Genomic DNA, 815,000 nt, shown 5'->3' with positions numbered 1-815,000 from the left:
TTCACAGATTCTTGATCGACCTGTGCAAGCTTATATTGGAGGGGTTTACTTAAGACCGGCATTGGAAAACTTGTGTGTTACTTCAGAGGTTACAATGTGATTGTATATCTGGATTTTTCCAAAGCATTTGATCCGTTGCCACATGAAAGATTGGTGCATAAAATGAGAAGGATGGGGCTGGGGGAGAATGTGGGCAAGTGGCTCAGTGATAGGAAACAGGGTGGCTGGGTGACTTATTAGTGGGGACCACAGGGGTCAGTCTTGGGTCCTGTCCTATTTAATATATTCATTAATGACCTTGTAGAGGGGTTGAATAGCAAAGTGGAAATCTTTGAAGATGATACAAAACTCTGTAAAGTGGTAAACACAATAGAGGACAGAGCACTGTATATAGTAGATAACACAATAGAGGACCGTGCATTGTGTATAGAAGATAATAGGGGATGTCCCAATACTAGTATACTAGACTCGTTTAATGCCCCCGATACTATGGCAGATACCTGCTGCTGCCCCCGTTCTCCCTTCTGCATAATGGCGTTTGAAGGAGGAGCATGTGACATACACGTCACTCAACCTCCCTCCCCTGAGCCCAGCGTAACGCTACGGAGGAAGCAGAGTGACGTATATGTCACATGCTCCTCCATAGGACGCCATGATGCAGACGGGAGAACGGGGCAGTGGAGCGGCAGCACCCGACAGAGGACAGCCGCAGGTGAGCTGTCTGCAAGGAGGGGGCTGCTACTAATGTCTACAGGGGGACCTGCTGTCTACAGGGGGGGCTGCTGCTGTATAAATGGGGGCCCGCTGTCTAAAGGGGGGCTGCTGCTAATGTCTGCAAGGGGATACTACCTAATATTAAAGACAATCTTACAGCAGAGTCACCTGCACTAACTTGATAGGTAGATAGTGCAGGTGACCCGGTTTCTACCGCTGCTCACCATGGGGGACATGTATCAATGTTGGTGTAGGTAGAAGTCTTTTTTAGATCATTTTGGTTGGTCTAAATTTGGTGCAATTGCACTACACCTCACAGGAAAAGTGGACACGGATTTTGTTCTATTGCTTTGAGGCTCGGATTCCATTGATGTTTTCTGTCCACCAGCAAAAATGCCAGAAAAAACTGTCCCAGTTTTTTCTTGCATTTTTGCTGGTGTGTGGAAACAAATTTTTTTTTACCCTGTGGTGATTTTTTTTTTTTACTGCTGTCAGGTACCGCTCTGTGGTTCAGATGCAGAGCGCCCGGTCCACAGAGTGTAAGGAGTTAATGAGTGATATATAGTATATACAGGGTGCAGAGCATCACTACTTACCTCCGCCAGCTGTATAGTATATAGGGGTGCATTGTGTACCCGTGTATACTATACAGGAGCTCAGCAAGGAAAGCGTTAACCCAAGTTGCTGCTGAGCAGTTCTGGGTTAAGTCTTTGTGTGCTATCCTGTATATACACCCGTCTATAGCTGACTGTATATACAGGATACAGTAGGCAGACGTCAACAATTGGAGGCTCCCTGTTACACTGCAGTATGGGCGCACTCCCCAGGGGAGAGCAACAAAAATGTAATAACCTTTTTTTTTTCTTTTCTTCTTATTTCCAATATGTAGTAGTGGAAGAGTCTTGTAGACAGAATCCATTACTAAGCCAGGGCTTAGTGTTAGCCACAAACCAGCTAGTGCTAACCCCCAATTATTACCCCAGTACCCACCGCCCCAGGGGTGCCGGGAAGAGCCAGAGCCAACAGGCCCGGAGCGTTAAAAATGGCGCTCATGGGCCTAGGCAGTAACAAGCTGGTGTTATTTAGGCTGAGGAGGGGCAGTAACAATGGTCCTCGCCCACCCTGGTAACGTCAGGCTATTACTGCTTGGTTGGTATCCGGCTGATACTGAAAATATGGGGAACCCTATGTGTTTTTTTTTTAATTAAAAACAAAACAAAACCGCATAGGGTTCCCAGTATTTTAATTCTCAGCCAGATACCAACCAAGCAGCAACAGCCTGACGTTACCAGGGTGGGCGAGGACCATTGTTATTGGCCCTCCCCAGCCTAAATAACGCCAGCCTGTTACCACCTAGGCCCAGGAGCGCCATTTTTTTACGCTCCAGGCCTGTTTGTTCCGGCTCTTCCTGGCACCCCTGTGGCGGTGGGTACCGGGGTAATAATTGGGGGTTAGTGCTAGCTGTTTTTGGTGCTAACACTAAGCCCTGGCTTAGTAATGGATTCCGCCTACAAGATGGCTTCCACTACTAAGCCTGAAAATTCAATTAATAAAAAACACGACACATTGAAATGAGAATAAAAGAAAAACACGAAAAAAAAATGTTGCGCTCTCCCCTGGGGAGAGCACACATAATGCAGTGTGTTCCTAAACAGGGAGCCTCCAATTATTGCTAAACTACAACTCCCATCATGGGGGGGTTGTAGTTTAACAATAGCTGGAGTCACCCTGTTTGGGAACACACTGCCAGAAAGGCTCTGGGGGAGATTTATCAAAACTTGTGTAGAGAAAGAGTGGTGCAGTTACCCATAGTGACCAATCAGATTGCTTCTTTCATGTTTCAGAGGCCATTTAAAAAAATGAAAGAAGCACTCTGGTTGCTATGGGCAACTGCACCACTCTTCTTCTACACAGGTTTTGATAAATCTCCCCCTCTGTTCCCATTATATAAAACACATAATGAGAACAGAGCCATACTTACCACCCTGGCTTCAGGCCTGGACTGTGTAGCTCCGACCCCCTAATGATGTCATCATTAGGGGGCGGAGTAAGTAAAGGTCGCAGGGGGTCTCAGGAATGAGACCCAGTGCGATCTGTCCCTTGGACTACTACTCCCATCATGGGACATTGTGTCCCATGATGGGAGTAGTTGTCGTACCGCAGTGCTGAGGGATGGCTTTTGCACATCACCTGGCTGTGGGACTCTATTGGGACTGTTAGGACTACTACTGCCATCATGGACAGACTCCGTCCATGATGGGAGTTGTATTCCTCAAGCTGAGGTGCAGATTTCAGCAGGTCATTATATATTTTATATCTGTAGATGAGAAGTTGAATTAAAGTAAATTAACCAACTGTTTCCTATTACACCACAGAACATTTAGATCAGTGTTTCCCAAACAGGGTGCCTCCAGGTGTTGCAAAACTACAACTTCCAGCATGCCTGGACAGCCAAAGGCTGTCCAGGCATGCTGGGAGTTGTAGTTTTGCAACATCTAGAGGCACCTTGGTTGGAAAACTCTGATTTAGATTGTATGCTCATATGTCAGTACATCATATTTCATATCAGAGCACTACAATGTCATAGAACAATATATATCCATAACATTAAATACTGCCATACACATTAAATCCGATGTATTAGGTGGAAAGTGTTTTGTCCTGTCTTCAGCTGTAACGTGTGGCAAAGGCAGACAAGGTGACACATGTATTCATGAGGGTGTCCTCCTATTGCTGAATATAAATGCACAACACAGCAGAAGTAATAGAATATATAGACATAGAGAAGGGATGTGTGGGAGGCTGGTACAGTACAGTGTCATGCCCTTACCCTGCTGGTGCAGAAGACTGGTCTGTAGGTCTCCTCAGCTGGCAGGCTGATGAACTGTTGCATGGACAGCATGCTGAGCTCACATCCCCGCACTTTTCTACTGAATCTCCACCTTCTCCTCCCCACTCAGGGATCTCTACTGTCCCTCCACGTGCTGAGGATGAAGGGTCCTCCACTGCGCTGCCGCTGGCTTCTGTATACAGCTGTCATAATTCATAATCCCCGCCGGAACACAGGAGCTCTGATTGGTGAATAGTTATTAAGCAATCAGAGCTCCCGTGTCCCGGCAGCGGGGATTATGAATTATGTGTATACAGGAGCCCGCGGCAGCGCAGTGGAGCCGCATGTACTGCCAGCCTATTAAGTTAATAAATGCGGATCGCAGCGGGTCTCTAGAGATTGAACTGCTGCGATCTGCACCTCAGCCCCAGGACTACAACTCCCATCATGGACTGAGTCTGTCCATGATGGGAGTAGTAGTCATAACAGTCCCAATAGAGTCTTGCAGCCGGGGGATGTGCAAGAGCCATCCCTCAGCGCTGCGGTACTACAACTACTCCCATCATGGGACATACTCAGTCCCATGATGGGAGTAGCTATAGTATTGCAGTGCTAAGGGCTGGCTCCTGCATCGTCCAGTGTCCGACACTTTTCTACGTGTCCTTGCTACCACTCGTAGATTTTAGTTGATTTTTGAAAAAAAAAAAAAAAATAAAATACAATTGCGCTAAAAATCTTTTTTTTTTGCGCAAATGATACATACCAGTCCACTGGATTAAGTTGTCTACGGTACACCAAACAGGTGACAACTTTAGAAAATCATCCGCAAAAAAAAAACTCAGCTCAAATGCAAAAAAAAGCGCAATTGCGCAAAATCTGTAGACATGAAAAGTAGTCTAAAGGCAATGATACATGTCCCCCCATGTGTATATCGGTCTCACCGCCAATGCAAATTTCCTTGTTGTGCCCAATGGAAAAGAGAGGAATCTTGGCTCATACTACAGCAGCCGCCTCCATTGTACACAACAAGGACCCACATATCAGCACGGTAAGCAGTGTCAGAAACGGGTCACCCTGGGGGCAAATTCCCTTTAATTCTAGTACTCGCCGATACAAAGTACGAGTACTCATATTTTAAAGTATCTGTACTAGTACTCTGTCTTAAAAAAAATGGTATCGGGACATCCCTAGAAGATAACACTATAGAGGACAGTGCACTGTTAAAATATATCTGAATAGGTTTGAGGTTTGGGCTGGGAAGTGGCAGATGAGGTTCAACACTGATAAATGTAAGGTAATTCACATGGGGAGGAAAAATCCGGGCTGGGATTATGTATTAAATGGGAGAACACTTGGGACGGCTGTTGTGGAAAAGGACTTGGGAGTCTTAGTTAACCGTAAATTTAGCTGTAGTGACCAGAGTCGGGCAGCTTCTGCCAAGGCAAATAAAATCAAGGGGGCATTCAACAAGGAAATAATTCTACCGCTGTACAAATCACTAGTCAGATCTATTTATACCCAGGACTGTATTTATAACAAGGGGCATCCTCTACGTCTAGTGGAAAGAAGGTTTCTACACCAGCGCAGACGGGGGTTCTTTACTGTAAGAGCAGGGAGATTGTGGAATTCTCTCCCGGAGGAGGTAGTCATGGTGAACTCTGTAAAAGAATTTAAAAAGGGGTCTGAATGGATTTTTGGAGAATAATAACATTACAGGTTATGGATTCTAGATCTATAGGGACAGAAAGTTGATCCAGGGATTTATTCTGATGACCTATTTGAAGCCAGGAAGGAATTTTTACTTCTAGTATGAGGGTTCTTTGCCTTCCTATGGATCAACTCAGTAGGGACTCATTAGGGTTATAGGTTGAACTATGTAACTATGTTACTAGTGATCGGTATTTAGCATATTCTTCTTCAAATTACACAAGATCCCAGTGAAATGAGATCACTCTACCTTCTTGTTTACCTCACCTAAAACATAAACTTTTATTTGATATTTTATATATATATATATATATATATATATATATATACAAAAAAATGCTAGCACAAAAACTTTTTAAAATACTGTAGCTGAAGGGCTGAATAGTGTATACCTTAATGGTGCTTATAACTGTAAGCTGTATTGCACAACCCTATTGGCCTCTTCTATTGTCTTAGCAAATTGGTAGCAGCAGTCCACCAGCCTGCTTATGGTACTCCAATGACACTAGACGTGTTTTGCTTCGCCGAGCGTTTTCATAGGTCTGGGCTAATGGCCAGGGGTATGTTTTGTATTCTTTAGTATATTCTGCAGCACTGCACAGGAGACTGACACATCACAGTTCCGCTAAAGGCACGGCCGACACTTCTCCAGCCTATGAAGCTAACATAAGGATTTATCTATTCGTGTGCATTCGTTTTTGACTTCCACATGGCCCAGTAAAGCTACGTTCACACAGGCAGTGTCCACATGGAAAATGCGTCATTGCCTCAACAGTGGAGCCCTGGCAGAACATGCCAGCGCTATGACTGCTCGGAAATCACTCTCTCATAATCTGCAATGCATTTTCGTGCAGACTCCGCAGAAAGAATAGACATTTCCACCGCAAAATATCTGCTGCAAAAATACACCAACTCGATCTCCAGTGTCAGCTAAGTGCACTCTTTACTATCTAAGTTTTAAAAACGTTTACATCTCCAAGCATGGAATATTACCGCTGTGTGTATTTTGTCCTTCATTTCCTGCCACAATCATATTGGCAGAGGATACAGCGATCTTCCAAAGAGTAAGGGGGATTCAAAAAAGCACTGGACAGGCTTCAACTGGTGAGTTCATTGAAAAAGACTTTATTACCCACAATGGAACATGTTTTGCAGTAACAAACCGCTTCCTCAGGCATTTTAGGATAGGGTGGGGATACTGCATATATATGGCCACCCTTTCCAATTTCCAATCCAAAAAAAAATCCAGAGGATGTTGATAACTATTTATTGTATAGTCATACAGACCTGACGAAGGAGGGAGCCCCTCCGAAACGCGTTGTCCATCCAACACTGATTCTTTTTATGACTATACAATAAAACGTTATCACCATCCTCTGCACCATCTCCGATTGCTAATTTCACCCTGCCGGTGTAGCGCTGCAGCGCCGAAATTGTTACCCACGGGAAGGTTTAGGAGACCCTTGCCGGGATTCCTACCTCCCACTCCCGCTACAGGATAAAGATAATCTTGACTTCTTAAGGCAGAACGGTTCCTAAAAAAGAGATATTAATGCAATAGGAGCAAGAATACACAGCAGCACTAAGATCAACACAAACATTACACCTTTGGATACCTGCTCTATGGTGAGGAGGGAACATACAGCAGTGAGGCCAGGGAACGGTGAACAGTTCAGCAGGAATTTGGCGCCAGAACATCAGTGTAAAACATCTTATATCTCAGGAAGAGCATGAAATCCTGTTACCATTGCTGCGGTGCAGAATGTGTCATAAAAGGTGGACCAGTGACAGAATACACAGAATCGCCCATATGATGGTAGAAGCCGCTGGTGATCACATCAGCCGGGTGTTTGATGCACATTCCGGGCTCGGATCGCCTTTCAAAGTAAATATGACTGGCATTCCCGACGCAGCACTGGAAGAATTGATCATTTTCCCCTACACATGCATTTTCCATTTGCATATTTCTAAATTTTCCACTTGCGGTTTTGTGGTGGAAGTAGCCGGGAATGGAAAAAAAACTTTTTCCTCTTAACCACCTCATTGGTGTTATGGGCTGGGGGAAGTGCGCCATTTGATATTGCTGGGTGATTCCACTTCTGTCCCGCAGGTGAACGGGACTCATAGCTAATAGCACAATTTAATGTGATAAGTACAGGAACCAGATCATCATAGTAAAAGCAGGAAAAGTGTAAAAACCCAATAGACTGTCTGTCAGGTAGAATAGAGATAAAGTCATGATGGTGACAAGATACAGAAACTCTACAAAACACAACTCCAAATGGATCATGACATCAGGGATATTGGGGGACATGTATCAATGTTGGTGTGAGGGAGTAGAGATTTTACCCGTTTAGTCTATTTTCTACACAGTTTCGCAAAATGTACCAAAATGGTGCACAGGACTTGATAAAATCTGCGCAATTATAGAAACCAGTGGGCCGCAGAGCGAGGTTTAAGTTTTTGGCTCTGGCATCTGACACATTCGTAGGTGTCCTATTAGGTGGTGTAGGTTAGCAGGAAAAAAAATGTAAATAAAACACTTCTAAATTGAATTTGAACAAATTATAAATACAGCTTCACTGCAAAAAGTGGTGTATGGTACACCAAACAGTAGACGACTACCAGACATTGTGCTAAAAAATGCAATTGCGCATAATTTGCAGGGACATTTGGTGTAAAAGCCAATGATGAATGTCCCCCATTGTTCCTATATACAAACACTACACAGAGCTCTGTAAATTAAACCCAAAACAAGTATTGAAGACTAAAGAAGAAGAGTGAAACTCAACTTGAGGCTTCTATGTAACCAAACACCTGTGAAATGAATGTAACAGAGTGCAGCTCTGGAGTATAATACAGGATATAACTCAGGATCAGTACAGGATAAGTAATGTAATGTATGTACACAGTGACCAGCAGAATAGTGAGTGCAGCTCTGGAGTATAATACAGGATATAACTCAGGATCAGTACAGGATAAGTAATGTAATGTATGTACACAGTGACCTCACCAGCAGAATAGTGAGTGCAGCTCTGGAGTATAATACAGGATATAACTCAGGATCAGTACAGGATAAGTAATGTAATGTATATACACAGTGATCTCACCAGCAGAATAGTGAGTACAGCTCTGGAGTATAATACAGGATATAATTCAGGATCAGTACAGGATAAGTAATGTAATGTATGTACACAGTGATCTCACCAGCAGAATAGTGAGTGCAGCTCTGGAGTATAATACAGGATATAACTCAGGATCAGTACAGGATAAGTAATGTAATGTATGTACACAGTGACCTCACCAGCAGAATAGTGAGTGCAGCTCTGGAGTATAATACAGGATATAACTCAGGATCAGTACAGGATAAGTAATGTAATGTATGTACACAGTGATCTCACCAGCAGAATAGTGAGTACAGCTCTGGAGTATAATACAGGATATAATTCAGGATCAGTACAGGATAAGTAATGTAATGTATGTACACAGTGACCTCACCAGCAGAATAGTGAGTGCAGCTCTGGAGTATAATACAGGATATAACTCAGGATCAGTACAGGATAAGTAATGTAATGTATGTACACAGTGATCTCACCAGCAGAATAGTGAGTACAGCTCTGGAGTATAATACAGGATATAACTCAGGATCAGTACAGGATAAGTAATGTAATGTATGTACACAGTGACCCCACCAGCAGAATAGTAAGTGCAGCGCTGGAGTATAATACAGGATATAACTCAGGATCAGTACAGGATAAGTAATGTATGTACACAGTGACCTCACCAGCAGAATAGTGAGTACAGCTCTGGAGTATAATACAGGATATAAATCTAGATTTTCCTAGCTTGTGACGGAAAATATTAGTTATATGAAGACAGGAGGCGAGTATCTTATGCATTAATCTTCCTTTATTAATGCCCATAGCAGAAATTCAAAACTCTTTTGATGAATTTTTACTAAAACTTTAAAGAACCACTTAAAACTACAACTCCCAGCAGTCCATAGGGTGTATTGACCAATCCCTGGTCAGGATGCTTGGTATATAAAGGACTGCTTCCATCGTCTCCTCCTCTTTCTTGATGCGAAAGTCGTAGCCGTAACTTGAACCTGGAATCACGGTAGAACCCAAACCGATTCCATAAGACCTTGAATCACCGGCCGAAACCATGTCCCAACGGGGACACCATAACGAGTAGGAAAATTTCCGGAACACCTCAGCCTCCGACATGTAGGGCGCCGTCTTCAGTATCCTGAGAAGAAAAGGAATATCATGACAGGGTTGGGTCGGGTGGGAAGATACTCGCCTCCTGTCTTCATATAACTAATATTTTCCGTCACAAGCTAGGAAAATCTAGATTTATATATCAGACAGGAGGCTCATATCTTATGCAAGTTCAAAGCTAGACATAAGAATGACACAAAATGATATAAATACATGACAGAAAAGTTACAAAATTGACATAGATATGTGTTCCTCCGGTCTAAAATAAAAGTGACGGAAGGTGTCCTCTGAGGACCAATCCGCTGCCAATAATAGGTCTGCCAGGGAACCTCCCGCGGTGACCACTTTAGTAGCCATCGCACCTCTGGTCGAGTGGGCCCCGAACAGGGAAACGTCAATCCCTGCCATATCCATGGCAGAGCGTACCCACCGTGCTAGAGTGGCTGAAGTCACCGGTTGGTGAGGGCGCACGTAAGAGATGAGGAGTTGGGAGGATTCCGAGGAACGTAGCAAAGCAGTCTGAGACTCATATGATTGAAGACAGCGGACCACGCACAAGCGTGGATGTGCGGGAAAAGAAGGATAGAAAACAGAATGAAGTCCGGTTTTTGTCCTACGTACGACAGAGAATTTAACTCCTAATGGCGAGAATTGTCGCCTGGAGATGTCTAAAGCCCGAACGTCCGATACGCGTTTGATGGAGATCAAACAGAGAAGCACCGTAAGCTTGAAGGACAGCAATTTCAGAGAAAGTGCGTCATTGTCCTCCCATGCCGAAAACATGGATAGAACTTTAGATACGTCCCAGGTGGCTTGATACTTGGGGCGAGGAGGACGTTTAAATTTAACGCCTCTCAGGAGGCGACATACCAAGGGGTGTTTGCCTACTGGTAGGGAATCCACTGGGGTGTGATAAGCAGAGATTGCAGATCGGTACACATTGATAGAACTATAAGATTTCCCGGATTCAAAAGAATCCGCCAAATAGTTGGCCACTACAGACACAGGTGCCTGAACGGGATCAACTTGCCGTTGATCACACCAACGTACCCAGAGTCTCCAGGCTGATCGATATGCCGATCTAGTCCCGGGGGCCCAGGCCAAGGCAAGGAGGTCCCTAGCTGATCTTGAAAGGTCTTTATCCGTGTCTGGCACCCCGAAACCAACCATGCGAGGAGATGCAGGGTGTGGTCTGTGATCAGAGGATGAAGATCCCCTGTCGGATTGGACAGGAGATGAGGGAGCTGAGGGAGCAGTCTGGGAAAATCCACAGTCATCCCCAGAAGAAGGGGAAACCATGGCTGTGTCGGCCACCAGGGAGTGATCACCACTACCAACGCCTTCAGGTTCGTCACCTGTAAAAGCAACCTGAGGATCATTGAGAACGGTGGGAATGCATAGTGCGTCCCCCGGGGCCATATGTGGCGGAAGGCGTCTACCGCGTAGGCTTCTGGATCCGGCCTCCAGCTGTAAAAACGGGGCAGTTGATGATTGAGTCGGGAGGCGAACAGGTCCATAGAGAGAGGACCCCACAGGCGGCAAATGGACTGAAAAACTAATCGGTCCAGCCGCCAATCGCTGGAATCTGTCAGGTAGCGTGAGTTCCAGTCCGCCACTATATTGGAAATCCCCGGAATGTATTCCGCTATCGGGACAATGTTGCGGGCAAGGCAAAAATGCCAAAGCTCTCTCGCGAGGTCTGCAAGTACTCTGGACCTGGGACCTCCCAATCGATTGACATATTGGACCGCAGACATATTGTCCATGCGCAACAATACACAGCAATTGGATACTCGAGGTAGAAGGCTCCTGATGGCAAAAAATGCTGCCAGAAGCTCCAGCGCATTGATGTGCAGCAGAGACTCCTCTGCGGACCATGTCCCTCCTGTTGAAGAGAGACCGCATCGAGCACCCCAACCGTGACGGCTCGCATCCGACTCCAAAATGAAGTCTGGAGTGGGATTGAAGATGGTCTTGCCGTTCCATTCGACGGCATGACGTAACCACCACCGAAGTTCCACTACGGTTTCCGGACATAGGGGAACTTCGTCCGCGTAACGGAGCCCTTGTCGCAAATGTAGCGACTTGAGCCTCTGAAGGGCCCGATAATGGAGAGGGGCGGGAAATATGGCCTGTATGGAGGCTGATAAAAGTCCGACCAGGCGTGCTAGCACACGTAACGACACTCGTCGTTTGTGTAACACGGCCCTGATTTCCTTGCGGATGGTGGTCAGCTTGGCTTTGGGTAATTTGAGGACAGCATGATCGGTGTCCACCAAGAATCCCAAAAATTCCATCTCCCGAGCTGGGACGAGAACTGACTTCTCGTGATTGATGATGAACCCTAAGTGTTGTAACAATTGAACCGTCCAGCCAGCATGTTCCTCCGCTTGAGGTTTGGAACGAGCCATGATGAGCAGGTCGTCTAGATATATAATCAATCTCACTCCCCTGCTCCTTAGGGCTGCCACCACCGGTTTCAGAAGTTTGGTGAAACACCATGGGGCGGACGAGAGACCGAAGGGTAGGCAAGTAAATTGCCACATTCTGGCCCTCCACAGGAAACGTAGAAAGTGTTGGGAAGCCTGATGTACGGGAACCGTGAGATATGCGTCCTTCAGATCTACCTTCACCAACCAGTCTCCCGGTTGTAGAAGGTCTCGTAGAAGGTGGATGCCTTCCATCTTGAAATGTCGATAAACGACATGTTGATTGAGATTTCGCAAGTTTATGACGGGGCGATAACCTCCCCCTTTCTTTTTGACCAGAAAGAGGTTGCTGAGGAACCCCGGGGAAAGGGGGTCCACCTCCATCACCGCTTGTTTGGACAGAAGGTCCTGTAATTCGTTGTCTATAAGAGCAACCTTTAGTTCGGAGAACCGGATGGGGTGTGGAATTGAAGTTAAGTCTGGTAGGGAACAGAATTCTATCTGATACCCTGCCACTGTCCGGAGTATCCATGCGTCTGCAGTAATTGCTGACCATGCGTGGATAAAATGTTGCAGTCTGCCCCCTACGGGAGTGGGAAAAGAACTCAGGTGTGTTGTACTCACCGGTAGTATGCCTGGAGCGGGGGTAGCCTCTTCCTCCACGTCCTCTCCAAGGACGTCCACGGGGTGGAAAGAAGGGTGAAGATTGTGCGACTGGCACAGGGTAGGGTTGTGGAGCCTGGTTGTACTGAGGAGCTGGGGCTCTGTTGTACGGTCTAGTATTGTAGTTGCGGCCGGCAGATCGGCTCCTGCTTCTGCCGGCCGTTGTGAAAACCTTAGCCGAACTCGATTTCTTAAGGGATGTTTGGGCTTTGTCAAGGCTGGTATACAGCCCGACCATCTTATTGATGTCTTTAATAAGGGTATCTCCGAAGAGAAGGCCCTCGGCAGCGGGTCCGGGTTCAGTCTCCGCTAAGTGAGAGAGTTGTGGGTCAAGTCTCATCAAGATGGATCGTCGACGTTCAGTCGCACAAGTGGTGTTTGCACACCCGAGCAAACATACTGCTCTTTGGGCCCAACCTCTAAGTTGCAGCAGATCGATCGGTTGATCGGTTGCCGCCGCCTGTTCTGATAGATTGAGGATCATGGTGACAGGACCGAAGAGGTCCAAGATTCGATCCTGGATGGTCCTGAAGGACCTCTCGATACCCTTCTTGGAATATTTTCCATGTTTAGTGAGGTATCGTAAGAGTATGGGATCAATTTCGGGCGTCAGCACCACCTTCTTGGGTATGCATGGTCGGGGGCATTCCGCCTTTAACTTGTTGCGGTTAGCCTTATCCACTGACCTACGAGCCCAATGTTCAATATATTGGGACACTTCAGGGGTAGGAGCCCAGTCTCCAGAGCGTGGATGGGTTATAGCCTCTGGGTCAAAGAAAGGCTCTCCACGAGAGTCTAACACGATGTCACCCTGGGGTACAGGGTTAGCGTCCTCAGGGATCGCCATATGCCCACTATCCTCAATTGCATCGTCAGACTCATTGGCATCAGCCACTTCGGATTCTGCGGAGGATTCTTCATCTGTAGAATCTACAAATGAATCCGGTTTGGTCCGTCTAGCGGATCGTTGCCCCTGCTTACGCAACTCCCCGGGGCCCAGGGGTCTATTAGAGTCTGGAGGCAAAGTGGGTCGGCAGGCCGGTTCGGGAACTGCCTGGTGCATACAATTTACTTCCCCTGCCGGGGAGTCGGATACCATGATGGTATGATTGCGTTTTTGAGACGCTTTACCCTTTTTATAGGGTGGTTCGCCACTGCATGAGGGTTTTTGAGAAGTATGTGCAGGATGCTGCGAACTTTTGGGGGGTAGGACAGAGGACATCGCTGCTTGCACTGATTTATTTATCAGATCTTGGATCTGGGCAGCAGTCAGGTAAAGGGGTGCATCCAAGGAAGGATCCTCTCCCCTGGGGGAACTGGTAGTATTGTCATCTGCCATAATGTTAGTCAGTATGGGGTATGTGAATGTACCCAGGGACTGTAGCAGTTAGAGACTACAAGGGCTTTATAGAGGTAAGCTGGGGCAGTAGGGGTAATAGGGAATAAATTCCCAGTAAATACCGACAATGTACAGCAACAACCAGTCCAGGCTCCGTCCCTCACGCCGATCTCACTGAACTGGAGATTGCGATGCAGGGAGGAGTGTTGAAAAATCGCAGAGCGGCGAAATCTCGCGAGATTACCGCTCACTGTGCACAGATAGGGCGAGCTAACTGGTTAAGACACGCCTACCTCCCCTCCGCGCGGAGCGAGCGCGAAAAGGAGGAAGAAGAAGAAGATAGGTAAATAAAAAGGTGCCGAAGATGGCGCTGAAGAAGGAGAGATTTGACTTGTGACAGGCGCCGCACAGGGGCGGCGTATGCCGCTGACAGGAAAAAGAAAAACCCCGAAGTGGGTGTAAAAGGGCGCAGTATAAGCGAGTCAGAGTATAGAAATAATAGATTATATAATCGCAAATATAATGAATAGAATGTAATAAAAAATGGAATGAAAAGAATGAAAAACACAGGGCAACAGGGAGGACTGTATTATAGAATACAGACCTATACTTGAAATGCCCAGACAGTCAAACAACATTGATAATACTTATCTGAAGTTCTGCTATGAGCAGAAAGAAAGAGGAGGAGACGATGGAAGCAGTCCTTTATATACCAAGCATCCTGACCAGGGATTGGTCAATACACCCTATGGACTGCTGGGAGTTGTAGTTTTAAGTGGTTCTTTAAAGTTTTAGTAAAAATTCATCAAAAGAGTTTTGAATTTCTGCTATGGGCATTAATAAAGGAAGATTAATGCATAAGATATGAGCCTCCTGTCTGATATATAACTCAGGATCAGTACAGGATAAGTAATGTAATGTATGTACACAGTGACCCCACCAGCAGAATAGTGAGTACAGCTCTGGAGTATAATACAGGATATAACTCAGGATCAGTACAGGATAAGTAATGTAATGTATGTACACAGTGACCTCACCAGCAGAATAGTGAGTACCGCTCTGGAGTATAATACAGGATATAACTCAGGATCAGTACAGGATAAGTAATGTAATGTATGTACACAGTGACCCCACCAGCAGAATAGTGAGTACAGCTCTGGAGTATAATACAGGATATAACTCAGGATCAGTACAGGATCAGTAATGTAATGTATGTACACAGTGACCTCACCAGCAGAATAGTGAGTACAGCTCTGGAGTATAATACAGGATATAACTCAGGATCAGTACAGGATAAGTAATGTAATGTATGTACACAGTGACCTCACCAGCAGAATAGTGAGTGTAGCTCTGGAGTATAATACAGAATATAACTCAGGATCAGTACAGGATAAGTAATGTAATGTATGTACACAGTGACCTCACCAGCAAAATAGTGAGTACAGCTCTGGAGTATAATACAGAATATAACTCAGGATCAGTACAGGATAAGTAATGTAATATATTTCACTGTACTATGCATAGACCTGCTATAAACATGTATTTGTATGAGCCCCTATTATATCCAATGATAGAAATGTCTTCCTTTCTGTCAATTATAAGTGCCTACTGGATAAGATACAACTAATGAAAATGCCTTTCCTAGGAGAGGGTGTGTGCCCTCCTGTAATACTGTAAGGATTATCTCTAATGATTGTTCTTGACATGCCATTTCCAACAAGAATGGGTATGACCTGTAAGGCATAGGGCGGGCATTGTATTTTCTCAGTTTGGAATGTGTAAATAGTGCCAAGTCATGACAGAAGGACTGGCACAAAGCCTATACATTACCAATGGACCCACAAACCATACTACTGATCCAGGTACAACATTTATGGAGTTTACCCAGGACTTACTGCAAAAGAGAGGGGGGAGGTAGTCAATGTGGTTCAGTATAATACATTCTCCTTATCATCTGGGCAGGGCGATGGGTGCCCACAAAGTGCCAACTGTCTCCCAGCCGGAAAAAAAGAATGTTTTGTTTGGCAGAGTTACTTGGGCTGAAATTAAATATAATCTTGTCTTTTATCACTTTCCATGCAAATGCCACAAGTCTATTTATTAACCCCTTAGGGACTCTGCCCTTTTTTGCAATTCTGACCACTCTCACTTTATACATTAATAACTCTGATGCTTTTACTGTTTATTCTGATTCCGAGACAATTTTTTGTGACATATTCTACTTTAACATAGTGGAAATTTTTCGGCGTTACTTGCATCCTTTCTTGGTGAAAAATCCCAAAATGTAATGAAAATGTTGAAAATTTAGCATTTTTCTATCTTTGAAGCTCTCTGCTTGTAAGGAAAATGGATATTCCAAATAAATGATATATTGATTCCCAAATACAATATGTCTACTTTATATCGGCATCAGAAAGTTGACATGTTTTTACTTTGTGATGACAGTAGAGGGCTTCAAAGTATATCAGCAATTTTCTATGAAAATTTCAAAATCTGAATGTTTCTGGGACAAGTTAAAGGGGTACTCCGGTGGAAAACATTTTTTTTTTTTTATCAACTGGGGCCAGAAAGTTAAACAGATTTGTAAATGACTTCTAATAAAAAATATTAATCCTTCCAGTACTTAGTAGCTGCTGAATACTAGAGGATTTTTTTTTCTTTTTGGAACACAGAGCTCTCTGCTGACATCACGAGCACAGTGCTCTCTGCTGACATCTCTGTCTATTTTAGGAACTGTCCAGAGTAGGAGAAAATCCCCTTAGCAAACATATGCTGATCTGGACAGTTCCAAAAATGGACAGAGATGTCAGCAGAGAGCTCTGTGTTCCAAAAAGAAACAAACAGCAGCTAATAAGTATGGGAAGGATTAAGATTTAACAGAAGTAATTTACAAATCTGGCACCAGTTGATTTAAAAAAAAAAAAAGTTTTCCAGCGGATTACCCCTTTAAGTTTGAAGTGGATTTGAGGGGCCTTTCTGTGAGAAATACCCCATAAATGACCCCATTATAGAAACTATACCCCTCAAAGTATTCAAAATGACATTCAGAAAGTTTGTTAACCCTTTAGGTGTTTCACAAGAATAGCAGCAAAGTGGAGGAGAAAAATCTAAATCTGCATTTTTTACACTAACATGTTCTTGTAGACCCATTTTTTTTTTCATTTTTAAAAGTGGTAAATGGAGAAAAAGCCCCCCAAAATTTGTAACCTAATTTCTGTCGAGTATGGAAATACCTCATATGTTGACATAAAGTGCTCTGTGGGCTCACAACATGACTCAAGAGGGAAAGAGCAACTGTGAGATTTTTTAAAACAAAATTTTGCTGTCATGTTTTTTGGGGGGCCTGTTGCATTTAGGAAGCCTCCATGGTGCCAGAACAGCAAAATAACCCCACATGGCATACTATTTTGGAAACTACACCCCTCAAGTAACGTAACAAGGGGTATAGTGAGCCTTAACACCCCACAGGTGTTTTAAGACTTTGCATTGAAGTTTCACGTGAAAATTGAAAATTTTATTTTTAATACTAAAATTATGGTGTTGCCCCAATTTTTTTTACAAGGGGTAATAGAGAAAATGGACCCCAAAATTTGAAGCCCAATTTCTCCTGATTAAGAAAACACCCCATATGTGGATGTTAAGTGCTCTGCTGGCACACTACAGGTCTCATAGCAGATTGGAGCCTTTGGAGACAGAATTACATTTACAAACCTCCCATGGTGCCAGAACAACAGGAACCCCATTTTGGAAACTACACCCCTCACAGAATTTAATAAGGGGTGCAGTGAGTATTTACACCCCACTGGCATTTGACAGATCTTTGAAACAGTGGGCTGTTCAAATGAAAAACCTCCAGGTGTTGCAAAACTACAACTCCCAGCATGCCCTTTGGCTGTCCGTGCATGCTGTGGGTTGCAGTTATGCAACAGCTGGAGGCACACTGGTTGCAAAACACTTAGTTAGGTAACAAACTCTCAGTGTTACGCAACCAGTGTGCCTTCAGCTGTTGCAAAAACTACAAACCCCCAGCATACACCGACAGCTGAAAAGCATGCTGGGACTTATAGTTATGCAACAGCTGAAAGCATACTACTACAACTTCCAGCATGCCCTTTGGCTGTAAATGCATGCTGGGTATTGTAGTTATGCAACAGCTGGAGGCACACTGGTTGCAAAACACTGAGTTTGTTACTTAACTCAGTGTTTCTCAACCCATGTGCCTCCATCTGTTGCAAAACTACAACCTCCAGCATGCATGGTCTGTCAGTGCATGCTGGTAGTTATAGTTTTGCAACAGCCGGAGGCACACGGGTTGGGAAACACGGAGTTAGGAAACAGACAATGTTTCCAAACCAGTGTGCCTCAAGTTGTTGCAAAACTACAGCTCCCAGCATGCCCAGACAGCCGAAGGGCATGTTGGGAGTTGTAGTTATGTAACAACTGGAGAACAGTTTGGAGACCACTGTGCAGTGGTGTCCAAACTGTAGCCCTCCAGATATTGCAAAACTACAACGCCAAGCATGCTCAGATTGCCCAGGCATGCTGGGAGTTGTAGTTCGGCAACATCTGAATGGCCACAAAAGGTACAGAACTACAACTATATATCTATATATACAAAGTGGGGATCAAAAATGTGGGCACCCAGGTAAAAAATTGTATTAATGTTCATAAAGAAGCCAAGGAAAGATGGAAAAATCTCCAAAAGGCATCAGATTACAGATTAGACATTCTCATAATATGTCGCCAAAAGTTACATTTTATTTCCATCATTTACACTTTCAAAATAACAGAAAACAAAAAATTGCGTCTGCAAAAGTTTGTGCACCCTGCAGAGTTAATATCTTGTACGGCCCCCTTTGGCAAGTATCACAGCTTGTAAACGCTTTTTGTAGCCAGCCAAGAGTTTTTCAATTCTTGTTTGAGGTATCTTTGCCCATTCTTCCTTACAAAAGTCTTCCAGTTCTTTGAGATTTCTGGGCTGTCTGTCACACACTGCTCTTTTAAGGTCTATCCATAGATTTTCAATTATGTTGAGGTCAGGAGATTGCGAAGGCCATGGCAAAACCTTCAGTTTACGCCTCTTGATGTAATCCCCCGTGGATTTCGAGGTGTGTTTAGGATCATTATCCATTTGTAGAAGCCATCCTCTCTTTAACTTCAGCTTTTTTACAGATGGCATCAAGTTAGAATCCAAAATTTGCTGAAATTTTATTGAATCCATTTTTCCTTCTACTCGTGAGATTTTCCCTGTGCCACTGGCTGCAATACAACCCCAAATCATGATTGATCCACCCCCATGCTTAACAGTTGGACAGAGGTTCTTTACATTAAATTCTGTTCCCCTTCTTCTCCAAACATACCTTTGCTCATTTTGGCCAAAAAGTTAAATTTTAACCTCATCGGTCCACAGAACTTGTTTCCATATTTCTATATGTTCATTTGCAAAGTTCAAACGCTGATTTTTGTGGTGAGGACGTAGAAGAGGTTTTCTTCTGATGACTCTTCCATGAAGACCATATTTATACAAGTATCTCTTTATAGTGGAATAGTGTATCGCAACTCCAGTGTCTGCCAGATCTTTCTGGAGGGATTGTGCAGTCAAACTTGGGTTTTGACTAGTTTCTCTCACAATCCTGAGAGCTGTTCTGTCTGATCTTTTTCTTAGTCTTCCAGATCTTGCTTTAACTTCCACTGTTCCTGATGACTGCCATTTCTTAATTACATTTCGAACAGAGGATATTGACATCTGAAAACATTTTGCTATCTTCTTATAGCCTTCTCCAGCTTTGTGAGCGTCAACTATTTTCAGTTTCAGATTTCTAGACAACTACTTAGAAGAACCCATGGTGTTGATTGTTGGGGCAAGGTCAGATGAGTCTGGGCATTTAAAACCTCTGAGATTGACATTACCTCATCATCCCAGATGATGATTGGGAACAATCCATAACACTGGCAGGTCTCAGCTTTTGCAAAGGGGGCAGTGCATGCTATAAATTCTGCAGGGTGCCCAAACTTTTGCAGACGCCATTTTTTGGTTTTCTGTTATTATGAAAGTGTAAATGAAGGAAATATAATGTAACTTTTGTTGACATATTATGAGAATGTCTAATCTGTAATTTGATGCCTTTTGGAGATTTATTCCATCTTTCCTTGGCAATATTATGCACATTAATACAAATTTTTACCTGGGGTGCCCAAACTTTTGATCCCCACTGTATGTGTATATATGTCAATTGTCAGTTTGTTTCTTGAACAGAAAAAAATTGTGTATGTCACTTTTTTCCCCCCACTAAAATCAATGGGGATTAAACTGTCATAACTTTTTATGTTGTGCATTTTGGCAAAACATTAACCTTTCTAATATACTTCATAAAAATCTCCTCCTTTTTATAGAAACCATGGCTTAGAGAAAAAAAAAAGACCACTGGGGTCCCCATACCAGCATGACAATGGAGAGGAGGGGGTTTGCAGAGCAGCCTGTATGATTGTATGACCCAACACAGAATACAGACTCAGTGCTAGCATCGGACACATCCCTTTCAGAACAGTGGATGTCAGAATGAGTGAGCAGTAGAACATAGGAATTAGTTAGCCTAATACAGAAGCTAGTCACATACAAATACATGTAAAGAATCTGCATGCCATACTGAGTAACATATACAAACCTTTTTTTTTTGTTTGTTTTTTTGACAAGACAAGTATGCATTAGACATATCAGTTCATTTCTGTTTCTCTGATGCCTAAATAGAACAGAAAAACAGATCAGGCAGAGATGCTAATGCAGGTGTAAACCCGCTAAGAGGTTAAGATCAGGACTTTGACGAAAGAGTTCAAGGTCAGTGGATAAGAGTTATTTCTTTGTATGTTGATAGAGAAGAACCAAGGACATGGCCTTGAGTGACACCAACATTGGGGGGAGGCAGAAGAAGAAGCGACTCCTTGTCTTATCTCTTACGTCTCACCTTCCCATGTAGTGACGTGTTCTGGTATTGAATCTGTCCTAAGAATATCAGGAACAACTAATTCTTTCATGGTTTTTAAACACTTCCTAAAAGTGGTAAATATATGGATCACATTTAGGAAATTGTTACTATATAAAAATCACAATTATCATATTTGCTCTTCATCACCTAATGGACATTTTCCTACACATGCAAAACCAACAAAGGCAGTGAAAAGAACATTGACTGATGTCAAGACCCGATCAACACACAGTGTGACCAATCCAACATTTATACAGTCATCTTAAGAGAAGATAATCCCTACAGGTAAACCTGAATAAAATACCATTCAGGAGGCTCAAATAGCACAGTGACCACATGGAGAAGGTGAGAAGATCAGTTAAACCACCATCATACAGTAATATCATTCTTAAAGTTCAACTGAAACACTGCAAAAAAGAATAATCTTAAGTGGGGTGGTAGGGGTTGTAAAATACAATGCATTGAGAAAGTTTTCAGACCATTTCACTTATTTTCAAATTGAAGAAAAATGTATCTTTGGACCCATTTCTCTGGAGTCACCTGGAGGAAACCAGGCACTGCCCATCACCTGCGCAGTACCATCCCTACAGTGATCATGATGGGGGCAGCATCATGTATAGAGGAAACCAGGCACTGCCCATCACCTGCCCAATACCATCCCTACAGTGATCATGGTGGGGGCAGCATCATGTCTGGAGGAAACCAGGCACTGCCCATCACCTGCCCAATACCATCCCTACAGTGATCATGATGGGGGCAGCATTATGTCTGGGGGAAACCAGGCACTGCCCATCACCTGCCCAATACCATCCCTACAGTGATCATGGTGGGGGCAGCATCATGTCTGGGGGAAACCAGGCACTGCCCATCACCTGCCCAATACCATCCCTACAGTGATCATGATGGGGGCAGCATCATGTATAGAGGAAACCAGGTACTGCCCATCACCTGCCCAATACCATCCCTACAGTGATCATGGTGGGGGCAGCATCATGTCTGGAGGAAACCAGGTACTGCCCATCACCTGCCCAATACCATCCCTACAGTGATCATGGTGGGGGCAGCATCATGTCTGGAGGAAACCAGGTACTGTCCATCACCTGCCCAATACCATTCCTACAGTGATCATGGTGGGGGCAGCATCATGTCTGGAGGAAACCAGGTACTGCCCATCACCTGCCCAATACCATCCCTACAGTGATCATGATGGGGGCAGCATCATGTATAGAGGAAACCAGGTACTGCCCATCACCTGCCCAATACCATCCCTACAGTGATCATGGTGGGGGCAGCATCATGTCTGGAGGAAACCAGGTACTGCCCATCACCTGCCCAATACCATCCCTACAGTGATCATGGTGGGGACAGCATCATGTCTGGAGGAAACCAGGCACTGCCCATCCCCTGCCCAATACCATCCCTACAGTGATCATGGTGGGGGAAGCATCATGTCTGGAGGAAACCAGGCACTGCCCATCCCCTGCCCAATACCATCCCTACAGTGATCATGGTGGGGGCAGCATCATGTCTGGAGGAAACCAGGTACTGCCCATCACCTGCCCAATACCATCCCTACAGTGATCATGGTGGGGGCATCATCATGTATAGAGGAAACCAGGCACTGCCCATCACCTGCCCAATACCATCCCTACAGTGATCATGGTGGGGGCAGCATCATGTCTGGAGGAAACCAGGCACTGCCCCTCCCCTGCCCAATACCATCCCTACAGTGATCATGGTGGGGGGCAGCATCATGTCTGGGGGAAACCAGGCACTGCCCATCACCTGCCCAATACCATCCCTACAGTGATCATGGTGGGGGCAGCCTCATGTCTGGGGGAAACCAGGCACTGCCCAATACCATCCCTACAGTGACCATGGTGGGGGCACCCTCATGTCTGGGGGAAACCAGGCACTGCCCATCACCTGCCCAATACCATCCCTACGGTGGTAAGATAAAGGTTCACCTTTCAATAAGACAATGAGTGAGACTTATTAATTTGACCATTTGTCCATATTAACCAATCAGATCGCTTCTTTCATTTTTCAGAGACCTTTTTAAAAAAAAAAATGAAAGAAAGAAAGAAACAATCTTAATGGTTGCTATGGGCAACTACTCAACTTTTCCTCTACATGGGTTTTGATAAAACTCCCCCATTGGAAATTTATCAAAACCCATGCAGAGGAAAAGTTGACAAAGCCAAGACAACACAGGAGTGGTTTAGGACAATTCTGTTAATGTTCTTGAGTGGTCCAGTGAACCCAATTAAACATCTCTGAAGAGACCCGACAATGGCTTCCACCGACTGTTGTCATCCAACCGGGCAGAGTTTAAGAGGATCTACAGAGAAGAATGTCAGAAAATATACAAATCCTGGTGTGCAAACCTTGTGGCCCCATCCAAGAAAGCTAGAGGCTGTAATCGCTGAGTAAAGTGTCTGAATACTTTCCTTCTCAATAAATTAGTATAGATTTTTAACATTCTGCGGTCACTTTGTCATTATGGGAAAGTGAGGGCAGAATGATGGGGGAAACCCCAAGGAGCAACAGAGGAAAATGTGACAGAAGTAAAAAAAAAGGTCTGAAGGCTTTCTGAATGTATTAGTTCTGCAGAGAATAGGCTGGGTAACCATTCGCTGATGACACATTCTGAAACGGACAATTTAACATGTTAAAATCTGGGTTACAACTAAGTAACGATATGTTCTGAGACTGGAAAATGCTGAACAACTTGACTGAAGTGAACAATTAAGCCGAAATTCATTCAAACTCTCCTGCAGTATAATGAGCTTACCTTGCAGCAGCAGTAAAGTGACAACTGGTTTGCGGCTATTTAGGAGCTCTAGGCCACAGTGCTGACTTCTTCCAGAACTACAATATTTTGTATTAAATATTTAATTATATAGTACTGACAAAATAAAAAAAAAGACATAAAAACCAAGAACAAAGAAGACACATCTATAAGGCTAAGAACATAGTTCTCCATGAATACTGAACAAAAAAACTCTGTTCTGACAGTGTCCCTTTAAACTGTACCTGTTGTCAACAAAAACTTTTTATATAATGTAGACAATACCATTATAAGTATATTTGTAATATACATTTGTTAAAAATTGTGCATATTTTTAGGTGAAAAAAATGCTGTCCCTGCAGCTATTGCCTGTGCGTCTCTGTGAGGAGTCCAAATACAGGAAGTGAGGTTAGGACAAGCAGGGCTCTGTGCAGACTCCTGGCTTGTCAATCCTCCTGATGTATGGGCCAGGAGCATGTTATAGAGCAGTGCTCTCCAACCTGCGGACCTCCAGATTAATGCTGGGCGGTATGACCAAATATGTGTATCACGGTATCTTTGTAACTTAAGGCGGTTCCACGGTATTTCCCCCCCCCAAAAAAAAATCATGTGACCCGTGAGCGATGTTCTGCTTCCCCCCCCAAAAAATCATGTTTCCCCCCCCCCCCAAATCATGTGACCCGCCACCGCTGTTCTGCTCCCCCCCCCCCCCAATTAATTATCAGCCCAGCGGGGTACTACTCACATATGTCAAGCACTGCCCTCTTCCTCTTTGTTGGGGGCCGCTGGCGCTGGAACTCATTGTACGCCAGTGGTCTCCAACCTGCGGACCTCCAAATGTTGCAAAACTACAACTCCCAGCATGCCCGGACAGTCAACCAACCTGCGGACCTCCAGATGTTGCAAAACTACAACTCCCAGCATGCCCAGACAGCCGTTGGCTGTCCGGGCATGCTAGGAGTTGTAGTTTTGCAACATCTGGAGGTCCGCAGGTTGAAGACCACTGTTATAGAGCATCAGTGCACACTGTCCTGCTTCTTCGTCATCATCATCCTCACCATAAGGTGTCACAATTATAAATGTTGCACACCCTAACAAGCAAGTACCATTCATATTGTCAATGTAGTTGCTCAATAATTCCTTGGACATTACTTTTAAATGTTGGTAATATCCAACAAAATGTAGTGTTCCGGCATCATGTCGATTTTGATGTCCAATATGCTGGAGATTTTCCTCATTCATTTTAATGTGGAAATCAAAGGCCACAATAAATTTGCAGTTTTTTATTTTTTATTTTTATTAATTTGTACAATTTGGTGCAGAAATTCTCCGTGTGACCCCATATAAGCCTAACTCATTGCTATCAAGAAAATGTGTGTAACTTTTTATGTATTTTCAGAAAATAATGCATTTTCACTGACAACACATGAAAACACACAGTCTATCTAAAAGGAGAAGCATTTTTTTTTTTTTTTTGTGATGAATCTTTATTTACAGGAGGCTTGAGAGCATCCAGCCCGGGGCGACAGGACGGAGATGGAAAGCAGATGGGAGCGAGGACACTTGTGATGAGATCATCCAACATGGAACTATCACACTCTCCAACACACATTTGTTTGGCTGGCTCTGATATTACATTCAGTTCTTCTTATAGTGACGGCTCTTAGGGTGAAGAGTGTTTACTCCGCACAGCGGGAAAACTGCTTCATCAGCTAAATAAAGAGATCTCCTCATCTGCATTCAGCTCAATGCTGCCGGCCGCTTGTGTGCAAATATAGAACATTTGCGCAGCTTGGGAGAACAGCTTGTGTTTGTCGACCCCGGCACCTCATGTATCTCTACTCAAGACTGATTTCTCCCTGATCTCTATGATTCCTTGCAATACTTCCTCAGGCAGCTGTGGGATGTGCTATATACTAGATGTGTATCTTGTGTTCTCTCTTCTGCTATATTTGACCGTACGGTGCGCTCTATGCCAGGAGGACGGAAAGAACTGAACAAAAAAAAAGGGGGTTATATACGAGCGCTACTGCTGATAGGGAAAAGGAGAAAGGATTCAGGACGCCACTGTAGCACAGGACAGTTTATTTGAGATTCAAAGCAATAGGACAACGCGTTTCGGCACTAGCATGTGCCTTCCTCAGGTCCACAAAACAGTTAATGCACGCCACCTAAGCACAACACAGGCTACAGGACAACAGACATTAACTGTTTTGTGGACCTGAGGAAGGCACATGCTAGTGCCGAAACGCGTTGTCCTATTGCTTTGAATCTCAAATAAACTGTCCTGTGCTACAGTGGCGTCCTGAATCCTTTCTCCTTTTCCCTATCAGCAGTAGCGCTCGTATATAACCCCCTTTTTTTTGTTCAGTTCTTTCAGTCTTCACTATTTCCGTACCCGTTGTGATCACGGATAGGGGTTTCGAGCTGCACAACTGCCCCGACTGCCCCCTCTTCACCCTCCCTCAAGGTGATGTGCGGTTGTCGTTGATAACCTCAGCGTGACACCACATCCCTTTGGGTGCATTGGTCCTCCGCCGTCCTATACACGAGAGAGCGCCCCCACCTTTTTGCATTTCCTTCTTACGCCTATGCCAGGAGGATGTCTCGTCGACAGTGAGAAAAGCTGCAGCTGCATCTCCCTCCTCCCCATTAATACCAGGGCTGTGGAGTTCGGATGCCCAACTTCATCATAAATGCCCCAACTTTACCATTCAGCTAACTGAATTCATAGGGGACAAACTGATAGAACATAACAGACTTACATGATTCAAATTTCTAAACTTTCCTAAATTCTTAAAGGGGTATTCCAGGCAAAAACTTTTTTTTTATATATATCAACTGGCTCCGGAAAGTTAAACAGATTTGTAAATTACTTCTATAAAAAAATCTTAATCCTTCCAATAGTTATTAGCTTCTGAAGTTGAGTTGCTGTTTTCTTTCTAACTGCTCTCTGATGACTCACGTCCCAGGAGCTGTGCAGTTCCTATGGGGATATTTTCCCATCATGCACAACTCCCGTGACGTGACATCATCATTGAGCAGTTAGACAGAAAACTTCAGAAGCTAATAACTATTGGAAGGATTAAGATTTTTTTAATAGAAGTAATTTACAAATCTGTTTAACTTTCCGGAGCCAGTTGATATATATATATATATATATATATATATATATATATATATATATAAGTTTTTGCCTGGAATACCCCTTTAACTGTTTTGTTGCTGGCATTGTGTGACTTCTATTTTGAAACATGACATGCTGTGGTAAACTTCACTTTCTTTGATTTACTGTACAAAAACTTTTCTAAATGCCCATAAAAGTAAAAAAGCACATAAGAAATCTATTATATAATATTATTAGTACTTTAGTTTCTAATGCAGGAGTTAGAGTCTGTACACTTCTACGCCAAACTAAGACTCTCAGTGCTCTCTCTATCACCCACACACCCCATATCAGTGCTCTCTCTATCACCCACACACCCCATATCAGTGTTCTCTCTATCACCCACACACCCCATATCAGTGTTCTCTCTATCACCCACACACCCCATATCAGTGTTCTCTCTATCACCCACACACCCCATATCAGTGCTCTCTCTATCACCCACACACCCCATATCAGTGCTCTCTCTATCACCCACACACCCCATATCAGTGTTCTCTCTATCACCCACACACCCCATATCAGTGCTCTCTCTATCACCCACACACCCCATATCAGTGCTCTCTCTATCACCCACACACCCCATATCAGTGCTCTCTCTATCACCCACACACCCCATATCAGTGCTCTCTCTATCACCCACACACCCCATCTCAGTGTTTTCTCTATCACCCACACACCCCATCTCTGTGCTCTCTCTATCACCCACACACCCCATCTCAGTGTTCTCTCTATCACCCACACACCCCATCTCTGTGCTCTCTCTCTCTCTTACACGCACACTAAGGACATATTGACAAAACCTGTGTAATTTGATACAGTAATAAAAATCAAATTTTTTCCTCACCTGTTTCATAGCTCAATTGTGTTGCTTTGAAAATGTGAGGTTTTGATTTCGCTTACACTTTTTCCTATTTAGCGACAAAATGTGACATTTCTGTTCCAATTTAAAATGGTAATCACATGTAACGCGACTGTGAGAGAATATCCTAATATTCTTCAGAGACCTCATACAGGTTTATGGCTCAAGATATTAGAAACATTTAATTAGCCGTCCCTGTTGCAACATTTATGGAAAATAAATTTGAAGCGGTAACGAAACTCAGCATTAACTTCTGCCAGTGTAAACTGCAAAAACAAGCATGTTTAGGCTCCCCTGAAGAAGTCATCTGTAACTTCAGAATCCCAATCCAATAATGATGTGAGAACACACAAGCTAGAAAGAGCAAAAATAATAAAGAAATCCCATAAAATACAATATTCACATGCTGAAAAATGTATTCACACATTGGCCCTGATTTACTATTGTGAACCCGACCTGTTTTGTCAGGTTGTGGCCAAATTCTAGTGCATTGTGCCACAAATTGTGTCTGCACCAGAATTTTAAAAACCTGACCAACTCTCCATTTTACTTTTTTTAAAACTGAAAAAGGGGCGTGACTGCTGACAAGGGGTGGGTTCCTGACATTTTCGAAAACCCCCAAAATATTTACTAATATTTCCACAGAAAATGTGGTGGATTTGAGCTCTGGAAATCCCCACAGCTCAGAGCACGTGTAAAAAAAAGCAAAAAACCTACAAAACTACACTCTTCTCAATCAGGGCCATTGTGTATTATAAACAGTACTTTCATGGTACTACTGTGTTTTTGTTGTGATTTCAAAATGTTACAAATTGTGGTAAAACACTGTTTCGATCTTGGTAATCTGCTGTAAAGATGCAGCAAAATACACACAGTACCGCAAAGCCAAACAAGCCTCTAGTTCGGCCACATCAGATAACACCTGATGGTATGTCCGGACCGCACTTAAAAAATAAATAAATAAATAAATAAATAAATATATATATATGTATATATGTATATTATTTGTAATTCTAGTTGTAACCACGACTAATTCTGACACCACTCCCACATTCGGGGGAGAGGAAAGGACAGAAGAGTCCGGAGGAGAAGACAGAAGAGTCCGGAGGAGAAGACAGAAGAGTCCGGAGGAGAAGACAGAAGAGTCCGGAGGAGAAGACAGAAGAGTCCGGAGGAGAAGACAGAAGAGTCCGGAGGAGAAGACAGAAGAGTCCGGAGGAGAAGACAGAAGAGTCCGGAGGAGAAGACAGAAGAGTCCGGAGGAGAAGACAGGGCTGGGGTGTGTTAGGCATAGCTGTTGACTAATCTAAAGTGTATGGGGTCAGCCGTAAAGGGATTTTCCAGAACATTTACATAGATAGGCTACCCGCAGGACATCATCAATGTCTGATTGGCTAGGTGCAGCGGTTCCTGCATATACACACTGGTTAGTGCCAGAAACAGATGTCAACTCAATGTGCAGCTTAGCTCCCACCACTACAGATACAGAGCTGTCTTCTTCTAGCCCCATTTACTGGAGACACAGCTCTGCCAAACAACTGATCTGCAGGAGTGCTGAGTGCCCGATAGCAAAGCACACAATGCCTCTGTTAAATTTACACAACATAACTGATGCTCTTCTTTTTTTCATGTCCTCAGCTGTTTTTTTTTTATCATTATCAATCATTTTAACCCCTTAGGGACTCAGCCTTTTTTTGTAACACTATTTCTTCTGAGTATATAAATACCCCATATGTGGACATGAAGTGCTCTGCTCTCTTTTTAAAGCCCCTCCCCCAATAAAGTTTTAAATCACCCCTTTTCCCCATATTAAAAAAAAAACAATTTGAGATTTTTTAAAAGCAGTACAATAATAGAAATGTATGTAACCATGGGTATCATTTTAATCGTATTGACCCAGAGAATAAAGAAAACATGTAAAGCGTACAGCGTGAAAACGAAACCCCCCAAGTTAGCAAAATTATTATTTTCGTTTAAATTACACAAAAACGTTTTTTTTTTTTTGTGGGGGGGGGGGGGGGGGGGGGGTTTACCATACATTTTAGGGTAAAATGAGTAATGTCAAAAATAAAATTGGATGTATCCTTAAAGGAGTAGTCCAGTGGTGACTCAGTGGTTTACAACTTATCCCCTATCTTAAGGATAGGGGATAAGTTGCAGATCGTGGGGGGTCCGACCCCTGGGGCCCCCCGCGATCTCCTGTACGGAGTCCCGACAGTCCGCGGGAAGGGGGCGTGTCGACCGACGCACGAAGCGGCGGCCGACACGCCCCCTCAATACAACTCTATGGCAGAGCCGAAGCGCTGCCTTCGGCAATCTCCGGCTCTGCCATTGAGATGTATTGAGGGGGCGTGTCGGTCGGACCCCCCGCGATCTCAAACTTATCCCCTATCCTTAGGATAGGGGATAAGTTTTTCACCGCTGGACTACCCCTTTAAAGGGGTATTCCAGGCCAAAACTTTTTTTTTATATACCAACTGGCTCCGGAAAGTTAAACAGATTTGCAAATTACTTAGATAAAAAAATCTTAATCTTTGCAATAGTTATTAGCTTCTGAAGTTGAGTTCTTTTTTTCTGTCTAACTGCTTTCTGATGACTCACGTCTTGGGAGCTGTGCAGTTCCTATGGGGATCTTCTCCCATCATGCACAGCTCCCGGGACGTGACATGATCATTTAGCAGTTAGACAGAAAACTTCAGAAGCTAATAACTATTGGAAGGATTAAGATTTTTTAATAGAAGTAATTTACAAATCTGTTTAACTTTCCGGAGCCAGTTGATATATAAAAAAAAGTTTTTGCCTGGAATACCCCTTTAAGGTGAAAATGGACTGAGTCCTTAAGGGGTTAATGAAAATTTGTCAAACATCTGTGGGGTGTTAAGGCTCACAATACCCTTTGGTAAGTTCCATGAGGGGTGTATTTTTTATGTCAGAATTGTTGCCACCTCTGTGCAAATCACCAATTTAGGTCTCAAATGTAAATGGTGCATGAGCTCTGCTGTGCGTCTGCAGATCACTTTACACCCACATATGGGGTAATTCTGTAGAAATTGCGTTACAAATTTTGGCGGTAATTTTTTCCTTTTACCTCTTGTGAAAATGAAAAGTATGCGACAACACCAGCATGTTAGTGAATAAAAAAAAATTCTTTTTTTACACTAACATACTGGTGTAGACCCCAACTTTTCCATTTCATAGGGGATAAAAGGATAAAAAGTCCCCCAAAATTTGTAACATAATTTCTCCCGGGTATGGAAATACCCCATATGTGGCCCTAAACTGTTGCCTTGAAATACGACAGGGCTCTGAATTGAGAGAGTGTCATGGGCATTTGAGGCCTAAATTAGGGGTTTGCACAGGGGCGGACCCGGATGCAAGCATTACAGATGCCTCCACCACCACAAATACCCTACAGCAGTGTTTACCCTGCCTCCAGCTGTTGCAAAACTCCCAGCATGCCTGGACAGTTAATGGCTGTCCAGCAATGGTGGGTGTTGTTTTACAACAGCTGGAGGCTCTTTTTTGGAAACACTGCGGTGCAAGGCATTTTAAAATTTTATGGGGGGGTACTGTGTAGGGGTATCTGTATATGTAGTGTTTTACCCTTTATTTTGTGTAGTGTATTTTACTGTAGTGTTTTTAGGGTACATTCAAACGGGCGGGGGTTCACTGTGAGTTTCCCGCTGGGAGTTTGAGCTGCAGAAAATTTGCTGCAGCTCAAACTTGCAGCCGATAAAAATATCTGTAAACCCCCACCCATGTGAATGTACCCTGTACATTCACGTGGGGCGAGGGGGCAGGTGAACAAACCTCTCCAGCTGTTTCAAAACTACAACTCTCAGCATGGACTGACAGACCGTGAATGCTGGGAGTTGTAGTTTTGCCACAGCTGGAGGAGCAGTGATTAGGAAACACCGAGTTAGGTAACAGACAAACTCCGTTCTTCCCCACCAGTGTGCCTCAAGCTGTTACAAAACTACAACTCCCAGCATGCACGGTCTGTGTTCTGTTACCTAATTGTGTTTCCTCACCAGTGTACCTCCAGCTGTGGAAAAACTGCAACTCCCAGCATGCACTGACAAACCGTGCATGCTGGGAGTTGTAGTTATGCAACAGCTGGAGGCACGCAACTACAACTCCCAGCATGCAGAGACAGCAATTTGCTGTTTGTGCAAGCTGGGAGTTGTAGTTATGCAACATCTGGAAAGCCACAATTTAGAGACCACTGCACACTGATCTCCAAACTGTGGCCCTCCAGATGTTGCAAAACTACAAATCCAAGCTTGCCCAGAAAGCCATTTGCTGTCTGCTTATGCTGGGACTTGTAGTTTTGCAAGATCTGAAGGGCCACAGCTTAGAGACTCTAAACTGTGGTCCTCCAGGCCACTAACCCAGATCGCAGGGGGACTAAACTTTAACCCCACCCCTCTTCTGCGATTGGTCGGTCACTTCTGACCGATCAATCGCAGGGATAGGAGTGCCACCTCCCTCCTATCCTTTCAGAGGGACCCGGGCTGTGTCAGACAGCCCCAATACCCCTTATTTTCCGGGTCAACAGAGACCCGTATGACCCGGAACTGCTGGTCTGAATTGGGGGGGGGGGGGGGGGTCCTCAGTAGAGATGAGCGAAGTTGCAGTAATTCGATTCGTCACGAACTTCTCGGCTCGGCAGTTGCTGACTCTAGCCTGCATAAATTAGTTCAGTTTTCAGGTGCTCCGGTGGCTGGAAAAGGTGGATACAGTCCTAAGAGACAGTCTCCAGCCACCGGAGCACCTGAAAACTGAACTAATTTAAGCAGGATAAATTCATCAACTGCCGAGTCGAGAAGTTCGTGATGAATCGAATCACTGTACCTCAGGACCCCCCTCGGCAATGTCACGAGATGCCTGCTGGATGATTTCAGCATCCAAACCTGGCGAGCGGCAGGGACCGGAAATGCTCCGGGCATGCAGGTACGCCCTGAATCCTTAAGGATCGGGCATGCAGGGCGTATACAAAGGCCCTGTGTCCCCAAGAGGCTAACCTATGAAGCATTAAGAAAATGTATTATTGGGCACATGATACATACTTTGTATAGTATGTCTATAAATGACATTTACCACCATACATATATATCAATAGGATATATCAAAAGGGAATGTGTCACCATTTTATTTAATTTTTTATAAATATATTCTATTAAGATAAAGCATTTAATTTGTGTATTTAGTTTTAGGCCAATGTAGTTTTAATGTTATTTATTAATAAAGTGTGCGCTGGGGGCAGCCATTAATGTAGCCTATTTGTGGTGTGTCACTTCACAACACCTACAAAGTTGCTTTATGGCAGGCATAGGGCATAAGAAAGTTAAGACAGAGTGCTTACTGCACATGTGCATAGCACAGGCTAGAGGAAATAAAAGGGGGAGCCAACACCATTTTCATGAAGTCCCGGAGGAGCAGTGACCTATCAAGAGACATCTAGTCTGTTCTTTAACACTCTTCAGACACCAACAAAATGGTGATAGTGGAATTGAAAAAACAACAACGCCCCCGCCAACCCCCCCCCCCCCCCCCCCCCCCCCGTCTCCTTTTGCACGTAGACATAGGAGGAAGGTAGACGGGCAAAGTCTACTTTGCAGCAGCCAGACAAGTTGCTTGCTGTCACCAGATTCCTCATGTTAGCTCCCTCTGCTGGTCAAAAGTGGTAGATAAGACGAGTTATTACATTTTTCATATTTTGTGACAAGTAAAACATTTTTTTAATATTTCCCCCAAAAATATAAAAATATATATATTTAACTAAAAAATACTAAAAATAAAAAAAAACTCTACAAAACAATTATCCCATTTGGTGACATTCCCTTTAAAGCTCAGTGTCTCATAAAACAGGCAAGGTATACACCTCCTAAGTGCTGTCCCAACATGAATGGGAAGAGAAAAAGTGAAGGGGATGTGCCCACTATTTCTTTAAACCGTTGCAACCGTTCATTTAAACAAGTGGTTTCACCATTTTAAGGCCAAATATCCTCTTGGTCTCTTTCCTCAAAATTTTCGTTTTAAGATCTCCTTACCTTTAATTTGGTTTGATCACTTCAATAAATTGAAATTTAGGGTCTTGATATTTCCCTCATGTCTTTTCCAAATATGCCTCGCAATTGAAGTGTCACGTCTATGGTGTATGTTGCCTAAATGTTCTTCTATTTGCCTCCTTAGGTTTCTCTTCGTCTTCCCTACGTAGCTCACAGGGCATGTGCATTCACAAAGATACACAACTCCTGTAGTTTTTCGGATCACAAAGCCTCAGTATATACCTTGCTTGTTGCATCACTATGAAAGGTTTTGTTTTTATCAATGAAAGTACAAGCTGTACAGTTGTCCCTGTGTCTGAAAGTTCCAGTAATTTTTCTATTAAGCCACAAGTCCTCCAGTATCACTGATAGTGGCTATGTACTAGTCTGTCTCTCAGTGACCTTCATTTACAGAAGAACATCCTAGAGGTGTAGGCCAGTCTTCAGAACATTCCAATGATGGCCAAGAATGTCCTTGACATGCTCAGACCTCTCATTAAAAGTCCCAATGAAGCGACCTTGTTTTTTGCTGTTTTCTGGTGTTTTTACCTTTGGTGTGAGGTTGTAACAGAACAGAATTACTGAGGCATATCTATATGCATTTCTCAATAAATTATGAGCATATCCCCTATCACTGAACAGCTCTCAGCTCATTCGCTTGAGTTATAAACTCCACTGTACTAGAACAATTGCGCCTAATGCACAAATATAGAAATAGAAAGATCATCCAGCTCTCCACCGCCGCCTCAGTGCACGGACTCGTGCGGACACCACGAGGACGAACAATAGAAAAGTAGAACAATGTCCAGCACAAAGCACGATGCAAGATGGAAATTTATTGTAGATACACACAGCAAACAGCAACACGGATCATGGAGTAAAGTGACGCGTTTCAGCAACCTTAGTCGCCTTAGTCATACTAAGGCGACTAAGGTTGCTGAAACGCGTCACTTTACTCCATGATCCGTGTTGCTGTTTGCTGTGTGTATCTACAATAAATTTCCATCTTGCATCGTGCTTTGTGCTGGACATTGTTCTACTTTTCTAATGCACAAATATTGTCTGTGGTGTCCCAGTATAGGATATGGTCCCGTATGGTCCTTCTGTTCCATGAGGTTAAGTCCCTGTCTGTCCCCGGGGCTCTCTTGCAGTATCTCCCCCTGTATATATAGGTTTCCTATAAAAGGGTTTTCACATAATGAGTAAAGGACCTTTATTGTTAGTCACATGATTATGTTTAAGTCACATGTTTAACCCCTTAAGGACGCAGGACGTAAATGTACGTCCTGGTGAGGTGGTACTTAACGCACCAGGACGTACATTTACGTCCTAAGCATAACCGCGGGCATCGGAGCGATGCCCGTGTCATGCGCGGCTGATCCCGGCTGCTAATCGCAGCCAGGGACCCGCCGGCAATGGCCGACGCCCGCGATCTCGCGGGCGTCCGCCATTAACCCCTCAGGTGCCGGGATCAATACAGATCCCGGCATCTGCGGGAGTTCGCAATTAAAATGAACGATCGGATCGCCCGCAGCGCTGCTGCGGGGATCCGATCATTCATAACGCCGCACGGAGGTCCCCTCACCTTCCTCCGTGCGGCTCCCGGCGTCTCCTGCTCTGGTCTGTGATCGAGCAGACCAGAGCAGGAGATGACCGATAATACTGATCTGTTCTATGTCCTATACATAGAACAGATCAGTATTAGCAATCATGGTATTGCTATGAATAGTCCCCTATGGGGACTATTCAAGTGTAAAAAAAAATGTAAAAAAATGTAAAAGTAAAAAAAAAGTGAAAAATCCCCTCCCCCAATAAAAAAGTAAAACGTCCGTTTTTTCCTATTTTACCCCCAAAAAGCGTAAAAAACATTTTTTATAGACATATTTGGTATCGCCGCGTGCGTAAATGTCCGAACTATTAAAATAAAATGTTAATGATCCCGTACGGTGAACGGCGTGAACGAAAAAAATTTTAAAAAGTCCAAAATTCCTACTTTTTTAATACATTTTATTAAAAAAAAAATTTATAAAAAATTTATTAAAAGTTTTTTATATACAAATGTGGTATCAAAAAAAAGTACAGATCATGGCGCATAAAATGAGCCCCCATACCGCCGCTTATACTGAAAAATAAAAAAGTTATAGGTCATCAAAATAAAGGGATTATAAACGTACTAATTTGGTTAAAAAGTTTGTGATTTTTTTTAAGCGCAACAATAATATAAAAGTATATAATAATGGGTATCATTTTAATCGTATTGACCCTCAGAATAAAGAACACATGTCATTTTTACCAGAAATTGTACGGCGTGAAAACAAAACCTTCCAAAATTAGCAAAATTGCGTTTTTCGTTTTAATTTCCCCACAAAAATAGTGTTTTTTGGTTGCGCCATACATTTTATGATATAATGAGTGATGTCATTACAAAGGACAACTGGTCACGCAAAAAATAAGCCCTCATACTAGTCTGTGGATGAAAATATAAAAGAGTTATGATTTTTAGAAGGCGAGGAGGAAAAAATGAAAACGTAAAAATTAAATTGTCTGAGTCCTTAAGGCCAAAATGGGCTGAGTCCTTAAGGGGTTAAAGGGGTACTCCGGTGAAAAACTTTTTTTTTTTTAAATCAACTGGTGTCAGAAAGTTAAACAGATTTGTAAATTACTTCTATAAAAAAAATCTTAATCCTTCCTGTACTTTTTAGCTGCTGAATACTACATTGGAAATTCTTTTCCGTTTGAAACACAGAGCTCTCTGCTGACATCATGACCACGGTGCTCTCTGTTGACAACTCTGTCCATTTTAGGAACTGTCCAGAGTAAAAGGAAATCCCCATAGCAAACATATGCTGTTCTGGACAGTTCATAAAATGGACAGAAATGTCAGCAGAGAGCACTGTGGTCATGATGTCAGCAGAGAGCTGTGTTTCAAAAAGAAAGGAATTTCGGCTGTAGTATTCAGCAGCTAATAAATACAGGGAGGATTAAGATTTTTTAATAGAAGTAATTTACAAATCTGTTTAACTTTCTGGCACCAGTTGATTTAAAAAAAAATTATAATAATAAAAGTTTTCACCGAGTACCCCTTTAACCCCTTAAGGACTCAGGGTTTTTCAGTTTTTGCTCTTTCGTTTTTTCCTCCTTACCTTTTAAAAATAATAACCCTCTCAATTTTGCACCTAAAAATCCATATGATGGCTTATTTTTGGCATCACCAGTTCTACTTTGTAATGATATCAGTCATTTTACCCAAAAATTCACGGTGAAACGGAAAAAAAAATCATTGTGCGACAAAATTGAAGAAAAAACGCCATTTTGTAACTTTTGGGGGCTTCCGTTTCTACGCAGTGCATATTTCGGTAAAAATGACCCCGCATCATTATTCTGTAGGTCCATACGATTAAAATGATCCCCTACTTATATAGGTTTGATTATATCATAACTACATGCAGGAAAATGTATACGTTTAAAAATGTCATCTTCTGACCTCTATAACTTTTTTATTTTTCCACGTAGAGGGCGGTATGAGGGCTCATTCTTTGCGCCGTGATCTGATGATCTGATGACATAGCTGACCCATTCCCCAAGATGAGCACATCATCTATGACGCGGCCCCAGCACAAAACTAGGGTGTCCTTTGTCTATCTTCATCACCAAAGACAACATTATCCTCCCAGGAGCCAGCTGGCATAGGTGGAGGCACACAAGCTCCCCATAGATATGCCCCCGGGCAGGTGGTAGAATTTGCTCCTGAACAGGAAACCGTTATGATGTCATACATAATGCATGAGTCTGATGAAAAAATACTGTGGTCTTTGCACTGTGTACGGCAAGAACATAAAATGTACTTCACTGCCCTCTGGCCCCATTCTTGGGTTATGCTGCTGTAGAGGGCTTCAACATTGACCGATGCAAGAAGTGTGTGTGTACACTCTTCAATCATGATACCCTCCATTTTTTACTGCAAATCCGATGCAAGAAGTGTGTGTGTACACTCTTCAATCATGATACCCTCCATTTTTTACTGCAAATCCGATGCAAGAAGTGTGTGTGTACACTCTTCAATCATGATACCCTCCATTTTTTACTGCAAATCTGAGGTATTTCATATGTAAAACTGTAAAGCAGTTAACAAAACCTCTGAGGGCCTTAACATAAAATCCAAAATTTAAGGTCAGAGATGATACCCCTGACACAATTAGCAACAACCCTAAGCTTCTTATGCACCTTTGGTAAGGCATAAAATGTGGCAACCTGAGGAAGTAGAGATTAAAATGGGTCTTTCTATCTATGAGTCCAGGGTCTCAACTAATAAAGATTCAAGTTCACAGAGATAAAAAGAAGTTGGATCACTGGAGGGGGGGCGATAGCAAATCCACTCCTGTGTTTTGACAGTTTTAAACACATAAAATTCTCAAAATCAAGGATAACCAGGTTCCCCCTTATCTGCTGGCTTAAGAATGATTGTGGTCTCCGTGTCATGTGACCATTATGCCCGTTGTTCTAAAGTTGAGAGGTTATTTTCATAGTGGAGCTTTTCTCTTTCTAGAACCTCCAACTCATCTTCCAGCAGTTTTTGGAAGATATTTTTAGATGGTGATTTAACAGGTAGAGGCATGCTCTAACTTCCAGGTTTTACATTGGTGAGTGGTCCAATCCCTTAAATAACAGACCTAACAACACAGATTAGCAAGTAGACGGACATCATCCAATTCCTCTCTTGGTATCCCCAGTTGTTTATTCTCTTTTTGTACAGAAAAGTGTTTGTGCCATTTTAGCGCTGGCCGTATCATGAGGAAAGGCCATCAAATATAAAAGTCCTGGAAAATCCCTTTAAAATTTATTTTGTCATCATCACCTGTAATATTTTTTCACGAGCATTGAGTATCAGGGTGCAGATCTGTAATGTACACACTTGTCTTGTCCGTTTACTTTAAAGGTTGTTAACTGTGTATACAGGACCTGGCTATTGGCTCCCGTGACTCAGGTGTCTGCTCATTTACACAATCTCAGGACAGAGAAGCCTCCACAATAGCAGTGCATTCCTCAGTAATGACGGGGTATTCAGCAATGTTTACAAGCTGGTATTACTATGCCTGGACAAGCACTGTACACATATGGGTGCCCCCAGAGTCCCTGCAGCTTATGCCGCGAGGCATATCTACCCAACATGGCTGATCTCCTGGGTTCTAGTAATGGACAGCCAGTCAGAACAATTTTGGTGGCAGCTCGCACTACTGTGAGGGCACTGTGATGTTATAAGGGGTGCAATTGTTTTTTTAATTAATAAACTCAATTTATTATAAAAAAAAATCATAACATAATTGAGAACATATAAGACATGGTACACAGATATGATAATGCAAACTTCACATTGAAGGTGACATAAGAAATGTAAAACAATATTTCACAAGTATAACAATGAACAAAGAAAATGCCTCCAAGAATGAAGAAAAATATTCCACGTGCAACTGCTAAAAAGAAATATACTTTATTAGGCAATACTAACCATCCATTAGAAGATCCTCGGGGGGGGGGGGGGGGGGGAACATAATCTTATAAACCTATTAGGGGAGCAATTAGTTCTGTATTTAAAGACCAGGTATTCATATGACATAGCAGCATTTGGAGGTGACTTCAATTTGGATACCCTGAGGACCCTTTCATTGGATGGAAATGGTCTTCTGTGCTATGAAAAGGGATTTCTCTCAAGAAGATCAGCTTGTGAAGTAGCAAATTGTACGGCAAAAGGATCTATGCATCAGGCGCTGTCCTTTGTTCAAGCAGAAATAAAGTGATGCCCAAAGCAGAATATCGTTGAAGTACCAGTAGGCACTATGTTTATTTGAAGTAAAGGACCAACAACGCGTTTCGGAGGTACGGTCCTCCTTCCTCAGACTAGCGTACAAAGTATTACACAAAGAGCATATTTATAGAACAAAATGGGTGCCAGGTTATAGGTGGGTGGAGTTACACTGCCCCATACAACTCATAACTAGTCCCAGAAAAATAGTAAAAAGACAATTTCAAATAAAAGCATAAAAGTCTTTTTATTAATTTTCTGGGGCTAGTTATGAGTTGTATGGGGAAGTGTAAGTCCACCCACCTATAACCTGGTGCCCATTTTGTTCTATGAATATGCTGTTTGTGTAATACTATGTATGCCAATCTGAGGAAGGAGGACTGTACCTCCGAATTCCGTCATTGGTCCTTTACTTTAGTGTCAAACAGATCAAGTTTATTAAAAAGGGTCAGTTAGCAGTACAAAAACATGGGTTATTATTGGGATGCAACCCGAGTGTAGAAAATGCAAACAATATGAACAATAGAATAACTAGTCGTGAATTGGAGCAGTACAGTGGCCTTGACAAGAATACGAGTACTGTACACCAAGTAATAGGTTATGATATAGACAAGGAATATCGAATCTCCGGGCAATATGACGAAGAGAACCAAGGAGACCATATCTTGTTAAAATTATCCAACGTATCAGTGCGCATAGCATTGATCCTTTCAAAAAACATAATTTGAAAGAGACAAAAGGTAGGGAGAAAAGGACAGCGAGATAAAAAGCACAGAGCGAAGGATAGCAAAAATTGAGGTCCAAAAGGATCTGACCACGTCACATGTCCACCATGTGTGGAGCATAGTACCCATGGGATTGCAGCCCCTGAAACAGGTCGGAGGGGAAGAAGGAAACATAGAATGAAGGCGGGTCGGTACATAGTAGGACCTATGTAGGATTTTCAGTGAGGTCTCGGTAAGGGACACCTGCAGCTCCAACTACTCAAAGTGTCGCAACAATCCTGGCACACCTCTAGGGGCATTTCAATCTGCAAGTCTGCTTCCCACTGTCTCATAAACGCCAGCTTGGTGTCGGGCAGGGGTGAATTCAAAAGACTGCATATGATAGCTAATATCCCCCTCCTAGAAGGTGAGTATAAAAGAAGGCGTTCAAATCTAGTCAGCTGGGGAATGACATGTGTAGGAAAGAGGGAGTGTAGGTAGGAGAATATCTGACAGATGCGAAGGTGTTCTGAGAGCGGAGGTAGGTATTGTGACCTGAATTCAGTCAGGGTTAGAAGTCTGCCGCGTTGGTGAAATTTATTTACAATAAGGAGTGACCACCATGAAAAGTTCGACATGTCTAGACCAGGAGAAAAGAAAGGATTGCGAAGAAAAGGGAGCATAGGAGAAGGACAAGACTGGAGAGAGAATTGGAAACGGACCAACCGCCAGAGCGACAGGGAATGTAGCGTAAAAAGAGCAGAGTAGGGGACATATTTGGCCACCGAGGGGACCGACCATAGCAGAGAAGAGAAAGAGTGTGGGGAAATGAGTGAAGATTCCAGGCCAACCCACAGCAGGACCTCTCCCTCCGCCATGAACCAGGCCAGTTGGCTCAATCTAGCAGCGTAATAGTATTTCAGGAAGTTAGGAACCGACAATCCTCATAGCCGCTTATGATAATACATTACATTTCGCGCTATTCTCGGGCTCCTAGACTTCCAGATAAATCTGAAAATGTCAGATTGGAGTGTCTTGATGTCCGCTGTTGAGACCGGAACAGGCAGGGTGCGAAACAGATATAACAATCTGGGCAAAACTACCATCTTAAGTGCATGCAACCTGCCTATCCAAGACAAGTACGGGAGATCCCAAGAGCGGAGATCCTGTCTGATCGCCCGAAACAGTTGAGGGTAGTTAGCGCCATACAGGGAGGCAATTGCAGGGGTAAGACGCACACCAAGGTAAGGAAGGGTTGTGGTGGGGGGGAGGAAAATTAGAATTAAGGGAGATGAGTTTTTGTGTGTGAGAAGGTGTGTTGAGGTATAGAGACTCCGATTTAGAGGGATTAATCTTCAGGCCGGAAAGGGCAGTAAAGTCAGATAAAACAGAAAATAGATCAGGCAGGGAAGAAAAAGGGTGAGAAAGCGTTAGCAAGAGATCATCGGCAAAAAGGTTATTGGTCCTTTACTTTAACTTAGCATAACGCCTACTGGTACTTCAATGATATTCTGCTTTGGACATCACTTTATTTCTACTGGAACAAAGAACAGCGCCTGATGCATAGGTCCTTTTGCCGTACTATTTGCTTCTTCAGACGGGACTGGGGCCTTTCGGGCTTTGCATTTCTTCTCCAGGAAAATATTGGTACCCCTATCCAGGGGTGATAAGTGCTTATTATCTGTTAGGCCAGCATTAGTCCCCCTACCTCTCCACTTTGTGTCTTAGGTAATACACGAGGCGCAGTACCCTGTTTTTTCCATTTTATTTTTAAGGTACAGCTTGTGAAGTGACCTATGTGACAGTGCTGTCCACAGAATCCTGTAATTGACCTGATCCCCATATACATCACACAATTTACTTATCCAATGCTGGATCCGAAATTGGGGATCCAATGCAGAGAAGAAGCTGGGGGGAGAGGGATCATACCAGATAGGCAGCATAACATCCGTGAACAGTAAAAGTCCTTTATCAGTTGTCAAGACCCAAGAGGCTGGAGCACTGGTTTTTACAGAAGTAGCATGTATTACATCACTCTTCAACCACTCCAGACAATAACAGAATTACAGAATAACCTACTTAAAATCAATACCTGAAAGAAAGAAACCAAAGATGGAAATGCATTTACATTCATTATGAAGTAAGGCTGCTAGTAAATGGCAGACTTATGTGAGGCCATAAACACACTCACACAACATTGCTTCTTCCACTTTGGGAATCATGAACATGGGCAAACTTTAGTGCAGCACCAGCTGCAGATCCATTTATGTGGGCATTCATTACCACCCTAATATTACTGAAACGTGAACTATTCTGGCCCTGTTCCTTTTCCAAAAAGCAGTAACCTACTGATGAAATACCTCACCCAGACTGGCCAAACTACATTACATTACTAATGATACACAAGCCGACCATTGCATCATAATTGCAGATAAAAGGGCACACGCCCCGGATTTCATTAGCTCTTGCATCACGTACAAATGCAATACAAATGATTCAATCCACATTGTATGGCTAGCGCTGCATTAATAGACAATTGTAGACTGGTCCTTGAGTTGTTTCTTTGAGCAGCGGCAAGTCGCCAGCACTAGTGGCCGTGGCTAAATGAAGTTTCCGTTTGCATAGTAATACATACACATCAAATTACTCCATTATGGTCAAAATCATATTTAAAAAAAAAAAAAAAAACACAAGTTTGGGATTTTTTTTTGTGAGGAAACAAAACTGGAACTTTATGGATCTATGGATTAGCAGTCTATCTAGAAGAGGAAGAATGAAGCGTACACTGAAGAGAACATCTTGAATACAATAAAGCATGGTGGAGGCCTAAGGATGGAGGCTCTGGAAAGTAAGATGGGTTCAATCGAGTATCAGGAAATCATAGGAGAAAACATCATTCCATTTGTGAGGAAGCTGAAGTTTGGGCATCATCAAACCTTCCAACAGGATAATGATACAAGTAAACCTCAAGGGTAACCAAGGCTAGGTCGACAAGTTTCAGATATTTTTTTAAATAAGAGGAAATTTTCAATATTGTCCTTAACCAGAGAAGAGCCTAGAAATTAAAGGAGACATCTCTAAATGTTAAACTAAAAAATACAACTAGAAGTTTCCTCACCATTTTTGTCAGTCCCGAGGCGGGGCACTATAGCGATGGTCTCAAGTGATTCATTGCCTCCCATTATGATTTCTATGTGGTCTGCATGGAGGCTGCATCATTGTGGAGTAGTAGATGTTCTGCTCTGATCACTATTGTGCTGTCCATGCTGGATTGTTCTGCTGCAGGGTCTCGTGGAAAGATACCTGTGGAACTATAAAATGCACGTGTGGTAATATAATCATATCTTTTTGTTATATATAGTGGGTAAAATAAGTTTTGAACACGTCACCATTTTTCTCACTAAGTATATTTCCAGTTGCTATTGACATAAAATATTCCCAAGATGTTGGTAACAACTATGGATGTCCCAATACCATTTTTGAAGATCAAGTACGAGGACCGATACTTGTTTTTAAGTACTCACCGATAATTACCCATACTTTTAAAAAATTACATGACAGTCTTTTTATGGGAAAAAAGGGGGTGTTTTTAGTTTTTATTAGCGGAAAGGCTTTTTAATAAATAAATAAATATATATATATATATATATATACACACACATAATAAATGTAAAAGTAAATCCCCCAGAAAGCTATCCCCTATAGGAAAACCTCATATAAGCTATGTAGTTAGTAGGTAGCCCCTCTATTAGCTTGGTAATTAGTCTCCATAATAGTCTGTTGGTAGTAGAGGAAAAGAGTGGTCCCAAAAGGAAGCTGCTCCAGCAGTTTCCAGGGAGGAAAAATACGGATGATGTCTGTGGCGCCTTGAGAGTATATTGTAGTCAAATAAGTATCCCGGAATTATGGGGTTACTTATTTATTCAATAAAAATGGCAAACCATACATTAAAACAAAATATATGGAATATAAAATCAAAGAAAGAAGAAGATAGCAACGTATATCGCAGGGTGACCCCCACTTCGTGATACTAGCCTGAGGAAGCGGGGGTCACCCTGCGATATACGTTGCTATCTTCTTCTTTCTTTGATTTTATATTCCATATATTTTGTTTTAATGTATGGTTTGCCATTTTTATTGAATAAATAAGTAACCCCATAATTCCGGGATACCAATTTGACTACAATAAACTCTCAAGGCGCCACAGACATCATCCGTATTTTTCCTCCCTGGAAACTGCTGGAGCAGCTTCCTTTTGGGTCCACTCTTTTCCATTGCCTTAACCAACACAGCAGTTGTTCGGGTCTGGCTGCCAGAGGATCTTTGGAGAATTGCCACACTCCTTCCATGCGCTAAACAGTGTTTTGCCTGCAGCACAACACAAATAGGTGAGATACCATTCACCTATACCAGCTGATATCAAATTTCTACCACTTCCATATGTTATTTATATACACAAAAGAATATGTGTGTGATTGCCGATTGATCCAAACAAAAGCTCAAATTTCCACGTATATTCAATTCTGATCTGTTATTTTTCATATTTATTTTTATTTTTATTATTATAATTTTTTCTTATTTTTTCTTTTCTGTTTTTTGTTCCATGCTTTTGGCTTGACCATCATTTACGGCACTTAGATAGCGCCTTTATGCTTTCTGTTCCAATCTTTTTTCTATATATATCCTGTTGGTAGTAAAGGTAGTAGATAGCCCCCCACATTAGGTAAGCAGCAAAAGTCCCCCACATTAGGTTGGCAACAAATGTCCCCCCACATTAGGTAGGCAGAAGATGTCCCCCATAGTAGGCAGCAGCTTCCCCATAGAAGGCAACATCTTCCCCATAGAAGGCAACAGCTTCCCCATAGTAGGCAACAGCTTCCCCATAGTAGTTAACAGCTTCCCCATAGTAGTTAACAGCTTCCCCATAGTAGGCAACAGCTTCCCCATAGTAGGCAACAGCTTCCCCATAGTAGGCAACAGCTTCCCCATAGTAGGCAACAGCTTCCCCATAGTAGTTAACAGCTTCCCCATAGTAGTTAACAGCTTCCCCATAGTAGGCAACAGCTTCCCCATAGTAGGCAACAGCTTTCCCATAGTAGGCAACAGCTTCCCCATAGTAGGCAACAGCTTCCCCATAGTAGTTAACAGCTTCCCCATAGTAGTTAACAGCTTCCCCATAGTAGGCAACAGCTTCCCCATAGTAGGCAACAGCTTTCCCATAGTAGGCAACAGCTTTCCCATAGTAGTTAACAGCTTTCCCATAGTAGTTAACAGCTTCCCCATAGTAGGCAACAGCTTCCCCATAGTAGGCAACAGCTTCCCCATAGTAGGCAACAGCTTCCCCATAGTAGTTAACAGCTTCCCCATAGTAGGCAACAGCTTTCCCATAGTAGGCAACAGCTTCCCCATAGTAGTTAACAGCTTCCCCATAGTAGGCAACAGCTTTCCCATAGTAGGCAACAGCTTCCCCATAGTAGGCAACAGCTTTCCCATAGTAGTTAACAGCTTTCCCATAGTAGTTAACAGCTTCCCCATAGTAGGCAACAGCTTCCCAATAGTAGGCAACAGCTTCCCCATAGTAGGCAACAGCTTCCCCATAGTAGGCAACAGCTTCCCCATAGTAGGCAACAGCTTCCCCATAGTAGGCAACAGCTTCCCCATAGAAGGCAACAGCTTCCCCATAGTAGTTAACAGCTTCCCCATAGTAGGCAACAGCTTCCCCATAGAAGGCAACAGCTTTCCCATAGTAGGCAACAGCTTCCCCATAGTAGGCAACAGCTCCCCCATAGTAGGCAACAGCTTCCCCATAGTAGGCAACAGCTTCCCCATAGTAGGCAACAGCTTCCCCATAGTAGGCAACAGCTTCCCCATAGTAGTTAACAGCTCCCCCATAGTAGGCAACAGCTTCCCCATAGTAGTTAACAGCTCCCCCATAGTAGGCAACAGCTTCCCCATAGTTGGCAACAACTTCCCCATAGTAGGCAACAGCTTCCCCATAGTAGGCAACAGCTTCCCCATAGTAGGCAACAGCTTCCCCATAGTAGGCAACAGCTTCCCCATAGTAGGCAACAGCTTCCCCATAGTAGGCAACAGCTTCCCCATAGTAGTTAACAGCTTCCCCATAGTAGACAACAGCTCCCCAATAGTAGACAACAGTTATTGACAGGGTGAGGAGCGAATGGCTCTTCACCCTGTCAAACTTCCCACCGAGCGACATATTTACCTGTATGCGCCTCATTAGGAGGCATTTACAGTTAAATGCGGGAAACGTGGATGCCGTTATGGGACGTCGGGACATCATCTCAAAAGCGGGAAGATCCCATCAGATCCGGGACGGTTAGGAACAATGTGGGACCCCTGTCTGCAGGTATCAGATTAGGTATTGAGGACATTTGCACGAGAACAAGCACTCATGCAAATGTCCAGTATCAGTATCGGGACAGTCCTGGTAACAAACAATGTAATCCATACATACAATCGAAAGCCGGTAATTACTCACTGGTAATTGTGTTTCCCTGAGCCATGACAGCACCAACAGAGAGGGACTCTGCCCCTAAGGACAGGAAATCTAGAGTATAAAAGGCAGGTCCCTCCTCCCCAGCCTCAGTGAATTTCCGAGACTAGAAGGGCCTACCTTTGGATAGTATACAAAAATATACATAATAGTACAAAAATAGGAAGACGATAATAAGGGTGAACCCCATACCAGTACAAATGTATATATGGAATGACGTAGGGGTACCACATGAACCCAAACTGATACAAATATTCATCCAGCATTGACTAATCAAAATGGAATAAAGTGCCCAGGATGTGCTAATTAGAACATAACTTTTAATAGTATGATTAAAAGGATTATAGAATAGTGTCCAAGTGAAGTATTATTAAATATTGCTCGATCAATAATTATGGTTTCAAATCATCCAGGCCTCTGGACGGCCCAAAGAGTCCCAGATGAATGGTCACCCAGGATATCGTGAATTGATATACCTGTGGTGAAAATAGAAAAGATGAAACACCACCAACGCGTTTCTGCTGGCTGTTTAGTAGTCAGCGTCCTCAGGGGGTATACAGAATATATAATGGCTTTGACCGAGGTAGAAAATGCCCTAATTACTGCTAAAAGGTAAATCAACAAAAGCATATAGCAATCAATAACAGGTACAACAGTGGCTCTGCATTATATACATGGCATGATTTAATAGTGACCAGGGTGCCTGAAAGTAAAAATTCTGTCCCTATAACACCTGCAAGAAAAGGGATATACATGCATATACAAGATGGTGATTATGGGATGTACTCAAGCTTTCCCTAGAGGTCACAAATGCCGGTAGTGATCAAGCAGACCAAGATGTTAACGTCCACCTGAAAAGAAAACAGAAACCACTATTCAGCAAACTTGGACCTGCAATAGAAAAGACAGTACTATATGAACATATAGTCTGCCCATTACTCACGATTAGATGATCTGCTAGTGTTTGCAGACGCAGTCCCGCTGTCAGTCGGGAGCCGGAGTTTACCGGCCGCGCTCCCCTTGTGCAGGGAGTCTAGGCGTCTGACGTCACATCCGTCAGCTGGTCGCCTTATATACAGAGCGTAGTGCACCACCCCCTGTGACGCATACAGGGGGCGTGCGCACGGAAGGTAAACAATCCCATGCCACGCTGTCAAAAACACTTAGGCAGACGCCGATGCTGTGAACAGGTAAATAAACTGATACATAAAAGGTAAGTAGATGGAAAGAATCCGAGTCATGGATACTATGCAACTATGGCTGGGCTTACACATTATGGCCAAGATGTGAGAGACCGATTATTCTAGACCGATATAAATTGAAGAAGGGGATTGTGTGACCTCCTCTAAGGCGCCCAGGACACACTATCAATAAGCTATGGCGCTATCCGTATGGGAGGACCACAATATGGGATAAAAGTTATAGATTCGAGTTACAGACCAATAATGGAATGCAAATTATAGGACTATATATACTCCACTATGTTAATGAATACAGCGGAGTGTCCATGATATGTATATTCATGGAGTGTTGTGTATGATGTATCGTTTCTCCTTTATAAAAAGGAAGGAGGGGAGGAGGAAAGATAACAGGGGAGAGGGGGTGAGAGGAGCGTGGAGGCCGCATCCAGACCGCGATGCACCAACTTGGAGTCAGGTGCCCGATTACCGAAGTGACACCAGGTTAGTGTTATAACATTATAGCATTGTAAAGGGAGGGGATTTCCCTAAGCATTACATGGGAAGGGGTGGGGACAATGGTGGGGCCCTAGTTATTCTATCTGTCCCTGGAGTACCCTACATAGTGGTCCCTATGCCTAGGCGGGTTGGCCGCCCAAAAACCTTTTTTTACCTTTTAGCAGCAATTAGGGCATTTTCTACCTCGGTCAAAGCTATTATATATTCTGTATACCCCCTGAGGACGCTGACTACTAAACAGCCAGCAGAAACGCGTTGGTGGTGTTTCATAATTTCTATTTTCACCACAGGTATATCAATTCACAATATCCTGGGTGACCATTCATCTGGGACTCTTTGGGCTGTCCAGAGGTCTGGATGATTTGAAACCATAATTATTGATCAAGCAATATTTAATAATACTTCACTTGGACACTATTCTAAAATCCTTTTAATCGTACTATTAAAAGTTATGTTCTAATTAGCACATCCTGGGCACTTTATCCCATTTTGATGAACCCAATACCAGTGCAGAAAAAACACTAAAATAAGTCTTTCGAAACATAGGGTAAGAATGCCCCGGTGTTGTCATGGCTCGGGGAAACACAATTACCGGTGAGTAATTAGCAGCTTTCCCTTTTGCCAGGACAGCACCAACTGAGAGAAATAACAGTGACAACACCTAGGGTGGGACTACGGCCTACCTGGCCCACATCCACCCTGCAGTGCTTGAAAAAGGGAAGTGGAGACGACCAGGTGGCCGAAGTGCAAATCTGGTCTATGGAAGCTCCTCTTCTCTTGGCCCAAGAGGAGGCCACTTATCTAGTGGAATAAGCCCTAAGACCTGAAGGAGGGGAAACTCCAGAAGCTACATAATCTAGATATATAGTTTAACTTAGCAATAGAGCTCCTGCTAGCTTGCTTCCCTTTATTTGGGCCAGAAAACTGAATAAATAAGGCAGAGGAATTCCTAAAGGACCTAGTTCTCTTTAGATATTCTAGAATGCACCTCCTCACATCTAAGTTATGGAAAAGTTTTTCTTTTACATTAGAAGGGTCAGAACAGAAGGATGGCAAAACAATATTCTGTGAGACGTGGAATTTGGACACTATTTTTGGTAAGTAAGCAGGATCAGGGTAAAAGATTATTCTGTCATCTAGTATTTTAATATAGGGCTCTACAATTGAAAGGGCCAACAGGTCTCCTTGCAAATGTTATTGCTACTAGCAAAGCAGATTTAAGCACTAGATTTCTGAGAAGTATAGCATCTAGGGGATGAAAGGGATCAGACATAAAGGCGTTTAACACTAGGGAGAGATCCCAAGAAGGTGGCCTAGGAAAATCCCAAATGGTATTTTTTTTTTTCTTTTTAACTGCCCTAAAAAACCTAATGACCTAGGGGTGATCTGCTATCTTTTTGTCAAAAAGAGCTCCTAAAGCCAAGACCTGGACTTTAAGGGCGGCCAATTTAAGACCCTTATCCAACCCCTAGCTGTATTGGGGGGGGGGGGGGGGGGGAATACATAGGCTATGTTCCAGTCCCACCTGAGAGCTAAGGCATCCACCGCCCAAGGCCTTTCTGTTGGATCTAGGGAGCAAAAAGTTCTTACTTGGCGGTTTTATCTTGTGGCAAATAAGTCCACCTGTGGAACTCCTCATAGCTGTGTAATCTTTTGGAAGATGTCCCTTTAGGTGTACTGCTGTTAGAGGTAAAAGATGTTCTTCTGCTAAGGAAAATATTTGAGTAGCAATAGACATAAGATTTTTGCTTTTTGTAGAGCCCAGGCGATTTAATACTGCAACTACTGAGGAGTTGTCTGACAGTATTTTGACATTTCCTTTAAACAGACAAGGCCAGGCCTGATCTAGATTTTTTTTTTAACAGCCCGTAACTCTTTGCAATTTGAAGAAAGGGAAGACTCTTCCTTTCCCCATTTTCCCTCAAAGTTTGTGTCCACAATGTGAGCCCCTCCAGCCATAGGGACTGGCATCTGTAGTTAGGAGAACTAGATCCTGTCTTCATCACTCCAGACCCTTTGAAATATTTGTGGTATCTAACCACCATGGGAGAGAGGTTAGGACAGTGTCTGACAATTTTACTGGACTGTCCAGATCTGAGGCAGACCTGTCCCAGGCTGCCAGAACTTCCCACTGAAGCTTTCTTGAATGGAATTGTGCCCAACGGACTGCTTGGATGGTGGCTGTGTATAGATCTAGTAAAGACATTAGCCAGCATGTATTATTGTAGGTGTAAGTAAAGCATTTTCTACACTTTTTGTGTGTGCTGATAATGTGTAGGAGCACCAAATTTATTAACTGGTCACAGAGCATTTGATACATTTTGTGCATTTTGATACATTTTCTGAAATTTCTCTCGAGATACACCAAAAAGCTAAGCTAAGTATGGGCTGGTGAAGTTTTAGAGCGTTTTCAGTGGCTTTGCGCCTTTTCACAAAAAAGCGGGTTCATAAAACCCTTCCATATCATGTGTATTGCCAAAATCAGTGGATTGCAAATCAAAATCAGCAGAAATGTGTAAACCAAAAGGCGCAAAAAAGGCGCAAATAAACCCTGCTTGCACCTTTTCTAGACACAAAAAACAGTCTAAAGACAATGATGTCGCCCATTGTCTTTCTTATTGGAATTGTTTGCAACCTCAACACCTCTCTGGTTAGGTCTTGTAATTTTGGGATCTTTTACTGAGGAAAACAGTCACTTCACAGAATCACTGGACATAGAGACAGGCACAGATACCGGGGCTGCGACCGCACCTGGTTGAGGTACTTGTGCAATTTGAAAGCCTCACTGATCTCCTTTTTAATCATATCCTGCATGGACTTTAAGGAGGAGGATCTCTTTGCTGCCATTATGTTAGCTGTACAGGCTTGACAGACTACTCATAATTAGGAGGCATCATCCCCTTACAAGAACTACGCTCCTTACATTTAGATTTTTTTTAATTTTTTTAGAGATTTTTTAGGCACATCATCTCCCTAAAAACAGACTACAATTAGAAACCCCAAAATTGAAAGAATACACTCAGGTATCCTGGAACTTTTGCAGGTACCATGGACGGGATCTTTGCTGAGACCTCTGCTGAGTCCCGCTTGGGGTCCTCGTTGGAGTTCATGATGATCTTCTCCTTAGGAAAAACCGCTGCACACCCTGGGGGACAGGCTGGCTGACTCCTGCTGTGTAGGACGATGCAAGTGCAGAACGCCACCTAAATACTATCAGGCCGTCCTCCGCACAGATCCGGGCATCTGACGTCATTTCAGCCACGTCGGACATCTTCTCCGGGCTCCCTACTGCTGCGTCAGGCTTCCCGGCCTGTGCGCATCATCACTTCCGGTGCACCGCCCCCCGGCGTCCTACGTCACTTCCAGCCTCCTTCAGAACGGCTGTAGCAACGTGGAAGAGGGACACCACAGCTCAGGGAAGATTCTGGACCGCACAGCGCGACCACCGGCAGCCGGAGGACAGTACCAACTTCTGCCCGCAATCAGCTAAAGGAGCGTTCACAGAGCTTCTGCCATCCAGGTAAACAGGAGCTGTCAGGGAGGTCTTCCCCAGACTAGGGGAGCCTACAAGGAAATTAAACCCTTGTAGGCTCCCCTAGTCTACTACAGGGTCTAGCTCTATTCCCTCAGCCTTCAGTTATCCAACTGGGGCAGGAACTCCTGCCCCACTAGGCTTTCCAAGGACAGGGAACCAGTGGCTGAGGGGCTGGGGAGGAGGGACCTGTCTTTTATTCTCTAGGTGGAGTCCCTTTCTTAGTTGGTGCTGTCATGGCTAAAGGGAAACATACTATTAAAACATAAGATCAGATATTATCTTCAGTTCTTTCCATAGATTGCCAATGAGATATAAGTCAGGTGATCAGATGAGCCATTTTAGCAGCTTTATTTTCTTTCTTTAAAACCATCTGAGAGTCATGCTGGCAGAGTGCTTTACTTACGGTTTCTCCACACCTGGTCCCTGGCTCTTGGACATCTCTTCGGATTATTCTTCTCACCTGGATGAGGCGAATTTATGGAGAAATAATAGTCTTTCCACTTCCATATTATGGCCCCAACAGTGCTCACTGGAGCATTCAGAAGCTTAGAAATGCCACTGTAGCCAACGCCATTGTTATGTTTTACAACAATTGAGTTGTGAAGGTCTAAAGACAGCTCTTTACCCATCATGAGATGTGACTAGTTGTATTGACGAGGGGCTGGGTTACTTTTTAATTAATGATAGATTTCAGCCGTTATCTAGGATTTTCAGGCCCTTTTGCACCTCCCTTTCTTCATGTGTCGAATACATTTTCCGTGTCATTTCATATTTTTACACACAACTTATTTTCTAATCTTAAAAGATTGGTAAATCGGCAGAAGCAGCTCTTAAGGGGACAATTGTATGTTGATAAACATAAACGCCATTCACCGCTATATTACTATGTTGGAAGGTTACTGAAATGCCAATATTTCTATTCCTGTGTACAATTAGAAGTTTTAATAAAGAGTTTTACCTGCTTTTATCTGTGTATAAATATAGATCGATCTTTCAGTGCTTCTTTAAGTCCTGGGTGCAGGCGGCATAACGTTCATAACTCCAAGCAAGTAGTCCATGCAGCTGCTAGGGAGATCTGCCCCGGCCGGCAGCGTCTCTACCTGCACGCTGCAATAGTGAAAGGAGCTGAGGCTGCTTTCACACTATAAAATTCATCCATTAAAAGATCAGTTATAAACGTCCGTTAGAAAAGCTTTGAAAACGGAAGATAAACGTCTGTTACAAAATCCAATTCAAGTCTATGGGATTTTTTGATTATCCGTTATGACCCATCACGAATAACGGACGTTAATTGTAACGGAAAGAAAAGACAGTACATGCACTAATTTTTCTTCTGTCAAGAAGAAACGGGTAAATTAATGGCCCTTATTTTTAACATTGAAGTCTATGGCAAACGGATGAGTCTTTATGTCATCCATTTGCACCTGGTTTATAATATCTGTTATTACTTCTGAGCTCAGAAGAGGTGACATCCGCAGACTCCTGCAGCGCTGAAGGATTACTACTCCCATCATGGAACAGACTTGTTTCCATGATGGGAGTAGTAGTTCTCTGACTGCGGGAGTCTGCCAGTGGCTGGGGAGGCTACATTAGTGTTTGTACTACAACCCCCATCATGGAACAGACTGTGTTCCATGATGGGGGTTGTAGTACAGGGACTGAGGGATTGATCGCACCAGGTCTAACTTCTCAGACCTGATGCGATTAGAAGATATTAAACAGGGGAGCGGGCAGAATGCTGCGCTCCCCTGCGATGTACGATGTATTTACTTTTTTATTCCCCGCCGGGAGCCCCGAATGGCCAATATTGAGGAGCCATTCAGGGTTCCAGGTGAGGTTTTCAAATAGAAGCGCTGTGGTGGGGAAAGATACATAGAATCGCTGGGGGGGGGTATATATCTTGCTGCCCCCCCCCCCCCGGAGCGCTATCATAAGCATATGGCTATATGTCTGACCCCTGCAGCGCATCTATATCCAGATGCTGCTGCAGCGCTATGAATGACAAGTATTATTTCAGCAGCACATCGCGCCGGCCAGATGCTCTGCTGTAGAATACTTTTCATTCATAGCGCTGCCGGGGGCTGATGATAGCGCTGTTGGGGGGAACATATATAAATGAGCTGCAGGGGGAACATATATAAATGCGCTGCGGAGGGAACATATATAAATGCGCTGTGGGGGAACATATATAAGTGCGCTGCGGGGGAACATATATAAGTGCGCTGCGGGGGGAACATATATAAATGCGCTGCAGGGGAAACATATAAATGCGCTGCGGGGGCTAGATATATCTTCCCGTAGTTGGTCGGTGCTTGGGTTTCAAGTGACTGCCACAGCCTATAAGCAGTATGGTGTGACACTCCATACTACTGAGTACAAAGCAACACCACCGAGGCCGCTGATTGGCTGCAATCGCCATCTGTCGCAGTGCATAAATATTAGGCAGTACTGGACTGGACTTGTAAGTCCAAGAAGCAACTGCTACGTTCTATTAGTGAGCACTGTGGGTGAAGTAACTTTTGTATTTTATAAAAAGTGGCCATGTCTCCTTATCTCTATTAAGAAGTTAAACTACTTAAAGCATTTACAAAAACGCACCTAGTTGTCAAGTGTGAATTGCTTCTTCTGTTGACTGCGACATTGTAACAATAACCTGGACTACAATGATATTTGCCACTTGTTTGAAGCAGAGGGGCTTCATGGCATTTATAAGCACAGAACAATATGCAGAACAGCATTTAGTGTCCAGTACTGTTCACTCTTAAAAGCTTGTTGTGTCTCTAGAGTCATTATTAAATGTGGCAATGACAGAAAAAAACACAGTCCTAGGGAGTTGTAGAGCACAGCAGGATATATAACTTTACACTACAAAAAATAAGTGAATGCAGAAAATATTAGTATAAGTGCCACCCGTGTCCAGTTAATCATCCCAGATCAAGCAAGAATGGCAGACATGTTGAGCAAGTGAGAAAGAGGTCATCCAAGATTAACTGGCTGCTCGCTTTCATGTCTTCTCTCTGTGAGAACCCCCCATAGGGATGGCTTGTCTTCTGGCTCCATGCAAACCCTATAGCTGACATGCCTGCTATCACTGCCAGCCTAGTAGGTCATGCCTAGTCGGTCCCATGCTGGTCCCGGAGAATATTTATTAAGTGTCAGCCTCAAAGTCAAGTCAATCAATGCCTCTACAACAAGTCCTTGTTATACTAAAGAGGTTTTTGTATTCAAAACACACAAACACCGGACATAAACACTTGCTGGCCAGCGTCTAGGATGGAGACCACTTGTTTATGCTGTTTAGAAGCCAAAATGTATTCTATGTATCAGCAGGTACACGTGATCCTGGAGCTCTAGAGGTAATGGTGGCAAATGTATAATAGAAACTAAAATTACAACAATGTTTATTATGAGGAAGAGTACAGTCACATATTTATATGTGCTACAAGACTCAATTAAACCGTACAGGAAAATATCTCCCAGGAAGAATCTATGTATAATACGGTAAACACTTTCCTTTACTTATCACATACTGAGCCGGACCCTCAACTCTGCACCATAAATACCCAGAGCAAAAGTAAACATTCTCTAGGTTCATCTGTACTCATGTACATGACTCACATGTGACAACGCCCGTCACCTCTGATCATAATTGTACTGTTTATTTATAGATATAACCTCCATAAAACGTTGAGTCACCTCGTAAATACATTACACTGCTTATCCTGTACTGATCCTGAGTTATATCCTGTATTATACCCCAGAGCTGTACTCAATATTCTGCTGGTGAGGTCACTGTGTACATACATTACATTACTTATCCTGTACTGATCCTGAGTTATATCCTGTATTATACTCCAGAGCTGTACTCACTATTCTGCTGGTGAGATCACTGTGTACATACATTATATTACTTATCCTGTACTGATCCTGAGTTATATCCTGTATTATCCTCCAGAGCTGTACTCACTATTCTGCTGGTGAGGTCACTGTGTACATACATTACATTACTTATCCTGTACTGATCCTGAGTTATATCCTGTATTATACCCCAGAGCTGTACTCACTATTCTGCTGGTGAGATCACTGTGTACATACATTACAATACTTATCCTGTACTGATCCTGAGTTATATCCTGTATTATACTCCATAGTTGTACTCACTATTCTGCTGGTGAGGTCACTGTGTACATACATTACATTACTTATCCTGTACTGATCCTGAGTTATATCCTGTATTATACTCCAGAGCTGTACTCACTATTCTGCTGGTGCGGTCACTGTGTATATACATTACATTACTTATCCTGTACTGATCCTGAGTTATATCCTGTATTATACTCCAGAGCTGTACTCACTATTCTGCTGGTGCGGTCACTGTGTATATACATTACATTACTTATCCTGTACTGATCCTGAGTTATATCCTGTATTATACTCCATAGTTGTACTCACTATTCTGCTGGTGCGGTCACCGTGTACATACAATGTCTGTTTTCTGTGGGCTTCTGACATGTCATAGGACTATACTTCCCATCCAGTAAAAATACTTCAGCTGTGGTAATGAATATGAGAAATAAAATAACTATTGGGGCAGGGAGGCATTCTTGACTTTGTTATGGAGCTCCATGAATTCTTGTTACATTTTAGCAAATGCATCATATCACAGTATAGGAAACAAGACTTTTGTCAAATGTATGGTTTCTCTCTATGGAGAGTTAAGGAGATAGCTGCTCTCTACTATCTAGAATAGGGCTGTGCAGGGATTGCTATAGCTGGGCTATGCTCCTTTAGTAAAGTCAGGGATCCTCACAGACAGACTACTACCAACACCACTGCTATGGTTGTTTATAAACTTAGTGGAAACCAGACAAATACAGCGCAGGGAGAGTTGAGGTGGTGTCTGGATGTGCTGGCGCTCAGACGCTACCTCCACATGCTGCACTACTCAGAACATTGTAAATAGTCGTACATAATTGAAAGCAGGGAATGAATCAAAGACTCCTGACAGCGAACGCTCACAAAAAGTACAATCCTGTTATCATAACAGTATGTCTCTGTTTACTACTAAAGATTTTCTGGGAACAAATATTGGCTCCTCTTTTGCTATACTTTTAAAAAGCCCAGAGACTCCCACACACCATGTGAAGATGGACAGAAAAGTCAACAATAGTAAAACATGCTGAGATTTAAAGTACAATCAAATCCCTGGAGACCATGGCAGAAAATAACAACAACCAAAAAATACTAAAACTAAAGAAAAATATTTTTTCCATCAGATCACGAGACGTACACATGGTTGCACAATAACAGATCATTATAGTTTAAAAATAATTTTAATAAACTATAAAATAACCGGAAAGGAAATGAAGTAACGCAAATGGAGCACAACTCTGCTACGTCCCAATTGCGTAATGTCCTGGCCTATGTGTATAAGTAATATGTTGCACTTCATTGTAAGTTTTCTGCATTTAGGGGGACGGTAGCTTTAACCTGACCCACTTTACATTTATTCCCAGGGGACCCTTTGGCACGCCAAACTGTGACCTTAAAACACCTTCTCTAGGAAATGCTCCAGATCCCATTAGGAGATAATACTGAGAAGAAATAAACAATTTATGAATTGCCAACCTGCCCCTTTCCTCCCTTGTACAACAAGTTAGTCTACAGCAGCCATGCCAAGGTGTTCTGGATGTGGAGCCGTCTTCCAAACACAATAGCTCATGGTGAAACCCTTGTGTAGGAAAGGAGGGGTGGAGGCAGCTGCTGTCTGCTGGAGATGTGGGAAAGAGGCAATTAGGCACGGATAATTGAGCCGGGATAACAGGCGGCAGACTAGGCCACTCTGTGTGGAGTAGGTTATAATCATCCAGCCAGATATACTGCTCCAAAATGTGGTCCATGTCCAAACCTCTATAGAACCTGACCACAATCCCATTGGCCCTAACTAATGTGATCTCTATCCAACTGCTAAATGTCTGATTTTACTATTCACACGGGTCCCAGGCGCCATGTTTTACAAGTTATAATGGACTTCCCTGTCCATTTAACAACAGCTGTCTCTTAGTGATGTCAGACAAATTGTAGTCAGTGATTGGAATACACTTCCCTCCCAATACACCAATGTATCATTAACGCTTATGAAAAAACATTGTTCTAAGTGAAGTTTAATCCTCCACGTGAAATATTCCTGGACAGACGTGAGAGGAGGATCAGTAAGGAGATAACATATTACACAATATTGCGCTGCGACAACAGTCTCCACCAAAATGAAGTGAACTTCTGTTAGTAAAAGGGCTATTCTAGAGCCTCTACCATTTTGGCCGGGTAAAAACATCAGTTCATTGGAGATCAAGGCACAAACTGATCCTGACGGATGTATAAATCCTTTAGATGTCATCAGACCTTTTCACTTTTTTCTACTACAATAGTCTTAGAGCCAGATAGTAAAATGGTACAAAATGCATTTTCCTATCTGATGTCTGGACCAGTCCAGTATCCCCCAATTATATGCCAAATGTCATAAATGATCCCATTGAGGACAATGGGATCACTTCAAGTATTAGTTTTCCTCTGGCATTTTAGTACCAAGGCAGAGAAAAAGTGAGCCAGGTAGCCGTACAGGAGGAGACAGGGCCTTACTGAATGATGGGAAAATTAAACACTTCAAAGCTATCCATGTCATAATCAGTGTTATCTATAACCCACCTATGTATTTATCATCAGGGACTTTCAGCTTAGAAAACCAGAGAATTCAATATTGGTTAAAATTATGGAACTTTCCTATTCATATTTGCTATTACGAGAATACTCAAAGTATATTCAGGAACCTGCCAGCCATATTATCTAGCTTCTTTTAGGAGATACAATATAACCTTACATAAAACACCTACACAAAATCTCATTGCAAAGTCCAGACATAACAAGTAAGGGCCCTACTACATGGGGCGATCATCAGCCAGTGATCAACCAATGAATGTACAAATGTTCATTTGGCAGCTGATCATGTGGTTTTGACAGGTTTATAACGGGTGGTTTGTCAGCTGTATATCACCCTGAGAAATAGTGCATGATCGACCAGAAAATTACAGAAGTAAAAGACTGCATAAATGATTCATTGATTATATGTGTGACCCTGCCCGCCTGATACAGAACCATTTAATAGGCTCAGTAAATGAGGAGATCGATCTGTCTGATCCAGAAGGGATCCACTGTACAAGCTCTAATCGATGGCTTGTTTTTTCCTGAGAAGTAGACATCACCTGACCATTGCAGCCATTCACTGACTGAAGCAGTAAAGTTTCATCCTAATTGGCTGGTGTCATCCGCTTCTCGAAAGTTACCGGGCCATTGACTGGACCTTGTGATGGGGATCATCCCTGGATCAGACTAGTGAGCATAGATTGTTTTAATTTTTCTTACTTATTTGAAATGTTTCCTTAAGGTTTATGACAAAAGCATAGCGAAACTCCATATGCAATGCACACTAGGACCTGGTGCAGATCCTGTAAGAAAAAAAATAAAAATCATAAAATGACAATAAGAATAAAGCCAAGGCAAATTGTGAAATGGCTGATACCATATTGTTATAGGTACCACATAGATACCACAATAGGTAACTACGCATAAAAAAAATTATGCTGACAAAAAGGCACTTGTATGGCCAAGTTAGGAAGGACAGCCTTTTTATTTATAAATTTTTTAAAGTGAGGATGGACAGTAGAATACCAGAATAGTGAGTAATCAGACCTGTAAGGCGGCAGGATGGAGAAAGGTAAACATCTGTGACAGGCTAACCGCTAATCACTAACATATACCGATCACCAATAGAATTCTATCCAAGGATGCCACGTGGAGGTATAACACTATACTTCACTCTTCAAGGCTAAATGGTAACGCTGTTTCATCAGGCATTGATGCATTATGGGTAATAAATCCTTTTAGCCTTGAAGAGTCCCAGCACCTTGCTTTATCCTGACATTCTATTGGAGGTGTGTGTTGGATTGCTCTCCCAGTGTCCTCACCTTGTAGGCCACATCCCTTTCCGACATCATACCGACAAACCATGCCCCCTTTGTAACCCCCCCCCCCCCCCCCTTTATAATAGTGTGCAAGGTGTGAGGAAGGATGAGAGAGAGAGAAAAAGGAGTAGTGGGCAGAGTAGGACGGTGCATAATAAGGGGGACTATGTAATTACATCCCACACCATTTGGAGTACTTTTTCTTTTTGGGTTCCCGGATAACCACTTCAAGAGTTGATTGCGACATCATACCATTGTATAGATTGCGACCCCCCCCCCCCAATAAGCCAAAGAACATTCAGCTCTCATAAAAGTATATCTATCACTAGTACTACCATTGGGCATCTATAATATGATCTGACAAATATTACTAATGGGAATGTTTATTTCAAGTATGCAGTCCAGCAAAGAGTCAAAGAAGGGGACAACTGGGTAGTGTTATTGCACACAATGCCACTTTCTGGGCACCAACAGGAGCTTCCATGCTTTTTGGAGAATTTAGTTGGTATAGATGAAGCTGCAAGTAAGAAATAGCGACAGCTCTCCTTTAAAAATCTGACCTAAAAAGTCCCATCCTGTGTCAATAATTACAACTCAAGTCAACCTGCGGGAAATGATTTCACACCAACAAGCTCGTTCTACTAAAGTACTACAACTCATTAAACTCTTCAACTTTGCCATTTATGCCTATGAAAGATCCCAAGCTTATGAATTTGCCTGAGGTAACACACCTGTCATAAGAACATGGTGAAGTGGTCACTGAGTTACAGATTAGTGTCTCTCAAGTCCCTTCTCTGAATAAGCCGCCTAGCCAGGGTGAAAAGGTGAATTGAAATTTCATTGATTCTCAGAGGTTTCAGACTGCACTTGTCACACAAAGCCTGCCAGCTCTAGACAGATCCAAAGCAAGCCAAGAGTTGTTGTGCCCAGGGCGAGCTGGCATGGCAGGAAGAAACTAAAGTCTGACGTGCTTAGAGCGGGGAGGTTCCAGCTGCACGCAAGAGAAAAATGTTGGCTTTCCCCAGCTCTTGAATACTTTGTATTCTTAGAAATTGGAAAAGGACAATTGAGCCAGTACCATTACGTAACATTATGTTTTTGCACTTGTTAACCAGCACTGATGTAAGAAATGTCCATGGGAATGAGAGCTGAACAGAATCTCAGGGATGTACGTTCTGTGCATTGTATGATAAGGGCACGGTGTATTCTGTGCTTTGTCCATAGTATTGTGTTATGCACATTCAGCCTCTGAACACACAGTTGCTTCATCCATCTCCAGCTGATTCTAAAAGCATCCGGAAAACAAGATGGAAATCAGGCAGCTCTATAAAGCATCATATAGCTTTGTCTTATTATGTGTTCCTTTAAGTGTGGGGGGAGCTTATCCATTTAGTTCTAACTGCACAATGCGGCTTGGTTGGTGAGAAACTATAAGGCTAGAAAAACTACAACTTTGTTCAGTATTGGAAGGAAAACCGAACTGTTCCTGCACTGTGTAGTAGTAATATGCTTTTTTTTTTTTTTTTGATCCAATAAACGAATATTTAAGCCCAAAACATATACTTATCTCCCTCATTTTGTACTGCCCTGTCACTGCCATCATAGTGTTAGTCTCCACTGCGCTGCACGTGTCGTATAGGCACAAGGACCTGCCCCCTCAACCAATTAGTGGATAAGATGGGACAATTGTGCAGTTGCTGATTAGCTGAGCAGGTAGGTCCCTGTGCCAGCACCGACACAGGTAAGTGCAGCTCAGCCGGGAGCCACACCTTGATGGTGAGAGAGTTAAGTAGGTTTTATTTTTTGTTTTGTTTTTTAACAGGACCCTGGGCTTGAATTTAAAAAAAAATGTCATTTGGGATACCCCTTTAAGACTGTAGCATTTACACAGTATCATCAAAACTAAAACCAAACTGATATTCTTGTTTTACTCCATAGACCAGGCTTAGGGTGGGTTCACACTACGTTTTCTCCCATACGGGAGCGCATACGGCAGGGGGAGCTAAAACCTCGCGCTCCCGTATGTCACCGTATGCGCTCCCGTATGTCATTCATTTCAATGGGCCGGCCGGAGTGAAACGTTCGGTCCGGTCGGCTCATTTTTGCGCCGTATGCGCTTTTACAACTGGACCTAAAACTGTTGTCAACCACGGTTTTAGGTCCGGTTGTAAAAGCGCATACGGCGCAAAAATGAGCCGACCGGACCGAACGTTTCACTCCGGCCGGCCCATTGAAATGAATGACATACGGGAGCGCATACGGGAGCGCGAGGTTTTAGCTTCCCCCTGCCGAATGCGCTCCCGTATGGGAGAAAACGTAGTGTGAACCCAGCCTTAGACTGATCCTAAAAGCCAAGCGGCATTGAACCACTAAAAACAAATAAAGACGCTCAACAACTAAACCAAAGACAAAGGCCTTCATTTACTGTTGCAAACCCGACATGTTTTGTTGGGTTATGCGCCAGATTCTGTGGCATTGCGCCAGACATTCTGTCTGTGCCAGATTTATTTTGCACCAGAATTTGAGCCAGAATTGAAAAAACCCAGACTAACTAACCATTTTGCTAACAAAACCCCAAAAAGAGGCGTGGTCACCGGAAAAGGGGGCGTGGTCTCAGAAAAGGGGAGTGTTCCCGACAGACATTTTCACAAAAACCCAACATATTTACTAAGGTTTCCACATAAAATGTGGCGTATATGAGCTGAGGAAAACCAGACAGATCAGAGCAGGAGTTAAAAAAAAAGCAAAGTGTAGGGAAAGTGGAAAATGTAGGAAACCTTAGTAAATATCGTGGAAAATAAATTGTAGGGAATTAAAACCCACAAAGAAACCTACACAACACTCTTAGTAAATAAGGGCCAAAGTGTATGGAGAGTTTTGCATAGGATTGTTTTAATTTGTAACAGGAGATTAAAGGGGTACTCCGGTGAAAACCTTTTTTCTTTTAAATCAACTGGTGGCAGAAAGTTTAACATATTTGTAAATTACTTCTATTAAAAAATCTTAATCCTTCAAGTACTTATTAGCTGCTGAATGCTACAGAGGAAATTCCTTTCTTTTTGGAACACTGATGACATCACGAGCACAGTGCTCTCTGCTGACATCTCTGTCCATTTTAGCAACCATGCATAGCAGATGTATGCTAAGGGCAGCTCAGTGGTGTCTCAGTGGTTAGCACTGCTGCCTTGCAGTGCTGGGGCCTTGGGTTCAAATCCCACTAAGGACAACAATAAATAAAGTATTATTATTATAATGACGTCAGCAGAGAGAACTGTGGTCGTGATGTCATCAGAGAGCATTCCAAAAAGAAAAGAATTTCCTCTGTAGTATTCAGCAGCTAATAAGTACAGGAAGGATTAAGATTTTTTAATAGAAGTAATTTACAAATATGTTTAACTTTCTGCCACCAGTTGATTTAAAAGAAAAAAGGTTTTCACCGGAGTACCCCTTTAATTATATGGACAAACATATTGGACTCTTTCATACTCTAACTACAGAAGCTTTTAGGACATCCCAGAGCTACAGTTAGGCTGGGTTCACACTACGTTTTTGCCATACTGTTTTCAATCCGTTTTTCTAAAGAAAACCGTATGGCAAAAAAACGGATGGAACAGTATGGAAAAAAGTAAAGCGTATGCGTTTTTTAAACAGTATACTGTTTTTAAAAGTGCATACAGTTCCTTCAGTTTTTATAAAAAAAAAAAAAACATACTTTTTGAAAATTTTGTCCATTTTTAATGGGAGGGGTCTTGGGTGGGGACTTTAGGATTCAAATGCGCATTTGCAAAGTAAAAACGTATATCTTTTTCACGTATGGAACCGTATATATGTGCGTTTCCCATTGACGTCCATGTTAAAAAAAACGTATGCGGTTGAAGTACGGTTTTTAAACCGGAGACAAAATCGTGGTCAACCACAGTTTTGACTCCGGTTTAAAAACCGTACTGCTACCGCATACGTTTTTTTTTTTAACATGGACATCAATGGGAACCGCACATGTATACGGTTCCATACGGGAAAAAGGTATACGTTTTTACTTTGCACATGCGCATTTGAATCCTAAAGTCCCCACCCAAGACCCCTCCTATTAAAAATGGACAAAATTTTCAAAAACGTATGGTTTTTTTTAAAATAAAAACTGATGGAACTGTATGCACTTTTAAAAACAGTATACTGTTTAAAACCGCATACAGTTTACTTTTTCCCATACTGTTCCATCCGTTTTTTTGCCATACCGTTTTCTTTAGAAAAACGGATTGAAAACAGTATGGCAAAAACGTAGTGTGAACCCAGCCTTAGGCTGGGTTCACACTACGTTTTTCAACTAAGGTTCCCGCATACGTTTTCTATCAAAAACCGTATGGAAAAAAAACGGATGGAACAGTATGGGGAAAAAGTAAACCGTATGGGTTTTTAAACAGTATACTGTTTTTAAAAGTGCATACTGTTCCGTCCGTTTTTGTAGAAAAAAAACCCATACGTTTTTGAAAATTTTGTCCATTTTTAATGGGAGGGGTCTTGGGTGGGGACTTTAGGATTCAAATGCGCATGTGCAAAGTAAAAACGTATACGTTTTTCCCGTATGGAACCGTATACATGTGCGTTTCACATTGACGTCCATGTTAAAAAAACGTATGCGGTTGCAGTACGGTTTTTAAACCGGAGACAAAATCGTGGTCAACCACGGTTTTGACTCCGGTTTAAAAACCGTACTGCAACTGCATACGTTTTTTTAACATGGACGTCAATGGGAAACGCACATGTATACGGTTCCATACGGAAAAAACGTATACGTTTTTACTTTGCACATGCGCATTTGAATCCTTAAGTCCCCACCCAAGACCCCTCCCATTAAAAATGGACAAAAATTTCAAAAACGTATGGGTTTTTTTTCTACAAAAACGGACGGAACAGTACGCACTTTTAAAAACAGTATACTGTTTAAAAACCCATACGGTTTACTTTTTCCCATACTGTTCCATCCGTTTTTTTCCTCATACGGTTTTTGATAGAAAACGTATGCGGGAACCGTAGTTGAAAAACGTAGTGTGAACCCAGCCTTACTGAGTCAGAAGGGCATCTGCAACTGTTCTGCACTATGCGCCTCTGCACAGATCCCTCTAGTATATGAAATTGTCCTGCAGACAATGACAAGTTGCACATAGCAACCGATCAGTTTGCTTCCTATATTTTTTAGAGGTCTTCAAATAAAAAAAATAAAAAAAAAAAAAGAAATTAAGAAGCAATTGGTCAGCTTTTTCTCTGCACTGGTTTTCATTAATCTCATCACATTATATTCGGTCCTACTCTGAACAGCCAATCCTACCACATCCCTTAGGTGTCTGTGGGATTTATATTTAGGGACTGTGCCAGGGGTGTTAGGGACCCGCCACTTACAGGTGGTCTAGTTCTAAGTTGCTCCAGATTTACACTAAAAATTTTCCACAGAAAGCTCGCTTGATTTCATGCTGCAATCCGAGGTCACAGGTCAAATTTCTCTACAGGAAGCATCCAATTGTGAATGGGCAGATGTCTCTAATATGGTGGCCATTCGCTATACTGTATATATCGGATAATATATTTGGCCTCAGAGCTTGCTGACTTGCTAGATTACTGCAGGTCTATTTGTATTCTGTGTCTGATGATGGATAAAGATGAAGGCTTCAGCCAACCAAAAACAACATTTTCACCTATAAGATGTGCTCCTTTTTGTTTTGTGAGCCTTGTAGGTAGTGCAATTGTCCAAAATGTAATATTTTCCAGATACTGAGCAATTTTCCCCATGAATGGTGGGAATTATTGACTTTACGATCATCCAAAAATAAGTGCATGTAGGGCAAGTAAAGTAAATGCTATGATACCAGCGCTTACCACTAATGGCTGAGAAAGATTTTTAAGACATGCAGGATAAGGGGAGATTTATCAAAACCTGTCCAGAGGAAAAGTTGCTGAGCTGCCCATAGCAACCAATCAGATCGCTTCTTTCATTTTTCAGAGAACTTTTCAGAAATGAAAGAGGCGATCTGATTGGTTGCTATGGGCAGCTCAGCAACTTTTCCTCTGGAGGGGTTTTGATTAATCTCCCCTTAAGTGTTTCTACTGATGGTGCAGATTTTCAATATCATGACTGTTTGGACAGACTGATTATGGTTAACGATCATGTAAGTAATCAGGTATTAATGAGAATTGTTACAGCTTCACTAATTTACCAGAACATTTAAACTGCCAAAACAATGTGTAGCCTTCCCTTGTGCCACCAAATTAGCTCTGACCCATCGACGCCTGGTATCCACAAGACCTGTGAAGGAGTCCTGTGGTATCTGACATCAGAAGTGAAGCCTCCATGGATAGAAGTGAAGCCTCCATGGATAGAAGTGAAGCCTCCATGGATAGAAGTGAAGCCTCCATGGATAGAAGTGAAGCCTCCATGGATAGAAGTGAAGCCTCCATGGATAGAAGTGAAGCCTCCATGGATAGAAGTGAAGCCTCCATGGATAGAAGTGAAGCCTCCATGGATAGAAGTGAAGCCTCCATGGATAGAAGTGAAGCCTCCATGGATAGAAGTGAAGCCTCCATGGATAGAAGTGAAGCCTCCATGGATAGAAGTGAAGCCTCCATGGATAGAAGTGAAGCCTCCATGGATAGAAGTGAAGCCTCCATGGATTAGGATTGTTTCTCCAGCACATCCCACAATTGCTAGACTGGACTGAGATCTGGAGATTCTGGAGGCTGACTCACCACCTTGACCTCTCTTTTCTGTTGTTCTGTGGCATTATCCAGCTGAAAAATTACCACTTGCATTAGGTACGTTCCGCTGCCATGAACGGGGAGACTTGGTCTGTACAATGTTTGGGTAGGTGGTACAAGTCACAGTAACAAACAAATGATAGCAGAACATTTCCCATTACACTGTCCACATCAGTTTATCTCCTTTCTATAGTGAATCCTGTTGATATATATTTTTTCCCAGGTAACTCATGCACATGCCCCCGGCCATCCACATGATTCACATTGCTCCTGTTCTGATGCCCACTTGCCCATTATGGACATCTTTGGTGCTGGACAGCAGTCAACCAGTCTGTGGTTAAATAGCCCCATACACAGCAAACTGTAATGCTTTGTGTGTTCTGACACCTTTCTATCATAACCAGCAAAATCTAACCAGTTGGCTTTCATTTCCCACACACACAACCCTGTTGGCAAATCAACAGTTGTTCTAATTTGGAGGACTTTTGGTAAGTTATTAATATAGCATACTGGGAATACCCCACGAGAACAAACATAACATCCTAAAGCTTGCCCATTCCCACATGCTCTTCCTCGAAAAAAGTCGAAAGGAGTGGCTGTAACTTAATTCCAGGCTTCCACAGTGAGATTACAGCCACAGAATGGGTTGTTCATCATGGCTAAACCACACCGCGATTATTGAACCAACCCTTCATGGTCACACAGTTTTGCAGTGGTAATTAATAGTTGACCAACATCAGTGCTATGACTGCGCTTTTATTTTTATTTATTTTACTGAGGGCCATTTGGAAATTTATAAAATCATTCACGGGCCAATCATTGCGTGTGGGCAAAACAAGAACACACCCACACGCCATGTCCAATAGCTGAATGATGTGACAGATGTTGCAGTGACATCATGTATCTATTGGATTCAAACAGCGGGAAAAAAAAAGACATGGTCGCGCATCTACAACATGCACAATCCTCAGCTTCTCAGAAAAATGTATTAAAACTAACAGATAGTTCGTATACTTGATGATCATGAAGTGTAAGCCCTCTAGCCACATTCCGGCCACCTGTAAGTAGTGGGCCCCTAACGTCCCTAGCATAAAATGGCGCTGCACTGAGCAGCCACCACCACCGCCGCAACACAAGTGCCCACTGGCAGAGCAGCCCCAATACATCCAGACCAGACCCTGGGCTGCGCCTCCCCACAGACACGGCAGCAATGGACGCCACACACCGCAGCACCAGTGTGAACAGGTGACAAAGCTCACTTACCATTTGCTCCCAGTCAAAGACTGGGAGACAGCCAGAAAGAATAGGGCCCTCTACAGCTTCCCGACAATTTATCGAGGCCTGGGCTGAGGAGCAGAGTGCTGACCAAGAAAAAAACAAAAAAAGAGGGGGATAGAAAACACAATGTGAACTCAAATAGAGAAAAAACAGACATGGTCGCACATCTACAATATGTACAATGACCTAAGGCTTCTTAACAAAATTTGATCAACTAACAGGTCGCTAATATACTTGATGATCATGAAGTTCAAGCCAGCTAGACACGTCACGGCCACCTGTAAGTAGCGAGTCCTTAACATCCCTAGCATAAATTGGTGCCGCACTAAGTGGCCACCACCACTGCCGCAACACTAGCCTACAGGGGAACAACCTACTGGCAGAGCAGCCTCAATGCAGCCCGGCCAGACTCTGGGCCATGCCTCCCCACAGACATGGTGTCTGACTGGAAGCACATGGTAAGTGAGCTTTGTCACCTGTTCATACTGGAGCTGGGCTGTGTGGCATCCATTGGTGTCACGGTGCCGTGCTTGTGGGGAGGTACGGCCCAGGGTCTGGTCGGGTGGCATCGGGGCTGCTATGCCAGTGGGTCGTTTCCCCTGTGGGCACTGGTGTTGCGGCTGTGGTGGTCGCTGCTAAGTGCAATCCCATTTTCTGCTAGGGCCCTACTTACAGGAGGCCATGACGTGGCTAGAAAGCTTGCACTGAAGTTTGCAGACTGAAGCTAGTGTCCCTGGGCACTGCTAGCACTGCAGGCCACAACTAGGGCTGTGAGGTGAGGAGGGATGTAAAGTTCACAGCCCTGGTTTTGGCCGGCAGTCTAAATGCTTACCTGGGGCTGTGACGTGCGGAGGCCACAAGCATTAATACTGCTCCAGTGCCCCGCTAGCCGCAAATAATCTTGTCGCGGGCCGAAGACAAATGCCGCATAGATGAGACAAACTGATTCACATTATATTTGGTGAGATGAGTACCTTAGACTTCATTTGGGCTTTGACCACTAACTCAATTTGCTAGATTTCCCAGATGAACAGGCAAATAGCCCCTGATGATTTCCCCTGCATAATGAAATGCATTGTGAGATATACAGGGATGCACAATGCACAGTTCATTTTTTATGGGAATTCTATGGACAAGGGAAATCTTTCTTGGGAATGTATGGCAAAATACTTTTAACCTTGGAGTATCATGGCACATAAGCAAAGCATTCTGGTAAAATTTCCATCTATAAATATGGAAATACAGTAAACATCAATTTAAGTGAATGCAATAGTAGTTTACCTGTGAAATGATCTGGCCAGTAACAACCATTTTAAAAACTGCTAAAATCAGGGAAGTCACTGGGATATTTGGCTGCAGCATGGAAAGATCCCAGCCTTACCCTCAGAGCATAGCACAGGTAACCAAGTCTATATATAACATACCTTTCTTGTAATTTAAAAGCCTTTACATTGAAAAAACTGCAACTTTTACAATTTATATAAATGTGAATATAATTTTTTTTTTTATCTTATTTTCTCCTTGTGTAACACGAGCCAACATGCCTACAGATTGCAGTTTTGCCACAAGGCAGAGTGTGCCGGACCTTAGAGCGTTTTTTCCTTTATGAAAAGCAGATACCAGGTGTTCCTGATCAGCTCATTCTGAGCTTAGAGAGAAATGCACATTTCAATGATATTTCAACAGACCTAGAGCAAAAACAAAAGATTTGGCAAGCAACAAACAAAAGGGGAATGTGTTTAAGAACAGGCTTTAATGCATGCTTAAGTCATGTACATTTCACATTAATAAATATTAATGTGCCACAATCTACTTAAGAGCAGCAGATTTGTAACAGGTGGGGCACAATACTCAGAAAACAAGAATCTGAAATCTTAAAAAAAAAAAAAAAAAAAAAAAAAGGGATCTTGTTCTCATACAAAGCATTTGGCTAATCAGCTGTGCATGTTCTTACCCATAATCTGTGCGGCAAGGGCACACAATCTCTCTGCTTTCAGGATAAGACATTTACTAAACAACCACGTATATTCCAACTTCAGGGGGCTCTGATGCAAGTAATGCATGTACCAAAGTTTAGGCCGGGGATACCTGCTGCAAGGTCATGTCACGAAGATACAGTGGGGATGAAAAGTTTGGGCACCCCAGGTAAAAATTTGTATTAATGTGCATAAAGAAGCCAAGAAAAGATGGAAAAATCTCCAAAAGGCATCAAATTACAGATTAGACATTCTCATAATATGTCACCAAAAGTTACATTTTATTTCCATCATTTACACTTTCAAAATAACAGAAAACAAAAAAATGGCGTCTGCAAAAGTTTGGGCACCCTGCAGAGTTAATATCTTGTACTGCCCCCTTTGGCAAGTTTTACAGCTTGTAAACGCTTTTTGTAGCAGCCAAGAGTCTGACAATTCTTGTTTGCGGTATCTTTGCCCATTCTTCCTTACAAAAGTCTTTCAGTTCTTTGAGATTTCTGGGCTGTCTGTCACGCACTGCTCTTCTAAGGTCTATCCATAGATTTTCAATTATGTTGAGGTCAGGAGATTGTGAAGGCCATGGCAAAACCTTCAGTTTACGCCTCGATGTAATCCCCCGTGGATTTCGAGGTATGTTTAGGATCATTATCCATTTGTAGAAGCCATCCTCTCTTTAACTTCAGCTTTTTCACTGATGGCATCAAGTTAGCATCCAAAATTTGCTGAAATTTTATTGAATCCATTTTTCCTTCTACTCGTGAGATGTTCCCTGTGCCACTGGCTGCAATACAACCCCAAAGCATGATTGATCCACCCCCGTGCTTAACAGGTGGACAGAGGTTCTTTTCATTAAATTCTGTTCCCCCTTCTTCTCCAAACGTACCTTTTCTCATTCCGGCCAAAAAGTTCAATTTTAACCTCATCGGTCCACAGAACTTGTTTCAAAAATGCATCAGGCTTGTCTATATGTTCATTTGCAAAGTTCAAACGCGGATTTTTGTGGTGAGGACGTAGAAGAGGTTTTCTTCTGATGACTCTTCCATGAAGACCATATTTGTACAAGTATCTCTTTATAGTGTAATAGTGTACCACAACTCCAGTGTCTGCCAGATCTTTCTGGAGGGATTGTGCAGTCAAACGTGGGTTTTGAATGTTTTTTCTCACAAGCCTGCAAGCTGTTCTGTCTGATATTTTTCTTAGTCTTCCAGATCTTGCTTTAACTTCCACTGTTCCTGATGACTGCCATTTCTTAATTACATTCCGAACAGAGGATATTGACATCCGAAAATGTTTTCTATCTTCTTATAGCCTTCTCCAGCTTTGTGAGTGTCAACTATTTTCAGATTTCTAGACAACTGCTTAGAAGAACCCATGGTGCTGATTGTTGGGGCAAGGTCAGATGAGTCTGGGCATTTAAAACCTTTGAGATTGACATCACCGGGTCTTCCCAGATGATGATTGAGAACAATCCATAACACTGGCAGGTCTCAGCTTTGCAAAGGGGGCAGTGCATGCTATAAATTCTGCAGGGTGCACAAACTTTTGTAGACGCAATATTTTTGTTTTCTGTTATTTTGAAAGTGTAAATGATGGAAATAAAATGTAACTTTTGTTGACATAATAGGAATGTCTAATCTGTAATGTCATGCCTTTTGGAGATTTTTCCATCTTTCCTTGGCTTATTTATGCACATTAATACAAATTTTACCTGGGGTGCCCAAACTTTTGATCCCCACTGTAGCTATATAAGGGATCTGTAAGTTCTTGTAAACACTACTTCTGAAAATCTATTTGCCCATGCCAAGATCTGTACTAAGTTCTATGAAACAGTCCTATTGCTATTTCTTTAAGTCTATGTGACAATTACTGAGATATTTTGTCTTTTGCAGGATTTTTTCAAGGAAAGGGTAAAGTTCCATATAGATGCAAAATATGGTGGCATGCCAAACTGTATTATGGCCTGGCTGCAATTGATTTAACTTTGATTATGAAGCACAAATTACAGTAACAAGAAAGAGCTCAGAGAGTATAAATGCATGTTGCATTAAGATTCTTCAAGTTTTCTGGGACAGACAACAGGTAGCTTTTTATTTTAGAGCCAATACATAATGGATTATAGAAGAAAATATCTGGTCTGAAAAAAAAAAAAAAACAGCTTTAATAATTTACCCAAATCTATTTTTCACATAGTCTGAGCTTAGGAGCAGTAAGAGGTGAAGATAAAACATTCACCTTCAGGAAAATGAAGAATACAGAAGACTTGTTCATGTCTCTTTGGATTACAATATATCTAAGAACAGGATCATAAAAGGGACAGGACAATGGTGATGCTGGGATTGATTCTTTTCCTACCTTTAATATTCCTTTTATGAAGGATGAAAAGTTTACAGAAGAGAAATTTCTACAAGATGGATAACTTTGTATAGCAATCCTTAAAGGGGTATTCCAGGCCAAAACTTTTTTATATATATCAACTGACTCCGGAAAGTTAAACAGATTCGTAAATTACTTCTATTAAAAAATCTTAATCCTTCCAATAGTTATTAGCTTCTGAAGTTGAGTTGCTGTCTTCTGTCTAACTGCTTTCTGATGACTCACGTCCCGGGAGCTGTCCAGCTCCTACGGGGATATTCTCCCATCATGCACAGCTCCCGGGATGTGACATCATCATTGAGCAGTTAGACAGAAAACCGTATACGGTTAAAAAACACACAGTTTAAAAATGAGGTCCAGTTGCATCGGTTTTTTAAGAAAAAAAATACGTATATGTTTTTAACTTTTCACTCCATTATGAATTAAGTTTCACTTGTTTGATTGAAATTCCAAGAAAAATAACTGCAAAGTCAAAAACTGTATGGTGAAAACCAGATGGAACCGTACGCACATACGGTTTAATACGGTTTTTCACCCGGATCAAAAACTGTGGTAGACTACGGTATTGGGTACGGGAAAAAAACTGATTAAACCATAAAGGATGCAAAACGGACACAACCTGATGCATCTTTTGGCGCACGGTTTTCAATGGAGAGTCTATGCATATGGTTTTCAATACGGTTCCATATGGTTTTCACATTGAAAACGTATACAGGAACTGTATTGCAAAAAGATGGTGTGAATGCACCCTTACTGTTCCAAATACCCTCACAATTAGCTTGAAGAAAAACCTGCACCGAAGAAAAACAAAATGTTCCTACATGGGATGTCAAATAGCTTTAAAACACTGTGTATGGCATCTATACTATTCCTTTGTGTAAAGAAGCAGGATTATGGAGAATTCTCTGCCGCAGATGACGTTAACCATCATCGGGTATCAGTCAAATGTCTCAGGAGAACTTGCAAACCTCATAAAAATCCCTGGATCTTCTCAGTAACATTACACAGATCAAGGAACAAAAAGCAGCACTTTGTGTGTGGGCAAAAAACAAATGTCCTTAATGGATTTCAACGTAAAGTCAAATTTAGGCTTCTAGTCAGCAGCCAGAGGTACCGGATACATGAATAATCAGATGTGTGTGGTATCTGTCATGTTAGGGTTGTCATTACTTACTATGTATCAGTCTCCTGTTTCTTTCAGTCAGTAGAGCCAAGTCCACACATGGTGAACCTGCGACAAATAATGAAACCTGCAGTGAAAAACCATGAAAAACCTACAACAGAGGGGCTACTACTTAGACGTGGTCTAAGATTGCAGGGGGTGCTCAACCCCAAATGCGGATGTGAATTTATGCTGGGGCCAGATCGTGCACTTGTGGTCCGTTGCTATGAGCGATCCCCAGCATACAAATGCATACAATGGAGAATGCCTGAAAATGACCACAAGTACCACAATGGCATCCCTCACTAGATGAATAGCTGTGGACGTGAAACATATACAGGGTGGGCCATTTATATGGATACACCTTAATAAAATGGGAATGGTTGGTGATATTAACTTCCTGTTTGTGGCACATTAGTATATGTGAGGGGGGAAACTTTTCAAGATGGGTGGTGACCATGGCGGCCATTTTGAAGTCGGCCATTTTGAATCCAACTTTTGTTTTTTTCAATAGGAAGAGGGTCATGTGACACATCAAACTTATTAGGAATTTCACAAGAAAAACAATGATATGCTTGGTTTTACCGTAACTTTATTCTTTCATGAGTTATTTATAAAATGTGTTCAATGTGCTGCCCATTGTTTTGGATTGTCAATGCAACCCTCTTCTCCCACTCTTCACACACTGATAGCAACACCGCAGGAGAAATGCTAGCACAGGCTTCCAGTATCTGTATACACTGCTATATACTACTATATACACCGCAGGAGAAATGCCAGCACAGGCTTCCAGTATCTGTATACACTGCTATATACTACTATATACACTGCAGGAGAAATGCTAGCACAGGCTTCAGTATCCGTATACACTGCTATATACTACTATATACACCGCAGGAGAAATGCTAGCACAGGCTTCCAGTATCTGTATACACTGCTATATACTACTATATACACCGCAGGAGAAATGCTAGCACAGGCTTCCAGTATCCGTATACACTGCTATATACTACTATATACACCGCAGGAGAAATGCTAGCACAGGTCTCCAGTATCGGTATACACTGCTATATACTACTATATACACCGCAGGAGAAATGCCAGCACAGGCTTCCAGTATCCGTAAACACTGCTATATACTACTATATACACCGCAGGAGAAATGCTAGCACAGGCTTCCAGTATCCGTATACAATGCTATATACTACTATATACACCGCAGGAGAAATGCCAGCACAGGCTTCCAGTATCCGTATACACTGCTATATACTACTATATACACCGCAGGAGAAATGCTAGCACAGGCTTCCAGTATCCATATACAATGCTATATACTACTATATACACCGCAGGAGAAATGCCAGCACAGGCTTCCAGTATCCGTATACACTGCTATATACTACTATATACACCGCAGGAGAAATGCTAGCACAGGCTTCCAGTATCCGTATACAATGCTATATACTACTATATACACCGCAGGAGAAATGCTAGCACAGGCTTCCAGTATCCATATACAATGCTATATACTACTATATACACCGCAGGAGAAATGCCAGCACAGGCTTCCAGTATCCGTATACACTGCTATATACTACTATATACACCGCAGGAGAAATGCTAGCACAGGCTTCCAGTATCCGTATACAATGCTATATACTACTATATACACCGCAGGAGAAATGCCAGCACAGGCTTCCAGTATCCGTATACACTGCTATATACTACTATATACACTATATACTACTATTCCCATTTTATAAAGGTGTATCCATAGAAATGGCGCACCCTGTAGAATACAACACTACAGGAATATGGGTGCACTACTGTGGGGGATGTAACAATGACGTTGACTAACCCTCAAAACTGATGTTAAATTGAGACATTAGCCAGTATATCCTTATATGAAGGACATACCTGAGCCCGCACACCAACGCCAAGGTTTCTCAAGTGGCACGGGACCTAACACTACCTACCTGTGCATGATAAGCAAAACCAAGGGCCAATGGGCAATTACAGCAGCATTAGGCCACACATACAATGGGAGGAGGGAGGAAGGCTATGAGCCCCACCCAAGTTGGCCGATATGTTGCTGGCCTTACAGTTGAACCTTAATGCTACAAAAAAAGAGCAACATTTCAGATCTCAAAAATTAATGTGTGAAAATGTTGGCAAATGTGTATATGGGGGCAGATTTATCATTGCCTTGCTGACATTTTATTGGCAAAATTTAGCACAATAAGTTTTTGCGTTAACATTTTGCACAATTTTGGCAAAAGTGACTGTGAGATCCAGTGCTTTCTTCTTGACTATGCAGAGAACGACATTAATAAACTGTGTCTTTTTTAAAAAGGCGCAAAAATAAATTGCAACGTTCCAAAAAAAAAAAAAAAAATGCAAATTCATATCACCTCTGCCTTTTGCCTTAAAAAAGTGGCATCGCACAGCAAGCTCTGAGGTAACTTTTAATTTGTGCAAAACTTTAGTTTGTGTGCCGTTTAGATAAATTTGGCGCAAATCTGTCAAAAACACAGCAAAAAAAAAAAAAGGCTGTAAAGTGGCTGCACACACACATATTGCTAAATCTCTCCAAAGTGTGTAGAATCTCACCTACCTACCTGATACTAAGACCAGCTGCAGATATTACCTGCACAACTGTGTTGTTAAAAACCATAACAAATCTGCACCATGTGTGAAGTTATCGTAATAATTCTGTAGATTTTCAGCAATTTGGCATCTGCTGTAAACATGTATTACCCCCAGTTCTGCAAAGGAGATCAATAACTAACCACACACTAACCTGCCACATTGACAGCGTGATCTCATTTTCCTCCCCATGACATCACTATACAACCACACCTGCCACATAAACTGTGTGATCTCACTGTCCTCCCCATGACATCACTATACAACCACACCTGCCACATAAACTGTGTGATCTCACTGTCCTCCCCATGACATCACTATACAACCACACACTGACCTGCCATAAACTGTGTGATCTCACTGTCCTCCCCATGACATCACTATACAACCACACACTGACCTGCCATAAACTGTGTGATCTCACTGTCCTCCCCATGACATCACTATACAACCACACCTGCCACATAAACTGTGTGATCTCACTGTCCTCCCCATGACATCACTATACAACCACACCTGCCACATAAACTGTGTGATCTCACTGTCCTTCCCATGACATCACTATACAACCACACACTGACCTGCCATAAACTGTGTGATCTCACTGTCCTCCCCATGACATCACTATACAACCACACACTGACCTGCCACATGAACTGTGTGATCTCACTGTCCTCCCCATGACATCACTATACAACCACACACTGACCTGCCATAAACTGTGTGATCTCACTGTCCTCCCCATGACATCACTATACAACCACACACTGACCTGCCACATGAACTGTGTGATCTCACTGTCCTCCCCATGACATCACTATACAACCACACACAGACCTGCCACATAAACTGTGTGATCTCACTGTCCTCCCCATGACATCACTATACAACCACACACTGACCTGGCACAAACTGTGTGATCTCACTGTCCTCCCCATGACATCACTATACAACCACACACTGACCTGCCACATGAACTGTGTAACCTCACTGTCCTCCCCATGACATCACTATACAACCATACACAGACCTGCCACATGAACTGTGTGATCTCACTGTCCTCCCCATGACATCACTATACAACCACACACTGACCTGCCATAAACTGTGTGATCTCACTGTCCTCCCCATGACATCACTATACAACCACACACTGACCTGCCATAAACTGTGTGATCTCACTGTCCTCCCCATGACATCACTATACAACCACACACTGACCTGGCACAAACTGTGTGATCTCACTGTCCTCCCCATGACATCACTATACAACCACACACTGACCTGGCGCAAACTGTGTGATCTCACTGTCCTCCCCATGACATCACTATACAACCACACACAGACCTGCCACATAAACTGTGTGATCTCACTGTCCTCCCCATGACATCACTATACAACCACACACTGACCTGCCATAAACTGTGTGATCTCACTGTCCTCCCCATGACATCACTATACAACCACACACTGACCTGCCACATGAACTGTGTGATCTTTATGTGAAAAACGTTATTTTTTATAACAACTTACTCCAGAAAGTTAAACAGATTTGTAAATTACTTCTATAAAAAATCTTAATCTTTCCAATAATTATCAGCTGCTGAAGTTGAGTTGTTCTTTTCTTTCTGGCAACAGTGCTCTCTGCTGACATCTCTGCCTGTCTCGGGGCCTGCACAGAGTAGAAGAGGTTTGCTATGGGGATTTGCTCCTACTCTGGACAGTTCCCGAGACAGGTGTCATCAGAGAGCACTTAGAAAAGAACAGCTCAACTTCAGCAGCTTATAAGTACTGAAAGGATGAAGATTTTTTAACACAAGTCATTAAAAAATCTATTTAACTTTCTGGAGCCAGTTGATATATATAAAAAAAAGTGTTTTCCTGGTTAACCCCTTTAACTTGTAGCTTCTGGACCCAGATGTAAAATCTGCAAGAGGGCCCCATGTGCCACTTATAATATTGGGCTCTTATAGGGCAGATGAGCATTTTCCTGTGACATCACCAATCATATATTAACCCCGGTGCAGAGACCATGTGACCTGTTCTCACTCCATGATACACTGCCTCACTCCATAACCTGAGTGACCTCACTAGCCTCAACCAGTGATATCATCCAATCATAGCTATATAGACAATAGGTGAATTGTGCAAAATGTTAGCGACTTTTGCGCATACATTCTCTTTGAATGGGTAGTGTGGCTGAATTCAAAAGAGCTTTAAATTTTGTGGTGGTAGAAGATTTATCGCGAGAACAATTAAAAAATGTCACAAATTTTTGTGCAATATCACTTCAGCCCACACAGTCTATTGAAAAGTGTCTTGAGTCTCTTGTGCCTGGGCTGCAAAAAAAAAAAATAAACTTTAAAGGAGAACTGTAGTGCAATATAACTTATCCCCTATCCGAAGGATAGGGGGTAAGTTATAGATCACGGGGGTCCGACCGCTGGGGCCCCCCGCGATCTCCTGTACAGGGCCGCTGCAGCCTGCTGGAAGGGGGCGTTCCATCCCCACATGATGCGGTGGCCGACACGCCCATATCCTATAGAGATACATGGAGGGGGCGTGTCTGCCGTGGCTTCCAGCTGGGGACGACATGGCGTTTTCTGCAGACTGCCGCATACAGGAGATTGCGGGGGGGCCCCAGTGGTCGGACCCCCCATGATCTATAACTTATTCCGTATCATTCGAAAAGGGGATAAGTTATATTGCACTACAGTTCTCCTTTAACTAACCTTCCTCTGTTCCCCCCGGAGCGCCGCTACAGCTGTTAAGTCCTCCAATCCGGTCTTATTCTGCACATAAGGATTGTCACACTGCTCTCAGCCTATCACATAGCTATTTGGCTATTCCTGTAGGATGTGCACCTTTTTGATACATTTGGGGGAAGTACACATGATACGTACAGGAAAATGTAGGGAAAAAATAACTTTATTTCAACAAACAATGATAAATTCCAGCATTAGTGCTTTAAATTCACATCTAATATGGTCCTTAAACCCTTAAAGAGTACCTGTCATGATCTTGTTAAATGTCATAATCCTCCCAGTTCACTGCCAGGATCAACAGCTAATGCTGATCATCACTGACTGGGCTGACTGTAGCATCTTAAATGGGGGGGGGGGAACTAATGTTGGTTAGCTCAGGAAGCTGAGGGAATGGGCAGAGGACTCTTACCTGGCTTCCTTCTATCTGATAGGCACTCCAACACTGCAGGAAGCCTGAGCAGCCTGTAGTAATGGAGCACTGATAACACTGATCAATGATGTGCTATGGCAATGCTGGAAAAAATAAGCAGAGGGAGGAGGTACGGCCCTGGAGCAGAACAGACCCCTGGGCCCCACCTCTCCCACTGTGAGCCTGTGACCTGGAGGAATTATAAAGCAGTTATTTTTAAGTATACAGAAGCCTAATTTATCTATACAGGTATGTAGGCTTGTGAAGACCTAGTGCCCTGTGTGTGCAGCTTCACATGCCCATCCGAGTTAACAGTTTCTCTATAAAACAAGCTCTACATAAAAAGGGTATCGTTGTAGTCGTATGGACCTACAGAATAAAGATAACATGTCATGTCATTTAAACTGAAAAGTCCACTTTGTAGAACCAGAAGCCCAAAAATTCATAAAATGGTGATTTTTTTTGTTTGTTTGATTAATGTCATTACAGTGACCCCCTGACCTACGATGGCCCCGACATACGATCATTTCAGCATACGATCACTCTCAGAGGCCATCGCATGTCGAAGGCAGCATCAACATACGATGCTTTTGTATGTCGGGGCCATCTCATAAACTGCTTTCCGGCAGCGCTGACTGCTTCAGCTGCCGCCGGATAGCCGATTACGGTGCCCCGTGTGGTCCGATGACGATCACTTACCTGTCTTCGGGGCTCTGGCGCGTCCTCTTCGGGATCCCCTGCATCGTCGGCGCTCTCCATCGTCGTCATCGCGTCGCTGCGCACGACGTCCTGTCATCCAATAGGTGTGGCGTGCGTAACGACGTGATGGTGGCAACGGAGAGCGAGGATGTCGGGGAAGCAGAGGCCTTGTCGGAGCGTCGGGGACACCTCGGGGACGCGGCGACAGCGATGGAAGGCGACATCCAGGGCAGCAGTGACGGTCCGGAGCAGCAGGGACAGGTGAGTACAACTTCCTATACCAGTGGTCTTCAACCTGTGGACCTCCAGCCGTTGGCTGTCCGGGCATGCTGGGTGTTGTAGTTTTACAACATCTGGAGGTCCGAAGGTTGTAGACCACTGTGCTATACTTTACATTGCACGGATCCCTCAACATACGATGGTTCCAACAAACGATGGTCCATTTGGAACGGATTACCATCGTATGTTGATGAACCACTGTACAAAGTGCAAAAAACAAGTCCTCATATGAATCTGTAGGTGGAAAAATGAACGCTCTATGGCTATAAGGAAGGCAAGGACAAAAAAATAAATAAAATGCAAAAAAAATTAAAAAATAACGCAGCACACTTTTGGGGTTAAGTAGTATTCCATTACTCAAGCTGTAACACGAGGACAGAGTAATACATGTGCAATTGTGATATACTCAGCTTGGAACAAGGGATTTCAGAGAAAAGCTTCTGATTAGCTGAAATCAGATTGCACAAAATGACACCAGTCTTTATTGGCCAAGTTAAACCTGTACACCACAAAGACATTAACATGCAAATGCAATAAAATTTAAAACATACATATTTATCTATTAACGTCTGTAAGAGCTCATAGTTAATCCAGCCAGCTGCTCTCTATACCCTTCCAAACATAACAGAAAATGATCTCCGCAGAACCCACTGTGCATCAAGTAATGAAGGATGAAAAGGCAAACGCCATGAACTGTACCCTGCTCCAAGACGACTGAACCCAGAACTCTCAGGATTACAGCTCAACTACAATATATGGTTTATACATACATACAGGTTATACGTACATACAGTTTATACATACAGTTGTGGTGGCCCTGTACAGGAGGTGTTGCCCCGTGCTCCTGCTGTCCTGTCAGGCAGCCTCCTTCAGTGTCTCCAAAGCCCCCTGCACTTGTTTCCCCAATGTAAATATGTTTTTCCATGTAAAGTGTTATAAAATGTAATGTTGCTTTATGGTAAGCTTTATACCATGTGATATGTCATGTGATTGATACCCAGGAGGTACCAGTGACCAGGTGATCCCAAGAGTGACCTATGGGCTCCTTTCCCTGGGTGGAGCTAGCTTCTTTTTTTGAGCTCTGTTCTTCTGCTGCATGCTGAGGTCCAGTGCAGTCGTCTCAGTGGCTGTGTCCAGAGCACTGGAGGCCTAAAGTCCGGCAGCCACAAGTTGGTCATCAGTAAGTCAAGTCGTCTTATTGTCAGTCACCATCTCTGTCAAGTCAAGTTCATCTGTAGTCAAGTCATCTGCACTAAAGTCAGTCTAACTACTGCAAGTCCAATAAAGCCTGCGAGGTCCCCCTGTGTCACTGGTCACCTCCCTGGGATATTTGGCAGGGGCAATGAAGACACCGACGCCAGACTATATCACCTGTCTTGCCTCAGTAAAGCTGCCTTTATCCTTAATCTGGCGCCGGTGTCTTCATTGCCCCTGCCTAACCCAGGATCAATTACCTTCAGGTGGTTAAGGCTAAACCACGCCCTGGCATCACGACAAGAAGGGGTTAATACCATCTGCCCCTTGGGCCATAACATCTGCCCTGCATCTACCCTGCACCTCACACCCAGACGCCACAGCTTTTGGCATCATGAACAGGATACCGGCGTGAGCCTTATGCCCCAAGTCCTCCCCCCTAGTCTGTACTGTGTCCAATATTGTCTGCAAAAACCGCTTGCCGATGCAATTTAAATCTGCGCCAAAAAGTGTACGGGACTTTGTCTATGAAAAGTGTTTTACCCGAGGCGCTTGTGAAATAGAGGGGGAGGTGAAGAAAAGTTTGTTGCCTGCTATTTGGAACAGTATGGAAGTCGTGAAAACCATGTGCAAGATCAGATCAGAAACTATGTTATGTTGCCAAGAATTGCCTGTACCTGCAAGGGTTAAAGATGTGTCGGAGAAGCACGCGAAAATGTCCTGCGCTGGTCAGTGCCCCGCCCTTGGGCGTGGAAGCCATGTTGTTTTATCGATGCCGAATGGAAGTGTGAAGATCCGCCCCTTGTTCCCGGATGAGCGGAAGTCAGCGATGCACCACTGACACACTTCCGGCCGACGGCCATTTTCCCGAAGTCTTGCATAAAAGGAGCAGCGCTGCCAGAACCTCTGTTTGCCAGAAGTCAGAAAGAGGAGTAGCATGGCAGAACAGGCAAGTACACGTGCAGAGAGTTCCAAGATGGCGCCGGAGGCCCGGAAAGTTGCCACAGGGAAAATGTTTCAGGAGCTGGCAGATCGTCTACAGAGCATCTCCATTGGGGCTGAAGAAGCCTGCTACCATGTCCCGCTGCCAGAGGACGATGGAGACTGGCCACGCCTGTCTGGGAATGCCAGCATCTTATAGTACATCATCACTGGTGAGGCTGTCCCCTCACCACCGGACCTGGGGGTCCTAGGCCGAAATTCACGCAGAGGAGTCAGAAGTGAGTACCCCAGCTGAGGCCACGTTCTCTACCCCTGATTCTACTCCTAGCCCAGAGCAAACCCCCCCAGGCCAGAAGTCTGTCCCCCATCCCCAGGTACCTAAGTGGTTGTTTGGCGATGAGCCCGGACTGATCCGATACATTAGGGAACACCTTCTTCCCCTGCCAGAAAAATCCCATCCCTCAGTCCCAGTCCGAGAGGGCCAGAAGAGAGGCCCAGGTGGCCGAGATTGTAGAGAGACTGAGGGCACAGAGTGGAGATATGGGCCGAAGCTGCTGCCATAGGAGGTGCGACAGGCGCAGCAACAGGACACTAAAGCATTAGAGGCCCTGTACATCAGAAAATTGGAACATCCCCGAGAGGGAGAGCCACCCCTGGAACGCCATCGCGCTACGGTGGTGAAATACGACAGTGCGGGGGTTTGGCACCCTCACGGACTGTCGTCACGGAGGGAACATCCTGGTCAATCGTCAGGCAGTGCAGAGAGACTATCTTCCCCCGTCCATGCATTCTCTAGAGAGCAGGGAGATCGTGGAGTATACTCCTCTACAGAGCTTGAAAGGAGAATGGCCGGCTGCGGTGAACCGTCCGAAGAATCCAACCCAGATTCCGTTTGCCTGCTTCCCCTCGGACGACTGGGACACCGATCCCTTTGGGTTGCTGCCACCTAAAGTCAGAGGTACCGTCTAGGAGGAAGAGGTCTACATGCCCAAAGTCATGGCACCAAAGTTATCTACCACAGTTGTCTGCGAATGTGCCCAGGCCTACTCCTGTGGTCGAGGAGGCTAACCAGCGGGCATGAACTGAAGTGCCTCGGCCTACTCCCACAGGGGAGGTTTGGCCGGCCCAACAGGCACAAAACGTTGTTCCCCCAGTGGCGCAAGATGCTGCGGTTCAAATGGTGGTTACCATCAGCCCCACCATTACAGAGTCCACCTTGTCACGGGTGAATTGGAACACTCGCGTGAGCCTTATGGAGGGGGCACAGTCCTGTGGACCCCGTTACATGTCCTAGCCTCGTAAGCAGTCCGACCGGCGAGGCTGGGATGGCAGGTTCTCAAGTTGGGTAAGTGTACCTGTGATAATTCTATAGTATTAATAGAATTCTATACTATAGATCATTAACTTTCTTTGTGAAGTACTTTTGTTCTCTACAGGTTAGGCAATGTTTAAGAAAAGTGCCTGATTATCTTGTCAAGAAGTTTATTTTAAACCAATTGCGTAAGTGTATGTGCCTGGCTTCTAGCAGTGATTCCACTGCCAGAACTTTTGGTGTCACGAACAGGATACGGATGTGCGCCTTATGCCACAAGTCCTCCCCTCTAGTTTGTACTGTGTTAAATATTGTCTGCAAAAACCGCATGCCGATGCAATTTAAGTCTGCGCCAAAAAGTGTACGGAACTTTCTCTATGAAATGTGTTTTACCCGAGGCGCTAGTGAAATAGAGAGGGAGGTGAAGAAAAGTTTGTTGCCTGCTATTTGGAACAGTATGGAAGTCGTGAAAACCATGTGCAAGATCAGATCCGAAACAATGTTATGTTGCCAAGTCCCTGGACAGCGTCCCACCCCTGGGCATGGAAACCATATTGTTGTATCGATGCCAAATGGAACTGTGAAGTCCGCGCTGCACCACTGACACACTTCCAGCCGGCGGCCATTTTCCCGAAGTCAAGTCAAGTTCATCTGTAGTCATTGTGGCCTGACTTACATCAGTCTAACTACTGCAAGTCCCAGCAAGCCTGCGAGGTCCCCGTGTCACTGGTCACCTCCCTGGGACATTTGGCTGTACTGCAAAAACTATGCAAAAACTATGACTAAGAGCGCATTCAGCGCTTGAAACGCGTTACTTGTATCCTCCTTGTCTTATGGATTAAAATCTTTTTATCTGCACGAGCTGGATCCATCTCTCTTTGTTCCTCTGATCAGCTGGTGCCGTCCAGCACCTGGATCCGTGCTCTGCTGTCCGAGGCGGGGTGAGCTGGTCTTCATCTTACCTACTGCAAAAACTATACCACCTGTCTTGCCTCAGTAAAGCTGCCGTTATCCTTAATCTGGCGTTGGTGTCTTCATTGCCCCTGTCTAACCCAGGATCAGCAGTATTACCTTCGGGTGGTTCAGGCTACGACCAACGCCCTAGCATCACGACAAGAAGGGGTTAATACCATCTGCCCCTTGGGCCATAACATCTGCCCTGCATCTGCCCTGCACCTCACACCCCAACGCCACACAGGTTATACATACAGTTTATACATACATAAAGTTCATACATACATACAGTTTATACATATAGGTTATGCATACTAGGGATCTTGCCGATAAGCCGATAATGCCCCGCCCCCCGCACCGCCCCCACCGCGACCACCACCCCCTCGACCCGCCGCACCGCACCCCCGACCCACCGCACCGCGTCTCACCCCCCACCGTGATGCTAGGCGGTATACCGGTATGGATTTTTGCCCATACCGCTATACCGGTCGGGCCCCTCCCCCACCCTCCGAATAAAAAAATTAAACTTACCCGTAATGGGGGTGGTCAGGGCCATCCATCCTTCCTTCCTTCCTTCCTGTAGTGTCCGGGGGCGTTCCGGGTGAAGAGTGAACCGGTCCGGGCTGTCCTTCTTCTCCCACGGTCTTCTTCTCCACTCCGGGCAGGCTCCGGCCTAGTACGCTGCATAGACGCCGCTACCCCGTGACGTCAGGTGCGTCGCTGCGCACGGGCGTCACTGCGCAGCGGCGTCCATGCAGTGTACTAGGCCGGAGCCTGCCCGGAGTGGAGAAGATGACTGCCGGAGAAGGACAGCCCGGACCGGACCACCCTCCACCCGGAACGCCCCCGGACACTACATGAACGATGGAGGGATGGCCCGGACCACCCTGACAGGTAGGGGAGAGAAGCGGGTGGTGGCGGCGGCGGCCTATGGCCCCGCAAAAGCCACTGCAGATCATTGATTTAAAGCGCCTGCTTTAAATCAATGATCTGCAGCGGTGTCGCAGGGGGTTAAATAGCCGATAACTTATACCGGAATATCGGTATAAGTTATCGGCTATCGGCCCTAACCTGCACCGATTATCGTATCGGCCCTAAAAAAAACGATATCGGTCGATCCCTAATGCATACATACAGTTTATACATACAGGTTATACATACATACAGTTTATTCATACAGGTTATAAATCCATACAGTTTATAGATCCAGTCATGGCCGTAAATGTTGGCACCCTCAAATTTTTCAAAAACATTAAGTATTTCTCACAGAAAAGGATTGCAGTAACATGTTCTGCTATACACATGTTTATTCCCTTTGTGTGTATTGGAACTAAACCAAAAAAGGAGGAAAAAAAGCAAATTAGACATAATGTCACCAAACTCCAAAAATGGGCTGGACAAAATTATTGGCACTCTTGACTTAATATTTGGTTGCACACTCTTTGGAAAAAATTACTGAAATCAGTGGCTTCCTATAACCATCAATAAGCTTCTTACACCTCTCAGCCGGAATGTTGGACCACTCTTCCTTTGCAAACTGCTCCCGGTCTCTTATTGGACGGCGCCTTTTCCCAACAGTAATTATAAGATCTCTCCACAGGTGATCAATGGGATTTAGATCTGGACTCATTGCTGACACTTCAGAACTCTCCAGCGCTTTGTTGTCATCCATTTCTGGGTGCGTTTTGATGTATGTTTGGGGTCATTGTGCTGCTGGAAGACCCAAGATCTCGGACTCAAACCCATCTTTCTGACACTGGGTTATACAGTGCGACCCAAAATCCATTGGTAATCCTCAGATTTCATGATGTCTTGTACACATTCAAGGCCCCCAGTGCCAGAGGCAGCAAAACAACCCAAAACATCACTGACCTCCACCATATTTCACTGTAGGTACTCTGTTCTTTTTTTGTAGGCCTCATTCCGTTTTCGGTAAACAATAGAATGATGCGCTTTACCAAAAAGATCTATCTTGGTCTCATCTGTCCACAAGACGTTTTCCCAGAAGGATTTTGGCTTATTCAAGTTCATTTTGATAAAATGTAGTCTTTCTTTTTATGTCTCTGTGTCAGCAGTGGGGTCCTCCTGGGTCTCCTCCATAGTGGGGTCCTCCTGGGTCTCCTCCATAGTGGGGTCCTCCTGGGTCTCCTCCATAGCGTTTCATTTCATTTAAATGTGGACGGATAGTTCAAGCTGACACTGATGCTCCCTGAACCTGCAGGACAGCTTGAATATCTTTGGAACTTGTTTGCGCCCAGGGGGATTAGTTACAGTGCCATGGGTTGTAAACTTCTTGATAATGTTGCGCACTGTGGATAAAGGCAAATCTTGATCTCTGGAGATGGACTTGTAACCTTGAGATTGTTGATATTTTTCCACAATTTTGGTTCTGTTGTCCATGCTTAGTGTGAAACACACACAGACACAATCCAAAGACTAAGTGAACTTCTCTCCTTTTTATCTGCTTTCAGGTGTGATTTTTATATTGCCCACACCTGTTATTTGCCCCAGGTGAGTATAAAGGAACATCACATGTTTGAAACAATCTTATTTTTCCACAATTTTGAAAGGGTGCCAATAATTTTGTCCAGCCCATTTTTGGAGTTTGGTGACATTATGTCCAATTTGCTTTTTTTCCTCCTTTTTTTTGGTTTAGTTCCAATACACACAAAGGGAATAAACATGTGTATAGCAAAACATGTGTTACTGCAATCCTTTCCTGTGAGAAATACTTAATTTTCTAGAAAAATTTCAGGAGTGCCAATATTTACAGCCATGACTGAATGTTTAAAATCCCCTTATTTTGACCACCTATAACTTTCTCATGTTTTCGTATACAGGGCTGTGTGAGGGCTCATTATTTGCGCCGTGATCTGTAGTTTTTATCAGTTACACAATTGTTTATATGTGATATATTAATAGTTTGTATTAAAGTGTACCTGTTGTCAATCAAAACTTTTTCTATAATGTGGATTATACAATAATATGTATATTTGTAAAATACATTGGTTAAAAAATATGTATATTTATGGGTAAAAAAAAATGCTGTTCCTGCAGCTATTGCCTGTGAGGAGTCCAAATACAGGAAGTGAGGACCGGACAAGCAGGGCTCTGTGCAGGCTCCTGGCTTGTCAATCATCCTCATGTATGAGCCTGTAGCATGTTACAGAACCTCACTGCACCTGCTTGTCATCAGTGTACAGAGCCCTGCTTGTCCTCAGTGTACAGAGCCCTGCTTGTCCCCAGTGTACAGAGCCCTACTTGTCTTCAGTGTACAGAGCCCTGCTTGTCCTCAGTGTACAGAGCCCCGCTTGTCCCCAGTGTACAGAGCCCCGCTTGTCCTCAGTGTACAGAGCCCCGCTTGTCCTCAGTGTACAGAGCCCCGCTTGTCCTCAGTGTACAGAGCCCCACTTGTCCTCAGTGTACAGAGCCCCGCTTGTCCTCAGTGTACAGAGCCCCACTTGTCCTCAGTGTACAGAGCCCCGCTTGTCCCCAGTGTACAGAGCCCCGCTTGTCCTCAGTGTACAGAGCCCCGCTTGTCCTCAGTGTACAGAGCCCCGCTTGTCCTCAGTGTACAGAGCCCCGCTTGTCCTCAGTGTACAGAGCCCTGCTTGTCCTCAGTGTACAGAGCCCCGCTTGTCCTCAGTGTACAGAGCCCAGCTTGTCCTCAGTGTACAGAGCCCAGCTTGTCCTCAGTGTACAGAACCCTGCTTGTCCTCAGTGTACAGAGCCCCGCTTGTCCTCAGTGTACAGAGCCCTGCTTGTCCACCCTCACTTCCTGTGTTTGGACTTCTCATAGAGACACACAGGCAATAGCTGCAGGGACAAAAATATGCATATTTTTTAACCAATGTATATAAAAAAATATACATATAATGGTATTATCTATGTGTTATAAAAAGTTTTTGTTGCTGACAGGTACACTACTTTTTTTTAGTATGATGCGAGTATGATGTGACAAAAGCAGTAATTTTTGACTTTTTTTTATGTTTACTGCATTCAACATATGGGCTCATTATTATATTTTGATAGCTTGGACATCGTGCACTCGGCGATCAAATATGTAAAATTTTTTTTTTAAACATTTTTTGGGTTAAATGGGAAAAAGGGGCCATTTAATTCTTCATTGAGTGAGGGGCTTTTTCACATTTTTTTTTTTTTTACTCACTGCTGACTATTTTGTTCACTCTTTAGATTGCAGATACTGATCAAGCATGACGTCAAAAGGGGGCATGGCCATGAAGTCACATCCCCGTCCCAGAGGCAGCGCCCAGCACAGAATGCCAGGGCTGCACCGATATCGTGGGGGTCCCCAGCGGCGGGACCCCTGCGAACATCCAAAGGATAGGGGATAAGATGTATAAACCCGGAATACCCCTTTACCTAGTAAATGTACGGCAGAATGAAACTGACCAGGAAAGGTTCCAGGATCTTCTCATGTATAGAAGAAAGAGGAGACTGAGGGATATAAAAGAAACTTTTATATACATAAAGGGAATCAACTTGGTAAAAGGAAGAGCAGAGATTTATATAGAAGAAAAACTCCCATAAGAGGTCATAGTGTTACATTAGAGGGAGAAAGTTTCTGCAGTAATATCAGAAAGTATTACTTTACTGAGAGAGTAGTGGATGCTGAAACCTTATTGATTGTGCCCTAGTCTGCTGTGAACTGAGATGTTCTGCAGATGCTCTGAGCAGAGAACTGGCAGGACTGCTGTGGGAGTTGAGTAGACAGGGTGGGACTGCTGTGCATTCTTAGAGATGTAGTGCTCAGCACTCACGACTGTACTTTTATGTCTTGTCTTATCAAATGTCGGAGTACCCATTCAAAGAGTTGCTATCAAAGTTGCCACACTACTACAGATATGTGAGAAACCTTAGCCACCGTCAGCTCACCAAGCAAGTATTAATATATACTGTACGCTAAGGAGTTTGAGGCTATAAGTGATAAAAAGGGGTCGCTGATACGTTTTAAAACATACATTTATGGATGAAGCTTTAAGCTTCTCAAGCATCACCAGCTGTGCCCTCGTCTAAGCTGCACAGACCCTCTAAAAGGCGAAATATAGAGCACGCTGGAGCTAAAAGATGGTGTATAAATACTAGACTTTATTATTATACCGTTAGGACAATGCTCTCCAGCTCAAAATGTATGAGTCAACTCCAAAGTAAACAAAGAGCACAAATTACTAAACAGCTATAAAAAGCACAAGCAACCTTCCAAAGCTCAGCTCCACATGACAGTAGTAAGACTGGGCCAAAAAGGTTGAGCCGGGATGGATGGAGTCATGCGCCTGCTCAGGATCACAAAGAGGGAGAAATGAATGCATAGCACAGGAGCCCCTGCGTCCCAGGTGCCGCCGCTCCAGAAACATGGACACAACATCAGGCTGATTTACAGAGTCCGTCATTTATTTTATACGGTTGGGAACATGGCCAACAACACATGTGAAAACACACTCCAGCACAGTAACCCCTTCACCATTTAGACCCCTAGAGGGAGGGCTGGGAGTCCACACACACAGACGCGTCAAATAAAAATGCTCTTCATTTCTCAAGCTTTGTTTATTAACTTTGCAGAACTGTTTGACAGGCGAGTTACTCTTTTGGAAATGTTTAGAAAACACAATAATACCAGATGCAACAAAGAACATTTATAAACCGCAGTGCAGAAGACAGCACATTGTAGAGAGCCGGACCCACGTGCCTCAGCCCTGTACAATTCCTTGGCCTCTCTCCATTCAAGGGGTTGTTTTGGCATGTATGATAATTTGTGTGTTGATAGAGGGTGTCTGGTCTGGATAGGAATGGTATGCAGTGCTGCTGGCTATGTGGGTCCTGCTGGTTCAGGATGCTCCTAATGGCAATAATCAACATCTATAGCTCTAGTACACTGTACATCAACCTGTGGTTTTCCAATTGTTGCAAAATTACAACTCAAAACAGGCCCTAAAAGCTGCAGTATGCACCGTCACCTGATGTAGAAAAACTTACTGGCCCCCTTGGCACTAATGGAGGATGAGGGGGGGGGGAAAAAAAACACAAATTATCCTTAACCCCGTTATAAAGCCTTGTGTGAATAATTAGAGTAGAGGGGCAGCTAGTCGTGACTAGGAGATACCTTGTCTTCAAAGACACAAAGCAAAAGGATTATCCTTCATGCTTTAGGTAATATAACAGCAACGTTTCTAAAAACCCTGAGTGGGAGCAGAAGAAAGGCGACAGGCCCAGGAGGCATGTGTACGAATGTGACCTGCTGATGGAAAGACTTTTGTCCAATTTATATATATATAGTCCTTTGATATTCTATCCGAAATGTATGTATCCCGTGAAGGGGTTAATGAGATATAGCATAATGCAACTTATTTATAAAGGAAAATGAGGCATTTTTAGAATAGCACGCAGGGAAACCATTTACTATTTCACCTTCTAATGTCTACTAGTTTGTTTGGGGCACCTGCTATGCAACTGTCTTACAGCTGATGTATTACTCTGGATCAGCTGGTCATGACTGTTCCACACAGGGCTTACTGATTGGTTAGCCTCTCTTAATATGCCTAGGAATAGAGAGGGCGCAACCTAGCGCATTACCACTTAAAAATACAAGGGTGAACAGAGGTAAATCCAATGCTCACCCAGGATGTTACACTCGCCAAGTGTAACAATGGAAAATGGCTTGTGTGAAAGTATGCCGGCAGCCGCTCCACCTCAGGACAGATAGTCAAAAAGCCAAGAAGCCTCCAGGGGAGCGGCAGACATCAACAGGCGCTGGACACACTCGTGGGGTAGAATACACTTTAATCACCCATCATGCAACGCGTTTCACAGATTATCTGCTTCATCAGGCATTGCCTGATGAAGCAGATAATCTGTGAAACGCGTTGCATGATGGGTGATTAAAGTGTATTCTACCCCACGAGTGTGTCCAGCGCCTGTTGATGTCTGCCGCTCCCCTGGAGGCTTCTTGGCTTTTTGTTAAACTATGCCTGACATCTGCAGTATGGTGCGGTTTATAGCATTAAGATTAGTCCCTCTTATTGCTCTTATGCCTTGTTCTAGCCAAGTTCAGTTCCTAGTCCAGTCAGTTCTTGGTCCATTCTTGGAAAGCCTTTGTATTTGTACCTTGTAGTTGATTCTCCCAGTTTTATCTTGCTGCATTTGTTTTCTAGCTTAATACTGCTTAACCTTGGTTATATTCTCTGTGTCCTAGTGTCTTTCTGTTGGTGTTAGGGTCAGTTTTGCAAATTATGAGGTTTTCATTTGGTAATTTTCTCTGAGCACGAGTACTGGATGCAACAGTTAGGACCTGCAAAAAAGCTGACTTTCGTAGGTAAGGTCAACCCATCTCGTGACCAGCCGCATTGTTACAATCACACATTTTGTGCCAATATTAAGCACCATTAATACTCCCCTCTTATGGTAAATATACATTGTATACATAGTTTCTCACCACATGTAGATACATCCAAGCCTCAGCAGGACCTTGCAAAAGCATGTGGGATTCTTCAACCACAGTGGCAGCAGTGAGTAGGATCAGCATTGTAAAACATACAGGCATACAGATATATATACACATTATTTAAGGAATACAATACCAGTGATTGAGGAGTGGGGTCTGAGGGATTTACTTGAGAACTTAAATTAGATTTACTAGTGAATAGACAAGCACTGTAGTCAGCGACAAAGGCAGTAGAATATAATAACTTAATCACACAGCAAAACTAAATAGTTTGAAGTGCAAAATGCAGATTATTTTGCCAGCCCACAAGAGGTCGCTGCTGATAGGTATGGAGAGGATTAGACTAGAATCCTAAAGGCAAAACCTTCATTTGGGAAGCAACTGAAATCTACAGAAGCAAAAAGCTTATAGGGAAGACACAGACGTGTGTGCAAAAACGCTGCGCTGAAAACGTAATGGCATTTCTGATCCAAGTGTCATCTGGTGTACGCTATGGCAATTGGTCATCCTTATGCCAGATCCACTGGGAATCAACTTAAAGGGGCTGTCCAGGATAAGAAAAATACAGCTGTCTGATTCTATAAACAGCAGCACAACTGTCCACATTGTCTGTCCTTGTAACTCTACTGCATCAAAGTTAACAGAGCTAAATTGCAACGCCATATACAACCACTAGACTGGACAGGTAAGGAGCGTTTTTGGAAGAAAACAACCATGAAAAGCATAAGACTATGAAGAGGTCCTTCAACTTACAATGGACTTAGCTAAAAATATTTTTGATGGACCTTTGTAATTTAAAACCATACTTAAAATACAATGCTATGGACTGTCCAGAACTGCAGTATGTGTTAAAGGGGTACTCCAGTGGAATTTTTTTATTTTTTTAAATCAACTGGTGCCAGAAAGTTAAACAGATTTGTAAATTACTTTGATAAAAAAAAATCTTAATCCTTCCCATACTTATTAGCTGCTGAATACTACAGTAAAAAAAAGTTTCTTTTTGGAACACAGAGCTCTCTGCTAACAACACAACCACAGTGCTCTCTGCTGAAATATCTGTCCATTTTAAGAACTGTCCAGAGTAGGAGAAAATCCCCATAGCAAACATATGCTGCTCTGAACAGTTCCTAAAATGGACAGAGAGGTCAGCAGAGAGCACTGTGTTCCAGAAATTCAAGAATTTCCTCTTTAGTATTCAGCAGCTAATAAGTACTGAAAGGATTAAGATTTTTTAATAGAAGTAATTTACAAATCTGTTTAACTTTCTGGCACTGGTTCATAAAAAATAGTTTTCCACCGGAGTACCCCTTTAATGGCTGAAGTAACTGACCAACCAGAATAGGCATTTCACTGGTAAAAACAAAAACAAAAAAAAAAACGGTAATTACTCAAGTGCACGACGCTTCCCAGCAGCTCAATCATGCTGATTGGGACTAACGCGATAAAATCACGATGTCCCGATCCACTAGGATGCGAGCGGAGGCCCCCTTACCTTGCTCGGTCGCGTCTGATCAGCGTTTGATTGCTCCAAGACTGAGCTACAGGCTTGAGCAATCAAGCCCCTATTACGCTGATCCATCCCTAATCCTTCCATAATAAAAGTTTGAATCACCCCCCTTTTCCCATTAAAAAAACTGTATAAATAAAAATAAACATGTGGTATTGCCGCATGCGTAAATGTCCGAACTCTAAAAAATATATTGTTAATTAAACCGCACGATGTATGGCGTATGCGCAAACAATTCCAAAGTCCAAAATAGTGTATTTTTGGTCACTTTTAGAGATGAGCGAACTTACAGTAAATTCGATTCGTCACGAACTTCTCGGCTCGGCAGTTGATGACTTTTCCTGCGTAAATTAGTTCAGCTTTCAGGTGCTCCGGTGGGCTGGAAAAGGTGGATACAGTTCTAGGAAAGAGTCTCCTTGGACTGTATCCACCTTTTCCAGCCCACGGGAGCACCTGAAAACGGAACTAATCTATGCAGGATAAGTCATCAACTGCCGAGCCGAGAAGTTCGCGACGAATCGAATTTACTGCAAGTTCGTTCATCTCTAGTCACTTTTTATATCATAAAAAAAATGAATAAAAAGCGATCATACCGGCCCGTACACAGAAAAATAAAAAAGTTATAGGGGTCAGAATATGACAATTTTAAACGCGTAAATTTTCCTACATGTAGTTATGATTTTTTTCAGAAGTACGAAAAAAATCAAACTTATATAAGTAGGGGATCATTTTAACTGTATGGAACTACAGAAAAAATGCACTGTGTAGAAACGAAAGACCCCAAAAGTTACAAAATAAAATTTTTTCTTCAATTTTGTCGCACAATTAATTTTTTTTCTGTTTCGCCATGGATTTCTTGGTAAAATTACTAATGTAACTGCAAAGTAGAATTGGTGGCGCAAAAAATAAGCCATGATATGGAATTTGATGTGCAAAATTGAAAGCGTTATGATTTTTAGAAAGTGATGAGGAAAAAATGAAAATGCAAAAACGGAAAAAAGCCGAGTCCTTAAGGGGTTAAGGGACACCTAGCATGGGCAGCTCCATTTTACTTTTTTGGGACACTCTGTGCAATGTGCAGGACCCTGAAGTAGCTTCAGTCCTCTACATAGACAGTGATTTACAGCCTCCAGTGGCTCTTTCTTTTATATGGAAATACTTGCTTTTTCTGTATTAGTTATCTTATTTTTCTTTAATCCTCACTTTTTCATACTTATGGTCTCTACATACAAAGGTTTTAACATACAAAGGTCTTCCTGGAACCAAAGCTGTCGTTACCAAAAACGTTTTATATAATGTAGAAAATAACATTATCTGTATATTTGTAATATACATTGACAAAATACAGGGTGTGTGGATGGGACCAACAGGGCTCTGTGCAGGCTCCAGGCTTGTCCATCATCCTGCTGTGTGAGCCGCACTTCCTGTATTTGGACTCCTCACAGAGACAGACAACAACTGCAGGGACAAAATATAGACTTTTTTAACCATATGTATATTACACATATACATATAATGTTATTTTCTACAATATATAAAAAGTTTTTGCTAATGACAGGTTCACTTTTATATTATAACTTGAGGGACCACTCTATGTTATCCTATATTACTTTGCTTTAACTTGCCTTTATAGGATTTGATAGGGTGCTGCAGCCATGTGGTCAGTTGCAAATTTCCAGGAAGGGCTGCACTGAGGCTGTAGGTGTCTGAGGAGGAGATGGGCATCGATTGCAAGTTACATTTTTTCCCACTGAGTCTATTCTGGCTGAATGGAGGGGCAGGTGCCACTGAAAACACTAGGACTGTCCTACTACTACAGTACAGCATGCTTTTGTCATACAATTAACGCTGGCGGGCCTTCATTCGGCAATTTATCAATGAGAGGATGTCAAACCATGTTAATTGTAATACCTAAAACCACCAGGGGGCACCCAAAACAAACCTGCACCCAGGCATCCATAACCCTAGGCTATTCTTAAAAAAAAACCAGACAACCAGAGGCTATACCTCTAACAACAAAGAGCGATTGAAATTTTAGTTTGATAGCGGTGCTGAAGCAGGACAGTATCTAGTCATTGCCTATTTCTAAATCTATATATTAGCAAAGTTTACAATCTGTACCACAAAACACGTTGAGACTACAGGACAGACCTAGGACTCTCTCTAAACCAATAAATCCTGTTTTTATTAGATGGTCTAACACACACAGACTGTGTTTTTTGTTATAATCACTAGAAGATCCTCTATAATTCCCTTGATCATTGTAGTAGGTAGTGGGATGAGGTTAGGGTTATTTTCATAATATAATGGACACAGATAAGCCTAATAATAGCTGGGGTGGGAGATTACTTTCTACCAACCACCCAAAATGGTAATTGTCAAAGATGTGTTACTTCAGTCACAGTGCACTTCTTGGTTACACTTTTTGTAAGCCCGGTATTAATCGGCCTCAGCACATGTGCTAACTTGGGACCAACATGAAAATCTGGATGAAAAGGACTCACTACCAAACCTGTATTTCATCCTATAAAAATGAATGCCCAATAACGGGACTTACCAAATTCCCAATAAAGCTAAGTCTTGCCAGGGATTTTACAGGGGTACTCCGGTGAAAAACTATTTTTTTTTTAATTACTAGTGTCAACAAGTTAAACAGATTTGTAAATTCGTTCTATTTAAAATCAAAAAATTACTTCTATTTAAAATCTTTTATTGAAATCCTTCCAGTACTTATCAGCTGCTGTATGCTCCACAGGGAGTTCTTTTCTTTTTAAATTTATTTCCAGTCTGACCACAGTGCTCTCTGCTGACACCTCTGTCCATGTCAGGAACCGTCCACAGTAGGATGGGTTTGCTATGGGGATTTGTTCCTACCCTGGACAGCTCCTGAAAGAGGTGTCAGCAGAGAGCACTGTGGTCAGACTGGAAAGAAATTCAAAAAGAAAAGAACTTCCTCTGAAAAATACAGCAGCTAATAAGTACTGGATGGATTAAGATTTTAATTTTCTGGCACCAGTTGATTTAAAAAAAATATGGTTTTCCACTGGAGTACCCCTTTAACTATTTCCAGGATGAAATTTATGAACTTGCTGAAAAATTGAGTTTCCACATACGACAGGCACCTTGGGAAAATCTAGTGGATCTCACACTGGACAGTGTAAAAGCCTCCACTGATCCATGGGCAGGGATAAGGAGCAGCTATTCAGAAATGATGGTTAAGGAGTCGTGTTATCTTATTCTTTTCAGATTTCACCATCTATGTCCCTGAATATTTGAGGCAGAATACAACTACCGTATATACTCGAGTATAAGCAGCTTATACTAGAGTGAACTCTCCGCTCTCAGTGGTCTTCAACCTGCAGACCTCCAGATGTTTCAAACCTACAACTCCCAGCAACCCCGGGCAGCCATCGGCTGTCCGGGCTTGCTGAGAGTTGTAGTTTTGAAACCTCTGGAGGGCCGCAGGTTGAAGACCACTGCGGCCTTCGACATCATCCAGGCCCCCCACCCCCTTTAGTTTTGTACTCACCTCCGCTCGGTGGGACGTTTGGGTGCGCTGGTCCGGTGCTGCAGGACTGTCTGGTGGGGAGGTCGCCCGGAGGGATAGTCGTTCCGGGCTGTCCATCTTCACCGGTGGGGGGGGGGGGGGGGGGGGGGCCTGTTCTGCGCGCTTCGGGCCCGGCCCCGGAATAGTCACGTTGCCTTGATGACGCACAAGGACGTTCATTAGCAACGTCCCTCTGCGTCGTCGTCAAGGCAACGCCTCTATTCCGGGACCGAAGCACGGAGAAGAGGCCCCCCCGGTGAAGATGGACAGCCCGGAACAACTATCCCACCAGACGACCTCCCCACCGGACAGTCCTGCAGCACTGGACCAGCGCACCCTAACGTCCCGCCGAGCGGAGGTGAGAACAAAACTAAAGGGGGTGGGGGGTCTGGATGATGTCGAAGGCCGCAGTGGTCTTCAACCTGCGGACCTCCAGAGGTTTCAAAACTGCCCGGGCTTGCTGGGAGTTGTAGTTTTGAAACATCTGGAGGTCTGCAGGTTGAAGACCACTGTATCAGACATTGACAAGCGGTGATGATGAAGGGGGGGGGGGGCTGATGACGTGGTGATGATGACAAGGGGATGATGAAGGGGGGTGTGGGATGATGACAAGGGGATGATGAAAAGGGGGATGATGAAGGGGGGGGTGTGGGATGATGAAGGGGGGGGGGATGATGAAGGGGGGTGTGTGGGATGATGACAGGGGGATGATGAAGGGGGGGGTGGGATGATGACAAGGGGATGATGAAGGGGGGGGTGGGATGATGACAGGGGGATGATGAAGGGGGGGTGTGGGATGACGACAAGGGAATGATGACAGGCGGTGATGAAGGGGGGGGCTGATGACGTGGTGATGATGACAAGGGGATGATGAAGGGGGGTGTGGGATGACAGGGGGATGATGAAGGGGGGGTGTGGGATGACAGGGGGAAGATGAAGGGGGGGTGTGGGATGATGACAGGGGGATGATGAAGGGGGGGTGTGGGATGACAGGGGGATGATGAAGGGGGGGTGTGGGATGACAGGGGGAAGATGAAGGGGGGGTGTGGGATGATGACAGGGGGATGATGAAGGGGGGGTGTGGGATGATGACAGGGGGATGATGAAGGTGGGGTGTGGGATGATGACAAGGGGATGATGACAGGTGGTGATGTATTTCCCACCCTAGGCTTATAATCAAGTCAATAACTTTTCCTGGGATTTTGGGGTGAAATTAGGGGCCTCGGCTTATATTCGAGTATATACAGTAAAATAACATTTCTTTATTTTCAATTATAGAATTTAAAAAATCATCTGTCCCTGGAATGAATTAACAAAATCTATTTACAAAAGCCAACATGACATCTGGGCCGGTGGAGCCATTAGGATGCCTGCAAATGTTCTTATATAGAGGAATGAAAAGTGAGAAGGGAAAAACCTTTTATGGAGCTGCCGGTGATAATGCTGGAAATTTCCATCTACAGAAGTTTGACCTTATGAACTTTATGGTTTTGGGCAAAAGATTTTTGCTGAGGTTCAATTCTGCCAGGAGCCTTTAAGAGCAAAAGAAAAATGAACAAAGATATCATTATCACCCAATTACAAGATGATCACCGGGGGGATGCAGCCGGGATTTGTCCAAGATCACACAGAGCGATAGAGAAACCCGCAAATCTGTGCACCCGAATGATTGTTTGTCTAACAGGGCAGACAGGGTCAGTTTAGTAACCTATCTCCTGCACTACCTCGCCGCACTAAAAACTTTACATGTACTTTTAACCGCAGGCTGAGTTTACTCTTTTTATAACCTAATCTTAAAGAGGCTGCCAAGGATCGTGTTCGAGAATAAAAACAGACGTCCGTGCATCTCAGGCAAGTTAAAAGGCAGAACATCTGCCACACTAAATCTTTCAGGATGTGGAACTAGCCAGAAAAAAAAATTCATTTATTCAAAAACTAAGAGAGGGGAGGATTTATAACCCCTATGAGAGGTGAGGCGCGGTGGGAGTTTCATATCACAGCCTTCATATAGTACAGGTGCAGGGGTAATAGACCACAGACACAATGTGACAAGGCAGATGCACAACAACTGTGATACTAGTGAACACTGTTCAATGTGCCCATTGCTTCTTATCCAGATCTGCATCCTTGGGGAGACTGTCAAGCTGGAATGGGGAGTCTTTTAGGGCAGCAAATCCTCCCTGGGGAAAAAAAGAATGCAAATTAGTTCTTCTCCAGAAGGAAAAGAGCCGTCTCTCTAGTGTCACCTACTGGAGGTAGCTTCACAGTAAGTCAATGTTTGACCTTATCAGCCACACAAGAACTTCCAACAAAAGGAAGAGGGCCGAGCTTTAGACAGCTGTACAGAGCTATGTGCTGGTTGTCATACACTGCTCAGAAAAGGGGACACTTAACCAACACAATGTGACTCCAAGTCAATGACACTGGTGTGAAATCCCTCTGTCCACTCAGGAAGAACACTGATTGACAATCAATTTCACATGGAACAGACAACAGGTGGAAATTATAGGCAACTAGCAAGACACCCCAAATAAAGGAGTGGTTCTGCAGGTGGTGACCACAGACCACTTCTCAGTTCCTATGCTTCCTGGCTGATGTTTTGGTCACTTTTGAATGCTGGCGGTGCTTTCCCTCTAGTGGTAGCATGAGACTGAGTCTACAACCCACACAAAAGGCTCAGGTAGCACAGCTCATCCAGGATGGCACATCAATGCGAGCTGTCAGTAATGGTGTGGGGTGGTATTTCTTTGGGGATCGCACAACCCTCCATGTGCTTGCCAGAGGTAGCCTGACTGCCATTAGGTACCGAGATGAGATCCTCTGACCCCTTGTGAGACCATATGCCGATGCGGTTGGGTTCCTCCTAATACAAGACAATGCTAGACCTCATGTGTCTGGAGTGTGTCAGCAGTTCCTACAAGAGGAAGGCATTGATGCTATGGACTGGCCGCCCGTTCCCCTGAATCCGATTGAGCACATCTGGAACGTCTCGCTCCATCCACCACAGACTGTCCAGGAGTTGGCGGATGCTTTAGTCCAGGTCTGGGAGGACATCCCTCAGGAGACCATCCTCCACCTCATCAGGAGCATGCCCAGGCGTTGTCGGGAGGTCATACGGGCACGTGGAGGCCACACACACTACTGAGCCTCATTGGGACTTGTATTAAGGACATTACATAAAGTTGGATCAGCCTGTAGTGGGGTTTTCCACTGTGATTTTGAGTGTGACTCCATATCCAAACCTCCATGGGTTAATAATTTCCATTGATAATTTTTGGTGATTTTGTTGTCAGCGAATTCAACTATGTAAAGAGGAAAGTATTTCATACGATTAGTTCATTCAGCAATGTCTGGTCTATGCCATCTTAGCAGTCTTATTAAGAGGACACATTACCTTCGTAGAACACAGGTCTCCCTCTCAGCCAGCAAGCACCCTGCATTGTACTGATTAGGGGTAAGAACCCAGAACCAGCTGTTTACACATTGGTCCTTTTCCTTTTGGAAGACATTCTGGTTGGGTTCATTACCACTAGTCGTGTTTACTTGGGCTAGTAAGGGGTCAAGCACCTACTTACAGGAAAGCTATCTCTTTAACCCCATAAGGACACAGCCTAATTTGGCCTTGAGGACACAGGAAATTTTTATTTTTGTGCTGTTTTTATTTTCCTCCTCGTCTAGGAGACCACACAATTTTTCCATTTACAGACCCATATGGAGGGCTTTTTTTTTTTTTTTTTTTTTTTACACATGACCAACTGTTTTTTGTAAGGACGCCTTTAATTTCACTGTGAAATGTACTGTGCAACAATAAAAAAAAAAAAATTTGGGCAGAAAGTTGAAAAGAATACAGCAACAATTTTATAACTTTTTTGGGGGGCAGTGGAGGTTGGGAGGAGTTTTTACGCTGTACACTTTATGGTCCCTTTATGCTGTGGGTCACTGATGCTGCCCAAATTTACATGCTTTACTATTATTGTACGGCTTATAAAAATTGCATGGCTTAAAAAAATGTAAAAAAAACTTATATGGAAAAAAAAGTATGTTTAACCTGTTCAGGACGCAGGGCGTGTGCATACGCCCTGCATCCCGAGTCCTTAAGGACGTATGGATACGCCCGACCGGACCAGGATGCCTGCTGAAATAATCATTCTGAGACCCCCCCATGTCGGCGATCGGAGAAAATTGCATGTCTGAATTGATTTTCTACTATTCCAGGCTGATCGGGTCTCCCAGGCTGACAGCCCCGATCATCCTGAGGGATAGGAGCAAAGGCAGTTGAAGATGGGGGGGGTTGCCATGGAAAACCCCTGCTCTGCCCACCTTTGGATGTCGGGCAGAACGGGGGGAGAAGATGGCGGCCGGTACCTGTGAAGATGCCGTGGGGACCGCCGATCGTCGGTGACATCAGCGGAGATCAGCGGCGCAGGTAGGGAGGCGACGGTGTGGAGCATCAAGGGAGGTGGCAGTAAAGCGATCTTTACTGCTGCCTTCCTAGTGGAAGCCAAACTGTAACTCCCAGCATGCCCAGACAGCCAAAGTAGTTTTGCAACATCTGGAGGGTCACAGTTTGGAGACGACTATTGCAATGGTGACCAAACGGTAGCCCTCTAGATGTTGCAAAACTACAACTCTCAGCATGCTGAGACTGCCCAGGCATGCTGGGAGTTGTAGTTCTGTCACATCTGTCCCTTCAGATTTTACAATTTTCATGAAAATTTTGAAAATTCCTCCAATACTTTGAAGCCCTCTAATTTTTTCAAAAAGTAAAAATATGTCCATTTTATGATGCCAACATAAAGTAGACATATTTTATTTGTGAATCAATATAAAATTTATTTGGAATATCTATTTTCTTTACAAGCAGAGAGTTTCAAAGTTAGAAAAATGTAAAATTTTCTAAATTTTCATGAAATTTGGGGATTTTTCACCAAGAAAGGATGCAAGTAACGACGAAAATTTACCACTAAAATAAAGTAGAATATGTTACGAATAAACAATCTCAGAATCAGAATAATCGTTAAAAGCATCAGTTATTAATGCTTAAAGTGACAGTGGTCAGAAGTGCAAAAAATGGCTTTGTCCTTAAGGTGAAAATGAGCTGCGTCCTTAAGGGGTTAAAGATGTCCTCTTTCTGTCCCACTATAACTTTTTTTATTCTTGTACACCAGGCTGTATGAGGGCTCATTTTTGCACCCTGATCTGCAACTTGTATTGGTTCCACTTTTGCATATACTTTCATGGCCGTAAATGTTGGCACCCCTGAAATTTTTCAAGAAAATGAAGGATTTCTCACAGGAAAGGATTGCAGTAACACATGTTTTGCTATACACATTTATTCCCTTTGTGTGTATTGGAACTAAACCTAAAAAAGGGAGGGGTAAAAAAAAAAAAGGAAATTAGACATCATGTCACCAAACTCAGAAAATGGACTGGACAAAATTATTGGCATCCTTTCAAAATTGTGGAAAAATAAGACTGTTTTAAAGGAGCATCACATGCTTGAACTCACCTGGGGCAAGTAACAGGTGTGGGCAATATAAAAATCACACCTGAAAGCAGATAAAAAGGAGAGAAGTTCACTTCTTCTTTGCATTGTGTGTCTGTGTGTGCCACACTAAGCATGGACAACAGAAAGAGGAGAAAAGAACTGTCTGAGGACTTGAGAACCAAATTTTGTGGAAAAATATCAACAATCTCCAGGTTACAAGTCCATCTCCAGAGATCTAGATTTGTCTTTTGTCCACAGAGTGCAACATTATCATGAAGTTTGCAACCCATGGCACTGTAGCTAATCTCCTTGAGCGTGGACAGAAGAGAAATTTTTAAAAAGGTGTCAACGCAGGATAGTCCGGATGGTGGATAAGCAGCCCCAAACAAGTTCCAAAGATATTCAAGCTGTCCTGCATGCTCAGAGAGCATCAGTGTCAGTGCAAACTATTCGACGACACCCTTAACTTAATATTTGGTTGCACACCCTTTGGATAAAAAATAACTGAAATCAGTTGCTTCCTATAACCATCAATAAGCTTCTTACACCTCTCAGCCGGAATGTTGGCCCACTCTTCCTTTGCAAACTGCTCCAGGCCTCTCTTATTGGAAGGCGCCTTTTCCCAACAGCAATTTTAAGATCTCTCCACAGGTGTTCAATACGATTTTGATCTGGACTCATTGCTGCCACTGTTTTCGGTAAACAGTAGAATGATGCGCTTTACCAAAAAGCTCTATCTTGGTCTCATCTGTCCACAATTTCTCCAAGCAACAAGGCGGGATGAACAGGAGCGCTCAGACCAGGTACTAGGGTGAAAAGATTTATTTCTCACAATGCAACACAGCGTTTCACGGTGACCCGCTTCCTGAGGATGCGGGTCACCGTGAAACGCTGCGTTGCATTGTGGGAAATAAATCTTTTCACCCTAGTACCTGGGCGCTCCTGTTCATCCCGCCTTGTTGCTTGGAGAAATTGGTTTTATTTGGATTTTATCGGCATGGAGTAGCTGCCGAGACCGCCCTGTATTGCAGCTTTATCCATGGTTGTACTTGGATGTAGTACAACCTCCTTTGGTAAGCGCAATTCACACAGTGCATTACCTATTTTATCCCTTGGTGTCCCCACTACGGAGCGCATCCTTGTTCTCCTTCATTTCAGTCATCTGTCAAGACATTTCCAAAGAAGGATTTTGGTTACTTAAGTTCATTTTGGCAAATGTAGTGTTGCTTTTTTAGGTCTCTGTGTCAGCAGTGGGGTCCTCCTGGGTCTCCTGCCATAGCGTTTCATTTCATTTAAATGTCGACAAATAGTTTGCACTGACACTGATGCTCCCTGAGCCTGCAGGACAGCTTGAATATCTTTGGAACTTGCTTGGGGCTGCTTATCCACCATCCGGAATATCCTGCGTTGACACCTTTTAAAAAAATTTCTCTTCTGTCCACGCCCAATGAGATTAGCTACAGTGCCATGGGTTGTAAACTTCTTGATAATGTTGCGCACTGTGGACAAAGGCAAATCTAGATCTCTGGAGATGGACTTGTAACCTTGAGATTGTTGATATTTTTCCACAAATTTTGTTTCTCAAGTCCTCAGACCGTTCTTTTCTCTCCTGTTGTCCATGCTTAGTAAGGCACACACAGACACACAATGCAAAGACTAAGTGAACTTCTCTCCTTTTTATCTGCTTTCAGGTGTGATTTTTATATTGCCCCCACCTGTTATGTAAGTTTAAAGGAGCATCACATGCTTGAAACAATCTTATTTTTCCACAATTTTGAAAAGATGCCAATCATTTTATCCAGTCCATTTTTGGAGTTTGGTGACATTATGTCCAATTTGCTTTTTTTCCTCTTTTTTTGTGTGTTTTTGTTCCAATACACACAAAGGGAATAAACATGTGTATTGCAAAACATGTGTTACTGCAATCCTTTTCTGTGAGAAATACTTCATTTTCTTGAAAAATTTCAGTGGTGCCAACATTTACAGCCATGACTGTATGTAACTATTTGACTGCTTTTTATTTCATTTTTCTGTGATGTGACCAAAAATCAGCAATTTCGTATTTTTTTGTTTATGTCGTACACCATATGGGATCATTAACATATTTTAATAGTTCGGTATGTGGCCCTATCAAATATGTTTGTTTGGTTTTTTTATAAGTAAAATGAGGAAAAAAAGGGTCCATTGGCTTGTTAACTTTTGTTTTTTTTTTTAACCCTTTTTATTACAAAAAAACCCCCAAACAAACCAACCTTTGGCACCCATCAATTGTGCTGGGGGGTGGCCCGATGAGTCCCCCTAAGCCCCGAAGATACTTTAGATGCCGTGATGGCAGACATTTGCATGAGGTCCTGGCTTCAATCACCTAACGTTAATTACCAGGGCACAGTGAAGTATATGTACATCCATGGTTCTCTAGTGGGTTAAAGCAATTTGTGATAAGTCCATCCAAATTTTTTTGTTTCTATCTTTTTTTAGCTTCCGGTGCTCTGAATTAAAAAGTTGATTCAACTTTTTTGCTTTCTAGTACCCAAAATATAGAGATTTTACTTTTTAACAATGTGAACTCTTCACTGTGTAGTCAGATGGGTAGTAACTTTATAGCAAAATGTGTTGTAAATTAAAAGCGTCATAATCACAACCCCCCAACACCTAAACACATTCCCCTAACATTCACAACCCATTTTGCTATTAAGTTCCTTCCCATCTGAGAATTCAGTATATAGTGCAGATAATCAACCAACCAAATAGTAAGGAGGGGGTAGAAGGTAGCGAAAAATAAACACACTGTTAGGAATCAGGAAACCCAAAGCTACAAGTTGTCTGTGAAGGGGTATTTCTATCTCCAACATTTATGGTATATTCAGACAAAATATGCCATGTCTAAAAGATGTAAATCTCACCCCAGGAACCTGAACCTACCTTGAGAAGGTGTCTATTTTAAAAGTTGTAAAAGTCCACTAATGTTGCCATGCTGTTTTACTCAATTTACCTAACTCCCACAGATGTTATTTGGAGTTGTGTGCAGTGTAGGCAACATAAACCGGGATCTGATCTGGCTCCGCACGTCACTGAGTACGGTACATCCAACAACTTAAAATGTCCAGAAAACCAAACAAGCTACAATCTATGGCACCTCCAAGCGGGTCCGCCTTCAGCTCCCACGGTGAACCTCATTCATTCCAAACTTGGGGGTTGGACACAGTGTTAAGTACCTAAACCATGTATACCCTGAAATGGGATTTGTGTCTTGCCAAAGATTAAAAGATTTTCAAATTCCTCATAACACTATGTTTAGGTTCTTTCAGCTTAGACTCACATCAGCCTCTTAGTTTGGGTTCCTTACTCCAAAGGTCGCATGAAATCCTCTAGAAGGAGTCTATATGCTGGTAGTCCACACAATTTTATTTTATGTGTGTCCAATTATATAAAGAAAGCTCTCGTGTGCAAGGTCAGTTACATGGTAGAAATACATGTGCAGTCAGGCAGTGGGCTTCAGACTGGCTTCACAATGTTAATGAGCTTAGGCTCGAAACGCGTCTGTGTTTCACTTCTGCTTTTATTGAATGACATGTAACTTTCCATTTTTTCGGAAAACCATTTTTAATATGCATTAAACATTAAGTTTTTTATTTTTTGTATTTTTCTCTGGGAGCTGGATCTTTCCTTTTTCACATGTCTTCACAATGTTATGGCAGACTTGGTGGGCCTCAGCTATGAAGCAGTCACAACGTAAAAGAAACCTCTCTGAGGTCCATTTTCTTAGTTTCAGCAGTAACAGTAGCTAATATCTGTCTACCCTCTCCAGGCTCTAGTTTCAGAACAAATTCATTCAATTGTATATTTAGCACTGTACAAGTGTATGCAGAATCAAAGTGATCGCTACTGGGCCTTGAAGTTAAAGATTTTCTATGGCATGGAAATCTGGTAAAGTTACATAAATTTTCTCCTTCTGTGTCCAGCACCTGCTGGAGATGTGACTGTGCACATTTGGTGGGAGTGTACGGATGTCTAGATATCAGACATTATATTGGAGATATAAGACAAATTAACCGTAGATTGTGGAAATCCCAAGATTCCCCTACCTGTAGAAGTTCTTAATCACATAATATGAATAGAGGATTGTGCCTCTGCATAATGTGCCTAAATCAGATGACGATAACTCTCAATTTACATTTGGTCTTCATGATGGCAGTTCCCTCTTCCTCCAGCTCTGCCCTCCTGGAAGCCCACAGGGTAACCTTTATGACCTGTGTGTTTCATTTTGTTGATTCTTCCTCAGAACTTTCTTATGCTCCATTAGCTGTGGAGGTACCCTACTCTTTTCATTCTTAGTTCTAGTTCTTGTGTCTCTGTTTGGGTCCCAGGGTCATTTGGACCCACACTGGCTATGCATACTTGCTTTTCTTGTATTTATTTCTACCATTGTGAACCTAAAGAATTCACGTGACTGTCCATACAATTTTCTTGTTGGTTGTATTATTACCATAGGTAAGTGGAGGTCAATGCTGTAAGAGAACCTTAAAGGATAAATCTCATGCTAGAAAACTTATCCCCTATCCGAAGAAGTTTTAGATTGAGGGGGTCCGAGCACTGGGGCTCCCCGCGATCTCCTGTATGGAGCCCCTGTGCTTTAGCACAGGAGTGCGTCAGGACCCCCACCCGAAGCGGAGGCCGCTTACGCCCCCTCCATACAGTTCTATGGGAGAGCCAAAGATTGCTGAACGGCTCTCCCATCGCTTGGACCCTTTCGGATAGGGGATACATTTTCTAGCATGAGACTTATCCTTTAAATTTATACAAGATGCTTTAGGACTGAACTGAATAATGGACTTGGGACGTGATATCTGTGGGAAAACACAACAAAGCACGGAGCTCTGATATTTATTTCTTGCTTATTACTTTAGCTTAGCATAGTAACTTTTGGCATGAAAGGTCATGTGCTTGCCTTCACAGGATATTCTAGGTCTACTCCAATGGAAGTTGTTCTGGTGGCACTATCTTAATTGATCAGGTATTATTGGGTGGCAATAGCCAGATGCATAATATTTATTTAAAAAAAATAAAAAAAGCCAAAATTACAGGAAACTTCTCAAATTTAAATTTTACTAATCCATGTGAAAGAAAACAATCCTTAGGGTTCATAAGTTACAGCATGAATTGTAGCAAGGTGTACTCAAGAAGTTCCCAGTGCTGACCCATCATTTTTGTTGTGTAAACTCCACCAAGTAGGGATCGACCGATTATCGGTTTGGCCGATATTATCGCCCGTTATTCACGATTTTGGACATTATCGGTATCGGCAATTACCTTGCCGATAATCCGATAATGCCCCGCCCCGCACCCCCCGGCCAGAGACCGTCGCTGCCTCATTGCATCCCCCATCCCCGGTTTTATAATTACCTGTTCCGTGGCCCGCGCTACTTCTGGCTCCTGCGGCGTCCTGCGTTACACTGTGTGCTGTGCAATGACGAGTGACGTCCTCAACGCGACGTCACCGTCAGTGTGCTCAGTGACAGCTCAGGACACCGCTGGAGCCAGAAGTAGCGCGGACCCGGGGAACAGGTAATTATAAAATCGGGGATGGGGGAGGCAATGGGGCAGCGGCGGTGGTTGGACTAATGACCGGCAGGGGGAGAGAAGCGGGCGGCCTCTGGCCAGAGGATAGGCGGGGGGGGGGGGGGTTGGGGCAGCGTCGGTGGTTGGACTCAGGAGGTCCCCAGGACAGGCAGGGTAAGAGAAGCGGGTGGCGGCGGCAGTGCTGAAATAGCCTTGATAACTTATACCGGAATATCGGTATACGTTATCGCTATCGGCCTTAAAGTCCACAGATTATTGGCCCTAAAAAATCGATATCGGTCGATCCCTACCACCAAGGATGGCTTTAAAGAGTCTCTTCCCACATTCAATGTCTGTCAAACACGGTTCTAGTGTTTGCCACACTGTTCCAGACTCTAATATAACAGCACAAACTCTGGCCTGTATAGCTGGAATGTAGAAAGGCACGCCATAACATATACGAAGAGCATTCAAGACAAAAGAAGCCAATTAGTCATGAATAATGTATATCAATTCGCCCGGCTAAAGTGGCTATTGCTTTCACGCTACTTTCCCTGCTTTTGTTAAAGACAAGCATAGCACAACAATGCGACCGTTCAGGACTCCAGTAATAACATTACTTATGGACCTGCCCTTTATCTGTGTCGAATAATTCTTTGTAAACTTCATATGGAATCAACCCCTGATGTCAGTAACAGAGCATCCTGATACTACTGGATGATCTTAGTCATGACTTTTATCTTTGACAGGAGTATGAAAAAGTAGTAATGCTGCATAACTGGGTGTTATACCTCGGCATCTTATTATAGACTCCTGTTACATGCAGTAAAAGTACACTGCACTTATTCTCGGAAGTTCACCCACTCATACTATACATTTACATAAATTTCTTCTTGGCATGCATTTATATATTGTGTAATGTCTCGCTCAAGGTGATGCCACCTCAGTCTGTTGTTTTATCTTTGAATATGCTGATCTTGAAGTATAATAAAGATTACACTTTTTATATTTAGCACATTAATGGTTGTTGGTGGCAACTAAAGGCATTCTATTTGTAACTCCTGCACCCTAAAGAGGGACTGGAGCCTGGTTGCCAACATGTCCAGAAATGGCTGCTGGAACATAACTTTCAGATATTTTTTATTGACTTCTACGTCTCATTGCCTGGCTAAGGAATAAAAACAATAAAAATTTGTTTGTGGAGGAATCTTTCCAATTCTCAATAGACAACACTTTATCTTTACACTGGAGGAGACAAAATGATAGGCAAAAACAAATGTGTGTGTCTTATTCCTGATCTCACACTCTCAGGTGCCACAGACATCAATGCAGGTTCACTGTATCTTCAATCAACAGGTTACCTATTACAATCTAGATTCTGGTGTGATTTCTTTTGATACAGAACAAAACCAAGGCACCTTCTGAAAAAAAAGCAGGGGATTTCTGCTGATAGTACTTTATGTAAAGTGAGGGGCAGGGAATATGCAGGAAGGATTGGATTAGTGATCAGCCTGTGCTCCAGCTGTGTTACCCGTGGAGTGGAGCACACGATACAGTTGGCAGGTATACGAGTGTTCAAGGTGCACAGTTCAGGAGTTCTGACGGACACATAGATAAATCTCTTCAGGCTCTGGTCATCAGGTAGTAGCATGCCAGACTGCCTGAGAAGTTGTGAGAAGCTAGGAGATGGATGAAGGGAGGAGTTAGTTTTATCCTCTCCTTTAATAACAAAGTCCCGCCCTGCAAAGTTTTTTTGAGCGGCTCTATTCCTATTCAGAGCATCCCCAGCCAAACTAATGCCCTCTCCTACCCTGACGTCAAAGAACAGATCACAGGCAAGATTAGGGTTTTTCATTTCTCTTATTGCAGCAATTAGCCTGGGACTGTATAAAAAGGGCTACACAGAAAGGGGAGGGAGCCAGAGGGGAAATCTGGGGACAAAAAGAGATAGCTGAGAGACACAGAGACAGAGAGAGAGGCAGAGGGAGCCAGAGGTAGTGGGGGAGAAAGAGCACTTCAGATTATTCCGGCTGGAGGAAAAAAAAACCTGGTCCTTCAAACTTCCCAAACTTTTTTTTAATTCACAAGCAATGACAGGGACCAGCTGAAGTTAAGCAGCAGCTGCCTGACGCTCCTCTGTAAGTACAGCAGTAGTGCAGACACCTGTTTAGCACAGTACAACTTCCCAGTTGCAACCAATTTCATTCATAGTAAAAGACAACAATTACAAAGGATCATCAGTGAAGGCTCTTATCCTGTCTGCACCAGCTGAATGAAGAAAGCAACTAGACAGGGGCATCTTTGAGGGCAGAGGTAGTAGGCACCAGGCTGGTGGTAGCGATGGGTCTGCTGAGTGTAGACCTGCTGATCACTCTGCAGATCCTGCCCGGGTTTGTGTCTAACTGTCTGTTCTTGGCTCTGTACGACTCTGTTGTGTTGGTAAAACACGTGCTCCTGCAACTCAACCGCTCCAAATCCAGCCAGAGTCAATGGCGCCGGATGCTCACCCCAGAAGGTCTGCGCTGTGTTTGGAACAGCTTCCTATTGGATGCCTACAAGCAGGTATGACTGCCGCCACTTTTAAAGGCAACGTTCATTTACAGCTAACCCCAGGTTTTCGTCTGTGAGTTTTGAGCTGGTGTATAGAGAATGTCAGGAGACTTCATGTCTGGAACATGTAGTTATTGATTAATAATTATGAGAGATAATTTATAGACGGGTTTGTTTTGAAAGTTTTTATTGTTATGTTGTTCATACTGATTTACAAGAAGAGATAGTTTCACAGTTTAGTGACCTGAGAGCTTTAGGATGATCTAATCGAAAGGTAAATGTTTTGAGTTTTTTATGCACATTAATCCTTCTCCTGGGACAATGTTGCCACAACCATGTGAACCTATTGCCCTGGTATGAATCTGTAGGGATTGTACATTCCTCAGGCTATTAAGCGTAACATGCAGATCATTGCGCCTCTGGGAATGTGCTGTTTATATAATATAACAGATGATGTTACCCTATAACCATACCAGAGCTCAAAGGCTTCTTATCTCTTTTTTCGGTGCCTGAGCTCGGTCAGTTCTGTACACTTTCTGCTGATCTGTTCATGGCTCCCGCTGTCATGTAAACCTCAGCAGAGGCAGCACCATGTGGGTCTAGTGTTTCTAAACACTAAAGACAATGAGCTGCACTGCAATCGCTGGAAAGTGTTGCTGAAGTCTTGACTTGGGAAATGCACACAGTGTGAGCAGTACAAAGCAGCTGGGGCCACGTTTTGGCACTCGTCAAACGTGTCGTTCACAGGTTAAAAGGATTTTCTGCATAATAAGTAGCTAGAAAAATGAGCAATTCTTAGATATTCCATTGTGGGAGCTAATACTACTTATTAAGAGGTGCTGAAAATTGTACTGATAACCGCTTCTTGCTGGATCCTGGTGTTAATCTTGAAGGTTAAAGGTCTAGGGAGTTGTGAGCTGATATCAACAATAATCCTTTTGCCTATATCACCTGTAGCTGGCACCAGGGGCATAAAGTCTCAATACTGCCCTCTGCTGGTAGCACACATGCTTGGCCAATCATTCCTGAAAAGACTGGAGCATTATACAAGGAATTTCATTGCCCCAGAACATGTCTGTCCTATTATAATTATAATAATAGAGCAGCAGCAGGACGGTTCCTAGACGACTGGTGAATCTCATGGTGCAGACAAGTAACTGCATTACAGGAAGGTAAACGTATGCAGGATACTAATCTAACACCCTTTAAGACAGGATTAGACAACCTCCAGGAGTAAATTCGCTGGTGGGGTCTCATTTTTGGTCTTGTTTGTTTATTATGAACTTTTATGTAACATCATACTGGCTACTATAGTTAGTTTGCTCCTTGAGCTAGTGAATGACAAATACAGAAAGATCAGTGAAAAACAATAAACTCATGTCGAATAGACAATAAAGCAGCCTGTGTGTATAATACAAGTTATATAGAGCAGCAAGCCTATATAATGCTGGTGATATAAAGCAGCCAGTGTGTATAATACAAGTTATATAGAGAAGCAAGTCTATATAATGCTGGTGATATAAAGCAGCCGATGTGTATAATGCAAGTGATATGCAGCAGCAAGTCTGTATAATGCAGGTAATGGTATAAAGCAGCGGTCTATATAATAATGTTTATATAGAGCAGCCGGTCTGTATAATGCAGGAAATATTATAAAAAGAAGGTGATCTAGAGCAGCCGGTCTGTATAATGCAGGAAATATTATAAAAAGAAGGTGATCTAGAGCAGCCAGTCTGTGTAATGCAGGTAATATTATAAAAAGAAGGTGATCTAGAGCAGCCAGTCTGTGTAATGCAGGTAATATTATAAAAAGAAGGTGATCTAGAGAAGCCAGTCTGTATAATGCAGGTAATATTATAAAAAGAAGGTGATCTAGAGCAGCCGGTCTGTATAATGCAGGTAATATTATAAAAAGAAGGTGATCTAGAGAAGCCAGTCTGTATAATGCAGGTAATATTATAAAAAGAAGGTGATCTAGAGCAGCCAGTCTGTGTAATGCAGGTAATATTATAAAAAGAAGGTGATCTAGAGAAGCCAGTCTGTGTAATGCAGGTAATGGTATAAAGCAGCGGTCTATATAATAATGTTTATATAGAGCATCCGGTCTGTATAATGCAGGAAATATTATAAAAAGAAGGTGATCTAGAGCAGCCAGTCTGTGTAATGCAGGTAATATTATAAAAAGAAGGTGATCTAGAGCAGCCGGTCTGTATAATGCAGGTAATATTATAAAAAGAAGGTGATCTAGAGCCGCCAGTCTGTATAATGCAGGTAATATTATAAAAAGAAGGTGATCTAGAGCAGCCGGTCTGTATAATGCAGGTAATATTATAAAAAGAAGGTGTTCTAGAGCAGCCAGTCTGTGTAATGCAGGTAATATTATAAAAAGAAGGTGATCTAGAGCAGCCAGTCTGTGTAATGCAGGTAATATTATAAAAAGAAGGTGATCTAGAGCAGCCAGTCTGTGTAATGCAGGTAATATTATAAAAAGAAGGTGATCTAGAGAAGCCAGTCTGTGTAATGCAGGTAATATTATAAAAAGAAGGTGATCTAGAGCCGCCAGTCTGTATAATGCAGGTAATATTATAAAAAGAAGGTGATCTAGAGCAGCCGGTCTGTATAATGCAGGTAATATTATAAAAAGAAGGTGATCTAGAGAAGCCAGTCTGTATAATGCAGGTAATATTATAAAAAAGAAGGTGATCTAGAGCAGCCAGTCTGTATAATGCAGGTAATATTATAAAAAGGAGATCTAGAGCAGCCGGTCTGTATAATGCAGGTAATATTATAAAAAGAAGGTGATCTAGAGCAGCCGGTCTGTGTAATGCAGGTAATATTATAAAAAGAAGGTGATCTAGAGCAGCCAGTCTGTATAATGCAGGTAATATTATAAAAAGAAGGTGATCTAGAGCAGCCGGTCTGTGTAATGCAGGTAATATTATAAAAAGAAGGTGATCTAGAGCAGCCAGTCTGTATAATGCAGGTAATATTATAAAAAGAAGGTGATCTAGAGCAGCCAGTCTGTGTAATGCAGGTAATATTATAAAAAGAAGGTGATCTAGAGCAGCCAGTCTGTATAATGCAGGTAATATTATAAAAAGAAGGTGATCTAGAGAAGCCAGTCTGTGTAATGCAGGTAATATTATAAAAAGAAGGTGATCTAGAGCAGCCAGTCTGTATAATGCAGGTAATATTATAAAAAGAAGGTGATCTAGAGCAGCCAGTCTGTGTAATGCAGGTCATATATGATACAAAGCCTCTGGGAACACCATTGGCCACTTGTTATTCCTTCATTTCCCACCCCTGCAACATATTTGTTGAATATTTAGGTTGACCGTTACATCAGTAATCATCTCTACATGTCTCTGGTGCATACTGTAAAGTTCTCAGGAAAGTTCCCTTTTATACCGTCGGACTTCTGGCGTCCGTCTCTCCGAGTCCTATCGCGCAGCTGAGCTGTACAACGTGTGCCAAAGAGGCTTTATTAGACTGCATGCCTCTCACTGGCACACACACAGCTCATTCAATCAGAGACCATGCGCAGAGTGTCCGGTGAAACACCACGGAGGTGGAGGATTAATATTGCAAACTGATCTGGCATAAAACACATGCCAACGTCATAGGTCTCCAACCCATGCTGCGATGCCACGCGTGGGAGGCTTGCGTTGTTATGTAGAGCTGTTGAGCGCACCTACTGGTAGAAAAAGACGGTGCAGCTTTTAGTTATTTTCCTTGAGTAACCTGGAAGAGGAAGGATAAATAGATAATGCATTTTACCACGCCAAGTCTAATGCTTGCCACTCTGGAATCTGTGATTTCTATATTATTTTTTTCTTGTAGTTTACTTTAAATTTTTTTTACCACATTATTGCTGAATAAGGGAAAATAACATATGACCATAACTTGGTGCAAATGCAATGGGTGGAGGTGCAAGTTTTTTTCTCCCCCTTTAAGTTCATTTTTCTCGTGTTCTCCAGTAATCTCTTGGCATTCATTAACGGGTGAGATCCAGAGTTTTCTCCAGGGAATGACTAAAACCATGGTGAACCAGCCAGCTGTACAAGAGTTTCCCTTGGGCAGATCCGTCTGCTTTGCATTATTGCTGAATGTGTGTGCAAAGCAAAAAAAAAAAAAAAGCCCAAGACTTCTATGCAAAAAAAAAAAAAAAAAAGAAGGCTAAATGCCCGGCTGATAAAGAGAACATGTGGCTCGGTGTCTAAGCTTGGGAACACACTGTTACCAGAGAGCTGTTTTGAGTTTGGTTTCCGTTCTGTTATAGATGCAAAGGAACCAGCAGCTTGGCACTTGTAGAACATATTTATAAATCTCAGAGAAATTATACAGGTGTTTTTCTGGTACAGAGGAAATATTTCCAGTTCATTCTGTGGTCTCTGAACAAACACCAGTAGCTCCAGGTTATGATCACCACTCCAGTTTAGACTTTCTTGGTCGCTGCCTGGAAATTTAGATTGCCAACAGTATGGAATATACATTAATCAACTAAAGGAAAAAAAAGATATATAAAAAGGCACAAGACTTCTAGGCACCCAGCGAGTCAACACTGACGACACGGAAGACACGAACAAAGGGTCATCCAAGACTGGGACGAGAAGCATAAATGACTTAAAAGCTGCTGAAGTCAATGAGAAGAAACCTCAGCTCTCTGGCAGTACAAGACTGGTTACTGTACAGGGCTGTGAAACTTGGAGCGCTACTTGAAAGAAAGAAAACTTTTGGCTTCACTTCTCTATGCCTCAAAGTCAATTGTCTTTTAAGTGAAAGAACAGCAGTTATGGAAAAAGTTTAGTCAGCCTATTTTCTCTTAAAGAAACACATACCACCATTAATTTGGTTCACGATCTCCCAGCTGACAATGGTATAAATGGCAGAGCTGTTGGGATCCACTAAAATTGTAACAACTGGAGTTTAGAGGAGAAAAAAAAAAAAAAAATTTTCTCAGGCAGACTATCGCACATAGACCACATTCAGGTCAATGAGATCCGTCAGGACCCAGTGGATTCTTTTGTGCTCTGACCCGTTGGGGTTGTCCAGCACATAAAAACCAAAAAAAAAATGAAGGGACCCAGAGCGGAATAAAGCACAACGGCAATGTAAACATAGCCTTAGATCAATAAAAATGGATGAGTATAAAATATTTTCCACTACCTATTCCAATTTGCTGTTCACATTCACATTATGCATAAATCAGACCAGTCAATGAGTGATAAATTCTTTCATATTTGTCTCTGCCTATTAGAATCCTGCAAAAAAATTAATAAATACAAAAGTATGATCCAAGCCTTCCCAGTTCAATTATTACAAAGTAGGCGTTATTACACATTTGCTGCAGTTGCAAAGCAATGATCAATAGGACATTAATTGCAGGAAGAAATTTAAAAACTGACGAGAAGAGGGTCTGCCGTATAATACTAAGTGGTGTCCTAGACGTTAAGCCAAATACAATCACAGGGATGTGGAATTCCTATTGCCCGACACCCGGGACATGCAGTTCCAGGCGCCGGGCAGGTGAATTTTTCCAGCCCTTAGCCCGGCTTCGGGCAAGCAGGGCCAGACCTGACAAGCATGGCGGCACTCAGCAGTCTGTATGGAGCGGGCTCCCGGCTCCTGCCCGCTCCATACATTGCAGCCCCCGGCTGTTCTCAGTAGCCGGGGGCAGCCACTGATAGCCAGCATGCGGCGATCGCCGCGGCTGGCTATTAACTCTTTAGATCGCCGCTGTCAAAGGCATCTAAAGGGACATGTGAATGTTCCCTGGTGGGCCAGTGGGGTGGATCACCCCCAGCAGCGTGATCGCGGGTGGGGGGCGGATTGGGGGGAATGGGATCCACTATTAAGGAAGCTGGAGGGCTTGACTCTGCTTCCCTGGTGTCTGTGACTCGGTCATTGATAGAGCCTAGTTCAGCCAGGCTCTATCAATGGATCGCATAGCGCACAGATCAATAATAGAACTCTTTTGATCTGTATGAGGAATCTAATGATTCCTCCTAAAAGTCTAATAAAGTGTTAAAAAAGAAGAAAAAAAGTTTTAATAAAAGTTTAAAAGACACACATTAACCCCTTCCATGTTAAAAGTTCAAATCGCCCCCTTTTCCTATATGAAAACATGTAAACATAATAAAAATAAACATATTTAGTATCACTGCGTGGGTAATTGTACAAACTATTAAAATATAACATTATGTATCCCATACGGTAAATGACGTAAATGTAAAAAAAATAATAATAATACCAAACCACAGAATTGCAATTTTTATAAACTCCCAGGAAAAAAGCAATTAAAAAGTCCGATCAATACCAAAATGTTACCGATACAAAAAACAGGTTATGTCGCATGGTATGCGGGGGGAAAGAAACATTAATAAATAAAGCTACATGGGTAAAAAATGGCAATTAAAAAATGTAGAAAAAGTTCTGAATTTTTTTTAAATTATTAAAATAGGACGGAAACTATGCAAATCTGGTATTGCTGCAATCAGGTCGGTCTAAAGTATCAAAAGCAACATGTTTGCTCAACCACAAGGCTTTTTTGTAGAATGTTATTGAAAAATTAAAAGGTATCATTATAGTAGGTAGTTATGGCTATTATAAGGTGAGGAGGAAACAATTAGTGTAAGAGAGAAAATTGGTCCGGACAAGTGGATCGTCATGAGGGACAAGTAGAATTTGCTCTGTTTTAGTCCCGTGGACAAGTAGTTTATAAAATTTCCACACCCCTGAATCAGGATACAGGAAAACATTGCATAAGCAGGAAAAAATGAGCATGAAATGGTGAGTGCCAATGGCTTTGGTGTTTACGATACCGTAAAATTTTAAGTGCTTTTCTCACAAAAGTTTTCCAAAGCCCGTGTGAAGCGTGAGAACAGAGCGTCGCTCACAAGCCAAGAAAGAAGAGTCAGATGGAAATGGTTTGGCCATGCTCTGAGGTCAGAAAGCGAGCAGCTGATGACTGAGTCACACTGGACAGAGCTGGGAGTTCATCCATTAACCCAGGACCTGGGGAGCTGTTACATCAGTCAAACCCTCAAAAGAGTGGGAAAGAGAACTAAAAAGAGTCATCATCCAAGAAAAAAAAAAAAAAAAAAAACAACCGAGCGTCTGCACTTTCCATGTAGACCTGTGACCAATGATAATCAAACAAGGAAATAAAATAAAGATAAATGACTGGGTTTGTAGTCCTGCTGCCATACGTTGAACCTGCTCTGCAAAGGACATAGCTTATACTAAGGTCATGTGAGAAACATAAACATAACAATAGGAAAGCACAGAACAAATCAATGACGCTCTTCAAAAAGATAGATCTGACTGTATAACAACAGATGGGTAAAACAGATGTCTACACGGATGCACTGTAAATAAATGCAGCCTGTTGGACTTCAGATAAAGACACATGCTGAACAGGCCAGAAACAGCAACAACTCTACAGTGTGGTCCAGGGTTCAAACCACAGGACTGAGGACTCACACACACATGTACATTCATCATACATATTCTTTATATGTAAACATGACTATTCTTGCCATGACTACCCACAAGTTTTTGTAAATTCAATTGCCTCCCAGAAGTGAATTTTTCCACTTCAGACCTTGCAACCATTTAAAAAAGTTGATTTCCCTATAAAACTCATTACTAACAAAGTAATTCTACAACTTCTAGCAAATAAGGCCCTTAGTTTATATATATAGTTACAACTGGAGGAGCTTGGTTGTATGTAGAGGTTACCACAATATGGATAATGGGGGAGATTTATCAAAACCTGTCCAGAGGAAACGTTGCCCAGTTGCCCATAGCAACCTATCAGATCGCTTCTTTCATTTTTCACAGGCATTGTTAAAAATGAAAGAAGCGATCTGATTGGTTGCTATGGGCAACTAGGCAACCTTTTCTTTGCACAGGTTTTGATAAATCTCCCCCAATGTACCTTGGAACTGATCTAGAAGACCATCGTACCTCCTCCAACTCTTTTGAAGATAATATAAGACAAAACACATTTTTCAAGATCCAGTAAGGATTAACACTGACACTTTGGGTCCAACAGCTGCCCTCAAAGATAAAATAACAGCCCAGAAATGTCGGATATAAGTGACCAACTCTACCATAAAGGCCAGACTTTGTTTCCAGATGACGCTATCTGACAACGCTCTTATCCAAAATGCTCAGTTCATTGGACCTTGAGCTGAGAATCAAGAAATTGAGGCCTATCCGAGGTGGCAAGCCCTGCCTCCATGCTTATTATTAAAGAGGTATCCAGGCAAAATTAAAAAAATTATGTTGCTGGCCATACTTATCTGGGTGTGAGAAACCAGCCATACTTACCTTGGTCCTCTGCTGTTCACTGTTTCTTCTGGATTGGAGAGTTGGAGCAGGACCTAAGGTTACTGGCTGAGTGGGAAGCTCCTGTTCTGACTCCAACTCGGAAGCCAGAAAAAACAGTGCACAGCGGGGAACAAGTATGGCTTGATTGTCCTTTTTTTATTTTATTTAACATAATGCGCAGCAACATAATTTTTGTTTTATTTTTATAGAAATGTGCCTGTGTGGGGGACTTGAGATTAAGAGCAGGGGTAGAATCCCACCACATGCTTCAGACAAGTAACTGGCATCTGTACTAGTTGAAGAGTGACAGAAAATCGACATACAAGTTACGTTCAAATGTTAGAATTTCCATACAGAATTCCGCAGCTTGAAATTCCACTGCAGCAGAGTCCTGTTGAATCAAATGGGATTCTGATTTGCTGTGCACACGGCAGAATTTCTGTGCCAGAGGTTTCCTCCATGGAATTTCCAACTTCGATGTCTGCAGAAAGAATGAACCTGTTCATTCTTTCTGCGGACTCCACACGGAATGCACAGGCCTGTAATTCCAGCGCCCGCAGTCACCGGAGTGTCCACATGAAAGTTTCCGTGCAGACATTCAGAGGTCTGTTACTATGCAGAATGTTACTATGTTGATCCCTGATAAAATTTCTAGCTTGTTATTAGGTCACCCCCTCATTTGTGGTTTTCTCAAACTAAATAAGGCTAATTTAGATAACCCTTCTGGGTGCTGTAGTCCACCCATTCATTTTGCTACTCTGGTTACCTGGTTGAACCCACTTCAGCCCTATTACTTTTTCTTGTGTCCATAATATGTCCATTGTTTATACCAGTGATGTGTAAAGTGGTAGAAACAACATACTCATCTATGCCCCTTATTATGATCATATTGGTTTTGTCATCAGATGTGTCACCTATGTCCGATACTGGTTGTTAGTTAAGTTTACAGTCAACTATAATTCTTAAATACTCTTTCATGTCAGTGTTATCCGGTGTTTACCCCTTTAGTGTGTAATTCCAGCATAGATTTTCCCTTCCCATGTGCTCTACATTTATCAGTGGTGCCTTCATCTCCTCCACCGTCTGACCTTGTGCTGGAACGGGGAGAAGCCAGGTGCACAGGCATATTTAAGGGGCTTGTCTTCCTTACTAATGATGTGAATTTATTAGCAGATATTTCTGGCTTGATTTCAGTAATAAATATTAACCTATTGTGTGACAGAAGCTTTTCTGTCACTATAAGCCCTTGCACCCATTCTCATATCACAGGCTGGAAACCTAATCTCATGTGGGATGGAATATAATTCTCTACAGTACATTACATCTTTCTTTAGGTTTAGTAGGTGGTAATGAAGTATGTCCAGCAGCTCCAGTTCCAATGTCACAAAGCATAGCTCAGTTTTTGAACCAAATTTCACACGTTACATCCACATATAACCACCTCACTACTTACATTGCATTGCTCTTGCGCTACATCATGTCTAGATTCAGTCACACTCAGAGCTGCATTCTGAATTCTGCTGGTTAACAGTTTCAAATGACTACCGTATTTTTCGCCGTATAAGACGCACGTTTTCTTCCCCAAAACTGGGGGGGGGGAATGGGGGAGTTGTTGCGTCTTATACGGCGAATACACACCTATCGCTGCGGTCCCTGCGGCCATCAACGGCCTGGGACCCGCAGCTAATACAGGACATCACCGATCGCGGTGATGCCATGTATTAACCCTTTAGACGCGGCGATCAAAGCTGACCGCCGCGTCTGAAGCGAAAGTGACACTAACCGGGCTGTTCGTGACCGCCAGGGTGAAATCGCGGCGTCCTGAACAGCTTACACGACACCGGGAGGGACCTTACCTGCCTCCTCGGTGTCTGCTCCGTGCCGGGATCACCTGCATGGCCGGCGATCTCCTTCGACGTCATCACGTCGTCGCGCACGCCGTCCCGTCATCCAATAGGAACGGCGTGCCTAGCGACGTGATGACGGCGATGGAGAGTGTGGATCCCGGGGAAGAAGACGTCCGGAGCGTCGGGGACACCACGGGGACGCAGCGACAGCGATGGAGCGACATCCAGGGCAGCAGTGACGGGTCCGGAGCGGCGGGGACACTTGAGTATTACCTCCTATACCAGTGGTCTTCAACCTGCGGACCTCCAGATGTTGCAAAACTACAACTCCCAGCATGCCCGGACAGCCGTTGGCTGTCCGGGCATGCTGGGAGTTGTAGTTTTGCAACATCTGGAGGTCCGCAGGTTGAAGATCACTGTTGGGTTCAGAATCTTTTTTTTCTAGATTTTGCACCTTTAAAATTGGGTGCGTCTTATAGGGCGAAAAATACGGTATATATATTTTATAGATTTCAAGCTCTCTGCTAAGCTGTGAAAATACTTTTGTTCAAAAGTGAAAACTTTGTTTTTCTGTAAATATTGTGTAATATCACTGCAGGCTATGCTTTCTATGACCCATGGCCTTTCTCTTCTAGTTGCTGGGAACATAAAGTAGATAGCCATTGTTAACAGTTATCAAACCATCTGTTAGTCTCATACTTACCTAGGTTTCAAAGAAATACAATGACTTGAAGGCTATATAACTTCATAAAGACCTGCATATTTTCACGCTTTGCCATAGAATTCACTAAGAGGTGATGTTTTAACAAGGTCATACATATTTGATAAATGTTGGTAAAACATATGTACTCCATATTGGTAATTAAAGTTGTTGACATTCGCCAAACAAGATCAAAGGCCCAAAGTGAAGGGTGTACAATGTGTCTAGGGACGTTCTCCAAATGTTGTTTGTCCCCTTAAGGACCAGGCCCATTTTGGCCTTAAGGACCAGACCAATCTTATTTTTGCATTTTCGTTTTTTCCTCCTCGCCTTCTAAAAATCATAACTCTCTTCTATTTCCATCCACAGACCCATGTGAGGGCTTGTTTTTTGCGTCACCAATTGTACTTTGTAACTACATCACTTATTTTACCACAAAATGTACGGCGCAACCAAACAAATATTATTTATGTGGGAAAATTTAAAAGAAAACCACAATTTAGCAAATTTTGGAAGGTTTCAGTTTTCAGTATTATCGGTGATCTTCTGCTCTGATCTGCTCGATCTCCGACCAGAGCAGAAGACCCGGGAGACAGCCGGAGCCAGGTGAGGGGACCTTCGGCTGCCATGCTGGATGATCAGATCCCCGCGGCAGCACAGCGGGCGACCCCATCATCCATTCAAAGTACCGCACTGCCGCAGATGCCATAATCTGTATTGATCACGGCATCTGAGGGGTTAACGGCGGACATCCACGTGATCGCGGATGTCCACCGTTACCGGCGGGTCCCTGGCTGATGATAGCAGCCGGAACCTGCCGTGCATGATGCGAGCACCGGTCCAGTGCTTGCGGTCATGGCGGCACGTAAATGTACGTCATGGTGTGTTAAGTACCACGGCACCATGACGTACATTTACGTCCATTGTCGTTAAGGGGTTAAAACAAAAATACTAAATTGGAAAAGAGAAAGAGAAAGGGGAGCTCCCTTGTGTAGATTCCTGACTGGTTTGAAACCACACCACCACACCTATGTGGTATACTCACCTTCTAGAGTTGCGCTATAAATAGGCACAAAGCTACGGTAGGCGTAATCAAAAATCAAGCTGCTGCACTCTGCCCCAATCCAATGACATACAGAAGTAGAGAAATATAGCGAATATATGAGGTAGGGATAAGACTCCTTTGGAAGGCACTGCTGCATAACCAGTATATACATGACCACAGGACAAATTGACTTTATACGTAACAACGCATTTTGGATCAGTCATGTGCCTTCATCAGGTACACCAGAATAAAAAGGCTACATTTCCTCAGCACTTGAAAGCAGAGAAAACTTTAGTTGGTTGTCAGCAGCTGTAGACAACATAAAGCTCTGTGGACCTGAGGAAGGCACGAACCTGTGCCGAAACTTGTTGCCCCGTTGTTACGTTTAAATGATTTTGATTTGTCCTGTACAACATCTGTGGTCATGTATATAAAAATTATGCAGCAGCGCCTCCCAAGACCCTCTTTACCTTGTATATTTGTTCCAAACAAAGATCATGCCTAGATAAAATATTTTTTTTTCATCCGAATATAGGCTGACTTTTTTATACGTTAAAAGGTCTGACATCATTAAATTGACAACATTAAATTTCACTTGTATAATGTTCACTATGGCTGCAATAATTTACTTTCATCATCTTTAATTTAAAGAGTATAGGCACATTCTAAAAAGGAATTAAAATAACCTAAAAGCTACAAATCAGCAAATAGAACAGCAAAAAAGATTAAAGCTCAACCCTTAACCCCTTAAAGTGGTACTACCGTGGGTACTTTATTATTATTTTTTTTAAATCAACTGGTGCCAGAAAGTTTAATAGATTTGTAAATTACTTCTATTAAAAAATCTTAATGCTGCCAGTATTTATTAGCGGCTGTATACTAAAGAGGAAATATTTATCTTTTTGGATTTCTCTTATGTCACGACCACAGTGCTCTCTGCTGACCTCTGCTGTTCATTTTAGGAACTGTTCAGAGCAGGAGAAAATCCACATAGCAAACATATGCTGCTCTGGACAGTTCCTAAACTGGACAGCAGAGGTCAGCAGAGAGCACTGTGGTCGTGACATAAGAGAAATCCAAAAAGATAAACATTTCCTCTGTAGTATACAGCCCCTAACAAGTACTGGAAGGATTAAGATTTTTTTAATAGAAGTAATTTACAAATCTGTTTAACTTTCAGACACCAGTTGATAAAAAAAAAAGAAAGTTTTCCACGGTAATACCCCTTTAAGGACTCAGCCCATTTTCACCTTTAAGGGGGTACTCTGCCCCTATACATCTTATCTCCTATCCAAAGAATAGGGGATAAGATGTCTTATCGCCGGACCCCCGGGATCTCCGCTGCCGCACCCCTCTGTTATTACTGCACAATGCATAATGACGGGCGATACAGGGGCCGGAGCATCTTGACGTCACGTCTCCGACCCCTCAGCCGTCCCTTAATGCAAGTCTATGGGAGGGGTCGTGACGAATACCACGCCCACTCCCATAGACTTGTATTGAGGGTCGGGCCTTGACATCACGGAGGGGGGGGGGGGGGCGGAGCCGTGATGTTACGATGCTCTGACCCCTGTATTGCTCGTAATTACGCAAGAGCGAGTTTGCTCTGTGCAGTAATGACAGAGAGGATCTGCAGCCGAGGTCTCGGGGGTCCCCACCAGCGGGACCCCCGCAATCAGACATCTTATCCCGTATCCTTTGGATAGGAGATAAGATGTCTAGGGGCAGAGTATCCCTTTAAGGACTCAAATCAATTTTCATTTTTGCACTTTAGTTTTTTCCTCTAAGTTTTTTCCTCCAATTTTCAATTTTGCACCTACAGAGCCACATAAGGGTTTATTTTTGCGGTAACAATTGCACTTTGTAATGACATTACTTATTTTATAACAATCTGTGGCGAAACAAAAAAAATTATTTGTAGGATGAAATAAAATGAAAACGCCATTTTGCAACCTTTGGGGGCTTGTTTCTATGCAGTACACTTTTCATTAAAAAAATTACACCTTATCTTTGTTCTGTAGGTCCATACGGTCACAAGGATACCCAATTTATATAGGTTCTATTTTATTTAAACTTAAATCCTAAATACATGCACCAAAATTAGTATGTTTAAAATTGTCATCTTCTGACCCCTATAACTTTTTTATTCTTCCCGCATACGGGGCTATATGAGGGCTAATTTTTTTTGCGCCGTGGTCTATAGTTTTTATCAGTAACATTTTTGTTTTCATGGGACTTTTTGATAGTTTTTTATTAATATTTTTATGGTATATGAGGTGACCAAAAATGCAGTTTTGAACTTTGGTAATTTTTTACGTGTATGCCACTGACTGTGCGGTTTAGCTAGCCTTATATTTTAATAGTTCGGACATTTACGCACACGATTATTTTTATTACATTATATGATTAAAAAATGGGAAAAGGGGGGGTGATTTAAACTTTTAATAGGGAAGCGGTTAATTAACTTTTATTCACTTTTTTTTTAGCCCCCATAGGGGGCTACAACATGGAATTCTGATTGCATATATCGATCAATGCTATGCCATAGCATAGCACTGATCAGTGTTCTCGGCACTCAGCTGTTCTAGCCTGCTGAGCAGGCTTGGAGCAGCAGATCGCCGATCGGATGACGAGGAGGCAGGTGAGGACCCTCCTGTCGTCCAGTAAGCTGATCGGGACATCGCAATTATGTCGCGATAGTCCCAATCAGCTCCGCTGAGCTGCCGGGATGCTTTTGGTTTAGTTTTAGCCGCCGCAATCAACTTTGATCGCGTTAAGGGTTAAGGCCGGGCATCGGCCCGATCGGCTGTGCCCGGCATTAACCCTTGGTCCTGGCTGCTGATAGCAGTCAGGACCCACGGGGGTTTAAAGCGGTCTCTGGTCGCGAGAACGGTTAAAAAGGTTTTTCGGCCCTTGGACATCTTATCCCCTGTCCAAAGGATAGGGGATAAGATGTCTGATGGCGGGGGTCCCGCCACTGGGGACCCTGCAATCTCTCCTGCAGTACCCCTGTTTCTCAGCTGCAGAGCGAGTATCACTCTGTGGCTGATGACGGGCAATGCAGGAAACGGACTGTCGTGATGTTATGGCTCCGCCCCCTTGTGACGTCACGCCTCACCCTCTCAATGCAAATCTATGAGAGGAGGTGTTCCCTGCATCACCGGTCATCAGCCACAGAGGGATCCTTGCTCTGTACAGATGAGAAACAGGGGTGCTGCAGGAGAGATCTCGGAGGTCCCCAGCAGCGGGAACCCCGCAATCAGACATCTTATCCCCTATCCTAGCGGATAAAATGTCTAGAGGTAGAGTACCCCTTTAAACCCCGTTAAGGGGACCAGGGCGTACAGGTATGCCGAGTTCTTAAGGATTTGGGGACGGGGGAGAGGGCGTTCGTGTACGCCCTGTGTCCCCAAAGTGTTAAACAGTATAAATATTCAGTGGAATAGAAAAATGTAGACGTATACATAGTTCTCTGTACCTACCACCTACTTAACACGTGCCCTGTCATATCTGTGATCCTTATTGTCTATCTGCAAGTGGGAACAAGAATTGTAAAATATTAATAAACTCATCAGCAGTTTCAACAAATCTGACCCCAGCCGTGATATACAGAAGAGCTGGTGCCAAGTACAAGAAACACATTATCTACAGCTAATAATAAAATCCTGAAGGACATATAAAAACTGCTTTACTACCAGTGCAAACTCTATAATATTGCGTCACAACCAGGTGAGACCCTAATGTCTGTTATACAATCAGCCTGCAGCCCACTAACATGCATACTAAAAGTAAAGCAAGAGGATAAACATTTCTCACATCTCACCAGGTAGTGGTCACAAATAGAAGAAAACAGACCATTCATAATGGCACAGACCTCTCTTTAGTCCGTGTTCACATTTCTCAAGTGCTCTACCTTTGATAGGTGCATCAGCATACTGACAGAATAGGCTGTCAACACAGAGTCATGACTTTGTTCGGTTCACATCTGACTATACACTTTTCTTTTTTCTTTGTGGAACTTAAAGGGGTACTCCAACCCGAAGACATCTTACCCCCCTATCCAAAGGATAGGGGATAAGATGCCTGACCGCGGGCGTCCCGCGCTGCGAGCTCACAAACTGCCAGGTGCCGACCACGGGGCCGGAGTATTGTGACGTCCCGACTCCGCCCCACGTGTGACGTCAGCTCAAAGAGGTGGGTGCTGAATGCAAGATTGCGGGGGTCTCCAGCGGTCAGATATCTTATCCCCTATCCTTTGGATAAGAGGTCTTAGGGCCGGAGTACCCCTGTAAAAGCAATGTACCCTGCAAATTACAGTATACACTTGGAAATAGACCGAATGTAGGCACAAACAAACTATGTTCAGTCCACTGGAATGAATGGGACTGATGTATACAATGAACATATGGCAAATGTAAATGTACCCTTACATATATTTCATCTAATAGACACCTTCTTTGAATAGTGCCCATGGGTGCTACAACACACCCAGCAATTTTCTTTATGGTGTTTGCTTTCAAGCCAAGGAGATTCTTTACTTGGCATAAAGAATGTACCTTGCAGGAGACTGTGCACTATATATATATATTATATATATAAGATGGCTGTGCACTATTTAAGAAGTGGTGAAACATGTTGAGAGATGGCAGTATGATGATTGCAGAGTTTCACCACCAAAACAGTAAATGCAAATGAAGTATGTTTTGTATTAACCATACATTTTATTAATTCTTCTCACTTCTCTCACCCTATAGGTAAAGTTAGGTGAAGATGCACCAAACTCCAATGTCATCCAAGTATCCAGCAAGAAAACAAGTAGCACATCAGTCAAACAAGGGACACCATGTAGCCTTCTTGACTTTGCCAGCTCTGAGCGCCCTCTGGTTGTCAATTTTGGTTCAGCAACCTGACCCCCCTTCATAACCCAGCTGCCAGCCTTCAGCAAGATGGTGGAGGAGTTTTCTAATGTAGCCGACTTCCTTTTGGTTTACATTGATGAGGCTCATCCCTCAGACGGCTGGGCTGCTCCTGGAGTGGGCTCCTACGAAGTAAAGAAACACAAAAACCAAGAAGACCGATGTGCTGCAGCTAACAAACTCCGGGAGAATTACTCCCTCCCCCCACAGTGCCAGGTGGTGGCAGACTGCATGGACAATAATGCCAACACTGCCTACGGTGTTTCCTTTGAAAGGGTGTGCATCGTACAAAGACAAAAAATTGTATACCTTGGGGGAAAAGGACCTTTCTTTTATAACCTCCAAGAAGTGCGGAAGTGGCTGGAACAGACATTTGGAAAGAGAGTGTGAACTGATAAAATGACATGGCTGGGCTCAGAGAAATCACTCCTGAGGACACACCAGTGTACAGTTGTCGTGGAACATTTGTTGACACTATGATATGGACATTTGACTTTGGAAATGAACACATGAAAACAACCGAACTACAAAAGTTCACTGCAAAAAAGTCCCAATCCAGATGTGTGATGCTATCCTCAATGTGACCCGAATCTTTGGCAGACCTCAAACCGCTGTTCCCTCTCCTCTACAACAATACACAGCAGTATAGGCAGAACATAGGAAGGCAGGGGTGTGGTAAAAGCTGCACAGTCAAGGAGCTCACAAGAAAATTAAAAGCAAGAAGGGAAAGTCAGAAATCAAACAAACCCCACATCTGACAGCTGTTGTAGAGCCCAGTGGCCTTTCCTTGTTCCTGGAAACATTTCTGCAAAGAAGTGACATCAAGGAAAGAGGGAGAAGCAGCACAACACCTCCTAGTATTTATTACTGAAAATCCAATGTTTCACTCATCAGGTTTAGCTAATTTTTGTCTTTTTTAACATAATTTATTGTGTTATCACAAGTCTGCGGTATCCACAAATGACACAGTTACCTCAACAAGGGGACAGCTGCATCAAAACTGATGTAACCTGCTCTCCCAGGAGCAATGATCTGCACGCTCCACACTGGTAGGAATTTTTTTTCGTTCACGGATGGTGGGAGTCTCAATAACTTAACGCATGGAACCCTTAGGTATACAACCATAAATATGCCTCCTATGTCCTCTGATCCCCACAAGATGACATTTCCGGCACCAATTACACACCAGCTTTAGGCGACATTCTGACAGGTGATGTTGAGAATAAACACTAATGCTACACTAATGGTCTGGGATGGTCCTGAGGGCTTGCACGGCACAAGGGGCTGAGAGGATCTCAAGGGCCCCGGCTCATATATGTAAAATCACGTCAGACGACAATACAGAAGCTAACATTAAAAGGGCTCCAGTTCTGTACTGTATCAACGGTTAGGCTACAATGCCAAAAGCAACTAATATATATCCACCTCTGTAAGCTTTCATTTATACGCCATTTAAACTCCATAGACGCTTTACAGTAACTGACCCCATAGAGCATTTTATTAAAAAGTAGGGACGATCTTTTCTTGTGGTGTTATTGCCACGGCTGGATGTGCCATTGTGAGGGACATCTAGAGATTCTTGAAAAAGACCCTGGATTGTTTGTGCAAATCATCAGATGTAGAACGACTGCTCAGATCCAAATCCAGCTGAAGATTAAAGTCTCCAGGTTGTCTTAACAAACAACAAGAATAAGTAGATGTGCTACCCAAATTACACGGACACTAAAGTCACAGCTCACAGAGTCGGTCACTCGTGTACTACAATATAATAGTTATTCCTTTATTTATATAGCTCTAACATATTCCACAGAGCTGTACAGAGCGTCACCAATTACAGTGGTCCCTCAACATATGATGGTAATCCGTTCCAAATGGACCATCGTTTGTTGCAACCATCGCATGTTGAGGGATCCGTGCAATGTAAAGTATAGGACAGTGGTCTACAACCTGCGGACCTCCAGATGTTGCAAAAGTACAACACCCAGCATGCTCGGACAGCCAACGGCTGTCCGGGCATGCTGGGTGTTGTAGTTTTGCAACATCTGGAGGTCCACAGGTTGAAGACCACTGGTATTGGAGGTTATACTCACGTGTCCCCGCCGCTCCGGAACGTCACCGCTGCAATGGATGTCGCCCTCCATCGCTGTCGCCGCGTCCCCGACGCTCCGGCAAAGCCTCTGCTTCCCCGGCATCCGCGCTCTGCATCGCCATCACGTCGCTACGCACGCCGCTCCTATTGGATGACGGGACGGCGTGCGCAGCGACGTGAGGACGTTGATGGAGAGCGCCGACGATGCAGGGGATCCCGAAGAGGACGCGCCGGAGCCCCGAGGACAGGTAAGTGATCGTCAGCGGACCACACGGGGCACCGTAAACGGCTATCCGGTGGCAGCTGAAGCAGTCTGCGCTGTCAGATAGCAGTTTATGCGATGGCCCCGACATACAAAAGCATCGTATGTTGATGCTGCCTTCAACATGCGATTGCCTCAGAGTGATCGTATGCTGAAATGATCGTATGTCGGGGGCATCGTAGATCGAGGGGTCACTGTAGTAGACCAGAAAAAGTTCTAAAACTAGCAATATGGTCAAAGTGAATTTAAAATAAATTATAGCCCTAGCCCCCCCCCCATTATGACAAACAGATTTAAAAAGCTCATCCCTGCCATTAAGAACATTAGGAGCATAGAAGGGTTGTAATACTAAAACGTAAGATCAGAGGATGTAATGGAATTCTCAGCTCACCCTCCAGGGCCCCAGGCGCACGGACTGTGCGAGGCAGCACCACTTAGCAAAACAAAAAAACTTGATGTCCAGCGCCAAGGTTCGGGCAAAACAGATTCTTTAATGCTTAAAATGCCATAGCAGGGGTCATAAGGTGACGCGTTTCAGGTGCATTAGCACCCTTAATCGTACATAAAATAAAACCACATTTGTCTATAACCATGTCATTTCCTCTATATATACCTAGACAAATGTGGTTTTATTTTATGTACGATTAAGGGTGCTAACGCACCTGAAACGCGTCACCTTATTACCCCTGCTATGGCATTTTAGGCATTAAAGAATCTGTTTTGCACGAACCTTGGCGCTGGACATCAAGTTTTTTTGTAAAACGTAAGATGGATGATAAATGGGATTTCACTACATTTTTCTTAAATATAGAGAACTAAAGTAAATCATAGAGCAATGAGCATCTAAAGGGGGTCCATTAACTCCCTCAAGTCATTAAGATGCCGAGGGAAGTATCGGAGTATTATCATAAATACCTCAGCCATTCATGCGGCCACTGAAAGGGTAGGAAAAAGGCTGCCAATGAGCAAACCGTGACCGATCAGAGACGGGAGTGACCTCACATGTATACGTGCCAGGCACTCAACTCCAGGCTGTGCACATTTTCCTGCAGAACCCAGTCCTCCTTTTGCAGGGACCCCCCGTAAGGCTTTCCTGCTCATCATTCCAGATTACAGAACATGAAGGTGTGAATGTTATACGGGACTGATAACAGCGCCATGCTGCCTCATTCTATGTGACTACTGCAGATCATTGTAACTTGTGCATTTACTGTACAAGAACCTCAGTGTATACAGTTTCCATCCAGGGATATAGCTTCTGTGTTTTTTTGTTGTTTTGTGCTGCCTCTTCAGCCTGGCGACACCAGCAGTTTCTGACATACCGTACTATATATATATATATATATATATATATATATATGTTCTGTATTGTCTTAATGCAGCATATCTAACATGTCAGCGCTTTATTCACAAATCTGACTGCTCCACTATTTCATCTCTTCAAACCAATACAGCAGGGATTTCATTCCTTGCCCACGGGTAGACAGTGGGGTCGCCAGCGAAAAAACATAGAAACCTAGTTTTATTTGTGCGGGACTGGAAGAAATCAATTCTACTTTGTGAAATCGAGGAGCATGCTCGCATGATGTATTTTGTTTCTTACAATTTTATAAAACTTCTAGATGTCACTTGAACCTGTTATGCTGTGATTACCAAAAGTGTCTTGATACTTAGCAAAGAGTTTAGGCTGCGGCCTCCAGCAGAGGTGAAGTCAGCGCCAACACAGCACTCATATGTTTTCCTCACGTTCAGGCTGACGTTTACCTATTTGACCTATGTGCATTTTATATCTTTTTTTATAATTATCCAATTTAATAGAAAACTTTTCTACTTTGCTCCTTATCTTCTATTTTATATAAGGCACCAGCAAACGGCCATTGGCAAGCAGGGGCCATGACACTGGCTTCATTGCACAGATCTCCTCCTCTGCCAGCCTAGATGTTACCATAAACGTATACAGGGAAATGGAATATGAATGATGAGCCAAATGTGACCCGAGAGGTGAGGAGACTCACTGGTGGGGGTGGCTATGATGTGGGTATGAAGGGAACCATTGAAAGAGACAAGCTCTCTGTTGGTGCCTGGATGGAGTCACATCATTGCTGCACTCGGCAGATGCCTTCATACTCACCTCCAGATTGGGTGGCTTCTTCACTCATGTTCTCCACAATTGCCATAAAGACTACCAGAACCCACACTCTTCACAGTATGGTGCTTAAACAAGTATCAGTTAGCCAATGTTTTACTTGTATTTTAATAAAAAAAGAATTGTGAAAAGCAGATTGGTTGTGTTTAATTTGCACATTTACAATACACAGAGATGTCTACCTCAAGGAGCTACCTGTAAAGAAGACGACTTTACAGGTCAACCAAGAAGCTGAAGTTTTAAATTACAGATCTGCACCCTCAAAAGAAAAGAAAAAAAAGATGCAGTAGATGAGGTGCAGTTCTTTCAAAAACATTCACAGTTTTGCTTCAGATCCTCAGCTAGAATCTAAAAAGATTCATTTAAAACTGCAAAATTGTAGCAAGTTGGGTTAAGAGCACATGTTTTCTTGCCATATAGCACTCAGCAGGTAGTGCACCTCAACTACTACGTCTGAATACACCATTCGTGTTGGAGGTGTCCTAAATCTTCCTAACAAAGGTGAATTCTATAATTACACCACAATCTCTAAACAAGCTCCTTAAAACTAGTGAGCCTGGCTTTAAACAATGCATCATTTTCCCCTTGATTGTACATTTAGATATTTTACCATGCACCTGAAAACACAAAAACATGAAAAAAATATATATATATATACACCAAGTGAACCCAGACTAAAGAACACTGACAAATTGTGGGGTTGATTTATTAACCTTCAGTGATCCCTTAAAGGAATACTGTCAGCCAGTTCACCCACACTAAACCCAATACACTGGGTGAACAGGAGTCCATACAGGGGTCACTTACTTTTTTCATCCACTGGCTGCCAAGTTATGCCCCCGTAAAGTTCCTTTCTTTGGTCTATGACTCTCGCTTTCAAGGCGGGGCCCCTGCCGGCTGCCTGCCTCCCGCACTGAAGTTTCTAAGCCCGCCCCTATTGTTTGCATATTCATTATCTTCAACTCCACACCCTAGTGATGCGGAGTCGCATGTCTCCTGAGCGCAGCGCTCCGTCTACAGAGAATATGCGCATGAAGATTTTACCCAGCTGCTGGATGCTGTGAATGGAACTGACGCACGCGCAGAGCGAGAATAGTACGCAGAGCTCTCTCAGGATGGAAGAGCTGGGTAAAATCTTTATGCGCATGCGCTCTGCAGACAGAGTGCTGCGCTCAGGAGACATGTGACTCCACGTCATTAGGACGTGGAGTTGTGCAAACAACGGGGACAGGCTTAGAAACTTCAGTGGGGGCCCCACTCATAGACTGAAGAAAGGAATCTTACAGGGGCATAACTCAACGGCCAGTGGACGAAAAAAAGTAAGTGACCCCTGTATGGAACTCCTATTCACACACGGTTTAGTGTGGGTGAACTGGCTGACAGTTTTCCTTTAAGATACAATGGCCTCAGGTTACAATAGGTGAATACATACATTGCTGTTCCACGGTCCATTGTAACTTGAAACCAAATTCAACATACAATGTCAGAAACAGATTGGAACCTTGGCTCGTGTGAATGGCTGAAAGATCCGGCCAGTTCTAATGGGCATTTCACTGCTAAAACCCCAGCATTATTGAAGTGAATCAATGATTTTCTGTCTAGTAGCGCCTCCCTACAGAATAATGTGGTACTGTACTGCTCATTATCTGCACCAGGACTAGGTGAAGGTGGCTCCATATAGTATCTCCGGTACACTGTATGTACTGTACAGAACCTGAAGAGGCTCTTGCCCACTATGTATAAAGTCATGCGAAGCATTAGAGATCTCTATAAAGGACTTGCTTTATCTGTATTAGTTATCTCGTCATCCCTCTTTAATTCTCATTTTTCTTATTTTTTTGGATGACATTTTGGAGACTTTGGAATCAATTAGCAATTTTTTACAGAGTTACGTTCTCAAAATTCTATAGACGTCCCAAAATCAATTAACTGGTTGCCGACACAGGACGAGCCGGCTCATTCTAATCAGCAGGTACTTGGACAATTAAAGCTAAATTGTCACAGCATGTAAACACGCTGTGACAGTGAAGTGATATAGACAGCTGATCATCTCAGACATCGGTCACGGGACTCCCTGCGGCTGCCCCCGCCCCCCATCGCTGTGATTGGTCACTCAATCCAGATTGACCAATCACAGCAAAGACAGTTGAAAAAAAAACTGCCTTGCACCGCTCCAGTCTGTGAGGATATCAGAGCTGTGTAAGCTCTGGTACAGTAAGACATCACACATATCCCCAAAGACCACTATAACCCCCCATACCCATCCTAGTGATCCTGTCTTTGTAACATTAGTTGTCTTAGACAGCTGATTGTCCCCATGCAGTGATTTCTGCAAACTGTGGGCCTCCTTAAGTTGCTGAACTACAACTCCCAGCATGTCCAGAAAGCTGTTGGCTGTCAGAACATGCTGGGATTTGTAGTTATGCAACATCCAAGACCACTGGTTTAAGTGACACATTTTTTGTACTGCTGTGGTGGTCTAAGTCAGTGGTCTCCAAAGTGCGGCCCTCCAGATGTTGCAAAACTACAAATCCCAGCATGCCCGAACAGCCAACAGCTGGACACCACTGACCTGCGATCCATCAGTGCTTACTTCTGCCTGCTCCCATCTTTTTTGCGATGCAGGTTTTTTTTTTTCCACAGTTTTTGGGGCCATTTGCAGTCTGTGCCACCAGGGACTGTTCTGCGCTGTGTGGCCGGACCGTACCCCATGTGCAGATTGCTCTGGTTGCTGTTTTCCTAGGGGTGTTTGTAGTCTGAGCACACAGTGCAGAACAGTCACAGGTGGCACAGACCACAAATGCCCACAAAAGTGCAAAAAAAAAAAAGCCTACATCCCCAAAAAGTGCTGATCAACTAAACCACTGATCAGCAATCAGGGCAATCTGCACACACAGTATGTCTGGCCACACAGCGCAAAACGCCATTTTGTAAATTTTGGGGGCTTCCGTTTCTACGTAGTACATTTTTCGGTAAAAATGACACCTTATCTTTATTCTGTAGGTCCATACAATTAAAATGATCCCCTACTTATATAGGTTTGATTTTGTCGCACTTCTGTAAAAAATCATAACTACATGCAGGAAAATGTATACGTTTAAAATTGTCATCTTCTTACCCCTATAACTTTTTTTATTTTTCCGTGTATGGGGCGGTATGAGGGCTCATTTTTTGCGCCGTGATCTGAAGTTTTTAGCGGTACCATTTTTGTATTGATTGGACTTTTTGATCGCTTTTTATTCATTTTTTCATGATATAAAAAGTGACCAAAAATACGTTATTTTGGAATTTGATTTTTTTTTTGCGCGTACGCCATTGACCGTGCGATTTAATTAATGATAAATTTTTATAGTTCAGACATTTACGCACGCGGCGATACCATATATGTTTATATTTATTTACATGGTTTTTTTTTTTTATGGGAAAAGGGGGGTGATTTGAACTTTTATTAACCCCTTAAGGACCAAGGACGTATGAGCACGTCCTTGGTCCCGCTCCCGTGATATAACGCGGGTTCCCACGGTGACCCCGCATCATATCACGGCGGGCCCGGCGTCATAGTGAAGCCGGGACCCGGCGCTAATAGCGTGCGGCACTGATCGCGGTGCCGCGCGCTATTAACCCTTTAGCCTCGCGCTCAAAGCTGAGCCACGCGGCTAAAGGTGAAAGTAAAAAGTGCCGGTTAGCTCAGGGAGCTGTTTGGGATCGCCGCGGTGAAATCACGGCATCCCGAACAGCTGTACTACAAGAGGAAGGTCTCTTACCTTCCTTCCTGCAGTCCGATCGCCGATTGAATGCTCAAGCCTGGATCTCAGGGTTGAAGCAATCAATCGCCGAAAACACTGATCACTGCATCCCTATGGAGATGCATTGAACAGTGTTAAAGAGCAGTAAATGCAATGTTATAGCCCCCTATGGGGGCTATAATATTGGAAAAGAAAAGTGCAAAAAAATCATTAACCCTTTGAATTATCCCTTCCCCTAATAAAAGTTTGAATCACCCGGCATTTCGAATTATTATAAAAAGAACAGTGTAAATAAAAACAAAAATAAACATGTGGTATCACCGCGTGCGGAAATGTCCGAATTAAAAAAATATATACCGCTAATTAAACTGCACGGTCAACTGCGTACGCGCAAAAATATTCCAAAGTCCAAAATAGCGTATTTTTGGTCTTTTTTTATATCATGAAAAGATGAATAAACAGCGATCAAAAAGTCAGATCAATACAAAAACTTCAGATCACAGCGCAAAAAATGGGGCCCTGAACACAGAAAAAAAGTTATAGGGGTCAGAAGATGACAATTTTAAACGTATAAATTTTCCTGCATGTAGTTATGATTTATTTCTGAAGTAATACAAAATCAAACCTATATAAGTAGGGGATCATTTTAATCGTATGGACCTAGAGAATAAAGATAAGTTGTCTTTTTTACTGAAAAATGTACTACGTAGAAACGGAAGCCCCCAAAAGTTTCAAAACGGCTGTATTTTTTCAATTTTGTCAAACAATTATTTTTTTCCCGTTTCGCCGTAGATTTTTGGGTAAAATGACTGATATCATCACAAAGTAAAATTGGTGGCGCAAAAAATAAGCCATAATACAGATTTTTAGGTGCAAAATTTTAAGAGTTATGATTTTTTAAAGGTAAGGAGGAAAAAACGAAAGAGCAAAAACCGAAAAACGCCCGATCCTTAAGGGGTTAAGGAAAGGGTTAAATCACATGTATTAACTTTTTTTTTTGCAGTGTTATAGCTCCCATAGGGACCTATAACACTGCATACACTGATCTTATACCCTGTTCACAGCAAAGCCATAGCTTTGCAGTGATCAGGGTTATCGGTGGTCGATTGCTCAAGCCTGAATCTCAGACTTGGAGCAATCAATCGCCGAGGGGACACGCCGGAGGCAGGTAAAGGGACCTCCGCTCGTGTCCCAGCTGATCGGGACACCGCATTTTCACTGCGTTGGTCTCGATCAGCCCCGCTGAGCAGCCGGGCAGCTTTCACTTTCGGTTTAGACGCGACATTCAACTTTGAACGCTGCGTCTAAAGGGACCGACCAGATATGACGCGGGGTCACCGCGTGACCCCACGTTATATCGAGGGGGCCGGCCAAGGACGTAAATATGCGTCCTTGGTCGTTAAGGGGTAGCTCCCACCATTTTTTTTTGTCCCTGCCTATTGCCCCTTTCTCCCTAACCCCCTCTCTGCTTTTAATATTTTTTTTACTACAGTGACCCCCCGACCTACGATGGCCCCGACATATGATCAAATCGACATACGATGGCCTCTCAGAGGCCATCGCATGTCGATGTCAGCATCGACATACGATGCTTTTTTATGTCGGGGCCATCGCATCAAGTGCTATCCGGCAGCGCAAAATGCTTAAGCTGCTGCCGGATAGCAACTTAATGTTCCCCGTGTGGTGCGGTAAGTATTACTTACCCCTCCACGATGCTCCGGGGTGCCCTCCGGGTCCAGCGCTGGTCCTCCGGTGTCTTCTCGGCCCTCTCCGATGACGTCAATACGCTGCTGCGCACGTCATCCAATAGGAATGGCGTACACAGTGGCATAATGACGTCGCTACGCAGGCCCAGTAAGGCCTTGCGGAAGACAGCGGAGGACCGGAGAAGACAGCGGAGGACCGGAGAAGACCAGGAGAGCCCAGCGGAGGCCCGGGGTCACCATCGCGAGCGGCGGGGTAAGGCGAGTACAGCTTCCTATACTTTACATTGCCCAAATCCCTCAACATACAATGGATTCGACAAATGATGGCTCGTTTGGAACGAATTACCATCATATGTTGAGGGACCACTGTATATAAAAAATGCCTTTTTGTCTGCCTGGTAGTGTGCTCACCACCAGGCACACTTCCCCAGCAGGCACGACGTCACTGATGGCTGCTGGGGGGGGGGGGCGACTTACGCCCTTAGATCATCTACACAGGATGCCTCCAGTTGTTTCACCACTACAACTCCCAGCTTTCTCTGACATCTATCTGCTATCAGGGCATGCTGGGAGTTGTAGTGGTAAAACAGCTGGATGCACCCTGTGCAGCTCAGCCCCCCCCCTCCCCTCTGTGCATACTTCTCCCTGTGAAGCGAGGTCTAGTGATAAATCCCCTAGATTACTAATGAATTAATCATTGACAATCTGATGATCATTCCAGTACAATGCCCAGCAGCTGCTGAAAAGCGTCTGGATGCTAATTTTAGGTCTGTGCAGCCATCACAGGCCCCGTCACACACCTGCATACACCTCTTCAGCTGTCTATACTATGAAGAATTAGCCAACAGCACAGCTGAGGCCGCAGCCCAGGCCAACAACTCACAACATTCTGAAAGATCTTATCACACTAATCTGACTTTCATCCAGAACCTGCCTTTCATTTCTGGACTAGGAAAACCCCACTAGCAAACGTGATGAGTGAGCGATGTAGAACAGGTTTTCATGTACAGTGATGGAAATTCATTATATACAAGTCACATTGGATGTTCTAAAAACACACAAAGAAACTGGGGGTTGGGGAAAATGTATATTAGTCTGTGTTAGGCTTCGTTTCCACTTCCGTTTTTGAGCCAAGCTGTTAAATATAACAGGTCTGACCATGGAGAGAGAGTTATTGTTGTTTGTATGAAAAAAATACATTTATTGCAATCTTCTTGACATCATGGCAGAGAGTACATAAAACAAGAAATCTTCATGGAAAGGCAGTACTTAGCATAAGTAAATAATGTCGGAGGGTTATGTTGGCATGTCCATACATCTTGTCTCACCAGCTGGGATTTCTTCCTAAGTACTTCATCCAGTGTGCTGGATCCATCTTGAAATGTCCTTTTAAGATGGCCGCCTCTGCTAGCTTCCTCTAGCCGTCATCCTCCTTGTGCTGGAGGGCTTTACAGGACGTCCTTGGAGGCCCTCGTCCGTTACTTTCTACTATTCATGACTTTCTCTGGAGCAATCTATGCTCAAATGATGGGTGTGTCAATCATGATTGAAGGTGTGCCCTTTATAAATGTGGGCGTGTTTATCCTCATTGATCATGTGTCTACTATCCATAAATATACAAATCTGGTTTATTAAAAAGTATCTCTCTCCTCCTAGTGGGTTGGCTGAATATATATATTTAACTTGCGGGTGTATACATTATGTCATGGCTACATTGTTATCTGATTGGATACTACTAACCATCCACATATGGCCTTGTTCTTCCCCACACTACATGCATACTTGAAATAGAAAGGCAATATATCACAGATTCCATATATATATATATATATATATATATATATATATATATATATATATATATTTTTATACTGTGATATTCTGGAAACAGCTGCTGGTAAGCTTGTTATTTCAAAACGTGGAATAACTTTGATATATGCCGTATAAGACGCACTTTTTCTTCCCCAAAATACAGCGAATACATGCCTATCGCGGCGGTCCCTGCGGCCATCAACGGCCCGGCCCCGCGGCTAATACAGGACATCACCGATCGCGGTAATGCCCTGTATTAACACTTCAGACACGGCGATCAAAGCTGACCGCCGTGTCTGAAGAGAAAGCGACACTAACCCGGCTGCTCAGTCGGGCTGTTAGGGACCGCCGCGGGGAAATAGCGGCGTCCCGAACAGCTTATAGGACCTTACCTGCCTCCTCGGTGTCTGCTCCGTTCCGGGATCCCCTGCTTAGCCGGCGCTCTCCTTCGACATCATCACGTCGTCGCGCACAGCACACCGTCCCGGCATGCGTAGCGACGTGATGACGGCGACGGAGAGTCGAGGACGCCGTTTGCTGTCCGGGCATGCTGGGAGTTGTAGTTTTGCAACATCTGGAGGTCCGCAGGTTGAAGACCACTGTTGGGTTCAGAATCTTTATTTTTTTAGATTTTGCACCTATAAATTGGGGTCTTATACGCCGGTGCGTCCTATAGGGCGAAAAACACGGTACATACATTATATATATTCAATGATATCGTATATTGAAAATGACATACTTTGTATCCCCAGCAGGAAGGAGAAGTATAGACCATTCCTTTATATCTATTGTTCCTTTTGAATATACTTCTGGCTTTGACTAAAAAATTAATAAATAAAATAAAAAAACTGCAGTGAAAGAAATCCCAAAAAACTGCCAAGTGGAAATGCAGCCTAAATCAAGTTATTTTACCAGCCTTGGCCTGGGCATGCATCGCGTACTATCCCTAGAGAAGAACTCCGGTACTGTTAATCTTATCCGCTATTCACGGGGGGGCAACCACTGTGTTCTGAAGATTTTTGTTCAGAATACTGTCTCTTACCCCCCCACCCCCACGCATTGTCTATGGGAGAGACCGAGATACAACAACAAAAAGCTATGTCACACTACATTAAAGGTAAGACCAATCATAAATTCCCACCCCCCTATAAGGATCTACAGTAACATCACCGGTCAGAGAATTCAAGACATACGTCACAGGTTATCACTCTGTTCACAAAAGAGGCAAAAGCCGCTACTGTACCTGAGTATTACAGGTATAAAAACATGAGTAAGGTTAAATAATGTTGTGGCAAATCTTTCAGCAGATTCATCATATTAAAGGGGTGTTCCAGGATTTTTTTTTTCTTAAGCCTTTGAGCCCAAAAGTTATAATACTGTGCAATACGCTTCATAGACTTCAGTAAATCCCTTTCAACCTACTATCCACAACTTCCCGGAGACCATGTGACCTATTACACATTTATTGTCTCTGGCCGCATTGAATGCTGGGAAAGTTCAAAGACAACAGTAAAATAAAAAGACTTGTACTACAGCACTTACAGGTGTGCGTCCCTGGCATGAAAATGGGACAAAGCAGTGCATAGAGGTAATAGAAGCGTATTACATACAGTATGTATAAAGAACCGAACATAGTCACTGGTTCACTCAATGGGCCTGCTGTCAGTACATCATGGTATACTTCTCTGATGTACTGGGGAAACATCACCTTATGAACATAGTCAAAGGTTGTTATATAATATACAGAAGAACCATTACCTTGTCCGTATATAAACAGATTTAAAGGGGGTACTCTGGGGAACTAAAACCATAGCCCATCCTTTCCCTCTCACCAATCTATTTATTTGTATAAATATTATTCATTAGCTATATAGAGAAGTTTCCTTCTTTCAGCTGTCACTTACATGCAGGGAGTGAGAGAAAGACATCATTATAAGATCCACCTTGTCTTTGTGCAAAGCCTTCACTGGGAACAGCCCCCACTCTCCTGCAAGACAACCACCACATGATTTCTGTCTTGTCTAGGAGTCTAGCTTCACAGCCACACCTACTCTCCCTGTGTGAGGATCTTGCTTGGAGAGAAACAGCCCAGCGTTTCCTCAGCACATGACGCTGCTCTTTGCCTGCTGTAGTTCTAATCACTGACTGCTGCCATTAAGAGCATAGCATGATTTATTGCTGAGGGGAAGGATAGTTTGAAATAAAAGACATGTACAGTGTGTGCTGCTCACTGTGTTTAAAACAACACAGCATGCACACAGATCTAAAAGCAATTGGCTGGCAGCCATTACACAGAGCCGCACTGACTGCTGGGAGTTGTAGTCTGGGCTGCAAGCAAGGAAAAAAGATATTCAGGAAACAACAGGGATCACAGGAGCTGGCAAAATCACAAGGATTACTACAGGGGACACAGAACAGGTATTGTGGTGGCTTTAGGGCTTTCTTATTCTTCTTCACTTCCTAGGAGCACCCCTTTAACCCCTTAAGGACTATTTTTACGGTTTCGTTTTTTCCTCCTCGCTAGAGATGAGCGAACTTACAGTAAATTCAATTCGTCACGAACTTCTCGGCTCGGCAGTTGATGACTTTTCCTGCATAAATTAGTTCAGCTTTCAGGTGCTCCGGTGGGCTGGAAAAAGTGGATACAGTCCTAGGAGACTCTTTCCTAGGAATGTATCCACCTTTTCCAGCCCACCGGAGCACCTGAAGGCTGAACTAATTTACGCAGGATAAGCCATCAACTGCCGAGCCGAGAAGTTTGTGACGAATCGAATTTACTGTAAGTTCACTCATCTCTACTCCTCACCATCAAAAAAAATCATAACTCTTGTTTTTGCGCAACCAGTTGTCCGTTGTAATGCCATCACTCACTTTACCATAAAATGTATGGCGCAACCTATAAAATATTATTTGTGTGGGGAAATTAAAAAGAAAACCGCAACTTTGCAAATTTTGGAAGGTTTCTTTTTCATGCCGTACAATTTACGGTAAAAATTACGTGTTTTGTTCTTTGGGTCAATACGATTAAAATGATACCCATGATAACATACTTTTCTATTAAAGGGGTATTCCAGGAAAAAAAAATTATATATCAACTGGCTCCAGAAAGTTAAACAGATTTGTAAATTACTTCTATAAAAAAATCTTAATCCTTCCAGTACTTATGAGCTTCTGAAGTTAAGGTTGTTCTTTTCTGTCTAAGTACATCTCTGATGACACGTGTCTTGGGAACCGCCCAGTTCAGAAGAGGTTTGCTATGGGGATTTGCTTCTAAACTGGGCGGTTCCCGAGACACGTGTCATCAGAGATGTACTCAGACAGAAAAAAACAACCTAACTTCAGAAGCTCATAAGTACTGAAAGGATTAAGATTTTTTTAATAGAAGTAATTTACAAATCTGTTTAACTTTCTGGAGCCAGTTGATACTCAAAAAAAAGTTTTTTTCCTGGATAACCCCTTTAATGCTGCGCTTAAAAAAAATTGCAAACTGTTTAACCAAATTAGTACGTTTAAAATCCCATTTGAAGACCTATAACTTTTTCATTTTTCCGTATAAGCGGCGGTATGAGGGCTCATTTTTTGCGCCGTGCTTTTATTGATACCATATTTGCTTATATAAAACTTTTAATACTTTTTTATACATTTTGGGGGGAATAAAATGTTATAGAAAAGCAGCTATTTTGGACTTTTTTTTTTTTACGTTCACGCTGTTCACCGTACGGTATTATTAACATTTTATATTTAATAGTTGGGATATTTAAGCACGTGGCGTTATCAAATATGCATATAAAATATATATATATATATATATTTATTTTTTATACTTTTTGGGGGTGAAATAGGGAAAATGGGACAATTTAAGTTTTTATTGGGGGAGGGGTTTTTTCACTTTTTTTTTTTTTTTAACACACTTTAATAGTCCCCATAGGGGACTATTTATAGCAATCATTCGATTGCTATTACTGTTCAGTCCTATGTATAGGACATAGCACTGATCAGTATTATCGGTCATTTTCTGCTCTGGTCTGCTCGATCGCAGACCAGAGCAGAAGACCCGTGGAAGGCAGCAGAGGCAGGTGAGGGGACCTCCGGATCGCCACGCGGCAGCGCTGCGGGTGATCCGATCAACCATTTCAGTGACCGTGATGCTGCAGATGCCGTGATCTGTATTGATCACGGCATCTGAGGGGTTAATGGCGGACATACGTGCAATCGCGGATGTCCGCCATTACGGGCGAGTCCCTGGCTGCTGCTAGCAGCTCGGGACCTGCCGCGCATGACACGAGCATCGCTCCGATGCTCGCGGTTATGCATAGGACATAAATGTACGTCCTGGTGCGTTAAGTACCAGCTCACCAGGTCATACATGTATGTCCTGCGTCGTTAAGGGGTTAAGCCAATAACCACTCTGTACACTGCAGTGCATGTAGTGCCAACATCCTGAAAAACAGAATAGAAAGTCCCCCTTGATACAGGGAAACAGAGCTGGCTCAGTCTACTGCACACACCTGATGCTCATTACACCCAGTCTGCTTTCGGAGGAGCGTCCTCTAGGGAAAGGAATTTCCTGGGCTCCTGATGAGAGACCTGAAGTAACAAAAAGTCCTACATGCTGGAAAGCAATTAAAAGAACTCTGCTATTGTTCACAGATTCCATAGTCCGAGATAGGGCCACGCTTTGAGGAGAAATCCACTGACTGATCTGCTGCGCTCCTCTTTGATTCTCCTAATTAAGAAGATTTAGGTTGAAATGTTGGATGAAGGGATTAGACCACCAAGAAGCACAAAGGCAGTGCCTGCAACACTACAGTGTAAAGCCGGGTCTGTAAAGCTGGAGAACAATGAAAAAACAGAAGGAACCAGGTGGAGGACTGCAGAACATAACCTGTAGGGGCCCTTTTCTTATTTCTTTACAGACATTTATTGGGACTTAAATGTTTTTATAATTACCCATATATTTCATAATTAAGATTTGCCCAAAGTCCCTGCATTCTGCAGGTCATGTGACTTAAGCAGCGCATGTTGTGTACTTTACGGCATACAGCGTCATGGTGGATGTGTTGGTTACATACAAATGAAATGCAGTATACTGTACCCATGTTCCAGAACTCCACAGACAATATAGCAAGAAGAATGTATATTACAACAAAAAGAAATAGGATAGCATGTTTGGTGACTGCATCAAACTATTTTTCCAGAATTGGTTATATAAAGAAAAACATTTTTCAGTGCATTTTTGGGTAAACATGTTAATAGGTTTATTGCATATCACAGTGTAAAAAGTAAAAAAAAAAACACAAAAAAAAAAAAAAGCACACATCATAATGATTTACAGTCTGACTATTAGCCTCAAAACAGACAATTTTTGAAAACCAATGCTTAAACACCACACTTACCACAAGGGTTTTTTAGGGGGTCAAAAAACATGGCAGCCAGATGTTAGCTAAGAGTCATGAGGGGAATTTGAAACATACACCAATACTCACAGCAAGTACAAGCAGACACACAGGGATCTGCAAGTCAGTAGTAAGCTGAGCACGCAATTTACTCTGACATTGTGGCCGCTTCCGTGCTCCCTGAGCTAGGCCGAGAGCGGACACGTTGTCTGAGAGTAAATTGCGCATGCGTGCAGTTTACCACAGACTTGCAGATCCCGGTCCATGTGTGTATACGAGCAGACACACCGGACACATGGGTACAGCAGGGATGATAATTGGCGCATCTGCAACATATTTCACTTGTGACCCTACCCTTTAGTGGTATTTTTAGGCCCACTGGCAGTTTTTCAAAATCGCAATAAGCTGATGGTACGCCTTTTCTTGAAAAAAACAAATGTGTTTTTTCTCCTATAGGTTATGTTCACACGGCAGAATATTTGCAGAAGGCCTGAGGAAGTGCCATAATGGCAGGAGGCGGCTGTCGTCTTACGACGCCCCTGCTCTGTCTGCACACATCCCACTAACTCATGTGTCATGAATAAAGGAACAAGCCCCAGATTGGTCAGTGTCTTGTGGTTCTTTTTAAAAAAAACATTTATGAAGTGATGATAGGTGAGTAACGCCGATATCTGTGAGCACAAGTCGTGGTTTCTGAGAGAAGCTGGTGTCTGAATGCGATTTTATACCTATCCGATTAATTGCAGCAGTGCCAGGTGGATTCTACTTTTGTGTGTGTCTATTAAGGCCGATCTGAAAGGACAGGAACGTCGACTACTGTAATATCAACCAGATGGAGCCCAGCCACAACCAATTTACACTGAAAGCGTACCTGTCATATCACAAAAAAATATACTTCTATATATGTTACACACCAGGTCATGCAGATTCTTTACATGTCTGTTTTATGTGTCTAGCTTCTGTATTTGGATCAAAAATCACTCTGTTCTGCTGCTCGTGCGTTCTGACATCCACTGCTCAGGAAGGGACGTGTCAGAGGCAAGCAGTGAGCCCGCCCTCACTCACCATGCATTCACTTCCTCCTGAAGTCTGGTGTGTCTGCTAGGTTAATGTTTTGACAAGATGTACAACATATAAAAAGTTTTTTATTCTTAGTGGTCTTTTTTATAAGCCATGATTTCTATAAAAAGGAGAGAACATTCTTACAAAGAATATAAGAAAGGTTAATGTTTTGCCAAGATGTACAACATACAAAATGTTTTTGATTCTGACAGTGCCAGTTTTTGATATTTTCCCCTGCAGCTCACCTAGAGACAGAACTGTGTATTGTTCTTCTTTAAAAATTGCATTTTCAGTATTTGAATTGTATTCCAGGTGAGATTGGGGAACTTGTAAACATTCTCAAGTATCGTTCATAAAAGGTCTAAACGTTATAGAGTGAATACCAGGTTATAAGCAGATTAGTTATTATAAGGGTACACAAAGGATCTGCTGCATATTTTTGTTTTTTTTCCATGCCTTCCCATCTCTAACCCTGTCCAGTGCATAGTTTCAGAAAATGGACAGAATGTAGTCTAGGACTAGTTCATTCCATTATAGTCAGTCAGACTTTACATGCTTCATGCTTTAAGAGGGTGCCAAGAGGTAGCCAATGTAGAGCCCAGCGGAAGTCCAAAAAAAAAATAAAAAAAGAGTGAATGCAGCCGTAGAAGAAATTTTATTTCTAAATTGCCATCAGTGGTTGTAATTAGAGAATTTGTAGCTGAAAGCACAGTTATCCCTAATTTCTACCTTCTAATTTCTACCTTATGTTACTACTTTCCCTTCTCATTTCCTATATATATTCAGCAACATAGGGAGTCCATTATACAGGTGTGGGTATAAATGGCGCACAATGTGGTGGTGCTAATCGTGATAGTCCAATGCAATTGGTAGATCAACTTGTAAATAGAAGACAATTGCACTCAACAATCTTCATTTATGTGCTTTATTTCTTCAGAATGAGGGGTACAGTTTGCGGGTGCAGGAGTGAGCGACATGTGTTTCACGCTATTCAGCGCATCGTCTGGCCAGGCGATGCACTGAATAGCGTGAAACACGTGTCGCTCACTCCTGCACCCGCAAACTGTACCCCTCATTCTGAAGAAATAAAGCACATAAACGAAGATTGGTGAGTACAATTGTATTCTATTCCATTTACAAGTATTCTAATTTCTAACTAATCTATGCATACAACAAAACAGACCATCTGTCACTGTTCAGAAGAAGCAGACAGTTGGATCTGGCCATGATCATATGTACAAGTGTCCGGTGTCTCTCTGTGGTGCTAAAGCGCAGACCAACTTGAAATACATTTAGGAAGATAATGCCTTGGTACCAAGGCCTGATGAAGTGTCGGTAGGCACAAACCCACGTTTGCCTTTCCTTACACCCCTGTCGTCTCTGTATCCAAGTGTCCTGATGTTGTGAGTATTTGTCAATAAAGAAATAAGAAGCTTCTACTAGTGAGTGCGGCATTTTCTTCCTGTATGTATTACTTACCTATGCAGCAGCCGCACTATCTAGCCCCAGAGGTGAACAGAGCCAAGATGGACACCCTTTAGGGTATCTTATCATTCATCATCTCCTGCTCCCCAATGAGAGACAATGATCTGTTGGTAAGAAAACAAGATAAAAAGGTTAGGTGTTTTTCTGATAAAACTTTTGACATGTCACAGAGACATGTCAAAGGTTTTTGATTAGTTTGGTCTGCAGACCACTTCCGATCTATAACAGGGGTTGCAAGTATGTAGTTATGCACTTCATTCCCTATTTCAATCTCAATGCATGGTACAAGCATCACAGCATAACCGCATGTGCCTCGTTTATAGTTTGGTGGAGTCTAAATACTCAGACTCTACTAAAGTAAACTTTTGAATTGTCTCTGCAACATGTCACAAGCTTTTCTTCTAATAACAAGGACACTTTAAAACACAGGTTGCTTTCTGTGTTAAAGGGTACCTCTCATCAAAAAAACTTTTGATATATTATAGATTAATGTATGCAGAATAACTTTACAATTGCATGTTATTAAAAAATATCCTTCTTTCTATTTAATTTTTCACTTTGAAGAAATGACCACTAGGGGTCTCCCTACCAGTCCTGGCAGCAAGCATTTCAGACTCATGCTGGAGTCCTAAACACTACGAGCTGCCAGTCTGTTTTGTTCACAAAGGAGAGAACACTCAGAGCTGCCAGCCTGCTTTGTTCACAGCCTGTTTGGCTGTGAACAAAGCAGGCTGGCAGCTCTGAGTGTTTAGGACTCCAGCATGAGTCAGAAATGCTTGCTGACAGGACTGATCGGGAAAAATACAATAGAAAGAAACATATTTTTCATTAACATCCTATTGGAAAGTTATTCAACATTCATTAATCTAAAATATATCAAAAGTTTATTTGATGAGAGGTACCCTTTAAAAAAAAATGCAGAGTTTGCATGAAGTTTGTTAACATGTTTTGTGATTGTTTATTACAATAAATGCTTTGATTTATTGTGTTATCTATGTGATGACAGGATTGGGACCCTTCAAGCGCACCCACAAATATTAGGGAAAGTGGTTTATACCAAGTTTGTTAAAATGTTGTCTCATGTATTGTACTGTAATTTGCTGTGCATTATTCCTGCAAAAATATGCATGTGAAAAATATATCAAATCTGTCTGAATTCAAGCTTTAGTTGGGAGTTAAATATAGGGGAGAGTAATCAAAACTTGTGAAGAAGAAATTATTTTTCATTGAAAAATAAAAAAAAGCGATCTGATTGGTTAATATGGGCAACCTTTCCTCGGCACAGGTTTTGATAAATCTCCACGATTGAGTGTACAGTGTGAGAGCTATATCTACGGATACCATGAGACACCACCCCCTACATACATCATTGCATTGCTGTTCTTATGTGGAGCTTTCCTCAAGGGAAGATTTATCACACAAAATTTCAAAGAGGAAATTCTGGGTGGACTTCACGTGGAGCAGTCTCCTATTGATTTTAATGGGACTCTGCTATACGGAAATTAAACAGGCAGAAAGAAAGAACATGTTGTCACATTTGTTCAGTTGGGCTTTCTTTCCAACACTTATTTCCACAATTATATTCTGTATGAAAGCGTAGAGTCAGAGAGTGTGCAAGCAGATATGAGCTCAGAATAACTCCAAGCAGAAATTCTGCAGTAAGAGCAGGACCCTATAGTAAGAGTTTTATTGTTGCCCAAAACAACCAACCAATCAGAGCTCAGCTTTTCTCATATTGCTCTAGTAAAATCAAAGCCCCTTATTGGTTGCTCTGGGTAACAAAGAGAATTATACTAAATGACTAAGGGTTATAAGTTCTCACTTCTGTTCTAGATGACAATGGAAGTGTCGGGACTCCCACTGATCAGTAACTAATGGATCATACAATCTTTGTAGCATTAAACAGAACCTGTCATCAAACCATATTTTCTAAACTAACTCAGATTATATTCCCAACTACTCCCAACACCCATCCTGCCCTTAAAAAAACTTTCTGAGCTTTAACTCCTTAACCCCTTAAGGACTCAGGGTTTTTCAGTTTTTGCATTTTCGTTTTTTCCTCCTTACCTTTTAAAAATCATAACCATTTCAATTTTCCACCTAAAAATCCATATTATGGCTTATTTTTTGCGTCGCCAATTCTACTTTGCAGTGACAATAGTCATTTTACCCAAAAATGCATGGCGAAACGGAAAAAAAAATCATTGTGCGACAAAATCGAAGAAAAAACGCCATTTTGTAACTTTTGGGGGCTTCCGTTTCTACGCAGTGCATATTTCGGTAAAAATTACACCTTATCATTATTCTGTAGGTCCATATGATTAAAATGATCCCCTACTTATATAGGTTGGATATTGTCGCACTTCTGGAAAAAATCATAACTACATGCAGGAAAATTTATGCATTTAAAAATGTCATCTTCTGACCCCTATAACTTTTTATTTTTCCACGTACTGGGCGGTATGAGGACTCATTTTTTGCGGACTTTTTGATCACTTTTTATTCATTTTTTTAATGGTATAAAGTGACCAAAAAGACGCTTTTTTTTTACTTTGGAATTTTTTTGCGCGTACGCCATTGACCGTGCGGTTTAATTAATTATATATTTTTTATAGTTCGGACATTTACGCACGCGGCGATACCACATGTTTATTTTATTTTTTTTTTACACTGTTTTATTTTTTTTATGGGAAAAGGGGGGTGATTCAAACTTTTATTAGGGAAGGGGTTAAATGACCTTTATTAACACTTAAAAAATTTTTTTTTTGCAGTGTTATAGGTCCCATAGGGACCTATAACACTGCACACACTGATCTCTTACACTGATCATTATTATCCAATAGGGACCTATAACACTGCACACACTGATCTCTTACACTGATCATTATTATCCAATAGGGACCTATAACACTGCACACACTGATCTTCTACACAGATCACTGGTATGTATTAACACGCCTGTGATCAGTGTTATCGGCGCTTGACTGCTCCTGCCTGGATCTCAGGCACGGAGCAGTCATTCGCCGATCGGACACCGAGGAGGCAGGTAAGGGCCCTCCTGGTGTCCTGTAAGCTGTTCGGGACGCCGCGATTTCACCGCGGTCCCGAACAGCCCGACTGAGCCGGGTCACTTTCACAGCGGCGGTCAGCTTTGACCGCCGCTTCTAAAGGGTTAATACCGCACATCGCCGCGATCGGCGATGTGTGGTATTAGCCGCGGGTCCCGGCCTTGATGAGTGCCGGGACCGACGCGATATGATACGGGATCTCGGCGCGATCCCGCTTCATATCGCTGGAGCCGGCGCAGGACGTAAATATACGTCCTGCGTCGTTAAGGGGTTAAGGATACATGACGTACTGGAACGACATGTGTCCGCTCCCGATCTATAACGTGGGGACCCGTGGCTAATCGTGCGGGGCAGTGATCGCGGTGCCACGCGCTATTAACCCTTTAGACGCGGCGTTCAAAGGTGAATGCCGCATCTAAAGTGAAAATATGCCGGTTAACTCAGTGGGCTCTTCGGGGAAATAGCGGCATCCCGAACAGCTTACAGGACAGCAGGAGGGTCCCTACCTGCCTCCTCGCTGTCCGATTGCCGAATGACTGCTCAGTGCCTGAGATCCAGGCATGAGCAGTCAAGCGGCAGAATCATCGATCACTGATTTCCTATGAGAAACCAGTGATCAATGATAAAGATCAGTGTGTGCAGTGTTATAGGTCCCTATGGGAGCTATAACACTGCAAAAAAAAAAAAAAAAAGTGAGAAAAAAAGAAGATCATTTAACCCCTTCCTTATTAAAAGTTTAAATCACCCCCCTTTTCCCGGTTTGAGGTCCGGTCCAAAACTGGATACGGGTCAAAACTGAGCTGACCGGAGTCACCGTTTGACTCCGGTCGGCTACGGGCGGCTCATTAAAGTAAATGGACTTACGGGCTAATTCGGCTGGGGTACGGGAGCGCCCGGTTTGCCCCTCCCCCCGCCGGATCCAGTGCCCGTATGTACAAAACGAGATGTGAATGCAGTCTTACCCAGCAGTCGCAACGTCACTTGAGACTGCGAGAGCTGTGCCGCGGCATGCCCTGCACGCACTTCCTGAGTTTGGTCTCCTACCAGGCCGGTAGGAGACCAAACTAACTGTTTGACTTGCGGCAGGGAACAGAACAGAGCCACCTAATGGCCGTTTTTTCAATCACATTAAGGGTGCGTTCCCACAGGGCGTATACGCAGCGTATTTGACGCTGCGCAAAATGTATGGCAGCAGCGGGAAATACGCTGCGTATCCCTTGCTCACTACACACACAGGGCTTTCCGGCGGCAGCCCTATGTGTGTAGTGAGTTTTGAGGCGGGGCCGTGTGCCGGCGTATCTGTGACGCGCGGCTCCGCCTCCAAAACTCACTACACACATAGGGCTGCCGCCGGAAAGCCCTGTGTGTATAGTGAGCAAGGGATACGCAGCGTATTTCCCGCTGCTGCCATACATTTTGCGCAGCGTCAAATACGCTGCGTATACGCCCTGTGGGAACGCACCCTAAAAACATATAAAAAAGGTTGAGAATTTTACCAGCAAGTAATTAGCAAAGTGTCTTATAATTACATAAGAAACATTATATAAAAAGTTTCGTTTGGTGACAGGACCTCTTTAACCCCTTAAGAACCAGGCCCATTTTGGCCTTAAGGACCAAACCAATAAAATTTTTGCATTTTCGTTTTTTCCTCCTCACCTTCTAAAAATCATAACTCTTATATTTCCATCTAGGGATCGACCGATATCGGTTTTTTTAGGGCCGATACCGATAATCGGTGGAGGTTAGGGCCGATATACCGGAATATCGGTATAAGTTATCAGCTAAGTTATCAGCTATTTATCCCCCCTCGACACCGCTGCAGAGCATTGATTTAAAGCGGGCGCTTTAAATCAATGCAATGCAGTGGCTTTTGCGGTGCCATACGCCGCCGCCGCCGCCACCCGCTTCTCTCCCCCTACCTGTCAGGGTGGTCCAAGCCATCCATCCTTCCTTCCTGTAGTGTCCAGGGGCGTTCCGGGTGGAGGGTGAACCGGTCCGACTGTTCTTCTCCGGCGGTCATCTTCTCCACTCCGGGCAGGCTCCGGCCTAGTACGCTGCATAGACGCCGCTGCGCAGTGACGCCCGTGCGCAACGACGCACCTGACGTCACGGCGTAGCGGCGTCTATGCAGCGTACTAGGCCGGAGCCTGCCCGGAGTGGAGAAGAAGACCGCGGGAGAAGAAGGACAGCCCGGACCGGTTCACTCTTCACCCGGACCGCCCCCGGACACTAAAGGAAGGATGGATGGCCCGGACCACCCCCATTACGGGTAAGTTTAATCTTTTTTTATTGACTCCGAGGGTGGGGGAGGGGCCCGACCGGTATAGCGGTATGGGCAAAAATCCATACCGGTATACCGCCCAGCACTACGGTAGGGGGGGGGGGTGGGTCGGGGGGGGGCGGGGCATTATCGGCAAGGTAATTGCCGATACCGATAATCCCCAAAATCGTGATTATCGGCCGATAATATCGGCCATACCGATAATCGGTCGATCCCTAATTCCATCCACAGACCCATGTGAGGGCTTGTTTTTTGCATCACCAATTGTACTTTGTAATACCATCACTTATTTTACCATAAATGTACAGCGCCAAACAAATATTATTATGTGGGAAAATTGAAAAGAAAACTGTAATTTAGCAAATTTTGGAAGGTTTTGTTTTCACACAGTACACTTTCCAGTGAATATGACATGTTTTCTTTATTCTGTGGGTCAATACGATTAAAATGATCCCCATGTGATATGCTTTTCAATAATTGTACCGCTTAAAAAAAAAATCTCAAAGCATTTAAAAAAAATTTGTATGTTTGAAATTGCCCTATTTTGACCACCTATAACTTTCTAATTTTTCTGTATATGGGGCGGTATGAGGGCTCATTTTTGCGCCATGATCTGTAGTTTTTATCAGTCTCACTTTTGCTTAGGTTTTACTTTGTATTCATTTTTTTGGGAATAAAATGTGACAAAAAAAGCAGCAATTTTGGATTTTTTTTTTACATTTACGCCGTTCACCGTACGGGAAGATTAATAATATATTTTAATAGTTCAGAATTTAACGCGTGCGGCAATACCAAATATGTTACGCTTTTTTGGGGGGTAAAATGGGAAAAACGGACGTTTTACTTTTTTATTGGGGGTGGGGATTTTTCAAATTGTTCCCTTTTTTTTATTTTTTTTTAACACTTTATGTCCCCATAGGGGAATATTCATTGCAATCAGTTGATTGCTAATACTGTTCAGTGCTATGTATAGGACACAGCACCGCTCCGTATTATCGATCATCTTCTGCTCTGGTCTGCTCGATCTCAGACCAGAGAAGACCGCCCCGGGAGACGGCCGGAGCCAGGTGAGGGGACCTCTGGCCGCCATACTGGATGACCGAATCACTGTAGGTGATGCGATCATCCATTCAGCACCGCACTGCCGCAGATGCCGTGATCTGTATTGATCACGGCATTTAAGGGGTTAATGGCGGACATCCGAGCGACCACGGATGTCCGTCATTACCGGCGGGTCCCTAGCGATCATGGTGGCGCATAAATGTTCGTCATTGTGCGCTAAGTACCACGTCACCATGACGTACATTTACGTCCATTGTCGTTAAGGAGTTAATGAAGTACTGTGGTGCAGAAACATATATCCCTTTCCAAAGGATAAGCTGGGGACCCCCCCCCCCCCCCCCGATCTCCTGAATGGCACCCCAGCTCTCCCCAGGAAGGGAATGTGTCGGCCACCGCACAAAGCGCTGGCTGACACATCCCCATCATGTTCTGTATGGGAGAGGTGGAAATACAGAGTTTGGGTATCTCCTGCTCTCCCATAGAGATACATAGAGGAGGCGTGTCGGCCCCCACTTCGTGTGTTGATTGACACTTTTCCTTCCTGGGGAGACCTGAGGTGCCATTCAGGACCCCCGCAATCTGACACTAATTCCCTATCCTTTGGATAGGGGATAAGTTTTACTGCACCACAATACTCCTTTAACCCCTTCAGATATGTGGACCTGTATTTGAACACAACCTTGGCACCTGCTGCATTGTTACCAAAATGTACAATGCAATGTTAATATTTCCAATGGAAATGTTCTCAGAAATGAAAGCAATGTTCCAAGAAGCAGCAGATCTAGACTCCGCACCACAGGGGAGCACAGCTATTGTAAAATGTCACCCACCCCATTTTAGTTTGATGTAGTTTGTGGGGGAGGTTTACTTGTTAGTTAGTGACATTATATAAAAACTTAAGGCCAAAGACAATTACAGTTTTCTTCTCCCTTTAGGATATTCTTCGTATTTCATCAGTTGGCAGTCGTACAAGCATTCTGCTTCATCTTTTTAATTACTCCATACACAGAAAGCCAAACGTAATTGTGGCTATAAAGCGGTTTATGGCAATGTGTGGAACATCTTGGGGCAAGAATGGAGCTGTAATCCAGATGTGCCTGCTGACTAAGTTACACAACAGCTACCTGCCTCCTGCATTCATCTTCCAGACTATTCTGCCTGGGCGTGAAGAAGCAAGAACTACAGACTGAGACCCAATAAACAGGAACCATACAACCCCTAACCAGACAGACATGGAGACTCCAGAAAACCAATGTAAGGCTGGGTTCACACTACGTTTTCTCCCATACGGGAGCGCATACGGCAGGGGGGAGCTAAAACCTAGCGCTCCCGTGTGTCATTCATTTCAATGGGCCGGCCGGAGTGAAACGTTCGGTCGGCTCATTTTTGCGCCGTATGCGCTTTTACAACCGGACCTAAAACCGTGGTTGACCACAGTTTTAGGTCCGGTTGTAAAAGCGCATACGGCGCAAAAATGAGCCGACCGAACGTTTCACTCCGGTCGGCTCATTGAAATGAATGACATACGGGAGCGCATACGAAGGCATACAGGAGCGCTAGGTTTTAGCTCCCCCCTGCCGTATGCGCTCCCGTATGGGAGAAAACGTAGTGTGAACCCACCCTTACTGCTAACAACTGCAGAATTTTGTTAATAGCTGTTATTGCTACATTTATCTCTTTTCCCACTATAAAGTAACATAGAACTAGTCTATAGGGATCGACCGATTATCGGTATGGCCAATATTATCGGCCGATAATCACGATTTTGGGCATTATCGGTATCGGCAATTACCTTGCCGATAATGTCCCGCAAATGTCCCGAGGGGGGAAAAATAGCCGATAACTTATACCGATATTCCGGTATAAGTTATCGGCTATCGGCCCTAACCTCCACCGATTATCGGTATAGGACCTAAAAAAACGATATCGGTCGATCCCTAGCAATATAACTGCAGTATTTTATCCGGTAGTTATATCCGGTATTATACTCCAGAGCTGTACTCACTATTCTGCTGGTGAGATCACTGTATATATACATTACATTACTTATCCTGTACTGATCCTGAGTTATATCCTGTTTTATACCCCAGAGCTGTACTCACTATTCTGCTGGTGAGGTCACTGTGTACATACATTACATTACTTATCCTGTACTGATCCTGAGTTATACTCCAGAGCTGTGCTCACTATTCTGCTGGTGAGGTCACTGTGTACATACATTACATTACTTATCCTGTACTGATCCTGAGTTATATCCTGTATTATACTCCAGAGCTGTACTCGCTATTCTGCTGGTGAGGTCACTGTGTACATACATTACTTATCCTGTACTGATCCTGAGTTATATCCTGTATTATACTCCAGAGCTGTACTCACTATTCTGCTGGTGAGGTCACTGTGTACATACATTACATTACTTATCCTGTACTGATCCTGAGTTATATCCTGTATTATACTCCAGAGCTGTACTCACTATTCTGCTGGTGAGGTCACTGTGTACATACATTACTTATCCTGAATTATATCCTGTATTATACTCTAGAGCTGCACTCACTAGTCTGCTGGTTGCTACTGCAGACAGTTTTTATACATAAGATAGATAATTTGGCACATATTATAGCCATACACTCTTGCCTCTACAATTCTTAGCGATCCGAGGAGTTAGCTTTGGACATGGGGGGGGGGCACGTGGCACATGTACAGCACACATACAATGGACACATGGCACACACACAATGGACACCCGGCACACATACAATGGACACATGGCGCACACACATAGTACATACAGCACACATACAATGGACACATGGCGTAAATACAGCACACACACTGGACTCACACACACACTGCACACACTGGACACACACAACGGACGAAGGACGAAGCACGGACACACACACACACACAACGGACGAAGCACGGACACACACACAACGGACGAAGCACGGACACACACACACACACACACACAACGGACGAAGCACGGACGGACACACACACACACACACAACGGACGAAGCACGGACACACACACACAACGGACGAAGCACAGACACACACACACACACACAACGGACGAAGCACAGACACACACACACACGCAACGGACGAAGCACGGACACACACACACACAACGGACGAAGCACGGACACACACACACACAAACGGACGAAGCACGGACACACACACAAACGGACAACGGACGAAGCACGGACACACACACACACACAACGGACGAAGCACGGACACACACACACACAACGGACGAAGCACGGACACACACACACACAACGGACGAAGCACGGACACACACACACACACACAACGGACGAAGCACGGACACACACACACACACAACGGACGAAGCACGGACACACACACACACACAACGGACGAAGCACGGACACACACACACACAACGGACGAAGCACGGACACACACACAACGGACGAAGCACGGACACACACACACACAACGGACGAAGCACGGACACACACACACAACGGACGAAGCACGGACACAGCCAGCCACTGGACACAGCCAGCCACTGGACACACACAGCCACTGGACACACACAGCCACTGGACACACACAGCCACTGGACACAGCCAGCCACTGGACACAGCCAGCCACTGGACACACACAGCCACTGGACACAGCCAGCCACTGGACACACACAGCCACTGGACACACACAGCCACTGGACACACACAGCCACTGGACACACACAGCCACTGGACACAGCACGGACACACACAGCCACTGGACACACAGCACGGACACACACAGCCACTGGACACACAGCACGGACACACACAGCCACTGGACACACAGCACGGACACACACAGCCACTGGACACACAGCACACATACAGCCACTGGACACACAGCACACACACACACACTGGACACATAAAGCCACTGGACACACAGCACACATGCAATGGACACACAGCACACATACAGCCACTGGACACAGCACACACACACTGGACACAGCACACACACACTGGACACAGCACACACACACACACTGGACACAGCACACACACACACTGGACACAGCACACACACACTGGACACACAGCACACACACACACTGGACACACACAATGGACACAGAGCACACACACACTGGACACACAGCACACACTGGACACAGCACACATACAGTGGACACACAGCACACATACAGTGGACACACACACACAGCACACACGCACTGGACACACAGCACACACACACTGGACACAGAGCACACACACACTGGACACAGAGCACACACACACTGGACACACAGCACACACACACTGGACACACACAGCACACACACACTGGACACACACTGGACACACACAGCACACACACACTGGACACACACAATGGACACAGAGCACACACACACTGGACACACAGCACACACTGGACACAGCACACATACAGTGGACACACAGCACACATACAGTGGACACACACACACAGCACACATACACTGGACACACAGCACACACACACTGGACACAGAGCACACACACACTGGACACAGAGCACACACACACTGGACACACAGCACACACACACTGGACACACACAGCACACACACACTGGACACACACACTGGACACACACACTGGACACACACACTGGACACACACACTGGACACACACACTGGACACACACAGCACACACACACAGCACACACACACTGGACACACACAGCACACACACACTGGACACACACAGCACACACACACTGGACACACACAGCACACACACACTGGACACACACAGCACACACACACACTGGACACACACTGGACACACACAGCACACACACACTGGACACACACAGCACACACACACTGGACACACAGCACACACACAGCACACACACACACTGGACACACACAGCACACACACACTGGACACACACAGCACACACACTGGACACACACAGCACACACACACTGGACACACACAGCACACACACACTGGACACACACAGCACACACACACTGGACACACACAGCACACACACACTGGACACACACAGCACACACACACACTGGACACACACAGCACACACACACACTGGACACACACAGCACACACACACTGGACACACACAGCACACACACACTGGACACACACAGCACACACACACTGGACACACACACACTGGACACACACAGCACACACACACAGCACACACACACTGGACACACACAGCACACACACACTGGACACACACAGCACACACACACACTGGACACACACAGCACACACACACTGGACACACACAGCACACACACACACTGGACACACACAGCGCACACACACACTGGACACACACACTGGACACACACTGGACACACACACTGGACACACACACTGGACACACACACTGGACACACACAGCACACACACACTGGACACACACTGGACACACTGGACACACACAGCACACACACACACACACACAGCACACACACACAGCACACACACAGCACACACACACTGGACACACACAGCACACACACACTGGACACACACACTGGACACACACACTGGACACACACTGGACACACACAGCACACACACACTGGACACACACAGCACACACACACTGGACACACACAGCACACACACACTGGACACACAGCACACACACACTGGACACACACAGCACACACACACTGGACGCACACACACACTGGACACAGCACACACACACTGGACACACAGCACACACACACTGGACACACAGCACACATACACTGGACACACAGCACACATACACTGGACACACAGCACACATACACTGGACACACAGCACACATACACTGGACACACATACACTGGACACAGCACACATACAATGGACACACAGCACACATACAATGGACACACAGCACACATACACTGGACACACACAGCACACATACACTGGACACACACAGCACACATACACTGGACACACACAGCACACATACACTGGACACACATACACTGGACACACAGCACACATACACTGGACACACAGCACACATACACTGGACACACATACACTGGACACAGCACACATACAATGGACACACAGCACACATACACTGGACACACAGCACACATACACTGGACACACATACACTGGACACAGCACACATACAATGGACACACAGCACACATACACTGGACACACAGCACACATACACTGGACACACACAGCACACATACAATGGACACACACAGCACACATACAATGGACACACACAGCACACACACACACTGGACACACACACAGCACACACACACTGGACACACAGCACACATACACTGGACACACAGCACACATACACTGGACACACAGCACACATACACTGGACACACAGCACACATACACTGGACACACTACACTGGACACACAGCACACACTACACTGGACACACAGCACACACTACACTGGACACACAGCACACATACACTGGACACACAGCACACATACACTGGACACACAGCACACATACACTGGACACACAGCACACATACACTGGACACACAGCACACATACACTGGACACACATACACTGGACACACAGCACACATACACTGGACACACATACACTGGACACACATACACTGGACACACACAGCACACATACAATGGACACACATACACTGGACACACAGCACACATACACTGGACACACATACACTGGACACACAGCACACATACACTGGACACACATACACTGGACACACACAGCACACATACACTGGACACACATACACTGGACACACACAGCACACATACACTGGACACACAGCACACATACACTGGACACACAGCACACATACACTGGACACACAGCACACATACACTGGACACACAGCACACATACACTGGACACACACACAGCACACATACACTGGACACACATACACTGGACACACAGCACACATACAATGGACACACAGCACACATACACTGGACACACACAGCACACATACAATGGACACACAGCACACATACACTGGACACACACAGCACACACACTGGACACATACAATGGACACACAGCACACATACAATGGACACACAGCACACATACAATGGACACACAGCACACATACAATGGACACACAGCACACATACACTGGACACACACAGCACACATACACTGGACACACACAGCACACATACACTGGACACACACAGCACACATACACTGGACACACACAGCACACATACACTGGACACACACAACACACATACACTGGACACACACAGCACACATACACTGGACACACACAGCACACATACACTGGACACACAGCACACATACACTGGACACACAGCACACATACACTGGACACACATACACTGGACACAGCACACATACACTGGACACACAGCACACATACACTGGACACACAGCACACATACACTGGACACACAGCACACATACACTGGACACACACAGCACACTGGACACACAGCACACATACAATGGACACACACAGCACACACACACACACAGCACACACACACTGGACACACAGCACACACACACTGGACACACAGCACACATACACTGGACACACAGCACACATACACTGGACACACAACACACATACACTGGACACACAGCACACATACACTGGACACAGCACACATACACTGGACACACAGCACACATACACTGGACACACTACACTGGACACACAGCACACAAACACTGGACACACAGCACACATACACTGGACACACAGCACACATACACTGGACACACAGCACACATACACTGGACACACACAGCACACATACACTGGACACACACAGCACACATACACTGGACACACACAGCACACATACACTGGACACACACAGCACACATACACTGGACACACACAGCACACATACACTGGACACACACAGCACACATACACTGGACACACAGCACACATACACTGGACACACTACACTGGACACACAGCACACATACACTGGACACACATACACTGGACACACAGCACACATACACTGGACACACATACACTGGACACACACAGCACACATACACTGGACACACATACACTGGACACACAGCACACATACACTGGACACACAGCACACATACACTGGACACACAGCACACATACACTGGACACACAGCACACATACACTGGACACACACAGCACACATACACTGGACACACACAGCACACATACACTGGACACAGCACACATACACTGGACACACAGCACACATACACTGGACACACAGCACACATACACTGGACACACAGCACACATACACTGGACACACTACACTGGACACACAGCACACATACACTGGACACACAGCACACATACACTGGACACACAGCACACATACACTGGACACACATACACTGGACACACAGCACACATACACTGGACACACACAGCACACATACACTGGACACACATACACTGGACACACAGCACACATACACTGGACACACATACACTGGACACACACAGCACACATACACTGGACACACAGCACACACACTGGACACACAGCACACATACACTGGACACACAGCACACATACACTGGACACACAGCACACATACACTGGACACACACACAGCACACATACACTGGACACACACACAGCACACATACACTGGACACACATACACTGGACACAGCACACATACAATGGACACACACAGCACACATACAATGGACACACACAGCACACATACACTGGACACACAGCACACATACAATGGACACACAGCACACATACACTGGACACACACACAGCACACATACACTGGACACACACACAGCACACATACACTGGACACACATACACTGGACACAGCACACATACAATGGACACACACAGCACACATACAATGGACACACACAGCACACATACACTGGACACACAGCACACATACAATGGACACACAGCACACATACACTGGACACAGCACACATACACTGGACACACAGCACACATACACTGGACACACAGCACACATACACTGGACACACAGCACACATACACTGGACACACAGCACACATACAATGGACACACACAGCACACATACACTGGACACACACAGCACACATACACTGGACACACAGCACACATACACTGGACACACAGCACACATACACTGGACACACAGCACACATACACTGGACACACACAGCACACATACACTGGACACACACACAGCACACATACACTGGACACACACAGCACACATACACTGGACACACACAGCACACATACACTGGACACACAGCACACATACACTGGACACACATACACTGGACACACAGCACACATACACTGGACACACACAGCACACATACACTGGACACACATACACTGGACACACAGCACACATACACTGGACACACATACACTGGACACACACAGCACACATACACTGGACACACAGCACACACACTGGACACACAGCACACATACACTGGACACACAGCACACATACACTGGACACACACACAGCACACATACACTGGACACACACACAGCACACATACACTGGACACACATACACTGGACACAGCACACATACAATGGACACACACAGCACACATACAATGGACACACACAGCACACATACACTGGACACACAGCACACATACAATGGACACACAGCACACATACACTGGACACAGCACACATACACTGGACACACAGCACACATACACTGGACACACAGCACACATACACTGGACACACAGCACACATACACTGGACACACAGCACACATACAATGGACACACACAGCACACATACACTGGACACACACAGCACACATACACTGGACACACAGCACACATACACTGGACACACAGCACACATACACTGGACACACAGCACACATACACTGGACACACACACAACACACATACACTGGACACACAGCACACATACAATATATACTGACAGCAAGCAGACATATTAAAGGAGGAGAAGCTGTTGTGACACCGAGGACATTGCTCCCTCCGTTCATGGCGGATTATAGGGTGCACTATAGCGGTCCCGTTACCTGAGAGGAGAGCGGTCATTATACAGTAATAGACTCCTCCCGCCATCTTCTCCTCACGATGTGACCGTCTGCTCTTCCCGCCACTTCCCCCTCACAGCCGGCTTCCCGCGCGGAGCGTGACGTCACAGCCCCGGCGACTCATTCCTGTCACCGAGACGGCGGGAAAACCTCCTGTGGTGAGTCCGCGGGCAGCCTGGGACCTGTGGTTCTCCTCCTTGTATTTGTCACCTGAGGAGCTGTGTGTGCGGATTATTGGGGGTTATCTGGCGCCGGGTCCTGTCAGGAGATTGTTTCTCTCCATTCCCTGTATACAGTCCTTCATGACAAGGAGATTTTTAGGATTTCTTGCAGCTCAGGACATTGTATGGAAAACATTAATCTGTGACATCTGACATTGTATCTTCTGTAGGCGCAGTGTTCACACTGCGGATTGGCGCAGCAGTACGTAATCGCTGTTTTCTATAAGGTTCACCTCTCGCACGCTTCTTAATAAATGGCGGCACAATTATATTTAATGTCTGTTTTTTGTGCACTTTCCCAGTTATAATGAAGAAATAAAAGTGCAAATGAATGAGATGAAAAGTCCTGGCGATGGCCGGTGAAAATGTGTGTGTTTTAGGGCATGAAAGATAAAATCATATGAAAATGGCGAAGTGTGAACACCGTCCTGCACGCCATGTTACGTGCATCTGAACCCATCGACAGGATCGCCGAACCGCCTGCTGGCGTATCCCATTAAATCTAATGTGCCCTAAGGGTCTATTCACACAGTGGAATGCCCCTCAATTTATAGCCCATAGACTTCTACGGGATTGCGCACTCCCATTCACACGCTTGCGGAATTTCAGAATTGTGAATGGGAGTGCGGAATCCCTTAGAAGTCTATGGGCTATTATTTTAGGGGGAATTCCACCATGTGAATAGACACTAAGGCTATGTGGACATTCCCCCGACAGTGGAGTGCTGACAGAACATGCCGGCATTAGGACTGCTTGGAAATGCGCCATCTTGTAGACTGCAATGCATTTCTGTGAGAACTCTGCAGAAACAGTAGTCAAGTCTGTTCTTTCTGCGGACTCCGGATCAGGATTTCAACGGTAGAAACTTCTGTCACAGAAATTCCACCATGTGCACCGTGCAGCAGAATCCCAATGAAATCAATGGGACTCTGCTGCAGCGGAATGTCCATGCAGAATTTCACATGGAAATTCCATTATGTGAACGTGGCCTCAGGCCGTGTGCACATCACGTTTAGTGCCTCTGCACAGATACAATTTCTGAAGCTCAGTCAGGCTGCCATCGTGTCTGCGCATGAACACGTTCACTCCTATGTCCGGCATGGACCTTATCGCAGTTTGCTAGTGACATTTATGCTCAGGTCATTTTCCCAGCACATCTGACATGTTTTTCATCCGAAGTTGGAAGTGTTCCGAAAATCACCCAACATAGTCAATGCAATCAGGATCGTGACAGCCATAGTATGCATCCATGCTCAGATACGTTTGTAGATGATTAAAGCTAAAGATACCGTATCTCTTCACAGGGGCACTAATCGGAATGTGAACGCGGCCCAAGCCATAAGGTTTACAGAAGTAGATTTGACAACATACGCTCTGGGAATTCTCCTTGTGAATACAACAAGCATAGCCAATGGGTAAGCTAAATATTGTCCTAACGGAAGCTATAAGAGCGTTCTATGGGCTTCCGGCAGGGGACATGTGTCGACGTAACTTTTCTTAGGCCAACCCTGGATGTCGTTTTTTTGTCTTCCTTTAAAGAATGTTATTGTATGCTAAAATGTAGCCGTACACGCTATGGCGTACAGTCAGCTTTTTATAGCATACAGCAGCATCTGTTAACGCATCCATTTTTTCCTATGATACCTATAGATTTAATGGACAGGAATAATGCAGTGTGAGCCTAGGCTAATTTATGTTATTGTAATAATAACCACTTTTTTTGTTTTGGTTTCGTGGCACTTTTTTTTTCACGCAAAAATATCAACTTTTTGTGCCAATTTTAACCTCTTCAGGACGCATGGTGTAAGCTGGTGAGCTGCCTAGCAACATCTGGAGGGCTACAGTTTGGAGACCACTATACAGTGGTCTCTAAACTTTAGCCCTCCAGATGCTTCAAAACTACAACTCCCAGCATGCCCAGACAGCTGTTTGGGCATGCTGGGATTTGTAGTTTTGCAACAGCTGGAGGACTACAGTTTGGAGATCACTGTGCAGTGATCTCTAAACTGTGGCCCTCTAGATCTTGCAAAACTACAACTCCCAGCATGCCCACACAGCAGTTTGCTGTCTGTGCATGCTGGGATTTGTAGTTTTGCAACATCTGGAGGGCCACAGTTTGGAGATCACCGTGCAGTGGTTTCTAAACCGTGGCCCTCTAAATCTTGCAATACTACAACTCCCAGCATGCACGAACAGCAAGCGGCTGTCTCGCCATGCTGAGAGTTGTAGTTGCGTACCTCCAACTGTTGCATAACTACATCTCCCAGCATGCCCTTCGGCGATCAGTACATGCTGGGAGTTGTCGTTTTGCAACAGCTGGAGGCTCACTGGTTGGAAATAGTTAGGTAACAACCTAACTGAAGGTTTTCCAACCAGTGTGCCTCCAGCTGTTGCAAAAGTACAACTCCCAGCATGCATGCTGGGAGTTGTAGTTTTGCAACAGTTGGAGGTTTGCCCTCCCCCTATGTGAATGTACAGGATACATTCACACAGGCGGGTTTACAGTGTGTTTCCTGCTTTAAGTTTGAGCTGCGCAACTTTTCCGCCGCAGCGCAAACTCCTAGCGGAAAACTCGCCATAAACCCGCCCGTGTAAATGTACCCAAAAGACGCTACACTACTACTGCACTATACATAATAAAGGGTAAAACACTACATATACACCCCCCTTACACTGTTGCCCCCAATAAAAATGAAAAACGTATCGTACGGCAGTGTTTCTAAAACGGAGCCTTCAGCTGTTGCAAAACAACTCCCAGCATGCTGGGAGTTTAGCAACAGCTGGAGGCACCCTGTTTGGGGATCACTGGTGTAGAATACCCCTGTGTCAACCCCTATACGCATGGCGCTCTTTCACTTCAGAGCCCTGTCGTATTTCAAGGAAACCGTTTAGGGCCACATATGGGGTATTTCTGTACTCGGGAGCAATTGCGTTACAAATTTGGGGGCTTTTACCCCTTATGAAAAGGAAAAGTTGGGATCTACACCAGCTTGTTAGTGTAAAAAAACTGAAAAATTTTACACTAACCTGCTGGTGTTTTCCCCATACTTTTTATTTTCACAAGAGGTAAAAGGAAAAAAAAGACCCCCAAAATTTGTAACACAATTTCTCCTGAGTACGGAAATACCCCATATGTGGGCGTAAAATGCTCTGCGGACGCACAACAAGGCTCAGGAACCTACACCCCTGACGGAATGTAACAAGGGGTATAGTGAGCCTTAACACCCCACAGGTGTTAGACGAATTTTTGTTAAAGTTGGATGGGAAAATGAAAAAGACATTTTTTTAACTAAAATGCTGGTGTTACCCTACATTTTTCATTTTCACAAGGGAAAATAGGAAAAAGCCCCCCCAAACTTTGTAACCCCATTTCTTCTGAGAAAGAACATACACCATATGTGGATGTAAAGTGCTCTGCGGGCGAACTACAATGCTCAGAAGAGAGGAGGCGCCATTGGGCTTTTGGAGAGAAAATTTGTCCGGAATTGAAGGTCACGTGGGTTAACAACGCCCCCATAGTGCCAGAACAATTGACCCCCCACTTTGGAAACTACACCCCTCACGTAATGTAATAAGGGGTGCAGTGAGCATTTACACCCCACACGTGACTGACAGATATTTGGAACAGTGGTCTGTGAAAATGAAAAATGTTATTTTTCATTTGCATAGCCCACTGTTCCAAACATATGTCAAATACCAGTCGGGTGTTCAATGCGTACTGCACCCCTTATTAAATTCTGTGAGGGGTAGTAGTTTCCAAAATGGGGGGGGGGGTCCACTGTTCTGGCACCACTGGAGGCTTTGTAAACACACATTTACCTCTTGTAAAATTAGGGGAAAACCCAGCATTTTAGTGAAAATTTTTTTTTATTTTTTTTCATTTACACATCCAATTTTAACAAAAAGTCGTCAAACCCCTGTGGGGTGTTCAGGCTTACTGTACCCCTTGTTACGTTCCTTGAGGGGTGTAGTTTGCAAAATAGTATGCCATGTGGGGTTTTTATTGCTGTTCTGGCACCAGACATGCCCCCCAAAAACCATTTCAGCAAAATTTGCTTTCCTAAAGCCAAATGTGACCCCTTCTCTACTGAGCATTGTAGGTCGCCTGCAGAGTATTTTACATCCTAACATGGGGTATTTCCATACTCAGATGAGATGGGGTTACAAATTCTGGGGGGCATTTTCTCCCATTACCCTTTGTAAAAATGATAAATTTGGGGGGGGAAACTGCACTTTAGTGAAATTTTATTTTTTTATCATTTACACATCCGAATTTAACGAAAAGTCGTCAAACACCTGTAGGGTGTTAAGGCTTACTGGACCCCTTGTTACGTGCCATGAGGGGTGTAGTTTCCAAAATAGTATGCCATGTGTTTTTTTTTGTTTGTTTGTTTGCTGTTCTGGCACAATAGGGGCTTCCTAAATGCAACTTGGCCCCCCCAAAAACCATTTCAGCAAAATTCACTCTACTGTGCCCGCTGAACACTTCATACATATATGAGGCATCTCCTTACTCGAGAGAAATTGGGCTACAAATTTTGAGGGGGATTTTTCTCCAATTACCCCTTGTAAAAATTCAAAAACTGGGTCTAGAAGAACATGCGCGTGTAAAAAAATGAAGATTTTTAATTTTCTCCTTCACTTTGCTGCTATTCCTGTAAAACACCTAAAGGGTTAACAAACTTTTTGAATTTGAATACTTTTCAATACATTTTGAATACTTTGAGGGGTGCAGTTTCTATAATGGGGTCATTTATGGGGTATTTTTAATATAAAGACCCTTCAAATCCACCTCAAAACTGAACTGGTCCCTGAAAAATTCAGTTTTTGAAAATTTTGTGAAAAATTTGAAAATTGCTGCTGAACTTTGAGGCCCTCTGATGTCTTCCAAAAGTAAAAACATGTAAACTTTATGATCCAACATAAAATAGACATATCGTATATGTGAATCAATGAGGAGCATATATATATAAAAGGGAACAGAGAAAACAGAGGAGGCGCTCTCTAAGTGTAGTACTTTCCCACTCAATAAAAATTTAATAAAAGATGCATTTACCATATTTATCGGGGTATACCACGCACCGGCCTATAACACGCACCCTCATTTTACCAAGGATATTTGGGTAAAAAAAGTTTTTTCCCCAAATATCCTTGGTAAAATGAGGGTGCGTGTGTGTGCATGTGTATACCCCGATACACTGTTTCTGACCCCCGTCGCTGCCAACGCATTTCGCAAGGATCCCCTGACCTGACGAAGCAAGGGGATCCTGGTGAAACGCGTTGTCTCTGCATTTTACCAGTGTTTGTATTTTAAACCAATAATCCTGCTTGGTTTTATCACCTCTGCCTCTGTGCATACATGACAGACAGCCTCCTGCAAGCGCCGCTGTGCGATCCTCTTCAGAGAAAGGTTTATACCCACCAATACATGTAAATGTGAATCAATATAACATTTATTTGGAATGTCTATTTTCCTTACAAGCAGAGCGCTTCAAAGTAAATTTTTCATGACATTTTGGAATTTTTCACCAAGAAATGATGAAAGTATCAACGAAAATTTACCACTATGTTAAAGTAGAATATGTCACGAAATAACAATCTCGGAATCAAATTCATAAGTAAAAACATCTAAGAGTTATTAATGCTTAAAGTGTCAGTGGTCAGATGTGTAAAAAATGCTCTGGTCCTTAAGGGGTTAAATACCCAAAAATTCTCATTTTTGCTGTGTTTTTATGCACATTTGCTTTAAAATGGTGTGTTATACTGTTATTTGCATAATCAATGTAAAATTGTGCAATTTTACAGTCATTTCTGAAAATATTTTAAAAACGTGACAGTACTGTGACAGTATCATAGGGGCCAATTCACACTACAGCATAAATAAGCAGAATTCTGCTGCATGAAGCTAACATTGTAGTCAATGGGATTATGTCTGACCTGTTCACCCTACAGAAATTCCGGACTCTGCCAAAAGAATGTTCATTCTGCATTGGCATCTATGGGGTTGGTGTATGTCCATGCGGTCTAGCCCCATATCATTTTAGTTGCGCCTGGACAGATATCCCGTAGTGTAATTGGGTCCCAATAGAATTTTGCAATGTCAAGTTTAGAAATATGGATAACAAGAATTAAAAATCATCATTTTTAACTTAAAAGAAAAAAAAAACCTTACACCAGAATTTTCATGTAAAGCTTTTGAAAAAGTCTCCTAAATCAACACGCCCACTTCTCAAAAACCTGAGCGCATTGTGCACACTTTTGTTCTTTTTGGTGTAAACTTCTTTGAAAATGTAGTCAGATTGTTTTGCGCAATCATTTTGTGGGTGCACTGCAGAGATTTACATCCATGAAAATGTGGGGATGAAATACGGTCTTCACCATGGGGGAGATTTATCAAAACCTGTGTAGAGGAAAAGTTGATCAATTGCCCATAGCAACCAATCAGATCGATTCTTTCATTTTTTAAAGGGCCTCTGAAGAAGTGATCTGATTGGTTGCTATGGGCAACTGGTTATCTTTTCCTTCACCTATGTGGCTGAATACGCAGCCGTGGTCCAGTTACATACGCAGGACATTTTCCCTGCACCTGTGTCCGGTGATAAATGAGAGGCGTCTTCTGTCATCATTACCAGGAAACGTTTCATCTGATCGGCTGATAGCAATGCCTGAACTTGTAGAAAGAGAAGAGAAATTCCTGTCACCGAGCGCCTGCAGACTTGTCTCCTTCAGACTTGTCTCCTCCATTCTTATCACATCTTCACCTATAGAACATATTACAGATGTATGACTTATGTAATATTCAGGAACATTTATCCCGTATTAAGATCAGTCTTATCACCGCTTGAAATACCTTTTTGTGGTTGATCACAGATGCAGAATTGGTCTATTTGATATATTGGATTCATGTTTTGTATGTCCTCTCACACTTCCTTGCTCTGCATCTTTACCGTATCTTGATAATAGCTATAGTGTTGTTCATCCTGAGCTTTATGGTTCTTGCGTAGAGTAAATCGCTGTGAAGATTACTCAGAAAAAGCAGGACACGTGCTGCTGTTTGTCATCTCCTAGTCATATTTTATCCCATAAAACACCTGTATCTCCACTCTGGACAAATAAGTTTTGGGTTTTTTTTGTTTATTTTTTTACATTTGGAGTATATTCACACATGGCATATTATAGTCATTAGTCTTATTCACCTGAATGTGACTTGCAGAAATCTGTGTACGTACTGCAGACACATTCCTGTTAAGAACAGATTCCATAAGGGTGCGTTCACACGCTAGTAGTTAGCAACGAGTTTCCAGCTGCGGGAAACCTACTGCGAGTTACGCTACCATTGATTTAAATGTTTTTATCATTGAAGAAATAGAAAGCGGCAACTCACCAGGATTAGCAGGATAAAATCTTCAATACTTTATTTCTTTCATGTTAAAATCTGTAACATGGCAGCGTGGAGGGGAGAGGAGGAACAAGTATGCAAGGACAGCTGTAGTTACTTTGCGCGCATCATGTGCTTTGTGAGGCTCGTCCCAGAATTCTGAGCGGTGGGTGAAATACCCTCCTTCTCAGGTGAGTCCAGCTAGAAACTGGACTGGCATAGTTACTGGATTAAATAGGTTAGATAATGAAATAATCCAAGAAATAGCGAAAAGGAAACCATTGATCACTTTCAAGAAAAGTAAAAGTATACAAAACCTTCTTGTAAGAAGTCCTCTCCCAAAAATTTATAATGAATCCTGGTTGACAAAATTAACACCGACAGGAAACTACAAATATGGGTCTTTTAATTATTGCAATTATATACAACAAGTAAAAACAATAAACATTGGTGGAGAAACAATAGTAAAAAATGAATTCATTAATTGTAGAACAAAATACGTTATCTACTGCATAATGTGTATTCATAAAAAAAATCTATAAAGGATCCACCATTCGTCCTATGCACATTAGATTACGAGAGCACATATATTCCATAAATCCGGACAAGAAGCGCTCCGTCTGATCAAGCACATAAAAGAAGTCCATCAAGAAAACACCAATGACTTAAAAATCACCGGCATACAAAAAGTGAATAGTGCTCCACAAGGAATCGACAAAGAAACCATGCTACGTCGGCTAGAAGCTAAATGGATGATTCGAACGCGAGCCCTAGGGGCCCTAGGACTGAACGACAAGAACGATCTTAGCGTTTTCATAAGATAACTTCACATGAACTTCTTTACATCATTTACACATATTTTTTCTGCATATTTTTTTTCGTATAACTGTTTATTTAAAGAATTTTGTATTTTAATACAGAAGAAAAATACGACATGTGTACAGTGAGCATGAGTACATTGCAATATATAAAGCAAAATTTGCAACGTTATATATATAAAGGAGAAACACTGTAGAGATGAAGTAGGAGGAGAGAAAGGGAAAGAAAGTAAAGTTCAAAAAGAAATAATGGTGAAATAAATTAAAATAAATAAAAGAGAGAATATAAAATAGAGAATCTCGCATGGCCATGGCACATCAGTGGTTATTCAGAGAATCATCATAATCCTCCCAAAGCCTCCATATCTTCTGAAAGACATGGAGTTTATTATTTAGTACTGCTGAAAGACGTTCCATCCTATACACCTCTTTAATTTTTTCCAACAGGGCTCGAGTCGGCGGGGATTCGGGAGATTTCCACCAACCGGCTATGAGACATTTAGATGCATTTCTGCATATTTTTATATATTTTTTCATGTCTATGTTTTTACCATTTTTAACCCATGAATTCCAGTATTTCCCTTCCCTCTAGCTGGACTCACCTGAGAAGGAGAGTATTTCACCCACCGCTCAGAATTCTGGGACGAGCCTCACAAAGCACATGATGCACGCGAATTAGCTACAGCCGTCCTTCCATACTTGTTCCTCCTCTCCCCTCCACGCTGCCATGTTACAGATTTTAACATGAAAGAAATAAAGTATTGAAGTTATCCTGCTAATCCTGATGAGTTGCCGCTTTCTATTTCTTCAATTGATAAAAGTGTATACCGGATCCTAGGCTTTTCCCAAGGACCCTTGTACTCTCAATAGCAGAGCACCGCCAAGAAGCAAATAATCATTAGCCTCTAGACACGTATCATATTACCGTTATCTATATTCACAAGTAGTAGCCGACTCCACACCTTCTTCATATGTATTAAATTGATATAAATGGGTCCGCGGACAGTCCGCAAATCTTACACTATTGCAGACTGTCTGTGGACCCATTCAAATCAATGGTACCATAACTCGCAGCAGGTTTCCCGCAGCGTTAAACCCGCTGCTAGTAATAGCGTGTGAACACACACTAAGGTTTCAGCAACAAATCTGCTTTTTCATTGAAATTTCAAAGTGATCTGCGGGCACATAACATAGCCCGGGAGTGAGAGCACACCATGTACATTTGAGGCCTAAACTAGTAATTTGCTCAGGGGTGGTTGATAGTTGCACCCATAAACACACAAAAAAAAAACACCCACAAATAGGGATGCACTGAAAGGGAAATTTTGGACTGAAACCGAAAATTTAGGCTGTGTTTGGCCGAAAACGAATGGCCTCACCCACTTTTTTCAATACGTTTTTGTAAAATTGTATTATCAGATTTTTTTAGTTACTGATCTACTGTGCTTGAAGGTGACACTGGAACACACATGGGGTGGATATAGAAGGTACAGGCCGGGCTTGGAGCCACAGCACTGCCACTTACATTGTCTCCAGGACACACTATAGGGGTACACACCTATCTGATTGGTTGCTCTGGGCAACTACTAAATTTTTCCTCAGCAGGTTCTGGTAAATCTCCCCCTTATATCTTAAAAAAAAAAAATCTGTATGCTTTTTAAAATGTTCTCTTCTGACCCCTATAACTTTCTTATTTTGCATAGGGGCAAATTTTTTCTGCTACATTAAGTGAACAAAAGTGAACAAAAATCCAAAGGATAGCGGATAAGATGCCTGATTGTGGGGGTCCCGCCACTGGGAAACCCCGCAATCTTTCATGCAGCACGCCGCTATCATCAGCTTCCGGAGCGAACATCGCTCCGGGTCTGATGAATCATGGGGCTGGAGTATCGTGACGTCACGGCTCCGCCCCCGTGGGACATCACTTTCCGCCCCCTCAATGCAAGCCTATGGGAGGGAGCGTGGCGCCTGTCACGCCTCCTCCTATAGGCTTGCATTGGGGGGGCGGAGTGTGACGACGATACTCCCGCCCTGTGATCATGATTTATCAGACCGAGAGCGATGTTCGCTCCGGAGGCTGATGATAGCGGGGTGCTGCATGAAACGGGACCCCCGCGATCAGGCATCTTATCCTTTGGATAGGGGATAAGATGTCTTAGGGCCGGAGTACCCGTTTAAGTCCACTTCGTCGCTGCTACTTCACTGTTGATTTTCCAAATTCTGTACAGAAAATATGTCACATACAGTATGACCCTACCTCTAAAGTTGTAAGGCGGGCTACACAACGACTTTTGTCACATAATGTCACGCATACAGTTAGTAAATTATGTTGCGTGTGACATGCATCTTATCATGACTGTCATGTGACGGAAGGAGAGTTGATTGTTTAACTTGTCCATTACAAGCCCTTTATATGTAGCTCAAAACTGTAAGATACTTGACTTACAAAATAGGTTTTCTATAAGAAAACTGAGGAATTGGTGATCTTTTGGCATAAGCTGATGGTAACCACGATGTGGTTTGGACTGATGGAGTCTCATCCATGAAGATGTCCTCGCACATCCTGGACTTATCATTTTCTATTTGTATTATTAGTAAGCTTCCAGGAGAGAAAATGTTAATGAATCTTATCTATGATTGTCACGGCTGGAAATACTCAGCGCCGCCACCTCCGTGACCACAGAGAACAGGTGTGAGGGCCCATCTGTCCTCAGTATAAAGTGAAGCCAGAATATTAGGAAATTACTTAAAGAACTATTGGAGAGGGGGAGATATTCATTGCATGTGTAAATCAAGTTATTTTTCTCACCATTAGCCTGTGCATATGTCATATGTACTTTCATCAAATTTATCAAAAAGGTGCATGTTATTAGATCTAAATAAAGTTTCAAAATTTGGTCTGGGCTTCATGAAACTTTTTAAATTGTTGCTTACCATATTTTTCACCGTAAAAGATGCACTTTTTCTTTTTGAGGGGGGGGAGTTGGTGCGTCTTATATACACGCCTATCGCGGAGGTCCCTGCAGCCATCAACGGCCGGGACCCGCGGCTAATACAGGACATCACCTATCACAGTGATGCCCTGTATTAACCCTTCAGATGTGGCGATCAAAGCTAACCGCCGTGTCTGAAGCGAAAGTGACACTAACCCGGCTGCTCAGTCGGGCTGTTCGGGACCGCCGCGGCGTCCTGAACAGCTTACAGGACACCGGGAGGGACCGGCGCGTTTTCCTTCGACATCATCACGTTGTCACGCACGCCGTCCCGTCAGCCAATAGGAGCGGCGTGATGACGGCGACGGAGAGCGTCGATCCCGGGGAAGAAAACATCCGGAGCGTCGGGGACACCACGGGGACGCGGCGACTGCGATGGAGCGACATCCAGGGCAGCGGTGATGAGCTGTGACGGGTCTGGAGCGGTGGGGACACGTGAGTATTACCTCCTATACCGGTGGTCTTCAACCTGCGGACCTCCAGATGTTGCAAAGTACAACTCCCAGCATGCTGGGAGTTGTAGTTTTCAACATCTGGAGGTCCGCAGGTTGAAGATCACTGTTGGGTTCAGAATCTTTTTTTTCTAGATTTTGCACCTTTAAAATTGGGTGCGTCTTATATGCCGGTGCGTCCTATAGGGTGAAAAATACGGTATGTTAAATCAGCTACCACTGCAAAAGTCAAAGCATGATCAACCTGATCTATATTAGGTTTGCTAAAATTACTTTAGTGGTGTAAAAGCAAAATGTTGGCGCAAATTGCAGTTTGCACAAAAATATGCAACAAGTGAGCCGCTGCTTCCTGGAGAATGCCTTTAGAGTACACAATGACGTACAGTTACGTCATGAACATAAAGAGCCACAGGGCAGATCCCAGCTCAAACTGTACTGATGTATATTTTAAAATAAATATTCATATTTATTTTTTTTTTACCACTATCCTTCTCTACGTTTTGTCTTACTCCATCAATATCTACCAATATATTACTCCACCAATTTAAGCTATCACAACACATGTAGAAGGACTGCCTTTTCCGTTTGTAGGCTATACAAGTCGAGCCATGTCGGGACTTAAAAATGTTTAAAAAAAAACAGAAAGCCCTTCCCCCAATGAAAAAATCAAATCACCCCCTTTTTCCCATTTTACGAATAAAAAAATATTTTAAAAATTATATATGCATCTTTATTTTAATTTATTATAAAATATTTGATATTGCGGCATCGGAAATGGCTAAAAAAAAGTTAAATAATCTTAATAATCACGTACAGTGAATGGAGAAAAATATAAATGCAAAGAATTTTCTTTCATTTTTTTAAAGTATTAACAGTAAAGCATGTAAACAGCCATATACCATTGTTCTTGTTTTGACCCACAGAATAAAGAGAATACTGTGTAATACAGTTCTATTACCTCCTTGTCCCGTTTTCTTGCACATGACCAGAGTATTTTATTTTATTTAAAACACTTTAAAGGTCCAAGCTTTTGTTTTATATCTTTATACAATTACGTATACCTCACAGTGAACCAAACTAGAGGACAGTATTTCATTTCATGTCTGAACACAGTGCTCTCTGCTGACACCTCTGTCCATGTCAGGAACTGTCCAGAGCAGGAGATGTTTCCTATGGGGATTTGCTCCTACTCTGGACAGTTCCTGACACAGACAGAGGTGTCAGCAGAGAGCACTGTGTTCAGACATGAAATGGAACTACACAACTTCCTCTGTAGTATACTGCAGCTGATAAGTACTGGAAGGATTAAGATTTTTGTGATAGAAGTCATTTACAAGTCTGTAGAACTTTCTGGAGCCAATGGTATGAAAAATATTGTTTTCCATCGGAGTATCCCTTTAACCTCTTCAGGACATAGGGCGTATGGATACGCCCTGAATCCCGAGTCCTTAAGGACCGAGGGCGTATCCATACGCCCGTGGGAATTCCGGCCCCCACCGATAGCCGGTTGGGGACCGGAGCCGGATGCCTGCTGAAATCGTTCAGCAGGCATCCCGGCATATCGCCCAGGGGGGTCATTATGCCCCCCCATGTTGGCGATCGCCGCAGATCGCTGGACAATTCAGTCCAGCGATCTGCGGCGATTCCGGGTCAATCGGGTCTCCAGTGACCCGATGACCCGGAATTACTGGCTGTTCGGGGCCGTCAGAGACGGCCCCGAACAGCCAGAGCCTGCAGGGGTGAGGTGGCACTGGTGCCACCTCACGATCGCCCTGATTCGTCGGCCGGATTACCGGCCGACCAATCAGGGCGCCTGCTGCGGGTGTCACTTCCGCACCCGCTCCACCCCTCTTCTGGAGGACGTGAGCGGGTGCGGGAAGACGACCCCCGGTGCTGGGGACCCCGATCCCCGGCGCCCCTGTTGGGATCGGGGCCCCAGGAGCAGCTGCGGCGGCGGAGACGACGAGGGACTGACCTGTGCGGCTGGATCGTTGGAGGTGAGGGACAGCCTCCTGCTGTTGCTTAGCAACAGCTCCCAGCATGCAACAAGGGCATGCTGGGAGCTGTAGTTATGCAACAGCAGGAGGCAGACCACCACAACTCCCAGCATTCCCTTATGGGCATGCTGGGACTTATGGTTTTGCAACAGCTGGAGGCACATTCTTTCTATGGAAAAGTGTACCTTCAGCTGTTGTCTAACTACAACTCCCAGCTTGCACAAACAGCTAAAGTGCATGCTGGGAGTTGTAGTGGTGCATCTGCTGGTTGCATAACTACAACTCCCAGCATGCCCGTTGGCTGTCGGTGACTGCTGAGAGTTGTAGTTTTGCAACAGCTGAAGGCACACTGGTTGTGAAACTCAGAGGTTTTTTTTTACCTAACTCAGTGTTTCACGACCGGTGTGCCTCCAGCTGTTGCAAACTACAACTCTCAGCAGTCACCGTACACCATGCACCGTACATGCTGGGAGTTGTAGTTTTGCAACAGCTGGAGGCACACTGGTTGTGAAACACTGAGTTAGGTCACAAACTCAGTGATACATAACCAGTGTGCCTACAGTTGTTGCAAAACTGCAACTCTCAGCAGTCACCGACAGCCAACGGGCATGCTGGGAGTTGTAGTTATGCAACAGCTGGATGTCCCCCCCCAATGTGAACGTACAGGGTACACTCACATGGGCGGAGGATTACAGTAAGTATCTGACTGCAAATTTGAGCTGCCGCAAACTTTCTGCTGCAGCTCAAATTGCCAGCGAGAAACTACTGTGAACCCCCGCCCGTGCGACTGTACCCTAAAAACACTACACTACACTAACACAAAAAATTAAATAAAAAGTAAAAAACACTACATATACACATACCCCTACACAGCCCCCCTCCCCTCCCCAATAAAAATGAAAAACGTCTGGTACGCCACTGTTTCCAGAACGGAGCCTCCAGCTGTTGCAAAACAACTCCCAGTATTGTCGGACAGCCGTTGACTGTCCAGGCATGCTGGGAGTTTTGCAACAGCTGGAGGCACCCTGTTTGGGAATCACTGGCGTAGAATACCCCTATGTCTACCCCTATGCAATCCCTAATTTAGGCCTCAAATGCGCATGGCGCTCTCACTTTGGAGCCCTGTCGTATTTCAAGGCAACAGTTTAGGGTCACATATGGGGTATCGCCGTACTCGGGAGAATTTGTGTTACAAATTTTGGGGGGTATTTTCTGCTTTTACCCTTTTTAAAAATGTAAAATTTTTGGCAAAACAAGCATTTTAGGTAAAAAAAAAAAAATTTTTTTTACATATGCAAAAGTCGTGAAACACCTGTGGGGTATAAAGGTTCACTTAACCCCTTGTTACGTTCCCCGAGGGGTCTAGTTTCCAAAATGGTATGCCATGTGTTTTTTTTTTGCTATCCTGGCACCATAGGGGCTTCCTAAATGCGGCATGCCCCCAGAGCAAAATTTGCGTTCAAAAAGCCAAATGTGACTCCTTCTCTTCTGAGACCTGTAGTGCGCCAGCAGAGCACTTTTCACCCCCATATGGGGTGTTTTCTGAATCGGGAGAAATTGGGCTTCAAATTTTTAGGGGTATTTTCTGCTATTACCCTTTTTAAAAATAATTTTTTTTGGAAAACAAGCATTTTAGGTAAAATTTTTTATTTTTTTTTTACATTTGCAAAAGTCGTGAAACACCTGTGGGGTATTAAGGTTCACTTTATCCCATGTTACATTCCCCGAGGGGTCTAGTTTCCAAAATGGTATGCCATGTGGTTTTTTTTTGCTGTTCTGGCACCATAAGGGCTTCCTAAAGGTAACATGCCCCCCAAAAACCATTTCAGAAAAACGTACTCTCCAAAATCCCCTTGTCGCTCCTTCCCTTCTGAGCCCTCTACTGCGCCCGCCGAACACTTTACATAGACATATGAGGTATCTGCTTACTCGAGAGAAATTGGGCTACAAATACAAGTAAAAATTTTGTCCTTTTACCCCTTGTAAAAATTCTAAAATTGGGTCTACAAGAACATGTGAGTGTAAAAAATGAAGATTGTGAATTTTCTCCTTCACTTTGCTGCTATTCGTGTGAAACACCTAAAGGGTTAAAACGCTGACTGAATGTCATTTTGAATATTTTGGGGGGTGTAGTTTTTATAATGGGGTCATTTATGTGGTATTTCTAATATGAAGACCCTTCAAATCCACTTCAAACCTGAACTGGTCCCTGAAAAATACTGAGTTTGAAAATTTTGTGAAAAATCGGAAAATTGCTGCTGACCGTTGAAGCCCTCTGGTGTCTTCCAAAAGTAAAAACACGTCAATTTTATGATGCAAACATAAAGTAGACATATTGTATATGTGAACCAAAAAAAATGTATTCGTAATATCCATTTTCCTTACAAGCAGAAAGCTTCAAAGTTAGAAAAATGCAAAATTTTCAAATTTTTCATCAAATTTACGGATTTTTCACCAAGAAAGGATGCAAGTATCGACAAAAATTTACCACTATGTTAAAGTAGAATATGTCACGAAAAAACAATCTCGGAATCAGAATGATAACTAAAAGCATTCCAGAGTTATTAATGTTTAAAGTGACAGTGGTCAGATGTGCAAAAAACGCTCCGGTCCTTAAGGCCAAAATGGGCTCCGTCCTGAAGGGGTTAAAGGGTACCTCTCATCAAAAAAACTTTTGATATATTATAGATTAATGTATGCAGAATAACTTTACAATTGCATGTTATTAAAAAATATGCTTCTTTCTATTTAATTTTCCACTTTGAAGAAATGACCACTAGGGGTCTCCCTAGCAGTCCTGGCAGCAAGCATTCAGACTCATGCTGGAGTCCTAAACACTACGAGCTGCCAGTCTGCTTTGTTCACAAAGGAGAACACTCAGAGCTGCCAGCCTGCTTTGTTCACAGCCCGTTTGGCTGTGAACAAAGCAGGCTGGCAGCTCTGAGTGTTTAGGACTCCAGCATGAGTCAGAAATGCTTGCTGACAGGACTGATCGGGAAAAATACAATAGAAAGAAACATATTTTTCATTAACATCCTATTGGAAAGTTATTCAACATTCATTCATCTAAAATATATCAAAAGTTTATTTGATGAGAGGTACCCTTTAATCTTATTTGCAATGTATAGGGCAATAGATACTGCAGGATGACATTAAACTGTGTTTGTTTTTGTGTCTATGTAACATATCTATCTCCTTTTTTAATATTTTTGTCTGATTTCCTACAGGAAGGTAAAGAGTAAATTTTTTGTAAAGTGTTAGGTTTTGCGCGCATGTTTTGGAACAAATCCAGCAAAAACAAAAAGATACCTTGCTGGATGTTGGGGGGGAAAAAAAACATGGTGTGAAAAGAACCCGACAGTAGCCATAAATCTATTCAGGATGGATTTCTGGTTGCAGCAAGTAGCTTTTATCTTACATTTCCTTTTATTAGATTGTGAGTTTCTGGGGTCAGGCATAATGGGAGTGATATCCTGTGTGTGTATTGGGAGACTGCTTCTGTGTGACATTTAGTGGAAGGTGATGGAGATAACAATGTGTACAGAGCTCTGCTAACTGTATAGGTAGATGTCTCTGCTGGACTGTTCTGAACTTACGTACCGTATATACTCGAGTATAAGCCGAGTTTTTCAGCATGATTTTTCATGCTGAAAACGCCCCCTTTGGCTTATACTCGGGTGAACTCTCCGCCTGTCAATCCCTTCATCAGTGGTCTTCAACCTGTGGACCATCGGCTGTCCAGGCATGCTGGGTGTTGTAGTTTTGAAACCTCTGGAGGTCCGCAGGTTGAAGACCACTGCGGCCTTCGTCATCATTCAGCCCCCCCCCCCCCCTCTCCGTTTGTTTTGTACTCACCTCCCTTCGGCGGGAAGTTAGGGTGAGCTAGTCCGGGCCATCTATGCTGCAGGGACCGTCCGGTGGGGATTGTTAGTCGTTGTGGGCTGTCCATTTTCACCGGGGGGGCCTCTTCTTCGGGCCCGGTGTGTGATGTTGCCTTGATGATGACGCACAGGGACGTTCATGTGCAACATCCCTGTGCGTCGTCGTCAAGGCAACGTCGCTAGTCCGGGCCCGAAGCGTGGAGAAGAGGCCCCCCTGGTGAAAATGGACAGCCCGCAACGACTAATCCTCCCCACTGGATGGTCCCTGCAGCATAGATGGCCTGGACCAGCTCACCCTTCCTTCCCACCGAGGGGAGGTGAGTACAAAACAAAAGGAGGGGGGGGGGGCTGGATGATGACGAAGGCTGCAGTGGTCTTCAACCTGTGGACCTCCAGAGGTTTCAAAACTACAACACCCTGCATGCCCGGACAGCTGATGGCTGTCCTGGCATGCTGGAAGTTGTAGTTTTGAAACCTCTGGAGGTCCGCAGGTTGAGGACCACTGATGAAGGGATTGACAGGCGGTGATGATGAAGCGAGGGGATGATGACGGGGGTCTGGATGATGACATGGCGGGATGATGTATTTCCCACCCTAGGCTTATAGTCTAGTCAATAACTTTTCCTGGGTTTTTAGGGTAAAATTAAGGGCCTCAGCTTATATTCGGGTCGGCTTATACTTGAGTATATACGGTAGGTATCTGGCATCTTTCTTTGTATTGCACCTAAGTTTTCATAGCTCTCTGTGGATTCTGGTCTCTCTGTCCGATCAGTGTTTTTATAGCTTTATATGTAGGTTTGTGCCTTTATTGTGATGCAGTTCTCTGGAGCCAGTTTAAGTCTAGCTGTTCATATTCCTTACTCTATTGTGCAGTATGATCTGAGGGAGATGCTTTACAGATCAGAGACTCGGGACGATGGATTTGCCCTCACGTTTAGAGGCGGAGGTCGTATTTTCTTTCTTTGACTGAAATGCAGCGATTTTTTTTTGTGTTTTAGATAATACGGAGAAGCCATATTTCTTTCCCCCCCCCCCCCCCCCTTCTTCTCCACCTGACACACATGTAATGAAGGTGTCTGGGTGATTTAAGCCTCTTTCCGAATCTCAGCCGACCTCATCCAACTCTGCTCACTGTTGTGTTTGTGCTGGTGTGGGCTCAGGTAAATAGATAAGGAAAAGCCATTACCAAGCTCGTTTGGTGTGGGTCATTACCCACAATGCCCGCTGCTGCTATTTGATCATGCTCGCTCTATTAAAGTGTCATTATGTTGCATTCACCACTCAGTGATGTGTGAGCAGTAAATTAGGAGGTTGGCAGCCTGATAGTAACTCCTCATGTTGCCACCTCCTGCACATCACCTCCTCGCTGCCTTCACCCATTGCTTGCCAGAGAGGTGCATCTTCGGGTATAGCACACACTTTATGCTCTTAACTGAGAAAGACCACTGTAGGCCTCTGGCCAATTGTTTTTTTTCTCACAGGTAGCGAAGAGTAACTGCCCTGTAGTCTCCACTCGAGATGAGCGAACTTACAGTAAATTCGATTCGTCACGAACGTCTCGGCTCGGCAGTTGATGACTTTTCCTGCATAAATTAGTTCAGCTTTCAGGGTTGATGACTTTTCCTGCACAAATTAGTTCAGCTTTCAGGTGCTCCATTGGGCTGGAAAAGGTGGATACAGTCCTAGGAAAGAGTCTCCTAGGACTGTATCCACCTTTTCCAGCCCACGGGAGCACCTGAAAGCTGAACTAATTTATGCAGGATAAGGCATCAACTGCCGAGCCGAGAAGTTCATGACAAATCGAATTTACTGTAAGTTCGCTCATCTCTAGTCTCCACCACAAGTGACCTCCTGGTTGGTGCAGCAGCCCAATACATGTTCCCTGTGTGACGGTATGATATGCCAGTATGACTTGTGTCGTGATGCTGTATGGCTAATGTAATGAAGAACTACACAGAACTCAAATCTCTACACCAAAAAAATCCTCACTACCAAAGGAACAGAACAACGAACACCCCACGGACATTGCCTTCAATATCAAGCCTTTAAGCGACTTTGAAAAAATGAAAAACCTATTTTTCGAACTAGAAAGACTATCTGCTGAGGAAACGCAGCATCAACTGGTTAGCTCCTTTCTCAAAATATACCTAAAAGAAAAAATGATGCCAAGGGGTTGAAGATTAAGACCCTCCCCCTCGTTTAAAGATGACCAAAGCTTTTGCAATGACTGGGAAAAGGCTTTGGAAACTTGTACATGCACGCTCTTAAACTTGCTACTAAATAAGAGGGACAAAACTGTGGACATGATCTCTGATAAAATTGATTCATGTATTTTTGCCCTTTCCCCCTTCCAACACAGAGCGGAGTATGGGGAATGGCACTCGGCCTATCTCGTGAAAACTCACAAACTGGAACAGGACATCATGGAGAAAAAAACTGAATAAATTAAAAAGGGATCGGCTGGATTATCACACTAATAATGTCAAATTTTGGTTAAACAAAAACAAAGCCAATAACACCAGGCACCCCAATAGCAACACCTACAGGAGAGATCCACCTAAACATAACACTCAGGTACAAACACCCAAACCCTACAGCCATAACCAACGCCGTGGTACTTCCATCACATTCAAATCCTCTAAAACAGCTTCCCGTAACACTCCAAGCAGTCACACCACAGTTCAGGCACACACCAGCCGAAATACCCATCACCTTCAGATAGCTTCCAGTAACCACAAACCCATCTACACACCAAATGATAATACCCCCATCCTCAAACCCAAGATCCAGACTACACAGCCAACCATACATCCTCCCCGTTCTACCTTGCCACCTTCCAGGCAAACTGCTCACACTAATAACCATCACCCAGAATCCTCTGCTAATCATTTTCTTTCCTTTGGACCACCACCAGTTCCACCCACGAATTCTCCCTCCACGGCCCAACCCATCATCCGTAATAACACCCCACCACAAGAACTCCTCGAGTTTGTTAAACTTCTTCCAACCCACACCTCCCCCAGAAGCCAGATTCAATTCCTCATCCCACTCCTCCTTTGAAGATTCTCTACTAACCATCCATCTGGAATCTTCCACCACGGAAGAACACACACCCAATCATCTGTTCTTTACCCCCGGAGGCGTTTATCCAGAATCTGCCATACTCCCTCCAACTACAGAATCATCCCGCTCTGATCACTCACTTCTCCATAATGCAAAGTTTTTTTTAGACCTGCCCTCGAACGTGGCACAACATCCCATGCTCCCTCCTCTAATGGAAACACAGACAATGGAAACTATACACATCGCTCCCTATCTCAGCCTAAAATGAAAAACATGCGAAGTAGGGGAGGAAAGAGGAAGAAAGGAAAAGAGGCGAAACCAAAACCCAATGGCCTAGATACGGTCAAACTTTTCAACCTCTCTTCCTATGTTTTAACAGACATAGAAACCAAACTCCTACAGAGAGGCCTCTCGTTCTGTCCTATGTCCAGCGCTGATAGCTTTGGTCTTTTTTTGGATCTCAATAGATACTTTAGAAAACTCACGGTTTAAAGATTTTTTAATATGAAAGACTCTGAGGAAGCACAACCCTCACGTGAAACGGAAAATCCAACAAGTCTCCATCCACCAACCGTGCACACAGATCTAAAACCTAAATCTAATTTCTATCCTTTAAACGCTAAGGGAAACTTCATAGATACTTTTTCAAGTCTAGTCTCTCATGACCTAGAGGCACTTACCAAATCCAGGTATAACAACAATCTTTCAAAAAATGAAATCAAGGCCATGAAGTCCCTAGCGGAAAACCGAGACATAGTAATTCTCCCTGCGGATAAAGGAGGCGGAATTGTTATTCTTAACCGCACTGATTACATCACAGAAGCCACTCGCCTCCTATCTAACAGCAATTTCTACAAAATAATGCCAAAAAACCCTACAATACAGTATGTACAAGACCTAAAAAATCTAACCGCAGAAACCCCCCCTGGACGGCCGATTGTTTCTGGCATAAACTCAGTATCATCTAATCTCTCCCATTATCTGGATAAAATGTTACAAAAATATGTTTTAAACCTCAAATCCCATCTTAAGTACACAACAGATTTTATTAACTCGATTTTAAAGTCTTTTACAATGGACATCACGTCCCTTTACACTGTCATCAACCATGATCAGGGCATTGATGCAGTGGCACATTTTCTACAGAAAGATCCCAGCCTGCCACAAGCACAACGTGACTTTATTCTTAAGGGTCTTAGATATATAATAACCCACAACTATTTTGAGTTTCAGGGGCGTATATATTCTCAACACACAGGGACCGCTATGGGCTCTAAAGTAGCACCAAGCTTTGCTAATTTATTTGTCGGACTGTTTGAAGAATATTTTATATACCCTCGTTTACGTATACAAACGTTTTATAGATGATATATTTTTTATATGGCAAGGACCGCAGGATCTTTTAGAAGAGTTTTTAACTTCTATTAATCTGAATTCCTTTGGTTTACATTTCACCCAGACTGTTTTTACTAACCATGCTAAGTTTCTAGATGTCATAGTTTTTATTGATGGCAATGGTTCCCTTAATACTAAAACTTTCTTCAAGAAAGTAGACAGCAACAGTTACCTGGATTTTTCTAGTGCCCATTATAAAAAATGGCTAACCAATGTACCCTTTGCCCAATTTAAATGCATACGACGGAATTGCACCAAACCAGCTGATTTTAATGAACAAAGCAACATTTTAAAAACCCATTTTCAAGCAAAAAAAATACCCTCATACACTGGTTGAATCCGCGTTTGAGAGAGCCCAAAACCTATCCCAGTTAGATTGCTTGAATAAATCGAAACCCGAAGACGCCAATTCAGAAACCTGGTCCCTAAACTTCATCACTACTTTAAATTAAAAAAATAGGCGGATTAAGAAAATTCTACGTAAGCGCTGGAATATACTTCTGAGAGATCCCTTCCTACACGGAGTTCTCCCACCGAAGCCTTGTATAACATTCCGGAGAGGGAGAACTCTGCGCAACATTATTGCTCCAAGCAGGCTCAGATCCTCCAAAAACGATGGAAGCATGTTCCTATCTACATATGGATCATACAAATGTTCCCTTCCCAGATTCAAATGCTGCACGAATATTGTTAACAAATGTAAGAACTTCTTATCCAAAAACACACAGGAAACATTCCAGATCAAATCCTTTATTAACTGTTCATCACAATATATTATATATTTACTTGAATGCCCATGCGGCCTCCAATATGTGGGCAGAACAACAAGATGTCTGAGAGAATGTATTAATAAGCATCGGTGCAACACATCCAATGGCTTCTTATTACACAGCGTATCAAGACACCTCACTAAGCACCACAATCAGGATTTTGGGTGCATACGCCTGGTCCCCATCGAATTTGTACCCAAAGACGATCCTCAAAGATTTAATACACTACGAAAACGGGAAAATTTTTGGATCTACAAGCTTCAAACATTGGTACCATTAGGTTTAAATTAAATGATTGAGTGTAACTTTTAAACCTTCATACGTAATCCTAGCTTGTTTAAGCCCTTTTATGGAGACTTCGTGGACATCAGTGAGTACCCCAATACGGGGTGATATTCACTTTTACTAATACTATCTGGTGAGCACCCACCTATATGACCTGTGGGTTTCCCTCACAATATCTGTCTCTCTATATACAAAGGGTAATACGCAAGGCGCCGTTTTTGTTTTTTTTCTTTCTTTTCTCATACACCAAGAAAAGGACGTTCCATTTTCATTTAGCAGATAAAAACTACAAAGGCAGCCCTATGTGTAATTAAAAAAACTCATCAACATCCAATCCTAAAGGGTAATTATCAACAAACATTTCCATCATTATAGCAATGATGAGGCAGTGAGACTATGGTTGTTCTCTACCAACATGATGCTGTGAAGACTCAATATAAAGGGTACTGGATACTTTTCTTGAAAAAATATAATATTACAAAATTTGGGAAATGATTTTTGGAGTCTGAAAGGATATTTTTATTCTCCCTGAGAAGAGCGCCACATTGAGTTATATAGTCAAAGACGTACATAAAGTGCATCGACTGGCAAGAACAACGCTCACCTGGGTGGATCCTATCAAAATGCATCAATCCCTCTCTGGGGAGAACACAATAGGTTATAGGTATGAGTTCCATGCAGTTGTGGGTCACTGATGTCAACCCTTACTGACTACTAACGGGGGTCTGAACATGTGCCAAGAAAAACATTTTTGCCAACAATATTATCCCAAATAGCGCAATAATAGAACCGTTGCAAATCCAAAAAAACTGATGTATTGAGTTCTATATGTAGTGGACTCAATCTTTTGTTTTTTGTTTTACTGCCTCTGCAGTTTTTTAGCCAAAGTCATTAGTGGATCCAGCTGAAATGAAAAGCATAAGTCCTTCCAATATATTTATCATTTCATTTGAATACACTTCTGGCTTTGCTTCAAATATAACAGTTTAAAAAAAAAAAAAAACTGTGTGGAAACCCAGCCTTAGTGCACGTTCACACAGGCGGATTACCTGTGGAATTTCCGCAGCGGATTTTGCTACCATTGACTTAAATGGGACCGAAGAAATCTGCTGACCCATTAAAGTCAAAGGTAGCAAAATCCGCTGCAGATTTTCCGCAGCAGATACGCTATGGAAATTCCGCATATCTGATGCAGATTTTGCTGCCCATTGAAGTAAATCTACAGCAGATCCGCATAAGAAAATATACATGTGTGAACGCACCCTTCAGGGTGCTCTTACAGGAGTGTAAGCCAGCATGATGGATAGCGCTTGTTATTTACTGATAATTGTTGACTGCACCTGAACTTGCTGTTGTTTCATGATAAAAAGCCAACCACGCTACTGAATGCTCATGTAAGACCGTCCCTACAACCACGCTACTGAATGCTCATGTAAGGCGTCCCTACAACCACGCTACTGAATGCTCATGTAAGACGTCCCTACAACCACGCTACTGAATGCTCATGTAAGACGTCCCTACAACCACGCTACTGAATGCTCATGTAAAACCGTCCCTACAACCACGCTACTGAATGCTCATGTAAAACCGTCTCTACAACCACGCTACTGAATGCTCACGTAAGGCGTCCCTACAACCACGCTACTGAATGCTCACGTAAGACGTCCCTACAACCACGCTACTGAATGCTCATGTAAGACGTCCCTACAACCACGCTACTGAATGCTCATGTAAGACGTCCCTACAACCACGCTACTGAATGCTCATGTAAGACGTCCCTACAACCACGCTACTGAATGCTCATGTAAGACGTCCCTACAACCACGCTACTGAATGCTCATGTAAGACCGTCCCTACAACCACGCTACTGAATGCTCATGTAAGACGTCCCTACAACCACGCTACTGAATGCTCATGTAAGACGTCCCTACAACCACGCTACTGAATGCTCATGTAAGACGTCCCTACAACCACACTACTGAATGCTCATGTAAGACGTCCCTACAACCACACTACTGAATGCTCATGTAAGACGTCCCTACAACCACACTACTGAATGCTCATGTAAGACCGTCCCTACAACCACGGTACTGATAACCCATATTAACAGTCGCATACAGTCTCATGATGCTGGTAGAGATCAGACCTGTGGTAATCAGGCTGTGATATATGCTCTGTAATATAGGCACAGAAATAAACCTATATTACTGTAAACATCACTGTAGTATTAAAATCTACAAGGACAGAAATAATTTCCATATTGTTCCAGCACTGACTACATTGATATGTAATTTTCATTTAATTGAATACGCAAATGTGTTTATTTCACAGGTTCTATGCATGGCAACGGCAATCTCTCTTCTCCTTTCTATGCTGATGTGTGGTAAGTCACTTATATGTTTACCTAATTGTACTTGAAGCTTTTATGTATTTATAAAGACCTTGATTACTTTATAATTGACTCATGTTAAATGTGGCTTCCTATAAATGTATAAATCAGTGTCATGGGAACAAATGTTGTATAGTAACATTTCACACACTATAACATGGGTTTCACTGACTGCATACCAGAGAAAGGAACCATATATACTCGAGTATAAGCCGACCAGAATATAAGCCGAGGCCCCTAATTTCACCCCAAAAACCCAGGAAAAATTATTGACTCGGCTATAAGCCTAGGGTGGGAAATATATCATCCCGCCATGTCCTCATCCAGACCCTCGTCATCATCCAGACCCCCGTCATCATCCACCCCCCCTTCATCATCAATCCATTCATCAGTGGTCTTGATGACGAAGGCCGTAGTGGTCTTCAACCTGCGGACCTCCAAAGGTTTCAAAACTACAACTCCCAGCATGCCCGGACAGCCGATGGATGTCCGGGCATGCTGGGAGTTGTAGTTTTGCAAAATCTGGAGGTCCGCAGGTTGGAGACCACTGAGAAGGGATTGACAGGCGGAGAGTTCACTCGAGTATAAGCCGAGGGGGGGCGTTTTCAGCATGAAAAATCGTGCTGAAAAACTTGGCTTATACTCGAGTATATATGGTAAGTGTGGCAAACAAACAGCCACAAAACTGCAAACAAAAAGGGATTAAGCTAAATATTAACCTAAAAAATGTAAAATATGGTTTAAAGAGATCTATGGATACTACGTAGAATTGTTTCAACTTATGCCTGGCTGCGGTCAAAAAGGCAAACAAGATCATGGGATACATCCAGTAAAAGGCAATACATTATCATAGTAAACTGCAAGATTTATATTTTTTACCACCAAATATATGCTTCACGCAAGGATTAACCTGACAGATTGTATTTCTGTATATCATTTATCCATCCAGTTTGGAAAATAGGTTAATGGGGTATGTGAAGACGACAGGTACTTCCCGGAGTCCCTGTTGTGCCATGCATCATTTGTTAGCAGTAAAATATAATGATGATCTTCCTGCAGATCTCACTGGTCTAGGCTGAAGATTTACAGATTGTATGCTATTTTTATAGTGTGTACCATTATTATGAACCAAGAGGAATGGACTCGGGGATTGACAGCTAAAAGATGGATAGATAGGAGCGAAAGTTTGGTCTGTTTGTTACTTTGGTGATGGGTTCATCATTTTCTGGTGCCAGTTTTGGTGACTTTTTTTCACCCTCCCCAAAACAAGGATTGCATTTGGAACATCAGAAAAATGTAAGGACTTTGTACTTTTCCACTATCTCGGATTCAGTTTTGGGAAATAATTAAATTAACTCCTTAAAGGGGTACTCCGGTGGAAAACTTTTTTATTAGAAGTAATTTACAAATCTGTTTAACTTTCTGGCACCAGTTGATTAAAAAAAAAAAATGTTTTCCACCTGAGTACCCCTTTAAGGACTTAGCCCATTTTGGCTTTGAGGACACAGGAAATGTTTACTTTTGCGTTTTTGCTTTTTCCTAAGAGCCATAACTTAAATGTGCTGACAACAAAATCACACAAAAATTATCAATAGAAATCAAATTTATCAACCCATGGAGGTCTGGATATGGAGTCACACTCAAAATCACAGTGGAAAACCCCACTACAGGCTGATCCAACTTTATGCAATGTCCTTAATACAAGTCCCAATGAGGCTCAGTAGAGTGTGTGGCCTCCACGTGCCCGTATGACCTCCCTACAACGCCTGGGCATGCTCCTGATGAGGTGGAGGATGGTCTCCCAGACCTGGACTACAACATCCCCAACTCCTGGACATTTTGTGGTGCAACGTGGCGTTGGTGGATGGAGCGAGACATGATGTCCCAGATGTGCTCAATGGGATTCAAGTCTGGGGAATGGGCGGGCCAGTCCATAGCATCAATGCCTTGCTCTTGCAGGAACTGCTCACACACTCCAGCTACATGAGGTCTAGCATTGTCTTGCATTAGGAGGAACCCAGGGTCAACCGCACCAGCATATGGTCTCACAAGGGGTCTGAAGATCTCATCTCGGTACCTAATGACAGTCAGGCTACCTCTGGCAAGCACATGGAGGGCTGTACGGCCCCCCCAAAGAAATGCCACCCCACACTATTACTGACCCACCGCCAAACTGGTCATGCTGGAGGATGTTGCAGGCAGCAGAACATTCTCCACGGCGTCTCCAGACTCTGTCACTTGCTCAGTGTGATCCTGCTTTCATCTGTGAAGAGCACAGGGCACCAGTGGCGAATTTGCCAATCTTGGTGTTCTGTGGTGAATGCCAAATGTCCTGCACGGTGTTGGGCCATAATCACAACCCCCACCTGTGGACATCAGGCCCTCATATCACCCTCATGGAGTCTGTTTCTGACCGTTTGAGTGGACACATGCACATTTGTGGCCTGCTGGAGGTCATTTTGCAGGGCTCGGGCAGTGATCCTCCTTGCACAAAGGCGAAGGTAGCGGTCCTGCTGCTAGGTTGTTGCCCTCCTACGGCCTCCTCCACGTCTCCTGATGTACTGACCTGTCTCCTGGTAGAGCCTCCATGCTCTGGACACTATGCTGACAGACACAGCAAACCTTCTTGCCACAGCTCGCGTTGATGTGAAACATCAGGCAGGAAGCATGGGAACTGAGAAGTGGTCTGTGGTCACCACATGAAGAACCACTCCTTTATTGGGGGTGTCTTGCTAATTGTCTATAATTTTCACCTGTTGTCTGTTCCATTTGCACAACAGCATGTGAAATTGATTGTCAATCAGTGTTGCTTCCTGAGTGGGCAGTGGGATTTCACAGAAGTGTCATTGCCTTGGAGTTACATTGTGTTGTTTAAAGGGGTCCTCCGATGGAAAACATTTTTTTTTTTTTTTAAATCAACTGGTGCCAGAAAGTTGAACAAATTTGTAAATTACTTCTATTAAAAAATCATTAACCTTCCAGTACTTATTAGCAGCTGAATGCTACAGAGAAAATTCTTTTATTTTTTTATTTATTTTTTGTCTTGTCCACAGTGCTCTCTGCTGACATTTGATGCCCGTATCAGGAACTGTACAGAGCAGGAGAAAATCCCCATGGCAAACCTATGCTGCCCTGGACAGTTCCGAACACGGACAAAGGTGTCAGCAGAGAGCACTGTGGACAAAAAAGAAATTAAAAAAGAATAGAATTTCCTCTGTAGCATACAGCTGCTTATAAGTGAAAGGATCAAGATTTTTAAATAGAAGTAATTTACAAATATGTTTAACTTTCTGGCACTAGTTCATTTAAAAACAAAATTCCACCGGAGTACCCCTTTAAGTGTTCCCTTTATTTTTTTGAGCAGTGTATATTTCTGGGCTTTAGTATTTTTTCCCATTAACACCGTTCACAACACAAGATCACTTACGTAATATTTTATTAGATCGGACATTTCTGCACATGGCGATACCATGTATGTTGATTTCTTTTACACTTCTTTAACCACTTAAGGACCTAGGGAGTATGGATACGCCTTGACGTCCTGGTACTTAAGGACCCAGGACGTATCCATACGCCCGTGGGAATTTCGGTCCCCGCCGGGCGGGGACCGCACTGGGATGCCTGCTGATATCGTTCAGCAGGCATCCCGCGCAAATGCCCAGGGGGGTCATCAGACCCCCCCATGTCGGCGATCGCAGCAGATCGTTGGCGATCTGCCGCGATTCGGGTCATACGGGTCACGTGTGACCCGCTGACGCGAAGATACAAGGTGATCGGGGGTGTACAATACACCCCCTATCACCCACTGTATCTATGGGGAGGTGGCGATTTCGTCACCCCCCCAGGAGCGCTGATATTGGCTGGACGATGGTCCAGCCAATAGCAGCCTGCGTGGGTGGGGTTAACTGCATCTTCTTGCAGCTCTGCCCATTAGCTGAGTTCAGTCAGCGGGCAAAGCTGCTCGAATGTGCCAGCTTGACCCGGGCGCTGCATTTGCCCCCCCCCATTTTTTAATGGGCCACAGCGTTTTATTTTTGTTCATATAACGGTGTGTGATTTCTAATCACACACATCGTTATATATAGTATACACCAAGCACACACACTACATACATCACCGCCACCCCCGCCCCGCCACCGTAGAAAAAGGCGATGGCTCACCGGGCATTTTCGGTAGCGGAGGCATACGCTTTTCTAGGCTCAGACTCCGAATCTGTCAGTGAGGATGATGAAGATCCAACATTCCTGTGTTCTTCATCGTCATCCTCATCATCTAGTAGTGATGATGAGACTCCTGCTCGGCGGCGGAGACGCCACCAGGCGAGGCCACGCACCCACCATGAAAGTGCCCCAGTGGCTGGAACTAGTGCGAGTGGTGATGCCGCTCGTACTAGGAGTCCGACCCTCCAGGCGATTTTACCGGAGCCCCCTTCCGGTGAACCTGTCTGGAGGCCCCCAGAGGGTTATCGGCCACAGATTCCGGAGTTTGTTGGCGACTCCGGAATCCGGTTTGACATGGCTCGGTTCACTGAATTTGACTTTTTCAGTTATTTTTTCAGTGACAGCCTGGTCAATCACCTAGTGGAGCAGACGAATCTGTACGCCAGGCAGTTCATCGCCCACCACCCTAATTCTTTTTTGGACAGGTCCAATGAATGGTACGCCGTCAGTGCAGCCGAAATGAGCACATTTTGGGGCCTCGTGCTGCACATGGGCCTGGTCAAAAAGCCAAGTGTCAGGCAGTACTGGAGCGGGGACGTCCTATACCAGACCCAGCTGTACAGTATGGACATGGCACGGAAGCGGATCGAGGCCATTCGGAAATGCCTGCATTATGCAGATAATGCGGCATGTCCACCCCGAAGTGATCCCACCTATGACCGGCTTTACAAAGTGAGGCCGGTCATCGATCACTTTGGGGCCAAATTTTTGGAGGCTTATGTACCGCTTAGGGACCTCTCGGTAGATAAGTCTCTCATCAGTTTTAAGGGGAGACTCCTCTTCCGCCAGTATATTCCCTCGAAGCGGGCGCAATATGGGGTGAAGCTATATAAACTTTGTGAGAGTACCTCTGGGTACACTCTCAAGTTTAGGGTGTATGAGGGACGAGATTCCCGTATTGAACCCCCAGATTGTTCCACCACTCTGGGTGTTAGCGGGAAAATCGTTTGGGACCTTATGTACCCATTGCTGGATAAGGGTTACCACGTGTACGTGGACAACTTTTATACCAGCATTCCTCTCTTCACATCCCTTGCTGCCAGATCGACGTCCGCTTGTGGGACCGTGCGGAAGAATCAGAGAGGCCTCCCTCTAAATTTTGTTCAGACACCTATGCCCAAGGGTGAGCCCCGTGCCCTCACCCATGAAAACCTGTTGCTGGTCAAGTATAAGGATAAGAGGGATGTCCTTATGCTGACCACTATTCATAGTAACGGCAGCTCACCTGTCCCTGTGCGAGGTAGCACAACAACTGTCCTCAAGCCTGATTGTATTCTGGACTACAATCGGCATATGGGGGGAGTTGCTCTTTCTGATCAAATCCTGAAGCCATATAACGCCATGCGGAAAACACGTGTATGGTACAAGAAAGTTGCGGTCTACTTGGTACAGGTTGCCATGTACAACTCTTTTGTACTGTACCAGAAAGCTGGCAACACAGGCACATACCTTCAGTTCCAAGAAGAAGTCCTAAAGGTCCTGATCTTTGCTGACCGCGAAAGAGCAGTCCGGACTTCCCAAGGAACTGAAGTTATAGGTGTCAGGATAGTCCCAGGCTAACACTTTCCAGGTGAGGTCCCCCACACTGGAAAGAAGGGACGATCCCAGAAAAAATGCAGAGTGTGTAACAGGAGGGGGATTCGGAAGGATACAACCTATCAATGTGACACTTGCCCTGATCATCCGGGCCTCTGCATTAAAAACTGCTTCAGTGAGTATCACACTTCTATGCAGTACTACATTTTCCCTTTTCATTTTAATTTTCCATAATTTGACCCCAATGTACCAAGTCCAGAGTACATTCCAAGTTTTAACCCCATAAAACCACTAAATTGCCCAAAAAACTCTCATAAAAAAAAAACAACTGATAAGACCTCTGGGGGTACTTTTTTTCTCTGGGTCATGGGTCACTGAGTCACTATCATCTGGGAATTTTTATGTTGCCTCAAATGCGCAGCGCTCTCTCTCCACCTGAGTGGGTGCGCATTTGAGGCAACAGGTTAGGGACGGCCACACGCATCACATTCCCAGAATGATGATTCAGAGCATTGGGTTTGGGGTGGGCATATTTTTTAGTTTTGGCTATGCTCTGGGTCATCATTCTGGGAACATAACCTGTTTTATCCTTTTATGTCCCACTGTACCCCTTGTTAGTTATTAGTGTACCCCATATAATGCCCCTTGAGGGGGAGTCCCACTGTTCTGGCTCCATAGGCAGAAGCTCAAGGCCCCTGACTGCCCTCCTGTTCCTCCGTGACCAGTGTACACCCGGAGATCCGTTCTACGCCCAGATATGAGGTATGTCCTTTTTCCAAAGAAATGTATTTACAAATTAAATTTTTTTTTGCTTTTCTGGCAGTAAATGCGACATCCCCCCCCCCCCCCCCATTTCAGCAAAATTTGCAAATGTGACTCCTTCTCTTCTGAGCATTGTAACGCTCCTGCAGTGCATTTGACGTCCACTTATGGGGTACCTCCATACTCAGAAGAGATGGGGTTACAAATTTTGGGGGGGAGTTTTCTGCTATTAACCCTTGCAAAAATGTGGAATTTGGGGGGGAAACACACATTTTAGTGAAACTTTTTTTTCTTTTTTTTTCTTTTTTTTTTTTTACATATGCAAAAGTGCTGAAACCCCTGTGGGGTATTCAGGCTCACTTTATTCCTTGTTACGTTCCTCAAGGGGTCTAGTTTCCAAAATGGTATGCCATGTGTTTTTTTTTTTTTTTTTTGCTGTCCTGGCACCATAGGGGCTTCCTAAATGTGACATGCTCCCCGAGCAAAATTTGCTCTCAAAAAGCCAAATATGACTCCTCTTCTGAGCATTGTAGTTCGCCCGTAGTGCACTTCAGGTCAACTTATGGGGTACCTCCATACTCAGAAGAGATGGGGTTACAAATTTTGGGGGGGTATTTTCTGCTATTAACCCTTGCAAAAATGTGAAATTTGGGGGGAAACACACATTTTAGTGAAAATGTTTTTTCTTTTTTTTACATATGCAAAAGTCGTGAAACCCCTGTGGGGTATTAAGGCTCACTTTATTCCTTTTTACGTTCCTCAAGGGGTCTAGTTTCCAGAATGGTATGCCATGTGTTTTTTTTTGCTGTTCTGGCACCATAATGCGACATGCTCCCCGAGCAAAATTTGCTCTCAAAAAGCTAAATATGACTCCTTCTCTTCTGAGCATTGTAGTTCGCCCGTAGTGCACTTCAGGTCAACTTATGGGGTACCTCCATACTCAGAAAAGATGGGGTTACAAATTTGGGGGGGATTTTCTCCTATTACTCCTTCTAAAAATAAAAAATTTGGGGGAAAACTAGCGTTTTAGAGAAAAAATAATAATTTACACATCCAACTTTAACGTAAAGTCTTCAAACACCTGTGGGTTGTTAAGGCTCACTGGACCCCTTGTTACGTTCCTTGAGGGGTGTAGTTTCCAAAATAGTATGCCATGTGTTTTGTTTTTTTTGCTGCCCTGGCACCATAGGGGCTTCCTAAATGTGACATGCCCCCCAAAAACCATTTCAGAAAAACTCGCTCTCCAAAATCCCACTGTCGCTCCTTCCCTTATGAGCTCTCTACTGCGCCCGCCGAACACTTTACATACACATATGAGGTATTTCCTTACTCGAGAGAATTTGGGTTACACATTTTAAGAAAATTTCTCTCTTTTTACCCCTTGTAAAAATGCAAAAACTGGGTTTACAAGAACATGCGAGTGTAAAAAATGAAGAATTTGAATTTTCTCCTTCAACTTGCTGCTATTCCTGTGAAACACCAAAAGGGTTAATAAACCTTTTGAATGTCATTTTGAATACTTTGAGTGGTGCAGTTTTTATAATGGGGTAATTTATGGGGTATTTCTAATAAGAAGGCCCCTCAAATCCACTTCAAAACCTAACTGGTCCCTGAAAAAATCTGATTTTTAAAATTTTGTGGAAAATTGCTGCTGAACTTTGAAGCCCTCTGATGTCTTTCAAATGTAAAAACTTGTCAACTTTATGATGCAAACATAAAGTAGACTTATTGTATATGTGAATCAATGTATCATTTATTTGGAATATTCATTTTCCTTATAGGCAGAGAGCTTCAAAGTAAAAAAAAAAAAAAAAAGTATCGACAAAATTTTACCGCTAACATAAAGTAGAATATGTCACGAAAAAACTATCTCGGAATCAGAATGAAAGGTAAAAGCATCCCAGAGTTATTAATGCTTGAAGTGACAGTGGTCAGATGTTAAAAAAAATGGCTGAGTCCTTAAGGTATATTTGGGCTGGGTCCTTAAGGGTTTAAACCCCTCAGGGGACTATATATTGCAATTTTTAATTCAACCTTTAATGCATAGGCATAGCACTGATCAGTGTTATCTGCAATCTACTTCCGCCATCTTGACTTCTCTGGTCCGCCATCTAGGCAGACCAGAGAAGACGACCCCATGATGATGACAGGAGGCAGATAAGGAGACCGCCATCTTGGCTGATCTGATCCCTGCGGTCACGTCGTGAGAGATCAGGTCATCCACTAGTAGTAGATCAGTATAGATCAGTATTGATCACTGCATCTGAGGGGTTAATGGTGGACCCAAGGTCTATGATGCTAGTGCAGCTCCTGCATTGGCTTCATAGCTGAGACGGGATGCAGGACGTACCTGTACGCCCTGTGTCCTCTAGGGGTTAAAAAAGAATAATGCAAAATGGAGTTTGTGAACAAGGTCATATGTAAGCAAGAGTCCCGTGAACTGTTCAATGATCTTCATGCATATCATTACATTATGAATTATACAGATCAGGTCTGTACTCATTTTATGGTGGTTCTGTGATGTGTTCATAATATAGGTGAAAGAGCTGAAAGTCATTCGAACCCTCGTGGGAAGCCCTCCAGATGTCCTGTAGATTATTCCAATCTTACACACACACATGAGCAGAGAAGTCCACCTGTTTATCTATCGTCAGGATATATAGCCCCATGGTCCCTGAGCGGCACCCATACATGACAAGTCTCCCCTCCGTCCTCGCCCTATAAATCATATGTAATTAAATATGCCCTCCCAATTCCCAGTAAATCTGGAGACCTGGCTCCAAGCCTGAATTGAAATGGATTAAGAAGGTTGTAAAATTATGTCCTGTAACCCTTTCCTTCCCGCGGATCATTCTGAACATAAGTGTGATCTATGATGTGTGAGGGGGGGGGGGGAGGTTGGGGAGAAATTGCAATCTGCTGCCTTTGGGGATGTTAAGTGGGAGGGGAGGATGAAGCCGGATCATGTTAATGTTAGACAAAACTGCCTTCTTATCACTTTATTTCTACTCCAGGCTGAGGTTTATTTACTTTATTTAAAGTTATTATCTGTCATGGCTGCACTGCTATTTATGCTCCATTAAAGTCTGGAATGTAGACGACTCATAAAATCATCCGGGTTAATCTCCAGAACCTTTTACATGTAGCTCTGACTTCTCTGCTGTTGTGCAGGAGAAGCGGAGACCTTCCAACTATCTCATAGGAAGGCACAGAACCCATGTAAGGCTGCATTCACACTTGTCAGTTTTATTGATCAATAGTTGGACATAAGCGACAGACGATGGATTCCACCAGAAGCCTGAACATGTGTTAATCGTCCGCTGGTATCAAATTCCTCATAGGAGTTTTCAAAGGAACTTCTGATGTGTGGACAGAGAAGCAAAATTACATTAAAATCAATGGGAGCTTGGCAATGGGAGTCGAAATTCTGCACAGAAATGCCATATTGGGAACGAGCACTTTTTTAATCTAGGCATGCGTTTTTGTTTTTTGTTTTTTTTTCATCGTATTTATTTTAGAAACATTTTCCATTATACACATGACAGACAACATAATCAATGCCGTAAAAGCAGAAAATGTAGGACAAGCACGCTAACATATGGATATTGAAGAAACAATGGAACATGGTGCACATCCTGTAAAAGAGGTCAAACAATACAAAACAATCCAAACCAGAGCTTATTTTTTATGACTTTCCTTGTATCATCTTGGTCACTTTTTGGCCATCCATGTTGACTGCTTCTGAATCCTGAAGTGAGAAATTTTATTTGCAGCTGAAGTGCTATTTAGTTGGGGATCAGAGCAGGTCTGTGCAGGAATGTCCACACATCTGCTAAAAAAATAGTAAAATAGCTGAAACATTTACAGAAATATTTAGTAGAGGCGTAAGAGGTTAATTTACATCTCATTTATGAGCAATAAGGCCTTTCAATGAATTGTCCAGGAATATAAAAACAGTTTCTTCCAAAAACAGACGTGAGGACAGATGTGGTGCTGTCTTTAATCCTGGATAACCCCCGAGCCCCATCTCCCCACTGAACTTACCAGTTGCATCTTCTCCCCTAAGCTCTCTGGCCTCCACCTTCGGAGACGCACTTGTGGTAAATAAGAGTGGGACATAAATGAAAAAAAAGTGCCATGGGAAGATTTTCCCTTTTGGTTATGGCTAGTGGAAGACCTTACCAAAGACACTGTGATATATAATATTTACATTTCGGGACCATTGAGCTAATGAAGGATTACCTCCTTGTGATACATTGGTGATACTGTGTGCCAGACTGGCGCCAATAATATAAACTGTATCTGTTTTATCCACACAAACTGTGCACAGAGGTTTCAATGCAAAAAAAAAAAAAAAAAGTCCTGTAATATATAACACCGGTATGGGCCAGTGTACTGGTAATAGATGTAGTATCTCAGAAAAAACACCCGAGGATTGAAACTATTTCCTGTGCCTCAGGATTAGGAGTATTGACTTTGGAGGGGGGTCAGCCATTGCTCAGACCGGAAGCTAAATAAACATTTATCTTCTGGGTTCCATAAAGAAAAATGAGGCCAGTGTCACCAAAATCCATGTGTGTGAGAAGCAGGGGGGCTGGCGGGAAGCCAAGGCAAATCCTGACCCCCATTTATAATACAAGATGCTGGCTCCTCACGCTCTGGAGCTTTCCATTCTACCCCCCTTGTGTCACCGCAATGATTTTGCTGATCCATCAGAAGCCATCGCTTGACTGTAGCCCCCCACATGACATTGCATATCCCCGAAGTGATGGGGAAATCTTAATGAAAAGCAGAATGTTCTTTAGATCACGTACCTGACGCCATGCCTTGCAGGGTACAAGTTAACTCTATCCCTGATTTGTCCCTTTCTGTGGACTGAATGCTCTCTGTGTGTCACGGACCCAGGCTCTTGTGGTTCTCCATGTATTCGGTGTCAGGCAGCGATTGATTACACTGTCCACTACATGGAGAAATATCGTGTTCTGTCAGTGATGACTAATGCTCAATGTGTTCTGGAGGAGTAACGTGATGTTCTTTCTGAAGAAATACAAAGGTGCAAGTAGAAAAGTGGGGCTCCAGCAGCCTCTGGGGCCAAGCCAGCTACACAGAATATAGAATAAACTGTTCTGCACAGATTAAAATGTCCCCTCAGAGCAGAATTCACTGCTTTCCTGCCTTGTAGCCCTTAATGGAGTTTATGGGTTTAGGTAAGAGAAAGCTTATTCATAGTATCATGGAAAGTTTATTAACTTGGGGGAAATAAAAAACTATGTGGAGGAAAAGGTAAGTAGTCACTCATAACAACCAATCCGATCTCTTCTTTTATTTTTCAGAAGAAAAAATCAAAGCAAATCAAGCGTGTGATTGGTTGCTATGGGCAACTGGGCAACTTTTCCTCTGCACGGGTTTTGATAAATCACCTTGTTAGTTGTACAGGACTCTTGATCTGAACCATAAATGAATCCTTTCAATAGCAACAAGCAAAGATCTTCTAAACAGTAATTAAAATGCTAAGGAGGGGAATTATTAATTTAGCAATGCTTTCACCAGAAAACTAGTGTAAAAAAGATTGCAGTGATTTTGCTGTAGAATCTACACAAAAGCTTTTGATAAATTCTTCACAAAGTCTTTTAGTAAGTGGTAGAACTTATCATGATAATGTCAATAACCTTCATTTATGGCCCCTTTATGGTCTTAATTTTCTACACCTGCAGACTCTTTATAGTGACACGGGTACGGTTGCATGCGCGGGGCTTTTGTTGCATTGTCTCCAATTAATCCCACTTCTCTTGATCTGCCATTCTTTATGTTTCAGGATCAGGTTTCCTGTGCACAGGTATTCCCTTCAAAGCTATGGTTGGGGGATTGTGAAGGAGTATAAATTGTCCCCTTTGCTGTACATATCCTGGGGGCAGGAGACATGCAATCATTGTTCTTGGTGCAGACACTCTGATGGTGAGTTTCCTTTCAGTTCTTGTTGGATATATGAGCTATCAAACAACAACAAAAAACGTGGTCTCAAAAGGCTGGAGGTGCTCAACCCCAAATGCGGTTGTGCATTTAGACTGGGGGAGCAGATCCTGCCCTTGTAGTCCGTTGCTAAGGGCGATCCCCAGCATAAAAATGCATACAATGGAGGATGCCTGCAGTGGACTACAAGTGCCACAATAGAATCCTACACCAGATAAACAGTGTGGATGTGTAACAATTAGAATAATACAATACAGAAATGTAGGTGCACTACTGTGGTAGATGTATACAATGACATTGGCTAACCCTCAACACTGATGTTAAAATTGAGACATTCGCCAGTGTATCCTTATATTAAGGACACACCAGAGCCCGCACACCATTTTCTGTATTGGATATATGAGCTAGCAGACTGAGCTATACTTATAATAATAGTATAATAGAAGTGATGGAGCCACCTCTACATTGTGAGTAGTTCAGGTGACTTGATGCATGTAGCATAGTGACGTGCAGCACAGGAATAGGACTTCCCTTCCTACAGGTCCACATCACAGAGATTGAATCTGCATTGTGTGAGTATACACCAAGGAAAATGAAATGCCAGGTGAAATACAGCGAGATAAGGTAAAGTCCACAGTACAGGTCACCTATCTAACTCAGGAAGAAGTACAGGTCACCTGTCTAACACAGGAAGAAGTACAGTGCCGTCTACAAAAAAATCTAAATTGACAATTGACCAGGTCCAGATGGCATTCAGCCCCGTGTTCTAAAGGAATTAAATAATGAATAGAAAGACCCCTATTTAATATTCAGGGACTCTATAGTAACAGGGACTGTTCCCCAGGTCTGGCGCATGGCAAATGTGGTGCCAGTATTTAAAAAGGGGTCAAAAGGTGACCCTGGGAATTATTGGCCTGTTAATTTAACCTCCGTTGTATGTAAATTGTTTGAGGGTTTTTTAAGAGATGCTATTTTGGAGTATCTTAATAAAAATGTACGATTCCATATCAGCATGGATTTATGAGGGATCGGTCCTATCAAACTAACCTGATCAGCTTTTATGAGGAGGTGAGCTCCAGTCTGAACCAGGGGCAATTGCTGGATGTCTTATATGCCCGGGATCTCGGCTGCAGCACACCGCTATCATTACTGCACAGAGCAAACTCGCTCTGTGCGTAATGACAGGCAATACAGGGGTCGGAGCATCGTGACATCACGGCCCGTCCCCTTAATACAAGTCTATGGGAGGGGGCCTGGTGGCAGTCACGCCCCCTCCCATAGACTTGCATTAAGGGGGCAGGTCGTGACATCACAAAGGGGTGACGTCACGATGCTCTGGCCCCTGTATCGCCTGTCATTACGCACAGAACGAATTTGCTCTGTGCAGTAAGGACAGCGGGGTGCTGCAGCCAAGATCCTGGGGGTCCCCATGCAAGTCTATGTCTATGGGAGGGGGCGTGATTGCCGTCATGTGGAGGCGGGGTCATCACATCACGATCCTCTGGCCCCTTCATCGCCAGTCATCAGGCACATAGCGAAGCTCACTCTGTCCACCAGATCACAGGGGTGTTGCAGGAGAGATCACGGGGTTCCCAGCAGTAGGACCCCCGCCATCAGACATCTTATCCCCTATCCTTTGGATAGTGGATAAGATGTCTTGGGGCGGAGTACACCTTTAAGAGGTTAAAGAGTATGTTTGATGAGCTTGATACATTTTTAAATTCTCCCAATTCACTCCCCCCCCCCCATCATGATAAACCACCTGCCTTTATTTATTTATTTATTTTTAGTTTTCTACCTCGATATTGTTCTGTATTTTCTGCTCAGTCTTGCTGAGCTCCACAGACTGGGAAGGTGCGTTCCCCAGCAGGCGTGACATCATCTGAAGCCCTGTTGGGGAGAACTTCCTCCCTCATTGCACACACCCCTCAGCACTGAACTCTACAATATGTCAGCTTTGCCCAGCAGCTTGCAAAGGGAGCAGAAATATTCAGCACAATAGTCAGCACAATGCACTGAAGGTATCATGACTCTGTAGTCTAGCTCAGCTCAAAGGGAAAGGGAGATGAAATATTTAGCTATTGGGATGTCTCGCTCTTGCAAATAGGTGCGGTTGCAGTATAGAGGCAAGGAAGCAGTATTTTCCAAGTCAAAGTTCAGTGTTTTATTCACACTTGTCACACAGCAAACAGTCTTTAAATGCAGAACAATGGAAAATGTAACCAAAGTCCACCTGTATTCCTTAGGTGTTTGTTCACACCTCAGACCATGCCATGCGGCATCAAGCAAGTCTTTTCCAGGCCTCCAGGCAGGCTGATCACCAGCTTCCAACCTTGAAGCAAACACAGGGAAGAACTCCACTCTCAGCTCTCTCTGGCAGTGTGAGCTGCAACTAGCAAATCCCCCTCAGCTGGTAAAACAGGTTGCCTTTATAGCCAACAAAAAGGCAGCCTGGATTGTGGGGAATGACCCCCACCCTGCACTTGGTCATTCCCAGTAAGAGCAGTCCCGGATTGGCCTTCCAGCCATACTACGGCCATAGTGTCAGTCTGCATCGCAGCACAGACACTGAATGAATACCGGCTCTTACTTCACCAAAGCCAGGAGCCTTGGTGACACACATCGCCCATCAACCACGATACCTTTCACCTTATCACAATATATACACTCTATACTCTGTGCTGAGCTGAGGTCTCATCTGCATTTTCTGACTGTCTGTGCCAGGCTGCAGCAAGAGACAATCTGCAGACAGGACCAGAAGGAGGACCCCTGATGGCCAAACTTTTAGGGATTAAATGAACACATAAAGTTACAAAATTTTATTAAGAGGTATATTAGAAAAGTAATTCAAATGGGCTAATCTATAATATAGTCATTTTCATTACTAATGAGAGGTACCATTTAAAGCTGCTAAGCAGTACGGTACCTCTCTTTTGCAGTGTGGGGTCAGCCCTCTATGATCCTTTCCCTTTAAACTGTCTGGTACTTGGTGGCTTTGAGCAGTAATGAGCCCGGGCTCCTGATCATTATTCGGCCCCGTTGTTCTGCACAGACTTACTAAAGATCTGGCACTATTAATTTGACTACTGTTTGTGCAGAGCCCTGACCTTGAATCATTGCCCCATCCTCTGGCTAAATGATGCATTACATAACATTGGACGTCAGGGCGCTTTGTTAGCTTAATCAGTTGGTTGTGTATTGTGCCGCACAATGCCCCTGTTCCTGCTCTTGAGGGGACGGCTGCCAGCAGGCGCTTAATCTGAGGGGCACGGAGCTGGGAACATGCTCTGCTTGTTTCTCCAAAGGACTTGTATCCTAACGCATTTCAAAAGATGACCAGGGGCTGACCTGTAAGTGCTTAACCCCACCTGAACACAGGAAATCATGCTGCTTCTTGAAAGGTGTCCATGACAGTAAGTGCATCCCAGAATAAAGGATTACCAGCTACACGTACAGACCTGCAGATATCATGTTCAGCAAAGTTCAGAGCTTGGCAAAGCTCAAGCCATGTATTGTATAGATGAATCTATGAGACACTAAATGCTTATCTCTAGGATTAGTAGTCTAAACAAAGAGTCAGATCATCGGACTGTGTACTCAGATGTACAGTGACCCCTCGACCTACGATGGCCCCGACATGCGATCATTTCAACATGCGATGGCCTCTCAGAGGCAGCATCAACATACGATGCTCTTTTATGTCGGGGCCATCGCATAAACGGCTATCCAGCAGCGCTGACTGCTTCAGCTGCCGCTGGATAGCCGTTTACGGTGCCCCGTGAGCTCCGGTGATCACTCACCTGTCCTCGGGGCTCCGGCGCGTCCTCTTCGGGTTCCTCTGCATCGTCGGCGCTCTCCATCGACGTCATAACATCGCTGCGCATGCCATCCCGTCATCCAATAGGAGCGGCGTGCGTAGCGACGTGATGGTGGCGACGGAGAGCGCGGTTGCCGTGGAAGCAGAGGCCTTGCCGGAGCGTCGGGGACGCGGCGACAGCGATGGACTGCGACATCCCGGGCAGCGGTGACGAGCGGTGACGGTCCGGAGCGGCGGGGACAAGTGAGTACAACTTTCTCTAACAGTGGTCTACAACCTGCGGACCTCCAGATGTTGCAAAACTACAACACCCAGCATGCCCGGACAGCCAACGGGTGTCCGGGCATGCTGGGTGTTGTAGTTTTGCAACATCTGGTGGTCCGCAGGTTGTAGACCACTGTCCTATACTTTACATTGCACGGATCCCTCAACATACGATGGTTTTAACAAACGATGGTCCATTTGGAACGGATTCCCATCGTATGTTGAGGGACCACTGTACTGGTGTGTTCTGTTCACTATACTGCTCAACATGAGCCTATCTGCTTGCTGTCAAGACCAGGCAGAGAAATGCCCACTGTTGTGTATTGGTTTGGCTACAAGAAGTGACAGCTGTATTCTGGCTGCTGTTGCCATTATCTCTTCCAACTGTACGGTATAGGCCCTGTTCACACCTTTGTCATAATTTCTGTTTCTCTGCTTTGTCATCGAATCACAACAAAAATCATTTCTCATTGTGTGTCTTTATAAAGTGTGTTTTAAAGTCATATATTTTTGCTTATGTTTTGATCATCAAATTACATGGGGGGTTGATAAATTTAGCGCATGTAAGCAAAAACAGTATATCCCTTCAGAACACCACTTTGTATGAATCCTTCTCTGCAACTTTTTACCACATTTGCACAACTGCAACTTTTTCCTAACATGCTCTCCACAGCCAGTTTTGTAAGCCAGATCTGGACTGGTGTAGATTTGCGACAAACTTGTGACTTCTTAAAGAAAAGTCACACTTTATAAATCAGCAACCACTGCTAAGTGAAAAACCAAAAGTGTGTACCAAAGTCATGGTAGTCAAAATCACTTTAGCAAAAAGTTTCTAAAATTTTGGGCAACAGAGACATTTCTGCGACTTTTTTACACTTAAAAAAAGGCTGTTGATAAATCCCCCACAGTGCCTACAGACTGTATTAAAGGGGTATTCCGGTTTTAGACATTTTATCCCCGGAAGTTTTCAGGACTGGAGACGTGATGTACTGCCACGCCCCCCTCATGACGTTACGTCACCCTCCCTCCCTTCATTTCTATGGGGGGGGGGGGTATAACAGCGTAACTCTCTATCTCACACACATACACACTCCTTAGATCTGACATTAGTGGATTTTGATTGTCTAATGTCCCAGTACAGGTACATGGTCCTATACTACCTGTAGGCCCTGTCAAGTTGAGTCCCTCAGTGACCTGGGGGCTCCCCTGCAGGGTCTCCCTTTATTTTTTCCCTGTTGTTTGATAAGGTGTGTGTATCACTTTAATGCATAGACAGGATCCCTATGTCTAGATAGTATACAGGTCCTGTGGGAGGTCTCAAGGACCTGTGAGTAAGCCTGTCACATGTTATGTTATGTAGTTTTATGATTTCTTGTCACATGTACTCCCAGAGAGCCCCAGCTTTAACCTATGACCCACAGCTTGACCAATGGGCTTTAGTCCAGCCCCCCACTATATAAAGGGGTGGCCATCTTTAATTAGCTCTCTTGGATCCTACCATCTGATCTGAGATCAAGTCTTTGCTGAAGAAGCTACCAGAGATCTCAGGACAAGTGATCAGCATCTGGAGGCCACAAAAGCTACAAGTCTCTCCAGTAAGTCTGCAAGTTTATCTTTGCTGTCACTACATCCAGTCAAGTCCTGCACATAGTCGAGTCAAGTCCTGCACATAGTCGAGTCAAGTCCTGCACATAGTCGAGTCAAGTCCTGCACATAGTCGAGTCAAGTCCTGCACATAGTCAAGTCCAGTCTAATTACAAGTCAAAGTCAAGTTTATTACAAGTATATTGGTCCAGCAAACTGCGAGGTCCTCTGGGTACTTCCCACCTCTCTGGGAAATCTGGCCTTAGCTGTGAAGATAATTACACTTGTCTTCTAGTAAAGCCTCCGTTAAACCATAACTGGTTGTGGACTCTTTATTCACTACTAGCCCCTGGGATAGCGGAGAATCTGGGTGTGTGATGTTCCGGAACCCGAAAACCACACTAGCGTCATGAACACAGAGGGGTTAATACCATGCGACCCCCGGGGTTAATAACATCAGATGCCACCACTCACACTGCAGTCCCGCCATTCACCCGGTGGCTCACCACAATTGATGCTGCCACCATCATAAACAAGTATATACAAGGTAGAATGGAAATCTGGAAAACACAAAACATATTGGTCTTGTTTTTGGATATTGACCTTGCCATCTCCTACTGGTCATCTTATTCCACATTACATCATATTACAGCTGCAGTATAAAGGCCATATTACTGCCGCAAGTCCCAGCCGGAATGCAAGCCTGAGGACCTGAACTGACAGCTGTCATTGGGCATTACATGCAGCTACTTTAATGGTGCAAGGATCCCCAACCCCTGGCTTTCTAGCTGCTGTAAAGCTACAACTACCATCAGGCTGGGATTTGTAGTTTTGCGACAGGTTGGCGAACACTAGTAAAAGGTCTGTAGGTACAATCAGGTAGCTGTCAGTGATGAGGATCCCCACAATTACGGGTGCTGTGGAATTAAAAGAAACCAATAAGATTAGAGGGTCTTTGCATTTTTATAAGATATCTTCTGCCTCTTCTCCCATTGCTTTGGCACATTTCCAGCCTCTTTAATGACCTGCATGTTACAATTTCCAATACAGCGACAGATATGCTTTAGTCTGAGCTGTTCATTAATGAATAAGATTAGATTACATTAATATCATTACAGGACACTGTCATTATACATCTCTCTGATTACAGCAAATGTATAGATTAGAATTGGCCGCCCCCTTGTGGTCGCTGTTGAGAACTTTAAAACTTAAAAATTAAAGCTTTCATGTTCTGCTTGCGAGGGTCATGTTCATGTGAATGAAATGTACTGAACTCCGCTTCTTGACTGTACTTGTTTTTTCTTTCACAGATTATACCCTAAATCAGTGGTCTTCAACCTGCGGACCTCCAGATGTTGCAAAACTACAACTCCCAGCATGCCCGGACAGCCAACGGGATCCTCATACACCACTGGGCAATGACATCTCCACGATCCCATCAAGGTGCTGGCCTCAGCTTTGGCTTTTCCAAAGGGGTCTTTTTCCAGTAGGCTGGGTTCACACCACGTTTTGTACTTACGGTTCCCGTATACGGCTGGGAGGAGGGGGGGTGACCGCGTTTTTCCCTACGGCCGGGAAACCACATACGGCCGAAAACGCAGCCGACCGGAGGCTGCGGTTCACTCCGGTCGGCTCATAGACATGCATTAAATACGGTTCCCCTATACGGCTGAGTGCGGGCGCCGCGATTAAGCCCCACCCCCCTCCTCCCAGCCGTATATGGGAACCGTGAGTACAAAACGTGGTGTGAACCCATCCTAACAGCCATCACCACATCAAAAGGTGATCTCCTGCACCCAGTCCATCTATCCCAGATATGAAGTGTCCACAGAGTTAATTTACCTTGATTGGATTAGCATGTGTATACAAATTCTATCATCTTCTTCTGTCTCTGGCCAGGCATTTGTGTATTGATTCCCCTCACCAGGGCAGAAAAATATTACGTAATATCTATAGATAAATAAGCTCAATTCTTTTGCATAGAATATGTAAAAATTTTGAATATTTAATAAAATGATGCATCATTATAGTAAGTGATATTTGGGAATAGACAAACTGTCCCTTCCCATGACCTTCTCTGTCTTGTATAATATAGTAGGAGTATAGAGAGTTCATACGCGGAGCCGGGACAGTGCACACGCATAGACCTCTGCACAGTCTTAGGCATTTTCCATTCTCTTGTGTGAGGGTCTATCTTACACCTTCATTACTGCGCCTCCAATCTTGTGCTCCTTATCTATGGCTGGCAGCCTGCTGATGAGCAGAGTTATCACACACACTGCTGCTGACTTATCTCTCCCCGAGATAGAGCAAACTTAGATTCTCCAAAACCGCCATCCCCAGCAAGAAATGAGATGTGTGACACATCCTGGCCCGCTCTACCTACCACACTCTAATCTAGTCTCTAGTGCAGTGGTCTTCAACCTGCGGACCTCCAGAAGTTGCAAAACTACAACTCCAGCATGCCCGGACAGCCGTTGGCTGTCCGGGCATGCTGGGAGTTGCAGTTTTGCAACATCTGGAGGTCCGCAGGTTGAACACCACTGCTCTAGTGCCATCTGCATTGATGCAGTGATTGGGCTTTTATTCTGATATTAAGAAGCAAAATACTGCATTATATGTTGTTGTTTTTTTCAGCTTCTTTAGGGGCTGCAGCAAATATTAAAGGAGAACTACGGGATTGAAAAATGTATCCCCTCTCCTAAGGATAGGGGATAAGTTTCAGATCGCGGGGGGTCCGACCTCTGGGGCCCCCCCCCCCCCCCCCCCCCCCCCCCCCGCGATCTCCCGTACGGGGCCCCGTCTCTTTGGTTAGAGAGGGCGTGTTGACCACCACACGAAGCAGCGGCCGACACGCCCCCTCCATACACTGCTATGGGAGAGCCGGAAATTGCCAAAGGCAGCGCTTCGGCTCTCCCATAGCAGTAAATGGAGGACGCGTGTCAGCCGCCGCCTCGTGCGGTGGTCGACACGCGCTCTCTATGCAGAGAGCCGCGGCCCCGTACAGGAGATCGTGGGGGGGCCCAGTGGTCGGACCCCCCACGATCTGAAACTTATCCCCTATCCTTAGGATAGGGGATAAAATGTTCAATCCTGTAGTTCTCCTTTAATAAGCAATTTGCTACTAGATGTTTGTTTGGCGGCGTAAATAGCATAATGTACAGTGGGGCAAAAAAGTATTTAGTCAGCGACAAATTGTGCAAGTTCTCCCCCTTATAAAGATGAGGCTGTAATGTTCATCATAGATTATAACCTCAACTATGAGACATAATGAGAAAAAATCCATAAAATCACCTTGTCTGATTATTAAAGAATTTATTTGCGAATTATGGTGGAAAATAAGTATTTGGTCACCTACAAACAAGTAAGATTTCTGGCTCCCACAGACCTGTAACTTCTTCTTTAAGTCTAGTCTGCCCAATAATCTGAATCCTATCAATAGTCCCTGGCCCTATTTTATATGAAGGATAGCCTTATGCTTCTCCCATGCATGTTTAAACTCCTTCACTGTATTTGCAGCGACCACTTCTGCAGGAAGGCTATTCCATGCATCCACTACTCTCTCAGTAAAGTAATACTTCCTGATATTACTGCAGAAACCTTTGCCCCTCTAATTTAAAACTATGTCCTCTTGTGGTAGTTTTTCTTCTTTTAAATATGCTCTCCTCCTTTACCGTGTTGATTCCCTTTATGTATTTAAAAATCTCTATCATCTCCCCTCTGTCTCTTCTTTCTTCCAAGCTATACATGTTAAGGTTCTTTAACCTTTCCTAGTAAGTTTTATCCTGCAATCCATGTACTAGTTTAGTAGCTCTTCTCTGAACTCTCTACAATATGAACTCTTTCTAGAGTTACCTGTATTAATGGCTCCTGTTTGAACTCATCAAAATAAAAAAACACCTGTCCACAACCTCAAACAGTCACATTCCAAACTCCACTGTGGCCAAGACCAAAGAGCTGTCGAAGGACACCAGAAACAAAATTGTAGACCTGTACCAGGCTGGGAATACTGAATCTGCAATAGGCAGGAAGCTTGGTGTGAAGAAATCAACTGTGGGAGCAATTATTAGAAAATGGAAGACATACAAGACCACTGATAATCTCCCTCGATCTGGGGCTCCACGCAAGATCTCACCCCATGGTGTCAAAATGATCACAAGAACGGTGAGAAAAAATCCCAGAACCAAACACGGGGTCCTAGTGAATAACCTGCAGAGAGCTGGGACCAAAGTAATAAAGGCTACCATCAGTAACACACTACACCGCCAGGGACTCAAATCATGCAGTGCCAGACGTGTCCCCCCTGCTTAAGCCAGTACATGTCCGGGCCCATCTGAAGTTTGCTAGAGAGCATTTGGATGATCCAGAAGAGTTTTGGATGAATGTCATATTGTCAGATGAAACCAAAGTAGAACTTTTTGGTTAAAAACTCAACTCGTCCTGTTTGGAGGAGGAGGAATGCTGAGTTGCTTTCAAAGAACAACATACCTACTGTGAAGCATGGGGGTGGAAACCTTATGCTTTAGGTCTGGTTTTCTGCTAAGGGACCAGGACAACTGATCCATGTAAAGAAAAGAATAAATGGGCCATGTATCGTGAGATTTTACTGAAAACCTTCCATCAGCAAGAGCATAGAAGATGAAACCTGGCTGGGTATTACAGCATGACAATGATCCCAAACACACCGCCCGGGCAACGAAGGTTTGGCTTCATAAGAAGCATTTCAAGGTCCTGGAGTGGCCTAGCTAGTCTCCAGATCTACCCCATAGAAAACTTTTGGAGGGAGTTGAAAGTCCATGTTGCCCAAAACATCACTGCTCTAGAGGAGATCTGCATGTAGGAAGGGGCCAAAATGCCAGCAACAGTGTGTGAGAACCTTGTGAAGAGAAAGAAAACGAAAAAGAAAACGTGTGACCTCTGTCATTACCAACAAAGTGTATAGAGTAAAGTATTGAGATGAACTTTTCTTATTGACCAAATACTTATTTTCCACCATAATTTGCAAATAAATTCTTTAATAATCAGACAATGTGATTTTATGGATTTTTTCTCATTCTGTCTCATAGTTGAGGTTATAACCTATGATGAAAAGTACAGGCCTGTCTCATCTTAAGTGGGAGAACTTGCACTAATTTGCCCCACTCTGTGTGTGTGTGTGTGTGTGTGTGTATATATATATATATATATATATATATATATATATTATATAATATATAAAAAAAAATCTCATTATGCTGCTACTCATGTATATTTTTGGCCACAATTTCCAATTTCTCTCTTTAGCGCTTCCAATGTGGCTTAACTGTAAGTTTCCTTCTGAGTTCCAAAATACAGTTTTTAGTTTTCTTCTTAATAGTCTATTCACACCTACAGTATTCTGCGCAGATTTGATGCGCAGGATTTTCTGCTGCAGATTTCAATGTAAACAGAATGACTGAACAAAGCTTGAAATCCTGCACATCAAATCTGCGCAGAATACTGTACGTGTGCCCTAAAAGTGTCTATATGCCCTGTTAGGCTGGGTTCACACTAAGTAAGCTCCAGAAGGAAAAATTCTGCCCTGAGGTTCCAAATGCACCCAGCGCCAACTGAATCAATTGGACGTTCTCATAGATGACAATCTTTTCGGTGCAAATTTCTAAAGAATGAGCAAGCATATTCTTTTGGTGGCGGAATTTCAGTGGCGGAATATCCACAGCTAAAACCACGTTCTGTGCATCAAAATCCCATTGCCAGCAATACGATTCTGCTGCATCAGACTTTCCGAATAAAATTCTTAAGTGGAATTCTGGGCGGAAATTCTGTAGTGTGAATATAGCCTTAGACATTGTAGATGGCGAGTCCCCTTTTTGGATCTCTCTCTTTGACCCAGATGTGGGCGGACATTCTGCAAATAGTATGTTCTGCTTCTGCTATGACTGCTCGGAAATGTAGCGTCTTTTTAGACTGCAGTGCGTTTCCAAGCAAATTTCGCAGAAAGAATAATCATTCTTTAGGCGGAGAGCGGAATCAAAATTTCTGTAGCAGAAACATCTCCCTTGGAAATTCAGCCTTGTGCACGATGCAGCAGAGCCGCTTTGAAAACAGTGGGACTCTACTGCAACAAAATTTCCAAATGGAAGTTTTCCAGCGGTTTCTGCTCGGATATATCGTTGTTTGAACATTTCCTGAAAAGCTCTATTTCTGTGCATTGTGTCCTTTCTGAATGATCCCTGAAGACTGGAATTACACCATGTTTGAGCCATTTACCGGTGGTTTGGGTTTATAACATGAAGTGTACTACAGCGAATTCTTTGGTTTTTATGAAGCTACTATTTGCTAAAGTTGTGTTTACGCTTTTGTTTCTGTTCTTCTTTTTTTTTTTTTAATGGTCCTGGGAAGCAAAAACGATCATGTTTTGTGCTCTTTTAAAAAAAATGAAAAAACCTGTAATTCTCCATAGTTTTGTTAAATGGGGTAACATGCAAACATTTTATAATATAATAATAAAGCAACAATATGAGATAATCATTATTTAGTTTGTGGGTACATGAATATGGTGTAAAGTGTCTGCATTTTTTTTAAGCATCCATTTTCAGGGGAAAAGAAAAGTTGCTGCTGTAGGAAAAACAAGTGATGTCAATCCAGGAATGTTGTATGACAATGGTAAATCGCCATCCACATGTTTCAGTCGCTTGTCTGGAGTAGTGTGGCAGCAGTACAGCATCGTGTGGCGATATTCCTGCTGTGTTCAGATGAGCCCTCTGTGTCTCGATGCAAACGTATTGATTTCCTGTTTGTCTATATTTTCATCACAGTTTTGTTCATTGATTTTTGTGCAGGTGATTAATACTAATGCACTAATTGCAGAATCCCAAGGTGAAAGCTTTACGATGTAGCCCTGATGTTCCTTAGTGCTGTACCTCTCTACCTCAGACTGAGTGTGCTGTACGTGTGCATCATGTGCTGCTCTGTTGTGAGGTAACTACAAGGATTGTAAAATCATTGGGGGACATTTCCTAATCTAGTCTATTCTGGGCATGCTTATAGACCAGCGGATGTGGTAGTCTCCTGTCTATAGGTCTCACAGCCCTTGATAAATTCTGTGCTCAGACTTCAGGGTCTGCAGCATAAACTGCATTTAGACCTGCTCCAACATGGTCTGACATTTCAGCGTATTTTGGGCAGATGCGACTCGTCGCACAAAAGTCGCACTTGATAAATTCAGCACCAATGCATTTTCCAATGCATTTCCGTCTAAAATAGACTTGCATGCATCATGTTCTAAAAATCCTCTACAGCAAAAGTCGCACATATTTAGACTGCGACTTTCTGTGCGACAAATTTAGACAGGAAAAACCAGTCTAAATCCTTTGATAAATCTCCCCCATTGTGTGTGTAAATAGATAATTTAAGGCTCCTTTCACACTATGAAAAGGACCCGTTGTATAATACCCGTTATAAAATCGCGGGAGATCGCAGGGAAAAATGGCCATTAGAAAAGCCCTAACTTACATTAGTAAATCCCATTATAGTCTATGGGATTGTTCTAATACACGTTTTAACCCGTTCTCGCCCGTCATTCATAACGCACATTATTTTGGGATGGGAGATAGTAGCGGGAGAAATAGTGCGTGCACTGGAACTCTATACTGTACGCCAGTTGTCTCCAACCTGCGGATCTCCAGCTGTTGCAAAACTACAACTCCCAGCATGCGGGCAGTTGGAGGTCCACAAGTTTGAGACCACTGCTGTATGCTGTATCCCTATGCCCAAGCTGATAAAGAAAATAAACTTTAACTTACCTACGTCTGCCTCACGCTGGGGATAGGAACGTCGGACAGCCGTCAGCCTATCACCGGCAGGAGCGATGTCCCGCCCCGGCCAGTGATAGGTTAAACGCACTGTCATGTAAGAAGCCGGCGGGACATCGCTGTGGCCGGTGATAGGCTGAAGGCTCTGTGACTTCCCATCCCCAGGAAGCAGCAAGAACAGCGGAGGGACCATGAGGCCGGATCCTTAGCAACGGGGGAACGGAGGACGAAGGTAAGTTAAAGTTTGTTTTGCAGCCCACCCCGATAATCCAGCTAGGGCTTATTTTCGGGGTAGGGTGTATTTTCGGGGAAACACGATTGATGGCTGTGAGAAGTGATTTCCTCATACAGGACTGTGACAGTCATCAGTGTAAACAACAGGGGCCACACAGCAGTAGCTAGTGCAGGACACTGAGATCATAGGCCAGGTTCACACTATGGGAATTGCGGGCGTATACTGCATGTAGAGGCCTCCTCCGGGATCGGCGTTCAGTGTCCACACAGACATTAAGCCCTGTCCCATTTTCTGCAGCGCAGCCCCACATTTTTTTTCTGGTGGATTCGGCTCCTGAAATTTTGACTTGTGGACTAATCAGCGGAATCCTATTGAAATCAAGCGGAATTTCTGTAGTGTGGCAGACAAATGACAGATAAGATGATTTAGATGTGCACATTGGCCCTTTAATAATCTGGACAGGGGCTGCACATGCACACTATAGGCAGTGCCAGGGGCAGATATACAGCAGCAGAGCACAGACAAGGTGTCATGGAATAAAGGTAACCTGGCTGCTGTACATGCTGGGAGCAGTAGTACGCTGGTGAGAATGGACCACTGGTGTTACACATAACCTAACCGAAAAGTGTTTCCTATATGTTACCCTCCTCAGGACCCTTTGTATATTTTAGGAGGGCAGTATGTAGTCAGATCGTGGCAGTGGATAAATGCAACGGTGGATTTAGGATACAAACGGACAATAGAAGAGATTGATAGATAAAGAGGTAAGCTGCATAGTCGGCTGCCATGCTGGAGGATGCAGACTGTGCCGGTCGTCTTTACTGCAGTGTCCCACGCTCCAGGGCTATTAAATGTCAGTAAAGAAACACTACTGCAATCTCTCTCTTATTAGAAGCCATATATTACTATGTGGTCTGTGTGTGACATACTGTAGTACACAGCGCTGCTGCTGCTACTAAAAAAAAAAAAAAGGCCCCACATTTTTCTACCTGAATAATGCATTAGTGCAACACAATGGTGGATACTTATCAGTGTAGTGACACAAGTAATAACTCCAGATCTACTACCTTTTCTGATAACTCCAAAAACGGTTAATGGGCTTCATGTGACTTTACTGTTTTCTGATACAACCTGGCATCACAGTTGCAACAGATTTACTAAAATAAATAAAGTGTGAATTTAGATGCTCTAGTTTAGATTAGGGATCGACCAATTATCGGTTTGGCCGATATTATTGGCCGATATTCACGATTTTGGGCGGTATCGGTATCGGCAACTACCTTGCCCATAATCCGATAATGCCCCGCACCGCCCCCACCACACCGCAGATGTAGAGTGGACCCCGGGCCCCGGGAACAGGTAATTCGGGGATGGGGGAGGCAATGGGGGCAGCTCGGTGCGGAGGGGGGGGGGGGGGGGGGGGGCGTTGACCTGGACGGTGGCGGTGATAGGACTCAGGAGGACCCCAGACAGGCAGGGGGAGAGAAGCGGGTGGCAGCGGCGGCCAATGGCACTGCAAAAAATAGCCGATATTATCGGTATAAGTTATCGGCTATCTGCCCTAACCTCCACAGATTATCGGTTTCGGCCCTAAAAAAACCATATCGGTCGATCCCTAATTTAGATCAACTATTAGTTGACAACATACCAGAATTCTAGTGGGTTTGCAATTGCAAATGTGCCCTATTGCCTGATAGAATTCACTGTATGACTGGATGCACACTTCTAAGCCCCGAATGGAAGGATGGGTTCTCGGAAAACCCATTCACCTGCATGTTGACCTTCATGCAGAAATGTAATTCTGGCCAGAAATTCTTTAGTGTTATCCCGGCCTAATTGTAAAATGGTGTACTGATAAGGAAGTATAAGCAGATGTGCCCCATTGTGTTCATTTGTGTCACCTGTGCTGATAACAAGGGTTGGGGGCATTTCCTGCAGGCCTGACAGGGTACTGTGCTGTATATACCAACCATGGACACCACCATAGTCATGGATCTTCAGACAATATTTGATCCCGTTTGTGGGACCTTTCATACCTTGTATACGTAGAGCTTGATGCCAGTCTTTGTGGGCAGTAAATGACTGTAATGGAAGCTGTTTACACAAGCAGGAATGGTGTTGGCTGCCACCACATTACGATGCACGACTCCTCTCTGATTAATTGCAGCGCACACAATTAGGCACTATAAAAGGAGTTTGTCAACATCTCTAAAACTTTCCGCTTAATCAAGCCAAAGCTCATTTAATGATCGTCCTCTTTGTGGCAAACAAGGAGTAACAGCGCTTTTAGCGAGGGGAATGGAAGGAGAGAGGAATTGCTTAATCAGACCGACTCACGCAAGCCTCGGCCCAGAGATTATTGAATTCCTGGCCTCTGTAGAATTTTAATGAAGCCGCGTACAGTTCAGAATCCGAGTCCTCTGTCAATATGGCTCAATAAGTTGTCCAGCCCTGTAATAAGGTGCAAAGGGTGTTATCTGTCTGGAAGACACAGCTTGTTGGAGGGAGCAGAGGTTGTTTTGGGCACCTTAGGGTGGAAAGACTTGGTGATAAAGCAGATTGAGTCCTTGGTGGAGGTGAACCTGTGAAATGGTTTGGGGGCCACAACCCTTCTGTCTTTATTATGATGAGTTATTGTATTCATTAAGTTTTTAAGAAGCAGAACATGAATGAAGAAACCTTCCTAGCAGAATAGAAATCTTTTTTCATTACTTTATTAGGGATTACCATATAACACATTATATGTGCATTATGTGGAGCTGCAGATTTTAAATATACATCTAGGAGAAATACATGTAGTTAAGCTTGTTACACTTTAGAAAGCTAATGCCTGAATGACCTCTCTTCTGATATCCCCATACATATGCATGCTGAGTGGAGGGAAGTAAGCCCCTACCAGACTGATGTGACGGTGGCTTTCAGGCTATTGAAGTTCAGCATACCCGATCCCTCTTTCCCTCCACATTGGCCTTTAAAGAAGAGTGAGAAGGCTGCCATACAAATTAAATGGGCTGGTTCGACTGACCTTATTCTTATGTATGTGGCTAGCATTAGGGTCTGCACAACACATAATCCTATAACAATGTTACCATTCTGAATATACAATACTTTGTTACTAATCATATCCTTAGTGTATCTAGCACTAAAGTAAATGTACAATATACATGACAATTTTTTATATGGATCTGGATCACCGGCCATATTGGTTGTGCCATACGAGTTAGCTTCTGAAATGTTATTTGCAGTGTCCCAGCGACCATGTCTTAGCTATAGTATATGTGAAGTAGTGTGAATGAGAAAGACCGGCCTAAATTGTGTATCAGATCAGTGATTTTTTTGGGTCACATGATATGCTCCCCAGCTAAGGTTCTATGCAGAAGTTTTCAATAAGGCTGTGGGAGGGCTAGACAAAAAAAGTTCTGGAGGCATTGTTTTTTTTGCTTTCATTTTGCTTATGTGCTACATATTTATCATACTATCACAGGGGGTTTATAAATTTGGAGCACATAAGCAAAACAAAAAAGTTGCAGCTGAGACTTTTGTGAGACTCTTTTGCGACTTTTTAAATTTGCTCATGTAGGGGAGTTTTGTGCTCCAGGTCATACCTGGAGAAGACTTGCAACTTTATTTTTTTGCCTACGTTTGACTTTCGCACATTATAAGTACCATTGCAAAGTGAGAACTGAAATATTTTTGAGGTAAGGCTGTTTGTAAATTTTTGCTTACCCACAAAAGTCGTACAAAAAAGTGCGTAGGTGCACGTGCAACTGTGCACTACAGTATGATCTTCAAAATGCTTCTACCATTTACTCTAAGTGACAACTGAACCTCCAGCATCATCTCTGTAAGTAAACAGCAAATCAGGCTGGTCACTATTCCAAGAACGCACTCATAGACAGTGACCCCTCGACCTACGATGGCCCCGACATACCATAATTTGAACATGCGATGGCCTCTCGGAGGCCATCGCATGTTGAAAGCAGCATGAACATACAATGCTTTTTTATGTCGGGGCCATCGCATAAACGGCTATCCGGCAGTGCTGACTTCTTCAGCTGCCGCCAGATAGCCGTTTACGGTGCCCCGTGTGGTCCGGTGATAGTCACTCACCTGTCCTCGGGGCTCCGGCGCGTCCTCTTCGGGATCCTATGCATTGTTGCTGCTCTCCATCGACGTCATCACGTCATCCAATTGGAGCGGCGTGCGTAGCAACGTGACGGAGAGCGCGGATGCCGGGGAAGCAGAGGCCTTGTCGGAGCGTCGGAGACACCCCGGGGACGCGGCGACAGCGATGGACGGCGACATCCCGGGCAGCGGTGACGAGCGGTGACGGTCCGGAGCAGCGGGGACAGGTAAGTACAACTTCCTCTAACAGTGGTCTACAACCTGCTGACCTCCAGATGTTGCAAAACTACAACACCCAGCATGCCCGGACAGCCGTTGGCGGTCCGGGCATGCAGGGTGTTGTAGTTTTGCAACATCTGGAGGTCCGCAGGTTGTAGACCACTGTCCTATACTTTACATTGCACGGATCCCTCAACATACGATTGGTTTCAACAAACGATGGTCCGTTTGGAACGGATTACCATCGTATGTTGAGGGACCACTGTAATTGAGGTGAAAATCCTCTTTTAGGCTGTATTCACACCATATTGTGTATTCTGGTGCATCATGTTGCCATTGACTTGTGTTGTACAGAACACAGGATCCATCTAGATGTTGTTAAACAGGAGAAAGACGTGGAGCCTGCATAATTCTTATGCCCTATTGCAGCTTTATCTGTAAATTTGACAGAAAAAAAAAGATTCAAAACTTGATGTAAACAGGACCGCTGTTGCCCCAGGCAGAATATTCAGCTCAGTAACACTTATCACTTTGATCTGTATTAATGTCACTAAATGGTTTTACTTGGTCTTTAAAATGTGCCATGTGAAATCCTACAACTAGACAGATGTCTCCCTGAGCTGCAGCATAAAGGAGCCAGAATTACAGATGAAGATGAGAGTCAGCATTATCCCGAGCTTCATCTCCTAGACTCACAGAGCAAGCACCATTTTTATGAATAGTAGATAAAATTGGATTTTGTGTGAAACGGGGTGTGAGGGACTAAGAACTGAACTTGAGCTTTAGGATTTTACTTCACAGAACTTATTTTTCTCATGTCAAGTTACATAGTTACACAGCTGTAACTGGTTTTGTACTGGCTAGATGGCAGTGCAGAGTTAATGGGATCACCCGTGTTCATATCACTGTATGTTTCTGATATCTATGGATTAGGTCGTGTACAAAAATAAAATTAAATAAAAAAAAAAATCTAAGAACTTTAAATCATCCAAACTCAACATTTATTTCATATTTAAATTTTTTTTTAAAAGATCAGAAAGGCCCACTTACAATGTAAGTAGGTGTCTTACACAAACTAAGGGTGTCACAACTCATGTTAACAAATCTGCGATACTTATGGCATTAAGATTGCAGAATAATAACCGGATGTATGTTAGAGACTAAAAATTGTGCACCCCCTATAAAGCAATTGCTGTTGCATCAGAAAATGTCCCAATGCACTTTTGCCCAAAATGTTAAATAATTGTAGGATTACAGTCTTACAAAACAATAAATATACAAAACAAAATTTACATAATTGTGCCCCCCCCCCCCCCCCCCCCCCAGTGCTGTGGAGTCGGTGTCGGACGAAATTTTGGGTACCTGGAATCGGAGGCGGCATACAATTTAGATTGGAATAAAAAATAAAAGAAAGCAAGTTTGAATGTCCCAATTCACAAAAAGTTATAATTAATGACTTCTCTACTGTAAGAATAAAGACTAATGCATGCAGTACCTCACGTAACCGCAAAACGAACTCGTTAAGTGACCGTGAAGAAGCTTTTCATGTGCTTCACTATATGGCATGCAACGCACAATTAGGAGCGGCAATACTTATACTTTCCATAGTTTTGTGTTCTGCTGTTACAGGGAACCCATGGGTAACCTAGCCTCTCACTGATAAGGAATTAAATAAATCAGTTTTTTTTGCAGGACTAGAGACACTTGTATAAGTGAAGGGAATGGAGGGTCAATAGTTCAAGACTGAAGCTGTAAACTACAGTGATCCCCCGACTTATGATGGCCCCGACATATGATCATTTAAACATATGATGGCCTCTCAGACCCCATCGTATGTTGAAGGCAGCCTCGACATATGATGCTGCTGTGTGTCGGGGCCATCGTACAAACAGCTATCTGACAGCGCTGACAACTTCAGCAAATGACAGATAGTTGTATAATGTGCCCCGTTCTGCCGCCTGTTACTCACATGCTGTCCTGCTAACTCACGCAGGCTTCCACTGTGAGCTCCGTGTAAGCCCCGCCCAGTGCAGTCATAGCCAATAGCCTGCAGCATCTTGCTGCAGGCATCCAATGAGCTGCTCCCCTTCCTTTCCTATAGAGCTGTAGTCGGCAGGATGGTAATGGAGGACATTCTGTCCCCCCTGAAGGTATTTAAAGAACTGTACAGTACTGTATGAGATGTCACACATCACATACAATACATAGACACACTATACACCCCATACATCAATGTTTCCCTATCAGTGTGCCTCCAGCTGTTGCAAAACAACAACTCCCAGTATTGCCGGACAGCCGTTGACTGTCCAAGCATGCTGGGAGTTTTGCAACAGCTGGAGGCACCCTGTTTGGGAATCACTGGTGTAGAATACCCCTATGTCCACCCCAATGCAAATCCCTAATTCAGGCCTCAAATGCGCATGGCGCTCTCACTTCGGAGCCCTGTCGTATTTCAAGGCAACAGTTTAGGGCCACATATGGGGTATCGCCATACTCGGGAGAAATTGCCTTACAAATTTTGGGGGGCTTTTTCTCCTTTCACCCCTTATGAAAAGGTGAAATTGGGGTCTACACCAGCATGTTAGTGTAAAAAAAAAAAATTTTTTACACTAACATGCTGGTGTTGCCCTATACTTTTCATTTTGACAAGAGGTAAAAGGGAAAAAAGCCCCCCACAATTTGTAATGCAACTTCTCCCGACTAAGGAGATACCCCATATGTGGGCGCAAAGTGCTCTGGGGGCGCACAACAAGGCTCAGAAGGGAGAGTGCACCATGTACATTTGAGGTGATTTGCACAGGGGTGGCTGATTGTTACAGCGGTTTTGACAAACGCAAAAAAAAAAAAAAAAAAAAAACACATGTGACCCCATTTCGGAAACTACACCCCTCACGGAATTTAATGAGGGGTGCAGTGAGAATTTACACCCCACTGGTGTCTGACAGATCTTTGGAACAGTGGGCTGCGCAAATTAAAAATTTTGTACAGCCCACTGTTCCAAAGATCTGACAGACACCAGTGGGGGGTAAATGCTCACTGTACCCCTTGTTACGTTCCTCAAGGGGTCTAGTTTCCAAAATGGTATGCCATGTGGGGGTTATTTTGCTGTCCTGGCACCATAGGGGCTTCCTAAATGCGACATGCCCCGGAGAAAAATTTGCTCTCAAAAAGCCAAATATGACTCCTTCTCTTCTGAGCATTGTAGTTCGCCCATAGTGCACTTCATGTCAACTTATGGGGTACCTCCATACTCAGAAGAGATGGGGTTACAAATTTTGGGGGCTATTTTCTGCTATTAACCCTTGCAAAAATGTGAAATTTGGGGGGAAGCACACATTTTATTGACATTCTTTTTTTAAATTTTTACATATGCAAAAGTCGTGAAACACCTGTGGGGTATTAAGGCTCACTTTATTCCTTGTTACGTTCCTCAAGGGGTCTAGATTCCAAAAAAGTATGCCATGTGTTTTTTTTTTTCCTGTTCTGGCACCATAGGGGCTTCCTAAATGCAACATGCCCCCCAAAAACCATTTCAGAAAAACGTACGCTCCAAAATCCCCTTGTCGCTCCTTCCCTTCTGAGCCCTCTACTGTGCCCGCCGAACACTTTACATAGACATATGAGGTATGTGCTTAGTCGAGAGAAATTGGGCTACAAATAGAAGTATACATTTTCTCCTTTTACCCCTTGTAAAAATTCAAAAATTGGGTCTACATGAACATGCGAGTGTAAAAATGGAAATTGTGAATTTTCTCCTTCACTTTGCTGCTATTCCTGTGAAACACCTAAAGGGTTAAAATGCTGACTGAATGTCATTTTGAATATTTTGGGGGTGCAGTTTTTATAATGGGGTCATTTGTGGGGTATTTCTAAGATGAAGACCCTTCAAATCCACTTCAAACCTGAACTGGTCCCTGAAAAATTGTGATTTTGGAAATTTTGTGAAAAATTGAAAAATTGCTGCTGAACTTTGAAGCCCTCTGATGTCTTCCAAAAGTAAAAACTCGTCAATTTTATGATGCAAATATATAAAGTAGACATATTGCATATGTGAATAAAATAAAATTATATTTTGAATATCCATTTTCATTACAAGCAGAGAGCTCCAAAGTTAGAAAAATGCTAAATTTTCAAATTTTTCATCAAATTTTGGGATTTTTCACCAAGAAAGGATGCAAGTTACCAAAAAATGTTACCACTAAGTTAAGGTAGAAGATGTCACGAAAAAACTATCTCGGAATCAGAATGATAACTAAAAGCATTCCAGAGTTATTAATGTTTAAAGTGACAGTGGTCAGATGTGCAAAAAATGGCTGGGTCCTAAGGTGTAAAATGGCTGGGTCCTCAAGGGGTTAAGCGTCTTCCCTCTGGATCCATAAGTGTTAAAATATAGCAACATAATTATAAGGAAGTAGTAATACATTGTGAAGCCGGATCGTCTCTCCAAGGATGAATTGTGTGAAGTAGAAGAAAAAGGTGCAGGTATCAAATCCCCACTACCCAGCTAATGTGTTTTTATCATTTTGTAATGAATTGTAAGGGGTTAATAAAGTTGTATATAAGGGTGGGGATTTTGAAGGAAGGCAGAGGTCTTGAATAAGCGCTATTGTTAGCCAGAAACAGCCGTTGGCCAGCCTGTATATTGACCTGACGGTGGAATAAATCGTCTGGACACTGTATATTCGTGAGTGCCATCTCTGCTTTGCTATTCTTTTTGGAAATTGTTGATTCCTGGATTAAGCACCACGGTGAAACAGTGAAGCCGGGATTGAAGGTGTGGAGCTGCGGGCTATGTTCACATTGCACTAAGTTCACATTGTACTAAGGGACTATTAATATTAAAAGCACTCGATTGCTATTACTGTTCTGTTCTATGCACTGACATAGCATTGATCAGTAATATCAGTTATCCACTTGTACAGCCTGCCAGGAGGCAGACAATACGAGAAAATTGTAGCACAGAGCAGATAAGGGGACCTCTGGCCACCATTCTCTCTCATCGGACCACCTGTGAGCATGGCAACTACATTAGATGTTGTGATCAGTATTGATCACAGCATCTAAAGGGTTAATGGTAGGCATCAGGGGGATTCTGCTGAGGCCTGCTGTCTAAAAACCTATCGCAGCTTCTGCACTCACTTTATACATTGTACATGCCACAGTACCATGCAGCCAAGGGCGTACATATAAGCCCCCGCCCGAGTCCACTAGGGGTTAAGCCAGGATCCAATAGGATAACTGTAAGTATTACAATAAATGATGAAAGAATGCCTGATGTATGTACTTGGTGGGTCACCAAGAATGACGAGGCATGACTTCTGTATGTATGTTTAAAAATGTTTGGATCTTGATAGCCCAAATCCTATTCACTCTCCCTGTAAATTCCCTTATATTATGATTCATTTGTAAATGGTTCTCATTAAATATTACTTAGTGACCCATTTGGATTGCAAGGAAATCAGATTGGCCACACACTGTGATAATGCAGAAGCAACTGGACCAAAAAGGAACAATAAGAGTAAAGTGCAGGCATCTGGGTAAATAAACTTATTTGAAGAGCAGATGGGCATATTGTATAGATTACTGCAGTCCTAGTGTTATCACAATATATGAATATTGATCATGTGCTACCTAGGAAAAAGGTGTGTGTTGCATTACACTGATTGACAATTGAATAGTTGTTGTTATGCAGTAAAGCCCTAGTAAGTGTAGACGGCAGCTGTTCTCCAGTAAAGGGAACTTCATTGCCAAGTCTGTCAGAAGGACGGGAGCTGAGCAGAGAAATAAAATACATGTTTGATCTGTTTTCTCCGCTCAAAACTCCCCTAAAATACCGGACACCCTAAGGACCCCATTCAAGGCAAAATGATTAGTTGGTACCTAATGGGGTCAGTTGTGCTCCGACCCATGTAGTAAAAAAAAAAAAAAATAACCCTGACCCTGGACCATGCAGCAATACAATCATGTCAGTTCTCATCTGGAATATTTATCTTAGCTTTGTACTGATACATTTTGGTACAGAACCTCTCTGCATGGTAGCGGAAAGAATAATTGTGCAGCCAAAAATGTGACTGTCCTAAAATATTATTTGACAAATTATAATCCAACTATTTGTCGTGCCCTTAAATAGTACCTGTCATCAAACCATATTTTCTAAACCAACTCAGATTATATTCCCAACTACTCCTTCAAAAAGCTGTATAACATCCCTTTCTCCTTGCTCACATTGTGTGAGCTCCTGGAAGGAGAAAGTGGGTGTTCCCCAACAGGCGCAATGTCACTGAAGCCTGTGAGAGCTGTGCCTCGCCATGCCCAGCACGCTCTTCCTGAGTTTGGACTTCTGCAAGGCCGGGTGGAGACCAAATTATCTGTTTGGGAACAGAACAGAGCCACCTAGTGGCTGTTTTTTCAATCACATTAAAAACATATAAAGGAATTTTAACAGCAAGTGAATAGCAAAGTGTCTTATAATAACATAAGGAACAATATATTAAAAGTTTAGTTTGGTGACAGGTACTCTTTAAAGACCTAAAAAGGTAGATGAGGGTAATTGCAGGTCAGCACCAGGTATAGCTCTGCATATTCCACTTTTTTATGTGTGGATAAGTATAATTTCATCACTGAAGAATTTACGCCTATAAACTGTACTATGATTATATAGAGCCCTGTTGGATGTCTAATCCTTGAGCAACTTCTACACTGTATACGATCTACAGATCAACAGAATGAGACTGCAGTGGCTAGATTAAGCAGTCAGATCTTTCATCCACCAGACATTCATATGTTCTTTATGTGGACCAGAGATTAAGTTAGATCCCTCATAAACCAAACTTTAAAGGAGAACTACGGGATTGAACATTTTATCCCCTATCCTAAGGATAGGGGGTAAGTTTCAGATCGCCAGGGGTCCGACCGCTGGGGCCCCCCACGATCTCCTGTACGGGGCCCCGGCTCTCTGCATAGAGAGCGCGTGTCGACCACCGCACGAGGCGGCGGCTGACACGCGCCCTCCATTTACTGCTATGGGAGAGCCAAAGCGCTGCCTTTGGCAATTTCCTGCTCTCCCATAGCAGTGTATGGAGGGGGCGTGTCGGCCGTGCGGTGGTCAACATGCCCTCTCTAACCAGAGAGCCAGGGCCCCGTACGGGAGATCGCGGGGGACCCCAGCGGTCGGACCCCCCGCGATCTGAAACTTATCCCCTATCCTTAAGATAGGGGATACATTTTTCAATCCCGTAGTTCTCCTTTAACATATCCTAGACAAGCAGTGGTGCAGGCTTCAGCCCTACTGCATCAATAAAAAAGAAGAATTTCTGCATGTCATGTACACTTGGATTTTTGCTATTTTTTATGCAGTTCTGTTCTAAAGCTGCTTCTATGTAAAGACAGGCAAAAAAAAAAAAAAAACATGAGGGAGGGCCTGGTCATGCCACCTACTAAAGTAGGTGTGTGTGAAATTACATTGAGAGATTGTACATTTCTGATGTAGCTATAGTGACATATGTTTCCACTTCATTACTTCCAGTGATCTCCTGATTAAGACCTTGGTCAGGCGCTGGCTCCATTCTCTTCACACACAGATCGGTCTCTTGTTCTCTCGGTTCACTTATCTTCTTCTGTCCTATGAACACCGAGACCCTGATCACTTCTGTCCACCAACGTCCAGCTGTTTACATTATAATGCGGAGCGAGAAGCAGGAGATGAGATAATAAAGAAAAGCGTAGAGTCTGAGAACACAAGGCAAGAGGACGACCAGAGACTAACAAGTGACAGATTGAATCCGAGTGATATTTCTAGCTTGATGTGCCCCAACGGTTCTGTTCACTCATCTTAAAATAAGATATTGTAGAATGTGTCCCAGAAAAGCTGTGATCGCGCTTCTCATAGGCAAATCTGTTAATTAATGAGAAACAAAAATATTTCCAAGTGCCAAGAAGACTTTTCCCAGTTACTTAAAGGCGAAGGAGACCGGATTCAAGGCAATTCGGCTTTAGCAGAGAAGAGCACAAGCCTCACAGAGAATCATCTAAGCCTTGAGCTACACAGGGAAATCAAAGCATAAAAGCGTGATTTTCATATTAATCTATAAATGAGAAAAATAGGTACTGCTTATTGAAATCATTGATAAATCCTATCAAGTAGTCATTAAAGAGAGACAGCAACAGCTTTACTTTAGTGCTTTTCCAAGTGACTCCATTCCAACAGTCAGAAGTTTTTTTTTTTTTAGTAGGGCATTTAGGAGAAATCTGTGTGTAGCAATGACGGTGAATTGGCATACTATAGAAAATAAAACTGTTCATGAATCACTCTTTACATGAATCCATTAGCTCTTATGGGCAACAATCACATTTTATCAACTGTTCAATTGTCTCATATTGATGCGTGAAAGGATAAAGTTCATGGTGGCCCTGTATGCTTATTCCGTGCATGCACCCGAAGGGAAAGTTTGTGAAACTCTTGCAGACTCTCCATGTGTGATCCTTAACGGCACATGTATGGGAAAAGTACACATGGCCACCATTGAGAGACAATCCCAGTTTGTCAATCATATGCAGGAGATGGATTGACGTGACGTCATTGGGAAGAGGCATTGCACACGCCTCCTTGACACACTTGTTCGATGGAAATTATTATTACTTTTTTTTTAAAGTACATAAAATAAGCACTTCTATTAAGAAAGGTATTTCAGGGCTGGTGCAACCATGAGGCAACTTAGGCAGCTGCCTTAGGGCACTGAGGGGGAGGTGGTGGAAAAATCCACAGCCACTGACAGAGAATCCTGGTCAGAGGCCCTGCCTCATTAAAGGGGTGCTTGGTAAAATTAGGAAAAATAAAAATGCCCCAAAGCCATCACAATACCTATTCTGTGTCCCTCATTCTGTGTCACCTGTAGTTACCCTTGTTGTCTCCTAAGTATTCCTTTTTCTTGCTTGCAGTCCAGACTACAACTCTCAGCAGTCAGTGCAGCTCTGTGTAATGGCTGCCAGCCAATTGCTCTTACTATTTGTGTGCATGCTGTGTTGTTGTCAGCAGCACACAAGTCTTTTCTTTCAAACTATCCTTCCCCCCAGCAATAAATCATGATATTCTCTGATTGGCAGCAGTCAGTGATTAGATCTACAGCATAAAAAGAGCAGCGTTATATGCTGAAGAGACAGCAAGATCCTCAAACAGGGAGGAGAGGGGGAGGGGAGCTGTGGCTGTAAAGCCAGAAATCATGTGCTGGTTGTCTTGCAGGAGGGTGGGGGCTGCTCTCATTGAGGGCTTTGCAGAAAGACTAGGTGGATCTGAGAATTACGTCTTTCTCTCACTCCCTGTATGTAAGTGACAGCTGAAAACTGCTCTATATAGCTAATAAATGATATTTAGACAAATACATAGGTTGGTGAGAGGGTAAAGATGGGTTATAGGTTTAGTTCCCTAGAGTACCCCTTTTAAGTAAAATAACTTGTAATCAGTACTGAGAACTGATATCCCTGCTCCTGTACTGTAGCACCACAGAGCAGCACTTATTATGCAAGATGCACACAATGACATCACCTAATGGTGTGCACCCTGTGGCACAAGATTTGTGCTGCACCAAGGACTGGAGATGAAGAGGGCCTGGTGCTGTACTGAATGTAAGTGCACACCTCCTGGGACAAAGCTAATGCAGAGTGGAGGGAGTGCAGAGCGCTATATTAAAGTAATGTGGCTGACCCTAATAAACCACCACATTTCCTGGAGATTTGAGTCCCAATAGCACACCAGGGAGCAGCCTTTATCTTTATGCAAACAATGTATGATCAGTGAAAGTGAGCAGGCATAAAACCATAAATATGTGTTTTAATTATAAAAATGCTTTCCTATTCTTAGGAATAATGCATGCTCCCTGGTGCTCTGTTGGCTCTACTTTTTATGGTTCACCTATTTGGGGGGGGGGGGGGGAGGATTCCCTACCTATCGATCTACTGGGGGATTTCTTACCTGGGGCACAAAAATGCACATTCTCCTGGCATATACATGTTAACTTCTGTTAGTTTTTGAAATTATGCTAAGAAGCAAGTGCTTCTGTTTCTCTATTTTTGTATAACTTCCTATATTCTGATGTTGCTGTTTGATCAGTTATTGTTCTAGTAGGTATGGGGACCCCTAGAGGTGGGATTTTTGGGTGCCGTTTTCTATATACATTTTTTTTTTTTATATTTAATATAGAAAACCACCATATCACAAAAGGTCACCACTGCCGCTCACTAGATATTTCCTCTCTTTTTAACCTTTCTCTGTAAACTCTATGGATGATTACATGTGAAAATCCCAGTAGATTAGCAGTGTGTGAAATACTCAGACCATCTCGCCTGGTACCAACAACCATTCCACGTTCAAACTCTCTTAAAGGGGTACTCTGCCTCGAGACATGTTATCTACTATCCAAAGGATAGGGCATAACATGTCTGATCGTGGGGATCTGGCAGCTGGGACCCTCTAGTGATCTCCGGCCTGGCGCTGCAGCGTTCATGAACACAGAAGCCTGGTCTATGGGAGGGGGTGTGACTAACCGTCACGCCCCCTCCCATAGACATGAATGGAGGTTGCGTGGCGAGATGTCACCAAACACAGAAGCCCCATGCTACCATGTTTGCAGCGCCGGACCAGAGATTGCGGGGTCCTGAGGCTGGACCCCCTTTGATCTGACGTGCTATCCCCTATCCTTTGGATAGGAGATAACATTTATAGGGTCAGAGTGCCCCTTTAAATACCCTTTCTTCACCATTCTGATATATAGTCATGACCGTAAATGTTTGCACCCCTGAAATTTTTCTAGAAAATTTAAGTATTTCTCACAGAAAAGGATTGCAGTAACACATGTTTTGCTATACACATGTTTATTCCCTTTGTTTGTATTGGAACTAAACCAAAAAAAAGGGAGAAAAAAAAGCTACTTTGACATAATGTCACCTAACTCCAAAAATGGTCTGGACAAATTTATTGGCAACCTTTCAAAATTGTGCAAAAATAAGATTGTTTCAAGCATGTGATGCTCCTTTATACTCACCTGGGGCAAGTAACAGGTGTGGGCAATATAAAAATCACACCTGAAAGCAGATAATAAAGAGAGTAGTTCACTTAGTCTTTGCATTGTGTGTCTGTGTGTGCCACACTAAGCATGGACAACAGAAAGAAGAGAACTGTCTGAGGACTTGAGAACCAAAATTGTGGAAAAATATCAACAATCTCAAGGTTACAAATCCATCTCCAGAGATCTAGATTTGCCTTTGTCCACAGTGCGCAACATTATCAAGAAGTTTGCAACCCATGGCACTGTAGCTAATCTCCCGGGACGGAGAAGAAAAATTGACGAAAGGTGTCAAAGCAGGATAGTCCGGATGGTGGATAAGCAGCCCCAAACAAGTTCCAAAGATATTCAAGCTGTCCTGCAGGCTCAGGGAGCATCAGTGTCAGCGCAAACTATTCATCGACATTTAAATGAAATGAAACTCTATGGCAGGAGACCCAGGAGGACCCCACTGCTGACACAGAGACATAAAAAAGCAAGACTACATTTTGCCAAAATGAACTTGAGTAACCAAAATCCTTCTGGGAAAACGTCTTGTGGACAGATGAGACCAAGATAGAGCTTTTTGGTAAAGCAAATCATTCTACTGTTTACCGAAAACGGAATGAGGCATACAAAGAAAAGAGCACAGTACCTACAGTGAAATATGGTAGAGGGTCAATTATGTTTTTGGGTTGTTTTACTGCCTCTGGCACTGGGTGCCTTTAAATGTGTACAAGGCATCATGAAATCTGAGGATTACCAACGGATTTTGGGTCGCACTGTACAGCCCAGAAAGCTGGGTTTACGTCTGATATCTTGGGTCTTCCAGCAGGACAATGACCCCAAACATCCATCAAAAAGCCCCCAGAAATGGATGGCAACAAAGCGCTGGAGAGTTCTGAAGGGGCAGCAATGAGTCCAGATCTAAATCCCATTGAACACCTGTAGAGATAAGAGAGACCTGGAGCAGTTTGCAAAGGAAGAGTGGTCCAACATTCCGGCTGAGAGGTGTAAGAAGCTTATTGATGGTTATAGTAAGCGATTGATTTCAGTAATTTTTTCCAAAGGGCGTGCAACCAAATATTAAGTTAAGGGTGCCAATAATTATGTCCAGCCCATTTTTGGAGTTTGGTGACATTATGTCCAATTTGCTTTTTTTCCTCCCTTTTTGGTTTAGTTCCAATACACACAAAGGGAATAAACATGTGTATAGCAAAACATGTGTTACACCAATCCTTTTCTGTGAGAAATACTTCATTTTCTAGAAAAATTTCAGGGGTGCCAATATTTACGACCATGACTGTGTGTGTGTGTGTGTGTATATATATATATATATATATATATATATATATATATATATATATATCCAGAGCTTGAGACAAATCTACAGGGATAAGTACTCACTGAGCAGTTTCTGGTAGAATGCAGTAAGAAGCTTATTTCTTTAACGCCTCAAGGACGAAGGGTGTACAGGTATGCTCCTGCATCCTGGTACTTAAGGACCGAGGGCGTACCTGCACGCCCTGGTCACGTTACTGGGGTTTGAAGTGTGCTCACGAGTTGCTATGAGCAGCCAGGACCCGCGGTTTATGCCGGGCATTGCCGATCGGGCCAATGCCTGGCATTAACCCTTTTGACGCTGCGATCAAAGTTGATCACAGCATCTAAAGTGCAGGGTTAATGGTGCCGGTGAACTCAGGGCAGCTGATCACCGGTCTAGATCAGCTGAGTGGACGGCAGGAGGTCCAATCGGTGCTCTGTGAGGCTCTGTCCAGCTATGGCAGGCTAGAGCAGCAGAGCACCGATAACACTGATCAATGCTATGCTATCTCATAGCATTGACAAGTGTATGCAATCAAAAGATTGCATGTTATAGTTCCCTATGGGGAAGAAAAAAAGTGTGTAAAAAAAAAAAGTTTATAAAAGGGAATTAACCCCTTCCCTAATAAAATACTGAATCACCCTCATTTTCAATTTTTTTGAATTAAAAAATAAACATGATCATATGTGGTACCACCGTGTGCATAAATGTCCAAACTATAAAAATATGAGGTTTGTTAAACCACACGGTCGATGGGGTACACTTAAAAAACACCAAAAACTGTGCATTTTTGATCACTTCATATACCACAAAAAAAGTGAATAAAAAAGCAATCGAAAAGACTTATCAAAATAAGAAATGGTACCGATAAAAACGACAGATCACTGCGCAAAAAATGACCCCTCATATATACCCGTATGTGGAAAAATAAAAAAGTTGTAGGCGTCAGAAGATGACAATTTAAAAAAATTCCAATTTTGGTGCATGCAGTTATAATTTTTAAAAAGTAGTAAAATTAAATAAAATCTACATAAATTGGGTATCCTTGTAACCGTAAGGATTTACAGAATAAAGATAAGTTGTAATTTTTACCAAAAAAGTACACTGCGTAGAAACGGAAGCCCCTGAAAGTTACAAGAGCCATCCTATGGATATTTAGGTGCAAGATTGAAAGAATTATGATTTTTTGAAGGTAAGGAGGAAAAAACAAAAGTGCAAAAAAAGAGTCCTTAAGGGGTTAATAATACCTAACAGACAAACAATAGGGGAGAACTCAAAAGGGAAGTCCAAGGGATCTGTCAGAAACTGCAGTACCTCTCCAGAAGGGTTCCACACAAGGGCATCTCCACATAGCATGTAGAAGAAAGCCCATGTCCACATTACATCGGAAACAGGAATCCAAAGAGGAGACCCCAAACCGACACAACCGAACCGGAGTGTAGTATAGACGGAGGATGAGCCGTACCAGAATAAGCAGATCCCTAGCACTAACCACTATAGGGTGATATGTTTTAGTAACTTCCCGCCATCGATCCTACGTTAAATCAGGGATATCATCCGCCCACTTTAGAAAAGCTAACTCAAACAGATCTGGACCCGCCAATTGTAATAATGCATTTGCCTGAGTCAGAGGTTTTGTGAGGTCTTGCAACCACAGGCCTATCCTCTCTAGCCAGATATGCCATAAACCTGCCATTCGTATCCCCATACTCAAACAAGGTTGCCTCCCTATCCACATTATCTTTTGAAACTTCTCCTTCTGATGGATCAAGAGAGCCCTTTTGGCAGTCAACCATTTACGTTCAGTATCAGGGGAAGGGTCTCTTATCACCTCCGCTTCCAGAACTCCACAATTTCTACCTGCAATGCCCTCTCCCTAGCCGAATATGCCGCCTCTGTCCAGCAACCCCTGCCATAAAGGCCTCTCGAACATGTGCCTTGTAAGCATCCCATTGCACTAATTTGTCAGGGTGGGACTTATTGTGTTCCCAGAAACAATTATGTGCGTCTAGCAATGAAGCCATTACCACCTCCTCCCGCAGCCAGCCGGGGGGCATCCCCCAGACTTTGGAAGAGTGACAAGGGCCTAAACCCAAGGAAAGAATAAGCTGAGTGGTCAGAGATCCCCCTAGTGGTGTACAAGACATCTCTTACCAGAGGTAGAAGATCAGACTAGGCAAATGCCAGATCTGTCCTGGAGAATGATTTATGCACTGCCAAGTAGAAGGAGAATAACTGGTCAGACGGATGTTTCCAGAGCCAAACCTCAGTAAGGGACAGCGCTGCACTCCAGTTATTAAGACCAGGAGAGCCAGAATCCGTTGCACCAGTACGATAGACACTTGGATCTGGGACCGCATTGAAGTCACCTATTAGGAGAACAGGCAGAGAAGCAAATGTTAACAATTTAGACATAATACATTCCAAGACCTCAATATGAAATGGAGGGGAGACATATACAGACACCAAAAGAAAACTAAAGGTATGCATGGAACACTGAACAATCACAAATCTACCAAAATGATCACAAGCCACCTGGTCAATTACCAGGGGAAGGGATTTGGTAACCAAAATAGAGATACCCCTCGCAGAGGAATAATAAGTGGAATGGTAACCCCTCGCTATCCATGCCCTCTTCAGAGCAAGTATTTTCTGACCAGTTAGGCGAGTTTCCTGTAAGCAAATCAGGTGATGGGACTGCTTTTAAAAAAAAGTCCAGACACAAAGCCTGTTTAAATTTAGAATTAAGACCTCTAACATTCCAACCACAATTTTAAGGTACCCCATTATCTATACCTGAAAAAAACAGTCGGCAGAAGAAGCACAACAAAACTGAGAACACCCTCTCCTTGCTAAAAAGGCAGAGAAGTGATAAAAACAAACCTGGGCCAGAACACTGCCACCTGAGAGACTCCGGGAATATACAGCAGGCATACCACAGAAAAAACGAAAGACCAGACACAAAAACAGAAAAACGAACACAGAAACAAATGTAGTGCATAACAAATGCATCCCCCAAAAAACCCTGTCTAACACTATAAACTCGTGTAGACCTAGACCCTGAAACACTGATCTAACAGAGGTAGCAAGAGCAGTCCTAGCGACCCAAACAATCCCACGCCCTCCCACCAACCCACCCCAACTAACAAATAGACCCGGGCCAACTCACTAGGGACCCCATAAGATGTGCAGGGGGAGGGGTAGATTTCCATGGCAGAAGTCCAGAACAGGGACTTAGGTACTAGCCTAACCCCTTACACGAACATACTACTCAGTAAAGCATAGAAGAGTCTAGCAGTAACAGTTAATCAGGAACTCAGTTTGGAGGAGCCGCATCCACCCACTGCAGAGACTCAGGCGGGGAAGTGAAGAATCAGGCACTTGTCCCATCCACCACCCTAAGGCGAGCTGGAAACAGCATGGCGTAAGGGTTTCCCTTGGTACGCAGTTGGAAACGAACTTCGGTGAACTGGGTCTACTGTTTGCCTAGTTCCACGGAGAAGTCCGGATAAAAGGCTAACCCTACTGCCATTGAAGCGCACTTCACCTTTGATATTCACAGCTCTCAGGATAGCATCTCTGTCTCTGTAGTGAAGAAGCCTCGCCAGGAACGGTCTAGGAGGGGCCACCGGGGGGCGCCCTCTCCACCGTAAAGTAGGGTGAGGAGGAATCCGGTGGAAATATTTCTTTCAGCCAAGTCTCCAGAAAGGCTACAGGATCCGAGCCCTCCGCTTTTTCAGGAAAAGAAGAGAGAGGGTGCTCCGTAGCGCATTACCACTTGATGATACACGGGTGAACTAGGATATGGATAATGCTCACCCAGGAGGTTACACTCGCCAAGTGTAACCATGGAAAGTAGCGTGTAGTAGTGTATGCCGGCATCCGATCCACCTAAGAAAATCTGCACAAAACCTAGGAGCCTCCAAGGGAGCGGCGGATGTCAAAAGGCGCTGGACATACTCGTAGGGTAGAAACACTTTAATCACCCATCATGCAACGCGTTTCACAGATTATTTGCTTCATCAGGCATCTATCAGGCTTTTTCAGGAAGGCCCACCAGGCGAATGTTGTTGCGCCTGAGCCTATCTTCAAGATCATCAGCTCTATCCAGTACAGTCTTCATTTGTTGTTGCATGGAGGTTAGCTGTTCAGGAATAGGTTGTAGCGTATCCTCCACAGTGGAGACCTGGCGTTCCACCTCCCTGGTGCGTTCCTGAAGGATCACAAATTCCTGTCTGAGTTCATCAACTTTAGAAACCATCATGGTTTGACAAGAGGTAACTGCCGCCAACAACTGCATAAACTTCTGATCCGCAGAGTCCGCCGGACAAGAGGAATGATGAGGAGAGCAGCATCTCTCAGAGCCAGGAGAGCCGGAGAACATAGGAGGTGAAGGAACAGGAGACAATCCCTCCGCAGCATCCACGGACCTGGCAAAATGACTGACAGCCTTAACGGCCTGCGCCGATACCTTAGAAGCCAGCGGGCTAGGCGCACAGGAATCACGTCTAACATGGTCACCGGCAGGTGGAGGGCCCTCATCTTAGGAAGCCTCATCTTCTGTAGATTGTCTAGAAGCCTCAGCCGCATGCTTTTATTTCTTGTTGCGCCCTTTCAGACCCCCATATTCATCAACAGTATAAGCACCACAAAGTCCAGCAACCAGTAATGCAGAGCCAACAGGGGTGACTCCTGGGTATCACAGAGCCACAGCAGATCCTCTGGAGAATGAGATACAAGTTGGGAAAACTGCACAGGGGCTCAGGAAGAGCTAGGAGAACGAGGCAGCACAGAGCCCACCATAGCGCAGTCCAACAGCAGCACCTGGGCACTCGCACACTCACAAGAGGGGGAGAGGGGAGACAACAGATCCCTTCAATATAGAGCCAGGAGGAAGGACCCAGGCCCCGCAGGATGAATCTTATGGAATGGAGGAGATCACCCTTCACCCCCTGGCAAAGGGAGAGTCCAGAAGGCCAGTAGATGTCCACAGGGATCGCAGGGGTTAATGCTGACACACCCTGCTCCCTCTACAGCACCGCAGCACACTGCTCAGGCCGGCTCTTCCCGAGTCTCCAGGGCAACCTGAAAGCCCGCCCACGAAAGACCCCACATTGGTGGATAATAGTTGTCTTTTAGGTAGACTCTATGACCACCCCACCAGCAGCCCTCCACTCACCCACCGCTCGAGGCTTCTCATCCCAGGACCGCAACAGCTCACAGCCTCCCCACCAGCAGCTCCGGAAGTCCTCAGCCCACTGCAGCGCCAACACTGCTCCAGTTCCGGCGCTCTTCGCTCCCTCATCGCTGGCGTCCATATGCTGAGGGATCAGTAGAGTCTACACAACTCCCCCAGCAGCAAAAGGTGAGTCGGAACCTGGTCAGCATGAGTTAATCAGGAGAAACAGAGCTGGGTCAGTGGGAGCACAGCAGTGTGCGACTGCTCAGCTCTCCATTCTGGCATGCCCCCTATCCTGTTTTTGAACTGGACTTAAAACCGCAGTCTGGTTCAAAAACAGGATGGAAAATGAGACGACCGGAGACACTTTCTGACTGCTCATTGAAATCAATGGGGAAGAGCATGAGGTGGTTTAGAAAATCTCCCACCCTATCCGGCTGCCAGATTTGCAATCCTAGATGTAAATGCACCCTTACTGGAGTTATACTTTACAACCAAATTGTGACTTTTTTTCATCATGCGATATGTACTTTGATGTCACTTTTTTAAATATTCAATACATAACCATAAACAATTCATTTAGGCACTCATATTAGCTTTAATAGTTGAGTATCTGTGCCCATCACCCAAACTTGTTACCAAACTAAAATGTCCAGCTGAGCAATGAATAAATACATATCTGAAACAAAAATTCGAAAAGGGAGCATGGCATAAAAGGGGCGTGGTCTTTTCACTTTAATTTCAGTATACATTCTACACTTTCACAAAAGTAACACCACTCGATACCTTTCACCTTTAATGTAACACTATGTCCTCACTATGTCCTATGTGACATCACTTTTGGACGCAGCTCCCTGGTGGGATTATCAAGGGTGCGGTTATAAGCCCTATTAAATGTAAATAAATTTGTGCCCACGAACCACAGCGTACAATGTGAAAATCCGTAGCAGAAGTCGGTGGGTACGCCTGGAGTTTCTGACAGATCTTCTGCATTTATTTCTTATGTGTTTGCAATAAAGAATTCCATTTGTGAACTGCTCATACTGTACATGAATGAGTCATTAGAAAATGAGCTGTTGTTCACTTAGTTTTTATGTTAGACTTTTGATTTAAAATTATTTAGTGTTATTTTTCTAATTTTCCATTTTTATCTTGCAGTTTCCATTCTGACCTAGGCCCAATAAGAAGCTTAGACTTATGTGTTCTTTCCCAGCTTTCTCCTCCTTACGATCACCGGTGTCACCAATATATAGCTAACAGAGGTACACACGTTAGCTGTTGCTTACAGATCAGCCTCCTCTTCCCTCTAGAATGACCTCTGTAAAGGTCCCTGAGCATGGCTAGAAATCTTTCCCATTCATTTCAGTAGAACAGCTTCAGTCTATTGTCGCCATTGTTCATAGGGCTTGCCATAAAGCATCTCTCTAAATGCTGTTAAAAACAGCTCAGGCAAGATGGCCGTTCACATAATAATAAAAGAAGAAAAAATAGAAACAGATTAGGAGGGAAAAAAAAGTTTCAATATCGGTCTAATCAGTAAAAAATTAAGACTTGAAAGGGACTGAATAACTATCCTGGGGCCATATTCCCCAATGTGTGGATGTTCTCTCTTGTATTATTAGTCAGTATAGAATAAGGAGCTTTCACTGAGCATGGTTTTCCAGCTTTCTGCAATAAAATTAAGCGGAGGCGATAAATAAGTCATATTGGGTTCATGTCTGTAATATGAGAATTTGCTTCTATTGTCCGTAGGCTGAGCGGCAATGATGTGAGACCCGGCTCTGATGTACAGTTGTTGTGAGGCTGTCACCGTGTGCCCTGTATGAGCTTGTAAGGCAAACGCTTCCCGCTCTTCTAAGAGAGATTGGTTTGTTGTCCCAATGCCTCCCCCGTGTCTGTCTTGGCTACATAAAGCATAGCTTTGCATCAGGCAGCTGTAAGAAGCATTAGAGGAGCTATTCATGCACAAAATGAGCTGACCAACATGAAAGATATAATTACAGTCTTCACAGCTCCGTCACAGTCTGTGGATAAACTTGTAAGAATGTTCCCTGAGAAATCTTGTCTGTGCACCCTGCAGATTCCCTGCGTCAGCCCGTGGATATCTCATTGGACGTTGCTGAAAAGATTAACCCATGCAGACTCACATACGTGTACATGTATTTATTTTAATTTTTTTACTATAGACAAGTTGGAGCAATAGACATAAATTAGTTGGCAAATGTAGACATTTGCTTTAAAGGAAGCGTAATGATTAAAAAAATCATATTGTTAAATCAAGTTTTAGTGTACAGCATATTTTTTTCAATTATTGCTGATGTGTCATTTTTTTTTATTTTCCACATCGCTGTGTATAATACATCAATAACATACATACATACCATCCTGTTATCCTGCACTTTTCCCTCAGAAAATCTTGAAGGAAATCTGCCATTAGTTTACCTGCACTAACCTGTCAGTACAGAGCGGTAGTGCAGGTGATATCATCACTGCTGTTTCTTTGCTGGGTCCTGCTGCTAGCAAACAGCAGCGGTGACGTCGCTAAGCTCCATCCATGCTCCAAATCTTCCCCTGATTGAAAGATATGGAACCGGAGCAGTGAACGGGACCAGCTAAGTATCGTTGTCATCAGTGTCACCTGCACAACCTTTCTGTACCGACAGGTTAATGCAGGTCAAACTGATGGCAGATTTCCTTTAATAAGTGGCATGTCTTGTTCTGTAAAGATCACTTTTGAGCAGTCATCTCCTAATCATAGCAGGATAACACTGAAAGGTGACGCTTTTGTATAGAGAATAGGATTTACCATTCACAATACATGATTGTCACTGCTTACATTCCCCCTTCCTGCACCATGACCTCTGCACTCCTCACAGAGCGTGCCCACAACACTCTCATATAGAAGTTGATGGTCATGGTTTACCTCCTTCCCTCCTTTCTCACTGACCACTGCACATATCACTGGGCATGCTTAAAAATCTCAATTATAGAAAAGTTGTAATGGTCAAATCTCATCTCTTCCCCCTCCCTTAGCACTGACCTCTGCAGAGGTCACAGGGTATGCCTACTACACTCTCCCATAGAGTTATCTCCAGACTTTTGTTTACAAGAACAATACAATACAAGATGGCCGCTCCTATTATCCAAGATGTTCACAAACATTTGTGTTAAATGTTCACAAAACTGCTGTGTAAAGTCCCCCTCGGTCCTTGGCAAAATAGTTTACATCAGGGTTATATATCTGTAAATCATCTCATGCTGGGATTGCTTTACAAGCCCAAAATCTACTTTACACTGTAATATAAAGTGCACCACAGAGAGCTCCATATAATCGTTACACCACGGAGAGCTATGTATTCACCACTGAGTGCTCCATTTAATCCTTTACACCCCAGAGAGGTCCATATAATCCTTTACACCCCAGAGAGGTCCATATAATCCTTTACACCCCAGAGAGGTCCATATAATCCTTTACACCCCAGAGTGCTCCATATAATCCTTTACACCCCAGAGAGGTCCATATAATCCTTTACACCCCAGAGAGGTCCATATAATCCTTTACACCCCAGAGAGGTCCATATAATCCTTTACACCCCAGAGAGGTCCATATAATCCTTTACACCCCAGAGAGGTCCATATAATCCTTTACACCCCAGAGAGGTCCATATAATCCTTTACACCCCAGAGAGGTCCATTTAATCCTTTACACCCCAGAGAGGTCCATATAATCCTTTACACCCCAGAGAGGTCCATATAATCCTTTACACCCCAGAGAGGTCCATATAATCCTTTACACCCCAGAGTGCTCCATATAATCCTTTACACCCCAGAGAGGTCCATATAATCCTTTACACCCCAGAGAGGTCCATATAATCCTTTACACCCCAGAGAGGTCCATATAATCCTTTACACCCCAGAGAGGTCCATATAATCCTTTACACCCCAGAGAGGTCCATATAATCCTTTACACCCCAGAGAGGTCCATATAATCCTTTACACCCCAGAGAGGTCCATATAATCCTTTACACCCCAGAGTGCTCCATATAACCCTTTACACCCCAGAGAGGTCCATATAATCCTTTACACCCCAGAGAGGTCCATATAATCCTTTACACCCCAGAGAGGTCCATATAATCCTTTACACCCCAGAGAGGTCCATATAATCCTTTACACCCCAGAGAGGTCCATATAATCCTTTACACCCCAGAGAGGTCCATATAATCCTTTACACCCCAGAGAGGTCCATATAATCCTTTACACCCCAGAGAGGTCCATATAATCCTTTACACCCCAGAGTGCTCCATATAATCCTTTACACCCCAGAGAGGTCCATATAATCCTTTACACCCCAGAGAGGTCCATATAATCCTTTACACCCCAGAGAGGTCCATATAATCCTTTACACCCCAGAGAGGTCCATATAATCCTTTACACCCCAGAGTGCTCCATATAATCCTTTACACCCCAGAGAGGTCCATATAATCCTTTACACCCCAGAGAGGTCCATATAATCCTTTACACCCCAGAGAGGTCCATATAATCCTTTACACCCCAGAGAGGTCCATATAATCCTTTACACCCCAGAGAGGTCCATATAATCCTTTACACCCCAGAGTGCTCCATATAACCCTTTACACCCCAGAGAGGTCCATATAATCCTTTACACCCCAGAGAGGTCCATATAATCCTTTACACCCCAGAGAGGTCCATATAATCCTTTACACCCCAGAGAGGTCCATATAATCCTTTACACCCCAGAGAGGTCCATATAATCCTTTACACCCCAGAGAGGTCCATATAATCCTTTACACCCCAGAGAGGTCCATATAATCCTTTACACCCCAGAGAGGTCCATATAATCCTTTACACCCCAGAGAGGTCCATATAATCCTTTACACCCCAGAGAGGTCCATATAATCCTTTACACCCCAGAGAGGTCCATATAATCATTTACACCCCAGAGAGGTCCATATAATCCTTTACACCCCAGAGAGTTCAATATTTACCCCGGGGAGTTATGTATAATCGTTACATCCAGTAGAGTTCCATATTCACCATGAAGAGCTCTGTATAATCATTATACCCCAGAGAGCTCTGTACTCACCATAGAGAGCTCTGTATAATTGTTACACTCCGGAGAGCTCTGTATAATTGTTACATCTTAAGGAAGTTCTGTATTCACCCCCAAGAGTTCTGTGTTCACCACAGAGAGCTCTGTATTCACACCAGAGAGCTCTGTATTCACCCCAGAGAGCTCTGTATAATTGTTACATCCCAGAGAGCTCCATATTCACCATGGAGAGCTCTGTCGTGATCACAATTAGCTCCATATACACTACAGAGAGCTCCAATCCATGTTATTTCCCATTTCCTTCACAGTTTATTTTAACTAATGAGTGATTTTTTTTGTTTGTTTTTGTTCAAGCTTCTTATAGTTTATATGGTAACATATTGCTTCCTTCATAGTGTTATTACAGTGTCACAGCAATTTTACTGGAGGTTTCATGGTACATTGTTAATTTTGCAAAATGGATGGGTGATACAGCGTCAGTATTAACACATTTTACAACTCTAAGCTCTGCACTATTATTATCATCACACAGCTTAACCTTCACATGTTAACTGTGAGCCACGTGTGACTTGATATCTTTAGCATCTCTTTATGCAGCCATTATGTGTTTAGCTCAGTAGGGTAGCATCAGCCATTGTGTTTGTGCTGCTTGTCTCCTTTATGTGATGCCATGCGCATATGTAGAGCCATCCCATAGGTTACCATGGCCTCAGGCTACATTACTTACCATAGCCTTTCCTGGGCCATTGTAAGTTAAACCACATTCAACATACAGCGTGTGTTGTCTGCTTCACTACGAACAATATTCCTGTTTCATTTTACCCTAATATTTGAAAATAGTCTATATCCAGCAAGAAATGGAGCTCACAGAGTATGCGGTATTGGAGTGTACCTAGAGTGTGTGAAGTTTGTGCAAATACATGATATTAAAGATCCTGATCCTTGCTGCCTCTTGTCTCTATGCAAATCACAGTATAAATCTCATTGTCCTAATTAACGTTTTTGCTCTGATCTCTGTGTAACAGGTCCTGGGAGGGCTCTAGTGAACCTGCTACTATAGATGGAGAACAGATCGCTGTGATACATCACTTAGAACAGTGCAAATCTTCAGTGAAGAAAAGATAGAATGGTTGCACTCACCGTGGCCGATAAAACTTCAAAATTTTAAGGACGCACTTAAAGGGGTACTCCGCCCCTAGACATCTTATCCCCTATCCAAAGGATAGGAGATAAGATGTCAGATTGCCGCGGTGCCGCTGCTGGGGATCCCCGCTGCGGCACTGCACTATCATTACAGCACAGAGCGAGTTCGCTCTGCACGTAATGACGGGCAATACAGGGGCCGGAGCATCGTTACGTCAAGGCTCCGCCCCTCGTGACGTCACGCCCGCCCCTTTCAATACAAGTCTATGGGAGGGGGCGCGGCGGTCGTAACGCCCCCTGCCATAGACTTGCATTAAGGGGACGGGCCATGATGTCACGAGGGGCGGAGCCATGACGTCACGCGGCTCCGTCCCCTGTATCGCCCGTCATCACGCACAGAGCGAACTCGCTCTGTGCTGTAATGATAGCAGGGTGCCGCAGCGGGGATCCCGGGGATCCCCAGCAGCGGCACCGCGGCGATCTGACATCTTATCCCCTATCCTTTGGATAGTGGATAAGATGTCTAGGGGCGGAGTACCCCTTTAAGCACCAGGGGCGTAACTGGAATTTTGGTCCCCGCCACGTGCCGGGCAAAACTACAACTCCCAGCATGCCCAAACAGCTGTCTTGGCATGCTGGGAGTTGTAGTTGCATACCTCCAGCTGTTGCATAACTACATCTCCCAGCATTCCCTTCGGTGATCAGTACATGCTGGGAGTTGTAGTTTTGCAACAGCTGGAGGCACGCTGGTTGGAAAATACTGAGTTAGGTAACAGAACCTAACTGAAGGTTTTCCAACCAGTGTGCCTCCAGCTGTTTCAAAACTACAACTCCCAGCATGCGCTGTTTCAAAACTACAACTGTAAGTGCATGCTGAGAGTTGTAGTTTTGCAACAGCTGGAGGTTTGCCCCCCATGTGAATATACAGGGTACAGGATACATTTACATGGGCGGGTTTACAGTGACTTTCCTGACTCAAGTTTGAGCTGCAGCAAATTTTTCGCCGCAGTGCAAACTCCTAGCGGGAAAATGAAAAACATATCGTACAGCAGTTTTTCCAATACGAAGCCTCCAGCTGTTGCAAAACAACAACTCCCAGCATTTCCGGACAGCCACTGACTGTCCAGGCATGCTGGGAGTTTAGCAACAGCTGGAGGCGCCCTGTTTGGGAATCACTGGTGTAGAATACCCCTATGTCGACCCCTATGCAATCCCTAATTTAGTCCTCAAATGCGCATGGCGCTCTCTCACTTTGGAGCCCTGAACTATTTCAAGAAAACAGTTTTAGGGCCACATATGAGGTATCTCCGTACTCGGGAGCACTACAAATTTTGGGGGGCTTTTTCTCCTTTTACCCCTTATGAAAGGTAAAGTTGGGGGCTACACCAGCCTGTTGTAGTTCGCCCGCAGAGCACTTTACATGCACACATTTTTTTTTATTTATTTACACATCCGACTTTAACAAAAACTTCTCAAGCACCTGTTGGGTATTAAGGCTCACTGTACCCCTTGTTACATTCCTTGAGGGGTGTAGTTTCCAAAATGGTATGCCATGTGTTTTTTTTTTTTTGCTGTTCTGGTACCATAGGGGCTTCCTAAATGGGACATGTCCCCCAAAACCCATTTCAGCAATATTTGCTTTCCAAATGAAATGATGCAAGTATCGGCAAAAAAGTGTACCACTATGTTAAAGTAGAATATGTCACGAAAAAACAATCTCGGAATCAAATTCAAAAGTAAAAGCATTCCAGAGTTATTAATGCTTAAAGTGACAGTGGTCAGATGTGCAAAAAACACTCTGGTCCTTAATATGAAAATGGGCTTGGTCCTTAACCCCTTAACGACCACGGACGTAAAGGTACGTCCTGGTTTGGCGGTACTTCGCGCATCGGGACGTACATTTACGTTCGGTGTATGACCGCGAGCATCGGAGCGGTGCTCGCATAATACACAGCAGGTTCCGGGGACTCGCCGTTAATGGCCGTCGATATCCGCGATTGCGCGGATGTCCGCCATTAACCACTCAGATGCTGTGATCAGTACAGATCACAGCATCTACGGCAGTGCACATGTTAAAATAGATGATCGGATCGCCCGCAGCGCTGCCACCTGCCTCCGTCGGTCTCCCGGCGTCTCCTTCTCTGGTCTGAGATCGAGTAGACCAGAGCAGAATATGCACTGAACAGTATTAGCAATCAAATGATTGCTATAGATAGTCCCCTATGGGGGCATAAAAAGTTGAAAAAAAAAGTTGAAAAATGTAAAAATAAAAAGTAAAAAAAAAAGGTAGAAATCCCCTCCCCCAATAAAAATGAAAATTGTCAGTTTTTCCCATTTTACCCCCAAAAAGGGTAATTTTTTAAAATAAACATATTTGGTATCGCCGCGTGCATAAATGTCCGAAATATCAAAATATACTGTTAATGATGCCGTACCATGAACCGTGTAAACGTAAAAAATAAAAATGCTGCTTTTTGTCACATTTTATTCCCAAAAATTATCTAAAAGTTTTATATATGCAAATGTGGTATCGATAAAAAATGAGCCCTCATAGCGCCCTATATACAGAAAAATGAAAAAGTTATAGGTGGTCAAAATAGGGCAATTTTAGATTACTGATTTTGTACAAAAAGTTTTAGATTTTTTTTAAGCGGGACAAAAATATAAAAGTATCTAGCCATGGGTATCATTTAAATTGTATTTACCCACAGCATAAAGAGCACGTGTCATTTTTACCGTAAAGTGTGAAAACTAAACCCTCCAAAATGTGCAAAATTGTGGTTTTCATTTAAATTTCCTCCCTAAAGAGAATATATATTTTTTGGTTTGCCGTACATTTTATGCTAAAATGAGAGGTTTCATTACAAAGTACAGTTGGTCACGCAAAAAACAAGCCCTTATATGGGTCTGTAGATGGAAGTATAAAAGAGTTATGGATTTTAGAATGCGAGGAGGAAACGCAAAAATAAAATTGGCCTGGTCCTTAAGATTAAAATGGGCTTGGTCCTTAAGGGGTTAATTAGACTTCATTAAAGTGCGCCTGTTGTTAACAAAAACTTTTAATATAATGTAGATAATACTATTTTATGTATATTTGTAATATACATTGGTTAAAAATGTGTATATTTTTGGGTGAAAAAATGCTGTTTCTGCAGCTATTGCCTGTGTGTCTCTATGAGGAGTCCAAATACCGGAAGTGAGGGCAGGACAAGCAGTGCTCTGTGCAGACTCCTGGCTTGTCAATCATCCTGATGTTTGAGCCTGCAGCGTGTTACAGAGCATCAGTGCCTGCTTGTCCTCAGTGTATAGAGCCCCACTTGTCATCAGTGTACAGAGCCCCGCTTATCCTCAGGGTACAGAGCCCTGCTGGTTCTCAGTGCACAGAGTCCTGCTTGTCCTCAGTGTACAGAGCCCCGCTTGTCATCAGTGTACAGAGCCCCGCTTATCCTCAGGGTACAGAGCCCCGCTTTTCATCAGTGTACAGAGCACCGCTTGTCCTCAGTGAACGGAGCCCTGCTTTTCATCAGTGTACAGAGCCCCGCTTGTCCTCAGTGTACAGAGCCCTGCTTGTCATCAGTGTACAGGGCCCCGCTTGTCCTCAGTGTACAGAGCCCCGCTTGTCCTCAGTGTACAGAGCCCCGCTTGTCCTCAGTGTACAGAGCCCCGCTTGTCCTCAGTGTACAGAGCCCTGCTTGTTTTCACTGTACAGAGCCCCACTTGTCCTTAGTGTACAGAGCCCCTTTTGTCCTCAGTGTACAGGGCCCTGCTTGTCCTCAGTGTACAGAGCCCTGCTTGTTTTCAGTGTACAGAACCCTGCTTGTCCCCAGTGTACAGAGCCCCGCTTGTCCTCAGTGTACAGAGCCCTGCTTGTCCTCAGTGTACAGAGCCCTGCTTGTCCTCAGTGTACAGAGCCCCGCTTATCCTCAGTGTACAGAGCCCTGCTTGTTTTCAGTGTACAGAACCCTGCTTGTCCCCAGTGTACAGAGCCCCGCTTGTCCTCAGTGTACAGAGCCCCGCTTGTCCTCAGTGTACAGAGCCCTGCTTGTCCTCAGTGTACAGAGCCCTGCTTGTCCTCAGTGAACAGAGCCCCGCTTGTCCTCAGTGTACAGAGCCCCGCTTGTCCTCAGTGTACAGAGCCCCGCTTGTCCTCAGTGTACAGAGCCCCGCTTGTCCTCAGTGTACAGAGCCCTGCTTGTCCTCAGTGTACAGAGCCCTGCTTGTCCTCAGTGTACAGAGCCCTGCTTGTCCTCAGTGTACAGAGCCCTGCTTGTCCTCAGTGTACAGAGCCCTGCTTGTCCTCAGTGTACAGAGCCCTGCTTGTCCTCAGTGTACAGAGCCCTGCTTGTCCTCAGTGTACAGAGCCCCGCTTGTCCTCAGTGTACAGAGCCCCGCTTGTCCTCAGTGTACAGAGCCCTGCTTGTCCTCAGTGTACAGAGCCCCGCTTGCCCCCGTGTACAGAGCCCCGCTTGTCCTTAGTGTACAGAGCCCCGTTTGTCCTCAGTATACAGGGCCCTGCTTGTTTTCAGTGTACAGAGCCCTGCTTGTCCTCAGTGTACAGAGCCCTGCTTGTTTTCAGTGTACAGAGTCCCGCTTGTCCTCAGTGTACAGAGCCCTGCTTGTTTTCAGTGTACAGAACCCTGCTTATCCCCAGTGTACAGAGCCCCGCTTGTCCTCAGTGTACAGAGCCCTGCTTGTCCTCAGTGTACAGAGCCCTGCTTGTCCTCAGTGTACAGAGCCCTGCTTGTCCTCAGTGTACAGAGCCCTGCTTGTCCTCAGTGTACAGAGCCCTGCTTGTCCTCAGTGTACAGAGCCCTGCTTGTCCTCAGTGTACAGAGCCCTGCTTGTCCTCAGTGTACAGAGCCCCGCTTGTCCTCAGTGTACAGAGCCCCGCTAGTCCTCAGTGTACAGAGCCCCGCTTGTCCTCAGTGTACAGAGCCCCGCTTATTCCTCAGTGTACAGAGCCCCGCTTGTCCTCAGTGTACAGAGCCCTGCTTGTCCTCCAACACTTCCTGTATTTTGACTCCTCACAGAGACACACAGACAGTAGCTGTAGGGACAAAAATATACACATTTTTTTAACCAATGTTTATTAAAAAATATACTTATAGTATTATCTATATTATACAAAAAGTTTTTGTTAACAACAGGTACACTTTGAAATCCATATACCCCAGTGCTAGGAGGGGAGAGAGATTCCGTGGTCAGCGCTAGGCTGAATGACTGGTGGAGAGGCAAAGTCCATTTTGCGGTCCACCCGCTTTCTCTGAGACTGTCCAGTGTCATCCTAAGGCGCTTCTGCTCTTGGTGATATCATCCAGATCGCTAGTCATTAAAAACAATAATGCAGGGACCTTACTGGACTAGTGTCCTAAACTGGAGTGTGGCTGATACCTAATCCAGACAGATTAAATGAAAGCATTGAGTTATGATCATTCAGGCTGAGCTAACCCAGGGCTCCGCTTCAAACAATCCACAGGCAGCCAATCCTGTCAATCAAATCCACTCTCGATCCCAAATGCAGTGCTCCTGTTTCATTACTACGGGCAGTTCTAATATGTTCAGTCATACGGGAGGCTCCAACTCGACAACAAATAAACTGTTTTACCTTAATTTTGCAACCCCCAAGGTTGAGCAGACACATTTTTTTTGTGTGGTTACAGTATGAAAAATGCGCACATGGATAATTTCCTGTTGATTCACATCCAGACAGCCAGGTTATTTTTTGTTCCTTTTGTGGGTGTATCAACTCACAAATGATTACTGAGAATGCAGCTTTTCCTAAAGGATATCACTAAGAACAGTGTTTCCTAACCAGTGTGCCTCCATCTGTTGCAAAACTACAACTCCCAGCATGCCCAGACATGAGAGAGAGGCACGCTGGTTGGGAAACACTGACTTAGAAACAATATTGAGGCAGGATACTTACCAAACTAATAAAGCCTGACTGGAGGTTTCTGCTTTAATAAAGTCCGTACAACTTATTTGAGGCATCACATATAAAGGCTCTGATGCCGCTGTGATGAATCTGCAGTGTAAGACAGGCCCTATAGACTTATAATGGCGTTCATAGGGAACTAGTGACACATCATATTGTATTATTCTTGGTGTAGCCTCTGAATGAAGGTCTTAAAAGTCTTAGCTGTAGATGTGTGAATATAACTTCAATGTACTCGATTATGGAATTGTATTTGCAGGGTTTGTTTCAAGCACAAATGTCAGATACAATGAGAGTGGCTGGGTACATGTATCGGTACCATGTGAGAATGCTTCATAGTAAAGACAAAAAAGAGAAAAAGGCACATGCGCCCTTAGTGCGGTACTGTGATGTATTGGGCAATTGCAATTAAAGTTACACTTACCAAGTGGTGTTGCACTAAGAACACAACACCATGTAGCGTATTAATCAGTGATGATCTGTCAGCAGCCTCGATCCTCCTGCCAGGTCCTTGCTTGCTTGCTCACCGGTACAAACAATGAAAAGCCAGAAAAGTGGATAAAAAAGGATCTTCCCCAGGCACATAGACAGTGTTGAATCAGAATGAGAAGGTATCAAAGTTCATGACATAACAGTTTATTGGGCACAACGCGTTTCTTGCCCATAACGGGCACTTCATCAGGCAAATGTGCATATACAGACAGCAAACGAACAGATATTTAAATAAATGGTCCTTACGTAAGTTTAGAAGGTCACGTTAATTAAGCTATTCAAGGTGAGTTCCGGCACCAGAACTAGCAAGTTTTACAAACAAACATATTGTGGATGAATGTCCTATATACAATTATAAACACAAGAGCAGATGTTAAAATATAGAAATAACTGTGTAGTGCCCACAGAGTCTATGAAGCCGGTGAGTGAGCGTGTTGGAAGTTCCGTTCCTCAGCGCTAGAGTGTAGCAGTTTTTATGAATGAACAGCGCTATGCAGACTGTGGCGAGGCTAGTGATTGGCGGGGTAGATTGTGTACTGGATTGTGGACCTGATCGTAGTATAATTAGTTATTTGCTATATATTATGCGCCGTAATTGAAATGTAATTGGTAGTTTGACATTATTATATAATGGGCTCCTTTTGGTAGATGCAAAGATGCATAAAAAGGAGTTTGCTGTCTGTATATGCACATCTGCCTGATGAAGTGTCCATTACGGGCAAGAAACGCGTTGCTTGTTGTGCCCAATAAACCGTTATGTCATGAACTTTGATACCTTCTCATTCTGATTCAACACTGTCTATGCGCCTGGGGAAGATCCATTCTGACGCTTCATAGTAAGGATTACACAGACGGGACATTGTAATACAAAGCTTCAATCTAGCCAAGTAAATTTCAAGATGTGTTTTTACTCAACTTGAAACCAGTATCATTTAGATATGATGTACGTGAAGGACGTATTTGAAAGCAGCTTTTTCCAAATGCCTTACTTTTAATGTTTATTTTTATTTAAAAAAAATGTTAACTGTATTAAAAGCTCATTTTTTTCTGTACAGGAATTTCTTGGAAAAGTTTCTTGATCTGTTTAATTAACGAATCACACTAATGCAATAATTCTCACAGTAAATCACCTTCAGTACCGCACGCTCTTCACTCGGCTGGATGCTTTTTCTGCACAGTGTTTAAGATTTGCTATTAGGTAGGAACCGCAGGGTATCTAGGTGCCACAGGGCCATCTCTTCTCGCCTAAAAGGTGTCAGCATTCTTTTTATCTTTTACTTCACATCTGCTTTGCCAGATCTTGATTTCTCAACATCACCGACTATCAGGTTTACTGCTTCTCATGAATATTGTATTAGTATAAACTCGTTGCTGTATGAAAGATCCTTATCCTATCTCTTTGGCTGTCAGGGTATGATGGGGGTAGTAGTTTTGCAACTGCTGTAGAGTCATGGGTTGGGGATCATTGCTGTACAAGTTAAGAAAGGAATCTTGGCTGGAAGTAGTTAAACAGTAAGGCCTCCCATGTTCTCGCTTTTTATGCCGGGGCAACGCTGATCTTGTTCCAATTAATTGAATGCCTGTACAGAAAGTGTTTTGCTGTCCCCAGCTAAAGTATTTGAATAAATAAAGCACATTAGAAGTGTCTCTCCTAATCGTCCCCGACGTTTACACTGCGGGATGCAAATTGTTCTGTACCAGTAAGTCTGCGGCTGCAATCATGATTTTCATTTATGTTCTAGTGTGAAGGTGGCAGAGCCTCTAAAACTGCATTATTATAAACCTGTCTGTCAGTGTAAACCTATATCAGCATAAATAGTTCTCCATCCTTTGATGGTAGCTTTTCTGGCCTCAGGCAAGGTTGGGTGTATATGGAACAGATTCTGTAATAATCCAGTTATATCAGATCTGGTAATAATCTCTCTATCACCACAGTCACTGAAAAGTTGGCCATGCTCTTTAGACTTGTGGCAGCCAAAATCCTCCTATTTTTACAGGATGTGCCAACCATCTAAGGCCCCTTTGTGGCCCGTCGGAAAATGGCCTTTAGGCTTTTTTTTTTTTTCTTTTTTATGCCTTTAATGTCCTTTATCCGGACAGGGCACAATGGGCAACAACGGGGCTCACAAGATCCCATTTACTATTATGGGGTCCATCGTATGCCGTTGTTTTTTAACAGGAGAAAACGACGTTGCATGATGTATTTTTTTCTCCCGCTATTCTTCCCGATTTCCCTGACGGGTGTTGCACTGGCATGTTCAAATGGCAGTATGAAAGAAACCTAAAATAGTGTTTCCAATACAGGGAGCATCCAGCTGTTGCAAAGCTACAACTCCTAGCATGCCTGGACAGCCCTTGACTGTCCATTCATGCTGGGGGTTATAGTTTTGCAACATCTGGAGACTACCTACTCAGGAATAACTGATGCAACATGTATAGTGGCTCTACCCCTGATGACAAATGTTGTATAGAGAAGGATCGGGCATCTTGAATTTTAACTGTATGATCCTTTTGTTTAAAGGGAGATGAGCTGCCACTGTAAGAGTCTGGCAGTAGCTTATCCCCCCACCCCCACCTGCCCTCTCAGAATAAAAAGAAAGGGACAGTCAAGCATTCGTTTGGGGGAATCAGACAAGATATATCTGTCTTCTACAGTGGGGATCAAAAGTTTTGTCACCCCAGGTAAAAATTTGTATTAATGTGCATAAAGAAGCCAAGGAAAGATGGAAAAATCTCCAAAAGGCATCAAATTACAGATTCTTATTATAATTCTTATAATATGTCAACAAAAGTTAGATTTTATTTCCATCATTTACACTTTCAAAATAACAGAAAACAAAAAAATGGCGTCTGCATAAGTTTGAGCACCCTGCATAGTTAATATCTTGTACTGCCCCCTTTGGCAAGTATCACAGCTTGTAAACACTTTTTGTAGCCAGCCAAGAGTCTTTCAATTCTTGTTTGAGGTATCTTTGCCCATTCTTCCTTACAAAAGTCTTCCAGTTCTTTGAGATTTCTGGGCTGTCTGTCACGCACTGCTCTTCTAAGGTCTCAATTATGTTGAGGTCAGGAGATTGTGAAGGCCATGGCAAAACCTTCAGTTTACGCCTGTTGATGTAAACCCCTGTGGATTTCGAGGTGTGTTTAGGATCATTAACCATTTGTAGAAGCCATCCTCTCTTTAACTTCAGCTTTTTCACAGATGGCATCAAGTTAGCATCCAAAATTTGCTGAAATTTTATTTAATCCGTTTTTCCTTCTACTCGTGAGATGTTCCCTGTGCCACTGGCAGCAATACAACCCCAAAGCATGATTGATCCACCCCCATGCTTAACAGTTGGACAGAGATTCTTTTCATTAAATTCTCCAAACGTACCTTTGCTCATTCCGGCCAAAAAGTTAAATTTTAACCTCATCGGTCCACAGAACTTGCATCAAAATGCATCAGGCTTGTCTATATGTTCATTTGCAAAGTTCAAATGCTGATTTTTGTGGTGAGGACGTAGAAGAGGTTTTCTTCTGATGACTCTTCCATGAAGACCATATTTGTACAAGTATCTCTTTATAGTGGAATAGTGTATCGCAACTCCAGTGTCTACCCGATCTTTCTGGAGGGATTGTGCAGTCAAACGTGGGTTTTGAATTGTTTTTCTCACAATCCTGCGAGCTGTTCTGTCTGATATTTTCTTGGTCTTCCAGATCTTGCTTTAACTTCCACTGTTCCTGACTGCGATTTCTTAATTACATTCCGAACAGAGGATATTGACATCTGAAAACGTTTTGCTATCTTCTTATAGCCTTCTTCAGCTTTGTGAGCGTCAACTATTTTCAGTTTCAGATTTCTAGACAACTGCTTAGAAGAACCCCTGGTGCTGATTGTTGGGGCAAGGTCAAATGAGTCTGGGCATTTAAAACCTTTGAGATTGACATCACCTGGTCTTGCCAGATGATGATTGGGAACAATCCATAACACTGGCAGGTCTCAGCTTTGCAAAGGGGGCAGTGCATGCTATAAATTCTGCAGGGGGCCCAAATTTTTTGCAGACGCCATTTTTTTGTTTTCTGTTATTATGAAAGTGTAAATGATGGAAATAAAATGTAACTTTTGTTGACATTATAAGAATGTCTAATCTGTAATTTGGTGCCTTTTGGAGGTTTTTCCATCTTTCCTTGGCCTCTTTATGCACATTAATAAAATGTTTTACCTGGAGTGCCCACACTTTTGATCCCCACTGTATGTGACTAACTTTAGAGCATGTTCGTATGTTTTTTAATTCAAACCCAGGAATTGATTTAAGAGGAAAATATGTTTTTTCTCTATACATAGTCTTCATGCCTGATTTGTTCTTGGCTTTGGCATTAAAAAACACTTGAACTGTTCATGCTTCCCATGGCCGTTTCCACATATAAACGCTCCCTGATGTGCCATTTGATCCAAGCAGCCAAGACAATTATCCCCAGGCACTGGCGTTCCCCGGACGTCCCCACTGTAGGCAAATGGGTCGCTGAAGTGGCCCTGACCCAACGTATGGAAGAACTCCTAGCCGTCACTCTGTCCGACCTAACTCGTTATACCTCCACCTGGTTAACCTGGACAAGTTTCTGTTCCTCAGATGCATACTGCTCAATCTCGTGACTTTCCCTTGCTGACTTCTGTGGTGTCTCCATCTTTTTTCTCCTCCTCCTTTTGTCTGACATTCTAGCCATTTCCCTGCTCCCTCACCTTTCCTTCTCTTCCCTCCGCCTCTCTGTGTCCTCCCTTTGCCCCCCCCCTCCCCTCGTTGTTTGTCTTGTCTACTGCCCACCCGTATTGGTCCAATGTGCATAGTCCTCTCACCTGTGTACTTTATTCTTCTTGTATCGCCTCCCCATTGGCTCGACTGGGCCTCCCCTTCTCCTGCCACTACCTTCCTCTGGGGCACATGTCTTTACCCCTCAGTCCCTACTCCTTTTCTTTGTGCCCCCCCCCCCCCTGGCTCCTAACCCTTGTTCTCCGGTTTGATGATTTACGCGCTGTTTCTGTTTGAGCATTGTAATGGTTGTTGAGACCTAACGGGTCGCTTTGTTCTCGCCACTCTCTTCATTTGGAATTCTCTTTGTATCGATTTCTACTGTTTATTTAATAAAAACCTTTTTGAATTGGAAAAAACACTTGAACATGGGAGCGCTATACTCTAACAGGTCCTGTCATACTAAAAAAAAAAAAATAGGGACCGAAATACGACATTTCTGTGCAAAATTCTGCGTATAAAACAAATAAAATGTTGTAAAGTTGCACAGGGTATGATAAGTCTGGTGTATTTTTAGACACTCAGGTCTATGACCAGGTTCACACTAACGAAGCTCTGGATGGAAAACTTCAGTCTGGAGCTTCCGAGTGTGACCAGCGCCATAGACGACAATGTCTGTGGACAAAGAATGGACAAGTCTACTGTAATGGGAATCTGCTGCAATGGAATTTCCTGTGAACCAGGCCTAAGTGTAAATAAATCTGTGTAATGTTGTTTCCCCAGTATGTGTTATATTAGATTGTGTGCTCCTCGGGACAGAAAGATCAAACATCTGAGAATTCCAATCCGATTTAAGGAGGGATGACATCCAACTTGCTAAAATGACATCATGGTGACCCATGTCTTTGTAGCTCCACATTTCAAGGCCATGTTTACATGGCGTCATTTACTGTCCATAGACTTTAATGAGATTCTGCTGTTCCATTCACACAGCAAAATTTACTCAGCGACAATTCCATTGAACACAACGGGGCTTGAATTCTGGCAGAATTCTGTGTTTAGAGACCCCCCCACCCCCCTGGTGATTATAATCTAAGGCTTCTTTAAAGAAAAATTGAGCAAATGACCATTGCATGCAGTTTGTGCTGACCAATAAAATCAGATGTCTGTGAGCAAGACATCTGATTTTAAGGAACCTCTGTAAGGGTACGTTCACGCAGGCGGATAACCTGTGGAATTTGCTACCATTGACTTCAATGGGTCAGCAGAATATAGAGGCAGATTTGCAGATTTTCCTTCGGACCCATTGAAGTCAATGGTAGCAAAATCCGCTGCGGATTTTCCACAGTAAATACGCTGAGGGAATTCCCCAGGTAATCCGCCCGTTTGAACGTACCCTAAGTCTTTGGTTCAGCAGGAGCTCATAATGTGCTAGCTGCTTCAGAACCTCTTTAACATGAAGCTCTCCCTTTCTGTTAAAGAGCATGGTGCTGCATCATTCTTGTATTAGGTCATGTTTAAATTATGGAATTTCCGAGCGGAATTCTGTTCCTGAATTCTGCTCATAAACTCCAGTGCAGCAGCCTTCCATTTTGGATGAAATTCTACTGCACCATTCACACTGCAGAATTTTCATGGCAGAGAATTCCAGACTCGGCACTCGTGGAAAGAATGACCATGCTCATTATATCTTGTCAATGAAGTACACGGTTAACACCATCAAAGGTGACACCATGTGTCCACTTGGTCCTAGCGCTAAAGGATTTTTGTGGTGCCAATACAGACAGAATGTCTGCCCGTAGATTTTGTAGTGTGAATGTATTCTGTGCTCGGCTATCGCAGAGTATAATGCTCATGTGTTGTGCTGTTCTTTTGCCGCAGTTATCTAAAATAGTGGTGAATACTGTTATGCAGCATTTTATGAAACACTAGTAAAAAACGAACCTGAAATTAATGTTCTACTACCACAACATGTAAACACATGTTATACAGATGCAGCCTGCATCCATATTATAGTTATGTAGTTTATAAACATAAAACCCTACTGTGTTGATCCAGAGGAAGGAAAAAAACAAACAAAAATGAAACTGATGTCAATTGCCCCATGACAGAGGGAAAATACCTTCCTGACTCCAAACATGGCACCAGAATAAATCTCTCCATAGTTTCACTGCTCTTACAGTAAATAATCTATGTCTTTGATGATGGTAAAACCTTCTTTCCTCTAGACGTAGAGGATGCCCTCTTGTCATATTTACCAGCCTAGGTAAAAAAAAGTTCTAAGGCTAGAAACACATATTACAGATAAAAAATGTGCCAGCTGCAAAAGTGGATCTAGCTGTATGAGGGAAGTATACCAGCTGGATCCACTTCTGCCTTTGGCACATTTACTTCTGCATATCTAGGTAGGTTCCCAGCCTAAGGCTGGGTTTACACAACAGAATTTCTGCACTGAATTCTGCATGAATTTAAAGCCTATTCACTTCAATAAAATTCCAGCCCATATCACTTATTCCCTATTCCAGTGATTGGACCCTTCACCATCTGAAGAATGGGGTTCTGAGTCGACAATTGGAGTGGTGTTGGGTGGTATGCGTACTAGGGATCGACCGATTATCGGTTTGGCCGATATTATCGGCCGATATTCACTATTTTTGACGTTATCGGTATCGGCAATTACCTTGCCGATAATCCGATAATGTAACGCCCCCCACCGCACGTCGCCACCGCACCGCACGCCGCCCCCATTGCCTCCCCTATCCCCGGTTTTATAATTACCTGTTCCCAGGGTCTGGGGCCCACGCTACTTCTGGCTCCTGCTGCGTCCTGCGTTACGCTGTGCGCTGCGCAGCGCAGTGATGTCCTCAACGTGACGTCACCGTCAGTGCGCACAGTGACAGCTCAGGGCGGGAGCCAGAAGTAACGCGGACCCCGGGAACAGGTAATTATAAAACCGGGGATAGGGGAGGCAATGGGGCAGCGGCGGTGCGGGGGTAGGGGGGGATGACTGGGGGCAGCGGCGGTGGTTGGGAGGACCCCCGGACAGGCAGGGGGAGAGAAGCGGGTCTCGGCGGTGGTCTCTGATTCAGCAAAAGCCGCTGCAGTTCATTGATTTAAGGCGCCCGCTTTAAATCAATGATCTGCAGCAGCTTCTTGGGGATGGAGAAATAGCCGATAACTTATACCGGAATATCGGTATAAGTTATCGGCTATCGGCCTGAAAGGCCACAGATTATCGGTATCAGCCCTAAAAAAAATGATATCGGTCGATCCCTAATACCACTATTACTCTTATTGTCTATGGAAGCACTAGAGTCAAGTAGAACACTCCACTAACTCTGGAAATCCTATGATTGGAGTGGCAATGTTTACATGCTACCATGTATCCATTCTTACAGCATAGTTTAGGCCCTATTCTCCAGATTGTGGTCTGACCCCATGATCATACATTTATCCCCTACCTTTGAACATAGATAGGTGTATAGTATTCTAGACTGGAATACACTATTAAAATTTACCCAAACACATGTTAGTCCTGGCTCCCCTAGGTGCTCTAGACTGATAGCACCGGCCCTGGCTCTGCATGCCTGAAGCAGTGCTAAATGCTTGAAGAATTTACCTGTACGGCACCCGGAATTGCATGTCCCGGGCTTAGGGTGATATGATTTCCATGACCCTGGAATATTTCTCCACATTATTATTTTTGAAGCTGGAGATTGAGGTGGTACATTGATGGAGGGGGTACATTGATGGAGGGGTACATTGATGGAGGGGTACATTGATGGAGTGGGTACATTGATGGAGGGGTACATTGATGGAGGGGTACATTGATGGAGGCGGTACATTGATGGAGTTGGTACACTGATGGAGGCGGTACATTGATGGAGGCGGTACATTGATGGAGGCGGTACATTGATGGAGGCGGTACATTGATGGAGGGGCACATTGATGGAGTGGGTACATTGATGGAGTGGGTACATTGATGGAGTGGTTACATTGATAGAGGGGTACATTGATGGAGTGGTTACATTAATAGAGGGGTACATTGATGGAGTGGGTACATTGATGGAGTGGGTACATTGATGGAGTGGGTACATTGATGGAGTGGGCACATTGATGGAGTGGGCACATTGATGGAGTGGGCACATTGATGGAGTGGGTACATTGATGGAGTGGGTACATTGATGGAGGCGGTACATTGATGGAGGGGGCACATTGATGGAGGGGGCACATTGATGGAGTGGGCACATTGATGGAGTGGGCGCATTGATGGAGTGGGTGCATTGATGGAGTGGGTACATTGATTGAGTGGGCACATTGATGGAGTGGGTACATTGATGGAGTGGGTACATTGATTGAGTGGGCACATTGATGGAGTGGGTACATTGATGGAGTGGGTACATTGAGTGGGCACATTGATGGAGGGATACATTGATGCAGTGGGTACATTGATGGAGGGATACATTGATGAAGTGGGCACATTGATGGAGTGGGCACATTGATGGAGTGGGTACATTGATTGAGTGGGCACATTGATGGAGTGGGCACATTGATGGAGTGGGTACATTGATTGAGTGGGCACATTGATGGAGTGGGCACATTGATGGAGTGGGCACATTGATGGAGTGGGCACATTGATTGAGTGGGCACATTGAGTGGGCACATTGATGGAGTGGGCACATTGATGGAGTGGGCACATTGATGGAGTGGGCACATTGATGGAGTGGGTACATTGATGGAGTGGGCACATTGATGGAGTGGGCACATTGATGGAGTGGGTACATTGAGTGGGCACATTGATGGAGTGGGCACATTGATGGAGTGGGCACATTGATGGAGTGGGTACATTGATGGAGTGGGTACATTGATGGAGTGGGTAGTAAAAACAGCAGCAGCCCCCTCTGTGTAGTAAACGCAGCTGCCCCCTTTAGGTAGTAAATGCAGCAGAAGCCCCCTTTAGGTAGCAAAAAATATCAGCAGCCCCCATTATGTAGGGAAAACAGCAGCAACCCATTTTAGGTAGTAAAAATAACAGCAGCCCCCTTTAGTTATTAGAAAAAAAAAAAAAAAACAAGAGGTCTTCTTCGTATTCTGCAGCATGCTCTCTTCTATCTCCTCCTCCAGTCTGTGCTCCATGATGACGTCACTCATGCACCGGTGTGCAGGCCATTTGCGGCTGTCTGCATATTCTGGTGGCAACATTTTTTTGCTGCCAACTTTCTTTTCTTTTCTTTTTTTTTTTTGCACCAAAATTGCAGAGTTTGGCACCAAAGTCTACAATTTTGGTGTCAAATTTTGAATCACGGAAAATTCTGGTGGATGCATCTCACATATTCCATCATTGCTAGTGCTCATACAAGTGATAACTGTAAATAAAAGTTGTCCAGGGGTTAAATGTGAGTGCAGATGCAGAGACCATGAAAAAAAAAAGATTATTATTTTTATTAACATTTTCCAATAATAATAATTTTTTCAATAATTGATTTAATAACACTTTTTTACACAAAAGAGCAAAAAAAAAAAAAAACTACAACCGTTTCTGATTTCTACTCTAGCAAAGAGCTGGTGTGAAAGTTTTAATGTAAAATAGACTCTTCACCCCTTAAAGGGGTACTCCGCTGCTCAGCATTTGGAATGCTGGAGCCTGCACCGGGAGCTTTTGACATCATAGACATCACGCCCCACCCCCGCAATGCAAGTCTATGGGAGGGGGCGTGACGGAAAACTAGTTGATTTGGAAAAAAAATTGTGATAAATCTGGGCCTGTGTCATTAAAGGGGTTCTCCAGTGGAAAACAGACTGTCTACAGTAGAGCTATTTTCCCACATTTATTTGGGAGGTGGGTTTGACTAGCGTGCATCTTATTTATCAAGAAGGTGCAGCAGGATGATGAATTTTGCGCAGCTTTGCTGTGGTGGGAAAAGCTCTACCACATACACTTTATCTAGACGCTTGTGAGGGAGGGAGGTAGACACTGTCCCGGGTCCTGAATTTGGCAGGTTCGGTGTTTTTACTTTCACAGAGCTGCCGGGACATTTTTACTTGCATTTTAGACCCAATCAAATTTTATTGCGGTGTCTAAGGGGTTAAAGCCAGGCATCACCGTGATCGGTGATGTCTGGTATTAGAGATGGGTTCTGGTGGCAGATAGGACCACCCAGCTATGACCCGTGTTCAGCTCCTGAGCACGTGACAGAAGGGGAGTGAAACGCTGTCGTCTACAAGAGGTCAAAGGTTGAATTGTGGAAGGTAGAAGTGATTCTCACTCCTACTGGCAGGGGGTTTAGCTTTGCGCCTAAAAAAGTACCTTTCCGCACAAAATAGCGACTTTTAGCAAAAGTCGCAAATAATAAATATGTGACCACTGCACAGTCAAAAAGAAATAGTTCTACAGGTAGGCAAAAAGAGGGAAACTGTCTATATCAAAAGACGCATAAAAGTCACTAAATATGCTGCTTGCGCCTGAACTGCGCCAAAACATAGACAAAAAAAAAATGCTCTAAAAGCAATTATAAATCTCCCCCACAGTGCGTACAGGTACACCCTTGTACCGCTCCCAAACTATGACGAGTCCGGCATTAACCCTTTAGACACCACAATCAAAGTTGATTGCTGTGTCTAAAATGACATAACTCTACTGCCAGTTAGACCAGGGAGCAGATTAGGACACTCACAGTGAAACCGCGGTGTCCTGATCAACTAATAGGTCGGTGGGAGGGCCCTTACCTGCCTCTTTGCCATCCAATCAGCGCTCCAATGCTGCAGGAAGATGTAAACATATCTATGTGGTGTTGCCCCCTGCGTAAATGTCCAAACTTTTAAAATATAACCTTAATGAAATCACTACAAAACACAGTAACTTAATGATAACTAAGCCAAAAATGTATTGTCATACCATTCTATAGAACAGTTTCCCAACCAGGGTGCCTCCAGCTGTTGTAAAACTATAACTCCCAGCATGCCTGGACAGCCTCTGACTGTCTGGGCATGCTGGGAGTTGTTGTTTTGCAACAAATGGAGACAACCTGGTTTGGAAACACTGGTATTGAAGCCTCCTTCTGCCAACCGGTTGCATTACGGCCACTATTTTTTTAATAGTGCTGCGAGGCCTGCTCCAGTGCAAGGCCTTAGGCAGCCGCCTAACTCGCCTGATGGGAGAGCCGCCTCTGTGTACCTAATGTGTGGGATTGTAATGAATGACTGCCGCACAGTGTACCAATGCTAGATTCGACTTCTTTTTACTATTGAACACCTTCCCCAAGCTTCTGTTGTACTCGTTCCCTATTTGTGAATAAGCAGATTATAATAGTCAGTGCTCGAGGTTTTTCAGGGGGTCATTCATGAATTGTGAGCTCTGGGGGTACTGGGCACAATTGCAGCCTGTACATAGCTGTGAGTCTGTAGCTGCCTTAGACGTTAGTGCTGATTCAAGCAGGATCCGAGCATTGTAACATCTCCTGCCGTCTTATCCTTGAAAAACATCCTAATCCTCAGGATGTCTCTGGAACTCGGAGATAACTCTTCAGCTGAATGAAAATGTTCCTAGTTCAATATCATATTTACTTCAAATTTTCTTCCTTTCTGTCCCGAAGGAAGAAAAAAAATCCACAGATTTGGTCAAAGAAAAATATATATTTTACTTTGACAAATCTCTGGTTGCATATAAATGAGAATCTGTAATGAGGCTTTTCAACACCCATATTATATCAGACAAGTCTACAGCGGACAGATTAATCCTCGCAAAAATATCCAGTCTACATCACACAGGATCCAGCGATACAATTATTTCAGATAAAACAGCCATGAAATAATGAGGAGTTCTCAGCCGCCTTATAATGCTGGTGCTCGGTGTCCACAGGTCAGAGGGTTCTCTCACCTGCACAGAATCCCTCATCTTCATTAGTTCTTCTTCAGATACCGCCATTGGCTAAGGTCCTCGCGCTGGGTCATGAGGATTTTCTTGCTGTCGATGTGTTTTGGTCTAGAGAACGGACAAGTGATGTGCTGCTTATCAGTTAATGGCAGTGGCTCCTATAAGCCGCCATACACAGGACAAGAAGGGGACGGTGACAATCCTGTGCGGGGACTCGGCCTTATCTCTGGGGAGGAGAACATTGCAGAAACCTCCTGGTTATGGTGAAAAATATGTGCTGAGGAAGAGACATTACATTGGGATGGAGCTAAATGACTCTACCACAGATATTGCTGGTGCATGTAGTGATCACTGTTTTCATTACATGTTATTTATTTGCTGATGGACACAAGATCCATTAAGATTTTCTGTCCATGTCCGATTCTGATAATGACTAAGCTTCCTGATTCATTATAGGCTGGGTTCACAATGTGATTGTGCCAGACATTTTAGTGTGTACATACTCTAGGATACTAATAAAATGGAATAATGTAGTAGTCAATGCAATACCATCCAATGGGTTCCTTCAAATTAAATGGTCTATACAATACCATCCAATGGGTTCCTTCAAATTAAATGGTCTATACAATACCATCCAATAGGTTCCTTCAAATTAAATGGTCTATACAATATCATTCAATGGGTTCCTTCAAATTAAATGATCTATACAATACCATCCAATGGGTTCCTTCAAATTAAATGGTCTATACAATACCATCCAATGGGTTCCTTCAAATTAAATGGTCTATACAATACTATCCAATGGGTTCCTTCAAATTAAATTTTCAATTTTCAAATTAAATAAAAAATTTTTTACACTAACAGACTGGTGTAGACCCGATCTTTACATTTTGATAAGGGGTAAAAGGATAAAAAGCCCCACAAAATTGGTAACACAATTTCTCCCGAGTACAGAAATACCCCATATGTTGCCCTAAACTGTTTCCTTGAAATACCACAGGGCTCCGAAGTGAGAGAGCACCATACGTATTTGAGGCCTAAATTAGGGATTTGCATAGGGGTGGACTCGAATGCAAGCGTTACAATTGGTTATGCTATCAAAAATATTCTACCCCGTGATTCCCAAACACAGGGCCTCAGCTGTTGCTAAACTCCCAGCAAGCCTGGATAGTCAGTGGCTGTCCGGAAATGCTGGGAGTTGTTGTTTTGCAACAGCTGGAGTTGCTCCGTTTTGGAAACACTGCCGTTTTTCATTATTATTTGGTGCGGGGGGAGACAGTTTACGTGTGTATATGTAGTGTTTTACCCTTTATTATGTGTAGTGTAGTGTTCTTAGGATACATTCACGCAGGCGGGGGTTTATGGTGAGTTTCCCGCTAGGAGTTTGAGCTGCGGCTGAAAATTTGCCGCAACTCAAATTTGAAGCAGGAAACTCACTGTAAACCCACCCGTATGAATGTACCCTGTAAGTCAGGTTCTGTTACCCAACTCAGTATTTTCCAACCAGTGTGCCTCAAGCTGTTGCAAAACTACAACTCCCAGCATGTACTGATCGCCAAAGGGCATGCTGGGAGATGTAGTTATGCAACAGCTGGAGGCCGTTTGCTGTTCACGCATGCTGGTAGTTGTAGTTTTGCAAGATTTAGAGAGCCACGGTTTAGAGACCACCGCACAGTGATCTCCAAACTATGGCCCTCCAGATGTTGCAAGACTGCAAATCCCAGCATGCGCAAGCAGCTGTCTGGGCATGCTGGGAGTTGTAGTTTTGCAACATCTGGAGGGTTACAGTTTAGAGAAAACTGTATAGTCTCAGGACCCCCCAGACGTTGTCACGGGATGCCTGATGAATGATTTCAGCAGGCATCCCGATCCGATCCAAACTCGGTGAGAGGCGGGGACCGAAATTCCCATGGGCGTACCTGTACGACCTGGATCCTAAAGGTTACGCCCTGCGTCCCCAAGTGGTTAAAGAATCTGTGTGCAGATGGGAGAAACTTCCAGAAGGTCCAAAACCATCACTGCAACCTCCACAATCTGGGCTTCATAGCAGAGTGGTCAGATAGAAACCACCTCAGTAGGAGACAAATGAAAGCCAAATGAAGTTTACAGATAAGTATCAAATGATCAGACTGTGAGGAACAATATTGAAGTTTGTGGCCTCAATTATGTGCATCATGTCTGGAGAAAACCAGGCACTGCCCATAACCTGCCCAATACCATCCCTACAGTGATCATGGTGGGGGGCAGCATCATGTCTGGAGGAAACCAGGCACTGCCCATAACCTGCCCAATACCATCCCTACAGTGATAATGGTGGGGGCAGCATCATGTCTGGAGGAAACCAGGCACTGCCCATCACCTGCCCAATACCATCCCTACAGTGATCATGGTGGGGGCAGCATCATGTCTGGAGGAAACCAGGCACTGCCCATCACCTGCCCAATACCATCCCTACAGTGATCATGGTGGGGACAGCATCATGTCTGGGGGAAACCAAGCACTGTCCTTCACCTGCCCAATACAATCCTTACAGTGATCATGGTGGGGGCAGCATCATGTCTGGAGGAAACCAGGCACTGCCCATCACCTGCCTAATACCATCCCTACAGTGATCATGGTGGGGGCAGCATCATGTCTGGGGAAACCAGGCACTGCCCATCACCTGCCCAATTCCATCCCTACAGTGATCATGGTGGGGGCAGCATCATGTATAGAGGAAACCAGGCACTGCCCATCACCTGCCCAATACCATCCCTACAGTGATCATGGTGGGGGCAGCATCATGTATAGAGGAAACCAGGCACTGCCCATCACCTGCCCAATACCATCTCTACAGTGATCATGGTGGGGGCAGCATCATGTCTGGAGGAAACCAGGCACTGCCCATCACCTGCCCAATACCATCCCTACAGTGATCATGGTGGGGACAGCATCATGTCTGGGGGAAACCAAGCACTGCCCATCACCTGCCCAATACAATCCCGACAGTGATCATGGTGGGGGGAGCATCATGTCTGGAGGAAACCAGGCACTGCCCATCACCTGCCCAATACCATCCCTACAGTGATCATGGGGGGGGGGCAGCATCATGTCTGGGGAAACCAGGCACTGCCCATCACCTGCCCAATTCCATCCCTACAGTGATCATGGTGGGGGCAGCATCATGTATAGAGGAAACCAGGCACTGCCCATCACCTGCCCAATACCATCCCTACAGTGATCATGGTGGGGGCAGCATCATGTCTGGAGGAAACCAGGCACTGCCCATCACCTGCCCAATACCATCCCTACAGTGATCATGGTGGGGGCAGCATCATGTCTGGGGGAAACCAGGCACTGCCCATCGCCTGCTCAATACCATCCCTACAGTGATCATGGTGGGGACAGCATCATGTCTGGAGGAAACCAGGCACTACCCATCACCTTCCCAATACCATCCCTACAGTGATCATGGTGGGGGCAGCATCATGTCTAGATGAAACCAGAGACTGCCCATCACCTGCCCAATACCATCCCTACAGTGATCATGGTGGGGACAGCATCATGTCTGGGGGAAACCAGGCACTGCCCATCACTTGCCCAATACCATCCCTACAGTGATCATGTGGGGGCAGCATCATGTCTGGAGGAAACCAGAGACTGCCCATCACCTGCCCAATACCATCCCTACAGTGATCATGGTGGGGGCAGCATCATGTCTGGAGGAGACCAGGCACTGCCCATCACTTGCCCAATACCATCCCTACAGTGATCATGGTGGGGGCAGCATCATGTCTGGGGGAAACCAGGCACTGCCCATCACTTGCCCAATACCCTCCCTACAGTGATCATGGTGGGGGCAGCATCATGTCTGGGGGAAACCAGGCACTGCCCATCACCTGCCCAATACCATCCCTACAGTGATCATGGTGGGGGCAGCATCATGTCTGGAGGAAACCAGAGACTGCCCATAACCTGCCCAATAAAATCCCTACAGTGATCATGGTGGGGGCAGCATCATGTCTGGAGGAAACCAGGCACTGCCCATCACCTGCCCAATTCCATCCCTACAGTGATCATGGTGCGGGCAGCATCATGTATAGAGGAAACCAGGCACTGCCCATCACCTGCCCAATACCATCCCTACAGTGATCATGGTGGGGGCAGCATCATGTATAGAGGAAACCAGGCACTGCCCATCACCTGCCCAATACCATCTCTACAGTGATCATGGTGGGGGCAGCATCATGTCTGGAGGAAACCAGGCACTGCCCATCACCTGCCCAATACCATCCCTACAGTGATCATGGTGGGGACAGCATCATGTCTGGGGGAAACCAAGCACTGCCCATCACCTGCCCAATACAATCCCGACAGTGATCATGGTGGGGGGAACATCATGTCTGGAGGAAACCAGGCACTGCCCATCACCTGCCCAATACCATCCCTACAGTGATCATGGTGCTGGCAGCATCATGTATAGAGGAAACCAGGTACTGCCCATCACCTGCCCAATACCATCCCTACAGTGATCATGGTGGGGGCAGCATCATGTCTGGGGGAAACCAGGCACTGCCCATCCCCTGCCCAATACCATCCCTACAGTGATCATGGTGGGGGCAGCATCATGTATAGAGGAAACCAGGCACTGCCCATCACCTGCCCAATACCATCCCTACAGTGATCATGGTGGGGGCAGCATCATGTCTGGGGACAACCAGGCACTGCCCATCACCTGCCCAATACCATCCCTACAGTGATCATGGTGGGGGCAGCATCATGTCTGTAGGAAACCAGGTACTGCCCATCACCTGCCCAATACCATCCCTACAGTGATCATGGTGGGGGCAGCATCATGTCTGGGGGAAACCAGGCACTGCCCATCACCTGCCCAATACCATCCCTACAGTGATCATGGTGGGGGCAGCATCATGTCTGGGGAAACCAGGCACTGCCCATCACCTGCCCAATACCATCCCTACAGTGATCATGGTGGGGGCAGCATCATGTCTGGGGAAACCAGGCACTGCCCATCACCTGCCCAATTCCATCCCTACAGTGATCATGGTGGGGGCAGCATCATGTATAGAGGAAACCAGGCACTGCCCATCACCTGCCCAATACCATCCCTACAGTGATCATGGTGGGGGCAGCATCATGTCTGGAGGAAACCAGGCACTGCCCATCACCTGCCCAATACCATCCCTACAGTGATCATGGTGGGGGCAGCATCATGTCTGGGGGAAACCAGGCACTGCCCAATACCATCCCTACAGTGATCATGGTGGGGGCAGCATCATGTCTGGGGAAACCAGGCACTGCCCATCACCTGCCCAATACCATCCCTACAGTGATCATGGTGGGGGCAGCATCATGTCTGGGGGAAACCAGGCACTGCCCATCACCTGCCCAATTCCATCCCTACAGTGATCATGGTGGGGGCAGCATCATGTATAGAGGAAACCAGGCACTGCCCATCACCTGCCCAATACCATCCCTACAGTGATCATGGTGGGGGCAGCATCATGTCTGGAGGAAACCAGGCACTGCCCATCACCTGCCAAATACCATCCCTACAGTGATCATGGTGGGGGCAGCATCATGTCTGGGGACAACCAGGCACTGCCCATCACTTGCCCAATACCATCCCTACAGTGATCATGGTGGGGGCAGCATCATGTATAGAGGAAACCAGGCACTGCCCATCACCTGCCCAATACCATCCCTACAGTGATCAAGGTGGGGACAGCATCATGTCTGGGGACTACCAGGCACTGCCCATCACTTGCCCAATACCATCCCTACAGTGATCATGGTGGGGACAGCATCATGTCTGGGGGAAACCAAGCACTGCCCATCACCTGCCCAATACCATCCCTACAGTGATCATGGTGGGGACAGCATCATGTCTGGGGACAACCAGGCACTGCCCATCACTTGCCCAATACCATCCCTACAGCGATCAGGGTGGGGGCAGCATCATGTATAGAGGAAACCAGGCACTGCCCATCACCTGCCCAATACCATCCCTACAGTGATCATGGTGGGGGCAGCATCATGTCTGGGGAAATCAGGCAGTGCCCATCACCTGCCCAATACCATCCCTACAGTGATCATGGTGGGGGCAGCATCATGTCTGGGGGAAACCAGGCACTACCCATCACCTGCCCAATACCATCCCTACAGTGATCATGGTGGGGGCAGCATCATGTATAGAGGAAACCAGGTACTGCCCATAACCTGCCCAATACGATCCCTACAGTGATCATGCTGTGAGGACAGGAGACTGGTCAGGGTCTAGGGAAAGCTGAATGGAGCAAAGCACAGAGATATTCTTAATGAAAACCTGATCCAGAGCTCTGGACCTCAGACTGACCTGAAGCTTTTCCTTCCAACAAGACAATGACCGTAAGCACACAGCCAAAACAACACAGGAGTCTTAGGGACAACTCATTGAATGTCTTTGAGTGGCCCAGCCAGACCTCAAACCCAAATGGAACATCTCTGGAGAGACCTGAAAAACCTGCCAAAGGGGCTTTACCTATCTTCTGAGTAAAGGGTATGAATACTTAGGTCACTGAAAGATTATATTTTTTCCTTTTTTAATAAATGAGTAAATATCTGTAATATTATGTTGTTACTTTGTCATTATGGGTAATTAAAGGCAGAATGATGGGAAACACAAGGAGCAACAGAACAAGATGTGACAGAAGTGACTGGGGTGAAGACTATCTGAATACATTGTATATAGTGACCGGGGGTGAAGACTTTCTGGATACATTGTATATAGTGACCGGGGGTGAAGATTTTCTGAATACATTGTATATAGTGACCGGGGGTGAAGACTATCTGAATACATTGTATATAGTGACGGGGGTGAAGACTATCTGAATACATTGTATATAGTGACCGGGGGTGAAGACTTTCTGGATACATTGTATATAGTGACCGGGGGTGAAGACTATCTGAATACATTGTATATAGTGACCGGGGGTGAAGACTTTCCGGATACATTGTATATAGTGACCGGGGGTGAAGACTATCTGAATACATTGTATATAGTGACCGGGGGTGAAGACTTTCTGGATACATTGTATATAGTGACCGGGGGTGAAGACTTTCTGGATACATTGTATATAGTGACCGGGGGTGAAGACTTTCTGGATACATTGTATATAGTGACCAGGGGTGAAGACTTTCTGGATACATTGTATATAGTGACCGGGGGTGAAGACTTTCTGAATACATTGTATATAGTGACCGGGGGTGAAGACTTTCTGTATACATTGTATATAGTGACCGGGGGTGAAGACTTTCTGGATACATTGTATATAGTGACTGGGGATGAAGACTTTCTGGATACATTGTATATAGTGACTGGGGATGAAGACTTTCTGGATACATTGTATATAGTGACTGGGGATGAAGACTTTCTGGATACATTGTATATAGTGACTGGGGATGAAGACTTTCTGAATACATTGTATATAGTGATGGGGGGGGTGAGGACTTTCTGGATACATTGTATATAGTGATCGGGGGTGAAGACTTTCTGGATACATTGTATATAGTGACCGGGGGGTGAAGACTATCTAAATACATTGTATATAGTGACCGGGGGGGTGAAGACTTTCTGAATACATTGTATATAGTGACCGGGGGTGAAGACTTTCTGAATACATTGTATATATTGACCGGGGGTGAAGACTTTCTGGAGACATTGTATATAGTGACCGGGGGTGAAGACTTTCTGGATACATTGTATATAGTGACCGGGGGTGAAGACTTTCTGGATACATTGTATATAGTGACCGGGGGTGAAGACTTTCTGGATACATTGTATATAGTGACCGGGGGTGAAGACTTTCTGGATACATTGTATATAGTGACCGGGGGTGAAGACTTTTTGGATACATTGGACCTGATTTACTAAGAGTGTTGTGTAGGTTTCTTTGTGGGTTTTAATTCTCTACAATTGTTTTCCACGATATTTACTTAGGTTTCCTACATTTTTCCCTTTTCCCTACATTTTCCTTTTTTTACACATGTCCCGATCTGTCGGGTTTTTCCTCGGCTCATATACACCACATTTTCTGTGGAAACCTTAGTAAATATTAGGGATCGACCGATATTGATTTTTTAGGGCCGATAGCCGATAACTTATACCGATATTCCGGTATAAGTTATCGGCTATTTCACCACTCCCCCCCCCCCCCCCCCAGAAGCCGCTAAAGATCAATGATTTAAAGCGGTCGCTTTAAATCAATGAACTGCAGCGGCTTTTTCGGGGCCAGAGACTGCCGCCCGCTTCTTCTCTCCCCACTGCCGCTGCCCCATTGCCTCCCCCATCCCCTGCTTTATAATTACCTGTTCCCGGGATCCGTGCTACCACCGTCGCTGCCCCCCCCCTCCGCCCAGAGACCACCGCCGTTAGCCTCTCTCCCCCTGCCCGTGCTGAGTTTAACCACTGCCGCTGCCTCATCCCCGGTTTTATAATTACCTGTTCCCGGGGTCCGCGCTTCTTCTGGATCCCGTCCTGAGCTGCCACTTTGTGCACTGACGGTGACGTTGCGTTGAGGACGTCATTCGTCATTGCGCAGCACAGAGCGTAACACAGGACAGCGCAGGACACTGCAGGAGCCACAAGTAGCGCGGACCCCAGGCCCCGGGAACAGGTAATTAGAAAACCGGGGATGGGGGAGGCAATCGGGCGGCGGCGGTGTGGTGCGGGGGGGCGGGGCATTATCCGCAGGGTAATTGCTGATACCGATAATGCCCAAAATCGTGATTATCGGCCAAACCGTTAATCGGTCGATCCCTAGTAAATATGTTGAAAATGTAGGAAACACTCCCCTTTTCCTAACGACCACGCCCCTTTTTTCGGGTTTTCTTAGTAAAATGGAGAATTAGTCTGTTTTTTTCAATTCTGGTGCAAATTCTGGCGCAGACAGAATTTCTGACGCAATGCACCAGTATCTGGCGCACAACCCGACGAAACATGTTGGGTTTGTAATAGTAAATGAGGGTCTTTGTATATGATATTTGTCTGGTTATCTCACAGCACTAGAAGAACAGTCTGAAACCTTTTATTTTACTGTTTAGTTTTATTTTTCAGATAAGATTAAAAAAAAAAAAAAAAAAAGTAAAAGAATTTTGATAAAGAAAATCTTTACACGTACACAGCAATGACATTACGATCCATTTAAAAAGTAAAAGCGCACGCACACAAGTCCCTTTATTGGTCTCTTCATTCTCTTTTTTTAGAAGTGACAAAGAAAAAGAAAAGAAAACATTTCTTGGATTGGAGTTTGGCAAATAACTACGTTTCTGAAATGCCACAATGAACAAGAGACTCTGCGGATCGTTCAGATCTCTACTGTGGCAGAAAAAACAGAGGGAAAGGAACATTCCAAGATGTGCAGACGCCTCGCAGGGCGCTGATCCTGGGGCAGGTAGGTGAGGCTATACACTCACTATATATACACTGTGCTGTACAATCACTCTCTTACTAATTTGCTTGATGAAAAGGCTCATGGTCTTTACGGAGCAGATGACTCTTTATTACTGGATGCTCTTGGGTGAATAGTTAGCTGGGAAAACTCAGCAAACACAGAGCTACATTGGTGACGGCCAACACTGAATGATGAGACAGATTCCAGCCTTTCATAAAGCATATTAGCAGCACATCCCCACATGATAGCCCCACCACCAGGAGGAGACGTCACTGTGCACCATAAGGAACATGTTGTTGAGCTTTTCCAGATGCAGAGGATGAGACAAACTGAGAAGGTCTCTGTAGAATGTGACTGGATGGGTAGAAAGATATTTCAACAACTTCAGAACGCTATAGAAAGTCTGATGTCTCTATAGAAAGTCTGATGTCAGTATAGAGAGCCTGATGTCACTATAGAGAGCCTGATGTCACTATAGAAAGTCTGATGTCACTATAGAGAAAGCCTGATGTCACTATAGAAAGTCTGATGTCACTATAGAGAAAGCCTGATGTCACTATAGAAAGCCTGATGTCACTATAGAGAAAGCCTGATGTCACTATAGAGAAAGCCTGATGTCACTATAGAGAAAGCCTGATGTCACTATAGAAAGTCTTACGTCACTATAGAAAGTCTGATGTCACTATAGAAAGCCTGATGTCACTATAGAAAGTCTGATGTCACTATAGAGAGCCTGATGTCACTATAGAGAAAGCCTGATGTCACTATAGAAAGTCTGATGTCACTATAGAAAGTCTTACGTCACTATAGAAAGCCTGATGTCACTATAGAAAGCCTGATGTCACTATAGAAAGTATTACGTCACTATAGAAAGCCTGATGTCACTATAGAAAGTCTGATGTCACTATAGAAAGCCTGATGTCACTATAGAAAGTCTGATGTCACTATAGAAAGTCTTACGTCACTATAGAAAGCCTGATGTCACTATAGAAAGTCTTACGTCACTATAGAAAGCCTGATGTCACTATAGAAAGTCTTACGTCACTATAGAAAGCCTGATGTCACTATAGAAAGCCTGATGTCACTATAGAAAGTCTTACGTCACTATAGAAAGTCTGATGTCACTATAGAAAGCCTGATGTCACTATAGAAAGCCTGATGTCACTATAGAAAGTCTTACGTCACTATAGAAAGTCTTACGTCACTATAGAAAGTCTTACGTCACTATAGAAAGCCTGATGTCACTATAGAAAGTCTTACATCACTATAGAAAGCCTGATGTCACTATAGAAAGTCTGAAGTCACTATAGAGAGTCTGATGTCACTATAGAAAGTCTGATGTCACTATAGAAAGCCTGATGTCACTATAGAAAGCCTGATGTCACTATAGAAAGTCTGATGTCACTATAGAAAGTCTGAAGTCACTATAGAGTCTGATGTCACTATAGAAAGTCTGATGTCACTATAGAGAGTCTGAAGTCACTATAGAGAGTCTGAAGTCACTATAGAAAGCCTGATGTCACTATAGAGAAAGCCTGATGTCACTATAGAAAGCCTGATGTCACTATAGAAAGTCTGATGTCACTATAGAGAAAGCCTGATGTCACTATAGAAAGTCTTACGTCACTATAGAAAGCCTGATGTCACTATAGAAAGTCTTACGTCACTATAGAAAGCCTGATGTCACTACAGAAAGCCTGATGTCACTATAGAAAGTCTGAAGTCACTATAGAAAGTCTGATGTCACTATAGAGAGCCTGATGTCACTATAGAAAGTCTTACATCACTATAGAAAGTCTGATGTCACTATAGAAAGTCTGATGTCACTATAGAAAGTCTGATGTCACTATAGAAAGTCTGATGTCACTATAGAAAGTCTGAAGTCACTATAGAGAGTCTGATGTCACTATAGAAGATCTGATGTCACTATAGAAAGTCTGATGTCACTATAGAAAGCCTGATGTCACTATAGAAAGTCTGATGTCACTATAGAAAGTCTGAAGTCACTATAGAGAGTCTGATGTCACTATAGAAGATCTGATGTCACTATAGAAAGTCTGATGTCACTATAGAAAGTCTTACGTCACTATAGAAAGTCTGATGTCACTATAGAAAGTCTGAAGTCACTATAGAAAGTCTGAAGTCACTAAGAACCTATCGAAGATAAAGAATGTAGAGTTCTTTTCAGATAGCTACATCCTACATCTTTGCCTTAAAAATATAGGGAGAGATTTATCAAAACCCGTCCAGAGGAAAAGTTGCTGAGTTGCCCATAGCAACCAATCAGATCGCTTCTTTCATTTTTGAAAAGGCCTCTGGAAAATGAAAGAAGCGATCTGATTGGTTGTTATGGACAACTCAGCAACTTTTCCTCTGGACGGGTTTTGATTAATCTCCCTCCATAGATTTGTGTAAAGTTATAGAACTTCTCTGTTGTTTAGTCTCCCAATATGTCTTCATATCAAATCTTATGTAAATGCAGCTTTGCTCGTTGCTGATTTGTGTTTATCTTGGGCTCATCTAACGAACGTCTCCAGTACTGGACTACAGCCTAGAAAAGGTGATACCTAAAGGCTGAGGCTACGAACAACGGCCGACATTTATCATTGTCTTTAGACTGTTTTTTGTGTCTAGAAAAGGCACAAAAAAAAGTGCAAGCAGAGTTTCTTTGGGCCTTTTGGTTTACACATTTCTGCTGAATTTGATTTGAAATCCACTGATTCTGGCAATGCACACGATATGGAAGGGTTTTATGAACTGCGCCTTTTTGTGAAAAGGCGCAAAAAAGGCGCAAAGTCACTGAAAAGTCTCTAAAACGACACCAGCCCAGACTTAGCTTTTTGGTGTAGGTGGAGAGAAATTTCAGAAACTGTGACCTGAACAAAATTTATCATATGCTCTGTGACCATTTCATAAATATGGTGCTCCTACACATCAGAGCACACAGAAAAAAGGTGTAGAAAATGCTTCACTTACACCTACAATGATAAATGCTTCACTTACACCTACAATGATAAATGCTTCACTTACACCTACAATGATAAATGCTTCACTTACACCTACAATGATAAATGCTTCACTTACACCTACAATGATAAATGCTTCACTTACAACTACAATGATAAATGCTTCACTTACACCTACAATGATAAATGCCGGCCAACGTCTTAGCATCGTGACCTTCCAATGCCATCTGCATCAAGTATATCAGTTACATAGATGTGGGAGACCACTGGGATTGGAGCTGTCATGCAGCAGTCTATGTAGGCCAGTGACCCAGTACCTAAACTCAATCCCCTATTCCTGTGTGTTGTTTAGTTTTGTTGGCAGTGACATCTGGGTGCTGAAAGAAGCGAAGTGCTGTAAAGCCATCGGTACTCATGACTATTGGCCAAATACTTGTCAAGTGTATCCTAGAACTAGTGTGTGTTGATGCTGAAGTGTACGTTTAACATATACACAAGGAAGTTTTACGGTGTATACATTTATTTATATTATTCCTCAATGGATACTCACGTCATTATGGATACCGCCACAATTTTTCTTTTTACATGGCATCCATCGCAGACATCCTTTGACTCAAAAGCTTTTCCCACTGCATATATTAAACGTTCACACTATAGAGAGATATGTCTGGCACCTTTTACCTCCGGGGGGGATAGCCTATACCAGCCAGGGGAAGTTAGGTTTTTATAATACACAATAAATCCTCACGAAACCTGTTGACATCCATCTACTGGGTATGGCCATTTCAGCATGGCCCTATTATATTCGGCATGCTGGATATGCTTGCCATTCTTTAGGGTCTTAGCTTTCCTATTCTTTAGTAATAATAATCTACTACATCTGTCCTGACCCCCTCCCTCAGTGGGATCGGTTGGGCTTCCATTTTTACTGAAGCCAGTGTGAACAGTTGTTAGGCACTGTACTTTAGTAGAACTTCTGTGTATATGGGTAAGAAAAATCTGCCAGAGAGCATCCACTATTTTATGTTACACCATAAATCTCATTGCAGCTGTTCAGGTAGACACGTTGTCTATTCTCAGCTCATTGACCTTCACTACAGCAGTGCCCGGCCCTGGCTACATGAATGGTTCTTTCTAAAGCACTTGGTTTCGTTCAGCCGCCCTGTTACTAGTTATAATTCTCATGTGCAGTCAGCCCCATGTGTAGCAGATTCTCCATCCACAGAACATATGTAAGGCGGTGATATTACGGATGTCTCATCGCTCGGCTCATGAGCCCTTGCACTGCTCCTTATATATGCACAGTGCACTGTATACAGAAACAGAATCAAAGCAGAAAAGCAAAAATACACAATACAAAATAGAAATAATCTGTTGTGTTTTTACATGTGTGCTATTAACCCCTTCACCTCCACTACAAGTTCTAATTATGGACATGTGGTGAGCTATGACAAGGCCCCCTAAGAAATGGTTTGTGCTTACAAAGAGTTGATTGAGTTATGGCCCAATAACCAAACATCAGGTCATTGGCGTCACCTCATAGTGACCAGTGTGAATGGACGGCTTGTAGAAACGCTCTGTAGTCCTGGGCAGGGGGGAACAAGTCCTAGTTTTACACAAACATCAAAGGGTACATTCACATGAGCGGATCCCAAGCTGCGGATGCACCGCTGAAGGACTGCTGTATACTCCCTTTACAGGTGCCTCCTCGGAGCGGCAATATGCTGCTACAAGCAGACACACTGAAGCGATGTGCGAGTCGCTGCTCATTCACTGTGTACTCGCACACATCGCGGCCGCTCCCCTGCTCTATGAGCTAGGTCGAGAGCTACCGCGTTATGCGAGTATACTGCGCATGCGCATGGCAACTCGCACATCGCAGTGTGTCTGCTCATAGTGGTGGATTGCCGCTCCGAGCAGGCACCTGTAAAGGCAGCATACAGCGGTCTATCAGCAGCGGATCCGCAACGTAATACACGCTGGGGAGCCGCTCATGTGAACGTACCCTAAAACTTAGTTCCCTTCCTGAAGGACACAGAGCTCTTCTGGTGCTAAACAGCTGGGGGGGGGGGGGGGGGGGGTTGAGTAGTCTTTAGGTGAAAGGGTTAATATAGTAGCTTGTCATTAACCCCCTACAGAACAGGCAGAGTTAAGGGATTTAAGGTGCGGTCACTTTTTTTTTTTAATACAAAAGGCACAAATTCTGTGTAGTGAAACATTTAGCAGCAGTGTCCTGGTTATACAGCAAAATCTAGGAACAAAACACTTGCCAGGAGGCTGTATGATTAAATCTGCAGTGTTGTCTCTTGGTCAGTGATCGTCCTCCCCTATTTATCGTTGTGGATAAAGTGCATCTGAGTTAAACAAAGCTTTTCTTACATTCTATAGAGCATGCGCAGGGCCTGCATCTACCTGAACCTACCCCTTCTATCTACTATAGTGTGAGGCCATACTGCACCGCTATCAGTCCTACTATATGATACATCTACTCTCTTATCTATGATTGCCTCTAACATGCTTCTTTACCAAGTGACTGAATGAGAAACAACTTATAAGATTTGGGATCATTAATTTTATTTATTATTTTTTGGCCCTTAATGGACAATAAACAGGAGCGCACCTTTACCTGCAGGGCAGCTGGCACTGAGGGGGTTAATGACAACGTCTTTCTATACATCACAGATTTCCTGTACCAATAAACAAATAGCAGTCATTTCAATAAATATCATCTCTGCATATTTATATATGTATATATATAGATTCTACTTGTAATAAAACTCATTGTATTCTCTGTTAAATTCCTCTGTGAATGTTGTGTTCATTTCTCATGTGTCTCGAGTCCTTAAGCAAAGGCCGACTGGGCAGGGTCCGAACTCCGATCGCCTTCTACCAACACCTCAACTTTAGTTTTATCCATGTCGCACATTTTGGCTTTTTACAACCTTTTGTTTTGTCACATGTTCAATTTGACAAATTCTTTTCAGCTCCGAACCAGTTCTATGTTTGTGTGTTTTTGTTTTTTTTAAATTGAAACTTTATTTTTATTTTTTGCATGCATTGCAGGAAGTCACAAAACCAGAATGCAAAGAAAAAGTCTCGGATACTTCTTCCTTTGTAGAAGGATGTTTTTTTGTAGTTTTTTTTTTGTTTTGTCTCCAATATATTTGATTCCCGTTTCAGGCTCGTTTTCAATTGTTGATGTTTGGCTGCAAGAACATAAGGACAGAGGCTTCCTCGCCCCTTTCTCACAGGCAGATTTGGCCTTGTGACGGTATTTTGTGTATCTACAAACACTGGCCAGATCTCACAACAGACCCAAGCCCTCACCAGTCCTCTCCCTACAATAGTTTTTCTTATTATTTAAACATCCTGCAAACAATATGTTCTATGGACACCACAACCTGATATGAAAGAGAACACACAATGACTGTATATGGCATCAGTCTTAATCCGCAGACACTCGGCACAGGCACTCAGCGCACGCATCAGCTATTGTACATGGACTCTACAGTTCCTTGGCTGTACATGGCTACATCTGGCCATGTGGTATATATCATTAAGATGGGAGAGCATTGAGAAATAAAAAAACAAAATAAAACAAATTGAGGAAAATGAAAAACCTCCCAAAAACAATAACTGAAGAAAAAAAAAATATATATATACGGTTCAGAGTCTTTGACTTTTTTTTTTGTTTTCTTTTTTATCTTGCTTGAATATTTTAAGGCTCTCTGAGTTGTGATGTGATGGATCCCAGAGGCTCCTCTGACCTGGATCCACACATATAGAGAAGAGAGCCCTAGAACTGGTCAGCTGGAGTTCACATAACTTTCATGTTTGAGTGTATACAGATATATATAGGTTTATATAGTTTCTTTCTGTTGTTTTTGCCATTCAGGGCAAACAGAATAGTAAGTGTGCTTTATATTACAGTTGAGCAGAAAGTTAGCCGTGTCCAGCCTGGACAGAACAGTAACAGCTCTCTCGGTCATACACCTGCCTCAGGCACAAGGCAGCTGCCGTTCCAGAACTCACTGTCAGGACGTTGCTGCTACGGTCCTTGGTGTTTATGCTACTATACATCAATAGCAATGTATGTTTGCCTTTGCTGATGGAGTTTTTTTTGTTAGTTCACATCTGTGTTTGCTTTGATTACATATATTATTTAACGTTATTTTACACATAATACTCCTTGTCCTTATTTTTCTGCTTCTTGTGGCCGCCCTTAGAGCTGTGCTGCTTCTCCTTCACTAGGGCCCCATTGCTCTGAGCGGAGTTGCTGATGTAATTCCTTGTCTCATCAACCTGGTAGGAGCCCTCGTCCCTGTTTCTGTACTTGTACATGGCATACAGGAGGATCAGGATGCATAGAGCAGCGGCTGCCACAATACCAACGACCATCCCTGTGGTGCTGCTGGACTCCCGGACCACCTCGGAAGGCCCCGGGACCCGTCTGCTTCCCGGCATCGTAGGGTTTGCTGTGGGCACATTACGGAACATGGGGGATGTTATTAGCGGACTCCTGAGCTTTGTGCTGTCTAGCTCGTAGGCAGTGGGCAACGGTAGCAACACTATATCTGGCTGGGGTTTGAGCTCATGGATATTCATTTTGCCAGCTGGCACCATGGGTACCATCCCAGATGCAGACGTGGAGCGTATCAGCTCAGGGGGCAAACTTGTGGTAGAAGTCCTACCAGGTTCGAAGGCTTTGTTAGGTCTAAAGTCCTTTGATCCCCATTTGGGCGCTTGTGATTTGAAGCCACCATCGAAGAATGATGTGGAAAAGCTTTTATCTGTTACCAAGGAGAGGGTGGTGTAAAAATCTTCATCATCGGTAGGGGGCAGGTTAGAGTCAAAGGTTTCCCCTGAGCCATACCCCGATATCACCAAGCCATCATCATCACAACCTTCGCTGCCTTGGTCCGACAAGCAAGGTAACCCCGCCTCAGGGGTCACAGACAGGGAATCTTTGGTGGTCTCAATTATGGTGAGAAGTGGTTGGAAGGTAGGGGAGAGGGTGATGGAGGGTGCACGTGTAGCTATTGAAGGGGTATCTAAGGGATCCTCTACTAGGAAGGGTATAACTAATTCACCTCCTGTAAAAAGAAAACAGAGAAAAGCAGAAAAGGAACATAATTAATACCAAATCTACAGTACAGAAAAGCATGCAAAGGTGACATGAGCTATCCTCAGCTGCCTCCTACGTAATGGTGAATGTACACACCTACTGCTCATCATTGCCGAGGAGAGGCCTTAATCTACGGGAGCTAATAAGTTCTGTTCTTAAATAATGGATGTTAGATCTGTCTTGTGACCACATAATATTGTGCATGTTCAGTCCACACATGAAAGGTATGTTCAGATTAAGGTTTCCAGAGAAAATTGAAAACAAATGTTTTTGTCTCTATCAGACTGACATTGCTATAGTGTTCATAGTCTCATCACTTATTGTAGTCACCGCCTGTAAATGCAGTTTGGTTGTTAGAACTGGTTATCAGTGGTGTGACTACGTATGGTAAAGAGGCCAGCTGAGGGCAAGGCAGTCCTTGAATTTCATGTTGCTATACTAATTCTTGGTGAATCTCTCTAGGGGTAGGGTCACACTATGTTATTGCTTCTGTTAGTGTGATTCGTTGGCATCCCCAGGTATACTATGGACCCTATTGCTTTCTAGTGACTCCATTCCTGACATATGCGCTATTTCAAAAGGGTAGCGCCTCACGAGTATGTTAAAAAAAAGCACATATGTCCTGAATAGAGTCACTAGGTGACTCTGGCCACAGAAATCAATGGGCTCCACGGCTCCTGTTAACAGTATTTGTTAGCATCCCATTTGCGGCAGGATGCCAACGGATCCGACTAACTGGAGCACTGGTGTAGTGTGAACCTACAGTAACATGGGAACTTCTTATATCCATATTTCACAGTTTCTGCACTTTGAGCTCCCATGGCCTCTCCATCAACACATGCCTAAAGCTTATCTTCAGCGAATCTAAGGAATTCTAATGTGTAATGAGTAATGGAAACAGAATCCTATACATTTATACCATACAATAGAAAATAATTGTGAAAGGACCCAATCCCCACCCCAACAAATCCCAAAACTATAACTTTAACAGAAAGAAAAAAAATCACAGCAAATGCAAGTAAATAAGATGTCTGAATCACAGAAACCAGGGAAAGAAACAAAAAGTTTGAAAAACAGATGTATTGTAAGAAACTGAAAAGAAGGCGAAATAAAGAGCCCAAACCAAAGAGTAAAAAAATGAGAACCAAAAAATACCACGGACAAAAAATGGAAGAATTAGAAGTTATAAAATACGTTACTTTGTAGTCGACTTACATCCACATATTGCCCGCATGTTTTTTGGCATGTAAAAAAAATTTACAGAACAGAGTTGTATAAGAATGTCAGAGATACATTCTTGTCACTAGGTTTGTTTTCTTTCCATTTTACCAAAAATAATTGCAGTATTAGTGAAACGATTGATAATCTGGAGCTGTCACTTTAGTTACAATAAATGACACAGGTAAAAGGTGACAAACACAGAACTCACAGCACAAAACACAAAGAAAGTTCCTGCAGCGGAAAATAATCACACACGGCTTCTGTCGTCTGTGGCTGTTCTCAGCTCTATTTTACTACATCTTCGTAGTGTGAATAGAAATTATAGAAAAAGAAATTGAGAGGAAATCAAATCAGACCTAATAAAGTTTTTAGAATTTTGCTTTTTTTTTTTTTCTTCTTTATTATAACCAATTTAATGCTGGGGAATGGCCGCTTCATTATGATCTGTTTGTTGCTATACAAGTCAAAGCAAATAAGAAAGCTTGTACTAAATGTTTTTATGATTGTTCACTATTTTGGAAAAAAAAGATAACGCCTAATGGATGGGATAAAAGTAGGTACTTGGGGGGGGGGGAGGTTGGGTTTGAAAAAGAAGGGAGGTCAAATCTATGAGGAGACTAGACATTTGATGAAAATGAGTAGGCCGAAGGTGTGAGTCAGGTGCCATGTCCATGATAAGGCGTTACGTAGTGATCTAGCAGCTTTTGAACTTCTGGCTGTAAGGAAGGGACAGGCAATATACAGAACAGAAAAAAAACAAACAAAAAAAACAAACAAAATGAACATTGGCATGCCCATCTAGGAAAAGAAAAAGCAAAACTCTAAACACTGACAGATATTACAAACCCTAAACTGCAACTTGTCCGACATGCAAATCTCCTTCACCTTCATCACCCACCCAGAATGAATCAAATCCACATCAAACAGTAGCAAGAAAAATCAGACAGCATTATCTTCTTTAAAAATAAAAAATAAAAAACAACCCTCAAAAAGTTTTTTTTTCTTCTACTAAAAAAAAATTAGAAGTGGAAAAAAAAAATGATAGTGAGATTACAACATGAAGAGCAGAGCAAAGTTAAGTCACAACAGACGGGGCCCGAGTCCAAGACGTTTGTCTGCAGACGGAACAATTTTAGCTGCAGGGGAGTGAAATCTCCGATCAGTAATCATGGGGTCAGCGAATTCAGTTCACATAGTGACGTCTACAAGTCAAGTCACCGCTAATGTCCAAAGCCGGACACAGACCTCAATGTGGCAAATATAAGCAGCTAAAGTTGTTCCTTTTTATAAAATGCATTAGAAAAAATGGCAGCGTAGTTGGCGGCTCATTTAAATGCAGGGAAGAGGGAGAATTTTGGAAACAAACCAAGCATCAAATATAGGACATAATATTGGAAAATTACACTGACAAAACCACACAAAAGGGCAAAAAAACATTCTTATCCCACAGGGGAGAGGAGGCGTCCGGCCTCTGATGTCAGAACATAAGGAATGCTTGACACCGTTTTCCAGTGGATGCACACACAGACGGCTCATCGGAGGTTGCTGTCATTTGCTCTAGTTCAGATTAGTAATGGGCGACAAGCTGCCGGTGCTGTGGACGCTGTCACTATGTAACACTGCAGGGTGATCTCAGCTCCACGTGGCAGGGAATGCGCTTTGTGTCGCACCTGACGCTGACGTCTGTTTGTGCATGACAAGTAAACAGGAAAAACTAAAGAAAATTGGTTTCAATTGACAGTGGGTCAGTTCTTGGCTGCAGGATGTTGATGCATGCTTAAAGTTGCATTTAGGGAAAGTATACAAGAAAGAACAACTAAAATCCCAGCAAGCGTAGGGAGGTTTGGGTAAGGGGTGCAGCAAAGTAAGACTGGGTAGGGATGACTGAACGCAGCATTGACCAGACAATTGCTAGATGGTTTACATGTAACAACACTTGTTATTTCTCAGCATGATTATCTCCAGCGCTGAGCCGTGGGTGTGAGTGACATCAGATCATAACTGCAGCGTACACCTCTGACAGCTCATCTAATGCTGCGTAATCCTATAATCCTGCGGAACACAGCACAGTACTGGTGATAATCTGCTGCATCTACAAGCTCCATTCCACCACCTACCCCGAGCCCTCACCAGTGACACCGCACATCATCCAATTGGCAGCAAATTCCATGGCCCATGATTAAAGCACAGACACTGCCGGGGGTAGTGGGGAGCAACAACTAATGGGGGGCGAATACAGTAAAATCAACTTCTCGCCTTATCTGTAACCACTGATCAGAGGAATAGGAGGCATTGGCTCCATTTACATACCATGCATTGTCCGTGTACTGTACTTTAAAGGGGTTGTGCAGGGAAAAGCAACTTATCCCCTGTCCACAGGATAGGATATAAGTGTCTGACCGCGGGGGGGTCCTACTGCTGGGACCCCCCCCCCCCCCTCCCCGTGATCTACTGAATGCGCCCGGCTCTCTCAGCGGAGCACCTGTTGGGGATGGCACGTGGACTATTCATTTCTATGTGAAGACTATAGTACAACCCTCGGTTCTCACCCATAGAGAATGACTGGAGAGCGTGCAGACCCCAGCACCCGCTCCTGTCAGAGAGCCAAGGCCCCCCCGGTGTTCAGACACTTATCCCCTATCCTGTGGATACGTTACTTTTCGTAGGGGTGCTGTATGTGAACACTGACCCTGGTCCCAGAGAGTTGTATATGACGCAGTCCCCCGGTAGAGTATACTAGTCCATCAATCCACAGAGAGTGGCTGCATCCTTCGGTGGCGTCAATAGAAAAATAACTCTTTATCCCTTCATAGCATAGGGCAACATTTTAACCCGTGTGGGACTGTATCTAGCAATGGACCCACAATAGTGATAAAACATTGTACTGTGCAATAGAGGAATAAAGGGGGTTTTCCCTCCTCTGGAAACTATTATTTACTTTGGATTGATGGACTAGTCTGCCAACCAGGGTTATTGGTAAATTGTTCATTCGTTCCATTGCAAATGTATTTAATTAATTGGGAAGTGCTGTGTGGGAAGCTTTATATTGTACATAAAGTGTCAGGTGTTATTCCTGGATGTAAACTCAACAAGTGGCAAACAGGCACAAATATGGCAACTAACCCCTAATAAAACGTAACTTTTGTTGTGCTTATTAAAATGACGTGGGTTAAAAAAGACCTATATTGTGACGGTATAATATAATGGTATGACGTACTGTGACAATGTGGATGTATATTGGGTATAAATTACATCCAATATATTTGTCATCCATATTGTGAATCGTTAGCCCAAGGCTACAGTCCAGAGGCTATAAACCGTGACAACACTGATATTTTAAAAGATAACAGACACTGCCCCCTGACTAGTTTCACACTCAATGAGCTTCATCAGAGGTACAGGCTAGTCATCCACATTGCCGCAGTACGTCATACCATTTATTATACCGTGACAATATTGTACATTTATTATACCGTGAAAGCTTTAAAGCCACATGAGATGTGCACAGCTGATTCTGAGGTGTTTTAGCCTATGTGAGTATCCTGTATAGTACATGTCTGTATACTGTATACCATGTATCCTGTATCTACATGCGCGTTATGTTCCAGGGATCATTTACCTAGCAATAAGTCAAATGCTGCTTTCATTCACTGGAGTTAGGGATCAGCCATGGCTCAACAATTGTTTTAGGTTAGAAAAAGACCAAATCACTTAGCTTTTTCTATCCACAATCTCAAAGAGGAAGAAACTCCTTAGTGACCATCTGCCCCTATAGAAGATTCCACAACTTGGGGACAGCACATGAGCTGTAATCGCTCCCCCTGACCTCCAATTCAGCCTCATTCCTGGACCAGCTTTGGGGCTTTTCTAAAAAATCTCTACACTGCAACCCTTAGATCAACGGAGGCATCTTCATCCAGAGATGTCGCCTCAGGCCTCTCTGCTGCAATCTGGGTCACTGATTAATCTCAAACAAGTAGATGCCCAGTGCATTTAGTATTTTAAGGTGTACTTCCAACACTAAGTCCAATTCCCAGAAACAAACATGGTACAGAGTGTAGCGCTTCAACTGCAGAACCAAGAGCACAGTGTTCACACCAGAAGGCAATGTCATCACTAAACCCAGATTCGAGATGCTTGAAGAAATACGTGCTGACCGCCTTCCCCTGCTAGCTCCATTGCTGCTCCCCGCCTCAGTATCTATGTTTGCACATGGAAAACTGTTGAATAAAGACCCACCGAGCCTACAAACAACAGCACAGTCATCACTGCATCAACATTCAGCAGAAAAGGGGCCCACCGCACCTACACACACCAGCCGGTGATCAGTGCACCAACATTCACAGGTCCTGGGCCCACCGCACCTACACACACCAGCCGGAGATCAGTGCACCAACATTCACAGGTCCTGGGCCCACTGCACCTACACACACCAGCCGGAGATCAGTGCATCAACATTCACAGGTCCTGGGCCCACTGCACCTACACACACCAGCCGGTGATCAGTGCATCAACATTCAGCAGAAAAGGGGCCCACCGCACCTACACACACCAGCCGGTGATCAGTGCACCAACATTCACAGGTCCTGGGCCCACCGCACCTACACACACCAGCCGGAGATCAGTGCTTCAACAATCACAGGTCCTGAGCCCACCGCACCTACACACACCAGCTGGAGATCAGTGCACCAACATTCACAGGTCCTGAGCCCACCGCACCTACACACACCAGCCGGTGATCAGTGCACCAACATTCACAGGTCCTGGGCCCACCGCACCTACACACACCAGCCGGAGATCAGTGCACCAACATTCACAGGTCCTGAGCCCACCGCACCTACACACACCAGCCGGTGATCAGTGCATCAACATTCACAGGTCCTGGGCCCACCGCACCTACACACACCAGCCGGAGATCAGTGCTTCAACAATCACAGGTCCTGAGCCCACCGCACCTACACACACCAGCCGGAGATCAGTGCACCAACATTCACAGGTCTTGAGCCCACCGCACCTACACACACCAGCCGGAGATCAGTGCACCAACATTCACAGGTCTTGGGCCCCCCGCACCTACACACACCAGCTGGAGATCAGTGCACCAACATTCACAGGTCCTGAGCCCACCGCACCTACACACACCAGCCGGAGATCAGTGCACCAACATTCACAGGTCCTGGGCCCACTGCACCTACACACACCAGCCGGAGATCAGTGCACCAACATTCACAGGTCTTGGGCCCCCCGCACCTACACACACCAGCTGGAGATCAGTGCACCAACATTCACAGGTCTTGGGCCCCCCGCACCTACACACACCAGCTGGAGATCAGTGCACCAACATTCACAGGTCCTGGGCCCACCGCACCTACACACACCAGCTGGAGATCAGTGCACCAACATTCACAGGTCCTGGGCCCACCGCACCTACACACACCAGCCGGAGATCAGTGCACCAACATTCACAGGTCCTGGGCCCACCGCACCTACACACACCAGCCGGTGATCAGTGCATCAACATTCACAGGTCCTGGGCCCACTGCACCTACACACACCAGCCGGAGATCAGTGCTTCAACAATCACAGGTCCTGAGCCCACCGCACCTACACACACCAGCCGGAGATCAGTGCATCAACATTCACAGGTCCTGGGCCCACTGCACCTACACACACCAGCCGGAGATCAGTGCTTCAACATTCACAGGTCCTGGGCCCACTGCACCTACACACACCAGCCGGAGATCAGTGCTTCAACATTCACAGGTCCTGGGCCCACCGCACCTACACACACCAGCCGGAGATCAGTGCACCAACATTCACAGGTCTTGGGCCCCCCGCACCTACACACACTAGCTGGAGATCAGTGCACCAACATTCACAGGTCTTGGGCCCCCCGCACCTACACACACCAGCTGGAGATCAGTGCACCAACATTCACAGGTCCTGGGCCCACCGCACCTACACACACCAGCTGGAGATCAGTGCACCAACATTCACAGGTCCTGGGACCACCGCACCTACACACACCAGCCGGAGATCAGTGCACCAACATTCACAGGTCCTGGGCCCACCGCACCTACACACACCAGCCGGAGATCAGTGCACCAACATTCACAGGTCCTGAGCCCACCGCACCTACACACACCAGCTGGAGATCAGTGCACCAACATTCACAGGTCTTGGGCCCCCCGCACCTACACACACTAGCTGGAGATCAGTGCACCAACATTCACAGGTCTTGGGCCCCCCGCACCTACACACACCAGCTGGAGATCAGTGCACCAACATTCACAGGTCCTGGGCCCACCGCACCTACACACACCAGCTGGAGATCAGTGCACCAACATTCACAGGTCCTGGGACCACCGCACCTACACACACCAGCCGGAGATCAGTGCACCAACATTCACAGGTCCTGGGCCCACTGCACCTACACACACCAGCCGGAGATCAGTGCACCAACATTCACAGGTCCTGGGCCCACTGCACCTACACACACCAGCTGGAGATCAGTGCACCAACATTCACAGGTCCTGAGCCCACCGCACCTACACACACCAGCCGGAGATCAGTGCACCAACATTCACAGGTCCTGGGCCCACTGCACCTACACACACCAGCCGGAGATCAGTGCTTCAACAATCACAGGTCCTGAGCCCACCGCACCTACACACACCAGCCGGAGATCAGTGCACCAACATTCACAGGTCCTGGGCCCACCGCACCTACACACACCAGCCAGTGATTAGTGCACCAACATTCACAGGTCCTGGGCCCACTGCACCTACACACACCAGCCGGAGATCAGTGCACCAACATTCACAGGTCCTGGGCCCACCGCACCTACACACACCAGCCGGAGATCAGTGCACCAACATTCACAGGTCCTGAGCCCACCGCACCTACACACACCAGCCGGAGATCAGTGCTTCAACAATCACAGGTCCTGAGCCCACCGCACCTACACACACCAGCCGGAGATCAGTGCACCAACATTCACAGGTCTTGGGCCCCCCGCACCTACACACACCAGCTGGAGATCAGTGCACCAACATTCACAGGTCCTGGGCCCACCGCACCTACACACACCAGCCGGAGATCAGTGCATCAACATTCACAGGTCCTGAGCCCACCGCACCTACACACACCAGCCGGAGATCAGTGCATCAACATTCACAGGTCCTGAGCCCACCGCACCTACACACACCAGCCGGAGATCAGTGCACCAACATTCACAGGTCCTGAGCCCACCGCACCTACACACACCAGCTGGAGATCAGTGCACCAACATTCACAGGTCCTGGGCCCCCCGCACCTACACACACCAGCTGGAGATCAGTGCACCAACATTCACAGGTCTTGGGCCCCCCGCACCTACACACACCAGCTGGAGATCAGTGCACCAACATTCACAGGTCCTGGGACCACCGCACCTACACACACCAGCCGGAGATCAGTGCACCAACATTCACAGGTCCTGGGCCCACCGCACCTACACACACCAGCTGGAGATCAGTGCACCAACATTCACAGGTCCTGGGCCCACCGCACCTACACACACCAGCCGGAGATCAGTGCACCAACATTCACAGGTCCTGGGCCCACCGCACCTACACACACCAGCTGGAGATCAGTGCACCAACATTCACAGGTCCTGGGCCACACAACAATTCACACATTCAGGCACAATGGCACAGTGACCACTGAATACACAACCAGACACAATGGAGCAGTTATCACCACTCTAATTCAGGGACAGCACTACACCCTATAATATCCACAGCCCAATAACTATGCCTTCTAATATCTTAGAATTTTTACTTAGAAATTTACTTAGGGTCCCTTTAAAGATAACGTCATCAGCTTTATGCTGCCCAAACCGGGTCCCACCAGCTGCTCTCTGCCTTGCAAGCACTGAGCGCCATCACACATGTAAGGAGAGATGCATTACTCTTAAGCACTTGCATGGCATAGAACAGCTGCCAAGATGGGCCCGTCATAGGGTGTCTAAATTGCGCTCCCTGCATCAGTTTTATTATGCTGTTTGTGGTTTGGGCAGCACAAAACTGGATAGGTTGCCTTTAAGGAGAAAATCTGTAAATATACTAAAGGCGAAGCGATGCCCACCGGTATCACACAGCTCTGAATAGATAAATAAAATATTTACATCAAAGGCACAAGAGACTGTATGTGACCAAATGAAATGTAGTGAAAGCTCTGAGGCCACATTCCTGACTATTGTTACTAAAATCTAAAAAGAAAAATAAGCTTTGGTTGGAATAATTATACTGATTCCTAATGAGAAGAATCTACAAGAGCTTTGATATAGTTGTTGTCTGGAAAGAATGCATATTTAATAGCTGTGCCGACCCACTCAGGACAGAGAGAGACTGAGACTTCAGAAAGAAGAAAGGCCGGCGACGGTGGCTTTAGTCGAAGGCTTGAAAAGCCTAATTAACTTGTGCGCGGAGCCCCGAATCTGGGCCACAACAAATGAAAGGATTTGCAGCAGTTTGAAGTCAACGTGAACTTTCTTTATGAGCAGCGTCTTCCTCCTCCTCTCCGTTTCATTAAAAAAATTACATCTCAATTAGCAGAACGGTCTTGGAGCTGCCGTATGAATATCTCCCCTCCTTATTTTTAGCGGCGCAGACTCGGGAATCACTCGCGTTCCCATTTAACACTCTGTGCCACTTTAATCTTCAAACAGCTGCATGTTGAAGGCAGATGTGCTGCAGGCTTAAGATTCTTCACACTGGGTTTTACAGGCTGCTGAAGTAAAATTGAAGCAATTTCTGAATGTTCCGGCCCGTCTTCCTTTTAATGGAGCGGTCTGGACGTGATGATTGTGTTGGTGCTCGTCCCATGTGAAGATTAGGGAGCTGCACACCACCATGTTTACTAGTGCCCTGGAATCTGTATTCTTATTTATGAGACTCTTGTACTTGCTGACGTGGCCAGGAGGATTGTTGGAATTGTGAGCCATAATCCAAGGGCATTTTACTGCAATCAGTTGTAGATCAAGTGACTCTAGATCCTAAAATCATTAAAGTATTGAACACCTCTTCACTGCAATAGTTGTATCTTTTCTACAAAATATACCAAAACTCTTGGTAAAAGGAGTACTCCACTACTTTACATCATATCTGCTAAACCCCCAGCGATTTCAAGAATGGGACCCGGTCTCTTGCTGTGCATGAAGCGGCATGGCTTGTCTATGGGAGGGTCAGGATGGAGTGTGTGCTGACAGGCCGCTCCGTGCACAGGGAGAGACGGTGCCCCGGTTTATGCTGAAATGTCTGCACAACTCCTAGTAAGTAGGTGCCATTGCCCATAGTAACCAATCAGATGGCTTCTTTCATGTTTTAGTGGCCTTTAAAAACAAAAACAAAAAACTGGTTGCTATGGGCAACTGCCCCATTGTTCCCCTACACAGGTTTTGATAAATCTCCCTCCATATTTTCAAATGATAAAGAGGAAATGTGAAATGGTTCAGTGACTTCCACAGCTTCGTCCTCTCTCGTCTTCAGGCTGGTTAAATTCTTCTTTTCTGTCTTGAAATCTCTTTTGTGTTTCTGAAGCCACAAGCTCTCTCTGATGTGGACGAGCAAAGCTAAATAATGTCTTTTCAAATTAGCCCTCAGTATGAGCACTGATGATGTCACCGATACTGATGGCCTCAGTATGAGCACTGATGATGTCACCGATACTGATGGCCTCAGTATGAGCACTGATGATGTCACCGATACTGATGGCCTCAGTATGAGCACTGATGATGTCACCGATACTGATGGCCTCAGTATGAGCACTAATGATGTCACTGATACTGATGGCCTTAGTATGAGCACTGATGATGTCACCGATACTGATGGCCTCAGTATGAGCACTGATGAGGTCACCGATACTGATGGCCTTAGTATGAGCACTGATGATGTCACCGATACTGATGGCCTCAGTATGAGCACTGATGATGTCACCGATACTGATGGCCTCAGTATGAGCACTAATGATGTCACTGATACTGATGGCCTTAGTATGAGCACTGATGATGTCACCGATACTGATGGCCTCAGTATGAGCACTGATGATGTCACCGATACTGATGGCCTCAGTATGAGCACTGATGATGTCACTGATACTGATGGCCTCAGTATGAGCACTAATGATGTCACTGATACTGATGGCCTTAGTATGAGCACTGATGATGTCACCGATACTGATGGCCTCAGTATGAGCACTGATGATGTCACCGATACTGATGGCCTCAGTATGAGCACTGATGATGTCACCGATACTGATGGCCTCAGTATGAGCACTGATGATGTCACCGATACTGATGGCCTCAGTATGAGCACTAATGATGTCACTGATACTGATGGCCTTAGTATGAGCACTGATGATGTCACCGATACTGATGGCCTCAGTATGAGCACTGATGATGTCACCGATACTGATGGCCTCAGTATGAGCACTAATGATGTCACCGATACTGATGGCCTCAGTATGAGCACTGATGATGTCACCGATACTGATGGCCTCAGTATGAGCACTGATGATGTCACCGATACTGATGGCCTCAGTATGAGCACTGATGATGTCACCGATACTGATGGCCTCAGTATGAGCTCTGATGATGTCACCGATACTGATGGCCTCAGTATGAGCTCTGATGATGTCACCGATACTGATGGCCTCAGTATGAGCTCTGATGATCACTTTATGTTAGTGATAAATTTTCGTCGATACTTGCTACATTTCAAAAATTGCAAAATATCAGGAAAAATTTGAAAATGTTGCATTTTTCTAACTTTGAAGCTCTCTGCTTGTAAGGAAAATAGACATTCCAAATAAATGATATTTTGATTCACATATACAATATGTCTACTTTATATTGGCATCAGAAAGTTGACATGTTTTTACTTTTGTAGGTATATCGATTTGAACCCAGCTCTCTTCCTCCAACACCATGCGCACAGACTGGTGTGGGCAGCGCCAAGGAGATGCAGTACAAGAAGTGGGATGTCCAGCGCAAAATAGGTCCAACGTAGAAAATGTATTGATTAAAAACCCTTAGTACATGGATACAGCAAACACGGGGTGACGCGTTTCGGCTCAAAAGGTGAGCCTAAGTCACACTATATGACTAAGGCTCACCTTTCGAGCCGAAACGCATCACCTGTGTTTGCTGTATCCATGTACTAAGGGTTTTTAATCAATACATTTTCTACGTTGGACCTATTTTGCTGGACATTGCACTTCATGTTTTTACTTTTGGAAGACATCAGAGGGTTTCAAAATTCAGCAGCAATTTTCCAATTTTTCAGGGACCAGTTCAGATTTTAAGTGAATTTGATGGTCTTTATGGTAGAAATCCCCTACAATGGACCTCATTATGAAAACTGTACCCCTCAACGTATTCAAAATGACATTCAGAAAGTTTGTTAACCCTTTAGATGTTTCATAGGAATAGCAGCAAAGTGAAGGAGAAAATTGAAAATCAAAATTTTTTTTACACTAACATGTTATTGTAGCCCCATTTTTTCATTTTTACAAGGGGTAAAAGGTGAAAATACCCTACGCCAGTGTTTCCCAAACAGTGTGCCTCCAGCTGTAGCAAAACTCCAAGCATGCCAGGACAGTCAATGGCTGTCCAGCAATGCTGGGAGTTGTTGTTTTGCAACAGCTGGAGGCTCCGTTTAGGAAACACTGCCATACAAGACCTTATTTATTGGGGGAACAGTGTAAGGGTGTGCATATGTAGTGTTTAACCCTTTATTATGTGTTAGTGTAGTGTTTTTAGGGTACATTCACACAGGCGGGGTTTACAGCGAACAAATTTCCCACCGGGAGTTGAGCTGCGGCCACTGTGTAGTGGTCTCCAAACTGTGGCCCTCCAGATGTTGCAAAACAACAACTTCAAGCATGCCCAGACAGTCCAGACATGCTGCGAGTTGTAGTTCTGTAACATCTGGCCCTTTAGATGTTGCAGAACTACACCGCACAGCATCCCTGGCTGTCTGGGCATGCTGGGAACTGTAGCTTTGCAACATCTGGAGGGCTAGAGTTTGGAGACCACAGTATAGTGGTCTCCAAACACGGCTTCTTCCGATGTTGAAAAACTACAACTCCCAGCATGCCCAGACATGCTGGGAGTTGTAGTCCTGCAACATCTAAAGGGCCAGATGTTACAGAACTACAATTCCCAGTATGTCTGGAATGTCTGGGCATGCTGAGAGTTGTAGTTGTGCAACATCTGGAGGATCACAGTTTGGAGACCACTACACAGTGGTCTTCAAACTGTGGCCCTCCAGATGTTTCAAAACTACAACTCCCAGCATGCCCAGGCAGCCTTTGTCTGTCTGGGCATGCTGGGAGTTGTAGTTTTGCCACTTTGAGAAGGCGACAGTGAAGATCACTTACCATAGATCTTCACTGCAGCCTCCTCCAACATCTGTGCCGCCGCCCGCCATCCATCCATGTTGCCCGGTAATCGGATTGTTCCCCCCTCGTCCCACTTCTTCCCCTCCGCTCTGCCCGGACTTCGATCGGTGGGGTGGGCAGATCGGGAGAAATGAACTTTCACCCCTCTGCCCCCCAACTGCCATTGGTTGGTCAGTCCTGATCAACCAATGGCAGGGGATAGGAGGTGGTGGCACCCCTACCACCTCACTCCTATCCTTCAGAGTGTTCGGGGCTGTCACTGTCCGATCACGCTTACTTTCCAGACGATCGGGTTACCAAAGACCCAATCAGCCTGGAAAAAACGTGATTCGTCGTTCAGAATTGACCAGCCAATCATGGCGATCGCCGACAAGGGGGGGTCTCAGGACTCCCTTGGGCGATGTTACGGGATGCTTACTGAATGATTTCAGCTGGCATCCCGTTCCGATCACCGCCCAGCGAGGGGTTCCGATCACCGCCCAGAGAGGGGTTCCGATCACCGCCCAGCGAGGGGTTCCGATCACCGCCCAGCGAGGGGTTCCAATCACCGCCCAGCGAGGGGTTACGATCTCCGCCCAGCGACGGGGTTCCGATCACCGCCCAGCGAGGGGTTCCGATCACCGCCCAGCGAGGGGTTCCGATCACCGCCCAGCGAGGGGTTCCGATCACCGCCCAGCGAGGGGTTCCGATCACCGCCCTGCGTGGGGTTCCGATCACCGCCCAGCGAGGGGTTCCGATCACCGCCCAGCGAGGGGTTCCGATCACCGCCCAGCGAGGGGTTCCGATCACCGCCCAGCGAGGGGTTCCGATCACCGCCCAGCGAGGGGTTCCGATCACCGCCCAGCGAGGGGTTCCGATCACCGCCCAGCGTGGGGTTCCGATCACCGCCCAGCGAGGGGTTCCGATCACCGCCCAGCGAGGGGTTCCGATCACCGCCCAGCGTGGGGTTCCGATCACCGCCCAGCGAGGGGTTCCGATCACCGCCCAGCGTGGGGTTCCGATCACCGCCCAGCGAGGGGTTCCGATCACCGCCCAGCGAGGGGTTCCGATCACCGCCCAGCGATGGCCTCCGTCCCCAACAGGTTAAGCAGACTTTGTTTTTTACAGAAGATGATGTATTTGTATCTTCTACAGATACTTAGTTCCACAAAATTATTCACTCAACAACTAAACCACCGGCCTTAAATATGAGGAACACTGTGCAGCCATTGGACTCTGTAGCTGAAGCGCTTTCTGAACGTGTCCTGTAACCAACACAACCATCTGGAAGGATGTCCCCGGCTTACCGCTCCTTCCAGGTCCATAGATTTAGCTATAGCAATTACAAAAGGCTGGGGACATTATGATCCCATGATCTCCTGAAAGCCTGATGTATAGTGACCTCGGCACTATATGTAGCACTATACTGCCCTATAACATCAGTGATCCCTTTGTGGAGTCTTCTAACATGGGGAGTAATGAAAGAATACAACGGGAGTATGGATCTTCTGAGCAGAGCATAGAAGAATAGACGGCAAGTCACAAAAAAGCAGCTTTATACCAAATCTAATGCAGCAAACAACACGAGACACATGCAGAATAACAAAGCATGCAGTGGTCATAACCTCTGCGGGGCCTGCAGCACATCGCACCTGACTGGGCTGCAGGACCCACACAAAGTTATTGGTATGTCACACATCTACTGTATCACTGGACACATATATAAAAAGGAGGCACGCAAAGAGGCAAGAAAATTCCCTGTCATGCCATCTAAGTAAGGGGCAGCTGTGAGGTATAAATAGTCCTGGAGCCTTCATACCACAGGATAGCCTCATACCTGAGCTCATAGCAACTAAACACATCGGAATCCTACAACATATCAACACTTGAGGCTTAGACGCTGAACGTGTCTTGTGCAGCCATAGTTCAGGCTGATGGGGAAAATCAAACGACATCTCCATCCAACGCCATCATACGGAGGGTCCAACAAATGACTACTCAACTGGAATCAGCGCTTTCCATAACTATATCACCTAAGGGCCCTTTGAATATTTTTACCTCAGATTAACTACATACAAGTAGATCGACAATGGCCGAGAATGAATGTTCGCTAGATGGCCAGCACTTTCATTATGCCATGGGAATACGTGCGGCCGGCAAATGGTTCATTTTGAGGGAGATTTATCAAAACCTGTGCAGAGGAAGTGCGCAACCAATCAGATTGCTTCTTTCATTTTTGAAGAGACCTGTGAAAAAGGAAAGAAGCAATCTGATTTTTTGCCCAGGGGAAACTGCACCGCTCTTCCTGTACACAAGTTTTGATAAATCTCCCCCTTTGTGTCTGTGTAAATGATAAAGACCACGAATGGTTAAGGGTTAATGTTAAGTCGGCTGATAAGGAGTACATGGAAAAGGGCCCTAAATCTGGATAACAGCCACCAACACACATTAGATTCTCACGGACCCATACACATAAGAACAAACTTGGCCTAAACCTGACAATTTCATGGGACCAGCTGGTTACCATATATAAGAATAGATGATTGGTAAGAAATGACTGGACATTTAAGATTTCAATACCTCAAGGGAAAGAAGCTGCTGCTAGGGGAACAGAGAGGCCTAAAAATAAAGGACTCCCCTTTGGGAACAAATGTATGCTCGGCCAAGCTGAGCAGGTGTATTGAAATGAATAGCAGTCAGTTCAGACTTTCTGTTGCAATAACGGATGACATCCATGTTTACAGGGTTAGATGTTTGATATATACAAATGAGGGCCCTTCCATTCACTAATCCCCACGGCATGGGCACAATTTTGTTGCCTCTGTTCAGAAATATGATGTACAGTAAAAGGTTAAAATAGAAGAAAAAGCAAATTAAAGGGTATTAACAAGCACAAAATGACAAAACACCTGGTGACATCCACAGATACAATAAGATAGGAAAGTAGGCCACATTTACCCACATAAAGTCATGCCCTACAATATGAAGTGGAATTTTGTAAATATATACAAATTCTGTATATATTTCATACATACAGGTAAGTAGTTACCTATATACAAGGACAAGAAACTATATACCGTACGTTGTGGTATTGACAGGGATTTATTAGACAGAAAAGTTAGCACGGGTTCATCCTGCCATTCACAGCATGCTCTGTAGACCCCAGAGAACCGAGGATATTAACCCGCTCACCTCTGCTACCTTACAATGTTGCAGGCCACTCTGTAATATTCTAGGGCTGACTGTCTAATTCCTGGGGAGTTTTATCCGTTAATGATGTAAGAAGACAATGTATCAACCCTTGTATATACAGTGAGTCGGGTTATAGGTTAAGCTCCCAAGGAACTATGACAGCACAAAATACATAGAAATACAGTAACTAGTGGGTCAGTAGGACTTCCTCAAACGGAGAAGCTCGATGGACTTTATCATAGATGTGGCAGAACACACATCTTTTACAGTACAAGCATTTACATTGATTTGACATTTGTGGCCTTATTTCAAGCTTTAAAGAGACACTAAACTTGAAAAGGATTGAAAATAAAGGCAAAATGGCCCATCTGTATGCAGCAGAAATCACAGATAAAGAGAAACCATTTCCTGGTAATACCCTCCATGTCCGCTTCGATTAAGGTGGGGCGCTGGATGGGACTCCTCAGTGGTTGTGGACAGAGCCTTTTATTTAGCATTTTACACTTTGGCTAATAGGATGATCTTGACACTCGGAGGGTATTACCTTAAACATTTAGTGTCTCTTTAATGCTTGGTCCCCGTGTTCTTTGTGGAGAGGTATGGTGGAATAAGTGTAGAATTGTGCATGCTGCCTTATGACAAGCTTTTTGGGTATCCGTAGTCACAGTAATGAGCCCCCATCCTGGACTGGATCACTTGGAGAGGCCCACTTAGGTTTCTGAAAGTCCCATAGGAAAGGCAAAGCAAAGGCGGCTGCTGTTATAGACGAGAGCTTGAGGTATGGTTGGTGCTCTAGAGATATTTGGGATGGGGACGTAAGGCAGAGCGGCTGGCAACATATGAGCAGCGAGAGAGGAGCAGCACAAAGCTTCTGACTAAACACTACCGCCAGCCGTGTATTCAAGACTTTAGACATTTGTTTAGTGAGGTGTTTTTTTTTTTTTTTTTTTTTTTTTAGTAAGAAGAAAAAAAAATGATAAAACCTTTCCTATACACATGATCCAGCATTTTGTTTCTTGGATTTCAGCCTATCTCCAGAAAAGACGGATGGTGTCTGCTTTGTGTCCATATAGAACTCTTCAACCGAATCCCTCACAACACTCAGTAATAAGTCAAGGAAGAAATAAATCTGCCTGGATCAATGGCTCTACCGATCATTGCAGCATCTAAGCCAGAATGCAAATGCCAGGTTTACACCGAGCCCGAGGCTTCCTCCACCATCCCACTAGAGGAGCCTTCTTCTGCACTCACGGGTTAGTCAGTTTTCATCTACTTATAATATAAGCTGCTATAAAAACACAGCGGGCTCCTGACTACATGCAAAAAAATTACAAGAATTAGCAAGCAGAAAGTACACTGACCTGACGTACCTGTGCCAGTATCACATTCTGCCGCATCTTCATCATCACTGCCGATAGAACATTCTGCTGACGACACAATGTCATCCGTGGGCTGTGGAAAAGAAGAGACCGGCAACATTAGCTAGAAAAAGTCATTTCCGACCGAGCCAGGATCTATAGGTCAATAAAAAAACACCAACACCTCCTACAGGGCGCCGCCGATAGTACAGAACAGGATAAAGTGATGGTAAAATCCTGTTTTATTTGTGCATGTACAATGTATAGCACATAGTATAACACATAGTAAAGGACACTCCTAAAGTATCCTATGAACCAATCACATGACTGGAACTGACAAAGAATAAAAGAGAACACATTAAAAAAAATTATCTTACAAATACCATGATAAAAATGAATAAACTAATAATACAATAGTCATACATTATAAAAATCACATATAATATTAGAAAATAGAAAAAATTATATAGGACAAACCATCCCAGGCCTCTCCTGGCCCAGTAAATAGGATCAGTAGCGCCATCGATAAATGTGAAAGTATTTCTTGTAGTAACATTATTGGAAGATGGCGCTGCCAGGCACATGGTGAGAGTAAGTGCTAGGCATTAGTGCCAATCCTCCTCACCAGCCGTGACAATTATTCTGACAGAAAGAAGATTCTGGAATGTTTAGCACTGTGTACTAGACAATAATAATTCCCTTCCTCCATCCTTGATTTCACATGAGGCAAATTTGTGTTCAAATAGATAATGGGGACACTGGCGATGTGGCTGCTGCGGAACCTCCATATAAATGTGTCAAACATCAAGTCTCCAATGTTTTATTCAGGGATTAACATGCAAACGCACCTATACACCAAAATCTTTATCAGTTCTAAAATATACAAAGTAGACCCTTATATTTACCATTGTGGTGCAATAACTTCCATTCAGAAATTGACTTGGTTTTTAAAAATAAAACACAAATTAACATAATCCAAACAGAAATCTCAAATCTACAATATTTCATTCCCTATTGTTAATCATTACGGCTTCATCCGGTCTCCATAATATTTCCTTATTTCTTCTCCTTGCCTCACATATATTTTTATTGATGATTGTGGTCAATCTTGTTGATCTTGGTCATAATGGAAGACATTTGCAACATCTTCCACCCCAGTGACAAAACTACCAGAACCCCTGGGGGTATCTATGTGGTAGCGGCTGAAGGAGATGATAATTGGACACAGCTCCTACCCAGCCATACTTGCTGCCTTTACATCAATCTTTATCTACTGCCACCTCTCCCGCTTCTGCCCTCAGCTGCTGCCACCTCTCCCACTTCTGCCCTCAGCTGCTGCCACCTCTCCCGCTTCTGCCCTCAGCTGCTGCCACCTCTCCCCCTTCTGCCCTCAGCTGCTGCCACCTCTACCGCTTCTGCCCTCAGCTGCTGCCACCTCTCCCACTTCTGCCCTCAGCTGCTGCCACCTCTCCCGCTTCTGCCCTCAGCTGCTGCCACCTCTCCCACTTCTGCCCTCAGCTGCTGCCACCTCTCCCGCTTCTGCCCTCAGCTGCTGCCACCTCTCCCCCTTCTGCCCTCAGCTGCTGCCACCTCTCCCGCTTCTGCCCTCAGCTGCTGCCACCTCTCCCGCTTCTACCCTCAGCTGCTGCCACCTCTCCCGCTTCTACCCTCAGCTGCTGCCACCTCTCCCGCTTCTACCCTCAGCTGCTGCCACCTCTCCCCCTTCTGCCCTCAGCTGCTGCCACCTCTCCCGCTTCTGCCCTCAGCTGCTGCCACCTCTCCCGCTTCTGCCCTCAGCTGCTGCCACCTCTCCCGCTTCTACCCTCAGCTGCTGCCACCTCTCCCGCTTCTACCCTCAGCTGCTGCCACATCTCCCGCTTCTACCCTCAGTTGCTGCCACCTCTCCCGCTTCTGCCCTCAGCTGCTGCCACGTCTCCCGCTTCTGCCCTCAGCTGCTGCCATCTCTCTCTCTTCTGCCCTCACCATCTCTCCCCCTTATGCCCTCAGCTGCTGCCATCTCTCCCCCTTCTGCCCTTAGGTGCTGCCATCTCCTCCCTCTTCTGCCCTTAGCTGCTGCCATCTCTTTCCCTTCTGCCCTCAGCTGCTGTCATCTCTCCCCCTTCTGCCCTCAGCTGCTACCATCTCTCCCTTCTGCCCTTAGGTGCTGCCATCTCCTCCCCCTATGCCCTCAGCTGCTGCCATTTCTTCCACCCTTAGCTGCTGCCATCTCTCCCTTCTGCCCTTAGGTGCTGCCATCTTCTCCCCCTATACCCTCAGCTGCTGCCATCTCTTCCACCCTTAGCTGCTGCCATCTCTCTTTTCTGCCCTTAGGTGCTGCCATCTTCTCCCCCTATACCCTCAGCTGCTGCCATTTCTTCCACCCTTAGCTGCTGCCATCTCTCTTTTCTGCCCTTAGGTGCTGCCATCTTCTCCCCCTATACCCTCAGCTGCTGCCATCTCTTCCACTCTCAGCTGCTGCCATCTCTCCCCCTTCTGCGCTTAGGTGCTGCCATCTCCTCCCCCTTCTGCCCTTAGCTGCTGCCATCTCTTTCCCTTCTGCCCTCAGCTGCTGCCATCTCTCCCCCTTCTGCCCTTAGGTGCTGCCATCTCTCCCCCCTTCTGCCCTTAGCTGCTGCCATCTCTCTCCCTTCTGCCCTTAGCTGCTGCCATCTCTCTCCCTTCTGCCCTCAGCTGCTGCCATCTCTCCCCCCTTCTGCCCTTAGCTGCTGCCATCTCTCCCCCTTCTTCCCTCAGCTGCTGCCATCTCTCCCCCCTTCTGCCCTCAGCTGCTGCCATCTCTCCCCCTTCTGCCCTCAGCTGCTGCCATCTCTCCCCCTTCTGCCCTCAGCTGCTGCCATCTCTCCCCCTTCTGCCCTCAGCTGCTGCCATCTCTCCCTTCTGCCCTTAGCTGCTGCCATCTCTCCCCCTTCTGCCCTTAGGTGCTGCCATCTCTCCCGCTACTGCCCTTAGGTGCTGCCATCTGTCCCCCTTCTGCCCTTAGGTGCTGCCATCTCTGCCGCTACTGCCCTTAGGTGCTGCCATCTCTCCCTTCTGCCCTCAGCTGCTGCCATCTCTCCCCCTTCTGCCCTTAGGTGCTGCCATCTCCTCCCCCTATGCCCTCAGCTTCTGCCATTTCTCCCACTTTTGCCATCTTTTCTGTTTTTTTTTAGCGGCTGCCACCTCTCCCATTTCTGCCCTCAGTTGCTGCCATCTCTCCTACATCTGCTTTTAGCCGCTGCCATCTGAGAGGCAAAGGGACAGCTGGTAATTCATAGCCAACGCTGAGTCGACACACGGAGTAGTAAAGGGCTCTATTCCCACCTGCCTCCTAAGTACGCCATCTCTGCAGCGCTGAAGTGCGCCTTTTCTTGTAGGACAAGCACAGTCACCCTGAAGGTAATCGCTTTACATAAATGTGCTTTAACAAGGGCGGCTGCAATTACGACTTTAGTCATTCCTTGTAATGTAAGAAGAAAAACATCTCTTTTAATATTCACATTATGGCATTAAACAGCTCCTCTGGCCTTGCTGTGATTAGTATGCATTCACGGCTAATTCCCCATAAGAATATCACAGCAATGCCCACATGTAGCAGGGTCGCATTATAGCCAGGCACATAGCAAGCCACAAGCTGCGTTAATCAGTCGCCTGCTGCAATAAACCAGTCACATATAGTGTTAATCAATCATTCCCTGCAATAACCCACCAAGCAAAGATTTAACCTGTTGAATTCAGCAACCTCCAGCCATGTACAATTTATTACTAATCGTGTCCTTGACAGCCTCACAGGTTATTAGTTACATGGCACCGCTGTACATGGTGGACTGTACCACTGTCCACATTTATCCATCACAGGGGCTGTTCATCCACTGGAAATTGCTAGCGATCCGATTTTATAATACATTTGTAAGCTGAATATAATTGTGCAGGAGTTAAATACATATAACCATTTTTAAGTATTTCTTCTTAGGAGATAATATCTGAAAATGAAGGATCCCTGGCCTCTTCTGTGCCTAAAGGATGAGGCCAGGAAGCCGGAAAACGGCGAACCAATAGTTTTATGCTGCTGGTGTACCTATCGCTGGCTTTAGCACCTTCAGCTATGCTGTTTCTTTAACTCCTAGAGGAATGTAAATGTTGTAGCTTGCGGTTCTCCACTGTGTAGGTTACTCTCATTAAGAAACTTCACCAACAAACCATAGTCGAGGTCACGATTAAGCACGCTGCGAGGTGTAAAACGGCCCGTCGGCCATCTGCATCCTAGACCATCTATGGCTCAATAGAAAGAACTTTAACTGTAACTGTGGCCAGTGCCATCTTCTATTCTACCAAATGACAGTAAATCTCATTAAAGTCAATAGGAATTAGGCAAATTGTGTACAACGGCTGGATTGTCTGTTCTCGCCGTGCAAACCACCTCCAGCAGTTGCAAACGGGCCAGAGCAAAGGAGCCTTGATTTCAAGATACGTGCAGGTCTCAGATTTGGCAACTGCATCTAGGGGACATTTACAGCGAATCCTACGGTTAAGCCATAACTGTGCCTATGGGAATACCCCTTTAATGGCCATCACTTGATGTAACATGTTAACTGTATTTAGCTGTCAAACTCTTCCATATATGTATAAACGATCCTCTTTCTGCTCCATTCTGAGGTCTATGCACACAGTCTACATTCACACTATGGAATTTCCAAGTAGAATGCCGCTTGGAAATTCTGATGCAGCGGCCTCTTTATTTTCAATGATATTGTGCACTGAGGAATGTTCATTCTTTCCGCGAACATCCATGCAGCCCGCATTGCCTTTAGTGGTGACAGTGTATGTCCGTGTGGTCCTAGTGCCGAAGGATACATAGTATGAATGTAGCCTTAGTAATCTGAGGCACAATCTGTGTGGACCCTGCCTGGAATCAAAGTCCAGTTGAGATCAATGGGAAGTAGCTAGAACTAGCTAGACTAGATATTTTACCTCGACTAACTTTTTTCTGAACTCATTGACAAGTAGTCAGTAAAAACAAGTTCCAGCTGTGACACATCCCGACGAAGAGATGAATCGTTTGAAGTTACTACGATTCAACTTATTAAGACAGCTTGTCAAGAAGTTTATTATCGTATATTATTTGCATATTTGTCGAGACCTTTTGAATTTTGATATATTTGTCTTGCTCTCTTTGTATACGTTTATACAACTCTGCTATAACGAGAAGTGTTCATCTTGTTACTTTTTTCTATATTTGTTAAAATGCCAATAAAATTCTTCTTGAAAAGAGATCAATGGGACGTTCTGAGAAGGATTTCATTTCTGCTCTAGTAATTGACGTGTCAGTTTACATACCCTAAGACATGTCTGTATCTCTGGTATATATGACTGACATGGAGAACAACAATGAGACAACATGAAGGAAGTGACCGAAGACGAGAGGTGACAAGACAAGAATCAAAACCTCCAGGCCTATAGGATACAACACTGGACACTGGTGACCAGGGCCCAGAATAAGCCCTTAATGTCTCCTGTATACATTGCTGTTTCAGGCTGCTCGGATAGGATGGCGGCTGCCGATGTTGCCTTTAACAGTCTTCACTATGATCCACAAACAGATTAGTCAGCCCTCACTGAAATACTCTGTGCTGCTTAAGTGCCAGTTCCATTGTCTATGTAACTGTGACCGATCTTATTATAAGGTGATGATTCTTGCCCTATATAAGAAGGTGCAGAAATATTCTGGTGCATATAAGATTTCTGAGCTCACTACATGTCTTTGTGACAAAGGTGTCAGATGTGAATTCTAGCAAATAGTATATGAAATGGGTAATAAACAGAACATCCTGGTGTAGATCAGCCCGATTTCCTGTAAGTTCTCATTTTTATTCAGGTGATGGATGTATAAATAGGTGGAGGAAGTGAATTAAAAGCCTTTACTGAACCCACCATCCGGCCATCATGATCTTGTGTAATGAGTGATGGCTTCTACAATATCACATCTGGTACACTGCGCCACATTCCCAGCGGACACAGCCGCGGACACTGGCAAATGGCACAGCGAGCACTGACCGTAAACAACAGCAGAAAGCCACAAAATGTAATTGGTCTATCAGACCATCCTGTCATAGCGGCGATCAGTCCAGAGCCATCCTACAACAATATCGTGCACGCAATACCAGTGTGCTGTGTCATCTGAATATAACAGCCAGGTATTGCCAGAAGTAGATTGTTTCATGTGAAGATTATCCTGATTTGGGGGTCACTTGTACTTCTTAAAGCGCTAGATATTTAATAGATCAGAACATAGATGCACAAGATGAATTGAGTGAAAAGGACACAGAGTAAAGAATTCCTGCATGGTAGAGACTTTATATCAGTCAGGATGATGGAAAGGCTCCCGCTGCCTGCCGTACCCAGGACAGCGCCTATCATCAGATGCCGTGTTATGTTACATTATCTACTCAAGGCACCAAGTCCCCATTGTGACTAGAAATTACTAAAAATTAGGATTGTATGAGATTCACTCCTAATGGTCTCATCCGCTTTCTGCCCGACACGAAAGGCCAGGAGCCAATGTTTATCTGCACTAGAGTGGGGCACAAAAAGGCAGCCCCCGCCCTCGATGGAGTTTTATTCACCGCTGACAGTTATTACAGGCAATGTGATGTACGGTCTGCAATAGAGCAGCTAATATACTTATCCTGAGGACGGAGCTTCTCAAACCTCTGTCACAGACAACACATAAAACAGCAGCGCAAAATTAACCCTTCACACAACAACGGAAGCCTCCCACAATAGGACTGAATATATAAAGCTGTAGTTATGACAACAGGAAAGAAGGAACTTTACCGCTGATGGTAAAGACAAGTGCTGGAAGCTTTTATCTATGTGGATCAATTACGAACATCAAACGATGGAGAATTCAAGAAAAACAACAGACTACAACATGACGAGAGGCCTAGAAGAGATCTTCATACTTCTGGGAGCAAAGAGTGCAAGTGTCCAGACTGTGGTCGCACAAAGATAGAAGAAGTGTCAACCACAAGAGACAAGAGGATCCATTAGACAAAGCTTCCACCAGGAGCTTCCACCTGTATCTGGATGTCTGATGAGCAATTGTTATTGGAAATTACAATTAATTGGTTGGAATGAAAATTCCAATGTTATCATTCTTAATGTTATAAAATTCAGAGCTGTGACCGATTGAAGTATGGGTCAGACTGGACCTTATGCTCATAGACAGGTTATAGACCCAAGATATCCTCCTAATTACAATAGGTCAGATGCCTCCACGTGTCATCCTGCATTGTTTTCTGTCACTTCACAGGAATCAATAGTCGTAAACCTTACATTAGGTACTAAACCTTTCCATATTAAGACAACCGTGAAACAAATCTAAAGATTAAAATGTTCTATTATGCCATTTAGCCGCATCACAGCAGCACATAGTTATGTATCTTGCAGTAGGTTAGAGTTAAGTAGCCAGGATAGCTGGGGAATTAGCTCCTTTATGAGGGACTCATAATGTGTCCTGGGTGCTGGCAGAAGGAGCCATCCCTCATTTTAATGCTCACTGCGAGCAGTCGGGAACTTATCTGCAGCCCTCCTGAAAGTGAGAGATAAATCTGCCCCTTCCAGGTCTGGCAAAGTCGTTGTGTCAGACGGTGATTTGTGTCCTGCCAGCGCTGACTTACGTCTTCTTTAATGCACTCTCTCACCATTCACTCCTTCATTAAGTTTTATCCTCCTTAGGTTTTTTATAGGGAATACACAAAGGAGGCCGAATTAGCTATAACTCTGAGTATGCAGGGATGAGCGGCCATTAATGATGGCACCACACAGCCAATGTACAGTCCTATGGGAAGAAGTAATGGGACTGCAGTACTAATCTTAGCTTCATTTATGATAACCTTAGACACTTTCCACTAAGCCTGCCCCATTATAAGAATTCCCTATATGTTCTGGTGTGTTGTGGGATGTTCATGACTATGGCTAAATGGGATATGACGGTGGATGTGTCTAGGAACAAGGATATTATTACACAAGCAAATGTGAGTGCCGATCACCTGATGGCTTCTTATATTACATGGATTATTATATGCGCAGTGTGAACAATCACTTTTTTATGCTTTTTATATCGTTCAAACAGGATATGCGACAGGACAAGAAAATTAGGCAAAATCCTTTGTGTCCTGTTTAAGGACAGGATCCAGATAGAGGCAAGAGGATGGGCATCCTGTTTTAGGCACTTTTTTTGTATCTTAGTGTGAACAGGGACAAATTTACATTCAGCTTATGTAATAGCGTCTCTTCTCTTAGAATCTATAAGATGGTGTCAGTATCTCAGCTGACTGTGTTATTGTCCAGCATTAGTCTAAGCCATTCTATAAAAACAAACGCTGCAGTCACATGTTAAATGGGAGTCAACAGGAAAATGTAAAATGCCAGATCCACGGGGCGGTAATAGATCTGGTGGTTTCTTTTACATAAGAATTTTATGACCTTGTAATAATTAAAATAATTTAAAAAAAAGCAGAGGATAATAACCCCCCCCCCCCCCAAAAAAAAAAACAACTATTGCTGCCTTATTGCAGCATATTTATAGGAAAAGTTCTATATGGATCATGTTAGTAAAACAAAAGGACAATTGTTTAAGCTGGATCATGACGGCCTGTGGCAGCCTGTTTGTATGTGCTGTATCCATTAGGCTGAGTTTCCACTTGTTTTTTTTTCTGGCAGTTTTTGTGCCAAAGCCAGAAATGTATTCAAAAGGAATAAGACATTTAAAGGAAGGACTTACACTTCTCCTCCCTTATGGATCCACTTCTGACTTTGGCTCAAAAACTGCAGTGGCAGATATCCAAAAACTGCCAGAAAAAAACCCAAGTGGAACCTTCGCCATTTATATGGACATGTTCAGGACTATTCCCAAGGTGCTGCTCATCATTACCATATCCCGATGCACACAATGATCGCACAGTTTCTTCACTCTTCCTTTGATGGGAGAGCCTTCTTATAACAACACTAATCCCCAGCAGCATCCATCACTGGCGAGCGGGATGGAGGGGACGTTGTGTACTAAACATTGGATAAGAATAGAGAACTGATAACTTGTCATCCCCTGTATTTATGCAGCTGTGATCTAGAACAACAGTTCTCTGCAGATTATAACTACTGCCAGAGCAATGAAGGTCACCTCTGCAGCAGCCAGGACAGAGCGTGCCATCCCCCGCGCTCCGCCGCTGCTGCACGTATACCCCACAATGTACACTCAAATGGAAAGTGATGGAGATTCTACATTAATATGGGGGGGGGGGGGGGGTTACTATTAAACCTGATTCAATAAACATTCACTATTTGGTGAAGATTCCATAAAGACACAAACAGATGCATCTGAACCATAGAGAACGGTCACAAGTCAAAATGTCACCAAATGGAATCCTAGTGATCCAAGTTCATCCAGAGACTTGTGCCGTGTGAACCAAAGTTAAAGTCAATGTCAGCTTCGAGTTATGTTTTAACTGCGGACAACGGTATAAGGAGACACGTGAGGGGGAGATATCAAACCAAAGAGTGGTGCAGTTGCCCATAGCAACAAGCCAGATTGTTTCTTCACTTTAAAATAAAATAAAAAAAGCTGATTGGTTGCTATGGGCTCTTTCTCTACACACATTTTGATAAGTCTCCCCATGGTGGTGGTCAGCTGTTTCTAAAGTTGTATGAACAGCACAGGAACGAGATTTGGAAACAAGGTTTGGCTTCCATGTGTCAATCAGGGATAGGAGGCGATCCAGTCCTCAGCACTTCAGGGGCTTGGGGACACCAAAGAATAGAAGCATTACTTGTTATGTTATGGAAGCATAGACAGGTATATGTAAGGTACCACGTGTCTCCCAACAGCGTCAGCAGCTGACACATTCCTTTATAAGGTTTGAAGTCATCTGGTTCTGCAGCATCTGCCATAACCCAGGGACAAAACTGACCACACACCTCAAAAAAGAGTCTGTGATAAGAAATATGGCTGAGCAGATGGACACCTCAATGATGGCAAGACACCTTTTAGCTAGAGACAATCACTTTTCATAAGAAGGAAAAAAAGATTTAAGGATGAAGAAAAATGAGCAGGTACATGAGTCGTTATCATTACCGGCCCCATCATCTGAAGAGGAGACATAATGGAGACTTACAGAAGACCCAGTCTCTACTCTCAGATGTCTGCAGCAGAATCGGCCTCCTCCCCCAGGAACGTGACTTTCCCCAGAGAATTGTCAAATGGTGAGAAGTGGGAATTCTAGTATTGACCTATTCATGTGCATTACAACAGGAAACTACTGCACAATGTGAATAAGCCCCAGCGGAGAGGCTGCTGTGCCCTGATCCGGGGCTTTAATGCAGCGACAGCCAAGACCCGCAATTCATCTAATAAACGTCAGTGTTCACACAATTAAATGTCCACATTCTGGAGAGGAAATATCAACAGGCGACACAACAGGAGAGTATAAGGGAATAATTACTCAGCGACCCACAAACCTGTTAAAGGCGTTATTTATCTTCACATAAACGTGTAACTCACCAATAAAAGCTAAAGCTGAGAAGCAATTTAATGCGCTCTTGACCTGTGTAATGCGGCTGCTCCGGAGCCGCTTATTATTCTCCTGTTTGTGGACGTCTCCTCAGACAAGACTTGTAATTAAGAGGTTATTTCTGAAGAGAGATTTTCTGCTCAGTCCCAGTCACTTGTGCTTCGTGTCACCTTGTGAAGTCACATTCGGTCTAGTGTGTGCAGATCGGAGCAGACACGGGCTCACGGTGGGGTGGGGAGGGAGTCAACAAAACTCTGCTAGGTAAAAGCATGAACCCGGCGCTGCGCTACAGTCATCCCACAGACAAAAGACCTCAATTTATAGAACTTCTAATAAACTCAAATCAATGCAACCTCAAATATCTGGCCTCAAATATCTGGCCTCAAATATCTGGCCTCAAATATCTGGCCTTGTAAGAACCAATCACAATGCAGTTTCTCTCTCTCTACAGCAGATCCAAGACCACAGCACCATCTCAAACTATTAATGCCATCATCTGCTTTTACACTGTGGGGTGTATGAAGATATCAAGCTTATCCATTGCTGCTGTCACATTCTATATGTCTAAGCTGTATGTATATGTGTGTGTATATATATATATATATATAGAGAGAGAGAGAGAGAGAGAGAGAGAGAGAGAGAGAGAGAGAGAGAGAGCAGCTGTATGCTACAGAGGAAATTCTTTTCTTTTCTAATTTCTTTTTTGTCTTGTCCTCAGTGCTCTCTGCTGAGAAAATCCCCATAGCAAACCTCTCCTGCTCTGGATAGTTCCTGATATGGACAGTGGTGTCAGCAGAGAGCACTGTGGACAAGACAAAAAAGAAATTCAAAAAGAAAAACATTTCCTCTGTAGCATACAGTTGCTAAAAAGTGCTGGAAGGTTAAATATTTTTTAATAGAAGTGATTTACAAATCTGTTTAACTTTCTGGCACCAGTTGATTAAAAAAAATAATAATGTTTTGTGCCGGAGTACCCCTTTAAGTCAACAGACACAGAATGAGAATGGACGGCCCTGTCTAACAGCATGAATGTAATCCTGTCATCTCTAGAAAAAGCTGTGTGGGAATAACCTGCACTGCACACGTCCGTCTGATGCTTCTATTGATTACAGAATGTGAAGGAACAGATATTGTCCATGATATTTCCAACTATTCACAGACATTGAGGTTTTACCCCCCATATTGGTGGGTGTCCGCGCTGGACAGATGGCAGAGCACATATAATCTGCAGCATCGGCCATCATGACTGCCTCAATAATTGTCTCCTGACAGAGACGCCTTTTATTGAATCTTGCAGTGGGAAACATGGCCACTATAAGTCCATTATGGTCTCTTATGCCCAGGCTTCTTGAATGCCGAGAGGGACTGGCGGAGAGCGTTGAGCTACAGCGCAGGGTATAAATCTGACTTTTAATTGAATAAGAGTAATTATGGTAGAGCCGGCGCACAGAGCAGTCACAGGTGGTGCGCGATGTACTGTGAATGTAAGTCCGCTCCAGACCGTACAGTCTAATGGGTGACGGAGTAACAGAGCGCTCTACAGGAGCAGCCAAAGTGTATTACAAAGACCGCTAAATATCCCTCCACTACACAGCGCTCTGTAGGGTCTGCTAAATATCCCTCCACTACACAGCGCTCTGTAGGGTCTGCTAAATATCCCTCCACTACACAGCGCTCTGTAGGGTCTGCTAAATATCCCTCCACTACACAGCGCTCTGTAGGGTCCGCTAAATATCCCTCCACTACACAGCGCTCTGTAGGGTCCGCCAAATATCCCTCCACTACACAGCACTCTGTAGGGTCCGCTAAATATCCCTCCACTACACAGCACTCTGTAGGGTCCGCCAAATATCCCTCCACTACACAGCACTCTGTAGGGTCCGCCAAATATCCCTCCACTACACAGCGCTCTGTAGGGTCCGCTAAATATCCCTCCACTACACAGCGCTCTGTAGGATCCGCTAAATATCCCTCCACTACACAGCACTCTGTAGGGTCCGCTAAATATCCCTCCACTACACAGCGCTCTGTAGGGTCCGCTAAATATCCCTCCACTACACAGCGCTCTGTAGGATCCGCTAAATATCCCTCCACTACACAGCACTCTGTAGGGTCCGCTAAATATCCCTCCACTACACAGCACTCTGTAGGGTCCGCTAAATATCCCTCCACTACACAGCGCTCTGTAGGGTCCGCCAAATATCCCTCCACTACACAGCACTCTGTAGGGTCCGCTAAATATCCCTCCACTACACAGCGCTCTGTAGGGTCCGCTAAATATCCCTCCACTACACAGCGCTCTGTAGGATCCGCTAAATATCCCTCCACTACACAGCACTCTGTAGGGTCCGCTAAATATCCCTCCACTACACAGCGCTCTGTAGGGTCCGCTAAATATCCCTCCACTACACAGCGCTCTGTAGGATCCGCTAAATATCCCTCCACTACACAGCACTCTGTAGGGTCCGCTAAATATCCCTCCACTACACAGCACTCTGTAGGGTCCGCTAAATATCCCTCCACTACACAGCGCTCTGTAGGGTCCGCCAAATATCCCTCCACTACACAGCACTCTGTAGGGTCCGCTAAATATCCCTCCACTACACAGCGCTCTGTAGGGTCCGCTAAATATCCCTCCACTACACAGCACTCTGTAGGGTCCGCTAAATATCCCTCCACTACACAGCACTCTGTAGGATCCTCTAAATATCCCTCCACTACACAGTGCTCAGTAGGGTCCGCCAAATATCCCTCCACTACACAGCGCTCTGTAGGGTCCGCGAAATATCCCTCCACTACACAGCGCTCTGTAGGGTCCGCCAAATATCCCTCCACTACACAGCACTCTGTAGGGTCCGCTAAATATCCCTCCACTACACAGCGCTCTGTAGGGTCCGCTAAATATCCCCCCACTACACAGCGCTCTGTAGGATCCGCTAAATATCCCTCCACTACACAGCGCTCTGTAGGGTCCGCCAAATATCCCTCCACTACACAGCGCTCTTTAGGGTCCGCCAAATATCCCTCTACTACACAGCGCTCTGTAGGGTCCGCCAAATATCCCTCCACTACACAGCGCTCTGTAGGATCCGCTAAATATCCCTCCACTACACAGCGCTCTGTAGGGTCCGCCAAATATCCCTCCACTACACAGCGCTCTTTAGGGTCCGCCAAATATCCCCCCACTACACAGCGCTCTGTAGGGTCCGCTAAATATCCCTCCACTACACAGCGCTCTGTAGGGTCCGCTAAATATCCCTCCACTACACAGCGCTCTTTAGGGTCCGCCAAATATCCCTCCACTACACAGCGCTCTGTAGGATCCGCTAAATATCCCTCCACTACACAGCGCTCTGTAGGATCCGCTAAATATCCCTCCACTACACAGCACTCTGTAGGGTCCGCTAAATATCCCTCCACTACACAGCGCTCTGTAGGGTCCGCTAAATATCCCTCCACTACACAGCACTCTGTAGGGTCCGCTAAATATCCCTCCACTACACAGCGCTCTGTAGGGTCCGCTAAATATCCCTCCACTACACAGCACTCTGTAGGGTCCGCTAAATATCCCTCCACTACACAGCGCTCTGTAGGGTCCGCTAAATATCCCTCCACTACACAGCGCTCTGTAGGGTCCGCTAAATATCCCTCCACTACACAGCGCTCTGTAGGGTCCGCCAAATATCCCTCCACTACACAGCACTCTGTAGGGTCCGCTAAATATCCCTCCACTACACAGCGCTCTGTAGGGTCCGCTAAATATCCCCCCACTACACAGCGCTCTGTAGGATCCGCTAAATATCCCTCCACTACACAGCGCTCTGTAGGGTCCGCCAAAGGACCAGCTAAATATATTTCCAATATACAGTTCTCTGCAGACCCGCTAAATATACCTGCAATGTACAGTGCTCAGACGCTGTATTGTACGGCAGAGGTGAAGTTGTATTGTACGGCAGAGCTGACGCTGTATTGTACGGCAGAGCTGACGCTGTATTGTACGGCAGAGCTGAAGTTGTATTGTACGGCAGAGGTGACGCTGTATTGTACGGCAGAGCTGAAGTTGTATTGTACGGCAGAGCTGAAGTTGTATTGTACGGCAGAGCTGACGCTGTATTGTACGGCAGAGTTGAAGTTGTATTGTACGGCAGAGCTGACGCTGTATTGTACGGCAGAGCCGACGCTGTATTGTACGGCAGAGCCGACGCTGTATTGTACGGCAGAGCCGACGCTGTATTGTACGGCAGAGCCGACGCTGTATTGTACGGCAGAGCTGACGCTGTATTGTACGGCAGAGCCGACGCTGTATTGTACGGCAGAGCTGAAGTTGTATTGTACGGCAGAGCTGACGCTGTATTGTACGGCAGAGGTGACGCTGTATTGTACGGCAGAGCCGACGCTGTATTGTACGGCAGAGCCGACGCTGTATTGTACGGCAGAGCCGACGCTGTATTGTACGGCAGAGTTGAAGTTGTATTGTACGGCAGAGTTGAAGTTGTATTGTACGGCAGAGCTGACGCTGTATTGTACGGCAGAGCTGACACTGTATTGTACGGCAGAGCTGACGCTGTATTGTACGGCAGAGCTGACGCTGTATTGTACGGCAGAGCTGAAGTTGTATTGTACGGCAGAGCCGACGCTGTATTGTACGGCAGAGTTGAAGTTGTATTGTACGGCAGAGCTGACGCTGTATTGTACGGCAGAGCTGACACTGTATTGTACGGCAGAGCTGACGCTGTATTGTACGGCAGAGCCGACGCTGTATTGTACGGCAGAGCCGACGCTGTATTGTACGGCAGAGCCGACGCTGTATTGTACGGCAGAGGTGATGCTGTATTGTACGGCAGAGCCGACGCTGTATTGTACGGCAGAGTTGAAGTTGTATTGTACGGCAGAGCTGACGCTGTATTGTACGGCAGAGCTGACGCTGTATTGTACGGCAGAGCCGACGCTGTATTGTACGGCAGAGCCGACGCTGTATTGTACGGCAGAGCCGACGCTGTATTGTACGGCAGAGCCGACGCTGTATTGTACGGCAGAGGTGACGCTGTATTGTACGGCAGAGCCGACGCTGTATTGTACGGCAGAGCTGAAGTTGTATTGTACGGCAGAGCTGACGCTGTATTGTACGGCAGAGGTGACGCTGTATTGTACGGCAGAGCCGACGCTGTATTGTACGGCAGAGCCGACGCTGTATTGTACGGCAGAGCTGACGCTGTATTGTACGGCAGAGTTGAAGTTGTATTGTACGGCAGAGTTGAAGTTGTATTGTACGGCAGAGCTGACGCTGTATTGTACGGCAGAGCCGACGCTGTATTGTACGGCAGAGCTGACGCTGTATTGTACGGCAGAGCTGAAGTTGTATTGTACGGCAGAGTTGAAGTTGTATTGTACGGCAGAGCTGACGCTGTATTGTACGGCAGAGCTGACGCTGTATTGTACGGCAGAGCTGACGCTGTATTGTACGGCAGAGCTGACACTGTATTGTACGGCAGAGCTGACGCTGTATTGTACGGCAGAGCTGAAGTTGTATTGTACGGCAGAGCCGACGCTGTATTGTACGGCAGAGCTGACGGTGTATTGTACGGCAGAGTTGAAGTTGTATTGTACGGCAGAGCTGACGCTGTATTGTACGGCAGAGCTGACGCTGTATTGTACGGCAGAGCCGACGCTGTATTGTACGGCAGAGCTGACGCTGTATTGTACGGCAGAGCTGACACTGTATTGTACGGCAGAGCTGACGCTGTATTGTACGGCAGAGCTGAAGTTGTATTGTACGGCAGAGCCGACGCTGTATTGTACGGCAGAGCTGACGGTGTATTGTACGGCAGAGTTGAAGTTGTATTGTACGGCAGAGCTGACGCTGTATTGTACGGCAGAGGTGACGCTGTATTGTACGGCAGAGCCGACGCTGTATTGTACGGCAGAGCCGACGCTGTATTGTACGGCAGAGCCGACGCTGTATTGTACGGCAGAGTTGAAGTTGTATTGTACGGCAGAGCTGACGCTGTATTGTACGGCAGAGCTGAAGTTGTATTGTACGGCAGAGTTGAAGTTGTATTGTACGGCAGAGCCGACGCTGTATTGTACGGCAGAGCTGACGCTGTATTGTACGGCAGAGTTGAAGTTGTATTGTACGGCAGAGCTGACGCTGTATTGTACGGCAGAGCTGAAGTTGTATTGTACGGCAGAGGTGACGCTGTATTGTACGGCAGAGCTGAAGTTGTATTGTACGGCAGAGCTGAAGTTGTATTGTACGGCAGAGCTGACGCTGTATTGTACGGCAGAGTTGAAGTTGTATTGTACGGCAGAGCTGACGCTGTATTGTACGGCAGAGCCGACGCTGTATTGTACGGCAGAGCCGACGCTGTATTGTACGGCAGAGCCGACGCTGTATTGTACGGCAGAGCCGACGCTGTATTGTACGGCAGAGCTGACGCTGTATTGTACGGCAGAGCCGACGCTGTATTGTACGGCAGAGCTGAAGTTGTATTGTACGGCAGAGCTGACGCTGTATTGTACGGCAGAGGTGACGCTGTATTGTACGGCAGAGCCGACGCTGTATTGTACGGCAGAGCCGACGCTGTATTGTACGGCAGAGTTGAAGTTGTATTGTACGGCAGAGTTGAAGTTGTATTGTACGGCAGAGCTGACGCTGTATTGTACGGCAGAGCTGACACTGTATTGTACGGCAGAGCTGACGCTGTATTGTACGGCAGAGCTGAAGTTGTATTGTACGGCAGAGCCGACGCTGTATTGTACGGCAGAGTTGAAGTTGTATTGTACGGCAGAGCTGACACTGTATTGTACGGCAGAGCTGACGCTGTATTGTACGGCAGAGCCGACGCTGTATTGTACGGCAGAGCCGACGCTGTATTGTACGGCAGAGCCGACGCTGTATTGTACGGCAGAGGTGATGCTGTATTGTACGGCAGAGCCGACGCTGTATTGTACGGCAGAGTTGAAGTTGTATTGTACGGCAGAGTTGAAGTTGTATTGTACGGCAGAGCTGACGCTGTATTGTACGGCAGAGCTGACGCTGTATTGTACGGCAGAGCCGACGCTGTATTGTACGGCAGAGCCGACGCTGTATTGTACGGCAGAGCCGACGCTGTATTGTACGGCAGAGCCGACGCTGTATTGTACGGCAGAGGTGACGCTGTATTGTACGGCAGAGCCGACGCTGTATTGTACGGCAGAGCTGAAGTTGTATTGTACGGCAGAGCTGACGCTGTATTGTACGGCAGAGGTGACGCTGTATTGTACGGCAGAGCCGACGCTGTATTGTACGGCAGAGCCGACGCTGTATTGTACGGCAGAGCTGACGCTGTATTGTACGGCAGAGTTGAAGTTGTATTGTACGGCAGAGTTGAAGTTGTATTGTACGGCAGAGCTGACGCTGTATTGTACGGCAGAGCTGACACTGTATTGTACGGCAGAGCTGACGCTGTATTGTACGGCAGAGCTGAAGTTGTATTGTACGGCAGAGCCGACGCTGTATTGTACGGCAGAGCTGACGGTGTATTGTACGGCAGAGTTGAAGTTGTATTGTACGGCAGAGCTGACGCTGTATTGTACGGCAGAGCCGACGCTGTATTGTACGGCAGAGCCGACGCTGTATTGTACGGCAGAGCTGACGCTGTATTGTACGGCAGAGCTGACGCTGTATTGTACGGCAGAGGTGACGCTGTATTGTACGGCAGAGCCGACGCTGTATTGTACGGCAGAGCCGACGCTGTATTGTACGGCAGAGCCGACGCTGTATTGTACGGCAGAGTTGAAGTTGTATTGTACGGCAGAGCTGACGCTGTATTGTACGGCAGAGCTGAAGTTGTATTGTACGGCAGAGTTGAAGTTGTATTGTACGGCAGAGCTGACGCTGTATTGTACGGCAGAGTTGAAGTTGTATTGTACGGCAGAGCTGACGCTGTATTGTACGGCAGAGCTGACGCTGTATTGTACGGCAGAGTTGAAGTTGTATTGTACGGCAGAGCTGACGGTGTATTGTACGGCAGAGTTGAAGTTGTATTGTACGGCAGAGCTGACGCTGTATTGTACGGCAGAGCTGACGCTGTATTGTACGGCAGAGCTGACGCTGTATTGTACGGCAGAGCGGACGCTGTATTGTACGGCAGAGCCGACGCTGTATTGTACGGCAGAGCCGACGCTGTATTGTACGGCAGAGCCGACGCTGTATTGTACGGCAGAGCTGACGCTGTATTGTACGGCAGAGCTGACGCTGTATTGTACGGCAGAGCTGACGCTGTATTGTACGGCAGAGCCGACGCTGTATTGTACGGCAGAGCCGACGCTGTATTGTACGGCAGAGCCGACGCTGTATTGTACGGCAGAGCCGACGCTGTATTGTACGGCAGAGCTGACACTGTATTGTACGGCAGAGCTGACGCTCTATTGTACGGCAGAGCTGACGCTGTATTGTACGGCAGAGCCGACGCTGTATTGTACGGCAGAGCCGACGCTGTATTGTACGGCAGAGCCGACGCTGTATTGTACGGCAGAGCTGACGCTGTATTGTACGGCAGAGCTGACGCTGTATTGTACGGCAGAGCCGACGCTGTATTGTACGGCAGAGCCGACGCTGTATTGTACGGCAGAGCTGACGCTGTATTGTACGGCAGAGCTGACGCTGTATTGTACGGCAGAGCTGACTTAAATGCAATGATTTAGATGCAGTTATTGCTGCACACCCTTTGCCACTCACAGATATGTGATATGGATCATTTTCCTTAATAAATAACAGTCTTTATATTTTGACTCATTTGTTTGATTTGGTTCTATTGATCTATTTTTAGGACATATGTGACAATCTGATGTAGTTTTAATATGGCAGACCCCCAAATCAATAGAACTTCATAGTTATCATTTTACGTGCAATAAGATGCAGAATAAACAAGGCTCCATCTCCCGTCATCTTAACCCAGGCCATGGAGCTGGCAGTACATAGGTGGAATGTTCTACTGATACAAGAGCAATCCCCATCCATCCGACGTATACACCTGTACAAACATTCTGTAATATTGCTTTAGGGGGACAGGCAGATATGTTCTGGTAAACATCTGGATGGTTTGATAATATTGACTAGACTTGCTCGGTGCTTTGCTACTAATCATCATAAAATATATTTTAAAAGTTTTGTTTCCTTACAACAAAAATAAATTTTAACTTATTGGCCGACCGTATACACGTGGATCCATCAAGAAAACAAATCTTACTTAACATACACCTTAAAAGGGGTATTCCGTCCTTAGACATCTTATCCCCTATCACAGGGGTCCGGTCTTGGGAGCAGCGCTCATCACAGAATGCGAGGGTCCCCTGCAGCGGGACACCTGCAATCAGACATCTTATGCCCTATCCTTGGGATAGGAGATAACATGTTGGATAGGGGATAACATGTCTAAGGCTGGAATACCCCTTTAAATGGGCGCTGTCAGATACGAAAACCTTTGCTATGTTGCAAATCATGTATAACCAATAGGTTTTGCAATTGCTTTCATTAGAAAATTTTCAACATTTCATACTGAAAAAGCCAGTCAAACAACTGCCCCCCGCCTGCTTGGACACATACTAGTCCTGCTGTGTCCATGCATCATCACCTATGTCATGGACACTTCCTTGATTGACAGCTGTGAGCGCAGGGCTCCTCCCACTGTCAGCTTGTGTCCAGCTACTGTCAGTGAGGACAAGATGGGAGTTGTAGTTTTCCTAATGCTAGGGGAGATGTGAGCAGACAGCATACTGAGGGAGGGGGCGGAGACCTGCACAGTGAGGCCACGCCCCCTCCCTTTGAGAGGAATTCAGACTAGTGAGCTAAATTAAAAGTGTAATAAAAAATAAATAAAGGTGCTAGACACATAAAAATTAGATGTACATGGTCAGGATTAGGTACTGAGTGATATATAAAAACAAATTTTTTTTGTTAGATCTGATGGGTACGCTTTAGCTGTATAGTCCAAACATGGTGTAACAAAGGCCTACGGCACAAGAGGAACGTACCACTGATCCTGGAGAAGAGCGGTTCTTTCTCGTTGTTGTAGTGGCCAAGGTTGTGGTGGTCTCCATGATGGTTGTAGACAATTCAGGAGGCATGGAAGTGGTAGGCGTTGTTCCAAGGATTGAGGGGACCTCTCCCACCAGCCTTACACTTCCACTGATGTTGATATGAGGGTTGTGTTCAGCAGCCATATTGAGAACTTTCAGGCCGTTGTAGTAGATACCAGAAAGCTGTCCTTGGAATGGCCTTCCCCTGTCCTTTCCACCAATGGTTATCTGTGCTTGTGTATTAAAGATGGTCAGGGGTCGCCCTATAAAGAAACGCAGTAAAGGAAACATCACAAAATCTTAAATCACAGTAACACCACAACATATAGAACCTTCTGGAATACATAAGAGTCTGGTAATTGATGACTGAGGTCTGTCTGCACAGCTGGACCACAAAGCCTGGGGAGAAAATGTTATCAGCTTCTCGTCTCATTGCTGAATAAAAGTAAATGGTATTAACAAGTAATGACGAAAAATCACCAAAAGCATCTTAGCAGATCTCACCAATAAATACATGTATTACAGTCACTCAGGAGTCGTCTAGTTGTGCTCAGTCTAAAAGAGTTTGTGTTATCAACTAGTTCTATGTCAGATTACAGAAATGTTATGTAATCTAATTCACGTTTATTAAAACTAATTCAGATCATGATCAATGGCCGCTATGTGTTCTGGCTACACAGATAAGTGTCACTGGGGCCGTCCGCATTAATCCAAGGAATGACACTGGGATACTTAGCTGTGATAGCGGACACGGCCGCAGTCAGTCCACTCTGGTCCTCTAAATTATTGACCCCCAGTAATCATGTCACTGACATTAGTCCACCTCGATTCTGTCAAGAGGCTAGAAGTCATTTACTCTGTCCCTGTGTCTATAAACCTGATAAGAGGGAAGCCAAGATTCATTAACAGGTCGTGCATCACACAGACACCAATCAATAACTTCCATTGACCTCCGTGTCCCTGGCTCCTCTACAGACCGCGGCTTGTTTGTTATTTTTTCGCCTTCCTCTTCCTACTGTTAATGTTAAGCAATTTGGCAGATAGAAAAGGGATAAAACTGCATAAGAAAACAAGAGCACAGAATCAAATAACAAATGAAGGAGAGTAACCGGCACATCAGACTCCTGCTCACGGTAGAGGCCGAGACATAGAAGAACATGGAGCTTCACTCATTTGTCAGTGAATTAGGAAAAAAATACTGGACAAGAGGAAACCTCACAGAGGATCAACTGCTGCATTGTCCTCTACGATTTACTATATTTACATATGGTCTGGTTTTTTTTTGCCTGGAAAACAATGTTTTGCTTTCTAAACGCATTTGACAATTACTTAACTGGCTTAGACCTTAACGTTCCGAGCTCCTGTCACAGAGCTGCTTCTGCCGCGGTCCTTGATAGAAATGGATTATAGTATAACTAACTGCAGGATTAGCCACCTAGAACTTACGAGACCGCTCTTCACTTAAGGTGAAAACTTGGTGGTTGCTGCTTTAAAAACCCAAGGACAGATAATGTTATTGGTACCTTTTGCAACGCCAGTTCCCACTCTCTTGAACTCAGGATTCAGAAGTCTTGTGCCATCTTCCATTCCTGAGATACTGAGCCCTGAAAAACAGGGACCTCGGTTTGGATAAAAAAAAAAAAGTCTGCAGGCAGTTTCCAGAGAAACCTCAGCAGCCAAATTGAAAATGAAAAAAATATCAGCCATCCTCCTACCACGAGCAATGTTAGGAAAAATGCAGAGGTTCTGGGAAATGTAGATGCAGTGCAGATGAGATCGCTGCTTTATATGAACAGCATCGTATGTACCAGCTGAGGATTACTAGAAAGTGATCAACACAGAGACTGCATTAAGCCAATAGGAAAAAGCCTGTGGCTGAAGGCAGTAAAGATGGCCACTGATTGGCCGCCAGGTTGGTTCACAACATTAATCCCAGTTTCACAGCTGGATTGTGGGACAGTCGATGAGATGGAAGAGACAACAAAGTGTCTTCTCTACAAATAAGGTTTAATCAGAGATCTGGAGACAATGCTAAGAAATGGCGGCTTCAGGGCACAAAACGTGTTATGGCTGAGATGCGGCCACGTCGTATTCCCAACCAGAATTGCTCCAGTGTTTGTTTTTTGTAACATGATGGACAGCGTGGCCAAGTCTAAGCCTCCACATATCCATTCTGTAATAATAGATTGGACTACTATCCAGCGCCAGCCATTTCTACCCATAGGTGGGAGGAGGACAGTGCCAACAACTGTTTGTGGGTGACATAACATTCAGGCAATGAGCTTCCTCGGAGTGGATTGAGTGACATGAGACCGGATTAGAAACAGCTTTAACTTCAGGCAGCTCAGGGTCACAATTACTAGTGTTTATTTGATGCAGACTATTTTCCATCATTTTCTGACCTGGATTTTAGCCATAAACTGTGACCTGGAGAAGAACATGAAGTCAGAGCCGATCTTTCCTCTGCAAGCTCATGCAAAGTGACTTGGAAAGACAGGAAAAGAAGGCGTTGAAAGCGCAGGATTACAGGACTCCCTGTTGTTAGACATTTCTAGGGACAGGTTTGTGACATTACGTATCAGTTATATTCTCTAAATGTGTCTGATATCTGTGTCCTCGGCTGACCCTTGACCCTGCTCCTAACATCTGCCCTGTCATTCAGGATTCTGGACAGAATAGGTGGTGTTCATGTGAACCTACCCAAAGACAGACAGACATAAAGGATCATACAGTGCGTTACAATGTTACAAACTATATTGTGCGAGATTACACAACGCCTTTTACAGCTGTCTTTTCAGAAAATATTCCCTCAAATAACTGAACACGACAGTAATGAAGGAAGCCGCTTCTGTTGAGTGGGTGTATGAATGGAGGATCCAGTGCTCATAGAGATCATGCATCAACCACCATGGGAATGGGCATCAGGCAGGAACATGCACATGCCCGGGTGACAGCCCCATCACCATAATCCAGGATTAACTGTTAAGGGGACAGCGCACTAAAGAAATTCAGGCTGCTACAGGCTCAGGGTTACCGTCTGTCAGATATTTTCCCTTCTTGGTTATAATACAGGCTGTGTAAATTATAAGCTTGTTTAGTGGATGAAGTCAGGCTTATTCCTCACTCTATTCAGTAGTTTACCTCTGGCTAATATACAGAGGATACATCCGGACTCTGTTAGTGTCTGAGCCTGTGGAGCAGAAAGTACACAGCATTCCACCATGAGCATGCAGCACTAGGGATCATGCAGGGTCAGAGCCAAGTTAGTTACCTTTGTCTTGCTGGCCGTCGTCTGGGTTCCGAGGCAACTTATAGGACAGTTTCGGTTTTTGGTGTAGCTCAGTATTGCCTTAAGGTTTAAAAGACAGTGTTATTAGGGTTTAGAGTCCGCTACACAGGTGGGTCAACAATTGTGAAGACCTTTGGCTTCAGAGATCAAGAACTTCTCATCACTATAAGTGATTCTGGCATTTAGTGTGGCCTGTCCATCTCCAGTCCCACCACGAGCGGTCAGGTGACATCACTAAAGTGTCCAATTATTGGCGGTCTTTGTGACTGCTACACAATAGGAGGTTTCCCAGTGTATTTTTAGATCATACGTCTGTTTTATTAAATTGTCGCACAGACTTAAATAGAATTACGTGCACCTCTACAACTATACAAAAAGTCTGACATTATTTCTAGAGATAAGTTACAGTGATTCGATTCGTCATGAACTTCTCAGCTTGGCGGTTGATGACTTTATCCTGCATAAATGAGTTCATCTTTCCAGTGCTCCGGTGGCTGGAGACTTTCCTAGGACTGTATCCACCGGAGAACCGCAACCGCTGAGCCGAGAAGTTCATGACGAATCGAATTACTGGAAGTTCGCTCATCTCTAATTATTTCCTATATGAGTCTGCTCTGGATTGGAGTCAATTTCCCATAATTTTACCTAATGAAATTGTCACAATTCATAGATTGGTTTTCAGCTGTTGACTATGGTTTATCCTTTAGGTGACACCAAAGAACGTGCTGGACCTTGATGAACTGACCCCCTCCCAAGGTTTTTACATCAATACATTATATAATATTTATGTCTTTCTATTAGGTCACAGTCTGGTTGTTTGTAGACTCCATGTAAACTGCTCCAGGAACCAGGGCTGAATAACAAGCAGTGGTTGGAAATCCACAAAGGAAGCAACAAAATGGCGCAGTAAATCCGACAATTAAACTAGAAAATCATCATTCATACCGCAAGGATATTATTTCACAAATGAGCTAAAGAAAGTCAAATAAAACTTCAAATTCCTGCAGACAAACCCCAGACAGCAGCACAGTGTGCGCCAAATGTAGGGTCAGGCCGCTACTGTATATACAATCAGTTGTATTCCACAAGCCAGCATTAACTTCCCGACCGGAGCTGAAATCTCCAGGGGATCCCCCCCCCCCCACCGGTCACCTTTTACAGACAAGAAAAACACAAGGGTAATGTCTGCCAGCGGCTGGAGGAGAGGGCGGGGGAGCTGGACTGACGCCTTGGCTCCCATAGGAATCTCAGGAAACTGATGCTGTGACAGATGGATGGAACTCACTGTCAAAGTCACTTACAAGAAAAGCGGCTAAAAGCCCCGGATTATTGTTGTGGAGGAGGCTCCGTGTCACCCGCAAAGTGTCTGCATCCTCATCTAATTGTACAAGCTCTCTGCTATTACACAAGTCCATGCTGAGCTCGGCAAAATAATGCACAGCGACAGGTTAAGTGGGAACAAGGAGTTTACATGTCAGACGGCTCCGTACAACAAATGCACATCAGGATACCAGCCGCAGGTCAAAGGAAAAGAGGCCCAATCACATCACTTCTTTCACTTTTAACAAGGCTTCTGCAAAATGAAAGAAGCGATCTGATTGGTTGCTATAGGCAACTTTTCCTAAATCTCCCCAACACCTTATAATGCTCTAGTGCAGTGATCTCCAACAGGCTGACCTTGAGATGTTGCAAAACTACAACTCCCAGCATGCCCAGACAGCCGTTGGCTGTCCGGGCATGCTGGGTGTTGTAGTTTTGCAACATCTGGAGGTCCGCAGGTTGGAGACCACTGCTCTAGACCTTTATTAAGTGATAACTGCTGCTTCTTGTCCTGATCACTTTTTTTATTCTGTAATATTATCTTCAAGCAACTATTTTATTTTTAATATAAAAGTTTAAATTAAAGGGGTATTCCAGGATCTTTTTTATCTATCTATCTATCTATCTATATATATATATCAACTGGCTCCAGAAAGTTAAACAGATTTGTAAATGACTTCTATTAAAAAAATCTTAATCCTTCCAATAATTATCAGCTGATGAAGTTGAGTTGTTCCTTTCTGTCTGGCAACAGTGCTCTCTGCTGACATCTCTGCTTGTCTCGGGAACTGCACCGAGTAGAAGAGGTTTGCTATGAGGATTTGCTTCTACTCCGGACAGTTCCCAAGACAGGTATCATCAGAGAGCACTTAGACAGAAAAGAACAACTCAACTTCAGCAGCTCATAAGTACTGAAAGGATTAAGATTTTTTAATAGAAGTAATTTACAAATCTGTTTAACTTTCTGGAGCCAGTTGATACATAAAAAACATTTTTTTCCTGGATAATCCCTTTAATTTTATATATGCACAAGTTCCATAATGAGATAGATCCTCTCTATACTAGTTACTGACATTTATTGACATGTAGCAAAACATTAAAGGGGTACTCCTGTGGAAAACCTTTTTTTTTTTTTTTTTTTTTTTAAATCATCTGGTGCCAGAAAGTTAAACAGATTTGTAAATTACTTCTATTAAAAAATCTTAATCCTTCCAGTACTTTTTAGGGGCTGTATACTAAAGAGAAATCCAAAAACGAAATGCATTTCCTGTGATGTCACAACCACAGTGCTCTCTGCTGACCTCTGCTGTCCATTTTAGGAACTGTCCAGATCAGCATATGTTTGCTATAGGGATTTTCTCCTGCTCTGGACAGTTCCTAAAATGGACAGCAGAGGTCAGCAAATGCACCAAATGCTTTCCCACCTGCGCTTAACAGACCTCAATTTAGGACTAAAAAGGTCCCTAAAAATCCGACCTTTCTGACTGTAGGGAAAATGATCATTTAAACATTTCCTGAGCTCTGTGTGAGGAGAAATGTGCAGATATTCTATGTACTCCCTGGAATATCACCCTCAGTCTCTCCTCACCCTCAGTCTCTCCTCCCCCTCAGTCTCTCCTCACCCTCAGTCTCTCCTCACCCTCAGTCTCTCCTCACCCTCAGTCTCTCCTCAACCTCAGTCTCTCCTCAACCTCAGTCTCTCCTCACCCTCAGTCTCTCCTCACCCTCAGTCTCTCCTCACCCTCAGTCTCTCCTCACCCTCAGTCTCTCCTCACCCTCAGTCTCTCCTCACCCTCAGTCTCTCCTCACCCTCAGTCTCTCCTCACCCTCAGTCTCTCCTCACCCTCAGTCTCTCCTCACCCTCAGTCTCTCCTCACCCTCAGTCTCTCCTCACCCTCAGTCTCTCCTCACCCTCAAGGTGAAAGGGTTTAATCTCTGTGTTACGTGTCTTTGTATTCAGTTTGTCAGATCACAGGCAGGAGAAGGATGATCAGTGAGATGGGGAAGAGATGGCAGCAGTGGGCGGTAGACCTGGAGATATTGATATAGGACATGCAGGGTGCGGGGTTTGCCCCACACATGGCGGCTTACAGGGCGACGAGCTGAACGATCACAACTAATAAGCCGCATGTCCTAATCAATATGAAACCGATTAGATGCAACCAGTCCAGGTCCTTCCTGGCATCTGTCCACAATCCGTCTATGAAGATAGAAACCTGGAATCTCAGAAGCAGCATGGTGGTCCGGCTTTGTTCCTATCCATTATTAAGGGTCCACACTTCAATCTATATATTCTGCCTGGGCATGCGGGGACCCAAAGGAAACTAACAGCCTTATACCCAGCACTGGATTCATGTACAGTCATCCCTCAACTTACAATGGTCTCAGCATACAATGGTCTCAGCATATAATGGTCTCAGCATACAATGGTCTCAGCATACAATGGTCTCAGCATACAATATTCTCAGCATACAATGGTTTCAGCATACAATATTCTCAACATACAATATTCTCAGAATACAATATTCTCAGTATACAAGTCTCAGCATACAATATTCTCAGCATACAATATTCTCAGCATACAATGGTCTCAGCATACAATGGTCTCAGCATACAATATTCTCAGCATACAATGGTCTCAGCATACAATATTCTCAGCATACAATATTCTCAGCATACAATATTCTCAGCATACAATGGTCTCAGCATACAATATTCTCAGCATACAATATTCTCAGCATACAATATTCTCAGCATACAATGATCTTTTCTGGTCTTTTCTGGACCATTGTAAGTATAAACCAGACAAAACATACAATGTACAGACAGTCCAGATCTGTGATACCTGTCAATGGCTGAAAGAACCGACCAATCAGAATGGACATTTTACTGGTAAAACCCCTGTATTACTGAAGTGTATGCACTGACTGGTGTCTGGTAGCGCCCCCTACAGTACAGGGAGGTATTACATGTTCTGTACTCTTTACCTGTATTACTGAAGTGTATGCACTGACTGGTGTCTGGTAGCGCCCCCTACAGTACAGGGAGGTATTACATGTTCTGTACTCTTTACCTGTATTACTGAAGTGTATGCACTGACTGGTGTCTGGTAGCGCCCCCTACAGTACAGGGAGGTATTACATGTTCTGTACTCTTTACCTGTATTACTGAAGTGTATGCACTGACTGGTGTCTGGTAGCACTCCCTACAGTACAGGGAGGTATTACATGTTCTGTACTCTTTACCTGTTTTACTGAAGTGTATGCAATGACTGGTGTCTTGGAGCTCCCCCTACAGTACAGGGAGGTATTACATGTTCTGTATTCTTTACCTGTATTACTGAAGTGTATGCACTGACTGGTGTCTGGTAGCGCCCCCTACAGTACAGGGAGGTATTACATGTTCTGTACTCTTTACCTGTATTACTGAAGTGTATGCACTGACTGGTGTCTGGTAGCGCCCCCCTACAGTACAGGGAGGTATTACATGTTCTGTATTCTTTACCTGTATTACTGAAGTGTATGCACTGACTGGTGTCTGGTAGCGCCCCCTACACTACAAGGAGGTATTACATGTTCTGTACTCTTTACCTGTATTACTGAAGTGTATGCACTGACTGGTGTCTTGGAGCTCCCCCTACAGTACAGGGAGGTATTACATGTTCTGTATTCTTTACCTGTATTACTGAAGTGTATGCACTGACTGGTGTCTGGTAGCGCCCCCTACACTACAAGGAGGTATTACATGTTCTGTACTCTTTACCTGTATTACTGAAGTGTATGCACTGACTGGTGTCTGGTAGCGCCCCCTACAGTACAGGGAGGTATTACATGTTCTGTACTCTTTTCCTGTATTACTGAAGTGCATGCACTGAGTGGTGTTTGGTAGTGCCCCCTATAGAACAGGGAGGTATTACATGTTCTGTACTCTTTACCTGTATTACTGAAGTGTATGCACTGACTGGTGTCTGGTAGCGCCCCCTACAGTACAGAGAGGTATTACATATTTTGTACTCTTTACCTGTATTACTGAAGTGTATGCACTGACTGGTGTCTGGTAGCACCCTCTACAGTACAGGCAGGTATTACATGTTCTGTACTCTTTACCTGTATTACTGAAGTGTATGCACTGACTGGTGTCTGGTAGCGCCCCCTACAGTACAGGGAGGTATTACATGTTCTGTACTCTTTACCTGTATTACTGAAGTGTATGCACTGACTGGTGTCTGGTAGCACCCCCTATAGTACAGGGAGGTATTACATGTTCTGTACTCTTTACCTGTATTACTGAAGTATATGCACTGACTGGTGTCTGGTAGCGCCCCCTACAGTACAGAGAGGTATTACATGTTCTGTACTCTTTACCTGTATTACTGAAGTGTATGTACTGATTGGTAGCCCCCCCTACAGTACAGGGTGGTATGACATGTTCTATACTCTTTTCCTGTATTACTGAAGTGTATGTACTAACTGGTGTCTGGTAGCGCCCCCTACACTACAAGGAGGTATTACATGTTCTGTACTCTTTACCTGTATTACTGAAGTGTATGCACTGACTGGTGTCTGGTAACGTCCCCTACAGTACAGAGAGGTATTACATGTTCTGTACTCTTTACCTGTATTACTGAAGTGTATGTACTGACTGGTAGCCCCCCCCCCCCCCCTACAGTACAGGGAGGTATTACATGTTCTGTACTCTTTACCTGTATTACTGAAGTGTATGCACTGACTTGTTTCTGGTAGCCCCCCCCCCCCCCCCCACAGTACAGGGTGGTATTACATGTTCTATAGTCTTTACCTGTATTACTGAAGTGTATGCACTGACTGGTGTCTGGTAGCGCCCCCTACAGTACAGGGAGGTATTACATGTTCTGTACTCTTTACCTGTATTACTGAAGTGTATGTACTGACTGGTAGCGCTCCCTACAGTACAGGGTGGTATTACATGTTCTATACTCTTTACCTGTATTACTGAAGTGTATGCACTGACTGGTGTCTGGTAGTGCCCCCTACAGTACAGGGAGGTATTACATGTTCTGTACTCTTTACCTGTATTACTGAAGTGTATGTACTGACTGGTGTCTGGTAGCGCCCCCTACAGTACAGGGAGGTATTCCATGTTCTGTAGTCTTTACCTGTACAAGGGTTAGCTGCTCCTTTGGACACCAGGTGAGGGCGGCTCCATGTTACTTTTTTAGGACACTGTGTACTGTACAGGACCCTGAAGAAGCTCCTGTCCTCTACATAGACAGTGATTACAGCTCCCAGCAGATATTTATTACTTTTATATGTAAGGATTTGCTTTATCTGTATTAGTGATCTACTTATTTTTCTTTAATCCTCAAGTTTTCCTATTTTTGGATGACATTTTGGGGCTTCAGAACCAATTACCAGGTTTCAACATACAATTGTTTCAACATACAATGGTCGTCCTGGAACCAATTAATATTGTAACTTGAGGGATCACTGTATATAGACAACCAGTATCCCAGCAATAGAATGCAATCCTAATGTCATCTTCTTCACTGAATTCTTCCACAATAATAACAGGGGTAATACAGGCTTTACTTACCCGTAATATAGCAGGAATCTATCTGACGCTAGGAATTTTACCGATAAGGGGCTTACTGGCAATAAAAATACAGGTGCATGCTAGAATATGAATAAATAGGTGTCCAGTGGTCCCTGTCCCTCCTGCCATTATCTGTCCACAAACTCTGAAGGACGACATGAAATTCCTGCTCTGCCTACGAGTGTGTACACCAGACGAGCACCCATCCATGAAGCACCCTCTGCACAGCCATCTCACCAGTACGCCAACCACATCGTAGACAGTTTAGGAAAAGATATGTCCATTCTTAGGAAGCCCTTCTGGTTCTCAAACTCACTGCTCATTGACCCAACCCTGTCTGGGGTTCACAGGCTTCTCCACTAGACAGTGTTATAGGACGTATATGTGTAGTGTGGATACCTCCTGGGTAGTATTCGTTGACGGGCCGGCTATCCACTTGTAGAGTTGCATTGCCTCCATTCCGAGTATACTTCACCACATGGTAATTGCCATCATTCACAGGGTTACTGTCTTCACGTATAGATATATCCATTAACCCAATGTTAAAGGTCACTCCAACCTTCCCCTGTTCCTGAATAGAAAAAAAAATACAGAAGATATCAGAAAGAGAAGAAGACAAGATGGGCATGTTTCCTCTACCAGGTCTAAATTGTGTTGTATCAGCCACAAGCAGCAGTGTGTGAATATGTCCCATATAGAGACTTCATGGTGCTCGCCTCCTATCAGCAAAAGCACAGTCTCCTTTATTAAACCAAGTGGTTAAGGATTATGAGTCCCTCAGCTGAGGCCCAACCTCACAGAGCAAAAACCTGAATACATTTTATTCCAATTGAGCATAAATGTTAGAGTTTCATCCTCAGCTGCGGCGCCGGTTACTGCTGCTCAGGGACCAATCTAGTAACACTTGCAGATAAGATTCAGTAGACATCTGGGATCTGGCGCACACAGGCAGACTACACCATGGATCACATGAATGCAAATATGACCCATCGTCTGAGCCTTCCCATCAAAGAAAAGACAAGTTGTGAAGCTGCCATCTGGAGCAAACCTCCGCTGCCAAATCAGGGCTGGTGCAAGGATTTTTGCCACCCTAGGCAAAGCTAATTATGCCTCCCCCTTGACTCCGCCCAGTGGCCCACCCTTTGACACGCCCCAACTTACTTATGGGGTGACACACTGTAACAAACCTCCTCCTCATGTTGCTGGCTGAGCGAGTGGTTTGGATGCTGGTTGTCTAACTTTCTTGCAGCAGGTGGAGCAGTGCCCCCAACAAGAAGGGGCTCTCAGCGGTCTATTTTCTCAGCCGGCCCTGAGCCAAACCTTCTTGTGGTGCCCTGCACATCCAAACCACATAGGATGGCACAGCCCAACATGTGCCCTGCACCTTCACCCCATTCCATGCTATACCGTCTATCCCATCCACTCCACCCTAGTATGGTTACCTTAGGGGGGCTATACACATTAGATCAGTGGTCTTTGTCTGTGGATTTCCAGTTGTTGCAAAACTACAACTCCCAGCATACCCATACAACTGTTGGCTGAACAGCTGGAGAGCCACATGTAGGGGAGCACAGCATTGCATGTCTGAAGCGTTGATTCCTTTCTGTGGCCCCAGCCGTCCATCTCATGTGTATGGCTGCGGCTTATTCTCCTCTCTCTAATGTGAAGACAAACACATCTTCATTTAGCACCGATTTAAGGTATAGAGACACCTAAAGACTCTAGCTTCATCCTTCATCTACCAACTTACTTCTGAATGCTTAGAAATTCATGAAGAGACCCTCACGCGGGTCATCTGCACAAGCTGCCAGCTCTTTACACAGGAGAAACATTCTGGTGCCAGGAGATCACTTGTTCTGATGTCCATTACACTGCCCAGGCCCAAATCCTACAGTACACCAATCCGGGACTGCACCGGGACTATGTCCTACTGAGCGGATCAGTATCTTAGGATTTTAAGCTATAATACAATTCTTTGGTAAAATGTAACTGGAAGAAGCTGTAAGTGATTGTGCGTAGCCTGGGATGGAGGTGGACACATCACATTCTAGAGGGGAACCAGACCTATCACCTTGGCCGCTGTGCATGAAAGAGCAGGAAATATACCTCAGACATTAGAGGTGGATTACAGATCATTATGTGAAATTTGTCAGCCCTGTGATCAGTGCGCATCAAGCCACCCACGCTCTACACATCAGTCATCGAGGAGAATGCAATCTGCAAGAGGCTTTTAATGCTCGTCCCTATCCATATGCTCTAGAGTGCCGAGATAGACAAACTAGAAAACCCACGGATACTTCCGAGGAGCAGGGGCCATAATGATTATATAGAAAAAAAATGAGGGAGGCAGAGAATGCAATGGAGGATAAAGGGGAATTATTCTGGAAATATTTTGGTTATCAAGCATAGGAGTATGTTTTGTGACTGTCACATGGGGGGGGGGGGGGTAAAGCTTAAAGGGGTATTCCGGGCAAAAACATCTTATCCCCTATGGAAAGGATAGGGGATAAGATGTCTGATCGCGGGGGGCCCACTGTTGGGACCCCACAATCTCCCTGCAGCAGTATGCATTCTATGTTGGAGGGGGCGTGGTGTGACGTCACGTCCCTTTCGATAGGGGATAAGATGTTTATGCCCGGAATACCCCTTTAAAGTGATTCCCATTCTGCGGCTATGACCTCACCTGTGGAAGACGTTTCTAAGAACACTGAAAAAATCATAGTTAATATGGTTAAAAAAAAAAGACATGCGTCGATCACGTTCAACCAAGGAAATAAGCATTAATGTTAAATTGTTCTAGGAATGTATCTAACCCTGTAGTGAATGTAGCTAACCCTGTTTTGAAGCCCTCATCTGATCCTGCTGTGACCAGTTCCTGAGGTAGACTATTCCATAAATTCACAGTTCTCATGGTAAAGAAGGCGTCTCGTTCATTGAGACTAAACCTCTTCTTCTCCAGACGGAGCGAGTGCCCCCTCGTCCTTTAAGGGGGTTTAACCTGGAACAGTTTTTACCCATATTTTTTTTGTATGAGTCATTTATATACTTATATACGTTGACCATATCCCCCTTAAAGGGGAACTCTATTGCTGGTTAATTTTTGAGCCAATAATACCTTGTGTTATGATGAGCAGCAATATCCTGTGCTTTTTGATGGCGTCGCTATCTATTTTTTGCCAAACTTACCTCATGTTTGGTCCAGAAGTTCTGTAGTATCACTGACTCCGCTTTGCTGGTGACAACAATTTTTTTTTCCCGTTTGCGGCCATGTTGTGTTCATGAGTTAGCTCCACGGAACACCCCTTGTTGAATATTCTTGCAGGTTTAAATTGCTCCTCCTTCTAGCGTTGCGTCCATCTCCTGTCTCTCTCTTCCTTGCCTGCTTAGTGCGCATTGCTGCGTTCGTTTGTCCATGTCAGCGCTGACGTTCGGTCAATGCACACCAGAAAAGTGCAGACTAGAGCGCCAGCAAGTTTGACTGACAGGACCAGACAAAAGGGCAGTGACGTCCCAAGAGAGAAACACAAGGGCGGATCATGGGCGGCACGAATGAATATAATGAGCATAAGAGGCCAGGATTACAAAGTAGTTCAGCCAATAGGAAAGAAAGGAAGTCATGACGGGAATCAAAACCACTGCGCGACACAAAGGAGCAGCACAAGAGAAGTGGGGACAACGCAGTCCACAACGGGATGTAATGGTAAACCAAATGACAAAAGGAGAATGGGGAAATACAAAACAGTTAACCAGCGGAGTACCCCTTTAAACGTCTCTTCTTAAGACTAAACAAAAGTAATTCTTCTAATCTTTCCTCATAGTTAAGATGTTCCAGCCCCTTATCAGTTTAGTCGCGCGTCTCTGCACCCTTTCCACCTCCACAGTGTCCTTTTTATGAACTGGTGCCCAAAACTGAACAGCATATTCCAGGTGAGGCCGTACCAATGCCAGCGCTACACTGCACACAGGATCATCTCCAGTAACTCTGCATACTATTCAAGAAGTTTGCATTGTACGTTTTGGACCTGAGGAAGGCACTTTGTATATGCAGAAACGCGTTGTCCGCTTTTTTGCAAAATAAATAAGCTTGTCATGTTACTTACGCAAGCAGCACCTCTATTTCCACAGCCTCCCTCTGTATCCACAGCCGCCCCTCTATATCCACAGCCTCCCCTCTATATCCACAGCCGCCCCTCTATATCCACAGCCGCCCCTCTATATCCACAGTCGCCCCTCTATATCCACAGCCGCCCCTCTATATCCACAGCCCCTCCTCTATATCCACAGCCGCCCCTCTATATCCACAGCTGCCCCTCTATATCCCCAGCCGCCCCTCTATTTCCACAGCCCCCCTCTATATCCACAGCCCCCTCTAAATCCACAGCTGCCCCTCTATATACACAGCCGCCCCTCTATATCCACAGCCGCCCCTCTATATACACAGCTGCCCCTCTATATCCACAGCCGCCCCTCTATATCCACACCCCCCACCTATATCCACACACCCCCACTCTATTTCAACAGCCCCCCTCTATATACACAGCCCCCCTCTATATACACAGCCCCCCTCTATATGCAAAGCCCCCCCTCTATATCCACAGCCCCCCCTCTATATCCACAGCCCCCCCCTCTATATCCACAGCCCCCCCCCTCTATATCTACAGCCGGCTCTCTATATCCAAAGCCTCCCCTCTATATCCACAGCCGCCCCCCTCTATATACAACCCCCCTCTATTGACACAGTCATCCTTCTGTCAAGGCTTCTGTTCACATCTTAATAAAAGCAAATTAGATTGGTTTGACAACTTCTATCCTTAGTAAACCCCTGCTGGCTATCACTTATATACTATTATCCCCTATATATTCCTGTATGTAGTCCCTTATCAGTCCTTCAAACAATTTTTCCACAATGCACGTAAAGCTTACCGGTCTATTATCACCTGGGGAAGACCTAGACCTTACGCCAGTCCCTCAGCACAATACCAGGCAACAGAGAATCTCTAAATATCATGAACAAGGGGACAGAAATGACTGAACTTAGTAAGAGAAATCTTTTTCCATTAGGACAGTAACAGGATTGTACGGATTTGACACGACCCCAGTAACGAGGCTGAGATTAGTGGTTTAGTGTTACATACTGTAGTGACACTGGAGTCCTATTTTGTTAAAACTGGATAATCCACCATACTGGTTGTCACTCTTTGACTGTAACTTTCTAAGTGACAATATGGAGGGGATCCTTCTGTTACATCTTTATAAATGGCCGCCATAACTAAATAAGAAATGTTGACTTTTCTAAGTAAACAACTAATTAGGACATGTTGGCGGTGGCTCTCACTGCTAAATGACTGATCTGTGGCCATCTCCTGGTTTTGGCTGCTGATTTTTCTTAGATTGTTTCCTGATGTTCTCTGTAAGAAGTTACTAAACATCCGCTGATAATGGAAGTCACAGGCTCTAACAGAGAGAAGCAGCATAAAAAGAGCGTGATGATAGGCAGCTAAATTGAGCCAGGCCAGGGACTAGAGGGCGACTCATTGAGCGGAGTGCCGCACCGACCTGCGCTCACAGAACCGGCAGCAACCATCTATGCGGAGGCCTTCTGCCTTGTATCAATCAATCCTCAGCCCTTGTATAGTGTCTGGCACTAATCCATTTCTTATTAAACACATAAGCACTGGCAGGACCACAGTGCAGCTCGCTCTTTATCACTGACAGCTCAGTCACTAACAGAAGCTCGTCCCAGATCATGATGAATCTGCCGGTAATTAGCCACTTTTAAATTAATCAATTTCAATTTCAAAAGACTGCAACAGGGGAAATCACTGATTCTGCACAGAGACCCCCAGAGCAATTGTCATAGGGACGAGTACGGATGATATGATGGCTGCCCAGGTCACTGCCACCAAGTGTGTGCGCAGGGATCGTCCCTACATACAGACGCGCGGACAGTCCTAGACCTAAAGATGGCCCCACAAATCAATAGCAGTGGCGGGGTGATAAATTCCCTCATGGCTGTGGAGCATCTTGACAAATAGCCCTATGTAGTATTGACAGGTTATGAGTGGATGAATCCTGGAAGGCTGAAGGAGTCTACACAACAATAACTCTCCTTTTTCATTTTTATCACAGTAATGGCAGAATTATTACAGAACGTCTTCACAGTGAATCTTCAGCATCCTCACCTTGGTGCCCTCTCCACAGTACTCCACCCCAGGTAGTAAGGCACTGTCCCACACACACAGAGACACAGGATAATTGTCCCATACAGTCCTGTGTAATAAGGCCAGCGATTAGCCAACGAATGGCCAAATGCTAATTTGTTGGCTATTCACTTTTCGAAAGGTTAAACATCCACTGTTCAATGGCTGCACGTCTCACTGCGTAATAGGGCCGACGAATGATGAAAGCGAAGGGCTGCATGAATGACCCAGCAATGGTGTGTGCTTCCCGCACGATAATACAGGCTCTTAAACACTGTAATAGGACCCTTAAACTCTGGAAATAATTGTCTTTGTGAAAAATACATGTTTTTGCAGCCTCCGAACTGGCTACAAACTCAGACAGTAATAAATGCACCAGAATTCGGACTCGGCAGTGAAGAAAGCATGCATACATGCCATGCATTACATTGTGTTTAAGACACTTAACGCCTTGTCGGAGAAGAAGACGTAGCATGAAATACAACATCAGGCACCAAACCCAATAGTGCACGGATCTGTGCCTGTACAGTAGAACAGAAGAACGATGATCCAGCTCTTGAAATACGAAAAAGCTTTATTGAAGATCACTGGACACAGGTACAACCGACCATACCATGAGACGCGTTTCGAGCGCATGCGCTCGAAACGCATCTGATGGTATGGTTGGTTTTACCTGTGTCCAGTGATCTTCAATAAAGCTTTTTCGGATTTCAAGTGCTGGATCATCGTTCTTCTGTTCACCAAACCCAATAGGTAGTAAGAAGTAAGGCAAGAGTGTCTTAGGACAGATTTATCACACAGTACGAGCCACTCTTATAAACCCAGGCCATCTTCTGACTGACAGGTCCATGGTTACGCAGCCACAATTTATCTAAACTTTTCCCATGTGTGCTGAAGGGTTAGTCGATACAACATTACAACTCCATGATAGTTGATTGATGCTGAACGTACAGAAAGTGTTCAAGCCTATGGGTTATGATCTTAAAACCTGGAGGCCAACACCATGTATGTGACCACAGCTGCACACCAAGAAAGATCTGTCTCTATAGACACTGTTACTAGATGTTTTCACCGACCTTGCACCCAGGATACCCCACACTATCATATCATAAGCCATCACCATCCTTAGTGGCCCCAGGACGGTGTTGCCTGCAGCATCCTATCAGATTTCACTTTTCATTTCATCCAAAACATCTGTTAAAAACTAATGGTGTCTGGGACACAGCATGTTCCTCCCAACCAAAGGGGGCAGCACTGGATCTGACACTAATTAAAAATATCATTTATCTGCACAAATCTTTGCTGACTAAATCCTGTTACCTGCCATAGGAAGCTTTTACTGTGTCCCCAATGTTCACTTTCAGGTCTGCATCACATGTGAAAACATAACAGCTCCATCTACAGTTTATCAGGAGACACTGCACCCACCTTACATTATAGCCAAATGATACGGACAATGTGCCCTCAATGGTATCAATATTAGGAATAAACCCTGATCGTATAACATGAGGTTCGGTGCAGTGTGCCCCCCACCTGCCCCATCTCACCATTGCAGGATTAATTATTCACTATGTGTTTCCATGTCTTCATGCGGTGGAGCCAGCAGCAGCCTCACATCCTCCCCAATGCACAAATCTATTTTGGGTTTGTCTGTCAGCCGACCTTGTGCTATAATATCATTGTCTGCACAGGGCTCAATATCCACAGGTTCTAATAAGCCCAGAAGGAAATGAAATGGAGAACAGATACCAAGTACTGCAGGGACTAAAGAGGGGAGACAGGTCCTCGTCATCCACAGCCTCCTCCTCACGGCTCATATATTCACCTGGAGGATATAGGTTTCAGGGTTCCCTCTACAGCATTGCTCCCCACCACTACCTGATGGTCAGGATTCACACCAGTTTATTAGGTTTACTCATTAGTTTTAGTATTGGGCCAGATGGGGACTGATCAGAGTGGTGTAAAAGCTCTGCAGAATATTTTGGTGATATGTAAAGAATTACTATCTTGGTGTAAATCAATTTATAGTTCATTTATATTATTTTATTTATTTATTTGTGTCTTCATACATGACACTTTATATAAGAGTGACAGGCAATATCATAGAATGTCAGGCGACCTACTAGATGATGACTCTCCCATGACTTAATAGGCAGATGCTTGTGGCAGACCTGGGGGTACTTTGTTAGGCCCCTAAATATTATAGCAACCCATCTGTGCCCCACAAATGTGTCAAGCACTCTAGTTGCCATGTTCAATAGTAACTGTAACGTTCAAAGGGGTTAAATGGCCAGAATCAGAGATTTCTGTTAATCTTCACCAAGTCCCTGCTGTTGACCATATAGGTACAACTTGTGTGTCCATACTATAACTGTGATGTACATCCATATCATGGGGCATTAAGTGCTGACGGTATGAACAGAGGCAGGTAATAGCAAGTATTGCACCACGATCCCCAAAGACAGGAGAGATGACTACTGTTACCCTAAGGCTATGTACACGCCACGTATTCTTTGGTAAAGCCACCGTGGAATACACAGCAGAAATATGAGGCTTCCTCAGATATCTGACATGGATTGGGAGTACACATCAGCATACACCATGTGAACACAGACTTTAGGAGGCGCTGGTTTTCTTTTAGGCCATGAAATAACACAGAAGGGTCGGGGCTAATGATTCCAGGTGGAATAAAAATACCGGTGGGAGATTTTCCACACAGCCATGATGTGGACCGAGCATCTCGGTGTCATCAAATCAGCTGCCAAAGAGGAAAATACCTACATAGAGTCAAGAGATTCCACCACTGAGAGGTAAAGTGATTCACTGGAACCGATCTGCTCCACTTTTCCTCTGCTCAGGTTTTGATAAATCTCCCCCAATCCAACAACATAAGGTCTGTGCATGTGTCCTGGCCGTGGAGGGAGCCATTCCAAGTCTCATTGATGAATGAACTTCTGCATCCCGTAAAGGTAATAACAGGCTGAGTGGTGTGTCCACTCCTTCCCCTCCAGATTCATTTCTTCCACCCCGGAACATTACCTTCCATCCCTCTGCCGGACCTCCAAACATTTTTTGGAATTCCATTACATTAACACAAACAGTTGCACAACTATAATTTAATAGAATCTAAAGTGGCATGTAATCATTCATAATAATCCATTTGCTGGATCCAGGTGGTCCCCACGTAGTAGTGCCATAATACTGTAACACCATCACACCACTGCACACACACCAACATCTGCCCATATTATTGGACTATTATGAGACAAATACCTTACAAATCTCCATTTCTAAACAAGGTAGCGCAACCCACAAGCAAATAAAGGCCCGCAGAAGAGCTTCCCCTTCTCCAGCTTCTGTAAAAATCAATTTTAGTCTGTTACAAACTCTGCGAGCCTTTGAAGTTGAGCAGGGGCATGCGAGCCGCGTCTGAGCGCGGGGATGGAGCTGCTGTCTAGATGCCAATTATCCTGGAGGGCTGAGGAGTCAGCGTGGCACGGGGGGTCATACAGGCACACACCGATTCAAAGAGCTTCTCTCTGTTTAATGGAAATACCTTTCTGAAGGGAATCTACAGCAGAACGGCTTCAATTCAATTATCAGCTCAGGGCAGAGCGAGACAGAAAACACAGAAGGCAAAAGAAACAGAATATGGGAACATGAGCAAGGTAGAAGAAGTGATGGGAAATGAGAAATGGAATAATACAAGGCGTAAAACATAAGGGTGGATGCTGACAGAAGACTCTCTAGACTGGTGGACAATACAAGACCAGATGGTAGTTGGAGGACACCAATCCTAACATCCATAGAAAGCAGTCCAGGAGTGTGGCAACAAAGATGGTGATCCCATAGTCACCCTCACCTCATCTCCAGGTCCCTCCATACTAATCTCTTAGTCAACCCCACATTGCCACAAAAACCTTTACCTCATCTCCAGGTTCTGCCATCACAAGCTGGGCAAAGGCCAGGTAACCTATGTGCCTAGAACTGCAAAAATGTCTAGCATGTAATGTAAAGCATATCCATTGTGACTCCTACAGAAGACTCTCTAGACTGGTGGACAACAGAAGACCAGATGGTAGTAGGAGGACACCAATCCTAACAACCTAGCATGTATTGTAAAGAATATCCATTGTGACTACTACAGAAGACTCTCTAGACTGGTGGACAACAGAAGACAAGATGGTAGTAGGAGGACACCAATCCTAACAACCAGAGAAAGCAGTCCAGGAGCCAGCAGCACTCTACAGCACCGCTGGCTCCTGGACTGCTTTCTCTGGTTGTTAAGATTGGTGTCCTCCTACTACCATCTGGTCTTCTGTTGTCCACCAGTCTAGAGAGTCTTCTGTAGTAGTCACAATGGATATTCTTTACATTACATGCTAGACATTTTTGCAGATCTAGGCACATAGGTTACCTGGTCTTTGGACTTTGCCCAGCTTGTGGTGGCAGAACCTGGAGATGAGGTAAAGGTTTTTGTGGCAATCTGGGGTTGAGTAAGAGATTGGTATGGAGGGACCTGGAGATGAGGTGAGGGTGACTATGGGATCACCGAGAGATGAGGTGGGGGTTACTATGGGATCACTGAGAGATGAGGTGGGGGGCTGACTATGGGATTACCTAGAGATGAGGTGGGGGGTGACTATGGGATCACAGAGAGATGAGGTGGGGGGTGACTATGGGATCACCTAGAGATGAGGTGGGGGGTGACTATGGGATCACAGAGAGATGAGGTGGGGGGGGGGGTGACTATGGGATCACCTAGAGATGAGGTGGGGGGTGACTATGGGATCACCTAGAGATGAGGTGGGGGTGACTATGGGATCACAGAGAGATGAGGTGGGGGGTGACTATGGGATCACCTAGAGATGAGGTGGGGGGTGACTATGGGATCACAGAGAGATGAGGTGGGGGTGACTATGGGATCACAGAGAGATGAGGTGGGGGGGTGACTATGGGATCACAGAGAGATGAGGTGGGGGGTGACTATGGGATCACCTAGAGATGAGGTGGGGGGTGACTATGGGATCACCTAGAGATGAAGTGGGGGGTGACTATGGGATCACCTAGAGATGAGGTGGTGGGTGACTATGGGATCACCTAGAGATTGGGCGAGGGTGACTATGGGATCACTTGGAGATGAGGTGGGGGGTGACTATGGGATCACCTAGAGATGAAGTGGTGGGTGACTATGGGATCACAGAGAGATGAGGTGGGGGTGACTATGGGATCACCTAGAGATGAAGTGGGGGGGTGACTATGGGATCACCTAGAGATGAGGTGGTGGGTGACTATGGGATCACCTAGAGATTGGGCGAGGGTGACTATGGGATAACTTGGAGATGAGGTGGGGGTGACTATGGGATCACCTAGAGATGAGGTGGTGGGTGACTATGGGATCACAGAGAGATGAGGTGGGGGGTGACTATGGGATCACCTAGAGATTGGGCGAGGGTGACTATGGGATAACTTGGAGATGAGGTGGGGGTGACTATGGGATCACCTAGAGATGAGGTGGTGGGTGACTATGGGATCACAGAGAGATGAGGTGGGGGGTGACTATGGGATCACCTAGAGATTGGGCGAGGGTGACTATGGGATCACTTGGAGATGAGGTGGGGGGTGACTATGAGGGGACCTGAAGATGAGAACCTGGAGATGAGGTGGTGCGGCTATGGAAGAATATTCAGTTGGATGGAATATATCACATTGCCTGATGCTGCTATGCGTATACATAAGATCTGGCATTTCATCCCCCATTTAATATTTATATCCAGATTATTACAGATATATGTTTGTTTGTTTTTTAGGGATTTAGGGGATTTTCTGTCCTTGTCTAATGAAATAATATTTTTGAATAATTTAGTGTATAGTATTATGGCTGAGGGAGAACCCCGCATGCTCCTTACCACCTTGACTCTACCTAAAGCAGGTACACGGAAGGGAAAGCGGCCCTCGCCTGCAGTCACGACTACATTCCCTTCTTGTATGGAGAACGCTGCTTGCTGATAGGGGACTGACCCGCACATTGGGGGACACACTCTTCGCCTTCTAGTTAAACAATCTGTTGCTGATTGCCTGGCACACGCACTCCGGGCCGCCGCTGGTCTGTGTCTTACCGCTTAAGGACTGGCGTGTTCTGCTCAAACAAATTACACCCTTTCAGTCCCTCGGCAGGGGAAGCGGGGGAGTGATTGAAGATTATAAGGAGCACCAAGTCCTGGACTACACAAAACAGGTTTAACTGTATCACTGCCACTACACTAAGGGCCAACAGCCACTGCCCGGGCACTGAGACAATGTTCTGTGCCATTTATGCTGATTTTTCTGAGTTGCTGCTTACAGACATTTCATTGTGACTTTTGCTTTAGAAGCTTTGTGTAAAATTGCGTAGCTGTGCCGTAGTCTGGTTATCGTTTGCGGTAGTCGTGAATTTATCATGTGGGTTTTGTGGCACAATTTGCAGCATATTTACACCAGCCCAGACCTGGCTTACAAAACTGTCTGTGCACGAAATTTCTACAAAGTGGAGCACTGAGGTGTCATTTCCAAAAAATGTGTACTGGCACCATATTTATCACATGCCATGTGACCATTTGATAAATTTGGCGCATTTACACATTACTATCACACAAATTAAAGGTGTAGAAAAATCATTCACCTACACCAACAATGATACATCCCCCCCAACACCAATAATGATACATCCCCCCCACCAACAATGATACAACCCCCCACCACCAATAATGATACATCCCATCCCAACACCAATAATGATACATCCCCCCCACCAACAATGATACAACCCCCCACCACCAACAATGATACAACCCCCCCACCACCAACAATGATACAACCCCCCCCACCACCAACAATGATACAACCCCCCCCACCACCACCAACAATGATACAACCTCCCCACCACCAATAATGATACATCCCCTCCCAACACCAATAATGATACATCCCCCCCACCAACAATGATAGAACCCCCCACCACCAACAATGATACAACCCCCCACCACCAACAATGATACAACCCCCCCCCCCACCAATAATGATACATCCCCTCCCAACACCAATAATGATACATCCCCCCCCACCAACAATGATACAACCCCCCAACACCAATAATGATACAACCCCCCCCACCACCAACAATGATACAACCCCCCCACCACCAATAATGATACAACCCCCCCACCACCAACAATGATACAACCCCCCCACCACCAACAATGATACAACCCCCCCAACACCAATAATGATACATCCCCCCCACCAACAATGATACAACCCCCCACCAACAATGATACAAACCCCCACCAACAATGATACAAACCCCCCACCACCAACAATGATACAAACCCCCCACCACCAACAATGATACAACCTCCCCACCACCAACAATGATACAACCCCCCACCACCAACAATGATACAACCCCCCACCACCAACAATGATACAACCCCCCCACCAACAATGATACAACCCCCCCACTTTCAATAATGATACAACCCCCCCACCGCCAACAATGATACAACCCCCCCAACACCAATAATGATACATCCCCCCACCAACAATGATACAACCCCCCAACACCAACAATGATACAACCCCCTCACACCAACAATGATACAACCCCCTCACACCAACAATGATACAACCCCCCCACACCAACAATGATACATACCCCCCACACCAACAATGATACATACCCCCAACCACCAACAATGATACATAAGCCCCCACACCAACAATGATACATACCCCCCCCCCACACCAACAATGATACATACCCCCAACCACCAACAATGATACATAAGCCCCCACACGAACAATGATACATACCCCCCCACACCAACAATAATACATACCCCTCACACCAACAATAATACATACCTCCCCACCAACAATGATACATACCCCCCACACCAACAATGATACATACCCCCCACACCAACAATGATACAACCCCCCACACACACCAACAATTATACACCCCCCCCACACACACCAACAATGATACACACACCAACAATGATACACACACCTCCACACACCAACAACGATACACCCCCCCCACAACAATGTTACATCCCCCCATGATGTTTCCTTGGATGCTGCATGCAAACTTAAACCAGTGGGTGCCCAATTTATATCAGGCACCATGTGTGGGGGAAACCAATTGTCTGAGGGAACAGTGAAGAATGGTCAGGGTTGAGGGAAAGCTGAATGGAGAAAAGTACTAGATATTCTAAATGAAAACCTGATCCAGAGCGCTCTGCCTCAAACTGAGTCAAAGGTTCACCTTCCAACAAGACAATGATCGTAAGCACAAAGGCAAGACAACACAGGAGCAGCTTAGGGACAACGATGTCCTTGAGTGGCCCAGCCAGAGCCCGAACCCAATGGAACATCTCTGGGGAGACCTGAATATGGCTTCTCCGATGGTCCCATCCAACTTGACAGAGTTGAGAGGATCTGCAGAGAAGAATGACAGAAATTCCCCAAATCCAGGTGTGTAAAGGGTATGAATACTTATGTCACTGCAAGATTATAGTTTTTCCTTTTCAATAAATGAGTAAAGATTTGGAACAGTCTCTGGTCACTTTGTCATTATGGGGAATCGAGGGTAGAAAGATGGGAATGCAAGGAGCAACAGAACAAAATGTGACAGAAATGACCGGGGGTGAAGACTTTCTGAATACATTGTATATAGTGACCGGGGGGTGAAGACTTTCTGAATACATTGTATATAGTGACCGGGGGGGTGAAGACTTTCTGGATACATTGTATATAGTGACTGGGGATGAAGACTTTATGGATACATTGTATATAGTGACCGGGGGTGAAGACTTTCTGCCTGGATACATTGTATATAGTGACCGGGGGTGAAAACTTTCTGGATACATTGTATATAGTGACCTTGGATGAAGACTTTCTGGATATATTGTATATAGTGACCGGGGGTGAAGACTTTCTGGATACATTGTATATAGTGACCGGGGGTGAAGACTTTCTGTATACATTGTATATAATGATCGGGAGTGAAGACTTTCTGGATACACTGTATATAGTGACCGAGGGTGAAGACTTTCTGGATACATTGTATATAGTTACCGGGGGTGAAGACTTTCTGGATACATTGTATATAGTGACTGGGGATGAAGACTTTCTGCATACATTGTATATAGTGACCGGGGGTGAAGACTTTCTGGATACATTGTATATAGTGACTGGGGGTGAAGACTTTCTGGTTACATTGTATATAGTGACCGGGGGTGAAGACTTTCTGGATACATTGTATATAGTGACTGGGGATGAAGACTTTCTGCATACACTGTATATAGTGACCGGGGATGAAGACTTTCTGCATACATTGTATATAGTGACCGGGGGTGAAGACTTTTTGGATACATTGTATATAGTGACTGGGGATGAAGACTTTCTGGATACATTGTATATAGTGACCGAGGGTGAAGACTTTCTGGATACATTGTATATAGTTACCAGGGGTGAAGACTTTCTGGATACATTGTATATAGTGACCGGGGGTGAAGACTTTCTGAATACATTGTATATAGTGAACGGGGGTGAAGACTTTCTGCATATACTGTATATAGTGACCGAGGATGAAGACTTTCTGAATACATTGTATATAGTGACTGGGGGGTGAAGACTTTCTGGATACATTGTATATAGTGACTGGGGGGTGAAGACTTTCTGGATACATTGTATATAGTGACTGGGGGGTGAAGACTTTCTGGATACATTGTATATAGTGACCGGGGGTGAAGACTTTCTGAGTGTATTGTAGGCTGGAAATCCTGACACCCACAGCTAATCCCACCACTATACCGAGTCCACATTAGTGATGGTAAAATATCACAGAATTAAGTATCATTACAATACAAGCTATCCCTACAGGGCGATACATAATTCACATTTCCTGAGCTGCGGGGGACGTGGCACAATGCTCTGCAGACTTTTTGTTAACTCGTAAGGGATAATATTTGGTGAATTGGACTCTCTTGATGCCAGAAAGGAATCAAGCCAGAAGCGGCTGGAAGGCAAATCTAGAGAAAAACTCATTATCAGACAGAAAAAACACATTAATTCCTTCAGCTCGCAGCAATGCAAAGTGACAGAAAATCTACAAAGCAGATAGAAGAAACAATAGAAGGCAGGAGGACGAGCGGATGGACCGTGGCGAGGAGACAAGAAAGCAGGAGGAGGACGAGCGGATGGACCGTGGCGAGGAGACAAGGAGGCAGGAGGATGACGAGGGAATAGACCGCAGCGAGGAGACAAGAAGGCAGGAGGAGGACGAGCGGATGGACCGCGGCGAGGAGGCAGGAGGACGACGAGGGAATAGACCGCAGCGAGGAGACAAGAAGGCAGGAGGAGGACGAGCGGATGGACCGCGGCGAGGAGACAAGAAAGCAGGAGGAGGACGAGCGGATGGACCGCGGCGAGGAGACAAGAAAGCAGGAGGAGGACGAGTGGATGGACCGCAGCGAGGAGACAAGAAGGCAGGAGGAGGACGAGCGGATGGACCGCGGCGAGGAGGCAGGAGGACGACGAGGGAATAGACCGCAGCGAGGAGACAAGAAGGCAGGAGGAGGACGAGCGGATGGACCGCGGCGAGGAGGCAGGAGGACGACGAGGGAATAGACCGCAGCGAGGAGACAAGAAGGCAGGAGGAGGACGAGCGGATGGACCGCGGCGAGGAGACAAGAAGGCAGGAGGACGACAAGGGAATGGACCGCAGCGAGGAGACAAGAAGGCAGGAGGACGAGCGGATGGACCGCGGCGAGGAGACAAGAAGGCAGGAGGACGACAAGGGAATGAACCGCAGCGAGAAGACAAGGAGGCAGGAGGAGGACGAGCGGATGGACCGCGGCGAGGAGACAAGAAGGCAGGAGGACGACAAGGGAATGGACCGCAGCGAGAAGACAAGGAGGCAGGAGGAGGACGAGCGGATGGACCGCGGCGAGGAGACAAGAAGGCAGGAGGACGAGCGGATGGACAGCTGCAAGGAGACAAGAAGGCAGGAGGAGGACGAGTGGATGGACCGCGGCGAGGAGACAAGAAGGCAGGAGGAGGACGAGGGAATGGACCGTAGCGAGGAGACAAGGAGGCAGGAGGAGGACGAGTGGATGGACTGTGGCGAGGAGACAAGAAGGCAGGAGGAGGACGAGCGGATGGACCGCGGCGAAGAGACAAGAAGGCAGGAGGAGGACGAGGGGATGGACCGCGGCGAGGAGACAAGAAGGCAGGAGGAGGACGAGCGGATGAACCGCAGCGAGGAGACAAGAAGGCAGGAGGAGGAAGAGAGGATGGACTGCGGCGAGGAGACAAGAAGGCAGGAGGAGGACGAGCGGATGGACCGCGGCGAGGAGACAAGAAGGCAGGAGGAGGACGAGGGGATGGACCGCGGCGAGGAGACAAGAGGGCAGGAGGAGTAAAAACGGATGGACCGCGGCGAGGAGACAAGAAGGCAGGAGGAGGACGAGCGGATGGACCGCGGCGAGGAGACAAGAAGGCAGGAGGAGGATGGACCACGGCGAGGAGACAAGAAGGCAGGAGGAGGACGAGCGAATGGACCTCGGCAAGCAGACAAGAAGGCAGGAGGACGACGAGCGGATGAACCACGGTGAGGAGACAAGAAGGCAGGAGGACGACGAGCGGATGGAGCGGCAAGGAGACAAGAAGGCAGGAGGAGGACGAGTGGATGGACCGCGGCGAGGAGACAAGGCGAGGAGCAGACCAGCGGCAAGGAGACAAGAAGGCAGGAGGAGGACGAGCGGATGGACAGGGAGAGGAGACAAGGCTGCCCATCAGTCCCATGGATTATCCTCACACAAAGGGTTAACAGGCTGTGATGGGAGCAGAGGCCCCTGGAGGTATTGATACCACACACGACCAACACAAACTGCTGAATGTCTCACTGCCCAACATAGTCCAGATCTAGAACATGTAGTGATAACCCCACACGGGGCCAGCAAGAGCCACGAGACGCACGACCAGACATAAGGGGGGTGGGGGGGTCAGTCATCATGGGAGATTCTTATATGTGAGGAGAAATTCTGAACCACCACCCTAGGATAAGGAAGAAAAAGAATGGAGGAGGGGACACACTGAATGAAATGGGGAGATCTGGGGGGGGACGGAGAAGTCACCACCTGCACATTACAGGATAGTCCCCCAATCCTCACCCCATCTTATGTCTGTCGCTCCAAGCAACATCTGCACCAGCTCCGGGGCCGACAGCAGATTCCCCTCCCGCCATAGAGAGGTTTGGAGGGATGGCGGCCCCGTCCCCCGGAGCAGAGTGAATCAGGCGGGAAAGGTTGCTGCGTCCCACAGGCTTGGAACAGATGCTTTCCTGTGTATAAATCATACAGAGCACAGAAGGCTCATAATTAGAGAATGCATAATGAGACATAAATTACCAGCAGACAAAGACACGAAACACCAACTCTGCGCATACTGTGAGGACACCGGCGATCTGTATACAGTGGGGAAAAAAAGTATTTAGTCAGCCCCCTATTGTACCTGTTCTCCCCCTTATAAAGATAAGGCTGTAATTATCATTATAGGTTATAACCTCAACTATGAGACAGAATGAGAAAAATCCATAAATCACATTGTCTGATTATTAACGAATTTATTTACAAATTATGGTGGAAAATAAGTATTTGGTCACCTACAAACAAGTAAGATTTCTGCCTCTCACAGACCTGTAACTTCTTCTTTAACCCCTTGGGGACGAAGCCCATTATGACCTTAAGGACCAGAGCTTTTTTTGCACATCTGACCACTGTCACTTTAAGCATTAATAACTCTGATTCTTTAACTTTTTATTCTGTTTCAGAGATTGTTTTTTGTGACATATTCTACTTTATGTTAGTGGTAAATTTTCGTTGATACTTTGTTGATACCAAAATTTCATGAAAATTTTGAACATTTTGCATTTTTCTAACTTTGAAGCTCTCTGCTTGTAAGGAAAATGGGCATTCCAAATAAATTGTATATTGATTCACATTTACAATATGTCTCATAAAAGATAACATGTTTTTTTCCTTTTTGAAGATATCAGAGGCTTCAAAGTTTAGCAGCAATTTTCTAATTTTTCATGAAAATTTCAAAATCTGAATTTTTCAGGGACCAGTTCAGTTTTGAAGTGAATTTGAGGGTCTTTATGTAAGAAATACCCCATAATGGACCCCATTATGAAAACTGCACCCCTCAACGTATTCAAAATGACATTCAGAAAGTTTGTTAACCCTTTATGTGTTTCTCAGGAATAGCATAAAGCATATAGCAAAATCTGTAACCCCATTTCCCTCTAGTAAAGAAATTCCTCATAGTCGGATGTAAAGTGCTCTGTGAGTGCACTAGAGGGCTCAGAAGGGAAAGAGCGACAATGGGATTTTGGAGGGCGAATTTTGCTGAACTGGTTTTTGGGGGGGCATATGGTGCCAGAACAGGAAAAAAACTGGTGATTGACGAACTTTTGTTAAAGTTGGATGTGAAAATGAAAAATCAGATTTTTTCCCCCTAAAATGCTGATGTTACCCCAAATTTTTCATTTTCACAAGGGGTAATAGGTGAAAATGTCCCCCAAAATGTGTAACCTAATTTCTCTCCAGTAAGGAAATACCTCATATGTGGATGTAAAGTGCTCTGTGGGTGCACTAGAGGGCTCAGAAGAGAAGGAGTCACATTTGGCTTTTGGAAAGCGAATTTTGCTGAAATGGTTTTTGGGGGGCATGTCGCATTTAGGAAGCTCCTATGGTGCCAAAACGGCAAAAAAAACTAAAACAAAACACATGGCATACTATTTGGGAAATTACACCCATCAAGGAACGCAACAAGGGTTACAATGAACCTTAACACCCCACAGGTAATTGACAAATGTTTACTAAAGTTGGATGTGAAAATGAAAAATTTTATTTTTTTATACTGAAACGCTGGTGTTACCTTACATTTTTCATTTTTACTAGGGGTAATAGGAGAAAAGCCCCCCAAAATGTATGTATGGAAATACCCCATATGTGGATGCAAAGTGCTCTGCGGGTGCCCTACAATGCTCAGAAGAGAAGGAGCACCATTGAGCTTTTGGAGAGAGAATTTGGTTGGAACGGAAGTTGGGGGCCATGTGCGTTTACAAAGCCCCCGTGCTGCCAGAACAGTGGACCCCCCCATGTGACCCCATTTTGGAAACTACACCCCTTACGGAATGTAATAAGGGGTGCAGTGAGCATTTACACCCCACAGGTGTCTGACAGATCCTTGGAACAGTGGTCCGTGCAAATGAAAAATTACATTAGTTTCCAAAATGGGATCACATGTGGGGGGGGGGGGGGGGGGTGTCACAGTTCTAGCACCATGGGGGCTTTGTAAACACAGCCTTCAATTCCAGCCAAATTATCTCTCCTAAAGCCCAATGGCGCTCCTTCTCTTCTGAGCATTGTAGTGCGCCCCAGAGCATTTTACATCCACATATGGGGTATTTCCATACTCAGATGAAATGGTGTTACAAATTTTGGGGGCTTTTTTCTATTACCCCTTGTGAATATGAAAACTTTGGGGTAACACCAGCCTTTTAGTGAAACAATAAATAAATAAATTTCATTTTCATGTCCAACTTTAATGAAAATTTGTCAAACAAGTGTGGGGTGTAAAGGTTCACTATACCCCTTGTTGCATTCCGTGAGGGGTGCAGATTAAAAAATGGGGTCACGTGGATTATTTTTTTTGTGTTTATGTCAGAACCGCTGTAACCTGCAGCCACCCCTGTGCAAATCACCAGTTTAGGCCTAAAATGTACATAGTGTGCTCTTACTCCTGAGCCCTGTAGTGCGCCCGCAGAGCACTTTACATCCACATATGGGGTATTTCCGAACTGGGGGTCTTTTTATTTTATTTATTCATTTTTTTACTTTTACCTCTTGTGAAAATGAAAAGTATGGGGAAACACCAGCATGTTAGTGTAAAAAAAAAAAATGTTTACACTTACATGCTGGTGTGGACCCCAACTTTACCTTTTCACAAGGGGTAAAAGGAGAAAAAGACATCCAAAATTTGTAGCACAATTTCTCCCGAGTACGGAAATACTCCATATGTAGCCCTAAACTGTTGCCTTGAAATACGACAGGGCTCCGAAGTGAGAGCGCGCCATGCGCATTTGAGGCCTAAATTAGAGATCTTCATAGAGGCGGACCCGGATGCAAACATAGCACTTGCCTCTGCCACCAAAAAATACCCTACGGCAGTATATCCCAAACAGTGTGCCTCCAGCTGTTGCAAAACTCTCAGCATGCCTGGACAGTCAATTGCTGTCTGGCAATGGTGGGAGTTGTTGTTTTGCAATAGCTGGAGGCTTCATTGAGGAAACAGTGCTGTACAAGACCTTTTTCAATGTATTGGGGAGGGGGGTTGTGGGGAACTGTGTAAGGGGTATGTGTATATGTAGTGTTTTACTCTTATTTTTATGTTAGTCAAGTGTAGTGTTTTTAGGGTACATTCGCACTGGCGTGGGTTTACAGCGAGTTTCCCACTGGGAGTTTGAGCTGTGGCAGGAAATTTGCTGCAGTATAAACTTGCAGCTGGAAACCCACTGTAAACCCCCGCCCGTGTGATTGTACCCTATACATTCACATGGGGGGGTGGCAAACATCCAGCTGTTGCAAGACTACTAGGGTCTGTTACCTAACTCAGTGTTTCCACACCAGTGTACCTCCAGCGGTTGCAAAACTACAACTCCCAGCATGCATTGTCTGTCAGTGCATGCTGGGGGTTGTAGTTTAGCAACAGTTGGAGACACAAGTGTTGGGAAACACTGGGTTAGGTAACAGACCCTGACATCAGTGTGTCTCCAGCTGTTGGAAAACTACAACTCCCAGTATGCACTGACAGCTGAAAGGCATGCTGGGAGTTGTAGGTATGCAACAGCTGGAGGGGCACAGTTTGGAGACCACTGTGTAGTGGTCTCCAAACTGTGGCCCTACAGATGTTTCAAAACTACAAATCCCAGCATGCCCAGACTGTCCAAGCATGCTGTGAGTTGTAGTTCGCCAACATCTTAAATGCCACATGTTGCAGAACCACAATGCCCAGCATGACTGGACAGTCTGGGCATGCTGAGAATTGTAGTTTTGCAGCATCTGGAGGGCCACAGTTTGGAGACCACAGTATAGTGGTCTCCAAACTGTGGCCCTTCAGATGTTGCAAAACTACAATTCCTAGCATGCCCAGATTGTCCAGGCATGCTGGAACTTGTAGTTCGGCAACATCTAAAGGGCCAGATGTTGCCGAACTACAACTCCCAGCATGACTGGACTGTCTGGGCATGCTGAGAGTTGTAGCTTTGCAAGATCTGGAGGGTAACAGTTTGTAGCCTTCCAGATGTTGCAAAACTACAACCCCCAGCATGCTGGGAGTTGTAGTTTTGAAACTTCTAGGGGGCCACAGTTGAAGATCACTAACCTCAATCTTCAGTCCCTGTCGCCACCGGTCACATCCGCCACTGCCGCTGGTCACGCTCACCGCCACTGCCACCACCGGGTCCGGGCCATCACCAAGGTAACACCGCTCTGCCCGGACTTCCAGGGACGGGCAGAGCGGGGGATCATGATGTTTGACTACCCACCCCCTCCTGCCATTGGTTGATCAGTCCTGACTGACCAATGGCAGGGGATAGGAGGAGGTGGCACCCCTGCCACCTCGCTCCTATCTTTCAGGATGGTTGGGGCTGACAGCTCCAATCATCCTTATTTTCCGGGCAATCAGGTCACTCGATCAGCTGGAAAAAGCTGTGATTCTCCGGTCAGAATTGACCGGCGAATCACAGAGATCGCCGACAAGGGGGGAGGGTTCTCAGGACCCCCCTAGGCGAAGTCCCGGGATGGCTGCTGATAGATATCAGCAGTCATCCCGTTCCAATCCCCGCCCTGTGCTCGGCGGCAAACGGAATTCCCATGGGTGTACAGGTACGCCCTTAGTCCCCAACAGGTTAAGAGTCTCCTCTGTCCTCCACTCGTTATCTGTATTAATGGCTCCTGTTTGAACTTGTTATCAGTATAAAAGACACCTGTCCACAACCTCAGTCACACTCCAAACTCCACTATGGCCAAGACCAAAGAGCTGGCGAAGGACACCAGAAACAAAATTGTAGACCTGCACCAGGTTGGGAAGAGTGAATCTGCCATAGGCAAGCAGCTTGGTGTGAAGAAATCAACTGTGGGAGCAATTATTAGAAAATGGAAGACATACAAGACCACTGATAATCTCACTCCATCTGGGGCTCCACCCAAGATCTCACCCCGTGGTGTCAAAATGATCACAAGAACTGTGAGCAAAAATCTCAGAACCACACGGGGGACCTAGTGAAGGACCTGCAGAGAGCTGGGACCAAAGTAACAAAGGCTACCATCAGTAACACACTACACTGCCAGGGACTCAAATCATGCAGTGCCAGACGTGTCCCCCTGCTTAAACCAGTACATGTCCGGGCTTGTCTGAAGTTTGCTAGAGAGCATTTGGATGATCCAGAAGAGGATTGGGAGAATGTCATATGGTCAGATGAAACCAAAGTAGAACTTTTTAGTAAAAACTCAACTTGTTGTGTTGGGAGGAAAAAGAATGCCGAGTTGCATCCACAGAACACCATATCTACTGTGAAGCATGGGCATGGAAACATCATGTTTTGGGGATTTCTTTCTGCTAAGGGACCAGGAAGACTGATCCGTGTAAAGGAAAGAATGAATGGGGCCATGTATCGTGAGATTTTGAGTGAAAACCTCCTTCCATCAGCAAGGGCATTGAAGATGAAACGTGGCTGGGTGTTTCAGCATGACAATGATCCCAAACACACCGCCCGCACACACCGCAATGAAGGAGTGGCTTTGTAAGAAATATTTCAAGGTCCTGGAGTGGCCTAGCCAGTCTCCAGATCTCAACCCCATAGAAAACCTTTGTTTTTGTGAAAGTCCGTGTTGCCCAGCGACAGCCCCAAAACATCACTGCTCTAGAGGAGATCTGCATGGAGGAATGGGCCAAAATACCAGCAAAGTAACAAAGTATTGAGATGAACTTTTGTTATTGACCAAATACTTATTTTCCACCATAATTTGCAAATACATTCTTTAATAATCAGACAATGTGATTTATGGATTTTTTTCTCATTCTGTCTCTCATAGTTGAGGTTATAACCTATGATGGAAATTACAGTCTTTCATCTTTTTATATGGGAGAACTTGTACAATTGCTGGCTGACTAAATACCTTTTTGCCCCACTGTTACTGGGACAGTGGCAACACCTACAGAACACATGTACAACCCCCATCTCATCTATTACCCTTCTCTACAGCTGAAACTAAAAAGTAGCCGTGACTCCGGCAAACGCAATAAGGCGGTCTCCTCAGCATGGGTAATATTCCACTGATTAGAATGGAACGGACGGAACAGTTAAAATAACAAAAGATTTATTGCACATAGATAACGGAAAACGCGTTTCAAGGGGCGGGACCCCCTCTTCGTCAGGTCCAGTGATTGTGTATACACAAAATGACATTTATATGCAAAAAAAAGCCAGCGAAATTCACATAATTCGGGACTTATTTATAAAGGCATATTACAAAATACATATAAAAATGTGTCCAAAGCTAAAAATAAATAAAAAATATTACATATTTGAGTATTAAAATTCCCTAAAAACAACTAATAGAGTTCATGTATTGATGGTATTTCCTGTGACTAATTGTGCTAAACAGTAGACAGTAAAAATTCTATAGCTGTCGGTACTTCTACAGGAGATGCCGACTGGATAGACGCACAGATACCTGCATTTAGCGAAACAGAACCTGAAGGTATGGGTGACTAGAGCTGAAAGTGCTAATGTTAAAAAGAAAAAAAAGAGTTTTAATAGTGTTAAAGGAACGCATTATTAAAAAGGTACATGTAGAAATATTTGAATATTATAAAATGCTATAAACATGGATATATAAAACATGACCATGCGTAACATACAGCATCGGCAGACGCGGAGCAAATTGCAGTAAATGAATGGGAAACCCGATACCACAAACGTACAGCATATATATATATATATATATATATATATATATATATATATATAAAATAATGTTTTATTACATATGACTCCTGTGATTTTATATGGACAAGATGTTGATCGTTCTTCTTCTGATTGAAAGTCAAAAGGAGATGGATTCAAATAAACTACATGTTCAGCTTATCCTAGGATAGAGGATAAGATGTCTGATGGCGGGGGTCCGTCCAACCGCTGGGGACCCCCGCATTCTACCATGCTGCACCCCTCAATGCAAGTCTATGGGAGGGGGCGTGACAGCTGCCACTCCCCCTCCCATAGACTTGCATTGAGAGGGTGGGTGTGACGTCACACGGGGGCGGAGTCGTAACATCCTGATCTTCCGTTCTCGTAGTCGGGATGGTATTAGCCTGAGGGCCTCCAGCGGTTCTGGAAGCTGTTACAGGTGGGTGCCGCATGGTAGAATGCGGGGGTCCCCAGCGGCGGGACCCCCTGCCATCAGACATCTTATCCCCTATCCTTTGGATACCCCTTTAAGACTGATATTTTGGTTTGGCTAAGCATGTAGTGACTAATAAATCAGCTCCGTTGCCTCATTCAGACCATAAGGCTGTAAAGATTGTAGACAGTATATATCCAATACATTTCTTTTCTCTCTAAGGCTTCCAACCTATTGGTAACCTGTATCGGGATATGGTCTATGGGCATGATAGAGATCACGTTTTTACCCCCCTTTATGTTGGAGGGTGATGTGCCGAGAAAGACGGTGACACATCAAACCTTTTTTGATATTACTGTACATCTATGCAGGTTGTAGTTGTTGTGAAGTACGACCCACAGAATGTTTTTCACAGCAACAATTGATTAGATATATTACAAATCGGGATTGACAAGTAATTTGGAATTTAACAGGGAAAATTTCCCCTATATGTGTGCTGGAAAAATGGGTGCTTCGGTTTTTTAAAAACAGAACAACATGGACATCTACTTTTTAGGCATTTGAAAGCCCCTTTGTCACTTGACGTTTCTATTGAACCAAAATTACTTATTGTTTGTCTTTTTAGGCGACTTGGTGCAATGATATTTTTCAGAGATGGCGCTCTCCTGAATGTCAACCCTAGTCCGGAGGGCAGCAAGTCTCTCAGGTAGGGGTCAGATTTTAAAAGACCCCAATGTTTTTTCAAAATGTTTCTAATATTTTGGTGCCCTACACAGTGTGTCATGACGACAACACGTATTTAACTGGCTGAGTTTCTTCTTTGATCTTTTTGGCTGTTTCTCCTTTTCCTTCTTTGTCAGGTGCATCAGATCCAACTGGACTGGATGATGGACAGATATTCGGGCGAGACAAACACTCATCCTTGGTAAGTGTTCTGACTTTTTGATATGCATTTGCAACTAGAGTTCTTGGGTATCCTTTGACAGCAAAGCAATTTTTTTAGAATTTTCGCTTCAGAAAAGATGGTCTTATCGGTACAATTTTTCCTCACCCTTCTGAACTGGCCATAGGGTATATTTTGTTTCCATTTGGGATAACTGTTGTACGGTTTTATAAAATGTAGAAGTTGTGATGATGTCTTCTCGATGAGTAATTTGGAGATCCAAAAACTCTATTGTGGTGTTCGAGAAATTGGGGGTCAGGGTTATCCCCCAGTCATTTGCATTTAACTCCTGGATCAGAGTTTCAATTTGTTCAGTGGTTTCTTTCCAGAGCATAAACAGATCATCTATATATCTTCTATAGATTAATGCATGTTTCTGGAAAATGGTGTTGTTTACAATGAACTTCTCTTGGAAGTGCCCCATAAAAAGGTTCGCATATAAAGGGGCGACCCTTGTCCCCATGGCAGTCCCGGGACTGGGTGTATACCCAATCACTGGACCTGATGAAGAGGGGTTCCCGCTCCTTGAAACGCGTTGTCCGATTATCTATGTGCAATAAATCTTTTGTTATTTTAACTAACCTAATCCATTCCATTCTAATCCGAGGAGAGCGCCTTATTGCATCAGTTTGCCTACTTTTTCGTTGCATTTATTGGACCGTCTAGAAGTCTTCCAAGACGGGTGGGATGCTGGCAGTGCTCCTAGGATTTCATCTATAATGTTGGTCACAAGCGATCTATGGTGTTGTGCTTATAGTACAACACGACAAGGTGAGCACATTCAGTTTCTACTTGAATATTTGTTATAATAAGGAGTTACAGCACATAGTTGCGCTTGACATATATTGAACGCCATCCTCTACAGCTGACCCCTCCCATCTATTACCCTCCTCTACAGCTGACCCCTCCCATCTATTACCCTCCTCTACAGCTGACCCCTCTCATCTATTACCCTCCTCTACAGCTGCCCCATCTCATCTATTACCCTCCTCTACAGCTGCCCCCTCTCATCTATTACCCTCCTCTACAGCTGCCCCCTCTCATCTATTACCCTCCTCTACAGCTGCCCCCTCTCGTCTATTACCCTCCTCTACAGCTGCCCCCTCTCATCTATTACCCTCCTCTACAGCTGCCCCCTCTCGTCTATTACCCTCCTCTACAGCTGCCCCCTCTCGTCTATTACCCTCCTCTACAGCTGCCCCCTCTCATCTATTACCCTCCTCTACAGCTGCCCCCTCTCGTCTATTACCCTCCTCTACAGCTGCCCCCTCTCATCTATTACACTCCTCTACAGCTGCCCCCTCTCGTCTATTACCCTCCTCTACAGCTGCCCCCTCTCATCTATTACCCTCCTCTACAGCTGACCTATCTCATCTATTACCCTCCTCTACAGCTGCCCCCTCTAATCTATTACCCTCCTCTACAGCTGCCCCATCACGTCTATTACCATCCTCTACAGCTGCCCCATCACATCTATTACCCTCCTCTACAGCTGCCCCCTCTCATCTATTACCCTCCTCTACAGCTGCCCCATCTCATCTATTACCCTCCTCTACAGCTGCCCCCTCTCATCTATTACCCTCCTCTACAGCTGCCCCCTCTCATCTATTACCCTCCTCTACAGCTGCCCCCTCTCGTCTATTACCCTCCTTTACAGCTGCCCCCTCTCATCTATTACACTCCTCTACAGCTGCCCCCTCTCGTCTATTACCCTCCTCTACAGCTGCCCCCTCTCATCTATTACCCTCCTCTACAGCTGACCCATCTCATCTATTACCCTCCTCTACAGCTGCCTCCTCTAATCTATTACCCTCCTCTACAGCTGCCCCATCACATCTATTACCATCCTCTACAGCTGCCCCATCACATCTATTACCCTCCTCTACAGCTGCCCCCTCTCATCTATTACCCTCCTCTACAGCTGCCCCATCTCATCTATTACCCTCCTCTACAGCTGCCCCCTCTCATCTATTACCCTCCTCTACAGCTGCCCCCTCTCATCTATTACCCTCCTCTACAGCTGCCCCCTCTCATCTATTACCCTCCTTTACAGCTGCCCCCTCTCATCTATTACACTCCTCTACAGCTGCCCCCTCTCGTCTATTACCCTCCTCTACAGCTGCCCCCTCTCGTCTATTACCCTCCTCTACAGCTGCCCCCTCTCATCTATTACCCTCCTCTACAGCTGCCCCCTCTCATCTATTACCCTCCTCTACAGCTGCCCCCTCTCATCTATTACCCTCCTCTACAGCTGCCCCCTCTCATCTATTACCCTCCTCTACAGCTGCCCCCTCTCATCTATTACCCTCCTCTACAGCTGCCCCCTCTCATCTATTACCCTCCTCTACAGCTGCCCCCTCTCATCTATTACCCTCCTCTACAGTTTCCCCCCAGCGTCTGGGGCTCATTCTCAGTCTATCTGCTCTTCTTCTGTATTTGTGAGGTCAGTATGGCAGCGATACATTTCTTTGGCGCAGCAGACAGGCAGAATGTACAGGGGTCTCCGCAGCACTGGCAGGTGTCACCCAGGATGGCGTCTAGTGAAGGAGCTTTCCTGGTGTGTGACTGCAGTCGGCTGTCATCCACCTCATCTCACGCACGAACTACTAATGACATGGATGAGGCGAGCGGAGACGCAGCCATTAATCTTACTCTGAAGGAAAGCGCTTCTGGGTGTCAGGTATGAATGGAACATCTGTCCCACTGTCTCGTCGGCCGCCATACATGGCCAATATCAGCCCGGCCCAACGAGTGACAGCCCAGGCCTAAAGGTAGTGAGGGGAGCATGGTGACCGCACGGCCCAGTGTGCGCAGAAGGTTTTGTTGCATATTTCATTTTTTGGACTCACAGACAATTATTACACTGACAATAGCTGTAAATGGTTCCCCTGCTCCCCGTATCACTATTACCCCCTCGGGGTGCCCCTTCCCGTCTGTGGTATAAGTGACACTTACTATGTGTAGCTGCAGAAAGTCCATCAGTCCGGCAGCGCTGTCAATCCGCACCAGGATCCCGTCTTTGACAGTAGTGCTGAAGCCCACGGCCAAGCGGTCGGTGCGGGTGCTGGGCCGATCGTTGTGAGGCCACGTGTACACGATGAGGCCTCCGCTCTTCCCAAATATGTATGTTGCACCAGCTGAAAAACAAAAACAAAGTTCCACATAATAAGCGTATATAGAGATTTTTGTGGAGATGGCTTCTTTCATTTTTCACAGGCCTTTTAAAGAATAAGCGATCTGATTGGTTGCTATGGGCAACTGCCCTCTTCCCTACAGGTTTTGACGAATCTCCCCTTTATTACCCCGACATCTACATCTCCCTCCATAGAAGTCACATAGGCAATTTACAAAAATTTCCCACCGTTTAGTGTATACAGCTTCCATGCAGACCTATGTGCCCCCGTAAGTTACTGAATATAACCCAGTCCTATGTAGTCTGATCCTGCAGTCATGTGACTCCCCCCCCCCCCCCCCCCCCATATATACAAAGAGACATACGGGAATACGGGACAGCAGGATCAGACGACGCAAAGGAGCAGAATGTTCTGCTTATTATTATTAAAATGGGATTTGTAATAGGTTTAGTTTTTAATTTAGATGTTCTGGAGCAAACAATGAGGCACGAAAGAAATCTACTAATGGCTGAGCTCTGCCCATATAATTTGGGGGGCACAGAGGATCCCATCTACTGAGCTCTGCCGATATATTTGGGGGGCACAGAGGATCCCGCCTGCTGAGCTCTGCTGATATATTTGGGGGGCACAGAGGATCCCGCCTGCTGAGCTCTGCTGATATATTTGGGGGGCACAGAGGATCCCGTCTGCTGAGCTCTGCTGATATATTTGGGGGGCACAGAGGATCCCGCCTGCTGAGCTCTGCTGATATATTTGGGGGGCACAGAGGATCCCGCCTGCTGAGCTCTGCTGATATATTTGGGGGGCACAGAGGATCCCGTCTGCTGAGCTCTGCTGATATATTTGGGGGGCACAGAGGATCCCGCCTGCTGAGCTCTGCTGATATATTTGGGGGGCACAGAGGATCCCGCCTGCTGAGCTCTGCTGATATATTTGGGGGGCACAGAGGATCCCGTCTGCTGAGCTCTACCGATATATTTGGGGTGCACAGAGGATCCCATCTGTGAAGCTCTGCCAATATATTTGGGGGGCACAGAGGATCCCATCTGCTGAGCTCTGCCGATATATTTGGGGGGCACAGAGGATCCCATCTGCTGAGCTCTGCTGATATATTTGGGGGGCACAGAGGATCCCGTCTGCTGAGCTCTGCCGATATATTTGGGGGGCACAGAGGATCCCGTCTGCTGAGCTCTGCTGATATATTTGGGGGGCACAGAGGATCCCGTCTGTGAAGCTCTGCCGATATATTTAGGGGGCACAGAGGATCCCATCTGCTGAGCTCTGCTGATATATTTGGGGGGCACAGAGGATCCCGTCTGCTGAGCTCTACCGATATATTTGGGGGGCACAGAGGATCCCGTCTGTGAAGCTCTGCCGATATATTTGGGGGGCACAGAGGATCCCGTCTGCTGAGCTCTGCCGATATATTTGGGGGGCACAGAGGATCCCGTCTGCTGAGCTCTGCTGATATATTTGGGGGGCACAGAGGATCCCATCTGCTGAGCTCTGCTGATATATTTGGGGGGCACAGAGGATCCCGTCTGCTGAGCTCTACCGATATATTTGGGGGGCACAGAGGATCCCGTCTGTGAAGCTCTGCCGATATATTTGGGGGGCACAGAGGATCCCGTCTGCTGAGCTCTGCCGATATATTTGGGGGGCACAGAGGATCCCGTCTGCTGAGCTCTGCTGATATATTTGGGGGGCACAGAGGATCCCGTCTGTGAAGCTCTGCCGATATATTTGGGGGGCACAGAGGATCCCGTCTGCTGAGCTCTGCCGATATATTTGGGGGGCACAGAGGATCCCATCTGCTGAGCTCTGCTGATATATTTGGGGGGCACAGAGGATCCCATCTACTGAGCTTGTAAGATTTTAAAGGGATATTAATAAGTGCAGATTTATAGTCGCAGTCCTGAGGAAAGGAAGTGCCCAATACTAATCCTGCAACAAGTGGATAATCTGGCACCCGCAGAGCCAAAATGGATGATCACACTGAGAACTTCTACTGCTCAGAACCTGCTACACGCGCTAATCCAGAAATATTAACCCTTCCTCATCTGACAGGAGCTTCATCCATGTACAAACATTAATGTGTCTGCAGATAAGAAGCATTTGGCCCATCTTGTCTAACTAATATTCCAAATACTATGAATAGTCCCTGGACCTATCTTATATGAAGGATAGCCTTATACCTATCCCTATCTTATATGAAGGATAGCCTTATACCTATCTCTATCTTATATGAAGGATAGCCTTATGCCTATCCCTATCCCTATCTTATATGAAGGATAGCCTTATACGTATCCCTATCTTATATGAAGGATAGCCTTATACCTATCTCTATCTTATATGAAGAATAGCCTTATACCTATCCCTATCTTATATGAAGGATAGCCTTATGCCTATCTCTATCTTATATGAAGGATAGCCTTATACCTATCTCTATCTTATATGAAGGATAGCCTTATACCTATCTCTATCTTATATGATGGATAGTCTTGTACCTATCTCTATCTTATATGAAGGATAGTCTTATACCTATCTCTATCTTATATGAAGGATAGCCTTATACCTATCTCTATCTTATATGAAGGATAGCCTTATATCTACTTCTATCTTATATGAAGGATAGCCTTATACCTATCTCTATCTTATATGAAGGATAGCCTTATACCTATTTCTATCCTATATGAAGGATAGCCTTATACCTATCCCTATATTATATGAAGGATAGCCTTATACCGATCTCTATCTTATATGAAGGATAGCCTTATACCTATCCCTATATTATATGAAGGATAGTCTTATACCTATCCCTATCTTATATGAAGGATAGCCTTATACCTATCTCTATCTTATATGAAGGATAGCCTTATACCTATCTCTATCTTATATGAAGGATAGCCTTATACCTATCTCTATCTTATATGAAGGATAGCCTTATACCGATCTCTATCTTATATGAAGGATAGTCTTATACCTATCTCTATCTTATATGAAGGATAGCCTTATACCTATCCCTATCTTATATGAAGGATAGCCTTATACCTATCTCTATCTTATATGAAGAATAGCCTTATACCTATCTCTATCTTATATGAAGGATAGTCTTATACCTATCTCTATCTTATATGAAGAATAGCCTTATACCTATCTCTATCTTGTATGAAGGATAGCCTTATACCTATCTCTATCTTGTATGAAGGATAGCCTTATACCTATCTCTATCTTATATGAAGGATAGCCTTATACCTATCTCTATCTTATATAAAGGATAGCCTTATACCGATCTCTATCTTATATGAAGGATAGTCTTATACCTATCCATATCTTATATGAAGAATAGCCTTATACCTATCTCTATCTTATATGAAGGATAGCCTTATACCTATCCCTATCTTATATGAAGGATAGCCTTATACCTATCCCTATCTTATATGAAGGATAGCCTTATACCTATCTCTATTTTATATGAAGGATAGCCTTATACCTATCCCTATATTATATGAAGGATAGCCTTATACCTATCTCTATTTTATATGAAGGATAGCCTTATACCTATCCCTATCTTATATGAAGGATAGCCTTATACCTATCTTATATGAAGGATAGCCTTATACCGATCTCTATCTTATATGAAGGATAGCCTTATACCTATCTTATATGAAGGATAGCCTTATACCGATCTCTATCTTATATGAAGGATAGCCTTATACCTATCTCTATCTTATATGAAGGATTGCCTTATACCTATCCCTATATTATATGAAGGATAGCCTTATACCGATCTCTATCTTATATGAAGAATAGCCTTATACCTATCCATATCTTATATGAAGAATAGCCTTATACCTATCCCTATATTATATGAAGGATAGCCTTATACCTATCCCTATATTATATGAAGGATAGCCTTATGCCTATCCCTATCTTATATGAAGGTCAGCCTTATACCTATCCCTATCTTATATGAAGGATAGCCTTATACCTATCTCTATCTTATATGAAGAATAGCCTTATACCTATCCCTATCTTATATGAAGGATAGCCTTATACCTATCCCTATCTTATATGAAGGATAGCCTTATGCCTATCTCTATCTTATATGAAGGATAGCCTTATGCCTATCCCTATCTTATATGAAGGATAGCCTTATGCCTATCTCTATCTTATATGAAGGATAGCCTTATGCCTATCTCTATCTTATATGAAGGATAGCCTTATACCTATCCCTATATTATATGAAGGATAGCCTTATACCTATCCCTATATTATATGAAGGATAGCCTTATACCTATCTCTATCTTATATTAAGGATAGCCTTATACCTATCCCTATATTATATGAAGGATAGCCTTATGTCTAACTTATATGAAGAATAGCCTTATGCCTTATGTCTATCTCATGAATGCTAACAGTCCTTCGTGGTACTTTCAGATACCACTTCTATACATGTTAAGGTCCATTAACCTTTCATGTCAGTTTTATCCTCAGTCCATGGACAAGTATTTTCTCTCAACTCTCTACAATGTATCTATATCCTTGTGGGGATCCATCTGCACTACTACGTACAATGCTCCAAGTGGGTTCTCACCATTGCAGCTCTGTACAGTGGCACGAGCACTTCCTTCTACTGCTAATACATCTCTGTATACACCCATAAGCACTGCTAATACCTCTACACTCATGAGCCCCTCCCTCTACTGCTAATACCTCTCCCTATGCACCCACGAGCACTTCCCACTACTGCTAATACTCCTCCCTATACACCTATGAGCACTTCCCTCTACTGCTAATACCTCTCCCTATAACCCATGAGCACTTCCCTCTACTGCTAATACTCCTCCCTATACACCTAAGAACACTTCCCTCTACTGCTAATACCTCTCCCTATACACCTATGAGCACTTCCCCCTACTGCTAATACCTCTCCCTATACACCTATGAGCACTTCCCCCTACTGCTAATACCTCTCCCTATACACCTATGAGCACTTCCCACTACTGCTAATACTCCTCCCTATACACCTATGAGCACTTCCCTCTACTGCTAATTCCTCTCCCTATAACCCATGAGCACTTCCCTCTACTGCTAATACCTCTCCCTATACACCTAGGAACACTTCCCTCTACTGCTAATACCTCTCCCTATACACCTATGAGCACTTCCCCCTACTGCTAATACCTCTCCCTATACACCTATGAGCACTTCCTTTCTGCATTCTGCTAGCATTTCCTGTTGCTTTATTGCATTGTCTGCCTTCCTTTAAGTCCTCCGGACTGATTAACCCCTACATCCCTTTCTTCAGATACTGAAGTCAGGACTGGATCATATATTCTGCCCTTCGGTTTTAAGAACAAACACCTTGCCAAACAGAACAAACAAGAATCAGCCATCTCCAGAGCTGCACTCACTATTCTGCTGTTACATTATGTATTATCCTCCAGAGCTGCACTCACTATTCTGCTGTTACATCATGTCTTATTCTCCAGATCTGCACTCACTATTCTGCTGTTACATCATGTCTTCTCCTCTAGAGCTGCACTCACTATTCTGCTGTTACATCACGTCTTATCCTCCAGAGCTGCACTCACTATTCTGCTGTTACATCATGTCTTATTCTCCAGATCTGCACTCACTATTCTGCTGTTACATCATGTCTTATCCTCCAGAGCTGCACTCACTATTCTGCTGTTACATCATGTCTTTTCCTCCAGAGCTGCACTCACTATTCTGCTGTTATATCATGTCTTATCCTCCAGAGCTGCACTCACTATTCTGCTGTTACATCATGTCTTATCCTCCAGAGCTGCACTCATTATTATGCTGTTACATCATATCTTATCCTCCACAGCTGCACTCATTATTCTGCTGTTACATCATGTCTTATCCTCCACAGCTGCACTCATTATTCTGCTGTTACATCATGTCTTATGCTCCACAGCTGCACTCACTATTCTGCTGTTACATCATATCTTATCCTCCACAGCTGCACTCACTATTCTGCTGTTAAATCATATCTTATCCTCCACAGCTGCACTCACTATTCTGCTGTTACATCATGTCTTATCCTCCACAGCTGCACTCATTATTCTGCTGTTACATCATGTCTTATCCTCCACAGCTGCACTCACTATTCTGCTGTTACATCATTTCTTATCCTCCACAGCTGCACTCATTCTGCTGTTACATCATATCTTATCCTCCACAGCTGCACTCACTATTCTGCTGTTACATCATATCTTATCCTCCACAGCTGCACTCATTCTGCTGTTACATCATATCTTATCCTCCACAGCTGCACTCACTATTCTGCTGTTACATCATGTGTTATCCTCCACAGCTGCACTCACTATTCTGCTGTTACATCATGTCTTATCCTCCACAGCTGCACTCACTATTCTGCTGTTACATCATATCTTATCCTCCACAGCTGCACTCACTATTCTGCTGTTCCATCATATCTTATCCTCCACAGCTGCACTTTTGTCGATTTTCTCTTTAAAGTAACTTATGAGCAGCTGCTGAACATTTATTACAAAGTGTTGGAGTCGCTGTTTGTTCGGTGAGAAAAGTCAATCATTGGGGAAACCTTCAGATAATACAAGATAATATAGATTGATGGATAATATAGATTGATTCAATGATCAGTGAAGAGACAAGGGGGCGATAATCACGGTAATGGCTTCATTCTGGGCCCCACAGCTCCGTCTCTGACAACAAAACCTGTTTCTAAGAAAGTTGTAGAATTATTATAAAGTGTCATTAATCTGCGGCCTCATCTCACGGGGCCCCCAACAATGCGCCGTCACAGCTACTGCGACACGTTATCAGTTCATCGCCTCAAATCCTTGTGTTTGCAGTTAATTATTCACCGATTCTACAATGAGGATTCGGAAAGGATAAGTATCAGTCACCATCCCGGGGATAATGTGGGGACACCCCAAGGGATGAGGGCTCTGACCATACAGCAGGACCGCGCCAGAAGATTCTCTATACTGACTGACACCGGACCAGTGACTGGACGGGACGCAGAGAACATCCGGGGCCTATACATATATACAACAATCTGGTGACAAATAGTGTGTGGGGGGGTTGTAAGGATCCGAGAAACTATGACCGGGAACACAGTGAAATGACTCCAGAACCGCACTGTAACTGGAAGTGTATTTACTAGACACAGCTTTACTAAATGCAGAACACAAATCCGATAAGAACGACTGCGCATGACGGACGCCGGGAGGACCTATTCAACCCCCATTCCTACAGCTGGTATAAGACAATATCAACTGGGAAATGATGCAACTTGCATTCTATAAAGAGGGTTTGTGCACCATAGGAAGTATTACTAATGTCCTGCGGTATTGTATTCTCACTGAAGATGGCGGCAGCATCTCATCTATCTCTGGTTTCAGCCACTGTCGTCCTCCTCATTGCGTTCCGTCCATCCTCACATTACAAATAAAGCTTCTTAATCCAGGAATCAGTCATCTCCTCCCATCAAATTATAAACTTGTCCCCCCTCCCCTGTTCAACCTCTCCCCCCTCTGGATGTCCACAAGAAAACCTTGACTCTCTTTTCCCCCGTATCATCTTGCAGTGTCTCCATGGCGACAAGCGAGACCACCTGAGAGGATAAATAATCCTTAAACTTTCCTTTCAAAGCAGTTTCCAGCTGTTCCAAACTTTCCCATTTATCTCTTCAGAGCCTCAATTAGAGTCATTTCTTTTTTTGGCCCGATTTCTTTCTCCTCCCACCAAAGACTCTTTGGGTCCACCTGACGAACGGTGTTCCTTGCTTCATTAGTCGCTGACAGATCCGCCGCACAGCAAATTACCTCTAATCATCACCTTCTTCCTGCATCAAACCATCATTCTGTCAAACTCTTCAGCTGCTCCCAAATACCGGCCCTGGCCGAGCGTCAAAGAACCTCGTCCACCCACAAATCTTCCCAGGACACCGTTGTGGGGTCTACAAACTCCCCCCACTTTTAGGTGATCTACCAAGGACTCTGTGTAAAATAATTAGTTTGCTCTGAAATATTCCCGACTCTGTGCGACACCACAGAGATAACGCAAGTATATACAAAATGCAGTATTCAAGGGATCATTTCATTTATTATGGGGGAAAAAGCTTTGGTGCGGCCATGATTACGATTAAGATGCTGCGGGAGAACGTTAAAGGGTTCATGCTCAAAAATCTGCAAAGAAGAGTGCGCCAAAACTCCTCCGAAGCCACAGGAAAGACTCACGGCCATTTACCGCACTCGACGGCAGTTGTTGCTGCTGATGGTGGCACAACCAAGGGGGCAGATACTTCTCCACAGCTCTGTATTGGGGTCGGGGATAGAGGATTCTCCAGACTCCACTTCTCACACTTATCGAGGTTTCAGCACCTTGGAGAGTTCCCTATGTCTGGATTCTCACAATACAGTGATCCCTCAAGTTACAATATTAATTGGTTCCAGGACGACCATTGTATGTTGAAACCATTGTATGTTGAGACCAGAACTCTATGGAAACCTGGTAATTGGTCCTGAAGCCTCCAAAATGTCATCCAAAAATAGGAAGACATGAGGATTAAACAGAAATAAGGAGATAACTAATATAGATAAAGCAAATCCTTACATATAAAAGTAAGAAAGATCTGCTGGGAGCTGTAATCACTGTCTATTTCAGTGTTTCCCAAGCCTCCAGCTGTTGCAAAACTACAAAGCCAAAGGCTGTCCGGGCATGCTGGGAGTTGTAGTTTTGCAACAGCTGGGGGCACCCTGCTTGGCAAACACTGGTCTATGTGGAGGACAGGAGCTTCTTCAGGGTCCTGTACAGTACACAGTGTCCTAAAAAGTAACATGGAGCCCTCACCTGGTGTCCAAAGGAGCAGCTAATCCTGGAACAGGTAAAGAGTACAGAACATGTAATACCTCCCTGTACTGTAGGGGGCGTTACCAGACACCAGTCAGTGCATACACTTCAGTAATACAGGTAAAGAGTACAGAACATGTAATACCTCCCTGTACTGTAGGGGGCGCTACCAGACACCAGTCAGTGCATACACTTCAGTAATACAGGTAAAGAGTACAGAACATGTAATACCTCCCTGTACTGTAGGGAGGGCTACCAGACACCAGTCAGTGCATGCACTTCAGTAATACAGGTAAAGAGTACAGAACATGTAATACCTCCCTGTACTGTAGGGGGCACTACCAGACACCAGCCAGTGCATACACTTCAGTAATACAGGTAAAGAGTACAGAACATGTAATATCTCCTTGTACAGTAGGGGGCGCTACCAGACACCAGTCAGTGCATACACTTCAGTAATACAGGTAAAGAGTACAGAACATGTAATACCTCCCTGTACTGTAGGGGGCACTACCAGACATCAGTCAGTACATACACTTCAGTAATACAGGTAAAGAGTACAGAACATGTAATACCTCCCTGTACTGTAGGGGGCGCTACCAAACACCAGTCAGTGCATACACTTCAGTAATACAGGGGTTTTACCAGTGAATGTCCATTCTGATTGGTCGGGTCTTCCGGCCATTGACACGTTTCACAGATCTGGACTGTCCGTATCATTGTATGTTGAGTCTGGTTTCAACTTACAATGGTCCAGAAAAGACCATTGTATGTTGAAACTATTGTATGTTGAGGCCATTGTAAGTTGAGGGATAACTGTATTAAATAATACACAAGTATTTTACAGGCAGTTTATTTTATTACAAAGCATTTTCCAGCTTATTTAACAGAAATTTGTAGCCAAAAAATTTAATAAAATTAAATATAGTCAACATAAAAACTTGATGTTTTCAATTTTTAGTATATTTATTATCAAACAATCCTTAAAAGGGTTATCCAGGAATAGAAAAACAGAGCTAAGTTCTTTCAAAACTGTCTGTCTCCAGGTTGGCTCAGTTCCATTGAAGTGAATGGAGCCAAGTTGTAATCCCGCACCCAACCTGGGAGTAGGAGCAAATCCCCATAGCAAACCTATCCTGCTCTGGACAGTTCCTGACATGGACAGAGGTGTCAGCAGAGAGCACTGTGGTCAAGCAGAAAGGAAATTCGAAAAAAAATTCCTCTGCAGTATACAGCAGCTGATAAGTACTGGAAGGATTAAGATTTTTATAAAGAGGTAATTTACAAATCTTTATAACTATCTGGCATTTGTTGATTACATTTTTTTTCCAGCGAAGTACCCCTTCAACAGTTTGGGCATTTCTACACGTGGTGATACCACATATATTTTACATCTTTTCAAGTCTAACACGGGCAAAACATGGCGATTTATTGGAGGATGCGCCTATTCACTTAAAAAAAAAATAATAATAATAATATATACACATACACACTTTTTTTTTAAATATTACATAGTGGACTATTTAACTATTTATAAGAATCTTTTGAATGTTAATATGCATTGGCATAGCACTAATCAGTGATATCTGCAATCCAGACAGACCGTACAACAGCAGAACGACACGGAGCAGCTAAGATGGTGGCGCTGCGGATGGTCCGATGAGTCTTACAAAGCCCCCCTAATGCTTTAGATGCTGAAATCAAGGCATATTAAAGGGTTAATGGCAGGCATCAGCAGTGGGTCTCTGGCCTCTGATAGCAGCTTGGACCAGTGGCCTATGAAGCATGACCTAAGTACCAGGCAGCCAGGGGGTACAGTTACGGCCTCCTCTTGCTGTTAAAGCTTATTTTGATGTGTATTTGAAGCTTTTTTTAAAATGTTTTATTCATGCACCTATTGATTTCAATGACCGCATTGGAGCTGTAAAAAGCAAATACAGTCATGGGCGTAAATGTTGTCCCCCCTGAAATTTTTCTATAAAATGAAGTATTTCTCACAGGAAAGGATTGCAGTAACACATTTTTGCTATACACATGTTTATTCCCTTTGTGTGTATTGGAACTAAACCAAAAAAGGAGGAAAAAAAAGCAAATTGGACCTAATGTCACCAAACTCCAAAAATGGTCTGGACACAATTATTGGCCCCTTTCAAAATTGTGGAGAAATAAGATTGTTTCCAGCATGTGATGTTCCTTTATACTCACCTGGGGAAGTAACAGGTGTGGGCAATATAAAAATCACACCTGAAAGCAGATAAAAAGGAGAGAAGTTCACTTAGTCTTTGCATTGTGTGTCTGTGTGTGTCACACTAAGCATGGACAACAGAAAGAGGAGAAGAGAACTGTCTGAGGACTTGAACCAAAATTGTGGAAAAATATAAAAAATCTCAAGGTTACAAATCCATCTCCAGAGATCTAGATTTGTCTTTGTCCACAGTGCGGAACATTATCAAGAAGGTTACAACCCATGGCCCTGTAGATAATCTCCCTGGGCGTGGACAGAAGAGAAAAATTGATGAAATGTGTCAATGCAGGATGGTCCAGATGGTGGATAAGCAGCCCCAAACAAGTTCCAAAGATATTCAAGCTGTCCTGCAGCCTCAGGGAGCATCAGTGTCAGTGCAAACAGAGACATAAAAAAGCAAGACTACATTTTGCCAAAATGAACTTGAGTAAGCCAAAATCCTTCTGGGAAAACGTCTTGTGGACAGATGAGACCAAGATAGATCTTTTTGGTAAAGCGCATCATTCTATTGTTTACCGAAAATGGAATGAGGCCTAGAAAGAAAAGAACACAGGACCTACAGTGACATATGGGGGAGGTCAGTGATGTTTTTTTTTTTTTTGCTGCCTCTGGCACTGGGGGCCTTGAATGTGTACAAGACATCATGAAATCTGAGGATTACCAATGGATTTTGGGTCGCACTGTACAGCCCAGTGTCAGAAAGCTGGGTTTGTGTCTGAGATCTTGGGTCTTCCAGCAGGACAATGACCCCAAACATACGTCAAAAAGCCCCCAGAAATGGACGACAACAAAGCACTGGAGAATTCTGAAGTGGCAGCAATGAGTCCAGATCTAAATCCCATTGATCACCTGTGGAGATAAGAGAGACCTGGAGCAGTTTATAAAGGAAGAGTGGTCCAACATTCCGGCTGAGAGGTGTAAGAAGCTTATTGATGGTTATAGGAAGAGTGGTCCAACATTCCAGCTGAGAGGTGTAAGAAGCTTATTGATGGTTATAGGAAGAGTGGTCCAACATTCCGGCTGAGAGGTGTAAGAAGCTTATTGATGGTTATAGGAAGAGTGCTCCAACATTCCGGCTGAGAGGTGTAAGAAGCTTATTGATGGTTATGGGATGTGACTGATTTCAGTTATTTTTTCCAAAGGGTGTGCAACCAAATATTAAGGTAAGGGTGCCAATAATTTTGTCCAGACTATTTTTGGAGTTTGGAGACATTGGGGGACATGTATCATTATTTGTGTATGGTAGAAGCATTTTACCCCTTTTCTCGAATTCTAAATTATGCGCAAAAGCGCTAAATTTATCAATCAAGCACAATGAGCTTCATAAATTGCAGGTAAATATAGTCCTCTCCTCAATCCACTCTTTGGGAAATAGAATTGATGATTTAGAGCATCTCGCTACGTTAAGTCCAAGATGGTTTATATTTGCGCAAAAAAAACAGGTCTTGCGGCAACATTTTTGGTGTTAAGGAAAAGTATGCAGTTAATAAATCCATGTGTACTATAGATGTCACTCCAAGGTACCCTGATTCATCCACATCTGGAGGACATGCTCTACCAAAACGTGCGCAAAAAAAATGCGCAAAAAAAGGGCTTGCGCAAAATATTGCGCAAAAAATACACACAGAACAGGGGTAAAATCTTTGATAAATGTCCCCCATTATGTCCAATTTGCTTTTTTTCCTCCTTTTTTGGTTTAGTTCCAATACACACAAAGGGAATAAACACGTGTATAGCAAAAATGTGTTACTGCAATATATATATATATATATATATACAGAGGAGAGGAGATCTATATATATATATATATATATACAGAGGAGAGGAGATCTATATATATATATATATATATACAGAGGAGAGGAGATCTATATATATATATATATATATATATATATATATATATACACACAAAGGGAATAAACATGTGTATAGCAAAACCTGTGTTACTGCAATATATATATATATATATACAGAGGAGAGGAGATCTATATATATATATACACAAAGGGAATAAACATGTGTATAGCAAAACATGTGTTACTGCAATATATATATATATATATATATATATATATACAGAGGAGAGGAGATCTATATATATATATATACAGAGGAGAGGAGATCTATATATATATATATATACAGAGGAGAGGAGATCTATATATATATATATATATATATATATATACAGAGGAGAGGAGATCTATATATATATATATATATACAGAGGAGAGGAGATCTATATATATATACACACAAAGGGAATAAACATGTGTATAGCAAAACATGTGTTACTGCAATATATATATATACAGAGGAGAGGAGATCTATATATATATATATATATATATATATATACAGAGGAGAGGAGATCTATATATATATATATATACACAGAGGAGAGGAGATATATATATATATATATATATATATATATATATATATATATATATATACAGAGGAGAGGAGATCTATATATATATATATATACATACAGAGGAGAGGAGATCTATATATATATATATATATATATATATATATATATATATATATATATATACAGAGGAGAGGAGATCTATATATATATATACACAAAGGGAATAAACATGTGTATAGCAAAACATGTGTTACTGCAATATATATATATATACAGAGGAGAGGAGATCTATATATATATATATATATATATATACATACAGAGGAGAGGAGATCTATATATATATATATATATATATATACATACAGAGGAGAGGAGATCTATATATATATATATATATATACATACAGAGGAGAGGAGATCTATATATATATATATATATATATATATACAGAGGAGAGGAGATCTATATATATATATATATACACAAAGGGAATAAACATGTGTATAGCAAAACATGTGTTACTGCAATATATATATATATATATATATATATATATACAGAGGAGAGGAGATCTATATATATATATATATATATATATATACAGAGGAGAGGAGATCTATATATATATATACAGAGGAGAGGAGATCTATATATATATATATATATATATATATATATATATACAGAGGAGAGGAGATCTATATATATATATATATATATATATATATATACAGAGGAGAGGAGATCTATATATATATATATATATATATATATACAGAGGAGAGGAGATCTATATATATATACACACAAAGGGAATAAACATGTGTATAGCAAAACATGTGTTACTGCAATATATATATATATATATACAGAGGAGAGGAGATCTATATATATATATATATATATATATATATATATATATATATACAGAGGAGAGGAGATCTATATATATATATATATATATATATATACATACAGAGGAGAGGAGATCTATATATATATATATATATACATACAGAGGAGAGGAGATCTATATATATATATATATATATATATATATACACAGAGGAGAGGAGATCTATATATATATATACACAAAGGGAATAAACATGTGTATAGCAAAACATGTGTTACTGCAATATATATATATACAGAGGAGAGGAGATCTATATATATATACACAAAGGGAATAAACATGTGTATAGCAAAACATGTGTTACTGCAATCCTTTCCTGTGAGAAATACTTCATCTTCTAGAAAAATTTCAGGGGGGACAACATTTACGGCCATGACTGTATTACATACACAGAATGGACAAGTCACTTTTTTAATCTGTGCACTGAAAAAAAACAAAGAACCATGTGAACGGAAAATGGGGCATATTTCCCATTGCATTAATGGGCCATAGTTAGTAGGGGTGTGAATCGCCAAGAATTTGGCGATTCGATTCGAATCGCGATACCAGTGTGGCGATTCGATATATCGCGATATATCGCGATACCGTCTAGGTGACGATACATCGCGATATATCGCCCACCTGGGAGCATTCATAGATCCCAATAGACGCCGCTGTCAGCTTTGACAGCGGCGATCTAGTACTCCGGTGCTGCAAAATAAAATAAAACACACTTTATCTTACCTGCCAACGAGCCCCCGGAGCTCCGGTACAGGTGTTGGGTCCCCGGGCTGTATTCTTCTTACTTCCTGTTAGTCCGGCACGTCACATGGAGCTTCAGCCTATCACCAGCCGCAGCGATGTCCCGCCTCCGCTGGTGATAGGCTGAAGCTCCATGTGACGTGCCGGACTAACAGGAAGTAAGAAGAATACAGCCCGGGGACCGAACACCTGTACCGGACTGTACCGGAGCTCCGCGGGCTCGTTGGCAGGTAAGAAAAGTGCGTTTTATTAAAAATTCCACATCCCTAAAAGAATCGATTCAAAAATATTTTGAATCGATTCTGTATCGGCAAATGAAAAATCGCGATTATCGCGAGAATCGATTTTTTCTTACATCCCTAATAGTTAGTAGACTCATCTCCTCCAAATACTGTGGCCTAAGTGAAGGAATAAAGGTTTATGTGAAGTCACAGCATTGTACAGAGAGCCCAAGTAACCTCTGGCACAAGTAAAGTAATAGATGTCCTCTCCTTCCCCTGGGCCCTCAGGTGACAGATCCATCTGTCTGGATTCAGGATAATCTAATTCATATTGCAGGGTGGAGCAGGATCAGGTTATCAGCCGGCACAGATCTCATAATCAAATGATGAAATAAAAACAAGTATACAAGGAGGAGAGACACCTGGCCTCTGCTATCATATACACTGGGTATCCTCTTCCCCAGGGGACACTCATCTGTTTCAGCAGCTGTGGTTTCGGATCGGTAGACGTTCCATAAAACAGTTCTGCTTATTCTGAGTATTGACAGCTGTCCCGGATTTATTGCCCTCATCAGTCATTCACGGCCCCACAAGTGTAATCAGCAATGGCCCCCGGACCCTCACACTGCGCTGAGCAGGCATTTTACAAGGCTTCTCCATTCATGTAATAACCAAACCAGGCGTCAAGTCTACCGAGGCTTCTTGCGTGATATATTATTCCGATCTGAGGATCACAGTATAAACACGGAGGCCAAGACCTCCAGGACACAGCGGAGAATCTGCTGAGCCCCCATACAGAGATGTGACAACTGTCTTCAATTATGTTAGCCATATATCAGCTTAGGTTAACCATGAATGATAAGACAATTACGAGGAGCTGGCTTCACTGGATTTTTAGCCCAAGGGCCTCCGGCAAGCCCTGTGTGAATATTGGGCTAAAGACCGGGGAGATGGCGGACATCACAAAATATGTAAAGGTGACTCCACACTGACTTGGCAGAGGTGGGCTCAACTCTGAGGTCAGGCATGATTTATGGAACGTTCCATAATAGGAAGATACAAATTCGAGTAGAGATTTCATGTTATGTGGCTTGTTTTGTTGGAAGCCAGAGCCAAGAAGAAAATTAAATGGAAAGCCCAAGGAATGAAAAGCAATAGAATGTTACAGGCCTGCGGCTTGTAGAGCTTAATGCATTGTAACTGCTGCTGTTACAGGATGTTAAAAAGCTGTGGAGCCGCAGGACGAAACGTAGACTGGAGCAAGATGAGAAGAGAAAGCAGCCCACAGCCCCCATACCCTGGTATTTGGAGATGCCAACTCAGTTTAAAACGACAGTCACAGATGAGGTCACCTGCCGTGGTGGAAAGATTTCAGGACCCTGTGAATTCAATGCAACCTTTGCACGGCTCTTGGCAAATCAGCCTGGTCTCCTGGCTACCCCTGCAGGAGCCCATTTGTAATGCAGTATTAGTTAAATCCAGCATAAAAACAAATAAGCCCCAGACTAATCCCCTTATCTGCTGCCAGACAATGAGCTGTATGGCACAACCACCTCCCCATCACTCTTCGGGACATTCATTCCAGCACGTGGCCCCCATACTCCCCCTCATGGGCTTTGTCCACCGTCTAATTACCTTATTGTATTGTCTGTTCAATTAAATGTTTGTTTTGTATAATCGTGTTCCATTATTGACTGATCTATGTAAATGGGCTAAAGAGACATTTACAAAGAGTGAGCCTGGGCTACACAGAACCGCATATATGTGCGGCAGCAAGGGACAATCACATCTGCTCTGATATGCTGCAACAATAAGCGCAAATATAGACGGAAAGAATATATCCCGGTTATAAGAAAAAAAATGTGTACGCAGTTAAAAGCCTATGAAAAAGGCCACATCAATGACGATACCTTCCAACAGTCTATACAATCGGTTTATTGTAAGATACGCCAATAGGAAACAACCCCCTCATCGGCCATATAATGGTTAAATGCCACCACATTCCCTGTAATGACTTGTTGTGAATGGAGGGATCAGCAGCAGTATTGGCCATTTCTCTGTGAATACTGAGGGACATAAGTGATAAACCATGCTGTCAGATACAAGGTAATGTGTACGGAGGCCTCCTGAAGGGAGATGTCCACCGGAGGATTAGGAATGTAGAATATCCTGTACTATCCTGTATCCTTCTGTTTCACTGCTGGGTATTTTCTTCCTCCTCTGTATGTGTGTTTCTGCAGTACAAGATTCACCTTCACTTAGTCAAGGATTCAGTAGTTTTTTGGCTTTTTCTCCTCACTGTCCTTGACCTTCTCAAAACTCTTCAGATAAAATGTTTTGATACTTTTCCTATACTGCCTCTTTCTGTCTTCATTAAATGTTAGAGAAAGTACCACAATACTGAAGAGTAACCATTGATGATATTCTACAGACTATGGCAGATTAGCGCTGATACCCACTATGACAGCCCAGCAAGTGGAAGACTAAGATAACTCTGGAGCAGCACGGTGGTCTCCTCCATCTGGGCTCAGTGCATTGGAGCTGGTGGGGTGGCAATAAGTAGATTCCCTCTACAATGCGCCAAAGCTGCTCTAATCTACATTCTGGTTGGTAAGTCAGTCAGGTACATGGGATGCTGGGAAGAGCGGGACATGTTGTCTATGAAGAGGACTGCAGCCGCGTTGGTCTGGGGAGAAAACATCATTCACGTGATCCCTGGAGAAGGCAGAGACGAGCTGAAGCCTGATCTGAGTCATCCACAGTGGAAGGCCAGATTTACAGCTTCAATATTGTTTAAACCCAAGGCCAAGAATCCCCCAGTGGTAGAAGATAAAGTCATTGGAAACAGCCTTTAAACCATCTTCATAAAGTTGAAATACACCGGATCTGAAAGTCCTCATGACTGCATTGACCCAGTCACTCTACAGCATTCATATCACTGGCTAGGTATAGTTCTGCTGCCCAGAAGTGCCGACCATCTACCGCACACGTCTAACAGAGGTGATCTGAGCAAATAAGTGCTGCACGGGTGCTAAATGTGGGCCTAGCTTTATGGTGGTTGGTCCCATCACTGGGGGAACTCCGCATAGACATTGTATGGAGCATTGAAAAGGATCATGGTGTTCAAAGCAGCTGGTTTGAGAAGGTAACACCCTGACTGGTGGAACATGTGGGTGAGGATAACTGGAGGCCAGTATTTGATGTTTCAGGTCCTGAGTATGATGTCACCAATATTCATGAGATTTTGCACATATAGTTATGAACAACTTGGCTGCCTGCTGTACGCCACTAAATTTACAAAAAAGACATTAAGAATAAATGCTGGGGCCACAGACACACAGGAGAATAAAGGGGGCATATCATAATCTCTGTAGAGATGGGGTCACTGTTCAAAGCGGATCTGGATGTGTGTTCCCTGTCACACGCACTGGACACTTCTATATCCTGTGACAGCCATTAACCCTTTGTGCAGACACAAACACGTCATGTCAACAAGGAGCCATTATAGAACCATAAGCAAATAAAATGTTTAATTAAGTAGAAAATGTCCTCACACTCAGATAATTAACAGTCAGCAATGATCTTGTCACTTTATCAAAGGGGATAAATACCGGTCTGTAAAAGAGAAGGCAGCTGACAGCGGGGGCACCAATGTCCACAGCACCTTAACCCCTCACAAGCGCCACTGTGGACAATCTACAGAGTGAGTGAATCTATTTACATGACACCATGAGAGACTGAATGTGCCCAAAAGAGCGAGAACAAAAGAGCAGGTGCGCTGTGCAGACAAGAATGAATAAGAGGAAGAAAAGAAGGAGTACTGTGCAGACGAGAGAGAATAAGAGGAAGAATAGAAGGAGTGCTGTGCAGACAAGAATGAATAAGAGGAAGAAAAGAAGGAGTACTGTGCAGACGAGAGAGAATAAGAGGAAGAAAAGAAGGAGCGCTGTGCAGACAAGAATGAATAAGAGGAAGAAAAGAAGGAGCGCTGTGCAGACAAGAATGAATAAGAGGAAGAAAAGAAGGAGTACTGTGCAGACAAGAATGAATAAGAGGAAGAAAAGAAGGAGTACTGTGCAGACAAGAATGAATAAGAGGAAGAAAAGAAGGAGCGTTGTGCAGACAAGAATGAATAAGAGGAAGAAAAGAAGGAGTACTGTGCAGACAAGAATGAATAAGAGGAAGAAAAGAAGGAGTACTGTGCAGACAAGAATGAATAAGAGGAAGAAAAGAAGGAGTACTGTGCAGACAAGAATGAATAAGAGGAAGAAAAGAAGGAGCGTTGTGCAGACAAGAATGAATAAGAGGAAGAAAAGAAGGAGTACTGTGCAGACAAGAATGAATAAGAGGAAGAAAAGAAGGAGTGCTGTGCAGACAAGAATGAATAAGAGGAAGAAAAGAAGGAGCGCTGTGCAGACAAGAATGAATAAGAGGAAGAAAAGAAGGAGTACTGTGCAGACAAGAATGAATAAGAGGAAGAAAAGAAGGAGTACTGTGCAGACGAGAGAGAATAAGAGGAAGAAAAGAAGGAGCGCTGTGCAGACAAGAATGAATAAGAGGAAGAAAAGAAGGAGCGCTGTGCAGACAAGAATGAATAAGAGGAAGAAAAGAAGGAGCGCTGTGCAGACAAGAATGAATAAGAGGAAGAAAAGAAGGAGTACTGTGCAGACGAGAGAATAAGAGGAAGAAAAGAAGGAGTGCTGTGCAGACAAGAATGAATAAGAGGAAGAAAAGAAGGAGCGCTGTGCAGACAAGAATGAATAAGAGGAAGAAAAGAAGGAGTACTGTGCAGACGAGAGAATAAGAGGAAGAAAAGAAGGAGTGCTGTGCAGGCAAGAATGAATAAGAGGAAGAAAAGAAGGAGTGCTGTGCAGACGAGAGAGAATAAGAGGAAAAAAGAAGGAGCAGAGAGAATAAGAGGAGGAAAAGGAGTGCTGTGCAGAAAAGAGAATAAGGAAGAAAAGAAGGAGTACTGTGCAGACAAGAGAGAAGAGTAAAAGAAGAAGCGCTGTGCAGACATGAAAGAATAAGAGGAAGAAAAGAAGGAGTACTGTGCAGACGAGAGAGAATAAGAGGAAGAAAAGAAGGAGTGCTGTGCAGGCAAGAATGAATAAGAGGAAGAATAGAAGAAGTGCTGTGCAGACAAGAATGAATAAGAGGAAGAATAGAAGAAGTGCTGTGCAGACAAGAATGAATAAGAGGAAGAAAAGAAGAAGTGCTGTGCAGACAAGAATGAATAAGAGGAAGAATAGAAGAAGTGCTGTGCAGACAAGAATGAATAAGAGGAAGAAAAGAAGGAGTACTGTGCAGACGAGAGAGAATAAGAGGAAGAAAAGAAGGAGCGCTGTGCAGACGAGAGAGAATAAGAGGAAGAATAGAAGGAGTACTGTGCAGACGAGAGAGAATAAGAGGAAGAATAGAAGGAGTACTGTGCAGACGAGAGAGAATAAGAGGAAGAAAAGAAGGAGTGCTGTGCAGACAAGAATGAATAAGAGGAAGAAAAGAAGGAGTGCTGTGCAGACGAGAGAGAATAAGAGGAAAAAAGAAGGAGCAGAGAGAATAAGAGGAGGAAAAGGAGTGCTGTGCAGAAAAGAGAATAAGGAAGAAAAGAAGGAGTACTGTGCAGACAAGAGAGAAGAGTAAAAGAAGAAGCGCTGTGCAGATATGAAAGAATAAGAGGAAGAAAAGAAGGAGTGCTGTGCAAACGAGAGATAATAAGAGGAAGAATAGAAGGAGTGCTGTGCAGATGAGAGAGAATAAGAGGAAGAAAAGAAGGAGTGCTGTGCAGACAAGAGAGCAGAAGCATAAAAGAGGGAGTGCTGTGCAGACGCTGAGCAGATGAAAGAGTAAAAGACCATGTACACACAGCCTAAAATGTGCGGAATGTCCGCAAGGAAAACAAATACAGATATTTTGCACAATAATAATTTGCGGGTCCCTAGAACCGCTCCAAAATGCAAGGTGCAGACAAGAGGGCAGAACAGGGAGCGCTGTGCAGACAAGAGGGCAGAACAGGGAGCGTTGTGCAGACAAGAGGGCAACACAGGGAGAGTTGTGCAGACAAGAGGGCAGGACAGGGAGCGTTGTGCAGACAAGAGGGCAGAACAGGGAGCGTTGTGCAGCCAAGAGGGCAGAACAGGGAGCGTTGTGCAGCCAAGAGGGCAGAACAGGGAGCGCTGTGCAGACAAGAGGGCCACACAGGGAGCGTTGTGCAGACAAGAGGGCAGAACAGGGAGCGTTGTGCAGACAAGAGGGCAGAACAGGGAGCGCTGTGCAGACAAGAGGGAAGAACAGGGAGCGCCGTGCAGACAAGAGGGCAGAACAGGGAGCGCCGTGCATACAAGAGGGCAGGACAGGGAGCGCCGTGCATACAAGAGGGCAGGACAGGGAGCGCTGTGCAGACAAGAGGACAGAACAGGGAGCGCTGTGCAGACAAGAGAGCAGAATAGGGAGTGCTGTCCAGACAATAGAGTGCAAAAGAGAAGAAGTGTAAAGAGTAAGCAATATACAGAGACAAGGGAGGGTAGAAGAGAGAGCAGAAAGGGAGGATCTGGGGAGATTATGAAGCATACAGGAGTGGACACTGTACATCTGGTGACTGCTGGATATCTACATATCACTATTCATCTCCTGTATCGGGCTCACTTTAGCTCCGCCAAATAATATTCATACACTCAGCAGATTAGGAGAATTATATGGGCTGATGGCCCCTGGGATGTGTACAGGACAGAGTGGGGAATGGGCCACACTGTGTTACACTGCACAACCAGCACTTGCCCCACTCCCAGAGATGTATGCTTGAGGTAATTGATTTTTGATAGATTTAGCCCCATTATTTATAGGGACAGGAACCACGTTGGCCAATATAGAGGAACTTAGGATGCCCACCAAGAGGATTCTAGTTCACATGACTCGAGGGTGATGTGAATGGCAATTTCTTATTGACCTTAATGGTAGGTAACTTTAGAAGTAAGAGAAAGAAGCAGAGAACAGACAAAGCTGGAAAATTGTGTAAAGATCTTCACAGGAGACAAGATAAGGAGACGTGGAGGATCTTCAGAACTGTTGCAGCATCTTTTACCCTGCAGCTTCATCTGTGGCTCCAGCCAAAAATCATCTTATTTCAAAGCTCCCAAAAGAAGGAATATATTGAGATCCAAGACTAAGTCCAGGAGGTCATCTTGCACAAGTTCAGGTCCAGCATCATTGGGGTCCATTGGCAAATCCAAGATGTTCCAATAACCAGATTACAGGGAAGAGGGGTGGGGGTGTACAAACTTATCAAGACTGACCAAAAACCCTGATACACCATCTGTGTAGAATTCTCCACAACCCAGATATCAAAAGTCACATGTGAAAGGGGTGAATACTGCAGGCGAACCTGGACTGCAAGACCCACGAGTACAACTCAAGTCTGAATTCCAGCACGTCCAGGGCAATGGGAGCACTTGATCCCCCAGAGCACCCCAAAATCTGCCTGGCAAAACATGTTGGTATGTCTAACACCCCATTACCAACAACTAGACCCTGGGGTAACAGCTGTAACCTTAACCATCACAATACAATACAATGTACCCCCCCTCCCCGTACTCCTTCCACACCTACTACACTATGCAACTACAATACTCCCCCCACAAATACTACGCAGCCCAACTACATTGCTCAAAAAAATAAAGGTAACAATAAGATAACACATCCTCGATCTGAATGAATGAACAAATCGTATGAAATACTTTCGTCTTTACATGATGAATGTGCTGACGACAAAATCACACAAAAATTATCAATGGAAATCAAATGTATCAACCCATGGAGGTCTGGATATGGAGTCACACTCAAAATCACAGTGGAAAACCCCACTACAGGCTGATCCAACTTGTAATGTAATGTCCTTAATACAAGTCCCAATGAGGCTCAGTAGTGTGTGTGGCCTCTACGTGCCCGTATGACCTCCCTACAACGCCTGGGCATGCTCCTGATGAGGTGGAGGATGGTCTTCTGAGGGATGTCCTCCCAGACCTGGACTAAAGCATCCGCCAACTCCTGGACAGTCTGTGGTGGATGGAGCGAGACGTCCCAGATGTGCTCAATCGGATTCAGGGGAACGGGCGGGCCAGTCCATAGCATCAATGCCTTCCTCTTGTAGGAACTGCTGACACACTGCAGCCACATGATGAGGTCTAGCATTGTCTTGTATTAGGAGGAACCCAACCGCACCAGCATATGGTCTCACAAGGGGTCTGAGGATCTCATCTCGGTACCTAATGGCAGTCAGGCTACCTCTGGCAAGCACATGGAGGGCTGTGCGGCCCCCCAAAGAAATGCCACCTTATGCCGGAGGATGTTGCAGGCAGCAGAACGTTCTCCATGGCGTCTCCAGACTCTGTCACGTCTGTCACACGTGCTCAGTGTGAGCCTGCTTTCATCTGTGAAGAGCACAGGGTGCCAGTGGCAAATTTGCCATTCTTGGTGTTCTCTGGCAAATGCCAAACATTTTGCACGGTGTTGGGCTGTAAGCACAACCCCCACCTGTGGACGTCGTGCCCTCATGGAGTCTGTTTCTAACCTTTTGAGTGGACATGTGCACATTTGTGGCCTGCTGGAGGTCATTTTGCAGGGCTCTGGCAGTGCTCTGGCAGTGCTCCTCCTGCTCCTCCTTGCACAAAGGTGGAGGTAGCGGTCCTGCTGTTGGGTTGTTGCCCTCCCACAACCTCCTCCACGTCTCCTGATGTACTGGCCTGTCTACTGGTAGCGCCTCCATGCTCTGGACACTACGCTGACAGAAATATTAACACTATGTGAGAAAAATAATAGTGTAAGGGAGGTGCTAAATAAAACTTAACATTTATTAATGTCTCAGTAAAATCTATTCAATAAAATCACCTGGTAGTGATGTGTATATGATCAACTGGGTACAGTGCCACCAATGCGACACTGATTTAATGAAAGACACTGTTAATACATATGACTTCTCTTAAATCCATCAGGAGAAGGAACCCCTGTTACAAAACTCACTATTCCCAACGTGTTTCTGGCACCCCTATTGGTATAGCGCCTTCCTCAGGGGTATTTATTAGGGGGTATCAAATGCCCATACATCAACTGCTTTACAGCCAGCACAGTAAACAAGATGTTCATACAAGGTTTACTATCTATGTAATAGGCTCAAAATATATCACAAGATCAGGCCAGCGCTTTCAGGATTCCTGCTGTATACCTGTAAATTAAAAGCACACAAAAAAGAACCCATGTCACTCTCATATCTTAGTAATACAACCTGGTACATGGGATGTGTGAAAAAAGTAACTCTCCATACTCACTCAGCCCTGAAATGCCGCACCTGTAAGAAATATGTATACATATGATGAGAGTGAGGACACAGGAGAGATGGTACCTGGGTGAAGTTCCTGGAGCGCCGCGCTCTGCAGTAGCAGAGATGCCGGCTTGTTTCAGCTCAGCGCGCGCTCTGCAGGAACGAGGCGGCGTCTGACCTCATATCCAGTTTCGGCTGTGCGTCACCGTGATGCGCTACACAAATCCCCGCCCAGGATCGGAGCGCAACATCTCGCTGCTGTCAGAAGACAGCGCGAGATCACGGGACTTAGTGCACTGGCCCAGGTAACCATTGGATATGAGGGACTTAGTTAATAGATCTCACTAATTGGTATTTATGGGCTTGTTTATAGGGTAAGTATACAATGGGAAATACTAATCTGAAAGGGTACAGTAATGCAATAGTATAAATAAGCAGCATTGTTAGACATGGAGGCAAACGAGGCATATTCAGACAGAGGGTATACCCGGAGCTGCACATAAGGACCGATACAATAAATACATCCCATCTAAGTGCCAGATCACAGGTCATATCTATAGCCCCAGACTGTAACTAGGGGTAACACTGGGCACATCCAACAGTGAAAAAGAGGATAAGCCCCCCCCCCCCTAACACACATGACTGTATTCATTAGACCCATACTAGAACAAGGAGCAAAGGGGGTGGGGGGGTGGGAGGCCCTATGGGGAGGGTGACAATGGTAACTGTGGGGGCTAGGGACCTATAGCACCCTACACTGCCCTGGCACTAGTTCCCTGCCCCAGGCGGCTTCACCATCTAAGGTGGCCCTGCTCAGGATCCTCCTACTCTAAGACTACCCAACCCTATAGACAGTACGAAATATGGAGGGCTAACTCAAAGAGTCCTCGAAGACCCTCACTAAGTGCCTAAAAACCTCCAGAGGATAAATAGGGCTGACTCCTTGTTATAAAAAGCATGAGAAATTAATGGATTCATTCAAGCCGCCTGGAGTACAGGAATTAAGTTTATGGATCCATAAACTTGAAGGAGTACCCTATCTAGGTCACCACCTCTTGGGGACGCTTTGACATGTTCTATCCCCCTAAACATCAAAACGCTAGTTTGTCCACCATGGTAGCGATTCATATGCTCAGCCACAGGGGTATTCCTATTGTTGCGTATGTCCCCTAGATGTTCAAGCACTCGCCTGTGCATTTCTCTCAACGTCTTGCCGACGTACAGCCGAGGGCAGGGACATCTCGCAACATAGACAACCCCTGTGGTCAAGCAGTTGATGAATTGGTTGATCAACATGTCTCTAGATTTAGTATGATCCACAACCCATGTTGTCTTCTCAACATTCTTGCACGCCCTGCAATGACCACACTTAAAACATCCCTTTGGACGTGGCAGGGCCACCAACCAATTTCTGTTGGTCGGGTTACAGGGGTTGAGATGACTATGTATAAGTCTATCCCCTATGCTCCTGCCTTTTCTGAAGGTGACATCTGGTCTAAGACCTACCACCTCTTCAAGATCTTTGTCCAACTTAAGGATCCCCCAGTACCTCGTGAGAATTTCTCTTACTTTATTTGCCGCTCTGTCATAAGTGCCAATGATTCTAGTGGGGCCCTTAGTCTCCTCTGGCCTGGGTTTGGGATGTAATAGCTGATCTCTCGGGGTAGCTTTAGCATGATGATACGCCTGTATTAGTGTATGTTCCGGGTAGCCCCTTTGCCTAAACCTTTGCCTCATATCTCGCCAGATGGAAAAACTCTGATTCCTCGGAGCAATTCCTCCTGAGGCGGAGATACTGCCCCTTCGGAATCCCCCTTTTGAGTGATAAGTAGATACCAATTGGTAATATTGCTTGGTACAGACCCACTTGAACGTAAACATGTCAAAGCGTCCCCAAGAGGTGGTGACCTAGATAGGTTACTCCTTCAAAGGGAATGTTTATGGATCCATAAACTTAATTCCTGTACTCCAGGCGGCTTGAATGAATCCATTAATTTCTCATGCTTTTTATAACAAGGAGTCAGCCCTATTTATCCTCTGGAGGTTTTTAGGCACTTAGTGAGGGTCTTCGAGGACTCTCTGAGTTAGCCCTCCATATTTCTTACTGTCTATAGGGTTGGGTAGTCTTAGAGTAGGAGGATCCTGAGCAGGGCCACCTTAGATGGTGAAGCCGCCTGGGGCAGGGAACTAGTGCCAGGGCAGTGTAGGGTGCTATAGGTCCCTAGCCCCCCAGTTACTATTGTCTCCCTCCCCATAGGGCCTCCCCCCCCCCTTTGCTCCTTGTTCTAGTATGGGTCTAATGAATACAGTCATGTGTGTTGGGGGGCGTATCCTCTTTTTCACTGCTGGATGTGCCCAGTGTTACCCCTAGTTACCGTCTGGGGCTATAGATATGACCTGTGATCTGGCACTTAGATGGGATGTATTCATTGTATCGGTCCTTATGTGCAGCTCCGGGTATACCCTCTGTCTGAATATGCCTCGTTTGCCTCCATGTCTAACAATGCTGCTTATTTATACTATTGCATTACTGTACCCTTTCAGATTAGTATTTCCCATTGTATACTTACCCTATAAACAGACCCATAAATACCGCTTAGTGAGATCTATTAACTAAGTCCCTCATATCCAATGGTTACCTGGGCCAGTGCACTAAGTCCCGTGATCTCGCGCTGTCTTCTGACAGCAGCGAGATGTTGCGCTCCGATCCTGGGCGGGGATTTGTGTAGCGCATCACGGTGACGCACGTCCGAAACTGGATATGAGGTCAGACGCCGCTTCGTCCCTGCAGAGGGCGCGCCGAGCTGAAACAAGCCGGCATCTCTGCTACTGCAGAGCGCGGCGCTCCAGGAACTTCACCCAGGTACCATCTCTCCTGTGTCCTCACTCTCATCATATGTATATATATTTCTTACAGGTGCGGCATTTCAGGGCTGAGTGAGTACGGAGAGTTACTTTTTTCACACATCCCATGTACCAGGTTGTATTACTAAGATATGAGAGTGACATGGGTTCTTTTTTGTGTGCTTTTATTTTACAGGTATACAGCAGGAATCCTGAAAGTGCTGGCCTGATCTTGTGATATATTTTGAGCCTATTACATAGATAGTAAACCTTGTATGAACATCTTGTTTACTGTGCTGGCTGTAAAGCAGTTGATGTATGGGCATTTGATAGCCCCTAATAAATTCCCCTGAGGAAGGCGCTATACCAATAGGGGCGCCAGAAACATGTTGGGAATAGTGAGTTTTGTAACAGGGCTTCCTTCTCCTGATGGATTTAGGAGAAGTCATATGTATTAACAGTGTCTTTCATTAAATCAGTGTCGCATTGGTGGCACTGTACCCAGTTGATCATATACTCATCACTAGAGATGAGCGAACTTACAGTAAATTCGGTTCGTCACAAACTTCTCGGCTCGGCAGTTGATGACTTATCCTGTGTAAATTAGTTCAGCCTTCAGGTGCTCCGGTGGGCTGGAAAAAGTGGATACATTCCTAGGAAAGAGTCTTCTAGGACTGTATCCACCTTTTCCAGCCCATCGGAGCACCTGAAAGCTGAACTAATTTATGCAGGAAAAGTCATCAACTGCCGAGCCGAGAAGTTTGTGACGAATCGAATTTACTGTAAGTTCGCTCATCTCTACTCATCACTACCAGGTGATTTTATTGAAGAGATTTTACTGAGACATTAATAAATGTTACGTTTTATTTAGCACCTCCCTTACACTATTATTTTTCTCACATAGTGTTAATATTTCTGTTTAATTGCGGGGAGCTCCACCAAGTGGGCCTGTACCAAGTAATATTACCAATTGGTATCTACTTATCACTACTCTGACAGACACAGAAAACCTTCTTGCCACAGCTCGCATTGATGTGCCATCCTGGGTTGTAGACTCCGTCTCATGCTACCACTAGAGTGAAAGCACCGCCAGCATTCAAAAGTGACCAAAACATCAGCCAGGAAGCATAGGAACCGAGAAGTGGTCTGTGGTCACCACCTGCAGAACCCCTCCTTTATTGGGGGTGTCTTACAAATTTGTGTACAATACTCCCCCCACAAATACTGCACACCCCACACACACACCTACTATAGTCAACTACAGTACTCCCCCCCCCCACAAATACTACACAGCCCAACTACAATACTCCTCCCCCCCCACACACACACCTACTATAGTCAACTACAGTACCCCCCCCCACAAATACTACACAGCCCAACTACAATACTCCCTCCCCCCCACACACACACCTACTATAGTCAACTACAGTACTCCCCCCACAAATACTACACAGCCCAACTACAATACTCCCTCCCCCCCACACACCCCTACTATAATCCTTAACCACGGCACTCCCCTACATTAACTACTACTCCCCCCACACCTACTACACTCTCCATCTACAGTACTCCCCCCACAAATACTACACAGCCCAACTACAATACTCCCTCCCCCACACACCTACTATAGTCAACTACAGTACTCCCCCCACAAACACTACACAGCCCAACTACAATACTCCCCCCCCCACACACCTACTATAGTCAACTACAGTACCACTCCACAAATACTACACAGCCCAACTACAATACTCCCCCCCCCACACACCTACTATAGTCAACTACAGTACTCCCCCCACAAACACTACACAGCCCAACTACAATACTCCCCCCCCCACACACCTACTATAGTCAACTACAGTACTCCCCCCACAAATACTACACAGCCCAACTACAATACTCCCTCCCCCCCACACACACACACCTACTATAGTCAACTACAGTACTCCCCCCCCACAAATACTACACAGCCCAACTACAATACTCCCTCCCCCCCACACACACACACCTACTATAGTCAACTACAGTACTCCCCCCCCCCACAAATACTATACTACACAGCCCAACTACAATACTCCCTCCCCCCCACACACACACACCTACTATAGTCAACTACAGTACTCCCCCCCCCCACAAATACTATACTACACAGCCCAACTACAATACTCCCTCCCCCCCACACACACACACCTACTATAGTCAACTACAGTACTCCCCCCACAAATACTACACAGCCCAACTACAATACTCCCCCCCCCACACACACACCCCTACTATAATCCTTAACCACGGCACTCCCCTACATTAACTACTACTCCCCCCACACCTACTACACCCTCCATCTACAGTACTCCCCCACAAATACTACACAGCCCAACTACTACCCCCACACCTACTATACTCCCCAATTACAGCACTCACCTACACCAAGTACAATACTCTCCCATCTACTATACTCAACTACAGTACCACTCCACAAATACTACACAGCCCAACTACAATACTCCCCCCCCCCCCACACACACCTACTATAGTCAACTACAGTACTCCCCCCCACAAACACTACACAGCCCAACTACAATACTCCCCCCCCCCACACACCTACTATAGTCAACTACAGTACTCCCCCCACAAACACTATACAGCCCAACTACAGTACTCCCCCCACAAATACTACACAGCCCAACTACAATACTCCCCCCCCCACACACCTACTATAGTCAACTACAGTACTCCCCCCACAAACACTACACAGCCCAACTACAATACTCCCCCCCCACACACCTACTATAGTCAACTACAGTACTCCCCCCACAAACACTACACAGCCCAACTACAGTACTCCCCCCACAAATACTACACAGCCCAACTACAATACTCCCCCCCCCACACACCTACTATAGTCAACTACAGTACTCCCCCCACAAACACTACACAGCCCAACTACAATACTCCCCCCCCACACCAACTACAGTACTCTACCACACCTATTACACTCCCCAACTACTGTGCGCCCCACACCAAATTTGCTACAACTTCTATACACCGCCCTCTTACTAGAACCCTCTATATCTCCCTCACTTATTCTATTCCAGAGCATCACATATGCAGCCTCTTCAGCTCCTGTACAGTTAACATTTGAAGTTTCTCTAAGTTAATACACCTGACCTGTCAATCACCAGAGTCCTCCTCACTGATCCTCTGTCTCCCATCCACCTGTATTGTCCCCATCACCATCATCTGTCAAAACTCACGACCTCCCGTCACCTGTTCATCCTCCAACATCATTCTACCCAGACATCTGCCCATTTTCACTGTCTCACCTCCCTGGGCATCTGTTTATCATGAGTGTCCTCCCCCTCCCTCCCACCCCCCCCACCCCCCCCCGTTCAACCCCTCTGTCCTCCTCCCTGTTCACCTGTCCATCCCAAGTGTCTACCTCTTCATTACCAATGTGTGTCCCCCTCGTTCACCCGTCTATCCCTGGTGTCCCCCCTCTTTCCCCGATCACCTGTCCATCCCTGGTGTCCCCCCTCTTTTCCTGATCACCTGTCCATCCCTGGTGTCCCCTCTTTCCCCGATCACCTGTCCTTCCCTGGTGTTACCTCTTTCCCCGATCACCTGTCCATCCCGGGTGTCCCCTCTTTCCCCGATCACCTGTCCTTCCCTGGTGTCCCCCTCTTTCCCCCGATCACCTGTCCACCATCCCTGGTGTCCCCTCTTTCCCCGATCACCAGTCCATCCCTGGTGTCCCCTCTTTCCCCGATCACCTGTCCTACCCTGGTGTCCCCTCTTTCCCCGATCACCTGTCCATCCCTGGTGTCCCCTCTTTCCCCGATCACCTGTCCTTCCCTGGTGTCCCCTATTTCCCCGATCACCTGTCTATCCCTGGTGTCCCCTCTTTCCCCCATCACCTGTCCATCCCCGGTGTCCCCTCTTTCCTCGATCACCTGTCCATCCCTGTTCTCCCCTATTTCCCCGATCACCTGTCCATCCCTGGTGTCCCCCCTCTTTCCCCGATCACCTGTCCATCCCCCGGTGTCCCCTCTTTCCCCCATCATCTGTCCATCCCCGGGGTCCCCTCTTTCCCCGATCACCTGTCCATCCCCCGGGGTCCCCTCTTTCCCCGATCACCTGTCCATCCCCCGGGGTCCCCTCTTTCCCCCATCACCTGTCCATCCCCGGTGTCCCCTCTTTCCCCGATCACCTGTCCATCCCCAGTGTCCCCTCTTTCCCCGATCACCTGTCCATCCCCAGTGTCCCCCCTCTTTCCCCCAACACCTGTCCATCCCCGGTCGCCCCTCTTTCCCCCATCACCTGTCCATCCCTGGTGTCCCCTCTTTCCCCGATCACCTGTCCATCCCCGGTCGCCCCTCTTTCCCCCATCACCTGTCCATCCCCGGTGTCCCCTCTTTCCCCCATCACCTGTCCATCCCCGGTGTCCCCTCTTTCCCCGATCACCTGTCCATCCCCGGTGTCCCCTCTTTCCCCGATCACCTGTCCATCCCTGGTGTCCCCTCTTTCCCCATCACCTGTCCATCCCTGGTGTCCCCTCTTTCCCCGATCACCTGTCCATCCCTGGTGTCCCCTCTTTCCCCGATCACCTGTCCATCCCTGGTGTCCCCTCTTTCCCCGATCACCTGTCCATCCCTGGTGTCCCCTATTTCTCCGATCACCTGTCTATCCCTGGTGTCCCCTCTTTCCCCGATCACCTGTCCATCCCTGGTGTCCCCTCTTTCCCCGATCACCTGTCTATCCCTGGTGTCCCCTCTTTCCCCCATCACCTGTCCATCCCTGGTGTCCCCTCTTTCCCCGATCACCTGTCTATCCCTGGTGTCCCCTCTTTCCCCGATCACCTGTCCTTCCCCAGTGTCCCCTCTTTCCCCGATCACCTGTTCATCCCCCGGGGTCCCCTCCCCAGCATGCTGCACGCACCGTGTCCTCCGCGCAGGGCGCTCGGGCTCCGGTAAATGGACACGGGCTCCGGGTGGTGATGCGCTCTTCCCCCGTAGAAGGTCCGGCCAGTGCCCAGCACACAGCTCCACAGCAGCGACCAGAGCCAGAGCGCAGCCAGCGCGTAACCCGGGCGCATCGTCTCAGCGCAGTGTCAGGCGCCCGGGGCTCATGGTCCCAGATCCCGGCAGCCGCTCCCCGTCCCGCCCGCAGTCCGCTCCATCCGCCCGGTGCCTCCAGCTCCCACCAGGTGCCCGCACGGACTGCGCCGCTCAGGTGCGCTCAGGAGCTCCGCCAGCCCGCTGGGCGTGGTATGCAAATCACAGAGCACCTCCCAGCCAATCAGTAGCAAGACCACGCCTCGTCATTAACCCGCTCCTGCCCGCATCAGCTGCACGCGGACACTGGGGATCGAGCTAGAAGGTGAGAACGAAAGACAGAAGAGAAAGAAACGCGGAGGAAAGGAGCGAAATAACGGGGAAAAGAGCGAAATAACGGGGAACAGAGCGAAATAAAGGGGAACAGAGCGAAATAACGGGGAACAGAGCGAAATAACGGGGAACAGAGCGAAATAACGGGGAACAGAGCGAAATAACGGGGAACAGAGCGAAATAACGGGGAACAGAGCGAAATAACGGGGAAAAGAGCGAAATAACGGGGAACAGAGCGAAATACCGGGGAACAGAGCGAAATAACGTGGAACAGAGCGAAATAACGGGGAACAGAGCGAAATAACGGGGAAAAGAGCGAAATAACGGGGAACAGAGCGAAATAACGGGGAACAGAGCGAAATAACGGGGAAAAGAGCGAAATAACGGGGAACAGAGCGAAATAACGGGGAACAGAGCGAAATAACGGGGAACAGAGCGAAATAACGGGGAACAGAGCGAAATAACGGGGAACAGAGCGAAATAACGGGGAACAGAGCGAAATAACGGGGAAAAGAGCGAAATACCGGGGAACAGAGCGAAATACCGGGGAACAGAGCGAAATAACGTGGAACAGAGCGAAATAACGGGGAACAGAGCGAAATAACGGGGAAAAGAGCGAAATAACGGGGAACAGAGCGAAATAACGGGGAACAGAGCGAAATAACGGGGAAAAGAGCGAAATAACGGGGAACAGAGCGAAATAACGGGGAACAGAGCGAAATAACGGGGAACAGAGCGAAATAACGGGGAAGAGAGCGAAATAACGGGGAACAGAGCGAAATAACGGGGAAAAGAGCGAAATAACGGGGAAAAGAGCGAAATAACGGGGAACAGAGAGAGATAACGGGGAACAGAGCGAAATAACGGGGAACAGACCGAAATAACGGGGAAAAGAGCGAAATAACGGGGAACAAAGCTAAATAACGGGGAACAGAGCGAAATAACGGGGAACAGAGCGAAATAACGGGGAACAGAGCGAAATAACGGGGAACAGAGAGAGATAACGGGGAACAGAGCGAAATAACGGGGAACAGACCGAAATAACGGGGAACAGAGCGAAATAACGGGGAACAGAGCGAAATAACGGGGAACAGAGCGAAATAACGGGGAACAGACCGAAATAACGGGGAACAGACCGAAATAACGGGGAACAGACCGAAATAACGGGGAACAGAGCGAAATAACGGGGAACAGAGAGAGATAACGGGGAACAGACCAAAATAACGGGGAACAGACCGAAATAACATGGAACAGACCGAAATAACGGGGAGAGATGTTCTGATGAAGGATGCTCAAAAAATCCTATTGAAATGAAGGGAATTCCATGACGGACATTTTATAGACTTGGTGACAGAAGAACATGACAGTAGTGTGAAAGGGGCCTAATGGGGGAACAGTTACTACCGGGTCCCAATGGCCCCCATTCACTTGCATGGGGTCCGTCAGTGACCCGGTAATTTTACAGGATTTTAGAGCTTGCACAATTTTTTTCTCTGCTAAATTCCCGTCCTTCTGCCAGGATTGTCGACAAAACTCAGAATAGAGGCCTAACAGAGGCCACAGGGAGAGAATAGGGGCCACAGAGGATACCAGGGGTGGGGGGCACAGGGAGAGAACTGATGGGGCGACTAGGGGAATGCAGCATAATGGGGGAATATAATTACAGGGACACAGATATAGAAGATATTAGAGAGACTCCAGGGGTCACAGAGAGATAATAGGGAGTAGGATTACAATAGGGGGTCTTAGAGGTCAAAAGGGAGGTCAAAGAAGGGTCATTTAGTCACAAAATGTGGGGGCACAGAGCTAAGATCAGAGAGCTATAAGGATAGAGGTATAAGGGACATGGAGAAATATAGTAAAGAGTGATAGAGAGACGAGAGGGGCAGTGAGATAAAAAAGGGAAGTCAGTCTGGGGGAAGGGCAATTCTATCCGCTTCTATTGGGAGCAGTAGAGTGGGCGCTCTCGCCCCTGTACAGAATATTGCTCCATAAGACTGAAGTGCTGCTTCTGACAGTCGGTGGGACATTGTCCAGCGCTCTGCACGCTCCACAAACATCAGCGTTAATTATCTCCAGTAAATTCCAGTCCTGCTCGTTCATAACAACCCATGGAGCCGCTCATAAAACAAGATAGCCCCATAAATACCGCAACCTCATCTTTTCATTAGAGAAAATGTGTTTCCCTGTCTTGGCTGGCACATCTACTCCTTTATTCCTATGGACAGAGTGCCAGCCCCCCGCCCCAGGAAATAAAGAGCCATTCCTTTCCATCATGCCAGTCACCCCTAAGAGTGCTGGCCCCGAAGCTTTGCACTGTGCCAGGTGGCTGCAGGAAAGGACACAAAAAAAAGACAAAAGTACCCAGCAGGCTTCATCTTGGCATCGAGGCCGAGAAGTGCCCGTCTGTTACCTTGGACGTCTCACCCAAGTGATAGATCCTGCCAGGCGGCTGACCTGCAGTACAGCTGCCACTGAGAAGTGTCACCTAAAGACACAGAAGTCATAACAAGGACTCCTGTCATTGACTTGGAATACGCCTGAACCCTCCAGCGATGAGCCAGATAAACAGGTGAGACATAAATCAGACGCAGGCAAAACCACTTCTTACCCTTTTACTTCTATTGAGTGGATCCGCTCCCAGTCCAGATACTGTGTAAGGACCAATGGATCATCAGATGCACCAGCTGTGACGGTGTATGAGAACAAGGACTGTATCATTCACAGGACACGTGATGGGACATCCGCCATCTTCACTATCACAGAGACATGATTGATATTGTAACAATTATTTTTTTTATATTGTCCTTGGTTCTAGGGTATTGTACAACCTAATAACAGGCATCTCCCATCATTCTAGAGGCGTGATGGGACATTACACATCTTCCAGTCTCACAAATTGATCATACACCCCAGACACGTGGGATATCAGGCATCTCCCATCATTCTAGAGGCGTGATGGGACATTACACATCTTCCAGTCTCACAAATTGATCATACACCCCAGACACGTGGGATATCAGGCATCTCCCATCATTCTAGAGGCGTGATGGGACATTACACATCTTCCAGTCTCACAAATTGATCATACACCCCAGACACGTGGGATATCAGGCATCTCCCATCATTCTAGAGGCGTGATGGGACATTATACATCTTCCAGTCTCACAAATTGATCATACACCCCAGACACGTGGGATATCAGGCATCTCCCATTGTCCCGGACAGAAAATCCGGCATCTCCCCTTTCTAGACAGGTGTCACTGCCTTGTACAATACAGTTATGAAGCGGAGGATATATGATGGCTTTAATAGAAAAAAAAATATTAAGAATGTTCCTCCAAAGCAGGAAACAAGTAAAGAAAAATCAACTCTACTTTCCTCAGCTTGCTGCCCCCCACCCCCTCATCCAGCGCACGCCGCGCCTCATCACAGAGATAGCAGAGGGAGCTTAGATAATTATAGAGCATTTTATATCAGTAACAAACAGGAGACTAAATTGCTCCTATCCTATCAGTGTTTACCTGCAGGCTACAGCGTGTGGAGGCAGCTGAGGGGATTACAATCGCTGTTTGGGGGGGTATAAGCCCTGACAGCTGCTGACGTCCTCTGCTTCCACCAAGACAGTCAATTCATGACATCCCCGTATACAGAAGATGCCCCTTCTTTGTGTCTTGTTATATACGTCCATCTTGTTTTACAGGGGCTGAATGATTCCCAGGTACCTAGAAGGCTCAAAGGCCCCATGTGAAGTGACAGCGGCTCCTGACGCCCCCCCAGATGTCACAGCGATGGTCATTGCTCCTGACTTTAAGTTCTGATGAATGCACAATATGATGCCTTGTTGGTCAACTTTGGTCCCCTGCTGCTCTGGGCTATTGGCTCGTGGTCTACCAGGGGCCACATATAAATGTTCTGTATGTTCTTCTGATGTAGGTGTTTGTTTCCTCCAGGTTCTGATAGGGTGCACTGCAGCATATATATCACCATATATATACATAAATATATATATATATATATACACTGCAAAAAAAAAAAAATGGAACACTAAGATAACACATCCTAGATCTGAATGAACTAATCGTATGAAATCCTTTCCTCTTTACATAGTTGAATGTGACAACAAAATCACCAAAAATTATCAATGGAAATGAAATGCATTAACCCCTGGAGGTCTGGATATGGAGTCACACTCAAAATCACAGAGGAAAACCACACTACAGGCTGATCCAACTTTATGTAATGTCCTTAATACAAGTCCCAATGAGGCTCAGTAGTGTGTGTGGCCTCCACGTGCCCGTATGACCTCCCTACAACACCTGGGCATGATCCTGATGAGGTGGAGGATGGTCTCCTGAGGGATGTCCTCCCAGACCTGGACTAAAGCATCCGCCAACTCCTGGACAGTCTGTGGTGGATGGAGCGAGACGTCCCAGATGTGCTCAATCGGATTCAGGGGAACGGGCGGCCAGTCCATAGCATCAATGCCTTCCTCTTGTAGGAACTGCTGACACACTCCAGCCACATGAGGTCTAGCATTGTCTTGTATTAGGAGGAACCCAACCGCACCAGCATATGGTCTCACAAGGGGTCAGAGGATCTCATCTCGGTACCTAATGGCAGTCAGGCTACCTCTGGCAAGAACATGGAGGGCTGTGTTACCATCCTACACCATTACTAACCCACTTCCAAACTGGTACTGCTGGAGGATGCTGCAGAACATTCTCCATGGTGTCTCCAGACTCTGTCACATGTGCTCAGTGTGAACCTGCTTTCATCTGTGAAGAGCACAGGGTGCCAGTGCCGAATTTGCCAATCTTGGTGTTCTCTGGCAAATGCCAAATGTCCTGCACGGTGTTGAGCTGTAAGCACAACCCCCGCCTGTGGACGTCGGGCCCTCATACCACCCTCATGGAGTCTGTTTCTGACCATTTGAGTGGACACATGCACATTTGTGACCTGCTGGAGGTCATTTTGCAGGGCTCTGGCAGTGCTCCTCCTGGCACAAAGGCGGAGGTAGCGGTCCTGCTGCTGGGTTGTTGTCCTCCACGTCTCCTGATGTACTGACCTGTCTCCTGGTAGCGCCTCCATGCTCTGGACACTATGCTGACAGACACAGCAAACCTTCTTGCCACAGCTCTCATTGATGTCCCATCCTGGATGAGCTGCACTACCTGAGCCACCGCCAGCATTCAAAAGTGACCAAAACATCAGCCAGGAAGCATAGGGACTGAGAAGTGGTCTGTGGTACGTTGTGTTGTTTAAGTGTTCCCTTTATTTTTTTGAGTAGTGTATATACTTCATTCATCAGAGAGGAGGGAGTCACCGGGGGGAAGACTGTTCTGCTGTCAAGGTGCCAGCTGGCAGTGATAAGAATTTATACCAAGAGAAGCTCCCCTTGTCTGAGTCTCTGAAGATGGAGGTGCCAGGTTTATAAATACATCTTGTCTTCACAGCTTCCAAAGTTTTCCTCCTCTGTCACAGACTTAAACTGTACCAGTCATCAACAAAAACTTTTTATATAATGTAGATAATACCATTATATGTATAATTCGTAATATGCATTGGTTAAAAATTGTGTATATTTTTGACTGAAAAAAATGCTGTTCCTGCAGCTATTGCCTGTGCGTCTCTATGAGGAGTCCAAATACAGGAAGTGAGGGCAGGACAAGCAGGGCTCTGTGCAGGCTCCTGGCTTGTCAATCGTCCTGATGTATGGGCCAGGAGCATGTTATAGAGCATCAGTGCCCGCTTGTCCTCAGTGTACAGAGCCCCGCTTGTCCTCAGTGTACAGAGCCCCGCTTGTCCTCAGTGTACAGAGCCCCTCTTGTCCTCAGTGTACAGAGCCCCGCTTGTCCTCAGTGTACAGAGCCCCGCTTGTCCTCAGTGTACAGAGCCCCCCTTGTCCTCAGTGTACAGAGCCCCGCTTGTCCTCAGTGTACAGAGCCCCGCTTGTCCTCAGTGTACAGAGCCCCGCTTGTCCTCAGTGTACAGAGCCCCCCTTGTCCTCAGTGTACAGAGCCCCGCTTGTCCTCAGTGTACAGAGCCCCGCTTGTCCTCAGTGTACAGAGCCCCGCTTGTCCTCAGTGTACAGAGCCCCGCTTGTCCTCAGCGTACAGATCCCCGCTTGTCCTCAGCGTACAGAGCCCCGCTTGTCCTCAGCGTACAGAGCCCCGCTTGTCCTCAGCGTACAGAGCCCCGCTTGTCCTCAGTGTACAGAGCCCTGCTTGTCCTCAGTGTACAGAGCCCCGCTTGTCCTCAGTGTACAGGGCCCCGCTTGTCCTCAGTGTACAGAGCCCCGCTTGTCCACCCTCACTTCCTGTGTTTGGAATCCTCATAGAGACACACAGGCAATAGCTGCAGAGACCAAAATATGCATATTTTTAACCAATGTATATTACAAATATACATATAATGGTATTATCTTCATTATATAAAAAGTTTTTGTTGAAGACAGGTACACTTTAAGAGAATCTGTGGAAGGATCTGTTCTCCCCCTCACCCCGCCAGGTACCAGGTTGACATATGTGCCAGGCCATGTCATGCCCACATCCCTGTCCTGAATACAGGTGTTGGGGGGTGATAACACAATTGCGATTCGATGTGGCCCCTGAGCGTGAGCTGGGAATTTTGTATTACCCCCCCCCCCCCCTCAGCAGTTAAAATTGGCGAAATATCCGTCTCCCACAGTATCTCGCCTGTGATTGTGTGGTTGTACCAACATATATGACTTCAACCATGGGCAGAAACACAGATGTCACTGCAACATTACCAGCTCACCAATCCAGTAAGCGTCACACCAATATTACACACAGTATTCTCCACAGTACCAGACTCACCGAAGTGCCCACAGTGACCCTTCAGTACTCTCCACAGTGCCAGACTAACTGTAGTGCTAACAGTGCCACCCTTACAATATTCTCCAAAGTACTAAACTCCATGTAGTGCCCATAGTGCCACCCTTGTAGTATTCTTCACGTTACCAGACTCATTGTGGAGCCCATAGTCCCCTCCTGTTCTCAACAGTACAAGACTCATGATGGTGCCAATAGTGCCACCCTCATAGTATTCTCCACAGTACCAGACTGAGTGTAGTGCCCCCCTTACAGTATTAAGACTCGTTGTGGTGCCCACCCTCAAAGTATTCTCCACAATACCAGAATTACTGTGGTGCCATCCTTATAGTGAATAACCACTCCTTACAATTGATGCCCACCTCCTGTATAATCATCACCAGTATTTTTATTTATCATGGACATTTCAGGCATTCTTTGAGTTTTAGGTCAATATCACGCTAAGCGTATGTGTGAGGCCGGAACAATCCTGACCTGCAGTAACATCATCGCATAGAACTTCCAGCCTCAGGAATCCATCCCAGAGAACAAAGGAATAAAGTGTGATCTATTGATCTGTGTGTCAATCCACTCATGGCAGATCTGATCCTCTCCCCCATGAATGCCTCACCAGATCAGCGCAGAACAAGACCTGGCATGAAGCGTTTAGGTTAGAGGAGTCTCATGTACCCGGCCTGAACCTATAGCTGAGCAGTATTATGGGGCTGCCGGGCCACTGGGTGCCTGGTGCCGTGTCGGAGGTAGCCTTACATGGACCCACTGTTATCAGATGGCCTTGACGTGGGGAATGGGCCTGCACGATTTGATCAGAAGGTGCACTAATAATGTAGTGACCCAGTACAGAATTTAACCTACTGCTCATCCTGTGTGGCAGATGTTGCCTTCAGTGTCCGTCTTGGGCCCACATTACTCAAGACTCTATATAATGCAATGTTATGCTATGGTTAATGTTCTGGCATTTTCTGTGTACCTGTTGCTGTTAGAAACCTGTTTGGGGAGAGTGCATGAGGTAAACCATGTGACTTGTCAGCCCAATGGGGATCCACCAAATCAGCCCCTTATATAGTGTGGTAAGAGTTCAGAATTCAGTGTTAGCTGAGGTACAGTTTTGAGAAAGTCGGAAGAGAGTGTGAGGTGTTCTGAAGAGAGTGTGAGTGAGAGTTCTGAAGAGAGTGTGAGTGAGAGTTCTGAAGAGAGTGTGAGTGAGAGTTCTGAAGAGAGTGTGAGGTGTTCTGAAGAGAGTGTGAGTGAGAGTTCTGAAGAGAGTGTGAGGTGTTCTGAAGAGAGTGTGAGTGAGAGTTCTGAAGAGAGTGTGAGTGAGAGTTCTGAAGAGAGTGTGAGTGAGAGTTCTGAAGAGAGTGTGAGGTGTTCTGAAGAGAGTGTGAGTGAGAGTTCTGAAGAGAGTGTGAGTGAGAGTTCTGAAGAGAGTGTGAGGTGTTCTGAAGAGAGTTTGAGTGAGAGTTCTGAAGAGAGTGTGAGGTGTTCTGAAGAGAGTGTGAGTGAGAGTTCTGAAGAGAGTGTGAGGTGTTCTGAAGAGAGTGTGAGTGAGAGTTCTGAAGAGAGTGTGAGGTGTTCTGAAGAGAGTGTGAGGTGTTCTGAAGAGAGTGTGAGTGAGAGTTCTGAAGAGAGTGTGAGTGAGAGTTCTGAGGAGGCCTCAAGTCTAATACTGCAACCATGCATCTTCTAAAGCAAATCCCCTGCACCCAGGTGAATGTCAAGCCTAGCGATAAGCACTAAAGCCCCGGGGATCAAAGTTAGTCAAGTCAGTCATACAAGTCACTAAAGTCAAGCGTGGGTTGCCAAACAGCAAGTCAGTCACACAGCACAATCAACTACAAGTTTCAGCAAGGCAATAAGCTTCCAAGGTTCACCCTGCACCTCTTTTTGTGCAAATCTGAGCTGTAACAGATTCTACCATCTATCCTGCCTCAGTAAATTCAGTTTTTCATTAACCTTGCATCGGAGTACTTATTGCCCCGTGCCTGGTCCAGGAAAAGCTGGCTCAACCTTGGACAGTGTATAGGCTAACCGTGCCCTGGCGTCACGAAAAGGTTAATTGCACATTACCCTCACCTGACACCACAATAACCTGTTAGTTTTTGAAATTCTGCCGAGAAGCCATTAGATCATAGTACAAGTTGTGGATGTGCGGCCATGTCTGGTTCTTTATTTTTGAGCTGCAGTAGTATGTGTCACCGCAGGGATGTGTCTTCTGTGCCCGACTACATGGTCATATCACACAATTAAGTCTTTCTTGATGGGCCCTCCAAGCCATACAATCAGATTGTACAATTCATCAAGTTGTACAGAAATCCCAGCATGCTATACTTTTCACAGATCAATAACTGGAAGGCTATAAAGACAGTGGGCAGCAGTTGATATAACCTTCCATCACAGGAGTGGAGGACCAGTATTTTTGTGCTCCTTGTATCTGACACAAGTGATTGATAAGAGCAGAAGTCTCTACATCTTGTCACCTGGTTCCTCCATATTGAGTCTTCGTATCTATCTAATGACCTGCAGCAAATGTAGAGATTTAGCCTTAGTCATACAAAGGACTGAGATACCTCCTGGCGAGGAAAAACCAACAGGAGTCATCTGCTGGCGGCCTTCACTCCTTTCCACATATATACTTATCAGACTATATACACATACTAAATACAGACCATAAAAATTACACATAAATACTTAAAGGGGTATTCCAGGAAAAAAAACTTTTATATATATATATATATATATATATATATATATATATATATATATAAATCAACTGGCTCCAGAAAGTTAAACAGATCTGTAAATTACTTCTATTAAAAATCTTAATCCTTTCAGTACTTATGAGCTTCTGAAGTCAAGGTTGTTCTTTTCTGTCTAAATGCTCTCTGATGACACATGTCTTGGGAACCACCCAGTTTAGAAGAGGTTTGCTATGGGGATTTGCTTCTAAACTGGGCGGTTCCTGGGACAGGTGTCATCAGAGAGGATTTAGACAGAAAAGAACAACCTTGACTTCAGAAGCTCATAAGTACTGAAAGGATTAAGATTTTTTAATAGAAATAATTTACAAATCTGTTTGACTTTCTGGAGCCAGTTGATATATAAAAAAAAGTATCTTCCTGGATAACCCCTTTAATACAAAACTATCACAATCTTATATGGTATAAACACAGAATTTGTTGGGGATTACCGACAAAAGTTACTTGGATATTAAAACTTAACACCAGGTATCTGACTGGAATGAATTAAAGACAGGATGTGGTTTTGCACTATTATGTCTTACAGATCAAACCCTCTCTGTATGAAATGTCTGATTATATCTCCAATATGTATCCCGGATCCATAGAGCCTAATTCACATTGACTGTGCGTTTTCTTATGGTCAATGTTATTTATTCATATTTATTTCCTGTATTTTCTGATTGATATGTACGTTGTTTATTCTAATATATACATGACCATACCCGCTTACATGAGATATAATATATATCCTTTATACATTTTAAAAAAATTGCAAAGGTTTTTTTCCTGTATGTGCTATAGGTTTCTCTCTCCCTTTTTTTTTTCCTTTCTAGTCTGTCATTATTAATATACTAGAGAGTAGAGATAATTCTGCATTTATACCAAATAAGATTGCGATAGTTTTGTATTGAGCATTTATGTGTCATTTTTATGGTCTGTATTTAGTATGTGTATATAGTCTGATAAGTATATATGTGGAAGAGGAGTGAAGGCCGCCAGCAGCTGACTCCTGTTGGTTTTTCCTCCTCCGCCATATATAAGCCAGGAGGTATCCTTTTTATGACTAAGGATATGTGAAAGTAGCCAAAACGCATCACCTGTCTACCTGCTGTCTATGTGCGTCCCTTGGTTATGTGCTCAATAAAGTTACATTCTGTTCAAGAGCATCCGAGCCGCACAACTCTTTATTTCTTATCTAATGATCTGGTCACACCATTATGTTTTTTTTTTTCATCTGTCTTATGACCTGGTCCCTCTGATAAGGATGACCCTTATGTTTCTGATGACTGATCAATATATTAATACTAATATGCCATTGCTGTTGCTGGAGAAAGATATTTGTTAAACTACCCTTAACCCATAAACTAGCTTGCTATTTGCTTGCAACTATGAAACCTTGGAATGATGCCAGGAGGCCCAAGATGAGACATCAGAAGACAAAACATTTGAGGAAGATACAGATTGTATAGAAGGGCAAAGATCTGGGATTTTCCAGAATGAGAGCAAGAGGGTCGCATAAATGAACGTTGGCCAAGAAAGAAATAAATGCTAAATATGCTAATATGTACAGGGATAAAGCTCAACTAACCAATCAAAATGTAACATGATGATTTTGACGTCATAACTAAACCTCCCTTTTTTTGTCAGATGTAAAAACAATGTACTTCCGTAATAAACAGAAACTCTTTGAGAACTCTCTGGGAACACTCCTGAGTTTCCTGCTGGGGAAAGAAAGAGTTTTTATACCAACATTCTGTCTGGTGTGAATTTGCTTATGCCGGCCCTCAGCAATATGCAGCAGCGGTCACTCACATTTTAATGCATCACCTCAAGCCATCGTTGATGCCTACATCTTGGGTGCTATCATCTGTTTTGTGACTTGGTCACTGCATCATGGCTCTTTTTATCTGTCTAGTAACCTGGTCCCTCCAGTGTAGGTCATTTCTTCATTGTGGGTCTTTGTATCTGGTCCCTTTATCATGGACCTTTTAATTTGGTCTCATCTTGTGACTTGTATCTCCATCATGGGTATTTTTTTCTAACCTGGTCTCTCCACCATGGGTCGTTTTATCTGTCTTGTGAACTGATCCCTACATTATGGGTTTTATTATGTGTCTTGTGATCTGGTCCCTACATTATGGGTCTTTTTATCTGTCTTGTGATCTGGTCCCTACATTATGGGTCGTTTTATCTGTTTTGTGGTCTGGTCCCTACATTATGGGTCATTTTATCTGTCTTGTGATCTGGTCCCTACATTATGGGTCGTTTTATCTGTTTTGTGGTCTGGTCCCTACATTATGGGTCATTTTATCTGTCTTGTGATCTGGTCCCTACATTATGGGTCATTTTATCTGTCTTGTGATCTGGTCCCTACATTATGGGTCGTTTTATCTGTCTTGTGATCTGGTCCCTACATTATGGGTCATTTTATCTGTCTTGTGATCTGGTCCCTACATTATGGATCTTTTTATCTTTTTTGTGGTCTGGTCCCTACATTATGGGTCTTTTTATCTGTCTTGTGATCTGGTCCCTACATTATGGGTCGTTTTATCTGTTTTGTGGTCTGGTCCCTACATTATGGGTCATTTTATCTGTCTTGTGATCTGGTCCCTACATTATGGGTCTTGTTATCTGTTGTGTGGCCTGGTCCTTGCACTTGGGGAATTTTCTTCCATCTTGTGACCTAGATCCTTCTCACCTTCCAGGTTTGCAACAACTTCAATAACTATATCTGCCAGAGATTGTGTCTTTGTTTGCAGACCCCTTACCTGCTGAACGATACTTCATGTTTCTCTAGAGCTGATGCAAATTCTGGGGGTTATTTTCAGCTGTAGGTTGCTATATTTTTACCCACTTGACAGTAAAATCAGATATCTGAGCTGAGGTTTAAAAATAATAAGTAAAATATGATTTCCAGGGTGAGTATGTCCGGCCCAGAATACACCTTTCCCATCCGCTCTCCATCTCAGAGGAAGCATTAACCACATATAGGGAGGGGGAAGATTTGAGGCTTTGGTGAAGGACACTAACAGCGCAGAGGAAACGCCTGCCTACAGACAGCATCAATTCATTAATGGCTGGGAATCAGAGGGGAGAACTCCTCTGGGGGTTCAGTGGTTTTATAAAACCTCAAAGCCGGGACGAGTCTGAAGGACAAAAGAAGTGCAGACCCAACACCAGAGACACCTATTAACTCTTAGTGCACCAGACCGCTGTGTGTTATTTATTGGCCGCACCACAACAAACAATGAATTAATAATAGATTGGAATAAAATATTCATTCACTAGCTTTGAATGTGAATGCAGCTCCATCACGGCATAATCCCTCAGTCCTGACCTATCACTGCCTATATCACACCCTATACCATAGCGTCTTGTCACAGTAAATCTCCCCCCAGCAGTTCCCAGGATCAGAACGGATTCCTCCTCATTGAGACTGACAGAACAACAGGAGAATCGCTAAATATTTAATTACCTGATTATTTCTCCGGCTGCCTCGTTCACATCTCCTCCATCAATTCTTCATTTTGTCTGACATGTAAACATGAAGAACGCGCCAAGGTACATGGAGCAGGGACCAATGGCCTCACTACCTACTAACACCATCAGATCCAGGGACACTAACTGCTCCCAATCCCAGCTGAATACACAATAATACTGTCCTAACAGGTATAATGGAGCAGTCACATCACAATAACACCAATAGGATGTGTTAGAAGACAACATATAGTCAACATTCAATGAACCACAGTGATACTGGGTTCAGGAAGCATAGTAGGACTATATATATATATATATATATATATATATATATATATATATATATATATATATATATATATATATATAGAGTGACAGAGTGTCTGGAGAAGTAGTGGACGGGGTCTGTGTGTGCCCTAGGTTCCACATTTCTGTCATTTAGAGCAACCAGGGAAATGTTTAGCAGAGGTCTATGCAGATGTCTCTGCAATTCGGGTTTGTATAAAACCTGTGTGTTCTTAGGGCCTGTGTTGCTGGAGTGGGGAGAGAAGGGTGGGCCCCCACTCCATCCAGACAGTTGGGGATTTGGGCTGTCAGGTAATCCCTCCTCAGGTGTGCTGGCCTGATATAAGGCTGAGAATGTAGACACAGATCTCATCCTGGGGATAGGTTAACCTCATGGAACCTGTGAGAGCACTACACGTGGTATGGACTTTGCTATTTTTTCGGTGCCCGGTATTAGGCTGGCACTTGGTTAGTGAGGATTCTTGCTGTTTAGTTAGAGCTGGACAGGCTTAGGATTTAGTTTTTTATGTTCTGTACCTCAACCTGACATTAAAACTGGCTGAGATCAGTTAAACGAATTCCCTGCTGCTTGGACGGCAATTTCTACAGTGTGCCTGCTAAACTGTGCCTGTCTACACAGGAGACGACATCCCCGTTACCTAATCCCTTACATTATATATATATGTCTATATTACCTGTACCTACCCTGTGACCGCCACCTGTGGCCCACCTGGCTATGCACCTGTTGGCGGCTCTATCCAGTGCAATGTTCATGGCACACTGGAGAGCGCTGCCCCGGGGCCCTCTACCATCAGGGGTCCAGCGACAGCTGGGAGAGCGCCAGTCATCCTGAAACACATTGAACCCTGCAGACACAACGCAACATCTGAGCCCGATGAAGAGCTCAAGGACGCAGCGCTCACTATTTCTAGAACAGTCTTATTTACTCTTTCCCGTCTATCTCTGACCCGCTCATTATCACTAATAAGCCTACAGCAGGAATGTCAGGAGTCAGAAACCCAATGTCAGTGGATAATGCAGCCCCATATGTTTCATGTTTTTAAAATATAATATTACAAATTATAGTACTAGATCTCCAGAGATTGAAAGCCAAGGATTTATTCTGGTTGCCATATTGGGATTCGGGGAAGAAATATTTTTTCCATTATGGGGCAGGGACTTTTAATGGTGGGATTAATACTAGATATAAGACTTTCCACCAGTAATGGAGCCCCTGTGATAGGGATTTATGGGGTCCTTTGCATGCAATGTCCCACCTTGATTGACCATCCAGGCCCCCATTCTGAGTACAATATGGGGGAGGAGTGAACCCCTCTGGACACAGGGCTGATATCACACAAATAGGATGTTCTCATTGTTATTCAGATGCCCACAGGTAAAAGTCACTCATAATCCAGACGGGCGCCATCGCCATGTGAGAGTCTATTAGAAGTGATGAATGCAGAAGAGAGAATAATCAGGGGAGATAACGCTCCGGAGGCCTTCACTGCCACTCATCCATACAGGTGTTACAAGGAAATACATTTGCATAGCACTTTCCTACGCTTGGCTGGTTTGGAAAAGACCCTCCACTGGCTGGATGCACCGAATGAAATAAAATCTCACTATCTTTTTATTTGTGCATTTAAGAATGAAGAAAACCCAGATGTAGAAATCCATTTGCTCCTTTACAGAAAATATGACTTCAAATTTCAATTAAAATGAAATGAGCAAAGAGATTATCACTTTACAGCAGGCTCCAGATGCGGCAATAGGCCTCTTTCATAGTCATGGCAACCGGCGCTCATTGTCATGGCTACCGCGGTGTTACATGTAATTCCCGGTGTGTGAGCGAAACTGATAAAGGCCACAGTCGATACTCTATAACCAGAGAACATCACTTCCCCAGCGAAGGCACAAAGAACATGGAGGAAACTTGGTGGACAGATCAAATGGGTCTATTATGTGGACTGATAAGTCAGGATAAGTGGGGAGGAGGAGGACGTTAACCAGCAAGTGACCGTGCTGCCCAAACAAAAACGTCAATCTCCAGAATCACTGGGTGTTGGGAGTCTAGTGGATGACTATGGTTTAGATTAGCAACGACAGCACGAGACCATGAACGGACTCCTCCTCACTGATATAAAGAGCCACTGGCCCTCTGCACTCCACTCATGACTGACAACGTGTGGTGGCTCCTTCATCCAGGTGATTGAACAACTTGGCGTCAACTTCGCTTTCACGGCGGCTATTGAGCTACCGGCCATCCGGGAGGCCAAGAGAGAGGTGGACTTCAGATATCTCTCCTATCAGGCCCATCCTCCTCATGACCCTCCATGTTGCAGTTTGGCACCATATAATCTGGATCGGTTCCATGTTCTGGAGTGCATTGCATTGGTTTCTTCTCTATCAGCCTCTGATCTCTGTATTTATTCACTTTTTTAAGCAAACAAGGCGCCACATCCTCTGCTGCTCTGTAAATATTGTAACTGAATTATGCTTGTTTGCTGAGCTCATTACCGCAAGCAACGATAAGCTTTTTAATTACAAAATTAGCCTCACCGAATCAATCGTCCTCTGTTAATGAAGTGAGGTGGTTTAGGGAGAAGACGTCGCTTCTCTGTAACAGGGTTAACTCTTTGTGTCCCACAGAGACTCCCAAAGAGACAGATTAGACAATTAAGGTGTCATCATATATGCTGCAGCCTCTACATATAAGAGAGTTCCTACATACAGTCAGCTATAGGGGAGTCCCCACATACAGTCAGCTATAGGGGAGTCCCCCCATACAGTCAGCTATAGAGGAGTCCCCACATACAGTTAGCTATAGGGGAGTCCCCCCATACAGTCAGCTATAGAGGAGTCCCCACATACAGTCTGCTATAGGGGAGTCCCCACATACAGTTAGCTATAGGGGAGTCCCCCCATACAGTCAGCTATAGAGGAGTCCCCACATACAGTCAGCTATAGGGGAGTCCCCCCATACAGTCAGCTATAGGGGAGTCCCCACATACAGTCAGCTATAGGGGAGTCCCCCCATACAGTCAGCTATAGGGGAGTCCCCACATACAGTCAGCTATAGGGGAGTCCCCACATACAGTCAGCTATAGGGGAGTCCCCACATACAGTTAGCTATAGGGGAGTCCCCACATACAGTCAGCTATAGGGGAGTCCCCACATACAGCCAGCTATAGGGGAGTCCCCCCATACAGTCAGCTATAGAGGAGTCCCCACATACAGTTAGCTATAGGGGAGTCCCCCCATACAGTCAGCTATAGAGGAGTCCCCACATACAGTCTGCTATAGGGGAGTCCCCACATACAGTTAGCTATAGGGGAGTCCCCCCATACAGTCAGCTATAGAGGAGTCCCCACATACAGTCAGCTATAGGGGAGTCCCCCCATACAGTCAGCTATAGGGGAGTCCCCACATACAGTCAGCTATAGGGGAGTCCCCCCATACAGTCAGCTATAGGGGAGTCCCCACATACAGTCAGCTATAGGGGAGTCCCCACATACAGTCAGCTATAGGGGAGTCCCCACATACAGTTAGCTATAGGGGAGTCCCCACATACAGTCAGCTATAGGGGAGTCCCCACATACAGTTAGCTATAGGGGAGTCCCCACATACAGTCAGCTATAGGGGAGTCCCCACATACAGTCAGCTATAGGGGAGTCCCCACATACAGTTAGCTATAGGGGAGTCCCCACATACAGTCAGCTATAGGGGAGTCCCCACATACAGCCAGCTATAGGGGAGTCCCCACATACAGTCAGCTATAGGGGAGTCTCCACATACAGTCAGCTATAGGGTAGTCCCCACATACAGTCAGCTATAGGGGAGTCCCCCCATACAGTCAGCTATAGGGGAGTCCCCACATACAGTTAGCTATAGGGGAGTCCCCACATACAGTCAGCTATAGGGTAGTCCCCACATACAGTCAGCTATAGGGGAGTCCCCACATACAGTCAGCTATAGGGTAGTCCCCACATACAGTCAGCTATAGGGGAGTCCCCACATACAGTCAGCTATAGGGGAGTCCCCACATACAGTCAGCTATAGGGAAGTCCCTACATATGGTCCGCTATAGGGGAGTCCGTATGTGCAGTCCGCTATAGGGGAGTCCGTATGTACAGTCAGCTATAGGGAAGTCCCACATATGGTCTGCTATAGGGGAGTCCGTATATACAGTCAGCTATAGGGGAGTCCGTATGTACAGTCAGCTATAGGGGAGTCCGTATATACAGTCCGCTATAGTGGAGTCCGTATGTACAGTCCGCTATAGGGGAGTTCGTATATACAGTCAACTATAGGGAAGTCCCACATATGGTCCGCTATAGGGGAGTCCGTCTGTACAGTCAGCTATAGGGGAGTCCGTATATACAGTCTGCTATAGGGGAGTCCGTATGTACAGTCCGCTATAGGGGAGTCTGTATGTACAGTCCGCTATAGGGGAGTCCGTCTGTACAGTCAGCTATAGGGGAGTCCGTATATACAGTCTGCTATAGGGGAGTCCGTATGTACAGTCCGCTATAGGGGAGTCTGTATGTACAGTCCGCTATAGGGGAGTCCGTATGTACAGTCCGCTATAGGGGAGTCCGTATGTACAGTCAGCTATAGGGGAGTCCGTATGTACAGTCCGCTATAGGGGAGTCCGTATGTACAGTCCGCTATAGGGGAGTCCGTATGTACAGTCCGCTATAGGGGAGTCCGTATGTACAGTCCGCTATAGGGGAGTCCGTATGTACAGTCCGCTATAGGGGAGTCCGTATGTACAGTCAGCTATAGGGGACCCTACACTCTTATATCACTTCTGTTATCGCAGCCATTATCATTACACAGGGGGTTTGTGATGGTTGTAGAGGAAGAATACAGGCTGCTGTAAGGGCAGTGGTGAGGGCTGCAGCTTCCCCCATCCTGCCCTATTCTGATAAAGTATATAGGCAACACGATACGGGAGCGGAGGGATCATATTGGAGTAAGATGTCATGTGATGGTCCAAATGTAATCATGGTTCTCCAGTACTACAGTGTACGACTACTACACCATCATCATCCTGCTCACTGCAGTGTACGACTACTACACCATCATCATCATCCTGCTCACTGCAGTGTACAACTACTACACCATCATCATCCTGCTCACCGCAGTGTACGACTACTACACCATCATCATCCTGCTCACCGCAGTGTACGACTACTACACCATCATCATCCTGCTCACCGCAGTGTACGACTACTACACCATCATCATCCTGCTCACTGCAGTGTACGACTACTACACCATCATCCTGCTCACTGCAGTGTACGACTACTACACCATCATCATCCTGCCCACCGCAGTGTACGACTACTACACCATCATCATCCTGCTCACCGCAGTGTACGACTACTACACCATCATCATCCTGCTCACTGCAGTGTACGACTACTACACCATCATCCTGCTCACTGCAGTGTACGACTACTACACCATCATCATCATCCTGCTCACTGCAGTGTACGACTACTACACCATCATCATCCTGCTCACCGCAGTGTACGACTACTACACCATCATCATCCTGTTCACACCAGTGTACGACTACTACACCATCATCATCCTGCTCACTCCAGTGTACGACTACTACACCATCATCATCCTGCTCACCGCAGTGTACGACTACTACACCATCATCATCCTGCTCACCGCAGTGTACGACTACTACACCATCATCATCCAGCTCACTGCAGTGTATGACTACTACACCATCATCATCCTGCTCACTGCAGTGTACGACTACTACACCATCATCATCCTGCTCACTCCAGTGTACGACTACTACACCATCATCCTGCTCACTCCAGTGTACGACTACTACACCATCATCATCCTGCTCCCTCCAGTGTACGACTACTACACCATCACCATCATCCTGCTCACTGCAGTGTACGACTACTACACCATCATCATCCTGCTCACTGCAGTGTAAGACTACTACACCACCATCATCCTGCTCACCTCAGTGTACGACTACTACACCATCATCATCCTGCTCACTGCAGTGTACGACTACTACACCACCATCATCCTGCTCACTGCAGTGTACGACTACTACACCATCATCATCCTGCTCACTCCAGTGTACGACTACTACACCATCATCCTGCTCACTCCAGTGTACGACTACTACACCATCATCATCCTGCTCACTGCAGTGTACGACTACTACACCATCATCATCCTGCTCACCGCAGTGTACGACTACTACACCATCATCATCATCCTGCTCACCGCAGTGTACGACTACTACACCATCATCATCCTGCTCACTGCAGTGTACGACTACTACACCATCATCATCCTGCTTACTGCAGTGTACAACTACTACACCATCATCATCCTGCTCCCTGCAGTGTACGACTACTACACCATCATCATCCTGCTCACTGCAGTGTACGACTACTACACCATCATCATCCTGCTCACTCCAGTGTACGACTACTACACCATCATCATCCCGCTCACTCCAGTATACGACTACTACACCATCATCATCCTGCTCACTCCAGTGTACGACTACACCATCATCATCCTGCTCACTGCTCACTGCAGTGTACGACTACTACACCATCATCATCCTGCTCACTCCAGTGTACGACTACTACACCATCATCATCCTGCTCACTGCAGTGTACGACTACTACACCATCATCATCATCCTGCTCACTGCAGTGTACGACTACTACACCATCATCATCCTGCTCACTGCAGTGTACAACTACTACACCATCATCATCCTGCTCACTGCAGTGTACGACTACTACACCATCATCATCCTGCTCCCTGCAGTGCACGACTACTACACCATCATCATCCTGCTCACTGCAGTGTACGACTACAACACCATCATCCTGCTCACTGCAGTGTACGACTACTACACCATCATCATCATCCTGCTCACTGCAGTGTACGACTACTACACCATCATCATCATCCTGCTCACTGCAGTGTACGACTACTACACCATCATCATCCTGCTCACTGCAGTGTACGACTACTACACCATCATCATCCTGCTCCCTGCAGTGCACGACTACTACACCATCATCATCCTGCTCACTGCAGTGTACGACTACTACACCATCATCATCCTGCTCACTGCAGTGTACGACTACTACACCATCATCATCCTGCTCACTGCAGTGTACGACTACTACACCATCATCCTGCTCACTGCAGTGTACGACTACTACACCATCATCATCCTGCTCACTGCAGTGTACGACTACTACACCATCATCCTGCTCACTGCAGTGTACGACTACTACATCATCATCATCCTGCTCACTGCAGTGTACGACTACTACACCATCATCATCCTGCTCACTCCAGTGTACGACTACTACACCATCATCATCCTGCTCACTGCAGTGTACGACTACTACACCATCATCCTGCTCACTGCAGTGTACGACTACTACACCATCATCATCCTGCTCACTCCAGTGTACGACTACTACACCATCATCATCCTGCTCACTGCAGTGTACGACTACTACACCATCATCATCCCGCTCACTCCAGTGTACGACTACTACACCATCATCATCCCGCTCACTCCAGTGTACGACTACTACACCATCATCATCCTGCTCCCTGCAGTGTACGACTACTACACCATCATCCTGCTCACTCCAGTGTACGACTACTACACCATCATCATCCTGCTCACTCCAGTGTACGACTACTACACCATCATCATCCTGCTCACTCCAGTGTACGACTACTACACCATCATCATCCTGCTCACTGCAGTGTACGACTACTACACCATCATCATCCTGCTCACCGCAGTGTACGACTACTACACCATCATCATCCTGCTCACCGCAGTGTACGACTACTACACCATCATCATCCTGCTCACTGCAGTGTACGACTACTACACCATCATCATCCTGCTCACTGCAGTGTACGACTACTACACCATCATCATCCTGCTCACTGCAGTGTACGACTACTACACCATTATCCTGCTCCCTGCAGTGTACGACTACTATACCATCATCATCCTGCTCACTCGAGTGTACGACTACTACACCATTATCCTGCTCCCTGCAGTGTACGACTACTACACCATCATCATCCTGCTCACTGCAGAACAGATGGATAAAAGATTCCCCCGTCCTCCCCCCTAAAAACCTGTAACCCCTGAAACTAGAAATCTGTAGAGGAGGGGCCTGTGTATGATTTCTGTGTGACATCACAGGAGGAGGGGCCTGTGTATAATTTCTGTGTGACATCACAGGAGGAGGGGCCTGTGTATAATTTCTGTTTGACATCACAGGAGGAGGGGCCTGTGTATAATTTCTGTGTGACATCACAAGAGGTGGGGCCTGTGTATGATTTCTGTGTGACATCACAAGAGGTGGGGCCTGTGTATGATTTCTGTGTGACATCACTGGAGGTGGGGCGTGTGTATGATTTCTGTGTGACATCACTGGAGGAGGGGCCTGTGTATGCTTTCTGTGTGACATCACTGGAGGTGGGGCCTGTGTATGATTTCTGTGTGACATCACTGGAGGTGGGGCCGATGTATGATTTCTGTGTGACATCACTGGAGGTGGGGCCTGTGTATGATTTCTGTGTGACACCACTGGAGGTGGGGCCTGTGTATGATTTCTGTGTGACATCACTGGAGGTGGGGCCTGTGTATGATTTCTGTGTGACATCACTGGAGGTGGGGCCTGTGTATGATTTCTGTGTGACATCTCTGGAGGTGGGGCCTGTGTATGATTTCTGTGTGACATCACAGGAGGAGGGGCCTGTGTAAGATTTCTGTGTGACATCACAGGAGGAGGGGCCTGTGTATGATTTCTGTGTGACCTCACAGGAGAAGGGGCCTGTGTATGATTTCTGTGTGACATCACTGGAGGTGGGGCCTGTGTATTATTTCTGTGTGACATCTCTGGAGGTGGGGCCTGTGTATGATTTCTGTGTGACATCACTGGAGGTGGGGCCTGTGTATGATTTCTGTGTGACATCACTGGAGGAGGGGCCTGTGTATGATTTCTGTGTGACATCTCTGGAGGTGGGGCCTGTGTATGATTTCTGTGTGACATCACAGGAGGAGGGGCCTGTGTATGATTTCTGTGTGACATCACAAGAGGTGGGGCCTGTGTATGATTTCTGTGTGACATCTCTGGAGGTGGGGCCTGTGTATGATTTATGTTTGACATCACAAGAGGTGGGGCCTGTGTATGATTTCTGTGTGACATCATAAGAGGTGGGGCCTGTGTATGATTTCTGTGTGACATCACTGGAGGTGGGGCCTGTGTATGATTTCTGTGTGACATCATAAGAGGTGGGGCCAGTAGATAGGGAGATTCTTAGTACTTCACAGAAATCATCTAAATGCCCCCTGGACGTCACATGACAATGCTGCACACAGAACCTGGCGACTGCTGTTTTATAACTCTAACTCTGAGTACACAGGTATTCATTGTCTATTATACTTCCTCATTTGGAATCATTTTGCACACCGGCTGGCCCTTTAAAGATTCAGGTGGCTGTTATAAACCTATGTGAGGGGAGCATCAGGAGAGATCCAGGAAGGTCACCATCCGCCGGCAGTGGCTCTTCTCTCCGGAGTCCCTGACAGACATTAGTAAACATCCTTGCATGGTACGATAAAGGCTCAGGGTAGATGCTCTAATTAATTTCCTTACTATCTCTCCATCCTGTGTATAGAAGGAGGGTGTCCTCCAAGGGACCAGAGCCCTTCCACATCATCCTTAAATCCTCTGTAAATCACACTGGAAACCAACATCTTCGTGTCCTTTAAAGAACTGGCCCCTGGGGGCCCCATACACAGAGGATTTAATAACAGTGATAGCAGACCATACTTCCCACCACAGGGGAGACGTAGAGCCAACCTGTCCAGGCCCACCATTCCTTCCTCCATGGCATGCAGATTGGCGTACCTCCAAAATAAGGGTTCGCTCTTCCTCAATCCACGTATGCTCCGGACTTCACTCTCAAGCACCGCCCAGTTACTGAATCGGGCGCTGCCTGCAGGTGATGTTATGGGCACCTCTCCTGGGCCTGGTTATGGGGAGGACTCTGAGCATCTGTGTCATTCCGGTTTATTCCTGCTGCCAACCTTTGGACCATTTGACTATTTTTCTGCTTAGCCCCTGGCATGCTGTGACTTTTGGTTCTACAGATTTGACCGCTGTTAGGCTCAGTTTCCACTTTTAATTTGGCCTGCATCTTTTTGGATAAGAAAACACCGGGGGGGGGGGGGGGGGGTCGGGGAACAGAGAAACATTGCCATTGCTTATTCCTGCATTTGCGTTTTTCTTTCTGGCTTTTTGTTTTTGCCATTTTCACCTTCGTGTGGAAATAGCTTTTTTCTCTTTTGGCAGTTTTCCTATTCATGTGTCCACCTTTTAGCTCTTTGGTAAAAATAAGTTGAAAACAACGCCAGAAAAAAACGCAATCACAAAACCCACATTACATTTTTAATGGCGTTAGATTTCTAAGGGAGATCACCATAGTCTGAACATGCTGCAGTTTTGAAAAGCTGCCCTAATCATGCTCAATGGGGAGATTTATTCATTGTATTTCAAGCTTCTTCTTTTTGCTTAAAATTGGCAGAAATGTTGCAGATTTCCTGCTATGAGCCAACACACACACCGTACCCAGCCGCAGCAGGGAGCTCACTCTTGTGACTGCTGTCCTCGCATGTGCAGTGTGAAATACAATGTGGATAAGTTTCGTATTTGCCCCTACCCATAACATGCTAAGGACGGAAGGCATACAGGTACGTCCTGGTACTTAAAGCGAACTCCATTGGCCAGTGTTCCGGCTGTGTTTGGAACATTTAGTTCCAAACGCTGTGCGCAGCTCCTGTGTCAGCTACTATCAGTAGCCGGACACTCACTGTTAATGACATTTTCCTCGGTCATTAACCCTTTAGACGCCGTAATCAATACTGATCACGCAACATGTTTGCGGGGGTTCTGTGAGCTAAAACGGCGGAGGAAGGTCCCCTTACCCGTCTCCTATCGCCAATCCCCTGATGTAGCCTGGCTTAGCCGATCACACTGTATAATGCTATGCCATAGGCAAACAGTGGGGCAAAAAAGTATTTAGTCAGCCGCCAATTGTACCTGTTCTCCCCCTTATAAACATGAGGCTGTAATTTCCATCATAGATTATAACCTCAACTATGAGACAGAATGAGAAAAAATCCATAAAATCACATTGTCTGATTATTAAAGAATTTATTTACAAATTATGGTTGAAAATAAGTATTTGATCACCTACTAACAAGCCACATTTCTGTCTCTCACAGACCTGTAACTTCTTCTTTAAAGGGGTTCTCCACCATAAGGTGATTTTAGTAGGTACCTGGCAGACAGTAATGGACATGCTTAGGAAGGATCTGCGCTTGTCTTGGGCTAAATGGCTATGTTGTGAGATTACCATAACACTGTGGCTAGCTTTCTCTGAACTTGTATTTCCTGTTTTCAGTTTTCTTGTTTGCCTACAAATCCCATGATACAATTTTCTTCCTTCCCACACATCAGCTACCCCACCCATTGAAACATAAATGAGCTGCAGACCAGTGGTTTTCAATCAGAGTACCTCCAGCTGTTGCATTACTTGCAGATTGCTCTCTCCACCCATTGAAGCAGACAGGCTCCCTGTCATCAGCTGACTAGTGAGTCAGATCTCGACAGAATTGCAAGCTGGGAAAAATCCGAGACAGCAGTCATTTTGTATGCTATTAAAAATAAATATTGGGATGAAAATCACATAAGAATTGTGAGAAAACCATCACACACAAGTAAAGACACTATATTATTAACTACACTAACTTTACAGCCCCTGTAGCATAGTCAAATAAAAAAAATTCCCGGAATACCCCTTTAAGAGTCTCCTCTGTCCTCCACTAGTTACTTGTATTAATGGCTCCTGTTTGAGCTTGTTATCAGTATAAAAGACACCTGTCCACAACCTCAGTCACACTCCAAACTCCACTATGGCCAAGAGCAAAGAGCTGGCGAAGGACACCAGAAACAAAATTGTAGACCTGCACCAGGCTGGGAAGAGTGAATCTGCAATAGGCAAGCAGCTTGGTGTGAAGAAATCAACTGTGGGAGCAATTATTAGAAAATGGAAGACATACAAGACCACTGATAATCTCCCTCCATCTGGGGCTCCACACAAGATCTCACCCCGTGGTGTCAAAATGATCACAAGAACGGTGAGCAAAAATCCCAGAACCACACGGGGGACCTAGTGAATGACCTGCAGAGAGCTGGGACCAAAGTAACAAAGGCTACTATCAGTAACACACTACAACGCAAGGGACTCAAATCATGCAGTGGCAGACGTTTCCCCCTGCTTAAACCAGTACATGTCCGGGCCTGTCTGAAGTTTGCTAGAGAGCATTTGGATGATCCAGAAGAGGATTGGGAGAATGTCATATGGTCAGACAAAACCAAAGTAGAACATTTTGGTAAAAACTCAACTCGTCATGTTTGGAGGAGAAAGAATGCCGAGTTGCATCCAAAGAACAACATGCCTACTGTGAAGCATGGGGGTGGAAATATCATGCTTTGGGGCTGTTTTTCTGCAAAGGGACCAGGATGACTGATCCGTGTAAAGGAAAGAATGAATGGGGCCATGTATTGTGAAATTATGAGTGAAAAACCTCCTTCCATCAGCAAGGACATTGAAGACGAAACGTGGCTGGGTCTTTCAGCATGACAAGGATCCCAAACACACTGCCCGGGCAATGAAGGAGTGGCTTCGTAAGTAGTATTTCAAAGTCCTGGTGTGGCCTAGCCGGGCTCTAGATCTCAACCCCATAGAAAACCTTTACAGGGAGTTGAAAGTCTGTGTTGCTCAGTGACAGCCCCCAAACATCACTGCTCTAGAGGAGATCTGTATGGAGGAATGGGCCAAAATACCAGCAACAGTGAAAATCTTGTTAAGACAGAAAACATGTGACCTCTGTCATTGCCATCAAAGGGATATAACAAAGTATTGAGATGAACTTTTGTTATTGACTAAATACTTATTTTCCACCATAATTTGCAAATAAATACTTTAAAAATCAGACAATGGGATTTTATGCATTTTTTTTATCATTCAGTCTCATAGTTGGGGTTATAACCTATGATGGAAATTACAGCCTCATCTTTATAAGGGGGAGAACTTGTACAATTGGTGGCTGACTAAATACTTTTTTGCCCCACTGTAGCATTATACAGTAAATGCAACCTAATGATTGCATATCAAAGTCCCCTATGGGGGCTTAAAAAGTGTGAAATAAAAAATAAAAAAAAGGTTCTATAATTATATAAAACTCCCTCCCCTAATAAATTTTTTTTTAAATACCCTTATTTTCCCATTTTGCAAACAAAAAAAAGAAAAAAGAAAAAAAGTTAACATATTTGGTATCATCACGTGCGTAAATGTAAAAACTATTAAAATATAATGTTTATGATCCCGCACAGTAAATGGCATAAAAAAAAAGTATCAAACACCAAAAATACTGATTTTTAATCACATCAAAAAAATATATATAAAAAGTGATCAAAAAGTCAAATCAAAGCAAAAATTGTACTGATAAAAACTACAGATCATGGCGCAAAAAATGAGGTCTCATACATCCTCATATAGAGAAAAACAAAAACTTTTTTAAAGTAGTACAATAAAAGAAAAATGATATAAATTAGGGATTGTTTTAATCGCATTGAACTACAGAATAGAGATAATTTATAATTTTTATCATAAAGTGACTGCGTAAAACACAAACCCCCCCAAAAGTTGCAAAATTGCAGTGTTCTTATAAAATTCCACCCGCAAATATTAATTTTTGGGTTTCATCTTATGGTAAAATAAAAGAGGTTGTTACAAAGTACAATTGGTCTTGCAAAAAACAAGCCTCATATGGGTCTGTAGGTGGAAAAAGGATTAAGGGATTTTAAAAGGAGAGGAGGAAAAAAACTAAAATGCAAAAATGAAAATTGGCCAGGTCCTTAAGGGGTTAAGGTGTAAAAACAGTTTACCTACATGACCTTTGATACATTTCCACCAATGTCTTCATGTTACCAGCTTCTGCTTGTTGACTACGTTAAGTCTTTGCCAATCCAGGCTACTACAGATGCCACAAACCTGAGGCTTACCTTCAGTTATACCCACACTTCCATGACGGGGTTAAAGATGACATCTACATAATCCCTTAGACCAGTATGGTAGCCCTTGGGGGGTGTATGGTAGTGGTGGTATGGTATAGGTATAGAAGGCTGAGGGCTGGTATGCTGAATCAGTGTTCCGGCCTTTCGCCGCCTTTCCCAGTAACGATAGGTCCATAAAATAATGGAAGGTCCACAAGGAGATTGAACTTGAATAACTTTTGCTGAAGTTCTTGCAATAACCACGGCACAGTAACAGTCTCATACAAACAATCCTTAGGTTGCTTAGTGACTGGCAGTAGTTGCGGACCTTGAGTTAGACATAAAGTCTCTGAATTTAGGAAGAGATTTGCAGATCTGTCCGGTTTTAGGGGAGTTGTTAGGTCCGGTGATGCTGCAGATTGTTTGGGAATTGATACACTCTATAGTTATAATTGTTCAGCCGTTGCCGCAAGGCTCAGGCCTAACTCACTGCGCTTACTGCTGTACAGGTCTTGCTTGCTTGCTTGCTTAACCAGGAACAAGAGAGGTGTTGCTAGCTCAGCAACCCGGGAACAAGAGAGCGAAAAGATGGCCGCCGCTCCCTTATATGGGCAGGGGGCATGGTGAATCTGATTGGTCCGAACGTCTGCCATTCACCATTACATGGTGAGATGGGATTGCTTACGTCACAGGGCCTCCAAAGGTCCTTAAGCTAAATACCATAGACTTGACCTCGTCACATGACCTGCAGGTCCTGCAATGCTAATGGAAACAAGCAATTAACCATTTATTTACACATGTTATTCTATTTATATTAACCTATGAATAAATTAGAGATCTATACACTAGAAAAGAATCCTTCACTTGAGGATTCTTCAAGAACTTCAGTCCCCGAGGGACCAGCTGGAGGGCTGGAAACAGGAGCAACTTCTTCGGTAGAACTGAGGGGTTCTCTTAAGACAGATGGAGTAGTGGCTTCAATGTCCGGAGCGGTCACTGGAGCAGGACTGAGGTTGGGTGTAGTGACCAATGGTGGTTGACATGGGGCAACAGCTACTGGCGACTGTCTGGTTGGTGTGACCAGTGTCGGCTGACTGGATGGAGCTGGGAACGGTATGCCCCAATACATGGTAGGCTGCTGAGATGGGAACAAAGGAACGGCCATAGTGGGATGAATTCCTTCTCCCGGCACATACTCTCTCACAGGCCTTGTCGGAGGTGGAGTAGAAGTAGCAGGAGGATTAGGAGGAGTAGGAGGAGATGGGCTAAGCATATCTTCTTTCCGGCACACTTTTATCCTATTCCAGTGAACCACCTGTGGCTCGAACCCATCTTTTTGTATCTCATACACGTCCGTTTTAGGGTAAGCAACTGCAGTGATGGTGTATGGCTCAGTTTCCCACAGGGAGTCCAATTTATGGGTTCTAGGAAATTTTCTGAGCCACACCTTATCTCCAAGCTGCAAGGGCTGAGCCGAAGCATGTCGATTATAATCTTTCTGCTGGCGCTCATGAACTTCACCCATTTTCTTCTCAACGATGTCCTTGGCTTCCTCAATTCTTCCTCGATGCTCTGACACCCAACCTTGGGAAGCCTGAGGAGAATTGTTGAAAGGTGCCTGTAGCCCAAAGGTTCGATCCTTTGGCAATTGGCCGTGTCGGCCCATCATCAAGAAAAAGGGTGTATACCCCGTAGAGCAGTGAACAGTGTTGTTGTAGATTTCCAGAAGTTCTGGCAGCAGCTGAGGCCACTCTTCGTGCTTCGAGACCGAGGCTGCTCTGATTGATCCTCTCACAGAGTCCATTCCCTTGGGGATGGTAGGCTGTTGTACGGAGCTTCTTGCAATCATGCAGCCGGCAAAGTTCCTGGAACAACTGTGCTTCAAAGGCGGTTCCCCGAGGACCGACTCGGGACACCCCAACGGTTTGATCCAATGCCGATAGAAGAGTTGAGCAGCAGTCTAGGCAGTAAGATCCTTGACGGGGACCACGACCACCCACTTGGAATAATGATCCACCATTGTTAGGGCATGACATTAGCCAGATCGAGTGGGGGCCAGCTTCACATGGTCCAAGGCAACAATTTGATTCGGTCTTTCTATACAGATGGGATGCAAAGGGGCTCTTGCGTCCCTCTGGGGGTTCTTTATCATGTTGCACACGGAGCACTCGGCACACCATTTCTCGATGTCTCCCCGCATCCCAATCCAATAGAATCTCCTTCTGACTGTGATCTCCGTCTTATGGACCCCGAAGTGTCCGGATTGGTCATGATAAGCATTCAGAACCATGGCTGCATCCCTCCTGGGAACCACAATCTGGTGTATGCGGTCTCCGGAGACTGGATCCAGGGAATTTCGGTAGACCAACCCCTTGTGCAGGAACAGGCGGTTTCTCTGCCACCACAGCCGCTTCAATTCGAAGTCTCCATGGGCCTTGCGCACCTGAGTAGGCACTTTCTTGTGGAGGCAATAGTCGAGGAGGTCCCCGATAACTCTGCTCTCATCCTGAAGTGTCTTCCAGGTAGACAGATCTTCAGAGACCTTGGGAGATTCAGGTCCGTCACCCGCCTGGGCAGTTAGAGCATTCTGGCTCACGAACCTTCGGTAGAAGGGAGGTATTTCTAAATCTTCCCACACATCTTCAGCAGGAGGCGCTTCTCCCGGGGCCATGCAAGAAAGTACATCCGCATTGACATTGGTTTTTCCGCTGCGGTACTTATTGTTAAAGTCATAGTTGGCCAACCGAGAGGCCCAACGCTGTCCAAGAGCTCCCAACTTGTCAGTGTTCAAATGGGCCAAGGGGTTGTTATCAGTATAGACCATGAAGGGAGTAGCAGCCAGATAATCTTTCAACTTCTCAGTAATAGCCCAAACCAGGGCCAGGAGTTCCAGCTTGAAGGAGCTGTAGTTAGCATCATTCTTCTCAGCACCTCGAAGATGCCGGCTGGCATAGGCAATCACCCTCTCCTTGCCATCTTGCACTTGAGACCGCCCCCAGACCTTCAAAGCTAGCGTCTGTGTATAAACGGAACGGCAGGCTGTAATCAGTATACGCCAAAATGGGGGGTTCCGTGAGGAGATACTTCAGGGCTCGAAAGGCATCTTCTTGTTCTTCGGCCCACTGGATGGGAAGCCTCCCATTATAATTATCCAGGGCAGTCCTTCTCAGTAATTCGGTCAAGGGTCCGGCAATTTGAGCAAAATGAGGGATGAAACGCCGGTAATATCCAGCAAACCCCAGGAAACTTCGGACGTCTTGAACCGTCCTGGGTGTAGGCCACTCTTTCACAGCACTCACTTTGTCTGGATCAGGCTGGACCCTTGAGCACTGACGACATGTCCTAAGTAGTGCACTTGAGGCTTTAGCAAGTGACATTTGGAAGGTTTAACCTTGAGTCCAAGTCGGATAAGAACTTGGAAAACTTCTTTCAGGTGATCCAGGTGTTCCTGATACGTTCGAGAGTAGACTATGACGTCATCTAGATACAACAAAACACTCTGGAAGTTAAGGTGCCTTAAGCATCGCTCCATTAGGCATTGGAAAGTAGCTGGTGCATTGCACAGTCCAAAGGGCATACTTTTGAACTCAAAGAGACCCATGGGGGTCACAAATGCGGTCTTCTCTCTGTCCTCTTCTGCCATTGGCACCTGCCAGTAGCCGCTCGTCAGATCCAGTGAGGAAAAGTAGGCAGCAGACCCCAACGCGGTCAAGGATTCTTCAATGCGTGGGAGAGGATAGGCATCCTTATGAGTTATGTTGTTTAGCTTCTGGTAGTCTACGCAAAAGCGGATGGTGCCATCTTTCTTTTTCACCAAGACTAAAGGTGCAGCCCACGGACTCTGGCTTTCTTGGATGACATCGGCCTCTTTCATCTCCACCAGCATTTTCTTTATGGTCTGATACATCCCAGGAGCCACAGGGCGATGCCTCTCTTTAATGGGTGGATTGTCTCCAGTGACAATCCTATGTTTGATCATGGCGGTCCTGCCAAAGTCTGTGGGAAATTTGCTGAAAGCTTCTTGATGTTTCTTAGCCACCTGGATGACTCCTTCCACCTGTTCCTTGGGGGTATCTTCGTCTCCTATCTGCAGCTGGTTCCACCAAGGTTCCGCAGGGCTCCGATCAGGTCCATGTTGGACCACCTGTGACTTCGAGACTACATCTCTGACGTCTAAATGGTGTAAAGTAGCCACTGGGGTGTACTTGGGTAATTGGACAGCAACTTGAGAGAGATTGATAAGCCTCACCGGGACCTTCCCATTCCGTACGGTTACCAGGCTTCTAGCAGCTCGCACCAAGGGACAATCTTCCAGCAGAAGGGGCTCCAAGAGCGCTTGGTAATCTTGATTTTTCACCCCGGGTCGGGCACGGCACCAAATAACTGTCTCTGTATGTGGCTGTAGACTAATGGCTCGGATATCTTGAATCCTTACTCGACAGATTTCTCCATGATGATTTACGAACTTCTGTTCTGCTTGGAGGATTTTGAGGTGGTGTTGGTCGGCTCGCCGGCCTGGGGGTGACAAGTGAGGGAGAGATGCATGCAGTGCACAGACAATATCATCAAAACAGTGCCTCATAATATTCATGCCTAAAATGAAATCAGCTGCTCCCTCATCTCTAACATTTGTGACGATCACCCCTTGCCTTCCTAACACGTTTTCCCACCTGCACCGCGGGCTCCCAGTAACCATGTCTGGGTACTGGTTTCCCATTCCCGGCAATTACTCTGAAGTCCGCTTCCTGAGGGTCACACAACCTTTCTGGGCCCCAGTACTTATAGAAAACCCCCTGTGGGATAGTGGATACCTGAGACCCCATATCTATCAGAGCTTGTAATCGGACACCTTCAATCATCACCTGTACATAAGGGCAAGCAGCTACATACATAGACAGTCCTTTCTTATCGCTGGTTGATTCTGGACCTTCAATGTCTACTCCTGGGGTGCGGTCCTCGACCCCAGGGGACACCCGTTTAAAGCCCAGCATTGGCTCTTCCAGTGTCCATTCTTGTTACAATAACTACAAACTGGTCTTTGGCTCCCAGGTGGTCTCACAGGAGGAACACTAGGTGGAGTGACAGGGCGAGGGTCAGCCTTCTTAGGTGGTGGTGTTGCAGATCTGGAAGGGTTTGGCCGTACTGCCATCTCTTTAAAGGCCTTGGCTAACTGTTCAATGTCCTGTTTAATGTCTTGTAAGTCAACTGTCCAAGGACTTGGAGAAGGTGTTGGAGGGTTAGATTGAGAAGGGACAGGCAGTTGGGGCGAAGGACCCTGAGAGTCTGTAGCAGGAACACTAATTTCTTCTGTCTGAGGTCCCGACTCTATTACTTTCACCGCTAGTCTCTTAAAGGCTGGGAATGCCATGTCGGGATTCTGCAGGGCCAGCATCCTAAGTTGGGCCTTGTCCCATTTGTTTAGCGCCCCCTCTATAAAACGGTCCATAAAAACTCGATCGCCCTGATCGGGCGTGATGCCGTCCAACTTCTGTACCGCCTCTAATGCGCTCTGCAAAGCCACTGCATACGCTCGGAGGGTCTCACCTGGCTTCTGGCGTCGGTCATAGAGTTGGAGGCGTACCTCTGAGGGAGAATGAGATTCAAACACTTGAGAAAGTCCTTCAAAAATCTGTCCCACTGTGGCCTTATCAGCCACTGGCCATGTGCAAAGTTCTTCAAAGGCAGGTCCCTGGAGTTGTCCCAGAAGCAGTTGTACCTGTTGATGAGGGGGAAGTGCATAAAATGCAAAGAAGTTGTAGAATTTTTCTTTAAAGTCTCTTAGTTTAAAAGGATCACCATTGTAGGTGGGAAGCACAGGATTCCCCAAGACAGGTGCAGCAACTGGGGCTCCCAACACATAGGGAGAGACTGAGGGTGGACTAGTTGGGTCCTGTTCCGCCAACGTTGGAGGTCTTGCCGGCATCACAGACAGGGCGCGCCCTTGGGAGGTCGAGTGTGTTGGTGAGGGCGGCAATATTCTTCTAGCTGAGGGTGGAGACCCCGTTGGCTGGGCCACTGGAGCATCGCCCCCTTGCTGTTCAGGTGGGGACTGTGGGACTGCAGGTTCTGACATTTCTGTATTTGTTATACTGGCCCTTTAAATAGACCTTGGATTTCTAGGTCCCAGGGAAATACACAATTGTTCTTTAATCTGGAACTTGAGAGCGTAGATTTCAAACTTGAGAGCGGTGACCTGAAACTCAACAGCCTTCAATTGGAATTTGAGTGCGTTGATCGGTAGCTGAAGCGATTCTATGTAGGACTTCAATTCGGTAATCTGATGTCTCAGAGTCCCGTACTGTTCCGGTTCTCCACAGCTTCTGGCCTGTTGGCGCACTCTGCGCCTTTTCCCGTGCTGGGCTGTCTCTCTTTGTTGGTTTCTGGCCCTAAGCTCAGACAAAATGGCCGCCACGGCACCGAGGGCTTCGGTGGGCGGGGTCTCTGGATCACGTGTGTCGGGACGTCCCGCGCTGACTTGTAGCTCCGCAGTACTGTTCGCCTCCCCCCTTACATAGTTACATAGTTAGTATGGTTGAAAAAAGACAGACGTCCATCAAGTCCAACCAGGGAATTGAAGGGAAGGGTGTAAGGGGGATAAGGGGGAGGGATGTAGTTTTATAATTCTGCATAAGCATTAATTGTCACGATGCCGGCTGGCAGGTAGTGGATCCTCTGTGCCAGAGAGGGATTGGCGTGGACCGTGCTAGTGGACCGGTTCTAAGCCACTACTGGTTTTCACCAGAGCCCGCCGCAAAGCGGGATGGTCTTGCTGCGGCGGTAGTGACCAGGTCGTATCCACTAGCAACGGCTCACCTCTCTGGCTGCTGAAGATAGGCGCGGTACAAGGGAGTAGGCAAAAGCAAGGTCGGACGTAGCAGAAGGTCGGGGCAGGCAGCAAGGATCGTAGTCAGGGGCAACGGCAGAAGGTCTGGAAACACAGGCAAGGAACACACAAGGAACGCTTTCACTGGCACTAAGGCAACAAGATCCGGCAAGGGAGTGCAGGGGAAGTGAGGTGATATAGGGAAGTGCACAGGTGAACACACTAATTGGGACCACTGCGCCAATCAGCGGCGCAGTGGCCCTTTAAATCGCAGAGACCCGGCGCGCGCGCGCCCTAGGGAGCGGGGCCGCGCGCGCCGGGACAGAACAGACGGAGAGCGAGTCAGGTAGGGGAGCCGGGGTGCGCATCGCGAGCGGGCGCTACCCGCATCGCGAATCGCATCCCGGCTGGCAGCGGAATCGCAGCGCCCCGGGTCAGAGGACGTGACCGGAGCGCTGCCGCGGGGAGAGTGAAGCGAGCGCTCCGGGGAGGAGCGGGGACCCGGAGCGCTCGGCGTAACAGTACCCCCCCCCTTGGGTCTCCCCCTCTTCTTGGAGCCTGAGAACCTGAGGAGCAGACTTTTGTCTAGGATGTTGTCCTCAGGTTCCCAGGATCTCTCTTCAGGACCACAACCCTCCCAGTCCACTAAAAAAAAATTTTTTCCTCTGACCTTTTTGGCAGCTAAAATTTCTTTGACCGAGAAGATGTCCGAGGAGCCAGAAACAGGAGTGGGAGGAACAGATTTGGGAGAAAAACGGTTGAGGATGAGTGGTTTGAGAAGAGAGACGTGAAAGGCATTAGGGATACGAAGAGAGGGAGGAAGAAGAAGTTTATAAGAGACAGGATTAATTTGACACAAAATTTTGAAAGGACCAAGATAGCGTGGTCCCAACTTGTAGCTAGGGACACGGAAGCGGACATATTTAGCGGAGAGCCATACCTTGTCTCCAGGGGAAAAAACGGGGGGAGCTCTTCTTTTCTTATCCGCGAACTTCTTCATGCGTGATGAAGCCTGTAAGAGAGAATTTTGGGTCTCTCTCCATATGATGGAAAGGTCACGAGAAATTTCATCCACAGCGGGCAGACCAGAGGGCAAGGGAGTAGGGAGGGGGGGAAGAGGGTGACGGCCGTACACCACGAAAAATGGGGATTTGGAGGAAGACTCAGAGACCCTGAAGTTATACGAGAATTCGGCCCATGGGAGGAGATCTGCCCAGTCATCCTGGCGGGAGGAAACAAAATGTCGCAAATAATCACCCAAGATCTGGTTAATCCTTTCTACTTGTCCATTGGACTGGGGATGATATGCAGAAGAAAAATTTAATTTAATCTTGAGTTGTTTACAGAGAGCCCTCCAGAATTTAGACACGAATTGGACGCCTCTATCCGAGACAATCTGCGTAGGCAACCCGTGAAGACGAAAAATGTGTACAAAAAATTGTTTAGCCAACTGAGGCGCAGAAGGAAGACCAGGAAGAGGGATGAAATGTGCCATTTTGGAGAATCGATCAACGACCACCCAAATAACAGTGTTGCCACGGGAAGGGGGTAAATCAGTAATAAAATCCATACCAATCAGAGACCAAGGCTGTTCGGGGACAGGCAGAGGATGAAGAAAACCAGCGGGCTTCTGGCGAGGAGTCTTATCCCGGGCACAGATAGTGCAGGCTCGCACAAAGTCCACAACATCCGTCTCCAGAGTCGGCCACCAATAGAAGCGGGAGATGAGTTGCACAGATTTCTTGATACCCGCATGACCTGCGAGATGGGAGGAGTGACCCCATTTGAGGATTCCGAGGCGTTGGCGAGGAGAAACAAAGGTCTTTCCTGGAGGAGTCTGCCTGATGGAGGCAGGAGAAGTGGAGATCAGGCAGTCAGGTGGAATGATGTGTTGCGGAGAGAGTTCAACTTCTGAGGCATCCGAGGAACGAGAGAGAGCATCGGCCCTAATGTTCTTATCGGCAGGACGAAAGTGAATCTCAAAATTAAATCGGGCAAAGAACAGAGACCACCGGGCCTGGCGAGGATTCAGCCGTTGGGCAGACTGGAGGTAGGAGAGGTTCTTGTGGTCGGTGTAGATAATAACAGGAGAACTTGATCCCTCCAGCAGATGCCTCCATTCCTCAAGTGCTAATTTGATGGCTAGAAGCTCTCGATCCCCGATGGAGTAGTTCCTCTCCGCTGGAGAGAAGGTCCTAGAGAAAAAACCACAAGTGACAGCATGCCCGGAAGAATTTTTTTGTAGAAGAACAGCTCCAGCTCCCACTGAGGAGGCATCAACCTCCAATAGGAAGGGTTTGGAAGGGTCAGGTCTGGAGAGGACGGGAGCCGAAGAAAAGGCAGACTTGAGTCGTTTAAAGGCGTCTTCTGCTTGAGGAGGCCAGGACTTGGGATCAGCATTTTTTTTGGTTAAAGCCACGATAGGAGCCACAATGGTAGAAAAATGTGGAATAAATTGCCTGTAATAATTGGCGAACCCCAAAAAGCGTTGGATAGCACGGAGTCCGGAGGGGCGTGGCCAATCTAAGACGGCAGAGAGTTTGTCTGGATCCATTTGTAGTCCCTGGCCAGAGACCAAATATCCTAGAAAAGGAAGAGATTGGCATTCAAACAGACATTTCTCAATTTTGGCATAGAGTTGGTTGTCACGAAGTCTCTGAAGAACCATACGGACATGCTGGCGGTGTTCTTCTAGATTGGCAGAAAAAATTAGGATATCGTCCAGATATACAACAACACAGGAGTATAACAAATCACGAAAAATTTCATTGACAAAGTCTTGGAAGACGGCAGGGGCGTTGCACAGTCCAAAGGGCATGACCAGATACTCAAAGTGTCCATCTCTGGTGTTAAATGCCGTTTTCCACTCGTCCCCCTCTCTGATGCGGATGAGGTTATAGGCGCCTCTTAAGTCCAATTTAGTGAAGATGTGGGCACCTTGGAGGCGATCAAAGAGTTCAGAGATGAGGGGTAAGGGGTAGCGGTTCTTAACCGTGATTTTATTAAGACCGCGGTAGTCAATGCAAGGACGTAGGGAGCCATCTTTTTTGGACACAAAGAAAAATCCGGCTCCGGCAGGAGAGGAGGATTTACGGATAAAGCCCTTTTTTAGATTCTCCTGGACGTATTCGGACATGGCAAGAGTCTCTGGGGCAGAGAGAGGATAAATTCTGCCCCGGGGTGGAGTAGTGCCCGGGAGGAGGTCGATAGGGCAATCATAAGGCCTGTGAGGAGGTAGAGTCTCAGCTTGTTTTTTGCAGAAAACATCCGCGAAGTCCATATAGGCCTTAGGGAGACCGGTTACTGGAGGAACCACAGAGTTACGGCAAGGGTTACTGGGAACCGGTTTTAGACAGTTCTTGGAACAAGAGGACCCCCAACTCTTGATCTCCCCAGTGGACCAATCCAGGGTAGGGGAATGAAGTTGAAGCCAGGGAAGTCCAAGGAGAATTTCCGAGGTGCAATTGGGGAGGACCAAAAGTTCAATCCTCTCATGATGAGATCCGATGCTCATAAGAAGGGGCTCCGTGCGGAAACGTATGGTACAGTCCAATCTTTCATTATTTACACAATTGATGTAGAGGGGTCTGGCGAGACTGGTCACCGGGATGTTGAACCTGTTGACGAGAGAGGCCAAAATAAAATTTCCTGCAGATCCTGAGTCCAAGAAGGCCACTGTAGAGAAGGAGAAGGCAGAGGCAGACATCCGCACAGGCACAGTAAGACGTGGAGAAGCAGAGTAGACATCAAGGACTGTCTCACCATTGTGCGGAGTCAGCGTACGTCTTTCCAGGCGAGGAGGACGGATAGGACAATCTCTCAGGAAGTGTTCGGTACTAGCACAGTACAGGCAGAGGTTCTCCATACGGCGTCGTGTCCTCTCTTGAGGTGTCAGGCGAGACCGGTCGACCTGCATAGCCTCCACGGCGGGAGGCACAGGAACAGATTGCAGGGGACCAGAGGAGAGAGGAGCCGAGGAGAAGAAACGCCTCGTGCGAACAGAGTCCATATCTTGGCGGAGTTCCTGACGCCTTTCGGAAAAACGCATGTCAATGCGAGTGGCTAGGTGAATAAGTTCATGTAGATTAGCAGGAATTTCTCGTGCGGCCAGAACATCTTTAATGTTGCTGGATAGGCCTTTTTTGAAGGTCGCGCAGAGGGCCTCATTATTCCAGGACAATTCTGAAGCAAGAGTACGGAATTGTACGGCATACTCGCCAACGGAAGAATTACCCTGGACCAGGTTCAACAGGGCAGTCTCAGCAGAAGAGGCTCGGGCAGGTTCCTCAAAGACACTTCGGATTTCCGAGAAGAAGGAGTGTACAGAGGCAGTGACGGGGTCATTGCGGTCCCAGAGCGGTGTGGCCCATGACAGGGCTTTTCCGGACAGAAGGCTGACTACGAAAGCCACCTTAGACCTTTCAGTGGGAAACAGGTCCGACATCATCTCCAGATGCAGGGAACATTGGGAAAGAAAGCCACGGCAAAACTTAGAGTCCCCATCAAATTTATCCGGCAAGGATAAGCGTATCCCAGGAGCGGCCACTCGCTGCGGAGGAGGTGCAGGAGCTGGCGGAGGAGATGACTGCTGAAGCTGTGGTAGTAACTGTTGTAGCATAACGGTCAGTTGAGACAGCTGTTGGCCTTGTTGCGCTATCTGTTGTGACTGCTGGGGGACCACCGTGGTGAGGTCAGCGACAACTGGCAGAGGAACTTCAGCGGGATCCATGGCCGGATCTACTGTCACGATGCCGGCTGGCAGGTAGTGGATCCTCTGTGCCAGAGAGGGATTGGCGTGGACCGTGCTAGTGGACCGGTTCTAAGCCACTACTGGTTTTCACCAGAGCCCGCCGCAAAGCGGGATGGTCTTGCTGCGGCGGTAGTGACCAGGTCGTATCCACTAGCAACGGCTCACCTCTCTGGCTGCTGAAGATAGGCGCGGTACAAGGGAGTAGGCAAAAGCAAGGTCGGACGTAGCAGAAGGTCGGGGCAGGCAGCAAGGATCGTAGTCAGGGGCAACGGCAGAAGGTCTGGAAACACAGGCAAGGAACACACAAGGAACGCTTTCACTGGCACTAAGGCAACAAGATCCGGCAAGGGAGTGCAGGGGAAGTGAGGTGATATAGGGAAGTGCACAGGTGAACACACTAATTGGGACCACTGCGCCAATCAGCGGCGCAGTGGCCCTTTAAATCGCAGAGACCCGGCGCGCGCGCGCCCTAGGGAGCGGGGCCGCGCGCGCCGGGACAGAACAGACGGAGAGCGAGTCAGGTAGGGGAGCCGGGGTGCGCATCGCGAGCGGGCGCTACCCGCATCGCGAATCGCATCCCGGCTGGCAGCGGAATCGCAGCGCCCCGGGTCAGAGGACGTGACCGGAGCGCTGCCGCGGGGAGAGTGAAGCGAGCGCTCCGGGGAGGAGCGGGGACCCGGAGCGCTCGGCGTAACATTAATGCATAAGCATTAATGTTCTTGCAATAACCACGGCACAGTAACAGTCTCATAGAAACAGTCCTTAGGTTGCTGACCCGCAGGTCCTGCAACGCTAATGGAAACAAGTAATTAACCATTTATTTACACATGTTATTCTATTTATATTAACCTATGAATAAATTAGAGATCTATACACTAGAATAGAGGCGACCAGGGGTAGACTGGCTAACAGGGATCCCTAAGTCCTAGGGACTCTGGCTATGGGGACCCATAAATAAACAAGTACCGTATAGAATGCGGTACTGGGATACCACACCAGTTTATCCAAACCAGGGTGCCTCCAGCTAGTAGTACAATTCCCAGCATGCTCGGGCATGTTGGGAATTGTAGTTCTGCAACAGCTGGAGGCACCCTGGTTGGGAAGCACTGCCTTAGACTCTGGGTCTGGTCTGTGTAATTGGAAGTAAATCCATGGCGACTACTGAGGCGTAACACACGAGCACTCCACATGGCGTGGTCCTCTTCTGACTCTACATCGCCCCCTCTCCTCAGAAGGCACCTTGTGCTCAATAGTTGTGTAAGGTGTTGATGGTCCTGAGAGCTGACAGGATCGGTGGTTCAGCCCTGGAGGACCCCACACACGAGTCCTCTCCATGACGAGACGGTTTTGTTCTCTTGCTCACAGATGACTGACCCGGAGCATCTGTTAATGGCTTCATTTCACACTCTGGGAGATCTCTGCAGAGTTCCATCAAAGCTTTCAGTCGACCATGAATACTGCGCTATTTTCTTAGTGATTCCGCCCGTCTGTCTCCCTCCTATACTCCGGAGTAGGATCACAAAGCACAGGTGGTAAAACGGTGACAAGCAGGGGTCCCGAGTGGCTTGGTTGACTTTTGATGAGACAGAATAGAACATTTATCTCCTTATAATGACTAGAGCAGCTTTCCCCCATGTCCTCCACCCCATGGCAGCGTTACATTATAGGGATACCAGCGATCAGCAGCTTCAAGTGGAGACGATTCATCTCCACCGTAGACGTACAAGGTTCTACAAAATACATGCAGACTGCTCCACCATAGACAGGACCAGGGTGACCACATGGAAGAGACAACTGGATATAAGAACTGTGAGAAATCAGATCCACCAGGGGAGCGTGCATTATACAGTGTGCGTGCTGACAGCCACCAACCTTGTGCTGCCACCAATAGGCAAATAATGAACACAGGTGACCTGAATGTCTCCCAGAGGGAAGGGGGTGCCATGAACCCTCCCAGCTCTCACCACTCTCCATGATGCGTATTTCTTATTTCTTATGGTACTCCATCATTCAGCGCCATGTTATACGTCTTATGGATATTATGTAATGTCCTGACAGGCGGGAGCACCACACACTCATATTCTATGGAATGTGGAGGCAGCTTTGTTTGTTTCGCTGTGCAGCCCCCATGATAGCAGCCGTGTACTTGTTCATCATCCAGTCAGCTGAGTAAATTATCCGCTGTTGTTGTGAGGGTCACCGCGCTCCTGACACCACATCTCACGCCTCGTTTACTGGACAAATGAAGTATCTTTCATGAAGACACCAAGAGACGATATAGAGACTGAGCGCGGCACGCCAGGAGGGAGGGGGCGCAAAATACTTAGTCTCTTCCTCATCTGTTCTGCTGACCCCCAGCTATATAACCCTTCCTGTGACATCACATCTCATGTCTATAGCATCATGTTCTCTAAATATCGAAAACTGTATAAAGCCTTCACTACATTTGTGCAGAGGAACCAATTTGATTAATGGCTTTTCAGAGGCCTTTAAATAAAGATAAAGCTGGAATCTGTCCAGTCTGTTCACAGCTGCTGAGCCAAACTTCCTGTACTCACTGCACCTATGTCTCCTCCTCCTGTACTCACTGCACCAATGTCTCCTCCTGTACTCACTGCACCGATGTCTCCTCCTGTACTCACTGCACCGATGTCTCCTCCTCCTCCTGTACTCACTGCACCGATGTCTCCTCCTGTACTCACTGCACCGATGTCTCCTCCTGTACTCACTGCACCAATGTCTCCTCCTGTACTCACTGCACCGATGTCTCCTCCTGTACTCAATGCACCGATGTCTCCTCCTCCTGTACTCACTGCACCGATGTCTCCTCCTGTACTCACTGCACCGATGTCTCCTCCTGTACTCACTGCACCGATGTCTCCTCCTCCTGTACTCACTGCACCAATGTCTCCTCCTGTACTCACTGCACCAATGTCTCCTCCTGTACTCACTGCACCGATGTCTCCTCCTCCTGTACTCACTGCACCAATGTCTCCTCCTGTACTCACTGCACCGATGTCTCCTCCTGTACTCACTGCACCGATGTCTCCTCCTCCTCCTGTACTCACTGCACCGATGTCTCCTCCTCCTGTACTCACTGCACCGATGTCTCCTCCTCCTGTACTCACTGCACCAATGTCTCCTCCTGTACTCACTGCACCGATGTCTCCTCCTGTACTCACTGCACCGATGTCTCCTCCTCCTCCTGTACTCACTGCACCGATGTCTCCTCCTCCTGTACTCACTGCACCGATGTCTCCTCCTCCTGTACTCACTACACCGATGTCTCCTCCTCCTCCTGTACTCACTGCACCGATGTCTCCTCCTCCTGTACTCACTGCACTGATGTCTCCTCCTCCTGTACTCACTGCACCGATGTCTCCTCCTCCTCATCCTGTACTCACTGCACCGATGTCTCCTCCTCCTCATCCTGTACTCACTGCACCGATGTCTCCTCCTCCTGTACTCACTGCACCGATGTCTCCTCCTCCTCATCCTGTACTCACTACACTGATGTCTCCTCCTCCTGTACTCACTGCACCGATGTCTCCTCCTCCTCCTGTACTCACTGCACCGATGTCTCCTCCTCCTGTACTCACTGCACCGATGTCTCCTCCTCCTGTACTCACTGCACCGATGTCTCCTCCTCCTGTACTTACTGCACCGATGTCTCCTCCTCCTGTACTCACTGCACCGATGTCTCCTCCTGTACTCACTGCACCGATGTCTCCTCCTCCTGTACTCACTGCACCGATGTCTCCTCCTCCTGTACTCACTGCACCAATGTCTCCTCCTCCTGTACTCACTGCACCAATGTCTCCTCCTGTACTCACTGCACCGATGTCTCCTCCTCCTGTACTCACTGCACCGATGTCTCCTCCTGTACTCACTGCACCGATGTCTCCTCCTCCTGTACTCACTGCACCGATGTCTCCTCCTGTACTCACTGCACCAATGTCTCCTCCTCCTGTACTCACTACACCGATGTCTCCTCCTCCTGTACTCACTGCACCGATGTCTCCTCCTCCTGTACTCACTGCACCGATGTCTCCTCCTCCTGTACTCACTGCACCGATGTCTCCTCCTCCTGTACTCACTACACTGATGTCTCCTCCTCCTGTACTCACTGCACCGATGTCTCCTCCTCCTGTACTCACTGCACCGATGTCTCCTCCTCCTGTACTCACTACACCGATGTCTCCTCCTCCTGTACTCACTGCACCGATGTCTCCTCCTCCTGTACTCACTGCACCGATGTCTCCTCCTCCTGTACTCACTGCACCGATGTCTCCTCCTCCTGTACTCACTGCACCGATGTCTCCTCCTCCTGTACTCACTGCACCGATGTCTCCTCCTCCTGTACTCACTGCACCGATGTCTCCTCCTCCTGTACTCACTACACTGATGTCTCCTCCTCCTCCTGTACTCACTACACTGATGTCTCCTCCTCCTCCTGTACTCACTACACTGATGTCTCCCTGGCAGAATTGCTATAGAGTGATTTCTATCAGTTCCGGACCCAAATATAACAATAGTCTGCAGCTTGGAGGATCCAGCATATTGGCTGCGCTGTTCTGCAGAGTAGAATGCTCTTTCCACTGTGACGTCCAGATGAATATACCATCACTACACAGCATGGTGTACCCTAGAACAGCCGATAACATGGCGCCATGACACCCAGAGTGAGCTGGAAGTGCCAGGGACGCCTGTATCTCTCTTCCCTTACGCCCCTCATTCTGCTAAAGATAAGAAATCTGTTTTGTCAATTTGCAGCTGTTAATCTCCCGGAGTAATATCCTGTGTCACAAGTTCTCTCTCCATCTCATGCATGGACCCTGCCAGGACTGGAGTAGGACCCTATAATTACTCTCTAAGGGTCCATCCTCCAACTCCTAGGTCTGCCGAGGTGAAACCGCCTAAAGGACGATGAGCGTCCACTAATGACTTCCTGCGGGCAGCGCATAATATCACAAAGAGGGCTAATGAACAAAGGCAATCTACGTGTAATCACAAACTGCAGACTCACAGCTTGAGATCCGTTCTTTTCTGCTAAATTCCATAATGCTTCCAGATGGCAATCAATAAATCCGTACAACAAATCCACAAGATGGAGTGCTCATCCTGTGCACGACCCACAATTGCGGCCATTGACATAACAGAGCCGCATGTCTGCTATACACATCGACTTACACAAGCTGTCCTCTTCCCAGGATATATAAAAAGCTTTAGGACCAGACTGAGATTGATGACACCACAAAAAGCTTCATCATACTCCATAAAGAACTAAGCAGAGAGACTGTTGTGACATAGAGACTGAAAGAGGCGACTAGTGTAAGGAGATGGAGAGATCAGTGCGGGGATGGAGAGGAGATCAGTGCGGGGATGGAGAGGAGATCAGTGTGAGGATGGAGAGGAGATCAGTGTGAGGATGGAGAGATCAGTGTGAGGATGGAGAGATCAGTGTGAGGATGGAGAGGAGATCAGTGTGAGGATGGAGAGGAGATCAGTGTGAGGATGGAGAGGAGATCAGTGTGAGGATGGAGAGGAGATCAGTGTGAGGATGGAGAGGAGATCAGTGTGAGGATGGAGAGGAGATCAGTGCTAGGATAGAGATCAGTGCGAGGATGGAGATCAGTGCGAGGATAGAGATCAGTGCGAGGATGGAGATCAGTGTGAGGATGGAGAACAGAGTGAGGATGGAGATCAGTGTGAGGATGGAGATCAGTGTAAGGATGGAGATCAGTGTGAGGATGGAGATCAGTGTGAGGATGGAGATCAGTGTGAGGATGGAGATCAGTGTGAGGATGGAGAGGAGATCAGTGTGAGAATGGAGAGGAGATCAGTGCGAGGATAGAGATCAGTGCGAGGATGGAGATCAGTGCGAGGATGGAGATCAGTGCGAGGATGGAGATCAGTGTGAGGATGGAGATCAGTGTGAGGATGGAGATCAGTGCGAGGATGGAGATCAGTGCGAGGATGGAGATCAGTGTGAGGATGGAGATCAGTGTGAGGATGGAGATCAGTGTGAGGATGGAGATCAGTGTGAGGATGGAGATCAGTGTGAGGATGGAGATCAGTCCAAGGATGGAGATCAGTCCAAGGATGGAGATCAGTGCGAGGATAGAGATCAGTGCGAGGATGGAGATCAGTGTGAGGATGGAGATCAGTGAGAGGATGGAGATCAGTGCGAGGATGGAGATCAGTGCGAGGATGGAGATCAGTGTGAGGATGGAGATCAGTGCGAGGATGGAGATCAGTGCGAGGATGGAGATCAGTATGAAGATGGAGATCAGTGTGAGGATGGAGATCAGTGTGAGGATGGAGATCAGTGAGAAGAGTGTGGATGCAGGATCAGTAGAGCATTATGGAGTAGGGCACTACCTGAGCCATTTACAAGGTGTTTTTCACACTTTTCTGTTGGGTCAGCAGAAACTACTACTGGGTGTAAACTAGACCGTGGAGATCAGCCATAATGATCAGTCAGTCTTATATAGGGAGATAAATCTGGTGCTGCCTAAACATGAAGATATTTTAGTAAATCTGGCCAATCTTTATGAAGAGGTGAGTAGAAGCCTTGACAGAGGAATGGCTGTGTATATAGAGGGGGGGCTGTGGATATAGTGTTTCTGGATTTTGCTAAAGCATTTGATACTGTCCCTCATAGACGTCTGACAGGTAAGTTAAGGTCTTTGGGTTTGGAAATTTTAGTTTGTAACTGGATTGAACACTGGCTCATGGATCGTACCCAGAGAGTGGTGGTCAATGATTCGTACTCTGATTGGTCCCCGGTTATTAGTGGTGTACCCCAAGGTTCAGTACTGGGACCGCTGTTGTTTAATTTATTTATCAATGATATAGAGGATGGTAATAACAGCTCTGTTTCTATCTTTGCAGATGACACCAAGCTTTGTAGCACGGTACAGTCTATAGAGGATGTGTATAAGTTACAAGATGACTTGGATAGACTAAGTGTCTGGGCATCCACTTGGCAAATGAGGTTCAATGTGGATAAATGTAAAGTTATGCATCTGGGTACTAATAACCTGCATGCATCGTATGTCTTAGGGGGGCTGTGTATATAGAGGGGGGGCTGTGTATACTAATAACCTGCAGCATCGTATGTCTTAGGGGGGATTAAACTGGCAGAGTCACTGGTAGAGAAGGATCTGGGTGTACTTGTAGATCACAGACTACAGAATAGCATGCAATGTCAGGCTGCTGCTTCCAAAGCCGGCAGGATATTGTCATGTATCAAAAGAGGCATGGACTCAAGGGACAGGGACATAATACTCCCCCTTTATAAAGCATTGGTACAGTCTATAGTGTATAATACTCCCCCTTTATAAAGCATTGGTACGGCCTCACCTGGAATATGCTGTTCAGTTTTGGTCACCTGTCCATAAAAGGGACACTGCGGAGTTGGAAAGGGTGCAGAGACGCGCGACTAAACTAATATGGGGCATGGAACATCTTAGCTATGAGGAGCGATTAAAGGAGTTACAATTGTTTAGTCTTGAGAAGACGTATAAGGGGGGATATGATAAACGTATATAAGTATATTAATGGCCCATACAAAAAATATGGAGAAAAACTGTTCCAGGTTAAACCCCCCCAAAGGACGAGGGGGCACTCCCTCCGTCTGGAGAAAAAAAAGTTTAGTCTCAAGGGGCGACACACCTTCTTTACCGTGAGGACTGTGAATTTATGGAACGGTCTACCTCAGGAACTGGTCACAGCAGGAACAATTAACAGCTTTAAAACAGGATTAGATACATTCCTGGAACAAAATAAGATTAATGCTTATGAAGAAATATAAAATCTCATCCCTTCCCCAATATCGCGCCACACCCCTACCCCTTAATTCCCTGGTTGAACTTGATGGACATATGTCTTTTTTCGACCGTACTAACTATGTAACTAACTATGTAACTATGTATAATTCTTCTGCCATCATGGAAAACCTCGGCCCTTCCCCAAGTATTAAGTTGTGCCCAACCCCCAGGATCCTGCTCATAAAGACAATCCAGGAAAAATATAATATTTCTTTATAAGCGGAGCCCCGGTGCATGATGGATGGGAGCAGAACCGTCCATTTCTGTTCTAATAGCTGTGACCTCAGGGTCCATCACAAATAATATTACAGTCTCTAGCTGGCGTACGGCCTTGACAGGTCAGGGAACACTTACCCTTCTCATACCGGAATATTGCAAAAGTGACAGGAGGTGACATGAACCAAGACAAGAACCGACATTATGACAGATTGGCTGCGCGGATCCATGTCACTATGTACCCTAAGAACCTATGTAACGTAATCTCACGGAGACAGGAGGCGGCTGTGCCAGAAAGGAGACATACATGTGTGATGGTGAGCGGAGAGAGATAATCTGCAGCTACTGCAAGAGAAAAGAGAGAGAATCTGCAGCTACTCCAAGAGAAAAGAGAGAGAATCTGCAGCTACTCCAAGAGTAAAGGGAGATAATCTGCAGCTGCTCCAAGAGAAAAGAGAGAGAATCTGCAGCTACTCCAAGAGTAAAGAGAGAGAATCTGCAGCTACTCCAAGAGAAAAGAGAGAGAATCTGCAGCTACACCAAGAGTAAAGAGAGAGAATCTGCAGCTACTCCAAGAGTAAAGAGAGAGAATCTGCAGCTACTCCAAGAGTAAAGAGAGAGAATCTGCAGCTACTCCAAGAGAAAAGAGAGAATCTGCAGCTACTACAAGAGAAAAGAGAGAATCTGCAGCTACTGCAAGAGAAAAGAGAGAGAATCTGCAGCTACTCCAAGAGTAAAGAGAGAGAATCTGCAGCTACTCCAAGAGTAAAGAGAGAGAATCTGCAGCTACTCCAAGAGTAAAGAGAGAGAATCTGCAGCTACTCCAAGAGTAAAGAGAGAGAATCTGCAGCTACTCCAAGAGTAAAGAGAGAGAATCTGCAGCTACTCCAAGAGTAAAGAGAGAGAATCTGCAGCTACTCCAAGAGTAAAGGCAGATAATCTGCAGCTATTCCAAGAGTAAAGGGAGATAATCTGCAGCTACTCCAAGAGTAAAGGGAGAGAATCTGCAGCTACTCCAAGAGTAAAGAGAGAGAATCTGTAGCTACTCCAAGAGTAAAGAGAGAGAATCTGCAGCTACTCCAAGAGTAAAGGGAGATAATCTGCAGCTACTCCAAGAGTAAAGGGAGATAATCTGCAGCTACTGCAAGAGAAAAGAGAGAGAATCTGCAGCTACTCCAAGAGTAAAGAGAGATAATCTGCAGCTACTTCAAGAGTAAAGAGAGATAATCTGCAGCTACTCCAAGAGTAAAGAGAGAGAATCTGCAGCTACTCCAAGAGTAAAGGGAGATAATCTGCAGCTACTGCAAGAGAAAAGAGAGAGAATCTGCAGCTACTCCAAGAGTAAAGAGAAATAATCTGCAGCTACTCCAAGAGTAAAGAGAAATAATCTGCAGCTACTCCAAGAGTAAAGAGAATCTGCAGCTACTCCAAGAGTAAAGAGAGAGAATCTGCAGCTACTCCAAGAGTAAAGGGAGATAATCTGCAGCTACTCCAAAAAAAGCAAAAATGCCGCAGAGCAGGGTCACCAAGTGCTGCAGGATATGGTGCATAATGTTTCTGAACCTTCTGTTGTATTATTGATAATGAGGCTAAAAATGCGTCTAGAAGTGACATCCGCAGCACAGCCTCATGGAATAGAAGAAGAATCCGCAACGTGAGGGACACAAATATACTGGAATAATCCCTCCACTAATGGGTGCGTATATAAAATAAAGCTATGGAATTATTGGGGCCACAAGAAACAAAGCATTGAATGATTCTTATAGCAGAACTCTATGAAGATGTGTATTAACCCATCGGGGTAGGGGCTGGATATAAACTATATGAAGGTATTGGTTAGTGGGAGGCATATACCTAAAGGGAGAACAAAAGTCTTTATATAATAACCCCTGTACTGGATATACACCAGTGCTTAGATACTGTATGATACATTGTACCCCAGAATATTAATAGATCCCCTATCGGTGACCTAACGGTCTAAGATAAGACCAGAATGTATCTAATTATCCTATAGACTGCCTTATACCTGCACCAGCCCCTTGTTATACACCCTACCCCTTATGGGTTAATACACATTTTCATGTGAAGAGTTCTGCCATAAGAATCATTCATTGCTTAGTTTTTTGGGTTATTTTACCTTTTGTGCGCCCAATAATGACATAGCTTTATTGTGTATATAATAATATAGATGACATCACTGTATACACTTTAGTATCTGTATTGGGCTCCGCAGGTAGTGGGTTACATATTTATTTCCCTCCCTCCAGGGTTCTCTTTTGCTATAGAATAGTCTGCACAATACCAGGTGTCAGCAGTGTAAAGCCCCTCATCCCTCTGGGCAGTGGTGACATATTTGCAGACCATTGCAGATGCCCATTTCAGAATTCACCTTCTTATATTTGGCGAAGGAACCATGAGGCCGCAGCGTTAGCCATTGTTCCCATTTGTCGCTCACGGTTTTGTGGTAACAGTTTGGGGAAGGCTTTGCTTCTTGCTCCACCATAACTGCGCCTCTGTGCACACAAACCTCCACCACAAAGATTTCCCCCCAGAAGAGTGGGGCTATTATTAAAGGGGGACACCTCCACATTCATGGCTGAGGGACGGGCAGTCTGGTGCTCTTGGCTGTAGATATTCCATAGACCATCATGTATATATAGTGATCCCTCAACTTACAATGGGCTCAACATACAATAGTTTCAACATACAATGGTCTTTTCTGGACCATTGTAAGTTGAAACCAGACTCAACATACAATGGTACGGACAGTCCAGATCTGTGATACCTGTCAATGGCCGGAAGAACTGACCAATCAGTATGGGCAATTTACTGGTAAAACACCTGTATTACTGAAGTGTATGCACTGACTGGTGTCTGGTAGCGCCCCCTACAGTACAGGGAGGTATTACATGTTCTGTACTCTTTACCTGTATTACTGAAGTGTATGCACTGACTGGTGTCTGGTAGTGCCCCCTACAGTACAGAGAGGTATTACATGTTCTGTACTCTTTACCTGTATTACTGTAGTGTATGCACTGACTGGTGTCTGGTAGTGCCCCCTACAGTACAGAGAGGTATTACATGTTCTGTACTCTTTACCTGTATTACTGTAGTGTATGCACTGACTGGTATCTGGCAGCGCCCCCTACAGTACAGGGAGGTATTACATGTTCTGTACTCTTTACCTGTATTACTGTAGTGTATGCACTGACTGGTGTCTGGTAGCGCCCCCTAAGGTACAGGGAGGTATTACATGTTCTGTACTCTTTACCTGTATTATTGAAGTGTATGCACTGACTGGTGTCTGGTAGTGCCCCCTACAGTACAGGGAGGTATTACATGTTCTGTACTCGTTACCTGTATTACTGAAGCGTATGCAGTGACTGGTGTCTGGTAGTGCCCCCTACAGTACAGGGAGGTATTACATGTTCTGTACTCTTTACCTGTATTACTGAAGTGTATGCACTGACTGGTGTCTGGTAGCGCCTCCTACAGTACAGGGAGGTATTACATGTTCTGTACTCTTTACCTGTATTACTGAAGTGTATGCACTGACTGGTGTCTGGTAGCGCCTCCTACAGTACAGGGAGGTATTACATGTTCTGTACTCTTTACCTGTATTACTGAAGTGTATGCACTGACTGGTGTCTGGTAGCGCCCCCTACAGTACAGGGAGGTATTACATAGTTACATAGTACATAGTTACATAGTTAGTACGGTCGAAAAAAGACATATGTCCATCAAGTTCAACCAGGGAATTAAGGGGTAGGGGTGCGGCGCGATATTGGGGAAGGGATGGGATTTTATATTTCTTCATAAGCATTAATGTTATTTTGTTCCAGGAATGTATCTAATCCTGTTTTAAAGCTGTTAATTGTTCCTGCTGTGACCAGTTCCTGAGGTAGACCGTTCCATAAATTCACAGTCCTCACGGTAAAGAAGGTGTGTCGCCCCTTGAGACTAAACTTTTTCTTCTCCAGACTGAAGTGTATGCACTGACTGGTGTCTGGTAGCGCCCCCTACAGTACAGTTAGGTATTACATGTTCTGTACTCTTTACCTGTATTACTGAAGTGTATGCACGGACTGATGTCTGGCAGCGCCCCCTACAGTACAGGGAGGTATTACATGTTCTGTACTCTTTACCTGTATTACTGAAGTGTATGCAGTGACTGGTGTCTGGTAGCGCCCCCTACAGTACAGGGAGGTATTACATGTTCTGTACTCTTTACCTGTATTACTGAAGTATATACACTGACTGGTGTCTGGTAGCACCCCCTACAGTACAGGGAGGTATTACATGTTCTGTACTCTTTACCTGTATTACTGAAGTGTATGCACTGACTGGTGTCTGGTAGCGCCCCCTACAGTACAGGGAGGTATTACATGTTCTGTACTCTTTACCTGTATTACTGAAGTATATACACTGACTGGTGTCTGGTAGCACCCCCTACAGTACAGGGAGATATTACATGTTCTGTACTCTTTACCTGTATTACTGAAGTGTATGCACTGACTGGTGTCTGGTAGCGCCCCCTACAGTACAGGGAGGTATTACATGTTCTGTACTCTTTACCTGTATTACTGAAGTGTACGCACAGACTGATGTCTGGCAGCGCCCCCTACAGTACAGGGAGGTATTACATGTTCTGTACTCTTTACCTGTATTACTGAAGTGTATGCAGTGACTGGTGTCTGGTAGCGCCCCCTACAGTACAGGGAGGTATTACATGTTCTGTACTCTTTACCTGTATTACTGAAGTATATACACTGACTGGTGTCTGGTAGCACCCCCTACAGTACAGGGAGGTATTACATGTTCTGTACTCTTTACCTGTATTACTGAAGTATATACACTGACTGGTGTCTGGTAGCACCCCCTACAGTACAGGGAGGTATTACATGTTCTGTACTCTTTACCTGTATTACTGAAGTGTATGCACTGACTGGTGTCTGGTAGCGCCCCCTACAGTACAGGGAGGTATTACATGTTCTGTACTCTTTACCTGTATTACTGAAGTGTATGCACTGACTGGTGTCTGGTAGCGCCCCCTACAGTACAGGGAGGTATTACATGTTCTGTACTCTTTACCTGTATTACTGAAGTGTATGCACTGACTGGTGTCTGGTAGTGCCCCCTACAGTACAGGGAGGTATTACATGTTCTGTACTCTTTACCTGTATTACTGAAGGGTATGCACGGACTGATGTCTGGTAGCGCCCCCTACAGTACAGGGAGGTATTACATGTTCTGTACTCTTTACCTGTACCAGGGTTAGCTGCTCCTTTGGACACCAGGTGAGGATGGCTCCATGTTACTTTTTTAGGACATATGGGGGAGATTTATCAAAACCTGTGCAAAGGAAAAGTTGCCCAGTTGCCCATAGCAACCAATCAGATCGCTTCTTTTATTTTGCAGAGACCTTGTTAAAAATGAAAGAAGCGAGATGATTGGTTGCTATGGGCAATTGGGCAACTTTCTCCTGCACAGGTTTTGATAAATCTCCCCCATAGTGTGTACTGTACAGGACCCTGAAGAAGCTCCTGTCCTCTACATAGACCAGTGATTCCCAAGAAGGGTGCCCCCAGCGGTTGCATAACTACAACTCCCAGCATGCCCGGACAGCCTTTGGCTGTCCGGGCATGCTGGGTGTTGTAGTTTTGCAACAGCTGGAGGCACCCTGCTTGGGAAACACTGACATAGACAGTGATTACAGCTCCCAGCAGATCTTTCTTACTTTTATATGTAAGGATTTGCTTTATCTATATTAGTTATCTACTTATTTTTCTTTAATTCTCACTTTTTCCTATTTTTGGATGACATTTTGGGGCCTTTAGAACCAATTACCAGGTTTCCATAGAGTTCTGGTCTCAACATACAATGGTCGTCCTGGAACCAATGAATATTGTAACTTGAGGGAGCACTGTATTGTGGGCTGCGGATACTGTTCCCAGGGCTGTAATGTAGATGAAATGTTTTGTCAGCGTCACGTGGAGCAGAATCCCTTCATTTACCCTAACAGACGGTCCTTTGCCATCCCATAAACTCCCTTATTAGCTCATTTCCCTGCCGCTGTCAGCACATTTATCATACAGAGAACGAGCGCTGCTCGCAGGAGACGACGGCACCATCACGCCAGCCGCTCACTCCTCCCTCTTTCCCCGGGTACCAGTCGCACCTTCTTCGGAGTGCAGGTTCGGGGAGTCAGTCTGTGACCCCTCGCGGACCCCTCTCTTTAGTTCGAGGTGCTCGGAGAGATCTACGATGATGGTTTAATCGCACATCTGGCGCTGAAGTCTTCTTGATGTGCAGTTTAGGCATCAGGAGGAGAAATCCATCAAAACTAGTCCCCAAGGTTACATCAGGGATTCAGACTCAAATCTCTAAGGGTCACATATAAAGGGGACCTCCAGGAAAGAATTAACCCTTTGTACACTTCAAGAGCCATTCATAGTCACTGACCGCTACTTCAGAAATGTCTGCATTACACCTGACATGTGCATCAGGCTCCACCCCCTAATCGTCAGGTGTGCAATCATGTGACTGATGACTAAGCTCCACCCAGTGTAATATTACCTGGTGATGGGCAGGGATCGGGAGTTAATAAGTTATTGCGCACTCGGAGGGGTCTACTGGGTCCCAGTCTGGAGGGACCCGCTGCAGCCCCAGCACCACCACACTGTCACTGGCAGCGCTCAGACATCTGCAGTCATTGACTCATTACAGCTCTATACTAAGAGCAACAACACCCGAGCGTCTCATCTGAGAGGATTCCCAGCAGTCTGCCAGGAGATTTTATCGATCCCATTAAGAATTCCCTTCCTCCTCAGTGCGGCTCACAAGGACAGACAGGCGACATCTGCCGTATTACCCCATAAAGAGGCCACCTCCGGCCCCTCACACACATTACTGTCACCAACACCAAAGCGGCAATTTGTACTTTATCACTTGGGAGTCATAGGGGGGGTGGGGAGGCTGTCACACAAACAAATCGGAAGGTGCGATCAGGAGCCGCGGGATGATACCTCCCCCCAGATATTAGAGCAATAATGTCCTTATACTGGGACAACGCTGACAGAATAATCGCAGCCTGAGGTGGGGACCCTCCAGGCATATATAGTGTATACTGCTACATATAAACACACAGGAAAATGGCCACGTATTACATGGTGGGGACTGTAATAAACAATGAGATCCACAGCCAGATGGGGAAACAGCTCTTAAAAAGTCCCCTCCACCAGAAACCCTAGAGGTCACAGACCCCTCCACCAGAAGCCCCAGAGGTCACAGACCCCTCCACCAGAAACCCTAGAGGTCACAGACCCCTCCACCAGAAGCCCCAGAGGTCACAGCCCCCTCCACCAGGAGCCCCAGAGGTCACAGACCCCTCCACCAGGAGCCCCAGAGGTCACAGCCCCCTCCACCAGGAGCCCCAGAGGTCACAGCCCCCTCCACCAGGAGCCCCAGAGGTCACAGCCCCCTCCACCAGAAGCCCCAGAGGTCACAGCCCCCTCCACCAGAAGCCCTAGAGGTCACAGACCCCTCCACCAGAAGCCCCAGAGGTCACAACCCCCTCCACCAGAAGCCCCAGAGGTCACAGCCCCCTCCACCAGAAGCCCCAGAGGTCACAGCCCCCTCCACCAGGAGCCCCAGAGGTCACAGCCCCCTCCACCAGAAGCCCCAGAGGTCACAGCCCCCTCCACCAGAAGCCCCAGAGGTCACAGCCCCCTCCACCAGAAGCCCCAGAGGTTCATATTGCTCTGTTTATTCTGGACTTTCTGGTTTTTGAGTATAATGTGGGCAGTGTAGACCGGCAAAGACAGAGCAGTAATAACAGGGCAGACTATAAAACCATACAAAACAAAGCAGATTTATGTGTGCAGATTGCTTGGTGACATGTGTCCTGGTGATCTGGGTTAGTCACCTCCCAAGATACCTCAGGAACAACTGAATGGAAGATGATGACTCCAGAGTGAAAATGATTCTGTTTGGGGAAGCATCCAAATATCTGCCCCCCCCCCCTGATGGTGAATGAAGATAACCTCCACCTCTTCTTAAAAATGTACAAGCAATCCCACGTGTTGGGGTCAAGTGCCGGCTGTTAAGTGGTTAATGCCGACAGTGTGACTTGTATTATTTCATGGCTCTTCAGCAGCGCACATCATCATCCATGGCACAAGGGACTCACCATGGGTCAAATCCATTAAGAGCATGAAAGCATCAGCGGGAGCCGTCTCATCCCTGACCCTCACCTCAGCAGGAGCTTGTTACCGAGGAAAATCATTATGGTACTAAAGAGGAGTGCCGCCGCAAGAAAGACACGAGCACCGCCATCCTGGGAACCACTAGCAGCAAGCAGCAGGGGGATGATGTGCAGACCAATAATCGGGCACCCACTCCACTCTGTTAACTATTCCTGGACAGTGAAGTTCCCTGCGTTCTTATTGGTCAGAATCACTTCCAACACTGAACACCTGGGGAGGATATAATGGAGCCTATAATAGAGGTACATCAGGAGAATCATGGAGGCTCCCGACCATCCCTCGATTCCTAATAAACCCTGACCGCACCTGTGGTGGCCCAGTACGGGAGGTGTTACCCCCTACCCTTGCTGTCCTGTCAGGCAGCCTCTCTTCAGTGTCCTCTGGGTCCCCTTGCATCTGTTCCCCATGTAACTATGTTTATTATGTATTATACCATGTAATGAGTTCAGAAATCGTTGTCACGTTAAGACTGTTTACCATGTGAGTTGTCATGTGATTGTTACCCAGGAGGGTATCAGTGACCAGGTGACTTAAGGGTGACCAATGGGATCCCTCCCAGAACCTCCCCCATAAAAGCCCTGGGTGGAGCCTCTGCTGAGGTCCAGTCAAGTCGTGCCTAAGTGTGTGTCCAGAGTCATAGGAGGCCTCAAGTGCAGTCTGCAGCCACAAGCTACAAACCTGCAAGTAAGCCACAGTCACAGTCTTGTCAGTCATCAGTCACAAGTCCCACAGTCACCATTTGTCAAGTCACCATGGCCTGCATTAAATTGACGCCATCTGCATTAAATTGACCCCATCAAGTCCCAGAAAGCCTTTAAGGTCTCTGAGTCACTGGTCACCTCAGTGGGCCTGGCTGAACTGTATAGACTTTCCCACCTGTCTAACCTCAGTAAAGCTACCCTTACCCATAACTTGCCATCGGAGTCATTATTGCCCCCATGCCTAGCCCAAGATCCAGCGGTATACCTTTAGGTGGTATTGAGGATAAATCACGCCCTGGCATCACAAATGCAAGGGGTTAATGCAATCTGCCCCTAGGGTAATTCACTCTGCCCTGCATCTCACATCCCACACCACAACTTTTGGCGTCCTATGAACAGGATACGGGCGTGCGCCTTATGCGACAAGTTCTCCCCCCCAGTATGAACTGTGTCCAGTATTGTCAGAAAATCGCATGCCGAGACGAATAAAAGTTGCACCAGAAAGTCTATGGGACTTTGTCAGCGGAAAGTGTTTTACCCAAGGTGATTGAGAAATAGAGGGGGGAGATGAAAAAAAGACTGTTGTCCACCATTGTGAAACGTTTAAGTACTGTGTCGACCATGATGAAGATCAGATCAGATCTTCTATGTTACATTGTCTGTATTACCTGCAAGGGTCAAAGGTGTGTCGGGGAAGTGTACGAAAATGTCAGCTGGTCAGCGTCCCGCCCCTGGACGTGGAAACCATTTTGCTATATCGATGCCGAAGTGGAATTGTAAAGATCCGCCCCTTGTTGTCAGGGGAGAGGAAGTAAGCGCTGCTCCGTCTGGTGGCCATTTTCCCGAAGCCCTGCATAAAAGGAGCAGTGCTGCCGGTTCCTCCCAGTTTGCTGGAAGTCAACAAGTGGAGCAAGATGGCGGAACAGGCAAGCAAGCGGTCCGAGAGTCCTAAGATGGCGCCGGAGGGCCAGAAAGTTGCTGTGGTGCACATGTTGTGAGAGTTAGCGGACTGTCTCCAGAAGATCTCCATAGGGGCCGAAGAGGCCTGCTACCAAGTCCCGCTGCCCGAGGACAATGGAGACTGGCCAGGAACCTCGGCAGAGGGAATGCCGGCATCTTCCCGTGGATCATCGCCGGTGAAGCTGACCCCTCACCACCAGACCTGGGGGTCAAGGGCTGAAATCCACACCGAGGAGTCAAAAGTGAGTACCCCAGCTGAGGCTGCTTTCTCTACCTCTCCTTCTACCCCTGGCCCAGTGCAAACCCCCCAGGTCCAGAAGTCTGTGGCAATTCCCCGGTCCCCACCTTTACCAAAGTGGTTGTTTGCCGATGAGCCAAGACTAATACAACATATGATGGAGCACCTTCTTCCACGGCCAGGGAAGTCTCATTCCCCAGTCGCACTGGACCTGTCCGAGAGGGCCAGAAGGGAAGCTCAGGTGGCCGAGATTGTAGAGGCCCTGTACATTAGGAAGCTAGAATGTCCCCGAGAGGGAGAGCCACCACTGGAAAGTCGCAGAGCCACAGTCATAAAATTTGACAAAGGGAGGGAGGTTGACACCCTCATGGACTGTCATCATGGAGGGAATATCTTGGTCAATTGTCAGGCAGTGCAGAGAGACTATCTTCCCCCATCATTGCATTCTCTAGAGAGCGGAGAGATCGTAGAGTATACTCCAGTACAGAGCATGCGAGGAAAGCGGGCAGCAGCGGTCACCCGTCCGAAGAACCCCACATAGATTCCTTTTGCATATTTTCCCTCTGATGATTGGGATGCAGATACCTTCGGATTACTACCTCCTCAACTCAGGAAATCGCATCCAGAGGAAGAAATCTACATGCCCGAGGCGCCTGTTGTGCACCAAAATACCATCCTAAGTCATCTGTGAATGTGCCCAGGCCTACTCCTGTGGTCGTGGAGATTTGGCCTAATTAGCGGTCACCAACTGAAGTGCTTCGGCCTGCTCCTGCAGAGGAGGTTTTGCCAGCCCAACAGGCACCAACTGCTGTTACCCCAGTGGTGCAAGCCGCTGCAGTACAAATGGTGGTCACCATCAGCCCCACCATTACAGAGTCCACTTTGTCACGGGTGAACTGGAACACCCGAGTGAGTCCAATGGAGGGGGCACAGTAATGTTTATGGTGTGCTGTAATAAAATGTATATAATATGTTTGTACAAAAATGTTCAAGTGTACAGTGTCTTTTATATATCGCAATTTATATAGGAGGTATTCTGACCCAGTCGGGAGAAGCGTAGTGGTCCATGACAGATAACCGCCAGATTTAGGGAGTAATAATAATACCTGTATAAAATTGTCAGTATCACACATAGTCCAATTCATTTAGTCAGCCTACATGATGTAGTATATAATCTAGTCAAAATGCTCAGTTAGGACTGTATCTAACATGTACATTCCCAGTCCATATTGTCAAAGTGTTTATGTATCTAACATTTTTCCTGTCCCTGTGTACAGGGTGCTCTCCTAGCCAGAGGGTTCCCCTGCAACTTAAGTAAAGCACGTAGAGTGACATAAATGCTGTATATAGAGGTAACAAGGATATGTAGTATAAAGTACATATGGAGTTCTGGGGAGAAGTGTTCAGTACCGAGGGGCCCCTGTAGCTAAGGCATTGGGTAGATAGCCTCTGGCAGCCCAATCCGCAAATAATGTGTTTCAGTGTCTAGAGTGTAATGAATCCCATGTGTTTACCAGTTTATTTCCCAAAGGAGCATGTATGGACATTTTCACCAAAGTGCTACATGGACTTGTCCCCAGTTGTTGTTAACTATACAGACCTGTGAAGGACATTCGATAATAATGCCCCAGGAACTGTCAGTCTAGGCCCCAGTGGCCACCTACAGGACTGGGCGGCGAGGATGGCTGTGTTTAAGAGGAGGAGTTTGTGGTGGCCCATTACGGGAGGTGTTACCTTGTACCCTGGCTGCCCTGTCAGGCAGCCCTCCCTTCAGTGTCCTCTGGGCCCCCCTTGCATCTGTTCCCCATGTAAATATGTTTATTATTTATTATACTGTGTAATGTGTGAAGAAAGCGTTGTCACTTCAGGACTGTTTACCATGTGAGTTGTCATGTGGTTGTTATCCAGGAGGGTATCAGTGACCAGGTGACTTAAGGGTGACCAATGGGATTCCCCCCAGAGCCTCCCCCATAAAAGCCCTGGGTGGAGCCTCTGGTCTCTCTCTTGCTTCCTGCTGAGGTCCAGTCAAGTCGTGCCTAAGTGTGTGTCCAGAGTCATAGGAGGCCTCAAGTGCAGTCTGCAGCCACAAGCTACAAACCTGCAAGTAAGCCACAGTCACAGTCTTGTCAGTCATCAGTCACAAGTCAAATCAGTCACAGTCATCATCTGTCAAGTCAGCGTGGCCTGCATTAAAGGGGTACACCCGTTTTTTTTTTTGTTTTTTTTTTAAATCAACTGGTGCCAGAAAGTTAAACAGATTTGTAAATTACTTCTATTAAAAAATCGTAAACCTTCCAATATATTTTATGGGCTGTATACTACAGAGGAAATGCTTTTCTTTTTGGATTTCTCTGCTGTCACAACCACAGTGCTCTCTGCTGACCTCTGCTGTCCATTTTAGGAACTGCGGGCCTGGCTGAACTGGTTTTCCACCTGTCTAACCTCAGCAAAGTCACTGTTATCCGTAACTTGGCGTCGGAATCATTATTGCCCCCGTGCCTAGTCCAGGATCCAGCGGTATACCTTCGATGGTATTGAGGATAAATCACGCCCTGGCATCACAAATACAAGGGGTTAATGCCATCTGCCCCTAGGGTAGTTCCATCTACCCTACATCTCACACCCCAAACCACACACCGGTCATGTGACACTAGAAATACCAATATACCGTATTTATCGGTGTATAACACGCATTTTTTAAGCTAAAATTTTTAGCCTAAAGTCTATCTGCGTGTTATACGCCGATAACCCGCTGCAGTTCAATGATTTAAAGCGGGCGCTTTAAATCATTGAACTGCAGCAGCTTTTTCAGGTGCAGAGACCGCCAGCGTTGCCGGCTTCTCTGCCTCTGCCTGTCCTGGGGTCCCTGCTGCTGCCGCCGCTTCTCTCCCCCTGTCTATCGGTGCCACTGCCCCATCTCTCCCCCTGTCTATCGGTGCCGCTGCCCCTTCTCTCCTCCTGTCTATCGGTGCCGCTGCCCCTTCTCTCCTCCTGGCTATCGGTGCCACTGCCCCTTCTCTCCCCCAGTCTATCGGTGCCGCTGCCCCTTCTCTCCTCCTGGCTATCGGTGCCGCTGTCCCTTCTCTCCTCCTGGCTATCGGTGCCGCTGCCCCTTCTCTCCCCCTGGCTATCGGTGCCGCTGCCCCATTGCCGGCGCCGACAGACAGGGGGAGAGAAGGAGCAGAGGCACCCATTGCCGGCGCCACTGCACCGTTGCCTCCCCCATCCCTGGTTGTATAATTACCTGTTGCCGGGGTCGGGTCCGCGCTGCTTCAGGCCTTTAGTGTGCGTCCCCTGCGTCGTTGCTATGCACTGCACGGCGCAATGACGCAGGGGACGCCACACCGGAGGCCTGAAGCAGCGCGGACCCGACCCCGGCAACAGGTAATTATACAACCGGGGATGGGGGAGGCAACGGTGCAGTGGCGCTGGCAATGGGTGCCTCTGCCCCTTCTCTCCCCCTCTCTGTAGGCGCCGGCAATGGGGCAGCGACACCGATAGCCAGGGGGAGAGAAGGGGCAGCGGCACCGATAGCCAGGGGGAGAGAAGGGGCAGCGGCACCGATAGACAGGGGGAGAGAAGGGGCAGCGGCTGCACCGATAGACAGGGGGAGAGAAGCGGCGGCAGCAAGGCTCTAGACCCCAGGAAAGGCAGGGGGAGAGAAGCGGGCAGCGATGGCCTCTCTCCCCCTGCCTCTCCTGGGGGCTTCTGCGGGGTAAGAAACAGTGTATCGGGGTATACACACGCACACACACGCACCCTCATTTTACCAAGGATATTTGGGGTAAAAAACTTTTTTTACCCAAATATCCTTGGTAAAGTGAGGGTGCGTGTTATAGGCCGGTGCATGGTATACCCCAATAAATACGGTAATCACTAAAAATATCACCATCAATGTGATGCTAATCAGCGATAACATGTCATATAATCACCGATAATGAGTCATATAATCACCGATAATAAGTCATATAAATCACCGATAATGAGTCATATATTCACCGATAACGAGTCATATATTCACCGATAATAAGTCATATATAATCACCGATAATGAGTCATATATTCACCGATAATAAGTCATATATTCACCGATAATAAGTCATATAATCACCGATAATGAACCATATAATCACCGATAATGAGTCATATAATCACCAATAATAAGTCATATAATCACCGATAATAAGTCATATATTTACCGATAATGAGTCCTATATTCACCGATAATGAGTCATATAATCACCGATAATGAGTCATATAATCACCGATAATGAGATATATAATCACCGATAATGAGTCATATATTCACCGATAATAAGTCATATATTCACCGATAATGAGTCATATATTCACCGATAATGAGTCATATAATCACCGATAATAAGTCATATATTCACCGATAATGAGTCATATATTCACCGATAACGAGTCATATATTCACCGATAATAAGTCATATAAATCACCGATAATGAGTCATATATTCACCGATAACGAGTCATATATTCACCGATAATAAGTCATATATTTACCGATAATGAGTCATATATTCACCGATAATAAGTCATATATTCACCGATAATAAGTCATATATTCACCGATAATAAGTCATATAATCACCGATAATGAGTCATATATTCACCGATAATAAGTCATATAATCACCGATAATGAGTCATATATTCACCGATAATAAGTCATATAATCACCGATAATGAACCATATAATCACCGATAATGAGTCATATAATCACCAATAATAAGTCATATAATCACCGATAATAAGTCATATATTTACCGATAATGAGTCCTATATTCACCGATAATGAGTCATATAATCACCGATAATGAGTCATATAATCACCGATAATGAGATATATAATCACCGATAATGAGTCATATATTCACCGATAATAAGTCATATATTCACCGATAATGAGTCATATATTCACCGATAATGAGTCATATAATCACCGATAATAAGTCATATATAATCACCGATAATGAGTCATATATTCACCGATAATAAGTCATATATTCACCGATAATGAGTCATATAATCACCGATAATAAGTCATATATTCACCGATAATGAGTCATATATTCACCGATAACGAGTCATATATTCACCGATAATAAGTCATATAAATCACCGATAATGAGTCATATATTCACCGATAACGAGTCATATATTCACCGATAATAAGTCATATATAATCACCGATAATGAGTCATATATTCACCGATAATAAGTCATATATTCACCGATAATGAGTCATATATTCACCGATAATAAGTCATATAATCACCGATAATGAACCATATAATCACCGATAATGAACCATATAATCACCGATAATGAGTCATATAATCACCGATAATAAGTCATATAATCACCGATAATGAGCCATATAATCACCGATAATAAGTCATATAATCACCGATAATGAGTCATATAATCACCAATAATGAGTCATATATTCACCGATAATGAGTCATATAATCACTGATAATGAGTCATATATTCACCGATAATGAGTCATATAATCACCGATAATGAGTCCTATATTCACCGATAATAAGTCATATAATCACCGATAATGAGTCATATAATCACCGATAATAAGTCATATAATCACCGATAATGAGTCATATAATCACCAATAATGAGTCATATAATCACCGATAATAAGTCATATAATCACCGATAATGAGTCATATATTCACCGATAACGAGTCATATAATCACCGATAATGAGTCATATATTCACCGATAACGAGTCATATAATCACCGATAATGAGTCATATATTCACCGATAACGAGTCATATAATCACCGATAATGAGTCATATATTCACCGATAATAAGTCATATAATCACCGATAATAAGTCATATAATCACCGATAATGAGTCATATAATCACCGATAATGAGTCATATATTCACCGATAATGAGTCATATATTCACAGATAACGAGTCATATAATCACCGATAATGAGTCATATAATCACCAATAATATGTCATATAATCACCGATAATGAGTCATATAATCACTGATAATGAGTCATATAATAACCGATAATGAGTCATATATTCACCGATAATGAGTCATATAATCACCGATAATGAGTCATATATTCACCGATAACGAGTCATATAATCACCGATAATGAGTCATATATTCACCGATAACGAGTCATGTAATCACCAATAATGTGTCATTAATCTAACTGTGAACTATTAGGACAATTCCCTGTGTGGTCCCCACTGGCGGCCATCACTCCCCCAAGCTGTCTGCAGAGGATTTAAGCTGTCACAGATGGACAGTAAGCAGTTAACCCCATAGGGCCCTGTATTTCATGCATGAAGGATTGTGCAGAAATCCCCCTCAGCTCCATATGGGAACATTGAACAGTACAAGTAAATCTGTCTGGAGCTCTCAGGCCAGTATTATGGCAGCGCCCGCAGTGGAGGACTTCACCAGCAGATATGTCCATTGTAGTAATGGGGTGAGACCTCTGAGCCCCCAAACCCATACACAGAGGGGACAGGGATAATACCAGATTATTGTGCCTCCTCCTGGAGCCCAGCTGTCTCCACCAATGATGGTGACACGAGCTGAAGGCAAAGCGGGGCAGCGGGCACAGCCAGAAGGGGAACAGTCAGGATGCATTTAAGATCAGCCGCCATGGAGGGAAGCCAAGCACTCCACCAAGGGGAATGAATGGGGGGGCACATTAACTATTACATTATCAGAGGGTATCACATTGATGTCAACCTACTGTTACCCTGCTAACCAATACGGGCTGCCAGTGAAATATTAATTATTATTTAATTATATTTGTGGTGTCCCGGTACCGTATAGTATACCTCACCTTGTATAGTGGTCCCCAAATCCAGAGTTACTCGGTTCCGGTAGGGTTCTCCTGGTGGGATAGCCCCTTGTCACCTCTTCCTTCTTTAATTTTGTGATGTTTGTGTGTGTATATTTAATTGTGTATATAGTGTCGCTGGACCTTTGGTCATGTGACTAATGTTAATTCTCTTAGGGGATGCTAAAGGACCTTCCTAGGTCACGTGTGTGGTCACATGTTTAGACCATAATCCCTTGTGTAAAGTGACTGACAGATGGTATGGACCAATGAGCTCAAGGCCAGCCCCTGCCCATATAATGGAGCTGCCAGCCAATCCTCGCTCTCTTGGGTTTCGGACTAGCAGAGAAGAGAGATCCGTGCAACTTTCAAAGACAAGACCAGGCCGAAGCCTGACAATACCGCAACTTACCAAATCATGAGTTACAATACAACTCCCCGCTAAAGTCTGCGTGACTGCTGGACCTAACCCCAATCCCCTAAATCCAGCGGAACAACGCATATAAATCTCCTGAGCTTAAAACTCCCAAGGTCCCAACCAACTGTCAGGATCCTCATAGACTCTGACTGTACAAAGACTGTTCCTGTTTAACTCAGCATAAAACCTGCAGCAAAAGTTCCGACAGTTTTCTGAAACCTCCGGTTGTGGACAATCATTTATTATCCCTCCCTATCGCTCTTGGGACGGGTGGCGATAGGACAAGCATATACAGAGGAGCCCTCACCCTGGCATCAAGAGTGTTAAGGGTTAACCAAACACCCTTTAGTCACTGCACAGCTACACCCCATATACCCTACACCCCCACAAGCTTACCACATATTGGATATAAAATAGAGTCACTGGAGCACAATAGCCCGTTTGCAGATGCAGGGGTTAACTGTTGGAGTACTTACCTGTCCAGAGGGTGCTAGCATGATTGAGAAAGAATCCACGCCACACGAAGTAGGATGTGGCTTCTAGAGTATTTGTAAGACTATTCTATGACTAAGCACTGACTGCGCAAAACGCTTCAGAAGAGTTTTCTCTCCTGTTTGCATCCTGTGTGAATACGTTCAATAAAGACTAGGATTTCTTTCACTTATCAGGTGGTACCAACATTACAGAGGAGCAGCACCAATCATCATTATCATCAGCTCAGTCTGATAGCAGTGACATGTGCACTGCGCCCAATTAACACCTTCATTGCCTGGGGGAACAGAGGAAACAAAAATGCATTGTATAAAAAAAAAAAGTCCCAATTAATGCTGAGAGTAACCGCATATGGCCTGATGGTCAAAAAGCAGCGCGAGACTTTACCCCAAAATGGTTTTCAAACTGGCTTTTAAAGGTCGCGCGATTCTGAGGGTAAAACTGCTGAATACCTGCGAAATTCACTGCCGAAAAGACCACGTGAACGCAGCTCTGAGCCGCCCAGTGGACGATAAATGTCATTACACTCACTGCCAACGGCCCACAATCTACCCTCTGGGAGAAGGGATCGATTGCGAGCGCGTATACAAATGGGCTCAAAGGACAACCCTGACGGACTCCGGACCCCACCTCAAAAGAGCGGCCAGACCACCCGTTCACCAGAGGGAAACTCTCTGCCCCTGCATATAAGATCTTAAGCCAATTAATAAAAGTACTCGGTAAGCCATATCTCAGGAGGACGGACCAGAGGTACTCGTGGTTCACCCGATCAAATGCTTTGGCCTGATCCAGGGACAGCAAGTACCCCTTCCAGAGACCTGCACTACTCCGCTCCACTGCCTCCCTGACACTGAGGACCGCACTTAAGGTGCTTCGGCCTGGAACAGAGCAGTGCTGAGCCCCCGAAAGGAGCCGGGGTGCAAACTTCACCAGCCGATTAAACAGTATCTTGGCCAGAAGCTTCCTGTCCGTATTGAGAAGAGCTATGGGCCTCCAATTCTCAATACGGCTGGGATCTTTACCCTTTGAGAGAAGAATCAGGGCTGACCTCCTCATTGAATTCGGCAGAGTGCCCGAGGAGAGACACTCATTGAATACCTCAGTCAAGAGGGGAGCTAAAGACTCCTTAAAGGTCCTGTACCACTTGGATGTTAAGCCATCCGGACCTGGAGACTTCTTGGGGGCGAGCCCCTCAATCGCCAGTCTCACTTCCTCTTCCCTGATCTCTTCTGCCAAAACATCAAGAGAGGGGTCTACCCCTGGCTCAGGAATGGTTTCAGCCAGGAAAGCCGACATCTTGTCTCGATCTAGATCCTTCCTTCCCAAGAGGTGTGAGTAGAAGGATCTGACGACCTCCAGGATCCCCGATCTGGACCGATTCAGAGATCCCGTACTATCAATCAGTCCTGAGACCACTTTACTACTCACTGACATCTTACAGTTTCTGTAAGGGTCGGGCGAGCGGTACTTCCTGAAGGGAAGGGAGGAGAACAGAGGAGCCTGGAGGAGGAGGAGGACAGAGGAGTCTGGAGGAGGAGGACAGAGGAGTCTGGAGGAGGAGGACAGAGGAGCCTGGAGGAGGAGGACAGAGGAGTCTGGAGGAGGAGGACAGAGGAGTCTGGAGGAGGAGGACAGAGGAGTCTGGAGGAGGAGGACAGAGGAGTCTGGAGGAGGAGGACAGAGGAGCCTGGAGGAGGAGGACAGAGGAGCCTGGAGGAGGAGGACAGAGGAGTCTGGAGGGAGGAGAACAGAGGAGTCTGGAGGAGGAGGACAGAGGAGTCTGGAGGAGGAGGACAGAGGAGTCTGGAGGAGGAGGACAGAGGGGTCTGGAGGAGGAGGACAGAGGGGTCTGGAGGAGGAGGACAGAGGGGTCTGGAGGAGGAGGATAGATAGATAAATAGATAGATAGATAGATAAATAGATAGATAGATAAATACCCACTCTAGTTCATCAACCTACTAAAACACACATTGGCTTTAATCCCAGAACAGCTTTTGTTTCCACCTTCTGTAATTTGTCTGACAAACTCTCGTCTTACGCAATGATTGGTCTATTCCCTCCAGAAGTTTCCCCGAGATCCCTGACTTTTCCAATCCTCCACTTGTGTCTTATCGGGGACAAACGTATGAAATCTGACATGTCTATGGGAAAAGGTGTTTCACAACAATATTTAACCATTCAACGTAAAGGCAGCTCTCCGTGTTGTGCGTGCATTAATTGTCATCTTATGTTGGCGCTATTTTCAAGCATCTATGAAGGAATATTCCTCAAACATTACCTTACCTGTACTTCGAAATATGTGATCTCTGTGCTAATGTGTCCTTGTAAACTACTCTATGTAGGTGCGACGACCCTTCACTTTCGCACTCATTTGAACCAGCACAGGTACAACATCCGGAAAAAACGGATGGATTTACCTGTATCCAGGCATTTTACTGAAAAGTGTCACATGGAGCGTGATTTACGCTTTATGTTAATTGACCAAGTTCCCATCCCGGGTACAGGTGGAGATCGCACCGCCTTATTAAGACTGGATCGCTGCGTCCTAACGGCCTTAATGTTCATTTTACTGTCCCTCCTGACCTATATACCTAATTTGTTATGACAATATACTATGCTCAACTGTGTTTGTATATTTAATAGGCTGTTACATTTTCCATTTTCTAATGCTTCCTTTTCTTTTTCACAGATTACAGCACAGACCAAAGAATTCCACCACCAAATTCTTATATATATATAATTGGTTTTTCTGTCCTGAGTATATACATAGTAGGGACAATATTTTTGTGTGCATTATAATCTCATTCTTGTTGTGAACTGTTCATACTTCAATGGTGAGGCCAACCTGCCGTTTCGCTAACTTGGAGCCACTGTCCCTTTAAGTGCATGTTGGATGAGACCTGCGCTCCTGATCCGTGATGGGAGACTGCTGTGCCGCCCCATCCCAGTGTTGGATGTTTGGACTGCGGGTCCACGTGGTGGTCCGGCACCAGACTTGCAGTGGGACTGCTGTGGCCGCTCAGTGACATAACTTGACAGGCCTTTCACCTAGTTATGTTGCCCTTACTTCTATTGTAAACCACAGACTGCTTTCCCCAATCTAAGATGGCCGACTTCATCCTCTCACACCAAGTGCGCATGCGCACACGCCTTTTGCATTTGATTGGCCCCGCTTGTATTCCTTACTTCCGGGTTACACGCCGGCACATGGGCGAGATGATTTTCATTGGTGAGTGTTCTCTATGTCCCGCCCTGCATGGAATCTTTTTGACTCTATAAATAGTATAAGAGATTTTCCACATGCACTTGCCCTGTATACACTGTATTTTGTACATGTCTGTATGTATATCATTATGATATGAATAACCTGTATGCACGATTTTGCACATTGTTGTAAATTGATGCACATGATTGTTATCCCTATTTATATGATGCACTTCTTGTCTATATCATGCTTGAAAATGTTCGCAATGGACGACCGAAACGGCGCATTTTTGATGGAATAACTATTTTGTTGGAGTGCTGCAATTTTTTTTGGAGATAGATAAATAGATACGAGATAGATAAATAGATACGAGATAGATAAATAGATACGTGATAGATAGATAGATATGAGATAGATAGATTGATAGATAGTGTGGTAAAGTGTACAGGAAAGTGGTGGATGGGGTGTATATTTCACCTGGTTTTCTCAGCCAGGCACAATAATGGAAATCCAGAAGGATATGCTGCCTTAGGGTGCGTTCACACGTGCGTATTTTTGCTGCAGATCTTGCTGCTGCAGATTTTGCTGCCCATTGACTTTAATGGGCAGCAAAATCTGCAGAAGCAAATCTGCAGCAGATCTGCAGCAAAAATATGCAAGTGTGAACGCACCCTTAGTAGAACATAGTCTGCTCGGCCTCTTGTTATGTTTCATGGTCCAGATTTCCTGGACTGGAGGACAGGTTGGATGTGGGACTGCTCCAGTCCACACACCACTAGTTCACTACGGGTTTCCCTATTTCAAGGTGTCCTCAGGTGAGGTTGGGTGCTGCTGATTGGTGGAGAGACAGAGGAGAAGCAGCCAAAGCCAGAGCTGCAGCTAAAACCCACCAGGTCTGAACTTTATTCTATGGACATTTTGTGAGTTTGCTTGGGGCCAGACATTAGGCCCACAGTAGGATAGAGAGGAATCCTGATGGTTTTCTTAGAGCCGGACAGGATTAGGTTTTGTTGTTTTGTTTGCACTGTGCTTTGTGCTTAAAATCACTGAAACATCCTCTTTGACGTTTGAAACCTGCTGCCTGTGTGAATACTGTCAACCCCCCCGTGTGAGCTGTTCCCTACAGTATATATGAGATATATATGAGATAGATAAATAGATATGAGATAGATAGATACAGTGGGGCAAAAAAGTATTTAGTCAGTCCCCAATTGTACCTGTTCTCCCCCTTATAAAGATGAGGCTGTAATTATCATCATAGGTTATAACCTCAACTATGAGACAGAATGAGAAAAATCCATAAATCACATTGTCTGATTATTAAAGAATTTATTTGCAAATTATGGTGGCAAATAAGTATTTGGTCAATAAGAAAAGTTAATCTCAATACTTTGCTATATCCCCTTTGTTGGCAATGACAGAGGTCACATGTTTTCTGTCTTCACAAGGTTCTCACACACTGTTGATAATGACAGAGGTCACATGATTTCTGTCTTCACAAGGTTCTCACACACTGTTGATAATGACAGAGGTCACATGTTTTCTGTCTTCACAAGATTCTCACACACTGTTGCTGGTATTTTGGCCCATTCCTCCATGCAGATCTCCTCTAGAGCAGTGATGTTTTGGGGCTGTCGCTGGACAACACGGACTTTCAACTCCCTCCAAAGGTTTTCTATGGGGTTGAGATCTGGGGACTGGCTAGGCCACTCCAGGACCTTGAAATGCTTCTTATGAAGTCACTCCTTCATTGCCCGGGCCGTGTGTTTGGGATCATTGTCATGCTGAAAGACCCAGCCACGTTTCATCTTCAATGCCCTTGCTGATGGAAGGAGGTTTTCACTCATAATCTCCCGATACATGGCCCCATTCATTCTTTTCTTTACACGGATCAGTCGTCCTGGTCCCTTTGCTGAAAAACAGCCCCAAAACATAATGTCTCCACCCCCATGCTTCACAGTAGGTATGGTGTTCTTTGGATGCAACTCGGCATTCTTTCTCCTCCATAACACAACAAGTTGAATTTTTACCAAAAAGTTCTACTTTGGTTTCATCTGACCATATGACATTCTCCCAATCCTCTTCTGGATCATCCAAATGCTCTCTAGCAAACTTCAGACGGGCCCGGACATGTACTGGCTTAAGCAGGGGGACACATTTGGCACTGCATGATTTGTGCTATGTAGTGTGTTACACTGGGTTCAAACCACGTTTTTGCAATACAGTTCCCGTATACATTTTCAATTTTAAAACTGTACGGAACCGTATTGAAAACCATATACCAAAAGATGATTCGGGTTGTGTCCGTTCTGCATCCTGTAAGGTTTTGTCAGTTTTTTTTCCTGTACGCAAAGCCGTGGCCTACCACTGTTTTTGGTCCGAGTGAAAAACCGTATTGAAATGTATAAGTTTTTTTTTTTTAACATGGGAGTCAATAGGAACTGTACAGAACCGTATGTTCGTACGGTTTCATCTGTTTTTTTTTTCTTGGAATTTCAATCAAACAAGTGAAACTTGGAGTGAAGTTAAAAATGTATACTTTTTTTCCCTTAAAAAACAGATGGAACCGGTAATCACTTTTCAAACCGTATATGGACTAAAATTTGTACACACGTTTTGATACAGTTTAGTCAGGTTTTGAGGATTTTTTTTTTTTTTTAATCAAAAACCTGATACGGGAACTGTATTGCAAAAATGTGGTGTGAATGCACCCTTACTGATGGTAGCCTTTGTTACTTTGGTCCCAGCTCTCTGCAGGTCATTCACTAGGTCCCCCTGTGTGGTTCTGGGATTTTTGCTCACCGTTCTTGTGATCATTTTGACACCATGGGGTGAGATCTTGCGTGGAGCCCCAGATGGAGGGAGATTATCAGTGGTCTTGTATGTCTTCCATTTTCTAATAATTGCTCCTGCAGTTGATTTCTTCACACCAAGCTGCTTGCCTATTGCAGATTCACTCTTCCCAGCCTGGTGCAGGTCTACAATTTTGTTTCTGGTGTCCTTCGCCAGCTCTTTGGTCTTGGCCATAGTGGAGTTTGGAGTGTGACTGAGGTTGTGGACTGGTGTCTTTTATACTGATAACAAGTTCATACAGGAGCCATTAATACAGGTAACAAGTGGAGGACAGAGGAGACTCTTATAGAAGAAGTTACAGGTCTGTGAGAGGCAGAAATCTTACTTGTTTGTAGGTGACCAAATACTTATTTTCCACCATAATTTGTAAATAAATTTGTTAATAATCAGACAATGTGATTTATGGATTGTTCTCATTCTGTCTCTCATAGTTGAGGTTATAACCTATGATGATAATTACAGCTTCATCTTTATAAGGGGGAGAACTTGTACAATTGGGGGCTGACTAAATACTTTTTTGCTTCACTGTAGATATGAGATACTGCAGATCTTGGAAACAAAAAGCACCACTCCTACAAATCCGAAGATGGCATAAACATTATAAAAGACTTCAACAATTTTTAAGAACTTGAATTACATTTTTAACAGTTTTAATTTAATGGATATTGCTATAATGTCACTGACCCCCAGAATTATAAAAATAATTATTTTAACATGAACTGCTTAAAAAACTACAAATACATTTTTTGGTAGAGCTGAAGGCAGTCCTTAGAAAGAAAAACTGATCCTGCAAAAAACAAGCGCTTGTAGGATTTATAGATAAATAATAAAACATACGAGGATGATAAAGATAAAACACGAGGGGAAAATCCAATAAACTGTATGCGTCCTAAAGAGGATAAACCTGAAAAAATGCCCAGTGTGAACACACAGTAAGAGAATGGGTCATTGTAAAGAGCTCAATAAACCTCTAAGTGGTTCTTGTAATATTGGCCACAGTTTAGAAACAACAGAGACTCGAATTGCCACGAATTGGAGACCACGTAAAGCCACAGAGTGAAGTTGCAGAGAGACTGTGCGCCCGGCCCTCTCCGCTAACACCAGGGGCTAATCTCACTAATTCTCTCCGCATGGATGGAGACCCCAGAATCTTGTAGGAAGTCGTTATACCTGTAAAGTGGGGGCGACGCCATATTCATGTCAATGGATTTAGAATGAAATGTCCTAAAAGCTCCTGTTGGTGTCACAATAATTTTTCCCATCGTATCTTTAAGTCACAACACTCCTCAGGAATCTGTCAAAACAGGACTGTGCCCAAAAATATGAGCCACTTATCCCAGATTATAACTACAGCACTGCAGAGGATGTTGGCGCTATATAAGCAACAGAAAATAAACGAATATATAACAGGCTGCGGCTTATAAGACCCATCCCAAACTATGCTCCAGAACATGAGCTTCACGCTGCAGAACCAAAGGAAACATCCAATGGAGCCATACTGCCACCCTGTGGTAAGAATACTGTACTGCAGTAGTTACCAGCTGGGATCTTGTTACACATGCCGGAGACATTAGACTGGCCCAGAGACATTAGACTGGAGGGGAAGGACAGAGGAGTCTGGGGGAGGACAGAGGAGTCTAGAGGAGGAGGAGGAGGACAGAGGAGTCTGGAGGAGGAGGAGGACAGAGGAGTCTGGAGGAGGAGGAGGACAGAGGAGTCTGGATGAGGTGGAAAGAGGGGTCTGGAGGAGGAGGACAGAGAAGTCTGGAGGAGGAGGACAGAGGAGTCTGTAGGGAGGAGGAGGACAGAGGAGTCTGGAGGAGGAGGACAGAGGAGTCTAGAGGAGGACAGAGGAGTCTGGAGGAGGAGGAGGACAGAGGAGTATGGAGGAGGAGGAGGACAGAGGAGTCTGGATGAGGTGGAAAGAGGGGTCTGGAGGAGGAGGACAGAGGAGTCTGGAGGAGGAGGACAGAGGAGTCTGGAGGAGGAGGACAGAGGAGTCTGGAGGGAGGAGGAGGACAGAGGAGTCTGGAGGAGGAGGACAGAGGAGTCTGGAGGGAGGAGGAGGACAGAGGAGTCTGGAGGAGAGAGGAGTCTGGAGGAGGACAGGAGTCTGGAGGGAGGAGGAGGACAGAGGAGTCTGGAGGGAGGAGGAGGACAGAGGAGTCTGGAGGAGGAGGACAGAGGAGTCTGGAGAAGGAGGACAGAGGAGTCTGGAGGAGGAGGACAGAGGAGTCTGGAGGAGGAGGACAGAGGAGTCTGGAGGAGGAGGACAGAGGAGTCTGGAGGAGGAGAACAGAGGAGCCTGGAGGAGGAGGACAGAGGAGCCTGGAGGAGGAGGACAGAGGAGCCTGGAGGAGGAGGACAGAGGAGCCTGGAGGAGGAGGACAGAGGAGCCTGGAGGAGGAGGACAGAGGAGCCTGGAGGAGGAGGACAGAGGAGTCTGGAGGAGGAGGACAGAGGAGCCTGGAGGAGGAGGACAGAGGAGCCTGGAGGAGGAGGACAGAGGAGTCTGGAGGAGGAGGACAGAGGAGCCTGGAGGAGGAGGACAGAGGAGCCTGGAGGAGGAGGACAGAGGAGTCTGGAGGAGGACAGAGGAGTCTGGAGGAGGAGGACAGAGGAGTCTGGAGGACAGAGGAGTCTGGAGGAGGAGGACAGAGGAGTCTGGAGGAGGAGGACAGAGGAGTCTGGAGGAGGAGGACAGAGGAGTCTGGAGGAGGAGAACAGAGGAGTCTGGAGGAGGAGGACAGAGGAGCCTGGAGGAGGAGGACAGAGGAGTCTGGAGGAGGAGGACAGAGGAGTCTGGAGGAGGAGGACAGAGGAGTCTGGAGGAGGAGGACAGAGGAGTCTGGAGGAGGAGAACAGAGGAGTCTGGAGGAGGAGGACAGAGGAGCCTGGAGGAGGAGGACAGAGGAGCCTGGAGGAGGAGGACAGAGGAGTCTGGAGGAGGACAGAGGAGTCTGGAGGAGGAGGACAGAGGAGTCTGGAGGAGGAGAACAGAGGAGTCTGGAGGAGGAGGACAGAGGAGTCTGGAGGAGGAGGACAGAGAACTTCACTGAGAACACATGCCTGTTTCCGGGGCAGACAGGGGAAATAGCTGTGAGGGTATATGGGCCGGTTTAGCCCTGGGCCCTATCACTGACGGGGAGTATTGTGTACACTGAGGTGCAGCAGGAGGTGGGGGAGGGGAAGTTTACTTATCTTTGGGGGTTTAATTAAATATGATAAATAATTTAATTCTCTGCGACTGGAGAATAATGGTGACCACAGATGACCTGTGGGCTCCTGGTGACCTTCCCGCTGCATTTCTTCTGAGTCACTTCTTCAGCAGGGAAATGGTGCCATTAACCCATTCAGCCCAGGTAATGTACGAAGGAGCTGTGTACAGACATTAGCGTAATAGGAACTGCTTATTAACTTACCAGATGGGGAGAACATTGGTCGTACATGATGACACTTATCTGATCGGTCCCCCTATACACAGTTAAGTACCCCCTCCCCATCTGCAGATTTCCCTCCGTTAACCTACACATACATTGGTGTACAGCAGAATACAGCAGCATCACCATGATAGCAGTACACAGGATAATGACAGGGAGCGGACAGCAGGGGGCAGTGTGATAATACATCTCTGGAATCACAACATTTCTCACATTTCTGTACATTCTGCTGGGAGTTACCCCTTCAGTTCTTCACAGCGTTGCCCCTGGATTCATAGATTTGCCCCTGTGTGTTTGACCCAGTTTTTTTCTATCTAAAATGTGTAATCTGCCTTAGATTTTCCACCATATTTTATTGCACTTTAGTTTGTGTTCTGTCTACATAGGTTATTGCCCCAGGACAGGACCCAGATCTGCTTCGCTCTGTACAGATGGGGTATTTGTGTTGTAGCCCGGGGCAATACTAACACTGAGCTGTGATGTCATCCTGAGGCGTCAGTATCGGAGCAGCCAGGCTGCAGCATTGCTCATGCACTCACACAGCGGTGTATGCGGATTGTTGTCTGTACTCACGGTCATTGCACTGTGGCCCCGAGTAGGACGTCATGGAGCAGTCGCAGGTGAATCCCTCCCATTGCTGCATGCACACGCCCTGGTTTGCACAGGAATCTTCCTGACAGGTTGTTGTTGGACCTGTAACCCAGCACAGAACAGAGAATTGAGCACAGCTGTCTGCTTCCCCCAACATGCCAAATCTCAAACAGGTAGCATGCAACATAATGGCGCATCAATCATGCAAGGCTGGAATACAGCAGGAACATGCAGAATAAGACCCAGATCCCAGGAAAACTTCCCATTATCCAACCTGTCCAATAGGACTGAGACAGAACATGCAGCAAGAAGACAAAGAAAGTTATACAACATACACATGTCCACCATATACTGACCCAACAGCCGATGTCAACTTATAGTCCATACTCCCCCAATAATGACTGTACAGCCCATACTCCCCCAATAATGACTGTACAGCCCACACTCACCCTAAAGCCAATAATGACTCTACAGCCCATACTCCCCCAAAAATGACTGTACAGCCCACACTCACCATAAAGCCAATAATGACTGTACAGCCCATACTCCCCCAATAATGACTGTACAGCCCACACTCCCCCAATAATAACTGTACAGCCCACACTCACCCAATAATGACTGTACAGCCCACACTCACCCAATAATGACTGTACAGCCCACACTCACCCTACAGGCAATAATGACTGTACAGCCCATACTCACCCAATAATGACTGTACAGCCCATACTCACCCTAAAGCCAATAATGACTGTACAGCCCACACTCACCCTACAGGCAATAATGACTGTACAGCCCACACTCACCCTACAGGCAATAATGACTGTACAGCCCACACTCAACCTACAGGCAATAATGACTGTACAGCCCACACTCACCCTACAGGCAATAATGACTGTACAGCTCATACTCCCCCAATAATGACTGTACAGCCCACACTCACCCTAAAGCCAATAATGACTGTACAGCCCATACTCACCCTACAGCCAATAATGACTGTACAGCCCATACTCAACCTACAGCCAATAATGACTGTACAGCCCATACTCACCCTACAGCCAATAATGACTGTACAGCCCATACTCGACCTACAGGCAATAAATTACTGTACAGCCCATACTCACCCTACAGGCAATAATGACTGTACAGCCCATTCTCACCCTACAGGCAATAATGACTGTACAGCCCATACTCACCCTACAAGCAATAATGACTGTACAACCCATACTCACCCTACAGGCAATAATGACTGTACAGCCCATACTCACCCTACAGGCAATAATGACTGTACTACCCATACTCACGCTACAGCCAATAATGACTGTACAGCTTATACTCTCCCTAAAGCCAATAATGACTGTACAGCTTATACTCACCGTACAGCCAATAATGACTGTACAACCTATACACACCCTACAGCCAATAATGACTGTACAGCCCATACTCACCCTACAGCCAATAATGACTGTACAACCTATACACACCCTACAGCCAATAATGACTGTACAGCCCATACACACCCTACAGCCAATGATGACTGTACAGCCCATACTCACCATACAGGCAATAATGACTGCACAACCAATAATGACTGTACAACCCATACTCACCCTACAGCCAATAATGACTGTACAGCCCATATTGACCCTACAGCCAAGAATGAATGCACAGCCCATTCTCACCTTAAAGCCAATAATGACTGTACAGCCTATACTCCCCCAAAGGCCAATATTGACTGTACAGCCCTTACTTACCCTGCAGCTAATAATGACTGTACAGCCCATACTGACCTTACCGACAATAATGACTATACAGCCCTTACTCACCCTACGGCCAATGACTGTGCAGCCCATAATGACTGTACAGCCCATACTGACCCTACAGCCAATAATGACCATTCAACCCATACTGACCCAACAGCCCATATTGACTGTACAGTCTGTACTAACCCTACAGCCAATAATGACTGTACAGCCCGCACTGACCCTACAAGCCTGTACTCACTCTGCAGCCCACACTGACTGTCCAGCCCGCACTGACCCTACAAGCCTGTACTCACTCTGCAGCCCACACTGACTGTCCAGCATGCACTGACCCTACAAGCCTGTACTCACTCTGCAGCCCACACTGACTGTCCAGCATGCACTGACCCTACAAGCCTGTACTCACTCTGCAGCCCACACTGACTGTCCAGCATGCACTGACCCTACAAGCCTGTACTCACTCTGCAGCCCACACTGACTGTCCAGCATGCACTGACCCTACAAGCCTGTACTCACTCTGCAGCCCACACTGACTGTCCAGCCCGCACTGACCCTACAAGCCTGTACTCACTCTGCAGCCCACACTGACTGTCCAGCATGCACTGACCCTACAAGCCTGTACTCACTCTGCAGCCCACACTGACTGTCCAGCCCGCACTGACCCTACAAGCCTGTACTCACTCTGCAGCCCACACTGACTGTCCAGCCCGCACTCACCCTACAAGCCTGTACTCACTCTGCAGCCCACACTGACTGCACATGCTGACCATACATTTCACACTGATTCTTTACTGTTTCCATTACCTGACATGCTCTTCTCATTACAGATATCTAGTTTTACTCTTAATAGAGAGAAATTAATTTTAGACCAGAAACTAACTTACTGGTTTTAAAGGGGTTATCCAGCAAAATCGTCTTCAAGCAATGCACATAAAAAAAAAAAAAGCCTTGATTTCTCCCCAACCTTTGAAATCGGCACCCGGTGTCAGCTGTACTCCAGAAGATGACATACGCCATAACTCCTCTACCAATCACTGCCTGCAGTGGTGTCCGCCTCAGCTAATGATTCTGCAGGCTACAGGGGGAATGGAGGAGGTAAGTAGAGGCTTTTTATTAGTTTTATTACACTTCCTGGGCACATGGCTCGAAAAAAAGATTTTGCTGGATAATCCCTTTAAGTGAAAATATATTGGAATAAGACACTGGCCTTATACATAAATAGCTGTCTATGAGATACAATTCACCGCACATGCTCAGTCCAACCAGTTAAGCTAAAGGGTTAAAAATTGCATCTTTTGTATATAAAACCTGACATATAGGGTTTCCCACATTCTCCCCAATATGCGCAGCCTCCAGGTGAAGCTTCGTAGTCCTTTATAGTAAAAAGGAAAATGTCAGGGAAATGCTGAATAAGAAATGTGGTAAAACAGGTGAGTGGGATCACTGCAATGATCCACCTATAGGGCTGAGGGCGGATATAAAGACTACAGGATGTGGAGCAGGGACTGCAGAGGGCAGGGAGATCTCCACCTATCAGGGCATGATGGGAGTTGTAGTTTAGCCACGTCGAGGTTTGAAGACCCCTTTAATACATGATAAGGGTCCAGCCACTGGTGATACATTACAGTTATCCACTGCAGCTGGATGGGAAGCCCCAATTCTACCCCTATGATGGCGCCCCATTATTCTACCATTCAGCTGCATGCATTGCTGCCACCAGAAAAGCACAGAAAACTCTCCCCAAGACGAAGCGAGGCACACGAAAAAGGTCAACATGCAGAGAACACACAGGTGATCAGACAATGAGCAGAGAACAGAGACCACGGTCAGCACTGACCTTGTAGAAAGCAAAGATCTCGAGCCCGTACCCCCAAATATCTCCCCAGGGACAACCACCTCCATAGAGGGGACCCTGTGTGACCAGATCACCCCTCCTCCCACTGAGCGCTCAGTGCTGACCCTGCTCAGACCAGCCAAACCAACAGCTGGTGCCCCCGCGCACACAGTCGCCCCTACTGGTGGTTTGGCTGAATCACAGATGACAATGCAGGTTAGGTTATGGGCAGACTACCTTGTAGATTAGCTTTGGTCAAAGCATCTTTGTTAGCCGAGGAACAAAAACAAAGCAAATGTTAGTACAGCAGCGAATCTTGGGGCACCCCTTAACTCAACGAGCTCCCCACCAAACCACCCTCCCGAGTGAAGCCACATCCACCTGTATGGCAAAAAACGAAAACAAGCAGCCGGCAGCCAGATGGCGAGCAGCCAGAAAGTCCTGCCACAAGCAAAGCTTATAATGCAGGAAGCGCAGAGCAAGCACACTGCCCCAGGAGGGCGATCTGCCGATAGGGCTGCCCCCCACACTGTCACCTCATCTCCCTGGATCTCAGGCGCCCACATGGGTCATAAAAACACAAACATTTTACAGACACATCGATTACATTGCCCCTTGTTACAGCAAATATTTTCCCTCCTTTCCATGTGTTGTTCATAGGACAGATGGTCACCCCAAAAGAGGAGGTTCCCCATATTATGTGACATAATGCAATAACTACGACAATCGGCAGGTACACAGGGGCGCTAAATGTGCACATACCAATCACTCACCATGTAGGGCATTCCTGCTGCTCCTGTCCTGCTCACCTCGGCCCTCCCGCAGATTGTATAATGGGGGCAGCAACCGCTCATGTTAAAGGGCATCAGTGCAGAACATAGAACATTTCCCCTATAGAGCGCTGTGTGCAGATTGAGGCATGTCCCCCCCTTCTTACAGAATGACGATCAGATAGGGGGCTCGCCTGGGATCCCGGACGAGCCCCCGATCTAATGAAGGTCATTCTGACTGAAATATCATGAACTTCTGTATTTTACTGTATAGCCAATAAAGTCTTTTCACATGCCAAGTATTTTATGTATTGTATGGGGAACACACTGTGCCCCAGGGCGCTCGCTCAGTACATTTAGGGCTCTGCACTTTTATCTTGTGCCTCAGGCAGACTGGACGACTCTGACACAGGTCACAGGGCCAAAAACACACAGACAAAGCATGATGGGAAGGAATGAAATGTCAATGTGCAAATGAGCATGTTCATGAGTCACGTTCTTCCGTTTTATCGACATTCAGTTTCACCAAATCTGCACCAAAATGACACCCCTCATCTTCCCCCAACAAAACAGACTGTAGATGCATAAAGCTGGATTTATTACATAAGGAAATAACAGGGCAGAAGGTGAAACTGCAAAGACACAGCAGCTCAGTGTGAACGGTGCTCTGGGGATAACCGCGCTGTGCCTGGGCTGTCCTGGTTTTCCTCTTGCCAGGATTACTATGATGATGTGACTGCATTATTTACACCTTCACCACGGCTTCATGTGAACACTGTCTGCTGCGGAGAACATGGTCACCTCTTCTGTGGCCCAGACGTCACAGATACGCCAGGAGAGGAATCAGCTGCTCGCCCTCATGTGAGGTACATCTGGTTATTTTCATATCATGTGGCCAGATGATGTTTGACACAAACTTCTGTTCGTGAATCGGCCATCTATACAGTGGAGACTCTGGTAACTTCTGGTCACGTCTGATTGCCAGACGTGGAGATTATTGGCAATTTCAAGTCATTTGAGCTTTGTGCAGGTGACATTAAGATGAGGATTTCCTTTCCTGGGTGGAATGTGGGGGATGGCAGAAGTCACAGGCTCCTGGCGGGCGGCACATGGCAGAACAGTTCATAGTGATGGACAGGAGAAGGGTGAGGAGAGTAGAAGTGAAAATCAAGGGGAGGGAGGCTGACATGGTGGAGATGGAGGAAAAGAGTGAAGATGAGGGTGAGGCGGGCGCATCAAGGAATGGTGTGAATGGGTCCCACAGACGAACACTGCCATCACTATATGGACTTGTACCTTCACATCCACGCTCAATCTGCCCGCTGCGGTGTGAGGAGTCATTGATCAGGTCAGGGAGTCGCCCGTTGAGATCCACAGAGGCCAGGCAGCCTTGAAAACCATCTCTGGAAGCCACAAGTTTGGGCAGATTGCTGTACATGCCCTGTGCCAGGCCGGCAATGTACAGGTCACCTGTGAACACAGAATATACCACTCACAATTACTACAGACCAGTGGCACAACTTTAAGACACGGGGCCCCAATGCTAAATCTGTGACAGGGCCCCCAACTATGAGTCTTCATTTACTCTACTGGTTTACTCATATAGAAAAGAGAAACCATATGGGCCCCTTAGGTTCCTGGGCCTGCACCCTCTGCTACAGACAAGATCTGGAACGTTGTCCTGAAGGTGAAAAATAAAAGGAATAATCCAGAATGATCCATGGGTTCTGCATGGTGCAGGGCCTGAGGGAGTGGAGTCACGTCAGCCCCTTCTGATGCGGCACTGGACAGCGCACCGCCGGTCACTACTACCTAGAGTGCCCCTTTAATATCTCCAGCAGGTCTCCACATTATGACAATGAGAGTTTGGACCAAGACGAGAATCCCTCAGACTCACAACACAAACAATCCTGAAGATAGACACTCCGGCATCTTATATTGTTACATTTTATTATTCAGCAACGCGTTTCGGCTGTCAGGTGATGAAGACTGAGTGTACAGAGCGGAAACGCATTGCGTGCCAATAAAATCTGACTATGAGACAATGCCTGTAGTCACGTGACATCTGGTGAACATCAGGTGATTGTGCTGTGGTCCTTTAGGGGTCTCATCTTTTGTGCTTGGTAATAATAAGGAAGCGCCTGTTTCTCCTCTTGCTTATTCACTCATTATCAAAATGGCTATTACTAATCAGCAAACATGTGGCTCCACCTGCTGACACCCCACCTGTTGACACCCCACTGGATGACACCCCACCTGCTGACACCCCACCTGCTGACACCCCACCTGTTGACACCCCACCTGCTGACACCCCACCTGCTGACACCCCTCCTGCTGACACCCCTCCTGCTGACACCCCACATGCTGACACCCCACCTGCTGACACCCCACCTGCTGACACCCCTCCTGTTGACACCCCACTGGATGACACCACACCTGCTAACACTCCACATGCTGACACCCCTCCTGCTGACACCCCTCCTGCTGACAACCCTCCTGCTGACACCCCACTGGATGACACCCCACCTGCTGACACCCCACCTGCTGACACCCCTCCTGCTGACACCCCACCTGCTGACACCCCACCTGCTGACACCCCACTGGATGACACCACACCTGCTAACACTCCACAGGCTGACACCCCACCTGCTGACACTAATCTGGATGACACCCCTCCTGCAGACACTCCACTGGATGACACCCCTCCTGCTAACACTCCACATGCTGACACCCCACCTGCTGACACTAATCTGGATGACACCCCTCCTGCAGACACTCCACTGGATGACACCCCTCCTGCTGACACTACACTGGATGACACCCCTCCTGCTGACACTCCTCTGGATGACATCCCTCCTGCTGACACTCCTCTGGATGACACCCCTCCTGCGGACACTACACTGGATGACACCCCTCCTGCTGACACTCCTCTGGATGACACTCCACCCGCTGACACTCCACTGGATGACACCCCTCCTGCTGACACTACTCTGGATGACACCCCTCCTGCGGACACTACACTGGATGACACTCCACTGGATGACACCCCTCCTGCTGACACTCCACTGGATGACACCCCTCCTGCAGACACTACACTGGATGACACCCCTCCTGTGGACACTCCTCTGGATGACACCCCTCCTGCTGACACCCCTCCTGCGGACACTACACTGGATGACACTCCACTGGATGACACTCCTCCTGCAGACACTCCACTGGATGACACCGCTCCTGCAGACACTCCACTGGATGACACCCCTCCTGCAGACACTCCACAGGATGACACCCCTCCTGCAGACACTCAATGGATGACACCCCTCCTGCTGACACTACTCTGGATGACACCCCTCCTGCTGACACTCCACTGGATGACACCCCTCCTGCTGACACTCCACTGGATGACACCCCTCCTGCTGACACTCCTCTGGATGACACCCCTCCTGCTGACACTCCTCTGGATGACCTCCCTCCTGCTGACACTCCACTGGATGACACCCCTCCTGCTGACACTCCACTGGATGACACCCCTCCTGCTGACACTACTCTGGATGACAGCCCTCCTGCTGACACTCCACTGGATGACACCCCTCCTGCTGACACTCCACTGGATGACACCCCTCCTGCAGACACTACACTGGATGACACCCCTCCTGCTGACACCCCTTCTGCTGACACTCCACTGGATGACACCCCTCCTGCTGACACTAAACTGGATGACACCCCTCCTGCTGACACTACACTGGATGACACCCCTCCTGCTGACACTACTCTGGATGACAAACACCCTACAGTGGATCACCTACTCCCATTGCATCAGACAACCCTTCACAAGCTCACACCACATTAGACGGTGGTTTATGCTATTCTGCACCATATTTGCTATAATACTCTTCTATTGCACAAGGTATCCTCGTACACACTTCAGCATCACAATCCCCCCCTGGGTCTCCTACTCTTGTAATGTCTTTTTGTATTTGCTCCTTTTTTGCTGCTGCTTATCGTTATGTCATCCACCCGTCCTTACCTTTCAGATCAAGATTTTTGGCTCCATTGATGACCTGGGTGACAGCTTTGGCATCCACCTTCAAGGTGTGGGTGTTGCTGTTGTCTCGTGTGATCACCACATGATGCCACTGGTTGTCATTTAAGGGTCGATCACTGTTTCCTTTGATGACGTTTGGCCCATTTCCAAGATTAAACACATAATGGATATACCTAAGAAAATAGCGCGACTCAGACATTACAGGTCCAGCAGATATCACAGCCCCCCAAACCTCACTGCTGTCCTACTTCTCCTTCACTATAATCCTGAACATTTAGTTGTGACTAGACCCCCACCCCCATCACCAGGCCACCCTAACAGTGGCCCCCCAAGGCTGAGATGAGATGTCTGCAGGAGACACAATCCCTGTACAACAATCATGCATATAGATAGCAGTATACCAGTTCTGGAGTTGGTAACAAGTCCTTTACTCAGTTCACACTAAATGAGCAAAAGATTTTTATGACTCAATTCACACTAGATGAGCAGGTACTTGCAATTTTAGACTAGAACATATGTAAGAGTTTTATTCATATACTCACAAATATTTAAATCATCCGCAGATATGAAAAAATTGTAAAATACAAATCTGCATACACAGCGCCCAACCCGGGTTTCGCCATCAGCTTCTTATATATATAGTAAGGATTTCACCCTGGGGATAGCTCTGGGATCGTCCTTAACTCCGCCACAGGACACGTTTCTACTTCAATCAGCAGAAAACAACAGTTCTTTATGCAAGTCTAGCCCCTTGCCAGCTTTATTAGATAGGTTGCAGGATAAATAAATAAAAAAAACATAACACAGGAACAAACAAAACCCTAGACCGTCCATTCACTGAATACACAACCCAGCGTACCCTGACTATCAACTGGAGGGCTTTTCCCTGCCAGCTAAAACACACGTTTCCTGCAACCTTTTACTCTCTGTTCTCACACAGCATTTGCAACCTCTTGCTCTTTGTGCTAAGACTTCTTGTCTTGTCCACTTCACTGTTGGGGTTATGCACAGCTCGGGCTGTGTGTTCCTCACCAGGACCCCTGCCTACCCCCACAGCCACCTTGCTGTCTTCTGCGGAGAGCCCCAACTATTGTGTCTGACTTCCTTTTAAACACACTTCTCCTTTCTGCTACCTCACAAATTAAGCCACAGGTGGAGGTTTCTCCCGGTTTAGCTAGAGAAATACACCCTTCCCTTGCCACAGTGTCACTAATATATATATCTCTAGCACCCCGAAACAGCCGTCTGCAGATGGGTTTTCTTCCTTTCTGGGGAGGATTCTGACTTGGCATTAATCCCAATTAGCTTCTGAGACTTTGTAACCAAAGCCAGAGCTGATCAGAGGGCATGCAACCTTATATGGTGGTGTGATGAGAAACTTATTTGCATACTTCTTACCCAGGAAGCCCGCGGAGTGCTAATGGACTTTTTGAATCTATGTTTTACATCAGAAGTGGTGCCTCTCCCTGAGGAAAAAACTTCTCCCCTTTTAGCTATATTATATACATACACACACACACACATACCCACAGTATATGTATATTTATTAAAGGGGGTTGCCCAGTAAAAGAAACAGCCTGTGTATAGTGTTAAAAATACAATAACTTACTAATATAATGTTATCAGCAAAGTGCACATATCAGGTATCTTATCCCATACAGATAAATACTTTTATATACTAAATATTGTGTTTCACTTACCATAACCAGAAACTATAATACCAGATAATACAATTTCTTTGTTTCATTCTTTAAATAAAAAGTGCAACTATTTGCCATTAGAGGATGTGTATACCTTTCTTTTTCCCCATACAATTTAATGTCAGGTTGTACAAGATACACAACCTTACTGGTACCAGTGCTCATCTGGCACCTATCGTGTTTCCCTCTTTTAGTCGAGACACCTATCCCCTTTTTTGTTTAAAAAAAATTATGAATTTTGTTCCCAATATTTCAATGTATTATTGGGGTTGCTTAGAGCAACACCAAAAATTGGATAAAGCCATCAAACCATTTTAATGTTATCACCTAATCCCCTTCCGATGTTCCCATCCAATATAATATATATATCATCATAACACATATATAGCATACACTGCTCAAAAATATAAAGGGAACACGTAAACAACACAATGTAACTCCAAGTCCCTGACACTTGTGTGAGATCCCACTGTCCACTCAGGAAGAACACTGATTGACAATCAATTTCACATGGAACAGACAACAGGTGGAAATTATAGGCAATTAGCAAGACACCACCCTATAAAGGAGTGGTTCTGCAGGTGGTGACTACAGACCACTTCTCAGTCCCTATGCTTCCTGGCTGATGTTTTGGTCATTTTTGAATGCTGGCGGTGCTTTCACTCTAGTGGTAGCATGAGACGGAGTCTACAACCCACACAAGTGGCTCAGGTAGTGCAGCTCATCCAGGATGGCACATCAATGAGAGCTGTGGCAAGAAGGTTTGCTGTGTCTGTCAGTGTAGTGTCCAGAGTATGGAGGCGCTACCAGGAGACAGGCCAGTACATCAGGAGACGTGGAGGAGGCCGTAGGAGGGCAACAACCCAGCAGGACCGCTACCTCCACCTTTGTGCCAGGAGGAGCAGGAGGAGCACTGCCAGAGCCCTGCAAAATGACCTCCAGCAGGTCACAAATGTGCATGTGTCCACTCAAACGGTCAGAAACAGACTCCATGAGGGTGTATGAGGGCCCGACATCCACAGGTGGGGGTTGTGCTTACAGCCCAACACCATGCAGGATGTTTGGGGTTTGCCAGAGAACACCAAGATTGGCAAATTCACCACTGGCGCCCTGTGCTCTTCACAGATGAAAGAAGGTTCACACTGAGCACATGTGACAGAGTCTGTAGACGCCGTGGAGAACGTTCTGCTGCCTGCAACATCCTCCAGCATGACCGGTTTGGTGGTGGGTCAGTAAAGGTGTGTATCTACAGAGAGAGCTGGAGGGGAGGGGTATAGCTACTATACATCCTGATCCCATAGAGATAGCAGCAGTATACAGATAGAGCTGGAGGGAAGAGGTTGTGTGCTGCTGAGCTCTCCCCAGGGAGGGGGCATGGCGTCAGATCCAGGAGGAAGTGAAGGGAGTTGGGCTGAGTCATCTGGGAAAGCCCCTGGTCTGGAGCTTGGCCTTCACATGATGCTGGAGAAGGTTCATCTTGTGGAGGTCGGTGTGGGGTTGTGGATGAAGAGATCTCCGCTGCTGTGAGTAGTAAAGTTGCTAATAAAGAAATATTTAAGAAGGAATTACAAGTTTCAAGATTAAGGGATGAAATTAAAAGAGACAGATCCTAAAGAGAAACTGCTGAAATGTGAATGTTTGGATGTTTGTCTGCGGGAGCTCACTGTACTGAGAGAGACCCAGAGGAAAGAGAGTGAGCCCCCCAAAATACAGGACTGGGCCCCACAAATGAGGAGGGAAACCAGGAGACAAGTGTCCCGGAGACGGGAGGTGATCTGTAATAAAGACATTGACTATGAATCTGTGAGGAATATTGTCTTACAAGGCAATGCTGTGAGGATAGGGGTGGACACATCCGGGGAGCCTGCAGCTGTTGTCGCTGAATTGTCGGCACCATGTAATGATATTACATTGAATGTGGAAGAAAAGGGGCAGATAAACACCAGTAATGTTGTATGTGCAGAGCCAGAGAATAAAGGGTTAACTACTAAGGCAGGTGAATGTGCTGGGATTGTGTCTGATTCCCAGGCTGAGTGCAGTACAGCTGAGATACCTGTATCACCAGAGACTGAGACAATCCCTAACAGACCCATCCTGGACTCACAGGCTGAGTGCGCTGCCCCCATGATACCTGAGTGCGCTGCCCCCATGATACCTGAGTGCGCTGCCCCCATGATACCTGAGTGCGCTGCCCCCATGATACCTGAGTGCGCTGCCCCCATGATACCTGAGTGCGCTGCCCCCATGATACCTGAGTGCGCTGCCCCCATGATACCTGAGTGCGCTGCCCCCATGATACCTGAGTGCGCTGCCCCCATGATACCTGAGTGCGCTGCCCCATGATACCTGAGTGCGCTGCCCCCATGATACCTGAGTGCGCTGCCCCCATGATACCTGAGTGCGCTGCCCCCATGATACCTGAGTGCGCTGCCCCCATGATACCTGAGTGCGCTGCCCCCATGATACCTGAGTGCGCTGCCCCCATGATACCTGAGTGCCCTGCCCCCATGATACCTGAGTGCCCTGCCCCCATGATACCTGAGTGCGCTGCCCCCATGATACCTGAGTGCGCTGCCCCCATGATACCTGAGTGCGCTGCCCCCACGATACCTGAGTGCGCTTCCCCCACGATACCTGAGTGCGCTGCCCCCACGATACCTGAGTGCGCTGCCCCCACGATACCTGAGTGCGCTGCCCCCACGATACCTGAGTGCGCTGCCCCCACGATACCTGAGTGCGCTGCCCCCACGATACCTGAGTGCCCTGCCCCCACGATACCTGAGTGCGCTGCCCCATGATACCTGAGTGCGCTGCCCCCATGATACCTGAGTGCGCTACCCCCATGATACCTGAGTGCGCTTCCCCCACGATACCTGAGTGCGCTGCCCCCATGATACCTGAGTGCCCTGCCCCCATGATACCTGAGTGCGCTGCCCCCACGATACCTGAGTGCGCTGCCCCCACGATACCTGAGTGCGCTGCCCCCACGATACCTGAGTGCGCTGCCCCATGATACCTGAGTGCGCTGCCCCCATGATACCTGAGTGCGCTGCCCCCATGATACCTGAGTGCGCTGCCCCCATGATACCTGAGTGCGCTGCCCCCATGATACCTGAGTGCGCTGCCCCCATGATACCTGAGTGCGCTGCCCCCATGATACCTGAGTGCGCTGCCCCCATGATACCTGAGTGCGCTGCCCCCATGATACCTGAGTGCGCTGCCCCATGATACCTGAGTGCCCTGCCCCCATGATACCTGAGTGCCCTGCCCCCATGATACCTGAGTGCCCTGCCCCCATGATACCTGAGTGCGCTTCCCCCACGATACCTGAGTGCGCTGCCCCCACGATACCTTAGTGCGCTGCCCCCATGATACCTGAGTGCGCTGCCCCCATGATACCTGAGTGCGCTGCCCCCATGATACCTGAGTGCGCTGCCCCCATGATACCGGAGTGCGCTGCCCCCATGATACCTGAGTGCGCTGCCCCCATGATACCCGAGTGTACAATAAGTCATAACCAATCCCACTCTGTACAGTATAAGGCCAGCTCCAATATACAGCAGCCAGGGGCCGGTAATCCCACAGCCCAGAGGGACACAGAGACCATCCAGACTGTTCTCTAATGTTACCTGGTCCATAAACCCCACACGCCAAAGAAGGAATGCAGTACGGATTAAGTACACCGGCCCAGAGGAGGGCGCCCCCACAAGGCAGTTCATGGGGAGAGACCTACTTAAGAACTTTATGAAGTTTGATTCCAGTGAGATCTACGCCCTAATCCATGTGCCGACCACCAGGATCTATGACATCAGCTTCAAGCTCCCTCAGAACCTGGACTTGTTCTGGGAAATCTATAAATCCACCAGACACAATGAGATGTGGAGAGATCTGCAGGTCATCCAGCTGTCCAAGCCCCTGACCATGGTGGTCACCATTCTGCTTCAGAATGTGGTGGCATTGGCCGACTTACAGCACTGGCTGAACAGACAATGTCTGGTCCTTAGCTCATCGGATAAGATCTATGATGAAGAAGGGATCTGGAACGGAGGATACAGGGTAAAAGTCCAACTTTACCAGGAACGTGGCGTCACCAGACATCTGCCTCATGTCTTCTATTTAGGATCTGATAGGGGTATCTGCTATTACCCAGGGCAACCAAGACTTTGCCATAGATGTGGGGGCAGACACCTGGCTTATACATAACTTCCAGGAATGCCCCTATGCCCAGCACAACCAGAATAATGCCAGTCCCATGGATGAACCCGAAGAAAATGAATCCTGCGATCTACCTGGGATATCGGATGTACAAGGGGAGCGCAACTCTGAGGTACAGGGGGAGCGCGGCTCTGAGGTACAGGGGGAGCGCGGCTCTGAGGTACAGGGGGAGCGCGGCTCTGAGGTACAGGGGGAGCGCGGCTCTGAGGTACAGGGGGAGCGCGGCTCTGAGGTACAGGGGGAGCGCGGCTCTGAGGTACAGGGGGAGCGCGGCTCTGAGGTACAGGGGGAGCGCGGCTCTGAGGTACAGGGGGAGCGCGGCTCTGAGGTACAGGGGGAGCGCGGCTCTGAGGTACAGGGGGAGCGCGGCTCTGAGATACAGGGGGAGCGCGGCTCTGAGATACAGGGGGAGCGCGGCTCTGAGGTACAGGGGGAGCGCGGCTCTGAGGTACAGGGGGAGCGCGGCTCTGAGGTACAGGGGGAGCGCGGCTCTGAGGTACAGGGGGAGCGCGGCTCTGAGATACAAGGTGTTACTGCCCTAGAGTCAACTTCAGCTGTGCAGCAAAAAACAAGAGACCTTCAGGAGGTGAATCTGCAGGAGGAAGAAGTGTCACCTGTCAGTGAGGCATTAGAGAAGACATCTGAGATACCTGCAGAGGTCTCATATGGGCATTAGGACCCAAATACCTCCAGCAAAGCCATGGAGTGTGATGTGGAGGAGGGATTTCAGATGGTGAAGAGGAAAAATACTTCTTTTGAGTTTGAGTTTTGCAAACATATAAAGTCCCAGGAGTCATCAGCTGTAGAGATCTCACCGGGAAGGTTCAGTGTCCTGGGAGAAGATAATGACGAAATGTGTCCCCCAAGTGTCCAAGAGCAGGAGGAGAAAGACATTGAGGTACCTGTGTCCTCTAAGAATTGGGGGGCAAATGGAAAAGGACTAAGAAAGTGAGGTGGAATGCACCTGAGGATCTGCACCCTTGATGGCAATAGTCTAAAATTCTCTAAAGACAGTATATGAGAATAATGAGAGTGTTAACCCAGATAATGTTTTCTGAAGAAATATTCATGTATCAGCTGGTTGTTCTTTTTTTCTTAATTTGTTGTAAACATATATATTGTGTGTTCATTTTACGAAGATTATTTTCAAATTAAAGATTGTATAACTACTATATGTCCTGATCCCATAGAGATAGCAGCAGTATACAGACAGAGCTGGAGGGGAGGGGTATAACTACTATATATCCCGATTCCATAGAGATAGCAGCAGTATACAGATAGAGCTGAAGGGAGGTGTATAACTACTATACAGTATATCCTAATTCCATAGCGATAAAAGCAGCAGTATACAGACAGAGCTGGAGGGGAGGTGTATAACTACTATATATCCTGATCCCATAGAGATAGCAGCAGTATACAGATAGAGCTGGTATACAATCAGCTTTGAAAGGGTTAGCCACGGATTAGAACATTGTAGAGAATAATGTAATGGGGGAGGGGTTTCCCATGTGAACGGATTGAAGTACCTGCTCATCTAGTGTGTGCGGAGTTATTGCAGAGCTCCGACACGGGCATACTCTTCATTATAGTTGCGGTTGTTTTTATTGTAGGCGGGGTCTATGCGCTGGACGGCTCACCTAGCAGGTTTGTGTGGACTGTTTTGCACTTGATCCACCACCATTATCCCCCCCCATGAATGATGGAGTCTCTACCATTCTCTCTGTGTAACCATGAAGGTTCTCCCCACATTGCAGGGACACGGGGTGATTCGGGCTGTAGGGGTGTATCTCAGACAGAGTCCATTCCCACCGCAGAATTTCCGCTTGCGGAATTCTGATTCAAATGAAAGCCCATAGACTTCTATTGGATTCCGCACTCCCATTCACACTTCTCTCAGACATGTGACAGTAATTCCGAAAGCGGAAATTCAGAAGTGTGAATGGGGATACGGAATTCCATAGAAGTCTATGGGCTTTCATTTGAGTCAGAATTCCGCAAGCGGATATTCTGCGGTGGGAATGGACCCTCACAGGGATGTTGTAATCTTAAAGGGGTATTCCAGGAGAAATTTTTTGTTTTTATATATTAACTGGCTCCAGAAAGTTAAACTTGTAAAATACTTCTATTAAAAAATCTTAATCCTTCCAATAATTATCAGCTGCTGAAGTTGAGTTGTTCTTCTCTGTCTGACAGCAGTGCTCTCTGCTGACATCTCTGCTTGTCTCGGGAACTGCAGAGTAGAAGAGGGTTGCTATGGGGATTTGCCTGAGACAGATGTCATCAGAGAGCACTTAGACCGAAAAGAACAACTCAACTTCAGCAGCTCATAAGTACTAAAAGGATTAAGATTTTTTAATAGAGGTAATTTACAAATCTGTTTAACTTTCCTGGAGCCTGTTTTTTCCTGGATAACCCCTTTAATACAGTAGAGTTTTCTGTAAGGAGCACCTAATGGACTTTCATATGTGAGATCATGCCCTCTACATCTCCCCAGCCTGCTGCAGCCCCCCATTATATCTGCACACACTCCATACCCCTTGACCAGCTCCACCGCGATGAAGTCATTGCCATCTCCGCTGTTGAAGAGAATAAAGCCATCGGGTGAGATGGTCTTGAACTGGAAGAAGAGATGCATGGAGGTGTAGGCCTGCAGGGTCGATAGGGTTAGGTAGCTGGGCTTGGTCCGGAAGGTGACAGGATCAGCGATGATGGGCCGAACACCGAACCGGGCCTTCAACTCGCAGTAGTCAATGTCTCCATTCTTGCAGAGGTCAATGTAGAGCATGCCATTGAACATGAGGCTCTGGAGGTGTCCAATAAACTTTGAGGGCACAGCCGAGGCAAAGCGCTTCTCTGTCATGGAGCCAGTCTCAATGTTGTGGAATTCTAAGCGAGTGTGATCCCCCGCCATGGTACCTGCATAACAAAATCAGAATCAGTAAGGGTTCTTGTCATAAGTGAAGAGAAGACAATGCTAAACCATGAGGAGACAGCAAACACACAGAGACGGCAGGTCGGCTCATATACTGACTATAGGTCACCACCTGGTGGCAGGAAACAAGAATGCAGGAAATCAGAAAACCCTTCCACCACCCAAATATCCCAGACACCAGTATAATCCACACGATATAGACCATCAATGCCCACAGGTTCTGTTGTCTCACCTTCTGCCACATCATCATCCACAGTAAGTTTAAGGGTCTTCCCACGCCGGACCACTCTGACCGTGTGCCACTCATTATCATTCAGCTTCTGCCCCGCATAAAGCGTCTCAGGCCCCTTACCTAATATACGGTGGAGAGAGGTGTTACTGTCACATGACTGACAACCTGCACAACATCAGCGCTGCACCTCACACTACTATATAGACTGGAGAGTATATGGCCAGGGATCTCCTGACTGGAGAGTATATGGCCAGGGATCTACTGACTGGAGAGTATATGTACTGTGCAGGGATCTATTGACTAGTGAGTATATGGCCAGGGATCTACTGACTGGAGAGTATATGGCCAGGGATCTACTGACTGGAGAGTATATGTACTGTGCAGGGATCTATTGACTAGTGAGTATATGGCCAGGGATCTACTGACTGGAGAGTATATGTACTGTGCAGGGATCTGTTGACCAGTGAGTATATGGCCAGGGATCTACTGACTGGAGAGTATATGGCCAGGGATCTACTGACTGGAGAGTATATGTACTGTGCAGGGATCTATTGACTAGTGAGTTTATGTACAGGATCTTCTGACTGGAGATTATATGTACAGGGATCTACTGACTGGAGAGTATCTGTACTGAGCAGAGATCTATTGACTAGTGAGTATATGTACAGGATCTACTGACTGAAGAGTATATGTACTGTGCAGGGATCTATTGACTAGTGAGTATATGTACAGAATCTACTGACTGGAGAGTATATGTACTGTTCAGGGATCTATTGACCGGTGAGTATATGGCCAGGGATCTACTGACTGGAGATTATATGTACAGGGATCTACTGACTGGAGATTATATGTACAGGGATCTACTGACTGGAGAGTATATGTACAGGGATCTACAGACTGGAGAGTATCTGTACTGTGCAGAGATCTATTGACTAGTGAGTATATGGCCAGGGATCAACTGACTGGAGAGTATATGTACTGTGCAGGGATCTATTGACTGGAGAGTATATGGCCAGGGATCTACTGACTGGAGAGTATATGTACTGTGCAGGGATCTATTGACTAGTGAGTATATGTACAGGGATCTACTGCCTGGAGAGTATATGTATAGGGATCTACTGATAGGATATTATATGTACTGTGCAGGGATCTCCTGCCTGGAGAGTATATGTACTGTGCAGGGATCTACTGACCGGAGAGTATATGTACAGGGATCTACTGGCTGGAGAGTATACATACTGTGCAGGGATCAACTGATTGGAGAGTATATGTACAGGGATCTACTGGCTGGAGAGTATATGTACATGGATCTACTGACTGTAGATTTTACATACTGTGCAGGAATCTACTGAGTGGATATTATATATAATATGCCAGGATCCACTAACTGGAGAATATATGTACTGTACAGTGATCTACTGACTGGAGAGTCCATGTACAGGGATCTACTGGCTGGGGAGTATATGTACTGTGCAGGGATCTACTGACTGGAGAGTTTTTATGTGATCTACTGATTGAAGAATATAGATACAGATCTACTGACTGTAGATTTTATATACTGTACCGGAATCTACCGAGTGGATATTATATATAATATGCCAGGATCTACTGACTGAAGATTATATATACTTTACAGGGATTGACTGGAGATTATATACTGCAAAGGGATCTATTGAGTGGATAATATATATACTGTACAGAGATCTGATGACTGGAAGTTATATATACTGTGCAGGGATCTACTGTGTGGATATTGTATTTACTGTACAGAGATCTGATGACTGGAGATTATATATACTGTGCAGGGATCTACTGAGTGGATATCATATACTGTACAGCGATCTACTGAGTGGATATCATATACTGTACAGGGATCTACTGAGTGGATATCATATACTGTACAGAGATCTACTGAGTGGATATCATATACTGTACAGGGATCTACTGAGTGGATTTCATATACTGTACATGGATCTATTGAGTGGATATCATATACTGTACAGAGATCCACTGAGTGGATATCATATACTGTACAGGGACCTACTGAGTGGATATCATATACTGTGCAGGGACCTACTGAGTGGATATCATATACTGTGTAGGGACCTACTGAGTGGATATAATATACTGTACAGGGATCTACTGAGTGGAGATTATATATACTGTACAGGGATCTGCTGAGTGGATATCATATACTGTACAGGTATCTACTGAGTGGATATCATATACTGTGCAGGGATCTACTGAGTGGATATTATATTTACTGTACAGGGATCTGCTGACTGGAGATTATATATACTGTACAGCGATCTACTGAGTGGATATCATATACTGTACAGGGATCTACTGAGTGGATTTCATATACTGTACAGGGATCTACTGAGTGGATATCATATACTGTACAGGGATCTACTGAGTGGATATCATATACTGTACAGGGATCTACTGAGTGGATATCATATACTGTACAGGGATCTACTGAGTGGATATCATATACTGTACAGGGATCTACTGAGTGGATTTCATATACTGTACAGGGATCCACTGAGTGGATATCATATACTGTACAGGGATCTACTGAGTAGATATCATATACTGTACAGGGATCTACTGAGTGGATATCATATACTGTACAGGGATCTACTGAGTGGATTTCATATACTGTACAGGGATCTACTGAGTGGATATCATATACTGTACAGGGATCTACTGAGTGGATATCATATACTGTACAGGGACCTACTGAGTGGATATCATATACTGTACAGGGATCTACTGAGTGGATATCATATACTGTACAGGGATCTACTGAGTGGATATCATATACTGTACAGGGACCTACTGAGTGGATATCATATACTGTACAGGGATCTGCTGACTGGAGATTATATATACTGTACAGGGACCTGTTAACCAGATATTATCAGTATGGGATCAGACAGCGCTGATTGTACGTGTTCGATGTAAGATTCCTTTAATACGGCATCCAATAGTCCAGTAATTCAGATAGTCCAGCCCTTGTTTCTGGCACAGAACTGGCTAAAAATCTTCTCACACCGGAAAACAGAGCAAATAGAAGAATTAGAGACTATTGTGAATATGACAACAAGACGACAGCAGCAGATTATTATTATAGGACAATGAACACTAGATTCATATGACTGCGCGTCTACTCCGCGTCCGGCTGATAATCTGGAATGATTGATAATGTGGCACCTCTATGTCCTATTGATCCCGGATTAAAGGAATTAAACAAAGAACAATATAATCTAATCAGGAATTGTCCAGCACACATCTATATACAATATACATCACATTATGCCAGTTATCAATCATTTTATCACCTTCCTCCATAACTGCTGTACAGGTATCAGGGGCCACTCGTCCCCATCATCATGTCCCGGCTCCGGGCTCGCTTCTCTATGTGTATTCTGCATTATTGGGGGGTGTACAAGCCTAGGGGTTTAGGGGTCAATTTGTTTAGAAATAAAAACTAAAATCTCCTCCTAGCAATTTATGGCCAATCCAGTGAGATGAATGGGCACCATATGATGCATCATTTCACCTGTGCATCCAGAAGATGGCGCTCCTGTGTCAGGACCCCCCATAGCAGGTTCGGAGAGTTAGACTGATAGAAACTGATAGTACTCTAATAGTCAGCAGGTTCTATCATTTCTAGGCTGCCCAATCCGGACTCCAGGTTACATGATCTGCTGACCCCCCCCCCCCCCCATTTCATCCAATTGCTTAGTAAGCACAGACCGAAAGGGGCCTGTCATGGTGAGGACAATTGTAGACTTAAAGGGACCCTGTCATGGTGAGGACAATTGTAGACTTAAAGGGACCCTGTCATGGTGAGGACAATTGTAGACTTAAAGGGGCATGTCATGGTGAGGACAATTGTAGACTTAAAGGGGCCCTGTCATGGTGAGGACAATTGTAGACTTAAAGGGGCCCTGTCATGGTGAGGACAATTGTAGACTTAAAGGGGCCCTGTCATGGTGAAGACAATTGTAGACTTAAAGGGACCCTGTCATGATGAAAGCACACAGTGTAGTAGTCTCTGATGACTGGAGGACCACTTTATACAACACAATAGAAAGCTGCACATGGTACCATGATTACTTACAATGGACGACATAAGAGACTCGGCACAGTAGGGAATGGATCTAGCATCAGGTTAAGGTCCTTTTAACAACATGTCGGAGCCCAAAACCTACCCCAAACCATCACCTGCTCCTCTGTCTTCAGCACTTAGGGGAATGCGGCTGATGAAGGTGCGGCATACATGATGTCAGCTTTGGGGGCTCACTGCCGGGATCGGAGATCGGGTGAGATGACCACACACAGCACTCTCTATGGTGTGATGGTGACCATTACATGCAGTTATACTCAGGACATGAATTGTGGGAGATTTGGGCTGGGTTCACACAGAGTATTTGGGTTAGTGTTTTAGCCAAAGCCAAAATGGGTTCAAACACAGGAAACGGTGCAAATATTCCCTTAACCCCTTCATGACTCAGGGTTTTTCCATTTTTGCATTTTCGTTTTTTCCTCCTTACCTTTAAAAAACCATAACTCTTTCAATTTTGCACCTAAAAATCCATATGATGCTTATTTTTTGCGCCACCAATTCTACTTTGTAATGAAATCAGTCATTTTACCCAAAAATCTACAGAGAAACGGAAAAAAATTCATTGTGCGACAAAATTGAAGAAAAAAACACAATTTTGTAAATTTTGGGGGCTTCCGTTTCTACGCAGTAAATTTTTCGGTAAAAATTACACTCTCTCTTTATTCTGTAGGTCCATACGGTTATAATGATCCCCGACTTATATAGGTTTGATTTTGTCGGACTTCTGGAAAAAATCATAACTACATGCAGGAAAATGTATACGTTTAAAATTGTCATCTTCTGACCCCTATAACTTTTTTTTTTCTGTGTATGGGACGGTATGAGGGCTCATTTTTTGCGCCGTGATCTGAAGTTTTTAGCGGTACCATTTTTGTAATGATCGGACTTTTTGATCGCTTTTTATTCATTTTTTCATGATATAAAAAGTGACCAAAAATATGAATTTTTTTGTGCGTACGCCATTGACCGTACGGTTTAATTAATGATATATTTTTATAATTCGGACATTTCCACACGCGAAGGTACCACATATGTTTATTTTTATTTACACAGTTGTTTTTTTTTATAGGAAAAGGGAGGTGATTCAAACTTTTATTAGGGAAGGGGTTAAATGATCTTTATTCACTTTTTTTTCCACTTTTTTTTGCAATGTTATAGCTCCAATAGGGACCTATAACACTGCACACACTGATCATTGTTATCCCATAGGGACCTATAACACTGCACACACTGATCATTGTTATCCCATAGGGACCTATAACACTGCACACACTGATCATTGTTATCCCATAGGGACCTATAACACTGAACACACTGATCATTGTTATCCCATAGGGACCTATAACACTGCACACACTGATCATTGTTATCCCATAGGGACCTATAACACTGCACACACTGATCATTGTTATCCCATAGGGACCTATAACACTGCACACACTGATCATTGTTATCCCATAGGGACCTATAACACTGCACACACTGATCTCTTATACTGATTATTATTATCCCATAGGGACCTATAACACTGCACACACTGAACTTTTACATTGATCACTGGTTTCTCGTAGGAAACCAGTGATCAATGATTCTGCCGCTTGACTGCTCATGCCTGGATCTCAGGCACTGAGCAGTCATTTGGCGATCGGACAGCATGGTGGCAGGTAGGGATCCTCCGGCTGTCATGTAAGCTGTTCGGGATGCCGCGATTTTGCCGCGGCGATCCTGAGCTAACTGGCATTAGTTTACTTTCACTTTAGACGCGGCATTCAACTTTGAACGCCGCGTCTAAAGGGTTAATAGCGCGCGGCACCGCGATCACTGCCGCGTGCTATTAGCCACGGGTCCCGGCCGTTGCTAGGTGTCGGGCCCGACCCGCTATGACGAGGGGCCACGCCGTGGCCCCACGTAATAGAATGGGAGCCGATCCATGACATACATGTATGTCATGGGTCGGGAAGGGGTTAAAATTGTTGATCAAAATACTATCTGAGGGGTATCAAAACCTGAGTAAAGGAAGAGTGGTAAAGTTGCCTATAGCAAATTTTATCTTTCAGAGGCCTTTATAAAAATGAAAGAAGCGATGTGATTGGTTGTTATGGGCAGCTGCACCGCTCTGCTCTACACAGGTTTTAATAATTCTCCCCTGTGAATCAGCGAAACCTGACAGGAGAAACTCTGGATATGATGGTTCACGTTACTATATGAAACTTTACCTAAACCGAAGTGATTCTGGCCATGGATTATATTACCTCTATATAGTTAACATGTCAGTCAGGAACATCATATAGAATCAAGGCATATCCCATCATCTGCACCACCAAAGGCCAAAAAAAACAAAAAGCTCAGCGCTGAAGATACCAAAAGAAAATCACTGGATCTGCAAGGTGTAAGGAAAAACCTCAGCACAAAGACCAAGAGCCAAGAATAGGAAGGTGGAGAAATATCAACGCTGTAATGTCAATGGGGAGTCCAGGTATATATGTACATTACTGATCCTGAGTTATACTCCAGAGCTGTACTCACTATTCTGCTGGTGAGATCACTGTGTACATACATTACATTACTTATCCTGTACTGATCCTGAGTTATATCCTGTATTATACTCCAGAGCTGTACTCACTATTCTGCTGGTAAGGTCACTGTGTACATACATTACATTACTTATCCTGTACTGATCCTGAGTTATATCCTGTATTATACTCCAGAGCTGTACTCACTATTCTGCTGGTGAGGTCACTGTGCACATACATTACATTACTTATCCTGTACTGATCCTGAGTTATATCCTGTAAATCTTTTATTAGAAAAATATAAATCATAACAAAACATAAACCAGCACAACTTTGCCATAACGGAAAACAACAACATGAAATAACATAAACCCAAACTTTACATTTAAATAAAAGAACAAAAATCCTGCCTAACCGGCCAGCCCAGCTTTCCTACTAGAACTAGAAATATTATAACTACTAGAAATATTATAACTAAACCTTTCATAGCCAAACAACACACTCATAAGAAACATAAAAATAGCACTATTTCGCTTTAACTCAAAACACCCAAACTCGGGAAAAATCATACATAGAAAACACAACAAGCACTCACACTGCACACCATTTTTTTATTAGTTTTTTTTATAATAATATTAATAATAATAATAATAATAACACTATACCACACTCACACATGCACACATATATATCCATATATTAACTACATTTAACCAAGAAACCAAAAATAAATAAATAAATAAATTAAATTCAACTCAAAATACCCAAACTCGGGAAAATATCTCAGAAAACACAATACACACATGCTTACACACATCTTTACTACATATATAAACCAAAGAAAATAAATCCACAACGGGATACTAAAGAAACATTACTACAAAAACAAAACTGGTTCGACTGCCATGTCTATCTCTACTATAAATACTATATACTTAAAAAACATACATTATACATACTATATACATAACTAACTATATACACTACTATGTACAATACTATACACAAACTATATACACCTATAAATAAATAGAAAACACACCTACAAATATAAAAGAACATTCTACACTAAACTGACCCTTCACCCACACCACCCGCCCTCCTGTACATGGGTCAGAGTTTTTTCCATACAGTTCATAGTCCTCAATGTCCAGTCCACAACTGACCCATGCCAGGTCCACCAAAAGAAAAGACCACCACCACCCACAAATATACCCTCCCAACCTAGAACTCCTCCCAACCAACTTAACCATAACCAGCTTTAACATACATAAGCAAACAATACAACCCACTTTAGGCCCAAGTTCGGTGCCTGTAAGCCCTTCATAACCATAGCCTCTGAAAACAAAACAAAAAGCTAGGGTGCACATGCATTAGCCCACCACCAGGAAGAAGGATGGCAATCCTGATACATACAAAATGTATATTCTTTCCCTAACTGCACCCTACCTCTCACCCTACCATTATCCCTAAAGATAAACTGACCCTACTATCACCCTAACCCTGTCCCTGCATCACTGTCCCTAACAAAAACAAGGGTACTCTACCCAAAAGGTCTAGCTAGTACCTAGGGCACATCAAAAGAAAACCCTCTCCATAGGAGAGGAGCCCTACTGGTACCAAGACTGCCATACTCCAAAGACCTGATCTTCCCGAGGTCACCGGTGATGTTCCTACAGACCTCCACCTCGGAGAGGACTTTGCGCTGATTAGACACTAAACACCGTGCATTCCACGTGTAGTACCTAACCACTAAGCTGACTAAAAACAAAGTGCCCCGATCTCGGCCACCCAGGTTCCTGAATGCCCCATAAGCCCACTCTGGATAGGTAAGGCCGGCAAGTTGACTCCAGCCGATGGAAGCGCCCACCCGGTTGTAGACCCTTATATTAAAGGGGCAAGCAGGAAATGGTCCATGCTTTCCAGCATGTCCCCGCACTCTTCTCGGGGACATCCCCGGTCATCAGATCTCCTGCACTTCAAATTGTCCCTCACATATAACTTCCCCTGAAAGCAGCGCCAGGCCAAGTCCCAAAACTTCTGGGGGATCCTTTTCATATTTAAGAGATACAACCCCACCCTCAGATCCCGTCCTGGGCAGTCCCTGAGCGCCAGAGGCTTCTGGAAGTGGGTCAACAGAACCCGTTTGTCAAGGAACTGCCTTGACTGGGTCCTGATCTCCCACACTCCCAGACCCCAACGACGTATCGCCTTCAGAGTCGGGGTAGCGTAAGCCGGAAGATGCCCATGGGGCGTACGGAGGTCCTTCACTCCCATTCCTGGAAGAAAGGCCGAAACCATTCCCTGCAGGAGAGTACCCACGGAGGAGCCCTCTCTGACCAGAGGTTTGCGATGTTGGCTTTCAAGAAGGTGTTTGTTAAGAACACCACAGGGTTTACCATAGATAAACCCCCTAGTCTCCTTGTGCGGTACGTAACCTCTCTCTTGACTAGGTTCATCCTGTTCCCCCATAACAGTTGGAAAAACAGGCTGTAGATCCTAGTGTAGTAAGCCTCTGGCAAGATACATACACTGCCCACATAGATAAACAAGGGGAGCAGGTACGATTTGATCAGGTGTACCCTTTCCCTGAGGGTCATAGACCAACCCTTCCACTGATCCACCCTATGAGTGGCATCCTGTAGCTTACCGTCCCAGTTTTTGGTGGGATAATCATCCTGGCCGAATGTGATGCCCAGAATTTTTGCTGAGTCTTGGGGCCCTGGGAGGGTGTCCGGGAGATCAAAAGTGGGATCTCCACCTCCCAGCCAGAGACTTTCACACTTATCCCGGTTGATCTTAGACCCGGATGCCTCCGAGTAGCGTTCCACCTCCGACATCACCACATCGACCTCCTCTCTCTCGAGGACACGAAAATGGTGACATCATCAGCGTACGCCACCACTATCTGGGCGACATCCAGCTCCCCCAGACTCATCCCGACTCCCTCCAACGGCCCACAATCTAACCTCCGGACGAAGGGATCGATTGCGAACACGTATAAAAGCGGGCTCAAAGGACAACCCTGACGGACTCCAGACCCCACCTCAAAAGAGCGGCCAGACCAACCGTTCACCAGCGGGAAACTCTCTGCCCCTGCATATAAGGTCTTAAGCCAATTAATAAAAGCACACGGTAAGCCATATCTCAGGAGGACGGACCAGAGGTACTCGTGGTTCACCCGATCAAATGCTTTGGCCTGATCCAGGGACAGCAAGTACCCCTTCCAGAGACCTGCACTACTCCGCTCCACTGCCTCCCGGACACCGAGAACAGCACTTACGGTGCTTCAGCCTGGAACAGAGCAGTGCTGGGCCCCCGAAAGGAGCCGGGGTGCAAACTTCACCAGCCGATTAAACAGTATCTTGGCCAGAAGCTTCCTGTCCGTATTGAGAAGAGCTATGGGCCTCCAATTCTCAATACGGCTGGGATCTTTACCCTTTGAGAGAAGAATCAGGGCTGACCTCCTCATTGACTTTGGTAGAGTGCCCGAGGAGAGACACTCATTGAATACCTCAGTCAAGAGGGGAGCTAAAGACTCCTTAAAGGTCTTGTACCACTCGGATGTTAAGCCATCCGGACCTGGTGACTTCTTGGGGGCAAGCCCCTCAATCGCCAGTCTCACTTCCTCTTCCCCGATTTTTTTCTGCCAAAACATCAAGAGAGGGGTCTACCCCTGGCTCAGGAATGGTTTCAGCCAGAAAAGCCGACATCCCGTCTCGATCTAGATCCTTCCTTCCCAAGAGGTGCGAGTAGAAGGATCTGACGACCTCCAAGATCCCTGATCTGGACCGATTCAGAGATCCCGTACTATCAATCAGTCCTGAAATGACTTTACTACTCACTGGCATCTTACAGTTTCTGTAAGGGTCGGGCGAGCGGTACTTCCCGAAATCCCTCTCAAAAACCAAAGATGCGTGTCTATCGTACTGACACCTCATCAGCAAGGACTTCACTCTGGAGATATCCTCCCGGCTACCTCCAGTCGAGACGAGAAGCTCGAGTTTCCTCCTCAGTCCCTGATACAGGCGATACCTATTCAGGGACCTGAGGCTCGAGAGCTGGCGGAAGAACCCCGCAACCCACTTCTTGAACATCTCCCACTACTCTGACTTACTACTACATAGGCCCAGTAAAGGTACCTGACTCTGAAGAAAATCCTCAAAGGACTGTCTTACCTCCGCTTCCTCCAGGAGGGCCGAATTCAGCTTCCAATAACCTTTACCCATCCGAGGGGTCTCTGAAACATTCAGGGAAAACAAAATCATACAGTGATCGGAGAACTCCACCTCAACCACGGACACTGCAGAAGAGACAGCTTCCTCCTTCAAATAAAACCTGTCTATTCTAGACCTGCAGCTACCTCGATGATAGGTGAAACCCGCGTGGCCTGAGGGGCTCCGGATGTGGGCGTCCTCTAGGCGAGCTTCCCTAACTATACTATTGAGAGCTATGCTATCATAAGCCAACCGATCATTGGAGCCTCTCCTTTCTTGGGATCTCGTGACAGTATTGAAATCCCCTCCAAAGATCACCTGTCGGCTTGTAAAAAGAAAGGGCTTAATCCTCATAAAGAGATCTTTTCGTCCCCACTTGGTTTGTGGGGCGTAGATGTTAATGAGCCGGAGCTCTTGCCCCTTCATGAGGACATCTAAGATCAGGCACCTCCCCATTTCTAACTCAATAACCCGTCTGCATTCAACAGGAGCGGTAAAAAGGACCGCCACCCCACTATACGGCTCAGCCGCAAGAGACCAGTGGGAGGGGCCACGCCTCCACTCTCTCCTGGCTTTTACCAGAGAGGCAAGATCTGACAACCTGGTCTCCTGCAGATACAAAATATCGGCTTCAACACGGCCGAGAAAATCAAAGGCTGCGAATCTAGCCGTATCAGACTTTATGCTGGCACAGTTAATAGATGCCAGCGTCAATGGGGTGAGTGCCGCCATCATGGGTGATTGAGTTAGATAGCCCTAACCCCCTCATTTCTGTTTTTTCTTTACCCCCTCATCCCCAGAAGAGGAGGCTTCTTTCTCTTTAAACCTTTTTTTGGACTCAGACTGGTCCATTTTTAAATCGCCATCTCCGCCTGGCTCTGGTTTGGCCCCATCCCCTGAGGAAATTGCCCCATGTGGACAGGGCCCAGTTCCCCCTGGAGGCTCCCCCACTACAGGCACCCCATCCTTGACCCCCCCCTCCATGGAGGGGGAGGAGATGTCTTCAAGGACAGAGTACCGGTTAGACAGATCAATCAGAGGGGGGGCAGGTAAGCTTCCGCTTGGGACCTGGTCCGTAGCACGGGGACTAGAGGGCTCTGACCTCTTCTTTCTCCCTTTACTGCCCTTTTTTTTGGCCTCTCTTCACCCTCCTCATCCACACTTTCACAGTGGGAGGAATCGGAAAGATCGGCCTTGCTGCCCTCTTCTTTACAGATTCTCCCCATTTCCTCATCCAGCACATTCTCCTCCAGGGCCTCAGCAGTTTCAGGACTAACCTCTGGAGCAGGGCCAGAAGCTACCCCTGCCACATGGGAACTCTCCAGTTCCCTGCTCCTTCTGCGATTAGCCTCCCGCCTCAGCTTGGCGGGACTTTTCCTCTTCACTGACCCTGTTGCACCTTCACCCGCACTCGTGCCCTCCCCAGCTGAAGCAACATTACTGCTGTCTCCAGCCAAGGTGACCGTCGCACGGGCAAAGGCGCTAGGACAACGGCTGAAAGGGTGTCCTAAGACACCAAACAGATGACACCTGATCTGCCTACAGGATGCGGCAAGATGACCTACCCCACCACACAGAGCACAGACCTGCACAGTACAGGCTGCGCTAAAGTGAGTGGGGCTGCCGCACCTGTTACAGACCTTAGGCTGCCCCTGGTAGAAAATTTGGATTCTGTCTCTCCCAAGAAAAGCAGCTGATGGGATGAGGGCAACAGTGCTCCCCGAACGCTTCAGTTTGACGGAAAACGTCCAGGCCCCAGACCAGATCCCATGTTCGTCAAAGTTCTTTTTTGGCATGTCCGTCACATCACCATATCGGCTGAGCCAGGTCATGATATCATAGCAAGATAGTGACTCGTTACGTCTCAAAACGGTCACTTTCTTGGTCAAATTCTGACGGGATATCGCCTTTACGGCAAAATCCCGCCAGCCGGGCTCGTTTTTCACCACCTCATAGTTCGACCAGAAGAGTTCAAGACCCTCCGGCCGAACAAAGCTTATGTCAAACTCGGAAGTACCGTAGGGGTGGATCAGGGCAAAGATGTCACTTGCCCTGAATTCCATTTGGAGGAGGAGCTCAACCACCTTACCCCGTGGCGGACACACATCTTCGCCCCTCCACACTAAACGGACCACATTCCTACGGCCACTTTCCTGCCCGGATGTCAGGAGGGACCAGACCACCTCCCCATTATGTTCTCGGAATGCGCCTAAGCCATGTCTTTCTATCCAAAAAGACAGGTCAACCTCACCCCTCCCCTCTACATGGATTGACCTGTCTCCCCTACGTAGAGCCTCCAGTAGGCGCTGTTGCAAGTGACCACCAGAGCCAGACGGAGATGGGGATCCCCCTGATCCCCCGGCAGTGACGCTGGCATAGCTTCTGGGAGAAGCAGCCACTACCGGGGGGGCAGTCGAACCAGAACCTGATCCAGACCCCAAACCAGCACCCTTATTCTTAACAGAGGTGTCTGCCACCAATCCTCTCTCTGGCATTCCACTACCACCCCTCTCTTGCGCTCCACTACCACCCCTTTCTTGCGCTCCACTACCACCCCTTTCTTGCGCTCCACTACCACCCCTCTCTTGCGCTCCACTACCACCCCTCTCTTGCGCTCCACTACCACCCCTTTCTTGCGCTCCACTACCACCCCTCTCTTGTGCTCCACTACCACCCCTCTCTTGCGCTCCACTACCACCCCTCTCTTGCACTCCACTTGCACCCCTCTCTTGCACCCCACAAGTTCCCCCCTCATCCACACTGCTACCACAACTCCTCCCATGCACACTATAACTCACATTCTGCACATTACCATTTTTAGTCACATTTTTTCCCTCACTTTCACTCTTGCCTACACTGTCCCTTGATGTATTAGAGGCCGGGCTGGCTTGGTCTATAGCTCCGTGTACAAGGGTTGCTGGCTTAAGGATCAGTGCTGCACAGCTCCTCCGTTCAGTCTTCTGGGGCACGGACACAGGCTCCGCCCCCTCGCACGGCGCCATAGATTTTGGCGGGAGCTGTCCCACCGGATGCACTCCCGCCCCGCTTACTGCAGCTGACGGGCGCAGAACCTCCCCCTTCACAGGGGAGAGTCCCGACGCGCCAGAACTGGTACCAACTGAGTAACCTAGGGGACCGCCCCCTGAACCAACAAGGTCCGGCACCCGGACACTCCCCCCCCTCACAGGGGAGTGCCCCGCAGTGCCAGGACCTATACTGCCAGCTTCAATCGGGGGACCGCCCCCCAAATTGGTAAATCTGCCGCTATTTTCTGGTGCCTGGACACCCTCCCCCCTCACAGGAGGGTGCCCTTTTTTTTCTATAGCACCCGCGGCCATTTTGGGTGCACTACTGTATCCCCCATGCTGGCCCCGCTCCACTACAGAAACGGGGTCTGGCAGATTGGGGGACCCAGCACCCTGAACCGACTTTTCAGCCGACCCAGGCTGCTGGAAGGGAGCAAAGACAAACTTCACTGCCTGTGTCTTCTTCCTCTTCTTGCCCTTCGCTTTTTTCTTCTCCTCTGGGCCCAAATCATCCCCGAAAGAAAAATTTTCTAGACGAGTGGGGGACTCCTGCATAACAATTGCCCGCAGGAGACCCCCATCTGCCAAGCCGCTACAATCACTACAGTCACTGCCATCCTCATCATCCTCACTGGAGGGAGGTAAGGCCACCTGAGCCGGGATTATATAGTCCTCACTGAGGGTAAGTGGGGGGTCTGGGGTAACAGTGGTGGTACAAACAGAACCCGTGTCCATATCCCCCTCACTCACATCCCCCTCCTCACCTTCCTCCATCTCCTCCTCCTCCTCACTCTCATCTTGGTGACTTTCTTTTTCTGAACCTCTGGAGACCCCCTTTTTGGGGAACCTCTCCTCATTAAGTATCTTCTCACTGAAGAAGCCGGCTCCAGCCACAATGTCTGCTCTCAGCTGAACAATCTCCTCCACCTCTTTCTTTAGTGCTCTCACCTTTGCAGTGAATGCTGCTCTCTTGCCCTTGGCTGCTGTATCCGCCTGGTAAGTTGTAAACTTTATGTCTTCTCTTAGACCTCGTAGCTGTTTCCCAAGTTGCTCATATTGGGCCATCTTTGCCTGGATTCTTGAACCAAAAGTCTCCAGGGATTCCCTTGGCCCCTTGACCCCCCATTGCTGGGGTTCTGAGGAGCCTGAGGTAGAAGCCTTCACTCCACTCCTCTGCCTGGATGAGCTTCTTTTCCCAGAGGAACTTTTGCTGGAAGCCTTGCAGCTCCCAGCTGGGGATGGGGGAGGGGGCCCCACATGGCGATGGGCCCTGGTGGATCGTCTCACCCCATCCTGGCTGCTGGCCGTCGCATTTTCCTTTGCACCCCCCGCCGGCCGGGTACGGGGAGTGCAAGATGAAGCCTCCTGGGGCTCCATAGCAGGAAAACCCTCTACCCAGGTATCTGCCACACACCTGGGGAGGGGCGGATGGAAATCACTGCTTCACTGGAAGAGTCTGGAAGTAACAGGAGCTCAGACACACCCAACCTCTCTCCAGAGCTGTACTCACTATTCTGCTGGTGAGGTCACTGTGTACATACATTACATTACTTATCCTGTACTGATCCTGAGTTATATCCTGTATTATACCCCAGAGCTGTACTCACTATTCTGCTGGTGAGGTCACTGTGTACATACATTACTTATCCTGTACTAATCCTGAGTTATATCCTGTATTATACTCCAGAGCTGTGCTCACTATTCTGCTGGTGAGATCACTGTGTACATACATTACATTACTTATCCTGTACTGATCCTGAATTATATCCTGTATTATACTCCAGAGCTGTGCTCACTATTCTGCTGGTGAGATCACTGTGTACATACATTACATGACTTATCCTGTACTGATCCTGAGTTATATCCTGTATTATACTCCAGAGCTGTACTCACTATTCTGCTGGTGAGGTCACTGTGTACATACATTACATTACTTATCCTGTACTGATCCTGAGTTATATCCTGTATTATACTCCAGACCTGTACTCACTATTCTGCTGGTGAGGTCACTGCGTACATACATTACATTACTTATCCTGTACTGATCCTGAGTTATATCCTGTATTATACTCCAGAGCTGTACTCACTATTCTGCTGGTGAGGTCACCGTGTACATACATTACATTACTTATCCTGTACTGATCCTGAGTTATATCCTGTATTATACTCCAGAGCTGTACTCACTATTCTGCTGGTGAGGTCACTGTGTACATACATTACATTACTTATCCTGTACTGATCCTGAGTTATATCCTGTATTATACTCCAGACCTGTACTCACTATTCTGCTGGTGAGATCACTGTGTATATACATTACATTACTTATCCTGTACTGATCCTGAGTTATATCCTGTATTATACTCCAGAGCTGTACTCACTATTCTGCTGGTGAGATCACTGTGTACATAAATTACATTACTTATCCTGTACTGATCCTGAGTTATATCCTGTATTATACTCCAGAGCTGCACTCACTATTCTGCTGGTGGGGTCACTATATATATACATTACTTATCCTGTACTGATCCTGAGTTATATCCTGTATTATACCCCAGAGCTGTACTCACTATTCTGCTGGTGGGGTCACTATGTATATACATTACTTATCCTGTACTGATCCTGAGTTATATCCTGTATTATACTCCAGAGCTGTACTCACTATTCTGCTGGTGAGATCACTGTATACATTACATTACTTATCCTGTACTGATCCTGAGTTATATCCTGTATTATACTCAAGAGCTGTACTCACTATTCTGCTGGTGGGGTCACTATGTATATACATTACTTATCCTGTACTGATGTAATGCCAGCTCTTACAGTCCAGTATCTCGGTCCTCATCTGGGTGCAGTAAAGGAGTAGAGATAGAGGAGCTCCGGACTTTGTGGATACATTGCACACGGGATGATAACAAGATACCAGGATCATATTGGGCTTTGGGCCAGGCCTAGAGCAGTGTGGCTTCAAGCCATATACAAGAGGACTACAAGTAACGCCATCCCTAGTGCATGAGTGTGCCAGACTAGAGTGTAAGGAGTGTCAGTGGAAGCCCTTAAGCCATAGTGACCAAAGAGACAGAGACCAGGGTCTGAGAGCAATGAGGACTGCAGCCATCCCACAACCCCCCTGTGCTGCCTAACATGTGCAGAAGAGTATACGGGCTGCAATATGAACACAGTTAGAATGGCTACATAAAGGAAGTATGTACAGGTCACATGAATATACCGCACATGCACACTGTGGCCCCTTGTGTGCTGCATCCCTGTTCCTGTACAGTATGGTAGCGAATGGTAATTATAAATTTGTGTCATCAATGCATGAAGATGATAGCCATGTGACCCACACCAGCTACAGTTAAGGTATTAACCATATTACACATTGGAGGGGAGGAATCAGTACGTCACATGCAGGGTTAATTCTCTACAGCGCAGGAATCTTACCCAAATGGGGTTAATTCTGCAGATGAGTCTGCATTCAATTGTCCAGTCCTACTACAAGTCCCAGCAAGCTCTTAAGTTCTCTGAGTCACTGGTCGACTCCTTGGGACCTGGTTGAACTGTATAGACTTTACCAACTGTCTACTCTCAGTAAAGCTACCGTTGTCCGTAACTTGGCGTCGGAGTCTTTATTGCCCCCGTGCCTAGCCCAGCATCCCGCGGTATACCATCAGGTGGTTTTAGGCTAAACCACGCCCTGGCGTCACAAATACAAGGGGTTAGTGCCATCTGCCCCTAGGGTAATCTTAGGGTAACTTATCTGCTACTGTGAACTGTACAGAGGTAGTACCTGAAAGGATTTAGTTGGTCCGTGGTTTCCCCCGCGAGCAAGCGGTCACCGCTCCGCCCCATCAGTCCTCAGCGGTGATGTCTCTTCAATCAAGCAAGGAGGAACCAAAGAGCTGCCCTCTGTTGCACAGGGGAAGATTTTGCCAACTGGACCAAAACAGGAAGTTCCCTGGGCGCAGTCATATTGGAGGTTCCGGCTGCTGTGTCTGGCTCTGCCGCTATGCGTCAAGAATCTGCTACAGGGCAGACTCTGCAAGCACCAATGATTGTCAGTATTAAGTCTCCAGTGTAAGTACCTGTTAGCATTAACCCATTAGTACCTGCAAGTCTGATCGCAAGATTGATTACAACCAGATGCCTGCAAGGGGCAGCATCCATTACAGTACCCCCATCAGCCAAGTCCAAGACGTTGCAGCACTTTTGCAATCATCTTAAAGGGGAAAGCACCTTATTCTTCTTAAAGCGACAGCGCACAGAAAACTCAACAAAATGTCAGAACTCAGCTTTCCAGATCAACCAGGCGACAGCGCCCTTTCATCTCACGCAGCGAGGTCATCACCTGCCCCAGCAGCCAGGATCTTGCCAGTTCTACCTGCAGTCAGCATCAACAGTCCTGGTGTTCCAGTGTCTGCACCAGTATTCATGGGGAACCCTGTCCTCCCTACCTACAATGGAGACTCTTTCACCCTGAGGGATTTCAAAGAGAGCATCTAGAGTTTGTCTTTTACTCTTTATCCCCTAATCAACAGGTGCAATTGCTCACAGGACAACTCCAGGGACCGACGCTAGAGGAAGTCTGCACCTGGCCAGCCTCTGAGAAGGCGACTGTAGAGCAGATCTTTGAAGGACTGTACCAGGTATTTGAGTCACATTCTCCATCAGCGGTACGTCTCCGGCTGTATGAAAGGCGACAAAAGCCAGGTGAGACCTTGAGAGCCACTAGGGGTAGTAGCCAGACCTATACCCCCTCTGTCACCAGCCCCTGCCCCAGTGTCCTCTACTTTGCCCGTCACTTCAGCCTCAGATTTACAGAGTGTTAGGCAGGACATTGAACAACTGACTAAGGCTGTGAAGGAGCTTGCCACCCAGGCCACTCCACCTGACCGTAAACCGCCCCTGCCTAGGAAACCTGCCTCTGCTCCCCGCAATTTCAATTACTGCAATCCTCTGCCCAATAGACCCTCGGAAACTCAAAGACCCTTTTGCACTTACTGTAATAAGTCAGAACATTGGAAAATGCAGTGCTGGGATTTACAAAAACGGATTTCCCCTGAGTCTGTAATGTCACTAAGAATGTGCGCAAGGACGCAAGAGCACCCCTCCATTCCATCCAGAGTGAAAGGCCTAAACAGTTGGTCACGCTAGACCATGTCAAGTTGTCTGCTACCCGGTCCAGGTATACTTATGCTCACACCATGGTGGATAACTAAGTGGGTTGTCCTGTTAAGTACCACAGCCAAGACAGTGGCCCAGATGTTCTACTCCAATTGACAAACCCTTGGGTGTCTGGAGTCTGTCCTGACGGTCCGTGGAACGGCCTTTGAGGCCCAACTCTTCCAAGTGCTGTGTCAATTCCATGCCTGTAAGAAACTCTAGACTACTGCTTACCACCCACAGGAGAACGGGATCTGTGAGCGCATCAATCAAGTCTTTATCCACATGTTGCAGACAGCCTCTGTCTCCAGACATGAAGAGTGGCCCTGGTTGCTGCCCTAACTATTGGAGATCTATAATAAACACAGTCGATTGTTCTACGGGGTACACCCCATTCTACTTGATGATAGGGCAACATGGGCAGCTGCCTAAGGACCGAGCATTTGGGCTCCAAGCCTCATTCAACAACTCTCTGCAAGCCTCCCTGGAGTGGGTCTCTGACCACCAGAGAAGAATCCAAGAAGCCAAAGAAATTGTCAGTAAGAAGATGGGCGAGGCTCAGCAAAGACAACAGGATTATAATCGTCATGCCTCTGCCAAAGCACTTCAATTGGGCGACAAAGTGTGTGTGCGGAAGTTTCCAAGAACCCATAAGTTAGACTCTATCTGGAAGACAGAACGGTACACGGTGATGGCCATACCCTATCCAGACTTTGATGTGTACGAAGTACAATAGTATGGGTATGAGCCACAAGTTGTTCACAGATACCAGCTGTCAGACCTGCGAGAGAGTATGTCCCAGGCGAAGGGATCCATCCTTCTATGGATTTCCCCATGTTTTCTCAGAGTCAGCCTGTGATCTTCTGTGTCTCACCAACCCCGGGGCCAGTTCAACCAACACTAATCTCCATACCAGTCCCAGTCTTATGTTGGCTCCAGCTTATACCCCCGTCTCTTGAGTGCCGACCCTGTCACCAGTCTCTCCCCCACTGCTGCCAGCAACTCTGAATCCAACTAGTCCTGCACTAATACCAGCTCCCGGGTTCGCTGAGGAAGAGCCAGCTGCCATTCCAGAGGTTCCAAGAGCTCCCGAAGATGAAGGCATTCCAGACTCTCCAGAAATGGTGTTGTGCAGGTCCCAAAGGTCAACACAAGGACAAATTCCCAGCAAGATTAGCTTACAATATAGTGTATAAGGTTATGTACCACACATTGTCGGTTTATATGTAAACACTTAAGTTAGGACTGTAACATTACTTGTAGTCCCAGTCCACAAATGTCCAATGTATATATATATATATATATATATATATATATATGTCTAACTTTTTTCTGTCCTCGTGTACAGGGTACTCTACTGGCCAGAGGGTTCCCCTGAAACTAAACCGTGTAGAGGCAGAGTACCTTATGCAGAGGTAAAATGTTTATGTAGTATCACACTACTTGTTGAGTTATGGGGAGAAGTGTTAAGAAGCGAAGGAACCCCAGCAGCCAAAGCATTGGGTAGATGGCCTCTGGCAGCCCAATCGGCAAACTTGTGTGTATTATGGTCTAAAATGTGTACCTAGAGCAGTTACAAAGCTCGTTAATCCCACATGTTTACCAAAGGTTGTTCTTTTCTGTCTAAATCCTCTCTGATGACACCTGTCTCGGGAAACGCCCAGTTTAGAAGAGGTTTGCTTCGGGGATTTGCTTCTAAACTGTGCGTTTCCCGAGACAGGTGTCATCAGAGAGGATTTAAACGGAAAAGAACAACCTTAACTTCAGAAGCCCATAAATACTGAAAGGATTAAGATTTTTTTAATAGAAGTAATTTACAAATCTGTTTAACTTTCTGGAGCCAGTTGATATATAAAAAAAATTTTTTTCCTGGAATACCTCTTTAATCTGGCAACTGGTGCTAATTTCCTTAATGAACTGACAAACCCTATTTAACTGGTAGCCTAGCTTTCCACTTTTCACTGACTTTGCCAAAATGGTGACTGAAACCCTCCGGCAGCAGGTTGTCCAGATGAAGGCCAAAGGGGAGACCCTATCAGCCATAGCAAGAGAAGTTGGTCGTTCCAAGTCTGTGATTTCTAGAATATTGCATCTTTACAACATCACAAACTTATTCAAGTCCCCCAAGAAGGCTTGTCGCCCTTGAAAGACAAATGCAGAGAATCTCCATGGGTCATCGTTTCAACACTGCAGCTGGAATTGGTTGTTAGTTCCGCACTAAACAGGGTGAGGATCTGTCTCGTCATATAGTGTCTCCACGTTTAAGAGCATTTGGACTGAAAGCCCAATCTGCAGTGACCAAACCTCTCATTACAGAAAGAATCAAAAGGCTAGACTCACCTAAGGAGCATGTTGTGTGGACAGAGGAGAAGTGCTCCATTATTTTAGTGATGAATACAAGTTTAATCTATTTGAGTCTGATGGGAAACATTATGTTCGTCAACAAACTAGGAAAAGACTAAACCCAAAGTATGTAAAGAAGCCAGTGACTTGTGGAGGACCAAGCGTCATGGTTTGGGGAATGTTTTCTGCAGCAGGAGTTGGACCTCTCATACAGCTACATGGCTGCAGAGTAAATACGAGTGTGTATCAGAACCTTCACATCAATACATTTTTCCATCCTTGCGTTCATCACTCAATCAGCAGCAATTTTCATGAAGGACAATGCCCCCTGTCACACAGCAGAAGGGGGAAAGCAGTTCCCTGAAACAAGGAAATGGCAGAGTCCTGATCTAAACCCAATATAAAAAAAAGGGAAAATCCTTGGTGACAAAGTTATGGCCAAGAAACCCCCAAGAGTCACAGAACTGTGGAAGTGACTGGAAGCAGAGTGGAGCAAAATCCCAGTAGAGCAGTGTGAGAGGCTAGAAATGCCCTGTGGGGGGCGCAGATGAGATGAATACTTCCTACTGATTGGTGACTGCTGGAACCTTCAGAATATTGACTTACAATCTTTCTCTACGGTCACTGCAGTTCTCTATCATCATCACGTTTTTTTGAACAATAAAGGTTTTATGTTGATATACTTTGGTTATTTTGTAAAACTGAGGTTTTTTGTAAAATTTTGTAAAATTGGGGAGGGTGCAGCTGTGCTTGGGGAGAAGATGGCTAGAAGAGTGGAGGAGTGTTTAAACTAGGGACTGGGGGGTAGGGAACCTACAACATAGATGGGGAAGATAGTGTAGATAGAGGGGTGAGACTTATCAATGTATCTGGAGGTGAAGTGGTTGATGTCTGAGGAGAATTATGACATAGTGGGTATAACAGAGACTTGGTTGGACATTTGAATAGAACAAACTGGCTTCAATGAAGAAAACCGTCTCACACCGCACTGACCAACCAGGACATGGTATGGAGGATAAAAATGGACTTTAATGACCAGGATGCAACGCGTTTCGCTGTGCATGCGCAGCTTCTTCAGGCATAACAAGGTAGACACAACAGCACACTTATAAAGGTAAGAGTTCACCCCTTAGTTAACAGAATAAGAAGAAAGGAAATTAACCCCTTATATGACTACTCCAATACATATAGCGAGTTGCCATAGATGAAGTGCTAACACGCTGCATACACTCAAAAAAATGCTATAAATAACAACATATACCTAATATAAAATACTATAAGCCTAATATGTATACAGTAAAAAATAAAATTATGTAAATACAGAAAAATACCCATCTGATCATGAATCAAAATACCAGCGACATACATTACATACTGTATATGAAATATGCAAAAACAGAAAAAAATAATACAATACTATACACAATCACCAAACATTCTCTATTGCTTCATTGAGCTTTAGCATAACAGGGGGGCGAAGCACCTTGGTTGGACAATAGCTGTGACTGGTCGGTAACATACAGGGTTATAGTTTATTCAGGAAGGATGGGACAAAACGGAAAGGGGGAGGAGTTTGTCTATATGTGAAATCAAGTCTGAAGGCTGCACTATGGGAGGATATATGGGAAGGAAACTATAATGTGGAGTCATTATGGGTAGAAATATATGGAGATAAAAATAATAAAATTCTGATAGGGGTTATAAGCTATAAACCTCCAAACATAATGGAAGAGGCAGAAGATCAATTACTGAGGCAAATACAGTCAAGGCCGTAAATGTTGGCGCCCCTGAGATTTTTCTATACAATGAAGTATTTCTCACAGGAAATAATTGCAGTAACACGTTTTGCTATACACATGTTTATTCCCTTTTTGTGTATTGGAACTAAACAAAAAAAAAAAAGAGGAAAAAAAGCTACCGTATATACTCGAGTATAAGCCGAGTTTTTCAGCACGATTTTTCGTGCTGAAAACACCCCCCTCGGCTTATACTCGAGTGAACTCCCCCACCCGCAGTGGTCTTCAACCTGCGGACTTCCAGAGGTTTCAAAACTACAACTCCCAGCAAGCCAGGGCAGCCATCGGCTGTCCGGGCTTGCTGGGAGTTGTAGTTTTGAAACCTCCGGAGGTCCGCAGGTTGAAGACCACTGCGGCCTTCAACATCATCCAGCCCCCTCTCACCCCCTTTAGTTCTGAGTACTCACCTCCGCTCGGCGCTGGTCCGGTCCTGCAGGGCTGTCCGGTGAGGAGGTGGTCCGGTGAGGAGGTGGTCCGGGCTGCTATCTTCACCGGGGAGGCCTCTTCTAAGCGCTTCGGGCCCGGCCTCAGAATAGTCACGTTGCCTTGACAATGACGCAGATGCGTCGTTGTCTAGGCAACGGCTCTATTCCGGGCCGGAAGCGCGGAGAAGAGGCGCCCCCGGTGAAGATAGCAGCCCGGACCACCTCCTCACCGGACCACCTCCTCACCGGACAGCCCTGCAGGACCGGACCAGCGCCGAGCGGAGGTGAGTACTCAGAACTAAAGGGGGTGAGAGGGGGCTGGATGATGTTGAAGGCCGCAGTGGTCTTCAACCTGCGGACCTCCGGAGGTTTCAAAACTACAACTCCCAGCAAGCCCGGACAGCCGATGGCTGCCCGGGCTTGCTGGGAGTTGTAGTTTTGAAACCTCTGGAGGTCCGCATGTTGAAGGCCGCAGTGGTCTTCAACCTGCGGACCTCCGGAGGTTTCAAAACTACAACTCCCAGCAAGCCCGGACAGCCGATGGCTGCCCGGGCTTGCTGGGAGTTGTAGTTTTGAAACCTCTGGAGGTCCGCAGGTTGAAGACCACTGAGGGCGAATGATGAGAAGAGGATGATGAAGGGGGGTGGGGATGATGAAGGGGGGGGGGTGTGGGATGATTACAAGGGGATGATGAAGGGGGGATGTGTGGGATGATAAGGGGATGTGTGGGATGATGACAAGGGGATGATGAAGGGGGGATGTGTGGGATGATGACAAGGGGATGATGAAGGGGGGATGTGTGGGATAAGGGGATGTGTGGGATGATGACAAGGGGATGATGAAGGGGGGATGTGTGGGATGATAAGGGGATGATGAAGGGGGGATGTGTGGGATGATGACAAGGGGATGATGAGGATGTTAATGACGGGTCTGGATGATGACAGGGGGGGATGAGGTATTTCCCACCCTAGGCTTATACTCGAGTCAATAACTTTTCCTGGGATTTTGGGTTGAAATTAGGGGTCTCGGCTTATACTCGGGTCGGCTTATACTCGAGTATATACGGTAATTGGACATAATGTCACCAAACTCCAAAAATGGGCCGGACACAATTATTGGCACCCTTTCAAAATTGTGGAAAAATAAGATTGTTTCAAGCATGTGATGCTCACCTGGGGCAAGTAACAGGTGTGGGCAATATAAAAATCACACCTGAAAGCAGATAAAAAGGAGAGAAGTTCACTTAGTCTTTGCATTGTGTGCCTGTGTGTGCTACACTAAGCATGGACAACAGAAAGAGGAGAAGAGAATTGTCTGAGGACTTGAGAACCAAAATTGTGGAAAAATATCAACAATCTCAAGGTTACAAGTCCATCTCCAGAGATCTAGATTTGCCTTTGTCCACAGTGCGCAGCATTATCAAGAAGTTTACAACCCATGGCCCTGTAGCTAATCTCCTTGGGCGTGAACGGAAGAGAAAAATTTAAGAAAGGTGTCAACGCAGGATAGTCCGGATGGTGGATAAGCAGCCCCAAACAAGTTCCAAAGATATTCAAGCTGTCCTGCATGCTCAGGGAGCATCAATGTCAGTGCAAACTATTCGTCAACATTTAAATGAAATGAAACTCTATGGTAGGAGACCCAGGAGGACCCCACTATGGAGGAGACCCAGGAGGACCCCACTATGGAGGAGACCCAGGAGGACCCCACTATGGAGGAGACCCAGGAGGACCCCACTGCTGACACAGAGACATAAATAAAGCAAGACTACATTTTACCAAAAAGAACTTGCGTAACCAAAATCCTTCTGGGAAAACGTCTTGTGGACAGATGAGACCAAGATAGAGCTTTTTGGTAAAGCCCACCATTCTACTGTTTACCGAAAACAGAATGAGGTCTACAAAGAAAAGAACACAGAACCTACAATGAAATATGGTGGAGGTCAGTGATGTTTTGGGGTTGTTTTGCTGCCTCTGGCACTGGGGGACTTGAATGTGTACAAGGCATCATGAAATATGAGGATTACCAAAGGATATTGGGTCGCACTGTACAGCCCAGTGTCAGAAAGCTGGGTTTGCGTCCGAGATCTTGGGTCTTCTAGCAGGACAATGACCCCAAACATATGTCAAAAAGCACCAAGAAAAAAAGAGTTCTGAAGTGGCAGCAATGAGTCCAGATCTAAATCCCATTGATCACCTGTGGAGAGATCTTATAATTACTGTTGGGAAAAGGCGCCGTCCAATAAGAGACCGGGAGCAGTTTGTAAAGGAAGAGTGGTCCAACATTCCGGCTGAGAGGTGTTAGAAGCTTATTGATGGTTATAGGAATAGACTGATTTCAGTCTTTTTTTTAAGTTAAGGGTGCCAATTATGTCCAGACCATTTTTGGAGTTTGGTGACATTATGTCCAATTTGCTTTTTTTTCCTCCTTTTTTGGTTTAGTTCCAATACACACAAAGGGAATAAACATGTGTATAGCAAAACGTGTTACTGCAATCCTTTTCTGTGAGAAATACTTCATTTTATAGAAAAACTTCAGGGGTGCCAACATTTACGGACATGACTATAAACAAGACAGCAAATCAGAATGATGTGATAATAATGGGGGACTTTAACTATCCTGATATAAACTGGGAGACTGAGACCTGTGAATCTCATAAAGGAAAAAGGTTTCTGACTATAGCTAAAAGACAATTATCTGTCCCAAATTGTGCAGGGCCCGACCAGAGGGGGCGTCCTACTAGACTTCTTATTAACCAACAGACCTGACCAGAGCGGGCGCCCTACTAGACTTATTATTAACCAACAGACCTGACCAGAGCGGGCGCCCTACTAGACTTATTATTAACCAACAGACCTGACCAGAGGGGGCGCCCTACTAGACTTATTATTAACCAACAGACCTGACCAGAGGGGGAGCCCTACTAGACTTAATATTAACCAACAGACCTGACCAGAGGGGGCGCCCTACTGGACATAATATTAACCAACAGACCTGACAGAGTAACTAATGTGCAGGTAGAAGGACACCTAGGAAATAGTGACCATAATATAATACATTATAACTTGTTCTTCAATAAGGGAATCTCTCGAGGGGCCACAAAAACAATGAACTTTAGGAAGGCAAAGTTTGACCAACTCAGAGAAGCCCTGAAATATATAAAATGGGAGAATGTCCTCAAAAACAAGAATACTGACACTAAATGGGAGACTTAAGAATATTTAAAATTCTCACTGTAAGATGTATAAACCTTATGGGAATAAAAGGGTCAGAAATAAAAGAAAACTAATATGGATGAATAAGAATGTTAAGGGGGCAATAAATGACAAAAATAAAGCATTTAAACTACTAAAACCGGACGACAGTGGAGAAGCATTAAAAAGCTATAGAGAAAAATGTAAAATATGTAAAAAAACAGATAAAAGCCGCAAAAATAGAGACAGAAAGACTCATTGCCAAAGAGAGTAAAACTAACCCCCAAATGTTCTATAACTATATAAATAGCAAAAAGGTTAAAAACAAAAGTGTAGGCCCTTTAACCCCTTAACGGGGTTCTCCACCATAAGGTGATTTTAGTAAGTACCTGGCAGACAGTAATGGACATGCTTAGGTAGGATCTGCGCTTGTCTTGGGGCTAAATGGCTATGCTGTGAGATTACATAACACTGTGGCTAGCTTTTTGTGAACTATTTCCTGTTTGACTTTTCTTTTTTTTTTTTTTACTGCAAATCCCATAATTCCATTTTCCTCCTTCCCACACATCAGCCACCCCACCCATTGAAACATAAATGAGCTGCATCCATTCAAAGACCTGCTGTGGTTTTCAATCAGGGTGCCTCCAGCTGTAGCATTAGTTGCAGATTGATCCCTCCACTCATTGAAGCAGACAGGTTCCCTGTCATCAGCCGACTAGGTGCAACCTGGGAACAATCTGTGACAACAGTCATTTTGTATGCTGTTAAAAATAAATATTGGAGTGAAAATCACAGAAGAATTGTGAGAAAACCGTCACACACAGGTACAGGCACTATATTATGAACTACACCAACTTTACAGCCCTTGTAGATAAGTCAAATAAAAAAAAATCCTGGAATACCCCTTTAAGGACCTGGGTTTTTTCTGTTTTTGCACTTTTGCTTTTTCCTCCTTACCTTTAAAAATCTGTGACGGAAAAAAAAACACATTGTGCGACTAAATTGAAGAAAAAACGCCATTTTTGTAACTTTATTCTGTAGGTCCATACGGTTAAAATGATCCCCTACTTATATAGGTTGGATTTTGCCGTACTTCTGAAAAAATCCTAACTACATGCAGGAAAATGCATACCTTTAAATTCTCATCTTCTGACCCCTATAACTTTTTTATTTTTCCGCATACGGGGTGGTATGAGGGCAAATTTTTTGTGCCGTGATCTGAAGTTTTTAGCGGTACAATTTTTGTATTGATTGGACTTTTTGATTGCTTTTTATTTATTCTTTCATGATATAAAAAGTGACCAAAAATAGCCTATTTTGGACTTTGGAATTTTTTTGCGCATACGCCAATGACCGTGCGGTTTAATTAACCTTATATTTTTTTAATTCGGACATTTCTGCACGTGGTGATTACACAGTTTTTTTTTAAATGGGAAAGGGGGGGGGGGGTGATTCAAATTTTTATTAGGGGAAGGGTTAAATGATCTTTATTAATTTTTACATTGATCATTGTTATCCCATAGGAAACCATTGATCAATGATTCTGCCGCTTGACTGCTCATGCCTGGATCTCAGACACAGAGCAGTCATTCCTTGTGTCCTCCAGCTGTTCCCAAACAGCCCACTGAGCTAGCCGGGAGTAGTTTACTTTCACTTTAGACGCTGCGTCTTAAGGGTTAATAGCGCGCAGCACCATGATCAATGCCGCTCGCTATTAACCACGGCCCGTTGTTAGAGGCCGGGCCCAACCCACTATGACCCGTGGCCGCGTGTTATAGAAAGGTAGCGGACTCAGGCCATACAGGTACGCCTTGGGACCTAAAGTGGTTAAAAAATGATGAGGAAAAAATTATTAACGATCAGGAAAAAGCAAATATATTAAACAAATTCTTCTCCACTGTATTCACTGAGGAAAATGAAATGCCAGGTGAAATACAGCAAGATAAGGTAAACTCCCCAGTACAGGTCACCTGTCTAACCCAGGAAGAAGTACAGGTCACCTGTCTAACCCAGGAAGAAGTACAGTGCTGCCTACAAAAAAATCAAAACAGACAAATCACCAGGCCCAGATGGCATTCACCCCTGTTTTCTAAAGGAATTAAGTAATGTAATAGACAGACCACTATTTTTTATATTCAGCGACTCTATAGTAACAGGAACTGTTCCCCAGGACACATGGCAAATATGGTGCCAATATTTAAAAAGGGGTCAAAAGGTGACCCCAGGAATTACAGACCTGTTAGTTTAATCTCCATTGTATGTAAAATTTTTGAGGGTTTTTTAAAAGATGCTATTTTGGAGTATCTTGATAAAAATAAATGTATGACTCCATATCACATGAGTTTATGAGGGATCGGTCCTGTCACCTGATCAGCTTTTATGAGGAGGTGAGCTCCAGACTGGACCAGGGGGAATTGCTGGATGTTGTATATCTGGATTTTTCCAAAGCATTTGATACAGTGCCACATAAAAGGTTGGTGCATAAAATTAGAGGGATTGGGCTGGGGGAGAATGTGTGTAAGTGGGTAAGTAACTCACTCAGTGATAGGTAACAGAGGGTGGTTATTAACGGTACTTCTTCTGATTGGGCGACTGTTACTAGTGGGGACCACAGGGGTCAGTCTTGGGTCCTGTTCTATTTAATGTATTTATTAATGACCTTGTTGAGGGGTTGAATAGTAAAGTGGCAATCTTTGAAGATAATACTAAACTCTGTAAAGTGGTAAACACAATAGAGGACAAAGCACTGTATATAGCAGATAATACAATAGAGGACAGTGTACTGTGTATACTAGATAACACTATAGAGGACAGTGTACTGTGTATAGAAGATAACACAATAGAGGAAAGTGCACTGTGTATAGTAGATAACACAATAGAGGGCAGTGCACTGTTACAAATGAATCTGGATAGGTTGGAGGTTTGGGCTGGGAAGTGGCAGATGAGGTAACACTGATAAATGTAAGGTAATGCACATTGGGAGGAAAAATCCGGGCTGGGATTATGTATTAAATGGGAGAACACTTTAGGACAACTGACAAGGAAAAGGACTTGGGAGTCTTAGTTAACAGTAACTTTAGCTGTAGTGACCAGTGTAAGGCAGCTGCTGCCAAGGCAAATAAAATCATGCAGGGCATCAATAGGAGCATAGATGTCCACGACAAGGAAATAATTCTACTGCTGTACAAATCACTAGTCAGACCAGACATAGAATACTGTGTATAGTACTGGGCACCAGTGTACAAGAAAGATATAGTGGAGCTGGAGAGGGTTCAAAGACGGACAACCAGAGTAATACGGGGAATGGGAGGACTACAGTACCCAGAAAGATTATCAGAATTAGGGTTATTCAGTTTAGAAAACAGAAGGCTTAGGGGAGACCTAATAACTATGTATAAATATATCAGGGGAAAGTACAGAGATCTCTCCATGATCTGATCTTTTTATACCCAGGGCTGTATATATAACAAGGGGGTGACCTAATAATATATATAATATATCAGGACAGTACAGAGATCTCTCCATGATCTATTTATACCCAGGACTGTATATATAACAAGGAGGTGACCTAATAATATATATAATATATCAGGACAGTACAAAGATCTCTCCATGATCTATTTATACCCAGGACTGTGTATATAACAAGGAGGTGACCTAATAATATATATATATATATATATATATATATAATATCAGGACAGTACAGAGATCTCTCCATGATCTATTTATACCCAGGACTGTATATATAACAAGGAGGTGACCTAATAATATATATATATATATATATATATATATATATATATATATAATATCAGGACAGTACAGAGATCTCTCCATGATCTATTTATACCCAGGACTGTATATATAACAAGGAGGTGACCTAATAATATATATAATATATCAGGACAATACAGAGATCTCTCCATGATCTATTTATACCCAGGACTGTATATATAACAAGGAGGTGACCTAATAATATATATAATATATCAGGACAGTACAGAGATCTCTCCATGATCTATTTATACCCAGGACTGTATATATAACAAGGAGGTGACCTAATAATATATATAATATATCAGGACAGTACAGAGATCTCTCCATGATCTATTTATACTCAGGACTGTATATATATAACAAGGAGGTGACCTAATAATATATATAATATATCAGGACAGTACAGAGATCTCTCCATGATCTATTTATACCCAGGACTGTATATATAACAAGGAGGTGACCTAATAATATATATTATATATCAGGGCAGTACAGAGATCTCTCCATGATCTATTTATACCCAGGACTGTATATATAACAAGGAGGTGACCTAATAATATATATTATATATCAGGGCAGTACAGAGATCTCTCCATGATCTATTTATACCCAGGACTGTATATATAACAAGGAGGTGACCTAATAATATATATATATAATATATCAGGACAGTACAGAGATCTCTTCATGATGTATTTATACCCAGGACTGTATATATAACAAGGAGGTGACCTAATAATATATATATCAGGACAGTACAGAGATCTCTCCATGATCTATTTATACCCAGGCCTGTATATATAACAAGGAGGTGACCTAATAATATATACAATATATCAGGACAGTACAGAGATCTCTCCATGATCTATTTATACCCAGGACTGTATATATAACAAGGAGGTGACCTAATAATATATATAATATATCAGGACAGTACAGAGATCTCTCCATGATCTATTTATACCCAGGACTGTATATATAACAAGGAGGTGATCTAATAATATATATATAATATATCAGGACAGTACAGAGATCTCTCCATGATCTATTTATACCCAGGACTGTATATATAACAAGGAGGTGACCTAATAATATATATAATATATCAGGACAGTACAGAGATCTCTCCATGATCTATTTATACCCAGGACTGTATATATAACAAGGGGGCATCCTCTACGTCTAGAGGAAAGAAGGTTTCTACACCAGCACAGACGGGGGTTCTTTACTGTAAGAGCAGTGAGACTGTGAAATTCTCTGCCTGAGGAGGTGGTCGTAGTGAACTCTGTAAAAGAGTTCAAAAGGGGGTCTGGATGGATTTTTGGAGAGTAATAACATCGCTGGTTATGGATATTTGATTTATAGGGATAGAACGTTGATCCAGGGATTTATTCTGATGCCATATTTGGAGTCGGGAAGGAATTTTTACCTCTTGTATGAGGGTTTTTTGCCTCCTCTGGATCAACTCAGTAGGGACTCATTAGGGTTATAGGTTGAACTTGGTTGACTCTGGTCTTCTTTCAACCTTATGAACTATGTTACTATGTTACGGTTCTAATGGCATGGTGTACCCCTTAAAAAAAAAATTCTTCAAATGAGGATCAATGGAGATTACATTATTTCTGAAAAAATCAAGTGTTCAGAAATTGTTCTCTAATTTTGATCTCTGGTGTGTGTACAGTATCTCCCATATGTGAGTTCACCCCTTTTATATAGTATAAGTCCACCCCATATATCTATGTGTGTACAGTATCTCCCATATGTGAGTTCACCCCTTTTATATAGTATAAGTCCACCCCATATATCTATGTGTGTACAGTATCTCCCATATGTGAGTTCACCCCTTTTATATAGTATAAGTCCACCCCATATATCTATGTGTGTACAGTATCTCCCATATGTGAGTTCACCCCTTTTATATAGTATAAGTCCACCCCATATATCTATGTGTGTACAGTATCTCCCATATGTGAGTTCACCCCTTTTATATAGTATAAGTCCACCCAATATATCTATGTGTGTACAGTATCTCCCATATGTGAGTTCACCCCTTTTATATAGTATAAGTCCACCCCATATATCTATGTGTGTACATTATCTCACATATGTGAGTTCACCCCTTTTATATAGTATAAGTCCACCCCATATATCTATGTGTGTACAGTATCTCACACCCCTTACACTTCTGTGAATATTTTCTTATACCTTTCATGTAACTACACTCAAGACATGACGCTCTGCTCCAATGTAAAGTAGTGAGTGCACGGCCTGAATAACCCAACACCGCCATTAATGTCTGTACCTTTGCAACAAAAGCAAGGACACCCCTAAGTGGAAAGGTCCAAATTGGGCCTATAATAGTTTTGTGTGGCCGCATTATTTCCCAGCACTGCCTTAAAGGGGTACTCCAGTGGAAAAAACATTTTTTTCTAAAGAGTACCTTTCATCAACAAATCTTTTGATATTTTATAGCTTATTATATATGAATCCACTTTCTAATAGCATTGCATAAAAAAAAAAAAAAAGAATCCTTTTATGTCTATTTTAATTTTGAAACTTTGGCCACTAGGGGTCTCCCTAGGAGTCCCTGGCCACAAGCCGTTTCATTTTATTTTGGACTCCCGCCGGCCTGGCGTGTGAGTCCGATATTGCCTGTCAGGCAGGCGGGAGCAAGCGCTCAATCCTCCGACGTTCCTCCTTTCTGTATGGCATGTATAAAGCCAAACAGAGAGGAGGAAACTCAGAAGCTGCCATCCCTGCAGTGTGCTGAGCCTGTATGCGAGCTCCCGAGAAGGAGCGCTGCATACAGGAAGAAGGGCGGAAGCCGGCCCTGGCATGCATCAGATCACGTCGCGCTTGCCGAGCCACACCCACTTCCTCCCCTCGCAAACAGCTCCAAACTGAGCTACCGAAGACAGAAGAAAAAAGGTATTCACAGGGGTTTTCAGTAATAAAAAAAAAAAAAAGGACAGGGATAGAGATAGAGTCAGGGACAGATGGGCAGGGGGATTAGGGAAAGTGTAGTTGATGATAGATACCCTTTAAATCAACTGGTGCCAGAAAGTTTAACAGATTTGTAAATGACTTCTATTAAGAAATCTTAATCCTTCCAATACTCATCCACTGCTGTATGCTATACAGGAAGTTATTTTCTTTTCGAATTTCTTTTCTGTCTGACCACAGTGCTCTCTGCTGACACCTATGTCAGGAACTGTCCAGAGCAGGAGAGGTTTGCTATGGGGATTTGCTCCTGCTCTGGACAGTTCCTGGCATGGACAGAGATGTCAACAAAGAGCACTGTGGTCAGACAGAAAATAAATTTGAAAAGAACTTCCTGTGGAGCATACAGCAGGTGATAAGTACTTGAAGGATAAAGATTTTTTTAAAGAAGTAATTTACAAATCTGTTTAACTTTTGGCACCAGTTTATTAAAAAAATATATAGTTTTCTGCCAGAGTACCCCTTTAATTTATATTGCTTTGCACTGCTCCTTTAAGAAATGTAAAAGATATCTGAAAGGAAGCATGATGCAGAGTATCCATGTGACCCTGACTGCCCAATGGGAGGCCCCCTAGCTAGGCCAAATATAGTGTAGGGGTGGAGGAGCTATTCAGTTTAGAGTTAGTTGTGTGTTAGAGTCTAGTTCAGCCTAGTGCAAAGCTCAGTGTGCAGAGCTAAAGTGTGGAGAAGAGACAGCAGGAGTGAGAGGTGATACAATGGAAGCCTAAAGTAAATCTTCAAGCAAGCAACCGTGCCATTCTGCAAGTGTTCCCCGCCCAGGAGGAGTTGGAAATTCCTAACTGTGAGCATATTACCCAGTGAGTCGACGGGCCACAAAGTGATAGTTCATAGCCTGGCAGTGTAGTGTTAATTGGACACTATCAGAACCCTAGTCAGCGTGGGAGGCCTCATAATTAAGTCTAAAGTTCCAAGCCTGCAACAAGTAAAGCCAAGTGGGTGTAAAATACTACAAGTCACAGCATGTTTACCAGGTTCCCAAAGGTTACTCTGCATCTCCTCTACTCTAATCTGCGCTGTGAGGATTGTAACATCTACTCCTGCCTCAGTAAAGACAGTTATCTGTAACCTGGCATCAGTATTTCTTATCCTGCGCCTGGCCCAGGAGAAGCTGTCCTATCCTCGGACCATGTAGGTTAACAGTGCCCTGGTTTTACGATCATATCCAAACACCCTACACACAGTACCCCCGTAATTGGGCGGCACATTTCTCCCCCTCACCTGGTTACCACCCCACACATGATACCATCTGATCCCAATAGGTTTATCTTGGTCTCAACAGCCCACAGGACATGGTTCTAGTAAGCCATGCCCTTAGTCTGCTTGTCTTCAGCAAACTGTTTACAACAGCCAATTTGCCATGAAGTGTAGCATATCATGTGAGAACTGGCAGGCTGACCTTCCCCCCCTCCTTCAATCTCTGTAGCAATACTGGCAGCACTCATACATGTATTTTATAAAGACAACCTTTGGATATGACGCTGAGCATGTGCACTTTGATTTAGGGTCTTGGCAATCTTCTTATATCCATCTTTATGAAGAACAACAATTTTTTTTTCCAGGTCCTTAGAGAGTCTATGCCATGAGGTGCCATGTTGAACTTTCAGTTATCAGTATTATGGTGCATTCACACGGGCGTATTTGTCAGCGGATCTGCAGCTGCGGATCCGCTGACAAATACGCCCGTGTGAATGCACCCTTAGAGTGTAAGAGCGATAACACCAAATTAAACACCTAGAGGACAAAGGGTGTACATTTACGTGCTGCTCCTGGTCTTCAAAACTGAGCATACTTCATAGCCATTTGGTCTTGGCTGCTATCTGTGCCAGACCTTATCACTGATCAGGATAAGGTCTGGCATTAACCCTTTAGACGCTGCATGTTCACGGCATCTTATATAAAGAAAGTTAATTCCCGATAGCTCAGTGAAGTTAATAAGATCCACTGCAGCAAAATCATGGGGTCCTGATCTTAGAGGACAGGGGGGGGGGAGGTTTGGGGGGACGGTTTGAATCAACCCACTTCAAATAAACAATTGTAAACAAAAATAAACATTAACACTTGTAGGATTACCGCGTGCGGAAATATCCAAACTATTAAAATATAAGGACAATTATAAGTATACAAATTTTCCTACAAAAAACTATATTTTTTAAAGGTAGTAAAATTAAGCAAGAAGCAAGACCTATATAAATTGAGTATCATTGTATTTGTATAAACCTGACAAAAGGGGCAGGGAAAACCCCACAGATCAGAACAGTTGTAAAAAAAAAAGTAAAACGTAGGGAAACATTAGTAAATACCTTGGGAAACTACCGGTCGGGAATCAAAACCAACAAAGAAAACTACACAACACACTTAGTAAATATACCCCAATGTGTCATTCTTTCATGAAAAATACACTGCATAGAAGCATCCAAAAGTTGCAAAATATAGTTTTTTTCAATTTCACCAAATATATTTTTTTTTTGTTTCACCGTAGATTTTGTGGTGAGCCAAATAAGCCCCAAATGGATCTGTAAGTGGAACATTGAAAGCGTTTTTACTATTAGAAGGTGAGGAGGAAAAAACACAAACTGCCAAATGAAAAATCCCTGCGTCCTGGCTGTGTGTTGGGTTATTTTGAGGGGACACATCATTAAAAGGCTGCGCACTCACTACTTTACATTGTAACAGAGCGTACTTTCTTCAGTTTATTCTTCAGATAGAATAAAATATTTTCAAAAATATGAAGGGTGTACTCCCTTATGTAAGATACTGCAATGGGGAGACAAGCCATGCTGGGGACCAGGAAAGAAAGGTGAAACCATGCTGAAACCAAAACTTACATGAGAGTCATAGGTCTAGGATGGAGATTTGGAGCCTTATTGTCAACCAGGAATGAGATGGGAATGTGATGGGGAGCTATGCCGTGGACTAGGAATGACAAAGAGAGAGATGTTGTGGACTAGGAATAAGAGGGGGAGCTATGTAATGTACTATAAATGAGATGGGAAGCCATGATGTGGACTAGGAAAGAGATGAGGAGCCATAATGTGGACTAGGAATGAGATGAGGAGCCATGATGTGGACTAGGAATGAGATGAGGAGCCATGCTGTGGACTAGAAAAGAGATGAGGAGCCATGATGTGGACTAGGAATGAGATGAGGAGCCATTATATGGACTAGGAATGAGATGGTGAGCCATGATGTGGACTAGGAATGAGATGTGGAGCCATGATGTGGACTAGGAAAGAGATGAGGAGCCATGATGTGGACTAGGAATGAGATGAAGAGCCATGATGTGGACTAGGAATGAGATGAGGAGCCATGATGTGGACTAGGAATGAGATGAGGAACCATGCTGTGGACTAGAAAAGAGATGAGGAGCCATGATGTGGACTAGGAATGAGATGGTGAGCCATGATGTGGACTAGGAATGAGATGTGGAGCCATGCTAAGGACTAGAAAAGAGATGAGGAGCCATGATGTGGACTAGAAATGAGATGTGGAGCCATGATGTGGACTAGGAATGAGATGACGAGCCATGATGTGGACTAGGAATGAGATGTGAAGCCATGCTCTGGACTAGAAAAGAGATGAGGAGCCATGATGTGGACTAGGAATGAGATGTGGAGCCATGCTGTGGACCAGAAAAGAGATGAGGAGCCATGATGTGGACTAGGAATGAAATGGGGAGCCATGATGTGGACTAGGAAAGAGATGAGGAGCCATGAAGTGGACTAGGAATGAGATGTGGAGCCATGATGTGGACTAGAAAAGAGATGATGAGCCATGCTGTGGACTAGAAAAGAGATGAGGAGCCATGATGTGGACTAGAAAAGAGATGAGGAGCCATGCTGTGGACTAGAAAAGAGATGAGGAGCCATGCTGTGGACTAGAAAAGAGATGAGGAGCCATGATGTGGACTAGAAAAGAGATGAGGAGCCATGATGTGGACTAGGAATGAGATGGGGAGCCATGAAGTGGAAAATGAGTGAAATGAGGAGCCATGATGTGGACTAGGAAAGAGATGGGAAGCCATGCTGTGGACTAGGAAAGAGATGGGAAGCCATGACGTGGACAAGGAATGATACGAAGAGACAAGTTGTGGACTAGGAATAAGATGGGGAGCTATGCTGTGGACTACGAATGAGATGGGAAGCCATGCTGTGGACCAGAGATGAGATGGGGAGCCATGCTTTGGACTAGGAATAAGACGAGGGAGCCATGCTGTGGACTAGAGATGAGATGGGGAGTCATGCTGTGAATGGGAATAAGATGGGGAGCCATGCAGTGAAAAGGAATAAGATGGGGAGAGATGCAGTAAACAGGAATAAGATGGGGAGCCATGCTGTGGACTAGGAATAAGATGGGGAGCCATGCTGTGGACTACGAATGAGATGAGGAGCCATGCTGTGGACCAGAGATGAGATGAGAAGCCATGCTGTGGACTAGAAATAAGATAGGGAGCCATGATGTGGACTAGAAATAAGATGGGGAGCCATGCTGTGGACTAGGAATAAGATGGGGAGCCATGCTGTGGACTAGAAATAAGATAGGGAGCCATGATGTGGACTAAGAATAAGATGGGGAGCCATGCTGTGGACTAGGCATAAGATGGGGAGCCATACTGTGGACTAGAAATAAGATAGGGAGCCATGATGTGGGCTAGGAATAAGATGGGGAGCCATGATGTGGACTAGAAATAAGATAGGGAGCCATGATGTGGACTAGGAATAAGATGGGGAGCCATGCTGTGGACTAGGCATAAGATGGGGAGCCATGCTGTGGACTAGAAATAAGATAGGGAGCCATGATGTGGGCTAGGAATAAGATGGGGAGCCATGCTGTGGACTAGAAATAAGATGGGGAGCCATGATGTGGACTAGGAATAAGATGGGGAGCCATGATGTGGACTAGGAATAAGACGGGGAGCCATGCTGTGGACTAGGAATAAGATGGGGAGCCATGCTGTGGACTAGGAATAAGATAGGGAGCCATGCTGTGGACTAGGAATAAGATGGGGAGCCATGCTGTGGACTAGGAATAAGATGGGGAGCCATGATGTGGACTAGGAATAAGATGGGGAGCCATGATGTGGACTAGGAATAAGATGGGGAGCCATGATGTGGACTAGGAATAAGATGGGGAGCCATGATGTGGACTAGGAATAAGATGGGGAGCCATGCTGTGGACTAGGAATAAGACGGGGAGCCATGATGTGGACTAGGAATAAGATGGGGAGCCATGCTGTGGACTAGGAATAAGATGGGGAGCCATGATGTGGACTAGGAATAAGATGGGGAGCCATGCTGTGGACTAGGAATAAGATGGGGAGCCATGATGTGGACTAGGAATAAGATGGGGAGCCATGCTGTGGACTAGGAATGAGATGAGGAGCCATGCTGTGGACTAGGAATAAGATGGGGAGCCATGATGTGGACTAGGAATAAGATGGGGAGCCATGCTGTGGACTAGGAATAAGATGGGGAGCCATGATGTGGACTAGGAATAAGATGGGGAGCCATGATGTGGACTAGGAATAAGATGGGGAGCCATGCTGTGGACTAGGAATAAGATGGGGAGCCATGATGTGGACTAGGAATAAGATGGGGAGCCATGATGTGGACCAGAGATGAGATGGGGAACTATGAGATTGGGAGCCAGGAATAAGGACTAGGAATAAGAGGAGAGTCATGCTGAGGATGACCATGAATGAGAGCGATGCATGTACAATGCTGAAGGCCAGTAATTCCACACATAAAATAGGAGACATCAGCACCTTCTATGATATTGAACTGGCCGTCCCATGAGCGTATCGAAGAGAGTCACTTATATCATCCTTTTTCTCTGTAAGATGCTCTTGTTGTTTTTAGTGTCTTGTCTGCTATTTTTGAAAATAAAAAATTTTACTTTGAAAAAAAAAAAAAAAAAAAAAAAAAAAAAAAATAGGAGACATCATTTGGGCCCTTATTTTTTGTGTGCTGCACATGCTTGCTGACTCCATTTGACACTTTTGTACATTTTTATTCTTTGAGAGGACCGCACCCTCAAAAGACAACTTTTAGGAGCAAATTTGAGTGGTCTGCTCATAGGGGTTTCACTGTATTTAGCTGACACCAACATAGACCACATAGATAAGGATGGGGGGGGGGGGGGGGCAGGAATGAAGATGGTGATTAGGTAGAACATTGGGAGACACAAGAGAGAAGACAATCCAGCGCAGGTTATAAGACATTTTCATAATACAGTAAGAAGCTCAAATCCACATTAAAGGGGTTCTCCACCATAAGGTGATTTTAGTAGGTACCTGGCAGACAGTAATGGACATGCTTAGGAAGGATCTGCGCTTGTCTTGGGGATAAATGGCTATGTTGTGAGATTACCATAACACTGTGGCTAGCTTTTTTTTTTTACTGGTATTTCCTTTTTGAGTTTTCTTCTTTTGCCTACAAATCCCATAATTCCATTTTCCTCCGTCCCACACATCAGCCACCCCACCCATTGAAACATAAATGAACTGCATCCATTCAAAAGACCTTTGGTTTTCAATCAGGGTGCCCTCAGCTGTTGCATTAGTTGCAGATTGATCCCTCTCCCACCAAGCGATCGCTCCACCCATGGAAGCAGACAGGCTCCCTGTCATCAGCTGACTAGTGATGTCAGGTCTCGGCCGCATTGCAACCTGGGAAAAATCTATGACAACAGTCATTTTGTATGCTGTAAAAAAAATATTGGGGTGAAAATCACAGAAGAATTGTGAGAAAACCGTCACACACAGGTACAGGCACTATATTATGAACTACACCAACTTTACAGCCCTTGTAGATAAGTCAAATAAAAAAAAATACTGGAATACCCCTTTGAGTCTTTGGGGAGATTCATCAAAACCTGTCCAGAGGAAAAGTAAGCAGATCAGATCACTTCTTTCATTTTGCAATTGCAGCGAGCTGATTGGTTGCTATGGGCAACTTTTCCTCCGGACAGGTTTTGATACATTTTCCCCTTTGCTCTTACAATCATAGAAAAAAGATCATTGTGGCTTTGTGTCCTCCTTGTGGGGTTTTCAATTATTCTCTTGATTTTAGGTCATAAAAACATAAAATATGTCGGCCGATAAGAACCATTCGGCCAATCTAGTCTGCCCAATATTCTGAATTCTATCAAGAGTCCCTGGTCCTATCTTATATGAAGGATGGCCTCATGCCTATCCCCATCTTATTTGAAAGAAAGCCTTATGTCTATTCCTACTACTAATACCTCTCCCTATACACCCATCAGAACTTCCCTCTACTACTGCTACCTCTCCCTATGCACTCATGAGCACTTTTCTCTACTACTAATACCTCTCCCTATACACCCATGAGCACTTCCCCATACTGCTATTACACTCCTTATACACTCATGAACACTTTCCTCTATAATGCTAATACCTCTCCCTATAAACCCATGAGCTTACCCTTCTACTGCTAATACCTCTCCCTATATACCCTTGAGGGCTTCCCTCTATAATGCTAATACCTCCCCCTAAACACCCATGAGCACTTACCTCTACTGCTAATACCTCTCCCTATACACCCATGAGAACCTTCCTTCACTGATAATACCTCTTCCAATACACCCATAAGCAACTCCCTCTACTGCTAATACCTCTCCCTATACACCCATAAGCATGTCCCTCTACTACTGCTACCTCTCCCTATGAACTCATGAGCACTTTCCTCTACTGCTAATACCTCTCCCTATACACCCATGAGCACTTCCCCATACTGCTATTACACTCATGAACACTTTCCTCTATAATGCTAATACCTCTCTCTATAAACCCATGAGCTTATCCTTCTACTGCTAATACCTCTCCCTTTGCACCCATGAGCACTTCCCTCTACTGCTAATATCTCTTACTATGCACCCATAAGCAACTCCCTCTATAATGCTAATACCTCTCCCTATACCCCCATGAGCACTTCCCTCTACTGCTAATACCTCTCCCTTTACACCAATGAGCACTTCCCTCTACTGCTAATACCTCTCCCTTTACACCCATGAGCACTTCCCTCTACTGCTAATACCTCTCCCTTTACACCCATGAGCACTTCCCTCTTCTACTAATACCTATCTCTATACACCCATCAGCACCTCCTTCTCTACTGCTAAAACCTCTCCCTATACACCCATGAGCACTTCTCTCTACTGCTAATACCTCTCCCTATACACCCAAGCATTCTGCTGGTTTTTTCTACAGCTCTATGACATTGTCTGCCGACCTTTAAGTCTTCTGAAATTCATGACCCCTAAATCCATTTTCTCAGATACAGAGATAAGGACTGGATCACATATTCTGGCCTGATGTTACCCCTCCAGAGGGAAAACACCCCCCGATAAAAAGATAAATCACAATTATACCCCATCCACAGTCAAGGCCACCACAAGAAAGTCTTCCAAGATATCGTAGCAGAGGAATTAAAAAACCTCCCCAAAGACACAGAACCTCGAAATAAAAAAAGAAGGCTCTCCCACCCCAACAGAACAACATGCTCTAAAAGAACTAAAGAATAATGAAGACATTGTGATACGTCCAAGAAGCTCTCAATATCTTTTGCAATACCGACTACTACAGGGCAATAACAGAAAATCCTTTCCCAACACTACAGAACAAAATCCTACAACTCCTGGATGAAGCATTAGAACAAAACATCATAATCAAAAGACAAAAGAAAATTCCTACTGGTCACTAACCCATCCATCCCGTACTACTACTATCTGTCCAAAATTCATAAGAACACAGAAGCACCCCCAGGAAGACCCATAATATCCGGCATCAATAGTCATACTTTGCAACTGTCCCACTATTTGGACCTCATTCCTTAGGATTATGTACAAGCACTCCCCAGCTACATAAAAAGTTCAGTTGACCTTATCACCATCCTTAAACCAATTCAATGGCAAGACAACTACATTTTCATTACCATGGATGTTACTGCCCTATACTCCAATATCAGTCATGACATCGGCCAAAACTGCATAAAATCCCCACTGGATAAAGACCCCACTATCACCCTGAACAAAAACAATTTCTAATGGACTGTCTTGATCTAACCCTCACCAATACCTTCTTCAAATATGACGGCCACCAGACACGGGGCACCGCTATGGGCACAAGGGTGGCGCCATCGTATGCTAATCTGGTCATGGGGGCATTTGAAGAAAGATACATCACCTCTCAACATCTTCAAACAACATGCAATAATATAACACAGACACAGACTACTTGTTCCTTCTATGGAATGGACCCCCAGAACTCATCAACGAACTCATCCACACCATCAACAACAATGACTGGGGAATCAGCCTCACCTCAAACCATTCATCAGAAAAAAATCGAATTCCTGGACTTAGAAATCCAACACAAAGATGGCAAAATAAAGACCATTACACACTTCAAGAAAGTCGACTCAAACAGCTATTTGTCCTTCAACAGCGGTCACCAGAAAAAATGGAGAAAGAACATACCATTCAGTCAGTACAAAAGAATCAGAAAAAATTGTACTGATCAAAGCAACTTTTAGAACCAAGCCAAAATACTGTACAACCGCTTCAAAGAAAACGGTTACCCAGAGCCACTACTCAAAGAAGCATTCAATAAAGCCAAGAACTTAACTCAAGAAGACCGATTGCTGTCTGTTTTGGGTTTTAAGCAAACAGATAACTCCAAAAAAGAGAACAACCACAACTTTATCACAACATACAACACAGCCCACAACCGGGTTCACAACATACTGGAAAAACATTGCCATATTCTACTAACTGACCCCATTGTGAAAACAACACTCTTAAAAAAAAAGCCCCCACCCTCAGAAGTATGATTGCCCCGAGCAAACTAAGATGCCACAACAGGAAACTACAGAAAATCACAGTTACATCCCCTACCATCAAAGGTTCATACAGATGCGGCAAGAAAAGATGCCTATGCTGTCATACCATATCACACAAAAAAGAACAATTCAACAACCCCACCACAGGTGAAGTCTTCCACATGAAACATTTTCTCACGTGCAAATCCAGCTTCGTCATCTATGTCATCACATGCATCTGTGGCAAACAATATGTCGGCAGGACCACTCAGGAACTACACTTCCAATTACCCAACACAGAAATAACATTAAACAGAGATTCCTTCTACACAGTCTCTCCAGACACTGCGCCGAAAAACATCCTGGCCACCCCCACCCAATCACAATTTGTCTGATCGACCATGTTCCCATCAAATCTCCAACAGAACACAAACCCTGACAAGAAGAGAGATGTATTGAATATTCAAATTGGGCACACTCCAGCCCCACGGACTCAACAAAGCCACTGAACTCATTTAAACCCCCTCCATTGGCCCCCCACCCACAGATTTGTCTATCATCGTTAAATATTACAACTACGTTAAAGTTATTCACCATCCCCTAGATTCGATCCCCCTCATTTGGTCCCCCATACAGACTGCAGCCGTGCACCCTGCTGCTAAACATTGGTGCCCAGGTCCCCACTGGAAACAAGACCTCACTCTGAATATTCTTAATTGTCCCCAACACTCTGTTGTCCCTCAGCCACTGCCAAATCCCTTCTACAATATAGGATCTGAGCTCAATAACTGCAGTTTATTAATGTCTTCTATATGGACAGTGTCAAGACCCTTACGAACATCTAGATAAGCCATGTCTACTGCACCTCTGTCATCTACTATTTTAGTAATCCAATCAAAAACATTGATAAGATTAGTGACATGATCTCCCTGAAGTAAACCCATGCTGTTTTTTTATTTCCAATCCATGTGATGTTAGATGCCCCACAATCCTATCCTTTAGTAGGGTTTCCAGTAATTTTCCCACTAATGATGTTAGACATACTGGAATGGCCGGCCTTCGGGGTGTGCGATTTGTGCGGCCGCACAGGGGCGCCGGGCGGCCGACACAGCTCGCAGTTTAACAGGCCGGCTGAAGATGGGGAGAAGCGAGCTGCAGTTGCTTTGAAGGAGGAAGCAAGATCCGGAGCGTAGAGGAGGAGCTTGGGTGCATGGGCAGCGTCCAAGTGCTGCGCGCACCTTCACAGAGAGCCACAGAAGGATTCATGTGTGCAGTGAGAAGGCGGTGGACGGTGCTCTACAAGCTGATTCTAGGGAGCAGCGCGCAGCAGCCTTCAAAAGTACCTGGCTGTTCTAAATAATTGTTATTAGGATATGTGAAGGGGGGCAGGGTCCATCCGTTAAATATTGGAATAAAGAGAGAGGGTCTGATTAATGGGGACAGGGAAGTGGACTGGTGAAGGGGGGGGGTCTGAGTCTGATTAAGGAGGACTGGTGAAGGGTCTGATTAAGGGGTGAAGGGGCGAGATGGTCTGATTATGAGTGACAGGGGACTGAGTAATAAGAACATGGGACTGGTGAAGGGGGGGGGTCTGAGTCTGCTTAAGGGGGACTGGTGAAAGGGGAGGGCCTGATTAAGGGGGTCGGCATCTGATTAAGGGGGGAAGGGGACTGGTGAAGGGGGACAGGGGACTGATTAAGGGGACAGGGGACTGATTGGGGGGGCAGGGGACTGATTAAGGGGGGCAAGTGTTTTATTGAACAGGTGGCCAAGGGTTTTGGTGATGGGAATGAAGGTGCCATATTGTGTGCTTCAAATTGTCTAGAGGGGCCAAACAAAAACATTGGTTGAAGAAATGTGGGAGAGTCTCTGCTTAGTGTTGTAAAATAGTAAGATATAGTGATCTGACAACATGGCTCTTGTTTCTACAATACATAAACTTATGTATACAGTGATATACATGATTGTTACCAGTCAATCCAGTTATTTATTATTGTACTTGTTTGCACTTGCTCTTAAATTATCTGTAATAAAAAAAATATATATTTGTTACAGAGATTTTTTTCCTCTTTGTGTATTTTTATGGGGTAATGGGGGGGCGTCACAAGGTTAGCTCGCACAGGGCGCCTGAAGACCTAAGGCCGGCCCTGCATACTGGCCTATAGTCACCTGATTCCTCTCTACTACCTTCCTAGTGAATGGGCACAACATTTGCTAATCTTCTGGGATACTAGTGAGTGCTTAAAGGAGATATGTCACGTTGAAAAACGTATGTTTAGATCGGGGGGGGGGGGACCCCTGCAATCCCTTGTGCTGGGCCCCAGCAATCCCCCCTTCATTTATCTCTATAGGGTAGCCGCTCTGTTATCTTCAGCTCTTCCATAGAGATATATGGAGGGGGTGTGCCGGATGCTGTTTCATGCGGGGGGGGGTCATGAAGCACCATTCCCAAAGAAAGCCTGGGCCCCGTTCAGGAGATTGCGTGGGGTCCTAGCAGTCGGATCCCATGCAATCTGTAACATATTCCCTATCCTTTGGATGGGGATATGTTTTTCAGCGTGATACTTCTCCTTTAAATAAATCTGTTAACGGTTTAGCTAGTACACATAAGCTCTTTTAATAACTCATCAGGCCCCTGTGACTTATTTGTCTTAACTTTAGACAGCTGACTCAGAACCTCTTCCTCTGTAAAGACACATTCATCAAAAGATTAGTCTTCCTCCCTAACTGAGGTCCCTTTCCTTCATTTCCTAAAAACTGAACAGAGGAACTCATTGAGGCAGTCACCTAGTCCTTTATTCTTTCTACATACCTTCCTTACTCTGTTTTTTAATTAAGTCATTCCTTGTTTTAAATGGGCACTGTCAGATATAAAAACTTTTCTATATGTGGTACATCTTGGCAAAAAAAATGGTTTTCTAATATACTTCTTTAAAAAATGTTCACATTTTATTAAAGAAAACTACCTTTGAAAATCCCACCACTAGGGGTCCCAATACCTCCTGGGACACTGATGAGTCCCACAGCAGCATGATTGTGTCCAAGGGTCATGGACACGAGATGGCTGATTGACAAGGCTGTAGGAGGAACACAGCCTGCAGCAACACTGCAGTCCAAACATGTGCCTCCAGCTGTTGCAAAACTACAACTCCAAGCATGCCTGGACAGTCAATTGATGTCCGGGCATGTTGGAAGTTGTAGTTTTGCTAAAGCTGTAGGTAAACAGCTGAAGGCAACACTGCTGCAAAAAGAGTTATCCAAACACTGTACATCCAACTACAGGGTGCGCCATTTATATGGATACTCCTTAATAAAATGGGAATGGCCGGTGATAACTTCCTGTTTGTGGCACATTAGTATATGTGAGGGGAGAAACTTTTCAAGATGGGTGGTGACCATGGCGGCCATTTTGAAGTCGGCCATTTTGAATCCAACTTTAGTTTTTTTCAATAGGAAGAGGGTCATGTGACACATCAAACTTATTGGGAATTTCACAAGAAAACCAATGATGTGCTTGGTTTTAATGTAACTTAATTCTTTCATGAGTTATTTACAAGATTCTGACCACTTATAAAATGTGTTCAATGTGCTGCCCATTGTGTTGGATTGTCAATGCAACCCTCTTCTCCCACTCTTCACACACCGATAGCAACATGGCAGGAGTTGGATTCAAAATGGCCGCTATGGTCACCACCCATCTTGAAAAGTTTCCCCCCCTCACATATACTAATGTGCCACAAACAGGAAGTTAATATCACCAACTATTCCCATTTTATTAAGGTCTATCCATAGAAATGGTGCACCCTGTATTATAAAACAACAAGTCCCAGCTTTAGAGGACTGGCAAAGGATGGTACACATCAATGACATAGGAAACCACTGAACTTTTAACACTAAACCTTTGCAGTAATTTAGGAAGATGTAAGTTATATACTCAACATAACGTCTTTGGTGGTGGAGTACAGGAAATCTCCAATAATCATTGTGTGTGTGTGTGTGTGTGGTTTTATGCTGTACACACACACACACACACACACACACACACACAGAGTAAAGGGTTACAGAGCAGGGCTGCTTTGCCAGAGCAGAGATTCAGCAGAGTGAGGGAGGAGGAGGAGTCATTACAGTGCAGGCAAGAGAGGGACACGTCCCCTCTCTTTGAGAAGATTAAAAAGACAGTGAGCAGCTGTAATATGCAATTTTTTAGTGAAATATCGATGATAGATACATAAAAATGACATGTACATGATCAGGATTAGGTGCTGAGTATCATATAACAAATTTTTTTTGTGGGATCTGACGAGTACACTTTAATTTCCTTTTTTCATTTATATATCTGAAGAACGTCTTATCCTCTTTACCCACTGACTGATCTAGTTTCTCTTCTTCCTGTGCTTTAGAAGTTCTTAGAACTTGCTTGGCCTCTTTCTGCCTAGATTTTCCTGTCTTCATTGCTCTGGATATTTTTTATGATTACTAAATGCTAGCTTTATTTTTATTTTTTATGATTTTGGCCACTTCTGCCAAGTACCACAGCAGTCTTTTTTGCTTTTACTGACAAGCATAATGCAATTATTTGTTGCCTTTAATAACAACTTTTAATTCATTCCATTTCTCCTGGACTCCATGTAAACTGCTACAGTCTGATAGGGACTTATTTACTACTAATCTCATTTCAGAAAAGTAATTTTTTCTGAAATCGAATTCTTTTGTTTTTGTTTGGTGACATTGGAGTCATTGTTCTTATATTAAAACGAACTGACTGGTGATCACTAGACCCCACACTGACTGGTGATCACTAGACCCCACACTGACTGGTGATCCCTAGACCCCACACTGACTGGTGATCCCTAGACCCCACACTGACTGGTGATCACTAGACCCCACACTGACTGGTGATCACTAGACCCCACACTGACTGGTGATCACTAGACCCCACACTGACTGGGGATCACTAGACCCCACACTGACTGGTGATCACTAGACCCCACACTGACTGGTGATCACTAGACCCCACACTGACTGGTGATCACTAGACCCCACACTGACTGGTGATCACTAGACCCCACACTGACTGGTAATCACTAGATCCCACACTGACTGGTGATCCCTAGACCCCACACTGACTGGTGATCACTAGACCCCACACTGACTGGTGATCACTAGATCCCAAGTTTTCACCTACAGTAATATCATATATATCTTAAATACTAAATCTAACATAGTCTCTTTGCAGGTTGGCCTCTCATCTACTTGTTGTAGAGATAATCCTAGTAGGGAATTTAAAGTCTCTTCACTCCGGGCAGAACTAGCTATTTTGATTTTCCAGTTCACATCAGATTGTAGCCCCCATAATGATAACTTCCACTTTCATTGTCACTTTAGCTATTTTATCAACTAGTAGATCAACTAATTCTTTTACTTTACCAGGCGGTCTATATATCACACCTACACGAGTTACCGTCGATGACCAAATTGCAACATTTCCCAAACTGACTCTATATTGGCATCACTAACTTATATTAGGTTAGATTTTATTCTCTCTCTCACATACAGCGCCACCCCTCCCCCTTTCTTGCCTTTGCTGTCCTTCCTATATAAAGAGTCCCCACGAATTGTTAAGTCCCAGTCATTACTCACATTATAGACACAAGTTCATTGATCTTATTCCCTAAATAGTGAGCATTTGTAGACAAGACGCTGAGCTTTTTTTTTTTTTGTGGGGGGGGGAATTGGACTGATGGCTTGTCACTCAATTAAATGATCCCCGGGTTTCATAGTTTAAATACTCCTCAGCAAATTGTTTGAACTGTTTACTGAGGACATTTGTTCCCTTGAGAGAAAGGTGCAACCAACAGTACAGTTCCTTTCTATTCCTAATAGAGCTATCATGAGAAACAAAGCCAGGCCCTTGCTTCTGACACCATTCACCGAGCGAACAACAGAGAATACTGAAGACCTTTTCTAATAGGGTTATTTAACATTTTTTTTTAATATTTAATAAAGAAAAAGACTCCTGAAAATCCCACCACTGAGGGTCCCCACACCTACTGGGACACTAACCAGTCCTACGGCAGCATCAGGCTTGTCATGGAAAAGAGATGACTGATGGACAAGGCTGCATGAGCAAACACACCAATCACCTCCCACCACCACAAGGGAGGGACATGCCCCCTCCCACCACACACAAATCACCTTCCACCACCACAAGGTAGGGGCACACCCCCTTCCACCACACACCAATCACCTCCCACCACAAGGTAGGGGCCCACCCCCTTCCACCACACACCAATCACCTCCCACTACAAGGGAGGGACACACCCCCTTCCAAAGTAGTCGACAGGAATAAACCAGCGTTGATCGGAGCCATCCAGTAAAATGATGGAGTAGCTTTATTGGACCATCATGCAATGTGTTTTACTGCATTATGGCTGCTTCCAAAGCATGATGAAGCTGCCATAGATGGTCCAATAAAGCTACTCTTACATTTTATGTGATGGTTGCGATCAGCGCCAGTTTATTCCTATCATCAACTTCTGTGAAGTGTTCTCTTGTTTCCCGCTATCATTTGGGGCCGGAAGGCTGCAGATACCACTGTTGGATCATCCACACACTATTACCATTGTTGTGTATGGTTTGCAGAACCCATTGTGGTAAGCGGGGAATCATTATTTACTCGCCTGCCTTCCTTGGTTATATTTCACTATGGAGTGCTGTCTACACCTCTTATGATAGAGTCATCTACCACCAGCTGCTTTCTGTCAGTCCTACCCTTATCCATTTTGTCTTTGGCTGCAGTCTTCAATACCTTAGACATAAAGATGATGGTTCCTCACCCTCTGAGCCAACCCTCATGTTGCCCTTACACTCTGAAAGTGCTGCAAATGAATTATATAGGGACATGAATTATAGTGGGACATGTCTTCTATCCACAACACTAAATCTACCAGAACCTACAGTATCCATCCGCCATTCCTAATGGTCTCTGTGGCGGTAACTTGACAACAGTCCCAGCCTGAGTTTAAACAGGCGCTCCAGGAAAGTCTCCTTAATATTATTTTTCCTTGCTTGCAGCCCAGACTACAACTCCCAGAAGTCAGTGCAGCTCTGCGTAATGGCGGCCAAACAATTGCTTTCAATATCTGTGTGCATGCTGTGTTGTTGTTAGCAGCACACACTGTACAGGGCTTTTCTTTCACACTATTCTTTCCCCCAGCAATAAATCATGCTATGCTTTGAATGGCAGCAGTCAGTGATAAGATCTACAGCAGAAAGAGAGCAGCATTATGTGCTGAGTTGTGACTGAGAATCTTCACTTTGCTTCTCTGCCAGCACACAGGGAGGGGAGGTGTGCCTGTGAAGCTAGAAATCACGTGTTTGTCTTGAGAGTGTGGGGGCTGCTCTCAGTGAAGGGTTTAAACCAAGACAAGGTGGATCTGATTATGACGTCAGAAAAACCACAGATGGAGCTCTTTTGGAGTTGCAAACTCTCATGTTTTCTCAGTTTCCTAAATATCTCCAATGCAGCAAATATGCAGATCATGTATGGAGTGACCTGTTTGGGTAAATGGTGTCCAACTGTGGTGCAATAGTAATTTTCTTTATAGTGTTTGATGGAAAAATCACCAGTGTAACATCCTATGTCAAACTTTGGCATTGTATCATGTATACCACATTGTGAGATGTGAGGATTATAGTCCCTTAATGTTGTATGTCTTGTTGTGAGATGTGAGGAGTATAGTCCCTTAATGTTATATGTCTTATTGTTGTGAGATGCGCAGTATTATAGTCCCTTAATGTGGTATGTCTTGTTGTGAGGAGTATAGTCCCTTAATGTTATATTGTGATATCTCAGTATGGGATATGTTCCTACAGTGCTGTCTGGTTGAGTCCCTGTACGTCCTCAGGGCTCTCCTGCAGTGTTCCCGCATATTGTGTATTGGTTGTATATTTAGTGTAAAGGACCTCTGATATGGTCACATGATTAGGTTTGTCACATGTTTAAGTCATTTGTTTTGTTACCCAGAGAGCACCAGGTGACCAGATGACCCGCAGCTAGCCTATGGGCTCCTTGCTCAGGCCCCTTTATAAGAAGGGGAGTTACTACAATCTCTCGCTTGTGTTTCACTTTCTGCAGAGGTTCAGATGTCTCAGGGTCAGTGTCCAGCACATCTGGAGGCCTCAACCTAAATTGCATCCACAAGTCAGTAAGTCAAGTCATCTTTGTCTGCTGTCATCATCTTCAGTAAAGTCAAGTCAGCGTGGCTGAACTAAAGTCTGTCAAGTCACTACAAGTCCCAGCAAGCTGCGAGGTCCCCTGTGTTACTGGTTACCTCTCTGGGATCCTGGCCGAACTGTATAGACTGTACCAAATGTCTACCTCAGTAAAAGCTACCGTTAACCTTAACCTGGACTATTATTTGCCCCTGCCTAACCTAGGACTAGCGGTGCTACCTTCGGGTGGTTACATAGGCAAACCACGCCATGGCATCACGAACACGAAGGGGTTAATACCATCTGCCCCTTACATCACACCCCGTGGCTCACCACAATATGTCCTGTTATGAGATGTGAGGACTATTGTTTTGTTGTGAGCAGCTTCATTCTTTGTGCAGATTTCGGCAGTTTCATGCAAGTTTGGTCCTATTATGTCTGTGTGTTGTTTTTGTAGGTACTTTTCTGTTTAGCAGCTCTTGTTGTATAGTAGGTGATCTTCTGAAGGCCAATATGAGAGGATCAATAAAATCTCCTTTAGCCTTGTCTTCTGTTAATATCAGCTGCAGATTTGATGTTCTTGGTGCATTATCAAAACCTCATACATGGTCTTCTCACTCCTGTATCTCCTCCTAATTACACTGTAGAGATCCTGAGGAGCCGACCTGAAGAAGAGGGTTGCAGATCCCCTTGAAACGTGTTGTCAACTGTTATAATATAGAACGCTGTTTGAAATCACCTAGAATTTTGGCGTCCTTTTCTTCTAAATCTCACCAAGAGTGCAGATCTCTACATTGCTACACCGCCCCAGGATGCTGGGCACGGACAGACGCGGGCTGCTGCTGATCCCTCCATGCTTAAATGGGCACTGTCAGATACTGAAAAAGCCAGTCAAACAACTGCCCCCCTGCCTGCTTGGACACATACTAGTCCTGCTGTGTCCATGCATCATCTCCTATGTCATGGACACACTTCCTTGATTGACAGCTGTGAGTGAAGGGCTCCTCCCACTGTCAGCTTGTGTCCCACTACTGTCAGTGAGGACAAGCTGGGAGTTGTAGTTTTGCTAATGCTAGGGGAGATTTGAGCAGACAGCATACTGAGGGAGGGGGCGGAGACCTGCACAGTGAGGCCACGCCCCCTCCCTTTGAGAGGAATTCAGACTAATTAGCTAAATTAAAAGTGTAATAAAAAAATAAATAAAAGGTGCTAGACACATAAAAATTAGATGTACATGGTCAGGATTAGGTACCGAGTGAAATACTAAAAGAATGTTTTTTTGTTGGATCTGACGGGTGTTGCACTCTAAGTGTAACACATCAATGTAAGCAGTTATATTATATACACATTTTATATCTGCCGCCTCGAGGTAAAGGCACAGGGCGCGCCGGTGCATGTCCCTATTTTTTCTATTTGTATAAAGTTCCAATTACACTGTAACATCAGTCTCACCCTGCCCCCCCCTTCTCATCCTTATCTATGTAGTCCATGGTCCTAAAGCTAAACAATTTATAGCTCAGATTAGTGTGAATCCTCCACATCTGTCGATTTAACCCCTGCATATCTGTGATGTCACCTGTGTTTTCTGCTTATGAGCTCAGAAATGCTTCGGACCCTCGAAGATTTCTCTACAAATACTATTAGTCCAATAAAGATATTACAGGATTGTGCATTAGGTGTTAGGACTATTTCACACACGTGGAATCCTCCCACCGTTTTACACTGCACTCGGCAGGCAAGATTTTTTTTTTTTTAGCTGAGACACCTTTTCCCCTCTTTTGCTGTTTATCATAGGTTCATTGGGAGATCCAATATCTCATTTTGCTTGTCTTGTACCCATGACATGTGATACATAGTTGATATTTTTATTGCTCAAAATTTCAATAAACATTCTTTGGAAAAATCTGAAGCGCATCTGTGGTTATTATCGCCCATATAAAACAATTATTAAATACAAAACAAAATACAATACAGAATGCTAGCTACACAAAAGTCTTCTTTCATTCGCATTCAGTGAAGCCTTAAATAGCCGACAACCTCTGTCCCTTCTTATTGCGTATCCGCCCTAACAGATGGATCCACAACCATGAAGAAGGTCCCTGCACCTCTATGTGCTGGGACTTATACTAAGTCACAGGTCAGGGGATTGTCAGGAAATACAAAAGGTAAACGCACAGTAAAAATACAAGCAAACAGATAAATCAACAAGCCAAATACAGAACCGAGAGAACCAGAGAGACGCCGAATCAGAAAGCAAGGGGTTAATCCAGGAAAACAGAGTCAGAGTCGGATACCAGAAGGCAGAATACTATACAGAATGCTAGCTACATAAAAATTGGTGTGGTCACAGAGGTGAGACAGGACCACGGGAGGTCAGAATGTGACCACAGCGAGACACTGCTCTTACACTAATGCTGTCAGAGTTTTACTTTAGGCTGGCGTGTGAAACGCATCTTCAGCAAACCCCCTATGTGTCTGCCATGTGCACTTCTCCAGGAGTCCTGCTCCACTATTTGGTGTCTATAAGGGAGATTTATCAAAACCTGTAGGAGAGGAAGAGAGGGGCAGTTGCTCATAGTAACGCAATCTGATTGGTTGCTATGGGCAACTGCACCTCTACAGGTTTTGATATACCCAGAAGCGTAGCTTGTAGCTTCTGGGCCCCATATGCCAATTACAATATTTGTCTCTTATGTGGTGTGCTTTAGGGCCCCGTTCGGTACCAAGGACCATTACGAATGCTACCTCTATAGCTACACCCCTGGATATATCCCCTATATGTTCTATTATTATCATTAAATCTGTGGATATTGCCAAGACAGCAGAGACCTCGGCCCAGCAGACTCCTCGTGCTCTGCTGCCACCTGCTGGTTATAACCAGGTACGACTCCTCCACAGATTTCTCCCCCCCCCCCCCCCCACACCATAGAAGTGTAATGTTCTCACTAAAGAGCAGAATATAGGCCAATGGAGAACTAGGCTGAGGAAGATATTATTACTGCTGTTGCTGCCATGATAACAACATGACCATGTGTGAATTGTGCCTAGAACTAGGGAAGGAATACCCACATGTGCTCCTAGGCCTCACAGAACAGCCCTGTATTTAAAGAATACCATCTTATCTCTCGCTTCACATTCTCTCCATCAGTTTAATGAGGTGGTCACCTGGAATGGTTTTCAATCACAGTTTTGCCTTGTTACATTATTTCATGGAAATTCTTGCCCTCATGTTGTGTCTGATCCCATCAGTTGTGTTGTATAGACGTAGGATTGGTGCGCGGCTCCATACAGTGTTTTGTCCTATTGTTCTAATCCATATTATGGCAAAAACCATTTTAGTAAGAAAGAGGAGAGTCCATCCTTTGGAAGTAAGATCACTCAAGCTGGAAAATTACAATAACTCTGAAGAGCTCCTTAAGGGTCTATTCACACGTACAGTATTCTGCGCCAATTTGATGTGCAGGATTTCAAGCTGTGTTCAGTCATTCAGTTTACATTGAAATCTGCAGCAGAAAATCCTGCGCATCAAATCTACGCAGAATACTGTACGTGTGAATAGACCATAAAGGAGTTCTGTAAAAGATAACTTATCCCCTATGCAAAGGATAGAGTATAAGTTATAGATCGTGGGGGTGGACCCCTCACAATCTCCTGAATGGGGCCCTGGTAGTCTGCTTGAAGGGGGAGTGCCGACCCCCACACAGAAACACCCCTTCCATGTATCCCAAAAAGATACATGGAGGGGGGGGGGGGGTGTTGGCCATGGCTTCCTGCGAGCATCAGAACGCCGGCTTCAGGCAGACTGGGTCCCGTTGGATAGGGGCTAAGTTATTTTTTACTGCACTACTCTTTAAGAGCCGTCATGAAAACCATCAATCCTACAATGAAACTCATGAGAAGCCCCAAGACAGGAAGACTGAGTGTCACCTTGCTGAAGGGGCTCTGCGGGTGACCAGCATGGCTATTACAGCAATCTGTGGGGACATGCCCTCCAATCTAGGTCGCTGATAGTGGGAACAGCATATGTTGTTCAGCAGGACAATGCCCCTCCACAATCATCTGACCTAAACCCAGTTGAGATGATTTGCGATAACCTGATCAACAGACTGAAGAAAAAGCCGGCAACAAGCACTCAGAACCTCCATTCCAGGTGACTACCTCACAATGCCGATTGAGCGAAGGCCAAGAGTGTGCAGAGATGTCAGAGCAAGAGGGGACGACTCTTTGCACACACACTTCCCTGTTTAACAATCTTATACTTAATTCCTTAAGTGTCCTTCAAAGTTTTTATGCCTTCAATATAAATCTACAATGGAGAAAAAAACACGAAGAACAATGTAATGAAAATGTGTATCCAAAGTTTTCAAAGATACTGGACTGAGCAATTAGGAACAAAGTCACAGCGCGATGTATCACACAGATCTGCGCCATCAAATCATGGGCTGGAAATTCACACCGGAGCCTCCCACTGGGCTCGTCCAGGTCCTGACACTCTTCCTTTGATGGTTCCTGAGGTCCTACAGCCCCAGACCTCATCTCTTTCACCCATGACACAAACCAAGCAATGGGCGCCCCTTATCTCTGGTAGAACGGCTTTCTGTAGAAACTTACCTGCCAAAGGAAGAAGGGCCCCTTAGCCTGAGAGATATTTCCTGGCTACTCATCTGGAACATCTATGGAGTCCCTGGAGGTCATGCTCATACTGTTATACTACGTTAAGGTGGCATACATCTGCAGTGTTATTCAAATAACTGCACAAATACTACAGGTATACGCCACTTTATTGCCATACAGTGAACAGTGAATAAAGCAAACAGTATACAGTACGCAATAGGGCAGCGCAGTATACAGTGAGTTCCCACACAGTCCTCGACAGAGGCTCGTAAGACACCCTTATAGCGTTTGTCAGCACTATAGCTATGTATGGTGTATCCACTGGGGGCATGCTCGGTACATATACCAAATGTGTTTACTTCTTATGGTGTGAACACAAACTTAGAGGCATAATAGTAGGGATGGGCTTGGTTCAATAGTGGAGATTTATCAAAACCTGTGCAGAAAAAAAGATTGCTTCTTTTACTTTTCAGAGGCCTTTTCAAAAAATGAAAGAAGCGATCTGATTGGTTGCTATGGGCAACTGGGCAATTTTCCTCTGTACAGATTTTTAAAAATCTCCCCCAATGTGTGAGACACAAGAAGCTTCCTACGTTCAGTCAGGTTATAGTTCAGGGGCCTACGATCTGTGTTGTGCTGACCTCTTCCTGTCTCCATTTTGACTTATCTGGGTAATTACAGTAGGTTTTCAGGAATTTCAGGTTTTTGGCATTAATCGCCAGAAAACACAAAGTTCCGGAAGGAGAAGTGAAGGGAATGGCACGGATGATAGTGAAAGTAACTGACATCTGGCCTGTATCTTCACTCCGCACATCACATATAGCTACATATCCGGCAGATGTTCTGTTCCATCTCCTCACTGCACCTTCCAGGTTTTTTTTTCCTCCTCCATTTTACCTTGCACGCTCGCTGCTCACACAAAATGGCAGCACATTCCATTAGTTGTCACTATGGCAACTAAGTCAGAGAGCTCAGGCTGCCGGTAATAATCCTAATGTCCTTCGCACTTGTGACAATGCACCAAGCCCAACAACATAGCAGAACACACTGGATCTGGTGATGAGAACCTGAAACACAAAACTTCCCCAAACCTTAACACAGCATTAGTCACAGCTCAGGACCAGCGCAGTTGCAGAAGACCGCCACAGAGGACCGCCACAGAGGACCGCCACAGAGGACCGCCACAGAGGACCGCCACAGTACGGAATGTGCAGGTATAGGTGAAGCTTCTCAGCCCCAGTGCAAAATCTGTGAGAGGTCCAGGTCAATATAACTACTATAGTACTGCTCCTGTATACAAGAATATAACTACTATAATACTGCTCCTGTATACAAGAATATAACTATTATAATACTGCTCCTGTATACAAGAATATAACTACTATAATACTGCTCCTATATACAAGAATATCACTACTATAATACTGCCTCCTATATACAAGAATATAACTACTATAATACTGCTCCTATATACAAGAATATCACTACTATAATACTGCCTCCTATATTCAAGAATATAACTACTATAATACTGCTCCTGTATACAAGAATATAACTACTATAATACTGCCTCCTATATACAAGAATATAACTACTATAATACTGCTCCTGTATACAAGAATATAACTACTATAATACTGCTCCTGTATACAAGAATATAACTACTATAATACTGCTCCTATATACAAGAATATAACTACTGTAATACTGCCTCCTATATACAAGAATATAACTACTATAATACTGCTCCTATATACAAGAATATAACTACAATAATACTGCTCCTATATACAAGAATATAACTATTATAATACTGCCCCTATATACAAGAATATAACTACTATAATACTGCTCCTATATACAAGAATATAACTACTATAATACTGCTCCTATATACAAGAATATAACTACTATAATACTGCTCCTATATACAAGAATATAACTACTATAATACTGCTCCTATATACAAGAATATAACTACTATAATACTGCTCCTATATATACAAGAATATAACTACTATAATACTGCTCCTATATATACAAGAATATAACTACTATAATACTGCTCCTATATACAAGAATATATCTACTATAATACTGCTCCTATATACAAGAATATAACTACTATAATACTGCTCCTATATACAAGAATATAACTACTATAATACTGCTCCTATATACAAGAATATAACTACTATAATACTGCTCCTATATACAAGAATATAACTACTATAATACTGCTCCTACATACAAGAATATAACTACTATAATACTGCTCCTATATACAAGAATATAATCACTATAATACTGCTCCTATTTACAAGAATATAACTACTATAATACTGCCTCCTAGCTGAGAGGTTGTGTCTGTGTAGCTCTCCTGATGTCTGGAGAAAGCCCGGGGAGGGGCCACCCTGGGTGGGGAAGCTCCCCAAGCAAGGCCCAGGCTTCTCGGCCTATTCTGGGAATTAATCCTCAGACACCTCAAACCATGGATGAAAATCCTAAAGTTTCTCTGGATGTGAGAAATGTTCAGAATGTTGTCAGTTCTGGTGCAGTAAGAAGCACAGATGAAAAGAAAGTCTTGGAAGCTAAGAAGGAATCATCAAGTCAGGTAATGGCTGCAGGTACAATCCCCCCCTCCTGCAGTCAGACAGAGGAGAACATCCCTGGAGAAGCAGACCATGCAGGAGAATCTGCAGCAGCCTGTCCTAATACGGTCTGACCGCACAGGATACGGGAGCGGGAGCAGCGCAAAAGTTACAAGCACGCCAGAGGGGACCAGAGGGAATACACCAGGAAGGCTTCAGGGGGCCACAAGTGCGGTCACTGAGAAGAACCAGGGGCCCAGTCCCCAGTCTGGAGATTGTGACCCTGCAGCAGTGACCACAGCAACACCGAGACAGATCCCTCCTCAGAAGCAGAGTCCTGTGAGTACCCCACCAGCGCGGCCCCCCAATACTCAGCGGGCGCCTGAACTGTGTTTGGCCGAGCAGATCCCAGCTCTGGTAAAGAGACTTGAGACTTTAAAAAAGACAAAGTTACAGCTGCAGAAACAGATAGACTGTATATACAAGCTAAAGGCAGCAAACCCCAATAACCAGGCCGTCCATGACAAGAAGCTGAGCTCCCTCGCTGTGCAGCTCGCTGACACTGTGCAGGACATGGAGGACGTATTGGAGCGGATGGGACCAGTCGCTGAAACCTTCAGGAATCAGCAGCGATTTGAGGGATATAAGGAAAGACCAGCAACAAAGTCCTCTCCATCTACTGCTGCACCCAAGTCTTCAGCCTCACCAGGGGACACCCAGCAGTCCTGTACAAGACAAGAGGACATCCAGCAGTCCTGTACAAGACAAGAGGACATCCAGCAGTCCTGTACAAGACAAGAGGACATCCAGCAGTCCTGTACAAGACAAGAGGACATCCAGCAGTCCTGTACAAGACAAGAGGACATCCAGCAGTCCTGTACAAGACAAGAGGACATCCAGCAGTCCTGTACAAGACAAGAGGACATCCAGCAGTCCTGTACAAGACAAGAGGACATCCAGCAGTCCTGTACAAGACAAGAGGACATCCAGCAGTCCTGTACAAGACAAGAGGACACCCAGCAGTCCTGTACAAGACAAGAGGACATCCAGCAGTCCTGTACAAGACAAGAGGACACCCAGCAGTCCTGTACAAGACAAGAGGACATCCAGCAGTCCTGTACAAGACAAGAGGACATCCAGCAGTCCTGTACAAGACAAGAGGACATCCAGCAGTCCTGTACAAGACAAGAGGACATCCAGCAGTCCTGTACAAGACAAGAGGACACCCAGCAGTCCTGTACAAGACAAGAGGACATCCAGCAGTCCTGTACAAGACAAGAGGACATCCAGCAGTCCTGTACAAGACAAGAGGACATCCAGCAGTCCTGTACAAGACAAGAGGACATCCAGCAGTCCTGTACAAGACAAGAGGACATCCAGCAGTCCTGTACAAGACAAGAGGACACCCAGCAGTCCTGTGCAAGACCACTCCTCAGACCAGCCAGCTTCCCTTTTGAGAAAGGGGATTTGTACAGACAAGCAGAAGCAAGCGTCCAGCAACAACAGAGACCTGCAGAGACTCCTCCAGAGGTACCACAAGTCCCAGCAATCAGCACAGTGAAGCAGGACTATGGACACATCCCTGAAGCTAACTCTGTAACCGTAGTGCAGTCACCACAAGCCCCTGGGGGCAGTAGAGAGCAGCAGGACTGTGGACTTTTACCTGAAGGCAGCAGTGCAGCAGAGAGTTCACAGGACATGGCTCTGCAGGGCTTGCTGGGCTCTGTAGTGCAGGATCATACTGCCAGTGACTGCACTGATAATGTGTCTGCAGAGGGGAGCGCTTCACAGTCTGTGTGGGATCTGGGGTCATCTCTGGGGTCAGGTCCACCATTAGTTCAGCCTTCAGAGGCGTGTGACCCCCAGAGTATAGAGGTTGATGGTGGGGAGGGGGCTGTACAGTCTGATGCACAACACTTCCCCCCTTTAGTCAGACAAGTGTCAGACCCCCCTAGGGCAGGCGGTCAGCAGCCACCACATCGCCCCCAAGTACAGCAGGAGGGTAGAAGTAGTGGCGCCTCCTCTGGTAATGCCTGGAGCCGTGGGTCACCATTTATGTCCAATGTAAACTACACGGGTCAGGCTTTCAAGAGAAGGAACGAGGTCAGGTTCAGACATAGAGGGGCCAAGGAGGAGCTGACTGACAGGAGGTTTGTGGTCCGTGAACTTCTGTGCCACCAAATGGGCTTCCTGCCATCTAACATCCGGGCTATGACGTCAGCTTCAAACTCATGTCTGACCTGGATCGCTTCTGGGCCCATGTCACCCGGGTGAGAGATGCGATGGCTGGAATAAGTTCAGCTTTGTCCCCATCTCCAGACCAGACACAGCAAATGTTACAATAATATTCTGGAATGAGTCTGTCCCCCCCCAGGATATTGTCGTATGGTTAAAAGAGACACTGTGACCTAATGTCAGACCTGACTAAGACCAGGGATGAGGACGGCATATGGATGGGCGGGTGGAAGGTCCTGGTAAAGTTACGGCAGATAAACAACATAACCCAACATCTGCCCAATTCTTTCTTTATTGGCCGGGAGAAAGGGGTTTGTTTCTATGCAGGTCAGCCCAGAAAATGCTTCAAGTGTGGGAAGACCGGTCATATCGCGAGTGTGTGCACCCTGGTGAAGTGTAATTTATGTGGGGAGATCGGCCATGTCAGCGCCACCTGCCAGAACATCCGCTGCAACCTCTGTGGTAAGACCGGTCACTCCCACAGGGACTGTCCTGACGCCTGGCATAACATCTGTAAGGACTTCCCTGATGAGGACCTGCTGGAGGGGGCAGAGGACCTGGAGGAGGAGACATTAGTGTCAGAGTCAGCAGTGACACAGCCCGAGCCTCAGCATAACATGGGTGATGATATGGGTGACACTGTAGGTGACACTAGGGGTGACACTGTAGGTGACACTAGGGGTGACGATATGGGTGACAATATTGGTGACACAATGCCCGACCAGTCCCAGCCAGGAGCTACTGAGGGGAGCAGGGAGGTCACTGAGCGGGTTGTGGCCATGTCTTCTTCTGCCCCAGCATCAATAAACCCGCAGAAGAGACGGAAGAAAGACAAAACCAGCCGTAGGCCTGAGGAGGGATGGACCACTGTCCAAAAACCTTCCAAAAAGAAAGTAGACCCCGGGTCAGGTGTCATGTCCATCACAAATAGGTACAGTGTCCTATCAGAGTCAGACGCTGAGGAAGAGATGGAGAGAGAGCTAAAGCGAGTGGTAGATGAATTTATTGAAGACCAAGAGGGTGATCCCCCCACAAAAAGGAGACCCCCACAAGCAAAACGTCTGTCCGAATCGGACATGGAAACAGGTGGTCAGCAGGAGGGCTCGGACTCAGATCTGTGATGATGGGGGTGACATCTCTGCTTTTTCTGCTTTCCTTTGTTATGATGGCCGACTTTAATCTTAAAGTGTTCTCCAGTAATGTGAACAGTATCAGAGTGAGGAGGACCAGACACGCGGTTTATGACCATCTGAAGTCACTTGACGCTGACATCTTCTTCTTACAGGAGACACGTTTAAATACTCTAGGACTGTTACGTGAGGCAGAGCGTGAATGGCGGTCTGGTCCGTCCTTTTGGTCACTGGCTGTGGAACCAAGTGCCGGGGTCTCTATCCTGTTTACCACCAATGATGTAACTATACATAGGCTGACAGAGGTATTGATGGGAAGGTGCCTAATGCTGGAAGTTACTATACGGGGTAGAAGGCTCCGACTCATTAATATCTATGGTTCACAGACAGTGACTGAAAGGGTTAACCTTTATAATGAAGTAAAGCCATATCTCTTCACGTCTGCCCCTGTCATCATGGCCGGAGATTTTAATTCCTCCAGAACATCTAGTGACAGAACATCTAATACACCTCTAACCCGAGACTCCAAGGTCTTAAACAGCATCATTCTACAGGCCGGGTTGTCAGATGTGTTTGTGCAGGGTGGTCGGAAGGCAAAGTTTACCTATTTTTGTGGTGGAAGAAGTAGTCGTATAGATTTAGCTCTGGTTAGTCCCACAGAGACCATTGGTGAGAAAGATGAGAAGATCGTCCCTTATTCTGACCATCTGGCCTTATATTTTTGTCTGGGTGTCACACAGTGTCCTGAGACAGGTAGAGGGTTGTGGAGACTGAATTCCGGTCTATTAGAGGATCCTTCTGTGCAGAGACAGGTTCACTCTCTTATACAGAGTCAGCTAGAGAGGGTGGACTTCTATGATGATATGGCCGCCTGGTGGGAGGATGTCAAGGATGAGATCAGAACCCTCTTAAAGAGACTGTCAGTTATAAAGGGGAAGAGTAAGTATGGCCAGTATCTCAAGCTGCGGAAAGAATTGGAGTCACTATATTCGGCGAGTGGGGACCAACAAAGGATAGACCGGCTGAAATCTGAGATAAGGCAGTATCAGTACAGCAGGTATACCTCCCTGGTTCTTGAACGGGATTATGGGTCCTTAGGGTCTCCTGATCCCTTTGAGAATTGCCGGGAGCGGGTGGCAAATAAATCTGTCACCGGTCTCACTGACTCCCAGGGTGTTTTGCAGGAATCTCGGGAGGGTATCCTGGGGGTGGTGAGATCTTACTATGCTGACTTGTTTCAGAGGAAGGTTTTGGACAGAGACAAGATGACCCAATTCTTGGAGACAACTCCGATCCCTGATACTAATGATTTGGACTTTTCTCCTTTGACAGCAGAATTGACGGTGGCAGAGGTCAAAGAGGCCATTGATAAGTTACATGTGAAGAAGGCACCAGGTCCAGATGGGATAACAGCAGAATTCTATAAGACATTCAGAGACCTCTTGGCCCCAATCCTCGTGGATGTTTACACAAATTGTATAGAAAGTCACCTGATGCCTCCATCCATGAGAGTGTCCTCGCTGATTCTGCTGTCTAAAGGTAAAGAGCCGAGTGACATCAAGAACTGGAGGCCAATTGCCCTCTTGAATGTCGACAGGAAGATTCTGGCAAAAATCCTGTTTTCTAGGTTAGTTTGTCTGTCCCCGGCACTGTTGGCAGGCTGTCAGTATGGCACAGTAAAAGGGCGGAACATCTCTGGGGCAGTGATCTCCATAAGGGAGATGTTTGAGAGATGTAAAGCCCTGAGGTGTGGGAGATATGTTGTGAGTCTTGACCAGGCTAAAGCCTTTGACAGAGTAGATCACGAGTATCTATGGGCCACTTTGTCAAAGTACGGTATTCCGGGACAATTCATCGATTGGCTGAAGACTTTGCATTGTGAGGCCGAGAGATTTCCTCTGATCAATGGTTGGCAGGGTGACACCTTCAGGGTTGAGGCAGGGGTGAGACAAGGTTGCCCACTGAGTCCGCTGCTGTATGTATTTGCCTTAGACCCATTTCTGAGGTCACTGCAGGAGTGTGGTTTTCAGGGGGTGCCGGTCCCCCACTGCCTGCCCCTGAGTGTTATTGCCTACGCGGATGATGTGACTGTAGTGATATCTGAGCCTCGTGAGGTGGAGATGTTGTCTGCGGCCATCAGAAGCTACTCGGAGGCCTCAGGGTCTCTGGTCAACCTTGAGAAGAGTCAAGCTCTCTGGGTATCAGATACTGATCCAGATTTTGATCTGCCCCAATTTCTGAGAGCCTCCTCCTATATTAAAATCTTAGGGGTCAAATTTGGGAGGGACGATAACGCCAAACTAAATTGGGAAGAGAAGTTGGAAACCGGAAATGCAAAGGTTCAGCGATGGAAGAACTGGAGGCTGACCTATAGAGAAAGGGTTACAATATTGAAGACTTACCTGGTCCCTGTCTTCTTGTATGTCTCTGTTGTTTTTCCTTTGCCAGAATCTTTCTCCGCTCAGCTCTTTAGTCTGTTCTTCCAAATGTTCTGGGGGAACAGGTTGAACCTGATAAAAAGAGGGGTCACCTACCTACAGAGGAGAGAGGGTGGGTTGGATATGCTGAATCCAAGGGTGTTCTTTGACTCCATGTTTCTAAAAGTTAATTTTGGTTGCCTGGTCTCAAACAACAGCTCCCTGTGGGCGAATAGTATCAGGGACTGGATATTGCCTTTTGCAGAGTCTTGGGTGCGAGGTGGCAGTCCCAAGAGGGGGAGATGGACGTGTGACTACCTCCCACCATACCTGGAATACGGGCTCAGATGTCTGAAGATATGGCGCATTGATAAGTCTTATATAGAGAGTAAGCCAAGGAAGGACCTATATTTGAGGATCTGTAGGGCTTTCTTCTGTTCTTCACTTGCCTTGAGAGATTGTGTGACCAGCACTTTACAGGAAAGCCTTAAGTTGCTCAATGGTAAACGACTCCCAGCTAAATTCTCTGATGTATCTTGGTTATCACTACATGGGAGGCTCTTTGTCAGGGGTAACCTGAAATATCTAAGTGTCTCAGATAGGAACTGTCCTCTGGGTTGTCAGCAGGAGGAGACGATGGAGCACTTCATATCTGACTGCAGGGGCGGGAGAAAGATATGGGAAGAAGTATCATGTAAGCTAAACATCCCATTACTGCAGTCCCTGACTTATTCTGACATTATTTATGCTGTACCATCCAGTATCAGGAATGTAGACAGGGGGACGATGTACCTGATCATTACTGTGATATAATATTACCATTGGCACATGAGAACCCGTGTGTCCATACACAATGAGCCATTCCACCACACCAAAGAAGCAGTAAGCCAATTAATGTCCGAGCTCCAGTGGGTAAAGTCATTAGAAATAAAGAAAAACCAGAATAATAAGAAATTATGGAGAAATGTATCTTTGGTTTGACACAGATGATGTCTGTTATTTTTTTTATTTTTATTTTTTGTGTGTGTGTGTTTTCTTTCCCAGCAAATGTGGACTTTCTAAGTTTATTATCATTTAATAAGTACTCTAGTTGAGTAGTCATTGTGTGTACAATGCTTGTTATTTTTGTTTTGTATTGTAAGAATTTATTTTAATTGTATTTTTGTGTTTGCTCCTATATACAAGAATATGACTACTATAATACTGCCTCCTATATACAATAATATAACTACTATAATACTGCCTCCTATATACAATAATATAACTACTATAATACTGCCTCCTATATACAATAATATAACTACTATAATACTGCCTCCTATATACAAGAAAATAACTACTATAACACTGCCTCCTATATACAAGAATATAACTACTATAATACTGCATATATATACAAGAATATAACTACTATAATACTGCCCCTATATACAAGAATATAACTACTATAATACTGCTCCTATATACAAGAATATAACTACTATAATACTGCCCCTATATACAAGAATATAACTACTATAATACAGCTCCTATATACAAGAATATAACTACTATAATACTGCCCCTATATACAAGAAAATAACTACTATAACACTGCCTCCTATATACAAGAATATAACTACTATAACACTGCATATATATACAAGAATATAACTACTATAATACTGCTCCTATATACAAGAATATAACTACTATAATACTGCTCCTATATAAAAGAATATAACTACTATAATACTGTTCCTATATACAAAAATATAACTACTATAATACTGCTCCTATATACAAGAATATAATTACTATAATACTGCTCCTATATACAAGAATATAACTACTAGAATACTGCTCCTATATACAAGAATATAACTACTATAATACTGCTCCTATATACAAGAATATAACTACTATAATACTGCTCCTACATACAAGAATATAACTACTATAATACTGCTCCTACATACAAGAATATAACTACTATAATACTGCTCCTACATACAAGAATATAACTACTATAATACTGCTCCTACATACAAGAATATAACTACTATAATATTGGCTCCTATATACAAGAATATAACTACTATAATACTGCTCCTATATAGACAAGAATATAACTACTATAATACTGCTCCTATATATATACAAGAATATAACTACTATAATACTGCTCCTATATACAAGAATATAACTACTATAATACTGCTCCTATATACAAGAATATAACTACTATAATACTGCTCCTATATACAAAAATATGACTACTATAATACTGCTCCTATATACAAGAATATAATTACTATAATACTGCCCCCTATATACAAGAATATAACTACTATTATACTGCTCCTATATACAAGAATATAACTACTATAATACTGCTCCTATATACAAGAATATAATTACTATAATACTGCTCCTATATACAAGAATATAACTACTATAATACTGCTCCTATATACAAGAAAATAATTACTATAATACTGCCCCCTATATACAAGAATATAACTACTATTATACTGCTCCTATATACAAGAATATAACTACTATAATACTGCTCCTATATACAAGAATATAACTACTATAATACTGCTCCTATATACAAGAATATAACTACTATTATACTGCTCCTATATACAAGAATATAACTACTATAATACTGCTCCTATATACAAGAATATAACTACTATAACACTGCTCCTATATACAAGAATATAATTACTATAATACTGCTCCTATATACAAGAATATAACTACTATAATACTGCCTCCTAGCTGTAAGGTTGTGTGTTTGTGGTTCTCCTGATGTCTGGAGCAAGCCCAGGGCAGGGCCACTGTGGGCGGGGAAGCTCCCCAACCAAGGCCCAGGCTTCTCGGCCTACACTGGAGGAAAACTCCCAGGCTCTTTTTGATGGGGATGGAAATCCTAAAGTGGACTTTGCACAAGAAAGTCCTCAGCATGGAAGCACTACAAGTGCAAAGAAAGCAAGTAAAGACATGAATGTGAGTAACGTAAAGAAAGAAGCAGAAAATGTTTGTGAGACACGTGGTATTACACAGTCAGCCGGCCAAGGCTCTCAGTTTAGGGAACAACAAAGAGACTCCCAAAAGGAATCTGCTGTAGGAAATCTAAAGTCTGCAATCCAAAGCCATGATGGTGCACAGGAGCTGGTGTGCAGCTCCACTCTCCAGCACACAGACACAGGAGGACATCTCTGGAGAGACAGACCTTACAGGAGAACCTGCAGAAACAAGAGGTGGTCTCCAGCATGGCCCGCTCAGGACGCACAAGATCCCAGGCTGGAGGTAACACTGGTGAGGGGTCTATGGAGGTGACACCAGGAAAAGCTGTGGTAAAGTCTCCTGGTGTTTCTAAAGTTGTTCCTGCTCCAGTCCCTGTTACAGCACCTCATGGGTCTGATTTATTCAAGGAGCCTCAGAGAGAGTGTCCAGACCCCAACAACAGGGCAAAGAGACCACCAGGGCACCGGAGCTACAGCTGGCGGAGGAGATCCCTGCACTGGTGAGGAGGATGGAGGAGCTCAAGCACCTGAAGGGTATGCTGCAGATGCAGATAGACTCTGTATACATGCTGAAGACCGCTAATCCCCAGTATAAGGCTCTCCATGATAAGAGACTGTTCACACTCAGCATAGAGCTGGCTGACATTGTGAAGGAGATGGACTGTATCCTGGAAAAGATGGGACCACTGGCAGAGACTTATAAGAACCAGGAACGATTCTCCCAATACCATCTGAACTTTGATGCAGACCCCAGACCTGATGTGGAACCAGATAATCACCCCAGATGAGCCCCAGCAGGTGACAAGACCCCTGATACAGCCGGCACGTTTCTCTTTTCAGGATGGGGACATATGCAAGCATGGCGACGACCAACAGCCACAGGAACCTGCAGCTGGGCCTGAGCAGGAGCAGAGACCAACAGAGGCACCACAAGTCCCAGTGCGTCAGCAGGACATTGGACATTTACCAGTGTATTAAGATAATGGGGTGATGGAGCAGAGCTCCAATATTGGGGCAAGGACTGGGGGTGCGGATTGTGATATTGGGGCACGGACTGGGCATGCGGACTGTGATGTTCCTGACGGGTCGGTGGCTGGAGGGGGTGCACAATCTGTGTGGGGTGTTGCGTCTGATGATGATATAGAGGTGAATGGGACAGGTGATGTTGTACACAATACTGTGCAGGATTCCCCCCCTTTACCTACAAGCACAGCAGATGTGGCAGGGCCCCCTAGAGTAGACCCCAACCCTGTAAGACAGGACACAGGGACCCGCCAGGTTCCTCCTAGAAATGACTGGAGCCATGGTGCTCCATCTTTCACCTCCAGCGCCAATTACACTGGCCAGGCATTTAAAAGGAGGAATGTTGTGCGATTTCGGCACAGAGGTGCCAAGGAGGACCTTCCAGATAGGAGGTTTGTGGTGAGGGAGCTCCTGTGTCACCAGATGGGGTTTGTGCCAGTGGACATCTTGGCGGTAATAAACCTTCCAGATAGACAGGGCTATGATGTCAGCTTTAAGCTCATGTCTAATTTGGATAGGTTCTGGTCCAACTTCCCCAGGTTCAGAGACGCAGAGGGTTGGAGTAAGTTCAGTTTTATTCCCATATCCAAGCCAGATACCGTCATCATCAATATCATCTTCTGGAATGAAGCTGTTCCCCCCAGGACATTGTGGTGTGGCTCCGCAGACATTGTGACCTGGTGTCTGATCTCACCAAGAACAGAGATGATGACGGTATCTGGACTGGAGGGTGGAAGGTCTTGGTGAAGCTGCGCCAACATGGGAACATCACCCAACATTTGCCCAACTCCTTCTTTATTGGGAGGGAAAAGGGCGTTTGTTTCTACCCTGGTCAGCCTAGAAAGTGCTTCAAATGTGGAAAACCTGGCCATCTGGCAAACACCTGTACTGTGGTAAAATGTAATCTATGTGGGGAAACTGGTCACCTAAGTGCTGACTGCCAGAACATCAGGTGCAATCTCTGTGGTGAGATCGGTCACCCTCACCGGGACTGTCCCAATGCCTGGCACAACATCTGCAGGGAGCTTCCTGATGAGGACCTTGTGGCGGGGGCAGAGGCTGTAGAGGAGGAGGCTTTAATATCAGGCCCTATTCTAACCAGACAGGAGGTCCAGCAGGGTTTAAGCAACACAACACCGGAACCTCAGCAGTCAGAGAGCACACAGGGGGACATGGAGGTTGTGCCACAAGACCAGCAGCAGCCGGGGGTATCCTCTACTGTGTCTGAGGGGAATAGGATGCAGCAAACTAAAAAGGAGGAAAAAAAGACAAGTCCTCCCGCAGGCCTGAGGGGGAGAACAGCTCCGGCCAAACCACAAAGAAAAGGGCTGACAACAGGGCAGGAGTGATGGTCATGTCCAATAGATATGAGGTTCTGACAGAGTCTGACGGTGACTTGGACACTGAGATAAAAAGAATAGAGGTTGACTTTGGCACCTCCCGGGGTGAAGGTTTGATCTCTTGAATCCCTTGGGTTGCAGGTTTGATCTCTTTGTATCCCGAGGGTTGAAAGGGGTCACTATGATGTATCTGACTGGGTGCGGCTTCTGGGTTAACAGTGCAGGTAGATTGATTCCTAAGGTTGCAGACCTAACAATTCATTATTTTGTCATTATCAGTGCTCCTTAGGGCTTCTGGGTAACATGTCTTGTGCAGGTATATTGATTCCTATGGTTGAGACCTAATAATTCAATAAATTGTCATTGTTGGGGTTCAAATCTTGGACACTGAGATAAAAAGAATAGAGGATGACTGTGATGGTGACACCAGGGACCAACCCCCAATTAAAAGGAAACCACAGAGTGTAAAAGACAAGGTAGAGTCAGACATGGAGACAGGTGGTGGCCAGCGGGACTCAGATTCTGACTTGTGATAATGGGGATCAGGTCTCTGCTCTTCTGTCTTATCATGACTGGGTTTACTTTAAGGGTCCTTTCTACTAACGTGAACAGTATTAAAGTGAGGAGGACACGGCATATTGTTTATGACCATTTACAATATCTGGACAGAGATGTCATCTTTATGCAGGAGACGCGCCTGACTACACTGGGTTATTTACGTGAGGCTGAGAGGGAATGGATGTCTGGTCCTTCTTTCTGGTCACTGGCTGTGGAGCCTTATGCCGGGGTGGCCATACTGTTTACCACCACGGATGTGACAATACATAGGATGACAGAGGTTGTCATGGGAAGGTGTCTGATCCTTGAGGTCACTATCCATGGTAGGAGGCTCCATGCACCCAGACATTGGTAGAGGACTATGGAAGCTCAATTCTAGTCTTCTGGAGGATATTCAAGTTCAGCAAGCTGTTAATTCTCTTATACAGGGTCAGCTAGATAGAGTGGACTTCTATGATGATATGGCCGCCTGGCGGGAGGATGTCAAGGATGAGATCAGAACCCTCTTAAAGAGACTGTCCTTTAAAAAGGGGAGGAGTAAGTATGGCCAGTATCTCAAGCTGCGCAATTAATTGGAGTCACTGTATTCGGCGCGTGGGGACCAACAAAGGATAGACCGGTTGAAATCTGAGATAAGGCAGTATCAGTACAGCAGGTATACCTCCCTGGTTCTTGAACGGGATTATGGGTCCTTAGGGTCTCCTGATCCCTTTGAGAATTGCCAGGAGCGGGTGGCAAATAAATCTGTCACCGGTCTCACTGACTCCCAGGGTGTTTTGCAGGAATCTCGGGAGGGTATCCTGGGGGTGGTGAGATCGTACTATGCTGACTTGTTTCAGAGGAAGGTCTTGGATAGAGACAAGATGACCCAATTCTTGGAGACAACTCCGCTCCCTGATTCTAATGATTTGGACTTTTCTCCTTTGACAGCGGAATTGACGGTGGCGGAGGTCAAAGAGGCCATTGATAAGTTACATCTGAAGAAGGCACCAGGTCCAGATGGGATAACAGCAGAATTCTATAAGACATTCAGAGACCTCTTGGCCCCAATCCTCGTGGATGTTTACACAAATTGTCTAGAAAGTCACCTGATGCCTCCATCCATGAGAGTGTCCTCGCTGATTCTGCTGTCTAAAGGTAAAGAGCCGAGTGACATCAAGAACTGGAGGCCAATTGCCCTCTTGAATGTCGACAGGAAGATTCTGGCAAAAATCCTGTTTTCTAGGTTAGTTTGTCTGTCCCCGACACTGTTGGCAGTCTGTCAGTATGGCACAGTAAAAGGGCGGAACATCTCTGGGGCAGTGATCTCCATAAGGGAGATGTTTGAGAGATGTAAAGCCCTGAGGTGTGGGAGATATGTTGTCAGTCTTGACCAGGCTAAAGCCTTTGACAGAGTAGATCATGAGTATCTATGGGCCACTTTGTCAAAGTACGGTATTCCGGGACAATTCATTGATTGGCTGAAGACTTTGCATTGTGAGGCCGAGAGCTTTCCTCTGATCAATGGTTGGCAGGGTGACACCTTCAGGGTTGAGGTGGGGGTGAGACAAGGTTGCCCACTAAGTCCGCTGCTGTATGTATTTGCCTTAGACCCGTTTCTGAGGTCACTGCAGGAGTGTGGTTTTCAGGGGGTGCCGGTCCCCCACTGCCTGCCCCTGAGTGTTGTTGCCTACGCGGATGATGTGACTGTAGTGATATCTGAGCCTCGGGAGGTGGAGATGTTGTCTGCGGCCATCAGAAGCTACTCGGAGGCCTCAGGGTCTCTGGTCAACCTTGAGAAGAGTCAAGCTCTCTGGGTATCAGATACTGATCCAGACTTTGATCTGCCCCAATTTGTTAGAGCCTCCACCTATATTAAAATCTTAGGGGTCAAATTCGGGAGGGACGATAACGCCAAACTAAATTGGGAAGAGAAGTTGGAAGCCGGAAATGCAAAGGTTCAGCGATGGAAGAACTGGAGGCTGACCTATAGAGAAAGGGTTAAAATGTTGAAGACTTACCTGGTCCCCGTCTTCTTGTATGTCTCTGTCGTTTTTCCTTTGCCAGAATCTTTCTCCGCTCGGCTCTTTAGCCTGTTCTTCCAACTTTTTGGGGGGAACAGGTTGAACCCAATAAAAGAGGGATCACCTACCTACAGAGGAGAGAGGGTGGGTTTGATATGTTGAATCCAAGGGTGTTCTTTGACTCCATGTTTCTAAAAGTTAATTTTGGTTGCCTGGACTCAAACAACAGCTCCCTGTGGGCGAATAGTATCAGGGACTGGATATTGCCTTTTGCAGAGTCTTGGGTGCGAGGCGGCAGTCTCAAGAGGGGGAGATGGACGCGTGACTACCTCCCCGGTACCTGGAATACGGGCTCAGATGTCTGAAGAGATGGCGTATTGAGAAGTCTTATATAGAGAGTAAGACCCGTAAAGACCTGTATGTCAAGGTGTGCAGGACATTCTTTTGTTTACAGCCAGCTCTGAAGGACTGTACGACCGCCATCCTACAGGACAGTCTGAGGCTCCTGAATAGTGTGAGGCTACCCATAAAGTTCCATGATATCGCCTGGCTGTCACTACATGGGAAACTGTTTGTGAAGGGGAATTTAAAATACCTAAGTGTGTCTGATCGCCAGTGTCCCCTAGGGTGTCAGGAGGAGGAGACAATGGCGCATTTTATATCTGAGTGCTGGGGAGGGCGACATATATGGCAGACGATATCCAGGAAGCTGAAGATCCCGGGACTAACATCTCTAAAATACCCAGAAATCATTTACGGTGTAACATCTAATGTAAGTGACATTGACCGGGAGACCTTATATTTGATCATTACCATCATTAAGTATTATCATTGGCACACCAGAACCCGCCTCTCCATGTTAAGTGAACCATTTCATGACAGAAGAGCAGTAGACCTGATCCTGACGGAACTGAGGTGGATAAAGAGTTTGGAGGTCAGGAGGGATAGGCAGAACCTTAAATTATGGAGGAATGTGTATATAGATTAATTTTCACCTTTATGATGCTTTTGTGTTGTTATTTATTTATTTTTCTTCACCTTTATAGGCAATAGTGTATCTCTAAGTTATCATTATCTCTAAGTTATCTAAGTTATCATATATCTACTATAATACTGCTCCTATATACATGAATATAACTACTATAATACTGCTCCTATATACATGAATATATCTACTATAATACTGCTCCTATATACAGGAATATAACTACTATAATACTGCTCCTATATACAGGAATATAACTACTATAATACTGCTCCTATATACAAGAATATAACTACTATAATATTCCTCCTATATACAAGAATATAACTACTATAATACTGCTCCTATATACAAGAATATATCTACTATAATACTGCTCCTATATACAAGAATATAACTACTATAATACTACTCAAGGTATAGACTCCATAGTGTGACCTCTCTTACGGTATAGACTCCATAGTGTGACCTCTCTTACGGCATAGACTCCATAGTGTGACCGCTCTTACGGCATAGACTCCATAGTGTGACCGCTCTTACGGCATAGACTCCATAGTGTGACCGCTCTTACGGCATAGACTCCATAGTGTGACCGCTCTTACGGCATAGACTCCATAGTGTGACCGCTCTCACGGCATAGACTCCATAGTGTGACCGCTCTCACGGCATAGACTCCATAGTGTGACCGCTCTCACGGCATAGACTCCATAGTGTGACCGCTCTCACGGCATAGACTCCATAGTGTGACCGCTCTCACGGCATAGACTCCATAGTGTGACCGCTCTCACGGCATAGACTCCATAGTGTGACCGCTCTCACGGCATAGACTCCATAGTGTGACCGCTCTCACGGCATAGACTCCATAGTGTGACCGCTCTCACGGCATAGACTCCATAGTGTGACCTCTCTCACGGCATAGACTCCATAGTGTGACCTCTCTCACGGCATAGACTCCATAGTGTGACCTCTCTCACGGCATAGACTCCATAGTGTGACCTCTCTCACGGCATAGACTCCATAGTGTGACCTCTCTCACGGCATAGACTCCATAGTGTGACCGCTCTCACGGCATAGACTCCATAGTGTGACCGCTCTCACGGCATAGACTCCATAGTGTGACCGCTCTCACGGTATAGACTCCATAGTGTGACCGCTCTCACGGTATAGACTCCATAGTGTGACCGCTCTCACGGTATAGACTCCATAGTGTGACCGCTCTCACGGTATAGACTCCATAGTGTGACCGCTCTCACGGTATAGACTCCATAGTGTGACCGCTCTCACGGTATAGACTCCATAGTGTGACCGCTCTCACGGTATAGACTCCATAGTGTGACCGCTCTCACGGTATAGACTCCATAGTGTGACCGCTCTCACGGTATAGACTCCATAGTGTGACCGCTCTTACGGTATAGACTCCATAGTGTGACCGCTCTTACGGTATAGACTCCATAGTGTGACCGCTCTTACGGTATAGACTCCATAGTGTGACCGCTCTTACGGTATAGACTCCATAGTGTGACCTCTCTTACGGTATAGACTCCATAGTGTGACCTCTCTTACGGTATAGACTCCATAGTGTGACCTCTCTTACGGTATAGACTCCATAGTGTGACCCCTCTTACAGTATAGACTCCATAGTGTGACCGCTCTTACAGTATAGACTCCATAGTGTGACCGCTCTTACAGTATAGACTCCATAGTGTGACCGCTCTTACAGTATAGACTCCATAGTGTGACCGCTCTTACAGTATAGACTCCATAGTGTGACCGCTCTTACAGTATAGACTCCATAGTGTGACCCCTCTTACAGTATAGACTCCATAGTGTGACCGCTCTTACAGTATAGACTCCATAGTGTGACCGCTCTTACAGTATAGACTCCATAGTGTGACCGCTCTTACAGTATAGACTCCATAGTGTGACCGCTCTTACAGTATAGACTCCATAGTGTGACCGCTCTTACAGTATAGACTCCATAGTGTGACCTCTCTTACAGTATAGACTCCATAGTGTGACCTCTCTTACAGTATAGACTCCATAGTGTGACCTCTCTTACAGTATAGACTCCATAGTGTGACCTCTCTTACAGTATAGACTCCATAGTGTGACCTCTCTTACAGTATAGACTCCATAGTATGACCGCTCTTACAGTATAGACTCCATAGTGTGACCTCTCTTACAGTATAGACTCCATAGTGTGACCTCTCTTACAGTATAGACTGCATAGTGTGACCTCTCTTACATTATAGACTCCATAGTGTGACCCCTCTTACAGTATATACTCCATAGTGTGACCGCTCTTACAGTATAGCCTCCATAGTGTGACCGCTCTTACATTATAGACTCCATAGTGTGATGTTGCAGTGCTGAGATATAGCCAGGTAAGTGTGCAGATGCTTTGCTCCCCCTTGCTCGGTGCTCCGTTTATCTGATGCTGTGGGCAGGCCAGGCCTTACAGAATATATTGCAGACTGTCTCTTACAATGAGATGACTGAGTGTAGCAGGTTTCCCTTACACCTAAGACTAAAATCTGCTGAACCCGATTTGGCCGACTAAGGTGTATGGCAGCCTTCTGACTCTTCATTGTCCGGTGAATCCGATTGGATTCTCAGTGCTCAAGCATTCTGTTCCCGGAGGGATAAGCGGGAGCCAGAGCTGTATGCCTGCTGCTTAACACCCCCACCCCCCATAGAGAACATTCAGCCATGCAAAGGAAGGGGGTTATGTCCACAGAAGAAAAAGTATGGGCACTGTTAGTCTGATCCTGGTCCCAGCATGGCTCCCATCACTTTCTCATGGCTCCTCTGCTAAGTCCTGGTCCCCAACTTCCTAGTTTCCAGCATGGATTCCAATATTGTTTATGTTATCAAGAATTACTTTCCCATGACTCAAACTTCATTCCTGATCCCCGGCGTGGCTCATTCTCTTATTCCTGATCCCCGGCGTGGCTCATTCTCTTATTCCTGATCCCCGGCGTGGCTCATTCTCTTATTCCTGATCCCCGGCGTGGCTCATTCTCTTATTCCTGATCCCCGGCGTGGCTCATTCTCTTATTCCTGATCCCCGGCGTGGCTCATTCTCTTATTCCTGATCCCCGGCGTGGCTCATTCTCTTATTCCTGATCCCCGGCGTGGCTCATTCTCTTATTCCTGATCCCCGGCGTGGCTCATTCTCTTATTCCTGATCCCCGGCATGGCTCATTCTCTTATTCCTGATCCCCGGCTTGGCTCATTCTCTTATTCCTGATCCCCGGCATGGCTCATTCTTGACAAGCTAACCCCTATCCGTGATGCTCTCTGGTTCTAGGACCATGTTGGCAGCTTTCCGATCTTCCTCCATTATAATGAGATTACCTTGCAGCAGCAGGAAAGTAACAAAGGTTTCCCCTGGTATTAAAGGGGTACTCCCCTGCCCCAGCGTAGAGGGAGCGTGGCGTAACGTGGCTTGACGTCACAGGGGGCGTGGCCATGACATCACGACCCCCGAAGCCCACACCCAACGTTCTGAACAAAATATTCTTGACACTGGGGCAGTGGAGTACCCCTTTAAAGGACAACTGCAGCGGCATTACACTTATCCCTTATCCACAGGATAGGGGATAAGTGTTTGATCGTGGGGGGTCCGACCGCTGGGACCCCCCCGATCTCCCTAACGGGGCGCCGCCATAAGTGCTCATGGTGAGCGCTAAGGCGCGTAGCGTCGACCTAGAGGTCAATGGTGATGCCCCGTTTCCTCCCCATCCCCATACAGTTCTATAGGGGATGTATGGAGGAGTCGTGCCGGCCGCAACGTCATGCTTCGGCTGGCACGCCCCCTGCACGGGAGAGCCGCGGCCCCGTACAGGAGATCGCCAGGGGTCCCAGCGTTCGGACCCCACGCGATCAAACACTTATCCCCTATCTTGAGGATAGGGGATAAGTGTTTGTAACGCTGCAGATGTCCTTTAACCCGATAACGACCACGGACGAGTATAGACGTCCAGGTTGGCGGGCGTTCCCGCACCTGGACTTCTATACTCGTCCATTATTCTCGTGGGTGCTGCCCAGTGCACCCACGACATCGCGGCAGGGACTCGGCTGTATCACACAGCCGGGACCCTGCTGCACTGCCAGGACCGAAGTAAACTTCGGTCCCGGCAGTTTTAACCCTTACAGCCGCGGTCAGAAGTGACCGCGTGCTGTAAGGAGTTCTGACAGAGGGAGGGGGCTCCCTCTGTCTCCTCTGCAGCACCCCGCAGCGCGATCACGGGGTGCTGCTGCATACCTGGGCAGCCGGGGGTCCTACAAAGACCCCCAGGTCTGCCCTGGGTATTGCCTGAAAGGACGTGCCAGAGGCACGTCCTAATATGCTGCCTGCTAGTGAAAACTGGCAGGCAGCATATAACTGCAATGCTTTGGAATACTAAGTATTCCAAAGCATTAAAAAGTGTAAAATAAATAAATAAATAAAAAAAAAAAAAATTTTTTATAAAAATATATTATATATATATATATATATATATATCTAATATATTAAAAATACATTTATTAAATTAATCTAATTTTAAAAAATGCATAATGTGTAGGATCGCATTGGCGGACATGGCGGAGCATGTAATATGCTGCGGATGTCCACCATGTGATCCTACACATTATGCAGCAGTCACGGTAATGAGCTCCCTGCTGCGGCTGGGTAGCTTTGTGTGTCCACTCATAGCGGCGGATTTCCTGCCAGCAGTCATGAGCGGACACACTGAGCTACCCAGCCGCAGCAGTGATGGATATATTCGCCATGAGCGGGTGCTTATTCCCACAACATGGCGGATATATCCATTAGGAGCCTTAACTGTCACAGACAGACGCGTTATACTGCCAGCCGACCAAGGACCAATCAGAGTGGTCCCTGGTCCAGCCAATAACTTGTAGGGGTGCGGTATATAAATGGGGTCACTTGTGGGGGTGGGGGTACTGTTCTGCCCTGAAAGCCAAATGGCGCTCCTCTCCTTCTGAGTCCTACCACGCGGCCAAGGAACCATATATGGCCAAAGCGGGGGTATTTCCGAACATGGGACAAGCAGCTAAATAAAATATAGGGGGCATTTCTTTCAATATCAGAAGTGATGTACAAAAAATATGCCCCCCAAATGATGCATTTGTGAAAAATTGCAAATTTCGAATTTTTAACACTGACTTTGTAATAATTCCTGCCAAAAAACTATGGTGTTAAAATACTCACTGTACCCCCTAGCGAATACCTTGAGGGGTCTAGTTTTTAAAATTGGGTCATTTGGGGGGTGTTCCTATGTTCTACTACCTTTTAATTTCTGCAAACCTTGCATAGCACATAAAAAAATATGTACTTTTCAAATTTTCAAAATTTCAAGTTAGGCTTCTAACGAATTTAAAATGTTAATTAAAAACTAAAAAATTATGTCAAAATAAAGTAGACATCTGAAAGTATAAGTTTCATAAACTATTTGGTCAGTATGTATAAATATATGCAACCTATTAGTGTTAAAATAGCAAAAAATCGTAATTTTTTGTAAAAATTTCATGATTTTTTGCATTGTAAAAAAAAACTACAAATGATATCGGCTTACTTTTACTATGTACATGAAGGACAACTTGTGACAAAAAAAACAATGTCAGAATTATCGTGATTGGCAAAACGTTACCAGAGTTATTCTCTAATAAAGACAGACATCCCCGATTTGACAAAACAGGCCTGGTCTTTCAGGGGCGTACAGGTTTATTTGCATTGGTCCTTAAGGGGTTAAGGAGTTTTAAGCCCATATAGGACTACAATATTTTGTAAGTAAAGTGTACCTGTTATTTCAAGTGTTCTATAAACCTGCCTGGTTTTGCTAGATTAACCCTTCATAGTGATGACAAGGTGACTTTTGGGGAATTACTACTGTTATTAAGCTGTCTGCACAGCTATTGTTCATTCTCTCCACTGCATGGAATCTGGAGAAGAGCTGAGTAGAAGTTGTCTGCCAGTAGAACACACAGTAACTTCCTCCCTTAGTTTCCTGTCCGATCACAGCATTAACTTCTTACTGCCATGACTTAATGCTGATGTGTGGTGTCCCAGCACCAATGGCTGTCCTGTGGCTTCGGACTGCTTTGTGCACCAAAGGACTTCTTCTTCTATTAATTATGTTTGCACTTCATTGACAAATTCATACATATTTATAAATTATCTTAGTGTTGTTATCTTCATGTATGTTAAATGTGTCACTGTACCCTTAAGAGAGGATCTGTGTAAACCCCATGTGACCCTGTCTGCCAATGGGAACCCCAAAATTCTTCCCCTATAGTGTAGTGGGGGGGGGGGGGGGGGAGTAGCCACAGTTCTAGTCTAGACTACGTCTGAGCAACAGTGTGGTTCCAGTGTGTTGTGTTTAGGAGCTTCAAGGCTAGGCCCAGATCAAATGTATTCACTTCGGTCATTCTGCAAGGAACGCCCGCACAGTGGAAGTTCATGCCCTGGCGGAGAAGGCTACAAGACCTTGACAGAACCCTACCTACCAGGATTCATCTACCCCTCTTTCAAGTCAGTATCAATTCATTTGGTGAAAGAACCACAAATCCCAGCAAGGCAACAGGGCTCCCAAGGAGTTACGCTTCATTCTCTCACCCAACTCAACAACTGTCAGTGTAATAACATCTGCACCATCTCAGTAAAGACAATTATCTGTAACCTGACGTCGGTGTGTTCATTTACTCCACGCGTCTGGCCCAGGAGAAGTTGCCTCCAACCCCGGACCGTGTATAGGATAACGGTACCCTGGCGTCACAAAGTGATAGGGTATTTCTCCTAACACCTTGTGGTACCACAGATGAAAGTGCAGTGAACAGGCAGGCATTGAGTGCAGATCCTCTGGAGAATGAACAAAGCCTGCAGGTATGCAGTCTTACCCAATTGTCTGCACATAATGCATGCTAAGACTCCCCCACCCCCCCCCCCCACACACACACACACTAACCTCAACGGTTTACCATAATATCCCATTCCAGCAGAAGTGTCTCTTTACTAAATATAAAGTCCATAAGGCAGAGAAGTCTGTGCAGGCGCATCGCAACCAAAAGCAGCCATTATCTCCTTGAAAAGAGGGAACATATGGCAACAGTCCCCCCACCCACCAACCGCTCCATAAAATGTCATCATCTTCACAGTCAGACAGTGACGCTGCTCTGTATTATCGTAAGCAGTAGGGACACGTGTCATCTGTGAGTATACAGTCATATTGCAGCCTCCGTATAAGAACAGGACATGAGCAGGATAATGGAGATCATGTCGGCAGGGACGTCACACATCTGCGTCTGTTCCTGGGGCTCTACTGTATTTAATAGCCAGAGGCAAGTGAGCCCGACGCCATTGTGCTGAGTAACATGCGTTGAGGCCACATTATGTACAGAATTACCTCAATAAAGACCATTATACATGTGAGTCAGCGGTGGGGGGGTGTACGGCTGAGAGTCGTGTCATCCAGACAGCCCACGTTGTATAAAGGAAATAAACCACAGCCATGGGCCCTACAATAACATTCTTATACTTCCCCTCTATACAGCCCTAATGCCCTGGGCTGCACAATTCACTGAAGTCTGTGACTGTCTACAATACCTACATTCAGTAATCTCCCTCCAGAAGATCATAATTGTACTTTATTACCCAGCATGCCCACCTGCTGTCACTACAGAGACACTGTACATTATTGCCCTAACAAGTCACCAGTGCTCCGACACTGTACATCACTGCTTTAACAGTTTGGGTTGGTGCAGATATAGCTACATCTGTCAGGGACCGACCAGGGGACGGGAAGAGTGAGCCCTAAACTGACCTTAAAATCGCTCCCCCTGCCTACTTGCCCATCCACCCTATACAGTGGATCGACAACTGGGCGCCGGTCCCTCCCTGAACTAAAGTGCAGTGGGCTTAAAAACACATACAAATAAATAGTCGGTCACAAACCAGAAACATAACAGGAAGATAGAACTATATAGTATAAAGTTCAGAGGACACAGATCATTGAGCAGCACAGAGGACACTATAGACCTATGGTAAAGCACAGAGGAAAACACAAAAACTCTAAAGATCTTAATAAAGAACTAATAAACATATAGAGTTCAAAACACCAGACAGGAAAACGGATGAGTCTAAACAGACCCCAGGGACAGACAGGAATATAGCAAAATCCCCCAGAACCTCCTGTAGACACAAAGTCCCCATGGATAGGTAACAGGGATGCCTAGTTACAAGTCAGATAACAGATACAACAGGATATAATTATAGAACACTGTTCACACTGAACACAAGACAGGAATCGCAATCCCTCAGAAAACCTCCAGTAGACACGGATTCCCCATGGACAGGTACATGGATATCAAGATATAGAAACACAGAAAAAGGATACAAGAGAAAACAGTGTGAACAGATACATAACAGAAAGGATATACAGTGGTCCCTCAACATATGATATTAATTGGTTCCAGGAGAACCATCATATGTTGAAACCATTGTATGTCGAGTACATATGTCTATGTAAAAATGGTAATTGGTTCTGGTGCCTCTGAACCATTGTATGTTGAATACATATCTCTATGGGAAACTGCTAATTGGTTCTGGGATGACCATTGTATGTGGAGTGTATGGGGAGTGTTTAACAAACCAGGGTGCCTCCAGCTGTTGCACAACTACAACTCCCAGCATGCATGTACAGCCATTGACTGTCTGGGCATGCTGGGAGTTATAGTTTTGCAACAGCTGGAGGCACACTGATAGGGAAACATTGATGTATGGGGTGTATAGTGTGTATATGTATTGTATGTGATGTGTGACATCGCATACAGTACTGTACAGTTCTTTAAATACCTTCAGGGGGGACAGAATGTCCTTCATTACCATCCTGCCGACTACAGCTCTATAGGAAAGGAAGGGGAGGGCAGCCAGCAGCTCAATGGATGCCTGCAGCAAGATGCTGCAGGCTATTGGCTATAGCTGCACTGGGGGGGGGGGGGGGGGGGGGGGGGGGCATACACGGAGCTCACAGTGGAAGCCTGCGTGAGTTAGCAGGACAGCATGTGAGTAACAGGAGGCAGAACGGGGCACATTAAACAACTGTCAGTTGCTGAAGTTGTCAGCGCTGTAAGATAGCTGTTTGTACGATGGCCCCGACACACAGCAGCATCATATGTCAATGCTGCCTTCAACATACGATGGGCTCTGAGAGGACATCGTATGTTGAAATGATCATATGTCGGGGACATCGTAAGTCGGGGGATCACTGTACAAATCCTAAAACCGACTAAACAAACACAGCTTAAAATCAACTAAGTGAATGCCACATAACCAGGGCTAAAACCAGAATATACAAGGTGCATGCTAAGACGGAGATAGTATATTAAAAGCTCAACTAAAGAGTGTTTTGCCAAGAGCTCCATAGCAGCATGTCCAGCATGTTAGCAGCAAGACATCAGAAAGTCCATATGTAATGATCTCAATCACCAGCCCAGAAGCAAGGCTGAGCTGATCCTTATCTAGACACACCCTACGAGCTATTGGCTAGAATGACAAAGGCTTTAACTAGTTCCTGGACAGGGGAAATAAAACTGTTAACACACAACCAAATACTATAGCTGTGTGTGAACACAGACCAAGACAGACATGACAACATCACATCCAAGTTAAAACCACCTTTTTTCCCCCCTAGTCTGTAGAACACCTGGGGAAGGGATAATTCATTAACTAGTCCCCGGTATATAAAAGTAACTGGTAAACTCTGTAGAGCCCTGCTCTGGCTGAGCTTGTGTTGAATCTGTGGCTTGTGTTCTGAAGTGTGACAGAGCTTAAAGGTGTACTCCGGTGGAAAACTTTTTTTTTAAATCAACTGGTGCCAGAAAGTTAAACAGATTTGTAAATTACTTCTATTAAAAAATCCAGTACTTATTAGCTGCCGAATACTACAGAGGAAATTATTTTCTTTTTGGAACACAGTACTCTCTGCTGACATCATGACCACAGTGCTCTCTGCTGACATCTCTGTCCATTTTAGGAACTGTCCAGAGCAGCATATGTTTTCTATGGGGATTTTCTCCTACTCTGGGCAGTTCCTAAAATGGACAGAGATGTCAGCAGAGAGCACTGTGGTCATGATGTCAGCAGAGAGTACTGTGTTCCAAAAAGAAAATAATTTCCTCTGTAGTATTCAGCAGCTAATAAGTACTGGATTTTTTAATAGAAGTAATTTACAAATCTGTTTAACTTTCTGCCACCAGTTGATAAAAAAAAAAAAACGTTTTCCACCAGAGCGTTTTTTGCAAATCTGACCACTGTCACTTTAAACATTAATAACTCTGATGCTTTTACTTATCATTCTGATTCCGAGATTGTTTTTTCGTGACATATTCTACTTTAACTTAGTGGTAAAATTTTATGGTAACTTGCATCCTTTCTTGGTGAAAAATCCCCAAATTTGATGAAAAAGCTCTCTGCTTGTAAGGAAAATGGATATTCTAAATACATTTTTTTTGGTTCACATATACAATATGTCTACTTTATGTTTGCATCATAAAATTTATGAGTTTTTACTTTTGGAAGACACCAGAGGGCTTCAAAGTTCAGCATCAATTTTGAAATTTTTCACAAAATTTTCAAACTCGCTATTTTTCATGGACCAGTTCAGGTTTGAAGTGGATTTGAAGGGTCTTCATATTAGAAATACCCCATAAATGACCCCATTATAAAAACTGCACCCCCCAAAGTATTCAAAATGACATTCAGTAAGTGTATTAACCCTTTAGGTGTTTCACAGGAATAGCAGCAAAGTGAAGGAGAAAATTCAAAATCTTCATTTTTTACACTCGCATGTTCTTGTAGACCCAATTTTTTAATTTTTGCAAGGGGTAAAAGGAGAAAATTTTTACTTGTATTTGAAAACCAATTTCTCTCGAGTAAGCACATACCTCATATGTCTATGTTAATTGCTCAGCGGGCGCAGTAGAGGGCTCAGAAGGGAAGGAGCGACAAATGGTTTGGGGGGGGGGGGCATGTCACCTTTAGGAAGCCCCTATGGTGCCAGGACAGCAGAAAAAAACACATGGCATACCATCTTGGAAACTAGACCCCTCGGGGAACGTAACAAGGGGTAAAGTGAACCTTAATACCCCACAGGTGATTCACGACTTTTGCATATGTAAAAAAATAATAATTTTTTGCCTAAAATGCTTGGTTTCCCAAAAATGTTACATTTTTAAAAAGGATAATTGCAGAAAATACCCCACAAAATTTGAAGCCCAATTTCTCCCGATTCAGAAAACACCCCATATGGGGGTGAAAAGTGCTCTGCTGGCGCACTACAGGTCTCAGAAGAGAAGGAGTCACATTTGGCTTTTTGAAAGCAAATTTTGCTCTGGGAGCATGCCGCATTTAGGAAGCCCCTATGGTGCCAGGACAGCAAAAACACCCCACATGGCATACCATTTTGGAAACTAGACCCCTCGGGGAACGTAACAAGGGGTAATGTGAACCTTACTACCCTACAGGTGTTTCACGACTTTTGCATATGTAAAAAAAAAAAAAATTTTTTTCACCTAAAATGCTTGGTTTCCCAAAATGTTTACATTTTTAAAAAGGGTAATAGCAGAAAATATCCCCGAAAATTTGTAACACAATTTCTCCTGAGTACGGAGATACCCCATATGTGACCCTAAACGGTTGCCTTGAAAGACGACAGGGCTCCAAAGTGAGAGAGCGCCATGCGCATTTGAGGCCTAAATTAGGGACTTGCATAGGGGTAGACATAGGGGTATTCTATGCCAGTGATTCCCAAACAGGGTGCCTCCAGCTGTTGTAAAACTCCCAGCATGCCTAGACAGTCAGTGGCTATCTGGCAATACTTGGAGTTGTTGTTTTGCAACAGCTGGAGGCTCCGTTTTGGAAACGTGGCGTACCAGACGTTTTTCATTTTTATTGGGGAGGGGAGGGGGGCTGTGTAGGGGTATGTGTATATGTAGTGTTTTTTACTTTTTATTTTATTTTGTGTTATTGTAGTGTAGTGTTTTTAGGGTACAGTTGCACGGGCGGGGGTTCACAATAGTTTCTCGATGGCAGTTTGAGCTGCGGCAGAAAATTTGCCACAGCTCAAACTTGCAGCCGGATACTTACTGTAAACCTCCGCCCATGTGAGTGTACCCTGTACGTTCACATTGGGGGGAGAAACATCCAGCTGTTGCAAAAGCTACAACCCCCAGCATGTACGGACAGCGGAAGGGCATGCTGGGTCTTGTAGTTATGCAACAGCTGGAGGCATACTACTTTGGCTGGGGATGCTGGGGATTGTAGTTATGCAACAGCTGGAGACACACTGGTTTGCTACTTATCTCAGTGTGCCTTCAGCTGTTGCAAAACTACAACTCTCAGCAGTCACCGACAGCCAACAGGCATGCTGGGAGTTGTAGTTATGCAACCAGCAGATGCACCACTACAACTCCCAGCATGCACTTTAGCTGATTGTGCAAGCTGGGAGTTGTAGTTATACAACAGCTGAAGGTACACTTTTCCATAGAAAAAATGTGCCTCCAGATGTTGCAAAACTATAAGTCCCAGCATTCCCATAAGGGCATGCTGGGAGTTGTGGTGGTCTGCCTCCTGCTGTTGCATAACTACAGCTCCCAGCGTGCCCTTTTTGCATGCTGGGAGCTGTTGCTAAGCAACAGCAGGAGGCTGTCACTCACCTCCTGCTGCTGCTCCAGGCCGCATCAGGCCGCATCTGATCCCAACATTGACGCCGGGGATCGGGGTCCCCAGGACCCGGGGTCTTATTCCCGCACCCGCTCACGTCCTCCAGAAGAGGGGCAGAGCGGGTTGCGGGAGTGACACCCACAGCAGGCGCCCTGATTGGTCGGCCGGTAAACCGGCCGACGAATCAGGGCGATCGTGAGGTGGCACCAGTGCCACCTCACCCCTGCAGGCTCTGGCTGTTCGGGGCCGTCTCTGACGGCCCTGATCAGCCAGTAATTCCGGGTCACCGGAGTCCCGATTGACCCGGAATCGCCGCAGATCGCTGGACTGAATTGTCCAGCGATCTGTGGCCATCGCCGACATGGGGGGGCATAATGACCCCCCTGGGCGATATGCCGCGATGCCTGCTGAACGATTTCAGCAGGCATCGGGCACCGGCTCCCCTCCGGCTAGCGGCGGGGGTCCGGGAATGGACAGAACGTACTCCTATGTCCTCGGTCCTTAAGGACTCGGAAAAGGGGGCGTAGGAGTACGTCCATTGTCCTTAAGGGGTTAAGTGTGAACTTTTAGAAGTTTTAAACGCAGAAGTTTAAAAAAAGCAGGAGTTGGAAGCAGGAGCCTAAAATAACAAACTATTAGTGTGATGTCCCAGTATGGGACATGCTCCTACAGTCCTATCATCTTGAGTCCCCGCAGTGTACCCCCCATAATGTAATTAGTTGTATTTTATGTGTAAAGGACCTTTGATATGGTCACATGGTTACTATTATAAAAGAATGGGGGGCTCACCACAAGTCGAATACACAATGGGTGCTACTACTCAGTATAATGAAGGCTACCATAACATCAAAGAAAGAGGAATACTGTATAGAGTGCACACCACATAAATATAATATAATCAATAGTCTTTATTATTTACCAAATACAGTACAAATACACATAAAGGGCTAAAACCAATTAAAAAGCTAAACAAAGCATGACACAACATGGGAGAGGGGCCATGACCCCCCCCCCCCCCTCACCAATGTCCTGTCCCTGTAATATACTCACTCCGTGTGGCTGTAGGTGCACAATATCAAGTCAATGTATAGCAACCGCTAAACAAGTAGATACAATATGACTACTGAATAGAAAGAATAAAATAAGTGCAAACAGAGTATATAATGTCACCAGATGTTGGCAGCCACAGACAGAGGATCCATAACAATGTACACAGGGACAGGACCCCAGAGCCCCACGCGTTCGGTGACTTCCTCAGGGGTGTACTCTCCCATGTTGGGTCATGCTTTGTTTAGCTTTTTAATTGGTTTTAGCCCTTTATGTGTATTTGTACTGTATTTGGTAAATAATAAAGACTATTGATTATATTATATTTATGTGGTGTGCAATCTATACAGTATTTCTCTTTCTTTGATGTTATGGTCACATGGTTATTGATCACATGATAATGGCTATCACATGTTAAAGTCACATGTTTTGTTACCCAGAGAGCACCAGGTGACCAGATGACCCGCAGCTAACCTATGGGCTCCTTGCTCCGCCCCCTTTATAAGGAAGGGAGGATCTGCAATCTGCCTCTTTGATCATTCATTGCTCTTAGATCCTGAGGTCAAGTCCAGTCCAGATGTCTCAGGGTCAGTGTCCATCATCTTGAGGCCTCAAGCCTAAATTACAGCCACAAGCCAGTAAGTCAGGTCATCTCTGTCTGCTGTCACTATCTTCAGTCAAGTCTATTATAGTCAGCATGGCTGTCCTAAAGTCTGTCAAAGTCACTGCAAGTCCCAGCAAGCTGCGAGGTCCCTTGTGTTACTGGTCACCTCTCTGGGATCCTGGCCGAGCTGTAAAGACTGTCCCATCTGTCTACCTAAGTAAAGCTACCGTTAACCCTGACCTGGCCTTGGACTCTTATTTGCCCTGCCTAACTAGGACTAGCGGTGCTACAGTTTGGGTGGTTCTCAGTTAAAACCACGGCCTGGTGTCATGAACATTTAGGGGTTAACACCATCTTCCCCTGGGCTACAACATCTGCCCCATCCACCTAACATTGCACCCCCGTGGCACACCACATAAGTATAACTTCCCCCTGGTAAAATTACTCTTCCTTTATAGTTAATAACAGCTGTTTGTCACCAAGGATATGGACGGCAGGATTGCCACATGTATACAGCTCTGCAGCTTCAGGGTGAATACCGCTGTGGCAGATGTCAGCATGTCGCCCACCTGGAAGCTCGTATTAGAGATCTAGAGGAGCAAAATGTAACACTGAGGGCAACTGACAATCTTGAAAAGAGCAGTTAGTGGGGCAGAAGTGGAGGTTGGAGAAACTAGTCAGAAGGCCAAAGTAGGGAGCTGGGTTAATGCAGATAGTGGGGCGGATAGGTTAGAGAAGGGTCAGGAGAGGGTGGAGGTTAAGAGCAGTGGATAAGGAGATCCATGTGTTACAAACCAGCCGAATAAATGTAGCCCAAATAATTGTAACCCCAATAACTCCAAAAATACAATTAGCCCATATAACTAAAATAATCCCATTAGTGAGACTATATGTGTAAAACTTGATGGAAATGTAAAGTGTATGTTCACAAATGCCAGAAGCCGAGAAAATAAAATGGGGGAGCTTGAGGCCTTGATACTGGAGGAACATATTGATATAGTTGGGGGTCTCTGAGACATGGCTGGTGATATAGTTGGGGGTCACTGAGACATGGCTGGTGATATAGTTGGGGGTCTCTGAGACATGGCTGGTGATATAGTTGGGGGTCAGTGAGACATGGCTGGTGATATAGTTGGGGTCACTGATATAGTTGGGGTCTCAAATACTCATACAGACAGTAAATGGGAAATTTTCAAATCAACTCTAAATAACTATACAGCTCAATTTATTAGTAAGGGGAACAAATATAAACGATTAAAGCTGAATTCTATATGGCTGACAAATGATGTCAAAAGAGCAATAAACAACAACAAAAAAAATTGCCTTCAAAAATTACAAATCTGAAGGGTCAGCTATAGTATTTAAACAGTACAAAGAGCTTAATAAAATCTGTAAAAATGTAATAAAAACAGCAAAAATTCAAAATGAGAGACAGGTGGCCAAAGAAAGCAAAACTAATCCTAAATATTTTTTTAGATATATAAATGCAAAAAACCCAAGGACAGAGCATGTAGGACCCCTTAATAATGATAATGGGGAGGTGGTCACTGACGATCAAGGGAAGGCGGAGCTACTGAATGGGTTCTTTAGAAGAGGGAGGAGCTGACGTAGGTCAGCGCTGGTAACACATCATGTACAGGTCAGTGCTGGTAACACATCATGTACAGGTCAGTGCTGGTAACACATCATGTACAGGTCAATGCTGGTAACACATCATGTACAGGTCAGTGCTGGTAACACATCATGTACAGGTCAGTGCTGGTAACACATCATGTACAGGTCAGTGCTGGTAACACATCATGTACAGGTCAGTGCTGGTAACACATCATGTACAGGTCAGTGCTGGTAACACATCATGTAATGTACTGAACTGGCTTAATGTAGAGATGGTACAAGGTAAGTTAAGTAATATAAATTTAAGCAAATCTCCAGGGCCGGATGGACTACACCCAAGAGTTCTTAGAGAGGTAAGTTCAGTAATATCTGTACCCCTGTTCATGATATTTAGAGATTCACTGGTGTCTGGTATTGTGCCAAGGGACTGGCGCAAGGCAAATGTGGTGCCAATCTTCAAGAAGGACTCTAGGTCGTCCCCAGGTAATTCTAGACCGGTAGCTCCCACCATCGTTTTTTTTTTTTCTTTTCTTTTCCCTAACCCCCTCCCTGCCTTTACATTTTTTTTTTTTAATCATATTGAAAATGCCTTTTGTCTGCCTGGTAGTGTGCTCACTACCAGGCAGACTTCCCCAGCAGGCACGACGTCACTGATGCCTGCTGGGGGGGCACACTTCCGCCCTTAGTTCACCTATTCAGTGTACCTCCAGCTATTTCCCCACTGCAACTCCCAGCTTGTCCTGACATCTATTGGCTGTCAGGGCATGCTGGGAGTTGTAGTGGGGAAACTGGAGGAGTACTGTATAGGTGAACACACAACCCCCCGGTATAATATTTTACCTGTCCCCGGGAGCCAAGGCCAGCGTGCGAGGCCAGGGAGCCTGCACGCATCCTCTTCCTTCAAAGCGCTTGCTCCCGCCTGTCTGATTGACAGGCAGGGAGCGAGCGCAGCCTGACTGAATTCGGACCGATGCCCGGCCGGCATCGGTCCGATTTCAAACGTGACGTCACGCCAGCCCCCTAGTGGCCGGTTTTTAACCCCTTAAGGACTCAGCCCATTTTGGCCTTAAGGACTCAGACAATTTAATTTTTACGTTTTCATTTTTTCCTCCTCGCCTTCTAAAAATCATAACTCTTTTATATTTTCATCCACAGACTAGTATGAGGGCTTGTTTTTTGCGCGAACAGTTGTCCTTTGTAATGACATCACTCATTATATCATAAAATGTATGGCGCAACCAAAACACACTATTTTTGTAGGGAAATTAAAAAGAAAAACGCAATTTTGCTAATTTTGGAAGGTTTTGTTTTCACGCCGTACAATTTCTGGTAAAAATGACATGTGTTCTTTATTCTGAGGGTCAATACAATTAAAATGATACCCATTATTATATACTTTTATATTATTGTTGCGCTTAAAAAAAATCACAAACTTTTTAACCAAATTAGTACGTTTATAATCTCTTTATTTTGATGACCTCTAACTTTTTTATTTTTCCGTATAAGTGGCGGTATGGGGGCTCATTTTTTGCGCCATGATCTGTACTTTTTTTTGATACCACATTTGCATATAAAAAACTTTTAATACATTTTTTATATTTTTTTTTAAATAAAATGTATTAAAAAAGTAGGAATTTTGGACTTTTTTTTGTTCACGCCGTTCACCGTACGGGATCATTAACATTTTATTTTAATAGTTCGGACATTTACGCACGCGGCAATACCAAATATGTCTATAAAAAATGTTTTTTACGCTTTTTGGGGGTAAAATAGGAAAAACGGACGTTTTACTTTTTTATTGGGGGAGGGGATTTTTCACTTTTTTTTTTACTTTTACTTTTACATTTTTTTACATTTTTTTTTACACTTGAATAGTCCCCATAGGGGACTATTCATAGCAATACCATGATTGCTAATACTGATCTGTTCTATGTATAGGACATAGAACAGATCAGTATTATCGGTCATCTCCTGCTCTGGTCTGCTCGATCACAGACCAGAGCAGGAGACGCCGGGAGCCGGACAGAGGCAGGTGAGGGGACCTCCGTCCGGCGTTCTGAATGATCGGATCCCCGCAGCAGCGCTGCGGGCGATCCGATCGTTCATTTAAATCGCGAACTGCCGCAGATGCCGGGATCTGTATTGATCCCGGCACCTGAGGGGTTAATGGCGGACGCCCGCGAGATCGCGGGCGTCGGCCATTGCCAGCGGGTCCCTGGCTGCGATCAGCAGCCGGGATCAGCCGCGCATGACACGGGCATCGCTCCGATGCCCGCGGTTATGCTTAGGACGTAAATGTACGTCCTGGTGCGTTAAGTACCACCTCACCAGGACGTACATTTACGTCCTGCGTCCTTAAGGGGTTAAATATAAATGAAACCATTTTAAAGGAAAAAAAATGTATAAAAGTATATTAGAGATATGTTGTAGTACACTGTAGCCACTGTGCCGTCACCGTTGACTGCTATGCTGAGCTCGAGGAATTCCGCTCAAAGAAGGAACACGTTCCTTCTTTGCGCGGCACAATGTCAGCGGCGGAATTATCAGCGGAATCTCGCGGAAGACCCATTCACACTGATGTTAAAGTTCAAAGCGCATAATTCTGCTAGCGGGAATTACGTAGTGTGAACGCACCCTAACAGTGTGTCACCCCATTAGTGAGGAGATTACATGAGGAGGGGGTTTGTTACAGTGTGTCAACCCATTAGTAAGGAGATTACATGAGGAGGGGGTTTGTTACAGTGTGTCACCCCAGTAGTAAGGAGATTACATGAGGAGGATTGTTACAGTGTGTCACCCCAGTAGTAAGAAGATTACATGTGGATGAGGTTTGTTACAGTGTGTCACCCCAGTAGTAAGGAGATTACATGAGGAGGAGGTTTGTTACAGTGTGTCACCCCAGTAGTAAGGAGATTACATGAGGAGGGGGTTTGTTACAGTGTGTCACCCCAGTAGTCAGGAGATCACATGAGGAGGGGGTTTGTTACAGTGTGTCACCCCAGTAGTAAGGAGATTACATGAGGAGGAGGTTTGTTACAGTGTGTCATCCCAGTAGTAAGGAGATTACATGAGGAAGAGGTTTGTTACAGTGTGTCACCCCAGTAGTAAGGAGATTACATGAGGAGGAGGTTTGTTACAGTGTGTCACCCCAGTAGTAAGGAGATTACATGAGGAGGAGGTTTGTTACAGTGTGTCACCCCAGTAGTAAGGAGATTACATGAGGAGGAGGTTTGTTACAGTGTGTCATCCCAGTAGTAAGGAGATTACATGAGGAGGAGGTTTGTTACAGTGTGTCACCCCAGTAGTAAGGAGATTACATGAGGAGGAGGTTTGTTACAGTGTGTCACCCCAGTAGTAAGGAGATTACATGATGAGGAGGTGTGTTACAGTGTGTCAACCCATTAGTAAGGAGATTACATGAGGAGGATTGTTACAGTGTGTCATCCCAGTAGTAAGGAGATTACATGAGGAGGATTGTTACAGTGTGTCACCCCTGTAGTAAGAAGATTACATGTGGAGGAGGATTGTTACAGTGTGTCACCCCAGTAGTAAGAAGATTACATGTGGAGGAGGTTTGTTACAGTGTGTCACCCCAGTAGTAAGAAGATTACATGTGGAGGAGGATTGTTACAGTGTGTCACCCCAGTAGTAAGAAGATTACATGTGGAGGAGGTTTGTTACAGTGTGTCACCCCAGTAGTAAGGAGATTACATGAGGAGGGGGTTTGTTACAGTGTGTCACCCGAGCAGTAAGGGGATTACATGAGGAGGTTTGTTACAGTGTGTCACCCCAGTAGTAAGGAGATTACATGAGGAGGGGGTTTGTTACAGTGTCTCACCCCAGTAGTAAGGGGATTACATGAGGAGGTTTGTTACAGTGTGTCACCCCAGTAATAAGGAGATTACATGAGGAGGAGGTTTGTTACAGTGTGTCACCCCAGTAGTAAGGTGGGCCGTGTCGAAGGGCGGAGCCAATGGGCAGGGTCAAGGGGCGGCAAAATTAGCTTTCGCCTATGGTGGCAAAAGTACTTGCACCAGCCCTGTAGCCAGCAGGGGTTTACTAAGGATAGAAGTTGTCAAACTAATCTAATTTGCTTAATGAAAATGTGAGCAGAAGTCTTGACAGAGGAATGGCTGTGTATATAGAGGGGGGCTGTGTATATAGAGGGGGGCTGTGTATATAGAGGGGGGCTGTGTATATAGAGGGAGGGCTGTGTATATAGAGGGGGGGCTGTGTATATAGAGGGAGGGCTGTGTATATAGAGGGAGGGCTGTGTATATAGAGGGAGGGCTGTGTATATAGAGGGAGGGCTGTGTATATAGAGGGGGGCTGTGTATATAGAGGGGGGGCTGTGTATATAGAGGGGGGGCTGTGTATATAGAGGAGGGGCTGTGTATATAGAGGATGTGTATATAGAGGGGGGGCTGTGTATATAGAGGGGGGGGCTGTGTATATAGAGGGGGGGGCTGTGTATATAGAGGGGGGGCTGTGTATATAGAGGGGGGGGCTGTGTATATAGAGGGGGGGCTGTGTATATAGAGGGGGGGCTGTGTATATAGAGGGGTGGCTGTGTATATAGAGGGGGGGCTGTGTATATAGAGGGGGGGCTGTGTATATAGAGGGGGGGCTGTGTATATAGAGGGGGGGCTGTGTATATAGAGGAGGGGCTGTGTATATAGAGGATGTGTATATAGAGGGGGGGCTGTGTATATAGAGGGGGGGGGCTGTGTATATAGAGGGGGGGGCTGTGTATATAGAGGGGGGGCTGTGTATATAGAGTGGGGGCTGTGTATATAGAGGGGGGGCTGTGTATATAGAGGGGGGGCTGTGTATATAGAGGGGTGGCTGTGTATATAGAGGGGGGGCTGTGTATATAGAGGGGGGGCTGTGTATATAGAGGGGGGGCTGTGTATATAGAGGGGGGGCTGTGTATATAGAGGGGGGCTGTGTATATAGAGGGGGGCTGTGTATATAGAGGGGGGCTGTGGATATAGAGGGGGGCTGTGTATATAGAGGGGGGCTGTGGATATAGAGGGGGCTGTGGATATAGAGGGGGGCTGTGTATATAGAGGGGGCTGTGGATATAGAGGGGGCTGTGTATATAGAGGGGAGCTGTGTATATAGAGGAGGTGTATATAGAGGGGGGCTGTGTATATAGAGGGGGGCTGTGGATATAGAGGGAGGGCTGTGTATATAGAGGGGGGCTGTGTATATAGAGGGGGGGCTGTGTATATAGAGGGGGGCTGTGTATATAGAGGGGGGCTGTGTATATAGAGGGGGGGGCTGTGTATACTAATAACCTGCAGCGTCGTATGTCTTAGGGGGGCTGTGTATATAGAGGGGGGGGGGCTGTGTATATAGAGGGGGGGGCTGTGTATACTAATAACCTGCAGCGTCGTATGTCTTAGGGGGGATTAAACTGGCAGAGTCACTGGTAGAGAAGGATCTGGGGGACTTGTAGATCACAGACTACAGAATAGCACAATGTCAGGCTGCTGCTTCCAAAGCCGGCAGGATATTGTCATGTATCAAAAGAGGCCTGGACTCAAGGGACAGGGACATAATACTCCCCCTTTATAAATCATTGGTACAGTCTATAGTGTATAATACTCCCCCTTTATAAAGCATTGGTACAGTCTATAGTGTATAATACTCCCCCTTTATAAAGCATTGGTACAGTCTATAGTGTATAATACTCCCCCTTTATAAAGCATTGGTACAGTCTATAGTGTATAATACTCCCCCTTTATAAAGCATTGGTACAGTCTATAGTGTATAATACTCCCCCTTTATAAAGCATTGGTACAGTCTATAGTGTATAATACTCCCCCTATATAAAGCATTGGTACAGTCTATAGTGTATAATACTCCCCCTTTATAAAGCATTGGTACAGTCTATAGTGTATAATACTCCCCCTTTATAAAGCATTGGTACAGTCTATAGTGTATAATACTCCCCCTTTATAAAGCATTGGTACAGTCTATAGTGTATAATACTCCCCCTTTATAAAGCATTGGTACAGTCTATAGTGTATAATACTCCCCCTTTATAAAGCATTGGTACAGTCTATAGTGTATAATACTCCCCCCTTTATAAAGCATTGGTACAGTCTATAGTGTATAATACTCCCCCTTTATAAAGCATTGGTACGGCCTCACCTGGAATATGCTGTTCAGTTTTGGTCACCTGTCCATAAAAGGGACACTGCGGAGTTGGAAAGGGTGCAGAGACGCGCGACTAAACTAATATGGGGCCTGGAACATCTTAGCTATGAGGAGCGATTAAAGGAGTTACAATTGTTTAGTCTTGAGAAGACGTTTAAGGGGGGATATGATAAACGTATATATGTATATAAATGGCCCATACAAAAAATATGGAGAAAAACTGTTCCAGGTTAAACCCCCCCAAAGGACGAGGGGGCACTCCCTCCATCTGGAGAAGAAAAGGTTTAGTCTAAAGGGGCGACACGCCTTCTTTACCGTGAGGACTGAGAATTTATGGAACAGTCTATCTCAGGAACTGTAAATAAACAACAGACCCCAGGGGGTCACAGGGTAATAGGAGTGAACAACAACTTTAGGGGAAACCCCCAAAGGGGTACCCTAAACTAGAAACCCCCAAAACTAAATGATAAAATATAACTTTTAATTGCACTACTAAAAACAGATTACACATGTTGTGATTGTACTAGAACACAAATGTATGTTGGTATATTTGCTATGTATTCGCTATGAGAAGAGCCTCTCAATGTGTGTGCCACTTATCAATGCGTGTGCCACTTATCAATGCGTGTGCCACTTATCAATGCGTGTGCCACTTATCAATGCGTGTGCCACTTATCAATGCGTGTGCCACTTATCAATGCGTGTGCCACTTATCAATGCGTGTGCCACTTATCAATGCGTGTGCCACTTATCAATGTGTGTGCCACTTATCAATGTGTGTGCCACTTATCAATGTGTGTGCCACTTATCAATGTGTGTGCCACTTATCAATGTGTGTGCCACTTATCAATGTGTGTGCCACTTATCAATGTGTGTGCCACTTATCAATGTGTGTGCCACTTATCAATGTGTGTGCCACTTATCAATGTATGACCACTACTGAGGCATCACATATGTAGAAATCATAGTGCTGACAAAGACCACTGCTCTTCTCACAGCGAATACACGTGCTAGACAGACCCTGTATTTTAATTAGTGTGGTACCAACATACATTTGTGTTCTAGTACAATCACAACATGTGTAATCTGTTTTTAGTAGTGCAATTAAAAGTTATATTTTATCATTTAGTTTTGGGGGGTTTCTAGTTAAGGGTACCCCTTTGGGGGTTTCCCCTAAAGTTGTTGTTCACTACCTCAGGAACTGGTCACAGCAGGAACAGTTGATAGATTTAAACCAGGGTCAGGGCCGGTTTTAGGCTTAGCGTGGCCCTAGGCAAAATCAAAAGAGGGGCCCCAAAAGTCGTAATAGTGAACTAACCAGATTTGCACATTTTTGGTCACATCAAATACCATAAAAATATCTAAAAAGCTATTGAAAATTCCCATGAAAACAAAAAAGGTACCAATAAAAACTACAAATCACAGCGCAAAAAATTACCCTCACATCCCCATATACAGAAAGATAACATAGTTATAGGGATCAGAATAGTACAATTTAAATTTTTTGTATAGTTCCCCCACATTAGGTGCAGTATAGTTCCCCCACATTAGGTTGGCAGTATAGTTCCCCCCCACATTAGGTAAAGAGTATAGTTCCCCCACATTAGGTGCAGTATAGTTCCCGACAATAGGTGCAGTACAGTTCCCGACAATAGGTGCAGTATAGTTCCCCCACATTAGGTGCAGTATAGTTCCCCCACATTAGGTGCAGTATAGTTCCCCCCACATTAGGTGCAGTATAGTTCCCCACATTAGGTGCAGTATAGTTCCCCACAATAGGTGCAGTACAGTTCTCCACATTAGGTGCAGTATAGTTCCCCCACATTAGGTGCAGTATAGTTCCCCCACATTAGGTGCAATAAAGTTCCCCCCACATTATGTGCAGTATAGTTCCCCCCACATTAGGTTGGCAGTATAGCTCCCCCACATTAGGTGCAGTATAGTTCCCCCACATTAGGTTGGCCGTATAGTTCCCCCCACATTAGGTAAAGAGTATAGTTCCCCCACATTAGGTGCAGTATAGTTCCCCCGCATTAGGTGCAGTATAGTTCCCCCACATTAGGTGCAGTATAGTTCCCCCACATTAGGTGCAGTATAGTTCCCCCCACATTATGTGCAGTATAGTTCCCCCCACATTAGGTTGGCAGTATAGTTCCCCCCACATTAGGTTGGCAGTATAGCTCCCCCACATTAAGTTGGCAGTATAGCTCCCCCACATTAGGTGCAGTATAGCTCCCTCACATTAGGTTGGCAGTATAGCCCCCCCACATTAGGTTGGCAGTATAGCTCCCCCACATTAGGTTGGCAGTATAGTCCCCCCACATTAGGTGCAGTATAGCTCCCCCACATTAGGTTGGCAGTATAGCTCCCCCACATTAGGTTGGCAGTATAGCTCCCCCACATTAGGTTGGCAGTATAGCTCCCCCACATTAGGTTGGCAGTATAGTCCCCCACATTAGGTGCAATATAACTCCCCCACATTAGGTGCAGAATAGCTCCCCCACATTAGGTTGGCAGTATAGCTCCCCCACATTAGGTTGGCAGTATAGTCCCCCCACATTAGGTTGGCAGTATAGTCCCCCCACATTAGGTGCAGTATAGCTCCCCCACATTAGGTGCAGTATAGCTCCCCCACATTAGGTGCAGTATAGCTCCCCTACATTAGGTTGGCAGTGTAGTCCCCCACATTAGGTTGTAGCTCCGCCACATTTGGTTGGCAGAATAGTTCCCCCACATTAGGTCCCCCCTCTCCCCCTGATTTTTCATATTTCCTTACTTGGCCACGCTCGGCAGGCTTAGGTAATGCGGGGGGTCTTGTGGGCTGTGTGGATAATTATTTCCTGCAGCCACGGCCAGACTGCTAAACTTAAGCAGCCAGCACTGCAGGAAATTATAAGTGATGTCCCTGACGCCGCGCAGAGGAGCCGCAGGAGGCGACACTTGTCATATTATTCACACAGCCCACAAGCCCCCCACATTACCCAAGCCTCCCGAGCACCCTTCTTCATCTCCCCCAGACCCCTCTGCACCCTTCTTCATCTCCCCCAGACCCCTCTGCCCCCTTCTTCATCTCCCCCAGACCCCTCTGCCCCCTTCTTCATCTCCCCCAGACCCCTCTGCCCCCTTCTTCATCTCCCCCAGACCCCTCTGCCCCCTTCTTAATTTCCCCCAGACTCCTCTGCACCCTTCTTCATCTCCCCCAGACCCCTCTGCACCCTTCTTCATCTCCCCCAGACCCCTCTGCACCCTTCTTCATCTCCCCCAGACCCCTCTGCACCCTTCTTCATCTCCCCCAGACCCCTCTGCACCCTTCTTCATCTCCCCCAGACCCCTCTGCACCCTTCTTCATCTCCCCCAGACCCCTCTGCACCCTTCTTCATCTCCCCCAGACCCCTCTGCACCCTTCTTAGCCTCCCCCAGACCCCTCTGCACCCTTCCTTATCTCCCCTAGAGCCCTCTGCACCCTTCTTAGCCTCCCCCAGACCCCTCTGCACCCTTCCTTATCTCCCCAGAGCCCTCTGCACCCTTCTTCATCTCCCCCAGACCCCTCTGCACCCTTCATCTCCCCCAGACCCTTCTGCACCCTTCCTTATCTCCCCCAGAGCCCTCTGCACCCTTCTTAGCCTCCCCCAGAGCCCTCTGCACTCTTCCTTATCTCCCCCAGAGCCCTCTGCACCCTTCTTAGCCTCCCCCAGACCCCTCTGCACCCTTCTTCCCCTCCCCCAGACTCCTCTGCAACCTTCCCCTCCCTCCCCGAGTCATCCTTCATTTAAACTTTTGTGCCCCTTCTGCCCTCTTCCCCATCATTCCTTCTTCTTTTACCTTTTGTGCCTCTTCTCCTCCCTCCCCCCAGACACCACCTCTCTGCCCTCTCACCTTATGCTGGAGGCAGGCTGCAGCACACAGAGCTCCACGTTCTTCCTCCTGGTGAGAGCGGAGAAGCCGGGGCAGGGACGCGTCGCGTGACGTCAGAGGCGTGCCTGCGCACGGACATCCTCTACACCTAAAAAGTTGCAGTGACCCTGCCCCGGCTCACTTTTGTAAATGCCTGGGCCGGAGGAGCGGCTAGCTGCGAGGCCCCTTTAGCGCGATCTGAAAAGGGGGCCTTGCGCGGGGGACCAGGGGCCGGACTGCGGCCCGGTGCACCCGATCACGGCCGTCTTTGAACATGCGCACGCAGTTCAAACAGGCTCTGCAAATAGCCAGCGGTGCGTGACCGGTAACGGATGTTCCCTGGGTTAAATGGACCCAGGGAGCATTTAATTCGATACGCCCCTGCGCTGGTCACTGTTTTAAAGTTGCAGTGGCCGGGCTGCAGCGGGCTACTGATCCACTACTGAGCAGCCGGCAGGGGGCCCCCTGGGGGAATGGGGGCCCTAGGCAATTGCCCGGTTTGCCCCGCCCAACGTCGGCCCTGACCAGGGTTAGATAATTTCCTGGAACAACATTAATGCTTATGCAGAAATATAAAATCTCATCCCTTCCCTTTTATCCAACCACAACCCCTTCCCTTGAATTCTCTGGTTGAACTGCATGGACGTATGTCTTTTTTCAACCATACTAACTATGTAACAAGTCACCAGCACTCCGACACACTGTACATTACTGCCCTAATAAGTCACCAGCATGCCAACACTGTACATTACTATCCTAATAAGTCACCAGCTCTCCAACACTGTACATTACTGCACTAATAAATCACCAGCATGCCAACACTGTACATTACTGCCCTAATAAGTCACCAGCATGCCAACACTGTACATTACTATCCTAATAAGTCACCAGCATGCCAACACTGTACATTACTACCCTAATAAGTCACCAGCATGCCAACACTGTACATTACTGCCCTAATAAGTCACCAGGATGCCAACACTGTACATTATTGCCCTAACATGTCATCAGCGCTCCAAAACTGTACATTACTGCCCTAACAATTCACCAGCACTCCGACACACTGTACATTACTACCCTAACAAGTCACCAGCACGCCAACTTTGTACATTACTGCCCTAATAAGTCACCATCACGCCAACACAGTACATTACTGAGCTAACAAGTCACCGGCGCTCCGACACTGTACATTACTACCCTAATAAGTCATCAGCATGCCAACACTGTACATTACTACCCTAATAAGTCACCAGCGTGCTAACACTGTACATTACTACCCTAATAAGTCACCAGCGTGCTAACACTGTACATTACTACCCTAATAAGTCACCAGCATGCTAACACTGTACATTACTGCCCTAATAAGTCACCAGCGTGCTAACACTGTACATTACTGCCCTAACAAGTCACCAGCACGCCAACACTGTACATTACTGCCCTAATAAGTCACCAGCACGCCAACACTGTACATTACTACCCTAATATGTCACCAGCACGCCGACACTGTACATTACTACCCTAATAAGTCACCAGCACGCCAACACTGTACGTTACTACCCTAAGAAGTCACCAGCATGCCAACACTGTACATTACTGTAGAAAACAGACATGGTGCACATCTACAATCTTGCACAATGATCTAATTGCTTCTCAGCATAATTTCAAAAACTAATAGGTTGTTAGTATATACGTTTTGATCAAAAAGTACAATGCCCACTCGCCACGTCATTTAGAGTGGGTCCCTAACGTCCCTAGCATAAAATGGCGTAGCACTCGGCGGCGACCACCACCGCCGCGACACCAGTGCCCACAGGGGGAACGACCCACTGGCAGAGCTGCCCCAATGCCACTCAAACCAGTCCACGGGTCGCACCTCCCCGCAGACACGGCGCCACAGCAGCAACGGACACCGCACAGCACCACACCAGTGTGAACAGGATGTTACAGCACACGAACCATGCTCTCCCAGTCAAACTGGGAGGCTGCCAGGAAAGAAAAGGCCCATGTGTAGCTAACTACTACTTATAAAGGGTTAGGCTGAGGGGGTGGGGAAGAGTGCAGACAACATGTTCAAAAATAAAAAATAATAAAAAAAAAAAAGAGGGGATTTGTACTTTTTGATCAACACGTATATACTAACAACCTGTTAGTTTTTGAAATTATGCTGAGAAGCAATTAGATCATTATACAAGATTGTAGATGTGCACCATGTCTGTTTTCTACCTGAATTCACTGTACATTACTGCCCTAACAAGTCATCAGCACTCCGACACTGTACATTACTGAGCTAACAAGTCACCAGCACGCCAACACTGTACATTACTGCCCTAAAATGTTACCAGCACTCCGACACTGTACATTACTGAGCTAACAAGTCACCAGCACGCCAACACTGTACATTACTGCCCTAAAATGTTACCAGCACTCCGACACTGTACATTACTGAGCTAACAAGTCACCAGCACGCCAACACTGTACATTACTGCCCTAACATGTTACCAGCGCTCCGTCACTGTACATTACTGAGCTAACAAGTCACCAGCGCTCCGACACTGTACATTACTGCTTTAACATGTTACCAGCGCTCCGACACTGTACATTACTGCCCTAATAAGTCACCAGCGCTCCGACACTGTACATTACTGAGCTAACAAGTCACCAGCACGCCAACACTGTACATTACTGCCCTAACATGTTACCAGCGCTCCGACACTGTACATTACTGAGCTAACAAGTCACCAGCGCTCCGACACTGTACATTACTGCTTTAACATGTTACCAGCGCTCCGACACTGTACATTACTGCCCTAATAAGTCACCAGCGCTCCGACACTGTACATTACTGAGCTAACAAGTCACCAGCGCTCCGACACTGTACATTACTGAGCTAACAAGTCACCAGCGCTTCGACACTGTACATTACTGCCCTAACATGTTACCAGCGCTCAGACACTGTACATTACTGCCCTAATAAGTCACCAGCGCTCCGACACGTAACATTACTGAGCTAACAAGTCACCAGCGCTCCGACACTGTACATTACTGCCCTAATAAGTCACCAGCACGCCAACACTGTACGTTACTGCCCTAATAAGTCACCAGCACGCCAACACTGTACATTAATGCCCTAATAAGTCACCAGCACGCCAACACTGTACATTACTGAGCTAACAAGTCACCAGCACGCCAACACTGTAAATTACTGAGCTAACAAATCACCAGCACGCCAACACTGTACATTACTGAGCTAACAAGTCACCAGCGCTCGGACACTGTACATTTCTACCCTAATAAGTCACCAGCACGCCAACATTGTACATTACTGCCCTAACAAGTCACCAGCACGCCAACACTGTACATTACTGAGCTAACAAGTCAACAGCGCTCCGACACTGTACATTACTACCCTAATAAGTCACCAGCATGCCAACACTGTACATTACTGCCCTAACAAGTCACCAGCACTGTACATTACTGAGCTAACAAGTCACCAGCACTCCGACACTGTACAATACTGAGCTAACAAGTCACCAGCGCTCTGAAACTGTACATTACTATCCTAATAAGTCCCCTACAAGCCAACACTGTACATTACTGCCCTAACATGTTACCAGCACGCCAACACTGTACATTACTGAGCTAACAAGTCACCAGCGCTACGACACTGTACATTACTGAGCTAACATGTTACCAGCGCTCCGACACTGTACATTACTGCCCTAACATGTTACCAGCACTCCGACACTGTACATTACTGCTCTAATATGTTACCAGCGCTCCGACACTGTACATTACTGAGCTAACAAGTCACCAGCGCTCCGACACTGTACATTACTGCCCTAACATGTTACCAGCGCTCCGACACTGTACATTACTGCTTTAACATGTTACCAGCACTCCGACACTGTACATTACTGAGCTAACAAGTCACCAGCGCTCCGACACTGTACATTACTGCCCTAACAAGTCACCAGCGCTCCGACACTGTACATTACTGAGCTAACAAGTCACCAGCGCTCCGACACTGTACATTACTGCCCTAACAAGTCACGAGCGCTCCGACACTGTACATTACTGAGCTAACAAGTCACCAGCGCTCCGACACTGTACATTACTGAGCTAACAAGTCACCAGCGCTCCGACACTGTACGTTAGTGCCCTAATAAGTCACCAGCATGCCAACACTGTACATTACTGAGCTAACAAGTCACCAGCACGCCAACACTGTACATTTCTACCCTAACAAGTCACCAGCACGCCAACATTGTACATTACTGCCCTAACAAGTCACCAGCGCTCCGACACTGTACATTACTGAGCTAACAAGTCACCAGCGCTCCGACACTGTACATTACTGCCCTAAAATGTTACCAGCGCTCCGACACTGTACATTACTGCCCTAAAATGTTACCAGCGCTCCGACACTGTACATTACTGCCCTAACATGTTACCAGCGCTCCGACACTGTACATTACTGCCCTAACATGTTACCAGCGCTCCAACACTGTACATTACTGAGCTAACAAGTCATCAGCGCTCCGATACTGTACATTACTGCTTTAACATGTTACCAGCGCTCCGACACTGTACATTACTGAGCTAACAAGTAACCAGCACTTCGACACTGTACATTACTGCCCTAACATGTTACCAGCGCTCCGACATTGTACTTTATTGCTCTAACAAGTCACCAGAGACAAACATCACCTCCCATACTGTAACTCTACTACTACACCATACATCAATATTTCATCACTGCACCCACACCCTGAATATCTGACAATAAAACAAATGTCAAATTATGAGAGATTTTTGTCCAATTTAATCTCCAAATTCCTTTTCCATGTCTAGGAGGTCATTAAATATAACGTCCAGGTCCTGAGATTGCTTTGGTCCCTACAGTTTCCTGCAGCTGGAGTCCCATCAATAAGCGCCCCAAACAGCTATGGACTTACAGAAAGCCCCTGGGTCTGGCTTTTAAGGTCCATAGCAAACTGATTTTATTAGGGGAAATTTACATTGGCTGCATACAGCAGCCCCTACAAGAAATGGAGGTTCAGAGGTTAGCCATTAATGATCCTGGCTGTCCATATAATACATAGATGGCTCAAGCCTGCCAGTAAGAGCCACAATCAAGCCCCTTCCCCACACATTCTAAAATAAGTCACATAGACAAGCCATTTAACCCTTTATGTGGAGCCTATAGAAGCTCCTACAGAAGCCCCAGCTTGGTCTAATCTGATAGCAGATCAATTGATCGCTCCCTCATACTCCCTGTGCTGACAGGTCATTGCCCCATCCAGACAATGAAATCTGTTTGGCATTATGTGGGCACCGTATGGCCCTTATCTCCGTTGTTTGACCTAGTGCAGTAGTTTGGAGTAACCGTATTAGTCCAGTGATGCGGATGCAAAATCAAAGAATGTTGCAGAATCACAATCAGGACTCTTGACAAAATACTGTGAGTCCAATAAAAAGGTGTTAAAAGATTCTGCAACATCACAGGATTTGGATTGACCTAGAGAGCATGTATGATATAACTCACTATTACTGGATCAATCTCTTCTATTTGTTATGGTGTGTAGCTAGGGATGAGAAATCATACATTACTGGGCTGTTGTATCATAGATTTTTTTATTTCGTGCCAGCACCAGCCTATATATTCAGACTGCCTGAGGTCTTTACTCCTATGCTGATGTGTGTGGCCGACACCTTCATATGTACAAGTTAGGAGACCATCATTGGATACTAATTACCAATACTTTTAGGTCGTGTGACAGTTCTCAAAGTTTTTTATTTTTTTTATTTTATTGAAAAATGGGAAAAGGGTGTGATTTGAATTTTCATTAGGGATGGGGGATTATTATGGTATATATTGAGTGACAGGCAATACACATAATGCAGGAGAAGTACTGTGAGCCCTGTCCTGGGTATATAGAAGTATACATAATACTGGAGAAGTACTGTGAGCCCTGTCTTGGGTATATAGAAGTATACATAATACTGGAGAAGTACTGTGAGCCCTGTCCTGGGTATATAGAAGTACACATAATGCAGGAGAAGTACTGTGAGCCCTGTCCTGGGTATATAGAAGTATACATAATACTGGAGAAGTACTGTGAGCCCTGTCCTGGGTATATAGAAGTATACATAATACTGGAGAAGTACTGTGAGCACTGTCCTGGGTATATAGAAGTATACATAATACTGGAGAAGTACTGTGAGCCCTGTACTGGGTATATAGAAGTATACATAATACTGGAGAAGTACTCTGAGCACTGTCCTGGGTATATAGAAGTATACATAATACTGGAGAAGTACTGTGAGCACTGTCCTGGGTATATAGAAGTATACATAATACTGGAGAAGTACTGTGAGCCCTGTCCTGGGTATATAGAAGTATACATAATACTGGAGAAGTACTGTGAGCCCTGTACTGGGTATATAGAAGTACACATAATACTGGAGAAGTACTGTGAGCCCTGTACTGGGTATATAGAAGTATACATAATACTGGAGAAGTACTGTGAGCCCTGTCTTGGGTATAGAGAAGTATACATAATACTGGAGAAGTACTGTGAGCCCTGTACTGGGTATATAGAAGTACACATAATACTGGAGAAGTACTGTGAGCCCTGTACTGGGTATATAGAAGTAGACATAATACTGGAGAAGTACTGTGAGCCCTGTACTGGGTATATAGAAGTATACATAATACTGGAGAAGTACTGTGAGCCCTGTCCTGGGTATATAGAAGTACACATAATACTGGAGAAGTACTGTGAGCCCTGTACTGGGTATATAGAAGTATACATAATACTGGAGAAGTACTGTGAGCCCTGTCCTGGGTATAGAGAAGTATACATAATACAGGAGAAGTACTGTGAGCCCTGTCCTGGGTATATAGAAGTACACATAATACTGGAGAAGTACTGTGAGCCCTGTACTGGGTATATAGAAGTATACACAATACTGGAGAAGTACTGTGAGCCCTGTCCTGGGTATAGAGAAGTATACATAATACTGGAGAAGTACTGTGAGCCCTGCACTGGGTATATAGAAGTATACATAATACTGGAGAAGTACTGTGAGCCCTGTACTGGGTATATAGAAGTATACATAATACAGGAGAAGTACTGTGAGCCCTGTCCTGGGTATATAGAAGTACACATAATACTGGAGAAGTACTGTGAGCCCTGTCCTGGGTATATAGAAGTACACATAATACAGGAGAAGTACTGTGAGCCCTGTACTGGGTATATAGAAGTACACATAATACTGGAGAAGTACTGTGAGCCCTGTACTGGGTATATAGAAGTATACATAATACTGGAGAAGTACTGTGAGCCCTGTCCTGGGTATATAGAAGTATACATAATACTGGAGAAGTACTGTGAGCCCTGTCCTGGGTATATAGAAGTACACATAATACTGGAGAAGTACTGTGAGCCCTGTACTGGGTATATAGAAGTACACATAATACTGGAGAAGTACTGTGAGCCCTGTACTGGGTATATAGAAGTACACATAATACAGGAGAAGTACTGTGAGCCCTGTACTGGGTATATAGAAGTATACACAATACTGGAGAAGTACTGTGAGCACTGTCCTGGGTATATAGAAGTATACATAATACTGGAGAAGTACTGTGAGCCCTGTACTGGGTATATAGAAGTATACATAATACTGGAGAAGTACTGTGAGCCCTGTACTGGGTATATAGAAGTACACATAATACTGGAGAAGTACTGTGAGCCCTGTACTGGGTATATAGAAGTATACATAATACTGGAGAAGTACTGTGAGCCCTATACTGGGTATATAGAAGTACACATAATACAGGAGAAGTACTGTGAGCCCTGTACTGGGTATATAGAAGTATACATAATACTGGAGAAGTACTGTGAGCCCTATACTGGGTATATAGAAGTATACATAATACAGGAGAAGTACTGTGAGCCCTGTACTGGGTATATAGAAGTATACATAATACTGGAGAAGTACTGTGAGCCCTGTCCTGGGTATATAGAAGTATACATAATACTGGAGAAGTACTGTGAGCCCTGTACTGGGTATATAGAAGTACACATAATACAGGAGAAGTACTGTGAGCCCTGTACTGGGTATATAGAAGTATACATAATACTGGAGAAGTACTGTGAGCCCTATACTGGGTATATAGAAGTATACATAATACAGGAGAAGTACTGTGAGCCCTGTACTGGGTATATAGAAGTATACATAATACTGGAGAAGTACTGTGAGCCCTATACTGGGTATATAGAAGTATACATAATACAGGAGAAGTACTGTGAGCCCTGTACTGGGTATATAGAAGTACACATAATACAGGAGAAGTACTGTGAGCCCTGTACTGGGTATATAGAAGTACACATAATACAGGAGAAGTACTGTGAGCCCTGTACTGGGTATATAGAAGTATACATAATACTGGAGAAGTACTGTGAGCCCTGTACTGGGTATATAGAAGTATACATAATACTGGAGAAGTACTGTGAGCCCTGTACTGGGTATATAGAAGTACACATAATACTGGAGAAGTACTGTGAGCCCTGTACTGGGTATATAGAAGTATACATAATACTGGAGAAGTACTGTGAGCCCCGTACTGGGTATATAGAAGTATACATAATACTGGAGAAGTACTGTGAGCCCTGTACTGGGTATATAGAAGTATACATAATACTGGAGAAGTACTGTGAGCCCTGTCCTGGGTATATAGAAGTACACATAATACTGGAGAAGTACTGTGAGCCCTGTACTGGGTATATAGAAGTATACATAATACAGGAGAAGTACTGTGAGCCCTGTACTGGGTATATAGAAGTATACATAATACTGGAGAAGTACTGTGAGCCCTGTACTGGGTATATAGAAGTATACATAATACAGGAGAAGTACTGTGAGCCCTGTACTGGGTATATAGAAGTATACATAATACTGGAGAAGTACTGTGAAGAACTTATCTGGCAAGACATATTAGAGGTGTTGACCACATCCACCAGTTTTGGTGTGACCAGTGACCATCTTATGTGGACCTCTCGACGTATTGGGCAGACCAGATGGCCAAATGTTTCTTGTCTGCCGACACATTCTATGTTTACCAATCTAATGAGAGTAGAGGAAAGGATGTATAAAATGGTGTCATGTCCTCTCTTTTACACTGGACTCTATGGTTTAGGCCGTGGTCCATGGTTTAGGCCGTGGTCCATGGTTTAGGCCGTGGTCCATGGTTTAGGCCGTGGTCCATGGTTTAGGCCGTGGTCCATGGTTTAGGCCGTGGTCCATGGTTTAGGCCGTGGTCCATGGTTTAGGCCGTGGTCCATGGTTTAGGCCGTGGTCCATGGTTTAGGCCGTGGTCCATGGTTTAGGCCGTGGTCCATGGTTTAGGCCGTGGTCCATGGTTTAGGCCGTGGTCCATGGTTTAGGCCGTGGTCCATGGTTTAGGCCGTGGTCCATGGTTTAGGCCGTGGTCCATGGTTTAGGCCGTGGTCCATGGTTTAGGCCGTGGTCCATGGTTTAGGCCGTGGTCCATGGTTTAGGCCGTGGTCCATGGTTTAGGCCGTGGTCCATGGTTTAGGCCGTGGTCCATGGTTTAGGCCGTGGTCCATGGTTTAGGCCGTGGTCCATGGTTTAGGCCGTGGTCCATGGTTTAGGCCGTGGTCCATGGTTTAGGCCGTGGTCCATGGTTTAGGCCGTGGTCCATGGTTTAGGCCGTGGTCCATGGTTTAGGCCGTGGTCCATGGTTTAGGCCGTGGTCCATGGTTTAGGCCGTGGTCCATGGTTTAGGCCGGACTCCTCTATGGTTTAGGCCGGACTCCTCTATGGTTTAGGCCGGACTCCTCTATGGTTTAGGCCGGACTCCTCTATGGTTTAGGCCGGACTCCTCTATGGTTTAGGCCGGACTCCTCTATGGTTTAGGCCGGACTCCTCTATGGTTTAGGCCGGACTCCTCTATGGTTTAGGCCGGACTCCTCTATGGTTTAGGCCGGACTCCTCTATGGTTTAGGCCGGACTCCTCTATGGTTTAGGCCGGACTCCTCTATGGTTTAGGCCGGACTCCTCTATGGTTTAGGCCGGACTCCTCTATGGTTTAGGCCGGACTCCTCTATGGTTTAGGCCGGACTCCTCTATGGTTTAGGCCGGACTCCTCTATGGTTTAGGCCGGACTCCTCTATGGTTTAGGCCGGACTCCTCTATGGTTTAGGCCGGACTCCTCTATGGTTTAGGCCGGACTCCTCTATGGTTTAGGCCGGACTCCTCTATGGTTTAGGCCGGACTCCTCTATGGTTTAGGCCGGACTCCTCTATGGTTTAGGCCGGACTCCTCTATGGTTTAGGCCGGACTCCTCTATGGTTTAGGCCGGACTCCTCTATGGTTTAGGCCGGACTCCTCTATGGTTTAGGCCGGACTCCTCTATGGTTTAGGCCGGACTCCTCTATGGTTTAGGCCGGACTCCTCTATGGTTTAGGCCGGACTCCTCTATGGTTTAGGCCGGACTCCTCTATGGTTTAGGCCGGACTCCTCTATGGTTTAGGCCGGACTCCTCTATGGTTTAGGCCGGACTCCTCTATGGTTTAGGCCGGACTCCTCTATGGTTTAGGCCGGACTCCTCTATGGTTTAGGCCGGACTCCTCTATGGTTTAGGCCGGACTCCTCTATGGTTTAGGCCGGACTCCTCTATGGTTTAGGCTGGACTCCTCTATGGTTTAGGCTGGACTCCTCTATGGTTTAGGCTGGACTCCTCTATGGTTTAGGCTGGACTCCTCTATGGTTTAGGCTGGACTCCTCTATGGTTTAGGCTGGACTCCTCTATGGTTTAGGCTGGACTCCTCTATGGTTTAGGCTGGACTCCTCTATGGTTTAGGCTGGACTCCTCTATGGTTTAGGCTGGACTCCTCTATGGTTTAGGCTGGACTCCTCTATGGTTTAGGCTGGACTCCTCTATGGTTTAGGCTGTGGTCTATGGTTTAGGCTGGACTCTATGGTTTAGGATGACAGAAGTGGATCCAGCAGGACAGAGAAGAGTACATCCTCCCTTTAGAATTTATGTTCATTTTCAATTCACTTGTGAATTACAGTGTGAGTCCCCAGTAGTAAGGTGGATGTGTCAAAGAGTGGAGCCAATGGGCGGCAAAATTAGCTTTTGCCTAGGGTGGCAAAAATCCTTGCACCAGGCCTGGGCCCATCATGTATCTCTACCTATATTTCCTTTATAATGGATGCAGCTGCAGTACAGGAATGAGCCACCAGGTGGCAGCGGACTAGTTGTTTTCTATCTGCCAGCATGATGAGGGGGTCAAGACCATCACATATACAGACAAATAGTAGAATTTGGGGATAATACATGCGCCTTAAAAAAGTACATGAGGAAATAACCTCTACCCTCAGCCTTGGGCCCCGGCTACATTGAAGCTTTCTGTAGCGTTGCAGATTGATTATATCAAGTGACAGATGCCGTCTATACTACTCTGTGTGTTGCCTTTGTTGCAGATGTAGTTGCAGAACGTCAGATGTGTTTGTCATAGAACCAAGGATAGTGCTCTGCTGCTGCACCTCTATTTAGAGACCTGAAATCCCTGCCCCATGTTTAATGCTGTGTGACCCCTGGGAGGAGAGGACTCCGTGCAAAGGGGCTCAGTCACAGTGAAAAGAGAGGTGGTTCCTGCCTGCTTGTTCCCCTGCTCCCGGTCTCTTATTGGACGGCGCCTTTTCCCAACAGTAATTATAAGATCTCTCCACAGGTGATCAATGGGATTTAGATCTGGACTCATTGCTGACACTTCAGAACTCTCCAGCACTTTGTTGTCATCCATTTCTGGGGGCTTTTTGGCGGTGGAGCAAACATTGTACATGGGGGGGGGCCTGATCCTCCCCACTCAATGCCGCTGATGGTTTGGTCCACAGGTCATGTGCATAGACCAAGCACTGTATACCGTGTTAGGCCCTGTGCGCACCCTGCAGTGTTCTTTCGTCATGTAAAGGTGACCTCAGGGATCACATTATAGTCAATGTTCCTGCTGTTTGACAGATCTGTTACAGCCACAGAAATGCTTAGTGCCAATGTGAACGAGCCCTTAGCATCTAAGACTCTACAATACACAGCAGCGGTGAACCCGAGTATAGGATCTGAGGAGCGGATGAAAGCGGCATAGCTCTGCAGATAGCGCCATTCATGGTGGAGGCTCTGTGTAACCGATCCCTCCCTGGTGTCACATTGACACTTTTACATACGGAACGTGCGGCTCTTTAATCTCTCACTGCTTTGTGAGGACTTCCCTCCGCCCTCGGTGCAGCATTACCTCGTCTTGCTACCAGGCAGATGTGTATCTCCCCAATCTCACAATCCCAAAGGCCTCCTGTCTAAGAACTGATGCGAACAAGATGTGGATAGCGATCACCACAGTATCCGATCAACCACTTCTATCCTGCGCTCATCTCCCCCATTATACAGAATAAAAAATTGCTGGGAGTTGTGGTTTTGCAACAGCTGAAGACACAGTGTATGGAAAACACTGATGTGGCAGATCTAACCAGCTTGGCCCAGGACCTGACCATCAACAAAGCTTGAGAACCTTCTGGTTTATGGTATTATCAGCGCCTCCTGTGACCTGGCAGTAATGTGCATTCACCCTGATGTAGATGCCATGTATCTCAGGTCTGTCCTTACACCCTACCCCAGTGTTTCCCAACCAGGGTGCCTCCAGATGTTGCAAAACTACTATTCCCAGAATTTGGCTGTCCCAGCATGCTGGGAGTTGTAGTTTTGCAATAACTGGAGGCACCCTGGTTGGCAAACACTGCCCAACCGTCTGTAAACCTATGGAAGAGCAGGTTACAAGGTGACAAGTGGAGAGAGCACAATACACACCATGCAATGATGGGAAGCACACAAGGGTGAAACAACAGGAGAGATTTCCCTTCACTTGTCACAAATAACGTCCTGTGTTAATGCCGCTAAGTGTTTGCAGAATAAGGGGGTGGTGTCAATAGCGCCATTGTAAATAAAGTTTGGAAACAATGAATCATGAATGGACTTGATGGGCATTTGTCTTTTTCCATCCATATAATGCAAATATGAATAGATCTGGTTCAGCCACAGATGAACACTTACCTGTCAACACCACTGAGCCTGTCAGAACGGCACTTACCTTCAGCTTAAGGCTATACCGGAGCCAACAGCCAGCACCCCAACTATATTCCTGAGACACGTATATGTATCCAAGTGTGCCTTAACTAGAATTGTTCTCTTATTTTACAATTATACATTAAAAGCCTAGAAGCCTGTGGGTGAACTACAACATTCAGCATTCTACCCGAGAGAAAGCCAAAAGCTGTAGTAGCACATGACAGGCTGTATGAGGATGGGTACAGGGTGTATGGGTTCTATCCACCATCTGTCTGCAGCTAATAAGGAGGTATCTTAGTATGTCTGCAGTTTGTAGAGTGACCACTAGGTGTCAGGCTTATCACATCAGCACATAGCGGGATTGTGGCCCCAGACACCCAGAGCTCACACATGTCCCAAAACAACAAGATCATAGATGCAAATCAGAGGATCATACAACAAGAGAATGAGATAGAACAAAATGAGATTGAGGGTATAAACTTACTGGAGTTACAGTTTATCCTGATACAGTCTAGATGGGAAAAAATAAATGAAAGATGAATTCGTATCCTTCAAGGTTACAGCTGCAGTCATCCAAAAACAGTGAGGTCCACCCTTCCGGGGACAGACACACGCAACAATAGTGGCCATTTTATAGTACTAGGTGTGAGAGACAAATCTGCCTATTGTGTGACTGTGATGGATGGCGTTCTACATGGGAGCGTCTGAGATGGGTGCAGGTCCCAGCTGGCTTATGCTACAATGTGACATGTCATCTGTACAAACTTTATCTATAAAATGGCCACGTACAAACAGCAAACCGCACAAACACATTGCTCCAGAACCCTCAGCTATCTTTACAGGGATATAGGGGGGCAATAGAAGATTAAGGGTTGTGGCCACACGTGACTGATTCTAGGTCCTGTATATATGAGAGGCTGAACATCCTCTGTATAAAGTGCTAGTTACATATATACAGCAGGCACCACCCTGTCCTGTCAGGGCTTGGCCTCCGATAGAAGGTGCGTTCATCTCTCTTTACGGCAGTGAAGATGATGGAACAGCAATACTGTGTACAATATTATACAGGAAATCCTTCACCGCATAAAGAAGGGACAACGCACCTCCAGTACCCAGCTCCGCTGGAAATCGATAGAGAAAACTGAATGAGGAACAGATATCTGGCTCATGGCTGTTTCGTGCGATTTGGTTTGCTATGTGTCGTCAACCGCAACAGAAAAGTGGGAGCAAACACCCTCAGAGAACCGGTGGGATCAGCAAATAGTGGGGGGCAGAAGATGATAAATAATGGCAGAGCCAAAGATGGGGACCCAGACCAAAGAGGGGTGAAGATCAGAACCCCAACGTATCAGAAATAAAAAATGAAAAGAAGGGAGGAAGGATGAGAAGGACCGAGACACAGAAGAGATGGGATGGATGGGAATAAAGAGTGAAGAGAAAATCTCCATCACCAATGAAAGGTCAATGTTATCGCTCCGTGTTATCTCCATGATTAATGAGAACAGGGTTCGGGGGGGGGGGGCGGGGGTATTGGACAGTGGGGGTTCTGATCTTCCCATACATAAAAGTAGTCTTATTATGAATAATGGATTTTGTATCCAGGGGGTAAATTCTAGTATTGGGGTAACCGTGTGGGGTTGTGCACACCCCTAAATGCTGCTCAACACGCTCTGTTCTCAAGGCTGTTTGCTGTACGGGCCGCAGGCTTCAGGCCTTTGAAGGGTAGTGAGTGCCATCTTTTGAGGTAACATGGCCGATGATGAAACAAGGCTTAAAAACTTAAAAAAACACAGAGACAGAGCACAAACATCACAAAACACAAAGAGCACCGGATGAAGAGAGACAAGGAAGACCCAACACAGTCTCCATGGATGACACTAAGGCTGCACCACCGCCAGGGATGAGCAACAGCAACGGCTCTAGGAGACTGGTTTGGGTGGAAGAACAAGACTCGTGAGGTAGAGAGATGACAAAAGATTGGCAGAGAGAAGAATGGGCGGCAGGAGAATGTCTGCAGGGAGCGGTGCAACTACAGAGACCCATCTCCTTCCATCCCAGCACACACACACAGCGGGGAATACAGAAGTTTCCAGCTAGTCCTGATATAGGGTACTTGAAAATGGCCACCGGGTTTAGCATAATTGGGTGCTGGGAGGTACAGAGCAGGGGTCTCACCACTCCAATGTTACTAGTGGGTCCGGAAGAGCGCACTGAGTGTCACCACCCCAGCACAATGCCAGTGTCCACATTAAGTAACAAGCCAATGACAAGTAATGAAAGTCCTCAGACCGCACGGGTCGTTGAGCTATGTCTGGAGTGTGGTTGGACCGGACCATGCAGTGGTGACATCATGGATAAATTTATACTGCGGCCAAAAGAAGAGCAAACAGAAAGACACTGACATGGAACTCCCGATCCCACAGAGAGGAAGGACTCATACGATACCTAAGTTGACAGTGAGTTTAACTTTGCCTCCATCCAACTCCAGCCGCAGAGTGTCCGCAGAGTCCCTGGATGTGGTGGCCACCAGGAGCCCGTAGGCTCGCTGAGACTTGAATCGCAAAGAGACATCTTCAGCCTCCGTGTGCATGACAACTGGCATGACTATCTTCATGTACATACTGCCGTCATAGCTCAGGATGGAAGCCTCTGTGAGGAGAAGGAAAGATTCAGAAATTAATGTGAGCCTAACTACTGACATTACATGGGGACTGTAATAATGTAGGACATCTGGGGCGGCCTTTAGGGACAGGACACCTGGGAGAGTCCTTATGGTAGGCTCCAGGCCCTTACTGGCAGGGCAGCCTCATGGTCCAAACAGTAGTCTTCAGCTGCTGCTTATCAGACACTGAGCTAAATCTTGAGCTGTGGAATCCATTTTATTAACACAATTTTAGTAAAAACTTTATAGACAAGATGTTTCCTCTTTAAGGATCAGTGGAGATCTGAGTGGGAGACATCAGTCCCCGTTCCAGTCTGAGTGGGAGACGTCAGTCCCTGTTCCAGTCTGAGTGGGAGACGTCAGTCCCCGTTCCAGTCTGAGTGGGAGACGTCAGTCCCTGTTCCAGTCTGAGTGGGAGACGTCAGTCCCTGTTCCAGTCTGAGTGGGAGACGTCAGTCCCCGTTCCAGGGTTTCTTCTATCAGCGCATTTGTAACTGTGACCTTTACAGCAATATACAGGTAGTATACAGGTAGTAATATAGTAACATCACTGGACTATGAGGAATATTCCTATATATAAGCATTAAGTGCAGTGCTGCCCCTAGGGGTCTGATCTAGGTAATGCACCACATACGCTGCCTGTACATTAGCCGTGAAGGTTATTATAGAGGTCAAACAGACTCTGTATAAAGGATATAAAGCAGACAGTGGGGTCTGACACTCCATAACTTTCTCTATTGACCAACCATGTCAGTTCATTGAAGCCATGACCCTCATCGGTACCTGTAGTGGCCCCTGGGGAAGTTATTTTTCATTGTAATTCTATATAATGGATCACAGACTAGATTATCATTTGGAAGTGGGGGAAATATTACAATATAATTTACAATTTATAATGTGAAAAGTGTTGATTCGATATTTATTCACCCCCTCCTAACATAGATCTGGTGCCACCAATCGCCTTCACAAGTCACATGATCAGTAAATAGGCTCCACCTGTCTGTACAAACACACACGTTCTGTGAAGGCCTCAGAGTTTGTTAGGGAGCATTACTGTGGGTATATGTAAAATATAGGTGTATATATGGGTATATGTATATTTGTAGGGTAGAAGTGTATGGGTGTGTGGCTTATGCTGCGGGTGCTGACACTGGTGCCTTCTCTATCATCCAAACAATCTCTCATTTCACCCTACGATCTCTCACCTTATGATCAATTGAGAATCTTCCTTTTTACAATTTCCAGAGAATCTGAATCTGACGCCATCAAGAGACGATGACAGCAGATAGAAGTGACTGTACACAACACGCGCTGCATTATATATGATCCAGACACCAGGCAGATAGTCTAACCAGGACAATTAAATGTTAGCTATAGCCCTGGGAGAGTCACAGAGAGGGGATGGGGAGAATGGGGGAAAGTAATCACACAGAAAGGGGGGCAACCTTCCCTAACCCAATGCAAATGTCCACACCCCATCCCACAGACATCTCCAGCCTCCAAATAACACCCGCGCACAGCGACCCCATCCCACAGACATATCCAGCCCCCGAATAACATCCACACACAGCGACCCCCTCCCACAGACATCTCCAGCCTCCAAACAACATCTGCGCACAGCGACCCCATCCCACAGACCTCTCCAGCCTCCAAATAACATCTGCACACAGCGACCCCCTCCCACAGACATCTCCAGCCTCCAAATAACACCCGCGCACAGCGACCCCATCCCACAGACATCTCCAGCCTCCAAATAACACCCGCGCACAGCGACCCCATCCCACAGACATCTCCAGCCTCCAAATAACATCTGCACACAGCGACCCCATCCCACAGACATCTCCAGCCTCCAAATAACACCCGCGCACAGCGACCCCATCCCACAGACATATCCAGCCCCCGAATAACATCCACACACAGCGACCCCCTCCCACAGACATCTCCAGCCTCCAAATAACACCCGCGCACAGCGACCCCATCCCACAGACATCTCCAGCCTCCAAATAACATCTGCACACAGCGACCCCATCCCACAGACATCTCCAGCCTCCAAATAACACCCGCGCACAGCGACCCCATCCCACAGACATATCCAGCCCCCGAATAACATCCACACACAGCGACCCCCTCCCACAGACATCTCCAGCCTCCAAATAACATCTGCGCACAGCGACCCCATCCCACAGACATCTCCAGCCTCCAAATAACATCCACACACAGCGACTCCCTCCCACAGACATCTCCAGCCTCCAAATAACATCTGCGCACAGCGACCCCATCCCACAGACATCTCCAGCCTCCAAATAACACCCGCGCACAGCGACCCCATCCCACAGACATCTCCAGCCTCCAAATAACATCTGCACACAGCGACCCCATCCCACAGACATCTCCAGCCTCCAAATAACACCCACGCAGAGCAACCCCATCCCACAGACATCTCCAGCCTCCAAATAACACCCACGCAGAGCAACCCCATCCCACAGACATCTCCAGCCTCCAAATAACATCTGCACACAGCGACCCCATCCCACAGACATCTCCAGCCTCCAAATAACATCTGCGCACAGCGACCCCATCCCGCAGACATCTCCAGCCTCCAAATAACACCCGCGCACAGCGACCCCATCCCACAGACATCTCCAGCCTCCAAACAACATCTGCACACAGCGACCCCATCCCACAGACATCTCCAGCCTCCAAATAACACCCACGCAGAGCAACCTCATCACACAGACATCTCCAGCCTCCAAATAACATCTGCACACAGCGACCCCATCCCACAGACATCTCCAGCCTCCAAATAACATCTGCACACAGCGACCCCATCCCACAGACATCTCCAGCCTCCAAATAACATCTGCCCACAGCGACCCCATCCCACAGACATCTCCAGCCCCCGAATAACATCTGCACACAGCGACCCCATCCCACAGACATCTCCAGCCTCCAAATAACATCTGCCCACAGCGACCCCATCCCACAGACATATCCAGCCCCCGAATAACATCCACACACAGCGACCCCCTCCCACAGACATCTCCAGCCTCCAAATAACATCTGCGCACAGCGACCCCATCCCACAGACATCTCCAGCCTCCAAATAACATCTGCACACAGCGACCCCATCCCACAGACATCTCCAGCCTCCAAATAACATCTGCACACAGCGACCCCATCCCACAGACATCTCCAGCCTCCAAATAACACCCACGCAGAGCAACCCCATCCCGCAGACATCTCCAGCCTCCAAATAACACCCGCGCACAGCGACCCCATCCCACAGACATCTCCAGCCTCCAAATAACATCCGCACACAGCGACCCCATCCCACAGACATCTCCAGCCTCCAAATAACATCTGCCCACAGCGACCCCATCCCACAGACATATCCAGCCCCCGAATAACATCCACACACAGCGACCCCCTCCCACAGACATCTCCAGCCTCCAAATAACATCTGCGCACAGCGACCCCATCCCACAGACATCTCCAGCCTCCAAATAACATCTGCACACAGCGACCCCATCCCACAGACATCTCCAGCCTCCAAATAACATCTGCACACAGCGACCCCATCCCATAGACATCTCCAGCCTCCAAATAACACCCACGCAGAGCAACCCCATCCCGCAGACATCTCCAGCCTCCAAATAACACCCGCGCACAGCGACCCCATCCCACAGACATCTCCAGCCTCCAAATAACATCCGCACACAGCGACCCCATCCCACAGACATCTCCAGCCTCCAAATAACATCTGCACACAGCGACCCCATCCCACAGACATCTCCAGCCTCCAAATAACACCCGCGCACAGCGACCCCATCCCACAGACATCTCCAGCCTCCAAATAACATCCACACACAGCGACCCCATCCCACAGACATCTCCAGCCTCCAAATAACATCCGCACACAGCGACCCCATCCCACAGACATCTCCAGCCTCCAAATAACATCTGCGCACAGCGACCCCATCCCACAGACATATCCAGCCCCCGAATAACATCCACACACAGCGACCCCCTTCCACAGACATCTCCAGCCTCCAAATAACATCTGCACACAGCGACCCCATCCCACAGACATCTCCAGCCTCCAAATAACATCTGCACACAGCGACCCCATCCCACAGACATCTCCAGCCTCCAAATAACACCCGCGCACAGCGACCCCATCCCACAGACATCTCCAGCCTCCAAATAACATCTGCGCACAGCGACCCCATCCCACAGACATCTCCAGCCTCCAAATAACACCCGCGCACAGCGACCCCATCCCGCAGACATCTCCAGCCTCCAAATAACATCTGCACACAGCGAACCCATCCCACAGACATCTCCAGCCTCCAAATAACATCTGCGCACAGCGACCCCATCCCGCAGACATCTCCAGCCTCCAAATAACACCCGCGCACAGCGACCCCATCCCACAGACATCTCCAGCCTCCAAATAACATCTGCACACAGCGACGCCATCCCACAGACATCTCCAGCCTCCAAATAACATCCGCACACAGCAACCCCATCCCACAGACATCTCCAGCCTCCAAATAACATCCGCACACAGCAACCCCATCCCACAGACATCTCCAGCCTCCAAATAACACCCGCGCACAGCGACCCCATCCCACAGACATCTCCAGCCTCCAAATAACATCTGCACACAGCGACCCCATCCCGCAGACATCTCCAGCCTCCAAATAACATCTGCACACAGCGACGCCATCCCACAGACCTTTCCAGCCCCAGAATAACATCTGCGCACAGCAACCCCATCCCACAGACATCTCCAGCCCCAGAACAACATCTGCGCACAGCAACCCCATCCCACAGACATCTCCAGCCCCAGAATAACATCTGCGCACAGCGACCCCATCCCACAGACCTCTCCAGCCCCAGAATAACATCTGCGCACAGCGACGCCATCCCACAGACATCTCCAGCCCCAGAATAACATCTGCGCACAGCGACCCCATCCCACAGACCTCTCCAGCCCCAGAATAACATCTGCGCACAGCGACCCCATCCCACAGACATCTCCAGCCCCAGAATAACATCTGCGCACAGCGACGCCATCCCACAGACATCTCCAGCCCCAGAATAACATCCGCACACAGCAACCCCATCCCACAGACATCTCCAGCCCCAGAATAACATCCGCACACAGTGACCCCATCCCACAGACATCTCCAGCCCCAGAATAACATCTGTGCACAGTGACCCCATCCCACAGGCATCCCCAGGGATGTATGCGCTGTAATAGCTCCCATATGCCAAAGGTATCCCCAAGCCCATTTACCCAGGGTAACTCAAAAGAGAGCCCTTTCAACATATGCAGGGCTGATGTACTTTAGCATACATTTTGGTATCCGACTGTAATAGTGCAGTATGCTGTTACAGGGGGAATGAAGTAAAGAGAAGTCTACTCCACAGTACAGGTTTTGTTTTGTTCTACTGTAGGTTTTAAGTACAACTTTGGCTCCCTTTCTCTGGTATGGTGAATATAACTTCTGCACCCCTATTGATCCTCCTTGGATCATTTTCCCAGTTTGGGTAACTTTTGTCAATTCCTGAAGTCCAATAGACTCAAGACGAGTCGGCCATGCTGGACTTTCCTTTAGGTATTTCTGATGGATAACAATGGTCGGACATAAGCCAGGAACCTGGGCAGCAATGTCTATGAGCAGCTTCAGAGAAACGCAGACAGCATTCCGATGCCGAGCAGCGCTGGGAGCGTCAGCCAGTGTCAGAGGATTACAGAGGTCTCTCATTCTCTGTCTAAACTCCGCTGAGATTATTACAAGCGCGCCGGGTTACGCTCCTAAATCTCTAATCTTTCAATTGCTTTGTGCAACGAGAGAGCGCAGCGATTGGGATTAACTCCTGCACTACTGAGCCCCTTTATGATCTGGTGAAGCAGCAGATGGCCAGCGATGACTGGCCGGAGGAAGGGTTAATATTGTAATAAATCAGATATTTCTAGAGCACAGGATTACAAGAAATCCCCAATTCAAGGGGTTTTGTAATTGCAAAGGGTTTAATATGATGAAAGAGGTAAACGAGAGAGAGCGCCCCCTGAGGACAAAGCCATGAGTGTGGGGAGAAGTGATTCATGATGATGACGCATGAGAGCTGAGACTGGAGGACAGATATCAGGGGCAAAAGGGAGGGGTATCACAGCCAAGAATCCCCCAAAAGCATCCTTCCCAATGAGCCACATATAAAGTGAACCTGTCAATGCTGCCGTCTCGTCCACGTCGGAGAGTTGTAAGGGAACAGTGGGTGAAAGGGAGGCAACATGTCCTTCTGGAAAATGACGTCAACGTCAAGAAATTAAAATGGGGAAATAAATGAAGAATTGGGGGCTGTTTTGATGAAAATGTAAATGGGAGAGGGAATAAAGGAGAAGATGAGTATGGAGGGGTTAATGCAGGATCAGATAGGGGCTGACTGGCTGTTTTATGACTTACAGGGTGAAGCCTTTATTATTATATGTAACATGTTCTGTGGTTCTGTGGACAGATTGCGGCACATCACACATGGGCCTTGTGTTGGCTCTCTCCTCAATAAGGGCCACGTGCTGTGCGGCTGGCCTCCAGATCAGACAAAGGTTCCAATGGCTGCTTGGAGTGGGTACCCCTGGGTGGGTGCAGGTGTGCCTTGTTCATCTTTGTGGGTTACCCAACAGAGTTGGTTATTACAATATAGACTGGCAAGGGCTTCAAAGTTTTCCATAATCTGGTTGCCATGTGGTTATCTGTGTGAAACGATTGGGGGTCTAACACATACCCATCTTATGCCCTTTTTCCCCTAGACCTCCAGTGCCAAAGTGGTTAAGCATGTGATGCACAATACCCCATTAACCAGATGAAATCCTGCCGCGCTCTTGGCTCCGGCCTCCACGTGCATCTTATCAGTTTATCACAAGCGATCCCTCCCGGGGCCACGGGATTAGAGTGGAGCAGAGAGATGCGGACGGCTGCTTTGTGAAATTAATTGGAAAATAGCTGCCTGGGGGATAGGCCTGGCCCGGCCCAGAGATGAAGGACTAAACTGACCGGCATCCTACTGTAAGGCAGCCTGGAACTTGTGGTGCAGGAAGAAGAAACTGACCAGAGTACACCCCCTGTTACAACACAAAACTACTTCTCCTGTCGTCCATGCTGGGCATGTTCCAGCTTTTCAGTACCACTTTGCTTCTTCCATACCCTGACATTCAATCCGTACCATCGCTCTTGTTCCATACCCTAGGATATGTGCCTAGGATATATCCTGGGATATGTGCTCAGTACCACTTCTCTTGTTCTGTATGCTGGGACAGGTGACAGCTACTCCATCGTTCTATTTCCTAGCATATGTACCCTGATTTACATGCTCAGTACCCCTTCTCATGTTTCATACACTAGGACATGTGACAGCCGATCAGTACCACTTCCCATGTTCTCTACACTGAGCCCATAACCTGTGACAGGCAAAGGGTTAATGCAGGTGGTGACAGGGCCGCAGCTGGTGGTAGGTAATAGAAGGGGCAGGTAATAGAAATCCATCTTGTGTGTAGTGCCTGGTGTGGATGGCACGGTCCTCACTTGAAATAAGCTGCATTATACCGTCCTTGTGAACTCATTCCTCCTTATTTTTGATGAAATGCCTGCAGAGCATCGCAAGATCCCGGCACCACTCAGAATGCAGGCCCCGACACCACCAGAGGGCGCTGCTCACAGCCACAGTGGATGAGGTCATCCCATAAGTCATAAACGTCTCATAAAGTCCAAGAGAACGCAGAGAGGAACAAACATAATCTCTGCAGAAATAATTGCAAGACAAAGGCCGACGCTCCGTCTACCCACCAGCCCCACGACACCTCCAATCACGACTCACCATGATTGGGGGAGGAAGGTCGGCACCCATCTTCCATCCTGACTCTGCTCCTCATACCTGATTTTAAATGGATTCTTCTTATCGTTCATATTCCAGTTTCTGAGGCTTCTCACAATTCCAAGCACAAGTAGAGACATATAGCTGTGTGTATACAGAGCTGCCTGGTTCCTGAACAGAGCCAAATCTATAAGGATAACTTCTAGAGCAAGAGAGGGTGCAGGGAATTAAAGTTACTGGAATGGCGGCCAGAACCAGCCACCCATCATTACACTCCATCCTATGAGACTGTCCTACTCCACAATAACGGGGTGTGCAGGGGAATATGGATGGGAGATAGGCATTGTATAAGGGGTTCCTCTGTAAGGACCCCACAATACACAGGATATGGGAGTGGCTCCTTATACAAGGGCTCTTCCCCCTCATTTAGGGAGAAGCAGAGTTGAGGCGCTTGAATCTGACCCCGCAGCATGGGAAGGGCAAGGATTTGCTTTGGTGTGGATGTTTCCCAAACTTCTACATGTATATACGGAGCCCAAATAATAACAGAGATGTCTGTGGGTACAATCTACATGTGTATTACCAGCCTCAAGGGCCATAAAAAAACCTAAAGACTAAATCCTGTCATCCTCCACCCCAATGCACTCACACACAGGGTCACCGTCATACACATACATAGGTCCCACCACCCAGGAGCCCCCACTGATCATGTGTCACAGGGAGACCCCAATACTGGCACAAGGACACCACATCTCATCATACACTGCCAACTCTAAAGCCCCAGACAGAAAGCCATGGAGATGAGTAGGGAGGGGCCGGCATGACTAGAGAAGACGTCTCCCGGCCTCGTCCAGTCCCCCACACTAAGACTTTCCAATAGACTTTGAGGGAATTTATCAAGGCCTGTGTGCCACTCTTCTGTGTTTTAGTCATTCGCACCTTGTCTGCTAAATGGGCGTGGCTTCAGTATAAAAGGGGAGTGGTTTGAGTGTAATCAGTTTTTAGCCACATTTATGTGAAACATTTTTTGCTCAACTCCATACAAAAAAACAAAACAAAAAAAACTGTGCAAACTCCGCACAACACAATTTGTTACATTTTTTGATCCAGTGGATGGCAGGATTCAGTAATATTACATTATTTTCTGCACAATAAAACTGACCCCTGATTTCATCAGATCCCAGAGAACATTCGCTCCAGCTGCCCCAACACAGCCCGGGGCCTCGGCCCAATCGCACCCCCAGGCCTCTGCCCCATCTCACCCCCCAGGCCTCTGCCCCATCACACCCCCCAGGCCTCTGCCCCATCACACCCCCCAGGCCTCTGCCTCATCACACCCCCCAGACCTCGGGCCCCATCACACACCCAAGCCTCGGCCCCATCACACCCCCATGCCTCGGCCCCATCACACCCCCATGCCTCGGCCCACTCTCACCCCCAGGCCTCGGCCCCATCACACCCCCATACCTCGGCCCCTTCATACCTCCAGGCCTCGGCCCACTCTCACCCCCAGGCATCGGCCCCATCACACCCCCAGGCCTCGGCCCCATCACACCCCCAGGCCTCAGCCCCATCACACCCCCCAGGCCTCGGCCCCATCACACCCCCCAGGCCTCGGCCCCATCACACCCCCAGGCCTCGGCCCCATCATACCCCCAGGCCTCGGCCCCATCACACCCCCAGGCATCGGTCCCCTCACACCCCCAGGCCTCGGCCCCATCACACCCCCCAGGCCTCGGCCCCATCACACCCCCAGGCCTCGGCCCCATCACACCCCCAGGCCTCGGTCCCATCACACCCCCAGGCCTCTGTCCCCTCACACCCCCAGGCCTCTGCCCCATCTCACCTCGTTCACAGGTTCTTCCCCAGTGTCCTGTGCCCGTACAATCACACACAAATCGGTTCCAGCCGTCCCTGCAGGCTGCGTTGTTCTTACAGGGGTAACTATCGCACTGTTTGCCGCTCATCCGAGAACATGAAGACTTCACCCCAGCCGCGTTCTGAGCCTCCGCCAACTGACGAATATTTTTACTGCGCCCGTCAATGAACAGGTCACGGATACAGCCAACATATCCATAGTTCAGCATGGCAGTCCACAGTTCAGTGGGCAAGATGAGTCCTGCTCGGTTCTCCGGAAGACCCCCTAAATACATGTCCCCTTCTAGGTCCAGAATCTCGCTCTCCCCGCTGGCAGTGAAGGGAGTTCGCTTGCTGTTTACGGAGATGGTGCCTGAAAAACACAAAAGCTGCCGGTTAATAGATATTTCGACTGAAACTAAAGAAAGATCACAAAAGACTGCCAGGGAATCCGCACCGCGCTCACATATATGCAGGCCCTGACATCCATGACATGTACGTGTGCGGGGGAGGGCACCCTCCATCACCTCTTCAGTGGATTCACAACCCTGAGCGCTGCCGGGATAATTCAATCAATCTTAATGACTGAGAAGGAACAATCTCCACACGTCGGAAATGTCAAGAGTGTTTTCAATAGAAAGGTTAACACAACGGGGAGGTGGAGGGATCCGGAGCCGCCAACATCACATAGAGGGGCACCAAGGCTGGCCCTGCGCCCAATGCCATCCGCAACACTGAGCATCAGCTACAAGTACATACACAACTGTATATATATATATACAACCAGCACAGCAGTGATAAGGAAAGATCATATACAGCTGTCTATAAGGACAAGTTCACACTGAAAATCCCACCTCAGCATCAGAGTGGAGAGAACTTTGGTGCTGATTTGGATGTGGATTTTTAGGCCATTTATTAAAGCTCCCAGAGAGCGTCAATGCAGAACCACAAGCAACAGTGACATGTCTGCCATATCTACGGGAGAGAATTTAGTGGCAAAAGAATGGAAATCAGCTTCATCCCTCTGTCTGATCAACAGCCACTGACTAATCATGATCTCCGGTGACCGAGAATCAGACAGAACCTTTCACTACAGGTCTGGATTTTATAGCAGATAATATAGATAGATAAGAAATAGATAGATAAGAGATAGATAGATATGAGATAGATAGATATGAGATAGATAGATATGAGAGATAGATAGATATGAAATAGATAGATATGAGATAGATAAATAGATAGATATGAGAGATAGATATGAAATAGATAGATAGATATGAGAGATAGATAGATATGAGAGATAGATAGATATGAGATAGATAGATAGATATGAAATAGATAGATAGATATGAGAGATAGATAGATATGAGAGATAGATAGATATGAGATAGATAGATATGAGATAGATAGATAGATATGAAATAGATAGATAGATATGAGATAGATAAATAGATAGATATGAGAGATAGATAGATATGAAATAGATAGATAGATAGATATGAGATAGAAAGATAGATAGATATGAGATAGATATGAGATAAATATGAGATAAATATGAGAGATATGAGATAGATAGATAGATAGATAGATATGAGAGATTGATATGAGATAGATAGATAGATAGATAGATAGGTATCAGAAATAGATATGAGATAGCTAGATAAATATGAGATAGCTAGATATAGATATGAGATAGATAGATAGACATGAGATAGATAGATAGATAGACATGAGATAGATAGATAGATAGATAGACATGAGATAGATAGATAGATAGACATGAGATAGATATGAGATAGATATATAGATATGAGATAGATATATAGATAGATATGAGAGATTGATAGATATGAGAGATAGATAGATATGAGAGATAGATAGATATGAGAGATAGATAGATATGAGATAGATAGATAGATATGAGATAGATAGATATGAGATAGATAGATATGAGATAGATAGATATGAGATAGATAGATATGAGATAGATAGATATGAATAGACAGATATGAATAGACAGATATGAGAGATTGATAGATAGATATGAATAGACAGATATGAATAGACAGATATGAGAGATTGATAGATAGATATGAGATAGATAGATATGAATAGACAGATATGAGAGATAGATAGATAGATATGAGATAGATAGATATGAATAGACAGATATGAGAGATTGATAGATAGATATGAGATAGATAGATATGAATAGACAGATATGAGAGATAGATAGATAGATATGAATAGACAGATATGAGATAGATAGATATGAATAGATAGATATGAGATAGATAGATATGAATAGATAGATATGAGATAGATAGATATGAGATAGATAGATATGAATAGACAGATATGAGAGATAGATATGAGAGATAGAAATAGACAGATATGAGAGATTGATAGATATGAGAGATAGAAATAGACAGATATGAGAGATTGATAGATATGAGAGATAGAAATAGACAGATATGAGAGATTGATAGATATGAGAGATAGATAGATAGATATGAGATAGATATGAGAGATTGATAGATATGAGAGATAGAAATAGACAGATATGAGAGATTGATAGATATGAGAGATAGATAGATAGATATGAGAGATTGATAGATATGAGATAGATAGATAAATATCAGAGAAATAATACATCATAGAAAACAGCAGATAGAGACATGAACCCATCATCACAGTCCTATAGCTTATAATGAAAATCATATATATATATATATATATATATACACACATACACACATATATACATGGTTAAAGTCACAGTCCATACAGTAGAGATGACCTACCTGAGCGGCCATCCCGCTGGATGTCCACATGACACCACTCGCCATCATTGGCCTTCTTGCTGGTGGCTTTGACCTTTATTGTCCCTGAGCCCATATCTAAGAGGAGATACAGGTGACCGTCCAGCAGCTCCACAGCGAAGAAGTCCACCTTGGTGCTCTTCTGACTCCTTATGTCCTTCCTGTCCTGTGGCTTCCCGTGTGTGAAGAGAATGAGGCCATTAGGCTCTGTGGTACGAAAGTCAAAGGATATGGAGCCCATGCGCTTTGTGTTCCATTTGGGCAGGCTGATATAGGCCTCCGGGCTCTCAAAGCTGATGGGGTCCAGAGTAGCCACGTTCTCACACTTGAAGACCACATCTCCGTAGATCTTCATTTTTGTGTCTCCAATCCTGGCCAAGCGTGAGAGCTCCAAACGGATGTCATTGTTCTTATAGACAACCTGTAGAGACACCAAGGACAAGCGGCGGTCAGCGTGTTCAGCGTGTCCCACACTAGGCCAGACAAACCATGGACACACCAGAGACCATGAGTAATGGGGCGGCAGGGGCACACAGGGGAACACAGGGACACAAAAGGGGCATACAGGGGAACACAAGGGCACAAAGGGGCACACAGGGGTACACAGGATCACACAGGGGTACACAAGGGAACACAGGGACACAAAGGGGCACACAGGGGAACACAGGGACACAAAGGGGCATACAGGGGAACACAAGGGCACAAAGGGGCACACAGGGGTACACAGGATCACACAGGGACACAGGGGAACACAGAGACCCAAAGGGGCACACAGGGGAACACAGGGACACAAAGGGGCATACAGGGGAACACAAGGGCACAAAGGGGCACACAGGGGTACACAGGGGTACACAGGATCACACAGGGACACATAGAAGAACACAGGGACACACAGGGGAACACAAGGGCACAAAGGGGCACACAGGGGTACACAGGGGTACACAGGATCACACAGGGACACACAAGGGAACACAGGGACACAAAGGGGCACACAGGGGTACACAGGATCACACAGGGACACAGGGGAACACAGAGACCCAAAGGGGCACACAGGGGAACACAGGGACACAAAGGGGCATACAGGGGAACACAAGGGCACAAAGGGGCACACAGGGGTACACAGGATCACACAGGGACACATAGAAGAACACAGGGACACACAGGGACACACAGGGGAACACAGGGGCACAAAGGGGCACACAGGGGTACACAGGATCACACAGGGACACACAAGGGAACACAGGGACACAAAGGGGCACACAGGGGTACACAGGATCACACAGGGACACACAGGGGAACACAGGGGTACACAGGATCACACAGGGACACACAGGGGTACACAGGATCACACAGGATCACACAGGGACACACAGGGGAACACAGGGACACAAAGGGGCACACAGGGACACAAAGGGACACACAGGGGTACACAGGATCACACGGGAACACAAAGGGGCATACAGGGGAACACAAGGGCACAAAGGGGCACACAGGGGTACACAGGGGTACACAGGATCACACAGGGACACACAGGGGAACACAGGGACACAAAGGGGCACACAGGGACACACAGGGACACACAGGGGCACACAGGGGCACACAGGGACACACAGGGGTACACAGGATCACACAGGGACACAAAGGGACACACAGGGGAACACAGGGACACAAAGGGGCACACAGGGACACACAGGGACACAAAGGGACACACAGGGATACAAAGGGGTACACAGGGGAACACAGGGACACAAAGGGGCACACAGGGACACAAAGGGGCACACAGGGACACAAAGGGGCACACAGGGACACAGGGACACAGGGACACACAGGGGAACACAGGGCCACAAAGGGGCACACAGGGGTACACAGGGGCACACAGGGGCACACAGGGACACACAGGGGCACACAGGGACACACAGGGGCACACAGGGACACACAAAGGAGCACACAGGGACACAAAGGGGCATACAGGGGTACACAAGGGTACAAAGGGGCACACAGGGACACAGGGGTACACAGAATCACACAGGGACACACAGGGGCACACAGGGACACACAGGGGTACACAGGGACACACAGGGGTACACAGGATCACACAGGGGTACACAGGATCACACAGGGACACACAGGATCACACAGGGACACACAGGGACACACAGGGGTACACAGGATCACACAGGGACACACAGGGGAACACAGGGACACACAGGGACACACAGGGGTACACAGGATCACACAGGGACACACAGGATCACACAGGGACACACAGGATCACACAGGGGTACACAGGATCACACAGGGACACACAGGGGAACACAGGGGCACACAGGATCACACAGGGACACACAGGATCACACAGGGACACACAGGGACACACAGGGGTACACAGGATCACACAGGGACACACAGGGGTACACAGGATCACACAGGGACACACAGGGGAACACAGGGACACAAAGGGGCACACAGGGGTACACAGGATCACACAGGGGAACACAGGGACACAAAGGGGCACACAGGATCACACAGGGACACACAGGGACACAAAGGGGCATATAGGGGAACACAAGGGCACACAGGGGTACACAGGATCACACAGGGACACACAGGGGCACACAGGGACACACAGGGACACACAGGGGAACACAAGGGCACAAAGGGGCACACAGGGACACACAGGGACACACAGGGGAACACAGGGACACAAAGGGGAACACAGGGACACAAAGGGGCACACAGGGACACAAAGGGGCACACAGGGGTACACAGGGGAACACAGGGACACAAAGGGGCACACAGGGACACAGGGACACACAGGGGTACACAGGGACACACAGGGGTACACAGGGACAAACAGGGGTACACAGGGACAAACAGGGGTACACAGGGACGCAAAGGGGCACACAGGGTAACACAGGGACACAAAGGGGCACACAGGATCACACAGGGACACACAGGGACACACAGGGGTACACAGGGACACAAAGGGGCACACAGGGACACACAGGGACACAGGGGTACACAGGGACACACAGGGGTACACAGGGACAAACAGGGGTACACAGGGGCACATAGGATCACACAGGGACACACAGGGGCACATAGGATCACACAGGGACACATAGGGGCACATAGGATCACACAGGGACACATAGGATCACACAGGGACACACAGGGACACATAGGATCACACAGGGACACACAGGGGTACACATGTGGATTTACCTCACACAGTATAAAACTTTTATTTCATAGCTTAAAAACAGATCGTCTATGGCAAAGTGGAAAGACTGAGGCATTTCTGGTGCTTCACAATTGCCATTCACCATGACTAAAGATGCTTAAAGGGTAGCTCCCACTATCACTTTTTTTCTTTTTTCTGTCCCTGCCTATTACCCATCTTTCCCTAATCCCCTCCCTGCCTTTAATTTTTTTTTTTTTTACATATTAAAAATGCCTTTTTGTCTGCCTGGTAGTGTGCTCACTACCAGGCAGACTTCCCCAGCAGGCACCACGTCACTGATGCCTGCTGGGGCCGACACTTCCGCCCGTAGTTCACCTATACAGGGCGCCTCCAGCTGTTTCCCCACTGCAACTCCCAGCTTGCCCTGACATCTATTGGCTGTCAGAGCATGCTGGGAGTTGTAGTGGGGAAACAACTGGAGGCATACTGTATAGGTGAACACAGTGATGGCCGCACATCCCGCTCCCGCCGCGCAGCCCGCAACCCCCCTGTCCCCGCTGTGCCGCTAAACCCACTACCCCCCCCTCCCCTCCTCTCCCCCTTTAAAAGCATAAGCATTGAGAACAGTAATTTTACCTGTCGCCGGGAGCCGGGGCCGGCGTGCGAGGCCAGGGAGCCTGCGCGCGTCCTCTTCCTTCAAATCGCTCGCTCCCGCCTGTCTGATTGACAGGCGGGAGCGAGCACCGCAGTGAATGAATTCCGACTCGTTGCCAGGCTTCAACGAGTCGGAATTCATTAGTGACGTCACTGCCGAATGCATTCGGCCACTAGGAGGGCGACCCCTAGTGGCCGAATTTAAAAGTGATTTTAAACTGTTTTAAAATCACTTTTTTTTAATTAAAGTATATTAGAGGTATGTTGTAGTACTTAAGTACTACAACATATCAATTTTTTGATTTCATGACAGTGCCCATTTAAAGGAGTACTCCGGGTAACTACGACTCATCTCCTATCCACATGATAGCGAATAAATGTCTGACTGTCACTCATGCACGTCTCTGAGGGCGGGGGGGGGGGGCACCCCCCGCCAGCACCACAAACCCCCATCCATCTCTGCCACCATGTGCTAACAAATAATAACGGTAACAACATAATAACGCCAGACACTACAATCTATAATACCCTCCAAGCCCAATATAGAGGAAGAGCAGGAAAAATGGGTCAGGAACTCTGTGCACACCGGCATCTGAAGGGAGGAAACAGAGGGGGATGGGGGAAAATTATTACACACAAACCCCTATTTGTACATAAATTACTACTAGGAGACCACCCCATTGACTTCTTATGATCAAGAAACTACCATAACTTCACTAGAGATCAGCGGTGATATCACTGAGAATACAGCCTATCCATCACTAGAGATCAGCGGTGACATCACTGAGAATACAGCCTATCCATCACTAGAGATCAGCGGTGACATCACTGAGATTACATCCTATCCATCACTAGAGATCAGCGGTGACATCACTGAGAATACATCCTATCCATCACTAGAGATCAGCGGTGACATCACTGAGAATACAGCCTATCCATCACTAGAGATCAGCGGTGACATCACTGAGAATACATCCTATCCATCACTAGAGATCAGCGGTGACATCACTGAGAATACAGCCTATCCATCACTAGAGATCAGCGGTGACATCACTGAGAATACAGCCTATCCATCACTAGAGATCAGAAGACATCACTGAGAATACAGCCTATCCATCACTAGAGATCAGCGATGACATCACTGAGAATACAGCCTATCCCTCACTAGAGATCAGCGGTGACATCACTGAGAATACATCCTATCCATCACTAGAGATCAGCGGTGACATCCCTGAGAATACAGCCTATCCATCACTAGAGATCAGCGGTGACATCACTGAGAATACAGCCTATCCCTCATTAGAGATCAGAGGTGACATCACTGAGAATACAGCCTATCCATCACTAGAGATCAGCGGTGACATCACTGAGAATACAGCCTATCCATCACTAGAGATCAGCGGTGACATTACTGAGAATACAGCCTATCCATCACTAGAGATCAGCGGTGACATCACTGAGAATACAGCCTATCCATCACTAGAGATCAGCGGTGACATCACTGAGAATACAGCCTATCCATCACTAGAGATCAGCGGTGACATCACTGAGAATACAGCCTATCCATCACTAGAGATCAGCGGTGACATCACTGAGAATACAGCCTATCCATCACTAGAGATCAGCAGTGACATCACTGAGAATACAGCCTATCCATCACTAGAGATCAGCGGTGACATCACTGAGAATACAGCCTATCCATCACTAGAGATCAGCGGTGACATCACTGAGAATACAGCCTATCCATCACTAGAGATCAGCGGTGACATCACTGAGAATACAGCCTATCCATCACTAGAGATCAGCGGTGACATCACTGAGAATACAGCCTATCCATCACTAGAGATCAGCGGTGACATCACTGAGAATACAGCCTATCCATCACTAGAGATCAGCAGTGACATCACTGAGAATACAGCCTATCCATCACTAGAGATCAGCGGTGACATCACTGAGAATACAGCCTATCCATCACTAGAGATCAGCGGTGACATCACTGAGAATACAGCCTATCCATCACTAGAGATCAGCGATGACATCACTGAGAATACAGCCTATCCATCACTAGAGATCAGCAGTGACATCACTGAGAATACAGTCTATCCATCACTAGAGATCAGCGGTGACATCACTGAGAATACAGCCTATCCATCACTAGAGATCAGCGGTGACATTACTGAGAATACAGCCTATCCATCACTAGAGATCAGCGGTGACATCACTGAGAATACAGCCTATCCATCACTAGAGATCAGCGGTGACATCACTGAGAATACAGCCTATCCATCACTAGAGATCAGCGATGACATCACTGAGAATACAGTCTATCCCTTCACTAGAGATCAGCGGTGACATCACTGAGAGTACAGCCTATCCCTTCACTAGAGATCAGCGGTGACATCACTGAGAATACAGCCTATCCATCACTAGAGATCAGCGGTGACATCACTGAGAATACATCCTATCCATCACTAGAGATCAGCGGTGACATCACTGAGAATACAGCCTATCCATCACTAGAGATCAGCGGTGACATCACTGAGAATACAGCCTATCCATCACTAGAGATCAGCGGTGACATCACTGAGAATACAGCCTATCCATCACTAGAGATCAGCGGTGACATCACTGAGAATACAGCATATCCATCACTAGAGATCAGCGGTGACATCACTGAGAATACAGCCTATCCATCACTAGAGATCAGCGGTGACATCACTGAGAATACATCCTATCCATCAGTAGAGATCAGCGGTGACATCACTGAGTATACAGCCTATCCATCACTAGAGATCAGCGGTGACATCACTGAGAATACAGCCTATCCATCACTAGAGATCAGCGGTGACATCACTGAGAATACATCCTATCCATCACTAGAGATCAGCGGTGACATCACTGAGATTACATCCTATCCATCACTAGAGATCAGCAGTGACATCACTGAGAATACAGCCTATCCATCACTAGAGATCAGCGGTGACATCACTGAGAATACAGCCTATCCATTCACTAGAGATCAGCGGTGACATCACTGAGAATACAGCCTATCCATCACTAGAGATCAGCGGTGACATCACTGAGAATACAGCCTATCCATCACTAGAGATCAGCAGTGACATCACTGAGAATACATCCTATCCATCACTAGAGATCAGCGGTGACATCACTGAGAATACATCATATCCATCACTAGAGATCAGCGGTGACATCACTGAGAATACAGCCTATCCATCACTAGAGATCAGCGGTGACATCACTGAGAATACAGCCTATCCATCAGTAGAGATCAGCAGTGACATCACTGAGAATACAGCCTATCCATCACTAGAGATCAGCGGTGACATTACTGAGAATACATCCTATCCATCACTAGAGATCAGCGGTGACATTACTGAGAATACAGCCTATCCATCACTAGAGATCAGCGGTGACATCACTGAGAATACATCCTATCCATCACTAGAGATCAGCGGTGACATCACTGAGATTACATCCTATCCATCACTAGAGATCAGCAGTGACATCACTGAGAATACAGCCTATCCATCACTAGAGATCAGCGGTGACATCACTGAGAATACAGCCTATCCATCACTAGAGATCAGCGGTGACATCACTGAGAATACAGCCTATCCATCACTAGAGATCAGCGGTGACATCACTGAGAATACAGCCTATCCATCACTAGAGATCAGCGGTGACATCACTGAGAATACATCCTATCCATCACTAGAGATCAGCGGTGACATCACTGAGAATACAGCCTATCCATCACTAGAGATCAGCGGTGACATCACTGAGAATACAGCCTATCCATCACTAGAGATCAGCGGTGACATCACTGAGAATACAGCCTATCCATCACTAGAGATCAGCGGAGACATCACTGAGAATACAGCCTATCCATCACTAGAGATCAGCGGTGACATCACTGAGAATACAGCCTATCCATCACTAGAGATCAGCGATGACATCACTGAGAATACAGTCTATCCCTTCACTAGAGATCAGCGGTGACATCACTGAGAATACAGCCTATCCCTTCACTAGAGATCAGCGGTGACATCACTGAGAATACAGCCTATCCATCACTAGAGATCAGCGGTGACATCACCGAGAATACAGCCTATCCATCACTAGAGATCAGCGGTGACATCACTGAGAATACATCCTATCCATCACTAGAGATCAGCGGTGACATCACTGAGAATACATCCTATCCATCACTAGAGATCAGCGGTGACATCACTGAGAATACAGCCTATCCATCACTAGAGATCAGCGGTGACATCACTGAGAATACAGCCTATCCATCACTAGAGATCAGCGGTGACATCACTGAGATTACATCCTATCCATCACTAGAGATCAGCGGTGACATCACTGAGAATACAGCCTATCCATCACTAGAGATCAGCGGTGACATTACTGAGAATACAGCCTATCCATCACTAGAGATCAGCGGTGACATCACTGAGAATACAGCCTATCCATTCACTAGAGATCAGCGGTGACATTACTGAGAATACAGCCTATCCATCACTAGAGATCAGCGGTGACATCACTGAGAATACAGCCTATCCATTCACTAGAGATCAGCGGTGACATCACTGAGAATACAGCCTATCCATCACTAGAGATCAGCGGTGACATCACTGAGAATACATCCTATCCATCACTAGAGATCAGCGGTGACATCACTGAGAATACATCCTATCCATCACTAGAGATCAGCGGTGATATCACTGAGAATACAGCCTATCCATCACTAGAGATCAGCGGTGACATCACTGAGAATACAGCCTATCCATCACTAGAGATCAGCAGTGACATCACTGAGAATACAGCCTATCCATCACTAGAGATCAGCGGTGACATCACTGAGAATACAGTCTATCCATCACTAGAGATCAGCGGTGACATCACTGAGAATACATCCTATCCATCACTAGAGATCAGCAGTGACATCACTGAGAATACAGCCTATCCATCACTAGAGATCAGCGGTGACATCACTGAGAATACATCCTATCCATCACTAGAGATCAGCGGTGATATCACTGAGAATACAGCCTATCCATCACTAGAGATCAGCGATGACATCACTTAGGGTTCTCTGGAGGCCATGTGAGTCCCTGTGTGGTGGATCTAGGCCCCCACATATACAATATTACATCTGGATCCATCTCTTCATAAATCTGGTTTTGGGGAAATCGCCCAAACATGACGTAAGAAAAAGATGTAAAACATGGAGCTAAATACAATCCAAGAAAAGTTTCATTCTAATTCATCGATCATTTCTAAATATAAAATAAATGGCGGTTTTCCTTTAAGGTGGGGGGGGGGGGGGGGGGGAGTGGGTGCACGAGGAGCGAGAACAAAGCCATAAAAATAAACATTATCCTGCGCCTGCAGGTGCCGAAAATTCGCATACATGGATGGCAATTAGAGGAATTAAAACCGTTTAAATTGGTGCTGGGGGCACATGTGGCGGCTGCTGCGGGGAGCGCCATACAAACATATGACACAAACATTAATCGAATGCTCACAGGCCGCATGTACCACGGCGCAGCCCCTCTGAAGACGCCAATTCTCTTCCTTTATCCTATGACACCAATGCCCCCAAACCTGTGGCAGGACTATAACTCCCATCAGACTCTGGCTGTCAGAGAATGATGGGAGATGCAGCACTGGCACAGTGAGAAACACACAGGTTGGGAACACAATGCTATAGGGTGGGCAAAGAATGTGATCATAACTAGGCACAGGATGTCAGGATATGATGGGAGTTGTAGTTTTGGAACAACTAAAGAGCCACAGGTTGGGAAACACTGCTATACAAAGACTGTCAGACATGATGGGGGTTGTCGCCCCGCACCCTGATCATTCACAGAACATTGCAGGTTACTCCCGAGTGGTGTCATCCTAGACCAGTGTTTCCCAACCAGGGTGCCTCCAGATGTTGCCTTTGGCTGTCCAGGTATTCTAGGAGTTGTAGTTTTGTAAAACCCTTAGGCACCCTGGTTGGGAGACGTTGTCGTAGATAATTCTATGGACTGGTCTGCACCTGAGCGCTGCCCCAATATTGTACACACAATGTCAGACAATATGGTCACTCACCTCCTTCAAGCAGCCCATGAAGTTGTTGCTGACCGGAGACCCCGGCAGGTCAGCAGTACTGGGGCTCCCCCCGACATAGAAGAAGTCATCGGACCCCAGCATGGTGTAGTCCTCCTGAGTGTAACCGGTAGTAGTCAGAATACCGTCCACGGATATTGTCACCTTATGGGGGAGGGAAAAAGCAACACAACATGATTCTGAGTGACGCCCTCCGAAGGGCAGGAGTGAGATTACACCCTGGGCTTGGTAAAAAAAAAAAGGAAGCGAGAAACTCTTTTTCTTGTGGAGTGTTCTGGTTGTGGATGAGCGAAAACATCATCCTCCCCAGCGGCTGACACAAGGAGCCAGAACCCTCAGTAAGAGCGACACCGCCATCTTTTCACCAGCTGAGCATTTCATGTTCGGCCGGAGACTGTCGCCCCCTGAAGAGGAACATGCTGCACACACAAATACTTACAGCACCCCCGATACTGTGAGGGAACAGTCCAGCACTCAGGGACCCCCTCATCACGACTGATGCGAATGGCAGGAAACAGCATGTGACCCCTCAGGGGCCCCTCCGGAATATGAAATGCCATGTCCTACGCATATGGACAACCGAACACATGACCCCTGTGTTATCTGGGACCCAGGAGGAGGGCAGGAGAAGCATAGGAGGTGCCCGTACCGTGCCACATGGCCAAGACCTGCACCGGCCTATACAGAAACCTTCATGCCTTCACACCGAGCCCCATATACATCGGGCACACAGGGGCATGTGTTCAGCTGCTCACGTGTCCTAAGACAATAAACCACTGATCCTGTAGACATTCACAGCAACCCTCAAACATTGACACGGCCCACCACTCCAACAAGATCCCCCAACAAGCCAACAAAGCCACCAGCAATAAAGGGCTAACTGGGGTCGGAAGCTGAGCCAGCAGGAAGGAGGGTCTCAGCGCTCCTCTCCCCATTTATTACTAACCCTCAACCAGAGAGAAAGGAAGAGCTGCACAACCACACATGCCTAAAGGTCCTCACCCCCAGGTCTACAGGTCCTTCACCAGCCAACCAAGTGATGACACATGAGGGTCAAGAGCTGACAAGTTAGTCTGTTAGAAAGGGGAGAGCGAGATGGGGGGGAAGGGTGGAGTGCTGATGGGCTGTGGAGCCTGACCCTACAGGTAGAAACCCACTACACGGCAGCCATGACGGAGCCTAACCTGAACATTTAGAGGTCTCCGGCTGCAACACTGTAACAAATCTCAGAATTGGCATCAAGTCAACAGACAATACAAATACTATTCTGAGAATTGTTACAATGTTGCAGCCAATTTATAAAAAAAACTCAACTGCGACATGAGGAGGGTGACACATTATATCAGAAGCCTAAGTGTCTCCCTGCAGGGACCCCCCAGCCAGAAGGTATCATTTGTGGGGACCTAACAGGAAGTGTTCAATTTCCCTCCAGCGCCACCACAGGAGAAAGGAAGCATTACACAGTGTCCATTCACATTGATGGAACCTTGTTTATTATGTGATACTGAAAAATGCCATCAATGGGTTGTCTGTAGCGCACTCTTGGTATCTACTCTCCAATCTGGCCTAGAGGTGAGGGTCCTGAACAGCTGACCCGTGAATTCACTAACGGAGTGTAGGCGAATAATGGGGTATACTATGTAAAAAATCTGTATTATATCATATGTGCTAATCCCATACATGTGGACACTAAACTCCGCCGAGCATTCATGTGTTATTAATGGGGAGAGGGAAGGTAAGACGCTGCCAGACACCCCCCCGCATTATGTGATGGACAGAAGGGAGGCTTCATTAACACTAGGCAGTCAGTCAGTCACAACAAAGCTGTGGATTCAGCCATCTTCTCTCCAATGTGTACAGAAGAGGACGGTCATCAATGTGAACACTTCCCTTATTCCACCTTAGTACAGAAAGGAAGGAATGAGGTACACAACAGCTCCCCACTGCAGACTCCAACCCACCTGTGCTCGGACCGTCCGGCAGCGCTCCCGGACTGAATGGCAGATATGCAGAAAAGAATATCCAGCGCGGTGAATGAAGCAAATCAGGAACTTTTTATTCATGGATTAATGGAAATACACTGGACATAATGCCGACGCGTTTTGGGTCAGACTAGATCCTTAATCATGGCATTGCCATGATTAAGGATCTAGTCTGATCCGAAACGCATTGGCGTTATGTCCAGTGTATTTCCATTGATTTGCTGCATACACCGAGCTGGATATTCTTTTCTTTACTGTACAGAAAGGTGTTCAGTGCTGGAAGAGGAGCACAATTTTAGAGGTTTTGCCTTTTCTAAACAGTTAGACGCCCCTCAGAACAATCATGGGGTGAGAAATGCCCCCTCCTTCAGCAGATCTAGAAGAGGGGTGCCCCCCGGGCCTGCGCCAGCACTCCAGCCTCCCCCACAACATGGAGACACACAGCATGCAGGGAGTAGAATGGAGCTCATCAGGTGGCATCATGTGGGGGCCCTTGGGCCCCAGGCCACCCCCGCTCCTCCAAGAGACCACAAATAAATAAATAAATAGGGACCAGTCAGACAGATGACATGAGGGGCTGGGTGGAGTATGGATAACATGGAAATGTCAGGGGGTTGTAGATAAGATATATCTGTCATGTATCTATAGAGGCGTATAGCACAGACAGAATATTTATTTATTTATTCCATGGCGGACGAGGGGTGAAATCAAAGGAGACACGGAAGATGTGAGGAAGAAAAAGAGAGAAAGAAAGAACCACACCGCAAATCCAGAGAATTATTAGACAATAAGAATGATATCTACCATACAATGTAGTTTGTTTACCATAGCGTGTCCAATGCCTGAGTGCTTTGCGGAAAAGTGGGGGGAAAAAAAGCAAATTGAATAAGTGTGAACAGAAGGAGCGTCAGATCCAACAACGGAAAAGAACGTGAACGAAAAAGAGAACAGATAAAGATGGTCATCAGGGTGTTAGTACACTGTGGAGAGGAGCTGGTTAGTAGCAATGACACATTACATGAATGATCAGGGGTTAATCTGTAATATATCGCCGCCATGCTCCGCAGTCACACACACAGTCGCGTCCTCCTCACAGTGACTCAGCCGTCATGGCTTCCCCACACACGTCATACTTACTTTCCCAGTCCTGCTTCTTCACACTGAGTCACCACCATGTAGAGTCTCATCACCAACCTCCACACCGCCCTCCCCCGGGGCACCCCTTGCATTCTGTAGTTGTACCAATGGTCTTTATAGCCCATGTATAGGGCAGCACAGTAGTCAGTGACTGGATGCACACCTTCTTGTAACTATTTAATACTGCTCAGAAGATAGCAGCTGTTGGGGCCCCGGGGACTGGGCTCTCAGAACTGCCTTCCCTTTCGCAGACTCTTATGGGCATCATACAGGCTTTGGTTATATACATCGCTCTGTCATTTCACTGTCATCTCTGCAGCTGTGGAGCGATCTCTGCTGCCTACGATGACAAGATCTCTGCAAATAATCTGGGTCCATGCACACAGCGCACGCCTATGGATTTAGTCCGCTGTGTCTCTGGAGAGGCTGGTACTAGACGAACCCTAATACAGAGGTGAATGGAGTGTGGGGCAGAGGACACTGTATGTTCGAGGCTCAGATGTCCCATTACTCAAGAGTTCTGGTGTGGGAACATTTGCTGAGGCTGTGCCTAAAACTTACATACTATGGTTGGGTTGACATACATCCGGTGATCCAGCAGTTGCCATATGGCATGCAAGTGGCAAATCATAGAACTCTGTGCACATCACTGTTTGAGCTGGCAAAACCACAGCAGAGTGCAGCTATGCCAAATAATGCACAGGTTGGGCACTGTGCGACATACAGCAGATAGGATGTTGGATGCCAAAGATCTATACGTGAACCCAGTCTCAATATTATGTAGAATGTAACCTGAACTACAAATAATGTACAAGAAACTATGTAGAATGGCTGCAGCCCCTGGGATTCCCATTTCAGCACAGTCTACTAATGTCCCCTGTGTTACAGTATCTGATGTTTAAAGGGGCATACAGCTCTCTATGCATCCTGTATCCTAATCCCCTTGTTACTACAACATCCTTACCTGGCGCAGGTTCCGAGTCACCTTGACGTCATGCCACTCGTTGTCATTGAACTTATCATTGGCTGGCTCCACGATAGCCTCAAAGGCCCCGGAGCCCAGATTGATGACCAGCGAGACGGCTCCGCCCTTCAGTGCCAGGTTGACGTAGTCTGCAGACTTGCCAGTGTGGAGGATGAGCCCATTTCTCTGGCGGGTTTTGAAGGACAAGGTAATTTCATCGCTGCTGCTCTGGATTGGATTCTGGGACAGGTCGTAACATAAATACTCTGAGCCGCGGAAAGTGGCCACATTCTCCTCTCTTGCTGCAGGGGAAGGAGAAAAGAGATTTTAGCACAGAACAAATGACAGTATTTTATCTGGTGGCGGGAACTATCAGACGGTACAGCACATCACTGCCTTAACGCGTCTATTACAGTCACAATCTCATGATGAAGAAGGCGATCACAGAAAACAATGAGCTGAATGTGTGCTGGAGGGTCGGGGGACACCACATGCAGCTGTCAGTCCAGGACACGGATGCTCTAGTATGGCTTCCCCCAGAAAGAACAATGGGGACACCACACACCCACAAGTATCCCTCCAAACCAGCATCAGCGTCACATACAAAAAGACACGATGGGTGGTGAGGCTGAAATGACAAAATCTGAAGAGATGATAAATTCTACACATCAGACCCCTCAGCATCTCTCCTCATCCTTCCCCAAACTACGGCTCTGACAAACTTCGGCCGTCTGGGCAGCCATAGGTCGATCTTCATTTTACAACAGCTGGAGAACCAAAGGTTGTGAAACATTGTTCGATAGGATAGAACTGGATGGGGAGGGAGTGGCAGCAAGAAACTAATAAAGACAGCACTCACCATAAGGCAAAATCATATATACAGTATATATTTAAAGGAGATAAATCATGGGGAAAAATGTATCCTCTATACAAAGGATTAGGGATAAGTTTTAGATTGCGGGGGGTCTGACTGCTGGCACCCCTCTGTCTGGAAGCAGAGCATCATGATCTCAGTGCGAAAAAGGGATCACCATGCCCCCTCCATATATCTCTACAGAAGAGGCGTTCGGCTATCTCCGGCACTCCCATAGAGATATATGGAGGGGGCATGGAGGCCCCCGCTTCGTGCCGGAGTCCTAAGGTGTCGCTCCCGTGGAGAGCCAGGGCCCTATACAGGAGATCTTTATATATGACACTTCTTTAATCTTCATCTTCGGTGCATAAAACAAGCTGTGCAGGGAGCGGTAACAGCTTTTATGCATCCAAGATGAAGATATGTCATTCTGCTATACTGTGAGTGCCGTCTATATTCTACTTTTCATTGCCATTTATTGTCTATCTTCCCGGACTGAGCACTGCCTGGAGCAGATAATAGGTCCAGGTTGGTACCTACCTGCTCATTTCAGTGTGTTTTTGCACTTATCACGCAGTGCCAGATATTTTTTCTTGTTTGCATGTACTATTGGAAACTTCTTTGCAATGGAACAGTTAACACCCTGTGGATCCTCCCCAATACCTATATATATGATGTGCGTGTTATATGTTCTGCCTTCATATGTCATAGGGAGCCAGGGCCAACCCCAACAATCCCCAACTACATATCAGCCATACCAACCAGCAGCTTGGGGGCAACGAGGGGTTGAGGGTCTCTTAGATCATCAGACTAATGTCTGTATTTTGTAAATACTCTGTAAAGACCTTTGTAAATAATTATAATCACAATAAAATAGATTAGTATTATTTTGAATAATAGTTCTTATTATAATGAATTAGAGGAGTCTGCACTATGTGGTGGTCCTAGGCTTCTCCTACAGGGTTATCTATATCACGTGCCCCCACTATGATCAGGAGACACCGCTGCCCTGGCACTATATGAAGGTCACAGCAATGAAGTGGAATACATTGTTCTGTAACCTCTTTTCCCATCATGCCCCTGTGCAGCTCTTAGGTCTCCCTCTCGTCTAGTGCACTCTCTTCCATAGAAATGTTATTCTCTCCCTTGTGGTAAAAGACATTGTGCGTCCATGTAACCTGCGTGTATCTGTATCGCGGGGTAAAGTGTGCGATTACACAGAGGGTCCCGTGGGAGAACTCAGGGGAAATGGAACACTTTAGTCTATTGGCCTCGGCTTATATAAACATGTAGTCAACCGGCCTTCAGGGAGCAAGGGGAAGGAGAGGAGGGGGCCGCACAGCGCTCACACCAGAAGCCCCTCAGGCACTCAAATACATCGCAATACAGGGAAAACGGAAAGAAGAGAATGATTTCCCCTTTATAATACAGCACGACTCTCTGGGAATATAGGAACGAAAGACTGAACGCTTCTCCTGCATCGGCAGCCGCTGAATTAATGGTCTATGAATTACAATCTCCTGAGATTTTGCAGCCACATCATAGACTTTAATGTCATGTTACACAAATAAGCCGAATGCAATGATCACAGTTCACCAGTCAGCACTGTGCATGAGAGCCCGGGTCCAGTCACATGACCAGAATCTTGCGCCTAACCTCCAACATGGGCACCAAACCAGGAAAGTCATTGCTCTGTAGTGCAGCAAGCCAGACATATACACAATCTGTAAGTCGCTACTATAGCTAGAGACGACAAAATGTAGGAACCTCTGCGCTCTACTAGTGTGCGGGCCCCAAACCAGATAACAAGGAAGAGATTACTCCAAAGGGGATGTTCCTGCCGCTCCTCCAGAGACCACCCCTTGATTTCTCAACCTTAGCTGCTAACCCCTCCCTGCTCCCCGCACAAGGACTCCCCGGTCTAAGGCTGGGTACACACCATGTTTTTGCAATACAGTTCTTGTTTTCAATTTGAAAACCATATGAAACCGTATTGAAAACAGTATGCATTGACTCTCCATTGAAAACTGTATGCCAAACAATGCATTAGGTTGTGTCCATTTTGCATCTTGTACGGTTTCGTCCGTTTTTTCCCATAACCAAAACTGTAGCCTACCACGGTTTTGGTCCGGGTGAAAAACCGTATTGTAACTGGATACAGTTTTTTTTAACATGGGAGTCAATGGGAACCGTACAGAACCGTATGTACGTAAGGTTCCATCCGGTTTGCACCATATGGTTTTTGACTTTACACATGCGCAGTGCATGCCGAAAGTTTTTTTTACTTGGAAGTTCAATCAAACTTCTTAATGAAGTGAAAAGCGTTCCCCCCCCCCCCCACCCCAGGAATCTTCTTCCTCCTAGGGCCCTCTTGACTCCTTGTTCCATCCCCTTAAGGATTCTCCTTTCTCCTCCCCCAGGGAGCATCCTGTCTACTACCTCAAGGACAGCCCTGCAGTCTATCCCAGACATCTTTTGCCCCCTCCCCTGTGGCCAATCATCTGTCTTCTAACCTGCCCCTGCAACCAAACTCCTTTACTTGCTCTATAGCTTCTCACCTCTAAATTCTGAGAAAAATCCCATTCAAAGTCTCCACTTAAAACATAAAGGTTATACTTGAAAGGTGGGCAGGAGAGTCCCCTCAGTGATAACATTTTCACGTATTGCGCCATGTTGTCTCCGGTCAGAGCGGCACCAGTACACCCAGCGGCTCTGCAGAGGCCATTCTCAGATGGTGAGAGCAGGAGACGATCTAGAAGACGCTTTACTACACAATAAAGTCTTGTTGCTCTGTTAAATGTGGCTAATCGAACATGGCCGTGCGCACATTCAGCTCTGCAGCAAAAGCACTTGGGAAACATTTCAATAGAGAAACAGTCTGAGGGAGCGATGGAAGGAAACGGGAGGCGACAGACACAGACACTTACTGCAATAAACAAACGCCAAAATAAAATAGGGGCAGAGAGAGGCGAAAATATGTGGGATGGAGGTCAGAATGCTGACTCTAATACAAGCAGATCCCTCCAATCTGTAAGGGTTTAACCCCGAAGGCAGCATCCAGGATCTGGTGAGATCTCACCTCTCTATATAAGCTCAGTACATGAAGAGAATATCCAGGATCTGGTGAGATCTCACCTCTCTATATAAGCTCAGTACATGAAGAGACAATATCCAGGATCTGGTGAGATCTCACCTCTCTATATAAGGCTCAGTACATGAAGAGACAATATCCAGGATCTGGTGAGATCTCACCTCTCTATATAAGCTCAGTACATGAAGACAATATCCAGGACCTGGTGAGATCTCACCTCTCTATATAAGGCTCAGTACATGAAGAGACAATATCCAGGATCTGGTGAGATCTCACCTCTCTTTATAAGGCTCAGTACATGAAGAGACAATATCCAGGATCTGGTGAGATCTCACCTCTCTATATAAGGCTCAGTACATGAAGACAATATCCAGGATCTGGTGAGATCTCACCTCTCTATATAAGGCTCAGTACATGAAGAGAATATCCAGGACCTGGTGAGATCTCACCTCTCTATATAAGGCTCAGTACATGAAGAGACAATATCCAGGATCTGGTGAGATCTCACCTCTCTATATAAGGCTCAGTACATGAAGACAATATCCAGGATCTGGTGAGATCTCACCTCTCTATATAAGGCTCAGTACATGAAGACAATATCCAGGATCTGGTGAGATCTCACCTCTCTATATAAGGCTCAGTACATGAAGAGAATATCCAGGACCTGGTGAGATCTCACCTCTCTATATAAGGCTCAGTACATGAAGAGACAATATCCAGGATCTGGTGAGATCTCCCCTCTCTATATAAGGCTCAGTACATGAAGAGACAATATCCAGGATCTGGTGAGATCTCACCTCTCTATATAAGGCTCAGTACATGAAGACAATATCCAGGATCTGGTGAGATCTCACCTCTCTATATAAGGCTCAGTACATGAAGAGAATATCCAGGATCTGGTGAGATCTCACCTCTCTATATAAGCTCAGTACATGAAGAGACAATATCCAGGATCTGGTGAGATCTCACCTCTCTATATAAGCTCAGTACATGAAGAGAATATCCAGGATCTGGTGAGATCTCACCTCTCTATATAAGCTCAGTACATGAAGAGAATATCCAGGATCTGGTGAGATCTCACCTCTCTATATAAGGCTCAGTACATGAAGAGACAATATCCAGGATCTGGTGAGATCTCACCTCTCTATATAAGGCTCAGTACATGAAGAGAATATCCAGGATCTGGTGAGATCTCACCTCTCTATATAAGGCTCAGTACATGAAGAGAATATCCAGGATCTGGTGAGATCTCACCTCTCTATATAAGCTCAGTACATGAAGAGACAATATCCAGGATCTGGTGAGATCTCACCTCTCTATATAAGGCTCAGTACATGAAGAGAATATCCAGGATCTGGTGAGATCTCACCTCTCTATATAAGCTCAGTACATGAAGAGACAATATCCAGGATCTGGTGAGATCTCACCTCTCTATATAAGCTCAGTACATGAAGAGAATATCCAGGACCTGGTGAGATCTCACCTCTCTATATAAGGCTCAGTACATGAAGAGAATATCCAGGATCTGGTGAGATCTCACCTCTCTATATAAGGCTCAGTACATGAAGACAATATCCAGGATCTGGTGAGATCTCACCTCTCTATATAAGCTCAGTACATGAAGACAATATCCAGGATCTGGTGAGATCTCACCTCTCTATATAAGCTCAGTACATGAAGAGAATATCCAGGACCTGGTGAGATCTCACCTCTCTATATAAGGCTCAGTACATGAAGAGAATATCCAGGACCTGGTGAGATCTCACCTCTCTATATAAGGCTCAGTACATGAAGAGAATATCCAGGACCTGGTGAGATCTCACCTCTCTATATAAGCTCAGTACATGAAGAGACAATATCCAGGATCTGGTGAGATCTCACCTCTCTATATAAGGCTCAGTACATGAAGAGACAATATCCAGGATCTGGTGAGATCTCCCCTCTCTATATAAGGCTCAGTACATGAAGAGACAATATCCAGGATCTGGTGAGATCTCACCTCTCTATATAAGGCTCAGTACATGAAGAGAATATCCAGGATCTGGTGAGATCTCACCTCTCTATATAAGCTCAGTACATGAAGAGAATATCCAGGATCTGGTGAGATCTCACCTCTCTATATAAGCTCAGTACATGAAGAGACAATATCCAGGACCTGGTGAGATCTCACCTCTCTATATAAGGCTCAGTACAGGAAGAGACAATATCCAGGATCTGGTGAGATCTCACCTCTCTATATAAGGCTCAGTACAGGAAGAGACAATATCCAGGATCTGGTGAGATCTCACCTCTCTATATAAGCTCAGTACATGAAGAGACAATATCCAGGATCTGGTGAGATCTCACCTCTCTATATAAACTCAGTACATGAAGAGACAATATCCAGGATCTGGTGAGATCTCACCTCTCTATATAAGGCTCAGTACATGAAGAGACAATATCCAGGATCTGGTGAGATCTCACCTCTCTATATAAGCTCAGTACATGAAGAGACAATATCCAGGATCTGGTGAGATCTCACCTCTCTATATAAACTCAGTACAGGAAGAGACAATATCCAGGATCTGGTGAGATCTCACCTCTCTATATAAGCTCAGTACATGAAGAGAATATCCAGGATCTGGTGAGATCTCACCTCTCTATATAAGGCTCAGTACATGAAGAGAATATCCAGGACCTGGTGAGATCTCACCTCTCTATATAAGCTCAGTACATGAAGAGACAATATCCAGGATCTGGTGAGATCTCACCTCTCTATATAAGCTCAGTACATGAAGAGACAATATCCAGGATCTGGTGAGATCTCACCTCTCTATATAAGGCTCAGTACATGAAGAGACAATATCCAGGATCTGGTGAGATCTCACCTCTCTATATAAGGCTCAGTACATGAAGAGACAATATCCAGGATCTGGTGAGATCTCACCTCTCTATATAAGCTCAGTACATGAAGAGAATATCCAGGATCTGGTGAGATCTCACCTCTCTATATAAGCTCAGTACATGAAGAGACAATATCCAGGACCTGGTGAGATCTCACCTCTCTATATAAGGCTCAGTACAGGAAGAGACAATATCCAGGATCTGGTGAGATCTCACCTCTCTATATAAGGCTCAGTACAGGAAGAGACAATATCCAGGATCTGGTGAGATCTCACCTCTCTATATAAGCTCAGTACATGAAGAGACAATATCCAGGATCTGGTGAGATCTCACCTCTCTATATAAGCTCAGTACATGAAGAGAATATCCAGGACCTGGTGAGATCTCACCTCTCTATATAAGCTCAGTACATGAAGAGACAATATCCAGGATCTGGTGAGATCTCACCTCTCTATATAAGGCTCAGTACATGAAGACAATATCCAGGATCTGGTGAGATCTCACCTCTCTATATAAGCTCAGTACATGAAGAGAATATCCAGGATCTGGTGAGATCTCACCTCTCTATATAAGGCTCAGTACATGAAGAGAATATCCAGGATCTGGTGAGATCTCACCTCTCTATATAAGCTCAGTACATGAAGAGACAATATCCAGGATCTGGTGAGATCTCACCTCTCTATATAAGGCTCAGTACATGAAGAAAATATCGAGGATCTGGTGAGATCTCACCTCTCTATATAAGGCTCAGTACATGAAGAGAATATCCAGGATCTGGTGAGATCTCACCTCTCTATATAAGGCTCAGTACATGAAGAGAATATCCAGGATCTGGTGAGATCTCACCTCTCTATATAAGGCTCAGTACATGAAGAGACAATATCCAGGATCTGGTGAGATCTCACCTCTCTATATAAGGCTCAGTACATGAAGAGAATATCCAGGACCTGGTGAGATCTCACCTCTCTATATAAGGCTCAGTACAGGAAGAGACAATATCCAGGATCTGGTGAGATCTCACCTCTCTATATAAGGCTCAGTACAGGAAGAGACAATATCCAGGATCTGGTGAGATCTCACCTCTCTATATAAGCTCAGTACATGAAGAGACAATATCCAGGATCTGGTGAGATCTCACCTCTCTATATAAGCTCAGTACATGAAGAGAATATCCAGGACCTGGTGAGATCTCACCTCTCTATATAAGGCTCAGTACATGAAGAGAATATCCAGGATCTGGTGAGATCTCACCTCTCTATATAAGCTCAGTACATGAAGAAACAATATCCAGGATCTGGTGAGATCTCACCTCTCTATATAAGCTCAGTACATGAAGAGAATATCCAGGATCTGGTGAGATCTCACCTCTCTATATAAGGCTCAGTACATGAAGAGACAATATCCAGGATCTGGTGAGATCTCACCTCTCTATATAAGGCTCAGTACATGAAGAGACAATATCCAGGATCTGGTGAGATCTCACCTCTCTATATAAGCTCAGTACATGAAGAGACAATATCCAGGATCTGGTGAGATCTCACCTCTCTATATAAGCTCAGTACATGAAGAGACAATATCCAGGATCTGGTGAGATCTCACCTCTCTATATAAGCTCAGTACATGAAGAGACAATATCCAGGATCTGGTGAGATCTCACCTCTCTATATAAGCTCAGTACATGAAGAGAATATCCAGGACCTGGTGAGATCTCACCTCTCTATATAAGGCTCAGTACATGAAGAGACAATATCCAGGACCTGGTGAGATCTCACCTCTCTATATAAGCTCAGTACATGAAGAGAATATCCAGGATCTGGTGAGATCTCACCTCTCTATATAAGCTCAGTACATGAAGAGAATATCCAGGATCTTGTGAGATCTCACCTCTCTATATAAGGCTCAGTACATGAAGAGACAATATCCAGGATCTGGTGAGATCTCACCTCTCTATATAAGCTCAGTACATGAAGAGACAATATCCAGGATCTGGTGAGATCTCACCTCTCTATATAAGCTCAGTACATGAAAAGACAATATCCAGGATCTGGTGAGATCTCACCTCTCTATATAAGCTCAGTACATGAAGAGACAATATCCAGGATCTGGTGAGATCTCACCTCTCTATATAAGCTCTCTATATGAAGAGAATATCCAGGACCTGGTGAGATCTCACCTCTCTATATAAGCTCAGTACATGAAGAGACAATATCCAGGACCTGGTGAGATCTCACCTCTCTATATAAGGCTCAGTACATGAAGAGAATATCCAGGATCTGGTGAGATCTCACCTCTCTATATAAACTCAGTACATGAAGACAATATCCAGGATCTGGTGAGATCTCACCTCTCTATATAAGGCTCAGTACATGAAGAGACAATATCCAGGATCTGGTGAGATCTCACCTCTCTATATAAGCTCAGTACATGAAGAGAATATCCAGGATCTGGTGAGATCTCACCTCTCTATATAAGGCTCAGTACATGAAGACAATATCCAGGATCTGGTGAGATCTCACCTCTCTATATAAGGCTCAGTACATGAAGAGACAATATCCAGGATCTGGTGAGATCTCCCCTCTCTATATAAGGCTCAGTACATGAAGAGACAATATCCAGGATCTGGTGAGATCTCACCTCTCTATATAAGCTCAGTACATGAAGAGACAATATCCAGGATCTGGTGAGATCTCACCTCTCTATATAAGGCTCAGTACATGAAGAGAATATCCAGGATCTGGTGAGATCTCACCTCTCTATATAAGCTCAGTACATGAAGAGAATATCCAGGACCTGGTGAGATCTCACCTCTCTATATAAGCTCAGTACATGAAGAGAATATCCAGGATCTGGTGAGATCTCACCTCTCTATATAAGGCTCAGTACATGAAGAGAATATCCAGGATCTGGTGAGATCTCACCTCTCTATATAAGCTCAGTACATGAAGAGAATATCCAGGATCTGGTGAGATCTCACCTCTCTATATAAGACTCAGTACATGAAGAGAATATCCAGGATCTGGTGAGATCTCACCTCTCTATATAAGGCTCAGTACATGAAGAGACAATATCCAGGATCTGGTGAGATCTCACCTCTCTATATAAGGCTCAGTACATGAAGAGACAATATCCAGGATCTGGTGAGATCTCACCTCTCTATATAAACTCAGTACATGAAGAGAATATCCAGGATCTGGTGAGATCTCACCTCTCTATATAAGCTCAGTACATGAAGAGACAATATCCAGGATCTGGTGAGATCTCACCTCTCTATATAAGGTTCAGTACATGAAGAGAATATCCAGGATCTGGTGAGATCTCACTATATAAACTCTCTATATGAAGAGACAATATCCAGGATCTGGTGAGATCTCACCTCTCTATATAAGCTCAGTACATGAAGAGAATATCCAGGATCTGGTGAGATCTCACCTCTCTATATAAGGCTCAGTACATGAAGAGACAATATCCAGGATCTGGTGAGATCTCACCTCTCTATATAAGCTCAGTACATGAAGAGAATATCCAGGATCTGGCGAGATCTCACCTCTCTATATAAGCTCAGTACATGAAGAGACAATATCCAGGATCTGGTGAGATCTCACCTCTCTATATAAACTCAGTACATGAAGAGAATATCCAGGATCTGGTGAGATCTCACCTCTCTATATAAGCTCAGTACATGAAGAGACAATATCCAGGATCTGGTGAGATCTCACCTCTCTATATAAGCTCAGTACATGAAGAGACAATATCCAGGATCTGGTGAGATCTCACCTCTCTATATAAACTCAGTACATGAAGAGACAATATCCAGGATCTGGTGAGATCTCACCTCTCTATATAAGCTCTCTATATGAAGAGAATATCCAGGATCTGGTGAGATCTCACCTCTCTATATAAGCTCAGTACATGAAGAGAATATCCAGGATCTGGTGAGATCTCACCTCTCTATATAAGGCTCAGTACATGAAGAGACAATATCCAGGATCTGGTGAGATCTCACCTCTCTATATAAGGCTCAGTACATGAAGAGAATATCCAGGATCTGGTGAGATCTCACCTCTCTATATAAGGCTCAGTACATGAAGAAAATATCGAGGATCTGGAGAGATCTCACCTCTCTATATAAGCTCAGTACATGAAGAGAATATCCAGGATCTGGTGAGATCTCACCTCTCTATATAAGGCTCAGTACATGAAGAGACAATATCCAGGATCTGGTGAGATCTCACCTCTCTATATAAGGCTCAGTACATGAAGAGACAATATCCAGGATCTGGTGAGATCTCACCTCTCTATATAAGCTCAGTACATGAAGAGACAATATCCAGGATCTGGAGAGATCTCACCTCTCTATATAAGCTCTCTATATGAAGAGACAATATCCAGGATTTATAATACAAAAAATATCGGGCTCAGGGTCACGGATATTAAACCAATAAACAGTTTATTAAAAGTAAATTATACACAATTATATGATATGACCTGCGACTCCCAGGGCCCTTGTGAGTCGTCTGGGTCACCTCTTAATCAATAAAATACTATTCAGATCATTGGCAATGTAAACAATATGTAGCCTGATATAACATGTGACCATACATTCCCGTCTCTCGGCTGGTTTGCTTAACAAGGAGACTTGAGGATCAGATTCCGTTAGTATCCTCAGGGGGTATATGCAATGTATGCTGTACGTTCCATTGCACTGTTGATCACCAATCCTTGGATGTTGGATATAGATGAGGAAAATGTACCTTGCTGTACTGCTGGTCTTAAAGGGGTATTCCAGGAAAAAAACTTTTCTTCATATATCAACTGGCTCCAGAAAGTTAAACAGATTTGTAAATTACTTCTATTAAAAAATCTTAATCCTTTCAGTACTTATGAGCTTCTGAAGTTTAGGTTGTTCTTTTCTGTCAAAGTAATCTCTGATGACACGTGTCTCGGGAACCGCCCAGTTTAGAAGAGGTTTGCTATGGGGATTTGCTTCTAAACTGGGCGTTTCCCGAGACACGTGTCATCAGAGATTACTTACACAGAAAAGAACAACCTTACCTTCAGAAGCTCATAAGTACTGAAAGGATTAAGATTTTTTAATAGAAGTAATTTATAAATCTGTTTAACTTTCTGGAACCAGTTGATATATATAAAAAAGTATTTTCCTGGAATACCCCTTTAATCCTCTGTGCCGCCTCTCCTTGCAGGAGCGAGCGCTGCTGTAGACTCGGCCATCTCACAGCATCGCAGAGCTGGGTACAGTGGGCTCCGGATCGGTGGACTGCAGCGCTTCATTAGTAAAGGAAGCTGGTACACTCGGCGGTGTCCTCATGTATGTTACGTGCGCCTGCCAGTGCTTTGATTGACAGGCAAATATCCCTTAGGTAACAAAGTCAATAAGTGCCAAATAGGGCACAATGGGGTCCTGGTGGTGGTCACAGATATTAGTATATCATAGGCTGGACCCCATAGGTCCTTTCCTCAGCAGCTTGATAAAAATGCATGTAGGGGTCAGTCACTTGTCAGTATATCATGTAGGGGTCAGTCACTTGTCAGTATATCATGTAGGGGTCAGTCACTTGTCAGTATATCATGTAGGGGTCAGTCACTTGTCAGTATATCATGTAGGGGTCAGTCACTTGTCAGTATATAATGTAGGGGTCAGTCACTTGTCAGTATATAATGTAGGGGTCAGTCACTTGTCAGTATATCATGTAGGGGTCAGTCACTTGTCAGTATATCATGTAGGGGTCAGTCACTTGTCAGTATATCATGTAGGGGTCAGTCACTTGTCAGTATATCATGTAGGGGTCAGTCACTTGTCAGTATATCATGTAGGGGTCAGTCACTTGTCAGTATATCATGTAGGGGTCAGTCACTTGTCAGTATATCATGTAGGGGTCAGTCACTTGTCAGTATATAATGTAGGGGTCAGTCACTTGTCAGTATATAATGTAGGGGTCAGTCACTTGTCAGTATATAATGTAGGGGTCAGTCACTTGTCAGTATATAATGTAGGGGTCAGTCACTTGTCAGTATATAATGTAGGGGTCAGTCACTTGTCAGTATATAATGTAGGGGTCAGTCACTTGTCAGTATATAATGTAGGGGTCAGTCACTTGTCAGTATATAATGTAGGGGTCAGTCACTTGTCAGTATATAATGTAGGGGTCAGTCACTTGTCAGTATATAATGTAGGGGTCAGTCACTTGTCAGTATATAATGTAGGGGTCAGTCACTTGTCAGTATATAATGTAGGGGTCAGTCACTTGTCAGTATATAATGTAGGGGTCAGTCACTTGTCAGTATATAATGTAGGGGTCAGTCACTTGTCAGTATATAATGTAGGGGTCAGTCACTTGTCAGTATATAATGTAGGGGTCAGTCACTTGTCAGTATATAATGTAGGGGTCAGTCACTTATCAGTATATAATGTAGGGGTCAGTCACTTATCAGTATATAATGTAGGGGTCAGTCACTTATCAGTATATAATGTAGGGGTCAGTCACTTGTCAGTATATAATGTAGGGGTCAGTCACTTGTCAGTATATAATGTAGGGGTCAGTCACTTGTCAGTATATAATGTAGGGGTCAGTCACTTGTCAGTATATAATGTAGGGGTCAGTTACTTATCAGTATATAATGTAGGGGTCAGTCACTTATCAGTATATAATGTAGGGGTCAGTCACTTGTCAGTATATAATGTAGGGGTCAGTCACTTGTCAGTATATAATGTAGGGGTCAGTCACTTGTCAGTATATAATGTAGGGGTCAGTCACTTATCAGTATATAATGTAGGGGTCAGTCACTTATCAGTATATAATGTAGGGGTCAGTCACTTATCAGTATATAATGTAGGGGTCAGTCACTTATCAGTATATAATGTAGGGGTCAGTCACTTGTCAGTATATAATGTAGGGGTCAGTCACTTGTCAGTATATAATGTAGGGGTCAGTCACTTGTCAGTATATAATGTAGGGGTCAGTCACTTGTCAGTATATAATGTAGGGGTCAGTCACTTATCAGTATATAATGTAGGGGTCAGTTACTTGTCAGTATATAATGTAGGGGTCAGTTACTTGTCAGTATATAATGTAGGGGTCAGTCACTTATCAGTATATAATGTAGGGGTCAGTTACTTGTCAGTATATAATGTAGGGGTCAGTCACTTGTCAGTATATAATGTAGGGGTCAGTCACTTGTCAGTATATAATGTAGGGGTCAGTCACTTGTCAGTATATAATGTAGGGGTCAGTCACTTATCAGTATATAATGTAGGGGTCAGTCACTTGTCAGTATATAATGTAGGGGTCAGTCACTTGTCAGTATATAATGTAGGGGTCAGTCACTTGTCAGTATATAATGTAGGGGTCAGTCACTTGTCAGTATATAATGTAGGGGTCAGTCACTTGTCAGTATATAATGTAGGGGTCAGTCACTTATCAGTATATAATGTAGGGGTCAGTCACTTATCAGTATATAATGTAGGGGTCAGTCACTTGTCAGTATATAATGTAGGGGTCAGTCACTTATCAGTATATAATGTAGGGGTCAGTCACTTATCAGTATATAATGTAGGGGTCAGTCACTTATCAGTATATAATGTAGGGGTCAGTTACTTGTCAGTATATAATGTAGGGGTCAGTCACTTATCAGTATATAATGTAGGGGTCAGTTACTTGTCAGTATATAATGTAGGGGTCAGTCACTTATCAGTAGATATGGTGTAAATCCCTCCCCTTTTTTTAACCACAAGGTTAAAAAAATAAAAAAATTAAATTGGACTATCATGTCAAACAAGATGATCTTATTGGGTTTGGCGCTAATAAAAACATTGGTGTTCTAAAACAAAATTTTTAATTTTAAAATTAACATCAATGTTTTCATTAGTGCCAAACCCAATAAGATAAAAAATTTTTAGACCTTGTACACAACTTTATAAATATATATATTTTTTTGGTGAGATTTCACTTCTCAAAGGCTGCCCAGGCATGCTGGGAGTTGTAGTTTTACAACATCTGGAGGCACTCTGGTTGGGAAACACTGCTGTAACACTGCTCAAGAAGCCTGAATATGAGTCAGGAATAGGGAAAAATTACAGAGTCCAAATAACCTGACAATAGATACAGATGAAAATCATCAGGATGCGACGATCAGATTGTTGGGTCCTTTCATTCAGAACCACTTTTGCCAACGTGGCAGTGAAATGTGAACGCGGTCTGATGACCTAATCCCTCATGATCCGCTGTTTGAATTGTTACCAGGTATATAGCTATTTATTCAAACTGGAAGAATGCCTACTGAAGAGGGAAAGGTAACCTTAGCATTTCTCGCATAGTCATTCCGCACCCTATACATCTCGCCCAGATCGTCTGTGTCCTTGACAGCTGGAAGGGGACACAGGCAGTTCCTCACACTCACCAGCAGAGGGGGCCCTGCTGCAAGCTTTGCTGAGGGATGGCTGAGAAGAAACACAATAACAATGATTCCAAAATAATTCTAAAAATAAATGAAGCATGTTACTACAAACAGCAGCGCCTCATATGGGCGGGACCAGGCAGGCTGCTTAAAGGGAAACCAAGGATTTTCACAGACCTCGCAGTATTTCAAATATAATGTCCCCCACATGTCATAAAGGTTGTATCTCCTCTGGATTAGTAAGCAGATAGCGCCCACAATGATATCAGCCTGAGCTAGAGTCCATTTCATACCAGCCGACTGTGGATGTCCTGTGTAGTGCCTGTTGTATCCTGCAATTTTTTTATGTGAAGATTTTATAGACTGTGGGAGATGTCCTGAGAAAGAATGGGCACAGGTAGAGAGAGGTGAGGGCCAAAACAGGAGAGGGGTGCCCCGTCGAAACGCATCATTCTCCACGTGAAATAAAAACCTCTAAACTCCACATTGCCTCTGTGGTACCTCAGGCGTGCGCCAACCGAGTCACCAAGTCGGAGCCCAGACTCCACATCTGCATAACGCAAAACAGGAGGGGGCACAGATAGAGAGGTGAGGGCCAAGACAAGAGAGGGGACACAGGTAGAGAGAGGTGAGGGCCAAAACAGGAGAGGGGGCACAGGTAGAGATGTGAGGGCCAAGACAGGAGAGGGGGCACAGGTAGAGATGTGAGGGCCAAGACAGGAGAGGGGGCACAGGTAGAGAGGTGAGGGCCAAAACAGGAGAGGGGGACACAGGTAGAGAGAGGTGAGGGCCAAGACAGGAGAGGGGGCACAGGTAGAGAGAGGTGAGGGCCAAGACAAGAGAGGGGGCACAGGTAGAGATGTGAGGGCCAAGACAGGAGAGGGGGCACAGGTAGAGAGAGGTGAGGGCCAAGACAAGAGAGGGGGCACAGGTAGAGATGTGAGGGCCAAGACAGGAGAGGGGGCACAGGTAGAGAGAGGTGAGGGCCAAGACAAGAGAGGGGGCACAGGTAGAGATGTGAGGGCCAAGACAGGAGAGAGGGCACAGATAGAGAGGACAGGGCCAAGACAGGAGAGGGGGCACAGGTAGAGAGAGGTGAGGGCCAAGACAAGAGAGGGGGACACAGGTAGAGAGAGGTGAGGACCAAAACAGGAGAGGGGGACACAGGTAGAGAGAGGTAAGGACCAAGACAAGAGAGGGGGCACAGGTAGAGAGAGGTGAGGGCCAAAACAGGAGAGGGGGACACAGGTAGAGAGAGGTAAGGACCAAGACAAGAGAGGGGGCACAGGTAGAGAGAGGTGAGGGCCAAAACAGGAGAGGGGGCACAGGTAGAGAGAGGACAGGGCCAAGACAAGAGAGGGGGACACAGGTAGAGAGAGGTGAGGGCCAAGACAAGGGAGGGGGCACAGGTAGAGAGAGATGAGAGCCAAGACATGAGAGGGGGCACAGGTAGAGAGAGGTGAGGGCCAAAGCAGGAGAGGGGGACACAGGTAGAGAGAGGTGAGGGCCAAGACAAGAGAGGGGGCACAGGTAGAGAGAGGTGAGGGCCAAGACAGGAGAGAGGGCACAGGTAGAGATGTGAGGGCCAAGACAGGAGAGGGGGACACAGGTAGAGAGGTGAGGGCCAAGACAGGAGAGGGGGACACAGGTAGAGAGGTGATGGCCAAGACAGGAGAGGGGGGGGGGGCACAGGTAGAGAGAGGAGAGGGCCATGACAGGAGAGGGGGACACAGGTAGAGAGAGGTGAGGGCCAAGACAAGAGAGGGCGACACAGGTAGAGAGAGGTGAGGGCCAAAACAGGAGAGGGGGGCACAGGAAGAGAGAGGTGGGGGCCCAGACAGGAGAGGGGGCACAGGTAGAGAGAGGTGAGGGCCAAGACAGGAGAGGGGGCACAGGTAGAGAGAGGTGAGGGCCAAGACAGGAGAGGGGGACACAGGTAGAGAGAGGTGGGGGCCCAGACAGGAGAGGGGGCACAGGTAGAGGAGAGGGCCAAGACAGGAGAGGGGGCACAGGTAGAGAAAGGGGAGGGCCAAGACAGGAGAGGGGGGCACAGGTAGAGAGTTGAGGGCCAAAACAGGAGAGGGAGAAACAGGTGGAGAGAGGTGAGGGCTGGGATAAGAAAGAGGGGGCACAGGTAGAGGAGAGGGCCAAGACAAGAGAAATGGGACACAGGTAGAGAGGAGAGGGCAGGAGGCTTGGATGAGGTGCAGATTTCGGGGACAGGTACCCTCGCTTTTATCCATTTATATTAGGTGCTGGTGTTCGAGAACATGGCATTCATTCAGTCCCGGCTCAGGTGGTCTTCAAGTTCTGCTCAGTACAAGACTCATTGTGTCGCCTCCACCTCTCTGGTTAGACTGTCAGCTCTTCATCTCAGGAAGGAACAAAGGACACATTGGAGCAGATCACAGATAAAAACTGTCCTCTGTCTATTTTTATCATACTGTTAGAATTTATTAAATTGGACACAACTTTACTAGGATAAAATCCGCTTGCAGTAATATAATATAATTATACATTGGAGTATAAAATATTTGTCTTACATTGCACCAACATATACCACAGGAGTCAACATGAAGAAAGGGTATGGGGGACTGCTGTGATCAATGGGGCGCACCGTCATAATGGGATCATACATAACCGCTCTACCTCAGCCTATAAATCAGGGTCTGTGTCCTCCCCAAGCCCGCCCGGCGTCCCTGCAGCGCAGCAGATAAGCGCGGCCGGCCCCTCCTTCATCACACATAACTACAATGATGATCTTTTCGGGGGTCTAATAATAGATCTTCCTGCACCGGTAATTAAACACAGAACGGACAGGACGGGCGGGGTATGGATTTTATGTGATGATCTGACAGTGTGGGGTGGATTTCATGGGTCATCAGCTGCCCTGCTAGGAAATGGAAATCTATAACCCCTCCTGAAACCCCCTGATAAGTCACTGTGTCTCCCAGCATCCTCGGCCACAGACCTGGGCCGGACCGCCGTGCGATGCTAGGGCACAGCAATGAATGACATCATCCACCTCAAGCCAAAAGACCACATCTCCCGATAGTCACATGTCCTGTGTGTAAAGATTAGACTATATGACATTACTGATATATGACATTGATCACAGCCCCGCCTCCTGTATGACATCACTGATATATGACATTGATCACAGCCCCGCCTCCTGTATGACATCACTGATATAATGGTAATATAATGACATGTGATCACAGCCCCGCCTCCTGTATGACATCACTGATATAATATAATAGTAATATAATGACATGTGATCATAGCCCCGCCCCCTGTATGACATCACTGATATAATATAATAGTAATATAATGACATGTGATCACAGCCCCGCCCCCTGTATGACATCACTGATATAATATAATAGTAATATAATGACATGTCATCAAAGCTCCGCCCCCTGTATGACATCACTGATATAGTATAATAGTAATATAATGACATGTGATCACAGCCCCGCCCCTATATGACATCACTGATAAAATATAATAGTAATCTAATGATATGTAGTCACAGCCCCGCCCCTATATGACATCAATGATATAATAGTAATATAATGACATGTGATCACAGCCCCGCCCCTTGTATGACATCACTATAATCGTATACTTTGTATACTATAATCGTGCAGTGTTTGGGGTCCGGTCACCTGTGTGTACGCGCTCAGCTCACTGGAGCGCTTCCCTCTCAGAACAATATTAAAAATGAGCAACACCTCTGAAGCCGCAGAGGGTTAACGCTGATGGGAGAGCAGTGCCATCATAATGACAGAGGATCAATCTGCATTTAAACATTTCCTTTCAGATTCCCAGCTGCAGCATGAAAGGTGCAGCCTGGGTGGGGGCCGCCGCGCGCCGTCCTCCGCTTCCTGCTGCGACCAGACTCTTTATTCTGCTTTGTATAGTGGGAAGCGTCAGCACTTCTGGCAGCTGGGAGAGCGATTTGGTGCAGTTAGCGACAATTTGTTACAATTATGTATATTAATCATAGCTGCTCCTGAAGAAAAGGGGCGAGAGAGAAAAGAGCGGGTAAGGGGGGCGCCAGGGAGAGGGAGGAGACAACGGGGGATCAGCAGAAACGCACAGAGCGCTCCCCTCCACCTATCATTATGCTGCGATAATCACAGCAACCGCAATACAAGACGAGCACCGACAGTGCCAGGAACCAGCGAGCCCAAACCTGACACAGCACTCAAAGGGTTACTCCTATAATGACACTGTATGTACACAGTGACCTCACCAGCAGAATAGTGAGTACAGCTCTGGAGTATAATACAGGATATAACTCAGGATCAGTACAGGATAAGTAATGTAATGTATGTACACAGTGACCTCACCAGCAGAATAGTGAGTACAGCTCTGGAGTATAATACAGGATATAACTCAGGATCTGTACAGGATAAGTAATGTAATGTATGTACACAGTGATCTCACCAGCAGAATAGTGAGTACAGCTCTGGGGTATAATACAGGATATAACTCAGGATCAGTACAGGATAAGTAATGTAATGTATGTATACAGTGATCTCACCAGCAGAATAGTGAGTACAGCTCTGGAGTATAATACAGGATATAACTCAGGATCTGTACAGGATAAGTAATGTAATGTATGTACACAGTGATCTCACCAGCAGAATAGTGAGTACAGCTCTGGGGTATAATACAGGATATAACTCAGGATCAGTACAGGATAAGTAATGTAATGTATGTACACAGTGATCTCACCAGCAGAATAGTGAGTACAGCTCTGGGGTATAATACAGGATATAACTCAGGATCAGTACAGGATAAGTAATGTAATGTATGTACACAGTGACCTCACCAGCAGAATAGTGAGTACAGCTCAGGGGTAGAATACAGGATATAACTCAGGATCAGTACAGGATAAGTAATGTAATGTATGTACACAGTGACCTCACCAGCAGAATAGTGAGTACAGCTCTGGAGTATAATACAGGATATAACTCAGGATCAGTACAGGATAAGTAATGTAATGTATGTACACAGTGACCTCACCAGCAGAATAGTGAGTACAGCTCTGGAGTATAATACAGGATATAACTCAGGATCAGTACAGGATAAGTAATGTATGTACACAGTGACCTCACAAGCAGAATAGTGAGTACAGCTCTGGGGTATAATACAGGATATAACTCAGGATCAGTATAGGATAAGTAATGTAATGTATGTACACAGTGACCTCACCAGCATAATAGTGAGTACAGCTCAGGGGTATAATACAGGATATAACTCAGGATCAGTACAGGATAAGTAATGTAATGTATGCACACAGTGACCTCACCAGCAGAATAGTGAGTACAGCTCTGGAGTATAATACAGGATATAACTCAGGATCAGTACAGGATAAGTAATGTATGTACACAGTGACCTCACCAGCAGAATAGTGAGTACAGCTCTGGAGTATAATACAGGATATAACTCAGGATCAGTACAGGATAAGTAATGTATGTACACAGTGACCTCACCAGCAGAATAGTGAGTACAGCTCTGGAGTGCTGACCAATTAGTTGCGGGTGTGGTCGTGCTTCAGCTGTGCTGTGTGTCTGCTGTGTCTCCTGAGCTCCAGGGAATTACCACCTGTTCCACCTGGGGCCTGCTTCCTCCTCCCCAGGGAGGGAGTGGGTTTCCAGGCATGAGTGAGGGAGGCGAGGCCCAGGCTTCTGCTCCTCGGAATAGGCCGCAGGGGAGCAGTAGAAGCCAGCAAGCGGCCGGAACATCGGAGGATTTGGGGGTGAGGCGATCCACCAGGAGTCGCAGCAATGCTGCTCCAACTCCCCCCACAGAGGTGAGAAGCTCCAAGGCTGGATCCACCTCAGGAAAGCTGGGTGCTGCCAGTGGAAAGCTGGGTTCATCAGGAAGAAGGCAGAGTACTCACGGAGGTGAAGCCGACCTCAGTGAGGAAGGCTGGGGAGTGCTGAGGACCCGGGAGTCTATTTCCACCTATACGTCCCGGGTAAAAAGTCACCTCCGTGAGTATGAAGACGCCTGTAAGGCCATCAGGAGGCTCGGAGAGGAACTGCGCTGTGACCGTGCCAGGGCTAAGGTAACTCCAAAAAAGAAAAAGACGGAGATCCAGGGGCAGATAAAGAGACTTATGGCTGAAATACAAGCTTTGGAGGAGACGAGAGGAGAATTACTGGCGAAGAGTGGGCCATTTAAAGAAAAATTGGAAAATGGAGAAAGATTCAAGGTAATGGAGGAAAAGGAAAATAAAAGGTTGATGGGGCTGTAACCTGAGAGCCAGGTGGATGATGCGGAGGAGATGGAGGAAGAACAACAGCCAGATCCACCTGGTGGCCTGCGGCAACAGCAGCAGGCCCCGTACAGTGGGCCCCCTGCACAGCAGCCAGCATTATCACCTGCCGACTCAGGAGAGGACAGTGACAGCAGCTACCAGGGAGGGGCGCTAATGGCCCAGATCCGCATGCTGGAATCCCCAGTGTGTCCTCAGAACCTGGTGTTTGGAAATGAGCTCCCAAATGAGGCACCTGGGGGTAAGAAGAAGAAGACCAAGCCAAAGCAGCAAGAAGTGGTGAGTTACATCTACACCCCCCTCCCTGTAAACCCTGAGTCGGCCGCAGGGTCAGCTCATTGTGCAAGCCCCGTTACCCAGCCCAGCCCGTGTTCTGTGGTGGACTCGGTGCAAAGGTGCGGGGAGAGTACAGGTACTAAAAGGGCGCAGAGCTCCATGCCTGTTTGCAGTAGCAGGGATGGAGCAGAGAAGGCATCGGCCGCAAGGCCGTACAGTGAGGGCGGCCCAGCGGTGGGCAGAGAGGCAGACTCCGGTGCTGTAGTTCGCTCCCCTGTGGGAGAGGGGGGTGACTCAGTGCCGGAGGTAGTCGTGGTGGCTAAGGGAAAAATAGATTCTCCCAAAAGTAGAAAAAAACTTTTGTTTTGCATTGGCGCCGCTGATCCAGATCAGCGGCGCCCAGGAGCTGGACATTCTAGTACGGATGAGGCGGAGGGTACCGGTAAAAACAGGGCTGGGGCCGCTAATAAACAGGCTAGGCAGGCTTCCCGGTCCTTGTATAAGGGACCGGTGACCTGTCCTGTGGTGATGGCTCCAGCCCTGGTACCCAGTGATGCTGACAGTACAAAATCTGCGCCAGAACGCACCGGTCCAGCCAGTATGAATGTGGAGGTTAATGTTGGAGTGACTGAGGGTGTAAATGAGGTGAATAATTCATATGTTACAAAAAATCTGTCAGGGGCTTTGAATGGTTGTTTGGGCTGTAGCACGGGTGGAGGTATGGGGGGCACATCAGCTAAAATAGGGGTCAATGGTTTGGGTATGGATTATGTGTAGGAGGGTGGTGAAGGGGCACAGATTAGTGGTGGGAATGTAGGGCCTGGTCCAGTTGCACCCCCAGCGGTGGCAGCACCCCTCCGCAGCTACGCGAATGTCACCGCTGGGGGAAGGGGGGCAGCTTCCTCGTCCTCTGGCTCTGGGGAGAGCAGTTTGCAGCAGCGTCTCCTGGGGGCCTTAAGGAGAGGGGAGAGATCAATCAATGTAGAGGGTAGGGAGGTTGATCTATCCTTTTGGATAGAAAGACATGGTCTTTCAGCCTTCCGAGAGGAAAGAGGGGGGGATACTGTGTGGTCCCTCCCAACAGCCGGGCCAGGTGGTCTCCGAAGGAATGTGGTCCGGCTGAGGTGGAGAGGCAGTGATACATGTCCTCCAAGATCTAAAGTTGTTGAGCTTCTGCTGAAGTTGGGCTTTAAGGCAGCTGACATCTATGCCTTAACACATCCTTATGGTACCCCTGAGTTCGATATCAGCTTTGTTCGGCCGGAGGGGCTTGAGCTCTTCTGGTCAAATTATGAGCTGGTAAAGAATGAGCCCGGCTGGCGAGACTTTGCCATTCAGGCAGTGTCTCGCCAAAATAATGTCAAAAAGGTGACCGTTTTAACCCGTAACGAATTGCTTTCTTGTATTGACATCATGACGTGGCTAGGTCGGTATGGTGAGGTGGTGGAGGTCCCAAAAAAGAACAGGGATGAATATGGCATCTGGTCAGGGGCCTGGACGTTTATGGTCAAGCTTAGGCGTTCAGGAAACACTGTTATCCATATACCATCTGCGACCTTCCTCGGAAGGGATCGTATCCAGATCTTCTACCAAGTTCAGCCGAAGCTCTGTCACAGATGTGGTGATCCCACACATTTTAGTGCCAATTGCACTGTGCAGAAGTGCACTCTGTGTGGGGAAATAGGCCATCTCGCTACATCTTGTGCAGAGATTAGGTGTCACCTGTGTGGTGACTTAGGTCACCCATTCAGTCGCTGCCCTCGTTCCTTTGTCAACGTGGTTGTTGCCCCGGTGGGAGTAAGCCATGAGGTGAACTCTGCTGGGGGGATGGCTGTCGGGGATAAAGGGGTGCAGGGGCCAGGGAAGAAAAGTAAGCAGAAGACGCCTGCCCAACTGAGGCGTCTCGAGAAGCGTCAAAGGGACGGGGAGATTCAGGACTCACAGGAGCATCAACCAACTGGGGTGACTCCTGATCCTGTCCCTGCGGCCAGTCTTACTGCTGAGGACCTGGGGGATAGTGAACTGGATGAGGAGATTGGGAAGATCCACAAAGAGGGGGATGCCGTCTCCTCACTGTCCTCCCATGGTGGGAGCGCGGATGAGGACAGTGGGGGATGGGCAGAAACAAAGCGGGGTACTCGGAAGAATAAGAAAAGGAGAGATGTACGATCTTCTCCCACCCGCCAGATGCCAAAGGAAGGTACAACTGATCTCCCTCTGATTGGTCTCTCCAACCGGTTCCCAGCCCTCCGCGACATTTCCTCTTCGGAGGAGGGGGGGGGGCTGAGGGTGAGGTTCCGGATGTTGCGGTGGGGCTCACAGGAGACGCTGAGTCCTCTCTCCCTGGGGAATCTATGTCTTCGGGGGGGGGGGGGGGGGGGGGGGGGGAGACTGGCCCAGAGTCAGGGGACGAGGAAAATGTATATAAAGGGAAAATGGACACATCTATTTCACTTAAAAGGGGTAAACCATCATCTGATGAGGAGGGTGGTGGGGTGGATGGGAAGGATGGTGGGAAAAAGAAAGCTGTCTAACTCAATCACCCTTGATGGCGGCACCCTCTCCGTTGACTCTGGCATCCATTAATGTTGCCAGAATAAAGTCAGATACGGCTCGATTTGCGGCCTATGATTTTTTTGCCCATATTAATGCTGATATTTTATTTTTGCAAGAGACCAGGCTAACAGATATGTCATCTATCTACAAGGCTAAAAGAGAGTGGAGGAATGGGCCCTCCTACTGGTCTCTTGGGGCCGAGCCGTATAGCGGAGTGGCGGTCCTTTTTACCGCAGCGGTAGAATGCCGACTGGTTATCGAGTTAGAAATGGAGAGGTGCCTGATCTTAGATGTCCTCATGAAGGGACAAGAACTTCGCCTTATTAACATCTACGGCCCACAGTCTAAGTGGGACCGGAAGTGTCTCTTTATGAGGATCAAGCCCTATCTTTTTACAAGTCGGCAGGTGGTCTTTGGAGGGGACTTTAATTCTGTCACGAGGCCCCAAGACAGGGGAGGTGCCAGAGACAAGCTGACTTATGATAGCGTCGCCCTTAATAGCATAGCGAGTGAGGCTCGCCTGGTGGATGTCCACATCCGGCACACCCCAGGCCACGCGGGATTCACCTATCATAGGGGTAGTTGTAGGTCTAGGATAGACAGGTTTTATTTGAAGGAGGAAGCCGTCTCTTCAGCAGTATCTGTTGTTGAGGTGGAATTCTCCGATCACTGTATGATTTTGTTTTCCTTGAATGTTTCAGAGACCCCCCGGATGGGCAGAGGCTATTGGAAGCTGAATTCGTCTCTCTTGGAAGAAGCGGAGATAAGACAGTCCTTTGAGGATTTTCTTCAGAGCCAGGTACCATTGCTGGGCCTTTGTAGCAGTAAGTCAGAGTGGTGGGAGATCTTCAAGGAAAGGGCTGCGAGATTCTTCCGCCAGCTCTCGGGCCTCAGAAGCCTAAACAGGTACCGTTTGTACCAGGGCCTGAGGAAGAAACTTAAGAACCTTGTCTCGACTGGAGGTAGTCGTGATGATATCTCCAGAGTGAAGTCCTTGTTGATGAAGTGCCAGTACACGCATCTTTGGTTTTTGAGAGGGATTACGGGAAGTCCCGCTCGCCCGACCCTTACAGAAACTGCAAGATGTCAGTGAATAGTAAAATAGTCTCAGGACTGATTGATAGTACGGGATCCTTGAAAAGATCCAGATCAGGGATCCTGGAGGTCGACAGATCCTTCTACTCGCACCTCTTGGGAAGGAAGGATCTAGATCGAGATAAGGTATCAGCTTTCTTGGCTGAAACCGTCCCTGAACCAGGAGTAGACCCCTCTCGACGTTTTGACAGAGATGATCCGGGAAGAGGAAGTCAGGATGGCTATTGATGGGCTTGCCCTCAAGAAGTCACCCGGTCCGGATGGCTTAACATCTGAGTTCTATAAGACCTTTAAGGACACTTTGGTTCCCCTCTTGACTGCGGTTTTGCTCTGTTCCGGACCGCAGTACATTTAGTGCTGTGCTCAGTGTCCGGGAGGCTGTGGAGCAGGGTAGGGCTGGCCACTGGAAGGGGTAATTGCTGTCCTTGGATCAGGCAAAAGCGTTTGATCGGGTTAACCATGAATACCTCTTGTCTGTTCTTCTGAGATATGGCCTGCCGGGGGGGTTTGTTTATTGGCTTAAGACCTTGTATGTAGGGGCAGAGAGTTTCCCGCTTGTGAATGGTTGGATTGGTCGCTCCTTTGAGGTTGGGTCTGGTGTCCGTCAGGGTTGTCCTTTAAGCCCTTTGCTGTACGTGTTTGCAATTGATCCTTTCCTTAGGAGGATTGATTGTGGACCGTTGGCGGGGGTGAGAATGGACCTGGCAGTGCCAGATTCGGCTCTGAGGGCGGTAGCGTATGCTGATGATGTCACTGTGTTGGTCTCCTCACAAGAGGAGGTCAGATGGGTGATGTCAGAGGTGGACCACTACTCGGAGGCATCCGGGTCCAAGATCAACCAGGATAAGTGTGTGAGTCTCTGGCTGGGAGGGGGAGATCCTAGTTTTGATCTCCCGGACGCCCTTCCAGAGCCCCAGGAATCTGCAAAAGTTCTCGGCCTTGAATTTGGCCAAGGGGATTACCCCAAACAAAACTGGGACAGCAGGCTTAAGATCGCCGCTCAGAAGGTGGATCAGTGGAAGGGTTGGTCTTTGACCCTCCGGGAAAGAGTAAACCTGATCAAAACATTCCTGCTCCCTTTACTGATATATCTGGGCAGTGTAAGCATGTTGCCAGAACCTCTCTGGACCCGGGTCTACAGTGTGTTGTTCCAAATGTTATGGGGGAATAGACTGAACCTAGTGAAGAGGGAGGTTACTTACCGTACAAGGAGACTAGGGGGGGTTGTGTATGGTCAACCCCGTGGTATTCCTAGTGAATACCTTTCTTAAGACCAATATAGCAAACCTCTGGTCAGAGAGGGCTCCTCCGTGGGTATCCTCCTGTAGGGGATGGTTTCGGCCTTTCTTCCAGGAATGGGAGACAGGAGGGCAAGTGAAGGATCTTCGCACACCACACGGGCATCTCCCGGCTTATGCTACCCCGGTTCTGAAGGTTATTCGTCGGTGGGGTCTGGGGATGTGGGAGATTAGGACTCTGTTGAGGAAATTCCTTGACAAGAGGGTCCTGTCTTCTCATTTCCAGAGGCCATTGGCGCTCAAGGATTGCCCAAGTCGGGATCTGGAGGTGGGTTTAGAGCTTTTGAATTCCATCAGGATCCCCTTGAAGTTTTGGGACTTGACTTGGCGCTGCTTCCATGGGAAACTGTGTGTGAGGGACAATCTGAAGTGCAGGAGCTCTGATGACCGGGGATGTCCCCGCGAAGAGTGTGGAGGCATGCTGGAAAGCATGGAGCATTTTCTGCTTCATTGTCCCTTTAACACAGAGGTTTACACCAGGGTTCCATTGGTTGGCCTCGGCTGGCCAGTCTCTCCTATGCGGAATGGGCTTATGGGGCATTCAGAAACCTTGGAGGCTGGGACTGGTGCACTTTATTCCTAGTCAGCTCAGTGGTTAGGTACTACACGTGGAACGCACGGTGTTTAGTGTCGACGCAGCGTAAAATCCTCCCAGTGGATATGGTGGTTAGGAACATACTGGGTGACCTGGTGAAGGTGCGTCCTCTGGAGTACGAGAGGCTGGGTGCTGGCAGGGCCTCTCGTCTGTGGAGGGGCTCTGCCTTTAAAGTGCCTTAGCCTGTTGTCTCCCCCTGGTGGTGGGCTGATGCTGGCACATTAGTCTTTTTGCTTTGAGCAGTTGGTTTATGGTAATATAGGGCTTGCAGGCACTGAACTTGAGCTTTAGGGGTTTGTTGTTTGGCTTATAGTGTTATATGTGTTTGTTATTGTATTTATTGTTGTAGTCTATGTGCATACTTATGTATTGTATATAGTAGTCTGTATAATTTACGTAATGTATATATTGTGTGATGTCACCTGGGATTTGGGTTTAGTTTAGGTTGGGTGGTGGGTTAAAAGGGGGGAGGGGGGTTGTATGGGACTTTTATATATACAGAAAATCCTGGACTGGTTCATGGACGTCTGGTAACATGTACTGGGGGCATGGGATGCGGGACCAGTTCAGGGCCCAAAAAAAAAAAGTGGTGTTATTTTGTTTGCGTTGGTTTTTATTATTTTGTATATATTATTATTGTTGTTGTTGTTATTCTTTTTGGTATATTACTGGTATTGGGTTTTTGGTATTGCAACTGGGCCAGGAACACATTTAGTATTAGTGTATATAGTGTATTAGTATGGTATGGGTATGATAGGACTATGTCTTTTGTAAATATTGTATATATTTGTTTGTGTGCAGGAATGAGTGTGGGGTGGACCGGTGTTGTATTTTATGCTAGGGTGTTGGTTCTATGATTCATTATATTGATATGTTCTGTCAGATATGATATGTTTATAATTATTTATTGTTATGTTTGAAATTTTAATAAAAGATCTACAGGATATAACTCAGGATCAGTACAGGATAAGTAATGTAATGTATGTACACAGTGACCTCACCAGCAGAATAGTGAGTACAGCTCTGGAGTATAATACAGGATATAACTCAGGATCAGTACAGGATAAGTAATGTAATGTATATACAGTGACCTCACCAGCTGAATAGTGAGTACAGCTCTGGAGTATAATACAGGATATAACTCAGGATCAGTACAGGATAAGTAATGTAATGTATGTACACAGTGATCTCACCAGCAGAATAGTGAGTACATAGTATAATACAGGATATAACTCAGGATCAGTACAGGATAAGTAATGTAATGTATGTACACAGTGATCTCACCAGCAGAATAGCGAGTACAGCTCTGGGGTATAATACAGGATATAACTCAGGATCAGTACAGGATAAGTAATGTAATGTATATACAGTGACCTCACCAGCAGAATAGTGAGTACAGCTCTGGAGTATAATACAGGATATAATTCAGGATCAGTACAGGATAAGTAATGTAATGTATGTACACAGTGACCTCACCAGCAGAATAGTGAGTACAGCTCTGGAGTATAATACAGGATATAATTCAGGATCAGTACAGGATAAGTAATGTAATGTATGTACACAGTGACCTCACCAGCAGAATAGTGAGTACAGCTCTGGAGTATAATACAGGATATAATTCAGGATCAGTACAGGATAAGTAATGTAATGTATGTACACAGTGACCTCACCAGCAGAATAGAGAGTACAGCTCTGGAGTATAATACAGGATATAACTCAGGATCAGTACAGGATAAGTAATGTAATGTAAGTACACAGTGACCTCACCAGCAGAATAGTGAGTGCAGCTTTTGAGTATAATACAGGATATAACTCAGGATCAGTACAGGATAAGTAAGGTAATGTATGTACACAGTGACCTCAGCAGCAGAATAGCGAGTACAGCTCTGGAGTATAATACAGGATATAACTCAGGATCAGTACAGGATAAGTAATGTAATGTAAGTACACAGTGACCTCACCAGCAGAATAGTGAGTGCAGCTTTTGAGTATAATACAGGATATAACTCAGGATCAGTACAGGATAAGTAATGTAATGTATGTACACAGTGACCTCAGCAGCAGAATAGTGAGTACAGCTCTGGGGTATAATACAGGATATAACTCAGGATCAGTACAGGATAAGTAATGTAATGTATGTACACAGTGACCTCACCAGCAGAATAGTGAGTGCAGCTCTGGGGTATAATACAGGATATAACTCAGGATCAGTACAGGATAAGTAATGTAATGTATATATACAGTGATCTCACCAGCAGAATAGTGAGTACAGCTCTGGAGTATAATATAGTGTGTAGTGGTGATGGAGGTTGTGGTGGTCCTCCATTTCAGTTGGACCCTCAGCTCTGCATTATTCTGGGATCTGCACTGGTTTCCTTTTCCTGTGTTTATGTTTGATGTAGTTCTGACCCATGAAGCCGTAAGCTCAGGATGAACAAGGCTCTAGATCCCATTCAGATACATATGATAGATAAGCTCTGTGATCTCCATCACTGGAATATTAGGAAGGAGTCATTGGGTTCCAGGCACAGATGCAGCAGAGCGGAGGCTCCAGGGATCTCTGTCCAGACATTTAGTGGTTACAGGGGGCTCAGCCGACTCTGTTCATAACTCAACCTTATTCAGAATAAAGGTAATAAGCAGAAGGTAACAGGAAGGGACAGCTCATCGTGTCTATACTGTGACAGAAGAAACCTGAACAGATTCTTTTCTAAAGACAAGAGACCATGTGCGGAGAGGAGCCGAACTCTGGGGAGGAGGGGAGATCGGCGCCGTGACTGACACAGCCACAAATGCAAGCTGCTATGAGAGCACAGAGACATAATAGGGTGTTATTGGCTATTATCTCTGCTGTCACTGCCACAGTCAATAAGAAATAAGGGAAGCTCTCAGCTGCCATTTTCCTGCCGTGTCCCTGTTTCCGTAGCAACCCCCGGGGGACTCTGTGCCAGATCGAAGAGCGCTTCTCCATACCACTCACCCTACACCCCTAATCAAGATGTTAATGTGCAGCAAACGAGCAGTTAACTACTAGTGGCGGGGAAGAGTGTATTTGTGTGTGTGTGTGGGGGGGGGGGGGGAGCAAGGGATCGCATCGTATAAGGTAACCAGACCCGAAAGAATGTCCCCTAAAGAGAAACCGGACCCAAGAGATCGCCCCCTATAGACAAACCAGACCCAAGAGATCGCCCCCTATAGACAAACCAGACCCCAGAGATCGCCCTCTATAGGGAAACCAGACCCCAGAGATAGTCCTCTATAGGGAAACCAGACCCCAGAGATCGCCCTCTATAGGGAAACCAGACCCCAGAGATCGCCCTCTATAGGGAAACCAAACCCCAGAGATTGCCCTCTATAGGGAAACCAGACCCTAGAGATTGCCCTCTATAGGGAAACCAGACGCCAGAGATCGCCCTCTATAGGGAAACCAGACGCCAGAGATCGCCCTCTATAGGGAAACCAGACGCCAGAGATCGCCCTCTATAGGGAAACCAGACGCCAGAGATCACCCCCTACAGAGTAACCACACCCCAGAGATCGCCCTCTAAAGAGAAACTGCACCCCAGAGATGGTCCTCTGCAGAGTAACCAGACCCCAGAGATCGCCCCCCTATAGAAAAACCAGACCACAGAGATCTCTCCCTATAGAGAAATCAGACCAGAGAGTTCACCACCTTCTACAGAGTAACCAGACCCCAGAGATCGCCCTCTATAGAGAAACCAGACCCCAAAGATCGCCCTCTATAGAGAAACAAGACCCCAGAGATCGCCCTCTACGGAGTAACCAGACCCAAAGCATCGCCCCCTACAGAGTAACCGGACCTGAGAGATTGTCCCCTACAGAGTAACCGGACCTGAGAGATTGTCCCCTACAGAGTAACCAGACCCGGAAGATCACCCCTACAGAGTAACCAGACTGAAATACCCCCCATAGAGTAACCAGACCCAAAATATTGCCCACCATCGAGTAAGCAGACACGAGGGAACGCCCCCTATACAGTAACCAGACCCCAGAGATCTCCCCCTATAGAGTTACCAGACCCCAGAGATCGCCCCCTATAGAGTAACTAGACCACAGAGATTGCCCCCTATAGAGTAACTAGACCCCACAGATCGCCCCCTATAGAGTAACTGGACCCCAGAGATTTCCCTGCAACAGAGGAACCAGACCAAATAGATCGCCCCCTATAGAGTAACAGATCTGAGAGATCTCCCCCTAAAGAGTAACCAGACCCAAAATATTGCCCCCTATAGAGAAACCAGAAATAAAATATCACCCCTTATAGAGAAACCAGACCCAACCCAAGAGATCATCCCCTCCCTTATATCGAGTAAGACCCAAGAGATTGCCCCCTACAGAGTAGCCAGACCCAAAGGAGCGCTCCCTACAAAGTACCCAGACACAAGGGATCACCCTCACAGGGTAACTAAACCCGAGAGATTGCCCCCTACAGTGTAACCAGACCCGAGAGATCGCCTCTATAGGAGTAACCGGCCCCAATAGATTACCTCATACAGACTAACCAGACACGTGAGATTGCCCCTACATAGTAATCAGACCCGAGGAAGCGCCCCCTACAAAAGTAACCAGACCTGAGGGATCACCCCTACAGAGTAACCAAACCCCATAGATAACCCCCTATAGAGTAACCAGAACCCAGAGATCGCCTCCTACAGAGTAAACAGATCACAGAGATCGCCCCCTAAAGAGCAACCAAACACAAAATATCGCCCCTACAGAGTAACCAGATCTGAAAGATTGCCCCTACAGAGTAACCAGACCCAACTGATCGACCCCATCCCCCATATCAAGTAATCAGTCCCGAGAGAACGCCACTATGATAGAGATCACCTAACAAAAGAGATCCATGTCTCTCACCCCACACCCCTAATCGAGATGTTAATGTGCAGCAAACGAGCAGTTACAGTCATGGCCTTAAAGGGGTACTCCGGCGCTTAGACATCTTATCCCCTATCCAAAGGATAGGGGATAAGATGCCTGATCGCGGGGGTCCTGCCGCTGGGGACCCCCGTGATCTTGCACGCCGCACCCCATTAAAATCAGTCCCCGGAGCATGTTCGCTCCGGGTCTGATTACTGTTGATCACGGGGCCATCACGCCCCCTCCTACAGACTTGCATTGAGGGGCGGAGCGTGATGTCACACGGGGGGCGGAGTCGTGACGTCACGCTCTTTCGCTCGCGTGGTCGGGATCCGAAGCCTCCAGCATTGCCAAAAGCTTTTGAGGTGGGTGCTGCAGCCGAGATCCCGGGGGGTCCCCAGCGGCGGGACCCCCGCGATCAGGCATCTTATCCCCTATCCTTTGGATAGGGGATAAGATGTCTAAGCGCCGGAGTACCCCTTTAACTGTTGGCACCCCTGAAATTTTTCAAGAAAATTAAGTATTTCTCACAGAAAATGATTGCAGTAACACATGTTTTGCTATACACACGTTTATTCCCTTTGTGTGTATTGGAACTAAACCAAAAAAAGGGAGAGAAAAAAAGCAAATTGGACATGATAACCAACACTAATCTTCATTATCACCATCATCACAATTACCAAAACTTATGACCTGTAACATCACCATCACAGATACTACAACTATCATCATAACCTTCAAAACTACCAACAGACATGGCCATCATCATCACCTAACTACCAACAGACATGGCCATCATCATCACCATACTACCAACAGACATGAATGACAAACACCATCACAACTACCAACAGACATGGCCATCATCATCACCATACTACCAACAGACATGAATGACAAACACCATCACAACTACCAACAGACATGACCACCACCATCACAACTACCAACAGACATGACCATCATCATCACAACTACCAACAGACATGACCACCACCATCACAACTACCAACAGACATGACCACCACCATCACAACTACCAACAGACATGGCCATCATCACCACAACTACCAACAGACATGACCACAACCATCACAACTACCAACAGACATGACCACAACCATCACAACTACCAACAGAGATGGCCATCATCATCACAACTACCAACAGACATGGCCATCATCATCACAACTACCAACAGACATGGCCATCATCATCACAACTACCAACAGACATGACCATCATCATCACAACTACCAACAGACATGGCCATCATCATCACAACTACCAACAGACATGACCATCATCATCACAACTACCAACAGACATGACCATCATCATCACAACTACCAACAGACATGACCATCATCACCACAACTACCAACAGACATGACCATCATCATCACAACTACCAACAGACATGACCATCATCATCACAACTACCAACAGACATGACCATCTTCATCACAACTACCAACAGACATGACCACCAACACCATCCTCCTCCTCATCATCGTCAGCACCACAAAGGAGGAGACTGCTGCCATCCTTATCCAATCTATATAACACATCAGGTCGGCTTTACACCAATAATATAGTTTCCAACCATATAAATGGCCTCCACCCGTAGTTTTCATTGTAAATTATGTATCCTGAAAACTGTAGTAACTGGAAAAAACTATGTACTTATATAGAAGAGTGTGTAAGGCTGGATTCACATCGCATTCTTCCCCATACATGTACATTGGAAAAACTAATGAAGATACTAACCATCTCTTTATGGTTGCATTAGTCACATAGTCCTTTTGGCCTCCTTATCGCTGTCATATGTCCCTGTACCACAATGAATTAAGCGTGGGATAGCACAGGAAGTTACATCATTCCTATAGACAAGATCCCATATTAGCCTATGGGTGATGGATGCTATTGCAGGGCACCTGAGGGTCTTGGTTGGGGGTAATCCATACATACAAGGATAAAAAGAGATCCTGATGGCCTTGTATACACATTGAGGTAGGGGCACAGGGATTTTGTACGGATTTACTGAAGGCTATTCTTATGGGATATGATGTCTTTCAGCCGTGTACAGTGGAGCCAGCTGTGCGGGGTGGAACGGTCGGCACAGCGCTGTACATGCTGCAAAGTAGGACTACAGCTCGGGAGGGGGAGGACATAGCAAACGGCAAAGCGCTTTCTCTTCTCAGCAGTACTGGCGATTTCTTTGCACATATCTAGAAACAACGCTGCATCCTGCTGGCCATAAAGAGCTACTGAATATGTCCTACAGGGATCAATTATCTACAAAGGCAATTTTCCTACCCCCTTCCCTGTGGGCAACCCCTACCGAGACTGGCACTCTGAACAGGTAAAGATGGAAGGTAGGGGGGGGGGGGGGTACCACAATGTTCCCTGTAACCAAGCACACTGCTGACCCATGATGAAGCTGGATGAACCAAGCATACTGCTGATCCACGGTGAAGCTCGACGAACCCAGCACAGTGCTGACCCATGAAGAAGCCAGCACAGAGCTGACCCATGATGAAGCCAGCACAGTGCTGACCCATAATGAAGCTGGATGAAGCCAGCACACTGCTGACCCATGATGAAGCTGTATGAAGCCTGCACAGTGCTGAACCACGATGAAGCCGGCACAGTGCTGACCTATGATGAAGCTGGATGAAGCCGGCACAGTGCTGACCTATGATGAAGCTGGATGAAGCAGGCACAGTGCTGACCCATGATGAAGCTGGATGATGTTGGCACAGTGCTGACCCATGATGAAGTTGGATGAAGCCAACACAGTGCTGACCCATGATGTAGCTGGATGAATCCAGTACATTGCTGACCCATGATGAAGCCAGCACACTGCTGACCCATGATGAAGCTGGATGAAGCCAGCACCCTGCTGACCCATGATGAAGCCGGCACAGTGCTGACCTATGATGAAGCCGGTACAGTGCTGACCCATGATGAAGCCGGTACAGTGCTGACCCATGATGAAGCCGGCACAGTGCTGACCCATGATGAAGCCAGCACCCTGCTCACCCATGATGAAGCCGGCACAGTGCTGACCTATGATGAAGCCGGTACAGTGCTGACCCATGATGAAGCCGGCACAGTGTTGACCCATGATGAAGCTGGATGAAGCCAGCACCCTGCTGACCCATGATGAAGCTGGATGAAGCCAGCACCCTGCTGACCCATGATGAAGCCGGCACAGTGCTGACCCATGATGAAGCCGGCACAGTGCTGACCCATGATGAAGCCGGCACAGTGCTGACCCATGATGAAGCCGGCACAGTGCTGACCCATGATGAAGCCGGCACACTGCTGACCCATGATGAAGCTGGATGAAGCCAACACACTGCTGACCCACAATGAAGCTGGATGAAGCCGGCACACTGCTGACCCATGATGAAGCTGGATGAAGCCAGCACACTGCTGACCCATGATGAAGCTGGATGAAGCCGGCACACTGCTGACCCATGATGAAGCTGGATGAAGCCGGCACACTGATGACCCATGATGAAGCTGGATGAAGCCAGCACCCTGCTGACCCATGATGAAGCTGGATGAAGCCAGCACCCTGCTGACCCATGATGAAGCCGGCACAGTGCTGACCCATGATGAAGCCGGCACAGTGCTGACCCATGATGAAGCCGGCACAGTGCTGACCCATGATGAAGCCGGCACACTGCTGACCCATGATGAAGCTGGATGAAGCCAACACACTGCTGACCCACAATGAAGCTGGATGAAGCCGGCACACTGCTGACCCATGATGAAGCTGGATGAAGCCAGCACACTGCTGACCCATGATGAAGCTGGATGAAGCCGGCACACTGCTGACCCATGATGAAGCTGGATGAAGCCGGCACACTGATGACCCATGATGAAGCTGGATGAAGCCAGCACAGTGCTGACCCATGATGAAGCTGGATGAAGTCAGCACACTTCTGACCCATGATGAAGCCGGCACAGTGCTGACCCATGATGAAGCTGGATGAAGTCAGCACACTTCTGACCCATGATGAAGCCGACACAGTGCTGACCCATGATGAACCTGGATGAAGCTGGCACACTGCTGACCCATGATGAAGCTGGATGAAGCCGGCACACTGCTGACCCATGATGAAGCTGGATGAAGCCGGCACACTGCTGACCCATGATGAAGCTGGATGAAGCCGGCACACTGCTGACCCATGATGAAGCTGGATGAAGCCGGCACACTGCTGACCCATGATGAAGCTGGATGAAGCCGGCACACTGCTGACCCATGATGAAGCTGGATGAAGCCGGCACACTGCTGACCCATGATGAAGCCGGCACACTGCTGACCCATGATGAAGCCGGTACAGTGCTGACCCATGATGAAGCCGGCACAGTGCTGACCTATACATGATATCTATTGCCACCCAAATGTTCATTGCATAAGTATCAGAAAGGTGACATGTGCATTGTATCTGCTGTAATGGTGGAGACAATGAATGATCAGACTGCTGGGGTAAGAGAATGGCGGCTTAACTGGTTCAATGAACACCCTCCATACGGATAGAGATCATGGCCACATATGAATGCTGCAGCTGGTTTACATGAATTCTTCCAGGTCTAATACGAGTGCTCTGTTGGGGTCACAATTGTGTGCATGAGACGGATTGCTTAGAGACGCAGGTATAGAGCTGGAGCGTTCGCCGACAAGGTCACTGTCTTCTCTCCACCCACCCCAGGCCACGTGCAGCAATGAACAGGTCTCTATGAGGACTGTGGTGATGGCAGTAGTGTGGTGGGGGGTAGGACGGGGATGCTTGGATCAGGGTGGTCTGACACATTTACAGACAGAGGCGTACCCAGGTCCTCCGCCTATGATGTCACATTGGAGGATGACATTACACATTACATGCCACCTTCTTGGGTGCTGAGATGTCAATGCCACCAGTAGGCCCTTGATGAGGACACCATGATGTATGGAGGGGTGTGCGCACCTTTCAGCAGCACCTGGCAGAACATAGCCCTCTCCCCCTCACCGGCATGGGCAATCGTTTCTCTCCTGGCACGGAGCAGTGTTCATTTCAGGAGATCTTATCTCACTTGAAAGGCCTTGTGTGCAAGGAGATGGGAGGGAGGAATAAACTATACTGAGGCCCACTCTCCTCACAGATGTGCCGAGATAATCTCTCCATGCAGACTCTCTCACCCTCTGTGCGCCACTAATCCAGAGAGATGGAACCGCAAGCCGTGTGGGGCCGCACACAGCAGTAACACACATTACCCTCGCCGCAAAGCCGAAGAGGAACTCGACATCATTCATTGGACACTAGAAATCACTTATTAAGCTGCACCATTCTGCAGTCACATCCAGAGCTGCACTCACAAATCTGCTATATGTGTAAGGACTGATCAGCAAATAACACACTTCTTTCCCAGGATTTCATAAACTGAGGCAAAACTACGAACTATGAGGGGACAGTGCATCACATAGCCCCCGAACTATGAGAGGACAGTGCGTCACATAGCCCCCGAACTATGAGAGGACAGTGCGTCACATAGCCCCCGAACTATGAGGGGACAGTGCGTCACATAGCCCCCGAACTATGAGGGGACAGTGCGTCACATAGCCCCCGAACTATGAGGGGACAGTGCGTCACATAGCCCCCGAACTATGAGGGTACAGTGCATCACATAGCCCCCGAACTATGAGGGGACAGTGCATCACATAGACCCCGAACTATGAGGGGACAGTGCATCACATAGCCCCCGAACTATGAGGGTACAGTGCATCACATAGCCCCCGAACTATGAGGGGACAGTGCATCACATAGACCCCGAACTATGAGGGGACAGTGCATCACATAGCCCCTGAACTATGAGGGGACAGTGCATCACATACCACCCGAACTATGAGGGGACAGTGCATCACATACCACCCGAACTATGAGGGGACAGTGCATCACATAGCCCCCGAACTATGAGGGGACAGTGCGTCACATAGCCCCCGAACTATGAGAGGACAGTGCATCACATAGCCCCAGAACTATGAGGGGACAGTGCATCACATAGCCCCCGAACTATGAGAGGACAGTGCATCACATACCACCCGAACTATGAGGGGACAGTGCATCACATACCCCCCCGAACTATGAGGGGACAGTGCATCACATAGCCCCCGAACTATGAGGGTACAGTGCATCACATAGCCCCCGAACTATGAGGGGACAGTGCATCACATAGCCCCCGAACTATGAGGGTACAGTGCATCACATAGCCCCCGAACTATGAGGGGACAGTGCATCACATACCACCCGAACTATGAGGGGACAGTGCATCACATACCACCCGAACTATGAGGGGACAGTGCATCACATACCACCCGAACTATGAGGGGACAGTGCATCACATACCACCCGAACTATGAGGGGACAGTGCATCACATAGCCCCCGAACTATGAGGGGACAGTGCATCACATAGCCCCCGAACTATGAGGGTACAGTGCATCACATAGCCCCCGAACTATGAGGGGACAGTGCATCACATACCACCCGAACTATGAGGGGACAGTGCATCACATACCACCCGAACTATGAGGGGACAGTGCATCACATAGCCCCCGAACTATGAGGGGACAGTGCATCACATACCACCCGAACTATGAGGGGACAGTGCATCACATACCACCCGAACTATGAGGGGACAGTGCATCACATACCACCCGAACTATGAGGGGACAGTGCATCACATAGCCCCCGAACTATGAGGGGACAGTGCATCACATAGCCCCCGAACTATGAGGGTACAGTGCATCACATAGCCCCCGAACTATGAGGGGACAGTGCATCACATAGCCCCCGAACTATGAGGGGACAGTGCATCACATACCACCCGAACTATGAGGGGACAGTGCATCACATAGCCCCAGAACTATGAGGGGACAGTGCATCACATACCACCCGAACTATGAGGGGACAGTGCATCACATAGCCCCCGAACTATGAGGGGACAGTGCATCACATAGCCCCAGAACTATGAGGGGACAGTGCATCACATAGCCCCCAAACTATGAGGGGACAGTGCATCACATAGCCCCTGAACTATGAGGGGACAGTGCGTCACATACCCCCCCGAACTATGAGGGGACAGTGCGTCACATACCCCCCCCCCCCCGAACTATGAGGGGACAGTGCGTCACATACCCCCTGAACTATGAGGGGACAGTGCCTCACATACCACCCGAACTATGAGGGGACAGTGCATCACATAGCCCCAGAACTATGAGGGGACAGTGCATCACATAGCCCCCGAACTATGAGGGGACAGTGCATCACATAGCCCCCGAACTATGAGGGGACAGTGCATCACATAGCCCCCGAACTATGAGGGGACAGTGCATCACATACCACCCGAACTTTGAGGGGACAGTGCATCACATACCACCCGAACTATGAGGGTACAGTGCATCACATAGCCCGCCAACTATGAGGGGACAGTGCATCACATAGCCCCAGAACTATGAGGGGACAGTGCATCACATAGCCCCCGAACTATGAGGGGACAGTGCATCACATACCCCCCCGAACTATGAGGGGACAGTGCATCACATACCCCCCCGAACTATGAGGGGACAGTGCGTCACATACCCCCCCGAACTATGAGGGGACAGTGCATCACATAGCCCCTGAACTATGAGGGGACAGTGCGTCACATAGCCCCTGAACTATGAGGGGACAGTGCATCACATAGCCCCTGAACTATGAGGGGACAGTGCATCACATAGCCCCCGAACTATGAGGGGACAGTGCGTCACATACCCCCCCGAACTATGAGGGGACAGTGCATCACATACCCCCCCGAACTATGAGGGGACAGTGCGTCACATACCCCCCCGAACTATGAGGGGACAGTGCATCACATAGCCCCTGAACTATGAGGGGACAGTGCGTCACATACCCCCCCGAACTATGAGGGGACAGTGCATCACATAGCCCCCGAACTATGAGAGGACCGTGCATCACATACCACCCGAACTATGAGGGGACAGTGCATCACATACCCCCCCGAACTATGAGGGGACAGTGCGTCACATACCCCCCCCCCGAACTATGAGGGGACAGTGCATCACATAGCCCCTGAACTATGAGGGGACAGTGCATCACATAGCCCCCGAACTATGAGGGTACAGTGCGTCACATAGCCCCCGAACTATGAGGGGACAGTGCGTCACATACCCCCCCGAACTATGAGGGGACAGTGCATCACATAGCCCCTGAACTATGAGGGGACAGTGCATCACATAGCCCCCGAACTATGAGGGGACAGTGCGTCACATACCCCCCCGAACTATGAGGGGACAGTGCATCACATACCCCCCCGAACTATGAGGGGACAGTGCGTCACATACCACCCGAACTATGAGGGGACAGTGCGTCACATACCCCCCCGAACTATGAGGGGACAGTGCGTCACATACCCCCCCCCCCCCCGAACTATGAGGGGACAGTGCGTCACATAGCCCCCAAACTATGAGGGGACAGTGCATCACATAGCCCCCGAACTATGAGGGGACAGTGCATCACATAGCCCCTGAACTATGAGGGGACAGTGCGTCACATACCCCCCCGAACTATGAGGGGACAGTGCATCACATAGCCCCCGAACTATGAGAGGACCGTGCATCACATACCACCCGAACTATGAGGGGACAGTGCATCACATAGCCCCAGAACTATGAGGGGACAGTGCATCACATAGCCCCCGAACTATGAGGGGACAGTGCATCACATACCACCCCCCGATCTATCAGTGGACAGTGCGTCACATACCCCCCAAACTATCAGTTCACAGCGCCTCACATATCACCCCCCGATCTATCAGTGGACAGCGCCTCACACAACTGTTGCAGTAAGCGGTCATAGTATGCAGGAACACTTTACCCAGAGAGGCCACACATGTAATAAAATCCAAGCACAAAATACAACCCCAAGGACGTAAACATCAAAACAAGAAACCCCCTCAACATCCACAAACACAGCAGCATCACACGCAGCGCGATTACGTCCTTTTCTGTCATGTTAACAGGCACCTTGTTGCCTCTCTGACAGATAATGAGCGGCCTCCGAGGGGAACAAAGCCGTAATAATCGCCTTTCAGGGAGCAGATGTTGAGTCACAAAACTGGGGGGAGGGGGGCACATCAGTCCTGATCCCTGCACAGGGATTCTGGCGATATACACAACTGCGTGAGGTGACGCTCAGGAGAACAAGGATCTGCCTGTGGGAGAGGAATGGTTAAGTGTGTGCGCCGCACTATTATCACCGTGTCAGAGAATCTGTGATTGACTCCCGGTCATGATTGAGTCCAGAACAACAGCGGAGACTGACTGATGCGTGACGAAGCCGTTGCTGCACCGCAAAAACACAACCCGATGTGCAAACACTGCATGGTACAATGAGACTGCTACACTAACTATACACAGGTGCAACACACACCACTACCTATACACAGGTGCAACACACACACACCACTACCTATACACAGGTGCAACACACACACCACTACCTATACACAGGTCCAAGACACACCACTACCTATACACAGGTGCAACACACACAACTACCTATACACAGGTCCAAGACACACAACTACCTATACACAGGTCCAAGACACACACAACTACCTATACACAGGTCCAAGACACACACAACTACCTATACACAGGTGCAACAAACACACCACTTCCTATACACAGGCCCAACACACACAGATGCAACACACACAACTACCTATACACAGGTCCAAGACACACACAACTACCTATACACAGGTCCAAGACACACACAACTACCTATACACAGGTGCAACACACACAACTACCTATACACAGGAGCAACACACACACCACTACCTATACACAGGTCCAACACACACACAACTACCTATACACAGGTCCAAGACACACACAACTACCTATACACAGGTGCAACACACACAAGTACCTATACACAGGAGCAACACACACAAGTACCTATACACAGGAGCAACACACACACCACTACCTATACACAGATCCAACACACACACAACTACCTATATACAGGTGCAACACACACAACCACAGTGGGGCAAAAAAGTATTTAGTCAGTCCCCAATTGTACCTGTTCTCCCCCTTATAAAGATGAGGCTGTAATTTCCATCATAGGTTATAACCTCAACTATGAGACACAGAATGAGAAAAATCTATAAATCTATAAATCACATTGTCTGATTATTAAAGAATTTATTTGCTAATTATGGTGGAAAATAAGTATTTGGTCAATAAGGATCGTTAGAGTTCATTTCCCCCGCTCTGCCCACCGATTGAAGTCGGGGCAGAGCGGGGGGGATCACAGGCAGCGAGGGGGGGAGCATGGCCAGCTTACCCGGTCTGGCGGAGGCGGCATCCAGGAGCAGCGGCTCCAGCAGGAAGAGTGTGGACGGAAAATGCGGCATGGAGAAGGCTGCAGTGAAGATTGCGTTAAGTGACCTTCACTATGGCCTTCTAAAAGCTGCAAAACTACAACTCCCAGCATACCCACACAGCCAAAGGCTGTCTGGGCATACTGGGAGTTGCAGTTTTGCAACATCTGGAGGGTCACAGTTTGGAGACCACTATACGGTGGTCTCCAAAATGTAACCCGCCAGATGTTGCAAAAGTACAATTCCCAGCATGGCCAGACAGTCAGGGATGCTGGGCATGTAGTTCTGCAATATCTGGCCCTTCATATGTTGCAGAACTACAACTCCCAGCATCCCTGGACAGTCTGGGCATGCTTGGAGTTGTAGTTTTGCAACATCTGGAGGGCTACAGTTTGCAGACCACTACTTAGCTGTCTCCAAACTGTTCCTTCCCAGTTGTTGCATAACTACAACTCCTAGCATGCCCAGACTGTCCAGGCATGCTGGGAGTTGTAGTTCTGCAACATCTGAAGGGCCAGATATTGCAGAACTACACGCCCAGCATCCCTGACTGTCTGGCCATGCTGGGAATTGTACTTTGCAACAGCTGTAGGCACACTGGTTGGGAAACACTGAGCTAGAGTCTGTTTCCTAACTCAGTGATTCCAACCCGTGTGCCTCAAGCTGTTGCAAAACTACAACTCCCAGAATGCACTGACAGACCGTACATGCTGGGAGTTGTAGTTTTGCAACAGCTGGAGGCACACGGGTTGGAATCACTGAGCTAGAGTCTGTTTTCTAACTCAGTAGTTCTCCACCAGTGTGCCTACAGCTGTTGTAAAACTACAACTCCCAGCATGTACAGCCTGTACAGTGCATTCTGGGAGTTGTCATTTTGCCACAGCTGAAGGTTTGGTGTGCTCCCCCATGTGAATGTACAGGGTACATTCACACGGGCGGGTTTACAGTGGGTTTCCTTCTACAAGTTTGAGCTGCGGCAAATTTCCCACCGCAGCTCAAACTCCCAGCGGAAAATTTACTGGGAACCCCTGCCTGTGTGAGTGTACCCTAAAAACACTACACTACCAAATAATAAAACGTAAAACACTGCATATACACCCCCATACACGCCCCCCCTCCCCAATAAAAATGAAAAACTTCTCATACAGCAGTGTTTCCTAAACAGAGCCTCCAGCTATTGCAAAACCACAACTCCCAGTATTGCCGGATAGCCATAGACTATCCTGGCAGGCTGGGAGTCTTGCAACAGCTGCAGGCACCCTGTTTTGGAAACACTGCTGTAGGGTTTTGGTGGAGACAAGCCCCATCCTTGTATCGGGGTCTGCCCCTCTTGCAAATTCCTCATTTAGGCCTCAAATGCGCATGGCGCTCTCTCTCACTTCAGAGCTCTGTCGTATTTCAAGGAAACAGTTTAGGGCCACATATGGGGTATCTCCATACTCGGGAGAAATTGCGGTACAAATTTTGGGGGGATTTTTCTCCTTTTACCCCTTATGAAAAGGTAAAGTTGGGGGCTACACCAGCCTGTTAGTGTAATAAAATTAAAATTTTTACACTAACATGCTGGTGTTGCCCCATACTTTTCATTTTCACAAGAGGTAAAAGGAGAAAAAGACCCCCAAAATTTCTAACGCAATTTCGAGTATGGAAGTACCCCATATGTGTACGTAAAATGCTCTGTGGGCGCACATCATGGCTCAGGAGTGAGCGCCATGTACATTTGAGGCCTAAATTGGTTATTTGCACCGGGGTGGCTGATCGTTACAGCGGATCTGACATGAACACAAAAAAAACACATGTGACCCCATTTTGGAAACTACACTCACGGAACGTAACAAGGGGTATAGTGAGCCTTAACAACCCACAGGTCTTTGACAAATTTTTGTTCAATTTGGTCATGAAAATAAAAAATTCGTTTTTTTCCCCTGAAATTCTGGTGTTACCCCAAATTTTTCATTTTCACAAGGAGTAATAGAAGAAATGGGGTTACAAATTTTGGGTGGCTTTTTTCCAGAGTACATAAATACCCCATATGTGGATGTAAAGTGCTCTGCGGGGCAAACTACAATGCTCAGAAGAGCGGGGCGCCATTGGGCTTTTTGAGAGAGAAATAGGCTGGAATTGAAAGCTGTGTGTGTTTACAAAGCCTCCATGGTGCCAGAACAGTGGACACCCTCCACATGTGACCCCATTTTGGAAACTACACCCCTAACGGAACGTAACAAGGATGCAGTGAGCATTTCCGCCCCACAGGTGTCTGACAGATTTTTTTGAACAGTCGTCCGTAAAAATGAAAAATATTATTTTTAATTTGCACAGCCCACTGTTCCAAAGATCTGTCAAATGCCAGTGGGGTGTATATGCTCACTGCAACCCTTAATACATTTTGTAAGGGGTGTAGTATCCAAAATAGTATGCCATGTGGTTTTTTTTTTTTTACTGTTCTGGCATCATGGGGGCTTCCTAAATGCGACATGCCCCCAAAAACCATTTCAGCAAAATTCGCTCTCCAAAAGCCCAAAGTCGCTCCTTCCCTTCTGAGCCCTCTAGTGCACCCACAGATCACTTAACATCCACATATGAGGTATTTCCTTACTTGAGAGAAATGGGGTTACAAATTTTGTGGGGCATTTTCTCCTATTACTTCTAGTGAAAATGAAAAGTTTGGGGTAACACCAGCATTTTATTGTTAAAAATCTTATTTTTCATTTTCACATCCCACGAAAGTTTGTCAATCACCTGTGGGGTGTTGAGGCTCACTGTACCCAGTTACCTTCCTTGAGGGGTGTAGTTTCCAAAATAGTATGCCATGTGTTTTTTTTTTGTGCTGTTCTGGCACCATAGGGGCTCCCTAAATGCGTCATGCCCCACAAAAACCATTTCAGCAAAATCTGCTTTCCAAAAGCCAAATGTGACTCCTCTTCTGAGCATTGTAGTTTGCCCGCAGAGCATTTTACACGCTAACATGGGGTATTTCCATACTCAGAGATGGGGTTACCAATTTTGGGGGGCATTTTCTCCCATTACCCTTTGTAAAAATTGTAAATTTGGGGAAAAAAACTGCACTTTAGTGAAACATTTTAATTTTTTTCTCATTTACACATCCGACTTTAACGGAAAGTCGTCAAACACCTGTGGGGTGTTAAGGCTCACTGGACCCCTTGTTACTTGCCGTGAGGGGTGTAGTTTCCAAAATAGAAGGCCATGTGTTTTGTTTTTTGCTGTTCTGGCACCATAGGGGCTTCCTAAATGTGACATGCACCTCAAAAACCATTTCAGAAAAATTCACTCCCAAAATCCCATTGTTGCTCCTTCCCTTCGGAGCCCTCTACTGCGCCCGCCGAACACTTGACATCCACATATGAGGCATCTCCTTACTCGAGAGAAATTGGGTTACAAATTTTGGGGGGCTTTTTCTCCTATTACCCCTTGTAAAAATTCAAAAACTGGGTCTACAAGAACATGCGAGTGTAAAAAAATGAAGATTTTGAATATTCTCCTTCACTTTGCTGCTATTCCTGTGAAACACCTAAAGGGTTAACAAACTTTCTGAATTTCATTTTGAATACTTTGAGGGGTGCAGTTTTTATAATGGAGTCATTTATGGGGTATTTCTAATATGAATGTCCTTCAAATCCCCTTCAAAACTGAACTGGTCCCTGAAAAATTCCGATTTTGAATATTTTGTGAAAAATTGCTGCTGAACTTTGAAGCCCTCTGATGTTTTCCAAAAGTAAAAACTTGTCAACTTTATGATGAAAATATAAAAGTAGACATATTGTATGTGTGAATCAATATATAATTTATTTGGGATGAATGTTTTCCTTACAAGCAGAGAGCTTCAAAGTTAGAAAAATGCAAATTTTTTTATTTTTTCATCAAATGTTTGAATTTTTCACTAAGAAATGATGCAAGTATCGACAAATATTCACCACTAACATAAAGTAGAATATGTTACGAAAAAACAATCTCAGAATCAGAATGAAAAGTAAAAGCATTCCAGAGTTATTAATGCTTAAAGTGACAGTGGTCAGAATTGCAAAAAATGCTCCCATCCTTAGGGTTATAATGGGTTCCGTCCCCAAGGGGTTAAGCATGGGGACACGTCTGGCACTGCATGATTTGAGTCCCTGGCGGTGTAGTGTATTACTGATGGTAGCCTTTATTACTTTGGTCCCAGCTCTCTGCAGGTCATTCACTAGGTCCCCCGTGTGGTTCTGGGTTTTTGCTCACCGTTCTTGTGATCATTTTGACACCACGGGGTAAGATCTTGCATAGAGCCCCAGATGGAGGGAGATTATCAGTGGTCTTGTATGTCTTCCATTTTCTAATAATTGCTCCCACAGTTGATTTCTTCACACCAAGCTGCTTGCCTATTGCAGATTCACTCTTCCCAGCCTGGTGCAGGTCTACAATTTTGTTTCTGGTGTCCTTCGCCAGCTCTTTGGTCTTGGCCATAGTGGAGTTTGGAGTGTGACTGAGGTTGTGGACAGGTGTCTTTTATACTGATAACAAGTTCACACAGGAGCCATTAATACAGGTAACAAGTGGAGGACAGAGGAGACTCTTATAGAAGAAGTTACAGGTCTGTGAGAGTCAGAAATTTTGCTTGTTTGTAGGTGACCAAATACTTATTTTACTGGCAAATTTACCAATTAATTCATTAGAAATCCTACAATGTTGTGGATGGCCATTCAAGGGGGACTATCTCTGAGGTCATTCATGCATGCCCGTGCCCTTAGAAGAACCAGGTACTGCCCCAGGTGCCCCTATGTGCATCTGTGCACGTCTTCTGGCAGTGCCCCTTTGCGCAGGTTCTATTGAAAGCCCTGGAACTTGAACTTAGAGACTCGGTACCCTGGAATAACTTATCATACCATTCAATGCTTTATGGACTTTTTTCCTGCGGTTCACGATGTGGAGGCCATCCAGGAGGCCTGGCGCCTTATGAACTATTTAAAGGACGCTATATGGTTTGCCAGGAACCGCCTCATCTTCAACAGGGAGGACATGTCCGTCCAGGACTGCGGCAGGTTCATCCATAGCCTGCTTAGAGACTATTCCTTCTTGGACAGTCCGGACATTGATAAAGAAGAGGACTAAAACCCCTCTACTTCACCACCTCCACACACGTTTGCTGAGTAGTTTAGCCCTGTGATCCGCCCCTCCCTACCCCATAGACCCAATACCTTCCCTGATCACAGTTTGTTATGCGTTGTTTTCTTTTACGATAATGAATGATGGAGCGGAATGTTAGTGCAGCATATGGTACAATGTATAGTCTAGGGAACCTGTGCTGTATATTGTACTGTCATGCTACGTATGATTGTAATTTATTGTATGAAGTGTAATGAAGACTGTATGGTTACTCAAGCTCTTTCAATAAACTTGTGGTAAACTTGTGGTAATAGTGGAGTTTGGAGTGTGACTGTTTGAGGTTGTGAAATATAGGAGAGAACAAAAAAAAAAAAAGAGAGGACATCGCCACGTGTAATTCCATGGGATTAATGGGTCCCTAGGTCTTAGGGTGGTAGTATGCTCACCTTATGTGAACCTTGGGTTCATGCGTATAACCCATCCGTGTTGGGGTAAAGATGTGGGATCTGGAGCTGCATCCTGCTGGTACGGCCGATGTCCTCAAGGGGGTCAGCAAGTAGGCAGGAGTAAAACGGAAGAAAAAGGCTGGCGATGGCGCTGCTCGATTAGGCAAAATAATTTATTGACACAAAATACAACAGGACAGGACATTGCATAATACAAGGTCTTGTATTATGCAATGTCCTGTCCTGTTGTATTTTGTGTCAATAAAATGTGATACTCTTTACATTTGACTATCAGCTATAGTATATATACCTATATAATATACTGACATCCACACAACTCCAGAAATACTTACGTGTAGAGAGGTAAGACATAATGAGGGGCACACAGCACCCAGAGAAGCCCCCTTCTCTGCTCCTGTGGTTAAACGTCCCCCCAGGTCCAGGACACAGCCGCACCGAGCAGTAAGTCGGCCACAGACGCAACAGGCCAATTACCACGTTCTTTAAATAGCCAGGTTACCCTGGAAACAGCATAGCTCCTGAACCTGTGGAGCGGGCCCAGGGACAAGGCTGCACGCTACAACCAGGGGAGAGCGGCAGAGGCCGTACAGGGCACGCGCTCTATAGGTCCTGACTGATGGCATCACCTATGGTCTATACTAGATACCCCAATCTGTGCAGAGCACATACAGAGCGTGCACCCTATAGGTCCTGACTGATGGCATCACCCATTGTCTATACTGGATACCCCAACCTGTGCAGAGCCCGAACAGAGCACGCCCTATAGGTCCTTACTGATGGCATCACCTATTGTCTATACAAGATACCCCAACCTATGCAGAGCACGTACAGAGCGCACACCCTATAGGTCCTGACTGATGACATCACCTATTGTCTACACTAGATACCCCAACCTGTGCAGAGCCCGAACAGAGCACGCGCCCTGTAGGTCCTGACTGATGGCATCACCTATTGTCTATACTAGATACCCCAACCTGTGCAGAGCCCGAACAGAGCGTGCCCTATATCTGACTCCATTCATATACACCTCCATACATATACACATCACATACACTAACACCTGCATACATATACTTATACACCTCCATACATATACACATACACCTCCATACACACAAACATCTTCATACACGTAGAAGTTTATTATACACAGTGTGTAACAGAGGACACTGCACAAGTAACAAGATGTACATAGGGAGGTGTCATAGAGCAGCACCTAGTGGCCAGGTCTGAATATTACACAGGACACATTAACGGAATCAAATGATCACTACTACTTGGCAGGACTTCAAGTTTTAGGCATTCCTGGGGTCGCCAACCAATTCTGTTGCTGGGTGGAGATGAAAGACGCCATATACATCAACCTGTGATTGCCTTGTGGGGAGAGGGGCACAGGGACCTTCTCTTCTCTTCTGGAGGGAGATGACTTCATGGCAATAAAACACATTCACACCACTAAAAGCCTGCCACATTAACATGTCCACCACTAATCACAGCCGTCACCTCCAGAAAAGGTGGAAGAAGAAGGACAGGATGGGGGGTGATACTGCACAGAGACAGCAGGAGTGGACAAGGATGAAGAAAGGCAATGAACAAGTTAAATTATGTCTGGAAGGTTGGCACAGGGAGATGGGTACAAAGGGTAAGGCGAGGATGGCGGATGAGGTTAGCCATCAATGGACAGGATGAGGCTGGCACAAGGAGATGGTTAGGGAGGGTCAGGCTGAGGCTGGCACAAGGAGATGGTTAGAGAGGGTCAGGATGAGGCTGGCACAAGGAAATGGTTAGGGAGGGTCAGGATGAGGCTGGCACAAGGTGACGGTTAGAGAGGGTCAGGCAGAGGCTGGCACAAGGAGATGATTAGAGAGGGTCAGGATGAGGCTGGCACAGGGAGACGGTTAGAGAGGGTCAGGATAAGGCTGGCACAAGGAAATGGTTAGAGAGGGTCAGGATGAGGCTGGCACAAGGAGACGATTAGAGAGGGTCAGGATGAGGCTGGCACAGGGAGACGATTAGAGAGGGTCAGGATGAGGCTGGCACAGGGAGACGGTTAGAGAGGGTCAGGATAAGGCTGGAACAAGGAAATGGTTAGGGAGGGTCAGGATGAGGCTGGCACAAGGAGATGGTTAGGGAGGGTCAGGATGAGGCTGGCACAAGGAGATGGTTAGGGAGGGTCAGGATGAGGCTGGCACAAGGAGATGGTTAGAGAGGGTCAGGATGAGGCTGGCACAAGGTGATGGTTAGGGAGGGTCAGGATGAGGCTGGCACAAGGTGATTGTTAGGGAGGGTCAGGATGAGGCTGGCACAAGGAGATGGTTAGAGAGGGTCAGGATGAGGCTGGCACAAGGAGATGGTTAGGGAGGGTCAGGATGAGGCTGGCACAAGGTGATGGTTAGAGAGGGTCAGGATGAGGCTGGCACAAGGTGATGGTTAGAGAGGGTCAGGATGAGGCTGGCACAAGGTGATGGTTAGAGAGGGTCAGGATGAGACTGGCACAAGGAGATGGTTAGGGAGGGTCAGGATGAGGCTGGCACAAGGTGATGGTTAGAGAGGGTCAGGATGAGGCTGGCACAAGGTGATGGTTAGAGAGGGTCAGGATGAGGCTGGCACAAGGAGATGGTTAGGGAGGGTCAGGATGAGGCTGGCACAAGGAGATGGTTAGGGAGGGTCAGGATGAGGCTGGCACAAGGAGATGGTTAGAGAGAGTCAGGATGAGGCTGGCACAAGGAGATGGTTAGAGAGGGTCAGGATGAGGCTGGCACAAGGAGATGGTTAGGGAGGGTCAGGATGAGGCTGGCACAAGGTGATGGTTAGAGGGTCAGGATGAGGCTGGCACAAGGAGATGGTTAGGGAGGGTCAGGATGAGGCTGGCACAAGGTGATGGTTAGAGGGTCAGGATGAGGCTGGCACAAGGAAATGGTTAGAGAGGGTCAGGATGAGGCTGGCACAAGGAGATGGTTAGAGAGGGTCAGGATGAGGCTGGCACAAGGTGATGGTTAGGGAGGGTCAGGATGAGGCTGGCACAAGGAGATGGTTAGAGAGGGTCAGGATGAGGCTGGCACAAGGAGATGGTTAGAGAGGGTCAGGATGAGGCTGGCACAAGGTGATGGTTAGAGAGGGTCAGGATGAGGCTGGCACAAGGAGATGGTTAGGGAGGGTCAGGATGAGGCTGGCACAAGGAGACGGTTAGAGAGGGTCAGGATGAGGCTGGCACAAGGAGATGGTTAGAGAGGGTCAGGATGAGGCTGGCACAAGGAGATGGTTGGAGAGGGTCAGGATGAGGCTGGCACAAGGAGATGGTTAGAGAGGGTCAGGATGAGGCTGGCACAAGGAGATGGTTAGGGAGGGTCAGGATGAGGCTGGCACAAGGAGATGGTTAGAGAGGGTCAGGATGAGGCTGGCACAAGGTGATGGTTAGGGAGGGTCAGGATGAGGCTGGCACAAGGTGATTGTTAGGGAGGGTCAGGATGAGGCTGGCACAAGGAGATGGTTAGAGAGGGTCAGGATGAGGCTGGCACAAGGAGATGGTTAGGGAGGGTCAGGATGAGGCTGGCACAAGGAGATGGTTAGAGAGGGTCAGGATGAGGCTGGCACAAGGAGATGGTTAGAGGGTCAGGATGAGGCTGGCACAAGGAGATGGTTAGGGAGGGTCAGGATGAGGCTGGCACAAGGTGATGGTTAGAGAGGGTCAGGATGAGGCTGGCACAAGGAGATGGTTAGGGAGGGTCAGGATGAGGCTGGCACAAGGTGATGGTTAGAGAGGGTCAGGATGAGGCTGGCACAAGGTGATGGTTAGAGAGGGTCAGGATGAGGCTGGCACAAGGTGATGGTTAGAGAGGGTCAGGATGAGGCTGGCACAAGGAGATGGTTAGGGAGGGTCAGGATGAGGCTGGCACAAGGAGATGGTTAGGGAGGGTCAGGATGAGGCTGGCACAAGGAGATGGTTAGAGAGGGTCAGGATGAGGCTGGCACAAGGAGATGGTTAGAGGGTCAGGATGAGGCTGGCACAAGGAGATGGTTAGGGAGGGTCAGGATGAGGCTGGCACAAGGTGATTGTTAGGGAGGGTCAGGATGAGGCTGGCACAAGGAGATGGTTAGAGAGGGTCAGGATGAGGCTGGCACAAGGAGATGGTTAGAGGGTCAGGATGAGGCTGGCACAAGGAGATGGTTAGGGAGGGTCAGGATGAGGCTGGCACAAGGTGATGGTTAGAGAGGGTCAGGATGAGGCTGGCACAAGGAGATGGTTAGGGAGGGTCAGGATGAGGCTGGCACAAGGTGATGGTTAGAGAGGGTCAGGATGAGGCTGGCACAAGGTGATGGTTAGAGAGGGTCAGGATGAGGCTGGCACAAGGTGATGGTTAGAGAGGGTCAGGATGAGGCTGGCACAAGGAGATGGTTAGGGAGGGTCAGGATGAGGCTGGCACAAGGTGATGGTTAGAGAGGGTCAGGATGAGGCTGGCACAAGGTGATGGTTAGAGAGGGTCAGGATGAGGCTGGCACAAGGAGATGTTAGGGAGGGTCAGGATGAGGCTGGCACAAGGAGATGGTTAGAGAGGGTCAGGATGAGGCTGGCACAAGGAGATGGTTAGGGAGGGTCAGGATGAGGCTGGCACAAGGAGATGGTTAGAGAGGGTCAGGATGAGGCTGGCACAAGGAGATGGTTAGGGAGGGTCAGGATGAGGCTGGCACAAGGAGATGGTTAGAGAGGGTCAGGATGAGGCTGGCACAAGGAGATGGTTAGGGAGGGTCAGGATGAGGCTGGCACAAGGAGATGGTTAGAGAGGGTCAGGATGAGGCTGGCACAAGGAGATGGTTAGGGAGGGTCAGGATGAGGCTGGCACAAGGAGATGGTTAGGGAGGGTCAGGATGAGGCTGGCACAAGGAGATGGTTAGGGAGGGTCAGGATGAGGCTGGCATAAGGAGATGGTTAGAGAGGGTCAGGGTGAGGCTGGCACAAGGAGATGGTTAGAGAGGGTCAGGATGAGGCTGGCACAAGGAGATGGTTAGGGAGGGTCAGGGTGAGGCTGGCACAAGGAGATGGTTAGAGAGGGTCAGGGTGAGGCTGGCACAAGGAGATGGTTAGAGAGGGTCAGGATGAGGCTGGCACAAGGAGATGGTTAGGGAGGGTCAGGATGAGGCTGGCACAAGGAGATGGTTAGAGAGGGTCAGGGTGAGGCTGGCACAAGGAGATGGTTAGAGAGGGTCAGGATGAGGCTGGCACAAGGAGATGGTTAGGGAGGGTCAGGATGAGGCTGGCACAAGGAGATGGTTAGAGAGGGTCAGGGTGAGGCTGGCACAAGGAGATGGTTAGGGAGGGTCAGGATGAGGCTGGCACAAGGAGATGGTTAGAGAGGGTCAGGGTGAGGCTGGCACAAGGAGATGGTTGGGAGATTATTCATTATTTACAGTTTCACTAGAAAAAAAACTGGTGATGAAAATGACGACTGCAAATGGCACAAAGATCCCCCTGTGGTGATGATCGCTCTGACTGCCATGAGATGAAATCCACAGATTACCTACATATCCCCTACCATCCACAGATCACTTATAGATCACCTACCATCCACAGATCACCTACATATCCCCTACCATCCACAGATCACCTACCATCCACAGATCACCTACCATCCACAGATCACCTACATATCCCCTACCATCCACAGATCACCTACCATCCACAGATCACCTACCATCCACAGATCACCTACCATCCACAGATCCCTTATAGATCACCTACCATCCACAGATCACCTACCATCCACAGATCACTTATAGATCACCTACCATCCACAGATCACCTACCATCCACAGATCACCTACATATCCCCTACCATCCACAGATCACCTACATATCCCCTACCATCCACAGATCACTTATAGATCATCTACCATCCACAGATCACCTACATATCCCCTACCATCCACAGATCACCTACCATCCACAGATCACCTACCATCCACAGATCACCTACCATCCACAGATCACCTACCATCCACATATCACCTACCATCCACAGATCACCTACATATCACCTACCATCCACAGATCACCTACATATCACCTACCATCCACAGATCACCTACCGTCCACAGATTACCTACATATCACCTACCATCCACAGATCACCTACCGTCCACAGATTACCTACAGATCACCTACCATCCACAGATCACCTACCATCCACAGATCACCTACCATCCACAGATCACCTACCGTACACAGATCGCTTACAGATCACCTACCATCTGATTATCATCCACAGATCACCTACCGTTCACAGATCGCTTACAGATCACCTACCGTCTGCATATCATCCCCAAATCACCTACCATCTGCATATCATCCACAGATCACCTACCGTCTGCATATCATCCCCAAATCACCTACCGTCTGCATATCATCCCCAAATCACCTACCGTCTGCATATCATCCACAGATCACCTACCGTCTGCATATCATCCCCAAATCACCTACCGTCTGCATATCATCCACAGATCACCTACCGTCTGCATATCATCCACAGATCACCTACCGTCTGCATATCATCCACAGATCACCTACCGTCTGCATATCATCCACAGATCACCTACCGTCTGCATATCATCCACAGATCACCTACCGTCTGCATATCATCCACAGATCACCTACCGTCTGCATATCATCCACAGATCACCTACAGTGATCAGGCAGAGTTAAAAGAAGAGTAATGTAGAGTTCTCTATGGATGGCCAAAGGTGGGGTGGGCTGCAGTGCACCTCTGTTCCAGAAGGGGGTGCTCAGAGCTCAGAAACAGGATGCAATCAGCAGAGTGATAATATATAATATAACCAATGATTGGGTCTTGGCTCCAGACTGAGCCAAAACTCCAAATACTCTGCAGCTCTAACCGTAACCGATGAGCCCGCAGACGTCACACTGGAGGACAATGTAGGTCCTTATGACATCTTCACAATATATAATTATATTATAGCTTCTATCACACACACCCAGGACCTGATCGGATGTCACATGACCTCAATGACCGAAGAAAGAAACAGATTCATCATCCAAGACAATGAATACAGCAAGAAGGCGCGGAACATCAAGACCTCAAACTCCAGGTGTAACTAAGGACAGGTACGCCCCCCCCCCCCACACCACCATATCAGAAGTTACAAGAACCCCACATTACAACAGGTACCCCCTATATATAAGCAGTTACAGGAACCCCACATTACAACAGTTGCCCCCCCCCTATATATAAGCAGTTACAGGAACCCCACATTACAACAGGTGCCCCCCCCTATATATAAGCAGTTACAGGAACCCCACATAACAACAGGTGCCCCCCCCCTATATATAAGCAGTTACAGGAACCCCACATTACAACAGGTACCCCCCCCCCACCATATCAGAAGTTACAAGAACCCCACATTACAACAGGTCCCCCCCCCCCCCACCATATCAGAAGTTACAGGAACCCCACATTACAACAGGTGCCCCTTCCCCTATATATAAGCAGTTACAGGAACCCCACATTACAACAGGTACCCCCCCCCCCCACCATATCAGAAGTTACAAGAACCCCACATTACAACAGGTACCCCCACTATATATAAGCAGTTACAGGAACCCCACATTACAACAGGTGCCCCCCCCTATATATAAGCAGTTACAGGAACCCCACATTACAACAGGTACCCACCCCCCACCATATCAGAAGTTACAAGAACCCCACATTACAACAGGTACCCCCTCCCTATATATAAGCAGTTACAGGAACCCCACATTACTACAGGTACCCCCCCCCCACCATATCAGAAGTTACAAGAACCCCACATTACAACAGGTACCCCCCCCTATATATAAGCAGTTACAGGAACCCCACATTACAACAGGTACCCCCCCCCCCTATATATAAGCAGTTACAGGAACCCCACATTACAACAGGTACCCCCCCCTATATATAAGCAGTTACAGGAACCCCACATTACAACAGGTGCCCCCCTATATATATATAAGCAGTTACAGGAACCCCACATTACAACAGGTACCCCCCCCCCCACCATTTCAGAAGTTACAAGAACCCCACATTACAACAGGTCCCCCCTCCCCTTATATAAGCAGTTACAGGAACCCCACATTACAACAGGTACCCCCCTATATATAAGCAGTTACAGGAACCCCACATTACAACAGGTACCCCTTCCCCTATATATAAGCAGTTACAAGAACCCCACATTACAACAGGTGCCCCCCCTATATATAAGCAGTTACAGGAACCCCACATTACAACAGGTACCCCCCTATATATATAAGTTACAAGAACCCCACATTACAACAGGTACCCCCTCCCCCTATATATAAGAAGTTACAGGAATCCCACATTATAACAGGCACCCCCCCCCATATATAAGAAGTTACAGGAACCCCACATTACAACAGGTACCCCCTATATATAGGCAATTACAGGAACCCCACATTACAACAGGTACCCCCCTATATATAAGCAGTTATAGGTACCCCACATTACAACAGGTACCCCCTATATATAGGCAATTACAGGAACCCCACATTACAACAGGTACCCCCTATATATAGGCAATTACAGGAACCCCACATTACAACAGGTACCACCCTATATATAGGCAATTACAGGAACCCCACATTACAACAGGTACCCCCCCCCCCCCATATATAAGAAGTTACAGAAACCCCACATTACAACAGGTACCCCCCTATATATAAGCAATTACAGGAACCCCACATTACAACAGGTACCCCCTATATATAAGCAGTTACAGGAACCCCACATTACAACAGGTACCCCCCCCTATATATAAGCAGTTACAGGAACCCCACATTACAATAGGTACCCCTTCCCATGACAGCAGGTATAAGCACCGCAACATGACAGCAGGTACAGGCACTCCACATGACAGCAGGTACACCCACGTGACAGCAGGTACCCCTCATCCAAGATAGCAGGCACAGGCACCTCACATGTCCACAGGTACCCCACATGACAGCAGGTAATTCCCCCCCCCCCCCCCAAGTAGCAGCAGGCACAGGCCACCTCCCCCCCCCCATGACAGAAGATACAGCTACCCAATTATTATTATTTTTGTAAGAGCCGAGGCAAGTGCTCTCAACCAAAGTGCAAGAAAAAGTAAAAACGTGTCACACCAAAAAAACGTGCACAAAGGATGCGGTCTATCGCTAAGCCCTTCAACAGTAGAGAGGTCCCCCAACAAACCTACCCTTCACCTCCGGGCCAAAAGGCACCTGCAAGGATCCAGGTTCGTTGCCCCTTCGCCGAAGCTACTAACGGGCCGCAAATGCTCCTGGCTTCAACCTAGGCGTTAACCAAGGTATCAGCCGAGGAGCCGTATACTGATGGCATCTTGACCGAAGCCAAGATGCCAAGGGGTTGCAGGGAGGCGAGGAACCTAATGGCCACACACACCTCCCCTAGACCGCCAGGAGGGACACCCAGAAGGGCTACCGCATCCTGCCAATCCTGTGTACAAATAAAAACACGAAACGTGGCACAGTGACATACAAAAATAATAAATAAGTGAATGAGTGCACTTACTGCCCGGTCATCCGGCGGATCTATATACATTTCCCTAATCCTAGCTAGAAGGCCGGGATACCAAGGATGAGTGCCAAAGGTGAAGAGCATGGTGCAGTGCGTTCACTCAGTGAGTTATAACACCCAGTGAGTTTCGGCACCTCAGGGTCAAAACTCCCAGAGGCACAAATTACCTCGGCTCTAGATCCTCCCAGCCTTATGGCGAGACACTGAGGAAACAGGTCACATCAGGGAAGCTGTTAAGCTGGTTTTGTGGCACCAGCCCCGGAACACCCCGGCACACCTGCTCTTCCATGTAGCCATCCATTCCTACCAGTGGACTACCTGATAAGAACAGATTTTTTTAAGAGCCGAGGCAAGTGCTCTCTATCACCCAAAGTGCAAGAAAAAGTGCAAACGTGTCACACTAAAAAACGTGCACAAAGGATGCGGTCTATCGGTAAGCCCTTCTCCAACAGGAGAAAGGCCCCCCAACAAACCTACCCTCACCTCCGGGCCAAAAGGCACCTGCAAGGATCCAGGTTCGATGCCCGTTTTCGCCGAAGCTACTAAGGGCCCGAAAATGCACCTGGCTTCAACCTATGTGTTAACCAAGCTATCAGCCGAGGAGCAGTATACAGATGGCATCTTGACAGAAGCCAAGATGCCCAGGGGTTGCAGGGAGGTGAGGAACCTAATGGCCACACACACCTCCCCTAGAACGCCAGGAGGGACACCCAGAAGAGCTATACTGACAAATCCTGTGTATAAAAACAGACACATAAAAGTGGCACAGTGACATACAAAAAATAATAAATAAATCGCTTCTTGGCCTTTTGGCTAAGATCAAGTGTATTATCAATTCTTATCAGTTTCATACTGGTAGAGAAGTCCCACCGGTGTGGGGCTGGAGGGGATGGGTGCAGCATGGAGGAGGCAGGTGTATAGGGGCGTTCCAGGGCTGGTTCTGAGGAATCAGCTCGACGGCTGTCCTGATGTGACCTGTTTCCTCCGGATCTCGCCATGAGGTTGGGGGGTGTAGAGCTGAGGTACTTCTGTGCCTTGGGGAGTGGTGACCCTGAGGTGCCAAAACTCACTGGGTGTGAAAGCACTGCACCATTACTCTTCACCTTTGGCACTCACCCTTGGTATCCTGGCCTTCTGTCTAGGATCAGGGAATTTTTTTTATAGATCCGGCCGGATGACCAGGCAGTATATCTGCACTCGTCCACTTATTTATTACCTGATAAGAACAGATACTACACTTGATCTTAGCCAAAAGGCCGAGATATAGCTACCCAATTTTTTTTTATTATTATCCAAGAGCCGAGGAATCACCCAAAGTGCAAGAAAAAGTGCAAACGTGTTACATTAAAAAAACTTGCACAGAGGATGCGGTCTATCGCAAGCCCAATCGCAGCATGCAATGGATCATAACATATATATATATATATATATATATATATATATATATATATATATATATCCTTATTTGTGGTACTAATAACATCAGTGAACCTCTCTTCCTCCAACCTCAATATAACTCTGGATGTATATGAAATGACCCTCACCCTCCTCCCATCCTCTCCTCTGTACGTGACCCTCCAACTGTTATTAGAGGCATCAAGGCTCTTAATGGAAACTTGTACATCAAGTCTTATTGGTTGGATAGCAGCAATGCCTCCATATTAACATAACTTCATCTTAGTCTGGGTTCACATCACAATTTTACCATCCGAATTGAGCTCACGATTTTTCACCTGCAAATTGTCCAAAACTGTATATGAAGTTGTATCCATTGACGTCTATTGAGTAATCGTATCCAACACATGACTAAAGGCTGTGTACAATAGATAACGTAACGTGTCACCTTGTTTTGTACATTCCTGTAAGTCTGCGTTTTCAGGTGACTATCCTTTTCTGAGAAGACCCTGCTGGACATTTTCTTCATTCCCAAGTTCCTAACACATGCATCAGTTTTGCTCCGCACCAGATTTTGTCCAATTTTAAAAACAGGGGTGGGGAAATCATGGTAGACCAGGTTTTTTTTCACCCAGATTTAAAATCGTATCACAATCGTGTACGAATTCTACACAATGAAGCCCTATGTAAATCGTATAAATCCATAAACTGTTTCCAATATGAAAAGACAAATTCCAAATTTCCAAAGAACTATGTACAGTGGGGCAAAAAAAGTATTTAGTCAGCCACCAATTGTGCAAGTTCTCCCACTTAAAAAGATGAGAGGCTGTAGTTTTCATCATAGCTTATAACCTCAACTATGAGAGACATAATGAGAAAAAATCCATAAAATCACATTGTCTGATTTTTTTAAAGGATTTATTTGCAAATTATGGTCACCTACAAACAAGCAGGATTTCTGTCTCTCACAGAACTGTAACTTCTTCAAGAGTCTCCTCTGTCCTCCACTTGTTACCTGCATTAATGGCTCCTGTTTGAACTTGTTATCAATATAAAAGACACCTGTCCACAACCTCAGTCACACTCCAAACTCCACTATGGCCAAGACCAAAGAGCTGTCGAAGGACACCAGAAACAAAATTGTAGACCTGCACCTGGCTGGGAAGACCAAATCTGCAATAGGCAAGCAGCTTGGTGTGAAGAAATCAACTGTGGGAGCAATTATTAGAAAATGGAAGACATACAAGACCATTGATCATCTCCCTTGATCTGGGGCTCCATGCAAGATCTCACCCCGTGGTGTCAAAATGATCACAAGAATGGTGAGCAAAAACCCAGAACCACACAGCGGGACCTAGTGAATGACCTGCAGAGAGCTGGGACCAAAGTAACAAAGGCTACCATCAGTAACACACTACACCGCCAGGGACTCACATCATGCAGTGCCAGACGTGTCCCCCTGCTTAAGCCAGTACATGTCCGGGCCCGTCTGAAGTTTGCTAGCGAGCATTTGGATTATCCAGAATAGGATTGGGAGAATGTCATATGGTCAGATGAAACCAAAGTAGAACTTTTAGGTATAAACTCAACTCGTCATGTTTGGAGGAGAAAGAATGCTGAGTTGCATCCAAAGAACACCATACCTACTGTGAAGCATGGGGGTGGAAACATCATGCTTTGGGGCTGTGTTTCTGCTAAGGGACCAGGATGACTGATCCTTGTAAAGGAAAGAATGAATGGGGCAATGTTTCGTGATATTTTGAGTGAAAATCTCCTTCCATCAGCTAGGACATTGAAGATGAAACGTGGCTGGGACTTTCAGCATGACAATGATCTCAAACACACCGCCCGGGCAACGAAGGAGTGGTTTCGTAAGAAGCATTTCAAGGTCCTGGAGTGGTATAGCCAGTCTCCAGATCTCAACCCCATAGAAAACCTTTGGAGGGAGTTGAAAGTCTGTGTTGCCCAGCGACAGCCCCAAAACATCACTGCTCTAGAGGAGATCTGCATGGAGGAATGGGCCAAAATACAGCAACAGTGAGAACCTTGTGAAGACACAAAACGTGTGACCTCATTGCCAACAAAGGGGATATAACAAAGTATTGAGATGAACTTTTGTTATTGACCAAATACTTATTTTCCACCATAATTTGCAAATACTTTCTTTAAAAAATGTGATTTTATAGATTTATTTTTCTCATTCTGTCTCTCATAGTTGAGGTTATAACCTATAATGAAAATTACAACCTCTCATCTTTTTAAGTGGGAGAACATGCACAATTGGTGGCAGACTAAAAACTTTTTTGCCCGACTGTATCTCAACACCTTCCTCCACTAACAAAACCCCTCCTCAACTCCAGACCATTGCCACCGAAAAACCCTCCTCAACTCCAGACCATTCCCAACAAAAACCCTTCTCAACTCCAGACCGTTGCAAACAAAAAAAAACTCCCCAACTCCAGACCATTACCAACAAAAACCCTTCTCAACTCCAGACCATTCATTACCACCAAAAACCCCTCCTCAATTCCAAACCATTCCCAACAAAAACCCTCCTCAACTAGAGACCATTTCCAACAAAACAACCTCCTCAACTCCAGATAATTCCCAACAAAAACCCTCCTCAACTCCAGACCATTCCCAACAAAAAAAAACCTCCTCAATTGCCAACAATTTTCACCACAAAAAACCTACTCACAAAAAAATCCCTAAAACCCTAAATCAACCCTATCCATCTCTGGACCTTTTCCCAAAAACTTTCCCATCTCCTAACCACTTTAGCCCAAACCCCTCCTCATCTCATGACCAATCTAACCAAAACCTCTAGAAAATTATCTGCAAAAAATCCTCACCTTAAAATCAAAACCCCTCCCATCTCTAGACCACTCTCCAAAACCTTCCTCAACTTATAACCAGTCCCTCCCTATATCTAGAGAAATCTCTCCAAAAACAACCTCCTCTTAAAATTTAAAATCCTCCCCATGGCCTGACCACTCTCCTCATCATCCTCAGACTAGCCTCACCAAAAATATTGCTCTTTACCCAATACACTCAGACTCCATCTCCACATGGTCTGTGATGGTCCCCAAATACTGGTTGATACCTGGCCACCCCAATTCAGTCATTCAGCTGGAAAGCAGATATCCTAGAAATGTCTAACTGTCACGGAGCTGGATGAGCTGGATCGCTTCTCGGCCTTTTGGCTAAGATCAAGTGTAGTATCTGTTCTTATCAGTTTTCATGCTGGTAGGGATGGGTGCTGCATGGAGGATGCAGGTGTACCAGGGCTTTCCAGGGCTGGTTCTGAGGAATCAGCTAGACGGCTGCCCCAATGTGACCTGTTCCCTCCGGGTCTCGCCATGAGGCCGAGAGGGTCTAGAGCCGAGGTACTTTTGTGCCTCGGGGCGTGGTGACCCCGAGGTGCCGAAACTCACTGGGAGGATGGACTCACTGAGTTGAAGCACGGGCACCATAATCTCTTCACCTTGTGGCACTCACCTCTTGATTCCCGGCCTTCTGGCTAGGATCAGAGAAATTTTTATAGATCCGGCCAGATGTCCGGGCAGTATATCTGCACACATTCACTTATTTATTTCTTTTTTGTCTCACTGTGTCACTTTTTGCGTGTTGTGTGTTCACAGGATTTGTCAGGATGCGGTAGCCCTTCTGGGTGTCCCTCCTGGCGGTCTAGGGGAGGTGTGTGTGGCCATTAGGTTCCGCACCTCCCTGCAAACACCCCGGGTACTCCTGCTTTGGCAGGGTACCTACCGTTATCGGCTCTGCGGGCAGATACCTTGGCTAACGCCAAGGGGGATGCCGGGAGCATTTGTGGTCCCCTAGTAGCTTCGGCGAAAAGGGACATTGAACCTGGAACCTCGCAGGTACCTTTTGGTCCGGAGGCGAAGGGTAAGGTTTGTTGGGGGGCCTCTCTCCTATCGGAGAAGGGCTTGCGATAGACCGCATCCTTTGTGCACGTTTTTTTTAGTGTAACACGTTTGCACTTTTTCTTGCACTTTGGGTGATTCGAGAGCACGTTCCTCGGCTTTAAAAAAAAAAAAGTCACGGAGCTGGATGTGGATCCTCTAAGCTGTGTAGCTGATGACACAGACCGTATCGGGGAGCGGAGTCTTAGGTGCCGCTGGTCTTAACCAGAGCCCACCGCAAGGCAGGATGGGCTTGCTGCGGCAGGCAACACCCAGGTCCCTACCCCCGACAAGGCTTGACCACACAGGTAGCTGGGCAAGGCGAGGTACCAGAGGATAAAGCAGTAGCGTAGTCAAACGTAGCAGATGTTCAAGGCAGGCGGCAAAAGTGCAGAGGCAAATAACGTAGCAGAAGGTCTGGATACACGGGTAAGGCAACAGGCAAGATGGAACGCTTAATCTGAGGCTAGGGGCAATGAAGATCCGGCAAGGAAGTGTGGGAGGTGCAGGGACTTATAATGTGGTAGTGGAAGAAGCAAAAGATGATCCAGCACTGGGTAAAAAGTTGCAGCTTTATTTTAATCCGAATCCAACGTACAAACTTCACACGATAAAACCGACACCCTCCCTCGTCATACGCGTTTCAAGTGCATGCGCGCTCTTCCTCAGTGACGGTCACTGAGGAAGAGCGCTCATGAGCTTGAAATGCGTATGACGAGGGAGGGTGTTGGTTTTATCTTGTGAAGTTTGTACGTTGGATTCGGATTAAAATAAAGCTGCAACTTTTTACCCAGTGCTGGATCATCTTTTGCTTCTTCCACGATCCTATCAGCACTGAGCCAAGTGCGGACCAATGCACGGGAATATTGGAGGTGAGCTGTACAAAATATTTGCTTTACTTATAATGTGGTGTCAGGTGCAAACACTAATTATGGGCGAACTGGCCCTTTAAATTTCAGAGCTCCGGCACGCGCATCCAAGGAGCTGAGACACAGAGGCAGCGGAGCGAGGTGCTGGGCTGGGATTCGCATGTGGGCGCGTCCCACAATGCGAATCCCAGCCCCGCCGGCAGACGGGGATCCCGGGACACTGCGCTCATGGCCAGAGATTGCGTCCGGAAAGCAGAGTGTGACACTAACATTTCATTCAAATGTAATTAAGTTAGTCTAGCATATATGGCGGTACACCACCCCATACAGCTGTTGAAGACACCATGTGTACTCTCGGGACACACTTAGGACGCCCTCACTGCTAAGTCACAAAGCTTCTTAGCATATAACCTGACCTCTAAGGACTCCTACTCTCTGACCTAGACTCATGACCTACAGAACTCCCCTTTTGACCCACAGCTCCACGTCTTCAACGTAGTACATTCTATCTGAACACTTGGAGGTGGTGAGTCGCCCCTGATGCCATCCGTTGGCTCAGAACAATGTTACCATATTAAAGCATCAAAGTGAAAACATCCGACGCGTGTACAACGTGTGTAAGACTGACACGTGTATAAAGTGTGTAAGACCGGCGCATGTACAACGTGTATAAGACCTGTGCGCGTAAAACGTGTATAATACCGGCGCGTGTACAATATGTATAACACCTGTATGTACAACAAATATTCGAACATCAATATGTAACCTTCCCCTCTATTAGACAACAAAGCAAATCTTACTTAACCTTAAATTGTGAGAAAAAAAAGATCCCCTGATGGAATGATTCAATCTATTCACAAGGAGTCCTCATAGATCACCTCATTTGGAGACGAGTATATCTGCAATGTGGACGCTACAAAATGAGGGTCTAGGTATACGACACAAAGGAAGGAATACTGTGGAAGAAACTTCTGGACATTGGCACGAAAAGGAGTGCGGTAACATCCTCAACTCTGCTATACTGGGAGCCTACGTGGTGCTGTACTGGGAGCCTACGTGGTGCTGTACTGGGAGCCTACATGGTGCTGTACTGGGAGCCTACGTGGTGCTGTACTGGGAGCCTACGTGGTGCTGTACTGGGAGCCTACGTGGTGCTGTACTGGGAGGATATGTGGTGCGGTACTGGGAGGATATATGGTGCTGTACTGGAGAGCCTACACGGTGCTGTACTGGGAGCCTACACGGTGCTGTACTGGAGAGCCTACATGGTGCTGCACTGGAGAGCTTACATGGTGCTGTACTGGAGAGCCTACCTGGTGCTGTATTGGAGAGACTACCTGGTGCTGTACTGGAGAGACTACACGGTGCTGTACTGGAGAGCCTACACGGTGCTGTACTGGAGAGCCTACACGGTGCTGTACTGGAGAGCCTACCTGGTGCTGTACTGGAGAGCCTACCTGGTGCTGTGATAACAGTACATGAGGTAGGGTTCGGACAGAGTTGCTTTTACAAGATGCTGAATTTAGGGTATACAGCATTGTGCATTCTTCAGGGTTAAATGCATACTACACGCATGGTTTAGAGACTGTTGCGGTACCAGGGAACATGTATAATTGGTATAAGTCAGTGGGGTTCCAATGTTGAGAATGGACAGTCTGCAGTCAGCGATATCAGCTGGAAAGGCCACAGCAAAAACTGACCTGTGCCGATCATTGTTTAGCCCGCACGACTTCTATCCCACCCAGATGTACATTGGCACGTTAGAGCTAACACCAGGACCCCAGGATGTGATTTTCAGTGTGACGCAGTGCCCCCACCTCTTCTGTCACAGTCCATGGTACAGGGAGCCTGAGTAAGCCGCCTGCGGCCCCCAGACCGCTGCTGTCACCACCACTCACCTAACACACAGCGACACTTCCATGATACAGTGTGTAGTACTGCCCAAGGCGAGGAGTACTGAGTTGGCCACTTAACCCTTTCACTGCCTAGTCAAGCACCACGTTGGCCTCTAATAGCAAAGTGTATGTCTGTGGGAGTCGGGCACCTGAGCTCAGATATGTCACTCTACATTAATGCCTGGGTGCCCACCCAAACATCATATGCAAATATCACAATTAGCATCATAAATAAAGGCCCTATATGCAAATGTGAAGCATGCATACTGATGAGGGTGGGCCAGTCCCTTATCTGTGTGTGCAGAGGTCTCTCAGGACCCCGGGATGTGAGAAAACAGACCTGCACCAGGAGATAACATTGTGCCTTCACGCCGCAGGTTTAGGGGTCACTTTGCCTCTGACCATAACAATCACTTCTGTCCCTATAAACTACAAGGCATAGTTTCTTCTATAATTGTATATGAGTAAATGTCTCTGCAGGCAGAATTGTCAGTCGGTGTGTGTCACTCTGGTGCTGCACATGAGGGGTTAACGTCTAAGTCTGTCTGAATTCTAATTGGCTGTAACGTGTGGCCCATATCATACCGGACATCTTCTCAGGAGACATCAATCACCGCCAGTGTCAGCCAGGACCTTGTGATTGTCCTAGTGAGTGAGAACGAGTATGAGAGCGCTCCCGCGGGCACTGCCAGCCTCCTCCGCTCTGGTACCCTGACAGTCTGCACAGGCACCTCAATAACAGCGGGATCCTACAATCAGTCCTCAGCGGGGAGATTCATGCCTGGAGGACACTATGCCTCAGCATGAAGAAAGTCTGCAAATCGGGTGAGGGGCGCTAAGTGCAGCCGATGGTCCAACCAGCGCCCTATACCCATCGTAAAGTGGTTAGGAGGAGGGAAGAGGGAATAGAAACAAAATGCATGAATAGAAAATATAGTGATAAACACAGGAGCGGCTCCTCACCATATACTATGGCCATGGCCACTCTACAGATATTAGGACCAAGTGATCAATATTAGGAATCTATTTCCAGGGAAGGTACTTGGAGTTTTTTGTGGTCCCTGATACATTCCGGACAGTAATAGGATGAGACAGTAATAGGATGAGACAGTAATAGGATGCTGGAGGAATGGAGATCCACTGGTCTATTGCATAATGACAGAGGAAACAAACTAATGAATAGAAGTCCTCCATACGTAATGTCAATGACACCCAAAAATGAACTTTCTTAAAGTGAAAATGGAGGTGGGTTTATTCATTGCTCCCTGTATATATGGGTGGTGGGGACTGATCCCTGGAACATTACACCGATACTTGGAGAAGTTTTTATTTTTTTATACATAATATTATTTTTTTATGAAGCTAAATAATATTAACGTGTGTATGTATATATATATGTGTGTGTGTGTGTACGTTTGTGTGTACATATGTGTGTGTATGAGTGTGTATATATGCGTGTTTATATGAGTGTATGTGTGTGTGTGTATATATATGTGTGTATATCCAGATAGCAAGGAGGAGCAGCACACCAGGGATGCAAAGGTGTAGCGGGTGCAAGCGGGCCCAATCGCAGCCCGGGTCACTGGCAGCAGCAGTGATGTATAGTAGAATAAAGTGTCCCGCAGCACTCCAGTAGTGATCAAAATAGGTTTATTACCTCAAGGTAAGATATATATGTGTGTATATATATATGTGTATATGTTTCTGCGTGTATATGAGTGTATATGTGTGTGTGTATATATGTGTATGTTTGTGTGTGTATATATGCGTGTGTATAAGAGTGTATATATATGTGTATATGTTTGCGTGTGTATATGTGTATGTGTAGATGTGTGTGTATATATATATATATATATATATATGTGTGTGTGTACATTTGTGTGTACATATGCGTGTGTATATGAGTGTGTGTGTATATATGCGTTTTTATATGAGTGTATGTGTGTGTGTGTATATATGTGTATATGTGTGTGCGTGTATGAGTGTATGTGTGTGTATACATATATATATGTGTGTGTGTATATATGTGTATGTTTGTATGTATAGGCGCGTGTATAAGAGTGTATGTGTATATATATGTGTGTGTATGCATATATATGTGTATATGTTTGTGCGTGTGTATATATATATATATATGTGTGTGTATATATGTGTATGTTTGTGTGTATAGGCGTGTGTATAAGAGTGTATGTGTATATATGTGTATATGTGTGTGTATGTGTGGATGTGTGTGCATATATATGTGTATATGTTTGTGCGTGCATGTGAGTATATATGTGTATGTGTAAATATATGTGTGTGTGTGTGTATATATGTCTATGTTTGTGTGTGTATATATATATATATATATGCATGAGTACAAGAGTGTATATGTGTATATATGCGTGTGTATATATGTGTGTGTGTATATATATGTGTATATGTTTGTGCGTGTATGTGAGTATATATGTGTATGTGTAAATATATATGTGTGTGTATATATGTCTATGTTTGTGTGTATATATATATATATATATATATATATATATATATGCGTGAGTACAAGAGTGTATATGTGTATATATGCGTGTGTATATATGTGTGCGTGTGTATATATATGTGTATATGTTTGTGCGTGTATGTGAGTGTATATGTGTATGTGTAAATATATGTGTGTGTGTGTATATATGTGTATATATGCGTGTGTATTAGAGTGTATATGTGTGTATATGTTTGCGAGTGTATATGTGTGTATGTGAGTGTATATGTGTGTGTATATATGTGTATGTTAATGTGTGTATATATGCGTGTGTATTAGAGTGTATATGAGTGTATATGTGTGTGTGTGTATATATGTCTATGTTTGTGTGTGTATATATATATATGCGTGAGTACAAGAGTGTATATGTGTATATATGCGTGTGTATATATGTGTGTGTATATATATGTGTATATGTTTGTGCGTGTATGTGAGTATATATGTGTATGTGTAAATATATGTGTGTGTGTATATATGTGTATGTTAATGTGTGTATATATGCGTGTGTATTAGAGTGTATATGTGTGTATATGTTTGCGAGTGTATATGTGTGTATGTGAGTGTATGTGTGTGTATATATGTGTATGTTAATGTGTGTATATATGCGTGTGTATTAGAGTGTATATGAGTGTATATGTGTGTATATGTTTGCAAGTGTATATGTGTGTGTATATATGTGTGTGTGTGTAGATATGTGTGTGTAGATATGTGTGTGTATATATGTGTGTGTATATATGTGTGTGTGTGTGTGTGTGTAGATATGTGTGTGTGTGTGTAGATATGTGTGTGTAGATATGTGTGTGTAGATATGTGTGTGTATATATGTGTGTGTATATATGTGTGTGTATATATGTGTGTGTATATATGTGTGTGTGTGTGTGTGTGTAGATATGTGTGTGTGTGTGTAGATATGTGTGTGTAGATATGTGTGTGTATATATGTGTGTGTATATATGTGTGTGTGTGTATATATGTGTGTGTGTGTAGATATGTGTGTGTAGATATGTGTGTGTAGATATGTGTGTGTATATATGTGTGTGTATATATGTGTGTGTGTATATGTGTGTAGATATGTGTGTGTGTGTGTATATATGTGTGTGTATATATGTGTGTGTGTGTGTGTATATATGTGTGTGTATATGTGTGTGTATATATGTGTGTGTATATATGTGTGTGTGTGTGTGTAGATATGTGTGTGTGTGTGTAGATATGTGTGTATATAGGTGTATGTTATATGCGTGTAATATGTGTATGTATATATGTTAGTATGGTGGTCCAGCTTATAAATCACGCCCCTACCGAAAGCCACACCCCTCCCACAATCCACGTCACTATGGTAACTACAATCCACACCTACGTACTGCCAGGATGCCCTACAGATTATGAGATGGGGCATTCTGTGATCTCCCTGGTATAGAGAACCCCTTCTAACCAATAGACATAGTCCATAGCAGAGCGCCCCTGCTGGTAAGGCAGACGTGGTTGGAAATCCTCTACACAGAATAACCTGCAGCACACACAGGTTGGAACATACCCTAAAGCAGAGCTCCCCAACCTCAGGCTTTCTGGCTGCTGCAGAACTACAACTCTCAGCATGTGGCTGTTAGGACATGAACGAAGATGCAGTGTTGAGTCCCGGGAACATAGTTCTAGCCGTAGGTTTACATAGTAGGTCTCTGGTCCTTGTTCTTTCACCAGGGAGCATGGTAGATATATATTGTCCGGGGGCACCAGGATGAAATCTTACAGAAGGAAGCTCATGGCTTAGATACGTTAAAGAAAAGGGAAAGTCAAACCTTTAAACTTTTTACTTTGGGAATCTCCAATTCTGTAGAATCCTGGTGAATCATGGCACTGCCGGGTACCAACAGGCCAGAAGCCCAGAGCCCCCCTATAGCTGCAGCCACTGCTATGGGGGCTCAATCACACGTAAGAACATTGTATCTATTGGTGGGAAGTAATAAGCTTTGTCTTTCTGCTTTACTCTCCATAGAGTAGATATTGGGGGCCCCAAGAATTATCAATGTATTTCGCCTATTTACTGAGCCCTTCTCTTCCCCAGATGTTGGGTGAATATATATCGGTGCAGGGACCCCCTTGGTTTACCTGCAGAAGAATGGGGGTGGGTATAGTCAATAGAATAGATGTCATTGCTGTCGCTTCATTGAGCCCCCGACCACTGACTCCACACAATGACCGGAGATGGGATCTGCCAGCATTGTCCTTTCCAGGCCGATGACCCGTAACTAATCAGCCTCACGCCTGGACACACAGTGCGGAGTCATCGGCCAGGAGGGGGTTAATAATCCATTAAATAACTGGAGACTGGAAAGCTGAGATAAGAGCGAGAAATGAAAGATAAATGGAGGAGAAGGGAGGGAGCGACAGACAAATGAGAAAGAGAAAGAAAAGCCTCCAACATAAATCAGCCAGATAGCGGTCAAGAGGGATTTATCTCCAATATGACACCAGCCAGGAGGAGGCGGCGGAACGCCGAGAGACGAGCGTAAGCTCTGCAGGACAGGATCCCCCAGATATATGTAATAGTGTCAGATCGGTCTGAGGAAGAGTCAATGAAAAGAAGCAGAAAACATATACAAAATCATCATCACAGCAAAGAATCAATGCAGAAGACAAAAGAAGTATACAGCACAATGGAGGGAGCAAATACAGGTGTAATGTGCAGAGGAGAATCACGACTTCTGCTAGTGCTGACAACCAGACTGTATATCATATAAGCCCCGCCCCCTGTATTACATAACTGATCTAACAGAATAGTAATATAATGACATGTGATCACAGCCCCGCCCCCTGTATGACATCACTGATATAATAGTAATATAATGACATGTGATCACAGCCCCGCCCCCTGTATGACATCACTGATATAATATAATAGTAATATAATGACATGTGATAACAGCCCCGCCCCCTGTATTACATAACTGATCTAACAGAATAGTAATATAATGACATGTGATCACAGCCCCGCCCCCTGTATGACATCACTGATATAGTATAATAGTAATATAATGACATGTGATAACAGCCCCGCCCCCTGTATTACATAACTGATCTAACAGAATAGTAATATAATGACATGTGATCACAGCCCCGCCCCCTGTATGACATCACTGATATAATAGTAATATAATGACATGTGATCACAGCCCCGCCCCCTGTATGACATCACTGATATAATAGTAATATAATGACATGTGATCACAGCCCCGCCCCCTGTATGACATCACTGATATAATAGTAATATAATGACATGTGATCACAGCCCCGCCCCTGTATGACATCACTGATATAATATAATAGTAATATAATGACATGTGATCACAGCCCCGCCCCCTGTATGACATCACTGATATAGTAATATAATGACATGTGATCACAGCCCCGCCCCTATATGACATCACTGATATAATAGTAATATAATGACATGTGATCACAGCCCCGCCCCTGTATGACATCACTGATATAATATAATAGTAATATAATGACATGTGATCACAGCCCCGCCCCTGTATGACATCACTGATATAATATAATAGTAATATAATGACATGTGATCACAGCCCCGCCCCTGTATGACATCACTGCTATAATATAATAGTAATATAATGACATGTGATCACAGCCCCGCCCACTGTATGACATCACTGATATAATATAATAGTAATATAATGACATGTGATCACAGCCCCGCCCCTGTATGACATCACTGATATAATATAATAGTGATATAATGACATGTGATCACAGCCCCGCCCCCTGTATGACATCACTAATATAATAGAATAGTGATATAATGACATGTGATCACAGTCCCGCCCCCTGTATGACATCACTGATATAATAGAATAGTGATATAATGACATGTGATCACAGCCCCGCCCCCTGTATGACATCACTGATATAATATAATAGTAATATAATGACATGTGATCACAACCCCTCCCCCTGTATGACATCACTGATATAATAGTAATATAATGACATGTGATTACAGCCCCGCCCCCTGTGTGACATCACTGATATAATATAATAGTAATAAAATGACATGTTCTCACAGCCCCGCCTCCTGTATGACATCACTGATATATAATAGTAATATAATGACATGTGAACACAGCCCCGCCTCCTGTATGACATAACTGATATAGTAATATAATGACATGTGATCACAGACCCGCCCCTATACGACATCACTGATATAATATAATAGCAATATAATGACATGTGATCACAGCCCGCCCCCTGTATGACATTACTGATATAGTATAATAGTAATATAATGACATGTGATCACAGCCCCGCCCCCTGAATGACATCACTGATATAATATAATAGTAATATAATGACATGTGATCACATCCCCGCCCCCTGTATGATATCACTGACATAATATAATAGTAATATAATGACATGTGATCACAGACCCGCCCCTATACGACATCACTGATATAATATAATAGCAATATAATGACATGTGATCACAGCCCGCCCCCTGTATGACATTACTGATATAGTATAATAGTAATATAATGACATGTGATCACAGCCCCGCCCCCTGAATGACATCACTGATATAATATAATAGTAATATAATGACATGTGATCACAGCCCGCCCCTCTGTATGACATAACTGATATAATAGTAATATAATGACATGTGATCATAGCCCCGCCCCCTGTATGACATCACTAATATAGTAATATAATGACATGTGATCACAGCCCCGCCCCTCTGTATGACATCACTGATATAATAGTAATATAATGACATGTGATCACAGCCCCGCCCCCTGTATGACATCACTGATATAATAGTAATATAATGACATGTGATCACAGCCCCGCCCCTCTGTATAACATCACTGATATGATATAATAGTAATATAATGACATGTGATCACAGCCCCGCGTCCTGTATGACATCACTGATATAATATAATAGTAATATAATGACATGTGATCACAGCCCCGCCTCCTGTATGACATCACTGATATAATATAATAGTAATATAATTACATGTGATCACAGCCCCGCCCCCTGTATGACATCACTGATATAATATAATAGTAATATAATGACAAGTGATCACAGCCCCGCCTCCTGTATGACATCACTGATATAATGACATGTGATTACAGCCCCGCCCCCTATGACATCACTAATATAATATAATAGTAATATAATGACATGTGATCACAGCCCCGCCCCCTGTATGACATCACTGATATAATATAATAGTAATATAATGACATGTGATCACAGCCCCGCCCCCTGTATGACATCACTGATATAATATAATAGTAATATAATGACATGTGATCACAGCCTCGCCTCCTGCATGACATCACTGATATAATATAATAGTAATATAATGACATGTGATCACAGCCCGCCCCTCTGTATGACATCACTGATATAATAGTAATATAATGACATGTGATCACAGCCCGCCCCTCTGTATGACATCACTGATATAATAGTAATATAATGACATGTGATCACAGCCCCGCCCCTCTGTATGACATCACTGATATAATACTCTAATGAAGCGGCCTGAAGAGGAGACCCAGGGCAACAACACTCCATACTTCCTATGAGGGGTCCAAGACAAGAGCCCGGTCACTGTACCCCATATTATTTTATTATATAGTGTGTAAGCAGCTTTGTCTCCATTCTGTGAATGAAAAAAAAGGGTTTAAAAGGAAAACTATCAGCCAGTTCACCCACACTAAACCCCAATGAGGGGTCCCCTACTTAAGAGGGTACTCCAATGGAAAACACTTTTTTTTTTTTTTTAATCAACTGGTGCCAGAAAGTTAGATAAACAGATTTGTACATTACTTCTATTTAAAAATTGTAACCCTTCCATTACTTATTAGCTGCTGAATGCTCCACAGGAAGTTCTTTCCTTTTTGAATTTCCTTTCTGTCTGACCACAGTGCTCTCTGTTGACACCTCCATGTCCATGTCAGGAACTGTCCAGAGCAGGATAGATTCGCTAAGGGGATTTGCTCCTGCTCTGGACAGTTCCTGACACGGACAAACGTGGCAGCAGAGAGCACTGTGGTCAGAAAGAAAATAAATTAAAAAAGAAAAGAACTTCCTGTGGAGCATACAGCAGCTGATAAGTACTAGAAGGATTAAGATTTTTAAATAGAAGTTATCTACAAATCTGTTTAATTTTTTTGGCACCAGTTTAATTAAAAATAAAATAAAAAATTCCACTGGAGTTCCCCTTGAAATATGTTCAGTAGGTCCTGAGATATGTCCCCCAAAAGATCCTCTTCTGAATTCAGTGAATCACGCACAGGGGGCGGGGCTCTACATACTCAATTTACATATTTATTGTATATTCATTGTATTGAGTCAAAGACAATTAATATGTAAATGGAGTGAGCGGAGCCCCGCCCTGCACCATTCACTGAATTTATCACTGGATCTTCTGGGGGACATATCTCAGGACCTACTGGACATATTTAAGTAAGTGACCCCTCGGACTGTTCACCCGCACTATAACTCTGTGTATGGGGTTTCGTGTGGGGGAACAGAATGACAGTTTTCCTTTGACGTCTTCATACTGCAAATGATACAATATTGGCCGAAATATAAACTGAAAAGCAGCTGCATGTAAACGTTCTCCATAATCTATATATACAATATACATCTGTGTGTGTGGGGGCTGATACAACAATAGCCAAACGAGGTCTCACAATCCTCTGTGTGTATTTAGTAACCAGCGATCGTCCAGCGTGTCCCGGTACCATCAGGTTCTTACAGCTTCGGTAGAATATATTACAGCTGAAGTATTTTATCAGGACCTGAGACCCCCATCTACTGAAGATGCTCATGAACTTGTCGTACTGTCCGCCGGCCCTGGCAGGTCAATAGGAGTGACCGTTCCTTGTGTTCCCTTAGTCTCTCAAATTCATTTGCAAGTTTAAGCCAGTAAAAATGGGTGTAAGGGAAGAGTGTGAGAAAAGGGTGTAAGTAAAAGTGAAGGGTGTCAGTGACTGGTTTACAGTGGGGCAAAAAAAAGTATTTTGTCAGCCATTGTACCCGTTCTCCCCCTTATAAAGATGAGGCTGTAATTTCCATCATAGGTTATAACCTCAACTATGAGAGACATAATGGGGGGGGGGGAATAATACAGGAAATCACATTTATTTGCAAATTATGGTGGAAAATAAGTATTTGGTCAATAAGAAAAGTTCATCTCAATACTTTATTATATCCCCTTTGTTGCCAATGTCAGAGGTCACATGTTTTCTGTCTTCACAAGGTTCTCACTGTTGCTGGTATTTTGGCCCATTCCTCCATGCAGATCTCCTCTTGAGCAGTGATGTTTTGGGGCTGTCACTGGGCAACACAGACTTTCAACTCCCTCCAAAGGTTTTCTATGGGGTTGAGATCTGGAGACTGGCTAGGCCACACCAGGACCTTGAAATGCTTCTTACAAAGCCACTGCCCAGGCGGTGTGTTTGGGGTCATTGTCATGCTGAAAGACCCAGCCACATTTCATCTTCTATGCTCTTGCTGATGGGAGGCTTTCACTCAGAATATCACGAAACATGACCCCATTCATTCTTTCCTTTACTGGGATCAGTCATCCTGGTCCCTTAGCAGAAACACAGCCCCAAAGCATGATGTTTCCACCCCCATGCTTCACAGTAGGTATGGTGTTCTTTGGATGCAACTCAGCATTCTTCCTCCTCCAAACACGACGAGTTGAGTTTATACCAAAAAGTTCTACTTTGGTTTCATCTGACCATATGACATTCTCCCAATCCTCTTCTGGATCATCCAAATGCTCTCTCGCAAACTTCAGACGGGCCTGGACATGTACTGGCTTAAGCAGGGGGACACATCTGGCACTGCATGATTTGAGTCCTTGGCGGTGTAGTGTATTACTGATGGTAGCCTTTGTTACTTTGGTCCCAGCTCTCTGCAGGTCATTCACTAGGTCCCCCGTGTGGTTCTGGGATTTTTGCTCACTGTTCTTGTGATCATTGTGACACCACGGGGTAAGATCTTGAAAGGAGCCCCAGATGGAGGGAGATTATCAGTGGTCTTGTATGTCTTCCATTTTCTAATAATTGCTCCTGCAGTTGATTTCTTCACACCAAGCTTCTTGCCTATTGCAGATTCAGTCTTCCCAGCCTGGTGCAGGTCTACAATTTTGTTTCCGGTGTCCTCCGACAGCTCTTTGGTCTTGGCCATAGTGGAGTTTGGAGTGTGACTGAGGTTGTGGACAGGTGTCTTTTATACTGATAACAAGTTCATACAGGAGCCATTAATACAGGTAACTAGTGGAGGACAGAGGAGACTCTTATAGAAGAAGTTACAGGTCTGTGAGAGGCAGAAATCTTACTTGTTTGTAGGTGACCAAATACTTATTTTACCGAGGAATTTACCAATTAATTCATTAGAAATTCTACAATGTGATTTCCTGTATTTTTCCCCCCCCCATTCTGTCTCTCATAGTTGAGGTATACCTATGATGAAAAACATTTTTAAGTGGGAGAACTTGCACAATTTGTGACTGACTAAATACATATTTGCCCCACTGTATTTATTTTTTTTTTGAAGTGCTGAGGAACGTGCTCTCGAATCACCCAAAGTGCAAGAAAAAGTGCAAACGTCTTACACTAAAAAAAAGTGAACAAATTATGCGGTCTATCGCAAGCCCTTCTCCGATAGGAGAGAGGCCCCCCAACAAACCTTACCCTTCACCTCCGGACCAAATGGTACCTGCGAGGTTCCAGGTTCGATGTCTCTTTTCGCTGAAGCTACTAAGGGACCACAAATGCTACCAGCATCCCCCTAGGCGTTAGCCAAGGTATCTGTCCTCAGAGCTGATAACGGTAGGTACCCTGCCAAAGCAGGAGTACCCGGGGTGTTTGCAGGGAGGTGCGGAACCTAATGGCCACACACACCTCCCCTAGACCGCCAGGAGGGACACCCAGAAGGGCTACCGCATACTGACAAATCCTGTGGACACACACCACACAAAAAGTGACACAGTGAGACAAAAATAAATAAATAAGTGAATGTGCGCAGATATACTCTCTCAGATATTTCTCTGATCCTAGCCAGAAGGCCGGGAATCAAAAGGTGAATGCCACAATGGTGCAGAGATCATGGTGCCCGTGCTTCAACTCAGTGAGTCTATCCTCCCAGTGAGTTTCGGCACCTCGGGGTCACCACTCCCCGAGGCACTAAAGTACTTCGGCTCTATACCCTCTCAGCCTCATAGCGAGACCTGGAGGAAACAGGTCCCATCGGGGCAGCCGTCGAGCTGATTCCTCAGAACCAGCCCTGGAACGCCCTGGTACACCTGCTCCCTACCATGCAGCACCCATCCCCACCAGCATGAAACTGATCAGAACAGATACTACAATTGATCTTAGCCAAAAGGCCGAGAAAGGATTATCCTGTGGCATCCAGACAGACAGACATGGACTGCACAAATCTAAGGACCCGTGAACCTTCCCTTAGGCCCCATTCAGACTATGGAGATTCCACTTGCAGCCGTCCTCCATAGATTTCGATGGGTTTCTGCCGCTCAGTTCACACGTTGGAATTTCCGTTGCAGAACTTCCAAAAAAGGCATTGAATTCAAGCGAAAGATTGAACATATTCAGGACGGAACCGGAGCAATGAGCTCCCATGTACCGCCACTGTCGTGCTCCTGACCTCCACAGCAGAGGTATACCAGCACTCTCCCCGCAGCCTCCTGTCATGTCGAGCCACAGGTACTCTTCTCCTTGCTGAATTCTGTAGTGTGAATAAGCCCTTACCATGTATTCTAGCAAGCACTTGTTCACACATCTCAGGCTTGGACTATACACACACACACGACATTATACAAATGTGAACAGCTCTAAGACAACACCCTCCACAATACCACAAACAATACAGACCAAAGATACAAGTCCAGCACAGGAACGGGCAGCTTATAACGATATTCCAATAATCAGACATTAAACATGGTGACAGGTTATGTGACGCATTTCAGGTGATTTATACCCCTTCATCATACCCATCGTGAGTGCAGGGTATAAATTAGGTATGCACCGAAATTTCGCCCGCCAAAAATTATCAGCTAAAAATTCCCCTTTTGGCATTTTCGGCTGAGGGAATGTTCCTCCAATAATTTCAGGGGGTGCGGCTACACCCCTTCCAGATAAATGTACGTCATGGGTCGGGTGAGCGGACATGATGCGGGCTCGGAGGGAAATGCCTGCTGCTATCAGATGTCCATCATTTAACTGGTTTAACCATACCCGGCAACCCCCTGCTAATTCTTGTAGCTGGGGGCCGCCGCCAATAGCAGACATGCGGTGATCGCTGCGGCCGGCTATTAACCCTTTAGATCCCTGCTGTCATAGCTGACAGCAGTGTCTAATGGGACATTAGACCCAGATCACACAGATCAATCACAAAGTTCTATGGAACTGATCTGTATGAGGAATCTAACGATTCCTCCTAAAAGTACCCTAAGGGGACTAATAAAGTGTAAAAAAAAAAAACGCCCATTAACCCCTTCCAAATTAAAAAGATTAAATCACCCTCCTTTTCCCATATTCCATATAAAAAATATAAATAAACATATTTGGCATCGCCGCGTGCATAATTGTCCTAACTATTAAATTATTATGTTTCAGATCCGGCACTGTGAACAACGTGAACACAAAAAAATTCCAAACGCAAAAATTGCTGGTTTTGGTCACATCACATCCCATAAAAAACGTAATAAAATGTAACTATAAAAACTATATTAAAATAAAGGGGGTGGCGAAATGTGTTTTCAGTTTTCGGCCAAGCACAGCCTAAGGCTAGGACTCCACTGAGATTTTTGCCCTGCGATTTTTGTGGCATAATATAGCAGTGATGCGGCTCGTGGCTCTATACAGCGCTCACATCTCTGCTCTATTCCCATCACTGGCCATTCATATTTCCCACCCAGAGATGTGATTGGCCGGATGGTGGCAGCCAATCCCAACTCTGAGGGAAACATCAATGGATGAGCGGCCGGCCCGGAGTACAGTGCAGAGCAGGGATGCGAGCGATACAGTCGCTCCATCTCTGCTATAGACAGGACGATCACATCGGGTGTCAGTAGTGACACCAGCTGTGATGTGTCCTTTAGCAGGCACTACTACTCCCAACATGGAGCACACTCTGCTCCATGCTGGGAGCTGTAGTACCTGCATTAATAGACAGATCGCAGCGAGTGTAACTTCTGAAACCCGCTGCGATCTGTCTATTTATGCAGGTACTACAGCTCCCAGCATGGAGCAGAGTGTACCACATGTTGGGAGTAGTAGTACTTGTAGTAAAGGAAAGATCACTGCGGGTATCACTCCTGACACCCGCTGTGATGCTCCTGTATAATGTATGGTTGCAGCGGCCGGCGCACTCCTATGGTCCCCTGCACGGCCGTATATATACACATATTACTATTTCTCACAGAGAGCTGTGATTGGCTGGAACCATCTGACCAATCACAGCTCTCTGCGGGAAATATGAATATGTGTATATACGTCAGTGCAGGGACCAGAGAAGAGCGGTCATCACATCTATACATTATACAGGAGGATCGCAAAGGGCGATCTGTCAATAAGTACAGGTAACTACTACTCCCATCATGGAAAAGTGTGTAAAAAAAAAAAAGTGAAAAACACGCACACAATACATTTTTATTATTGTCGGCTACATTTTTAGCGCTTCACCCACTCACATAAATTGATCCCTGTTTAAAAACTAATAAACATTTCGTAAAAAAAAAAGATACATTTCGGTAGGTACAATTTTTTCCATCACTACTGTATCTTTTTTATAAAAAAAATTTATGGTACCCTACGAAATTTTAATAAAAAAGGCATCTCCATAATTTTTTGGGATCGCTAAAGTCCAAAAAAAGATAAAAAAACGACTGCAAAAACGCAAAATTTAAACCCAACATGGCGTTTTTCTTGATCTCCCACAGACTTCTATGATTTCAGGACAAAAAACGCCAAACTAGGTTTTTGCAGGGCGTTTTGAAAATCCAGCCTCTGAGCCCGAAATTGCTGAAAAATGCCAAAAGGATAAAAAAAAACGCCAAACTGAAAAACGCCAAGTGAATCTGGCATTTTGCAGTTTACCATTGACTTGCAGCTAACATCTGGATGCAGCGTTTTTTCACTGAAAAAACGCCGTGCGGAAAAATTGGCGTTTTTGACGGCGTTTTTGAAATAAAAAAAAAAAACCTCAGTGGAGTTCCAGCTTAAATGTTACGTTTCGGGCCATAATTTCCCTTTTGGTGCATCCCTAGTATAAATCACATGACCTGTTATGTTTAATGTCTGATTTTACAGGAATAAAGCTATAAAATGGCATAGGACTTCTTATAGGACTATGAATGATGGCCTAGTAGGCATTTAGGCCTCATTCACACAGCTATATTCAAAGCTGATTTTAAATGGAATCTGCCCCTATTATATCCAAATCAATTTTGGAAGATTTTTTTATTTATTTATTGCGCAGCGATGCTTAAAATAAATACATTTCTTGTTTTCTGTATTGAAACCAATAGGACCGTATTCTGTGTCTGATGAGTGGATTGAGCGTGGATTATTTTTCGGTAGTGTGAACGTCTCCTCCACATTTGTACATTCCTGGTTGCGATCATACACAAGCCTGAAGACCCTCCACCGGCCCGTGTGTACCCTCTGATCACTATCTATAGTCCCGCTCTCTATAATAGAGTCTGCAGCCTCCACCCTCCTCACACATCCCGCTGTTTAGCATCATTATTGGTGTCAAATTAAATGACCTTCTGTGACAGCCGAGTCTGGCGCACGATATTAGGGGGACAGGGAAGAAAAATGGCAGCGAGCGGCGTCTTTAAAAGAAAAAAGCGGAGAGTAAATTACCGGCCTGAAAGGAGCAATAATTACCCTGAGTAGCTTATTAAAAGGAGGTCACAGGCCAAGCAGCCATCTGGGATCGGGGGCTTCAGCTGATTGTTTTTACACTGTATTAGCTTTCATGTCAATGCACCTGCCGAACCCACCGGGGAGCCCTTAACTCCTTCTCTGCTGGAGGCCAATCATCCACCTGCATCGCTATGTGCGGCTCACCATATCTGAAGGGCTGGGCATCTGAGCTTACAATCTAAATTCTTAAAGGAAGAGAGACCGCTGATGGAGTCTGCTCACAGATCTGCACATTAAAGTGGTACTCCGGGGGAAAGAAAAAATTAGGGTACCTTATTAAGTCTACATCAGACTTACAGAAATCCCCCCGGAATGAAGGGAACATGAACAAATCTGCTGTTCTGTCTGACATGTTTCCCCGCAGTAAGGACAGGCTCACAACATAAAGTCATTCCCAAATAAATAAAATGAACTCACACTTAGCGTAAATCAGAAGGATCTACAGTAATAAAAACAGAACAATGGAGGAATAATTCCTTCTCATTTCCCAACAGCAATATAACAGGGCAGAGCTGTCAGGAAACTAACGTGTCACATGGTATAGCCGCCATTTTGTCTGACATCACCTTTTTAATCGTAACAATTGTAAATATTCATCCTAGTGACGACCATTACATTTCTTCCCCAAAGGGGTTAAAACGTTGAAGTGACACATGTAAAGCGTTAACTCCGTAGTGTCAGTCTCTGATATCAGGCGCAGAACAGTCTAATACTAATTATTACTCAAATGTCTTATTTATCAGATTAAATCACATGGCGGGGGAGGGGGAGACAATCTCCATTCAGTGGGATTAGTGGCTACAGAGCCTGGATCTGGCCCCTACCCGAGCGGCTCCTGGAACGGTTATCGCACCGCAGTCTAATCGTTGCCTTTTATGATAATGCAGCCGGTTTATCGCGTGCCCCACAACACTGCGGCCGACAAGGTTAAAAGACAAACTGTGCCGCGCCAAACAGACCGCGTCATGATCAGAGGCGATGATCACATTACCAATAACTCAAACTGGAGGTCACAAGTGTTACAGACTCCACCCTGAACATACTGGGCCTCTATATACAGGTCTGTACACATTACTATATCCTGAACATACTGGGCCTCTATATACAGGTCTGTACACATTACTATATCCTGAACATACTGGGTCTCTATATACAGGCCTGTACACATTACTATATCCTGAACATACTGGGTCTCTATATACAGGCCTATTCACATTACTATATCCTGAACATACTGGGCCTCTATATACAGGTCTGTACACATTACTATATCCTGAACATACTGGGCCTCTATATACAGGTCTATTCACATTACTATATCCTGAACATACTGGGCCTCTATATACAGGTCTATTCACATTACTATATCCTGAACATACTGGGCCTCTATATACAGGTCTATTCACATTACTATAGCCTGAACATACTGGGCCTCTATATACAGGTCTGTACACATTACTATATCCTGAACATACTGGGTCTCTATATACAGGCCTGTACACATTACTATATCCTGAACATACTGGGCCTCTATATACAGGTCTATTCACATTACTATATCCTGAACATACTGGGTCTCTATATACAGGTCTGTTCACATTACTATATCCTGAACATACTGGGTCTCTATATACAGGTCTATTCACATTACTATATCCTGAACATACTGGGCCTCTATATACAGGTCTGTACACATTACTATATCCTGTACATACTGGGCCTCTATATACAGGTCTGTTCACATTACTATATCCTGAACATACTGGGCCTCTATATACAGGTCTATTCACATTACTATATCCTGAACATACTGGGCCTCTATATACAGGTCTATTCACATTACTATATCCTGAACATACTGGGCCTCTATATACAGGTCTATTCACATTACTATATCCTGAACATACTGGGTCTCTATATACAGGTCTATTCACATTACTATATCCTGAACATACTGGGCCTCTATATACAGGTCTATTCCCATTACTATATCCTGAACATACTGGGCCTCTATATACAGGCCTATTCACATTACTATATCCTGAACATACTGGGCCTCTATATACAGGTCTATTCACATTACTATAGCCTGAACATACTGGGCCTCTATATACAGGTCTGTTCACATTACTATATCCTGAACATACTGGGCCTCTATATACAGGTCTATTCACATTACTATATCCTGAACATACTGGGCCTCTATATACAGGTCTATTCACATTACTATATCCTGAACATACTGGGCCTCTATATACAGGTCTGTTCACATTACTATATCCTGAACATACTGGGCCTCTATATACAGGTCTATTCACATTACTATATCCTGAACATACTGGGCCTCTATATACAGGTCTGTACACATTACTATATCCTGAACATACTGGGCCTCTATATACAGGTCTGTACACATTACTATATCCTGAACATACTGGGCCTCTATATACAGGTCTATTCACATTACTATATCCTGAACATACTGGGCCTCTATATACAGGTCTATTCACATTACTATATCCTGAACATACTGGGCCTCTATATACAGGTCTATTCACATTACTATAGCCTGAACATACTGGGCCTCTATATACAGGTCTATTCACATTACTATATCCTGAACATACTGGGTCTCTATATACAGGTCTATTCACATTACTATATCCTGAACATACTGGGTCTCTATATACAGGTCTGTTCACATTACTATATCCTGAACATACTGGGCCTCTATATACAGGTCTATTCACATTACTATATCCTGAACATACTGGGCCTCTATATACAGGTCTGTTCACATTACTATATCCTGAACATACTGGGCCTCTATATACAGGTCTATTCACATTACTATATCCTGAACATACTGGGCCTCTATATACAGGTCTATTCACATTACTATATCCTGAACATACTGGGCCTCTATATACAGGTCTGTTCACATTACTATATCCTGAACATACTGGGCCTCTATATACAGGTCTATTCACATTACTATATCCTGAACATACTGGGCCTCTATATACAGGTCTATTCCCATTACTATATCCTGAACATACTGGGCCTCTATATACAGGTCTATTCCCATTACTATATCCTGAACATACTGGGCCTCTATATACAGGTCTATTCACATTACTATATCCTGAACATACTGGGCCTCTATATACAGGTCTATTCACATTACTATATCCTGAACATACTGGGCCTCTATATACAGGTCTGTTCACATTACTATATCCTGAACATACTGGGCCTCTATATACAGGTCTATTCACATTACTATATCCTGAACATACTGGGCCTCTATATACAGGTCTATTCACATTACTATATCCTGAACATACTGGGCCTCTATATACAGGTCTATTCACATTACTATATCCTGAACATACTGGGCCTCTATATACAGGTCTATTCACATTACTATATCCTGAACATACTGGGCCTCTATATACAGGTCTATTCACATTACTATATCCTGAACATACTGGGCCTCTATATACAGGTCTATTCACATTACTATATCCTGAACATACTGGGCCTCTATATACAGGTCTGTTCACATTACTATATCCTGAACATACTGGGCCTCTATATACAGGTCTATTCACATTACTATATCCTGAACATACTGGGCCTCTATATACAGGTCTATTCACATTACTATATCCTGAACATACTGGGCCTCTATATACAGGTCTATTCACATTACTATATCCTGAACATACTGGGTCTCTATATACAGGTCTGTACACATTACTATACCCTGAACATACTGGGCCTCTATATACAGGTCTATTCACATTACTATATCCTGAACATACTGGGCCTCTATATACAGGTCTATTCACATTACTATATCCTGAACATACTGGGCCTCTATATACAGGTCTATTCACATTACTATATCCTGAACATACTGGGCCTCTATATACAGGTCTATTCACATTACTATATCCTGAACATACTGGGCCTCTATATACAGGTCTATTCACATTACTATATCCTGAACATACTGGGCCTCTATATACAGGTCTATTCACATTACTATATCCTGAACATACTGGGCCTCTATATACAGGTCTGTACACATTACTATATCCTGAACATACTGGGCCTCTATATACAGGTCTATTCACATTACTATATCCTGAACATACTGGGCCTCTATATACAGGTCTATTCACATTACTATATCCTGAACATACTGGGCCTCTATATACAGGTCTATTCACATTACTATATCCCGAACATACTGGGCCTCTATATACAGGTCTATTCACATTACTATATCCCGAACATACTGGGCCTCTATATACAGGTCTATTCACATTACTATATCCTGTACATACTGGGCCTCTATATACAGGTCTATTCACATTACTATATCCTGAACATACTGGGCCTCTATATACAGGTCTATTCACATTACTATATCCTGAACATACTGGGCCTCTATATACAGGTCTATTCACATTACTATATCCTGAACATACTGGGCCTCTATATACAGGTCTATTCACATTACTATATCCTGAACATACTGGGCCTCTATATACAGGTCTATTCACATTACTGCTACTTGATCAAAGCTACTGAGGATTTGTCAGAATTCTAAATAAATAAATATAAATAAAAGCCATAACGCCTAATGCTATCCAGCTGTATCCGAGTCACTGACAAAACCCATGAGGATCTAGGAGGCTGCATTCACACCACAGACCCTCTTGAATCCCAGCCAAAAAGCCGACCGGAGTCAGATAGGGACACGGGTTGGATCATTTTTGCCCCGTATCCAGTTTTGTGGCCAGACTGAAAACCGTGTTATGTCAATGAACCCTAAAGCCTGACTCTCCTGGACAGTAACAGACCGGCTTGTATTACTCTGGCCTCCCCTATCTCCCCCATCTACCTATAAAGCTTGGATGAGGCAGATGGGTCCCTGGACGGAGCCGCCATGACACACCGCGCTCTCATTTCAGCAATTAGTCTCTGTGTCAGATCTAATAAAGTCCGGAAGGAGAAGTGTCAGCAGCGAGACAATGCGGTTAGCGTGACATATTCCTATGACAGTGGCGTGACAGTGACAGACAGGGGTCTTTATAAAGAGAGACACCTTGTGCATAAACAAAATTGTCCACTGACCACAGGAAACTAGAGACAGGTAGGTGTGTTGCCCAATGGCTATAGGCCGGGCACACAACAACTAGAGGAGGTTGTCAGCTACACAGTTGGTGTTTATTCACATGGTACAGTCATACTGCAGTTTTCAGCACTATACGGAGATCCAACAGAATATCAGCACAAAGTCAGAGTTTACACAGTTTTGTCCCATCTCCACGTTTGGAAGCTCAAACTGGTTGCAATCTTATCTGTGCATGGACACATTCACTCCTATGGCCTTAAGGACCTGATGGCGGTCAGATAGTGACTATATTCAGGTCATTTCCCCAGCACATTCGGCTCTGGACTGAATATTGTGGTCTGTCGTCTCAGCCATAGGAGTGAATGCGTGCACAGATACCACTGCAGGCGATTTGAGCTTTAAAAATCATATCTGCGCATCAGAGACACCAATTGGGATGTGAACACTGCCTTAGCAACAAAAATAAATAAAAATCAAACATAGCAATCAAAAAATTTAAAAATAAAATATATAAATAAATAAAATTAATAATAAAAAAAGCAAACAATAGCAATTATTTGGCTAGGTTGACACAACTGACAGCGGCAGTTCCCAATGGACTCCTCGGTGTCTTTATTGGGGTCCACTGGGTGTCTTGTATAATAAAAGAGGTGAACGGAGATAAAAATAGGATATACAACAAACTGATGGATGGAGCTCCCTTTAGCGGCATATGCAGTCAGTGTGAACGAGCCCTTTTAAAAAAAAAAGTCACAATGCAGAGGTAAGGAAATGAAGTGCGGCACCCCTCTCTATTGAAAGCCGAGGTACGTGCTCTCAAATCACCCAAGTGCAAGTAAAAAGTGCAAGTGTTCACACCAAAAAAACGGGCATGAGGATGCGGTCTATCGCAAGCTCTTCTCTGAAAGGAGAGAGGCCCCCAACAAACCAAACCCTTCGCCTCTGGGCCAAAATGCACCTGCAAGGTTCCAGGTACAATGTCCCCTTTCGCCGAAGCTACTCAGGGACCAAAAGTGTTCCCGGCGGACAACTAGGCGTTTACCAGGTTGTCTTCAAGGAACCAGTAAAATCGGTTTGGCATCCTGCCAAAACAGGGTTGCTACGGGGTATAGCAGGGAGGTGCGGAACCTCATGGCCACACACACCTCCCCTAGAACGGCAGGAGGGACACCCAGAAGGGCTACCACACCCTACCAAATTCTAGTGAACAAAACGAACACAAAAAGTGGACACAGTGACAAAAAATAAATAAGTGGATGTGCACAGAGTGTAATACTGCCCGAACATCCAACCGGATCTATGAAAATTCCCTGATCCTAGCCGGAATGCAGGGATACTAAGGGTGAGTGCCCAGAAGAGTGAGAGAAAAAGTGCGTGCTACGTGCTATCCTTCAAGTGGGGTTGCGAATCCCAAGTGAATTCCGGCACCCTGGGGTCACCACTCCCAGGGCACTTGTGCACCTCGGCCTTCACTCTACCCGGACCTTAAGGCCAGATCCAGCAGGGAACAGGTCTCATCGGGGATGACTGCTGCCCTCCACAGCCATCCCTGGTACACCCGTCCTACTGTGTGGTTCCCCATCCTGCAGGAAGGCTAGGTTCAGACTACGGAATTTCCGACAGAAATTCAGTCGTAAAATTTCCGTCAGAAATTCCGCTTGCTAAAATGTCTAGTGTAGTGAATAAGTTTCCGTTCACAAATTCACACTTCGGAATTTGTGAAGCGGAAAATCCACGTAGAAAATCCGCTTAGAAATTTCCGCCTGAAGAAAGGTGTTGCTCTTTCTTCAGGCGGAAATCCGCGCGGAACACAATGCAGTCTATTGGAGACTGCAGTGTACGCGTGGTCCTTGCGCCGACTGATTCAGCCGGCGCTGGCCGCACTCGTAATCTCCAGGCGGAAATTTTCTGCCTGGAGATTCCGTAGTCTTTACCTAGCCGAAAGGTACAACATTTGATATTAGCCAAAAGGCCGTGAAAAGGCACTCCTCATTCCTGATCAGACGTCTTTATTCCAGTGAACTTAGCAGGTCATTAAGTCCATGGCGGTGCTCCTGTTTAACTCAACCACATGACCTGCTGACGTAGGAGGTGGATGTGGGATGCCGCACTTCTGCAATGTGACTCTGTGCCGAGCACCACCAGCGGACAGCTATAGGATCGCGATCACGTAATCTCATGTGTTTATTAAAGTGACAGTATAGTTACATTGAAGTGCCAGGCATCATTCACCTTTATGCAGTTGCCCTTTTAAATAAATGTTTACAGTATATCCTCATATATATCAGTGCCTCTATTTCAATGAGCCCCAAACCTGCAAATAAATTCACTGCCTCCCCACACTCACATAGTAACATTATATTATTGTGACGTCCCAGTATGGGATGCGGCCCTGTACTGTCATTCTGTCCTGTCAGGCAGAGTACCTGCATGTCCCCAGGGCTCTCCTGCAGCAAACCCCATTGTATATATAAGTTGTACATTATTAGTGTAGTATTGCTTTAAATGTTTGTACCACATGGATTGTTACTCAAAGAGCCCCAGTGACCAGGTGAACCCCCCAAGTGACCTATGGGCTCCTTGCACAGCCCCCTATATAACAAGGGGAGGGGCTGCAATCTCCCTCTTAGCACATTGCTACTTCTGATGAGGTCCAGTGAAGTTGTTCCAGTGTCTGTGTCCAGAGCATTGGAGGCCTCAAGCCTAAAGTCCTACAGCCACAAGTCGGTCATCAGTAAGTCAAGTCGCCCTGTGTCACTGGTCACCTCCCTGGGATATTGGCTGCACCGCAAAGACTATATCACCTGTCTTGCCTCAGAAAAGCTGCCTTAACCCTGGTGTTGGTTTCTTCATTGCCCCTGCCTAACCCAGGATCAGCGGAATTACCTTGGGGTGGTTAAGGCTAAACTGCGTCACGACAGAAAGGGTTAATACCACCTGCCCCTTGGGCCATAACATCTGCCCTGCATTCACCGTGCATTTGCACCCCCGACACCACATTATTATATTAGTGTTCTGACCACCATGATTAATAAAATACTCTCCTCAATCCCAATCACAGAAATCCATCCCCCCGTACACAGGACCCCTAAACAATCCTGCGTCTGCTATTCATATTGGAAACAAGATTATCTACAAACAAACGTAAAGAAGAAAAGTTTTCATTCTATTAATAACTTATATTGGACAACAACATAGAAAACTAGTTATAAAAGTCAAGACAAGGAATATAAGAAAGATGACACGGATAGGAACGTACAAAGCAAACGACTTGAAATGCTAAATAGTCGGTATTTATGTCCAATCTTTTCATGAATACACGTGAAATAATCGTCGTTTCATTATGAAGGGTTGTGGGGCCAGGGCCCTCGGCGGCACTATTATAGTGACCAAGTGAATTGTGATCATACACTGATCAGGACTCCCGGCTGCACTATTATAGTGACCAAGTGAATTGTGATCATACACTGATCAGGACTCCCGACTGTACTATTATAGTGACCAAGTGAATTGTGATCATACACTGATCAGGACTCCCGGCTGCACTATTATAGTGACCAAGTGAATTGTGATCATACACTGATCAGGACTCCCGGCTGCACTATTATAGTGACAGTGAATTGTGATCATACACTGATCAGGACTCCCGGCTGTACTATTATAGTGACACAGTGAATAGTGATCATACACTGATCAGGACTCCCGGCTGTACTATTATAGTGACACAGTGAATAGTGATCATACACTGATCAGGACTCCCGGCTGCACTATTATAGTGACACAGTGAATAGTGATCATACACTGATCAGGACTCCCGGCTGCACTATTATAGTGACAGTGAATTGTGATCATACACTGATCAGGACTCCCGGCTGTACTATTATAGTGACAGTGAATTGTGATCATACACTGATCAGGACTCCCGGCTGTACTATTATAGTGACCCAGTGAATTGTGATCATACACTGATCAGGACTCCCGGCTGTACTATTATAGTGACAGTGAATAGTGATCATACACTGATCAGGACTCCCGGCTGTACTATTATAGTGACCCAGTGAATAGTGATCATACACTGATCAGGACTCCCGGCTGTACTATTATAGTGACACAGTGAATAGTGATCATACACTGATCAGGACTCCCGGCTGTACTATTATAGTGACAGTGAATAGTGATCATACACTGATCAGGACTCCCGGCTGTACTATTATAGTGACAGTGAATAGTGATCATACACTGATCAGGACTCCCGGCTGTACTATTATAGTGACACAGTGAATAGTGATCATACACTGATCAGGACTCCCGGCTGTACTATTATAGTGACACAGTGAATTGTGATCATACACTGATCAGGACTCCCGGCTGTACTATTATAGTGACCCAGTGAATTGTGATCATACACTGATCAGGACTCCCGGCTGTACTATTATAGTGACAGTGAATTGTGATCATACACTGATCAGGACTCCCGGCTGTACTATTATAGTGACCCAGTGAATTGTGATCATACATTGATCAGGACTCCCAGCTGTACTATTATAGTGACAGTGAATTGTGATCATACACTGATCAGGACTCCCGGCTGCACTATTATAGTGACAGTGAATTGTGATCATACACTGATCAGGACTCCCGGCTGTACTATTATAGTGACAGTGAATTGTGATCATACACTGATCAGGACTCCCAGCTGTACTATTATAGTGACAGTGAATTGTGATCATACACTGATCAGGACTCCCGGCTGCACTATTATAGTGACCCAGTGAATAGTGATCATACACTGATCAGGACTCCCGGCTGTACTATTATAGTGACCCAGTGAATAGTGATCATACACTGATCAGGACTCCCAGCTGTACTATTATAGTGACAGTGAATTGTGATCATACACTGATCAGGACTCCCGGCTGTACTATTATAGTGACAGTGAATAGTGATCATACACTGATCAGGACTCCCGGCTGTACTATTATAGTGACCCAGTGAATAGTGATCATACACTGATCAGGACTCCCGGCTGTACTATTATAGTGACCCAGTGAATAGTGATCATACACTGATCAGGACTCCCGGCTGTACTATTATAGTGACAGTGAATTGTGATCATACACTGATCAGGACTCCCGGCTGTACTATTATAGTGACAGTGAATTGTGATCATACACTGATCAGGACTCCCGGCTGCACTATTATAGTGATCCAGTGAATTGTGATCATACACTGATCAGGACTCCCGGCTGTACTATTATAGTGACAGTGAATTGTGATCATACACTGATCAGGACACCCGGCTGTACTATTATAGTGACAGTGAATTGTGATCATACACTGATCAGGACTCCCGGCTGCACTATTATAGTGACAGTGAATAGTGATCATACACTGATCAGGACTCCCGGCTGTACTATTATAGTGACACAGTGAATTGTGATCATACACTGATCAGGACTCCCGGCTGTACTATTATAGTGACCCAGTGAATTGTGATCATACACTGATCAGGACTCCCGGCTGTACTATTATAGTGACCCAGTGAATTGTGATCATACACTGATCAGGACTCCCGGCTGTACTATTATAGTGACCCAGTGAATAGTGATCATACACTGATCAGGACTCCCGGCTGTACTATTATAGTGACCCAGTGAATAGTGATCATACACTGATCAGGACTCCCGGCTGTACTATTATAGTGACCCAGTGAATTGTGATCATACACTGATCAGGACTCCCGGCTGTACTATTATAGTGACAGTGAATTGTGATCATACACTGATCAGGACTCCCAGCTGTACTATTATAGTGACAGTGAATTGTGATCATACACTGATCAGGACTCCCGGCTGTACTATTATAGTGACAGTGAATTGTGATCATACACTGATCAGGACTCCCGGCTGTACTATTATAGTGACAGTGAATTGTGATCATACACTGATCAGGACTCCCGGCTGTATTATTATAGTGACACAGTGAATTGTGATCATACATTGATCAGGACTCCCGGCTGCACTATTATAGTGACCCAGTGAATAGTGATCATACACTGATCAGGACTCCCGGCTGTACTATTATAGTGACACAATGAATTGTGATCATACACTGATCAGGACTGCCAGCTGTACTATTATAGTGACAGTGAATAGTGATCATACACTGATCAGGACTCCCGGCTGTACTATTATAGTGACAGTGAATAGTGATCATACACTGATCAGGACTCCCGGCTGTACTATTATAGTGACACAGTGAATTGTGATCATACACTGATCAGGACTCCCGGCTGTACTATTATAGTGACACAATGAATTGTGATCATACACTGATCAGGACTCCCGGCTGTACTATTATAGTGACACAATGAATTGTGATCATACACTGATCAGGACTCCCGGCTGTACTATTATAGTGACAGTGAATTGTGATCATACACTGATCAGGACTCCCGGCTGTACTATTATAGTGACAGTGAATAGTGATCATACACTGATCAGGACTCCCGGCTGCACTATTATAGTGACAGTGAATTGTGATCATACACTGATCAGGACTCCCGGCTGCACTATTATAGTGACAGTGAATTGTGATCATACACTGATCAGGACTCCCGGCTGTACTATTATAGTGACACAGTGAATTGTGATCATACACTGATCAGGACTCCCGGCTGTACTATTATAGTGACACAGTGAATTGTGATCATACACTGATCAGGACTCCCGGCTGTACTATTATAGTGACAGTGAATTGTGATCATACACTGATCAGGACTCCCGGCTGTACTATTATAGTGACCCAGTGAATTGTGATCATACACTGATCAGGACTCCCAGCTGTACTATTATAGTGACACAGTGAATAGTGATCATACACTGATCAGGACTCCCGGCTGTACTATTATAGTGACAGTGAATTGTGATCATACACTGATCAGGACTCCAGACTGTACTATTATAGTGACAGTGAATTGTGATCATACACTGATCAGGACTCCCGGCTGTACTATTATAGTGACCCAGTGAATAGTGATCATACACTGATCAGGACTCCCGGCTGTACTATTATAGTGACAGTGAATAGTGATCATACACTGATCAGGACTCCAGGCTGTACTATTATAGTGACCCAGTGAATAGTGATCATACACTGATCAGGACTCCCGGCTGCACTATTATAGTGACACAGTGAATAGTGATCATACACTGATCAGGACTCCCGGCTGTACTATTATAGTGACAGTGAATTGTGATCATACACTGATCAGGACTCCCGGCTGTACTATTATAGTGACCCAGTGAATTGTGATCATACACTGATCAGGACTCCAGGCTGTACTATTATAGTGACCCAGTGAATTGTGATCATACACTGATCAGGACTCCCGGCTGTACTATTATAGTGATCCAGTGAATTGTGATCATACACTGATCAGGACTCCCGGCTGCACTATTATAGTGACAGTGAATTGTGATCATACACTGATCAGGACTCCCGGCTGTACTATTATAGTGACAGTGAACTGTGATCATACACTGATCAGGACTCCCGGCTGTACTATTATAGTGACACAGTGAATTGTGATCATACATTGATCAGGACTCCCGGCTGCACTATTATAGTGACAGTGAATAGTGATCATACACTGATCAGGACTCCCGGCTGTACTATTATAGTGACACAGTGAATTGTGATCATACACTGATCAGGACTCCCAGCTGTACTATTATAGTGATCCAGTGAATTGTGATCATACACTGATCAGGACTCCCGGCTGTACTATTATAGTGACAGTGAATTGTGATCATACACTGATCAGGACTCCCAGCTGTACTATTATAGTGACACAGTGAATAGTGATCATACACTGATCAGGACTCCCGGCTGTACTATTATAGTGACACAGTGAATTGTGATCATACACTGATCAGGACTCCCGGCTGTACTATTATAGTGACCCAGTGAATTGTGATCATACACTGATCAGGACTCCCGGCTGTACTATTATAGTGACAGTGAATTGTGATCATACACTGATCAGGACTCCCGGCTGTACTATTATAGTGACAGTGAATTGTGATCATACACTGATCAGGACTCCCGGCTGCACCATTATAGTGACACAGTGAATTGTGATCATACACTGATCAGGACTCCCGGCTGCACTATTATAGTGACAGTGAATAGTGATCATACACTGATCAGGACTCCCGGCTGTACTATTATAGTGACAGTGAATTGTGATCATACACTGATCAGGACTCCCGGCTGCACTATTATAGTGACAGTGAATTGTGATCATACACTAATCAGGACTCCCGGCTGTACTATTATAGTGACACAGTGAATTGTGATCATACACTGATCAGGACTCCCGGCTGTACTATTATAGTGATCCAGTGAATTGTGATCATACACTGATCAGGACTCCCGGCTGTACTATTATAGTGACAGTGAATAGTGATCATACACTGATCAGGACTCCCGGCTGTACTATTATAGTGACAGTGAATTGTGATCATACACTGATCAGGACTCCCGGCTGCACTATTATAGTGACAGTGAATTGTGATCATACACTAATCAGGACTCCCGGCTGTACTATTATAGTGACAGTGAATTGTGATCATACACTAATCAGGACTCCCGGCTGCACTATTATAGTGACACAGTGAATTGTGATCATACATTGATCAGGACTCCCGGCTGTACTATTATAGTGACCCAGTGAAGAGTGATCATACACTGATCAGGACTCCCGGCTGTACTATTATAGTGACCCAGTGAAGAGTGATCATACACTGATCAGGACTCCCGGCTGTACTATTATAGTGACAGTGAATTGTGATCATACACTGATCAGGACTCCCGGCTGTACTATTATAGTGACAGTGAATTGTGATCATACACTGATCAGGACTCCCGGCTGTACTATTATAGTGACAGTGAATTGTGATCATACACTGATCAGGACTCCCGGCTGTACTATTATAGTGACACAGTGAATTGTGATCATACACTGATCAGGACTCCCGGCTGTACTATTATAGTGACAGTGAATTGTGATCATACACTGATCAGGACTCCCGGCTGTACTATTATAGTGACAGTGAATTGTGATCATACACTGATCAGGACTCCCGGCTGCACTATTATAGTGACACGGTGAATTGTGATCATACACTGATCAGGACTCCCGGCTGTACTATTATAGCGACAGTGAATTGTGATCATACACTGATCAGGACTCCCGGCTGTACTATTATAGTGACAGTGAATTGTGATCATACACTGATCAGGACTCCAGGCTGTACTATTATAGTGACACAGTGAATTGTGATCATACACTGATCAGGGGTGGTGTGTCCAGGCAATGGATGTCTGGGGGTCCAGAACACTAATATTACAGCGCTGATATGTGATGTGGGGAGCGCAGAGGGAATTTCAGTAACCAGAAGAAACACATCTATCCCAACATCTGCAGAACTGGAACAATGTGTCAGCTAGTTTTGTTGTGGTTTAATTGATTGCTACAATATAGAGAATAAATTTGATGTATCGGCCTCGTCCCAGTCTGGGAATCAGAATGAGATGAAGGGTTGTCGGGTTTTACCTTCTTTTTCCTTCAACCAATAATAAAAAAAACACTAAAATGATTTTAGGTACAAAAAAAATTAGAAAAACAAAACAACAACCAACAACCACAATAACCAACAACCACAACAACCAACAACCACAACAACCAACAACCACAACAACAACAACAACCAACAACCACAACAACAACCAACAACCACAACAACAACAACCAACAACCACAACAACCAACAACCACAACAACCACAACAACCACAACAACAACAACAACCACAACAACCAACAACCACAACAACAACAACCAACAACCACAACAACCAACAACCACAACAACCACAACAACAACAACAACCACAACAACCAACAACCACAACAACCAACAACCACAACAACCAACAACCACAACAACAACAACCAACAACCACAACAACCAACAACCACAACAACCAACAACCACAACAACAACGTGAAGATCATTATTGTCTCCACATGACTTTCTATTTATCCTGTTCTCTAGGTCTGGACTCTATTTCCCCTCTCTGCATATTACACTGCAGGTTATTATACCATCCTCTGTATATTACACTGCAGGTTATTATACTATCCTCTGTATATTACACTGCAGGTTATTATACTATCCTCTGTATATTACACTGCAGGTTATTATACTATCCTCTGTATATTACACTGCAGGTTATTATACCATCCTCTGTATATTACACTGCAGGTTATTATACCATCCTCTGTATCCTCTCTGTATATTACACTGCAGGTTATTATACTATCCTCTGTATATTACACTGCAGGTTATTATACTATCCTCTGTATATTACACTGCAGGTTATTATACTATCCTCTGTATATTACACTGCAGGTTATTATACCATCCTCTGTATATTACACTGCAGGTTATTATACCATCCTCTGTATATTACACTGCAGGTTATTATACCATCCTCTGTATATTACACTGCAGGTTATTATACCATCCTCTGTATATTACACTGCAGGTTATTATACCATCCTCTGTATATTACACTGCAGGTTATTATACCATCCTCTGTATATTACACTGCAGGTTATTATACCATCCTCTGTATATTACACTGCAGGTTATTATACCATCCTCTGTATATTACACTGCAGGTTATTATACCATCCTCTGTATATTACACTGCAGGTTATCATACCATCCTCTGTATATTACACTGCAGGTTATCATACCATCCTCTGTATATTACACTGCAGGTTATTATACCATCCTCTGTATATTACACTGCAGGTTATTATACCATCCTCTGTATATTACACTGCAGGTTATTATACCATCCTCTGTATATTACACTGCAGGTTATTATACCATCCTCTGTATATTACACTGCAGGTTATTATACCATCCTCTGTATATTACACTGCAGGTTATTATACCATCCTCTGTATCCTCTCTGTATATTACACTGCAGGTTATTATACTATCCTCTGTATATTACACTGCAGGTTATTATACTATCCTCTGTATATTACACTGCAGGTTATTATACTATCCTCTGTATATTACACTGCAGGTTATTATACCATCCTCTGTATATTACACTGCAGGTTATTATACCATCCTCTGTATATTACACTGCAGGTTATTATACCATCCTCTGTATATTACACTGCAGGTTATTATACCATCCTCTGTATATTACACTGCAGGTTATTATACCATCCTCTGTATATTACACTGCAGGTTATTATACCATCCTCTGTATATTACACTGCAGGTTATTATACCATCCTCTGTATATTACACTGCAGGTTATTATACCATCCTCTGTATCCTCTCTGTATATTACACTGCAGGTTATTATACCATCCTCTGTATCCTCTCTGTATATTACACTGCAGGTTATTATACCATCCTCTGTATCCTCTCTGTATATTACACTGCAGGTTATTATACCATCCTCTGTATATTACACTGCAGGTTATTATACCATCCTCTGTATATTACACTGCAGGTTATTATACCATCCTCTGTATCCTCTCTGTATATTACACTGCAGGTTATTATACTATCCTCTGTATATTACACTGCAGGTTATCATACCATCCTCTGTATCCGCTCTGTATATTACACTGCAGGTTATTATACCATCCTCTGTATATTACACTGCAGGTTATTATACCATCCTCTGTATATTACACTGCAGGTTATTATACCATCCTCTGTATATTACACTGCAGGTTATTATACCATCCTCTGTATATTACACTGCAGGTTATTATACCATCCTCTGTATATTACACTGCAGGTTATTATACCATCCTCTGTATATTACACTGCAGGTTATTATACCATCCTCTGTATATTACACTGCAGGTTATTATACCATCCTCTGTATATTACACTGCAGGTTATTATACCATCCTCTGTATATTACACTGCAGGTTATTATACCATCCTCTGTATATTACACTGCAGGTTATTATACCATCCTCTGTATCCTCTCTGTATATTACACTGCAGGTTATTATACCATCCTCTGTATCCTTTCTGTATATTACACTGCAGGTTATTATACTATCCTCTGTATATTACACTGCAGGTTATTATACCATCCTCTGTATCCTCTCTGTATATTACACTGCAGGTTATTATACTATCCTCTGTATATTACACTGCAGGTTATCATACCATCCTCTGTATCCTCTCTGTATATTACACTGCAGGTTATTATACCATCCTCTGTATATTACACTGCAGGTTATTATACTATCCTCTGTATATTACACTGCAGGTTATTATACTATCCTCTGTATATTACACTGCAGGTTATCATACCATCCTCTGTATATTACACTGCAGGTTATCATACCATCCTCTGTATCCTCTCTGTATATTACACTGCAGGTTATTATACTATCCTCTGTATATTACACTGCAGGTTATTATACCATCCTCTGTATATTACACTGCAGGTTATTATACCATCCTCTGTATCCTCTCTGTATATTACACTGCAGGTTATTATACCATCCTCTGTATCCTTTCTGTATATTACACTGCAGGTTATTATACCATCCTCTGTATCCTCTCTGTATATTACACTGCAGGTTATTATACTATCCTCTGTATATTACACTGCAGGTTATCATACCATCCTCTGTATCCTCTCTGTATATTACACTGCAGGTTATTATACTATCCTCTGTATATTACACTGCAGGTTATTATACTATCCTCTGTATATTACACTGCAGGTTATCATACCATCCTCTGTATCCTCTCTGTATATTACACTGCAGGTTATTATACTATCCTCTGTATATTACACTGCAGGTTATCATACCATCCTCTGTATATTACACTGCAGGTTATTATACTATCCTCTGTATCCTCTCTGTATATTACACTGCAGGTTATTATACTATCCTCTGTATATTACACTGCAGGTTATCATACCATCCTCTGTATATTACACTGCAGGTTATTATACCATCCTCTGTATCCTCTCTGTATATTACACTGCAGGTTATTATACCATCCTCTGTATATTACACTGCAGGTTATTATACTATCCTCTGTATCCTCTCTGTATATTACACTGCAGGTTATTATACTATCCTCTGTATATTACACTGCAGGTTATCATACCATCCTCTGTATATTACACTGCAGGTTATTATACCATCCTCTGTATCCTCTCTGTATATTACACTGCAGGTTATTATACCATCCTCTGTATATTACACTGCAGGTTATTATACCATCCTCTGTATATTACACTGCAGGTTATCATACCATCCTCTGTATCCTCTCTGTATATTATACTGCAGGTTATTATACTATGAATCCTTTCTGTATATTACACTGCAGGTTATTATACCATACTCTGTATATCACACTGCAGGTTATTATACCATCCTCTGTATATTACACTGAAGGTTATTATACCATCCTCTGTATATTACACTGCAGGTTATTATACCATCCTCTGTATATTACACTGCAGGTTATTATACTATCCTCTGTATCCTCTCTGTATATTACACTGCAGGTTATTATACTATACTCTGTATATTACACTGCAGGTTATTATACCATCCTCTGTATATTACACTGCAGGTTATCATACCATCCTCTGTATATTACACTGCAGGTTATTATACCATCCTCTGTATATTACACTGCAGGTTATTATACCATCCTCTGTATATTACACTGCAGGTTATTATATCATCCTCTGTATCCTCTCTGTATATTATACTGCAGGTTATTATACTATGAATCCTTTCTGTATATTACACTCCAGGTTTGTATACTATACTCTGTATATCACACTACCCCTCAAACGTCTCTCTGAGCTGCGTCTACCAGGTCTTGGCTGTACAGAACCTATAGACGTCATCTGGACATGTTTCCTCTTTTGTATTACACATTGGTGACTTTATTTTCGGGAATATTAGAGGAATTAAGGAGAAGAGGCGGCCCCCGGCACAGATAGGGTTACAGCCGGAGCGTGGGGGGTCTCAATCCCCCTGCACAATCTGTGTATATTCAGAGGGGTCTAATTTGCAAGCAAATTGCCACAGTCACATCCTTATGTAAATCAGTCTCCTTACGGTACGGGCTGACGGAGGAGCATAAGTGTTCAGCTGCCTGAGGCGGAGAGTCTGTCAGGAAGACAGAACAGAGTCAGGACACACCTGCTCCACACCTCACAGTCACCTTCATCCAGAGTGTCAGCTCATAGGGCCATTACCTCTATGCATAGAGACAGATCCCAGCAGGACGAAGGGGTATTGTTCTGTTATTATTATAGATCTACATAGTACAAAGATGAAGCCTGCCCGAATGATGGAGAGAGGGCGAGCTGCCACCGGTGACCTGGAGCCCAAACTGTGTCCACATCACCCCGCAGCCCAGGAGCCCACTCATTTATGGCCAGACAATGCAATCTCATCTACAGCAGACTACAAATCACAGCCGATCCTCCCTGACCCCATCTGTATAAGGATGAATTGTTTACTTGTATTAATGGGCACTAGAGATCATTTACTATAAGAGGCTCAGAAAATAGTATCAATCCGGAGCCATAATAATATACAGAGAGAAAGCAGCACTCCAGAAGAAAAAAAGAGCACGGGTGCCTACTGTGTCAGGTCCAGGTTGGGGACCCCTCCAAAACACAAAGCAAAATGGACCTTACAGACAGATGACCAAATTCTACACACATCACACAATATATGTCAGGTTACACACACAAAATAAAATCAATCATATACAAGGAGTGAAATATATATATATATCACATACATACAATCCATACAAAGACATCAAAACAAATAAGATCAGAAGTTATGTGTAATAATGTGAAATGACACAGGGAAAAAGTAATGAACACATGAAGAAATAGAGAGTCACAAGACACATCTCATAGTGGGGAAAAGTCACACAAGACACATCTCATGGTGGGGAAAAGTCACAAGACACATCTCATGGTGGGGAAAAGTCACACAGGACATCTCATAGTGGGGAAAAGTCACACAAGATACATCTCATGGTGGAGAAAAGTCACACAAGACACATCTCATGGTGGAGAAAAGTCACACAAGACACATATCATTGGTGGGGAAAAGTCACACAAGACACATCTCATGGTGGAGAAAAGTCACACAAGACACATCTCATGGAGGAGAAAAGTCACAAGACACATCTCATGGTGGAGAAAAGTCACACAAGACACATATCATTGGTGGGGAAAAGTCACACAAGACACATCTCATGGTGGAGAAAAGTCACACAAGACACATCTCATGGTGGGGAAAAGTCACACAAGACACATCTCATGGTGGGGAAAAGTCACATAAGACACATATCATGGTGGGGAAAAGTCACACAAGACACATCATGGTGGGGAAAAGTCACACAAGACACATCTCATGGTGGGGAAAAGTCACACAAGACACATCTCATGGTGGGGAAAAGTCACACAAGACATATCTCATGGTGGAGAAAAGTCACACAAGACACATCTCATGGAGGAGAAAAGTCACACAAGACACATCTCATGGAGGAGAAAAGTCACACAAGACATCTCATGGAGGAGAAAAGTCACACAAGACACATCTCATGGTGGAGAAAAGTCACACAGGACATCTCATAGTGGGGAAAAGTCACACAAGACACATCTCATGGTGGGGAAAAGTCACACAAGACACATCTCATGGTGGGGAAAAGTCACACAGGACATCTCATAGTGGGGAAAAGTCACACAAGACACATCTCATGGTGGAGAAAAGTCACACAGGACATCTCATAGTGGGGAAAAGTCACACAAGACACATCTCATGGTGGGGAAAAGTCACACAAGACACATCTCATGGTGGGGAAAAGTCACACAGGACACATCTCATGGTGGAGAAAAGTCACACAAGACACATCTCATGGAGGAGAAAAGTCACACAAGACACATCTCATGGTGGAGAAAAGTCACACAAGACACATCTCATGGTGGGGAAAAGTCACACGAGACATCTCATGGAGGAGAAAAGTCACACAAGACACATCTCATGGTGGGGAAAAGTCACACAAGACACATCTCATGGTGGGGAAAAGTCACACAAGACACATCTCATAGTGGGGAAAAGTCACACAAGACACATCTCATGGTGGGGAAAAGTCACACAAGACACATCTCATGGAGGAGAAAAGTCACACGAGACATCTCATGGTGGAGAAAAGTCACACAAGACACATCTCATGGTGGAGAAAAGTCACACAAGACACATCTCATGGTGGAGAAAAGTCACACAAGACATATCTCATGGAGGAGAAAAGTCACACAAGACACATCTCATGGTGGGGAAAAGTCACATAAGACACATATCATGGTGGGGAAAAGTCACACAAGACACATCATGGTGGGGAAAAGTCACACAAGACACATCTCATGGTGGGGAAAAGTCACACAAGACACATCTCATGGTGGAGAAAAGTCACACAAGACACATCTCATGGTGGGGAAAAGTCACACAAGACACATCTCATGGTGGGGAAAAGTCACACAAGACATATCTCATGGAGGAGAAAAGTCACACAAGACACATCTCATGGAGGAGAAAAGTCACACAAGACATCTCATGGAGGAGAAAAGTCACACAAGACACATCTCATGGTGGAGAAAAGTCACACAGGACATCTCATAGTGGGGAAAAGTCACACAAGACACATCTCATGGTGGGGAAAAGTCACACAAGACACATCTCATGGTGGGGAAAAGCAAACAGCTGTCTCCAGACCTTCACAACCTAATTGCTGTAAACATAGCGACGGTGTTGGTTACAGGCACAAAGCTTTTGGTTCTAAGCTTCTGAATACTCCTGTGAGCTCTGTTGGGACATAATACGAAAGTGAAAAGAATCCTTTCACCATAAATTTGCCTTCACGGGGTTAGAAGAATAATCAGATGAGATGTCCAAGAGCCAAGGACACTAATGAAGAACTTAAAGACCTGAAATTAGCAGGTACTGTGATGCACTTCACCGCCATTTGTCTATATGAACGTTCACCACACACCACCATGGCCTGTATGCACACTCGCCACACAAGACGCCATCGTGAATATACAATATAAAGTTTGCTGCACAACATTTGAAAAAGCCGGTGAAATCCTGGAGTATATAGTGCGTTCAGATGAGAGTAGACTGCAAGTATTTGGAGCCATAATACACACCATGTTTGGCCCCGCACATCAACTTAAAAACACCAACAGTGAAGTCTGGAGGTAGGAACTTCACATAATTGAAGGAAGGATGAATGGGCAAATTTATCGAGACATTGTGATGAAAATCTGCTGCATCTACCAGGATGATGATGAAACGGGGATGGACATTTCAGGAGGACAATGATCCCAAACACACAGAAAACTCTCAAATGGTTTCACAGAAAGAAAATAAAGCTGCTAGCTTGGCTACCACATCACATGACTTATATTCCGTTGAAATCTATGTAAAGAACGTACGATCATGATTCATAGAAGAGACCCGCAGAACCTTTAGGATCTGAAGACTGTTTGTGTGGAGGAAGGGGCCAGAATCCCCCCAGAGCAATGCATGCTATTAGTTTCTCGGAAACGTGTCGGCTTCTACAAGTGATGATTTTTTTAATTTTTTTTTTTTACAAGATGTTCAATAGAGTTTAAAAATGTTAGGTATCCTGGATATGGAATTCTCTGAATTTGTTCTTAAAATCTCCTGTTCATGAGAGTCCCACAGAGGCAAAGTGTGAACCTGTGATTCTTTTTGACAGTTCGTTGTTGTCTGTGGAATCATGGGTACTGCCATACCCACATATGCCTTTTCCTGTGTATAACGTTATGCTTCTGGTGTTACCGTTTTATATTATAAAATTTGTGAAAATCAATAAACAAAGTTTAAAGAAAAAAAATTACTTTTCTGTGCAATATTGAGTGGTTGTCTCGAAGAGGTTTCACTGTATTTAGAATAACCTGATCCCTGTAGTTTCCTTCATCTTTTATAAATGTGAAGACACGCAGTGAACCCCATACTCACACTTACATGTAATGTTGGACTTTAAGGTGGCGCCCACTCACTGCCGCTTCTTACCATATAATCCTAGACACTTTGCCCACTAGCAATGTGAGCTGAACATGTAACAGCACGACATGAGAAGAATTACAGGTGATACACCATGCACAGACACACAGTAATAAACAGGTCATCTACCTTTACTTCTCCCTACAGCCGGCAGGTGGAATCCAGGAGAGCAGGAGGGGGGTCAGAAAGAGGGCACGTCAGACACAACATTTTAGGCAGCATGCTCCAAAATGTGACAAAATCCAAATGATGTATGTTGAAAGAAAGGGGAAACGCCAACACAGCACACAACACATGTCCAGCAACGATCAGGCCCACAGCACGGACCACAGACTGTGGCTTCATGACATCATTCATTTATAGTGACATCACCGAGGTGCGGAGTGATCTCACTGTTGACATGTGAGGTATTCCTCCGCAGTTTCGTGGAGTAGTCACTGACTCGTCAGTGTTCAGACATACAGTAGATCAGCAGCCAGACATTCCAAGGACACTAATAGGAGAATGTCTGTTCACCCTTCCCTTTCTAACCCTGAAGGAGTCCGTGCTGTGTAACCCATCAACCATTGCAGTGGTGTAAGGATATGAGGGGACGGTAACAGGGACATCAATAGCCCCAGACAACACCCCCACTGGTAACACACACAACCCATGGATGGATGAATAGTGTATGATTTAACAAAGATAGGAAAATTCCAAAAAGTCAAGGTGTGATGGACACAAAAAATAAAAATAAAAAAGGGAAATAAAAATAGAAGAAAATCAGACAGTCAGGTGGGAGAGCATACCTTGGTCATCAACCATCAGATTGGCCAGTCCTTGAGATAGAGAGATAGAGAAAGCAAAAAAGAGTAAACAAAGTTACACACAGGTCTACAATACCCCGACACAGGGGATTGTGGAGTCACATACTTAAGACACAAGTATGGCATCTTCATTGCACGCTATCGCAGCTTTCTAACCCATGCAGGAAAGCTGGCCTTGAGGTAGAGGAGGATAGTATGTGGGCGCTCTATAGAACACCTGACTAAACTCATCAAAGTCGTTGGCTAAATCGGGGGGGGGGGGGGGTCACTGACGTGGACTAAACCAAGGGGGCAGGCATCACTGTCATGGGCTATACTGGAGGGCAGCCATCACAGACATGGGCTATACTGGAGGGCAGGCATCACGGACATGGGCTATACTGGAGGGCAGGCATCACTGTCATGGGCTATACTGGAGGGCAGCCATCACTGTCATGGGCTATACTGGAGGGCAGCCATCACTGTCATGGGCTATACTGGTGGGCAGCCATCACTGTCATGGGCTATACTGGAGGGCAGGCATCACGGTCATGGGCTATACTGGAGGGCAGGCATCACGGGGGGTCACTGACGTGGACTAAACCAAGGGGGCAGGCATCACTGTCATGGGCTATACTGGAGGGCAGCCATCACAGACATGGGCTATACTGGAGGGCAGGCATCACGGACATGGGCTATACTGGAGGGCAGCCATCACGGACATGGGCTATACTGGAGGGCAGCCATCACTGTCATGGGCTATACTGGAGGGCAGCCATCACTGTCATGGGCTATACTGGAGGGCAGCCATCACTGTCATGGGCTATACTGGTGGGCAGCCATCACTGTCATGGGCTACACTGGAGGGCAGGCATCACGGTCATGGGCTATACTGGAGGGCAGACATCACGGTCATGGGCTATACTGGAGGGCAGCCATCACGGTCATGGGCTATACTGGAGGGCAAGCATCACTGTCATGGGCTATACTGGAGGGCAGGCATCACTGTCATGGGCTATACTGGAGGGCAGGCATCACTGTCATGGGCTATACTGGAGGGCAAGCATCACGGTCATGGGCTATACTGGAGGGCAAGCATCACGGTCATGGGCTATACTGGAGGGCAAGCATCACTGTCATGGGCTATACTGGAGGGCAAGCATCACGGTCATGGGCTATACTGGAGGGCAGGCATCACTGTCATGGGCTATAATGGAGGGCAGACATTACTGTAGTGGGCTAAAATGGGGGAGCAGGCACTGTAGTGGGCTAAAATGGGGGAGCAGGCACTGTAGTGGGCTAAAATGGGGGAGCAGGCATCACTGTAGTGGGCTAAAATGGGGGAGCAGGCATCACTGTAGTGGGCTAAAATGGGGGAGCAGGCATCACTGTAGTGGGCTAAACCAGGAGGGCAGGCATCACTGACGTGGGGCCATGGGAGACGCTCTTGTGCGCATGAGTAGTTTGAGCATTGGAGCCATGAAGAGTCTACCTCCGTGAAGCACAGAGCTCTGCTAAGGGATGAATACTGGCAATAATACACTACACAGTACCAGGCCTTAGACAATATGGACACTCACCTGGAATGTCATTGACATCTAATGTTGCATTGAGAGAAGGGAAGGAAAGAGAGAGAGACAGAGAGATCAGGCAGTGATCACACAGAACCAACGTTGCATGGAGCAGGACATCTCATGCAAACTGTATAGACCCCCCCACACCCAACATGCACGCATGCAAGTGACTGTCACTGTGCATGGATGGGAGGTCTCTGTCCATCTGTCCACGGGGAGCAGATCCGCACACACCTGGAAGAATATTTGTTAGAAAATATTCAGGGTTATAAAAATCAGATGAGCAGGAAGGAATCCCCCAGCCCCGGATCCATCTCTGCAGCGTTCTCATTTATTGCCCTTGGATATTACAGAAGTCGTCCCTTATGTGAGGCTGGGTTCACATCACATTTTCAGCCATACGGGACCGTCTGTACTTCATTTCAATGAGCCGACCGTAGTGAAGCGCTGACTCCGGTCGGCTCATTTTTGCCCCATATGCGGTTTTCCCACTGGATCTTAAACTGTGGTCGACCTCGCTTCACTACGGTCGGCTCATTGAAATGAATTACATATGGTATACAGGAGCACCCTGTTTAGCTCCCCACAGCCATATGCGGTCCCGTATGGCTGAAAACGTGATGTGAACCCAGCCTGATACAAGTCCAGACAGGAATAAGATCGGTGATCTCCAACCTGTGGCTACCCAGCTGTTGGAAAACCACAACTCTCAGCATGCCCAGACAGCTGAAAGCTAAAGAATTGTAGCGTTGTAACTGCAGGAGTGCCACAGTTGGATATGACGGAGATGTAGGATACAGAGGAGGCCGGGAATTATTCACATCAGGTAAGTTTACACCTACAGGGGGAGAGTGCTGCTTTGTGTAGTGCAGCTCAGGAGTCATCCTACAGATAATAAAGTGATTATTAGTAGGTCACAGTCTTGTGGTGGTCCCCCGGCTGACCACACGCGATGTCTCACTATAGTGGAGCACGAAGGCTCACAGACGGCACAGTAAATATTTAATCCCGCTGCCTTTCATACCTTTATCCCTGTGTTCCCTGTGACATCTGATCTCACATCCCACACAGCCCGGCGTCCACTTACCCATCATGTTGTCCCCGTTCAAACATCATTAGGAAACATGAGCGCACGGGGCCTGTTAACCTGTTTACTGCCTGCTGCAGGCATCTGGGCCATTTTTCTGTCTCATATCCTAATATCACTGTACAATGTTTTATCACTAGGTTCTGACCTTGCAGCGTGTATATTTAACCCCCTCTACACTTCCCATGTTCAGTGCCCTGGAGCTCCATAATACCTTATAACCTATAAACGTCAATGCTCCTTGTGTGGCCCCTGCAGCCGCTGCTACGTCTGTAATCCAGGAGCACAAGACTTGTGACCCAATTCCTGTCTGCTCTGGTTAATCTGGGAAGGGGGGGGGGGGGTTTCAGCAGGACACAGATGACATTTTCCCAGCCCCCCGGCTAGCGGACTTACCCCTTATACATTTAAGGTTGGTATTTACTATACCTCGTCTTGTTGTATGGATCCACAGGGCACATGTATGTTATGAAGATATCATCCCCCCAAAACACACTGCCCCTGCGGCAGAAGCCATAGCCTCATATGTAGAGTCTATGGATCTACACGGAGAGTCTATGGATCTACACGGAGAGTCTATGGATCTACACGGAGAGTCTATGGATCTATATACAGAGTGTGTGGACACCATACAACGTGGTCCTCACTGATAAAACAGACATAGATTTTGGGGCTCCTGCCTCCTGTTGCAGTCTGGGGGTGGGGGTCCCTCTCTTTCTGACAGCTTCCAGGATGTTTGCACAGAGCGGAGAGCACCCTGGTGGCGCTGAGTGCGGACGGATCATATAACGCACTGGAAACCTGAAGAAAAGGCCAGCGAGTCAGCGGGGTATTAAATATTTACCTCCAGTGGTATCGGGAGCAGAGCAAATTAAGTGCGGAGCCCTGAGGATTAGGAGCCGCTCTGATCTGTATCCACTGTATCCACATCTGATGCTAATTCTGCATTTACACAAGGAAGAAAGGCCACTGTTAACCCTTTACCTGTAATGCTTGGGATGTTTTACAGCTAGCACAGACTTTCAGGGGTCTGACTACAGAACATAGCGAGGAGCAGCCACTGAGGAGAGAAATCATATCCCCCCTGGTCATGTGATGTGTATGGGGGGGGTGACCTCATTACAGGCACAGATGACTTCCTAATCCTCATTATATGTGGGCATCCAAAAACAATCATATAGTGAAGGTTCCCCACACCCCTCATCTTGGGTGCATCCCCTCTGGACACACTGTAACAAACCATTCTGTGATGCAACATTAAGCAGAGACCTTCTCCAATGATCATTTGGGGCAATCTGCTGCCCAGACGGGACCCTGATGGGGTCTGTACCGTGACGTGGGGATGAGATTACTGATGCACAATAGCACCATTAACCCCTCTGCTGCCAGACTACACCACTGCTATGTAAGGAAAGGGGGGACTAAAATATAGGATTAGTAAGGAATGCTGGGAAACATGAGAGACAAGATGTGATGAATAATCTCTCCATAGAGAAGATACATTGGGCTCCTGGGACCTGTAAGATGGGAAGACATGAACCTTCACAGTCACAAACAAAGTCCATCCAAAACTTATTCCTAAAAAGAAAAACATCAGCATTAGTACATAAGAAGTTAACACAATGGAGAGGACATGTCTGCAGGGTAATCCATTAACCCTCTGTAGTGTCTGGTAAGTGATTCTGCAGCCAGGTACATGACCATGTTATATATGGGAATGTGGACTGTCCAGGACCAGCACCGAGCAGAGGGTTAAAGGAATCATCTAAAACACTGTTCCCCAACCAGTGTGCCTCCAGCTGTTACTACACTACAACTCTCAGCATGTAGAGGGCCACTGATTGGGAAACACTGCTTTATAGAATCCATCACTCCATGTAATAGCAACATAACTATAGATAGAGAATCTACCGAGTAATAAATGAGATATCACAGATCAATGGGGAGATTCATCAAACTCTCTGCACAGAAAAAGTGGCCCGGCAGCTGGAGAACTGGTCCTGTGCACAGTTTTTGATGAATCTCCCCCAATGAGTGGATTATATAGACAAAGTTATAGGGAGGAGACACAGGAGAATACAAGGAAATAGAAGCTACGGCCATAAAGACAGCAGAAAGTCAGCACCAAAACTACCCACAGCGCTGTAAGGGTCCCGTCCCCGGAAATCATAACCATCAGCACTCCCAGTATACGGGGATCAGCCGACTCCATTCACTTACATGGAAGAACTAAGACCCCTAGTGACTCCTTCCCAGACGTAGGCACTATTTCAAAAGTGCAACACTGGGGGGGGGGGGCTCCGTTCAGCCATAGAGAGTCGGCTAGTTACGTTAACAGTATTTAACATTCCATTTTCGGCGGCATGTTGATGATCCGATTAACAGGGGCAGGAACGTAAGTGGTCGTATCCTTAAAGGGGTATTCCGGCCATAAACACCTTATCCCCTATCCAAAGGATGGGGGATAAGATGTCTGATCACGGGGGTCCCGCTGCTGGGCTGCTGCTCTAATCTTGGAAACATGAGTTTCCGGGTCTGGAGACTGGACATCACGCCCCCTCATGATGTCACGCCACACCCCTCCATTCATGTCTATGGGAAGAGACAATGGCCTCCACGCCCCCTCCCATAGACATGAATGTAGGTATAACGTGACATCACAACCATGGCCACCCAAACAGAGCATTCTGAAAATAGCTTTCAGAACACCGGGTGCTGCACGGATATCGCGGGGGGTCCCAGCGGCGGAACCCCCGCGATCAGACATCTTGTCCCCTATCCTTTGGATAGGGGATAAGATGTCTATGGCCAGAATACCCTTTAAATGTATTAGAAACCTGCACTGATGGATTTTCCTAAGGATCGACGTGTGGATTCAGACTTCCCTCCTGAAGTAGAATCCGCAGCTTAAAGTAACATGGGCCGGATTTCCCATCTGTACCTGGGTTTATTACTGTGCGGAAACTTCTCCAATCTCATCCACTTGCTGTATACCCTGCAGATTCCCTCACACATGTTCCCTGCGGATGGTCAGCAGCGTATAGGCCTCATGTGCCCGCACTAGGGATCGACCGATTATCAGTTTGGCCGATATTGATGATTTTCTAAGTTATAGGTATCGGCAATTACTTTGGCGATAATGCGGGCGCTTTAAATCAATGAACTGCAGCGGCTTTTGCGGGGCCAGAGACCGCCGCCCGCTTCTCTCCCCTGCCTGTCCTGTGGTCCTGAGTCCAACAACCGCCGCTGCCGATTGCCTCCCCTCTGGCCAGAGACCGCCGCTGCTGCGCCATTGTCTCCCCCATCCCCGGTTTTATAATTACCTGTTCCCAGGGTCCATGCTACTTCTAGCTCCGGCGGCATCCTGAGCTGTCACTGTGTGGCGGGCCACTGACTGTGACGTTGCGTTGAGGACGTCACTCGTCATTGCGCAGCGCACAGCAACAGCGCAGGACGCCGCAGGAGCCAGAAGTAGCGTGGACCCCGGGAACACATAGTTACAATTATATCCCCAGGCCGGTGACCGGGGACAGCATGCTCCGGCCGCAGGGCAGCAGGGTGCAGGGCCGGGGCAGCAGAGGGGCGGCTGGGGCTGAACTCACTCAACAGCTTCTCCATCTCCATTGTGCAAAGTGGCGGGGTTGGAAACACACACGGCGGGCAGCGGCGGTGGTTGGACCCAGGACAGGCAGGGGGAGAGAAGCGGGCAGCGGCGGTCTATGGCCCCCCAAAAGCCGCTGCAGTTCATTGATTTAAAGCGCCCACATTAAATCATTGATCTGCAGCAGCTTCTGCGGGGCCAGAAACAGTTTATCAGGGTTTTTACCAAGGATATTTTGGGGGGGAATTAAAATGCACGGAATATCGGTATAAGTTATCGACTATCGGACTGAAAGTTCACAGGTTATTGGTATCGGCTCTAAAAAAAAAATCAATATCGGTCGATCCCTAGCCCGCACGCCATAAAGGGAGTTTTATACAGTCATGTGGTAAGAGCAGACCATTATATAGGCGAGGGGAGTTTGGGTGCTCACATATGCCATGGTGATGTCACCTATTTGCCTGCAATAACTGGTGATAAAAAATAAAGTGTTTTAATGCAGCGGCACATGCAGTAAGTATGTATTAACCCTTCATATAGAGGCTAGAAGGAATAACAGGGTCCAGACCGCTCCGATAAGGATTTCAGTCATGTGCACTGCAACATCTCATACAGAATAAAATATTGCCAATACATGAGATGGCATGAAGATGCTGTAGCAGAGAACATATGGCACGTGACCATTGAGGCTAAAAAATGTCAGCAGCGGTCACACATTAAGATAACACATCATCGCTGGCCGTCCATAAATACAGACTGGAGGAGGGGAGAGCAGAAGGATTTATTATTTTATAACATTGAGAGGTGTCTAAAGGGGCATAAGGGGCACACTTACCTAAAGGTGCCTGAGGGGGGTACAATTACCTATAGGTGCCCGAGGGGGGTACAATTACCTATAGGTGCCTGAGGGGGGTACAATTACCTATTACCTATAGGTGCCCGATGGGGGGTACAATTACCTATAGGTGCCCGAGGGGGGGTACAATTACCTATAGGTGCCCGAGGGGGGGGTACAATTACCTATAGGTGCCCGAGGGGGGGGGGGGGTACAATTACCTATAGGTGCCCGAGGGGGGTACAATTACCTATAGGTGCCCGAGGGGGGTACAATTACCTATAGGTGCCCGAGGGGGGTACAATTACCTATAGGTTCCCGAGGGGGGTACAATTACCTATAGGTGCCCGAGGGGGCACAATTACCTATAGGGGCCCGAGGGGGCACAATTACCTATAGGGGCCCGAGGGGGGTACAATCACCTATAGGTGCCCGAGGGGGGTACAATCACCTATAGGTGCCTGAGGGGGTACAATTACCTATAGGGGCCCAAGGGGGGTACAATTACCTATAGGTGCCCGAGGGGGGTACAATTACCTATAGGTGCCCGAGGGGGGTACAATTACCTATAGGTGCCCGAGGGGGGTACAATTACCTATAGGTGCCCGAGGGAGGTACAATTACCTATAGGTGTATGAGGGGCACGTTTACCTAGGTCAGTTACGACAGTGTTGTTCAGTGTTGTTATTGGTCGTGTCATGTGCAAAGAAGAAACACGATACAAACACATTTCACCTGTACAAACCGTGCATCCAAAACTGCACCATGAAACAATGGAGCCTGGTGTGACGACTGAGAACGTGACGGCTCCATTTGCCCGTGTGGTCCTCTTATCATAAAGAGTGGAGCGCTGACCATCTGAAGGTACAGTTGCTCCCATATCTTTAACGACCAAGGACGTAAATGTACGTCCTGGTTTGGCAGTACTTCGCGCACCAGGACGTACATTTATGTCCCGTGTATGACCGCGAGCATCGGAGCGGTGCTCGCGTCATACACGGCTATCAGCAGCCGGGGACCCGCCGGTAATGGCCGACATCAGCGATCGTGCAGATGTCCGCCATTAACCCCACAGATGCCGTGATCTGTACAGATCACGGCATCTGCGGCAATGCGCATGATAAAATACATGATCGGATCGCCTGCTGCCGCGGCGATCCGATCATCTGTAATGGCGGACGGAGGTCCCCTCGCCTGCCTCCGTCCGTCTCCCTGGGTCTTCTGCTCTGGTCTGAGATCCAGCAGACCAGAGCAGAAGATCACCGATAATACTGATCAGTGCTGTGTCCTATGCATAGCACTGAACAGTATTAGCAATCAAATGATTGCTATAGATAGTCCCCTATGGGGACATAAGTGTAAAAAAAAAAAAAGTTAAAAAATTGAAAAATAAAAAAGTAAAAAAGTGAAAAATCCCCTCCCCCAATAAAAATCTAAATTGTCAGTTTTTCCCATTTTATGCCCAAAAATCGTAAAAACTTTATTTTTTAAAAACATATTTGGTATCGCCGCATGTGTAAATGTCCGAACTATCAAAATATAATGTTAATGATCCCGTGTGAATGGTGTAAATGTAAAAAATTTTTTTTAAAGTAAAAAAATGCTGCTTTTTTTATAAAAAATTTTTTTTATAAAAAATGATATAAAAGTTTTACATATGCAAATGTGGTATCGATAAAAAGTACAGATGACGGCGAAAAAATTAGCCCTCATACTGCCCTATATATGGAAAAATGAAAAAAAGTTATAGGTGGTCAAAATAGGCCAATTTTAGATTACTGATTTTGTACAAAAAGTTTTAGATTTTTTTTAAGTGGTACAAAAATATAAAAGTATCTATCCATGGGTATCATTTTAATCGTATTGACCCACAGAATAAAGAGCACGTCATTTTTACCGTAAGTTGTACAGTGTGAAAATGAAACTCTCCAAAATGTGCAAAACTGTGGTTTTCATTTAAATTTCCTCCCTAAAAAAATATTTTTTTGGGGTCCACCATACATTTTATGGTAAAATGAGAGGGTTCATTACAAAGTACAATTGGTCACGGAAAAAACAAGCCCTTATATGGGTCTGTACATGGAAATATAAAATAGTTATGGACTTTAGAAGGAGAGGAGGAAAAAACAAAAATGGTGAAATAAAATGGGCTTGGTCCTTAAGGGGTTACAGCCAAGTTCACAAGTGGAGAAATGTTTTACCAATTTGCATTACAATCCATGTGTTAAAGGGGTACTCCAGTGGAAAAAAAATAATAATAATAATCAACTGGTGCCAGAAAGTTAAACAGATTTGTAAATTACTTCTATTAAAAAATCTTTACCCTTCCAGTACTTTTTAGCAGCTGTATGCTACAGAGGAAATTCTTTTATTTTTGAATTTCTTTTTTGTCCTGTCCACAGTGCTCTCTGCTGACACCTCTGTCCATGTCAGGAACTGTCCAGAGCAGCATAGGCTTGCAATAGTAATTTTCTCCTGCTCTGGACAGTTGCACTGTGGACAAGAAAAAAGAAATTCAAAAAGAAAATAATTTCCTATATTTGCTATAAAGTACTAGAAAGATAAAGATTTTTTAATAGAAGTCATTTACAAATCTGATTAACTTTCTGGCACCAGTTGATTTGAGAATATTTTTTTTTCACCAGAGTACCCCTTTAAATGATTTAAACGCAGGATTGGAAAACATGCAGCATATTCCAAAATACACATAGATGTTACCTGCACTGTAAGCATGCGACCGCTATGACGTGTGTGAACTGGGTCTACAGGAATTCTGACGGATGATGTAAAATGGGGAGCGGTCTGGTGCCAGAAGAAGAAGAAGAAGAGGTCACACTGAGGGGAACATACCAAGTAATGTCCTACTGTGAGAGGAGGCGGTTGTAAGAGGATTTAGGAAAGAACGCATGGAATACACGCACAATCAGGCAGTATATCTTGTGTAGTATGCGTGAAGGTAAAGACGTCCATACACAAGGCTCTGCTAATGCAGTCACTACCACATGGAGTAATGGACACAGTTCACATGAAGCAGAATCTTGGTTCTTTTTCTGCTCCATCTCACATTTCCTTGTTAACCATCTAAGAAGTAAATGTCATAACCTCCCGGGGCAGATTGTGTGCGATTATCTTCACCGCAGCAAGCATCTGAAATCTCAGTAAATAAGAAAGCAGACAGTATCAGTCAGTGTAAGACAATCCCTGGACGCTCGGGAGACAACATGCTCGCTCTTATCTCAAGAACACAACATGGCGGCTGCAGCGGTAAGGCTTCCTCACCCGTGGCCCATATTTGTCCACAATTCCCTGATTTCAGCAGCTTCAGCAAACCACTAAATGGGCTAGAAAGCGAAGCGTTGTGAGCAGGCGGTGCTGTTTATAGCCACTTTATGGGGGTTACCTTATTAAAGTAGTAAAACTTATCATCTATTCATAGGAAAGGTGATACATATCAGATCAATTGGGGGCGACCCCTGGAACTGACCACAAGAACAGGGATCATGATCCCACTCCACTCATAATGTATGGGACTGAGGATGAAGATACAGAACTCTGCTATCCTCTGCACTCCACAAAGGACCCCGCTTCTCAAGAACCGTTTCAATCCTGTGAACAGGTCATAAATTCCATCTTGTAAAAATCACAAAGTTTGACCATTCCTAAAGGGGTACTCCAGTGGAACACTTTCTTTTTTTAAATGAACTGGTGCCAGAAAGTTAAACAGATTTGTAAATTACTTCTATTGAAAAAATCTTAATCCTTTTAGTACTTATTAGCAGCTATATGCTACAGAGGAAATTCTTTACTTTTTGAATTTCTTTTTTGTCTTGTCCACAGTGCTCACTGCTGACACCTCTGTCCGTGTCAGGAACTGTCCATAGCAGCATAGGTTTGCTATGGGGATTTTCTCCTGCTCTGGACAGTTCTTGATATGGGCATCAGGTGTCAGCAGAGAGCACTGTGGACAACACAAAAAAGAAATTAAAAAAATAAAGATTTCTTCTGTAGCAAACAGCTGCTAAAAAGTACTGAAAGGATTAAGATTTTTTTAATAGAAGTAATTTACAAATCTGTTTAACTTTCAGGCACCAGTTCATTTAAAAAAAATAAAAAATAAAAGTTTTCCACCGGAGTACCCCTTTAAAGACACGATAGATGGGTTGTTGTTTTCCCTGGCAAAATCATTCTCTTGCTGGGTAAAAGGGGGGATGCGCCAGATTTGAGCCTCCCCATTGTCTGGGATGAGACAATCTTTAATAGCAACTAACTTCTGCAGATTTTGATATAAAATGCAAAAAATTAGATGTGCACCGGAATCTATCCTCCTCAAGTCTGCCGCAAATTTGTAAACCCCATTCTCTAACATTATACTTATTGTAGATTCTTTATCCCCCTCATATAAGGCTGACAGCAGAATGTTACATGTTTATAAAGCCCGCTTACCTTCAGAGCAGAACTTTCCCACATAGCCAGTTGCTGTGCAGTCACAGGTGGGCTCCCCATCGAGCAGGAGACAAGCTCCCCCGTTCTCACACGGGTTATCAGTGCACAGCCCCTCCAGATCTAATCGAACTCCATGACTCCCAAGAAGCCTTGGCTCAGAGTTGCCATACTTGAGGTCCTGTAAGTATCCAGAGAACATGGGTATGTCCCTGACCGTACTTTGAGTCAGAGCATCGGGGCGGATATCCCCAGGCACGCCACCTACGAAGAGGTCACTAACAATATTCATGCTCTGCCTCTGTGGTCGGACCTCTGCAGGAATAGCCTCCCCATCTAGAACCATTGTGGTCCTCAGCCTATTCCGACTGACCATAAGAAAGTGCCAGAGGCCATCATTCACCTTCTTATCACTTAGAACCGTGGTTTCTGCACAATCGATGCTGAAGTGCAGCTGAACTCTGCCATCCGCCAGAGAGAGGCAGAGGAAGTCACATATGCCACCATCGTCGAAGTAGATCAGAAGGCCGGTGGAAACGTTGGTCCTGAGCTGGAAGCTGAGGTCACTGCGGGTGCTGGCATCCCAGCGCAGGTAGCGGGCCCACTGGTTGGGAAGTCCCATGAACTCAAGGCCTAAACTTAAGCCTAAGACAGAGCCCAGGAGAAAGCTTAGATGAAGAGTGAGGCTGAAAGAGCAAAGGCCAGAGGACATGGTGATGTGAAGAAGGACACAGGAAAAAGAAAAGAAGAGTGAATGAAAGAAAAATCCAGGGTCTTCAGAAAGCAGCACAGGATGAAGTCTTCTCCAGCAGAACAGTCTTCTCTCACAGCTTCTGGAGAACAAGAGGTTGTGCAGAAAAACTGTTCTAGGTCTTCAGAGTGTTATCAATCCACATTCACATCTATGGAGAGAAGCAGAGACATGTGTTAGACGGTCCCCGAACAATCCCATCCTGGACCAAGAAAACACCATGCAAACTAGACAGGAGCAACTCTGGACACAAGATGCCAAAACATTAGCCTTCCAGCAGATACAGGAGCATGACGGAGACCCTATACAGACTGTCAGACACATCTCCAAAAGGTCAGATCAGAGGAAGAAGAGGAGGTGCGCACCCCAAAAATACAGTATATGTCTCAATAACATCATCTGACTGATCCATCCATCTTTTCTGGTTCTCCCGTTGCCTAACAAACTAAACTGTTCACCACAACATACAAGGCTGTCCACAACCTGCGCCCCCCCCCACCATACATCTCGGACCTGATCCCCTTGATACCCACCATCAAAACCTTAAAAAGAAACAGACCCATCACTACAAGCAAGCCTATGAGCTACAGGAACCCCATTGGCACAGCACTATGGAGGGCTTACAGATAACCAGCTCCCCTTGCAGACTGTACGCCCTCACAGGCAGGGTCCTCTCTCCCTCTATATCAGTCTGTCATTTACAGTGTGTATGTTAGCCCTTATTAAATATAAAGGGACCTGGAATCAATAATATTGAGTATACCTGAGACTACCATATGCCTCATCTCTAGCCACACAATGTAACTCAAACCCAACAGTGATGAAGAAGGACTGATGACATAATGAGAGGTCTGCTGGAGGGGGACACATCCCCGGTGGTCATCCCCACATCTACACCCTGCTGACTGACCTCCCGCCCCACGTCTACACCCTGCTGACTGACCTCCCGCCCCACGTCTACACCCTGCTGACTGACCTCCCGCCCCACGTCTACACCCTGCTGACTGACCTCCCTCCCCACATCTACACCCTGCTGACTGACCTCCCGCCCCACGTCTACACCCTGCTGACTGACCTCCCGCCCCACGTCTACACCCTGCTGACTGACCTCCCGCCCCACGTCTACACCCTGCTGACTGACCTCCCGCCCCACGTCTACACCCTGCTGACTGACCTCCCGCCCCACGTCTACACCCTGCTGACTGACCTCCCGCCCCACGTCTACACCCTGCTGACTGACCTCCCGCCCCACGTCTACACCCTGCTGACTGACCTCCCGCCCCACGTCTACACCCTGCTGACTGACCTCCCGCCCCACGTCTACACCCTGCTGACTGACCTCCCGCCCCACGTCTACACCCTGCTGACTGACCTCCCTCCCCACATCTACACCCTGCTGACTGACCTCCCGCCCCACGTCTACACCCTGCTGACTGACCTCCCGCCCCACGTCTACACCCTGCTGACTGACCTCCCGCCCCACGTCTACACCCTGCTGACTGACCTCCCGCCCCACGTCTACACCCTGCTGACTGACCTCCCGCCCCACATCTACACCCTGCTGACTGACCTCCCGCCCCACGTCTACACCCTGCTGACTGACCTCCCGCCCCACGTCTACACCCTGCTGACTGACCTCCCGCCCCACGTCTACACCCTGCTGACTGACCTCCCGCCCCACGTCTACACCCTGCTGACTGACCTCCCTCCCCACATCTACACCCTGCTGACTGACCTCCCTCCCCACATCTACACCCTGCTGACTGACCTCCCGCCCCACATCTACACCCTGCTGACTGACCTCCCGCCCCACGTCTACACCCTGCTGACTGACCTCCCGCCCCACATCTACACCCTGCTGACTGACCTCCCACCCCACATCTACACCCTGCTGACTGACCTCCCACCCCACATCTACACCCTGCTGACTGACCTCCCACCCCACATCTACACCCTGCTGACTGACCTCCCGCCCCACGTCTACACCCTGCTGACTGACCTCCCGCCCCACATCTACACCCTGCTGACTGACCTCCCTCCCCACATCTACACCCTGCTGACTGACCTCCCGCCCCACATCTACACCCTGCTGACTGACCTCCCGCCCCACGTCTACACCCTGCTGACTGACCTCCCGCCCCACATCTACACCCTGCTGACTGACCTCCCACCCCACATCTACACCCTGCTGACTGACCTCCCTCCCCACATCTACACCCTGCTGACTGACCTCCCGCCCCACGTCTACACCCTGCTGACTGACCTCCCACCCCACATCTACACCCTGCTGACTGACCTCCCGCCCCACGTCTACACCCTGCTGACTGACCTCCCGCCCCACATCTACACCCTGCTGACTGACCTCCCGCCCCACGTCTACACCCTGCTGACTGACCTCCCGCCCCACATCTACACCCTGCTGACTGACCTCCCTCCCCACATCTACACCCTGCTGACTGACCTCCCGCCCCACGTCTACACCCTGCTGACTGACCTCCCGCCCCACGTCTACACCCTGCTGACTGACCTCCCGCCCCACGTCTACACCCTGCTGACTGACCTCCCTCCCCACGTCTACACCCTGCTGACTGACCTCCCGCCCCACGTCTACACCCTGCTGACTGACCTCCCGCCCCACATCTACACCCTGCTGACTGACCTCCCGCCCCACATCTACACCCTGCTGACTGACCTCCCGCCCCACGTCTACACCCTGCTGACTGACCTCCCGCCCCACGTCTACACCCTGCTGACTGACCTCCCGCCCCACGTCTACACCCTGCTGACTGACCTCCCGCCCCACATCTACACCCTGCTGACTGACCTCCCGCCCCACATCTACACCCTGCTGACTGACCTCCCGCCCCACATCTACACCCTGCTGACTGACCTCCCGCCCCACATCTACACCCTGCTGACTGACCTCCCGCCCCACATCTACACCCTGCTGACTGACCTCCCGCCCCACATCTACACCCTGCTGACTGACCTCCCGCCCCACATCTACACCCTGCTGACTGACCTCCCGCCCCACATCTACACCCTGCTGACTGACCTCCCGCCCCACATCTACACCCTGCTGACTGACCTCCCGCCCCACGTCTACACCCTGCTGACTGACCTCCCGCCCCACGTCTACACCCTGCTGACTGACCTCCCGCCCCACGTCTACACCCTGCTGACTGACCTCCCGCCCCACGTCTACACCCTGCTGACTGACCTCCCGCCCCACGTCTACACCCTGCTGACTGACCTCCCGCCCCACGTCTACACCCTGCTGACTGACCTCCCGCCCCACGTCTACACCCTGCTGACTGACCTCCCGCCCCACGTCTACACCCTGCTGACTGACCTCCCGCCCCACGTCTACACCCTGCTGACTGACCTCCCGCCCCACGTCTACACCCTGCTGACTGACCTCCCGCCCCACGTCTACACCCTGCTGACTGACCTCCCGCCCCACGTCTACACCCTGCTGACTGACCTCCCGCCCCACGTCTACACCCTGCTGACTGACCTCCCGCCCCACGTCTACACCCTGCTGACTGACCTCCCGCCCCACGTCTACACCCTGCTGACTGACCTCCCGCCCCACGTCTACACCCTGCTGACTGACCTCCCGCCCCACGTCTACACCCTGCTGACTGACCTCCCGCCCCACGTCTACACCCTGCTGACTGACCTCCCGCCCCACGTCTACACCCTGCTGACTGACCTCCCGCCCCACGTCTACACCCTGCTGACTGACCTCCCGCCCCACGTCTACACCCTGCTGACTGACCTCCCGCCCCACGTCTACACCCTGCTGACTGACCTCCCGCCCCACGTCTACACCCTGCTGACTGACCTCCCGCCCCACGTCTACACCCTGCTGACTGACCTCCCGCCCCACGTCTACACCCTGCTGACTGACCTCCCGCCCCACGTCTACACCCTGCTGACTGACCTCCCGCCCCACGTCTACACCCTGCTGACTGACCTCCCGCCCCACGTCTACACCCTGCTGACTGACCTCCCGCCCCACGTCTACACCCTGCTGACTGACCTCCCGCCCCACGTCTACACCCTGCTGACTGACCTCCCGCCCCACGTCTACACCCTGCTGACTGACCTCCCGCCCCACGTCTACACCCTGCTGACTGACCTCCCGCCCCACGTCTACACCCTGCTGACTGACCTCCCGCCCCACGTCTACACCCTGCTGACTGACCTCCCGCCCCACGTCTACACCCTGCTGACTGACCTCCCGCCCCACGTCTACACCCTGCTGACTGACCTCCCGCCCCACGTCTACACCCTGCTGACTGACCTCCCGCCCCACGTCTACACCCTGCTGACTGACCTCCCGCCCCACTTCTACACCCTGCTGACTGACCTCCCGCCCCACGTCTACACCCTGCTGACTGACCTCCCGCCCCATATCTACACCCTGCTGACTGACCTTTATATTATGCAAGTGATTTAATGGTACAATCCCCTACAGAACTAAAAATAAACTTATAAAAATAAATATATAGATAAAAACATTTTAGATTATATATATATATATATATATATATATATATATATATATATATATATACACATATATATATATACACACACACACACATACACACACTAGGGCTGCACGATATATCGCAAAAGCAATCGTATCACGATTTTTGCTTTTTGCGATATAGCAATACAGGGGGGGGGGATGTGACAGGGGGGAATGTGACAGGGGGGGAATGTGACAAGGGGGGAGGGAATGTGATGGGGGCAATGTGACGGGGGGAGGAATGTGACAGGGGGGGCAATGTGACAGGGGGGGCAATGTGACAGGGGGGGCAATGTGACAGGGGGGGCAATGTGACAGGGGAAGATTGTAACGAGGGGGGGGGGATTGTGACAGGGGTGGGAGGGAGAATGTGACAGGGGGGGGGGGGTCCCCATATCGTGCAGCCCTAATACATACACACATATATACATATACACATACACACAAAAAGTCCAAAATGGAGAAGCACCATGAAAGGATTCCAGATCCAGGTGGGTGCTCATCCCCGGGACAAGACCAAGTCCCAAGATCAGACAAAATAGAAGGTAGAGGCGGCACTTCAATAGTAGGTGAAAAAACGTGGATATTTATTCACACATTTGTGTACAAGCGACGTTTCGGCTCATCAATAGAGCCTTTTTCAAGTATATACATATATGTTGAACGCCCTTTGGTTCTACTCGTTATGTTTAAATGGATAACAAACAGAACACCGAACTGATATCACTGCATCTGCAAAACTCTGAACAAAGGGTAATATTCTTTATCCCACACATTGAACATCACAGAACAATGCCAGAATTGCTAGTTTTTAGTCATCTCACTGCGCCACATAAAAAAGAAAAAATGAAATAAAATGTTACCAAAAAGTCAGATGTACCACAAAAAGGAACCAACAAAAACTGCAGTTCACCACACAAAACCCTCATGGTTCTGAAGAATAAAAAAAGCAAAATGTCACTATAAACCGAACCTCGCTGTAATCGTGCCAACCCGAAGAATAAACAAAACATTTATACTGCACAATAAACAACATAAAACCAAAAGAGGAGACACTTTCTACTATTCCACCATAACGTAAATAAGAAGAATGTAATGTTTGGCCATTTGAAAAAAAATCTAATATTGCTGCCGAAACTGCCTAAGGCACCTGAGGGGTTAATGCTATAGTGATGTTTTCTGAATTTCTGGTAGATACTGGCCGCCATTACTGAAGAGGATACAGTGGGGCAAAAAAGTATTTAGTCAGCCCCCTATTGTACCTGTTCTCCCCCTTATAAAGATGAGGCTGTAATTATCATTATAGGTTATAACCTCAACTATGAGACAGAATGAGAAAAATCCATAAATCACATTGTCTGATTATTAACGAATTTATTTACAAATTATGGTGGGAAATAAGTATTTGGTCACCTACAAACAAGTAAGATTTCTGCCTCTCACAGACCTGTAACTTCTTCTATAAGAGTCTCCTCTGTCCTCCACTTGTTACCTGTATTAATGGCTCCTGTATGAACTTGTTATCAGTATAAAAGACACCAGTCCACAACCTCAGTCACACTCCAAACTCCACTATGGCCAAGACCAAAGAGCTGGCGAAGGACACCAGAAACAAAATTGTAGACCTGCACCAGGCTGGGAAGACTGAATCTGCAATAGGCAAGCAGCTTGGTGTGAAGAAATCAACTGTGGGAGCAATTATTAGAAAATGGAAGACATACAAGACCACTGATAATCTCCCTCCATCTGAGGCTCCACGCAAGATCTCACCCCCTGGTGTCAAAATGATCACAAGAACGGTGAGCAAAAACCCAGAACCACACGGGGGACCTAGTGAATGACCTGCAGAGAGCTGGGACCAAAGTAACAAAGGCTACCATCAGTAATACACTACACTGCCAGGGACTCAAATCATGCAGTGCCAGACGTGTCCCCCTGCTTAACCCCTTGGGGACCCAGCGTTTTTCTGTATTTGCACTTTCGGTTTTTCCGCCTTACCTTTTAAAAGTCATAACCCTTTCAATTTTGCACCTAAAAATCCATATGAGGGCTTATTTTTTGCGCCACCAATTCTACTTTGTAACAACATCAGTCATTTTACCCAAAAATCTATGGCAAAACGGGAAAAAAAAATCATTCTGCAACAAAATTGAAGCACCATTTTGTCAAATTTGGGGGCTTCTGTTTCTACACAGCACATTTTTCGGTAAAAATGACACCTTATCTTTATTCTGTAGGTCCATATGATTAAAATGATCCCCTACTTATATAGGTTTGATTTCGTCGCACTTCTGGAAAAAAATCATAACTACATGCACGAAAATTTATACATTTTAAAATTGTCCACTTCTGACCCCTATAACATTAAAACTTTTCCACGTATGGGGTGGTATGACGGCTCATTTTTTGCGCCGTGATCTGAGGTTTAATCGGTACCATTGTTGTTTTGATCAGACTTTTTGATCGCTTTTTATTCCTTTTTTATGGTATAAAAAGTGACAAAAATACTCTATTTTGGACTTTGGAATTTTTTTGCGCATACGCCATTGATCGGCGATACCACATATGTTTATTTTAATTATGTTTAAATATATATTTATATGGAATTTGGGAAAAGGGGGGTGATTTGAACTTTTAATAAGGAAGGGGTTAATGTGTGTGTTTTCAAACTTTTTTTTAACTTTTTAAATTTTTAAAAATTTTTTTTTTTTTACTCTTTTAGTCCCCTTAGGGGACTTTAAGGAGGAATCATTTGATTCCTCATAGAGATCAATGTGGTTCCATAGAAACACATTGATCTGTGTGCTCTGGGCTCGATTGATAAAGCCTGGTCCTGCCAGGCTTTATCATTCTGAGTGCGGGACCCGGCACAGGATGAGAGGTAAGCCCTCCGGCTACCTCCACAGTGGATCGCCCCCCCTGCGATCGCGCACCCCAATGGACCATCAGGGATGGGAAAAAGGCACCTTTAGACGCAGCTGTCAGCATTGACAGCGGCAATCTAAAGGGTTAATAGCCTGCCGCGGCAATCACTGCATGTCGGCTATTAACGCCGGCCCCCAGCTACAGGAATCAGTCGGGAGCCCCCACCATACCACCGTAACGGCACATGGACAAGTATACATATCCATGGTCGTTAAAGTGTTAAGTCAGTACATGTCTGGGCCCGTCTGAAGTTTTGGATGATCCAGAAGAGGATTGGGAGAATGTCATATGGTCAGATGAAACCAAAGTAGAACTTCTTGGTAAAAACTCGTCGTGTTTGGAGGAGAAAGAATGCTGAGTTGCATCCAAAGAACACCATATCTACTGTGAAACATGGGGGTGGAAACATTATGCTTTGGGGCAGTTTTTGAGCAAAGGGACCAGGATGACTGATCTGTGTAAGCGAAAGAATGAATGGGGCCATGTATCGTGAGATTTTGAGTGAAAACCTCCTTCCATCAGCAAGGGCATTGAAGATGAAACATGGCTCTGTCTTTCAGCATGACAATGATCACAAACACACTGCCCGGGCAATGGAGGAGTGGATTTGTAAGAAGAATTTCAAGGTCCTGGAGTGGCCAAGCCAGTCTCCAGATCTCAACCCCATAGAAAACCTTTGGAGGGAGTTGAAAGTCCATGTTGCCCAGCAACAGCCCCAAAACATCACTGCTCTAGAGGAGATCTGCATGGAGGAATGGGCCAAAATACAGTGATCACAGACCTACGATGGCCACGACATATGATAATTTCAACATATGATGGCCTCTCAGAGGCCATCGCATGTTAAAGGCAGAATCAACATACAATGCTTTTGTATGTCGGGGCCATCGCATAAACGGCTATCGGGCAGCGCAGACTGCTTCAGCTGCTGCCGGATAGCTATTTAATGTGCCCTGTGTGGTCCGGTAAGTGTCACTCACCTGTCCCCGATGTTCCGGACCATCCTCTTCGGGCTCCACTGCATGGCTGTCGCTCTCCTTCGTCGTCATCACGTCGCCGTGCACGCCGTATTATTTCCCCCCATTCTGTCTCTCATAGTTGAGGTTATAACCTATGATGAAAATGACAGACCTCTCATCTTTTTAAGTGGGAGAACATGCACAATGGCTGACTAAATACTTTTTTACCCCACTGTAACTACAAACAGGAGCCACAGTGACAACCTCTAAACTGCTACTATATGTAACAAACCTTTACAGATATAGCAGCAACATATACTAGAGTGCTGAATAATTAGGAAAAGCTAAACAGCTGAACCAACATCTAAAGGGGCGAGTAACCTGAGCCATTCGCTGCTGATGGAAGATGATCTGACCCAACACAACCGGACACAATAGTATAGATGACACATGTGAGAGCTATACAGAGTGAGGCTACCTACCCCGGTCTTCAATGCCGGATTTTCTGGCCTGTGACCGAGGCCTTAACCTGCGATTATATATATATTATATATATATATATATATATATATATATATATATATATATATACACATATATATATATATACACATATACACATATATATATATATATATATATATATATATATATATACACACACACACACACATATATACACACACACACACAGGCCAGCTAAGTCTGAACACCCTGCTCCGAGTTGACAAGGAACAAACAAACTCTAAAGTTCTCTCTGCAAATGGGTCCTCTGGGTCCCAGTTATTTTCCAAAGCTTTGTGGTTGGATTGGAAATCAGACATATGGGAAGGCTTCCTGAGATGGTGGTGGGATTGAGCTGCTTTGCATAATACATATTTCTGAAAAAAAGACCACCTCTTTGGAAGGCCATTCCCTAGTCTAGAGCGGATTTGGTGTGACAGATCACCATACAGTATATGCATAGCAGTGATTTTCTTTGATAAGACCGACCCCATAGAAAACCCCCAGGTTGTCTTCTCAAAGAGGTTTCACCTTTTACTTCTTCAGAGTGTATAGGCCAAGGAATAGTTGGAGGACACTGAGGCCACGGATGGCGTGTACAGGGCTGGGGTAATGACAGAATGAGGGGATGCAGGGTGGTGGGGTAGTATGGGAGATAGAGAGGGTGTCGGGCCTGTGACAGTGAGGTGATTGAGCAGTGTGCACAGGACTCACATGCTATGGGGTGCTTTAGGGGAACACGGACACAAGTTTCCCATCATGCAATGCTTCACCACAGCAGAAATGCCAGTTCCCTAGCATCAGCTCTAACAAAAGACCAGGCACTATAAGACACCCTGACACTCGGCACCCAGGCCACTGACCTCCTACATATTAGGCATTTCTAGTCTAACAGCAGGGCTCGATTGTAAGCTCTGCAGCCAATACCTTTACCTTCAGGCAGAAATGTCCCAAAATATAGTAAAGCCCCTGGCAGCGGGCTGTCACTGATCCTACAGATCTGAGGGGTTGTAGTGGATTCCAAGGGTTGTACACAGGTCTATTCACAGGCAGGGGCCCAGAAGCCTCTGGGGGGGGGGGGGGGGGGGGGCGCTCATTGATTACACATCTAAAGCAATTACCTCCATATAACCAGTCTATAGCAGGGGACAGAGTCGACACCTCAGAGAGATGTATAGAGACACTGAGGGACACAGAGCAATGATGGCATCTCCAGCAGGCCAGACAAACTTCCATACAGAGTGAGGGGTCTTACATTACCGATCCCCGAGGTATTTGCCCCCGGGCTCCAAACCGCTCGCTGAAAGGCAGCACTCCCCCAGACACCACTCGGCATTAGTCTGGGGTCCTCCCAAGTACATTACCAGGTAGGTGTCTCTGCGATGTCACACTCCTAATCTGACTAATTCACTGTATAACGGTGATAGAAACAGATGTAGTGAGTCACACTGGAGGCGGAAGCCTCCCTAAATCCTACATCCCAAACCTGGCACTGAGGCGCTAGAAAGAAGATGGTCTACACAATGTATGGGGGCTACACACAGTGCCGTCTAGTGATGAGCCAGTATATGCTATATCTGCCAAACAACATCTGGTTATACAGCGGAGACATTACATACATGGAGTATACAAGGACGTAGAAGGTACCAGCCCTATTCCAGGTATATAAGGAGTATATAGGAAGGTAACATGAGAGAACACCAACAACCGTACAGCCATGGTAACTACTCTTGTCCTGTCTATCAGAGCCGGTCTCTCCCTCATCTCTATTCCTTGGCCACAACACTTGAACACAACTACAGTGGGGATCAAAAGTTTGGGCCCCCCAGGTAAAAATGTTATTAATGTGCATAAAGAAGCCAAGGAAAGATGGAAAAATCTCCAAAAGGCATCAAATTACAGATTAGACATTCTTATAATATGTCACCAAAAGTTACATTTAATTTCCATCATTAACACTTTTAAAATAACCGAAAACATAAAAAATGGCGTCTGCAAAAGTTTGTGCACCCTGCAGAATTTATAGCATGCATTGCCCCCTTTACAAAGCTGAGACCTGCCAGTGTCATGGATTGTTCTCAATCATCATCTGGGAAGACCAGGTGATGTCAATCTCAAAGGTTTTATATGCCCAGACTCATCTGACCTTGCCCCAACAATCAGCACCACGGGTTCTTCTAAGCAGTTGTCTAGAAATCTGAAACTGAAAATAGTTGACGCTCACAAAGCTGGAGAAGGCTATAAGAAGATAGCAAAACGTTTTCAGATGTCAATATCCTCTGTTCGGAATGTAATTAAGAAATGGCAGTCATCAGGAACAGTGGAAGTTAAAGCAAGATCTGGAAGACCAAGAAAAATATCAGACAGAACAGCTCGCAGGATTGTGAGAAAAAAAATTCAAAACCCACGTTTGACTGCACAATCCCTCCAGAAAGATCTGGCAGACACTGGAGTTGTGGTTCACTATTCCACTATAAAGAGATACTTGTACAAATATGGTCTTCATGGAAGAGTCATCAGAAGAAAACCTCTTCTACGTCCTCACCACAAAAATCAGCGTTTGAACTTTGCAAATGAAAATTGTGGACCGATGAGGTTAAAATTGAACTTTTCGGCCGGAACGAGAAGGGGGAACAGAATTTAATGAAAAGAACCTCTGTCCAACTGTTAAAGGGGTACTCAGGTGAAAAACTTTTTACAGATTTGTAAATTACTTCTATTAAAAAAATCTTAATCCTTCCTGTACTTATAAGCTGCTGAATACTACAGTGGAAATTCTTTTCCGTTTGAAACACAGAGCTCTCTGCTGACATCAATAGCACAGTCCTATCTGCTGACATCTCTGTCCATTTTAGGAACTGTCCAGAGTAAAAGGAAATCCCCATAGCAAACATATGCTGTTCTGGAGTTCCTAAAATGGACAGAGATGTCGGCAGAGAGCACTGTGCTCATGATGTCAGCAGACAGCTCTGGATTTCAAAAAGAAAAAAAATTCCGCTGTAGTATTCAGCAGCTAATAAGTACAGGAAGGATTAAGATTTTTTAATAGAAATAATTTACAGATCTGTTTAACTTTCTGGCATCCGTTGATTTAAAAAAAAAGTTTTTCATCGGAGTACCCCTTTAAGCATGGGGGTTGATCAATCATGCTTTGGGGTTGTATTGCAGCTAGTGGCAAGGGAACATCTCACGAGTAGAAGGAAAAATGGATTCAATAAAATCTCAGCAAATTTTGGATGCTAACTTGATGCCATCTGTGAAAAAGCTGAAGTTAAAGAAAGGATGGCTTCTACAAATGGATAATGATCCTAAACACACCTCGAAATCCACGGGGGATTACATCAAGAGGCATAAACTGAAGGTTTTGCCATGGCCTTCACAATCTCCTGACCTCAACATAATTGAAAATCTATGGATAGACCTTAGAAGAGCAGTGCGTGACAGACAGCCCAGAAATCTCAAAGAACTGGAAGACTTTTGTAAGGAAGAATGGGCAAAGATACCTCAAACAAGAATTGAAAAACTCTTGGCTGCTACAAAAAGCATTTACAAGCTGTGATACTTGCCAAAGGGGGCAGTACAAGATATTAAAGGGGTTCTCCGGTGCTTAGACATCTTATCCCCTATCCAAAGGATAGGGGATAAGATGCCTGATCGCGGGAGTCCCGCAGCTGGGGACGCCCGTGATCATGCACGCAGCACCCCGTTAGTAATGAATCCCCGGAGCGTGTTCGCTCCGGGTCTGATTATGCTCGACCGCAGGGCCGGCGGCATGTGACGTCATGCCTCCGCCCCGTGTGACGTCACGCTCCGCCCCTCAATGCAAGCCGATGGGAGGGGGCGTGACAGCTATCACACCCCCTCCCGTCGGCTTGCATTGAGGGGCGGAGGCATGACGTCACACGCCGCCGGCTCTGCGGTCGTGCATAATCAGACCCGGAGCGAACACGCTCCGGGGATTCATTACTAACGGGGTGCCGCGTGCATGATCACGGGCGTCCCCAGCTGCGGGACTCCCGCGATCAGGCATCTTATCCCCTATCCTTTGGATAGGGGATAAAATGTCTAAGCACCGGAGAACCCCTTTAACTCAGCAGGGGGCACAAACTTTTTCAGACACCATTTTTTTTCCTGTTATTTTGAAAGTGTAAATGATGGAAATAAAATGTAACTTTTGGTGACATATTATAAGAATGTCTAATCTGTAATTTGATCCTTTTGGAGATTTATTCCATCTTTCCTCGGCTTCTTTATGCAGATTAATACAAATTTTTACCTGGGGGGCCCAAACTTTTCATCCCCACTGTATATACAACCTAGAGACAATCACGCAACGCCTACAGTATATAGAACCTAGAGACAGTCACACAGCACCTATATACAACCTAGAGACAGTCACATAACACCTACAGTATATACAACCTAGAGACAGTCACATAACACCTACAGTATATAGAACCTAGAGACAGTCACACAGCACCTATATACAACCTAGAGACAGTCACATAACACCTAGAGTATATAGAACCTAGAGACAGTCACATAACACCTACAGTATATAGAACCTAGAGACAGTCACACAGCACCTATATACAACCTAGAGACAGTCACATAACACCTAGAGTATATAGAACCTAGAGACAGTCACATAACACCTACAGTATATAGAACCTAGTGACAGTCTATACGTACATACAAGAATCAGCCCCATGTAATATATACACACGTACATACATTAATCAGCCCCATGTAATATATATACATACATACATACAAGAATCAGTCCCATGTAATATATACACATACATACAAGAATCAGTCCCATGTAATATATACACATACAAGAATCAGCCCCATGTAATATATACACATACAGACAAGAATCAGCCCCATGTAATATATACACATACATACAAGAATCAGTCCCATGTAATATATACACACGTACATACAAGAATCAGTCCCATGTAATATATACACAAACATACAAGAATCAGTCCCATGTAATATATACACATACAAGAATCAGCCCCATGTAATATATACACATACATACTAGAATCAGCCCCATGTAATATATACACATACATACAAGAATCAGCCCCATGTAATATATACACATACATACAAGAATCAGTCCCATGTAATATATACACACGTACATACAAGAATCAGTCCCATGTAATATATACACACGTACATACAAGAATCAGCCCCATGTAATATATACACATACATACAAGAATCAGCCCCATGTAATATATATACACATACATACAAGAATCAGTCCCATGTAATATATACACATACATACAAGAATCAGTCCCATGTAATATATACACATACATGCAAGAATCAGCCCCATGTAATATATATACACATACATACAAGAATCAGTCCCATGTAATATATACACATACATACAAGAATCAGTCCCATGTAATATATACACATACATACAAGAATCAGTCCCATGTAATATATACACATACATACAAGAATCAGTCCCATGTAATATATACACATACATACAAGAATCAGTCCCATGTAATATATACACATACATACAAGAATCAGTCCCATGTAATATATACACATACATACAAGAATCAGCCCCATGTAATATATACACATACATACAAGAATCAGTCCCATGTAATATATACACATACATACAAGAATCAGTCCCATGTAATATATACACACATACATACAAGAATCAGTCCCATGTAATATATACACACATACAGACAAGAATCAGTCCCATGTAATATATACACATACAGACAAGAATCAGCCCCATGTAATATAAACACATACATGCAAGAATCAGCCCCATGTAATATATACACATACATACAAGAATCAGCCCCATGTAATATATACACATACATACAAGAATCAGCCCCATGTAATATATACACATACATACAAGAATCAGTCCCATGTAATATACACACATACAAGAATCAGCCCCATGTAATATATACACATACATACAAGAATCAGCCCCATGTAAAATATACACATACATACAAGAATCAGCCCCATGTAATATATACACACATACATACAAGAATCAGCCCCATGTAATATATACACGTACATACAAGAATCAGCCCCATGTAATATATACACACATACATACAAGAATCAGTCCCATGTAATATATACACATACATACAAGAATCAGCCCCATGTAATATATACACATACATACAAGAATCAGCCCCATGTAATATATACACGTACATACAAGAATCAGCCCCATGTAATATATACACACATACATACAAGAATCAGTCCCATGTAATATATACACATACATACAAGAATCAGTCCCATGTAATATATACACGTTCATACAAGAATCAGTCCCATGTAATATATACACATACATACAAGAATCAGTCCCATATAATATATACACACGTATATACAAGAATCAGCCCCATGTAATATATACACATACAGACAAGGATCAGTCCCATGTAATATATACACGTACATACAAGCATCAGTCCCATGTAATATATACACGTACATACAGGAATCAGTCCCATGTAATATATACACATACATACAAGAATCAGTCCCATGTAATATATACACATACATACAAGAATCAGTCCCATGTAATATATACACACGTACATACAAGGATCAGCCCCATGTAATATATACACACGTACATACAAGAATCAGCCCCATGTAATATATACACATACATACAAGAATCAGCCCCATGTAATATATATACACATACATACAAGAATCAGTCCCATGTAATATATACACATACATACAAGAATCAGCCCCATGTAATATATACACATACATGCAAGAATCAGTCCCATGTAATATATACACATACATACAAGAATCAGTCCCATGTAATATATACACACGTACATACAAGGATCAGCCCCATGTAATATATACACATACATGCAAGAATCAGCCCCATGTAATATATACACATACAGACAAGGATCAGTCCCATGTAATATATACACATACATACAAGAATCAGTCCCATGTAATATATACACACATACATACAAGAATCAGTCCCATGTAATATATACACACGTACATACAAGAATCAGCCCCATGTAATATATACACATACATACAAGAATCAGTCCCATGTAATATATACACACATACATACATACAAGAATCAGCCCCATGTAATATATATACATACATACAAGAATCAGTCCCATGTAATATATACACACGTACATACAAGAATCAGCCCCATGTAATATATACACATACATACAAGAATCAGCCCCATGTAATATATACACATACATACAAGAATCAGTCCCATGTAATATATACACACATACATACAAGAATCAGCCCCATGTAATATATACACATACATACAAGAATCAGTCCCATGTAATATATACACACGTACATACAAGAATCAGCCCCATGTAATATATACACATACAGACAAGGATCAGTCCCATGTAATATATTACACACGTATATACAAGAATCAGCCCCATGTAATATATACACACACATACAAGCATCAGTCCCATGTAATATATACACGTACATACAGGAATCAGTCCCATGTAATATATACACACGTACATACAAGAATCAGCCCCATGTAATATATACACATACATACAAGAATCAGTCCCATGTAATATATACACATACAGACAAGGATCAGTCCCATGTAATATATACACATACATGCAAGAATCAGCCCCATGTAATATATACACATACATACAAGAATCAGTCCCATGTAATATATACACATACATACAGGAATCAGTCCCATGTAATATATACACACGTACATACAAGAATCAGCCCCATGTAATATATACACATACATACAAGCATCAGTCCCATGTAATATATACACGTACATACAGGAATCAGTCCCATGTAATATATACACACGTACATACAAGAATCAGCCCCATGTAATATATACACATACATACAAGAATCAGTCCCATGTAATATATACACATACAGACAAGGATCAGTCCCATGTAATATATACACATACAGACAAGAATCAGTCCCATGTAATATATACACATACAGACAAGGATCAGTCCCATGTAATATATACACATACAGACAAGGATCAGTCCCATGTAATATATACACATACAGACAAGAATCAGTCCCATGTAATATATATACACATACAGACAAGGATCAGTCCCATATAATATATACACATACATACAAGAAACAGTCCCATGTAATATATACACATACATACAAGAATCAGCCCCATGTAATATATACACGTACATACAAGAATCAGTCCCATGTAATATATACACATACAGACAAGGATCAGTCCCATGTAATATATACACATACAGACAAGGATCAGTCCCATATAATATATACACATACAGACAAGGATCAGTCCCATGTAATATATACACATACATACAGGAATCAGTCCCATGTAATATATATACACATACATACAAGAATCAGCCCCATGTAATATATACACAAACATACAAGAATCAGCCCCATGTAATATATACACATACATACAAGAATCAGTCCCATGTAATATATACACATACAGACAAGGATCAGTCCCATATAATATATACACATACAGACAAGAATCAGTCCCATGTAATATATACACATACATGCAAGAATCAGCCCCATGTAATATATACACATACATGCAAGAATCAGCCCCATGTAATATATACACATACATACAAGAATCAGTCCCATGTAATATATACACACATACATACAAGAATCAGCCCCATGTAATATATACACATACATACAAGAATCAGTCCCATGTAATATATACACACATACATACAAGAATCAGTCCCATGTAATATATACACACATACATACAAGAATCAGTCCCATGTAATATATACACATACATACAAGAATCAGCCCCATGTAATATATACACACATACATACAAGAATCAGCCCCATGTAATATATATACATACAGACAAGAATCAGCCCCATGTAATATATACACATACAGACAAGAATCAGTCCCATATAATATATACACATACATACAAGAATCAGCCCCATGTAATATATACACACATACATACAAGAATCAGCCCCATGTAATATATACACATACAGACAAGAATCAGTCCCATATAATATATACACATACAGACAAGAATCAGCCCCATGTAATATATACACATACATACAAGAATCAGTCCCATGTAATATATACACATACATACAAGGATCAGTCCCATATAATATATGCACACATACATACAAGAATCAGTCCCATGTAATATATACACACATACATACAAGAATCAGTCCCATGTAATATATATACATACAGACAAGAATCAGCCCCATGTAATATATACACATACAGACAAGAATCAGTCCCATATAATATATACACATACATACAAGAATCAGCCCCATGTAATATATACACACATACATACAAGAATCAGCCCCATGTAATATATACACATACAGACAAGAATCAGCCCCATATAATATATACACATACATACAAGAATCAGCCCCATGTAATATATACACGTACATACAAGAATCAGCCCCATGTAATATATACACACATACATACAAGAATCAGTCCCATGTAATATATACACATACATACAAGAATCAGCCCCATGTAATATATACACACGTACATACAAGAATCAGCCCCATGTAATATATACACACATACATACAAGAAACAGTCCCATGTAATATATACACACGTACATACAAGAATCAGCCCCATGTAATATATACACATACATACAAGAATCAGCCCCATATAATATATACACATACAGACAAGAATCAGTCCCATGTAATATATACACATACATACAAGAATCAGTCCCATGTAATATATACACATACATACAAGAATCAGTCCCATATAATATATACACATACAGACAAGGATCAGTCCCATGTAATATATACACATACATACAAGAATCAGTCCCATGTAATATATACACATACATACAAGAATCAGCCCCATGTAATATATACACATACATACAAGAATCAGCCCCATGTAATATATACACATACATACAAGAATCAGCCCCATGTAATATATACACATACATACAAGAATCAGCCCCATGTAATATATACACACGTACATACAAGAATCAGTCCCATGTAATATATACACGTACAGACAAGGATCAGTCCCATATAATATATACACATACAGACAAGGATCAGTCCCATGTAATATATACACATACATACAAGAATCAGCCCCATGTAATATATACACATACATACAAGGATCAGTCCCATATAATATATACACATACATACAAGCATCAGTCCCATGTAATATATATACATACAGACAAGAATCAGCCCCATGTAATATATACACATACAGACAAGGATCAGTCCCATATAATATATACACATACAGACAAGGATCAGTCCCATGTAATATATATACACATACAGACAAGGATCAGTCCCATATAATATATACACATACATACAAGCAGGCCCAAGACATTTATACATTGGTTGCAAAGACTATGTAACATACTGGACCTATAGATTACATGAAAGAAGCAGTCCTATGTAACATAGTTTACCTTTTCATTATATGCAGGAAGCAGTCATATGTAACATAGTTTACTTATTCATTATATGCAGGAAGCAGTCCTATGTAACATACTGGACCTTTTCATTATATGCAGGAAGCAGTCCTATGTAACATAGTATACCTATTTATTATATGCAGGAAGCAGTCCTATGTAACATAGTGGACCTATTCCATACATGTAGGAAGCAGTCCTATGTAACATACTGGACCTATTCCATACATGCAGGAAGCAGTCCTATGCAACATAGTGGACCTATTCCATACATGTAGGAAGCAGTCCTATGCAACATACTGGATGTATTCAATACATGCATTGATATTAACAGCAGTTCTATGCAATCCATATACTGGTTATACTGGAGCACTGCTGAACAGGTAATATACTAGGTCTATAGCATATGAATGGGAAGCAGTCCTATGTCGTAAGTGCGCTGGATCCAGGGAACAACACATAGATATATATATACACACACACAGAATTGTTCTTTGGGCCCTATGCAGAGAGTGGTCCTATGTAACACAGACAATGGGTCTACATGTCGTATGCAGTCGTCCATAAATTAAGTCGATAGAACATATACAGGGAGTGGTCTTATGTGATACATACACCGGATTTATAGGTCTGTGTAGAGGCAGTCCTATGTAATGCATACATTGAGTAGATGGTACATATACAGGGAATGGTACTATCTACTCAATGTATGTGTTGCATAGGACTGCCTCTACACAGACCTATAAATACAGTGTATGTATCTCATAGGACCACTCCCTTTATATGTTCTATGTCATACACCAGATCTAGGATATAGAAGCAGGGAGTGGTCCTATGTAACACATGCATTGGATCTATAGAACATATACCAGAGGCAGTCCTATGTAAGAAAAGCCTATAGAAGATATAAGCCTAATAGCTGTGCTGTTATTAGGTGGGTGAAGCAGACGCGTCCAGCATGCGGCCCGCCGGCTGACAGACAGGAGCTCTGCTGACTGGCACGGAGAATCAGAATTTCTAATGGGCAGGATTCCTCTTCAGAACCCTTCATGGCTCACATAATCAGGGCATGATTGCCTCCACCATCAGCGCCACTCAGCCCCGAGCTGACATGAGGCTGGAGGGTGTCAATCTCCCACCATCGCCCGGCTCTAGACAAGACCTTGACACAGCAGAGTGTCAGCCACGCCATCAAGGGCACCGGGACCATCCAAATCACCCGCTTTCCACACACCCTACAGCAATGAGAAGAGACAGCAATCAGCGTGCCCCCCCCCCCTCACCCAGAGCCCACCACCCCACAGGGGGCACAAACGGGGCAGGGGGAGCAATTACTATTCAAAACAGAACAAATCTATGGCTGTACCCATGACAAAATTAAAATATGACCCAAAAATATAAAACAGAAAAGGTAAAAAGCATTAATATGAGAAATATCATCACACCCAGAAGGAGTCGGAGCCGGATGCCTTCAGACGTAAAGACAAACGCGAACCCTCGGCGATGTATGCAGCAATGAAGAGGTTAATGATAGAACATTTCATATCATTTTAAAGGAAAAAAATAAAAAAAGGGGGTGAAGCGATGAGGTAAGGGGGTGGCGCCCAAACACGCGCTGGGTATGACAATTCTCTGCGCTACTGCGCAAGCTTTCCATGTATTCAAATGCACAGCTGAAGCCCCCCCTTCTGGAGGTAAATAAGATCGCCCCACCGACAGAAGCCAAGACACCCCATGACTTAAGAGAATTTATCGAAAAAAAGGTGTTGGGGAGAAGGTCAGCGAGAGCGAGGCGTAGAGGGGTGGGTATGAGCTCCGCGGCTCCCATCCTCCAGCCAATATGTCATGGATGGTTACCCACAATCATTACCACTCTATTTCACTCCTACCCCTCAGCCTTTTTTTAGGCTGCAGCCGGGCTCTCTATGACAGCCCCCCCACACACCAGACAACCCCCATTTTTTTCGTGAACATTGCGACATATAATCACGAGCAACAATGCTCAGAAAAAAAAATAAAAATGGCGTTGGGCTCCAATTTTATCCCCATCTCCTCCTTTCTCTTCCCCGTTCGGATTTATTCTCCACCCCCAACCTCAGCCCCCCCACCCTTCCATGATCTACTTTGGCAAAGCATAACACGCCGTACATTGCACCAGGAGATGAAAGGGGGGGGGGGTAAAATTACAGCTTATTGGGGGGGGGGGGGGGGGACGTGAATTTCTGTGCATCCCTGCAACATGCACAAACTCACAACCATTGCACCTCCAGGCTTCACGCTCAAGTGCAAGTATATAGTGGGGGGGGGGAATTGGACGGTGACTTTGGGGGGGGCTGCACACAACGAAACTGGTAGAAAAAAAAATATATATATATATAACATATAAAAACACAAAGCGGACATGAAAAGCAGAAAATAAAAGCCCAGAAATGGCAGTGCTAATCCCCCCCAGTAAATATGTGTGTAATTGTGAGCGGCTGATATCTCCGTTTTGCAGCTGTGGGTCTAATCGTGCTGCCGCTATTACAGCCCCCACCGCCTCCCCCCGCTCCAAACACTCTCCGTCCACTTTCCCAGTGATGGGGGGGAACATAATGCGTCTTAGGGATAATGAAACTAAATAGGCAGCCGTCCTCGCAATCAGCAACATAATTGCACCTTTTTACAATCCGAATCACTCTGACTTCTCCCGAGGAGCTTCAAAGATGACATGAAAAACAAGGCAGCGCTGCCAGACCCCGGGTGCCATGAGAGACAGCAGAGATGGTGCCCAAAACTGCACCCAGGTGTCCGCTCAGGGCCAAACAAACCCAATGTGTAGAGGAGACAATGAAGAGCGACCACGTTCACAAATTATTCCAGCGAAACAGAACTTTCCCGAGCGACGTCCTCTGCACAGGATGACACTATAAATTGTGTCCTAACGAAAAACACCCAACACGTAGACGCCACACGGCGCAGATGATCCCGTGACGACCCCTCTACACCCAACAACCCAAAGTCACCAAGAAATTGTCACAATATTATAACAAAAAAAATCATTTTATCTGAACGAAGGAAAATATTTCCATCATACGAGAGATGGGTGGAGGGCGGTGTAATTTCACGCTACGCAGCCGGTCCATCCCCAATCCCCCCATCATCTCCCTGTTTACAAAACCGACCTTTTCTGTAGGTGAACGCTTCCCACCGAATATTCCCACACTAAACCCTGCGCCGCTCACAGACTTCCATCTTGTCTGTCGAACACAGGGATTTATTTATTTCTATTTATTCAGATTTGTTATTAAAATGTTATCTCTAAACTAAGTGTTTTTTATGTATTTATTTTTATATCATTATTACAATTATTATCAGTAACAATTTTGTCACAACAATTAATTCTTCCATTCAGATGAATCAGTGAGAAATAAGTGAAGAACAGAGGAGGGGGATGTGTGGCCCCTGACAGCCCAAGTCACCTACAACACATCAAAGTCACTTACTCTGCTCCCTGAACACTGCCCTTACAGGCTCCGCACCCCAGACTCTGCCCTCAGCGGCTCCGCACCCCAGACTCTGCCCTCAGCGGCTCTGCACCCCAGACTCTGCCCTCAGCGGCTCCGCACCCCAGACTCTGCCCTTACCAGCTCTGCACCCCAGACTCTGCCCTTACCAGCTCCGCACCCCAGACTCTGCCCTTACCAGCTCCGCACCCCAGACTCTGCCCTTACCAGCTCTGCACCCCGGACTCTGCCCTCAGCGGCTCCGCTCCCCGGACTCTGCCCTCAGCGGCTCCGCACCCCAGACTCTGCCCTTACCAGCTCTGCACCCCAGACTCTGCCCTTACCAGCTCCGCACCCCAGACTCTGCCCTTACCAGCTCTGCACCCCAGACTCTGCCCTCAGCGGCTCCGCTCCCCGGACTCTGCCCTCAGCGGCTCCGCACCCCAGACTCTGCCCTTACCAGCTCTGCACCCCAGACTCTGCCCTTACCAGCTCCGCACCCCAGACTCTGCCCTTACCAGCTCTGCACCCCAGACTCTGCCCTCAGCGGCTCCGCTCCCCAGACTCTGCCCTCAGCGGCTCCGCTCCCCGGACTCTGGGCTCCCCAGACTCTGCCCTCACCGGCTCCGCTCCCCGTACTCTGCGCTCCCCGTACTCTGCGCTCCCCCGACTCTGCCCTCAGCGGCTCCGCTCCCCGGACTCTGCGCTCCCCGGACTCTGCGCTCCCCGGCTCCGCTCCCCGGACTCTGCGCTCCCCGTACTCTGCCCTCAGCACTATCTCAGCACATGGAATAACACACAGAGCTGTAAAGTTCCAGCAGCACGCCGTCCCGTCCCCGGTGCTGACCTGTGCCGCTGCTGCCGGCTGAGGGTCCTGAGCGCGGATCACTTCCAGCCTCACACTGCTGCCGCCGCTCCGGAATCCACGCACTACGGGGACAGCACGCCCCCGACACGCCCACACCACGCCCACGGCACACCTATTAAAGAGACACAACCCCGCTCTGCTCACCTGTACTATATATAATATATCATTACTGATCACCTGTACTGTATATAATATATCATTACTTATCTCCTGTACTGTATATAATATATCATTACTGATCACCTGTACTGTATATAATATATCATTACTGATCACCTGTACTGTATATAATATATAATTACTGATCTCCTGTACTGTATATAATATATCATTACTGATCTCCTGTACTGTATATAATATATAATTACTGATCTCCTGTACTATATATAATATATTACTGATCTCCTGTACTGTATATAATATATAATTACTGATCTCCTGTACTGTATATAATATATAATTACTGATCTCCTGTACTATATATAATATATCATTACTGATCACCTGTACTGTATATAATATATAATTACTGATCTCCTGTACTGTATATAATATATAATTACTGATCTCCTGTACTGTATATAATATATAATTACTGATCTCCTGTACTGTATATAATATATAATTACTGATCTCCTGTACTGTATATAATATATAATTACTGATCTCCTGTACTGTATATAATACATCACTACTGATCACCTGTACTGTATATAATATATAATTACTGATCTCCTGTACTGTATATAATATATCATTACTGATCTCCTGTACTGTATATAATATATCATTACTGATCTCCTGTACTGTATATAATATATCATTACTGCTCACCTGTACTATATATAATATATCATTACTGATCACCTGTACTATATATATCATTACTGCTCACCTGTACTATATATAATATATCATTACTGATCTCCTGTACTGTATATAATATATAATTACTGATCTCCTGTACTGTATATAATATATCATTACTGCTCACCTGTACTATATATAATATATCATTACTGATCACCTGTACTATATATAATATATCATTACTGATCACCTGTACTGTATATAATATATCATTACTGATCTCCTGTACTGTATATAATATATCATTACTGATCTCCTGTACTGTATATAATATATCATTACTGATCACCTGTACTGTATATAATATATAATTACTGATCTCCTGTACTGTAATATAATATATAATTACTGATCTCCTGTACTGTATATAATATATCATTACTGATCACCTGTACTGTATATAATATATAATTACTGATCTCCTGTACTGTATATAATATATCATTACTGATTTCCTGTACTGTATATAATATATCATTACTGCTCACCTGTACTATATATAATATATCATTACTGATCTCCTGTACTGTATATAATCATCATTACTGATCTCCTGTACTATATATAATATATCATTACTGATCTCCTGTACTGTATATAATATATCATTACTGATCACCTGTACTGTATATATAATTACTGATCTCCTGTACTGTATATAATATATCATTACTGATCACCTGTACTGTATATATCATTACTGATCTCCTGTACTGTATATAATATATCATTACTGATCTCCTGTACTGTATATAATATATCATTACTGATCACCTGTACTGTATATAATATATAATTACTGATCTCCTGTACTGTATATAATATATCATTACTGATCTCCTGTACTGTAATATAATACATCATTACTGATCTCCTGTACTGTATATAATATATCATTACTGATCTCCTGTACTGTAATAAAATATATCATTACTGATCTCCTGTACTGTATATAATACATCATTACTGATCTCCTGTACTGTATATAATATATCATTACTGATCTCCTGTACTGTATATAATACATCACTACTGATCTCCTGTACTGTATATAATATATCATTACTGATCTCCTGTACTGTAATATAATATATCATTACTGATCACCTGTACTATATATAATATATCATTACTGATCTCCTGTACTGTATATAATATCATTACTGATCACCTGTACTATATATATCATTACTGATCTCCTGTACTATATATAATATATAATTACTGATCTCCTGTATTGTATATAATATATAATTACTGATCTCCTGTACTGTATATAATATATCATTACTGATCTCCTGTACTGTATATAATATATCATTACTGATCACCTGTACTGTATATAATATATCATTACTGATCTCCTGTACTGTATATAATATCATTACTGATCACCTGTACTATATATATCATTACTGATCTCCTGTACTATATATAATATATAATTACTGATCTCCTGTACTGTATATAATATATAATTACTGATCTCCTGTACTGTATATAATATATCATTACTGATCTCCTGTACTATATATAATATATCATTACTGATCTCCTGTACTATATATAATATATCATTACTGCTCACCTGTACTGTATATAATATATTATTACTGATCTCCTGTTCTGTAATATAATATATAATTACTGATCTCCTGTACTATATATAATATATCATTACTGATCTCCTGTACTGTATATAATATATCATTACTGATCTCCTGTACTGTATATAATATATCATTACTGATCTCATGTACTGTATATAATATATCATTACTGATCTCCTGTACTATATATAATATATCATTACTGATCTCCTGTACTGTATATAATACATCATTGCTGATCACCTGTACTGTATATAATATATCATTACTGATCACCTGTACTGTAATATAATATATCATTACTGATCTCCTGTACTGTATATAATATATCATTACTGATCTCCTGTACTGTATATAATAAATCATTACTGATCTCCTGTACTGTATATAATATATCATTACTGATCTCCTGTACTGTATATAATATATCATTACTGATCTCCTGTACTGTATATAATATATCATTACTGATCACCTGTACTGTATATTATATATCATTACTGATCTCCTGTACTGTATATAATATATCATTACTGATCTCCTGTACTGTATATAATATATCATTACTGATCTCCTGTACTGTATATAATATATCATTGCTGATCACCTGTACTGTATATAATATATCATTACTGATCACCTGTTCTGTAATATAATATATAATTACTGATCTCCTGTACTGTATATAATATATCATTACTGATCTCCTGTACTGTATATAATATATCATTACTTATCTCCTGTACTATATAGAATATATCATTACTGATCTCCTGTTCTGTAATATAATATATAATTACTGATCACCTGTACTGTATATAATATATCATTACTGATCTCCTGTACGGTATATAATATATCATTACTGATCTCCTGTACTGTATATAAAATATCATTACTGATCTCCTGTACTGTATATAATATATCATTACTGATCACCTGTACTGTATATAATATATAATTACTGATCTCCTGTACTGTATAAAACATATCATTACTGATCTCCTGTACTATATATAATATATCATTACTGATCTCCTGTTCTGTAACATAATATATAATTACTGATCTTCTGTACTATCTATAATATATCATTACTGATCTCCTGTACTGTATATAATATATCATTACTGATCTCCTGTTCTGTATATAATATATAATTACTGATTACCTGTACTGTATATAATATATAATTACTGATCTCCTGTACTGTATATAATATATCATTACTGATCACCTGTACTGTATATAATATATAATTACTGATCGCCTGTACTGTATATAATATATAATTACTGATCTCCTGTACTGTATATAATATATAATTACTGATCTCCTGTACTGTATATAATATATAATTACTGATCTCCTGTACTGTATATAATATATCATTACTGATCACCTGTACTGTATATAATATATAATTACTGATCTCCTGTACTGTATATATCATTACTGATCACCTTTACTGTATATAATATATCATTACTGATCTCCTGTACTGTATATAATATATCATTACTGATCACCTGTACTGTATATAATATATCATTACTGATCACCTGTACTGTATATAATATATAATTACTGATCTCCTGTACTATATATATCATTACTGATCACCTTTACTGTATATAATATATCATTACTGATCACCTGTACTGTATAAAATATATAATTACTGATCTCCTGTACTGTATATATCATTACTGCTCACCTGTACTGTATATAATATATAATTACTGATCTCCTGTACTGTATATAATATATCATTACTGATCACCTGTACTGTATATAATATATCATTACTGATCTACTGTACTATATATAATATATCATTACTGATCTCCTGTACTGTATTTAATATATAATTACTGATCACCTGTACTATATATAATATATAATTACTGATCACCTGTACTGTATATAATATATAATTACTGATCTCCTGTACTATATATAATATATCATTACTGATCTCCTGTACTGTATATAATATATCATTACTGATCTCCTGTACTGTATTTAATATATCATTACTGATCTCCTGTACTATATATATCATTACTGATCTCCTGTACTGTATATAATATATCATTACTGATCTCCTGTTCTGTAATATAATATATCATTACTGATCGCCTGTACTGTATATAATATATCATTACTGATCTCCTGTACTGTATATAATATATAATTACTGATCTCCTGTACTGTCTATAATATATCATTACTGATCACCTGTACTGTATATAATATATCATTACTGATCTCCTGTACTGTATATAATATATCATTACTGATCTCCTTTTCTGTAATATAATATATCATTACTGATCTCCTGTACTATATATAATATATCATTACTGATCACCTGTACTGTATATAATATATCATTACTGATCTCCTGTACTATATATAATATATCATTACTGATCTCCTGTTCTGTAATATAATATATCATTACTGATCGCCTGTACTGTATATAATATATCATTACTGATCTCCTGTACTGTATATAATATATAATTACTGATCTCCTGTACTGTCTATAATATATCATTACTGATCACCTGTACTGTATATAATATATCATTACTGATCTCCTGTACTGTATATAATATATCATTACTGATCTCCTTTTCTGTAATATAATATATCATTACTGATCTCCTGTACTATATATAATATATCATTACTGATCACCTGTACTGTATATAATATATCATTACTGATCTCCTGTACTGTATATATCATTACTGATCTCCTGTTCTGTAATATAATATATCATTACTGATCACCTGTACTATATATAATATATCATTACTGATCTCCTGTACTGTATATATCATTACTGATCTCTTGTACTATAAAATAATATATCATTACTGATCTCCTGTACTGTATATAATATATCATTACTGATCTCCTGTACTGTATATAATATATCATTACTGATCTCCTGTACTGTATATAATATATAATTACTGATCTCCTGTACTGTAATATAATATATCATTACTGATCTCCTGTACTGTATATAATATATCATTACTGATCACCTGTACTATATATAATATATCATTACTGATCTCCTGTACTGTAATATAATATATCATTACTGATCTCCTGTACTGTATATAATATATCATTACTGATCTCCTGTACTGTATATAATATATCATTACTGATCTCCTGTTCTGTAATATAATATATCATTACTGATCACCTGTACTATATATAATATATCATTACTGATCACCTGTACTGTATATAATATATCTGTAATGTCTGTTTATTTGTTTTTGCATTTTTCTGTTTAGGTGCGAATTCACACACTAGTCTGTTCAGAGTAGTTTGCTATTCCACCTGGATAGGGAATAGTTAATGCTCTGAGCGAATAGGAACTCGGGTGGAGTTATTTAGCCAGAGCAATCCTGCATTCTGGTGCTGGTTATTTTAGTGTAATGCCACCATGTCTGTGCGTGCAATACACTCCCATGTCTGCTTGAGCCTGCACCTTGTATTTATCTTGCTATATTATCTGAGTTTTAGCCATGGTTAAATAGTCTTGTTCATTGTAGCTTTTAGTCTGTGTTAGATTTGTCTGTTTTAGGATTATGTCTGTTCCGCTTTGTCGGTGTTCACACTGTGTCTGAGTCTAGTTTTTACTTGTACCAGTCTTGTATCTTGAGAAATATCCTGTCTAGTATCCTGACCAGTGTTCCTCTATGTTGTAGAGTTCGGTGTTCTTGTATCCTTTTTTTATGCAGTCCAGTTTGTATGTTTTGTTTCCCAGTGTCTTATATTTATATTCTGTTTGGTTGATCTATTCTTTGTACTTGTACCTGTATGTGAACAGTGTTCTATTTTACCCGTTCAGTTTTAGTGTTTTTGGCTCTCAGTTCTTCCGCTATCCCCATCATCTCCTGGATTCTGCTGTATACTCATATCATGCCTGGTCTTGTTCATTTTATCATTTCTGCCGTTTATCTTCTATCCGGTTTTGTGAACTGTTTAATTCACTATATTCTGCTCTTTTTGTGAGTTTATATTCTGCCTTGTTAGAATTTGTATAGTCTGATATACCTGAATGTTTAGTAGTTTTCCGTTTCTGGCCTGTGACCGGCCATGATTATTTGTTTTTATGCCACTGCACTTTAGCGCAGGAATGGACCAGCTCCCATTTGTCAACTCACCGTTTAGGGTGAGTGGGCAAGTAGGCAGGGAGAGACGTTTTAGGGTCAGTTTAGGGCTCCCTCTCCCTGTCCCCCAGTTAGTCCTTGACAATATCATTACTGATCCCCTGTACTATAAAATAATATATAATTACTGATCTCCTGTATTGTATATAATTACTGATCTACTGTACTGTATATAATATATCATTACTGATCTACTGTACTGTATATAATATATAATTACTGATCTCCTGTACTGTATATAATATATAATTACTGATCTCCTGTACTGTATATAATATATAATTACTGATCACCTGTACTGTATATAATATATCATTACTGATCACCTGTACTGTAATATAATATATCATTACTGATCACCTGTACTGTAATATAATATATCATTACTGATCACCTGTACTGTAATATAATATATCATTACTGATCACCTGTACTGTAATATAATATATCATTACTGATCTCCTGTACTGTATATAATATATCATTACTGATCTCCTGTACTGTATATAATATATCATTACTGATCTCCTGTACTGTATATAATATATCATTACTGATCACCTGTACTATATATAATATATCATTACTGATCACCTGTACTGTATATAATATATCACTACTGATCTCCTGTACTGTATATAATGTAATCATTACTGATCTCCTGTACTGTATATAATATATCATTACTGATCTCCTGTACTGTAATATAATATATCATTACTGATCTCCTGTACTGTATATAATATATCATTACTGATCTCCTGTACTGTATATAATATATCATTACTGATCTCCTGTACTGTATATAATATATCACTACTGATCTCCTGTACTGTATATAATATATCACTACTGATCACCTGTACTGTATATAATATATCACTACTGATCACCTGTACTGTATATAATATATCACTACTGATCACCTGTACTGTATATAATATATCACTACTGATCACCTGTACTGTATATAATATATCACTACTGATCACCTGTACTGTATATAATATATCACTACTGATCACCTGTACTGTATATAATATATCACTACTGATCACCTGTACTGTATATAATATATCACTACTGATCACCTGTACTGTATATAATATATCATTACTGATCACCTGTACTGTATATAATATATCATTACTGATCTCTTGTACTGTATATAATATATCATTACTGATCTCCTGTACTGTAATATATCATTACTGATCTCTTGTACTATAAAATAATATATCATTACTGATCTCCTGTATTGTATATAATTACTGATCTCCTGTACTGTATATAATATATCATTACTGATCTCCTGTACTGTAATATAATATATCATTACTGATCTTTTGTACTATAAAATAATATATAATTACTGATCTCCTGTATTGTATATAATTACTGATCTCCTGTACTGTATATATCACTACTGATCTGCTGTACTGTAATATCATATTACTGATCTCTTGTACTGTATATAATGTACTATACAGTGATGGACATAAATGTTGACACTAGAGACGAGCGAACTTACAGTAAATTTGATTCGTCACGAACTTCTCGGCTCGGCGGTTGCTAACTTTTCCTGCATGAATTAGTTCAGCTTTCTGGTGCTACGGTGAGCTGGAAAAGGTGGATACATTCCTAGGAAAGAGTTTCCTAGGATTGTATCCACCTTTTCCAGCCCACGGGAGCACCTGAAAGCTGAACTAATTTATGCAGGAAAAGTCATCAACTGCGGAGCCGAGAAGTTTGTGACGAATAGAATTTACTGTAAGTTTGCTCATCTCTAGTTGACACCCCTGATATTTTTCAAGAAAATTAAGTATTTATCACAGAAAAGAATTGCAGTAACACATTGTAACAGGTCACGGCAGGTGGTGGATCCTCTGGGCCTGTGTGGATGATGATGTGAGCCGTGCCAATCTAAGGTGCCGCTGGTTTTCACCAGAGCCCGCCGCAAAGTGGGATGGACTTGCTGCGGCAGGTGGCACTCAGGTCGCTACCCCTGGCACGGCTCGTCCACACAGGTAGCTGGGAGGTGGTGTGGCACAGAAGGAGACTGACAGGACATGGCAAGATGGCAGAAGTTTAGGGTAGGTAACACAGGTGCAGGCTAGGTAAGGTAGCAAGGAACAGGTACACATTAACAGGGACAGAGGACTTTCACTATGGCACTAGGCAACCAAAGATCTGGCAGGGAAACAAGGGAGGAGCTGATATTTAAGGACAGGTGTAGACACTTGATTAATAGAGCACTGGCCCTTTAAGTGAAAGAGCTCCGGCGCGTGCTCTAGGCAGTGGGGGCATGCACGCCGGGGCTGCGAGGACACGGTGAGGTGGAAGATGAGGGAGGTGAGTGATGGGTTAGGATTCGCATGCGAGCGCGTCCCGCTATGCGAATCCCAGCCCCGCCGGCAGCGGGGACATAAGCAGAGAGTGGTCACGGACGGTGTTACGATACCCCCCCCCCCCCCCTTTTGGTCTCCCCCTCTTCTTTGGAATTCAGAGAGTTCCCCCTTACATGAGACCAGGGGGTTTCTGGAATGGGAAAAGGCTGTAAGGAACTTGCAGTCCTCTGTCGTGGAGTCTTCCATCTTCTAAGGTGACCAACTGGCAAGGAAGAATGTCCTCAAAAAGTGGTTTCACCAGATTTCCAGTCAAGTTGTAGAGAATGATGTTGAAGCCAAGGAAGACCAAGAAGAAGCTTTGAAATACAATGTGGTAGCACATAGAACTCAATCTTTTCCTTTTGCAAATTACCTACTTGCATGACGAGGGGTTCCAAGCGAAATTGCACCTTACAGTTCAGATTTTGTCCATTAACAGAAGAGATGTAGAAGGGCTTGGCAAGACGAGACACTGGAAGACGGTGTTTATGGACCTGGGAGGCACCAATGAAGTTACCAGTGGAACCGGAGTCGAAAAGAGCAGAAGCAAAGAAAGACGTCTCGGCAGAGGAAAATACTTGAATCGGGATGGTCAAACGAGGAGAAGGAACATTAACATCTAGGGAAGCCACTCCTACTTGTCTAAGTTGAGAGCATTCTCCCGGATGCGGAGCACGTATAGAACAGTCTTTGAGAAGGTGCTCCAATACACTGTAACAGGGACACAGGACTTTCACTATGGCACTAGGCAACCAAAGATCCGGCAGGGAAACAAGTTATTTAAGGACAGGGGGCAGGTGTAGACACTAGATTGATAGAGCACTGACCCTTTAAGTGAAAGAGCTTCAGCGCACGTGCACCCTGGGAGGCGGGAGCACGCGCGCCGGGGCTGCAAGGACACGGACAGGCGGAAGATGAGGGAGGTGAGTGACGGACTAGGTATAGCATGCGGGCACGTCCTGTAATGCGAATACCAGCCCCACGGGCAGCGGGGACATAAGCAGATAGCGCTCACTGCCAGCGTGCCCGGCTGGAGCGCAGGTGTTGCACACATGTTTTGCTATACACATGTTTATTCCCTTTTGTGTGTATTGGGAAAAAAAGGAAAAAAGCTAACTTGGCATAATGTCACACCAAACTCCAAAATTATTGGCACCCTTAACTTAATATTTGGTTGCACACCCTTTGGAAAAAATAACTGGAATCAGTGGCTTCCTATAGCAATCAATAAGCTTCTTACACCTCTCAGCCGGAATGTTGGACCACTCTTCCTATAACCATCAATAAGCTTCTTACACCTCTCAGCCGGAATGTTGGACCACTCTTCCTTTACAAACTGCTCCCGGTCTCTTATTGGAAGGTGCCTTTTCCAAACAGCAATTTTAAGATCTCTCCACAGGTGATCAATGGGATTTAGATCTGGACTCATTGCTGACACTTCAGAACTCTCCAGCGCTTTGTTGCCATCCATTTCTGGAAGACCCAAGATCTCAGACACAAACCCAGCTTTCTGACACTGGGCTGTACAGTGCGACCCAAAATCCATTGGTAATCCTCAGATTTCATGATGTCTTGTACACATTCAAGGCCCCCAGTGCCAGAGGCAGCAAAACACTTAAAACATCACTGACCTCCCCCATATTTCAATGTAGGTACTGTGTTCTTTTTTTTTGTAGGCCTCATTCCGTTTTCGGTAAACAGTAGAATGATGGGCTTTACCAAAAAGCTCTATCTTGGTCTCATCTGTCCACAAGACAATTTCTCAGAAGGATTTTGGTTACTCAAGTTCATTTTGGCAAAATGTAGTCTTGCTTTTTTTTTATGTCTCTGTGTCAGCAGTGGGGTCCTCCTGGGTCTCCTCCATAGTGGGGTCCTCCTGGGTCTCCTCCATAGTGGGGTCCTCCTGGGTCTCCTCCATAGTGGGGTCCTCCTGGGTCACCTCCATAGTGGGGTCCTCCTGGGTCTCCTGCCATAGAGTTTCATTTCATTTAAATGTCGATGAATAGTTTGCGCTGACACTGATGCTCCCTGAGCCTGCAGGACAGCTTGAATATCTTTGGAACTTGTTTGAGGTTGCTTATCCACCATCCGGACTATCCTGCGTTGACCTCTTTTATCAATCTTTCTCTTCCATTCACACCCAGGGAGATTATCTACAGTGACATGGGGTGTAAACTTCTTGCTAAAGTTTTGCACTGTGGACAAAGGCAAATTTAGATCTCTGGAGATGGACTTGTAACCTTGAGACTGTTGATATTTTTCCCCAATTTTTGGTCATTTTTTTTGTCAAGTTCCAATAGACACAAAGGGAATAAACGTGTATAGTAAAACATATGTTACTGCAATCCTTCTCTGTGAGAAATACTTCATTTTCTAGAAAAATGTCCGGAGTGCCAACATTTACGGCAATGACTTTATAATATATCATTACTGAACTCCTGTACTGTATATAATATATCATTACTCATCACCTGTACTGTATATAATATATCATTACTGATCACCTGTACTGTATATAATATATCATTACTGATCTCCTGTACTGTAATATATATCATTACTGATCTCCTGTATGTATATATCATTACTGATCTCCTGTATGTATATATCATTACTGATCTCCTGTATGTATATATCATTACTGATCTCCTGTACTGTAATATATCATTACTGATCTCCTGTACTGTATATAATATATCATTACTGATCTCCAGTACTGTATATAATATATCATTACTGATCTCCTGTACTATATATAATACATCATTACTGATCTCCTGTACCGTATATAGTACATCATTACTGATCTCCTGTACTGTATATAATACATCATTACTGATCTCCTGTACTGTATATAATATATCATTACTGATCTCCTGTATGTATATATCATTACTGATCTCCTGTACTGTATATAATATATCATTACTGATCACCTGTACTGTATATAATATATCATTACTGATCTCCTGTACTGTATATAATATATAATTACTGATCTCCTGTACTGTATATAATATATAATTACTGATCTCCTGTACTGTATATAATATATCATTACTGATCTCCTGTACTGTATATAATATATCATTACTGATCTCCTGTACTATATATAATATATCACTACTGATCACCTGTACTGTATATAATATATCACTACTGATCACCTGTACTGTATATAATATATCACTACTGATCTCCTGTACTGTATATATCATTACCGATCTCCTGTACTGTATATATCATTACTGATCTCCTGTACTGTATATATCATTACTGATCTCCTGTACTGTATATAATATATATAATTACTGATCTCCTGTACTGTATATAATATATAATTACTGATCTCCTGTACTGTATATATAATTACTGATCACTTGTACTGTATATAATATATCATTACTGATCTCCTGTACTGTATATATCATTACTGATCTCCTGTATATAATATATCATTACTGATCTCCTGTACTGTATATATCATTACTGATCTCCTGTATATAATATACCATTACTGATCTCCTGTACTGTATATAATATACCATTACTGATCTCCTGTACTGTATATAATATATAATTACTGATCTCCTGTACTGTATATATCATTAGTGATCTCCTGTACTGTATATAATCATTACTGATCTCCTGTACTGTATATAATATATCATTACTGATCTCCTGTACTGTATATAATATATAATTACTGATCTCCAGTACTGTATATAATACATCACTACTGATCACCTGTACTGTATATAATATATCATTACTGATCTCCTGTACTGTATATAACATATCATTACTGATCACCTGTACTGTATATAATACATCATTACTGATCTCCTGTACTGTATATAATATATAATTACTGATCTCCTGTACTGTATATATCATTACTGATCTCCTGTACTGTATATAATATATAATTACTGATCTCCTGTACTGTATATAATCATCATTACTGATCTCCTGTACTATATATAATATATCATTACTGATCTCCTGTACTGTATATAATATATCATTACTGATCACCTGTACTGTATATATCATTACTGATCTCCTGTACTGTATATAATATATCATTACTGATCTCCTGTACTGTGTATATAATATATCATTACTGATCTCCTGTACTGTATATAATATATAATTACTGATCTCCTGTACTGTATATAATATATAATTACTGATCTCCTGTACTGTATATAATATATAATTACTGATCTCCTGTACTGTATATAATATATCATTACTGATCTCCTGTACTGTAATATAATATATCATTACTGATCTTCTGTACTGTATATAATACATCATTACTGATCTCCTGTACTGTATATAATATATCATTACTGATCACCTGTACTATATATAATATATCATTACTGATCTCCTGTACTGTAATATAATATATCACTACTGATCACCTGTACTGTATATAATATAATCATTACTGATCTCCTGTACTGTATATAATATATCATTACTGATCACCTGTACTGTATATAATATATCATTACTGATCACCTGTACTGTATATAATATATAATTACTGATCACCTGTACTATATATATCATTACTGATCTCCTATACTGTATATAATATATCATTACTGATCTCCTATACTGTATATAATATATCATTACTGATCTCCTATACTGTATATAATATATAATTACTGATCACCTGTACTGTATATAATATATCATTACTGATCACCTGTACTGTATATAATATATAATTACTGATCACCTGTACTATATATATCATTACTGATCTCCTATACTGTATATAATATATCATTACTGATCTCCTGTACTGTATATAATGTAATCATTACTGATCTCCTGTACTGTATATAATGTAATCATTACTGATCTCCTGTACTGTATATAATGTAATCATTACTGATCTCCTGTACTGTATATAATGTAATCATTACTGATCTCCTGTACTGTATATAATATATCATTACTGATCTCCTGTACTGTATATAATATATCATTACTGATCACCTGTACTGTATATAATATATCATTACTGATCACCTGTACTATATATATCGTTACTGATCTCCTGTACTGTATATAATATATCATTACTGATCACCTGTACTATATATATCATTACTGATCTCCTATACTGTATATAATATATCATTACTGATCTCCTATACTGTATATAATATATCATTACTGATCTCCTGTACTGTATATAATATATCATTACTGATCTCCTGTACTGTATATAATATATCATTACTGATCACCTGTACTGTATATAATATATAATTACTGATCGCCTGTACTGTATATAATATATAATTACTGATCACCTGTACTGTATATAATATATCATTACTGATCACCTGTACTATATATATCATTACTGATCTCCTGTACTATATATATCATTACTATTATTATTGTCCTATCACTTTACCTCCATATACATTGTGCGGTTTTTAGGATCATTCACACTGTTTTTCACTCGCATGTGAACGCTCCAGTTACCTCAGAAAAAGTGCGGGAAGGCGGAGCGCGGGGGCGCAGTGCAGTAGGGTCTGGTGACGTCACTTTTACAGCCAATAACAGTTTGCCTCTTCTATTGGATCCCGCAAAGGGCGGGAGTTTAAACCAGGAAGGATGCGGAGATTACCACAGGCGGGAATTACCTCAGGGCTCCTCAGGTACCGTGCAGCGGCGTCTGTATGATGTGCGGGGCTCCATACCAGTCAGATTTACAGTCTGCATACCAGTCAGATTTATGGCACTCGCTCCCCAGGCTCGGCCATCACTACTGTGGATATATTATAAACCTGAGGCTAATGCATGATGGCAGCACAGGGCGCGGTAATTCACCCATACCTTATCCTGCCAATCGTAGCTTACCTTCTTCCATTTGCCCCTCCTATTGGGCTCAGGAAATTCGAAGGTTTCAGGAAGAGTGCGGGAAATCACCTCAGGTATGGTGAGTGTTACCTCAGGTATGGTGAGTGTTACCTCAGGTATGGTGTGTGTGTTATCTCAGGTATGGTGAGTGTTACCTCAGGTATGGTGTGTGTGTGTTATCTCAGGTAAGGTGTGTGTGTGTTATCTCAGGTATGGTGAGTGTTACCTCAGGTATGGTGAGTGTTACCTCAGGTATGGTGTGTGTGTGTTATCCCAGGTATGGTGTGTGTGTGAGTGTTATCTCAGGAATGGTGTGTGTGTGTGTTATCTCAGGTATGGTGTGTGTGTGTTATCCCTGGTGTGTGTGTGTGTTATCCCAGGTATGGTGTGTGTGTGTGTTATCTCAGGAATGGTGTGTGTGTGTTATCTCAGGTATGGTGTGTGTGTGTGTGTGTTATCTCAGGTATGGTGAGTGTTACCTCAGGTATGGCGAGTGTGTGTGTGTGTGTGTGTGTGTGTATCTCAGGTATGGTGTGTGTGTTATCTCAGGTATGGTGTGTGTGTTATCTCAGGTATGGTGTGTGTGTGTGTGTGTTATCTCAGGTATGGTTGGTGTGTGTGTTATCTCAGGTATGGTGTGCGTGTGTTTTTGTTATCTCAGGTATGGTGTGCATGTGTGTGTGTGTTACCTCAGGTATGGTGTGTTAACACACACACCATACCTGAGATAACACACACACACCCCATACCTGAGATAACACACACACACCCCATACCTGAGATAATACACCATACCTGAGATAACACACACCATACCCGAGATAACACACCATACCTGAGATAACACACCATACCTGAGATAACACACCATACCTGAGATAACACACACCATACCTGAGATAACACACACACACCCCATACCTGAGATAACACACACCATACCCGAGATAACACACCATACCTGAGATAACACACCATACCTGAGATAACACACCATACCTGAGATAACACACACCATACCTGAGATAACACACACACTTGATCCAAAAAGCAGTTACTAGGGACATTAGGTCTATTTTGTATCCACAAGTTGTGTCTAATTTACCTCCTGCAGAAATGAAAGCCATGAAATATTTGAAGCTGAGGGAAGATGTGTTGGTCACCAAAGCAGATAAAGGGGGAGTGTGGGTATTATGTCTAGGGAAATGTACAAGGAAGAAGCCGAAAGGCAATTGTCTGACACCACCACCTATACCTCCCTTAAGAGTGACCCTACATTTAAAATATTGACTATCCTCAAGTCACTGCTTCGCAGACATGTTGCAGAAGGGACTTTGTCCAGGAAGACCGCGGAAAAATTGATCACTGAGTGCCCCAAACCCGCCCACTGGTATCATCTCCCCAAAGTGCATAAGTCATTGAGCCGACCTCCTGGCTGCCCTATCGTGGCAGGAATCTGCTCAGTGACCGAGCACATTTCCCATTACCTCAACTGGCTCCTCCGCCCTTTATTACCAGCCATACCCGCTTACATTATGGATACGGATCACCTGTTACAAGTACTTGGTGAGATTCACTGGGAGGAAGGTTGGAGCTTGTGCTCCATTGATGTCATCAGCCTGTACACCCGCATACCCCATGATGCGGGTGTGCAGGCTGTTATAGACATTTTGAAGAGAACGGACAGCTTTGAAAAATATATAAATTTTATCAGTGAAGCCTTGAGATTTGTTTTGACTAACAGCACTTTTAAGTTTGAGGAGCAGTGGTATAGGCGGGACCCCGGTGTCCTGTACCTATGCTAATCTTTTTCTAGCTCTATTTGAGAATAACTACGTGTATACTGTCCATAATCCCTATCTCAGGCATGTCAAGTCCTACCTGCGTTTTGTGGACGACATTTTGCTAGTTTGGTCTGGTTCCCAAAAGCAATTTGAGGAATTTGTGCAGTACCTAAATTATACTAATGTGCTTAATATGTTGTTCACTCACTGTTTTTGGATGTCAAACTCAAGATTGTTGATATCGCACTCACTAGTGAAGGCTACCGCAAAGAAGTTGCCAAAAAATACCCTCTTACATTTTAGAACAACCTTTTTCGGTTAAAAACGGCATCCCGTACGGGCAGTTTGTCTGGTTGAAGCATAATAACAGTACATCAGAAAAATACTAAACACAGGCTGACGAATCGGAAGTAAGACTTAAAGAAAGAGGGTACCCAGAATCCTTAATACGAACAGGTAGACTCAAAGCAGATTCTAGAGATAGGTCCTCCCTATTCAGTTACGATTAAAGTAACAACATAAAAGATGAAATCTAGAGAGAGGGAGGAAGGCGTCTCATGTGCGGGATCAGCAGGTCTTGTTAGTGGGGGAAGGTAATTTCCAAGTCGCTTACCGGAGTTGGTTGTGCGCCCACACACAACAAGGTAAAGCATAGAATGAATATATGTGTTGGTCCACTGCAGCCCGCCTGGGTGGAAGTAGAATCAAAAAAGAATGACCGTAAATTCAGGAGTTAGTCCGGCGCAGAGAGGAACCATCAGGGAGCCAGATAAAATCAATGGATTTATTAGATGCAACGCGTTTCGCTGTGCATGCTCAGCTACATTAGGCATGCCTGATGAAGCTGCGCATGCGCAGCGAAACGCATTGCATCTAATCCATTGATTTTTTTTTTTGTATAACTGTTTATTTAACCCCTTAAGGACACATGACGTTCTCATACGTCTCCATTTCCGAGTCCTTAAGGACACATGACGTATGAGAACGTCATGTGTTTTACCGGCCCCCCGCAACCATCTGGAGCGGAGGCGGTGCCCGATGCCTGCTGAAATCGTTCAGCAGGCATCGGGGCATATCGCCCAGGGGGGTCATTATGACCCCCCATGTCGTCGATGGCCGCAGATCGCTGGACAATTCAGTCCAGCGATCTGCGGCGGATTCCGGGTCAATCGGGTCTCCAGTGACCCGGTGACCCCGAATTATTGGCTGATCGGGGCCGTCAGAGACGGCCCCGAACAGCCAGAGCCAGCAGGGGTGAGGTGGCACTGGTGCCACCTCACGATCGCCCTGATTCGTCGGCCGGATTACCGGCCGACCAATCAGGGCGCCTGCTGCGGGTGTCACTCCCGCAACCTGCTCCGCCCCTCTTCCGGAGGACGTAAGCGGGTGCGGGACGTGCACCCCGGGTGCTGGGGACCCTGATCCCCGGCGCCCCTGTTGGGATCGGGGCCCCAGGAGGAGCGGCGGCGGCGACGACGAGGGACTGACCTGGTGCAGCGAGGATCGTTGGAGGTGAGTGACAGCCTCCTGCTATTGCTTAGCAACAGCTCCCAGCATGCAAAAAGGGCATGCTGGGAGCTGTAGTTATGCAACAGCAGGAGGCAGACCACCACAACTCCCAGCATTCCCTTATGGGCATGCTGGGACTTGTAGTTTTGCAACAGCTGGAGGCACATTCTTTCTATGGAAAAGTGTACCTTCAGCTGTTGTGTAACTACAACTCCCAGCTTGCACAATCAGCTAAAGTGCATGCTGGGAGTTGTAGTGGTGCATCTGGTGGTTGCATAACTACAACTCCCAGCATGCCCGTTGGCTGTCGGTGACTGCTGAGAGTTGTAGTTTTGCAACAGCTGAAGGCACACTGAGTTAAGTAGCAAACCAGTGTGTCTCCAGCTGTTGCATAACTACAATCCCCAGCATCCCCAGCCAAAGTAGTATGCCTCCAGCTGTTGCATAACTACAACACCCAGCATGCTCTTCCGCTGTCCGTACATGCTGGGGGTTGTAGCTTTTGCAACAGCTGAAGGCACACTGGTTGCAAAACACTGAGTTTGTTACCAAACTCGGTGTTTCACAACCAGCGTGCCTCCAGCTGTTGCAAAACTACAACTCCCAGCATGCACTGATAGACCGTACATGCTGGGAGTTGTAGTTTCGCAACAGCTGGATGTTCTCCCCCCCCCAATGTGAATGTACAGGGTACACTCACATGGGCGGAGGATTACAGTAAGTATCCGGCTGCAAGTTTGAGGTGCGGCAAAATTTCTGCCGCAGCTCAAACTGCCAGCGAGAAACTACTGTGAACCCCTCGCCCGTGCGACTGTACCCTAAAAACACTACACTACACTAACACACAATAAAATAAAAAGTAAAAAACACTACATATACACATACCCCTACACAGCCCCCCTCCCCAATGAAAATGAAAAACGTCTGATACGCCACTGTTTCCAAAACGGAGCCTCCAGCAGTTGCAAAACTACAACTCCCAGCATGCACTGATAGACCGTACATGCTGGGAGTTGTAGTTTTGCAACAGCTGGATTTTGGGAAACCAAGCATTTTAGGTAAAAAAAATATATATTTTTTTACATATGCAAAAGTCGTGAAACACCTGTAGGGTATTAAGGTTCACATTACCCCTTGTTACGTTCCCCGAGGGGTCTAGTTTCCAAAATGGTATGCCATGTGTTTTTTTTTTTGCTGTTCTGGCACCATAGGGGCTTCCTAAATGTGGCATGCCCCCAGAGCAAAATTTGCTTTCAAAAAGCCAAATGTTACTCCTTCTCTTCTGAGACCTGTAGTGCGCCAGCAGAGCACTTTTCACCCCCATATGGGGTGTTTTCTGAATCGGTAGAAATTGGGCTTCAAATTTTTTGGGGTATTTTCCGCTATTACCCTTTTTAAAAATGTAAAATTTTTGGGAAACCAAGCATTTTAGGTAAAAAAAAATATATATTTTTTTTACATATGCAAAAGTCGTGAATCACCTGTAGGGTATTAAGGTTCACTTTACCCCTTGTTACGTTCCCTGAGGGGTCTAGTTTCCAAAATGGTATGCCATGTGTTTTTTTTTGTTGTCCTGGCACCATACGGGCTTCCTAAATGCGGCATGCCCCCCAAAAACCATTTGTCGCTCCTTCCCTTCTGAGCCCTCTACTGCGCCCGCCGAACACTTTACATAGACATATAAGGTATGTGCTTACTTGAGAGAAATTGGGTTTCAAATACAAGTAAAAATTTTCTCCTTTTTACCCCTTGCAAAAATTGAAAAATTGGGTCTACAAGAACATGTGAGTGTAAAAAATGAAGATTTTGAATTTTCTCCTTCACTTTGCTGCTATTCCTGTGAAACACCTAAAGGGTTAATACACTTACTGAATGTTTTTTTGAATACTTTAGGGGGTGTAGTTTTTATAATGGGGTCTTTTATGGGGTATTTCTAATATGAAGACCCTTCAAATCCACTTCAAAACTGAACTGGTCCCTGAAAAATAGTGAGTTTGAAAATTTTGTGAAAAATTTCAAAATTGCTGCTGAACTTTGAAGCTCTCTGGTGTCTTCCAAAAGTGTAAACTCATAAATTTTATGATGCAAACATAAAGTAGACATATTGTGTATGTGAACCCAAAAAAATATATTTTGAATATCCATTTTCCTTACAAGCAGAGAGCTTCAAAGTTAGAAAAATGCAAAATTTTCATTTTTTTTCATCAAATTTTGGGATTTTTCACCAAGAAAGGATGCAAGTTACCATAAAATTTTACCACTATTTTAAAGTTGAATATGTCACGAAAAAACAATATCGGAATCAGAATGATAACTAAAAGTATTCCAGAGTTATTAATGTTTAAAGTGACAGTGGTCAGAATTGCAAAAAACGCTCCGGTCCTTAAGGTATAAAATGGCCTGGTCCTTAAGGGGTTAAAGAATTTTGTATTTTAATACAGAAGAAAAATATGACATGTGTACAGTGAGCATGAGTACTTTGCAATATATAAAGCAAAATTTGCAACGTTATATATATAAAGGAGAAACACTGTAGAGATGAAGTAGGAGGAGAGAAAGGGAAAGAAAGTAAAATTAAAAAAGAAATAATGATGAAATAAATTTAAATAAATAAAAGAAAGAATATAAAATAGAGAATCTCGCATGGCCATGGCACATCAGTGGTTATTCAGAGAATCATCATACTCCTCCCAAAGCCTCCATATCTTCTGAAAGACATGGAGTTTATTATTTAGTACTGCTGAAAGACGTTCCATCCTATACACCTCTTTACTTTTTTCCAACAGGGCTCGAGTCGGCGGGGATTCGGGAGATTTCCACCAACGGCTATGAGACATTTAGATGCAGTCAGAATATGTAAGAGCAGTTTAGAAGAGGTGGAGGGCATTCCGGAAACAGGGGGATTCAGGAGATATGTGGTTGAATGGAGGGGGACATGTACTCCCAAAACCTGAAGAATTAGGGATTGGACCTCCAACCAAAAGTGTCTCAATGCAGGACAGTCCCAAAAAATATGTTGTATAGAGCCAGGTCCAACCTGACACCTCCAGCATAGAGGGGATACCTGAGGGAAGAGGCGGTGTAATTTCTCTGGGGTCTGATACCACATCATTAATATTTTATATTCATTTTCCTGGTATGAAATGCAGGAAGATGACTCTTCTGGCTCCCTGATGTTTTCTCTCTGCGCCGGACTAACTCCTGAATTTACGGTCATTCTTTTTTTAACATAAAAGATGAGGATAATAGAAGATTCCCATTTACTTTTAATAACTCACCAATGAACAGCATTATTGAACAGGCTATCAGACGTAACTGGTACATCTTGGAAGCGGCTGAAGATGTGAGGCAGATAGCTGAGAGGAAACCCTTAATAGCGTATCGAAAAAACCCACACCATAGGGGATGTCCTGAAAAGTAATGTGAACAAGATCTCTGATAAAAAAAGAAACGTGGATGAGTAACCTAGTTCCTTCAGGGAATCATACCTGTAGGAATTGACATTTTTGCAAATACAACTTAGGTGCTAAACTCCTGAGATTAGGAGCAGTAACGCACATGGTCCAGGACTTCATTACATGTAAAACTAAAAATGTAGTGTGTGTGATTATTGTCCTTGTGGATTTTTTTTTACATAGGGAAGACAATAAGACAGCTTTGTGTCCGCAGTAGGGAGCACTTTTATTCTTTCTGGTCTGGAAAGGGTGCTCCGTGTCTTATTGCCCATTTGAACGAGTCCCACGCCGGCAAACCTGACATTGAGAGAGTTGAGGCAGTTCCTGTCATACGTGCAGACAGGTATCTATTGCAGAGAGAAACACACTGGATACTGAGAATACAGGCTACTGAAGCATTAGGTCTTAATGATAAAGTGGAGATGTCTGTCTGCTTCTAACCATTGTCTTTTTCCTTGAGATACGAAGGGTTAACAAAAAGAGTAGACTGACCTGTATCCTCCCACTGGTTACGTTTTAATGACGTTTTAATCACATGGTGTTGATGATCTTCATGGTGATTGGTTGTATTATCCTCACACACCTGTATTTTAACCCCTCTGCAATCTAGTAAAGTTAGGCCAGACGAAGCACGTAACCCGTGCGAAACAACGGCTGCTGTCGCCCCCCCCCCCCGTTATGTGTCCCTCCCTACTGCCTATGTTTATGTGCGTATACACAATGAAGAAGAATAAAAAGAAGCGATGAGTTGCCGACATACTTTTCTTTTAATTCATAACACACACCATACCTGAGATAACACTCACCATACCTGAGGTAACACACACCATACCTGAGATAACACACACACCATACCTGAGATAACACACACCATACCTGAGATAACACAAACACACCATACCTGAGATAACACAAACACACCATACCTGAGATAACACAAACACACCATACCTGAGATAACACAAACACACCATACCTGAGATAACACACACCATACCTGAGATAACACACACACCATACCTGAGATAACACACACCATACCTGAGGAAACACACACACCATACCTGAGATAACACAAACACACCATACCTGAGATAACACAAACACACCATACCTGAGATAACACACACACCATACCTGAGATAACACACACACCATACCTGAGATAACACACACACCATACCTGAGATAACACACACACACCATACCTGAGATAACACACACACCATACCTGAGGTAACACACACACCATACCTGAGGTAACACACACCATACCTGAGGAAACACACACACACCATACCTGAGATAACACACACACCATACCTGAGATAACACACACCATACCTGAGATAACACACACACCATACCTGAGATAACACACACCATACCTGAGATAACACACACACACCATACCTGAGATAACACACACACCATACCTGAGATAACACACACCATACCTGAGATAACACACACACCATACCTGGTGTGTGTGTTATCTCAGGTATGGTGCGTGTGTTTCCTCAGGTATGGTGTGTGTGTTATCTCAGGTATGGTGCGTGTGTTTCCTCAGGTATGGTGTGTGTGTGTTTGTGTTATCTCACGTATGGTCTGTGTGTGTTATCTCAGGTATGGTGTGTTTGTGTTATCTAAGGTATGGTGTGTGTGTTATCTCAGGTATGGTGTGTGTGTGTTATCTCAGATATGGTATGTGTGTGTTATCTCAGGTATGATATGTTAGTTCGCCCATAACATCTACAGCTCCTCCAAAATATATACAGCTCCTCCATAATACAGTGGGGATCAAAAGTTTGGGCACCCCAGGTAAAAATTTGTATTAATGTGCATAAAAAACCCAAGGAAAGATGGAAAAATCTCGAAAAGGCATCAAATTACAGATTAGACATTCTTATAATATGTCAAAAAAAGTTAGATTTTATTTCCATCATTTACAAAAAAATGGCATCTGCAAAAGTTTGTGCACCCTGCAGAATTTATAGCATGCACTGCCCCTTTGCAAAGCTGAGACCTGCCAGTGTCATGGATTGTTCTCAATCATCATCTGGGAAGACCAGGTGATGTCAATCTCAAAGGTTTTATGTGCCCAGACTCATTTGACCTTGCCCCAACAATCAGCACCATGGGTTCTTCTAAACAGTTGTGTAGAAATCTGAAACTGAAAATAATTGACTCTTACAAAGCTGGAGAAGGCTATAAGAAGATAGCAAAACATTTTCTGAGGTCAATATCCTCTGTTTGGAATGCAATTAAGAAATGGCAGTCATCAGGAACAGTGGAAGTTAAAGCAAGATCTGGAAGACCAAGAAAAATATCAGAGAGAACAGCTCGCAGGATTGTGAGTAAAACAATTCAAAATCCACATTTGACTGCACAATCCCTCCAGCAAGATCTGGCAGACACTGGAGTTGTGGTACACTATTCCACTATAAAGAGATACTTGTATAAATATGGTCTTCATGGAAGAGTCATCAGAAGAAAACCTCTTCTACGTCCTCACCACAAAAATCAGCGTTTGAACTTTGCAAATGAAAATATAGACAAGCCTGATGCATTTTGGAAACAAGTTCTGTGGACCGATGAGGTTAAAATTGAACTTTTTGGCCGGAATTTAATGAAAAGAACCTCTGTCCAACTGTTAAGCATGGGGGTGGATCAATCATGCTTTGGGGTTGTATTGCAGCCAGTGGCACAGGGAACATCTCACGAGTAGAAGGAAAAATGGATTCAGTAAAATTTCTGCAAATTTTGGATGCTAACTTGATGCCATCTGTGAAAAAGCTGAAGTTAAAGAGAGGATGGCTTCTACAAATGGTTAATTATCCTAAACATATACAGCTCCACCATAACATCTACATCTGCTCCATAAGGGCTTGTTCACACGGCCGTCTGTCCCCGTTCTTTTATCCCCGTTTCAGTTCCATTTATGTCATTGGCATTTTTTTACAATCCGTTTACATCCCTTTGCACCCGTCTCCACTCCTTTCCGTTTTTTTCATGGAAGAAAAAAACGGCACATGCAGTATTTTTTCTTCCATTAAAAAAAAGAAAGAAAACACAGACATCATAATTTTAACATTGAAGTCTATGGCAAACGGATGAACCTTTAATGTCATCCGTTTGCACCCGGGTTTAAAATATCCGTAATTACATCTGAGCATGCTCAGAAGAGGTGACATCAGCAGACTCCTACAGTGTTGTGGGACTGCTACTACTTCCATCATGGAAACAAGTCTGTTCCATGATGGGAGTGCTACATTAGTGGTTGTACTACTATCCCCATCATGGATCAGACTCTGTTCCATGATGGGGGTTGTAGTACAGGGGCTGAGGGATTGATCGCACCGGGTCTCACTTCTGAGACCCGATCCGATTAGAAATTATTAAGCAGGGGAGTGGGTGGCATGGTTCGCAACCCTGCAATGTACACAAATTATTTCACTTTCATTTTTAAATTCCCCACAGGGAGCTCTGAATGGCCTGTACTCAGGAGCCAATCAGGGCTCCCTGCGGGATTTTTAAAATGGACAATGTATATTAAAAGCGCTGTGGGGGGCAAGATATATAGCGCCATATATATAGCCCCCCAGCGCATTTATAAAGATGTAACCCCGCCAGCGCAAAAATATATACCCCGCAGTATATATATATATATATATATATGTGACCCCCTGCAGGCACATTTATAATTATATACCCCCCACTGGCACAATTATCAATATATACCCCCCGCCAGCGCATTTATGTGACCCCCTCGCCAGCACATTTATGTGACCCCCCGCTGGCGCATATGTCATTAATGCAGCGCTATCTGTGAATAGTATTTTACTTGCAGAGCATCGTACCAGCCGCGATGCTGCTAATAGGATACTATTCATACATAGCACTGCAGGGGCATATTATATGGAAGTGCTGTGGGGGCCAGATAATACTGTATATCTGGCCTCCACAGTACTTCTATATAATATGCCCCTGCAGCGCTATGTGTGAATAGTATTCTATCAGCAGCATCGCCGTGGCGGCGGCTGGTGCGATGCTCTGCGAGTAAAATACTATTCACAGATAGCGCTGCTTTAATGACATATGCGCCAGCGGGGGGTCACCTAAATGCGCTGGCGGGGAGTATATATTGATAATTGCGCCGGCGGGAGGTATATAATTATAAATGTGCCTGCAGGGGGTCACATATATATATATACTGTGGGGTATATATTTTTTCGCTGACGGGGGTTATATCTTTATAAATGCGCTGGGGGGCTATATATATGGCGCTATATATCTTGCCCCCCACAGTGCTTTTAATATACATTGTCCATTTTAAAAATCCTGCAGGGTGCGCTGATTGGCTCCTCAGTACCGGCCATTCAGAGCTCCCTGCGGGGAATTTAAAAATGAAAGTAAAATACATTGTGTACATTGCAGGGTTGTGGACCATGCCGCCCGCTCCCCTGCTTAATAACTTCGGATCGGGTCTCAGAAGTGAGACCCGGTGCGAAAAATCCCTCAGCCCCTGTACTACTACCCCCATCATGGAACAGAGTCTGTTCCATGATGGGGGTAGTAGTACAAGCACTAATGTAGCCTCCCCAGCCGCCAGCAGACTCCTGCAGCCAGGAACTACTACTCCCATCATGGAAACAAGTCTGTTTTATGATGGGAGTAGTAGTAGTCCTGGCTGCAGGGGTCTGTAGGTGGCTGATTTTTCATTAAAAAAAAAAACGGATTAAAAAACAGTTCATAACGACACCCGTTTGATCAGCCATTTCAGTCTGTTTTTTTTTATCCGTTTTTTTTTTTTTTAAATAAACGGAATGGGGGCAAATGGCCGTGTGAACGCACCCCAACATCTACATCTATCCTAACATCTACAGCTCCTCCATAATATATACATCTATCCATAATATATACATCTCCTCCATAATATATACAGCTCCTCCATAATATATACATCTCCCCCATAATATATACATCTCCTCCATAATATATACAGCTCCCCCATAATATATACATCTCCTCCATAATATATACATCTCCTCCATAATATATACAGCTCCTCTATAATATATACATCTCCTAATATATACATCTCCTCCATAATATATACATTTCCTCCATAATATATACATTTCCTCCATAATATATACATCTCCTCCATAATATATACAGCTCCCCCATAATATATACATCTCCCCCATAATATATACATCTATCCATAATATATACAGCTCCCCCATAATATATACATCTCCTCCATAATATATACAGCTCCCCCATAATATATACATCTCCTCCATAATATATACATCTCCTCCATAATATATACATCTCCCCCATAATATATACATCTCCTCCATAATATATACAGCTCCTCCATAATATATACATCTCCCCCATAATATATACATCTCCTCCATAATATATACATCTCCTCCATAATATATACAGCTCCTCTATAATATATACATCTCCTAATATATACATCTCCTCCATAATATATACATTTCCTCCATAATATATACATTTCCTCCATAATATATACATCTCCTCCATAATATATACATCTCCTCCATAATATACACATCTCCTCTATAATATAGACATCTCCTAATATATACATCTCCTCCATAATATATACATCTCCTCCATAATATATACATCTCCTCCATACTATATACATCTCCTCCATAATATATACATCTCCTCCATAATATATACATCTCCTCCATAATATATACATTTCCTCCATAATATATACATCTCCTCCATAATATATACATCTCCTCTATAATATATACATCTCCCCCATAATATATACATCTCCCCCATAATATATACAGCTCCTCCATAATATATACAGCTCCCCCATAATATATACAGCTCCTCCATAATATATACATTTCCCCCATAATTTATACATCTCCTCCATAATATATACATCTCCCCCATAATATATACATCTCCCCCATAATTTATACAGCTCCTCCATAATATATACATCTCCCCCATAATATATACAGCTCCTCCATAATATATACATCTCCCCCATAATATATACATTTCCCCCATAATTTATACATCTCCTCCATAATATATACATCTCCTCCATAATATATACATCTCCTCCATAATATATACATCTCCATAATATATACATCTCCCCCATAATATATACAGATCCTCCATAATATATACATCTCCCCCATAATATATACATCTCCTCCATAATATATACATCTCCCCCATAATATATACATCTCCTCCATAATATATACATCTCCTCCATAATAAATACATCTCCCCCATAATATATACATCTCCTCCATAATATATACATCTCCCCCATAATATATACATCTCCCCCATAATATATACATCTCCTCCATAATATATACAGCTCCCCCATAATATATACATCTCCTCCATAATATATACATCTCCTTCATAATATATACAGCTCCCCCATAATATTTACATCTCCTCCATAATATATACAGCTCCCCCATAATATATACATCTCCTCCATAATATATACATCTCCCCCATAATATATACATCTCCCCCATAATATATACATCTCCCCCATAATATATACATCTCCCCCATAATATATACATCTCCCCCATAATATATACATCTCCCCCATAATATATACATCTCCCCCATAATATATACAGCTCCTCCATAATATATACAGCTCCCCCATAATATATACAGCTCCTCCATAATATATACATTTCCCCCATAATTTATACATCTCCTCCATAATATATACATCTCCCCCATAATATATACATCTCCCCCATAATTTATACAGCTCCTCCATAATATATACATCTCCCCCATAATATATACAGCTCCTCCATAATATATACATCTCCCCCATAATATATACATTTCCCCCATAATTTATACATCTCCATAATATATACATCTCCTCCATAATATATACATCTCCTCCATAATATATACATCTCCATAATATATACATCTCCCCCATAATATATACAGATCCTCCATAATATATACAGATCCTCCATAATATATACATCTCCCCCATAATATATACATCTCCTCCATAATATATACATCTCCTCCATAATAAATACATCTCCCCCATAATATATACATCTCCTCCATAATATATACATCTCCCCCATAATATATACATCTCCCCCATAATATATACATCTCCTCCATAATATATACAGCTCCCCCATAATATATACATCTCCTCCATAATATATACATCTCCTTCATAATATATACAGCTCCCCCATAATATTTACATCTCCTCCATAATATATACAGCTCCCCCATAATATATACATCTCCTCCATAATATATACATCTCCCCCATAATATATACATCTCCCCCATAATATATACATCTCCCCCATAATATATACATCTCCCCCATAATATATACATCTCCCCCATAATATATACATCTCCCCCATAATATATACATCTCCTCCATAATATATACAGCTCCTCCATAATATATACATCTCCCCCATAATATATACATCTCCATAATATATACATCTCCTCCATAATATATACATCTCCTCCATAACAGCTACAGCTCCTCCATAATATATACATCTCCTCCATAACATATACATCTCCTCCATAATATATACATCTCCTCCATAATATATACATCTCCTCCATAATATATACATCTCCTCCATAATATATACATCTCCCCCATAATATATACATCTCCTCCATAATATATACATCTCCCCCATAATATATACATCTCCTCCATAATATATACATCTCCTCCATAACAGCTACAGCTCCCCCATAATATATACATCTCCTCCATAATATATACAGCTCCCCCATAATATATACATCTCCTCCATAATATATACAGCTCCTCCATAATATATACAGCTCCTCCATAATATATACATCTCCTCCATAATATATACATCTCCCCCATAATATATATATCTCCCCCATAATATATACAGCTCCTCCATAATATACACATCTCCTCCATAATATATACAGCTCCCCCATAATATATATAGCTCCCCCATAATATATACATCTCCTCCATAATATATACAGCTCCTCCATAATATATACATCTCCCCCATAATATATACATCTCCCCCATAATATATACATCTCCTCCATAATATATACATCTCCCCCATAATATATACATCTCCCCCATAATATATACATCTCCTCCATAATATATACATCTCCCCCATAATATATACATCTCCTCCATAATATATACATCTCCTCCATAATATATACATCTCCTCTATAATATATACATCTCCCCCATAATATATACATCTCCTCCATAATATATACATCTCCTCCATAATATATACATCTCCTCCATAATATATACATCTCCTCCATAATATAAACAGCTCCTCCATAATATATACAGCTCCTCCATAATATATACATCTCCTCCATAATATATACAGCTCCTCCATAACAGCTACAGCTCCTCCATAATATATACAGCTCCTCCATAATATATACATCTCCTCCAAAATATATACAGCTCCCCCATAATATATACATCTCCCCCATAATATATACATCTCCTCCATAATATATACATCTCCCCCATAATATATACATCTCCCCCATAATATATACAGCTCCTCCATAATATATACATATCCCCCATAATATATACATCTCCCCCATAATATATACATCTCCTCCATAATATATACATCTCCTCCATAATATATACATCTCCTCCATAACAGCTACAGCTCCTCTATAATATATACATCTCCCCCATAATATATACATCTCCCCCATAATATATACATCTCCTCCATAATATATACATCTCCTCCATAACATCTACAGCTCCTCCATAATATATACAGCTCCCCCATAATATATACAGCTCCTCCATAATATATACAGCTCCCCCATAATATATACAGCTCCTCCATAATATATACATCTCCTCCATAATATATATCTCCTCCATAACATCTACAGCTCCTCCATAATATATACATCTCCTCCATAATATATACTTCTCCACCATAATATATACATCTCCTCTATAATATATACAGCTCCTCTATAATATATACATCTCCTCCATAACATCTACAGCTCCTCCATAATATATACTTCTCCTCCATAATATATATATCTCCTCTATAATATATACAGCTCCTCTATAATATATACTTCTCCTCCATAATATAAACAGCTCCTCCATAATATATACATCGCCTCCATAATATATACATCGCCTCCATAATATATACATCTCCCCCATAATATATACAGCTCCTCCATAATATATACATCTCCTCCATAATATATACACCTCCTCCATAATATATACAGCTCCCCCATAATATATACAGCTCCCCCATAATATATACATCTCCCCCATAATATATACATCTCCCCCATAATATATACATCTCCCCCATAATATATACATCTCCTCCATAATATATACATCTCCTCCAGAATATATACATCTCCCCCATAATATATACAGCTCCTCTATAATATATACTTCTCCTCCATAATATAAACAGCTCCTCCATAATATATACATCGCCTCCATAATATATACATCTCCCCCATAATATATACAGCTCCCCCATAATATATACATCTCCATAACAGCTACAGCTCCTCTATAATATATACTTCTCCTCCATAATATATACAGCTCCTCCATAATATATACAGCTCTCCCATAATATATACATCTCCCCCATAATATATACATCTCCTCCATAATATATACATCTCCTCCATAATATATACATCTCCCCCATTACATATACATCTCCTCCATAATATATACATCTCCCCCATAATATATACAGCTCCTCCATAATATATACATCTCCTCCATAATATCTACATCTCCTCCATAATATATACATCTCCCCCATAATATATACATCTCCCCCATAATATATACAGCTCCTCCATAATATATACAGCTCCTCCATAATATATACAGCTCCTCCATAATATATACAGCTCCCCCATAATATATACATCTCCTCCATAATATATTCAGCTCCTCCATAATATATACAGCTCCTCCATAATATATACAGCTCCCCCATAATATATACAGCTCCCCCATAATATATACAGCTCCTCCATAATATATACAGCTCCCCCATAATATATACATCTCCTCCATAATATATACAGCTCCTCCATAATATATACAGCTCCCCCATAATATATACATCTCCTCCATAATATATACAGCTCCTCCATAATATATACAGCTCCTCCATAATATATACAGCTCCTCCATAATATATACATCTCCGTAACATCTACAGCTTCTCCGTAACATCTACAGCTCCTCCATAATATATACATTTCCTCCATAATATATACATCTCCTCCATAATATATACAGCTCCTCCATAATATAAACAGCTCCTCCATAATATATACAGCTCTCCCATAATATATACATCTCCTCCATAATATATACATCTCCTCCATAATATATACAGCTCCTCCATAATATATACAGCTCCTCCATAATATATACAGCTCCTCCATAATATATACATCTCCTCCATAATATATACATCTCTTAATATATACATCTCCCCCATAATATATACATCTCCCCCATAATATATACAGCTCCTCCATAATATATACAGCTCCTCCATAATATATACATCTCCGTAACATCTACAGCTTCTCCGTAACATCTACAGCTCCTCCATAACATCTACAGCTCCTCCATAACATCTACAGCTCCTCCATAACATCTACAGCTCCTCCATAACATCTACAGCTCCTCCATAACATCTACAGCTCCTCCATAATATATACAGCTCCCCCATAATATATACATCTCCCCCATAATATATACAGCTCCCCCATAATATATACATCTCCTCCATAATATATACATCTCCTCCATAATATATACATCTCCTACATAATATATAAAGCTGCTCCATAATATATACAGCTCCAGCTACACGGGGGGTGCAGGCGTGACGTCACGCGCCGCCCGCCCTGTGGTCGCCGGTAATCAGTCCCGGAGCGAACACGCTCCGGAGACTGATTACAAACGGGGTGCCGCATGCAAGATCCCGGGGGTCCCCAGCTGCGGGACCCAAGTATAGGGGATAAGATGCCCCTTTAGCAGCAGGTACAGCCTCCAGTCTTCTTGGGAATGCAGCATAAGGTTTGCACACCTGGATTTGGGGCATTTTTGTCATTCTTCTCTGCAGATCCTCTCATGCTCTGTCAGGTTGGATTGGACCGTCTGTGAAATCATTTTCAGGTCTCTCCAGATATGTTCCATTGGGTTTGGGTTCTTGCTTGGCTACTCAAACATATTCACTGAGTTGTCCCTAAGCCTCCTGTGTTGTCTTGCCTTTGTTCCTAGAGTCATTGTCTATTTGGAAGGTAAATCTTCACCTCAGTCTGAGGTTCAGAGTGCTCTGGATCCAGTTTTTATTTATAATATCTCTGTACTTTACTCCATTCAGCCTTCCCTCAACCCTGACCAGTCTCCCTGTCCCCCAGACAAAATACTGCTCCAACCATTCTTCACTGTAGTGATGGTATTGGGCGAGTGTGTAGCAGTGTGTGCTTTCCTCCAGACATGATGCTGCCCTCACCATACTTTACTGTAGGGATGGTATTGGGCAGGTGATGGGCAGTACCTGGTTTCCTCTATACATGATGCTGCCCCCACCATGATCACTGTAGGGATGGTATTGGGCAGGTGATGGGCAGTACCTGGTTTCCTCTATACATGATGCTGCCCCCACCATGATCACTGTAGGGATGGTATTGGGCAGGTGATGGGCAGTGCCTGGTTTCCTCTATACATGATGCTGCCCCCACCATGATCACTGTAGGGATGGTATTGGGCAGGCGATGGGCAGTGCCTGGTTTCCTCCAGACATGATGCTGCCCCCACCATGATCACTGTAGGGATGGTATTGGGCAGGTGATGGGCAGTGCCTGGTTTCCTCCAGACATGATGCTGCCCCCACCATGATCACTGTAGGGATGGTATTAGGCAGGTAATGGGCAGTGCCTGGTTTCCCCCAGACATGATGCTGCCCCCCACCATGATCACTGTAGGGATGGTATTGGGCAGGTGATGGGCAGTGCCTGGTTTCCTCCAGACATGATGCTGCCCCCACCATGATCACTGTAGGGATGGTATTGGGCAGGTGATGGGCAGTGCCTGGTTTCCTCTATACATGATGCTGTCCCCACCATGATCACTTTAGGGATGGTATTGGGCAGGTGATGGGCAGTACCTGGTTTCCCCCAGACACGATGCTGCCCCCCACCATGATCACTGTAGGAATGGTATTCGGCAGGTGATGGGCAGTGCCTGGTTTCCTCCAGACATGATGCTGCCCCCACCATGATCACTGTAGGGATGGTATTGGGCAGGTGATGGGCAGTGTCTGGTTTCCTCCAGACATGATGCTGCCCCCACCATGATCACTGTAGGGATGGTATTGGGCAGGTGATGGGCAGTGCCTGGTTTCCTCCAGACATGATGCTGCCCCCACCATGATCACTGTAGGGATGGTATTGGGCAGGCGATAGGCAGTGCCTGGTTTCCTCAAGACATGGTGCTGCCCCCACCATGATCACTGTAGGGATGGTATTGGGCAGGTGATGGGCAGTGCCTGGTTTCCTCAAGACATTGTGCTGCCCCCACCATGATCACTGTAGGGATGGCATTGGGCAGGCTATGGGCAGTGCCTGGTTTCCCCCAGACATGATGCTGCCCCCACCATGATCACTGTAGGGATGGTATTGGGCAGGTGATGGGCAGTGCCTGGTTTCCTCAAGACATGGTGCTGCCCCCACCATGATCACTGTAGGGATAGTATTGGGCAGGTGATGGACAGTGCCTGGTTTCCTCCAGACATGATGCTGCCCCCACCATGATCACTGTAGGGATGGTATTGGGCAGGTGATGGGCAGTGCCTGGTTTCCTCCAGACACGATGCTGCCCCCACCATGATCACTGTAGGGATGGTATTGGGCAGGTGATGGGTAGTGTCTGGTTTCCCCCAGACATGATGCTGCCCTCACCATGATCACTGTAGGGATGGTATTGGGTAGGTGATGGTCAGTGCCTGGTTTCCTCTATACATGATGCTGCCCCCACCATGATCACTGTAGGGATGGTATTGGGCAGGTGATGGGCAGTGCCTGGTTTCCTCTATACATGATGCTGCCCCCACCATGATCACTGTAGGGATGGTATTGGGCAGGCGATGGGCAGTGCCTGGTTTCCTCCAGACATGATGCTGCCCCCACCATGATCACTGTAGGGATGGTATTGGGCAGTGCCTGGTTTCCTTTATACATGATGCTGCCCCCACCATGATCACTGTAGGGATGGTATTGGGCAGGTGATGGACAGTGCCTGGTTTTCTCCAGACATGATGCTGCCCCCACCATGATCACTGTAGGGATGGTATTGGGCGGGTGATGGGCAGTGCCTGGTTTCGCCCAGACATGATGCTGCCCCCACCATGATCACTGTAGGGATGGTATTGGGCAGGTGATGGGCAGTGCCTGGTTTCCTCCAGACATGATGCTGCCTCCACCATGATCACTGTAGGGATGGTATTGGGCAGGTGATGGGCAGTACCTGGTTTCCCCCAGACATGATGCTGCCCCCACCATGATCACTGTAGGGATGGTATTGGGCAGATGATGTACAGTACCTGGTTTTCTCCAGACATGATGCTGCTCCCACCATGATCACTGTAGGGATGGTATTAGGCAGATGATGGGCAGTGCCTGGTTTCCTCCAGACATGATGCTGCCCCCACCATGATCACTGTAGGGATGGTATTGGGCAGGTGATGGGCAGTGCCTGGTTTCCTCCAGACATAATGCTGCCCCCGCCATGATCACTGTAGGGATGGTATTGGGCAGATGATGGACAGTACCTGGTTTCCTCCAGACATGATGCTGCCCCCGCCATGATCACTGTAGGGATGGTATTGGGCAGATGATGGACAGTACCTGGTTTCCTCCAGACATGATGCTGCCCCCACCATGATCACTGTAGGGATGGTATTGGGCAGATGATGGGCAGTGCCTGGTTTCCTCCAGACATGATGCTGCCCCCACCATGATCACTGTAGGGATGGTATTGGGCAGATGATGGACAGTACCTGGTTTTCTCCAGACATGATGCTGCTCCCACCATGCTTCACTGTAGGGATGGTATTGGGCAGATGATGGACAGTACCTGGTTTTCTCCAGACATGATGCTGCCCCCACCATGATCACTGTAGGGATGGTATTGGGCAGATGATGGACAGTACCTAGTTTTCTGCAGACATAATGCTGCCCCCACCATGATCACTGTTGGGATGGTATTGGGCAGATGATGGACAGTATCTGGTTTTCTCCAGACATGATGCTGCCCCCACCATGATCACTGTAGGGTTACCGTACTGTAGGGTAGCTCTTTTACTGTTGTGTGTAGATGCAGGAAAAGTGCAGAGCAGTCTGTAAATGAGGTGGGTGGTGGGAAGTCTCTGATACTGTGGGGGTTACTATGCTTCGTGATTATTCTGATAGAACAGCAATTCCCACACTCAGACATTCCATTAGAAAACATGCGGGGGGGGGGGGGTCATACGGTAATGGGGGGCACAGATCACCTTCAGTAAACAGTTACTGTAAAAAAAAAAAAAAAAAAACATTCCACACCCATAATATATTGTTGTGTTTGAGGGATTCCCCAACTGTCACAATGTTCTGCAGAGAGGTTTATGGTGTAATAATCTGCAGACTATATCACTGAATACCAATTAGTCGGTAGAGGGGACATAGTGATATAATGCAGAGAGTTTTGTGGTGTAATTATCTGCAGGGTATATCACTATGTATGTGTCAAGAGGTAGAAGGCACAGAGCGACGTTCTGCAGATCTGTAGAGAGGTTAGTGGTGTAATAATCTGCAGGGTCAGTGGTGTAATAATCTGCAGGATAAGGTTTGACTCTGCCCAGTAAAGTATCATCCCACCACCCTGAGAAGAGGTTGAGATCCTGTTCTTCCCTGCTTGTTGATATAGAGTACAGCCATCATGTTGTGTGATTGAATATTCACCACTTTGCCCCTGATTTGAGGGGAGAAATTAAGGTGTCAGGCGCTATTCTTGATATTTCCAAGTACTGGAAGATCTTTTAGGTGGGCTCCCCAGCCCATGAGGGACGCATCTGTGGTAACATAACCCAATGAGGTTGAATCAAGGACCTCCCTTCTCTTGGCTGAGTCCACCAACATAGAGAGCAACAACATTGTTATGATTCGGCTGGCTGGATGTGGATCCACTGTGTCAGCGAGGGATTGGCGTGGACCGTGTCGGTGGACCGGTTCTAGGGTTGCTACTGGTTTTCACCAGAGCCTGCCGCAAAGCGGGATGGTCTTGCTGCGGCGGTAGCAACCAGGTCGTATCCACCGGCAACGCCTCAACCTCGCTGACTGCTGAGAAGGCGTGGGACAGAAGGACTAGGCAGAGGCAAGGTCAGACGTAGCAGAAGGTCGGGGCAGGCAGCAAGGTTCTTAGTCAATAAGGATAGCAGGAGATCTGGAACACAGGCTTTGGACAACACTAAACGCTTTCTCTGGCACAAGGCAACAAGATCCGGCCAGGAAGTGCAGGGGAAGTGAGGTAATATACACAGGGAGCAGGTGGAAGCTAATTAAGCTGATTGGGCCAGGCACCAATCACTGGTGCACTGGCCCTTTAAATCTTAGAGAGCTGGCGCGCACGCGCCCTAGAGAGCGGAGCCGCGCACGCCAGAACATGACAGCCGGGGACTGGGACGGGAAAGTGGCTTAGGATGCGATTCACGAGCGGGCACGTCCCGCTATGCGAATCGCATCCCCATCGTGAATGTCAGTGCAGCGCTCCCGGAGCGCTCGGCGTAACAGTACCCCCCCCCCCCTTGGGTCTCCCCCTCTTTTTGTCTCCTTGTCCCTTCAAATGAAAGGAGAAAATAGGGGGCGCCTCTTGAGTTTCCTTCCGGGAAAAAAGTCCTGGGTAGCTACATCAGCGGCAGGTAGTTCAGAAGGAATGGAAATGGGGAGGGAGGGCAGAGGGTGAAGCATGTCACAGGGCAGAGTGTCACCAGGACAGGGGCTATGAGGAGGCACGGCACAGTCCTGATAGGCCTTGGGGAGACCAGGCACAGGAGGAGACACTGGGGCCCGACAGACGGGACTGGGAGCAGACGTGAGGCATTTCTTGCGGCAAGCAGGACCCCAATTCATGATCTCCCCGGTGGTCCAGTCAAGGGTGGGAGAATGATGCTGGAGCCATGGAAGACCGAGGAGGACTTCAGAGGTGCAGTTGGGCAGGACGAAAAATTCAATTTTCTCGTGATGCAGTCCAATGCTCATAGGCAAGGGCTCTGTGCGGTAACGCACAGTGCAGTCCCACTTCACTCCGTTGACCGAAGAAATGTAGAGCGGCTTGACGAGACGGGTCACCGGGATGCAGAACTTATTCACTAAAGAGGCCAGAATAAAATTTCCAGAAGAACCAGAGTCCAAGAAGGCTGCGGCTGAGAAGGAGGAGTTGGCAGAAGGAAAAATCCGCACGGGCACAGTGAGACATGGAGAAACAGACTTCGTACCAAGAGACGCCACTCCCATGTGAGCTGGGTGCGTGCGTTTCCCAGACGTGGAGGGCGAATAGGGCAATCCACCAAGAAGTGTTCGGTACTAGCGCAGTACAGACATAAATTTTTATCCCTACGGCGAGTCCTCTCTTCATGGGTCAGGCGAGACCGATCCACTTGCATAGCCTCCTCGACGGGAGGCACAGGGGTCGATTGCAAAGGATACTGTGAGAGAGGTGCCCAGAGATCAAGGTCTTTTTCCTGGTGGAGCTCCTGGTGTCTCTCAGAAAAACGCATGTCAATGCGGGTGGCCAAATGGATAAGTTCTTGCAGGTTGGCAGGAATCTCTTGTGCGGCCAGCACATCCTTGATGTTACTGGATAGGCCTTTTTTAAAGGTCGCACAGAGAGCCTCGTTATTCCAAGATAATTCGGAAGCGAGAGTACGAAATTGGATGGCGTACTCGCCTACTGAAGAATTACCCTAGACCAGGTTCAGCAGGGCAGTCTCGGCAGAAGAAGCTCGGCTGGTTCCTCGAAGGCACTACGGACTTCAGCGAAGAAGGACTGGACTGTGGCTGTGGCAGGATCATTGCGGTCCCAGAGCGGTGTGGCCCAAGACAAGGCCTTTCCAGAAAGAAGGCTCACTACGAACGCCACCTTAGACCGTTCTGTAGGAAATTGGTCCGACAACATCTCCATATGTAGGGAACATTGAGACAAGAAGCGACGGCAGAGTCTAGAGTCCCCATCAAATTTGTCCGGCAGGGACAAGCGGAGGCTAGGAGCAGCCACTCGCTGCGGAGGAGGTGCAGGAGCTGGCGGAGGAGATGGTTGCTGCTGTAGCAGTGGCAGAAGTTGCTGTAACATGGTGGTCAACTGCGACAGCTGCGGACCTTGTTGGGCAATTTGCTGCGATTGCTGGGCGACCACCATGGGTAGGTCAGCGAGACTTGGCAGCGGCACCTCAGCGGGATCCATGGCCGGATCTACTGTTATGATTCGGCTGGCTGTGGATCCACTGTGTCAGCGAGGGATTGGTGTGGGCCGGTTCTAGGGTTGCTACTGGTTTTCACCAGAGCCCGCCGCAAAGCGGGATGGTCTTGCTGCGGTGGTAGCAACTAGGTCGTATCCACCGGCAACGGCTCAACCTCGCTGACTGCTTAGAAGGTGTGGGACAGAAGGACTAGGCAGAGGCAAGGTCAGACGTAGCAGAAGGTGGGGGCAGGCGGCAAGGTTCGTAGTCAATGAGGATATCAGGAGATCTGGAACACAGGCTTTGGACAACACTAAACGCTTTCTCTGGCACAAGGCAACAAGATCCGGCCAGGAAGTGCAGGGGAAGTGAGGTAATATACACAGGGAGCAGGTGGAAGCTAATTAGGCTGATTGGGCCAGGCACCAATCACTGGTGCACTGGCCCTTTAAATCTTAGAGAGCTGGCGCGCGCCCTAGAGAGCGGACCCGCGCGCGCCAGAATATGACAGCCGGGGACTGGGACGGGTAAGTGGCTTGGGATGTGATTCGCGAGCGGGCGCGTCCCGCTATGCGAATCGCATCCCCATCGTGAATGTCAGTGCAACGCTCCCGGTCAGCGGGTCTGACCGGGGCGCTGCAGAGAGGAGAATGCCGCGAGCGCTCCGGGGAGGAGCAGGGACCCGGAGCGCTCAGCGTAACAAACATTTTGGAGACGGGGAGAACTTTCTGTCCAGCCCTGGGCTGGGATTCCACTTGCCTGGGACTTCTTATCAAAGATGAAGAAGGTGCCAGAATGCTCAAGGAACCATATCCGTGGATGCAGACATTAACGCCAACATCTTCATCTCCGAAAGGATACATAATGTGCTCTGGAGAGAAATCTTGCCGCTTACATTATGCGGTCTCTGGAGAGAGATGCAAAAGTCATCTGACAGGAATCCAAAATAAACCCTAAAAACCTTTTGGATGTTTTATTTCTGCCAGTTTATTAACCAGCCTAGACGGTGATGATGATGGAGCAGAATGGCTTCTGAAGATACCTTTATGAGCCAGTCTTCCAGATATGGGATAATCTCGAGGCCTTGGAGTCTTAGAGCTGCCATAACCTCCACCACAACCCTCGTAAAAGTGTGAGGGGCAGAGGATATACCAAAGGGAAGGGCTGCAAACTGGAGCTGCACCAGAATCCTTTGGAGTGAACAGGATCCTGAAATATCTCCTGTGAGCGGGATTAACAGGGATATGCAGGTAGGCATCCTTCAAGTTCTGCGATGCCGTAAAATCTCTTGGTTTTAGGATATTTATGACGGATTGAATGATCTCTATACAAATGGCCTCTTCTTTATGAATTGATTTAGGTAGCGCAGGTCTATAATCATCCTCTAATCTCCTGTGGATTTTGGCACCAGGGCTTGTCTGGAGGAAATGACACAAGATCCACAGAGTACCCGTGGGCTACTACACTGAGGAACCAAGGATCCTTTATGGAAGTGGTCCAGGCTTCTAAGAAGAGGTACAGACTTGAGAGGGGATACAGTCCTGCGACTCCAATAAACAATGATCCGAGGACTTCTTGTCCTTACAGTGATGGGGTTAATTGAAGCCACTAGGCTGGTTGCCCGCACCTTGCTGAAGTCTGGACTTGTAGTAGAAGCATCTTCCTATTCTGGACTGTCTTCCTCTGCCTTCAAAGGACTGAGGATGGGACTTGCCTTTTTTGTCAGCGAGGACCTTCATGATCTTATCCAGATCAGTCCCAAATGCTGCAAAGATTGCATTTGGAGGCGGCCTCTGCCATCACAGTTTGAGCCATAAGGGTCCACGACCCACAGAAGATAGGGCCATACTCTTATCCGCATCTTCCTAAGGAACCATCCTCCACAAGGACCACTGTGTGTCTGAACAACTTCCATATAGCCATGTCCACTATAGGAGGAGCCCTCCCCCCCTTGCTGGATGTGGTCCTTCTTCACAGGGAACATGGTCTTGAACTTGTAAATGATAATAGAACCCTATTAGGGCGCTTCCATCCTAATTCCATGACTCTCTGGAGAGTCTCATCCCTAGGCCCCCTAGAGGCAGATTTATCCTAGAATCAACCCCCTTTTCCCTAACTGGATGGATTAAAGTAGCCTCTGGACCCTATCTAGAGAGAAAAAAAATTTCCCAAATCTTCCTCAGAGAAGGAAAAAGAATGAACATCATTCAATATATGGAAGGTTTCCCCAGAACCGACTTTGGGGAGCAAGAGACTACAACAGTCCATTAATGAAAGATGTCAGGCTATTGATTGAGACCAGGGGCTTTTCACAAGGGACAGTGAGAAAACTTGTAGGAGTACGGGAGGGGGGTGTCACACTCCACACAAGAGAGATGCTTCTTTTTGGTTCTGAACTTGATCATCTGTCACCAGAGCCTGACATCTGGGAAGAAGAAATATAACTCTGTAGGTAAAGTTAAATACAGGCATACAAAAGCTTTTAAACTACTTAATGGAAGAACTGAAAGCAATGAACTAAAAGTCATTACTCCATCTCCAAGATGGCCGTGCCCAGTCAAACGGAGCACCATAAGGCATAAAGAACGCCCGGACGGAGAGAGGAGAATAATCCCCGCACAACATCGGTACAGCCAGTCCACAGCATAGCCAAAGCAGGCAGGCATAAGGACAGGGAAACCCCAGACACAGGCACAAAAGCAATAGGCAGTAAAAAAAAAAAAAAAAAAATCACAAAAAGACCAAAAATAATAAGACCAAAAATGCTGAATGTTTATTTTGAAACTCAACCAATAAGACATAGATATTTAAAAATATAACTTTTACTTGGTTTTTATAAAAAAGACAAAGAACATCATCAGTGACAAATACAATAGATGATTGAGTAAATAATACTTAGACATAACTAACCTTAGCAGTTTTCTAATTCCGATACTTTTTATAGGGTGAAAACTTGATATAAGCCTGTTGGCTTGTTATAGGGAGGGAAGAAGGGTACAGGTGAGTGCCCTAGACAATTAAATGTCCCTACCTATCCTAGACAACGTTCCCTAACTAATATAGGGAAAGGACATATATAAACCACAGTCAAATGAACATCAAAGTGGTAATGACAGAATTTCTCATACTTCTTATCCTACGCGTTTCTCCCATCTCATATAAATGGGTTCATCAGGGTGGAAGGATAAATTATGAACAAGAACCAGATAATGTTAAGCAATGTGCTGAAGAAAAGATAGAAGAAAATGATAAAAAAGATGGTCATTAACGGTCACCGTCACAAAGTCAGGTCAGTCACCAATGGTCCTGGAAGAATAGATGTGGTGGGGGAGTCTGTTGTTCATATACAAATAAATGTACAAAATATAAGAAACAATATTAGCAATATGTAGTCAAAGCACCAACACTTTAAGATACTAAGATTAACACATATATATCAAGGTTGATGAATATGTCACTCTGGTGGCAACCTTATATAGTGGAAGTCAAATGGCTAAGCGATATACACCATCATCTACCCGCGTTATCAGCGCTTGCCTTCCATCCATCACCGGGCACTCATCTGTGATATCACCCGGGCTTCTAAGAATTGCCGTAATTTCTATCAATTATACTGGCCCATACCTTTTTTAGGCTTTCCAGTTATCTGGGTCCAAATTGTTTTTAAGGAATACTTTTGGCATATTGGTCGTTCTTGGGATTTTGGCGCCCGCTCATGCGTTCCAATTTTTTCCTATATTCATCAACCTTGATATATATGTGTTAATCTTAGTATCTTAAAGTGTTGGTGCTTTGACTACATATTGCTAATATTTTATCTTAGATTTTGTACATTTATTTGTATATGAACAACAGACTCCCCCACCACATCTATTCTTCCAGGACCATTGGTGACTGACCTGACTTTGTGACGGTGACCGTTAATGACCATCTTTTTTATCATTTTCTTCTATCTTTTCTTCAGCCATTGCTTAACATTATCTGGTTCTTGTTCATAATTTATCCTTCCACCCTGATGAACCCATTTAAATGAGATGGGAGAAACGCATAGGATAAGAAGTATGAGAAATTCTGCACGTCATTACCACTTTGACGTTCATTTGACTGTGGTTTATATATATATATCCTTCCGCTATCCACACTTATATTAGTTAGGGAATGTTGTCTAGGATAGGTAGGGACATTTAATTGTCTAGGGCACTCACCTGTACCCCTCTTCCCTCCCTATAACAAGCCAACAAGCTTATATCAAGTTTTCACGTTATAAAAAGTATCGGAATTAGAAAACTGCTGAGTATATGAATGTCTAAGTATTATTTACTCGATCATCTATTGTATTTGTCACTGTTGATGTTGTTTGTCTTTTTTACAAAAACCAAGTAAAAGTTATATTTTAAAATGTCTGTCTTATTGGTTGAATTTCAAAATAAACATATGCTAAGTTCTCTCCAAGGGCTAAGACATCGATCTCACCTAGAGGAGTGAGTAACTATCTGACTTTCCCCTGTGGTTAAACCAAAAATGCTGAAAAACACTCCAACACAAGGAGGGACAAAAACCTACAAAAGAACCACACTTTCTATTGGAGAGGTAAATCCTTTATACGGGCTATTTTATTGTTTTATTAATTAAATAATGAATATTATATTAAAAAAATATATATGTCCTTCCAGCTCCATAGGGGAAGAATATCCCACTTGTACTGCTAGTAGGAGAAACACTGTTGAACACAGAAGCTGGAAGCTCCATGTTTGCTGATTCGCTGTCCAAGGTGCTGAACATATCAGATCACAGGAATTAGGCCACTCAAAGGAGAGGAGAGTTCCATGTACTTGTGATTGGGGGGGGGGGGGTGACGTGTAGTCCTGTATATGAGCTCCATGTACTTGTGATTGGGGGGGGGGTGACGTGTAGTCCTGTATATGAGCTCCATGTACTTGTGATGGGGGGGTGACGTGAAGTCCTGTATATGTGCTCCATGTACTTGTGATGGGGGGGGGGGGTGACGTGAAGTCCTGTATATGTGCTCCATGTACTTGTGATTGGGGGGGGGGGTGACGTGTAGTCCTGTATATGAGCTCCATGTACTTGTGATGGGGGGGGGGGGGGGTGACGTGTAGTCCTGTATATGAGCTCCATGTACTTGTGATGGGGGGGGGAGTGACGTGTAGTCCTGTTTATGTGTTCCATGTACTTGTGATGGGGGGGGGGGGGGTGACGTGTAGTCCTGTATATGAGTTCCATGTACTTGTGATTGGGGGGGGGGGTGACGTGTAGTCCTGTATATGAGCTCCATGTACTTGTGATGGGGGGGGGGTGACGTGTAGTCCTGTATATGAGCTCCATGTACATGTGATAGGGGAGTGACCTGTAGTCCTGTATATGAGCTCCATGTACTTGTGATGGGGGGGGGGGGGGTGACGTGTAGTCCTGTATATGAGCTCCATGTACTTGTGATGGGGGGGGTGACGTGTAGTCCTGTATATGAGCTCCATATACTTGTGATGGGGGGGTGACGTGTAGTCCTGTATATGAGCTCCATGTACTTGTGATGGGGGGGGGGGTGACGTGTAGTCCTGTATATGAGCTCCATGTACTTGTGATGGGGGGGGTGACGTGTAGTCCTGTATATGAGCTCCATGTACTTGTGATGGGGGGGTGACATGTAGTCCTGTATATGAGCTCCATGTACTTGTGATGGGGGGGGTGACGTGTAGTCCTGTATATGAGCTCCATGTACTTGTGATTGGGGAGTGACCTGTAGTCCTGTATATGAGCAACATGTACTTGTGATGGGGGGGGGGGGTGACCTGTAGTCCTGTATATGTGTTCCATGTACTTGTGATTGGGGAGTGACCTGTAGTCCTGTATATGAGCTCCATGTACTTGTGATGGGGGGGGGGGGGTGACGTGTAGTCCTGTATATGAGCTCCATGTACTTGTGATGGGGGGGGGGGTGACGTGTAGTCCTGTATATGTGTTCCATGTACTTTATGATGGGGGGGTGGGTGACGTGTAGTCCTGTATATGAGCTCCATGTACTTGTGATTGGGGAGTGACCTGTAGTCCTGTATATGAGCTCCATGTACTTGTGATGGGGGGAGTGACCTGTAGTCCTGTATATGAGCTCCATGTACTTGTGATTGGGGAGTGACCTGTAGTCCTGTATATGAGCTCCATGTACTTGTGATGGGGGGGTGACGTGTAGTCCTGTATATGAGCTCCATGTACTTGTGATTGGGGAGTGACCTGTAGTCCTGTATATGTGCTCCATGTACTTGTGATGGGGGGTGACGTGTAGTCCTGTATATGAGTTCCATGTACTTGTGATTGGGGAGTGACCTGTAGTCCTGTATATGAGCTCCATGTACTTGTGATGGGGGGGGGGGGGTGACCTGTAGTCCTGTATATGAGCTCCATGTACTTGTGATGGGGGGAGTGACCTGTAGTCCTGTATATGAGCTCCATGTACTTGTGATTGGGGAGTGACCTGTAGTCCTGTATATGAGCTCCATGTACTTGTGATTGGGGAGTGACCTGTAGTCCTGTATATGAGCAACATGTACTTGTGATGGGGGGGGGGTGACGTGTAGTCCTGTATATGTGCTTCATGTACTTGTGATGGGGGGGGGGTGACGTGTAGTCCTGTATATGAGCTCCATGTACTTGTGATGGGGGGGGGAGTGACCTGTAGTCCTGTATATGAGCTCCATGTACTTGTGATTGGGGAGTGACCTGTAGTCCTGTATATGAGCTCCATGTACTTGTGATGGGGGGGGGGGTGACCTGTAGTCCTGTATATGTGTTCCATGTACTTGTGATGGGGGGGGGGTGACGTGTAGTCCTGTATATGTGTTCCATGTACTTGTGATGGGGGGGGGGGGGGGTGACGTGTAGTCCTGTATATGAGCTCCATGTACTTGTGATTGGGGAGTGACCTGTAGTCCTGTATATGAGCTCCATGTACATGTGATAGGGGAGTGACCTGTAGTCCTGTATATGAGCTCCATGTACTTGTGATGGGGGG

The 815,000-nt window shown here is 45.0% G+C and overlaps 3 protein-coding genes and 4 pseudogenes across 10 annotated transcripts; 4 read left to right on the top strand and 3 right to left on the bottom strand.

Annotated features, from left to right (window-relative positions):
* Positions 1-110,127: 110,127 nt before the first annotated feature.
* On the top strand, positions 110,128-129,675 carry DIO2 (iodothyronine deiodinase 2). Its single transcript, XM_056546714.1, has 2 exons — positions 110,128-110,883; positions 127,552-129,675. Exons 1-2 carry the CDS (start codon positions 110,662-110,664, stop codon positions 128,101-128,103), a joined length of 774 nt encoding a protein of 257 aa, XP_056402689.1. The 5' UTR covers positions 110,128-110,661; the 3' UTR covers positions 128,104-129,675.
* A 34,247-nt stretch (positions 129,676-163,922) lies between these two features.
* Positions 163,923-228,403, top strand: LOC130295695 (uncharacterized). 4 transcript variants are annotated; one of them, XM_056546717.1, is made up of 6 exons: positions 163,923-164,357; positions 165,460-165,570; positions 189,519-189,570; positions 201,910-202,049; positions 225,536-225,638; positions 227,627-228,403. In XM_056546717.1, exons 2-6 carry the CDS (start codon positions 165,567-165,569, stop codon positions 227,934-227,936), a joined length of 609 nt encoding a protein of 202 aa, XP_056402692.1. In that variant the 5' UTR covers positions 163,923-164,357; positions 165,460-165,566; the 3' UTR covers positions 227,937-228,403. The 4 variants fall into 4 exon arrangements, 3 of the variants coding, with proteins under 3 accessions (XP_056402692.1, XP_056402693.1, XP_056402691.1); XM_056546718.1 differs by having other exon boundaries at positions 163,923-164,382; XM_056546716.1 differs by lacking the exon at positions 163,923-164,357 and having other exon boundaries at positions 165,450-165,570.
* A 49,888-nt stretch (positions 228,404-278,291) lies between these two features.
* NRXN3 (neurexin 3) lies at positions 278,292-783,235 on the bottom strand. 5 transcript variants are annotated; one of them, XM_056546700.1, is made up of 25 exons: positions 783,135-783,235; positions 743,946-744,844; positions 733,986-734,003; positions 732,409-732,438; positions 731,750-731,761; positions 626,834-627,135; positions 625,558-625,581; positions 622,733-622,894; positions 612,754-613,192; positions 609,939-610,322; positions 599,998-600,201; positions 598,037-598,063; positions 484,785-484,904; positions 484,155-484,536; positions 475,688-475,878; positions 472,960-473,133; positions 471,131-471,157; positions 467,282-467,401; positions 359,017-359,198; positions 329,801-329,972; positions 322,493-322,570; positions 320,745-320,825; positions 319,177-319,484; positions 298,610-298,691; positions 278,292-280,374 (listed from the first exon to the last, which is right to left on the bottom strand). In XM_056546700.1, the coding sequence occupies exons 2-25, from the start codon at positions 744,652-744,654 to the stop codon at positions 279,455-279,457; spliced, it is 5,148 nt and encodes a 1,715-aa protein (XP_056402675.1). In that variant the 5' UTR covers positions 744,655-744,844; positions 783,135-783,235; the 3' UTR covers positions 278,292-279,454. The 5 variants fall into 5 exon arrangements, with proteins under 5 accessions (XP_056402675.1, XP_056402672.1, XP_056402674.1 ...); XM_056546697.1 differs by lacking the exon at positions 783,135-783,235 and adding an exon at positions 768,593-768,727 and having other exon boundaries at positions 298,601-298,691; XM_056546699.1 differs by lacking the exon at positions 783,135-783,235 and adding an exon at positions 766,919-767,168 and having other exon boundaries at positions 298,601-298,691.
* On the top strand, positions 685,451-685,528 carry LOC130296058 (U2 spliceosomal RNA; annotated as a pseudogene).
* LOC130296048 (U2 spliceosomal RNA) lies at positions 685,796-685,922 on the bottom strand (annotated as a pseudogene).
* Positions 689,236-689,395, top strand: LOC130296023 (U2 spliceosomal RNA; annotated as a pseudogene).
* LOC130296056 (U2 spliceosomal RNA) lies at positions 704,549-704,708 on the bottom strand (annotated as a pseudogene).
* Positions 783,236-815,000: the final 31,765 nt, after the last annotated feature.

The sequence above is a fragment of the Hyla sarda genome, chromosome 11, assembly GCF_029499605.1.
Source record: "Hyla sarda isolate aHylSar1 chromosome 11, aHylSar1.hap1, whole genome shotgun sequence".
NCBI classification, from domain to species: Eukaryota; Metazoa; Chordata; class Amphibia; order Anura; family Hylidae; genus Hyla; species Hyla sarda.
The sequence above is the reverse complement of the archived record's forward strand: the minus strand, read 5'-3'. Positions and strand labels throughout refer to the sequence as shown.

Bases quoted from the DNA above. Each gene is read 5' to 3' on its own strand.
- LOC130295695 (XM_056546717.1), top strand. The intron at 189,571-201,909 runs GTAAGTCACTTA...TTTATGTTTCAG, and splicing joins CCTTTCTATGCTGATGTGTG to GATCAGGTTTCCTGTGCACA. The intron at 225,639-227,626 runs GTAAATAAACTT...CATTACTTCCAG, and splicing joins AGTAAAGTGCAGGCATCTGG to TGATCTCCTGATTAAGACCT.
- NRXN3 (XM_056546697.1), bottom strand. From the start codon at position 744,654: ATGTCCTCTGGCCTTTGCTCTTTCAGCCTCACTCTTCATCTAAGCTTT. The intron at 359,199-467,281 runs GTGAGTACAGAC...TTTGTTTTTCAG, and splicing joins GGGGCCACAGTGCAATGACC to CTGGTGCAACATACATATTT. The intron at 320,826-322,492 runs GTAACTAACTTG...CCTGTTTTTCAG, and splicing joins CGACGGCCAGCAAGACAAAG to GGCTCAGTATCTCAGGAATG.